Here is a 1,153,433-nt window from a genome sequence, read left to right on the forward strand (position 1 = left end):
TCACATGTTTTTACCTTTGATACTTGCACAAGTGCCACCTTTGCCTTCGTAACGCTTGTTTTTGTGCCTTAGTGTCTAGCACCTTTTGCAGTATTTTACCTCAAATTATAATTTGTTTTCTCTTGTAACTGCACACTTGTCACTTTTTCCTCTTGTGCACTTTTTACTACCTCATGTATTTTTGGTTGCTCACAATTTTTACTACCTCATGTATTTTGTTTGCTCACAATTGTCACGATTACCTTATGTAACGTAACGTATGCTTTTGTAATTTGTTCTTGTGTAATGTTTCTCATTATGTTTCATTTCTGTTCCTATTGTGAAGCGCTCTGACGCCTTCGGGTAAAGTCCGCGCTATATAAAAATGCATAAATAAATAAATAAATAGATAAAAAGTGACAAAAGCAGCTAGATATCGAAACCGGGCATGTTGATCGAACACACACATTCCTTGGTCGCTTCAGCACAGCACAAGATGCACCGCGCATGCTCGGAGCTGGAGGGGGGGGGCTGTCCCGACGCGCGCATGTACTTTCAGATCGCATTCCATTTCCATCATGGCCGTGGCGCCCGAGTGCTTGTGAGGCGCGCGCACAGAATTGCAGGAACTTTATTGTGTCCCGCGGTGCACAGGACGGAGTCTGTGCAACAGTCGGACTGCAGGAGCCTGAGGTAAGGGAGGACATAAAGCAGGAGCAGGAGCTGAAGCCCTCCCTCCCCCTAGACCCTATGCTAGAGAGCTGTACAAAAACATCTGTGTTGGGGAGAGGGTGCTGAGGGGAGTGACCTCGGCAGCATCTCAACACTCACAGCCCCCTCTGAAGGTAGCGATGACGGCGCTGGACATTCATGTGTGAGGTTCTGATCCTGACAGTAGTTTAGTGACGAGCGAAGGGGGAGGCGAGAGCTGTTGATCTGATGCCACGTACACCGAGACACGGCATCCGGGGAGAGACTGGGTCCCACCACTGGATCTGTACCCCACAGCACAGCTCCTTGCCACTCTCTGCCCCGTATACCAGTTTCCCCGCTGCAATCCTTCCCCTTCCACGGCGTCCTCCCCCGTCTCCTGCATCCCGCAGCCGGATACAGTACAGTAACACCCCCTGGAGTTGTGTCTGGGATGCTGTTGCCCGGAGTCACAACAAAGAGCCCTCAACAGGTGACGTCACCGGGCGCAGGGAGACCCGCGGCTCGACCCTGCCTGCAAACTTCACCAGCCTCCCCACTGCTTCTACAACAGCCGCGCCGCGACTCCCGTGCTCCCCTCGGCTGGACGTCAGCCCCCGCGCGCCCCGGCGGAGGTAGCAGCTGCCCGGGCTAGACTCCACGGTCCGCTTTATGTAACTTTCCAGGCGTGAACGCGCTACGGGTCGACGAGCCGCGGGGCCGATCTCGAGAGGCGGGGACATGATATATTTCTGGACCCCACAGCCAGGCTCCTCGTCTGTGCTGCAATGTGCCGTTATTCGTTAACACGGGACAGCAGCCCTTCCTCGGTGGACACGTCACACATCCATGCTCTGTAAACACGCAGCATGAGCCTCACGCTTTCCAGGTTATTTGCTCAGCTTATTTCCGTTTGCGCAGCACGTCTCGCCCGGCAGCCCGTTGCAGATCCTGTTCCAGTAGGATGAAGCGAGGTCTCATTGGCAGCTTTATTCTCCCTAATACTCAGCTAGCAGGGAACTGGAGCAAGACTTTGGGAAGTGCCCGTTCGGACTTATGTTGTCTGCATCGAGCTCGCAGTGTTATTAAAGCAATTCAGATCTTTGAACGTGTGTGGGGTGTTACTCTTTCCCAGTTCACAAATCTTATTAGCCTGCAGCATCAATTAAAACAACAGACGATAACATTAATATAGTGGTCCTTTTAGGTTGATGTTTACTAATCTCATCTTAATTTTTTCCCGCGAATCATAAACAAATTACAACGCTGTTAATTTTAACGCTTAATACCGCTTACCAACCTGTTAACGGTTTCTGAATACATAATAGTTGAATTACCAACCAATTTTCAGGCTGGATACTTTTGTTTAATGTTTACATATTTTCACACTGTTGACGTAAACCCACAAGTCTAAATAAGAGAAGTTTAAATAACGACATGTATAAGAAATATAACATTCTCGTATCCGACTTTTTCTAAATCGGAATACTTTATTTAGGAATGACTTGTTGAATCTTTCTGTCTGGATGTGTGAATCTCTCATTTGAGGGAACCATATTTAGTACTTTATTAGGCTATTATACATTATACTAGTGAAACCTAATGTATTTTTGTGCGCCCAAGGGACGAACAAACTAGTGAAGTGATTGTACCTTGACTCTGGACTAGCAATGTACCTTTCTCTTTAGGCTTATTTTTTATTATTTGACTTTGTGTGTACAGCAAAGAGGAGCCAGGCAATAAAACCTGGGATTTGTTAACCATCCCAATAGCTTTGTGCACATAATTTACAGAGCTTCTGAGAATTTAAAATAATGACACTTCCCTGTGTGTAGTGTTAGCGGTATCACTATTCTTATTGACCATCTGCAGGGCCAGGCAAAATAATTTAAAAACAAATGTATCTCCTAGTATTGCCAAAGAGGGACATAATTAAATTAATGGTGGAGATTGTCTTCTAAAAATTGTATACTCATTTAATTATGTTTTTGGCATAATGAATTATAGGATTTTATTTTGATATTAATTTTTAATTATTGCAATTGTATGACATTTTTTAATTGCATGATTATTGATGGCAAAAAATGCAGAATAAAGTTTGTTGTCATGCTTTGTGGTATGGCAAGAGAGAGCTATTTTAATTTATACATAGGTAGTACAAGGCGAGCCCCTCCCGCCACTCAGTCCACCTCTTAGCCTCTGAGTATTTTTAGTTGTGTTAACTTATTCATCAATTCATTTTGAGGAGTCAGGTGAAAGTAATGGTCTTTCATGTTGTATGGAGTTTACTACTGCACGTCCATAGGACAATTTACATTTAGAGGAATTGGCCTTCATGGATGTTAGCGATGTCCTGTGTTCACTCTGTGGCGGATCCTGATTCAGTCTACTGGCATTAGCCCCTCTAAGATATATGTACAATCAAGTACTGCATGGGTCTAATATTTCTTATATAGTGCTTTCTACAGGTTGCAATAAAGTCTCTACTTTTATGATAACTATTAAAGCCGCCATATGTTCCTTATTTTTTTCCCCATGTAGCCCAGGACAACTTTGCTTTAAGTGAATTTGCTGCATTGAGTAGTGTGCTGGGTAGGCACACACGGCCGGTATGTCATCTTGGAACGGAGCAATTGGTGCTTATAAAACAATGTACAATGACAGAACTACTTGGAAATAAACAAATTCAATAACATTATTTTAAAGAAACCTCGTGCAGTCACATTTTTAAGTTGTTACCTGAGTCATATCCAACGAAAATGCTAATAAATGAAAACACATTTGTTGAACTATTGCAAACTCTGCTATAAGTGATATCTCTCTTTCACCTGGATACAGTGTGACATTGACACAACTGAAACACTTTACATTGAATGTGAAGTTTTGCTCTACGACATCGGAAACATACTACTCTGTCGCTTTTTGATGGTCTCACGCTCCCAGTTGTGGGACATTAGAGGCCAAAGCTATCAAAATGTGTGTTATTTCTTGTGTGTATGCTTGCATGTACCAATTGGTCCATCCTTTCACTCATCCAGTCACATAGTGGTTAATCTTCTCTGCACTCACTGGTCATCATACCCATTTATCCAACTCTGCACTCATCTCTTTAATCTCATTACATACCTCTTTACCAATCTGTGCACTGAATCATCCAACTATTCATTGTCATTCACCCAACACATAACCACGAAAAAAGAACTGATCAATAAATAAGCTCTTTGACTTGTAAAAACAGCCACACCTTTGACTTTGTCAACTGTTGTTTACAATGTCTTCTTGTTTACAGCTTGTTTGTAAGGATTTCACCCGAATCCATACATTTCCTTTCTTTTGCACATTCTGTGCTCCCATGGCTCAGAAATCTAGGAAACTGCTCGGCTAGCCCCAGTATTCCTTAGCCTTTTATTTTGGCCAGAAGCACACTTTTGAGTGTTCGAAGTTGGTGGGTGGTTTTGTGATTTCATTTGGTGCCGTGCTAGTGTCTCTGTGGGCAAATGGTCACATTGGCATTATAGGAGTAGCATTTCGGACAGAAGTGGGACATCAGATTCCGTGCTTTTCAAAACAGTGTTTCCTTTGTTCATGCTACAGCACATATAGTTTTAAGGAAAGCACATAAATCATTTTGTATACATATTGAAGAAGCCTTACAACGCCAAGCTGCTTATTACTTACTATGAAATAAGTAACTCTTGAAATGGTGACTGTCCTTGCCCACCTGTAATAGTAGGCATTCAGAAAAGTTAAGCATTCGTTTCCTTAAATTGAATTAAAATAACATTATTTGAACTAGTTTGAAATGAAATCAGCTTTATTTGATCAAAAGTGTATTAATCCTAGCAAGCTAGCTAATTATGTATGTGTGCAGTTTCAAGGGAAGGCAATGTCTGTACTGTTTGAGTGCTACTATGGCCTATCCTCATCTCAGTTTCTCCAGGCCTGGTGCTAGCTAACGCCTTTTGATTTCATCACAATTATACATGTACTATACTTAGTTAAAGGGGCTTTTAACCAACCCTCTTCATCCATTGGTCGGCTGTCATTCACACTTTTCCTCTTCCCAATAACGCAAAAAAAAAAAAATGGGGCGATGGGTCAGCCTACTTCATCCTTTGGGCTACCTTCACTGTGAGTGACGACATTCTGCTCTTTTACAAGAGGCACACCCGCACACAGTAAGTGGTGGCTGGGTGTAGTTTTTGAGACCAAAACATAATTTAGCCTCTGCTATTTTTTTTTTGTATTTTTGGGGACGCGGCAGCCCCTCCCCAACAATAACGTTATACCAAAACCAAGCATTGACAAAGCCAAAGGGCGTTATTCACACTGAGGGGACCTTTCGGTTGGGCGGTTATTTTCCGCTACATTTCTCTTCTCCAAGAACTACGGAGGTGGAACCACGAAGACATTTCTTTTGATGGCAGGATATCCGCTATAAGGGGCACTTGGTCAACCATAGATTTTAGTGCACATCGTATGTATGGTGCACTGGATATTTATTCACATATGAAGAATTGGACACTTATTCATTTTATCCTCTAGACCTGGATAGTAGGTTTATAGTTTGTGGTACCAAGATCCCGTGTATTCATGACCGCATATGATTGAACCGTCTCTGGAACATCCATATGGATACTGACCATTCTTATTGTAAATAGGGATTGACAGAGCGGTCTGCCACACAGCTGGTTCCAACAACTTTTGCTGGTTTTTGTCATCACATTCTGGACATTGAATTTTCCATTGCCCTGAAGAAGTCCCGGCTGGGACGAAACGCGTCGGCTGTTCTATTTTCACTTTGTTGAAAAATAAATCATCTTGAATAAAACGGACTTGCTGGACATTCATATTTACCTAGTGACTATTGAAAAACTGTTTGTTTTATGGTGCACCTGTGCTTTTGATTATCTCCTTATTTAAAGCCAAAGGGATAGATAACTTCAACCCTTTTGGCTTTGCTGATGCTTTTTATTTTTTTTTATATAATAATAGACTCCAGGCCTTTTTAAGGGTGTATCCTGATAAGGACCAGCAGAGCTGGTTGTTTCCCTTATTCACTATATGGTGGGTCAGAGGGAATTTTTGATAAAGACCAAAAGGATTCAATCCCCCAAAAACTCTTATTCAATAACAACACAAGAATCCTAGTTTTTTTACAACAACGTTCCTCCAAGTGTCAGTCTGAAAAATCACGCTACATTAGGCGCTCCCTCGTTTCAGTATGAAGAGAAACAACAAAAGGGCAGACAAATAATAAAGTGGAAAAGACAAACTTGAACCACCTCAGGATAGTTGGTAACCCGTCATTGCACATTCAAGTGCCCAGTGTCATCATCTGGGGTTCCAAAACAACCGTCTCTCGTCCACCCTTGGTTTCAAACGGGGGGGACAGAAAGATAGTTGTATCCTCTTGTGTAGTTCACACAAAAAGAAATAAGTGCAAAAGGGAATCTTTTTCTTATTTTTACTTAATAAAAATTGTTGGTGCAGTGCAAGAAAATATAAAGTGTGAATTATTTTTAAAAAGAGATAGACAGCAGAGAGATAACAACAAGATTACTTTTGATGTGGTCTCAAATCTGTCGTCCTACTAAAAACAAAAGTGCAAGTGAAATAGAGAGACAGTTAAAACTTAATCACTGTCTCAGTGGTCCACATGTTTCAGCCATAAGGGATACCTTCCCTGGCTTTCTTTAGGACCTCAGCACACACAATTGTCACTGCTGTTCTATAGAAAAAATACATACAGTTTGGACTGTGATGTGATAATATTCAAATCCTCCACGGATGCATGATGCATTACGACATCTGAAAAGAGGAATTAATAACTAACAAAACACCTGTTGCACTTATTGTTTAAAAAATATACTTAGTCTCTAAGGAAGCAATGGTAGAATCAGTACTTACCATTGCTTCTCAGGGATTATACCTCACCTCACTCGGCACCTGCTTGAGATAAATGATGAGGCCCCGCTCTGTAAAATAATCATGGCCCAAAACAGCATTTTATGGACAGCATGTTCAGCATTGCTTATAGATACGGTTAATAGACTTGACACACACTGGGTATCAAATTAATTCATGGTTGTATTCAGTGCCATTAAATACAATACTTATTAGCTCTCACATTTCCCTTGCAGCCGCAGCGAAAAAGTAATTGGTCAAACGCATTGATAGACATAAAAATGTCAGTATCTATTTCAAACATATTTCTAAAGTGTCTGACTGGTATATTGTATAGGAATCAAACCCAACAAAAACCTATCAAACATCTTCCTCAAAACGCATGTTATTAAGCAGTTCTATAATGTATATGCTGCTGTTTAACATATATCTCTCACAATATGCTATTTTTCGTAACACATCATTTGTGAAAGAGAGCGTGTAATGAAGGCCACATTTTTTTTTTGAAGGACAATTTTTTTTTTTAAATCAAGGATGCCACATTATGGCCCAACGAGAATGGTATTTACAAGTCCATACACATTGTGTGTGGACGGATTTGAGGACTAACAGCTACCAAGACTGTTAGCTTCAAAATAACTTCAAACTACCGCAAAGCAAATCCCAACTCGACTGCTTCTTACCTCTCCGCCGTTACCAAGCTGGAGTGGAGGTGCCGAACGGAAGAAGCAGAGAGCTTATAGCGAGAGAAACACACCTGTGGTGCATCCACAGCGTAGCTGCGCTTGGTGATGACGTCAATTGTAAAGAACTACAAGGCCACCGTAAGTCTGCCGAAAACTGTAGTTCAAATGTAACGTTTCAAAAAAGACGTAGTGTATCTTTATTAGTCTCATTCTGACAGTACAACCAGCATTTTATATTGTGAAGGACTGCTAACATGTCACAGATATACCGGAAACTTGTAGTCTGAACATCGTGTCCATCAGTTAGAAACTAACAGCCGTATGGTAATATAAAAACAAATCCTGTTCGCCCCCTGGGGGGAGAGCATACGAATGTTTGGTGCCATAGGTGGCATCTCTACATATGACACTGATGGGCTCTACCCACGGTTATCCTGTTGTTTACCTTATTTGCCAGCTCTCATCCCATAGCCACCCAGTCTCAATGCAGTTCATCGTGATCTTCATTTTCATTGTCTGGCTTTGACTTGAAAGCTGGCCACTCATTGTTATGCGTTCTTTGTTGGAAGGGGTAGATGTTCTTCCCTTCCTTGTCTGCTCTTATGACACGGGGAAAACCCTGGTGACATCCTGACCTTGCTGTCAGTGTTATTTGGGTTTGTATGTTTTTGTGTTTGTAGGAACTCTTTTCACATGCAGGCGACAGAGTAAGTGACTTTGTTAATGCTTGTTCTTATGGTAGATGCACCTATATCAAACTGGCGTACCATAAACGTTGGGAGCTTGGCTAAAACCATGATTTTTGGATTGAGTGTACCAGACAGTACAAGCGGTCTGGTAGCAAAAGACCTATTGTGGCCTTAATAGTAACTTGCAGGGACTTACAGCATATCTTTTGCTTCCCATTGGTTGGCATAATTGTGACTGTCATTTGCCTACTTCTTTTTCAATGGCTATCATTGTCCCAACTTGTACTGCTTGTGTTGGTCCCTGCCGTGGACCATAGGCTCATTGCCATCTCTTTGATTGGCTGGGTTCCATCCTGCTTTAGGGAACTACTTTTCTTCTTTTTTGCTTAAACACTCCATGAGAGTGCATGTGTTTTCCAGCTCTCTCCCTGTGTGTCCTGCCCAAATAACTCCCCATGTTCTGTGTTGCTACTCCCTCGAATAGCAAGTTCTCTCGTGTGCTTTCTCCCCCACCCCCAAATTCCCTGCCTCGACCACAGTCCACGTTGCTCTCCCCCTGTGCTGCTTTTCACCTCCTTTTTTATTGGAAAAAGACACCTGCATCATTTTGTAATAGTGCATGCATATTGATACGTGCTACAAAAGAATACGGTTGTTTCAGCACCTCTCCCTTTTTTGTTAGCAATTTAAATTACCTCTGGCTGTGCTGTACATGGCAAAGACAATAGAACCATAAGGCAAAACCTATTTGCTTTGGTGATGCTTGGTTTTTAGCTATTTAAATAATAAAATAAAAAAATATGTGGCAGCAAATTTGTGCCCAAATAGGAATCCATAACAATGTAAATTGATTCTACAATGTACTCATTTATGTGTGTGTGTATGTCAATATATGATTCGAGCAGCTCCATCTCACCTGAAGAGCCAGGTCTTGAGGCTCTTCCTGAATGCTTGAAGAGTGGGTGTACGTCTGATACTGAGGGGGAGTTCGTCCTAGGTTTTGGCCGCAATGTAGGAGAAGGCTCTTCCTCCCGTTCTGTCTCTGCGGATGTGGGGGATTTCGGTCAGGGCAAGGCCGGCGGACCGGATGTTTCTCTTGGGTGCGTAGAAGGAGGTTATTTTGTTGCGGTATCGGGGTCCGGTGTTGTGGAAGGATTTATAGGCGTGGCTGAGCAGCTTGATGGTCACTCTCTTTTCGACGGGGAGCCAGTGGAGGTCTCGTAGGTGCTGAGTGATGTGGTCTTGCCTTGGGATCCCGAGGACGTGTACGTGTGTGAACACAGGTAAAGAACCGAAAAATCTCTGAAGTGGACCTGTTACACTATGCACACAATGCGCACCTTAACTCATGCTCGGCATGTTTTGACCTTTTTCTTTTTTAAATGCCATTGGCTAAGCGGTGTACTGAACGTGGCCCTGGCATGAGTTTTGTGTGCCTTTTTACATCCCACACCATAACTTAAAAATTTCAATGCTTTTACGGTTTTACTCACAGAACCATATCTGACTTTTTTGTTTGTTTAGTGTTTTTCATGTTATTTTTCACCTGCCATGTGCCCTTTCTGCGACGTGCACAGCATTCAGCCAGGCCCTGTGCCCACTTTGTTTGGGCTGTATGCAGCAGGGTTTGCTCGCAGGTCCTGCCTGGCATTACACCAGGGTTAAGTTGGTAGCTACCAAATGCTATGCAGATTAATGAATCAATGCCAAAGTTACTAGTGAATACAACTTTTATTGCCTCAGCCCATTTATCTTTGCCTGCCTGACGGATCTGCTCAAAACTTGACATAACATAAAAAGTAATTTTCTACCTGTCTGCCAAATGTTGTATGGATTAAACAAACTGTTCCAAATTTATTAGTAAATGAACATGTTGATCCCCACTTTGAAATCCGCGTCCCTTTGGTAGCCCTGCATGGAAATTTAGAACACCAGTGTGGATTTTGGGGGTCTTTTGGGGGACCATCCAAAAGGTGTCAGGTTCACCCTATAGTCCACGGGTCCGGAATACAAACTTCGACCAACGCTGGAGCCAGAGAGAAAGGATATTTATTACTATCTCATGAGAGAGAAAGCATCAGCAACAGACACCCATAGCTGTCTGAGGAGGCAGTCTGATCAGTGCTTTGGTTCTGAACCTTGTTTACCCTTCATCCCAACCATGTGCGTGCCAGGTGAACAGTAACAAACACCAATAATTTATACAGCAGGTACTGGGCACACGTATAGTAAAGACGGAGATTGGTAGTACAGTGGTTTGAGACAAAACAGTGGACACCGGAAAAAGCAGTATAAGAAGCTTTGTAAAGGTCTTTTATTCTTGCTGTGTTAACAAACGCCAGCCAAAAACGATCAGTGCACTGCGTGAGCGCCCCATACTGTACAAACCCAAACCCTTAGCTGAATCCACAACACCAATACTTTACAGACAAATAATGATCAGTTCTGATACAATCGGCATGTGTTGGCTGTTTGGCCCCTGCAGGGCATAGGTGAAAAAGGCATGATTATATGTCAAACAAAGGTTAATCTGATAAGCACAGAGGGTAGCGGTGAGGCCCCTACAGGGTGTAGGCGAAAAGCATGTTTATATAAATAAGTCCGCAAATGGTAGTTGTATGGACCCCTGCAGGACGTAGTGTACAGGGTGAGGACAATAAAAATCTGGGAAACTCCCTGCCCGACTGGTTGAGCATGGGCTGGTCAGTTTGTGGCAGGCCAAAACATGAACAGGGTGTGAGTGTCCGTGCAGGAATGTGGCAGATCAAAAGTGGAGCTCCAGAGTGTTCGTGATACAGAGAGGTCAGTCATGAAGGGTATAGCACAAAACGGCGGAGTGAATGGCAAGATAACAGATATACTTTTATACAGAATACAAAATGGCTGAGCGAGTTTCAAGATAAAAAGTCTATTTTCCACACCAGGCGCCGTATTACATGCTATATATGGTCATTTTCCCTGCGCCTCGCATTTGTCTTTTTGATATGTTAACTCTAGCTGTTTTCACTTCTGTTCTCCTGTTTTGATAACCCATACAGTCGAATTATTGTTTGTTTGCCTTTACTATCCTTTTCTCATTTAAAGCGCTCTGAAACCTCCGGGTCCAGCCAGCGCTATATTAAACCTCTAAAGTAAATACATTACAGCAAGTGCACTGGGGGCGCAACAGGCGTTTGCGCCCACTTTGCGCGCCCCTGGAGCACTTTGCTATTATAGAAGGGGGCGCAGAAGCTTGAGCGTCCCCTTCACCTATACTGATAAAGCACCAGCGCTACATTCAGAGGATGTTCCCTCATTTGCACAAAGACATGCCCTATGCAAATGGGGGAATTCCTTTGACTCTGGCGCAGAGGCAAAGAAGCCCTCAGGAGGCGCACTGACAGAGCGCCATTTAAAAGGTGGTGCACTGTCTGTGGCGCCTCTTGAGAGCAGGCCTTTGCAGAGGGTACAGGGGGTCCAATGGACCTCCCCAGACATCCCCTTGCAGGCGGGTGTACTCATTGATTGCACCCGCCTGCAAGGGGACTTCTCCTGTAAAAGCGCATGCTGGTGCCCCCGCACTGTGAAACACATAGCAGCTGCTTTGTGTTTTCATATGAATGCATTGCCCAAGGGCAGCGCGAGATCGCGGCTGGCCTGGGGGCATGCATACATCCGAATAGGGCGCATTGTCATTGTTTGCACGCGGTGCACCTTTTAAAAAGTGCGCCGAGCACAAACAATGACAATCTGTAATACGTCCCCAGGAGTAGGTTTAACGTGCTGAGTCTGTGCTGAGTTTCATGCAGATCCATTAGTTGGTGAAAAGGTATTCCTGAATCAAAAATCTTTTGATCTACCTCTCCTCCCTTAGTTTGATCAGCAGGTAAGCTGATGTACCTGCGTATATCGGTGTAACTTGCTAACTGCCTGCCACATTTGATGCAGATTTATCAAATTGCACTAAAGTTATAAGCAAATGACAGTTTTATTGCCCCCCCCCTGTTGACTTGTCTCCTCAGTGGATTTGCCTAAATGTGAAATATCTATAGAAAATGAATCCTCTCAAATTTCTACCAGTTTTTGTGCAGATTCATCACTTAGTGCTAAGCGTATTAGCAAATGGACACTTGTTTGTCCTCTGAGCGCTTTTTTATGTTGCGCCTGCACAGCATGAACTCTCTTGTATTTAATATATATTAAAATGGGGCTCCTATCTGTTCCAAGGGCCGAATTACTGTGTTCATTTGCTTTTGTGTGGGCCTTTTTTTTTATACATTCACTGACAAGATAAGATCTCTTCCCAAGGAAAAGGCTGGCAGCTTCTAACAGCATGCTGGAATGCTTGCTTTTTAGGTTTCGCCTATGCAGCGCGCATGCACTGATTAGGAGACCTTTAGCCATCGTTCTGCTCTTTTTCACTTTGCAGGAGCAAGCAGGAACGCGCCACAAGCACGAGTATGTGCATTGAAAAAGAGCAGACTGTGCGCGTTAAACTGTGCAAACATGTACAGGTTTTATATTCAAACCATTGTCACAATGAATGTTGAGCTTTAGAGTACTCACCCTAACTGCAAATACCTTACATTAATGGCTGACTCACTCTCACTGACACTCTCACAGACCCTTTCACTCTCACTGACACTTACTCACACTGACTCTTTCACTCACAGTGATTCTCTCTCACTGACCCTCTCCCTCCCACTGACTCTTTCACTCTCGCAGATAGACTCTCCCACTCTCACGCTCTCACTGACTTACTCTCTCACTCACTCACTGACACTCTCACTGACAGACTGATTCTCTCACTGACTCACTCTCACTGACTCACTCTCACTGACTCACTCTCACTGACTCACTCTCACTGACTCACTCTCACTGACTAATTCTCACTGACTCACTCTCACTGACTGACTCTCCCACTCTCTCTCACTGACTGACTCTCCCACTCTCTCACTGACTGACTCTCCCACTCTCTCACTGACTGACTCTCCCACTCTCTCTCACTGAGTGACTGACTCTCCCACTCTCTCACTCACTCACTGACACTATCACTGACAGACTGATTCACTCACTCTCACTGACTCGCTCTCACTGACTCGCTCTCACTCTCACTGACTCACTCTCACTGACTCTCTCTCTCGCTGACTCTCTCTCTCTCGCTGACTCTCTCTCTCGCAGACTCACTCTCTCACTCTCTCACTGACTCCCTCTCACCACTGACTCCCTCACCACTGACTCCCTCACCACTGACTCCCTCACCACTGACTCCCTCACCACTGACTCCCTCACCATTGACTCCCTCACCACTGACTCTCTTTCACCACTGACTCTCTTTCACCACTGACTCTCTTTCACCACTGACTCTCTTTCACCACTGACTCTCTTTCACCACTGACTCTCTTTCACCACTGACTCTCTATGACCACTGACTCTCTTTGACCACTGACTCTCTTTCACCACTGACTCTCTTTCACCACTGACTCTCTCTCACCACTGACTCTCTCTCACCACTGCCTCTCTCTCACTACTGACAGACTCTCACTGACTCACTCTCACTGACTGACTCTCCCACTCTCTCTCACTGACTAACTCTCCCACTCTCTCTCACTGACTGACTCTACCACTCTCTCTCTCACTGACCACCTCTCCCACTCTCTCTCACTGACCGACTCTCCCACTCTCTCTCACTGACTGATTGACTCTCTCTCACTGACTCTCTCTCACTGACTCTCTCTCACTGACTCTCTCTCACTGACTCTCTCTCACTGACTCTCTCTCACTGACTGACTCTCCCACTCTCTCTCACTGACTGATTGACTCTCTCACTGACTCTCTCTCACTGACTCTCTCTCACTGACTCTCTCTCACTGACTCTCTCTCACTGACTCTCTCTCACTGACCTTCTCTCACTGACCTTCTCTCACTGACCTTCTCTCACTGACTGACTCTCTCTCACTGACTGACTCCCTCTCACTGACTGACTCCCTCTCACTGACTGACTCTCTCTCACTGACTGACTCTTGCTAAAAGACTGACTGACTATCTCACTGACTGACTCTCGCTAAAAGACTGACTCACTATCACTGACTATCTCACTGACTTACTCTCTTTCACTCACTGACTGACTCACTCTCACTCTCATTCACTCTCACTGACTGACACTCTCACTCACTGACTGACTCTCTCACTGACTGACTCTCTCACTCTCACTGACTGACTCTCACTCTCACTGACTGACTCTCACTCTCACTGACTGCCTCTCTCACTCTCGCTGACCGACACTCTCACTCTCGCTGACTGACTCTCTCACTCTCGCTGACTGACTCCACTCTCTCACTGACTCTCACTCTCCCACTGACTCTTTCACTCTCTCACTCACTCACTCTCTCTCACTGACACTCTCACTGACAGACTGACTCACTCACTCTCACTGACTCACTCTCACTGACTCATACTCACTTACTAATTCTCACTGACTCACTCTCACTGACTGACTCTCCCACTCTCTCTCACTGACTGACTCTCCCACTCTCTCTCACTGACTGACTCTCCCACTCTCTCACTGACTGACTCTCCCACTCTCTCACTGACTGACTCTCCCACTCTCTCTCACTGACTGACTCTCCCACTCTCTCTCACTGACTGACTCTCCCACTCTCTCACTGACTGACTCTCCCACTCTCTCACTGACTGACTCTCCCACTCTCTCTCACTGAATGACTGACTCTCCCACTCTCTCTCTCACTGACTCACTCTCACTGACTCACTCTCACTGACTCACTCTCACTGACTCACTCTCACTGACTCACTCTCACTGACTCACTCTCACTGACTCTCTCGCTGACTCTCTCTCTCTCGCTGACTCTCTCTCTCTCGCTGACTCTCTCTCTCTCGCTGACTCTCTCTCTCTCACTGACTCTCTCTCTCTCACTGACTCCCTCACCACTTGCTCCCTCACCACTGATTCCCCCACCACTGACTCTCTCACCACTGACTCTCTGACCACTGACTCTCTGACCACTGACTCTCTGACCACTGACTCTCTGACCACTGACTCTCTTTCATCACTGACTCTCTTTCACCACTGACTCTCTCTCACCACTGACTCTCTCTCACCACTGACTCCCTCACCACTGACTCCCTCACCACTGACTCCCTCACCACTGACTCCCTCACCACTGACTCCCTCACCACTGACTCTCTCACCACTGTCTCTCTCACCACTGTCTCTCTCACCACTGTCTCTCTCACCACTGTCTCTCTCACCACTGACTCTCTCTCACCACTGACTCTCTTTCACCACTGACTCTCTTTCACCACTGACTCTCTTTCACCACTGACTCTCTTTCACCACTGACTCTCTTTCACCACTGACTCTCTTTCACCACTGACTCTCTTTCACCACTGACTCTCTTTCACCACTGACTCTCTTTCACCACTGACTCTCTTTCACCACTGACTCTCTTTCACCACTGACTCTCTCACCACTGACTCTCTCTCATTACTGACAGACTCTCACTGACTCACTCTCACTGACTGACTCTCCCACTCTCTCTCACTGACTGACTCTCCCACTCTCGCTCACTGACTGACTCTCCCACTCTCTCTCACTGACTGACTCTCCCACTCTCGCTCACTGACTGACTCTACCACTCTCTCTCACTGACCAACTCTCCCACTCTCTCTCACTGACCGACTCTCCCACTCTCTCTCACTGACTGATTGACTCTCTCTCACTGACTCTCTCTCACTGACTCTCTCTCACTGACTCTCTCTCACTGACTGACTCTCCCACTCTCTCTCACTGACTGATTGACTCTCTCACTGACTCTCTCTCACTGACTCTCTCTCACTAACCTTCTCTCACTGACTCTCTCTCACTAACCTTCTCTCACTGACTCTCTCTCACTAACCTTCTCTCACTGACTCTCTCACTAACCTTCTCTCACTGACTCTCTCTCACTAACCTTCTCTCACTGACCTTCTCTCACTGACTCTCTCTGACTGACTCTCTCTCACTGACTGACTCCCTCTCACTGACTGACTCTCTCTCACTGACTGACTCTTGCTAAAAGACTGACTGACTATCTCACTGACTGACTCTCGCTAAAAGACTGACTCACTATCACTGACTATCTCACTGACTTACTCTCTTTCACTCACTGACTGACTCACTCTCATTCACTCTCACTGACTGACACTCTCACTCTCTCACTCACTGACTGACTCTCTCACTGACTGACTCTCTCACTCTCACTGACTGACTCTCTCACTCTCGCTGACTGACTCTCTCACTCTCGCTGACTGACTCTCTCACTCTCGCTGACTGACTCTCCACTCTCGCTGACTGACTCTCTCACTCTCGCTGACTGACTCTCACTCTCTCACTGACTGACTCTCTCTCACTGACTGACTCTCTCACTCACACTAACTAACTGACTGACCTTCACCCTCCTGTTACTTATGCCCCCATAACAAAGAAAAACACAACAAGCAACCATTGGGACAGGCAGATACAAGTTGGCAGCATTGAAAGGACAAAAAAACCTCAAAACATTATTTTTAATACTTTTTAATATGGTTGTTCAGTTGTACATAATGCTTTTTTGGTCATATCTAAGGTAACAAAAATGCTTCGGACATTTCATTTTTATAACTTTTCAGCATAATGCAGACTTCTGTACAGCACAGCTTAAAGACATAGGTAAAGTCAATATCTCTGGCTAAACACTTCTAAGTTCCCAAAGGCGAGACCTATTGGCTATGCCAATGCTTCTTATTACTTAGTTGTGTAAAGCAGATGCTTTATTAGCCTCAGAACATTTGTGGCATTTCCTATTCATGCCTCCGTACTTTTCTTTGCACTTTGTAGTCCTTATCGGATTGATTTTTTTTCAACTTAATCTATTTGGTCATTATGTCAAATTCTAAATGTTGGAATAAATATTGCACATTTAAAAAAAGTTAATATACAAGCGCTATGCCAATTTTACTACTAAACAGGCAGCCACAAGTACAGTTACCTTGCAGACAACAGGGTCATGATTTGAATGGTACAGCAGGTGCAGTGGTACCGGACCCATACTTGTCGGAACTCCTCTAAACGCCTAATATTGCTATATTTTACTACTATACAGGCAAGCACAATTCCAGTTAACTTGCAGTTAATAGGGGCTTGATTTGGATGGTGCAGTAGTGCCAAAAGCTCTGGGGACCCCACTAAACACAAAATATTGCTATATTTAACTACTAAATAAGCAGTCACAAGTGAACTTACCTTGCAGGAGCTAGGGTCATAATTTAGATGGTGGAGCAGGTGCAGTGACACCGGGCCCAAAACTCTAGGAACCCTTCTAAACACCATATATTGTAATATATTACTACTAAACAGGCAGTCACAAGTGCAGTTACCTTATAGGCTCTAGAGGCATGATTTAAATGGTGCAGCAGGTGTAGTGGCACCGGGCCCAACGGTTATCATAACTCCTCCAAACACATCATATTGCTATTACATAAATTGACTATCATTTCCCTCTTTCATTTCAATTTTCAAAATGGTGCTCTTACTTACGCACGCTTTACCTCTAGTAAATGCACAGTCTATTGCCTTTTTGTACATACACAAGTCATAACACTTGAATATACTTTCTGTAACTTATATTGTACAACTACTCAGCAAAAAACCCAGCATATTATTAATCAGATAGGTGAAACCTAATGCAGTTACCAATGCTTGTTTTAACTGGGTCCCATCTTGATGGATCTGCATGAATTTTAAAATACCAAGAGTAATTTCAATATAATGTCTGCCAAATTTTATGCATATTAGTCAAATAAAAAAAGAATTTTCAATCAAAAGTGGCTGAACCATAACTACACAGGGGCAACTTCTACTCTCTGTGTCAAATTGAAGTTAATGTGGGGATTGGTTAGAACATCGTAACATATGCGTACTTAAACATTGCAAAAGCCAGTAGGGTTGGCGTTGGCTGCCGGCCTTTTGAGCTCGTCATTGCTTGTTTTGCCATGATTTGTGTAAATCATTATTTGAGGAGCAGCGGGTTACAAGTATGGTTATGTGTTTTTACCTCATGATGCACAATTGACATAGTCCTCGTTGGTACCGAAGGGAATTACTTTGTGTGGATGTGATGTTTGTGAAAGGGCAGAATGTTGCCACCCCAGTAAAGTTAGCCAATGGCTGACGTGGACTGACCCATTCTGTATGTTGTAGCGGGCTGAAGAAAAATGTGAATGACATGACAGCAGACCAGTTGATGAAGAGGGTGCTGAAATCCCCTATATATCAGTAGATTAAATACAAAATGTTTGATTTCTGTAAAATCTTAAGGTCTTCCTTAATGCCAGTCCTAAAAATCAGGAATTCACATAAAAAATGCTGTCAAAGTGAAGTTACAAAACTGAACCCAAAAACACTGAAATTCATCTGCTGTCATTCACTTCGCAATCAATTTGCACAGTAGCCATGTAAACAGTAACTCGCACACCAAACTTAATGCTCATGATCTCACCCTTAATGTTACAGATGCTATTACAAATGTCTTATATCATCCTACAGGTAAGATTACCCATCATATTGCCATTAACACTATACATTTTATGACTGACTATAGTATTTATTGGTTTGAGTATGTGTTATTTAATGACGTGCTTTTACGTTTTGATAATTATTGGTATTAATGCTCTGAAGTCAAAAAACAGAAACAAGGTGGAACCCTGGGTGGACTTTGAGTGATGGGCATCTCTAGGTTTCAGTAGATCCCCAAGTAAACAACTTGTGTTGATTAAATAAGTCTGAGGAAAACCAGTGAATTCTATTAGAGATTCAGGGTGTAGAAGCAGTTGGGATGATTGTCAGTGCTGAAAGCAGCTGAGAGATTCAGCAGTATTGGGAGGGTAGGGCCATCTTTATCAGGGTTCAGGAAAGCGTCATCTATGATATGTAAGTCAGTTGTCCCTGTGCTGCAGCATGATTTAAAGCTGAATGAGTTGTCAATCAGAAAAGGGTTGGTGTTTAATTGTGGAGTTTTGGTTAGACTGCATTGTCGATAAGCTTGCTGACGCAGGGTAGAAGAGTGGCGGGCTAGTACTTTGCAAGGTCATCAGGGTCTAGTGTGTGTTTCTTCAAAAGTGGGACAAACTGGTATCTCTCGAGAGCTACTGGGAAGATGCCTTGAATGAGGAAGGTGTTCATTTTGGGGAGTAGGCGGTGATAGTTTGTTTGGTGAGACCTATGCAAAGGAGAAGTGAAGGAATGGACCAAACTGATCATAGCACTAAACTGCACCCCTACTCTAGTGGACTCGGCGAAATCGCTAGCAATCACGCTGATAAGAAACTAGACCTGAAAGCCCACATCAAATCAATGGCAAAAAGTGCCCAATTTCACTTGAACTACATTAGAAAAGTGAAACCATTCATTTCTAAGGCGGACCTCAAACTGGCAGTCCAATCCTTAGTCATCTCAAGGATTGAATATGAATGCACAACCTTAGCAGGTCTATCAAAAATTTCCACAGCTCCACTAAAAGCATGTCTCAACGTGGCCGCAAGACTCATCACTGGATCAAGGAAATTCAACCATATCTCCCCACACCTGAAAGCGTTAAACTGGTTACCTTACGGAGCCATAATTCAACTTAAAATGGCATGTATTACCTAAAAAGCGCTCCACTACAAAAAAAACGATGTTTGGCGTAGAAAATTGAGCTATCAGGAGAAGCAGACCTGCCAGGAGTGCCAAGGAGCTGTTGCTGAGACCACCCACCTTCAGGAAGAAGAAAACGTATGATAGAGCGTTCTCCGGAGCAGCCCCCGGAATCTGGAACTCAATCCCTCCAAACATTAGGAAAATTCCAAACACAGCAACATTCAAGAGTGAAGCGAAGATCTTCCTAATGAGTAAATTCCTTCCTTAGGCAAGACAGTTCCTCACTAACACCGTGATATAGATGTTTTCCAAAACAGATCAACAATATAAGTAAAGATAAAGTCACCAGTTATACTGGAGATAACCTTTTACGGTACTATACTACTCAAGACTCGTGGATGTAGAATGCACGGAAAAAGAAACTTGGAACTATGTGTATTGGAAGTCCCAATACACCTTATACAGTAAGCAGTTCCAATAACTTTTACGGGTAACATTGAAGATAGACATATATAGGAATTATATATATTCAAGATATCTCTGACATCAAGCTGTAATCTAAATCCTGTCACTGTTTATATTTATGCTAATACTGTATAGCTGCATACCTAACCTACCTCATATCACTGTAAAACGTTCTGCTATACAAGATGTTTCTCTAACCTACCTCATGTAAATGTGAAGCGCTAAATACAAGGATTATCACAGTGCAACTCCTCTGCATCCTGGGGTTGTAGAGGGGCAACCAGCACCAGAACCCTTGCCTACTAATATATTTTGTGCAATTACATGTAAACAAAATACCCTTCTGCACGCTTTAGCACAATGCCATAATAATCCACCCATACTGGCCTTTTGGCTTGAAAGTATGCTTTTGTCTACAAAATAAGTTAGCCTACTGCCTTCGTCATAACTTTTCATTATAAACATACCAGATCTGTTCTAGATGATATGACTTTCCCCTATGAATTATTCAGGAGGGAAGGCTTAATCTTTAATTTCTCACCATAACCACCTCAGGCCTAGTGTATGGAGAAAAATATGTTCAGTACAAGAACATCTTTTCAGCTGAAGCAAACCCCTTTTTCCCCATTCAAAAACTTCTAGAGAAGATCAGTGTGGACAGACCATACACCCCTTTCGCCCTACTGCCTCTTAAAGATCTTTTTCTGGTGATCGCATATGGGCTGGTGATAGCTGCAATGTCAATCCAGACCCAAAAGCTAGACCTAAAATTACTGGAAATTAGGGACATAAGCATACAAAGGTCCTGGCTGTGGTCAATATAGTGAGATAGCCTTACTGTCTGCCGTTTGTAGAGTCTGTTCATAGCATCTAGTATCACCAACACAAACTGAACGATCCAAACATCTCTATCTTGCTCGTTGTATAGGGTATTGTTGTACTCTTGTAGGTTACAGACACTGCCCCCTTAAATGCAATCCTGAAGTTACTCTTCTTACCTGTTTGGTATGTGTGCCAAGTCACATCCTGATGACTTACACAATTCTGAGAACCAAAAGAAGAATACCATGGCACTGGATGACATTGTAAGCCTGTGTCTTGGATCCGCTGCTGGTTCAACAAGAGTCAGATGTTTGCCTTGTTGGTATACAAGGCCTACTTGGCAATACCCTCCAAGGACATCACTGAACTCTGTGTATCCCAAAACCAATATGGAGTCGAATCTTCTGCTTTATCTGACGTCTCAACTGGCAAATGTTGGTGTCAAAACGGCTGTATTTCAGTCAAGTCTGAAAGATTGGTTTTATTTTTAGCTCTTGCCTTGAGACAGTTTTTTGCTGTGTGTCGAAGACCTTTTGTGTGCATTACTTGGAGTGCGCTTTTATACATCCTGTTAGTTATTGTGTATTGGCTTTCTTGTCAATTTTTGGTCTATTCCTATGAGCACTCAAATGGAGTGCACCTGTTTTCTTGCTCTCCTACATATGCTGCTTCCCAATCACATCCCGGGCCCTTATGCACTTTTTGTTATTCCCTGCTCATCTGTAAAAGCAGAGCAACAGGTATGTTCTTGCTGAGGTTTGATTAAAGAGCAAGCTTTATCTGGATAGTTTTGTTTTTATCCCCTTTGTTCCATTTGTTGCACAAGAAGGGTCAGGCTGCTGTAGAGTACCACATGTCCGTAACCTTTGCTTCAGTTCTGAATTTGCCATGGCAAGTTTTTTCCATATCCTGTATCCAGCCAGCTGTTATGTTGTCCTAGGTGCCCGGAGCCAGTCCTCTGTGTACATTTTATTTTTTAATATCAACACATTTTTATTGTCTTTTTTTCCCCATACGACTCTACATACAACATAAAACATACAGTCATCGTTTACTCGTTACAGGGGTTTCAGCCAAAACTCGCTAGTTTAATGGCGTCACATTACAGATTGTACATGTTAGGCTGTCTCCCTATCCATTTGTCCCTGTGAAAGTAGGGGGAGGTATGAAAGGGGAAGGGGTGAGAATTTGGGAGGAGAGAAAGAGAGAACAAGAGAAAAGGTGAAGAAGAATACAAGAAATGTGGTATCTCTCGATACTGACTTGGCCCCAGGTTGGGGGTATGTTGCGCGCAGCGTGTAAAAATGTGTTGGTATATCTTAAGGCGGGTCATATGTGTCAAGGTATTTGTCCAGGGCCTCCCACATGCCCCTGCGGGGTTGTTTCCATGGTGAGTTTTGGAGGGCGATTGTGTCAGCCCCCCTCAGGTAAGTCACCCAGTTGAGCCAGCCCCCGAAGGTTGCCTTAGAGGTGTCTTTCCATTTGGTGAGAACTATTTTTACCGCCGCTGTTAGTAGGAGATCCAATAGGTCTCTGTCATGTTGCGAGTCTAGCTGTGTAGTCAGAAATGTGGTTGTGAGGGAGGCAAATTCTGGTATGAGTGTACATCCTAGTATTCTGTTTATGAAGGTAAAGATCTTATCCCAGAATTTTCTAACCTTGGGGCAGCGGTATATAAGGTGTGCAAGGTCTCCCTTCTCCTTGTCGCAATTCCAGCAAAGGTCGTTTTCTCTCAGACCTAAAGTCGCCAGGCGAGCTGGGGTCCAGTAGATTTGTGTAGTAGCCAGAATTTTGTCTGTGCTAACACTGGGGATATTTTATTTTGAGTCGGGGAAGACCATAGTAGGTGGAGTTCTTTCTCGCTGAGTGTGGCCCCCATTTCTTTCTCCCAGTATGTGGTTGTTTTGTCGTTTACCTTTGTGGAGCCGGGTCGTAGTAGCCGGTATAGGTTTGACAACTATTCTGTTAATGTTAGTCATGTATTGGATGTTTGAGGGTTTGTGCCTATTGAGTTTAGCTTTTGACAGGGCGGTTCTGACTTTAAGGAAGTTTTATATAATTCTAGGTCCGGAAAGTATGCTTTGCTCTTAGCATGTTGAAGCTGGACGGGCTTTCCCCCTCGTCTAGCTCAGCTGGGTAGGAGATGCCCAGTCTTTTCCATGTCTCTATGGATAGTGGTTTTCCCCTGTATTTTATCTTCGTGTTCTCCCATAGTGATTCCCATCTCATGTTTTTTATGCTATTTTCAATTTTTGGTCTACTTTGAGCAGGGCATTATGCATGTTTTTGAGTATTGGGTTTGTCAATTGTGTGTGTTTGTTGGCTGTGAGGAGGGTTATGGGCTCAAGATTGCCTAGTAAGCTCCTCTCAATCATGAGCCAGACCGGTGTCTAGTCTTGTTCGGGGAGAACCCAGTAAGCCCCCTCTTTTGCCAAGAAGGCTGCTTGGAACGTTTTGAAGTCTGCCACATTCAGCCCTCCCAGCTTCTTGTCTAGCCTTAGTTTCTTCAGGCTTATCCTCTCTCTTTTATCCCGCCACAGAAATTCGTTAATCAGCTTGTCTATTTTGTGATGGAAATCGTCCATCAACGTTAGGGGAAGCATGTTAGATAGATAGTTGACCATTGGCGTGATCATCATCTTAATTGTCTCTATCCTCCCCCACCATGTTATGTATTTGGGTGATCAGGTTTCTAAGAGCTCATTTTGATCAAGCGTGCTCCTGAGGTCACTGCCGAATTGTATCCCCAGGTATTTGGTAAACCCGGTCTGCCAGGCAAGACCCAAGTTCCCCAGAATTTCTTTGTTGGTGTGGATGTTAAGGGGCTTGCATTCCGATTTGTCTTTGTTTAGTGTGTATCCAGAGAGACTGGAATACTTTTCTATGGACTCCATGAGGGCATTGATAGAGGATTGGGGACTCTCCGTGATTATGAGGATGTCGTCCGCGTATGCGGCTAGTTTAACGTCACATCATTGATGGCAAAACCCCTCATCTCTTCATTGGTACCGATGTCTAAAGCCAGCAGAAACGGTGAGGGGGACAACGGACAGCCCAGTCTTGTCCCCCAGTGAAGGTTGAAGGGCTCCGAGACCGCTCCGTTGATTACTATCCTTGCACTGGGGTTTTTGTATAGGGCCATTACTTTTTTTGTTAAAGCCTCCCCAAGTTGAATGACTGCATGCACCGCTCAAGGAAGTGCCAGGATACCCTGTCAAAAGCTTTCTCGGCATCTAATGTTATCGCCAACACTGGCTCGTCTGTCGCCGCAGCTCGCTCCAGTATGTGGCACTGGAATCTAGTGTTGTCGTGTGACATGCGCGTCTTCAGGAATCCTACCTGTGCATTGCTTATTAGCTTTGGCAGTACCGTATTCAGTCTTGAGGCCAGTATTTTGGCCGAATCTTGCAGTCAACATTGATTAGTGAGATGGGCCTATAGTTCTGGGGTAGTTGTGTGTTTTTGCCTTCTTTCGGGTTGACCACTATGTTTGCCTCCGTCATGGATTGTCTCACTGCTCCTGCCTTATCATGGTGGTTGAACACTTTCTTCATGGTTGGACTCAAGAAGCCTAAGAATGTTTTGTAGAATGTGGCTGTGTAACCATCAGGGCCCGGAGCCTTGTTGTCTTTAAGAGACTTCACTGCCTCCTCGATTTCTGTTGTGCTTATCTCTCGTCCTAGGGCACATGCTTCCTCGTCTGTTATCTTTGGTAACTTAAATCTTTCTAGGTATCCTGCGCATCCCTCCTCATCCGGGGATTGGTCTTTTTTGCATAGGTTCTGATAAAATTCACTGAATGTTCTTAGTATCTCCTTATGTCTCGTGTGTGTTGTTTTTTGAGTCGGTGATCGAGGATACGGTGTGTTGCTTTTGTTTGTGTTTTAGGTATGATGCTAGAATCTTCCCTGCTTTGTTTGCTTTGCAGAGGTTGATTGCCTTATACTTGTTTACCCACAGTCCTGCCCTTTCGCTCAAGATTTTGTTATATTCGTATTTTTTCTTTGTGAGTACTGCTAAGGTGGAGCTGTTCTTTGAGTCTGTGCTATGGGCTGTTTCTAGTCTTTTAATGTCTTCTTCCAGTTGGTCTAGCTGTGCCTTCGCCTTTTTGTTCATTTTCCCCTTAATTTCTATTATTGTGCCCCTGATTGTTGCCTGGAGTGCGTCCCATACCGACCTAGGGTCCTTGTCCGGTGTATCGTTAAGTCTTACGTATTCTTTAATGTCTTCTTCTATTTAATTTTGTTAATCTGTTCCGCCAAGACATCACTGTTGAACCTCCATCTACGTGGTAAGTCCTCGTTATGACGTCCAGTGAGCAGTAGGCTGATGTACGAGTAGTCTGAGATAGTCCTAGCCGCAATGTCTGTGTGTTCTATTAAGTGAGTGTGCGTGCCTGAGATTAAGATGTAATCTATTCTACTGTAGTAGTTGTGTGGGTTGGAGTAGAAGGTGTAGTCTCTAGCGACAGGGTGTTGTAGTCGCCAGGGGTCTTTGAGGTTGAATTTGTTGCAAATGCTCTTTAAAGTGCTGTGTGCTTTGGGTGGGAGTGATTGGCAGTGTGATTGTCTGTCTAGTGTATGGTCAAGCGGTATGTTAAAATCGCCTGCCATTACTAGTAAGTCGTTTTGCGGGATTACCTCCAGTCTCTTCGAGACTCCCTCCCAAATTGGGGGTCATCCTTTTTCGGGCCGTATATGTTAGCAAGATGCATGGTCTCTTCCCCTCTTTTCAGTTGCGTTACCAATATCCTCCCTGTCTCTTCGTGTTGTTGGTCCACTATCATGATGTTGGAGTTCCTAGACACCAGCTTCTTTCCAGTTGCTGGAGAGCAGGCCATCTGGCCGATCCACCTCGCTCTTACTCTGTCTGCGTCTTCTAGTAACAGCCTAGTTTCCTGCAGCAGGAGCTCATCACCCTTGGCCGTAACCAGATAGTCTAGGATCTTTTTTTCGTTTTACTGGGTGGTTGAGGCCTTTAACATTTAGAGACACTTTTTTTAGATTAGTCCCCAGGGAGTTACCGTTACTCTGTGTCATTGGCAATTGTGACGTTTGCCTTTCCCTATGTTTCTAATTGTGTTTAGTTTGTGTCCCTCGTTAATTGTCAGTATGTGCGGCCTACGCTTCCTTGTACAGGTTCCGCGCCTCCCCCCTCCCGGATCGGGCTCAGTGTTCCTTCTTGTATTTAGAAGTATAGTGGGTAGCAAGATGATAGAATAGGAGACAATGGATATCATATATAGATATAGACTAGACATATTTTTTAGGTCTCCTGGCGTTTAACAGCGCGTCAGCGCTGTGTCCGCCAGGAGATCTTTTGTCAGTGACTCTGCTTCCCAGGAGACAGCGCTGGCCGCGCGCATTGCCTCTTCAAGGAGGCTATTTGAGCGGGGCACGCGCTCTCGAACGCGCTCAGCTGCTGTCTCCCGGGAAGCTCTTTCACCAAACACGCATGCGCATACACAGACGCATACACAGACACACACACACACACACACACACACACACACGCGCCCATGCACGCACGCACCCACACATACAGAGAACCTACCCCCGCTGTCGCATACACACACGCGTGCACACACACACCCACAAGTGCACCGAGCGCCCCCCGCCCCCACTTACCGCCACTCCGGACTTCAGCCGCCACCGCTCCTCTCCTGGGCAGGCACTCCGTGGGCGCGGCTTCCAGCAGGAAACGGAAGTCCCGCCCCACGGTAGTTTTCCTCACGCGCACACGACCAGCTGGGGAGTACAGGAGCAGGTTCGCTGAGATGAAGTGCTGGCTGGGCGGCCAATATCTGCTGGTGGTAGGTCATATGTTGGGAATGGATCAGAACCAGTGTTCTTCACCTCCACGTTAGGTAATGTAATCCATGCATCCTTTCTCGAACTGCGCTAAAACAGAAGTCAGATAATGTGCCCATCCATTTTCCGTATTATCATCGTTTTACTCCGTGAAGAGGCCCTCATTCCTAGTCCGGCACAATTGCTGATTCAGTGCAACAAGTCATGTGTACCCAGATCAAGAAACCAACTCTGCGTGCCTGCAGGCTTTGCCGCCATGATTCTCACTGGTAAACCTGGCGCAAATTACGTGGGCAGACGGTGTAAAAACCGAGTTTGCTCGAGTTGGAATGTGGGGAAAACAAGTGCAACTAATGTGCTATGCCCCAATTCTTAAATTCAAAAGTTGGAACGGTCTGCTCTCCAGCGTATTGCAAATGTGCACACTTGTGCCGACTAGGAATGAAAGGGCTATGATTGATTTAAAGTACCCTCTAGCATGTTTTGCTTTTCACCAGGGCTGCACTACATGACACCGCTCTGTTGTTAATAAATGTGGTACGTTTCATAATTTTATGCACTGCAAAGAAAACGCAGCTTGTGTTTCCGCTCACCCAGACTCATTCAAACCATGCCAGCACAAATTACCCAGGAAAATCTACCACACAGGAGAGGCAGCGCCCAAAAACGGGGGAGGACTTAGGCCTCGGACGGAGACACATAGAATATGTCCCATTGCAGGGGGGACAGGAAACACACGGTTTCGTTTATTTTGGAAGGTTTGATTTACCTGGGCAGTGGCAAGGACAGGGTGAGGCACGCAAGCTGACAGGGACATATAAAACATAACGTCATACAGCTGTGACCATAGAGACAACAAGGGTGTAGTGGAGAGAACGGGAGGCAGGAAAGGCTAGAGGAAGATGGGCAGACATACAAAGAGACACAAAGAGAGAAGAGAGGCAGCTAGACAACGGGGGGGATGGACAGAGAAGGGAGAATGCTGAGCGAGGCTAAAATAGACAGAGACAGTGAGCGAGGCAATGCTTATGGAGACAGCCTGAAAAAATGTATGACAGTATACTGAGAGACGGGGCCGACACTACTGTATGTGTGACACCGACACTACTGTATGTGTGACTGGTGCAGAGAGAGACGCAAGGGGTGAACACAATTGAAAGAAAAGTGGTATTCAAGATAGGCAGGTAGCATGAACAGCAGCGATGGAGCAGAGCACGGCGAGGGCTGCTGTTCCGTTCTCCAAGGTACATGCATTTAACTATGAGTTTCTCACAGTACACAAGCTGCAGGCAGCAACGCTGGGAAACAGAGAAGCAATAATGCTCACTGTTTCCGAACTGTGGGCAATGCAGCTTATCCACAATCTTTGAGAAATTCCGAGTTAAAGGTACACATGACAGTGAAAGGGCTTAAATGAGGCGCCCAGCTGCGTCCGTCCCTAGCGCACACCTTCAAGACTCGGCCCCAGATGAGATGACATTTAACAGCGCCCATGCATGTATTTTTCACTTTTTCTGCCGCTGGCAGAGTACACATTTTGCATGAGCTGCATAAAACAATTCCCAAGGGAACTGTTTAGAAGGGATTACGTTGAAAACATTTGAAACATCTGTAGAGGAACTCTCTTGGTGTAAGCAGCTGCTCAGATGTTCCGCTTCCTGTTTTCTTTAATACCATTACTCCTCGGCACTCTGTGTAATTTGTGCAAAAAGGAAATAAGACGTCTCGTGAGAAATAACAAAGTCTGGGTCACTTGTCAGCCAGTTTCATAGAGAAGGCGTGAGTGACTGAGAGCCAGCTGCCCGCCGCCCACCACTTCAAAGCGTGTCTCTGCAGGTGGGGGTGCTTGCTACAGCCCTGGCGTTACTGTTAACTTTATTGTGAAGCTATGAGTCGGAGTTTTTCATTCACACCTGTTGATCCAGTGAATAGGCAAAGTCACATTTGCTGAAGTAGATTGTAAAGTTCTTTCAGGAACATCCTCTTGCATTACGACATTGCAGGCAGCAGGCCATGCAGGAGATGGTAGGGAAGTCACGTGACACAAATCATCTTTATACAACAATTCAGAGTTTGATAACAAATTAATGTAACACATTGTAATATACAATGCCAATAGCTCAAACTTTAATACTGGGAGACCTATTGCATTGTAAATGCTTGTTTGCAATTGTTTTAAAACAATTGTTTACAAACTAACTTTGGCAACACAAATAGCGTGTCACTTGTATTACTAAGGCAAGATAGTTTGGCTTTGCCATTGCTTGTTTATTAATGCTTCCAGGACCTTTTGTACAATGAAGCTCGTGTACTAACTACCCAGCATTATTCTGTAATGTTTCTAAAAGTGTGTGAAATTTTGTGTGCGAATCATGGCTGGATTTGGACAAGATTTCAAACAGTTAACCTGCATCATTAAGATAGGGTGAGCTGGGCAAATGATAGAGAAAAAATAGGTGGCCTTCAAATTTTGGGCTCTCAGTTTACGTTGGCCCAATACGTAGTCGAAAAGTCCAGAATCACATTTTTCAAGACTTGGTTCATTGTACAGTTTGATTACCTAGACCTGCTGGGCATTCCAAATCTACTACTATGGTGACCTTTCTAAACCACTTAAATGTGAATGCTAGTTTGACAAGCAAAGGCTGAAGGCGTCAGTCAGATCCAACCCCCCACTATATAATATTTTTATTCATATTCTCACAAATTGAGAGGTACTCATATTACACGTAGGGCATAGGGTAAGTTACTGTTACAACAAATAGGGATCCTTTACGCAATAACCTGTGTTTAAGATCTAATCACCACCATTAATCAACTGATGTACCCACTCAAATATTCACTTATTATAACATACTGAACACATATATATGTAAAATATTCAAAAAAGTTATTATATATCACTTCCCGATACATGTACAAGAAATTATTTAAAAACAATTAAAAAAACAGTTGAAAGAACAACCGCATTACTGTATCATCAATGCAGGTATTCTCAAAGTTGTTACTCACTTTTATATTTAAATGATGGAACAATATACCCTGAGGGACATAAGATTTTGCATTATACCCAAAGGTATTAGTTTCCGCAGAGTACAGGTGCACATAAAAAAAAACACAGTTGCATCTAATTTGTTATAGATACTTAAACAATTCATATTAAAACATTACTGTATAGAACATTAGTATATTAAAAATGTTGTGGACAAGGAATTAATATACCAAGAATCAGAGGAGTTAAATCTGCCCTATACATTTAATTTAAAGGCTCAAAAGGAGTCCAAAAACATTTGTTAGGTCAACACAACTTAGAGCTCACTGTCAGTTCATGCAGCTTACTGTGACTCAGACAACAAAGTGAAAAAATATATCATTTTATTTTTGGTAGATATTTTTCACAAGGTATACAAAAAGTGTGCTATCAAACATGTACATAAATAACAATAATCCAATCACATTGACTTTAAATAAAGCGCCCAAGTTTCCCATTCATCTTCCATTCACCATCACAAGCATTCTATTATTCTCTCATCACACATTCCTACATTCATATTCATTTCATGCACTCCAACAACCTTCAGTACACATCGTACACAGATACACTGAAGTTGTCCTGTGGTGTCCTCTCAGCAGCTTGCTGGGGAACAGAGGTGGCACTAGCAGGACATAACGTAACCACGCCAACGCGCGTTTCAGTGCTAGGCCCGATCTACGGCCGCACCTTCATCAGGGCAAGTATACGATGGGAAACACACAAGGGCAACGAAACATCCAAACGGTAGTCACTTTGTACACACGGGACGATCTAGGTAAAGCACTGCTTAGAGGAGGAAGTCTCCAGGTTAAAATAAGGTGTTACAAGTAGCTTATGATGCAAGACTGGAGAGGAAACAGCTTCGTAGGCGTTTTTCCTGGGAACGGTATAGTATACTTTCAGCAGGGTAGCCCTTTAATGAGCGTATGCAGGTCGAGGATTCTGTTCAAGAGATGGATGTCCACGATTGTTCACAATATCAAGGAAAGGGCGGCTGGTGGAACGGGCATCCAACTTTTCGATATAAAAAGTTCTGGAGAGAGCCGATTCAGAATCTCGCCGTTACGACAGTCCATCCGGGCGTGGGCTCGGGTTCAGCTGTTTGCTCTGAGTACAGGTGCACATAAAAAAGAACACAGTTGCATCTAATTTGTTATAGATACTTAAACAATTCATATTAAAACATTACTGTGTAGAACATTAGTATATAAAAAATGTTGTGGACAAGGAATTAATATAGCCTTATAGTCCGCCGTGGAGGGCTATACCGGCTATTAAAGGCCCTCTCCAGTGTTAAAGGCCCCGAGCCGAAGGCGAGGGCCTTTAACAAGGGAGAGGGACTTTAATAGCCGGTATAGCCCAGCTACGAAGGGCTATAATGCTATTAGAACATTCTGCCACTAGAGGGCAGAATGTTCTAACAAAAAAGAACAAAGCCTTATGGGAGCATGAGGGGATTGGAATCCCCTCAGGTTCCCTGAAGCCTTTGTTCACAGCCAGAGCTGTGAACAAAGAAGCATTGGAATGTTGGAGCTCCAGGCTTATACCAGCCATTATAAGCCCAGAGCATTCCATTGTTTTCAATGGAGCTCCCAACATTCCAATGCTCTAATATAGCCTTATAGCCTGCCACAGCGGGCTATACCGGCTATTAAAGCCCTGCTTCGGTGAGGCCCTTTAACAAGGGAGCGGGACTTTAATAGCAGGTATAGCCCACTGCAATGGAGTGTTCCACATTCCAATGTTCTAATATTAGAACATTGGAATGTGGAACACTCCATTGCAGACAATGGAGTGCTCCGCTGGTAAAGGCCCGCAGAGCAACATTCCAATGTTGTTTAAACAAAGGCCTCTCGGAGCCCGAGGGAATTTCAATCCCCTCGGGCTCCGAGAGGCCTTTGTTTAATTTGTTAGAACATTCTGCACTCTAGTGGTAGAATGTTCTAATAGCCTTATAGCCCTTCGTAGCTGGGCTATACCGGCTATTAAAGTCCCGCTCCCTTGTTAAAGGGCCTCACCGAAGCAGGACTTTATTGGCCGGTATAGCCCGCTGTGGCAGGCTATAAGGCTATAGTAAATTGTTAGACTATTTTACATATATATGAGTTCAGTATGTTATAATAAATGAGTATATGAGTGGGTACATCAGTTTATTAATGGTGGTGATTAGATCTTAGACACTTGTTTTTGAGTAGGGGATCCCTCCTTATTGTAACAATATTTTTATTCATTACGTTAGTTTAGCAGATATTTGCTGTCCTGATACTTCTCGGAAGGATGGGTAAATAAGCTACAACTATAGTCGGGAATTAATTACCAGAGCGCCTCCTGTTTTTAGGTCAAGCATTTGAGACCTCTTGTATATACTTTAGTATATACTTAAGTATATACTTATATGTATATGTACTTAGTGGGCTCAGGAGATCCGCCCTAGGACTTGCCTGCCTCCGCTTACCGACTTTTTAGGTTTCGCCTGGCGTTCGCTGCGCAGCCGAAATCTTTTGAGAAGCAGTATGGGGCTTTGTCCCGCCTCTCTGTTCCATTGGCTAGCTCCATAAATGGAGGCTAGCCATTGGAAGAGAGATCTGTCAGTCATTGCCAGAGCAGATTCGTGGGTGTTCCGGTGATTTTTACTCATCCCGCCCCTTTTAGTACGTCATGTGGCGGTGGGCGGTTGTTTTTTTTTTTTTTGTCTCGGCATGTTTGTTTCATTTCCAACGTGTGCTTTGCAGGGGTGGGCTGCGCGATTTCACTTTCCTTGATTTGCAGGTAAGCGGCATTTTTTACGACTTTTTTAATCCCGTTCCCGCCCTCCTCCAGCTGTCCGTGTGCCCGTTCCCGCCCCCCTAACGCTGTCCGTGTGCCCGTTCCCGCCCCCCCTCCCGCTGTCCGTGTGTTTGTCCCCCCCCCCTCCCGCTGTCCGTGTCTCGGCACCAGTGACGGTGAAAGGGATTGTTTCTGGAGCTTTGCTGGAACTGTAATCAACGCTCTGCAGCTCGTTCACTGTATTTCTGGAAGTGCAACTTCTACTCCACTTGCTGTATCGACATTCGAGAGAGCTGTTCCGAGCTGGAGTCGAGGAGGGGATGGGGGGGCTCGGGAGGGAGGGAGGGAGGCTTCTGCGACTGTTACTGGGTGAGTCTCTTTGGCAGTGCGATGGCACTTATTGGCAGGGCTGCCTGCCCAACGTTAATGGGACCTCGGGATGAAACTGGCGTATCATACCATGGCCGAGTTGTGTCATAGGAGTTAATGCCATCGACTGCGCCCCTCTGAGAGACCCCCAGTTTTTTCATCCCACTTAACCCCCTCCCCTCCCTGCCTCTGCGGGCGGATGGGAGGGAGCAAAACCCAAGAATTCAGGAATAGGCAGGTAACCGAAAAAGAATCTGGGGCGAGCATTTAAACAATAACCGATCATTTCCCAAAAGCGGACATTGCATTTAATGCATCTAAAAACATGTTTACAGAGAAAACCGCTCTACAAATGTACAGCATCATTCCGCCAGCAAACCCCCCCCCCCGGAGCGCTCACCTCCTACATCTACAGACGCCGCAGCCGGCGCCTCAACACCCTAGGCTATCTCAAATAAAGTATTTTGTAAAGCTGCTCGGAGCACAGTTCCTCGCACAGGCCGACTCACGGGTTCAACGCTGGCTGATGACACGTGCAGTGGTCAGCATGTGCCGAGACGGGGCAGAAGTCGGGGGACCTTGCGGGTAGACGGCTGATGACCCCCTCAGAGGCGCTACTTACGAAGGAAAGAATTCCGAGCAGGGCTTCTGGGCGCTGAGGCTCCGTGCAGGCTTCTGGGCGCTCTGTTACTGAGGGATCAAACCCGAGCGCCGCCGAGCCGCCACCTATGTACCTGCCTCATTTGCATAATTAATGCCAGGTGAGTTTGGAAAAGGCGGCCAGTTTGAATTCTTTCTCGGGGCTTCCATTGGCTGGGCCTTCACTGTCATCACTTCCTGCACTGAAGGATTGTGGTTTTTAGGTTTCGCCTGGCGTTCGCCACACACACCACACCACACACAGCTCATCACACACAGCTCACTACCATACATGCCAACATTTCAGAAGAGCAAAGTGTGTGTGTGTGGCTCTGGGTGGGTATGTGTGGCTCTGGGTGGGTGTGTGTGGCTCTGGGTGTGTGTGTGTGGCTCTGGGTGTGTGTGTTTGGTACTAATTGCTGTCTGCTGAGCTCGACCGTAGGGTACAATAGATCTCACATTTGCGAGAGATTAAGCTAATGGCAATGTAAATGACAATGCCATTTATTTATCTGTTTTCAAAACCAACACATAAATACAAAATATGTCATTTACAATGCCAATAGCTCTAACTTTTCCAAGGGCGAAACCATTGCATTGTAAATGCTTGTTTTTCTGTTCAACTGCCTCTATTTAACTGTTTTGATAGAAAACGACTAGCAGAGGACAGTAAAATACCAGAATTGCTTTCTGCTGAGGGACTTTCTTTTTAAAAAATTTCTGGCAAATGCCTCTATTTAACTTTCTTTTTTTTTATATATTTCTTATTATTAAATAGAAAACAAAACAAGGCTTATACAGTATCCAAGGTTGCTGAGACCCAAAGAGGGCAGAGGCATATCATCAATCATTACAATAAGAATCACAGTGACGGGGAAAGGGGGAGGAAAGGGAAGGATCAGAAACAAAAACAGTAAAGGGTCAGGGAGAAAGCAAGACATCAGGCATCAATGGCACAGGCGGATCACATATATCTCCTCTATCGCGGTTCCAGGGGCCCCAAATCGTATGCCATTTTCGGGGGCGACCCCGAGCCAAGTACACAGTTTTTTCTCTGAACATGCACCAATCCATGTTTTTCACCCAAACATCAAGTGTAGGAGGCCTTGGGGATCCCCATAGCTGTGCAATGTTCCTTTTAGCTACCATGGCCCCTAGGGTCACCCACTGAGTCTGTCCCACATTATGATCGGTGGGCTCCCAAACATTTAATAGACGTCTGGGTTCAGGCAAAAGTGCCACACCCGTGACCTCCTGCATCATTTCATGGACCCTTTTCCAATAATCCAATACCTCTCGACATTCCCAGATGATGTGAAGAAACGTTCCCAGCTGACCACACCCCCGGCGACAAAGACCCTCCTCCGAAAAGCCCATACGGACCAATCGAGGACCCGTGGTGTATATTCTATGCAAGATTTTGAGCTGGACTAATCTCAATCGTGCCGGAATCGCCACCTCTTTTGGTGAGGAAACCGCCGACTGCCAGTCCTCATCATCAAGCTCAAGGCCGTCACTGGTCCATTGGTCGCGCAGACGCGAAAGAAGGTCCGCCCAATGATTAATCAGTTTCTTATATACTAGGGAAATGGCACTGTCAGGCATACGGCCATCCAAAACACGATCCTCTAACGGGGCAGAAACCGGTATCCCCTCCCCCTCTGGGAAGACAGACATCAATGCATGCCTAATCTGAACATATCGAAAATACTCCGAATTTCCCAATTCAAACTCAGCCTGGAGAACTGCAAACGATTTCACCCGTCCCTTCACCCAGAGGTCTCCAACTTTAGAAATACCATTTGTCAAACCCTTTAGTGTTCCACAATTTGCCAAATTTGTCAGATCCAAAAAGCGGAGTAGCTAAAGTCAGACGGTCTTTCCACCCTAACGAATGAGTGGCATCACGCCAGATCTGCACAGCCGTCTTCGTTGGCCCCGACAAAGCCTTCAACACCGATCCAGAATACAAGGCTCTATAATAATTGCCGCCAGGAAGTAACCACCTATCCATGGCAAGACCAGGGTTTAACTCAGGGCCGAACATCCCATGATTAATAGCACTTAGTTGTGAAGCCCAGTAATATCTCTTAATATCAGGAAGGGTGATGCCTCTGTCATACCACGGGAGTGTCAGTTTAGTCAGGGCAATATGCGGTCTCCCATCCCACAATAGCTTACGCTGTAGCTCTTCCACGGAGCGGAAATAGCTAGCTGGGACGATATCAAGAGTATTTCGAAGCGCATAAAGAAACCGAGGGATCGACATTATTTTAAAGAGGGCCGCTCACCCAAGCATTGACAACGGGAGTTTCCGCCAATTCGCAACATCTTGCTTCAACCGGGTCAAGGGAGGGAGGAGGTTTCTCTCATATCGAACCGCTGGATTCATTGAGATATAGATTCCGAGATCTGAATGGGAAAATTGAGCGGTTGGATCTGTGTTTCGCCATTAAGTACATATAAATAGGATTTCGCCCAATTAATAACTAAGCCGGAGTTTCTGCCGAAAGAGGCCAGAACATCACAGAGTACTATTAAGGATTTCCTAGGGGAGTTCAAATACAGCAAAATGTCATCTGCATATAGCGAAATACGGTCCTCAAACTGCGGAGACCAGCTAATGCCCTTTATTGAGGGCTCCCATCGGATCCAGGCCGCGAGAGGCTCAAGGGCTAAGGCAAATAAGAGAGGCGATAGCGGACAGCCCTGGCGAGTCCCCCGCCCGAGCGAAAAAGGCTCCGAGACGCGACCATTGACAACAATTTGAGCAAGTGGGTCGGCGTAAAGAAGACGCACCCAGCCAATGAAATCAGAACCAAAACCACATTTAGCCAGTACCGCCCACAAATACGGCCATTTAACAGTATCAAACGCCATTGTGGCGTCCAATGACGCCAAAATGGCAGACTCCCGCAATGTCGAGGCCCTTGCGAGCACTCCATGCAAACGTCTGAGTTGATTGATCCGGGTGAACCAACTCGCAAATAACCTTCACCAGTCTATTAGCTAACAATTTAGCGAGAATCTTAGTTTCAGCGTTTAGCAATGAAATCGGTCTATACGATGCACATCTATTCCTAGATTTCCCCTCCTTGTGAATCACTACTATCAAAGCTAATCTCTGCTCACGAGGAAGGAGACCGAGTTCTCGGGACTCTAAAAACATATGTTATGTTATGTTATCCGTTTTGTAAAGCGCACAGCTGCCCCAGCTAAGGGGCGTCCCGGCGCTACCACATGAGGAAAAGATAACAATGTGGGCCAGCCTAAAGGAATATCAGAAGAGACGAAGGTGATGAAAACCAAAAGGTCTTAATAGCCTTTCTGAAGGATGTCAAACAGTCAATAGCGCGGATGTGAACCGGAAGAGAATTCCATAACTTAGGCGCAAGATATCGGAATGCCCGACCACCTGTCCTGGAAAGCCTGATTCTAGGCACCGTTGCTAAGTGTAGCTCTGCTGAGCGAAGGGGGCGCGAAGGAACATAGTGCGAGATCAAGTTGCTCAGCAGGGCTGAGCAACTCAAATACGGGGCAATCCTATCCGGGTGAAGTTTGTAGATCTCAATCGGGAGACCGTTGGGACCCATCGCCTTACCAGAATTCAGAGAACGCATATCCAACGCCACCTCATCTGCAGAAATCTCACTATCCATAAGGTCCCTATCCTCCGCCGACAGGCACTGGAGCGCTATGTCTCACAACAACAAACATGAGTCCTCCTCCGGCCTGTCTGACACAGAAGAGTACACAGATCGAAAATGGTCAGCAAAACTTGTCACTATCTCCTGTGGGTCGGTGACCAGAACACCGCCTTCTATCTCAATCTCCGGCACTACCTATTTAACTTTCTTAATAGAAAACGACCAGCAGAGGTCAGTAAAACACTTAAGCATTCTGTAGATTCCAGTCCATAGAAATTGTCTTCCAGGAGCACCCATAGACATAAATATTTTTTTCAAATCTTGTTTTTCAGTGATATGACCACCAAAGGCCCTACTGTTTTATTAAAAACAGGACTTTGGCCTATACCATGTGCCACTGAAAGGCAATATTTCTCTCCATGTGTTCCCATACCTGGCGTGTTAGGCATTTTGGTGCTTACTTTCCCTCCATGTTAAAGAACAGTAGATGTTTCAGCACCCAGGCTAATGTGCTGCATTGCTAAATACATATACAATCCCTGCGAGACCTATTTCATTGCAAAATGCTTCTTTTTATAACTTTACATAAAATGTATAATCGGTAATGGAAGAGGGGTAGACTTGAGTGGAAAAGATGACTGGGACAAAAGAAATGTTCACATCAATTTTGAATATCTGCTGATAACATTATATGGTACAAAAGGGGGTGGTGATGGACGGAGCATCTGAACCAATCAAACACTCACACCCAGTCAACAGATCTGGGTTTAATCAATCACCGTTCTTTAGCCCACTCTGCCACCCTAGTTCAGACATGGCCATATGCAAATCAGTCTGACCCTGTGCCTCATGGGAACAGTCCAGCCCGAACTGCCAAGCCATGCCTTCCCAACTGGCACAAAAGCACATTTAAAGACGTGGATAAACAGTAAAAAGAGTTTAAAAAAATGACTTGGAAATATGGTTAGTTGAGAGGGTACTGGTAAGAGACGAGAAAGAGATGTAGACAACTGAATTTTGGGTATGGGAGTAAGAGAATTACAGGCAAATGAGTTATAGTAGTACATTTAAATAAAAGTTACCTGCTACTATTGTTTTGAGGTTTTTCTTTGTTGTAGATCAGCATACTGTGCTTGTTTCCCTGATCACTAAGACAGGGTCTAGAAAATTAGAATTATTTTCACCTCATTTGTTTTGCAAGCGTGCTTGTGATACGAATTCATCTTCTATTCCACAGGTAGAAAGGTAGTTTGTATCTCTACTACAGAAGCAAGCCGCAAAACGACGTTTACAAGTAAGTAGGATTTTCTCTTGCAGCATGAACCAGTTGACCAACTTCTACCCTACTGTGGATGCAAATGTGGAAAGGAAGAGAAGTGAAATAACGTCTTAAGTACCTTTTTACCCACAAGCCCTTTTCATCTGGCTTGAATATCAATGCAACAATGCTTTGAGGCGGTGTGAATCAATGACTATGCATTGATCATACCAATGGCTAAAAGACCTATGACAAGTCATGGTGGATGTTTTTCTTAATGGTATACTGCAACCAAGGTCTACTTGAAAGCTTCCTGTTGGAAAGCTGATAAAACACTTCGATTCAACTGACAATCCAACATGCCGTATCTGAAGCCAGGCAATCCCAGCATCTCTGCACATCATGACTTCTCTAGGTTTTCATTTACCCCATCAAAGAAAACTCGCACAAGATCATCAGCCGTCTAAAACCAGCTGCCAAACCTCCTGGTCCCTTCAGTACTAAAACCATCAAACTAAGCCAACTGGTTTTAGATCCATTTGTTACTAAATTTGTCAAAGCTTCCTTTTTGTCAGGAGTTATTTCCAGCAAACGCAAATCATTGTTCTTTCACTATCTAAGAAATCTTCTGATAAAAAACACTGGCAATCTTCAGAAAAATCTCCTGCCTAGCTACCATTTACAAAATCTTGGAAGCAGCGATATCTAACCAGCTCACTGTCTATCTGGAAAACCAACACTGTCCTCAAAGACTTTGTCAGGATTCTGACCTACCTAGAAGAAGCATCGAAACAGTCTTATTTAACACTAGGGAATCACTGCTTTCTACTAGGGATAAGAAGCATAGTTGTACACATCCATCCGCCTAGATCTTTTTAGGTCGAGGTAATATCCGGTCTGCCGAAGGCAGAACCGGAAGTACCGAGATCTTATGTTGCTTAGATGGCTATTTCTCCCGCCTCCTCTTTTTGCCTCTCCTCTATTGGCTGGCTCCCTAAACGGAGGCCAGCCATTGGAGGAGAGAGCCGTCCCTCCAAATAGGCTCCGTCTTTTTCAGATTCGGGGGCGTGTTCCTTGCTGTTCTTTCCACTTTTTTTCCACACCTCTTTTGAACAGCAGAACACGCCCCCGAATCTGAAAATGGCGGCGCTTTTCTTAATGCCATTTCGCGACGACCGCCGCACCAAGAAGTCGCCGAGTCCTCGCCCCTGCTGCTGCATTACTGCAACAGAGCTCGCAATGGCCGGGGAGTTAGGCGGAGGCAGCCCGGCCCAGACAGAAGACACGCACAGGATCGCAGGTACGGAGCGGGAGCCAGAGCGCACAAGCAGCAGCCCCACTACACCCCGTCCTGCAGCTTACACAGCCTGCACTCCCCATGGCCACCAGCGCCGTGCTGAGCATGTCCTCCCGGCTGGGCGTGCAGCGTCTCTACCCGAGAATGCACCAGGAGGAGCCTCCCGTTTTCGCCCAGCTCAAACCAGTGCTGCCGTGGAGCCGCGTAATAAAGTCCTAAGCCTGGTGACGGATGCTCAAAAGTCATTTCTCTCTTCCTGATGCATCCCGGAGCAGGCAGCGCCTGTGGAAGGCTGGCACACAGACACTGACACATGCCACAGGGAGCTGAGCGCAGCGCCCAGCCCCAGAAACCGCACAGAAACTTTCCCAAAACTTTTCCTGTGCAAGTTTTTCTTCCCTCTCTTGCGCGTCTTCTCCACCCAGAAGAGTTAGTCCAAGTGCGCAAACAAGGGACTGGAGCTGAAGCGATAAGGCCCGAGGAAGGGCGTAGGGTCGGCAGGCTCCTCCACCCCACCCCCCCCCACACCCTGGACTGTCACCCCGCTGCCCTTGAAGAGGGCTCCGCAGAGGCTCGGGGGGCCGAAGAGAGGTTCCCCCACCATAAGACAAACTGCTCTGGAGAGGAGAGGGTGAGCTGCCCCCCGCGGCCATGCAGGCGCGCTATTCCGTGTCCAGCCCCAGCCTGGGGGTGGTGCCCTACCTGAGCGGCGAGCAGAGCTACTACCGGGCGGCGGCGGCGGTGGGCTACACGGGCATGGCAGCGCCCATGAGCATGTACTCGCAACACGAGCAGTACACGGGGGGGGCCGCGGCTACGGACCCTACGGCGGGGCGCCGCCCCCGCCCATGCAGCCCAAGGACATGGTGAAGCCGCCCTACTCGTACATCGCGCTCGTCACCATGGCCATCCAGAACGCGCCCGACAAGAAGATCACCCTGAACGGCATCTACCAGTTCATCATGGAGCGCTTCCCCTTCTACCGCAACAACAAGCAGGGCTGGCAGAACTCCATCCGCCACAACCTCTCGCTTAACGAGTGCTTCGTCAAGGTGCCCCGCGACGACAAGAAGCCGGGCAAGGGCAGCTACTGGACGCTCGACCCCGACTCTTACAACAAGTTCGAGAACGGCAGCTTCCTGCGCCGCCCCCCCCACACACATAAAGAGCAGAGCAGCACAGACCTGGCATCTCCACACACCTCTTTTGCGCTCAGCAGTCTGCGCTGGAACCACACACGCACAAACACACACACCACCCTCCACTCAACAATGAACCGGCTGGGGCTGCCAGCGCTTCGATGCTGCAGCAGGTCAGTAGCCGCTAGAAGAGGGTGTGCGGCGGCGGGTGAGGTGGGCAGGCAGGGCTTAGTGTGGATGCTGTGTGGTGCTTGGAACGGGCGTGAGAGGTCAACGTGGTACTGCATAAGAGTTTAACGGTGTGCGGCGTACTTAGCAGTACCATTAACGCTATAAAACAAAAAAATATATAGCGCTTCACACGACACGTCTAGGTTTCTAAGCGCTCTAAATAAAACGCGTTGCTTTACTAATTGAATGGAACTCGTACCAGTGAGCAGATATGCAGGAGTCATGGGGTTGTAGGGTGCAATGTAGAGTTTAGGATTTATTTATTTGTGTGATAAGCAGGTTTATTAATTGAATGCAGGAGGATTATAGCAGTGCGGTCCAACGTGTGATTGTTTGGAAGTGGTTTTCTCTCATGGTGTAGAAGATTTGGGGTGAGTGTAGAGTGGTTAAAGGGGTTTACAGTGCATGGAGGAGTTGGGACAGTAGGCAGGATATGTGTTAGCATAGTCTGTGTGTGGCGCTCGGTCTGTGTGTGTGTGTAGTCTGTGGGGCTCTGTCTGTGTGTGTGTGTGGCGCTCTGTGTGTGTGTGGCGCTCTGTCTGTGTGTGTGGCGCTCTGTCTGTGTGTGTGTGTGTAGCGCTGTGTGTGTGTGTGTGTAGCGCGTAGCGCTCTGTGTGTGTAGCTCTGTGGATCGCTTTTATGTAGGTGGCTCTATGTGTGGGTGACTGTCTGTGTGAGAGTGGCTCTGTGTAGGTGGCTCTATGTGAATGACTGTGGGTGGCTCTGTGTGTGTGGCTCTGTGTGGGCGTAAATGCAATAGGTCATGCATTTGCGAGCGATTTAGCTATTGGCATTGTAAATGACAATGCCATTTATTTAACGATTAAGCTATTGGCAATGTAAATGACAATGCCATTTATTTATGATTTTAAAAAAAGTCATGAGCAATGCCAATAGCTCTACCTTTAATAATGCCGAGACCATTGCATTGTAAATGCTTGTTTCTGCTTTCAGTATGGTTGACCACACCATCCTCCTTTCACGGCTGGAGTCCCCATTTTGGTTGCTAGGCATAGTTACACAGCGGGTTAAATCTTTACTCCTGAATTATGTGGACTTCAAATTTTTTAATTCTGTGCCCCCAGGCGTATAAATTAAAAAAAATAATTGGCCCCCCCTGAATGGCAGACATATTTTTCACAATTATTCCATAAAAGTGGCCTCTCTGAATATTCTTAACAATTCAAACACTGCTATTCTGTTCAGTTAACCCTTTTAAAAATGCTATAAAATAGCCAATTGATAACATGCTAAGGGCAGCCTGATCTCCCTGAAGTGTAATAGTATGCACATTATGATCCTTTATTAGAAATGTTGGAGTGGGACTTTAGAGGTTATTTTTAGCCCCACCTACTCCCAGCTGGGACATCAGTGACAAACAATGTTAGTGATAGGCCATTGAAGAATGGCTACTGCCGCTCACATTTTTTTCACTAAAAACACAGCACTGTTTTCGGCAAGATGCTCCTCTTGGCCAAAGTCTGATGCCCCTGTGAGATCGGTTCACCAAAGGCCCAAAAGGAGCCCTGCTCAGCAGTTTCAAGATCTCTGCTGTAATCACCTCTTTCCTTGATATTCCTGATGCTCCGTAGAGTCCAGTTGTTGTCGGAACAAGTTATAATAATAGTTAATAATTTGACAAGAAAAGTTATTCAGGTTAGAACAGATGGAACACTAAATACAAAATAGCATTTTCGAAATGGGTATTGAGCATTTTCGTTCCTAGCCAGCATTGCAGGTGGTGAATGATATCTGGCATGGTTACTTAAGTTAGCAAATTATTTGAATACTGACTTCCTGTTACCCACAGAGGGTTTCCCGGTTATGTGGTTGTGTTTGACACGTGTAAATAGAAATGTTGAAATGTGCTTTGGGTCATTCCTCATGCTTTTATTGCTAGCGTTCTCAATTGGGGTTCATTGTTTTGGCGTGCTTTTTTAAAATCTGCTTTTGGCACTTCATAATTGTTTATTTTCATTTAAATGTTCATTATCCTTTTTCTCGGTCTTAACCCTTCTACTGAAAGCAGGAGTAATAAAATGAAGAACTGTCGGTCGGAAGCTAGCAACAACTGATGTTTTTTCAACTCGTGTCCTTGGTGCCATCAAAATATGCGCAAATCTCATATATCCTTCAGAAAACTGATGTGAAAAACACACTTTGTGTAGAGAATCGGTGACTAAATAACAAAGTGTAATGTTTGTGAAAGAAGTACAGTATGATTATTTTGCAGAAAATGAATTGCGTTCTGTCGGTTTTTATTGTTTTTATTTTTTATGTTGGCATTTAAAAAAAAATTTTTTTCATTTGAAATATCTGTTTTTTTTATGAGAGCATATTTTACTGTTTATTTTGGGACTTGTGTGGAAAGAAGTCATTTCTTTTGGGTGTTAAGCTTGTTGGAGACGTAGTTATGAGTTTGTTTTTAACTGTCTTACTACTGTGATGTCACTAATAAAATTAGTTTGTTTGAGCAGTAAATAACTAGATCTCAGAAAGTTAGATAGAGATAAGTGACTGTCTATCACTCTTATACACCAGAACATTTTGAGTTTACAAGTACGTAATACAAATTCTGGAATCTTTGTTTCGATTGTGTTAATCACCTTAACTAAATAAACCTAGAACTATGTAGCAGATGGTAACCTCATTTAAGTCAATATAGTTGTTTGTGTCAGCTTCAAGACTTTATTATTGATGCTGCAATATGCTGTTGTAATGCCTGCAAATTCGTCATGAACCTTCTTATATATGTTCGGGCCCACCAGATGCTTATTGAAGAGACTGAGGCTGACTTTTTTAGCAGTGCATCCTCTCCCTCCTTTCTTGCGCAAATACAGGGCCTTTCCTTTTTAGGTTTTGCCTGCAAAATCTCTTGTATTTGAAAGGAAAAAAACTCTTATAAGGGGCTTAGAGCACGCCCTTTACTTACCTCTATTTACCATTGGTTGGCTCCAACGTCACTCTGGTTTCCTTGCTTACTATTAGTCAGTCTCTGTCTTCCTCCTGGGCTTTTGATTGAAGTCTTCATCCTGCTGTGGAGCCTGGACCAAGTACTGCTTCCGGTGGCCTCTGTCCTTCCACTGCAGGCTCTTGCAGTGCAGGCACTCTTCGTTCACTTTTCAACAGGCGCTCTTTGAGTGCATATCTCTCCTTCACCCTTGTGTGTGAAACCTTGCTAACCATTGAGACAGCATCTTTTTAGGTGAGGCAATCCTAAAGGGAGACCATCTTGCAGTGGTACTTTTTCACTAACCGTTTAATAACATTGTGTATTACCAAAACAAACTAGTATTTAAACTTGACTCTATCTAACATTCTTTCCTTATATAAAATGTAATGTAAATATTTTTGTTTTGATTAGAGAATTACAGGTATCACTTTTTCTCTCTAAACTATCCCCCGAGATCACATTTGTTTGATGGGGGCGTGGCATCAGTGAGAGGTAAAAAAAAATTCTGTTTATGTGAGTGTGTGTAAACCGTGTTGTCCGCAGTAATATATGTTAGTCTAAGGTTCTTTATGGTGTTTTTCACTCGTACTACCTGTTCTTGCAACTATTTTCCTCTTACTAGTGTTCTCTTTCGAAAGCATACATACACAACCACTTCCGGGTGAGTCTTGTCCTTGGTCTGCTGTTGCTGGCAAAATGGTGATCATTTATGGGTTTCCGCAAAACCAGTATGTTTCCTGTCTGCGTCCACTCTCTTTATAACACTGTGTGCCAAACTAAAGCCCCACAGCCTGTTCTTTAGAGCCCTGCTGTCTTTTAAAGGCCAATATTGTGAGGGCTGCACATCTATGGCAGCGGATTTTTGGAAATATCACAATTACGCTCTCCCCGCACTGGAATTGGCAGATCCCTGCTTCTGTGTTTATGACAGCTCTTTTACCATAGAGCATGGAGTGCTCTTTATGGGTAACCAAATTCAATGGAGGCATTGGCAGACTTTGGAATTATTGCATATTTGGAGCACGTTACAAAAAGGAGGACATGAGGGTTTTGATCATTTTGTGTTTTGATCTTACTATTTTATTAGTGGATTCCAGTCTTGAAGTATTCACGAGAATGTTTGCGGCAGCGGGGATATTTATTCCTCATCATCCACCTTTAGCTCAGTTTTGCTCCCTAACTGTGCACAGTTAAACCAGTCCCGAATATCATGCGTAATATCATATAAAATAAACAGAAAACAATCCTGCAAGCCAAAATCGAGATTAACATCAAGTAACCAGCCATTGTCAAACATCCCTAAGTGGAAAAATATTAAAGTGACAGAAAAAAATTAAAATATTGAAAAACCCATAGCTGATATGCAAACATTAGTTAGGGTAAACCAAGATGTGAAGAAAACAGTAAGGAAGGGTAGATAACCCCCATATACCATAGTCTCCCATACTGTTGCATTCCCCAATCCCTGTTACATTTTACCTAAGACTCTTAATATCAGTTATAGTGTCACTATTGTTGTCTATAAGTGTCGTAAATTGAGAGTAAAAATAAAATCAGCAAACACAAAGAGGAAGGATTTGTCGCATGCGACCGTAAATTACAATGTCACCTATCTAGTGTGTCCAAGGTCCCACATCTTACCTATACTGGATTGCGTAGCTATCACATCTGTGTAAATCGAGTCCACATATGAATATATCATCTGTGTGGAATACAAATACCTCATCTTTAAAAAAAAAATATAAATGACATCACCAATACACAATATATTGGTGATGTGGTTTATATTATTATTTTAATAATCAATAATAAGTCACATATTTTACACCTTATTACTTTGAATACAGCCTCTACGGAACTAAATATCTCATACAATTATAGTATCAGCATCATCAGAGTATCTCATTGTAACTGAAATCCTATGGGTAGAGTGGTTCAGAATAGCTGCATACTATAACTGATCATTATTGAATAATCATAATCATAAATAATAATCAAAAGTATCTTTTTCTCTAAGCACAAACTCAGTGTCATTGGAAGAGGGTTCATTCATGAGCAACTTTTTCCATATCTTTAACAGCGTTTTGACCCCACCTTCCTTGGTGCTCTGTGTGCATTCTCAATATCTTTTCATTTTTTCTTTAGGCAACTGAATGCCCTTTGTTTTGTGTGTACACCTTTTCGATGACATTGTTGCCTAATATTTTTCCTATGAAATGGGTTCTATCTTACTGAGCCTTGGGTATTAGTATTACGCTCTACTACTCTTAGTACACCATACACAGTCTGACATTTCCATTGCAGGAGTATCATGTGAAAACTGTCACCCCACTTAATCATACTTAATAAATGTACCATAAGCGACTCCCTGAAGGCTCTTCTATGGATTGCTTATTATCACTCTAGATTAAGCTTTGAATAGGAAAGGGGGAGGATTTGGTAGTTTGGGGTTTAATATACTGTTAATCTCCCAGTTCACTTCAAGTATTTACCTTTCCGTGTTGGGGAAAAATGGAAAAGAAAATGTCCCAATGGGTCTCTCTAATTCTATATCCTTCCAACATTTAGAACTGATCCATTGATTTTTAGTGTTCCATTTGGCTCTATACTGCGAATAAGGGTTCCACGTTGTCCTAGTAGTTGATAGGGAAAATCACTTTCCAATCACTCTTCTCATTATCCTCAATTCTCATTCCATTTTGCTCTGCCACTATGACATTCAATTTCTGTTTTTATGTTTAATCAACTTGATATCAGTTTTCTGGTAATGTTTACATGTAGTGTAATGAGATATGAGGTTCTCCCCTGCAGAGGTAGCCACTTTGTATTTTGCTATTGGCTACCAATAGTGTCTTACTAGTAGTTATATACAGGAATGCATGTTGAGAATGCCAGCTGCCCAAGTCTTCTCTTCATTTGTGTACATGTAATCCTTGGAAATGAATCTGGAAACGGAAAAGCCTATTTTGCTACTCCCATGTCTGTATGCATGTTCTGCTTCCCCAAAGTCAATTTTTCCTTTTCTGTGTGAAATGTCTCTAAATCATACTGGCATACTGCTCTCGAGATCTCATTCATTAGGTCAAAACTAAGATTTTCTCATTTATTTCGAGCAAAAAATTGTATAACTCACAATAATATTGTTCCGTGCTCTGAACATGAAGTTTGTCATGATCTTTCTTTCTGTAAAAAATATGGGATATATACACACTCCATGGATTCTACCTCTTCAGTAATGTTCTTGTTTATTATCATCTGTTCAAGCATATCTTGTGATTCCTTTCTCACTGCGATGGAAACACCTCTTGGAGTTTGTTTTACTGGAATGACATAGGGGTTGAGAACGCTTTTATGTTATAACTTCTCAGAAAATATTTTTAGGGAAACTTATAATTTAATGACTTAAGTCCTCATTAGCCAGAGACATAACTTTTACTGGGAGACATGGATTTAAAGGGTTTGCTAGTCTCGGGGATCCCTCCCTCCCAGGACACAGACACTTTTTAGGTTTCGCCTGCCAAAAGCTGCGCAAGCAGCGTTTCGCGCAGGCGAAATCTAATGTTAGAACAGTATGGGGGACTTGAACCCGCCCCTTCTTCCATTGGCTAGCTCCATAAATGGAGGCTAGCCATTGGAAGACATCGTTGTCAATCACTTTTTCCCGGTCAGAACGCGAATCGTGGGCGTTTCTGACTCTTTTTTTAAGTCCCGCCCCTTATTGCCGTGAGTCCCGGGCCGCGCTGTGATTGGCTGCCGGCCCGGGACACCCCCGTGACGTCATTCCCCGGGCCGTGCTGTGATTGGCTGCCGGCCTGGGACACCTCCGTGACGTCATTCCCCGGGCCACGCTGTGATTGGCTGCCGGCCCGGGACCTGACTTGTTATTGGGTTTCGCCTGCCGAAGGCTGCGCTCTGCGCAGCTCTTCAGCGCAGGTGAAATCCTATGTCGTCAATAAGGACTCCTGGAACGTCCCCCGGCTCTCATTGGTTAGCTCCATAAATGGAGGCTAGCCATTGAGTGCCGGATCTGTCCGTCAAGGCCGGACCAGATTCGGGGGCGTTCCCGAGATTTTTTCCCAGGGCGGAGTTACGTTTTTTCCCGTGCCCTCCCCTTTCACTGAAAGTGAATTCAGATGCGCTGTCCATTCCCGCCCCCTCTGCTGCTGTCCTGCCTTGTGTCCCTCCTCCCGCCGTCCCCCCTCCCCCCTCCTCGCTGTCCCCCCTCCTCGCTGTCCTGTTATGGCCCGATCGAGTGGCCACCTCGACCCGGCATTGCCCCGTGTTCTCACCGCTGCGGCCCGGGGGCCTGAAAGTGATCAGAAGCTGAAGCGAGAGAAACGAAGGGGCCGCGACCTGATTGGTCCTCTGTTTACAGGAGGCGCGCTCTGATTGGCCGTTTGCAGTAGGCCTGTCCCGAGAGCCGCGCTCTGATTCGATGCCTTGCCCGCAGAAGCTGGGCGTGTATGGAGGCTCGCAGAGCCGCGACCGGATTGGGCCGCAGCAGTGGAGCCGCCCCAGCGAGGATCCGGAAGCCGAGTCAGCCGTTCGACCCCGTCCTCGCCGAGGGAATCTCCGAAGTGCCGGGTAATCACCGCCGGGTCCGGGGAGAAGAGGAAGAGTGATGGCAGCTGGACTGCAGGGCCCCCGTGAGCGGAGGGAGCCCTGCGGCGAGAGGAGCGGCCTTCAGAAGCGAGCGGAGGGGGCGCGAAGCACATTGCCGGTGCCTGCCCCCTCCCCCCCCCCCCTGAGGCTCCCCGACTGGAGGGAGAGCCCCGAGTGAAGACAGAGCCGCCGGCCGGTGAGTGAGCCGACGAAAGGGAGGGGCGCCGGGACACATTGCCGGTGTCCGCCCCTCCCCCGCAGTAGCGCGAGCTCGCGTTCCTTGGGTGTGTGAAGCCACGAGGGCTTCAAGGGCGGCCCCGGTTGGCAGTGGGTCGCCCCAACGTGCACAGAGCCCGGAGAGGCTCCCCGCCCCATTTTTTTGTATTTAGAGCCCTGAGAGGCTCTGGGGGGCATTTGGTGAAGTAAATGGAGAGTCAGGGCGGCCCCGGATGGCAGTGGGTCGCCCCAACGCTGAAGAGAGCCTGTTGAGGCTCAGAGGGGCCATTTTTCAGGACGTCGAGCCCCAGAGGGGGGCTCCAACGACCCCATATTTATAGCTGGTGAATGCTTTTCCCTCGCAGCTGAGGTAAGGGGAAAAATGCTTTTATATATATGTATGTTGTGTGCGTGCTGGCAGTTTTAAGTGTGTTTATGTAAGAGTGTAAATGAGTAGGCAGAGTGTGTGTTTGTATATGTATAAATATGTATGTGTAAGTGAAGGTCAAGCCCCTCCCCCGCAGTAGCGCGAGCTCGCGTTCCTTGGGTGTGTGAAGCCACGAGGGCTTCAAGGGCGGCCCCGGTTGGCAGTGGGTCGCCCCAACGTGCACAGAGCCCGGAGAGGCTCCCCGTCCCATTTTTTTGTATTTAGAGCCCTGAGAGGCTCTGGGGGGCATTTGGTGAAGTAAACGGAGAGTCAGGGCGGCCCCGGATGGCAGTGGGTCGCCCCAACGCTGAAGAGAGCCTGTTGAGGCTCAGAGGGGCCATTTTTCAGGACGTCGAGCCCCAGAGGGGGGCTCCAACGACCCCATATTTATAGCTGGTGAATGCTTTTCCCTCGCAGCTGAGGTAAGGGGAAAAATGCTTTTATATATATGTATGTTGTGTGCGTGCTGGCAGTTTTAAGTGTGTTTATGTAAGAGTGTAAATGAGTAGGCAGAGTGTGTGTTTGTATATGTATAAATATGTATGTGTAAGTGAAGGTCAAGCCCCTCCCCCGCAGTAGCGCGAGCTCGCGTTCCTTGGGTGTGTAATGGCAATGTAAATGACAATGCCATTTACTTATCTGTTTTCGAAACAAAAACATAAATACAAATTTTGGCATATACAATGCCAATAACTCTAACTTTTCCAAAGGCGAAACCATTGCATTGTAAATGCTTGTTTTTGTTTTGGTTGCCACCCTTCCCGACCTTGTGCCTGCTGTTGTAACTGCCCCATTCAGCCCCTGGAGCTCCATACCCATCCTCCCTGTCCTGTTTATAACGGCCTACTCGTCCTTATGCCGACTAAGCCTCTGTTAGCTGTTCTTTGCCTGCTGCCCCTGAAAAGACTGGTGCATGGCGTCACTCTTGTTTTTTTTCCCCTAGTAAGAGTTACTCATTTTTTCCTTTTAAAGTATGTTAATATGCCATCATAACCAGGTGTGAGTGCTTCTCTTTGGTGTTAGTGGGTTTTCCTCTATCTTCCAACTCTGAAACTCCATCCACTAGCGCTGCGTCCAGTCGCTTTCCCGTCAGTGAGCCGCTCAGCTGGTTGTTCAGTGTGGTGAATTAATGTCGTATAGTCTTCTACTAGCTTTGCATCCTGACTCTAGCGCCCCGAAGCCGTGTCTGGTGTAAAGTTCTCAATAACAGCTAAATAGCTAGATTTGCATTGCTGCGTTTTCCACAACCTTCTCGGCTGTGGAGCAGTGACTTGTATAAACACCGCGATTGTGTTGCCTTGGAGTGCCCTGCTGGCAGTAATGTACTGTGCGCCCCAAGTGCTACATTGGACTCTTGCACATGGACATCGACTCTTCAATGAAACCCACTCATAGGCTCACATTGGAACGAAGCCTGTGCAACCTCCCCTGTCCCAATCTCCGATTACACAACTTTTCAGCTGATTTCAGGGCAAGGAGGCCCGCCGACACGTCCAAAGTGGGCGGCCCAGGGTGCTGATAGTGGCATCATGCCCATTTTTTGTGAAAAGCACTTTTTTACGTGTGTTCGGGGGGATCGAGGCGGCACAGCCCCCGCCGAGGTGCGTGTGCCCCCGCTGAGGTGCGTGTGCCCCCGCTGAGGTGCGTGTGCCCCCGCTGAGGCGCGTGTGTCCCCGCTGAGGCGCGTGTGCCTCAAGTTGTAGGGTTCCGGCACTCTGCCGCTCCGGTTCGTTATCAGGGTGGGCGTTTCGCTGACAGACGGGCACAGTCATGGAACCTCCCCGTCCTCGGCCAAAAGCGAAAGAGCTCCCTCTCCAAATGAGAGGGGGTGGACGAGAGCAGAAGTGCAGGCTGTGCAAGCCAGACAGCCCTGGAAGCCTGCCAGCGTGCGCGAGCCCCCTCCCTCCCGCTGCCCACCCAGCCAGCCAGAGAGCCCATGCGGGATCACATTCCCCGGAGTTCCCAGACAAAGAACGGTTCACCCCCTCCCTCCCCCTGAGCCTCCCCTCCCCCACCCTGCAATATCCCGACAAAGCCAGAGAGGGGGGGCAGCCGGCACCTGAGTGGACTGTGGAGCTCCAGGGTTTATGGGTAGGTAGGTCCCTTCTTCACCTTCCTCTGTGTGTGCTGGGCTGTGCAGGCAAGCCTGCCGCTGCTCGGTGTGATCTGTGCTGCTGCCTGGGTCCTCCCCCTGCCGGGAGGAGGGGGAGCCCTGATCACCCCCATCCATCTCTGGAGAGCTCTGCTGCTTCGGAGATGGGGGCGGGGAGGGATGCAGCCTGCCCGGCCACGGAGAAGTGATGGGGTGCTGGCTCTGCTCTGTGAGCTTAGAGCTGGATTGTGTTTCCGTGTCACACGTTGTGCTTCCTCCCCTGTGTCCGGAGCACACTGTCTTTTGGGGGATGGCACTTTCTTCTTTAGTGGGTAAGGTTTGCTGAACATGGGGTGAGAGTTCTTATTCGGGGATGTACTTTTTGTGCAGGTTCGTTTTGTTTGACTCGCGTGGGGCCGCAGCTGCCGGTGCCTCGAAGTGCCATTTAAACTGCTAAGCGGGGAGGCGGCAAACGGATAGTTTATGTTTGTAAAAGTCGCTGCTTCTCCGCGTGCTGCAATTTGAATCTAAGGGTTAGTCTGTGCAAAGGTGAGGGGTGTGAACTTACAGGAGTGAGAAGGGGGCAAGTTAAGGCCGGGTGAAGACACGGCCGGTTCTCGAGTTAGAAGCCGGAGTCAGGGGCATGGAAGTGCCCCTTCAACTTAGAGGTTCGTGAACCCCCCCTGACTGCAGGCAGCTTTGGGGACATGAACCTACACGCACAGTACTATCTCACGTCCCACCTGTGTTCCGATCTGCTGTTTTAGGTGTTTCCTTGGCTTTCAATGCGTGATTCCACCCAAGGCAAAAGAAAACTTGAATTTAAGGGTAAAGTTTTAGAAATGCCGTTCACAATCAAGGCCTCTCTGCCTGTCCTTTGGGTCGACAGAGTGTGGCGGGCCTCATTAGTTGTCCAGAAGTTTCCGAGCTGCATGATTCCGGACTTGGGAGAACCTGCACCTCAAGGCACCCCCTCCCAAGAACTTGTGCCTTCTTTCACAACGCGAGATATGCAGCCCTCCTTTTCGCCAGGAAAAGAAAAAAGTTTTCTATATGGAGCGAAAACATCTAGATGGAAAACAAGGCACTACGGAAACTGGCGGATGCAGAAGCAGCAAATGGCTACTTTGTAGCGCGGAGTCAATTGCAAGCATGCTTCGGTTTAGTTGTATGTGGAGCTCTAGGGGGCCGCAGCCCACCGTCCCAGGACGCTCGCTGTGGGGGTCCCCACATTGGCGCCCGCGTGTCTTTTTTACAGTGACGAAGCTTTCTGGCCGATTGGACCCACCAGAAGAGGTTGGAGGCACATCTGGGTTTTCAGAAAATGTTCGAACGCTTGTTTCTACAAGAGTTAAAGGGTTCCAGAGTGATGCTTCCTGCACTGAGACATGCCGCACTCCCCATGTTGAGCACGTCCGGCGGTGCCTTAGTGCATGGAGTGGGGGCGGGGGTAGGATCGGACAATATAAGATCAGTAGATGAGCCCTTAGCACATATGATTTCTACCCAGTACGGCGAGGCGCCACTGTGAAGGCTAAAGTGGACGCAGTCAGGTTTACAGGTGGGTGTACCCCCAGGTAAGACATGGCCCTCTTCCTGTGTAGCCCCGCTCGTAACTCTTGGCGGCCTGCAGACAGCAGTAACAGGTGTCACAGCCACAGAACCACGCGGCACAACTAGCGAGGCCTTACTTTTGTCAGGTTGATCTCTAGCAGCTCTGTGCTTCCCGCCCAAACCTCACCTGCTAGCAGCAGGATTTATTTCACAGGGCAGGGCGGGCTTTCCCCTTTGACCCAGGCAGTATTTTATTTCAGCCTTATCTTTAGTGCGTGTACTTGCTGGTCTGCAGCGGGGTGTCCTTGCACCTTCGAGCGTGGCAGGCAGCCTGCTGACATGCAGTAAATCAACGGCAACAACATGGCAAGTGCGCTGCCCTCCCTCGTTGGCCCTTTGTGTGAAACCCGAAGCCAGGAGCCGGGGGAGGGGGCAGGAACACTTTGTGTCTTAGGCCGAAGTTGCATCCTTTCTACTCTGACGCAACAACAGTACAGCTGCCCAGAGCCTCTTTCTTTGCTGCAGCTTCCCATGACAAAGCATGGCCCAGTTCAGCGACTTTTAAACGGAGCGGCCAGGCTGGGCCAGCATCTGACGCCATTCCAACCCCATCGGCTCTCCGAAAAGTTAGCCGCTACTTAAGGCAGCAGAAGTTGATCAGGTGAAGCGTTCTGTGGTTTGTTTGATTTAGTACTGCGGTGTAGCAGGCAGCCTGCTGCAGCACTCTGGTGGAAGCGTGACTTCATGCTGATTCACAGCCGTGTGTGGGTGCAGTGGATGAGTGGGTTCTGATGTGCAGTGTGTGACCCGTGGCAGTCGCCTGCTGCGAGCATGGCTAAACACTGGGGGGTGAGCTGACACTCGTGGGAACTTAACACCAGATCGCTATGACGAGCACTAATCAACGTCTCAACGGACACCTGTAAACAACACGAGGAAAAGCTGTCACTGTCTCCACGCTCTCAGATCAGACGGGATCCCATTCACTCCGGCACATGCTTTTTTAGGTTTCGCCTGTCGAAAGCTGCGCAAGCAGCGTTTCGCGCAGGCGAAATCTAATGTCAGAAAAGTATGGGGGACTTGAACCCGCCCCTTCTTCCATTGGCTAGCTCCATAAATGGAGGCTAGCCATTGTAAGACATCGTTGTCAGTCACTTTTTCCCGGTCAGAACGCGAATTGTGGGCGTTTCTGACTCTTTTTTAAGTCCCGCCCCTTGTTGCCGTGTGTCCCGGGCCGCGCTGTGATTGGCTGCCGGCCCGGGACACCCCCGTGACGTCATTCCCCGGGCCAAGCTGTGATTGGCTGCCGGCCTGGGACACCTCGTGACGTCATTCCCCGGGCCGCGCTGTGATTGGCTGCCGGCCCGGGACCTGACTTGTTTTCTTTTCTTACTCCCTGTCCTTTCTCTGATCCATATAGTTAAATGGAACACAAATCCTGCAGAGCTGCTGTGCGGTGCCGCAGTGGGGTGAATGCCCCCAGAGGGACAATAGCAGGACTTACTGCCTTTGAAGGTTGAGAGGAGGCACCTGCTAGCTTTAGCGAAAACTAGGCTTCTCTTAAACTAGCTACACTCTAAGACTCTAAGCTTAGGATACAGAAGTGGGCCTAAAATCAAAACCAATTTACTTCAAAATGGGACACAAAGGGTAACCCTGCATCGTTTCTCAAAGCCTGGCACCTGCCATCGCTACCTTACTACCTCGCATACGAATGATTCAATTTTACTGTGTGTGTGTGGCTCTGGGTGTGTGTGTGTGTGTGTGTGTGGCTCTGGGTGTGTGTGGCTCTGGGTGTGTGTGGCTCTGGGTGTGTGGCTGTGGGTGTGTGGCTGTGGGTGTGTGGGTGTGTGTGTGTGGCTCTGGGTGTGTGGGTGTGTGTGTGGCTCTGGGTGTGTGGGTGTGTGTGGCTCTAGGTGTGTGGGTGTGTGTGTGGCTCTGGGTGTGTGGGTGTGTGTGTGGCTCTGTGTGTGTGTGTTGGGCTCTGGGTGTGTGTGTGTGGCTCTGGGTGTGTGGGTGGGTGTGGCTCTGGGTGTGTGGGTGTGTGTGTGGCTCTGGGTGTGTGTGTGTGTGTGTGTGGCTCTGGGTGTGTGTGTGTGGCTGGCTCTGGGTGTGTGTGTGTGGTAGTAATTGCTGTCTGATGAGCTCGTCCAGTAGGGTACAATAGGTCTTACATTTGCGAGAGATTAAGCTGTTGGCAATGTAAATGACAATGACATTTATTTATCTGTTTTTAAAACCAACACATAAATAAAAATGTTGTCATTTACAATGCCAATAGCTCTAACTTTTGCAAAGGCGAAACCGTTGCATTGTAAATGCTTGTTCTAGCTATGAAATCTTCAACTAGGCTAATCTCCCCTTTAACAATATGTTGTTGCCAAAATATCACATACATTTTGTTTCACTGCTAACCAATGAAAGTTTTCTAGTGCCCGGTGCTTGCAAATCTAAATCTTTGTCTCCAAGAAACTTGTCAGATAATCTTTGGTAATGACGGTATAAAAAGATCCAAACTCTGTCATCATTTCTGAATCTTTGCCTAAAGTACAGATCACACACGAGAAGAACCAAAATAATCTTCTCTCATCTGGGTGATGTTCCACGCTGTTTACACTGTGCCCTTTAGCTTGGTGTATTCGTTAGCCAAATTAGAATTGTGACTGACTTCTGCTGCACTTAGGAACTTGCTTACCTTCTTTTCACCAAAGAGAAAAATTACCTTTTCTGTCACAAAAGTTGCACTCCTTGCTTTCAGCAGGATACCCTTTATATGAGGCCAATAAAAATAACTACCACAATGATAGCACAGCATCTTATCTGAACTCCTTTTTTTTCTGATTTTTTTCATTACTCTGTCTCTTCGGGTCTGTCCTAGTTAACCTCCTTAGCCTAGTGAATACACTATTCTATGACATTTGATGTAGCTATAATTGCACCTAATTTTTGACCCTCCATGATCCATAATGTATTGTCTGAAGGTTAGCATTTAACCATAACTGGTCTCAGAATTTATAAGCTGATGTGCCACAATTATATGTTTGTTAGCCCTCTCAAGGCAGAGAGAAACTTGTCAAACAATTTATTGGGTTTTGCACCAATTTATAGAAATAATATTGTTTTCATTTTTACTGGAAGCATTTTACTAGCTTCTGCATGACCTCGTCAAAATCACTGAAACGGTCAGTGGGAATTAGTTTGGTTAACGTTCGGAATATTTCAAGCCCATTTGAACCTTGACAGTGTAATAATTTGCATTTCTTTCTATCAGCTTTTGTCTACTTCATTTGCTACAAAATATGCAACACATTTCTCTTGCCACCCATTTCGCCTTTTCCGTGGTACAGGTGGATTCGTCTTGCAGTGTATGACATTTTATGGTGGATCTAATTGCATTATAAATATAGATCTAGAGAGACTCATGTTATAGGCCTTGAACTAAACACTTCCTTACTTTTACTAGTTGTCATTATAACATTGCATTATTATAGAAAATAGGTGTACATAAACAAAATGCAATAACTGATCACCAAATTTGATATGAAACAATTTCTTAATTAATTGAATGTAAGTCACCGTAGAATATTATTTGACGTGTAAACACAAAAATAAATCTGCTCATGCACAGTAGGCCATAGTGTTGTGGGTCCATCGCATTAGATTAACAAGATATTTCTCCAAGTTAATGTGCTCTACTGAAACAAATATATGCATGCATTTTGCAACAGATTAGAAGCCAGTATCGCTTTTCAACAGTTTGCTTCCTTTCGTACTATAAATGCATGCACATCGAAGATGACAAAATAAAGACAAGTCTGGGACTTTGCAGTGAATTACTGTCATAGGACCACTAGATGGAGTCATGCCATGTCAAAACCTAGCTTGGCACAATTGAAAATGGTACTGCATGAGAATGAGGCTTAGGATGCACCGCGGGTAAGACATTGGAAGGTTCTGAAGGTGCCATGGACGATTCAGGTGTAGAAAAATATGAGGAAAAAGTATACAAAAAGAACACACTAATGCGAATACACAATCCATTAATAACATATCGTAATGTGTATTTATGATAATGATATAAAGGTAGCATATAACATTCATGCACTTTCTTATACCATTCTTGAGTTTGAGGTATTCCCATTCCCTCATGTTGTAACTCCGAGGTTTAGGATTAAGCGTGGTGAAGTAGATGCTAAAGATACTTATTATTTCTGATGTCAGTCTGGGCATCCATGATGTTTGTGTGCCTGTCCGTCCCTGGAGTCTGCACTCAGCCTATGGACTGCACAGTCAAGTTAGTGCTGGTCAGCAAACAGACTGAGATCACTATCTGGCTTTCTATCCAGCCAACATTCGTGGATGTATGGTCATGGGTGCGGTGTCTTATCTAGTTACGTGGTTTTCCAACAGATGCGCCTGCCTCTCTGTATGTCCAGCTGGGATGGCAGTCTAGTTGAAGGCTGTAGGAAACTGGGTCTTTGTTGCAGTACCTACCCACTTTTTGCCTGGTAATTGATGTAACTTAGACTGAAGTGTACTGGATTTCTGGTAACCAGGTCCCCAGTACCAATGTTCTTTCCCTAAAGACTGTACAATTGTTCCCTCAATTGGCAAAGCCTTTAGCACATTCTGTAGGTCCCTAGTAAATGGTACCCCTGGTACCTAGGGCCTGAGGAACGAAAGAGGGTACCTAAGGGCACCAGAATGAATAGTGCCACCCTAAGGGACCCTTCACCAAGCAGATTCAGGCTGCATGGCTTGGTGCAGATAAAAGTGAAAAGACGTCACACATCCCTGTGTGCCATATCCCCTACCACTGCATGTAATATTTGTACGTCACCCCTACTAGAGGCCTAATAGACCTAAGGCAGGGTGCTGAATATTGCATGTAAAGGTATACCTGCATGAGCAGATATGCTCCTAAGCTTGGCAGTCCTATTACTGCCATTACAAATGACCAGGTAAGCAATTTTAAAACATGTGCTGGACATTGGTTAAAAAGAGTTCCTCAGCTACATGATGGGTTCACTGAAAATAGGGATGTGTGGTATCAAACATCTCATATTGGTAAACCGACACTAATGCCAATGTCTGATTTACCAATACATGCACCCAGAGGGAACCTTGGAGGTGCCCCCTGAAAACCTGCTAGCCTCTGGTGTTCTTGCTGACTGGTTTCTGCCAGCCTGCCACCCAGAGAAACTGTTCTGACCTCCTAGCGTGAGAGCTTTGCTCTTAGGAGACCCAACAAATGCCTGTCTGGAAAGAGGGTGTAACACCCTCTCCCACAGGATGACCTGCCGATTAGCCTTCTTGGTCCGGCAAGCTTCCAAGAAGCTTCTGCTTTTGGAATGCAAATCTGGCTCCCCTCAAGGGAGAGGAACCCACCACCCACTGTCAAGAGCACCCTTGGCATCATGACAGGTGTGAAAACTAGCTAGTTAAGTAAACTGGTACCGCCCCTAAGGTAGGCTGCTGTGAGGTGGACACGATTTTTCAGAAGTAGCCATCCTTGTGATGGCATACTTAGGAATTCTGGTAAAAGATTATGCCCTCTTCCCACAGGAAGTGATCATATAGGGGGTCTAGTGACCCCAAGGGTTAGTAGCCCATTTGGCTACTACCATACACTTCCCAAAAGCCCTTAAATTCAGTATATAGGGGAGTCCCCAGCACCAGAGAAGCAGATCCTGATGACCTAAGAAGAGAGAGGACACCCAAGAGCGGCAGAAGCAGAGAAGAGAGAAGAAGCAGTTGACCTGGTACCAACTCTGCCAGCCGGTCTGCATCCCTTGTCGTAAAACTCAAATCCTAAAACCATTTCTTACCTGTAAATTTAACTCTTCGTTTTTCTCCATAGGATTGTATGGTGGGTTTTCTCTGATTGTTGAACTGTTTTGTACTGCAACAAAAGTAACTTCGTGCCTTTAGAAGAGATAACCTGGTTACTGCTGTCCTGTGTTGCTTAAACTGTGTTAGTAGTATGTTTCATGCCAAACTAGAAAAGTAACTACAAAGTAATCTGAAAGTAACTTCAAGTGTTTTTGAACCGCTTACAAATCGTTTTCTCAACTGCAAAAGTAATTTGAATATTCCTACAAAACCAGTGCTAACTGTATTTCGAAAAGTAACATTGTTTGAAAAGTATATCTTACCTTTTACTAAGTAAATCTTGGTTCTAGAAATAAAACAACAAAATAGCTTTTTATATAAACATTTGGTCTGGATTCACTCTTTGAGTGTATGACATAATTTCTTGCCTGAGTGTGTACAAAAATTGTTTAACACTACCCTCAGGTAAGCCAGAATGCTCAACCCCACTACCACAAAAGAGACTAAGGTATTATCTACTTTAGCCTCTGCTATACCTCTGGGGACCCACTGGACTCTGTGCACACTATACCATACTTTGGTTTAGGATATACAGAGCCAGTTTCCTACAACTACCCTAAGTTCAATGCAGAAGTATATACTTCCATTGGGTTCAGAGAACAGTACAATCAGGGATGACCAGTTACTCTGGGAAGGCTCAATTTATACTCATCTGTAATATCTGGTCCACCTCTTTCTGTATAGCCTGTCTTCGAGCAGCTGGGATTCTATATGGCTTTTGCTTTATAACAACTCCCTCTCTGGTAGGAATAGCGTGTAGGGCCAAGTGGGTCTTTCCTGGGAGGTCAGAAAAATGGATGTGGAGGGTTGAAAAGTTTGCATGAGTTCACTCTTTTGTGGACCAGACAGGGACTCATAGGTGGGAACTTATTCTAATGTATTGTTAGGTGTCTTTTGTGGTAATGTGGCCTGCATTTGTTTTTCTGGTGCGGTCCTAGTCGTTTCTTCAATACATTTATATGGTAGGTTTTCTCCTTATTAGGGGAGACCCTGAGTCTAGAAGTGACTTTGCCTATTTTTCCAGTTATCTTATCTTAAAGGGTCTCTGCCATTCGGCTTTCTTTTTTTGTTTTTACCAGAGGTGGGGGCAAGAACAGGTACCCAATCCACTATTTGGTATGTTCTCCATTTCTTTCCTTTGTCGTATATATGTTTCTGTCTTATTTGGCTCTTTTCTAAGTTACTATGGACAATTCTCTTAACTTCCCTATGCAGGTCCACAGTTAACTGGTATAATCAAGTAGACCTCCTGCCTCTTCGTCATTATCTTTTTCCCACACCTCCTTTGTTATCTCCAGTAATGTGGAGGGCTTTTGTTAGTAGAATAACTCAAAGGACGAATACCATAAACTATTCTGATCAATTCCCCATCAGACGAACTGAGCCAGGGGGAGTAACAGGTCTCAATTCATACCTTCCCCATATAACATTTTTTTTAGGGTGAGTTTGAGGGACCCATTGTTTCTCCACTAAACCTTCTGTTTGTGGAATCTAAACTGAGGTTTTGATACGGTGGATATTCCACTGTTTACAGATTTGCTTAATCAATCGTGATACAAAAGGTGTTCACTGATCCGTGAGAAATTCTTTCTGAAATTCTACACAAGAAAAGACCTCAGCAAGATGTTGTGCTGTCACTTTCGTGGTGGAAGACCGTAGGGGAATGACCTCAGTGTACCGTGTGGCATAATCAACTAATACTAGAACAGATTGTATGACGGATTAACGAATGCCAAAATAACGAATGCTTTTATTACGCTGTCATTATCACGAAGGCTTCATTAGCACGCTTGCCTTCAGAACGGTAATTTTTAGCACACTCATTCGTTTACCACGCATGCCTTTACAACAATCTTTTTGTTTTAAAGGCATTCTTGTTTAAGACTTATGCTTGCTATTAAAGTTTTGTAGTGTTATTTTTAATGTATTTTATATTTTTCTGTGTCACGTACCTCTCATGAAAGGTGCACACACATAAGTTCAATCAAGCAAAGATGTATTGTGTAAAAAAAACAATTACGAAATTCCAGAATAGGAAAACAGGAAACCCTCAGAACATTCGCTGCAGTCACATTCAATGAACATTGCAGTAGTTTACATTCTCTTATTATTGTTACTTTTTAATAACTATGGGCCAGATGTAGGTAACCAAATACCGGTCGGTAACGGCCGATTTCGGCCGTTACCGACCGGTATTTGGCTTTTGAGATGTAGGTGGGTCGTTATTTACAGAATCGGTATATTTACCGATTCGGTAAATTTACCACTTCGGTATTTTACCGAATCGGTAAATATACCGATTCTATAAATCCGTATGTAGGTGGCACAGTTTGCAGTGCCACAGGCCCTTAGGAATTCTTATTTTACCACCCAATCCTATTGGGTGGTAAAATACCGAATTCAAGTTCAAGTTCAGGAATTTGTATAGCGCACTACTCACCCAGAGGGTCTCAAGGCGCTTGAGGGAGGGTGGGTGCATTACTTATCGAAAAGCCAGGTTTTTAGCTGTTTTCTGAAGGAGAGGTGGTTTTGTGTAAGGCGGAGTTGAGTGGGGAGAGAGTTCCAGGTCTTGGCCGCTAAGTGGGAGAAGGATCTTCCTCCCAAGGTGGATTTATGGATACGTGGAATAGCGGCGAGGGCTTGATTGGATGATCGTAGTGGGCGGGTGGGTTTGTAGAAGGATAGTCGTGTGTTGAGGCATTCGGGTCCTAGGTCGTAGAGGGCCTTGTGTGCGTGGGTGAGGAAACGGAACGTTATTCTCTTGTTGACGGGAAGCCAGTGGAGTTCTTTCAGGTAGCCGGAAATATGAGCTTGACGGGGGATGTCCAGTATGAGTCTGGATGAGGCGTTTTGGATGCGTTGAAGTTTTTTCTGTAGTTTGGCTGTGGTTCCTGCGTAAAGGGTATTTCCATAATCAAGTCGGCTAGTGACCAGTTCGTGGGTGACTGTCTTTCTTGTTTCGGTGGGGATCCAATGGAAGATTTTTTTGAGCATGCGTAGGATGTTGAAGCATGATGATGAGACGGCATTGACTTGTCTGGTCATCGAGAGGGAGGAGTCTAGGATGAAGCTCAGGTTACGTGTGAGATCTGTAGGTATGGGTGCAGTGCCCAGGGCCGGAGGCCACCATGAGTCGTCCCAGGCAGAGGGGGATGATCCTAAGATGAGGACCTCAGTTTTGTCCGAGTTTAGCTTTAAGCGGCTGGTTTTCATCCATTCGGCTACTTCTTTCATTCCTTCGTGTGGATTGGTTTTGGCGGTGTTTGGGTCTTTGGTGAGGGAGAGGATCAGCTGGGTGTCGTCTGCGTCGGAGATGATGTTGAGGTTGTGTTGGCACGCGATGGATTCGAGGGGACTCATGTATACGTTGAAGAGGGTGGGGCTGAGTGACGATCCTTGTGGTACGCCGCAGATGACTTCGGTGGCCTCTGATTTGAATGAGGGGAGGCGGACTCTCTGGGTTCTTCCGGCAAGGAATGAGATGATCCAGTCTAGAGCTTTTCCTTGTATTCCGATGTTGCTGAGGCGTTGTATAAGGGTGCTATGACAGACTGTGTCGAAGGCTGCGGAGAGGTCGAGTAGGATGAGGGCAGCTGTTTCTCCGTTGTCCAGTAGCGTTCGGATGTCGTCTGTAGCAGCGATGAGGGCGGTTTCGGTGCTGTGTTTGGCTCGGAAGCCGGACTGGGAGGGGTCGAGGGAGTTGTTGGATTCAAGGAAGGCGGCGAGCTGAGTATTGACGGCTTTCTCAATGAATTTGGCAGGGAATGGGAGGAGTGAGATGGGGCGGTAGTTCTTAAGTTCAGAGGGGTCTGCTGTGGGTTTTTTCAGAAGGGCGCTGAGTTCGGCATGTTTCCAGCTTTCCGGGAAGGTAGCGGAATTGAAGGAACAGTTGATGACGTCGCGGAGATGGGGTGCGATGATGGAGGCTGCTTTGTTGAAAATGTGGTGGGGACATGGGTCGGTTGGCGATCCTGAGTGGATGGAGTTCATCAGGCGGATGGAGTCTTCAGTGGTAATTGGGTTCCAGGAGCAAAGGGTGTGAGAATGCTGTTTTGGTTCGGGGGTGGGTGGAGTGGTCTGTTCTTCGGACTGGTTTTCAAAGCTGTTGTGTATGTCGGCGATTTTGTAGTGGAAGAAGGCGGATAGAGAGTCTCAGAGGTCTGGGAGGGAGTGATGTCGTTGATGCCGGCGGTGGGGTTGGTAAATTCTTTGACGATGTTGAACAGTTCCTTGCTGTTGTGGGCGTTGTTGTCGAGTCGGTCCTTGAATGCTGATTTCTTGGTGGATCGGATGAGTTGGTGGTGTTTGCGGGTGGCATCCTTGAAGGTGGTCAGGTTAACAGTGGTTGGGTTTTTTCTCCAGGTTTTCTCGAGGGTACGACATAACTTCTTGGATTTCTTAAGGTCATCGTTGAACCAGGGGGCCTTTATGCAGCCTTGTTTGATCTGGTGGTTTTTCAAAGGTGCTAATTCGTCAGCGATGTGGGTGATCCATTGTGTGAGTTTGGTGGCAGCTTGGTTTGGGTCCGATGATATGGCAGGAGGGTTAAGGTTGAGCGAAGTGAAGAGATGGTCGGTGGTAATTTTGTTCCAGTTTCTTTGAGGAATAGGTTGTGGTGGGTTGTGGGTCGTGGTCTTTTTGTAGCTGAAGTGAACGCAGCTGTGGTCCGTCCAATGGAGAGCTGTGGAGTGATCGAAGGAGATGTGTTTGCTGGATGTGAAGATGGGGTCGAGCGTGTGTCCTGCTAAGTGGGTGGGGGTGTTCACAAGTTGTTTGAGTCCGAGGGTGGCCAGGTTATCCAGAAGGGTGTTGGTGTAGTTGTCGTTTTTCTTTTCCAGATGGAAGTTGAGGTCTCCCAGTAGAATGTAGTTGTCGGATGTGAGGGCATGTGGGCTGATGAAGTCAGGGATGTCTTCGTTGAATTGTGTGCGGGTTCCTGGTGGTCTGTAGATGAGGGTGCCTCTAAGTGTGGTTCTGGGGTCGGTGTGGATCTGGAAGTGAAGGTGTTCGGCGGTCGCGAGGTTGTCGCCGGAGCTGGTCGTGATTCGGATGGTGTTCTTATGGACGATGGCGATGCCTCCACCTGATTGGTTGGTGCGGTCCTTTCGGATGATTTTGTAAGCGTCCGGGATGGCAATGGCGATGTCGGGCGCTGATGAGGTGTTCATCCATGTTTCTGTGAGGAAGGCGATGTCCGGTGATGAAGTGTCGAGTAAATCCCAGAGTTCAGTGGCATGTCTGTGGACCGAGCGGGTGTTCAGTAGGATGCACTTCAGGTGATTAGAGTCGGAGCTGTGTTTGGAGGAAGTGGATTTGGTGTGGGTCCTGATGCTGGTGAACTTGCAGGAGTAGCAGGCGAATGGTCCGTGGGTGTGTCCTGGGGTCGCCTCGTAGCAATGTGGTGTGCGACCGGGGTTAAGGGCAAAGAGGGTGGCGGAATCATACGTAATGCGGGTGGAGTGGGATTTGAAAGCGCCAAGGGGTCTGGCTCTGGGCGCGGTCCAGGCGCGGACGGGCGTAGACGGGCTTACCTTTGGCGCATCTTCGGCGCGCATGGGGCGCGACCGCTGCGCGTGAACGCTGCGCGGAAATGCATCTGTCATATCTGGATAGTGGAAGGGGAGGGGTGAGGGAGGGTCAGCTGGGAGGCGGGGGCGGGGTGTAGAGGCGGGCCAGGAGGCAGAACAACAACAGCAAAATGGCCGCAAAATAAACAAAACCAAAACAGGACGAGATTGGGGTGTGGAGTAAAGCTATGGGCAGTAGTGGCACCGGCACGATCAGTCAAAATGTAATTTACCGATCAGTGCGAGCAAAGCAGTGATGGAAATGTGCAACAGAGCACTACGATTGAATTCAGGCGCAGAGAAATATAAGATGCACAGTGACGCTTACGATTTTAACCAAGCACAATAAATGCAGTTTCAGCAGTGAGCACTGAGAGCAATGAAGCGCTACGATTAGATTAAAGCACAGGAATTTAAGATGCAAAGCGACGCTTACGAATTTAGACAAGCACAACAAAAGCAGTTTCAGCAGTGAGCACCGAGACAGTGAAGCGCTACGATTAAATTCAAGCAGAGAGGATTCAAGATGCAAAGCGACGCTTACGATTTTAGACCAGCACAAGAAATTCAATATCAGCAGTGAGCAATGAAAGCAATTGAAGTACAGTGATACTTAAGTGGCCAGGGAGCGTGGGGGGAGCTACCGCTTCTGAACGAGTCAGGAAGGTCACCAGTGTACATGCACATCTGTGCATGTACACCTATGCCATGTGACACACAGACATGCCCTTAGGGCATGTCTGTGTGCCACATGGCACACAAGCCTGCAATTGGGGTGCTACAGGGTGTCAAAGTGACACCCCGTTCCCCCTGCCAGGATTCGGTATTTACCGATTCTGTAAATACCGAAACTGTATTTCCCATTGATTCCTATGGGCTTCAAGGCCCATAGGAATCAATGTGAAATACCGATTCGGTATTTACAGAATCGGTAAATACCGAATCTTACCGAATCGGTAATTGAAAAATAAGAATTACCTACATATGCCTCCTTCCTATTTACCTACTCTTAAGTCGGTAAATAGGAATTACCTACATCTGGCCCCAAATCCACTCATGCAAATAGGTATTCTAAAAGGGAAAAGAAAAACACTTGGGGCACATACGCATTGGGAAGCAGCCTTTACAATGAAGGCTCTTTAAATACACACGTACCTCTTTTCTGTATTCTTCTTTCTGCATTTGCTAAGTGTCTGGATGTGTGGTTCTGCCTTGTGACAAGAAGAGGTTAACTTGAACGATCTGGCGATGAAGAGTATTCCCTCCTCTTGGGCGTCAGCGTGCTGAGGAATACTCTATTGACTATTGCTGACGTTTCCTGAGGGAAGGCCACGCCCTTTGGTGGGAGGAGTTCTCTGAATCTCCGCGTCAGAGAAGCATTCTCTGACGTAGTTCTATTGAATGGCTGCGTGATTTTGACTGAAACGCCCAGTAAATTGGGAAAATAACGGAACAGCAAATGCTACACAGCCTTAGAAAACAAAATATGTTAATTTATATTTTAAGATGGTGTTATTGGAACTAGATAGGTTTATTTTGTTTTGATGATTACTACAATGACTGTTTGGATGCTTCGATTTCTCTCTTCTCCAGGTTCCTCCGGCTTGGGGATCCACCAGCACCCTTGAAATAAGAAGAAGGGACAGGTATGTTATGGGTACTTTCCCTTCTTATTGTGCCCCTTTCCTGTAAATCGGTTTATCAAGTTTGGGGTTAATTTGTGTGAGAAAGAAATTAAATTTCTGTCTTTGAAGACCCTGTAAATTTCGGGCTTAAAAGAGCTAAAAATAAACCGATTATAAGTCAACAAACAAGGATTCAATCCTCTCTCGCTGCCCCCCCAGCAGCTCATTTGGCAGCGCAATGGGGTAAAGCACCCTGCCAGTGGCCCTCCTCGCTCGATGTGGTACTCTCAACGGAGCGGCTTTCTTCAGGATATCGTGGTCATCCGACTGCCTCAACTTGTGCTCCCGGTGCCTCTGGTCTCCCAGCTAGGCTGATTCCGTTCCTTCCAGCTTCCTCCGAGAGTTGTTGGCGTCCGATGTCGGTTGACGCTTCCTCTGCCTTCCAGGATCCGTCCCGTGACTTGCCGTCACATCCCTTTATGTGCAGCTTGGGCGCTGTAGAGAGCCACCCGGGCCCTCTAATACTTTGTTGCCTGCACCCATGCATCCACCCACCCCTCGGGGCGAGCTCGCCCTGAGGGTATAAATAAAGGGCCGGAGACCGCTCGTGGTCCTCCGGCGGATAGTGAAAGTGCTGAGTCCCGGGTATTAATTAAGCGCTGCTGCGGCCTACTCAGATCTGGGCCCCTCCGCGCTACAGGTGCCTGAAGTTGTCCTTTCTCTATGTCTACTCCCTGATCGAGGGCCTGTAAAACAAAGACTGCGACTTCGCTGTTTGTTCCGGGAGCAGCACAGACAGTGGACCAGGGATGATATTCAGGTAGATCCTCGTTAGCCTCACTCTCACGCCCCTTGTTGTGACATACTGTCCTGTCCTTTTATTCTTGAAATGAAATGAAATGAAATGAAATGAAATGAAAAGGGGTTTTTTGAGCGCGACTGCTGCCCTAAGGCGTCCAAGCGCTAAGAAGAAGAAGAGTAGTGTCTCATGAGGCCACAGCTAGGAGGGAGTTCAGATAGTGAAAAGGAAGGTTTTGAGCTGTTTGCGGAAGGAAGGTTGGTTGGAGTTTGATCTTAGGTGTATAGGGAGCGAGTTCCACAGTTAAGCAGCGTTGGACGTAAAGGATCTTCCTCCTGCTCTTGATCTTTTGATCCGGGGGACTATTGCCAAAAAAGCATGAGTAGAGCGGAGCTGTCTACTGGGACCGTATGGGGAAAGAAGGGAGTGATTGATCTTGGGACCGGTTCCCCAGAAGGCTTGATGGGACACACATAGGGCTTTAAATTTTATTCTTTCCCTAACAGGTAGCCAGTGTAGGGTTCTGAGTCCGGATTCAATTGGGGCTCTGCGTGGGATCTGAAGCAGCGCGCGTGCAGCACAGTTCTGGACTCGCTGGAGTTTTTGCAGCACGTATTCTGGTGCCCCCACGTACAGGGCGTTACTGAAGTCGAGTCGAAATTGTATTAGACCCTGAATCACAATCTGTTTTGCTTCGAAGGGAAGGACTGGGAGGATTTTTTTGAGCATCCTGATAAGCCCAAAACAGGTAGCAGATGTTTTGGTTGCCTGGGTGTTGAGAGTTAGAGATTTGACCAGCCAGACCCCAAGGCTTTTAATGTTGTCTTTCGGAGTAGGTGGTGTACCCAGGCTGGTAGGCCAGAGGTGATTGATGGTCGTCAGCACTGGGGGGCCGAGTATCATAAGCTCGGTTTTGTCCCCGTTGAGTTTGAGTCTTGCTCTCTCTTCACCTTTAACCTTCCTCCAACTCTCAGATCCCTCACTTTAGTTTTCACATTGTTGCTTTCGTTGCTTCTGCTTTTCCTTCATCGTGATTGTAAACCTTAGCAATTCGACACATTTAAATGGCCGAAAGACCAATTTTGATCTTGGCTTACACCACACAATTAGTGCCGGTACGAATCCTCTGACTTTTCCGAAGTGCAGTTATTTTAACCCTTCACAGTTGTAGTGCACACGCTGCTGTGTTATTTATTCAAAGTGGCAAACAATATGCAGGGCACTCAAGGGATGGTAACTGCTAAGTGCGTAGTTCGGAATGAAATAGGTTTGCAGCAGCAGTATTTTCACACAAACTTGGTAGACCTTTGACTTTCTCCGCAAGGTCGTGCAAAGGGTCTGTTCTTCTAAGCCTTCTTTCACCAGACTAAGAAGTCCTCTCACAGGGTGCCCATACATCAACTCAAAGGGACTGAACCCTAATGACTTCTGCAGTACCTCCCTGTAAGCAAAGAGAAGGCTTGGTAAGAGGATGTCACACTTATGCCTCATGGGTGCAGTCAGACCCTCGATCATTCCCTTCAGGGTTTGGTTGAATCTCTCCACCAAACCATTCCCTTGGGGGTGGTAGAGAGTGGTGAACTTGTAGGAGACCCACTCTTCCCACAGGGATTTCATATCCTTGGATTTGAAATTGTTATGCCGGTCAGATACCACCTCTCTGGTGAGCCCTAGGCGGGAAAAGATCCCCATTAACTCCTGCCCCACGACGGGTGCCGTCATTGTCCTGAGAAGGATAGCCTGCGGGTACCGGGTGGCATGGTCCAGCAAGACCAGGATGTACCTGTTGCCCATGGCTGTCTTGGGATCCAGGGGCCCCATAATGCCCATCCCCACCCTTTCGAAATGGGTACCTTCAACCGGAAAAGGTTGGAAAGGAGCCTGACTTCCTCCCACTCTTACCACTTGCCTGGCAAGTTTGGCAAGAACTACAATGTGCATCAGCCTGCCTTCATATTTGGGGCCAGAAGTGGGTGACAATCCTGACAAAGGTTTTGGCCTGCCCCCAAATGTCCTGCCAAAGGTACATAGTGTGCCAGGCCCAGTAGGAAGGTCCTGAAGCGCTGGGCTATGGACTGATCCAGGCTCAACGACCTTCGGCTCGCTGTATAGGAAACCATTCTACCAGTAGATCCAGACTGATCACCAGCTACCTGGTTTGCAGCCTGATGCCGCAAACCCTCCGGAGAGGGGCATTTTTGAGGCTCCCTGCAGAACTCTTTTCTGGTGGGACCCCTTCTTGCTGCCAAGGGTCAGTTCAGATAAGTCTCCCAATTCAGCCACTTGTTCCCCTGTAAGTTCAAGGGGGGGTCCGACTCGAGGTCAGCCTTCTCCCGGATCGTGGGACCTTCAGAAGCAGGTTTCCTGCGCTCCTTGCCCTCTATCTTGGCAGGCACCTGGGCCACTGTTTCAGACTCCAGGTCCTTCTGATCACCTTTTCTGGCTGCCATGGAACGAATGGTCACGCATGCCCACTCTGGCAACCCAAGCATCTCCAAGTGAGACCTGAGCTCTACATCCTCCACAAGGATTGCTCCTAGTTGTTACCTAGCAGACAATCTACAGGCATGGTGGGGCTCACTACCACCCTCAAGGGACTTGTGACTCTTCCCCTCTCAAAGGGAAGCTTCGCCACTTTACATTGGCGCTCTGAGTTCTTTACAACAACTACTTGGTGGACAGAGCAACAAAACTCCAATCTGAGCACACAAAAACTCCAAATTCAATAATGTTCTACAGAACAAGTGTTGTCGTTGTCCACTTTTAATCCAGAGAATAAAGTCCGGGTCAATTAGTATCCAATTCCTTTACAGCCACTCCAGATTCATTACAAAAATTCCACATTAGTCAATTTCACGTAATCAGCATATATTTCTTCAGTTTTTGCTACTTGATATAGCCATACGGCCAACACGTGTTTCGTCGTTTGGTAAATCTTATCACTACTTCAGGGCTGCAAATTATGAATACATAGCATCAGATAATTCATCCCAATGATCAAGAAGATCGACACCCACAGCAGTGCATTATCATAAAAAAAGTGCAAGTGAATCAGTTCCTCTTGTAGAGGTTATTCAACATGAACGCAAAATATAAGTGAGAGTGGCAGTGCGAGGTAATAACCTCAAAATATAACAGAAGTGCCCAAGTCAAACAATCTAAAGTGTAAGAAATCCAAGAACGAAAAGTGAAGGTTTCAAGAAACTGAATAAAGCATAATTGACAAGACTTGTTACATAGCACGTGTTCCCCATAATTACTGAAGAATCATGTGAATAGGTAAACTGTAAAAGGTATAGGACTATGGCTAAGCTCCTACAGGAACTTGAACTTAACGCTGAATTGAGCAAAGATAGTGGGCTTAAAAACAAATCCAAATTGACCCGCAACTGACGTCAGGGAACAATATTGATATTTTTCATATGGCCATTGTGCAAGGAATTGATAAAGTAATAGATACTGACAGACACAAGAACAAGAATCCTTTTAAGGATAATTTGACAAAACAAGAAAGACATGTTTTAAAGATCTTAAGGAACAATAAAGATCTAATAATAAGAGAGGCTGATAAGTGGGGAAACGTTGTCCTGATGAATAAGACTGAATATGACAATGAAGTACTTTCACAATTTAAAGATTGTACTTACTACAAAAGACTTGACAGGAATCCAATAACTGTAATGATCAACAAAGAACTCAAACAATGATGTAATTCAGGACTATTCAGTAATGAGGAATATCTTTACCTTCTTACTGAACGTCCTCGTTACTCATGCCTATAAAACTTCCTAAGATACACAAAAACCCTCTTAAACCGCTGGGGAGGTCCATTGTGTCTGGAATAGGGGTCCCACTGAAATATTATCTCAGTTCGTTGACATTTTCTTGAGACCGTATGTTATCAATTTACCATCATATATACAAGACACTAAACATATCCTGAACTTATTGACAGATGTGATATGGGAATCCGGGATGACATTAATGACTACGGACGTAGTCTCCCTTCGCCCCAATATACGACATGACTTGGGACTTAAGACACTTAGATCATTTTTGCATTAGAGACCAATTGAGTATCTTGAGCTTTCAGAAATGATTTTGAAAATAGCGGAAGTGGTACTTGCAAACAATGTGTTTGTTAAATGGCATCTGGTATAAGCAATTGCTCGGGTCTGCTGTGGGTTCGAGATTCGCTCCGTCGTTTGCTAATCTTTTTATGGGATGGTTTGAGGCGGAGCGGGTCTGGGGCCCCTTCAGGATCCCCTTGGATTGAATGTATACACTACTGTGGGTGATATAGAGACAACTGTCTATTAATATAGACAGGCTCTATACAACAACTGACTTTTTGACATACCTGAATTCTAATGCATATCACCTATCATTCAAATTCCAATATAGCCAAGAACGTATTGTCTTTTTGGATGTGGAACTGTATATCTCTGGCAATAATATTTGTAGCAAAATATACAGGAAAATCATGTCTTGTAATGCGTTATTACACGTATCTATTTGTCACCCGTGATTTCAAATTAATGAGATCCCCAATGAGGAATGATCAGGGCTCGGAGAAATTGCAGTGAGAATATGGAATTTGTGAGAACTGTATCAGATATGAAAAGTAGGTTTGTGCAGAGAGGATACGATAAACAGGTTATTGAAAAGGCAACAACACGTGTACAACCGGTAACACGTGATAACACACTGAAGCCGACAGACAGAAATAACACCAAACCTTTGGAGAAAATAGATTGGTTACCAATTTCAACCCTGATACTAATAAGTTATATCGTGCTTTACAAAAGCACTGGTATCTCTTGACTTCAGATAGATTACTTGCCCGATTCTTAACACTGTCTCCAAGACTTATTTTTAGGAGAGGTCAGAGTCTCTCCTACCTGATGAGCCCCAGTTACCCTCTAACTACGCGGCACGACAGTTGGCTGAGTGTCCGCATGAAAGCTTTTTAAAATTGCGGACGTTGCAATACATATAGGTGGGCCATTGACAAGGTGTCACAATTTAGCTTTAACAACACAGGTAATTACACTATACCAATGTTTATTAATTTGACACAAGATTTGTTCTGTATGTGATCATATGTTCTTGCTGGAAAATCTATGTTGGAAGTACCATCAGACCCTTACGGGAACGCATGGCTGAAGATTTTAGAGTACTTTATTTATTTATTTATTTTTGAGATTTTTATTGCGCGACAATTACCCGAAGGTGTCTCGGCGCATGTGACTATTCAGAAGGACCAATACCCAGAAGCCTTACTGGTTGAATAACCATGTTTTAAGAAGCTTACGAAAGCTGACAAGATTCGGAGCTGTTTTAATAGTCAGAGGGAGGGCATTCCATAGCTTAGGTGTTGCTACCTACCATGAAACGCCTGTCCCCCCAGGTCACAGTTCTGGTTCGGGGAACTGGAGCAAACAGATGTTTGCGGATCTGAGCTGTCTTTTAGGGCTGTAAATCTGAAAGGCCTCTATCAGAAACCTGGGGCCCATGTCGTGGATAGCCTTGTAAGCAATACAGATACTTTAACCCAGTGGAGGTGACGAATGGCTGTGGTGGTTGGAAGACGTCGGGGAATGCCTAGCAGAATTCTCGCTGCCGCGTTCTGTATGGACTGAAGTTTATTTAGGACTTGTTTCTGAGTGTTAAGAAAAAGGGCGTTCCCATAGTCCATCTTAGAGAATACCAACGTGGTAATAAGGGTTTTTCCTGCAGAAGTCGGAAGATAGGGCATGAGTTTCTTGATTTTCTTTAAGATAAAAAAAGCAGATGAAACAACTTTGTTTACGTGGTGATTGAAAGACAGCTTATTGTCGAAGATAACTCCCAGGTTTCTGACCTTGGCAACCGGGACAGGCGGGGGACCCATCTGACTGGGCCACCAGATGGATGACCAATCCGGGACAAGGTTGCCAAAGGTCATAACCTCGGTCTTATCCGAGTTGAGCTTCAGACAATTCGTAGACATCCAGGAGCAGACAGCAAGCATTGCTTCCTGGAATTTTGCTGCCACCACTGGACCATCCTTGTGCACCGCCAGGACTAATTGGGTGTGGTCTGCATAGGATGTCAGACGCAACCCATGGGCTTTTATCACCCTCGCTAAGTCCGTCACATAGATGTTGAATAGCGTCGGACTTAGCGAGGAGCCCTGGGGAACCCCGCAGGGGAGCGCAAAGACGGGGGAGTAGAAGTTGCCCAATTTCACTGTCTTCGTTCGACTAGCCAGGAAAGATGAAATGAGATCTCTGGCCAGGCCGACAACCCCCAAGGCTGCGACACGGTCGATCAGAATAGCGTGATCGACCGTGTCGAAAGCCGCGGACAAGTCCAGAAGGATAAGGACTGCCGCTCCTCCTTGGTCCATGATGGATCTAATCTCATCAGAGGCTTTTATTAGTGCAGTTTCGGTCCCATAGCCCTTCCTGAACCCAAACTGAGTATCATCAAGGAGATGGTGCGAGTCGATGAACTCTGAAAGCTTTTGGTTTATCAGTGTTTCACATATTTTGGCCGGGAAGGGGAGGCCAGCAATCGGTCTATAGTTGGCCGAAACTGTGGGATCCAGCGACGACTTTTTCAACAGAGGTTTGATGACCGCATTCTTCCAGGCCTCTGGGTAGATACCTGTTTGAAAGATGGTGTTGCAGATATCTGTGAGAGGAGAGGAGATCGCCTCGTTTATAGCACTCATCATTACAGGGGGACAGGGGTCAAGAGGGGAGCCCGACTTAGTAGCAGCAATGAGCCTGCTGATCTGGTCCTTAGTGACGGGATGGAAGGAGGGGAAGGCAGTGTGACAGATGGATAATTCAGAGCCTGGCTCCGTAGCCTCCCATCTAAGGTTCCCAGAGAAGGATGAGTAGATATTGGCGACCTTAGTGGAAAAAAAAGAGGCCAGTGAATTGCACAGTATTTGTGAAGATTCGATCCCTGAACCTGAAGGGGGGGTGGAAAGAGTATTCACCACTAAGAACAATTCCCTAGCCGAGTTCTCGGCAGTCTCAATTTGGGTGGAAAAGAAGGCACTTTTTTGAGCAACGATGGCCTTTTTATAGATTGAGAGAGCATCTTTGTAGGATTGCTTGGCCGCCGGGCAGTACTGCTTTCGCCAACGCCTCTCCAGGTTCCGGCAATGCTGCCGATGGAGCCTAAGCTCCTCAGTGTACCATTGTGCTGAGGGAGAGGTTCTGTTGGGGAGAACAAATTTCTCTGGGGCCACCTGGTTAGCTGCATTCCGGATCCAGTCCTGGAATCTAAAGGATAATACATCAGGATTATCGGATCCTGTGTAGGGAGAGGAGGCTAAAATATCCGCAAATCGGGGGATGTCTGCATTTTTCCATGCCCGTATTCCTATCCTAACTCGATGTTTGGGTTGGGAGGGATTAATGGCACTGGTTTGTATGGTGAAAATGATGGCCCTATGATCAGACCATACTAGTGGTAGTACATCCACCACGGTGATATCGGGGTTGTTGGTGAACATGCCGTCCAACGTGTGCCCGGCTTGATGGGTAGAACCCTTCACTAACTTTTGCAGTCCCATGATCTGCAAATCGGCAGTGAGCTGTGCAGTGTCATTGTTATCCTGATCTTCAAGGGGAAAATTAAAATCGCCGAAGATCACATACTCGGGTGATCCTATGATATGCTCATTAAGTTCAGGGAGTGTGGCTAAGAAAGAGCTGCGGGGGCCAGGGGGTCGATACAGAAGGATCCCTTTTAGAGCCTGTTTATGATTGAGGTTAATGGCAAAGGTAGCAGCTTCACAGTTTGAACACTGGATAGGGTCAAGTTTAGAGCGATATGTGTCCCTGTAAATAATGGCTAACCCACCGCCTCTTCCTATGGTTCTGTCATGCCTGGCCACACTGTAGCCTTCCGGGCTAGCTAGACAGAAGTCTGGTCCAGAGGCAGCATCCCCCCAGGTTTCCGTGACAAAAAGAATGTCCAGATCCTGGCTAAGGATACATTCCCTAATCTGTAAGCTATGACTGGGGAGAGAGCGCGTGTTAATAAGTGCTGCCCGATATTGGCGCTTGTGTGGCGCTTCAAAGCTGTGGCAGAGAGAGACACGCGATGCACGGGGGGTACAGTGCTTAGATAGGCTGGGTCGGGGCAGTTTGAAGGTACACCCAGGGCATGGGGCAGGAGTGTAGGCCACATTGGTGGGGGGGGTCTAGCTGTACATTGTCTACCGGTGAGACCTGGATTCAGATCCCTCAATTGGGCGGAAGTGTAACAACATAAAAGACCAGAAATTTGAGGGGCAGTAGTGCCACGGGGGGTGGCCCTAGGCCCGATCGCGGCGCGGACGGGCGCAGACGGGCTTGTCTTAGGCGCGTCTTCGGCGCACGCCCGCTGCGCTCGTCCGCTGCGCATCCTGGTGAGCGAGGGCTATATAGCTGCCTCTCGTGAAGTGTCTGAGCGGGCTAGAGCGCGTCCCGACCCGTCCCAAGATGGCGGCTGGGCTCGTGGGCGGCTCTGAGAGGGTGGTGCAAATAGCGCGAACACGGACTGAATAAAAACACAGTAAGTTTGACAAATCTAAAAATACACACGTATTAAATCACAGTGTAAAAAGAATAGCAGCAAAGTGTCAGTGTTCTGGAATATATATAGCAGCAAAGTGGGTATCGATATCTATATCTATTTCAGGCGATCAGCAAGTAATCTGCTAAAAAAAGTACAAGCGATGTGCATGGGTCCCAAATAACAATCACTTAAGAATAACTTAAGAATAACAATTTAAAACATCCAATAGTGCAACATACTCATGAGAGTGCTACTGGCTCACAAACCCATAGGTTCAGTTTTCATGGAATTGACCACATGAAAAACGATGTACGAGGTGGCAATAGAGAATTTCAACTCAGGCCAAGGGAGGCAATGTGGATAATGAAATTATGAGCTATAGAGCTCGGTGTTGGAATGGGGGTCTCTAGTTGGCAAAGTTAGGTACCTTTGTCCAATTAGGGACCCTTGCTTCTAGTCAGGGTAAGGGGGATACACTTCTAAAATAACCCCTGCCCACCCCCTTGGTAGCAGCAGATAAGCTTATCTCAGAGGCAGTATGTAAAGCATTTGTGAACACCTACAGTGAAAACACTACAAATGGACACCAGACCAGTTTAGAAAAATAAGTAATCTTTACTAGACTTAACACAAGACCAAACTACAAAAATCTACAATATAGTAATAAAAATATGACTTTCAGATGGTAGAAGTAGTTCAGTTCAAAGCAAATTGCAGATGCAACACTTTTCACACAAAGTACCTTGGATGCGTCAAACAAACAAACAAAACGGGCAGCAGGGAAGGTGAAGTGTCGGTTCCTTGCTCCGGAGGAGGTGATGCGTCGGTTTCTTACTGCGTGGGAGGTGATGTGCTGGCTTCTTACTGTGTCCCCCAACGATGCGACAGACTCAATGCTATGCGACAATCCGGGACGAAGGGTGGGTTTCTGCAGCTGCATAGCAGGGCTTGTGTTGGAATCGGTGCGGTGATCTCGGACTTCGGAGATCTTTGCACTCGATCCAGCATGCAGCGAATTCTCGAGCCGCGGCAGGCCCTGCAAATATTTCTTTGGTTATGCGTCTTAAACAGGTACGGATCCACCAAGCTTCTCGGTATTGCGATGATTTTTCCAGCTCCCAGCGGAAAACAGTCTCTAGAGGTCCAAAACAACAGTAGGCACCTCTTTGTAGAGCCACTGCACCTCCCCAGCACCTGACACTCCAAACCCAGACAGTCAATCCACATCCTAGCAGAGGCAATCTGGATGTCTAAGCAAGAAAATACCTACTTTTGTAAAGTAGTATTTTCAGACACAGAATGTAACAAGCATTTACAATGCAATGGTCTCGGCATTATTAAAGGTAGAGCTATTGGCATTGCTCATGACTTTTTTAAAATCATAAATAAATGGCATTGTCATTTACATTGCCAATAGCTTAATCGCTAAATAAATGGCATTGTCATTTACAATGCCAATAGCGTAATCGCTCGCAAATGCAGGACCTATTGCATTTACACCCACACAGAGCCACACACACAAAGCCACCCACACACACATACGGTGCCCAGCGGTCAGTGCATTGGGCACTGTATGCACGCATCGGTCAGTGCATTGGGCACCGTATGCACCCAGCAGTCAGTGCATTGGGCACCGTATGCACCCAGCAGTCAGTGCATTGGGCACCGTATGCACCCAGCAGTCAGTGCATTGGGCACAGTATGCACCCAGCAGTCAGGGCATTGGGCACCGTATACACCCAGCGGTCACTGCATTGGGCCACCATATGCAATAGCGGTCAGTGTATTGGGCAGCGTATGCATCAGCGGTCAGTGTATTGGGCACTGTATGCACCCAGCGGTCAGTGCATTGAGCACCATATGCACCCAGCGGTTAGTGTACTGGGCACCATATGCACCAAGCGGTTAGTGCATTGGGCACCATATGCACCAGCAGTCACTGCATTGAGCACCATATGCACCAGCAGTCACTGCATTGAGCACCATATGCACCCAGCGGTCACTCTATTGGGCACTGTATGCACCCAGTGGTCAGTGCATTGAGCACCATATGCACCAGCGGTCACTGCATTGGGCACCGTATGCACCCAGCGGTCAGTGTATTGGGCACCATATGCACCAGCAGTCACTGCATTGAGCAATGTATGCACCCAGCGGTCACTGCATTAAGCACCATATGCACCAGCAGTCCCTGCACTGGGCATCGTATGCACCCAGCGGTTACTGCATTGGGCACTGTATGCACCCAGCGGTCCCTGCATTAAGCACCATATGCACCAGCAGTCACTGTATTGGGCACTGTATGCACCCAGCGGTCCCTGCATTGCACACAGTATGCACCCAGCAGTTACTGCATTGGGCACTGTATGCACCCAGTGGTCACGGCATTGGGCACCGTATGCAGCTAGCGGTCACTGCTTTGGGCACCGTATGCACCCAGCGGTCACTGCATCGTGCACCGTATGCACTTAGCGGTCACTGCATCGTGCACCGTATGCACCCAGCGGTCAGTGTACTGGGCACCATATGCACCAAGCGGTTAGTGCATTGGGCACCATATGCACCAGCAGTCACTGCATTGAGCACCATATGCACCAGCAGTCACTGCATTGAGCACCATATGCTCCCAGCGGTCACTCTATTGGGCACTGTATGCACCCAGCGGTCAGTGCATTGAGCACCATATGCACCAGTGGTCACTGCATTGGGCACCGTATGCACCCAGCGGTCAGTGCATTGGGCACTATATGCACCAGCAGTAACTGCATTGAGCACCATATGCACCAGTAGTCACTGCATTGAGCACCATATGCACCCAGCGGTCACTGCATTGGGCACTGTATGCCCCCAGCGGTCAGTGCATTGAGCACCATATGCACCAGCGGTCACTGCATTGGGCACCGTATGCACCCAGCGGTCAGTCTACTGGGCACCATATGCACCAAGCGGTTAGTGCATTGGGCACCATATGCACCAGCAGTCACTGCATTGAGCACCATATGCACCAGCAGTCACTGCATTGAGCACCATATGCTCCCAGCGGTCACTCTATTGGGCACTGTATGCACCCAGCGGTCAGTGCATTGAGCACCATATGCACCAGTGGTCACTGCATTGGGCACCGTATGCACCCAGCGGTCAGTGTATTGGGCACCTTATGCACCAGCAGTCACTGCATTGAGCAATGTATGCACCCAGCGGTCACTGCATTAAGCACCATATGCACCAGCAGTCGCTGCACTGGGCACCGTATGCACCCAGCGGTCCCTGCATTGCGCACCTTATGCACCCAGCGGTTACTGCATTGGGCACTGTATGCACCCAGCGGTCCCTGCATTAAGCACCATATGCACCAGCGGTCCCTGCATTGCACACAGTATGCACCCAGCAGTTACTGCATTGGGCACTGTATGCACCCAGTGGTCACCGCATTGGGCACCGTATGCAGCTAGCGGTCACTGCTTTGGGCACCGTATGCACCCACCGGTCACTCTATTGGGCACTGTATGCACCCAGCAGTCACTGAATTGGGCACCGTATGCACCCAGCAGTCAGTGCATTGGGCACCGTATGCACTCAGCAGTCAGTGCATTGGGCACCGTATGCACCCAGCAGTCAGGGCATTGGGCACCGTATACACCTAGCGGTCACTGCATTGGGCACCATATGCATTAGCGGTCAGTGTATTGGGCACTGTATGCATCAGCGGTCAGTGTATTGGGCACTGTATGCACCCAGCGGTCAGTGCATTGAGCACCATATGCACCCAGCGGTTAGTGCATTGGGCACCATATGCACCAGTAGTCACTGCATTGAGCACCATATGCACCCAGCGGTCACTGCATTGGGCACTGTATGCCCCCAGCGGTCAGTGCATTGAGCACCATATGCACCAGCGGTCACTGCATTGGGCACCGTATGCACCCAGCGGTCAGTGTACTGGGCACCATATGCACCAAGCGGTTAGTGCATTGGGCACCATATGCACCAGCAGTCACTGCATTGAGCACCATATGCACCAGCAGTCACTGCATTGAGCACCATATGCACCCAGCGGTCACTCTATTGGGCACTGTATGCACCCAGTGGTCAGTGCATTGAGCACCATATGCACCAGCGGTCACTGCATTGGGCACCGTATGCACCCAGCGGTCAGTGTATTGGGCACCATATGCACCAGCAGTCACTGCATTGAGCAATGTATGCACCCAGCGGTCACTGCATTAAGCACCATATGCACCAGCAGTCCCTGCACTGGGCATCGTATGCACCCAGCGGTCCCTGCATTGCGCACCTTATGCACCCAGCGGTTACTGCATTGGGCACTGTATGCACCCAGCGGTCCCTGCATTAAGCACCATATGCACCAGCAGTCACTGTATTGGGCACTGTATGCACCCAGCGGTCCCTGCATTGCACACAGTATGCACCCAGCAGTTACTGCATTGGGCACTGTATGCACCCAGTGGTCACGGCATTGGGCACCGTATGCAGCTAGCGGTCACTGCTTTGGGCACCGTATGCACCCAGCGGTCACTGCATCGTGCACCGTATGCACTTAGCGGTGACTGCATCGTGCACCGTATGCACCCAGCAGTCACTGCATCGTGCACCGTATGCACCCAGCAGTCACTGCATCGGGCACCGTATGCACCCAGCGGTTACTGTATTGGGCCCTATATGCTTCTCGCAAGCCTAGCTCACAGCCACACCCTGGCAGCAGGTCACAGATGCCAGTCCCTCGCACTTGGCAAGGGTTGCAAGACAGCACAACATGGAACAATGTGCTGGGTTGTCTCCAAGCAATCCCCAAGTGTGTGCGCTGTGGCAACTCTGCAAGAGAAAACACTTGCTACAAGTTCACGCTGTGACGTTCTAAACAAGGCCAGTCACAGATATATGAATTTGCACTGGAATTTTCAATAATACGTTGCTTGTTATTGTAGAATAAGTGAGATTCTGCCAGTATTGGCAGACACAGCGATATACTTGGAAATAGCTACGAAACAAATAAAGACGTCAGAAGACCAGACCATCGCCTGCCTCCAGCTCCTCACCACCGCTAGACTAGCAAAGCCAGTAGAAGCACTACAATATAGCCCAAATTCACTACTGACCAAAACCCAAGGAAAGCGCCAAGAAGCCAAACACTGCACTTTACAAATGCTCAGTAACGAAACACAACACCGCCAGCATGCTTGTGAATTTGCAAAGAATGTAGGTCTATTCCTTGTAAGCGCAGAGTTGAAGGTAGGTGCATGTCAGCAGCCACAGTCTGTCCCTGGGCTGGCATAGCGCACTGAAGGCTGTGCGGGGGTGGGGAGGAGGGCTTGGGAGCCGACTGAGGCTGTGTGGGCTGAAGACGAGTTGAGTGCGCTATAAAAGTAAAACAAAGGTTTGTTCTGACCCTTCCCCTTTTGGTCAAATGGCATCTTTGGTACACAGGCCTGTGCTTCATTGGCAAAAACTTAAAATAGTGAAATTATTCTGAAAGGATGGGGAAACACCCTCGCGCCCTCACTCCGCTACAGTCACACTTTGATGCCGGGGTGAAGACTTCCATCAAGACAGGGGTACAAGAGGCTCTTGTAATAGGAAAACAAAGGAATGCTGGACGCGGGTCCATTCATTTATAGAAGTTTAAGACGTGTTGGCCCCGGTTCTGAAGGCTGTGTTATTTCCAGGACACGTGCAATAACTCCAGTTATTGTACACATCGAATAAAGACAATGTGTGCAGTAAGAACCCCACTTCCCACAGTTACCCGAGTAAACTTCGACAGGCCAGGCCTTCGGAACCTTAGCAGGGAAGAACATAACCAGCAAATTTAGGCCCTGCGGTTTTTGGTGTGGAAAGCACCGAAATATGGATGTTATGCCTCATTTTGGGCGCTATTTGTCGCATCCGGTAAGTTCATAATGTGTCAAGGCGAGAAATATGATGCCCTCCTCTGGGGCGACTGGAATCCAGGCAATAGCGGCCAGAAGCGGTGCTTCGATGTGCAAGCAAGCCCGCCAGGACAGGAAGGGCTCAGCGCCTCGAAACTGCGGCCTCTGGGCGCAGCTCTGAAGCAACGGTGACACAACAACCCCAGGACATGCACTGTGTGACACAACCCCCGTGTCGTGGTGCCCGCAGAATACACAAGAGCTCAGTGACTCGGACACAACCCTTGACCTGACTGTCACGAGTTCGAATCGTGCAAGGCTGACTCAACCTTTCATCCTTCCGGGATGAGTAAAACGATCACCATTAAAACTGAGAGACAAACACCCATCCGTGCTTAGAAACGGCAGCCTGAGGCGCTAGCAAGTTATTAAAGCCCTGAGTGCTGCCTCAAAGCACTGGGTGGAGGGGCGCCCTATACAGGGTTCTGGCCTTGCAAGGGGCAGCAAATCGGGTGACGAAAAGTACAGGGTCTCCCTACAGCTGAACACTGAGAAATGTACCTGACCCTGAAATAATCGACCACAATTGCGAAGAACCGGGTGAAGCCGCCATAAATACACTGTCTGTGCAGCAAGGAAATTCCTCGCCGTCTGGGGCCTAAAGCCACCTTCACAACGTGTTCAGAAAGGGCCACGTTTAATTGACTAGAAAGTGTGATGGGCCCAAGCTCGCTCGCGGCACCAGGAAGGAAGGGTGGATGTTGGGGGTGTACACAGAAGATATAAGAGCTTGGCCTGAAGTGCTTACAAGGGCGAAGGGAAAACATGTCTCAAAAGCCAGGCCGAGCAGAAGAGTGGCACGGCCGGGGCTATTTATTTTCAATTGCATATAGCGCCTAGAAGACCCGAGGGATATAAGAGCTATTTACAATGGGAAAATTGAACATACAGTATTGAAAGATTGCAATGCCAAAAAAAAACTAGAGTGTAGAGGTTGAAGCCTAGGCAACTTATAGCCCAATCAAATAAAGAAACAGGCGGGACGCTGCAAACTAGTTGTGCTCCCCTCGCTGGCTGCCGGGTGCCACGTCGCTCCTGACTGTGTCATGTCCGCTGCCAGCACACCGCGGGGTCAGAGGTAGGTGTGGGAGGAGGCGCAGGGTGTGTCCGTTCGCTGCTATTAGAGGCCCCTGGGTCGGGCTGCACTGTCCGCACTGCCCCCGGAGGAGGAGGAGGAGGAGCAGCGGCTGAGGAGGAAGCGCTGCGAGCGGCAGGGCCAGGAGCAGAAGAACGCGCAGTACCGGCAGCCACTCTCTCTCTGGGCCTCAGGTGAGTGCGGAGCGGGAGGGAGGCGGTCCGGGAGCCGGGGCAGGTAATGGCGGGGGCAGCCGTTGCTCCCGAAGAGAGGGGAGCTGAAGGCTGAGCACGTAATCCTCTGTGCTATCTGAGGAGCAGCGGCAGAGGAGGAAGCGCTGCGAGCGGCAGGGCCAGGAGCAGAAGAACTCGCAGTACCGGCAGCCCATCTCTCTCTGGGCCTCGGCTGAGTGAGGAGCGGGAGGGAGGCGGGCCGGGAGCAGGGTCAGGTAATGGCGGGGGCGGCCGTTGCTCCCGAAGAGAAGGGAGCCGAGGGCTGAGCACGTAATCCTCTGTGCTATCCAAGAAGTAGTTGCTCCCAGGGCACTGGTCCTAATCAAGAAAAAAAAATGGCGGCCGCAAAGCTCCGCAAATTTCAGATTCAGGGGCGTGTTTTAGCGTTCTGAGTGACGGATGACGTCACAGTCGAAAAAACGCAAAAAAAACGCCCCGAATCCGAAAGAGACGGGGCTATATTGGAGTGACTCCCTTCTCCTCCTATGGCTTGCCTCCGTTTAGGAAGCCAGCCAGTAGAGGAGAATGGAGGAGAGAGGCGGGGTCAAGCCCCCTTACTCCAAAACATTAAATCTTCGGGACTCCGCCCACACTGCTTCGCAGTGCTGCGACGGTCCCTCGACCTAAAAACCGCCCTCATTAAAAGATGCATTTTAACATTCTGAGTTCAGGCATACTAAACTTTATTTTTCTATCTTGTTCCCGGGAGTAGTTATGTTTATAAGATATTATAAGCAAACTCCACATTATGTCCTATGGGAACAGGTAGCCTTGCAATAGTGAAAAACAAAATTGTCAGTGTGTCACTATCCGGACATGCCACACTCACCAGGGCATGTCCTACCTTTTACATACATTGCACCCTGCCCACAGGGGTACCTTTGGCCTACCTAAGGGGTGACTAACCTGTAAGAAAAGGGAAGGTTAGGGCCTGGCAAGTGTGGTGCACCTGCCAGGTCAACATGGCAGTGCAAGACTGCACACAGGCTGTGCAAAGATCAGGCCTGAGCTACATTTACAGGCTGCTTATGTGGGTGGCAGAATCAGTGCTGCAGCCCACTAGCAGCATAAGATTTACAGGCCCTGGGTACACACAGTTCACTGTACTAGGGACTGATTAGTAAATCAAATAAGTCAATCATGGAAACACCAATCCATAACAATAATTTACAAAGGAAGCACTTGCACTTTGGCTCTGACCAGCAGTGGCAAAGTGCTCAAAGCATCTAGACCAGCAAAACGGAGTCTAAGACACAGCAAAAACACAGGAGGTAAAGGCAAAAAATGTAGGGGAGACCCACGCCAGTGGTGCCAGGTCTAACACTCAATATTAATTTTGACAATGAATTGCAGTATTTACTTGGAGATTACGCACTATGTCCTTTATCCCGAGCCATGGATGTGATCTTGTACTGTGTCTGTTATTGCTGTTTTACAATGTTGTTACTAGATGACAACTGGCCAATATGAAGCTAGCTATAACCTGTATCGGTATATATGCAATTTTGCGAATTTGTTGCATTTATACTGTTTACAATGACTTTGCTATAATTGGAGCTGTCATTAGACATTCATTTTCTAATTAATTGGTATTTCTAGATAATTACTGTCAGGAATACTAGGTAAAATGCATTATTGTGCTTGATATTAGCTGTAAGAAGTGGTCATACTGCCCATGAGCATTTTTCAATGATTATGGATGTCACGAGGTATACGATAATTTAACCCATGAGGCACTATTAGGTGTCCTGCTTCTTACCGATATAACCCTCTCTGGGCTATATCACTTACTCTTTACCTCCATCTTATCGCTTCTATTATTCCAGTGATTATAAGCTCTTTCCCTTTGGCTCAGCATGGAGTATACTAACCGTTTCACTTTTGGGTCTCCCATCCTAACTGAAGAGATATAGATACTTTCCACTTCAAGATGGCCGAATTCCTGATTTTTATGATATTCATTGTTATAACAATTTTTCTTCATCCACGTTTTTTACCTCGAAGTTTACGTTACCTTTTTGATTGCTATCTGCCGCCGTAATTGCGATGTACACGTCACGGAATAGGGTGGGTACAGTATCATGAAGTACGCTTTTCCTTCACTATAATGGCGAGTGACACACTTTTATGCAAGATATTTATTATGACTAGTAGGTGTACATAGCAAGAAATTAATACATATAGGTATATACATATGTGATATGTTGAACTCTAAATTTTATGGCAAGATATATTAGTTTTGGCCAAATACCTGTTTGCAAATTTTACAAGGTAAAGATGGCGTGCGTTTTTGTGGACGCATGCCACGTGATCGGTTGTCCAGCATATAATGAGCAAACAAGATGGAGCGGGTGGTCCATGCCAGAGATGCATTGACTTACGCGTCATGCGTGTCACTTGTTGCTTTGGTAAGTGGTTATGTGTTTTTTTAATTTTATTTTCATGGATTTTTGTGATCTTCAGACCGTAATTTTTGGTGGGGGGGGGCGCAATATATTTTTTAATTCCCTGTTCTTTACTGACTTACTAGTGTTCTGATATATTTTTACTAGTAAGTGTCTATATGGGAATGTGTGATAGTATTGTCGCTCTGACTGAGCGTTTGGAGCCGTTATGGTTGATGTCGGCTCCGACTAAGTAGTCGGATGTCGGAGCTTCTGTACACTTGCGGGTGCCTGTTTATACGGGTGACTTTAAGTACACGTACTTCTCGACAAGATCAATTGTTTTCTACTTATGAGGTATGTGGGATATACAAACTAGTTACATGCAAGAGGATAAGGAGAACTTTAAGTTAGGAGCACAAGTCGGGTGACTTGTATGGACACTTTACTGTGTCTATAGTATGCATCAATGTATTGATGTGATTGTATACATTGTTTTCTTTCTTTCTTTTTCACATCACAGATGACTTATCAATACCGCGTTTATTTACTTTATGAATCCACTAGAGCCGCTGTTTTTACTCCTGAGATGCATCGTAATTATATTTAGGTTATTATTTGACACATAATTTAATATTGTAGCAAGTAATTTTCGTAGACTGCGATATACTGACTGGGCTCAGTTTACATCTATATATGGATGTCTTGTTTAATATTTTGAGAGATTTAGGGACTGATTATATGGATTGATAGCTTTGGGTACCGCATAATTGTAAAATAAAGTTTTGATTGTTTTCTTTTTGGATCATTTGGTCTTCCGTTGGGGTATACCATACTTTTTTTACCCTAATTACCATTTACCGTATATCTTTGGTGATGTTATGCTCTAGGAATCTATAAAAGGTCAGGGATTTATAACTGATAGAGTACGAGAGTCACTAGATTATGATGGATGAGTCTCTTTTCTTATATACTCTGATTGGCCTGATTTAAATCCTTAATACTGCTTTCTTTTACTTTGTTACAATAGTGACTAACTACTGCACTTGGAAACTTTCCCATATGATGGCCATATGAACATATGATTCACTTCTTGAGGCCTTATTTGTTTTTAACAGGTTATTATACCTTTTATAGTTTGCTTATTCGCTTGCCTTTTTGATAATTATGGGGAACACGTGCTGTGTAATGAGTCTTTTCAATTATGCTTTATTCAGTTTCTTGAAACCTTCACATTTCGTTCTTGGATTTCTTACATTCTAGATTGTTTGGCTTGGGCACTTCTGTATATTTTGAGGTTATTACCTCACACTGCCTCTCTCTCTTATATTTTGGTTTCATGTTAAATAACCTCTACTTTTTCCTTATCACCTTTGTCTATAACTTAAGATGAATGTGTTGGGTCCTTTGGCTTCATCTACAAGAGGAACGGACTCACTTGCACTTTTTTGATCATAATGCACTGTGGTGGGTTTCGGTCCTTCTTGATCATTGGAATTAATTACCTGATGCTATGTATTTATAATTTGCAGCCCTGAAGAAGGAGTTTTAAGATTGACCGCACAACTAAACACTTGTTGGCCGTATGGCTATATCAAGTAGCAAAAACTGAAGAAATATATGCTGATTATGTGAAATTGACTAATGTGGAATTCTTGTAATGAATCTGGATTGGCTGTAAAGGAATTGGATACTGATTGACCTGGACTTTACTCTCTGGATTAAAAGGGGACAACGACAACACTTGTTCTGGACAACATTATTGAATTTGGAATTTTTGTGTGCTCGGATTGAAGTTTTGATGCTGATTGTGTTCCCTTCTTTGAAGGGTTAATAGGTGTTGTATTGGTAACTGACCCTTCCTTTCCTAGCAGCCCACCTGTACTTTGTTCTAGCCACTTTCCCCTATATACATTGCAGAGCGCCTTGAGCTGGTGTTATACCTGGTTACCAAAAGTACGATTACTTGGTGAAATGCACCAGGGACTACTTGCTCCTCAGATACCAGGTGACACCGGACTGAGGTCACACTCTCTCCAGTATCTCTGAGAGCATCTACCCTTTGCCCATTGATGGTCACCCAGGTGCTGTACTTCTTAGTGTTAGCATGCACTAGGCTACCTTGGACAATCTCACTGTCCCCCAGTGAGACTAGGGTAATTTCTGCGGGATCCCCACCCTCACAAACTCCTCCTCAAGGCCCACACTAGCCAACACCTTGGACTACCCACCAGCGGGTAGCTGTGCCCAGTTGGGGAATTCGAGCTCCCCCTTGATGTGGCCCATCTGGTCACATGCAAAGTACTTACGGGGTCCTGACTCTGCAGGCTTTCCTGAAGAGACCCATGGTTTCTTATCTCCTGGGGGCGGGAATCCTTACCCTAGTTACTAGTTTGGGGCCCTTTAGAGCACTCCTTCGCTTTACCCTGGTCCCCTCCCCACTCTTCTGCTGGGGACGCGGCCCACTTTTGGTGGAGTCTCCCCAAACACCTTCTTGTGGACCCTGGTATGCACCCAGCGGTCCACCTCCATAATCATGCTTCCTGGGGCCAGTCAGCTTACTATCTGTCAAGTGCTGGCACAGCTCTTGAAAAACACAGACTAGACAAGTGCTCCCATGCAATCAGATTGTTCAGCCCCTGAAAACCTGCAACATTACTGCCCTTTACCCAAACACCAGTGACCTGCAAAAATAATCTACACATTCTAACCATGTTTTGGAATCCGTTTTCTAACTGGTTCTAAACTAATCCCTGTACTTTTCTGTAGTGAGACCATACCGGGTGAGAAGGGCCTCCTTTATGTCAGTGTAGGTGAGGTTCTACCCCTTGCCCAAAGCCAACAAGGTGTTCCTTTCCTCCTCTGAGAAATCAGGTCACAATCCTGCTCCCCAATTCTTCTCGGGGACCCATTCATGAGAATAGATGGCTCATATCCCTGAAACCACCTCTGGATATCATCTCATTTCTTGTACTCCTTTCCTACATTCTTGGGAATGTGTACTATTTGATTTGAGTCCACTGAGGTATTTCTGCCACCATCGGAGCTGGACCTACTCATCTGATACAGCTCCTTTACTTTAAGCTCTTGGCCTAACATCATAATTTTCTCTTCAATTGCCAGCTTGAGCCTCTCCTACTCCATTGCATCTTTCCTTGCTTCCTGCCTGTCCTCCATCTCCTCTGGGGACAAGCCACTGCTGCCTGGCCTGGAGGGTCCCTCCCCTCCCAAAAGAACATCAACCCTAAAATTAGCCCCTTAGTATATACACTAAGATCTGAAAACTGTCCACTGGCATTTCTGGCTGCTACCCAGGCCCTCAGCGCCTTTTGTAGCTCTTTCTTTTTAGTGAGGCCACTGACTTGGACTCTGAGGTTTTTGCAAATTGCTTTCAGTTCCTTCATGGTGTAGGATTGCAACCTCCTCTCCTTAAAAGCCCCTTCTAAGGATGCAACTGATGATGCTCTTGACTCAGGCATGATGCAGTTGAAAGTTCAAGCTCAAAACAAATGGAAAGATCAAAAATGAAAACAATATTTAGTACACAGTGGTCCGTGATATGGTAGTAGTGTACACCAATCACTGTAGGTCAAGTGCAAACGCATCCCCACTGCTGACAACCAATGTTAGAAATAGTGGGCGTCTGGTTGGCAGGTTTGTACCCTGTCCAAGTATGGACCCTTCTATCTAGTCAAGGTAAGGGGGATTACACTTGCAATATAATCCCTGCTAACCCCCTTGGTAGCTTCGCACAAACAGTCAGGCTTATCTAGGAGGCAATGTGTAAAGCATTTGCACAGAACTCACAGTAATATAGTTAAAACACTACAAAAGGACTCCACACCAGTTTTAGAAAAATAGCCAATGTTTATCTGTGTAAAAAACAATAAAGATCCAACATACAATAATCAAAATACAAATATTGTAAAAATAGACTTAAAATACAGTTCTATGAAGTCGATAGCTCCCTCCGGGGCTATCACAGTGTCGTGAACAAACAAATCCAACAGTTCAGGCCGAACATGGTGTGTTCCTCCTCGAGAAGCCCAAGGCGGACCCCAAGGACCTCAAGAACTGCCGGCCCATCTCCCTGCTCCCGTTCCCGGCGAAGGTCATCGAGAAAATCGTCAACATGCAACTGGCCCGCCACCTGGAAGACAACAACATCTTGGACCCGTCCCAGTCCGGGTTCAGACGAAACCACAGCACCGAGACAGCCCTCATCTCCGCCACAGACGACATCAGGCGCCAACTAGACAACGGCGAAACATCAGCCCTTATTCTCCTGGACCTGTCAGCTGCCTTCGACACAGTCTGCCATCGCACTCTAAAGACACGCCTCCTAGAAGTCGGAATCCAAGAGAAGGCCCTTGACTGGACCACGTCCTTCCTCTCCGGCAGAACCCAGAGTGTCCGCCTCCCGCCCTTCTGATCTGAGGCCACCGACATCATCTGCGGCGTCCCCCAGGGCTCATCCCTCAGCCCGACGCTGTTCAACGTCTACATGGCCCCCCTTGCACAAGTGGCCCGCAAACACGACCTCAACATTATCTCCTACGCCGACGACACCCAGCTCATCCTCTCCCTCACCAAGGACCCGCACTCCGCCAAAATCAACCTCCACGAGGGAATGAAGGCCGTCGCCGACTGGATGAGGAACAGCCGTCTGAAGCTAAACTCAGACAGGACGGAGGTACTCATCCTTGGACCTACCCCCTCAGCCTGGGACGACTCCTGGTGGCCGACCACACTGGGAACAGCACCAACACCCACCGACCGTGCAAGCAACCTAGGATTCATCCTCAACTCCTCCCTCTCCATGTCTAAACAGGTCAACGCCATCTCCTCCTCCTGCTACAACACCCTCCGCATGCTCCGCAGGATCTACAAGTGGATCCCGACCGAAACAAGAAGAACGGTGACACAGCCCCTCGTCCGCAGCAGACTGGACTATGGCAACGCACTCTACGCAGGAATCTCAGCCAAACACCTAAGATGACTACAACGCATCCAAAATGCCTCCGCCCGACTGATCTTCAACGTCCCCCGCTGCAGCCACATCACCCCCCACCTGAGAGACCTACACTGGCTCCCCGTCGAAAAGAGGATCACCTTCAAGCTCCTCACCCACGCACACAAAGCACTTTACAAATCCAGACCAGCCTACCTGAACAGCACACTCAACTTCTACACCCCGACCCGCCAGCTCTGCTCCGCCAGCCTCGCCCTCGCTGATGTCCCCCGCATCCAACGAACAACCTCCGGCGTCAGATTCTTCTCCTACCACGCCGCCAAGACCTGGAACACCCTCCCTACCCACCTACGTCAGACCCAAGACCTACTCGCCTTCAGAAGACTCCTCAAGACGAGTCGAGCAGTAGCAGCACCCCCTCCCCTCAGCGCATTGAGACCCTCACGGGTAAGTAGCACGCTTTACAAGTGTTCTGATTGGTTGATTGATTGAGGGTGTCATGGAGCTCGAGATGAGCTCCGGAGAGGCATCGGCGTCAGTTCCGGAGGTCGGTGCAGGAGTCTTCGGGCCCTTGAAGTCACACACATTGCGGATAAACTCCGTGAGGTTGAAGTTAGGAGCGTTCGCATCTGCAGGTGTCTGGGCTGCGGTGAGGCATGCGGTATCCTCTAGTCGTGTTGCAGGCAACGTTTTGATGGCGGCATACAGCGGCGTTGGTGAGACCAGAGCTGACGTGCAAAGCAGGGTGGTGCTTGTCGCGGTGATAGCAGGTCATGATGCACGTGGAGGTGTTGTTGCTGAAGCGCTGTCGGTAGACGAACTGGAGTCGATAGCGTCAGTGGGTCAAGGCTGTGGTGTGGGGTGCGGTGGGGCGGTGCGGTGCGTCAAGTAACTTACGAGCGGTGCCCCCAGGCAGCGGTGCCAGCAGCGCGTCTATGTGAGCAAGGAGCGTCGTTGTCTGGGATACCAGGACGGCTATGTGCAGTGAGGTGGTACGAAATGCAGTGCTCTCAGGTCACAGTGCAAGTAGCAGCTTAGTGGTGGCGTGGTTGTTGAGACCTGGGTTGCGGAGCGAAGTGGGGCGGTGCTCTCTCCGGTACCAACAGGTCACGGAGCCGGCAGCGGCATAGCTGACTGGGTCGGGTTGCTTTTTCTTCTGTTGCAGCACAAAACGCACAGTTCCCAGTATTGTTAGCAGGTGATCTTGACGACTTTCCTGTTCGTGAGACTTCTTGATCAGGGGCCAAGCTCTACCTTCAGCCCTTGGAGAAACTCAGGAAAGTAAGTAAGTTACAGAAAGTCTAGGGAAGTCCTTTCAGTGCCCAACATAGAAGCAGACACTGCAGGCCAACATAGCAAAGCACACAGCAAAGTGGTAGTTCCTCCTCATAGCTTCTCCAGCTCTTCTTCTTGGCAGGTTCCTTAGTCGAAATGAGTTCTAAAGCTCTGTGGTCAGACCCCAATATTTATACTACTTTTCCCTTTGAAGCTTTAGGCAAAAAGTCTCTGAGTTCAGTGAAAACCACTTCTGTCCTCCCTGTCCAGCTTCACTACAAGAGATGGAGACAGAATTATGCAGAGCAGACACAGCCTATTCAGGTGCTCCTCCCACCACTCTAAAAGCAGAAAAGGTCTATTCAGCCTGGCTATGAGTCACCCAGGAAAAGCAGGAAACACCTCAACCCCCCTTGTGACTGTCTAGTGTGAATGCACATACCCAGCTCCTGTCATTTCAAAACCTTGAAGGTGAATACACAAACAGGCAGAGACACACAGGATGGTTAAGTAATAAAATGCCCACTCTCTAAAAGTGGCATTTTCAAACACACAATTTAAAAACCACCTTTACTAATAGATGCTGCAGGAAAGTGCCCCTTTTTGCATGGTTGCCCCCCACTTTTTGCCTAATGTTTATGACCTTCGACTGAGTGTGCCCTGGGTTCTTGCCAACCAGGTACCCAGGGCCTATGTTCTTTCCACAAACTGTACTGTTGCAAACCTCATTTGGCCACAGGTAAGCCCCTTGTAAGAAGTACCCTAGGTACCAAGAGCACTGTGACAAGGAAAGGCCTCTAAGGGCTGCAGCACCTGTTGTGCCACCCTTAGAGGACCTGTACCTTTACACACACACACTGTCATTGCAGGCCACGTGTTTTGGTGCAGAACAAAGTGAAGAGTCGACATGGCACACATCCCTGTGCACCATGCTTACAATCCACTACCCTGGCATAGGTAAGCCACTCCTCTAGCTGGGTGCATTAAAACAGTGGTGAGGGTACAGATGCATGAGCCCTGTACACCTACAGTGTCTAAGTCAATTCTTAGACATTGTAAGTGCAGTAATGCCAGAGAGTGTAAATGGTCTGGGAGTTTGTCATTATGAACTCCACAGCACCATAATAGCTTTACTGAAAACTGGGAAGTTTGGTATCCAACTTTTCTGCACAATAAACTCGCACTGATGCAAGTGTGGGATTTAATGAGAAATGCACTCAGAAGGCATCTTAGAGATGCCCCCTGAAAAACGACCTAACTCTAGTGTCCTGGCTGGGTTGCTACCTGCCAGCTGTCACCACAGACATGTTCCTGGACCCTTGGGTCGAGAGCCTGACGCTCCCGGGGTCCTGAAACCAAGCACATCCTGTGACGAGGTGCCAAGCCTCCCCCAGGATTGGCAGGGTCCACGAAGTGGAAGCTTCAAAGGCTTGCCGCCTTTGTGAGCTACACCAGCCATTTCCTGCTCCATGCAACTGGCCCCCACCGGTTCTGAGCCCTACTTTGGGAGGGAGAATCGGCAGGAAAACCAAGTTAGGAGGAGAAGTGTGCCCACCTTTGCTATCCCCACCCCTCAGGTGGGGAATGCAAGGCAAAGCACAACACTCAGTCCCTGCCATCTTGAAGATGGGAGGACCCAGCCAACCAGAGTGAGGCTTATTCCCCCCTCCCACTGAAGGGAGGCATAATAGGGTGTGTATCCACCCCAAGGAAGGTACCCATGGGTCCCGACCTGTACCTACCTACGTGTAACACCCCTAAGTTTAGTATTTAGGGCAAACCTGAACCTTGCCTCCTTGGACAAGAACAGACAAGAAGAAGAAGGACTGAAGAGCCTTGCTAAAGAAGAAGAGAAGGACACCAACTGACTTGGCCACAGCCCTACCGGCCTTTCCCGACCTCGAACGACTACAGCAGAATCCTGGTGTGTCCTTCAGCCTGCAGCCCCTCAGAACCCGGAGGACCGTGTGAGAAAGTGGTTCTATATATACTGGACCAAAGTAAGGTACAGTGTGTATAGAGGCCACCAACCCCGGAGGTATAACAGAGGTTAAAGTCAGGGCTGACCTTACTCTGAAAAGTGGTAGCTTGGTCGAGCAGTAAGGCAGTACCAGAGGACAGTGTAAAGCGTCTGTTGTACACACTCAGTCAGCAAAAGGTTTCACACACTCAAAGACTGAACTCCCGGCCAATTGTTTTTATATCAAAAGATAAGGTTGTTATATTTTTAGAACCAACAGGTATCAAAATATACTTTTCTCAATTACGAGTGATCTCGGGTAATTACTTTGCAGAAAGGAAATAACTTTGTAAACACAACAGGTACAGGGGTTGCAGTAGGCAACACAATTCTAAACACAATATAACATTGAGATCAATGGGTATTCTACAAAAAAATGCAGTTGATTACTTTGTAAATTACTTTTGTAATTCCAGGACTGGTTCCTAGATTCAGTCCTGGGGTCTAGCTGAAAACAGTTTAGTAAAAACGTTTTGGTTATTGCAATGATTTTTAAGGTATATAAAGGTAGTTTAAAAGTTCACACTTAAAAACTTTTCAGTGAAAATCTAGCAATGTTATCCATTGGGAGAAAATCCAGGTTACAGGTAAAGTACGTTCTCGTTACTTTTGTAATCCAGTACTGGGCTCCTAGGTCCAGCACTGGGATCTCTACTTAAGACAGGTAAGTAATTAAGTTTCAGTAGTAGGTACGATTTTTAAGGAATTTTTCAAGTTTTCAAAAGTAGACCCTTAAAAGAAATTTCATAGAAAAACAGACAAAGGATTCCTATGGAGAAAATTCAGTTTAATAGTAAATCCCGGTTAGGATTACTTTTGCGGTTCAGTACTGGGCTACATAGTACAGGACTGGCTTCTCTCCTTATCACAGGTGAGTACTTTGGAATTCGGTATTTGGTATTCGGCTGATTTTATAGGAATATTTTAGAGTTTCAAAACTTCACACTTAGAAGATTTTTCGAGTCAAACCAGTCAATGTTATCCTATTGCAGGAAAGTGAGTTATCGGTTTCCAGGTGAGGACTCGACCAGTGAAGTTTAAGGTTCTGGGCATAGGCTCAGGGATCCCCCAGGGTCAGGTAGGCACAGTTGGTACACCCTCAGTGGCACAGGGGCAGCCGGGTGCAGTGGTAGTTAGGCCCAATGTTATCCAATGGAGGGGAGGGAGCCTCCGGTCGGTGGCTGCAAGCTAGCAGGCCAAGCGGCTGTGGGAGCTGAGCTCCTGGTCACTTCCTCAGGGCAAGTGGGGAAGTAGAGTAGCTGCACTTCCAGCGGCACTCGGGCGGCTGGGTGCAGGGTGCTTTTGAGCCTTCGGGCGCCCAATGCTATTCAATGGAAAAGGTAAAAAGCGAACAAAGGCTGCAGATTCTGGGATGGAGATTCTTCAGGTGCCACCACCACTTCGAGAGGTAAGTTGGGATCTTGGAGAAGAGGTAGGTACCCCAAAGGAGTGCACAGGGGGCCGCAGGGCGCCGGGTGCAGGGGTGTCTTTGGGTGTTGGAAATCTTACCTTCGGCTGGTCGTGGTTGGTGGGGTCCCTGGTTCTGAGGCTGCAAGAGTTGTCTGGTTTGTCTAGGAGGGTATTTGGGCACTGGACTTCGCGTCTCAGTCGCCGGGGGGACGTCCTTGTGGTCTTGGATCCGTCGGGCACGGGCCGGGCTCGGCGGGTGCAGAGTGGGTTGGTCTTATGCTTCCTGGCTGGCAACAGGGGTATGGTTGTTGAGCAGAACTTGTGCTTACGGGAGTCCCAGTCTTTAAGAGGGTCAAGGCAGGCCGGTCCTCCGGGGGTTCCAAGGTTGCTGTCCACAGGAGTCGCTGGGATTAAGCAGGAGCAGGTTCCAGGATCGACAGGCTGGTAGGGCTGGGGGAAAGTCAGTTGGGGTCGTCCTGTTGTTAGCAGCTGCACGGCGGGTCTTCTTCTTGATCTTCTTTCTTCTTTTCTTATTGGTATCTGAGGAAGGAAGAATCAGGGAGCCCCTAAATACTGAATTTAGGGGCGTTACAGGTAGGGCAAGGGCAGGGACCAATAGGTCCCTGTCCTGGGGTGGGTACACCCCCTAGTCTGCTCCTCTCCTGTGGGAGGGGGCAGGAGCCTAGCTGTGATTGGGCAGGGCTCCCTATCTTCAAGATGGCGGAAGCCCGGGGTTGTGCTTCACCTCCCCTCTCCCACCTGAGGGGTGGGGTTGGCGTTGACGTAGCGTTTCCCGCCAGTCTTCCCACCAGAGTGGGGGTCAGAACTGGTGGGGGCCAGTTGCTGGGTACAGCAAATGGTCTGGAAAAGCTCACAGTGGCGGCAGGCCTTTGAAGCTTCCCCCTGCCCATCCTGGGGGAGGAGACCTAGCACCTCGCCCATGATGTGCATTGTCGCAGGCCCATGAGAGCGGGGGGCTCTCCACCTAGGGGTCCAGCAACATGTCTGCTGTGCGGCAGCCTCTGCAGCCACTCAGCCCAGACGTGGATTGTAGGTTAGGTTTTCAGGGGGCATCTCTACGATGCCCTCTGGTGCATTTTACATTAAATCCCACACTGGCATCAGTGCGGGTTTAATGTGCTGAGAAGTTTGGTACCAAACTTGTCAGTCTTCAGTGTAGCCATTATGGTGCTGTGGAGTTCGTAATGACAACCTCCCAGCACCACATACTCTTAATGGCATCACTGCACTTACAGTGCTCAGGAATGGCTCTGGGTACTGTAGGGGCACAGGGCTCATGCACCCTGCACCCAGCCGCTCCAGTGCCCCTGGCAGCGCAACCTGTGCCCTATCCTACTTCCCCCATTTGCCCCGAGCAAGTGACCAGGAGCCCAGCTCCCCCAGCCGCATGGCCTGCTAGCCAGCAGCCACCAACCGGAGGCCCCCTGCCCCTCATTGGATAACATTGGGCCTAACTACCTCTGCACCCTGCTGCCCCGTGCCGCTGAGGGTGAACCAACTGTACCTACCTGACCCTGGGGAACCCCTGAGTCTATGCCCAGAACCCTAACTTCCCCCGCCGAGTACTCACCTGGAAACCGGTAACTCACTTACCTGCCGTTGGATAACATTGACTGGTTTGACTCGAAAAAAAGTGTATTCTTTTGAAAACTTATAATATTCACATAAAATCAACCGAATTCCGAAGTACTCACCTGTGATCAGGAGAGAAGCCAGTACTGCATCTTGTCGCCCAGTACTGAACCGCAAAAGTAATTCTAGAAGGGTTTACATTTTCCATAGGAATCCATTGTGTGCTTTTCTGTGAAATTTCTTCTAAGATTCTACTTTTGAAAACTTGAAATATTCTTTAACATTAATACAAAATACTGAAACATAATTACTTACCTGTTTTAAGTTGAGACCCCAGTGCTGGACCTAGGAGCCCAGTACTGGATTACAAAAGTAACAAGATCGTACATTAACTGCAACCTGAATTTTCTCCCATTGGATAACATTGCCAGTTTTCCATTGAATAGTTTCTAAGTGTGAACTTTTAAAATAGCTTTATATTCCTTAAAAATCACTGCAATACCAAATACGTTTTTACTAAACTGTTTTCAGCTTAGGTCCCAGGACTGAATCTAGGATCCAGTCCTGGAACTACCAGAGTAATCTACAAAGTAATCAGCTGTATTTATAAAGAAAAACCCATTGAGCCTCTTTACCTACTGTGTTTACAAAAAGTATTGCCTTTCTCCAAAGTACTCATCTGAGACCTCTCATATTGAGAGCAGTATATTTTGATACTTGTTGCTTCTAAAAATAAAACAACTATATCTTTGATATAAAAACAATTGGCCTGGAGTTCAGTCTTTGAGTGTGTGAAACCCTTTGCTGACTGAGTGTGTACAACAAATGCTTTACACTGTCCTCTGGTACTGCCTTACTGCTCGACCAAGCTACCACTTTAGAGAGTAAGGTCACACCTGGCTTTAACCTCTGTTATACCTCTGGGGTTTGTGGCCTCTATACACACTGTACCTTATTCTGGTCCAGTATATATAGAGCCACATTCCTACACGGGTTTAATCTGCTGAGAAGTTTGATACCAAACTTCTCAGTCTTCAGTGGCTCCATCATGGTGCTGTGGAGTTCGTTATGTCGACCTCCCAGCACCATATACTCTTTATGGCAGTACTGCACTTACAGTGCCCAGAAATGGCACTGGGTACTGTAGGGGCACAGGGCTCATGCACCTGTGCCCACACCACTGGTATAGGGCACCCAGCTAGAGGGGTGACTGAGGTATGCCATGGCAGTGGGTCTTGTGGGCATGGCACACAGGAATATGTGCCATGTCAACTCTTTGTTTAGTTCTGTACTTAGACACTCAGCCTGCAAAGGCAGTGTGTGGGTGTCAGGGTATAGGGCCCCTAAGGGTGGCACAATAAGTGCTGCAGCCCTTAGGTGTCTTCTCTGGTCACTAGGCCATGAGTACCTAGGGTACCATTTACTAGGGGCTGACAGGTGGCCAGAGATGCTAATTGGGTTTTAGGTTCAACACAGTTTTAGGGAAGGGACACAGGCCCTGGGTACCTGGTTGGCAGGAGCCCAGGGCACACTCAGTCAAAGCACATCAGCAGATCGGCAACAAGTGGGGGCATACCAACGCAAGAAAGATGGCACTTTCTCACAGACCAGCCTTGCCTTCTAAAACCAAACTTTGTCTCCCTAGAGCACCGGATATGCTCAACCACAGACTCTGACTCCGTCCAAATCCGCGAGTTTGCACCATCCTGCACCCTACGCCCATGGCCCGAGTCTGAGTGCCCCAACACCACGAGATGGTCTCCCCGGTGGTCTTGACCTAGAATCTGGTGATCCCTGTCCTGCCTCAGACCTCAACCCACGCCTACAGCCCCTTTCTGGAGGATCCCCCTGACTGCGACCGGATCTGATAAGAACAACTTGACGCCAAAATACACCCCTGCATCCGACGCCCCACAGCCTTGGGTGGCCCAACCAATGGTGTCTCGGCATTCCGAGACATCCCAACTTACCTCTCCAACCAATGGTCGCCTCCAGGAGATCTTCTTCCCCGAGCCTGCAGTCTTTGTTGTAACTGGAGAGTCCCCATTAGAAACAACCGGGCACCCAACGCCAAAGCAGCACCCTGCACCTGGCCACCCATGCGCTGCTATGGGTGCACCTTGACTGCTAAACCGGATCCCCCTTTTCCCTGAGCCTAAGTCCCGGAGCTTTGCTTCCACAACCTTGTGGCCTCCTCGTGAGCAGCCACCAACCGGAGGCCGTCATTCCCAATGGGTGAACATTGGGCCTCCGCACTCTGCACCTGGCCGTCCTAGTGCCTCTGAGGGTGCTTTGAGAGTGCGTCCTCGACCCTGGGGGAACCCTGGTTCTAACCCCAGAAAAACAACTCCCACACCTTAGTACTTACCGTTAAGTCGATAACATTGTTTTCTTCCATATGACTGCATTGAACTGCTTTCTTGTGAAAATTGTTGTACATGTGGAGTTGATTTGTATGAAACTCTAAGAAACTGCAAACATACAAAAACTGACTTGCTTACCTTTTCTCTTGAAAATGTCCCAGTGTTCTATCTGGGCATAACACACTGAGTAGAAAAAGTAACTTAAAAAGTAATCTAAAAAGTAACTTGAAAAGTAATGTGTAAAGTAACTGAAAAGTATTTAAACTGCTTACAAGTGAATTACTTACCTGTAACCAATCCAATTGCATTCAACTGCTTTCAAACTGTATTTAACTGCAACATGTTATTATACTTACCTGTACTAGGCTTAACTTGGTTCTAGAAAATAAAATACAAACTAAATAATATTTTTATACAATAAAATTGGTCTGAGTTCAGTCATTGAATGTGTGACATCATTTTCTTGCCAAAGTGTGTACAATAAATGCTTCACACTACCCTCTGATAAAGCCTTACTGCTCGCCCACACAAATAGAGAGTAAGGTATTCTCTACTTTTACCTCTGCCTACCTTTGGAGTTCCTCTGGACTCTGCGCACCCTATACCTTACTTTGATATAGTATATGCAGAGCCAGCTTCCTACAGATGTGCTATCAAAGTCTGAGTTCATAGAGGCTAAACTAAATTTCTCTTTCTTGCCCCAGTGGAAAGTTACACTTGTAAGATGTTACAAGGCAGCTCCCAGGTTAACATATAAGTCAGACAGCCATTCAATAGTGAAACATGAAATGCACAGTATTTTACGGTCAGGACATATAAAACCCATTACTACATATCTTACCTTTCACATACACTGCACCCTGCCCATGAGGCTACCGTGGGCATACCTTAGTGGTGCTTTACATGTAGTAAGTACAAAGGTCAGGGCCTGGCAAGTGGGTGCACTTTCCGGGTCGACATGGCAGTAAAACTGCACGCAGAGACTGGAGTGGCAGGTCTGAGACACCTTTGAAAGGCTACTTGTGTGGGTGGCACAACCAGTGCTGCAGGTCCACTAGTAGCATTTGAATTGTAGGCTCTGGGCATACGCATTGCAATGTACTAAGGACTTACTAGTAAATCAAATATACCAATTATAGAAAACCAATCATAACACAATTTACAGTAGGAGCACTTGCACGTTAGCTCTGAATAGCAGTGAAAAAGTGCACAGAGACACTAAACCAGCAAAAACGAAGTCCAGCATTCCATCAAAATCAGGAGGTCGGAAAGCAAAACGACAGAGGAAAAACACTAAAAGATGAGAGGTACATAATATCCCTTTACAGTTCTTCCACTTAGAAGATGAAGACTCTCTTGGGAAAAGTTAGTCTCATTCTCCTTTGTTTCAGGGGGGTGGGGGGTGGTATCTTTCATTACGAGCCCTTTTTGACATAGTCACCCCAATTTTTGCCTTGTACAAAGATGTGATTTTGACTTGAAGTGCTTTGGGTTCCTGCTAACCTGGTCCCCAGTGCCAGATCTTTCTTCCCCAAAACGACAGCTGTCTTTACGGCCTAAGGCAGGGGGTCTTATATTACATGTGAGGACATATTTGCGTGAGTAGCCAGTACAAGTGAACGGGGAAACCTAGAACATGTGTTGGACACTGGTGAAAACGCGTTCCCCAGCTACATGATGGCTTAACTGAAATAGGGATGTTTGGTATCAAACAGCGCATATTCATAAACCCACCCTGATTTCAGTGGTGGAGTTGTGAATACATGCACACAGAGAGCACCTTTGAGATGCCCCTGAAAACCTACAGTTCCTGGTGTGTTGGCTGACTGGTCTCTGCCAGCCTGACACTGAGACTGATTTCTGAACTCTGCTCTCAGAATGGCAGAAATTGCATGGAAAGAAGGTGTTTCCACCCCCTCCCTCAGGATGATCTGCTGATTAGCATTCCAAGTCAGGGGAGCTTCAAAGAAGCCACTGCCTTTGAAATGTAAATCTGGCTCCCCTCACAAGAGAGGAAGCCAATCCCCTTTGTCCAGAGCCCTTTGGCACCTGGAGAGGTGGGAAAATTAGTCGGTCAGGTAGGCATGCCCAACCCCTGGCTAGTACCACCCCTGAGGTGGGCTAACTGAAGTGGACACAACTTTTCAGAGTTGGCCATCTTTCTGGTGGCAAACTTAGGAATTCTGGGACAGGATTATGCCCACTGTCCACAGGAAATGGTCATGTAGGGGGTGTCGTGACCCCATGGGTCAATAGCCCATTGGCTACCACCCTACACTCCCCTAATCCCCCTAAATGTAGTATTTAGGGGAGCCCCTGGCACCAGACCGACAGATCCTGAAGGGCTGAAAGAAGAAGACGTACGTGAAGAGTCGCAAAGAGCATGATCTCAAGCCCCAACAATTGACTTAACGCCAATCCTGCCAGCTTCCTCAACAATTGGACCAAAAAACGACTTTTCATGCAGCTGCTGACTCCCCAAAGCCCGGTAGACCTGCCAGCACTTCACCCAGGAACAAAGAACTCCCGAGAAGTAGCGGACTTGCTTCTCTGCATCCTGCAGGCACCCAAAGCCTCCTGAGAGGCCTTCGTAACTGCAGAAACCAGGTGCCTGAAAACACCACGGCACCTGTAGCTCTAAGCCCGAGTTGATGTGGGCCAATGGGGTCATCGTGGTCCCCCAGCCTTCCAGAGACCACTGCGGTTTTGCTCCCAGTACACCCTCCGACACCTGCAGCCTCCGCACACAGGCCTCACGCTACTGTGACTGCTCCTGGTAAGGAAAACACAACGCCTAAAGATACCTCTGCACCCATCACCCCTGGGCCGTGGAAAAGAGGAGCAAAGGTGTCCTTCTGTCCCCGAGCATCATGAGGCCTGCCCCCTCCTCGGTTGGTTCAGCCCAACTGGCTCCCTGTCTCTTTACGCGAAGACTGATCCCCATAGAGTAACATTGGGCACCTGACGCTATTTTACACCTCTGCACCTGGTCGTACTAGTACCGCTGGTGGAGTTCTGCTGTTGCTGCCTTGGACCTTGCCCAACACTAACCTTAACTCCTGGAGACTGGTTCTGTAAGTCGCTCTACTGTACCTGAATGCCACACTTGCTTTTCCTCCCATAGGATAACAATGCAGCTTCTGAAAATTGTACTAAGAGTCAACTTTTCTAATACATAAATATTTGTTTTGAAAAACGTACTTACCTGAAAAAATTGTTTCTGGTTCCTAAATAAATATGAAGGTCTTTGTTTTTTAGAAATTTCTGTGAATCAATGTGGATCTCTTTCTTTAGTCATGTGTCTCACTTATTGACTATTGTGTGTATTTATGAATATCTAACACTTCCTTCTGATAAGCCTAAGGCTTCTCGACCACACTATCCCCTAGAAGAGCACCTTGGGATTGCTAGAGTATTCCCTGTCCACTTATAAGGGAACCCCTGGAGTCTTTGCATGATATACCTCATTTTGATATATCACATAAAGAGCCAGTTCCCTACATCAGCTCCCTACACCTGGCTCCATAATGGCTTCACTGAAACTAGAAAAGTTTGGTATCAAACATCTCTTATTAATAAATCCACACTGATTCAAGTGATATATTTATTAATACATTGACCCAGAGGACTTCTTAGAGCTGCCCCATAAAACCTACCGACTACTAGTCTGCTGGCTGACTGGTGTCGACCAGCCTGCCACCACAGAGCCTGCCACCACAGACAGGTTTCTGACTCGCTGCAGGTAAGAGCCTGCGCTCTCTGAGGGCATAAACAATGCCTGCTCCGGCTTCTCCTCCACGCAGGATGGCTAAGTGACCAGCAAATAAGGCAGGAGGCTTCAAAGTCCTCTGCCGCCATTGATATGTGACTCAAAGCTTCCCCAGACAGTAGAAATTCTACCCCGACATGGCTCCTTTTAGCACCAGAATAGGTTGAAAAATTAGCTAGTCTGGAGGTGTGTGTCCCTCTCACCCTAGTACCATCCCTAAGGTGGGCTACCTGATGTGGACACAACTTTTAGAATTCCACCATCTTCATTTTGGCAGAATTTGGCCCTCTGATTCCGGGTTATGCCCACAGGAAGTGGTCATACAGAGTGTGTCGACACCCTAAAGTTAAGCATCCCATTGGCTACTACCTGTCACTCCCTTAACACCCCTAAATTGAGTATTTAGGTGGCACACCCAACTCCAGGAAATTTTGATTCGATAGATCAAGAAGAGAGGAGAAAGAAGAGCTGCAAGAAAAGCGAGAACAGAAGACGGACTGTTGGTTTTTGGCACCAAATCATTGCTGCCTGCGCCAAGTCTCGACAATCGTAACCAGTAACTTGTCCTGCAGCTGACCAGCTTCCAGAACCTCAGGAGACTGCCAGCCCTTCGGCAAATTGCCACCTAGCTCCCTTGGAATAGAGAAGCTCCTCCCTTGGGGTCTGCAGACACCGAAGAGTAAAGTCCAGTTGACTAAGTTGCCACTCACCGCCCAGCCCGACACCGCAGCCCCCCAGGAAGAGGTACTTGTAATCCGGAAGGTCCGTTCTTTCCCCCCACCAAGTGAGAGGACCCCTTGACCATCCAAAGCCATACAGGATCAATACCCTGGGTACCGGACCCCTGGCAGCAAACATAGTCTGTGAGAGTCCAGTCCGGGCTCCAACAACACAGAGACCGAGCAGCCATTGACAGACGTCAGTACTGCAGAGAACCACTTCCAGAGTTGTCCAGCTGTCCTGATTTTTGCATCCTCAGCCAGTAAGACCGACGACCGCAAGGCCCTAGGACACACAGATCCCAGCTCACCTTTTCACTGTGCAGCAGAGCACCCCAGCCTGGGTACCAAGGAACCAACTTTTGCTCTCTTGTTCCCAGGAGCCTTGTGCCCAAGCCCCCATTGGGAGCTCCCAAACTTGTCCCCAAGTCCTCCTTCGCAACCTGTTTCCAGGTGGCCACCTTTTGTGCCATGTAGTGCGCACAGCTACCAACCAGACCAGCATTTCTGCACCTGGACGCCCCAGGCCAGGTAACAAGTAACTGCTGGTGGTACTTTGGACCATGGTCCCCTACAACCCTAATTGCTGAAGAAGACCCCCAGAAACTGATCTCAAATACTGGTATGCCGTTTCTCCCATAGGGGAGCATTGTTGCGTAAAGACGCATTAAAGTTAATTATTTACTTACCTGTAATTATTCATATTTAACAAAGTTTTTGGTATCAAAATCTAGATAAAAATATTAGTTCTATTTCTAAATTGGTCTTGGGTTTAATCTGGAGTGTAGGTCTGATTTATTGACTTTGTGAGTACAACAAATGCATAGCACTACCCTCTCCTAAGCCTAACTGGCCGCCCACACTACCACAAAAGAGATTATTTGGGTTATCATTTCTGGCTCTGTAAACCAATTGGGGTTTGCCTGGACTCTTTACAATGTGCCTGGTTTTGGTTTACTATATAAAGAGCCAGCTTCCTACACTAATCTTCTTCCTTGAACCTAAGATTCAGGCCAAAAGGGCGATACACAACTTGCACTTGCGAAGATCATGTCATCTGTCTACTCACCTTTACAAATCACTACTGTGTGGACATCAAGATGAACAAGGAAGCACAGGTGGGACAAATAGTAGTACAACACCTGTTTGTGAACTTAAGCTCATTTCAATTTGACCTACCCAAAGAAGCAAATACCGCTATGAAATCAATCCACTGCATGTGAATCTAGAAAAGGATTTCTGCTATTAAAACAAAATGGTTACTTACCAGTAGGAGTTGTTTTAGAACTAGACGAGTTCTTGAGATTTACATGTGACTGGCCTACTTCCCTGAATAAGTGAGGGGGCAAACAGGTCGAGGTCAACAACACATCAAGAGAAAGGAAGAAAGATCCAACTACTGAAGTCAACCATGCAGAGGAACTTCCAGAGGCCCATCTGACACATAGGCGATGTACTTACGAGCAAATGGTGGTCGACCGCTGCCCAGAGAATCATGAAAAAAGGGGAAAGAGAAAAAACACAATTCCAAACCCAACCACTAGATAGTGGAATAGATGCACAATATGTGAATCCAGAAAACTCTTCAAGTTGCACAACTACTCCTACTGGTTAGTAACCATTTTGTTTCAATTTTAGTATATTTTTTGTTTGTGAGATAAGTTTACAATATAGTATCTGTGGAAAAGTGAATTTTGCCTTGCCATATGTGCCTACGTGTTCCCCATCCTATGTTATACGTGCATGATCGATATGCATGTATCCCCCTATGATCGATTAAAGACTCAATTATAGTTGTGTCCAACTCTAGTATGCCAGTATCCAGTTCTCGTGAAAGCAACGAGTATTAGGCCTATGTTGCCACGTTTTACAGTGTGCACGTTAATTCATTGAATTGTCCCCGTTTCTAGGCCTCAAAAGGGCCCGGACACCAGATTCAAGCTCCAGTCTCCTGAACCCATTCCGAGGAGCGATGCAGCCCCCACCTGCATCCCTGACCCTTCACTTACTTCCTGCCTCGCGGTGCCCGGCCCGGCCTGGCTCTGCCTGCCTGTCTGCCAAGAGTATGTTATGCTTCTAGTTATCAGTCCAGCTTTCCTTCTTCACATTCCTAAGCTAACGAACCGTATAAACATCTCCAGCTATGGTCTAGTCATTCTGTCTCCATGTAAGAGAAATACTGTATTAATATTCATAGAATATTCATAGCACACGCAATACATGCAGAATATATGCATGCACTAGTCTTAGTGTCAAGTAGCCTCTGCCCTGATGACATTTAGATTCTATCAACATGTTCTCCAAACACCAGATACCAGATATGCTATAGGTACATGTCGTCCTGACCTCTCAGACTTTAGTCTCCTCTTTTAGCACAGAAGTCATAGCCCCCAGTTCTCCCCAGATACACGTCATGGCCCGTTTGCGCGCACCACTAGGTTAAAGGTTCCAGCTGCTCAGGTAGCCCCCCTCCATGTTTCCGCCCATTTCATGACACTTCTGTGACGTTCTCATCACATGTCTAAGTGCACGCCCTGTGCACGCCTTCTTTTCACACCCATGTCTCCTTATCTTATGCTTGTCATTAGTTACGCCTACTGTATGTAATGTAATTGAAATGTCTTACTATATATATGTTGAATTATGATGAAAGAGCTGCAGCTGCCATCCCGTGCCTTCGATGTCACTTTATTTCAGGCTGTCCTGATCCTGTCCCTTCCCTTATGCCTGATTAAAGCCTGATAACCTCAGATTCCTCGGATCTTGCCTCTTATTTATTGAGCTATCTGTTATTCTTAATGTATTCAAAAATAGTACCGGTAATTAATTATTTATTTACCACATAAATGGCGCCCGAATAGGGACTTACCTCTTCCCCACGCGCCGGCGATCCAACGCAGGCCCCCTGACCCTTCTACAGCCGTGACGGAACCCTATGCGCAAGTGCAGATATTTCTGCTTCAAGTCTCCCTCAGGCCTACGGAGGAGACGGAAACTGCGGTCCGGTATCCAGACGAGGCGGTGTGGAAGGCGGTTTGTCCCGACCAGAGCCCAAGCCGAGAGAACAAGGTCCGAGGTATCCGGAGGCCCACCTGTAACCGAAGTTTCCGAAGCTCGTAGTCCGACGTCGTAGCAGTCCAGTCCAGTCCGAGGCCTTCCAGTTTCTGCTTCCCGGTGAGTACCGTCGCGGGGGAAGTATCTAGACAGGGTCATTAGTTTGATCCTGGTCCGATGGGTTTGGGTACACAGATCCAGTCCGAAGTATTCACCTAGGTGGATACGGGTCCGACGTGTCTCTTTATGGGACCGGTATGTTCTGTACTGTTTTAGCAGTGCATCCAGTAATTCTAGTAAGTTTCGTTCTCAAGAAATTCATGTGTTCTGTTTTCAGTGTATCAGGTAGTTTTCTGTTCGAACTGTTATTAATGTATTTTTATGTCGTGGTATGAGTGTTTTGTTCGCTATTTTATTACTGTGATTATTGTGTATTGTGTTGCAAATATATAAACGAAATGCCTCTGTTCTCGAAATTACGTCAGTTAAAGACCAGAAAAGGGTTACTCGAAGAAGCAGTTCCTGTCCCTCCTAGGGACAGTCCAGGACATTTTATGTATCACAAGCATGGCTTAGATGCCATAATATATCTAGACTTATGGGCGGATTATACTAAGGAACTAGAAGAGAAATATAGATGGCCCGTATCAGGTACATGGGATGCCGAGTGCATCATGCGAGTAGAAGAAGCATTATGGATCAAGAAAGCCAGACAGTCCCAGAAAGATGCCATCGAGTTATGGCGCAAAGAATCTCATAAAAGAACCGAAAAAGAATTCAGAAAAACCGAATTAAGTAGGGAATCCTCAGAGAAAGCCCAAGAAAGGGAATTAATCGAAGAAGGTGAACGAGTTAGAATAGAACAGTCAGATAGACAGAGAAATGCCCTTATTAAAGGCATGTATCCTCTTCTTGCCGAGGGCTTGCCAAAAGCAACCCCGGAAACACCCTGTAATTTACCGCCGCCGTTGGTCCCGACTAAGCTACGTCATAAACCGACTGCAGCTGATATTTTTCTCTCGTCCTATTTGGACGATACAGTCCCAGCATATGCAAATCCTATTCCGCCTGCTCCTGTAAATAATGTAATTCCTGTTCCTCCAGCCGCTGGTCCAGTGGGTCCAGTTAATGTTACAGTACCTGTTACAGCACCCCCGGCCCAGCCTACAGTACATGCACCCGTTATGCCAGTCACTCTACCAGCCCGTACAGTATTCACCGACGATTCTAGTTTAGGAGCCGCGGGGGGAGGTTCTCCTCGTACCCCGCCTCAACCGAAACGTCTGACGCTACATGAGCTAGCGTTACAGCGCACGCCAAAAGTGGCGACATACACAGATCTCAAGCGACTTCTTACTGATTGTATATATGATCCAGTTCCAGGCGAAGATCACATGATCTTATATTCAGTACGTCTAAGACGGGTGGCCAGCTTTTTGACCACCCTGCCCGATATGAAGGAACATCTAGACAGAATATATCGTTTTATCCGTACAGGAGTGAATCCAGGAAGTATTCACGAAGCTATGGTTCAAAGAAAAGTCGAGACTCAGCTCATGATTTTAAAGTTCCTGATTAACTGTTTAATAAGAGAGCAAGATTGTCCAGAAAAAGATCCAGAAGAACTGAAAGTCCTGACTAGGTGGAGTGACAATATAGCCGATGGAAAACACAAGACACAAGGTTGTATAGAGAGTATGTACAAGAAAATTCGTAAAGAAATAATACGTATATACCAGAAAGAGGAAGAAAAACGAGCAACCGAGAAAGAGAATGACTCTTCTAGTGAAGAGGTAGACAACGAGAATCCCGACAGAATAGCGTATGTAGGTAGAACTAGACTTTCCGACCGACATTCACGCCTAGATTACAAGAAAGCTTTTCCTCCTCTAGCACCAGAACAGTGTTCTCTTGAGCAAGTATTCCAAGCTACCGATCACATTCTAAAATCACGAATAGGGTATAGCGAGCTTAGTGCAATGCATGAACAAGAACTAGCCCGATCAGCAGTCCGATGGACTACTGATTCTACCACGTTTCCAGACGAAATAGTGGCTCAAATTTTTCTGAAACTCCCCCCAGCCGAGCAACGTCTGGTGGGTATGTATATGATCCAGCACCTCATTACGCTGTATGAGGAACAACATTCTGTTCCAGGTCCGCTACATGATGTATTGAACGAGTTACTCCAATATAGATGGAAAGGTCTAGGTACCGATTTAATTAGTGTCATTCTAGGACAGCGCCACAAATACCGAACGTTTCTGAATCCACATTTTGTTCACGTCTCACCCCCAGAAAGTAAATCATTCTACATTGACAGACAGAATCCGTTACGAGAAGTGCATCCAGTCAAGAAAGAGGGTGGTGGTCTAGAACGAGTATTTGTTTACACCCCTATCACAAAAATAGAACTCTTAGAAATGAAAAAATTAATTCCCTGTCATGATAAAGATCCAGCAGGGTTTCACCGTGAATTAAAGGACATGCTCCGTATGGGAGAATACACGTATCCTGATATCATTAAAATGTTAAAAGTCCTGTTGCCTGCGGGCATATATGAAAAACTCAAAGAAAAAGAATGGGAGGTGGGAGAGAAAAAGATAGATTGGACAGCATTAGAAGCTGAAGATAATTCACGAGTTCCAGGTACCGGTCTTGGGGATTAAGCTAAAGCTTTGCCCGAATTGTTAATCCAAGTTTTGCCAAGATTACTAGCCACGAAAAAGGAAGATTGGGATGCCATCTCAGCCTGTAAACAGAAACAAGACGAAGATACTAGTGATTTTTATTCTAGATTTGAGAAATGTTTCATTATTAATAGTGGTCTGAAAACAAGTAGTGAATCGTACCCTCATCTTTTTGTTACCAAACTAGTCGAGAATTCAAGTCCACAAGTTAAAAATCGAGTACTGAAAGTCGAAAGTACATGGCAAGCTAATACTCCGTCACAGATGCTCCAGATGTTACAGTACCACCAGAACAGAATCAGGGAAGAGCAGGAACACGAAAAGAGACGTATGAAAGACACGAAAATGAAAGTACTAGTTGCACAATCTGTTCCACAAGACAGTCAGAAGAGGGGTCCGAATCAAGCCAGTCATCCTGCAGTTCCCGTTAAAGGGACATGCAATTACTGTAAACAGCCAGGTCATTTTATAAACGAATGTGCAGTTCTGAAACACAACATAGCTACTGGTAAGACTAAAGAAAGACCACGTCCGCCTAGACAAGAACAAGTTTCACAGACTTCCCAGTCACCACAGAATGCACAACAGACAGTTACAGTACCGCAGCCTATCGCTGCAACACAGCACGTTACACAGCAGATGTACCAGTACGCACAGTCAGAGTATCCAGATTATCAGCCATACTCATGAAACAGCCTAGAGAGGGAGGTAGGCTTGCCTCTCATCGAGATTCCTGTAGATCAAGAGGGTCCCTATGTACACAGTCAAGTATTAGGGAAAGACAGAAAGTTTCTGATTGATACAGGGGCAAGTAGGACTACTATCAGTCATGACGAGGTTCCAGGGGCTCCACTCTCAGGCTCTAGAAATGTTTCCCTTGGATTTTCAGGAAAGCCTATTGTTAATGAAATATCGAAACCAGTTACTCTAGAAGTTGGTCCATTGTCCCGAACTACAGATTTGTTACTCACGAAGTCTTGCCCAGAGAATCTGTTAGGAATTAAAACACTGAAAGAATTAGGAGCGGTTATATGCTGCTCCCCAGAAGGGGTCCGTTTGTTTCTCCGTGATTTTAAAGGTCATTATGTATTACGTGATTTTGATCCAAGATTATTGAATGTACCGCAGCATTTATGGGCGCAAGGTCCAACTGATGTAGGTTGTATGCATATCACACCCCATCGTGTTACTCTGAAGAAAGGTGTTGTATTACCACGAATCCGACAGTACAAATTGCCACCTGAGGCTGTAGCAGCCTTATCCAAAATTATTTTGTAGAAACTGACTCCAATGTATGTAATTCTCCTATCATTCCAGTCCTGAAACTTACTGATCCCAATGCACCTCCAGTTTATCGATTAGTGATTGACCTTCGAGAACTTAATAAGTGTATCATACCCCAGTACCCAGTAGTCCCTGATATTTCCTCACTCTTGACAGCCATTGATTCTGAAGCCACATTCTTTACAGTTATCGATCTCAAGAACGCATTCTTTAGTGTCCCTATTCATCCAGACAGCCAGTTCCTTTTCGGTTTCTGTTTAAATGGAAGAAGCTATAAATTCACACGAGCTCCTCAAGGTTTCACAGAAAGTCCTAGTATTTATAGTCAAGCACTTAAAAGACAACTAGACAATATTCACATGCCAACTGACACTGCCCTGCTCCAGTATGTCGATGATCTATTGATCACAGCCCGTTCTGAACGTGACTGCGAGCGTGCGTCACTTACAGTTTTGTATTTTCTGGCCGAGATGGGGCACAAGGTGTCCCCTTCCAAATTGCAATTCTGTGTCCAGCAAGTGGTCTACTTGGGACACTTACTGTCCAAGAGGGGTAGGCAGTTGACACCTGACCGTATCCAGTTAATAGCATGTCTTCCACGCCCAAGACACAGAAGGAGGTACGAGCTTTTATCGGCCTCACTTCTTACTGCAGACAATGGATTCCTCAGTACGCATATCTAGCCAAGCCACTGATACAGTTAACGACACAGGAGGCAGCCGCATCGACTGTCCTCCCTTGGACCCAAGAACATACACTTGTTTTCAATGAATTAAAGAAAGCTTTATGTAATGCACCTGTTCTAGCAACACCGAACTACAGTAAGCCGTTTACACTTTTTGTTACAGAACGTGATGGTACTGCATTATCTGTTCTCACACAAGATCAAGCAGGACAATACAAGCCCTGTGCTTATTTTTCTAGCACATTAGATCCAGTGGCCCAGGCTCTGCCTGCGTGCCTCAAGTCAGTTGCAGCCACAGCTCTAGCTATCAGACAAAGTGATTCCGTAGTGTTAGGACACTCCCTGACAGTACAAGTCCCACACTCCGTGGAAGTTCTTTTAAACCGAACACAGACTCAGCACTTGACGCTGCAACATTTTAAATCCAGCTACACTGTTACCGTCAGTTACTTCAAATCCTGCCACACATGACTGTGTGGAAGTTGTTAACACCATGACAAAGCCAAGACTTGACAGACATTGCATTACCTGATCCCGACCTGACACTTTATGTGGATGGTTCATGTATGAGAACAAGTACAGGAGAACTAGTAGCCGCGTATGCAGTGACTACTGAAACCGAAGTTATAGAAACACATCGTATAGACACCCTGTCTGCTCAAGCAGCAGAGCTTGTCGCTCTGACCCAAGCCTGCATACGTGCCAAGAACCTGAAAGTTAACATATACACAGATTCACGTTATGCATTCGGAGTCGTACACGACTTTGGAGTGCTCTGGCAAGAAAGAGGTTTTATGACTTCTCATGGAACCAAGATTCAGCATGGCCCCCTCATTCAAGCTCTGTTAGATGCAATACATTTACCGACAGCTATCGCAATCATGAAGTGCAAAGCACATACGAAAGTCACTGATATCATTTCCCAAGGTAACGATCTAGCAGATCGAACAGCCAAGCTCACAGCTCAGACTCCAGACATTCCAGCTAACACAACACAGACACCCATTCCAGAACAGACTACTTGTATGATGGTTAAGGACCCTACACAAGATGTCATAGACATACAGTCACATGCTACTCCCGATGAAATCAAGAAATGGTCTGAACAAGGAGGGGTCCAGACAGATCAAGGATGGTTGACGAAGGGAAAAGCCACATGGTTTCTCCCCGACTCTATGGTTCAAGTCATTATTAACACCGCACAGAGTCCAGCACACTTAGGAGAAAAAGCCATGTTAGACAGTATCCAGAACCTCTGGTTCAACAAGCATTTACGAGCAGCAGCCAAACAGAAAGTCCGTACCTGCATGATCTGTTGTCAGTTCAATCCAGGAAAAGGTGTCCCGGTGGAACAAGGTGGATTCCATCCTCCTGGCCACCCTTTTGAAGTCCTCCAGATGGATTATATTCAGATGGAGCGATGTCGAGGTTTCAAGTATGTCCTCGTAGTTGTATGCGCTTTGTCCAGAGGGACAGAAGCATATCCAGTTCCAGATTACACAGCTGCGACCACTGCCAGGCAGTTGGTTCGTGAGTATTTTCCCCGCTATGGATTACCTAGGGTCGTGTATTCAGATAACGGCCAGCCATTCTCGTCCGAGCTCATGAAACAAGTTTCCCTTTTTTTAGGGTACCAGTGGAAGTTCCATTGTGTACGCCATCCTGAAGCAGCCGGTCTCGTAGAGAGACATAACCAGACTCTGAAAATCCGCATCGCAAAAGTATGTGCAGAGAAAGGCGTAGATTGGATAGTAGCACTGCCAGTTGCCCTTTTCTATATGAGAATGGTTGCTCATTCCCGTTCAGGTCTGTCCCCGTATGAGATAGTGTTTGGACGTCCCCCCAATATGTGGGGTACACCTAGACCCCGTACCATAACTGATGTTGACAGTAATATGCTGACAGATTACCTTGCCTCCTTGATGTCTGCACTACAATCTTGTCGTTCACAGGTTGCCGCTGCATTTCCAGACAACACCGACGTGAAACCACACAAGATCGTTCCGGGGGATCTCGTGCTGATCCGCAATTTTGATCGTTCAAGTCCGCTGGAGCCTCGCTGGAAGGAGCCCCGTCTGGTCCTACTCACCACCCGGACGGCGGTGAAGGTGGAAAACCGAAAAGGGTGGCTACACGCGAGCCACGTCAAGAAATTCAATGGACTCAAAACGAAAACTTTTCTCAAGGACTGCCCCGTTCTCAAGGACTGCCCCGTTCTCAAGGACTGCTCAGAAAATGAATCTAAACTCCCCCTGTTAGAGAAAACTCCGCAGCAGGAGTATAAAGCAAAGTTGAGGTCTAGTAAGTCAGCCAGTTTAATTGTCTAAGTCCCTCTCGGGTGAAACGGTTAGACAGGTTCCTGACATGTATGAGACAGACCCACACAGTGAGAGAGTTAGTCAAAACTCTAAGAGATGTATCGTTACTCTATTCTTTTTATTGTTCCTGAGTCTTATGGTTACATGCATAAGTTATGCGTTGCATTTATGCTTTCCTATTTCACATGTACATATGTTTTCTAATGTTACAGTAGAGCACACATTTAGTGACCTGCCTCCTCACGAGTTATCCTATCGTCTTGCTATGCGTAACAATACTTTTATCCGAATGCTGCACTATTCACACCAGACCAGCAATGCCACTAATTGTTGGGTGTGTGGTCGACTTCCCCCTTTCCAGACACCGAAGGGAGTTCTGCCACTCTTTCCTTATCCTTTTTCACATAATGGTTCGTGTGGAGCATGGTCCACGTTAACGTCATCCCTAACTGATATATCCCTTCTGAATCGAACATGTTTCCCAGACAAGCAAGGTCTTTCCCATAGAACAGGGTTAGATCTAGAAAATGAAGTATATGATCTAGGTAATTATTCCTCGAATTTCATGGTTCTGAATGTTCAGTCCGATACTACTCCAGATTTGCCTGCTATTTCAGTTCTACCAGTTAAAGGCGAATTATGTGTCAGAAAGAATGGTTCCGCACATGTAGGACATAGTGATTGTACTACTATGGTCGAGTATAGTGACAGTGGGAAATCTAGTTTCAAAGCCTCACGTCATTCTTATTTTGTTTGTGGTCAGACCGCATATGTTCGTCTGCCCCTCGATTGGGATGGAACATGTTACATTGCCTTCCTACTGCCACCAGTTTTCCTAGTCCATCCGATTATCACAGAAACACACATCTAGTACACGTTAGACATAGAAGGGAGACTGAGTCCCCAATTGTCGATCAAACTGAAACTACTCTAGAACAATATCAAGACTTCAATAAAGGATTCTTTTTCTTTATAGGCCCTGTCCAGAATAGTAAGTTAATACGTAGGTTAACCAGAACCCTTGAAGCAGTAGTGAATGAGACTACTTCCGCTCTAGGTAAATTAACTGAAGAACAATCTGCTATGCGTTTTGTCGTGCTCCAAAATCGTCTCGTCCTTGACGTCATACTGGCCGATAGAGGAGGAGCTTGTAGAGTCATCGGATCTAGTTGCTGCATTTTCATTCCTAATAACGCGCCGTCTGTTTATTCAGCTATAACCAGACTTCATAAAATTGCCCATCAGTTACACCAGAATCCAGGCACCTGGACATGGTCCGGTTGGCTCTGGAATATCATATCTGCCTGGGGATGGAAAGTATTGTCATTCCTAGGTATAGCAGTAATGATCATATTCAGTTGCTGCCTCTGTTTACAATGTGGCCCTGCGATTTGCGGCTTGTGTGCTACCTCTTGTATTCCTAGTCCGTTCCAAGACAATTCGAGACGAGCAAATGATGCTATATGAACAGATAGATGGTATCATGAATATTGATGTTTCCTGATGGAAACGTAGGGCACAAGGAGGGAATGTGGAAAAGTGAATTTTGCCTTGCCATATGTGCCTAAGTGTTCCCCATCCTATGTTATACGTGCATGATCGATATGCATGTATCCCCCTATGATCGATTAAAGACTCAATTATAGTTGTGTCCAACTCTAGTATGCCAGTATCCAGTTCTTGTGAAAGCAACGAGTATTAGGCCTATGTTGCCACGTTTTACAGTGTGCACGTTAATTCATTGAATTGTCCCCGTTTCTAGGCCTCAAAAGGGCCCGGACACCAGATTCAAGCTCCAGTCTCCTGAACCCATTCCGAGGAGCGATGCAGCCCCCACCTGCATCCCTGACCCTTCACTTACTTCCTGCCTCGCGGTGCCCGGCCCGGCCTGGCTCTGCCTGCCTGTCTGCCAAGAGTATGTTATGCTTCTAGTTATCAGTCCAGCTTTCCTTCTTCACATTCCTAAGCTAACGAACCGTATAAACATCTCCAGCTATGGTCTAGTCATTCTGTCTCCATGTAAGAGAAATACTGTATTAATATTCATAGAATATTCATAGCACACGCAATACATGCAGAATATATGCATGCACTAGTCTTAGTGTCAAGTAGCCTCTGCCCTGATGACATTTAGATTCTATCAACATGTTCTCCAAACACCAGATACCAGATATGCTATAGGTACATGTCGTCCTGACCTCTCAGACTTTAGTCTCCTCTTTTAGTACAGAAGTCATAGCCCCCAGTTCTCCCCAGATACACGTCATGGCCCGTTTGCGCGCACCACTAGGTTAAAGGTTCCAGCTGCTCAGGTAGCCCCCCTCCATGTTTCCGCCCATTTCATGACACTTCTGTGACGTTCTCATCACATGTCTAAGTGCACGCCCTGTGCACGCCTTCTTTTCACACCCATGTCTCCTTATCTTATGCTTGTCATTAGTTACGCCTACTGTATGTAATGTAATTGAAATGTCTTACTATATATATGTTGAATTATGATGAAAGAGCTGCAGCTGCCATCCCGTGCCTTCGATGTCACTTTATTTCAGGCTGTCCTGATCCTGTCCCTTCCCTTATGCCTGATTAAAGCCTGATAACCTCAGATTCCTCGGATCTTGCCTCTTATTTATTGAGCTATCTGTTATTCTTAATGTATTCAAAAATAGTACCGGTAATTAATTATTTATTTACCACATATCTCATAATGTTTTATTTGTTTTGTATATACTTGTTTCTGTTATTTTATGTATTGCATTGTTGTGCAGATTGTAGTAATTATTCAGGGTGGTCCAAAGAACTCAGAAGAATAAGAACCGCTGCAGTGGACCATGCCAGTAGTGACAGTTTCCTCTTTTTTTATCACGTTGTTTTTCATGTAGATTGATTTGTATCTTATAGATCTTTGAAGCACATGGATTGTGCTAAACATTGTTTAATTTTTTGTTTAATTAAAAACTTAGAACTTATATATTCTTGGGCTAATTTGAATCCCTGTGTATATATAAAAGGCTGTAGATCACTTCGGGGCATCCACTGAGAATTAGCAGCTGTGAACATCTGGTTACAATTTTTTCGAAATACTTTTTAAAATATTGTATGATTAGGTCTTTGATGCAGGTACATTACTTTTTATCCCGGCCAACTATACACTGCATAATGCTGCTGATTACATTAGCAAGATATGCAGTGGAGGAAACTGATAAAAGAGTGGCCTTATAGTTTTGGTGACAATTTTAAGTGAGCTACATGCTTATAATTGTGGTCAGATGAGACTATGTAATAAAGTTCGGTGGGAGGGGGGCAATATATTGTGTGATAGGTGCGTGTGACAAGGTTGTATTCTTATTCACCTATTCAGAATATGTATGTGTGACCTGAAGGATGACATTTTCCACTTTCAGCCAAGTGTGGTGCTGAGCTTTTTTAGGTAGAGCCTAAGGGCAGTGCGCAAGCGCTGCTCGCTCTGCAAGGCATGCTGTATTAGGGTATGCACTGTAAGCCCCGCCCACTCTCCGCCCATATTTTTCATTGGCTTGCATCATTGTCCTTGGTAAAGGCTGGCTTCCCATTAGCTATTAGGCTTGTTAGTCCCTCCTGCGTACCACCCTGTCTTCTGTTGTTACCTCCCTTGAGGACTGGCCCTTTACTAGTGTCCTAATTCACGTGCTTTCATTAGCAATCCCGGGAACTATTTACTTTTACTTTGTTATTGTACACCGCACTTGCAGGATGCCAGCTTCAGCTATGGCGGCTGCTTGTTAACACAGTTTGCACTTGTATTTTTTTCTCCGAAAAGCAACTTGAGGAGTATCTGATGGCTGCTTGGATTTCTCCAAGATACTGTTTATTTATTTTTAATAAAGAGATTCAGGCATGAAATATTAATTACCACCCACACCGAACCTTGTTCCCCAGTTCCAAAGGCAGCAGCCGTAGATGGTAAGCAACCTCATTGGTTACAGGCATTATGCTTTTTTTAGTGGGTTTATCTTGGTTTCCCTCAACGAGTCACCCTCCCATCATGCACCCACCCCTAACACCTTCCTCCCTTTTGCTTCCCTGAGCTCCCCCAGGAGCGCATGGGAAGTGTGCTCCCTTCATTACACAAACGTGTACAACAAGCGCTTTCACTTTAAATGTGAAGAGCCTCACGTCTAGTCTCTCTTCAGAGTCCCTCCCTGCCAGCCCTCACAACATACACACACACACCACGCATTAGATGGGGTAACCACAGACCCAGCCTTGCATACAAAATATGGTTGCCTGTACTCAAGCTGATGGAGTCAAGGCCTCTTCTTCTTCGCTTGCTCCAGTCAGCGACCCAGAAAACGTACTTTTTCTATTGGTTCTGCTGCTCTCAGACCAGATTAAACTTTACTGAGCAGACACTCGCCATACTCCTCATGGTAGAATGGTTCACGTCACTAGTCTTACTGTTTGAGGTCCTGCCTTGCATGGTAAACAGCGTTTACAACGCAACTTTTACCACGCACTACCTTTACCACACAACTTTTACAACGCAATTTGTTACAACGAATTGCGCTGGGGGTAGCTGTAGGATAGGTAATAGTTTAATTTACTATCCAACACCTTCCCTACTATCCACGGGGACTGGAGTTGGAATAGTAAATTAAACTATTCACTATCCAGCACCCCCCAACGCAAGTCGTTGTAACGACTTGCGTTGTAAAACCTGCGTTGTAAAGGCATGCGTGGAAAAAGCATGCGTTGTAACGACATACATCCGCCTTGCATATATGTCGTCACGGAGACTAATGTTGGGTCTGACCCTTACCCAGGGAATAATGTTGAGGCAATGCCAGGGAGTCCTCCCAGCCACCAGCATCTGATTGTTTGGGGCTGTACCTGGCAGATGTGGGCGCGCTATGAATTTGGGTACAGACATGTAGCATCCAACAGTGATCACTGCATGCAGGGGTGCTGGCTGCAAGACATCTCTATAGTGCATGAGCCTTGAATAAAATAGTGCCAATTCATGATAGCTGCTCATAACTTGTGAAAGAGGATACAAGGTGCTCGTGGCAACTACCTACCTACCTGCCATTGAAACGCTGCCGTGTGGGGAACGGCTCTTTACTGTACTACCGCCGCCACTTGTGTTTGCATTGCCGCCGTGAGGGGAACGGCCAACGAAGTCGCGTAAGACCACACCGCCGCAGGGACTCCATTTCCCATCAGCCCCGGCGGGTGTGGAGCGACCAACATGACGCCGTACTCAGAGCGCCCCATAAGAGGGAGACGCGCCGAGCGCTTGGTGTGCTCGTTGCAACTACCTACCTACCTGCCATTGAAACGCTGCCGTGTGGGGAACGGCTCTTCACTGTACTACCGCCGCCACTTGTGTTTGCATTGCCGCCGTGAGGGGAACGGCCAACGAAGTCGCGCAAGACCACACCGCTGCAGGGACTCCATTTCCCATCAGCCCGGCGGGTGTGGAGCGACCAACGTGACGCCGGACTCAGAGCGCCCCATAAGAGGGAGACGCGCCGAGCGCTTGGTGTGCTCGTTGCAACTACCTACCTACCTGCCATTGAAACGCTGCCGTGTGGGGAACGGCTCTTCACTGTACTACCGCCGCCACTTGTGTTTGCATTGCCGCCGTGAGGGGAACGGCCAACGAAGTCGCGTAAGACCACACCGCCGCAGGGACTCCATTTCCCATCAGCCCCGGCGGGTGTGGAGCGACCAACGGGACGCCGTACTTAGAGCGCCCCATAAGAGGGAGATGCGCCGAGCGCTTGGTGTGCTCGTTGCAACTACCTACCTACCTGCCATTGAAACGCTGCCGTGTGGGGAACGGCTCTTCACTGTACTACCGCCGCCACTTGTGTTTGCATTGCCGCCGTGAGGGGAACGGCCAACGAAGTCGCGTAAGACCACACCGCCGCCGGGACTCCATTTCCCATCAGCCCCGGTGGGTGTGGAGCGACCAACGTGACGCCGTACTCAGAGCGCCCCATAAGAGGGAGACGTGCCGAGCGCTTGGTGTGCTTGTTGCAACTACCTACCTACCTGCCATTGAAACGCTGCCGTGTGGGGAACGGCTCTTCACTGTACTACCGCCGCCACTTGTGTTTGCATTGCCGCCGTGAGGGGAACGGTCAACGAAGTCGCATAAGACCACACCGCCGCAGGGACTCCATTTCCCATCAGCCCCGGCGGGTGTGGAGCGACCAACGTGACGCCGTACTCAGAGCGCCCCATAAGAGGGAGGCGCACCTCTCGCCCCGCGAGTCGCGCCCGGGATAAGCCCGAGACAAGGGCGGGACAGTCTGTGACAGTCCGGGACTGGCTGAGACTGGACTGGGCCAGGTACGCTGCCCAAATCATCATTCGTGAGTTCTTACCTTTGATTATATCCTCTGCTGTGATTATTGGTAATTATTCCTGGGCAACCTTATTAGTAACACGGCACCTACCTGTTTCATTGTACAGTGTCATTTGGGGGAAAATAGTGTTATAATCACCTAACATGTCGAAATCAAAAACACCCCAAGCTGTTAATACTCTTGATAATTACCTAGTCCAGGTTGTTGCGAAAATAAATAATGATAGGAGATCCTCATTGGGCTTGAGCCTTTCCCCTCCATTGCCATCAATTGAAAATGTGCCTTCTGACATACCTGATCTTTATACTAGCAATGAGGTTTTCCAGCAGACCAACCACGAGAGTAATTCATTAACCCAGCTAATAGTAGCTCTAGCTGAGTCAGATGCTGAGAGCATACCCGATGAAGAAATAGTATTGCTAGAAGATGATCCCCGAGTACCGGTACCAGCTCCAAGAGCTGCTAAGGGGGGGGGGGGAAAGAGTCTCCCGAAACGGGGTGGGCTCAGTTCAAGTAAAAAACGCCCAGATACCTCTCCACCCAAAAGGGTTGGAGAAGATGAGAGGGGTACTTCTGGGGGGAAGTTATTACTGGACGAAGATCAATTTAAGAAATTAGTAAACGCCCTAGACACTAAAATCAAGATCATAACTAAACCTCTTCTAGCCAAAATTGACCATCTAACTGAAGAGGTGAATAGGTTAGGGGGACTCCTGCAAAAAACTTTGAAGGAAGTGGCAAATATCCCCAAACAAGAGACGCGCATAGTTGAGACAAAAAAAAACCAGACAGCCCCCAGGCCAGAACCTTTGGATAATACACCCCTTATTTCTGCGTTGAGCAATGATCCGGGAGGGGGGGTCTCCGGGGGACTGGGTGCAAACAATGGGGCCTATGAATGGCTGGGGCAAAGGGACAGGCCTATAGACTGCAACACAGAGAAGGGACCAGTAGAACTAATTGTAGAGGCTTCTTCCCTAGTATTGATTCTGGCTAATGTCCCTCACTTGGAATCAGGGCAAGTAGAGAACCCATCCTCCATAATTAATAAATCATTGCATTGGCTATCACGGAATATGGCTTTCTCTCCGGCGGGCATGGACCAGCTGGCACAAGAGGTAGTTAAGGCAAGAAGAGTAGAATGGATCGGGGGTGGTAATAAAAAATTTAGAGGGGACTGTGTGGTGTTACACTTCTCAGACCCAGAAGTGTTGCCAAACATTTTGGCAAACATATATCCTCCCCAGCGCAGATCCACTGAGATAGTTCCTCTAACATTAGACTTTTTCTATGCTAGGAAAGGTAATACTCTAAATCCCACAGTATTGAGAACAAAATGGAACACTGTGGTAAGGAAGGGAAAGTCCTTGGGTACAAAAAGTAATTGGGGTATGTCTTTGGAAAACAGATACTCTGCCCTATCTGACCTCAATGAGTGTGACTGACTGAATGGGCCGGAGAGTGCTGCCCAAGATAGAATAGTCGGTACGCCAACTGGTGAGATTGACATTGCTGAGAAGAGAGTAACTGAATATAGTTCGTTTGTTGTCACCAATCCTCATAACGGGAGCATATATTCTCGGAATAGGTTTCAGCCTAGCATTACAGGGCATTCGGCTCTTACCCCCTGTTACACTGACAATTCCAGGGCAAGCAGCTCCTCACCTAATCTGGCCCAACCCCCCTACATCCAAAATGTATTGCCTTCTCAAGTGAGGGTTAGTCCAGTTAAGGAAGGTCTTAAACTTTTATCTTGGAATCTGGCTGGAATTTCGAATAAATTAGTGTCCCCAGAATGGTGCGAATTTATTGAGCTTCATGATGTAATCATGTTCCAGGAAACCTGGGCAGTTATCCCTGCCTATCGGCAGGGGTTCCTAAATTTCTTTGTCCCTGCAAAAAAGAATCCCAAAGGGCGGCCCTCAGGGGGGTTAATTATATGGGTACGCCAATCATTGCAATGCACTATTAGAGCAAGATCGGTTAATAACTGTGATATATTGCCAGTTGTGATCACCTGGGCTGATGGCCACGAGATGGCCCTTTACAATATATACGCCAGGGGAGTAGCAGGGGGTAAAGCTTTAGAGGTGGTAGCTGCATTAGACAATGATCTGGAACACCTCTCACCGAATATTACAATTTTGGTGGGGGGAGACATGAATACCACATTCGAACCATTGGGCCAGGAGGATAGTGAAATGTCGTAAGAGGAGGATACTAAATGGGGAGTCCCTCAATTAGATTTGCCCGCGATAAAGAAATGGACCGAGGTGGCAGTACAGTTAAAGAGTATGTGTTTGGCCCGGGGCCTGAGGGCAGCAAATGGACGTACCCCGTCCGACCAACGGGGGGCCCATACCTTTGACAATGCAAGGGCAAGTAGTCGGATAGATTACATCCTTGTAGATGTCAGAGACTGGCACAAGCTAGTAGACATGAGGGTTACATCTAGATTGGAGAGTGACCACAACCCATTGTGTTTGCTCTTCCAATTAAACCAAGGAGCAATAGTGCCAAGTTTAGGAATGGGCGTTACGCCCCTAGACATTATCTCCACCAATAATCAACGCCATGTTAAATGGGCAATATTGTTAGATAAGCCAGAGAAAATGCAAGATTTAAAGGCGGCTGTGGCGAGTGAGATTAGTAGCTTGCAGGATCGTTGTAATGAGCCCAATTTTAACAAACTAATTGAAGAGTCACACCCCAAGTTTTTTTCAAAAATACAGGGGTTCTTTTTAAAACAAGTTAATCAAAAAAAGGGTGCATATCCCCCAACAAAGAAAGGATGGTATGATCAATCCTGTAGAAGAGCACGCCAGGAACTCAGCTTAGTGCTGAGGAGCAAAAGTAGAGAAGGTGTGCTGAAGGCCAGGGATGATTATAGAAAAGCACAAGCTAGGGCAAAAAGGCTGTGGGATGAAAATCAATGGCTGGATTAAAAAAAGGCCTGCGCAGCCAAGCAGCAAAAAGAGTTTTGGGCAATCATAAAATGGGATAGGGGTGGAATAGCGGAATGCCCAAAAAACCACGTGGCAAAGGAATCCTGGATTGATTTTTTCAAGCCACAATATGCTTGTAGTTTGCCCCTCGGGCTTCACCCTTCCCCCCCTATGGTATTTTATAAAGATGAAGTGTTTACACTGGGGGATGTAAATGTAGCACTGGACGGGGTGACAAGAGGGAGGGCCCCAGGAATTGATGGAAAACCGGCCGATGTATTTCTATGTGACCGGGCTAACTGGTGCCAATATTTTGTTTGGCTTGCGAATTCCATCGCACAAGGAGCCTTGATACCTGCCTCGTGGAAGGGAGCGGAGATCATTCCAGTTTTTAAAAAAGGGGATAAGGCTTTACCAAGTAATTCTAGACCCATCAGCCTTATTGACTCTGCACAAAAACTGATGGGTAGAATGATACAAAATAAAATACAAGCCTGGATAGATGATAAGGATGTTCTTTCCCCGTACCAAGCTGGTTTCCGCCCCCTAACTAGCTCTATCGACCAGGTATTCCATTTTTTAACTCTTTACTGGAAAAATGTGACCCTGGCAAATGGCCCATTGTATGCCGTTTTTGTTGACCTAAAGTCAGCATTTGACTTAGTGCCTCGTCAAAAACTATGGACTGTCCTTAGTGAGCTTGGAATTAGCCCCGAATTATTGACATTACTAGTTCGTATGCACGAAAACAACTACGCCAGGATTAGGTGGGGGACCCAGGGCGAGGTCACTGACTCTTTCCCCGTAGAGCGTGGGGTGAGACAGGGATGTGTCCTGGCTCCCACCTTATTCTCCCTTCACATCAACAGCGTAGTGGACTATTTAAAGAAATCACCAACTGACGACCCAATACTTGACGGGGTGCGGGTCCCAGTATTAATGTTTGCTGATGACACACTTTTGGTCTCGCGAACCCCTAGTGGCTTACAAAAGACAATTAATGCATTTGGGGATTTCTGTCGGATTCGCGGCTTGGAACTAAACACATGAACATGAATCCTGCAAAACAATTCAAGGGCACAATAAACTTTAATGGGGCAGCGTTAGAAGAGGTGGATGCCTTTACGTACCTTGGTATTTCCTTACAGGGCAATATGAATTGGAAATCTCACATTGATTCTGTGGTCTTAAAGTTCCATCAGCTTTCTGGGGCCATAGCACTGAAACACAAATCTTCATTAACAAAACCTATTCATCCTGTCCTGGAGATTTATAGTATGAAAGTGCTGGGTGCATGTCTTTATGGAGCAGAGCTGTGGGGTTTCGCCAATGTGAGTGTGCTGTCAACTGCAGAGAATAAATTCTTACGCCGATTGGTTGGAGTCCCGCAGAGCACTCCATCGATCCCACTTTTATATGACTTAGGGAGGAAAAAGATTGAGGATTTGGCTCGCTTGCGCCCACTGTTATTTTGGAGGCGCATAAAGACAACACCTGAACTGGGCCACTATGCATCCGCACTCATGGGCATTATCAGTTCAGACCGATTCCACAAAATATCTTGGCTCAATGAAATCAGGAACTTGTTACGAAAACTGCATTTAGACCACTTATGGACTATCACTGACCCTACAGCCTTTCCATCTAAGGTGTTGTTGAAGAAAATGTACTGGGACATGATACACCAATCTGTTTTTGACTTCCAATCAGCCGTCTATGTTGACATTTCAGTATCTGGAGTCCAAAATAGCCCCAACTTGCGAACAATACTGGGATTTGATCACAAAACCCTTGGACAGAAAGCTGTATTTTCAGTTCAGAGTTGGTTGCCTACCTCTAAATGCTTTCACTTTAAAATGGTCACCCAGTAATGTTAATACGTGTTGCCATTGCAAGGTCTATTCTGAGGACATTCCACATTTTTTGTTTGTATGCCCCCTTTATGCCGCACCAAGAAATAGATGGTTAAAACCAGTGTGCAAGAATCTGGGGATAAGAAGATACCAAGAAGCACTTAGAATCTTAAGATCAAATTGCTCCCCTTGTCTTGCAATTGCTCTAGCTAAATACTTGGGTTGGGCATGGATTATTCGCACCCGCACTTTAACTTCAATGAAATGTGATTGATGAACAGTATTATGTTTTTAGCTGGTTTTATTATCATGTGTACTAGGTATAGTGACTCTGTATTTTTAGCTGTAAAATCTTCTTTTTAAAGCATGAATTCGCCAGCATTCTGTATTTAATGTGTATTTTAAACTGATTGTAACTTAGCATAGTATTTATTCATGTTTAGATTAAGGTGAAAATGCTTTTATGACAATGCTGTCGAATAAAGCTTTGAAACTTGAACTTGACTACAATACAAGTTCAGGCTGGACAACTCCATTCTGTGCTCTACATTAGTTGTTCAGCAACTATGATTCACATAACGCAAAGCCGACAGTGAGTGTCAAGGTGACGATGTGTGCAGACTACAATAACTAAAAATGTACCTTAAATCTACTGAAGTACGAGAATGAACATTCTTTTGAATGGAAAACACACATGATAGTGCTATCTTGAATAAACACCCATACAGCACAGTGCACGTTATGAAATCATTCATTATTCAGAAACAGTTAATCAATCTGTATAGCACTTTAGTGTATTAAAAAAAATAACTTGTCTTCCAGTACTTTTGAGATTTTGTTGTAGTTTCTAGCCGCTTTGACCTAACTTCCATTGAAAACTTTGAATACAACTTTTGTAGAAGTTGCTACAGCATACTTTAGCATACATTTCCTTATCAGTCAGCTCAGTGATACACATTTTATCAGTTCACATACTAACCTGGTTTCCAGATGTCTTTCTTGCATTAAAAACACAGTTCTCTAGGAAATTTACTATTTACGATTTTCACTCTAAAACAGATCTGCTCTCGAGGCTGTATGCTAGATGGTATGTCCTCCAGATACATATTCACTTTTCTGCGTGCTCTCTCCTTTAAGCTTTAAGGATCTGAAAAATATATTAATCCTAATTCAACAGACCGGATAGTATCAGAAAATCTTTGGTTTGAAGCTGGATTCAGGGTGCAGAGATCCAACCTCTAGAATGGCAAACCAAAGGTGGGCTGAGGCTTCAGAAGTTCAACTTGTACTCCATGGATGGATTATTTTCTCCTCTGGCTCCCAGAGTAACGCAGTTTCTGTGAGGTAAAAGAGCTGAACCAACAAGCTGTACTTACTCTGCTCCTGCTCTCCTCGGACTGCCTGGAGAGCATCCAGGATGCTTTCAATCACTTCCTGATTGTAGCCAATTCTGACAGAAAAGCGTTAAATATTCTGAAAGAGGCATGTAAGCGTGTGACATCATTATCATTGCTATCTCTACGGTGCCTCATATGGAGTCCTAAGAACACTATCAGGAAACTATCTAGTGCTCGTTCACTATATGTTTTTTATGTATGTGTCTTTCTCTCTCTCTCTCTCTCTCTCTCTCTCTCTCTCTCTCTCTCTCTCTCTCTCTCTCTCTCTCTCTCTCTCTCTCTCTCTCTCTCTCTCTCTCTCTCTCTCTCTCTCTCTCTCTCTCTCTCTCTCTCTCTCTCTCTCTCTCTCTCTCTCTCTCTCTCTCTCTCCTACGCCCATTTCAGGACCTGAGCTGCAGATCCATGTCTGATCGATCAATCAAGCAATCTAGAGTTCTTGTAAAGCGCGCTACTTACCCGTGAGGGTCTCAAGGCGCTTAGGGGAGGAGGTTGCCGCTACTGCTCGAACAGCCAGATCTTGAGGAGTCTTCTGAAGGCGAGTAGGTCTTGGGTCTGCCGTAGGTGGGTAGGGAGGGTGTTCCAGGTCATGGCGGCGAGGTAGGGGAAGGATCTTCCGCCGGAGGTTGTTCGTTGGATGCGGTGGACAGCGGCGAGGGCGAGGCTGGTGGAGCAGAGCTGGCGGGTGGGGGTGTAGAAGCTGAGTCCGCTGTTCAGGTAGGCTGGTCCGACGTTGTGGAGTGCTTTGTTTGCGTGGGAGAGGAGCTTGAAGGTGATCCTCTTGTCGACGGGGAGCCAGTGTAGGCTCTCAGGTGGGGGGTGGTGTGGCTGCGGCGCGGGACGTTGACGATCAGTCGGGCGGAGGCGTTTTGGATGCGTTGTAGTCATCCTAGGTGTTTGGCTGGGATTCCTGCGTAGAGTGCGTTGCCGTAGTATAGTCTGCTGCTGAAGAGGGCCTGTGTCACCGTTCTTCTTGTTTCGGTCGGGATCCACTTGTAGATCCTGCAGAGCATGCGGAGGGTGTTGTAGCAGGAGGAGGAGAAGGCGTTGACCTGTTTAGACATGGAGAGGGAGGAGTTGAGTATGAATCCTAGGTTGCTTGCTTGGCCGGTGGGTGTTGGTGCAGTTCCCAGTGTGGTCGGCCACCAGGAGTCGTCCCAGGCTGAGGGGGTGGGTCCGAGGATGAGTACCTCTTTCTTGTCTGAGTTTAGCTACAGACGGCTGTTCCTCATCCAGTCGGCGACGGCCTTCATTCCCTCGTGGAGGTTGGTTTTGGCGGTGTGCGGGTCCTTGGTGAGGGAGAGGATGAGCTGGGTGTCGTCGGCGTAGGAGATGATGTTGAGGTCGTCTTGTCGGGCCACTTGTGCGAGGGGGGCCATGTAGACGTTGAACAGCGTCGGGCTGAGGGATGAGCCCTGGGGAACGCCGCAGATTATGTTGGTGGCTTCGGATCGGAAGGGCGGGAGGCGGAAGCTCTGGGTTCTGCTGGAGAGGAAGGACGTGGTCCAGTCAAGGGCCTTCTCTTGGATTCCGGCTTCTAGGAGGCGTGTCTTTAGAGTGCGATGGCAGACCGTGTTGAAGGTGGCTGACAGGTCCAGGAGGATGAGGGCTGATGTTTCGCCAATCCAGCGTACAGTGGCCGACCAGGTGCATGAAAAAGCAGCACCTTCGATCCGTGCCCACCCAGAAGCCCCTATCCTCTTCAGAGGTTGTAAGGGGAATCTTTTAGACACACCAACTTCAACCTAAGGGTGGGTTGGTGAATCATACTTTTGCAAGCTTGACTAGAGGGAACAGCAAGGAAGCATTATGTGGTCACTTTTGCCTGACCTCTAAATAAAGCAGAGACTATAAGAGCCTCATGTGGCCCTCCCCCGATACCCACAACAAAAAAAAAAAATCAATGCAGGCATCAGGAGTCTTAACATACTTATTGTCCCAACTGAGGCTGAGAGGTGGTTTTATGTCTTACAATGCACTGAATTATTTTCGAAGACTAGACGTACAGATTTTTGATTCAGTGTGAACCTTTAATTTCAGTAGTCCACTGGAAGACTGCAAGTTAAGTGCTTATGAAACATCCTTCACTCTGGGCAAATCCTTGATAACAGTTGTGTTGAGGGGGAAGCTTTATTCTGGCTATTCGAGCAGTGCACTTATACCAGTCTCTCTGCCCAAGTAATTTACTTTTCTCAGATGTTCTACCCCTCTGGAGTTGTTTAGGACACTGTGAATTAACTCACCATAAAAAATGGTACCACAACAGACTCTGTAACTGAAGCATCTTCAGTTTCTGTTATCTGCAACTTGCTAGCCTCTCTGATTCCTTCAGAGAAATGTTTCGGTGGTGTGAGCTCACAATTTGATCTCAGGTAAAGCATACAATTTTTGCAGGGGCATGTCCCACCCATTGAACTTTTCTACCATAAATCATCTCCGACCCAGGAGACCCTCTCCATTGTGTTATCCACAGATGTGCCGTACCTTGTACTCCTCCACCGAATCCTTGCTAAAGATCCGTTGGTAGAATATAGAAATTTAAGATGATGGTGAATGGAATATTGACCAAAGCGATAAGGTGCACCCAACCAGAAAAAATACGTTCAAGGGCTATTGAAAGTCCTTCAGGTCTTTCATTTACACACGTGTTCCTTCTTTGTTAGACCTGGCATCATTGGCATGAGTCTCTCCTCCATTTCTTCTGTTTGCCTCCTCTGTTTACGATGTTTTTGCTGGTATATTGCTTTGGGCACTGTGCCACTGCTGATCAGTGCCACAGTGCAAGTGCTCCCTATGTGAAATTGATGTATTGATTGGATTCCATGTTTGGCTTATTTGGTTTACTGTCAGTCCCTAGTAGAGTGCACCAGGAGTGCCAGGGCGTGTAAATACAAATGCTGCTAGTGGGCTTGCAGCACGTGTTGTGCCACCCACAGAAGCAGCCGGTAAAATATGTCTAAAGGTCTGCCATTGCTAGACCTACGTGCAGTCTGGTACTGTCACGCGGGCTGACACCTAAACCTTCCCTTAACTTCATGTTAGTCACCCCTATGGTAGGCCCAAGGGCAGGGTGCATTGTAAGCATAAGGTAGGACAAGCCTGATGAGGTTGGCATGTCCTAATAGTGAATTACAGCCATATTCGTTATTCACTATTGTAAGGTAACCTGCTCTCCATAAGTTAGAATGGGCTGCCTGGATTATTAAGCGCTATAATCCTAGCGGGCTCGGGGAGCATGGTGCAATGTCGAGTTTGGTATCCCTGAACTCAGGGTTTAATAACGCATCCGTTTGGGTGGATGGTTTTTGGACTCTGTGTTTGAAAATAGCACTTTTAGAAAGTGGCTATTTTCTTGTCTGACTGTCTACTGGTCTCTGCTGGTTTGGTGTGCGTGTGACAGGAGCTGGGTGGCTCCAGAGGTCTGAATGAGTCAGTGTGGGGTGAGTGGGGCATTTGCATTGAGAGTAGGGGAAGAGTAGCTCCTGATAGCCTGCCCTGCCTGACACAATGCTGGCTCCACCTCCTGCCAGGCGACTGATGGCTCTGTGCCTGCCAGGGACGATCCTGGCCCCACCTCCTACCGGGCGTCTGATGGCCCTGCCCCTGCCAGTGACAATGCTGGCTCCACTTCCTGCTGGGCAGCTGAGGACTCTGCCCTGCACAGTGAATAGGCCAGGTGCCTCGGCCTGGCAACACCCACAACAAACCCAGGATGGGGGAAATCTCCCTACACAGACAACGGGATCAAAGCAGAAAAGGGGTATAAGAGAAGGACCCCTGAACCAAAGAACTTAGATCACTTCTGACAAGGAAACCTGAACCAAGGACAAGAAGCCTGCTGATCCAAGGACTTGCCTACCCCTTCTGCCAGTGTGCTGTTTGTTGGGGGAATCCTGCAGTTGCTTCTTTATTTTTGCCAAGGAACCAGGAGAGAGGAACTGAGTGTGTACTCTCAAGCTTTGCCAAGGAAATCTCCAAGGGTTGGAAGAGTGCCAGCCTCCTGTTGAAGTCACAGGGTTAAAGGACTTCATCATTTGCTGAAAGTGCTTGTTGCTGGAACCTGAAAATCCAGCACCTCTGAAGAATCCAGCAATCTCGACGCCGACGGACGCCGCCGAATCCAGCTTGACATCGTGAGTGCAGCTCCCGTGTCCCGCACCTTTGACCCCAGCCGCCGGGCCCGATCGACGCTAGTAGCGACGCCGCTGCCAACGCCTCGACACCGAGCCCTCTCGACGCCGTGAGCGCTGCTCACTCTTGCAACATCATCATCGACATCGACGACGACGCCGTATCTTGCTTTGCCTCGTGAGCGCTGCTCCTGCCTGACATCTGTCGCCGCCGCTGCAGATCGCCCCGACTCCGAGGCCCGATCGACGCCGAAGACGCGACGCTGGACATCTCGACGCCGCTGATCATCGTGTGCTTCACTTTTCCAAGGTACTGTGTTGTGGGGGTCTGTTTCGACTCCGGGCTCGATGTAGCGCTCCTCGCGGTCGACGCCAAACCTTTAGATTAACTTTGCCTCAACGTCGTGTGACTCCTGTGGGGGTTACATTGTTGCCAAGAACTGTGATTTAAAGAAGAAGAGTTGCTTTTGTTAATAAAGACTTTGTGCTAAGAAGAAACTACACTTGAACTATTATTTTTCCTTCCAAGAGTATTTATTAACCGCTTCCGTGCGGCGCCGATTCCGCCCCTGTGCTGGACATTCCAGAACAGGGTGCGGTCGTGACGGAACCGTTCCGTCATCAGCACAGCTTAGCCGTGACTGATGACGGAACGGTTCCGTCACAAGCATCGAAGGGGTTAAGATTGTAGTATATTTTTGTCGTTATTTGGTCTTGTGCTAAGCCTTATATATACAGCCTTATTTTTATAATACTACTGTGTCGTGTCCATTTGTAGTGTATTCACTTTATTACTGTATGTGGCCATAAATGCTTAACGCACTGCCTCTGAGATAAGCCTGTCTGCTTTGCCAAGCTACCAAGGGGGTGAGCAGGGGTTATCTAAGTGTGTGATCCCCTTGCCCTGTCTAGAAAAGGTGTGTCCCTATTTGTCAGAAGTGTATACCTCTGCCAACTAGAGACAGCCGCTTCTAACATTCTTCTTAAAATGTTCATATCAAGCATCTTACCAATCATCCCTTTGGACCATAATTCATGCACCAGCTTTTTGTCCCAAATTTTTAAAGGAGCTTGACTGACTCAACGGGTCTGCAAAAAAAATAATCAGCCTATGACATAGGTAATCAACCTAACCAGTCTTTGGTGTCTACAACAGATTTATTATGGGAAAAGCGCCCCTCTTCCTCCTGCAAGAGATACCTGTTAATCCAACGGCAATAATACTTTCTAAGCCAGCAAACCAGCCCCAAGACTTGCAAATGACAATACATTAGTTTGGAGCCATTGCGACAACAGTTGGGTGTAGGAGAGTAGGATCTGCTTACAATGGTTACCCCCACTTTTTGCTGTGTTTCACTGATTTAACGACTTTAGTTTGGCTGGGGCCCTGCTAACTAGTACCCCAGCCTAGCTGCTTCTTCTCTAAATTGATTGCATGTACTTTAGGTACACTCCAGATTGGTTACTGGGTTACCCTTGTGAGTCCCTAGTATATGGTACCTTAGGTTTCAAGGGCATAGGTACCCCAGGGGCCTACCAGGGGCTGAAGCATGTATTATGCCACCCCTGGGAAGTATTCCAAAATGGCACCACAGGTCTGCTACTGCAGCCTGGAAAAGGTGGTGCTTGCACCCCTTACGAAGATATAGTATGCCTATTTTTACCTATATATACAGACACATATACACCTATAAGTCACCCCTATGGCAGGCCTTGACAATCCTGAAGGCAGAGTGCTTGATTTTGTGGGAGAGGGTGCCCAAGCCTGAGCTGACCCCCTCTGCAGCTTTCGAAATCCCTTCCTTATAGCTGTTCTGTGATACAGCCATACCATATACTTTTACGTGCATTATAACCTTGTGGTAAATGCCAACTTTGGAATGGCTGCATCAAAACATGTCGTGTTTGGTGTCAAACACTTTGGAATCATACCTCCCCGCCAGTCCTGGCGGCGGGGGTAGAATTCCACCCTTCTAGAGGGAGACTTGCACACGTTTAATTTCCAGGTAATAGTTTAAAAGAGCCCCAGCATCACAAAATGGATGCTGCTGCCACAGACACGAGTCTGACCTCCTGCTGCTGGACGAAACTCTGGCAGGCGAGGCCTGGACAATAGGTTTCCTGTCCAGGAAGGTGTAACCACTTCCCCAGACAGGCTTTAGTGTATTGGGGCAGGGTGGGTGCATTCAGTGACTGCTTTTCAGACAGTGCCTGGTGCATACAAGGTGTCCCTGTGCATACTCCAGTTCAAACCGGTTGCTGGGGCACTCAGCCCCAGCTCTGGCGCGAAGCTGTACAAAGGGAAAGGGGTGTAACCACCACTCCCCAGGTCCTCCCATAGGTGGGACCTTAGAGTTAGTCCATCCCCTAAACTTAGTATAAGTATAGGAACCAGGCCCTAGGACTTTAGATTACCATGGACCAAACTCTGCAACATATATCCTGGAACTTCGACATTCTATTTCGACTAGAAGACGGAAGGATCTCCCTTGGGGTCAAGGAGTGACCCCCCTGTTCAAACAGGCACCAAAGAAGCATCTTGCCGGTCTGCATTTTCGAGGCTCCTGCCGGACCCCAAAGAATCTGCGACACAGGACACGTACTTCCAGACATCTCTGAGTCCGACACAAGATCACAGCAAAGCTGAGACCCGCAGCCGTCACGAGAGACGTGGGACCGGAACTCCTGGACACTGTGCACATTTGCAAGTGCATCTACTTTCCGAGCTTTCCCGAAGTTGTGCATTGGACTAGTTGTAGTCCAAGCCCTGAGCTCCAATTGCACCGTAGATTGTGGTCCTACACCTAACGAGTGTTCGTTGGGCCCTCTTCTAGCATTTCTACTCGAGGCCCCTCTGCAATCCCTGGTCCGCCGACTGGTGGGTCCCCACGAAGGTAACTCTTTTGTTTCTTGGTCTTTCCTGGTTGCTCCAGACGTGCCCTGACTCCCCTCCAAAGGGGGAGTCCCTCAGACCTTGCTGGTCTGCTCCGAAGCCAATCTTTGCATTCTGCTTGGGTTGCTGTTGCCAAGGCTTGTTGGGTCCAATCTGGATACTGACGCTGCAGCACTCGACATCCGAAGTGGGACAGCTTGAATCGAGCTCCTGGTTGTCGTCGATGCCTCCTGGTCCTCATGGCTGAAGAGTGCAGCTTCATCTCCTGCACCTGAAATTACCCGACATTGGTGGGCATCTTCTTACTGCCTCCCTGGTCACTGGAAAGTGACCTAGACTCTGTCCCCTCTGCTTTCAGGTTCTTCAGATCTTCGATCCACCCTTGGATCCATCCGGACACTTTTCATCTGGTCGCCTGCAGCACTTCTTTGCAGTTCTCCATAGGAAACGACGACGAAACCCGCCACGAAAAGACACCTATGCTCCTGGCTCCCCTGGGTGAGCTAACACGAGTACTTCGGTGCACCCGTGGGTCTTGACTCTTGAACTGTACAGTACTGAAGGGGTTTGTTCCTAGTCCACTCTTAAGTGTCCTTATTCTTTAAAAATCTAATCGCAACTTTCTCCATAGAGGTAAATCGTGATTCGCAGCTGTGTTTAGGCACTGCACGCGTCCCCCGTGGGTCTCCTGCATCCCTACCTTGGGTGGCTCCTGGTTGCCCCAGCGGTTCTACAGGCCCTAGGCCTTGTCTCTATGTTCTCAGCGGTACCTGTACCACTTTCATAGTATATGGTTTGTGAGGCCCCTAGGGCAAAACATATGCTGTGCTAATTTACTGTGTGCTACTTAAGTTAAACTTGTGTACTTTTCCCTCATAAAGAGACTAGAAGGATGTGTTTCGAATAAATACATATATATTTTATATATACATAGTGTGGGTCGCCTTTCATTTGGTCATTCATGAGATTATAGACTGGTAAAACAAGCTGCTTTACATTCCTTCAAGACTTAGCCTGAAGGCTGCTCTCCACAGCTACCACTATGATAGCTTTCTATAAAGGTTGTCTTTAAACCTACCATCAATAAGGGTCGTTTGGACTGGTGCACTAGAATAGTGGACAGTATATGCCAGGCCAACTTCAAACATTGGGCACATTTTTTTTTATATGCACATCAATATTTTTCAAAATTCACCAGAAGGGAGCCATTAATTTAAATCTGGGGAATTAAATAGAGAAGTAGAAACTTCTCATTTCTACAGACCACATTACTATGGCCGTTCATCCAAGAATAATCAACGATTTAGTGTGCAGCAGGCTCACATCAAGAAAATCTGGACAGAGTTATGGAAGGTAAACAAGAATTTGACCCCTTGCTAGTCGAGAGGTAACCATCAGCAAACACTGGCCTTGAGAGTTTGACCCATCGCATACACTGGCCTTGTGATCACTCAGAAATATGGATATTAGTGGCCTAGAGCATCACTGCACGTTTCCAAACAGCAGCATTTTAGCTCTTCCTTATCAAGCCTTAGAATCAATCTTGGCGCAGTAAAAACAGGATTCTTCAAATCTCTTGGTAATTGCACTCTCTTCTTCAGGGGTTGCCCCACCCTTCTAACCACCTTTGCCAGTGGCCTGTAAGGCCTCAGTAAAATAAGACTTGTCAGTTTCTTGCTGGGGGGAACAGCATCCTTTTTAACAATGTATTATGGGAACACAACGTGATGCTCCAGAATAAACCCCCTTAGCTCAGTAGCATAGTCCTAGCATTTTCTGCCTTCCTATCCACCCCCAGTGATGCAGAGGAAAGTTGTCACCATTCAAAAGGAAAAAAAAGAAAGGTCTTATTTTCCATCTAGAGGCACTGTGTTGCCTACCTGCCTATGGCCTAGATGTATCAAGCCTTTTACGATTCGTTAAGGCCGGAATTCGCAGAATTTCGGCCTTAACGAATCGCCAACGGACATTTTGTATCTTTTGGGATGTATGAGAAATTAGCAAAATAAGGAATCGCAAAAAATTGCGATTCCTTATTTTGCTTAAGCATTTAAGGAATCGCAATTTTGCGATTCCTTAAATGCCATGTATGATGCTATTTTAAATTGCGAATTCAGGTTAAGGAATCGCAAATTAACACCAACTTGAGGTTTGTGTTAATTTGCGAAATCCTTTCAAAAAACAAAATTTGGCAATTTGAGGGTGGCATGTGACACACATACATGCCCATAGGGCATGTATGTGCGCCATATGCACACACATGTAAGTTTCAGGGGTGCAGCAGGGTGTCCATGAGACACCCCTGCACCCTTGAAATAATTCTCAAATTGCGATTAGCAAATTGCGAATTTGCAATTTGAGAATTACTTCACAATCATTCCTATGGGCCTCCTGGCCCATAGGAATGCATGGGAAATTATTCCTTATTTGCGAATTCGCAAAATGCGAATTCGCAAATAAAGACTAATAAGGAATCGCTTAAAAAAAGCGATTTTTTACATACATTCCATTTTGCGAATTCTAAATAGCGATTCGCAAAAAATCGCTATTTAAGATTCGCAAAATGGAATCTTGATACATCTAGGCCTATGTTTCTTAGCTAGCAAATTGGAGAGGCCCTTTTCAAAGAATATATTTATTGCCCCAGCTAACTACTGCAGTACAAGAAAGACCAGTAAAGTGGTCTTATTTTTTCATCTAGAGGCACTGTGTTGCCTACCTGCCTATGTTTTTTAGCTAGCAAATTGAAAAGGCCCTTTTCAAAGAATATATTTATGGCCCCAGCTAGCTACTGTAGAACAAGGAAGACCAGTAAAGTGGTCATACACATGAAGCCCACAAATGGCAATGATGGTAATTGGTTGTCCTAGCCTCCATATTCCTGAGATGGCTCTGTGCCTTGATCAGTTCTTCAAAGGCAAATCCAAATTTATTATTTGATTTATTTATTTAAGAGTTTCATATAGCGCTGGCCAGACCCGAAGGTATCAGAGTGCTTTACAACATATAGTGTGATGCAATCGAACACAACGTATAACTATAAACAGCATTGACTTGTGACGAATCCTGTTTAGGGAGGGAGGGACAAAGGAGTGAGTCAAAAGGCAGGTGATGTAAAAGCCTTCTTATCAAAGTGACTATATACTGCATCGGGCAAGATTCCTCGTTAGGCGGCAGCTATGACATTGTATCACATGTTGAATGGGTAGGATGATGGACTCTGGTCTAATTGATGCCCGTCAGCTTAACTACTCTGGAGATTTCTTCTCTATCAGCCAGATTCATCAAGCGAAATGCGCTCGCAAAAGGGCCAGATTCTGAGAATCTGGCCCTTTGCGAGTGCAATTTTTGCATTTGGGATTCATCATCCCAAATGCAAAAATCGCTAATAAAGAATTCGCAATATGCGAGGATTAGCATTTAAGGAATCTCTATTAGAGATTCCTTAAATGCTATTCATGAAACATTTAAAAATTGCGAATTCGCAATTTAGGACCACTATTTACCACGAAGTCAAACCTCGTGGTAAATAGCGAAAACTTAGAAAAATGCATTTTAATGCATTTTTCTAAGTTGCATGTTACACACACACACATGTCCTTTGGACATGTGTGTGCACAACATCAGTGTAAATTCACATTTCAGGGGTGCTACAGGGTGTCCTTTGGACACCCCTGCACCCTTGAAATCGCATCCTTATTTGCGATTAGCAAATTGCTAATCGCAAATAAGGAATAGCTCCCTATTCATTCCTATGGGCCTGTAGGACCATAGGAATGCATGGGGAGTTATTCCTTATTTGCGATTATCAATTTGCTAATCGCAAATAAGGAACATGTAGGAATCGCAATTTTTTTTGCAATTCCTACATGAATCTCGTTTTGCAAGTCCTTAATAGCGGTTCCTTATGAATCGCTATTAAAGACTCGCAAAACGGGTCTTTGATGAATCTAGCTGTATCTTCTCTTTGACTCCACTACTTCTGCTAGATCTCTGTAAATATTCAGCCAGAGTTGTTGTCTAATAATGTGTAGTGTAGCTCCTATTTTCCCAATAGGCTCTGCGCATTGGAATAGTACCTACAGCAGTAAAGGCCTAGGCCAGACGTTAACTAGGTCTACTACTGTCGATACTAGACTTAATTTTTGGGTTTGCCAGCTAAGCTCAGAGTTCGCTAGAAACTTTCTCGAATGTTCAAGGAAGGATGAACTCCCCTGATTAGACAAGAAGGGATTTAGTTTCTGACAACCATAGAACATGACAACTTTGCTCTCCCCTAATCAAGAGTCAATCTCGAGAGTCGTGTGAGCACAAGGCAATTATTTTACTCAGTCAGTACGTGCATTCTTAGTCTCATCAGAATGTAGAGAAAAGGAAGAGACGGGCGTGTTCAATAAAAGATGTTATTTATTGATCAGTCTCTTTTCTCGTACAAGAGAAATGGATCGATATTATTGCAATACTTATAGTTAAGTAAAGTGCATACATTAGAAGCAATAGTATAAAATAATACTGTAAAAACATTGATATGGTTTCTGAGCCATATGATGTTTAAAATGATTAAAATATATTTACATACACATATACATTTGACTAAACGTACTCAACTGGTGTTTCTAAATACGCCTACCCCGTGTACCTGACCTAAGTCTAATGCGTGGGCGGGAATAGAAAGTTACAGTTTAGTTTAAGTTTGTTTTTGCCAAGTGAATAACTAAAGAATTCTCTAGGAGGGGTTATTCAGTTCTGTACCTGGAATTTAGGATGAATGAGGAATGGTATCTCTTTCTCTGCTCTCGATATTCCAGGCTGCCTGCGAGGGCTGCCCAGAAGCGCCGGTGCTGGGTCTCTCGGCTTGAGATAGCAGCGCGTCTCTCAGCGCGTCAGGAAGGCGGGGCTGCTGCCTGCGGGGTCTGCTTCTGCTCTCGGCTTCGGCAAGTATGGCTGCTCCGTCTTGTCACCACGCGTGTGTTTGCATAGGGCAAGGTCGGCAATATTTATACCTTAAAGGTGCCGAGATTGACGTAAGGATGGACATAGGTACGTCAATAAAGATGTCATACGACTTGCTCGTTAGCACATTCTTTACTAAAGTTCTCTGTGAAATCAAAACAATGGCCGCACGGATTATCCAGGTTGTCATAGGTTTGATTTGTTATGAGAACGTCGTATGCCTTATCAGGGGCTGGAGGAATATCGCTTGTCTAATTAGATCTCAAGCGTTATGACCTAATCAGATAACACGTTCCTGTGCCGTAGTGTGACTGCGTCAGATAACGGTATCTGCATCATGGGGGATTTCTTGCCTCATGGGCTGACTGTTAGTTAACTAGCTAGTAAGTTTAACCAGAATAGGGTCAGGAATAGGGGGATCGAATCAGAACCTATAGAAATACACGACACCCACTCCACGCTAACTATGGTCATATCTACTAATCTATGCATAGTATAACATAGTACAACATACTATAGAGTATAGTGTATACCTTACCACCCCAAAATACATAAATGCATTTCGAAATTTTCAAATATACTGAAAAATTGCAGTCATATATATTGTATGCACTTAAGCTATGAATTAAATGCAAAAGTGAACACGCATTGTTATGCATTATTGATTGTTGGTATATGAGAAATACACATGAAATGGCTCTTAATATGGCTATACAGAAAAAAAGTCGAAACCATTTCATCACATAAAATCTATTGCGAACATACCAGCGGGCAGCTAAAGTCTATAAAGTCTATAAAGTATCTAAAATAGAAATCTTAGTTCTCTAGGAATAGTCTCTTACTTTAAGCAGAAAATCAGTGTCCCGGGAAAAAATATATAGAAAAATATTTTAGGGGCTTGCTGAAAAAAGTTGCTGTCCGTGAACTGGATTGTAATTGTTCATGTGACTTTATTTTTAAAGTTGAAGGCCGAATTCAGGGAACGCCGTGTGCGAGTTTACTCAAAAGTCTCTATTTCTGTTCCGGAGAGAACATCATATCATTCAGGCTTTCGAAAAAACTGTCAACAGCTTCATGGGAAAGTTCCTCTAAGTCGGAAATAGGGGTAACCATGCATTCATGCGCATGATTGTCTCCATTGACATTCTGATTTGCATTGCTGACAGAAGGTCGTACCTGTTCGATGCTGCTTTCATCTTGAACTTCACTACTCTTCAATCGCAGTGGTGAAGATTCCAGGAATGCCGTCATCAGAATTGGCAGCCTTTGAGGGCAGCACAGTGCGTGAACCTTGGTAGGAACCAACAGTGTATCTGCATCCACCGGCGCATCCGATTGTAGCGTCAGACAGGTGTCTAACACACATTCTTCTCCGCATAGCAGACACCTTAGTACAGGTAAAACACACCTTTGCCACATTGGTCGAAATGATAGAAACCAAGTCATGTTTAGGTCTCTAAGCCGGGATAGTCCCAGGATTTTTGATATCCGGTCCCGGTATCCAATGGCTAGGATCGTATCTTCCATTGTCGCGAGAGTTTGATCTGTGACATGGGTTGCCATAACGAAAAATAAGGACTAGGAATAGGATTCCTGCAATTAGTCCTAGGATCAGGGGAAGTCCGCCAAAAATCGAATGGACGAAGTCTGGAAAAATACCCAGTATGGCTTTGAATGGTGTTAATGCCATCGAAAATACTGTCTTAAATACCTTTGAGACCCCTGTGGTATCAGAAATATTTAAGATTTCGCTCAGGATTTCCGCGAAATGTACGGGGGAATTAGTTGATAATAATGTATGTATCTCTGCAGTCGTCCTTGCGACTTGTAGATCATACGTTTCTTTAGATGACGTGAGCCTTGTAGGCGTCTGAAGAAGCACTGTTTTCATTCTGCTTAAAGTGTCTATTCGAATAGAAGTAATTTTCAGACCGGGCCATGCCCTTGCCTCCCTGTCTGGAAAGGAGCTGGGGAACAAAGAACGTCCACAGCACTTGACCTTCGCCGTCGTAGTGACGAGATAAGGAGTCCCGGGCATAAGACTACAGCATCTGCGGTCTACAATAAGAATGTAACTCCCATTATAGAGTCTTTGAAAGAATGGTTCTATTTCAGTTGCAGGTGCGCCTTGCTGGTGACATGAAAGGTTGTATGAATTCCCTTCACAGGCTCCGTGCAAACTAATACCGTTACACAGAAGTGTGCCGCTTAGTGACATAGCACAATTGCTGCCACTAAGAAACACTTTCTGTCCTTTGTTACTGACACATGCATGTGAATAGGGCAGGTTCCAAGTTGTTTTAAGGTATCCCTTTCCCAATTTCTCGTACATGCCAGCCTGTATATATTTTTGGCAGTATTGAAACCTGAAGGTTGAGATTGGAATATTTATGATTCCGTGGATTATCCATTCACTGACAGGTCGTTCTGACATTGTCAACGGTAATCTTTCTAGTTTTTCAATGCTCAAGATTGTATAATCAGCACCCTTCTGCGCCATACCGATCTGTCTATCAGTAAGGTTAAAGATTTGAAATAGTGATGTTGTGTTGATTAAACGCCAAGGCACATAGCCTGAACGCAGATTTTGTAACGTCCAGCCAAGCTGTACAATAGAACGCAATTGTGACTGACCATGTTGTAATAACAGTAAGTCTTGCGATAATATATCGATTGCTGAAGACACAATGCTGTCCAATGAAAAAATTCTGGAGGACAGAGTCATTAACCCATTGTCCACTACAGAAAGTGATTTTTCCAAATTAATACGGTCAATTTCCCGTATTCTTTCTGCTGTCTCAATTTGAGTAACCTTCCAGGCCTCATTGTATGCTGCATATACAGAGGCTGCTATGAAACGCTTTTGACGCTGTTTGCGTGGTCCCATTATGAAATCACGCAAGTCAGCACCATCAGTAAGTAAAGTTAGGTGTTGCTTAATTTCAGGCAGTGTGGAAGTTTGTAGCCATTGAAGGCATAATTTGCCCACACTGTAGGTTGTTATTATCCCTGGGTGATGTCTTTGGGGATATCTAGGGTCTGGCCTGTTCATTTTGAAACCCTGTGTTTTATTCAGGAATCTATCTTGACAGTTATTTGTATCTGTGGGCCAGATCAACCATTGTTTCCAATCAGGATGTGTTCTGTTTTGGTTAAGTATATGGTTTATGTCTATTTCTTCATCTGTTTCAGAGTTATTGCTAAACATTGTTGGCTTTGGAATAGACAGGTTATTTAAATCTTTGATTTTGGCTAAGCCAAGACAGGTGGTTTGTTGAACGGTGTCATTTAAAAATATCATTTGTTCTGGGATCATGCAGGCTCTAAACAAAGCTTCTATACCCTGTACTTGCCATTCTTTTGTACCCCAAACACTTTTCAAATCAACATGTTTGTCCCAATAATCAAATCCAAAAGTATTCATTTTTTCAAAGAAAGAATCTGAATATATCAATTTTGTGTTGGTTATCATGGTTTTCATCCCTGTCTTGTTTGACAATTTGTAATAAAATGTTTCAGCATTAGTTATGTTAAAACCTGAAAAATATGAATATTTGCCATACACGGTTCTAGAGCTCCCTTTTGGAGGTGTAGCACAATGTTCCCATTGATTAAAATTTAAAACATTTCTAGGTTGTGCAGATTTATGCAAGAAATGGTTACCATAATGGTTATAGCAGTACATGCTGTCATAATTTGTAGAACCCTGCAAATAATCATGTTTTGTAAATTTAGCAGACATTACTAAGTCAGACATCATATTGTTTATACTTTCAAAGTCCCAATCATCAGCAAATGAGTTTGGTTTTGCAAAGTCACTCAAGGAGATCTTGATTTGGTGTGGATATTTCAGGATCTCGACCGGACCATAAATTTCATAGTCAGTGTTGTCCCAGGCTACCCCACCAGATATTGGAATTGCTGTGAAGTTTGCTGAAGAAAGTTCTGAAGAAAGTTCTCTTTTCTCGACGTGTGAAGATGTGTGTGGTTTGAGGACCAAGTTGATGTTCTGACTTGCTGTGTCCATTTTAGCATATTTTCCCTCAATGAAGCGTCCCAAGGTAAATACCATGATGAGCCAACGTATGAGGATAAATGCACCAAAACCCACCCAAAATTCAATCCATGGAGAAACTAGATATGTTTCTTTCAGTTGTTTCAAAAGTTCCTTCGCTTTGTCTTTAAAGGATTTTGATGATGGCTGTGTCTTTTGTTCGCTGAAGCCTTCAGAGGAATCATCGAAGTTGATGAAGTAACCGGATGCAGTTCTGTCAATTGTTCCAATTGGTTCAGGATTTTTGTTTCTTGCATTTTCACTTGGTACTTCTGTATAGATTGGTGTGTCTCTGCTAAATGTCTTTATTTGGGTTTTCAGAGGTCTAAGTTCTATTGCATTGTTGCATAGTCCTTGTTGTTCTTCTGTAGGCGTTTCGAATGTGATGAGCCTCTTTGATAGGACCTCTGTACTGGTAGCAAACCTTGGTGTTCTGCTACTTATTGGGAGTCCACTTGGCCTACTGTTGGTTATCGGCCACATGTTGTGGTTTTACCAGGTCGATGGATACAACTCGGTTCTCCTTTTTTCCAGCAAGTGGCGGTAGTACAACTGATCTTGTCCCGTTGACAGACAATACAGGAACTGCTTTTCTGTAAGAAGGCCCAAATTCCTTCTTTACCGCGATCTTCTCCCTGACTAGATCCCCGACTTTTGGAATCCAGACAGGTCTTGCTGGGACAGGTGGTGATTCTTCAGTGGTCGTTGGCTGTTCTTTCAACTGTATGTTGCTCAGGTCTTTTCTTGTTTTGTTTAAGTCCTGCAAAATAGCCAAACGGTCTTTGACATCAAAGCTTTTTTCTGTTACCACTGAAGTCTGACTATCAAGGTCAGAGATCAACATCCTAGTTCCGAATAATAATTCGTACGGACTGAATCCCTTCAGAGAATTTCTTGGCAAGTTATTTAGACTACGTTGGACACTTATTAGATGTTTGACCCACCCAGCTCCCGAACCTAATATCCTTTCTATTATAGATTGCTTTCTGTCTTGGTTTTTTCTTTACACCATCCCATACCCTCAGGAAGGAAGTGAGAAGATTCCCGCTGGGCTGTGCTCATTTGGCCATTCTTTCCCCCCCCAGGCTGGATTTCCTGAGAAAAAGAAAAAAAAATGGTCGAACGTAGCATGCTCTTAGCGTATATGCCATTTAGACTCGCAAATCTTGTATAACAGTCCGGACGTCAGCCGAGTGCTGTGGATCTACATTATAAGTGGGAACTAGCCTGTATATGTTAATCGCAAGCCATTCTTTTTAGTGGTGATGTTATCTGCCTTGATACGACGAGGTATTAAACTGCTTCTCTCCCCACTGCGATCTCTGTTGCAGTTTGGGCAGTTTTTTACAAACATGGTGTAGTGCAGGCTCATGCCTGGCCACCAGTACCGTGATTGTAATTCTTCCAGAGAATCTTTTAATTTAAGGTGTCTGAGACCCTCGCCCATGTGTGCGTCTGCGATTAACAAGTGTCTCCTGTCCATGTTTGGAATCACTCTATCCCCCACTCCAGGGATTCGAGCAAAAGGGACGGAGTTTGCATCGATTATGTATGTATAATTGAGTGGATAGTTGATCGGTAACGCTGAGCAGTCGCCTTTTGATGACGTTTTCACTGCCAGCAATGTTTTGCCGTCAATGTTTTTTAATGTACGCTTTTTTTCGATCTACGGGAGCCGATTTAGTGGCTGCCGCTGCGGCTGCTTCAGCCAATGAATTCCCTACAACGTGAACGCCATCACGCTGATGACTCAGTGAGTGAGTCACGTGAGTCTTTGGTAGTTCTTTTTTCAAAAGAGCTACTTGTTCCCAGAGAAGTCTCTGCTTTATTGGTGCATCTGTGTCATCTTTGTAACCGTTCTGAATCCATGTCTGCAAATCGCTGTTATATGATTTGACGCAGTAATATGAATCTGACACTATAAGTGTCGGGAATTCGCGATCCGCATTATCTAGCGCCATTTTCAATGCGATTATTTCAGTTTGTTGTTCTGAATTAGTTTCTACTGAGTGTGATTTTGTTAATAGAGGTTTTAATTTACCTCCGCGCCACACTTCTTTTGTAATCTCACATGTGGGGTTGTATGCTTGTTCTCCCCAAACGGATGGTTGAGCATGTCCGTCTGTGTAGATTACACAGGCGTAATGTCGTAGAGGCAGAATGTCGATTGGCAGAGGATACGTTTTTTCATATTTTAGATTTTTTAATTCTTCTAGTTCTGGATCAAAGAAGTAATATACTTTGTCCGTTGTGATTGAATTTACCCATTGTAACCATTCTGGATCCAATGTTGTTGTTGGTAAATTACACGGTGTTGTTAATGCCTCAAAGGCTGATTCTGCTGTTCTGACTGTGATATGTCTACCGTCAGCTATGTCTTTTTCTCTAGCTATTGCGGTTTGAACTGCTTGAACAATTTTTCCTTTGTTGTTGAATCTCTGTTCAGCTTTTGTGTACAAATGTGATTTGAATGCAATTGGTACCTTATCTCCCTCGTTAGAGGTTAGGTATGTGAATCCGTATCTCCCTGGGATGACTCGGATCACAAGGTTGCGTGTATTATCACGGGTTTCTAATTTTGTTTTAATTAGCATGTCTGTTTGTAAGGATCTCAAAATTTCTGTGTGTGCTTGAGTCCAACTGGATCTTTTAAAGTCTGGTTTAATTAGATCGTAAAGGGGTTTGACCCTTTCTGCGTAATTTGCAATGTAAGTTCTTCCGAAATTTAGGAAGCCTAGAATTGACTGTAGGTTTTTTAGTGTTTTAGGAGCTTGGATTACGGCACATTTCTCTAGGAAATTGTCTGCCAGGCTTTTGCCTTCACTTGATAACTCATATCCTAAGAATAGGACCGTCAGATGGGCAATTCTGGACTTTTTGAAGTTGAATTTGTAACCCTCTGCAGCGAAACCAAGTATTATGGTGTTCACTCTTTTCAAGTGAGTCTCCAAGTCATCATCTGTTAAGTAAATGTCATCGACATAAGATAATGCTTCATCATCATATAGTTGTAGTAATTCTGTTACTCTCGCTGAGAATACCCCCGGGCTGTTCTTGTACCCCTGGGCTAACCGACAGAATTGTTTTTGAGTGCCATTTACTGAAAATGCAGTTAAATATCTGCTCTTTGGTGCTATGTTTTGACAAAAGAATCCGTTGGAGATGTCCAAGGTTGTTTTGTATTTTTTGCGCACTATGTTATTCATTAGTGCAGCACTGTGTGAGTTTTGCACTGCAAAAGTTTTGCAACATGTGTTAAGGTGTCGGTAATCCAAAACTAGACGGTACGAATTGTCTGGTTTGGAGACCGGAAACAAAGGATTGTTCATTTGTGAGGTGCAAGTTTCAATCACCCCCTGGTATTCTAGCTGATCTAGTATTTCATTTACTTGTTTTTTAGCTTCTTGCTTAATTGGGTACTGCCTTTGTGCAGTAGGTTGTGATTTTAACTGGACTTTGTGAGGAGGAGAATCCTCATCCCATCCTACATGATTTTTATATAAAGCAGGTGCTAAGGCCACTGCCCACTTTCTAGCAAGTGTATATTTTTTATGAATCGGTATTTGATTCGAGAAGGCAGGCATAATTACTTCTTCGCCATGAGGGCACTCCCTGACAAACTCTGGTGGCCAGTCTTTTTCAGCTAGAAGGATGTCATAGCCCTTGGATAGGTTATCCCAAAATAGTCCCCTTATTTTCCTAGTCTTATCTCCCTCTATACGTAATGTTATCTCGTATATTTTGTGGGGCTTGCTAACTCTGGTATCTGCAGTTTCCACTTGAAGGTATTCATTCGTGTCCACTGTCTCCAGATGATTCATAAGGACTTTGCGAGCTATGCTCACCTCTGCTGCGCTGTCTAGCATTGTCTGAGCCCATTCTCCGTTTTTCAGTTGTGTCCTCAGTATTCTCGGCATTGTTAACTACCTTGATACTGGCTACCTTCTTTTTTGGAAATTGTGATTTCTTTTTCAGTTGAGCAGGTTCCTTGTCTTTGGACTTGGCGTGCTCTTCTGATCGTCCTCTTCTTTCCGATTTCTGCGAGGAATTCTGAAAAGATTGAGACGGACGTGTATCAATGTCTTGATATCTATCAGGTTTTTTAATATTATCCCTATTTCTAAGGTTATATCTATTCCCAGAGGGTTCACTCTGAGGTGACCTTTGTCTCGGGTTTGGAGATTTCTCTCTTCGCCTAGGAGACCTTCCTCTGGACTGGAATTTCTTTTCTTTAGGATTGGATTGTTTATTTCCATCCCAGTTCTTTTTTGGTGAATTATTATTAAAAAATATTTTTTCTGGACTTGTAGTCAGTTGCGGTTTTACTGGTATTCCACCTAGACTATCTCTGCCTAGTTCTTCATAGGATTTTTCTATGATTCTGGCAATTTCAGCTGGTTGGTCTGCTATATCTGTCTCTTTTAACCTCTGGCGGATCGCCACGTTTGCTGCTTCACCCTTTATGTTGGCTAGTAATATAGCCGAGACCTGCTTGAAGTCTTTCAGTAATTTCATACCAAGAGTTAAAGCAGGTTCTGGACCGTATTCATCTTGAATTTGTTTTAGCACATCTGGTATTACCGAAATGGATGGAACACCGTGCGTTTTTGTGTAGATTGAAGCAAAGACCGTACCCCAAGTGTCACAGTCCTCAATGTGTGGTGCGATTCCCATTGGGAGACATATAGTCAGAATCCTGTGCTTTTCTAATGGGGTGGTGTCAGGAAACACCGCCTCTATTTGGGTGATTTTCTGTGCCAACCAGAATGGTATCTGTTCCCGTTTAGCTGGAACTTTACCTAGGCAGGATTGGATGTTCTGTGGTGTGATTTTATTTGTGTTCCCCTGGTGAGGGGTCAGCTGTGGAATTTTAATCGCTGGCTGAATTGTTGAAGTCCGCATTACATACTGAACTAATTGTCTGTGAATTTTTAGTAGTTGTTTTAGCTGTATTAATAGCTCTGGTGCAGTCATCTCGTCGATGTCTGGATGTGGTGTGTATCCGGCTAAGACCGGCCACGTTGCTCCTGGTCTTCCTAAAGGACCGAGCCTTGTAATGTGATTATTATGTTTTAGGGCGCCATCAAATAAGAGCAAATGCTCTTGGAATTTGAGTGGTACTTCCACCTCCTCGAAAGGAGTGTACTCATTAGGAGGTTCCTCTACTTTGTAATAGTGGAAGTACTTTGTTACAGCATTTGCTGCTGGAAAATTTATCCATGTATAGTATACCTCTGTCTGCCGATATTCGTGTGCCTCGATTACGAATATGACTGTACCACCTCTAGGTGTCAGTCCATTTTCTATAAGTTTTAGAGTTATAGCTCTCCTTTTGGCGACCTGGATGAGTATTATATCCGGGTCTGCATCGAGTGCTGTAGTATCAGCTGCTGCTATTTCAGTAGCTAATCTAATTGCCTCTCTTTCTCCATCACTGTCTCCCATTTTACTGACAGGATGGTATTATTTTTATTTGCAGATCAGGTTTCTTTATGGAAACAGAGATTAGGTGCACAATATTTTGGAACTGTTTTATCCTTCAACGTTGACTAGACCAAGAACCATACATAGGAGTTCCCTCCTGCGAGGTTTTGGAGGATATAATAACCTTTCACCCACTCCAGACGTCTTTGGAGTATTTGGGAGAAGGGGTCTGAGTGAGAAAGCACGACTGAGTTACTCTAAATGTCTTACGTTAGTTTTATCGCCCTTTCCAAACGCGTTGGGCGCCATGTAGTGTAGCTCCTATTTTCCCAATAGGCTCTGCGCATTGGAATAGTACCTACAGCAGTAAAGGCCTAGGCCAGACGTTAACTAGGTCTACTACTGTCGATACTAGACTTAATTTTTGGGTTTGCCAGCTAAGCTCAGAGTTCGCTAGAAACTTTCTCGAATGTTCAAGGAAGGATGAACTCCCCTGATTAGACAAGAAGGGATTTAGTTTCTGACAACCATAGAACATGACAACTTTGCTCTCCCCTAATCAAGAGTCAATCTCGAGAGTCGTGTGAGCACAAGGCAATTATTTTACTCAGTCAGTACGTGCATTCTTAGTCTCATCAGAATGTAGAGAAAAGGAAGAGACGGGCGTGTTCAATAAAAGATGTTATTTATTGATCAGTCTCTTTTCTCGTACAAGAGAAATGGATCGATATTATTGCAATACTTATAGTTAAGTAAAGTGCATACATTAGAAGCAATAGTATAAAATAATACTGTAAAAACATTGATATGGTTTCTGAGCCATATGATGTTTAAAATGATTAAAATATATTTACATACACATATACATTTGACTAAACGTACTCAACTGGTGTTTCTAAATACGCCTACCCCGTGTACCTGACCTAAGTCTAATGCGTGGGCGGGAATAGAAAGTTACAGTTTAGTTTAAGTTTGTTTTTGCCAAGTGAATAACTAAAGAATTCTCTAGGAGGGGTTATTCAGTTCTGTACCTGGAATTTAGGATGAATGAGGAATGGTATCTCTTTCTCTGCTCTCGATATTCCAGGCTGCCTGCGAGGGCTGCCCAGAAGCGCCGGTGCTGGGTCTCTCGGCTTGAGATAGCAGCGCGTCTCTCAGCGCGTCAGGAAGGCGGGGCTGCTGCCTGCGGGGTCTGCTTCTGCTCTCGGCTTCGGCAAGTATGGCTGCTCCGTCTTGTCACCACGCGTGTGTTTGCATAGGGCAAGGTCGGCAATATTTATACCTTAAAGGTGCCGAGATTGACGTAAGGATGGACATAGGTACGTCAATAAAGATGTCATACGACTTGCTCGTTAGCACATTCTTTACTAAAGTTCTCTGTGAAATCAAAACAATGGCCGCACGGATTATCCAGGTTGTCATAGGTTTGATTTGTTATGAGAACGTCGTATGCCTTATCAGGGGCTGGAGGAATATCGCTTGTCTAATTAGATCTCAAGCGTTATGACCTAATCAGATAACACGTTCCTGTGCCGTAGTGTGACTGCGTCAGATAACGGTATCTGCATCATGGGGGATTTCTTGCCTCATGGGCTGACTGTTAGTTAACTAGCTAGTAAGTTTAACCAGAATAGGGTCAGGAATAGGGGGATCGAATCAGAACCTATAGAAATACACGACAAATGAAGAAATCACCAGAGTCATGGTAATATTGGTTCTTACAGTCGTAGTTAGGACTCTTCTGTTGCATCTCAACATGTTTCCCAGGGAGGAGACCAGGATTTTTCGACTTCCTCCTTCCTTCGTTCAACAAGCATTTGCAATGCAATAGTTCCCGCATTTACGTGAGTTTAAGCTATTGGCATTGTAAATGACAATGCCTTTTATTTATGTTTGAAGAACAAAAATAAAAGGCATTTTTATTTGCAATGTCAGTAGCTCAAACCCGCGTAAATGCGAGACCTATTGCTTTGCAAATGCTTGTTAGATTAGTGAGTACAAACACTCCCTTTTGGCCCGTAATTAAATAAACAAGCGTGGCCGCTAAAGTGAAAGCGGACCGCGCTGGGAAAAAAATAGTGCTTACCCACTTATGAAGGAGACCGTGTAACGCCGCAAGTAAAAGATTCAATCCTCATGGGAGGTAACAAATGGCGACAGGGCGGTAACAAGGAGGGACTAACCTGCCTCATTATCAATTGGAAACTAGCATTTACCAAGGTCATGAACACCTGCCAATTAAAGGGCGAGGCTTCCACAGCATACTCAACTACTGCATGCCTCACAGAGCGAGCAGAGCATGCTCTGTCGCTAGGCTCGACCTAAAATGGACTTTTTAGTAATTTAAAATCTGATTTCCGTGCATCTGGATATGTGTTGGTCAAATATCAGGCTCTTGGAGCTACCAGAAAGACCGCTGTGATAACTCAATGCAAGAATTAATAACTAATTTCTTCTGCTGAGTCTTTGCAGACTTTGTTCAGTCACAGTGATATCTTGACTGGTCACTTGGTTGGCAAAGGGGTCAGGTAGAAATGAGTAAGATACACCTGGTTACTACTGGTGCGGAGATGACCCGACTATGCAGAACCTCCTCTACATCTGATTCTTAAGATAGAGTAAGATCCTCTTGGATCTTCTTAAACAAGGAAATATTTATCTGTGTTCTTTCTAGCCTGTCATGCTTCTTCAGCCGAAGACACATTACACGTTAGACATATGCTGTGGTGTGTGTTTCTCTGTAAATACAATTGTGTTTAATATACTCTATTTCCTAAATGTTAATCTATTTTAATGGAGCAGAGCTGGGCACATCTTCACCCTAGATGGGTTGTTGACTCTATTCGGGGTTGCTATGCCACAAACTCTTCCGAGAGAATCTGAGTGTATCTGTATTATTCTCCAGGCATGTACCAACCAAAAAGGGCAGCCAAGTAGAACAAGGTGTCCTTTGAAATATATATTGTTCTAGCATTTAGGCTGGCCGATTTGGCTTTTCGAGCCTGGGCAATGCATGCACCCCATATTTTTCATTGGGTTATGTCATTGTCCACTGCAAACTGTGGTTGTTCATTGGTCAATAGGCTTAGTACTCACTCCTTAGTACCGCCTTGTCTAATTTTTTAACCTCCTATGGCGACACCCCCTGTTATGAGTGTTGTTACTCTGTAGGCTTTAATTACAGCCTCTGGGTACTATTTTAGCTTGGACACACTCTCTCCTAACACTTTTTAAAATTTTTATAGCAGGGCGCAGTCAAATGCATTTGCGATTCAATAGGTTGCGCATTTGCGAGAGTTTAAGCTATTGGCATTGTAAATGACAATGCCTTTTATTTATCTGTTTTAAATACAACACATACATAAAAGGCATTGTCCTTTACAATTCAATAGCTCAGACTCTCGAAAATGCGAGACCTATTGCATTACAAATGCTTGTATTTGTATTGCATATGCAGAAAATAGACACATTTTAAAAGAAAAACTCTTGTTGTTCACGTTTCAGAGACCAAAGGTTTGTGATTCCGAAATAAATGTCAGAGGCATCTTGATTTCAGAAATCAGCCAACGGTAGAAACGTTGGATATTGATTGATGATAAATTGAGTTGCTATCGTGATTGTCCGTTTAAACCACACAGCTCCACTAGTGCAGCCAATGGTCTCCGCAGATCTGACATAAATACTGATATATTCAGACACCTATTTTTAAGGTGCATAAGATGAAACTTGCACCTGTCATTGCCCACGGTGCCAGAGTCCGGCTCCCGTGGGATAATAATCATCTTTTCGATCGTTGGAGGCTGCTACTGATCTTTGTGTCACATCTCTTATTCGTGTCCAGTGAAAGCCCTTCGATCCGAATTTAATTATCACTTCATGGTGTCTTTCGTTGATTCAAGTTCTGATGGGTTTTCTTAAAGCAAGCCTGGTATGTGTGCAGAACTTGGTAAAGTGAAAAAACGAAAACCCGATGGATATCTTTCTTACTTCCCTCGGTTCAAAACGGTGCTTTGTGATCACTATTAATCACAAAAGATTGTTTTTGATAGTTTGCTTCATGTAAATTCCTCTGTAGAACTGAAGTCCTTGTATACTTTATTTGCCTCTGCGCCATTCAAGGGGAATGTGGTCCTACTTTAAAATACCCTTCCAAAATGGCACTTGTGATACTTCTAACTCCGCCTGATCACCTGAAAGTGCTTGAACACACAAGTACCTGGAATGGATTACCCTGAGCTGATGATGGGCAGATGCAGCCCCTCTGACCCATGTTGACTCACAAACCCACTTTTTAATCAAATGCATGTATTTTAAGCAGGGTCTTGATCCGCTGTTGGGTGTTCATTGAGTTGGCAATATTATGGCAGACCTTGTGTTGGCAGTCACAATACTGCTGGACTTAGTTGACAGATTAATTACTAAAACTATTTGTGATCTTTGTGACTGTTTAGAACGAGTAACTCCATTTGACTCGTAATAACTAATAAATACTAGTTCTGTTTCATTTTCCAAGGTGGTGGATGGAAGAGGCTGTCCGCGTGTGATATTGCCAGCCATGATGGCAGACCGACCTCCTCCATTAGAAGCAACATCGATGTTGAATGACGTTCCACTTCTACCTCACTTGGTAAATGGGGACAACATACAGCAGGTGAGCACTAGCCGGTTCATTGTAAGTCGAGTCCGAGGTGGATCACTAAGTAATGCTTCTCATGTTTCCCTTTCAAACAAGGTGCCATCGTGGGTCCGGAAGAGAGCCGCAGCTCCTTCAATCCCACAACCTCTCTCTAAGAAACACAAGTACACATGATGAGATTTTGGAGAGACATGGTTTCAATTCACCTGCATCTTTTGATATCAATCCGATTTCTCACACTTAAGTATATTCTCTCCACCACAAAGAGTAAAAAATGTTCACGGAAGAGCAGGTAGTACCCGCTTGAGTTGCAGGTGCAGAGATGATCAGCACGTGACTGAAATGGTTTCTGTTTCTAATAACTTGTGAAAGTTACCAAGAGCTCCTCGACTGAATGTTTGTAACAATGGAGTGATATTGAGAAACAGCTATAGAATTATTGACTGTACATAACGATCCAAATTCTAACAGGAGTTTTCCCTTAGTGAGGGATTCAGTTTTCATTGCTTACAAAACAGGCTAGTTGCATAGTATCGGATGTAGGGGTGCGGAGGGTGCTGCAGCACCCCAAAATAACACGCTGGAGTTCAAGAGGCGAATAAGCAACAAACAGGCCTTTACATCTTTTTGTTATCATGTCACATTTGTTAAGCGTTCAAAGTCCGAGATCAAATGCCAGGCTACGTCTTCTGACAGATTGCAGCTTATTCTTCCAACATGGAGACTTGTGTTTTACATTTCTTTATCTGACTCAAAAGAGAGAGAGTTTTGTAAAGTGAACTATGTGACCGTCTTGAATGGTACAGGGAGTGTGAAAGGAAAGGCTCTATGCAGGATGCCCATTTTATTCTGACACAACAACATATAAATACCTGTAAATGAACTGAACAAATATTTAAAAATATAATAGCCTTTAGGAAAGCAAATATGAGGCACTTTGTAGGAAAGTGCCCCTTTTTGGCATGGTCACCTCCTCTTTTTGCCTGCTCGTTCGTGTGAATTCGACTGGAAGTGCACTGGGTTCCTGCTGGCCAGGTCTCCAGTGCCATATCTTTCCCCCAAAAACTGTATAGTTGTTCCCCCAATTGGCAATACCTTTAGCACCCTCTGTAAGTCCCTAGTAAATGGTACCCCCGGTACCTAGGGTCTGAGGTACTAAAGAAGATACCCAAGAGCTGCAGCACGAATTGTGCCAACCTAAGGGACCTCTCACCAAATTCTTGCAAGAATGCCATTGTAGGCTGCGTGTTTTGGTGCAGACAAAAGTGAAAACGCGACATGACACACATCCCTGTGTGCCATGGCACCTTGCACTGCATATTATATTTGTAAGCCACCTCTACATCAAGCCTTACAGCCCTAAGGCAGGGTTGTATTACATTTGTGTTCATATCTGCATGAGCAGCTATATCCCTGTGCTGGTCAGTTCCATTACTATCAGTACAAGTGGACAGGGAAGCCCTTTTAAAACATGACACTGGTGAAAACAAGTTCCCCAGCTACGTGATGGCTTGAATGAAAATTGGGATGTTTGGTATCAAACTTCTCGTATTCACAAACCCACCATGATTCTAGTAGTGCATTTGTAAACACATGTACACCTTAGAGTTGCCATCTGAAAACCTACCAACCTCTGGTGCGTCGGCTGACTGGTTTTTGCCAGTCTCCAACCTGAGACAAGTTTCTGACTTCCCAGGGTAAGGGCTTTTGCACCCAGGAGGACAGAAACAAAGCCTGCTTGGGAACAGAGTGATCACACTCCCTCCCACATGATGACCTGCTGATTAGCATTCCCAAGCCGGGGAGCTTCAGAGAAGCCACCACCTTTGAAATGTGAATCTGACTCCCCGCACAGGAGAGTAAGCCAACCCACTTTGTTCAGAGCCCTTTGGCACCTGGACAGGTGAGAAAATTAGCTAATCAGGTAGGTGTGCCCACCCCCAGGCTAGTACCACCCCTAAGGTGGGCTAACTGCATTTGACATGACGTTTCAGAGTTAGCTATCTTTGTGATGGCAAACTTAGGAACTCTGGGACAGGGTTATTCCCTCTTCCCACAAGAAGTGGTCATATAGGGTACATGGTGACCCCAGGGGTAGATGGCCCTTTGCCTACTACCGTACACTCCCCTACCCCCACTAAATTTACTATTTAGGGGAGCCCCCGGCATCAGAAAATCCGAGCCTGCTGATCTGAAAGAAGACGACAGTAAAGAGTCGCACAGAGTGAGAACTGAAGACCCAGCAACTGATTTGGCGATAACCCTGACGGTCTGCCTGCTGACTTTGACAATTGCACCAAAAAACGACTTATCAGGCAGCTGCTGTGTCCCCAAAGCCCAGGAGATCTGCCAGCACTTCACCTAAGAACCAAGAACTCCTGTTAAACATCAGACCTGCTTCCCTGCATCCTGCAGGCACTCAAAGAGACCTGAGAGGACTTCAAGATCACGAAAATCCAACCCCTAAGGATAGCATTGCACCTGTTGCTCCAAGCCGAGTGGAAGTGGGCCAACGGTGCTAGCTTGGTCCCTCAGCCCTCCAGAGACCAAGTCCACTGTGATTTTGCCTCTCGTGGACTTACTGACATCCCCTACTGCCTCTGTTCCTAAGCCCTCTCTTCCTCTACCTCTCCCAGAAAGGAAAACCCGATGCCTAAAAACACCTCTACACCCGTCTCCCCTGGCCCATGGAGAAGAGGACCAAAGGTGCCCATACTTTCCTGAGCATTGTGAGGCCTGAGCCGCCCTGTTGGTTCAACCCGACGGGCCTCCCAGGCAAAGCCTGCAGCAGCTTTACGCGCAGACCAATCCCAGTAGAGTAATATTGGGCACCCGATGCTGTTTTGCAACCCTGCACCCGGCTGCCCTAGTGCCACTGGTGGTGTTCTGCTGGTGCTGCTGTGGACTTTGCTGAAAACTCACCTTAACTCCAGGAGATTGGTCCCATAAGTCGTGTACTGTACCTGAATGCCGCACTTGCTTTTCCTCCCATAGGATAATATTGCAGCTTCTGAAAATGGCACTGTTGACTTTTTAAATACCAAACTATGTTTTTTGAAAAACATACTTACCTGAACGAATTGCTTTCGGTGCCTAAGTAGTTATAAAGATATTTTATTTTTATAAATTCATGTGGCTCTCCTTATTGAGTTGTGTGCATAATTTATTGACTATTGTGTGTGTTTACAGATGTCGTACACTCCTCTCACATAAGCCTAAGGCTGCTCGACCCCCCTAGCCCCTAGAAAAGCACCTTGGGTTTGCTAGAGCATGCCCCTGTACACTCATAAGGAAACCCTGGTCCTTTTACATGATATATATCGTTTTGATGTATCATATAAAGAGTTAGCTTCCTACATACCTTTTTTGTAATTCTGAATTGTGATGGAAACAAAGATTTTATTAGGCTGAAAACAAATCAAGACACTTTTCATGGTGATATACAAATGATAAATATTCGCTGACATGCTCTTTCCACTTATTGTTTGTGCACTATATAGTTTTATCAGTAAAACTGCATGTCCTTTCATATTTAAAGGCCCCTTTAATGGAATTATTCTGTCTGTCAATGAAAGTGTGCTCCTACTCCATGCTTTAGTAATATATTTGTGACAGTGTGATCCAAAATGCACTATGAGCTATTTACACAGGTACCATTTACCCGCTGAATGGACGTGGCTCATTTGCAGCATAGTTTTCTTGTGTCACACTTGGATTTTTCACAATCCCTATGACTTCCGTGATGTAACGTTGATAGCAGCACCCCCACTCTGAAAATTGTACCAGCACCACTGGTTAGTTGTTGTTTTGGTTTCATGCCGATCAGTGGTCCACAGGGGACATCAGTCTTTTACGTTTTGCAAGCTCAACGAGAACCAGGACCATGTGGTAGAACCTATGACTCACCATCCTCTATTATGATCTGATATATGTGTTCTTGTGACCGGTTGAGTGGGAGAATCCTTAAATTTCACAATACCCTAAATATGATCGGAACTGAGAATAATTTATACCTGCTGTGTCTAAATAAATTGTTACTAAGGAACTTCGTGTTAAAGCATTTATTGTAAAGCTGTTAATGTGAGACTGAGAATGCTACGTTCTAACTATGGAGGTTCATTCTTGTGTGCACACAAACGTTCACATGCCTGTTTGGATCTTTGCTCCCACCTTCTGCTATAAAGAATAATGTATGAAATGCAATTTGGTGCACCTAAAAGGGTCTACTGAACTCTTTCTTTTAGAACTGTTCCCACAAGCCTACTTCCTGAACTCATTTTAGGTCTTTACATTTATATTCAGCAGTTATTTTTTCCATGTGTATATTTTTTTTATTCCAAGCACATGATCGCCACGTTAGGAAGCATGTTTTCTTTGTTATTTTTATTTTTGTGCTCTATGCTTGCAAAAAAAGAAATTGCACCAGCTAATGTTTGTTTCACTTTATAACTTTGTAGACTAGGGACAATATGAAGCTAGTTTCAGTTAAAAGGCTATATTAAATAAATGTACATTCAGAAAAGTCATTATTGCCCCAGTATTGGAACTTTCATAGATTCCCATGCTTTGTATCATTCCCCGTCGTCAGCCTGGGAGCCTCGGTAAATAGAAAATACCATAGCAGTATGTACAAAAGAGACAGTCAGGCCTAGGCCTCATCTAATTTTGGAGCCTATCTACCTCTTTTTGTAAAAGAGACCAAAAAACTTGCAACAACCAATCAGATCAGCCTCACCCCATAGGACCCTCCTGAGAGAGCCTCAGAGCCTCAGATTTTCTACCGCACGTTGTGCTAAGGGAGTCTCCACTGTGCTCTGCTCAGTTTTCTCTTCAACTTTTGTTTTTTTCTTCATCTAATCTCTCTTCAGGATGTCAGAAAAGAATGCTTTGTTCAGAGCATGTGCTACCTGCTCAAAGAAAAGGCTATATATTGAAGATAAGCATAAAGACTGCATTTATTGCTTATACCCGGATCACAAGGCCACTGATTGCAAGATCTGCAGGACCTTCTCCACCAAGACTCTGAGAGACCGGGAAGGAAGACTTCTGACTTGGTTACAGAAGATGAAGTCACGGAGAGAGGTTCTTTCTAGTGATAGTGAAGATTCCTCCTCAGCAGCATCTTCGAGGAGGTCTACAAAAAGGGGTAGGTCTTCCCCTTCTTCGTCTGCTGAACCCCCTGCTAAGGCCTCTCAAAAGACCTCTGAAAGGTCTAAAAGGCTTAGTCCCCAAAAATCTCCTCACCAAGGTGCAAAGGAGAAGGAGGGACTTGTTCCTGAGGTGTTATCTGGTAAGAAGGCAATCCAAGGCCCTTGTACTACCTCTTCACCATCTGAAAAACAGAAAATCTTCAAGAAACCATCAAGTACACCTCCGGAGGCAAAAGGAGAAGAGAAAATCCGTCTGTCGACGACAGTTTCCTCAGGTACGTCGACGGCGACGTCAAAAATCCAACTGGTTTCAATTTCAGCTCCGTCGACGGGCCCGTCGCCGAGAGCTTTGCCGACGACATCGTCGACAATGACTTCGTCGACGATACATCCTACCTCTGCTTCGTCGACGAGATTAACATCCTCGACGTCGCCGGTGATGACGCCGGCGATGGTGTCGACGAAGACGACATCGACGACGACGATGTCAATGACAACGGCGACGATGATTCTGACGTTGACGATCAACCCACCGTCGATGACCATTCCACCGTCGACGAAGGTTCTTTCTCCGGCAACTACGATTCCCTCGTCGATGACACCGTCGACGAACCAAAAAGTAAAAATTTCTATAAAGAAAAGACTGATTACTCCGGAAATTACATCGCCCCGTAGGGTGACACCGTTACCTCCAGCTCTTCTTCTGGAGGAGGAATATTCTGACGAGGATGAAAGTCCATATGGAGATGCTTTTAGTCCATCTCAACTCGGATTCGGATGATTATTACTTGGGTCAACATCATCCAGAGGCACAGTTCACTCCTCGTGATACACCTCACGAAACATCTCAACAAGGTATAGTGGCCATGCCGTCTTCACTAATAAATGACCTATGTTGTATCTTGAGCCATTAACTTTCCTGGCTCGAGCGCAACATGAGATTGTAACACACGCTTTCACGTGCATTGATGTTGGTAAATGTTTTGTTTCAAATACTATCTGTAAGGTGTGTTTAGAATTACTGGCGCACGAACGCCAGATAGTTGGAGAGAGAGCTGATAGCGGCTGCGCCGCACTTCTTCTGTTCCGAGTTTGCTACTAATAAAGAAGCTTATTTACAACACCGGATATAGTGTTATGCTTCACAACAATGGCGACGATCGGAGCAACTCGAGGATGAACCTACGTGAATTTTGATCAAATTGGACAATTTATGTGCCTTCGGATTCGCTCGTTATTGTCAAAGAAGAAGAAATCAGTTTACCGAAGTAAGTCATAGAAAAGTTTTGATCTCTTGTATTTAAAAAGCGGTGAAGAAAGAATTTAAATGGTAGAAATACGGATTTAATTAATACAAGTGGAGTATTCTACCAAATCTTCATGAGTTAATTGTGCAATTGGAACACTGAACTCTGAATTGTTTATTCAGCAAATTAAAAGGAATGTGTACTATTTGACATTCAATTTGGAAGGCTCTAGTGTATTGTTAAGTTTAACAGTACCTCGAATACGAACGTTGAGATTTTGCATCTGTATCTTCTGAACACACACGCTTTACGATTCTGTAATCACGTGATTACGTAACTACGCAAGGTCACGTATTAGGTCAAGGAACGTGACTCCATTTTGGATTCAGTGTACATCATTAAAGAAGCTTCACGGAGGGCTTATTTCTTCAGCACACTACTAAGATTATTTTTAAAGATAAACAAAAAAAACATTCATCAGTGATCTGCTCACTGCGTGTCATTTTGGGAATTCATCTGTGATACGCACACTGCGTGTCATTTCAACAATTCTTCAATGATACGCACACTACTTATATTCATAATTAGAAGGTACTTTCCGATTATTTTACAAGAGATTACATAAATTATTTTACGTTCATACAAGGTGCAATGTAAACATATGACATAGTGATCATATTCATAAGGTATTGGTTATTTTATATGTACGAACGTTACATTGATGTGCATTTTAAAAATTAAAATACAAGAGGAGTATTTTTAAAAAGTATAGTTACCTTTGTAAGTCTTTAATTTTATCACAATTACAAGCAAGTCTAATATTCAAATCTTCTGTGTAAACAGTGTATTTGTATTATTTAAAAGATGACTACTACAACCATGAACTTACCAGCTCCTCAAGCATTTCTATTAAAAGATGGCAAAGTATCAAGCCATAGATGGGAGGAGTGGAGAGACTACCCTATTAATTATTTGGAAACCTTTGAAAGCAAAGAGCTAACTCCTGAAAGGAAAAAGAAAATTATTTTACACTGTCTTGGCCCGGGAGGATTGAGAGCTTATAACAGGATAGAAAACAAATCTGGTGGTGGAAGTGAGGAGAATGTATTCACGAGCGCAATTAACGATCTTAATACATATTTTGCTCCCACAGTATGTAAAGCGGTGCATAGATTCAATTTTTATCATAGGAAACAGGAACAATTGAAGACTACATAGCTGCACTCAGGAGATTAGCCATTTCATGCAAATTTGGTACTATGGAAGAGGAACTGATTCGTGATCAGTTGGTAATGCATTGCAACAATTCAAATTTGCAGGACAAACTTTGGTTTAATGGAGACGCAAGTTTAAAAGAGATTTCTGCCATCATAAGCAAGGCTGAATTAACCTCCAGATGCGCTGAAACCGTAGTCAACAAAGTTAAAAGTTACAGCGGTGATGACATGAGAGTTTCCAATCAACAAAGTGCAGAAAAGAGTAAATACAAACCCATCCAAAAAGGAAAGTACAAAAACAAAGATACTGCTAACGCAAAAACTTTTAGTTATACTGGTATTTGCTTTCGTTGTGGTAGCACTTCTCACCTCGCAAATGATAAGAAATGCCCAGCACTAGGACAAAGATGTGCATACTGCAAAATGACGGGGCATTTTGCACGTGCTTGCAGAAATATAAAAAGTGTCAAATGTATTGTAAATGAGTGTGAAGAGTATTATGAGAATGAGGATAGAGGTAATGAAAACGTGGTTTGTTGTATTAGTGATGATGAATCCTCTACATCCACCATGCCAAACACAAAAAGAAAAAAACCCGTTTGTGATATTAGTGTGGGTGGGGTTGTGGTAACTTTAACAGCTGATTCTGGCTCACCATACACTATTATCAATCGTAACAAGAGGGAAGACCTGTTTAGTGGCAAAATTGGTAGTAAATTAGATAAGCCTGATATACGCCCTGTGGGTTACACAGTTAAACCCATTGACTTAGTAGGTTTTCACAAACTTAATTTTGAATTTAAAGGAAGGTCAGCTTTGTGTAAACTATATGTTTCAAAAGCAGGACCTTGCGTATTGGGATGGTGGGACCAAGGTGACTTGGGTATTCAACTCAATCCAAATAGCCCTGATCCGGTTCTTTGCATTAGCTATGATATTTCCAGTGAAGTGTGCAATGAAATTTCTGAGAAATTTCCTAAGGTTTTCTCAGGGAACGTAGGTGAATTAAAAGGTTTTTCACACAAAATTATTCTTAAAGCGGATGCTAGTCCCCGTATCCATAGAGTCAGGAACATTCCTATGAGTGTAAAAGATGAAGTGCAGAATGAAATACACAAACTGGTAGCTAGAGACATTATAGAATGCATAGAATCCTCAGATTAGGGCGCCCCCTTGGTGGTCGCACGAAAGGCGGACGGCAAAATTAGTTTATGAGTAGACCTTAGAGAGCTTAATAAAAATATTTTATTGATGTTTTCCCCTTACCCAAAATAACAGAACTACTGTCTTCTACCAACGATATGGAATGGTTTACTACAATTGACTTAACGTCAGCCTACCATTAGGTTCCCCTTCATGTTGAGAGCAGACACTTGACCGCATTTATAACACCTTTTGGTTTATTTCAATTTAAAAGAGTTCCATTTGGATTAGCGTCTGCCACGGCCATGTTTCAGCGTATAATGTTTTTGATTTTCAAGGAAGTTAAAAATGTGTTATTTTTTCAAGATGACATTCTGGTCATGGGGAAACACAAAAATGAGCATGACAGTCTTTTGACAAAAGTTTTACAGATATTAAGCACAAGAGGGTTGACAGCGGAAAAGTCAAAATGTAAAATTTGTAGAAGAGATGTAACATACTTAGGTCATAGAATTAGTGGGGAAGGTATTAGGCCTAAGCCTGATTTGGTGGATGCAATTAATAAAGCCCCAACTCCAAAAAGCAAAGATGATGTAAGGTCCTTCTTAGGGCTCGCAGAGTATTATTCAAAATTTATAAGTAATTTTGCAGAAAAGATGCTTTGTATAAGACAGTTGTTAAAGAAAGGAAACGATTTTCAGTGGTCTCATGATTGTCAAGTGAGCATGGATGGATTAAAAAAAGACATTTGTTGTGCTCCTGCCCTAAAAGGGTTTGATCCTAGACTTAAGAGTTTTATTACAACCGATGCCAGTGGTAAGGGATTGGGTGCTGTCCTTTCCCAGTTACAGAGAGACAGTTCAGAATGTGTTGTGGCTTTTGCATCTAGGGCTTTGACTGTTACGGAGGAAAACTATTCCGTAATAGAGAGAGAGGCTCTGGGTTGTTTGTGGGGTCTCAAGCATTTTAAACAATTTATTTGGGGTACATGTGTTACCTTACGGACGGATCACAAACCTCTCACTAAGGTACTAACATCCTCTGGTTTAGATAATGTGTCACCTAGAATTTGCCGTTTTTCAGCCCAATTATTAGATTTTGTATATGAGGTGGTTTATGTTCCAGGTGTCCGGAATAAGAATGCAGATTTTTTGAGTAGGAGTCCCCTGCCTGTTGAAAACCTAGAAAAGGATAATTGGGATGACTGGTTCGTTGCGAGTATTTTTAACGAGGGTATCAAAGGTATTTCTTGCAAAGAATGGATGGATGAGATAAACTCAGATCTAATTATTCAAGAGATAAGTCAGTTTGTGAAAAAAGGATGGCCAGAAAAAATGAACATAGAAAAAAATCTGATCCCATATTGGGAGGTTAGACATGAACTTTCTCTAGATGATGGATTGTTACTTAGGGGTGGAAAATTGATACCTCCTTCTTCATTTAGAGATAGAGTCATTAATTTATGCCATGAAGGACACTTAGGAATCGTTAAAACAAAGTGTAGAGTGAAATCTGAATATTGGTGGCCAGGTATCGATAGAGGAATTGAGAAAGTTGTTAGGGAATGTTATGATTGTATCAATTCTGATAAGAGTCTGTCTACTTGCAAAACTGATTTGCATCCTATTATTGTTCCCAGCATGCCGTGGGAAAGGTTAGGAATAGATATTTTCGGGCCCGTTAAGAGTATGAATGGAGTTCAAAAATACATAATTGTTGTGATAGATCTTTTTTCGAAGTGGCCTGAATATAAGGTTGTAGAAGATATTGATTTGGATAGTGTAATTACATTTCTAGGGGAAGTTTTTAGCAGGGAAGGACTTCCAAAGGATTTAATTTCTGATAACGGTGATCAATTCACTGGTGAACAATTTAAGAAATTTATGAATAACTCTGGCATTACTCACAGGACTACCTGGGTTTATCACCCAGAGGGTAATGGTGGCGTGGAACGCTTTAACAGAGTCATTAAGGGTATTATTGTTTTGAGTAACGTTAGGAACAAGAATTGGGAAAATGAGCTGTTAAAAACCATCTGGGCATATAGAATTACTAAATGCAATTCTTCAGGATTTTCACCTTTTGAATTGATGAAGGGACGTTCCCCTCGCACCAAAGACAACATGGGGTGGTTAGTTAGTACCAAGAGAATTAGTTTGTCTGCACAAGATGTGAAACACTCTTTAGAAACAAATCAGAGACAGTGGAAGGAAAAACTTGGTAAAGATAAGAAGGGTGTTGCATTAAAAGTAGGGGACATTGTTAAGGTAAAGAAGGGTAGAATAATCCCCAAAGGTGAAAGTAGATATTCTTGTCCACTTAAGGTGGTAAGAGTATTATGCAATTCTGCTCTATTGAGCGATGGTAAAGTATGGAATGCAAACAGGATTGCATTATTTAAAGGTGACGTAAACTCTTTACCTGCACAGAAAAAGCATGATTGGATTGATGATCCCACTCCTATTTTACAGACTACTAGCGAAGTTACTAATTCAAACCCAAGGTGCACTACTTCCGTTTTACAAAACACTAGCATAAATGCTAATTCAAATCTAAGGTGCACTAAAGATGATATAGATGTGTATTACAGAAATGTTATAGATTATGCACTTCCCATGCAAAAAGATGTTGTTACAAGCTAATGTGATCGTGCATGTACACGAAGTAAGCGTAATTGCACCAAACCTAAGAAATTGGAAGACTACATAACTTATGTACATTCTTAATTTGTTTTTGTTTTCATCTATTTTTTTATTTATTTATTATTATTTTTTCCTTCTTTTCTTTTCTTTCGTTTTTCTCCTTTTTTTTCAAATATTTATCTTTGTTTTTTGTTGTAAAGGGGGAAGAAGTGTTGTGTCTCGAGCCATTAACTTTCCTGGCTCGAGCGCAACATGAGATTGTAACACGTGCTTTCACGTGCATTGATGTTGGTAAATGTTTTGTTTCAAATACTATCTGTAAGGTGTGTTTAGAATTACTGGCGCAGCAACGCCAGATAGTTGGAGAGAGAGCTGATAGCGGCTGCGTCGCACTTCTTCTGTTCCGAGTTTGCTACCAATAAAGAAGCTTATTTACAACACCGGATATATTGTTATGCTTCACAACAACCTACAGCTGATGTTGGATTACAAAAAGAGGTTCCCACCTCAAACCTCTGAAACCATGCAACCTCCCCCGCCACCTCCTCCGCAGCCTCCTTCTACTTCTGTGGCATCAACATCTCAAAGGCATGATGGTCAACCTTTGTTAGAAGGGCATGAGGTAGTTACAGTACAGGATGATAATAACTCTTAGGATGCGGACCAGAATGTGTAACATGTCCAAAATCCAGACGCAGAAAGGGACGATTATGTTATCCCAGATCCGGCTTCACCATCTCCGGACCCTGTGGATTTGTCTCCAGCGGACATAGGGGGTTTCCATAATCTTATGGAGAGAGCATCTAAAAGATTTGGCCTTCCCGTTCCTGTGGTGCAATCGGACTGTTTCATCGGATGTATGACATTACAACGCATGGTTTTACCACGCATGCCTTTACATCGCAGTTTTTACAACGCATGTTGTTACAACGCATAGCGTTACGGGGTGCTGGATAGTGAATAGTTTAATTTACTATTCCAACTCCAGTCCCCGTGGATAGTAGGGAAGGTGTTGGATAGTAAATTAAATCTATTCCCTATCCTAGAGCGCCCCGCAGCGCTCTGCGTTATCATAACATGCGTTGTAATAGTTGCGTCGTAAAGGCACTGCGTGGTAAAAGTTGCGTTGTAAAGGATGTTCCCCGTTTCCTCTATGATTTTAAGGATCCTTACAAAAAATCTGTCTGTTCCATAACCATAGTAGAGCATGTTTGGAGTGAGGGCAAGAAGGTCATGCAGTCTCCAGCTACTGTGATTCCGGTTATACTGCGTCTGTAGAAAAAATATAAAGCTCCGGGGGACAGTCCTGCCTGTCTTATTGGTCATCCTAGAGCGGACTCGGTTATTTCTCAGGCGGCCCAAAGAAGATCAAGAAAACCGTCGGCACCCCTGACTGTGCCGCCGGACAAGGAGGGCAGGCGCCTGGACAATGTAGGGAAGAGGTTTTCCTCTATGTCTAGCCTCCTCGTTAGAGCCTCTAACACACTAGCAATTTTGGGACAATATGATCGCCAAATGTGGTGCGATCTTTCCCCTTTTATTGATCACCTTCAAGAGAGTGCCAAAGCGGAAGCGAGAAAAATCCTAGAGGAGGGTGAACGATCTTCATCGGAAATTATAGACTGTGCAATGGATATTGCTACAACAGCTTTTCGCGCCTTAGCAGGTTCAGCGGTCCTAAGGCGTCAAGGTTGGCTGAGATGTACCTGGTTTCGCCCTGAGGTGCAGAATACAATTCTGAATCTGCCCTTCGATGGAGATAAGCTGTCTGGCAAACATATAGATTACGCTTTACAAGACATTAAGAAGGATACAGGGACGGCAAGGTCTCTGGGCACTCTTCAATATCGAAAAGTACCTTTCCGGGGTGCAAGAGGAAAAGGTTTCTCTACGTATAGGGGAGGTTATCAACAACACTACTCCTCCTATTTACAATCCTCTCAATCATTTAAGCCTCAGTACTCTTAACGACAAAGTCAATCGGCGTCTTTCTCTCGCAAGTCTTCAAGAGGTAAACAGGGACGTCAGGGGAAAGATACCTCTAAACGTCAATAGCGCTTCCTGGCTCTGCCTACTGCTTCTTCGCCCCTCGTAACATCAGTAGGGGGCAGGATAACCCATGTTCTCGATTGCTGGAAGATCATAACAACAGATCAGTGAGTCCTAAATATCGTTCAATTTGGCCATACACTGGAATTTCAAGATCTCCCACCTCCCAGAGCCCCTCGCGCCACAGAATCAAAACATCTTCACCTGCTCCGAAACGAAGTTTGTCAACTGCTCACCAAGGGAGCGATAGAGCCAGTGCCACTCTCTCAAGGAGGAAAAGGGTTCTATTCCAGATTTTTCCTAATTGGCAAGACGGAGTAAAAGTGGCGCCCAATCTTAGATCTGAGGTAGCTCAACACCTATGTCATAAAAGTCTCCTTTCGAATGGTCTCTCTTCAAGACATCTTGCGTCTTCTAAATCCAGGAGATTACATGGCGACTTTGGATCTCCAGGACGCATATTTTCACGTTCCGATCCACCCAGCTCACAGGAAATATTTACGTTTCACAGTAGCCAAGAGCCACTTTCAATTCAAAGTTCTGCCGTTCGGGCTCAGATCCGCTCCGCGGATATTCACAAAGGTATTGGCCACGGTAGCAGCATTCCTCAGGAAAAAATCTCGAGAAGTTTTCCCATACATAGACGATTGGTTGATAAAAGCCCTATCTTCTCAAGCAATGACAAAGGCAGTCGAAACGTGGCATCCAACTTTTCAATCATCTGGGTCTGCATCTCAACAAAGACAAATCAGTCTTTCTTCCATCCAGAAGGGTCAAGTTCCTGGGTTCCATTCTGGATTCAAGAAGCTGCAAAGCTTTTCCTTCAGAGGAAAGACAGAAGAAGCTAATCTTCCCTGCCAGCCAACTACAAAAGAGACGGTCCCTGTCAGTCCGTCCATACAAATCTTTCCTAGGATCGATCTCATCTTGCATACCATTAGTTCCGCATTGCAGACTGCGAATGCGTCCCTTGCAAGAACAGCTAAACTTGTAATGGCGCCAGGTGGAAGGCTCTTTCGAGGACAAGATAAAGGTCACTCTTCTCATGAGGAAAGCAGCAGTTTGGTGGGCTGTCAAGGAAAATATCTCAAGAGGTCTCTCTTTCAGGATGGCTCCATCCCCTCTGATTCTAACCACAGATGCCTCAATGGAAGGCTAGGGCGCTGTTTTACAGGACCTCCAGGTGAGCAGTCATTGGAACCCAGAAGAGCGCCTGTTTCATATCAATCTCTTGGAACTCAGAGCGATTCGCTTAGCCTTGCAAGCTTTCCTGCCGAGGATTCAAGGTGCAACCGTGCTGGTCAGGATGGACAACACAACGGCCATGCATTACATAAACAAGCAAGGAGGTACGAGGTCTCATCTTCTCTCGAAAGAGGCCCAAGAAATATGCGATTCTCGACAACGTCGTCCTTTCAGCGGAGCATCTACCAGGCACTCTCAACACAACAGCAGACACCTTGAGTCGTCTGAAATCGGCCTGTCACGAGTGGGAATTGGATCAAAATATTCTGGACAAGGTTTTTAAATGTTGGGGCACTCCAACTATAGACCTGTTCGCGACTCCAGAGAACAGGAAATGCCGATTCGATGCAAGCAGGGATCACCATCAAGGGTCACTGGGGAATGCTCTTTCGATGTCTTGGTCAGGCGCATTTGTTTATGCCTTTCCTCCAATTCCCCTGATCCTGCGGCTGCTCAGGAAACTAAAGATAGAACCTTGCAGGATGATCTTAATAGCACCAGCGTGGCCTCGCCAATTCTAGTTCACGGAGCTTCTCCTGCTTTCTCAGGACCATCCATTTCACCTATGTCCCATTCCATCTCTATTAACAATGTCCCAGGGGCAAGTGGTACATCCAGATCCGTGCTCTCTCCATTTGAAAGCTTGGCTCCTGAGCACAGAGAATTCCCCTGCTTAAATATCCCTCAGGACTGTAGGGAGATTTTAACTCAAGCTCGCGCACCAAGTACAAATAAGACCTATCATGCTAAATGGAAGCGCTTCTGCCTGTGGTGTCACCGTGAACACATCCATCCGTTCTCTTCAGCTCCTCATCAGATACTGCCTTACATTCTGTCGCTGGCAGTCAGGCCTTTCTCATTCTTCCATCCAAGTACATTTGGCGGCTATTTCAAGATTCAGAAGAACAGCTTCTGGTCCTTCTCTCTGGTCTGCTAGAATTATCAAGCAATTCCTGAAGGGTCTTTTCAGGGTCTTCCCTCCAGTACGGCCTCCACCTCCGGCTTGGAATCTCAATCTGGTTCTGGCTCACCTAATGAGACCTTCGTTCGAGCCAGTCCACAGGGTGGACTTAAGATTTTTGTCTTGGAAATTAGCTCTCCTTTTATCCCTCACTTCATCTAGGAGGGTAGGAGAGTTGCAAGCTCTCTCCATTTTGGAATCTTTTCTACAGTTCAAAAAGGACACTTTGTTTTTAAGGACTAATCCGAAGTTTATTCCAAAGGTCCCTTCGGATTTCCATTTCAACAAACCAGTGGTTCTAAAGTCTTTCTTCCCTAGATCTACGTCTCCTTCAGAATGGTCTCTACATTCCTTGGATGTCCAGAGATGTATCAAATTTTATCTTGAAAGCACGAAGGATTTTAGAAAATCTCATCAACTTTTTGTGGCTTTCAGTGCCCCTCGAAAAGGGCTTCCTCTCTCAAAACAAGGAATCTCACGCTGGATATCAAGTGCAATTCATTATTGCCACCAAGCGGCAGGAAAACCTCTGGAGAGACATGTACGAGCTCACTCCACAAGATCAGTTTCATCTTCAGCAGCTCTCTTCGCTGGAGTTCCTATAAAAGACATTTGTAGGGCGGCTACATGGAGCAGTGCCCATACATTCACAAAGCATTACTGCCTGGACTCTTTCTTAAGGAGCGAAGCGGCAGTTGTTCAAGCAGTACTGGGGAATATATTCCAATGAGAGGTGAGCTTTCCCTTCTATCCCTCCTTCCTATGATTTCACATTTTGTATCACATATTTTTCCGTTGTATTGTTACAAGGTATATGATTGTCACATGAAGATGATTCTACGGAGATGTTTTAATACTCATGTAACATAATGTGCACTTCTGGCTTACTGCTAGCTACTCTGATACAAAGCATGGGAATCTATGAAAGTTCCAATACTGGGGCAAGAAAACAAGTTACTTACCTGTAACTTTGGTTCCCCAGTATTGGTAACTTTCATAGATTCCCATGCGCCCACCCTCCTCCACTCGGAAAGCTCAGCCTTTAGCAAAGGTGGTTACTGTTACACAACGGCTGCGAAAATCTGAGGCTCTGAGGCTCTCTCAGGAGGGTTCTATGGGGTGAGGCTGATCTGATTGGTTGTTGCACGTTTTTTGGTCTCTTTTACAAAAAGAGGTAGATAGGCTACAAAATGAGACGAGGCCAAGGCCTTACTTTCTCTATTGTACATACTGCTATGGTATTTTCTATTTACGGAGGCTCCCAGGCTGACGACGGGGAATAATACAAAGCATGGGAATTTATGAAAGTTACCAATACTGGGGAACCAAAGTTACAGGTAAGTAACTTGTTTTATTTTTTTTCTTTAGAAACAAAGTCAGGGTTCACGTGTTAGAATACATTATCAGTCTCTGTGTTTAAATTGTGGAACAAAATCGTTTTATAGATTATGATTAAAATGTTTCCTTTTCTACGAAAAAGAAATTGGGAAACATGTAATTGCGCCTAATTCTTACATGGTGAAAAATATAGATATAATCTTTTCAGGCATGCATATGCCATATCTTATTAAATTATCATTATTGCATCTCCTTTTCATAGGTTATACTAGTTCAAGTAAACCCTGGTGAAACGTTTACAATCCGAACAGAAGATGGCCACATCCAGTGCATACAAGGTAAAAATCGAAATGATATTTATTAGTTTAGTTGGGGGAGGGGTTTACCAAAAACCTAACAACACCCTTCGCTTTACAGAAGTATAAAAATGGACCCATATTTTCTCGAATTTTGCCACTGTCCTTGATGGTGACTGGCAACTTTTTAATTGATTTGATATTACTGATTTTGATCCAGTAGACCAACATTGTGGTTAGGTCGGGCTCTATCTATTTCTGCTCCATCATTAAATGGGCTGCCGGTAGAACTTCCTCTTGCCTGTGTTGGAAGTCTGTGAGTACAGATTATCTTCGTGCATGCCTCCCAAGAGCCAGAGTATCCTATCAAACTGAAGTCGAATGTAGATGATCTCTTTAATTGAGGCTTAGATTTATGTTCAAAACTTTTTTATCATACCACGGCCTCATCACATATGGCACCATGTCTGGTGGATGGCAGCCTCTCCTGTAATCTTCACCATCTGTAAACATAGCTTTCAATTGTAGCATTGTGAGATATCATTGAAAACATAGCTGGGGTGTTTTTTTATCTCGGTAACTTATAGATGATTTGGGTACTGTAGATCACAAGTTTTATTTATGCTCTGGAACCATTCAGAAGCATAATTTATTCCAGTTAAACAGCAAATGGTCAAGACAAAGCTGCAGTAAAGATCAGATGTCTGGAACTTTGTAAACTAGACATCCATAAGACGACACTTATTTTTAATCTTATCCTTACAGTTATTTTTATAGAAGTTATTATTTTCAAATAGATTGACTTGTAGGTTTAATGATCTGGGCAGTTATTGTATTGGGTCATGTTCTAATAAATGTAAGTCTAGCTCTGCAGAATGATTCTCCCTATGATAAGAAAATAGAGATATAAACATTATATGCTGGAAAACCTAGATTCAGTTGAAGACGTTACTATTGTTTATGAACCAGTGGTGATCATAGTAGAGAAAAATAATAGGAATAGTTCTGTCCAACAAGAGATAGAATGTAGAGGAACTAACATACTGAATTAAATGGTTAGTTCATATCATATTATAATCATGAACAGAGTTCCTGTGTATTATAGCTGAACCAGGAAGCTATAGAAGCATACAATGTTAGAAGAACAGAGTCTGTATTTAAGTATACAAAGTAAAGTAATGGGAATTGAGGAAAGGATGTGATGAACATTTTTGTTCTAGGTTTTAAATATAGTGGCGTGATAAGGATCTCGATAATCTAAAAGATGAGTAAGGCAAAGTACACACTTGAGATTCTTGTTCAAACATAATTGTTCTGCATTTATTTGCAACTTTGATTTAGAGACGCGAATGAGCCTAAAATGCCTTGAGATTCTTGTTCAAACATGACTGTACTGCATTTATTTGCAACTTAGATTTAGAGACGCAAATGAGCCTAAAAAGTCTGGAAATATAAAAAGTCATAGGGATTTATTTACATATTAGTTCTGTGAAACCTGAAAAAGTGAACTTCATAAAATGCTAGCCACACATTTAAGAAATAGAAACCCTCCAATATATAAATTATAGGGACACCTCAACTATTGTTGAACAATCAAACCAGGTAAAGACAAAGTGGAATGCATAACAATGTAAACTATAAAATTCCGAAGAAAATTGCTTCACTAATCTTGGACAGGTTAGGCTATGTTCCTTTTGTGATATTTGTTTTGGGTTCATTCTGCTTGTTATGGGGCGTTTATTTTGTGTTTGGTTACCTGTTCAGTATATTGTGTTAGGCTTGAGGACTAATGTATGTCTGTATTGCTGTGTATGACATTATTATTTAATTTAGCAAATAGACTGAGTTGTTTTGACATTTTTAGTGACCGTAATTCACTTAGGGTGTAGATTTGCAAGGTGATTGCTGCTGAAGCATTATTGTGTAAGTGGAGATGGGCTTTGTGGCTTCGTCTGCGTGCTTGATCGTGTCCCTCTGTTATGCTCGAATGTGAGGAGACTGGTATTGGTCTGTTTGGAATGAGAGACTGAGGACAAAAATTGCGTGAGATCATGGTGGGGGGAATGAACATATTTTCATTGGTCTTTTTACACAGATTACCTTGCACCTCTCGTCATAGCTGCTTCTTATTCATACCGCTTATCGGTTATTGCAGAGTACTCTAGCAACCACTATCCAGTTACACATAAATATTTTTTACAATCATTTTATTTACAGATTTTAAAATATTTCTGAGTTTTTTATAGGGCCTGCACATGTGCCCATGATGTCACCAAATGGATCTATGCCTCCAATATTTGTGCCTCCCGGATATGTGTCTCAGGTATATATTTAAGTTTTGTGGTGTTCGAAATTGTAGCGTGATGCATTTTAAATTGTGTTTACTGTGATGGTAAAAAAGCACATACATACCCAAATTTAAACCAAGAAAATCACACGCTAAACAGGTTACAGGTACCCTTCCTACATGTCCCAGATATGATGATGGGCAAGGATCCCATTTTTGGGGAACCCAACAGACCTTTTCCTGAGATGTTGGTACACTGTCTTGCCACTGGGCACAAGCAAAAACCCTGTTCACCCGACTATAAACAAGATGCCATACACATAAGGTGTGTCCTTGTATCTGAGTACTGCTTTGATGGGAGAGGTGTGGCGCCGCGGCCAGGGCGACTGACGCTGGAATCTGGGGATCAGGGTTCGATCCCCGGCTCCGGCGGCAGGTTAGCCCAGCAACATGTGACTCTGGGCAATAGCTCGCTTAATCTTCCCGACGGCCCCCAGCGCCTAGAGACCCTTACGGGTGATTGGGCGCTTTACAAATGTGGATTATTATTATTATTATGTTGACAACATTTGCAGTAGTGGGAGAGCCTCCAGTGAGCTTGCATGGTTGTCAAGCTGGGTGGGTGAGGGGCAGGGGTGGGTACACAAAAGACCATCTAAAGTGATATAAGGCATGACTCCTTAACATAAACAAGCATTTACAATGCAACGGTTTCGCCTTTGCAAAAGTTAGAGCTATTGGCATTGTAAATGACAAAATTGTCATTTATGTGTTGGTTTTGAAAACGGATAAATAAATGGCATTGTCATTTACAATGCCAATAGCTTAATCTCTCGCAAATGCCACACACAGTGTAATTCTCCCTACTAGCTAGCAGGTTTACTGTGCTAAGTAGGGGTCCCCTTCTTCTCAATCCACCTTCCACTGACCAAGACTGAATAGGTGCAAAATAATAAACTCAAACCCATTCTCTTCCACTTTACAAAAAGGTCCCCCTTCCAAAAAAAGCATTCACATACAATCTCCTCTCTAAATAAGGTCAAACACCCTCCATGAAGGCCACTCGCCGCTTTGTGACCTAAACTGCCTAAAGATATTGTGAATATGCTACACTACTGCCACTGAAGGATAACAACCATTTGAATCAATGGCGGACAACGCCCACCCTTTCATTATGTGCTCAGAAACAACTAGCTGACGTTTTGTGAAATACAAAATTAAAACTTGACGATTTAGTTAGCATTTCCGCAGTATGCATGCACTAATGCTAGCAGTTTCAATATAGAGATGCCCATGGTTAAAGGAACATAATGAAGGCTTGTTACTAATTATTTGATTTGTGTAAACCACAACGGTTCAGGGCCAGGCTTGTCAATAACAAATGAGATCTTTAGAAGGACAAACACCACAAGTACAAATTACATACTGAAAAGACCTGTAAGTACAAGGCTGTACACGGGCTACAACCCCTTCACACGTTCAGATTCAATTAACTGGTATTATACACCTTCTCAGACTTCAAAAATATCTTGCTGAATGTAGTAATAAAGCCCTCAGCGGCTGACCTCCACCACGCTGAAGGCGAGATGCAATGTATCACAGGTTTATTTACTTATAATGTCTATGTACCTCTAGTGAACCATAGGGTATTATCGCGCTTTTCAAGAATCAGCTAGTATACATGGAACAGCAAAGGAATACATGTGCAAAAATAATAAATCAACAACGCAGGCTAGAAAAACGAATGACACTATTAAGAGGCATGAGGATGAATACAGTTGTGGGTAGGGGCAGGATGACAGGCACAAGGGGCGGAGGAGTTTTAAGGTGTACAGAATATGATTTCCATTAGGCACCTGTTAAACCCGACACAGTCCCTTCTTTCTACTGCCTGGATACCCTCTTGGGTGAGATGTGCGCTCTACAAACACTGATTACATAAAGAGCTGGATATCGTCCGTACTCACGCAGGGAATGTGCCAACCTTTCGCAGACTATACCATTTCAGAGGCTTTGTATATGGTTGCCGTACACCTCAACACACTCGTAAGTCAGTAACATATTGTACAGACCCTCAAAGATTCACTTCAGTGTTCGTCAAGCGCACCTGATATACAATCACGAAAACAGACGCAGGTCTCATTCACTTGAAAGCTCAGATGCAGACTGGACGCGATACACACCTCATTACATGCTTATTATCATCTCGCATGCTACAAGTTCAATGAGAAAGTGTACGTGGTATTTAAACTCGCAATGACTTATTAGCAACTAGCTGAACGTCGCTTCGAATACACATACCCGGTACCGCTTAACACCAACTGTAAAGCAACTTATAAAGGATTCAGTGCCAGCTATTCATACACACATGGAATTTCGGTGGTTTCGAATGGCTCTAGTGCTGCTCCTGCAACCTTCTCCCAGGGCGAACATCAGCCAAAACGACCTCGCTAAATACGTGTAAGGAAGATACATTCCACACCCATTAAGGCTGAGACACCTAATCATTCTCACCCTGCTGTTGCTGCTCGTATTCCGGGTCAGGCTTTTCCTTCTTTAACCTCCGACTGGCGCTCACGGGGGCAGTGACAACGTACACTGGCGGGCCCCCCTCAACGGCAGCAGAAGCCACTCGGCTAGTCTTTCGGTCGCGGCCATCTCTCTCCCGGGAACGCTTACGGGCCCCGCGCTCCTTGTCCCGGTGTTTATGTTTCTTGTGTTCGCAGTGTCGTTCTTCGCCATCCTTGCGGTGCTTCTTGGAGGAGCCCATGATAGCGTTGAAGTGGAGACTCCTCTCGTGCCGGGTGTTGATGTACCTACGTTGTGTTGACCTTTCAACTTTGTGGAAACGGAAGGAGGACAATCTACAGCAGGCGTAGTTCAAACAAATAATGTGCACAGTTTGCGTCCATCTTAGGATCAGGCCCCGCATTTTTCAGGTCTTTCAGAGAAAATGAATAGGTTTATTTGTTGTTCAGGCGCATCATGGCACCTTTCAAAGTCTCAACTTTAATTTGTTATCACTTCAGCTTTTTAATTAAAGCTCTAACAACACATTTAAGAAAACTAGTCAGGTCCCGGGCCGGCCAGCCAATCACAGCGCGGCCCGGGGAATGACGTCACACGGGTGTCCCGGGCCGGCAGCCAATCACAGCGCGGCGCAGGACAAAGGGGCAGGACTTAAAAAAAGACCGAGAAACGCCCCCGAATCGCGTTTTCACGGGAAAGCGTGATTGACAGCCTCTGTCTCCCAATGGCTAGCCTCCATTTATGGAGCTAGCCAATGGGAGACAGAGGCGGGACCAACGCCCCATATGTAGGATCATGAGATTTCGCCCTAGGCGGAGCAACTGCTATGCAGTTGCAACGCCAGGGCGAAACCTAAAAATGGGTGCCGAGGACTTGCACCCCATTGTTAGCTTTGCAGTTATCTGCTTGAATAAAATTACAGAAAGGTATCTTGTGCTTGACCTTTGACTACGTTTCTGTACTTAGCATTATACCATTTACGTGGTCGCTGAGTGCCTTTTCTCATCCTTTGCAATAAAATGCATTTAATTTTTTTACCAGGATATGCTTGTGGTGATGTATTTTGTCTTATCATTTCTTAGGTGTCTTGAGACTGGGTTGATCATAAGAATTTGCATGACATGAGGTTGTAGCAACAGCCAAATAATAAGTACTTCGAATTGAAAAAATATTGTCCCCCCACCTACTGCAGCAAGGCTTGCAACATCATTTTCCCATTTACGTTTGTTTTTTTAAACATAATTATAAACTCCCTCTTTTTTAAAAGTACCTTTGCATTGTACACTTATTATTATTACTACTACTGCTATAGTAGGAGGCAAACTAATTGCTTTTAAAATGTTTCAATCACAGGTGGTGGAAGAAAATGGGGTACGCAAGGTTTTGGTCCTACCACATTCAACTGAATTTCACCCCTCTGTGCATCCTGCACCACCTCATGTGGCCCATTACATGCATCCTGCTCTTCTTTCCCATCCACCTCATCCAGTGTACTCTCCAGGGGCAGGAGAAATCCCACCACAATTCATTCACCAGCATCAACCACCACACATTTACCAGGAACAAGGTATGCGTTTTGTGTTTTTGAACATTTTGTTTCATTAAAACTATATATGTAAAAACAGCAATCTTTAAAAACAAACAATAGCATAGTGCAAATAATAATTGATCACTTATTAAACATTTTCTTTTGGTCGTTATAATGTAATATCTGTGTACTCTTCCCATAGTAATAGTCCAGGAAGTTTACTTTCTTGGTCATATATTACGTCTTTTTTGTATTATATTTATCCCATAGAACCTGTGAGCATACAAGATAGCTACTTGTGGGGTTAATATGCCAGGTTGATGCTTTTTACTGTCCATGAACATTAATTGTTCTCTGCTAACTCTGGTATTGCACCGCCAGTACTTTCAATCATAGCTTCGTTGTTTGTGTAATTTGACAAAGAAGATCCCACACTATGACCTAATTCAAAATCGAATTCTGGGTATGTTGTCGCGATTTAATATGTAGATCATACCAGATGGAAACACTTAATTCACAGATTTCTCTCCCTTTCACTCTTGCCTGCTAAATAGGCGTCCTTCCTTTAGATCAAGTCCGTTCTAGTCGGTAATGCAACAACCCTCAGTTGATACCCCTCATCAATGATGCCTGCCCTCTACCACTAAGGGCCCCATGCATCAAACAAAAAAACGGTTGCAAACGGGCAGATTCTCAGAATCTGCCCCTTTGCAACCGGTATTTTTGCATTTGGGATACATTGACACCCTTGCACCCTTGAAATTGCATGCGAAATTGCGAGTACTTAATGGGTACTCGCAAATTGCGCATGCAACTCCCATTCATTCCTATGGGCCTGTAGCCCATATGGATGAATGGAAAGCCATTCCTTAATTGCGACTTGCCATTTGTCAGTCGCAATTAAGGAATGTTTGGAAATCGATATTTTTATAGCGATTCCTACATGCATAGGTTTTTGCGATTCCTTAATTGCGATTCCTTAATAATCGCAATTAAGGAATCGCAAAAACCTTCCTTGATGCATGTGCCAGTAAATCTCTTATTTAAGGCCATGCTTCTTAATTCACAAGAAGTGAGTGATGAAAATCTAAGTTTGAACTCATTCTTACTGCAACTTGTAGAGTTCTTGCTGGCTCTCCTCAAAGTCAATTTTCCAACAAATTATCAGATCATGCAGCAGAATAGATTATAACATTTTACCAGTGTCGCCTGAAGCATGTAATAATTTCTCCATCACTTTTAAATGCATGTGTTTTGGAAACCCCTACTACCTACTTAAAGACCCGTTGATAGACTTAAGATGCAGATCTTTGCAGAACTTAACATTTTTCACGTTGAAAATGTTTTAAAAAAATCAAAACAGCACTTCTTGCGTATTTTGCACAGAACATGGTGCATGCTGCCTAGGACATAAATGTGAATTTATCTGCCTTCCAAAAAACCCTCGCAACTTACATATTCTCTACATCTTTGCGGAAAAGTCAGCCTCTCTTTCAGCAGACTGAGTTTATCACTAACACTAATAAATACTGGTCTGTTTCACTGTCTTCTGATAAAGTTCTTCACTGTGAAATATTTGGTTTTCATTTGCTCTCTGGAAAGTGATGTCGTCTACGTTAAGTGCACTGACTTGACTTGGATAGCAAACTGTGAATTGAACTTTGTATCTTTGACCATTCAATTTGGTTTTAGATCTATAACTTTAATTACTTTCAGTAAGTGCACACTCAGTTAATGCCACCTTTTTACTGTAAGTGGAGCATATGTGTGACTGACACTTGACATAAGCATATGTTGTTATGAGCTAAAATGCATGTAGGCTTAGATTATCTCAATCTATGAAATACAAGCCTGTATAATTTTTGCAAAACCTTTATTTTCACTACTTATTCCTTCGCTGTTTTCTAGAGTCTCGTTCGCACGTCAGGTCAAACTTCATCCAGAGAGATGAACGGACTATGAAAATGCAAGAGCAGTTGCGAAAAAGGCTTAAAGACCGTCAAAATCCTGGTAGCATAAACAGTCAACCTAATAGTCCACCTCCTACGCTGCATAAAACACAAAATCCTGCCAATGTAGACTTTCAGAATGGTTGTGGAAAAGGGCAGAGTTTCAGTGCGGATCCTTTGAAGACAAATCATCTTGCAAGCACAAGGGGTAGTTCTCCAAAAACTGCAGATGTTGAAGGTATGTGTTTTATTTAGAATTGTAAACTGTACACTTTTGCCCTTTGTTTTGCATGATTGCATTTTAGCATTGTGCACAAAATAAGGGATGGGGCCAGAGCTACTAAAGCAAAAAATTACAGAAAAGGTAGTAGCATAGCATTTCCCAAAGTTATGGATTATTTCTATGTAATATTTATTACCATTGCTTTTTACTTGCCCGCTTTCTGTTTTAGATTTTAAGAAAGCTGGTCATGTTGTCTGAACTGGTAGGTCTCTGAAGATCCCCTACATGTTTGATCTAAATGGTAATATTAAGCAAACATATAACCCTTCCTTTCCCACCCAATACATTGGAGAGGAAGATACCCAGTTATGTACGTAAAAATGCCTGTGCTACTGGTATTCAGCTTCTAAATCTCTTGATTTAAATGGATTTGGCAACCATTTTGTTTTTCAGAGACTGACAGAGAAATCAAAAAGTTGCAAGACATCATTTCTGTGTTTGATCAACCTAGTGTAAGTACACAGTATCTAGTTTTTCCATTTCGAGCTATTTGAAGTTTCTTTGCAATTATTCTGATAGTGTAATTGTTTGTATTCACTAAATAAAAAAATAAAAAACAGTGTTTTAAACAGCATGGTGATGGTGTGGCACCGAATGAGTGGTCCAGCCATTTCTACCATATGTACTTGGATGATTGTCCCTACAACGCCCTTTTTTATGTTATTTTACCCTTAGCAAAGGCCAGGGGCCTGACAAGATCAGTTGCAACGTTCAACCTTCTCATCCTTGAAGCACGTACTAGAATGGGTTGCTTTCCACCCAAAGATATTACTTTCATGTTGGATAAGGATGTTCTCTCTATGGCTTTGAATGCTGTTCAACTATGCTATTAGTTATCCTAGCATAAGCTGTGTTCTCACTACAGGGAGCTTGACCAGAATACAGCACCACTGCACATGCTCCAAGTCTTCTTTGGTTTTGTTGACATTGGGTCATGCTATGACATCAGGCTCAGATCTAGAATTTACACCCTCTCTGAATGGGAGAGCGGCGGGCACTGCGCTGTCAACCCAAGCTATGCTGTGACTGACGATGGTGGCAGCAAGATTCTATGTAGGGGCACAAGACATTATACATGGCTCACCTTGGGGAGATGAGTTACCATCTCTCTGAAGTAAACATCCATCCAGTCACCCTAACCAGTGAATGTTGGACTGCATTTGAACCATGTGTGTGCTGCACAAAAGTAATCGTCTTTGTTCTGTTCAAATGGATTCGACCTTATACCAGTCCATCCATGAATCATGCACCCACACCAAATCCATCCATCCTTCATTCATGTCTCAGAGATGATGAAGACAAAGGACTACTGTTATGGTGACTGGACAGAGCTGTTGCTGGTAGGCAGTCTCCACAAAACCCAAAATGACAAGGCGTGCTTCCAGTGGGCTCACTAGATTGTACTAGAGGAAAATGCATATTATTCCAGAAATATTTAAGACCAGAGATGCAAAGCTTTTCCAAACCAAAGAATATTTGTATCAACTGTGTGAAATTTGATTGTGTTTTTGACCGGCTAAATTGGTGAGGCGTCTTGTGTTCCTTTCAATGTTCTTAGTTTTTGTGCAGTTGTAATGGCATAGTGTTGCACTCTTATAACCAGGAAAATAAGCAGTATTGCAGACAGTGGTGAAATGTATCAAATATCATGAATTTTGCAAGCTAGTGCTGCAGTGTATATTTCTTTCAGTGATGTTTGCTCCTCCTAAAGGATTTTGCTGACCTTAAGGAAAAAAAGACACTATTTATTTATGTCACTAAACCCCTGCTTCTAGATTATTAGCTAGATGGGTTCCAAATGTAGTACTTGAGTATGGTCTGACCTGCTTTTTAGGTCTAGGGCCTTTAGCCGTCGCTCTGCTCATTTTCAAGCACACACTCGTGCTTGTGGCAGCATCCACCTTGCGGCAGCGAGCAGGGGCGCGCCACAAGCACGAGTGCAGTGCTTGAAAATGAGCAGACAGCTATCCCCAGCGCGCGCACCACTCGTGCGCTCACCTCCTCCTCCCCCTCTCTCTCACAAGCGAGGTTTTGAATTAGCGTGGTCGCTTTCACCACGCTAATTAGGTCGAGCTGGCGTTGGAGCGCGAAGCGCTCCCGCCAGCGAGACTATAGTCACCTTCCTCCCTGTCAAGGGAGTAACAGCTGTGAACGAGCCCGATACAGACCTGGGTACGAGCCGACCCAGGTCTGTGAACGCGCTTCAAGGTTGAGCAGCTTGTGCTTGTGTTGGCCGTCAGGCGCTGCAAGCCCGCCAGACCAATTATCCCAGCATGAAACTCTACTTCCTGAGGCGCCACAAGAACAATTATCCCAGCAGGAGTCTCCACTTCCTCAGGCACCGCAACAATTATCACAGCATGAGACCCACTTATCACAGCATGTCAACAGGCGCCCCAGGCTGCTGGAGCACTCAACTATAATTAATGTGCAGTTGAGTGCTCCAGCAGCGTGGGGCGGCTCTCTGCATGCTGTGATAATGATCACTTTGGGGCCTCATGCTGTGATAATTAGGGCGGCATGCTCTATTTGCAGCACTGAACATTTTCAAAGAAGGCGAAGCAGTGACATTCATTGGAGACACTCACCCTCACCCCCTCACCCCTCACACACCTCCTCACCCTCACACACCTCCTCACCCTCACACCCTCACACCCTCACCTTCACACCCCCTCACACACACCCTCACATACCCTTACCAGCACCGCAAAACACAACACAACACAGCACAGCAAAACACAACACAGCACAGCAAAACACAACACAACACAGCACAGCACAGCACAGCACAGCAAAACACAACACAGCACAGCAAAGCACAGCACAGCAAAACACAACACAGCGCAGCAAAACACAACACAGCACAGCACAGCAAAACACAGCACAGCACAGCAAAACACAGCACAGCAGAGCAAAACACAACACAGCACAGCACAGCAAAACACAACACAGCATAGCAAAACACAGCACAGCACAGCAAAACACAACACAACACAGCACAGCAAAACACAACACAGCACAGCAAAACACAGCACAGCAAAGCAAAACACAACACAGCACAGCTCAGCAAAACACAACACAACACAGCACAGCGAAACACAACACAGCACAGCACAGCAAAACACAGCACAGCACAACACAACACAGCACAGCAAAACACAGCACAAGACAGCACAGCACAGCAAAACACAGCACAGGACAGCACAGCACAGCAAAACACAGCAAAACACAGCACAGCACAGCAAAACACAGCACAGCACAGCAAAACACAGCACAGCACAACACAGCACAACACAACACAGCACAGCACAACACAGCACAGCACAGCAAAACACAGCACAGGACAGCACAGCACAGCACAGCAAAACACAGCACAGCACAGCAAAACACAGCACAGCACAGCACAACACAACACAACACAGCACAGCAAAACACAGCACAGCACAGCAAAACACAGCACAACACAGCAAAACACAGCACAGCAAAGTACAGCACAGCAAAACACAGCACAGCATATCAAAACACAGCACAGCAAAGCACAGCACAACACAGCAAAGCACAGCACAACACAGCACAGCACAGCAAAACACAGCAAAACACAGCACAGCACAGCAAAACACAGCACAACACAGCACATCACAGCACAGCAAAACACAGCACAGCACAGCAAAACACAGCAAAACACAGCACAGCAAAGCACAGCACAGCAAAGCACAGCACAGCAAAACACAGCACAGCAAAACACAGCACAGCAAAACACAGCACAGCAAAACACAGCACAGCACAACACAGCACAGCACAGCAAAACACAGCACAGCAAAACACAGCACAGCACAGCAAAACACAGCACAGCACAGCACAGCAAAACACAGCACAGCACAACACAGCACAGCAAAACACAGCACAGCAAAACACAGCAAAACACAGCACAGCACAGCAAAACACAGCACAGCAAAACAGCACAGCAAAACACAGCACAGCAAAACACAGCAAAGCACAGCAAAGCACAGCAAAGCAAAGCACAGCAAAGCAAAGCACAGCAAAGCACAGCACAGCACAGCAAAACACAGCACAGCACAGCAAAACACAGCACAGCAAAACACAGCAAAGCACAGCACAGCAAAACACAGCACAGCAAAACAGCACAGCACAGCAAAACACAGCACAGCACAGCAAAACACAGCACAGCAAAACACAGCACAGCACAGCAAAACACAGCACAGCAAAACACAGCACAGCAAAACACAGCACAGCAAAACACAGCACAGCAAAGCACAGCAAAACACAGCACAACACAGCACAGCAAAACACAGCACAACCAAGCACAGCACAACCAAGCACAGCACAACCAAGCACAGCACAACCAAGCACAGCATAACCAAGCACAGCATAACCAAGCACAGCATAACCAAGCACAGCATAACCAAGCATAGCGTAATAAAGCACAACAAAACATAGCATAACAAAAAATAGCATAACAAAAAATAGCATAACAAAACACAACAAAACATAGCATAGCATAACAAAACACAGCATAGCATAACAAAACACAACATAGCATAGCATAACAAAACACAACATAGCATAGGATAGCAAAACTAAACAGAGCATAGCATAACAAAACAAAGCATAGGATAGCAAAACAAAACATGGCATAACAAAACATGGCATAACAAAACATGGCATAGCAAAACAAAGCATAGGATAGCAAAAAAACATAGCATAACAAAACAAAGCATAGAATAGCAAAACAAAACATTGCATAGCATAACAAAACATAGCATAACATAACAAAAATTAGCATAGCATAACAAAACAAAACATATCATAGCCTAGCAAAACATAGCATACCAAACACAACAAAACATAGCATAACAAAACATAGAAAAACAAAGCATAACACACACAACCACACACACACAACCACGCACACATAACCACAACCACACACACAACCACAACCACACACACAACTATCTATCTATCTATCGCCCTCACTCTATCTGTCTATCGATCTATCGCCCTCACTCTATCTTTCTATCGATCTATCGCCCTCACTCTGTCTATCTATCGCCCTCACTCTATCGGCCTCAGTCTATCTATCTAATCGCCCTCACTCTGTCTATCTATCGCCCTCACTCTATCTATCTATCGCCTTCACTCTATCTTATCGCCCTCACTCTATCTATCGCCCTCACTCTATCTATCGCCCTCACTCTATCTATCGCCCTCACTCTATCTATCGCCCTCACTCTATCGCCCTCACTCTATCTATCGCCCTCACTCTATCTATCGCCCTCACTCTATCTATCGCCCTCACTCTATCTATCGCCCTCACTCTATCTATCTAATCGCCCTCACTCTATCTATCTAATCGCCCTCACTCTATCTATCTAATCGCCCTCACTCTATCTATCTAATCGCCCTCACTCTATCTATCTATCAATCTATCTATCGCCCTCACTCTATCTATCAATTTATCTATCGCCCTCACTCTATCTATCTATCAATCTATCTATCGCCCTCACTCTATCTATTTATCGCCCTCACGCTATCTATCTATCGCCCTCACTCTATCTATCTATCGCCAGCACTCTATCTATCTGTCTAGCTATCTATCGCCCTCACTCCTATCTATCTATCTATCTATCTATCTATCTATCTCGCTCACTCAATCTCTCTATCGCCCTCTATCTATCGCCCTCCCTCTATCTATCTATCGCCCTCACTCTATCTATCTATCCCACTCACTCTATCTATCGCATCACCACTAAGGGGCACAACAACATCACTATGCGCTACCACAGGATCATTGAATGCCACAGCATCACTAGTCGCCACCACAACATCTCTCAGCCCCACCACAGCATCAATCTGTGCAACCATTTACCAACAACTGGGTCAAATATGATCTCTCAATGTTTCAAGCTTTATTACAAATGTCACAAAAAGAGGTTAGTATTTCACTTCTGTTCTTGGATTTTCGTCACAATAAAATACACTGAACATATTCTTCACAAAAGTTATTTACAAAAGTTTAAGCTATTGCCATTATAAATTACAATAACTTTTATTTAAGTATTAATTATTAAAAAAATTCAAAGCCATTGTTATTTGTAATATCAATACATCTAAGTCACGTGAATACAACACATATTGCATTACAAATGCTATAGGTGTCACAAGTTATAACTATTGGCATTGTAAATGACAAAGCTATTATTTTTGCTATTTTCAAAACCAACACATATATAAAAAATGTGTCATTTAAAATACCAATAGCTCAAACTTTCCTAATGCGAGACCTTATGCATTGCAAATGCTTGTTTCAAACAGATGTTAGTTAGTGCGTTCGCCGCGCTCCGCTCCGCTCTCCCTTGCCTATGATCTTCCTCTTGTTAAACTTTGAATGCCCCTACCAACCACCATTCTCCACTTTCAATATTCTGGGAGATCTTCACGGACTATTTCAGACTCCAGTGCTTTAATAGTTTTCCAAGAATTCAGTCCATCCTTCAGCTCTTCCAGTCTCTTGTTATCGAAAAATGAGAACACAATTGAAACGCATTCTCAGCATTGTGCTAGGTTACTACAGTGTTCTGGGGTATGGTTTAGTTCTCCGTTCGGTGCAGTAAACCCTTCTTTATAAAACATGGCCTTCCTAAAGTGTGTTTCAATCAGACCAGTTTCTATGCTAAGCCTCGAGGAACAGATGATTCTTTGTAGATGGGGATCGGACAATGTAAAATCTTGTGGCTTTATATTCACTTTTGATAATCTACCTTCAAAGAATATACACTACTTTTATATGCTTGCGTACCACAGGGACAGCTAGGTCCTTAAAACTGCTTTCATGTGTGCAGTGACATAAGATGGAGCGGTGCTCGAACTGTGTGTAACTCTCACTTGCCAGTTGTGGAAAGAAGACCTATCTTTTTTCAATAGAGCTGTAAATGTTCAGAAGTAATGCACAGATACAGCTGCTGAATAAAGAGAATGATAATTTCCACTTCACCTGCCAATATGTCTGCTGAGAGTTTGGTATTCATCGCTTTCATGTTCGCTTGTTTAATTATGCACATGGCTAACTAGCTGCAGCCCCTCCCCGCCTCCTGCGCCAATTCTCTTTTCGCAAAGTGCGCTGACAGTGGGGCCGGCATGGGCAGTGCAGGGCTGTCGATGGTGACGTGGGCTTAAGTGATCCGGGCCTTGCCGCACTACCCCCTTAAGCCTCCATCTCCGCTCCTTGGGACATGGCAGCAGAGATTATACCAGCCGGCGCTAAGGAGCCGGATTCTTGTGTGAATACCTGCAGCCTGGAAGACTTATGGGGTCAACACACAGAGAGCACAAAAGAGGGTCCCTGCTTTCATATGCGTTTGGATTCTGTCTGCCGCCCCTGTGGTTTTCCCCTGTCAATCGCGCGTCTCTTGCTGCTCTGATTTGTATCATGTAAGACAGCATAGGGCCCCAGCCCCTATTTAGAGCTGGCATCGTCCCTGCATGGTCCTCACTTCCAGGAAAAGTTCTATATTTTATTTTATTTATTTATGTACTTATAGTGCACGTCATTGCAATCTGGTATTTGAGTATTACTTATCTTATATTAATTACATAAAACAAATTTGGCCACACCAAAGACAACAAGCATTGGCATAGCCAATAGTTCGTGCCTTTGGGACCTTATTAGTGTTTTGTTATCCAGCACAATATCCTTCGTGCAACAACATAAACTGTTGCATGGATGAACACTTATAAGGTCCCAAAGGCGAGACCTATTGGCTATGCCAATGCTTGTTTTAAGTAGCTGAAGATTGCTGGCAACATTTGGAGGGGCTCCCCAGGAATTGAAAGAGGGTGTCTGCTGCCCCTGTTGTCCTCACTCCATCGTGATTACTTGAAATATCTGCTCCCTGAACCTCACCTCCTCCAATGTTCGTAAGCTGGAACATTTTAGTCAACATCAAAGCACAGGGGAGGGATGATCTAGTGGGTTCACATTAGCATGTTTGCGTATGTAACTTAAAGAAATGCCACAACTGCTCGCTTTGTCGTTTTTGTTTATATATGTTTTTATCTTTTGATCCTTTTTAGGTATCACATGTGCAGGCTCGATCTGCTGTCTTAACCTGGAGTATACCAGTTATTTCAGAAAATGAAGACGGTTGTGTGGATAATGTAACTGCACTATTTACATATGAATTGACGTTGTCAAATAACGGCAAAAATGGAAAGTTCAAATCGGTGCACAAGTAGGTAGTTGATTGGCTTTTCTATTAATTACAGCAGTACCACATGTTTTTTCTCTTTCTCCTTCAAATTTCCACCCGTTTTAGATATCCATGCATTGCCATTTTCATAGATAAAAACAGAGTGGTTATTTTAATTTGAAACAGATTGAACCTCGAACCACATAGTCATTTTATGTCTTTGCTGGCTCAGAAATGTTTGATTTACCCCTGATTCTGCATTGAATACATTTGGCCAACAAACCATTAATAAAAATGTGAGGTAACAAATATCCATTTGAACCTTTGGGTCCCCAGAGGACACTTAGTCATATAAGGTATCTTAGATTTGGTACATGGGAAATTAGATAAAGATGTTGTTACTAGGACGCGGCTGCCATGCTGGTCATTTTGGGGGTTGCTGTGCGGGAACTGGAAGTGCTAAAGTGGATGATGGCGTGATTGGTCCATGTGAGGTCTCTGACGTGGCTGTATTAATTGCTGGAGGTGAAGATGGAGTCCAGCGCGTGTCCTACGGTGTGCCTAGGTTATAGGTGATCTGGGTCAATCCGAGGCTGCTCATATTGTGCACTGTAATTGTGGTGAGGTGGAAACTTAGGTAGCTGAAGAAGATGTAGTCCTTGGAGTGTAAGGCTAGGGGTGCAGTGAAGTCTGCAGAAACTGGAGCACATACCCAGGGGTCAGTATGCAAGGGTGCCTGTGATGGTTGTCTTGTCGTCAATGTGGAGCTTGAAGTTGAGATGTTCCATGGGAATGGTGGTGTTGGTGCACTGTGTAATCTCTTTGTAGATAATGGCTGTATCACTTCCTGACTTGTTGGTGCGTTCCTGATGTGTGATTTTATATCCATTGTAAGTGGCTGTGGCATTGTCCGGGAGGGATGTGGGGTTGAGCCTGGTCTTGTAGAGAAATGCGATGTGTGAGGTGATGATGAGGTCCTATAATTCGGTGGCAATGTCCTGGAGGGATGTGGGGTTGAGCCAGGTCTTGTAGTGAAATGCGATGTGTGAGGTGATGATGAGGTCCTATAATTCGGTGCTTTTGTATGGAGCGCTTGATGAGGAGTAGGCAGTGGAGTAGGTGTGTCGCTTCTGGCATGGTGTGATGAACCCTTCTCAGTCCTGGGTAGATCTGGTACAAAGCAGGCAGGCGAAATCAAAGGAACAAGTGTAAATCATTTAGAAGTACTAAAACAACAAGTAAGTAAAAAACATGGCCCAATAAAAATCTGACACCAATATTTTAAAAGTATTGTGTATTTTTAGCTTAAAGTTGATACCAAAATAACAAAAATATGTAAGGGGGAAACCAGAGATATGAATTTTCAAAGGTAAGTAAAATTACTGTAACTTGGTCTTTTACATGGAATAAGTTGTTGAAAGGGCTGGTAGCCAACGGTCTAACACATCTGAAAGGACTATATTGGACAAGCTACAATCGGTTGTGGGGGGTCAGTCTCGGGGACTATTCACGTCTATGAGCGACAGTTACCTGTCACTTTAAATAGTCTTAAGATCCTCCATCAACTTTTATCCTTTTACCGCAATCCAACAAAGAAGTGGTCCTGATACTGGAGGTGCAAAATGCAGAGTGTTCCTGGGGCAACCCTAGTATCCACGAGCGTCAGGGGTTGTCTCTAATCTCAGTTTCCTACAGTTCTGAGGGGTGGGAGGGCTGAGGTATCAGTGCAGGCCCAGTCTCTACTGGTCTTCAGTTCCAGCGGTCTTCAGTGGTTGCCTGTATTTATTTATTTATTTTTTTTATTCGGATGTAAATCCACCGATCAGTATCATCGGGGATGGTTCAGTGTACAACAGTTGCACCCATCAAAGAAAGACATACGGAAACCCCATGCGGGTTAACACGCGAAACATGTATGGCCATTCGATCAAATAGAATGCTTTAACCGCGTCTAGCATGACCGCCGCTGCAGGGAGTTCCGGTCAAGCACATGAAGCATGGCAAAAATTGTTCTTAGGTTGTTAGACGTTGATCTTTCAGGTAGGAAGCCAGATTGATCGGTAAAATTAAGTGGGGCATTAATGGCTGGAGTCTAGTAGCCAGAATTTTGGCAAGAATTTTCGTGTCCATTTTAATTCAAGAGAGGGGGCGATACGAATCGCAAGCGGACGGCGGTTTATCTTTCTTAAGCAGCTCTATGACCACGGCCTGCCTAAAGGAAGGCGGTAGATTACCGGTTTCGTGCGCTTCGGCATATACTTCGAGTAAGTGAGGTGTCAACAGATCTACATATGTTTTATAAAATTCCGCTGACAAGACGTCCGGTTCTGGCGCTTTTTTATTAGGTAGAGAAAGAATAGCGTCTCTCACGTCTGCCTCGCCAATGGGTTGGCTGAGGTATTCACGCTGCCCATCTCCTAACCATGCACAGGAAGGATAGTCTTCCAGTGCATTATCATCAAGGCTCCCACAAGAGGTGTACATAGATTTCTAACAATCCCTGAATTGGTCTACTATGTCCTGGGGTGCGTAGGGCTCTTTGCCCTGATCATCCACTATTTTTGAGATATGATGGTGCTCTGCTCTGAACTTCAGTTTAAGGGCCAGTTGGCTGCCCGGTCTGCCCCCTTCCCCGTATGTTCTAGCGACATGTCTACGTGAGATGTAGTTGATCTCTTGTTTTGCTAGCGAGTCATGTTCCAGAAGTGCCTCATGTATGCGAGCTAATTTGGATGCACATGGTGCAGATGAATATTCCCGCTCAAGGTCCATCAATGAAGATTCTAACTTTTGCAATTGACCTCTGATGTCCCGTAGGATTCCACCTGTGGTGCTGATACAAACCCCACATATAATCACATTGAAGGCCTCCCGCAAGGTGGCCGCACTGTCAACTGTTCCAACATTTAAGTCAAAATATTGTGTTATCGCTGTACGGATAGGGTCTGCATACATAGGGTCCGAAGAGCTTCCGCTGCGAATCGTCAGGTAAATGGGAGTTGCGGATTTGTGGGAATAGTGAATGCCAGTCGCACTGGGTTGTGATCAGACAGTGTGCGAGGTAGGATCTCGACCTCTGTGACACAGTCATTGGGTTTCTCACCCAGGAGCCAATATTCTAGGCAGGACCAGATATTGTGAGCGGGTGTGGCATGTGTACCAATGCATGCATCAGCGTCTCTATTGCGCCAAACGTCTAGTAACCCAAATTCCACCATAGCGCTTCTTATACAGTGAGCCACATTGAGTGTGCGAGAGATGTGAGGGCTGGACTTTTCTCGCAGTGGATCCAGATGAGTGTTAAAATCGCCCCCCATATTATTGTGGATTCCGGTCAGCAACGCAGCTCATTAAACATGCGATGGAAAACCTAAGGTTCATCCACAACCGGGCCATAAATGTTTACAATAGTAACCAGTGTCATACCCAGCTTACCATGACCCATGGCACAGCGTCCCTCGTTATCAGTATATGTGTGAATGGGCATAAATGATATATCTTTTTTTGATCAGAATCAGAACTCCTCTAGCGTAAGCAGAATAGGATGAAGCTAGTTTGTATCCGGCCCATCTGCGTGCCAGCCCTGCCTCCGACTTGGTGGTAAGGTGCGTCTCCTGTAATAGTGTGACTTGTATTTCCTGTCTATCCAAATGTGCAAATATCTTTCTGATCTTTTGAGGAGTGGTGAGTCCGTGAACGTTCCATGTTAGAAGTGTACATCTATCACCTAATACCATAGTGGTGGTGTGTTCGTATCCTTAAAGTGCAAGTTAACACATAATCAAACAATTCAGTACATGCAATCTCAAACATTATCTGCAGTGCCATCAGGAAAAACATAGGCAAATATGAACCCAACTTGACCCAGAGTCTCGTCTCATGCCCAACAAAAGGTAGCGCCACCTAGGAGTTCCTCGTTGTTGCAATCCCGGAAACCCAACCCTCCACCCACTTCAGCAACCCCAACCTGCCAAACCCATCCCAACACCCTCCCCAAAATGATGAAAGCAAAACACACAAAATCAACAGTGTTGGGGATCTCCCAGTGGGGCGCATAGCACAGGACCCCTCCCAAGATGTACGGGAGGTGGACAGAGAACCAGTCAACTATGTTCCCGATAAAATCTTATCTGCCAGCCCAGCAACCAGGACAAAGGCCTCAGTGTTGGCAGTTTCTCATCACAAGCTCCTGAGTCCAGTGTTTAGGCCATCCATCGCCACTCCCTGGCGCCCACAAGAAAGTCGCTAACAGAGTCAGGCAGGCGCCGCCCATCTTCATTCCAAGCCCTGCTGGTGAGACTTATCCCTATCACTGCCAGTGCGGTTGGATGTGTCACAATGTTGTCGCTTGAGGTTTTTCACAAAGTCCATTTCCAATTTTGGGTTGTGAAATATCTTGGAATTCCTATCGATGTTTATCCGCAGTCGTGCAGGATATAACATTGCATAGGGGATCTTCTCAGCAATAAGGAGCTTCTTGGCTGGGAGATATTCTTTTCGCGCTGCTTGTACCGCTGCTGTGAAGTCGGGATAGAACACAAGATGGTTCCCTTCATGAACAGTATCCCCTTTTTCTCTGGTGAGCCATAGGATAGTGTCTTGGTCTCTGTAATTGAGTAAGCGTGCTATCAGAGGCCTCGGAGGCGGCGGTGTGGCTATCAAAGTTCTGTGAGCACGCTCCACAATCAGCATTTTGGAGACGTTTTCTGCCCTGAATATAGCTTGGAGCAAGTTCTCGACGTATTGGTGTTGGTGGATTCGGGCAGTCCAGTGATGCGTAAATTATTGCACCGGGATCTGGCTTCTAAATCTTCATTTTTCGCCTGGATCACAGCGAGCACTTTTTCCATGGCGAGCGTTTTCTCAGCCATTTGCTGCAGTCCATCTTTGGCTTCAGAGATACAGGTTTCAGCCTCCCCCAGCCTCAGCACGTGCTTATCAAGTTTGGTGAACATGTGATCCATTCTGGATTTGAGTAGTCAATTTTACCATCTATTGTTTGCAAGCTATTTTGTACGGCCAATAGTGTCTTCTTGATGGATGTTAGATTGGTTGGGGGGGGAGGGGTTTCGGCCTCCGAGTCCGATGCGGCTTGTTGTCTAGATCTGCTGGACTTGCGTGGTTTGAAAGTCAGCTGAGGCTGATTGCGCTCGGACTTCCCCATGGCGAAGAGTAGGACTACGTGCAGAGACTAGTTGCAGAATGCGGTTTCTGTGATATATTCCAGTGCACCACCAATGTCACGGCAGCTCCTAACCAGACCACAATGCACCCCTTTACATTGTCCGCAATTAGGGGGCTTGCCTCTTTCAGTTCCCTGTGTCAATGACCTCCCACTGTGCACCAGCAGCAATATCAGGCAGATGATAATCTGGTTGGGAAGATGTGGTGTATAATCGCAGAGGATTCACAGTAGAAAGGATCGCGTTATAATTGCCCCAAGGCCAAATGCGCCTGATCCGAGGCACTCCGCCAGTCCGCCGGCATGTGCTTAAGTATCGGTTCCCTAAAGTGGCAGGAGTGAGCCCCACAGCCCCGTTCTTTGCGTGTGGCGGCACCGGTGCAGATGCAGGCCACAGGGCGGCAAAGTGCACTCGCTTCTGCCAGCCTCCTAGATCCCCCCACTCCTGGAGTGTAGTGGCAGAGTGCGCCCTAGCGTGATGATTAGGCCGGTGGGGCAGCGTGTCAGCAGGGCAAGGCAGGAGTCCGGTTTTGCGTGTTGCTACGGCCAGATTTCTGTCGGCCAGACAGCCGGTACCATCAAGGATCTCCAAAGCGCGTCGTTATTCACAGGCAATGCGCAGGTTTTTCAGCACTGAAGCTAGGAGATCTGAGCCGCCTTCTTGCAAGCGCCGGCTCGCGAGAGGAAATTGCCAAAAAACCGTTGAGGAACAGCACATGGAGGACCCAAGTGTTCGAAAGTTGCTGGGGAAATTCAGCAGTTCAATATTGTTGTTTCCAGTCGTTGACGAGAACAGTAGGATTGTTAAACGTTTTCTGCTATGTCCGGCGGAGCTGCGTTACATCGCAGCCATGTCGCTGTGCGCCCTCCAGCGCCCCCCTTCTGCGGTTGCCTTTAGGCGCGTTCTTCTTTCTTGCAGTGTAACTAGAGCCCACTTTGACATTGGCATGGTGTCACGAGGGTAGCAGGGAGAAGAAAGACCAATGGGGCAACTGGTGGGAAGCCAGGGAACGCTCAACTTCTTTGATTTCTCATCGCCAGGAAGAAACATGGCCAGGTTCGAATGCGGAGCTCTCTACTTGGGAGGACGGTCCCTTTAACTGGGAGGATGCCGCCCCCTCCTCTGATGTCATGAGTTGCCGTCCAATAAGGAGCCAGGGAAATCGGAACACGGTGTGCGTCGACACCGGAGGAAGTCTGGAGAGTGAGGAAGAAGGACGTTGGGACCGTGCAGCCGAAGGGAATCCGAGAAGACCGGAGAAGGTATCCAGCCCGGTGGGAGAAGACCCGAGACGAGACTGGGAGCTGAAGCCAGGAGGCCAACGGGAAAACGTATCGCCGAGCCACGTGCCAGGAGGAGAGTGGCTGACCCAGGTACGATCCAGATTCTCACGCTGGGTCGGGAGGCGGGAGAAATCGGAGGACTAAGAGATTGGGCCGTCTTCCGTCTCCCTGTACATTTTGTAAATACCCCTCCCTCACATTCACTCCTGTCACCCTCGCGCCCTCGCTGCTTGTTCACCGGTGCACCAGAGTGATTCCTCACACCCCTCCCCGAGAGTGCTGAGACAACCGGGACAAGTTACTGATATAGTTTTGTTTGTCTTTACTTTCTGGGTATCGGAGAACTGTCCCTGCCTTGACCAGACCAGCAAGACAGAACACAACCAACCCCCAAGAAGATCCCTCGGGACATTCTTGTTTTTTTTTTTTTTCTTTCATCCCTAATCTATGCACCAGTACTCATAAAACTAGCTTCTCATAAGAGACGAGATTATTTGAAAGTAAAGCCATCTCTACCCAGACGCAATATTCTTTGTTTTCCTTCAGACCCCGCTACACATGGCTACCACGGACTTGGGGCCACCTCGGGTAGGTCAGGACTAGGTTGCTTTGGCCCAGACAGGGTACTTCAGTGCCCATTTTAGTTATTTAGTGCAGGTTCTTCCAAGTTTGTGTTCCTGGTGCTGAACACAGTGTAGGAAGCTGGTTTTCTGTTGTAGTAACCCCGCCCCCACTTTTGCCAGATTTGTGATGCACTTTAACTTGATGTGACATGGGTCCCTGCCAATCAGGTTCCTAGGGTCTGTATTCTTTCCCAAAACTGTACCTTTGTACCACCCAATTGGCTCCTTTCTGGCGACAGAAAAGTGAAGAGTCGACATGGCACACATTCCTGTGTTCCATGCCTGCAACCCACTGCCTGTGGTATAGGTAAGACAACTCTCTAGCTGGGTGCACCATACCACTGGTGAGGGTACAGTTGCATGAGCACTGTACCCCTACCGTGTCTATGTCCATTCTTAGACAGTGTACATGCAGTAACGCTATAAAGAGTATATGTCTGGGAATTTGTCATTACAAACTCAACAGCACCATAATGGCTTTATTGAATTCTGGGAAGTTTGGTAGCAAACTTCTCAGCATAATAAATCCACAATGATGCCAGTTTGGGATTTATTATACAATGCACTCAAAGGGCATCTTAGTGATGCTCCCTGAGAAAAGACCAGCCTCTGGTGGATTCCCTGACTGGTAAACACCAGCCTGCCACCACGAGACAGGTCTATGGACCCCTGGGTTGGGAGCCTTCGCTCCCTGAGCCCAGAAACAAAGCCTTTCCTGGGCGAAGGTGTTCACACCTCCCCTCGGTCAGGAAGCGCCATCTGTGGCAGGGGAGTGTGAAAGGCCTTGCCCCCTTTGTAACGCCACCCCCCAGCCTCTCCTGCTATCAGGATCATGCCCCTTTCCTGTCTCCCCTCCTTTTCAGCGGGAATAAAGGCAGAAAAGAAGTAGAACAGTTCAGCAGGTGTGCCCATCTCTGCCAAGCCCACCCCTCAGGTGGGGGAGGCGAGGTGAAGCCCACTCTTCAGTGCCCGCCATCTCGCAGATGGCAGGCGCTCTCCAATCAAGGTTAGGGATAGTGCCTCCCTGTGAGAAAGTGGCTCTATATATACTGCACTAGAATGAAGTACAGTGTGTATAGAGTCCACCAACTCCAGAGGTATAGCAGAGGTTAAAGTCAAAACTGACCTTACTCTCCACAGTGGTAGCTTGTTCGAGCAGTAAGGCAGTACCAGAGGACAATGTAAAGCATTTGTTGTGCACACTCAGTCAGCAAAAGGTTTCACACACTCAAGAATTGAACTCCAGGCCAATTGTTGTTATATCCTCAGATATAGTTGCTTTATTTTTAGAACCAACAGTTATAAAAAATATACTTTTCAAGTTATGAGTACTCCCATGTAAATACTTTGCAAAGGAGCAATACAAGTTTGTGCACACAATAATTACAGGATAGATAGGGAGCAACACAGTTCTTAAACACACTCTAGCATTGAGCTCAATGGGTTTTTCACAGATAAGTACAGTTGATTACTTTATGGATTACTTTGGTAGTTCCAGGGCCAGATCTTAGATTCAGTCCTGGGGTCTAAGCTGAAACCAGATTAGCAAAAACGTTTTAGTTACTGTGATGAATTTTCATGAATATAAAGCTGTTTTAAAAGTTCACACTTAGAAACTTTTCAATGTAAATATGACAATGTTATTCAATGGGAAGAAATTAAGGTTACAGGTAAAGTACGATCGCGTTACTTTTGTAACCCAGCACTGGTCTCCTAGGGCCAGCACTGGGGGCTTAACTCAAAACAGGTAGGTAATTGCGTTTCAGTATTTCGGACGGTTTTTAAAGAATATTTGCAGTTTTCAAAAGTAATAATAATAATAAAAAAAGATTTATAGTGTGCCTGGTTACACCAGCTGGTGTGTCCCCGCGCTATGGTGAGAGGCGGCCGCACAGGGCTGGAGTGAGAATGCAGGGATTAAGAGTGACCTAGCTCCGCACGAAAAATGTGTTTTTTCAAGTCCTTCCTGAACTTGGTTTCAGCTGCCTCCAGCCTAAGACTCAAAGGCAGTTTATTCCAGTTTTGAGGGGCCAGGCGACGAAACAATCTGCCGCCCATCCTAAAGTAAAAGTAGACACTTAGAAGAAATTTCATAGAAAAGCAGACAATGGGTTCCTATGGAGAAAATACAGATTACTAGTAAACCCACTAGGGATTACTTTAGCGGTTCAGTACTGGGCTGAAAGGTACAGTACTGGCTTCTCCCCTGATCACAGGTGAGTACTTTGGAATTAGAACGTTGGCTGATTTTATAGGAATATTTTCAGTTTTCAAAACTTCACACAAAATTTTCGAGTCAAAAATGGGTCAACGTTATCCAATGGCAGGTAAGTGAGTTACCGGTTTCCAGGTGAGTACTTGGTTGGTGAATTTAAGGTTCTGGGTATAGACTCAGGGGTCCCCCAGGGTCAGGTGAGTACAGTTAGTTCAGTCCCAGCAGCACAGGGGTGGCCGGGTGCAGAGGTAGGAAGGCCCAATGATATCCAATGAGGGAAAGGGGGCCTTCGGTTGGTGGCTGCTGGCTAGCAGGCCACGCGGCTCTGGGAGCTGGGCTCCTGGTCACTTGCTCAGGGCAAGGGGGGGGGAGTAGGATAGGACAAAGGGGTCACAGCCAGCGGCAATCGGGCGGCTGGGTGAAGGGTGCTTTTGAGCCGTCGGGCGCTCAATGTTATCCAATGAGGATCTTGAAGAGGGAACAAAGGCTGCAGGCTCGGGGACGGAGACTCTCCAGGGGCGACCAGCACTTCGAGAGGTAAGTTGGGATCTTGGAGCACAGGTAGGTACCCCAAAGGGAGGCACAGGGGGCTGTAGGGCGCCGAGTGCAGGAGTGTCTTTGGGTGTCGGAAAAGCTTACCCTCGGCTGGTCGCGGTAGGGGTCACCCCTGGTTCTGAGTCTGCAGGCGTCGGCTGGTTCGTCGAGGGGGGTCTTTGGGCACTGGACTTCGGGTCGCAGTCGCCAGGGGGACGTCCTCGTGGTCTTGGTTCGGGTTGGCCCGGCCCGGGCTCAGCTGGTGCAGAGTGGGCTAGTCCAGAGCTTCCTGGTGGGCACCAGGTGGGTTGTTGCAGCAGAGCCTCTGCTGATGGGAGTCCCAATCTTCAAGAGGGTCAAGGCAGGCAGGTCCTCTGGGGGTTCCAAGGTTGCTGTCCGCGGGGGGGTCACCGGATTTAGGCAGGAGCAGGTTCCAGGATCATCAGGCCGTTAGGGCTAGGGCCAAGTCAGATGTTGTTGTCCTGTTGTTAGCAGCTGCACGGCGGGTCTTCTTTTTCTTGATCTTCTTTCTTCGTTTTGGTATCGGGATCTGAGGAAGGAAGGTTCAGGCAGCCCCTAAATACTGAATTTAGGGGCGTTACAGGTAGGGCAAGAACAGGGACCAATGGGTCCCTGCCCTGGGGTGGGTACACCCCCTAGCCTGCTCCTCTCCTTAGGGTGGGGGGCAGGAGCCTAGCTGTGATAGGGCAGGGCTCCCCATCTTCAAGATGGCCGGAGCCCGGGGTCGTGCTTCACCTCGTCTCCCCCACCTGAGGGGTGGGGTTGGCACAGGCTGGCACCCCTCTTCCTGACGTAGTTTTTCCAGCCAGTCTTCCCGCCAGAGTGGGGGGCAGGACGGGTGGGGGCTGGCTGCTCGGTACAGCAAATGGTCTGGAGAAGCTCAGAAAGGCAGCATGCCTTTGAAGCTTCCTCCTGTCCATCCTGGGAGACGAGACCTAGCACCTCGCCCAGGATGTGCATTGTTGCAGGCTCAGGAGAGCAGGGGCTCTCCTACCCAAGGGTCCAGCAATATGTCTGTTCTGTGGCAGCCTCTGCAGCCACTCAGCCAGATGTGGATTGTAGGTTAGGGTTTCAGAGGGCATCTCCAAGATGCCCTCTGGTGCATTTTACAATAAATCCCACACTGGCATCAGTGCGGGTTTAATGTGCTGAGAAGTTTGATACCAAACTTGTCAGTCTTCAGTGTAGCCATTATGGTGTTGTGGAGTTCATAATGCCAACCTCCCAGTACCATATACTCTTAATGGCATCACTGCACACACAGTGCCCAGGAATGGCCCTGGGTACTGTAGGGGCACAGGGCTCATACACCTGTGCCCACACCTCTGGCATAGGGCACCCAGTTAGAGGGGTGACTGAAGTATGCCAGGGCAGTGGGTGTGTGGGCATGGCACACAGGGATGTGTGCCATGTCGACTCTTTGTTTAGTTCTGTACCTAGGCACACACCCTGCAAAGGCAGTGTGTGGGTACCAAGGTACAGGGCCCCTAAGAGTGGCACAATAAGTGCTGCAGCCCTTAGGGGTCTTCTCTGGTCACCATGCCCTGGGTACCTAGGGTACCATTTACTAGGGGCTGATAGGTGGCCAGAGATGTCAATTGGATTTTAGTTTCAACACAGTTTTTAGGGAAGGAACACACACCCTGGGTACCTGGTTGCCAGGAGCCCAGGGCACACTCAGTCAAAGCACATCAGCAGTTCAGAAAAAAGTAGGGGTATACCAATGCAAGAAATATGTCACTTTCTCACACTCCCCAACTCCCCTCCCCATGGGGTGAGCACACCAAGGGGGTAGTCACCCTAAGGTCAGTAGCTTGTTGGCTACTGACATCAAGACCCCTAAAACTCCCCCTAAATACAGTATTTAGGGGCAGCCCTGAACCAAGAAGACAGATTCCCACAACCTAAGAAGAAGAAGAAGTACGAAAGAAGACGCCCAGCAGAGGAGACTGCAGACATGAACTGACTTGGCCCCAGCCCTACCAGCACGTCTGCAGTTTCCAGAGATCCTTTGCCAAAAGTTGCCTTGTCCCCAGCGCTCCAGAGACTGAGTCTACCATGGGTTGACCCCTTGCAGGACTCCTCAACGTCACCTGCAGCCTCTGCACGGAAAGCCCCCCGAATCCCGATTGGCCGTGTAAGGTGAAATCCAATCTCAAAAGACACCCCTGCATCCAGCCGCCCTGTTCCATGGAGAAGAGAACCCGAGGTGCACCTACCTCCCCGAGCCTTCCAACTTACCTGCCCAGCTGTTAGTTCCTCCCGGACGTCTTCCAGGACTGAGCCTGCAGCATGCAGCCAAAATCCAATTGGAACCAACAGGGCATCCAACGCCAAAACAGCACCCTGCACCCAGCCGCCCCTGTGCTGCTGCAGGTGCACCTAGTGTGCTATCTCTGATCCCCCTAGGCCCTAAGCCTAACACCAGGAGCGTTGCTCCCACAACCTTGTGGCGTGCTCGTGAGCAGCCACCAACCGGTGACCCCCATTCCCCTTTAGATAACATTGGGCCTCAGCATTCTGCACCAGACCGCCCTAGTGCCACTGAGGGTGCTTTGAAAGTGCATCCTCGACCCTGGGGGAACCCTGGTGGAACCCTGGTTCTACCCCCAGAATAACAATCCCACAAAAAAGTACTTCCCTGTAAACTGATGACTTTATTTCCTCCCATAGGATTGCATTGACTGCTTTTCTTTGAAAATTCTTCTAAGCGTGGAGCTGGTTTGTAGGGAAACTTGAAAAACTGCAGATGTACTCAAAGTGAATTACTTACCTTTTGTCTATGAAATGTCTTGGTGTGATATCTAGGCCTATCACACTGATTGGCAAAAGTAACTTAAAAACAAAATCCTTGAAGCAACGAGTACTGTAATCTACAAAGTAACTTAAAAGTAATTCTTATGATTGACTGTAAATCAACCAACTGCTTTTGAACCAGCATTCAACTGTAAATGATTTCATAAGTACTGTAAAGTATTATTTCACTCACCTACACCAGGCCTGGCTTAGTTCTAGAAATAAAGTATCTAAGTAATATTTTTATACAAACAAATTGGTCTTAGTACAGTCTTTGTGTGTGTGACATCATTACTTGCCTGAGTTGGTACAATAAATACTTAACACTACTGTTAGAAGGTGGTTCTGACACTATGGGCCGCCCAGATTTTTCGTTTTTTGAGCACCTAATTGTTGAGCTTTTACTGTGGGGGAGCCTCATAATCTGGGACTCACCCATAGTGAACTCATAATGAAGGAGACTGCATGGAGATTTTACTGGTGTACCCCTGGCTTGACTAGGCCGCTGCGCAGCAGCTGGAGTATGGGACACTGTGCTGGTTACATGCGGACACAGGTGTACATGCTTGTGCACACGTGTAGGGACTGCGCAGGGGAGATTCCTAGCGTGCGCAGTCCAGGAAAAGCTACAGAGTGAATGGTGTGGCAGGACTTAGGCAGAATTGGTTGGTGACATGGAATAGGGTTTATACACTGGAAAGGAACATACCAGGGAAAGTCAGTGTGTCTTACTGTGTTTTCACTTCATTATTTCCCTATTGGGATGTGGGGCCCATGGCTAAAATGACTTCCACAAAGCCTACAGATTCCAGACACGCACTAATGTCCAGTGTAGCAGATGTGAAAATGAGTATTCTGCAGAGTCCAAAGTCATATTTGTACTGCTTTTGGGTCGTCCGGAAATGTCCTATTTCTCTGAGTCCCTGGCTGGGGTCTGGCCATGGCATGTTAGATTAATGACCTTTCTTCCCAGAGCGAAGATCTTCCCTCCAAGGAGGAAAGATAGGTGGAGCTCCCAGACATTCCATCAACTGCTGTCGCTGGGTGCCAGGCACCAGTTTGCACCCAGGAGAGAAGGCAGTGAGAGGGGAAGGAGTTGGGTTTCAGAGGCCATGTGGCCAGAGACACTGAACGGCGCCATTTTGAACAAACCCTGAGGCTGGACAAGAAGGAGGGAGCCGGGGCAGGGGAGTGATGTGTCGCTGTTTGATACGACACACAGAGACTTCCTGCCAGCCTCCTACTCAACTTTTAAAAAGTCCTTGCACAGGAAGAGAAGCTCTCTCTGGGGTGTAGTCTGCTGAGGCGGAAGGTGCTGGAGACTGGTGCAATGGGCAGTTGGAAGGAGAGACCCCCTGACTGACCCCCAGGGCCCTAACAGCGCCAGAAGAAGAGCCCAGGATCGGGGCGCAGAAGAGGAGGCCTCTGCGCAGGGAGAAGAGAGGTGCAGGGAGCCAGTGAAGATCGCTCCCTGCAGAATGCACCCTCTTGGAGACCCGGAGGACCAAGGAGAGTGCTCCCAGTGGCTGGGGGACGCCACCAGGAGTGAGAAGACGCGAAAATGTGGCAGATCGGACCCCCAGGAGCTGAGATATGGCCCCTGGAAGGTAGGCGACCGTTGACCCCTAAGAAGACCGAAGACGAAGCGCGTGGGGCTCCACCGCCGGTCTCAGAGAAGCCCCCGGGGTGGGCCGGGTCCCGGGGGTTGCCCCCACGGAGAAGGGAAGCCAGGGAGCGCCGTCGCGCTCCCCGTGAAGTTGCCCTGCATGGGGGCCAGGAGCCCACCCTGGCCCCCACCGAAGATGGAGGCGGGGGGAGCGCCGTCACGCACCCCGCGAAGATATGCCCAGGGGCCCGGGACCCCATCCCCGGGCCCTGCAGAAGTAAAGCCGGGGGGGCGCCGTCGCGCCCCCCCCCGTGAAGTTGTGCCCAGGAGCCCGGGACCCCATCCCCGGGCCCCGCAGAAGAGAAGAGGCTTTCCCCCCCGAGAAGAGGAGGGGCCCGGGACCCCATCCCCAGGCCCCGGAGTGATGAGGAAGTGGGGTTAGTCCCGTTGCACTCCACCCCGAAGAGCTGCCAGCCAGGAAGCCGCTGCCGCGTCTGCCCACCGGGCAGACCCGAACACACTGTCTGGCTCCCGCGGACGCACACAAGGATGCGGGCCGGGAGGGAGCCAGCAGGGGCAGCCGGGGGTGGGCTCCCCGGGCTGCCCTCACCTCTGCAACCGGCGCTGGCGGGGCCCGGGTGGGACCGGGACCCCACGGCAAGAAAGGGAGCGGTAGGGGCCTGGTTGGGACCGGGTCCCCCTCACCCAGCGGAGCAGCCGGGGGTGGGCTCCCCGAGCAGCAGATGGATGTACCTTGGGGGTCCGGGTGGGACCGGGCCCCCCAACGAGGCCTGAAGAGGCGGCGAAGCCGCCAGCAGATCAGCGCGGCTCTCCCCAGCGCAGCGGGAGAACCGCGCATCACATATTCACGAACAGGAGCACAATCGCCCCATAATGCCTTGCCAGGCTTTTGGAAGCAGGCCGTGTTGATCCTTGTGGTCCCCCAGAGGGGGGGGGGGGTCACCCTCAATGATGAAAATGTGCTGGGGGGAGCTGCTGGTGAAGTGCAGTCTCCCCACCAGCATGAAGAGACAGGTCACCCTAGGTGTCCTGGGGATTTGAAAAGAATAACCTCTCCAGGGCTCAACCTGCATTTAACACCTTCTGGGCTGGAACTTTTGTTCTTCAGCTGAGGGTGTTTTGATAATTGCATCAAGGAGGAAAGGGCTGAGTGGGGCATGCCAGGAGAAGGGTATCCCTTGGAGGTGAAGAGTGTAATTGCATCGAAAGGCATTTTTTAATGGTTATCTCTTTTCAAGAGACTGATGTTCATCTGAAGTACTGGTTTAAGGTGATGTCATAAGCAAAGTAGATTTAAGTGGCTAGATACTCCTGCTAGGGTGTCTGACTGTATTTACTTAATCCTGTGATCACCTGTGATGCCTTAAGGGGCTGTAATTGCACTGCATTTTTTAATGATACCCAAATGTGCTGAGTACTGTCATTCTAAAGTGTGCGTAAACATGTGTTCTTGCTGCTGCGCTTAGGTGAAGACCCCAGACTGTTACCCCTTAAGATGAAGAGGGGCATACTGTATGGTCAGTAGGAGATGCTCAGTCAGGGTCATGTGTCACCAAGGCAGGTGTAGCCTGTTGAATGCTTGTTGAGGTAATGGGGGGGGGGGGTTCGCCACTGAGATGGTGCCAGTGCTCAGGGCCCTCGCTCCAGGTTAAGACCAATTCACTGCATTGGGGGCAAGATGATGTGCATACAGGGGAGTGGTGGTACTAGACCCCACTCCCTCTGCGAGAGGGGTGGAGATATTATGCAATGTCACAAAGTAATTCCATCAGCTTATGTATATTTGTAAATTGGTGCATAGTATTGAGTGGTGTGTGTGTGTTTAATACATGTACTCTTACTCTTATAAAGCAAAGTACAGACTGGACAATCAATTATTGAGTGTTATTTTTGCGCACCTGCAAATGGCGATTACTAGCCCAAACCCCCTCCCTTGAGTAAGCCTCAGACTGCTCTGCAACGCTATCCTCTGAGAGTCAGGAGCTACAATTGGGTGTTTGGTTCCCAGTGAAGGACAAATGTAGTCATGTAATTTGTGCAGGCCTCACAGATGCTGCCTCGTTTTCCAACAACTACCCTCTGTTAAAGCCTTACTGCTCGCCCACACTACCACAATAGAGAGTAAGGTGCTATCTACTTTTACCTCTGCCTACCCTTGAGGTTCCACTGGATTCTCTGCACACTATACCTTACCTTGGTATAGTATGTACAGAGCCAGCTTCCTACACAGAGGGCTACTGAACTAGACCTTGGAGTAATTTCTTCTGTCCTGGGACAAGTGGAGGCCTGTTTCCTTGAGTTGCCAAAGCTGGTCCTTCGGGTTCAGCAGGCATAGTCCATGTTGGGTGCAGCCTCTTTCTGCTGGGTCCAGCAATCAGATGTGCAGTTCTTCTTCTTTCTGGGCACATAAAGTATTTTTTCCACTAGTGGTCACAGCAAACTCAGTCCTCTTCTGTGGGTCCCTTGGGTTCAGCAGGTGCAGTCCTTCTGTCTATCTCTTCCAGTTCAGTACTGATCTGAGGTTTGTAGGACTGGGATGCAAATTTTCTGCCATCTTATCTTTTGTAGGAGGGAAGATCTCACTTGCCAATAGGGCAAATGTTCCCACGAGGCAACTCTTTCCACTTTACTTCACTTCCTTGGGGTTTGGCGCCACACTATCCCAAGATACCCCTCTCTATCCTAATCCAATGTGGTGCAATTCTTCTTCCACTGTGAGGAGCTCTCTGCTCACCCCTGGAGTGTAATCCACATAACAAATCTACCTCGCTACAGTGAAAACTGCAATTCTGTGTTTTGAAGATTAGGGCATGTAAAACATGAGAGGAAGAAGACCTTCTTTTCAATATGAGGCTGCCTGGTAGGCTACCTAGGCCTTCCCTAGAATTGCGCTTGATTAATATTAAAAAGGAAGGTTTGGACCTGGCAAAACCTACTAGCCCAGGGTACCTCTCGTACCATATGCTAGGACTTATAGGTAAGTTATATAAGCCACTCAGGGGTTAGCCAATTGTACCCATACTAGGAGGTTAGAGCACATGCACGGGGTCTGAACTGCAGGGCCCAGAGTACCACAAAGTAAAAAAAAACAGCATCATCAGTCCAACAATTTGGAGGGGTAGGATCATACAAAAAGAGGTACTGCATTGGCAGCTCCACATTGCTTCAAACATTTCCAGAACTGCTGTAGCACCTGGGAGTGGAATAATGTAAGGAATCTTCAGGAGTTAAGCAACTCTTTCATTAGAAACCAGTAAATGAGCTAGCCTTAATTCTCTTCAAATGCTCAGGCTGGTTTAGTTTTATATAGCTGTAACATATTATAAATTCCTAAGCTCCTAACTTTCCTTATGTTTTGTTTACAAATGAAATGTTAGTCAAGTTTATTTATTTTATTTAGCTCTGCATTTATTTTATTTTGTAGAGGTGAAGAAACGACATTTAGCCTACTGGAGCTACGACCAGCAACTGAATATCACGCCAGGTAAAACTGAGATCCATAATCTTTTTTGCAACCCAAGCAATTGTGCATGCCGGTATCAGTTTTCAAATTGTTTTTTGCATGGTCACTCAAATAAGACTAGAACATTTGTAACACTTGGACTCCTTTCGTATTTTATATTACTTAATATCTCAACCAGTTAATTAATTTAATCATGCTGTTCTAGTCCTGATCCCAGAGGGCTACCTTTAAATAATCTTTGGGAGTGATGCACACCTAATTTAGGATGCACAGCTAGAGCCTGTAATTTTGTTTGGATGATTTTTATAACGTTGTTTTACAAAGCTAAAACTTGAGAGTGCATTAAATAATTGTGATTGCACATTTTGGGCACATCCGATTCCTGTTTGTATCTGAAAAACAGGTGAATGAACAGATCAGTAAGCAGCGAATAATGCCTTCTCAGAATGGTAATTCTAGAAGCATCTAAGATTGCAGGCATCCTTTATTTTGTTAGTCTTCTATGTTACTATCTACAGTTGCTATCTGCATTTTAGCTCACAGTGATTGGCTATGGTAAGTTGCTGTTTAGTGGGTACAAGCCTTTTTTTGAGGTGGCACCACTTTGTAGCGTGCCTGCAACTAACTACTCCTGCCGAATCTGGGAAACACATGCCGATCTGCTGGTAGAACATCGGACCTGGGCTTCCTACTCCCATAAAACCAGAAGGTGAAACCTAAAACCGCCTACACAATTTTCTATACATTTATTTGTTTTCTCCCATAGGAGGGGATTGTGCGCAATTGCTCACACCTGTGAGTTAGTTTCCAAACTTTGAAAATTCATAACAAAATAAGTACTTACCTGTGAATTAAGTTCTTTTCTGAAAAATGATATAAAATTAAATATTATTTTTTGTAAATTAGTCTCAATTTATTTTTGTGTCTCATTTATTGCCTCTGTGAGTACAACAAATGCTTAGCACTACCCCGTGATAAGCCTCACTGCTCACCCACACTATCACAGATAAAGTGCTAGTTGTATCTACTTTTGTCTCTGTGTAACAATAGGGGTCTCACTGGCTTTCTACACAGTGTACTTCTTTTAGTGCATTATATAGAGTGCCAGTTTACTACACCCAACCTGTTGAAGTGGTCCATCTCCCGACAGAACATTACCTTTGCAGTGGAACATAGCCCTGGGACTGACCATGCCAAAGCAGATAGACTTTCCAGGTTCTTGCACTTAGCCACTGAAGACTCTCTTGGGAAAGGTTAGTCTCATTCTCTTTTGTTTGGAGGGGGCACTAGGTGGTTGTGTAGGAAAGTGCCCCTTTTGTCATGTTCATCCCCACGTTTTGCTCACCAATACTGAATTTTTTGGCTGGAAGTGAACTGTAAGCCTGCTAACCAGGCCCCAGTGCCAAGACTTGTTCCCTAAAACAAATTGAAGACAATTGGCATACCCTGTGGCACCTCTGTAAGTCCCTAGTAAATGGTTCCTCTGGTACCTAGGGAATGGGTACCTCAGAATGTCCCTAAGGGCTGCAGCATGTCTATGTCAACCTGCGTGACATGGTGAAAAAAGGACATGGCACACACCCCTGGGTACCATGCCCAAATCAGTGCATATGATATATGCAAGCCATCCCTACAGCAGGCCTTCCAATCTTAAGGCAGGGTGCATTATATCCTATGTGAGGACATATCTGCAAGAGCAGTATGGCCCTGTAATTTCTAGTATATACTACTAGATATTGCAAGTAAACAGGGAAGCCATGTTATGTACTGGGCCCTGGTCATTACGAGTTCGCCAGCTACATAGTGGCTTCATTGAATCACCAAGTCTTAATAAATCTGTACTGTTGCCAGTACTAGATTTATTATGACATGCACCAACAGTGCACCTTAGAGGTGCCCCCTGAAAACCTACCAGCTTCTAGTGTGCTGGCTGACTGGTCTGTGAGTGTATACATAGTATGGTAAACAGATATGGACACTGGGCAATTATTAAATTTCAATACAGCACAGTGTCTTTTACTTTATCTCCAGTGTATGGGGCGATCCAGGCATCCTGGATTTTTTGGCATTGGAATTGTCAATATGGCCATCTCCTTATGTTTGTGATGATTCAACAGATCAGGGTGTCAGCAATGGGGCACAACCAGTAACTATAGGTCGAAAACCACAGGTGTTTAAGGCTCTTCGAAGTTTGATAAAGGAGATTGGCTTGGTGGATGCATTGGAAAAGTGAAGGGCACTGGATCCAGACTATATGTATTATTTGGCCCCCCCTGTGGTTCTTTAGCTCGGCTGGATTACTTTTTTTGACTCCAGATCTATTGAAGGGGGCCCAGATAGAATTATATCCTAGAGTGGTGTCTGACCACACTTTTTTGGTAATGGAGTTTTTGTCATGGATGGGACTACCAGGAACCCCAGCAGCTGGTCTTTTGAAAGAGGCCTTCTGACGGATCCTAGCTATATTGCCCGTATGAAAATATTGATCCCAGTATTTCTAAATCTAAACAGACGAAGTATCCTTAGGGGATGGGATGGTATGTGATGCCTATAAGGCAGAGATATGACGATAATCCCTCAAATACAGTTTGAATTAGCAGAAGCAGGGTCAACTGTTTGTTAAGCAACTAAAGAAGGATCGCACTAATGCAGAGGCTCTCCTTGTTACTACAGTAACTGAAGGGGCTTACACCGATAGCCCAGCAGCAAATAGCTTTTGCCAAGGCAGCGATTATTGAAATTACAGCCAAGAAAACTGCAGAGACATTTCTGGCCAGAAGACAGGAGTTCTATGAATACAATGAACGGGTGGGGCATTTGCTAGCGGTACGTACTGGCCAGACGGTGGCTGCGGGCTATTGTAAGGAAATAAGGGATGCCAGAGGTGGATCAGTTATGGACTCTGAGGGTATTTGGGAAGTATTCAGGGAGTATTACAAAAGTTTATATCAGGCTCAACCTCAAGGGGATGATTGGAGGATAGAGCAGATGGTGCCCTCTCTGCCTCTTGAGAGAATTTCTCAAGAGGATCAGGATACGCTGTGGGCAATCTTCATGGCTTAGGATCTTTGAGCGTCTGACAGATTTACCCTCAGGGAAAACATGTGGAACTGATCAAATACCATTAGAGTTCTATAAAGTGTTTTGTACGGTTTTGATTTCTGACATGCTGGAACTCCTTGTGCAGATACAGAGGGTGGTAGGGCTCCTGATCAACTGCTAATGTTGTGTTTTTTTATGAAGAAAGGCAAGATCCCAAGTGATCCAGGATCATACTGTCCAATAACTTTAATAAACAGTGACACAAAGGCATATTCCAAGATCTTTGCTACATGGTTGAGTCAAATTATTGCTAAAGCAGTATCTACCGATCAACATGGGCTCGTCCCTGGGAGAAGTACCATCAAGCATATCTGTCGAGTAATTACACTTGTCGATGCAGCCGAGGTTGTAAATGAGCCCATGGCAGTGGCCCTTTTGTATGCTGAAAAAGCATTTGACAGTGTCACATGGAAGTATCGTGGGAACATATGGGAGAGCTTGGACTGGGGATACGTTTTATAAAGGCAATACAGGATCTTTACCATAAACTTGTAGCCCGGTTACAGATGATGGGTCGTCAATCTGGGCTAATTTATACTGAAAGAAATAGAAAGGCAGGGGTGCTGTCCCCTATTGTTTGCGATATATATTGATCCCTTTATCCGTAGGTTAGAGGCTAACCCATCTATAATACCAGTAAGATGCCATAGCTGGAAGGGGGAAATCTTGGCCTATGCACGTGATATTGCAGTAGTTACAGCTGATCCGAGTGTCACTCTAAATAGAGCAAGAGGGGGAGGCCGCCGAGTCTGGCAAGTTTTCGGGTTATTTGTTTAATAGGCACAGGACACACCTGGTGGTTAATCGGCTCATTACTACTCAGGATTTGAGGGTGGCAGAGTAGGCGGTCTATCTAGGTATAAAATTTAGCACAAAATGAGATCAGATGGTCAATAATAAAATGGGTCTGATACTTGGCAAAGCAAAAGAGCACTTTGAGAGATGAAATAATCTTATTGTATTTACTGTGGGTCAGTGTAATATAGTGAAGATGTTATTTCTACCTAAGATAAGATTTGATATCTTTTTAGGTCCATTCTGCATGAATTCGAAAATGCATGGTTTAAAGCTTTGGAATCTCTGGCGTCTAGATTCATATGGGCATATGGTTAAACTAGCAGGGCGATTACATTTCTGACTCTGCCCTTGCAGATGGGTGGATGGTCTCTCCCGAATTTTACAGTTTACCAGTTGGCCACTGCTCTTCAGTCATGAGGGTCCTCATACGAAGCAAAAAAGGAGTGTATGTGTCGAGACAGGGTGTACCTTCAATTTATGAGTTATTAAAAGGATGCAAGTTTAAGGGATGTCTGTTACGGTTGGTGGAACCCAGTTACTACAAGAAATTCAGGTTTATGGTGCCGGGGATCTGTAAATGTATGCATAAGAAAGTGGGAGGGGCGTTGGGATTCAAAAGGGTGCCACTTTTGAACTTGTTGGTAGACAGCAAAGACTTGAATCTGACGATCTTATTTTCTACGAATCTTTGGAGCTAAGTCGCACTGTACTTTGCACTACAGGTGCAACATTACTAAACAACTGTATACTTATATTTTATCCCAGCAAAGATTGCAAAGTAGAGGTGTACAGATGGGGTAAACTGCCCTCGATGCCGGGCCCTCGCATCGGATTTGATCCATATGTTCTGCGCATGCCCGCTGTTAGATTTACTTAGGCCACAGATCCCCACATTTGTGGGAGACATTCTTAATACTATTTTGGTTTTAACTCCTTGAATGATGCTATTAGGGGTAGATGGGTCTTCTGAAGTTTCTTGGAGGAAGCCCTTAATATTTATTGCAATGGCAATAAGTCAAATCTGTATTGCCTCAGCATGGCTGGATCCCCAGGCACCAATCTTTTAATAGTCGCAAGGAAGATTGTTCTCAATTTTTAATCTGGAGATAGTGTTGTATGAACACAAAGAATAGAGTGCTAGGCGGAAGGGGAGACAGATCTGGGGGCCCCTTGTGGAATGGTTAATCTCTTGGCTGGAAGGCAGTTTAACAAATGGGTGATCAAAGGAAGGGTTCTAAAACTTTGTATAGTAAAAAGCACTTTAGTTCTATGCCACTAGCACCTTTTTTAGTAGCGGAATTGCACAGTAACATGAGTTTTGTATATTGTGAGAGGCTGGCCTGTTATATGATGTACACTTATGTAAGTGGACACCCTGCGCCAGTCCAGACTACTCTTATGGTGATTTAGGAGGTCTTAGACAAACTTAGAAAGCTCTCCAAGTGGTAGCTGTGGAGAATAGCATTCAGGCTTGGACCAGAAGTAAAGCAGCTTGCTTTACAAGAATGCAATCTTATAGGTATAGATTAAATTAAAAAGAACAACACAAGTGTATTTATAAAAATATGTATGTTCGAGGCCTGGGAGCTGTAGATCGCATGCTTTGCATACTACTGCCATCTAGTGTTGGGTCCGGATATTTGCAAGTTGTTTTTCTTCGTAGAAGTCTTTCCAGTTACGAGGTAGGTGACTCCTCCTTTCGGTGATAGTGCACATGAGCATCAATTCCATTTTTAGGTTGTTTTTTTCTGCCATGAGGTTTGGATGTGTATTGCTGTGCTCCTCTTCGAAACCGTTCCTTCGGGTCCCCTCGGTGTGCAATCCACTCTATCCTCATCGGTATTGTTTCAAACTCATATCCCACTTCTCCGCATATCGTATTCGTCGAGGAAAACCTCTATTTCGATTGAAGACCTTCGGGAAGGCCGTCAGGCCTAACCAAATCGGTCCACTTCACAGTCGATGGAACGGATACCATTCAAATTCTGGCCTCTGTGCCATGCCAAGTATCCACGCACCAACTTGTGCTAGTCTCCGGAGCACAACGAAGAAGACTGCGACGCGTGCCGATCGTTCTGATCAAAGAAAACGTTCTGTGAAAGTCTGGCTCGACTTCGCAAGATGCAGAATCAAAATGTCGAATATATACGCCAAACATCTTCGGTGAAGAATCTGAGCAATAATTCTACGCACAAGGGGCTGAGGAAGAACAAGAGGAACTTGCTTCCATCCCAGATTCGGAAGCAGAGTTGCCACAAGGTCAACGTACCTTGAGTACCGAATGCCCCTTACCCCAAAATCTAATTCAGCCAAAACAAAAAACTTCAGTCCCACCCCTGCCTTCTGGCCACGTTCGGAACTGACAAGATGTTTCCAATGCCCGCCCTCCGGCTCAGCACCAAAACACTTCTCTAAGCCTTCCGGCTCGGGATTGAGTTGGCCTAAAACTGGCACCGAGCCGAAACCTTGAGGCTAGAAGCCAAAAACCGCTTCAGAGCCGAAATCCTTGATTCTGAAGTCAAAGCCTCCTTCGGCATCGTAACCTTTGGCACCAAAAAGGGATTCCACCCAGCACCAAAATCCTCGGCACCAAAATCTAAATTTGCCTCCGAAGCGGCAGGGTCCGATTTTCGACACCCAAATGGGACCCAAAACAGAAGGAACTCTACATAAATCCTAATACAGGACATGTTTTCACCAAGTCACCTCAAAAACGCAAACCTGAGTTGGAAGAAGAATCTTTCAAGGAGAAGAATGTGGGTACTAGCCCTCCTACACCTCCTCTTTTACTACATGCCTCTACATCAACCTCTCCACCATGGGTCATTTACTAATTACACCACTAACTCGCCACCACCACCACCACCACCTGATGATGATGATGATGATGATGGGGACAGGGGGGAACAATAATATGATGATAGATTCCTGGAAGGATTATCACACATATTCACCTACAGATAATGACCCAGATCTTTACCCTACAACCCCTTCCCCTCCTGATGACAATGTAAGACATATAATAAAATTACTTGCGAGAGATGCAGAATATCATGGAGTGCAGTTACACAAGGAATCTTTGGAGGAAGATTTCCTATTTGAAACCGCCAGTACCACACATAGGGCTACTCACACTCTGCCTATGCTTAAAGGCATAATAAGACATGCCAATGACATCTTCAAAGATCCAGGGCGAGCTCGTGTTCTCACCCCCTGGATTGATAAAAGATATAAGGCTGCTCCCTTAGATCTAGTCTTTATTAAAGGTCAACTACCACTAGACTCTTTGGTAGTCTCTAATGGTCATAACTGAGCCAATTCGCTGACTGCAGGTGTTGCTCCCCCTCCAGACAGAGTCAAAACTATTAGACGCCTCTGCTAAACGAGTAGCTGCCCACCATTAGTGCATTTCCAACACTCAGGCCCTGCTAGCTAGATATGACAGGGCACACTGGGATGAAATGGAGCAGTTGCTACAACATCTCCCAGACGAACACAAAGCAAAAGCCCAAGATTTATTTCAGGAAGGGAAGCTTATTTCCAATTCCTCAATAAGATTTGCTTTAGATGCTGCAGACACTTCAGCTAAAGAAATCAACTCTAGGGTGTTAAGAAAACATGCAGGGTTGAGGATTTCTGGTTTCAAACCAGAAGTGCAACAGTCTATTTTAAACACTCCTTTTGACAAGGAGTATCTATTAAAGCCTGAAGTAGATAAATCATTAGAAAAGATGAAAAATTACATTGAGGTAGCCAGGTCTATGGGTGCTCTGTAGTCTCTCTCTAATACTGCCACCTCTTACAAAGGCAACAATAAATCTTCCGCTACAATGGGTTTCTTTAGAGGGAGATATAGAGGTAACAATAATAAAGGTTGAGGCAAGGGTTCCGCACCGCGTAATTTTCCCTCTCCCAATGAGCAGTGACTTGCCTACACTTCTCCCCTATCATCAAACACCTGTCGGGGAACGTCTTCTGCAATTCCTCCCCATTTGGCAATATATCACTACAGAAAAAATGGGTGTTAGTAATTATCCAACATGGTTATTGCCTGGAGCTTACCAACAATCCTCCAAACATACCAGCACGTTTCCACAAAATGTCACCAGAACATTTACATCTACATCATCAAGAAGTACAGTCTCTCCTCACCAAAGGAGCCCTAGAACCTGTGTCATTACAACAAGGGACAGGTGTGTACTCCCTGTACTTTCTCATTCTCAAAAAAGAGACGGCTCCTTGAGACCTATTCTAGATCTCAGAGAACTAAACCTCTACATACATGTCAGAGCATTTCCACATGGTAACACTTCAACAAGAGCTCCCGCTTCTACAACAGGGTGATTTTATGTCTACTCTAGACTTAAAAGGTGCATATTTCCATATTCCAATTCTTCCAGCTCACCGCAAATACCTCAGATTCATGAAAGCGGGTCACCATTACCAATTCAAAGTGCTACAGTTTGGAGTCACCCCTGCTCCCAGGGTGTTTACCAATGTCTGGCAGTAGTCGCGGCACATCTGAGAAGACAACACATTCATGTCTTCCCATATCTGGACGACTGTCTCATTAAAGCCAGTACTTACCAGATGTGTCTCCAACGCACTCAAACCAATATTAACTTTCTTCGCCAACTAGGGTTTACAGTGAATGCGATGAAGTCTCATCTACAGCCTTCCAACACAAAAACATATCTGGGAGCCACAATAGATGCTCACAAAGCTCTAGCCTCTCCCATTACAGCCAGGAATCTCAGTATTCAATCCCTTCTCACTCCATGTCTCCCTATCATTGCCTGCACGAGTCTTGATACAACTGATAGGCATGATGGCATCTTGCATTACAATTGTTCCCCAGGCAAGACTTCACATGCGTCCCCTTCAAGAATGCTTAGCAAGTCAGTGGAACCAGTCGCAGGGTCGATTAACTGATCTAATGTTCAGGATTCAGTCTGCAAGCGCCGCCGATGAGATGAGGAGAGGTCAGCCAACGCTGGAAACGAGGGCAGGATGGCTGGGGAGACTTCACTGCACAGGTGGATCTGGAGCCCTTGGATTTTGTTTGTTCTGCATTCTGTCCATCAATTGTGTGTCTTTTGCTTTCTCACCTTAAGTGCGCTGGGTATGCCCAGACGTGGGTCCTGGGCTCACAGTGCCACTGGATTTAAGCTATCCTGGCTGATGAGGGAGAAAACCCCGAAACCGGTAATAGGATGCTTGTTTCCGGTCCAGGCAAGACCTGGCTTGGCAGTTCGGGCTGGATTGTTCTCATGAGGCACAGGGTCAAGACTGATTTGCATATGGCCAGGTGTAAACTGGGGTGGCATGGTGAGCAAAAGAATGATGGATTTAACCCAGATCTCTTGACTGGGGGTGAATTTTTTGATTTGTTCTTCATTCTGTCCATCTATTGCGTGTCTTTTGCTTACCTACATCTTAGGCAGTGCTAGCGCGCATGGCACACATTTAGTGTACTATTTCGACTCTTTCATTCTGTCTGTACCAGGCCATGCATGCTGCAGTGGCAGTCTGCATGGCCTAGGTGAGGTGTTACTAGGGGACTCACTTCAGTCCCAATGCCCTTGGTACCCAGGTACGTTTTACTAGGGACTTACAGAGGGCCTGAAGGGCCTATTGTGGAATAGTTTTTAGTGAAGAAGCACTGGCACAGGGGATCTGGTTGGCAAGGAACCCGTGCACTACAATTGAAACCACATCAAAACCAGGCAAAAAGTGGGGGCTAAGCATGTCAGAAGAGGCACTTTCTCACATCATTGGACATAATCAGTTATAGGGATCAGTCCTGAGTAACTCCACAGTTATGAGTTCCATAAAGTGTCTACTTTGCCAGACGTTTCGCATAGTGAAGGAAGAAGAGGGGTACCTTGCAAGGGTTAGCCGCCCAGTACGATTTGATGTAACATGATTTTGAAGATTGTGTTAAAGTTAAAAGACCAGCAGTGCACGCCTCTAAAAATCAAATCCGAGAAAAGTTATTCGAAGCCAGGCTCCCAACAAAGATTAGATCGTATCGAGACTGTTGTGAGCGCTACAAAGTTCTTGGAGTTCTCTAATAACCTAACAGGGTTCTCAAGATACATTCAGAAGGCTGGAATCTGAAACAGTTGGAAATTAAAGTTGTTTTTTTGAGTGGTCCTATTTGAAGCAATTGGTAAGGGGGCTAATGCGGATCCATCAAATAATGATTTGTGTATATGGATATTATAATGTTTCTGGATACCCCAAGGGTCCATCAAATAATGATTTGTGCATATGAAGTTTGTGAGGTTTCTAGGTAACCCAAGGGTCCTTTCTAGTAATATCCTTTGAGAAGAAAAGCTATTGATGAAGCCAGCATTTAAGATATAGAAGAAAACAGTTCAGTGACTGTTATTATATTATCAGGTAACCTTGATGATATATTTTTTGTATGAAGGTTTTCGCCAATACCTTTTTTCAAATTAAAGGTGCAAGGTTATTGCAAAGCTCAGTAACTATATGCACAAAGTATCTACCTTCCGTAATAGATTTCTTTTTGTGCCGTAAGTTTTTAAAGGGACCTTAAGTTTGGTCTCAGGGTGCAACATATAACTTAGATATTTGGTTCAGTGCTGATAAGAAGGGCGTAGATTCATTCTGGCACTGTGTGCAATGAACAATGCTTTAAAATAATCCTAAAAGTAGCCAATGCAGGTCTTTCCTTTGGTTGGATCTGTGGATATGTTCTTCCCCACTATTTGTTTAAGCAGCACACGCACACTTGCATTAGAGCTGTCTACAAACATTGGCTGAGTTATTTGGAACCCTCTAATTATCTTCAGTTTAATTATATCATCTTGATTTTGTCAGGTCATTTAACTTTGAATTCTTGGACTGTCTCCAAGCAAAGAGCCGGCGACCTTCCTAATTTCTTGGAAAGATGCAAGATACAAAGCAGAGACCCACTGTTTTGATAAACTGCTGAAATGATGATGTGGTAGAAATCTGTACAGAACATAAAAAAGTGGACTATAGATGGATTTACTTACCTGTTTAAAATCACTATACTCTAATATAACTTTGGATTTTACTGCTGTTTGTCTTCCTGATGTAATGCATGCACTATTGTTAATTTTTTTTAAGCACACCATCCTAAAACGTTTTTCACTTGTCACTAAATTATAAACATCGAGTACAGGATAAAGTTTACTAATGACTTTCATATTGTTTAGGGTTTCAGTCCTGTGCAGTTCCATGGAGGGATCGGTTTCAGAAATGGTCTGTTTCAAAACCGAAGGCTGTGAACCCGACGCTCCAGCTCCCCCTAAACTAATCAACAGAACTAAAAATAGTCTGAACCTGCAGTGGAAGGTAACAACCAGCTGAATTTATTTAAAGCTTTAATGTGCATGTTTTTATAACTGCACTAGACTTTGTGAAACTTTTTAGTACTAGTAGTGTGCACCAGTGTTGTGGACATATGCTAAATATTTCACTATGATCAGTTAATTGTTTACAGTGTGATACTTATTTTATTTTTATTTTACTTAAGTTATCTCTGTATAACTTTGCGATGTTTGCTTTGGTCTGATCCTCAACCGCTTAACCACTGATCCTCACCCCCAACCCCAAAGTTAGGACCCCTTTTTAGGTCTCGCCTACGCAGCACGCATGAGTTGCATAGGAGGAGACCTTTAGGAATCAGTTCACTTTTTTGGCCAAAAATGTGCACACTTTGCATTGCTTTCAATGGCAATGCGTGCAAGTTTGGCGATTCCCTTGCGGGAGCAAGCTTTGGCGACATCTGTTTGTAATTAACTTTCAGACAGATGGTGCCCCTGCTCGCTCCCGCAAGGTGTTTGCTCTCGGCCGCACTCCCCCCACACCTCCCACTTGTTAACCCGCGGGCTACGGCGAGAGAGTTTTCTTTTCTATTTGTTCTGTTTGCAGTTTTTTTTTACAGCATGCGCGAGTTTGTACTTGTTTTCTCATGGGACGAACCTTCTAGCATTTTTTTTATTAAGGGAAAGTAATAACAGGTCCTCTGTAGCTGCACTTGTGTTTTGTGTTTTCGGCAAGGTCTAAGCACAGCCCCCTCGCGGCAGTGCTGCAGTTCTATTAAAGTAGCAATGCTCTCACAGAAACATGCGGGCTCTGTTTAACTGACGTCACATCTACCACACAGGCGACCCCACAATATGAACAGTGAGTGATGAGGGCAGAGACCCCTGACCTACAATCACTCCTTGAAGAGATAAAAACTGCCCGGTGCCCTCCCACAAGGCCCCGGCCAGTCATCTGCTCGTCTCAGCCATTCTTACTTTCTTCATCAGAGCCACATCCTCTCCTTACATTTGTGGCCGGAGGCTGCTGCGCGTACCTGTTGGCAGGGGTTGCAGGGCGGCGGGCAGAGGGCTTCTCCCAGACGTCACCGGCCCATTTCCCTTTAAGCAGGGACATCCTTCCTGCCTGTCTTCCTCGCCCCTCCTCCCCGTGACCTGCAAATGAAAACTCCAGGCTCTGGGCCTAGCAACCAGACAGCCGGCCGCAGAGGAGAATGGACAACACCACACCCTGAACGGGGTACATGCACCCCTACACAGTGCCACACACACCTGTCTCCCTCTTCATCACTAAGGGAGACATTTCCAGCCTTCCTTCCATTGGAAGGCAGTAAAAACATACATATAAGGGCAGTAGAACCGGCGTGCGTCAGAAGACCAGGAAATGTTACATGTGCACAGGGCTTAAGAGATGTGAACTCACCCTGACAGGGTGAAAGAAAGGTCGTCAGTGGGAAAATGCAAACAAACATTGGCATAGCCAATATGTCACACCTTTGGGACCTTATAAGTGTTTAACCATGCAACGGTTGATGGTGTTGCACCAAGGATATTGTGCTTCATAACTACTTATAATGTCCCAAAAGCGAGACCTATTGGCTATGCCAATGCTTGTTTTGCTTTTTGGGGTAGGACGCCCTCAGGGCTCCATAACTTTTTTTCCACATAAGGTATCCATTCTACAATTTCGTCTTTTTTTCCAACTTACTGCACATTTCAACGGTACTCAGGGTTTGTGGATTTCCCAAAAGGGGACCAAGAAAATAGGCAAAATATAGTTACACTTTGAGCTTTTGGGCGCAAAAATAGGAAAAAAGTACTCTGGATAAAGGGTGTCCGTTTTTCTCCTGCTAAAAATGGCTTCAACAAACGGTTCGCTGTGCTAAAGTCACCATCTTCCCAGCTTTCAGGAACATGCAGCGCTGAATGAAAAAATAATAATCTCTACTGCAGTTTTGGAATTTTTCAAGGAGGTAGCCCATTTTACCATGTTTTGTATTTTCAATCTACTTCGAGTTTGTGGTGGAAACCAGTGTGAAACCCATGAGTGATCCAGGTAAGCTATAGATTTCTGAAAAGGGGTCATTTGTGTAGATTCCTCAAGGTTTTCCCAAAGAAACAAACTGTTGAAATAAAGAAATATTGACAATGAGTTAGAAAAAGAGCCATTTGTGACAGTGTTTTCATCTGTAACTTTTTGTCACTGAGGCCGATGTACAAAAGCAATATACCATTACGTTTGCTAGACCCTTTTGGTTTTGGGGATGTATGGGATTTGTAGGTTCTCCAAGAACCTGAGGTACCCAGATCCAACAACTGAGCTGCACCGTACAATTGTTTTTCCTTGTGTACTGAGTATAGGCCACATTCATATGGTAAAACATTTAGAGTGGAAAATAGGTATCAAGATAACCTATGTATTTCCGAAGTGGGCACACAATATGGAATTTTGGAGCAGTGGTTATTTGTACCTCTCCAAATTTGTGAATACCCATACAAGCATAGGATTTAGAGGGTATTTTTCAAAAGTCTTCTTTCATGCACACTGGCTTACGTTTGGCAGGCAAAAATGCAGCAAAATCAAATTGGGAATAACAAATATTCTACTATTCTAAGCTCCCACATGCCTTCTGATAAAAAATAGTACCTCACTTGTGTGGGTAGACCCAGTGCCTGCGACAGGAAACAACCCAAAATGTAACATGGATACATCACATTTTTCCACCTCAAAACTGCCCTTTTTTTTTTGTTGCAAAGTGGGTATCTATGGATTTCTGGCACAAGCTTAGGCAGCCCAGAGACACTCATATACTGGTGACAAACCCCCGACCTCAAGACCCACTAGAACTGAAGCAGCCATGTCGAACACTGAAGCAGCCGACTTAGCCTCCTCTTATGGCTCACCCCCCTTTGACTCCCCCAAATCCAAAATCCAGGTGATCACGGGTCTCCGAAGAGACATTCCTGGCACAAAACCCCCTAGACCACCCGTCCTCACCACCCTACCTAGGGCGCCCATGGAAAAGACTCCCAACAACAAAGAGCTTTTCACCAATTGCTTGCTCATCAACTGCAGGTCAGCTTCGCTCCATGCAACTGAACTAGCAGAGGCCATTCTCTCCCACGACATTGACATTGCGTTCATCACGGAGACCTGTCTCAATGATCTAACCTCACCATGCTTAGACATACTCCTTCCCCCTGGCTTTTCCATCATCAACAAACACAGAAAAGACCAAATAGGGGGAGGGGTAGCTATCATCCATAAAAACAACATGGCCATCTCGGAAATAGACTCATACAAATACAACTCTTTTGAATGCCTCTCAACCATCATCATGACCAAAGACAATGGAACTTTACGCTGCCATCTTCTCTATCATCCTCCAGGTAACACCTCTGCTTTCGGGGAACACCTATCTGACCTGATAGCTCATGGTGCGCTCAGAGATGCCAACAATCTAATCCTTGGCGACCTTAACCTGCGATGGAATGAGACCAACAACCCACTAATCCAATCACTATCCAGTTTCCTAAGTGACAATAATTTAATCCAGCACTGCATTAGGAGACTCACTACAAAGGAGCCACCTTGGATACCATCATCGCTCAAAGAAACACAATCACAATCAACCACATACTCCCAGTAGACTGGTCAGATCACCACATGATCTTATTTCATATCAATCAACTAACAATCTTTGAAACTCCTATGCAAGACCCTCACAAACGGTTGAGAAACTTCTCCCAGATCCCCGTGGGAATCCTTGAAGAGCGGATAGGTTCTCTTCTTCCTGACACCAACGAAAACCTCTCCACAAATGAACTCACTGAGCGCTACAACGCAAATCTACTGTCCATGCTCGATCAACTAGCTCCCCTAAAGCTATAAAAGAGCCGAGTCACTCCATTAAGATCCTGGTTTAACTCTGACCTCTACTCTGAAAGGAGAGAACTAAGAGCCAAAGAAAGAAAATGGAGAAATAACCCTACCTCCATCCTCCGTGATCAACTCAAATCAGCCCATAGGAAGTACAATAATCACATTAAAAACAAGAAATCCAGCTTCTTCCGCTCGGCGCTGGACAGTGCCAAAAACAGACCCAAGGAGCTGTATAGTATCATTAGACAACAAACCTCCAAGCCTGTGTCTTCCTCCATGCAGGCTTCCAAAGAACTATGCGATAACTTCGCCAACTTCTTCAATGATAAGATCACGAAAATCGAACGTTCATTGGACATCAACAACACGCACCCCACGAAGAGCATCTCGGCTGGACCGAATGATCTTTCTCCTGGTTCCTCCGTCAATCCCTGGCTAAGCTTCCACCCCATTCAGGAAACTGAGATAGTCAGATTGATCTCCTCCTCCAAACCCTCAGCGCATGTCCTAGACCCCATTCCTCCACTACTGACCAAAAAACTGAAACACGCCCTACCGCCTCTCTGGAGCACAATCATAAACAGCTCCCTGGAAAACGGAATCGTTCCAGACTGCCTCAAAATGGGTCAAGTCACACCCCTCTTGAAAAAACCTGGCCTAGATAGTACGAACCTGAACAACTTCAGACCGGTGTCAAACCTCCCCCTTCTTTCAAAAACCATAGAAAGATGCATATTACATCAACTAACCCAACACCTGGACAACATCAACCTCCTGGATCCCCACCAGTCCGGCTTCAGAAAAGGCTGTAGCACAGAAACCGCGATCCTCAACATCATCGACGATATCCACTGTTCACTTGACTCTGACCAATGCTGCCTCCTCATTCTCTTGGATCTCTCGGCAGCTTTTGACACTGTAGGCCACAAACTCCTCATAAGGGCCCTCCAAGAAAGAGCTGGTCATGGTGGGGTAGTCCTCACAGGGTTGTGGAATTCCTATAGCCCGACGCCCGGGACATATTGTTTGGGGTCAAGGGCAACAAGTTTTCATGTGTATTTTGTCCTTGGGACAAGTAGGCCCAACCCCCTACTGCACAAACCCTCTGGCTGCCAGTTTACAGTACCACATTATGAATCAGGGAAGGGCATGGTCTACAGTTAAGGTAATATGTGTGTCCATGTGTTCATGCTGTTCAAACTTGTATTTATGGTTCATTAAAGCAAAGCCATTATTATTATTAGGATGTTGTAAGCTCGGCCGGCACTACTGACGGTGGTTCCAGTATAAATGTGTGAACACGTTTTCAATGTTTAGTAATATGAGACTATGTATAATGCACCCAGAATGCTCTCTGATTATATGCAAATATTTGCAGAAGCTTGAAAGAGTGAGGATTCTGTGCTTTCAAAATCAAAAGTTCCCCAAAAATTCAAGTAGGAAAAAAAACATTTTGCTGAACTATTGTAAGATTTTAGGTACAATATCTTTGCAGCATAATTTAATAACATGTTGATGTAGGCTTGTATTTCGCAAAAATATTCATAATGGAAAATCAGTGTAACCAGTTTAAATACGATTATGGGAAACAAAAATAAACAAGCATTGGCAAAGCCAGTAGGTCTGAAATTGTTGGTCAGCCTTTCGGTTATGTCATTGCGTGACTTGTTTAGGCATGTTTTTTGTAAAACCTTATCGGTGTGGGAGCTGCTGGACCCTCCCCATTCTAACAAGCATTGGCAAAAGCAAAAAATGTATTTGGTCTCAAAAAGCACATATTGCCACAGCAGTTCCGGGCACTGAACAAAACTCCTTTGTGTGCCAATATGCTCTTTGTAAAAGAGCAGAATACTGTCACTCACATTGAAGACAGCGGATAGACCGAGAGAAATAGAGAGAGAGAGACTGAACTTTATTAAACACAAAAGGTCATGGTTAACACCAGGCCTAATTCGAGGCCCAATTATTGAAGAAAGTCTCAAGAGTGCATCCGTGGTATATATCCTTGCATTACGTGCATATATACAGTTTCCGTGAATTCACAAGAATTTACAGAAGTAGGCCTGGAAGTAGTACTCCTAGAAAATATATGTGAACTGCATTTTAGCATGAGCAAATGTGCATGTGTAGATTTGCTCATGTGAACATCTGAATGTTTCAAGTTCACTTTTCCTCTAACCACCTTTTTCCCAACCATGGAAAACGTTTTATGTCTGCCACTGTCAGGAGTAAATGTCCAACCTTTTTCAGAATGTGAAAAGATTTTTTAAAAAAAAGAGGAAAACCCCTAAACATGCAAGTTAGTAGGTTTGCACAGACTCAAGTGAATTCCAACCCTTGAACTATTGCTTACCACTACATCAGCCCCAGTATGTAGACCTGCAGAAACGCAGCAACATAAGGTAATTGCTGATATTCAAAGATTACTATGGTACGAGCCCTGGCATAATTAGAGAGGCTTTATCGGAACTCTTATATAATGAGATTGCTGCCGTAATTTGTCGCCGCATTACATTGAACAAAAGGGACAAGTGGATTTTGTTACTGGACAAGTAGATTTCTGAAGCAACCTGCCCCATGGACAAGTCGATATTTTATTAAATTCCACACCCCTGCCTCCAATGGTTCACCTCCTTTCTGCACAATCGCACTAAAAAAAATAATTTAAAAAAAACTTCACCTCCGACCTTCAACAAGTCAATAAAGGTGTCCCTCAAGGCTCGGTGCTATCACCACAACTCTTTAACATTTACATGGAACCGCTCTCCAAACTACTTAGGAAAGCCAACATACGCTTTCATCTCTATGCTGATGACACCCAGATCTATCTGGAAACTACTTCTTTCAAAGACATTCAAAGACTCAATGATGTACTGAGAGACATCCAGGACTGGCTGACATGCAACCACCTTAAACTAAATCCTGACAAGACGGAGATACTCCTCATCTCGAACAAGGAAGAGAACCCCCAAATTGCGGAATGGTTAAAAGCCATTGATGCGCTCAATGGGAACCTCACTCTAGCAGACTCTGTCAGATCTCTAGGCATCACCCTAGACCCAAAACTGCACATGACAAGACATATCAAGAATTCTGCCAAAAGTGCCTTCCTTAACCTCAGACTACTGAACAAAATAAAACCCTTCATTCCGCCCAGTGATCTCAAACAGGCCACACAAGCACTAGTATTGTCTCGACTGGACTACGGGAACGCAGTCCTCTCTGGAGTTCCTAAAGTGCATTTGGCTCCCATCAAGACAACACTGCATGCGGCTGCCAGAATGATCACTGGTGTCAAGAAATTCGAACATATCTCACCCGCACTCAGAGAACTTAAGTGGCTTCCAGTCCAAATGCGGATCAGCTTCAGAACAGCCTGCCTCACCCATAAAGCCCTTCACACCGGCAAACCCAAATAGTTGTCGAAAAAACTCAAAAAAGCCGGCCAGTCTAGGTACCTGAGAAGTTCAAACTCTCTCCTACTCATCCCTCCAAAAACTAGAAGAAAAAAGACTGCGGATGGATCATTCACAGGAAGCGCCCCGAAAATCTGGAACTCCATTCCCCCTCACATCAGAACCATTTCCTCCTTTGTTGAATTCAAAAGACAACTCAAAACCCTATTCCTCAACCGCTCCCTAGGGAAGGGATAACTCGAGACAGCTAGCAGACATCTAGCTCTGTCCAAGCCCAATAACTCTGAATAACCTTGAAGTCAAATCTGTCCTGCCCTACAATGTGTTTCTCTTCTATTGTGCACTCTTCGTAACATGTTTTCCCTCCTTTTGTGTATATGGTGACTACTAACTATGTATATGGTGAGTATCTGTGAGTATCCTCTGTAATGTGCTCCGATACCCTAGGGTCAGGCCAGTTCTATAGAAAACTTCTTAAATATATAGAAAACTTCTTTAATACCTAGCAAAATAGTAATTTTTTGTTTGAAAACTAGACACCTAGCGGAATCCAGGATGGGGTGACTTGCATAACTCTTATCAGTTTGTTTTACCTAGAATGCCTTGCAAACCTCAACTAATAAACACATTTCCACACATTTCTGTGATAGAAAGTTCTGGCATCTGCAGAGGGCCAGAAACGTCCTACCATCTAGCATTCCCCTAAGTCTTCAGTTAAAAATGGTACCTCGCTTGTGTGGGTGTGCCTCGTGCCCACAACAGAAAATGGCTCAAAATGCAACATGGATACTTCACATTATTCCACTGAAAACTGAGGTGTTTTTTTACAATGTGGGTAGCTGTGGATTTTAGGCCCTATCTCAGTTGGCAGCTAGGAAAACCTAGCAAGCCTGCACATTTTGCAAACTAGACAACTAGGGGAGTATTAGGTGCGCAGGAATCCACCAAATTCCTACCAACCACTATTGCCCCACATGTGCTGCTAAAAGCGCTGCACCACTTGTGTGGTTGGACTAATGCCTGTGACAGGAACAGATCAAATAGCAGTTAATGAAAGGAAGGGCAAAGTGGGGCATTGCTGGGTGGTAGGAATTTAGTGGATTCCTGTGGATTCTGGAAGTTTCCAACGCAGAAATGTAAGGAAACTGTGAGATTTCAGGCAAAATTTGTGGTTTACCTGGCGTTTTGGGCAAAAAACAAAACCAAAAAACTCATGGGATCCAGACAAAGCACACTACCTTGCATTCCCCTGGTTATCTACTTTTAAAAAATGTATGTGGTAGGTGGGTTTTCATGGGCGACGGCCAAATCTCGCAGCTATTCCTGTTGCTGATGTCTCCACGTTGCACTTTTGGGCCGTTTGTGTCAAGGTCTTTTGGCCCACCCACACAAAAGAGGTACTATTTTTATTGGGAGACTTCGGGGAATGCTGTGTGGTAGGAAGGGTGTGGCTTCCCACAGATTCCAGAAGTTTTCCTCACAGAAATGTGAGGAAAATTCATGTTTTTATTTAAACTTTAGGTTTTCTGGGAATTGTGGGTAAGAAAATGGTGTGGATGCATGCAAAGTACACCACCATTGACTCCCCCAAATGCCTATTTTTCAGAACTGTCTGGTTCTGCTAGGTTTTTCCAGGAGACAGCCTACCCTAGCCCAAAAAGTGCGCCATTCATCCTTGCAAATGGGATGATTTTGGGATTTAACCACACTTTCCTAGTCCATATAACACCCATGAGAATCAATTGTCCTCTCACTTGCCTGTGGGATGGGATGCTTTAGTTCGCAAAGCAGCAGAAAGACTGTTGAGGTTTTAGGGGTGAGGGTGGGACCTTAAGACCCACCACATTATTTTATTAAAAGTATATGTTCGGAGGTAATTGCCCCCATTTCCCCCAAAGGGGCAACAGAACGACTACAATATGCAAAGTGCTGTGATGAAGCACAAGCCCTTGCCCAAGGGGCTGCCTCCACCCATCCCTAGTACCTAGTGGGTGCTTGGGGATCACTCTCATGTACCAAACCACAAGCAGGGATCCACTGGGCAGAGGTACCTTTGGAAAGGGGAGACTCTCCTATTTTCATTGATTCAGTTCCCTTGAGAATCAGTGCTCAGGGGGCTGAGATATGTCCCGAGCACTGATTCACTGAAAGTAAAATGAAACCATTGGCTTGTTTTACTTTGACATTTTCTACAATGAGGTCAGCGCATCCTATGCGCCGATCATCACCACAGTGAACACAAATAAATCAGGCTGCTTCCCTAGCAGCCTGAAGTGTAAAATAAACAATAATAATGAAGGACTCCTTCCATCCAGAGCACCAGAGTGGCCTTTAAGTACCTCCCCATAGCTTATACCTACTCGGGGGAGGTAGTGCGGCCGTTGGCTACACTTCAAAGGTAAATAGGAAAAACCTAGAAAAACATGCATGACAAATATTGACTAAAGTTTGTTTTGAATATATAATTTGAATGGTCAAAAGGGTTGAATAGGTGCACAGTTGATTATGGGGGAATGGAATAGTGGTAAAAGAGGAATGAAATGTGTATACAAGTGCTTTGTAAACTTTTAAGAACCACAACCCAATTTTTAGAATGACAAACCTTAACAACCCACCGACATTAAATAGGTGTGAGGTGGGCAATTTTTTTTATGTAGCTAAAGCATTGTGTGGTATCGAATTGTCACTTACAGACAACACATTTTCTATTGAAATGGCCATTAAATTTGCACAGCCATACACTTTTACTAATAAAACTATATTACGCACAAATGCTAATGTTTTGAAATCGGGTTACAGTAAGTATGTATGATTTGTGCATCAGGAAGTATAATGACTTGATTTGTTTTGATCCTATTAAAATCTTTGTTTCTATCACGCTTCAGAATTTCCCAAAATTTGCTTTATTTTTGCTTTCATAACTGCTGAATGTGTACAGTTCATTTATAGGTATTTAAATTTTGTTGCTGTGAGAAAGTGCCATCTATCTTGCATTGGTATGCCCCAAGTTTTTTTCTGAACTGCTGATATGCTTTGACTGAGTGTGCCCTGGGCTCCTTCCAACCAGGTGCCCAAGGCCTGTGTTCCTTCCCTAAAACTGTGTTGAAACTAAAACCCAATTGGCATCTCTGGCGACCTGTCATCCCCTAGTAAATGGTACCCTAGGTACCCTGGGCATGGTGACCAGAAAAGACCCCTGAGGGCTGCAGCACTTATTGTGCCACCCTCAGGGGCCCTGTACCCTGACACCCACACACTGCCTTTGCAGGCAGAGTGTCTAAGTACAGAACTAAACAAAGAGTTGACATGGCAAGCATCCCTGTGTGCCATGCCCACGGGACCCACTGCCCTGGCATACTTCAGTCACCCCTCTAGCTGGTTGCCCTATGCCAGAGGTGTGGGCACAGGTGCATGAGCCCTGTGCCCCTACAGTACCCAGGGCCATTCCTGGGCACTGTAAGTGCAGTGATGCCATTAAGAGTATATGGTGCTGGGAGGTTGTCATTACGAACTCCATAGCACCATAATGGCTACACTGAAGACTGACAAGTTTGGTACCAAACTTCTCAGCACATTAAACCCGCACTGATGCCAGTGTTGGATTTAATGTAAAATGCACCACAGGGCATCTTAGAGATGTCCCCTGAAAACCTAACCTACAATCCACGTCTGGGCTGAGTGGCTGCAGAGGCTGCCACACAGCAGACATGTTGCTGGACCCCTGGGTGGAGAGCCCACCGCTCTCCTGGGCCTGCAACAATGCACATCCTGGGCGAGGTGCTAGGTCTCCTCACCAAGGATGGGCAGGGGGAAGCTTCAAAGGCATGCCGCCTCTGTGAGCTTCTCCAGACCATTTGCTGTACTCAGCAACTGGCCCCCACCGGTTCTAACCCCCACTCTGGCGGGAAGACTGTCGGGAAACCCTACGTCAGGAAGGGGGGTGTGCCAGCCTGTGCCAACCCCACCCCTCAGGTGGGAGAGGCGAGGTGAAGCACGACCCCGGGCTCCGGCCATCTTGAAGATGGGGAGCCCTGCCCAATCACAGCTAGGCTCCTGCCCCCTCCCACAGGAGAGGAGCAGGCTAGGGGGTGTACCCACCCTAGGACAGGGACCTATTGGTCCCTGCCCTTGCCCTACCTGTAACTCCCCTAAATTTAGTATTTAGGGTCACCCTGAACCTTCCTTCCACAGATCCTGATACAAAAAGAAGAAAGAAGATCAAGAAGAAGAAGACCCGCCGTGCAGCTTCTAACAACAGTACGACAACAACTGACTTGGCCCCAGCCGTACCGGTCTGTCGATCCTGGAACCTGCTTCTGCCTAATCTCGGCGACTCCTGCGGACAGAAAGCTTGGGACACCCAGAGGACTTGCCTGCCTTGACCCTCTTAAAGACTGGGACTCCCATCAGCAGAGGCTCTGCTTCAACAACACCCATGGTGCCAGCCAGGAAGCCCTGGACAAGCCCACTCTGCACCCGCCGAGCCCGGTCCGTGCCCGAGTGACTCAAGATCCTCCCCCCGGCGACTGGGACCCGAAGTCCAGTGCCCAAAGACCCTCTTCGACGAACCAGACGCCGCCTGCAGACTCAGAACCAGGGGCCCCCACAACCGTGACCAGCTGAGGGTAAGATTTCCCGACACCCAAAGACACCCCTGCTCCCGGCGCCCTACAGCCCCCTGTGCCTTCCTTTGGGGTACCTACCTATGCTCCAAGATCCCAACTTGCCTCTCGAAGTGGTGGTCGCCCCTGAAGAGTCTCCGTCCCTGAGCCTGCAGCCTTTGTTCATTTGTTACCTTTCCCATTGAATAACATTGAGCTCCCGACGGCTCAAAAACACCCTGCACTCAGCCGCCCGAGTGCCGCTGGCCATGCCACCTTTGCCCTAGCCTACTTCCCCATTTGCCCTGAGCAAGTGACCTGGAGCCCAGCTCCCACAGCCTCGTGGCCTGCTAGCCAGCAGCCACCAACCGGAGGCCCCCTGCCCTTCATTGGATAGCATTGGGCCTAATTACCTCTACACCCGGCCGCCCCTGTGCCGCTGAGGGTGAACCAACTGTACCTATCTGACCCTGGGGGATCCCTGAGTCTATGCCCAGAACCTTAACTTCACCAGTCGAGTACTCACCTGGAAACTGGTAACTCACTTACCTGCCATTGGATAACATTGACTGTTTTAACTCGAAAAATCTTGTAAGTGTAAAGTTTTGGAAACTTAAAATATTTATGTAAAATCAACTGAATTCCGAAGTAGTGGGGGTCAGAACCAGTGGAGACCAGTTGCTGAAAGCAGCAAGTGGCCTGGGGAAGCTCACAAAGGCGGCAAGCCTTTGAAGCTTCCCCTTCGTGAACCCTGCCCATCCTGGGGGAGGAGGCTTGGCACCTCGTCTCAGGATGTGCATTGTTTCAGGCCCCAGAGAGCAGCAGACTCTCGACCCAGGGGTCCAGAATCTTGTCTGGTGGAGGCAGCTGAAAGTAGCCACTCAGACTGGACACTAGCAGTAGGTTATTTTTCAGGGGGCATCTCCAAGATGCCCTCTGTGTGCCTTTTTCATTAAATCCCACACTGACGTCAGTGTGGCTTTAATGTGCAGAGAAGTTTGATACCAAACTTCACAGTTTTCCGTGTAGCCATTATGGTGCTGTGGAGTTCGTAATGACATACTCCCAGCACCATATACTCTTAATGGCAGCTCTGCACTTACAATGTCAAAGAATGAACTTAGACGCTGTAGGGGTACAGGGCTCATGCACCTGTACTCTCACCACTGGTATAGTGAACCCAGATAGAGGGCTGACTGATCTATACCAAGGCAGTGGGTTGTAGGCATGCCACACAGACGTGTGTGCCATGTTGACTCTTCACTTTGTTCTGCACCAAACCATACAGCCCACAGAGGCAGTGTGTGTGTGTGTGTGTAGAGGTACTGGGCCTCTAAGGGTGGCACAATAAGTGCTGCAGCCCTTAGAAGTCTTCCCTGGTCATAGTGCCCTGGGTACCTGTGGTACCATTTACCAGGGGCTGTCCTGTGGCCAGAGATGCCAATTGGGTTAGTTTTGGGGGAAGAACCTAGGCCCTGGGAACCTGATTGGCAGGGACCCAGGGCACATCAAGTGAATGTGCATCAGTAGTCTGGCAAAAAGTGGGGGGCCTTACTGCAACAGAAACCCACCTTCCTACAACCGGTTACAGAGGCCAAGCTTCCGGGTTAGAACAAGCACAGGGGGGCCACAAGGCAGCACTAAACCTACCAAAGTAACTGAAAAATAACGAAAAAGTACTTACCGGGTATCCCAAAAAGTTATCTAAAGTAACTGCAAGTATAGAGTTTACATACCATTTTCTGTACTGCAAAGTAACTTGTATGCTTATACAAAACCAGTACACACCATATTTTGAAAAGTATTATTGTTTTGAACGTATCACTTACCTGCTACTAAGTAAATCTTGGTTCTAGTAATAAAAATAACAAAGTAACAACTTTTTATAGAAACAATTGTTCTGGACTCAGTCTTTGCTTGTGTGACATCATTTCTTGCCTGAGTGCGTACAACAAAAGCTTAACTCTTCCATTTGATAAGTCTGACTGCTCGACCACACTACCACAAATAGAGTTGGTATTGTTTATCTACTTTAGCCTCTGCTATATCTCTGTGGACTCCCTGGACTCTGTACACACAATACCTTACTTTGGTAAAGTATATACAGAGCCTGCTTCCTACCGGAAGGCCCATCTAAATGGTGTTGGTTTTGTTGAGTCTGTAGTGTCAGCTTGCGGGAAAATTTACTGCAAGTACTTTGCCTATATAGGGTAGTTGAAAGGTGCAGCTGAATGACATATTAACCCCAAGGCAACACAATACTTCTAGGTAAGCCGAAGGCTCAATCCGCCAAAGGCAGGGCAGTTACTACAGTTCTCCTTAATATGTTGGTATTTCAGAATTTAGCAGAGCTAGGATTAATATTTTACCTATAAACCTGACCCACAGCCTGCCACTGTGCTGCATTCTGAGCTAACTGAAAGGGATCATAACGGTGTGTTGCTTGTCTGTCCAATTTCATTCCATTATATGAAGGGCATTAAATTAATTTTAGAGCCTATTTTTTTACTTCATAAGTTCTATTTAATTTCTGTTAGGCTATTGAAAAAAGAGAAAGAATGTTTCTTTAGAGACATTCTTATTTAATAGAAGGATATTCCTCTTGTTAAAGTTAATAAAAGGATATTTCTCTTATTAAAGTGTTTTTGGACCAGGTAGAGATATTAGGGGTTTACAAATACAAAGAAGATACCACTTATGGATAACTAGGATTACAAGTAAATAACTTTTGCTTTAACAAAATACTGAAAAAATGTCATCCTTAGAAATATGATTTCAAATGACTTTAATATTAATGACCTTTTGGGGGTTATTTTTCATTGTGAATAACTCTTCTTCATTTTCTTTCCCATATCTTCTCTTTTCAGGCCTCGAGTGATAATGGATCCAAAATAAATTCATTTCTCTTAGAATGGGATGAGGTAGGTTTTTAGCATTTTCAGTTATGTAAATATTGTTCTTTTGCTAGAGTGTGCGCTAGACTTTTGTTACTCTCTGGATTAGTGCTCCTAATTAGAAGCAGAAAGCTAATCTTGTCTCTTTTCAACATCCTCATCTGTATAAAAGTCTAATCTTCTAACAACCATATTTGGTCTTTTTTCTCTAGACGGGCACTTGCTCTTTTGTATGCCAATCTTGTGCGCCAGTCTATTATTATTGACTATAAAATAAACGCGGTAGTAGTGGTCCCAAATAGGCAAATGATCGCACCTCATAATGGCTTATTGTTTCAATCAAAATCGCGTGTGTGAAAAGTCCATAAACATAATATTTACAGAGCCATTGTCTAACCCAGGGTGGTGTGGAGTGCAAAAAAACGATGGATTTAGGCCCAGATCCTTGTACTGGGGTGAATGTATGACATTGTTCTACATTCTGTCCATCAACTGTGTTTTTTGCAATTTTCACCCGAGTGGGCTGGATATGCTCAGACGTGAGTCCCAGGCTCTCCACACCACTGGAGTCAAGCTATCCAGGCTGATGAAGGCTGATAGCCATAAACCGGTCCTTGGATGCTTGATTCCGGTCTGGGAAAGACATGGCTTGGTAGTTCGGACTGGACTGTTCCCATGAGGCACAGGGTCAGAGCTGATTTGCATATAGCCAGTGTCTAACCCAGGGTGGTGTGGAGTGCAAAAAAACGATGGATTTAGGCCCAGATCCTTGTACTGGGGTGAATGTATGACATTGTTCTACATTCTGTCCATCAACTGTGTTTTTTTCCAAAGAACTCTAGGACATTATTTCCATGACGACGCTGAGTATTATCCCGAGCTATTTTACCCGCCCTGAGGAAGCCCCAGGCCGGATGGCCATGTAAAGGGGTGAAACACGTGTTGGCTGTTCCTTCTCACTCACTCCAATAAACAGAGTGCCTATACTATTATGAACATCTTACAAAAAACCAGTGCGTGATTGGAATTTGTTCCAGAAAAGAAAAGATGAAGCAAATCTTGCCCAGACAAACCTGTTGAACCTCTATAAAATGTGCACTAATTGCAGCTGACACAGCATCCCGTGGCATTATTACCAGCATATTGCCATGCCGCCATGCTTGGCTTCGAATCTCCGGATTCAAGCAAGAGGTACAGTCCGCTATACTAAACCAGCCTTTTGACCAACAAATTTTTTTGGGACCAAATGTAGATTCTTCGTTAGAAAAATGAAGAAAGATACAGAAACTGCCAAATCTATGGGAGCCCTATAACTGCTCTCTAACAGAGGCTCCTTTCATCGCTCCTTTTATAGGGGTGGCCCCAAAACAAAATCGACCTTCTTCCTCCTGAGGATACTGTCGAAGAGGATATAGAGGAAACAACAATAGGGAAAAAGGCAAAAATAATTCCACCCGCACTTCCCCTGCAACCAAGCAGTGACTTCCCCCGCTACCTCCGACCATTCCATTTCTGTCGGGGGATGCCTATCACAGTTCCTACCTGTCTGGAATTCCATTACAACAGACAAGTGGGTAAGACAAATTATCCAGTGTGGTTATTGCCTGAAACTCACTGGTTCACCACCAAACATTCCGCCCAATGTACTCACAGCATCTCACTCTTCTCAAACAAGAGGTTCTCCCCCTGTTACAAAAACATGCAATAGAACCATTCCCTTTGCCTCATCAAGGCACAGGAGTGTTTTCACTGTACCTTCTAATCCCAAAAAAGTACGGCTCAGACCAATACTGGACCTCAGGTCATTAAATCTATACATTCAGTCAGACCACTTCCACATGGTCGCTCTTCAACAGGTACTCCCACTACTTCAACAAGGCGACTTTCTCTCTACTCTGGACTTAAAGGACGCCTAATTTCATATTCCCATTTTGTGATAGATAGCCAACCCTACCAATTCAAAGTCCTCCCATTCGGGGTGACCACAGCACCCAGAGTCTGCACCAAGTCCCTTGCAGTAGTGGCGGCACACTTACGAAGACAACATATTCAAGTGTTCCCTTACCTGGACAACTGGCTCTTAAAAGCTAAGTCACACAGCAGCTGTGTTTAACACACATACAAAACAATCCAATTGCTTCACGATTTGGCATTCATAGTTAACCTCTCCAAATCCCATCTCTAACCGTCCTCAACACAACAGTATCTAGGAGCTACAACAAACACTTCAAAAGCTCTAGCATATCCCTACCCAGTCAGAATAAGCACCATGCAAGCCCTCATATCAAAATTTCAGCCTCAAAACTCATTACCAGCTCGAGTGTTCATACAGTTAATCGGGATGATGGCCTCGTGCATTCTCATCGTCCCTTACGCAAGACTCCAGATGCGTCCCTTACAGGAGTGTTTGGCACGTCAGTGGAACCAGGCTCAAGGTCAGCTAACAGATATGGTGTTGGTGGACAGCCGCACACATCGCTCTCTGCAGTGGTGAAACACTCAAAACCTTTCCAAAGGGCGGCCGTTCCTTGACCCAGTTCCACAGATAGTGCTGACAACAGATGCATCGCTCACCTGCTGGGGAGCTTATCTTCAAAATCATACCACTCAGGGCATGTGGACCTCAACAAAAACAACTCCACATAAATTATATGGAATTGCTGGCGATCTTCCTAGCGTTAAAATCCTCTCAACTCCACCTCGTAGGCAAAGCTGTCCTGGTCCGTACAGACTACATGACAACAATGTATTACATACAAAAACAGGGGGTGTACACACTCGCTGCAGCTTTCACACCTAGGTCAAAACATATGGAGAAGGGCCATTCCGCAAAACGTATACATCCTTGCAGGACACCTCCCAGGAGTACACACTCAGATTGCAGATCTGCTCAGTCGTCAAAGACAGCAGATCCACAAATGAGAACTTCATCCTCAAGTTCTGCTTCCATTCTGCGGAGTGGAGTGGTGTGGCTCACTGGTTAGAGGCGGCAGACCCGGAAGCAGAGGACGGCCCGGGACCAGGGTTCTATCCCCGACGCGGCAGGGTCGTGGACCAGGGTCAGCGGACTCGATAATTCTCGCCTCGGTGCCTACTCTAACCAGGGATCACACTCGGCAACTCTGGGCATTAGCTTGCCTCATCTCGACAACGGCCCCCCACATACGCCGGGGATGCCTGGTTTCACCTTGGAGATACCCAGTAGGGACCATCTCACAGGGAAAGCCAGGACGGGTTCCCCAGCGGTCTACAGCGCAGAGATACTCCTTCGGGAGTCGATTCGAGCGCTTTAGAAACCCACAATTAATTAATTAATTAATTCTTTCAAATGCGGGGCCACCCAGATATAGACCTGCTCGCCACACACCAAAACGCAAAATGCCCAAGCTTCGCATCCAGGTATCCACACCTATTGTCCAAAGGCAATGCGCTATGGATGAACAGGTCAGGCAAATATGCTTACGCTTTTCCGCCTCTCCCGCTCATTCCGCTAGTGGTTCGGAAGCTCAAACAGCATTTCCTCACAATGATCCTGGTTGCACCAACATGGGCCCCACAGCCATGGTGCACGACCCTCTTGGAACTATCAGTAGTTCCTCATCAAAAGCTATGTCTCTCACCCAAGCTTCTCACTCAGAACCATGGAGAGATAAGGCATCCAGATCCCAGTCAACTCAACCTTGTGATCTGGCACCTCTGGCTACTTCAATCCCCCACCAGACTGCATGAACATCATTAAAGAGGCTAGACATCCTACCACTAGAGCCTGCTATGCCACAAAGTGGAAAAGATTTGTAATTTACTGTACAAATAACAAAATCAACCCATTAGATGCTTCCATTCAAAACACCATCTGTTTCCTTTTGCATCTACGACAATGTAACCTAGCGTATACATCCATTAGACTACATCTCGCTGCAATAGCAGCCTATCTCCAAATCAGACAACACTTGTCTTTGTTTAGGGTACCACCTATCAAAGCATTCATGGAAGGACTTAAAAGGATAATTCCACCTAGAGTTCCGCCCTCTCCAGTATGGAACTTAAATGTGGTCCTTACCAGATTTGTGGGTCCCCCATTTGAACCTCTGCATAAATGCGAATTACAATTTCTCACCTGGTAAGTAGCTTTCCTGGTTGCGATCACCTCTCTCAGAAGAGTCGGTGAACTCCAGGCATTAACCATTCAAGAAACATTTCTGCAAATTCATCATAACAAACTGGTTCTTAGGACTAACCCAAAATTTCTACCTAAAGTCGTATCTTCTATCCTCCTTAACCAGTCTGTAGAACTCCCAGTGTTTTTCCCTCTCCCAGACTCTGTAGCAGAACAAGCTCTTCACACGCTAGACGTAAAAAGAGCAATACTTTACTACATTGAAAGCACAAAATCCTTTAGAAAGACTAAACAACTTTGTGTGGCTTTCTCCCCACCTCTTAAAGGCAATCCTTCTCAAAAACAGGGATTGCAAGGTGGATTGTTAAATGCATCCAAATATGCTATGCTAAAGCCAGACACACGTTAACCATTCCCCCTAGAGCTCACTCCACACGTAAACTAGGGGCGTCTATGACATTCTTTGGGAACATTCCCCTAGATGACATCTGCAGAGCAGCAACTTGGTCTACACCACACACGTTCGCAAAGGTATATTGTGTGGATGTGCAAGCAAAACAACAAGCTAGTGTGGGCCAGGCTGTATTAAGAACACTTTTGTAAAACACTGCAACAGATACAGGTAGCCACCGCCAAGGAGATAACTGCTGTATAGTCTATGCACAAGTATACAATTTACAGCTCATGCTTCTTGCCAGTATGCATCTGTTTTTGGCATTAGAGCTGTAGATTCGTATACGCCCACCCACCTCTCCGGATACCTCTATCTGTTCCAGTACTATCTTACTTAGATACATTACACATGGACATCATTTTCGATTTCTTACTAACTCCATCATAACCCTCCATGGCAAAACAATCTGGAGATGGAGTTTTTGCACATGCGCACCATCGTCCTAAGGAGGAGTCACCTACCTCGTGACTACAATGACTTCTTCCAAGACCAAAACAAAATGCAAACATCCGAGCCCAACACCAGATGGCGATCTATGCAAAAGTATACGAATCTACAGCTCAACATGCCAAGGACAGATGCATACTGGTAAGTAGCATTTTCCTTCTGATTACCGCTGTATTCGAGTGGCTAAAGGTTCCATAAATTATATGTTCGAGGCATATGAGCTGCAGATCCTACATTTTGCAATAGATCGCCACCTGGTGTTGGGCTCGGATGATTGAAGGTTGTTGTCTTCTTGGAAGAAGTCTTTTGTAGTCACGAGATAGGTGACTCCTCCCTTGGACAATACTGCGCATGGTCATCGACTCCATCCTCCGATTGTTTTTTTCCGCCACTGGGTTCGGATGAAAGTTTTCCGCTGCGGCTAGAAAAATAATTTTTCTGCTTTTTTCGAAGTGAGAAACTTCAAACAAACTTCTTTCGACATCGAATAGACTTTCGACATCACCAGCTACATTCCTGTGCGTCGACGCGGGCCGTTGGGCCCATCGACGCCGTGCGGCCTACGCCTCATGGAAAGAACTCCATTCAAGAGATGCCCGGTATGTGAAGCAAAATTTCCTCATAGCGACCATCACGAGGTTTGTAACCTCTGTCTCTCGCCAGAACACGACGAGTCGACCTGCACAGCCTGTGCCTCCTTCATATCGAAAAAGACCATTCGAGATCGGAGGGCCCGTCAACACGAAATGAGGAGATCAGCACCAGCACCGGAGGCCATCTTTGAAGAGGAGATCATCGAAGAAGACGTCTCCGAGGACAAATATCCAATTGAAGATATCTCCAAGGACGAGGCTCCACTCGGCGCAGAGGAGGACTCGCCTGATCTCCAGATAATATCGGGAGCAGAGGATTCGGACGATTGGATCCCATCTCGACAACCCGTGAGTACATCTGCCCCTGCACGACAGACAGTACCCAAACAGAAGGCACTCCGCCCATGGGGCCCAGTCGAGACCGACGTTTACCCTCTCACGCCCCGCTTTCGGGCCCGGCTCCGAGGAAAGAGAATACGCCTTCCGGTGCCTCGGCACCGAAAAAACACCACGTGCCAGTTACACCTCTTCCATTGGCACCAAAAAATCCTTCAACACCGAAGGACTCGTCGGCACCGAAGATAAAACACCCTTCGACGCCCAAAGACACTCCGGCACCCGTACCATCGGTGCCGAAGCCAAAACCTGTACCAAACCCGAAAGCTTAGACGCCGAAACCTTCCAGTTCAAAAAACAAAGAGAGGGAGCCAGTTTCCGGCGCCACAGGAACAGCGAAACCTGTCTCCATGCTGAAACCACTAGTATTGGTACCGAAGACCCCAGAAAAGGCTAAACAACCTTCGGCACCGTCATTGCCAAAAGAATCAACTACTCCTCATAAGGCAAAAATCACTAAACAACCTCTATCGGCTCCAAAAAAATCGACGCCGAAGAAGATTATAGAAGAGGAAGAACTGTTTAGACCAGATCCGAGACAGAAAAAGGTCTATATTAATCCAAAAACTGGACATGTGGAAGCAATCCCTCATAAGAAAAGACCAGCAGACACACCACTTACACCTGTGGTTCCTGCCAAAAAGGACTGTGCAACTTCTCCAATGCACCCTTCCTCTCCTTCACCTTCTTCCTCTCCTATTACTCCACATGTGGAACCTATAACTTCTCCTATTCACTCTCCTGCATCATCACACCACACTGATGAGGAGTATTATTTGGGTGGGGGGGATTATGTTCCTGAGACACATACATACCCTTTAGATGAGGATGGTAACACAGAATACCCTAAGGATGATGATGCATATAATTTTGCACCAAATAACGCACCAGACATCCCTGATCCTCAGTACTACCCAACAAAACCTTCACCTACAGAGGACAGTATTGGTTTTAATCATTTATTGAACAGAGCTGCACTTTACCATGGGATTCCTATGCACTCTGATGCCATTGAGGAGGACTTCTTGTTAGACACTTTCGAACAGTCACAAAGGTCTACCCAAATATTACCAATGATAAAAGGAGTCATTAAACATGCTCCAGAGATTTTTAAAGATCCAGTAAGGTGTAGGGTGTTAAATCCTAGAATAGAGAAAAAGTATAGGCCAGCACCAGCTGATCCAGTATACATTAAGGGTAATTTGCCATTAGACTCCTTAGTGGTGTCAAATGCACGCAAGAGGGCTAATTCTCAGACTTCTGGAGACACACCCCCGCCTGACAAAGAGTCCAAAATTATTGATGCGTCAGGGAAACAAATTGCTGCTCAAGCAACAAATATATGGCGCATAGCAAACACACAGGCTTTTCTATCACGCTACAACAGGGCTCATTATGATCAACTAGAAAAGTTAATGGAACACCTACCAGATCAACACAAGGATCTGACAGCAGAACTTTTACAATAAGGCAAATTAATTTCAAATGCCTCAATTAAATGTGCACTAGATGTAGCTGACACAGCATCCAGAGCAGTGAACACTAGTGTTATTCTCAGACGTCACGCATGGTTACGCATTCCGGGTTTTAAACCAGAGGTACAAACTACCATCCTAAACCAGCTCTTTAATCAGAACGAATTGTTCGGGCCGGAGGTAGATAATACATTAGAAAAGATGAAGAAGGACACAGACACAGCTAAGTCTATGGGGGCATTACAATCCACCCAAACTAGAGGTTCTTTTCGCCGCTCCTCTTATAGAGGAGGCTCCAAGCAAACCGGCGCATACACAACATCATCTTTTAAAACACACACGCAAACCTCCTCTAATAGAGGATATTTTAGAGGAGGATACAGAGGCAATAACAACAAGGGAAGAGGTAGAGGTAGTAACAACAACCGCTCCTCTTCCACTCCTAAACAGTGACTTCCCTCTGCCTCCCCTACAGCATTCCACTCCTGTGGGGGGCAGACTTTCACAGTTCCTACCTGTCTGGAACTCTATCACAACAGACAGGTGGGTAAGACAAATTATCCAACATGGCTACTGCCTAGAACTCACAGCAACCCCCCCAAACATACCACCCAGGCAGCGTCCAATGTCTGCAGAACACATAAATCTGCTTCAACAGGAAGTTCTAGCACTTCTACAAAAAGATGCTATTCAAGTAGTTCCATTAGAAGAACAAGGAACAGGAATCTACTCCCTGTATTTCCTAATTCCAAAGAAGGACGGGACCTTGAGACCAATTCTCGACCTCAGGCCCCTCAACCACTACATACAATCAGATCATTTTCACATGATAACTTTACAACAGGTACTCCCATTACTACAACAGGGAGATTTTCTGTCCACACTAGACCTAAAGGACGCTTACTTTCACATTCCAATACATCCTGCGCACAGGAAGTATTTAAGGTTTGTCATACAAGGACAACACTATCAGTTCAAAGTCCTTCCATTCGGAGTTACAACAGCACCACGAGTGTTTACAAAGTGCTCAGCAGTAGTGGCAGCACATCTCAGAAGACAACAAATACATGTCTTCCCCTACTTCGACGACTGGCTCATAAAAGCAAGATCGTACAACCAGTGTGCACAACTCACAAAACAAACAATTCAAATACTGCACAACTTGTACGATAAACTACACCAAGTCGCACCTAGAGCCTTCACACGTTCATCAATATCTAGGAGCTACTATAAACACATCGGTAGCTCTAGCATATCCCAGTCAAGCCAGGATTCAAACTATTCAGAACTTAGTCTCCCTTTTTCAATGCCAGCACTCTCTCCAAGCCAGAGTGTTCATGAAACTGATAGGCATGATGGCGTCTTGCATCTTCATAGTTCCCCACGCAAGACTGCAAATGCGCCCACTTCAAGAATGTCTAGCACAACAGTGGAATGAGGCTCAAGGTCAGCTCACAGACCTGGTGTTGGTAGACAGCCGTACATATCGCTCTCTGCAGTGGTGGAACACCAAAAATTTGACAAACGGACGGCCGTTCCTAGATCCAGTTCCACAGATAGTGCTCACGACAGATGCATCCCTCACAGGATGGGGAGCCCATCTCCTGCATTATACCACACAAGGTCAATGGAACAATCAACAGAAACAGTTCCACATCAACCATTTGGAGTTGCTAGCAATTTTCCTAGCACTCAAAACCTTTCAAGTACAAATACAAAACAAAGATGTACTAGTCCGGACGGACAATATGACAGCCATGTGTTATATACAAAAACAGGGGGGGACACACTCTCTGCAACTGTCCCAACTTGCACAGAACATTTGGAGATGGGCTATCCCTCAAAACATACATCTGACAGTAGAACACCTTCCAGGGATCCACAACCAGATAGCAGATCTGTTAAGTCGCCAATCACAACAAATTCACGAATGGGAGTTGCACCCACAAGTACTTCAACCATTGTTCCAAATGTGGGGGCATCCACAAACAGACCTGTTTGCCACCCACGAGAACTCAAAATACCCAACCTTCGCCGCCAGGTTTCCACACCCACGGTCGGAGGGGAATGGAATATGGATGAACTGGTCAGGCAGATTTGCGTACGCTTCTCCGCCTCTCCCACTCATTCCACTAGTAGTATGCAAGCTCAGACAACAGTCCCTCAAACTAATACTAGTGGCCCCCACATGGTCACGCCAGCCGTGGTTCACCACACTACTAGATCTCTCACTGGTTCCACATCAGAAATTACGGCTCACGCCATCCCTGTTAACACAGAACCATAGAGAAATAAGACACCCAGAAACAAGCCAACTGAATTTGGCGATCTGGCTCCTGAAGTCCTAGAGTTTGGTTACTTAAACTTACCAAAAGACTGTATGAATATAATTAAAGAAGCTAGAAGACCCACTACCAGAGCATGCTATGGTGCTAACTGGAAACGATTTGCAATATATTGTAACAACAATCACATTGATCCTTTGGCTGTTTCCATCCAAAATATCATTTGCTACCTTCTACATTTACAAAGGTCCAATTTGGCTTACTCTTCCATACGCCTACATCTGGCAGCTATTGCAGCGTATTTACAAAATAGACAGCATCTATCTCTATTTAGAGTACCTGCAATAAAAGCATTTTATGGAAGGATTAAAAAGAATAATCCCACCCAGGTTACCACCTGCTCCAGTATGGAGCCTAAATGTCGTCCTTACAAGACTCATGGGACCCCCTTTTGAGCCGTTACATAAATGTGAACTGCAATTCCTAACATGGAAAATTGCTTTCCTTGTTGCCATTACCTCTCTCAGAAGAGTAGGTGAAATCCAAGCATTCACAATAGAAGAACCGTTTTTTCAAATACATCCTAACAAAGTGGTTCTTAGACCCAATCCAAAATTCCTGCCAAAAGTGATTACTCCTTTTCACCTAAACCAGTCAGTAGAGTTACAAGTGTTTTTTCAAAAACCAGACTCTGTTGCAGAAAGAGCTTTACACACCGTAGATGTTAGAAGAGCTCTTTTATACTACACAGACAGGACTAAATCCTTCAGAAAGACAAAACAACTATTTGTATCTTTCTCTCCCCCACACAAAGGCAATCCCATCTCTAAAGGAGGTATTGCTAGATGGATTGTAAAGTGTATTCAAATATGCTATCACAAGGCTAAACGTACACTAACAGTTCCTCCTAGAGCACACTCCACTCGCAAACTAGGAGCCTCTATGGCTTTCTTAGGAAACATACCATTAGAGGACATATGCAAGGCAGCCACATGGTCTACAACACACACATTCACTAAACACTATTGTGTTGATGTGCAAGCCAAGCAGCAAGCTGCAGTAGGCCAAGCTGTTCTTAAAACATTATTTCAGTATGCTGCAACGGATACAAGCGACCACCGCTAAGGGAGACACTGCTGCACAATCGTTGCAAAATGTAGGATCTACAGCTCATATGCCTCGAACGGAAAATGCTACTCACCAGTATGCATCTGTTCTTGGCATGTAGAGCTGCAGAATCCTACATGCCCTCCCGCCTCCCCGGGACTTGTATCTGTTCCAGTACTCATCTTACTTAGATGTACACGCATGGACATCCTTTCTCTTTTACTTCTACTAACTCCATCATTTCCCATCATGGCGAAAAACAATCTGAGGATGGAGTCGATGACCATGCGCAGTATTGTCCAAGGGAGGAGTCACCTATCGCGTGACTACAAAAGACTTCTTCCAAGAAGACAACAACCTGCAATCATCCGAGCCCAACACCAGGTGGCGATCTATTGCAAAATGTAGGATTCTGCAGCTCTACATGCCAAGAACAGATGCATACTGGTAAGGAGCATTTTCCTACATTTATATTTGGCCCGCCATATTAGACCAATGTCTAATCTAGATGCTGCAATTAGCCTACCATGATTGTGTTCCAGTGCACAAAGTGAAAATTTCCCATAAATCATGTCCCTAAACCTTAGTTGTTATGGACCAGTCTGCTTCAGGTGAGCATACTCAGGCCTGTAAAGTCATCCTAAGTCAATCTAGTCCAAAAATATTGTTTGACATTACCACTGCACTGTTAGCGCAGGGTGTTCCAAAATACACAGAATGTCAAGAGTTAGGCCCCACCAGATCCAGAAAGTAGATAAAGTACATAGAGAAGGAGATAAGCATTATGTAAAACAGACAGTAGTGCATAGTAATTCTGGTTTCAGATTTTAACTCCATTGATCTTCTATTCATTATACATTTTGTTTTAACCTGACAAGAAGCATGTTGCACAGTTATCACATATCATTTAGCATACACTTCCTGATCATACATAATGTCAGTCATGTAGAAAAACATGTAGCTCCCTATTCACATTTAGCCCTAGGTCTACAGATCTGAGTTTTATCAACCATTTAGTCTCAAGCTTTCTCAGTGCTAACGTTCTTTCACCACCACGTACATTTTCCTCCGCTACTGCAATGCCATGAAAACGGAGTCTTATAATCTCTGTTGCATGTACACTGTTATAATGAACATCAAGTGGGTACTTCGTGTTACCGTTATGGATTTCTCTAATTTGCTCTTGGATCCGTTCTTTCAGGGGCCTAATGTACTGCCCCCATAGATCAGGCCGCAATGGCACACAAAACAGTACACTTCATATTTATTGTTGCAGTTTACAAAATGTCTTTTTTGATAAACCTATCCTGTATTGTAACAAAAGCTCATTGTTTTATGTGCTTCATATTGACAAACATTGCATGGGGTCTATTGGGAAACCATGTTTTTACATCTTTCGTCTATTTTGCAGGAGTTTAGGATGGGCACAACTTGTTTCCAAGTGTCCTCCCTCTGCTGTGTGTGATCTGTGGTTTATTTGCTACATATGTGTCTAAGCTTTGAGTTTCAAAAGATGCCAATACCTGTGTAAGATTTTAAACACATCATGGCTATGTGAATTGTATTGTGTAATAAGAGCCACATTATTCCTCTGTTTTCTTTTTGCCATATCTTAAAGCTTTGTCCGCGATCTCTTCCTTATCTTGCTTTGTGCCTTATCTAGTGTGTTCTTGTCATATCCTCTAGTTATAAACCTGGATCTCAAACAATCCAATTCCCCCAGAAAAATTATGTAATTGATACAGTTTCTTCTTAGGCACGTCATCTCCCCAAAGGGAATGGCTCTAATCTGTGTAGCAGGATGTGCACTATCAGTGTGTCGCACAGAATTGCACGCAGTGGGTTTGCAATAAAGCTTAGATGCAATCCTTTCTTTGTAGCCACCACTTCCCTTAGATGAGTCAGTGAGATACACACTCTTACATTGGAGGAGCCTTTCTTCCAGTTCCATCACAATAGGGTGGTGTAGGAAGCTGGCTTTCTGTATTCTATACCAAAGTAAGATATATTGTGCACAGAGTCCAATGAATCCCTTGAGGTTTACAGAGACTCAGCGGCACTGGGGCGTCCGGGTGCAGGGGTCACTGGGCCCAAGTAAAGCAGTGGAGACTGGGGGTACCTCGAAGAGGCACGGTTTGCAGGTAAGTACCCACAGTTTCAGGGCACATGCCCCGAGGTTTGAGATTAGAACGGGGGGCCACAAGGCAGCACCAAAGGTACACCACCAGCGGCACAGGGGCGGCCAGGTGCAGGGTGCAAAATCAGCATCGGTAGCCCAATGTGTTTTAATGTTGAATCTCAGTCGCACAAAAAAGACTGCAGGCTTGGACCAGGAGGCTTGCTGAAAGTGACCACCGGCTGGGCCGATAAGTTGGAAGGGTGGGGGAGATCGAGGCACCGTTGGTTAGGCTCCCCAAGGACGGAGGGCTGAGGATGCAGAGGTACCTGTTGGTGTCAAATCTTCTTGGTCGAAGCCGGTTGTGGTTAGGAAGACCCTTCGCGTAGATGCTTCAGCGACTTCTTGGGGTCCAGAAGAGGTCAGCCACTGATGGAGACAAGGTCAGGATCGCAGAGGAGACTTTACAGGACAGGTGAGCCACTTGAACTCGGGCCCTAGGCTTCAGGCGCAGAGTGGGCACGGGTCACAGATCTGCCTGGATCCGGCATCCTTGGTGTAGTTTCTATTGGATAGGGCTGCTGTCTTCAGGAGATCTGTCTTGGCTGAAGAATGGCAGTATTCCTGGTATTCTTGCACGTCGCTAGCCAAGGGACAGGTGTCGTCATCTTCGCAGGGTTGTTGAGCAGGAGACAGGCCGGTAGGGCTGGGGCTAAATCAGTGGTAGTCTTCCAGGCTCAGCTGCACGATGTCTTCTTTGTCCTTTTTCTTCTTGGATCACAGCAATATGAGGATCAAGGTTCAGGGGTGCCCCTAAATATTGAATTTAGGGTTGTTACAAGTACTGGCAGATGGTAGCCAATGAGCTACTTGCCTTTATGGTGACTACCCCCTTAGAATGTCCACTCCCCATTGAGGATCGGCATCCCCCTAACCTGATTGGGTCAAATCCTTCTATTCAAGTTCGAGGACTTCCTAAGGAAGGGTGTCACCTCAGTCTAGGGCACCTCAGGTGTGGTCCTGGCATTGAGGGGACACACCTCTCCTGCCTACTAATTTTCCTGCCAACCTAGCCAACTACAGTGGGGCCTGGTCATGGGGGCGCAGGCATCTTTCCTATCTGGAGAGGCCCTGGCTAGCATATCAAAGGGCAGGAAGCCTTTGAAGCTCACCACCCTGAATGCTGTTCCTGGCTGGGTGTGAAGCCCCTCCACCCGAGTAGCCTTTGTTTCTGACCCACGAGAGCACAAGGGCTCCCACCTCAGGGGGCCAGAAATATGTCTATCTGTGGCAGGCTGGTACAGACCAGTCAGCTTGACACAAGGGAGTTGGTCATTATTTTCAGAGGGCATCTCTAAGAGTGCATTTTGCAATAAATCTAACACTGGCGTCAGTGTGGGTTTATTATGTTGAGTAGTTTAATACCAAACTCCTTAGTATTGAGTAAAGCCATTATGGAGCTGTGGTGTTCGTAATGACACTTGCAATGTCTGCGAATGGCACAGACACTGAAGGGGAACATTGCTCTAGCAGCTGTACCCTCACCTCTGGTATAGTGGACCTTGCTTTAGGGCTGTGAGGCGAACAAGAGGGGTCACTTTGCTATGCCACCGGCAGTGATTGGTGGGCATGGCACATATGGATGTGTGCCATGTCGACTCTGAAGTTTTGTGTTTACCAAAACACAGTCTGCAATGGCAGGGTGTGTGTGTGTTTAGTGAGGGGTCTCTGAGGGTGGCACAATACATGCTGCAGACCTTAGAAACCCTCCCTGGTGACAAGGCCCTTGGTACCACTGGTAACCTTTTCAAGCGAATTACATGTGAACCAGAGGTGTGCCAATTGTGAAAACAAAGGTATCGTTTTGGGAAAGAACACAGGCACTGGGAACCTGATTGGCAGGGACCCAGTGCACACATATGGGGCACGCCATTTTCAAGGCATGATTTGCACGTTGACTTTTCAAGTGCATCCAGACTTGTTACACTCAAACTAAAAGGTTCCTGCCTGCACGCCCCAGACTTCGTTCTACTCAGAAGAAATGGCCTACTTTGGCTTTTTTGGGTGACATACCACTATCTGACATCTGTAAGGCAGCTACCTGGCCCACTCCTTACACCTTGACTAAGCATTACTGTGTGGATGTCCGCGCCAGACAACAAGCATGGGTTGGCCAGGGTGTCCCACGCACACTGTTTCAGTCTTCTGCAATATCCACAGGCTGAGCCACCACTTTGGGAGGACAGCCTGCGATGCACAGCATGTATATATACACCTACAGCTACAGATGCCACAAGCTGAAAATGTTACCCTTTATGCATCATTTTTTGGCATTTAGGTGATGTAAATTTATATGCATCCACCCTCCTCCCTGGACGCCTGTGGTTGTTGCAGATACTCTTTCTTCTTTTTTCCCCAGTATTGGTCCTTTCGACTTTGCATGGTCATTGTTTACTGCATCTCTATGCTCCATCTTCAGTCACACCCTCAGTGCGAGAAAAAACAATCTAATAATGGAGTCGATGCCCAAGCGTATTGCCACTGATGGATGGAGTAACCTGGTCCCGTGTCACAAAGAGACTTCTTTTGAAGGAAAACAAATTGTACACGTCCAAGCCCAGCACTAGATGGCAGAGGTATGCACAGCATGTGAATCTATAGCACTGCATGCCACAAACAGTTACTTACAGGGTAAGCAACATTTTCCTTTTCAGTTGTCGGTGTTCTGTATACTTGAATATTCCATTTTATTTATTTTTTGTTGCAAATGTTGTGAACCTTGCACAGTGCACTGACGTCTTTTGGGTCAAAGTTCATGCTTTGCAAATCCCCAAAGCGTTTATAAATATATAGATTGTGACACTGCTAGGCATTGCTATTCGTTGCTCCTCCAGGTTTAGTATTTTATCTTATTTTGAAAATACTTGTAATGTCACTTATGCTGCAACTCATATTTGCTCATTTTGTCTTGCTTATTCTCCTTGCTTAAGTAGCTGAAAATTCAATATTTGTAATTGTTTTACTATCTTTAATTTTAAGGGGAAGAATGGACCCTTCAAAGAGTGTTACATGGGACATCTAAAGCAGTACAAGCAGACTAAACTCTCTCCTTCTACAAAATATGCATTTAGATTAGCTGCTAAAAATGATATTGGAATGAGGTACAAACTACCTTTTTTTAATTTTTCAGATATGTTTCTGCATTGTCCATATCAATGTTCATTGTTGGGCTGGCGAACAGAATTATAATTACTCAGTAGTATTACATTATGACTGTGTTAGTATAGTTTTGTTCAGCATAATCGGGAGAAAGTGCCTCTTTTAATATGGTTAGCCCCCCACCGTTTGCCTGGAAAATTATGTGGTTTCAATTGAAAGTGCACAGGGTCCCTGCCAAGCAGATCCCCTGTGACAGAGCCATTTACCTAAAAACTGTACCACGATTGGCAAGTTCAGACCCCCGTAAATCCCTACTAATTGGTACCATTAGGGCATTGGGCATTGGGACTGAAGAGGGTCCCCTAGTGACCCCTCACCAAGGCCATGCAAACTGCCACTTCAGCCTGCATGCCTCGGTGCAAAGTCAAACGACAGTCAACATGGCACTCTTCCTGTGTGTCATGCCAAGCAGAACTGCCTACGGTATAGGTAAGTCACCCCTCTAGAAGGCCTTACATGCCCTTGGGCATGGTGCACTATGTAAGAAGCTGGGTTTCTGCTGCAGTAACCTCCCCCTCCCACACACTTTTTCCCAGACTACTGATGCCCTTTTGACTTGATGTTCCCTGGGTCCCTGCCAATCAGGTTCCCAGGGCCTGAGTTCTTTCCCCAAAACTAACCCAAACCCAATTGCCATCTCTGGCCACAGATCAGCACCTTGTAAATGTACCCAGGGCACTGTGACCAGGGAAGACCTCTAAGGGATGCAGTACTTATAGTGCCACCCTTAGAGGCCCTGTACCATTACACACACACACACTGCCTTTGCAGGCTGCATGTGTTGGTGCAGAACACAGTGAAGAGTCAACATAGCACACATCTCTGTGTGCCAAACATACAACTCACTGCCATGGCATAGATCATTCACCCCCTAGCTGGTTGCACTATACCAGTGGTGAGGGTACTGGTGCATGAGCCCTGTACCCCTACGGTGTCTAAATCCATACTTAGACATTGTAAGTGCATTGCTGCCATTAGGAGTATATGGTGCTGGGAGTTTGTCATTACGAATTCCACAGCGCCATAATGGCTACACTGAAAACTGAGAAGCTGGGTATCAAACTTCTCAGCACATTAAACCCACACTGATACCAGTGTGAGATGTAATGACAAATGCACATTGAGGGCATCTTAGAGATGCCCCCTGAAAAATAACCTACCACTAGTGTCCAGGCTGAGTGGCTGCTTTCAGCTGCCACCACCAGACCTCTTTCTGGACCCCTGGGTCGAGAGCCTGCTGCTCTTGGGTCCTGAAACAATGCACATCCTGGGACGAGGTGCCAAGCCTCCTCCCCAGGATGGGCAGGTTTCACGAAGGGGAAGCTTTAGAGGCTTTCCGCCTTAGTGAGTTTCCCCAGGCCACTTGCTGCTTTCAGCAACTGGTCCCCACTGGTTCTGACCCCCACTTTGGGCGGGAGAACCAGCGGTAACAACAAGTGAGGTGTTCCCACCTGTGAGAAAGTGCCCTCTTTCTTGCATGGTATGCTCCCACTTTTTGCTGAATTGCTGGTGTTATTTGACTGAGTGTGCCCTGGCTCCTGCTAATCAGGTACCCAGGGCCTATGTTCCTTCCCTAAAATGGCATTGAAGCCTAAACCCAATTGGCATCTCTGACCACATGTCGGCCCATGGTAAATGGTACCACAGATACCCAGGGCACTGTGACCAGAGAAGGACTCTAAGGGCTGCAGCACTTATTGTGTCACCCTTAGAGGCCCTGTACCCTGACACTCACACACTACCTTTGCCGGCTGCGTGTCTTGGTGCAGAGTCGACATGGCACACACCCCTGTGTGCCATGTCCACAAACCACTGCCCTGGCATACATCAGCCACCCCTTGAGCTGGGTGCCCTATGCCAGTGGTGAGGGTACTGGTGCATGAGCCATGTACCCCTACAGTGCCCAAGTCCATTCCTGGGCACTGCAAGTGCTGCCATTAAAGGTATATGGTGTGGGCGTGGCTACGTGAGTGTCCGTGATGACTGCATTGTAGGAGAGCTCCGCAGCGCCTAGCCCCTAAACCCCTCCATCCGCCCTAAATATCCGTGTCCTGGCTGTGGGATAGACTGCCCCAGGTGCCGTGACATCCTCTGACTGCCTCACCATCGTCGGAGGTGGCAAGAAGACGGAGTGCGGACCGCGGCAAGTTCCGCCCTGCGAGCAGGCAAGAACCACGGCCTGGAGTGACTGCTGGGCCGCTCTGAGCGTGAAGTGAGGCTGGCACGCACCAAATCGAGGTCGCGGCTTGCGGCCTGGTCCGCGAATCATGTAAGTGCGGCACGCACCCCGGGGCGCTCGTTGGGGGCAGCGCGCCCTGAGTGAAGAAGCACAATACACAGAGGTGCAGCAGTGGAGGATTGGCCCTGAGGAGCCCACCAGTCCTAACCAGTGCCAGCCGGTGAGAGATCAAGGTGAGCCCAGCAGGCTGTTAGTGGGGTCTGCATTGCCGAATGCCCAGTTTTAGCAGAATTGGGGCACGAAAGCGACGCAGCAGAGCAAGTTAGACAAATATGCATGCCCCAAGAGCTTGACCACCGAGCAACCGGCCAGGCTGGATTCTGCTGGTGGGACGGATTTCACCCAGGCCGTCCAGAGACAACTAAGATCCTTTTTGGTGGTTAAAAAAACCTTTGAGAGACAAAGGGCTGAAGTAGTCTATGCTTTTTCCTGCCAAGCTTCGGATAGAGGCAAATGGGAAGACCTGTTTTTTTGTTCGTCCAGAATTGGCTGCGGACTGGCTGGAATACATGAGAGTAGATGGGGAGCGCTCCCCATGCTGAGCCCGGTGACCAACATGATGGGTGCTCTATAGCCTTAAGAGTGGCTCACTCGTAGGCTGTGACCTGTGGGAGCGCTGGAGGTGCTGCGGCAGATCAGGTGGGAGATATCCCACTGCGGGCTTGAATATGCCAACGATGCAAGCAGTATATCCTTATTCGCTGCCCTGGGGCGGTCTCCTCAATCAGGACTGATGTGATGTATATTTTTTGTATTTTGGGGAGGGGGGGAGTGGGCGGGCGGGAGGCACCCCAAACCCCCACATCTACTTTGTGTTACTAGTTTCGGGGCGACAGGCACTCTGCGAAGTTGTTGATGGGCTGGTTCTTGCACGAGATGCAGGGAGGCAGGGAGGGGGTGTTGGGACAGGATTTGGGGGGTTAGAGTTGTTTTTTATTGTTCAATCAGCTTTAAAAATGTACGTGGCTATGAATATGGGCTCATCTTCATCTAGGGTTGTGAGGTTCGGCACCACTTTAGTACTTCATCAAGGGGTCACACTGGGATAAAAGTTTCTCTTTGCTCAGTTGGAACGTTAATGGGCTAGGGGATAAGGGGAAACGCACGGTGGTTCTGCAATATATCAAAAGACACTCCTCGGATGTGGTTCTCCTTCAGGAAACCCACCTGGTGGGGAATATGTGCAAAGCTCTAAACAGATGGGGATACAAGCTCTTTGCCCACGTGGATTTACTAATGGATCTCGGGGAGTGGGCATCATGGCAAAAGCCTCTTTCCCCTTCTCGCCCCAATCTATACAGGCCAACTACACCCTTCAGGTGGGGGAGGCGAGGTGAAGCACAACCTCAGCTAACAAGGGAAAGGCTTATGCTCCCCTCCCACTAGAGGGTGGCATAATAGAGGATGTAAGACATCAAAGGATTGTAAGATGCACACCACATGTAATCCACTATCAACGGCAGTTCAAATCTTTCAACTGTAAGTGCGTGCTCGCCTGTGTCGCACTCCGTCCGGCTGTGCTATTACGTTAGGACCAAACAAAAGGGAACCATATGCTGGTTCCCATACAGGCGATACAAAAGGGGATGATGGACGGAGCGTTTGAGCAAATCAAACACTCACCCCCAGTCAACTGATCTGGGTTTAATCCATCACCATTCTTTAGTTCACTCAGCCACCCCAGTTCAGACCTAAGTGTGGCAGGGTATGCTCAGACGTGAGTCCCTTGTTCACTTGGCCACTGGATTCAAGATAGCCTGGCTGATGAGGATTATGAATCCGAAACCGGTCCCAGGAGGCTTGTTTCCGGTCCAGGGAAGACATGGCTTGGCAGTTCGGGCTGGACTGTTCCCACAAGGCACAGGGTCAGACTGATTTGCACATAGCCATGTCTGAACTGGGGTGGCTGAGTGAACTAAAGAATGGTGATGGATTAAACCCAGATCAGTTGACTGGGGGTGAGTGTTTGATTTGTTCAAACGCTCCGTCCATCATCCCCTTTTGTATCGCTTTGTTCGCCCTAAGTGTGGCAGGGTATGCTCAGACGTGAGTCCCTTGTTCACTTGGCCACTGGATTCAAGATAGCCTGGCTGATGAGGATTATGAATCCGAAACCGGTCCCAGGATGCTTGTTTCCGGTCCAGGGAAGACATGGCTTGGCAGTTCGGGCTGGACTGTTCCCACAAGGCACAGGGTCAGACTGATTTGCATATAGCCATGTCTGAACTGGGGTGGCTGAGTGTAAATGTAAATGTATGTAAATGTATTTCGATTTATATAGCGCACGTTTCACCCAGGGGTCTCAAGGCGCTTGCTTAGGGAACCCGTCCTGGTATTCCCCTGTGAGAGATACCCCGGCAGGGTATTCACAAGGTGAAAGCCAGGCATCCCGCCGCGAGGGGCCGTAGTGGAGATTAAGCAAACTATTGCCCAGAGTCGCAGAGTGTGACCCCGTGAGTCGAGTAGGCACCGGAGCGAGAATTGTCGAGTCCGTGGAATTTTTGAGCCCGAGACCCGCCGAGGCGGGGAATTGAACCCTGGTCCACGGCTGATCTCAGCTTCCGGGTCTGCCGCCTCTAACCACTGAGCCACACTTCTCCACGCTTAGTGAACTAAAGAATGGTGATGGATTAAACCCAGATCAGTTGACTGGGGGTGAGTGTTTGATTTGTTCAAACGCTCCGTCCATCATCCCCTTTTGTATCGCTTGGTTCCCATACAGGCTGCACAGCTACATGGCTGAATGAATCCAATCAATCAAATACTTGATACTCTTATGCTTAAATGTATCCATTTTAAACTCTATTTACTTTTCACCATTTTCCTTGTTCTTCAATTCATTTTATTCATTCACAAGTGATGCTTAGGTATTCACAAAATACAGGAAAAGTGGTTGCCTCATGTCACTTCTTTATTAAAATTGCCCAATGCATTTCGAGAGAATTCTCTTCCTCAGGGGCATCATGACATGTGTTATTCAATCCATTATTTAACCACCCGTACTCGCATGGTCCCGCTCATCTCAGAAGCTTAACCTCACGATTGTTTCTCTTCAATAATAGAGGATGTACCCACCCCAGAGAAGGGACCCATTGGTTCCAACCTTTTACCTACCTGTAACGCCCCTAAATCTAGTATCTGAAAGAAACCGGTTAGTGTTCGAGGCATGTGGGCTGCTGAATTCATATCTGTGCATAGATCGCCGCCTAGTGTTGGGTCCGGATGATTGCACATTGTTGTCCTGGAAGAGTCTTCGAAGTATCACGAGATAGGTGGCTCCTCCCTCGGACTACAGTGCGCATGGGCATCCTCTCCATCCTCAGATTGTTTTTTTCCGCCATTGGGTTCGGATGTATTTTCCTTTACTCGAAGTTCGGAATAGAAACTACACTTTCTAGAGGCCAAAAGGCCTTCGGTAACGTCGGTATTGCCTCGAATCGGTGCCGACAACTTCTTTACAAACTTTATTCAACTTGGGACGTCGAATCGGGCCGCGGGCCTTCTCGGCGACACGCGACCAGTCGTCGATGGAACGGAGCCCATTCAAAAGATGCCCTCTTTGTAACTCTAAATACCCACATATCGATAAACACCCTGTATGTAACAAGTGTTTATCTCCAGAACATAATGAACCCGACTGCCTAGCCTGGCCCAATTTCGTTCCAAAAAGACACTTCGGACTCGACGCGCCGCTAGACTAACCATGCAGAGACAGGCGCCAGAGCCAGAAAATATCTTTGACGACGAAGAAGATCTTGTCGAAGCCGGAGAATATGAACAACAGTCGGATCAAGGTTCGGAGCATGACTCCGAATACTACATCGACGAGGAAGAAGAAAACGTTGAGGTAGGGGACGACGAACAAGGGTTCGGAGCCGTAGAGGACGACTCCAGTGATGAATCGGGGCCAACGGTGAGTACGGCGACCCATACCCATACTTCCATGGTTACACAGGCTCAGGTCGAGGCATCGCCACAAGGCCTTAGCCAAGATCTCAAAAGACATTCTATTGCCCCGCAATACAGCTCGCCTAAGAATATTACAAAAGAGCCATCGGATCAAAGTACTCCACAACTGGTAATCTCAAAACCAAAAGTGGTACAAACAAAAACGAAACCGAAACTGATCGACTACACGGTCTTCGGACCAAACTACGTCGATCCATCACAGTCGAGACCGAAGAAACTCATCGGCAATACGGTCTTCGGGCCAAACTATGTCGATCCATCGGAGTCGACTACAAGGGTCGTCGAGCCGAAAAGAAGCGCCCCTATATCTACTCCGAGAAAAAAGGTAGTCGAACCGAAAACATCGGCATCGACAGCAACCATCACAAAAAAGGGACTCGATCCGAAGAAAGTCAGCGACCCAAAACAAAAGGGCGACAAACCAATGTCTCTGCAAAACAAAACAGTTGAGACAAAGAAAATCGAGCCGAAAAAGGCCATCGAACCGAAACAAAAGGGCGTCGATCCGAAACCAAAGGTTTCAAAAACAACACAAGGACACAAAGCCATAATCGAAACGAAAAAGACTGTCCAAACGGAAAAAACTTCGGCTCCGAAGAAACAGGCACTACCGAAACACACTGTAGTACCACAGAGGGACATCGGACCGATTAAGTTTGGCCTCCCACCTTCCTCGAAGACAAAGGCGGTCGACCCAAAAAGCGGCATCGAACCGAAGCAAACCAAACAAAAGACATTGGCGAAAACACCCAGAACTGCTGATCAGGAGGTCTTACATCCAGACCCTGAATCAGCTGAGCAGTCAAAACTTTACATTGACCCTAACTCTGGGAAACTCACTCTCTACAAAAGGAAGATCAGACCAGAGACTGAGAAAGAAACGTATACTATACCACTCAAAAAGAAAAGGGACTGTTCTACTTCACCTATTCTATTTGAGCATATTCAGCCAACTGGGCATAACCCATACTCATATACACCCACACACTCAGATGAAGAGGTGGATGAGGATTATGATTAGGAATCCAACTACCCAGTAGACACTGACCAAGACAGTAACACTCAACCGTGGGTTGACCCAGTACATCCCGGTGACTCTCAACCCACTTTTCCTCTTTGACACTTTTGCCACATCAGAAAGATCTGTTAAGACACTACCAATGTTAAAAGGGGTACTTAAACATGCAGGAGACATATATAAAGATACCACTAGGGCAAGGATCATTAACCCAAGAATAGAGAGGAAATACGGGCCAGCGCCATTAGACCCTACATATATTAAGGGACAACTGCCTTTGGATTCTTTGGTGGTAGCAAATGCACGTAAACGTGCAAACTCTCAAACAACTGGAGAAGCTCCACCGCCTGACAAACAATCAAAGATCTTCGAGGCATCAGGGAAAAGGGTAGCCGCACAGGCAGCTAACATATGGAGAATATCTAACACACAAGCCCTGTTAGCTAGGTATGACAGGGCACACTACGACACCTTAGAAACACTTCTCCAGCATTTACCTGACCCTTACAAGCAACAAGCTGAACTACTAGTACAGGAGGGAAAGCTAATCACTAACGCCTCCATTAAATGTGCCTTAGATGTAGCAGACACTGCTGCCAGGTCTATTAACACCAGTGTTATGATCAGGAGACATGCGTGGCTACGTATCTCTGGTTTCAAAAATGAAGTCCAGTCCACTTTGTTAAACCAACCAGTCAATCCTGACTTCTTATTTGGTCCAGGGGTAGATACAATCCTGGACAAAATGAAAAAAGACACTGAGACAGCTAAGTCTATGGGAGCACTACAGTCACAACAACATAGAGGCTCCTTTCGTCGCTCAAATTACAGGGGTGCTGCAAGAGGCAACTCATCACAGCAGACCACAAACTACAAGGGAAACGCACAAACCACCTACAATAAAAACAATAGAGGTGGATACCGCGGCAATAACAACAAAGGCAGAGGACGAGGGAATAACACCACCAGATCCTCTACCAATACAAAACAGTGACTCCTTAGCGCTACCCCCAGACCACATACCACCGGTCGGGGGACGATTACAGCAGTTCCTACCAGTCTGGCAAAACATCACTACAGACAAATGGGTAAGGCAAATTATCCAGAATGGCTATTGCCTAGAGCTAACCTCCACACTACCCAACATACCTCCAAAACACCGTCCTATGTCTGTAGAACACCTCAACTTATTGCAGCAAGAAGTCATCAGCATGCTGCAAAAAGGGGCCATAGAACTAGTACCATTAGAACATCAAGGTACAGGGGTATACTCACTATACTTCCTCATCCCCAAGAAGGACGGGTTGCTCAGACCAATATTGGACCTCAGGCCCCTAAATCATTACATCTTATCAGAGCATTTTCATATGCTCACTCTACAACAAGTGTTACCACTGTTGCAGCAAGGAGACTTCCTCGCAACCTTGGACCTCAAAGACGCATATTTCCATATTCCGATACATCCTGCTCACAGGAAGTATCTCAGGTTCACGTTACTAAATCAACATTACCAATTCAAAGTCCTTCCATTTGGTGTAACAACAGCTCCAAGTGTGTTCACAAAATGCCTAGCGACAGTGGCTGCACATTTAAGGAGACAACATATTCATGTCTATCCGTACCTGGACGACTGGCTAATACAAGCAAAGTCAGCCCAGCAGTGTGCCAGCCACGTGTCCAAAACAATTCACCTACTGCACAGCCTAGGCTTCACGCTGAACTACCAAAAATCTCACCTTCAACCATCCCATGTACAGCAGTACCTGGGAGCAACAATAAATACTCTAACAGCAAAAGCATACCCAAACGCTGCAAGAATAAACAGTATGCAGCTACTAATCCAAAGGTTCAAGCCCCAACACTCGCTCTCTGCCCGAGTGTTTATGCAACTCATAAGCATGATGGCTTCGTGCATCTTCATAGTCCCTCATGCCAGTCTACACATACGTCCGCTACAGGAGTGCTTAGCACGGCAGTGGAACCAGGCTCAAGGACAATTGAAAGACCTAGTGTTGGTCACCAGTCGTACATACAACTCTCTGCATTGGTGGAATCCACAAAACCTTTGCAAAGGACGACTGTTCCAAGAGCCTGTACCACAAATAGTGTTGACGACAGATGCATCCCTGATAGGATGGGGAGCCCATCTCCTTCAGTACTCAGTGCAGGGCCTATGGACAACACAACAGAAGAAAATGCACATCAACTTGTTAGAAATGATGGCTATTTTTCTGTCAATGAAAGCATTCAAAGTACAGTTATGCAACAAGACCGTGTTGATCCGAACGGACAACATGACAGCAATGTACTACATACAGAAACAGGGAGGAACACACTCTCCACAGCTATCACATCTAGCCCAAAGCATGTGGAAGTGGGCCATTCAGAGAAACATTTTTCTCATGGCGGAACACCTCCCAGGCAAGCACAACCAAATAGCGCATCTGCTCAGCAGACACAGCCAACAAATGCACGAGTGGGAGCTTCATCCCACAGTGCTTAAACCATACTTCCAGAAGTGGGGACAACCAGAGATAGACCTGTTCGCCACAAAAGAAAATGCAAAATGCCAGTACTTTGCCGCCAGGTTCCCACATCCTCAGTCGCAGGGCAATGCGATATGGATGAACTGGTCAGGCAGATTTGCGTACGCTTTTCCCCCAGCACCGTTAATACCGCTAGTAGCACGCAAACTACGCCAGCATTCACTGACACTAATCCTGGTTGCTACAACATGGGCGAGGCAACCATGGTACGCAATGTTCCTAGAACTTTCCGTGGTGCCTCATCAAAGACTGCCGTTAACACCCACTCTACTCACGCAGAGCCATGGAGACATACAGCACCCAGACCCGCAACAACTAAACCTTGCGATCTGGCTCCTGAAATCTTAGAGTTTGGGTACCTAAATGTTCGAGGCATGTGGGCTGCTGAATTCATATCTTGTGCATAGATCGCCGCCTAGTGTTGGGTCCGGATGATTGCACATCGTTGTCCTGGAAGAATCTTCGAAGTATCACGAGATAGGTGGCTCCTCCCCTGGACTACAGTGCGCATGGGCATCGACTCCATCCTCAGATTGTTTTTTTCCGCCATTGGGTTCGGATGCATGTTTGTTAACTCAAGTTCGGAATCGATAGTAAACTTTCTTTTTGGCCTAAAGGCCTTTAGTTATCGTCGGTATTGTCTTGCGATCGGTGCCAGTTCTTGTTTTCAGCTCGGTTTCCGAGCCGAACCTCCGAAGGAGCCGCGTGGCTTTTCGGCACTGAAGGACCGGTCGATGCCAGAGGCCTTATCGACGAACCATCATGGAACGGAGCCCGTTCAAGAGATGTCCCGTTTGCAACTCCAAATACCCTCATATCGATGTCCACCCGGTGTGCAACAAGTGCCTGTCTCCGGATCACGATGAAGCCAGCTGTATGGCTTGTTCTTGTTTCCGCTCCAAGAAGACGATTCGACTTCGACGCGCAGCGCGCAAGGAGGCCCAGCAGACGGCACCTGACCCGGGGAACATTTTCGATACCGAAGAGGATGAGGGAGTCGAGCAGGAAGTTCGAGAGTCTGATCCTGCATCGGAGATCGACTCCAACTACGACGCAGATGTCGAGATGGTCGATATTGATAACGCCGTCGACGAGGTAGGAGACGACGATGTGGCCTTTGGGGCCGGAGAAGATAGCTCGGACAAAGAGCAAGGCCCGATCGTTGGTACGGGGCCCGAGACCGAAACACTCAATAAGGCTCAGGTCGAGGGATCGCCACATGGCCTTACCCGAGATCGTACACTCAGTTCTACAGCCTCGCCTCAGGGCCCGGCTACGGACATTTCTAAAGAGCCACTGGTTGACCGATCGAAACCGAAAGAGAAAGCTTCGGTGTCTACTCTACCTCAAGCACTGGAGGCGAAATCGAAACCGAAAGTGCGTATTGCTTTGGTCAGCTCGAAGTCCTCCGAACTATCGGCACCGACGAAGCAGAAGAGTGCTGTCGACCCGGTGAGGTCGCTGAAGGGTGTCGAGCCGAAGACTGCGACACTGAAAAAACTGGTCAAGGACGTCGACCCGAAAAAGTCGGTGCCGAAGGCCGTCGACACTGAAAAAGGACTCGGGGCTCGGAAGGTCCTAGATCCTACGCGTCGACCAGATAAGGCTACAAGCAGTACAAACCTCGAGCCCACACCTGGCGGTGCCTCGAAGGAACCCGTCGAGTCGACACAGCCGTCCGCCTCCTTCTCCAAGCAGGTGTCAGACTCGCTGAAACGCATTAAGGAGAAGGCTTCTCCTGTCGGACCGAAGGACACTCCAACACCGAAGCCTCCCACTAAACCTCCAAAATCGTCGGCACCCATCCAGTTCACACTGCCGCCGAAAGTGGTACCTAAAGCCTTCTCCCCTAAACCGGCCGTCGAAGCGTCCAAGAGGGTGTCCACGGGGCCGAAGCCTACAACTGCGGACCTTGTCACAAAGCATCGACAGCCCCCGCTTGAAGAGCAGTCGAGGCAATTCATCGACGCAGACACGGGTAGACTTTCTATTTATAAAAGAAAGATCGCCCCTGAACAGCCTATGGAGTCATATAAAATTCCATTGAAAAAGAAGAAGGTTTCTACTACTTCACCTCTTCTTGTTGAGCCTATTTCACCACATGGCCAGGACACTGCTCCTATCTCGCCAACTTACTCAGACGTGGAGACAGGAGAAGGTGACAATTAGGAGTACAGTTATCCTATAGACACTGATCCTAAAGATCACAATGAACCCTGGGCAGACGCTGCTGACCCAGGAGATCCACACACTTCCCCAGACAGTCAAGCGTATGCTGTAAAAACCTCGCCTACTGAAGACTCGGCGGCGTTTAATGCGCTTATTGAAAGGGCAGTCAAAAATCATGATGTCCAGCTCCATGCTGACCCTATTGAAGTTGATTTTTTGTTTGACACCTTCTCCACCTCGGAGAGAACTGTCAAGACTCTGCCAATGCTAAAGGGTGTCTTAAAACATGCTGGAGACATTTTTAAAGAAAACACCAGAGCTAGGGTGATTAACCCCAGAATTGAGAAGAAGTACAAGCCAGCACCTGGGGACCCTACCTATATCAAGGGACAGTTGCCGTTGGACTCTCTGGTTGTTTCAAATGCCCGGAAGAGGGCAAACTCGCAAACAACGGGTGATGCTCCTCTCCCTGACAAAGAATCTAAAGTGCTAGAAACATCAGGGAAAAGGGTGGCAGCTCAAGCGGCCAATATCTGGCGCATTTCCAACACTCAGGCACTCTTAGCCAGATATGACACGGCTCATTACGATACACTTGAAACCCTGTTACAACACTTGCCAGATGAATATAAGGAGGCAGCAGAGATGCTCATACAGGAAGGGAAGTTATATCAAATGCATCTAACGCAGCAGACACCGCGGCCAGGGCAATTAACACAAGTGTAATGTTGCGCAGACATGCCTGGCTGAGAATCTCCGGCTTCAAGCCCGAGATACAAACCACCATACTAAATCAGCCTGTAAACCCTGATCACTTATTTGGACCCGAGGTGGACACCACCTTGGAAAAAATCAAAAAGGACACTGAGACTGCAAAGTCTATTAGGGCTCTACAGTCCCAGCAGTTTAGGGGTGGTTCTTTTCGTCGCTCAAACAATAGTGGAGTTTCCAGAGGCCAGCTGTCACAGCAGACACAATACAGTAAAGGAGGCGCGCAAACCACCTACAACAAACAAGGTAGAGGTGGCTATTGTGGAAACAGCACCAAGGGCAGAGGTCGTGGAAACAACAGCTCCCGATCCTCCGCCACTAACAAACAGTGACGCCTTGTCACTGGCCCCCGACCATGCCACACCAGTCGGGGGGAGACTGCAACAGTTTCTACCAGTCTGGACATCCATCACTACAGTCAGGTGGGTGAGAAAGCTTATCCAGTTCGGTTATTGACTGGAGTTAACATCCACTCCACCCAACACACCTCCAAGACACCGTCCTATGTCCACAGAGCATTTGCACTTATTGCAGCAGGAGGTAGTCGTCATGCTGCAAAAAGGAGCAATAGAGCTCGTGCCTGTGGAGGAAAGAGGTACAGGGGTGTACTCGCTGTACTTCTTAATCCCAAAAAAGGACGGGTCCCTCAGACCCATACTGGACCTCAGGCCCCTAAACCAGTACATCCTGTCAGAACACTTTCACATGCTCACATTGCAGCAGGTTCTACCGTTACTCAGTCAGGGGGATTTCCTAGCAACATTAGATCTGAAGGATGCATATTTCCATATTCCGCTACACCCATCACACAGAAAATACCTCAGGTTCACCATTCAATATCAACATTATCAATTCAAGGTCCTCCCTGTAGGAAGGTAGATCCCTGACTATGGTGCCCCCAACTTTTTGCCTGGTGTTTTGCTGGTTTTCTGACTTAGTTGACCTGGGGCCCTGCTATTCAGGACCCCAGGCCTACTGCTCTCTCTGTAAAATGGATTCCATGTACCTTAGGTACATATCTAATTGGATACTGAGTCACCTTATCAGTCCCTGTACAGTGTACCTTAGGTACCCAGGGCATAGGTGTACCCAGGGCCTACCAGGGGCTGCAGCATGTATTATGCCACCCCTGGCTGGCCATCCAAATCTGACACAACTGGCTGCTTGACAGCTGGGGCAAAGTGGTGTAATCACCCTTTGCTTTAGATATAGTATTCCTATATCTAACCCTAAAATGGACACATATATTCCTATCAGTCACTCCTATGGCAGGCCTTAACAATCCTGAAGGCAGAGTGCTTGGAATCGTGTGAGATGGTGCTCTGACATGAGCTGAGCCTGTCTGCGGCTTTCGGGATCTATCCCTTAGCCGCTTCCATGATAACGCATACCATATACTCTTAAGTGCATTATAATCCTCGCGGTTATATGCCAACTCTGGTATCGCTTTATCAAAACATGTCGAGTAAGGTGTCATACGAATTGGAATACTAACCCCTCGCCAATTCTGGCGACGGGGTTAGCATTCCACCCTTCTAGAGGGACACGACATGTTGGTAACCTGTAACCCCGGTTAAAGTCAGACAGAGCCTTAGCTCCACAAAATGGATGCTGCCACCGAGACACAAGTCTGCCCTCCTGTTGCTGGGAGTCCTCCCAGCGCCGGAGGCAAGGACAAAGGGTTCCCTGTCAGGGGCGGTGCCAGCACCGTCCCAGACAGGATTTTGTGTATGCTAGGTAGGCAGGGCTTTAGAGGAAGGTGACTGCAAGTGGCACCCCGGTGCTCACTGTGCATAGGCCGGCTTGAACCAGTTCCAGGGGCACACCAGACCCTGAGCTGGGGAAAAGCCCGTCAAAGGAGAGGGGTGTAACCACCCCCTCCTAGTCCCACCCATAGGGCAGGACTTAGTCGCGTGCCAGCCCCCTTTTGCAGGATAAAGGTAGGAGCAGGCCCCCTTCCAAATTAGATCATCTTTGAATCCTGAAACTACTTTCTACGAAAGGAACTCTCGACTTCTTCTCAAGATTTCTCCCTTGTGACTAAGGAGTAGTCACCCTGCAGCAGCAGGCACTAACCAAGCATCGCGGTCTGCTGTAAGTCTCTCCTCCGGATCAAGACTGCCCAGCACGACGAGAACCGGCTTCCCTGGCACCTCTGACCTCAACCTGCATCATCAGCCCAGCTGTGATCCGTGGGTGTGACGAGACCTCGAGGGACCGGCCATCTTTAAAGACTGCACGACGCATGTCGAGCACGACCACCGAGTGACCCTCGACTGAGTGCTTTGGGGTAAGAGAAGCCCCGACCCTGAGCAGCTCCAGCACCGAAGTTCAGCCCCCCTGCATCCACGAGATCTGCGTGGGGCCCTTCTGCTCTTTGCTGCTCACCGCGTTGTCCCGGTCACTTGCCCGTTGGCTAGTGGCCCTCTGACGACGAACTTCGACGACAAACACCGCTGGTCTGGTTGCTCCAGACTGACCCTTGCTCCCCTCCAACAGAGGAGCACCCCGGACCCTCCTGGTCCACTCCAGACGCCATTTTGAGTCCACCGCGTGGGCTTGCATTTGCCAAGACTTGTTGCCCCAATCCTGGGTCCAGCGACGTCGACAGCAGATACCTTCGTGGGACAGCTCGCACCTCCATCCTGGTCGCCGACAACGCCTCCTGGTCCGAGAGACTGCAGAGCCCAGCAGCGCCCACTCACCTGGTCGAGGTGACTTCGTCCGGTGCCATCCTGGTGCCCACCTAAATCACTGGCTAGTTATTCAGAACTTGGTCCCCTCTGCTTACAGGTCTTCTTCTTCCCTGATCCAGGCTTGGATCACCACGAACTTCTTCACTGGCCGCCTGCCAGCAACTTCTTTCTTCAGGCTCCTGGTTCTTCAACGAGGGTTTCCAACGCAACTTGAACCCTATGCAGCCGCAGCCCCTGGGCTAGGTAAACTGAGTACTCCGGTGCTCCAGCATAGTCCAACACTCCAAGTGTTCGGATCCACTCTTGTTTTCGACCCACCTAGTCGGGTTCGCCCGAGAACAGTACCTTTGCAATTGCTAGTATCCATAGACTTGTTCCCGCATTACGCGTGAGAGTTCCCACTCTGCACACGGCGTCCCTAGGCCTCCTGCTTCTAATTCAAGGGTTCAGCATTGTAGGCCTAGCGTTTCTACAGTCTAGAAAAGTATTACTTACCTGCTAGTAATTTCGCATTCCACTTGTATAGTATATGGTTTTTCGTGCCCCTCGGGCATTTGTGTAAATTGTGCGACTTTAAGTATTTTCGTAAGAGTTTTGTTGTGTGCTTAGCTCCCTGTCTCATAAAGAGCCAGGGTAGTCTTGTTAGAAATAAATATACATTTATTTTCATAACAACTTGTGTGGTGTCCTTTCACTTGGTGTTCAAGGGGTATATGTGATGGTAAAACAGCTGGCTTAACACGCCCTCTAGAGTCTTAGCCTTAGACTGCTCGTATTCATGCTACTAGGATAGCTGGTCTATAAGGTTGACTTACAACCAATCATCAATAAGGGTTGTCTGGACTGATACATAGTGATCACTAGAATAGTGAGCACTGCATATCAGGCCAACTTCTCACATTGGTGAGCAGCGGTTGGGATTTGAGCTTGCTGTTGTTTTACCACACGTATCCTAAGAATATCATTTGAAAGATCACATAAGTACTGAGGTACATATAACTTAGCTTAGAATACTCTGAGTTCTTCTGAACCAGCTGTTGTAGCTCCTAGGGCCTAGCACACCCTAAACTACAACTCTAGCAAGGGATCAGTAGGTAAACATATAGTGTAGGTAAGTGCACCACTTACACCTCACTAGAAAAGTATGTCTACCCAGGGAGAGTCTACTGAGACCCCCCTTGTGGTTATTGACCCTCCACAGGTCAAATCAAGATATGCAGCTCTCAGTTTCCAGGAGATGAGACAAGTGTGTACCTCCAGGAAACTGAAACAGGGGTCTAACCCCACCATTCCCTTTCTGATAGGTCTCTTAGAGACTTATGATGCTAGGAAAGCATCTCAGGGAGATGGGAATATGCCAGCCTTAGAGGGTACTCGTGGTGATCCAGACCTCCTTGACACTGAAAATGCAGTTGAGGAGGAGGATCAAGAGGAACTCTCTGGGGATGAGGCAGACAGGCCTGAACTGGTCAGCAGACTCACTAGGGCCAACTTAGACCTGCTTGGGAAAGGAGCTGGGGGCCCCCCAGTACTGACCCTAATCAGGCCTAACATTGGAGTTAGGAGAGATAGATCTCCTTCTAGGGACTCCATTAGATCTCTGCACTCTAATGCCTCTTCTCAGGGGAGAAGGAACTCTCCCCAGAGGAGATTGACTTCCCCTCAGAGAAGAGAGCATGAAGCAAGGATGAGACAAGCTAAACTGAGGATTGAAAGGGAAGAACTTGCCCTGGCCAAAGAGAAGCTTGCCTTTGCTAGAGAGCAGCAGATGAGTGGGATAGTTCCCACTGGTGGCAGCAATCTCCCAAGAGATAAAGAGAAGGGTTTAGATACTAAACACCTGACAAAGATAGTGCCCCCCTTTAAGCAAGGGGATGACATCCAGAAATGGATGGCTGCTTTGGAGAGGGCCTGCACTGTGCAGTGCATTCCCCAGAGTCAGTGGGCAGCTATACTGTGGCTCTCCTTTGATGGCAAAGGTAGAGATAAGCTCCTCACTACTAGAGTTGAGGATGCTAACAATTACCAGGTCCTGAAAAATGCACTGGTTGATGGGTTTGGCTTAACCACTGAGCAGTACAGGTTGCTGTTCAGAGACACCCAGAAAACTCAGTCTCATGACTGGTCTGACTTCGTGGATTGTGCCACTAAGGCTTTGGAAGGCTGGCTACTGGGTAGTAAGGTTACTGATTTCAAAGGATTGTATAATCTAATTATGAGAGAGCAAGTCTTAAATAATTGTCAGAACCAGTTATTACACCAGCACCTGGTAGACTCTGATCTGACCTCTCCACAGGAATTGGGTAAGAGGGCAGACAAATGGGTCAGAACCAGGATTAGGCCCAAGAACCAAGGTGGTGACCAGAAGAAGGAATCAACCAAGCCTCAAGAGAAGGGTGGGAATAAATCTCCAGATCAAACCACATCAGGGCCCCAAAAATCCTCTGAGGGGGGTGGGTCCCAGAATCCTTCTAATAACCAGAAGAAACCTTATTGGTATCCCTGTAAACAGGTGGGTCATTTGAAAACTGACAGCAGTTGCCCAAAGAACAACAATAAGGAGAACATACCCCCAAGTAACATTCCCAAACCTCCTGTTACTACTAGTAGTAATCCCCCAGGTGGTGGGAGTGCCCCCAAGAATTTGGGTGCATTTACTTTGGGAGTTCCTGGGGACTCTGGCCTAACCAGGTCCCCAAACTTAGATACTCTTGTCTGTGAGACTGGCATGGGGTTTGCCAACTTCACAACTTGTCCCATCACTTTAGGCAAGTACAGACAGGAACCCCTCATCAATGGTATAAAAGTTGAGGCCTATAGAGATACAGGGGCTAGCATCACCATGGTGACTGAGAGTCTAGTCTCCTCAAGGCAACTTTTACCTGGTGCCACATACCAGGTGACCAATATTGATGGAGTACAGAGAGATCATCCCATGGCAGTAGTAAATCTCAGCTGGGGAAGTGTCACTGGCCCCAAGAGAGTGGCAGTGTCACCAAACTTGCCTGTAGATTGCCTACTGGGGAATGATTTAGAGACCTCAGCCTGGGCTGAGGTAGAGCAAGAAACCCATTCCAAAATGGTAAACATCCATGGTAAGGTTAGTGGGGCAGTGATAGCCACAGCCCCAGTCCAAGATATCCTCCCTGAACAGGTCAGGAGGGCTGTGCCAGTCACAGCCCAATCTCAGACAACTTCCTTCCCAGAACAGGTTGTCAAGGCTGTGATGGTAACAGCCCATACCCAAACTGAGCCCCCTCCCTCCTGAAAAGGTTGGGAGAGTTGTGATGGCCACAGCTCAAACTCAGACAGATGATAGTGTTGTGAAGCCTGAAACTATGGATCACTCCACTCAGACAGAGAGCACTGAGGAGGAAGAGAAATCTCCCTCCCACCAGACTTTAGGAAAGGATCAGCCTCCTCAGGGAACTGATCTTACCCCTTGTGAAGAAACTGCCCCAGAGGTAGTCAGACCTAGCCTGGCAGAACCCCTGATGTCAGTGGACCCTTCCAAGGTGGGACCCAGTCTGGAGCAGGTAACCTGCCCCTCTCTACCCTGCCTCAGTCAGCCCAGGGCTGTAGAGGTCAGGGAGGCCAGTGTTGGACCCCAAAGGGCCCCCTGTCCAAAAGAACTTCCCAATCAGCAGATTAAGGGCACTGAAGCTAGCAGACCTAGCCAAGTGAAAATAAAACACACTCCTGAGGGATCCCCCTTAAAATTAGTTAGGGACCTCCCACAGATGGACACTGTTGGGCACAGCCAAACTTGGGACCTGAGGGCCCCAGACCTGACCTGTCCCTCCAGTAAGCCAAACAGAGGGACCCAGCCTCCAGCTTTAGGTAGCCAGAGGTTGACCCTGAGAGCTCACAGCAACTCAGTCCTGGAAAGAAAGGCACACATGGTAGATGGTGATTGGAGGAAGTTGAGCCCAACATTAGTGGAGTCTCACTTCAGTACTCCATCCCAGCACCAGTCTTTTACTTTGCCAAAACACACCACAGGTAGAGATTCCCTATGGTGGAGACCCTCAGATACCCTTAGGGTGAGGGATTGCTTAGTGGACCATGAGATAGGGGGTAACCATGCCAGTGCTGGTACTTCCTTATATGGCCACTTAGGCAATATAGGCTTACCTGGTCAAGGATAGCCTTATCTCCTTTCGTTTGGGGGGGGCGGGGTTATGTAGGAAGGTAGATCCCTGACTATGGTGCCCCCAACTTTTTGCCTGGTGTTTTGCTGGTTTTCTGACTTAGTTGACCTGGGGCCCTGCTATTCAGGACCCCAGGCCTACTGCTCTCTCTGTAAAATGGATTCCATGTACCTTAGGTACATATCTAATTGGATACTGAGTCACCTTATCAGTCCCTGTACAGTGTACCTTAGGTACCCAGGGCATAGGTGTACCCAGGGCCTACCAGGGGCTGCAGCATGTATTATGCCACCCCTGGCTGGCCATCCAAATCTGACACAACTGGCTGCTTGACAGCTGGGGCAAAGTGGTGTAATCACCCTTTGCTTTAGATATAGTATTCCTATATCTAACCCTAAAATGGACACATATATTCCTATCAGTCACTCCTATGGCAGGCCTTAACAATCCTGAAGGCAGAGTGCTTGGAATCGTGTGAGATGGTGCTCTGACATGAGCTGAGCCTGTCTGCGGCTTTCGGGATCTATCCCTTAGCCGCTTCCATGATAACGCATACCATATACTCTTAAGTGCATTATAATCCTCGCGGTTATATGCCAACTCTGGTATCGCTTTATCAAAACATGTCGAGTAAGGTGTCATACGAATTGGAATACTAACCCCTCGCCAATTCTGGCGACGGGGTTAGCATTCCACCCTTCTAGAGGGACACGACATGTTGGTAACCTGTAACCCCGGTTAAAGTCAGACAGAGCCTTAGCTCCACAAAATGGATGCTGCCACCGAGACACAAGTCTGCCCTCCTGTTGCTGGGAGTCCTCCCAGCGCCGAAGGCAAGGACAAAGGGTTCCCTGTCAGGGGCGGTGCCAGCACCGTCCCAGACAGGATTTTGTGTATGCTAGGTTGGCAGGGCTTTAGAGGAAGGTGACTGCAAGTGGCACCCCGGTGCTCACTGTGCATAGGCCGGCTTGAACCAGTTCCAGGGGCACACCAGACCCTGAGCTGGGGAAAAGCCCGCCAAAGGAGAGGGGTGTAACCACCCCCTCCTAGTCCCACCCATAGGGCAGGACTTAGTCGCGTGCCAGCCCCCTTTTGCAGGATAAAGGTAGGAGCAGGCCCCCTTCCAAATTAGATCATCTTTGAATCCTGAAACTACTTTCTACGAAAGGAACTCTCGACTTCTTCTCAAGATTTCTCCCTTGTGACTAAGGAGTAGTCACCCTGCAGCAGCAGGCACCAACCAAGCATCGCGGTCTGCTGTAAGTCTCTCCTCCGGATCAAGACTGCCCAGCACGACGAGAACCGGCTTCCCTGGCACCTCTGACCTCAACCTGCATCATCAGCCCAGCTGTGATCCGTGGGTGTGACGAGACCTCGAGGGACCGGCCATCTTTAAAGACTGCACGACGCATGTCGAGCACGACCACCGAGTGACCCTCGACTGAGTGCTTTGGGGTAAGAGAAGCCCCGACCCTGAGCAGCTCCAGCACCGAAGTTCAGCCCCCCCTGCATCCACGAGATCTGCGTGGGGCCCTTCTGCTCTTTGCTGCTCACCGCGTTGTCCCGGTCACTTGCCCGTTGGCTAGTGGCCCTCTGACGACGAACTTCGACGACAAACACCGCTGGTCTGGTTGCTCCAGACTGACCCTTGCTCCCCTCCAACAGAGGAGCACCCCGGACCCTCCTGGTCCACTCCAGACGCCATTTTGAGTCCACCGCGTGGGCTTGCATTTGCCAAGACTTGTTGCCCCAATCCTGGGTCCAGCGACGTCGACAGCAGATACCTTCGTGGGACAGCTCGCACCTCCATCCTGGTCGCCGACAACGCCTCCTGGTCCGAGAGACTGCAGAGCCCAGCAGCGCCCACTCACCTGGTCGAGGTGACTTCGTCCGGTGCCATCCTGGTGCCCACCTAAATCACTGGCTAGTGATTCAGAACTTGGTCCCCTCTGCTTACAGGTCTTCTTCTTCCCTGATCCAGGCTTGGATCACCACGAACTTCTTCACTGGCTGCCTGCCAGCAACTTCTTTCTTCAGGCTCCTGGTTCTTCAACGAGGGTTTCCAACGCAACTTGAACCCTATGCAGCCGCAGCCCCTGGGCTAGGTAAACTGAGTACTCCGGTGCTCCAGCATAGTCCAACACTCCAAGTGTTCGGATCCACTCTTGTTTTCGACCCACCTAGTCGGGTTCGCCCGAGAACAGTAACTTTGCAATTGCTAGTATCCATAGACTTGTTCCCGCATTACGCGTGAGAGTTCCCACTCTGCACACGGCGTCCCTAGGCCTCCTGCTTCTAATCCAAGGGTTCAGCATTGTAGGCCTAGCGTTTCTACAGTCTAGAAAAGTATTACTTACCTGCTAGTAATTTCGCATTCCACTTGTATAGTATATGGTTTTTCGTGCCCCTCGGGCATTTGTGTAAATTGTGCGACTTTAAGTATTTTCGTAAGAGTTTTGTTGTGTGCTTAGCTCCCTGTCTCATAAAGAGCCAGGGTAGTCTTGTTAGAAATAAATATACATTTATTTTCATAACAACTTGTGTGGTGTCCTTTCACTTGGTGTTCAAGGGGTATATGTGATGGTAAAACAGCTGGCTTAACACGCCCTCTAGAGTCTTAGCCTTAGACTGCTCGTATCCATGCTACTAGGATAGCTGGTCTATAAGGTTGACTTACAACCAATCATCAATAAGGGTTGTCTGGACTGATACATAGTGATCACTAGAATAGTGAGCACTGCATATCAGGCCAACTTCTCACACTCCCTTTCGGAGTGACGACGGCACCCAGGGTGCTTACAAAGTGCCTAGCGACAGTGGCTGCACACCTACGGAGACAGAACGTTCACGTCTACCCTTATCTGGACGACTGGCTTATCCAAGCGAAGTCGGACAAGCAGTGTGCCGCCCACGTGTCCCACACCATTCAACTTCTTCACGATCTGGGGTTTTCACTGAATTATCCAAAGTCCCACCTTCAGCCCGCCCACGTACGGCAGTATCTGGGCGCGACAATAGATACTCTGGCAGCCAAAGCACAGCCAAATTCAGTGAGAATCAACAGCATTCAATTGCTGATACAAAAATTCAGACCACAACACTCGCTTCCGGCACGAGTGTTCATGCAGTTGATAGGCATGATGGCCTCCTGCATCTTCATAGTCCCGCACGCGAGACTACATATGCGTCCGCCTCAGGAGTGCTTAGCACGTCAGTGGAACCAGGCTCACGGACAGTTGAAAGACCTAGTGTTGGTGACCGGTCGTGCATACAACTCTCTGCATTGGTGGACTCCACAAAACCTTTGCAAGGGCCGACCGTTCCAAGAGCCTGTGCCACAGATTATTCTGACAACGGACGCATCTCTCCAGGGATGGGGAGCTCATGTACTCCACTACACAGTGCAGGGACTATGGACAGCGCAGCAGAAGAAGATGCACATCAACCTTCTAGAACTGATGGCAATCTTCTTGGCAATGAAAGCATTCAAAGTATATCTGTGCAACAAGGTTGTGTTGATCCGGACAGACAACATGACGGCCATGTACTACATACAGAAGCAGGGAGGTACACACTCTCCACAGTTGTCTCATCTGGCTCAGAGCATGTGGAAGTGGGCCATTCAGAGAAACATCTTCCTCATGGCAGAACACCTCCCGGGCAAGGACAATCGGATGGCGGACCTGCTCAGCAGGCACAGCCACCAAATGCACGAGTGGGAGATACATCCATCTTACTCCACCCGTACTTCCAGCAGTGGGGTCATCCAGAGATAGACCTGTTCGCCACAAAGGAAAACGCCAAATGCCAAAGCTTTGCCGCCAGGTTTCCACACCCACAGTCGCAAGGCAATGCGATATGGATGAACTGGTCAGGCTTATTTAAGTACGCTTTTCCCCCAGCACCTCTCTAATACCGCTGATGGCACGCAAGCTGAAGCAGCACTCGATGACACTCATCCTGGTTGCTCCAACGTGGGCACGCCAACCATGGTACACCACTTTCCTAGAACTATCCGTGGTGCCGCATCAAAGGCTGCACCTCACACCCAGGCTTTTGACGCAGAACCATGGCGACATTCAGCATCCAGATCCGCAACAGCTAAACCTGGCTATCTTGCTCCTGAGGTCTTAGAGTTTGGCTACCTCAACTTGCCTCCCGACTGTATGGATATCATAAGAGAGGCAAGAAAGCCCACCACCAGAGCGTGTTTTGCGGCAAAATGGAAGCGGTTTGTCTTTTATTGTGCAGACCACGACATCAACCCACTAGATGCATCTACCCACAACATCATTTGTTATCTGTTACATCTATACAAATGCAATCTAGCATATGCTTCCATTCGTATGCATTTGTCCGCAATAGCAGCTTATCTCCAAAACAGGCAGCACCTTTCGCTTTTCAGAGTACCTGCCATTAGAGCCTTTCTGGAGGGACTCAAACGAGTTATTCCTCCCCGGAACCCACCGGCTCCTGAATGGAACCTAAATGTGGTCCTCACCAGACTGATGGGTCCACCTTTTGAGCCTCTACACTCATGCGAGATTCAGTTCTTGACGTGGAAAGTGGCTTTCCTCATAGCAATCACATCGCTGCGACGCGTTAGTGAACTTCAGGCACTCACTATCCAGGAGCCATTCATACAGATTCACTCCAACAGGGTGGTACTCCGTACTAACCCTAGGTTTCTTCCTAAGGTGGTTTCACAGTTCCATATCAATCAGACTATAGAAAATCCAGAGTCCGTGGCGGAGAGGAAGCTCCACACACTGGACGTCAAAAGAGCTCTAATGTACTACATTGATAGAACCAAAGATTTTCGGAAAACAAAACAACTGTTTGTTGCCTTTTCGCCACAACACAAAGGCAACCCCATTTCCAAAGCAGGTATAGCCAGGTGGATCGTTAAGTGCATTCAAATTTGCTATCAAAAAGCCAAGCGCACATTAACGGTTCCCCCACGGGCCCACTCAACGCGAAAGTTGGGGGCCTCCATGGCTTTCCTTGGAAATATTCCTTTAGAAGACATATGTAAAGCAGCTACATGGTCTACCACACACATTTACAAAACACTACTGTGTAGATGTGCACTCCAAACAGCAGGCAGCTGTAGGGCAGGCTGTTCTAAAAACAATTTTTCAAACTGCTGCAGCTGGCACAGGCGTCCGCCGCTAATGGAGGGACTGCTGTGTATTCTATGCACAAGATATGAATTCAGCAGCCCACATGCCTCGAACCGAATATGCTACTTACCAGTATGCATCTTTCTTGGCATGTAGGGCTGATGACATTCATATCGCCCGCCCTCCTCCCCGCCGTCTGTAGCGGCTGCAGCACTTACAATTACTCTTAGCATGGTCATCACTCACGGTGTTACACTCCATCTTTGCCACAATGGCTAAAAACAATCTGAGGATGGAGTCGATGCCCATGCACACTGTAGTCCAGGGGAGGAGCCACCTATCTCGTGATACTTCGAAGACTCTTCCAGGACAACGATGTGCAATCATCCGGACCCAACACTAGGCGGCGATCTATGCACAAGATATGAATGTCAGCAGCCCTACATGCCAAGAACAGATGCATACTAGTAAGTAGCATATTCCATTAGATTCCTTACCTTAGAATACCCCCAGGCGTCAGACTGGATCTGGAAACTTTTGCGTAGCAGTACCCTTGCACGTCGGTAGGCGTCGTCTGCGGCTCCGTGTCCGTCGTTGGCGCTGGGATGACGTCGCCGGAGTACTTAGACGCCGCCCTCGCGCGCTGACTTCAGTTCCTATTTTTTCCACGCCAGCAATCGACGGTCCGGGAACAGTGGTACCCTTTAGTCATTTTTTGACTAAACTTTTCGATCTTTTTGATCATATTTTTCGAAGTCGGTCGACTCGGACGGTGTTGGTAGGGATGCCCGGGTTTAAACCCTGCATCGACTGCAACCGACTGATGTCGGTTACCGACCCCCATCGCCGGCGTCTTCATTGCCTGGGGCCCGACCACGATGACAAGTCGTGCTCCGACTGCCAGGCCTTGACGTCGAAGGCTAGGCGGGAGCGGTCCCGCAAGTGCCCCAAGGTCCGCCAGTCCGCCCGCGCAGTTCGAGGTCCCGGTCCGGAAGGAGGTCGAGGGACCGGTCGCGGGACCGGAGTCATCACGGCTCGGAGGATCGACACCACTCCTCGAGCTCCAAGTCCTCAGGTAAGAGGCACAAGAAGTCGAAGAGACAACATCGCTCTTCTGACTCCCCCCGACACGGCTGGGGGTTCGGGTGACACCGCCCACGCGGCTCCGTTGGAGCCGCAGGCGTCGCGGCCTGCTCCATACCCGCCGGTCCCTGGGTAGAACGCGATGCCGGAGGACATCGACGCCTTCGTCACGGCCATGAGGTCGCTCACTTCTCCGTCGGGTTCCGCGGCGCCTTCGGGCCCAGCGGCCCCGACTAGGAGCCCAAGCGGGCCGGGTGCTTCGGCCCCGGCGCCGTCGGGTGCTTCGGCCCCGGCGCTGTCGGCGACTTCGGTCCCGACGCCGCAGGACTCGACCTTACGACCTCGCCGGTGCCAGCTCCTAGGGTGTCGCCCCCGGCGCCGACCACGGTCGATGCCGTCCCCAGTCCCCCCCTCGGTCCGGTTCCGACGCCGGAGCGGCGTCACTCGACGCCGCATTCAACGCCGATGGGAGATTTTTACTCCTATGATCCGGCCCCATCATTTGACCCTGAATACCAGGAGATGGGTGGCAAGGCGGATTGGGTGGGGTCTGAGGACCCTCTGGCACGTGAGTGCCAGCCTTATCAGGACTGGGAAGGTGAGCTAGAGGACGCCAGTGGTCTGGACACTTCGCCAGACACTGGCTTTGTCTCCCCTCCTACCGTGGCTACGGAGGAGGGGGCAGCCTATAGTGTGGTGTTGACGCGGGTGACCAAGGCCCTATCCCTTGAGCTCCCCGTCGCAGCCGTGAGGACTAACCTCCTCACTGAGGTCCTTAAACCGCAAGCAAGCTCTTCGGAGCCTCTGTTGCCGTTTAGTGAGGCCTTGTCTGACGATCATCTGGGCACCTGGTCCAGGCCCGCTACAGGTCCTCCTGTAGATAGGAACATGGCCAGACGCCACCGCCCGGCTTTGGGCGACCTTTGCTTCCTGTCCACCCACCCCAGCCCCGAGAGCCTGGTCATACATGCCTCTAATTCCCAGACCGCATTCCAACCTGCTCCCCACCATCGGGAATCCAAGAGGTACGAACAATATGGCAAAAAGATGTTCTCCTCCCTAAGTTTGGGATTGCGGTCCGTTAACAACGCGTGCCTCTTGGGCCGTTATACCCACTCTCTGTGGGACACGGTCGCGGACGTGCTGCCACAATGTCCGGAGGAGGCATGGACTAAACTCGCCCAAGCCCTTGCGGAGGGTCGAGATGTGGCACGGTACTCTATCAGATGTGGACTGGATACCACGGCCTCGCTAGGTAGAGGGATGGCAACGACGGTGGCGATTCGTCGCCATGCCTGGCTGAGGTCCGCCAACTTTTCGGCTGATGTCCAAAACACCCTTATGGACATGCCGTTTGATGGCCGTCGCCTCTTTGGCGACAAGGCAGACAGTGCGCTTGAGCGCTTTAAGGACTCCAGGGCTAAAGCCAAGTCCTTGGGCCTGTCGGCCCCTCGCCAGCAATCTGCTGCCTTTCGCCCCTTTCGTGGCCAAGGAAGGGGCCCCCCTACACGTCCTGCCAGCCACGGGCCGCAGACTAACATCCAGCGCGGTGGCGGACGTGGTAACCGCCGTGGCGGTGCCTGGGGACAACGGCGCGGCCAGTCCACATCCCCCCCCCCGCAGCATCCGCCTCAAAGCCTTCCTAGTCCAAGCTTTCAGGCCCACAAGACGCCAGTGGGGGGCAGGGTTAGCCATCGCCTCCACCACTGGCGCGACATCACATCGGACAGGTGGGTGCTGCAAATCGTCCGAAGGGGCTACTCCCTCCCCTTCGAGGCGACCCCTTCAGCCATGCCACCGCAGTACCACCGCGTGTCGGGGGATCACTTGAATATTCTGCGAGAGGAAGTTGCGGCCCTCTTGGCCAAGAGGGCCATCGAGCGCGTTCCTGGGCCAGAAGTAGGGTGTGGTTGTTACTCCCACTACTTTCTGGTTCCCAAGAAGGGCAAAGGGGGCCTACGCCCTATCTTGAACCTGCGGAACGTCAACGGCTTCCTCCGATAGGAGAGGTTCACGATGCTGACACTGGCTCAGGTCTAATCTGCCCTGGACCCGGGAGACTGGATGGTAGTGTTGGACTTGCAGTACGCTTATTTCCACATCCCCGTCCTGCCGGCCCACCGGCGCTACCTGCGGTTCACGGTAGGCCACGAGCACTTTCAGTTTACCGTGCTCCCCTTCAGCCTTACCAGCGCCCCACGGGTGTTCACGAAAGTGATGGCGGTGGTCGCAGCTCATCTGCGCAGGTTAGGGGTTTCAGTCTTTCCCTACCTCGATGACTGGTTGTGCAAGGCGGGCACGCCCCAGACAGTTGTCTGCCACCTCCAGACTACGGCCGACCTCCTGCAGCTGCTGGGGTTCTCCATCAATGTGCCGAAGTCGCACCTGTGCCCCTCTCAGAAGCTCCTCTTCATCGGAGCGGTTCTAGACTCGGCGCAGTTTCGGGGTTATCCTCCCATACAGCGGGTTCTTGATATTCAGGCTCTGATTCCAATCTTTCAGCCTTTATCCCGAGTCTCGGTCAGGTTGACGCTGCGGCTTCTGGGGCTGATGGCCTCCTGAATCCTTCTGGTGCATCACAGCAGGTGGCGGATGCGGGCTCTGCAGGGGGACCTGAAGTTTCAGTGGGCCCAGCATCAGGGCAACTTGTCCGACCATATCTTGATCTCGAAGGGCACTTCAAGACAGTTGCAGTGGTGGCTCTCGGACCGCGATTGGGTCAGCGGCAGATCCCTCTCCCTACCCCAACCGGAGCACGTAGTTGTGACGGACGCGTCCCTCCAGGGCTGGGGAGGCCGCATGGGAGAGGCGGAGAGCAGAGGCCTCTGGTCTCCGGCGGAGTCCCAGCTCCATATCAACCTTCTGGAGCTGCGGGCGATCCGACTTGCACTCTAGGCATTCCTCCCCTCTGTCCGGGGGAGTGTAGTGCAGGTGGTCACAGACAACACCACCGCCATGTGGTACTGCAACAAACAGGACCCTAAGCCAGGAGGCTCTGCGCCTCTGGCAGTGGCTGGAATATCAGGGCGTGACTCTGGTGGTTCAACACCTGGCAGGTTCCCTGAACGCCAGGGAGGACAAACTCAGCTGTCGGTGCATGATGGATCACGAATGGCGTCTGAACTCGGACGTGGCGCAAGGCCTCTTTCAGCAGTGGGGAGAGCCTTGGTTAGATCTATTCGCCACAGAAGAGAACGCGCAATGTCATCAGTTCTGTGCGTTGGAATTTCCAAGGCGGCACTCGCTCGGAGACGCTTTTCGTCGCGAGTGGAGTTGCGGTCTGTTGTACGCCTTTCCGCCCATACCACTTCTGCCCAGAGTGCTGAAGAAGATCAGGCGTGACTGGGCCCAAGTCATCCTTGTGGCTCCGGACTGGGCACGGAGGTTCTGGTATCCCGAGCTACTCAGCATGTCTGTCGATCCGCCGATTCGTCTGCCCCTTCAGGAGGACCTTCTGTCGCAGCAGCAGGGGACGGTCCTCCACCTGAACCTGTCCAGTCTCCACTTACATGCGTGGAGATTGAGCGGCGGCAGTTGAGGCAATTTGACTTGCCTCCTGAAGTCTGTAATGTCATTCTGGCAGCCAGGCGTCCCTCCACAAAATCGGTATACGCCTGTAGGTGGAACAAATTTGTGGCATGGTGCACAGCAAAGGCTGTGGCTCCCCTTTCTGCCCCTCTTTCAGAGGTTCTCCTCTTTCTTCTTTATCTTGCCCAGCAGGGCTCTGCTCTGGGCACTCTGAAGGGCTACCTCTCGGCCATTTCCGCCTTCTTAAGGCTACCTGATCAGCCCTCTTTGTTCAAGTCCCCAGTTGTAAACAGGTTTTTGAAGGGCATCACCCATATGTTTCCTCCAGTTCCTTTCGTAATGCCTCAGCGGGACTTGAACCTTGTTCTAACTTTTCTGATGTGCGCTTCCTTTGAGCCACTTCATAACTGTCCTCTACTTCTCCTTACTCTGAAGACAGCTTTCCTGGTTGCCATCACCTCTGCCAGGAGAGTGAGTGAGCTCCAGGCCCTTTCTTCTCAACCTCCTTTCCTTTCAGTCCATCCGGACAAAGGTGTCTTGCGGACGCGACCCTCTTTCCTGCCCAAGGTAGTCACAGCCTTCCACATCGGGCAGTCCATCACTTTGCCCACCTTCTTTCCACCTCCGCATCCCTTGAAAGAGGAAGAGAGGCTCCACTGTCTGGACCCAAAACGTGCGCTCTCATTCTATTTGGATCGCACACGCCAGTTCCGGGTGGATGACCAACTCTTTGTTGGTTACGTGGGCGCTACGAAGGGACGGGCGGTGCACAAACAAACCATTTCTCGATGGGTCGTCTTGTGCATCAAGGCTGGTTACTCTGTGGCTCGAAAGGAGCCTCCTGTGGGGCTTCGTGCCCATTCCACACGGGACACGGCAGCTACTACTGCCCTGGGCCGGGGAGTCCCCTTGCAGGACATCTGTCAGGCAGCTACGTGGGCCTCGCTGCACACGTTCGCAAGACACTACTGCCTGGACAGCCAAGTCCGGAGAGATGGCTTTTTCGGCCGTTCCGTTCTCCAGGACTTTCTGGTGTGATCATTGGTTCGCAGACCCACCACCGGGGTTGGTATTGCTGGGGTATCTATTCTAAGGTAAGGAATCTAATACTAACCTGTTTCTTTCAGATGCACAATTTAATTACCTTCGGTAACGATATATCTGTAAGAAACAGTAGTTACTATTAGATTCCTTACCGCCCCACCCATCCTCCCCGTTCTGCGAACCGATATCTAGGGTTAAGGCCATCCCCTTTCAGGGCCCTAGTTTTTATGGCACCAGTGTTGGTTTTTATCATGGCTCTGCGTTTTCTGGCGCGGAAAGCTGTGTATAAGAACTGACGACAGCACGCGAGGGTGGTGTCTAAGTACTCCGGCGGCGTCATCCCGGCGCCAACGACGCCGACGACGGACGCGGAGCCGCAGACGACGCCTACCGACGCGCAAGGGTACTGCTACGCAAAAGTTTCCGGATCCAGTCTGACGCCAGGGGGTATTCTAAGGTAAAGAATCTAATACTAACTACTGTTTCTTACAGATATATCGTTACCAAAGGTAAGTAACTTGTGCATTCAGGGGCAACCTCGAACCTTGCTTCCTCCGACCAGAAGAAACTATAAGAAAAGAATGAAGGACCCAACAGCAGTGCCGCAGCTAACAAGAGGAAGATGCCCTCTGACTTCGCCCCAGCCCTACAGACCAGTCTCCACCTTGAACCTCCTCCTTCGAAATCCCGATGTGTCCTGCAGCCAACAACCTCGAAAACCCTGGAGGACCTACCTGCCTTCAACCACAAAGACTGTGTCTCCCGTGAACACCAGCTTTGTTTATCTCCAACCTCTGGCCACGGCCTGAGCTCGAGTGGGTAAACACCACCTGGAGGTCTCCCTGGCGATTCTGAACTGAGGTCCAGTGACCCCTGACCTGCCTCAAACCTCCAGCCGATGCCTGCAGCCTAAATCCGTAAGGTCCCCCATCTGCGACCAGAAGCTGGTAAGAAGATCTGACCCTTAAAGTCCCCCCTGCATCTGATGCTCCACGGCCTTGTGTGGTCCAACTGACAGTGCCTAACCAGCCCCCAAGATCCCAACTTACCTCTCTAAGTGGTGGTCGCACCCAGAAGACCTTCGTTCCCGAGCCTGCAGTGCCTTTGCAAACCGGATGTTCTCCTTTGCAAACAACAGGGTGCCCGACGTCGAAACAGCACCCTGCACCTGGCTGCCCTAGTGCCGCTGAGGGTGCCCCTTTGGTGCTACTTTGTTTCCCCATTTGCCCTGAGCTAAAGTCCAGGAGCTTTGCTCCCACAACCAAGTGGCCTGCTCGTCAGCAGCCACCAACCGGACACCCCCTGATCCCACACTGATGCCAGTGTGGGATTTAATGCCAAATGCACGACAGAGAGCAACTTATAGTTGCGCCCTGAACCTAACCTACATTCCACATCTTGTCTGAGAGGCTGCCTAGGCTGCCACACAGCAGACCTGTTGCTGAACCCCTGGGTGGAGAGCCCCTCGCTCGACTGGGCCTGAAACAATGCACATCTGGGCGAGGTGCTAGGTCTCCTCCCCCAGGATGGGCAGGGGAAGCTTTAAAGGCATGCCTCCTTTGTGATCTTCTCCAGGCCACTTGCTGTACTCAGAAACTGGCACTCACCGGTTCTGACCCCCACTCTGGCGGGAAGACTGGCGGTAAACCCTACGTGAGGAAAGGGGGTGTAGCAACCTGGCCAACTTCACCCCTCATGTGGGAGAGGCGAGTTGAAGCACAACTCCGTGCTCCGGCCATCTTGAGGATGGGGAGCCCTGCCCAATCAGAGATAGGCTCCTGGCCCCCTCCCACAGGAGTGGAGCAGGATAGGGGGTGCACTCACCACAGGTCAGGGACCTATTGGTGCCTGCCCTTACCCTCCTGTAACACCCCTAAATGTAGTATTTAGGGGCACCCTGAGTCTTCCTTCCGCAGATCCGGATTTGAAAACAAGAAAGAAGATCAAGAAGAAGAAAACCTGCCCTGCATCTGCTAACAAGAGGATGACACCAATTGACTTGGCCTCAGCTCTACAGGCTTGTTGATCCTTGAACCTGCTCCTGCTAAATCTCCTGCGGACAGCATCCTTGAAAACCCCGGAGGGCCTGCCTGCCTTGAACCTCTTAAAGAATGGGACTCCCATGAGCAGTGGTTCTGCTTAAACAGCAATACCCCTGGTGCCAGCCAGGAACCGCGAATCCAGCCCACTCTGCACCTGCCGAGCCCGGCCTGTGCCAGAGTGGACAAAGACCCTGAGAACGTCCCCATGGCGATTGTGACCTGAAATCCAGTGCCCCAGGACCCTCCGCGACAACCCAGACGACGCCTGCCTTCTCAAGCCGCGACCAGCAGACGGTAAGATTTCCCAATGTCAAAAGCCACCCCTGCACCCGGCACCCCCCAGCCCCTGTGCCCACTCCTGGGTGTCTACCTATCCTCCAAGATCCCAACTTACCCCTCCAAGTGTTGGTCGCTCCTGAAGAGTCTCCGTCCCCGAGCCTGCATCCTTTGTTCACCTTCTAAGAACTCCATTGACTAACGTTGAGCGCCTGACGCCTCAAAAGCACCTGGCACCCAGCCGTCTGAGTGGTCCTGGCAGTGAAACCTTTGTCCTAAGCTACTTCCCCATTTGCCCTGAGCAAGCGACCAGGAGCCCACCTCCCACAGCCACGTAGCCTGCTAACCAGCAGCCAGCAGCCACCAACCGCAGGCCCCACTGCCTCTCATTGGATAACATTGGGCCTAACTACCTCTGCACCCGGCTGCCCCTGTGCTGCTGAGGGTGTACCAACTGTACCTACCTGACCCTGGGAGACCCCTGAGTCTATGCCCGGAACCTTAACTCTGCCAGTCAAGAACTTACCCCAAAGCTGATAACTCACTTTTCGCCCATTGGGTAGCATTGACTGGGTTCACTTCGGAAATTCTTTTGTGTGGAGTTTTGAAACTTTAAAATATTCATCTAAAATCAGCTGACCAACGAATTCCGATTTACTCACCTGTTATCAGGAGAGAGCCCAGTGCTGCATCTTTCAGCCCAGCCCTGACCCTGAAAAGTAATTTTAACCGTACTTACCAGTAACTTGTATTTCCTTACATGGAACCCATTGTCTGGTTTTCACCAGAAAAGTTTCGAAGTGTCGATTTTCACAAACTACAAATATTCCTTAAAAATCACCTGTGTGACTTAAATGCATTCTTTCAACTGTTTACATGAGATGCACCAGTGCTGGATCCAGGATCCACCACTGAGTAAGAAAAAGTAACGATAACACTACTTACCTGCTAAGTGTATTTCCTCCCATAGGATAACATTGGTGAATCTATGTGAAAAAGTTTGTGTCAACTTTTAAAATACAATAATATTCCTTAAAAATCACTACTGTAACCAAAACGCTTTTACTCAACTGTTTACAGGAGATGTCCCGGGACTGAATCTAGGATCCAGTCCTGTGGTTAGAAAAGTAATCCATAAAGTAACTAATTGCATTTAACTAGAAATTCACATTGAGCTCAATGTTGCATTGTGTTTGAAATTGTGTTGCCCATTTCAACAACTGTAGCTACTGTACTTAAAAAGTATATTGCCTATTTACAAAGTATTTAAACTAAAGTAATTAATTCTGAGAAAGTATATTTTGATACCTTGTTGATTCTAAAATAAAACAACTATATATGTTGATACAAAACCATTGGCCTAGAGTTCAGTTCTTGAGTGTGTGAGACCATTTGCTGACTGAGTGTGTACAACAAATGCTTTACACTGTCCTCTGATACTGCCTTACTGCTCGATCAAGCTACCACTTTAGAGATTAGAGAGTAAGGTTATATCTAACTTTAGCCTCTGCCAAACCTCTGGGGTCTGTGGACCTTACTTTGGTCCAGTATATATAGAGCCACTTTCTTACAATTTACAATTGCAAACCAAACTGTGTTACAATCTGTATATTTACTGCAAAGCACCTATCACTTACTTGTGCCAGACTCACTTGGTTCTAGGAAGTAAATTATCTAAAAGAATATTTTTATACAAAAACAATTGTTCTGAAGTTCAGTCTTTGAGTGTGTGAATTCATTTGCTGATTAAGCGTGTACAACAAATGCTTAACACTGCCCTCTGATGAAGCCTTACTGCTCAACCACACTACCACAAATAGAGAGTGAGGTGCTATCTACTTTACCTCTGACTACCTTTTGGGTTCCACTGGACTTTGTGCGCACTATACCTCACTTTGGTATAGAATAAACAGAGCCAGATTTCTACACACTATATCTCAGGTGTAAGTATATCTGTCGGAGTAGATATGCCCCTACAATATTTAAGTTGTTTCTTAATATTGTATGTGCCAGTGAAGCCATAGAGAGTACATGGGCTGGAAACTCGACAACTTGATGACTTCACTGACCCCAGGAGTATTTGGTACTAAACACTTCCTCTCAATAAACCCCCACTGATGTCAGTGTGTTGTTTATTGAAACATATACCCAGAGGGCACCTCAGAGGTGCCCCCTGTTAACCTACTAACCCTGGTGTGTTCTCTGTTTGGCTTTAGACAGCCTGCCACCACAAGGCATGTTTTTGGACCCCTGATACAAGAGACCCTGGTCTATGAGGCCAGAAACGTAGCCTACCCTGGCCGGAGGTGTCACACCTCACCCTCCAGGATGAACACACCGCTCGAGAGGAAGGCTTTAAAGGCCTTGCCTCCTCTGTAATGCAACCCCAGCCTCTGCTGCTACTAGCAGATGACAGCCCCTGGTTCAAAGTCCCACTTTTGGTGAGAACTGGAGTTGTGCCCTACTTCGCCAACTTCATCCCATTGGTGCGGAGGTGAAGTGAAGCACATTTTTCAGTCCCCATCATCTTGAAGATGGTGGGACTTATCCAATCAGGGCTAGGGCTATGCCGCCCTCCCAAAAGAGGGTGGTATAATAGTGCGTGTTGACACCCAAGGTGAGAGACCCATTAGTCCCTGCCTGTTACTCCCCTGTAATGCCCCTAAATCTAGTTTTTAGGTGACTCCCTCAGGCCCTGAAATCAGATTGCGACGCCCTATAAAGAAGAGATCAAAGAAGAGCTGTGCAGCAGCAAAGACGGAAGTAGCACAGTGACTTGGCCCCAGCCCTACCGGCTTGTCTGCAACCCTCAAAGATCCTGCTGCAGAAGAACGATCTGCCCCTCAGACTAGTTACCTCCAGAACCCAGGGAGCACTGCCTGCCTTCTAAAAAGACTACTAATCTCCTGTGGTCAGTGGATCTGTCCAGAAGAATCCAACTCCAAAGAACTCTGACCTGAGGAACCGTGAATCCATCGTTGTACCCACCTCTGCACCCGACACCCACTGTCCGAGTCCAAGTGGCCCACTGGTGCTGTGAAGGTTCTGCAGCACTTCTAAGCAATAGTCCACCATGGGCAGACCCTTGACGGACTCCACCTCTACCACTGACCGCGACCTACCTGGTAAGATGTTTACAGACACAAAAAGACACCCCTGCACCAGAAGCCCCTGAGCTTTGGAGAATCCTGACCGACGGAGTCCCTATGTCCCTTAGTATCACTACTTACATGGGCAGCTGTGCGGTTTCTTTGTAGCTCCTGGCCTGAGCCTGCAGCCGTTCTTCAGGACCGATCTGCCCCTTTGGTTAACATTGGGCACCCATCGCTGTGTCGGTACTCTGCACGCGGCTGGCCCTGTGCTGCTGAGGGTGTAAGTTTAGTGCTGCCTTGAGCCCCCCCCCCGTATTTACCTTAACACTTGTAGATCGTGCCCCTGACACCCCCTCACTCACCTGTGAGCAGTGCATCATTGAGCACCCCCATTCTCAATTGGTTAACATTGGGCACCAGACCCCGTATCTGACCTCCGCAACTAGCCGCCCATGTGCCGCAGGTTATGTAGTTTTAGTGCCAATCCGAACCTTTCCTGTGTTGACCTGAAACCCCTGAAAAATGGATCTGTACGTTGTGTACTTACCTGAAAAACTGCATTATTGTTTCCCCCCTAGGTTAACATTCCACACTTAAAATTGCACTTTTTAAAGTGTAAAATATTTTTTCAGAAAAACATATTTACATTTTTGTGTACATCTTGGTCTTGAAATAAACTTGAAGGAAGCTTTTTTTCTGAAATTGGTGTAGATCTCCTTTTTGAGTCATGTGTCATTTATTGGTCAATGTGTGTATAACAAATGCCTTACACTCCACTGTGGTAGTCCTAAGGCTGCTCGCCAACACTATCACAAATAGAGCACTTTGGGTTTGCATTGAGCCCTGTGCACTTCTGGGGGAATCTCTGGACTCTGTGCACTATATAACCACTTTTTGGTATAACATATACAGTGCCAGCTTCCTACAATAAGACAGTCTAAATATGAATGTGTATTGGAATGCATCCAAAGTATTTATAATGTACTGAAGGGATATTGACGTTTATGGATTTGTTATATTTTTATGAATATTTCACTTTATGACATCTATATGTGAATAGTTACCTGATGTATGAAGTTGCTTGTGTTTAATTGGTCTTGCTTGTAAATGTTTTTGTATTTATGGTGCGGTTATTTAACACATTTTGATGAATTTCATAAACCCTTGGTTTGTTAATGCCAGAATAAAGCTGTCTAGAAACAGGTTTGCATTTAGTTCTATATTTGACTGCATGTTGATGTATTCTTTCAGTGACTTCAGTGAGATCATGCTATTCTACACAGCAGGCAGTGTCCCACCCACACCATTACCCCCTCGGCTGATTCAAGCAGGAATAACATGGCTATCCTTACAGTGGTGCCCACCAAATGGTGTATCTTCAGAGGAATCTCTCACTTACATATTGGAAATGGAAGAAGAAGGTTCTGTAAGTAGTATTCATGTCCATTCTAATGATGGAGACTGTATGGGTTATTTTACAACAGAGTTAGTCACAGATGCCTTTACATGTTGATTTCGCCAATGTAGATTGTCCCAAAATGTGTGCATTTTCCAATTGGTTCAAACGTTATTACAGTCTGCAGTGTTAAAGATGCAAAAGTCTCCACAGTTATGACTGCAGGTGGTAAATTGGAGAACTGTATTTGAATAACAAATATAGTGTTTTTGGTTTGTCTTTTTGTCAATTGGTACACTCTTTCAAGGGGGTGTCTTGTTTGTTTCCTTGACATTCAAATAGGAGTCGGAGAACCAAAGGTACCAATCCCTACAAAAAAAGTCCTATTTTATACACTGTCCTATTTTCATCACAACATTTAACTCCCTAAATACTAAGCTGATGTGTATACATACTATCTATGTTTCACATATAGGGTAACTGAAAATAGCATAAATAAAATATGCTCACCTATTTTTTACTCACATTAAGTTTTTCACAAATCAGTTATATACAGTGTAGTAAAGTGCCCCTTTTAGTCAAGGTCAACCCCACTTTTTGCCACTGGTACTGATATGTTTCGACTGAAGTGCACTGGGCCCTGCTAACCAGGCTCCAGTGCCAGTGCTCTTTCCCTAAAACAAGGTAATAGGGTTTAATTGGCACTTACCTAATCTCGTAGATCTTGGTGTCTAAATTAATATAAAAATCTATTATTTTTCAAAATTGGTGTTGTATTTTCTTATTGAGTGTGTGTCTTATTTATTGACTCTGTGTGTGCAACAAATGCATCATTCTGCCCTCTGATAAGTCTAAGGCTGTTCGACCACACTACCACAAATAGAGCACCTTGGAATTGTTAAAGCAAGACCCTGTACACTAATAAGGGTTACCTAGATTCTCTGCTCAGCGCACCTCATTTTGGTACACTATATAGAGAGGCAGCTTCCTACATACAGTCCTTTTGTTCATGGCTTGTGTGTCTGTAGAACCAAGCTCTGCATACTCCTAACATCTACTGTTGGGCTCAGGCATTGCAATTTGTTTTTCTTCAAGGAAGTTTAAAATCGCAGGATATCTTGTGACTCGTCTCTTAGTCCACCATATACATGGGCAATGACTCCATCCTAGAATGTTTTTGCCCAGTGGAGTTCCCTGTTGGAACTTCTAAAGAAGTGAGGTACAATGGGTGATATCAATCCTATTGATTAACCCCTGTCAGCCAACCCTCGCCCGCCCCCCTGCCAACTGACTGGAAAACATTCCTTTCTAACAGCCATTTTTAGGTCTTGCCTGGCATTGGAGCGCGCATGCGCTCCTCTTCCTGCGAGGGCTATAGTAAACACTCTAAGAAGGGGAACTTTAATCCATGCCCCTGTGTCTCGACCGTTTCCAATTGGCTTAGGTCGTGATTAATGTTTTTCCGTGCTTTGGGTTTGCTGGCTGTAACTTTTGTTGACCCCCTTGCAGTTTTGTGATGCCGCCCATCTTGACAAGGGCATCTGTTTTCACTCAGCCCAGATGCAAATACAAGCGGCTGAATGAAAACAGATGGCGCGCGTTTTCATTTCTTTGTTCAAACACAGTCTGAGCCTTTGATCTCTACGGAGTGTCTTGCTCACGCTGTTTGCATGGGCCAGTCGGCTGCCTGATTGGTTGGCAACTACCAAATATGCTTTGTGATTGGTGGACCTTGTCAACCAACTAGAGAGCCAACTGGTGTGTGCAGGCAGCGTGAGCAAGACATGCTGTCGACTAGCTGTCCCAAGGGCGTGTCTTGCTTGTTCTGCGAGAGGGACGAGCCTGCCTGCGTTTGTTACAAAAAGAAAACGATACATCGTATTGAACAAGAAAAATGTTTCAGAGACCACATGCGCCCAACGTGCTCACCGCCCCTTACATATGGAGGGGCTTCATGGCTAACTCCACGCCGTGCCTGCTCTCCTCGAGTCACGCGCTTTCCCAGATTCAGCAGTTGGAAGGCACACGTTCTCGGACTACCCACTGGTGCGCGCGTTCGATTTTGAATTATATATAGACATCTTATATCTTTTCACTGCTGAGTGTGAGAAATGAGATGATTCATATGACACACAGACTCAAGGCGCCCAAAAATACCCGTCCTGCTCCCATGTGAGAACGAGCAACAAATTAAACTGCCTGCTGGTGCGTGCACTGCACGCGCCAAATTACTCTAGAGTTAATATAGGGCAGTGGTCTGTTTTCTGGCAGCACTCTGTCACAATATCATGGTTTATTGGGTGCTTTGATGTCTCTCGCAGGCACGGCATGAGCCCCACAAGCTCCCCTCCCCTCTAGAGTGCTCTGCTCTCATTTCCTCAGACAGGGCCTAAGCTGGGCCACCTTGCCTCACGCAGGCAGCGCATTATACATCACTGGCCCATCCGCATCCTGGCGGAGTACTCACATGTCTACCTCCCCCGATCATTATTGTGGTACCGCAGGTTTATTGGAGGAGACCACTCCCAGGAAGCCAATTGAGGGAGGCTGTCCAATGTGCAAGCGCGAGAGGTGGGTGCGTCAGGCTGATGCTCAGAAAGCAAAGAGATGCAGGGAAATTAGGCGCCCGGCTTGAAATGTGAAAAGACTCGTGCAGCAACACTGGGGTGAGCAACCCCCCACTTCCCCCTGCCTCCAGACATCGCCAACCCCTCTCCCTTGTCTCCTGAGAGCCCGCAGGCACCACGGCCGATAGCAACCCATCCAACCGGCACCAGAAGGATGAAAGGCTGAGGCATGATGTGAGAAAGTGCCGTCTTTCTTGCATGGTATACCACCATTTTTGCTGAATTGCTGATGTACTTTTACTGAGAGTGTCCTGGGCTCCTACCAATCAGGTGCCCTGGCCCTGTGTTCCTTTCCTAAAACTGTATTGAAACCTGAACCCAATTGGCATCTCTGGCCACATGTGAGCCCCTGGTAAATGGTATCCTAGGTATCCAGGGCACTGTTATGTTATGTTATGTTATTTTAATTTATTCAGCTCACAGCTACTCGGAAGTGTCCCGGCGCTAACAGCAAAAAGAGGCAGGAGAAGCTCATATACCAAATTAAAACAGAAAAGTTTTTAGGGCTTTCCTGAACAGAAAAGGGTCAGAAGTCGCTCTCAGGGCCAAGGGCAGCTCATTCCAGGCCAGATAAGCCTTGCGGACGAATGAATTCCTGCCCAATCGCTGGCGCTTAAACTTCGGCGTCTGCACTGTCTCACTGGGGTGTAAAAGGCTAGTCTCTTCTGCAAATAACTGGGACCAAGAACGTAAAGGGCCCGTTGCACGATAGAGAGCATTTTACATTTCAGGCGAATTTCAACTAGGAGCCAATGGAATGACCGTAGAAGAGCCCGGGCACTGTGCCTGGAAGACAGCCCTCCTAGAAGTCTGGCGGCCGAATTTTGGACCACTTGCAATTTCTTCACAAGATAACCTGGGCTGCCGACGAGGAGGGCGTTGGCATAATCCAGGCGAGAAAGAATCAATGCACGCACAACCGTCTCTCTAGCTGAATTCGGCAGGAAGGGCAGGAACTTACTCAAACTTTTCAGCACACCAAAGCAGGTGTCGGACAGTTTTTTTACATGAGTCCCGAAATTCAGGTTCTCATCAAACCAAACTCCAAGGTTCTTGGCCGCACCCTTATTCTCAGGTGGACAGGGAAAACCGGGCGGCCAAAATCTCTCTCTGAATTCTGGAGCGAAAGAGCCGAACAGCAGGACTTCAGACTTTCCCTCATTACACTTGAGCTGCGCATTGGCCAGCCAGTGAAATACCGATGACAAGCACTGATGGGGTCTCTTGACCGAGTCCTCCTCCTTGCTCCAGGTGAACAGCAGCTAGGTGTCATCAGCGTAGGCCATCACCTTAGCCCTCAGAGACTCCGCCAGAAAAATCATTGGAGTCACGTAGATGTTAAATAACAGCAGGCTAAGTGATGACCCCTGTGGCACCCCAGTGGAGACCCTCATGGGCACAGAGGCACATGGAGGAAGCCAAACCTGTTGCGATCTTCCCTCCAAAAAAGAGTTGATCCATTGTAAAGCCAACCCCGAAATTCCTATCTCAGAAAGGCGATCAAGGAGCATGGCATGAGGCACCGTGTCAAACGCCGCCGAGAGATCAAGCATGACCAATGCTACTCTCCCGCCGGCGTCAAGACAGAGAAGGCCCCTAAGGGCTGCAGCACTTATTGTGCCACCTTTAGGGGTCCTGTATCCTGACACACACACACACACTGCCTTTGCAGGCTGAGTGTCTTGGTGGAGAACAAAACAAAGAGTCGACATGGCAGACATCCCTGTGTGCCATGCCTACAAATCCACTGCCCTGGCATACATCAGCCACCCCTCTAGCTGGGTGCCCTATGCCAGTGGTGTGGGCACAGGTGCATGAGCCCGGTGCCCCTACAGTACTCAGGACCATTCCTGGGCACTGTAAGTGCAGTGATGCCATTAAGAGTATATGGTGCTGGGAGGTTGTCATTACGAACTCCACAGCACCATAATGGCTACACTGAAGGCTGTCAAGTTTGATATCAAACTTCTCAGCACATTAAACCCACACTGATGCCAGTGTGAGATTTAATGTAAAAAGCACTACAGAGGGCATCTGCGAGATTCCCACTGAAGCCTAACCTACAATCCACGTTTTGTCTGAGAGGCTGCTTAGGCTGCCACACAGCAGACATGTTGCTGGACCCCTGGGTGGAGAGCTCCCGCTCTCCTGGGCCTGCAACAATGCACATCCTGGGACGAGGTGCCAAGCCTCCTCCCCCAGGATGGGCAGGGGAAGCTTCAAAGGCATTCCGCCTTTGTGAGCTTCTCCAGACCACTTGCTGTACTCAGCAACTGTCCCCCACCAGTTCTGTCCTCCACTGTGGCGGGAAGGCTGGCGGGAAATCCTACGTCAGACAGGGGGGTGTGCCAGACTGTGTCAACTCCACCCCTCAGGTGAAAGTGACAAGGTGAAGCACGACCCCGGGCTCTGGCCATCTTGAAGATGGGGAGCCCTGCCCAATCACAGATAGGGTCCTGCCCCCCTCCCACAGGAGAGGAGCAGGCTAGGGGGTGTACCCACCCCAGGACAGGGACCCATTGGCCCTACCTGTAACGCCCCTAAATTTAGTATTTTGGGGCACCCTGAACCTATTTCCACAGATCCAGATTCCGAAACAAGAAAGAAGAACAAGGAACAAGAAGACCTGCCGTGCAGCTTCCTAAAAGAGGACAACACCAACTGACTTGGCCCCAGCCCTACAGGCCTGTCGACCCTCAAACCTACTCCTGCTAAACCCCGGCATCTCCAGTGGTCAGCAATCTCGAAAACCCTGGAGGACCTGACTGCCTTGTGACTCTGACTACCTGGGTCTCGCACGAGCAGTGGTACTGCTCAAAGCAAGTAACAAGCCCTGGCATCAGCCCGGAACCGCAAACCCTGCACACTCTGCACCCGCCAAGCCTGGCCTGTACTGGAGTGAATCAAGACCCCAAGGACGTCCCCCCAGCGATTCTGACCTGGAATCCAGTGCCCAAGGACCCTCCTCGACGATGCCTGCAGCCTCAGGACAAAGGACCCCTCTGACCGCAACCAGCAGGGGGTAAGATTTCCCGACCTCAAAAGACACCCCTGCACCCGGCGCCCCACGGCCCCCTGTGCCCAACTCCTGGGTGCCTACCTATCCTCCAAGATCCCAACTTACCTCTCGAAGTGTTGGTCGCTCCAAAAGATCCTCCGTCCCTGAGCCTGCAGCCTTTGTTCCCTTTTCAAGATCTCCATTCAATAACATTGAGCGCTCGATGGCTCAAAAGCACCCTGCACCCAGCCACCGAGTGCCCCTGGTAATGCAACCTGTAACCTATTCTACTTCCCCATATGCCCTGAGCAAGTGACCAGGAGCCCAGCTCCCCAGCCGCGTGGCCTGCTAGCCAGCAGCCACCAACCGAACGCCCCCTGCCTCTCATTTTTTTATTTTTTTTAAGAGTTTTATATAGCGCGAACTTGAACCGAACCGAATCAGTTATCAGAGCGCTTTACATAGCACCAGTTACGTTACATGAGGACACACTTTCATTTTAGGCACGGGGAGATTAAGTGATTTGCCCAGAATCACAGGGGGTTTTTGGAGTCGTTACCGAGACTCGAACCAAGTTCCCCAGGTCCGAGGTCGAGCGCCCTAGCCGTTAGGCCAACCCCTCTCCCCATTGGAGAACATTGGGTCTAACTACCTCTGCACCCGGCTGCCCCTGTGCTGCTGAGGGTGTACCAACTGTACCTACCTGACCCTGGGGGACCCCTGAGTCTATGCCCAGAACCTTAACTTCACCAGTCGAGTACTCACCTGACAACCGATGACTCACTTTCCTGTCATAGGATAACATTGACTGGTTTGACTCGAAAAAGCGTGTGAAGTTTTGAAACTTTAAAATATTCATCTAAAATCAGCCGAATAACGAATTTCGAATTACTCACCTGTGATCAGGAGAGAATCCAGTACTGTACCTTGTAGCCCAGTACTGAACCACAAAAGTAATCACAACCGTGTTTGCTAGTAATCTAAATTTCTTCTATAGGAAACTATTGACTTTTTCTGTGAAATTTTTTCTGTCTACTTTAGAAAATTACAAATATTCCTTAAAATTCGTACCAAGTACTAAAACGTAATTACTCACATGTCTTAGGTAGAGACCCCAGTGTTGAACCTAGGAGTCCAGTACTGGATTACAAAAGTAACGAGAACCTACTTTACCTGTGCTTTGAATTTCCTTCTATTGGATAACATTGCTAGTTTTTCACTGAAAAGTTTTTGTCACCTTTTAAAATACCTTTATATTCTTTAAAAATCATTGCAATAACTAAAACGTTTTTACTAAACAGTTTTCAGCTTAGACCCCAGGACTGAATCTAGAATCCAGTCCTTAAGTTACAAAAGTAATCTATAAAGTAATCAGCTGCATTTATGTAGCAAACCCATTGAGCTCAATGTTAAATTGTGTTTAGAATTGTGTTGCCTACTGCCACCATTGTACCGAGTGTATTTACAAAGTTTATTGCCTCTTTGCAAAGTAATGACCTGAGAGTACTCTTATTGAGAAAAGTATATTTTGATACCTGTTGGTTCTAAAAATAAAACAACTATATCTTTTGATATAAAAACAATTGACCTGGAGTTCAGTCCTTGAGTGGGTGAAACCTTTTGCTGACTGAGTGTGTACAAAAAATGCTTTACACTGTTCTCTGGTACTGCCTTACTGCTCGACCAAGCTACCACTTTTGAGAGTAAGGTCAGCCCTGGCTTTAACCTCTGTTATACCTCTGAGGATTGTGGACTCTCTACACACTGTACCTTACTGTGGTCCAGTGTATATGGAGCCACTTTCTCACATATGCCAGTGTGGGATTTAATGTCAAATGCACGACAGAGGGCATCTTAGAGATGCCCCCGGAAACCAAACCAACTCCCAGTGTTCAGATTGCGTGGCTGCCGAGGCTGCCACCACCAGACATGTTTCTGGACCCATGGGTCGAGAGCTTGCCGCTCTCGGGGGCCTGAAACAATGCACATCCTGGGATGAGATGCCATGCCTCTTCCTCCAGGATGGGCAGGGGAAGCTTCGAAGGCATACCGCCTTTGTGAGCTTCTCCAGGCCACTTGCTGTAGTCAGCAACTGGCCCCCTCCGGTTTTGACCCCCACTCTGGCGGCAAGACAGACGGGAAACCCTAAGTGAGGAAAGGGGGGGTGCCAGCCTCTGCCAACCCCACCCCTCAGGTGGGAGATGCGAGGTGAAGCACATCTCTGGGCTCCCGCCATCTTGTAGATGGGGAGCCCTACCCAATCAGAGACAGGCTTCTGCTCCCCTCCCTCAGGAGAGTAGCAGGACAGAGAAGGAACCCATTGGTCCCTGAGCTTCCCATACCTGTAACACCCCTAAATCTAGTATTTAGGGGCACCCAGAACCTTCCTTCCTCAGATCCCGATTCTGAAACAAGAAAAAGAACAATAAGAAAGAAGACCTGCTGTGCAGCTGCTAACAAGAGGACGACACCAACTGACTTGGCCCCAGGCTTACAGGCCTGTCGACCCTCGATCCTGCTCCTGCTAAATCCCGCCGTATCTTGTGGTTAGCAACCTCAAAAACCCCGGAGGACCTGACTGCCTTGCTCATCCAAAGACTGGGACTCCCACGAGCAGTGGTTCTGCTCAAACAGCAACAACCACTGGTGCCAGCCAGGAATCGCAAATCCAGCACCATCTGCACCTGCCGAACCCAGACTGTGCCTGAGTGAACAAAGACCATGAGGACGTCCCCCTGGTGACTGTGACCACTAATCCAGCACCCAAGGACCCTCCTGGATGCTCCTGACGACGCCTGCAGCCTCACAACCAGGGACCCCTCCAACTGCGACCAGTAGAGGGTACCTGCACCCAGCGCCCTTCGGCCCCCTGTGCCCTCCTCTGGGGTGCCTACCTAACCTACAGCTTCCCAACTTACCTCTCGAAGTGGTGGTCGCACCTGAAGAATCTCCTTCCGAGAGCCTGCATCCTTTGTTCAACTTCCAGCTTTTCCATTGAAATACCTTGGGTCCCCGACGGCCCAAAAGCACCCTGCACCCAGCTGCCCGAGTGCCACTGGAAGAGCAGCATCTGTTCTATTCTACTTCCCCACTTGCCCTGTGTAAGTGACCAGGAGCTCAGCTCCTACAGCCGCGTTGCCTACCTGCTAGCAGCCACCAACCAAAGGACCCCTGCCCACCATAGGCTAACATTAGGCCTACTCTCTCTGCACCCGGCTGCACCTGTGCCGCTGAGGGTGTAACAACTGTACCTACCTGACCTTTTTGAGACCCCTGAGTCTTACCCCTGAACCTTTTTTTTATTTTTATTTTATTTATTTCACCAGATCAGCGATAACTTTACAGTTAGTATGCAGTATTGTGGTATATAAATAAATAATACCGGATCTATTTTTGAATGAATGAATGAATAACAGATAGCTCAATAAAATAAGAGTCAAGATTCGAGGTAGTAGGAGCTTTCTGCAGGTTTATTACAGCATAAGGACAGGATCAGGACAACCTGCATAGGAACAGAGGTGACAGGGCCCAGCAGGACAACTGGGGCCCAGCAGGGGAAAAAGAGGCCCAGCAGCTGCTGGGGCTAGGTCTGGGATGAGCGCGCTAACTTTTAATAACAATACATCAACTTATATACATAGCGCAAACACATAGCATTACATTGCAGTAGGCGTAACAGTGGGTGGAGCAGAAGGCGTGACGCGTAGTAGTCGCGAAAGATAACAGTAAAGGTAGGTGTAACTGGGCGTGTACATAGACATGTGGTGCAAACGTAACAGAATATGTCATGAATGGGCGGAAACATAGGAGGGGGCTACCTAAGGAGCCGGGACCTCTAACCTAATGGTGCGCGAAAACTGGCAATGACGTATTACTAGGAGAAGCTGGGGGCTACGAACTCTGTGCTAGGAGCAGAGACTAAAGTCTGGAGGGTCGGAGCGACATGTACCTAAACCCTATCTGGTATCTGATGTTTAGGGAACATGTTGATATAAACTAGAAGTCATGAGGGGAGAAGCTAACTTGACTCTAAGACTGGACCATGCATTATTCTACATGTAGTGCGTGATGAAGAATATTAAATGACCATTAATACAGTATTTCTCTAACGTGGAGCCGAATAGGCTAGACAATGACGGAAACTATTGATGCAGTTCAGTAGCTTAGGAATGCAGAAGAGGAGGACTGAACTGATAGCTGGAACTATAACATACTTTTGGCAGACTCAGAGGCAGAACCAAGCTGCACCGGGCACTGCGAGGCAGGAAGTAAGTGAAGGGTCGAGGATACAGGTGGGGGCTGTATCGCTCCTCAGCGAGGCTTTCAGGAGACAGGAGCTGAATCTGATGTCCGGGCCCTGTTGAGGCCTGGAAACGGGGACTTTATTATGGAATAACGTGCACACTGGGAAACGTGGCAACGTAGCTTTACATAGGCCTGATATTCGTAGTATTCACGAGGACTGGAAAACTGGCATACTAGAGGTGGACACAACTGTAATTGCGTCATTAATCAGACATGGGGAATAACATATGCATATTGGTCATGCACACATAACATATGATGGATGAGGCGTAGGGACACAGAACATGGCAAAATTTACTTTTCCACATTCCCTCCTTGTCACTACGTTTCCATCAGGAAACATCAATTTTCATGATACCATCTATCATTTCATACAGTACCATTTGCTCGTCTCGAATTGTCTTGGAACGGGATTTAGAACGGGGCTTGGGACTAGGAATACAAGAGGTAGCACACATGCTGCAAATCGCAGGGCCACATTGTATACAGAGGCAGCAGCTAAATATGATCGTTACTGCAATACCTAAAAAGGACAGGACTTTCCATCCCCATGCGGAAATTATATTCCAGAACCAACCGGACCATGTCCAGGTGCCTGGATCTTGGTGTAACAGATGGGCAATTTTATGAAGTCTGGTTATAGCTGAATAAACAGACGGCGCGTTATTTGGAATGAAAATGCAGCAACTAGATCCGATGACTCTACAGGCCCCGCCCCTATCGGCCAGTATGACGTCAAGGACGAGACGATTTTGCAAAACGACAAATCTCATAGCAGATTGTTCTTCGGTTAGGTTACCTAGAGCAGAGGCAGTCTCATTTACTACAGCATCAAGGGTTCTTGTTAACCTACGGATCAGTTTACTATTCTGGACAGGTCCTACAAAGAAGAAGAAACCTTTATTGAAATCTGTATACTGTTCTAGAGTAGTTTCAGTATAATCGACAATTGGGGACTCCCTTCTATGTCTAATGTGTACTAGATGTGTGTTTCTGTGATAATCAGATGGGGCTAGAAAAACAGGTGGCAGTAGGAAAGCAATGTAACAGGTTCCCTCCCAATCGAGGGGCAGACGGACATATGCAGTTTGACCACAAATAAAATAAGAATGACGTGAAGCTTTGAAAACAGATTTCCCACTGTCACTATACTGGATAACAGTAGTACATTCACTATGACCTACATGTATGGAACCATAACTACGGACACATAATTCGCCTTTGACAGGTAGTACTGAAATAGCAGGTAAGTCTGGAGTAGTATCAGACTGAACATTCAGGACCATGAAATTCGACGAATAATTACCTAAATTATAAACTTCATTTTCTAGATCTAAACCTGTTCTGTGGGGGAGACCTTGCTTGTCTGGGAAACATGTACTGTTAAGAAAAGACATATCTGTTGAGGATGACGTTAACGTGGACCATGCTCCACACGAACCATTATGTGAGAATGGATAAGGAAAGAGTGGCAGAACTCCCTTCGGTGTCTGGAAAGGGGGGAGTCGACCACACCCAACAATTAGTGGCATTGCTGGTCTGGTGTGAGTAATGTAACATACGGATAAATGTGTTATTGCGCATAGCAAGGCGGTAAGAATATTCGTGAGGAGGCAGATCACTAAACGTGTGCTCTACTGTAGCATTAGCAGACATATTAGCATGAGGAACTGGAAAATACAGATAGAATGCATAGCTGGTGCAGGAAATCAAAATGCTGATGAATAATATGAAACTCAGAAAAACGATACATTGAATTGAACTTCGACTAACTCTCTCACTATGGGGGTCTATTTTATACATGTCAGAAACAGTCTAACCGTTTCACCTAGGGGAGGACTTATACAATCAAACTGACTGACTTATTTTACTAGACCTGAGCTTTAACTTATACTCCTGTTGCGGAGTTTTCTCTAACAAGGGAGGGGTTGTAATAATGTCTTTTGCGGGACAGTCCTTTAAAACAATGTTTTGGCAGTCTTTCGAATCCTGGGAAATGTTTTTAGAAACAGATTTCAATCCTTTAAAAAGTTTAACATGAGAAAGGTGGATCCATCCTTTTCTGCCTTCCAACTTGACGGCAGTACGGGTGGTCAAGAGGACCTGACGTGGCTCCTTCCAACGTGGTTCCAGCGGACTTGATCTGTCAAAATTGCGGACCAGCACAAGGGAACCTGGAACGATTTCATGCGGTGCCACCTCGGTGTTGTCTGGAAAGGCGGCGGCAACCTGTGAACGACATGAGTTGAGGGCAGACATCAAGGAAGCTAGGTAATCTGTCAACATATTACATGAAACATCGGTAATACTTCGGGGTCTAGGAGTACCCCACATGTTAGGGGGGCGGCCGAATACGACCTCATACGGGGACAGACCTGATCTGGAATGTGCAACCATGCGCATATAAAACAGAGCGACTGGCAGAGCTACTAGCCAGTCCACACCTTTTTCTTTACAAACTTTGGCAATGCGGATTTTCAGAGTCTGATTATGTCTCTCTACGAGACCGGCTGCTTCAGGATGGCGTACACAATGGAACTTCCACTGGTACCCTAACAAAAGGGAAACGTGCTTCATCAGTTCAGATGAGAATGGCTGGCCGTTATCAGAATATACGACTCTAGGGAGTCCATATCTAGGGAAGAATTCACGAACCAACTGCTTGGCAGTGGTCGCGGCTGTGTAATCTGGGACTGGATATGCTTCTGTCCATCTGGACAAAGCGCATACAACTACAAGGACATACTTGAAACCTCGACATCGCTCCATCTGAATATAATCCATCTGGAGGACCTCAAAAGGGTGGTCAGGGGGCTGGAAACCACCTTGTTCCACCGGGACACTTTTACCTGGATTAAACTGACAACATATCATACAGGTGCGGACTTTCTGCTTGGCTGCAGCTCGTAAATGCTTGTTGAACCAAATGTTCTGGATACTGTCTAACATAGCTTTTTCTCCTAAATGTGCTGGACTATGTGCGGTATTGATAATGACTTGAACCATAGAGTCGGGGAGAAACCATGTGGCTCTACCCTTCGTTAACCATCCTTGATCTGTCTGGACCCCTCCTTGTTCAGACCATTTCTTGATTTCATCGGGAGTAGCATGTAACTGGATATCTATGACGTCTTGTGTAGGGTCCTTAACTGTCATGCATGTAGTCAGGTCTGGGGTGTGTGTCTGATTGACTGGAATGTCTAGAGTCTGTGCTGTAAGCTTGGCTGTGCGATCTGCTAGATCATTACCTTGAGAAATAATGTCAGTAACTTTCGTATGTGCTTTGCATTTCATGATGGCAATGGATGTCGGTAAGTGTATGGCATCTAACAGGGCTTGAATAAGGAGACCATGCTGAATCTTGGTTCCATGAGAAGTCATGAAACCTCTCTCCTGCCAGAGCACTCCGAAGTCGTGGACAACTCCAAATGCGTAACGTGAATCTGTGTAAACATTAACTTTCAGGTTCTTGGCATGTATACAGGCTTGTGTCAGAGCAACTAGCTCTGCTGCTTGAGCAGACAGGGTATCAATACGGTGTGTTTCAATAACGTCGGTGTCAGTAGTTACTGCATATGCTGCGACTAGTTCTCCTGTACTAGTTCTCATACATGAACCATCCACATAAAGTGTCAGATCGGGATCTGGTAACGGAATGTCTGTCAGGTCTTGTCTTGGCTTTGTCGTAATATTAACTACTTCCACACAGTCATGTGGGTCTGGATTTGAATTAACTGATGGTAACAGTGTAGCAGGATTCAGGACGTTGCAGCGTCTAATTTCTATGTGTGGCTGGAACAGTGTCAATTCATAACCTGTTAAACGTGCAATTGTTAAGTGCTGTGTTTGTGTTCTGTTTAAAAGAACTTCTACGGAGTGTGGAACTTGTACTGTCAGGGAGTGTCCTAAAACTATGGAATCACTTTGTCTGATAGCTAGTGCTGTGGCTGCAACTGACTTGAGGCACGCAGGCAACGCCTGGGCGACTGGATCTAATGTGCTCGAAAAATAAGCACAGGGCTTGTATTGTCCTGCTTGATCTTGTGTAAGAACAGATAATGCTGTACCTTCGCGTTCAGTAACGAAAAGTGTAAAAGGCTTACTGTAGTTCGGTGTAGCTAGAACTGGAGCTTGACATAGGGCTTTCTTTAACTCATTGAAACTAAGTGTATGTTCAGATGTCCAAGGGAGGACAGTCGATACGGCTGCCTCCTGTGTCGTTAACCGTATCAGTGGCTTGGCTAGAAATGCATACTGGGGAATCCATTGTCTACAATAAGAAGTAAGGCCGATAAAGGCACGTACCTCCTTCTGGGTTCTGGGCTGGGGAAGACTCGCTATTAACTGGATACGGTCGGGTGTCAACTGCCTACCCCTCTTGGACAGCAAGTGTCCTAAGTATACCACTTGCTGGACACAGAATTGAAGCTTCGAAGGTGACACCTTGTGCCCCATCTCGGCTAGGAAATACAAAACTGTCAGTGACGCTCGCTCGCAGTCACGTTCAGAACGGGCTGTGATCAGTAGATCATCGACATACTGGAGCAGGGCAGTGTCAGTTGGCATGTGAATGTTGTCTAGTTGTCTCTTGAGTGCTTGACTGTAAATACTAGGGCTTTCAGTGAAACCTTGAGGAGCGCGTGTAAACATATAGCTCCTTCCATTTAAACAAAATCCGAAAAGAAACTGGCTGTCTGGATGAATTGGAACACTGAAAAATGCATTCTTGAGGTCTATGACAGTGAAGAACATGGCTTCGGAATCAATGGCTATTAACAGGGAAGAGATGTCTGGGACAACTGGGTACTGAGGAATAATACATTTATTAAGCTCTCGTAAATCAATCACTAATCGATATACTGGGGGTGCATTTGGATCAGTACGTTTCATGACTGGAATGATCGGAGAATTGCATACATTGGAGTCAGTTTCTACAACTACTCCTTGAGCCATGAGCTCGTCAATAATTTTGGATAAGGCTGCTACAGCCTCAGGTGGCAATCTGTACTGTCTGATTCGGGGTAACACTACACCTGGTTTGAGAGTCACACGATGGGGTGTGATTTGCATGTAACCTACATCAGTTGGACCTTGCGCCCATAAGTGCTGCGGAACATTAGACAATCTTGAATCAAAATCTCGTAATACATAGTGACCCTTAAAGTCACGTAGGAACAGACGTATTCCCTCTGGGGAACAGCATATGACTGCACCTAATTCTTTCAGTGTCTTAATGCCTAACAGATTTTCTGGACATGACTTAGTAAGTAACAGATCAGTAGTGCGGGACAATGGACCTACTTCTAGAGTAACTGGCTTTGATATCTCGTTAACTATTGGTTTTCCTGAAAATCCAAGGGAAACATTTCTTGAGCCTGAGAGCGGAGCCCCTGGAACTTCGGCATGACTAATTGTGGTCCTACTTGCCCCTGTATCAATCAAAAACTTTCTGTCTTTCCCTAATACTTGACTGTGAACATAGGGACCTTCTTGATCTACAGGTATCTCGATGAGAGGCAAGCCTACCTCCCTCTCTAGGCTGTTTCATGAATATGGCTGGTACTCTGGATACTCAGACTGTGCATACTGGTACATCTGTGATGTGACATGCTGTGTTGCAGCAATAGGCTGCGGTACTGTAACTGTCTGTGGTGCATTCTGTGACTGAGGAATCTGTGAAACTTGTTCTTGTCTAGGCGGACGTGGTCTTTCTTTAGTCTTACCAGTAGCTATGTTATGTTTCAGAACTGCACACTCGTTTATAAAATGACCTGGCTGTTTACAATAATTGCAGTTCCCTTTAACGGGAGCTGCAGGATGACTGGCTTGATTCGGACCCCTCTTCTGACTGTCTTGAGGAACAGATTGTGCAACTAGCACTTTCATTTTCGTGTCTTTCATACGTTTTCTTTCGTGTTCTTGCTCTTCCCTGATTCTATTCTGGTGGTACTGGAGCATCTGGAGCATCTGGGACGGAGTATTTGCTTGCCAGGTGCTTTCGACTTTCAAAACTCGATTTTTAATTTGTGGACTTGAATTCTCGACTAATTTGGTAACAAAAAGATGAGGGTATGACTCACTACTTGTCTTGAGACCACTATTGATACTGAAACATTTCTCAAATCTAGAATAAAAATCACTAATATCTTCATCTTGTTTCTGTTTACAGGCTGAGATTGCATCCCAGTCTTCCTTCCTAGTTGTCAATAATCTGGGTAAAACTTGAATCAATAATTCTGGTAATTCTTTACATTTATCTCCAAGACCGGTACCTGGTACTCGTGCCTTGTCTTCAGCTTCTAGAGCTGCCCAATCGATCTTTTTCTCTCCCACCTCCCATTCTTTTTCTTTTAACTTTTCATATACCCCTGCGGGCAGCAGGACTTTTAACATTTTAATGATATCTGGGTAAGTGTATTCTCCCATACGGAGCATGTCTTTTAATTCTCTATGGAACCCTGCTGGATCTTTGTCATGACAGGGAATTAATTTCTTCATTTCAAGAAGTTCCATCTTTGAAATCGGAGTGTATACAAACACTCGTTGCATTACGCCACCCGCCCCTTGGACTGGGTGGACTTCTCGTAACGGATTCTGTCTGTCTATGTAGAATGATTTACTTTCTGGGGGTGAGACATGAACAAAATGCGGGTTCAGGAACGTTCTATATTTGTGGCGCTGTTCTAGAATGACACTAATTAAATCGGTACCTAGACCTCTCCATTTATGCTGGAGTAACTCGTTCAGGATATCGTGTAACGGGCCTGGATCAGAGTGTTGACCCTCATACAGAGAAATGAGGTACTGGATCATATACATACCCACCAGTCGTTGCTCGGCTGGGGGCAATTTCAGAAACATTTGTGCCACTATTTCGTCTGGAAAAGTGGTAGAATCAGTAATCCATCGGACTGCTGATCGGGCTAGTTCTTGTTCATGCATAGTACTTAATTCACTGTAACCGACTCGTGATTTCAGAATGTGGTCGGTAGCTTGGAATACTTGTTCTAGGGAACCTTGTTCTGGTGCTGGATGATGAAAAATAGACTTGTGTTCTAGACGTAAATGGCGATCTGGAAATCTAGATTTTCCTACATACGCTATTCTAGCGGGATTCTCGTCCTCTTCTTCTTCAGGTTCAGAGGTACTTTCTTTCTTGCTTACTTGTGCTGCTTTACGTTGTTCGTGTATCTTTATTATTTCTTTACGAATTTTCTTGTACATACTCTCCATAGCACCGACGGTCTTGTGCTTACCCTCGGCTATATTATCACTCCACCTTGTCAGGATTCTCATTTCGGCGGAATCTTTAGACGGGTAATCTTGTTCTCTTATTAGACAATTGATCAGGAACTTTAATATCATGAGCTGAATCTCGGCTTTCCTTTGAGACATAATCTCGCCAATACTTTCTGGATCATCCCCTGTACGGATGAAACGATATATTCTGTCTAGATCTTCTTTCATATTCGGCAAGGTGACTAGATACTCGGTCACTCTCCTTACACGTAAGGAATATAAAACCATATTATATTCGCCTGGAACTGGATCATAGACACATTCGTTAAGGGTTTGCCTGATTTCTGTAACAGACTGATGTTTGGGCGTGCGCTGTAACGCTTGAGCATGTAATTCGAGTAATGTTAAACGCTTGTGTGGCGGCGGGGTTTGAGGAAGACCTCCTCCTGCGGCCCCTAAACTGGAATCGTCGATTGACATTCTTCGTCCTGGCAGGGTCGGTAATTGTAACGTGGGCTGGACTTGTATGGCGGACTGGGCCGGGGGAGCTGTTAAGGGCACCCCGGTGTCTGAAGGAGCAGGAAGTGCCTGATTTACAGGGACTGGCGGAGCGCGAACAGGATTTGCATATTCTGGGACTGTGTCGTCCAGATAGGACGAAATAAAAATATCAGCTGCGGTCGGTTTGTGACGTAGCTTGGTCGGAACTAATGGTGGCGGGAAATTACTGGATGCCTCTGGGGTCGCTTTTGGCAAACCTTCGGCAAGGAGAGGATACATACCCTTAATGAGGGCATGCCTCTGTCTGTCTGACTGTTCGGCTTTGACTTGTTCACCTATCTCGATTAATTCTCTTTCTTGGGCTCGTTCCTGGGATTCTCTACTTAGCTCTGACTTTCTGACTTCTTTCTCGGTTCTTCTATGAGCTTCCTTACGCCATAACTCGATGGCATCTTTCTGTGACTGTCTGGCTTTCTTTTTCCATAATGCTTCTTCTACTCGCATGATACATTCGGCATCCCATGTACCCGATACGGGCCATCTATACTTTTCTTCTAACTGTTTGGTATACTCTACCCATAAATCTAGATACATTATGGCGCTTATGCCATGTTTCTGATACATAAAATGACCTGGACTGTCCCTAGGCGGGACAGGAACCGCTTCCTCTAACAGACCCTTTCTAGTTTTTATCTGACGTAACTTGGAAAAGAGCGGCATGACTGAACTGTAATCTGGACACAATACAATACACAATGAAAACACAAAATCACGTCGCACTCATACCACAACAGTAAAATACATAAAGAACTTTATAAATAACAGTTCGAACAAAATATTACCTGAAATACTGAGAACAGAAACAGAACAGAATTTCTCGAGAACGGAACAGACTAGAGTTACTGGATGCACTGCTATAACAGTACGGAACATACCGGTCCCATAAAGGGACGCATCAAGACCCGTATCCACCTAGGTGAACACTTCGTTTGTGAGTCTGGGCACCACCAACCCACGGACCAGGAGTCAATTTAGATTGGTCCTGTCTAGATACTACCCCAGCAATGGTACTCACCGGGCAGCACGGAACGGAAGGCCTCGGACTGGACTGGACGACGGACGACGAACTTCGGACTTCAGTTACGGGTGGGCCTCCGGATACCTCGGACCTTGGACTCTCGGCTTGGGCTCTGGTCGGGACTCGCCGCGTTCCTCCACCGTCTCGTTCGGATGCTGGACCGCCTCCTCCGTCTCCTCCGTGGGCCTGAGGGATACTTGGAGCAGAAATATCTGCCAGTGCACGGTATGGTTCCGTCACGACTGCAGAGGGTCAGGGGGTCGGCGTGGCTTCACCGACGCGTGGGGAAAGGGCAAGTCCCTATTCGGGCGCCATTATGTGGTATATAAATAAATAATACCGGATCTATTTTTGAATGAATGAATGAATAACAGATAGCTCAATAAAATAAGAGTCAAGATTCGAGGTAGTAGGAGCTTTCTGCAGGTTTATTACAGCATAAGGACAGGATCAGGACAACCTGCATAGGAACAGAGGTGACAGGGCCCAGCAGGACAACTGGGGCCCAGCAGGGGAAAAAGAGGCCCAGCAGCTGCTGGGGCTAGGTCTGGGATGAGCGCGCTAACTTTTAATAACAATACATCAACTTATATACATAGCGCAAACACATAGCATTACATTGCAGTAGGCGTAACAGTGGGTGGAGCAGAAGGCGTGACGCGTAGTAGTCGCGAAAGATAACAGTAAAGGTAGGTGTAACTGGGCGTGTACATAGACATGTGGTGCAAACGTAACAGAATATGTCATGAATGGGCGGAAACATAGGAGGGGGCTACCTAAGGAGCCGGGACCTCTAACCTAATGGTGCGCGAAAACTGGCAATGACGTATTACTAGGAGAAGCTGGGGGCTACGAACTCTGTGCTAGGAGCAGAGACTAAAGTCTGGAGGGTCGGAGCGACATGTACCTAAACCCTATCTGGTATCTGATGTTTAGGGAACATGTTGATATAAACTAGAAGTCATGAGGGGAGAAGCTAACTTGACTCTAAGACTGGACCATGCATTATTCTACATGTAGTGCGTGATGAAGAATATTAAATGACCATTAATACAGTATTTCTCTAACGTGGAGCCGAATAGGCTAGACAATGACGGAAACTATTGATGCAGTTCAGTAGCTTAGGAATGCAGAAGAGGAGGACTGAACTGATAGCTGGAACTATAACATACTTTTGGCAGACTCAGAGGCAGAACCAAGCTGCACCGGGCACTGCGAGGCAGGAAGTAAGTGAAGGGTCGAGGATACAGGTGGGGGCTGTATCGCTCCTCAGCGAGGCTTTCAGGAGACAGGAGCTGAATCTGATGTCCGGGCCCTGTTGAGGCCTGGAAACGGGGACTTTATTATGGAATAACGTGCACACTGGGAAACGTGGCAACGTAGCTTTACATAGGCCTGATATTCGTAGTATTCACGAGGACTGGAAAACTGGCATACTAGAGGTGGACACAACTGTAATTGCGTCATTAATCAGACATGGGGAATAACATATGCATATTGGTCATGCACACATAACATATGATGGATGAGGCGTAGGGACACAGAACATGGCAAAATTTACTTTTCCACATTATAACAAACATCTACACACAAGCGCTCCACAAACCCCATTTCTTTTCACAGTAACTTCTGATTGTAAAGCATGCAACATCCCCTTATTTCTGTACTTTACACATTTTCTCCGGCAGTTTTACATTTGCAACTTGGATCTAGGACATCTGATATACATTTCTAAGCAGCGTTACAGTAGGTCAGCGATATCTTTACATGTGGGGCTATTTCACCATAGCTACTCTTGGGTGTGTTTTCTTTCAGTGTTTCTAAGCGCACTGACCCTGTGCATTTCGAGTCTCATCTTGTTGTTGTTGCAAGTAGTCAACGAGCGGTTGCCAGAAATCTTTTGGTCTGGAGGCTTGAGGAAGTACCTCCTCATACGTCCCTAGTGTTTCCTTACAATATAGCATATCCGTTATCCAATCTTTGATTCTGGGCGGTCGCTTGCTACCCCACTTTATTGCTATACGCCGTTTTGCCAGTAATAGTGCCACTGCCAGCAGTTTCCTCCTCCTAATCTGCTTTATCCTATACGTGCCCAGTAGGCACACCAATGGGGTATTTGGGATATGTTCCGTTAACATGTGTGTAAGTGCGGTCGTCACCTCTTGCCAGTACCCATTGAGGGCGGGGCAGGCCCATGACGTATGTAGGAAATCGGCTTTGGGTGCATAGCACCGTTGACATTTATCGTCTACTCCAAGGCCGAACTTATACAGTTTGACCTGTGTATAGTACGTTTGGTGTATACATTTAAAATGGATAATGCGCAAATTGCAATTGGATGTGAGGAGACTTATTTGCGCACAGCTATAGTTCCATTTGTCTTCCGAGATAGTCCTGCCCGTTTGTTCTTCCCATCTGAGAGGCGATCTATTTGTTTCCCCTTTCTGTTTATGCTGAGATGAGGATACAGTCTAGTTACCAATTTCGAGCGTGTTGGCGCTGTTATTAAAATTTGTAACGCTTGTAGTGCTGGTGGTTCGGCCGGGAACGTTTCGTACAGGTCTTTAATCGTGGCGCTTAGTCTGTGATAGGCAAACATTTTTAGTGGTGTTTGGTGGGCGCAGAACGCTGGACTTTGGAAGGATATAAACTCATTCTGTGGAAACACCAAACTCATCATCCGGAGGCCCTTGTCTCCTAGTTCTCTATTCATCCTCTGTTCACATGTGACCGACAGTTTGGGATGGTTTGCCAGTGGGAGTGCCGGTGCATACAGTGGGAGTTTTAGTGCTTGTGCCGACAGTGTGTGCCATGCCCTTGATGTGCATTTGACTGGATGAATCGTGTCATTTGTATAGTAGCTCACCGGGTCTGCAATATATTGTGTCAGTTTTTTCGGATGGATGCTATCCGTTTCCACCGCTATATGTGGTAAATGTGCATGCGGTTGTAACCAGTAGTGTGCGTGTTGTGCCTGTGCGCAATAGTAGTACAGTTGTAGGTCGGAAGCTGCGAACCCACCCAGGTGATAGGGTTTCGTGAGTGTTTTCATGCTTACTCTCGGTTGTTTTCCCACCCACGTGAGTCGCTGGAGCACCGTGCGCAACTTACTGAAGAACGCGTTCGTGAGCCACACTGGGATGTTCCAGAATAAGTACAAAAATCTAGGCAAGACTATCATTTTCTGCAGTGCGATTCTGTCAGCTATCGATAGCAGGAGTTTAATCCATTTCTCTACTGTTTCTTCCAGTTTGGTCATGGCTACTCCGTAATTTTCTTTAAGCACTACCTCTGGATCTCAGTGTACCCATATTCCCAAATACTTCACCGGGCCTGTCTCCCATTTTAAGGGATAATGTAATGTGGGTTGCAGGGTCTCTGCCGTCAGCGGTATCACCACCGACTTGTCCCAGTTTATGCTTAGGCCAGCATATTGTTCATATTTGATGTATTCCCTAATCAATGGATTCATGTTTGTGTCTGGGTATCTAGTGTACAGTACCATGTCGTCTGCATAAAGCGAAATCCCAACAGGACGAAGAGAGAACTGCAGCGCCGTTTCCGGGTTTTTCTGTCTAATTTTGCAGGCTAGCGGTTCTACTATGAGTGTAAATAATATAGGGGACAACGGACAACCCTGTCTAGTTGCGTGACTTATGTTCATGCGTTGCGAGGTGCTTCCATTAATTCAAACTCTCGCTTTGGGTTCATTGTATAGTAAGGCTATACATTTTAGAAATGGGGGTGGGAACCCCATTCTTGTCATGACAGTGAACATGAACTCCTATTCCACCGAGTCAAACGCTTTTGCAGCGTCTAAGAGTGCTGCAGCAGCTGGTAGATCCGGGTTCAGACTTTGGTACATTGTGAATATGGTGCGTAAGTTCCGTGTAGTGGATCTGGTGGGGATGAAGCCTGCCTGATCTGGGAGCACCAGGGATCCCAAAAGCAGTTGTATTCTAGTGGCTAATACTTTCGCTAGGATTTTAACATCTATGTTGATAAGGGAGAGAGGACGGTAGGATTCACATTTCGTAAGATCCTTTCCTGGCTTCGGGAGCGCTATCAGCAACGCTTCTCGTGGTGTCTCTGGGAGGGACCCCTCCTCGTACGATTCCTCGTACATTTCGGCTAAGTATGGTAATAATAAGTCTCTGTATTCCCTATAAAATTCGCTCGGCAGGCCATCCAGTCCTGGAGCCTTGTTATTTGGGAGCGAGTTAATAGCTGTTGGTGATGTCCTGTCCTAGAAATGTTCTATGTGTGTCTGATAGCAAGGCTAGTCCTATGTCATCTAGGTAATCGTGTATTTCTTGCCTAGATTTCGCGACCCTTGTGGTGTATAGTGTGGAGTAAAAAGTCTGGAAACTATCCAGAATGGCTGGGGTGTCGTAAACTGTTTCGCCTTGACCATTTTTTATGTGTGTTATATGAGTGTTATTTCGTATTGAGTTGATTTTATGCGAAAGCATTCTTCCCGGTCTGCCACCCTCCCCATATGCCCTGGCCCTGTGGTGTTGTGATGTGTATTGCACTTCTGTATCCGCGAATTCGTGGTATGTGTCAACTTTGCGTTGTATGTCAGCTAGGATGGATTCTCGTGGTGTGTCTGCGTACTCCGCTTCTAGCGTTTGGATATCCTTCTCCACCATGGCCAGTTGTTGACTAATGTCCTTAAGTATCCCAGCGTGTTTCCCAATGCAGTGTCCCCTTATGGTAACCTTGAACGCCTCTCACAGTGATCTCGCACTTTCTACCGATTCCTCATTTGTCTGGAAAAAGTCTTTAATAGCCTGGCCCAATTCGTTTCTGAAAACTTGATCTTTCAGTGCAGATTGTTGGAGATGCCACGTAAATTGCCTTGGTGTGTGTATGGGGACTGCTAGGACCATCCGTACTGGGGAATGATCTGATAATGTTTTGGGCAGGTTTTCCACTGCTGTTACCCATGTACTGACCTCTCGTGTGGTAAGCCAATATTCTAGTCTTGACAGCGTGTTATGAGTCCGCGAGGTGCACGTACCTTCTCTAGTGCCCAGGTGGCGCAGCCGCCACACATCTACCGCGCCCATTCGTCCATTCCATCCAATAAGGAAACCACAGGACCTGTTGCACACTAGTTCAATGAAGTATAGACAAATGTCACAATGGACATGTAAAGTTCCAGTTTCACAGTTGAAGAAAGAAGAACGATGGGTAATAAGATTCTTCTTTTATTATAACGATGTCCAGCCGACACGTGTTTCATCGCCAAGCTGTAACAGTGCTTGCGCGACTCCTCAGGGCTGTAGCGAGGGAATGCTGGGTGACAGGTCGCTTAGCCGGTGATAATTCCGACCCGGCCCCACTCAAGACCAGGTTCCGTAGTAGTCAAAAAACGTCCGCACCCGGAACTAACCTTTGCGGGAGCACCCTCCCTGCAGTTTCTTTCTCGCTACTCGGCTCTGATGGATGTTTATCGTCCAATTTTGGCCTCAACCAAGACGTGTCCTCACACGGATTTTAACGGACCGTGTTGATTCTTTCACACTGCTTCGGCACCCCGCAACAGAAGTGGACCCAGGGCACTAAGGTCTTATTCTCAAGGCACATCACCGTACAATTTCTGGTGATCCTGGATAGTTCACCGTGACGTTTTTTGACGACTACGGAACCTGGTCTCGAGCGGGGCCGGGTCGGAATTATCACCGGCTAAGCGACCTGTCACCCAGCATTCCCTCGCTACAGCCCTGAGGAGTCGCGCAAGCACTGTTACAGCTTGGCGACGAAACACGTGTCGGCTGGACATCGTTATAATAAAAGAAGAATCTTATTACCCATCGTTCTTATTTCTTCAACTGTGAAACTGGAACTTTACATGTCCATTGTGACATTTGTCTATACTTCATTGAACTAGTGTGCAACAGGTCCTGTGTTTTCATATGTACAGCGTGTGTCTCGGCACACACTTTGGAGGGGTTTAGGGCCTTTTCCCCTTACCTATCTGCACCTAGACTTAATTAGACCACAACCACTACCGTGAGCAGTGCGCCTAGTCTTTCCCTCACCTCAAAAAACCCAGTTCATTCCATCCAATAAGGCTCTGGCTGATCATCTGCCAAGTCTATCGGTATCTGCAGATCTGTCTAAAGTTGGGTCTAAGCAGGTGTTAAAATCCCCCACATATTATATCTGTTGGTTGTGTGTCTCTTAGTTTGGTGCAGATGGTCTCATAGAATTGTGGGTTGTCTACGTTAGGCCCATATACGGAGACTATTGTGATATCTGTACCACCAAAATTGCAGCGTAAAATAACAAATCTTCCTTGTTCGTCGGTTACCGTGTCTATGAGAGTGAAAGGGATGTTGCATCTTATCATTAGTAGTACCCCTGTAGCATAGTTTGAGTATGACAACACTATACGTATCTGCGCCCATTTGTATCCAATCCTGCATTCCCGTAGGGGTGTTATGTGCATCTCCTGCAAGCAGGCCACATCTACCTTATGCCCATCTAAATATGCCATCACTTTTCTAATCTTTCGTGGATCTTGTAGCCCTCTCACATTCCATGTTAGAAAGGACAGTGTACTAGTCTGCCTCAAGGTATTTGCCATAGTTAGCTGTTACTTTGCTTTTTAATCCTGTGATTATGTAGGGATGTAGAACACATTGAGCACCGACGTCCTTCCCTGCAACCAACCTTAGCTGTCTGGTGAATTTTACGTTTACCCCCTTCTCCCTACCCCCTTCCACTCCGTCTCTTTCCCCTCAACGAAGACATATTCCCCTCCCCTTGCTTATACATACCCAGCCCAAACAATAACAGTTGTGATGTACGCAAGCGGGCAAAAGCTGCCTTGACTCTACCCCCTGTTGATTTTAACCAAGGGGGGGGGGGCATACTTGAACATCTATTTGCACTGAATTGTGCATCTCAACCCTTCTTTTTGGTATTCAGTTGGATATATCAACTCACATTTCAAACAAACAGTAACATCGTGTTTTTCTCAGACACTACCTTATTTCGGCATTAACATATATAACTATTTCCCTTCAGGGACTTATCTGGTGCTCTGGACCATGTCTTAGCGTGTGTTGTCACGGCCAGGCCTCTTCTTGTCACTGCGCTTTGTTGTATACCAGTGTCCTTGTCCCATCAATCCATTTTTAAGGAGTGCACTCTCATTTGTCTCACCGAGTCCCAGTTCCTCGTCAGCTGTTACGTCTCTCGCGTACTGGAGGTATCTATGTGTGTTCAAAAGTTTTTACTCCACATCTGACATGGCTTCTCTTTCCTGGGGTCTGTCCCGTGGCGATCTCCTGCACTCTCCTTTCGGTTTTTTCAGTTGTATTTCATAATGTCTTTGGGTTCATTGAAGATTGGTATTGCGCCTTCGTCTGTGATCTTTAGTCTTGCGGGATACAGCATAGCGTAGGGGATTTGTAGCTCGCGCAATTTTTGTTTTGCCGTTCCGTATTTATTCCTCGCTTCCTGCACTGTTTGGGTGAAATCTGGATATAAGGCTATATCCATTTCTTCGTGTCGCAATGTCCCCAGCTCTCTCGCTTTTCTCAATGCTGCATTCCTATCCCGATAGTTTAGTATTTTGGCAATTATGGGTCTTGGTCTGGTGGTCAATGGTGATTTAGGGGCCAGGGATCTATGGGCCCTTTCTATGAGAAACACCTCCGAGAAGGTTTCCCGTCCCAAAAGCGTTATCAGGAGTTGTTCCACGTATTTCTCCATTGGGCCTGTGTCTGTTGTTTCTGAAATTCCCATAATGCGTATGTTACTCCTTCGAGATTTGGCTTCCAAATCTTCGGTCTTTGCAGCCATCGCCGCCTGTTGTTTGTCTATGCCTGATTGTTTAGCGGTCAGTTGGTTGTTAGTGTCTTCTACATCCGGTATTCTCCGTTCCGCCATGTCAATTCGCTCGGTGTGTCGGTTTAGTCTCTCAGACATGCGGTCTACCCTGTGAGTTAGTGTGTCAATTTTACCGTTGATGTTTGATAGTGCGGTCTGTATTGACTGGAACATTGATTGGACATTATCCGATGGTATTCCTCCATTTTGCGACACTGTCGGCTTGGGCGCCTGCTGGTCTGCTTCTGACTGTTCTGGGGCTTTTTTGGAAGTCTCAAAGTTTATTTTAGGCTGATTTTTATCTGGTTTGCCGTTTGTGGTGGTGGTCCGATGTCTGCGCTACTCTCTCCACGGTCTGGCTAAACGCGCATCTTTCAAGTGTAGTGATTCCCTCTTGTATTGGGTGATTTGTGTTGCGTGTGGGTACTGGCTAGTCACTGTCCACCTCTGCGTTCAGCGCTCTGTGGTGATCGGTCTATCTCCGCTGTATTGCCTTTGCTTGCTATTCGTCTCCAGCCTACTGCTGTTCCCAATCTGGTTGCTTCCTCCTTAAGTGGTTAGGGAAATATGCACATCCCCTATGCACGCGATCTCGGCGGTCCGCACTTCCGCTGTGCAAGTGGCGTCCAAACTGCTCTCTCACTGCCCTCTTATGTTCTCATTCACATGTATACTCCTGTGCTTCTTCTCCCTCTAAAAGCGTTTTGTGCGTGCCTGTGTAGTGCAGTGTTCTGTGCGCTAATCTCGTGTTGGGCTTGTGAGCGCGTAGGGATGGGCAGCAGTTGTCCCCCGCTCGCGTATTTCCCTTCTTTTCATTTTCTCAGTGGGGCAGTTTATACTTGCTGGTAGTTATTGTCCCAGCAGGCCTCTCCAGCTTCCAGGTCCGTATCTTCTTCATAATCCACTCTAACAGTTTCCGCTTTTCGACGTGTGTGCTGGAGTCGTTTATGTAGCCTCGGCGACTATTTTGGGTTAAAATGCCCCAGTTTCGTGCAGGACAGGGATGATTTATAAGGCCTCCTCGAGGAGCTCGCTCAAAGCGCGGCCATCTCGTGTCGTGGCTAGCTCCGCCCCCCACCCCTGAACCTTAACTCAGCCAGTCGAGTACTTACCCAAAGACCGATAACTTAATTTTCTCCATAGGGTAACATTGGCTGGTTTCACTTGAAAATTCTTCTAAGTGTCGAGTTATGAAACTTTTTGAAATATTCCTTAAAAATCATCCGATCAACGAAAAGAAAATTACTCACCTGTGACCAGGAGAGATCCCAGTGCTGGATCTTTTTGACCCTCAAAAGTAATTACAACTGTGATTTTCCGATAACTCCATTTCCTACCATAGGATAACATTGCCTGGTTTTTGCCAGAAATTCTTCTGTGTTGATTTTCAAACCATACAAATATTCCTTAAAAATCGCCTGTGTAACAAACGATTTCTTTCAACTGTTTACAGAAAATGCACCAGGGCTGAATCCAGGATCCAGCCCTGAGTAAGAAAAACATTTGTAAAGTGATATTATTGCATTCACTTAAAACTTCCCATTGAGCTCAATATTGTAATTGTGTTTACATTGTGTTGCATATTTCACCAACTGTATCTATTGCATTTAAAAGTCAACTGCTATTTGAAAGTATTCAATTGCAACATCTCATTCTGAGAAAGTATTTTTATACCTACTTGTGGTTCTAAAATAAAAAAATGACATGTATTTTTATATAAAAAACAATTGGCCTAGAGTTCAGTTCGTGAGTGTGTGAGACCATTTGCTGAATGAGTGTGTACAACAGATGCTTTACACTGTCCTCTGATACTGCCTTACTGCTCGACCAAGTTACCACTTTAAAGAGTGAGGTTATATCTAACTTTAGCCTCTGCCAAACCTCTGGGGACTGTGGACTCTGAACCTTACTTTGGTGCAGTATATACAGAGCCGCTTTTTTACATTGGTGGCAGCGGTGGGATACAAACTTACATTTGTTGAACTACTTGGTTACCATCTGATCACACAACGGAACTCTTAAATTGCGTTTAGAATTCTGATTTTCATAAATTGGTTTTTCTAAAATACTAAAGTCTTGACAGGGCCTTACTTAAGTCCCCTTAGAATTTTAGAGAAATAAGTCACTGTAGTCAAGGGTTAGAACTGTCTGGTTAGAATGTCTCAAAAGGCTCCAGCTACTAGTGAAGGTAATATCATGCAGGACCTGGTGGATGAGCTTGACCTCACACCTTACTTACACTTTTCTTTCAAGGAATTGAGGTCCTTATGCAAACTCAAAAATATACCAATGGGCCTACAACCAAGGGCTCCAGGATCTCCTGGCTGAGTATGCTCAGGACCACCCCTCTGTAAATGGTGTGTTCGAGGCATGTGGGCTGCTGAATTCATATCTATAGCATAGATCGCCACCTAGTGTTGGGTCCGGATGATAGCACCTTGTTGTCCTGGAAGAGTCTTCGAAGTATCACGAGATAGGTGGCTCCTCCCCTGGACTACAGTGCGCATGGGCATCGACTCCATCCTTAGATTGTTTTTTTCCGCCATTGGGTTCGGATGTGGTTTGTGAACTCCGGTTCGGAATCGATGGAAACGTAGTTTTTCGAGGCCAAAAGGCCTTCTCTGACCCGTCGGTATTGTTCGCGTTCGGTGCCTCACTTCATCCAACTCTTCAAGTTCGGATATCCCGTGAGTCGTGAAACTTCGAGGATCGAGGCCCAGTCGACGTGGCAAGACTTTGACGGCATGGAAAGAAACCCGTTCAAATTCTGTCCGGTGTGTGGATCCAAATACCCACACATCGACGTCCACCCGGTCTGCAACAAATGCCTGTCGCCGGACCACAACGAGGCCAACTGCATGGCCTGTTCCAGGTTTAGGTCGAAGAAAACCATCAAGCTTCGGCGCGCGGCGCGCCTCGAGGCCCGGCGATCGGCTCCAGCACCAGTGGACATCTTCGTCAATGAGGAAGCGGACGAGCAACAGGTCCATCTTCAGGTTTCGCCTCCTTCGGTGGTCGTCGAGTCCGACTATGAAGCGGACGCCGAGGGCCAAGACGTGGAGGAACTCGTCGAGGAGGTAGGGGACGACGAAGAGGCCTACGGGGCCATGGAAGATAGCTCGGAGGAAGAGCTATACCCCGTTAGAACATTTAATAAGGCTCGGGTCGAAGGATCGCTACATGGCCTTACCATAGACCCTACTCCAATGTCCACGGCCCCGCCTTCCGGCCCGGCCACGGACGCTTCGGCAGAGCCGCCATTAACTAAATCGAAACCGAAACCGAAACTTTCGGTGTCAACAACAACTAAAATGGCCGACACACCATCGAAACCGAAGACGTCTGCTCCACCGCCGTCGTCTTCGGAGACCTCGAAGCCGAAGAAAAGTGTCGCACCCTCGACGGCGCCGAAAGTGTTCAAGGAGCCAAGCTCACAAAAGACCGTAGATTTGGCGTCGAGCACGGCGGTCGAGCCGAGGCCCAAGAAGACAAGCACAGCGGTCGACCCAAAGCCCAAGAAGACGGGTGAGGCCGTTCACGCCAAGGCCGTCGAGCCGAAATCCAAGAGGCCTGTCGACACAACGGCTGCCAAGGGCGTGGAGCCGAAGTCTAGCGCGACGACGCCAAGGGTCAAGGTTGCCGAGGCGAAGTCGTCGGCGTCCACGTCCGCTACTGTGGTCGGGGATCGCAGTGCTACGCAGACGGATGCTCCGGCACCTCGCTCGGACACGCAGAAGGGGCCGATGCCCGAGTCTTCCTCTGGGGGTGGCCCGAGGACATCGGTCGGATCGACGAAGCCGTCAGCTTCTTTCACGAAGCAGGTCTCGGACTCACTAAAACGTATTAGAGACAGAGCTTCCGCGTCGGAACCGAAAGTCCCTTCCGCAGCGACGAAGGCTGTCCCAGCGCCACAAGCTTCCGCACCAATCCTTTTCACGCTACCACCTAAGGTGGCGCCAAAGGCCTTTGCACCGCGGTCGGTGCCCAAGGACCCAGAGGGGTCGGAGTCGGCTCCCCCGGCTGGGGGTTTAACGCGCCAACAACTCTCTTTGTCGGAGCAGTCGGAGCAGTTCATCGACGCCGACACCGGGAAGCTGACGCTTCTAAAGCGGAAGATTACGGCGTCAAAGCCCTTGGAGTCCTTTAGGATTCCCCTGAAACGCAAAAGGCCTGCGGAGGACACTCCTGTACTGGTTCAACCCAGGATTCAACACCCTGCAAGGGGGGCAACACCATCACCCACCTATTCGGATGGAGAAGATGGGGAACAGCAGGATGAGGAATATAATTTCCCAACCCACACTGAGCCTGATGAGCAACAAGACTCGTGGGTGGACACTGGGGATCAAGGGGATCAGCAGGCGACCCTTGACCCACAGGTGTTTAACGTCAAAACATCTCCCACCGAGGATTCAACGGCGTTTCATGCTTTGATAGAGAGGACAGCTAAGAACCATGACGTTGATCTGCACGCTGACCCTGTGGAAGCAGACTTCCTTTTTGACACTTTCTCCACGGCAGAAAAAACTGTAAAAACTCTTCCCATGCCGTAGGACCAAGGGGGTCCTACGGCATGCTGCGGACATCTTTAAGGAGCCCACAAGATCAAGGGTTGTTAACCCTCGTATTGAGAAGAAATACAGACCGGCACCTGGCGATCCAACATACATAAGGGGCCAATTGCCACTGGACTCTTTGGTGGTCTCTAATGCTCGCAAACGAGCTAACTCTCAAACAACGGGTGAGGCTCCTCCCCCGGACAAAGAGTCAAAAGTGCTGGAGGCGTCAGGGAAGAGGGTAGCAGCACAGGCGGCCAACATCTGACACATTTCAAACACACAGGCGCTGTTGGCCAGATACGACAGGGCACATTATGACACCCTAGAGACCCTGTTGCAACACCTGCCAGAGCAGTACAAGGAGGGGGCTGAGATGCTGGTACAAGAGGGCAAACTCATTTCCAACGCTGCTATCAAGTGCGCTCTTGACGTCGCGGATACAGCGGCAAGGGCGATCAATACTAGCGTGATGTTGAGGAGGCAGGCTTGGCTCCGAATCTCCGGCTTCAAGCCCGAGATACAGACAACCATCCTCAACCAACCGGTCAACCCGGACAGGCTGTTTGGTCCTGAGGTCGACACCACACTGGAGAAAATTAAAAAGGATACTGAGACCGCCAAGTCCATGGGGGCTCTACAGTCACAGCAGTTTCGTGGGAACACTTTTCGTTGCTCAGGCAATCGAAGTGTTACCAGGGGACAAATGTCACAGCAGACGCAGTACAACAAAAGCGGGGCGCAGTCATCCTACCCCAAACAGAGTAGAGGAGGATACCGGGGCAACAGCTCCAAGGGCAGAGGCAGAGGCAACAACAGTTCCCGTTCCTCTGCCACCAACAAGCAGTGACTCCCGGTCACTGCCCCCCGACCACACAACACCGGTCGGGGGGAGACTCCAGCGGTTCCTGTCAGTGTGGAAGTCCATCACCACAGACAGGTGGGTCAAGCAACTTATCCAGTTCGGCTATTGTTTAGAGCTGACAGACACTCCACCCAACATGCCCCCAAGACACCGTCCTATGTCACGAGAGCATTTGCACTTATTGCAGCAAGAAGTTCTGGCCATGCTGCAAAAAGGCGCAATAGAGCTCGTGCCAGTGCAGGAAGAAGGCACAGGGGTATATTCCCTGTACTTCTTGAATCCTAAAAAGGACGGCACGCTCAGACCGATTCTAGACCTACGGCCCTTGAATCGGTACATCCTTTCAGAGCATTTCCACATGTTGACACTGCAACAAGTTCTTCCTTTGCTGAACCAGGGAGATTTTCTCGCAACCTTGGACCTCAAGGATGCATACTTTCACATCCCACTCCACCCCTCCCACAGGAAATACCTCAGGTTCACCATTCAAAACAAGCATTACCATTTCAAAGTCCTTCCTTTCGGGGTGACCACTGCCCCAGAGTGTTTACAAAATGTCTGGCGACAGTGGTGGCGCACCTCAGGAGACAGAACGTCCATGTCTACCCTTACCTGGACGACTGGCTTGTTCAAGCAAAGTCGGCCCAGCAGTGCGCGGCCGACATGTCCCACACCATTCACCTTCTGCACAGTCTGGGGTTTTCGCTCAACTATCCAAAGTCGCACCTTCAGCCAGCACATGTGCGGCAGTATTTGGGCGCGACGATAGACACTTTGGCAGCTACGGCTCAGCTGAATCCAGTGAGGATAAGCAACATGCAGTCGCTGATCCTAAAGTTCAGACCACAACACTCACTTCCTGCCAGAGTGTTCATGCAGTTGATAGGCATGATGGCCTCCTGCATCTTCATAGTCCCACACGCGAGACTTCATATGCGCCCGCTCCAAGAGTGCTTGGCACGTCAGTGGAATCAGGCTCACGGGCAATTGAAAGACCTAGTGTTGGTGACCGGTCGGGCATCCAGCTCTCTGCATTGGTGGAATCCACACAACCTTTGCAAGGGCCGACCGTTTCAAGAGCCGGTGCCATAGATTATCCTGACGACGGACGCATCTCTCCAAGGGTGGGGAGCTCATGTGCTCCACTACACGGTGCAGGGACTATGGACAACGCAGCAACAGAAGATGCACACTAACTACCTAGAACTGATGGCAATCTTCTTGGCATTGAAGTCCTTCAAAGTACATCTGTGCAACAAAGTCGTGTTGATCCGGACGGACAACATGACAGCCATGTACTACATCCAGAAGCAGGGAGGTACACACTCTCCACAGTTGTCTCATCTGGCTCAGAGCATGTGGAAGTGGGCCATTCAGAGGAACATCTTCCTCATGGCGGAACACCTCCCGGGCAAGGACAATCAGATGGCGGATCTGCTCAGCAGCTACAGCCACCAAATGCACGAGTGGGAGTTACATCCATCAGTACTCCGCCCGTACTTCCAGCAGTGGGGTCATCCAGAGATAGACCTGTTTGCCACAAAGGAAAACGCAAAATGGCAAAACTTTGCCGCCAGGTTCCCTCATCCACAGTCGCAGGGCAATGCGATATGGATGAACTGGTCAGGCAGATTTGCGTACGCTTTTCCCCCAGCACCTCTAATCCCGCTGGTGGCAAGAAAGCTCCAGCAACACTCGATGACGCTCATCCTGGTTGCTCCAACGTGGGCACGCCAACCATGGTACACTACGTTTCTAGAACTCTCTGTGGTACCGCATCAAAGACTACGCCTCACACCCAGGCTCTTGACGCAGAACCATGGCGACATTCAGCATCCAGACCCGCAACAGCTCAACCTGACGATCTGGCTCCTGAAGTCTTAGAGTTTGGCTACTTTAATCTGCCCCCTGAATGCATGGACATCATCCGGGAGGCACGAAAGCCCACTACCCGAGCTTGCTATGCAGCGAAATGGAAGCGGTTTGTCATTTACTGTACTAACCACAATATCAACCCGCTAGATGCATCCATTCCTAATATCATCTGCTATTTGTTACATCTTTACAAATGCAATCTAGCATATGCTTCCATTCGGATACACTTATCCGCCATAGCGGCTTATCTTCAAAATAGGCAGCATCTCTCTGTTTTTAGAGTGCCTGCCATTAAAGCTTTCCTGGAAGGCCTAAAACGCGTCATCCCTCCCAGGACCCCGCCAGCTCCTGTATGGAACCTCAACTTGGTCCTCACCAGGTTGATGGGCCCACCTTTTGAGCCTCTCCATTCCTGTGAGATTCAATTCTTAACGTGGAAAGTGGCTTTTCTCATCGCCATTACTTCTCTGCGGAGAGTCAGTGAGCTGCAGGCGCTCACTGTACAAGAGCCATTTATTCAGATTCATCCCAACAGGGTTGTGCTGCGCACTAACCCTAAGTTTCTTCCAAAGGTGGTGTCGCAGTTTCATATCAACCAAATCATAGAACTGCCCGCATTCTTTCCAAACCCTGAAACAGTAGCGGAAAGAATGCTCCACACTCTTGATGTCAAAAGAGCGTTACTGTACTACATTGACAGAACAAAAGATTTCAGAAAGACACAACAGCTCTTTGTTGCCTTCTTAGCCCAGCACAAAGGCAACCCCATTTCCAAAGCAGGAATTGCCAGATGGATGGTTAAGTGCATTCAAATTTGCTATCACAAAGCTAAGCGCACTTTAACGGTCCCCCCCAGGGTCCACTCCACTCGCAAGTTGGGGGCCTCCATGGCGTTCCTAGGCAATATTCCTTTGGAAGACATATGTAGAGCAGCCACATGGTCTACACCACATATGTTCACTAAGCATTACTGTGTAGACGTACATTCCAAGCAGCAGGCAGCTGTAGGGCAGGCTGTTCTTAGAACACTTTTTCAAGCTTCTGCAACTGGCACGGGCGGCCGCCGTTAATGGAGGGACTGCTATGTATTCTATGCTATAGATATGAATTCAGCAGCCCACATGCCTCGAACTGAATATGCTACTTACCAGTATGCATCTGTTCTTGGCATGTAGGGCTGCTGACATTCATATCGCCCGCCCTCCTCCCCGGCGCCCGTAGCGGTTGCAGACTTCTTCTTCTTACACTTACTCTTAGACATGGTCATCGTTTACACTATTGCACTCCATCTTTGCCACAATGGCTAAAAACAATCTAAGGATGGAGTCGATGCCCATGCGCACTGTAGTCCAGGGGAGGAGCCACCTATCTCGTGATACTTCGAAGACTCTTCCAGGACAACAAGGTGCAATCATCCGGACCCAACACTAGGCGGCGATCTATGCTATAGATATGAATGTCAGCAGCCCTACATGCCAAGAACAGATGCATACTGGTAAGTAGCATATTCATTACGAGTCCGAGGAGGAAAGGGAGGTGGATAAGGGGGATAGTGACCCCCCTCCGCTCATTCCTAGGGAGAAAAGGACCGCCATACCCTTAACTCCAAGAATCAATCTCTGGGGAGCTAGAGACCACACAGGTGGACCAGGTCCCAGAGAAAACATTGGTCAACTCTCCAGTGAAGAGGACAGCTTTTTAGCAAAGCTGGACAAGAGATTAGAGCTAGAGTCCAGACTCCTGGCTCTAGAGAAAGAAAGGAAAGAGATGGGGTTAGCACCCATCAATGGTGGCAGCAAGATAACTAATAAGGATACAGAGCAGTCTTATGATCCTAAAATCCCCAAATGGATTTCCCTAAATTTGAGGAAGGTGATGACATTACCAAATGGCTCACAGCCTTTAAGAGGACTTGTGACTTGAGAAAATTAAAGAAACCTCTCTGGGGCACTCCTGTGGGAACTGTTCTCTGGTAACTGCAGAGACAGGCTTCTGACCCTCTCTGGGCCAGATGCAGGGTCCTATGACCTCATGAAGAAGATTCTGATTGAGGGATTTGGGCTCCCCACTGAGGAGTATAGAATTAGATTCAGCGGGGCTCCCAAAACCCAGACCCAGTCCTGGATTGATTTTGTAGACTACTCAGTGAAGCCACTGGATGGGTGGTTAACTGGACACAATGTGCATGATTTTACTGGACTTTACAATCTGTTTATGAAGGAACATATACTAAGTAATTGCACAATGGAAAGTTTCATCAGCATTTGGTAGACCTAGGTCTAATTTCTCCCCAAGAATTGGGAAAGAAGGCAGACCATTGGGTCAAGACTAGGGTGACAAGGACAACCACTGGGGGTGACCAGACGAAGGTGGTTACAAAACCTCCCCAGGGGAAAGGTGGTGAGAATCCTCAAGATAAAAAGTCTGAGTCTTCTAAAGGGTCCCAAAAACCTGTACAGGGTGTGGGTCCCAAACTACTTCCTATGTGCCTCAGCCCTATAGGGGGAAGAACTTTGATCCTTTAAAGGCCTGGTGTAACAACTGTACGAAGTTGGGACACTTAACTGTAGATAAATCCTGCCCCACAACAAGGCCCCTAAGGCAACCAGTACAGCTACACCTGGAGTGGCAAGTCTACAGATGGGATCAACAGTGTGCCCAGACCAAATCAGGATGCACACTGAAGCAGTTCTAGTTTCAGAAGGGGAAGTTGAGTTTGCCACTGTAGCTGTGTGGCCACCCAACTTAAAGAAGTACTTACAATCCCCCAGGGTTAATGGAACTAGGATAGAAGCTCTGAGGGATACAGGTGCCAGTGTTATTATAGTGAGAGAGACACTAGTTTCCCCTGAGCAATATTGGATTGGGAAACCTTACCCAGTCACCAATGCTGACAGTGTTACCAGTAATCATTCAGTGGCTATGGTGACATTAGGCTGGGGGGGAGGGTGGGGGGGTTACTGGCCTGAAACAGGTAGTGGTCTCTCAAAAGTTACCAGCTGAACGTCAGCTTGGGCTGAGGTTGAATTGAAAGCCCATGCAGCCATGCAGGGTATCCCTGAATTGGTGCGTGTCCAAACAAGAGTCCAGAGCAGGAGGAAGGGTGAAAAAGTAGGATTGGAGCCTGAAAGTATGACCAACCCACCAACAGAAAAGGTAAGAAGACTGGGGGGCCAGCTTCTGTACAGCAAAACACACAGTACCCCTCTCCTCAGGGAGAGGACTTGGACACCCCAGAGGGAACTGAGCCTATGGAGCTTGAGCCTTACCAGGTTGAACTCCTGGGCCTGGGGAACCCACTAGGGAAAAGCTGTGCCAGGGTCAGCAAGAATGTCCCACTCTTGAAAGCCTGAGGCAGCAAGCTGTTTCAGAAGCACAGGGAGATGTCGGTGGTACCCACAGAGCTTACTGAGAAGAGGGATTACTGTATGCTGAGGCAAGAAACCCCACTCCTGGAGCCACCAGGAGGGTGGTAGTGCCACAGAAGTAGAGGGAGTTCCTACTAACTTTGACTCATGACATCTCCCTAGCTGGACCTCTGGGGCAAACACAAACTTGGGAAAGGCTAGTTAGTCACTTTTACTGACCCCAGATACACCAAAAGGTGAAAGAGTTTGTTAGCTCCTGTGTTACCTGTCATGCCAGTAGCAAGACAGGTGGCCACCCAAAGGCCCCCGTGACACCACTGTCTGTGGTGGGGGTTCCATTTGAAAGGGTAGGTGTGGACTTTGTGGGTCCACTTGAACCTCCCACCGCCTCAGGGAACACATTCATTGTAGTATTAGTGATCATGCTACCTGGTACCCTGAAGCAATTCCACTTAGGACTACTACAGCTCTTGCAGTAGCCTAGGCCCTCCTGGCTGTCTTCACCAGGATAGGGTTTCCTAAGGAGGTGTTTCAGACAGAGGTTCCAACTTCATGTCTGCTTACCTGAAACACATGTGGAAGGAGTGTGGAGTGCAGTACAAGTTTACTACACCATACCATCCACAACCCAATGGTCTTGTTGAAAGGTTCAACAAGACATTGAAAGGTATGATCATGGGACTCCCTGAAAAACTCAATAGGAGAGGGGATGTCCTGTTGCCATACCTGCTTTTCGCTTACAGGGAAGTGCCACAGAAGGTAGTTGGGATTTCCCCCCTTTGAACTTCTTTTTGGTCATCCTGTGAGGGGACCGCTCTGTCTTGTGAAAGAGGTTTGGGGCGGCCTCTCCAAGAACCCAAGCAAGACATTGTGGACTATGTGCTTGGCCTAAGGTCCAGAATGGCTGAGTAGATGGAAAAGGCATCCAAGAATATTGACGCCAGCCAGGAGCTTCAGAAGCGCTGGTATGACCAAAAAGCTGCACTGGTTGAATTTCAACCTGGGCAACAGGTGTGGGGTTTGGAGCCAGTGGCACCAAGGGCACTCCAAGATAGATGGAGTGGCCCTTTCCGTATCCTAGAAAAGAAGAGTGAGGTCACTTACTTAGTTGACCTGGGCAGAAGCAGGACACCCAAAAGGGTTATCCATGTGAACCGCCTTAAGCTCTACAATGACAGGGCTGACATCACCATGCTGATGATGACTGATGAGGAACAGGAAGCAGAGAATTAACCTCTCCCTGATCTCCTCTCCTACAGCCCAAAAGATGGGTCAGTGGATGGAGTTGTCTTTTCAGACACCCTCTCTGCCCAACAGCAGGCTGACTGCAAGCAAGTCTTGCAACAGTATGCTAGTCTCTTTTCCCTGACCCATGGTCTGACAAACTGGTATACCCATGATGTGGACACTGGTGACAGTGTACCTGTGAAAACCAAGATCTATCGACAGTCAGATCAAGTCAAGGAAAGCATCAAAGCTTAAGTCAGTAAGATGCTGGAGTTAGGGGTTATTAAACCATCTGAGAGCCCGTGGGCCAGCCCAGTGGTTCTGGTCCCCAAACCTCATCCATAAGGTGGAAAGTGAGAAATTAGGTTTTGTGTGGACTATGGAGGGCTCAATTCCGTCACCAAGACAGATGCTCACCCTATTTCAAGAGCAGATGAGTTGATAGACAAATTGGGTCAGCCAAATTCCTTAGTACCTTTGACTTGACTGCAGGGTACTGGCAGATTGGCATGGCCCTAGGAGCAAAAGAGAAAATGGCATTCTCCACCCCTGATGGGCACTATCAGTTCACTGTGATGCCTTTTGGGTTAAAGAATGCCCCTGCCACCTTGCAGAGGTTGGTGAATCAAGTCCTGACAGGGTTGGAGTCCTTTAGTGCAGCTTATCTTGATGATTTTGCTGTCTTTAGCTCCACCTACAGGACCACCTGATCCACCTTGGGAAGGTTTTGAAAGCCCTTCAATCTGCAGGCCTAACTATCGAGGCATCCAAATGCCAGATAGGGCAGGGCACTGTGGTGTACTTGGGCCACCTTGTTGGTGGAGGCCAGGTACAGCCCTTACAGCCCAAGATCCAGGCCTTCCTGGACTGGGCAGCTCCAACAACCCAGACCCAAGACAGGGCATTCCTTGGATTGACTGGGTACTACAGGAGGTTTGTGAAGATGTTACTCCCCTCACAGAACTCACCTCCAAAAAGATGCCCAAGAAATTCAACTGGACAGTTAGTTCCCAAAAGGCTTTTGACACCCTAAAAGAAGCAATGTGCTCAGTACCAATTCATAAAGCACCAGATTATGCCAAGCAGTTCATAGTGTAGACTATTGCCTCTGATCTAGGGATAAGAGCGGTCCTATCTCAGACCATTGATGAAGGCCAAGACCAACCTGTTGCTTTTATAAGCAGGAGGTGTAAGAAAGTGGCTCTATATATACTGGACCAAAGTAAGGTACAGTGTGTATAGAGTCCCCAATCCCTAGAGGTATAACAGAGGTTAAAGTCAGATCTGACCTTACTCTCTAATGTGGTTGCTTGGTCGAGCAGTAAGGCAGTATCAGAGGACAGTGTAAAGCATGTGTTGTACACTCTCAGTTACCAAAAGGTTTCACACACTCAAGAACTGAACTTTAGGCCAATTGTATTTATATCAAAATATATTGTTGTTTTATTTTAGAACCAACAGGTATTAAAATATACTTTTCTCAATATGAGTGACTTTGGGTAATTACTTTGCAGACAGGCAATAGACTTGGTAAGTACAATAGTTACTGGGGTTGCAGTAGGCAACACAACTCTAAACACAATTCAACATTGAGCTCAATGGGTTTTTCTATAAAAATGCAATAGATTACTTTCAGGATTACTTTGCTAACCACAGGACTGGATCCTGGATTCAGTCCCAGGACCTAAGCTGTAAACAATTAAGTAAAAGTGTTTTGGTTACATTTGTACTTTTCAAAGAATATAAATGTATTTTCAAAGTTGACACTTAAAAGCTTTTCAGAGAAAAACTAGCAATGTTATCCTATGGAAGGAAATTCAAGTCACAGATAAAGTACTTTCTCGTTACTTTTGTAATCCAGTACTGGACTCCTAGATCCAGCACTGGGACTTCTACATAAGACAGGTAAGTATTTACGTTTCAGCAGTTGGTACGATTTTTAAGGAATCTTTGTAAGTTGCAAGAATCTACAGAAGAAATTTCAGAGAAAAACAGTCAATGATTTCCTTTGGAAGAAAATGCAGCTAACTGGTAAGTACAGTCAAGATTACTTTTGCGGTTCAGCACTGAACTAGAAAGTTGCAAAAATCGACACTTATTATTATTATTATTATTAGTATTATTATTATTATTATTATTAGAAGAAGAAATTTCAGTGAATCCAGTCAATGTTAGCCTATGGAAGGAAAGTGAGTTATCGGCTTTCAGGTGAGTACTCGACTGGTGCAGTTAAGGTTCGGTGCATGGGCTCAGGGGTCTCCTAGGGTCGGAAAGGTACAGTTGTTACACCCTCAGCGGCACAGGGGCAGCCGGGTGCAAAGAGTGCAGGCCCAATGCAATCCAATGGAGGGTAGGGGGCCTTTGGTTGGTGGGTGCAAGCAGGCAGGCCACGCGGCTGTGGGAGCTGAGCTCCTGTTCACTTACTCAGGGCAAGTGGGGAAGTAGAGTAGGGTAGTATTTGCACTTCCAGCGGAACTCGGGCGGCTGGGTGCAGGGTGCTTTTGAGCCCTCGAGCGCTCAATGTTATCCAATAAGAAAGTTACAAAGTGAACAAAGCCTGCAGGCTCGGGGACGGAGGTTCTTCAGGTGCGACCACCACTTCGAGAGGTAAGTTAGGTTCTTGGAGAAGAGGTGAGTACCCCAAAGGAGGGCACAAGGGGCCGTTGGGCGCCGGGTGTCTTTGGGTGTAGGGAAATCTCCTCGGCTGGTCGCGGTATGGGGGGGGGTCCCTGGTTCTGAGGCTGCAGGCGTCGTGTGGGTCGTCGAGGAGGGTCTTTGGGCACTGGACTTAGGGTCCCAGTCGCCTGGGGGGACATGCTCGTGGTCTTGGATCCCTTGGGCACGGGCCGGGCTCGGCGGGTGCAGAGTGGGCTGAATCCGCTGTTCCTGGCTGGCACCAGGGGTATGGTTGTTGGAGCAGAGCCTCTGCTCAGGGGAGTCCCAATCTTTGAGTGGGTCAAGGCAGGCAGGTCCTCCGGGTTGCCAAGGTTGCTGTCCGCAGGAGTCGCCAGGATTTAGCAGGGGCAAGTTTCAGGGTCCACAGGCCGGTAGGGCTGGGGCAAAGTCAGTGGGTGTTGTCCTGTTGTTATCAGCTGCACGGCGGGACTTCTCCATCTTGATCTTTCTGGTTTTCTTATCGAGATCTGAGGAAGGAAGGTTCAAGGTGCCACTAAATTCTGAATTTAGGGGGGTTACAGGTAGGGCAAGGGCAGGGACCAATAGGCCCCTGTCCTGGGGTGGGTACACGTCCTAACCTGCACCTCTCCTGTGGGAGGCGGGCAGGAGCCTAGCTGTGATTGGGCAGGGCTCCCTATCTTCAAGATGACCGGAGCCTGGGATCATGCTTCAGTCCGCCTCTCCCCCCCTGAGGGGTAGGGTTGGCACAGGCTGGCACCCCCCCCTTCCTGACGTAGGGTTTCCCGCCAGTCTTCCCACCAGAGTGGGGGTCAGAACTGGTGGGGGCCAGTTTCTGAGTACAGTAAGTGGCCTGGAAAAACTCACAAGGGCGGCAAGCCTTTGAAGCTTCCCCCTGCCCATGCTGAGGAAGAGACCTAGCACCTCGCCCAGGATGTGCATTGTTGCAGGCCCAGGAGAGTGGGGGGCTCTTCACCCATGGGTCTAGCAACATGTCTACTGTGTGGCAGCCTAGGCAGCCTCTCAGTCCAGACGTGGAATGTAGCTTAGGTTTTCAGGGGGCATCTCTAAGATGCCCTCTGGTGCATTTTACATTAAATCCCACACTGGCATCAGTGCGGGTTTAATGTGCTGAGAAGTTTGATACCAAACTTGTCAGTCTTTAATGTAGCCATTATGGTGCTGTGGAGTTCGTAATGACGACCTCCCAGTACCATATACTCTTAATGGCATCACTGCACTTACAGTGCCCAGGAATGGCCCTGGGTACTGTAGGGTCATGGGGCTCATGCACCTGTGCCCACACCGCTGGCATAGGGCACCAAGCTAGAGAGGTGACTGAGGTATGCCAGGGCAGCGTTTTTTGTGGGCATGGCCCACAGGGATGTGTGCCATATCGACTCTCTGTTTAATTCTGCACTTAGACACTCAGTCTGCAAAGGCAGTGTGTGGGTGTCAGGGTACAGGGCCCTTAAGTGTGGCACAATAAGTGCCGCAGCCCTTAGGGGTCTTCTCTGGTTACCATGCCCTGGGTACCTAGGGTACCATTTACTGGGGACTGACAGGTGGCCAGAGATGCCAATTGGGTTTTGGTTTCAACACAGTTTTAGGGAAGGAAAAACGGCCTTGGGCACCTGGTTGGCAGGAGCCCAGGGCACACTCAGTCAAAGCACATCAGCAGTTTAGCAAAAAGTGGGGGCATACCAATGCAAGAAAGATGGCACTTTCTCACACATACCTCTGCATTATTCACTGACTCCCGTCTAGAAGTCGCTTGAGAACCTCCCTGATTGGGAGGGGCTGAATCTTACTGAATCGTACTCACACCTGGGAGCCCCTCCCAGCAGTCACCGCTCTGACCTTTAGGTTTGCATCTGGTACCCCAATGCCAGCTCCGCCCCTCGCAAACACTCAATGTAGCCAGACTTGTGAAATGAAAAGAGAAGCAGTGCCAAATGCATACGCACATCCAGGAAGTGGCTGTTTCTGAGCCATGTGCATGATTAATTAAAGGGACGCATGGAGAGCAGGATTACATTGCGCCAGGCTCAGCACAAGAGGCGGCAAATGGATAGGGTGTCTCTTGGTCTGTACAGTGCATAACACACCAACCAAGAACCAACGACACTGGGAGAAATCTGGAGGCAGGCAGCCGACCTCGCTCAAGGTAAAAACCTTGAGACGGAGCAACGCTAGCTGTTTCTGAACTACACACGCAACGCTAGCTGTTTCTGCACTACACACAACTCAGATGTATATTGTTAGCCGCAACCCCTCCCCTCGACCTGTTAAGCATCTTTCTCTCGGTGAAGAGGGGAGTCTCTGCACACCTGTTGTCCATAGGGTGGGGGCATAGATTTCATCCATAAAAAATTATACCTGGTTCCTGCCAGTCTTCCCTGGCTGCCCGTATGTATGATAATGCACGTCTCATTGTAAGGAGGGCCTCTTCACCAGCATTTGGACTGAGGCAAAAAGCTGGTTCGATCCGATCGATCTCGGTTTACTGAATTAGGTTAGAAATCTGGGCTCATAAAAAAACAAGCATTTGCAATGCAATAGGTCGCGCTGTTATACAAGTTTAAGCTATTGGCATTGTAATTCACAATGCCTTTTATTTATGTTTTAAAAACAAAAACAAAAATACAAGTCATTGTCGCTGAATGAAAGGGGATTTTGGTGCAAGCTGAGAGCAGCTGCGGGATATGATAACAAGGAGCTGTGTTTTTAAACTGTGTATTATACTGAAAATCATTTGGAGCTTCTGAAATTATTTTTAATCTTGTGTTTGAAGTCGAGTGACAGACTTCCCACATATTATATTTCCACTCTGTTTTCTCCCTGCACTTACCTGGTCGGTCCCCGGTCCGTCACGGCTGTTGTGCCGCTTGTACGGAGGGACGCGACTCCTCCCCCTCTGAACGTCTCATATCCGGGGTGTCACCTATAAAGATAGATGAGAATGAGACTGCGCAGCAGACGGGCGCAGCGGGCGCGCCGACGGCGCGCCAAAGGCAAGCCCGTCTGCGCCCGTCCACGCCCGGAACACGGCCTCGGCCAGTTATGCTGCCCGGTCCGGGAGCGACACTGGTAGGATCACTTGGACAGGCGTGGACCTTCTGTCCTTTAAGCCAATGCTGTCATGTAAAGCCGCTAGGGCTGATTTATCCATAGACACCCTACCTCAGGTATGTTTGCATTGTGGGGTGGCCTTCGGCATACACAAACCGAAGGTTTCAGTGGACCCCTTGACCTGCAGTTTTAAAGCTGGCTTGCTGAACTGCAGGTCGCTACCAAAATATGCTGAGGAAATTTGGCTATTACTGGAAAGTGCAGAGTGGGATGCTCTATTTTTGACAGAAACATGGCTGAATGACCATAATATGACCGCTATCTCCATAGCGGTACCTCCAGGTTTTAAATTGTGTCTCTCTAATCGAGTTGAAAATAGAAGAGGTGGAGGTGTGGCTTTTATTCTTAAGGAACAGTACAAACTTACATCCTCGGCACCTATTACGATTGCAGGGGTGGAAGGATTGCACTTTTGCTTTCAAATTTCCTCTCAACAATCTTTAGTGGGCTTTGTTATTTACCGACCCCCGACCTGCTCAGAGGAAAATTCTATTGCGCTTATAGACACGATTGTCCAACACTCCCTCCTCCACCCGCATTTCTTGGTAGTGGGGGATTTTAATGTACATGCTGATAGTGCCGACTGTCCCCAAGCGGAGCAGCTAATCTCCACACTTAGCACGGCCAATCTGGCGCTTATGACCACAGGACCCGCGCACAGAGCAGGCCACATGCTTGATTTAATATTCTCTAACATCAGGAATATGACAGTGGAGGACCCACGGCCACTGCTGTGGACAGATCACGCTTTAGTCTCTTTTACCATTACGGCATTGGGAGAAAAGACGGGAGGTGGAAAACGTTCGGTTTTGCAGAGACAGTGGAGAAACTTGAGACCTGAAACTATCGGCCCTGCCTTACTTCGTAACCCTCCGCCCTTAACCGACAATGCAAATACTAATGCCAATGCTATGAATAAATGGGTTAATGACATGGTGGAGGATGTTGCCCCTGTTAAACGAACAATGTCTCGGAGGGAATCTCCCTCGGCCCCTTGGTTCTCAGAGGAACTAAAGGAAAAAAAATCGGCCTGTAAAAGACTGGAACGACGGTGGAGGGTAAAGTATTGCGAATTGGCAAGTGCCCGCTACCGGGAAGCCATTCGAGAACTTCACAAATTAATAAGAAAGGCTAAAAAATTATATTTCACCACCTCCATTCAGCAAGCTGATCATTCAACTAAGGAAGTTTTTTAAATAGTTCAGTCTTTTTTTAAACCCAGATGTATCGAGACAGAGGTTGTCCCTTCGGCTGCACTCTGTGACAGTATCTCAGAATTTTTTGATAATAAAATTAAAACAGTGTACAATTCATTCTCCTTACCAAGACCCACGGAAAAAGAGGATAGGGTTGTGGTGAGCCATCCACAGTTGTTGCTATGTCAATTCCAGACGTTCACGCTACCTGAGGTCCTGCAAGAAATAAAAAGGTGTAAATCCGGGTCCCCTGATGACCCTTGTCCGCCCAAGCTCTGGAGCCTGATGGCTGAACAAATAGCGCCCGTCCTCCAGAATGTGTGGAATACCTCGATTGCATCAGGTGTATTTCCAGATTGCTGGAAACATGCCACATTGCTTCCCCTGAAAAAGAAAGCAAATGGAGATCCGGAGGATCTTAGTAATTTGCGCCCAATTTCTCAACTTGCAGCTCCTGGCAAAATGCTGGAGAAACTGGTCCAACGACAATTAAATAGGTTTGTAGAGGAAAACAACATTCTGCATGAAACCCAATCGGGCTTCAGGGCAGGTTTCAGTACTGAAACCGCCCTGATCGAGGTGGCCGAGTCAGTAGGGTGGTCGTTGGATTCAGGGGCATCTGCAATGCTGGTGCTCCTGGATCTATCGGCCGCCTTTGACACGGTTGACCACGGAAGGTTGTTGCACCGATTGGCAGAGGTTGGATTACAAGACCAGGCGCTCGGCTGGCTTTATTCCTATCTGTCAAATAGATCCCAGAAGGTAGCGCTAGGGACCTTTGTGTCTAAAGCTAGGCGCCTGGACTGTGGTGTACCACAGGGCTCGGCACTCAGCCCGCTGCTTTTTAACATTTATTTAGCTCCACTTTTTACTTTAATTTCTAACTGGGGTGTCACGGCAATTTCATATACCGATGACACCCAGTTAGTTTTCACTTATACAGAGGCATCAGAAGCGGCGTTTGCTAATTTTAAGAGCTGTCTTCGGACATAGCCTGCTGGATGAACACTAATAAGTTGAGGCTGAATGCCGGTAAAACAGAGGTGCTCTTCTTTGGGAAAGGCCCCCACCCCTCTGCAGAGCTTTGGTGGCCAACCGAGATGGGCCTGCCCCCTACCCCCAGTATTAAGGCAAAAAACCTGGGAGTAATGTGGGATGTAAATTTATCCTTTTTGCCCCACATTTAACAAGTGGTCGGAGGATGCCTCAGTAAATTATGAAATTTACGGAAATGTATCCGGCTGCTGCCGGAGGAATGCCGTAAATCGGTAATCCACGCTATGGTCACCTCAAGGCTGGATTATGCCAATGGTCTATACCTGGGACTCCCAAAATACCTGATTCAACGGCTACAAACGGTCCAAAATGCGGCTGCGAGACTGGTAACGCATATTCCATTTAAGCAACAAGTCTCTCCGCATTTGCTTAGATTACACTGGCTGCCGGTAGCTAGTAGAATTAAATTTAAGGCCCTAACCCTGGCATTTAGAGCCCTACGTGGATCATGCCCTCAATACCTTAAGGTCCGTCTTCCCAGATATGCTCAGTTGAGACAGCTTCGTTCTAGCTCCCTGCTCCAACTCTGCGTACCTAGAGTTAGGCGGGCTTGATTAGGGGGCAGGACTTTTGTCGCCAGTGTGACACAGCTGTGGAACACCCTACCATCAGCTATTCAGCTGGCCCCATCTGAAGTCATATTTAGGAAGTTACTGAAAACGTGGCTCTTTTGAGTAACTGAAAGCTCGTTCTTCTCCACATTCAGGCGCCTGCCTGTCCTGTTCACCTAGCGCCGGGACACCTCCGCAGAGGTAACTGCACGTGCTTTATAAAACTCGGTATTATTATTATTATTATTATTTGCAATGTCAATAGCTCAAACTCGCCTAAATACGAGACCTATTGCATTGCAAATGCAATAGGTTTCGTATTTGCGAGAGTTTAAGCTAGTGGCATTGTAAATGACAAAGCCATCTATTTCTGTCTTCAACACCACCACATAAATAAAAGGTTTGTCGTTTACAATGCCAATAGCTCAAACTTTTGCAAATGCGAGACCTTTTGCATTGCAAATGCTTGTTGAGATATGGGCCTCTAAAGTTTGCATTACATGGGAAATGTTCAACCCCCACGGCATCTTTTTTCTGTTGGAAACTCTTAAGTGCCCACTCCGTCTACATCATTAGCTAAAATTGACAAACTGTTTACCTGATAACTGAACATTCACTGATGTGGCCATTGAGACTGTTTCAAAAAGGGGGTGGTGATGGACAGAGTATCTGAGTTAATCAGAACACTCCTACCCAGTCAAGAGATCAGGGCTTGATCCATCACCGTTTTTTAGCTCACTGCACCATCCCAGTTCAGAACCTGGCTATATGCAAATTAGTCTGTCCCTGGCCCAGTGCATCATGGGAACAGGGCAGACCAAACTACCAAGCCAATTCTTCACTGGAAAGGAAACAAGCTTCCGGGGACCGGTTTCTGGCATTACAGCCGTCTTCGGCCCGGCTTGCTTGAATCCTGATGGTGCAGTGAGCAAGGGACTCATGTCTGAGCATACCCTTCCACACTTGTGGTGGCCAAAATATTTCAAAAAGGGGGTGGTGATGGACAGAGTATCTGAGTTAATCAGAACACTCCTACCCAGTCAAGAGATCAGGGCTTGATCCATCACCGTTTTTTAGCTCACTGCACCATCCCAGTTCAGAACCAACCCCCACGGCATCTTTTTTCTGTTGGAAACTCTTAAGTGCCCACTCCGTCTACATCATTAGCTAAAATTGACAAACTGTTTACCTGATAACTGAACATTCACTGATGTGGCCATTGAGACTGTTGGCACCCCAAAACTGCACCACTGGCTCTGCTGGGTGATGGGTGGGTGGGCGCACAGATTTTGTGTACTTCTACCTTGCATGCTTTTAAATCAAAAAGACTGCCCTAGCTTTAGGTCATTGAGATTTTGAACATTAACCAGAGACCTCAAAAACAGGGGTCCAGATCTTAAAAAAATGGCATAGACCAAGCATATCAAAGTTACTACATAGTTAAATTTTTCCTTCCATCTTTGAGACTGAGGCTATATTATTTCACCAGAGTGCAGCCTTTAAGGAATGCAGTGGATATATAGCAAGGGTTATAGAAAACCATGGGCTGAATTATATTAACATGTTTTTTTGTATTGTATCATAATTTTAACTGCTCCATTTACTTACCTGGACATAACTACTCATTCATTTTTTTTAAATATAGCACTGGCTGATCAATGAGTTTGTTTAATATTTGCTATAGTGTCATGAAGTAGCTAGACGTTTCTTGTCCTCCACCAAGTGTAAATTCTGACTGCTCAACTTTATTATTGCTGGCTGGTGATGTGCGCAATAAGATTTGCTTGCTTATCCAAGGAAAATGCCATAGTACTGGTCTCCCTGGGACATTGGTGGTAAACAGCTGTACTGACACCGAATACTGCCCCAGGACCTCCCAAAAATGCTGCTTGGATTGCTAATGTCTTAAGTGCTTATGACTACTTGTGCTTCTGTGATAGAGAACGAAATGTTACCACCTTGTAATCTATTAATATATTATTAACTATCGTTTTTTTTTATGTAGCTGCATGCAAGCTTCCGTTTCTAAGTGCTTCAAATAACAGATGCTACTAATACCCAGGTTAATGGTCCTCAGTTTTATTTAGTAGTAGTAAAGTTAGGATTTTGTCTGATGTCTGTCTGAAGTCTGTCTTAAGTCAAACTTAAGACAAAATCCTAACTTTACTACTACTGAATGCCTTCTGTGAATACCAAAAGTAGTAGGACAGACTTAGGACAGACTTAGGACAGACTTAGGACAGACTTAGGACAGACTTAGGACAGACTTAGTACAGACGTAGGACAGACGTAGGACAGACGTAGGACAGACGTAGGACAGACGTAGGACAGACGTAGGACAGATTTAAAACAAAATCCTAACTTTACTACTACTAAATGCCTTCTGTGAATACCAAAAGTAGTAAGTTTAGGATTTTGTCTTAAGATAGTTCTGTGAATCGGGCCCTAAATCATCATTCGTTGGTTGCAAACTTGTGACCTTCAGATCTCAGCGACTGGGGTTTAGCTCAGTCATCAAATAAGCAGTTCTCAAAAGCAGTTCAACAATTAGCTTCATTTTTGTAGGAACCTGTAACAGTCTAGCTGCCTTAAACTGTTAGTGTCTTGGGTCTCACTTGGAGTATCCATTATGTTTTCTTTTCCTTTCTTTTTCCATTTTATTTTTAGAGTTTTCAAGAAGGTAAATATAGCACAGAGTTGCTTTAAAGTTTTTGTCAGATGATATTACAAACACAAAAAAGTCAAATACGCATTAGTATTTGTGCTTTTTTAAACCTGAGATATCTCCAAGAGGTGGGTTGAGATTCTGCGCACACTAGGAGATGTTCGGTGGTTATGAATTTAATTAAGATTGCCACAGTGTAAAATTACAAGTGACCTTATCTCTCTCAAGTTAAGAGATCCACAATCCATATCTCAATATTCTTTGGCACACCTCTACCAATGGTGCACTAAATGAATCACATGATATGTGAGGTTTGAGAACCTTCCTGTTTAAAAGGTGTAAACAAAAACTCAACCCACCTGTGTGTCTGCCATTGTCTAGCCATAACATCCACTTCCTGAACAATCTATCAGCAAAGGTGCAATGCTACGCGCCTACATTATATATATAATCTGCCCCTACGTTCACAAACACTCGTGCTGATGTAGTAAGAAGAAACATATCTTCTTATATGCACTAAACATACATTTAATGAAGCCAGCATAACATGTAATGTTTTGAATCTGCAACAGGAAAATATATTTCAACTTTGCTAGAACAGTACTATCTAATGTTAGTTGTTAATATGTAATTCGGTTGTTTCTGTTTCTCAGGGTTACGGATATAAGCCAAGACACCATGGAGAAGAGCTTACATGTACTGTAAGGGCACTTAGGAGAAGTACTTTGTATAAATTCAGGGTATGTACCATCAATTAAGAATGTATGTATTGTGATATGGCAATTTTATTCAAATTTGTTAATCTGTAACCGTTGGCTGTTTGTGCTGTAGCTATATAGTTAGAAATTGCGAACATGCATGTTTATGGCTCTCTGTAGGAGTTTGGTGTTTATCCATCTCATTCCTACTGAATCGCATGACCACTCTAATTCAGTGGAGTGGGTGGGCCTCGGGTGGTTAGAGGTAGGCATGTTAGGCCTTTGGAAAGCACTTGTTAGCTTATTCCCTCGGATTCCCTGCACCGTTTACTTTTTGCAGTAATGCAGAAGTGGCAACAAAGTGCTAGTTTGAGATTTATTTCTACATCACATGTGGAGCCTTATGTTGTTGGTGTGGGCCTTGATGATCAAATATTAATTGGTCATGCATGGGTCCGTCACTAGTTGTGTATCTGCAACTCCTCCAATGAGGAGATTGACTTTTTTCCTGAACCAATAGCCTCTGTTATCTCTACAGTATGGTTTCTAAGTACACAGAATGGCTCTCATTTGCTACTCCCGCAGACACAGAGAAAGCAAAAGCGATCAGTTCTTGATATAAGGCAAATTATTAATCCTGGGTATAAGTTTCACTATGGCATTTGAACGTCTTAACTTCAGTTTAGGGTCCCCTTCAGAACTTAAGGTGGTAGGGAGAGCAAGGTCCAAAGTACCACTGGCAGCTAAAGTTTACCTGCCCTGGGGCGTCCGGGTGCAGAGATGCCAGTCGGGTTGGTAGCCTTACACGCTACACTGGAGGAGAGAGAGGGGGAACCTAAAATCAGGCTGCAGAGGGGGGAATTGGGGAGAACGGGTTGCTTGGTACAAAAGGATCCTAGGAGAAATGCGGAACAGTTGGTTCTCAAGAACCCGGGCTGGGACGCTGAGGTGCATAGGGGTTAGGTTGGCTGTGCTGCAGCGTCGCAGGTCCTTACAGTTGTCGGTCTGGCCAGTTGAGGGTGGAAAAATCAGGACAGCTTGGTCACTCTGCAAGTGGGTCTGTGCGATGCTGACATCCCTCAATGGCTGCTCTGTGTCGTTGGAGTCCGGATTTGACTCAAACAGGCTTTGTTTGCTGCAAGGGGTCTGATATTCCGCATATTGGTGCTGTGTGGTTCAGGTTCGTCCTGGTGTCTTTTCACTTGGTGGGGAGACCGATCTGATCTTCTGGAGCATGGCGACCTCTCCCTGGGCAGCTTCTGGGCCGGTACGACAGGTAAGCCGGAACCTACTGTTTTGGTACTTTCGGACTGTAGGGGAGTCACTTCTCTACTCCAAGGGAGATTTCTGGCAATTTGCAATGGGCTGGCAGTCTACCATGGTCCTTGTTAGATGCTCAGCTGCAGGACGAGCCAGTTTCTTCACGATTATCGAGACAGGTACAGGTAGAGTTTGGCAGCAAAAAGCCTACAGCAAGTCTTCAGTTCTCGTTTTCTAGGTTCTTCTTTGTCCTGGCATCAGGGGTGCCACATAAAAACTCAATTTAGGGGCGTTAAGTGGAGTGACAGTTGGTAGCTAATGGGCTGCTCACCCTCAGGGTGACTATACCCCCGATATGACACTTGCAGCGGGAAATGGGCGTAACCCTGACCCAATGAAGTTTTCATATTCACGTTGGATAGCCAACCTTAGGGGTGGAACGGGTCTGATAATGGACACGTCTCCTGACTAGCTAATTTTCCCACCTGGCCTTGTGACTAATGGGCCCAGCATAGGGGGAGGTATTTCCCCTGACTGGGGGAAGCCTGGATCGCGTATCAAATGCGGCAGAGGCCTTTGAAGCCTCCTGCCTTAACACACTGATTATTAAACATTGTTTCTGCCCTCAGAGAGCATGGGCTTCACCTGCAGGGGAATCAGAAACCAGTCTCTGGTGGCAGCCTGGTCTACACCAAGCACCCTCTTGGTGCATGTATTAATAAATCCATTGCTGGAATCCGTGTGGGAATATTAATACAAGATGTTTCATATTAATCAGTGAAGACATCATGTAGCTGGGGAACTCGCAATCACCAGTGCATATACTCAAGATGGCTTTCCTGTTCACAGGCAGTGTCCAAGAATCAACATGGGCATCACAGGGGTTGGCTGCTCATGCAGATAGGTCCTCACATGTAATATAATGCACCCTGCCTTAGGGCTGTAAGGCCTGCTGTAGTGGTGACTTACATATATTGTCTGTCGGCATGGTACACAGGTGGTGTGCCATGTTGTTTCTTCACTAACAGCCAGATTCATCAATGGAAAATCGGCTCGCAAAGGGCCAGATTCTGAGAATCTGGCCCTTTGCAAGCGCAATTTTTGCATTGGGTTTTATCACCCCAAATGCAAAAATCACAAATTGCGAAATTGCTAAATTGCGAGGAATTGCATTTAAGGAATCTCTATTTGAGATTCCTTAAATGCAATTCATGAACCATTTTTGAATTGCGAAATCGCTATTTTTGGCCGCTATTTACCGCGAAGTCTGACTTTGTGGTAAATAGCGAAAACTGAGATGAGTGCACTTTAGTGCATTTTTCTCAGTTGTATGTTACACACACACATGTCCTTTGGACATGTGTGTGCGCAACATCAGTCTACATTTACATTTCAGGGGTGCTACAGGGTGTCCTTTGGACACCCCTGGCACCCTTGAAATCGCATCCTTATTTGCGATTAGCAATTTGCTAATCGCAAATAAGGAAGCTGTAGAAATCGCAAATAATATTGCGATTTCTGCATGAATCCCGTTTTGCGAGTCTTTAATAGCGATTCCTTAAAAATCGCTATTAAGGACTCTCAAAAGAGGACAATGATGAATCTGGGGGTTAGTCTGCACCATGTCACGCATCCTGCAATGGCAGTTTGCATGAATGTTGTGAGGGGTCACATAGGGTGGCACAATACATGCTTCAGCCCTTAGGGACCCTCTTTAGCATTGGTGCCGTAGGTACCAGGGATACCATTTACTAGGGACTTATGTGGGTGGTAAATGTAATGCCATTTGGCGGAGCAATTATACTGTTGGGAAAGAGATCTGGCACTGGGGAATTGGATATCAGGAACCCAGTGCTCTTCTGTCAAAATTGCATCATTTATCAGGCAAAAAGTTGGGGGTGACGATATCAAAAACGGGCAATTTCCTAAAGGAAGGCACCCACTCAACTAGAGCATGCCATTGCTGTGTTATTGCTGGTTATAGAAGGTAGTTACTGAACTACAGTGTAAATCTAGATTTGTTATAAAATGGCAACTTTCTGACAAAAAAAATATTTTATTTCAAAATGAAGGTATTTGCCGAGAACAGTGAAGGAAAAAGTAACCCAAGCGAGATAGTGGAGTATTCAACAGCATCTGAAAAACCTGGTCCTCCCAGTAAACCAAGTGTGAAGGGAAAAATCCATACACATAGCATAAAAGTTATTTGGGGTAAGTTTTTTTTATTTTTTAAAGAATGCCCATAATGAGTTTCTTTATGTGATAGCTGACATTTAAAAAAAAACACAAAAAAACATGGTATATGCTAAAGAGTAAAGTTTCATTTTTCAGCTTATACTAAATTACTCTATGGATGAATGATGCAGTGCTAAAAACCCTTACAGTTGGATGACAGGTTTACTATTTAAAGGATCAAATTAAATTAATTTAACTACATTTTTGTTAGTAGTGCAGTATTATACTCCCCATTATGAAAGCACTGAGGGCGATGGCATTTTAAATGGGTGCTGTCTCTTTACCAGACGTTTAGTTCTCTCAGTGTAAGGGCAAATAGCTAAACTGTTCGGAATGATGTAATCTTATATTGCAATAGTCGGAAATACTCACTTGCACATGATCCCACTTCACAAATACCTTCATGTATATTTGCTTATTTTCAGATCACACCAGATTTCTTAAAACTCTTGCTGTGCTGTCCCAAGCTTACCCCCTAGCCCTGGTGTCTTCCACTCTTGTCTTTTTAAAATACTTTGAGTACGACCACTTCTCTACATACTTTTCTACTTTTACTTTCTCACTACATTATTACTTGTTCAATATTTCTTTTTAGTACACTTTGAAAAATGTTAACATTATTTGGGCATACATAGCGACCTTGATTTGGTAAATTGTTTTTCTTTCCAGAGGCTCCAAAAGATGATGGTGGTTCCGAAATTTCAAAGTATGTGCTAGAGATTTCAGAAACTCTAAATGGTGAGTAACCTGTTGTATTCAACAAAGTTTTTAACCCTTTTTATTCGTTGTATGTATTGTTTTTACATTGTAATTTGATTGACGTAGAGTGGTTACCTTCCCTCGGAAGACTGTGAATGATGTTCATATAAATAGAGATACAAGCCCCACATGCTAGTAATCTTACACGGTGCTGGGAATCTTGCTTTACATCTGTATAAGCCGGGTAGACGGAGAGAGAAATCAGCCCGTTGGTGATATGTATATTTAGAAGACGTGTTTCCTGAGATCGAACAGTAAAGGCGAATATTGGTTGGAGGCTCATCACATTACTAGTTTAGTATATTTTAGTATACTGAGGTTTTTACACGGAGTTAATAATATTGCTTAATATGTGTTTCTTTACTTAGCGAAAACTGTTGTGAGTATTTTTATGGGAAAAGGGGAGAATATATTCTATCTTTCCGTCCACTTCATTCACTCAGCTCTCTTGCTCTCCCTGGTGTGTACCGTTTGTGCGGAAAGATCAAGAGCTGATCGACTTTCTTTGAGGGACCCTTTTGGGTGCCATTTTGGAGTGATTAGGGTACCAGTGGCTGTCATTAGTTGGTGGGTTCTTAGTTATGCTACATGGAAGCACGGACGCGCAGCTGTCGAAGAGTAAAGGTGAGAATTGGTTAGAGGCTCAGCACATTACTTTTTCTGTATATTTTAGCACGCTGAGGTTTCTACACTGTGTTTATAATATTACTTAATGTATTTCTTAACTTACTTGGGGGAAGCTGTCTCAGATGATTAGAACAGACATAATGAAGAGTAAATGTAATAATTTAGATCCTGAACCGATGAAACACAGACTATTTAGAAAAAATCAGTGAAAGTATAAAGTGAAATATTTGGGTGACAGACTAACATTTGTGTGTTTTATTATGGTTTTTTTTTGTTCCAGGAGATGTGTGGGATATGGTTTATAGTGGATCAACAAAAGAGTGTGTATGTGACCATCTCAAACCTGGAAGTTGGTACAGATTCAGAGTACATTGCCTTAATAGTGCAGGACAAAGCCCAGTAAGTTTATCATTTTTCTCAAAGATGTTTTAGCTCTCAACATTTTGTATGACACAAAAGAAATGCAAATCTCCTTAAAATATGTTATGAACTCTTATTTGTTGCTTCATAGTGACACTAGCTTTAAAATGTTTAGCCCTGTTTTCCCGAATGCTGTAATATATGTATTCCCTACATTGTATTTGAAATATCAGTTTTGGCACGTTTCCTGGCCCATCATGAGGTTGAAAGGTGGCAAACAGGATGATTATAATTTGTGTATATCACTATATCCAGGGTTTTAAGTGAGATAAAAACAGTATATGGGTTGCACTGAAAGGGGCTTGGCCTACATAATTAAAGGCGTGGCTTAAACATGTGAACTAAATTTCTATGTTTTCCATAGTTTGCCAGCCAACCAATATTTTGGTTCCTGTGTGAGCTTTCATTTATTGCATCCAGATATATGAAACAGCCGCTAACACACCTAAAACCTGGTGCATGCACACAGTAGGGCACAGCTCGGTTCCCGAAAATTCATGAAAGACCAACCTGTCTGCACCCTTCCACACTGTGTGCCAGGATTTCTGGTTCTATGAACTCAGTGCCAGCCGGTCTACATGTACGCTTGAGTGGTCTAAGGCATCCCACATACTCACTGGGATGGAACTACCTAGCAACGTGACCTACCATGAATACGCATCACTCAAGTTACACCTACGTAGCACTTATCATTTCACAGCTACGCTGCATGGTCGTGCCTGCCCATTTCCCTTTGGATTTCGCCAGCCCGCTTCTTTCTGCCTCTTCTCCTACTGCAGTTGTTCTGCTGATCAACTGGAGGGTCATGACGTACCCTTTTTATATTTAAGTTCAAGTTAAAGAGATACTTTATTTCGGCCTGATATGGCCATAACAGCACAGGTATAACATATAAAAAGACAATGAAATCAATACGACTTTTTCAACATTAAAATTAGGCGTACACATTAAGATATTTGATCGCTAAAAAATTGTAGGGTATAATAAGCATTCTAAATAAACAAAGACAAGTATCTCAATCATTCTATGCAAAATCATATATTAAAAAGCGAGATTACTGATCATAATCAGGAAGTAGGGTGATTTAGTTGAACTAGCTCTTTCTTTAAAACCGCTCGGCATACACACCACATAGAAAACAGATAGCGGGACACTGAATAAACAATAGGTGTACTACAATCATATTTTAGGATCCTAAATGCCTGTGAACATTGGGAAGTTCCAAGATTCCTACATAGCTGTCGTAGCCAGCGATGTCTTACTTCCTTATATGCTATACAAAAAAACAGTACATGTAGGCCAGTATCCGTACTATTATTACAGGTTGGACAATTTTTTGTGGAGCTGCCCCCCCACTTATGAGTGATGGCATGTAAGGGAAGTGCACCATGCCTGAACTGCAAATAAAGTATTTTGGCAAGAGACAGCTGTATATCGTCTATGCTGAGTACTAAACTATATTGCAGTTTGACTTCTAGGAAAGATGATGTAAGTGTACCTATCCTGGGACCCCTCAGTAATAGGTTAAGATTATGATCCTTGAAATTCTTTATCAAAACCTTCCTAGGTGTTGACCGACATCTAGCTTCTGCACTGTCCCATAAATCTCTCATTCCAATGGATATCAAGGCAAGGAGTTCTTAATGTGGGTAAGCCAAGATATTTTACTTGCTCCATTAAGGTTTGCCACTTCCCTCAGTTCCTCTCTATACATAGATAGTTCTGGAGTGCTCCATGAACTGCGTCAGTATAGCAAGGGTCTGAGGGCAACCTCCAGTGCAATTGCGCTACGATCCATTCGGAGTGGGTGGTGTGCTTTTGGAAAGTCCCACAAGTTGTTTGAGAAATTACTTCTCGGTCTTAACAAGTTGTTTAGATGGCCGATGACCCCATATTTCTGCCCCATATAAGGCTGCTCCTCTCGCTTTTGCCTTATATATTTCCAGGACCGGCCCCAGCATATTATGAGCGCACTTTCTCTGCTGTTTCGCTAGCCGCCCTGATGTTTGTGCTAATCTTAGACAAACTTTGGAAGCCATGTGTCCTTGTGTCCTTCCAACAAGACGGTATACGCCTGCCGTTGGGGGATATTTGTGGCATGGTATACAGAAAGATAGATTGAGCCCCTTTTTAAGAATCTTCTCTACATTCTTTCTCTAACCCGGTAAGGGCTCTTATCTGGGCACTCTCAAGGTCTATCTTTCTGGTGTTTGAGGTTTTCTCTGGTTGCCTGACCAGCAATCCCTTTGAAAATCTCCCATTGTACATAGATTTTAGAAAGGTTTACAACATTTGTTCCACCTTGTTCTTTCATTATGCCGCAGTGGGTCTTCAATCTTGTCCTCACTTTCCTTATGTTTGCTCCATTTGAGCCTTTGCACAATTGCCCTTTCAGGCTCCTTTCCATCAAGAAGACCTTTCTTGTGGCTATCTCATCTGCTCAAAGGGTCAGCAAGCTTCTGGCTTTGTCATCCAAGCCTCCATACCTCAACATCATACAAGAGCTTCCTTTCTATCGAAAGGGGTCGCTCCCTTTCACGAAGGCCAGTCCGTCACTCTACCTACTGTTTACGCTCCACCACATCCCTCCAAGAAAGAGGAGGGACTTCACCGTCTGGACCCAAAAGACTGCTGTCATTCTACCTTGACTGCCCTTGAGAGTTCTTGGGTGGACAACCAACTCTTCGTGGGGTATGTTGGAGTGAAGAAAGGAGAGACCGTGTAGAAGCAGACCATCTTCCGATGGATCGTGCTCTGTATCAAGATCTGCTACGCATTGGCCATAAAGCAACCCTCCTGAGGGTTTGCATGCTCATTCCACCAGACCTAAAGCTGGGATTCGGGTCCTGGATATCTGCCAGGCTGCAACATGGGCTTCTTTGTACACGTTCACAACACACTACTGCCAGGACAGTCTGACCTGTCAAGATGGGCACTTTGCCCGTTCGGTTCTCCAGTACATACTGGTATAAAAGTGGTCCGCAGACCCACCTCCGGGGAGGTATTACTTGGGTATCTGATAAAAAGGCATGATACTAGATGAACAAGTTATTTACCTTATCTGGTAGAGACTTTATCTAGTTGCAGATTTCTTACTGGTCCATCCTTCCCACTCGTTCTGTGAATGGATTTCTAGAGACAGAGTAGTTCCCCTTTCAGGGCACTTGTTTTCCACACCAGTGGTTAATATTCTTCATTGCAAAAGTACGGTATCCCACGAGACCTGTGTATAGGCTGTAAGTGCCTGAAACCCAGATCAAAAGGAATTTCAAAACATGTGATCTTTGTTGTAGTTCTTTTTATTTTATATTCGTTAGCCATAGTGGCTGTCCTGCCATACTTTACAATTGGTATATTCTAGACATTATTTACAGGCATTTTGACCATGTACATTTATCTTTTCAACAATGAAAGAGAAATTGTTGCATACATTTTACATTCAAACTTTTTACTTTTTTACAATGTGCATATCAGTTGTATTCAAAAGTAATATATTTTCTACCAACACCATATCGTACTCCACTCTCTCATTCATACACAAAACAGACACATCCTCTCATATACACCACTCATTCCTACCCCAGCCACATATAACATACACCACAAATTACAACAGAAAACCATGGTCGTGGCAAATGATGATTGGTGGCTGGTGAAGAGAAAGTTGATGTGGATTCATCATAGTTTTTCCATAGTTGCTCATACTCTTGGCACTACCCTACATGAACAATAATATGCTAAGTTCTAGAGCACTACGTAATAGTAACTTTTTTCCCTATCCTTTTAACCAGGTTTCAGATATTCTAACAGTTCAGACATCAGCTGTTGCTCCTGGCCCTTGTACGCCGCCACATCTGTATAAAAAAGCGAAATCAAGAGAAATTACGCTAAATTGGGGTAAGTTAATTAGATCAATTATATCTGCTGATAATATATTTATTCCACAGATGTAGATTTAATGTATCCTCTTAAATAATGTTTCCCAATATATCTGCAACATTGATGAAACTTCTTATTGTTAAGGTACCTGGATTAGGTTATTACACTACAGCTGTGCCTTTTTTTGTTGCTGTGATGATGTTTTAAAATAAAGTATGCTATATTTTGCAGTGGGTGATTATCAGAACTGTCACAGTCTGACCCCTGTTAAGTTGCCCCTACACCTGCATTGGCGACGGAGTTGCAGGTCTTTGAGCAATAAAGACCTAAAAGAATTAATGCAATGGCCTGTAATGCTACCTTGAGGCTTCAGGCCACTTACTGGTAGACTCCAAATGTTCCAAAATGGAAAGAAACGGGTGAGGAAATTGCTACCTGGAATTCAGTATAGAGCTGTGGTGCACAAAGAAATAACTTGCCGCTGTAACTTAATGGATACAAAACAGTCGGAAACCTTTATAATGGCACACCATTCATAAAAGAAGTGTCCCTCCGCCGTAGGCAGTGCCAAATTGGTCCCTGTGCCACTGTGACATTTTCCTATGAGGCAGCTTTTCCTTCTGTCTGGGCTGCCTTGATCCAACCTTGCCCCTATGATCTCAGTCTACTTGTGGCCTCTGGTTGGTGGCTGCTTACGAGCAGGCCACTAGGTTGTGGGAGCAAAGCTCCTGGTGTTAGGCACAGGACAACGGGGGGTCTGAGTTAGCACCCAAAGTACATCCGCAGTGTGTAGGAAGCTGGCTCTGTATAAACTATACCAAAGTGAGGTATAGTGTGTACAGAGTCCAGTGGAACCCCAAAGGTAGGCAGTGGTAAAGTTAGATAGCACCTTACTCTCTATTTGTGGTAGTGTGGTCGAGCAGTAAGGCTTTATCCGACAACAGTGTTAAGCATTTGTTGTACACACTCAGTCAGCAAATAAATTCACACACTCAAAGAAAACTTCAGACCAATTGTTTTTGTATAAAAATATTATTTTAGTTATTTTATTTTCTAGAACCAAGCAAGCCTGGCACAGGTAAGTGATAAATACTTTGCAGTAAATATACAATTGTAATACAGTTTGGATTATAATTGTAAATACACTTTATTTTGACTTACAGTATTGTTTCTGAGAAATGCAATGCTTTATAAATACAGTACATATACTTTCTATAGGATTTTCAGTAAAATTACAGGTAAGTTACTTATGAGATTTCTTTTCTTACACAGTGTAGTATACCTGGATACCACACTTTGACATTTCCTGTAAACAGGTAAGTAAAATCGTTTTTGTTAGTGACATTTTTAAAGATCTTCTTTAGGTTTTCACACTCAACACCTAGAAACTTTTCCAAGAAAAACATTCAATGTTATCCTAAGGAAGAAATTAGTGTTATCGGTTTTAGGGTAAGTATTCAGTAGTGTGAGTCGAGGTTCTGGAGGTAGACTCGGGGGTCCCCCAGGATCAGGGATACACTTGTGTCACACCCTCAGCGGCACTAGGGCGGCTGGATGCAGAGTGCTGAGGCCCAATGTTATCCAATGGGGAATAGGGGGCCTCTGGTTGGTGGCTGCTGATGAGCAGGCCACATGGTTATTAGGACAAAGTTCCTAGACTTTAGCTCAGGGCAAATGGGGACAAAGTAGCACCAAAGGTGCACCCTCAGCGGCACTAGGGCAGCCGTGTGTAGAGTGCTGTTTAGACATCGGGCGCCCTATTGTTTGCAGTGGGGAACCTCCAGTTTGTAAAGTCACTGCAGGCTCAGGGACAAAGGTCTTCTGGGTGTGACCACCACTTTGAGAGGTAAGTTTGGATGTTGGGGGTTGGTTAGGCACCTTCATTTTGGCCACCCAAGGCCGTGGGGCCTCGTGTGCAGGGTGCTTTTTGGGTAGGATTTTCTTACCAGCGCCTGGTCGTGTTTGGGGGGACCTTCCGGATTTAGGCTAAAGGCGTCGGCTGGAAGTTTGAGGCTGGTCAGGGGTCGCCGGATCTCAGGTTAGGATCGCTGGGTAGACCTCCTCGTTGTGTTTGCGCACTCGAGCTCAGGCCGTGGACGGCGCGTGCAGAGTGGTGCTGATTCACGTGCCTGCCGGAGCTAGAGGTTGGAGAAGAACAAATCCGGTGTTCACAGGAGACACAGTCTTTGTGGTTGAAGGCAGCCAGGTCCTCCGGGGTTTTTGAGGTTGCTGGCTCCAGGACACACCGGGATTACACAGGAGCAGGCTTGAGGTGGAGACAGGCCGGTAGGGCTGGGGCCAAGTCAGTGGGCGCCTTCCTCTTGTTAACTTCGGCTCGGCTGTTTGTCCTTCTGCTTCTTTTCTTGTAGTTTCTTCTGGTCTCAGGAAGCAAGGTTCAGGGTTCCCCCAAAATACTAGATTTAGGGGCGTTACAGAAAAGTAAAAAAAGTTTGGGACCAATGGGTCCCTTCCCTGGGGTGGGTACATCCCCTATCATAGTCAAAACCCAAAGAGAACAACTTTCTGTCCCCATAGCTGCACAACCTATTTCAATGAATCAAATGAATCAAATTCGTAATCAATTCTTCATTTTTCCAATGTTTATCTTTGTCTTGTCTTATTCTTATTCCTTCTTTTCTTCAATCCATTCTACCCATTTCCATAATTCATTCGCTATCCAAAAAATACAGGAGTCACTGTTTCCTCAAGCCACGTTTTTTAATGGAAGACACCCAATGCATTTCGGGAATTATCACATTGCACATCCCCTATCATACCACCCTCCAAAGGGAGGGGGCATATGCCGTCCCCTGGTTGGCTGAGTCTCCCCTTCTGCAAGATGGCGGGGACTGAGAGTTTTTTGAAAAGTGACTTCTTAAGATAAATGCATACAAAATGAAGAGGAAACGTAGACGGCTTCAAAGACGCGTTTATTGTACATCCAAGCAGAAGATCAGGTAACAAACGAATAATCAACAGTTTTCCTCAAGCTCCCTATATTGCCGGCTGCCTATTTCAAAACTCAACATCGCTCGCGGCCGCTCTCAGCCGCCAGCTCGCTCCCTGCACACACACGCGGTACATTTGAATGCATACAACTCGCAGCACACACACCCACGCTGCACCTTCAAATACATACAACTCGCACGCGGCAATACAGCAACCACTCACTCACACGCGACCCATTCAAACAACACCACTGATATTACTCCAAGTTGACATGTGCGCGAGAGCGCCCATGCCAACTTCGAACAATAACAACATACCACAGAGTTGTGCTTCACTTCGCCTCCCCCACCTGAGGGGGTGGAGTTGGCAGAGGTGGACACACCTCTCTTTCTCACTTGTTTTTCCCGCCGGTTCTCCCTCCCAATGTGGGGGTCAGAACCAGTTGGGACCAGTTGCTAAAAGCAGCAAATGGCCTGGGGAAGCTCACAAAGACGGCAAGCCTTTGAAGCTTCCCCTTTGTGAACCCTGCCAATCCTGGGGGAGCAGGCTTGGCACCTCGTCCCAGGATGTGCATCGTTTCAGCCCGCCAAGAGCAGCAGGCTCTCCATCCAGGGATCCAGAAACGTGTGGTGGTGGCAGCTGAAAGCAGCCACTCAGCCTGGTCACTAGTGGTAGGTTAGTTTTCAGGGGGCATCTCTAAAATGCCCTCTGTCTGTAATTTTCATTAAATCCCACACTGGCAGCAGTGTGGGCTTAATGTGCTGAGAAGTTTGATACCAAACTTCTCAGTTTTCAGTGTAGCCATTATGGTGTTGTGGAGTTTGTAATGACAAACTTGCAGCACCATATACTCTTAATGGCAGCACTGCATTTACAATGCCTAACCACTTTGGTTTTTCTAAGAATGGACTTAGACACTATAGGGGTGCATGGCTCATGCACCTGTACCCTCACCACTGGTATAGTGTATTGAGCTAGAGGGGTGACTCATCTATTACAGGGCAGTGGGTTGTTGGCATAGCACACAGGGATGCGTGCCATGTCAACTCTTCACTTTGTTCTGCACCAAAACACGCAGCCTGCAACGGCAGTGTGTGAGTGTGAAGGTACAGAACCTGTAAGGGTGGCACAATAAGTGCTGCAGCCCTTAGAGGCCTTATCTGGTCACAGTACCCTAGGTACCTGTGGTACCATTTACCAGGGGCTGACCTGTGTCCTGAGATGCCAATTGGGTTTAGGCTTCAATGCAGTTTTTACGTAAAGAAACCTAAGCCCTGGGTACCTGGTTAGCAGGGGCCTAGGGCACACTCAGCCAAAGCACATCTGCAATTCAGCAAAAAGTGGGGGCATTTTCTCACAACCTGTACGAGTCAGCAACATGTTGGGGTGTGCCCAGGTCACTGGATGACTTTGCAACACTGGAGCATACCACAGTCCTGTGGGCACAACCAAGAATGTGTGACTGACATGTAACAAAACCATAACCTAGCAATGAGACTGGCACTTGCAGTAGATCTTTCTCATTAGTAGCATGCTGAGTTTAGGAGTAGTTGCTCTCATGTTAATAGATAACAATATAGAATTAATAGAATGATGTCTGCACCGGGCAAGACTATCTTGAGTGGTCCCTGTACTAGGGCATCCAGCTAAATCATTCTGCTAGTGCTTTAGTTGAGAAGGCAAACATTAGATTTGAAAGAAAGGGGTACTACTAGCTTGCCCTCGCCTAACAGTCATGTTCTTAATTTCTTAAATTAATGTAAACACTTTACATCTAATGAGAGATTATTGTATACGAGTAAAAGTGCAGTGAGTGTTGCATTTTATACATTAGGTTGCTATTGCACCAGTTGTTAATAGTAAGTAATTTTTACGCAATGATATGAAAAATTTATTCTCTGATGAATGTTTATGAAACTTTAATGTTACAGAACCTCCTCTTGTGGACGGAGGGTCAGCAATAATAGAATATACACTGGAGATGGCACACTGTCAGCATGGTGAGCGCCAGGCAGTTTATCGGGGTCCAGACCATACATGTACAGTGAGCAGCCTTCTTCCAGGGAGAGCACACTTTTTCTGGATAAAAGCATCAAATAAAATTGGGGTAAGATAACTGAGATTTTTAATTTCCCACCTGCTTTACCCTTTAGAATGTTTATGCCTGTTTATTTAGTCAGGTGAACAGATGATATTTTTTCTCTTTGAACATAGCCAGTTCAATATTAAAATGTGGATACTGAGGTCAACTTTTTTGGATAGTATGTAAGAGCACGCTACTCAATTAGAAATACAAAGAGGAGCTGTTTAGTAGGTAATTGCCTGGAGCTTACCAGCAATCCTCCCAATATTCCATCTCGCACTCACTAACTCTTGCTACAACACCAACAGCTTCTCAAACAAGGTGTACAAGCCATTCTAACAAAAGAAGCTATAGAACCTGTTCCATTAGAACATCGAGGGTCAGGAGTTTACTCATTTTACTTTCGAATCCCCAAAAAGATGGGTCTCTATGACAATCTTAGATTTCAGACCGTTAAAGCTATACATACTGTCAGAACACTTCCATATGGTCACCCTTCAACAAGTGATTTTACTTCTACAGCAAGGCAACTTTATGTCTCCACTAGACTTAAGGGACACATATTTCCATATTCCAATCCATCCAGCACATCGCAAGCATCTCAGATTTGTGATAGTAGGAAATCACTATCAATTCAAAGTACTTTGATTCGTAGTGACTACTGCACCCAGAATGTTCACAAAATGTCTAGCAGTAGTAGCAGCTCACCTTAGAATGAAATAAATGAATGTCTTCCTATATCCCGATGGTTGGCTCATCCTAGCCAATGCACAGGGAAATTGTTTACAACACACTCAAGCTACAATAAACCTCCATCAATTGGGATTTACAGTCATTGCACCAAAATCTCATCTTCAATGCTCACAACTGCAAACATATCTAGGAGCAACGCTAAACACTCACACAGGTTTAGCCTCTCCCAATGCAGCCAGAATTCAAAACTTTATTACTACACTTTCAAGACAACTAATACCTAACAGTGAAGACTTTCATGCAACTCTTAGGAATGATGGCATCATGCATTGCAATAGTGCCTCGCGCAAGGCTGCATATGTGGCCTCTACAAGAATGCTTATCATATCAGTAGAATCAATCACAGGTTCAATTAACAGAGCTAGTATTGGGAGACAGCCGCAGTCATCCCTCTGCCGTGGTGGAACACACAAAATCTATCAGAAAGGCGGCCATTCATCGACCCTATTGCACATTCTAACAGCAGATTCCTCTCTCACAGGCTGGGGTGCCCATCCCCAGCATAAGACAATTCAAGGTTTATGGAACACCAAACATAGAAGTCTCCACATCAATTACTTGCAACTTCTTGCTGTTCAACTAGCACTGAAATCTTTCCAACCTCACCTAATAAAGAAAAGTAGCCTAGTCCGAATGGACCATGACAGCTAAGTACTATGTACAAAAACAAGGGGGGGGGGGCACACTCTGTACAGCTGTCACGCCTCTCTCAGACCATTTGGCGTTGGGTAATACATCCCAAAATTCCTCTTCTGGTAAAACAACTATCAGGAATAAACAACCAATTTGCCGACCTCCTCAGCAAGATGCGGCAACAAATACACAAATGGGAAATTCATCCCCAGGCTCGCCTCCCATACTTCCAGAAATGGAGATTCCCGCAAGTAGGACCTCTTTGCCACAGCAGAGAACTCAAAATGCCCAAACTTAGCCTCCAGATTCCCACACCATCTATCCAAAGGCAATGCCCTATGGATGAACTGGCCAGGAATATTTGCTTACACTTTTACGCCTCTCTCTCTCCTTTCATTTCTAGTTCAGAAACGTAGGCATACATCACTCAAACTGATTCTAGTAGCTTCCATGTGGGCATGTCAACCGTGGTTCATCACACTGCTAGAGCTGTCAGTAGTTCCACACCAAAATCTGCACCTCAACTCCAACCTTCTCACACAGAGCCATGGAGAAATCAGACATCCAAACACCAAGGAGGTCATCCCAGCGATCTGGCTGCTGAAATCATAAAGTTTGGATACCTAAACCTACCACCAGATTGTATGACAAGAAGCAAGGAAACCTACCACTAGAGCATGTTATGCAGCAAAGTGGAAAAGGTTTGTTATATATTGCAATAATAACACAATTGATCTGTTAGATGCATACATACAAAACATTATTTGTTATCTTTTGCATCTACAGAGAGTAGACTTAGCCTATACACCCATTCAACTACACTTTATGGCAGTAGCTGCATACCTACAAAACAGTTAACATTTATTTGTATTCAAAGTTCCAGTTATAAAGGCTTTTAAGGAAGGACTTAAAAAATAATATCACACAGGATACCACCTGCACCTGTCTGGAACCTTAATATTGTTCTCACAAGGTTTATGGGTCCACTTTTTGAGCCTTTACTCAATTGTGCATTACACTTTCTTTCATGGAAAGTTCCCTTTTAAATAACTATCACTTCATTGAGACATGTTGGTGAGCTACAGGCATTAACCTTAGATGAACCTTTATTTCAGCTTCACAAAGATAGAGTGGGTCTTCGTACAAACCCAAAATTCCTTCCAAAAGTAGTTTCTACTTTTCATATCAACCAATCAGTTGAGTTATCTGTGTTCTTCCCTCAACCAGATTTAGTAGTAGAAAGAGTTCTACACACACTTGATGGTAAAAAAAAGCAGTATTGTACTATACTGATAGTACAAAACGTTTCCGTAAAACAAAACAACTTTTTGTTGCATTTGCTCCACCTCGTCAAGGAACACCTATTTCTAAATCCGGTATTTCTAGATGGATTGTTAAATGTATTCAAACTTTTTATTTCAAAGCTAAAAGAACTTTAACTATGCCTCCTAGAACACACTCTACGCGCAAAATAGGAGCATCTATGGCCTTTTTAGGTAACATTTCCTTAACTGACTTATAGAAGGCCGCTACATGGTCGACACCACACACATTTTCCAAACATTATTGTGTGGGTGTATTAGCATGACACCAAGCTAATGTAGGACAAGCAGTCCTAAAAACACTGTTTCAAACAACTGCAACTCCCACTAGTTAGCCACCACTTTCAGAAGGTCCCAGCTGAGGGCTCTCCCTTGCCACCGGCTCCGCTATCGGCGCCGGCGGTGGCTCCGGCACCACAAGGTCCTCTGCCAGCGGCTCTGGCGCCGCAAGGTACTCCACCGGCGGCTCTGGCCCCGGCGCCTCGAGCGGCTCCGTTCCCGGTGGCGCAATGGGTTCCGTTCGTTCCACCTCCACCCTTGCCCGGGTTTTTCGGACAATTTTGCTCCAGTTTGGCACATGAAGCCGGATCGGCACCGTTCCCGGCACTGTTGGACCATTTATATTCCCCTGTCCCTCCCCCGCCTCTGCAGTCTCTGCCACGGGCAGTGGAGGAGGGGGACAACTGGGAGGGGTCTGAGGACCCTCTTGCACAGCAGTGCGAGTCGGAACAGGAGTGGGCAGAAGAGTCGGAGGATGCAGGTGGCCTTGACCTCTCCTCTGAGCCGGGTTTTCTTTCTCCTCCTGCTGTGGCCATGGAGGAGGGCGCCACATGTGGTGCTCCGTAGAGCAAATGAGGCCCTTGACCTGCCTACGGTACTCTCAAAAAGAACCTCCTCACTCCTCCTCAGCCGGCGGCAAGCACTATGGAGCCTCTGCTACCGTTCAATGAGGCGTTAAATGATGTGTTGATGGGCACCTGGTCTAGACCAGCCACGGGAGACCCTGGAGATACCCAGAAAGGGACCATCTCACAGGGAAAACCAGGACGGGTTCCCCAGCGGTCTACAGCGCCAGGACACTCGGGTAGAGTAACAGTGCGCGTTACAAGTATCCCACATTACATTGTGGATAAGAACGTGGCCAGGTGTCATCGCCCGGCCCCGGATGACCCTGCCTTTTTAATGACACACCCAGCTCCGGTGAGCCTAGTCATCCCAGCCTCCACTTCCCAAAGCGCATTCCCTACCGCCCCGCCGGGTAAGGAAACTAAGAAGAATCTTCCTCTGCCAGCTTAGGGCTGCGGTCGGTGAACACTGCATGCCTCTTGGGCAGCTACTCTCACGCTGTAGGGACACGGTTGCGCAGACACTGCCTCAGTGTCCGGAGGAAGGTCGGGCAGTGCTTTCCCAAGCTGTTGCTGAGGGGACATATGCAGCAAAGTTCGCCATCCGGTGTGGACTGGACACCGCAGACTCACTGGGTAGGGCGATTTCCAGGACAGTGGCCCTCCATCACCACGCCTGGTTGCGGTCCACGGGGTTTTCAGGGGATGTTCAGAGTTCTCTTATGGAGAGGCCTTTTGATGGTACCCGCCTGTTTGGCGATAAGGCAGAGAAGGCGCTGGAGCGTTTTAAGGACTCCCAGGCTACGGCCAAGTCCTTGGGTCTCTCCACCACGCGACCAGCCACGTCTGCTTTTCGTTCCTTTCGTGTCCACGGAAGGGGAGGCCGGGCATGTTCGTTCAGCCAGAAGCCTGCGCAGAACCAATCTCAGAGTGGCCGCAGACGTGGTTCCTGCCGCGGTGGGACAGGGGGCCAGCGTGTTGGTCAGTCCACCTCCGCTCCTGAAGCATCCGCTTAAAAGCCTTCCTAGTCTGATCTTTGCAGTGCACCCCATGCCGGTGGGCGACAGGATTCGCCATCACCTCCCCCACTGGCGTTCTGTCACCTCCGACAGGTGGGTGCTGCAAATCGTCCGAAGGGGCTACTCCCTCCCCTAGGAGTCTGCCCCCCCAGCCATGCCATCTGAGTTCCACTGCATGTCGGGGTATCACTTTCTGCTTCTCTAACAGGAAGTTGCGGCTCTCTTGGCCAAGGGGGCCATCAAGCACGTTCCTGGGCCAGAAGTAAGATGTGGTTGTTATTCCCACTACTTTCTGGCCCCCAAGAAGGAGAAAGGGGGCCTGCACCCCATCTTGGACCTCATGAATATCAATCTTGTCCTCCGGAAGAAGGAGTTCAAAGTGTTGAGTCTAGCTCATCCCTGGAGACTGGATGGTAGCGTTGGACTTGCAGGACGTATATTTTCACATCCCTGTCCTGCTGGCCCACCGGCGTTACCTGCGTTTCACGGTATTTCAAGAGCACTTTCAGTTTGCAGTGCTCCCCTTCAGCCTTACCAGCGCCCCTCGGGTGTTCACAAAAGTGATAGCGGTGGTTGCAGCTCATCTGTGCAGATCAGGGGTTCCAGTCTTCTCCTATCTCGACGACTGGTTGTTGAAGGCGGGCTCGCCCCAGGCAGTCGTCTCCCACCTCCAGACTACGGCCAACCTCCTGCATTTGGTAGGGGTCTCCATCAACATGCCGAAGTCTCACCTGAGCCCCTCTCAGAATCTCCCCTTCATCGGAGCAGTTCTGGATTCGACGCGGTTTCGGGTTTATCCTCCTGAACAGCGAGTCCGGGATATTCAGGCTATGATTCCGATCTTTTAGCCTCTATCCCGGGTTTCAGTCAGAATTACCCCCCGGCTCCTGGACCTGATGGCCTCCTGCATCCTGCTAGTGCAATATGCATGCCTGATGGCATATATGGCCTCATCAGTGGGACCTGAAGTTCCAGTGGGCACAGCATCAGGGCAACCTGTCTGATCATGTCCAGATCACCGCTGCCGGCCCAAGCCTGCCTTTGCCAAGGAGAGACCTGTGAACCTTCAACATCGTGGGTCTGAGGTCCTTTGCCCAAGATCAACGGAGACACGCCGGGAGCCGTTCACCTGCGAGGCCGTCGCCTGGTAGCCCGACTCTCACTGCGAGGAGCAGCCGCCGCCAAACTGGGGTGGAGTGCATTCTACGAGAGACCGCTCTCGGCCTTTCCCATCTTTGCAGCGCGAGTCTCCGCTCAAGTCAGTATCGCGGCCTGTACTCGGCGAGGAGTGGCAGTACCAGGGTCGGATTGTGGAGCTGCACTTTGTTTCCTGCATAACAGTATTGGGGGCATATTTTGGGAGTTGCTGACTGCGAGTCAGCCAAGAGTGGCATAGAGAGCTTCACGAGCACCCTGATCGGTGCCAAATTGCTTTTCCGATCCGCATTAGTAATTGCATTACGGACTGCATTATTACTTGCTTTACGAACCGCATTAGTACTTGCATTAAGGACTGTCTCATTTCTACATTACGATCTGCATAGCATTGCATTAGGACTGCATTAGATCATCGTGAACTGCTCATTAATACAGCAAGAACCTACAAGTGATTGTTGGCCTAATAACCGGCCCGGTGAAATATTATCAAAACGCGTATGCTGGATATTTTTATCATTTGGTCTCATCGTATTTCTTCTTGATAAAGATACCGCTATTTTCCTAAATCAGTGTGGTGTCCATTTGTGGTGTTATCACTGTGTTACTGGGAGTGTGGTTGCAAATATTTTACATATTGGCTTGGAGATATTCCTGACTGCTCGTGCCAAGCTACCGTAGGGTGAGCAGGGGTGATCTAAAAGGGTGCCCCTCCTTTCCCTGACTAGAAGCAATGGTCCCTATTTGGACTAAGGTACCTACCTCAGCCAACTAGAGACCCCCAGTCTAAAAGTGAGCAGAAGAACGATGGATTTAACCCAGGTCTCTTGACTCGGGGTGAATGTATGATTCATTCAGCGTTCCGTCCATCACTTGTTTGCATAACACTGTTCTGGATATCTGTCAGGCAGCTATCGGGTCATCAGTGCACACGTTCACGAAGCACTACCGCAATGACAACCGGCCCGACGCGATGAGCATTTTGCCTGCTAAATCCTGGAACATTTTTTCAGTCTAACTCATTCCACACACCGACCACCTTGAGAAGTACTGCTTTTGTTAGAAGGTGGTTCTGACACTATGGGCCGCCCGGATTTTTCGCTTTTTGAGCACCTAATTGTTGAGCTTTTACTGTGGGGGAGCCTCATAATCTGGGACTCACCCACAGTGAACTCATAATAAAGCAGACTGCATGGAGATTTTACTGGTGTCCCCCTGGCTTGACCAGGCCGCTGCGCAGCAGCTGGAGTATGGGACACCGGGCTGGTTACATACAGACACAGGTGTACGTGCGTGTGCACATGTGTAGGGGCTGCACAGGGGAGATTCCTAGCGTGCGCAGTCCAGGAACAGCTACAGAGTGAATGGCGTGGCCAGCTTATGCAGAATTGGGCGGTGACATAGAATAGGTTTTATACCCTGGGAAGGAACATGCCAGGGAAAGTCAGTGTGTTTTACTGTGTTTTTACTTCATTATTTCCCTATGGGGATGTGGGACCCATGGCTAAAATGACTTCCACAAAGCCTACAGATTCCAGACACGCACAAATGTTCAGTGTAGCAGATGTGAAACTGAGTATTCTGCAAAGTCCAAAGTCATATTTGTACTGCTTTTGGGTCGTCCAGATATGTCATATTTCTCTGAGTCCATGGCTGGGGTCTGGCCATGGCAGGTTAGATTAATGACCTTTCTTCCCAGAGCAAGATCTTCCCTCCAAGGAGAAAAGATAGGTGGAGCTAAAGCCAATCCATCAACTGCTGTCGCTGGGTGCCAGGCACCAGTTTGCACCCAGGAGAGAAGGCAGTGAAGGGGGAAGGAGTTGGGTTTCAGAGGCCATGTGGCCAGAGACACTGGACGACTCCATTTTGAACAACCCAGAGGCTGGACAAGAAGGAGGGGGGGGGCAGGGAAGTGATGTGTCGCTGTGTGATAGGACACAGAGACGTCCTGCCAGCCCCCTACTCAACTTTTAAAAAGTACTTGCACAAGAAGAGAAGCTCTCTCTGGGGTGTGGTCTGCGGAGGCAAAAGGTGCTGGAGCCTGGTGCAATGGGCAGTTGGAAGGAGAGACCCCCTGACTGCCCACCAGGGCACTAACAGCGCCAGGAGAAGAGCCCAGGACCGGTGCGCAGAAGAGGCCTCTGCACAGGGAGAAAAGAGGCGCAGGGGGAGAGCCAGGTGAAAGGCTGGCGCAGGGAGCCAGTGCAGACAGCTCCCTGCAGAATGCACCCTCTTGGAGACCCGGAGGGGGATGGAGAGTGCTCCCAGTGGCTGGGGGGCGCCACCAGGAGCAAGAAGATGCGAAAATGGGGCAGATCGGACCTCCAGGGGCTGAGATATGGCCCCCAGAAGGTGAGCGACCTTGGACCTGTGGCCCCCTGACGGCGAAGCACATGAGGCTCCGCCGCTGGCCCCGGAAAGGCCCCCGGGGTGGGTCAGGTCCCGGGGACTGCCCTCCAACATGGAGAGCCTGCGGGGGTCCCGGGTGGGACCGGGGCCCTGAACAAGGAAAGAGGAACCAGGGGCCCAGGTGGGACCGGGCCCCCGACCAAAGCACGGAGCGGCTGGGTGTGGGCTCCCCGCATCACATACCCTTACCCAGGGGTCCGGGTGGGACCGGGCCCCCCACCGAGGCCCCAGAAAGCGGCAGGAGCTTGAAGCGCCCCATGATGCCTTGCAAGGCATGAGGAATGGATCGTTTTTGGCGTTTTGGTGGCCCCCAGAGGAGAGGGGTCACCCTTGAGTGTGAAAAGGTGCTGGGGGAGCTGCTGGAGCAGCGCAGTCTCTCCCACAGCACAAAGCTAAGTCCCACCCTAAGTTTCTTGAGGATTTAAAAAGAATAACCCCTCAACTCTCAGCGAAGATTGCATCACCTCCTAGGCTGGAACTTTTGTTCTACAGCTGGGGGTTCATGGAGAAGTGCATCAAAGATTGAAGGGCTGAGTTGGAGATGTCTCGAGAAGGGCATCCCCTGGAGGTGAAATGGCGTAATTGCACTGAAATGCATTTATTAATGGTTATTTCTTTTAGAGAGACTGATGTTCAATGTGATGTACTGGTGTAAGGTGATGTCACAAGCAAAGTGGATTTAAGTGGCTAGACACTCCTGCTAGGGTGTCTGACGGTATTTACAACTTAATCCTGTGATCATCTGTGATGCCTTTAGGGGCTGTAATTGCAATGCATTTTTAATGATATCCAAATGTGCTGAGTACTGTCATTCTAAAGTGTGCGTAAACATGTAGTCTTGCTGCTGCGCTTAGGTGAAGACCCCAGACTGTTAGCCCTTAAGATGTAGAGGTGTATACTTTAGGGTCAGTAGGAGATGCTTGGTCAGGGTCATGTGTCACCAAGGCAGGTGTATCACTGTTTAATGCTTGTTGAGGTAATGGGGGGGGGGGGGGGGGTCGCCACTGGGATGGTGCCAGTGCGCAGGGCCCTCGCTCCAGGATAGGTTCAACTAATTGCATTGGGGGCAAGATGATGTGCATACATGGGAGTGGTGGTACTAGACCCCACCCCCCCTGCGGGAGGGGTGGAGATGTTATGCAATGTCACAAAGTAATTACAACAACTTATGTATATTTGTAAATTGGTGTATAGTATTGAGTGGTGTGTGTGTTTAATAAATGTACTCTTACTTTTATAAAGCAAAGTACAGACTGGACAATCAATTATTGAGTGTTATTTTTGCGCACCTGCAAATGGCGATTACTAGCCCACATCACCTCCCTTGAGTAAGCCTCAGACTGCTCTGCAACGCTACCCTCTGAGAGTCAGGCGCTGCCCTAGGGTGTTTGGTTCCCAGTGAAGGACAAATGTGTCATGTTATTTGTGCAGGCCTCACAGATACTGCCTCGTTTTCCAACAGCTTTGATATCTGCTCACAGGGTAATGAATTTGTAGTTAAAAGTGTCCATCAGAAGAACAAGTTACCTACCTTCGGTAATGCTGTTTTTTTTTATAGATACTCTAACTGCAGATTCCTCACTGCCCTCCGACCTCCAAATCCCAATTTAGGAATCAGACCACTGGTTTTGCAGCATGAATCTTTTCTGGGTTCACATGCTGTGCATTATTCCTCTGTCTAGTGGTTGGGTGTGGAATTTTCCAACCTCCTTCTTGTTGTTAGTCCTATCTCAAATTATTATTTTTGTTGTTGGGCGCCAAGCTATCTGCCCATGTGGTGCTTCCTAAAATGTTATGCCTCCTACTCTGGAAGGGTGAGAGAGAGACAAAGAGGGGCTCCTCACAGCACGCGGGGTCGGTAGACAACTCAGTGTAGAAACCTGGCTCCATATATACTACACCAAAATGAGGTATAGTGTGTATAGAGTCCAGGTGACCCCAGAGGTAGGCAGAGGTTAAAGTTAGATAGAACCTTACTTTCTATTTGTGGTAGAGTGGTCGAGCAGTAAGGCAGTATCAGAGGACAGTGTTAAGCATTTGATGTACACACTCAGTCAGCAAATGAATTCACACACTCAAAAACTGAGCTCTGGGCCAATTGTTTTTGTATAAAAAATACACTGTTGTTTTATTTTTAGAACCAAGCAAGCCTGGCACAGGTAAGCATTAAACACTTTACAGTAATAAGTTGCTGAATGTAGAACAGTTTGAAAATCAATAGGATTTGTACTTTGTTTGATTTACAGGGGTTGCAGTAGGTTGCAATACTTAGCAAATACAGTATTGAAATGAATAGGCTTATTCAGTAAATTACAGGTAAGTTACTTTTCACGTTACTTTCTAACTCTGTGCTGGATACCTAGATTCAGCACTGGTACGTTTCCTGCAAACAGGTAAGTAAATTCGTTTTGGTTATTCATGACATTTTTAAAGAATATTTTTTGATTTCAAAACACCACACTTTTTGGAAGAAAATTGTCAGTGTTATCCTATGGAGGAAAAATAGGTTATCGGTTCACAGGTAAGTTATCGACTGTGGGAGTTAAGGTTCTGGGGTTGGACTAAGGGATCCCCCAGGGTCGGCGATGCACTCTTATTACACCCTCAGCGGCACTAGGGCAGTCTGGTGTGAGGCCCAATGTTATCCAATGGGGATAGGGGGCCTCTGGTTGGTGGCGGCTGGAAGCAGCCCACTGGGTTGTGGGAGCAAAGCTCCTAGGGTTTAGGTCAGGGCAAATGGGGAAAGAACGTAGCACAAAAGGTGTACTCTCAGCGGCACTGAGGCGGCCGGGTGCAGAGTGCTGTCGACGTCGGGCGCCCTGTTGTTTTAAATGGAGAATCTCTGGTTTGCAATAACACTGCAGGCAGGGAGACAAAGGACTACTGGGTGCGACCAAAACTTCGAGAGATAAGTTGGGAAGTTAGGGATTGGTTAGGCACCGTCGGTTTGGGCACAGAAGGCCGTGGGGCGTCGGTTGCAGGGGGTGACTTTTGGTGTTAGATCTTCTTACCAGCTCCTAGTTGCGGTTAGGCGGTGCCTTTTGGATTTAGGCTACAGGCGTCGGCTGGGGGCTTGAGGCAGGTCAGGGGTCACCGGATCTCGGTTCAGGATTCCTGGGGTGACCTCCTTGTGGTGTTTTTCCGCTCGGCCCGGGTTCGGCGTGTGCAGAGTGGGCTGAATTCAAGCTTTCCTAGCTCGCCCCTCCACCTGAGGGGTGGAGTTGGCAGAGGTGGGCACACCTCTCTCCCTCCCTTGTTTTTCCTGCAGGGTCTCCATCCCAAAGTGGGGGGTAGAACCAGTGGGAGCCAGTTGCTGAAAGCAGCAATTGGCCTGGGGAAGCTCACAAAGGCGGCATACCTTTGAAGATTCCCCTTCGTAAACCCTGCCCATCTTGGGGGAGGAGGCTTAGCACCTTGTCCCAGGATGTGCATTGTTTCAGGCCCCAGAGAGCAGCAGTCTCTCGACCCAGGGTTCCAGAAACATGTCTGGTGGTGGCAGCCTAAGCACCCACTCAGTCGGGACACTAGAGGTTGGTCGAGTTTCAGGGGGCATCTCTAAGATGCCCTCTGTCGTGCATTTTACATTAAATCCCACACTGGCATCAGTGTGGGTTTAATGTGCTGAGAAGTTTGATACCAAACTTCCCAGTTTTCAGTGTAGCAATTATGGTGTTATGGAATTCTTAATGACAAACTCCCAGCACCATATACTCTTAATGGGAGCCCTGCACTTACAATGCCCAAGAATGGACTTGAGCACTGTAGGGGTACAGGGCTCATGCACCTGTACCCTCACCACTGGTATAGTGCACCCAGCTAGAGGGGTGACTGATCTATGCCAGGTCAGTGGTTTGTGGGCATGGCACAAAGGGATGTGTGTCATGTCCACTCTTCACTTTGTTCTGCACCAAGAGACGCACCCTGCAAAGGCAGTGTGTGAGTGTCAGGGTACAGGACCTCTAAGGGTGGCACAATAAGTGCTGCAGCCCTTAGACGTCTTCTCTGGTCACAGTGCCCTGGGTACCTATTGTACTGTTTACCAGGGGATGCCAATTGAGTTTAGGCTTCAATGCAATTTTAGGGAAGGAACATAGGCCCTGGGTACCTGATTAGCAGGAGGCCAGGACACACTCAGTCAAAGAACATCAGCAATTCAGCAAAAAGTGGGGGCATACCATGCAATTAGAGGGCACTTTCTCACACTCAGCCTCTAAGAGACTTGGGTTTTTCCAGCGAGGAAGAGGAGAGTATAGCTGAGGAAGCTGAATTAGAGGTATCAGACGTCGAAGGGAAGATCGTACCTCGAAGGACAAGTGCTGAAGAAACCTTCGAAAGTCTGAGGTGAGTCATCCTCGAAAATCCACAGTCTCGAAAATCAAACTCAAGACTATCACATGGAATCTCGGTTCGAAAAATATGTTGGCTGCTGGGACGCCCTGACATAAAGATCTCCTTGGAATCCTGGATGGAAACTCCACAAGAGGAGACGAAAAACTAAAGACGTCGAAAGATAGTCACGCAAGGACGCTTCTGCGTCAAAATAAGAAAGTCTGCAAGCAGAAAAATGAGGCTCCTCAAAAGGCACTTCAAAGAACTGTTGACGATGAAACAACAGCCGAATCTTTAAGCCAAAGGCAAAGCGGCTGAGTTTTAACGGAAGGCCGCTATCATTTTAAAAAAAGACACTTCGATGAGAATCTGAAAGGTTTCCACATCCCTCAAAAAGGCTCGACATCGAAAGAGTAGAAAGACCTGAAAGAGAAGGCGATGGAGGAACTTGAACCTCATCTCACTCCAGAACCCCAGGATGAGTTGTGTTATGAGAAAGAGGACGAAAATGAACATTTGGGGAAGGTATATCCAGGATCATAGACTGAGTATGCAGACCAGTGACACAATCTGGAGACCGACTCTCCAGAGGAAAGGGCAGACAGTGTCCCTTCGAAGCCTTCACCCCCAGATGATATCGGCATATACAATCAGGTATCAAAACATGCTGCAGATAAATATGGAGTTCAATTAGAGGAAGGAAAACTACAATCATGTTTTTTATTGGAATCACTAATACTGATAGAAACTAGAAATCAGTTTCTTCCCATGCTTCCTAGTGTTTTAAATCGGGGACGAGATGTATTCAAAGAGCCTTTTTCTTGTTTTCTTGTTGAGCTGTAACTCCAAGAGCAGAGAAAAAGTACACTCATTCTGTGAAGGATCCAGCCTGTATATAGGCAGAGGCTAGGAAAAGAGATAATGTACTCTCAGCTGTGGGACCACGCCCGGAAGAGGAAAGCAAGAATATGGAGCTGTTAGAGAGAAAATGTGAATGTAATGTGGTCAACCAGTGACGCATTGAAAGTTCAAATGCACTCCTTAATAGACCTGCTCATCAGCATTGGCAAGAGGTTGTGGAGCTAATGAAGCACCTGCCTGAACAATTTAAAAAGAGGGACGCACATTTAGTGGACAGTGGCAAAACCATTGCCAACACATGTTTAAAGTCAGCTTCGGATGGGTCTGAAACAACTAGCCGGGAAATGATAATTGGTGTCACGCTAAGAAGACGCTCATGGCTAAGAATCTCCGGATTCAAACCGGAAGTGCAGACCAGTGTCCTCAACATGCCATTCACTGGGGATCACCTGTTTGGCAGTATGGTTGATGACAAACTCAGCCAACAAAAGAAGGACGATGAAACAGCCAAGTCAATGGGTACATTGCATATCTGAAAGAGACACCTTACCTTAGAATATCCCCAGGCGTCAGACTGGATCCGGAAATTTTTGCGTAGCAGTACCCTTGCGCGTCGGTAGGCGTCGTCTGCGGCTCCGCGTCCGTCGTCGGCGTCGTGGGCGCCGTGATGACGTCGTCGGAGTACTTAGACGCCGCCTCCGCGTGCTGACGTCAGTTCTTCTTTTTTCCGCGCCAGCAAGCGCAGTTCTGGAAAAAGCAGTAACCCTAGTCAATTTTGACTAAACTTTTTGATCCTTTTTGATTACTATTTCGAAGTCTCTCGACTCCGAAACGGTGCCGATAGGGATGCCCGTTGCGACGATTGCGACCGGCTGATGTCGGTCACGGATCCTCACCGTGTGTGTTTGTCGTGTTTGGGCGTCGACCACGACGACAAGGCCTGCTCCGACTGCCGGGCCCTCTCTTCGAAAGCCAGACGGGAGCGGTCCCGTAGGCGCCTCGAACTCCGGCAGTCGGCCCCGCGCCGTGAGAGGTCCCGATCCCATGGGAGGTCGAGGGACAGGTCGCGGGCCCGGAGCCACCACAGCTCCGAGAGTAGGCCGCACTCCTCCGGGTCGAAGTCGTCGTCAGGTAAGCGGCACAAGAAGTCCAAGCGGCGACATCGATCCTCGGACTCCCCCCCGACGCTCGCGCGATGCGGCCGGGGGTTCGGGTGACACCGCCCACGCGGCTCCGTCGGAGTCGCGGGCGCCGCGTCCAGCCCCATACCCTACGGTCCCTGGGCTCAACGCGACGCCGGAGGAGGTCGAGCGCTTCCTCATGGCCATGAGGAAACTCTCTCCTCCGACGGGCTCCGCGGCGCCTCCGGGCCCAGCGGACCCGTCTGGGAGCCCTAGCGGGTCGGCGGCTCCGGCCCCGACGCCGTCGGGTGCTTCGGCCCCGACGCCGCCGATGCCTTCGGGCCCGGCGCCGCAGGTCCCTGTTTTCCCGACACCGCCGGCGCCTTCGGGCCCGGCGCCGAGGGGTCCAGTTGTTCCGACGCCGCCGGCGCCTTCGGGCCCGGCGCCGCAGGACGCCGCTGGTCCTCCTTCGGGATCTGGTTCGTCGCCGGTGGATCTGACCCTCAGGCGTCGCCTCCGGCGCCGTCCTCGGGCGGCGCCGACCCCGGTTCTACTTCCGTTCCTGTTCGGCCGTCGGGCCGGCCCCGTTGGGCGCCGCTCCAGACGCCGTTGGGTGAATTTCACTTTTATGAACAGGCCCCATTGGTTGAGGACCCTGAATTTCAGGAGATGGGTGAAGGAGAGGACTGGGAGGGGTCTGAGGACCCTCTGACCAGGGAGTGTCAGTCTCATGAGGACTGGACAGGAGACCTTGGGGAGGCCAGTGGCCTGGACACCTCTCCAGACCCTGGGTTTGTCTCCCCTCCTACCGTGGCTTCGGTGGAGGGGGCAACATATAGTGTGGTGCTGATGAGGGCTGCCAAGGCCTTAAACCTTGAGCTCCCCGTCGCGGCCGTGAGGACTAACCTCCTCACTGAGGTCCTTAAACCGCAGTCAAGCTCGGCCGAGCCTCTGCTGCCCTTTAATGAGGCCTTGACTGACGTTCTTCTGGGCACTTGGTCCAAGCCCGCTACGGGTTCGCCCGTAGATAGGAACGTGGCCAGACGCCACCGCCCAGCCCCGGGCGACCCATGTTTTCTGTCCTCCCACCCTACCCCCGAGAGCCTGGTCATCCAGGCCTCCAATTCCCAAACCGCATTCCCGTCGGCCCCGCCGGATCGGGAATCCAAGAGGTATGACCAGTATCTTCTCATCCATTAGTTTGGGCCTGCTGTCTTCCAACACCGCCTGCCTCTTGGGAAGTTACACCCACTCTGTGTGGGATAAGGTCGCGGAAGTGCTGCCAGAGTGTCCGTTGGAGGTACGGGCCAAACTCGGCCAAGCCCTTGTGGAGGGCCGGGATGCAGCCAAGTATTCCATCCGGTGTGGGCTGGATACCACTGACTCGCTGGGTAGAGCGATGGCAACGACGGTGGCGGTCAGACGCCATGCCTGGCTGAGATCCGCCAACTTCTCGGCTGATGTCCAGAGCACGCTCATGGACATGCAGTTTGATGGCCGTCGCCTCTTTGGCGACAAGGCAGACCATGCGCTTGAGCGTTTTAAGGACTCCAGGGCTACGGCCAAGTCCTTAGGCCTCTCGGGCCAACGCCAGCAACCGGCTGCCTATCACTCCTTTCGTGGCCACGGAAGGGGTGCGCCCGCACGTGCCGCCAGCCACGCGCCGCAGGGCAATACCCAACGCGGTGGCGGCCGTGGGAACCGCCGTCCAGGCGGTCGTGGGCAGCGGCGAGGTCAGTCCACACCTTCCCCCACAGCATCCGCCTCAAAACCCTCCTAGTCCGTGCTTTCAGGCCCATGTGACGCCAGTGGGGGGCAGGGTTCGCCATCACCACCTCCACTGGGGCACTGTCACGTCGGACAGGTGGGTGCTGCAGATCGTCCGAAGGGGCTACTCCCTCCCCTTCGAGGCGACTCCTCCAACCATGCCACCGCAGAACCACCGTGTATCGGGGGATCACTTGCGACTTCTGCAGGAAGAAGTTACGGCCGTCTTGGCCAAAGGGGCCATCGAGCGCGTTCCTGGGCCAGAAGTAGGGTGTGGTTGCTACTCCCACTACTTCCTGGTACCCAAGAAGGGCAAAGGGGGCCTGCGCCCTATCTTGGACCTACGGAACGTCAACGGCTTCCTCCGGAAGGAGAAGTTCAAGATGCTGACGCTGGCTCAGGTCTTAGCTGCCCTGGATCCAGGAGACTGGATGGTAGCGTTGGACTTGCAGGACGCTTATTTCCACATCCCCGTCCTGCCGGCCCACCGGCGCTACCTGCGGTTCACGGTTGGCCACGAGCACTTTCAGTTTACCGTGCTCCCCTTCGGCCTTACCAGCGCCCCACGGGTGTTTACAAAGGTGATGGCGGTGGTCGCAGCTCATCTGCGCAGGTTGGGGGTTTCAGTCTTCCCCTACCTCGACGACTGGCTGTTGAAGGCGGGCACGCCCCAGACAGTCATCAGCCACCTCCAGACTACGGCAGACCTCCTGCATCAGCTGGGGTTCTCTATCAATGTGCCAAAGTCACACCTGTGCCCCTCTCAGAGGCTCCTCTTCATCGGAGCGGTTCTAGACTCGGCGCAGTTTCGGGTTTATCCACCCGAGCAGCGGGTCCGGGATATTCAGGCTCTGATTCCCATCTTTCAGCCGTTATCCCGGGTTTCGGTCAGGTTGACGCTGCGGCTTCTGGGGCTGATGGCCTCCTGCATCCTGCTGGTGCATCACGCCAGATGGCGGATGCGGGCTCTGCAGTGGGACCTGAAGTTTCAGTGGGCCCAGCATCAAGGCAACCTATCCGACCATGTCCTGATCTCGGAGGGCACTGCGAAACAGTTGCAGTGGTGGCTCACGGACCGCGATTGGGTCTGCGGCAGATCCCTCTCCCTTCCCCAACCGGAGCACGTAGTTGTGACGGACGCGTCCCTCCAGGGCTGGGGAGGCCACATGGGAGAGGCGGAGATCAGAGGCCTCTGGTCTCCGGCGGAGACTCGACTCCACATCAACATGTTGGAGCTTCGGGCGATTCGTCTAGCACTGAAGGCATTCCTCCCCTCTGTCCGGGGGAGTGTAGTGCAGGTGTTCACGGACAACACCACCGCCATGTGGTACTGCAACAAACAGGGCGGAGTGGGGTCGTGGACCCTTTGCCAGGAGGCTCTGCGCCTTTGGCAATGGCTGGAACATCAGGGCGTGACCCTGGTGGTTCAACACCTGGCAGGTTCTCTGAACGCCAGGGGGACGAACTCAGCCGCAGGTGCATGATGGATCACGAATGGCGTCTGAACTTGGACGTGGCGCAAGGCCTCTTTCAGCAATGGGGAGAGCCTTGGTTAGATCTATTCGGCACCGAAGAGAACGCGCAATGTCATCAGTTCGGGCGCGTTGGAATTTCCAAGGCGGCACTCGCTCGGAGACGCTTTTCGTCGCGAGTGGAGTTGCGGTCTATTGTACGCCTTTCCGCCTATACCACTTCTGCCCAGAGTGCCGAAGAAGATCAGGTGCGACCGGGCCCAAGTCATCCATGTGGCTCCGGACTGGGCTCGAAGGTACTGGTATCCCGAGCTACTCAGTATGTCAGTCGATCCCCCGGTTCGTCTGCCTCTTCAGGAGGACCTTCTGTCGCAGCAGCAGGGGACGGTCCTCCACCCGAACCTGTCCAGTCTCCACCTCCATGCTTGGAGATTGAGCGGCGACAGTTGAGGCCATTTGACTTGCCTCCTGAAGTCTGTAACGTCATTCTGGCAGCCAGGCGTCCCTCCACAAAGTCGGTATACGCCTGCAGGTGGAACAGATTTGTGGCATGGTGCACAGCAAAGGCTGTGGATCCTCGTGCTGCCCCTCTTTCAGAGGTTCTTCTCTTCCTTCTTTCTCTTGCCCAGCAGGGCTCTGCTCTGGGCACTATCAAGAGCTACCTTTCTGCCCTTTCAGCCTTTCCCAGGCTACCTGATCAGCCTTCTTTGTTCAAGTCCCCTATTGTGAATAGATTTCTTAAAGGCATCACTCACACTTTTCCTCCTGTTCCGTTTGTGATGCCTCAGTGGGACTTGAACCTGGTTCTGACTTTTCTGATGTGCGCTCCCTTTGAGCCACTTCACAATTGCCCTCTTCGCCTTCTGACTCTGAAGACTGCTTTCCTGGTTGCCATCACCTCTGCCAGGAGAGTGAGTGAGCTCCAGGCTCTTTCTTGTACGCCACCTTTCCTTTCTGTCCATCCGGACAAAGTGGTGCTTCGTACCAAACCATCTTTCCTGCCCAAGGTCGTCACGGCCTTCCACATTGGGCAGTCTATCACCTTGCCTACCTTCTTTCCGCCACCGCATCCCTCTAAAGAGGAAGAGCGGCTCCATCGTCTGGACCCAAAACGTGCGCTCTCGTTTTATCTGGATCGCACACGCCAGTTCCGGGTGGATGACCAACTCTTTGTTGGTTACGTGGGCGCTAAGAAGGGGAAAGCGGTGCACAAGCGGACCATCTCCCGGTGGATCATCTTGTGTATCCAGGCATGCTACTCCTTGGCTAGGAAGGAGCCCCCTGCTGGATTGCGGGCTCATTCTACCCGAGCCACGGCGACTACCACTGCCTTGGGCAGGGGTGTGCCCTTACAAGACATCTGTCAGGCAGCTACGTGGGCATCGCTGCACATGTTTGCAAGACACTACTGCCTGGACAGCCAAGTCCGGAGGGATGGCTTCTTTGGCCGTTCCGTCCTCCAGGACTTTCTGGTGTGAGTATTGGTTCGCAGACCCACCTCCGGGGTTGGTATTGCTGGGGTATCTATTCTAAGGTAAGGAATCTAATACTAAAGTGTCTCTTTCAGATGCACAAGTTACTACTTGTGTAACGATATATCTGTAAGAGACATTAGTTAGTATTAGATTCCTTACCGACCCACCCATCCTCCCCGTTCTGCGAACCTATATCTAGGGTTAGGGTTGTCCCCTTCAGGGCCCTAGTTTCAATGGCACCAGTGTTGGTTTTTAACATGGCTCTGCGTTTTCTGGCGCGGAAAAGCTGTGTCTAAGAACTGACGTCAGCACGCGGAGGCGGCGTCTAAGTACTCCGACGACGTCATCACGGCGCCCACGACGCCGACGACGGACGCGGAGCCGCAGACGACGCCTACCGACGCGCAAGGGTACTGCTACGCAAAAATTTCCGGATCCAGTCTGACGCCTGGGGATATTCTAAGGTAAGGAATCTAATACTAACTAATGTCTCTTACAGATATATCGTTACACAAGTAGTAACTTGTGCTTCAGAGGATCATGCAGAGGAACAGGTGCTTTTAGGTGACCCGAAGGAAGAGGAAGCTTCCAATCAGGAACCTTACTCAAGGTTTCCAGAGAACAAGCCTGCCAACTAATAATCAGCAAAGTTGGCAATACCAACAGCAGAGCAGACGGCCTTTTTGGGTGAGGGGCAGAGGAGGGCGACTAGGCCACAGAGAAGGTTCAACTCCCACTCACAAGTGACTCAATAACACAAACTCACCTCTCTCAAAAGCCATCTTAGAGAGGTACACTCATGAAGAAAATCATTACCTACACATAACACCTGTAGGGAGAAGACTAAAACGTTTTCTTCAGGAGTGAAGGAAAATAACTTCAGACAAATAGACCTTAAACCCAATACAATTCGGAAATTGCATAGGATTTCATTAATTTCCCCTTTCAGAAGACCAAAGAGAAGAATTCACTGAAAGGAAGAAATAGCACAATTCCTCAAGGAGGTGAGGAATTGTTGATCAAAAATGCAATAGAAAAGGTCTCAAAGAATGACATAACTAAAGGGAACTACTCAACCTATTTCCTAATTACAAAGATAGATGGCTATTTAAGACCAATCTTAGACCTCAGATTCATATATGAGTTCATAAAGACGCAGAAGTTAAAAATGACATCCGTACATGTGGTAATAACTCAACTACAAGTAGGAGATTTCATGGCTACAATAGACTTGAAAGATGCATACTTATGCATTCCAATGAACCCTCAACAAAAGATTCCTTTGGTTTGTGTTAAACAAGACTCACTATCAGTTCATAGTACTGGCTATTGAAATAAAATCTGCTCCAAGGATGTTCACCAAGTGTCTAGCAGCAGTGGAGGCACATCTAAGGAGACTGAGCATTCACTTAACCCTTACCTAGTCAACTGGCTGGTGAGAGCAAAGTCCTACCAGAAATGCAAGGAACACATCCAACAAGTAATAGAGACTTTATTCAAACTACGATTCTCCATCAACATGGAGAAATCGTCCCCAGAACCACTACAGAAAATATATTTTTAAAAGCTGTTTAAAATAAATTCAGGGGAAGTGCTTTCCCAGCGAGAAAATAACTCAGTCTTGAATGGCAGAACCTCACCTTTACCAGAAAGCGCAAACTTTGACAGTGTGGACAGTAGGGAGATTCCTACGAAAGATGGCGTTTTGCATCCCACTAATCCCTTATGTGAGGCTCAGGTGAGCCCAATTCAGGAATGGTTACAAGTGCAATGGTCACAAGCATCAGGGAGTTATGATGATCTAGTGGTTTTTGTGCTGAAAATTCAAAAGGAAATGAAATGGTGGAGCAAGTCAAACATAACTCAAGGTGTGGCATTTCAACAACCAACTCAATCAGTAACAATTACAACAGATGCCTCACATATATGGTGAGGAGCACATATGAACTCACTCAAAATCAGAGGAGTATGGCAGGATAAGGATGCAATTCTTTATACCAACATCCTAGATCTAAAGACCGTTTTCCTAACTTTAAAAGCCTTTTAGGGGCACTTGTAAGGGAAAACACTATTGATTCAAACAGACATTACAACAACAATGTTTTACATCAACAAACGGGGGAACACAATCCCTTCAGTTATAAAGGTTAGCATAGGAGATTTGGACTTGGACAATTCAAAAGAGAATACATTTATTAGCAACTCATCTTCCAGGAAAGGACAGTACGAAAGCAGACAAGCTTGGCAGACAGGCATCCTACTCCCACGATTGGGAAATGAACCAGAAAGTCCTCAGAGGGATCTTCAAATTATGGGTGGGTGACTTCTACAATAGATCTTTTTGCAACTTCTCAGAATGCAAAATGCCAAAGCTTTGCATTGAGAATACCTCACAATCAATATCTAGGGTATACCCTGTCGATAGATTGCTCAGGGACATTTACTTATGCCTTTCCCCCAAATTTGCAGTTGCAGAGGATCATCACAAATGCAAGAGAAGCAACATAACATTAATTTTAATTGCTCCACAATGGGCAAATCAAACATGGTTCTCAGATCGAATTCAGATGGCACAGTTTAACTTTAAAAAGTACCAATTCATCTATATCTGTCATCATTAAACCAAGGAAGGGTATTTCATCCAGAGACACTGAGCTTAACAACATGGCTCCTGAAGACATAGAATTTGACAACTTAAATCTTTCAGAAACAATAATAACTGTACTAAGAGAAGCAAGGAAACCAACAATGAGTCAACAGTGTTAAAATAGTTATTCTGTTGTCCTTAGGCCCAGATGGAGCTGGCATTCCTGGTCATACTAGGCATGACAGCAGGTCTCTTGCTACTCCCTCATTCCTCTCAGCTTCAGTTGTCCTCCTTTTGTTGTTGCCTATGTCCACAGTTTGGCCTAAGTTGCACCGCGTCTGAAATCTTCACAAGCCAGCCAGAGTTATGATTTATAAGCGCTGCTGCACCTTTTGTGCAGGCATTGTCAGGAGTCTACTTTTAACCTCTGTTACAACACCCATCTATCCCCCCTTCTGTACGGAGGGGTAGTGTATAATGTAACGCCTGCAGTAAACTGTTCATGGTGTATAGGCATTGCTATGGTTATATGTTGTAAAATGTGCAAAATGTTAATAAAAGATTTTTATTAAAAAAAGTGTTCAAATATTTATCTCATTTAATTGACTGTAAACTAGCGTATGCTTTGTTAAAGGTACATTAAGCAGCCATTGTAGCTTACACAAGAGGGTGCATGAAAAAGAAGCGCCTTCACAGCTCCAGTTATCAAAAGATTCTTGGAGCTAAAAGGCTCACTCCCCAAAGAAAGTTCCAACACCTACATGGAACCTTAATCTAGTATTAACTCAATTAATGAAAGATCCCTTTGAGCCTTTGCACAATGCCTCAAAAAAGATGGTCACTTTAAAAACAGCATTCCTGGTGGCCATACCATTTCTAAGGAAGGTGAGCGCATTGCAAGCGCTCACAATTTAAGAGCCATATATGCAAATCCATAGGTATAGAAATGCCATGAGATCAGAACCACAATTTCTTCCTAAGGTTGTTTCACAGTTTCAAATAAATCAATGTATTCAAATTCCAAGTTTCTTTCAAAACTCAAAGGAGTATCTGGACAAAATATCGAAAAAAATATATAGAATGGACAAAATATGAAATTCAAAATATAGAATTGACATAATATTGAATGGACATAATATAGTGGTTAATATTATCGAAATGTAGGTAAGTAATATCAACTATCTAAATATCAAAGTACCTAATATAGGCATTAAAATATATCAAATTTTTAATATTATTGATTTTTTTAAAGTGTTTTGTATGTTAATGTATGTGTTAAAAGTGTATATTATTTTTGTAATGTCTAATTTTTTTAAAGTAATGAATTTTATGTTATTTAATTTTTGCTTAATTTAATTCCGTGGTGGGTTGTGGGTTGATAGAGGAGTAGGGTGGGAAGTAATGTAATTATAGTACATTAAATATTATTTTTTAGGAATTATTAATTATTTTTAATTTAATTTTGCGTTTTAGTTCTGTAGCGGGTTGTGGGTTTATAGGGGAATAGGGTGGGAAGTAATGTAATTGTAATTAAATACAAATATTTATTTTTATTTATTTGTATTGATAATTTATTGCTAATTATTAATTGGTAATTAATTTATGTTAATTGGTAATTCATTTTTATTAATTGATAATTATGTTAATTGTATTAATGTATTATTCAGAGCGGTTTGTGGGCTTATAAGGGAATAGGGTGGGAAGTAATTTAATTGTAATTAAGTCATTATTTAAATTATTTTGGTGTATTGTTAATTCATTTATTGTAAATTAATTATTAATTGGTAATTATTTTATTACTTATTGCATTTTTGGTATTGAAAATTAATTGGTTGTTAATTAATTAGTAATAGGTAATTATTTTTTATAAATAATATTTATTGGTATTTATAATTAATTATTTATTAAATATTTTTTAATTGGTAATTCATTTTAATTATTTTTTTATTGGTATTGCTAATTAATTTATTCTTATTTAAATAATAAACCATTACTTTCCCTACTGTTGCACTCACTGGAGTGGGAATAGTAATTTTGATCCCTTCAGCTATCCAACACTTTCCCTACTATTGCACTCTCTGGAGTGGGAATAGTAATGTTCACCCCTATGCTATCCAGCGCTTTCCCTACTGTTGCTTTCATTAGAGTGGGAATAGTAATTTTTACCCCTACCCTATCCAACGCTTTCCCTACTGGTGCACTCTCTGGAGTGGGAATAGTAATTTTTACTCCCCACGCTATCCAACGCTTTCCCTATTGTTGCACTCACTGGAGTGGGAATAGTAATTTTTACCCCTACGCTTTCTAACGCTTTCCCTACTGTTGCACTCTCTGGAGTGGCAATAGTAATTTTTACCCCTACGCTATCCAAAGCTTTTCCTACTGTTGCTTTTACTGGAGTGGAATAGTAATTTTTACCCTCCCGCTATCCAACGCTTTCCCTACTGTTGCACTCTCTGGAGTGGGAATAGCAATTTTTACCCCTACGCTATCGAATGCTTTCCCTACTATTGCACTCTCCGGAGTAGGAATAGTAATTTTTACCCCTATGCTATCCAACGCTTTACCTACTGTTGCTTTCACTGGAGTGGGAATAGTAATGTTCGAGGCATATGAGCTGCAGATTGTACACTTAGCATTAGATCGCCACCTGGTGTTGGGCTCAGATGATTGCATGTTGTTGTCGTCTTGGAAGAAGTCTTTTGTAGTCACGTGATAGGTGACTCCTCCCTCAGACGATAGTGCGCATGGGCATCGACTCCATCCTTAGATTGTTTTTTTCCGCCACTGGGTTCGGATGGAACTTTTACGCTCCGGTCCGAAATCTACTTTTCAAGTACTTCAACGTGTAAAAACATATTATTTATTTATTTATTTAAAAGGTTTTATATAGCGCTGCTAAACCCAAGAGTATCAGAGCGCTTTACAAAGTAGGTCAACATATCAGGATAATAATAACAATGTGCAGAATACTCACATGGGATAAAACATAGCATTCAAAGGAGCGATGAGGAGAAAGAAATAGAGAGATCACTAAGGGGACGATGAATGTTGAAATTTAAAAGAGAGATGGGTGTGTAGAGAGGGGGAGGGAGAATAAGAGAAGAGGGAGAGGGGTGGGTATAGGAGTGAAGCAAGAAAGGAAAAAAAGAGTGTGCAGGGTCGAATCAGTAACATCAGGTACCCCAATATTTGTTGAGAAGAAGTATTTTGAGTCCTTTTTTGAAGAGAGGGTAAGAGGGGTTGCAGCGAAGATCTTTGGGGAGAGAGTTCCAAATCGGAGGAGCATTACCCGAGAATGCACGGGATTGGGTCTTTTTACATTTGAGTCTTGGAGGGATCAGGACAAGTGAGTTAGTACTTCTCGGGGATCTGGAGCACCCTGCTTTTTGTAATGTAATTGAAAGGTAGGAGGATCGACCTTCTATTGGTAGCCAGTTGAGATTTTTAAGGACTGGGGAGATGTGATCAAATCTTTTACAGTCAGAAATAAGTCTGGCAGCTAGATTGAGAACAGATTTAATCGGAGCCAGTTGGATTTTAGGAGTGCCAGCAAGTGTGGCGTTACCATAGTCAATCGTGGAAAGGACAAGTGATTGGACAACGATTTTGAAGTCATCAGCTGGAATAAAAGGTTAAATTTTTTTGAGGTGGTGTAGGGTGAAAAGAGCACTTTTGGCTGCATTTTTAATGTGGGGGATGAGAGTGAGATTCTGATCGATGCTGATTCCTAGGGATTTGACAGAATTAGAGATGGAAACTAAACTACTTTTGATATCGATAAATGTGGACTCGACTCCATCAACTCGATTCCGGTTGTCAACGCGGGCCGTTGGGCCTATCCAAGCCGTGAGGCCTACACCTCATGGAAAGGACGCCATTCAAAAGATGCCCCAAGTGTGGAGCAAAGTTTCCACACAGTGAACATCACGAGGTCTGTAACCTATGCTTATCGCCAGAACGCGACGAATCCAGCTGCACAGCCTGTGCGTCCTTTCGATCCAAGAAGACAATTCGAGATCGGAGGGCCCGTCGACACGACATGCAGAGATCAGCTCCAGAACCGGTGGCTATCTTCGAAGAAGAAGCTCCGCTCGTTCCCGAAGAAGATTCAGACGATCTCCAAATCGTATCCGAGGCAGACTACTCCGATGACTCCATATCATCGGGTCAGCACGTGAGTACTACTGCCCCTGCCCCATACCCACCACCCAATATGAAGGCAAAGGTCAACACTCTGCCTCTGGGGCCTAGTCGTGACCGAAAAAACACTTCTAAAGCCCCGCCATCGAGCCCGGCTCCGAAGAAAATACTCAAGCCTTCCGGTAGCTCCTTACCGAGCAAGCGCACGTGCCGATCCCACCAGCTCCCTCGGCGCCGAAACCGAAAGAAGTCCCGGCTCCAAAACCGTCGACTTCTAAAGACAAAAATATGAAGCCAGCATCTGACGCCTCGAGGCTGACGAGACCAGCTTCCACTCCGAAGGCAATACCTTCAGTACCGAAACCTACAAGGCCTGATTCTGATGCGCTCAAGCCCTCAAAACAGCCTACAACTCCGAAAACAATACCTCCGCTGCCGAAATCTACGCCAAAGGACACAGTAACAACTCCTAAGGCTAAAGACAAGCAGCAACCATGCCCGGAACCGAAAAAATCGGCGCCGGCAAAGGTTCCGCAAGGAGAAGACCTTTTCAAACCTGATCCTCTACAAAAGAAGATCTACATTGACCCAAAGACAGGTCATTTATCCACTACACCACACAGGAAGAGGAAATCAGACACCACACCTACACCTGCAGTGCCTGTCAAGAAGAAGGACTCTGCCACATCTCCTATGCACCCTTCTTCTCCTATACTTCATTCTCCTTAATCTCCTGTTCCTCTTAACATTTCACCTCATAATTCTCCTGAAAACTCTCCTCCTCATCCTTCACCATATACACCTCCAAATGATGATGAGTATAGCATAGGGGGAGGGGTAGACCCAGATGAGCCTTTCCCCTAACCTGTTGATGATCCAGATTGGGAGTACACAAACCCACAAGATGTGCCAGATATTCCTGACCCACATTCATATCCATCAAAACCTTCTCCCCCAGAAGACAACATTGGTTTTGGGCACTTACTGAATAGGGCTGCCATCTATCATGGGGTCACCATGCATTCAGAGGAGGCAGAAGAAGACTTGTTATTAGATACATTTGAACAATCACAAAGGTCTGTTCAAATTCTTCCCATGATTAAAGGGGTCATCAAACATGCTCCAGAAGTATTTAAAGATCCTGTACGTGCTAGGATTCTAAACCCTAGAATTGAGAAAAAGTACAGGCCTGCTCCTCCTCCCTGCCTACATCAAAGGACAGCTACCCTTAGATTCCCTAGTCGTGTCAAATGCAAAAAAAAAGGAGCAAACTCAGACATCAGGTGAAGCACCACCCCCTGATAAAGAATGTAAGGTAATAAAAAGCTTCAGGCAAAAGGATAGCTGCACAAGCTACCAATACATGGTGTATAGCTAACACAAAAGCCCTCCTTGCAAGATATGACAGGGCTCACTATGATCAGTTAGAAACATTACTACAACATCTACCTGACCAATATAAGGCGCAGGCAAATGACCTTATACAAGAAGGCAAATTAATTTCAAATGCCTCAATAAAGTGCGCACTTGATGTAGCAGACACTGCATCTAGAGCTGTAAACACTAGTGTCCCACTTAGACGTCATGCGTGGCTACACATTTCAGGATTTAAGCAGGAAGTGCAAACTACCATCTTAAATCAGCCATTCAACCAACATCAATTGTTGGACCAGAGGTAGACACAGCACTTGAGAAAATGAAGAAAGATACTGATACAGCCAAATCTATAGGGTGCTTTGCAATCCACATAAGCTAGAAGCTCTTTTTGTCGCTCCTTCTATAGAGGAGGCTCCAAACAGACTGGTGCAGATAATACATCTTCCTTCAAATCCAATACACAGACATCCTCCAGTAAAGGATATTTTAGAGGAGGCTATAGAGGCAACAACAATAAAGGAAGAGGTCGAGGTAACAACAATAATCGAACCTCTTTCACCACAAAACAGTGACTTCCCTCTGCTCCCCCAACAGCACTCCACTCCTGTGGAGGGCAGACTAACACAGTTCCTACCTGTCTGGAATTCCATCACAACAGACAGTGGGTAAGACAAATTATCCAGTATGGCTACTGCCTCGAACGTACGGCTACCCCTCCACACATACCACCCAGGCAGCAATGTCTGCAGAACATCTTATACTGCTCAAACAAGAAGTCCTATCACTTCTTCAAAAGAACGCAATAGAAATAGTTCCTTTACAACATCAAGGAACAGGGGCTTATTCGCTGTATTTTCTAATACCCAAAAAGGACGGGACACTGAGACCAATTCTCGACCTCAGGCCACTCAATCAATATATACACTCAGATCATTTTCATATGATCACTTTACAACAAGTGCTCCCATTGCTGCAACAAGGCGACTTCCTTACAACACTAGATCTAAAGGACGCCTACTTTCACATTCCCATACATCCTTCTCACAGGAAGTATCTGAGGTTTGTACTGGAAGTACAGCATTATCAATTCAAAGTCCTTCCATTCGAGTTAACAACTGCACCAAGAGTGTTCACAAAGTGCCTAGCTGTAGTAGCAGCACATCTCAGAAGACAACAGATACATGTCTTCCCACATCTAGACGATTGGCTCATAAAAGCCAAGTCGTTCAAACAGTCACACACATCAGACAATTCAAACATTACGCGACTTAGGGTTCACAATCAACTACACCAAGTCGCACCTACAGGCCTCTCATGTACATCAATATTTAGGGGCTACAATAAACACGTCTACACCTCTAGCGTATCCCAGTCCAGCAAGAATACAGAGCATTCAAGCCTTAGTCACAAAGTTTCAACATCAACACTCTCTCCCAGCAAGAGTGTTCATGAGACTAATAGACATGATGGCATCTTGCATCTTTATTGTACCATATGCAAGACTGCAAATGCGTCCGTTACAGGAATGTCTAGCACAACAGTGGAATCAGGCTCAAGGACAACGAACAGACCTGGTGTTGGTAGACAGCCGCACGCATCGCTCTCTGCAGTGGTGGAACACCAAACACTTGACAAAAGGGCGGATGTTCCTCGAACCTGTTCCACAAATAATACTTGCAGCAGACGCATCTCTCACAGGATGGGGAGCCCATCTCCTACATCATACAACTCAAGGGCAATGGATCATTCGACAAAGATCGTTCCATATCAACCACCTAGAGCTGCTAGCAATATGCTTAGCGCTCAAAACATTCCAAGTACAAGTACAAAACAAAGCCATGGACTATATACAAAAACAGGGGGGGGGGGACACTCTCTACAGCTGTCCCAGCTTGCACAGAACATTTGGAGATGGGCCATTCCACAAAACATATCTGTCAGCAGAACACCTTCCAGGAGTTCACAATCAGATATCAGATCTGTTAAGTCGACAGACACAACAAATTCACGAATGGGAACTACATCCGCAAGTTCTTCTACCATTCTTTCACAAGTGGGGCCATCCAGACATAGATCTGTTTGCCACACACGAAAACGCAAAATGCCCAACCTTCGCCGCCAGGTTTCCACACCCGCTGTCCAAGGACAATGCGATATGGATGAGCTGGTCAGGCAGATTTGCGTACGCTTTTCCGCCTCTACTACTAATGCCACTAATAGTGCCCAAGCTACGACAACAGTTGCTCAAACTGATTTTAGTAGCTCCCACATGGGCACGCCAACCGTGTTATACAACACTGCTAGAACTATCCCTAGTTCCACACCAATAACTACGTCTGACACCATCCCTGCTAATGCAGAACCATGGAGACATCAGACATCCAGACCCAAGCCAACTGAATCTGGCAGTCTGGCTCCTGAGGTCTTAGAGTTTGGTTATCTTAACCTACCACCAGACTGTATGAATCATTAAAGAAGCCCGAAGACCTACTACTAGAGCTTGCTATGCTGCTAAATGGAAAAGATGTAACTTGGCATATTCATCTATACGCCTACATCTGGCAGCAATTGCAGCATATTTACAAAATAGACAACATCTGTCTTTATTTAGAGTGCCTGCTATTAAAGCTTTTATGGAAGGATTAAAAAGAATCATTCCTCCTAGGTTACCACCCTCTCCAGTGTGGAACCTAAACATTGTTCTTACCAGGCTCATGGGACCCCCGTTTCAACATTAACATAAGTGTGAACTGCAATTCCTTACATGGAAAACAGCTTTCCTTATCGCTATTACCTCTTTTAGGAGAGCTAGTGAGATTCAAGCTTTCACTATACAAGAACCATTTGTCAAATTACACCGTAACAAGGTGGTTCTACGGACTAATCCCAAATTTCTTCCTAAAGTAATTACTCCTTTTCATCTAAATCAATCAGTAGAGTTGCCGGTGTTTTTTCGAAACCCAAGAATCTGTAGCAGAAAGTGCTCTACACACTCTAGATGTAAAAAGAGCTCTTCTCTATTACATTGATAGGACCAAATTCTTTCATAAAACAAAGCAACTGTTTGCAGCTTTCTCTCCACCACATAAAGGCAACCCCATCTCTAAAGCTGGAATTGCAAGGTGGATTGTAAAATGTATACAAATATGCTATCAGAAAGCAAAATGTACATTAACAGTTCCTCCTAGAACGCACTCCACACACGCAAACTAGGAGCCTCCATGGCTTTCTTAGGGAACATTCCCCTAGAAGACATCTGCAAGACAGCAACATGGTCTACAACACACACCTTCACTAAACACTACTGTGTTGATGTGCAAGCCAAGCAGCAAGCTGCAGTAGTCCAAGCTGTCCTCAAAACTCTTTCAAACTACTGCAACAGATACAGGTGACCACCGTTAGGGGAGACACTGCTGTACAATCGATGCACAGTGTGAGATCTGCAGCTCATATGCCTCGAACGGAAAATGCTACTTACCAGTGTGCATCTGTTCTTGGCATGTAGAGCTACAGCGTCTCACACGCCCACCCGCCTCCCCGGGGCCTGAATCTGTTCCAGTTCTATCTTAATTAGATACACACACATGGACATCCGTTTTCTATTTCTACTACCTCCATCATTTCCCATCATGGCGAAAAACAATCTTAAGGATGGAGTCGATGCCCATGCGCACTATCGTCCAAGGGAGGAGTCACCTATCTCGTGACTACAAAAGACTTCTTCCAAGACCACAACAACATGCAATCATCCGAGCCCAACACCAGGTGGCGATCTAATGCTAAGTGTACAACTCTGCAGCTCTACATGCCAAGAACAGATGCATACTGGTAAGTAGCATTTTCCTTTTACCCCACGCTATCCAATGCTTTCCCTACTGTTGCACTCTCTGGAGTGGGAATATTAATTTTTACCCCTATGCTATCCAACGCTTTCCCTACTGTTGCACTCACTGCAGTGGGAATATTAATTTTTACTCTCCCGCTATCCAACGCTTTCCCTACTGATGCACTCACTGGAGTGGGAATAGTACATTTTATCCTCCTACTAACCTACGCTAAAAATATTGAATATTTTTTAATATTAAGTTAATATATATGTATTAAAAAATAAAAATGCATGTTTTTTAACTTATATTAATTATTTATTAATTTTAAGGTTATTTAAGTATGTTTTAGTTAATTATATTTATTATTTTATTACTTTTACATTACTTTTAATACATTTAAAACATTCGATTTTTTAACAAACTATATTATTTACAACAATATTTTGGATTCAATATTTTTGTACTTACCTGTTTGTAGATAGGAATTCAATATTTTGGCATTCTATATTTTGTCCACGATATTTTGGCAGGTCGATATTTTGCTCCTCGATATTCTGTCAGTGATCCACCGAAAGGATCAGGCTGAAAGAGCTCTTCAAACATTAGATGCTCGACGAGCAGTAATGCACTATATGGAGAAACCAAAGACATGCAAGGAAACAAACCAGCTCTTTGTCTCCTTCCCAGATAAAAATATGGGGAAACCAGTGACTAAAGACAATGGCTAGATGGATCTCTGAGACTATTCAATTTTGTCATAATAAAGCTTGAGAAAAATTATCTTCAAAGCACAGGCTCACTCAACAAGGAAAAAAAGAGCAACTATTGCCTTTCTAGCACACACACCATTACAAGATATTTGTTAAGCTGCCACATGGTCATCAACTTATAGTTTTACAAAGCATTACTGTATAGAAGTACAAATTAATAAAGAAGCTCAGGTTGGACAGAAGATATTAAGACATTTATTCTCAATATATAAACCCATCTTCAACCCAACCACCACTCTTGGACTAATACTTCTACATAATCTATGCACAGGATGTTAATCCAGAAAAGATTCATGCTGCAAAACAAATTGTTTCTTACTGTAGGTGTAGTTTTACAGCTTGAAGAACGTTTCGGATTCACAAGCGACCTACCTGCCTAAACCAAGAAGATGGGAGTAACAGTAAAAAAATAAATATTTAAAGATGACGACAAAGGAGAGAGCAACCAAATGAGGAGGCACAACGTCACAGGATGCACCAAATAGGCAGATGTGCCGGAGCCCAACAAAAAACAGAGAAAGGACTAAAAAACAAGAAGGAAGGTTGGAAAATTTCAGACCAAACCACTAGATGGGGGAATAATGCACAGCATGTAAAGCCAGAAAATTCTGCAAAACTACACCTACAGGTAAAAAACTATTTGTTCTTTCCAATCGCCTATGAACTCCACGCCTGGGGGCCCAAAAAAATAATTATGAAAGAAATATCTGCGTGCATAGTTGCCACTTTTATGCAAATCCAGTTTTTACTTACAGAGCGGAATGGAGTCTACATGGAGTTGCACTACACCACTTACCGGCACGCAGGAGCTTTGCCTTTGAGTTTTCGAATCCAGTCTGATGCCAGGGTATATTCACAAGGTTAGACATCTGTCGTTCGAGTAACCACCAGAAAGTGCATTACCTAAGGTAAGTAACTTGTTCACCTTTTACACCAGCTCCGCCTGTGTCTGGACAGAGGAAGTGCATGTGCAGACAGATGTCTGAGGTGGACACCACCAGCCTAGCACAAAGGAAACCACCATTATGTGCAGTAGACAGATGTGGAATCCAGTAAACCCAGCATTCTTCAGTCCCTTCTTAACTTACCCAGTACAAAAATGGAGCAAACATCTTTCCTTGATGTCCAGAGATGATGATGGCAAAGCACCCATCCTGGAAACTGAACAGGTCTTAGACCGCAGAGAGCCGGCAGACAGTCTATCCCCTGAGTTGAATCGCCCTTCTGCCACCGTCATTAACCATATAGCTTGGAATGAGATGGTAATAGCCGCATTCATTTGAAATGGGGGTACACATTGGATGTCCCACTGGCATCAGAGACTAGTTCTGAGGCTGGCTAAAAACATAAAATAGTATGAGAGACTGCAAAGGACTTGCATGATTGTCAATCTCACAGAGGAAAAACGTAATAGGGCTGTTTGGCATAACTTACCAAAGTGAACAAGGGGATTTTCGTTCCAACAGCTGTGAAGAATGAGGCTTACTTGTAACTGGCTGTTGCTTAGTTGTTTCTTCACCAGGATATGATTTGACTTCCTGATTTGTATATGGCTCTCTGCCTCTCCTCCTATAGCATCATGAGCTGTGCTATGGGAGTTTTTCTGGAATAATCGGCCTGCAGGAAGTAATATACTTTAGCAAAGCAAGTTACTTACTTTCCTTCAATAGAGCATTTACTGATCGATCCACTGGCAGATTCATCATATCCCGCCTGCTTCCTCATATATGAGGATTATTATGTCCTTTATAGATTTGTTGAGTCCATCTTTTGGATGTAATATTTGTAGAGGGGAAAATTAGGTGGATCTGACATCACAAACTGACTTAATTAGGTTTCCCTGTGTTGAAATGTGTAAGATCGTCAAGTAGGGTAACGTTTCCATTAAAAAAAGCTAAGTAATATACTTTTTTCAAAAACCTTTGAGTTAGGAAATGCAAAATATTACCGCTAAATTATCAACTAGACATGAATTCTTTTTTTTACCTCATTTAATTGTTAATTCTGAAATATTTTTACAGTGTGGACCATATTCTGAGACAGCAGAAATCTGTACAGCGCCTGGTCCTCCTGAACAATGCGGAAGACCTTTACTTAGCTGTAAGAATGCAACATGTGTGGCTGTATCTTGGGAAGTAAGTGATAAAAATGATGTTCTTAAAAAAATTCTGCATTACAGTATATTTGACGTGTGTACCCAAGATATACCTTTGCATTCTGTTACAAACTATATGCTACCACCTGGGAACTCATTTTTGTTCACTGAAAGTAAGAACATTGCCAGTATTTAGAAATGCTCGTATTGGACTACAAAAGACACACAAGTAATGGATGGAATGCAGAGCAAATCAAACATTCACCCCCAATCAAGAGATCTGGTTTAAATCAATTATTTTGCTCACCATGCCACCCCAATTTAGACCCAGCCCTATGCAAATCAGTCTTGACCCCTGTTTCTCATGGGAACTGTCCAGTCCGAACTGCCAAGCCAGGTACTCCCTCCTGGGACCGGTTTCGGGGTATCACCCCTCATCAGCCAGGCTGGCCCGAATCCATTTACTCTTAATCCCACCATCAAACAAGCTTTTGCTGCGTGAATCTTTTGTTTATTCATATACTATGCATTATTCTGCCATCTAGTGGTTGGTTCCGGCCTTCTTTTGTATAGTAGAGCTTTGCTCTTTTTCAGACCATATTGTTATTTGGTCTCACCTAGAGGTTGCCTTAGCTGACTATTATTCACAGACCTTTTGTTGGCAATTGCCCCACTGATATTGTGGGCAATAGTTTCAGTGCTTTTTGCCTTGGTTCACGCTATAGAATTCCACATACAAACATACATACCTGGAGTACCAGTACTTGTAGCGGTCTCTGGGTCAGCCCATTGGTTATCATTGATTGTCTTTCTTGTCAATCTTAATTGCTTGCTATTTAATGATTTGCCTTCCTCTTCTCATGTTTGTCCCTACCCTGGAGCATAGCTTCGTTACCTTCCTTTTGAGTTGGCATGTATCCGTGTGCTGCATTTACCAACTTTTTTTTTTCTTTTGACATTTTGTGGGGAGTGCATGCCTTTTCATGTTCTCTTTCCTCCTCTTCTTTGTGCTGCTTCCCCATTCATTCTTCCAGCCCATTGTGCTCTTCGTGTTGTTCTGCCACCCCACCACTCTCCCACTATCTCCTTGTTACTTCCCCCTTCCCTGTCCAGATTTATTTTTTGAACTCCTCACCTTTCTGTTGCTTTTCCAGCACTTTACTCGCCACCTCTGCTCAATGGTGCTTTTTACTTGCTCACCTCATCCATCGCTCCTCCGTTGCTTCCCTGCTCATCCTGTTTTTTCATGGCTGGCTGCTGCTCTATATCACACACCTTCTAGTTTCTTTTTTTTAAATTTGTATTAACAGCTCCAGGTTTGTCCACCATCTTGAAATGACATATTAAAAAAGTCAACAAAATGGGCGCTGCATCATTGATGCAGGTCTGTAAATGCAGGGTTACAGCTATGACTGCATGGGTCGTCATGCTTGGGCTGCCATAGTGTAATGATACATAAGGGTGTATGCTCATGTTGCATGTGTGCACAGTGTGCAATGTTGCATGCACGCATTTGCATCATCGTGCTAGCCTTTCTTTTCGTTTAATAACTACTTTTTTACACCCCGCTTAAAGTTAATGAGAAGTATATCTGATTATCTGAAGTTCGAGGCATATGAGCTGCAGATTGTACACTATGCTTAGATCGCCATCTGGTGTTCAGCTCGAATGCTTGCACTTTGTTGTTTTGAAAGAGTCTTTTGTAGTCACGAGATAGGTGACTCCTCCTTTGAACGATAGTGCGCATTGGCATCGACTCCATCGTTAGATTGTTTTTTTCCGCCATCGGGTTCGGCTGTAACTTTTCCGTTCCGGTTCGGTGCTATATTTCCTAACTTTTTCGACGCCAAACTATCTACAACTCGATGGTATTGTTTTTGATCGCATGTTCTTCGACGCGCATCTCATCTACTCTATTCTGGTCGTCGACGCGGGCCGCTGGCTCTATCGACGCCGTTTGAGCCTACAGCTCAAGGAAAGGACTCCATTAAAAAAATGCCCCCAGTGTTGCGCAAAATTCCCACACAGTTAACATCACAAGGTCTGTAACCTGTGTCTCTCGCCCGAGCACAACAAGAAAAATTGCCAGGCCTGCGCCCTTTTTCGATCCTAGAAAACCATCCGTGATCGTCGGGCCCGACGACACATCATGGCGCAGCAAGCAGCTCCGGCACCAGTGGACATCTTCGGCGAAAGCCCCGATGTCCTGGAGGAGAATTCTGAGGACCTGGAAATCGTCTCGAAAGCAGACGACTCAGATGACCACATCGCTCCTGGTCAACGAGTGAGTACAACGACCCCATCTCCACCCGAAAAAAAGAAGTCCCTGGTCAATTCTTCGCCTGCTGGCCCCAGTCGTGACCGAAAACAAGCTTCAGAAGTCCCGCCATCGGGCCCCGCTCCGAAGATAAAGGACAAGCCTTCCGGTAGCTCGGAAAAGCAAACCGCATATAAGTGTCCCGCAGGAGCCTTCGGCACCAAAGGTGGGAGAGCAACCTACTCCCAAAAAGAAGTCAGCACCGAACACCTCAACACCGAAACAAAAACCGTCGGATCCGAAGCCAAAGTCTTCGGAACCGAAAAAGATTTCCCTCTCCATAGCCAAGCAAAAAAGACCCCAAACCACCTCCTAAGGCCTCGTAGCAAAAATCGAAATCCCGCCCGTATCCGAAGAAGTCGGTACCGAAAGTGGTCACTGAAGAGGAAGAACTTTTTCAACCGGATCCTGTCGATCCCAAGCAAAAAAAATCAACATAGACCCCAAAACAGAACATGTGGCTACTATTCCACACTGGACATACCAGATACTCCTGCAGTGCCTGTCAAGAAAAAATACTGTGCCATTTCACCTTCTCCTTTTATGCCTTCTCAGCCTGTTCTTCCTCCTGAGCAGGTCTCTCCTCCACAGCCTCCAAACCACCCACCAATTCACCACCCCCACAGTATGATGATGATAATAATTTAGGGGGTGGGGGAGGCAACAAGGACCCTTTCACTGCCCCTGATGATGAGACAGACACACCACAGGATGATTGGTACGATTATGATGACCCAATAGATCCATGAGACCTCCCTGATCCCCAGCCATATCCAACAAAACCATCTCCCCCAGATGACAATATTGGTTTTGGTCAGCTTGTAAATAGAGCTGCTGTCTACCATGGTGTTCACATGCATTCAGACCCTGCAGCCGAGGACTGCCTTCTAGATTCCTTCAAACAGTTACGGAAAACTGTCCAAATCTTGCCAATGTTAAAAGGAGTCATTAAACATGCCCCCAACATAGTCAAAGACCCGGTGAGAGCTAGAATTCTCAATCCCAGGATTGACAAAAAATATAAACCTGCCCCAGATGGTCCCGCCTACATCAAAGGGCAGCTACCCTTAGACTCAGTACTGGTAACTAATGCTAGGAAGCGCACCAACTCTCAAAACCTCCGGTGACGCACCCCCTCCGGATAAGGAATCTAAATTGTTAGATGCCTCTGGTAAGAGAGTTGCTGCCCAAGCAGCTAATCACTGGTGCATAGCCAACACCCAAGCATTACTTGCTAAGTATGATAGGGCTCACTATGACTGAGTAGAAACCCTATTACAACATTTATCTGATCAATGCAAAACCCAGGCAAATGATTTAATTTAAGAGGGCAAATTAATAACCAACACATCAATCAAGTGTGCCCTTGATCCAGCACACACAGCCTCTAGGTCCATTTACACTAGTGTGCTACTCAGACAACATGCCTGCTTACGCATTTCATTTATTTACAACAAGGGGTGGTGATGGACAGAGTCTCTGAATTAAGCAGAGTACTCTCACCCAGTCAAGAGATCAGGGCTAGATCCAACACCGTTTTTTAGCTCATTGCACCATCCCAGTTTCAGAACCTGGCTGTATGCAAATTAGTCTGTCCCTGGCCCAGTGCATCATGGGAACAGGGCAGACCAGACTACAAAAGCCAATTCTTACACTGGGAAGGAAACAAGCTTCCGGGGACCGGTTTCTGCCATTTCAGGCGTCTTCGGCCCGGCTTGCTTGAATCCTGATGGTGCAATGAGCAAGGGACTCACATCTGAGTATACCCTTCCACGCTTAGGGTGGACAAAATTATTTACAACAAGGGGTGGTGATGGACAGAGTCTCTGAATTAAGCAGAGTACTCTCACCCAGTCAAGAGATCAGGGCTAGATCCAACACCGTTTTTTAGCTCATTGCACCATCCCAGTTTCAGAACCTGGCTGTATGCAAATTAGTCTGTCCCTGGCCCAGTGCATCATGGGAACAGGGCAGACCAGACTACAAAAGCCAATTCTTACACTGGGAAGGAAACAAGCTTCCGGGGACCGGTTTCTGTCATTTCAGGCGTCTTCGGCCCGGCTTGCTTGAATCCTGATGGTGCAATGAGCAAGGGACTCACATCTGAGTATACCCTTCCACGCTTAGGGTGGACAAAATTATTTACAACAAGGGGTGGTGATGGACAGAGTCTCTGAATTAAGCAGAGTACTCTCACCCAGTCAAGAGATCAGGGCTAGATCCAACACCGTTTTTTAGCTCATTGCACCATCCCAGTTTCAGAACCTGGCTGTATGCAAATTAGTCTGTCCCTGGCCCAGTGCATCATGGGAACAGGGCAGACCAGACTACAAAAGCCAATTCTTACACTGGGAAGGAAACAAGCTTCCGGGGACCGGTTTCTGCCATTTCAGGCGTCTTCGGCCCGGCTTGCTTGAATCCTGATGGTGCAATGAGCAAGGGACTCACATCTGAGTATACCCTTCCACGCTTATTGCACCATCAGGATTCAAGCAAGCCGGGCCGAAGACGGCTGTAATGCCAGAAACCGGTTCCCGGAAGCTTGTTTCCTTCCCAGTGTAAGAATTGGCTTTTGTAGTTTGGTTTGCCCTGTTCCCATCATGCACTGGGACAGGAACAGACTAATTTGCATACAGCCAGGTTCTGAAACTGGGATGGTGCAATGAGCTAAAAAACGGTGTTGGATCTAGCCCTGATCTCTTGACTGGGTGAGAGTATTCTGCTTAATTCAGAGACTCTGTCCCTCACCACCCCTTGTTGTAAATAATTTTGTCCACCCTAAGCGTGGAAGGGTATACTCAGACATGAGTCCCTTGCTCATTGCACCATCAGGATTCAAGCAAGCCGGGCCGAAGACGGCTGTAATGCCAGAAACCGGTCCCCGGAAGCTTGTTTCCTTCCCAGTGTAAGAATTGGCTTTTGTAGTTTGGTTTGCCCTGTTCCCATCATGCACTGGGACAGGAACAGACTAATTTGCATACAGCCAGGTTCTGAAACTGGGATGGTGCAATGAGCTAAAAAACGGTGTTGGATCTAGCCCTGATCTCTTGACTGGGTGAGAGTATTCTGCTTAATTCAGAGACTCTGTCCCTCACCACCCCTTGTTGTAAATAATTTTGTCCACCCTAAGCGTGGAAGGGTATACTCAGACATGAGTCCCTTGCTCATTGCACCATCAGGATTCAAGCAAGCCGGGCCGAAGACGGCTGTAATGCCAGAAACCGGTCCCCGGAAGCTTGTTTCCTTCCCAGTGTAAGAATTGGCTTTTGTAGTTTGGTTTGCCCTGTTCCCATCATGCACTGGGACAGGAACAGACTAATTTGCATACAGCCAGGTTCTGAAACTGGGATGGTGCAATGAGCTAAAAAATGGTGTTGGATCTAGCCCTGATCTCTTGACTGGGTGAGAGTATTCTGCTTAATTCAGAGACTCTGTCTCTCACCACCCCTTGTTGTAAATGCTTACGCATTTCAGGCTTTAAACAAGAGGTACAAACAACTATCCTCAACCAGCCGTTCAATCGGGAACAACTTTTTGGACCTGCTGTAGACACCACTCTGGAGAAGAGGAAAAAGGACACCGAGACTGTTAAAAATATAGGAGCATTACAGTCTCCATCCACATGTGGGTCCTTTTGTCGCTCCTTCTATAGTGGAGCATCTAAAAACATTGCAACAGACACCCACTCCTCTTCCTACAAAAACACCACAAAAACATCCCCCAACAGAGGATATTTTAGAGGCGGATACAGGGGACACAACAACACTCGCGCCTCCCCCACTAATAAACAGTGACTTCCTTCCACTCCCTCCAGACCATTCCACTCCGGTCGGGGGAAGACTCTCACAGTTCCTACCCGTCTGGGACTCCATCACAACAGACAAGTGGGTAAGACAAATGATCCAGTATGGTTACTGCCTGGAACTTACAGCAACCGTGCCCACCACACCACCCAAACAGCGTCCAATGTCCACAGAACACATCACGCTCTTAAAACAAGAGGTTCTCTCACTGCTTTAAAAGCATGCAATAGAACCAGTTCCCTTACAGCATCAAGGAACAGGGGTTAATTCGCTGTATTTCCTAATCCCCCAAAAACACGGGACCCTTAGGCCAATACTTGACCTCAGACTCCTCAATCTCTATATACAGTCAGATAATTTTCATATGATCACTCTCCAACAGGTCCTCCCGCTGCTGCAACAAGGCGACTTCCTTGCCACACTAGATCTCAAGGATGCCTATTTCCACATACCCTTACACCCTGCTCACAGGAAGTATCTAAGGTTCATAATGGCCGGACAACACTATTAGTTCAACGTCCTTCCATTCGGGGTGACCACCGCACCCAGAGTGTTCACAAAGTGCCTTGCGGTGGTAGCCGCACACATAAGAAAACAACAAATCCAGGTCTTCATATCTCGACGACTGGCTAATAAAAGCCAAGTCTTTAAACTAGTAAATTCATCACACTCCTCAAACCATCCACCTGCTACACCACTTGGGATTCACACTAAACTACCCCAAGTCAAATCTTCAGCCCTCCCACATACATCAGTATCTAGGGGCCACAGTATACACCTCCAGAGCTCTGGCATATCCCAATCCAGCCAGGATAGCCAGTATGCAAGCCCTAATCACCAAATTTCAACCACAGCACTCCCTCTCAGTAAGGGTATTCATGCAACTCATAGGAATGATGGCCTCTTGCATCTTTATCGTACCTCGCGCAAGGTTTCAGATGCGCCCCTTACAGAAAAGCCTAGCACGTCAGTGGAGCCAGGCTCAAGGACAACTTACAGATCTGGTGTTGGTGGACAGCCGCCCCCATCGCTCTCTGCAGTGGTGGAACACACAAAACCTATCCAAAGGGCTGCCGTTCTTCGAGCCAGTTCCACAGATAGTGCCAACAGCAGACGCATCACTCACCGGTTGGGGAGCCCATCTCCTAAACCATACAATTCAAGGCCATTCCACAAAACATATACCTCATGGCAGAACATCTTCCAGGCGTTCACAATCAGATTGCGGATCTCCTCAGTCGGCAGACACAGCAGATACACGAATGGGAACTTCACCCTCAAGTTCTTCAACCATTTTTCCAAATGTGGGGTCAACCAGACATAGATCTGTTCGCCACACACGCAAATGTAAAATGCCCAAACTTTGCCGCCAGGTTTCCACACCCGTTGTCCAAAGGCAATGCAATATGGATGAACTGGTCAGGTCAATTTGCGTACGCTTTTCCGCCACTCCCTCTGATTCCTCAAGTAGTACTCAAGCTCAGACAGCAGTCTCTCAAGATTATCCTAGTGGCTCCCACATGGGCACGCCAGCCGTGGTTCACAACACTACTGGAACTCTCAGTAGTCCCACACCAAAAACTACGCCTCTCCCCAACATTACTAACACAGAACCATGGAGAGATAAGGCACCCCAATCGAGGTCAACTGAGTCTAGCAATCTGGCTCCTGAAGTCCTAGAGTTTGGTTATCTTAACCGTCCACCGGACTGTATGAACATCATTAAAGAAGCCAGACGTCCGATTACTAGAGCTTGCTATGCACCAAAATGGAAAAGATTTGTTATCAATTGCAATAACAATCATATTGATCCGCTAAATGCTTCCATCCCGGACATCATTTGCTACTTGCTACACTTGCAAAGATGTAATCTAGCATATTCATCCATACGATTAAATCTAGCAGCACTTGCTGCTTATTTACAAAACAGACAACATTTGTCACTATTTAGAGTACCTGCATTTAAAGCCTTAATGGAGTGCCTTAAAAGAATAATTCCTCCCAGACTGCCACACTTTCCGGTGTGGAATTTAAAGATTGTTCTTACAAGGCTCATGGGTCCCCCATTTGAACCTCTACATTAATGTGAACTACAGTTCCTCACATGGAAAGTAGCTTTCCTTGTCGCAATTACCTCTCTCAAAAGGGTAAGTGAGATCTAGGCTTTAACCATACAAGAACCATTCTTACAAATACATCGTAACAAAGTGGTTCTCAGAACAAACCCAAAATTTCTTCCCAAAGTCATCTCTGCTTTTCATCTTAACCAATCAGTTGAAATACCGGTGTTTTACCAAAACCCAGACTCTGGCAGAGAGAGCTCTTCACACACTAGACTTCAAAAGAGCACTACTTTGTTACATTGACAGGACTAAACCCTTTCAAAAAACAAAACAATTGTTTGTAGCCTTCTCCCCACCTCATAAAGGTAACCCCTTCTCAAAAGCTGGGATTGCCAGGTAGATAGTAAAATGCATTCATATTTGCTACCAAAAGGCTAAACACACATTAATAATTCCCCCTAGAGCGCATTCAACACGCAAACTAGGGGCTTCCATGACATTCTTAGGGAACATTCCCTTAGATGACATATGTAAAGCAGCAACATGGTCTACACCACACACCTTCACCAAGCACTATTGTGTTGACATGCAGGCTAAACAACAAGCTTCTGTAGGCCAAGCTGTTCTTAAAACTTGGTTTCAAACCACTGCAACAGGTACAGGTGACCACCGCTAGGGGAGACCTGTACAGTCTATACATAGTGTACAATCTGCAACTCATATGCCTCGAACGGAAAATGCTACTTACCTGTATGCATCTGTTCCTGGCATGTAGAGCTGCAGAGTTCTACACGCCCACCCGGAACCTGTATCAGTTCCAGTATTATCTTAATTAGATACTTTCACATGGACATCTCTTACTTTTTACTGACTCCATCATTTCCCATCATGGCGAAAAACAATCTAACGATAGTCGATGCCCATGCGCATCTCGTGACTACAAAAGACTCTTCTAAGACAACAACAAAGTGCAAGCATCCGAGCCCAACACCAGATGGCGAACTATGCAGAGTGTACAACTCTTCAGCTCTACATGCCAAGAACAGATGCATACTGGTAAGTAGCATTTTTCTTAGTTGACATCTGCAGATAAATTCTCATAAGTCTCACAACATTCAAAAGATGGAGTCATGATTCGGAATGTGAGGAGGAGCTACCACTTAGGAAAGAGCTATGTTCCTTATGAAAGAGAGAATTAACATTTGGAAGAAAATGAGGATCCAGTGTTAAAATAATCCTATCTGCTAATATGTTAATGAATTGGGTGAAGACAGAGCAAAGTCCCTAGTTTACCTATTCTTCTTGCTGTAGTAATTGCTACTAAGTAGAAAACATTTATGGCCACATATTTCACTGAGACCACTTCGAGTGAATCAAAGGCAAATCCCAAGAATGGAAAATAACCCTCTTTCTAACACTCCATTAGTCTAAACCCTTACGAAACCTAGAAATTAAACTTTCTACAGAGGTAAAGTGATTACATGTGCATCCGAAGGCTTCAATTTAGGACCATTCAAGTCTCAAAGTAGTTATTAGTTGGATCCCTCTCTGCCCACTATGTTAAAGGAGGCCCAGAGGGATCCTCCTTGAGGCTCCAGTAGATTGGAAAACTGCAAGCCAAAGACCCTTCCTTATGAACTCTGACAATTCAGACTCCAGACCGTTAGTTGTATCTGCCAGTAGGTTGATAACTGAAGGAGAGGATGACTCGACAGAGGAATAGTTATCGCTATCTCCACTGCAAGAGACCAGAGAACGTCAAAAAGCATTAGCAAAGCCATAAGCTAAGATCTATGGTTTTTGTCAGTGCTTGTTAAATTTGACTATGCTGACATTCAAACCTTTGTTTAGTAAGAAAGGTATTTTTTTTTTTATCCACAAGAACATGGTTGCAGGTATTATTAAAATTTGTGATTTGGAATTTCTGAAAGTAGCCAGAGTGCAAACACACAAATAATATTCAAATATTTGTTCTCTTTTAAAAGACATGAAGAAAAGTTATGTGTTACTAAACTTGCTTTCAAAGGATAATAATATTCCTCTTGCAATCTCCCTTGTGCCAGAACTGATATTAAAAAAAAAACTAAGAATGCGCACAGATAGGCAACAGGTGACACGGGAAACCTGGATTTGTGGCACCACCTGATAAGACTATCTTCTCTATGTGGTCACCACCTACTGTCTAGGTCACCAGATCTTCATTTCAGTGTATCCACACTCAAGGTTGTTTGTGGATTGGGATTTTATCTGAATGTTTTTGTTTTGAACCTGTATCTTTATTTTTGATATATATATATATATATATATATATATATATATATATATATATATATGTATATATATATATATATATATATATATATATGTATATATATATATATATATATTATTTTTATCGATATCTCCTTAGTTGTAGTTGAAGTAATCTTTCAAAACTATGTACAACATGTCAGACTCGTATCTATCACTGCTGTATGTAGTACTTGGAAGGAAGAGAATAGGAGCCTTTACAACAAACTCCTCCAGAAAAGAGGGGTCATGGTTGATTTTCTTGCTGAATCCCTGGGTACCAGGATCATTCTAAAGTGGCGTGGATAAATCCACCACACACGCTTCACAGGGAATGTCTAGTCTTTGGAGATTTTTAAACTGAGTGATGTAATGATATGCAACAGTATGGATCCAGAGCTTAACCTCTTCAAGCAAACTACTTGAGCAGAATAAAACCTGCTTATGTAATGTGCACCTCCTTTTCCAGGACAAAAAGGTGTAGTCACCCTTCCTTTTCAAGACCTATGCCACCATCTCAGCCAGAGCAACAACTTTTAAGTGAGGCACAGAGATGGCACCAGCAAGGGTTTTTAGCACCCACTGTGATCAAAGCTGCAAAACACATTTAATGTGGTTGCCTTGATGAAGTATTGTTGGTGTTTATGATGACATGGAGGGAATTTATCTCAGAGCAACAGGTTTTTCAGAAAATACAATTTGTATACTCCCATATGTATACTCCCATATTTGTATACTCCCGATGGAGCTACCTGGTTTAGCTATAGGGGAGATGGGCCGTGGATTCCCTCCTTGGTCGTCACCTACCCAGTCGGTCTTTAGACAGACTTCCTTTCGTCTCTACAGTTGTCTCTTTCCTTATCCTCCCTCTCTCTCCTCTCCTCCCCTACCCCCCACTACTTTCTCTCTCTCTTCTCTCCTCCCCTAATGTATTGCTGACCGTTTTATTTAATGTTTACTTGTTGTTCTTTTTCTAGTATATTGTTGAACCACATTGTTGCACTTCCTTCCGTCTCTCCTGTCGTCTCCTCCCGCATCCTCCCTCTATTTATATCTCTCCCTCCCTCCTCTCTCAATGTTTTGAGACTGAACTATTTTGTCTGATGCCCGATGGAGCTACTTAGTTTAGCTATAGGGGAGATGGGCCGTGGATTCCCTCCTTGGTCGTCACCTACCCAGTCGGTCTTTAGACAGACTTCTTTTAGTCTCTCCTTATTGTCTCTTCCCTAGCTCCTATCCTCTCTCCAGTGAATCTCTCCCCTTGCCTGCTACTCTGCCTACCCCCTGTCCTTTGTGCTCTTTGACTAAGCACTCCTTCTCCCCCTGTTGGGGAAAGATCCAATATTTATACTCTGGAGTCTCAGCGAACCTGCTGAGTGAGTCCACTGCGCCAAGGGAGCCACTCACACTTGAGGTATGGTATGGCACCCCTTGCCAAAGCACTCCCTCTCCCCTTTTTGGGGAAGGATCCAGTATGTAGGCCTTGGAGTCTCAGAGACCCCTCTGAGAGAGTCCACTGCGTAAAGGGAACCTCTCGCAATAGAGATAGGGAAGGGATACCACTTCCCCTGGGATCACAGCTTACTGGACTTTGGACGTTGCCTTGACTCGTCTACCGGTTTGTGTCCCCGTCACCTTTCCCCTCCTCTCCCCATGCTGTCTCTCACCCTCCCCTCCTCTTTCCACCTTCATCATCTATATACTTCCCCTACTCCAACCCCCTCCCCTGAATCTCTCACCTTGCCTTCTTTTCCCCTAACGTATTTGTGCCTATTGTTTATCTCGACCTTACAAGTAACTATGTTGCCATGCTCCAAGAACTGTGTAACCTTTGTAACGATGTAACCTGTAACTATGATCTGATGCTCATGTAAAGCGCTCTGATACCTCCGGGTCTAGCCAGCGCTATATAAAACTTTTTTAAATAAATAAATAAATAAAATAAATAAATCTCACTATACCTGATCCTTGTCCCTTAACCTACTAGGAAGACTCCATGCTTTGCGGGAAAACTTAAGCTGATACCTTGGCAAGAAAGGCAAGTGAGCGTTATGACAAATCCTTATGATAGAGACCTCTAACCGCAGATTCTTCCCCTTGTAAACTTCCCCAAGCATCAATTGGACCCATAATTTTTTCGTAGCAGTTCCCACATGCGTCTGCAGGTGGTGATGGTGCACCTTCACGTCAGGTCCACCCAGCCATGGATGTGACGCTCTTGAATCATGTCACATCCTACAGACCATTTTTTCTTCAAATGTCTGCAGTGTGCAGTATGTCACCCCCTAAGACTAGTGGGTTTAAACAGTGTTATGACTGTAACCGACAAATGTCGGTGGCGGACACCCACAAAGCTTGTCAGAGTTGTCTCACTCCAAATACGACTTGGAGTTGTGTCACTGCTACAACAAGATGAACAGGAAGGCCATCCGCGACCGAGAGGTAAAGCTCACTGTCGCCAAACTTTTTAAGTCAAAGAAGCGATCCTGGGCATGGGTACAGGCCCACTCCCATAACCACTTATTATCAAGGCCACTGAGCTCAGATCAGGCTAAAAAGGTCCCACAAAAACACAAATCTAAATATAGTTCTCCCTCATTCTGCCTCTTGGATTTGTCATATGCTCCAGCCACCTCTAGGCCACGGCTCCACGTAATCAGTTTCAATGCTAATCCTGCTTCAGCTCTAGCCTGAAAGGTAAGCAACCCAACAACAGCTCCAGCAGCGCTTTCAAGCTCCATGGATCCGATAATGCCCCCTGTTTGTTCTCTATTGTCTGATCCGTATTCGATGCCAACTGCTCCAATCGACCTCAAAAGAAGTTACACCTTCAGCCCTGCCTGCACCTCGTACAATGCCTCCCTCGGGCCACACTGTAAGCCACATTTGGTTCCAAGACCCACACCTCCAGCTTGAATGTCTGCACCTGTATCTTTATCACCGGCGCGGGAAATGGAGTGGTATGCCCACTCAGAACTGGTTTCTTACTCCCCACAGTATGATGTTTGAGGCGATGATTGGGACAGCGATGACCACAAGGCAATCTTTTTGATAACCTCCAGGAGGCCAGTGGTCTGGATACTTCCCCAGACAATGGTGTTTCCTAACCAAACCCAGCCATGGCTTCTGAGGAGCCGCCTCCTTAACATTTATTCGAAGACGTGAGGAGGTTCTTGACTTTACCTACCCAAGAAGCCAAGACCAATTGTAGGAAGGTGCCTATTTTGCACATGGTTAGCTCACACTGTTTGCATGGAAAATTATGTAGTTCCGACTGGAAGTGCGCAAGGTCCCTGCCAGCCAGGTTCCCAGTTCCAGATCGCCTTCCCTAAACTGTACCTGTCGTTTCCACAATTGACACCCCTTTAGCTCACATGTAAGCCACTAGTAAAAGGTAATCCTGTTACCAAGGGCCTTGTGGTTAAAAAGGGTCCCACCTTAAGGAACCCCTCACCAAGCACATGCACACTGCCAATGCACCCTGCCTGTCTTCGTGCAGATAAAACTGAAGAGTCGACATGACACACATCCCTGTGTGTCATGCCCATAGACACTGCATGAGATATAGGTAAGACACCCCTCTAGCAGGCCTTAGTCTTAAGGCAGGGTGCACTATATCTCCTTTGAGGGCATATCTGCATGCGCAGATATGCCCCTTCAATATCCTTGTAGATTCCTGGATATATAAGTGACCAGGGAAGCCATAGTAAGTACATGGACTGGACACTCGTCATAATGTGTTCCCCAGCTCCATGATGGCTTCACTGAAATATGGGAAATCTGATAGAGGCATCTAGCCGCAGATTCCTTAACCTTTGAATTCTCCCTAGGCTGCAGACGGGATCCGAAGATTAATCAGCAGTCCCTCTGCCCGCTGGGGGATGGCGCCTTGTGACTCAGTGATGACATTGAGCCATATAAATCCCCTCCGGCGCGCAGACGTCAGTTTCTTCTTTCCTGCGCTGCAATGCGGATCTGGAGAACAGTTCCTCAGCACGCTTTTTTGGCCCATTTCGACATTTCTTGTCGGTTGGGAACAACATGTTTTGTCGGTTGGGAACAGTCTGCCTTTTTTTCCATGTCATCCGGTTTTAAGGCTTGTGGGTCTTGTAATCACCAAATGTCGACTACAGACCCACATTCTGTTTGTATATGGTGTTTGGGAGAACTCCACCCAACATGCCACCCAAACACCGTCCAATGTCTAAAGACCACATCACGCTGTTACAACAGGAGGTGAAATCCATGCTAGAAAAAGGTGCAATAGAGCCAGTCCCATTACAACATCAAGGGACAGGGGTATACTCTCTATACTTCCTCATTCCCAAAAAAGACGGCTCCCCCAGACCAATATTGGACCTCAGACCTTTGAACCAATACATTCACTCAGATCATTTCCATATGATCACTCTACAACAGGTACTCCCACTACTCCAGCAAGGCGACTTCCTCGCAACATTAGACCTCAAGGATGCATACTTTCACATACCCATACATCCAGCTCACAGGAAATACCTCAGGTTCACAATAGAAGGTCAGCACTATCAATTCAAAGTCCTCCTGTGAGAAGTTGGCCTGATATGCAGTGCTCACTATTCTAGTGATCACTATGTATCAGTCCAGACAACCCTTATTGATGATTGGTTGTAAGTCAACCTTATAGACCAGCTATCCTAGTAGCATGGATACGAGCAGTCTAAGGCTAAGACTCTAGAGGGCGTGTTAAGCCAGCTGTTTTACCATCACATTACCCCTTGAACACCAAGTGAAAGGACACCACACAAGTTGTTATGAAAATAAACGTGTATTTATTTCTAACAAGACTACCCTGAACTCTTTATGAGTCAGGGAGCTAAGCACACAACAAAACTCTTATAAAAATACTTTAAGTCGCACAATTTACACAAATGCCCGAGGGGCACGAAAAACCATATACACAAGAAGTGGAATGCGAATTACTAGCAGGTAAGTAACTATTCTCATAGACTTTAGAATCGCTAGGCCTACAATACTAAACACTTAGATTAGGAGCAGGAGGCCTGTGGACGTCGTGTACAGAGTGGGAACTCTCACGCGTAAGGCGGGAAAAAGTCTATGGAGGCTAGCAAAGACAAAGTTACTGTTCTCGGGCGAACCCGACTAGGTGGGTCGAAAACGGGAGTGGATCCGAACACTTAGGGTGTTGGACTATGCTGGAGCACCGGGGTACTCAGTTTACCTAGCCCAGGGGCTGCGGCTGCATTGGGTTGAAGTTGCGTCGGAAACCCTCGTTGAAGAACCAGGAGCCTGAAGAAAGAAGTTGCTGGCAGGCGACCAGTGAAGAAAGTTCGTGGAGATCCAAGCCTGGATCAGGGAAGAAGAAGACCTGAAAGCAGAGGGGACCAAGTTCTGATTCACTAGCCAGTTTTTTAGGTGGGCACCAGGGTGGCACCGGACGAAGTCACCTCGACCAGGTGAGTGGGCGCTGCTGGGCTCTGCAGTCTCTCGGACCAGGAGGCGTTGTCGGCGACCAGGATGGAGGTGCGAGCTGTCCCACGAAGGTATCTGCTTCTGACGTCGCTGGACCCAGGATTGGGCAACAAGTCTTGGCAAATGCAAGGCCCACGCGGTGGACCTAAAATGGCGTCTTGAGTGGACCAGGAGGGTCCAGGGTGCTCCTCTTTTGGAGGGGAACAAGGGCTAGTCTGGAGCAACCAAACCAGCAGTATTTGTCATCGTGGAGCGTCGTGAGAGGGCCACTAGCCAACGGGCAAGCGACCTGGACAACGCGGTGAGCAGCCAAGAGCAGAAGGGCCCCACGCAGATCTCGTGGATGCAGGGGGGCTGAACTTCGGTGCTGGAGCTGCTCAGGGTCGGGGCTTCTCTTACCCCAAAGCACTCGGTCGAGGGTCACTCGGTGGTCGTGCTGGACAAGCGTCGTGCAGTTCTGAAGATGGCCGGTCCCTCGAGGTCTCGTCGCACCCACGGATCACAGCTGGGCTGATGATGTAGGTTGAGGTCAGAGGTGCCAGGGAAGCCGGTTCTCGTCGTGGTGGAGCAGTCTTGATCCGAAGGAGAGACTGGCAACAAACCGCGATGCTTGGTTGGTGCCTGCTGCTGCAGGGTGACTACTCCTTAGTCACAAGGGAGAAATCTTGAGAAGAGTCTTGAGTTCTTCGTGTAGAAGGTCGGTTCAGGATTCAAAGATTGATCTAATTTGGAAGGGGGCCTGCTCCTACCTTTATCCTGCAAAAGAGGGCTGGCACGCGACTAAGTCCTGCCCTATGGGTGGGACCAGGAGGGGGGTGGTTACACCCCTCTCCTTTGGCGGGCTTTTCCCCAGCTCAGGGTCTGGAGTGCCCCTGGAACTGGTTCAAGCCGGCCTATGCACAGTGAGCACCGGGGTGCCACTTGCAGTCACCTTCCTCCAAAGCCCTGCCTACCTAGGATACACAAAATCCTGTCTGGGACGGTGCTGGCACCGCCCCCGACAGGAAACCCTTTGTCCTTGCCTCCTGCGCTGGGAGGACTCCCAGCAACAGGAGGGCAGACTTGTGTCTCGGTGGCAGCATCCATTTTGTGGAGCTAAGGCTCTGTCTGACTTTAACCGGGGTTACAGGTTACCAACATGTCGTGTCCCTCTAGAAGGGTGGAATGCTAACCCCGTCGCCAGAATTGGCGAGGGGTTAGTATTCCAATTCGTATGACACCTTACTTGACATGTTTTGATAAAGCGATACCAGAGTTGGCATATAGCCGCGAGGATTATAATGCACTTAAGAGTATATGGTATGCGTTATCATGGAAGCGGCTAAGGGATAGATCCCGAAAGCCGCAGACAGGCTCAGCTCATGCCAGAGCACCATCTCACACGATTCCAAGCACTCTGCCTTCAGGATTGTCAAGGCCTGCCATAGGAGTGACTGATAGGAGATCCGTGTGCCCATTTTAGGGTTAGATATAGGAATACTATATCTAAAGCAAAGGGTGATTACACCACCTTGCCCCAGCTGTCAAGCAGCCAGTTGTGTCAGATTTGGATGGCCAGCCAGGGGTGGCATAATACATGCTGCAGCCCCTGGTAGGCCCTGGGTACACCTATGCCCTGGGTACCTAAGGTACACTGTACAGGGACTGATAAGGTGACTCAGTATCCAATTAGATATGTACCTAAGGTACATGGAATCCGTTTTACAGAGAGAGCAGTAGGCCTGGGGTCCTGAATAGCAGGGCCCCAGGTCAACTAAGTCAGAAAACCAGCAAAACACCAGGCAAAAAGTTGGGGGCAACCATAGTCAGGGATCTACCTTCCTACATAACCCGCCCCCCCCCCAAACGAAAGGAGATAAGGCTATCCTTGACCAGCTAAGCCTATATTGCCTAAGTGGCCATATAAGGAAGTACCAGCACTGGCATGGTTACCCCCTATCTCATGGTCCACTAAGCAATCCCTCACCCTAAGGGTATCTGAGGGTCTCCACCAAAGGGCATCTCTACCTGTGGTGTGTTGTGGCAAAGTAAAAGGCTGGTGCTGGGATGGAGTACTGAAGTGAGTCTCCACTAATGTTGGGCTCAACTTCCTCCAATCACCATCTACCATGTGTGCCTTTCTTTCCAGGACTGAGTTGCTATGAGCTCTCAGGGTCAACCTCTGGCTACCTAAAGCTGGAGGCTGGGTCCCTCTGTTTGGCTTACTGGAGGGACAGGTCAGGTCTGGGGCCCTCAGGTCCCAAGTTTGGCTGTGCCCAACAGTGTCCATCTGTGGGAGGTCCCTAACTAATTTTAAGGGGGATCCCTCAGGAGTTTGTTTTATTTCCACTTGGCTAGGACTACTAGCTTCAGTGCCCTTAATCTGCTGATTGGGGAATTCTTTTGGACAGGGGGCCCTGTGGTGTCCAACACTGCTCTCCCTGACCTCTACAGCCCTGGGCTGACTGAGGCAGGGTAGAGAGGGGCAGGTTACCTGCTCCAGACTGGGTCCCACCTTGGAAGGGTCCACTGACATCAGGGGTTCTGCCAGGCTAGGCCTGACTACCTCTGTGGCAGTTTCTTCACAAGGGGTCAGATCAGTTCCTTGAGGAGGCTGATCCTTTCCTAAAGTCTGGTGGGAGAGAGATTTCTCTTCCTCCTCAATGCTCTCTGTCTGAGTGGAGTGATCCATAGTTTCAGGCTTCACAACACTATCATCTGTCTGAGTTTGAGCTGTGGCCATCACAACTCTACCAACCTTTTCAGGAGGGGACTCAGTTTGGGTATGGGCTGTGACCATCACAGCCCTGCTAACCTTTTCTGGGAAGGAAGCTGTCTGAGATTGGGCTGTGACTGGCACAGCCCTCCTGACCTGTTCAGGGAGGATATCTTGGACTGGGGCTGTGGCTATCACTGCCCCACTAACCTTACCAGGGAGGTTTACCATTTTGGAATGGGTTTCTTGCTCTACCTCAGCCCAGGCTGAGGTCTCTAAATCATTCCCCAGTAGGCAATCTACAGGCAAGTTTGATGACACTGCCACTCTCTTGGGGCCAGTGACATCTCCCCAGCTGAGATTTACCACTGCCATGGGATGATCTCTCTGTACTCCATCAATATGGGTCACCTGGTATGTGGCACCAGGTAAAAGTTGCCTTGAGGGGACTAGACTCTCAGTCACCATGGTGATGCTAGCCCCTGTATCTCTATAGGCCTCAACTTTTATACCATTGATGAGGGGTTCCTGTCTGTACTTGCCCAAAGTGTTGGGACAAGTTGTGAAGTTGGCAAACCCCATGCCAGTCTCACAGACAAGAGTATCTAAGTTTGGGGACCTGGTTAGGCCAGAGTCCCCAGGAACTCCCAAAGTAAATGCACCCAAATTCTTGGGGGCACTCCCACCACCTGGGGGATTACTACTAGCAGTAACAGGAGGTTTGGGGATGTTACTTGGGGGTATGTTCTCCTTATTGTTGTTCTTTGGGCAACTGCTGTCAGTTTTCAAATGACCCACCTGTTTACAGGGATAACAATAAGGTTTCTTCTGGTTATTAGAAGGATGCTGGGACCCACCCCCCTCAGAGGATTTTTGGGGCCCTGATGTGGTTTGATCTGTAGATTTATTCCCACCCTTCTCTTGAGGCTTGGTTGATTCCTTTTTCTGGTCACCACCTTGGTTCTTGGGCCTAATCCTGGTTCTGACCCATTTGTCTGCCCTCTTACCCAATTCTTGTGGAGAGGTCAGATCAGAGTCTACCAGGTGCTGGTGTAATAACTGGTTCTGACAATTATTTAAGACTTGCTCTCTCATAATTAGATTATACAATCCTTTGAAATCAGTAACCTTACTACCCAGTAGCCAGCCTTCCAAAGCCTTAGTGGCACAATCGACAAAGTCAGACCAGTCTTGAGACTGAGTTTTCTGGGTGTCTCTGAACAGCAACCTGTACTGCTCAGTGGTTAAGCCAAACCCATCAACCAGTGCATTTTTCAGGACCTGGTAATTGTTAGCATCCTCAACTCTAGTAGTGAGGAGCTTAGCTCTACCTTTGCCATCAAAGGAGAGCCACAGTATAGCTGCCCACGGACTCTGGGGAATGCACTGCACAGTGCAGGCCCTCTCCAAAGCAGCCATCCATTTCTGGATGTCATCCCCTTGCTTAAAGGGGGGCACTATCTTTGTCAGGTGTTTAGTATCTAAACCCTTCTCTTTATCTCTTGGGAGATTGCTGCCACCAGTGGGAACTATCCCACTCATCAGCTGCTCTCTAGCAAAGGCAAGCTTCTCTTTGGCCAGGGCAAGTTCTTCCCTTTCAATCCTCAGATTAGCTTGTCTCATCCTTGCTTCATGCTCTCTTCTCTGAGGGGAAATCAATCTCCTCTGGGGAGAGTTCCTTCTCCCCTGAGAAGAGGCATTAGAGTGCAGAGATCTAATGGAGTCCCTAGAAGGAGATCTATCTCTCCTAACTCCAATGTTAGGCCTGATTAGGGTCAGTACTGGGGGGTCCCCAGCTCCTTTCCCAAGCAGGTCTAAGTTGGCCCTAGTGAGTCTGCTGACTAGTTCAGGCCTGTCTGCCTCATCCCCAGAGAGTTCCTCTTGATCCTCCTCCTCAACTGCTTTTTCAGTGTCAAGGAGGTCTGGATCACCACGAGTACCCTCTAAGGCTGGCATATTCCCATCTGCCTGGGATGCTTTCCTAGCATCATAAGTCTCTAAGAGACCTATCAGAAAGGGAATGGTGGGGTTAGACCCCTGTTTCAGTTTCCTGGAGGTACACACTTGTCTCATCTCCTGGAAACTGAGAGCTGCATATATTGAGATGACCTGTGGAGGGTCAATAACCACAAGGGGAGTCTCTGAAGACTCTCCATGGGTAGACATGCTTTTCTAGTGAGGTGTAAGTGGTGCACTTACCTACACTATATGTTTGCCTACTGATCCCTTGCTAGAGTTGTAGTTTAGGGTGTGCTAGGCCCTAGGAGCTACAACAGCTGGTTCAGTAGAACTCAGAGTATTCTAAGCTAAGTTATATGTACCTCAGTACTTATGTGATCTTTCAAATGATATTCTTAGGATACGTGTGGTAAAACAACAGCAAGCTCAAACCCCAACCGCTGCTCACCAATGTGAGAAGTTGGCCTGATATGCAGTGCTCACTATTCTAGTGATCACTATGTATCAGTCCAGACAACCCTTATTGATGATTGGTTGTAAGTCAACCTTATAGACCAGCTATCCTAGTAGCATGGATACGAGCAGTCTAAGGCTAAGACTCTAGAGGGCGTGTTAAGCCAGCTGTTTTACCATCACATTACCCCTTGAACACCAAGTGAAAGGACACCACACAAGTTGTTATGAAAATAAAGTGTATTTATTTCTAACAAGACTACCCTGAACTCTTTATGAGTCAGGGAGCTAAGCACACAACAAAACTCTTATAAAAATACTTTAAGTCGCACAATTTACACAAATGCCCGAGGGGCACGAAAAACCATATACACAAGAAGTGGAATGCGAATTACTAGCAGGTAAGTAACTATTCTCATAGACTTTAGAATCGCTAGGCCTACAATACTAAACACTTAGATTAGGAGCAGGAGGCCTGTGGACGTCGTGTGCAGAGTGGGAACTCTCACGCGTAAGGCGGGAAAAAGTCTATGGAGGCTAGCAAAGACAAAGTTACTGTTCTCGGGCGAACCCGACTAGGTGGGTCGAAAACGGGAGTGGATCCGAACACTTAGGGTGTTGGACTATGCTGGAGCACCGGGGTACTCAGTTTACCTAGCCCAGGGGCTGCGGCTGCATAGGGTTGAAGTTGCGTCGGAAACCCTCGTTGAAGAACCAGGAGCCTGAAGAAAGAAGTTGCTGGCAGGCGACCAGTGAAGAAAGTTCGTGGAGATCCAAGCCTGGATCAGGGAAGAAGAAGACCTGAAAGCAGAGGGGACCAAGTTCTGAATCACTAGCCAGTGATTTAGGTGGGCACCAGGGTGGCACCGGACGAAGTCACCTCGACCAGGTGAGTGGGCGCTGCTGGGCTCTGCAGTCTCTCGGACGAGGAGGCGTTGTCGGCGACCAGGATGGAGGTGCGAGCTGTCCCACGAAGGTATCTGCTTCTGACGTCGCTGGACCCAGGATTGGGCAACAAGTCTTGGCAAATGCAAGGCCCACGCGGTGGACCTAAAATGGCGTCTTGAGTGGACCCAGAGGGTCCAGGGTGCTCCTCTTTTGGAGGGGAGCAAGGGCTAGTCTGGAGCAACCAGACCAGCAGTATTTGTCGTCGTGGAGCGTCGTGAGAGGGCCACTAGCCAACGGGCAAGCGACCTGGACAACGCGGTGAGCAGCCAAGAGCAGAAGGGCCCCACGCAGATCTCGTGGATGCAGGGGGGCTGAACTTCGGTGCTGGAGCTGCTCAGGGTCGGGGCTTCTCTTACCCCAAAGCACTCGGTCGAGGGTCACTCGGTGGTCGTGCTGGACAAGCGTCGTGCAGTTCTGAAGATGGCCGGTCCCTCGAGGTCTCGTCGCACCCACGGATCACAGCTGGGCTGATGATGTAGGTTGAGGTCAGAGGTGCCAGGGAAGCCGGTTCTCGTCGTGCTGGAGCAGTCTTGATCCGAAGGAGAGACTGGCAACAAACCGCGATGCTTGGTTGGTGCCTGCTGCTGCAGGGTGACTACTCCTTAGTCACAAGGGAGAAATCTTGAGAAGAGTCTTGAGTTCTTCGTGTAGAAGGTCGGTTCAGGATTCAAAGATTGATCTAATTTGGAAGGGGGCCTGCTCCTACCTTTATCCTGCAAAAGGGGGCTGGCACGCGACTAAGTCCTGCCCTATGGGTGGGACCAGGAGGGGGGTGGTTACACCCCTCTCCTTTGGCGGGCTTTTCCCCAGCTCAGGGTCTGGAGTGCCCCTGGAACTGGTTCAAGCCGGCCTATGCACAGTGAGCACCGGGGTGCCACTTGCAGTCACCTTCCTCCAAAGCCCTGCCTACCTAGGATACACAAAATCCTGTCTGGGACGGTGCTGGCACCGCCCCCGACAGGAAACCCTTTGTCCTTGCCTCCTGCGCTGGGAGGACTCCCAGCAACAGGAGGGCAGACTTGTGTCTCGGTGGCAGCATCCATTTTGTGGAGCTAAGGCTCTGTCTGACTTTAACCGGGGTTACAGGTTACCAACATGTCGTGTCCCTCTAGAAGGGTGGAATGCTAACCCCGTCGCCAGAATTGGCGAGGGGTTAGTATTCCAATTCGTATGACACCTTACTCGACATGTTTTGATAAAGCGATACCAGAGTTGGCATATAACCGCGAGGATTATAATGCACTTAAGAGTATATGGTATGCGTTATCAGGGAAACGGCTAAGGGATAGATCCCGAAAGCCGCAGACAGGCTCAGCTCATGCCAGAGCACCATCTCACACGATTTAAAGCACTCTGCCTTCAGGATTGTCAAGGCCTGCCATAGGAGTGACTGATAGGAGATCTGTGTGCCCATTTTAGGGTTAGATATAGGAATACTATATCTAAAGCAAAGGGTGATTACACCACCTTGCCCCAGCTGTCAAGCAGCCAGTTGTGTCAGATTTGGATGGCCAGCCAGGGGTGGCATAATACATGCTGCAGCCCCTGGTAGGCCCTGGGTACACCTATGCCCTGGGTACCTAAGGTACACTGTACAGGGACTGATAAGGTGACTCAGTATCCAATTAGATATGTACCTAAGGTACATGGAATCCGTTTTACAGAGAGAGCAGTAGGCCTGGGGTCCTGAATAGCAGGGCCCCAGGTCAACTAAGTCAGAAAACCAGCAAAACACCAGGCAAAAAGTTGGGGGCAACCATAGTCAGGGATCTACCTTCCTACACCTCCCCTTCGGGGTAACGACAGCACCAAGGGTGTTTACAAAATGCCTAGCAGTAGTGGCAGCACCACTCAGAAGGCAACCCATCCATGTATTCCCCTACCTCGACGATTGGCTCATAAAAGCCAATTTGTACGTACAGTGTGCCACCCATTCCTCACAGACGATCCAGCTACTGCACAATCTAGGATTTTCAATAAATTACCCAAAATCATATCTGCAACCCTCCCACATACAGCAATATCTGGGAGCAACAAGAAACACCTCCGTAGCAAAGGCATATCCAAATCCAGCCAGGATAGCCAACATACAATCTCTCATTGTAAAATTTCAGCCACAACACTCCCTGCCAGCTCGAGTGTTCATGCAGCTTATATGCATGATGGCCTCCTGCATATTCATCGTCCCTCATACTCGGCTTCAAATGCGCCCCTTACAGGAATGCCTAGCACGCCAGTGGAACCAAGCTCAAGGACAACAAAAAGACCTAGTGTTAGTAGACAGTCGCACTTACCGCTCTCTGCAGTGGTGGAACCCACAAAACCTTTCCAAGGGGCGACTGTTCCAAGAGCCGGTTCCACAGGTAGTATTAACAGCGGACGCATCACTGACAGGTTGGGGAGGCCATCTCCTTCAATATACAGTCCAAGGTCTCTGGACAGTCAAACAAAAAACCACATATAAACCACTTAGAGTTACTGGCAGTATTCCTAGCAATGAGAGCTTTTCAGAAATACTTGCGCAACAAGACTGTGTTGATCCGGACGGACAACATGACAGCCATGTACTACATCTAGAAACAATGGGGGGCACCCACTCTCTGCAACTATCTCACCTAGCTCAGAGCATATGGAAGTAGGCGATTCCTCAGAACATTTATCTCCTGGCATAACACCTCCCAGGGACAGACAACCAGATAGCAGACCTACTAAGCCGGCACAGTCAGCAAATACACGAATGGGAAATTCATCCTCAAGTTCTCCAACCATTGTTCCAAAAGTGGGGACATCCAGACATATATCTGTTTGCCACAAACGAAAACTCAAAATGCCCGTTCTTCGCCGCCAGGTTCCCACACCCGTTGTCACAAGGCAATGCGATATGGATGAACTGGTCAGGCAGATTTGCGTACACTTTTCCACCAACCCCAATGATTCCATTAGTGGCACGCAAGCTAAGGCAACAGTCACTCACAATGATCCTGGTAGCTCCCACATGGGCAAGACAGCCATGGTACACAACGCTCCTAGAATTCTCAGTAGTTCCTCATCAAAGACTGTGCCTCTCGCCACAACTGCTAACGCAGAACCATGGAGAAATCAGGCACCCAGATCCCAATCATATGAACCTAGCGATCTGGCTCCTGAAGTCTTAGAATTCGGATATCTTAACTTGCCTCCAGATTGTATGAACATTATCAAAGAAGCAAGATGTCCCACTACCAGAGCATGTTACGCAGCTAAATGGAAAATATTTGTTATTTATTTTAATAATAATAAAATCAATCCGTTGGATTCCTCCATCCAAAATTTAATCTGTTACTTGCTACACCTTCAGAGATGTAACCTGCATACTCATCCATAAGGCTACACCTCGCTGCTATAGCAGCATATCTTCAAAACAGACAACCCGTGTCCCTATTCAGAATCCCACCTATCAAAGCTTTTATGGAAGGACTTAAAAGAATTATCCCTCCAAAGCATCCACCTTCTCCAGTCTGGAACTTAAACATAGTACTTACCAAACTCATGGGATCTCCCTTCGAACCACTTCATTCATGTGAACTACAATTCTTAACATGGAAGGTGGCATTTATAATTGCTATTACCTCCCTCAGGGGAGTTAGTGAGCTACAGGAATTAACCATTCAGGAACCTTTCATGCAAATTCACCACAATAAAGTAGTGCTGCGTACAAACCCTAAATTTATGCCAAAAGTTATATCCACTTTTCACATCAATCAGTCCATAGAATTGCCAGTTTTCTTTCAAAACCTGCAATCTGTAGCTGAACGAGCCCTACACACACTAGACGTTAGAAGAGCTCTATTATATTACGTTGACAGAACAAAATCAATCAGGAAGACAAAGCAACTATTTGTTGCTTTTTCACCACAACATAAGGGCAATCCCATTTCCAAAGCAGGAATATCCAGATGGATAGTTAAATGCATTCAAATATGCTATCAAAAAGCAAAGCGCACTTTAACAGTTCCCCCTAAAGCACACTCAACACGTAAAATGGGGGCATCCATGGCTTTCCTAGGAAATATTCCCTTAGAAGACATGTAGGGCAGCTACATGGTCTACCATACACACTTTCACAAAACACTACTGTGTTGACGTGCAAGCCAAACAACAAGCTGCTGTAGACCAGGCTGTCCTTAAAACTCTATTTCAAACCACTGCAGCTGATACAGGCGACCACCACTAGAGGAGAAACTGCTATACAGTCTATGCTAAGATATGAATTCAGCAGCCCACATGCCTCGAACGGCAAATGCTACTTACCAGTATGCATCTGTTCTTGGCATGTAGGGCTGCTGACATTCATATACCCACCCTCCTCCCCGGTGCCTGTCACAGCTGCATGGTTACCTTCATTTCATACATTTACATGGTCATCTCTTACTTTCCTATACTCCATCTTTGCCACACTGGCGAAAAACAATCTGACGATGGAGAAGATGCCCATGCGCACTGTAGTCCAGGTGAGGAGTCACCTATCTCGTGAGACTTCGAAGACTCTTCCAAGACAACAAGGTGCAAACATCCGGACCCAACACTAGGCGGCGATCTATGCTAAGATATGAATGTCTAACCACCACTGGGTATGGGCGCCCAAGCAGCAAGGCCAAACCCTGCCTCATATGTATCACAAAAAAGATGCCAGTGCTGCTAATCTCAATTCATAAATTATTTATCTTACTCACACACGAATAGAACACTATGTGAGAGGTGTTTGATTTTTTGAATCAATCTTTTAGATTTGCATTTTATTTTGACTTTTCGTTTTTCATTTAGTTTTTGCACATTTAAATATTTCGACAAAACTTTTCAAAAACATATCACAAAAATAAACATTTACTTATTAATGTAAATCCTCCCTTACTGTCTCATTCATACACACTATCACTAAAGATCTTTTTTCATACATACTTAACACACATTCATCCTCCTAACACTCTAATAGCAAAAAGCTAGATTTTTTACAATTTCTATACAATTTTTGAAAGGAAACCATAGAATCACATTTGGAAGCATAAATCACTGTGATGAAAATATTGTTGGATTTTCTTATGGTTTCAATATGACGAAATCACATGGCAAGGTCTACGCGTTTCGAACTCGTTTTAATGTAGAGTTCTCATCAGGACCATAGACTGTGAATGAAAAACAGGGGGACCTTTGTTAGCATTCGTTATGTATTTAAAAACAGCTGTTGTTGGCTCAGCAACCACCTCTCTACTTCTTACCTCTCTAATTGTCAGACAGGTTTTTATTCCATGAATCACCAAAGACCGCGAAGCTGGACCACCTAAATGACAGATAAACATTTTAGTTTTTTCTAATCCTACTACATATATTCATAAACACACAACATCTAGGGTTTACTCACTTTTAATTTGTGTTTTTTTGGCGCTTCTCTCTGTAAAAAACAACAGGTATAATTGTTTAGATGGAGCGAACTTAGTCGGCAGGCTGGTTCATGAGTGCCCTGCTCGGGGGCTGGATGTCTTACCGGTTTAGTTATTACTCTGTCCTCATATGATTTAAGTGGGGAGGCCGGGGGAATGTATTCCCGCACGGAGCTCACGATGCGCCTAAAGAAATAAAAAAGGTTGCATTCAATTATTTCCAAACGCGCATTCCGATTTCTAAAGCGCTCGAGGACAAATCTTAGCTCAGTTGTGTCCGTGGATGATGCTCACCTTCAGTCCGTATCGTGTTCCGTCTTAATCCCGGTCTGGTCTCACGATCTCTGGCATTCTGCTTGGTTCCACTAATGTTTCCTGTTTGGAACTGATGTCACATGACTTTCGAGTGTTCTATGGGCGCCATCTTGAAGTGGGCAAAATCTCTCAATTTTCTATGGAGAGTTGGCGTCTTGTTTTGGTAGTGTGTTTATTGAATGTTCTTTTCCTTGTTTTTTTTCAATTTAGTTGGTAGGTGATTTTTTGAAATTAAGAGACGAAAGATGGAACAAGTACCTTAGAAATTGACATGATGTATTTTTTGGTTCCATTTAGGGTGAGGGCCATCTTGGGTAGGGATATACCGTCCACCAATTAGTAGGATGCATTCTGAATTGTCTGGAATATTTCGGCCGGATGGAAAAGCCTGTTAAGATCGTATTCTTGATCTTAATTATAATTTGTACATCTCAGAAAGTTCATTTAATCCGTCTGTAGCTGTATTGAATCTCACAATCATCATCGCTTCTTTTTTTGACAGTTTAGCGTCCAAATCCCCTCCTCTTAAATCTTACTTTTGTAATCACTGTCCATCGTAATTCATTGTCTCTGTGATTTTTTATTTGCCAGTGGTTAACCAATGGGGCATTCTGACCCTTGCGTTTAATCCGTGATTTATGTTGTTGGATTCTTGTGCGAATCTCTTGATTGGTTTTGCCAATGTATAGAAGATTACATGGACACTTAATTCCATAGATCACATAACGTGATTTACAGTTTGTGAACAGATCGTGTTTCCATGTTATTTCATTGTGTTTGAAAATTGACCCTTCTTCAGTGGAATCACAACAGTTACATCCGCCACATTTGTGGTGCCCCGTGACCGGAGGCAATCCAATCATGCTTCTTATATTGGGTTATACTTTTATTGGTAATGCGGCTCTTACCAATCTGTTGGCTAAACGTTTTTTTTTTTTTTCGTAGAGTTTTATATAGCGCGAACTAGACCCGAACCGAATCAAGTATCAGAGCGCTTTACATAGTACAAGTTACGTTTTTTTTTTTTTTACATGAGGACACACACTTTCATTTTTAGGCACGGGGAGATTAAGTGATTTGCCCAGAATCACAGGAGGTTTTGGCGTCGTTACCGAGACTCGAACCCAGATCCCCAGGTCCGAGGTCGAGCGCCTTAGCCGTTAGATTCTTTTTTAAAAGCGAATAGAGGAGGTTTCTTTAAATCTTCGCATAGATTTTTTACCAAGTGCCAATTGTTATTCACCACCTTTTTTAACATGTTGGAATTGGGGCAATATGTAGTAACTAATACTATTCGGTCCAGTTTCTTTTTTACCTTTTTCTCCAAAAGGTACTCTCGTGGTGTCCACCACGCTCGTTTTTTGGAACGTCGAAGTAGTTTTTTAGGGTATCCACGTTCTATTAGGTTGATGGTCAATTTATCCGCATGTTTTAAATATTCTTCTTTGTCTTGGCAATTGGTACGGATCCTTAAATATTGCCCATATGGCAAGTTTTCTTTAAGGCTTCGGGGGTGATTGCTGGTGAAGTGTAATGATCTGTTGCGGTCAGTTTCCTTTCTGTATAGAGTAGTCATCAGACCTCCTTCATCCAAAGGGTATATCTCCACATCTAGGAAAGGAATTTTGTTTTTTGAGTACAACAGGCTGAATTTAATTTCCTGTGTTCCGCTGTTAAGCCAATCGTTAAAATGCTTTAGCTCTTCTTCAGAGCCAGACCACACAAAGAAAACATTATAACGACTCCAATTTCTAATCGATAATCCAAAAGGGTTATCCTGGTAAATGAATTTTTCTTCGTAGCTCGACATGTAAAGGACAGCCAGTTCAGGAGCGAACGGACAGCCCATTGCCACCCCGCCTACTTGAAAATAGAAATCTCCGTCGAAGTAGAAATAATTAAGTTTTAATGCAAATTGTGCCAGTTGTATAATGAACTCTGTTGGTACCTTTTCTGGTTTTTCTCTTGTTTCCAATATGGATCTTAAAACCTGTATGCCCTCATCTTGTGGTATTTGGGTATACAGGGACGTTATATCCATTGTCACCATCCAGTCAGTCATTCTGTCAAATTTTACTTCATGTAATTTATTGATGAAGTCAGTTGTATCCCTAATGTAAGATTTTACATACCCAATGAATGGTTTTAAAAAGAAATCCACAAATTTGGAAATCGGTTCCATGAGGGATTCGCAACCGGACACAATGGGGCGTCCAGGTGGAGTCTTTGCATTCTTATGTACCTTGGGTAGTACGTAAAACAGCGGAGTTCTGGGATGTTTTATTTTCAAGTATTCAGATTCTTTTTTTCCAAGAAAGCCTTGTTGGAATGCTTCATCAATGATGGCATGTAATTGTTGTTTTAATTCCAATGTGGGATCTTTGTTAAGCTTTCGATAGCAATTGGTGTCATTTAGTGGTTTTTTGACCTCGTTGGTATATAATGAACGGTCCCATATCACAATTGACCCACCCTTATCTGCTTGTTTTATAATTACAGATGTGTCTTTTGTTAGTTTTGTCAATGCCAATGATTCAGATTTGGCGATATTATGTTTGATCCACTTGGTCTTCTTATCCATATCAGTAATTGCTGATAGGATAGTTCTTTCAAATGTGACTAGTTCCTTTTGTATTTTATGGTTTGGAGGACAAAATGTGGATTTATTATGGAGTCTAGTGGTTTCCATATTTGAATCCATGGGGTTTTCTGAAAAAAATGTTTTTAACCTGATTTTGCGAAAGAACTCTATAGTTTCGGTCTTGAATTTGACAAAATCTGTTCTTTTTGTAGGGACAAATGTTAGTCCTTTTTGGAGGATACTTTCTTCGTCCTTTGTCAAAAAAAATCGGAAATATTGAAAATTAATGAAGGCGTCAGTTCTTGTAATTTTGACGTCTGGTCGACATTTCCCATGGTTGAGTGTATCTTGGTTTTCCTCTGGGTTTTGTCTGGCCTCTCCCTAAAGAAGTGGGGCCCTGTTGATTTTGTTGAAAAGAGCCTCTTCTGTTGGTAGTTCTTCTAGGGTCTGTATTATCTCCTTCACTGCTACTGCCTGAGGATGAAGTGTCCGAGAAGGTAATATATTTTTGGAAAGATCTTCTTTGATTCTCCTGTAAGTATCTTCGAGATTCAGGGCGGGAGTAGAAATCAGGTTGAAGGAACGGATATACCTTTTCTAAATTGAAATTTTTTTGATCTTTATCGAATTGGTTAGTTTTTTGATTAATGATAAAGTCCTTGAATTCGCTGATTTCCTTTTCCACTGTTTCCAATAATCCTTTGGCGTCGGTGATCAATTGATTTGTAGCAATACTTGATTGTAAATTTTCTATTTCCTCTAGTTGGACTTTTGATAGTCTTTGAGCTGTCACAATTGTCAATACCATTAAGTCCCGACTGCACTTTGTTTCTATGAAACTATAGCCCTTTTTATAGATCGGGTCCTCTGTGAAAATTACAGGTATATTTTTTTATCTGTAAGCCTCCTGGAATAGTCCCAGCTCTCAAATGTTGGAGCAAAAAGTGTCCATGTAGATCTGTCCGGGTCTGTTTTTTCTTTAGTCTAAGGAGTTTTTCTGTCTCGTTTTGATTTTGTGCTTACACACTTAGGGAAGCTGATACAAAGAGGGGTGGAGCCGCTAGCAGCTTTTTTATATGATCCTCATTATAGGCAAACGCCTCATTTTCTGACATTTTTTTCTTACACACTTGACGCACTCACTCGAATTCAACCAAACCAACACTAAAGACCGACGCAGGACCAAGTTCCTAATTCTCAGATGAGAATTCACAATTGAATACATAACAAATACCCACAATTGCTCGAAAAGGGGCTACCACACAGGCAATTGCCTGCTATTACAATTACTAACCACCACTGGGTATGGGCTCCCAAGCAGCAAGACCAAACCCTGCCTTATATGTATCACAAAAAAGATGCCAGTGCTGCTAATCTCAATTCATAAATTATTTATCTTACTCACACACGAATAGAACACTATGTGAGAGGTGTTTGATTTTTTGAATCAATCTTTTAGATTTGCATTTTATTTCGACTTTTCGTTTTTCATTTAGTTTTTGCACATTTAAATATTTTGACAAAACTTTTCAAAAACATATCACAAAAACAAACATTTACTTATTAATGTAAATCCTCTCTTACTGTCTCATTCATACACACTATCACTAAAGATCTTTTTCATACATACTTAACACACATTCATCCTCCTAACACTCTAGTAGCAAAAAGCTAGATTTTTTACAATTTCTATACAATTTTTGAAAGGAAACCATAGAATCACACTTGGAAGCATAAATCACTGTGATGAAAATATTGTTGGATTTTCTTATGGTTTCAATGTGACGAAATCACATGGCAAGGTCTACGAGTTTCGAACTCGTTTTAATGTAGAGTTCTCATCAGGACCATAGACTGTGAATGAAAAACAGGGGGACCTCTGTTAGTATTCGTTATGTATTTAAAAACAGCTGTTGTTGGCTCAGCAACCACCTCTCTACTTCTTACCTCTCTAATTGTCAGACAGGTTTTTATTCCATGAATCACCAAAGACCGCGAAGCTGGACCACCTAAATGACAGATAAAAATTTTTGGTTTTTCTAATCCTACTACATATATTCATAAACACACAACATCTAGGGTTTACTCACTTTTAATTTGTGGTTTTTGGCGCTTCTCTCTGTAAAAAACAACAGGTATAATTGTTTAGATGGAGCTAACCTAGTCGCCAGGCTGGTTCATGAGTGCCCTGCTCGGGGACTGGATGTCTTACCGGTTTAGTTATTACTCTGTCCTCATATGATTTAAGTGGGGAGGCCGGGGGAATGTATTCCAGCATGGAGCTCACGATGCGCCTAAAGAAATGAAAAAGGGTGCATTCAATTATTTCCAAACGCGCATTCCGATTTCTAACGCGCTCGAGGACAAATCTTAGCTCAGTTGTGTCCGTGGATGATGTTCACCTTCAGTCTGTATCGTGTTCCGTCTTAATCCCGGTCTGGTCTCACGATCTCGGGCATTCTGCTTGGTTCCACTAATGTTTCCTGTTTGGAACTGATGTCACATGACTTTCGAGTGTTCTATGGGCGCCATCTTGAAGTGGGCAAAATCTCTCAATTTTCTATGGAGAGTTGGCGTCTTGTTTTGGTAGTGTGTTTATTGAATGTTCTTTTCCTTGTTTTTTTTCAATTTAGTTGGTAGGTGATTTTTTTAAATTAAGAGACCAAAGATGGAACAAGTACCTTAGAAATTGACATGATGGCCCTCATCCTAAATGGAACCAAAAAATACATCATGTCAATTTCTAAGGCACCCAGAGCGGCAAAGTGGCAGCTGGGTGCAGGGTGCTGTTTTGGCGTCAGGTGCCCTGTTGTTTTCAATGGGGATTTTCAGTTTTGGTTTACAGCTGCAGGCTCAATCCAGGAAGACTTCCGGGAGGAACCAACATAGGTGCTCCTCGTGTTCTCTTCTCCAGGGTGCAGGGCGGCTGGATGCAGGGTGTCTTTTGAGGTCGGATTTCACCTTACCGGGCCACTCGTAGTTGGGGGGGGTCTTGCAGGCGATGTCGGGGTGTCCTGGAGGGGTTAACCCATGGTGGACTCTGGCTCTGGAGCGCTGGGGGACCTCGCTGGGATCGGTTGGGCACTCGGGCTGTAGGTGACGAGTACAGTGGTGGTTCCAGGCGTCGGGTTTCTGTGTCCTCAGCAGGCTCAGAGTCTGTCTTGGGAGTTTTCTTTTGAACAGAGCTGCTGTTTATAGGAGATCTGGTATTTGTTGAAGGCAGTCAGTTCTCCCAGGGTTCTGGAGGTCGCCAGCTGCAGGACAAGGTGACTTTTGGTGCAGGATCTCTGGAAACTGCAGACGGGCTGGTTGGGCTGGGGCCAAGTCAGTTGTTCTCTCCAGTCTCCTCTGCTGGGCATCTTCTTTCGTCCTTTTTCTTCTTAGGTTGCGTGAATCTGCCTTTTTGGTACAGGGCTACCCCCTAAATACTGTATTTAGGGGGCGTTCTAGGGGTCTCTAGGTCACTAGCCAATGGACTGCTGACCTTAGGGTGACTACACCCTTGGTGTGCCCACCCCAAGTGGGGGAGTGAGCACAATCCCTAATCCTGATTGAAGACTGCCTGCCATCTTCAAGATGGCGGGCACTGAAGAGTGGGCTGCACCTTGCCTTCCCCAACTGAGGGGTGGGGATAGCAGAGGTGGGCACCCCTTCTCGACTGGCTAATTTCTCCCACCTGTCTTCCCGCCGAAAAGGAGGGGAGACAGGAAATAGGTCTGCTCCTGATAGCAGGAGAGGCTGGGGCCGCATTACAAAGGCTTCAAGGCCTTTGAAGCTCTCCTGCCACAGATGGCTCTTTCTGGCCTGGGGGAGGTGTGAACACCTCCACCCAGGTAAGGCTTTGTTTCTGGGCTCGGGAGCGAAGGCTTCCCCCCCAGGGGTCCAGAAACATGTCTTGTGGTGGCACACTGGTGTTTACCAGTCAGGGAACCCAACAGAGGCTGGTCGTTGTTCAGGGGGCATCTCTAAGATGCCCTCTGAGTAAATTTTTCATTAAATCCCACATTGGCATCAGTGTGGGTTTAATGTGCTGAGAAGTTTGATTCCAAACTTCTCACTTTTCTGTGTAGCCATTATGGTGCTGTGGAGTTCGTAATGAAAAACTGCCAGCACCATATACTCTTAATGGCAACACTGCACTTACAATGTCTAAGAATTGACCTAGACACTGTAGGGGTACAGGGCTCATGCACCTGTACCCTCGCCACTGGTATAGTGCACCCAGCTAGAGGGGTGCCTGATCTATGCCAGGGCAATGGGTGGTAGGCATGGAACACAGGGATGTGTGCCACTTTGTTCTGCACCAAGACACGCAGCCTGCAAAGGCAGTGTGTGTGTGTAAAGGTACAGGGCCTCTTAGGGTGGCACAATAAGTGCTGCATCCTTTAGAGATCTTCCCTGATCAGAGTGCCCTGGGTACCTGTGGTACCATTTACCAGGGGCTGACCTGTGACCATAGATGCCAATGGGGTTTTATTTTTAATTTTTTTGGAAAGAACACAGGCCATGAGAACCTGTTTGGCAGGTACCCCGGTCACATCAATTAAAGTGCATCAGTAGTCTGTCAAAAAGGGGGGGGTTACTGCAACAGAGACTCAGCTTCTCACAGTGGTGGCTTACCTATTTTGAATGCTGTGTCTGCAGGCATGACACACAGAGATGTGTGCCATGTCGTGTTTTCAGCAAGTTGTCTGTAGGCGCAAACAGAATTTCCTGTGTGAACTAAAATAGAAAACTCAGCTTTTGTCAACCACCCACTTCTCAGATCCCCCTGCACAGATCTACATGAAACTTGGCTTGGTGTACCCTAGTTGAGTACTCCAAGTGATTGCCAGATCTGGGCAAATAGGTTCAAAAGTTATAGGCAAAACAAAATGCCTTTTTTATTTAAAGTATGCTGCACCATTGGTATTTCTTTAATCAATATATATAAAATGTTATAGTTAATCTTGCATTGCTAAATATTAAAATGTATTAAGAAATATTTCACATGTATTTTTATTAAGTGGATGTCTTTTTTTATTTTGTTTTGTTAGAGTCCTTTGTCCAATGGTTCTGAAATTACAGAATATAGACTGGAATGGGGTCAAATGGAAGGATGCATGCAGATCATTTATTCTGGCCCCTGTCTGACTTATGAAGTTAAAAATCAAACTCCAGCAACCACTTATTATTGTAGAGTACAGGTATGATTATTTGAAATGTTTATTTTACAGTGCTTGTCTAATGATTATTTGAATACATTTTAATAATTTAAGCAGCACTTTTTTATGTAATGTATTTGTATTTATAGGTATTTGTAAAGTGCAACATTCATCCCAAAGGGACATAACGGCGCTAAGACTGAGCAGAGTGCAGTGCAGGTTATTGTAAGACTAATATTTGGTAGGTCAGTATCTAGGGAACAAAAAGGTTTTCAACTTTTTCCTGAATATCAGATAGTCATCTGTCAGGCGTAGGTCGAGTGGAAGTTTGTTCCAGAGGACTGCTGCTAATTTCGAGAAAAAGATCTGTCACCCATCCTTACTTTTTGTACGTTTGACTGTTGCCAAGGCCTCATGGAACGATCTCAGATTGCCCTAGGGTACATGAAAATCTAATTTGCCTTGTGGACCTTTCTTATGTAAAGTTCTATGAGCTTAAAACTGGCTCTTTGACGTACTGGTAGCCAGTGTAGTTCCTTCATGCAGAGAGATACTGAGCTGTATTTACTTTTATTACAGATCAGTTTAGCAGCAGCGTTTTGAACCACCTGGAGTCTGGTGAAAAGATAGTCGGCCATGCCCACATAAAGTGCATTGCCATAGTCCAGCCTGCTCAAAAGAAGTGCCTGTGTCACAGTTTTCCAAGGGATCCAAGGAAAAAGTCTTCTAATGGTTTTTAATATGGCGAAGCCTTTTCCGCAAAGTGTGCTTACTTGATCCTGCATAGATAGGCCACCAGCTACTGTCCCAAATTGCATGTGCACCACCACCACCGAAAAGCAAAATCTCGGATTTTCCGGCATTTAGTTTTAAACAATGTCCGGACATCCAGCCTGCTATTTCCGTAAGGCAGTGGATGAGATTGCTTTTAGTTTCAGCCTTTGTCAGCCTGTCAAACAGGGGAATCATCAATTGTGTGTTGTCAGCATAAGAGCATATGTCAAAACCCCATGTTCGAGGCATATGAGCTGCAGATTGTACACTATGCATTAGATCGCCACCTGGTGTTGGGCTTGGATGATTGCAGGTTGTTGCCTTCTTGGAAGAAGTCTTTGTAGTCACGAGATAGGTGACTCCTCCCTTGGACAATACTGCGCATGGGCATCGGCTCCATCCTTAGATTGTTTTTTTCCGCCACTGGGTTCGGATGAAAGTTTCTCCGCTCCTGCTAGAAAAACACTTTTCAGCAACTTCGAAGCGCAGAACTTACACGAACTTCCAATAACTATCTTCGACATCTAATACAATACTTTTCGATGCCATCGTTTCCATTCTGGTCATCGAAGCGGGCCGTTAGGCCTATCGACGCGGTGCGGCCTACACCACATGGAAAGAACTCCGTTCAAGAGATGCCCGGTATGTTAAGCAAAGTTTCCACATAGCGACTACCACGAGGTCTGCAACCTCTGTCTATCGCCGGAACATGACGAGTCGACCTGCACAGTTTGTGCATCCTTCCGATCAAAGAAAACCATCCGGGATCGGAGAGCACGTCGACACGAAATGAGGAGATCAGCTCCAGTACCAGAAGACATCTTCGTCGAAGAGGTTCCCCTCGTTCCCGAAGAAGACTCACCTGATCTCCAGATCGTATCAGAGGCAGACGAGTCAGATGACTCCATTCCATCGGGTCAGCGCGTGAGTACTACTGCCCCTGCACCACATATTCTGCCCAAACCGAAGGCAAAGGTCAGCACTCTGCCCAAAGGTCCCAGTCGAGACCGAATACCTGCTTCGAAAGCCCCGCTTTTCAGCCCGGCTCCGAAGAAACCAACTATGCCTTCTAGTGCCTCAATACCGAGCAAGCCTCTTCCACGGGCACCAAAAAATAAAGACGCCTCGGCGCCGAAGCCAAAAGACCCTTTGGCACCTCAGCCAAAAGAAACTTCGGCAACCGAAGCCAAAAGACCCGTCGGCATCAAAGCCTAAACCAGTACCGGCACCGAAACAGAAAGACGTACCGGTACCGAAACCGAAACCGAAAGAAGCACCGGCTCCGAAGCCGTCTACTTCTGCACCTTCGACGCTGAAAAACTCAAAGCCTGATTCCAAGGTGCCCAAATCCTCGAACATGCCTACAAAGCCGAAAACAACACCTTCGGCACGAAAAAATATGCCACAGGACGTTATAACACCTCCCAAGGCTAAAGACACATGACAACCTCCTTTGGAACCGAATAAATCGACGCCCAAGAAGGTTGTAGAGCAGGAAGAACTTTTCAGACCAGATCCTCGACAAAAGATCTACATAGACCCAAAAATAGGTCATGTAGGTGCTACACCTCACAAGAAGAGACCAGCAGATGCACCACCCACACCTGTGGTTCCTGCCAAAAAGAAGGACTGTGCAACATCTCCTATGCACCCTTCCTCTCCTATACCTTCCTCTCCTTCTTCTCCTGTTCCTCCTCAAATATCACTTCAAATCTCTCCTGCACATTCTCCATTATCATCACATTCCCCACAGCAGAATGTTGATGAATACAATTTGGGTGGAGGGGAGGATATGCAAGACCCTGATTCATACCAGGTAGATGAGGGTGTATGGGATTTTTCAAACCCCAAAAATTTACCTATATGGGATTTTACAAACCCACAAAATGTGCCTGTCATCCCTGAACCGCAGTCATACCCATCAAAGCCTTCCCTTCCAGAAGATATCATTGGTTTTGGTCAGCTGTTAAACAGAGCTGCTGTTTACCATGGAGTCCCTATGCATTCCGATAGCATAGAAGAAGATTTTCTCCTAGATACCTTTGAGCAGTCTCAGCGGTCTGCTCAAATTCTTCCCATGATCAAGCGGGTTATAAAACACACTCCAGAGGTATTTAAAGATCCTGTATGCTCTAGAATATTAAAACCTAGAATCGAGAAAAAATATAGACCAGTACCCACAGATCCCGTCTACATTAAAGGACATCTGCCACTAGACTCATTAGTTGTGGCCAATGCTAGGAAGAGTGCAAACTCTCAAACTTCTGGCGAAGCACCCCCACCTGACAAAGAATCAAAAGTAATTGACGCATCAGGTAAGAGAATAGCTGCACAAGCTACAAACATCTGGCGTATAACAAATACACAAGCCCTCCTCTCTCGTTACAATAGGGCTCATTATGACCAATTAGAAAAACTACTTGAGCACCTACTAGATCAGTACAAAGATCAAGCAAATGACCTTATACAGGAAGGCAAGTTAATATAAATGCCTCAATAAAATGCGCACTAGATGTCGCAAACACAGCATCTAGAGCTGTAAACACCAGTGTCATACTCAGGAGACATGCGTGGTTACGCATTTCAGGGTTTAAACAAGAAGTGCAAATCACCATTTTAAACCAACCATTTAATCAGAACCAGTTATTTGGCCCAGAAGTAGACACTACGCTGGAAAAAATGAAGAAAGATACAGACACCGCAAAGTCTATGGGGGCTTTACAGTCCACACCAGCTAGAAGCTCCTTTTGTCGCTCCTCGTACAGAGGAGGCTCCAAACAAACTGGAGCAGACACTACAACATCTTTCAAATCCCAAACATCCTCTAACAAGGGATACTTTAGAGGAGGATACAGGGGCAATAATAACAAAGGAAGAGGTCGTGGTAACAATAACAACCGATCCTCTTCCGCCACAAAACATTGACTTCCCTCTGCTCCCCCCACAGCATTCCACTCCTGTAGGGGGCAAATTAACACAGTTCCTACCTGTCTGGAACTCCATTACAACAGACAAGTGGGTAAGACAGACTATCCAACATGGCTACTGCCTGGAACTTACAGCAACCCCTCCACACATACCTCCCAGGCAGCGTCCAATGTCTACAGACCATCTAACTCTGCTTCAACAGGAGGTTCTATCACTTCTACAAAAAGATGCTATTCAGATAGTCCCTTTAGAAGAAAGAGGAACAGGGGTTTACTCGCTGTACTTTCTAATTCCCAAAAAGGACGGAACACTAAGGCCAATTCTCGACCTCAGTCCCCTCAACCATTACATACAATCAGATCATTTGCATATGATCACTCTACAACAAGTGCTTCCACTGCTGCAACAAGGCGACTTTCTTACGACACTAGATCTAAAGGACGCCTACTTCCATATCCCCATACATCCTGCCCACAGAAAGTATCTAAGGTTTGTACTGGAAGGACAACACTACCAGTTCAAAGTCCTCCCATTCGGAGTGACAACGGCGCCAAGAGTATTCACAAAATGTCTAGCAGTGGTAGCAGCACATCTCAGAAGACAACAAATACATGTCTTCCCTTATCTGGACGACTGGTTCATAAAAGCCAAGTCATTCAATCAGTTTGTCCAACACACACATCAGACAATTCAAACATTGCACGACTTAGGGTTTACAATAAACTACACCAAGTCGCACCTGCAGCCTTCACATGTACATCAGTATCTAGGGGCTACAATAAACACGTCTACAGCTCTAGCGTATCCCAGTCCAGCAAGGATACAGAGCATTCAAGCCTTAGTCACTGCTTTTCAACACCAACAATCTCTGCAAGCCAGGGTGTTTATGAGACTAATAGGCATGATGGCATCTTGCATCTTCATAGTACCACATGCACGATTGCAAATGCGCCGATTACAAGAATGCCTAGCACAACAGTGGAACCAAGCTCAAGGTCAACTAACAGACCTGGTGTTGGTAGACCGCCACACGCATCGCTCTCTGCAGTGGTGGAACACCAAAAACTTGACTTGACTCGCGCCTGTTCCACAAGTAGTGCTCACAACAGACGCATCCCTCACAGGGTGGGGAGCCCATCTCTTACATCACACAACTCAGGGCCAATGGAGCAATCAAAATAAAATGCTCCATATCAACCATCTAGAGCTGCTAGCAATATTCTTAACACTCAAGACTTTTCAACTTCAAGTATAAAACAAAGCTGTCCTAATCCGGACGGACAATATGACGGCCATGTACTATATACAAAAACAGGGGGGGACACACTCTCTGCAATTGTCCCAACTTGCACAGAACATTTGGAGATGGGCCATTCCTCAAAAAATTTATCTGTTAGCGGAACACCTTCCAGGAGTTCACAATCAGATAGCAGATCTGTTAAGACGGCAGTCACAACAGATTCACGAATGGAAACTACATCCACAAGTTCTTCAGTCATTCTTCCAAAGGTGGGGGCACCCACACATAGATCTGTTTGCCACACACGAAAATGCAAAATGCCCAGCCTTCGCTGCCAGGTTTCCACACCCACTGTCCGAAGGCAATGCGATATGGATGAACTGGTCAGGCAGATTTGCGTACGCTTTTCTGCCTCTCCCACTCATTCCATTAGTAGTGCGCAAGCTCAGACAACGGTCTCTCACACTGATCCTAGTAGCTCCCACATGGGCACGCCAACCGTGGTTCACCACACTACTAGATCTCTCATTAGTTCCACATCAAAAGCTACGGCTCACACCCTCCCTCATAACACAGAACCATGGAGAAATCAGACACCCAGACCCAAACCAACTGAATTTGGCGATCTGGCTCCTGAAGTCTTAGAGTTTGGTTATCTAAACCTACCACCAGACTGTATGAACATCATTAAAGAGGCTTGGAGACCCACTACCAGAGCGTGTTATGCCGCTAAATGGAAAATATTTTCCATTTATTGCAACAATAATCAAATTGATCCCCTGGATGCTTCCATCCAAAATATCATTTGCTACCTTTTACATTTACAAAGGTCTAATTTGGCATATTCTTCCATACGCCTGCACCTGGCAGCAATTGCAGCCTATTTACAAAACAGGCAACATCTGTCTCTCTTCAGAGTACCTGCAATCAAAGCATTCATGGAAGGATTAAAAAGAATAATCCCACCCAGATTGCCACCTTCTCCTGTGTGGAACCTCAATCTTGTCCTTACAAGACTCATGGGGCCCCCTTTCGAGCCGCTACATAAATGTGAACTGCAGTTCCTAATATGGAAAACAGCTTTCCTTGTTGCTATTACTTCTCTCAGAAGAGTAAGTGAGATACAAGCCTTCACTATACAAGAACCATTTTTTCAAATACATCCGAACAAAGTAGTTCTTAGATCTAATCCAAAATTTCTTCCAGAGGTTATCACTCCTTTTCACCTAAATCAATCCGTAGAGTTACCGGTGTTTTTCCAAAACCCAGACTCTGTAGCGGAAAGGGCTTTACACACATTAGATGTTAAGAGGGCTCTCTTATACTATATAGATAGAACTAAATCGTTTCGAAAGACAAAACAACTGTTTGTATCTTTCTCTCCTCCACACAAAGGCAACCCCATCTCAAAGGGTGGAATAGCAAGTTGGATTGTAAAGTGTATACAAATATGCTATATTAAAGCTAAACGTACATTAACAGTTCCTCCTAGAGCGCACTCCACTCGCAAACTAGGAGCCTCTATTGCTTTCTTAGGAAACATACCCCTAGAGGACATATGCAAGGTAGCAACATGGTCAACACCACACACATTCACTAAACACTATTGTGTTGATGTGCAAGCAAAGCAGCAAGCTGCTGTAGGCCAAGCTGTCCTTGGAACTCTCTTTCAAACTACTGCAACGGATACAGGTGACCACCGCTAAGGGAGACACTGCTGCACAATCAATGCATAGTGTACAATCTGCAGCTCATATGCCTCGGACGGAAAATGCTACTTACCAGTATGCATCTGTTCTTGGCATGATGAGCTGCAGAGTTGTACACGCCCTCCCGCCTCCCCGGGACTTGTATCCTTTCCAGTTTTTCATCTTACTTAGATGCACACGCATGGACATCCTTCTTTCTTTACTTCTACTAGCTCCATCATTTCACATCATGGCGAAAAACAATCTGAGGATGGAGCCGATGCCCATGCACATTATTGTCCAAGGAAGGAGTCACTTATCTCGTGACTACAAAGACTTCTTCCAAAAAGACAACAACCTGCAATCATCCGAGCCCAACACCAGGTGGCAATCTAATGAAATGAAATGAAATGAAATGAAAATGTGACTTGTAGAGCGCTACAGTTGCCCTGAGGCGTCCAGGCGCTAAAAACAGATGGAGCCCTCTTGAGGTTACTTTATTAGGCATTAAACAGCAGGGTTTTTAGCTGTTTGCGAAAAGTAGTCAGATTGGGGTTGTTCCTCAGCTGCAGAGGGAGGGAGTTCCAGAGTTTGGAAACATTATACGAAAAGGAGCGTCCTCCCGCTCTGGCTCTGCGAATTCTGGGGATCTCGGCCAGGGATGCTGTAGAAGAGCGGAGGGATTTATTACGCCTGTAGGGAGAAATCAGGGGGCGGTTGATGTCTGGGCCCGTTTCCCAGAAAGTCTGGTGGGCAATGCAGAGCGATTTGAATTTTACTCTGTCCCTGACAGGTAACCAGTGCAGGGTCTTTAAGCTGGTCCTCCAGGGGATGCCCAGCAGCGCTCTGGCAACACAATTCTGGGTGCGTTGGAGCTTCTGTAGGGTGTAATCCGGGGCTCCCAGGTATAGGGCGTTATTAAAATCCAAACTGGATTGGATAAGGCCTTGTATAATTATCTGTTTGGCCTCGAAGCAGAGGAGGGGAAGGACTTTCTTGATCACTCTAAGGAGGCCAAAGCAGGTGGCTGAGATCTTAGTGGCCTGTGTGTTAAGGCTCAGAGACTTGTCAAGCCAGACGCCTAAGCTTTTGATGTTGTCTCTGGGGGGTGGGGCCACTCCCATGCTTGATGGCCAGATCGGCTCTATGGAGACGGGGGAGGCTGTGCCCAGGATCATCAGCTCAGTTTTATCGTCGTTCAACTTTAGGCATCATTCAGGGATGCATAGTGTACAACTCTCAGCTCTACATGCCAAGAACAGAGGCATACTGGTAAGTAGCATTTTCCTTCCTGCTCATGTCTGCCAGGGAAGAGACATATATATGAAAAAGAGTGGGGCTCAGAGTAGTTCTCCAGAACTACTCTGAGCCCCATTGAATTGACCCAAAGAATTGACCCAAAGAACTGACTACAGAGTAGAACTCTGTAGTCAATTCTTTTTGCAGTGGAGGAGTAGGAATCCTTTTGGATTATTTGGGTTCAATCTTTAAGGAAAGACGCTAACCATGCTACAGCTTTTGAGCAGAGCCCCTTTTCATGGAGGATTTCTAATAGTTTATTGTGAGATACGGTGTCAAAAGCCGCAGTAAGGTCCAAAACGATCAGTGCTACAGCTCTACCTTGTTCGACCAGTGATCTGATATTGTCAGATCACTGTCTTTGGATGAACTACCATTATCTTAAATCCTTTTTGTGTAATATTTTGTTTTGGCATTTTTCAAGGCACAATGATAGATTTGTTGTTCAGCTAGATAGTGTTGTCTGTCTATGCTGGTTTTTGACAATCTCCATTTATGCTCCTGGGTTCAGCACTTCCTTTTCATAAGTTTTAGTTTCAATGTATACCACTTTTCTGATTGGGTTTTATTAGCAGATTTACTATTAAGTTTGGGGGCACACTGCTCAAGTGTTTTTTCAATATTTTGTTGTAGCTGTGCAGCTACTGTGTGTGCAGAATTCGGATTAGATAAACTAGAGTTGTGGGGAAAGGAGGCAGTGAACTATTCCTCAGTGATTTGATTCCAGGCCCTGTTCCCTGAATGATATGTTGTTTCAGCCTTAGATAGTTTATTGGATAGGCTGAAAGAAAAAGAGATTAGGAAGTGATCCGTCCAGGATAGGGGGTTAATCTCTTGATTATTCATAATTTTTATGTTGGTGAACAGTACATCTAAATTATGTCCAGCCACATTAGTTGGTTTGGTAATCCTCTGGGTTAATTGCATTATAGCCATATCATTATTCAAGTGTTTGACCCCCGGGTTTGTGGGCTTTTCATAGTGAAGGTTAAAGTCCCCTATAACTAAGAACAGATTTTGTTGTTTTAAGCAGAGAGGGAGCAGTTGTGTTAGTAAGTTGGTACTTAGGCCAGGATGGTAGCCTGATGCGTTGTAAATGACCTCCCCTCCAAATAGTTTGCAGTATCCCTCAGACACTGAAAACGCTAGAATCTCATGCGTGCCTGAGTGAGTGACTATAGTAGGAACACGGGTGAGGTGATCTTTGTATAGAATTGCTGTCCCCCCTCCTTTCTTGCCTCCCTTTCTTTCTTGTTATAATATTTTATATCCGAGAGGTAGGGCGGTGATAATGTCTGGGGTGTTATTATCGTCTAAGCATCTTTCGGTAACAAAACGCCAGGTCTGGACTCAAATCATCCAATGTCTCCCAGATCTCAAAACTGTGTTAAGGGAGTGATCTGGAATTGAAATTGATACAGTGCAGTTCCTGGATATTGGAATTGTGATTTAAGTCTTTCTCTGGATATTAGACTTAAGTATCATGGCTTCCCCATTTACAGTGAAGGCATGTGAATGTGCCTTTCATCTCAGCGGAGGATGCTTTTGCGCAGACCATGTTTGCAGTTAGCTTATCTCCTATGGCTAAAAGCTTTTATCCCTTGTGAAGGAGAGGGGTTGTTTTTTGTTTGTTGTAAATGGGCCAGGGTTTCTGGCCCGTGGACCTGTTCGGGCGCCAACCCTCTTCCCCCAAGATGGTGCCCCCGCCAAAGGTAAGAAATCAGCCCAGTACTCCCTCCGCACAAACTGGAGCTCCCCCGGCGGACCAGAAAGTGAGGGACAGGTATGTAAATTATCTGCGAGTAGCGAATCTGTCAGTGAGTTGAATTAAAAATATTACAATACATTTAAAATAAGGTCTGTGCAAATAGCAATCCTAAAAACAGTTTATCAGCAGGGCTGTGCAAAAATAGCAGTCATTAGCAGCATAACATAGTTACTGCAGTCCAGCACCGCACTCAGCTGTGTATGTTATTAAGTGGTGCAAGATTAGTTTGGCTTTATGTACTTTAATTAGAATGATGTGCCTGACTACTTGCTTTACTATCTGTGTCTTCTATAGTAGGGGAGGTCTGTGTATAGTCATAATCTGTGAATAGTCCCGCCCATGTGCGGGGACCCCGGAGCAATCAAAATAGTCTCTTAAGTCGTCTTCTTCTGCAGTTCTGCAAAGACACTTAAGAGAAAATGAAAGACAAATAATGCAGACTGACATTAACAAGGCTACATTGGCCAGCACTTCATCTTGAAGTGAAAAAGATAGTCAAATAATATCATTAAATTTACACATTTTATAGAATTTCACCACACATAGAGAAACTCCCCTTCACAAAAATCCTTTGACATGATAGAGAGGAAGGGTTGGACAGACAAGCCTCATAGGCTGCCATTATGTGTCTGGAAAAGGGATACTGTGTCCTTAAGGAACCCTCCAGAGACCCTCGGTATCCCAAGATGCACAGCCAAAGGCAAGTTACTTTCAGTTCTTTTTTCCGGCTTCTGCTAGTAGGACCCTGTAGCATTGAGCTCTACCTTTATTGATATTACTTCAATTTTTGGCGTTTTTTTGATCTAATTAGTGTTTCATTCGACATCTGGGGCCTTCTCTTCCATTTGCTGCCTTTTTTGTGATGCTAGACCACCTCTTTCTTTTCGAAATGCCGGCTTTATTCGACAAGTGCCCTGAGTGTGGTAGGAAGAAGGCCAAGTCAGACCCACACAAAGTATGCATACTCTGTCTTCCAACAACACATGTTCCTGATTCCTGTGATATTTGTCAATCTTTCTCCAGGAGGACCCTGCGTGACAGGGAGAAGATCCGTCTTCAAGGCCTGGAGCAGAGAAGACATGAGGATGCAGGTGGTACCTCTGGGCATGGAGGGACTTTTTCTTCCTCCTCTGCCCATGCAGGGGCCTCTCGGGGGCTCACCAGTCAAGAGAAGGCCCAGAAACGGCACCTGTCCTGGTCCTGGTCCTGGTCGACGTCGATGGCTACGAGAGGTATGACTACCATATGCATCCCTTCAACCCAGGCCTCTGGGTCAAAGCGACATCGACGCTCGGCATCGAGGGAAAGGATGTTGAGACCTGGGACGAGGTCGACGTCGAGGACTTCACAGACGACGTTGACACACCTTTGCCGTCGTGCTGAGTCCCGAAGACATCGGTGTTTGCCATCAAGGCGACACCGCCGTTCGCCGTCAACGTCGACACGAAGGTCGACGTCAAGGAGAAGGTCGACGTCAAGGAGAAGGTCGACGTCAAGGAGGAGGTCGACGTCAAGGAGGAGGTCGACGTTAAGCAGAAGGTCGACGTCAAGGGGAAGATCGACGTCAGTGAGAAGGTCGACGTCGAGGAAGGAGTCGACGGCGCGGCAAAAGTCGACGTCGAAGAGAAAGTCGACGCCCAGAACAGTGTCCAGTGGACGTTCATCCTCTGTGGTTAGCATTTCCACATCAGAGAGTACCCGGTCGGGGTGGAGCTGGTTCTCTTCGTCAGGGAAGTCGACCTCCAGAGCACCCTCCCCGAGGCCTGCTTGTAAGAAGAGGAGAGTAATTCGGTCTCAGGACTCAGACTACTCCAGGACCTACTCACCTTCACGGCCCAGGACACCTATGCCTCCTCCTCCTCCTTCTCTTCCTCAACTACCTCTACCGCCTCCTCCTCCTCCTACTCCACCTCCTCCGCCACCAGCCCCTCCTCCACAACCAAGGCCTTTGATTCTGGCTCAGCCTCCGCCTCTTCCACAACCGCCTGTGCCGCGGTTCCGGCGGCACCCAGGAGAACAAGATCCCAGGGGAGACACCGCTCTCGCAGTGGGCGCAGATCTTTGACCAGATCACAACATCGTCGTCGTAGAGAAAGGTCACGATCCAGGAATACAAGGTACACAGACTCTTCCAGTGACAGGAGGTATTCACCTACATTGTCGGACTCCCCGCCTACGAGAGTTTTGCCAGTGGATGACATAGTTACGTTTCAGGACGTGCTGCTGAGGGGAGCAGCGAAACTGGGGTTAGCACTGACGGTGCCTACCCCGTCCACCTCTGTCATCTACGAAACGCTACAGCATAGGCACCTCTCTCGTCCGTTACTGCCTTTGGTGCCAGGGTAGGAGGATCCTGCCATGGAGCTGTTCCTGACGCCGGCCTCGGTGAAGTCTGCTCCATCTAGACTTCAGAAGAAGTACAGGCCCCCAGATTCAGATCCTGCATTTCTGAGAACGGATCCTGCACCGGATTCGGTCATTGTGACAGTGGCCAAGAAGCAACATTCTACTGCTCCTTAGTCTATGGTCCCTCCGGACAAGGAGAGCCGTCAAATGGAAGGTCTGCAGTAGAGCGGCCACTTCCATGAAAGCAGCAAGTTCAACTGCGCTTTTGGGTCGCTATGGGAGTCACTCCTACAATTCATTGAACTCTTCCCGAGGGACAGAAGGGAAGATTTTCAAGAAATCTTGAATGAAGGCATGATGGTTTCCAATCAAATCATCAGCGCGGCTGCAGACACCGCTCTCCTGGCGGCTCATGGGTACTGCCACAGGGTGAATTTGAGATGCCATTCCTGGTTGTGACTTACCTCCCGGAAACAGGAAGCGCAACAGAGGATTGCCAACTTGCCCTTTTCGGGTTTCACCCTCTTCGGGACCCATGCGGACGAGGAAATGGCCCGCATGAAGGCGGAAGTTGAAACGCTGAAGGCTGTGGGCTTGGAGAAGCCGAAGGAACAGTGGAAGTCTTTCCATCCCTACCAAAGACGCTACACCTCCCAGCTATTTCCAGTGCGGGCAGGGTCGCTAAGCTGGACAACAGCAGTAGCAACAACAACAATATCAGAGGCAGCCCTTTCAGAAGCGTCAGAGGGGCAGAGGCAACCAGCAGTCCGCATCAGGGAATAAGGGCCCGGCTGAGTCTAAGCCCTGAGGGATTACTTCCCCCTCTTTCTGTTACCCACTCCGGTGGGGGGAAGAATTCAGAATTACCCGGCAGAGTGGAGAAAAATGACTCAGGACAAGTGGGTGCTGAATATTGTTTGCAATGGATACAGTCTACGTTTTCTAAGCCCTCCTCCAGCTATCCCACCGGTTCGCTCACAGTACCTGCTGCGCGAACTTTAAGCGGAAGCCGATACCCTGTTACGATAAAGGGCGATAGAAGCTGTCCCTCTGTCTCAAAGGGGAAAGGGTCTATACTCAAGGTTCTTTCTTGTACGCAAAAAGGACAATAACGAGTTCAGGCCCATTCTGTATTTGCGAAAAGCAAACAAATGGATTCGCAGGGAGAAATTTTGCATGCTGTCCTTGCGCCACATTTATCCTCGGCTGCATCGAGGAGACTGGCTTTGCGCAATAGATCTGCAGGATGCGTACTTCCATGTGCCCATTGCAGAGAAACATCGGAAGTTTCTGCGCTTCCTAGCCGGCAACAACCACTTACAAGGTGTTTGTCTACCTGTACCTGGACAAGTGGTTGATCAAAGCCTCCACCTTCCAGGAAGCGCAATTGCATTTCAACACGACGGCTGTTCTGTTGAACCAACTGGGTCTGCACATCAACATGTCCAAGTCCGTTCCGACTCCTGTTCAGTGTCTGCAGTACTTGGGAGCCTCCATCGATACTCTCAGAGCAAGCGAGTGTCCTTTGGAGGAGCGGCGACTATCGATCCTTCGGAAGGCTCAGACTCTTATATCGTTCCATCAACGACGGTGAAGACAGTGTCGTCTCTCCTGGGGTCAATGGCTTTTTGCATCTTCCTCACACCACATGATCGAACGATCCTCATTGCTCCAGAGTGGCTTTGACAGTGGTGGTTCACGACCTGCTCCACCGGTCTCTCCAACCCCATCTGCGGCTTCCATGTCGGCCGGACCTTCTAACGAAGTTCGGGGGACAGATGATGCACCCCAACCTCTCATCGTTGAGTTTGGCGGCATGGCTCCTGAGATAGTACAGTATGGACACTTGAACTTGCCTGACAACTGCATGGAAATACTGAAGGAGGCTAAGAGACCATCCACCAGAAACTCCTATGCCTACAGGTGGAAAAGGTTCTGCATTTGGTGCACGTCCAAGAATGCTGACCCTACCTCCTGCAAGGAAGATGGCATCCTTCCATACCTACTGCATTTAGCTAAATCTGGCCTTAATTCCCATTCGATTAAGGTTCACCTCGCAGCATTAACTGTGTATAGGAAATGCCCTTCACAAACATCCTTTTTCCAGATGCCTGTAATTAAAGATTTTTTGGAGGGTTTGAAGAAGGTATTTCCCCCCGTTAGGCGTCCTTCGCCTTCGTGGGAGCTGAATGTGGTGCTATCAAGGTTGATGAAGGAGCCTTTTGAGCCTATTCATAAGGCTTCTCTACAGCATTTGTCCTGGAAGGCAGCTTTCCTTGTGGCTATATCATCGGCTTGCAGAGTGAGTGAGATTCAGGCTCTGTGTTGTCAGGAGCCCTATACTGTATTTCATGCTTCCAAGGTTGTCATGAGGACTCACCCTAAGTTTCTCCCTAAAGTGATATCTGATTTCCATGTCAACCAGTCGATCACGTTACCTACTTTTTTTCAACATCCTTCCTCTCCGGCGGAGAGGTCCCTTCATTCACTTGATGTGAGGCGGGTGTTGAAATTCTACTTAGATAAGACCAAAGACATTCGTAGGTCAGATCAGTTGTTTGTGAATTACGGTTCAGTCAGGACTGGCCTTGCCACCTCCAAACAGTCCATATCTAGGTGGATTGTGTCCTGTATACAACTATGTTACCAGAAGGCTAACAATACTCTAGGGGGTAAGCCTAAGGCTCATTCGACTAGAGGCAAAGCGGCTACAGCGGCTTTGCTGCGTAACGTTCCCATTGCAGACATCTGTAGGGCGGCTACGTGGAAGTCTGTCCACACATTTGCTAGACATTACTGCCTGGATTCTGATGCCAGGACAGATGCGCGAGTTGGGCAGGCTTCACTGAGGAATTTATTTGCTCAGTATCAGAACTCAGCAATCCTTTCTGTGTGGGGCTTGCTGGAGGTAATAGGAGGGGTAGTTGGCCCCCAAGGGTGTCCTTCAGGCAAACTACCCCACCTGTTACCTCCAGTAAGTCCCACACAGTGGGATTGCTTAGAGGTCTTCGGAGGCTACGTTCCCCTTTCTACACCACTCTGCAAACGCTCCTTTTGGCGCACTACTGGTTGGGGGCGAAGTCCACTTTGCTCCTGAGGGACCTTAGGGGCCAAGAAGCCCTTCTGGTACCTTCTGTAAGTCCTACATAGCAGAATGCCTGAGCGCTGGTTGGAGGCCCAGCCCCATTCTCCACTACTCTGCAAATGCGACTGCTAATTAAAAAATCTTAGAAATTCACTGAAAAAATCACAGGTTTCAGGGACATTATAGTTCGAAGTTAGCGTTTAAAAAACCTTACAAATTCACGAAAAAAAACCAGGGATGTTATAGTTCGGCTGACATTTCACTCGTACAAAGAAAAATACAGAGAAATTCAGCTGTTATAGTTAGCTGAGTTAACTAAAACATGCGCACCGCAATGCACTGCTTATAACCTCACATATTACATCACTCATGACATGGTCAGTGACATAACTCTCCAGAAGCACTGAAAGGGCCACACCCCAGGGACGGATCTAGCAATGTCCCGAAGTGCCCACCCCCAGGACATTGCAGTTTGCTATGGCATGGAGGTAGCACCACTCCCGCCATAGCAAACACTGCTCCACTTCCATGAAGAGGACCTGAATTGCTTTTGGACAGAGGGAGCTGCACGTTTGCACCTCTGTGTGTATATATATATATATATATTTTTCACTCCATTGTCCTCCACAGCCGCTTGAAGAGAGGGTCCCTGGTGCGCGTCAAAGGAACCGCGCTATTATAAATTCAAACACCCCTTCGTCAAGAAGATCACCAGGGACATCACGGGGTTTCAGCAGGTAATTTATTAAGGAAACTTGAAGCATGACCGGTTTCGGCTTGTGCCTTTTTCGAATGCCGCAGTCCTTTCAGCAGTGATGGCACCCACACATATATTTATATAGGCTCCTCCCTCCTAGTGGTGGTGGGCTCACCTGCAGGGGATTGTCTTTGCTCGTTTTCATGTAGGACTCTCCCCTACATGAAAACGAGCAAAGACAATCCCCTGCAGGTGAGCCCACCACCACTAGGAGGGAGGAGCCTATATAAATATATGTGTGGGTGCCATCACTGCTGAAAGGACTGCGGCATTCGAAAAAGGCACAAGCCGAAACCGGTCATGCTTCAAGTTTCCTTAATAAATTACCTGCTGAAACCCCGTGATGTCCCTGGTGATCTTCTTGACGAAGGGGTGTTTGAATTTATAATAGCGCGGTTCCTTTGACGCGCACCAGGGACCCTCTCTTCAAGCGGCTGTATAGGACAATGGAGTGAAAATTGTTTTGTTGCCGAGGAGTCGGAGAAAATCCACGGCCCGCCATTGCTCCCCTGAAGTGTTGCAAAGCAGCTGGTGTCATCAAGCACGGACGGGGCAGAGAGACGCTGACACCCGGTCCGGTGCTTCAGGTCTGCTACTTCGGGAGCGAGGGCTGAGTGAGGGGTTAAAAAGCAGCAATACACATGTTTTAAAATTGTGAAGCCCCACCAGACTGCAAACGGATTGCCAGCACGTGGTATTCTGGGACTGGTAGTCCCCTACATGAAAACGAGCAAAGACAATCCCCTGCAGGTGAGCCCACCACCACTAGGAGGGAGGAGCCTATATAAATATATGTGTGGGTGCCATCACTGCTGAAAGGACTGCGGCATTCGAAAAAGGCACAAGCCGAAACCGGTCATGCTTCAAGTTTCCTTAATAAATTACCTGCTGAAACCCCGTGATGTCCCTGGTGATCTTCTTGACGAAGGGGTGTTTGAATTTATAATAGCGCGGTTCCTTTGACGCGCACCAGGGACCCTCTCTTCAAGCGGCTGTGGAGGACAATGGAGCGAAAATTGTTTTGTTGCCGAGGAGTCGGAGAAAATCCACGGCCCGCCATTGCTCCCTTGAAGTATTGCAAAGCAGCTGGTGTCATCAAGCACGGACGTGGCAGAGAGACGCTGACACCCGGTCCGGTGCTTCAGGTCTGCTACTTCGGGAGCGAGGGCTGAGTGAGGGGTTAAAAAGCAGCAATACACATGTTTTAAAATTGTGAAGCCCCACCAGACTGCAAACGGATTGCCAGCACGTGGTATTCTGGGACTGGTAGTCCCCTACATGAAAACGAGCAAAGACAATCCCCTGCAGGTGAGCCCACCAGCACTAGGAGGGAGGAGCCTATATAAATATATGTGTGGGTGCCATCACTGCTAAAAGGACTGCGGCATTCGAAAAAGGCACAAGCCGAAACCGGTCATGCTTCAAGTTTCCTTAATAAATTACCTGCTGAAACCCCGTGATGTCACTGGTGATCTTCTTGACGAAGGGGTGTTTGAATTTCTATATATATATATATATATATATATATCGTCATACTGCTTTTGTCCTTGCTTGGAGACGCACACAATGAACAAGCAGGACCCCGTCATTTGCGACAAAGTCCTTTATTGTAGCAAAGCCAGCCTTCCTTTCCAAAGTATCTTTTGTAAAAACCCTACGCGTTTCGGTGTTTCATGCACCTTGTTCACGGTGCTGGCACAACCGTCTCAGGCAGCTTTCACGAGTGCTCCAGTTCAGTCATTTAAATAGTAATTACCTTCCCCCTGGTGGGCTGGCTCCGGTGCAGCTGATAACAAGGTTTGCTGGGACCTTGAGTTTTACCCGTGCAATCTCACCCCTCAGGGGGTTTTGCCAAAAACAGTTCAATTTGTGCAATTTTCTCTCACCCTCCAGTGGGTCTCTGGGAAAGAATCTGGTTGCATTTCGCGCTTTAAAACTTGTCATTCCGCTCTTGCTGAGATCTCGGTATCTCGCAGCAGTCCATAACAATTCAATGGCAGTGCAGTCTCCACGACCTAGACTGGCCGTTATTCATGTCGTCAAATTGTTATCAGCTACACCGGAGCCAGCCCGCCAGGGGGCGGGTAATTACTATTTAAATGACTCTGAACTGGAGCACTCGTGAAAGCTGCCTGAGACGGTTGTGCCAAACTTCCTCTCTCCTAATGCCCATTAGAGGGATCGCACTGCCCGAAACTAATGGGCATTAGGAGAGAGGAAGTTTCCTCTTTCCGAAGCTGCAGGGCACCTTTAATGAAGCCGGCCAAGTCTCATCCAAGGCTCAATGGAGGGCCGAGAAAAATTGTCCATAATTAGCTGCAGCGGAGGTATATATATATCCTATTAGTGGTCACCCTTCCTTTAATAAATAAAAATACAAAGAAAGGCCTAGTCCCTGTAACAAAGACATTATAGTTAGGCTGACATTTCACTCACACAAAAGCAGAGAAATTCAGCTGTTCTAGTTTGCTGAGTTAACTATAACTTGCGCCCCATGTCAAAAAAGAGAGCTGTGGCTGACCAAGGTTTGCACTCAAATTTCGCAGTAGGAAGAGTTTAAATAGTTGTGCAAATCACATCCGGGGCTAGCCACACAGAAGCTCCACTGTCTGGGCAGATACCAAATTGCATGAGTGAAGGATGGTGCACCAAAGAAAGAAGTCCGTAGTAAATATGGTAAGTAGAAAAAGTTCCTTTATTATTAGAAATCTTTAAAAGGCCTCAGCCAACGCGTTTCGTCCCCAACGGGGACTTCGACAGGGCAAAAAGAGAACGGCAATATTTAGAGATGAACCCAGGACCTGCTAATCCCAAAACAAAGTGTCCACGTCGTAGGTGAGTGAAGTTCTCAACTTAATATGAATTTAGATGTTGACGTAATCATAGTAAAGGTAGATCAACGCAGTTGTAGTAACACCTGAATCTGTCTGAAGATTTACAGAAAATGATAATCTACGTGCTTGGTCCTCGTATCAAAAAGAATAGCAGATGAGTAGATCAGGGGGCCTCGTATAAATAACACAGTCCCTGATTGATGGGATAGATGTCACGCCTGGACTGTAAGGTTGTTGAAAAGACCACCCGAACAATAAAGCCAGAGATAGAAACTGCAATTATGCAAAGAACAGCAAGGGGTAAAGGCATGTATCAGTCCTTTTCACAACTTCAATAATATTCTCCCCATAGTAAGGGAATGTCCTGAGTTCGAAGTAACTATCTTCAGAATGCCAAAAATTCAATGCACAGCTTATGACCTCACATGTTACATCACTCATGACATGGTCAGTGATATTTCTGCGGATCCACCTGCGAGCCCATGGCAAAATAAAAAACGCTTTTAAAATGCGGTGGGGTCCCCCCACCATCTCTGGGAGGGTCAGGGTATTCGTACCCTGCCTCCTTTTCTTTCTTTTTTTGCAGCACTCGGCTTCAAGCAGGGTCCAAGATGGCTGACAACCTTCCTGGTTGAAGTGTTGGCAGTCAATAAAATTTTAGTAGGATCCTCGAGTCCACTGCTAGTTCTAGGGCCCCCAGTTATCTATATTTTTAGGTCTCGCGACCTATCAATGCGCGCAAGCGCATTGAGCGGAGCGAGAATTCAAGTGCTCAAAATCCTCGTCAAACCAAGGGCTTCTTGCTGCGGTTTTGTTTGAGTTCACGTGAATCACGTGACCAAACAAGCACGCGCATCAGCCTCCCTCCCTCCCTCCTAATTGCATTTTTTCACGGCCGCACAGCACATCAAAGGGCTTCTCCCAGCGTGTGCTGTGCGGCTTCTCCTCCCCTAATTACCAGATTCCCCCATGTCTCCCTTGTGTGCTTCTCTCGTTGCTGCCTCCTTCGTGTACTTCTTGCTGTGTTGCTGTCTCCCTCGTGGTTTTCCCCCACCACTTGTGTTGTTCTCTCCCTTGTGAACCCAACCCACCCCCCCCCCCCCCGCCGCTTGCATTTCCCGTACTTGTCTTTATTTTTTTCCTTTATCGCTGTATTTTCTCTTTTATCCTCTTTCCGCTGCAATTCATTTTTTCTCACGTATAGTTTTCTTCTTTTTCGTTACATTCCTTTATTTTCCTTTGTGTCTCCCTTTTTCATAGGTATTGTTTCCTATCCCACTGTTCCGTCGTTCCGAACGCTCCCTTTAAGCATCTTCACGACCCTTCATTTGTTACTATCCCTTGCTCTTCAATATCCCGTGACGTACGCAGACATCAATCGGATCATTTTATATATATGCACGCTCCCCACAAAAACAGCACTTAATATCGCACGTGCACGGCTCTCTTCTCTCTCCTTTTGTGGGTGACTACCCCCTCACTGACCCATTAACAGCTCTTTCCTCCCTCAATGGCCCCAGTCTCTGCTTCCAGGTCTGTGCACTCCCCCCTCACCGCTCTCGCATCCTCTTCCATTATCTCTCCTGTTTAATGGTTCCATCTGCACTGGCCTCTCACTGCTGTCTCCAACTCTCAGTCCACTCCTTCCTTTCTCTATTCGTAGCACTCACTTACTCACCCTTTACATCTGCAGCCTTGGCTCTCTCCCGTACTGCCCTTATGGCTGCCTCCCGTTCCGCCTTTCCCGGCTTTCCCCTTCCACCTCTCCACCCCCTGCCTTGCCTTTCCCCCCTTCTGCTCTCTCTTGGCTCACTCCCCGCAGTCCTCCTGTCTCCCCACCCCTCCTTTATCTCTTCCCGCTCCCTTCCTTCCTTGGATGTCCTCCAGAAATGTTCAGGTTACTGCCTCAGCGTCCAGGGATGGTGAAAACAGCCATGAAACACTCCAGTTTGAACACTGCCAGGTCCCTGTAATGCAGGGCGTGCCCAGGTGCAGCCTTAGCCTGCCCCCTCGCACTGTCTATGCTACATTACCTCCTCCCCACCATATGGCTGGCCTGCTCTCGGATTTAGGGCTCTGTTGGTGTACGTCATCAGTGAGCAGAGCAAAGAGGCCTCCGCCTCCCACTCCGAGATTCGGGTGCTTATGTGACGGGCGCCACTTGCAGTGTGAGTATTTACTTTTTTTTTCATTGTATACCTGGCCCGTTCCTCTAGTGCCTCTTTGTTGACCTTTTTTTGTTTTATGTATTCCTTCTGCAGTGCAGGGTTGCTGAGAGACGGTCAGTAACTTGGCCGAAAAGTTAATCAAAATACAGGTTGGCATTCCAAACCTAACACTTAAATGAAACTTGACCCATGCGCACGTTCACAATTACAAAAGTATATATATATTTTTTTTATAAATGCATCTTGCAGGGAGCGTGTTAAGGTTTTGCAATACTGATCCACTGGTTGTACGGCTACAGGACCATGCTGCTATTAATTTCGTCATCTTTGCCCAGCTGGAATTTAATCTGCCCACTAACATTTGATGGTGTCCAATGTTGAATACCTCTGAGAGGTCCAAGCAAATGCTTGCTGCAACTCCTTTATGCACTCTAGTTTTCAGGCCACCCCAAATGGAGGTACGCGGCCCATGCCATCTCATGCCACGGAACTCAGTGACGTCATGATTCGGAGCCTCTTGCCTCAAGCCTCTTGATATCATGCCAGAACTAAGTGACCTAGGACGGCTCATAGATATCAAAGATGTCTGTGTGGTCCTCAGTGACACGATGGGGCTCAAAGACCTCATAATGTAGGGGTGGGGGACAGTCAAATGACAACATAAAGCACAGTGACCTCACAACGTACAGCATAGGGCCTTAATGTATTCTGCTTTGTGACATCCACGTACAATTCAGTGACACAGTAGGGTGTACTGACACCACTGTATAGTCTTAATGACACCGCAATACAGGCCTCTGTGTTGTCACAGCAGGGTTCAGCTGAACAACGGGGCTTGGTCACACCACACTGAACACGTCAGTGGTATTAAAACCTACATCTCAGTTACATCTCATTAGGATTCAGTGACCTGGCAGGAATCTGTGACATCACAGCAGAATTCAGTGGCCGTAGAGGTAGTCAGTGACTCAACAGGACTGGGTAACGTCACAAGATTGAGCTTCTTTACAGGACAAAATAGCTGAGTGATGTCACAGTTGAGGACTCTGTGGTGCCCTAGCAGGATTAAGTGATGTAGGGTTCAAACACCACAACATTGGGCTCTGTGACATAATAGCAGAATTCTTTGACAGCTCAGCGCAGATGTCACAAAATAGGTCAGTGACACTAGCAGAATTCTCTGACCCATCAGGGCTCAGTAGTATTTCTTTGGAATTCCTTGACAAAGGCAGGCACGATGACATCACAACATGAGGCTCAGTGGCATCAGATCCGTGTTACCAAATAGTGTGCACCAGTCTCGAGTTTTGTTGATTTATAATATATGGTTTATGAGCCGTAGATAAAAAATATTCTAGGAGTATGAACGTTCCGAATAACAATTCGGCAACACAGGTTGTTCTGTGCAGTAATAGAACATATGTCTATAAAAAGTAACGCAGTGTTTTGTGAAGTTTGCCTCTTCACCTCAGTCTTGTGAAAATCCTTTCCATCTGAGTTCGAGTCCTCCTATCTGAAATGCAGATCTCATTCTCCATGCCAAGGAAGTTGACGTATTGTATCAAGAGAAATTAAACATGGAGTCAGTGCTCATCTCCATGTCAGTTAGATTTGGACCCGGTAGTCACAATATGTTGTGCTGTGTTACAGCCCCTATCTGAACAAGCACTGGCGTTGCCAATAGGTTTCGCATTTGGAAAGTAGGAGCTATTGGTTTTGTAAATGACATTTTATATTTATATATTGTTATTGACAATGCCAATAACGATATATAAATATAAAATGTCATTTACAAAACCAATAGCTCCAACTTTCCTACTGCGAGACCTATTGGCAACGCCAGTGCTTGTTTATATTGTAATTTCTCTAAAACTACTTAACAGATTTACACCAAATCACAAAAAGCCCGCTTTCTGGACAAAAATCTAGCTTTTTGCCAAATTTGGTGGAATTCCGTTCATCAGTTCGGACTATAGTCTTGTTCAAAAAATGAAAAATCCCCATGGACATAACGGGAAAAACGCTTTTTGGGACCCCCCTTTTTTTCTCGGACCCCGCTTGAGGGATCACCCCGAAACTTTCTACACAGCAATTGAACCAAAAAAGGGGACGTTTAGTGAATACTTTGTGGACTTTTGTCAAGCGGCGCCAAAGTTATTGGCAAAACAAAAAACGTGTTTCCTATGGAAACTTTAGTCCTAACTATAACTACCTACTGGCGACTGCCAGTAGCGGATGTATATAGTTGTATATCATATTATGCTAAGAGTTAGGGTGTGCCTATACATAAGATCAAGCTCAAACATAGTTTACTGCAACAAAAGTTATAGGTCCAAATTCAGTCAGGCATACACTATTGCCTTAATGAAATGCAGACTGTTTCTCTGCATGCTGTGGTGTTGAATGAATAAGAGGATGTGGCAGGGCACTTACTGAAAAACCAGTCCAATGGCAGTAGGGAGATTTCTGTCTGCTCACAGTCACACTTACACTATTTCAAAGATCATATATAATAAATAAGTTGCAAGATCTATATTTACATCTTCAAGCAACAATGACTCACAATTGGAAGCCTTTGGAGCTAGAAAATCAGGAATCCATGACAAAGAATTGCTATTTACCTCAAATAATATGCCAAATCACCTCAAAATCCGAGAACACTGTTTCTGCTTTTTGAACTCTGAAAGAGTACAATAAAAAAAACATCCTTGCTGTACAGACACACAAAGAACACAAATAATACAGCACAGCTATAACTATATCATGCACAGTCACATGTAGTAAAAAATAATATGAACGCTTGACCATACATACAGAGGTCTGGTTTCACAAATCACACCCATCTCCAAAAGAAGAGAAGGAAAGAGAAAAAAAAAGTGAAATCAAGTTGGACTGTCCTGCTCCAACCTCTAAATGTCAGAATATGTACAGAATGTAAAACTAGAAGAGCTTTAGGCTGCAAAGCCATTGTTACAGGTAAGTAGCTTTCTTCTTTCTTACCCTTTAATGCAAGGTGACATGATGCAGCCTGACCTATGTTTTTTTAGCATAGAGTTATGCTTGGCTTCACCCGGAGGTATATTTCTGTCTCACCTCATGCTGTTTAGTGTATTATTCCTCCTTCTAAGACACGCTTTTGGAGGAATAGAGGAGGGGCTATTTCAAATTTGAAGAGTACACCCAATCATTATACTGTTTTATCAAATTCCAATATGTATGATCTACAATCATCCTATACAGAAAGCTGTAGTTGTTTGCAACTTTTACCCCAACATTGGCAAAGCCAAAAGATCTAGGTTCAACATGCTAAGCAGCAACTGTGAATGTCGATCATGCCAACAGCATCTCAGCATGCCATTATATGGGTTACTACTTTAAAGCCTCACCTTTTGGCTATGCCAGTGCTAAAGTTTTTTTTACCACATAGGTAGCATATAGTGACACTTTCTAACATTCGTTATGCCTGGATTCACAATGACTGTTAAACAAGTCCTTTGCTATAAGAAGGTAAATATATCTTGATTCTAATATTATGATTTGCCAGTACAGTCGCTAATCCTTGTTGATGTTGTACGTCAGCATTTTTATGTGGCCTTTTGTGAGAAGGGTTGAGCGAATGATCATCATCACCATGTTGATAAATGGGGCTGGCTGTATTTTCTGACTACTAGAGCCATTGAAACATTTGAATAATGTAGCCTTTCTTTTTATTACAGGCAGTGAATGATGCCGGAGTTGGACTGTTTGGTGAAATTGGTATGGTGACAACTCCTGTGTCTGTTCCTGCAGTAGTGTCTGTGTTGCATGTCGTCGAGGAGCAACAGATTGAACTGCCTCTCTATGCTCCATCAACCTGCATTACTCTTCAGTGGGCAGAACCGTGTTGTCATGGCATGGAGATTACTGGCTATATCATAGAATATAGGGAAAAACAGCTTGTAACAGTGGCTAATGTTACAACACATATTCTAGAGAATCTTCAGCCTGATACTCTATACAGGTATCTATCTTCAAAGTATTTTAATTTGGATTATGTTTGCTTTGTTGAGTTTGCCTTTTTGCCTACCCATTTTAGTAATATCTCTTAAAAAGGGACAAAACCGACAATGATGAAAGAGAAAGAATGATTCAATGTACTTCTCATATGTCAATTTAATGATGAAATCATGCCAGTCTGCTTGGAATTGTTACCAGAATTCCTGGCTATTCATGAAGAATTATGCAATCCAGGTTTTTTTAATGAGTTTTCCAGGCTTTTGTTCATGGATTAACAAAAGGGAGTTAGACTCACTATGCTAAAGTTGAAGGCCCCAGGAAATAATCACTCTGCATTGACTAGGAAGGCAGTATACAGTTTTTTTGCTGATTTTTCTAGACTTTCCCCCCTAATGTTGTGGGGCTGAACATTGCAGCAAAGTCGTTTTTCCACTAGCAGTGACTGTAAGGCTGTTCCCTGTGCCTCATTGAAAACTATGTTTGAAGCTTGTGAAGTTCTGAAGAATAATCTAAAAACTGTTGTATTTGGTGGGTGTAAGTTTTCCTGATATATGAGATGGGATGAAATGTTAACCAAGTAGGACAAACATGATAATAGAACCTTGAGTTGTAAGCTTCATATAGGTCTGTGAGAAGTGTTTTGTGCGTTTACCTATCCATCATATTCAGAGTAGCTCCTCTGATTATTAGAGACGCTTCAGGAGGGGCATGGCTGTGGAACGTTACCGCAGTCAATGCATGAAGCACAGACAGTTATGCTCCCCAAGTCAGGTAAGGACCTTTCTCATCCCAGTTCTTATCGGCCCCCGTCTATGTTGGGAGTAGATAAAAAAATTATATCTGAAAGAAACAGTTAGTTATAGATATCTTACCTTAGTTTTACCCCCAAGCGTCAGACTGGATCCGGAAATGTTTTTCGTCAGCAGTACCCCTCCGCGATGGAAGGTAGCCTCGCTCGACTCTGCATTTGGTGTCGTGGTCGTTGGGATGACGTCACGGTAGCTACTTAGGCGCCACCCTCGCACGCTGACGACAGTTCTTTCTTTTTTCACACTAGCAAGCACAGATCCGGAGAGAGTGGTACCTCCTGTCACTTTTCGACTGACTTTTTCTCGACTTTTGTGGACATCGTTTTTTGAGTCCATCGACTCTTGGTGCAAGAGGGATGCCCGCCTTCAGAGCTTGCGGTTCCTGTAACCGACTGATGTCGGTGATGGATCTGTTTCGCGAGTGCCTCTACTGCCTGGAGCGCAGCCACGACCCCAATGCGTGCTCCGACTGCCGGACCATGGCCTGAAGTCTTTGCAGGAGCAGTCCTGAAAGCTACTTGAGGCCCGACAGTCGGCTCCGCGCCGCTCGAGGTCTCAGTTGCGTAGGAGTATGAGGGACCGGTCGCGGGGCTACAACCATTCTTCATCCAAGACTTCGCACTCGGGGTCAGGTAAGAAGAAGCATAAGAAGAAGTCGAAGAAGCATCATCACTCTACGACTTCTCCACGTCCATCGGCCGATGCGACTAGGGATGTGGGTGATGCGACTGTGTGCGGAGCCCAAAGGGTCAACTCCGAGTTTCCGCCCCTTCCCGGGACCGGGAGCGACCCCCTGCCCAGCTTCGTCTGTTTTACTAAGCGATGCACGCCATCTTTGGGCAGCCCGACTCCACTGGCGCGCCTTCGGGCCCCGCGGACTCGGCTTGGGGCTCTGGGCCTTCAACATTGGCAGCTTCGGCTTTGGTGCCACAGGGTCCCCTTGGTACACATTTGGCCACCTAATACCTCCCTATGTTAAAAGGCGTGATGCGTCACATACATGACATTATTTCTCCCAGGTTGACAAATACAAAGTTGCACCCGCAGACCCCATTTATATCTAATGGCAACTCCCCCATATTCTTTAGTTGTATCCAACGCCCTTAAAAGGGATAATTCACAAACCACAGCTGACGCTTCACCACCCTTCTAAGCTAATTGATGCTTCAGGGAAACTAGGAGAAGCGGTTTACAAATACACAAGGCCTCTTAGCCAGATATGATCGTTCCCACTAGGATGAGATGGGTGGACTCCTCCAGTACCTCCCAGAGAAGCATAGGAAGAGAGGGAAAGAACTTGTCCAAGAGGGCAAAACTCATCTCAAGTTCCTCCATTAGGTGTTCCTTAGGCTCTTTGAATACCAGGGGTATTAACATCAGTGTCCTCTTATGCAGACATGCTTGACCGTGTATGTCTTGCTTCAAGCCAGAAGCCCAACAGACACTTTTCAATGTCCCCTTTGACGTGGAGCACCTATTTGGCCCACAAATGGACCAGGCTCTGGAAAAGATGAAGAAGAACACTGAGGTAGCTAAGTCCTTGGGTGCACTTCAAACACCCATCTCTTGTGGTTCCTTTTGTCGCTCCTCATATAGGGCAGATTCCAAAGCAGCATCTTCTGATGCCTCTTCCTCCTCCTACAGCCAACAAACTCATAACTCTCCCTCAAGAGGTTATTTCAGAGACACATACAAGGCTAACAACTCGAAAGGTCTGGGCAGAGGTGCTTCGGGGCATAGGTACTTCCTCATATGGTGCCTCAACCAACAACAAGCAGTGTCTTCCCTCTTCTTCCCCCGATCCTCTCACACCTGTTGGGGGTCAATTACAGCAGTTTTTCCCTTCCTGGCAATCCATAACATCTGATCAGTGGGAGTTGAACATTATCCAACATGGTTATTGTCTGGAGCTCATCACCACACCTCCAAACATTCCACCTCGCACACACAAACTCTCTAGGACATCAACAACTGCTTACACAGGAAGTACAACCTTACTTGCTCAAAGGAGCAATAGAGCCTGTTCCTCTTCAACATCAAGGGTCAGCGGTCTAATCCCTGTAGTTTCTCATTCCCAAAAAGGACGGTTCACTCCTGCTAATCTTAGATGTCAGGCCCTTAAATCATTACATCCTGTCAGTGTTTCCATGTGGCCACACTTCAAGACGTGATCCTACTTCTACAGCAAGGCGACTTTGTCAGCACTGAACTTAAAGGACTCTTACTTTCACATTCCAATCTATCCAGCACACTGCAAATACATCCAATTTGTCACAGCTGGCAAGCATTACCAGCTCAAAGTCCTCCCATTTGGGGTGGTCACTGCACCCCGAGAATTCTCCAAGTGCTTAGCGGTGTTAGCAGCACATCTACGCTAACAAAACATCCACGTCTTCCCGTAACTGTTGTATCACCGCTAGTACCCTCCCTCTGGGTCACAAACACACTCAGGTCACCAAAGATCTGCTCCATGAATTAGGGTTTATCATCAGTGTCCAAAACCTTACAAGTTCAGCCCTCTCTGGGGGCTGTATTCGACACACACGTAGGGTTAGCCTATCCCAATACAGTATGAATTCAACATTTACAGACACTGCTACCACAGTTTCAATCCAATCAACATTTAACAGTCAAAACGGTCATGCATCTGCTGGGTATGATGGCTTCATACATCAGCATAGTGCCACATGCATGATTGAACATACTTTCGCTGCAAGAATGTTTGGCATGACAGTGGTCTCAGTCGAAGGGTCCATTACAGGATCTAGTGTTGATAGACAGCCGTATTCATTGCTCTGTGCAGTGGTGGAACACTCGGAACCTGTTAAAAGGTTGGCTGTTCCTCAACCCTGTTCCACATATCATGCTTACAGTGGACACATCCCTCACAGGATGGGATGCTCACCTACAGGATCTGACAGTTAAGAGTCTGTGGATCACCAAACACCAAGGTCTCCACATAAACTTCCTTGCGCTTCAAGCTGTTCACCTAGAATTGAAAGTGTTCCTACCTTACCTGATAGGCAAGGTTGTCTTAGTCCAGGCGGACAATATGACAGCCATGTACTATGTACAAAAACTGGGGAACATGCTCTCTACAACTATTACACCTATCTCAGACAATTTGGTTTTGGGCGATACATCACAATATCCATCTGTTAGCGGAACACCTCCCAGGCACAGACAACGACTTTGGAAGGCTTACGTAGGGTTTGGAGAGGAACAGGACGCTGGCGGTCAAACAGATGTGTAAATGATAGATCAGTAAGTGATAAGATTGGCAGAGTTTTCACGGTGCAGCCAGTATGGGGAAATACCCTAAATCCCTCAAGGCGCCAAAGATGAGGATCCTTGGTGCCAGACAAACATATAGCAGGTACTGGGCATACGTGTAAGATAAACAGTACAGTTACTGAGGAATTCATACAAGATTGTAAGGTCGACACCGGTCGTGTAAAAATCACGTTGTTTTTATGTAGGTTTCTTTCTTTTTCATAAACATACAACGCCAGCCGACACGTGTTTCGTCAACAGGAGGTAACGTGTTTCATCAACAGGAGGTAACCTGTGACTCTTCAGGGCTGTAAAGGCGTAATTCGTGTGATCTAAGAACCGGTGTTAATTCCAACCCGGTCATCGGGTGAGCACGGGGCAGAAAGTGCGGACAGTCCGGGATTGAGAAAGTAGAGCACAGGCGGGTTCGTCTGTGCCGGAGCTATTTAGTAGTTAAAAGGTCGCTGCAGTGCTCGTGGTATTCACTTGAATACCACGAAGACGAGCACTGCAGCGACAGACAGCGCCGGGATGCTCCAACTGGAGTGGCCGTGCGCTATAGAAGCTCAAAAATAACATAACATAACATAACATAACCTCCTCAGCAGGTTGCGGCAACAAATCCAGAAGTTGGAACTCCACCCCCAAGTCCTCCTCCCCTACTTCCATGGGTGGGGATTTCAAAAGATAGCCCTGCTCGTAACAACAGACAATACAAAATGCCTAAACTTCGCCTCCATGTTCCCACACCCTCTATCCAAGGGCAATGCTTTATGGTTGAAGTGGTCAGGGATATTTACCTATGCTTTTCCGCCTCTCCCTCTTCTTCCATTTTTGGTTCGGAATCTCAGGCAAACCTCTCTCAACCTCATTGTAGTAGCTCCCACTTGGGCCCGTGAACTCCAGTTCACAACACTACTTGAGCTTTCCATAGTTGCCCGCAAGAAGTTTCAACTCATAACGGACCTTTGCACTCCATGGAGAAATCATACATCCAAATCCAAAGGAACTCAACCTTGTGATTTGGCTTCTGAGGTCATAGAATTCAGTCATCTCAATCTCCCACCTGAATGTATGACCATTCTTAAAGAAGCTTGCAGGCCTACCACCCTAGCTTGTTATGCAGCGAAGTGGAAAAGATTTGTCTTTTACTGCTGTAATAGGAACATTGACCCATTCAATGGAACTGAGCAGAATATTATTTGCTACCTTCATCATTTACAGCTCTTTGGCCTTTCCTACACTTGAATACGCTTATGTTTTGCTGCATTGGCTTCCTATCTACAAATTATTCTTTCAGAAAACAAGAGCAACCCATATCTCCATGAGAACTAGGTATTAAGTATCAACTTACAAGTGTTCACATGGAACTCATTTCAAAAACAATTTTGTGTTACCACAATTTTATTTTGCATTGATTTAATAAGGAAAAGATGATGATGAAGCAGAACATATCTGCCAAAAATTAATATAAACACAAATTAAATCAAGTAGCCCAATCATTGCCTTACTTACAACTCAATTCAGCCGAACTGAGTTATTTATTTATTTTAGTATAGTACAATACAAAAAGGAATTGTTCAGCAAGATTTATATTTTAAATCTAAACATATATTTTTGTTACGCATTAGATTCTGATAGTGGTGTTATTAAGACAAGGAGTGATAAAAAAGAAAGAAAGAACCCTAAGTAAAATGACCATAACCTGACCTAAAGAAATAAGTGACAGTTAAGTGACTTAAAACAGTATTATTTGTCTACACAAGGTTGTTGTAATATTTATGTTCGAGGCAAATGAGCTGCAGATCTCACACTGTGCATTAGATCGCCACTTGGTGTTGGGCTCGGCTGATTGCATGTTGTCGTCTTGGAAGAAGTCTTTTGTAGTCACGAGATAAGAGACTCCTCCCTTGGACGATAGTGTGCATGGGCATCGACTCCATCCTTAGATTGTTTTTTTCTGCCACTGGGTTCGGATGAAACTTTTCCGCTCCGGTTCGAAATCTACTTTTCAAGTACTTTGACACGTAATAATTTTCTTCAAACTTCACCAAACAACTTTCAATACCGATAAACATCGACTCGACTTCATCAGCTCGATTCCCGTCGTCGACGCGGGCCGTTGGGCCTACCACGCCATGAGGCCTACACCTCATGGAAAGGACGCCATTCAAAAGATGCCCCGAGTGCGGAGCAAAATTTCCACACAGTGACCATCACGAGGTCTGTAACCTGTGCTTATCGCCAGAACATGACGAATCCAGCTGCACAGCCTGTGCATCCTTTCGATCGAAAAAGACCATTCGAGATCGGTGGGCCCGGCAACGCGATATGCAGAGACCAGCTCCGGAACCGGTGGATATCTTCGATGAAGGTCCATGCGTCCCAGAAGAAGATTCCGATGATCTCCAGATCGTATCCGAGGCAGATGACTCTGATGACTCCATAACTTTGGGCCAACGCGTGAGTACCACTGCCCCTACCCCAGCCCAAACACCAAAATCGAAGGCAAAGGTCAACACTACGCCTGCGGGGCCCAGTCGAGACCGAAAAAATACTTCGAAAGCCCCGCCATCGAGCCCGGCTCCGAAGAAAATAATGAAGCCTTCCGGTAGCTCCATACCGAGCAAACCGAATGTGCCGATACCACCTGCTCCCTCGGCACTGAAACAAAAAAAAGTCCCGGTTCCAAAAGACACTCCAAAACCGTCAACTGTGAGCGACAAAGCGGCTTCGAAAACAAAGAAGCCTGTTTCCGATGCCCCGAAAACAGCTTCCACTTCGAAGCCGATACCCTTGATGCCGAAAGAGACAAACCCTGCTTCCGATGCTTCCAAGTCCACGGAACAGGCTTCGGCTCCAAAGACAATATCTTCTGTGCCGAAATCTACGCGAAAGGACTCAACATCAGCTCCTAAGGCTAAAGACAAGCAACAAACTGGTTTGGAATCGAAAAAATCGGCCCGAAGGCTGTGCCTCAAGAAGAGGAGCTTTTCCAACCAGATCCTTTACAAAAAAGGATCTACATTGATCCAGAAACAGGACATGTTTCCACTACATCTCACAGGAAGAGGAAGTCACATACAGCACCTACACTTCCAGTGCCTGTCAAGAAGAAGGACTCTGCCATATCTCCTATGCACCCTTCTTCTCCTGTATCTCCTTCTCCTCCTCTTCCCTTAAACATTTCACCTCAAAATGTTCCTCCTCATTCTCCACCACATACACCTCCTCAGGATGTTGATGATGAGTATAGCATCGAGGGAGGGAGAGACCCAGATGACCCTTTTCCCTACCCAACAGGTTCATCAGACTGGGAGTATCTAAACCCACAGGATGTACCAGATATTCCTGACCCACATACATATCCATCTAAATCTTCTCCTCCAGAAGACAATATTGGTTTGGACACTTAATTAATAGGGCTGCCATCTATCACAATGTCACCATGCATTCAGATGAGGCAGAGGAAGATTTTTTATTAGGCACTTTTGAACACTCCCAAAAATCTGTGCAAATACTGCCAATGATTAAAGAAGTCATTAAGCATGCACCAGAAGTGTTTAAAGATCCTGTACGAGCTAGAATCATAAACCCAAGGATAGAGAAAAAGTACAGAGCGACTCCTGGGGACCCTGCCTACATTAAAAAACAGCTACCCTTAGAAACCCTAGTAGTTTCAAACGCTAGGAAAAGAGCAAATTCCCAAACATCAGGTGAAGCACCACCTGATAAAGAATCAAAGATCATAGACGCTTCAGGGAAAAGAATAGCTGCCTAAGCTAGCAATACATGGTGCATCGCTAACACACAGGCCCTTCTCGCAAGATGCGACAGGGCTCACTAAGATTAGTTAGAGAAGCTCTTACAACATCTACCTGACCAATTTAAGGCACAAGCAAATGACCTCATACAAGAGGGTAAGCTTATATCAAATGCCTCCATTAAATGTGCACTTGATGTAGCAGACACTGCATCCAGAGAAATAAACACCAGTGTCCTCCCTAGACGTCACGCGTGGCTACGCATTTCAGGATTTAAGCAAGAAGTGCAAACTACTATCTTAAATCAACCATTCAACCAACAACAATTGTTTGGTCCAGAGGTAGACACAGCACTTGAAAAAATGAAGAAAGACTCTGACACAGCGAAGTCTATGTGAGCTCTGCAGTCCAGCCAAGCACGAGGCTCCTTTCGTCACTCCTTTTTTTTTTTTTTTTAGAGTTTTATATAGCGCAAACTAGACCCAAACCGAATCAGGTATCAGAGCGCTTTACATAGCACCAGTTACGTTACATGAGGACTTCTACAGAGGAGCCTCCAAACAAGCTGGAGCAGACAATTCAGCTTTCTTTAAAACAAATACACACACATCCTCCAATAGAGGATACTTTAGAGGAGGCTACAGAGGCAACAACACCAAGGGAAGAGGTCGAGGAAATAACAATAATTGAACCTCTCCCAACACAAAACAGTGACTTCCTTCTCCTTCCCCAACAGCATTCCACTCCTGTAGGGGGCAGACTAACACAGTTCCTACCTGTCTGGAATTCCATCACAACAGACAAGTGGGTAAGACAAATTTTCCAGTATGGTTACTAACAAGAGCTTATGGCTACCCCTTCACATATACCACCCAGACAGCGTCCAATGTTCACAGAACATCTAACGCTGCTCCAGCAAGAGGTTCTCTTATTGCTGCAAAAAGGTGCAATAGAGCTAGTTCCGTTGCAACATCAAGGAACAGGGCTTTACTCACTCTATTTCCTAATACCCAAAAAGGACGGAGCACTAAGACCAATTCTAGACCTAAGGCCTCTCAATCTGCATATACACTCAGCTCATTTTCACATGATCACTTTACAACAAGTGCTTCCATTCTTGCAACAAGGCAATTTCCTAACCACACTAGACCTCAAGGACGACTACTTCCACATTCCCATACATCCTTCTCACAGGAAGTATCTCAGATTTGTACTAGAAGGACAACACTATCAGTTCAAAGTCCTTCCATTCGGGGTCATAACTGCACCACAAGTGTTTACAAAGTGCCTAGCAGTAGTAGCAGCACATCTCAGAAGACAACATATCCACGTCTTCCCATACTTAGACGATTGGCTCATAAAAGCAAAGTCATTCAATCAGTGTGTCCAACACAGATTTCAAACAATTCAAACACTGCACGACTTGGGGTTTACAATCAATTACAAGTCACATCTCCAGCCCTCTCATGTACATTAATCCCTAGGGGCTACCATAAACACCGATACAGCTCTAGCTTATCCCAGTCCAGCCAGGATACAGAGCATTCAAGCCTTCGTCACAAAGTTTCAAAACCAACACTCTCTCCCAGCCAGAGTGTTCATGCAACTAATGGGCATGATGGCATCTTGCATTTTTATTGTACCATATGCAAGACTGCAAATGCGCCCATTGCAGGAATGTCTAACACATCAGTGGAATCAGGCTCAAGGACAACTTACAGACCTGGTGTTGGTGGACAGCCGCAAACATCGCTCTCTGCAATGGTGGAACACCAAAAACGTGTCCAGAGGGCGGCCGTTCCTCAAACCTGTGCCACAGATAGTACTGACAACAGAAGCATCCCTCACAGGATGAGGAGCCCATCTGCTCCACCATACATCTCGGGGGAAATGGACGGCTCAATAAAAGGTGCTTCACATCAATCACCTAGAGCTGCTAGCAATATTCCTAGCACTAAAATCCTTACAAGTACATGTACAGAACAAAGCTGTCTTGATCCGGGCGGACAACATAACAGCTATGTACTATATTCAAAAATAAGGAGGCACACATTCCCTGCAACTGTCCCAGCTCGCACAAAACATTTGGAGATGGGCCATTCCACAAAAGATATAGCTGCTTGCAGAACACCTTCCAGGAGTTCACAATCAGATAGCAGATCTGTTAAGTCGACAGACACAACAGATTCACGAATGGGAACTACATCTGCAAGTTCTTCTACCATTCTTTCACAAGTGGGGTCATGCACACATAGATCTGTTTGCCACACACGAAAACGCAAAATGCCCAACCTTCACCGCCAAGTTTCCACACCCGCTGTCCAAGGGCAATGTGATATGGATTAACTGGTCAGGCAGATTTGCTTACGCTTTTCCGCCAATCCCACTAATGCCACTAGTTGTATGCAAGCTGAGACAACAATCTCTCAAATAGATCCTTGTAGCTCACACATGGGCACGCTATGTTGAAGAAGATGCTTCGCACGCATAAGATAAGTTATAAACTTTATTCATAAGAGAAGTAAAGATACGTCTCATCTAAAAGCTTGGGTCTTAACTGTCTCTCCTGGAATCCCGAACACAACGGTGTTCTTGACTCCAGAAGAGTACATCAATATACCACACATTCCCCTTCGTAAACATTTTAAGAAATAAGCTAATAGTAAAACAAATAAAGAATGTATAATACATAAATAAATAAATTAACAAGAAAATACATTCCCATATTTGTAAAATAAAAATTATAGAATGTGAACATAAGCAACATTTATATATTCCATAAGCCTGCAGAAAAGAAAACAGTAGTAACATATGTAATGACATTATAAGCAAGTCATTGGTCATATGTACATACAATTAGTTGAAACATTAGAATAATTACAGATGATGTCACTTGTCAACATAATAATCCTTGTACCACACAGGACGTTGACGTGTTCTTTGTACATGCTGGTTATGTGGATTTTCACAATGTGGAGTGGTGAACTTTCTCCAATTTGTCCTACTATTAGCAGATTTGGACAACCCAGACCTAGTTGAATCATTTAACCTTTCTTCAGGCCATAACCACTGAGGAATCCTAATAACTTTGGACAAACTCCAGACATTACCATCAGATAATTCAACTACCTGCGACCAACACGCACCACTTCAAAGGATCAGAAAACCGAGATTTACCTGATCTGACAAATCTACCTTTCTTTACACGTACCCAATCATTGATATTGACAGGAATAGCCTTATCCTGGCAGTCCTGGACAGATCCTCTCTTTTTGTCAATACTTTTGTAATCATTGTTAACTAATAAATCTCTCATCCACGTTTGACTCATATTAGATACCATTTTCCTTCCTCTCTTTTTTTCAAAAGGAGATAAATCACTCATACTCCTAGGAGTATTCCTGTAGCACCAAAGAACTTCAATAATCGTTTGTTTACAATCCTTTCCATTTGACATGGCTAACTTTAACCCTTCTTTAAATACTCTGATCCATCTTTCCACAATTCCGTTACTCTGTGGATAATAAACGGAAGCACGTTTATGAATAATGCCGTGACCCTCCAGAAAATCTTTCATCTCGGTGGATACAAAGTGTACACCATTATGAGTTATGATAGACTCAGGAAAACTTTCTCTTTCAAAGACTTCATTTAAAAATTGTATCACCACTTTTGAAGTAATATTGGAAACAATTTTTACTTCAGGCCACTGCGACATTTGATCGATAAGTATGATGACATATACGGAACTCTTATTAAAGCACATAGGACCCGCAATGTCCAATGAAACACATTGCCACACACGACAATGTCTAGGTATCGGAAAATGTGCATAAGAAATAGTCTTCTGAGATTTATCACTTAAACAACATTCCATGCAATCTCTGACTTTACTTTCAATGACTTTGTCCATAGCTGGTCACCAAAATTCACTTGTAATCCTTCTTTTCATGCTTGTCATACCTGGATAACCTTCATGAGCCATGTCTAGGATAATTTGTTGTAAATCACGTGGTACGACCAATTGTAAACCTCTCACCAACTCCTCATCTTTTAAAGACAACTCATGAGCAATCTGAAAGAAAGGCAGAACATTTTCTGATAAATCTATTTTTCTGGGCCATGATGACTTTACATATTTAACGACCTCTTTGAGTATATTATCGTTTTCACATGACCGTTTCTATTCCTTCTCTTGTATGCATCCATTTGTCACCTCACAATTAGAAATAACATTTTCTAAATCATTGTCTTCCTCAACAACCTTGTCATCAGGTACAGGTAATCTTTATATACAATCTGCCAAGATATTTTCTACACCAGGTATATATTCTACTTTGAAATGAAAGTCATGTAGTTTGTCTTGCCACCTTGCAATTCTTGATGTGGCTCTACCGCATCCTTTTGTTGTAAACAAATCAACAAAAGGTCGATGATCTGACCTAACTTTGAAAACAGTACCATATACATATTTTCGAAAATATTCAATGCCCCACCAACATGCAAACATTTCTTTTTCTAAAGTAGAATATTTACATTCTGCACCCCTTAATGGTCTAGATGCAAATCCAATGGTGACTAAATGACCTTTTTGATTTTGCACCAAAACCGCTCCAATCTCAGCAGGACTCCAGGCTTGTATATTTTTTCCGATTGTTGCCAGTATGGTGAAGTAGATGCTTCGCACTCATAAGATAAGTTATAAACTTTATTCATAAGAGAAGTAAAGATACGTCTCATCTAAAAGCCTGGGTCTTAACTGTCTCTCCTGGAATCCCGAACACAACGGTGTTCTAGACTCCAGAAGAGTACATCAAGATACCACACACGCCAACCATGGTTCACCACACTGCTAGAACTCTCTTTAGTTCCACACCAAAGACTGCGTCTAACACCATCCATGCTAACGCAGATCCATGGAGACATCAGACATCCAGATCCAAGTCAACTGAATCTGGCGTTCCCGCTCCTGAAGTCTTAGAGTTTGGTTACCTTAACCTGCCACCAGACTGTATGAATATCATTAAAGAAGGCAGAAGACCTACTTCTAGAGCTTGCTATGCTGCAAAATGGAAGAGATTTGCCATTTACTGCACTAATAATCAAATTGATCCTCTAGATACTTCCATCCAGAATATCATCTGTTACCTTCTCCATTTACAAAGATGTAATCTAGCATATACATCTATACGTTTACATCTTTCAGCATATCTACAAAATAGACAAAATATGTTGTTATTTAGAGTACCTGCAATCAAAGCTTTTATGGAAGGATTAAAACAAATCATTCCTCCTAGGTTACCACCCTCTCCAGTGTGGAACCTAAACATTGTTCTTACCAGGCTCATGGGACCCCCGTTTCAACATTAACATAAGTGTGAACTGCAATTCCTTACATGGAAAACAGCTTTCCTTATCGCTATTACCTCTTTTAGGAGAGTTAGTGAGATTCAAGCTTTCACTATACAAGAACCATTTGTAAAATTACACCGTAACAAGGTGGTTCTACGGACTAATCCCAAATTTCTTCCTAAAGTAATTACTCCTTTTCATCTAAATCAATCAGTAGAGTTGCCGGTGTTTTTTCGAAACCCAAGAATCTGTAGCAGAAAGAGCTCTACACACTCTAGATGTAAAAAGAGCTCTTCTCTATTACATTGATAGGACCAAATTCTTTCATAAAACAAAGCAACTGTTTGCAGCTTTCTCTCCACCACATAAAGGCAACCCCATCTCTAAAGCTGGAATTGCAAGGTGGATTGTAAAATGTATACAAATATGCTATCAGAAAGCAAAATGTACATTAACAGTTCCTCCTAGAACGCACTCCACACACGCAAACTAGGAGCCTCCATGGCTTTCTTAGGGAACATTCCCCTAGAAGACATCTGCAAGACAGCAACATGGTCTACAACACACACCTTCACTAAACACTACTGTGTTGATGTGCAAGCCAAGCAGCAAGCTGCAGTAGTCCAAGCTGTCCTCAAAACTCTTTCAAACTACTGCAACAGATACAGGTGACCACCGTTAGGGGAGACACTGCTGTACAATTGATGCACAGTGTGAGATCTGCAGCTCATATGCCTCGAACGGAAAATGCTACTTACCAGTGTGCATCTGTTCTTGGCATGTAGAGCTACAGCGTCTCACACGCCCACCCGCCTCCCCGGGGCCTGAATCTGTTCCAGTTCTATCTTAATTAGATACACACACATGGACATCCGTTTTTCTATTTCTACTACCTCCATCATTTCCCATCATGGCGAAAAACAATCTTAAGGATGGAGTCGATGCCCATGCGCACTATCGTCCAAGGGAGGAGTCACCTATTTCGTGACTACAAAGACTTCTTCCAAGATGACAACAACATGCAATCATCAAAGCTTTATTTCGATATACAGAATATCATAAAAGCACATAAAAATATAAAATCACAAGTCATTGACAATACATTTGTTAAAAGGTTACAATAAAAATCATTTATGTTACAATAAATAATTTAAAAATGGATTAAACTTTAGCAGCTTTGAGAGGGTTTATAGATATAAAAAAAATCAGCTAAAAGTTGGATCATCTAGTAGCCTTCAACCTAATCAACCAGGCCCAACTAAGAAATTTGGCCACCCCACACACTAAGGTTGTGCTAACATCAGCCTTAAGAATTCTAAGTGCGGCGGAGTGGTCCCTGGTTCCAAGCAGTAGGCACACAGGTTTAAGCCACTTTTCTCTAGGTTTAGCATAGGCTGGGCATACAAAAAAGACATGAGGGATATTTTAAATTGTACCTTCACAGAAGGGGCAGTCAGGAGAGGTTTGGTGCGGGGGCTTCCACTTACTAGTATAGTCACGAAGGGGGAGTGTTCCCAGCCTAAACTGGATAAAAAGGGATCTATCTCTTGGTTTCTTAATAAAATCTAGGGTTTAATTTACGAGGCTTTAATTTATGCTGTCGAAACGCCTCAGTCAGCCTACCTAGATTTGGGTCCCTCTGTTCTTGGTCGTCAACCCATGACCAATATACTCGCTTAATTTCGGCCTTGGATAACGATACCCCATGCTCCCACTCAGTTGGCAGGCCCGTTACAAGTAAGAGCTTTTTTATGTTTCTAATCCAGCTAATTTTGTGGGCACCATAAAGATTCATAACTTCTCTTAAACCAACTACATACTTTGAGAGCTCCGGGGTCCTCCATAGCCGTGCCCAATATAAAAGAGGGCGTAGAATGGCTAAATCCTTAATAGAGCGGCGACCCAGATCACTCAAGAGTGGTTTAGTGGGGGTACCTCTCGGGAGCAATACAAGTTCCTTTAAAAACTTGTTCTCTGAAGTGACTAGGGCATCAACACAATCAAACACCAAAGCTCTGCGCCATAGAGGGCGCAGCCTACAGCTTTCGCTGCATAGATATCAAGAGCAGGAGCAATGGGCTAAGAGGTGGATGCACGATGTTCCCTCCCTAGCACTCCAACTACCCTTTTGTGGTTTAATGCCATTTTATCTATGTGAGGCTGCCATTTTATTTTATCTGAGATTCTAATTCCCAAGTAGTCAAATTCCTGTACACGTTCCAATGACACCCCATCGAGAGAAAGGGTGGATCTTGACAATCTACTTGGGTTGAAGTAGAGGAGCTTAGTTTTTGAGGTGTTTATTACAAGGCCCCTAAGCTTACAGAACAGACAGAAACGGTCCAGCAGCTTCTGCAACCCTGCGGGAGTTTTTGATACCAACAGCGTATCATCCGCAAAAAGAAGTGCGGGGACTTTATCACCCGCCAATACTGGGGCATCAGCATTAATATCGAGCAGGAAAGAGACTACGCCATTCACGAATAACGTGAAGAGCGTTGAGGCAATCATCCGAGCCCAACTCCAGGTGGCGATCTAATGCACAGTGTAAGACTCTGCAGCTCTACATGCCAAGAACAGATGCATACTGGTAAGTAGCATTTTCCATCTGATAGAGACTACTAGCCGCAAATTCCTTAACGTATAATTATCCCCAGGTGTGAGACTGGATCCGAAAAATGTTGTCCAGCATCCCTGCACTCCGGGTGGACGGCATCACGCGACACCTCCCAGGCCTCGTCCGCGTACGTGACGTCAGCGAGGTCACATAAGTCCCACCCTAGCACGCCTACGTCAGTTTTTCCTTTTCCGCGTGCAACGTGGATCCGGTTCGTGCTCCGGGCCTGTTTAGGCCTTTCCCTTTCGCTATTGTGCGTGTTTGTGGGAACAGTGTGCGGGTGCCTTCGGGCTTTAAGACGTGCTTGTCTTGTGGACGTCTAATGTCGGCGACGGACCCTCACCTCATTTACATGTGGTGTTTGGGGGAAGATCATGGCTCCACTGATTTCGAGGCGTGCCAGCAGTTGAAGCCAAAGTCTCGGCGGGAGCGCCAGAAGAAACTTCTCTCGGCTCGCATGTCCAGATCGGCTTCGTCACCTCGGTCAGCTTCTGCCGAAGGTTTTCGACATAGCCGTCGTCGTCCTCATCCTTCTCCTAAGCCGCAAGAGCATCGCTCCCCTGTCGGTAAGTGTCGCAATTTGTCTCCGAGAGCTGGTTTCCGGCCTGTTGGGGGTGTGGGATCTCCGCGGGTGATGCGGCCCAGCGTATCGTCCTCCTATCAACTGTTTCCCGGTGAGGGGTCGTCGAGAGCCCAGATGGAGACATATGCGGCCGCTCTGCAGGCCCCGCTGGCTTCTCTTCCTCCTCCTCCTCCTCCTCCTCCTCCTCCTCCTCCTCCTTGGACGTCGACGGATCCCTTGCGCAGTGCGAGGCTCTCCGCGGTGTCACTGGCAACTCTGGCCCCGGTGCCGACTGGTTCGGATCCAGGCTCGCAGGATGTGGTGCCGTTGGGGTACGGCCCTTTGGGATTTTCTCCTTCGGACCAAGGCACATCTGCTTGGCCGCAAACTCCAGCAGGAGTCCCTGTGGTGTCGCGGGAGGTCACCGGGGATCGGGTCACATCCCCGAGCCCCTCTCGGCCCTATGGACAGGTCGCGATCTTGTCTGAGGCTGAGTTGGCGCCGCTACAGCGCCGGCGGCTGCTGGCCCTGGCAGCGCCACAGGGGTCAGCGGACCCCCCTCATCCCATCATGGGTTGAGGCTAGCGGGGGACCCTGCTAGCCCTTCCTGGGCCCCTCTCATCCCTCCACGCAAGCGGCTGCCTCGTCGGAGGTCGAGTCGGGCCCCTCTCGCCCCCTCATGGGTCGAGGCTGGCGGGAGACTCCTTGTTACTCACCGTGTCCCTGTCGTCCCTCCACGCATGTGGCTGCCTCGCCGGAGGTCGAGTCGGCGCCGTCCCTTAGCCGCCTCGGCTCCGGCCCAGCCCCGGTCTCGTGCGCCGTGTGGTGTGGAGGAGGCCTGTCCAGTGTCTTCTTTGGCGCTGGACAACGATGATGTCCTGCTTCAGGTTGTGGACTCTATGGCACCGGACAGGCATCGGGTCGTGGACTCGGCCTCGGATGCCCGCTCTTCCCCGGAGGTTGGGTGCCTGCTGGTGTCATCCTCGCCAGAGACGGGCCGCAGCGTCGTGGCTTTTTCCCTGACGTCATCAAAGGACGGCTCCTCGCCGTTACCGCGGTCACGGTTTTTGCCAGAGGAGCCACAGGTCCCCCACTCCTCGGTCCCTCTTTCTCCTTTCCGGACCTGGCCTTTGCCCACTCCAGTTGGCCTAGGAGACGGTCGCCTTAGTTTGCAGCTGTTGACTAGGGAGGAGCTACTTTCCCCCTCCCCTGCGGGGCCCTACGGAGGCGGGTGCTGCCTTCGCTCCTGCTGTTTCCACGGCTGTGTGTATTTTGCGCATGAGTGATCCGGCTGCACATATTCCAGTGGATCATCTTCTGGAAGTTCTCCACCAGGGCTCTGGTGGGAGGAAGCTGCTGCTTCCATTTGAGGGTTCGCTCCATTCTTCTTTGACGGGGACTTGGGGGCGCCCCGCCACGGGGGATCCGGTTCCCCAACACCTTCTGCACCGGCACCTTCCATCACTGCGTGACCCGGTGTGTCTGTCCCTCCATCCCTCTGCCTCGAGTCCCCTTTTGCGGACTGCTTTTCCATCCCTACCACCGCTGTTGTCTCCACCATCACGGGAGGCCCGCTGGCTGGACTCTTGCAGGCGCGATAGGTTCGCTTCGACCAGTGCGGGCCTGCGGGCCCTTGACACTATATGTGTGTTGGCTAGGGCCACCTCTTGCTTGTGGGACTCGGTGGAGTCCCTTGGATATGCCGCTTCTCAGGAGGATGCTGGAGTTGACTTCCGACACCATGCGTTGGATGGCCGGGAGCTGGCGGCGTTTATTCTTCGCCCCGCTCTGGACATCTCGGAGGTACTTGGTCGTGCCATGGCTTCTTCGGTTGCCCTTTGCCGCCATGCTTGGCTTCCGGACAGTGTGGTCCGGGAAAATGTGAGGTAACGACTAGTGGATCTTCCCTTTGATGGTACTCTTTTGTTCCATGCGCCGGCAGACTCGGCCATCCGGAGTCTCTTGGTGGGGCTTCAGCCTCCTCCTCCTACTCTTCCTCCTCCTCCTCGCCCTCCTCCTCCTCGCCCTCCTCCTCCTCCTTCTTCTCCTCCTCCTCAGTGACCTGTGGGTTGATCTGGTCTTTGGGTGATGTTCTTTCGTTGGGGCCGGTCACCCTAGTTGTGTGATCTGTGTGCTTTTGAGTCCTTTTGTTGGGACTGTGGTTCTGTTGGATGCTGGCCAGCCCTCTACTGTGTGTTTTTGTTCTAGTTTATCTACACCAGGTTGGCCCTGAGATTAGACCTTCTGTTTTTTTCTCTTTGGCTGCTAACAAGCCTTCCGCTGGGGTTTTTCCCCACGGCTCTTACTTTTGTCCTCTGCTGCGGACGTTTCTTCCTAAGAGGGTTCCCTTGTCTTGGGACTTAACATACCCTATGTGTGGTAGTGGTAGCTGTTATATAGCTTGTTCTATGCTGGGGATTTGTGGTCGACTTCGACTCTCTGCTCTCCATGGCGTTTACGTGCGTTACAGGTGCAATTCCCTTATTGCTGGTTTGGAATGCCTTGGTGGCGCCCCGGGATGTCCTTCTCTGGGGTCGCTGCTCTGTTCGCCTCGTCTGCCTGCTGTCTGTGGTCTGGCGTTGTGGCTCTGGTTCTACTTCTTTTTGGGTCGTGTGTGCGGGCCCCTCTCTGAGGTGTGTCCGGGCCCTTCTTCACCTTCATGTCTGTCCTGGGGGATGAGATGGATTTTGTGTTCCTCCCTCTTTCAGGAGCAGCCTGTCCGGTTTTCCTGGGTGCCCCGAGCTACTCTTTCTGCTTCCGACTCCTTTATTGCTGTCGGCGTCGTTCTGTCTGGTCTCTTGACTTCTGGCTATGATGGGTTCAGCTGCCCTCTTCGCGGGGTGTGTTCCCGGTGGGGGGCGGCTTGCCTTCTTCTTCCCTCGTCTCCTTGGAGCCTCTAGGTTGATCTTCTTCCTCGGCCTTGGATGGAGGTTCGGTTGCCTTGCCCTTGTTTCCTCCGTTGAGTGTGAACGGGCTTCCTCTTCTTTCTTCTTCCCACACTCCCCTTGGGGTCGGTGGTGTTCGGCTTGTAGGGGTTCCCCTTGCCTGGGGGACTGGGCTCCTCGCCATGTCCGATGGACTAGTCCCCGGTGGGACTCTTTGTTATGTCCAAGCTGGTGGGTTCCTATTGCAGATCCTCCTTCCCCGTGGGTATGGCTAGGGTATCCATTCTACGTTAGGGAATTTGCAGTTAGTAGTCTCTATCAGATGTACGAGTTACTTACCTTCGTTAACATGTATCTGGTACAGACAATTCTAGCCGCAGATTCCTTCACGGCCCGCCCTTCCTCCCCGTTCTGCAAGGATCTTTGGCTTGGTCTTCTGCACTCGCCTTCTGGGGTGTGGCTACGTCTTCTGTGAGTGCATCCCTTCGTTCTTTTTGATGGGATGATTTGTCTTGTTTCTTGTTCCTTTCCTCATCTTTGGACCAGGAGCTATAGCTCAATGGTAAGTCTTGTGACTCTGGTGGCAGGGATCTCACAGGACTAGGGTTCGTATCCTGCTAGTGCTGTTGAAGTGTCCTAAGGTGGCACATTTTCAAACTCTGCTTTTCATTAGAGGATGGGTTTTAGAGGTACTCCTGTGTCCCTCTTCTCTGGTTGCCCCGGGATTGGGGCTTGCCTTCACTCTCTCCCTCCCCTCCTTCTCCCCTTTTTTGTTGCTAAAGTTATGGCCCCTCTGCTATCCTATGGGTTGGGGTGCTCTGGCCGTGCCTGTGCCCTTTGTTTGTTTGGGGGGTTGTCAAACTCTGTGCTGGGGTTGCCTTGGAGGTTTGTCGTTCCTGCTTGTCTTGGAACTGGTTCCCCTTCATTGTTCTTGGTTGGGGGTGTAGTCCTGCTACATGTTGTCTTGACATTTTACATGTGTTCCTTGTCTCCGGGGGGGGAGTGAGGGGGGCTGTCTACATTCTGGCAGGGTGACATCTCTGTTCTTTCCCTTTTTTCCCTGCCTTTGGGTACTGCAGTGTTGACACTGCTCCTTATGGTGTTGTTCGTCACCATTCCTTTTTTTTGTGGCGCGGAAAAGTTCTCATAAGAAAACTAACGTAGGCATGCCGGGGTGGGACTTATGTGACCTCGCTGACGTCACATACAGGTACGATGCCTGGGCGGAGTCGCGTGATGCCGTCCCCCCGGTGCACAGGGATGCTGGGCAAAACAATTCTGGATACAGTCTCACGGCACAGGATAATTCAACGTTAAGTAATCTGCGGCTAGAATCGTCTCTACCAGATACATCGTTACCGAAGGTAAGTAACTCATACTTCGTGATACAAAAAAAGACCAGCCAGATTGTTCTCTGGCTCTTTTGCTCTTTCGACAATCCTTTGGTATTGTTGACAACTATCAACCCTACTTGTAGTGTGAGGGTCTAATCAGGACAGAAATGACGTGAGTACTGCAAATGGTGCTGTGTTAGAGGTAACTACACTAATGAGTTATGTTTAAATAAGGCTGACGGGCTACAAAGGATCTAAACGTGGCCCTCTGTCTGTTTTACAGGTCTGTTAATGGATTAAACAAGTAAGATTTGTATTTTCAACCATTTTTGTCAAAAATATGTTTATTAGCATTTTATCACATATTACAATGCAAACTGACAAATGGTAAATCTGAATAGGCGTAGAAGACGTGGCATTTTAAGAAGACCAAAAAGTGATGTACACCACTAGCTGTAGACTCCCCTCCATATTCAACCATTTTAATAAACAAATTTATGGACACAGTTCGGGGTCATTTACCCACTACTTACTAAATATTCGGACATTGTAGGGATGGCCAACCCTGCCAACAGCATAATACCTTGTGAAACCTTTAAAATAATGAATTTCACCAGATTAATTTGTAGTCCTACATTCTAAGGCACTTCAAACTTGATGCTTTAAGCATGTTCGCCACTGCTTATCTGCACTCTTTTCCTGACCACATTAAGGTAGTGCTGGTCTCATATGGACATTCATACCTGCAAGTGTCCCCATTGCAAATATATCACTCCAGATCAGTTCTGACCTCTTAACAGACATTACGTTGTATCCTGGGACTTGACATTTTGCAGTGAACCTTGTAACTAGAGACCCAAAAACCCCAGCTGTAAAGGGCAGTTAGGTAAAAAGCCAGGGTTAGCTGTTGTTATCAGACATACCAACAGGACATTTTGCAGCAGGGGATTTTGCTGGTATATGGAAATTCTTGTGTGTGTTATTACCATTATCCCATGTGTATTGGATAGTAGTAATCTTTCACAGGTACCTATCACTACTCACTGCAGTGCATGTTTAAATCCTGGGGTGTTTAGTAAGTGGCTTGCTGTCTATACTGACTAGTTAGGAAAGGCAGCTGATGTATCAAAGAATTTTTAGTACTCTGTGTCTGTGGGTAAATGTACATATTGGCTAAGATTAGTATGAGCCAGCTATTTCATCAAACAGTGAAACAACTAAACACTGTCGAAAGATCAAATATTATTTTAATATCCCCCAGTGTGTACAATAATTAGGTCAGACCCAAAACCTGTTGCTAAACCAGCCCCTCTAATCCAAACACACAAAACTGAAGGAAACAAAAGGAAGAAGAACCCCTATTTGTGTGACATTCCCTAAACAACAAAACTCAAACAGAATGTTCTTACAGCAGTCTTTCTTGCTGCTGCTTTGTGTTGCAGTGTTATATTGTTGTGGCTCCTTAAAAAAAATGTACTCATTTTCTCTGACTTTCCTTTCGTTGAATGCCATTTTAGTTTGTGGTTGTGTAGCTGTTTATTAGAGTTTATATATTTTCACTGTTGAGGGCTTTATCAGTTTTTATAGTTTTAAACAGGATAGCCTAGAGATTAGCAACCTAATTCTCCATGAGGGGTATATGACCATATCGAGTGGGGCGGGGAACATCCTTTACGACGCGGATGTTACCCCGCGCTACCATTACGACGCGTCTCTTACAACGCAAGTCGGAACCACGACTTGCGCTGGAGGGCGCTCAAGGACAAGGAATAGTTAATTTACTATTTCAACACCTTCCCTACTTTCCACGGGGACTGGTGTTGGAATAGTAAATTAAACTATTCCTAAGTCCGCACCCTACAGCGCAAGTCGTGGTAACGACTTGCGTTGTAAAACACGCGTTGTAACGGTACGTGTGGTAATAGCCCGCGTCGTACCGTCATACATCCGAGTGGGGCACATGGGCCCAATACATGCACCTGTTATGCAACTAAGTGGAAGAGGTTTGTCCACGTCTGCATCCATTCAAAGGCCAGGTTCAAGATATCACCCTTTTACCTGTTACAAATTGAGAAGGCAGGTATTATGTTTACCTTAATATGTCTCAACTAATCCACTGTAGTGGCATACATGCAGAACAGGGAACACTCACCTCTTTTCAAAACTCCCCTTGTAAAAGCATTTATGATGGTGACTCAAAAGTGTGATACTATCAAGAACGCTTCAATCCTTAATGTGTGGAACATTAATGTAGTTCTCTCAAGGCTAATGGGGCAGTCTTTGAACTCCACTACTCTTGCAAACTACAGTTTCTTTTCTGGAAGGTGGCCTTTTTAATAGCCATAACTTTGCTAAGGCACAGCAGCAAATTGCTGGTATACACTGGTCTTGAACTATTCCTTCAGGTAAACAAGAATAGGATAGTCAGTAGAACAATCCATAATTCCTGCCCAAAGTAGTCTCACCTTTTCAAATTTAACAAACTACTGAGCTGCCTGCATTCTTTCCCCAGTGTGATTCCATAGCAGAATCTGCGTTCTACACCTTAGACGTCAAGGGAGCGCTAATTCTTTACATTGATAGGACTAAGTCCTTCTGCAAATCTAACCAGCTCTTTGTAGCTTTTGCAAAGCTCCACAAGCGTTACCCGATTTCCAAGACGGGCATAACAAGTTGGATTTCCAAATGCATCCAAACCTGCTACCCCAAAGATAAACTCACTGCACCTCTGGCAAGCAGCTACCTGGTCAACACCACACACCTTTGCAAAACATTACTATTTGAACATATTAGCCTGTTGACAGTCTATGGTTGGCCATATAACTCTTTTCCAAATACCTGCATCATCTGCCCGATAGTCACTGCTTGGGAGGAAACTCCTTTACATTCAATGTAAAAATGGGTATCTACAGCCATGCATGCTAAAAAATTGAAAATGTTACCTTTTAAGCATCTGTTAGTAGTGTGCAGTGCTGTAGGTTCCCCTGCCCCTTCCCTCCCGAAGATTGCAAAGATATTGCATATTTTACCTTAGCATTTGTTAACATCTTACAATGCGCATGGTACATCACAGTAGTCTTACTCAGCACTCCACTTTAACCCACTGAGTGAAAAACAATTTGGGGCGGAGTTGGTGCCCATGCGTAATTTGGACTAAGGAAAGAGTCACAGTACATCTTGTGACTTGAAACGTCTATGTAATGTCGGAGCTCAACATTATATCATAGGAGTAGGCAGAGAAAGTGAATCTACACATTACAAACTGACACTTCAAGAGGAAGTAACATTTTCCTTATAGGAAATATGTGTTTGTATTTTGTTTTTTGTAAGCTGCCCGTCTAAGACAAACTAAAACAAACTAAAATAGTTTAGGGTGAATTAAGACACTTGTGAAAATCTTTTCCGTGAGAATCTATTCCCTTTGAATGCCTAAGTAAAAAAATATTTGTTATGGTCTGTTGCACATGAAAACTTTTTTCTATATCTTGATTTTTGTAGTTTTCAAGAATAGGAGATACGTTAGTGATATATTCTCTTTTTTTTATCCCATAGAATTCGAATACAGGCTGTTAATGGCTGTGGTGCAGGTCCTTTCAGTCATTCAATTAAAGCAAAAACTAAAGCATTGCCTCCAAATGCTCCATTCCTTGAATGTGTTGTGTTCAGCCATCAAAGCTTGAAACTTAAATGGGGTGAAGGTACTACCAAGAGTTTTATTGCCAATCCCACACACTACAACCTACTAATGGAAGATAAGTTTGGAAGGTAAGAACCCCACTTTGTACATTTAGGTGTAACTGGAATAAATGTTTGCAAAAATAATCTTTTTGGGACCTGTATTTAGTGGCCAAAAAGTATTTTAAATATATATATAAAATTATAATGGCGACCCATTAACCCATAATAGCTTTTACATCATTAATGATTGCTCCAAAATGAATGAAAGTGCCAGGGCTTTTGTTTTGTGCTAATCTTGTTCAATGTAATAAACCAAAAAGGGGACCTCACCCCTCTATATATTACAAAAGCATAAATCATATAGGAAATATGGGTTTGTTGTGGTCCTAAATGGAGAAAATAAAAATGAGTGCCTAATTTTAGATGGGGAAAAGACACAATGCTTTTTATACCTTTTATTTTTAGACCTCATTATTTAAGTTTTACTTGTCTGATACACCATTGTGATAAAGTGCCATCTTTCTTGCATTGGTATGCCCCCACTTTTTGCAAACTGCTGATGTGCTGTGACTGAGTGTGCCCTGGGCTCCTGCCAACCAGGTACCCAGGGCCTGTGTTCCTTCCCTAAAACTGTGTTGAAACTAAAACCCAATTGGCAGCTCTGGCCATCTGTCAGCCCCTAGTAAATGGTACCCTAGGTACCCATGGCATGGTGACCAGAGAAGGCCCCAAAGGGCTGCAGCACTTATTGTGCCACCCTTAGGGGCCCTGTACCCTGACAACCACACACTGCCTTTGCAGGCTGAGTGTCTAAGTACAGAACTAAACAAAGAGTCGACATGGCACACATCCCTGTGTGCCATGCCCACAAGACCCACTGCGCTGGCATACATCAGTCACCCCTCTAGCTGGTGTGCCCTATGCCAGTGGTGTGGGCACATGTGCATGAGCACTGTGCCCCTACAGTACCCAGGGCCATCCCTGGGCACTGTAAGTGCAGTGATGCCATTAAGAGTATATGGTGCTGGGAGGTCGACATTACGAACTCCACAGCACCATGATGGCCTCACTGAAGACTGAGAAGTTTGGTACCAAACTTCTCAGCACATTAAACCCGCACTGATGACAGTGTGAGATTTAAAGTAAAATGCACCAGGGGGCATCTTAGAGATGCCCCCTGAAACCTAAACCTACAATCCACGTCTGGACTGAGAGGCTGCCTAGTCTGCCCCACAGCAGGCATATTGCTGGACCCCTGGATGGTGAGCCCCCCCTCTCCTGGGCCTGCAACAATGCACATCCTGGGCAAGGTATTAGGTCTCCTACCCCAGGATGGGCAGGGGGAAGCTTTAAAGGCCTGTAGCCTCTGTGAGCATCTCCAGACCATTTGCTGTACCCAGCAACTGCCCCCCTCTGGTTCTGACCCCCACTCTGGCGGGAAGACTGGCGGAAAACCCTACGTCGGGAAGGGGGGTGTACCAGCCTGTGCCAACCCCACCCCTCAGGTTAGAGAGGCGAGGTGAAGCACGACCCAGGGCTCCGGCCATCTTGAAGATGGGGAGCCCTGCCCAATCACAGCTAGGCCCCTGCCCCCCTCCCACAGGAGAGGAGCAGACTTGGGGGTGTACCCACCCCAGGACAGGGACCTATTGGTCCCTGCCCTTGCCCTACCTGTAACACCCCTAAATTCAGTATTTAGGGGCTCCGTGAACCTTCCTTCCTCAGATCCCGATATAAAAAGAAGAAAGAAAAGCAAGAAGAAGACCCGCCATGCAGCTTCTAACAGCAGGACGATAACCACTGACTTGGCCCCAGCCCTACCGGCCTGTGGAACCTGGAACCTGCTCCTGCTTAATCCTGGCGACTCCTGCGGACAGCAACCTTGGGACCCCCGGAGGACCTGCCTGACTGACCCTCTTGAAGACTGGGACTCCCATAAGCAGAGGCTCTGCTTCAACAACCATACCCCTGGTGCCAGCCAGGAAGCACCAGACCAAACCACTCGGCACCCACCGAGCCCGGCCCGTGCCCGAGTGATCCAAGACCACGAGGACGTCCCCCCGGCGACTGGGACCCGAAGTCCAGTGCCCGAAGACCCTCCTCGACAAACCAGACGACGCCTGCTGCCTCAGTACCAGGGACCCCTCCAACCGCGACCAGCTGAGGGTTAGATTTCCCGACGCCCAAAGACACTCCTGCACCCGGCGTCCTGCGGCCCCCTGTGCCTTCCTTTGGGGCACCTACCTCTTCTCCAAGATCGCAACTTACCTCTCGAAGTGGTGGTCACACCTGAAGAATCACCGTCCCGAGTCTGCAGCCTTTGTTCACTTTTTACCTTTCCCATTGACATTGAGCGCCCGACGGCTCAAAAGCACCCTGCACCCAGCCGCCCGAGTGCCTCTGGCCGTGCACCCTGTGTCCTGTCCTACTTCCCCATTTGCCCTGAGCAAGTGACCACGATCCTAGCTCCCACAGAAGCGTGGACTGCTAGCCAGCAGCCACCAACCGAATGCCCCCTGACTCTCATTGGATAACATTGGGCCTAACTACCTCTACACCCGGCTACCCCTGTGCCGCTGAGGGTGTACCAACTGTACCTACCTGACCTTGGGGGACTCATGAGTCTATGCCCAGAACCTTAACTTCACTGGTCGAGTACTCACCTGGAAACCAATAACTCACTTTCCTGCCATAGGATTACATTGACTGATTTGACTCGAAAAATCTTCTAAGTGTGAAGTTTTGAAACTCTAAAATATTCCTATAAAATCAGCTGATTACCGAATTCCGAAGTACTCACCTGTGATCAGGAGAGAAGCCAGTACTGTACCGTGTAGCTCACTACTGAACCGCAAAAGTAATCCTAGCCGGGTTTGCTAGTAACCTGAATTGTCTGCTTTTCTGTGAAATTTCTTCTAAGTGTCTACTTTTGAAAACTTAAAATATTCCTTAAAAATTATACCAACTACTGAAATGTAATTACTTACCTGTCTTAAGTAGAGATCCCAGTGCTGGACCTAGGAACCCAGTACCGGATTACAAAAGTAACGAGAACGTACTTTACCTGTAACCTGAATGTTCGAGGCATATGAGCTGCAGATTTACACACTGTGCATAGATGGCCACCTAGTGTTGGGCCCGGATGTTTGCAGTTTGTTTTTGTTCTAGAAAGCCTTTGGAAGTCAGAGGATAGGTGACTCCTCCTTTGGATCATACTGCGCATGGGCATCAGCTCCATCCCCAGATTGTTTTTTTCTGCCACCAGGCTCAGATGTATTTCCAGCGCTCCGTGTTGGAACCGATTTCCTTCGGCGCGCAATCCTCACCAGCTTCAACGGTATTGTTTCGAATGTGTTTCCAGTCGACGCTACTCTTCAACTCCGAAGTTTTCGATTCCGGTCGTCGACGAAGGCCTTCGGGCCTACCTAGGCCTCAACTTCCAGCTCATGGAAAGGACGCCATTTAAAAAGTGTCCTCTATGTATTTATTTATTTGTTTGTTTGTATAGCGTTAGAATGGACCCCCGAAGGGGTATCTCTGCGCTTCAGCGGATAATGGGTGACAAAGTCACTCTAGTGCGTTAGTAGGTGAGGTCGAAGTTTCCCCACACAGACCTACATGAGTTGTGTAACCTTTGCCTCTCACCGGAGCACGAGGCCAAAGACTGTTCCGCTTGTGCCTCTTTCCGCTCCAAGAAGACGATCCCGGACCGAAGAGCTAGGAGAACAATGGCTCGTTCATCAGCAATGATTCCAGACAACATCTTCCAAGAGGGCGTCAACGTCCCAGAACAACAGCATGGCGTCGACAGCAACTCCGAGGCCGAAGATTCCGAAGTCGAGGACATCACTCCGGCACAAAAGGTCGTAAGTAAGAACGTCGACCCCCAACCCTTCCTCGACACATTAAAAAAAGGCTTCGGTCACACCCTCGCCCTCGGGTGCACACTGAGACACTGCTTCCAATGCCACGCCTTCGATCTCGGCTAAGAAGCCCACTAAGCCTTCAGGCGACTCGACCATAGACAGCCTACCCACGGTGCCGGCGCACATCTGCCGGCAGCAAAAAATATACCATCGTCAGCCTCCACGACGGCATCGAAACAATCGGCGCGAAGCCTAGTGTTAGCTACTCGGCACCAAAACCACACTCGGACCCAAGCAAACCCGCTTCGGAGTCGAAAAAATAATCGGATCCGAAAAACCCATCGGAGCCGAAAAAATCATCGGAAGGGAGAAAATCATCAGGCCGAAAAAGGCACATTCTTACCCGGCTAAAGACACTGCAAAACAACAAGCTTCAAAGCCAAAAGAAGCTCTCAGCTCGGTGCCAAAAAAGCCCTCCGCTCCAAAGGATCTCCCTCCCGCAGAGGACTTATTTCATCCAGACCCTGCACAAAAGACTTTGGTTAAGGATCCAAACACTGGTCGACTAACTCTTAGTTAAAAAAAAACGACCACTGGACACACCTACACCTGCTCCTCATCCAAAGAAGAAGGACATCGCTACCTTTCCTCTAAAGATTCCTTCTCCTCCTCCTCTCTCTCCTCCTCCACATATACCATCACCGCCTCCTCCCCTACCACAGCACTGCCCTACACCTTCTCCCATAGCAGATGATGACAACAGGGATGATAGCTCTGATGACACTGGGGTGGTGCAGATAGTGAGCCCCCAGATCAGTCTATTCCTCTGGGCTCACCTGACCCTTGGAATGATTATAACACTCCAGACGTCCCTAACGTCCCTCAAGACGACATATATCCCTCTAGGCCTTGCCCACCAGAAGACACTATGGGATTTAATCAACTAGTACACAGGGCTGCACAATACCATGGGGTTGACCTACATACTGAACCTGTAGAAGAAGACTTCCTAATGGATACCTTTGACAACGCACAAAGGTCCACGTCAATTTTACCCATGCTTAAGGGAGTTAATAAGCAAGCTCCAGAAGTCTTCAACGACCCAGTTAGAACTCGGGTCATCAACCCACGAATAGAGAAAAAATATAAAGCTGCCCCTTCAGATCCATCATATTAATTGCTCAGCACCATTATACTCTCTTGTGGTCTCTAATGCACGCAAAAGAGCAAATTCACAAACATCAGGTGAAGCTCCCCCACCAGATAAAGAGTCTAAGCTCCTTGACGCATCCGGTAAAAGAACTGCGTCTCAGGCAGCAAACATGTGGCATATTGTCAATACACAGGCATTATTGGCAAGATACGACAGGGCACATTACGATGAATTGGATTCATTAATGCAGCACCTCCCCGATCAGTATAAAAATAGGGCAAATGTGCTGATACAAGAGGGTAAAAATATCACAAACACCTCTATTTGTTGTGCACTAGATGCAGCAGACACTGCCTCCAGAGCAATTAATACCAGTGTTCTGTTGCGTAGACATGCATGGCTACGCATTTCAGGGTTCAAACCTGAAGTACAAAGTGCCATACTTAACCAGCCCTTTGATAAGCGACACTTATTCGGACCTAATGTGGATGTATCCCTTGAAAAGATAAAAAAGGATACCGATACATACAGCCAAATCTATGGGAGCCTTGCTATCGCAGGCTCCCAGATGCTCATTTTGCCGCTCATCTTACAGGGGCGTCACCGGGGGATACTCTTCAAACACACCCTTTACTTCTTACAGAGCCCTCACACAATCCACCTATAGTAGGGGCTACCAAAGAGGCGGTTACAGAGGTAACAACAATAAGGGCAGAGGTAAAAATAACAACTCCCGCTCTGCCTCCACCCCTGCCCAATGACTTCCCTCCCCTTCCCCCGCCGCATTCCACTCCTGTCGGGGGAAGGCTACAACAATACCTGCCAGCCTCGGAAAACATCACATCAGACAGGTGGTTGCTACAAATAATTCAGTCAGGTTACTGTCTCGAACTAACATCTACCCCCCCCCAAACATACCCCCAAACAGGGTCCAATGTCACAAGAACATTTGATACTGCCCAGACAGGAGGTTATATCCCTCTTGCAGAAAAATGCAATAGAAATAGTTCCACTGCATCAGCAAAACAAAGGAGTATACTCCCTGTATTTTTTAATTCCAAAGAAGGACGGATCTCTGAGGCCTATTCTAGACCTCAGACCCCTAAACCTGTACATACAATCAGACCACTTTTATATGGTCACACTCCAGCAGGTCCTTCCACTCCTTTTACAAAACGACTTCCTTGCCACTATAGATCTCAAGGACGCCTACTTCCACATTCCTATCCACACAGCGCACAGAAAATATCTCAGATTTCTACTAGACGGTTAGCACTACCAATTCAAAGTACTCCCATTCGGAGTCACAACAGCACCAAGGGTGTTTACCAAATGCCTAGCGGTAGTAGCAGCACACCTAAGAAGACAGCATATTCACGTCTTCCTATATCTAGACGACTGGCTCATAAAGGCCAGCTCATACAGCCAGTGTGTACAACACACTCATGCCACAATTCAACTACTCCACGACTTGAGATTCACAGTAAATCACACCAAGTCACATCTGCAACCATCCCATGTACAACAATATCTCGGTGCTACAATAAACACCAAATTAGCACTAGCCTATCCTTCTCCAGCCAGGTTAACAAGTGTACAAACTCTCCTAACAAAATTCAAACCGCAACACTCTCTTCCAGCTCGAGTGTTCATGCAGCTCATAGGAATGATGGCATCTAGCATATTCATAGTACCTCACGCAAGACTACAAATGCGTCCACTTCAAGAGTGCTTAACACGCCAATGGAACCAGGCTCACGGTCAATTAACAGACCTAGTGTTGGTAGACAGTCTGACTCATCGCTCTCTGCAATGGTTGAGCACCAAAAACCTTTCAAAAGGCCGACCGTTTCTAGAGCCAGTTCCTCAAATAGTCATAACAGTGGACGCATCGCTCTCCTGCTGGGGAGCTCACCTACTGCATCACACCATGCAAGGCAGGTGGACACCACAACAAAAGTCACTCCACATCAACCACCTGGAGTTACTAGCTGTATGTCTGGTCCTAAAAGCATTCCAAAAGCAAATATCAGGCGCAGCTGTCTTAGTCCGCACAGACAATATGACAGCCATGTACTACATAAACAAACAAGGGGGAACACACTCTCTACAGCTCTCTCAGTTAGCGCAGCAAATATGGAGATGAGCTATACCACTAAAGATCTTTCTCTTAGCCCAACATGTTCCAGGAGTACAAAACACCATAGCAGATCTGCTACGTCGACAGACACAGCAGATCCATGAATGGGAACTTCATCCACAACTTCTTCAACCATTCTTTCAACTGTGGGGACAACCTCAGATAGACCTCTTCGCTACCCACGAAAACGCAAAATGCCCAAGCTTCGCTGCCAGATATCCACACCCGCTGTCCAAAGGCAATGCGATATGGATGAACTGGTCCCGGAAAATTTGCATACGCTTTTCCGCCTCTCCCACTACTACCGTTAGTGGTACGCAAACTACAGACACATTCCCTAAGAGTCATTCTTGTTGCTCCAACTTGGACTAGACAACTGTGGTACACCACTCTGCTGCAACTTTCTGTGGTACCACAACAGAAACTATGCCTATCTCCACGCTTATTAACCCAGAACCATGGAGAGATCAGACACCCGGACCCAGCTCAGCTCAACCTAGCGATCTGGCTCCTCATAGAGTTTGGTTACCTTAACCTCCCTTCAGACTATATGAACGTTATTAAAGAAGCTAGACGTCCCACCACTAGAGCATGTTATGCATTCTAAGTGAAGATGGTTTGTAATATACTGTCAAAACAACCACATCAATCCTTTAGATGTGTCTATTCAACACATCATAGGATACCTATTACACCTTCAAAAGTGTAATTTAGCGTACACGTCTATCAGACTGCACCTTGCTGCCATTGCAGCATACCTACAAAAAAGACAATATCTATCTCTTTTTAGAGTGCCTGCCATAAAGGCTTTTATGGAAGGACTCTAAAGAATAATCCATCCCAGAACTCCACCTTCACCGGTGTGTAATTTAAACATTGTTCTCACACGGTTAATGGGACCTCCCTTTGAACCGTTACATAAATGTGAATTACAATTCCTAACTTGGAAAGTAGCTTTCCTAGTAGCTATTACTTCTCTCAGAAGAGTTAGTGAATTACAAGCATTCACCGTTCAAGAACCCTTTCTGCAAATGCACCATAATAAAGTGGTTCTCTGTACTAATCCTAAATTCCTTCCAAAAGTCATTTCACCCTTCCATCTAAATCAGTCTGTTGAGCTGTCCATATTTTTCTCGCAGCCACAAACAGTCGCAGAAAGAGCTCTTCACACCTTAGATGTCAAAAGAGCATTGCTTTACTACATTGAAAGGACACAAACTTTTTGTAAAACAAAACAACTTTTTGTGTCTTTTTCACCACCACATAAAGGTAACCCCATATCAAAATCTGGGATAGCTAGGTGGATTGTCAAATGCATACAAAATTGTTACCACAAAGCTAAACGTACGTTATCTATTCCTCCTAAAACCCATTTTACGAGGAAAATAGGGGCTTCAATGGCATTTTTAGGGAACATTCCCCTAGATGACATATGCAAAGCAGCTACATGGTCTACACCGCACACATTCACACAACACTATTGTGTAGATGTGCAAACTAAACAACAAGCTACTGTGGGCCAAGCTGTACTAAAAACCCTGTTTCAAACCACTGCAACAGATACTGGTGGTCGCGGCTAAATGTGGGTACTGCTATACAATCTATGCACAGTGTGTAATCTGCAGCGCATATGCCGCAAACGGAAAATGCTACTTACCAGTATGCATCTGTTCTTGGCATGTAGAGCTGCAGAGTTACACACGCCCACCTGCCTCCCCGGCTACCTTTATCTGTTCCAGTATTATCTTAATTAGATACAAATTACATGGACATCCTTACTTTTCTTGTAAAACTCCATCACTTCCCTAATGGCGAAAAACAATCTGGGGATGGAGCCGATGCCCATGTGCAGTATGATCCAAAGGAGGAGTCACCTATCCTGTGACTTCCAAACACTTTCTAGAACGAAAACAAACTGCAAACATCCAACCTCAAGGGTCGGCCCTTAGCCCGACCCTCTTTAATATCTATGTTACCCCACTGGCCAATTTAATAAGATCTTTCGGGATGGAGGTAGTCTCGTACGCAGACGACACTCAAATCCTCGTCTCCCTACCCCATTCAGATGAACTAATCGCCCCCAAATTTAGATCTTGTATGGAGGCGGTTGGTAAGTGGATGGTTCAGAACTCTCTGAAACTGAATGGGGAGAAAACGGAGGTGATGGTGTTTGGGGGAAAAGAAAACATCTGGTCAGCCAACTGGTGGCCTGACTCCCTTGGTACTTGTCCCTCCCCCACATCCTCTGCTAAAAATCTCGGGGTGATAATAGATCCTGCCCTTGACCTAGGCAGCCAGGTGAGCAGAACTGTTTCCACCTGTTGGGGCCTGATTCATACTCTCCGTAGGGTCAGGAAATTTCTCTCCCTCCAGGCAAGAAAACAAATAGCTGTCGCTCTCATCGGCTCGCGCTTGGACTACTGTAATGCGCTGTATGCAGGACTCAATAAAGGACAGCTGCAGCGCCTGCAGGTGGTCCAAAACGCCATAGCCAGATTTGTCCTGGACATTCCCAGACGCTCTTCAGCCACTGCAGCCAGGAAAACACTGCACTGGCTGCCGGTAGAACAGCGTATCCGGTTTAAGGTCCTGTGTATGACCTACAGAGCCATCGCTAAAAAGAGCGACACTGGAATTGGATCCATTATCTCCCACTATGTTCCCCGAAGAGACCTGCGTTCCTCAGGGAAACGGCTTCTAGCAGCCCCCCGTGTTCGGAAAGCTAGGTGGGGCGGCAGAGCTTTTTCCACTCTTGCTCCTAAGTGGTGGAATGAACTTCCTTTGGATCTGAGATCCCTCCCATCCCTTCAGAATTTTCGCACGGCCTTAAAGACCCTTCTCTTCAAGCAAGCTTATGTCTAAGATCTTAATGTCTCCTTTTCTGGTCCTTCCTGACCTTTTTGCTAGGCGCCTTGATACCTTCGGGTTAGTGTTCTGCGCAATATAAATATTTTTTCAATTCAATTCAATTCAACATCCGGGCCCGACACTAGGTGGCCATCTATGCACAGTGTGTAACTCTGCAGCTCTACATGCCAAGAACAGAAGCATACTGGTAAGTAGCATTTTCCTTTCTCCCATTGGATAACATTGCTGGATTTTCACTGAAAAGTTTCTAAGTGTGAACTTTTAAAATACCTTTTAATTCCTTAAAAAGCATTGCAATAACCAAAAAGTTTTTACTAAACTTTTTTCAGCTTACACCCCAGGACTGAATCTAGGATCCAGTCCTGGAATTACAAAAGTAATCTACAAAGTAATTAACTGCATTTTTGTAGTAAAATCAGTTGAGATCAATGTTAAATTGTGTTTAAAATTGTGTTGCCTACTGCAACCCCTGTACCTATTGTGTTTACAAAGTTATTACCTTTCTGCAAAGTACTTACCTGAGATCACTCATGATTGAGAAAAGTATATTTTGATACCTTTTGGTTCTAAAAATAAAAGAACTATATCTTTTGATATAAAAACCATTGGCCTGGAGTTCAGTCCTTGAGTGTGTGAAACCGTTTGCTGACTGAGTGTGTACAACAGATGCTTTACACTGTCCTCTGGTACTTACTTACTTACTGCTCGACCAAGCTACCACTTTTGAGAGTAAGGTCAGTCCTGACTTTAACCTCTGTTATACCTCTGGGGTTGGTGGTCTCCATACACACTGTACCGTACTTTGGTCCAGTATATATGGAGCCACTTTCTCACATTGGTGTATCAGCGGTGGGATACAAACTTTGCAATTGTTGGACTACTTGGTTACCATCTGATCACACGACAGAACTCATAAATTGCCTTTAGAATTCTGAAATTGGTTTTTCCAAAAATACTAAAAGTCTGGTATGGCCTTGCTAAGGTCCCATTAGAATTTTAGAAAAATAAGTCACTACAGCTAGGGTAGAGGGTTAGAACTGTCAGGTCAGAATGTCTCAAAAGAACCCTGCTATTAGTGAAGATAACACCATGGACCTGGTGGTTGAGGAGCTCGACCTCACACCCTACTTACACTTGATTTCCAAGGAATTGAGGTCCTTATGCAAAATTAAAAACATAGTCATGGGCCTGCTTTCAAGCAAACAAGGGCTCTAGGAGCTCCTGGCTGAGTATGCAAAAGGCCACCCCTCTGAACAGGGTGACACCCAGTCAGAAGAAGAAGAGGAGGAGGAGGAGGATAATAAAAATCCCCCCCTCCACCTCTAGGGAAGGAAGGGTCCCTACACCCTTAACTCCAAGAGTCAGCTTCTGGGAGCCTGGGGACCACCACACAGGTGGGCTGGGCCCCAGCGAACACTTTGGGTAGAGCCCCAATGAAGAGGACAACTTCTTAGCCAAGTTGGCCAAGAGATTAGATCTAGAGTCCAGGCTCCTGACTCCTGGATCTAGAGTCCAGACTCCTCTCTGGGGGGCACTCCTGTGGGAACTGTTCTCTGGTAACTGCAGAGACAGGCTTCCGACCCTCTCTGGGCCAGATGCAGGGTCTTATGACCTCATGAAGAAAACTCTGATTGAGAGATTTGTACTCACTACTGAGGAGTACAGAATTAGGTTCAGGGGGGCTCACAAAACCCAGACCCAATCTTGGATAGATTTTGTAGACTACTCAGTAAAGACACTGGATGGTTGGTCAACTGGACATAATGTGCATGGTTTTACTGGACTTTATTATTTGTTTATGAAAGAACACATTTTGAGTAATTGCACAAATGAAAAGTTGCATCAGCATTTGGTAGACCTAGGTCTAATTTCTCCCCAAGAATTGGGAAAGAAGGCAGACCACTGGGTCAAGACTAGGGTGACAAGGACAGCCACTGGGGGTGACCAAAAGAAGGTGGCCACAAACCCCCCCCCAAGGGAAAGTTGGTGAGAATCCCCAAGATAAAAAGTCTGAGTCTTCCAAAGGGCCCCAAAAACCTGTACAGGTTGGTGGGTTACAAACTACTCCCTGTGTGCCTCAGCCCTATTGGGGAAGAAACTTTGATCCTAACAAGGCCTATTGTAACAACTGTAAGACGTTGGGACATTTAACTGTAGACAAAAACTGCCCCTACAACAAAGCCCCTAAGCCACCCAAATACAGCCACTCCAGGGACAGTAAATCTACAGATGGGATCAGAGGAGTGCCCAGGGCAAATCTGGGAATACACTCAAGCTAGTCTGATCTCCTAAAGGAAATGGAGGTTGCCAATGTAGCTGGTTGGCCACCCAACTGTAACAAGTATCTGCAATACCCCTCCATTAATGGAACTAAAGTAGAACCCTGAGGGATACAGGTGCCAGTATCACTATGGTGAAGGAAATGCTGGTTTCCCCAGAGCAATACTTGATTGGGAAAAGTTACCCAGTCACCAATGCTGACAGCATTACCACCCAACGCCCTCTGGCTATGGTGACATTAGGATGGGGGGAGGTTACTGGCCTGAAACTGGTAGTGGTCTCTCCACACTTGCCAGCTGACTGTCTGCTTGGAAATGACCTGGAAACCTCAGCCTGGACTGAGGTTGAGCAAGTAACCCATGCAGCCAGGCTGGGTATCCCTAGACTGGTGTGTCCAAACCAGAGCACAGAGCAAAACGAAGGTTGAACAAGTGAGGTTGGAGCCTGAAAGTGTGGCCCAACCAACCAAGAGAAAAAGCAAGGAGACTGGGGAACCAGCTTCTTCACAGACAGCTTCTCAGGACCCCTCTCCTCAGGGAGAGGACTTGGAAACCCTAGAGGGAACTGAGCCTATGGAGCTTGAGCCTTACCAGGCTGGACTCCTGGGCCCAGGGGGACCCACTAGGAAAGAGCTGTGCCAGGGTCGGCGAGACTGCCCCACTCTTAATAGCCTGAAGCAGCAAGCAGCTGCAGAAGCAAAGGGAGATGTCAGTGATACCCACAGAGCTTATTGGGAAGAGGGATTACTGTATACTGAGGCAAGAAACCCCAGTCCTGGAGCTACCAGGAGAGTGGTAGTACCACAGAAGTACAGGGAGTTCCGCCTAACTTTAGCTCATGACATCCCCCTAGCTGGACACCTGGGGCAAACCAAAACTTGGGAAAGGCTGTTTAGCCACTTTTACTGGCCCCAGATGAACCAATAAGTGAAGGAGTTTGTGAGCTCCTGTGTTTCCTGTCAGGCCAGTGGCAAGACAGGTGGCAAGCCAAAGGCCCCCCCTGATACCACTGCCAGTGGTGGGGGTGCCCTTTGAAAGGGTAGGTGTGGACATTGTGGGTCCATTTGAGCCTCCCACAGCCTCAGGGAACAAATTCATTCTAGTAGTAGTGGATCATGCTACTAGGTACCCTGAAGCAATTCCCCTTAGGGTTACTACAGCTCCTGCAGTAGCCAAGGCCCTCCTAGGTGTCTTCACCAGGGTAGGGTTTCCTAATGAGGTGGTTTCAGACAGAGGTACCAACTTCATGTCTGCTTACCTGAAACACATCTGGAAGGAGTGTGGGGTGCAGTACAAGTTCACTACCCCATACCACCCACAAACCAATGGTCTTGTAGAAAGGTTCAACAAGACATTGAAAGGTATGATCATGGGGCTCCTTGAAAAACTCAAAAGGAGATGGGATGTCCTGTTGCCATGCGTGCTTTTTGCTTATAGGGAACTGCCACAGAAGGGAGTGGGGTTTTCACCCTTTGAACTTCTGTTTGGTCATCCTGTAAGGGGACCACTTTGTCTTGTAAAGGATGGTTGGGAGTGGCCTCTCCAAGAACCCAAAAAAGACATTGTGGACTATGTGCTTGGCCTAAGGTCCAGAATGTCTGAGTACATGGATAAGGCATCCAAAAATCTTGAGGCCAGCCAGGAGCTGCAGAAGCACTGGTATGACCAAACAGCTGCCATGGTTGAATTCCAACCTGGGCAACAGTTGTGGGTTTTGGAGCCAGTGGCACCAAGGGCTCTCCAAGACAGATGGAGTGGCCCTTACCCTATCCTGGAGAAAAAGAGTGAGGTCACTTACTTAGTGGACCCGGGCACCAGCAGGACACCCAAAAGGGTTATCCATGTGAACCGCCTCAAGCTCTACAATGACGGGGCTGACCTCACCATGCTGATGGTGACTGATGAGGAACAGGAAGCAGAGAGTGAACCTCTCCCTGATCAAAAGATGGGTCAGTGGATGGAGTAGTCTTTTCAGACACCCTCACTCGCCAACAGCAGGCTGACTGCAAGCAAGTCTTGCAACAGTTTGCTAGCATCTTTTCCTTGACCCCTGGTCTGACCAGCTGGTGTGCCCATGATGTGGACACTGGTGACAGTAACCCTGTCAAAAACAAAATCTATCGACAATCAGACCAAGTCAAGGAAAGCATCAAAGCTGAAGTCAGCAAGATGCTGGACCTAGGGGTGATTGAACCTTCTGAGAGCCACTGGGCTAGCCCAGTGGTTCTAGTCCTCAAACCTCATCAACAGGGTGGGAAGAGAGAGATGAGGTTCTGTGTGGACTATAGAGGGCTCAACTCTGTCACCAAGACAGATGCTCACCCCATTCCAAGAGCAGATGAGTTGATAGACAAACTAGGGGCAGACAAATTCCTAAGCACCTTTGACTTAACTGCAGGGTGCTGGCAAATTGGCATGACCCCAGGAGCCAAAGAGAAAACCGCATTCTCCACCCCTGATGGGCACTATCAGTTTACTGCAATGCCTTTTGGGGTAAAGAATGCCCCTGCCACCTTCCAGAGGTTGCTGAACCAAGTCCTGACTGGGTTGGGATCCTTTAGTGCAGCCTATATTGATGATATTGCTGTCTTTAGCTCCACCTGGCAGGATCACCTGATCCACCTTGGGAAGGTTCTACAAGCCCTGTAATCTGCAGGACTGACTATCAAGGCATCCAAATGCCAGATAGGGCAGGGCACTGTGGTGTACTTGGGCCACCTTGTGGGTGGAGGCCAGGTCCAACCCTTACAGCCCAAGATCCAGAGCATTCTGGACTGGGCAGCTCCAACCACCCAGACCCAAGTCAGGGCATTCCTTGGCTTGACTGGTTACTACAGAAAGTTTGTGAAGGGATATGGGTCCATTGACCCCCCTCACAGAACTCACATCCAATAAAATTCCCAAGAAAGTGAACTGGACTGTTAGCTGCCAAAAGGCTTTTGACACCCTGAAAGAAGCAATGTGCTCAGCACCCATTCTAAAAGCACCAGACTACTCCAAGCAGTTTATAGTGCAGACTGATGCCTCAGAGCTGGGGATAGGAGCGGTCCTCTCCCAGGTCAATGAGGAAGGCCAAGACCAACCTGTTGCTTTTATAAGCAGGAGGCTACTCCCCAGAGAGCAGCGTTGGAGTGCCATTGAGAGGGAGGCCTTTGCTGTGGTTTGGTCCCTGAAGAGGTTGAGGCCCTACCTGTTTGGGACTCACTTCCCGGTTCAAACTGACCACAGACCTCTCAGATGGATAATGCAGATGAAAGGGGAAAATCCAAAACTACTGAGATGGTCCATCTCCCTACAGGGTATGGACTTTGAAGTGGAACACCGACCAGGGACTGCCCATGCCAATGCAGATGGACTTTCCAGGTTCTTCCACTTAGACAATGAAGACTCCCTAGTGCAAGGTTAGTCTCATCACCTTTCGTTTGGGGGGGGGGGGGGGGGGGGGGGGGGGGTTTGTGTGAGAAAGTGCCATCTTTCTTGCCTTGGTATGCCCCCACTTTTTTCTGAATTGCTGATGTGATTTGACTGAGTGTGCCCTGGGCCTGTGTTCCTTCCCTAAAACTGTACTGAAACAAAACCCAATTGGCATCTATTGCCACCTGTCAGCCCCTAGTAGTTGGTACCCATGGTGACCAGAGAAGACCCCTGAGGGCTGCAGCACTTATTGTGCCACCCCCAGGGGCCCTGTACCCTGGCACCCACACACTGCCTTTGCAGGCCGAGTGCCTAAGTACAGAACTAAAACCAGAGTCGACATGGCACACATCCCTGTGTGCCATGCCCACAGAACCCACTGCCCTGGCATACTTCAGTCACCCCTCTAGCAGGGTGCCCTATGCCAGAGGTGTGGGCACAGGTGCATGAGACCTGTGCCCCTACAGTAACCAGGGCCATTCCGGGGCACTGTAAGTGCAGTGATGCCATTAAGAGTATATGGTGCTGGGAGGTTGGCATTACGAACTCCACAGCACCATAATGGCTACACTGAAGACTGACAAGTTTGGTATCAAACTTCTCAGCACATTAAACCCGCACTGATGCCAGTGTGGGATATAATGTAAAATGCACCAGAAGGAATCTTAGAGATGTCCTCTGAAACCCTAACCTACAATCCACGTCTGGCTGAGTGGCTGCAGAGGCTGCCACACAGCAGACATGTTGCTGGACCCCTGGGTAGGAGAGCCCCTGCTCTCCTGGGCCTGCAACAATGCACATCCTGGGCGAGGTGCTTGGTCTCCTCCCCGCAGGATGGGCAGGGGAAAGCTTCAAAGGCATGCCGCCTCTGTGAACTTCTCCAGACCATTTGCTGTACCCAGCAACCAGCCCCCACCAGTCCTGCCCCCCACTCTGGCGGGGAGACTGGTGGGGAAAACTACGTCAGGAAAGGGGGTGTGCCAACCTTTGCCAACTCCACCCCTCAGATGGAAGTGGCGAGGTGAAGCACGACCCTGTGCTCCGGCCATCTTGTAGATGGAGAGCCCTTCCCAATCCCAGCTAGGCTCCTGCCACCCTCCCACAGGAGAGGAGCAGGCTAGGGGGTGTACTCAATCCAGGACAGGGAACCATTGGTCCCTGCCCTTGACCTACCTGTAACGCCCCTAAGTTTAGTATTTAGGGGCTCCCTGAACCTTCCTTCCTCAGATTCCGATACCAAAAAGAAGATCAAGAAAAAGAAGACCCGCCATGCAGGTGCTAACAACAGGACAACAACAACTGACTTGGCCCCAGTCCTACCGGCCTATTGATCCTGGAACCTGCTCCTGCCTAAAACCCGGCGACGCCTGCGGACAGCAACCTTGGGACACCCAGAGGACCTGCCTGCCTTGACCCTCTTGAAGATTGGGACTCCCATCAGCAGAGGCTATGCTTCAAGAACCCCCGCTGGTGCCAGCCAGGAAGCTCCGGACCAGCCCACTCTGCACCCGCCGAGCCCGGGCCGGGCCCAACCGAACCAAGACCACAAGGACGTCCACCCGGTGACTGGGACCCGAAGTCCAGTTTCCAAAGACCCTCCTCGACGAACCAGCCGACGCCTGCAGACTCAGAACCAGGGGCCACCCAACCACGACCAGCTGAGGGTAAGCTTTTCCGACACCCAAAGACACCCGCCCTACAGCCCCCTGTGCTTCCCTTTGGGGTACCTACCTGTGCTCCAAGATCCCAACTTACCTCTCGAAGTGCTGGGGGCCCCTGGAGAGTTTCCGTCCCCGAGCCTGCAGCCTTTGTTCCTTTTTGACCTTTCCCATTAAATAACATTGAGCGCCCAAAGGCTCAAAAGCACCCTGCACCCAGCTGCCCGAGTGCCACCTTTCTCCTATGCTACTTCCCCCCTTGCCCTGAGCAAGTGATTAGGAGCCCAGCTCCCACAGCAGCGTGGCCTGCTAGCCAGCAGCCACCAACCGAAGGCCCCCTTTCCCTCATTGGATATCATTGGGCCTAACTACCTCTGCTCCCGGCCGGCCCTGTGCTGCTGGGGCTGAACCTACTGTACTTACCTGACCCTGGGGGACCCTGAGTCTATGCCCAGAACCATAACTTTACCAACCAAGTACTCACCTGGTAACTCACTTACCTGCCGTTGGATAACATTGACCCATTTTGACTCGAACATTTTCAAAGTGTGGAGTTTTGAAAACTGAAAATATTCATATAAAATCCGCCGAATTCCGAAGTACACACCTGTGATCAGGGGAGAAGCCAGTACTGTACCTGTCAGCCCAGTACTGAACCGCAAAAGTAATCTTTACCGGGGTTACTTGTAATCTGTATTTTCTCCATAGGAACCCATTGTCTGCTTTTCTATGGAATTTCTTTTAAGTGTCTACTTTTGAAAACTTGAAATATTCTTTAAAAATCACACGAAATACTGAAACGCTATTACCCACCTGTTTTGAGTTAAGACCCCAGTGCTGGCCCTAGGAGACCAGTGCTGGGTTACCAAAGTAACGCGATCGTACTTTACCTGCAACCTGAATTTTCTCCCATTGAATAGCATTGTCAGATTCCCGAAACCTAGGATTAGCCTGCAAAAACTGAGATTGCGCAAGAACGTAGGAGGGCTAAATGTCACGAACTTCAAGGTATTCCAAATGGCCTGCCTGGCCAAACAGGGAATATTTTGGCTCATCCCGAACCAGGAGTACACACCAGTATGGCTCACACTAGAGAGGGATATCCTAGAGGGTGCAGATCCCATAGCCATGCTCACTGCAAACAAGCACCCTGAAGCAAACAACGCAGTTCTCAAGAACACGAGAATAGCACTCCTGAAGGTAGACAGGAGGATGGAGCATAGTATCAGGAGGTCGAGATGGGAATTGTTAGATCTGGGGGTCTCTAGTTGGCAGAGGTAGGTACCACTGTCCAAATAGGGACCCTTGCTTCTAGTCAGGACAAGGAGATAACTCTCTGAGATAACCCCTGCTCGCCCTCTAGGTAGCTTGGCCTGAGCAGTTTAGGCTAATCAGAGGCAATGCGTAAAGTATTTGTACCAACACTCACAGTAACACAGTGAAAACACCACAAACTGATTCCACAACAGTTTAGAAAAATAAAGGTATTTAATCTAAAACTACACAAGACCAAAACGATAAAAATCCAACATACACAGTTCAAATATGGTTTCAAAAAGAGTTCTTAAGGTTGCGTTAAAATTCTTCAAGTTGCGGTAAAATAAACCACAGTTGCGTGAAAAGTTCACAGTTGCGTCACGTTTACTCACAGTACCTTTAGTTGCAACAAAGTTCCAAAAGCAGAAGCTGGTGCGGTGGAAAACAAGCAATGCGTTGCTCCTGAGACCCTGGGGAGGCGTTTGCGACAGCCCCGCTGCAGCAGCGGGCGTGTTGCGACGAATCCGGTCTGTATGGGGAGGAAGGCCACTTGTATGGATTCCGGTGCGTAGGTTCCGTAGGAAGTCTGTTCTCGCAAAGGCACGATGCGACGATCTCGAAGGGGCTGCGACGATCTCCGGGGCGACGATGCGCGGTCCAGCGGTGATCCTCTCTCTCGCAGCTCCTCGATGCGATGATCCTGCGACGATTCTCGCAGCGACGTGATGCGGTCCGCAAGCAAGCGGTGCGGCGATCTCACCCAGCGACGACAGGCTCTGCGACGATACTCGCAGCGATGTTCGATTCTCCCGCACCGGTCTGGTGCGTCCTGCAAACGAAGGATGCGACGTCTCTGGCAGCGGCGTCAGGCGCTGCGACGATCTCGACCTCCGTAGCGGCGGGAAACTTCTCGCACTGTTGGGGATGCGCTCCGCAAGCGAGCGATGCGACACTTTTCAGATTCAAAAGTCACTCAAGCTTAGTTTCAAGCTTCCCAGCACAGGTCCAACCTCCAGAGGCCCCACAACTGGATCAAGCACTCTAGGAGGGACAGAACTCTCTCAGCAGAGTTCAGGGAAGCTGGGGGTGAAGTCCTTTTGTTCCTGGGACTTCAAAACAGGGAGCCAGCTCTTCTCAGGCCCTTGGAGATTCCTTCAAGACAGGGGACACAGCACACAGCAAAGTCCTTCCCCTCTCCTTGGCAGCAAAGCAACAGGTCAGTCCAGCAGAGCAACAGCAGGACAATCTTCCTTCTTCAGTTTCAGCTTTCTCCTTGGCAGAGGTTCCTTCTTGATTTCCAGGATGATCTAATTTTCTGTTGTCAGGGGTCCTGTACTTATACCCCTAAAGTCTTTGTTCTCTTGGTGCATGTGGGCCCTGCGCCCGGTCTGAACCAGTTCTGGGTGGATCCTGAGCACTTTGTTTTGCTGGCTGCATCTTTCCTTTCAGGGTGAGGGGCAGGGTCCTCAGCCGCCCAGCAGGGGGGTGGAGCCAGCATTGTGGAAGGCAGGCACAGCCCTATTCAGCCCAGGTGCTAACTCCTCCCACCACTCCAGTTGCAACTGCAGTCATTCAGCCTAGTGTTGACTCATCCATCCTGCTGGGGAATTCCCCAGCCCCTGTCACTCAAAAACCAGACAGTCAATACACAAACAGGCCCAGGCACACAGAAGGGTCAGACAAGAGAACAGCAACTTTCTAAAAGTGCTGTTCTCAAACACAGGATTTAAAAACAACCTTTCCTAAAAGATGTGTTATTAAATTCTGAGTTCAGGGATACTAGATACTTATGTCCTATCTTGTTCCTATGGGAAGAAATGCTGTTAACCACTGTAGCCAGCATCCCCCATGTTAATCTATGGAGCAAGATAGCCTTACAATAGTGAAAATCGAAAATGGCTGTAATTCACTACCAGAACATGTTACCTGCACCAGTACATGCTCTACCTTTCACATACACTGCACCCTGCCCAGGGGGGTACCTTGGGCCTTCCATAGGGGTGACTGATGTGCACGAAAAGGGAAGGGTTAGGCCTGGTCAGTGGGGACACTGACCAGGAGGACATGGCAGTTCTAAACTGCCCATAGGCACTGCAGTGGCAGGCCTGAGACACCATTTTAGAGCTACTCATGTGGGTGGCACAATCAGTGCTGCAAGCCCACTAGTAGCATTTGTCATCACCAGCCCTGGCACACCCAGTGCACTTTACTAGGGACTTCATGGTGATACAAATATGCCAAACATGTATATCCAATCAGAATAACAATTTACACGGAGAGCATATGCACTTTAGCACTGATCAGCAGTGGTAAAGTGCGCAGAGTCCTATTGCCAACAGCCACGGGTGAGGAAAAATAAGGGAGGAAGAAGCAAAATGTTTGGGGATGACCCTGCAAGAAGGGCCAGTTCCAACACAACCCCCTTCCAGCCTAAAGCCAGGGTAGACCAAACAATAAATCGATGGGATTCCCTGCTTAAGGCGATAGAACACGGAAACTGGCCCACACAGCAGGGCAGTCCTGTTCTACGCCGTCCTAAACCCAGTTGGATCACTCTATCCATACTCTCAGGGTCCACCATGCCAATCCATGTGGAACCCTTCTCCTCACCTGTGGACACCACCTGTGCAGCACCTAACTTTAATTTCCTCCCAGGTGTGTCCCAACAGACCGACAGCAAGCCACAGTGACCACCAACAGTGATCAGGGATGAGACCCAGGCCTCATGCCTTTCATGGCTCTCAAACCCCTGTGGCATCAGAGGGTGGGGGGCAGTAGCCCCAGGTGCTTGGCACCCTTTGTCCACTCCCTCTCTTGTCATGTCAGGTCTAACATCCTGGCACTGACCCACCAGTCCCGGACCTGTATCCGGCGGCTGGACAGGAGGCTGAGGTGGGCTTCTCCACACCCGGTCCTCCTCTTCCTTGGGGCTCTGTACCCTCCCACCTGGAGCGGTACCCCCTTCTAGAATAGCCAGGGCACCTGTGGCAGGTGTCCCGCACCATTCATCCACCAGTTCAGGGGTGCTATCCTGCAACTGGTATTCCAGGTCAGGGGGGGGCACCCCAGACCTGGCCCTCAAACCTAGGCTCAAAAGCCTCCAGGTCAGACAATACCTGAACCTGGTTTCCCCACCCAGGGACCAACCCCTGCGGTAGAATGCTTGCCTGACACGCCAGGACTTCTGGGGACTTACATAGTACCCCCATGAGGGTGACACACAACTCATGTGTCCTGTGACGGTCTGCCTGGCGCAGATCTCCCGACCCCTGTCCACCTGACAGCGCGGGAAGATCCCCCAGGACAGAAGTGAGGTCACCAGGGTCACTCACTGGGGACTCAGCCCTTCTGACTGGTCCCTGACCCACTGGTTCTCCCACTGGGGACTCCTTCCCCCTCTGACCCCTCAGTCTGGACTTCTGTACCCTCCCAATTGGAGCGGCACTGCCAGACACCAGAACTGATGAAGGCCTGGTTACAGGCACTCCCCGTTCAACAGACACTAGGAGATCCTCCTCAAATGGCCTACTAGTACAGTCTAGGTCCCCAACCTGGTGTTCCCTTAAGGAACCCTCCAGGCCCTGAGACTGGGTTTCGGGCACTGTGAGACACACCGTCCCACACTCATTCCTTTTCCACTGAGACCGGACATGAGCCCCTACACCCCTCCCACTACACTGGGACCTAACTGGGCTACACTGAACCTCTTCCACCTCACAGGTCTGGAAGATATCTAAGCCACTCCTTTTGGGATCACTCCACAATGCCTCCTCAGACTCTCTGGAATCCACCAAGAGGTCTGCCTCCAACGCAAGCTCTCTGGGATCAGAGAACTCACACTCCACCGGGTGTTGGCATAGCTCTGGAAAACAGGGACTTAAAATATGCTCTCCAACAAATGAATCACACGGCCCCCCACAGTTGTTAACCAAGTTACCCTTTGCCTCACCCTCCAGTGCCTCACACAAGTACCCCACACCACTCTCCTGAGACTGGCAAGACAGTATCTGACTGCCTCTGTCACACAACCCACACTCTTCTGGCTGGTCTTCACACACACACACCAAGGTTTCTACCATGGGGGAACCCCTCTCCCTGTACCTCTCATCTAGAGTCAGTAGAGTGTCCCTCCCACCACTAGGAATATGGTCCCCTGTGCCAGTCCCCCCATCTACTTCAGGGACACTGCACTCCACTGGAACTACATCATAAACCTGAACCCCCTGGTGTATGTCGACCCCCTCCCTCAAGTCAGGCGCCACATCTCTGGGTGTTTGTACCTTTCTTTCCACACTAGATATCATAATCATGCTGCCACCATCTGAGTTGGACTCCACCTCCAACTCAGCAAAGCTCACTTCTTGAGCTACCCATGTTACTTCTTCAGCTGAGACCCTCATGGCCTCACGCTTCTGGAGCTCCAACTCAAGCTTCCTCATTCTTAATTCATGGGCCAAGGTCAATTTCAATTCTTCCAGGGCACGGGCATTTTTGCTCTCCTCCGCCGCCCTTTCCATTTTCATGACTTCCAAGTCATATTCTCTTATTCTCTGATTTTCTTGTAACTCTTCTTGGGTGAGGCCCCTACCGGAGTGGTTGCTGCCAGCTCCTGAGCCTACTCTGCCCACTGGCAGATCCTTGCTGTGAAAACTGTTTTCCACATCCACAACATCATCTCCCTCTTGAGCCTCCCAATGGGCCCTCAAGATTTTCTGCAGCTCCTCCTTTCTGTAGGCGCTTTTTATGGGGCACTCAAACTCAAGGCAGAATTTCCTAAGTTGCTCAACTTTGTATGAACACAAGTCTTCAATGCAAAACTCTAATTCTTCTTCTGCCTCCTGACTGGGTGCCTTTCCTTTCACAGAAATGATGCTTGGAAGAGTTACTCAAAAATAGAAAAAATCAAATCCAAAAACCAGTAGTATGCGGTGGCGTAGTGGTCTGCACTCACTAGTGATGTACACCAATTACTGTGGGTCAAGTACAAATACAAGTTCAAATTCCACCGCTGCCACCAATGTTAGATCTGGGGGTCTCTAGTTGGCAGAGGTAGGTACCACTGTCCAAATAGGGACCCTTGCTTCTAGTCAGGACAAGGAGATAACTCTCTGAGATAACCCCTGCTCGCCCTCTAGGTAGCTTGGCCTGAGCAGTCTAGGCTAATCAGAGGCAATGCGTAAAGTATTTGTACCAACACTCACAGTAACACAGTGAAAACACCACAAACTGATTCCACAACAGTTTAGAAAAATAAAGGTATTTAATCTAAAACTACACAAGACCAAAACGATAAAAATCCAACATACACAGTTCAAATATGGTTTCAAAAAGAGTTCTTAAGGTTGCGTTAAAATTCTTCAAGTTGCGGTAAAATAAACCACAGTTGGGTGAAAAGTTCACAGTTGCGTCACGTTTACTCACAGTACCTTTAGTTGCAACAAAGTTCCAAAAGCAGAAGCTGGTGCGGTGGAAAACAAGCGATGCGTTGCTCCTGAGACCCTGGGGAGGCGTTTGCGACAGCCCCGCTGCAGCAGCGGGCGTGTTGCGACGAATCCGGTCTGTATGGGGAGGAAGGCCACTTGTATGGATTCCGGTGCGTAGGTTCCGTAGGAAGTCTGTTCTCGCAAAGGCACGATGCGACGATCTCGAAGGGGCTGCGACGATCTCCGGGGCGACGATGTGCGGTCCAGCGGTGATCCTCTCTCTCGCAGCTCCTCGATGCGATGATCCTGCGACGACTCTCGCAGCGACGTGATGCGGTCCGCAAGCAAGCGGTGCGGCGATCTCACCCAGCGACGACAGGCTCTGCGACGATACTCGCAGCGATGTTCGATTCTCCTGCACCGGTCTGGTGCGTCCCGCAAACGAAGGATGCGATCTCGACCTCCGTAGCGGCGGGAAACTTCTCGCACTGTTGGGGATGCGCTCCGCAAGCGAGCGATGCGACACTTTTCAGATTCAAAAGTCACTCAAGCTTAGTTTCAAGCTTCCCAGCACAGGTCCAACCTCCAGAGGCCCCACAACTGGATCAAGCACTCTAGGAGGGACAGAACTCTCTCAGCAGAGTTCAGGGAAGCTGGGGGTGAAGTCCTTTTGTTCCTGGGACTTCAAAACAGGGAGCCAGCTCTTCTCAGGCCCTTGGAGATTCCTTCAAGACAGGGGACACAGCACACAGCAAAGTCCTTCCCCTCTCCTTGGCAGCAAAGCAACAGGTCAGTCCAGCAGAGCAACAGCAGGACAATCTTCCTTCTTCAGTTTCAGCTTTCTCCTTGGCAGAGGTTCCTTCTTGATTTCCAGGATGATCTAATTTTCTGTTGTCAGGGGTCCTGTACTTATACCCCTAAAGTCTTTGTTCTCTTGGTGCATGTGGGCCCTGCGCCCGGTCTGAACCAGTTCTGGGTGGATCCTGAGCACTTTGTTTTGCTGGCTGCATCTTTCCTTTCAGAGTGAGGGGCAGGGTCCTCAGCCGCCCAGCAGGGGGGTGGAGCCAGCATTGTGGAAGGCAGGCACAGCCCTATTCAGCCCAGGTGCTAACTCCTCCCACCACTCCAGTTGCAACTGCAGTCATTCAGCCTAGTGCTGACTCATCCATCCTGCTGGGGAATTCCCCAGCCCCTGTCACTCACAAACCAGACAGTCAATACACAAACAGGCCCAGGCACACAGAAGGGTCAGACAAGAGAACAGCAACTTTCTAAAAGTGCTGTTCTCAAACACAGGATTTAAAAACAACCTTTCCTAAAAGATGTGTTATTAAATTCTGAGTTCAGGGATACTAGATACTTATGTCCTATCTTGTTCCTATGGGAAGAAATGCTGTTAACCACTGTTGCCAGCATCCCCCATGTTAATCTATGGAGCAAGATAGCCTTACAATAGTGAAAATCGAAAATGGCTGTAATTCACTACCAGAACATGTTACCTGCACCAGTACATGCTCTACCTTTCACATACACTGCACCCTGCCCAGGGGGGTACCTTGGGCCTTCCATAGGGGTGACTGATGTGCACGAAAAGGGAAGGGTTAGGCCTGGTCAGTGGGGACACTGACCAGGAGGACATGGCAGTTCTAAACTGCCCATAGGCACTGCAGTGGCAGGCCTGAGACACCATTTTAGAGCTACTCATGTGGGTGGCACAATCAGTGCTGCAAGCCCACTAGTAGCATTTGTCATCACCAGCCCTGGCACACCCAGTGCACTTTACTAGGGACTTCATGGTGATACAAATATGCCAAACATGTATATCCAATCAGAATAACAATTTACACGGAGAGCATATGCACTTTAGCACTGATCAGCAGTGGTAAAGTGCGCAGAGTCCTATTGCCAACAGCCACGGGTGAGGAAAAATAAGGGAGGAAGAAGCAAAAAGTTTGGGGATGACCCTGCAAGAAGGGCCAGTTCCAACAGGAATCAATCTGGTTCAACTCAAAAATACAATACAGAGGGAAGACACTAGACAACAGGGCGTGGTATGAGGGAGGGATCACCATACCTGCACAGCTAGGGAAGGAGGATACACCTTTAACATTTGACACCCTGAAACAGGCCTACAACCTACCCAACATAGAATTCTATGAATTCCTAAAAATCAGAGCAACTATCACAAAAGCAAGCCTGACTAAAGGGACCCCTCCATCATACAGTACATGCACAACCTGAACAGGATCGGGCACCAGACTGCCCAACTGTACAAGCTCTTAGGTCCACACACGTCAACACTGAACAAAAAACAATAGAGTTCTGGGAAGCACTGCATAACAGACACTTTAGCGAAGACGAGAAGTCCCACCTCTGGGTCTCAGCCTCTAAGAACAAAGTCTCCCCGCAGCTTGCGCAAACAAAGTACTGGCTACTGCACAGGGCGTTCTGGACGCCGGCTCGCCTAGCTGAAGTCGGGGTCATAGAGAGCGACACATGCTGGAATTGCCATAAAGCAAAAGGGGATCTTGCCCACCTCATCTACGACTGATCGAAAGTCAAGTCTTTTTGGAGCAAAGTGAATGACTTCATCAACACGTTAGTGGGGGGAAACATACAGCAAGGTCTCGATGGACTAGCCACCGCATTCATGGCCCCAGATCTGGAATCCAAGGAGGACAGGGAACTGGTTGACCTATTACTCACAGCGGCAGTTAAAACAATCTTAGCGACCTGGAAGAATACAGGCAAGGCGACATTTAAGAGCTGGGTCAACTGGTTAACCTTCCTCAGGGGGGCGGACAACATCACGGCAAGGAGTTCAACCAGTCACACAGCAAGAAGTGGGATGTGGGCTGCCCTGGACGCACACTTAGGGTTACACAAACCCCCGTAGACAGACCACCACCCACCTCCCGTCGCTGGCAACCACCTGTCCGGAGAAATAATGTGGGTGGTAGATCTGACTAAGATCACCTCACCCCTTCGTGGACTGAGGAATACTAGCAGCAAGACCACTGCTGATTGGTACCCTGGGGGCTGAGATATGCCCCCAGAAGGTAGACGACCTTTGACCTCCAAGAAGACCAACGGCGAAGCGCGTGGGGCTCCGCCGCTGGTCTTGAATGTGTCCCCCGGGTGGGTCAGGTCCCGGGTGTTGCCCCCCAAAGAAGAAAAGTAGTCCTGCTACAACAATTTTAGGCATTGACAGAGCATGCCTCTACCAGAAGGGGCCATCTCTGACAGTGAGAACACTGAGGAAACTGATGGGTAGGATGGTGTCATGCTATCCACTATTCCCCTTTGCCAGTCTCCATATGAGACCAATTCAAGGATGACTGCTGAGCAAATGGTAACAAATCGACAGGGAGCAGGAAGGATCTAGTTTGCTGGAGGGAAAGTACAGAGGGAGATGCAATGAGGGAAGTTGGAGAATGTCACTGTAGGCAGAACGTTCACGCAGCAACCCTCCTCAGTGACCATTGCAAAAGATGTGTACCTCCAGCATTGGGTTTACATATAGGGGACCCGAAGATCAGGGGTCAGTGGTGGAACCTACTAGAGGCTGTGAAGCACATAAACGTGCTGAAACTCAAGATGACCTTCCTAGCACTAAAAACCTTTCACAAACACATCATAGAGAGAGTGGCACAGATCCAAACAGATAACACGACAGCAGTGTTTCACCTCACCGCACAGGAAGGCCAGACAAGCACAGGACATGTAGAAACTGACAACATAGAGCAGACTATCACTGATAGCTATTAATTCCCCTGGCTGGCCTTCAAAATGTAGAAGCAGACAGATTAAGCAGAACGGACCGCATCTTGCACAAGTGGGAACGATCAGAGTGTAGTACAAAAAAAGATGCCAAGAGTGGAGCATGCTACAGACAGACCAGTTTGAACCCACGCAAACGCAGAATGGCAAGACTTCACACCAAGGTTCCCTCACCACCTACCCCTAGGGAATGCCCTGTTTCTAGAATTAATCCATCGTGTGGGGTTTTCCCAGTCTGACTTGAGAGAATGGGGATTAGCAACATACATACTCTCTGACGGATAGATTACAAATATTTTTTAGTTATGAAGGGGCAAGACTTAGATGGTGGTAAAGGAATTGCTGGTCTACTGTAATACTTCATTTATACTACCCTTGGATAATGCATATTTTAGACTTATTCTCACACATATTTTTCAAATGGTGCTTGTATAACCACTTTATTACATCAATGTTTTTTTCTATCTGTATATTGCATCATGCACATCGTTTTTATCTCTATATATGTATCTGCAAATATACAACATTATACAAACAATATCCTTCTCTGTACTTGGTTTTCCATATATTGACCAGTGTTTTTAATGGTCTGATGATTATGTCCTGAAGCCTTATTGTATTAGTCTGGGACCTATCCAATTGGTCCTTGTTTAGCAGCGCTCAGTAGCTGTGCTCCTATATGTGTAGCTGTGTGGTAGGTTGGGCTTCATGTATCCAATGTCAATGCAATTCTGTTACTATTATTTCTTTCTTCTTGACTACTCTGGACTTGCGCATGGACCTTAAAATGTGCATTTCAGTTTGTAAAAATTCATACGAGATGTCCTAGGGGAACTTGCTACCCATGTACACACCGGAAATGGCATTGGATGAACAATCATGTATTTGAGTGCTAGTGTTGCAACAAGCACACTTTACATGCATCGGCATGCACTTTACAGGTGTACTATTCCTGAACAATAAAAGGACTATGTAGGAAAGTGCTCCTTTCTGCATGGTTAACCCCCCCCTTTTTGCCTGACATCTGATGCAACCTGACTTGATATGCCCTGGGTCCCTGCCAATCAGGTTCACAGTACCTGTGTCCTTTCCCAAGACTGTTCCTTTGTATCCACAATTGACACAGCCCAGGCCACAGGTAAGCCCCTTGTAAAAGATGCCATGGGTACCAAAGGCACTGTGACCAAGGAAGACTTCTAAGGGCTGCAGCACCTATTGTTCCACCCTTAGAGGCCCTGCACCTTAACCCACTGCCACTGCAGGGTGTGTGTTTTGGTGCAGAGAAAAGTGAAGAGTCGACATGGCACACATCCCTGTGTGCCATGCCTACAATCCATTGCCTGAGACCTAGGTAAGTCACCACTAGCAGGGTGCACTAATCCTAAGGTGCGGGGACAGAGGCAGGAGCCCTGTACCCCTACAGTGTCTAAGTCCATTCTTAAACATTAAAAGTGTAGTAAAGCCATAAAGAGTATATTGTCGGGAGGTTGGTCATTACAAACTCCACAGCTCCATAATGGCTTTACTAAAAACTCGTAAGTTTGGTAGCAAACTTCTCAGCACATTTAACTCACACTGATGCCAGTGTGGGATTTAATGTAAATTGCATCTTAGACATGCCCCCTGAAACCCGACCAACCTGGTGTGGTTCCTGATTGGCTGCTCGCTATTTGCCACGCCCAGACAGGTTTTTGGACCCCTGGGTAGAGAACCTCCGATCTCTGGGTTCAGAAACAAAGCCCATCCTGGGCAGAGGTGTCATGCCTCCTCCCCCAGGATGGGCTAGGTCCCCGAAAGGGAAAGCTTTAAAAGCTTGTCACCTTTGGGAGCTGTCCCTGCCTTTTGCCTCCCCCAGCAACTGGCTCTCACCGGTTCTTCCCCCACTTTGGGCAGGAGAAACATCGGGAAATCAAAGCTAGAAAGAGAAGTGTGGCCACTTTTGCCAATCCCACCCCTCTGGTGGGGGAGGGAAGGTGAAGCACACACCTCAGTCTCCTCCATCTTGAGGATGAGGGGACTCAGCCAATTTGGAAGGGGCTCATGCCCCTCCCACTTGAGAGTGACATGATAGGGGGTGTACCCACCCAAAGGAAGGGACCCATTGGTCCTGACTTAAACGCCCCTAAATTTCGGATTAAGGGGCGACCATGAACCTTGCCTCCTCAGATTTGTGGAAGAAAGAAGGAGGATGGAGGAGCAGTGCTGACCCAGGAAGAAGACACCAACTGCTTTGGCCCCAGCCCTACCGGCCTGTCCCAACTCCGACCTGCCTACAGCAAAGATACCGGCATGTCCAGCAACCCCCCAGAGCGCAGAGGACTTGCCCTGCACTCACCTTCCAAACTCTGTCTCCCGTGAGCACCGGATTTGCTCAAACCAAAGCCTCCAAGACCAGAACCCGGACGCCGGCGGTCCTGCGGTCCTGCACCACTTGGCAACCGGCCGCGACAGCCTGATTGGCCCAACACACCAAGGAGGTCTCCCAGCATTCCTGGCCTAGGATCTGGTAACCCCGATCTCCCATAGGCTTCGCAACAAGACCTGCATCCTCAACCTGAAGGATCCCCGCGACCGAAGGCGGTAAGAAGAATCCATTGACAAAAGACATCCCCAAGATCCCAGCTTACCTCTCCGACCAGTATTTGCCTTCAGGAAGTCTCCCTGCCTGCAGCCTCTTTTCCAAACTCAAGATCTTCATTGGGTCTCCAACGTCGCCTTAGCACTCTGCGGCTGGCCTCCCTTGTTTCGCTGGTGGTGCAACTCATGTGCTGATTGTTGGCCCCTGCAGTGCTGATCTTATCCCCAGGAGGTTTGCTCCCACACCCAAGTGCCTAACCGAAGGCCCCTCTTAGCCCCATTGGCTATCATCGTGCTCCTGCACTCTGCATCCGGCCGCGCCAAAGCCGCTGGTGGTGCAACTGGCCGCTGGTGGTGCAACTTGAGTGCCCATCTAGACCTTAGGGAAGCTTGGTCCTAACCCCCAAATCGCGAACACTTTTTTTCAAATAGGATCCCATGTAAAGAGATTTTGTGCCTAAAAAAATTTCGTAGTGTTGAACTGTTTATTGTATAAACCTTGTATATTTTCAACAGGGGAGTGCACACCGAGTGCATGATGATTGTAAAGCACACTTGTTGCAACACACACTCGGGGGGTGGGGATGGGGGGGGGTATTGAAAAATAAGGGCATTGCACTGAATGCCTGAACAAAACACAGCATGTGAATCTAGAAAAGTCTTCACTCTGAACATTTTTTGTTCACGACCTTTGTGCCATGATAACAGATATTCCCATTACTTCATCTTGACTGATTCCCGGTGTTCTAGAACCCTGTATAGGGTTGCTAAATTAACAAGGGCAGGGGAAGAGGGTTGCTGGAATTCTTGCAAGCTGTACCCTTTGTGGCAGCTTCTAACCTGCTTCCATGCAGGTTTTGGGATTCTGCTGTGAGGTATTCTAGCTGGTTTTAGAAACAAAGGCTCAAATCATTACTACAATTATTAACTTACTATAATTAAATAAATCCAGGAGTAAAATGTATAGCAATGAAAGCAAGGTATATATTCCAAAAACATAGGTTGTAATCTATTGATCGGTGTAGTGCACTCTCTTTTTCAGGTTTGTAACTATTTATAGTGGGCCTTGTCACACTTATAAAGTTCAGCGACTGAACGAATCAACAGAATACAGCTTCAAAATCCAAGCATATAATGATGCTGGAGAAGGCCCATTTTCTGAAGTGTACACTTTCTCTACAATCAAATCTCCTCCTTCTTCAATGAAAGGTGTGTATATTTCTCTTTCAAATGTGAACGCAGCATAAGGATGGTGCATACAATCTTGAACAAGCATTGGTAAATGCATTAGGTTTCGCCTATGTGATTAATGTGTTTTTTGTTGTAAGTTGTTGTAGCTTGCTGAGTAGTTGTACCATATAGGTTACAGAATGTCTGTTAAAGTGTTATGACTTGTTTATGTACAAAAAGGCAATATATTGTGCTGTTACTAATGGGATAGTGTGGGAAGTAATAGCAAAATTCTGACAAATGAAATGAAAAGGAAATAATAGAATTATTTGATGTAGAAGCAATATTATGTGTTTAGACGAGTTCTGACAACTTTTGGGCAGGTGCTGCTGCACCATTCAAACCATGACCATAGTGCTTGCTAGATAACTGCATTTGTGACTGTCTGTTTAGTAGTAAATTATAGCAATATTTGGTGCTTAGAGGAGTTATGACAACTTTTGGCCCAGTGCCACTGCACCTGCTGCACCATTTAAGTCAAGCCACTTTCAGTTGCAAGGTAACTGCACTTGTGACTGCTTGTTTAGTTGTAAAATATAGCAATATTTGGTGTTTAGTGGAATTATGATAACTTTTGGCACCAGTGCACTTGCAGTTCCATTCAAATCGTGATCCTAGTGCCTGAAAGATATCTGCAATCGTGACTGCCTGTTCAGTTCTAAAATATAGCAATAATATATGTTTAGTGAAGTGCATGGAGCACTGCACCTGCTGCACTACTGAAATCATGACGTGCTAGATAACTGAACTTGTGACTGCCTGTTTGGTCATAAAATATAGCAATATTAGGTGTTATAGGGAGTTCTGACAACTTTTGGGCCTGTGCCACTTCATCTGGTGCATCATTCAAATAATGACCCTGTTGCCTGCAAGATAACTGCACTTGTGACTGCCTTTTCAGTGTAAAATATATCAATATTAGGTGTTTATAAGAGTTCTGGCAACTTTTGGGCCCCATCTGCTGTACCATTCAAACCATGACCCTGTTGTCTGCAAGGTAACTGCACTTGTGACTGCCTGTTTAGTAGTAAAATATAGCAAGTTTAGATGTTGATTTCGATGCCTAGAGCTTTTGGTCCTGGTGTCACTGCACCGGCTGCACCATTAACATCATGACCTTATTGTCTGCAACTACACTTGTGACTGCCTGTATAGTTTTAAATATCAGCAAAAATCTGGGTTTAGTAGGCTCCCTAGAGCTTTTGGCCCCAGAGCACTTGTTGCACCATTCAGATCAAGTCCCTTTTAACTGCAAGGTAACTGCAATTGTGACTGCCTGTATAGTAGTAAAATATAGCAATATTATGTGTTTATAGGAGTTCCGACAAACTTTGGGCCCGGTGCTACTGTACCTGCGGCATCATTCAATCCATAACCCTTTTGTCAGCAAGGTAACTGCACTTGTGGATGTCTGTTCAGTAGTAAAATACAGCATAGCTCTTGTATGTTAACTTTTTAATGCCCAATGTTTATTATAACATTTAGATTTTGATCTTAATGACCAAATAGATTAAGATGAAAAAAGTCAATCTGATAATGCCTACAAAGTGCAAAAAAACGTACTAAGTCATGAATAGGAAATGCCATAAACGTTCTTAGGCTAAAGCATCTGCTTTACACAACTAAGTAGTAAAAAGCAAGCATTCCAGTATCCTGTTAAAAGCGGTCTGCCTTTTCCGTGGGAAGATCTTATCGTGACAGTGAATGGGGCTCAAAAATAGTGATCAGCTTTAGTAGAAGTATCGTAAATGGGTGCAGCCAGGGGAAGTTAACAAAAAAAAATGTTCCACACAAAAGCGAAGGTACACAGTAATTCATTTATGGGAACTGATAAGATCCCCTTTTAAGCTATATTAAATACAAGAGATTTCACAAGCACAGCACAAGCGATATGCAGCGGAAACCTAAATAAAAATGCATAAGGCACATAGCTCTTATTTCCTGCCAGCAGTATCTGAAAGAGACTATTAGTTATATATTCCTTACCTTAGAATTACCCCCAGGCATTAGACTAGATCCGGAAAACATTTCTTCAGCAATACTTGTGCGCATCGGTAGATGGCATCGGTCGACTCCGTGTCCATAGTCGTCATCATGGTCACTGGGATGACGTTGCGGTGTCTTCTTAGACGCCGCCCCTGCACGCTAACGTCAGTTATTTCTTTTTCTGTGCCAGCCTAGCGCAGACCTGGAAAGACCTTGCCCCGTAGTCATTTTTTGACGAAACTTTTTTTTACTTTTGTCGACGTCTTTTTTCGAGTGTCTGACTGCTGGTGCGCGACAAATGTCACATCGTCGTACCGGAGTCAAGCCTTGTGACTCCTGCCAGAAGCTGATATCCGTGACGGATCCGCACCTCGTGTGCCTATGGTGCCTGGAGCACGACCACGACCCGTAGTCGTGCTCCGACTGGCAGCCCATGAGTCTGAAGTCTTTGCAGGAGTGTTCCCGAAAGCTTTTGGAGGCCCGGCAGTCAGCTCCTTGTCGCTCCCGGTCTCAGTCGAGGGGAAGGTATCCAGACCGGTTGCGGAGCCACTAAACCTCATCCAAGTCTTCGCACTCCTCGGGTAAGTCGAAGCACAAGAAGAAGGCGAAGAAGCACCGTCGCTCTTCTCCTTCTCCCCTTCGTTTGGCTGATGTGATGAGGGAACCGGAGCGTCGTCGCTCTAAGGCTCTGTCTCCTGTGCCAGATTCAGGGATGACATCTCCCCCGTTTCCGGGAGCCAAGGCATCCCCTGCCCACCTTTGTACATTCTACAAAGCCCTCCACCGTATCTTTGGGCAGCCCAACTCCGCTGGTGTGCCTTTGGGCCCTATGGAGCCTGTTTTGGGGCCTTCGATGTCGGTGGCTCCAGCGCTGCAGGGTCCCCATGGATTCAAGCCTGGATCCGGATCAACGCCGGTCGACCTTACTCCACTTTCCCCGGCACCGATCCCAGTGACAACGCCCTTGTCATTGGCTGTGCCCCCGGCCACACCATCCCGAGATGGACCCGGATCGATATCGCCCGACTTTGAATCTGACGCCAGAGTGTACTTTTGTTCTCTTGTTCATCCCAGGTGTTCCCTATCGCCCTGAGGGTGGGGATGAAGACTGGGAGGGGTCGGTGGACCCTTTAACAGACCAGCTGGAACAGCCGGACTGCAGAGAGGAATTGGGTGACGCCAGTGGTCTGGATACCTCCCCAGACCATGGCAAGATTTCTCCCCCTACCGTGGCTATTGAGGAGGAAGCATCCTATGCAGTAGTGGCACATAGGGCAGGCAACGTTTTGGGCCTGGAGCTCCCTACAGTGGCAGTCAGGATTATCCTCCTAAATAATTACAAAAATGGGGTGGTGATGGACAGAGTATCTGAGTTAATCAGAACACTCCTACCCAGTCAACAGATCAGGGCTTGATCCATCACCGTTTTTTAGCTCACTGCACCATCCCAGTTCAGAACCTGGCTATATGCAAATTAGTCCCTTGCTCATTGCACCATCAGGATTCAAGCAAGCCGGGCCGAAGACGCCTGAAATGGCAGAAACCGGTCCCCGGAAGCTTGTTTCCTTCCCAGTGTAAGAATTGGCTTTTGTAGTCTGGTCTGCCCTGTTCCCATGATGCACTGGGCCAGGGACAGACTAATTTGCATACAGCCGGGTTCTGAAACTGGGATGGTGCAATGAGCTAAAAAACGGTGTTGGATCTAGCCCTGATCTCTTGACTGGGTGAGAGTACTCTGCTTAATTCAGAGACTCTGTCCATCACCACCCCTTGTTGTAAATAATTTTGTCCACCCTAAGCGTGGAAGGGTATACTCAGATGTGAGTCCCTTGCTCATTGCACCATCAGGATTCAAGCAAGCCGGGCCGAAGACGCCTGAAATGGCAGAAACCGGTCCCCGGAAGCTTGTTTCCTTCCCAGTGTAAGAATTGGCTTTTGTAGTCTGGTCTGCCCTGTTCCCATGATGCACTGGGCCAGGGACAGACTAATTTGCATACAGCCGGGTTCTGAAACTGGGATGGTGCAATGAGCTAAAAAACGGTGTTGGATCTAGCCCTGATCTCTTGACTGGGTGAGAGTACTCTGCTTAATTCAGAGACTCTGTCCATCACCACCCCTTGTTGTAAATAATTCTGTCCACCCTAAGCGTGGAAGGGTATACTCAGATGTGAGTCCCTTGCTCATTGCACCATCAGGATTCAAGCAAGCCGGGCCGAAGACGCCTGAAATGGCAGAAACCGGTCCCCGGAAGCTTGTTTCCTTCCCAGTGTAAGAATTGGCTTTTGTAGTCTGGTCTGCCCTGTTCCCATGATGCACTGGGCCAGGGACAGACTAATTTGCATACAGCCGGGTTCTGAAACTGGGATGGTGCAATGAGCTAAAAAACGGTGTTGGATCTAGCCCTGATCTCTTGACTGGGTGAGAGTACTCTGCTTAATTCAGAGACTCTGTCCATCACCACCCCTTGTTGTAAATAATTTTGTCCACCCTAAGCGTGGAAGGGTATACTCAGATGTGAGTCACTTGCTCATTGCACCATCAGGATTCAAGCAAGCCGGGCCGAAGACGCCTGAAATGGCAGAAACCGGTCCCCGGAAGCTTGTTTCCTTCCCAGTGTAAGAATTGGCTTTTGTAGTCTGGTCTGCCCTGTTCCCATGATGCACTGGGCCAGGGACAGACTAATTTGCATACAGCCGGGTTCTGAAACTGGGATGGTGCAATGAGCTAAAAAACGGTGTTGGATCTAGCCCTGATCTCTTGACTGGGTGAGAGTACTCTGCTTAATTCAGAGACTCTGTCCATCACCACCCCTTGTTGTAAATAATTTTGTCCACCCTAAGCGTGGAAGGGTATACTCAGATGTGAGTCCCTTGCTCATTGCACCATCAGGATTCAAGCAAGCCGGGCCGAAGACGCCTGAAATGGCAGAAACCGGTCCCCGGAAGCTTGTTTCCTTCCCAGTGTAAGAATTGGCTTTTGTAGTCTGGTCTGCCCTGTTCCCATGATGCACTGGGCCAGGGACAGACTAATTTGCATACAGCCGGGTTCTGAAACTGGGATGGTGCAATGAGCTAAAAAACGGTGTTGGATCTAGCCCTGATCTCTTGACTGGGTGAGAGTACTCTGCTTAATTCAGAGACTCTGTCCATCACCACCCCTTGTTGTAAATAATTTTGTCCACCCTAAGCGTGGAAGGGTATACTCAGATGTGAGTCCCTTGCTCATTGCACCATCAGGATTCAAGCAAGCCGGGCCGAAGACGCCTGAAATGGCAGAAACCGGTCCCCGGAAGCTTGTTTCCTTCCCAGTGTAAGAATTGGCTTTTGCAGTCTGGTCTGCCCTGTTCCCATGATGCACTGGGCCAGGGACAGACTAATTTGCATACAGCCGGGTTCTGAAACTGGAATGGTGCAATGAGCTAAAAAACGGTGTTGGATCTAGCCCTGATCTCTTGACTGGGTGAGAGTACTCTGCTTAATTCAGAGACTCTGTCCATCACCACCCCTTGTTGTAAATAATTTTGTCCACCCTAAGCGTGGAAGGGTATACTCAGATGTGAGTCCCTTGCTCATTGCACCATCAGGATTCAAGCAAGCCGGGCCGAAGACGCCTGAAATGGCAGAAACCGGTCGCCGGAAGCTTGTTTCCTTCCCAGTGTAAGAATTGGCTTTTGTAGTCTGGTCTGCCCTGTTCCCATGATGCACTGGGCCAGGGACAGACTAATTTGCATACAGCCGGGTTCTGAAACTGGGATGGTGCAATGAGCTAAAAAACGGTGTTGGATCTAGCCCTGATCTCTTGACTGGGTGAGAGTACTCTGCTTAATTCAGAGACTCTGTCCATCACCACCCCTTGTTGTAAATAATTTTGTCCACCCTAAGCGTGGAAGGGTATACTCAGATGTGAGTCCCTTGCTCATTGCACCATCAGGATTCAAGCAAGCCGGGCCGAAGACGCCTGAAATGGCAGAAACCGGTCCCCGGAAGCTTGTTTCCTTCCCAGTGTAAGAATTGGCTTTTGTAGTCTGGTCTGCCCTGTTCCCATGATGCACTGGGCCAGGGACAGACTAATTTGCATACAGCCGGGTTCTGAAACTGGGATGGTGCAATGAGCTAAAAAACGGTGTTGGATCTAGCCCTGATCTCTTGACTGGGTGAGAGTACTCTGCTTAATTCAGAGACTCTGTCCATCACCACCCCTTGTTGTAAATAATTTTGTCCACCCTAAGCGTGGAAGGGTATACTCAGATGTGAGTCCCTTGCTCATTGCACCATCAGGATTCAAGCAAGCCGAGCCGAAGACGCCTGAAATGGCAGAAACCGGTCCCCGGAAGCTTGTTTCCTTCCCAGTGTAAGAATTGGCTTTTGTAGTCTGGTCTGCCCTGTTCCCATGATGCACTGGGCCAGGGACAGACTAATTTGCATACAGCCGGGTTCTGAAACTGGGATGGTGCAATGAGCTAAAAAACGGTGTTGGATCTAGCCCTGATCTCTTGACTGGGTGAGAGTACTCTGCTTAATTCAGAGACTCTGTCCATCACCACCCCTTGTTGTAAATAATTTTGTCCACCCTAAGCGTGGAAGGGTATACTCAGATGTGAGTCCCTTGCTCATTGCACCATCAGGATTCAAGCAAGCCGGGCCGAAGACGCCTGAAATGGCAGAAACCGGTCCCCGGAAGCTTGTTTCCTTCCCAGTGTAAGAATTGGCTTTTGTAGTCTGGTCTGCCCTGTTCCCATGATGCACTGGGCCAGGGACAGACTAATTTGCATACAGCCGGGTTCTGAAACTGGGATGGTGCAATGAGCTAAAAAACGGTGTTGGATCTAGCCCTGATCTCTTGACTGGGTGAGAGTACTTTGCTTAATTCAGAGACTCTGTCCACCACCACCCCTTGTTGTAAATAATAGGATTATCCTCCTGACAGAGGTGCTTCAAAAGGCGGCAACTTCCTCTGAACCTCTCTTGCCCTTCAATGAAGCCCTCACGGACGTCCTTCTGGGCACTTGGTCCAAGCCCATCACAGTGGCCCCTGTGGAACGGACGATTGCCCACCACCACCACCTGGCTCCGGGCAAACCCATTTTCCTCTCCCAACACCCTTACCCTGAGAGCTTGGTGGTCCAAGCCTCTTGTTCCAAGAACACATTCCCTTCTGCAACCCCAGATAGGGAATCCAAGAAGCTGGATCATCTTGGGAAGCGTGTGTTCTCTTCCTCCAGCCTGGCGCTGCGATCCGTGAATACTGCATGCCTCTTGGGCCGCTATACCCATACAGTCTGAGATATGGTTGCGCAGGTGCTGCCTCAGTGCTTGGAGGAAGCTCGGGCCATTCTCTCTTAGGCAGTGGCGGATGGGAAAGATGCTGCTAGATACACCATCTGTTGTGGACTAGATACCGCCGATTCTCTGGGCAGAAGGATAGCCCTTCAACACTATATCTGGTTTTTCGGGGTATATTCAAACAGCCTTGCGGGACATGACCTTTGATGGCTGTCTCCTCTTTGGTGACAAGGCGTACTCGGCGCTCAAGCATTTTAAGGATTCTTGGGCCACGGCCAGATCCTTAGGCCTCGCTGCGTCCTCCCGCCCCCCACAGTCTGCCTTTGGTCCCTTTCATGGCTACAGAAGGGGCACCCCACCACGTCCGACCCAATCTGGCCACTGGCCCACACAAGCTGCCCAGCTTCTGTGTGGCCACGGATGTGGTACCCAGCAACGCAGGTCTGGGAGCCAGCGGGTGGGCCAGTCCATTCTCCCTCCCGTGCCCCCCCCCGCTGCAGCCTTTAAATCCTCCTAGTCCGACCTTTCAGGGCCATCAGCGGCCAGTGTGTGGCAGGATTCGCCATCACCTCCCCCACTAGCAAACCATCACGTCAGACAGGTGGGTTTTGCAGATAGCTTGAAGGGGCTCGACGATTGGCTGTTGAAGACGGGCTCGGCCCAAGCTGTCGTCTCCCACCTCCAGACTACAGCGGACCTCCTGCTTTTGCTGGGTTTCACTATCAAAGTCCCGAAGTCACATATGATTCCCTCTCAGACGCTCCACTTCATTGGAGCTGTTCTGGACACAGTGCAGTTTCGGGCCTATCCTCCCGAGCAGCGAGTCCGGCATGTTCGGGATATGATACCGATGTTTCACCCCCTATCCCTGATTTGGGTGAGAATGACCCTGAGGCTACTGGGCCTTATGGCTTCCTGCATTCAGGTGGTGGATCATTCCAGGTGACATATGCAGGCTCTGCAGTGGGACCTGAAGCCCCAGTGGACGCAGCATCAGGAGAATCTTTCCGACTACATCCAGATCTCGGAGGAAACGGCGCAACAACTGCAGTGGTGGTTGAAGAACCAGGATTCGGTCAGAGGCAGATCCCTCTCCCTTCCCCAACCAGACCTCACAGTGGTGATCGATGCATCATTTGTGGGATGGGGCGGCCACCTGGGAGAGGCGGAGATCAGAGGAGTCTGGTCTCTGGCGGAGTCCGGTCTCCATATCAGCATGTTGGAGCTCCGGGCGATTCTCTTGGCACTGAAAGCATTCCTTCCCTCCCTCTAGTGGGAGGCAGTGCAGGTGTACAGACAACACTACCGCCATGTGGTACTGCAACAAGCAAGGCGTGGTGGGGCCCTAGATCCTTTGTCAAGAGGCCCTTTGCCTTTGGACAGGGCTGGAACATCAGGGCATTATCTTGGTGGTTCAACACCTGGCAGGTTTTCTGAACGCCAGGCAGACAAACTCAGCCGCCGGTGCCTGGTGGATGACGAATGGCGTCTTCACTCGAAGTGGTGCTAGGTCTCTTTCAGCCCCTATCCCTGATTTCCCCCCGGCGACTGGGACCCGAAGTCCAGTGCCCAAAGAGCCTGCTCGACGAACCAGCTGATGCCTGCAGACTCAGAACCAGGGGCCACCCTAAGCGCGACCAGCTGAGGGTAAGCTTTTCCGACACCCAAAGACACCCCTGCACCCGGCGCCCTACAGCCCCCCCTGTGCCTCCCTTTGGGGTACCTACCTGTGCTCCAAGATCCCAGCTTACCTCTCGAAGTGCTGGGGGCCCCTGGAGAGTCTCCGTCCCGAGCCTGCAGCCTTTGTTCCTTTTTGACCTTTCCCATTGGATAACATTGAGCGGCCGACGGCTCAAAGGCACCCTGCACCCAGCCGCCCGAGTGAAGCTGGCTGTGACCCCTGTGTTCTATCCTACTTCCCCCCTTGCCCTGAGCAAGGGACCAGGAGCACAGCTCCCACAACCGTGTGGCCTGCTAGCCAGCAGCCACCAACCGAAGGCCCCCCTTCCCTCATTGGATATCATTGGGCCTACCTACCTCTTCACCTGGCCGCCCCTGTGTTTCTGGGATTGAACTAACTGTACTTACCTGGCCCTGGGGGACTCCTGAGTCTATGCCCAGAATCTCACCTTCACCAACCAAGTAATCACCTGAAAACCGGTAATTTACTTACCTGCCATTGGATAACATTGATCCATTTTGACTCGAAAATTTTCTAAGTGTGAAGTTTTGAAAACTCAAAATATTCCCATAAAATCAGCCAAAGTCTGAATTCCGAAGTACTCACCTGTGATAAGGGGAGAAGCCAGTACTGTACCTTTCAGCCCAGTACTGAACCGCAAAAGTAATCCCTAGCGGGGTTACTAGTAATCTGTATTTTCTCCATAGGTACCCATTGTCTGCTTTTCTATGAAATTTCTTCTGTCTACTTTTGAAAACTTGAAATATTCTTTAAAAATCACACGAAATACTGAAACGCTATTACCTACCTGTTTTGAGTTAAGACCCCAGTGCTGTCCCTAGGAGACCAGTGCTGGATTACAAAAGTAACGCGATCGTACTTTACCTGCAACCTGAATTTTCTCCCAATGAATAACATTGTCAGATTTACATTGAAAAGTTTCTAAGTGTGACCTTTTAAAACCGCTTTATATTCATGAAAATTCACTACAGTGATTGAAACGTTTTTGATAATCTGATTTCTGCTTAGACCCCAGGACTGAATCTAGGATCTAGTCCTGGGACTACCAAAGTAATCTAGATAGTAATTAACTGTACTTACATGTGGAAAACCCATTGAGCTCAATGCTATAGTGTGTTTTAGGATTGTGTTGCTTACTCTCAATACTGTATTAATTGTGTGCACAAACTGTATTGCTCCTTTGCAAAATAATTACATGAGAGAACTCATAACAAGAAAAGTATATTTTTACAACTGTTGGTTCTAAAAATAAAAACACCTATACCTGTGGATATAAAAACAATTGGCCAAGAGTTCAGTCCTTGAGTGTGTGAAACCTTTTGCTGACTGAGTGTGTACAACAAATGCTTCACACTGTCCTCTGGTACTGCCTTACTGCTCGACCAAGCTACCACTTTGGAGAGTAAGGTCAGTTCTGACTTTAACCTCTGTTATACCTCTGGGGTTGGTGGACTCTATACACACTGTACTTCCTTCTAGTCCAGTATATATATAGCCACTTTCTCACATTGGTGGATCAGCGGTGGGATACAAACTTGCATTTGTTGGACTACTTGGTTACCATCTGATCACACGGCAGAACTCATAAATTGCCTTTAGAATTCTGAAATTGGTATTTTCCAAAAATATTAAAAGTCTGGTAGGGCCTTGCTTAAGTCCCATTAGAATTTGTTTGAAAAATAATAGTCACTTCAAGCTAGGGTAGAGGGTTAGAACTATCAGGTTAGAATGTCTCAAAAGAACCCAGCTATTAGTGAAGATACTCTAAACATGGTGGAGGAACTCGACCTCACACCTTACTTGCACTTGGACTACAATAGTTGTAGGTCTGCATCCAACCAAACAAGGGCTCCAGGAACTCCTGGCTGAATATGCAAAAGACCACTGTAAAATAGTTAAAGGTTGAAATAAATATAAATAAACAGCTGATTGTAGATCCAGGAGCTATTTATTCGCCTCATCCACGAACAGCCAGGAAACCAACTGACTTCACTTAACATTCTACATTCTCTCTGTCAAGACAAGAGAGTATTCTACATTCTATAAGGAAGTAGGTATTAAAAGCAAATGCTATTAAATAAAGCAAGACATTACACATCTCCCTCTTATACAATAACAATAACTACAATGAAAGAAATAATAATGAGTAGTGTATAAACAGGAAAATGAATTATTCTTAACAAAGAAGGAAAAAGAAAGATCAAACATAATCTTTCATATAAGCAGGTGCTCTACGTAATCTCTGACTTCTCACATGAGGTAAATAAGAATTGTTAGAATTGGACACAGGTAGCTTAGACGTGTGAGAGAAATCATGAACAGTATCAGATGCATGTTGAGAAACATTCCTTGATCTGATCACAACTACCCTACTTTTATTCCAGATCCTTCCATCTTGTGTTTTAATGGCATTACTAAACACCTTAATAACAGGTCTGACATTTGTATATTTTGACCAGGAACTCCTCCCAACAGGTGCTTTTATTTTAACCAAATCACCAACTTTGATCTCCTGAAATCGAACACATTTCTTTTGATCAAAATAAGCTTTTCTACAAATCTGTTTTTCCAACTCTCTTTCCCTCCAACCACCAATATGATTATCAACAAATCCCTTGTTAAGATTCATCCAACCAGGACACAACATAGTGTTGGGTATTCTTCCTTTAAATAACTCAAAAGGAGATTTACCAGTGGTGGAGTGAGGAGAACACCTGTAAGCCTCAATTCTTTCTTTGAGTGCCACTTTCCAATTTAAACCATTGATCTTGGCAAGCTGGATGCATTCTTTTAACGTTTTATTAACCCTCTCAACTGCACCATTAGTTTCTGGATGATACAAAGAGGACCGTTTGTGCAATATGCCACATTTAGTAAGATAGGCATCAAACAGCACTGAGCAGAACTGCGGGCCATTGTCTGATAAAATACTGTTTGGAAAACTTTCTCTCATAAATATCTCAGACAAGAATTTTATGATGGACTCGGAGGTAATTTCACTAACAGCACTCACCTCAATCCAACGAGAATAAAGGTCTATTAAAACTATTAGATAAGGGGTGTCAGAAACACCAGTAAGAGGCCCTAAAATATCAATCGCCAACTCATCCCAAGGATGATTGGGTAATGCTCTGCAAACCATGGGCATCTGTCTGGTTTTCAGGATTTTGTCACTCGCACAACACTCTACACAATCTCTGACCATTCGTTCTATCTCCAGGTCCATCCCAGGCCACCAAAACTGAGTGCGTAACATTTCTTTAGTTTTTACTATACCCTGATGTCCAGAATGTGCATGTAACAACAACTTTTTCCTTAAAGTATAAGGAGGAATAAGCCTCACACCTCGTGTAAGCAGATCATCAGTTATTGATAATTCTTGTGAAACCAGAGACCATGGTTTACCTAAGCGTTTATGATCCTTTAATGAAGACATCACGTTTTTTAGCTCCTCATCTTTTAGTAGCTCTTCTTTCCATTCATCTTTCCCAACAACACCCTCAGTAACTTCACAAACATCAAGAAATTCATCTTCATCTAGCATTATTTCATCACTGTGAAGATCACTTCTTTTAACCAGCCTAGAAAAGCAATCTGCTGCCTTATTTGAAACACCAGGTAAATATTGAACCTCAAATTCATATTCCTGCAATGCTATTATCCATCTTCTAATCCTTGAGGAAATTGAATCCAACCCTTTTTTACAAAAAACTTCTTTCAAAGGTTTGTGATCAGATTTTACAATAAATTTTGTACCCCAGACCAAATTCTTAAATTTCTTCAGAGCCCAAAAAATAGCTAAGGACTCTTTTTCAATTACTGAATAATTAAGCTCCGGACCACGAAGACATCTTGAAGCGCAGGCAATGAGAAAATCATTACCAGCTTTATTTTGTACCAAAACAGCACCTAGACCTTTGTCACTAGCATCAGTATATATAAACGTGGGTAAACCAGGAACAAATGCTTGAAGAGAGGGAGCTTATCTCAACTCTTTTTTAATCTCATCAAATTCTTTTTTACAGTCATCTGACCACTCAAATGTCACATTCTTTGCAGTTAGTCTTCTCATATTCCTCGTTTTATCTGCAAAATGTAAAATAAACTTCCCATAGAACTCAACCATGCCAAGGAATGACAATAACTCATCTCTGTTTACTGGTTCTACCATATTATCAATCGATGTGACCAACTCTAACTTGGGAAAGACACCTTCACTCCTAATGCAGTGACCAAGGTAATTCACTTCCTCCAACCCAAACTTGCACTTTTCTTTCTTAAGGGATAAACCAGCCTCAGATAACCTTTTCAAAACCTCACACACCCGTTCATTGTGTTCTCGTGTGTTGGCACCATAGATTAATAAATCATCCTGATAGCATTTTACCCCTAGAAGACCTTTCAAAATATGAGTCATGATTCGTTGAAATACTGAGGCTGCTGAGATTAAACCGAAAGGCATCCTTTTAAACTTAAAGGTACCCATAGGGGTAATAAAAGCAGTCAGATCTTGGCATGTAGTATTTAGTTCCACTTGATGGTACGCAGAAGCTAGATCTAAAGTGGTAAAATACCTTGCCCCTTCTAGCGTCCCCACAATCTCATCAATGTTTGGTAAAGGAAATCTGCCAACAATTACTTCCTTATTTAACGCTCTTAAATCAATACACAGACGGATTTCCCCTGTAGGTTTCTTAGCTATTACTATTGGGGCCAACCATTCGGTAGCTTCTACTGGTTCTATAATATTATTATTAATCAATTTTTCAATTTCCTAATGTACTTTACCTTGTTCTGCTAAAGGAATCCTTCTTACTTTTGTGCAACTGGTATGGCATTCTTTTTTAATTTTATGCAGTGTTTGTAACCCTTTAAACATCCTAACTGTTCTCTGAATACTTCTGGAAATTTTCCTGCAAACATTTCAGCTAAATTTTCTACTTCTTGTATCTGCACCTGAGGTGAAGCATTAGGATCAAGTTTTACACCTAAATCCCGCTGATCCCTCCAACTAATCAAAGCATCTCCAAAATTAGTTACATAAATTTTACCAGGTATGATGCGACTTCCCAACTCAAGAGTAGTCATGAAATAGCCTAATATTTTGATAGGTTTTTTCCCGTAACCCAAAGGTAATATGTCGCTTTTGAAGAGCTTGACCTTCTCTCCAAAAGTCTTCCGCAATAACTCTTCATCAATCATGGTGATTTGAGAACATGAATCAAATTTAAATTCAATCATGACATTATCCACTTTTACTAAGTGTGAGGGATGTTCCAACGAACCACTATTGACTTGGAAAGTCACAGTCTTTACCTGAGGTTGAGTCCATCTTTTATACACATTATCTCTCTTACTACCTCTAGTTCTGCAACACTTTGAAAAATGACCTTTTCTACCACAGTTGTTACAGACAGATTTTAGAGCAGGACAACTCAGCGAGTTGGCTAAATGTCCATTATTTCCGCATCTAAAACAAGAAAATTTACCAGGTACATTAAAATTTGGATTAAAATTATTTGTTCCATTTTCATTTTTATCATTGGTAGATTTTTCTTCTTTCTTTACTTGACAAACAACTTCCTCAACTTTAGGTTCATCTTTCTTTTCAGGTTCATTCATCTTCTCTTTTTCCACTTTTAACTCATCTACACACTTTGTCATGTGTTCAACTTGCTTTGCTATAACAAGGACTTCATCCAATGGCGGTTCATCTTTTAGCCATAGTTCTTTGCGAATACTATCATGAGCACATCTCAATACAAACTGATCCCTTATTCTCTCATCCAAGGTTTGTCCAAATTTGCACGACGAGGCTAACTTCCTTAGTGCAGAGACATATTCTTCAACTGACTCATCCTTCTTTTGTCCCCTTAAGCCAAAGTGATACCTTTCCATTATCGTGCTTAACCTGGGAAGATAATGTCGATCTAGTTGTTCAATTGCTACTTCGTATTCGTTCAAATTCCTTTGTTCAGAAGCAGTAAGTTCGGGTAAATGTTCTAGTACATCTTGTCCTTCTCCTCCCAGACAGTGTAGTAGTAACGAATGCTTTCTTTCTGCACTTAAGTTCGTGCCACATACTCTTGCATAATTTGTAAAAATCTTCTTCCATTTTTGCCATTTTACATTTGGTTCACCTGGACTTGTTAAAAAGAATGCAGGTTGTGTTACATTCTGCATTTTTTTTAAAAAAAATTTTTATTTATATATGTGCTCCTTGTAATTTTATGCTAGTGTTACCAAAAAATTTTGAGTGCTATTAATAAAGTTAATAAAGAATTATTGATGTCACAATAGAAAAGTTCTCAAGTTGCACTCTCCACACTTGTTTGGTAAGAATTTTAACTTTATAAAGGTTCCATATACTTCACAATGCTTTCTTTCAGCCTCCACAGCAGTGTTTACTCATTTAGAATTCCAAATACATCATAAAGCTCTTTGTTCCTTTGATGCGCATTTCCTTTCATGCAAGCGTCAAATCTCTTTCCAAAACGAGGCTAAGCTTTATTTTCTTTATTTTCGAAAACGAGGCTAAGTGTCATTGAAACGCACCACCATATTGCCGCGCGAGTCAATATCTAATCAGCGCGAGCAAAAACGCAAGTCTCCAACAGGCGATGGCGCGTGTGCCTTATTTGCTATTTTCCCTTCTTTTCCTTCGTTTATTTTAAAAGTCCCTTCTTTACAAACAACCTCCCGCTGATCTCCTCACCGTATTAGTGTTTCTCACCGACAGTGAATAATCGCTCGATCAGCCGCTGGGAAGACCACGCTTCCTTTAATGTTTTTACCGCCGCTGGAGAGGTGTTAGGGACGGCTGCGTGTTGAGGCAGATAGAGGTAGGATCGTCGCCAGTGTAAAATAGTTAAAGGTTGAAATAAATATAAATAAACAGCTGATTGTAGATCCAGGAGCTATTTATTCGCCTCATCCACGAACAGCCAGGAAACCAACTGACTTCACTTAACATTCTACATTCTCTCTGTCAAGACAAGAGAGTATTCTACATTCTATAAGGAAGTAGGTATTAAAAGCAAATGCTATTAAATAAAGCAAGACATTACAACCACCCCTCTGAGCAGGGTGACACCCAGCCAAAGGAAGAAGGAGTGGATGAGGAGGATGATAATGATCCCCCCATCATTCCTAGGGAAGAAGGGGTCCCTGTACCCTTGACTCCAAGAGTTAGCCTTTGGGAGCCTGATAACCACACAGGTGGACTAGGCCCCAGAGAATACATTGGGGAAAACCCCAATGGAGAGGACAACTTCTTAGCAAAGTTGGCCAAGAGATTAGACCTAGAGACTCCTGGCTCTAGAGAAAGAAAGAAAAGAGATGGGCTTAGCTCCCATCTCTGGTATCAGCAATACCAATAACAAGGATAAAGAGCAATCTTATGATCCTAAAATCCCCAAAGGAAGGTGATGACATCACCAAGTGGTTCACAGCCTTTGAGCGGGCTTGTGATATCAGAAAACTAAAGAAACCTCTCTGGGTCACTTCTCTGGGAACTGTTCTCTGGTAACTGCAGAGACAGGCTCTCTGGGCCAGATGCAGGGCCTATGGCCTCATGAAGAAAACTCTGATTGAGGAATTTGGACTCACTACTGAGGAGTATAGAATTAGGTTCAGGGGGGCTCACAAAGCCCAGACCCAATCCTCGATAGATTTTGTAGACTACTCAGTAAAGACACTGGATGGTTGGTCAACTGGACACAATGTGCATGATTTTACTGGACTTTATAATTTGTTTATGAAGGAACACATTTTGAGTAATTGCACAAATGAAAAGTTGCATCAACATTTGGTAGACCTAGGTCTAATTTCTCCCCAAGAATTGGGAAAGAAGGCAGACCACTGGGTCAAAACTAGGGTGACAAGGACAGCCACTGGGGGTGACCAAAAGAAGGTGGCCACAAAACCTCCCCAGGGGAAAGGTGGTGAGAATCCCCAAGATAAAAAGTCTGAGTCTTCCAAAGGGCCCCAAAAACCTGTGCAGGTGGGTGGGTCCCAAACTACTCCCTATGTGCCTCAGCCCTATAGGGGAAGAAACGTTGATCCTAACAAGGCCTATTGTAACAAATGTAAGAAGTTGGGACACTTAACTGTAGACAGAACTGCCCCTACAACAAAGCCCCTAAGGCACCCATTCCAGCTACTCCAGGGACAGTAAATCTACGGGTGGGATCAGAGGAGTGCCCAGAGCAAATCTAGGAATACACTCAAGCTAGTCTTGTCTCCTTGGGGGACATGGAGTTTGCCAGTGTAGCTGGGTGGCCACCCAACTATAAAAAGTATTTACAATACCCCTCCATTAATGGAACTAAAGTAGAAGCCCTGAGGAATACAGGTGCCAGCATCGCTATCATGAAGGAAATGTTGGTTTCCCCAGAGCAATAACTGATTGGGAAAACTTACCCCGTCACCAATGCTGACAGCATTACCACCCAACGCCCTATGGCTATGGTGACATTGAATTGGGGGGAGGTTACTGGCCTGAAACTAGTAGTGGTCTCCCCACAGTTACCACCTGACTGTCTTTTTGGAAATGATCTGGAAACCTCAGCCTGGGCTGAGGTTGAGCAAGTAACCCATGCAGCCATGCTGTGTATCCCTAGACTGGTGTGTGTGCAAACCAGAGCACAGAGCAAAAAGCAGGGTGAACAAGTAGGTTTGGAGCCTGAAAATATGGCCCAACCAACCAAGAGGAAAAGCAAGAAGACTGGGAAACCAGCTTCTACACAGCAAACCTCTCAGGACCCCTCTCCCCAGGGAGAGGACCTGAAAACCCTAGAGGGAACTGAGCCCATGGAGCTTGAGCCTTACCAGGTTGGACTCCTGGGCCCCAGGGGGACCCACTAGGGAAGAGCTGTGCCAGGGCCAGCGAGAATGCCCTACTCTTGAGAGCCTGAGGCAGCAAGCTGTTTCAGAAGCCAAGGGATATGTCAGTGGTACCCACAGAGCTTATTGGGAAGAGGGATTACTGTATGCTGAGACAAGAGACCCCAAACCTGGAGCTACCAGGAGGGTGGTAGTGCCACAGAAGTACAGGGAGTTCCTCCTAACTTTAGCTCATGACATCCCCCTAGCTGGACATCTGGGGTAGACCAAGATTTGGGAAAGGCTAGTTAGCCATTTCTTTTGTCCCATATGAACCAAAAAGTGAAGGAGTTTGTGAGCTCCTGTGTTACCTGTCAGGCCAATGGCAAGACAGGTGGCAAACCAAAGGCCCCCCTGATACCACTACCAGTGGTGGGGGTACCCTTTGAAAGGGTAGGTGTGGACATTGTGGGTCCACTGGAACCTCCCACAGCCTCAGGGAACACATTCATTCTAGTAGTAGTGGATCATGCTACTAGGTACCCTGAGGCAAATTCCCCTTAGGGTGACTACAGCTCCTGCAGTTGCTAAGGCCCTCCTGGGTGTCTTCACCAGGGTAGGGTTTCCTAAGGAGGTGGTTTCAGACAGCGGTTCCAACTTCATGTCTGCTTACCTGAAACATATGTGGAAGGAGTGTGGGGTCCAGTACAAGTTCACTACCTCCTACCACCCACAAACCAATGGTCTTGTTGAGAGGTTCAACAAGACATTGAAAGGGATGATTTTGGGACTCCTTGAAAAACTCAAAAGGAGATGGGATGTCCTGTTGCCATGCCTGCTTTTCGCTTATAGGGAAGTGCCTCAGAAGGGAGTGGTGTTTTCACCCTTTGAGCTACTGTTTGGTCATCCTGTAAGGGGACCACTTTGTCTTGTGAAAGAGGGTTAGGGGAGGCCTCTCCAAGAGCCCAAACAAAACATTGTGGACTATGTGCTTGGCCTAAGATCCAGAATGGCTGAATAAATGGATAAGGCATCCAAAAATCTTGAGGACAGCCAGGAGCTGCAGAAGCACTGGTATGACCAAAAAGTTGCCATGGTTGAATTTCAACCTGGGCAACAGGTGTGGGTTTTGGAGCCAGTGGCACCAAGGGCTCTCTAAGACAGATGGAGTGGCCCTTACCCTATCCTGGAGAAAAAGAGTGAGGTCACTTACTTAGTGGACCTGGGCACCAGCAGGACACCCAAAAGGGTTATTCATGTGAATTGCCTCAAACTCTACAATGACAGGGCTGACCTCACCATGCTGATGGTGACTGGTGAGAAACAGGAAGCAGAGAGTGAGCCTCTCCCTGATCTCCTCCCGCGGTCCCTAGGCCAGGGCAGAGAGAAGGTGGGACATGCACCCGCCTTTGGCCAATTGTGTGCTGTCTTTCTTAGAAAGATGCATGCAAAAGCTAATAGCTGGCGAAGAAAACAAAAGCACACGCACAAGCGTGTGTTCCAAATCTTAAACCCCTTACTAAATGTCTTGCAGAGCAGCTCATGCGCGCTGGGTCTGTCGAGAGCTAAAAACGGCTCCACCAGTAAGAAGCAAGCCATGGGTATTATCCTGTGGAAAGAATACCATGTGGGGTCTCGAAGTCTTCGTGCATGCGTGCCCAACAAGTGAAGTGTACCTCGAGCCGGTGCAGCTCATTTAAGCAGCGCCCGCCGATGGACAAGGAGGGGCAATGATAACGTTTGTGTAGGACTGATAACAGATAAACAGTTATCAGTCCTACGCAGAATGTTGTAAATATAGGCCCCTTGAACTGCCTTGGGAATTTTTTCCCCTTCAACTCTTTACACTTTTGAGCACCCTTCTTGCACGTTCGTTCCCCTGTGGGAGCAACCCCTTTTCTCTGATCCTTATAGTTTTGAAGAATTGATTTTCTGTACAACTAAACGTATATTGCTATTTTTGAATTAAATGGTTGTTGCACATCTTATATTTCCAAATAACATTGGTTTTCTGTAACCATGAGCTAAGTTTCTGCATGCTCTAAATAATTGTTTACCATGAAAGGAATCATTATTTATAATTGTTTAAATTATTGGTCTAGGACCATTGTTTCTTGTATCATATTGACACCCAGGTCCTTGGACTTTGTTTTGGGTTACCCCATTGACTTTGATGGGACTCCCATTTCCTGGCAATTTCGTGTTTCACCAGAGTATATCCCAGTGTGGTCAGTTGTTGTTCCACCTCTGTGAGGTCAGTCCCTTCCCAGACATTAAGTAGCCCAAGTTGTGGTGTAAGAGTAAGTGTCTTCCCTAATGCGTCTTGAATATGTCTCGTGGCCATTTCCCACATTGGTTGTATAAACTGGCAGGCCCAAATAGTATGAAAAAATGTTGCTTCTTGACCACAGTCTCGAAGACCGAGTGCATCTAGCCTTGATCCTATCTTCACCAGCGTATCCCCGGTGAGATATGATCTATGGAGGATTTTTTGTTGGATCAAGCGGAACCGGAGACAAACGGCCGCCTCCCTTGGGGACATCAGCGCCGCCTGCCAATCCTTGTCTTCAAGGTCTATTTGCCATTTTTCGCGAAGTTCATGGAATGGGTCAGGCAGGTTATTATACAGTTTCTTATACGGTAGGGATATGGATTTGGTTAGAAGTGGTTTATCTAGCAGGCTATCTTCCAACGGGGACGACTCTGGTATCTCGCTTATGTATGGGAGTGCTGTAGTGAGAGCATGTCTGATCTGTAGGTTTCTGAAAGTCTTCCCCTGAGCTTGGTCGTGTTTCTCCCTTAGTTCCCGGAAATTAAGGATTTTGCCCTTTATCACCAGGTCCCCTATCTTGGAAATTATAGTGGTGTCCCACTTATCAAACCCAGGCTCATAACACAGCATACCCAATTTTTGGGTGTACCAGAGTAGCGTGGTTTCCTACATTCAACCATCCGAGATGATTAGTGGCCAGATGCCAAATCGACACTTTATGAACCGTTGGGACAATATATCTTCCCTTTCGGGCTTTTGTGTACAACGCTCCCAGATAGCCCTCTCTGCCCATCTGATACCTGTCCAGCATATACGCTGGATCCACTGGGGAACGGTATATCCAGTGGTTAACCACCGCCGGCTGCGAGGTCCAATAGTAGAATTGCACGTACGGGAGAGCAATCCCCTCATCGTACCATCCATTAGTCAGCTTTCGCAACGCAATACAAGGTGCCCCTCCATCCCACAGCAGCTTTCTGACCTCACTATCTACGTTTGAAAAATATGCATCCGGACCTTTGTTTGGACAATTTTGAAGGGCATATAAAAAACGCAGGAGGGCTAACATCTTAAACAGGGCCGCTCGGCCCAGTAGCGATAAGGGGCAAGGATCTCCAGTGTTTAACATCACTGCGCAACCTGTCCAAAGGTACCGCCAGGTTCCGTTCATAGAAAAGTTGTGGATCTGGGGTTATAAAAATCCCGAGATACTGAAATCCTTCCTGAGCTATCTCCACCGTGCAACCCCGGGGAGCCGAGGGGTTGGACTTTGAAGGATAAAGAGTACCGATTTACTCCAGTTGATCGCCTATCCAGAGTATTTCCTGGAATTCGTAAAAATATTTAACACACTATGCAGGGACGCATATGGGGATGCCAGATACAGCAGGATATCATCGGCATATAACGATATGCGATATCTGTGATTCTTATAGAAAATAGGTGTGCTGCGATAATCAATAGAATGAAACAGAGTAGCGTAATTAGCATTGTTAGAATAGTGAAAAAGACTAACAATTCCAAAGTTGTGCTAAAGAAGTAAATATATGCTGGCATATAAATACTGTGTATAGTGTACTCCTACCTAGGCTTCCTAACCTAGTCTTGCCTAGAGTGGGTGATCTGCCAAATCCCTGTCCAGTTGGTTTTAATCCCCATTACTTTCAGGTAAGTGTCATCAGGCTGTTCGTCTTGTGTAGAGTTGAACATCCTTTGTGTTGGTACACAGGAATTCTGGCATGCAGTGACCTCACAATGTCAGCTGAGTGCTCCACTCACCTAAACAAGGAAGTGGTCCTGTATATATTATAAAGGGTACCAATGTGGCCATGTCGAAACCTCAGTAAGGCCGCAATTGTTTAGTCTAGGTTTATAGCTTCGTCACCTAACGGACTGCTCAGTGAACTTTATTCCTTGTATTGAATGTTCAAAGTGTTGTGATAGTGTGCCTGCGAAGTGGAAATGTAAGCAATGGCGATTCAGAGAATATTATCCTGCATTGTCACTCAAGCACGCAAATGTATGTCAAAAGTCATTGTGTTTAAAAGAGGAGGCAAAATAAGAAGCATGAGCGTTTAAATGGTGGTGTTCCTTACCAAGCCTATTCTGACCACATGACAAGCCATTGTTTTTTTTGTACAACTCCGTGAAAATCTCTTCCTGTTTAGAGTATAGTAGTAAGTCAAGAAAAAGCAGAGACTCTTTGCTATATTCACAGGTGAGGTGGAAGTGGTTTTCAGGTTCACCGGGAAGGGATTGCCTGGAGGATATATATGAGTGGTCTCGAAGTTGTGTATGTACAAATTTGTCATGCTTGGGGCGAATGTGCTGCCCATGGTAGTCCCGGTCACTTGCCAATATATTTGGTCTTGGAAAAGAAAGTGGTTTTCTTTCATTTATATTGTGGCACAGTCCATTACAAAAGAGGTTGGCGCCCAATCATCCCTCTCTCTCAATTCCAGAAAACCCTTCACTGTCTAAAGAGTATCCTCCTAGGGGATATTAGTGTATAGAGATTCCAGACCATACAACACTGAAAAGTGTTTGTCAATGTCAAACTGAAAATCAGTCAACTGGGTTAATACTTTTGCTATCTTAAGTAGGAAGGCATCTCTACTACTATGGGTCTCAGAAACCAGTCAATAAATCGGGAGAGAGACTCAAGTAAAGAGCCAATTCCCGAAACAATAGGTCTCCCAGGTGGTGGACATCCGAATTTGTGGATCTTAGGCACGATGCAGAAATAAGGTATTTTAGGATGTGAGTTACATAGAAAATCGGCCTCACCTTTAATGATGCACTCTGCATCCCTTCCTCTCTACCAGGAGTCTGTGTTTGTAGAACGATACATATCAGGTTATATAACAAAATATGTATGTACAAAAACAGCTGCTGCTTTTTTCTATTATGTCTAGGTGCTAGTGCCTGACCACAGAGAATAACAAGGAGCAATATTGTCTGACCTTTCCTTACCTGTTCCGACTAAATTCCAGGAGAAGAACAAATTTCAAAAATATGTGCCGAACAAGAGTGACATTTGGCAATGTGTAGAGTTAGGCTGACATAGGGAAAACAACAGTGGCTAATTAGGAAAGACTTTACAGTGCTAGACTGAATCCAGACGGTCTAACAGCATTGTACCTGCTCACCAGTAGGTGCCATTGTTCAGCCCCTCTCTGGCTTCAGTCTGCCCTGAAAGAGACAAATAGAGCTGTAAGAACGTGCTACCCCTACACATTGCTATCTGAAGAAACCGTTAGTTATAGATTCCTTACCTTAGAATCTCCCCCAGGCGTCAGATTGGAGCAAAAAAGTTTTTCCATCAGCAGTACCCCTACGCGTCGAAAGGTGGTATCGGTCAGCTCCGCGTTTGTCGTCAGCGTCGTGGTCGCCGGTATGATGATGTAGCAGCTGCATAGACTCCGCCCTGGCGCGCTGTCAGTTCTTTCTTTTTCTGCAAGAGCAGATCCGGAGAGAGCGGTACCTCCAGTTTTGACTGGCTCTTTTCTTGAATTTTGTCAACTTCGTCTTTTTTGAGTCTATCGACTCCTGGTGCACATGGCCTGCGGTCCCTGTAACCGACTGATGTCGGTGACGGATCCGCACCGCGTGTGCCTCTACTGCCTGGAGCACGAGCAGGACACCAAGTTGTGCTCCAACTGTCGAACCATGGCCTGAAGTCTTTGCGGTAGTGGTCCCGAAAGCTCCTTAAGGCTGTCAGATTTCCTCCACAGGATCCAGTCGTTGAATTAATGGTTCCACCTCCAAATGTCACCAACACCCTGATAGTACTTACAAGGTGTTCGAGCCATTAGGTGAGGGAAAAAAATAAGAAAAAAAAGAAAGGAAGGGAAGGAAGGGGTCAGCAGGGAAGGGAAATCTGAAATGACAAAAGGACACTTAATAAATACCACTGATATGCATACAAGCTACACTCATAAATTCTCGCTAATAGGAGCTAGGTATACCTGCTTAAGGAAAAAGAATCAGACCATTCAAAGGCGTAACAATCTTCACTCTTCAATACTGCATTTGTATTTCCTAAGGGAATATAAACGAGAAGCATATGTATCTATACAGTCACGGCATTTATATGGAACATCTGAGCAGTGTAATCATGTAGCCTTTCCTAGAGAATAACCTACCACTGAGCAGCACGGAGACAAGTGAACAATAAGGGAGTCTGGAGAAGTGGAAGGAAAAAACTCAAACAAAAGAACAAAGTCAAGTAATCCAACTTGCGAGATAAGGACACAGTAGTGTGTAGGAGGCAAGAACCACAACACTCCGCTCCTGACTGTCCTGATAATGGTACTTCTTATCAGTCACTGAATAAGGGCTCTAACCATAAGGGAAGCGACAGTAACGCGTAGTTGCGACCACTACTGCGCTCTGCTCCCTCTATCCAATTTACAACAGTCTCTTTAAAACACGGCAGCACGTAGTTCCTTTCACCACTGCGCTCCGCTGTAGTTATTTATAATCCAAAAACGTGTAGAGCAACAAACACGGCAACGCGTAGCTACCCTACCACAGCGCTCCGCTTTATTCCCAAACTTATCAATGTTACTTCAATGGTCTCTAAACACGAAGAAATGCACCCATAGCCAAGAACACAAAACGGAAACGATAAAGGTATAGTCAAACCGTTTCTTTCCTCAGAAACGGCAACGTAGTCAATAGGACCCACTGACTCCCGCTGTATCCTACAGGCGGTATCCGTGGAAGCAATGTCCCTGCAGCGACCGGTAATATGTTCCGGGTCTGCAAAATAGTAACCAACTCGAGACGGCAAAAGTCCGAAGTATCTCCTACCTTTTGGGAAGAAATCGGCGGAAGTCCCGACTTAGCGGAGATCTCTAGACTCGACGTGCAGAGCAGCCGCTCTCACGCCCGGGGAAGAACAGGAACCAGAATAACACGCACCAGGAAGTAAGTTCTGTACCCTAAAGTAACTTCCTGGTGCGCCGCAAAGGATCATGGGCAACGTAGTTTTGACAGCGTCTTTAGCGCTAAGCAGGCGCAGTTGAGACCGAACCTGACAGAGGCCTGGCAGTCAGATCCGCGTTGCTCGTGGTCCCTGGCGCGAGGGAGGTCGAGGGACCGATCGCGGAGCTATCATCACTCCTCGGCTAAGTCTTGGCACTCGGTGTCAGGTAAGTCGAAGGTAAAGAAGAAGTTGAAAAAGCATCATCTCACTTCGACTTCCCCTTGTCCGTCGCGACAAAGGGTGCGGGTGGTGGCCCTCCTGCGGCTCCGGGTGTGGAGCCTACAGGGTCGACTCCGGCCTTCCCGGGACTGGGAGCGAACCCCTGCCCAGCTTCATCAGTTCTACGAAGTGATGCATACCATCTTTGGGCAGTCCGACTCCACCAGAGAGCCTTCGGACCCACTGACTTCGCTAGGGGCCCTAGGCCTTTGGCGCCGGTGACTTAGGCATCGCAGGACCTTTTGGATCCAGGCCTGGATCCGGATTGGCGCTGGTCAACCTCGTAACACCTCAACTGGTGCCGATTCCACTGGCACCCCGTCCGGCCCCTCCAGCGTCGACCCCGGCTTCTGCCCCGCTGACTGACACCGGATCCGGCACCTATGGGTACTTTTGTGCCTGTGTTCCACCCTGGCTCTTTTCAGCCAGATTGGCAGCCAGAGGAGGGTGAGGAAGACTTGGAGGGGTCTGAAGACCCTTTGACCGACCAGTTGGATTATGATCCGGACTGGAGAAAGGAACTGGAGGATGCCAGTGGTCCGGATACCTCCCAAGACCTTGGCATGTTCTCTCCGCTTGCCGTGGCTACGGAGGAGGGGGGTGTCCTACGCAGTGGTGTTGTATAGGGCGGCCAAGGCTCTCCACCTCGAGCTACCTACGGCTGCAGTCAGGACTAACCTCCTGACAGAGGTGCTTCAACCGGCAGCAAGCTCTTCTAAGCCCTTGCTGCTGTTCAATAAAGCCCTATCCGACATCCTTTTGGACACCTTGGTCCAGGCCCAACACAGGTGCTCCTGTGGATAGGGTGATTGACCAACGCCACTGCCCGGCCTCTAGCCACCACTTTCCCTTCCCAACACCCCACCCCTGAGAGCTTGGTGGTCCAAGCCTCAAGTCCAAAGGTGCATTCCCTAACGCTCCACCTGAAGGGAATCCAAAAAGCTGGACCAACTTAGGAAGAAGAGGTTTTCTTCCTCCAGCTTGGACGTGCTGTCGGTAAACACTGCATCAGATACAAATAGGCGCTACAGTGGTAGAGAACAGGTCGTCCCCCACTTATATAATCATGCACAAGAGATCTGTTCACACGGTGAGTCTGATACTCAGATCCCTTCCAATCTGTTATAGTTTCTCAAAAGAATCTATTGGACCTACAGTTAATCATATACCGTCTGTACTGGTGGGATCTGGGTCACCATTTTTAAATTTAAAAATTACCGGTTGCGTTAGTTCTGACTGATGTCTCCCACGGTCAACCCCATCCCCTCATGTGATACGACCAAGCTCCAGTGAGCGAAGAAAAATGTAGGAAAGAAAAAAGTGTGGAAAGGGGTTGGCGGTGCCTCACGGAAGTAACACCATGGGAGTGAGCAAGAAGGTACTCGCCTGCTTCCTCAGATTCTCATCATCGGCGACCACCAACCCGTAACAAAACTGTGATCAAGTGAAGGAAAGGAAAAAACAGTGGACAAGGTGCTAGGGTGTGATGTCAAATACTGCCTGTGTACCAGACAGTTTGTTTCAGTGTGCGGCAGAGTCAACCCAAGAATTGGGACTGCGGGGACCAGACTATAGCTCCGCCCGTCCCAGTTGAAACCGAGCTAGATCACACTGGCTATTTAGTTTTATTCAGTGCTGTGTGTCTGCTCATTTAAAAGCCAACATGTTTCATTGCCTGGGGAAAACTCAACAGCTATTTTTTCAGGGCGTGGGCCAATCACTCCACCCTGCACCAATACTTGTCTATTTCAATATTCCTACGGGAGACAAAAGTAAAAAAAAAACGCAACATAATCCGTTGGCACCTGATCACATATAAAATGTCCTCATTATGGAACCCACACTCGTATTGTCACAGTATTTATGTATGTGTATGTATGTAGGGATATTTCCCCACATGGGCATACCTGTACCCTTGTGCACATGTGAGTGTGTGCGAGTTCACTGTGTCACTGGCTCTCGCAATCTGAAAGAAACAGGTTAGTATTAGATTCCTTACCTTAGAATATCCCCAGGCGTCAGTCTGGATCCGGAAACTTTTGCGTAGCAGTACCCCTGCGCGTCGGTAGGCGTCGTCTGCAGGCGTCCCCTGCGGCTCCGCGTCGTCGGCGTCGTGCGCCGTGATGACGTCGCTGGAGTATATAGACGCCGCCTCCGCGCGCTGACGTCAGTTCTTCTTTTTTCCGCGCCAGTTAGCGCAGATCCGAAGAGCAGTACTCCGCCAAGTGTTTGTAAAATTTAATCTTTCTACGGTGCCGGTAGGATGCCTGGGTTTAAGAGCTGCGACGAGTGCGACCGCATGATGTCGGTCACCGACCACCATCGACTCTGCCTCCGGTGTCTGGGCGCGGACCACGACGTGGAGTCCTGCGTCGACTGTCGGGCCTTGACTGGAAAAGCTAGGCGGGAGCGGTCCCGCAAGCTTCTCGAGCTCCGGGTGTCGGCCCCGCGTCGAGAGCGGTCCCGGTCCGGTCGGAGGTCGAGGGAGCGGTCGAGGGAACGATCGCGGAGCCGCCATGGGCGCTCCGGAAGTCGCCACCATTCCTCCGGCTCGTCAGGTAAGCACAAGAAGTCGGGGCGTCGCCATCGCACCCCCGACTCCCCCCGACGCCCGCGTAATGCGGCCGGGGGCTCGGGTGACCCCACCCCCGCGGCCCCGCGTGGGTCGCCGACGCCGTCTACCCCATACCCGTCGGTCCCTGGGGAAGGCGCGTCGCGTGAGGAGATCGAGGCCTTCCTCATTGCTATGAGGGCGAGGTCTTCTCCGGCGGGGCCTTCGGCGCCTGCGGGCCCGTCGGTCCCGTCTGGGGGCCCAAGCGGTTCGGGTGCTCCTGCCCCGGCGCCGCCGGCGGCTCCGGCCCCGGCGCCGCTGGTTCCCTCTGGCCCGTCGCCGGCTGGTCTCCCGGCCTCTCCGGCGTCGGTTCCTGTGGGCCAACCCGTGGTACCGCCCCCGCGTGGTGCAGCGACTCCGCCGTCGGCTCCGGCCGGCGTCGGGTCCCCGGCACCGACGCCGCGCGGCGCCACCCCCCTTTCCTCCCCGACTCCGGACGCGGAGTCGGACCGGCGTCGGCCGACGCCGGATTCGACGCCGATGGGGCCCGTTGACCCCGACGTCTATATCGTCGACCCAGAATATGGGTATGATGACGATGAGTATGGAGAGGGTTGGGAGGGGTCTGAGGACCCTCTATCCCGTGCCTGCCAGTATGATGTGGACTCGGTAGGTGATCTGGGTGATGCCAGTGGCCTGGACGAGTCGCCCAACCCTGGGTTTGTCTCTCCGTCCCCTGTGGCGTCTGAGGCAGGTGCTGCCTATTCGGTGGTCCTGATGAGGGCTGCCAAGGCCTTGCACCTTGAGCTCCCCGTCGCGAAGGTCAAGCCGAACATTCTGACCGAAGTGTTTAAACCGCAGTCATGCCCCCAGGAGCCTCTGCTGCCGTTTAGTGAGGCCCTGTCGGATGTCCTTTTGGGCACCTGGTCCAGGCCCGCTTCTGGTGCGCCGGTTGACCGGAATGTCGCGAGGCGTCACCGTCCATGCTCGGACGACCCTGCCTTTTTATCCACCCATCCCTCCCCGGAGAGTCTGGTGATCCAGGCCTCCACTTCGCAGTCCGCATTTCCGTCGGCTCCGCCCGATAGGGAATCAAAGCGGTATGACCAATTTGGTAAAAAGGTCTTTTCCTCTTTGAGCGCTGGACTGCGGTCTTGTAATACCGCGTGCCTCTTGGGCCGCTACACCCACTCCCTGTGGGATACGGTCGAGGAGTGTCTGCCGCAATGTCCCCAGGAGGTGCGGGACAAGCTCACACGGGCCTTAGTTGAAGGCCGGTATGCGGCGCGGTACTCGATCCGTTGTGGTCTCGACACGACCGACTCGTTGGGACGGGCGATGTCCACAACGGTGGCGATTCGTCGCCATGCCTGGCTGAGATCTGCCAACTTCTCGCCAGACGTCCAAAATTCACTCATGGACATGCCATTTGATGGCAGTCGCCTGTTTGGTGACAAAGCGGACCACGCGCTGGAGCGCTTCAAGGACTCCAGGGTCACGGCCAAGTCCTTGGGTCTTTCGACCCAGCGCCAGCAGACGGGTTCGTTTCGGCCCTTTCGTGGCCAAGGGAGGGGAGGTCCCACACGTGCTGCCAGCCACGCGACGCAGAACGCTCCCCAGCGCGGTGGCGGCCGTGGTTTCCGCCGTGGTGGCGGTAGAGGCCAGCGGCGTGGTCAGTCCACGCCTCCCTCCGCTGCTGCATCCAAGCCTTCCTAGTCCGAGCTTTCGGGCTCACGTGACGCCAGTGGGTGGCAGGGTTCGCCATCACCACTCCCGCTGGCGCGCGATAACATCGGACAGCTGGGTGCTGCAGCTTGTCCGAAGGGGCTATGCCCTCCCCTTCGAGTCCACTCCTCCAGCCATGCCACCGCAGAACCACCGTGTGTCGGGGGACCACTTGACACTTCTGCAGGAGGAAGTTACGGCCCTCTTGGCCAAGGGGGCCATCGAGCGCGTTCCTGGGCCAGAAGTAGGGTGTGGTTGCTACTCCCACTACTTTCTGGTACCCAAGAAGGACAAGGGAGGCCTGCGTCCTATCTTGGATCTACGGAACGTCAACGGCTTCCTCCGGAAGGAGAAGTTCAAGATGTTGACTTTGGCTCAGGTCTTGGCTGCTCTAGACCCACAAGACTGGATGGTAGCGTTGGACTTGCAGGATGCGTATTTTCACATCCCCGTCCTGCCGGCCCACCGGCGTTACCTACGGTTCACGGTAGGCCACGAGCACTTTCAGTTTATCGTGCTCCCATTCGGCCTTACCAGCGCCCCACGGGTGTTCACGAAAGTGATGGCGGTGGTCGCAGCTCATCTGCGCCGGTTAGGGGTTTCAGTCTTCCCCTACCTCGACGACTGGCTGTTGAAGGCGGGCTCGCCCCAGACAGTCGTCCACCACCTTCAGATGACGGCAGACCTCCTGCACGAGCTGGGGTTTTCCATCAATGTGCCGAAATCACACCTGTGTCCCTCTCAAAAGCTCCTTTTCATCGGAGCGGTTCTCGACTCGGCGCAGTTTCGGGTTTATCCCCCGGAACGGCGGGTCCGGGATATTCAGGCTCTGATTCCCATCTTTCAGCCGTTATCCCGGGTTTCGGTCAGGTTGACGCTGCGGCTTCTGGGGCTGATGGCCTCCTGCATCCTTCTGGTGCATCACGCCAGGTGGCGGATGCGGGCTCTGCAGTGGGACCTGAAGTTTCAGTGGGCCCAGCATCAGGGCAACCTATCCGACCATGTCCTGATCTCGGAGGGCACTGCGAGACAGTTGCAGTGGTGGCTTACGGACCGCGATTGGGTCAGGGGCAGATCCCTCTCCCTTCCCCAACCGGAGCACGTGGTTGTGACGGACGCGTCCCTCCAAGGCTGGGGTGGCCACTTGGGAGAGGCGGAGATCAGAGGCCTCTGGTCTCCGGCGGAATCCCGGCTCCATATCAACATGTTGGAGCTGCGGGCGATTCGCCTGGCACTGAAGGCATTCCTCCCCTTTGTCACCGGGAGTGTGGTGCAGGTGTTCACGGACAACACCACCGCCATGTGGTACTGCAACAAACAGGGCGGTGTGGGGTCGTGGACCCTTTGCCAGGAGGCTCTGCGCCTCTGACAATGGCTGGAACGTCAGGGCGTGACTCTGACGGTTCAACACCTGGCAGGTTCTCTGAACGCCAGGGCGGACGAACTCAGCCGTCGGTGCTCGGTGGATCACGAATGGCGTCTGAACTCGGATGTGGCGAGAGGCCTCTTTCGGCAATGGGGAGAGCCTTGGTTAGATCTATTCGCCACAGAAGAGAACGCGCAATGTCATCAGTTCTGCGCGTTGGAGTTTCCAAGACGGCACTCACTCGGCGACGCCTTTCGGCGCGAGTGGAGTTGCGGTCTGTTGTACGCCTTTCCGCCTATACCACTTCTGCCCAGAGTGCTGAAGAAGATCAGGCGCGACCGGGCCCAAGTTATCCTTGTGGCTCCGGACTGGGCTCGAAGGTACTGGTATCCCGAGCTACTCAGTATGACAGTCGGTCCCTCGATCCGCCTGCCCCTTCAGGAGGACCTTCTGTCGCAGCAGCAGGGGACGGTCCTCCACCCGAACCTGTCCAGTCTCCACCTCCATGCGTGGAGATTGAGCGGCGACAGTTGAGGCCATTTGACTTGCCTCCTGAAGTCTGTGATGTCATTCTGGCAGCCAGGCGTCCCTCCACAAAGTCGGTATACGCCTGCCGGTGGAACAGATTTGTGGCATGGTGCACGGCAAAGGCTGTGGATCCCCTTTCTGCCCCTCTGTCTGAGGTTCTCCTCTTCCTCCTTTCCCTTGCCCAGCAGGGCTCTGCTCTGGGCACTATCAAGGGCTATCTTTCTGCCCTTTCCGCCTTCTTGAGGCTACCTGATCGGCCATCTTTGTTCAAGTCCCCTATTGTGTTAAGATTCTTGAAGGGCATCACGCACATGTATCCTCCAACTCCGTTCGTGATGCCTCAGTGGGACTTGAACTTGGTTTTGACTTTCCTGATGTGCGCTCCCTTTGAGCCCCTTCATTCCTGTCCTCTCCATCTTCTCACCTTAAAGACGGCCTTCCTGGTAGCCATCACCTCTGCCAGGAGAGTGAGTGAGCTCCAGGCTCTTTCTATTCAACCTCCTTTCTTGTCTGTTCATCCTGATAAGGTGGTTCTTCGGACTAGACCTTCTTTCCTGCCCAAGGTAGTCTCTGCTTTTCACATTGGGCAGTCCATCACCTTGCCCTCCTTCTTCCCGCCTCCGCATCCTTCGAAGGATGAAGAGCGGCTCCATCGTCTGGACCCAAAACGTGCGCTTTCATTCTATATGGATCGCACACGCCAGTTCCGGGTGGATGACCAACTGTTTGTTGGCTACGTGGGTGAGAAGAAGGGAAGGGCGGTACAGAAACGGACCATCTCTCGGTGGGTCGTCCTGTGCATCAAAGCATGCTACTCTTTGGCTCGGAAGGAGCCTCCTGTTGGGCTGAGGGCCCATTCCACTCGGGCCACGGCGGCTACTACTGCCCTGGGCCGGGGAGTCCCTTTGCAGGACATTTGCCAGGCGGCCACGTGGGCCTCGCTGCACACCTTTGCGAGGCACTACTGCCTGGACAGTCAAGTCCGGAGGGATGGCTTCTTTGGCCGTTCGGTCCTCCAGGACTTTCTGGTGTAGGTTGTATTGGTTCGCAGACCCACCACCGGGGTTGGTATTGCTGGGGTATCTATTCTAAGGTAAGGAATCTAATACTAACCTGTTTCTTTCAGATGAACAAGTTACTTACCTTCGGTAACGATATATCTGTAAGAAACAGTAGTTAGTATTAGATTCCTTACCGCCCCTCCCATCCTCCCCGTTCTGCGAACTGATACCTAGGGTTAGGGACATCCCTTTCAGGGCCCTAGTTTTCAAATGGCACCAGTGTTGGTTCTCACATGGCTCTGCGTGTTCTGGCGCGGAAAAGCTGTGTGCGAAGAAATGACGTCAGCGCGCGGAGGCGGCGTCTATATACTCCAGCGACGTCATCACGGCGCCCGACGACGCGGAGCCGCAGGGGACGCCTGCAGACGACGCCTACCGACGCGCAGGGGTACTGCTACGCAAAAGTTTCCGGATCCAGACTGACGCCTGGGGATATTCTAAGGTAAGGAATCTAATACTAACTACTGTTTCTTACAGATATATCGTTACCGAAGGTAAGTAACTTGTTCGTCACTGCCACCGTAAATCTGCAATACATTATAAAATGCGGTGAAAAACCCAAATCATACAATGGAAGGCGTGTCAATATCATGTGTTGCATATTATACCCTGGCGGGGGTTTGGTCTGATATTTTCATTACGTAGATATACTTATGTCCTTAAGTTGTATCTGTACTGCACCCAACCCCCGTTTTGGTACTTTGATACCTTAAGTCTGATTTAACTTGTCACATTTGAGTTCTAAAACCAAAAACTCATCATTGTAAATGCGGGAACTTAAGCAGAGATACTGCCACCCAGGCTTGTTCTTACAAGTACTCTTGTGTTTCCTTTCCGCTAATTATCGTAGGCAAAGCACTCCTCCCGCTCTACTTCTAGCCCCCCTGGGACCCTGCTTAACGTGACCGCGTCGGTGTCTGGCAGTGACACACTGGTCCGGTCCGCATTGAATGTTTTTGCAGAGTCGGGCACGCCGCGTCATCACACGCGTCGCGTGCCCCTCCTCCTGGCGTCTCAAAGATACATTCAAACTGTCTGAGAACACGGGCGCCATCATGTAATGCATATCGCCACGTTGCCCAGGCGTATAGTTCAATGAAAGTATAGTGTGCTAACTCCATGTATGCAAGGGGCAATCATATTGATATTAAGCTATAGCTCTGGCATTTATTTTCATTGTATGTTATCCGTTGGGTTTATGTATGTTATATCTCGCCCACCATCATAATTCAGTTCATTTGTATGTGTGCATACACGCATTTACGCCGGTGTTCGAGTAAGGTTTTAGACCAAGAGGTGGAGAGCGGTCATTTATTATTTTTCTAAGTCTAGAAAAAGTGTTTGTCTCCCGATAACTTTAGTAAACAAAAGATGAACACACATCTGCACTGCATTTCTGTTGGGCACTTATTCCCACTATGTGTGGGATACGGTGGCGCAAGTGCTGTCCCAGTGTCCGGAGGAGACCCAGACCGTTCTCTCCCGTGCAGTTGCCGAGGGGAGAGACTCAGCAAAGTTTACCATACGCTGTGGACTAGACACCGCCGACTCGCTAGGTATGACGATTTCAACATCGGTAGCCCTTAGACGATATGCCTGGATGAGGTCGACAGGTATTTCTGGGGATGTCCAGAACACACAGATGGACATGCCCTTTGATGGCTGTCGCCTGCTCGGCGACAAAGCAGACTGTGCGCTAGAGCGCTTCAAGGACTCTCGGACTACGGCCAAGTCCTTAGGCCTCTCCACCACACGCCCAGCATTGTCTGCTTTTCACCCCTTTCGTGGCTACGGAAGGGGTGTCCCATCACGTTCCTTCCAGGGCCACAGGCTGGGACAAGCTGTTCATCCCCAGTGTTGCTGGGGACGTGGGAACCACCGCCGTGGTTCTGGGGGCCAGCGGGCGGGCTAGTCTACCATAACCCCCTCTGCGGCTGCCTCCAAACCCTCCTAGTCCGACCTTTCAGGCCCATCACACGCCAGTGGGTGGCAAGATTCACCATAATCTCCCCCTCTGGTGTACCATCACGTCGGACAGATGGGTTTTGCAGATAGTTCATAGGGGCTACTCCTTGCCATGCCACCTCAGTACCATCGTATGCCGGGGGATCATCTGTCCCTTCTTCAACAGGAAGTTACGACTCTCTTGGCCAATGGAGCCATCGAACAAGTTCCTACCCCAGAAGTAGGTCGTAATTGCTATTCCCACTACTTTCTGGTGCCCAAGAAGGACAAGGGCCTGAATCCTATATTGGATCTCAGGAACGTCAACCGCTTCCTCTGGAAGGAGAAGTTCAAAATGTTGGCCCTGGCTCCGGTCCTGTCTGCCCTCGAGAGTAGCGTTGGACGTGCAGGATGCTTATTTTCACATCCCTGTCCTGCCGGTCCACCGACGTGTCCTGCGGTTCATGGTAGGCCACAAGCATTTTCAGTTTACTGTGCTCCCCTTTGGCCTTACCAGCGCCCCTTGGGTGTTCACGAAAGTGATGGCGGTAGTCTCAGCTCTTTTGCGCAGTTAAGGGGTTCCAGCCTTCCCCTACCTCGACGACTGGTTGTTGAAGGTGGGCCCGCCCCAGGCAATCTTCTCCCACCTCCAGACTATGGCCGACCTCCTGCATTGGCTGGGGTTCTCTACCAACGTACCGAAGTCACACCTGTCTCCCTCTCAGAAGCTCCTTTTCATCGGAGCGGTTCTGGATACGTCGCAGTTTTGGGTCTATCCTCCCGAACAGCAAGTCCGAGATATCCGGGCTATGATTCCGATCTTTCAGCCTCTGTCCCGGGTTTCGGTCAGGATGACCCTCCGGCTACTGGGCCTGATGGCATCCTGCATCCTGCTGGTGGATCATGCCAGATGGCATATGTGGGCTCAGCAGTGGGGAAGCTGTTGATTGCATCCAGATCTCGGAGGGCCCTGCACGCCAACTTCAGTGGTGGATACCTAGATTCAGCACTGGGAAATTTCCTGCAAACAGGTCAGTAAATTAGTTTTGGTTATTCGTGCTATTTTTAAATAATATTTTTAGATTTCAAAACTCCACCAAGAAAATTGTCAATCTTATCCTATGGAGGAAAAACAGGTTATCGGTTCACAGTCTAAGTTATCGACTGTGGGAGTTAAGGTTCTGGGGCTTAGACTCAGGGGTCCCCCAGGGTCAGTGACGCACTCTTGTTACACCCTCAGTGGCACTAGGGAGGCCGGGTGTCCTTAGTGTTGAGGCCCAATGTTATCCAATGGGGGACAAGGGGGCCTTCAGCTGGTGGCTGCTGGAAAGCAGGCCACCGGGTTGTGGGAGTAAAGCTCCTAGAGTTTTGGTCAGGGCAAAGGGGGAAATAAAGTAGCACAAATGGTGCACTCTCATCGGCACTGAGGCTGCTGGGTGCAGAATGCTGTTTCAACGTCAGGTGCCCTGTTGTTTTCTATGGAGAAACTCCGGTTTTCAAAAGCACTGCTGGCAGGCAGACGAAGGACTTCTGGTTGCTTTCCACCACTTCGAGAGGTAAGTTGGGAAGTTAAGGGTTAGTTAGGCACTGTTGGTTTGGGCACACAAGGCCGTGGGGCGTCGGGTGCAGGGGTGCCTTTTGGGGTCGGATCTTCTTACCTGCTCCTGGTCGTTGTTAGGGGGGCTTTCTGGATTTAGGCTGCAGGCTTTGGCTGGAGACTTGAGGCAGGTCAGAGGTCGCCGGCTCTCGGTTCAGGATCGCCGGGGTGACCTCCGCATGGTGTGTTTCCACTCGCACTGAGTGGGCTGGATTCGTGGTTTCTGGCTGCTGCCAGAGATTGCTGTTGAACAAATTCGGTGTTCACGGGAGAAGCAGTCTTTGGAAATGAAGGCAGGCAGGTCCTCCGGGGTTTTTGAGGTTGCTGGCTGCAGGACACACAATGGGATTTCGCAAGAGCAGGTTCGAGGGGAGACAGGCCTGTAGGGCTGGGGCCAAGTCCGTGGGCGTCTTCCTCTGCTGCTGTTCATTCCTTCTTCTTTTCTTCTTGTCGTTTCTGGATCTGAGGAATCAAGGCTCAGAGTGCCCCCTAAATACTAGAATCTGAAAGAGACACGTTAGTGATAGATTCCTTACCTTAGAATATCTCCAGGCGTCAGACTGGATCCGGAAAGTTTTGCTTAGCAGTACCCCTGCGCGTCAGTAGGTGGCGTCCTGCGGCTCAGTGTCCATCACTGGCGTTGTAATCGCCGAGATGACGTCACGGACAGTACTTAGGCGCCACCCATGCTCGCTGACGTCAGTTATTTCTTTTTCTGCACCAGTAAGCGCAGATCCAGATTGAGCACATACCTTAGTCACTTTTTGACTACTATTTTGAAACTTTTGTCTCCCCTATATTTCTCCTGGTGCACGTAGGGATGCCCGGCTTTAATTCTTGTGGGGCCTGTCGCCGTAATATGTCAGTGGCGGACCCCCACGATGTCTGCCTCTACTGGAGACTGACCACGACTCCCGGGACTGTCAAGCCATGGCCCCCAAGGCCTTGCAGGAGCAGCGTAGGAAATTGCTGGAGGTCCAGCATTCGTCACGCCGCCGCTCCAGGACTATGGGCCGTACCCGGGACCGCTCAAGTCTTCGCCTTCGGATTCCGGTAGGCAACGCCATAAAAAGAAGTCAAAGAAGCGTGTTCGCTCCCCGTCATCCCCCTGTAGCTCCTCGGAGACGAACGAGGGGGACAGGGGCTCCGCCCCTGCGGCTCCTCCGGAACCTGGAAGACCCGCGGCCTACCCGCCATACCCGGGTCCGTCGGCGACTCCTGAACAGGTGCAAGAGTTTCTTGCTGCCATGGACCGCCTTTTTAGGCCCTGGGTTCCTGCCGGCGCGCCTCCGGGCCCGCAGTCCCGTGTCCAGATCCTGCTGGCCCGGTGGCTCCGCCTCCGGCGCAACACGATCCTGAGCCTCTGGCCCCGGCGCCACGAGGTGCAGTACTGCCGGCTCCGGCCCCGGTGCCGCCCTCAGCTCCAACCCCGGCACTCCACTGGCTGCCGTTTATCCCACCCCCACCCCTGCCCAGGTTCCAGGACTATTTTGTTTCGGCCTGGGATCCGCATTGGGAAGCGGCTCCAGCCCGGCCTAACCGACGCCGTTCTGGGCGCCGTTCCCGACGCCGTTCGTCCCTTCTCCGGCTGTGCCGCCGCGACCAGCTCCCTCTACGCCAGAGGCGGACGACGACTGGGACGGGTCCGAGGACCCTCTCGCCTGGCAATGTGATTCCGAGCAAGATTGGGTGGATAACCCAGAAGAAGCGGGCGAACTCAATGTTTCCTCTGACCCAGGGTTTGCCTCTCCTCCGCCTACCATGGAGGAGGGTGCTTCCTACACCAAGGTGCTCCGTCGGGCTGTGGAGGCTCTTAATCTCGACCTCCCTACAGTGGTCCTCAAAACCAACCTCCTCACAGAGGTGCTCCAGACAGCGGCTACATCGTCGGAGACGCTGCTTCCTTTCAATGAGGCCCTTACCGAAGTCCTCTTTGGCACTTGGTTGAGGCCGGCCACGGGAGCACCGGTGGATAAAAACGTTGCCAGGAGTCACCGCCCGGTGCCTTCCTGACCACTCACCCTACGCCTTAGAGCCTGGTCATTCAGACCTCGACGTCGCAGAGTGCCTTTCCCACGGCTCCGCCGGATAAGAACTCTAAATGTCTGGAACAATTTGATAAGAGGTCGTTCTCCTCGCCAAGCTTAGGGCTGCGGTCGGTTAACATTGCCTGCTTGTTGGGCTGTTACTCCCACGCCGCGTGGGATTCTGTGGCTCAGGTCTTGCCTCAGTGTTCAGAGGAGGTCCAGGCTGTCCTTTCCTTAAGCGATTGCTGAAGTTAAGGATGCAGCTAAGTTTGCCATCAGGTGTGGAGAAAAAATATAAAGCTGCCCCTACAGACCCAGTTTACATTAGAGGTCCAGCACCACTACATGCTTTAGTAGTGTCTGATGCACGTAAACATGCTAATTCACAAACATCAGGTGAGGCCTCACCACCAGATAAAGAATCTAAGCTCCTTGACGCCTCCGGTAAACAAACAGCGTAACAGGCAGCTAACATTTGGCGCATTGCCAATACCCAAGCGTTGTTGGCAAGATATGACAGGGCACATTATGATGAACTGGAGTCCATAATGCAGCATCTACCAGACAAATATAAAAAAAATAGGGCCAATGAACTCATACAAGAAGGTAAAAATATTACTAATACTTCCATTTGTTGTGCCCTAGACGCTGCAGATACTGCCTCAAGAGCAATCAATACCAGTACCCTTTTGCGGTGACATGCCTGGCTACGTATTTCAGGTTTTAAACCTGAGGTACAAAATTCCATCCTCAATCAGCCATTTGATGAGATATATTTATTTGGCCCTAATGTTGATGTGTCTTTAGAGAAAATGAAAAAAGACACCGACACAGCAAAATCTATGGGAGCCTTGTTGCAGCAAGCTCCCAGACGTTCTTTTCATCGCCCATCATATAGAGGCAACACAAGAGGCTACTCCTCCGAAAGCCCCTCCTCTTCCTACAAAACTCCTAGCCAATCTACATACACTAAGGGCTACCAGGGAGGGGGTTACAGGGGTAACAACAACAAAGGCAGAGGCAAAACCAACAACTCCCGCTCTGCCTCCACCCCTACCCAATGACTTTCCTCCCCTTCCCCCCCAACATTCCACTCCTGTGGGGGGAAGACTGCAGCAATTCCTTCCTGCCTGGACCAACATCACATCAGACAGGTGGGTGCGACAAATTATTCAGTCAGGTTACTGTCTAGAACTAACATCTACCGCCCCAAACATACCACCCAAACAGCGTCCAATGTCACAAGAACATCTATCACTGTTAAAGCAAGAAGTAATATCTCTGCTAGAAAAAAGTGCAATAGAATCAGTTCCTCTGCACCAACAAAACAAAGGGGTTTACTCCCTATATTTTCTCATCCCAAAGCAGGACGGCTCTCTAAGGCCTATTCTGGACCTCAGACCGCTAAACATATACATACAATCAGACCATTTTCACATGGTCACACTCCAACAAGTCCTTCCTCTCCTGCTACAAAACAACTTCCTTGCTACTCTAGATCTCAAGGACGCATACTTTCACATTCCCATTCAAAAGGCTCACAGGAAGTATCTTAGATTTGTAATAGATAGGCAGCACTATCAATTTAAAGTAATCCCATTCGGAGTCACAATAGCACCAAGAGTATTCACCAAGTGCCTAGCAGTAGTGGCAGCACATTTACGAAGACAGCACATCCTTGTCTTCCCGTACCTCGACGACTGGCTCATAAAAGCCAGCTCATACAACTAGTGTGTGGAACACACTCATGCCACGATCCAACTGCCCCACAACTTGGGGTTCACAATAAACCACACCAAGTCTCCTCTGCAACCATCCAAAGTACAACAGTACCTCGGTGCTACAATAAACACCTCAACAGCGCTAGCTTATCCCACTCCAGTAAGGATAGCCAGCATGAAAACTCTTTTCACAAAGTTTGAGCCACAACACTCCCTTCCAGCAAGAGTGTTTATGCAACTCATAGGGATGATGGCCTCTTGCATTGTCATAGTGCCCCATGCAAGACTTCAAATGCGTCCTCTACAAGAGTGCCTATCACGTCAATGGAACCAGGTTCAAGGTCAATTAACAGACCTAGTGTTGGTAGACGGTCGGACTCATTGCTCTCTGCAGTGGTGGAACACCAAAAACCTATCCAAGGGACAACCGTTCCTAGAGCCAGTTCCTCAGATAATCTTGACAGCCGACGCATCGCTCTCCGGCTGGGGGGCCCACCTACTGCAACACACCATGCAAGGCAGGTGGACACCGCAACAAAAGCTACTCCACATCAATCATCTGGAGTTACTAGCTATATTCCTAGCACTAAAAGCTTTCCAAAAGCAAGTATCAAACAAAGCTGTGTTAGTCCGCACGGACAACATGACAGCCATGTATTACATACAGAAACAGGGCGGAACACACTCCCTTCAACTCTCTCAACTAGCACAGGACATATGGCGGTGGGCTATACCTCAAAACATATTCCTTCTAGCCCAGCATGTTCCAGGAGTACAAAATACCATAGCGGATCTGTTAAGTCGTCAGACACAACAGACCCTCGAGTGGGAACTTCATATGCAAGTTCTTCAACCATTCTTTCAGATGTGGGGATAACCTCAGATAGACCTCTTTGCCACCCACGAAAACGCCAAATGTCCAAGCTTCGCCGCTAGATATCCACACCCACTGTCCAAAGGCAGTGCGATATGGATGAACTGGTCAAACAAATTTGCGTACGCTTTTCCACCTCTACCACTCATACCACTAGTAGTACGCAAACTACAGCAGCATTCTCTAACCCTCATTTGTTCCAACGTGGGCCAGACAGCCGTGGTACACCACACTGCTACAACTGTCTGTAGTACCGCACCAACAATTATAGCTGTCTCTACACCTTTTAACACAGAACTGTGGAGAGATCAGGCACCCGGACCCAGCTCAGCTCAACCTTGCGATCTGGCTCCGGAAATCCTAGAATTTGGATGTCTTAACCTTCCTACAGACTGAATGAATGTCATAAAAGAAGCTAGACGTCCAACCACTAGAGCATGTTATGCAGCTAAGTGGAAACGCTTTGTAATAATATCTTGTCACAACAACAATATCAATCCCCTAGACGTGTCTATTCAACACATCATAGGATACTTACTGCATCTCCAAAGATGTAACTTAGCCTACACGTCTATTAGACTGCATCTGGCTGCAATAGCAGCATATCTGCAAAACAGACAGCATCTATCTCTGTTCAGAGTGCCTGCTATTAAAGCCTTTATGGAAGGCCTTAAGAGAATAATTCCTCCCAGAGTACCACCTTCACCTGTGTGGAATTTAAACATTGTTCTCACACGGCTAATGGGACCTCCCTTCGAACCATTACATAAATGTGAACTACAATTTTTAACATGGAAGGTTGCGTTCCTAGTAGCTAATACTTCTCTGCGAAGAGTTAGTGAACTCCAAGCACTAACCATTCATGAACCCTTCTTGCAAATGTATCATAATAAGGTCGTTCTACGCACTAATCCGAAATTCCTGCCCAAAGTCATTTCTCCCTTCCACCTCAACCAATCTGTGGAACTGCCCGTTTTCTTCTCGCAGCCACAGACAGTAGCAGAAAGAGCTCTTCATACCCTAGATGTCAAAAGAGCATTGGTATACTATATTGAGAGAACACAACCCTTTCGTAAGACAAAACAACTTTTGTGTCTTTCTCACCACCACACAAAGGTAATCCCATTTCAAAAGCTAAACGTAACGTAACGTTCCTCCTAAAGCCCACTCTACAAGGAAAATAGGGGCGTCAATGGCATTGTTAGGGAACATTCCCCTAGATGACATCTGCAGAGCAGCTACATGGTCTACACCGCACACATTCACAAAACACTATTGTGTAGATGTGCAAACCAAACAACAAGCTAATGTGGGCCAGGCTGTTCTCAAAACATTATTTCAAACTACTGCAACAGATAGTGGTGGTCGCCACTAAGAGTGGGTTCTGCTATACAATCAATGCACAGTGTGTAATCTGTAGCTCATATGCCTCGAACGAAAAATGCTACATACCAGTCTGCATCTGTTCTTGGCATGTAGAGCTGGAGAGTTACACATGCCCACCCGCCTCCCCGGCTACCCTTGTCTGTTCCAGTATTATCTTAATTAGATACAGATTACATGGACATCCTTCCTTTTCTTGCAAAGCTCCATCATTTGCCTAATGGCGAAAAACAATCTGAGGATGGAGCCGATGCCCATGCGCAATGTGGTCCAAAGGAGGAGTCACCTATCTCGTGACTTCCAAAGAACTTTTCAGGACAACAACAAACTGCAAACATCTGGGCCCAACACTAGGTGGCGATCTATGCACAGTGTGTAACTCTGCAGCTCTACATGCCAAGAACAGATGCATATTGGTAAGTAGCATTTTCCTTTAACGACATGCTCTAAGATGCAGTATCTTTGCTAACATAAGCAGACATATGATTAGAAATAATATGATCAGCATTGTTACAATTCCATAAAACACAAAAGGAGAAATCATATTACAGTGATGGTGAAAAAAGGTCTTATAGCGCCTAGTATATCACCCTCCCTAGCTAGGAACTATGGGCCAGATGTAGGTAATCTCAATTTACCTATTCTTAAATACCAACTTTTACTGATTCGGTATTTAAGAATAGGTAAATGGAATCTAGATAATTGTTCGGTAACAATTACCGAATCGGTAAGATTCGGTAATTAAAAATCTGTATTTACCGAATCGGTAAATACCGATTCAGTAATTCCCATTCATTCCTATGGGCCTGGAGGCCCATAGGAATGAATGGGAATTACTGATTCAGTATTTACCGATTCGGTAAATACGGAATCTGTAAATACCGAATCGGTAATAGGGGGAACCCTTTCAAGGGTGGCAGGGTGTCACATTGACACCCTGTTGCACCCCTGAATAGTGCATGGTTCCACGTGTGGCACACATACATGCCCTGAGGGCATGTATGTCTGCCACATGGCACTGAATAAAAAGCACAAAATTGCTTTTTAAAAGGCATTCGGAATTTAGCACCAACTAATAGTTGGTGGTAAATAACAAATCCTTAAATGTAAAAAGCACTCATTTGAGTGCTCTCTACATTAAGGATTCGGTAATTTACCGAATCGTTATGTTAAGAATTCGGTAATTTACCGATTATTTAAGTTACTGATTCGGTAAATTACCAAATCCTACAATTTGGCTACCTACAACTGAAAAGCCTAATTCCGGTCGGTAACAGCCGAAATTCGGTAATTTCGCCCGTTACCGACCGGAATTAGGCTTCCTACATCTGGCCCATTGTTTTATAAAATGTAGAAGGTCTCTTAGGCTTGTGTGGGGGACTCCATACCTCCAAGATCAGCAGGAGTATATCACATCCGGATCTGCAAAAGCTCTCCTTCTCTCTGGAAACAGAATTCTTCCAAGTGCCTGAAATCATGCCTACAAGGCGCCAGAATGTCCGTTGGCTTGCAGCTGCATGTATGTTATGTCTAAAACGTGAGCCGATCAGCCCGAACAACAGCTACCTTGTTATGATAACCTTGGAGGCTTTAGCACTCACTGTGCAGACTAGGGTCGCGATGTAAGTCTAGAGATGCCGAAAACAAGCCTTTCTCATGTGAAGTAATTCACGCAGCCTAACTTACAACAACAGCTATAGGCAGTGTCGTGTGCAAAAGCAGCAAAAGGTAAAAGGGCGTTTAAACTTCTAATAAGCCCATGCCAACATAGCAATGTGCTCAACAAGGCCCAGCCCTCACTACAGTATCAGTAGCGCATAGCCAGTTTTTTGGGATGTCAGTGGTCATGTTATTGACAGGTTATTTTCCTCAACATTAGGATGATTACAATGTATATGTAGATTTGCAAGCAATTTGGCATTAGATTGTTTTAAAAAAAACTGAGCCGTAGCGCCTTCCCTAGGCCTTTCTATCCCTGCTTGACAGCATCCTCCCCAGTTTTGAACAATTTTGAAGAATTACAGAGGGTTGGTGTACCACCCATGCCAGAACCCGCCACTCCACAACAGGATCCACAGTCCTTTCAGGGTCAGGAATCAAGTAGACCACTCCCAAGCCATCAAGGCCAGTGAACTTACCAGTTACCCAGCCTTTCGGCATCTACCTCCAAGCTGCTTTAGTTTGCCCCTTGCGGCACAAGACCACCCAGTCGGAGGTTGGATCAGATATTTCCTTGAGGGTTGGCAAACTATAACATATGAAAGGTGCGTCCTCTATATTGTGCAACATGGTTATGCCCTGTCATGTCTTTTAGACCCACCGCTCTTCTCTCCCACATCAGAAAATCTGGTAGAGGAGCACTTGTCCATCTTTCTCCAAGAATTGCAGGCTCTTTTGGCCTAAGGAGCCATTGACAGGGTCCTGGTCCAGGAAATAAGGACTAGTTACTCCTATTATTTCCATGTTCCAAATGGGGTCACAGGTTTTATTCTAGATCTGTCTTCTTGCAGAAAGACAAATTCAAGATGGTCATGCTAGCCCTGTATCCAGGCGACTCGATGGTGACTTTGAACCTGTAGGAGACTTACTTTCATGTTCTCCTCCTGGACTCCCACAGGCAGTTCTTTTGGTTCATGGTGAGCCAGGAGATTTTTCAATTTACTGTGCTCACCTGTGCCCCTCTGGTATTCACGGAAGTGGTGGTGGTGGTTGCAGCACACCTTCGGAGGTTGAGGATCCCCATATTCTCCTACCTTGACAACTGTCCATTGAAGATGAGCTCATCACAGTCAGTCGTGGACCATCGCCAGATGACGGTGCACCTCTTGACATTGTTGGGCTTCACAATCAACGTGCCGCAGTCAAATCTAACTCCTTTGCAGAGCTTCCCTTTCTTGACCCCTTCCTAGATATGGTGCAGTTTCAGGCCTTCCTTCCACCACAAAGATTCCAGTACATTCAGGATATGATCCCAATATTTCAGTGTCCGTGAGCATGGTTCTGATGCTTCTGCATCTTGCTCGTTGACTGTCAGGTGGTATATGCGTGCTGTGCAGTAGAACCTGAATTCTCAGTTTCTCAGTGGACCCACCACCCAGTGATCCTCACATTCCATCCAGTTTTAAAGGAGACTGCAAAAGACCTGCAGTGCTCAGCTGCAGTTGGACTGGTGGCAGCCCCCTCTCCCTGTCCCACTCAGAGCTGACAGTGGTGGCAAATGCATCACTGGTATTGGTTATCTGGAAGAAATGGAGATTACAGGACTCTAATATCCGACAGAGATCTGTCTCCACATTACCTGTTGGAGGTGCGGGCCATTCGCCAGCCGCTGAAGGCCTTTCTACTGTCTATCAAAAGGAGCCTGGTTCAGGTTCTCTTGGACAACACCTCTGCCATGTGGCATTGTGAGAAGCTGAGCAGGTTAAGGTCCTGTGCGCTTCGCCTCTGGAGCTGGCTGTAGCACATCCCTTTTTGAGAACCATCTGGTGGGATCTTTGAACACCAGAGTGGACAAGTTCAGCCGGTGCTGCCTAAGGATCACAAGTCTCTCTGACATGGGACAGGGCATCCTCCAATGGGGAGAACCATAACTAGATCTTTTCGCCTCTGCAGAGAATGCATGTCGAAACGTTTGCATGTTGGAGTTTCCACAAAGGCTCTCTGTTGGAGACACATTTTGGCAAGAGCGGATCATGGTGCTCCTGTACACTTTCCCCACTACCTCTCCTGTTGCAGGTTCTGACAAAGATAGAAATGACCAGGCCCAAGTCATCCTAGTAACTCAAGATTAGACAAATAGAGTGTAGTACCCGGAGCTTCTGGGCATGAGCATATGTTCTCCAATCAGGTTACCACTTTGGGAGAACCTCCTATCGCCGGGCGCTGGAACAAGTGTGTGGTCTGGTGTGCTACCCACAATACTGATCCATCGCAGCCAAACTGCCAGGTGGTCTATTGTTGCCACTACGGGAGAACCTCCTGTTTCAGCTGCAAGGCAGAATCCTTTACCCCAATCTGCACCTCCATGTGTGGAGGTTGACCAGCCGCAGTTGACTGCATTCAGTCTTCCAAAAGTTGTGAATGTCAGCCATCAACCTTCTAAGTGTGTCTACGCAGGGTGCTGGAACAAGTGTGGTTTGGTGTGCTACCCACAATACTAATCCGTTGCAGGCCAACCTGTCAGGTGGTCAATTCATTTTATCTCTGGTACCAGCAGGGACATTGCGCAAAGGTTATCTGTCAGCTCTTTTGGCCCTTTTTCGTTTACTAGCCCAACTGTCCCTGTTCATATCAATCGTGGTAAGATTTTCTTTAAAGATTTGATTTGTTTATTTTCTTAAAGACCCTGTCTGATGCCACACTGAGATCCATTTTTGGACCTCTCTTTCCTAATGAGCACACCATTCAAACCCATGCACAGCTGTCACTACATCCCCTAACTGTAAAGAAAGACTTTGTTTCTGGTCGCTGTGACTTCAGCTTGTTGTGTGAGCGAGCTCCAAGCTCTCTCAGTGCAGCCAACTTACGCAATCTTTTTCCCAGACAAAGTGGTAGTTCTCATCCAAGGCAGCCTTTTACCTAAGGTTGATACTTCTTTCCACTTTTGACAATCCTTCACCTTTCCAATGTTCTTTGTCCCTGTCTCTCTCCTTGAAAGAGAAAAGACTTCATCGACTAGACCATAAAAGAGCGTTAAGCTTCTACACCATTCACATTAAAGACCATTGGGTGTACTGTCATGTCTTTCTGGGATTTTCTAGGGCAAAGAAAGGCAAAGCAGTGCAGACACAGCTTTGTCAAGGTGGATAGTTCTCACTATCAAGATTTGCCTCGCACTGGCCAAGAAACAGCCTCCAGAAGGATGGAGGGTCCATTCCACAAGGGTCAAGGCTGCTACACCTGCATTGGCACATGCTTGGCATTTGTCTGTTCACACATGTGGGACGCACTACGGTTTTGACAGCCAGATCCAAAGGGAAAGAAATATCGCCCTTTCCGTCGTCTTGCATGCTTTTTTGAGCCATTCCACAGACCCACTACCTTGGGAGGTACTGCTTTATTATCTATTCCAAAGGTCAGGAGTCTGTGATTATAAGTGTCCATCAGAAGATCAAGTTATTTACCTTTGCAAGTGCTCTTTATGCTGGGTACTCTATCTAACCCCAGATTATTCACTGGCAACTGCTTCCCCATTCAGTAGAATGGTCTCCTTTCTAATCTAAAAAGACTGCACATTGGTGTCACTGATTATTGTTGGGCTCCACATCCGAGGGTGCAGACAGGGTAAAATCAGAAACTTGTCAGTGTGCAGTGTTGTCACTTTAATGTGACTCCTACGCCATTTTTGGGGTGGAAAGAAGTTATCGCGGGGCTGCACAACACCACCTATTGATGGCTGGAGCAATGTTGTTTAATCTTCTTGATTCAGTCTGACTCCTGGTGATTTTCTAAAGGGGAGGAATCTGCAGTTGGATAGAATATCCAGCAGAAAGAGCATTACTGACGTAACTTGTTCTTCAGGGTATGATGATGAATGTGATAGGCCCTATGTTATCCACTTTAATGAGGAATAGTTTCATGACACCCAAACGTGTTCACATTTATCAAAATGAATGCATTTTATTTTCCAGCACCCAGAGTACAACAGCTGAAAAATAACTGTTGTGAGGTCACATGGGAGCCACTACCACCAATGAAAGGAGATAGCATTGTTTATGTTCTTCAGCTTGCAAGTGGGCGGGAATTCGATCAGGTAAGCAATGCAATTACAGATAATCGATCACAGTAAATTATCTTATTTTGCTGGAAATTTGACGTTATAGCTAATAAACTTTCATTTGAAAATTACTTGGCAAATGAATGTTTTTGTTTAGGTCTTCAGGCAAATAAAAGGTATGTGGAAGCTGAATGGGGGATTGTACTCTATTACACTGGAAGGTGTAGATCCTTTATCATGTTTGTTAATCATAAGAAACTACTGTACGTGCTAAAAACAGTCAACCATAGATATGACCATAAACCCATCTATTCTACAAAAATATTTGATGCCATTGTTACAACAAACCCTTCTGTTAGTTAAGAGCCAGATTCTCAGGACTGGTAATTTGTGACATAACCCAAGCATTGAGGTTTCGGTACATGAGTTTTAGTGATCATGCATCCATAGAGAAATTCATTCTCATGCAGAATCAGCAATATTTAGATGCAGTGCTTGCTTATCATTTTGATTCTGGAATCCCAAATTGTTTTTCTTCTGCTCAAGAAAACCTACTGATGATTCAAAAAGATCAAAGGGAAAAAATTGAAATTCACTTTGGTAGCTGTACTCTTAAAGTCTGGAATAAAGGTTAATATTTTTATGAATTCTCAAGGAATTTAATGAATAATCGCATGTGGAATTGTAACCAGGTGTACTATGTTTGCATAAAAGGAATTCAAATGATGAGTGTACACAATATATTTTACCCATCGAGAAATTCCTTCCTTACACCTCAATTCAATATCTGGCTGTTTCCTTCCTATCTCATCCTGGAGATGTGCTTAACTGTTGCCCTTAACAGGAGTGCCTATGCAGGGCAGAAAACAGTCTGTTAGATAATTTGAAATCTGAAAACAGGAGTTATGGTGGATACTTCTAACTGCAGACTCCTCATCTTGTAAATAGGTGCCAGATTTATTTATTTATTTATTTTATATAGTGCGAACAAGATCCTTACAGATATCAGAGCGCTTTACAAGGACAGGGTAGGGGCAATAGGAAATAACAGAGAGAATGGGAGCAGTATAATAGTCGCTAACATGGTAGGATAATAATAACATACATAGAACATATCAATATACAATCAGGTCAACAGTAATAATAATAAAATACATAGGACATATCAATATACAATCAGGTAAACAAGTAGTATCAAGAGAGCGAATCAGTAAAACAGAGTGTATCATATATTGGTCTGTAGTAAGAGAGTAGGGTGGGAGTGTACCCATCAGGTAGAAATACAGTGCCAAAGGACAGGTGAACAGTGATACAAAGCAGTGCAGAGTCTCTGATCCAGCACCTATTAGGTTCAGGAGATCATGGCCAGAAGGATGGTTTTCACCTCTTTCTTGAAGAGTGCAGTGGAGGAGATAAGCCTAGTTTCAGGAGGGAGCGCATTCCAGATCCTGGGAGCCATTCCTGAGAAGGAGCGCTTGTATGTTTTCTCTTTCCGAAATCTAGAAGGTTTCAGGAGTAGATTTTTTGTACTTCTGTTGGCTCTAGAACCTCCTGATATAGATAACTTTTGAGCGAGGTAGTTGGGTGCATTGTGGTGTACGGCCGCGTGTGTCATAACTGCAATTTTTTGTTGTATTCTGGCTTCAAAAGGCAGCCATTTCAGAGACTTTAAGTCTGGGGTTATATGCGAATGTTTTCTTGAGCCAGTAATGAGTCTCGCGGCAGCATTCAGGGAGGCTCTTAAGGGTGCTGTTGTGGATAGCGGGAGTCCTCTGAGGGCCACAATTCCGTAGTCTATTCTAGGGATGACTAGGGCTTGTACGGCAGTTTGGAAGTCTTCGGCCGGGAGGAAGGGTTTAATTTTCCTCAGTGTGTTGATTTGGAAATTAGCTCCTTTTGTGGCTTTGCTAACGTGCTGCTGCATGTTGAGCTTGGCGTCGAGTGTAATGCCTAGGGATTTCGCCGAGTCCACGATGGTCGGTTGGACATTGAATGCTGTTAGGTTATTGAGCCAGGTTTGGGTGGTGGAGATTTTCGCCGGGGGTGAGATGAGTAGGAACTCAGTTTTCAGAGCATTTAGTTTGAGGTGATTATCGGCCAACCAAGATTGAGTGTTAATAAGCGTGGAATTCAGATGTTTGATATCTTCCGGGGATTGTAGCTTTAGGTAAAGTTGTGTGTCGTCAGCGTACATATGGAATTGGACATTGGAAGCTTGGAGCAAGGTGGCGAGCGGTTCCATGACGAGGTTGAACAGTGTGGGGGAGAGGGAGGATCCTTGTGGAACACCTAGATCTGCAGGCACAGGTGTAGATAGCACATTGTCGATCTTGAACTTCTGAGACCGGTTGTGGAGGAAGGACGAGAACCACTTGAGAACAGTTCCCGATAGACCCATTCTAGTGCTTAGCAGCTCCAGTAAGTTCTCATGTTTGACCGTGTCAAATGCTGACGAGAGGTCGAGAAGGATGAGGAGGCAGGACTCATTGCGATCAAGAATTTGGAGGGCGTCATCAATTATGTGTGTCATAGCTCTTTCCGTGCTATGTTTCGCTCGGAAGCCTGATTGATGAGGGTTGAGGAGGTCAAAATGGTCAATGTGTTTTGTTAGTTGGAGTTGGACACATTTCTCCAGCAGTTTGGCCAGGGTGGGGATATTGGTGATGGGCCGGTAATTGTTTAGGTCAGACGGATCTGCTGTAGGTTTCTTGAGTATAGGTGTGACTTGCCCTACCTTGAGGGAGTCTGGAATGAGGCCTTGTTGTAGGGAGCGGTTGATGATTTTGGTCCAGAGAGGGAGGAGCAAGGGGATGAAGTCTTTTACAGCATTAGCAGGTAGAGGGTCTGTGAGGTGATTAGAGGGCTTCAAGGTGCAGAGCAGTTTGTGTATTGCTTCTTCCGAGTAGGTATCGAAGTACTGCCAGGATGCCTTGTTTTTAGGCTGAGTGTTAGATATTCTGGTGTGGTTGTGGAGTCGGCTCACATCCATGATGAGGTCATTTCTTATGTTGTCAGTCTTTAGCTTAAAGAAGGCAGAGAAGGCTTCACAGTGTGGGGTGTCGCTTGTTGTGCTGTTTGGTTGTGAGGGTTGAGTCTTTGTTTGGGTCTTGATTAGTTCGAACAGCTTTCTTTGCCTGTTTTTTGCTTGGTCCAACTGACTGCTAAAGAAGACCGACTTAGTGCGCTTTATTTTCCTGAAGTAGGCATTTCTCTTGTTCTTGAGCCTTTTGAGGTGTAGTGCTGAAGGGTCCGATCTCCAGGTGCGCTCTGCCATTCGCATAGTACGCCTGTCGTCATTGAGTCTATCGTCATACCAGGGGTTAGAAATTTTGGTGGAGACTCTCTTCAGTTGCAATGGGGCGACTTCATTGACTATTGTATTCATAGAGTCAAGGTAGTGGTCGGTCAGTGATTGAACATCCGAGGCACCTGAAGGGGGAAGGAGGAGATTGCCGATGTGGGGAGGTAGGGTAGAGGGATTAAGATTCTTCATGTCCCTTTTCCATGTTTTGCATTTGATTGGTTGAGCCGGGATAGGTTTAACTTTTTCATTGATAAAGAAGGTGATAATGTGGTGGTCTGACCAGTCGCAGGGTTGCATCGCCTCCAGTTGTGTAGTGTTCTCTTTGGCAATGATGAGATCGAGTATGGAGCCTTTGTCGTGTGTTGGTCTATCGCATATTTGGGTGAGGTCAAGCGCATTAAGGAAACTTTTGAGACTATTCACCATTGTGTCCTTCGGATCGTTCCAGTGGAGATTGAAGTCACCCAGGTAGACTTGGGTGGTCTGCCGACCGGCATTGGACGAGATCATGTCCATGAGTTGTTGGGTGAATATGAGATTGTCACCAGGCGGGTGATAGATGAGATGTAAGGCACATACTTGTTTGCCCTCGCTGGTGATGTCGAGGCAGAGGAGTTCACAGGAGGAAAGGGAGGGGGAGGTGACTTGAGTAACGGAGAGGTTGCTCCTAAAAATGCATGCAATTCCCCCGCCCGTCTTGTCAGGCGACCTGTCCAACCTAATGATGTGATAGTTGGGGGGGACTAGTATGTCTATAATCGGGGTAGAGGCTTCAGAAAGCCACGTTTCCGTTAGAAAGGCAAGGTCCAGATCCCTAGCTGAGACGAGATCAGCGATGTCGGAGGAATGTCTCTGGGCCGATCTGCAGTTGAGTAAGATGCATTTGAGTTTGGGAGAGAGAAGGGTGGTCGAGCTTTCTAGTGTGAGGGGAACTTTTCTGAGGTTGTTAGGGACGGAGCCTCTGTTGTTGAGTGTTGGGAGCCTCACAGGGTTTGTAAGAATTATGGGTATGGGGATGTGTGTGTTGGGTATGTGTTTTTCCGGACCTGGGCCATAGGAGCGTAGGAGAGAGCGTAAGTCGCGGTCCGACAGTGTGTTGAGGACGCGACGGGGGCGGTGATAATTATTGCGAACGGGGATAGTCGGCCAGCGCGGATGTCGTTGGAGGCGAGGGTATGTAGGGAGGGTGCGTCGTTTGTAGGGTAGAGGGACGGTAGGATGTAGATAGGGCTGTGAGGAGAGAAGATCTTTGATTGCGTGGACATCTTTTTTGATTTGTAGAATATCCTCTTTGACTTGTTGGAGGGTGGATAAAGTCAGGTCAGAAGGTGCATTGTGGATGGGGTTGGTGGTGAGAGTCATTGGTGAATGGTTGATTAGTGGGCTGGAAAGCATGCAGGGAATCAAGGGGGGGGATATACTAGCGTTGTTGGAAGGTTCTGCGGCGCCAATGAGTGGGATGGCATTGAAAGTATGGGCGTGTTTGTGGGCGAGGGGTGTGGGTGAGGTAGGTGAAGTAGGCGGTGGGTGGGAGGCATAGGTAGTGAGGTCAGTGGGAGACGGTGCCGGTGAGTAGAAGAGCGAGTGAAGGCTGAGGACAGTGGGGGAGACAGGAGGGTAGTGAGGGCTGAGAATAGGAGGTGGGAGAGAGGGGGATGCTAAGGTAGGTAAGGCGGTATGTTCTATATGTTTTGTTGGGAGGGTGAGGGTGTCGTGGGTGGGAGTGGGGGGGGGGGCTGGGGGTGGAGAGAATAGGCGGTGGGAGAGAGGGGGATGCTAAGGTAGGGGAGGCGGTATGTTTTGTTGGGAGGGTGAGGGTGTCGTGGGTGGGAGTGGGGAGGGAGGTGGGGAGGGAGAGGCGTCTGCCGTGGGGGGGATGGGCGGGGGGGTGGATAAACTCCGAGCGGTGGTGTGTTCAGATGGTGGCGTGTTGTGGGTGGGAGTTGTTGTGTCAGGGGTGGATAAACTCCGAGCGGTGGTGTGTTCAGATGGTGGCGTGTTGTGGGTGGGAGTTGTTGTGTCAGGGGGGAGAGGGATAGGGGGGGGTATGAGTGGGGGTCATGTTAGAGGGGCGGCTAGTATGTGAGGTGGAGAGATTTGTGACTGTGTTTGGGGAGTGTGGGGCGTTAACAGCAGGTGGGCCATTTTCTGGGGAGCTGGGGGAAGAGGTGTTGTAGGTGGGGGCTGTGTCGTCAGGGGTGATAGAGCTGGTGGAATTCTGGGTGGAGGTCCGCAGCTTGGAGAGGTGCTCTTTGAAATTGGGGAACAAGTTATCTAATAGTTCCAGGTTCTTGTCCGTGGATTGCATTAGGACAATCCCGTTATTGTAGATAGTAATGGTGGTTCTGCCATGGAAGAGTTGGGAGGGTGTGATAGAGAGCGTTATGCCATGAGCTGTTTTCCTGGTGGTGGAGACGGTGAGTAGGGTTAGAAACGCTTTTCTCCATTGGGCTGTGCATGAGGTGTGGAAGATGATGTCAATGTTCAGGGCTCCATTGCCCGGTGAGAAGTAGGTGTCGGCAAAGGGTGTTTCCGGGTGCGACCTCAAGAAGTTATGTTTAAAGCGTTTGGCGGCTTTTTTGGTGAGAGTGGCAGGGTAGTTGATTCTATATGTGTGCTTACCGATGGGATCCATGTTAGGATAGCCGTAACGTTGGGTGTGGGAGAAGAGATGACAATAAGACTGTCAGTCGTTAGTTACAGGTCACAGGTGTGACATCAGTGAGTAGCCAAAAGTATACGAGGTGGCAGTCAATGCGATCCAGGGAAACAATGCGTAGGTGCAGCTTACACAATGTACAGTATAAGAGAGGTAGCAGTCAGCTTACACCCTGTACAGTATATGAGAGGTAGCAACCAGTTAGGTGGAGCCAAATTACGAGATTGGTCAAAGCAGAGTAATGAGTAAATGAGCAGAGTAGTGCAGAATACAAGTGCAGGTCTAATACTGGTAGAATATAGAGATAGGATCCAGATACAAAAATTTGCGTGAGTTAAGAGCTCAAAAGTCGAAAATGACATTGATTGTCAAATCAAAAAATAAGAGGTAGCAATCTGTGCATTTACAAGTGTTCAAAATACAGGTAAAGGTGGCACTAGTGAGGAACCAAAATATATGAAATAATAAACTGTGCATTACAGATGTTCAAAATACCGTTATAGGTATAATACTGCAATGATATACAAACACTCTTTCATATATAAAATAGCAATCTGTACATTCCAAATGTTCAGAATAGAGCTAGGAGTGTGATACTGCTATGATGGCAAAACACTCTTTCATAAATGAGGTAGCAATCTGTGTCTTACAAAAGCTCAAAATAGGGCTAGGAGTGTAATACTGCAATAATAGGCAGACATTCTTTCCAATAGAGACTAGTCTAAAATGGCCGCCAAATAGATCAGAACAAGACAGTAGTCCTCTGTTTGTTGCTGTGCCGACAGGGGAGATAGAGATATCAGTCCTCTGTCTGCTGCTATTACTTTAAGCACAGGGGAGGAGATTACACTTTCTGTTTAAGCAAGCAGAGCTCAAGGCTAGCTGGGAGGAATTCTTCTTATCTCTATGTGGGGGAGTTAGGCTGAGCTGAGGGGCCATGTGGACAACAGAGGTAGGGGGGGATTTATTGCTACAGTTTTATGGCCCCAGCCATTTTGAACAAAGGAGTTAGATTTTTTAAAAAGAGAGCAGGCGGGTGGGAGAAGTAAATACCTTAAGTTTCTGTGTGCCTGTAAAAATTGCCAGTAGATTTATACAAAAGCACTGCTTTAGTCCATGATTGGCTCAGTCCCTTCCGCTTCGTAGAAGTATGAGGCTGTATGTATTGTCTGCCCTTGATCTCAAATCGGGGCTCCCAGCCTGTATTAGCCTGAAAAGCGGCTCGGCTGTTTGCCAGGTATCCACCGGTGTCGATGGGGGCAGGCTTCAGTCTTCTGTCGCCCCTACAGCTCCTGCTAGAACTCCGGGAACACTTCACTCGCTTGCTCCTAATAAGGAGTTCTTTTTGAAGTTGAGCTGTGCGTAGCTCTCGCGGGTCCGCTTCGAGAGATGGTGACTGAGGCTGAGACTGAGGTGACTGAGAGATTGAGGCTGAATACTTTTCTTTAACTGTTCCCTCGCGCTTCGTTAGGTGATGTCATCCGACAGTGGGTTGGACTCCTCCCACCCAGGATGTGATGTAATGCTGGGCCCGTACATAGTCACCACCTTAGATTGCTGATGTCAGTTCCTTTATTTCCACACCTTGTGATGCTGATCCAGAGCTGACAAATTTGTTTCTCAAAATGTTTTCAGTGTGCAAAGCACATGTCCATTCTAAGAACAACAGGGTTTTAACCTTGTAAGGTTTGCCATAAACAGATGCTAGTGATGGACCGTCACAAGGTCAAGTGTGCAAAGATGAATTTTAAGGCAACCTGGGATCTCAAAGGCCGAGTTTTGCAGCGTGAATCTTTTCTGGATTTACATGCTGTGCGTTATTGTTATTGGGTGTCAATGAACCTCTATTTGGTTTCCTCTTGTGACATTGTTGTGCTTCCTCCAGAAGCTCCCATCTTCGGTCGCCATCTTCAGATAATGTTTTCCCGATGTTGGGCCTGGATCTATGTGGAAGTAGCTCCAACACTTTGGAGCTACTTGGAGGCTTGTAGTGAGGGCTGTTCGCAGGGCTGCGGATATTCTTCAATTGCAGCCCCCTGTGATTTCCCTGCCCTCTGATCCTTTACTTAATCTTCTCCACATTGAGACTGTGGACTTGAAGCCTTTGCATCCCCTTGGTGGGTCTTTGTTTGACAATCTGATTGGTACCTGGGCACGGCCCTCCTCTGGTGATCCTGTTGATCGGGCAATTGCTCGCAGGCATCGTCCAGCCCCAAATTATCCTTTCTGTGTGTCCCTTCACCCTAGAGCTCAGGGTCTGGTTGTCCAGGCGGCTTTCTCCTTGCAGCCTTCTTCTGCTCTGCCATTGCTACCTCCCACTAGGGAGTCTCACTGGCTGGAAACATGTGGTCGACACATTTTTGCCTCCGTCAGTGCAGGCATTCGTGCCGTGAACATGTCTTTCGTGTTCACACGTACTTCTTTTGCCCTTTGGGACTTGATTGAGCTCCTTCTTCCTTCTCTCCCAGTAGAGACCCGGTCTGACTTGCATCGCCTTCTTCCGGCTGGGGAATAGAACAATTTTCCCTTCGATCAGCCTTGGACGCTACAGACTCTAGGGGTAGCGATGGCCCAGTCGCTTGCTTTGCGCTGCCATGCATGGTTGCACTATAGTCAGTTTCCCGACAATGTTCAGGATGCTCTTCGGGATCTGCCATTCAATGGCGTGGACCTTTTTGATTGTCACTCTGATTCGGCGGTCTCCCGCCTTAGTCTGGTCTCCTGTGATTTTCTGGCCTTTGCGGCCTAGCTTTCTCGGCTTTGTGGCTTATCTTTTTCAATCCTTGTATGACTTTGTGTGGTCTTTTTCTTGTACATAGGCAGCGTTGCCTTGTTTGTTTGGGACCCTGGGTTCATGATGTAAAGCCCAGATTGTCTAGGCGGCTACTCCACCATGGTTGTCTTTATTCAATACAGCTGGTCAGCTGGTTCTGCCTTCATGTCAGTCCTCTGTCGGTGCTGGTCTCAAGAGGAGCCCCCTTGACGGGCTAAGACTTACCCTACATTGGGTATTTCCTGGCTATTGTGTAGCTGCCTTCCTACAAGGAAGGCTTGGTATGCTCCTGTGGAGCTTCCTCACAGATGTTCTTCTGTGGATCAGTCTGTTCTCTCTTTCTGCTGTTATGCGACCCACAGGTTGGCGTCGCTCGGTTGCACTTTCAATTGAAGTTGGGGGTCTACGGTTGGCCGTAGTACTTCGCAGCATCGGTGGAGATTCCCTACTGCAAGGCTTCTGCCTAGTCTGCCTTTCCCAGGGGCATATTACAGCTTCGCTGTGTTCCTTTTTGTCCATGTTGGCTGCTCTTCTTTTTGTCAGTCACTGTCCCTTGGGACACGTAGTTCTGTTCCGTTCAGGCACAGTTCTTCCACGGCTGACGCCCTGTCATCATATAGCGCAAGGACAGTGCCGCTGAATGGCACACTTCTTCAGTGTTTGCACGTACGGTGGATGTAGCCTGGTATGTTGACTATCATAAGGTGCCTGGTTCTACCCTCCACTCTCCGGGATGGGTATTGGCCCTGTCATCATATAGCGCAAGGGCAGTGCCGCTGAATGGCACACTTCTTCAGTGTTTGCACATACGGTGGATGTAGCCTGGTATGTTGACTATCATAAGACGCCTGGTTCTACCCTCCACTCTCCGGGATGGGTATTGCTTTCTCATACTTCAGCCCTGTCTGAACTGGTCTATAAGCGGTGGCGTCTTCGCCATTTACGTCTATGCTGCTCACTGCCTTGTGCCCTTTCCAACAGGAGGATTTACCTATTTCCCTACTCCTTCCGCGCAGGTGTTTTCCACACTTCTGCTTTGGGTTCCTGCTGTAACACTCTCAGGGGAAGTGGTCTCTTCAAATACGCTTTTTTGGGTGGTCTTGTCTGCTACCCTACAGGAGGATTTCCCTATACTTGGTGTGGTTCTGGCATCCACACTGTAGGCTTATATGTATTCCTGACTCCCGCATCAATACCAGTCTTACTGTGTTCGTGTTCTGGGTGCTTCTACTTGTTGCCGTCCGCCCTCTTATATGTTTTTGTGAAGGAGCGATTGCGTACTGGAGTGTCTTGTGTTTCTGGTAATGCCCGCACTTTCTGGCCATGGGTCGGCATCCTGCCAATGCTACCTCACGTATCTAAGCTGGTGTAAATTCAGCAGTATTTTTTACACTGTTATGCATACTCAAACGATATGCGCTGACTGTCATGCTGTTTTGCTCTCTCTCTGGGTCTTGCTTCCTGTCGACTCATCGGATCCTGTGGATCCATCGACCGAATGCTCAGTTCATCTTCTTTACAAAGCCATGGACTCTCACTTTCGCACCGGAATTTCTGGCTCTGTGCTTCTTTTTCTCTCCACCCGGAATACACACACACGTTATCCTGCTGTTCTTTCACAGCTTGTGGTGCCTTTGCCTCCCATTGTTCTCCGCTCTTTTCGGAGCTTCATGGACAAGTGTTGGCTGCGCCGGCATTGCTGTGCCCACTGTGTTTCGTCACCTTGTTGACGGCTAAGTTTCCTCTGGAACTTGCTGGGGTTCAGTCGCAGACCCGCCTCCTATATGGGTATGGCTGTGGTATCTATTATAAGTTAAGGAATCTGCGGCTAGATGTCTCTATCAGATGGACGAGTTACTTACCTTTGGTAACGATGTATCTGATAGAGACATAGTCTAGCCGCAGATTCCTTAACGCCCAACCATCCTCTCCATTCTGGGAGGATCTTTTTAGGTTGGGGTTTCTGCATTCGCCTCCCTCCAGGTGACTTTGTCTTCCTGTGGGGTGGCATCTTTCACTTCACTTCTCAACGGAATGCTGCATTCAGTTTGGCTTGCCCTGCTACACCCATTCTCATGATTGGGCGGTACCCTCATGTGTCATGTGTCCTTTTGCATCCCATCCACCTGGGTTGTACAGTGTGAGGTCTCCTCATGACCCTCCCACCCACCCCCCCCTTCTCAATAGCCTTAAGGTATCTTACCTCCCCGGTGGTCCATTGGTTTGAAGTCTATTGGCTCTGCCTCAGTCTATAGGTCTCTTACAGGGGATATGATGTCCCTTTGTGGTGCCAACTTGTGGTGGCTTGTCATTGCTCATATGTTCTGGGCTTGTTGCCCTTCATGGTTATATATTCTGCTATGATGTTTTTTCACATCTTCTTCTGCCCCTGGTGGGAGTTTGGCCTTTGCCTTGCTTGGTTGCTTCTCAGAGCAGTGCTCTGCTCTTTCCTTTCACTATTTTTCAGTCTACAGTGCCTGGTGCTGTTTTTTCACCATTCAATTTCTTTTTCATCTTTTTCGCACACTTCCTATACTCACAGTTTTTGCTGGTGACTCCGCGTTGTGGCGCGGAAACGTTTTTCCAACGAAAACTGATGTCTGCGCGCCGGGAGGGGCTCATATTCTAAGATAAGGAATCTGCGGCTAGACTGTGTCTCTACCAGATACATCGTTACCGAAGGTAAGTGACTCGTCCATCCTGGAACTAAAGACAGTATCCCTAGCCTTAAAAACCTTTCTGAAAGAGCTTTGAGGAAAGATAATACTAATGCAAAAAGACAACACAATCACCATGTTTACATAAATAAGCAGGGTGGGACACAATTGCTACCGCTCTCAATATCAGCACAAGAAATGTGGAATTGGATAATTCCTAGGAAAATGGAGATCTTAGCGGTCCACCAACCAGGGAAGGACTGTGTCGAAGCAGGCAGACCTAGCAGACCAGCTTCATGGTCTCACAAATTGTAACTGAATCAGACAGTACTCATGAAGGCCTTTCAAAAATGGAGAGCACCAGAATTAGATCTCTTTGCAACAACCCAGAATGCGAAATGCCAATGCTTCTCCGCCAGGCAATACTGTCACTAGTCAATGGGGAATGCGCTATGAATAGACTGGTTAGGGGAATTTGCATGCGCTTTTCCCCCGATAAAACTACTTCACAAGGTAATCAACAAATGCAGAATCAGCAGCATGACTTTGATACTAATTACTCCATAATGAGCAAGACAACGTGGTTCTCAGAACTAATGGAGATATCTCAGGGGAGAACTCAGAAATTGCAAACAGACAAGATCTGTTATCTATGAAAAAAGGATTGGTGCTTCACCCACAACAAGTCTTTAAGCCTGGCAGCATGGCTCCTGAAGACTTAAGGTTTGGACACGTAAAGGTACCTGAAAATACAATGGTGGTCTTAAGAGAGGCAAGAAGACCTACGATCAGAAAGAATGATAAAGGATTAAATCCAGATCAGTTGACTGGGGGTGAGTGCTTGCAATGTTCTACACTCCGTCCATCATCCCCTTTGGTTTTGCTTTGTTCGCCTTAAGTTGGCAGGGTATGCCCAGACGTGGGTCCCTTGTTCACTTTGCCACTGGATTCAAGCTAGCCTGGCTGATGACGTGTGATTAGCCAGAAACCAATCCCAGGATGCTTGTTTCCGGTCCAGGGAAGACATGGCTTGGCAGTTCGGGCTGGACTGTACCCATGAGGCACAGGGTCAGACTGATTTGCATATGGCCATGTCTGAACTAGGGCGGCGGAGTGAGCTAAAGAATGATGATGGATTAAACCCAGATCAGTTGACTGGGGGTGAGTGCTTGCAATGTTCAACACTCCGTCCATCATCCCCTTTGGTTTTGCTCATCCAGGGTGCAACGTTCTTCATTCCTTCCTGGAAGCTGAGTCTGGTGGTGTGGCGGTCCTTGGTAAGGGAGAGGATTAGCTGGGTGTTGTCAGCATAGGATACTATTCTGAGTCCATGCTGTCTGACGAGGGCGGCCATGTACATGTTGAACGGCATGGGGCTGAGCGACGATCCCTGGTGCTCTCCATATTTGACGAGGGTGCCACGTAAGGTCGTTCTGGGGCTGGTCTGGAACTGGAAATGAAGATGTTTGTGATGGCTGGGGAGTCGCTCGTACTGGAGGTGGTGAGTCGGAGGGAGCTCTTGTGTGCGATGGCGAGTTCTCCTTCTGGGTGGTTGGGGCGGTCCTTCCTCTGGATCTTGTATCAGTCGGGGATGGCGGTGGCGATGTCGGGGGCGGTAGTGGGGTTGGTCCAGGTTTCTGTGAAGAAGGCGACGTTTGGCGAGAAGGTGTTGAAGAGGTCCCAGATCTCTACAGCATGTCTGTGCAGGGCGCGCACGTTGAGGAGGATGCACCTGTCAGTTGTTGGAGTTGTGGTCACTGAGATTATGTCGCAGCAGCTACTTAGATGCCACCCTTTCGCTCTGACATCAGTTCTTTCTTTTTCCGCACCAGCAAGCGCCGATCCAGAGAGAGCGGTGCCCACAGTCATTTTTTGACTGAGTTTTTCCAGACCTTTTTGTCTCTATTTTCGAGTCTATCGACTCCTGGTGCAGTAAAGATGTCCAGCTTCAAGTTTTGTGGTGACTGTCATCGCATGATGTCGGTGACTGACCTGCACCGCGTGTGTCTTTAATGCCTGGGGCGCAACTACGACCCTAAGTCATGGCCCAACTGCCGGGCCATGGCACCGAAAACTTTGCAGGAGCGGATCTGAAATTTGCTTGAAGTCCGGCAGTATGCTCTGCACCGCTGAAGGTCCCGGTCCCGTGGGAGGTCGAGGGACCGGTTGCAGAGCCATCACCATCGTTTGTCAGGATCGCAGTCTTCGCACTCGGCATCGGGTAAGACGCAGTATCACAAGAAGTCAACAGCATTGTTCTCCGATTTCCCGTCGTGCGACGAGGCTGAGGGTGCGGGTAGTGCCCCCCTCGCGGCTCCGGCGGAGCTTACAAAGTCAGCGTCGGCCTACCCGCCCTTCCCGGGTCCGTTGGCGACTCCGGCCCACCTGCAGGAATTTTTGTCAGCCATGGCCCTCCTCTTTGGGCCGTCGGGCCCCGCCGGCATGCCTTTGGGCTCCGCAGGCCCGACTGGGGGCCCTCGCCCTCTACTGTCGGCGGCTCCAGCTCTGGCATCGCTGTCAGCTCTGGCCCCAGCGCCGCAGGTACCCCAGGGATCTGAGCCTGGATCCTGGTCGACGCTGGTTGACCTTGTGACACCTCCAGCGACGTCGATCCCACCGGCACCGCTTCCAACATCGCACGTGCCCTCAGGCAACGACATCCCCGGTCAGCCCTGATGTGGACACAGCTCCAGAACGACCTCGCTCAATGCCGATTCTGAGGCTGACGGGGCTTTCTACCCCTATGTCCAGCCTCCTTATTTTCGGCCTCTTCATCAGCCTTCGGAGGAATGGGAGGACTGGGAGGGGCCTGAGGACCCTCTCATAGAGCAATGTGAGTTTGACCCGGACTGGGCAGAAGAGCTGGGGGATGTGAGTGGTCTTGATACCTCTCCTAACCTTGGCATGTTAACTCCTCCTACTGTGGCTACGGAGGAGGATTTGAGTTATATAAAGGTGTTGCGTAGGGCGGCCAAGGCTCTCCACCTCGATTTCCCTACTGTGGCCGTCAGGACTAACCTCCTGACAGAAGTACTTCAGCCGGCGGCTACCTCTACGGAGCCACTGCTGCCTTTTAATGATGCACTTTCAGACGTTCTTTTGGGCACCTGGTCCACGCCCAACACAGGGGCTCCTGTGGATAGGAACGTGGCCCAATGCCATCGCCCGGCCCGAGCGACCCCATTTTCCTTTCCCAACACCCCACCCCTGAGAGCTTGGTTGTCAAAGCATATGCATTCCAAAGTGCATTCCCTACCGCACACCCGGACAGGGAATCCAAGAAACTGGAACAGTTTGGTAATAAGATTTTTTCTTCCGCCAGTTTAGGGCTGCGGTCTGTGAACACTCCATGCATCTTGGGCCGTTATTCCCACTCTGTGTGGAATATGGTGGCGCAGGTGCTGTCTCAGTGTTCGGAGGAGGTCGGACAGTGCTCTCTCAAGCTATTGCTGAAGGGAGAGATGCAGCACAATTCACGATTCAATGTGTCCTTGACACCGCCGACTCGCTTGGCAGGGCGATTTCCACGACAGTGGTGCTCTGTCACCACGGCTGGCTGAGGACTACTGGGTTCTCTGGGGATGTCCAAAACATCCTGATGGACATGCCCTTTGATGGTATTCGCCTTTTTGGCAATAAAGCAGATGGTGCATTGGAGCGCTTTAAGGACTCGCGGCTTCGGCCAAGTCCTTGGGCCTTTCTGCCACGCACCCTCCTCCACCTTCTGCTTTTTTCTCCTTTCTTGGCCAAGGAAGGGGCGCCACAACACTTTCGCTTCAGATCCATAGGCCTGCGTAGTAACAGTCTCAGCGTGGACATGGGACCCGCCGAGGCTGGTCAGGGGGCTAGCAGGCGGGTCAGTCCACCTCCACCACTGCCTCCAAACCTTCCTAGTCTGGTTTTTCAGCCCCATCAAACGCCAGTTGGCAGCAGGATTCGCCATCACCTTCCCCACTGGCGCACCATCACTTCGGACAGGTGAGTTTTACAAATAGTCCAAAGGGGCTACTCCCTCCTCTTCGAGACTACCCCTCCAGCCATGCCACCCCAGTACCACCGCATGTCGGGGGATCACTTGGCACTTCTTCAGCATGAAGTTGCGGCCCTATGGACCAAGGGGGGACATCGAGCGCGTTCCTTCGCCAGAAGTAGGACGTGGTTGTTATTCCCACTACTTTCTAGTGCCCAAGAAGGACAAAGGCCTGCGTCCTATCTTGGACCTCAGGGACATCAATGTGCCAAAGTCGCACCTGATTCCCTCTCAGGAGCTCCTCTTGATCGGAGCGGTTCTGGATACGACGCATATTCAGGTCTATCCTCCCGAACGGCGAGTCCAGGATATTTAGGCTCTAATACCGATCTTTCAGCCTCTATCCTGGGTTTCGGTCAGGATGACACTGAGGCTGCCGGGCCTCATGGCCTCCTGCATCCTGCTGGTCGATCATGCCAGATGGCATATGCGGGCTCTGCAGTAGGATCTGAAGTTCCAGTGGGTGCAGCATCGGGGGAACCTGTCCGATTATGTCCAGATCTCGGAGGGCACTGAACAACAGTTGCAGTGGTGGATCACAAACCGTAATTAGGTCAATGGCAGATCCCTCTCCCTTCCCCAGGCGGAGCACACTGTGGTGACAGATGCGTCCCTTCAGGGATGGGGTGGCCGCATGATAGAGGCGGATATCAAAGGCCTCTGGTCTCCGGCGGAGTCCAGGCTCCATATCTACCTTCTGGATCTCCGGGCGATCCGATTTGCACTAAAGGCATTCCTTCCCTCTGTCAAGGGGAGGGTAGTGCAGATGTTCACAAACAACACCACCGCCATGTGTACTGCAACAAACAGGGCGGGGTGGGGTCGTGGGCCCTATGTCAGGAGGCTCTGCACCACTGGATATGGCTGGATCATCAGGGCATTTCCATGGTGGTTCAACACCTGGCAGGTTCACTTAACGCCAGGGCGGACAAACTCAGCCGCAGGTGCATGATGGATCACAAATGGCGTCTTCATTCGGACGTGGCGCAAGGTCTCTCAACAGTGGGGAAAGCCTTGGTTAGATCTATTCGCCACTGAAGAGAACATACAATGTCAGCAGAACTGCGCGGTGGAATTTCCAAGGCAACGTTTTTTTTTTGTTTTTTTTTGCAGAGTTTTATATAGCGCGAACTAGAACCGAACCGAATCAGTTATCAGAGCGCTTTACATAGCACCAGTTACGTTACATGAGGACACACTTTCATTTTAGGCACGGCTTTTCATCGCGAGTGGAGTTGCGGTCTGTCGTACGCCTTTCCGCCTATACCACTTCTGCCCAGCGTGCTGAAGAAAATCAGGCGTCACCGGGCCCAAGTCATTCTTGTGGCTCCGGACTGGGCTCGAAGATTTTGTTATCCCGAGCTACTCAGTATGATCATTGATCTCCCGATCCGACTGCCTCTTCGGGAGGATCTTCTGTCGCAGCAGCAGGGGACGGTCCTCTACCCGAACCTGTCCAGTCTCCTCCTCCTTGCGTGGAGATTGAGCAGCAGCAGTTGATTCCTTTCGACTTGCCTTCTGAAGTCTGTGATGTCATTCTTGCAGCCAGGCGTCCCTCCACTAAGTTGGTATACACCTGCAGGTGGAACAAGTTTGTGGCATGATGCACAGCAAAGGCTGTGGATCCCCTTTCTTTCCCTCTTTCTGAGGTCCTACTGTTCCTTCTTTCTTTGGCCAGCAGGGCACTGCTCTGAGCACTATCTAGGGCTACCTTTCTGCTATTTCTGCCTTTTGCAGGCTCCCTGATCAGCCCTCTCTTTTCAAGTCCCCTGTTGTTAATAGATTCCTCAAAGGCATTACTCATCTTTTCCCTCCTATTCCCTTCGTAATGCCACAGTGGGACTTGAACTTGGTTCTCACATATTTAATGTGCGCTCCCTTTGAGCCTCTTCACAACTGTCCTCTTCGTCTTTTAACTCTGAAGACTGCTTACGTGGTTGCCATAACCTCTGGTAGAATAGTGAGTGAGCTCCAGGCTCTTTCTTGCAAACCTCCTTTCCTGTTTGTCCATCCGGACAAGTTTGTGCTCCGGACTCGTCCTTCTTTTCTGCCAAAGGTTGTCACTGTCTTTCACATCGGGCAGACCATCACTTTGCCCACCTTCTTTCCGCCTCCGCATGCTTCCAGAGAGGAAGAGAAGCTCTAATTTTACCTGAATCGCACACAACAGTTCCGGGTGGATGACCAGTTCTTTGTTGGCTAAGTTGGCACCAAGAAAGGTCGGCCGTACACAAGCGGACTATCTCCAGATGGGTCGTCTTGTGTATTAAAGCCTATTATTCTCTGGCAAAGAAGGAGCCTCCGGTGGGGCTGCGCGCCCATTCCACCAGGGTGACGGATGCCTCTACGACATTGGGACTTGGTGTCCCCTTACAAGACATCTGTCAGGCAGCTAGGTGGGCTTCGCTGCACACTTTAACTAAGCACGATTGCCTGGACAGCCAAGTCCGGAGAGATGGCTTCTTTAGCCGTTCTGTTCTCCGGGACTTCCTGGTGTGATCTTGGTTCGCAGACCCACCACCGGGGTTGGTATTGCTGGGGTATCTATTCTAAGGTAAGGAATCTATCACTATGTGTTTCTTTCAGATGAACAAGTTACTTACGTTCGGTAACGATATATCTGTAAGAAACATTAGTAGTGATAGATTCCTTACCGCTCCACCCATCCTCCCCTTTCTGTGAACTGATTTCTAGGGTTAAGGACATCCCTTCCAGGGCCCTAGTTTCAATGCACCAGTGGTCAGTATCTTGCTTGGCTCTGCGGTCATGGCGCAGAAAGTAATGTACAGAACTGACGTCAGCTTGCGAGGGTGGCATCTAAGTAGCTTCCGCTACGTCATCTCGACGACCACGACGCCAACGTCGGACGCAGAACTGCACAACGCCACCTTCCGACGCACAGGGGTACTTCTGACGAAAACTTTCCGAATCCAGTCTGATGCCTGGGGGTAATTCTGAGGTAAGGTATCTATCACTACTAATGTTTCTTACTGATATATCGTTACCGAAGGTAAGTAACTTGTTTGTCAAGAGGCCCTTCGCCTTTGGACATGGCTGGAACATCAGCGTATATCCCTGGTAATTCAACACCTGGCAGGTTCCCTGAACGCCAGGGCGGACAAACTCAGCCGCATCTTCACTCTGAGGTGGTGCAAGAGCCTTGGTTAGATCTATTAGCCACCAGAGAGAACACGCAATGTCAGCAGTTCTGCGCGTTGGAGTTTCCAAGGCGGCACTCCCTAGCGATGCCTTTCGTCGCGTGTGGAATTACGGCCTCCTGTATGCCTTTCCACCTGTACCACTTCTGCCCAGAGTGCTGAAGAAGATCATGCGTGACCAGGCCCAAGTCATTCTTGTGGCTCCGGACTGGGCACGAAGAGTCTAGTACCCCGAGCTCGTGAGCATTACCATCGATCCTACGATCAGACTGCCTCTTCAGAAGTATTCTCTGTCGCAGCTGCAGGGGACGGTCCTCCACCCGAACCTGTCCAGCCTTCAACTCCTTGCGTGGAGTTTGAGCGGCAACAGTTGACAGCTTTCGACCTTCCTCCCAAAGTCTGTAACGTTATCTTGGCGGCCAGGCGGCCCTCCACCAAAACGGTACACACCTGTAGATGGAACAGATTTGTGGTATGGTGCACGGCAAAGGCTGTGGATCCCCTTTCTGTCCCTCTTTCAGAAGTTCTCCTCTTCATTCTTTCTTTGGCCCAGCAGGGTCTGCTCTGGGCACTCTTAAGGGCTATCTTTCGGCCATTTTGGCCTTTCTTTGCCTTCCTGATCAGCCTTCTCTTTTCAGATCTCCAATTGTTTACAGATTTATGAAGGGCATTACTCATCTCTTTTCTCCTTCTCCTTTCGTAATGCCCCAGTGGGGCTTGAACCTTGTGCTCACTTATCTTATGTGTGCTCCCTTTGAGCTACTACATAATTGTCCTCTTCATCTCCTTACTTTGAAGACTACTTTCTTGCTTGCCATCACCTCGGCTCACAGGGGGAGTGAGCTTCAGGCTTCTCTTCCAAACCACCCTTTCTTACTGTCCATCCGGACAAAGTAGTCCTCCGTACTAGGCCTTCTTTACTGCCCAAAGTGGTTACTTCTTTCCACTTGCCCAAAGTGGTTACTTCCTTCCACATAGGTCAGACCATCACATTGCCCACCTTCTTCCCACCTCCTCACCCTTCCAAAGAGAAGGAGAGACTCCACCGTCTGAACCCAAAGCATGCGCAGTCTTTCTACCTTGACCGCACAAAAGACTTCCGGGAGGACGATTCAACTCTTCGTGGGTTATGTGGGTGCTAAGAAATGTCGGGCAGTGCACAAACGTACCATCTCTCGATGGGTTGTCCTATGCATTAAGATCTGCTATTCTTTGGCTAAAAAGGAACCTCCAGTGGGACTGCGTGCCCACTCTACCAGGGTGACGGCAGCCACTACTGCTTTGGGACGTGGAGTTTCCTTACATGACATCTGTCAGGCGGCCACATGGGCATCCTTGCACACGTTAACCAAGCAATACAGCCTGGGCAGCTAAGTCCGGATACACTGCTTTTTTGGCTGTTCTGTTCTCCAGGACTTCCTGGTGCGAAATTAATTTGCAGACTCACCTCCTGGGTTGGCATTGCTGGGGTATCTATTCTAATGTAAGGAATCTATAACTACGGTTTCTTTCAGAAGAACAAGTTACTTACCTTCGGTAACGATGTATCTGTAAGAGACATATGTGGTTATAGATTCCTTACCGCCCCACCCATCCTCCCCATTCGGCGAACTGACTTCTAGGGATAGGGACTCCCTTCTAGGGCCCTAGTTTTGTGCAGCAGTGGTCAGTGTCTTGCATGGCTCTGCGCTTCTGGTAAGGAAAGTTGAGTCAGAACTGACGTCAGCGCTCAGGGGGTGGTGTCTAAGTACACACTGCAATGTCAACTCGGCAACCACAATGCCGACGACTAAAGCGGAGTCGACCGACGCCACCTACCAACTTGCAGGGGTACTCTTAAGAAAAAATGTCTACGGATCTAGTCTGACGCCTGGGGGTAATTCTAAGGTAAGGAATCCATAACTACGTATGACTCTTATAGATACATTGTTACCGAAGGTAAGTAACTTCTTCTTTATTAACAGGAGGTTTTGTTTGTCAAACCTTCCGCTACCCTGAGTAGCTGTGGCTCTGAGCAGTCAGGCTTACATAAAGGAGCAAGTGTAAAGCATTTAACAGCACCTAAACAATTGAACAAGAAATCGAAAGACATCAAAGAATTCCTACACCAATTTACAAAAATGAACTATAGACACCCCAACGAAAAAGATCCACCAGTGGGCTCCGGAGATATAGAATGTTCGAGGCATATGAGCTGCAGATTGTACATTTAGCAATAGATCGCCACCTGGTGTTGGGCTCGGATGATTGCAGGTTGTTGTTGTCTTCTTGGGAGAAGTCTTTTGTAGTCACGAGATAGGTGACGCCTCCCTTGGACAATACTGCGCATGGTCATCGACTCCATCCTCAGATTGGTTTTTTCCGCCACTGGGTTCGGATGAAAGTTTTCCGATCCGGCTAGAAAAGACTCTTTTCGGCATTTTCGAAGCGTGAAACTTTAGACAAACAACTTTCGACATCGAAGACACTTTTCGACATCACCAGCTACATCCCGGTGCGTCGATGCGGGCCGTTGGGCCTATCGGCGCCGTACGGCCTACGCCTCATGGACAGAACTCCATTCAAGAGATGCCCGATATGTCAAGCAAAATTCCCTCATAGTGACCATCACGAGGTTTGCAACCTCTGTCTCTCGCCAGAACACGACGAGTCGACCTGTACAGCCTGTGCCTCCTTCCGATCGAAAAAGACCATTCGGGATCGGAGGGCCCGTCGACACGAGATGAGGAGATCAGCGCCAGCACCGGAGGCCATCTTTGAGGAGGAGATCGTCGAAGAAGACGTCTCCGAGGACGAGAACCCACTCGAAGATATCTCCGAGGACGAGGCTCCACTCATCGCCGAAGGAAGACTCGCCTGATCTCCAGATCATATCGGGAGCAGAGGACTCGGACGATTCGATTCCATCTCGACAACCCGTGAGTACCTCTGCCCCTGCCCAAACCAAAGGCAACGGTCAGCACTCCGCCCATGGGGCCCAGTCGAGACCGAAATTTACCCTCCAACCTTCCGGCTCGGCTCCGAGGAAAAAGACTACGCCTTCCGGTGCCTCGGCACCGAAAAAACCACATGTGCCAATTCCACCTCCTCCATTGGCACCGAAACATCCTTCGACACCGAAGGACTCTTCGGCACCGAAGCTAACACACCCTTCGGCACCCAAACCTAAACAGGCATCGGTGCCGAAACCAAAAACAGTAACGGAACCGAAAGCTTCGACTCCGAAACCATCCGGCTCCAAAAACAAAGACGATAAGATAGACTCCGGCGCAACAGGCCCAAGAAAACCTGTCTCCACGCCGAAATCTTCGATAACGGTATCAAAGACCACAAGGCCTGATACACACAAGCCTAAACCACCTTCGGCACCGAAGAAATTGCCACAGGACTCAATAACTCCTCCTAAGGCAAAAAACACTAAAGAACCACTATCGACACCGAAGAAATCGGCACCGAAGAGGATTATACAAGAGGAAGAACTATTTAGACCAGATCCAAAGCAGAAAAAGGTCTATATCAATCCAAAAACTGGACATGTGGAAGCAATTCCACACAAAAAGAGACCAGCAGACACACCACTTCTAACTGTGGTTCCTGCCAAAAAGGATTGTGCAACATCTCCAATGCACCCTTCCTCTCCTTCACCTTCTTCCTCTCCTATCACTCCATATATTGAGCCTATAACTTCTCCTGCTCAATCTCCTGCATCATCACACCACACTGACGAAGAGTATGACTTAGGTGTGGGGGATGATGTACCAGAGACACATACATACCCCTTAGATGAGGATGAAGATGTCAACCCAGAATATACCAAGGAAGATGATGCATATAATTTCCAACCAAATAATGCACCAGACATCCCTGATCCTCAGTACTACCCAATAAAACCTTTCCCTCCAGAGGATAGTATTGGGTTCAATCATCTACTAAACAGAGCTGCACTTTACCACGGAGTTCCGATGCACTCTGATGCCATTGAGGAGGATTTCTTATTAGACACTTTTGAGCAGTCACAAAGATCTACTCAAATACTACCTATGATCAAAGGGGTCATTAAACATGCTCCAGAGATTTTTAAAGATACAGTAAGGTGTAGGGTACTAAATCCAAGAATAGATAAAAAGTATAGACCAGCACCAGCAGATCCTATCTACATTAAGGGACATCTACCATTGGACTCTTTAGTAGTGTCAAATGCACGTAAAAGAGCCAATTCCCAGACTTCTGGTGACACACCCCCGCCTGACAAAGAATCAAAAATCATTGATGCGTCAGGGAAACGAATTGCTGCACAAGCAACAAGCATATGGCGCATAGCAAACACACAAGCGTTACTCTCACGCTACAATAGGGCTCACTACGACCAACTAGAAAAGTTAATGGAACATCTACCAGATCAATACAAAGATCAGGCAGCAGAGCTTTTACAGGAAGGCAAACTAATATCTAATGCCTCCATTAAATACGCACTAGATGTAGCGGACACAGCATCTAGGGCAGTTAACACCAGTGTTATCCTCAGACATCATGCATGGTTACGCATTTCCGGTTTCAAACCAGAGGTACAAACTACCATCCTCAACCAGCCCTTCAATCAGAACCAGTTGTTCGGGCCAGAGGTAGATAATACACTAGAAAAAATGAAAAAGGACACAGACACTGCTAAGTCTATGGGTGCATTACAATCTACCCACACTAGAGGTTCTTTTCGTCGCTCCTCTTATAGAGGAGGCACCAAGCAGACCGGCGCAGATAACACGTCATCTTTTAAAACACATACACAAACCTCCTCTAATAAGGGTTACTTTAGAGGAGGGTACAGAGGCAACAACAATAAGGGAAGAGGTAGAGGTAACAACAACAACCGCTCCTCTTCCACTCCCAAACACTGACTTCCCTCTGCCTCCCCTACAACATTCCACCCCTGTAGGGGGCAGATTATCACAGTTCCTACCGGTCTTGGATTCCATCACAACAGACAGGTGGGTAAGACAAATTATCCAACATGGCTACTGCCTAGAACTCACAGCAACCCCCCCCAAACATACCACCCAGGCAGCGTCCAATGTCCACAGAACACATAACACTGCTTCAACAGGAAGTTCTAGCACTTCTACAAAATGATACTCCCTGTATTTCCTAATACCCAAAAAGGACGGGACATTAAGACCGATCCTCGACCTCAGGCCCCTAAACCACTACATTCAATAAGATCATTTTCACATGATCACTTTACAACAAGTACTCCCATTACTACAACAGGGAGACTTCCTGACAACACTAGACCTAAAGGACGCCTATTTTCATATTCCTATACATCCTGCGCACAGGAAGTATCTAAGATTTGTCATACAAGGACAACACTATCAGTTCAAAGTCCTTCCATTCGGAGTCACAACAGCACCACGAGTGTTTACAAAGTGCTTAGCAGTAGTAGCAGCACATCTCAGAAGACAACAGATACATATCTTCCCTTACCTCGACGACTGGCTCATAAAAGCAAGATCGTTCAACCAGTGTGTACAACACACAAAACAAATGATTCAAACATTACACGACTTAGGGTTTACAATAAACTACACCAAGTAGCACCTAGAGCCTTCGCACGTTCACCAATATCTAGGAGCTACAATAGACACATAATCAGCTCTAGCCTATCCCAGTCAAGCCAGGATTCAAAGCATTCAGAGCTTGGTCTCTCTTTTTGAATGCCAACACTCTCTTCAAGCCAGAGTGTTCATGAAACTAATAGGAATTATGGCGTCTTGCATCTTCATAGTTCCTCACGCAAGACTGCAAATGCGCCCACTACAAGAATGTCTAGCACAACAGTGGAATCAGACTCAAGGTCAGCTCACAGACCTGGTGTTGGTAGACAGCCGTACATATCGCTCTCTGCAATGGTGGAACACCAAAAAGTTGACAAAGGGACGGCCGTTCCTAGAACCTGTTCCACAAATGGTGCTGACAACAGATGCATCCCTCACAGGATGGGGAGCCCATCTCCTGCACTATACCACTCAAGGCCAATGGAACAGCCAACAAAAACTGCTCCACATCAATCATTTAGAGCTGCTAGCGATTTACCTAGCACTCAAGACTTTTCAAGTACAAGTACAAAACAAAGCTGTTCTAATCCGGACGGACAATATGACAGCTAGGTATTACATACAAAAACAGGGGGGGGGACACACTCTCTGCAACTGTCCCAGCTTGCACAGAACATTTGGAGATGGGCCATCCCTCAAAACATACACCTGACTGTAGAACACCTTCCAGGAATTCACAATCAGATAGCAGATCTGTTGAGTCGTCAATCACAACAGATTCACGAATGGGAGTTGCACCCACAGGTTCTACAACCATTCTTCCAAATGAGGGGCACCCACAGATAGATCTGTTTGCCACCCACGAAAACGCAAAATGCCCAACCTTCGCCGCCAGGTTTCCACACCCGCGGTCGGAGGGGAATGCAATATGGATGAATTGGTCAGGCAGATTTGCGTACGCTTTTCCGCCTCTCCCACCCATTCCACTAGTAGTACGAAAGCTCAGACAACAGTCTCTCAAACTAATACTAGTGGCCCCCACATGGGCACGCCAGCAGTCGTTCACCACACTACTAGATCTCTCACTGGTTCCACATCAGAAATTACGGCTCACGCCATCCCTGTTAACACAGAACCAAGCCAACTGAATTTGGCGATCTGGCTCCTGAGGTCTTAGAGTTTGGCTACTTAAATTTACCACCAGAATGTATGAATATAATTAAAGAAGCTAGAAGACCCACCACTAGAGCATGTTATGCTGCTAAGTGGAGAAGATTTGCAATATACTGTAACAACAATCACATTGATCCATTGTAGTTTCCATCCAAAATATTATTTGTTACCTTCTACACCTACAAAGGTCCAACTTAGCTTATTCTTCCATACGACTGCATCTAGCAGCAATTGCAGCGTATTTACAAAATAGACAGCACCTATCTCTCTTCAGAGTACCTGCGATAAAAGCATTTATGGAAGAATTAAAACGAATAATCCCACCTAGGTTACCACCTGCACCAGTATGGAACCTGAACATTGTCCTTACAAGACTCATGGGACCCCCTTTTGAGCCTTTACACAAGTGTGAATTGCAATTCCTAACATGGAAGACTGCCTTCCTTGTTGCCATCACCTCTCTCAGAAGAGTTAGTGAAATACAAGCATTCACAATAGAAGAACCATTTTTTCAGATACACCCTAACAAAGTGGTTCTTAGATCTAATCCAAAATTCCTGCCAAAAGTGATTACTCCTTTTCACCTTAACCAAACAGTAGAGTTACCAGTGTTTTTCCAAAAACCAGACTCTGTTGCGGAAAGGGCTTTACACACCCTAGATGTTAGAAGAGCTCTTTTATACTACACAGACAGGACTAAATCCTTCAGAAAGACAAAACAACTATTTGTATCATTCTCTTCCCCACACAAAGGCAATCCCATATCTAAAGGAGGAATTGCCAGATGGATCGTAAAGTGTATTCAAATATGCTATCAAAAAGCTAAGCGTACACTAACATTTCCTCCTAGAGCGCACTCCACTCGCAAACCAGGAGCCTCTATGGCTTTCTTAGGAAACATACCACTAGAGGACATATGTAAGGCAGCAACATGGTCTACCATACACACCTTCACTAAACACTATTGTGTTGACGTGCAAGCCAAGCAGCAAGCTGCAGTAGGCCAAGCTGTCCTTAAAACACGATAGTATGCTGCAACGGATACAAGCGACCACCGCTAGGGGAGACACTGCTGCACAATTGTTGCTAAATGTACAATCTGCAGCTCATATGCTTCGAACGGAATATGCTACTTACCAGTATGCATCTGTTCTTGGCATGTAGAGCTGCAGAGTTGTACATGCCCTCCCGCCTCCTCGGGACTTGTATCCGTTCCAGTACTCATCTTACTTAGATGCACACGCATGGACATCCTTTCTCTTTACTTCTACTAACTCCATCATTTCCCATCATGGCGAAAAACAATCTGAGGATGGAGTCGATGACCATGCGCAGTATTGTCCAAGGGAGGAGTCACCTATCTTGTGACTACAAAGACTTCTTCCAAGAAGACAACAACAACCTGCAATCATCCGAGCCCAACACCAGGTGGCGATCTATTGCTAAATGTACAACTCTGCAGCTCTACATGCCAAGAACAGATGCATACTGGTAAGTAGCAAATTCCTTACAGTTTATTTCACTCAACCGTGAACAAGCAGTGGCAAATTCAACAAATTTGACACTTAGCATCTTTTTCACCGAAGAGTTTGAGGTAGTTGGATTGCGGTCACTGAGGCACTTTAGATGACCAACACCAGTAGAGGGCTAGTCAGGGTGGACCAGCAAAGTCCTCAGAAACTGTACCTCAGCAGCTGAAGCAGTGTTGAATCCGTACCAAGTGCTGTTATTCATTGCTGGGGTCCCTATGGAAGTGGTCCTATGCACGGAATAAAAAATGCTATGGATGCAATACAGTCGATGAAGGTCTTGCCGTGACTACTCCTCAGTCCGCGAATGGGGCAAGGTGGTTCCAGTCACAGGGTCAATGTCCCTCAAAGTCCTCTCAGTGCTGGCAGAATTCCAGTCACCACTAGACTACCGGCTGTAAGCCTCACGAGAATGCTCCCTGCAAATGTGATGACTTTTCTGATCAGGACCTATTGCATTTTGTGTTTTTTTGCCCTTTTTTTTAAGAGTGGGAGGGAAAAGTTCATCAAGCCAATACTGAAAGATCAAAAATGTATGCAGGTTAAACCAGCCTTATTGTTCCTGCAGCTTATGGAATCCCCATTAGTAATGTATGGGGTAGCTAATTTCCTGACTATGTCCATTCGATCCAGGCTAAATAGATTGCGGACAACTTTGACCCAGAATCATAGGGTACTATGATTCATTGAACAATTCTTTGGTTAAAATTTTTTTTTGGTAACATTTAACCATTAGTAAAAATTAATCTATGAACTACGCAAAGTTTGCACATTGCTCCCTGGCAGCTAATACTTTGTAAATAGAACTGTAGTAATCCTACAACTTATAAAATTTTGTGAGATTTGCATATTTTTTGTCATGGTCGTAAAAACATGGTTGCCTTTAACCTTGATCTGCTCTGAAGATTTGTATATTGAATTCTTGTTTTTTAAATATAATTTTTAAAATTGTTTGTCTAACCACCTGTGTTTGTATGATCAAAAGTGGATGTATAGCATACTTTTATGATTTTAAAATAATCGAATAAAGTGTATTTGACTCTGACTCTGACTACCGGCTGCCCAGTATTGCTATCATGGGCCAATCCTTCCTCAGTCTGTAACTCATCCTCTGGGATGGGGGGGAGGGTCCAGCTTCACTCCAATGACACTTCCAGGCTCAGCGAACTTTGCTGCAACTTTTAGTGTTGGGTGTCCGGTCCCTGGTGCTGCACGGTGGCGGGTTGAAGACTTTGGGCTACCAACTTGCCCCAGCAGCCTTCTTAACTGTTGTGTTGCTGTGCTGTGAACAGCAGGCCTGCTCACTGACCCTTGGAGTCTCTTGGCTGTGGTTGGGCCCTGGAGAGGACTTCTCCTTGAGTAGGAGGCAGAAGGTGCAGTCCCTCTTCCTTGCTAGCCACCAGGTTCAGCCGGTGCAGTCCACGCTGTGCAGCATCTCTTTGCTGGTTTAACGATGCAGTAGGACAGTCCTCCTACAAGTCTTGTCGAGTCAGTAGCCAATGGACTACTAGGCACCCTCTCACTTGACAACCACTTCTTTGGAAGTGTGGCATCTGGCTTTCCAAAGATGCACAATTCTGCCTCCTCCCAACATGGCAGAACACCTCTCTCTGTGTCCAGAGCTCCTTAGCCCAACCCAGAGGTGTGGCTGCCAAGGGGGGCTTCACGCCCTTCAATGGTTTGACACCAGGTTCCACCTCTTCTCAGCTAGCCTGCCTAAATAATGCTGCTTGACCTCTCCCAAGTGCTCCCCTATTTACTCTCCAAAGGCAGCTTTGAAGCTGCCTTTTGGGCCAACACCTGTGTGGCTTCCTGCAGAATGGATGTAACTTCTCTTCAGGCCCCTATTGTCTCCTGTCCTGGAAGTCATTAGCTCATCTCCTTAATTGGCAGATCCTGGCTCAGGTTTCTTGTGTAACCGTTAAGGGCACTGCAGATTGAAGGCAACAAAGTGACAACTTTGTAAAAGATGCACACTTTAACTTGTTACATTAATTTCGACTTGGGAATCAAGTCAGGCTTAATGGAATGAGACCTTGAACTGTCAACTTTGGTCACACAGTTCAGGAGTTAGCACAGCTGGGAGGTTAGCGTGCAACCCGGCACTAACCAATAGGTCCCCAAAAACGACAGTCACATTTTTACTACAGGAAAACATAAAATACACTATCTGCCCATGAAATATGCTGCACCCTTCGTTAGGGCTCCATAGACCTGTCTTAGGTTTGACTTACTCACATTGCAGATGGAGGTTTGGCTAGCAGTTTAAAACTGCTCTTCCAGTCTGCAGTCTCGGACAGGAAGGCTTTGTTTCCCTGTGACACACCCAGCATGGCACAATCAGTGCTGCAATCCCGGGCGTGACTCTCTAGCTTGCTTACTGCGGGTACCATATACAAAGGACTTGAGGTAAGTTAGCCAATGCCATTGGGTATGGCCAATACAACATACATGTTTTGAGGTCAGGGAACTGACAGGGTGGTCTGGATAGCAGGTCTCAGCACACACTGATTTGAAAAATCTGCAGTATCAGTCTAAAAACATTGGGGTGACCGTATAAAGGAGGCATATCTGATAGAGACATCTAGTCATAGATTCCCTACCTTTGAACTTCCAGGCGACAGGTTGGATCCTGGAGATTTTTTATAGCAGTACCCATGCTCCCTGATAGGTCGAGTCGGTCAAGTCCGTGTACTGTCTCTAGCCGTCGGGTTTCCAACCACGCCAACTCCGCCCAAGCCATTAGACTGTGCAAGTTCAGCAACCTCTGTGAGGCCGTGGGTGCGGTTCACCCCTCAGGTCTTGAGGCCAGAAGTCTGGTCAGGCCACAGACCCCTCCCCCTCCGCCTCAAAACCTTCCTAGTATGATCCCCCCACTTCATGGGCGTCCAGTTTGTGGCAGGATACACCATCACCTCCACCACTGGCGGGACAGCACCATGGATAAGTGGTTCCTCGAATATTCTGAAGGGCTACTCCCTTCCCTTCCATGCCTCCAACTTACGATCGGCTGACGGAGGATCATCTTGTCTTACTTTACGAGGAACTCAAAACTCTCTGGGCCAAAGGAGCTACAGGGCAGTTCCTGGGCCAGAAATAGGCTGTGGTTGCTATTCCCGCTACTTTCTGATTCCAAAGAAGGGCAAAGACCTACGTCCTATCCTCGACCTCAGAGATTGTTAAGGATTTCATGAACCCGTCAGCTCTATCGCAAGAGATTCCCCCCTCACAAGATCTATGTAATGCGATATCTGACTACTTTGTGAACAAAATCTCGGATATTACTAATACCTTCCCACCAGTAGATATCACAACGACCGCTGTTGAAGCGACAGTGGAGATGATATCTCTTCCTCACTTTGATGATTTTGCCCCAGTATCCTTGGAGGAATCTGCTAAAGCGATTCTAGCCAGCAAATTGGGATCTCCTTTCGATCCCTGCCCCCCTCCGGTGTTGCATCTTTTAATAGAGTTGGTTAACCCAATGATCAACGGGATTATTAACTCCTCTCTAAAGACGGCAACCATCCCTAACGATTGGAAACTTGCCGCTGTTAAGCCACTCCAAAAAAAGGCCCTTGCTGATCCTACTATCCTGGCCAACCTGCGCCCTATCTCCCTGTTACCCATTTTATTTAAACTGACTGAGAAGTTTGTTAACAGCCAACTAACCAACTTCTTGGAGAAGAATAACGTTCTCCATCCTAATCAGTCAGGATTTCGGTCAGAACACTCCACCAAATCAGCCCTACTCTTTACCGCAGAAACGTTAAGGGCAGCAATGGATCAGGGAAATAAGGCTGTCCTTATCCTATTGGACCTGTCGGCAGCCTTTGATACGGTCTCACATAACATCTTAGTGGATCGCTTGGCTGCCGCAGGGATAGGAGGACAGGTTTTGGCATGGTGTAGAAACTTCCTTGCCAACAGACGCCAAATAACAGTGCTAGGCCCGTATCAATCTGAGATTAATGTAGTCAGCTCAGGGGTTCCTCAGGGCTCTAGTCTGAGCCCGGCTCTCTTTAATCTTTATATGGTGCCCCTGATGAAGCTGATCGCGTCATTCAAGATCAGCTCTATTTCATACGCTGACGACACCCAATTGATATTGGTGTTGGATAGGGAGCGTCCAGGGGCCGAGGAAGATCTTAAGGACTGTCTTGCAGCAATTTTTAAATGGATGACAAACAACCATTTAAAGTGCAACACCGGAAAAACTGAAATCCTACCTATAGGAAACAACAACCTCTTTTCCCCAACAGTATGCTGGCCAGCAGAGGCTGAAGTGCCCCCAAATACAATTACATCTGCCCGTAATTTGGGCATTAAATTTGACCATCAGCTGTCTTTTAAACCTCAGGCCGTGGCAGTAGCAGGTATGTGCTTTCAGATCATCAAAGCACTAAGGAAGTTTTTTGACCTTCTTCCGTTATCTGCGAGGAAAACTGTCGCAGTGGCCTTAATTAGTTCAAGGCTAGATTATTGCAATGGACTATATGCTGGAACAAATAAATCGGTGCTCCATAAACTACAAATGGTCCAAAATGCGGCAGCCCGCCTTGTACTGCATCTGCCCCGTAAATCATCAGCCTCGGCAGCATTAAATACTCTTCATTGGTTGCCAATAGGCAAAAGAATTTTGTTCAAAATTCTTTTAATTACCTTCAGGGCATTTCACCAACGCGGTCCAACCTATTTATATAATGGGTTTAAAAGATATCATCCAAATCGTTGTTTAAGATCTGCTCATCAGAACTTACTCACTCCCCCCCATTTTAAGTTGGCTACAAAAGGTGGCAAATCTCTTTTTGTATTGGGAACTAAAGCCTGGAATAAACTTCCATTACATCTGAGATCAATCCCCCAGGAAGCCCATTTCAGGAAGGCATTGAAAACCTGGATTTTTTCTTTGTCGGACGCCATCTGTAGGACTCTAGTGTAATGTAAAAGTTAGTGACACCCTCCTTCTTTTCCCCACAACTCCTCCATCTGAGTTGTCTGTGCGCCAAGATACTCCTTGGAGTGAAAGTTGCGCGGTAGAAATGTCCTTTACATTACATTACATTACATTACATTACATACAGTCCTCAACTACTTCCTCAGAAAAGAAACGTTCAAGATGCTCACTCTGGCTCACGTTCTGTGTGCCCTGGAACCCGGAGACTGGATTGGTAGCGTTGGACTAGGAGGACGCCAATTTCCATATACCCGTCCTGCCTGCCCATCGACAACACTATTTGCGGTGTACTCTGGCCATGAGCACTTTCGGTTTACAGTGCTCCCCTTTGGCCTCACCAGTGCCCTTCTGGTGTTCACCAAGTTTATGGCGGTGTTCCCACCTCCAGACTATAGCGAACCTCCTGCATTTGCTGGGGTTCACTGTCAAGATGCTGAAGTCACACCTGACTTCTTCTCAGACGCTCCCTTTAATTGGAGCAGTTCTGGACACGGTGCAGTTTCGGGCCTATCCTCCCAAGTGGCGAGTCCAGAATATTCAGGCTATGATACCGATGTTTCAGCCCCTATCCTGGATTTCGGTGAGAATGACTCTGAGGCTGTTGGGCCTCATGGCCTCCTGCATCCTGCTTGTGGACCATGACAGATGGCACCTGAAGTTCCAGTGGGCACAGCATTGGGGAAATCTCACTGACCTTATTTAGAGATCAGAGGTCACCGCAAATGACCGTGGTGGTGGTGGACGAACCGCGATTGGGTCAGAGGCTGACCCCTCTCTCTTCCCCACCCGGATCTCACAGTAGTGACAGATGTATCACTTTTGTGATGGGTATGCCATCTGGTTGAGGTCTCTGGTCTCCGGTGGAAGCTAAGCTCCATATCAACCTGTTGGATCTTCAGGCAATAGATTGGCACTGAAAGCCTTCTAACCATCACTCAATGGAAGGCTAGTTCAAGTGTTTACAGACAACATTACAGCCATGTGCTACTGCAAAAAACAGAGCGGGTGGTGTCTGGACTTGGCTGGAACAACAGGGCATTTCTCTGGTGGTTCAACATCTGGCTGGTTGTCTGAACGCCAGAGCAGACAAACTCAGCCGTCGGTGCTTGGCGGATCACGAGTGGCATCTCCATTAAGTGGTGGCACGAGGTCTCTTTCAACAGTGGGGAGAGCCTTGGTTATTTTTGTTCGCAGCTCTCGCTCTGCAACGATTTTAGTTGCGAGTGGAGCACAGGCCTCATGTATGCCTTTCCGCCCATACAACTCCTGCCCAGATGCTCAAGAAGATCAGGAGCGACCAAGCCCAAGTCATCCTTGTGGCTCTGGATTGGAGATGGAGAGTGTGGTATCCCAAGCTTTTGCAAATGAGCATCGATCATCCAATCAGGCAGCCCCTTCAGGGGCATCTTCTCTCGCAGCAGCAGGTGAGTTTCCTCCATCTCAACCTGTCCACTCTCCGACTCCTTCCGTGGATATTTAGCGGTGACAGTTGACAGCTTTTGACCTTCCTGCCGAAGTCTGTTAAGCTATTCTTGCAGCCAGGCATCCCTCCACAAAGTCGGTATGTGCTTGCTGATGGCAAAGATTTTGTAAATATTGTACCGAATGGTCTGTTGACCCTTTGTCTACCTCCCTCTCACACTTCTTTTTATTCTTTCTTTGGCCCAGTCTGCTGTTCTGAGATTGCCAAATCAACCATCTCTTTTTAACTCCCCTCTTGTACAAAGATTTCTGAAGGGACTTACTCATTTGTTTCCCCCTTTTCCCTTTATTATGCCCCAGTGGTACCTAAACTTGGTTCTCACCTTCTTTATGTGTACACCATTTGAACCACTGCACAATTGTCCTCTCCGGCTGCTCACTATTAAAACCACCTTTTTAGGAGCAGTAACCTCTGCCAGTTGGGTGAGTCAACTACAGGCTCTGTCAACTCAGCCTCCTTATCTGACTGTCTTTCTGGACAATGTAGTGCTCTGCACTAGGGCTTCTTTTTTTTGCCCAAGGTAGTAACACCTTTCCATCTTGGACAATCTGTTACTCTGCCCACCTTCTATGCACCTCTGCATTCTTCCAAGGTATAGAAGCGTCCCCACCGGCTGGACCCAAAAAGAGCGTTATCGCTCTACCTTGATTGCACTAAAGAGTTCCGGGTAGACGACCAACTCTTCATAGGGTACATTGGAGCAAAGAATGGGCATGCAGTTCAGAAGAGGGCCAATTCATGCTGGGTTATCCTCTGCTTGTGTTACGCTTTTGCATAGAAACAGCCTCCTGAAGGCCTTAGGGCCCATTCTACCAGGGCCTAGGCGGCCACCAAGACTCTCCAGCGTGGTATCCTGGTTCGTGACATCTGCCGGGCAGATACGTGGGCATCTCTGTAGATGTTTGCAAAACATTACTGCCTGGACCACCAGGTTCGCAGGGTGGGCCTTTTTGGCCGTTCAGTCCTGCAGGATTATCTGATTTAAAGTCTCTATCAGCTGGACAAGTTACTTACCTTCGGTAATGCCTTATCTGATAGAGACATCATCTAGCCGCAGATTCCTTACCGATCCTGCCCTTACTGTGGACTAGTTTTAGTGTCATGGCTGTTTCCTCTTCAGGGCCCTAGTTATTTTTTTACAAACCATGGTCAGTCACTTCATGGCTTTGTGCTTCAAGTGTGAAAAGTACTGAGGTCAGCGTGCCAGGGTGGTACCTATATTGACTACACAGACATCATGATGACGACGAACCCGACGCCTACATCACGCGGCGTCAACCACTGCCACCTATTGGCGCGCAGGGGTACTGCTCTCAAAAATCTTCTGGATCCAGACTGACACCTGGAAGGTAAGGAATCTGCGGCTAAATGTTGTCTCTACCAGGTAAGGCGTTGTCCTTCCTTACAGTCACCCTTTTATTCCCTACTTCTGGAAATTCCCATTCATCTCATTAAAAACTGCCACTCCATCCAAACCTTAAGTCAACATCTTGACAGGCTGCAGCATCCCAACCTCAAGTCACTCAATCTGCGATTTGACATCTAGAGCCTTTAAAATATAGGTATGTGCAGGTGCTACAAAAATGTATCAAAGTCTTAAAAGAAACCAGAAAGTCCTCTTGGCAGGTGTGAAAAAATTGATTGTTATCTGTTTTATGCCCCATTTTTACTGGCTTGTATTTCTGTGTTTTGTTTTGTTGTTTTTTTTTTAACTAACTGCACCTGGTGTACTACTGCTCAGTCCCCAGTGTATATTATCTGACCCATAAAACATGGTACAATTGACTAATCCCCAATCAGCATATTTAACTTTTATGTAAGGCCACATTATATTGTGCAGGAAAATACATCAATGATAAAGAAATAGCCTTGTAGCCTACACAGTAGATTGATTTGTGTTTAAAAGTGGTACATGCAAGAATTTGGTGCCGGCATGTTCCTACAGTAACTAGCCCTTAAAAGCTATTTTCAGTGTAAAGGGCTGTAGCTGTTTCCTATGAGAAAATCAAAACTCCTGACTTATGTACTGTTTCTGCTAGTTTAGTTTTGGCGTAATCTAAGGAAATGATCCAGCTACTACTATATTTTTTAATATTTATTAAAACTCCTATTCACGTGTGAGGTTGGATGTGTAATAGATATTTAGGGAAAGTAACTTTTATACAGTTAGACTTTTGCTGGAACCTCCAGTATTACAGCAAACAAATGATGGACCAGTCAAAAGATCTGGGTTAACTCCATCGTACTTGTGCCCACTACGCCACCCCAGTTTGGACCCAGCCAAATGCAAATCAGTCTTGACCATGTGCTCCATAGGAACACTCCAGACCGAACAGCCAGGCCAGGTCCTCCCTGGACCGGAAACAAGCATCCTGGGACCGGTTTTAGGGTATGTCACCCTTCTTCAGCTAGGTTAGCTTGAATCCAGTGGCACAGTGAGCAAGGGGCCAATTCTGGGCATACCCATCCCACTTAGGGCGAAAAGTGTTACAGCAAACAAATGATGGACGGAATGCTGACAATGCAAACATTCTCCCCAAGTCAAAAGATCCGGGTTAAATCCATTGTTCTTTTGCCCACTACGCCACCCCAGTTTGGACTCAGTCATTTGCAAATGTAATAATCTAAAACACAAGGCGGGAGTCACGGGGAACATGGCGGCCGCAGGCTAGACGCGGCTCGCTCGCTCGTCAGGACCTGAGACCTTTGAACCCTTGATGACGGAAACGCCGTGATAGGAGACTGTGCTTTAGCGGATATGTTGTATTGGGCTTCAATATCGTACTTTGGATTCACATCCTTTGACTCCTTTATCAATTTTAAGCTCGGGACTGCATCGGATGAGACGACTGTTTGTACGGAGTATTTCCACCCCCGACTCTCCCTTCCACTGGAGGCGGGCTGCCGCGGAGATTAGGCGCGGCCGGGCGGCCGCAGCGAGGAGGACCCACACGGCAACGGCGACCGGAGGTTTGACCGGAGGACTGATCGTGGTCGGTGGGAGAGGCGGGGGTGCGGAGAGGCTTGCGTCAGGAGCCACGTGTCCGTTCATACTGGAGTCGGTATCGGTGACGGAGACGGAGAAGTCTGAAGGGGCGGAGGCGGCGGACCACGGAGCTCAGAACAAGAAAGCAGAGAAGCTTTAGTTACCTAATCAAAGGGGGATTTCTTATCAGAACCCAAGTAAGCTTTTCGATCTATTTGGCGAGGCGCCTGGTGAAGCCCATAATAAAAAGGGGTTAGAGATTCAAGCAAGGATCACCAGAAGTAAAACAAGAGGCAGAGGCGGAGGTAAGGAGTGTGGGTTGGAGAAGGAACTACATCTCCCAGAGTGCACTGTAGAGGGTGACAAAAAAAAGAGCCCGGTAACTAAAAAGAAAGCACCAGAGGGCGGTAAAGATAGGCCCAATACATCTAAACAGTCTAAAAATAAGCACAAGAGTAAGAAACTCAAAGCCCCTGGGGAAATAACTCCATCCCTGCGCTCATATTTTAAGGCGCTTCCACAGGTGTTACAGCTTACACAAGATATGGCAGATATGGCAGATGCTCTAAAAATTCAGCAGGTTGAAATGTCTGGGCCAGTTGGACAAACTGAACAAATTGAACAAGCTGAACAAGGGGGGCTGTCCTCGCGCTCGGGCCTAACTGATCCTACTCTGTTGGGAGAGGGAGGTGTATTTGAAGCCCCTTCTGATGATGGTCAAAATTCCCGGGCAGCACCACATACCGCAGACAGAGAAGAGAATCAGGAAAGTGTTAAACTATTGGTCACATCAGAACTGGATGGTTTAACTACAACTAAAGTGGGTAAGAGTAAGAAGGCTACCCCTCATAACTTAGACCCAGAGATCGGAAATGCGCTTGAAGCAATTGTCTCATCAATCTCAGAAATGAGAGAGGAAATAAGGCAGGACTTCACAATATCTAAGACAAATCAAGCGGAGATCAGAGATACTTGTGAAGAGCTCGGGCAAAAACTTGAAGGCCTCTGCGATAGAACTGAGGCACTGGAAAGTTCAGTGGGCAAACTGACTACAAACTTAGAAGCAGCGAGGTCCAAAATTAATACTTTGCAAAAGGATGGGGATGAGATGAGAGAAAGAATTGAAATGTTAGAAAAATTTTCCAGACGTAATAACATCCGACTTCTCAAGATACCGGAAGGCAAAGAAGGCGGGGACCTTAAGAAATTAATTGTACATCTCATAAAAGATACATTGAATCTGGAAGAAACGATTGAGAATTTGGAAAAAGACATCCAGCGAATACATAGAGACCCTTTTCGCTTGAATCCTGCTAGGGTTAAGCCACGGAAGGTCCTTGTTAATTTTTTAACGTATGCCCTCAAAGATAAAATACTAAATCTAGCCTTAAAAGCGGGCACCAAAAAGGGTCCAGATTTCGTATACGAAATCAGATCAGATCTTTCAAAGACCACCTTGGAGAGGCAATGGGAGTTGGGGCAGCGTATGGGTAAATTTAGGTCACTTGGGGCAACGGTCCAGATGAGATTCCCGGCTTTTCTTAAAATCATGTATAACAGCAAGATGCACAATGTTCGGTCTATTCATGATGCTGATGAATTATATGAATCTATCAGAGACCATGCTCAAGCTCAAGCCCAAGCGCATAAAACAAATTAAGGTAGTACATGAGCAAGTACAGGAGAGTAATAGAATATGAATCTAAAAAAAAAAACACACATTAAAATAACTAAGGGTGAAAAGTGACTAAAAAAAAAAAAAGGGGAAGAAAATTAAAAAAAAAAGGGGAAGAAAATTAAAGGGATGAGGTGATAAATAAAAATAAAAAAATATATATACATAAAGAGAAGGAAAAAAAAACCCTTTTTTTAAACACAAAGGGAAAAAGTGATAAATTAGACTATATACACTCATAGTCACACTCACTTAATTTGACACGGCTATGGTTTGTTTTCACGAAAAAGTGGTAGAGGGGAGAAGGACAGGTCTTTGGCGGGTGGTAGTAGGCTCAACACCGAGCCAGAATAAGTAAGGGGGGGTTTCCCAGGGGGGGCAGGAAAATAAAAAATCCTCATTTGTTAGCCTAATTTGAGTTTATAAAATCCAACCGTTTATTGCAGGTAAACAAAAATATTCTAAAATTATGTAAATATCATTTTTATAAATCATGGCAAACTTAATCTTCATGTACTGGAATGTCAGTGGTCTGCGAGTGCAAGCTAGAAGAGACAGGATTCTACAATATCTTAGAGATTCTCAAGCGCAGATTATTGTATTACAGGAAACGCACCTTCTTAAAATTGAGGCAAACACTATATTAAAGAAACATAGATGGATAGATAAATTCTGCTCCACTGACCATAATGCGAACGTAAGAGGAATCATCTTTATTTTTAAAAAATCAGCAAAAGCGCAAATTTTAGATTGCAAAGAAGATAAAACAGGAAGATGGCTGATGGTCAAAGTTTCATTTGAGGGTCAGCACAGAATACTGGTGGGTTATTACGTCCAAATTCAGATGATCCATCACATTTAGACGCCGTAAGGAACCAATTGACATCTACTCAAGATCCAATAATTTGGATGGGAGATTTTAATATCGTTCTCGATCTTAGTTTGGATAAATCAACTAAATCTAGAGTTCCTAGTATGGTAAAATCAAGAGAGACTCTTAAATCCACTATGAAACATCTAGGGTTAGCAGATCTGTGGAGAGAAAAGGTGGGCAATAAGCCAGGAGTATCCTTTAAAAATAGTCGGTTTAAACATAAATCAAGAATTGATTACGTGTTTTTCAGCTTTTACTTGAAGGATACACTAATTTCAATTAATTATCTTCCATCACACATATCAGATCATTCAACGATAGTATTCACTTTAAAAAGAGATAATATTATTAAACACCATTCCTGGTCCTTTGACCGTACTATCCTGTTAGAGCAGGAAGAGGTCAAGTTTCTCTCAAAGGCAACTATATCCTTTTTCAATATCAACAAACTCTCCGCTACCCATACAATAGTCTGGGAAACATTTAAGGCCTTTTTAAGGGGGCAGATCACTAACAGAGCCTCTTATAGGCGAAGGTTATATAACGAAAAAATAAGCAAAATTGAAGAGGACATGAAACTTTTAGAATTAAGACTGGATCCGATAGTATTATCTTCAGATCACGAGAAGCTGGCTGATTTGAAAAATCAGTTAGAAAATACTCTGCAAGAAAGAGTAAATAAAAGGTGGGAAGTGAGTAAATCCTCTAATTTTGAGTTCGGTGAAGCATCGGGTAAAATTCTGGCGTGGAAAATCAAAAGTGAGAAAGCCCATAATTATATAAGAGAAATTAAGGTGGTAGGGGAGTTAGAGACTAGATCCACTAATCAAGGCATAGGAAGGGCATTTTATGAGTTTTTTGAGGAGATCTATAAAGAAGATCTACCGAACGATCAACACGCAAGAGATAGTTGGCTAGATCCCATTATACTTCCAACTCTAACAATAAATCAAAAACTATCCTTAGAGAAAGAGATCTCAGAGGAAGAAGTCCTTAAAGCAATTCGTCACTTAAAAGGGGGGAAAGCAGCAGGACCGGATGGCCTGCCAGGAGAAATTTATAGATCTTTAGAAAAGATTGTAGTTCCAGAACTTACGGCACTTTTTAATGGAATTTTACTAAATGGTGATATACCTCCTAAATCTTGGGGAGAAGCCATTATAGTGCTTATTCCTAAACCAGAGAAATCCCCATTGGAATGTGGTTCATATAGACCAATATCACTTCTTAATAGTGACTACAAACTTTTTACAAACATAATTTCTACGAGATTGGCCAGCGTTATTGGAAACATCATACACACTGATCAAAAGGGATTCATGAAAGGCAGACAGTTAGCAGAGTTAACTCATGAACTCGTGGGGGCTATAGATATTGCCAATACCACCTTGTTACCCCTAGCTACTTTTGACCTTAGATGCTACCAAAGCATTTGACAGAGTTAATTGGCTATATCTTAATGATGTATTAAAAAAATTTAATTGTGGGGAAGTCTTCTGTAGAACAGTTAAATTACTTTACAATAATCCTTCTGCAAGGATAATGGTTAATGGGGGTCTGACGGACGCATTCAATATAACTAGTGGTACAAGGCAAGGCTGCCCGCTTTCCCCACTCCTGTTTAATCTATATGTAGAACCGTTTGCCCAAAGGCTTAGGACAGAGACTAACATTCCATCTTTCAGCTACGGAAAATGGGAAAAGCGGGTAGCTCTATATGCGGATGATATATTGATATGTACATCTGATCCAGTCACGGCATTCCCAGCTAATAACATGTGCAACAGAATTTGGACAAATATCGGGATATGATATAAACTCTAGTAAGACAGAGGTAATGCTATGGAACCTTCCAAATATTCAGTTAGAAGCAAAAATGTCGATATCCATGAGATATTTAGGAGTTAAAATCACACAAGATGTGGATAAAATAGCATCAAATAATTTAGAAAGAATACATCTGGAAAGTAAGAAACTGCTAAAATCCTGGTCTCATCTTCCACTCTCTATATCTGGTAGAGTGAATTTAGTCAAAATGTGCATCCTCCCCAAGTTCACCTTTATTTTAACACAATTCCTTTGGCATTTGAGTTGAAACAATTGGAAAAGTCACAAAGAGAAATTAACTCGTTCCTTTGGAACTATAAAACAACAAGAATATCATGGAAGAAACTAAGAAGAAGAAGGGAAAAAGGGGGGCTTGCACTTCCAGACTTGGTCTACTACTCATGGGCTTTTCAAATGTCACACTCGACAATGTTATTGAAATTACCAAGTAACTTAAACTCTAATTCCTTGTATAAAGCAATAATATTGGCGGCAAATCTAACACCGGAGGGATTTATGTTTAAATTTGGCAACTACAAATTTTTAAAAATATTAAATTATAGATGGCACAATCATGGGCTAAAAATTGGTATCATATAAGAAAAAAAAACAGGTCTGTCATACTATTCCCCGCATTCTCCAATTTCTGACTCACCTGGCTTACCAGCATTTTTGAATGATAGGTTATCAACTATCATAAAACAAGCAGGGATTGTTAGATGGGGTCAATTGATTATAGACGGAAAATTAATAGCCTGGAATGTATTACAAGAATTGGCAGGAATAGAAATTTCTTGATTTAAATATATCCAATTAGATAGCTGGTTGAGATCTCAAAGCAAAACAGATCCCAACATCGGGAAAACTAATACGCTTGAACAAATGCTGGTAGAGCGACCCAGTGGAGGTAAAGAAGTAGCCACCTGGTATTGGCAGATGTTAGAAGAAAACGACGTGGAGTTTAACTTGCCAAATGAGTTATGGGGGGAAGTGATTGACACTCCATGTGATGAGAAATGACAACAGTCTTGTGCTCTGTTATACAAAACGGTAAAACCTGCATGGCTAAGACGCAATCACTTGTTTACAATTCACCGAGCTTACATAACACCATTAAAATTGTCTAAATTTCTCCCAGACAAAAAATGCAATAAGTGTAATATGGCTGAAGCCAATGATATACACATGTTCCTAGAATGTCCAGACTTATTGAATTTTTGGGAAGAGGTGAGGAACACCTTGAATTCGATTCTACACACATCTTTGTCAATCACTCTCCCACTTGTCATCTTTGGAATAGAAGACAATATTAGAGGTATGGAGAAATCTTTCCTTATCTATGCGATCTTACTGGCAAGAAGACAGATCTGTATTCAGTGGACAGAAAAAACTCCCCCTTTACATTCTCGTGGTTGTCATCTTTATACGAAACTTCTAAAATGGACCTCCAGAGAATAGCCAGTGAACGTAATGTGGCCTTTTGGGATCTTTTGGTTAGCTGGAGGTGAACCCGTTTTTTTTTGTTTTTTTTTTCCCCCCGGGTCCAATGATTATGCCATCAATGCTCTTGGACCTAGGGCCAGCTCCAATTCGATTGGGTCCTACAGGTTGAAAAATACCTAGATTGAGCTAAATAACTCCTTCTCTGCATTGGGATATATATACCATTGGGTATTCCAAATCTCGTTGTTGAGACGCGCAAGGAGGTTGGTTTGACCCTTTTCGGAAAAGGGAAGGCAAATGAGGACAATAAATAAAAAAAAAATTAAAAAAAAAAAAGTGGTACATGCAAGAATTTGGTGCCGGCATGTTCCTACAGTAACTAGCCCTTAATAGCTATTTTCAGTGTAAAGGGCTGTAGCTGTTTCCTATGAGAAAATCAAAACTCCTGACTTATGTACTGTTTCTGCTAGTTTAGTTTTGGCGTAATCTAAGGAAATGATCCAGCTACTACTATATTTTTTAATATTTATTAAAACTCCTATTCACGTGTGAGGTTGGATGTGTAATAGATATTTAGGGAAAGTAACTTTTATACAGTTAGACTTTTGCTGGAACCTCCAGTATTACAGCAAACAAATGATGGACCAGTCAAAAGATCTGGGTTAACTCCATCGTACTTGTGCCCACTACGCCACCCCAGTTTGGACCCAGCCATATGCAAATCAGTCTTGACCATGTGCTCCATAGGAACACTCCAGACCGAACAGCCAGGCCAGGTCCTCCCTGGACCGGAAACAAGCATCCTGGGACCGGTTTTAGGGTATGTCACCCTTCTTCAGCTAGGTTAGCTTGAATCCAGTGGCACAGTGAGCAAGGGACCAATGCTGGGCATACCCATCCCACTTAGGGCGAAAAGTGTTACAGCAAACAAATGATGGACGGAATGCTGACAATGCAAACATTCTCCCCAGTCAAAAGATCTGGGTTAAATCCATCGTACTTGTGCCCACTACGCCACCCCAGTTTGGAACCAGCCATGTGCAAATCAGTCTTGACCCTGTGCCCCATGGGAACAGTCCAGACCAGGTCCTCCCTGGACCGGAAACAGGCATCCTGGGACCGGTTTCAGAGTATGTCACCCTTCCTCAGTAAGACTAGCTAGAATCCAGTGGCACAGTAAGCAAGGGACCCACGTCTGGGCATACCCATCCCACTTAGGGCGAAAAGTGTTACTGCAAACAAATGATGGACGGAATGCTGACAATGCAAACATTCTCTCCCAGTAAAAAGATCTGGCTTAAGTCCATCGTACTTTTGCCCACTACGCCACCCCAGTTTGGACCCAGCCATATGCAAATCAGACTTGACCCTGTGCCCCATGGGAACAGCCCAGAACGAAGTGCCAGGCCAGGTACTCCCTGGACCAGAAACAAGCATCCTGGGACCGGTTTCAGGGTTTGTCACCCTTCTTCAGCCAGGCTAGCTTGAATCCAGTGGCACAGTGAGCGAGGGACCCACGTCTGGGCATACCCACCCCACTTAGGGCAAAAAGTGTTACAGCAAACAAATGATGGATGGAATGCTGACAATGCAAACATTCTCCCCAGTCAAAAGATCTGGGTTAAATCAATCTTACTTTTGCCCACTACGCCACCCCAGTTTGGACCCAGCCATATGCAAATCAGTCTTGACCCTGTGCCCCATGGGAACAGTCCAGACCAGGTCCTCCCTGGACTGGAAACAGGCATCCTGGGACTGGTTTCAGGGCATGTCTTCAGCGAGGCTTGAATCCAATGGCACAGTGAGCAAGGGACCCACGTCTGGGCATACCCATCCCACTTAGGGCAAAAAGTGTTACAGCAAACAAATGATGGACAGAATGCTGACAATGCAAACATTCTCCCCCAATCAAAACATCTGGGTTAAATCCATTGTTCTTTTGCTCACTACGCGGCCCCAGTTTGGACCCAGCCATATGCAAATCAGCCTTGACCCTGTACCCCATGGGATCATTCCAGGCCGAACTGCCAGGCAAGTCCTCCCTGGACCGGAAACCTCCAGGAGGCCAATTAGCTTACGCCTACTAACAGCTGGCCCCCATCAGTGCTTCCCCTTAATAAGGTGTGAGAAGCTGCTCCCAGAGCAAAAACGCAGACTTTGGGATGAGATGCTTTTGTTCCCTTAACCAGCTATAGCCAGCAGTCAGCATTCCAGATGAAGGGGGAGTTAGTCTGAAAACCAGTTTGGTGAGGTTGAGTAAAGGACTGGTCATTTCGCTAAACATCTTGAAGAAATATTGACCGGGAGAAGGCAGGAAAAGTATCTGACCAGTGTGAGGATTTTATCTGGTATGAAATTGAAATTTCCTACCAGAGCCCTCCTCCCAAGACAACAGCTTATTTGGAACCTCTTCCAAAAGCTATCCAACTTAGAAAGGACTTCACCAGATACAGCATGCAGTCTTGCCCTGCTGTAGGATTTCTAATTGTATACTACATCAGACATCAGAAGATAAAATCTTTGACCAGCCCACTTTTGGTAACTAACTTCTCCTCCATCGCAGTCAGTCTGAAAACGCACCTGGGTCCTAGTCACCAGAGAACATTGACTTCTGATTGTCTATTTCCTTTTTCTTGCCATTCCTTTTCCTAAAAGTTCAAATCTCTGATTCCCGTAGTTGGATTTCAATTATTTTGGTGTCATTTTCCTATTCAAATGCTCTTTTCTTAGAAATTAGTTGGAGGATTTGATTTTTATTGTGTTGTGTTTTGATTTTTTAATTGTTTGGCACTCCTAAATACTTTGCAAACTTTAACCCCTTCACTGCTAGGCCTTCCCCCCCCCCCCCCCCCCGTGCTAAGCCTTTTTTTTTTGGCTATTTGGGGTAGTTCACGCTTAGGCCCCTGTAACTTTTTGACCACATAAGGTATCCACGCCAAATTTGCGTCCTTTTCTTCCAACATCATGGAGATTCTAAAGGTACCAAGGGTTTTTGGATTCCCTGGAGGGCACCTAGAAATTAGCCAAAATGCAGCAAAATGATTATTATTATTTTTAAATGGGAAAAAGTGCTGCACATGAAAGCGTCTGATTTTTTCCCTGCAAATGGTATCAACAAAGCGTTTGTGGGCTGAAATTACCACTTTCTCAGCTTTTAGGGATAAGCAGACGTTTGTCAGAAAACCAAAAATGTTTACACAGTATTGGCATTTTACTGGGACATAGCCTATGTTTGCTATTTTTTGTGCTTTCAACCTTTTTCCAGTTAATGGTAGAAATGGGTATGAAAGCAATAATGGATCCTGGAAAGCTATACATTTTTGAAAAGTATACAAAATTCCGAATTCAGCAAGGGGTCATTTGTGTAGATCCTTCAAGGTTTCTTTATAGAAACTAACAGTTGAATAATTTAAAGATTGAAAATTAGTTGAAAAAAACAGCCATTTCTGCCTACGTTTTCACCTGTAACGTCTTCAAATTATAAGAGCTGTTTGAAAGCTATATACCATTACATCCACTGGACCTTTCTGGTTGTGGGGATATATAGAACTTGTAGGTTCACCAAGAACCAAATGAACCTAGAGCCAGTAACTGAGCAGCATCTTGCAATGTTTTTTTATTATGTACCGGGTATATAGAAATTAATTTGGGAAAATCTATACATGGAAAAATCGGTATGAAAGACACCTATGTATTTCTGAAATTGGAACAAAATATAGAGTTTAGAAACAGTAGTTATTTGCACATTTCCGAAATTGTGAGAACTCATACTAGCATGAGAATTATAGGTCATTTTTCAAAATGACTTCTTTTTTACACATTGTCTTTCATTTGGAAGGCAGAAATGCATCGAAAGTCAATTGGTAATAACAGTTGCTCTACAATTCTGTGTTACCCTAAGTCTCCCGATAAAGATAAAAATGGTACCTCACTTGTGTGGGTGGGTAGGCCTAGTGCCCACGACAGGAAGCGGCCCAAAACGCAACGTGGACACACTTTATTTTTACAGTGATAACTGACCCTTTTTTTGCAAAGGGCCTAGCTGTAGATTTTGAACCCTAGCACTGCCGGCACCTAGGGAAACCTAGCAAACCTATTCATTTTTTAAAACTAGACACCCAGGGGAATCCAGGATGGGGTGACTTGACTGGCTCTCACCAGGTTCTGTTACCCAGAATCCCTTGCAAACCTAGAAAAATCTGTCAAAAAAAAACTAATTTTCCTCACATTTCTGTGTTGGAAAGTTCTGGAATCTGTGTGGATCCACAAAATTCCACCCACCCCGCGTTCCCCAAAGTCTTCAGAGAAAATTTGTACCTCACTTGTGTGGGTGTACGCGACAGGCAAGGGCCCAAAACCTATTGAGGCAACATCAAAATTGCCTATAACAAAACAACCTGGTTTTGCAAGGAGGGTTTTGGCCCCGGGCTCGGCGGCCATCTTGGGAAACCTACTAAACCCACACATTTCTGAAAACTAGACGCCCAGGGGAGTCCAGCAAGGTATAGCTTGCGTGGGCCCCCCAACATTTCCCTACCCAGAATTCCCTGCAAACCTCAAATTTTGCTAAAAAAAACACCTTTTTTCTCAAATTTCTGTGTGGGAAAGTTCTAGAATCTGCGTGGATCCACAAATTTCCTGCCATCCAGTGTTCCATCAGGTCTCCCGATAAAAATGATACCTCACTCGCGTGGGTGGGTCAAGTACCCACGTCAGGCAAGGGCCCAACAACTATTGAGGCAACATCAAAATTACCTATCACAAAACAACCTGGTTTTGCAAGGGGGGGTTCCCATGATATGTTTGTCCCCGGGCTTGGCGGCCATCTAGGGAAACCTACCAAACTCACACATTTCTGAAAACTAGACACCCGGGGTAGTCCGGCAAGGTATGGCTTGCGTGGGTCCCCCAACATTTCCCTACCCAGAATCCCCTGCAAACCTCAAATCTAGCTGATAAAATAACTTTTTTCTCAAATTTCTGTCTGGGAAAGTTCTGGAATCTGCATGGATCCACAAATTTCCTCCCACCCAGCTTATCCCCAGGTCTCCCACTTGTGTGGGTAGGCAAAGTGGCTGCAACAGGAAATGGCCCAAATCGTACCGTGGAGACTTCAAAATTTCCTATAACAAAACTACCTGGTTTTGGGGGGAGGGTACCTGTTTTTTTGGCCCCGGGCTCGGTCACCATATAGGGAAACCTACCAAACCCACACATTTCTGAAAACTAGACACCCTGGGGAGTCCAGTGAGGTATGGCTTGCGTGGATCCCCCAAAGTTTCCCTACCCAGAATTCCATGCAAACCTCAAATTTAGCTGGAAAAAACCCCACATTTTCCACATATTTTTGTGTGGAGTCACCGTGCCGGCACAAATGTCCTACCCCACAGCGTTCTCCTTCATGTCCAGAGTAAAATGATACCTCACTTGTGTGGGTGTCCAATGCAGAATTAGCTAAAAACGTATTTTAAAAAAATTTAGCGCTTAGAATTCTCTGTGCTATACCCTTATTCCCTATGTTTTGGGCTTTTCCCACCCACACAAGTGAGGTATAATTTTACTGGGGAGACTAAGGGGAATGCTGTGGGGCATGACATTTGTGCCGGCACGGTGATACTACCCAAAAATATGTGGAAAATGTGTTTTTTTCAGCTAAATTTGAGGTTTGCAGGGCATTCTGGGGAGAAAAACGTTGCGGGCCCACGCAAGCCATACCTTGCAGGACTCCCCCTGGTGTCTAGTTTTCAGAAATGTGTGGGTTTGATAGTTTCCGAAGATGGCCACTGAGCCTGGGCCAAAAACCCAGGTTGTTTTGTGATAGGTAATTTTGATGTCTCGTCAATATGTTTTGGGCCATTGCCTGTCGTGGGTACTTGACCCACCCACGTGAGCAAGGTATCATTTTTATCGGGAGACCTGGGGGAACGCTGCGCGGTAGGACATTTGTGGATCCACGCAGATTCTAGAACTTTCCAACACAGAAATGTAAGAAAAAAGTGGATTTTTTGGACACATTTTTAGGTTTGCAAGGGATTCTGGGTAACAGAACCTGGTGAGAGCCAGACGTCACCCCATCCTGGATTCCCCTGGGTGTCTAGTTTTAAAAAATGTAGAGGTTTCCTAGATTTCCATAGGTGCCGTCAGAGCTAGGTTCAAAATCTACAGATAGGCACTTTGCAAAAAAAGGGTCAGTTTTCACGGTGAAAATGTGGTGTCCACGTTGGGTTGTGGGCCGTTTCCTGTCGCGGGCACTAGACCTACCCACACAAGTGAGGTACCATTTTTCTCTGAAGACTTTGGAGAATGCTGGGTGGGTGGAATTTTTGGATCCACGCAGATTCCAGAACTTTCCACCACTGAAATGTGAGGAAAATTTGTTTTTGGATACATTTTGAGGTTTGCAAGGGATTCTGGGTAACAGAACCTGGTGAGAGCCAGCCAAGTCACTCCATCTTTGGTGTCTAGTTTTCAAAAATGTACAGGTTTGCTAGGTTTCCGTATGTGCCAGCTGTGCTAAGGCCAAAATCCACAGGTAGGCACATTGCTAAAAACAATGTATGTGCATAGTGGGCTTTCTGCTGCCCTGGAGTGGGATGGGGAGGGGGGGGGGGGGCATTTTGGGCGCTACTGCCCCCATCTGCCCCAGAGGGGGGCGGAAAGGCTGTAATCGTTGTGGGGTGGGGGCATTGGCATGCCCATTTTGGGCAGCCCCCACCCTAAAACAAATGCGCAAAAAAAATTCCCTGACGTTTAGTGGGCTTTCTGCCCCCCCGGGAGGGCAGAAAGGCTGTAATGGTGGCGGGGTGGGGGCATTGGCATGCCCATTTCGGAAAGCCCCCACCCTAAAAACATATGCGCCCAAAAAAATCCCTGGCATTCAGTGGGGGGGGCAGAAAGGCTGTAATGGTGGTGGGGGATGAGGGCATTGGCATGCCCGTTTCGGGCAGTCCCCACCCTAAAAACAAATGCGCCCAAAAAAATCCCTGGCGTTTAGTTGGCTACTGCCCCCATCTGCTCCCCAGGGGGCAGAAAGGCTGTAATGGTGGGGGGGTGGGAGCCTTACGGGTGCCTGTTTCGGGCAGCCTCCACCCTAAAAACAAATGCGCCAAAACAATCCCTGGCATTTGGGGGGCTTTCTGCCCCCCCCCCCTCCCGGGAAACAGATTGAGGGCTACTGCCCCGGGGGGGGGGCAGAAAGGCTGTAATGGTGGCAGGGAGGTGGGGGCAATGGGGTGCCGGTTTTGGCCAGCCCAAACCCATATTTTTATATGTCCGAAGGGAGCACCAACAAGCCTTGGCAGCTGCAACAGATGTGGAAAGTGAAGAAGGAGCAACGCTGGAACAGCAAGGTCCAAAGGACTCACCAAGTGCAGGAGAGTTGGAGCAGGCCCGAGCAAGCGAGGGAGCTCACTAAAGCACAAGAAAACCTTTGAGAGGACCCACAGGCCAAAAGCACAAGAGTTGCAAGAGGATCTCGAGCAGCTTACCAAACATGAAGGTTCACAGTGCAGAGGTTGCGATGAGGACGACTATCTTGGCAGGAAGAGATGCTGGAGGTTGGAGCTTCTTGTAGCCTGAAGATCTCCGCAATGCAGAGCAAACAAGCCTTTGCAAAGGCAAGTGAATGCAGTGCAAATGGGTTTGGTCCCAGCTGTTCCGACTAGGGATACTGGTTTCAAAATTACAGAGAGGGCAGGGCAGGTCAGGCCTCGATGGAGTTGCAGAACCACCACCTGTGTTGCTGAAACCTTCAAAATCCGTGGGACATCGGAACAGCAGCCCGATCAGCTTCATTGTGGTGCCTGCAATGCAAGGGAGCAACTCCTTCACTCCAAGGGAGATTACTTCGGGTGTCCTTAATGCTTGATGCTGAAGAGTCTGAATGATGCACAGACACAGACGACGAAGAAGACTTGCAGAACAGCGAGATCAGGAGCTGCGGAAGTCTTCTATGATGCAGTCTTGGTTCCAGGCGATGTCCAAGTGTCCAGACGGTCGAAGAGTGACGTGATTTCAGACTTGAATCCTGCCCCACAAACAGGTAAGCCCTTAAATACCTAGGAAAGGGGTTAAGACACCTCAGGGGAACCTCCCAGAGGAGAGGTTGGACAGAGAAGAGGATACTCCCATGTCCTTTGTCCAGTTTTTCGCCGGACCAGGAGCCAAGGGCTTCCTGAACTGGCTCAAACTGAAGTATGCAAGGAGGGCACCAAATGTGTCCTTCAAAGCAGTCTGGTAGCGCTGGTAAGCTCCCCCAAACCAGCCCAATAAAACTAAGTCCTGTCTGGGAGGTGGTCACACCTCCTTGTGACTGGAAACCAATTGTTCCACATTCCCCTGCTTGAGCTTAGCACAGCAGCAGGCGGGCAGAATTGTGTCTGGGGTCGGCAGCAGCACTAGCTTGCTGGCAGACCCTGGAATGTTACCGGGAATACTGGGAACTTCCCGGAGGAGCACCCCAGTGCATGGAATCAAACTTCCACCACAATAACTGTCTTGGGGTATGATTCTAACATGTTTGATACCAAACATGGGCAGGTTCAGCACAGCCACTATATAGTTACCATCGTGTAGTGACAGATGGCCACTATATGTATCAAAATGGCTGATCGCACTTACAAATCCTGGACACTCAACTCCAGGGTTTGTAGGGGTGTCCTTCTCATGCAGGGGCAACCACAAACATATTTATTTATTTATTTATTTGTGTATTTGTAAAGCGCAGACCTGTCACCCAAAGGGCGACAAGCACCCTGCCTTCAGGATTGAGAAGCCTGCTGTAGGGATGACTTATAGTTATTAAGGATAGTGTCCTTCGATATAAGAAACGTATATCTGTCGTAAGTGGTGCTAGCACCCACCAGCTTACACCGGCTGCAATGGCAGGCCTATGGTCACAGTTTGAGTGGTCTCTCATGAGTGGCACCAAACATGATGCAGCCCATTGAAGACCCCTAGTGTACCTATGCCCTGGGTACCTTAGTATCATATACTAGAGACTTATAGGGGTACACCAGTATCCAATTGTGGAGGTACAAAAAGTACTTACCAAGTCAAATTTAGAGTGGAAGCACAATGACTGGGGTCTTGATTAGCAGGATCCCAGTCAGACTAGTGAAAAACACAATGACACTAGGCAAAAAGTGGCATGTTAGAAAGATACTACCTTCCTACACTGCAGGCCTACAAATCAGGTAGCATCTGTCGGTTTCAAAATTCCTGCATATATGGAGGGCCATAAAAGAATAATCCCACCTAAACTGCCACCTGCTACTGCTTGGGATCTTAGCATTGCTCTCACTAGACTTATGGGATCACCCTTGGAGCTATTGCCCTTGTTCCCAATACATTGCCAACATTGGAAACTAGTTTTCCTTATGGCCATTAGTACTCTTAAGAGTCGGTGATCTTCAAGCTGCATCATTGAGTAGTCATTTTTATAGATTCAAAAAGACAGCTGTGCTTCGAAACCCCCTCATTTTTTGTTCAAGGTTGTATCACTTTTTCATGTGAACATGTTGTAGGAAAGTGGCTCTGTATATACTGCACCAAAGTGAGGTACAGTGTGCACAGAGTCCACAGTCCCCATAGGTTTGCAGAGGTTATAGTTAGATATAACCGTACTCTCTAAAGTGGTAGCTTGGTCGAGCAGTAAGGCAGTATCAGAGGACAGTGTAAAGCATTTGTTGTACACACTCAGTCAGCAAATGGTCTCACACACTCAAGAACTGAACTCTAGGCCAATTGTTTTGTATATAAAATATATTGTTGCTTTATTTTAGAACCACAAGTAGGTATAAAAATACTTTCTCAGATTGAGATGTTGAGAATTCAAACAGCAATAGACTTTTAAATGCAATAGATACAGTTGTTGCAATATGCAACACAAGGGAAACAATTATGACATTGAGCTCAATGGGTATTTTAAGTAAAATGCAATAACAGTTACTTTACGTATGTATTTCTCACTCAGGGCTGGATCCTGTAGTCAGCCCTGGTGCATCTCGTGTAAACAGTTGAAAGAAATCGTTTTTGTTAAACAGGCAATTTTTAAGGAATATTTGTATGATTCAAAAATCTACACAGAAGAATTTCTGGTAAAAACCAGCCAATGTGATCCTATGGAGGAAAATCAAGTTATCGGAAAATCACAGTTGTAATGACTTTTGAGGGTTAGTGCTGGGCACAAAGATCCAGCTCTGGGATCTCTCCTGGTAACAGGTGAGTAATTTTGTTTTCGTTGAACAGATGATTTTTAAGGAATATTTCAGTTTCAAAACTCGACACTAGGAAGAATTACTAAGTAAAACCAGTCAATGTTACCCTATGGAGAAAATGTGAGTTTTCGGCTTCCAGGTAAGTACTCGACTGGCAGAGTTAAGCTACTGGGGTAAGACTCAGGGGTGTCCCAGGGTCAGGTAGGTACAGTTGTTACACTCTCAGCGGCACAGGGGTAGCTGGGTGCAGAGAAAGTAGGCCCAATGTTAGCCTATGGCGGGCAGGGAGCCTTTGGTTGGTGGCTGCTAGCAGGCAGGCCACACGGCTGTGGTAGCTGAGCTCCTGGTCACTTACACAGGGCAAGTGGAGAAGTAGAGTAGGACAGATGCTGCACTTCCAGTGGCACTCAAGCGGCTGGGTGCAGGGGGCTTTTGGGCCATCGGGCGCCCAATATATTTCAATGGGAAAGCTGCAAGACGAACAAAGGCGGCAAGCTCGGGGACGGAGTTTCTTCAGGTGTGACCACCACTTCGAGAGGTAAGTTGGGAAGCTGTAGGTTAGGTAGCCACCCAGGAGTCGGGCACAGGGGGCCGTGGGGTGCCAAGGTGTCTTTTGGTGTCGGGAAATCTTACCCTCAGCTGGTCGCGGTTGGAGGGGTCCCTGGTTGTGAGGATGCAGGCATCGTCGGGAGTGTCGAGGAGGGTCCTTGGGTGCTGGATTCTTGGTCACAATCGCCGGAGGGACGTCCTTGTGGTCTTTGTTCACTCAGACACGGGCCGGGCTCGGCGGGTGCAGAGTGTGCTGGATTCGTGGTTCCTGGCTGGCAGCAGGGGTTGTTGATCTTTGAGCAGAAGCACTGCTCGTGGGAGTCCCAGTCTTTAGTTGAGCAAGGCAGTCAGGTCCTCCGGGGTGTTCAAGGTTGCTGACCAGAGGAGAAGCTGGGATTTAGCAGGAGCAGGTTCGAGGGTCGACAGGCCTGTAGGGCTGGGGCTAAGTCAGTTGGTGTCATCCTCTTGTTAGCAGCTGCACAGAAAGTCTTCTTTCTTGTTCTTCTTCTTGTTTCGGAATCGGGATCTGAGGAAGGAAGGTTCAGGGTTCCCCTAAATACTACATTTAGGGATGTTACAGGTAGGGGAAGGTCAGGGACCAATGGGTCCCTTCCCTGGGATGAGCACACCCCCTATCTTGCCACTCTCCAGTGGGAGGGGGGCAGGAGCATGTCTCTGATTGGGTATGGCTCCCTATCCTCAAGATTGCGAGAGCCTGGAGTTGTGCTTCACCTCGCCTCCCCCACCTGAGGGGTGGGGTTGGCAGAGGCTGACACGCCCCCTTTCCTCACTTAGGTTTTCCCGCCTGTCTTCCCACCAGAGTGGGGTTCAAAACCGGTGGGGGCCAATTGCTGAGTACAGCAAGTGGCCTGGAGAAGCTCACAAAGGTGGCATGCCTTTGAAGCTCCCCTGCCCATCCTGGGGGCGGAGGCCTAGCACCTCGCCCCAGGATGTGCATTGTTGCAGGCCCACGAGAGCAGATGGCTTTCTACCAGGGGTCCAGCAACATGTCTGCTGGGTGGCAGCCTCTGCAGCCTCTCAGTCAGGACACGGGATGTAGGTTAATTTCAGGGGGCATTTCTAAGTTGCCCTCTGTCGTGCATTGTACATTAAATCCCACACTGGCATCAGTGTGGGTTTAATGTGCTGAGAAGTTTGATACCAAACTTTTCAATCTTCAGTGTAGCCATCATGGTGCTGTGGAGTTTGTGATGACGACCTCCCAGCAGCATATACTCTTAATGGCAGCACTGCACTTACAGTGCCCAGGAATGGACCTGGGTACTGTAGGGATACAGGGCTCATGCACCTGTACCCACACCACTGGCATAGGGCACCCAGCTAGAGGGGTGACTGAGGTATTCCAGGGCAGTGTGTTGTGGGCATGGCACTCAGGGATGTGTGCCATGTAGACTTTTTGTTCTGTTCTGCACCAAGAGACTCTGCAAAGGCAATGTGTGTGTGTCAGGGTACAGCACCCCTAAGGGTGGCACAATAAGTGCTGTAGCCCTTAGGAGCCTTCTCTTGTCACAGTGCCCTGGGTACCTAGGGTACCATTTACCACGGGCTGATATGTGGCCAGAGATGCCAATTAGGTTTAGGTTTCAGTAGTTTTAGGGAAGGAACACAGCCCCTGGGCACCTGATTGGCAGGAGCCCAGGGCACACTCAGTCAAAGTACATTAGCAATTCAGCAAAAAGTGGGGGCATACCATGCAAGAAAGATGGCACTTTCTCACACCTGTCTATGGAATTATCATCTTTTTTTCTCTCATGCGGGGTAAAGCATTGCAAACATTAAATGTGAGATTGCCCATCATTTGCTTAATTGACCTAACTCATTCCATTAGTAGAACAAAGCTCATTTTTGTTGCCTTTGCAGAGCTACCTACCATTAGGCAATCTGAGAGTCCAAGCTAGTGAGATAAATCTTCAGATGTATTTAGTCAAGCTATAACAAAACATACATTATATTTCATTATATATTACAATATATTTCATACCAAGAAGGAATTTCATTCGTAAAAAGAGTGCCACTATGGCATTCCTTGGCTGTATCCCCTTAGCGGATATCAGTAAGGCCACCACCTGAAGTTCTAGTAACACATTCACTGAACACAACAGTATCGATATTCATGCCCAGCAAAAGCCATTTGATAATAAAACTGTACATAAAACATTATTCCAAATGTCTACCACACTTTCTCTGAAGCCACCACATTTTCAGTCAGTATAAAGTGTATATAATGCACGTGATCTACAGCTACACCTACCACAAATGGAAAACTTTACCATGGTACCATGAAACTCAACCGTCTTCTTCGGAGTTTTAATGTTCCTAGCCCAACACGAGAGTGTGCAAAGGATGTGATTCTGTAGCACTAGAAGCTGCAGACAGATTGCTACAGGTGAGTACCTTTTCATTTTCATGTAAAAATTCTGAAATATTCCAACTCAGATGTTAGGATAGTGCTTATCATGTTATCTAAATCACAACAAACTGCAGACGGTAGGTTACTGACAAGTAAAATGTGGTGTTAGTGATTAAGGACCTTAGCTTTAGTTTAGAGCAGAAAAAGCTGAAGGAACCTTGTTACTTGTACAAATAGTTATTCAAATGTTGTTGCAAAAAGAAAATGCTTTAGAAGTGTGCACATTTAATATTTTTCAAACAATGTATTTTGCTTCATAGAAAATGATCTTACCCAGAGACAAAGCTATTCAAGGTTTTATGATCTTAGGGAATGCACCCTTAAAGGTGACCTAGGATAAGTAGCCATTCCTTTTCAACATTATCCTGGCCTCTTCGTTCATGGGGCCCTCTCTTTTAATGAGTGTCCTGGTAGCAGAGCTTGTTTCACTCTAGCCCTCCATCTTTGGAATTCCCTCTGTGGCTGCACGAAAGCCACCTAATCTCACCCAATTGAGGAACATATAAATTACTATCCTTGTTAGGTCTCGGCCTGATCCAGCGCATCCGCTGGTCTGGCCGAGACAGTTAGTAGCTGCTTTCAAAAGTGCTACTTTCCTGGCGACCAGCTTATAAGAACACGCTCAAGAGCGCGCGCACATGCCCGTAATTTTTTTGTGTGATTGCGATCGTGCTAGGCGCATTTGACGCGCGCAGACACTCCATTTATGATCTTGTTGCACCACCTTGCGGTTCTGTTTAGTACTCTCTGCAGTGTACAAACGTGGTAAGGCAGTATGATCACCTCTAATTTTACATTAAAGGCATATGTTAACGCCAGGGATTTGTCAAGAGGCTCTGCGGCACATAAGGCGCAGAAGTGAAGAACGCCGGGGGCTAAACGCTGCTCGAGACCCGGGGGTTGAGGAAGAGCATCGTGTGGGGGCCAGAGGGGCCCGACGGCGCCATCGGACTTTGCCTGTCGTTTGGCGCCTAGTGGATGCGGCCGCTACTGGGCCCTGGGGGACCACCTTAAGCACGACGAGAAGGAGAACCTCTGGTTGTGGGCCTTAGAGGTGGCTGTATCCCTGGTGGCCTTCTAGACCGTCGCCCATTATTGCACAGGACTGCGCAGTTAGGTGGAAATATTGCATTGGGCGGTTCACTATCGCATATACCAGCTACGTGACCCCCGTGAACGGACGGTGTGACAGTTAAACTAACAGTAGGCCTGGCGCGCCCACAGGCCTCGTGGTAGGTGCCGGCGGCTGCTGACTGGGGGTGTACCGCCAAGCGCAAGATGGGGGGCAGGGGCCCTCTTACAACCTCTCAGAGTAGTTTGGAAAAATATGCATATAATAAAGACTTCCCTCCACTGTCTCAGCGCAAAGACTCAACGGACAAGGCCCCGGACAGCGGTGGGGCGTCTAACGTGACGCTTGAAGATATTATGGCGGCTCTCACTAACGTTCAAACGACAGTAGGATCTATTTCTACAGACGTCAGTCTCCTGAGGGCCGATTTCCAGAAGATGACCGCCAGGGTCACAGATGTCGAGCAGGTAACCCAATCTTTGACAAAAGACACTACTACATTGTTAAAAAGAGTGTCGCAGCTAGAGATGGGTAACAAAAGTATGGCGGCAAAGCTGGACGACCAGGAAGGGCGCACTCGTCGCAACAATGTAAGGATCACAGGTGTTCTGGAGAGTGAATGGGGCCCAGCAATAGATCTGTACGTCGAGGACCTAATAAAAGCCAGAATTCAACACAGAGGACTCTCGACCTTTTTCTCGGTTGAACAGGCACACAGGGTGCCGGCAGGCAGGCCCAGACCCGGGGCCCCCCCAGACCAATCCTGGCTCGAATCTTCTACTTTCGGGATCGGGATGTTATATTGCAGACGGCACGGGTGGCACCGCCATTTCGAATACAAAACTCAACTGTGTCCTTTTTTCCGGATTATATGGCAGCGGAGTCGGCGCGTCACAGGAGCTTCTTGGAGGTTTAAAAGGAACTGAGACCCCGAGAACTGGCTTACTCCATGCTATTCCCGGCGAGACTACGGATGGTGGCGGACGGGAAAACCGGTTTTTTTTAGACGCCTGAGGAGGCCCACGACTGGTTGGAGGGATGGCGGCGAGAGGAGGGAACCGGACAGCCTGGCATACGTCGGAGGGTCCACAGAACAGAGGATGGCCACGGCGACCGAGAGCTAGATGTGGAGGGAATCCGCCAACAGAAGGAGTAGGCAGGAGAGTGAGAGACTGTAATGCAGTTTGACGTCGGATTAAAGACTTCTGCAGTGGTGTATGATAGAGCTAACTGCCGCTGGGAGAAGACACTGAACCTTAAAGTAAAAAGTGCCTTTGAGGAGGGGAAGATGTATATTCCTTTGGACTTCTCTCCCCTACACCCAAGTACTGTTCATGGGGAATGGGTTTAAGCACTCTGCTAAGTTGGGGTGGCGGGCAGTTGTGGGTCCGTCTGGCAGGGAGGCAGGGTGGGGGGTGAAGGGCACAGGAAGTTTTTCTTGTTTATGGTTATTGGTTGTTATGATTTCAAGTGCAGTATCCAGATGTGCATCGCTCAAGCGCAGTGTAAGAAATAGGTGTGACACCAGTAATTCGGAAAGGCATTATATATATTCCATCAGCCATGGCACAACATATCCTGCCTAGCCCCACGCAGGGAGTGAGCTCGGTGACTCCGGTGGCCCCTCTTTCCCTGCTCACTTGGAATGTGCGAGGTCTGGGAGACAAAATTAAGAGAAGCTTGGTCCTACAGTGTATTAAACGGAGTTCTCCCGCAGTGGTGTTGTTGCAGGAGACTCACCTCGCTGGCACCACCTGTAAAGCACTGGACAGGTGGGGGTATGCAATGAAGGTACACTCAGAATTCTCCTCGGGGTCTAGGGGGGTGGGTATCCTGGTGAGAAAGCAGACTCCACTGATAATCCATAGTATGAAAACATATGACCAGGGTCGGTTCGCAGCCCTGATCGGGCAGTGGGAAGGGTTGTCTAATAACATAGTCCCAGTATATGCTCCACCTGCATTGCACTCGATTACACTTCCGGCTCTCAGTAGGTTCCTTCTTGACCTTCTAGTGGGTGAGTTACTGATAGGGGGGGGACCTTAACGCCACTATAGAAGGGAATATTGACCGATACCCTGTGAGGGCAGGTGACTCGTGCACATCTCGTCTGGGAGGGTTTCTGGAGGCACTTAGACTGACAGATGTATGGTGCTGGCACCACCCGACTGCGCGACAGTATACATTCCACTCCGGGGTACATAATAGCCTGACGCAAATAGATTATTTTTTGGCTTCAGTAGACTACCTGAACAATGTTTAAAGTGTAGAGATTAAACCTAGAGGCATCTCCGATCATTCCCCAATACTTTTGTACTACACGTACCACCACAGGGCGCATATACCCGATATATCCTGGGTACCTACAGGTCCCCAAAATCAAAAACGCCCTTACTAGAGCGACCAAACATTATTTCTGTGAGAATGTTGCATCGGTTGACTCCCCTAGTACTCTATGGGAGGCATACAAAACGGTATTGCGAGGGCAGGCCATCGCATCTATCACGGGGCATAGGAGGGAAAAACAGCGAGAGCTGCAGGACCTAGAAATGGAACTGCACAGTGTGGAGACACAACATACTACCAATCCAACACCCGCCACGTCCCAAGCCCTACGCCTGAAGCAGCAACAGCACAGTGAACACCACCGGGTTGTAGCCCTGCAGCGGTTAACGCCAGTGAAACACAAGACATACGAGACAGGCAATAAGGCGGGCAAACTCCTGGCATGGCTCGACAAAAGGGAGAGAGGTACTAGATGGATAGCGCAGATATCTACGGAGGGGAATGGGCTTACTGCCGACCCTCTGAGGATAGTGCGCGCACTAGCTCACCACTTCAAAAAGGTATATACGTCCACCTCTACAATGACACAAGAGACGGCTCTTAGTTACATAAAAGACATTAACATGCCCAAGCTTACCCCTGAGGCGGCGCTTGACCTTGAAACGGATCTCACGGTGGAGGAAATACAGGGAGCAATTAGTTCACTACAGTCTGGCAAAGCAGTAGGGCCCAATGGGATACCCATAGAACTCTACAAATAGACGGCGGGACCACTGCCCCACATTTGCTGCGTATGTTCTCCGAAAGCCTGCAATTGGGCGAGCTTCCGCCAGATCAGCGTCTGGCTACCATAGTGGCAATCCCGAAGCCAGGCAAACCAGCAGACGACACCAACTCGTATCGCCCTATATCTCTGATTAATGCAGAGGCAAAAATTCTTGCTAAGCTACTGGCGACTAGGCTCACACCGCATTTAACGACCATGATCCATCCTGACCAATCTGGTTTTATGCCCGGCAGCAGTACGGCTCTCAATTTGAGACGCCTGCACGGGGTAATAGCCGGCACCCCCTGCCTGTAAGAACCTCCAGTCATTTTGTCTCTGGACGCCCGGATGGCCTTCGATATGGTCGAATGGCCCTTTCTGTTCGCTGTACTCCAACATTTGGGCTTTGGGCCTAATTTCTGTGCTTGGGTCCGCCTCCTCTACACTAAGCCGATGACCCATGTTGTGGCTAATGGACACATTTCAGATGACTTCCCCCTGACGCGTGGTACGAGACAGGGATGCCCCCTGTCTCCACTACTCTTTGCCCTGGTGCTGGAGCCACTGGCGGCATGGATTAGATTGGACCCCATGATAAGAGGTCTTGGGTGGACTGAAGGGTGGGAAGACCACATCTCCCTGTACGCGGACGATGTCCTGTTGTATCTCACCTCCCCTAAACGCTCTATATTAGTTCTCCTCAACATCTGGGAAATCTTTGGGAAGGCCTCGGGATACAACATAAATTGGTCCAAGTCAGTACTATATGTCTTGCGTGGCCCTCCGCCACAGCTCCCCTCGACCTGTCCACTTCAAATCTCTGTCACGGTCTTTAAATACTTGGGTATATACATATCAACCGACCCTGATGAATTTTGTAGTCACAACCCTACCGTTAACGTTATTAGGTAAGGCAGCACTTTACAAAATGATGGCCCTCCCTAGATTTTTATAAGTGCTAGAAAACACACCATTTGCAGTCCCGGTGAGCTATTTTAGGGCGATCGCAGCCCAGGTCTCAAGCTTGTTGTGGGTAAATAAACCGGCGCGCATAGCGCAATCCAAGTTAATTTGGGGATGGTACGATGGTGGGTAGCACAATTGAAAGTCATCAACCAGTGGATCCACGCCCCACAGACAGACCCGGACAGGCGGACAGAACAGCACTGGGAACAAATGATGTGTTGGCTGCCCTATACGAACGGGGGAGGTCCGCAGCACTGGTGGGACCTGTGAAGCACACAATCTCCATTTGGCACAAAGCGCAGACCAGACTTGGATGGCAGGGAGTTCTAACTCAAATGACACCTTTATGGGACTTAAAGAGACTGGGTAAACTCAGGAATCGTAAGGGCTTTGATAAGTGGGATGCTATAGGCATATCTACAGTGTAGGTTATGTGGAGTAAGGGGGATGTTATCACGTTTGAGGATCTTCAGCGGAACTATAAATTGGCCTCCTCCGAAACTTTTAGGTATCTACAGGTAAAACACGCACTGACAAAGGTACTGCCGCCAGGCACAGATGTCCCGGAGGCATCTACTCTGGAGGACAGATTATTAACAGACTGTATGTTAAAGAAAGCAACATCTTTTACTTACTGTAAATTGATCAATAATCTACCGGACCCCACTGGACCCCTAAGGGAGAAATGGGACCAAGACGTGGGCGACCTTGACGAGACTGACTGTCAGGATGCGTTGGTTTCCCCACGGTTGATTGGTATATCGTCACGGCTCAGACTGGTGCAGCTAAAAATACTACACCGATCATACTGCACCAGATATATCCTACACAAGATAGGAAAAACATCACACCCGTACTGCTTACGCCATTGTGGGGACGAGGGTACCTTCTTTCACACCATATGGCAATGCCCTAAAATTATGGAATTCTGGGTAAAAGTGATGAGAACAATTTCCCAAACAGAGAATATCTCGCTAGTACCGGAACCCAGACGCTGTTTGCTGAATGTTTGGGAGCCCAACGACCTTACTCATCAGGCACAGGATTGGGCCACATTCGGGATTATGTTTGCTAAGCGTAATATTGCACAAAAATGGGGCTCATCGGAACTACCGACACCGGCCCAATGGTGTAAAGACATGGACGAGGCCATGGTTGCAGAAAGAACGGTGTTTGTCAATGGGGGGTGTCCCCGGAAGTGGAGTAAAGTCTGGGGGGCACGGAACAAATTCAGAGGGGATATATGTGTCCCACCGGGTGATCAAGATGGGGAGGTCTCAGAGGACGAATAATATGGAAAGGAGTAATGCCGATAAAAAAGGAATGGATCGTGTAAATGGGACAAGCGCTGATGAGGTTATGCCTGTAACAACTGTATTCAACTGTGTTCTGGGGTTCGACAATGCATATTTGAGATTTTTTATAATGCTGTGATTTCACTGTTTTTTTTTTTTTTTTTTTTTTTTTTATAGAAACCTTTATTTGCAAGAAATAATATACAGATATATGCCTACAACCCACTGGGCCGGCTAGTGCAGTATCGCAAAACAGTGTAGTGTTACACAGCTCATCAGCCGACAACCAGGGGTCCGGCAGCAATGGTGCATGTCATCGGTCAATTCCAAAACGACAGGATATAGAAAGGTTTCATTTTAAAACAACCAAACAAAGAAAAAACGAAGAAGAGAAAAACAAGGCCATGCCCAAGTTATCATGTCTGTTCCATATGATGCGGGGAGAGACAGTCCAAAGACAATATGAAAAAACAGGAGAACCTTCAGGAGAGCAAAAAAGGGGGGGGGGAGGGGGACCCAGAGCCAGCGCACTATCGATAACACAGTACAGGAAGGAGTCGAAACGCACAGTCAAGGGGAACAAGGAGTGTCAGGGGGATCAATAAAAGGGGGGTCGCATATATCCCCACGGAATGAGTTCCATTGGTCCCATACCCTACCCCATTTTTTGGGTCTGCCACGGGAGATATAAACAATCTCCCACCTGGAGACTGACGGAGCCCTCTGAGATCCCCACAATTGTGCAATGTCCCGCTTCGCAACCATGTTCCCCAGTGTTACCCATTGAGTCTGAGCAACATTGCAATCATTCGGTTCCCATACATTCAATAGACAGCGCCTGGCCTCAGGTAGCAGCTGAACAGTCGTAACTTCACTCATCACCGCATGTATTCCATTCCAAAAGGACACAACCTCCGGACACTCCCATACTATGTGGAGGAAGGTAGCAAGCATACCACAGCCCCGCCGACACAGTCCATCCTCAGAAAAACCCATATGCATCAGTCAAGGACCCGTGACATAGACCCGGTGCAGAATTTTCAGCTGAACGAGTCGCAAACGCGCCGGAATCGCGACCTCTTTAGGAGAGGATATCGCGGCCTGCCAATCCTCATCATCCAGTTCAAGCCCATCGTTAGTCCAGGTACTACGTAGGTGAACAAGCAAGTCTGATCGAGTATTAATAAGTTTCTTATAAATAAGGGAGATAGTGCTGTCCGGAACATGCCCGTCCAGCACCCTGTCTTCCAGGGGGGAGCTTTCCGGGATGTCAGAACCAGCCGGAAAAACCGACCCGATGGCATGACGAACCTGAAGGTATCGAAAAAATTCCGAATCATTCAAACCATATTCCCGCTGTAGCTCAACAAAGGTCTTAACTCTATCCTTAACCCAGAGGTCACCCAACTTACTGATCCCGATGAGGTCCCATCTATCAAACCCTTTTGAAGTCCATAGTTCACCCAGCCTCTCAGCGGCATACAGAGGGGTCGCTCTGGTCAGCCGATCCGTCCATCCAGTAGCCGCGGTCGCGCTGCCCCACACCCGCACCGCCACTCCGGTGGGTCCCGTCAAATTCTTCCTAGCACCCCGAGAATAGAACGCCCTGTAGTAGTCCCCCCCAGGCAAGAGCAACCGGTCCATTTCGAAAGCAGGATTCGGAACTGGACCGTACATAGCATGGTTCACAGCACTCAACTGAGACGCCCAATAATATCGTCGTATATCAGGTAACGCAATGCCCCCATCGTACCAGGGTAACGTGAGCTTAGCCAACGAAATACGGGGTCGGCCAGCCCACACTAGCTTCCTCTGGAGGCACTCGATTTCGCGAAAGTAGCTAGCCGGCACTAGATCAAGAGTGTTTTGCACGGCATACAAGAACCGGGGAAGAGACATCATCTTAAACAGGGCTGCCCGTCCCAAGGGGGATAAGGGCAGATTACACCATGCCGCGACGTCCGACCGAAGCCGGGCGAGCGGAGGCAACAAGTTCCGGTCATAGCGCAACACAGGGTCAAGTGAAATATAAATCCCCAAATACTTAAAACCGTCAGTACGAACCGGGATCGGGCATACTCGGGGCAAAGAAAGAGGGTAGCCGGTGAGCGGGAAGATACAGGATTTGGACCAATTAATAACCAACCCGGAGTTACGTCCAAAGGAGCGCAGAACATCAAAGAGAACTCCCAGTGACTTACGGGGGGACGTCAAATACAAGAAGATGTCATCGGCATATAACGATACACGGTCTTCGAAATCAGGGGACCATCGAATACCCTTAAGGGAGGGTTCCCACCGAAGACAGGCGGCTAGCGGCTCGAGCGCAAGTGCGAACAACAGCGGCGACAAAGGGCATCCCTGTCTCATGCCTCGCCCAAGAACGAAGGGCTCCGAAGCTCTACCATTTACCACCACCTGCGCCAACGGTTGCTCATACAGGAGTTTAACCCATGCAATGAATTTTGGACCAAAGCCGAACTTGGCGAGAGTGGCCCACAAATATGGCCACTCGACCGTATCAAAGGCCATTGAAGCATCAAGAGAAACCAAGATGGCCGGTTCACTAAGAGATCCCGCCCTCGCGATGACGCCATGCAGACGACGAAGATTGAGTGCAGTATTGCGTTGGGGGATAAAGCCGGACTGATCAGGGTGAACCAGTCCGCTAATCACCGTGACCAGTCGATTCGCCAGTAGTTTCGCCAATATCTTGGGTTCAGCGTTTAAAAGTGAAATCGGGCGATACGATGAGCAGCGCTCGCGGGGCTTGCCGTCTTTATGAATGACTACAATAGAGGCCAGCCTCTGGTCCCTGGGGAGAAATCCAAGTTCTCGCGACGCCGCAAACATACGCAGCAGATACGGCGCCATTTAGTCTGGGCATAGCTTGTACAGCTCAACCGGTATACCGTTAGGGCCCAAAGCCTTCCCTGAACGAAGAGAGCGAATAGCGAGCACAACCTCATCGACGGAGAAATCAGCCTCCATTAACACCCCGTCTGACTCCGAGAGACTGGGCAAGTCAAGATCACGAAGCAGCAAACGCGAGTCCTCCTCCGGCAAGCCCGAGACCGGCGCGTACACGACCCGAAAGTGCCGGGCAAACACCTCAACTATCCCAAGCGGGTCCACGACTTGCGTTCCGTCAACACTCTCAACCACAGGCACCACACGGTTCAATCTGTCACGCCTATCCAGCCAAGCAAGCAACTTTCCCGCTTTATCACCCACATCATAGAGACGCCCCTGCTGCATACGATGCATTGCCTCAGCTGAGGCAGTCACCAAAGCTCTGTAATCAGATTGCTTGAGAGCCAAAACATGCAGTGTCTCAGGCGTAACCCCAGCCTCCAACCGTTCCTCCAACCCAGTAATCTCAGACTCCAAGCTTACCACCTCTTCTTGTTTACGCCGCTTCTCATCAGCAACCAGGGACAAAGTCTGACCACGGATCACAGTTTTATAGGCCTCCCATAGGGAGACTGGGGAAGACACCGACCCCTCATTTTCGGCAAAATAAAAATTCATGCATTTGACCACCTCAGATCTGATTTTGGGATTCTGAAAGTGCCATGGATTGATCGGGGCAATTCGGCCCCCAGTCCCCAGACAGATATCGAAGTGGAGCCACAGCGGGGAGTGGTCCGAGATCCCTCTAGCCAAGTGTTTAATTTCACGCACAGAGATCAACGGCACCATAGGCACTAGGATATAGTCAAGTCTCGAGAGACTTCCATGAGCTCCCAAGTGGAAAGTGTACTGAAGTCGGCCAGGGTGCAGTTGTCTCCAGCAGTCAGCCAACCCAAAGGCATCCAAGAATTTCCCCAACCATAACTGCGATGCAGGGAGGAGCCTCGGGGGGCTACGATCACTCTCTCCATTCGCCACAGAGTTAAAGTCTCCACCCAACACCAGCAAGCCATCGGGTAAACCCAGAATGACCTCACCCAAGTCGGCGAATGTGGTAGATTGCAGCCCAGGCGGCACATAAATAGACAGTATGGAAATCAATTTCCCCTCCCATCTCCCCGTAATGCCAGCATAACGGCCTCTGTCATCCAACACTGTACTATCTAACTCCAGGGGAAGGGAATTCCTGACCAGGATACCAGCCCCTCTCGATCCCGAGGTAAAGCCGGAATGTGCCACCAGACGATAACCTCTTCTGTTAAGTGCATGACATGTATTGCCCACCAAATGTGTCTCTTGGAGCAAGACCACATCCGGGGAACATCTCTTCAAGTATTGTAGCACAATCCCACGTTTTATTCTGTCCCCAAGACCGTTAACATTCCAGCTCAACACCCTAAGTCCCCCACCCCCCATCCCGGAAGAAGACTGACCGCCCTCCCCATCTCGAAACAGTCACATGTAAGCAAATGTAAAGCAAAGCACAGCCTCGGAACAAACAAAAAGAAAAGAACCCCCCCACCACCCCCAGTGAACCCATCAAATTCAAACCCCCCTCCCTGCACCCCTGCGGTAGACCGAAAAGCCACCCCAACTTGCAGTGTGCCTGTCGCCCCATTAAACTAACCTACAGAAAGAGAGAAAAGTCCCCAGAGGAGGAAGATCCCCTGAACCCCCCCAACCCCCGGGCATTCACACCATGCTTGAATCATAGTCTCTAAGCCACTGCGACAGGTTCTGGCTCGTCGATGTAGACTCACTGCTCCCGGGCCTCCACGCCTCCCTCGGCGCCTCTCGAGTCCTCCGGGCCCTCACGACGAGACAACAAAGTGTCCAACCAGTCACTAACCACCTCAGGGCGGTCAAAGAAGAACACACGATCAGCATGCTCGATTCTCAAGCGGGCCGGGAAAAGCATAGCATATTTCAGTCCCAGGTCTCTGAGCCGCCTTTTCACACCCGTAAAGCCCATCCTTTGTTTCTGTACTGCCTGAGTGAAGTCCGGATAAAAACTAATTGAAACGTTCTCAAATTTAGTGGGCCCATTGGTCCGTGATGCTTGCAGGATAGCGTCTCTATCACGAAAATTGAAGAGTCTAGCAATTATGGGCCGCGGAGCTGCACCCGACTTTGGCTTGCCACCCGGGACACGGTGGGCCTGCTCCACAGCGAAGAATTTACTTAGGCCTTTCGGTACCAGATGTTTCAGCACAAGGTCCTCCACCAGGATATCAACAGGCATGTCGGCAGAATTCTCCGGGACACCCACGATGCGAACGTTGTTGCGTCTGGCCCGGCCTTCAAAATCTTCCAAACGATTGGCAAACAGGTCACAATTAGCCCGAAGATGGCGGACCGTGGTCTGGAGTTCCGAGACATCCGTGGTCAGACTGGCAGTCTTAAGGTCGAGAGATTTGACACGCTCGTTTGTTTTCCCAAGGTCCGCTCTGATGAGGGTGACATCAATCGCCACCGTATCAATCTTAGCCGCCAGAGTTTCATATTGCTGGCCCATGGCGGATTGAACACTCGCAATAGCGCCCATAACGTCTTTCAATGTTGGCTCCTCGTCATCAGGAGTACCGTCCCCAGCTTCTTCCAGGGCACCACTCGATCCGCCCGGGGAGCCCCTTGGACGAGTAAATCGATCAATGGTCTGAGATTGGGCGAACCCCCCTTTGGGACGAACCTCTAGTGCCGCGTCTCTCAACGACTGTTCTGCCCGTCATGATGTGTAAGGAGCCCCAATGGGAATCGTAGAATCCAGTCAAAACGATCTCAATTGTGGCAGGCTCGGAAGTGCGAGCGGACAGGGACACAGCGCCAGCGACAGGCTGGCAGCGATGGCAGAGTCGGAACTCCGATCTGGAATTGGGCGTTCACAACAAGGATCAGAAATGAAACCGAAAGTACACCAGGGGCAAAGGGCGTGGCTTATCGGCCGTTGTTGTTCGATTGCCACCTGGGTACCTCGGGGACTCAAGCCCCCGGCTGGCATACGATGTAGGCCCCAAAGTCCAGGGTGCAGTAAGTCCAGTATCCGACGGCCAAATCGAGTACTGAAAGGAACGCTGCCATCAGCAGGGCATCAATAAAGAGTACCCGTCGTCATAATCAGGATCATTCACAGGATAGTCGCTGGAGGCGGAAGGGGTCTCGGGAGCCCTTAGCTCACGCGTCCATCTTGGAATCGCGCGAAGCTCCTCCCTCTGTGATTTCACTGTTAATGAATTAATAAACATAAATTTGAAAAGGCATATTTTAAGCTTGGTGGCATGCGATGATATTCGCCCTTCCGTTGCACTGGGTAGTTCATTGGGCGTTCCTCATAGTCGTCGTACATCATTGCGAACCCCCCATAATCGTAAGAGTCGTCGTAGTAGTCTGCTCGTAGGGCTGCGAATGACCTTTGATTGGGGTCTCAGATATGAGGTTGAGGATGACTTTGACCCCCTCAATGACTCGCTTGCGTTTTCCACCAAGTAAAACAACTCGATCGGTTGAGTGAGGGCAGCACTCTCGGAAAACCGTGAGGGCGGTCTGAGTGCATCTCTGAGCTCCTTTATTTTTGCCCCCTTGATTCCAATAATGCCGCCCTCCAAGCTAAGGTGAATCAACCACCTCAGTTCACAGTCGAGGTCGCTTCCTTTGTAGCCCTTGGGCTGTGTATTGAAGGTAAATGTGGGGATGATTTTCTTTAAAATGTCTCCAATGGCGTCTTTTTCGGCATTGATGCTCAGTATGCGGCTGGGCCCCTGGTACCCAGCCCTGGAAATGTTGGCCTTGGAATCTGCCACACCGCCGTGATATTCTTGCCGCTTTTTCCAATCACGGCCCCTGCATTCTTGCTCTGGAGGAGGATGCGCATGTCAATTTTTTCACCCGTGCCGCGGGATCTCTTTGGTGCCTGTTCTTTATTCTTTTCGGCCGCTGGGCGCTTGCCGTTGGTCTCAGCGCTGTTGAGTTCCACCTCATGGAAGCGGGCGCCCCATGTATTCTTCAAGGAGAGATTACGACTACTACGATGATTATTATGACATGAGTCCCCGCATAGGGCCTCCTGTTTCCTCCCGGCCTGGGTGGTAGTAGAGCCTGCGATTTCCCTCTCCCACCATCTCACGCTGCCAGAGATGGTGACTGAAGAGGGTGGCCTGAGGGACGTGGCGCAATTTCTTCTCATACTACAAAGTTGGGCGATCTGGCAAATGTCATACCATGGGTGCATCTGGATACGCAGGACGTGGTTTATATGGTAATGTGGATGGCCTTGCCATCTTAATAGGAGTAACCGTTAACAAAATTCTGTATGAATCTCTAGGCGAGGGAGATCCTAAGATAAAACAGCTCCTTCAAAAATGCAGAATTCCATCAAAGTAAACTAAATGATATGAAGCTTGGGAGATTACCATCATAGGCACACGACCTGATACAGACAGCACAGTGTACTCCCTGCAGAACAGTGCAAAGCAGTATTTTGAAGATTTTTGTGATGGGTTTTTATTTCTGAAGAATTGAGACAATTGCTCGATGGTTCTAATGTGTACCGTGGCTCTAAAACCAGGACAAATCCTGCTGCAGTTAAGGTGACCAGGGGAAGGGGACTGTCAGTGCTGATATTAGTACAATTTTTACATTTGTGGCAGCTTGCTTTAAAACAAAACTAGTTTTTCTATTCTCACAAATAAATTTCATTTGAATGGAAAAAGAAGAAGACGTATGTTAAATGGTTTTTGTGAAAGAAACGATGTGACTTATAAAAACTTCTTTCACATGTAAGAATAACTCATTGGCCTCAACATGCTGATAAGAGCGTACATGATCAAACTTGCCATTTTATAAAATATATAACTATTGCTGTCTGTGTCCTATCCAGAATAATAATGTTCATTTTTCACAGATTTTGAGTGCTTTTGCCACAGTGGTGCTTGCCACTTCATACTGGTTACACTCGAATAATCTTGCTAATTTTTGACCAGTTGTAGTCACTCTTGACACAGCAGTACACATGGTCGGTGCGGTGCTTTCACAGGCATAATAGTGGCATTTTTCTTATTATTATGGCATTCTTGCCATAGTGCTCAGAGCTGGTGTAATGCTTGCACTAGAATAATACCGGTAGATCTTGGGATTTTCAAAACACTGTTACCACTGCTGTCTGAGCCTTCTTTGTGTAAGATTAGTGTTCATCTGCATACATTCTTGCACACACCCATTCACTCACCCATCCATACCTACACTCACCTATTCAGCTATTCATCCTAAAATAACAGTTGATTAGTTCTCACAATCATACACTGACCCATCCTCATAAGCATACATATCAATTCACTAATGAATGCAGATGCACCGTCCTGTAACAAGCCAGATCTCATGGTTTTGCCAATGCTTGTTTTTTTGTTTTTTGTTTTTATAGCGAGCCATTTGTTAATACACTGACTTCAGGCCAGAGGTTACACACTCGATGTGCAGTCGCCTGTAGTTTGCAAGTGGTGGGCTTTCCCTCTGCATGAAAGATCTGGCCTTGTGAGGTTCCACCTAACAATCAGTGTAAACTCTATCATTTGTATTATGCTTTGGCATGTCTATAGTAATATTTTTCTCATCTCACTGTATAGATGTTAACATCTGATGAGTTCCTCTATGTGGGTGTGTACTTGTACTTTATTTACGGGTTGGCATAGTATTATTCTTTTTGTTTGTTAGAGAAGCATTTATTTTGAAACTCTGTTTAGGTTTCACCTACAGACAGCTTTGGCTCTGTGTTGTTGGACAATTTGTAGTGTACAAAATCACTTGTACCCCTCTTGTACCCCTCTACCCCTTTTGTACCCCTCTTCTCTTCTATCCCTCTACCCTTTTTCTACTCACTCAGGGCCTGCACAAGATCACTCAAGTGGCACTTTTGTATTAACTGTTTTGCATGTTGCACAGCAGCCACACTTCTCTACAGCACAGCTTAAACACATTGGCAACATCATTAGCTCTACCTATACACTTATAAGGCCCCAAAGGCAAGACCTATTGGCTATGCCAATGCTTGTTTTTAGTTTTGCCACCAATCAGTAGCTTCGTGAAGCTTCTGGTTGTAGCCCACTCATAAGGTTTCATACACAACAGACCCTTGTATAACCGATGTACATCTTCACCATCGATAGGTGGTATGCACAGTGTTCGTTTGTCATGTAATATTGTACATTCTTTCTTTGTGGAATTCTGATGGAGCACAAGAGTGGGATCACACTGTGCTCGTGTACATTATCTGCAGCCCCTACTTTGTGTGTATGTAGACAATTATACATGGCAAACTTATTATCTATACAGATGAAATACCTTAAATCATTAAGTCTTGATACACAAATATTGCCACTAATTGTCTTGTTTTTAAGTGTTCTATATTTTTGAAGTGCCCAGAGGAGTTGTGACTCATTTTGTAGTGTCTAGTAGACTCATATTTTTCTTTTGTTGTTTTAGGTATATAAAGGACCAGAAAACTCATTTTGTTTCACAAACTGTCCAGCAAATTCTGAAAATAGATTTAGAGTTTGTGCATGTCGACAATATCAAGGTTCTACTGGATTACAAGAGTTGTATGGCCCTTACAGTCCAAGCACAGTGTTCACATCTCAAAAGCAAGAGTGTGCTGAAATCACAACAGAACCTACGAAACGCAAGAAGATATGCCTAAGCGATGAACAGTTTGCTTTTCTGCTACTTATGGGGTTTGCCACGTTGGCTGTTCTCTTTGCTTTTATTATTCAGTACTTTGTTATAAAATAATAACTCTTACCAACTTTCTCTGGTCATATTTGTTAGTACTCTTAAAGTGGTAACTGGAAATAATCTTAGTTGCCAACTGTTAGCAGATGAATTTGTACTCTTCATATTAGAGAAGAGTAGTCCTAGACCGTACTGTTGAGCATTGCTGTAAGAGCTCTTTTAAAAACATGTTACATAGTTTGGCCTGAGCTGCTTGGTCGGTTACCTACTGGTAAGAGGTATTTTAATAGAACTCTGAATAAATGGTAAAACAAGAAATAGGCGATACAAAAATTAGATAGTAAATACTTATTACGAATGATAAGAGAAATATGAAAACCTGTTTGAAGGTCATTTTAGCGCAGGATAGTAAGGGAGAACACTTAATTTTTGGGGGAGGATACTTTTGTTGTATAGCAGAATGAGTAGCAGTTAAATTGGATCCTATAACATATCTAATGTGATTTGTAGGCAGGTTTAATGTCTAAGTTCAGTATTTAAAAACTGGTTGCATGTAATGGTAAAGAATACCATAGTTCTTACCATTTTTGACAACATTTGCGGGCTGTACTTACCGATGGTAGTATTCAAAGGAAATTACATTCTTAGGGAATAGTTGCCCCCTCTTCTTTGTACCTTTTAGGTTTTTTTTATATATACTATTGGTACCCATTTTTCCTTGGTCTACATTTCAATTTTTGTGTTTTGTGAACAGTACTAATTTACTGTACATCTGACATAATGTTGCTGCCCTTTCTGAACAAGCACATATATCATTAAGGAGAGGAGAAAAAAGTGCATTTATTATAAATGTTTTACTATTTGGCTCAAACTGAGCAAATGTATCCTTTTATACGGTTGCATTCTAAAGTTTTTGTTGGAAATTTCTGTTCAAATCCATTAGAATGGCTTTGAAACATAATGAAATGTGTGCCTTTTGATCCCTGTAACTCATAAAAAAGAAGAAAAAAAGTTGACAGGGTAACTTCAAAATCTTCATGGCAATGAATCTGTATAGCATGCAATAATATATGGAGATCATTTTATAAATGCATATAGAAATATATATATATATTTACATTCTGTAAAGGATAAAGTGCCCTATACATATTTTTTTAATACTTTTTATTGTCTATCAAAATTAAGTTCCTTAAACCTTTTTCACTGGTTTTCCGTTTTTTTCCACATTATGGTCATTGACCCTCTTCAAACTCTCCAGTTGGCCAATAAGGGTTATGCATTTATTAAAGCCTTTATGATATGTGGGCACCCTCACTTTAATGGAACATTTTAAATAATTATTTTTAAACAAATGTCTATAGAGCAACAAATATTTTTTTGCATTCCGTCACTTTATGTTAGATATTAACTTTTATGAAAGCTGATGAAAGTTGCACGTCCTTCCGCATTAGGTGTATTTTCATTTGTACAAAACATTTCTCAAATATGAAAGTGGGATTCATGGTTTTAGTTCTGTGCATGCCAAATGCTGAGATGCCATTGGTTGAACATGGTGCTCTGTAAATCTTCTCAAACATAAATAGTCGTTTTTTTAATAATGGCATTAAAACAAAATTAATCAAATCAAAATTATAAAAGGTATGTTCTGGCTTTAGGTGTCTGTTTAGCCCCTGGTGCAACCATGATGGCATCTTCAGTGTTTTTGGTTATATTGCTATTTAATACATTCCGGTGTTAGTGCACTAAGTTCATATCATTGCTGTGGGGGAGGGAGATTGAATGCTTTGTGAACTGAGGAAATTGCATCACTTCACCTTTTTCAGAAACATACTCTACTTTTTAAATTATATTTATTTGGATTTAAGATGTCCTGGGACATGTTTGTTAGAATGTATTCTACTTTCAGCATAAGGTTAAATAATCATTGTAGTGAAAATGATGATGCATTTTTTTCAAATATGAATGTCCTAGCTAGGCAAAAAGAGATGGTTTTATTGTGTTGCTTTTTTGTTATTGAATAGAGCAATGCAAGACTGCCTTTAACAAATGTCTCAAATGCCATTGTTTTATATTTTTAGATAGAACTGAACGGTTAGTGAAATTTAAAAATGCAAAAGTAATGTATTTGGCAATGCCTTTTCTACAGATAGTACTATTATTACAGTAGGCATTCTAAAATATTTGCTAAACAAAGCATGATTTTTTTAGGAAATATATTTTTGTAGTTGAGACATGTTAAAAGGCATGTCGCTGGAATTTGTACTGGAAATCATATTTTTGTTATGTAGATTTTATATGGATTATTATACATTCCAGAATAATATGCCCATGTGGTAACTGTACGAAAAATCTGTTGCTTTCTATTATTCTTGTATTGTAGTTTGAGGTATCTCAAACTTAAATCTAAACTGCCATGCAAATGTATTACTAAATTGTAACTATCAGATAGATAATATATTTAATATGACCAATAAAGAAACACATATATTCAGAAAGGCCATTGTCTTACTTCATATTTTCTTCATCATTGAATAATCATTCTCATAGCATACATGGGTCAAATAATTTTCCATTCCAATAGCTTCATGCTTCTGAAACAGTTGCATAATATCCAATAGACACCTAACCGCAGATTCCTTACATTAGAATTTTGTCTTCCGAACGATCTCGAGAAAACAGCACAGAAGTGGCAGGGAAAATTAACAATCACCACGGAAGAATTTAATTATGCCTATGATTTATCTCAAACCATCCTTATGTCAACCAAACTACAAACACAGTTTTATAAAACCTGCTTTTTTATGTATTATACCCCTGATAGAATCGCTAAATGGGGGAGTGGGAGAGGCACTTGCTGCTATAGATGTACATTATCTAATGCGGACAGTGTACACATATTTTCCTCCTGTGCAAATCTATCCTCTTTAAAACTGAACATTGAACAGTTTCTAACTGATATCCTAAAAACCGGAATAGTTCTTTCTAATGAAATGATTTTGCTTGGGGCAACTAATCTCGCAGAACCGTCCTTGGGACATGAACTAATATCTATTGCCATGGCGGTCTTAAGAATCTGTATCGCCTCTGCCTGGTTAGACCCTAATCCACCATCTTTTCAACAATGGTTTTCTAGATTGCTAGCTATATTTAACTTAGAAATGGCTATATATAAAAGAAAAGGCAGAAGACGGAGGGCCATGGGACTGAAAATCTGGAATCCTCTAATTGAGTGGTCCCAATCTCAAATCAATTCTCTGTAACATAAGGCCATAATCTGTGGGATCTAATTACTGCAAATCTAATTTGTTATCGTTATATATTATTTGAAATCTATAATTATTTTGATGTTATCTTTATCTCCCCAAATAGATGGGAAATGTTTTGGTTGTTTGATTAACCTATTTAGCCATTAATGTACAATGTATGAATTCATCTCATTTTCTAATTTCTCTGTGTTTATATGTGAAACATTCTGTGCTGAACTTGTCTGACTTGGGCGGGGGGGGGGGCTTTATCGATGTTGGAAAAAACCCAATAAAAATGAAAAAAAAAAAGAATTTTATCAGGCATCAGACTGGATCCCGGAGATGAACAGTACCCCTGCATGTCAGTAGGTGACTTTGATCGCCTATGCACAGCGTCGTCCCTGCCGGAAGTGATATCCGCCTCACCTATATAGGTGTCACCTCGGCACGCTGACATTAGTTTTTTTCTTTCTGCGCCAGTCAGTGCTGTCCTAAATAAAGAGCCACCCCACTGTCAGTTTTTGACAGAATTTTTTTAAATGGTTTGTCATGTTCTTTTTTGAGGAATTCTTCCTGCTGGTGTGTCAAGGACGGCTCTGAGGAAGACTTGTTTTTTTTAAAAAAAATTGAATTTCTTTTTATTAAACAAAACAAGCTTCTGGAATATGCATTATAGAGTATACATTAAAAGCATTTATCAGACATGGCAACTATTAAGTCATTGCAACCCATTTTCTATATTAAAGGTGTGTGCAGAGCCCAGCAAAACCCATTGGAGTACGCCCCTGAACAACCCATGGAAACTAAATGGTGTTCCACACAAGAGGAAGACAGGGTTTAAACCATGTGGTGCCTGTCATTTCCCCATGTTTATTACAGACCCACACCCCGTGTGCCTGTGGTGTCTTGAGTGCGACCACACTTCTAAGTTATGCTCAGACTGCCAGTCAATGAGGGAGCAGTCCCTAAAGCTGCTACCAGTCCGCCCAGTGATGCACGACTCCTAGAAGATCTCGATCCTGGAGCCCCAAGGCCTCTGACCTCAAGATTCATCGGATCATTCGGGGACGAAGCATAAGAAGTTGAAGCATGCTTCGACTTCTCCTAGTCTGTAGGCTGATGCGATGAAGGAGCACTGGTATCTGAAAGAGACACGTTAGTGATAGATTCCGTACCTTAGAATATCCCCAGGCATCAGACTCGATCCGGACAGTTTTTGCTTAGTAGTACCCCTGCGCGTCGGTATGTGGTGTCCTGCGGCTCCGCGTCCGTCACTGGCATCGTCAGCGCTGAGATGACGTCTTGGAGGGTACTTAGGCGCCACCCATGCACGCTGACATCAGTTCTTTCTTTTTCCGCACCAGAAAGCGTAGATCCGGATTGAGCACGTACCTTAGTACCTTTTTGACTACTCTTTTAAGACTTTTGTCTCCCCTTTTTTCTCCTGGTGCACGTAGGGATGCCCGGCTTCAAGTCTTGTGGGTCGTGCTGCCTTAACATGTTGGTGGTGGACCCCCACGATGTGTGCCTCTACTGCCTGGTGACCGACCACGACTCCTGGGACTGCCGAGACTGTCGTGCCATGGCCCGGAAGGCCTTGCGGGAGCGGCCCCCGAAATTGCTGGAGGTCCGGCATTCCTCTCACCGCCACTCCGGGTCTGGGGCCGTTCCCGGGATCGCTCGCGGGACCGTATCCGTCGCTCCTCGGGTTCCAAGTCTTCGCCTTCGGAATCCCGTAAGCGACGCCATAAAAAGAAGCCGAAGAAGCGTGTTCGCTCTCCGACATCCCCCGTTGCACCTCGGAGGCAGACGAGGGGGACAGGGGCACCGCCCCTGCGACTCTTCTGGGGCCAGGGAGTCTCGCGCCATACCCGGGTCTGTCGGCGACTCCCAAACAGATGCAAGAGTTTCTTGCTGCATTGGACCGCATTTTTAGGCCCTGGGCTCCCGCCGGCGCGCCTTCGGGCCTCGCGGTTCCGTGTCTAGTTCCTGCTGGTTCGGCGGCTCCGCCACCGGCCCCGGCGCCACAGGATCCTACACCACTGCTCTGGACCCGGCGCCACGAGGTACAGCGCCGCCGGCTCCAGCCCTGGCGCCGCCCTCGGATCCGCCCCCGGCGCCGCACTGGGAGGCGTTTATCCCACCCCTTCCTCGCTTCCCATTTTGTTCCGGCCTGGGACCCAAATTGGGATGCGGTTCCCAACGCCGATCGTCCCTTCTCCGGCTCTGCTGCCACGACTGGCCCCCTTCACGCCGGAGGCAGACGTTGACTGGGACGGGTCCGAGGCCCTCTTGCCCGACAATGTGACTCCGAGCAAGATTCAGTGGACGACCTGGAAGACGCGGGTGAACTCGATGTTTCGTCTGACCCGGGGTTTGCCTCCCCCCCCACCTACTATGGAGGAGGGTGCTTCCTACACAGTGGTGCTGCGTAGGGCTGCGGAAGCTAATAATCTCGACCTCCCTACGGTAGCCCTCAAGACCAACCTCCTTACGGAGGTGCTCCAGACGGCGTCTGCATCATCGGAGCCCCTGCTCTCATTCAGCAAGGCCCTTACCGAGGTCCTCTTAGGCACTTGGTTGCGGCCGGCCACTGGGTCACCGGTGGATAAAAACGTCACCAGGCGTCATCGCCCGGCGCCTGGTGATCCCGCCTTCCTGACCACTCACCCTACGCCTGAGAGCCTGGTCATTCAGGCCTCGACGTCACAGAGTGTCTTTCCCACGGCTCCGCCGGATAAGGACTCAAAACGGCTGGACCAGTTTGGCAAAAGGTTGTTCTCCTCGGCCAGCTTAGGGCTGCGGTTGATTAACACCGTCTGCTTGTTCGGACCGTTTATCCCACGCCGTGTGGGTTTCTGTGGCTCAGGTCTTGCCTCAGGGTTCTGAGGAAGTCCAGGCTGTCGTTTCCCAAGCGATTGCTGAAGGTAAGGATGCTGCTAAGTTTGCCATCAGGTGTGGTTTGGACACTGCTGATTCGTTGGGCAGGGCAATTTCCATGACTGTGGCGTTGCGGCGCCACGCCTGGTTGTGTTCCACTAAGTTCTCGCCCGATGTCCAGGGCTCTCATGGACATGCCCTTTGATGACTCCTGCCTCTTTGGCGATAAGGCCGACAGTGCATTTGAGCGCTTTAAGGACTCACTTGCCACGGCCAAGTCCTTGGGACTGTCTACAAAGAACCCTGCCACTCCTGGGTTTCGTTCCTTTTGTGGCCAGGGCAGGGGCACCCAGGCGCGCTCCGCTCGCAAGGATGTGCAGAACCAGCCACAGTCGTGGCTTCTGCAGGTGCGGGTCTGGAAATCAGCATAGGGTCAGTCCACCTTTACCCCTGCTGCTTCCGCCTCCAAGCTTTCCTAATCCAAGTTTCAGGAAGCACCCCACGCCGGTGGGTGGCAGTGTCCGCCACCACCTCCGCCACTGGCGAGAAATTACATTGGACAAATGTGTGCTGCAGATACTCTGCCAGGGTTACTCCCTTCCCTTTCAGTCCTCCCCTCCAGCCATGCCACCTCGGTGCCACCGCTTGTCGGGGGATCATTTGGCTCTTCTCCATCTGGAAGTCACGGCCCTCCTGGCCAAGGGGGCCATTGAATGCGTTCCCGGTCCGGAAGTAGGGAGTGGTTGTTATTCCCACTACTTTTTGGTCCTCAAGAAGGACAAGGGGGGCCTGCGCCCCATCTTGGATCTCTGGGACGTCAGTTGCTTCCTCTGTAAGAAGAAGTTCAAGATGCTGACTCTTGCTCAGGTCCTGGCTGCCCTGGACCCTGGAGACTGGATGGTGGCGTTGAACTTGCAGGACGCTTATTTTCACATCCTGCCAGCCCATCGGAGCTACCTGCGGTGCACGGTAGGCCAGGAGCTTGTTCAGTTTTCTGTGCTCCCCTTTGGCCTTACCAGTGCCCCTCGGGTGTTAACGAAGGTGATGGCGGTGGTCGCAGCTCATCTGCGCAGGTCAGGGGTGTCAGTCTTCCCCTACCTCGGCGACTGGCTGTTGAAGGCAGGCTCGCCCCAGGCGGTCATCACTCACCTCCAGACTAGGGCCGACCTCCTGCATTTGCTGGGTGTTAGAAACGGGACCCTGGCCGGCCAAGACTCGCGTCGAGGTCAGTCAGGGATCACCATTTCTAAGGTCAGGGCAAGGGAGTCACACACCAAGATAACCCCCGCTCACCCTCTAGGTAACGTGGCGCGAGCAGCAAGGCTAATCTCAGAGGCGATGTGTAAAGCGTTTGCGCGCGCACCCCAGCGACAACAACCAAAGGCCCACCACAAAGGAAACTCCACACAAGGTCATATCAAAAATAGCCTTTGTATTATAATAATAAGAACACATTAGATAACACACACACTTTACAATGTGCCAACAGGCACGGGCAAGATTTACAAGGGATTATGTACAGGACAGGGCCACCTGGACCACTGTCAAGGGTATGCACTTGTTAGAAATAATACTTGTAGGTATAACACTTTAGCACATAAACATACAATGACTGTAACACAGAAATAGTAAATGTAGCATACAACCAGTAACTACTGGTAAAGAGAAAATACCTCCTACGCCACCCTAGTCTCTGTAGGGAAATCACGCAGGGAGCTAGGACCTATGGAAGGAAAACCTATCACCTACTACGCCACCCTAGTCTCTGTAGGGAAATCACGCAGGGAGCTAGGACCTTATCATCAGGACCTATGGAAGGAAAACCTATCACCTCCTACGCCACCCTAGTCTCTGTAGGGAAATCACGCAGGGAGAAGGAAACCTATGGAAGGAAAACCTATCACCTCCTACGCCACCCTAGTCTCTGTAGGGAAATCACGCAGGGGGAAGGAAACCTAAAATAATCACCTAGGCAAGTACCATTTAGCAAAGGCAATCAAACATCAACATTCCTCTAAGCAGGTTACTTTTAGCAAAGGGGAATAAAAGAACAAGGCATTACCTAAGCAGGTCACTTTTAGCAAAGGTAATGACACCAACAATCCTCTAAGCAGGTCACTTTTAGCAAAGGGGATAACCACATAAAGAATTACCTAAGCAGGTCACTTTTAGCAAAGGTAATAATAAACAAGAATTGCACATGTAACATTAAAACACATTCAGAGGTGCAGGTTAGAACTTTTGCGCAAGAATCATATAGCAAAGAAATCACAATGCGCAGGGTGCATGTAGCACAACACTCAAAAATGTCCCTCAGGCCAACTGGCCTCGAAAGGGGCGGAATGCCCTGAGTCTCAGTGTCAGGGGGTCTGCGCAGGCAGCACAGACACAAAAGCCTAAACGTAGCAACTGTCCACTAAGTGCTGGACAGTTGTAAATATGCACTGGGCAAACGTGGAGCCGCGTGGGCTCAAGAACACAGGTGGGGAGACACAGCGTGGGAGCCTCGGGGCTACAACCAACTAACTGCCTGTGTCCCCCTAGAGCCTCTGTGGCTCGCAAAGCAAATGGGCAATGTAGAGCTTCTGCGCTCTAAAACAATTAAAATGCCCCCAGAGCCTCTCTCAGGGCTCTAACTACGATGTGGGCGATGAGCCTCGCTGGGCTCGTAGACAACTGCGGCGTGGAGCCTCGGGGGCTCGAGATCAGGAATGCCCGGAGCCTCTCAGGGCTCGAAGAATAGAATGGCCCCTCAGAGCCTCGTGGCTCTAAAAACGAATGCTGCCCACGTTGGAGCGGCCCGCTGCCAACCGGGGCCGCTCAGAGAACCAAGGTATGCTGCTTTGAAGCCCTCGTGGCTTCACTCCATCAAATGGCGCGAGATCGCGCTACCGGGGGGAGAGGGGGCGGACACCAACAATGTGTCCCGGCGCCCCTCCCTTCGGCCTCACTCACCGGCTGTCTCAGGGCGGGCGGGGCTCCTCTCGTCCCGGGGCTCCTCTCTCCACTCGGGGAGCCTCGGGGACACGACCGGCCGCCTCGTTCGTCTCCCGCCTGGCCTTGTCTCCTCCACACGCCGCCTGACTTCCGCCGGGGCCGCCAATGGCAGCGCGGCCCTGGGGGTCAGGAGGCGGGACTTCCGGGTCGCTGCAGGCAGCGCGGCGGCCCGGCAGCTTCCAGTGCGCCCGGGCTGCGGCGGTGATGTCCTGGGCAATGCCGGGTGGCACCGGCTCGAAAATAAATATAGAAAGCGAGGTAGGCACTCGCTCGGCCTGGAAAAGCGCTCCAAAGCGCTAGAATCAAAATAAAGCGCACCCAGCGCTTAGGGGGAAAATAAAGCGCTCTTAAGCGCTTAGGGCATGAAATAAAGCGCTCTCAGCGCTAAAAGCAAAACGAAGCGCTCCCAGCGCTGGGGACAAGGGAGGGCGCTCCCCAAGCACAGCAAAGCTCCAGCAAGGTCTGGAGGCAGACAGGGGGGCAGGGCAGGGCCAGAGCCAGCACACTGGGTCTCCAGGCAGGGAGACAAGCCAAGTGGCGGTCCTCCTGGCCCCAGCAACAGCAACAGCCCCCTCTGGCAAGAATCCAAAAGTAGAACAATTTCTGTGGGGACACAGCCCCATATTTATACAGAGAAATCCTTTGTTAGGAGGTGCAGGGTGGGGGGAAACCAGTTGCAGCTGGCTTGGGAGTACCCTTGATGGCCCAACCACCCCTTTCATTCACTGGGGAGGCTAGGGTCATTAGACAAACCACAGGGGGGCGGAGCCAGCATTGTGTGGGGAAAACCCAGCCCATCCAGGACACAGATCTACTCCTCCCACACATCACTCAGGCTGATCTCACACTCACCACCGGGCAGACCCATCCAGACTTCCTGGAGCCTGGCATGCCAGCCAGCTCCAGCCAATCACGCTCCACTATCCTCACTGCACACATACATCAATGTCCAGAAGTAGCACTTCCCTTCTAGACACACACAAGCCGCACATACCATTGCGCAGCATTCGCTCTCACGAGTTCATACATACTAAACTCGAGCCTGCACTCCCCACACATCAGGAACTACCAGGGCACACACATTCCCCATGCATTCCTATGGGAGGGCAGGCCAGCCATACTACACGCACGCACTTTCACTCTGGGACACAGGGAAAAAGTGCGCCAAGACCCAAAAATCACTACACAGGGTCACAAATAAAGGCAAAAAGATTAGGGGTGAACCTGCCCTAAGGCCCAAGTCTAACACGACCCCCTTCCAGCCAAAACGCAGGGCAGACCAATCACCACCGTGATGGGCTTCCCTGCTTGGGGCGATAAAACAAGGACGCGGGCCCACAACTGCAGGGACACCCTCCTGTTTTACGCCACGGTGAACCCCTAGGGTTCCTTCTAAAACTACTGTAGGGACTAACTGGGGTACCCCACTGATACTCTCCAGCTGCCCTCGGCCAGGACCAGGCCCTAGGCCACCCAGGTACCACTGGATCCTGTATACTCACAAAGTGGGGGGTAGTAACCCCTGGCACATAATAGCCATGCTCCACTCTTCCTGTCTGTAAGACAGGGCTAGACTGCCACTGGTTCTCCAGCCTAGGGTCTACAACCTTAGGTGGACCAGGAGTCTCAGGGAAGGCTCTCCTCCCCTTACCTCTTCTCCTAGGGTTCCTCCTCCTCCTGCGAGGGGTCCCCTCTAAACAACATTCTCCCAACCTAGGGTTTAACCCCTCAGGTGGTAACGGGGTCAGAGGTGGGCTTTCCCACCCTCTGCACCCCCTTCCAGAGTCCTGCTCCCTCCCAACCGGGGCGGTACCTCTGGAGAAAGAACTGGTTAGGACACTGTTTACAGTATTCCCACCCTTCAGGTCAGGCGAATCCTGAACCTGGACCTCCAACCTCCGGTCTAGAACCTTTGGTGGAATCACTGCCTGGCACTCCAGGACTTCTGGGGATTCACACACCATCCCCCTGAGGCTAGCAAATGACACATATGTTGTGTGACTGTCTGCCTGGCGCAGATCTCCCGCCTCCTGTCCACCTGACAGTGCGCAAAGGTCCCCCAGCACAGAAGTGGTGTCACCATGGTCACTACACGGGATCCTAGCCCCACTGGGTAGTCCCTGACCCACTGGTTCTTCCACTGGGGAACTCCCCCAATCACTCCTCACGCTGGACTCCGGTACTCTCCCTACTGGAGCAGTACTGCCAGACTCTATAACCATGGAAGCTCCGCTTACAGATGCTCCAGGTTCTCTACCCACTAGGAGATCTCCCTCAAGTGAACTAACAGGCAAGTCTAGGTTCCCTTCCTGGTGTTCCCTAAAGGAACCATCCAGGCTCTGTGACAAGGCTTCGGGCGTCTGGGGACTCTCGGTCACACACTCACTCCCGCTCCACTGAGACAGGCAGTCAGCCCCTACACCCTCCTCACTAACCAAGGACCTAGCTGGGCTACTCTCACCCTCCTCCACCACACTGGGCTGGAAGACACCTGACCCACTATTGTTGGAATCACTCACTAGTGACTCAAAAGAACCTCTCGCACTGTCCCATCGCTCTGCTTCCGCTGCCAGCTCACATGCGCCAGACAATCCACACCCCAACAGGTGTGTGCGCAACCCTGGTGAACAACAACTGAGCAGGTGCTCTTTGACAATCAAATCAAAAAAGATGTCAAAATCATCTTCCGTGTGAACCTTTACCCAATCAAACAGTGTCCCACAACATTCGTCCTCAAAATCTTCCCAAGACTGGTGAGGCAGTTTTCTAAGATTCCTGAATCTCAACCTTAACTCCTCTTCTGGGAAAACAGGCACCATACTCGGGGAACTGAGAGTGGGACTGTCTACACTTATATTTAAAAAGCTGCCACCACTGGACTCCACCCTCTCTGGGGAATCCAGACAATTACAACTGTGCGCAGGGGAGAGTCTATCCTCTAGGGCTGCTCTCTCACGGATGATGGCCCTTCTCTCCACCTCTATCCTCTCCTGCGCTAAGAGTCTCTCGATCTCTAGCTGCGCCATAGCCTGGGCATGCTCTAACATGAGCTGTTCCATCGCTAACTGGTGCTCCCTTTCTTTCTCCCTATCTTCCCACTCTTCTGGGGACAGGACAAGGGATGGGGCGCTGGTACTGACACTGGGCCCAGCAAGGGACTCCCTACCTATGGGGTCCTCACTATCTGCTGGGGCCCAACCACTGTCATCATCCAACTCACATTCTTCATCAGAATCTTCAGGGCTCCCCACAGACTCACCACCCTCATGGCATGTGGCCTGGTCCCTTTCCTCGCTGCGCTCAAGATCCCTTTGATCCTTATACCATTGGATCAGGTGGTTCCTAAGTTGGTTCTCAGTATCTGACTCATCCACCCCTATGTCTCTCTCTCTACAGAACCTTTCCAACTCCTGCATACTGTACCAAACTAGATCACTGAGATCAAAAACAGGCTCCATTTTGGCAGACGTTCTAGAGACGAGATCACACAGGGAACCTGGGGGTCTGAGCTAAACAGGAGTACACAATTAACACAATTCAGCAAGATTCCTATCTCAGAACTTGCACTCCACTGTCCAGCGTAACACACACTTATTCACACACAACCCTCCCCTCGGACTGGTAAGGCAGTTTCTACCACCCCTGATTATCTCAACCTGACCACTAGCGACACAGGTACCAAACTCTGGGAGCAGGGCGGGGAACAAGGTACTGGACAAAATACAAATGACACCTTTCAGGAGAAGCAAAACTGAACTTCCCTAAAAAACAATAATCCCAAAAATGTGGTTATCTAAAATTGCAGAGTTTTGAAGTGTGGCCTGTCGCCACTGTGGTACAGCGCAAACGCAAGTCCAATCCGCACCGCTAGCCACCAATGTTAGAAACGGGACCCTGGCCGGCCAAGACTCGCGTCGAGGTCAGTCAGGGATCACCATTTCTAAGGTCAGGGCAAGGGAGTCACACACCAAGATAACCCCCGCTCACCCTCTAGGTAACGTGGCGCGAGCAGCAAGGCTAATCTCAGAGGCGATGTGTAAAGCGTTTGCGCGCGCACCCCAGCGACAACAACCAAAGGCCCACCACAAAGGAAACTAGGTTATATCAAAAATAGCCTTTGTATTATAATAATAAGAACACATTAGATAACACACACACTTTACAATGTGCCAACAGGCACGGGCAAGATTTACAAGGGATTATGTACAGGACAGGGCCACCTGGACCACTGTCAAGGGTATGCACTTGTTAGAAATAATACTTGTAGGTATAACACTTTAGCACATAAACATACAATGACTGTAACACAGAAATAGTAAATGTAGCATACAACCAGTAACTACTGGTAAAGAGAAAATACCTCCTACGCCACCCTAGTCTCTGTAGGGAAATCACGCAGGGAGCTAGGACCTATGGAAGGAAAACCTATCACCTACTACGCCACCCTAGTCTCTGTAGGGAAATCACGCAGGGAGCTAGGACCTTATCATCAGGACCTATGGAAGGAAAACCTATCACCTCCTACGCCACCCTAGTCTCTGTAGGGAAATCACGCAGGGAGAAGGAAACCTATGGAAGGAAAACCTATCACCTCCTACGCCACCCTAGTCTCTGTAGGGAAATCACGCAGGGGGAAGGAAACCTAAAATAATCACCTAGGCAAGTACCATTTAGCAAAGGCAATCAAACATCAACATTCCTCTAAGCAGGTTACTTTTAGCAAAGGGGAATAAAAGAACAAGGCATTACCTAAGCAGGTCACTTTTAGCAAAGGTAATGACACCAACAATCCTCTAAGCAGGTCACTTTTAGCAAAGGGGATAACCACATAAAGAATTACCTAAGCAGGTCACTTTTAGCAAAGGTAATAATAAACAAGAATTGCACATGTAACATTAAAACACATTCAGAGGTGCAGGTTAGAACTTTTGCGCAAGAATCATATAGCAAAGAAATCACAATGCGCAGGGTGCATGTAGCACAACACTCAAAAATGTCCCTCAGGCCAACTGGCCTCGAAAGGGGCGGAATGCCCTGAGTCTCAGTGTCGGGGGGTCTGCGCAGGCAGCACAGACACAAAAGCCTAAACGTAGCAACTGTCCACTAAGTGCTGGACAGTTGTAAATATGCACTGGGCAAACGTTGGAGCCGCGTGGGCTCAAGAACACAGGTGGGGAGACACAGCGTGGGAGCCTCGGGGCTACAACCAACTAACTGCCTGTGTCCCCCTAGAGCCTCTGTGGCTCGCAAAGCAAATGGGCAATGTAGAGCTTCTGCGCTCTAAAACAATTAAAATGCCCCCAGAGCCTCTCTCAGGGCTCTAACTACGATGTGGGCGATGAGCCTCGCTGGGCTCGTAGACAACTGCGGCGTGGAGCCTCGGGGGCTCGAGATCAGGAATGCCCGGAGCCTCTCAGGGCTCGAAGAATAGAATGGCCCCTCAGAGCCTCGTGGCTCTAAAAACGAATGCTGCCCACGTTGGAGCGGCCCGCTGCCAACCGGGGCCGCTCAGAGAACCAAGGTATGCTGCTTTGAAGCCCTCGTGGCTTCACTCCATCAAATGGCGCGAGATCGCGCTACCGGGGGGAGAGGGGGCGGACACCAACAATGTGTCCCGGCGCCCCTCCCTTCGGCCTCACTCACCGGCTGTCTCAGGGCGGGCGGGGCTCCTCTCGTCCCGGGGCTCCTCTCTCCACTCGGGGAGCCTCGGGGACACGACCGGCCGCCTCGTTCGTCTCCCGCCTGGCCTTGTCTCCTCCACACGCCGCCTGACTTCCGCCGGGGCCGCCAATGGCAGCGCGGCCCTGGGGGTCAGGAGGCGGGACTTCCGGGTCGCTGCAGGCAGCGCGGCGGCCCGGCAGCTTCCAGTGCGCCCGGGCTGCGGCGGTGATGTCCTGGGCAATGCCGGGTGGCACCGGCTCGAAAATAAATATAGAAAGCGAGGTAGGCACTCGCTCGGCCTGGAAAAGCGCTCCAAAGCGCTAGAATCAAAATAAAGCGCACCCAGCGCTTAGGGGGAAAATAAAGCGCTCTTAAGCGCTTAGGGCATGAAATAAAGCGCTCTCAGCGCTAAAAGCAAAACGAAGCGCTCCCAGCGCTGGGGACAAGGGAGGGCGCTCCCCAAGCACAGCAAAGCTCCAGCAAGGTCTGGAGGCAGACAGGGGGGCAGGGCAGGGCCAGAGCCAGCACACTGGGTCTCCAGGCAGGGAGACAAGCCAAGTGGCGGTCCTCCTGGCCCCAGCAACAGCAACAGCCCCCTCTGGCAAGAATCCAAAAGTAGAACAATTTCTGTGGGGACACAGCCCCATATTTATACAGAGAAATCCTTTGTTAGGAGGTGCAGGGTGGGGGGAAACCAGTTGCAGCTGGCTTGGGAGTACCCTTGATGGCCCAACCACCCCTTTCATTCACTGGGGAGGCTAGGGTCATTAGACAAACCACAGGGGGGCGGAGCCAGCATTGTGTGGGGAAAACCCAGCCCATCCAGGACACAGATCTACTCCTCCCACACATCACTCAGGCTGATCTCACACTCACCACCGGGCAGACCCATCCAGACTTCCTGGAGCCTGGCATGCCAGCCAGCTCCAGCCAATCACGCTCCACTATCCTCACTGCACACATACATCAATGTCCAGAAGTAGCACTTCCCTTCTAGACACACACAAGCCGCACATACCATTGCGCAGCATTCGCTCTCACGAGTTCATACATACTAAACTCGAGCCTGCACTCCCCACACATCAGGAACTACCAGGGCACACACATTCCCCATGCATTCCTATGGGAGGGCAGGCCAGCCATACTACACGCACGCACTTTCACTCTGGGACACAGGGAAAAAGTGCGCCAAGACCCAAAAATCACTACACAGGGTCACAAATAAAGGCAAAAAGATTAGGGGTGAACCTGCCCTAAGGCCCAAGTCTAACACTGGGGTTCTCCGTCAACGTGCCGAATTCACACCTGAGTCCCTCTCAGAAGCTCCCCTTCATCGGAGCGGTTCTGGATTCAACATTGTTTCGGGTTTATCCTCCCTTGCAGCGAGTCCGAGATATTCAGGCTATGAATCCGATTTTTCAGCCTCTATCCCGGGTTTCAGGCAGGATGACCCTACGGCTTCTGGGCCTGATGAATCTCAAGAAAGAAGGGAGGTCTCCTATTGTATCCAATTAGGGACAAGGAGAGATATAAGAAAATCAAAAGGAGTCCCTATATTTTTCAAAAAGTTGAGGAAAATTGATTATATATCACCCCTCATAACTCAAGATCCCAATTTAATAGAAACCACATTAACATAAACCGGCAAAAGTGAATATAAGAGATTGAAACAAATATTAAAAAATTGAACAATTTATTGCATCAAGTCACTTATTTGATATAAAACAAAAATATACAATGCCATACAATAGAATTTAAAAATGTGACAGTCCACATAAAGAGTAAAAACAAAAAAACAATAAAATACAAGTTGTCGACGCAGCGTTTCGGTATTTGATTATAACACCTTCATCAGGACAAGGTTCTATTTAATAAAAGAAACATAATTAGAGGAAAAACATCATAAGCATATATTGTTAAGCACTTTTTTTCTCTTTTTTACACAAATGCACAGTTTTAGATAAACGGTTCACAGATGCAGAGTTTTGAACAGATAGTTCATTAAGGCTCAGGGGACATTGTATTTGTCGGCATTCCATTTTACATTATTTAGTTGTTTTGATAGTTGAGTTATGTGGGGTCATATAATTATATAGAAGGGACAATAACCTGATTCATTGTCGCAGTGGCATGTTACATTTTTATAAATATGTCATGTGCATACCTTTAAAAGCACGTTGCAATTGATTAAACCCTCACTCATCAATTCGGGGTTATTCACAACGGGTCACCTCGGTGGATAGTGGTGCTTCTGCTAAGTTATTCTGGTTATTTGATAGTTTTTAGTTGCAGGTATCTGAATGGAAATGGATAATTGTAGTAATTAATTTCTGATTATGGATTGTTTCTGTAAATAGCTGTACAATATATACATTTTTATCCAAAATACCTTTACATTTCTAGATATCCGTAGTAGAAATGAGAATGGGGGAGCCACCGTATTAAATTAGAGGAACGCTGTCAATACACATAAATGATGAGTTTAAGAATAATTGATCATATTCACGCTCTCTCTGTGGATACTTGGCATAACAAAAGCCTACTTACTCTGAAGCCAGATTTATGGTCTTCGGGGAGTTTTGAGCTGGTTGATTATGATAAGGAGCCACAGAAGTATGTTGGTGGATATATGTTGTTTTAAAGAAAGGGAATGCTTAGTATGAGAGTCTCTCTAATTTCTGTCTTGCTAGTAAGGAACTCAAACATGCACTTACCATAAAAACAAGGATATAGTCCCCAAGGATGTGGAGTGGCTGTATTCCTTTTTATTCTACCAGCACTGTGTTTCTGATGTATTCTGTAGGTCTCTCATTAATTTCACCTGTGTTGGGATGAGATATACTCTTTTAGGGGGCTCCCGGGAACTACATAATTCAAAACTGGATTATGGCATCATAGAGACAGGATTACTTTTATACAGATGTCTGATCTCGTCATATGATTAATTACGATTATATGCATTTATATTGCTATGTATTTTTATAGATTAGCATCCTCTATTACTAGCCTGATTGCACATAATATATCTGGTCATGGTTTAAGTTTGTCGTAATCGAGCAATTCCTGTCTATTCTTTCACAACTTTAACATCAATGCTATATATTTATGTCAAAGAAGCAGTTGTGAACGCATCACTGTTTATTCCTGCTTCTTACTAATTGCCAAAATCGATAAAAAGAACAGAACTCTAAATTCATTAAAAAGATCCTAAGTAACATGGCAGTGTCTCGAATCGCCACCCTGAGATCTCTATGCTTGGATATATGATTCAGCGTTATTCTAATTAGACTATTTAAGATTGGACGCGTCGGGATCGTTCTTACCTCTACTCGTGGAATCGGCCTCCCTGCTCTCCTCGTACCTCGTCTGTTTGTAGCAAGTCCAATAGTTGACTTCTCTTCGGTAGTGCTATATATACCGAAGTACCTTAGTTAAAATTAGTTTCCCGCGCGAGGTCGGCTGGGCGTCTGACGTCTAAGTCAGTGCGACACAATCCGTGAACTACAAATGTAGTTTCATTTTCATGGACGCATATTTGTGCCCGTTGAGTCTCATAGGGTCACAGTCAAAAATATATAAATCTGTGTGATATTGTTATGTAGCATGGTAATTTATACATGGACTATTTAATACACCCTCCGACAATTGCTCTACAGCAAACAAATGTTTTAGCTACATGCTTTCTGAACTCTCGCGATATTTAAAATTGAACCACCGACTACTCCGGTAGTTTTTGAAGGCGGCCAGGTCAAATACCGTACATGATTATCAATATTTACAGTTCCTATAAATCAAGATTTTATGCCGGACGGTAGCTCACCAAATATGTAAATTGAACCACGGACTACTTCGGTAGTTTTTGAAGGCGGCCAGGTCAAATAATGTACATGATTATCACATGGTTAACCATGGACTACTTTGGTAGTTTTTGAAGGCGGCCAGGTCAGATAATGTGCATGATTATCAATATTTACAGTTCATATACTGAACTAGTGATCAAGATTTTATGCCAGACGGTAGCTCACCAAATATGTATATTGGAGGCAAGGTTTCATACTGTATAAATCAATTGGTCTTTCATGACCACAAAAACGCGACTGTTATCGCTTTCTGTCATCGTGCATAGTATGATTGATATTAGCTGCAACCCTCGCTGTTTTATTAAAATATTATTTTATGATTGTCGGCCGTATTACAAATTTACGAATACCATGTCAATAAAGGGCGACTATATTGTCCCAGTATTTCTACACTTCTTTGTTTAGAAATGAACAAGTGAATCTCATTAGTAATGGAATGGTCTATGGACTATCAGCACTAACAGTTACAGGGCTATTACTCTATATAAAAATTATCATAGAATACATTCCCAGTCTTCCTTATTATTAAGACCTTTTCTCGCTGTGTTAAATCTAGACATAAAAAATTGTTCGCGTTTCTTACGTTTTGTCTCTACATTACCGCCTCTATTATTCATCATGATAATTTCTAGGCCACACCACGATATATCACTAATTGTGTGGCCTGCTTCCTGCCAGTGGTCTGTTAGTGGTGCTCCTCTCTTTCTGGTACGGATTGCTGATCTATGCTCATTTATCCTTAAACGGATCTCCCGAGATGTTTCCCCGATGTACACTAAGTTGCACGGGCATTTAATCAAATATATTAAATTCTTTGACCTGCAGTTTATGAAGGATGTAATTCTATGTTTAGTTTTGTTATGTTCCACATAATCTCCTTTGATTATATTGTTGCAATTGCAACAATTGCCACAAGGAAAAGTCCCAGTAGGTAGAGGGACACTATTTATACTCGTTTGGGATGCTCCCATCTCCTCTCTATATGTGTGGACTAGACTGTTTTTGATCGTTCGGTTGCGTCTAAAAGCAAACATAGGTTTATATGATAATCATGTACATTATTTGACCTGGCCGCCTTCAAAAACTACCGAAGTAGTCCGTGGTTCAATTCACATATTTGGTGAGCTACCGTCCGGCATAAAATCTTGATTTATAGGAACTGTAAATATTGATAATCATGTACGGTATTTGACCTGGCCGCCTTCAAAAACTACCGGAGTAGTCCGTGGTTCAATTTTAAATATCGCGAGAGTTCAGAAAGCATGTAGCTAAAACATTTGTTCGCTGTAGAGAAATTGTCGGAGGGTGTATTAAATAGTCCATGTATAAATTACCATGCTACATAACAATATCACACAGATCTATATATTTTTGACTGTGATCCTATGAGACTCAACGGGCACAAATATGCGCCCATGAAAATGAAACTACATTTGTAGTTCACGGATTGTGTCGCACTGACTTAGACGTCAGACGCCCGGCCGACCTCGCGCGGGAAACCAATTTTAACTAACGTACTTCGGTATATATAGCACTACCGAAGAGAAGTAAACTATTGGACTTGCTACAAACAAACGAGGTACGAGGAGAGCAGGGAGGCCGATTCCACGAGTAGAGGTAAGAACGACCCCGACGCGTCCAGTTTTAAATAGTCTAATTAGAATAACGCTGAATCATATATCCAAGCATAGAGATCTCAGGGTGGCGATTCGAGACACTGCCATGTTACTTAGGATCTTTTTAATGAATTTAGAGTTCTGTTCTTTTTATCGATTTTGGCAATTAGTAAGAAGCAGGAATAAACAGTGATGCGTTCACAACTGCTTCTTTGACATAAATATATAGCATTGATGTTAAAGTTGTGAAAGAATAGACAGGAATTGCTCGATTACAACGAACTTAAACCATGACCAGATATATTATGTGCAATCAGGCTAGTAATAGAGGATGCTAATCTATAAAAACACATAGCAATATAAATGCATATAATCGTAATTAATCATAGGACGAGATCAGACATCTGTATAAAAGTAATCCTGTCTCTATGATGCCATAATCCAGTTTTGAATTATGTAGTTCCCAGGAGCCCCCTAAAAGAGTATATCTCATCCCAACACAGGTAAAATTAATGAGAGACCTACAGAATACATCAGAAACACAGTGCTGGTAGAATAAAACGGAATACAGCCACTCCACATCCTTGGGGACTATATATCCTTGTTTTTATGGTAAGTGCATGTTTGAGTTTCTTACTAGCAAGACAGAAATTAGAAAGACTCTCATATTAAGCATTCCCTTTCTTTAAAACAACAGATATCCACCAACATACTTCTGTGGCTCCTTATCATAATCAACCAGCTCAAAACTCCCCGAAGACCATAAATCTGGCTTCATAGTAAGTAGGCTTTTGTTATGCCAAGTATCCACAGAGAGAGCGTGAATATGATCAATTATTCTTAAACTCATCATTTATGTGTATTAACAGCGTTCCTGTAATTTAATACGGTGGCTCCCCCATTCTCATTTCTACTACGGACATCTAGAAATTTAAAGGTATTTTGGATAAAAATGTATATATTGTACAGATATTTACAGAAACAATCCATAATCAGAAATTAAGTACTACAATTATCCATTTCCATTCAGATACCTGCAACAAAAAATTATCAAATAACCAGAATAACTTAGCAGAAGCACGACTATCCACCGAGGTGACCCGTTGTGAATAACCCCGAATTGATGAGTGAGGGTTTAATCAATTGCAACGTGCTTTTAAAGGTGTGCACATGACATATTTATAAAAATGTAACATGCCACTGCGACAATGAATCAGGTTATTGTCCCTTCTATATAATTATATGACCCCACATAACTCAACTATCAAAACCACTATATAATGTAAAATGGAATGCCCACAAATACAATGTCCCCTGAGCCTTAATGAACTATCTGTTCAAAACTGTGCATCTGTGAACTGTTTGTTTAAAACTGTGCATCTGTGTAAAAAAGAGAAAAAAAGTGCTTAACAATATATGCTTATGATATTTTTCCTCTAATTATATTTTTCTTTTATTAAATAGAACCTTGTCCTGATGAAGGTGTTATAATCAAATACCGAAACGCTGCGTCGACAACTTGTATTGTATTGTTTTTTTGTTTTTACTCTATATGTGGACTGTCACATTTTTAAATTCTATTGTATGGCATTGTATATTTTAGTTTTATATCAAATAAGTGACTTGATGCAATAAATTGTTCAATTTTTTAATATTTGTTTCTATCTCTTATATTCACTTTTGCCAGTTTATGTTAATGTGGTTTCTATCAAATTGGGATCTTGAGTTATGAGGGGTGATATATAATCAATTTTCCTAAACTTTTTGAAAAATATAGGGACTCCTTTTGATTTTCTGGGCCTGATGGCCTCCTGCATCCTGCTGGTGATGCATGCCAGATGGCATATGCGGGCTCTGCAGTGGGACCTGAAGTTCCAGTGGGCGCAACATCAGGGCAACCTGTCCGAACATGTTCAGATCTCGGAGGGCACTGCACAACAGTTGCAGGGGTGGCTCATGAATCGCGATTGGGTCAGTGGCAGATCCCTCTCCCTTCCCCAACCGGAGCACACAGTGGTGACGGATGTGTCCCTCCTGGGATGGGGGGGTCACTAGGGAGAGGCGGAGATCAGAGGCCTCTGGTCTCTTTTGGAGTCCCGGCTCCAATCCAACCTTCTGGAGCTGCGGGCGATCCGACTTGCCCTGAAGCCATTCCTTCCTTCTATCCGGGGAAGTGTAGTGCAGGTGTTCATGGACAACACCACAGCCATGTGGTATCGCAACAAACAGGGCGGGTGGGGTCTTGGACCCTATGCCAGGAGGCTTTGCGCCTCTCTGAACATTGCTGGAACTTCAAGTCTTTACCTTGGTGGTTCAACACCTGGCAGGTTCTCTGAACGCCAGGGCGGACAAACTCAGCCTCCTGTGCATGATGGATCACGAATGGCGTCTGAACTCGGAGGTGGCGCAAGGTCTCTTTCAGCGATGGGGAGAGCCTTGGTAAGATGTATTCGCCACCAAATAGAATGCGCAATGTCATTAGTTCTGCGCGTTGAAAATTCCAAAGCGGCACTCGCTCGGTGACGCTTTTCGTCGCGAGTGGAGTTTCTGTCTGTTGTACGCCTTTCCGCCTATACCACTTCTGCCCAGAGTGCTGAAGAAGATCAAGCCTGACCAGGCCATGTCATTCTTGTGGCTCCGGACTGGGCTCGAAGAGTATGGTATCCCGAGCTACTCAGTATGAGCATCGATCCCCCGATCTGTCTGCCTTTTCGGGAGGATCTCCGGTCACAGAAGCAGGGGACAGTCCTCCACACGAACCTGTCCAGCTCCACCTCCATGCGTGGAGATTGAGCAGCGACAGTTGACACCTTTCGATCTTCCTCCCTGAGTCTGTGATGTCATTCTGGCAGTCACGCGTCCCTCCACCAAAACGGTATACGCCTGCAGGTGGAACAGGTTTGTGGCATGGTGCACAGCGAAGGCTGTGGATCCCCTTACTTCCCCTCTTTCTGAGGTTCTTCTGTTCCTTCTCTCTTTGGCCCAGCAGGGCTCTGCTCTGGGCACTATTAAAGGTCATCTTTCGGCCATCTCCGCCTTTCTACGGCTTTGAGATCAGCCTTCTCCTTTCAATTCCCCGGTTGTGAACCGTTTCCTTAAAGGCATTACACATAGGTTTCCACCCGTGTCCTTCATAATGCCTCTGTGGGACTTAAATCTTGTCTTGACTTTTCTGATGTGCGCTCCCTTCGAGCCCCTTCTTAACTGTTCTTTGTGTCTTCTCACCTTGATGACTGCTTTCCTGGTTGCTATCACCTCTGCAAGAAGAGTGAGTGAGCTCCAGCCTCTTTCTTCTAAACCTCCTTTCCTTTCTATTCATCTGGACAAGGTGGTTCTGAGGACACGTCCTTCTTTCTTGCTAAAGGTCGTTACGCCCTTCCACATTGAGCAGACCATCACTTTGCCCACCTTCTTTCCGCCTTCGCATCCTTCCAGAGAAGAAGAGAGGCTCCACCGTCTGGACCCAAAACGTGTGCTCGTATTCTATCTGCAGCGTACACAACAGTTCTGGGTGGATGATCAGCTCTTTGTCGGCTACGTGGGCGCCAAAAAAGGTTGGGCCGTGCACAAACAGACCTTCTCCCTGTGGGTCGTTCTGTGCATCAAAGCATGTTACTCCTTGGCCAAGAAGGAGTCTCCTGTGGGAATGCGTGCCCATTCAACCAGGGCTACTGCAGCTACCACTGCCTTGGGGCGTGGCGTCCCCTTGCAGGACTTTTGTTAGGCAGTTACGTGGGCCTCGCTGCACACGTTTACAAAGCACTACTGCCTTGATAGTCAGGTCCAGAGAGACCGCTTTTTTGGCCGTTCTGTGCTCCATGACTTTCTGGTCTAATCTCGTTCGCAGACCCACCACTGGGGTTGGTGTTGCTGGGGTATCTAGTCTAAGGTAAGGAATCTATCACTAACGTGCCTCTTTCAGACGCACAAGTTACTACTTGTGTAACGATATATCTGTAAGAGACATTACTTAGTGATAGATTCCTTACCGCCCCACCCATCCTCCCCGTTCTGCGAACTGATTACTAGGGTTAAGGTCATCCCTTTCAGGGTCCTAGTTTTATGCACCAATGGTCAGTGTTTGCATGGCTCTGCGTTCCTGGCGTGGAAAGTCGTGTACAGAACTGACGTCAGCGCACATGGGTGATGCCTAAATACCCTCTGTGACGTCATCTCGGCATTGGCGACGCCAGTGACAGACGCGGAGCCGCAGAACGTCACCTTTCAACACGCAGGGGTACTGCTAAGCAAAAACTTTCCGTATCCAGTCTGACGCCTGGGGATATGCTAAGGTAAGGAATCTATCACTAACTAATGTCTCTTACAGATATATCGTTACACAAGTAGTAACTTGTGCGTTCGGAACACGGTTCTTCGGAGTCATTGCCAGGGCCGACTCCGAGCCTAGTAAAAGAATATTACATAGGATTGCGCCGTGTATTTGAGGGGCCAACCCCTCATGCACCCCTTCGGCTTCGGGGGATTAGAGGGGGTTCCATCTGGTACGTGCCAGTAGCTTCAATGGCCCACATGGAACCGTACACGGATCCGGACCAGAGTCGTCCATGCCCCTGCAACCTCACCCAATGCCGATGTTCCTGGGTCATGCCAGTGGTCTGGACACATCCCCAGACACTGGTATGCTTTCTCCCACCTGTGGCTACAGAAGAGAGAGCAGCTGAGGTCCTGGATCTCGAGTTGCCCTCGGTGACAGTCAAGACTAAGATCTTGATGGAAGTGCTACAATTGAAAACTTCCACTTCCAAACCCTGCTCCCTTTTAATGAAGCACTAACAGATGTCCTTGTGAATAGGACAGTTGCCCGCTGCCACTGCCCTGCACCTGGGGACCAGAACTTTCTCACCCAACACCCCCAAACCCCCCCCCAAGAGCTTGGTTGTCCAAGCCTCTACATCCCTTGGCATGATCCCAACTGCACCCCCAGACAGGGAATCCAAGAGGCTGGATAGCTTGGGTAAGAAGATGTTTTCTTCCACAAGCCTTGCATTGCAGTCAGTGAACACCTCATGCTTATTATGCTGCTACTCCCACACTCTGTGGAACACTGTTGCACAAGTTCTGCCAAAGGTCCCAGAGGAGGACCAGGCAGTTCTCTTGCAAGCAGTCAAGGACAGGAGAGACACATCTAAGTTCACCATAAGGTGTGGTTTGGACCCGACCGACTTGCTGGGCAGAGTGGTTTGATCGATGGTGGCACTTTGTCAGGTCTGTGTTCCTCAGTAGCAGTACCCTCCAATGCCCACCCTCTGGCAGCACCAACTCTGTGATTTAAAACACCAGAGGATCAGAGTGGCAGGATGAGAGGATGTTTTTTGGGGAGGGTAATGCGTAAGGGAGACCTCGAACAATGAGGATCAAAGATCAGTATCTCACAGGTAATTATCACATCTGTATTCAATATACTAAGGTCCATATCGTCTTACCTGTATGGAAAAGAATGGTGCGTGCTTCGCACACTGGTATTTCTCAATATGCACCTAAGGGGATTTGCGGACTTGTGATAAATCAGAGTTTCATAGTTCACTCCTAAGATATTTTCTTAACAAATATCTCTTTGGTTGAATTGCCAGTGTTGTGTTACTCCACAAAGTATTAATCTTGGACAAACTCTCTTTAATTGGATTTCAGTGTCTTGTTACATCACAAGGTACTATTCTTGATTATGACAAAAATTCTTTAGTTGGATTTTACGGTCTTGTTATACCACAAGGCTGTGTATAAATAATGTAAACAGTTTTGAGTTCTTTCCAAAGTCCATATATCTGCACAATCCAAATGTTGTCTTTGGCAGAATGTCTCTTTCTCAGATTGACATACATGATTAATCTGAAAGAGACAGTTGGTTATATATTTCTTACCTTGAAATTTCCTCCAGGCGTCAGACTGGATCTGGAGACTTTTTTCTCAGCAGTACCCCTTAGCGTAGGTAGGTGGTGTCAGTCGACTCCGCGTCTTTCGTGGTCCCCGGAATGACGTTGCAGGGAGTACTTAGATGCCGCCCCTGCGCGCTGACGTCTATTATTTCTTTTGCCGCACCAGCCTAGTGCAGATCCGGAGAGAGCTACCCCTTTAGTCTCTTTTCGACTAAGCTTTTTTGGACATTTTGTCGACTTCATTTTGAGTCTTCAACTCCTGGTGCACTAGGGATGTCCCTGTAGTCGGACAGGCTTCAAACCCCCACGAGGCCCGTCACAAACTGATGTCTGGGACGGACCCGCACCTCGTGTGCCTTTGGTGTCTGGAGCAAGGCCACGACCCAAATTCCTGCTCCGAGTGCCGGGCCATAAATCCAAAGTCTTTGCTGGAGCGGTTCCGAAAGCTTTTGGGGGCCGGGCAGTCGGCTCTGCGTTGCTCCCGGTCTTGCTCGAGGGGAAGGTCTCGAGACCGCTCGTGGAGCCTCCACACCTCGTCCCATTCCAAGTCTTTGAAGTCCTTGGGTAAGTCAAAGCACAAGAAGAAGGCAAAGAAGCACTGGCGCTCTTTGCCTTCTCCCTGTCGGTTGTGAGACGCAACGTGGGACCAGGAGCATCATCGCTCTAAGGCTCCGTCTTTGGTGCGTCCTTCAGTGACGACTCCACGCCTCCCTCCGTTTCCGGGATCCGGGGATTCCCTGCCCAACTGCATGCATTTTACAAAGCCCTCCTCAGTATCTTTGGGCAGCCCGACTCCGCTGGTGCGCCATTGGGCCCCGCAGAGCTGGTCGGGGATTCTTGGCCTTTAATGAGGACGGCTCCGGTGCCGGAGGGCCTCGCGGATTCAGGCCTGGATCCGGATCGACACCAGTCGAGCTTTCTGGGCACTGATCCCAGTGACGACTTCCCCGGCGTCTACCGTGCCCCCAGCCGATGCTGTCCCAATTCTAACCCCCATGGTGGACTTGGAGCCAGACCAACGTCGGTCGACGTCAAATCTGACGCTGTAGGGTACTTTTGTTTCTCAGTTCATCCCTGGTGTTCCCTATCGCCCAGAAGGTGGTGATGAGGATTGTGAGGAGTCGCTGGACCCTTTGGCAGACCACCTTGAAGAGCCAGACTGGAGAGAGGACCTGTGTGATGCCAGTAGTCTGAACACTTCTCCAGACCTTGGCATGCTTTCTCCCCCTACTGTGGCTACGGAGGAGGGAGCGTCTTAAGATGTGGTGGTGTGAAGGGCAGCCGAGGCCTTGCGCCTTGAGCTCCCTTCAGTGGCAGTCAGGACTAATCTCCTGACAGAGGTGCTTCAGCCTGCTGCAACCTCCTCTTAACCCTTTCTGACCTTCAACAAAGCCCTCACTGAAACCTACTGGGCACCTGGTCCAAGCCCTGCACAGGGGCACCTGTGGAAAGGACGATTGGTAGTCCAAGCTTCTTCTTCCCGGGGTGCATTCCATTCAGCTCCCCAGACCGAGAATCCAATAAGCTGGGTCATCTTGGGAAGCGCATGTTCTCTTCTCCAGCTTGGCACTGCGGTCTGTGAATTCTGCGTGCCTCTTGGTCCGATGCTCCCATACTATCTGGGATGCGTTTGAGCAAGTGCTGCCTCAGTGTCCAGGGGAGGTCCAGGTTGTTCTCTCCCAAGCAGTGGCTGATGAGAGGCACGCAGCTAAATTCCCGTTTCAGTGTGGAATGGATACCAGCTGACTCGGCATAACAATTACCACGTCTTTAGCCCTTAGGTGCTACACCTGGTTGAGGACGTCTGACTTTTCGGCAGATGTACAGTCAACTTTGCTGGACATGCCCTTTGATGGCTGTCGCCTTTTCGGAGACAAAGCAGACTCGGCGCTGGAGCACTTTAAGGATTCTGAGGCTACGGCCAGATTCTTAGGCCTCGCTGCGTCTTCCCGGCCACCTAAGTCTGCTTTTCGCACCTTTCGTGCTTCGGAAAGGCACCTAGCCACGTTTTACCCAGTATAGCCACCATGTAGCCAGGTTTACGCAGACTGCCCAGCCTCTGTATGGCTGCAGACATGAGACACCGCGACCTCGCGGGTCTTGGAGCCAGCATGTGGGCAGGCCACCCTCTTCCCCCCCCCCCACCCCGCAGCAGCCTCCAAGCCTTCCTAGTCTGACCTTCAGGGCCAACAACGGCTAGTGGGTGGCAGGATTTGCCATCACCTCCCTCACTGGCATACCACCATGATGGACAGGTGGATTAGTCCGAAGGGTCTACTCCCTCCCCACTCGCTCCATGCCACCATTTTTTGTTCGCATGTCAGAGGATCATTTGGTGCTTCTCCAACAGGAAGTCTCTGCTCTCTTGGCCAAGGGAGCTATTGAGAGGGTTCCTGTGCCAGAAGTAGGTCGTAGTTGCTATTCCCTATACTTTCTGGTACCCAAGGACAACAAAGGCCTGCGTCCTATTCTAGACCTCAGGGCCCTAAATTGCTTCCTCCAGAAGGAGAAGTTCAAAGTGCTAACATTGGCTCAGGTCTTGTCTGCCCTCGAACCTGGAGACTGAATGGTGGCGCTGGACTTGCAGGATGCCTATTTCTACATCCTTATCCTGCCAACCCACAGACGTTACCTACGATTCATGGTAGGCCACGAGCATTTTTAGTTCACCGTGCTCCACTTATGCCTTACTAGTGCCCCTCAGGTGTTCATGGTGGTCGCAACTCATCTGCGCCGATCAGAACTGTGCACAGATACCCAGGACCTCAGTGAATTGTGGTGTACTAAAAAACTCACCTCAGTACATAGAACCCCTAACCGAGTAGCATCAGTGTCACATTAGCTCTTCGTCCTATAGCAAGGTACCAATGATTAGACAACCCAGAACATGCGACTTAGGTTACTCTCAGGAATGGTGGAAATCAAGAACACTCTTTTGTTAGTTATTCTCATACCAGTCCACAACGTGAGTAAATAGAGACACAGAATAGTTTAAAATGTTTATTTTAACGACGTGCTCTTAGGTGCAATATTTTTGCTAACATAAGCAGGCATATGATAAAAAATAATACGATCAGCATTGTTACAATTCCATAAAATACAAAGGGAGAAATCATATTATAATGATAGTGGAAGCAGGTCCTATAATGCCTTATATATAGGCTTTCCTGTTTTCAGTTTCTATTTTTGGTAAATTCTGGTGCTGTTCTTTCAGTGATTTCAATACCTTAAAAAGTAGTTGTTATCAGTGGTTACACATTTGCGCGCCACTAACAACAAAAAAAGTGTTTTTTCGGTGTTTATGGTTTTGCTTTTATTATTGCTTGCTTTCTGCACTGATAGAACATGGTATATAGACAGTGTACGTATAGTGTATATGAGGTCCAAATAGATTTTTGCAAATTAAACTTATTGTAGTACACCATACAATACTTCTTCAGTGAGTCTTTGGTCATGCGTGCTTGCTCTTACCTTCCCATGTAAACTTCTGTGAAAAGGCCCTCTCAACATTGGCTCTTGAGATGGGCAACGCCAAAACAGCCAGTACCCAATTTGTTAACTCTGGTCACTGACATAGCTTTCCATGCCAATACTGGTGCACTTGAATTACGATTCTCATGGCAGGTTCTGCAACATTTGCATTGAGCTGGCGCTTATGCCCTCAGAGTTACTGAAGCAGCACTTGAAACTACGGAGGAAATTTCCCTTTACTGAAGGGATCTAGAACTCGTACAGAGTGCCACAGTGAGATTTCATTGACTTCAAATGCCATTGGTGGTGAAGGGACATGTATATGCATCATTGCAAGCCATTTCTCATACATTGTAAAATAAACGTTCCTGAGTTGCTCTTCAACATTGCTTTGCTTACCAAGTGGCAATCACTCAAACTTGGAACATGTTGCAGTGCCAAAGTCACTAAAGGTGTCGCCAAGCCTACTCTCTATGTGATGTTTCACATCTACACTAATTATGCTGAACACTTTTCATACAAGGGTTTTTTCAGACTCTAGTTTTTTTTTTTTATCATGTCCACTACAGCAGTTTTGTTTTCTTGTAAAAATCTAATAATGCAGTAGAGTGTACTTTTTTTTTACATCACTATCAATATGCGACCAAAGATCCTCGCATTTCTTGCCTTGGGCATCATCACTCAGCAAAAATTCTGTAAACTGTTGCCCCATGGATAATATAGCATTCATAGCCCCTTGAACTGAGAGCAATCAGCTAAAGGACACAGTTGGGATGACTCTTTCCTTGATGCCACACAAAGTAAGAAATGATAAATATTTGCATTTTAGTTCCTGTGCATAAGAAAACAGTGTTCCAGAATGGACTGAAAAGTAAACAGCATCCCTCATTAACTCTGAAGAATGTAAAGATGCTTTCAGCATACCATCTAACAAGTGGCAAGGATCTCCTACAGGGAATTATTTCAGCTCGGGTATCAATTTTGACAGGTCATTACACAACTTTTTCATATACGTAGCTGAATCACTACAAATACAAACAATATCACTCCAATCTTTGTTGAACTTGAAAAGAACCTTTGTTTGCAGAGCATTCCAAGTGATACTGCTTTCCATGTTTTCCAAAGGTCTAGTGTCATGTTTTCATCACTATGTAAATGTAAATGTACATGTATTTATATAGCGCAAATCACCGACACGGTATCTAAGCGCTTGCTTAGGGAACCCGTCCTGGTATTCCCCTGTGAGACCCCGGCAGGGTATCCACAAGGTGAAAGCCAGGCATCCCGCCGCGAGGGGCTGTAGTGGAGATTAAGCAAGCTATTGCCCAGAGTCGCAGAGTGTGACCCCGTGAGTCGAGTAGGCACCGGAACGAGAATTATCGAGTCCGTAGAATTTTTTTGAGCCCAAGACCCGCCGAGGTGGGGAATCAAACCCTGGTCCACGGCTGATCTCAGATTCTGGGTCTGCCGCCTCTAACCACTGAGCCACGCTTCTAAGATGCTTCTAAGATCTATCTAAGATGCTTGGTGATAGTGCTCTTTATACATATACTTGTCACGATACCTTGCATTGAATGTTTAAAGTGTTGGCAATTTACCTACTATCAATACTGACCCACTATACACTATAAACTGTAGGCTGATGTATTAAGGGTTTTTACCCATTCTCTGTGGGTATATGTGATGACACATAATAGTTAAGATTCTTATGAAACCAGCCATTTTACCTATCAGTGAAAGAATCAAATGCATCCAAAATATCAAATATGATTGTGATATTTCCTGATGCTCAACAGTTTATAAAATATTTAAACAAGACCTAAAACATGCTTCTAAACCCTGCATCTTTAGACCAAAGACCACAAAAACTGAAACAAGCAATGGGAAGAAGAAACAATATTTTAGTGGCATCCCTAAACATCAAAACTCAAGCAGAATAATGTTAGCCCAGTCTTTCTTACTGCTAGCTTGTATAACAAAGTTACATTGTATTGGCCCCTTCAGGAAGAAAAAATAAATATTCTTTCACTCTCTTTTTCCTTTCTTTGAATGGCATTTAGTTTGTGGTTGTGCAGGTAATTTTTCAGTGTTTATATGTTGTAACTGGTGAGGGCTATTTCTCTTTCAGTGGGGTTTTATCAGTTATTATAGGTTTAAACCTAAAACCCCCACAGCCTACTTATATACCACCCTCCCTAGCTAGGAACTATGTTTTATATAATATAGAAGGTCTCTTAGGCGTGAATGGGGAACCCCATACCTCCAAGATCAGCAGATGTGAATCACATCAGGATCTGCAAAAGCTCTCTCTCTGGAAACTGATTTTCTCCAAGTGCCAAAAATCATGCATAATGTGCAATATTAAAGGCGCCAGCATTTCAGTAAGCTGCAGCTGCGTGCATGTTGTGTCTAAGCGTGGGCCGATCAGCTCGAATAACATGATATGATAACCTTGGAGGCTTCAGCACTCACTGTGCAGACTAAGGTCGAGATGTAAGTCTTGGGATGTTGAAAACAAGCCATTCTCATGTGAAGATATTCAAGCAGACAAACTTACAACAACAGTTACATGCAGTGTTGTGTACAAAAGCAGCAAAAAGGCAAAATGGCGTTGAAACTTCTAATAAGCCTATGCTAACATAGCAATGTGCGTAAGCAGGGCCCTGCCTTCACTACAATCTCCCTTGATCGGAACACGCACAACAGGGAGGCAATTTAGGAACTCAGAGTTCAAGTTCCTGTGAGACAGAACCAAATTCAAAATTTGCCAAACTGGATAATTGGGAGTAAATTCTGAATTAGTAGCCACAAAAAATCTGAAAACCAAGCAGGGGCCGTATAGTGACCAATACGAGGAATGTGTAGAAAGAAAAAAATGAATGAAAAATCATGAGTCCAGTAGGTGTTATGAAGTTGAAAAAATTTCAATTCAATCCAACAGCGTATAGCCTCCAATAGGAAGTCGTTAACATCAGAGAACATTTCAGCCATCCAATTAAGTAATGGGAAGGAACATACATGTTCTTCGATAGCCGGAGCCTCTAGCACCCTCAGAGGACAACTCAGGTCGTTTTCAATATAACTGCGTACCAGAAAGTCATGTGTCGCCACACATATATCCCAATAACCTAGGACTCCATGCATCGCTGTAAATGCCATAATCCCGATGCCAGAACATTCTAACTCATGAGTAACTAAGGGACTCATCAGTTGATGATAATCCGGGTTAGGAGACACCGTATTGCAGAGACACAAATCCAGAGCCCATTCGAAACAGCAATCGAGGCAATGGAAGACAGGCTGTGTAGTAGCAAGCCCCAGCCGGGCCTACTAGTTCAAGGGATTCGCCCTTCTCTGCTCAGAGTTCTTAGACCAATAGTAAGAAGTTGGCACAGAAACTGGAATAGAAAAGACAGAGTTTATTAAACCTCATGAGGTGGAACTACATTCACACAACACCCTTCGGTATAGTATGAGATAGCACACTGACTGGAAGGAGCTGGGTCCTTTTATACCTACACAGGGGCTCAAAAGAAGGCGGTATAAGTACAAGCTGCTGTTCTTAGGCACATACAAGGTCATACAGAAAATGCACAGTCGACAAGTGGGAGGAGCTAACAGTTAGCTAGTTGGAGTAAACACATCCTTACAGTTACATGCTAGTGACAGCTGTATGCTCTTCTGAGCATGTGCAAAGTAGAGGAGACTAAACATATCTTGTCTCTAGGCAGATTTCAAGAGCAGTTGACAGGAAGGTAGGACAGAGCACATGGCATACAAAATGGCCGACAGTAAGACAAAATGGATTCCGTAAAACGGGCAATATAGGTCGAAAAACTGGATGTCTTCTGCTAATGCTTAACTTAATGATTTGCTAAACTACCACAGACGACCCTTTCAGCATTTACTGAAGACATCTGTCTGTCTGGGGTAATCTGGATCTGCATCCTGTACATTGATATTCATCATATCAGAAATCACTTTGCCTAACAGTTGCTGTTCTTTTGTAACACTTCTCTGCAGGTGTACAAGCAGTAATGCACATAGAGCAAATCATGGGACCACATTGTATACACGTACAGCATGTAAATAGTATCACCAGTAGTATACATAGAAAAGTCAGTTGTTTCCAGCCCCAAGTAACAAAGAGTGTCCATATCCAGTTTGAAAATGTCCATGTACCAGTCTCTGGGTGAATGTCTGCAGCAATCTTATGCAGTTTAAAGATTGTGTCATAAACTGAAGGCGAATGGTCTGGGATGAAGACACAACAGCTGCTACCGATGATGCGGCATGCACCACCACGATCAGCCAAGATCACATCGAGCACCATCCGATTTTGGAGTGCTACAATTCTTGCAATTTGCAGTTCTTCTGTAATGTTCCCAAGTGCCATAGCTGTCGGATTGGTGACAGCTTCCACTATACAAGTCAATCGTCTGATCTTTCTACTATTTAATGCAGCACCCTCGAAGAAAAACAAACCCAAATTGAAATCAACATATTGTTGCAGGGCGGTGTCTGTCTGGTCAATCTCATCAGTACTTGTTGTCCTTTTATATCTATTCCTTGAAATATCATTATACAGTTTCAGTTCAAGATGATATGATGCAGTTGCTAAAAACACAGGGGGTACCAAAAATGATATGTAACATACCCCTGACCATCCAATAGGTAATTGGTAATATCCTTTATTACCACACACAAAATAGGTGTTGTGAGACGATGTAAAACTACTATTATTCATGCCCTCAATATTCAATACAGTAATACATTCAAGTTTCAAGTTTATTTATTTATGTTTTGGAACTCATAACAGAGGTCCACATAAAATCACCAAACAATGAAATGTATACAGTTTTCAGCAATTATAGCAAAAAAAAAGGAAAAAAGAGAAAAACAAAATGATACAGAAACGAATCTAATATATATCCAAAAAACTTTTAAAAAAGTTAAAAATTGTACAACAAAACCTCTCATTTGGCGGATTACAAATAGCATCTAAGAAAGCAGGGGCAGACAAGATACTTAGTCTTAAACAAGTAGGTCTCAACCATTTAAGGCGGTGTTGTTTTAAAGCCGGACATACAAATAATACATGTTTAACATCCTGTTTAGAGCTATTACAAAAATTGCACAATACCGATGAGCCATACCATTTTGACAATAAATTATTTAAAGGAAGTAGATCCTGCCTCAGAAGGAACAAAAAACGACGTATCACGTGGGGAAGATTCCAGGAAACATAAGGTTGAATAATCCTAATTTGATATGAATTAATAACTGGTAGGGGACCTCTTTTTACTATGAGAGCCTCCCTATCCATTACAAAGCTTAGTTTCCATGAAGCCAGTTTTAGAGTCGATTTTAACTGGTATGCAGATAGAGAAAAAAGAGTCGATTCATCTAATTTCAAGAGCTCAACTGCTAGTCTAAAATTCTTTATAATTGTGGAGTACTCTTTTAGGGTTCCAAGAAGTTCCTTTTGGATCAAATATCTTAAGGTGCCTGGTTCACCCTTTGCCAAACTGGAAACCCACCGTACTACCCCAGCAAGGCCCTGGACCCAAGCACTTCGTATGCCAAATTCCAGCCTAAGAGCTGCTATATTACAAGCGTTATTAACCATGCACAAATTCCGTAAATTTTTTCCTTCCGTGGTGTTCAGGAAACCCCATTTCCCCACTTCTAGTAATTCTATACCATATAGTAGGGAGGCCGGGACTTTAACTCTAAAAACCTCCAACAGATAAGCAAAATGTCTCTGGCCAGTAGATCTGTAAAGGGTGTTTAGACCCTTCCCATGAGCCATTGCCTTCCGAATATTATTAGCTATATGGGCCTTGTCACTTAGCGTACTAGAAAAAAAAATTCCCAGAAAAATATAGGATTGAACCACTTCTAATCCAAGACCCCCTATATTCCAGGAAAAACTCCCATATTTTGGCTTTTTCCTTCCTACAATACACATAACTTTACTCTTGGATACGTTTATCCTTAGATGGTGTGTCTCTGCAAATCCGTGGAGTGCTTGCAAATGATTATTCAATCCAGTAGGGGTCAAGTCCAAAATTAGTATATCATCTGCATATAACAGACATACTATCGGTTTGCCCCCCAGTACTGGGGCAATACCATCGCTTGACGATAAAGTCTGAGGAAGATCTGATAGGTATAAGGAAAACAGTAATGGGGCCAACAGGCAGCCTTGTTTCAACCCATTGGCAGACGGAATAGCTTGAGAGAGGCCTCTTTCCCCTCCCAAAAGCACTCTACACAATGTATCGGAATGGAGCTCTCGGACCAAGTCCAAGAGCTCAGATGGCATACCTAGGTCCGATAGTTTTCTCCACAGCAAAGGACGATAACTTTGTCGAATGCTGTAGAGAAATCTATAAATGCCGCATAAATTCTCCCTCCCCGGATCCTGATGTATTTCTCCGATAAGACTTGCAAAGCGGTCAAATTGTCCATGGTGCCATGCCTTTGTCGAAACCCCGTCTGCTCAATGGGCAGTAAATTATTCTCCACTACCCAATCATTAATTAATTGCAAAAGGCATTTAGCAAAAACTTTGCCAATAGCATCCAGAAGGGCAATTTGACGGTAATTTCGGGGAGCATTTCTGTCTCCCTTCTTATACAGGGGGACCAGTATGCTACCCTTCCAGGAGGGAGGAATCATGTTATGCAAAAAACAAAACTTAAACACAGGGAAAAGAATCTTACTCCAGGTGGCACTATTCTGTTTTAAAACAGAAATAGGTAATTCGTCCGGGCCCATTGCACCCGACGAGCGCATGCCCTTAATAGCCAATTCAATAATCCTTTCGGAAGGCGGGACGAGGCCGGAATTATTCTCTTTCGTTCTATCGCGAACGACTACCATTCCTATTCCGGCATACAAATTCAAGATGTATTCTACCCATTTTTGTTCTTCAATCGGGACTGGTAAGGATCTAGATCTTACACCACAACCTTCCCCAATGAGCGACCAGAATAGTCTAGCTTGGCCGCTAGAGGCAGCCTCCCGTAGTTTAATCCATACTGAGTCCTCGCTTTCCTTTTTTAATTTAATTTTCAGCCTTTTCCTCCTTCTTTTTAATAATGCCAATCTATGATATCTTAGAGAACAGTGACTCAAATATTGTTCTCTTACAAGTTTATTTATTTCTAAATTGAGCAACCGGAGGGAACTAGGAAGTTTTTTAATTTGTTCTTTTTTTAATGTTTTTTTTGCTACCAATAACACCTTGCTCAAAAAGTCAGCAAAGCATATTAATTCAGAACCCTTCCAATTGGGCAGATCATTCACTGCGATATCTAGAAGGCTCTTAATGCCCTTAATTGCCTTAAAATTCCAAAAACATCTTCCGGTTTGAACTCCAAAGCTGACCAGATTACTGTCCAAGGACCAATGATCCGTTGGAGGAGGATTTACATCTATAAAGAGTGTTATTATTTTATGGTCACTGAAAACGGTATGAGTGACCATAAGATCCTTAAGGAGGGAAAAAGTTGGCATATCCACCACCACGTAGTCTAAAATAGATTCACCATTATTAGACTTATGCGTGAAATTTGCGGGAGTATCGGAGGGAAGCCTACCATTTACTATAATTCCATCAATTTCAGGAAGTTCTTCAAGAAGCATTTTCCCTCTCTTGGTTGTCTTAATATTCCCGGGAAAAAGGGTTTGGGGTATCTGAAACGATTCCTCTTTAAGTTTATTTCGAAAAATTTCCAAACTTAAGTTAGAGATTTTACAATTAAAATCCCCTAATAAAATTATGTGGGGAGAGGAATCATTTTCCAATTTTTTTTTAATGTATAAGAAAACCCTATTTAAAGTTTCATTGTGACAAACATCCGGTGGGATGTAAACATTTATCAATACAATAGGTTTGCTTTCAGAGTTAGCAGAGTTAAATAACATAACTGCTTGAAAAAGGTTACTAGGGTCTAAAAAATGGGAAAAATTCCATTTTATCTTAGTAGACAAGAGGCATGCTATTCCCCCTTTCGCATGACCTCTCCTTGAGAGACTAGCTCTACCTTCCAAAACGAAATAATCTTTTCCCATAGGGAATTTCTCTATACACCAAGTTTCTTGGAGATATATTACACTAAACTCTAATGAGAGTAGAAATTGTAGTTTTTTAGGGCTATTTCGTATTCCTGCAGCATTCCAGGATAAAATCCTGAGATCTTTGTTAAAGATACGGTTGCGGTTGGGAGTTATAGGTAGATTTACTCGCTAGGACTCCAGGCAACCAATTCCATTGACGCCACTCCTCTGCTACAGCACTTTGAGAGTGAGAGAGAGGGGGATTTGAATACGCCACATGCCGCACATTTTTTGCAATACTAATTTTTAGATCTTCAAATTCAGAAGAATAGACCTTATTTCCAACTACAACCTGAGAGGACAAAGGCTTGCCCAATAATCTATTAAATTGAGGTCTTACCAAGAAGGGCATAACATCAATCCCTCTACACTGAAAACTTTCAGTTTTTTGAAGAATAAGATTAACAATAAATTTTGAGTAACATCTTACTCTGGTTAGGGTCCCAACGTCAGTTTTCAAAATTTTTACTAAGTCTATATCATTTGTTTGTAACAATTTCAAGCTTTCCATCTCCTGAAAACATTTAAGAAGCATAGATCTATTTAAAATAAGATCAGAATCAAATAACGGAAAGAAATCTAAAATAAGCATATCGATATTTTCCTCCTCAATAATCTCGTTGGGCCTTATAGCGTCTATTTCCCCTCCCGCAAAGACAGGAAATGACTTCGCGAGAGGGTTAAGAATAGTCAACACTTGATCAACAGGTTTCATTAACTCCACAGGAGGGGCAATGTTAACAAGCCCCCCAAGTGTCGGACAAATAGAGCCTAATGTGGGCTGCATGGGGGTAGAGGGAAGAGCATTTTGGAGGGGTGGGGGAGCAACTCCCTTATCTATTGAGACCGGCATCTCATAAGGCGTCTTATCCTCCCGAATTTCCTCAAGAGAATTATTAACTATAATATTGGAGTGGTCTTCAAAATTAATTTGCCTCCGCCTCTTTTTCGCAAATCTACGTAACTGTTTCCTCCTTTTCCCACCATTCTTTTTTGAGTTAATTATCTTTCCCTTGTCGTATAACGCCGATGCCTCTTCTTTTCCATCTTTTCCCGGAGGATTAAAAATAGGGAATAAATCTTGACCTATTCCTTTTCCCGGGACACCCATGGATTCAATTTCGAAGTCGCCCTCCACAGCACAATTATTTCTGGGAGCTTCCACAAGCTTCATTGGGGAAATCTTCTGAACTGCTACTACCTTCTTTTTATCTATAGACAAAGAATTCTCCACTAGGTCGGTTTGGTCCGAGTCAATAATCACGTTCGTTTCTGACGTAGCCTTCGGTACGGACAGTCGCCAAAAAAGAACTAGGATCCTTCCCCCACTTTCTATTTAGAAGAACCTTTAATATTTGGGTCACAGTTTCCAAAACACAATCGGAACCGCCAACAAATTTTTCCAAAAGGGAAAGAATAGAAGAGAGCAAATGCTCAAGACATAACAATGATTCGGAAACTGGATTATCAAACCTAACAGGCCCATTAAGATCAGTATTAGTTATATTAAGCTGCGGACTCGAAGAAATATTTAACTGTGGCAATGAGTGGAGGGAATTGTTAGAAGGTGTACTGCTATATAATAGGAGCCCAGTTGGAGCAGGTACTACCGGGTTTTTTTTGGGGATCTAACGTCCCACCAATTTCGTCCTCTATATACCTTTTGCAGAGGTCCATATCTATATCGGGAAAAAGGGAATCACTATTTTGCGCTACCCCTTGCATTGAGGTACCCGAAACATCCTTTAAAGGAGTTGGGGATTCACCGGAGTTAGACATTTTGCTATGTACCATAACATCTACAGTTTTAAGGCTTGGTGCAGATAATCTATGAGAGGGGGAAAAGCCAAGTTTATTTGTGGTGTCAACAATTCGCCGGGAAGAAATACAAATTTTTGATGGTACAGACGGACTCCCCAACTCTTCTAGAGGAGGGCCAATGCTTTCTACCCCCGTAGATACAGAAATAGGGGTAGGGAGATTGTTATACCTATTCTCTGCGGGTTGGTCCACATCGTCTCCGACCTTTGATTTATCGTTTAACATGGGCACCCCAGTAAGGATTTTGTCCTTGCTCCTTTCACATAGGCTGAATAGCTGAGATTTTCCTTTTAATAAAGAAGTCTGGCCATCCTTATTTCGTAATGGATTAGATTTAGTTTTTGAGCAGGACCTGCCTACCAAAAGTCTCCCAGACCTCAGTTTCTTAGCAGTCATGACTTATTAAGGATTAACCGTAACAAGTAAGTTTAGCCACAGAAATGCAAACAATAGAAATACAGAGGAATACTGATATAACGGTGTATGTAAAAATTAAACAGCAATTCGCACAGCACCAGCCTTTTCAGCCTCTGAGGGCCTCAGAGGGCCCGCCCTTTGCCCTGGCTTAGCCCGCGCTTTGTCCCGTGAGTGTCCCGCGTCGCGGGAAGCTGATTCAGTTATAAAACCCAGCCAGGCGGGGGCGTGTCCACGGAGGGAAGAGGCAGCAGGTGTGAGATGGAGAATTGCCTGCTGGGCCTCAAAGTCCCTCCGTGTGAATACAAACAGAGCGCTGGGGGGCCGTGAACAGTTGCTGCTGAGCCCCTTAAGAAAGCACAAGTATCCTCACAGTCAGGAACAGCAATGGAAACAAAGCAGTCTCGCAAAATAGCACTCGAGGAGCGAGAGCCAAACAGGGAATATGAGCAGCCAGGCGGGGGCGTGTCCACGGAGGGAAGAGGCAGCAGGTGTGAGATGGAGAATTGCCTGCTGGGCCTCGCAGTCCCTCCGTGTGAATACAAACAGAGCGCTGGAATCCGGTGAACGGCACCCGCGAAGTGGGGGCCGTGAACAGTTGCTGCTGAGCCCCTTAAGAAAGCACAAGTATCCTCGCAGTCAGGAACAGCAATGGAAACAAAGCAGTCTCGCAAAATAGCACTCGAGGAGCGAGAGCCAAAAAGGGAATATGAGCAGCCAGGCGGGGGCGTGTCCACGGAGGGAAGAGGCAGCAGGTGTGGAATGGAGAATTGCCTGCTGGGCCTCGCAGTCCCTCCGTGTGAATACAAACAGAGCGCTGGAATCCCGTGAACAGCTCCCGCGAAGCGGGGGCCGTGAACAGTTGCTGCTGAGCCCCTTAAGAAAGCACAAGTATCCTCACAGTCAGGAACAGCAATGGAAACAAAGCAGTCTCGCAAAATAGCACTCGAGGAGCGAGAGCCAAACAGGGAATATGAGCAGCCAGGCGGGGGCGAGTCCACGGAGGGAAGAGGCAGCAGGTGTGAGATGGAGAATTGCCTGCTGGGCCTCGCAGTCCCTCCGTGTGAATACAAACAGAGCGCTGGAATCCCGTGAACAGCACCCGCGATGCGGGGGCTGTGAACAGTTGCTGCTGAGCCCCCTAAGAAAACACAAGTATCCTCGCAGTTTGGAACAGCAATGGAAACAAAGCAGTCTCGCAAAATAGCACTAATACAATAGCAAGTAATACATTCGCTTCGTCCTACGGGAATTCTCCCAACACTACCAATACATAAATCTGCTTTTGCTCTGGTCACAGAAATCACAAAGGGTCCAATGTTCTTCATATTCCTCACATTTGTGAAGACACATGGGGGCAGATGTATCAAGATTCTATTTTGCGATTTCTAAATAGCGATTTTTAAGGAATCGCTATTTAGAATTCTCAAAATGGAATGTATGTAGAAAATCGCTAATTTTTTGCGATTTCTTAATCTTCCTTATTTGCGAATTCACATTTTGCGAATTCGCAATTAAGGAATATTTTCCCATGCATTCCTATGGGCCCTAAGGCCCATAGAATTGATTTTGAAATAATTCTCAAATTGCGAATTCGCAATTTGCTAATCGCAAATTGAGAATTATTTCAAGGGTGCTGGGGTGTCTCAAAGACACCCTGCTGCACCCCTGAAATGTACATGTGTGTGCATATGGCGCACATACATGCCCTATGGGCATGTGTGTGCGTCATATGCCACCTTCAAAAATGCCAATTTATGCATTTTTAAAAGAATTCGCAAATTAACATCAACTACAAGTTGGTGTTAATTTGCGATTTCTTAACCAAAATTCGCAATTTAAAAATGCTACATACATAGCATTTAAGGAATCGCAAAAATTGCTATTCCTTAAATGCTATGGTAAAATAAGGAATCGCAAATTTTTGCGATTCCTTAATTTGCGAAATTTTGATGCATGCCAAAACATGCAATAAGACCCTTTGCGACTCGCAAAGGCCAAAATTCTGCGAATTTCAGCCTTTGCGATTCGCAAACGGCTTGATACATCTAGGCCATGGTGTTGAAATATTGTCCGGTTGGTATTCATCCCATTCCCATTTAAAAGGCGTTCCTCCTTTCTTCTGGTGCGCAGGTATCATCCCACACACCCAACAATTGGTAGCATTTGTAGCATTATGGGTATGATGCAACATCTGAATGAATGTGTTATTTAGATAGGACTGTCGATGTTTCTGCTCATGATAAGGAAGGGTATAATAGTAGTGCTCCAGTGGAGCTGGAGTAGTTGCAGCAAAACGCTGTTGAGCAGGAACTGCTTTCTCAATTAACCAAGTGGTTATTGCCAAAACCACCAGGGCAACAACAAACCCTACAGCACAAATCATTTTCTTATTCATTTTAATTGACAACAATGCTCGATCTTTCTAAGAACCTGTTAAAAACAATCGTTGGAGTTCTTATCCCTTGGGTAGCTGCTGATTTCTTCACCACGGGCCAAGACGGGTGCCACTACACTAATGCAGGGCTGATCCCCCCCCTTGCCTCATTGGCTCTCCATTTCACAAACCCAGGGCGGTAGCTCAACCAGTCTCGCTCAAAACTGCAGATTCTTTCCTCGGACTCCAATTATATCGCGCTGTTCCAGGAATCGTGGGGTCCGGGAAGGATTCCGTAGACTCGTCAGATTAGATAGCTTGACCCTTCTCCGTTTCCAGAATCTCTCGATGGTCGGTCAGCACAGTAGGTTCCACTAAGGCGGGCGATACATGCTTGCAGTGCGTGGTATGGAGCCAGTTCTTTTTGTTCGTCACTCGAACCGCTGTCCTTGTAGCCAACAGCACCTGCTCCGGACCTCGCCACCTCGGCTCCAAGCTGTTCGATCTGTCAAAGACCTTGACCACCTGGTCACCGGGATGGAGATCATGGGCCTCACCTGTAGATCTATCAGGAAAAGCTTCTTGAACCTGTTGATGAATAGAAGTCAAACTGTCAGTTAACTGTGCCAAATAATCATTCAACAGAACACAAGGTACATCATGTATAGGGCGTGGCTTAGGAACTCCCCAAATGTTCATTGGTCTTCCAAATACCACCTCATACGGTGTGAGACCTGATCGTGAGTGTGGTACTGATCTTATGGACAACAGTGCCAAAGGCAATGCATCCGGCCACTTTAGGGACGTAGAAGCCACTATTTTCGCCAGCTTCAATTTTAAGGTAGCATTATACCTTTCCACCAATCCTGCTGATTGTGGGTGGAAGACTGCATGGAATTTCTGTTTGATTCCTAATCCTTTCATGACATAAGCAGCAACTTTCCCAATAAAATGAGGTCCGTTGTCACTCCACAAAATTTTACAAACACCATACCTACGGAAAAACCGCTTCAGAAGCACCTTTGCTGTGGTAAGAGCAGTATTATCCTTTGTAGGGTACGCCTCTATCCATTTACTGAAGGCACATACCACCACTAGGACATATTTTAGATTATTACAGCGTTCAAGCTGGATGTAATCCATCTGCAGAACTTCAAAAGGTGCGGTTGGTGTAGTAAACCCTCCTATAAGAGTTTGTGTCCCATTTCCAGGATTGTACTGCCAACAGATCAAACAGGACTGTACCACTCTTTTAGCTGTGCCGGCAATCTCAGGATGCTCCCAGACATGTGTAAGCAATTTAGTTATTGCTAGAGCTCCAACATGTGCCCGCCCATGTGCCATTTGAACCATAGGTTGTAAATAGGCTGCAGGTAACTTTCACTTATCCATGTCTTTGTTGCGCCAACAACCCTCATCGTCCAATATTCCTTCTCTGGACCATTGCTCAAGTTCTGCTACAGAGGCAGATCTCTGTACATCTAGTACTTCCTCTCTAGCATCATGCCATTGTTCAGCTTGAGATTTCAGTACGTACATTGAAGTAGTGCTTCGTTGCATCACAGTTTCACGAGCTACACGATCTGCAAAGGCATTTCCTTGTCCTATTTTGTCAGTGACCTTCTTGTGTGCGCTACACTTCACAATCGCTATGTCAGTGCAGTCAAAAGGTTATGTACTAGTTCTCCATGCATTATCTGCATCCCGTGGAATGTAAGAAAGCCCCTTTCCTTCCAAAGTAGGCCAAAATCATGGGCCACTCCAAAAGCATAGCGGCTATCCGTGTAAATGTTCATTCATAAGTCAGTACTAAGCTCACACGCTTGTGTCAAAGCTATTAGTTCAGCTGCTTGACCCGACTTCTGAGGTATGTGAGCTGTTTCCACTACTGTGGTGGGAGAGGTGTGGCGCCGCGGCCAGGGCGAATGACGCTGGAATCTGGGGACCACGGTTCGATCCCCGGCTCCGGCGGCAGGTTAGCCCAGCACCATGTGACTCTGGGCAATAGCTCGCTTAATCTTCCCGACGGCCCCCAGCGCCTAGAGACCCTTACGGGTGATTGTGCGCTTTACAAATGTGGACTTTACTTTACTTTACTGTTTCAAGTGTGGTGATTGCATATGCAGCTGAGGTTGTGCCATCTGGTAATTTCAAACAGGACCCATCAACCCATAATTCCCCATCTACATCTGAAAGGGGCGTATCTTGCAAATCGGTTCGACCCTTTGTCTGTTCCTCAGTAAGGAATATACAACCATGAGGTTCCTTCGACTGGGACTGAGTCACAGGATATGGCAACAAAGTAGCTGGGTTTAGTGTAGCACACCTCTTCAATGTAATATGAGGTGCTAAGTGTCAATTCATATCCTGTCAGGCGAGCACTAGTAAAATGCTGCGTTCTAGTCTGATTCAAAAGGGCATCTACTGCATGGGGTACTAGCACCAACAGTTTGTGTGACAAAACTATCCCTTCACTCTGACGTATGGACACAGCTGTTGCTGCAACTGAACGAAAACATCCAGGCAACGCACGAGCAACAGGATCAAGAACTGCAGAAAAATATGCACAGGGACGTTGCTTGTCACCGTGTGTCTGTACTAAAACTGACAATGCACATCCATCTTTCTCGTGAACATAGAGTGTAAAGGCTTTCGTATAATCTGGTGTACCTAACACTGGTGCAGAGCAAAAAGCTTGTTTCAACTGGCGAAAAGCATTTTGACATTCATCTGTCCAAGGAAGAGGAGTCGGAGTGTTTTTAGTCAAAAGTGCTAACAGTGGTTTAACAATGTGAAAAACCCGGGGAGGAGCTACGCTAGCAACCAAGATGGCCGCATAAGCTCCCGGCTCCGCCGCCCTCCGCCAGTTGCTCACAAATCCTGCCGATTATCCTGATTTCTCACCGGAATCCCGTGCAGCTGATGTGTTCCTGACTCTAAAGGTGCAATCCCGGAATTTCTAGCTGCTTGAATAACGAAGATACGCCGTGTTCCATTCTCGGCCTAACCCAGAGTTGAAGCCGGGGCCTTGATTTCTAACCCAGCCGGGTTGGAGTTGAATAACATCGGCCGCGGGACGTGGGTAGCGTCCGGCCTCCTGAAGTGGAGTTTTTCTGGTCCGTTTCGGATGGTGGATTGGTGGCAGTTTTATCTCGCAGCTACGGCGGCGTTTCGCATCGGTTACCTTGGTCGGGGACCCGCTGCCCGGAGGCCCCGTTGGGCTCCCGGGGTCGATGGGCTTGGTTCCTCGCTGGCGGCGGCGGTGTTGAGATCGCGCTTTTGAGAGTGCCCACAGTTGTCATCGGATCTGCCTGTGCCTGGTGCCCCGGAGTAGTCGACCTCCGGGGTTCAGAGACCCGCTTGGTCGCTTCGTGAGGGACGATGAAGCGGGTGGAATGTATACCGTCTCTGCATACTGTAATGGCCGCCATTGGGGAGCTCCATTCACAGGTCACCGCCATCATCCAGAGGATGGTCGTAACGGCTGATATCATCTGTCGGAGACCGGACTACGACCCTTGGTTGGTTCTGGAACAAGCTGTTTTACCCGCGGAGCAAGAAGCGTCTGAGACGGAGGGCCCCGCGCTGCAGCCAGACTTGGTATCTTTTGTCGACCCCCGAACGATTGCTAGCAAGCCCCGGACTATCGAATCTACATCATGCCCTATGCCGATACCGCCCCAGATGGACTTGGATGATCTTATATTTCAGAGCGAGTTCTCCAGTGACTATAGGACTGTTGCCTCACCCTTTTTCTCTTGGATGGTTCAAATACGCACTAGCGATTTGTCTTTGGTGGACAGCGGACATCGTTTGACTCTTAGACTTTGTGTACTATTATCCTGGTTTCAATCCTTCCGTACTGACTTTGAACTTTCTCAACATTTTGATACTCTCATTGGGATGGCGGATCGAGCGGACAGGGCTTGCATGAAAAATCGCAGCGGCCAGGGTTGACTTTGACTGGATGGGTTTGAACAATGACTTCATTTGATACGGGATTTGTAATCTATATTAGCGCGGGAGTTGGGTGGTTCTTACAAGCTCCCGCCTGTCTGATTTTAATTGTTGCATTGTATTATTCTGGATACGTGTAGGGGCGGGTTGCTACTGGCGGGGGGTAAGGGAAACCGGGGGCCTGTTTGCTATTTCCTCCTCCACTCTTTCTTTTTCCTTCTTTTAGGTCTAGTTCCGGGGCGACAGGCACGCTGCTAGTGGGGATGGGCCGTAGCCATTGCAGGGGTGCAAGGTGGGGGGATTGGGGAGGGGTTTGTTATTTTGACTTAGTTTAGTTCTATGGCCTTTTTTTCTTTCCTTTTTCTCTTCAGAGAGACGGGTTGTTTATCCTGTATTGATTTTCTTATATATCGGGTGTCTGACTTGGCCTTCATTATCCTGAACTATGGTTGGGTGAGCCCTGCTGGCTGCTACTTCGCTGGATTGTTGATCGTACTTCTCCTTATTGATGTACCGAACTAGGTTGACATTGCATACTCCTGTGAATTGAATTTTCCACATTGATTTATTCGCTCACCTATCGCAATATTGTATTCTCTGCAAGACACCTGATATATGTAAATTTCTCTTGTTTTCTTCAATAAAACCCTTAAAAAAACAAAAACAATGTGAAAAACCCAATATCCATTGCCTACAAAATGAAGTTAAACCAATGAATGCACGGACATCTTTCTGTGTGGAAGGTACTGGAGTGTCTAAAATTGCTTGAATGCGATCTGGTGTCAATGCACGTCCCTCCTTAGACTTTATGGTGATGTGTCGCAAGAAAAGAAAGCAAGGACAAAGTACATGTTTCACACTGTTCAGGTGTATCAGCTGCCAACAAGATGTCATCAACATATTGTATGAGAGCCACTCCATCAGGCAAAATAAAAGAATCAAGTTGTCGTTTCAAGGCTTGACTATAGATATTCGGACTCTCAGTGTACCCTTTAGGAACTCTACAAAATCGATATGATCTATTATTCAAAGTGAAACCGAACAAATATCGGCTATCAGGATGAATAGGAATCGAGAAGAAAGCGTACTTCAAGTCCACTTCTGAAAATGTAGTTGCTGTTGGAGAGAACAGGGTAAGCAATGTCGTAATGTCAGATACTACTGGATACTGTGGTACTACAATCTTATTGACCTCCCTCAAGTCAATGATAAATCTTTAAATCTTAGTGTCAGTATCTTTTTTTCGAAATAGGGAGAATCTGACAATTGCAAACAACCCCACTTTAATTAAGTCATGAACAATGCGTGTAAGTGCTTCCTCTCCTTCCCGAGAAATTTTATACTGCGGCAATCTTGGCAGCATAGCACCCTCCTTGACACTAATATGCACTGGTGGAATAACCATTTGTCCTACATCGGTATCTGAAGTAGCCCACAAAGTACTAGGGAGTGAAGCTACGGCAATGTCCTCTTTAACAATACAGGATCTCTCAATCATGGGGTGGTTGTCATTTAAAATAACCCGTACTCCTTCCGAAGAACATCGTATCGTGGCCCTGAAATATTTGAGCATGTCAAGACCCACAATATTGTCTGGTGTATTTGGAGAAAGCAAAAATGGACATGGAGCAGTAAACTTATCAACATGGAGTGCGAGTGGTTGTGACAATAGGCTAAGGGTGGATGCTCCATTGAAACCTATCGATGTAACAGTTAAGCCAGACAGGGGAGCCCTAGGAATCAAGTGTTTAGACAAGGCGCTACGAGTAGCTCCTGTATCAACCAGAAACTGATCAGTAAAACCCAAAAACATGTGCTGTAACGTAGGGACCCTTCTGATCTACTGGAACTTCAACTGATTCCTTACCCCATCCTAGGCAATCCTATGCATAAGCAGAACCTTGCAAATCAGATGGCTCATAGTCGGACATTTGATATTGATTCTGTCTATCAAAAGTATTAGCCCCTTCTTGTCCACGTGCATTAGCATCAAACGGAGCATGATCATTTGTATTTCCTCTAGGCCCTAAATATCCTGAATGATTTCTCAGTTGTCACCGACCACGTGAACCCTGCTGGGCACGTAATGTAATGTAATGTAATGTAATGTAGTATACTTGTAAAGCGCACAGCTGCCCCAGCAACGGGGCGTCCCAGCGCTGTATAACTCTGGGGAACCCGTCCTGGCTTTCCCTGTGGGATGGTCCCTTGCTGGGAGTCCCCAAGGTGGAGCCAGGCATCCCCGGAATTGGTGGGGCCGTTGTGGAGATTAGGCAAGCTAATGCCCAGAGTTGCCGAGTGGAACCCCTGATTAGAGTAAGCACCGAAACGAGAATTATCGAGTCCGCTGACCAAGGTCCACGACCCTGCCGCGTCGGGAATTGAACCCTGGTCCCAGGCTGACTTCTGCTCTCAGGCCTGCCGCCTCTAACCAGTGAGCCACACTACTCCACATAGCACCGGACAATTAGAAATCCAATGGCCAAATTGTCTGCAACACGCACAATGATTAATGGACAAATCTCCATGAGTAGAGGGAGGAAAAGACGAACCATAAGATCCACGTCCTCCTCTATTATCACCTCTATAAGGCGAGCCATAAGCTTGAACCATCATAACCTTCGTTTTTAACTCTTTGGATTTTTTATCCTCCTTACTTTTCGGTTCTTATTCTTGCTGTTCATAATACTGAGCCATAGTTAGAAGAGAAACCTGAGAGGAGATAGTCCATGATCTTTCGCTGGACTTTAAGCGACTAGCTATTTCTGGCAACAGGTTTGTGTCATATTTATCGACAAACAGACGCCTACCCGTATCATCTGTCAATGACTGGCCAATAAAATCGTGGAATGCTTCTTCAAAGCGTGTGAAAAAATCTGAAACTAATTCATCTATTTTTTGCTTGCAAGACGCTAACATCGTCTAATCTATCTTTTTAGGGGGAGTAATCGTTTTTAATTTAACCAATATAGCTGCTGGAAGATCTAAAATTAGTCGACATGGTTTTTGTGCAGGCTCTCTATCTTTATCTAATTGTTCTATATCTGACCATAATGCCCCAAATATCGCACAATCATCAATTTTACGCACAGTTCTCCACATATCAGGCGGTAATATTAATCCAAAAAACAAATCAATGTCAGACAAAGTCATCATACAAGAGCTAATGGCACCATCGATTTCTTCATAAAAAGCTGTCGGATTCTTTCGCGGATCAGGCAATGCATTTTTAAGAGCCATATCGTCTGCTCTCTTCCAAGAAGTGTAAACCCAATTATAAATAAAATACCCTTTTGCGTCAATAGAAGTCTTATCATCACTTGTACCTGTTCCTTTAGGAGGAACATATAAAGGCGCGGCATCCCGCATGGGTTTCACATTTACAACATTCTTATCTGTGTCGGGCGTCGGAGCTCGTGCCATGTTGATTAGAGATGTTTGTGCAGCTGCGTCTGCTGCCTTTTTCTCCTCCCGCAAACGGACTGCTTCATCACGTAGTTTAACGAAGCGTCTGATCGTATCAGCCACCTGGGAGAAGACAAAAGAACCTTCACGTAATTGCTTACAATCAGCTGCTATATCATCTGGCTCTACTTCCACCGAATGATTCCTAAATCGCTCAACAACCTCTGTAGCCAATATCTCAGTAAAATATGTCTGTTCCTTTTCTGACCAATTCTTAATAGTATCTAGAAGTTCAGAAGCAGTGAGAGTACCACGATCGGCTTTTCGCGCTGCAGGTCTAATCTCAGAGGAACGTTCGATAGTTAACATTGAGCGAGTGTCTCGGGCTTTATCCTGATCTGTAGGAGAGTCCTCATCTGATTCATTAGGAGCAGAAGGGAAAATATACAGAGGTGGAGAACGATCTAATAACAGAGAATCATCTTGGGGTTTATTAAGAATAGGATAGAGAGGCCTACGAATAGCATATTGGCCATTTACCTGTAACTGACGCTCCCTATCTTCCCTTTCTTTAGTTTCTCTCATCCCTTTATTTTTCATATCTAAGGCTTTGACATGCACACTTTTACGCTGTTCTTTTTCAATCAAGGCTTTTTCACACTTAATTCGCTCACGCACTTTTTTCTCTCCTTTTCGCACACAGTCAAACATATCTTGCCTAGCCTTTCGCTTGAACATTCATTGCTCCACATACTGAATCTTTCGCAAATCAAATGACCCATGCATAGGCCGACGCAACTCAGGATCCTTGGGAGTGTATTTATTCCACAATTTGCTGTACATTATGGACGAAATACCATATTTAATATACATATCCCTATTAGGCGTCCCCTCCGGGGGGGCGGTTGTGCTTCATCAAGTTTCAAATTGGTACCACTACAAAAGCAACACAACTTACGAAGAGTGCTAAAAACAGGCATGCCGAAAATAGTGCAAAATATGCAGTATTATAAAAAAGTAGCGCTTACAGTACTCTTTGTACGTTGCGCTGTTCGAATTTCATAGGAGTAGAGAAAAATCTCCTCATTACCTGCCTATATGTGTTGCAAGACCTATATCAACTTTACATAGAATCATTTCAAATTTTTAGCCAATACATAGAAAAATGCCATAGTAAGCGTATTTAAACTACCTTACTAATTACAAGGCGTCATACTTACAGCAAATGCCGTAAAACGGCTCTTACCAATGAAATAGTGTCCAGGTTCCTCCTGCCAAGTTCTCAAATCGACCAAACGGTCACTACACAGCGGATCAACAGAAGAGATCTCAGTCGAGGACCGGCACCACCTGGATGATCAGATCAGAAAGAAAGGGAAAACGCGGTGGATGCCAAGACTCGGGTCTCCTATGGCAGTGATAACGTCCAAAGCGAGATTCCAATCCTTCGTCTCGACCAGTCCTTCGGGCATCCGAGTCGCCGATGAGCCCCACGTTGGATGCGCCAATTTGTAGTAGCAAGCCCCAGCCAGTCCTACTAGTTCAAGGGATTCGCCCTTCTCTGCTCAGAGTCCGTAGACCAATAGTAAGAAGTTGGCACAGAAACTGGAATAGAAAAAACAGAGTTTATTAAACCTCATGAGGTGGAACTACATTCACACAACACCCTTCGGTATAGTATGAGGTAGCACACTGACTGGAAGGAGCTGGGTCCTTTAATACCAACACAGGGGCTCAAAAGAAGGCAGTACAAGTACAAGCTGCTGTTCTTAGGCACATACAAGGTCATACAGAAAATGCACAGTCGACAAGTGGGAGGAGCTAACAGTTAGCTAGTTGGAGTAAACACATCCTGACAGTTACATGCTAGGGACAGCTGTATGCTCTTCTGAGCATGTGCAAAGTAGAGGAGACTAAACAAATCTTGTCGCTAGGCAGATTTCAAGAGCAGGTGACAGGAAGGTAGGACAGAGCACATGGCATACAAAATGGCCGACAGAAAGACAAAATGGATTCCGTAAAACGGGCAATATAGGTCGAAAAACTGGATGTCTTCTGCTAATGCTTAACTTAATGATTTGCTAAACTACCACAGCTGTACATATGTAAAGTAGGAGAACCGGAACGATAATCCATATGCTGCACTCAATGTAGCCAGAGGCAGCGTTCCATAGTAATCAAGCATCCGGTTGCGAAGTTGAAGCAGCCGGGGCCAATTGTTTTGTGACACAGACAGTGCAGTCATTTATGAGCACGCAAATTAACAGCAGTACACGGGCAGCCTGGGCAAGAATTAACGGTAAACCGCCAAAGAGACTGGAAAAAATAGAGTGAAAAAATGCCGGTATCACACCAAATATAGTTTGGAATGAGGTCACAAGGCCAGAACTTACAATTTAAAAAAAGTGCGACGAGGCATTGAATATTGTGTGAATCAAAGCACTGAAATGCAGGGGGAGATCAGTATTCAAAAGGGCATGCACCTTGGTGTGAGTGTTTGCCACGTGAAGGAAGAAAGTTTCACACGAAGAAGTAAGGGCGACTTCTTTTTGAGACAATAGAGCCCCTCTTCGACTCATCTTGTTGAACTCTGCTTTCAAGGTCGGAATGGAAGGCCAGATGTTTACATCGAGCTTCCCATGCGGAGGAGGGAATAGCACATTCTTACAGCAAACTCCACGTTGGGAGACAGTCACAATCTACGGAATCCCTGCCAGCATCCCACAGCAATCTTCATTATTTAAAAGCGAATAACTGCCGTTTGCTAGCAACGTGAAAGTCGGCGTTATAGCCGGGGCGGGTGTACCCTTTAAAATGCAGGCTAAATTCGGCGCGTTCGAATTACAAGAGCCATGCAATTGTATATTCTTGCAGACTAGTTAGTGATCAGGCATGGAAGTGCACTCTTCACCATTTAAATAAACTTCTTTACCCTCCCTCAGGCACTTTTAGGTAAATGGCAGAGACCATACTCCATGGAGATAGGCACTACCCAATAGTTCATATCTGCCTATAGCATAGTGTTTCATACACGCACTGAATTTGAACAACGGAAAAGGCAATTTTATTAACCCATGAATTAACCAAACAGCTGAATTTGATTCGGCTACAGAAAAAGGCAAAGGTTCCAACTTTTCAATATGCAAAAGTTAATTTGCAGCATCCTTCATTGACATAAATTGTTGCTTTTCAGTTAAATTAAACGGTAAAAACAGCGAGGACGTATTCATGTAGTCCCATGGAATTTTACCCGCTTTTAAAGTTTGCAAAGTGCAGGCAAACTGCATAATGGAATGTAACTGATTGTGACCATGGTACAATACAGACACTTCATCTTGCACAATATCGACAACAGATGAAACAATATTATCTAAAGTGTAAATTCTGGAAGAAAGTGTGTTAATGCTATTATCTACAACTGCTAGCATTTTTTCTAAATTAGCTTGATCAATAGCTCTTAATCTAGAAGCAGCTTCTATTTGAGATATTTTCCAAAGTTCATTGTAAACAGCATATATTCATCTTTTGGATCTGCCTGCTGCAGGACCTTTCACAAATTCATTCAAATCAACATCGTCAGTCAATATTGACAAATGGAGCTTACCTGACGCTAAAGTGGAATGTTTAAGCCAATTCTGGCATAACTTGCCTACAGAATAGGTAGTGACAGAATGGTCGCTCTCAAAACGGGGATCCACCCTAACCTGTGTGTAGCCAGTGGCCAGACCCAGAAAACGATGTTTGCATGAATCTGCACTTTTTTGCCATAATAACCAACCTTTGGAATCTAAGCTAGAAACATTAAATAAGGAATTCAGGATCAGGGACTTCAGATCATCAAGGGACCTATCAGTGTGATTGTACCATGTAGGATATTTACCCAAATCAGGAGTGGAAGGGGCATTCCATTTTTCAGACGTAGCCAATCCAAAGCAAGTGTTTTGAGAAATAGTAGAATTCAAAAACAACATGATTCAGGATGAGACATGCACGATGCAAAGCCTCAGTGCCTTGCACTTGCGATTTTTCATAACCCCAAACGGATTTAAGATCTATAGTATCTTTCTACAGCTCATAGCCCCCTATAGCTAATTGATCGATAAAGGACTTCGAATACAATAATTTTATTGTGGGTGAGTCTAACTTTGGATGAGGACTTAGCAGTCATCTTAAAATAAAACGAGTCAGGATTGTATTGATTAAAATCTGTAAAATAAGTACACTTTTTCAAAAGAGTTTTTGAGCTGCCTTCAACGGGAGCTGGACAATATTCCCATTTTGTGTAATTAACCACATTTCTTTTTTTGAGTTTAGAATGCTTTATTGAGATTATAAGCAATGTAAAACATCAGTACAGAGTCTGATAATAACAAGACATTAATAAAATAGAGCATATTATGAGAAACCGTATCAGGCAGTATCCTTATAGTAGCAAAACTACTAAGTAAAGGTGCATTTTTAGAAGGTTTTATAAAGAAAAGAAAGGAAAAAAGGGAGGAGAAAGAAAAGAGAGAAACAAGAGTCCTAAAAAGATAGAACATGCAACATATTAAGAGCAGTATATAATAAACAACAATGCCATATGTAACAAAAATAAGTAATTTGACTTTCTAGATTAAAAACTAGTTAGAGGTAACCATAGTAAGTCTCTTTTAATCAGCAAAGAATTAGAAGTGGCATAAGCTCTGTCCATTCTGTGATGATGACATAGTAAATTCCACCATGCTTGATAAGAGATTTTTGAGGTAAATTTCCAATTAGTAGTAATAATCTGAAGTGTAACAGCTAAACATAAGTTGATGAAATTACCTTCATTGTTGTTACTAACCCAAGCGGGGGAGAGATTACCAAGAAAAATATGTATAATGTGGAAGGGGATGTTAGACAATAGAATGTATTTTAATTTTTACCAAATACGGGACCAGAAGGCTATAACAAGGGGACAAGGGAAAAACATGTGAATGAAATCCCTTTGCTCGTGAGGGCAGGACCAACATTTAGGAGAGTCTAATCATTTAAATCTGGAAAGGTCGCTAGGAGTAAGAAATAGTCTATTGTAAAAATAGTATAAGGTCTGAGTGGTGCTGGCTGAGCGTGAAGTAGTGTGCGTTTTGGACCAAAGAAGATCTCATGTGCGAAAGGGGAGGTCAAGGCCTAAGTCTTTTTCCCATATTAGTTCCAAGGAGGATTTAGTTCTGACAACAGGGGAATTAGATAATAACTTATAAATGGTGGCAGCTTTAAATTGTGTGGGAAAGTCAATAGAATCTGGAGCAGGAAATGAATGTTCAGGTATAACGATAGGGTTAGGGTTTCCAGGGTAATAATAGCGAGTAAGGGCATCCTTGAGTAAACTATAGTGGGAGTCATGTTGCGAGGAAATACTATTTAAAGATTGAAGTTCAGAAAGTGACATGAAAGAACCATCTTTCATCAGTTGTTGGGGAGTAATGATACCTTTGTCAATCCATTCCTTCCAGAATAAGGCTCGATTATTATGATGCTTAGGGAGCAGTCGTTCATAGAAAGATATATGCCAAGCAAAGATTTAACTAGAGCCCTTGAGTGAGTGAGAGTAGGAAAGGACATGCGCTTCGGAGATAAAGTGACCTGGATAGCATAAAGGAGAGAAAATGGAGAATGCTGGGCTTGTTCTAAGGCACTCCATGCTGTACATGACGAGGTAGTGGAAACAGACAAAAAAGTCCAAATTTGTTTCAAGGTGAAAGCTGAATGATATCGTCTGTGATTAGGAAAGTTAACCCCGCCCAATTCTTTAGAAAGTTGAAGACGAGCCAGTGAGATTCTGGGTTTACGTTTATTCCAAAGAAACTTAATAAGTGAACTGTTGATGGTGCGAAAGAAAGTATTAGGGAGAGAAACAGGGAGCATAGAGAGGTAGAAGTTAATAATTGGGAGAAGCATCATCTTAATCATAGCTAATAAACCCCACCAAGAAAGGAAGTGAAGACCAACCATCAATGAGGGCCGAGAGCTTCCAAAGAATATCAGTATGGTTGAGTTTAACAAGATCTTTGATATTGTTAAAGTATAAAATTCCATGACATTTTAATATGAGAAGAGGTCCATTCAAAGCCTGAATTAGTAAACATGGAGGGGAGACCAAATGTATTCAAAGGTAGGATTTCTGATTTATCAACGTTCAGTTTGTATCCAGAAACGCAAGAGTAGTCATGTAATAGGGAAAAAAGGCCAGCAAGGAAACAGAAGGGTTAGAAATAAATAATAAGATATTGTCTGCAGAAGCCGTGAGTTTGATATCAAGGTTTTGAAATTGAAACCCCGTATATTGTGTTGAACGTCTAATAGTCTCTAGTAAAGGTTCAAGGGCGAGGATGAAAAGGAGGGGAGAAAGAGGGCAGCACTGTCTAGTTCCCCTGAGGGGGGGAATATTGGGATTGACTTCCATTTATCCAAACAGATGTAGTTGGTGCTGAGTATAAGAGTCTTACAAATTTAATAAGAGGGGGACTGAAACCATGCCATTTCAAAGCGACGAATATAAAATCCCAGCTAACCCTATCAAATGCTTTTTCGGCATCTAAGGTGATGGCTGCGACAGGAGAAGCAGACTTCGGGGCTAAATGTATGATATTAAGAAAGGTACGTGAATTATCTGTGATAGACCAACCTTTCACGAAACCAGATTGATATATATTAACTAAGTTGGGAATAACCTTATTGATGCGAAGGGCAAGGAGTTTTGCATACATTTTACAGTCAGTGTTTATTAAGGAAATTGGTCTATAATTCTTGCACAGAGAGGGATCTTTGTCTTTCTTGGGTATTAGACAAAGCATCGCTTGCGTAAAGGAACCCTGCGACTCGCCAGTGAGCAAAAAAGAGTCAATCAATGACATGAGAGAGGAATCAACATTTTTTTAATTGTTGAAAAATCAAACGGTAAAGCCGTCTGGCCATGGTGTTTTATCTTTGGGTAGTAAAGCCATTGCCTCTATAAGTTCCCGTACAGAAATGGGGGCATCAAGAGATGAGAGATCGGGCTACTATCAGGGGATTTAGGAATGTTTTGAAAAAAGGAGTCGAGATCTGAAGAAGGGTAAGTTTCAGGAGTATAAAGAGAGGAGTAATATTTAGTGAAGCATTCAAGTATGTTAGAGTTTGAAAGATGTAGATTCCCTGATTCATCTTTTATGGCCACAATTTTAGATTTTTGTTTCTTAATTTTGAGATAGTTTGCTAAAGATCTCCCTGATTTATTACTACCACCATACATTTTAGCATTACATTTGAGAAGAAAGTTGCAAGCAAATCCCAAGATAATTTATTATATTGCATTTTGGCTTTAATAAGAAGGGGTAGTGCATCGGGGCAATTAGTAGTGAAGTACTCAAGTCAAGTCAAAGATCTTTATTCTTTATTCGGATTTAGGTAACATCCATAAAGTGATACTTATGTTCCAAAGTTCTGACTTTTTTTAGAAGCAGTGTTGAATGAGAGAGAGCTTTCTTTTTTTCCTAAACACGAAATCTAGGATAAAACTCCTAGCGGAATCTTTGAAAGCACCCAGACAGAGTGGAATTGAGAGACAGAGGAGAGGTTATGATGAAAAAACTCCTGGGCAAATGGGATACACTGTTCAGAAAACTGTGGGTCTAAAAGAAGGGAATTATTAAAGCGCCATTGACTGGAAGCAGGAGAGGGTAAAGGGTAATCCATATCAAGAATAACAGGGGCATGGTCAGGAATAAGGATAGAGCCAATTTCAACCTTGTTCATAAATTGTAAGGCAGGTTGTGTGAGGAAAATATAATCAATCCGTGAGTGTGATTTGTGGACAGGTGAAAAGAAAGAAAATTCTAGAACGTCCGGGTGAGAGGTACGCCAAGTATCTATCAATCACCTATTAGTAATGATTTTGAGAAATTCTTTCTGCATCTTATTCGGGATGTATCTGGTCTGGGATTTCCGATCAAGAAAAGGGTCCATAAATTGGTTACAATCCCCACCCAGAATCAAATGCTCAGCCGAGTGTGAGGAAAGGAAAGTGGAAAGGTCACTCCAAAAAGATAGATTGATACCATTTGGACGATAAACATTACAAAAATAAAGTTCGTGAGTATTAAATTTAACATCTAAGTATATCCATCAACCATTTGTATCTGTAAATTCATTTTGTAATAAAACATTCAAAGATTTATTAAATAAAATTATCACACCATTCTTATTATTGACAGCAGGTAAGCAAAAAATTTTGCCCATCCATTGTTTACGTAACGATGATAAGTCTTGTAACTTGAGGTGTGATTCTTGCAACATTGCAACATGACAATTCAATGTGGAAAGGTGAGATAGTACCAGTTGTTTTTTGACAGGGTTGTGCAATCCTTTAACGTTCCAGGTTATAATGCTGATTCCTTTCATGAGTAAGAGGTATAGAAAAATAGATAATTGGAAAGTAAACTAGATAGGAGAAGAACATTGACTATGAGGGACTTAAAAATCAGGGGATAGATAAAAGAAATGAGCAGGAGATCAAGAAGGTGTAAAAAGAAGAAAGTACAAGGGAGCTGATGGGTCGTATAGCCATGAAGAAGAGACATAAGAGGAGAAGAATACAGAATTTATGTAAAAAGAAAAATAATAAGAGACAGAGGGAAGCACAATGAAGTTAAAAAAAAGTAAAAGTCTAAAGAGAGGAATAATGTGAGGGCCCAGAAATGCAGGGGAAGAAAAGGAAAGAGAGAAAAGGAGCAAATACAAGAAGAAGAGGAGGAGGATAGAACTCCACCAAAATAGATATTAAGAAGTAGATAACAAAAAGCCCACAGACTTTAGACATAAGACCAGTCAAGGAAAAGGACATTGAAGTGAGAGGGGTGGTGGGGGTGGGGGGTGGCGAAAGGCAAGACAACCACACAGAAGAAAAACACAGAGAAGAAAGAAGTTACAGAGTGGGACTGAATACAAATTTTAGGTTATGAAAAGGGTAGGAAAAGTATATATAAAAGGAAGATTGAGTGAGACAAAATAAAGGGAGCTTACCATACATTAGGGTAGAACGAGGCCAAGAAGTTGTACGGCAAAAACATTACATACATGAGGGCAACAAGGATAGGGAACATCATCAGCCACATTGGGAGGGGTAGACTTAGGGAACATGAGAGCGGATAAAGAAGAGAATATTAAACAATTATAACGAACTGGCCAAACCTTGAGCAAAACAAATAAGAAAAACAGTGACAAACAATCATGGTTTGCTAAGTTCCATTAGTTCTCCTTTGTGAGAGTGAATAAACATTCGGAGGTCAGCTGGGTCTTCAAAACTCACAGTTCTGTCTTTGTATGTGACTTTAAAGAAACAGGTGAATTAATTTGTATCGTGCATTCATAGATCACAAGGCGGGTCTGAGGTCAAGGAATTCCTTCCGTCGGTTGGCAGTCGACTTGGAGACGTCTTGACTAAAGAAGATTCTGTGGCCAGACCATAGCAATTGTTTGTGTTATGCAGCGTTGAGAATTGTCATGAGGTCTGAATAAAGAAGGAAATAGGCAATTATACCTCTTGGTTTTGAAGAGGAAGATACACTCTGGGGTCCCAATCTATGAGCCCTTTGAATATTGAACTCCACAGGTTTTGGAAGGCCAATGATTTGAAGAACTTGAGTTTTCAAGAAAGTAATCATGTCCGAGCCTTCAGAATTCTCAGGAATACCATAAATACGCAAATTATTGCGTCTGTTGCAATTTTCCAAATCCTCCGTGGTCTTTTTAAGTTGGTTTACTTCTTTGGTAAGACTTTCAACTCTGGCTGCAACGTCTTGAGCGTCACTGACCTTCTACTCGACGTCTGAAAGTCTGGAGTCGAGACGCGACCATTTATCTTCGATGCGTTGAAGAATGGCAGCAGTGTCAGTCATGAAAGACCTAATAAGGCGCAGTTCCTCCATGATATCCTCCAATGTGAGAGGAAGTGGTGATTTGGAGGGAGAAGGTGGGTTTTCTTTGAGGCGTTTACCTGCTCCAGCGTTTGCATCCTTGCGCCCACCAGATGAGGTCCCCTGAGACTTGTGTGGATGCTCCATCATCGCGTAGAGGCTAGGAAAATGTGAGTGGTGAGCAGCCGTGAGGTGGTTATCAAGACAGAACTAGCATAAAGGGGAAAAACACCAGAGGTAAAAGTCACGTCAGATTGGCAACAGAGGAGAGTAATTAGATGCCAGCCAAAAACGATGTATAAAGCTTATCATAAGAAACAATGAGAGAAGGCACTGAAAAATACTGCAAGAGAAACGTTGTAGCTGCCACCATATGAAAGAGGCTGGAGGTGGTGTGTCAACCGTCAAATTACACAGCGTTACATGAGACAGGACACAGGGCCAGATGTAGGTAAGTTCCATTTACCGATTCTTAAATACTAAATTTTACCGATTCGGTATTTCAGAATCGGTAAATGGTATGTAGGAAAAAATTCGGTAAAAAATACTGAATCGGTAAGATTCAGTATATACCGAATCGGTAATTACCGATTCGGTATTTGCCATTCATTCCTATGGGCCTTGAGGCCATAGGAATGAATGTCAATTACCGAATCGGTAAATACCGATTCGGTAAAATTGTAAAATAGTCAAGGGTGGCAGGGTGTCATTTTGACACCCTGCTGCACCCCTGATTAGTGCAGGTGTGCACATGTGGCATACATACATGCCCTAAGGGCATGTATGTCTGTCACATGGCACAGGTGTAAATGCACATTTATGCATTTACATAGGAACTAATAGTTGGTGGTAAATAACAAATCCTTAAAGCCCTGAAGCACTGTTTACAGTGCTTCCTACATATCATTTACCGATTCGGTAAATACCGAATCGGTAAATGATGATTCGGTAATTACCGAATCAGTAAATACCGATTCGGTAAATGATGATTCGGTAATTACGGAATCGGTAAATACTGATTCGGTAAATACCGAATCGGTAAAATGCCTCCTACATCTCAAAAGGCTTTTACCGGTCGGTAACGGCCGAATTCGGCCGTTACCGACCGGTAAAAGCCTACCTACGTCTGGCCCACAGTTCCTTAGTAGCAATGACAAAGGAAAATAGGAAAAGAAAAGCATCAAATGACTTTCCTGCGCTCATCAGGTAATGAATTCAGGCTGCTTTGAAAATATGAGGAGGTTTTGAAGAGACATGGTGGCGTAGCAACATCGTGCTAGTGAAAATTACAGCGCATGAGGGAAAACATCAAAAATGGAGGCCGCAGTCAAATGGGAAAGACATAAAGTAAAATAAATGACTGTCCAGACCGTGCAATGTTCTGAAACTTTCACAGAACAGTCCCCATGCGGTCTGGAGCCGGAATCTGTCGTCTGGGTGAGGCTGTAACTCCCGAAAAAGGTCCCTTCTTGTTCGAGCACAGCTCGATGTGGAGGAGCTCCTCAGGTGGCAGCCATCTTCCGTCGTCGCACCGTCCCGTATTAACCACATTTCTAAACGTGTTTTCTTTATGCAGAAAATGATTGCCATAATGTTGGTAACAAAATAAGTCTGCATAATTTGCTGAGTCTAAATCCAAATCTTCAGCATCAAAAGCAGCATAATATTTTAAATCAGAAAACATCCCAATCATCAGAGTGTATGTTTTATTTTACAGCATCCCCCATGGAAACACGTAGTACATTGGGGACATTCATAGCCTCTGTAGGGCCGTGGATCTGAAATTCCACAGCATCCCACACAATCCCATCTAAGACAGGCCAAGCAATGATATTCACAAAAGTCTAGTGCCTCTTCATTATGTGTGATGTGGAGTGGGGTGCCAAAGTTTCATCAATTTGTCTAATTGTAGATCTTTCCTTAACATAATGTCCGTTCACAAAGCGGAAAAAATACACCACAAATCCAATTGACATGAATAAAAAAAATCGAGAAAAGCACCAGCCAAATGTAAGTCCAAGGGGGTATCAACATTTTTTTTAAACCAAACAGCAAAAATCAAAACTTTCTATGGGGATTTTGATGTGATAGAGTCAGTGTCAAATGAAAAGCGTGACTGGTTAACTGCACTTGTTTGCATATCAGGCATTGATAAATCTGTGAAGTAAGTATACTCAGTATCATCAAGGGTATCACCAGCCGATGGATTCAATAAAGGATTTGTAACTGTAGGCATCTCGATGGCAACGTCAGGCCTGGTGGTACTCGCCGGAGCCAAAACAGAATTTCTCAGCATTGCTGGGCAAGAGACTGCAGGTGTCTAAGAAGAATCGGCAGCTCGCTGTAATTTTACATTGTCAATGGAGATGTACCTGTTTTCCTTGAGATCAGGAAGTGGAGGTAAAATGACTGTTCTTGTGCCCTCCACGCAAAGTACAGGAACTGGTGCTCGATATGAGGGGCCAAACTCCTTCTTGTTCTCCACCTTCTCACGGACCAGATCACCAACTCGGGGTAGCCAGCCAACTACCGGAATCTGAAGTTCAGCATCAGATGTGGAGGGCAAATGTTCCTTTGCAAGACTGTCACGGGTCTTTTGTAGATTCTGTAACAAAGCACAATGATCATCTACGTCAAAGGGTGTGGCTGATGCTGCCATGTCTAGACCCTCAAGGTCCAGAACAAACATTTTGATGCCAAAGAGCATTTCGTATGGGGTCCGCCCACCCAGAGACCTTCTAGGGAGATTATTAACTACACGTTGGACGCTATAGAGATGGGATAGCCAGTACCTAAAACCCTAGCTGTCAAGGATATCTTTAAGTCACGGTTCATCTGCTCCACAACACTTTTGCCCTCAGGCCTGTATGGAGATGAAAATTTGACTTGGACCCCCAATGAACGCATGGCATCCTTGTGCGCCCTAGAGGCGAACGCTGGACCCTGGTCCGAATGAAAGGTACCACATGCAAAGATTCCCACGAAGACACGCAAATCCCTCATGACCGTGCGGGCATCGGCCCTCCGTTGTTGCCACTCCCAAACAAAGCGTGTGCACGAATCCACTGCAACTAAGATGTACTTATACGCAGTATCAGAGGAGAAAGGACCGCAGTGATCTAAATAAACGCACCCAAGTGGTTTATTAGATATGTACAACTGTGTCTGGGGCGGGCGCGCATCAGTTGAAGGTTTAATCTGTTGGCAAATGTCACAATGAAGGACATATTCACACGTTTGTTTGTACAATCCGCACCACCAGTAGCGCTGCTGTAGAAGAGATACTGTCGGAGAAATGCCGGCATGAGCTGATGCCATACCCTTGTGAGCTGCAGTTATCAAGGATGACTTGTGGTCCACGTTGGGAATCAATTTGTCACCAACGTCGTTAATTATCACATAGGGAACTTTATCAGGACTTAAATGATAAGAGTATCTGGAAGGGAAACCTCTAGGGTAATTACTTCCCTTCTCTGTTGCGGCAATCGCTGCCAAGATGTCATCATCAATCTTACTTTTGGAACGTGTAACTGCTGCTACTACATATATCGCTACTGCTGTCTTTGCTGCTTTATCAGCAAGACTGTTACCAACAGCGTGTTCCCCCGCACATTGGTGACCAAGAGTATGAATTACAAAGACGAGCGGCAGTCATTCTTTAAGCTCCGCCACTCGAACCCATAGCATTTCGTGTTTGATTGTGCTACCTTTGGAATCACGATAATCATTCTGAGCCCAAAAGAATAAATTGTCACTGCAAGATTGCTGCCGAGACAACGCCCGGATCCAGCCTGTTTTGAGACTGACGGGAGAAGATTCAAGGAACAACACACAAACTGGTGACACAGAGACCATCAAAAGGGAGGTATAGGTATGCCCTCCTACACAGGAGAAATGGAATACCAATGAATGGGTGTAGGGTGAAGTGATACATACAAGCCCTGAAGAAGTTGCCGTAAGTTTTCTAATAGGCAATGAAACATGTCGGCATTTTAACATGAGCATACTAGCAGCCAAGAATAAAACAGAGACGGCCAGCGAGTATTAGCTCACTTTTAATGTAGTTGGGTCCAAGCTTGCTATACACAAATCTGGGTGTAGATGCAGGCATTGTTACCCAAGCACCTTCACCTATTCTTTCTTTTTCTCTTACACCCCACAATTTCTGTTTGAGTGGTGTACGCTGATGATGAGAACCTAGGCGGCAGGCGAGTACCTTCCTGCAGAGCCTCCATGGTGTTACTCCCGTGAGGCGACACCACTCTTTTCGTCACGTTTTTCTCACCTTTTTCCTCATCTTACTACTGTGTCTTAACCCCCTTCCTGTGCTTCACTCACTAGCAGTGGGTGGCAGGTGAGGTAGAGATAGGTAGAGATAGATGGGCCAACAGCGTTCTCTCTTTTAACAATCTGAAAGTGGTGAACCTGGTCTAGAAACACTAGCCTGTACATATGGCAATGTCCCTATCCTAATGGAGATATAGGAGGGTTTGACCAAGGATAACTGCATCACCCAAAGTAACAGGTCCAGTATTGTGACACTGTAAGATTGAACACAGTAGTAAGAGTCACTCACAATAAAGGTAGTCCAACTAAGGTCAGGGTACTCCAGTGCAAGCACTAGAGCACGGAGGTCTGCCAACTGGGCAGTACAGTCCCCTAATGTCTGTGTATGCATGACATCGGACTTGAATTCTCCATTCAACATAGTACCAACCACTATTGCGCAGGCTGCCGAATAAGCATGCTTTGATCCTGTCACGGTTTGCGCCGATCCGTCTGTTTAAATGATACGCTGGAAATCCTCCAGTGGGCGCATGGTCAGAGGAGCCGGATGAACAAATTCATACTGTAAGTACTCCTGAGTTTGCAAAGAGGAATCGAAAATGAAGGTAACATCCGGAGATGTCAAGGATGTGGCCCATTGTATCCAATGAGGATGTAAAGTTTTTGAATTTAGTACCCGGGCTTTTGTCACTGCCTCCAAGGCAGGATACGGTGTAACAATGAACATTCGTTTCCCTGCGACAGTGCGCGTTCCTTTAGAATCGCCATCTGCCCTGCAGTCAAAACTTTTTCCACAGAGGAAAACCACATTTCGGCCGTAGTGTACAAGTGTGACTTGTAAGCAATAGGGACTGTGTCACCCTCATTACAAGTCAGGTACGTGAAACCCACCGCCCCAGTTACAATTCTTAGTACCAGGTTGGTGTGGTTGTCACGAATCAGTAAGTATTTGGATTCAAGAAGATCAGCCTGCAAAGATTGCAAGATGCTGAATGTTCAGGTAGCCAGCAAGATTTGGTGAAAGTTGGTTGTATTAAAGCATAAAGAGGCTTGATACGCTGGGCATAATCGGGAATGTAAGAACGCCCGAAATTCAAAGAACCCAGTAAAGATTGTAGCTTTTTCAGCGTTGTAGGAGCACGCAACTGTGCACATTTCTCCAGGAAGTGAGGTGCTAAACCTGGATCTTCATTGTTGAGCTCATAGCCCAAGAACAACACTGTGAACTCTGCAGTGTGTGATTTTGCAAAGTTAAATTTGTAACCGAAGTCCGCAAACATACAAATGATGCGGTCAACGCAACACAGATGCGGCCATAATTCGTCGTCTGTGAGATAAATGTCATCAGGGTCGAGCCTCTCCAAAAGAGAAACTATGCGGGCGTTAAGACGCCTGGATTGTTTTTATAGCCCATAGCCAATCTTCGGAACTGTTTTTGTTTGACGCCCCATGTGAAAGCCACCCATTGACTGCTAATAGAGGACAGGTTATGGCTAAAAAGGCCATTGGATATGTCAAGTATGGTCTTAAACCGTGTACACACGAGACTATCCACAAGGGCAGAGCTGTGAGTAGTCTGTACCGCGCAGGTATGACAATGAGAGTTTCAGTGTCGGTAATCCAATATCAAACGGTATGAGCCATCAGACTTAGTCACAGTAGAAAGAAGATTATTCATTGGTGACACACTTGTTTCAATCACACCTTGATCTTCCAATTATTCAAGGGTTTCCGCCACAGGAGCTTTCACTTCACGTCGCATGGGATATTGAGGTTGAGGCTATGGCATAGACCGCAATGGTATTTCGAACCTGGGGGAAAATTTGTCACATCCACACTGAGTACGGTACAACGCTGGTGCAAGCATCTTAACCCCCTCCTCTGCAAAATGCAGGGCCTGCTCCTTTGGCACAGTATGTGCGATACTAGGGAGGATTACCTCCTCCCCTCTCGGAGCGGCCATAATGAAGGGTGGCAGCCAGTCGGCCTCTGCCAACAAAATGTCATAGGTAGTTAGATTTTCCCAAAATATGCCTTTCATAGGACGTTGTATGTCACCTTCAATTAAAAGGACTATTTCATAGTCTTTCAGGGGGAGCCACTCTAGTGTCAGCTGTCTCAACACCAACAAACTTGTCAGTTGCTGTCACCTTCAGAAATGGACGCAATGCTTCCCCCAATACTGTAATTTCTGCCGTGCTGTCTAGCAGCATCAGCGCCCACGTCAGGTTCCGAAGCTGTGTTCTCACTATCCGTGGCATACCTCGCTGTTAAAACAGCAACTTTTTTCTTCTGAAACTGGGGTCGTTGACGTGGAAAGTCGTCTTTCTTGCCTTTACCTTCCATCTTGCGGGGCTGCTCACGGCTTTGTTGGGCACCCCAACCTCTGCCGCTGTCTCCTCCACCGGTTGGTGAGACCAATGTATCCTGCAAAGAGCGAGGAGAACGTTGATCAGGAACCTGAAAACGATCAGGTGACTTAATATTAGCGCAGTCGCGCAAATCTTAAGTGCGCTCAGTAGACACAGGTATTGGCGAAGTAGGACGTGACCCCTGTTTCTGTTGCTTTTTCCCCTGTTTCTTATTCTTATTCTAATTCTGCTTAGGAAAATTGGGGCGATCATCTTTATTAGAATTCGCCGCCAGTGTTTGCTTCTGTGCTGCTGTTTTAACAAAAGACTTAACACCCAAACTATTGCGGCCAATGGTATTATAAGCATTCGCAATGATTTTCGGTAACTGCTGGGGTTTATTGGCGTTGAGGACATCACGTAAAGCATTAGACACCTGGAAGTTTACCGCATCTACCTTAACATTAGCACGGATGAGATCGGCAACAACCTCAAACACTCAAACGAGTCTCATTCCCAACTCAACAGCCTCCTCCGTACCATGTTCATCTGGGACACGCTTAATCACGGAGGGCAGGACAACCATGGGCGGAGTGCCAAAGCACTTAGTATAGACTGTCACAAATATCTTACCACAGGTTTCACAATCAGGTACTTCATGTATTAAGTCTTTCTGCAAACTTATTGTCAGAATCCTGTGTTTCTCAACAGGAGTCATATTGGGAAAAACAGCCTCCAGCTGGTCAAATTTCTCAGCAAACCAAAAGGGCATATCATCCTTATCTTGGGGCCGCTTGCCCATAACTGAATTGACCATGACAGGATTAATTTTCATCCCGGCCGGTCCAGCTGGTTGCGCCGCAGCACCAGGTGGCCCCATCTGGACGTTGCGGGATACGTATTGCATTAAAGCCCAATGCACTCCAACGAGCGAGGCATAGAGCACACGCAGCTCATCTATAGTGACTTGCAGGTAACGCGGATGCGGCGTGTAAAAGCCAGAACCCGCCACGTGGCCCTGGGAATAGACAAAGGGCCCAACCGAACCGCTGGTACCGATTTGGGAAGGGCGCCATCACACCAAACTCGATGCTGCCAGGCCGAAATAGGAATCTCCAGTGTCCTATATGGGGTGTAAATTAGTGGCACTGCAGTAGGAGTATAAACGTAAAACGTACCAGAACCCACATTGACCACAGGAAAGGTAACCCATGAGTAGAAGAGCTCAAATGGGTACGCCACTTCAGCACACTTACCGCAAAAATGACTGCCAGGCCATCCACGGTGACGCCAATCGCCTGCAAATGATTGCGGACAGCCACCCTACTATGCCGTTGGATCTCAACGTCAGCCATAAGGACACAGAAGAGAACAAGTACATGGCAAAGAATTGTAGCACAAATGGGTAGTAATCCAAAGTACGAACCTTTTTAAATTATCAAGCTTTAACAAACCTATGTGTATATATACGAAGGTTAAACCGTCACCACCGTCAACCGGAACCAATAGTGAGGGTGTTGTGGACTGTTATAAGCAGTACTCGAGAGTCTCAAAATAAGACCACAACGTTAGTTGCGCCATGTTGCAGGGATACTACTCATACACAGAACTGTTCACAGAGACCCAGGACCTCAGTGAATTGTGTACCAAAAAACTCACCTCAGTACCTAGAACCCCTTACCGATTAGCATCAGTGTCACATTAGCTCTTCGTCCTATAGACAAGGTACCAATGATTAGACAACCCAGAAGATGCGACTTGGGTGCTCTCGGGAATGGTGGGAATCAAGAACACTCTATCATTTGTTATTCTCTAACCAGTCCACAACGTGAGTAAATAGAGACACGGAATAGTTTAAAATGTTTATTTTAACGACGTGCTCTAAGATGCAGTATTTTTGCTAACATAAGCAGGTATGTGATTAATATGGGCAATCAGTACAATGGGGCTGACTTCTTTAGGTCATATATTAATATCACTTGTAAATAGGTTACTATACTTTCTCCTCAGGTTTTATACATAACCCAGGACTTCTGGCCCCCTACTGACACTAAGGCTATTCTCTAGAGTATGCCTCAGGATGTCATCTGAATAGATACGTAAGGTATGTTCCACTGAATGTTATTTTACTTGGTCATTGAGCTTCCAGCCAGGGTGACTTATAAGAGAAGTTGTTGGACCGTTTTTGTCACAAAAAGCGTTGTTTCTAATTGACCATTATATTTGCCTCCCAGGTGCTATACGGTTTTTACGCTTAGAGGTTCATATTCTGTATTGTGGGCTCCTCCTATGCACCCCATGGGATGTAGTGAGAACAATCTTTGTTGGTATATGTTATCCTTTTTATTATTAGCATTGACATTGTTCTTCTGCTTAGTATTTGACCTTTATAATAAGATGTTGGCTTATACATAGAGGGGAAAGAGTACCATTTTGTTGCCCTTCTTAAATCAATCGATTTCTGCCGCTGTCCCATCGCTGAAAATTTTAATGTTAGTCTGAACAAGACGCCTGTTGTTTGGGACGTGGCCGTGTTGGTGTTCATTACAAGTACAGTGCTACGATTTTAAATATTGTAAGTGAATAGGACTTGGGTTAACTCTTGTGTCCTTTATTTCTATTCTTCATTCCCTATTTGTTTCTAACCCCTGCCTCATACATTTTAGATCTCTTGGGACGGAGAACGACTACTATTAGGAATAATCCTCCCATTTTCAAAATATTTGGAGGGATTTGACCCATCCTTTCCGAGTGGTGGGTATTATTTTTATCTTTACATATGTCGTGGCCACATGCATAATATGGAAGGCTGGTTACCTTACCCTTGTGTATTCATCTCTTTGTTTACTAAGGCCTATATTTTGTGTGCCAAATAGGACACTCTTCTTATTTATATCATATTTGTGACAAAGTCAGGGGCTCTCTGACACTGGGCACTTCCAGATGGGAAACATCCTTTACAACGCAACTTTTACCACGCAGTGCCTTTACGACGCAACTTTTACAACGCAAACCATTACAACGCATTGCGCTGGGTGGCGCTCTAGGATAGGGAATACGTTTAATTTACTGTCCAACACCTTCCCTAGTGTCCACGGGGACTGGAGTTGGAATAGTAAATTAAACTATTCACTATCCAGCACCCCAAAGCGCTATGCATTGTAAAGGTATGCGATGTAAAAACCGCGTTGTAAAGGCATGCGATGTAAAAGTATGCGTTGTAATGTCATACATCCCTTCCAGATTCTCAGTATAATTGGGATGGTTCCCTATCCACTATGATTAACGTGCTTCTCTCTCTGTTACTACCGACGTTTTGGTACGTCTCTGTCTTTTCTTTTCCGCTTATCCTAAGTTTTTCCCTCATTGTTTTTTCTTCACCAGATGCACAGAAATTATTTTTCTTGCTTACCCTCTGCTTTTCCAATCAAGAGACTTAGGCATAGAATTCACATTTACTTTTCCTATGTAGTGAGCAACCTTAGGAGATTTGTATAGATGAGGGTCCCTTTGATACACTTTTGTCCAACAGGGACCTTGTGGGCAAAATTGTCTTTGTGTCATATGTACATGTTGTAATGTTTTTATCATGATGTTAGTCTGTCTAAGTTGTGGCATGCAGGCAGGAAGTTAAGGCTGCCTTCTTTTATGTAGGATGTATTATATATTTGTTGTGAGTCTGTTCTTATATTTGTATTTTTATCTGTCTGTACCTAACAGCCCTGAAGAAGTCCTGTATATGGATGAAACGCGTCGTCTGTTTGCTGTGCTATGTTTGTCTCATAATAAAAAAGAAAGAAAGAGAGAGAAAAAGAGAAAGACTGAAGAATTTTTCTGTTCCCTGGATATGGACATTTGATTGACCTGTTTTGATAGAAAGATTATGGGTGGTGCATCTTTGCTTCTTTGTAAAAATTATTAAAATCCCGTTGGGATCCAGTACTGTGACAATGGGTACTATAAACAGTGTGCACACAGTCCCCACTCCACATGGTGGGCAATTTACTAACAGAGTAACAAAAAATCGGGTTAGGTGCTGTCATTTAGGAGGTTCTGCTGTCATTGCTTGTTGTTTTGGCAGGCATATGATTAAAAATAATACAATCGGCATTGTTACACAATTCCATAAAACACAAAGGGAGAAATCATATTATAATGTAAGTGGAAACAGGTCCTATAATGCCTTATATACCACGCTCGCTAGCTAGGAACAATGTTTTATATAATATAGAAGGTCTCTTAGGCATGAATGGGGAACCCCATACCTCCAAGATCATCAGCGGTGAATCACATCAGGATCTGCAAAAACTCTCTCTCTCTCTGGAAACGGATTTTCTCCAAGTGCCAAAAATCATGCATACCGTGCAATACTAAAGATGCCAGAATTTCAGTTAGCTGCAGCTACGTGCATGTTGTGTCTAAGCATGGGCTGATCAGCCCGAATAACAGCTAACATTGTTATGATAACCTTGGAGGCTTCAGCACTCACTGTGCACACTAAGGTTGAGATGTAAGTCTAGGGATTTTGAAAACGAGCCATTCTCATGTGAAAATATTCACGCAGACAAACTTACAACAACAGTTACATGCAGTGTTGTGTGCAAAAGCGGCAAAAAGGCAAAATGGCGTTTAAACTTCTGTTAAGCCTATGCTAACATAGCAATGTACCTTCACTACATTCCCCTATCTCGACGACTGGCTGTTTTGAATCGGACTCGCCCCAGGCTGTCTTCTCCCACCTCCAGACTATGCCGGACCTACCACATTCGCTGGGGTTCACTATCAACGTGCCATCAACGTGCCAAAGTGAAACCTGACTTCCTCTCAGATGCTCCCTTTCATCGGGGCGGTTCTGGACACTGTGCGGTTTAGGGCCTATCCTCCCAAGCAGCGTGCCTGGAATATCAACGCTATGATACCGATGTGGATCTCCTTTCTGTCCCTCTTTCAGAGGTCCTGTTGTATATAATTTATTTGGCCCAGCAGGGCTCTGTTCTGGGCACTCTTAAAGACTATCCTGCGACTATCTCTGCCTTAATTCGGCGGCCCAATCAGCCTTTCTTCTTCAAGTCCCCTATGGTAAATAGATTTTTTAAGTGCATTACTCATCTCTTTCCTCCATCTTCTTTCATAATGCCCCTGTAGGACTTGAATCTTGTTCTTACTTATCTCATGTTTTCTCCCTTCGAGCCTCTTCATAACTGTCCTCTCAGGCTCCTCACTTTGAAAACTGCGTTCATTGTTGCCATCACTTCTGCTCGCAGGTTGAGTGAGCTTCCAGCTCTTTCTTCCAAGCACCCTTCCTTCTCCGTGCATCTGGACAAAGTGATGCTTCAAACAAGGCCCTTGTTCCTTCCAAAGGTGGTTACATCTTTTCATATTAGACAAACTATTACTTTGCCCTGTTTTTTTCCATCTCCGTACCCTTCTGAGGAGAAGAGACTCCACCGACTGGACCCTAAGCGCATGCTGTCTTTCTACCTTGACCAAACAAAAGATTTCCAGGTGGATGATCAACTCGTTGTTGGCTATGTAGGTGCCAAGAAAGGCCAGGCTGTTCAAAGGCGTACCATTTTTAGATTGGTTGTCCTTTGTATCAAAATCTGTTATGCTCTGGCAAAAAAAGAACCTTCCGTGGGGCTTTGGGCTCACTCCACTAGAGCTATGGCAGCCACCACTGCACCGGCACATGGAGTCCAACTTCTTGACATGATGTAGCAAGCCTCAGCCAGGCCTACTAGTGCAAGTGATTCACCCTTCTCTGCTCAGAGTCCTTAGACCAATAGTAAGAAGTTGCTACAGAAACTGGAATAGAAAAGACAGAGTTTATTAAACCTCATGAGTTGGAACTACGTTCACACAACACCCTTCAGTAGAGTATGAGGTAGCACACTGACTAGAAGGAGCTTGGTCCTTTTATACCCACACAGGGGCTCAAATGGCACAGAGTGTTGGTTTCAAATACATATAAGGTCATACAGGGAGTGTGCTAGCAACAAGTGGGAAGGGCTGTCAGTCAGCTATTTCTGGTGGGCACATCTTGATAGTTACAAGTTAGAGACAGCTGTATGCTCTACTGAGCATGTGCAAAGTGAAGGAGACTAAACATATCTTGTCTCTAGGCAGATTCCACGAGCAGTTGACAGGAAGGTAGGACAAAGCACATGACTTACAAAATGGCCGACAGAAATACAAAATGGATTCCGTAAAACGGCCAAGATAGTCTCTAAATGCCGGATGTCTTCTGCTAATGCTTAACCTAATCATTGCTAAATTACCACAGACATCTGTCAGGCAGCCATGTGGGATTCCTTGCACACGTTCACCAGACATTACTGCCTGGTCAGCCAAGTCCAGAGGGGACTGCTATTTTTGCCCCGCTCACTCCACTAGAGCTACGGCAGCCACCACTGCACCGGCACACGGAGACCAACTTCTTGACATCTTTCAGGCAGCCATGTGGGCTTCCTTAGACAAGTTCACCAGACATTACTGACTGGCCAGCCAAGTCCGGAGGGGACAGCTATTCTTGCCCCTTTCGGTCCTTGGTTCGCAGACCCTCCTTGCCTTCAGTAATGATGTATCTGTAAGAGACATAGGTTAGTTATAGATTCCTTACTGCCCCATCTATCCTTCCTGCTCTGTAAACAGACTCCCTTAAAGGGCCCTAGTTGTTGCGCACCAGTGGTCAGGGTCTTGCATGGTTCTGCGCTTCTGGTGTGTAAAGTCATAACAGAACTGACATCAGCGGGCAGGGGTGGTGCATAAGTAGGCACCGCAACATCATACCGGCGACCACGACATTGACAACGGACTCGGAGTCGACCAACGCCATCTACCAACTTGCAAGGGTACTGCTGAGAAAAAATTCTCCGGACCCAGTCTGATGCCTGGGGGAAATACTAAGGTAAGACATCTTTAACTAAACTATGTCTCTTACAGATACATCGTCACCGAAGGTAAGGAACTTGTTCTTTAATACTGGTTCACAACAAGCACCTTGATTTGTGATCCTTTTCACAATGCTACAACAGAAAACATGAGTGTGCAATATGCTCTTCAAGCCTACCATGATTCAGTTGTCTGCGATATCTGCGACAACCAGAACTGCCAGGAACTTCGAGTGCGCTAATCACGAGTGCAAGGTCGTGGGTGCGGTTCAACTATATAGGGTTGCACCTGTGACCCTTAACAAGATGACGGCATGCATTTTTTGACGTAACGCGAGCCGTGTCTAGAACAACTAGATAGCATACAACATCCAAGATGCTTGGCGAAGGGAACTCAAGCTGCATCAGTGCCGTTCAAAGACCCCCCAAGACTGCCCTCAGGATGTAGCAGTGAACAGTCGACCCAGAAGCAAGGAAATAGCACCAAAACACTGCAGGACATGTGCATACCAACAACCACTGCCTCTGAAATAGTGTATACAGCACAATCGGGGATTCACAGTTGGTGGAGCACTAAAGCACTGCATAACCTGTATAGATGTGCAAAGACATGATACATCCCCCTGCAAGCATAAGCGTGTCGAGAGGGCACAGGAGCAAGTCGGATCAAGAGCACTCTGTGACACTGGACAAGAGTGTCTGAGAGCTGGGCTTGTTAACTGGTGCTACTGGCTGAGAATATTGTGCTTTTTGGTGGGATGTCCAGGTTTCCCTCATGGACATGCCATTTGATGGCAACCAGCTGTTAAGAGACGAGGAAGACTGGAGCGTTTTAAAGGCTCTGCTACAGCCAAGTGCTTGGGTCTCGCAGTTGCCCCATGTAACCCCCAGCCTGCCTTTTGCCCCTTTCGTGGCTATGGAAGGGACGTTCAACTGCGCCAACCCTATTCCAGCCACACCGCACGCAAGCTTCCCAGACTATACTGGGGCGAGGCTCAGTTGTTACCGACCCCGTGGGTCAGGTTGCCAGAGGTCTGCCGCAAACACCAATCACCCTGCCTCTGCAGCCTCTAAGCCCACCTAATCTTGCCATACTAGATCATGGGTGTCCAGTTGGCAAAATCAGCCATCATCTCCACCACTGGCAGTCCATACCATTGGACAGGTGTGTTTTACAGATTATTCGGAGGGGCTACTCCCTGCCCTTCGAATCCTCCACTCCCTCTATGCCTCTGCCTCACGACCTGCTGACAAGGGATCATTTGTCTTTGCTCCATGAGGAAGTTACAGCTCTCTTGGCCGAGGGAGCCATAGAGAGAGCTGTGGTTTCAGAAGTAGGTAGTAATTGCTATTCCCGCTACTTTCTGATCCCTAAAAAGAACAAAGGCTTTGCCCCATCTTAGATCTGAGAACCTTCTACTTTCTTCCTAAAAATGAAGTTCAAGACACTCACATTGGCTCAGGTTTTGTCTGCTCTAGACCCAGGAGACTGGATGGTATCATTGGACTTGCAGCCAGGATGCCTGTTTTCACATCCCCGTCCTGCCTGCCCATCGACATTAACTGTGGTTTACTGTAGATCACAAGCCCTTTCAATTCATCGTGCTCCCTTTTGGCCCTACTAGCGCCCCTCAGGTAATCCTCAAGGTGATGTTGATGGTCGCAGCTCATCTGCGGAGATCAGCAGTGCCAGTCTTCCCCTATCTTGATGACTGACTTTTTTTTTATATTTCTTTTTATTAAAGTTTTAAAACATAAACAATAAAGAAACAAGGCAATACAATCATTACAAATGGTGAAGCGTCCTGTGAGGAAGGAAAGCATACAACTTTTATACAATCAACAATACGGGATGGGGGAAAGCAAGGGGAATTGCAAGTCAGGAGGCATTTTAGCTAAAACAGTAGTAGGAATGTCGGGTCAGGGGGAAGGTGGAGTAGTCACGACGTGTGTGAAGGGAGGTGTACATATTTCACCCCGATAGGAGTTCCACTGGCCCCAGACTTTCCCCCATTTTCGGGCCTGCCACGTGCCACGTATGTTGTCTTCTCTCTAAACATACACCAGTCCATGTTTTCCTTCCATGCCAGAACAGTGGGCGGCCTCTGAGATCCCCACAATTGCGCAATATTTCTCTTGGCAATCATATTCCCGAGGGTCGCCCACTGAGTCTGAGCCACATCATAGTCAGTCGGCTCCCAAACATTCAACAAGCATCTCCTAGCTTCAGGCAACAACGCAACACCCGTGACCTCTTCCATAACCGCATGCACTCGGTTCCAATAACGCACAACCGCCGGGCATTCCCAGAGTATATGGAGAAAAGTGCCCAGTTGGCCGCATCCACGCCTACACATCCCGTCTGAGGAATATCCCATACTAATAAGGCGAGGACCAGTCACATAGATCCGGTGGAGGATTTTAAGTTGCACAAACCGGAGACGAGCCGGAATTGCAACCTCTGACTGCCAGTCTTCATCGTCCAACTCCAGACCATCGCCGGTCCAGGACTCTCTGAGACGGTCTAAGAGGTCAACCCGATTATTTATCAACTTTTTGTAGATCAGCGAAATTGTACTGTGGGGGACGTACCCGTCCAGTACCCGATCTTCAAGTGGGGATGCCTTTGGGATAGTGGTACCCGACGGAAAAACCGAGGTCAGCGCGTGGCGAATCTGCGCATAACGGAAAAAACTCCCTATCACTCAACTCGTATTCCACCTTCAACTCCTCAAAAGTCTTGACCCTGTCCTTGACCCAGACATCATTCACTCTGCATATACCAATCACGTCCCACCTATCGAAGCCTTTCGTCTTCCACAGGGAGCCAAGCCTCTTGGATGCGTAAAGTGGAGTCGCTCGAGTCAATCTATCCTTCCATCCCATTGCAGCATTTGCACGATACCATGCTTGCACCGCTATCTTAGTTGGATTCGTGAGCATCTTCCGGGCAGATTTTGTATAGAGCGCCCTGTTGTAATCCCCGCCAGGCAACAGCCACTTGTCCATTACGAACGCGGGGTTCGACGCAGGTCCATACGTACCATGATTAATCGCCCCCAGCTGGGAGGCCCAATAATAGCGCCTAATATCTGGGAGAGCGATTCCACCATCGTACCAGGGGAGTGTCAGCTTGGCAAGGGCAATGCGGGATCACCCGCCCCATATCAGTTGTCTCTGTAGACTTTCCATCTCTCGAAAATAGCTTGCTGGGATAACGTCAAATGTATTGTGCAACGCATATAAGAACCGGGGCAGTGACATCATCTTAAATAATGCTGCTCGTCCGAGGGGGGACAACGGAAGTTTGCGCCATGCCGCAACATCAGTCTTTAGGCGTTGAAGCGGGGGGAGCAAGTTACGTTCATAGCGGACCACAGGATCTAGGGCAATAAAGACCCCCAAGTATTTAAATCCCGCCTGCACCACCTGTATGGGACAACCACGCGGCAAGGAAGGAGATTCACCCGAAAGGGCATATACACAAGACTTAGACCAGTTAATTACAAGGCCGGAATTCTTCCCGAAAGAATTTAAAACATCAAATAACGCTATCAGCGACTTCCGAGGTGACGTGAGGTATAATAGGATATCATCCGCGTAAAGTGACACTCGGTCTTCAAAATCCGGGGTCCACCGAATACCTTTAATCGATGGCTCCCACCTCAGCCAGGCTGCCAAGGGATCCAAGGCGAGGGCAAAAAGAAGCGGTGACAACGGACACCCCTGGAGCGTACCCCTTCCGAGGGTAAACGGCCCAGAAACTCGACCATTCACGACCACCTGGGCCAATGGTTCCTACTACAACAATCTCACCCAGCTGATAAAATCAGGGCCAAAACCAAACTTCGCAAGGGCCGCCCAGAGGTACGGCCATTCTAGCGTATCGAACGCCATTGTGGCATCCAAGGAGGCCAATATGGCCGGCTCACGTAGCGACGTAGCCCTCGCAAGGGCGCCATGTAAGCGCCGCAGATTCAATGCTGTGTTACGGTGTGGAATGAAACAGGATTGATCTGGATGGATCAGGTCGCCAATTACAGTTATCAAGCGGTTTGCGAGCACTTTAGCGACGATCTTGGGCTCAGCGTTTAAGAGCGAAATAGGTCTGTACGATGCACAACGGTCTAGTGGTTTCCCCTCCTTATGAATCACGACAATAGATGCAAGTCGTTGATCAGAAGGGAGGGAGCCCACATCTAACGACTCCAAAAACATAGACCGAAGATACGGTGCTATTCTATCGGGGCGCAGCTTGTAGAGCTCAATGGGGAGTCCGTTAGGGCCCATGGCCTTTCCAGACCGCACGGAGCGGATAGCAGTCGCCACCTCCTCGACGGAAAGCGTCGCGTCCATCGATTCCCTGTCTAAATCCGACAAGCGGGGCAGTGTAATGTCTCGTAACAGCAGATGCGAGTCCTGCTCTGGCCTGTCGGATAGAGGGGAATATACAGTTTGGAAGTATTCCGCAAAACACTCCACAATCTCATTAGGGTCAGTCACTCTCACTCCATCTACTCTCTCAATCAAAGGGACCACACGACTTGCCCTCTCCTTCTTGTCTAGCCAGGCAATCAACTTTCCCGCCTTATCTCCCACATCATATAAACGTCCTTGCTGCTCTCTACTCATCACTTTGGCGGCGTCCGTTACCAGTGCCCTATAGTCGAGTTGCTTGAGACTGAGGAGGTGGAGCTTGTCCTGAGTGACACCAAGCTCCAATTCCCCTTCCAAGTCAGTTATTTCGGTCTCAAGTCGGACCACAGCCTCGTATTTATGTTTCTTAGCGCCATTGATTAATGATAGAGCCTGGCCACGGATAACAGTTTTGAAGGCTTCCCACAGCGAGATAGAAGATGACACAGACCCCACATTTTCCGTGAAGTATTGATCCAGTGAGGTGACCAATGCCGCACGGGTCCTAGGATCGTGGAGATACCAAGGGTTAATCGGGGCTACCCGGCCCTCAGTTCCCTGCCTCGCTTCCATCACAAGCCATAGTGGTGAGTGGTCCGAAATACCCCTAGCCAAATGTCTAATCTCCCTGACAGAAGAGGCCTGTTGGACCTGGCCCTTTTTGGCAGGTTCACCCTGAAACTTTTTGCTTTTTCCTAGCCTGTTTCTGGAACCTGGTGTTGGAGATTTTAGGCCTCTGCGCACTTTTTCACTGTGGTACAGTGTAAAGTGCGTGAGCTTTCTGTGTATGTGTGGTGAGTGACCTGCCCTCCCATAGGAATGCATGGGGAATATGTGTGACCATGGTAGTTCCTGATGTGTGGGGAGTGCAGGGTCGAGTTTGGTATGTGCGAACTCGTGAGATTGAATGCTGCATAATGATGTATGTGGCATGAACGTGTCTAGTGTGGAAGTGCCACTTCTAGAAATGTGTGTGCGTGTGTAGTAAGTCTGCTGGCACGTGATTGGCTGGCGTCTTGCTCCAGGAGTGTGCCTGGGCCTGCTTGTGGATTGACTGTCTGGTTTGAGGGTGACAGGGGCTGGGGAGCCCCCAGGAGGTTGTCTGAGTCAGCCCTTGGTTGAATGACTGCATCTGCAACTAGGGTGGTGGGAGGAGATAGCACCTGGGAGTGAATAGGGCTGTGCCTGCCTGCCACAATGCTGGCTCCACCTCCTGCTGGGTGGCTGTCACCTCTGCCCCTCACACTGAAAGGAGTTCCCTATAACTAGTTGTAGCTGGTTCTCACACTGCCTGCACCCTGCTAGACAAAGGTTTTTGCTGTATAAAAAGGGGCTGTGTCCCCTTACAAAATGTTCTTGTTTCTGACTTGAATCCTGCCAGGGGCGTGCTGCTGCTTGGGCCCAGAAGAAGGCTTGCCTCCCTGGGCCCTGCCCAGCCCCTGGATACCTGATGGACCTGGAAGCCTTGTCCTGCTGATGGCCTGGACTCCTGAAAGGGCTTTTGCTGACCTTTTTATGGACTTTTTGTTCTCTGGGGCGCTTTGGAGCGCTCTGCCTTGTCCCTAGCGATGGGAGAGCTTCTGCTTTCATCCCTAGTGCCTGGGAAGCACTTTATATTGTCCTTCAGCGCTTGAGAGCGCTGTATTTTACTTATAGCGCTGGGAGCGCTTTATTATTGCCCCCAAGCGCTTAGTAGCGCTTTTATTTTTATTCTCGAGGGTGGCCACCCCTTATTTTGCCACTGAGAATTCACCGCCGGCCCCGGGGACTCCCGAGACGCAGTTCCCGCCTCCCTGCTCGGGGCCGCGCTGCCGTTGGCTGCCCTCCGAGGCATGAAGCCAGGCAAGTTCAGGGAAGACATGGGCGGGGCCTGAATGAGGCAACTTCCGTTTCCCCGTGCCCAGGGGAATCTTTTGTGTCGTTGCCGGTCTCCCATGCGATGGAGGGAGACCGGAGATGTGCCCAAGTGAAGCGGAGGCCGGCGTGAGCTTTCGCGGGGCTCCCATGTGGAAGGGAGAGCCCCGCGGTGATGTGGCAGCTGTAGAGGCAGGCGGGGCTCTGGTGTCGTGGAGAGCCCCGTGCTGCCCAAAGGAGATACTGCCGCCAAAAGAGGAAGAGCCCGGAGCCGTGAGGGCTCCACCTTCCAAGTCCCAGTCCCGAGATGGGGGACCGGGTGAAGCCGGGCACTTTTTGCAAAGGCGGGGCTCTCAGGAGGAGAGAGTCCCGCGGTGACGGCAGGAAGCCCCGCAGAAAAAGTGTTGTTGCCCGGAGGAGCCCCCGCCAGGAGAAGAACAGCCCGGTGAGTAGAAGGGCTGGGGGGCTCCGTGTGGGCTACTGTAGGTGCCTGTTCCAGGCACAGTGACGGTAAAGAGCGGCCCCACGTAGCAGCGGGCCGCTCCAACATTTGGGGCATGATGATTTTAGGAGCTTGTGAGCTCCGCCACGGCAAGGGGATATTCAGGGCGGCCCAGATGGCAGTGGGCCGCCCCAATGTTCTGTTAATGGTCCCTGAGGCTCGTGTCCTCCCCCAGTTGTTTTAAGAGTCTCTGAGGCTCGTGGGGGCATTTGGCCATGTTTAGCCCACGAAGGGCTCCAGAGGTACATTCAGAGCCTCGAGGGCTCCATGGGGCATATTTGTTTTAGAGCCTGAGTGGCTCCAACGTTTGGCCATGTGTAGTGTCAGAGCCTGTGTGGCTCCAACGTTCTGCGCAGTGTTGTGTCAGAGCCTGTGTGGCTCCAACGATTGGGCGCTGTTCTGTTCTAGGGTCAGTGAGGACCCTGTCACAGTTTTGATTCCCAGCTGCCCAGCAATTAGTCGGCAGCTGCACCCTTTAGGCGCTTGGGATTATCCTCAGCTGCCCAGCAATTTGTGGGCAGCTGCCACGTTTAGGCCCCTGACTTTTGGGACACAGGGCGTCCTTGCCCCAACAAGGCCAGTTGGCCTAGGAACTGCCACAGGTGGTGGCTTATGTAAGTTGTTGCGCAATTGTGTGGTTTTTCCTTGCACCTCTGAATGTTTTTAGGCATCATGTGTTTTTGCGCTATTGAGTTGTGTTCTGGCACCTCTGAATGTTTTTAGGCATCATGTGTCTTCCTTGTTCTTACACCTCTGAATGTTTTATGCATCATGTGTCTTCCTTCCCTGCACCTCTGAATGTGTTTCTGATGCATCATGTGCCTTGTTCTTACACCGCTGAATGTATGTTTTATGCATCATGTGTTTTCTTTCCTTACACCTCTGAATGTGTTGTTTATACATCATGTGTTTTGGTCTTACCTACACCCCTAATTGTATTTTATTCTTAGGTGGTTGTTCTTTCAAGTACAGGTGGTCCTAGTCAGGTCCTGGTCCCCTGCGTGACATTCTCCTAAGGTGGTTAGGGCTGCGTAGGTGGTACTTACCTGTTACCAGTAGTTACTGGTTGTGTGCTATACTTGCTAATTTGTGCTACAGTGATTTAATATCCTATATTCTATGTTCTAGAAGTGCTATTTCTACTAAGTGCTGATTCTGACAGTGGCCCATGTGGCCCTGTCTTGTAAATAATCCCTTGTGAATATTGCCCGTGCCAGTTGGCACAATGTACATGTGTGATTTCTATCTGATATGTGTTTTGACAATACAGACGTTATTTTTATATAACCTTGTGTGGAGTTCCTTTTGTGGTGTGCCTAGGATGTTGTTGCTGTTGTGTGCTTGCGCAAATACTTTACACATTGCCTCCGGGATAAGCCTGTCTGCTCGTGCCAAGCTACCAAGGGGGTGAGCAGGGGTTATCTTGGCGTGTGACTCCCTTGCCCTGACTAGAATGGTGGTTTCTGCCTGGCTTTGGCGTCAGCCTTAGCCTACCAGAAATAGCCAGTTCTAACAAGGCCTGTGTCGCGGGCATCAGAATGTAATCGAGTCTCGAGAGACTACCGTGTGCACCAGAGTGAAACGTGTATTGTAACTGCCCCGGGTGAAGAAGCCTCCAGCAATCTATTAATCCCAACGTATCCAAGAAGCCACCCAGCCAGGACCGTGATCTTACGAGTTCCCTGGGGGGTAGCGGTCATCACTTCCGGAGACAACCGAGTTGAAATCACTACCCACCACCAGGATGCCCTCCGAAAGCCCCAAAATCACTCTCCCCAAGTCGGCAAAGGTCGTAGTCTGAAGGCCAAGCTGGACATAGACAGAAAGCAGATTTATAATCTTCCCCTCCCATCTTCCAGTAATGGCGGCATATCGTCAAGGATGATATCATCTACCTCCAGAGGGAGGGAACCCCTGACCAGGATGCCCACCCCCCTAGAGCCGTAATTGCAAACACAACAGTGATGGACAGAATGTGGATCAATGTCACACATTCACCCCAGTCCAAAGATCTGGGCCCAAATCCATCGTTTTTCCACTCCACACCACCCTGGGTTAGACAATGGCGATATGCAAATCAGCGCTGACCCTGTGCCCCATGGGAACAGTCCAGTCCGAACTACAAAAGCCATGTCCTTCCCAGAACGGAATCAAGCATCCGAGGACCGGCCCGGTTTCGAGGTAACACCTCTCATCAGCCCGGCTAGCTTGACTCCAGTGGTGTGGAGTGCCTGGGACTCACGTCTGAGCATCCCCAGTACACTTAGAGCGGTAATTGCAAACACAACAGTGATGGACAGAATGTGGATCAATGTCACACATTCACCCCAGTCCAAAGATCTGGGCCCAAATCCATCGTTTTTCCACTCCACACCACCCTGGGTTAGACAATGGCGATATGCAAATCAGCGCTGACCCTGTGCCCCATGGGAACAGTCCAGTCCGAACTACAAAAGCCATGTCCTTCCCAGAACGGAATCAAGCATCCGAGGACCGGCCCGGTTTCGCGGTAACACCTCTCATCAGCCCGGCTAGCTTGACTCCAGTGGTGTGGAGTGCCTGGGACTCACGTCTGAGCATCCCCAGTACACTTAGAGCGGTAATTGCAAACACAACAGTGATGGACAGAATGTGGATCAATGTCACACATTCACCCCAGTCCAAAGATCTGGGCCCAAATCCATCGTTTTTCCACTCCACACCACCCTGGGTTAGACAATGGCGATATGCAAATCAGCGCTGACCCCGTGCCCCATGGGAACAGTCCAGTCCGAACTACAAAAGCCATGTCCTTCCCAGAACGGAATCAAGCATCCGAGGACCGGCCCGGTTTCGAGGTAACACCTCTCATCAGCCCGGCTAGCTTGACTCCAGTGGTGTGGAGTGCCTGGGACTCACGTCTGAGCATCCCCAGTACACTTAGAGCGGTAATTGCAAACACAACAGTGATGGACAGAATGTGGATCAATGTCACACATTCACCCCAGTCCAAAGATCTGGGCCCAAATCCATCGTTTTTCCACTCCACACCACCCTGGGTTAGACAATGGCGATATGCAAATCAGCGCTGACCCTGTGCCCCATGGGAACAGTCCAGTCCGAACTACAAAAGCCATGTCCTTCCCAGAACGGAATCAAGCATCCGAGGACCGGCCCGGTTTCGAGGTAACACCTCTCATCAGCCCAGCTAGCTTGACTCCAGTGGTGTGGAGTGCCTGGGACTCACGTCTGAGCATCCCCAGTACACTTAGAGCGGTAATTGCAAACACAACAGTGATGGACAGAATGTGGATCAATGTCACACATTCACCCCAGTCCAAAGATCTGGGCCCAAATCCATCGTTTTTCCACTCCACACCACCCTGGGTTAGACAATGGCGATATGCAAATCAGCGCTGACCCTGTGCCCCATGGGAACAGTCCAGTCCGAACTACAAAAGCCATGTCCTTCCCAGAACGGAATCAAGCATCCGAGGACCGGCCCGGTTTCGAGGTAACACCTCTCATCAGCCCGGCTAGCTTGACTCCAGTGGTGTGGAGTGCCTGGGACTCACGTCTGAGCATCCCCAGTACACTTAGAGCGGTAATTGCAAACACAACAGTGATGGACAGAATGTGGATCAATGTCACACATTCACCCCAGTCCAAAGATCTGGGCCCAAATCCATCGTTTTTCCACTCCACACCACCCTGGGTTAGACAATGGCGATATGCAAATCAGCGCTGACCCTGTGCCCCATGGGAACAGTCCAGTCCGAACTACAAAAGCCATATCCTTCCCAGAACGGAATCAAGCATCCGAGGCCCGGCCCGGTTTCGAGGTAACACCTCTCATCAGCCCGGCTAGCTTGACTCCAGTGGTGTGGAGTGCCTGGGACTCACGTCTGAGCATCCCCAGTACACTTAGAGCGGTAATTGCAAACACAACAGTGATGGACAGAATGTGGATCAATGTCACACATTCACCCCAGTCCAAAGATCTGGGCCCAAATCCATCGTTTTTCCACTCCACACCACCCTGGGTTAGACAATGGCGATATGCAAATCAGCGCTGACCCTGTGCCCCATGGGAACAGTCCAGTCCGAACTACAAAAGCCATGTCCTTCCCAGAACGGAATCAAGCATCCGAGGACCGGCCCGGTTTCGCGGTAACACCTCTCATCAGCCCGGCTAGCTTGACTCCAGTGGTGTGGAGTGCCTGGGACTCACGTCTGAGCATCCCCAGTACACTTAGAGCGGTAATTGCAAACACAACAGTGATGGACAGAATGTGGATCAATGTCACACATTCACCCCAGTCCAAAGATCTGGGCCCAAATCCATCGTTTTTCCACTCCACACCACCCTGGGTTAGACAATGGCGATATGCAAATCAGCGCTGACCCCGTGCCCCATGGGAACAGTCCAGTCCGAACTACAAAAGCCATGTCCTTCCCAGAACGGAATCAAGCATCCGAGGACCGGCCCGGTTTCGAGGTAACACCTCTCATCAGCCCGGCTAGCTTGACTCCAGTGGTGTGGAGTGCCTGGGACTCACGTCTGAGCATCCCCAGTACACTTAGAGCGGTAATTGCAAACACAACAGTGATGGACAGAATGTGGATCAATGTCACACATTCACCCCAGTCCAAAGATCTGGGCCCAAATCCATCGTTTTTCCACTCTACACCACCCTGGGTTAGACAATGGCGATATGCAAATCAGCGCTGACCCTGTGCCCCATGGGAACAGTCCAGTCCGAACTACAAAAGCCATGTCCTTCCCAGAACGGAATCAAGCATCCGAGGACCGGCCCGGTTTCGAGGTAACACCTCTCATCAGCCCGGCTAGCTTGACTCCAGTGGTGTGGAGTGCCTGGGACTCACGTCTGAGCATCCCCAGTACACTTAGAGCGGTAATTGCAAACACAACAGTGATGGACAGAATGTGGATCAATGTCACACATTCACCCCAGTCCAAAGATCTGGGCCCAAATCCATCGTTTTTCCACTCCACACCACCCTGGGTTAGACAATGGCGATATGCAAATCAGCGCTGACCCTGTGCCCCATGGGAACAGTCCAGTCCGAACTACAAAAGCCATGTCTTCGGAAGCTTGTTTCCGGTCCAGGGAAGGCATGGCTTGGTAGTTCGGGCTGGACTGTTCCCATGAGGCACAGGGTCAGACTGATTTGCATATAGCCATGTCTGAACTGGGGTGGCAGAGTGGGCTAAAGAACGGTGATGGATTAAACCCAGATCTTTTGACTGGGTGTGAGTGTTTGATTGATTCAGATGCTCCGTCCATCACCACCCCCTTTTGTACCGCTTTTGGCCGCCATAAGTGTGGCAGGGTATGCTCAGACGTGAGTCCCTTGCTCACTTTGCCACTGGATTCAAGCAAGCCGGGCTGAAGACGGCTGGAATGCCAGAAACTGGTCCTCAGAAGCTTGTTTCCGGTCCAGGGAAGGCATGGCTTGGTAGTTCGGGCTGGACTGTTCCCATGAGGCACAGGGTCAGACTGATTTGCATATAGCCATGTCTGAACTGGGGTGGCAGAGTGGGCTAAAGAACGGTGATGGATTAAACCCAGATCTTTTGACTGGGTGTGAGTGTTTGATTGATTCAGATGCTCCGTCCATCACCACCCCCTTTTGTACCGCTTTTGGCCGCCATAAGTGTGGCAGGGTATGCTCAGACGTGAGTCCCTTGCTCACTTTGCCACTGGATTCAAGCAAGCCGGGCTGAAGACGGCTGGAAACCAGAAACTGGTCCTCGGAAGCTTGTTTCCGGTCCAGGGAAGGCATGGCTTGGTAGTTCGGGCTGGACTGTTCCCATGAGGCACAGGGTCAGACTGATTTGCATATAGCCATGTCTGAACTGGGGTGGCAGAGTGGGCTAAAGAACGGTGATGGATTAAACCCAGATCTTTTGACTGGGTGTGAGTGTTTGATTGATTCAGATGCTCCGTCCATCACCACCCCCTTTTGTACCGCTTTTGGCCGCCATAAGTGTGGCAGGGTATGCTCAGACGTGAGTCCCTTGCTCACTTTGCCACTGGATTCAAGCAAGCCGGGCTGAAGACGGCTAGAATGCCAGAAACTGGTCCTCGGAAGCTTGTTTCCGGTCCAGGGAAGGCATGGCTTGGTAGTTCGGGCTGGACTGTTCCCATGAGGCACAGGGTCAGACTGATTTGCATATAGCCATGTCTGAACTGGGGTGGCAGAGTGGGCTAAAGAACGGTGATGGATTAAACCCAGATCTTTTGACTGGGTGTGAGTGTTTGATTGATTCAGATGCTCCGTCCATCACCTCCCCCTTTTGTACCGCTTTTGGCCGCCATAAGTGTGGCAGGGTATGCTCAGACGTGAGTCCCTTGCTCACTTTGCCACTGGATTCAAGCAAGCCGGGCTGAAGACGGCTGGAATGCCAGAAACTGGTCCTCGGAAGCTTGTTTCCGGTCCAGGGAAGGCATGGCTTGGTAGTTCGGGCTGGACTGTTCCCATGAGGCACAGGGTCAGACTGATTTGCATATAGCCATGTCTGAACTGGGGTGGCAGAGTGGGCTAAAGAACGGTGATGGATTAAACCCAGATCTTTTGACTGGGTGTGAGTGTTTGATTGATTCAGATGCTCCGTCCATCACCACCCCCTTTTGTACCGCTTTTGGCCGCCATAAGTGTGGCAGGGTATGCTCAGACGTGAGTCCCTTGCTCACTTTGCCACTGGATTCAAGCAAGCCGGGCTGAAGACGGCTGGAATGCCAGAAACTGGTCCTCGGAAGCTTGTTTCCGGTCCAGGGAAGGCATGGCTTGGTAGTTCGGGCTGGACTGTTCCCATGAGGCACAGGGTCAGACTGATTTGCATATAGCCATGTCTGAACTGGGGTGGCAGAGTGGGCTAAAGAACGGTGATGGATTAAACCCAGATCTTTTGACTGGGTGTTAGTGTTTGATTGATTCAGATGCTCCGTCCATCACCACCCCCTTTTGTACCGCTTTTGGCCGCCATAAGTGTGGCAGGGTATGCTCAGACGTGAGTCCCTTGCTCACTTTGCCACTGGATTCAAGCAAGCCGGGCTGAAGACGGCTGGAATGCCAGAAACTGGTCCTCGGAAGCTTGTTTCCGGTCCAGGGAAGGCATGGCTTGGTAGTTCGGGCTGGACTGTTCCCATGAGGCACAGGGTCAGACTGATTTGCATATAGCCATGTCTGAACTGGGGTGGCAGAGTGGGCTAAAGAACGGTGATGGATTAAACCCAGATCTTTTGACTGGGTGTGAGTGTTTGATTGATTCAGATGCTCCGTCCATCACCACCCCCTTTTGTACCACCCCCCTAGAGCCAGTAGTGAATCCAGAATGTGCCAGAAGATGGTAGCCCCGCCGATTCATAGCATGGCATGTGTTTCCTATTAGGTGTGTCTCCTGCAGTAGCACCACATCGGGGGAGAGGCGTCTCAATAGTTGTAACACCACACCCCGTTTTATCCTATCCCCCAATCCATTAACATTCCAACACAGTAATTTCAATCCCCTACCCCCCATCCCAGGAATAATTGCTGCATCCACCCCACAATGAACGTGACATCCAAATCCAGAAGCCAATCAATACAGTGCCTTGAAATGAACGAAACACCAACAACTCCCCCCCGCACCCCCCAACAAATACCCAAAACCGGACCCACCACCCTGCACCCCTGCGTTAGACTCAAAAGCCACCCCAACTTGCAGTGTGCCTGTCGCCCTAACATATAACTAATCTACGAAAAGAAACCCCGGAGGAGGAAGAGCGCCACCCCCCACCACCCCCGGGTAATCACCACTATCAAGCCAGTTTAGGAGTCATCAAACCACAGCTGGAAAGTCTGTATGTAATCCAGAAAACCAGGTCCATTTCTCATTCCTGCTCCTTCGGGCCACCTTCAACTCCTCCAGAATGTTCAGAGTGTTCCTGCTGCCTGGGCAGCGTGTCGAGCCGGTCACTAGCGGCCTCAGGGTGATCAAAGAAAAATGTCCGATCTCCATATTCCACACGCAGCCGAGCTGGCAAGAGCATTGCGTATTTCATATCCCTGTTCCTCAATCCTCTATTCACCCCCTGGAACTCCATCCTTTGCTTCTGCACGAGCTGGGTGAAGTCCGGGTAGAAGCTCACCGTGGTATTTTCGAATTTCGTGGGGCCACCCAACCGCGACGCCTGCAGGATAGCGTCTCTATCCCGAAAGTTGAAGATCCTGGCGATTATGGGTCACGGGGTAGCACCCAGCTTCGGCTTTCCTCCCGGCACCCTGTGAGAACGTTCCACAGCAAAGAAGTTGCTAAAGCCTTTAGGTGCAAGATGGTTTACGATGAGGTCCTCAATGAGGAGATCCACCGTTGGGCTTTCTGGTTTTTCAGGGACCCCAACAATACAAACGTTATTTCGTCTTGCTCGACTTTCAAAATCCTCCAGTCGGCGAGAAAAGAAATCGATGGAGGACCGTAGATTGCGGACCTCCATTTGTAGATCGGAGAAATCAGTTGTGAGGCTGGAGGTCTTCAAATCCAGAGATTTACCTTTTTCATTGGTCTTAGCTAAATCCGCCCTGATCAGGTTGATATCGATTGCCACAGTGTCAAGTTTTTGGGCCAGAGTCTCATATTGTTGGCCAATAGAGGTCTTCATGCTGGCAATGGCGCCCATGACATCACGTAAGGTCAAATCGTCTCCCGCCATCGAGTCATCTCCCGCATCTCCCAGGGACTTACTCGCACCACCGGGGGATCCCTTAGGATGAGTGTATCGGTCCATAACATTCGATTGTACGGTACCCCCACGGTGGACGGACTTTGTCTTTCGCTTCTCGATCTCCGGTTTGCCGGCCATCTTGGAAGCTGCGCCCCCGAGGGGTCCTCGAGACCTGGTGAAAATGGCTCCGTTCAGTTGACCCAAAGGGGTCCGCTAGAAGAACAGGTTACAACTTTCCATACGACGGCCAGTGACATTCAATCACGATACTGGAGCGAAGTTGCACAGTTGATTACGCCATGGGTAGCAGGAGCGAGACCGAGGCGGGAGAGGGTCCAAGGCCAAAAGCGAAACCGAAAACCAAGACCTGGGTAGAGAGCAGGATCAGGCAGGCCGATGTTGTTCAATTACTGCCCGGGCAGGCCATTAACTTGTGCCTGGGGCAGTTCCGTGGAGCAGGCCACAAAAGTTCAGAGTGTCGTAAGATCGGTTCCCGGGGTCCAAATCGATTTCTGAAAACAGCTATTATATCAGCTGGGTTGCATCTTCAATGACCCGTCGTCATAACCAGGATAGTATTCAGGATAAGTGCAGGAGGTGGCAAAGGTCCGGGAGCCCTGTGCTCACGCGGCCATCACGGTTGCGCGCGAAGCTCCTCCTCCGATGACTGACTTTTGAAGTCGGGCTTGTCCTACATTGTCTCTCACCTCCAGACTACGGTGTACTTTTTGCATTCGCTGAGGTTCACTATTAATGTGCTGAAATCACACCTGACTCCCTCTCGGCTGCTCCCTTTCATCCGAGTTGTTCTGGGCACAGTGCAGTTTTTGACTTATCCTCCAGAGCAGCGGGTCTGGGATATTCTGGCTATGATACAGATGTTCCAGACTCTATCTTAAATTTCGAGAAGAATGACTATGAGGCTGGTGACACATGCCAGATGGCACATTCGGGCTCTGCAGTGGGACCTGAAGTTCCAGTGGGCACAGTACCAGGTAAATCTCTTTGATATGGCCCACATCTCTGAGGGAAATACAAAAAGACCTACAGTAGTGGCTGCCAACGGCGATTGGGTCAGAGGTAGTACCATCTCCCTTACCCAACCAGATCTCACAGTAGTGACGGATGTGTCGATTCTGGGATGGGGCAGCCATCCAGGACAGGAGGAGATCAGAGGACTCTGGCCTCTGCTGAAATATTCTCCACATAACAGGCTGGTGCTCCAAGCGATCTGACTGGCATTGAAAGCATTCCTACCCTCCATCAAGGGAATGCTGGTTCAGGTGTTCATGTACACCACCTTCACCATGTGGCACTGCATCAAACAGGATGGGGTGGAGTGGTGGACCCTTTGTCAAGAGGCCTTGCGTCTCTGGAAATGGCTTGAACAGCAGAGTATATCCCTATTGGTTCAACACCTGGTAGGGTCCCTGAACGCCAGAGCAGACTAATTTAGCTGTCAATGTCTAGCAGATCACGAATGGTGTCTCAATTCAGAGGTAGAGAGAACCTTGACTAGATCTGTACACCTCCACCGAGAACGCGTAATGTCAGCAGTTGTGTATGCTGGAGTTTCTAATGCGGCTCTTGCTCTGAGGCACTTTTCATCTTAAGTGCAGCTCAGGCCTCCTGTACGCATGTCCACCCATACCACTTCTGCCCAGAGTTCTCAGATCAGGAACAACTGGGACCCAGTCTTCCATGTGGCCCTGGACTGGGCACGGAGAGTCTGGTATCCAAGATTCTCAGCATGAGCAATGATCCTCTGATCAGGCTGCCCCTTTGGAAGGATCTTCTGTTCCAGCAGCAGGGGAGGGTTCTTCACTCGAACCTGTCAACTCTTTGCTTTCTTGTGTAGAGATTGAGCCAATGCTAAAAGGCATGCTTAAACATGCACCAGAAGTGTTTAAAGAACCAGTCAGAGCCAGGATCCTCAACACCAGGGTGGACAAAAAATATAAGGCAGCTCCCAATGACCCAATCTACATCAGAGGTCAGATCCATTTAGATTCCCTTGTAGTGTCTAATGCACGCAAACGGGTTAACTCACAAAGCACAGGTGACACCCCTCCTCCTGATAAGGAATCAAAGCTAATAGACGCATCTGGTAAACGTATTACGTCACAAGCGGCAAATCATTGGCAGATTGCCAAATGCCCAAGCTTTGTTGGGCAGATATAACAGGGCTCACTATGAGGAGCTTGAAAACTTATGCAACATCTCCCTGACCAATATAAAAACAAAGCTAACGACCTAATACAGGAGGGTAAGTTAATAACTAAAACACCTATCAAATGCGCCCTCGACGCAGCTGATACCGCATCTCGTGCTATTAATACCAGCGTTTTATCATGCAGACACGCTTGGCTTTAAATATCAGGATTCAAGCAAGAGGTGCAATCCACTATTCTTAGTCCGCTTTTTGACCAAGAGCATCTCTTTGGGCCCACAGTCAATACATCTGTCTCCAAAACCACTGGCTCAGAGGCATCCCTCTACTGTACACAAAAGTCCCAATCAAACTACCTCCCCCAGAGGATATTTGCGAGAATGGTACAGGAGTAACAACGATAAGGGAAGAGGTCGTGGTGGAAACACCTGCAACAACCCTACCACCAAGCAGTGACTTCACTTCACTTCTCCCCGATCATTCCACTCCTGTCGGGGGACGTCTCTCACAGTTCCTGCCTGTCTGGAATTCCATCACAACAGACAAGTGGGTAAGACAGATTATCCGGTATGGTTATTGCCTGGAATTCACCTCTACTCCCCCCAATATCCCTCCCAGACAACGTCCAATGTCTTCGCAACATCTGACTCTTCTCAAGCAAGAGGTTCTCTTGCTATTACAAAAACATGCAATAGAACCATTCCCCTTGTCTCATCAAGGCACAGGGGCTTACTCCCTCTATTTCCTAATCCCAAAAAAGGACGGCTCTCTCAGACCAATAATGGACCTCAGACCGCTGAACCTCTACATTCAGTCGGATCACTTCCACATGGTCACTCTCCAACAGGTTCTTCCACTGCTTCAACCAGGTGACTTCGTCTCCACTCTGGATTTAAAGGACACTTTTTTTCATACTCCCATTCACCCCGCTCACAGGAAATATCTCAGGTCCGTAGCAGACGGACAACACTACTAAGTCAAAGTCCTCCCATATGGGTTGACTACAGTACCAAGAGTCTTCACCAAGTGCCTCGCAGAAGTGGCTGCTCACTTAAGACGACAGCATATTCACGTGTTCCCTTATTTGGACGACTGGCTCATAAAAGCCAAACCAAACGGCAGATGTGTGCAACACACACACACAAACCAATCCAGCTGCTTCATGATTTTGGATTCTCAGTGAACCTCGCCAAATCCTACCTCCAACCGTCCAGCACACAACAATACCTAGGAGCTACTATAGACACTTCAAAAGCTCTAGCACACCCCAACTCAGTCAGGATAAGCAGCATGCAAGCTCTCATAAAAATATTTCAGCCTCAACACTCTTTGCCAGCTCGAGTATTCATGCAGCTAATCGGGATAATGGCCTCTTGCATTCTCATCGTCCCATATGCAAAACTCCAAATGCATCCTTTACAGGAGTGTTTGGCACGTCAGTGGGACCAGACTCAAGGTCAGCTGACAGATCTGGTGTTGGTGGACAGCCGCACGCACCGCTTTCTGCAGTGGTGGAACACGCGAAATCTTTCCAAAGGGCGGCCGTTCCTCGACCCGGTTCCCCAGATAGTGCTAACAGACGCATTGCTTTCCGGCTGGGGCGCTCATCTTCAGAATCATACCCTTCAGGGCATCTGGACACCTCAGCAAAAACAACTCCACATAAATTACCTGGAATTGTTGGCAATTTTTCTAGCGTTAGAATCCTTTCAACTCCATCTCTTAGGCAAAGCTGTCCTGGTCCGTACAGATAACATGACAGCTATGTACTACATACAAAAACAGAGGGGGACACACTCTCTGCAACTTTCACACCTAGCTCAAAGCATAAGGAGATGGGCCATTCCACAAAACATACATCTCCTTGCATAACACCTACCAGGAGTACCAGGAGTACACAATCAAATTGCAGATCTGCTCAATCGTCAAAAACAGCAGATCCACAAATGGGAACTTCATCCTCAAGTTCTTCTTCCATTCATTCACATGTGGGGACACCCAGAAACAGATTTGTTTGCCACACACCACACACCTAAACGCAAATGCCCAAGCTTCGCGTCCAGGCATCCACACCCATTGTCCAAAGGCAATGCGCTATGGATGAACTGGTCAGGCAAATTTGCTTACGCTTTTCCGCCTCTACCGCTCATTCCGTTAGTGGTTCGGAAACTCAAACAGTATTCCCGCACAGTGATCCACGCACGACATCCATGGTTCACAACCCCCTTGGAAATGTCAGTAGTTCTGCATCAAAAGCTTCTTACTCAGAATCATGGAGAGATCAGGCATCCATATCCCAACCAACATAACCTTGCGATCTGGCACCTGAAATCTTAGAGTTTGGTTAACTCAATCTCTTGCCAGACTGCATGAACATCAGTAAAGCAGCTAGACGTCCCACCACCAGAGCATGTTATGCAGCAAAGTGGAAACAATTTGTAATTTCTGCACAAATAACAAAATTGATCCACCACTTCGATTCAGAACATTATCTGATAGCTCTTGCACCTACAGCAATGTAACCTAGCATATACATCTATCAGATTACATCTCGCTGCAATAGCAGCTTATCTCTAAAACAGACATTTGTCCTTATTTCGAGTACCCGCTATTAGAGCATTTATGGAAGGACTTAAAAGAATAATTCCACACAGAGTTCCACCCTCTCCAGTGTGGGACCTAAATGTGGAATCCTTACCGGACTCATGGGTCCCCCATTTGAATCCCTGCATAAATGTGAATTACAGTTCCTCACTGGGAAAGTAGCATTTCTGGTTGCTATCACATCTCTTAGATGAGGTAGTGAACTCCAGGCTTTAACCATACAAGAAGCAGCGCGTATTAAAGATAAACATGTATTCATCGATAGCATCCAATGATTCCCCTGTACTGTAGACTACATAGATATTTTGCACAGCCTTTTTGCTCTCGCAGATATTTCCCTATTCTATTGTTCTCTAAGGATGTATTGTAATATTCTGGATATGTATTTTAAACTTTTTAAATATGATTGTAGTTGAAGCAATTTGTAAATGTACTTAGGCTTTTTTTGTATGGAATGTCTGTTTATGATTTTCTTTTAAAATCGAATAAAGTATTTTGACTGACTGACTGACTAACCATACAAGAACCATTTTTGTAGATACATCATAACAAAGTGGTTCTTAGAACTAACCCTAAATTTTTACTCAAAGTCATCTCTGCCTTCCACCTTAACCAGTCTGTTGAACTCCCGTTTTTTTCCCCTCACCCAGACCCTGTGGCAAAAAGAGCTCTCCAGACGTTAGACGTTAAAAGAGCAATACTCTACTACATTGAGAGAACAAAATCCTTTAGAAAGACTAAACAACTCTTTGTGGCTTTTTCCCCACCTCATAAAAGCAATCCCATTTCAAAAGCAAGAATTGCAAGGTGGATTGTTAAATGCATCCAAATATGCTATATCAAAGCCAAACGCACATTAATCATTCCCCCTAGAGCTCATTCAACAAGCAAACTAGGGGCTTGTATGGCATTCTTGTGCAACATCCCCTCGATGAGATCTGCAAAGCAGCAACTTGGCCTACAACTCACACTTTCACACAACACTATTGTGTAGATGTGCAAGCAAATCAACAAGCTAGTGTGGGCCAGGCTGTACTAAGAACACTTTTTCAGACCACTGCAACAGATACAGGTTGCCTCGGCTAAGGAGGTGACTGCTTTACAGTCTATGCACAAGTATATGATCTGCAGCTCATATGCCTCGAACGGAAAATGCTACTTACCAGTATGCATCTGTTCTTGGCATGTAGAGCTGCAGATTCATATATGCCCACCCACCTCCCGGATACCTCTATATGTTACAGTACTGTCTTACTTAGATATATCACACATGGACATCCTTTTTAGGTCTCGCCTAGGCAGCGAGCATGCGCTGCTCTAGGAGACGATCTTTAGAAATTGGTCAGCTCTTTTTCAAGCACTCGTGCTTGTGCTGGCATTCACCTTGCAGGAGCGAGCAGCAGCACGCACGCCAATCGAAAACAGATGGCCCGCGCACTTCTGTTCACTCCAGCAAGGTGGATGCCAGCACATGCACAAGTGCTTGAAAAGAGCTGTTAGCATCTTGTGATGAGGGCTCTCAACTCCTCCCCTAGCTCTGGGATCGCTGCAAGCCCTGAAGGGCTTGATAGTATGACTCCTCCGCTCCCACTGGTATTGCTGCAATGCCCATAGGGCTTGATCACGGGATGACTGCTCTCGACTCCTCCCCTAGCTCCGTGATCGCTTCAAGTTTCTTAGAGCTTGTTATTTAAATGTTTGCCTTCCCCTGCGGACGCGCCCCTTGTGCTGCGTGCGGAGCTCAGCGTTTCAAGAGAACCAGCGCTGGCGTTCATGCAGGGCAGTGGATTATGGGCTCATTGCCTTGATGAGGAGTTGCACACATTGTGTAAGACAGGACACAGTTTAACTTCTGATGCTGTAATCTGGGGCTGCGATTTATGCTATTTCGGGTGCCTTGCATTTCCGGTGCACCTGGCCGGCGTGCAGCTTTAAATAATTCCTGAGACATTTCCATTTTAGTCTGACCTGTTGCCAAGTGGTGTGAAAGATTTATACAAGGCCTGCCTGTGAGCCTGGGTGCTGTAGTTGGAAAGGAGAGGTGCATTTACCATGCCGCTTCCTGCAAGTATCCGGCCCGGTTTGATTCTCTGATGGACCTCAGCATCAAGAGGCCGTTCCAGGAACATCCAGTGTGCTAAAATAGGAAATATACTGAATTCAAAAATATACCGGTATTCGTGCACAAAACATATTAAGAATATGCTTTATTGTGTATTTCTTTCAGAATCTTCCTATAGGGCATGTCAGACCTTAGTGCCTGATCACCAAAGTACTCAAACAGCATAGTAGTCAAAACAAGAATTTGTGGAAGTAGCTCTAAGTGTATTAAGGGGGTTTGCCTTAGCAAAGACTGTGGTTTTTTCAATGTGTTCTGTGATGCCAGTGTTTACAGACTCTATTTGAGTCTTTTTATGAATGGGATTTCGAGGGAGGGGGGGTAGTAATATTCCAAATTGTATAGAATTGGCTCCTCTTTGTAATGGTACTTGATGGGCGTGTGGAGTTTGCAAGTTTATGCCCAGGTGCACTTTGACGTCCTGCTTGGTTGTCCCGTGTTGGTTTTTACGATATTTTTAGGATGTCCACATTAGATTCATTTGTGTATAGTGAGTTTAAATAGCTGAGCACTCTAGAGCAATCTCTCGCTTCCCAGAACAAGGGGATATCCAGGCTATGGGCGCGATATGGTAACAGTTTACAGAAAGGATATCGCTGTGCAGTCTTCTTACATTAGCCCTTAGCCTGGCACCTCCAGTGAAAGTGCCTTTTTAGCTGTGGAACTAAATGGCGAAAGGACTTCTTGCTTAATGTTGGGTGCGTGCGGGTACCTTACTGGAAGAATAAAAGATGTATGGAGAAACCAACAGATGGTCCCACGCTCATTTGTCAGCTGAGACCCTGGCCTGGTCTGTCTCAGGAAAACCCCTTAAAGGTAGTGGCTCGCACTAGCCATGCTGGGGCAAGGAGGGGGTCACCCAAGGGTAAGTGATGGCTTTTCATCCTTTTAAAATAGGCTTATCTATTCCTTCTCTATTCTTTCTACTTAACTATCATTTAGCAAGGAGCACTTTTGTTACTTAGTTACTGTATGAAGGATGTTGTTCATCTTTACTGTATTTCCCTCCACGCTATTGTTGTGTACACAGATTCCTTACCGACCAACCCATCCTCCCGCTCTGCGGACAGATTTCTAGGGTTAAGGACAATAACATTCACCCTGCCCTAGTTTTAACACACACATGTCAGTGCACTTCATGGCTCCGCACTTCTGGCATGGAAAGTCATGAAAAGTAACTGACTTCTGCGTACCGAGATGGCACCTATATAGGTGATGCAGACGTCACTTCTGGCGTGGACGACCCCAACGAGGCTGCGTGAAGCCAATCGACGCCACCTGCTCTGGTGCAGGAGTACCGCTCACACAAAAATCTTCAGGATCCAGTCTGACGCCTGGAAAATTAAAAAGAAAGTAATCTGCAGCTAGATATTGTCTCTACCAGAAAATGTGTTACCCAAAGGTATATAACTTGTTTATCTTGTACATAAACCACAAAAAAATTACATGATATGTTGTTAGTATTCAGTTTTCTTGTAACACAATCCATTTTAACTCACTGCACTGATCACCAAGTATGAAAAGCTGAGTCAAATATGTGTTCAGTCAAACTAACTGCTTTGCCCTTCTTCAAAGACTCTTTGTATTGCATGTGATAGTAAGTAGAATACGGCATGCCTTTTAAGATGGTGTCTTAAAAGCACCTAGCGAGCCACTTGCCCCTTGATGTTTGGCATCCCAATGCCCAGAATGTCTGTGAGCGACAGGGGGAGCTGGATAGCCCCCTGGACCTATAGGAAATCGATTGGCCTTTTGTGATATGAACTTGGGAAAAACTCTAGGCTCAGATGGGTTCCCTATAGAGTTCTGTAAGTGCTGTGGCCCAATTGACGCTGCACCTTCTTGGATTCTACCTTGAGGCAATTGATAAGGTGCATTTTTGTCCTGAACTAGATCGAGTGGCCATATTGGTGCTCCGTAAACCAGGCCAGCCTATAGACCGATGCACATCATACTGCCTGATTTTGCTTGATAACTCCTACGTGAAGGTGTTAGCGAACAGACTGAATACGATCCTCCCACAACTGGTGCATTTGGACCATTGTGAATTTACGCCTCGAAGAAGTACAAGGCACTGTCTACACGGAGTTCACCTGGGGCTCGCGCGGCTCTGTCAACCAGGGGACCCTATGGCCAGCCTTATGGTGGACTTTGAAAATGCCTTCCAAGTCTGTGAGCAGCACCTTCCTGGAAGAAGTGCTGATCAGGGTTATTTTCGCTCATTTGTAAGGGTACTGTACCCTAGGGCTTCAGTGCAAGTCATCAATGTTGGCTTTTGTTGCTGCTAGTTGGATTTTCTGTGATAAGGAAAGAGTCCCTGAGGTTTGCCGCCACCTGTGGCTCTACTAGCCAGCGACCATCAAGGTTAAGGCCACACTCTCCATGAGGGGCTATTAATATATTAAAAAAATGAGTTGAGTATGTTTGGGTGATCTTCATTTCACCTTAGTATTTACTGTATGCATTTATATTGAACTCTGCTTAAAAGTAAAAAAAAATAGTGGGCTTATCCTCGGGCCAGAAACTGGAAAACTGTAGACCCAAATGGACTTCTGGCACTGGTCTGCAGACTTTTTGCTTAGAGAAGCAGTAAGAGTTTCACTGTTTGAAACTTTACATATCCCTCCAGTCGAAGAAAATGATTACTTGAAAAAATGCCCTCCTCATATGACTATTTTGCATGGGGCAGAAGTTCATTTTGTGTATGAGGAACACCATGTCAGCCACTGCTGGAGAGTGCTGGATCATTCCTCTGCACTTGAACAACAGGGAGGCAAAAACAGGCTATTTTTCTGATGAAACATTGCAGGAAGCAGAAAAGACCTCCAGGGATCTACCATTTGGGAATTTGTACACATTGAACTAGGGAAATAAAGGTGAATTCTAGGAAGATAATTTCTACATTTCGTTATCAGAGGTTGGTCTGGAAACCATCATTTCGAACTTCATTTGAAGAAACATTTTGATGGTAAACATTAACAATCATTTGTAATGCAGTAGGTCTCACATTTACATGAGTTTGAGCTATTGGCATTGTAAATGACAATGACTTTTATCTATGTTTTGGTTTTTAAAACATAAATAAAAGTCATTGTCATTTACAATGCTAATAGCTCAAACTCTCGCAAATGCGAGACCTATTGCATTGCAAATGCTTGTTTTAAAACCCAGCCCAAAGCATTCCGGGAACTCTAGCCACTTCTAATATATGTTAACGACAACAGGGCAAAGCTTGCAGGCTTGGTTTTCTTTTACTTACATAAGGCGTTCTAGGCACTCTGGTAATTTATCAGAGTTCTCCGTTTCACGCAGATACCATCACCCCTGTCACTGGATGTCATATAAAAACCGAATGCACTGTGGGGATTAAAGCGATGGGTTATGTAGCCTCAAACTTTAGGAGTAACGTTAAAGACTACAGAAGATTTACAGCAGTCATGCCCTGGACTGGACGTGATGCTGCAGGAACAGGGGTTGTTTGGTCACCCCACTCGGAAGACTCAGAGCTCAAGTTGTTTTATACCAAACTGAAGTAGCTTGTTGAGGGTTGGTATAGCTCGTTGCATTGTGATATTTATGCGGTCTCTTTTGCGAGTGGTCCCATTACAAATTATAACTGCTGACTGCAAATAAACTGAGAAAAGACCCAAATGTATACACTACTCCCCTCTAGCAAAGGACAACTTCAAATAGTTGGTCTCCTCTCAATGCTAAATAACACTGTACCTCGTGTCCTGCGCTAGTGAGCTCGGATTTGATCAATCCCTACTTTCTTGGGTTGTAGCTCTGGTTCACAACAATTGGTACGAGGCATTGCTGAACAATAAACTGTAAAATCAAAGTTTGGGGCTGGAAACGTGCTGTCATGGGATCACTGGAGTTAATCTTCATGCCTCCACATTGCTACAGCTCCTCCTACCCCACCTCCCCTCCCAAAGCTACCACCAACCTTGTTCCCAGTCCTGGGCTTTCATCTGACAGCAGAGTGCATGCTGGGGTTTGAAGTCTTGATTTTGCTCACCTAGAACCAACTGGACTAAATACTACCAGGGGGCCCCACCACGCTACTTGTAAAGACCAACATGTTCTCCTGAGCTGGGCGAAGCCTACAAATCACTCCTCCTGATCTGGTTCAATGGAACCAAATCAAGTCTCCAATGACCCTAATACATTAGATTGTCACATGAAAGCCAAGGACTGGGAAGTATGCTCTTGAAAAACTGCCCTCCCCACGTGATGACACTAATTGTAGCAGAATTCACTAAGACTGCGGGTCACTCGATGTGTGAGGGGCATATGAAATAGTAGCAGGTGTACTGCAGATGTACGGTTGTTTTGCATCACCTGCAAGCTGCTTCACTCCCAGCGCTAATAAAGAGCCCAGTCCCACCCAAAATGAAAGGCCCACGCACTCAGCCAGGTTAATGTAGCTCATGACCATGTTGGAGTCGGCGAGGAAGTTGCAGTCCTGCAGGCTGGCGGTGGGTGGGCCCTGGGGAGTGAAGGATGGGCTTGCAGGGGTAGGAGAAGCCGCCGTTTGGCCTCCACCTCCATGGCTATGGCGTTTTAGAGGTTGAGCATGAACATAGGCGCAGAGTTCTGCTTGCCGCGCAGGTGGGGCCGAGGTCCATGCAGCAGACCCAGGATGGGGAGGATCTCTCGCTGCATCTCCCGCCGCTCCTGGCTGCGCAGCACCGGTGTATGGATGAACGACGAGTGCATTTCATTGTCCAATGAGAAGTCAGCCAGGGCCCAACCCCGCAGAAGAGGACCCCACACAGAGAGCAGGGCCTCTGGCTCCCCCACGAGAATACACCCATGGCAAATGAGAAACCTCCCCTCAAAAGCTGGGCATTAGAATACCCACTATTACAACTCAAGCAGGCAATAAATCCACTATGAAATAATAAATATTGCACCATTAAATAAAAAAAATACAAGGGTTAACTTTTGCTCATTTGGCCGAGGGTCATGCTGAGTGTGCCATGTCTTCAGGACTCTGACTGCCTCCGGCTCTCCTTGGCGCATGTTTCTTCTTCTCCTTTCCTCCCCTGGGAGCATAGTTCAGTGTGTCCTGAGGTCGATATCTGTGCCTGGGGTGATGACTTCTCCTCTTCAGAGGGCTGGACTCTCCTTATTCCTGGGGGAAGACACCTCCCCTCCCAGGCAGCAGAGACTTGCCTGTCTGTTTGTCCTGCAGGGTGATAAGCTATCCCTTGCTCTCTAGGAAGCAGGGCTCTGCGCTGCTCTCCACACACTACAGCCTGGGCGGTGTGTCCAGGCAGGGGCAGCAGTCTTGTATCTAGTGGGAGGAGCAGCGTGCAAGCACAGCTCCCTCCGCATGGAAGGGATGGGACAAAACACACAAGAGGTCTTGCTCTTCCCCTGGTGCTCCTGGGGTGGTTTGGGAGGCAACCCCACAGTACAAAAAAATAATAATATTTGGAATGCAATAGGTCTCGTATTAAAATGCGAGACCTGTGGCACTGGATTCAAAGTGGCCGCATTTGTCCCGGCTGCTTTTAAAGTAAAAGCGCGCACAGCGCTGAATGTAAGCAAAGCACGTCATCGTGCCTCCAGTATGAGAAACTCATAAAAGAAAATAGTACTTTACAGTGTTACAACCAAGTAAAGGAGCCAGTAGCCATGGGAGGTTACAAATGACGAACAAGGCGGTACTAAGGAGGGACTAACAAGCTTAATTACAAAATCAGAAGCCACCATTTACAAAGGACAAATACACAAGCCAATGAAAAATATGGGTGGTTAGTGAGGGTCTTCTCTCCCGTACTGAACTACAACAGATAGTCTCCAGAGCAGTGATTGCGCGCTATTTCAGTCCCAACCTAAAAAGTAGTTTGCAAGACATAAACTAGAAGAAAGAAGCAGCAAAACAGTACAACTAGAGCAGAATGTTACTGCGAAGATGCTGGCTGAGATTCATCTACACCTAACCCTGCACTGCATGGAATGTAAGACAAACATCCGAGAGGTGGAGAACAAAACACATTGATCACAAGTATCGTATAGTTTTCAAGAACTGTTAAAGTTGCAGTTTTACAATTGCTGTCTGCTACTAAATCGTATTTGAAAAAATACAGGAATACATATTTGAAAAAATACAGAAATACACCAAGAACCAAAAAACCTTTTAAAGAAATGTCAATTCACTAAATAAAAAACGTTATCTTTCTTTTTATTCAATCATTATAGTATCAATTATTCAACAACATATTTCTTTTTTAAAGCAGGCTTAATAATGAAGCTGGTGTGTAATAAGGGAAGGAACATAGGTTTATACCACTTCCAAGGGATATATCTATATCCCTTGGAAGTGGTCGCCAGTAGGTAGTTATAGTTAGGACAAGTTTCCATTGGAAGAGCATTTGTTGTTATGCTTATAACTTTGGTGTTGTTTCAATCTTCATGAAATGTTCGAAACAAATTCTTTTGCTCATATCAGCTCCTATGTTGAAAGTTTGGGGGTGATTCGTCAAGGGGGCAGAGAAAAAAGGGGGGTCCCAAACCTGTTTTCTCTATGCAATTTCCATAGGAAACTTTAGACAAGGCTACAGGTCGAACGGGTGAATGTAATGACGCCAAATTTGGCAGGGAGTAGGGTCTTGGTCTAGAAAGCACACTTTTGTTTATTTGGTGTAAATCCGTTCAGAAGTTTTGGAGAAATTTCAAAATTTACAGATATTGATATTTGGGAAGTCTGCCCTCTGATTGGCTGAGGCGTTACGAGCACAAGCTTGCTGCTTATTGGCTGCGAGCGGTGTGAGCGGTTGCAACTAGGAAGTGTTGGCAGCCATTTTGTGATTCTGATGAAGCGAGAAAGGTGAAAAAAGGCGAAAAAAGTAGGAAAGAGGAGGTTAGGAGTACGGTAACCTCTTTGGGGTGTTTATGGTGTGCTATACAGGGGGTGCAAAGTGAACTACTCATACCTACCGGTCTGAAAGTGCTGGGCTACGGAAATTAAGTGAGGTATTGGCTAGAGTCTGAGGCTGCTAAGGTGAGCTGCTGCGGAACTCGGTGATTAAAGCTTGAGCCCAAACTGTGTGTCTTATGCTGTGAATGTCATGTGCCCTGGCCAATGCACCACACCTGTAGAAGTAGTGTCAGCATGTGTTTATAGCTACTAGGACGAACTAGTGACCCCTACTGGTCTGAAAGTCCTGGGGTACGGAAAATAAGTGAGGTATTGTCTAGAGTCTCATGCTGCTAAGCTGAGCTGCTGCCAGACTCGGGGATGAAAGCGTGAGCCCAAACTATGTGTCATATGCTGTGAAGTCATGTGCTCTGGCTGCTGTGCCACATCTGTCCAAGTAGTGTCAGAATGTAGTTATACCTACTCGGAGGAATTTTTGCTTCAAACTTTGCAACTTGTGTATGGTGCTTAGGGGGTGCTATACAGGGAGTGCGAAGGTAAATTTGCGCATATCAAATCAATTCGGTATTTGTAAAGTGCAAACTACTCACTCCTACTGGTCTGATGGTGTTGGGGGCATAAGGTGAGCTGCTGCCGGACTCGGGGATAAAGCCGCTGAACTACTGACCCCTACTGGTCTAAAATTGCGGGGTATGGAAATTAAGTGAGGTATTGCCTTGAGTGTCATCCTGCTAAATTGAGCTGCTACTGGACTCGGGGATGAAACCGTGAGCCCAAACTGTGTGTCCTATGCTGTGAAGTCATGTGCTCTGGGCACTGTGCCATACCTGTCCAACTTGTATATGGTGCTTAGGTGGTATTATACAGGGAGTGTCATGGTAAATCAATACAGTATTTGTAAAGTGCAAACTACTCACTCCTATGGGTCTGAAGACCCTCGAGGCTGACGTGGAAATTATGTGAGCTATTAAGTGAGCTATTGCCCAGAGTCACATGGTGCTGAGTAAGCATGGGCGTAAAATCCGCTCCGCTCGCGGATTTTTCGGATTTTCGGCAAATCCGCAATCCGCGAACGCTCGCGAATTTGTCGAAAATCCGTGAATCCGCTCGCGGCGGATTTTTTGCTTGGTTGCGGCGCGCGGCGTGGTGCACGGCGTTCACTTTCCGTCATTTTAGCGTTTGCCGAGTTGTTTTTCTTTGCGAGTGACGCGCCATTTTAGATCTTGCTGCGTGTTCCCGCGGGAGTTTGTCGCCCGCGAATACGTACTCGCGGCTTGCCACCTTGCACAGCACACCTCGCGAGAGTTCGCAATTGCGAACATGTAGTTGCGGCGGAAAGGAACAATCTCGCACTTGCGAAATAGAGATTTTGCAATTTCGCACAAGAAAATCACCAGCAAACAGGATAAACCTTCAGAAAATTATGATTTTTATCAGAATCACTCCTCAGGTTGACATTTGCATGGCCTTTTTTTTTGCAAGGAGTCCATTTTGGGGGGGGGGGGAGGAAGGAAGTGCCCCACAGTCTCCAACTTCCTGTTCCTGTCCAGCAGGCTCCTCCCAGTGCTTTGTCCATCTCCTGGTCACTTTCATTTGGATCTGGAGCTGGAAGGATTACTTTTTGTGGGTGCTGCTGGATATTTGGATTTGAGGCCTTTTTGACTGTCTTTGGATCACTTTTGGATTAGAAATCAACTTTCACAAGTAAGTTTGTTTGGGGCATTACAGTTGCTGCAAGTACAATTTTGGAACTTTTTCAGAAAATTAAATAAATTATATTGTGGGTAGCCACAGTATCCAGTAGGACCAGGGTTGGTTATGGGTGCATGATACAACTGTTTTGTTGAATTTAAACACCATTGAGGCCATGGATGGGCTGGGATTGTGCAGATTTTATTGTTTTTTGTCGTTTTTTTGGGCCTGCTGGTGTGGCCCTTTGCCCAGGGGTGGTGAGTGTTGCATGGGCCTAGTCTTTCTGTGGGGTGTCTTCTTGAATTTAAACATAATTGAGGCCATGGATGGGCTGGGATTGTGCTTATTTTATTGTTTTTTGTCGTTTTTGGGGGGCTGCTGGTGTGGCCTTTTGCTTGCCCAGGGGTGGTGGTGGTGCATGGACTGAGTGTGCCTGTGGTGTTGTCTCACTCTCTTTGATGTAAACATCATGGATGGCATTGGATTGTGGTGATTTCTGGCTGTTTTTCTGTTTTTTGGGGGTGTACTGTTGATGTGGTCTGGCCATGTGGGTGGTGGTGGTGGCCATCTTGAGTGCTGGCTGGTACAGGCAACATGTGCTTGGGGTGTAAGGGGGCCATTTTGAGGAGAGGCAGTGTCTGAGGCCTGCACTTATTTTGCCTACTTTTCATCCCTTATGCCCAGGGGTAGTGAGTGTTGCATGGGCCTAGTGTTTCTGAGGGGTGTCTTCTTGAATTTAAACACCATTGAGGCCATGGATGGGCTGGGATTGTGCAGATTTTATTGTTTTTTGTCGTTTTTTTGGGCCTGCTGGTGTGGCCCTTTGCCCAGGGGTGGTGAGTGTTGCATGGGCCTAGTCTTTCTGTGGGGTGTCTTCTTGAATTTAAACACCATTGAGGCCATGGATGGGCTGGGATTGTGCAGATTTTATTGTTTTTTGTCGTTTTTTTGGGCCTGCTGGTGTGGCCCTTTGCCCAGGGGTGGTGAGTGTTGCATGGGCCTAGTCTTTCTGTGGGGTGTCTTCTTGAATTTAAACATAATTGAGGCCATGGATGGGCTGGGATTGTGCTTATTTTATTGTTTTTTGTCGTTTTTGGGGGGCTGCTGGTGTGGCCTTTTGCTTGCCCAGGGGTGGTGGTGGTGCATGGACTGAGTGTGCCTGTGGTGTTGTCTCACTCTCTTTGATGTAAACATCATGGATGGCATTGGATTGTGGTGATTTCTGGCTGTTTTTCTGTTTTTTGGGGGTGTACTGTTGATGTGGACTGGCCATGTGGGTGGTGGTGGTGGCCATCTTGAGTGCTGGCTGGTACAGGCAACATGTGCTTGGGGTGTAAGGGGGCCATTTTGAGGAGAGGCAGTGTCTGAGGCCTGCACTTATTTTGCCTACTTTTCATCCCTTATGCCCAGGGGTAGTGAGTGTTGCATGGGCCTAGTGTTTCTGAGGGGTGTCTTCTTGAATTTAAACACCATTGAGGCCATGGATGGGCTGGGATTGTGCAGATTTTATTGTTTTTTGTCGTTTTTTTGGGCCTGCTGGTGTGGCCCTTTGCCCAGGGGTGGTGAGTGTTGCATGGGCCTAGTCTTTCTGTGGGGTGTCTTCTTGAATTTAAACACCATTGAGGCCATGGATGGGCTGGGATTGTGCAGATTTTATTGTTTTTTGTCGTTTTTTTGGGCCTGCTGGTGTGGCCCTTTGCCCAGGGGTGGTGAGTGTTGCATGGGCCTAGTCTTTCTGTGGGGTGTCTTCTTGAATTTAAACACCATTGAGGCCATGGATGGGCTGGGATTGTGCAGATTTTATTGTTTTTTGTCGTTTTTTTGGGCCTGCTGGTGTGGCCCTTTGCCCAGGGGTGGTGAGTGTTGCATGGGCCTAGTCTTTCTGTGGGGTGTCTTCTTGAATTTAAACATAATTGAGGCCATGGATGGGCTGGGATTGTGCTTATTTTATTGTTTTTTGTCGTTTTTGGGGGGCTGCTGGTGTGGCCTTTTGCTTGCCCAGGGGTGGTGGTGGTGCATGGACTGAGTGTGCCTGTGGTGTTGTCTCACTCTTTTTGATGTAAACATCATGGATGGCATTGGATTGTGGTGATTTCTGGCAGTTTTTCTGTTTTTTGGGGGTGTACTGTTGATGTGGACTGGCCATGTGGGTGGTGGTGGTGGCCATCTTGAGTGCTGGCTGGTACAGGCAACATGTGCTTGGGGTGTAAGGGGGCCATTTTGAGGAGAGGCAGTGTCTGAGGCCTGCACTTATTTTGCCTACTTTTCATCCCTTATGCCCAGGGGTAGTGAGTGTTGCATGGGCCTAGTGTTTCTGAGGGGTGTCTTCTTGAATTTAAACACCATTGAGGTCATGGATGGACTGGGAATGTGCAGATTTTATTGGTTTTTGTCGTTTTTTTGGGCCTGCTGGTGTGGCCCTTTGCCCAGGGGTGGTGAGTGTTGCATGGGCCTAGTCTTTCTGTGGGGTGTCTTCTTGAATTTAAACACCATTGAGGCCATGGATGGGCTGGGATTGTGCAGATTTTATTGTTTTTTGTCGTTTTTTTGGGCCTGCTGGTGTGGCCCTTTGCCCAGGGGTGGTGAGTGTTGCATGGGCCTAGTCTTTCTGTGGGGTGTCTTCTTGAATTTAAACATAATTGAGGCCATGGATGGGCTGGGATTGTGCAGATTTTATTGTTTTTTGTCGTTTTTTTGGGCCTGCTGGTGTGGCCCTTTGCCCAGGGGTGGTGAGTGTTGCATGGGCCTAGTCTTTCTGTGGGGTGTCTTCTTGAATTTAAACATAATTGAGGCCATGGATGGGCTGGGATTGTGCTTATTTTATTGTTTTTTGTCGTTTTTGGGGGGCTGCTGGTGTGGCCTTTTGCTTGCCCAGGGGTGGTGGTGGTGCATGGACTGAGTGTGCCTGTGGTGTTGTCTCACTCTCTTTGATGTAAACATCATGGATGGCATTGGATTGTGGTGATTTCTGGCTGTTTTTCTGTTTTTTGGGGGTGTACTGTTGATGTGGACTGGCCATGTGGGTGGTGGTGGTGGCCATCTTGAGTGCTGGCTGGTACAGGCAACATGTGCTTGGGGTGTAAGGGGGCCATTTTGAGGAGAGGCAGTGTCTGAGGCCTGCACTTATTTTGCCTACTTTTCATCCCTTATGCCCAGGGGTAGTGAGTGTTGCATACTTGCATGTCCCTAGTCTTTCTGTGGGGTGTCTTCAATGTAAACATCATGGATGGCATGGGATTGTGCTCATTTTTCTGTGTTTTGTCGATTTTTTGGGGTGTATAACTGAACTGATGTTCCTCTGTCTTCCATTGCTTTTAGGTGCACAAGAAGACTCAATAGAACCACCAGTGCCAGGAAGAAGTCCTGCAGCGGTGTGTGCAGCATAACGTCACGCGACGTCACGTCTGGACACAGAACCCTCTGCAACTCGTGCAACTGCTGCCTGCTGACCTGCTCTGAAGAAGATGGCCCCAAAAAAAGTAACCCGTAGCTCCTCTAGCAAGAAAGGTGCCAGTAAGGAGCAGAAGAAGCAAGTTACCAAGGACACTGGTGTGCCGCCCGCCCCTTTTTTTGTGAGTAAAAAAAAAAGTATGCCTGCAGCAGCTGCAGCGGGATCTGCTGGGGACCAAGCTGGCAGCAGCACCCCCGCTCCATTGGGCTCAGTGCCACCACCACCACCACGCCAACTTAAGTCCAAGCCCTTGAGTGCTGCAGAGGCAGCCAGTATACTTCTTCAATCACCATCGACCAGTGATGTTGGCTCATCGCAAGAAAGCAGCAGCAATGTCCCTCAATCAACACAGGTTGTTGTAGCTCATCTGACGAGTGTTGAACAACCACAGCGGCAACAACAATCACATGTGCAAGTACAAGCCCAAGTACATGTGGAAGGAGAGGCAGCGCAAGGAGATGCGCATGCAGAGGTGCATGGAGGGTCACAACAAGTGCCCACAATAGTTGTTCCTCCCGAAGTAGGGGCACATCAGGAAATCGACAATCAATGCGAGGTATCATTTGAGGAAGCCACTCCTCCTGATGATCCTTCATTGTCTTCCACAACCCTAGCAAGGAAGAGATCAAGGGTGGTGTCTACATCCTCTTCAAGCACACCTCCTTCTGATGATACGGATCAAACTTGGGAACCAGCACCACAGCCGTCTGAGAGTGAGGCACACCATGATCCAACAAAGGTACTTAAGCGTAAAAGGAAGCTCGTCCAAAGTCTCAGACTTATGGAGTGTGATGAGGCTCAACAAGAAGTGGCGGATACTGCTGCTGATGAAGACTCTGCCAACGACGACCCAGTCATCATAAAGGTCACTGCAGCCCCAGCGGGCATGCAGCAAACAGACATTTTGACCCTAGCCCGAAGAGCTGCTGCGCGTGATGATGATGATGATGATGTTGTCGATGAGGAGGCAGTGGAAACACCACAATCATTGGAGTTAAGTAGTACACCAACTCGTCCCGCTTCCATATTTCTTTCTGGCAAGAAGAGACCTGCGTCAACCTCGACCTTAATTAGTGGCGGTGAAAGTGGAAAACGTACAAAAGTTGGCCAATCCAGATCCTCCACTTCATCTGGCATTAGCTTCATGACCACCACCACCACCAGTATCGCCGCCTCCTCCAGGTCCCACAGACACTTCAAGTCCCCAGTTTGGGACTTCTTTACTGTTTGTCCCAAAAATCCAAGGTTTGCCATTTGTACCCTTTGTAAGCTTGCAGTTAGTCGTGGTAAGTCAGGTAGCAACTATGGTACCGGCGGCCAGAGTGGTCATCTTGACAGAAAGCACGGTGTCCAATGGTTTGCGCACCTAGCTGCGATCAAGAAAGGCCAAAATCAAGGAAACGTTGATGTTTCATCTGATGTTGACGAGCAGGAAGAAGACGTGTCAAACACTTCCCTTACACCCAGTACCCCTCTCAGCAGCACACCCAATGTGAGGCACACTAAGAGTGTTGGAGCGAGTGAGACACCAACGCACAAAAGTTCACCAGCGAGCAAAATTGGGTCAACGAAGTCATTATCAGCCCGTAAATGCTTGGTCCAGGCCAACATTAGAACAATGCTTACTTCAGACGTGCCATATGAACGCAACCACCCACTGACGCGTCTGTATAACACTAAGCTGGCTAAAATGCTAGCTGTGGACCTTCTACCTTTTTCTTTTGTAGAAGCGGTAGGTTTTCTTGAATTAGTTGCAACGCTCTGCCCTAAATGGAAGGTTCCGAGCCGGTTCTATTTTGCCAGAGTTGCGGTTCCAGCACTACATGAAGATGTGCTGCAGGCGATTGGGGCAGCTTTGCAGAAGAGTGCTGTTCACACAATACATCTGACAACAGACATGTGGACCAGTGGCCCAGGCGATGATTACATGTGCATCACTGCACACTGGGTCTCTTTTTCAGGTGTTATAGCAAAGCTAAACGCAGGTGTTGACCCGGACCAAGTTTTCAAAGCTGCTCGGAAACATGCAACACTAGCCATGTTTGCCTTGGAGAAAAGTCACACAGCAGAAAACCTTTTGGAAGAGTTTGACAAAAAGGTGTTGTCAATGCTATCCCCCCTAAAACGCAAGATTGGTTATGTTTCCACGGATAATGGCGCCAATGTAGTTAAGGCCATGTCACAGGGTCACCATGTTAGAGTGCCGTGTTTGGCGCACTGTATCAACCTGGTAGTTCAAAAATTCTTGAGTGATAAAGAGAGTCCAGCGTTCGAGGTAATGGCCACCTGCCGCAAAATGTGCAACCATTTCAGCCATTCTTTTAAGGCCCGGAAGCATCTGCGGAGACTGCTACTTCAACGTGGAATGCCAGTGAAAGCACTCATCCAGGAGGTGGCAACACGTTGGAACTCAACCTTCTACATGCTTGAGCGTCTGCATGAGCAGTATACGGTACTCGATCACTATTTCTTGACAGAGGCTACATCTCAGAAGGAGGACCTGCGGATGAGTAAGGCGCAATGGGCCATAGTTAAAAGCCTGACAGACATGCTTCGTCCTTTTGAGTTCTTCACGCGTGCAGTCAGCCAGGAGGACTGTAATTTGGGAAAAGCTATCCCATTGTTGTGCATACTGGAGCACCAACTGATGGCGGTTTCTTCTGAGTTTGAAAAAGATGAAAAAAAAAAAAACCATTTCATTTTGTCTGAGAAATTATTACATCGCCTACGTGGTGATGAACGTCTTAAAAACATCAACTCAGATCAGCATTACATTTATGCTACTATTCTGGATCCACGCTACAAAAAGGCGCTGGCAGACAACGCATTCTTTCCTTTCGCTGATGCAGATGTTCAAAAGTACAAACATTGGTTAGCCTGGTCAGCCAAGAGGTTTGAAAAAGAACGGCAGGTTATTGAAGGAGAAGCCAGTACATCAGCATCAGCATCAGCAGGCCATCCGCAGTCACAAGAATCCACTTCTGCACCTGTGGCTGGGGCACAAGTGACCTCTCAGCCGTTAAAGACACCGGCAACTGGATCATCTGCACCACACACAATGACAACACTAACAGTGGCTGGGGAGGAGGATTGGCTAAGTTTGATGGGGTATGGTTATCTAAAAAATGTCACAGGCACAGCAAAAAGTAAGCAAAGTGGAGGAACAGTTGATGACCTTGAGTCGATGGTGCAGGACTATCTGAATGACTCAACAGTGGTCTTTCTTAATGAGGAGCCATTGCAGTATTGGCATGGCAAAAAACAATTGTGGCCACAGCTCTACAACCTGGCTATAAACTATTTGTCTTGCCCACTCGCAAGTGTGTCTTCTGAACGTGTTTTCAGTGCTGCTGGTGGCATTGTAACTGCCAAACGGAGCCGCCTATCGCCCAAAAATGTGGAGCGGCTGACAATGATCAAGATGAATCAGCACCTCATACCACCAGATTACAAAGTGCGAGAAAGCACGCCACATGAAGACGATGAGGACAGCAACGTAGATGAGGGGATTTTTTCTCTGTTCGGTGCCACTGACCTCATCCAGCCTGAATTCGCAGAGTATGATGACGAAATCTTGTTCTTATTCCCTGACACCGAGCCCTGAAAATGAGACAATCAATCAAGAACTTTCTTTTTCGTCCTTATTCACTTTTATTCCTGTGTGCTTTGTGTCTCTCTTTCTTTGTTTTGCACAGTTAATTTAATTCAAACTTTAATCACCTAATCCCAAAAACAAGACCATCATCAGAACTGTCTTCACTTGTTTGCTTATTGATTTGAAGGTGCCGCAGTCTACATTCCTCAGGTTCACAAGTTCTGAAGAACATGCTCCTCTATCCTCCTCCTCCAGACTGCGATTTCCCTCCAAGCAGAGTGCTGGATTACGCACAATGAAGAAAGACTCAGCACTTGTGGGGGTGTTGTACTTCTTTGCGGGTGAGTTGACGGTTTTGGGCCCATTGCTGTGAAGCTCTAATAATGGACAAAAGTGTTTTGGACCAAATATGAGGTGGAAATTTCTTGCCGTTTTTGCTGACTTGCTTGCCTTTGAGGTGCTCTTTGGCGGGGTTCCGGGGGTTTGTGTGTAATTTTTGGTGTCTGTCGAAGCACTGCTGCGACAGTCTAATCTTGATTGCATTTGCTTTTCAGGAAATCCGTGGTGGAAAACAGGAGTTATGATGATTGATGATGACCTAGCTGCACAGCGCGTTACTTTGGACCGAAGGCCGAGAGATATTGTAAGTATGAGATTTAGCTTTTTCGCTGTTTGGGGGTGTTGTCGGGTGTTTTTTTGCGGGTGGGTTGGCGCCGGCGGGTCTTGCCTGGGGCATTCCTGGGAAGGTCTAATACCGGATACAAGTGTTTTGGACAAAATCCATAAGGAACAGCCTTTTTTTTGCCATTTCTTCAGACATCTTGCTCAATGTAGCGTTTTGGGGGGCTTCCTGCTGTTCGTGGGTGGGTTGCGGCCGGGGTCTCTGTCGAAGCACTGCTGCGACAGTCTAATCTTGATTGCATTTGCTTTTCAGGAAATCCGTGGTGGAAAACAGGAGTTATGATGATTGATGATGATGACGACCTAGCTGCACAGCGCCGCGTTTGGACCGAAGGCCGAGAGACATTGTAAGTATGAGATTTAGCTTTTTCGCTGTTTGGTGGTGTTGTGTCGCGTGTTTTTTTGCGGGTGGGTTGGCGCCGGCGGGTCTTGCCTGGGGCATTCCTGGGAAGGTCTAATACCGGATACAAGTGTTTTGGACAAAATCCATAAGGAACAGCCTTTTTTTTGCCATTTCTTCAGACATCTTGCTCAATGTAGCGTTTTGGGGGGCTTCCTGCTGTTCGTGGGTGGGTTGCGGCCGGGGTCTCTGTCGAAGCACTGCTGCGACAGTCTAATCTTGATTGCATTTGCTTTTCAGGAAATCCGTGGTGGAAAACAGGAGTTATGATGATTGATGATGATGATGACGACCTAGCTGCACAGCGCCGCGTTTGGACCGAAGGCCGAGAGACATTGTAAGTATGAGATTTAGCTTTTTCGCTGTTTGGTGGTGTTGTGTCGGGTGTTTTTTTGCGGGTGGGTTGGCGGGTCTTGCCTGGGGCATTCCTGGGAAGGTCTAATACCGGCTAGAAGTTAGTTGGACAAAATCCATAAGGAAACACCAGTTTTGGCACTTTGTAAGTTAGGGTTCGTTAGGGTTAGCCCTAGCAGCAGGATTGCATGTGTTTAGGGGGGTTCTATTGCAACGCGGTTCTGTTGTTGTAGAGCACTGTTGGAGCGATGCTGGCTATGGATACTTTTGCTTGCAGGCAAGTGGTTTGAATACAATCCACGGTCTGTATTTGGGTCTACTGTTACTTTCAAAGTACGTTTTGTAACCATTTTTCTGCTAGGCATCATCAAAGTGTGACTTTTTGAACCACACAGCGTACATACCTTTTATTTATTTATCAGTGGTATTGTAATAGCACTTCCTGTTTTCCGTTCAATAATTACAGGCCGGGTTTCAGTCAACATCCGCCAGGCAGGCAGTGGACAGGGTGTCTCTTCTGTCAGTGGTCACCACCACATTGATGGACGAAGCGTCAGCTGGAATGGAGGAGTGCCGCCAATAAGAGGAATTGTTTGCTGCATGCAACTTACTTACCAATTTCAACAGGACAACTCCAACAACATACGCAATACAGATACAGTATCCATTGTTGTCTTTTATTCTATGAGTGTGACTGCATGTGCTTACCTTTACTTTGTAACCAAAGATTGTCTGTAAACTCTGTATCTTCAATTATTGTTTGTCCATGCTCTGCTTTTTTTTTCTTCTCTCAACAAAACCTACCCAAAAAGAAACCCCCATTCCCATCCATTTTACAAACCCTAACCCTCTTCCCCCGGGCTGTGTTGTTTTGCTTGATGTCTGACTAAAATGACATCAATAATTCCACACACTTGCTGGGGAGGATAAGGTGATAGCAGCAACAGGCTGGTGAAGGAATACGAGGATATCTTCTAGACTTACTCAGCTTCAGTACTATATCTTCTAGTAGTAGTAGCCAATGTCAAATAAATTCAACGCAAGTACTAGTTATACTTGCAATACTTTACCATTTGTTAGGCTACATTATGGCACTGTTCTAGTGTACTGTCACCTGCTATTTTCTCGATCGTACCGTAACCGTTGTAATGCTACAGTAAGGAGTACAAACAAGGTTTCGTTTTCTTTTTTTCCATAGGCATGCAACTGCCACTGTGTCACACCACTAGTAACACCGCAATGAGGAAATGTCACCCGCCCAGGAATGACAACGTTAATCCCCATTTCACCTGGAGCCAGCCCTGGGCCTAGCCCTAATTTCTAACACAAATTACAGGTAAGATAAGCGTTTGGTGGGAGGTAGTATAATGGAGTATTATTTCGGAGTAGACAAGAGTTTGACGGTTGTACTACTAAAGTCCTACGACTGTTCAGGAAAACAAAGTTACTGTTACACCCCCGCCCCCCACCCACCAGACTGAAAAGCAGTAAAAAACAGGTATGGTCAGATAAAGTAGTTGAAAAATATATTTATTTATCCCTAACAAAATAATCTCCCTCACCCACCCTAACCCCAACGATTGTCTCTGAAACGTCCCAAAACGATCCCAACTCCCAAATCCCACCCCCCAAAAGTCTATAAAAAAAGGGCAAGGGACACTCCACTACTGGAGGGTGCTGGTGCTGGTGCATGATGCGGCATGGGCATCATACTCCTTGCGGAGGGTGGCAAGCTCGGAGCGGAGGCCCTTAACCAAGGTCTTATACCTCAGGACCTCCTGCTCCAGGTTGGACATGCGGACTCGTAGGCGGTGTTGGCGTTCCTTGCAGCTCCTGTGGGGGGCAGCTGGTGTTTCGGGTGCTTGGCGGTGGCGGTCGGCTTTCTTAGCCCGGCTCGGTCCCGCTGGTTTAGTCACGGAGGAGGATGCAGTCGAAGATGTTGCCCCGCTCGACTGCGTGTCCTCCTCCTCCTCCAGGGCCACCAGCCGCCGATACTCGGCGACTGTGGCCTCCAGCCTCCGTTGCCGGGCCAATCTAGCCTGCTCCCTCCTTGTTGTTGATTTGGAAGAAGGAGCAACTATATGAAGAAAGAAAGACATAGTCTGTAACCAATGCTCCTTATTAATAACACAAAGTGATTGAGCCGAAAGTTGGGTCACAGAGTACAAGTAGCAAATTGAAAGCACAGTACATAACTATTGAGGACAGTATCTATGTAACCCTCCCACTTCTGCATCCTTGCTCTAACAGTAGTGGTAGTTTAATGAACTAATTCTACGACCACTATGGACTTCCATTACAGTCGACTATGACAGTACACCAGTCTTATTCTTCTTCTTCTCTCTTGTTTAGGGAAATGGGTACGTTATCTTATGCAAGCCGGCAGAATGACATGGACACAGCACAGTGAAGTTGCACCCGAGAAAAAAAGTTGCACACCATGATGATGGAGACAGACTTGCGTTACTGTACCGGTCCAGTACATGCAGGTGGTGAAGCTATTACTTTTCTATTACGGGTGGCACTGAGAATACTCTGTTACAAGGGCTACTGCTTAATTAATTTACCTTTCACCCTACAGTGCAAATGAGTACTAGAAAAGGAAACTGAAGAAGCTAACTAATTTGATTATCTATCACTTCACATGGGACGTATTTAATGACAGATGAGATGACTTTAGGTGCTTTGCTTAATATTGAGTGAACACAGTGATACACCCACACATGAATGACGTACTACAAGTAAACTAAAGTTATTAAGAGAGGTACGGAGTGTCCACCGTAATAACCAGATATATGCTGTGAATGCAAACGCAATACAAAGTACTGCTACTATTCATGGTAGTATTGGACACATTTACAATTTCTTTTCCTTGCCTTCCCTGCACTGGGACGGACGTGCGGGTGCGGTGGTACATGCTCTTCAAGGTAACACTTACTTCACCTGGCGACCATCTACTCTCTCTAGATACACATTTGCTATGTAAGAGTCAGAGAATACCATGCTCCAGGCATCCATTCATTCAAAGTATACGCACACATACAGTTTCTGTTTCACCCACCCAGGCTGCTGTCCTTCCACCCATCCTTGCTTCATCATTGACCCAGCCATGCACCATACCATATTCTTTCCTTCCCAGCCACCTCTGGGTCCAAGCAAACACATATCGTTCTTCTTTGCCAGCCATCATACAAGTTCGCGTCCCACTTACTTACACCCTTCTTTCGCTTTTCGTTCATCCCATCCATCACGTTCGTCTAAGAACTTATTGGGATTCTTCTCACCAAAAACTTCACAGCTAAGTCGAAGTACATTTCGAGGAGGCTACTACCTGGTTGATTTGTAATTGTAATACACCCGTGCAGAAAGCACACTATGCAGTCTTCAATCTCAATAAGTAAGGAATATATAGCTTACCTGTTTCCGCCACCACCGTTTGATCCCCCACAGGAACGGCCACCAGCTCTTCTACCGCCGCATCCTCCCCAGAGGCCTCCGAGTCCAAGTCCAACACATCAGCCACCTCCGCGCTGGCCCCGTCACCAGATGTTACACCTACAAAGTACATTTAAGAAAGTTAGAATACACCACTCACTACTATATAATATTTGGTCTAGGAGAAATGTTAAAAAAACAGAATACAATGTAATAATTTGTGACTGTCTACTCCATAGTAAAAATGTCCCATTTTCCAGGGAAGGCTGTTGTCTTGCTGCACTTTTATGCACAACTGATGAATGCTTGCTTTTGATTTTTAACACGCACCACTTTTTCTCCTAACAGACAGAAGCTTGACTCCTGAGTCCTAAGAACACGACCAGGATCAAGTTCAAAGTAGGTGAGAGTTCGGCTCGACCACAAGAAATGTGTCCAATTAATCGTCAGCACTAACCACTTTTCCGTTTACAGTTAAATAGTTTTATGACAAAGTAGATTTCAATAAATGTGTTTACTTTTAATAAAGCTTTTACACTTAAATAGACTCTGTGGTTTTTGTTCCTCTAGACTAGAGTGGATGAGCTAAAGGTTTTGGAATTTTTGCAAGCATGAGTGCCTCTGACACTTCTTGACTGTGCTGTGACTCCGTACTACTCTCTTGTCCTGCGTACGATAATCTAGAGATCATTGGGGATCTATAATCGGTGACTTCGGGAGCTGAATGACTCTGCCACACTATCTAGTCAGTAAGGAGACAGTGCATAGAGGTATTGCTGAATATAATGGGAGTCCAATGGAATTGCCAAATGTCCAATCTTAGTTAGCTACACAGACAGACTAATAAGAATAGTCTAGTAATACCACAGGGAGTCATCATATTCGAGGCAGGATAAGAATTTATATCCAGTCTACAAGAAGATCAAAGACGATTTAGAAAAAATCGAATGAGGAACGCTAGGAAAAAATAGGTACTGTTTAGTAAAATGTAAACTTACTGGGGCCAGCAAAGGAGCCCTCGCCTGCCCGATCCTGGCCTGCATCCTCAGCACCCTCCTCCTGTGTCCTCTTGCCCTTGGGGGGAGCTGATGTACAACATGAAAGAAAGAAAAACCATAAAACATGGATGAGATTTTTCAACCAAATCAAACATTTCAAAAGAACAATAACAACATATTTTGGAAAAATAGCAAATAGATAGACAACTATTCCACGGGATCTATCTCATGTGGTATACTACGTTATTCGTATTGCCTGATTTGCGGAACGTTGACTTAGAAAGTTCCTATGTAACTCAATAAACAGACTACTAAAGAGGTTTGCCTAGGCCTGGCACTGCAGGCAGTAGTGCACAACACGTGACAGACAAAGTCCATCCTGCTTGCAGATCAGTGAATACTCAAACTATCAATCCACCCGCCACCACCGCCACTATTTCTTCTGATAACCATGTGACTGTCTAAAGGAAGGACACTGGACTTCAGTCTGTTGGGGCTGATTTATAAGTCCCTTGCGGAAGTTGCGGCTGATTTTCCTCCATTGTTGCGTGCCTTTTCTGACGCAGCGGCAGAACAAAAGACTCGCCATGGTGTTGGTGCGGCGTATATATTAAAAAAAAAAACACATATGGGCATATGGGCGATGCATCACGTTGTAAAGCCCTGCGCCATCAGGGGGCGTTCCGGCGCAAGGGAGGGCGTACCTGCGCAGGAACGAATCCTAAAAGTGGCTGAGGGAAATCTACAAGATGTCAATCAGTCATTTTTATGACAATGATGCATGACTCAAACCCTGCGCGCTTGAAGCCGACGTACGGCTTGATGCAGCATTGGGGAGATAGGGTACCCCAGAGCATTGCTGGAGCTGCGCCATCGTTGGCACGCAACTCCAGCAATGCGCTGCCTTTACGGCACAGATGCGTAAGGCTTCTGTGACGTTTTGGGCCAATGGGTGGTGGTGGCATGGCACACAATTACTGCCGCATCCCTGCTACTTTGCAGGGATGCGCCGGTAATTGAAAATATGACCCTTACTGTCTAGCATTACGCAGTTCTTTTCTTTACAGTACACTGATACATAATTTCTCAGGCCAATGAAATGCTTCTGAACACAACATACAAAACAAAGAAGCATAGTAGCAAGCAAGGCTACTGAGAAGGAGAGCAGTGCACCTGAAAATGAAATGCATAGAAGATTTTGAAATATAATTTACCTCAATGTAATCGGCAGCATTATTGCTCTTGGTAAAGAACAAAGATTTGCAAATAACAGAGCAGGATAAAACAGAGTAGTAAATGTACTACTACTACTACTCACCAAGCCCGGGGACCTCTACGCCGAGCGCGTCCAGCAAGTCCCGCTCCCGGTCCATGACATCGGTCCAGCGGTGGGTGGCCTGGTTATATGTGCGCCGGACCCCAGAGATCTTGTACATGGCCCGGCACACCTTCTCCCACCGCTGGCGGCGCTCCCGGATGCCATAGCCGGTCGCGATCTTGCCGCCTCCCAGGATCGTCTTGGGGAGGCGGCGCTGGACATGGAAGATCAGTGCCGCCACTTCCTCCGCGCTAAAGATCTCCCTCGGGACCACTTGCTCCCCCCTTAAACGCCCGCACGGGAGCCGGGCACGGGGTGCGGGACCCTTCCCCTTCTCAGGGTGCTTCCCGGCTCCCTTTACCATGGTCTGGGCAGAAATAAACTTAAATGATAAAGAAGAAATAGAATAGTGAAGAAGAAAATAAAAGAGTTTAAAAAAGTAGTTTAAAAGTAACTAAAAGCTGCAGAAAACACAAAAATATAGAGCTAGAAAAATAGAGGGTTAGATAATAAGTAAAATTAGATCAAAAAAACTTCAAACAAGCAAAGGATGGCAGAGATTGAGAGAGGATAGAGAAAGCATGCCCAGAACCATAGCAATGAATGAGAAACAAGATGGCCGCGCCCGTTCACGACCGCGTGGGTAAGTTCGCGCGAGATTTTCCTTGCGAGTACGCGCGAACTTGTACTCGCGAGCAGCACACTTTGCGAGATTACACATAGCGGGCGGAAACGGAATTACGTCACGCCAACAAGATGGCCGCGCCCGTGTACGACCGATAGGGTAACTTGGCAAACGAATAGCTAGAAGCGCCTCGCGAACACGCGCAAGATCACGCGAACATACACGTCGCAACAAAAACAATTTTGTATTCGCACGTATTCGCGGCTTCCGAAATCGATCTCGCACGGATTCGCGCCCCAAATAACGCGCGAAATTGCAAAAAAAACGATTTTAGCTAAAATGAAAGCAATGAGCAGGTGCAAAAGTTCAAACTTAACATTAGTAACATTCAAGGTAGTGCTTCCTGATGGGCCCCTCCAGAGTTTGCAACAATTCTATGACCCTGCTATGACCCAAACAGCAGGCTCATAGAATAGCACCATAAAGGTCCTGTAAAAAAAAAATTTCACTGCAACAAAAAGCAAATTACAGATAAGGAAGGAAGCAGGTGCCAGCCAGACTGGAACTTTCAAAATTACTGACACATTAATGAAACACAAATTAATTGATGGCAGTTGAAGAAGGGCAGGTGTGCTAGCTTTTTTCAACCACCATAATCTACAGTAATAAATAAACCTAATAGGTGCCTGTGAGGATGTACTAGAGGGTGGCATGGGTGTCCCAGAGGGTGGCAGTGGTGAAACAGAGGGTGCTGTGAACCTGTGATGATAAACCAGACGTAGAAACAACATAGTCGCGGCCGTTGCAAGCCGAAAAGTAAGTTCGCAATTGCGAACTTGTCCCAAAATCGGCGCGAACACGCGCCAACACAAAAAACGGAAAAATCCGCAAGTCCGCTAGAGTTCGCGGATCTTCGCGGATTGCGAATCCGTAAATACGCAAGTTCGCGGATTGCCAATCCGCAAAATCCGCCCATGCTTAGTGCTGAGCTGAGCTGCTGCCGTAGCAGGGGATTAAACCGTGAGGCCTGTGCTCTGAACTCATGTTTTCTGGCCTCTGTGGCACACCTGTCCAAGTAGTGTCAGCATGTGTGCATATGTACTAGGAGGAACTTTTGTTTTAAACAGTGTGACGTCTGTAGGGTGATTGGGGGGTGTTACAGAGGGAGTGTGAAGTTCAATTCTGACGTTTTGAATCATTCCGGTATTTGTAAGGTGCAAACTACTCACTCGTACGGGTCTGCAGGCGCTGGGGGCCGGCGTGGACATTAAGTGAGCTATTGCCCTGAGTCCTATGGGGCTATTCTGAGCTGTCGCTGAAGCCGGTGATCAAAGCGAGAGGTCTGTGCTGCAAAGTCAGATGGTCTGGCCGCTGTGCCACAGCTGTGTGGAGAATACATTTTGGCGAGGGTCCGGTAGTTGCCATTACCTGGCCCCAAAATAGCGGGCCTAAGTTATCAGTTATAGGGTGGCTCTAAAAAGAGCCCTTGTGCTCATTAGCTGGAGCTACATGTAGGTGCGGATGCACAACTTCATGGTATTCAGAAAAACTCTGTTTCCTTCATCTGTAAAGTGTACTCCATCACTTCTGTAGATATCAGCCATATCAAAACGTATGTTGTTGTTGTAGATCAACCCCATTCTATGGTCTCTGAGGTATGCAGACACAGCTTTGTTGACATTCTTCCTAGATTTTTCAATCTGAGGACAAATTTGTTTTGACCATTTTCACTTCTGTCTTTGGCATATATTGTAATTTACAAAGACAGTTTGAGGCAAAAGTAACATCAATTGTCCCGAAGTGTCCTTCATAAGCGTTTCCAAACCTACTCCAGTCAATGTGCCTAGGTCATTTCCACCACAATGCACAATCATGAGGTCAGGGTGTGGAAGATGCAAAGAGGTTTTAACCAAAGGTATCAATTTGTGCCACTTCAATCCTCTCTGTGCAAACCATTTAATGTCCACATTTTGTAAACCTAGGTCTGAGTCAATATGTCTGTGTTCTGCATACCTCTTGCACCAGAAAATATAGCTATGTCCTACAATCCACACCAGCATTTTGAAGTTATGGTTGGAAGGTGTGGAAAGATGTCTGTAGCTTATGCAGTTCCTTCGTAGAATAAGAGATATGTTTAAAGATGGGGAACTACTTTGCCATACGAAACAATACCTGATTGGGAGATAAGAAGCATTGTTTTTTAAAAGTAGGGTGCACATTCAGTTTGTGGAAAAGCATATTTGTGATTGGTTAAGAAAAAGCTGTTTCAATGTGGAGGACATATCATAGGATACAATTTGCTCAACTCAACCACACATGCTACTTGCATTTGGAAGGCACTGTTCGAACTTAAAACAATCGTGAACTTTTAACCTGCACGTGCCATTAAATGTTTGAGAAAATGTGGCAAAAAAATATAACTTTTAACCTGCACATGTTGTAGAATGTTCTAGAAAGTGGGTTGATAGAATACGTTGCACTTCTGACTTCTATGTGTCCTTGAATATAAAAAAAACTGTTTATATGGAAAATTAAAAAAGAAACCAATAGAGAGAAGTTTTGAAAGAATCAAGGAACTATTCTAATTTGTTCATTACATATATTTATGTGTGGAGCAACAATATTATAGACACAACAGCATCAGGAAGAGGAAGACGCAGGGAGTGGGGGGACGGGGGAGATGGGTACAATGGCACACATGCACAATTAAGTACAGCACAAGTATAGACAAACAATCGCCAAAATGAAACACACCAACAAGGAGCACAAGTCACACAACCCGCCAACATCACACCACTGAACAAGCATAGAAGTGAAAACCACGCTGCCTGAAAGGGAGAAGGGTGAACAAAACTCACATGAAGGGATATCTAACACATAATGCAGCACACACACATATGAAGCAGAGTACATCAACACCCAGCACAATGTTGTCCAAACACAAACATTCGTACAGTTGAACACAGCAGACAAATGCACTCGTCTGTGGCAGGTAAGCGTCCAAAAGCGTCAGTACGAAAGAGGTACATGAGAATGCATACAAACCCACAGTCCGGTTGGGGTAGCAATTCACGTATGGCAGGCAGCCAGAGAGTGCGTGACACACATTGGCATACAAATCCAGATACAACACATTTGGAGACTAGTGAAAATGTGGAAACTTTTAAAAATAATGTGTGTCAGTGCGGCCAAGATTAGTGCCATGATATGCAGACTAATGCAGCAGCGTGCTTTAATAAGGAATGTAGGAAAGTGTCCATGTTCACCTCGGGATAGTCCATCACCAACACACGTCAGTGTAAAGCAGCGTTGGTTGTCCGCATCTCGGACATATTTTGACACCAATGCAGTCATGTCCACTGTTGTTTTGGGAATTGTGAGCAGACAGGGCCGGCTTTAGCGCTGGTGGCGCCCAGTGGGACAATCCTTTTTTTGTTGTAAAAGTTTTATTTTAGAAGTTTGTAGGAAAGAGAGGAAAAGAGAGTGAAGAAAAAGTAGGAAAAAGTAATACAAGCGACATGTCCGCCAGAAGTCCCTCACAGGGGACGCCATAGAAACTCTCAAAGGATACAAATGGGGGAGTAACCGGCGGGCCACAAGGCAGTATAGCAAAGTCCTGTTCATGAGTCCAGCACTCGTCAAGGAGTTTCAGGCGGGAGCGCATGCTCAGCCAAGTGCCCGGCAGAGGAAGAGTGCTAACAGCCCCCATATGTGAGCAGCGTCGCAACCAGTAACAACCCCAAAGAATAACTGGAACCCCCCCCTCCCTCCCCCCCTCCCCCCCGGTGGTGGCAACCTCATTCTCACATACATGACCAATCGTAACATCTCTGTAGTCCGATTAAACTTGGAACAGGTGAAGAGCGCGAAGCGTGGGCGGGCAAACCGCAGACGGTAAGCCTCGGGACAGAAATCGAACCAAGGGGCCCAGTCGGAACATAAAATTCTTAAAATTGCCCAGGAAGATGTCCACCATTCTTTCCATACTCAGTAGCCCCCACAGTCTCGTGTGCCACAGTGACAAGGCCGGGGCCTGCGATTTCTTCCACGCCGCCGCCAATGTAAGTTTAGCGGCCCCCAGACACAACCACAGGATTCGTTTATCTGCTTTAGTTTGGTGTTCTAACTGCGGGTCACGGAGACCTAATAGAACATGGGCTATGGAGTCTGAAACCGGATATCCCAGGATGTCCTTAATATGGGCCAGAATTTCCGCCCAGAAAGGGCGAATAGTCGGGCAGTCCCACCAGATGTGGCGAAAGTCTCCCAGAAGGCCACAACCTCTCCAACATCTGTCCGAGGATGCCGGGAAGATTCGATGGAGCCTGGATGGGTTGAGATACCAATCGTACATGGTCTTCAAGTGAGCCTCCCTAAGGGCCACCGAATGATTGTGCGTCATGATATCTCTCCAAAGGTGTTTCCACTCGTCCTCCGATACATCCCGTTCTAGCAGGACCTCCCAGTGTTCCATGTAGCGGGGGCGCAGGGCAATCGCAGTGGCCAAAAGCAACCCATACAGGAAGGAGATCGTCCCCTTCATAGTGGAAGTGCGTAGAAGGAAGGATTCGAACGGGGAAGGCGGCCGAGTGGCCGCCTCACCCACCCTCGCCGAGGTAGCTCAATAAAGAAGCTGGGTATGGCGAAAGCGCTCAGTAATCGGAATCCCATAGTCCCGCATGCAGTTATGAAACGTGAGCGGGGATGCTCCATGGAACAGATGTGTGAGCGCCCTACAACCGCCCTCTCTCCAGAGCCGGAAGGGCCCCTCATGCATTGCAGGTGGAAATGCTGGGTTGAAGTGAATGGGGGTAAAGGGGGACGGAAACGTGGTCCAGCGGTCGTCGCTGGAGACCGTATCCCGCACCTTTAGGACCGTGGTAGTCGGAGTGCTAATGTAGGCATTCTTAGGCCTATCCCCCTTGGGCTTCCAGACCAAGTCCCAGATCGATCTCCCGGCTACACTCCTATCCATGTGTAGCCAGTGCTTCTCCGAGCATTGCTGGGACCATTCCACTATTACGCGAAGCTGCGCAGCTTTGTAATACAAATGCATATCCGGGAATCCCACTCCACCCTCCTTTCTCGGTCGGCGCAGCGTCGAAAATGGGATCCGTGCCCGCCCTCCCTGCCAGACAAATTTCAAAATCAAGGTTTTCAATCGTCGGAAAAAATCCACCTCTATAGGGATGGGAAGAGCCTGGAAAAGATAGAGGAACTTAGGTAAGAGCACCATCTTGAGGGCATGGATTCTTCCAAGCCACGACAGAAACTTCGGTTTCCACCGGTCCAGATCAGCTCGTATCGACGCAAGCAGCGGGGGGAAGTTAGCCACGAATAAGGACCCTATAGTAGGAGTCAGATGTATTCCTAGATATAACAGGGAGGTAGACGCCCAAGGTAAAGCCGTGAGCGAGCGCACTTGGTCCACGACCTCATGGGGAAGAGTCAGGTTCAATATATATGACTTGTCGAAGTTGACCTTGAAGCCAGCCACTGCTTCAAATTGGTATAGGACCTCCTGAACATGCGGCAGTGAGTGGACTGGATCCCCCAGGGATAGAAGCACGTCATCCGCGAATAGGGAAATCTTGTGCTGCTCGCCCGTAAAGGGAAGGCCTACGATCTGTTCCTTCCCCCGTATTGCAATTGCTAGAGGCTCGATACTCAATGAGAAGAGGAGAGGGGAGAGGGGGCATCCCTGTCTCGTACCCCGTGAGTGAGGGAAGGGGGTAGACCGATGTCCGTTAATCATCACCCTCGAGCTAGGGCAGCTGTAATTAGCCCGAATCATAGTAATAAGTGGGCGCGAAAAACCAAAAGCGGACAGGGTGCGGAACAGGAATCCCCAATCGACACGATCGAAAGCTTTTTCCGCATCCAGTCCAACAAGTACTGCCGGAATGCGGAACCTGTCAGCCTTCTCTATCAGGTGCATTACCCGTCGCAAGTTATCATGTGTCTGCCGACCCTTAATGAACCCAGATTGGTCTGGATGTACCAGAGCCGGCATCAGGTCTTGAAGCCTGCGGGCGATGATTACAGTTTAGCATCCACATTGAGGAGTGCTATCGGGCGATACGACGCGCACTTGGAAGGGTCCTTCCCTGGCTTGGGGATTACGGTTATCATGGCCTCTGCCATAGACCCAGTGGTCGTACCGGAGGCCGCCATTTTGTTAAAAAGTGAGAGCAGATAGTCAACTAACTCCGTCGCAAATGATTGGTAAAAAAGAGCCGTATAGCCATCTGGACCTGGAGCTTTGTTAGGTTTCAGAGCTTTAATAGCCTCCAGCACCTCCGCTCTGGTAAAAGGGGCCGCGAGCTGCTCATTCCACCCTCCGGAGACCTGTGGAATGGGAAGGTCGGCCAGGAATGCGTCTTGCTCCCCACGATCCAGGGAGTCACCCTCATACAGTGTGGCATAAAAACTGCCCAAAATGTCCGCCGTATCTCTATCTCTATGCTGCAGGGAACCTCCCGGATCCTGGATCCCACCAATGTACTCCTTTTCTCTTTTTTCTCGTAGTTGACGGGCCAAATGCCTACCCACCTTGTTCCCCTGTGAGTAAGACACGCGCTGCAATCGCAGGAGGGTGAGCTCAGCACGGTTTGTGTAATGGGCTCTCAACTTCCCCCTGACAGCCGTCAGTGGGCCAAGGGTCGCATGAGATGGGTTCAATTTATGTGCCCTTTCTAAGCTGGCAAGTTCCGTCTCTAGATCCTCCCGTTCCTTTCTCCTAAGTTTATTGAGATTCGCAGTAAGTCCTATGCAGGTGCCCCTCAGGGAGGCCTTGCACGCGTCCCACGTATTGAACACTGAGGTGTCCGACGCGGGGTTGAAAGCTAGGAACTCCCTAATAGCCTCCCTAAGCGCCTTACAGGAGGTCTCATCCCTAATAAGCGCCGCAGGGAAATACCATTTCCGAAAGCCATCTCCCTTCATCGACCATTGTACCATAAGGATCAGGAGACTATGATCGGAGACCGAGAGTGGAAAAACCCTAGAATCACGGACATCTCCCCTAAGTGCTTGGCTCAAAAAGATGTGATCTATGAGGGAGTATGAGTGGTGGACGGGGGAGAAGAACGTATAGTCTCGGGTCTGGGTATGCACAGTGCGCCAGCCATCTATCAACCCCAACTCATCCACCCGTTCCTTGGAAGCAACAGAGAAGGTTCCAGAGTCCGCCCTCTGGGCTCGAGAGCTGTCCAAAGCCTTGTCCCACACCATATTGAAGTCACCTAAGAGAAACAAGTGCCCCTCGACAAACTCTCCTATCTTATCCTGCAGGCTCCGAAGAAAGGCATTCTGCTGGGCATTGGGAGCATACATCACCACAAACGTGCACACACAGCCGTACAGAAGTCCCTTAACCATCAACCATCTACCCTCTTTATCACAACAGACCCCCATAGGTTGAAATTGGAGGGACGCCCTAAAAAGAAGAGCCACCCCCTTGTGCTTGGTAGGGGCAGAGGATCTATAGATGAGGGGAAATTGCTTATGGCGGAGCCGAAGCTCATCTTTGCACGCCAGATGGGTCTCCTGAAGACCCACCACATCCAAGTGATGGTCCAGCAAGTATTTCCAGATCTTTTGGCTTTTCTGCGGAGAGTTGAGACCCTTCACGTTCCACGTGCCAATGCTAAGAGGCATAAGGAAGGTCCAATCCCCACAGCTCCACAGTCGCCGATGCATCCCGCTTCCATCCCCTCCCCGCCACAGACATCCAGACCCCCCTCCCTCTCCCAGCTCCGCCCACACGCATTCGGCCATCCACACATCAAGCTCCCAACGGTCGCCACCACCATCCCCCCGTCCCCAGCCCCTCCCCAACACCCCCCGCCGAGAACCCCCCCCATGACCTCCAACCCCCCCCAAACCCCAACATGCAACCCCCCCAGAAAGTCAAACTCAACAGACCCAGAGAAGGGTAATTCACGGGGACCTCCTCCAGTTGGGCTCGGGACATCACAGGTGGAATCCCTAGGGCCACGGTCCGGGGTGTCTTCACAAAAAGTACATTCATACCCCCGATACCTGAGTGTCTGTGCCCCCTCCGGCACCATCGGCCATGCGATCCCGGGTTAGGCCGCTCCGGAGCTCTGCTGGGAAGAAGCCAATGTCACTGAAGCCACTGACGCCACTGCTGCACCCCTCTCCTGCAAGCTGATATTGCGGTCCGGTCCCCCAACGTACCTCTCCGGGCCCACTCTGTGCCAAGAGGAGGACCGTCGCCGCCTCCGGGAAAGGGAGACGCCCGTTGCCGACGGAGGGTCCGGGTCATCGATGCCAAGAAGCTCCTTTGCTGCCTGAAGGGAACGGTTCTGTACCAGTCTATTTTGCCATCTGAAGACGATTCGGAAGGGGTGACCCCATGAGTAGGAGATGTTATGATTTCTCAGGAGTGCGGTCACCGGGTGAAACTCTCTTCTTTTCTGGAGTGTAGAAGCCGCCAGGTCCTGGTACAGTTGGGGACGGTGCTCACAGAATTGCAGGGACGGGAGGTCCCGCGCCTTTCGTAGGATGCGCTCTTTTAGCTGAAAATCATGCACACATACCAGAATGTCCGGGGGTGGGCCCCCTCCTCGCCTGGGCAATCCCACCCTGTGAACTCTGTCCATCCTGATGTCCCGTAGATCTTCCTCTCCAAGAATCTGTAGGAAGAGTGCCTGGACATAACCTCGAAGGTCGCCTGCCTCACCATCCCACGGCACCGCCCGTATGCGGATGTTGTTCCGGCGGGAACGGTTCTCCAAATCCTCCGCGTGGGCCTGTAGGTCCAGATTCTGCTCCGTAAGTCGGATCACGTCCTGCTGCAGCTGGTGGACATCATTCGCCATGCTCAAATCGTGGTCTTCCAGCGTGGCCACTCGTTCACCGATTCCATCGACATCCCTGCGCACTTCGCGAAGATCCGATGCCAGCTGAGTTCGGAGCTCAGAAATGTCCTCCTTGATTGAAGTGAAAAGTTCTGTCATGAAGGCCTTAGTAGCGGGGGCCTCATCGTCCGATCGCCCGGAGGACGAGCTAGGTCCCGGCGATGCCGGTTGCTGGGGTCCCTTAGGTTGACCCTCTTTGCCGGGTTTCCCCTTGCGCTGCGAGGAGGACATCAGGGAGGGACAATCCTTTTTAGCGCCCCCACACCCTATGAACGCCTCCTCGGATTCTCTTACTACCACTATTCCAACTACACCATGACAGTGCAGTTTGGAGGTGGTGCATGCCACTTTACAACATCGACTGCTGCGGCCCTTGTGGCAGGCCACACCAGAACACAGAGACACACTTACCGCACTTCCTGCACACTAACATGTCAGAGACACCCTGTTCCCCTTTCCGGATAGGCACACCCCTGTGCTGACCTGTGTACGCCGGACCAGCACACGCTGGTTGTGCATGCAGGAGGATGCTTGTGTAGCTACATGTCCAGGGTCACTGCCAATGCTGAGGTGACATAGTAACATCTGCCAAAGACAGCACACTGTGATGTTGCAGGGCCTGTGCCTATCATGCTAACACAATGACCACAGGGACACACTTGCTCAGATACAGGTTTGGGGGGGATTGGTGAACTTGGGGTTGTTGCAATAAGTCTTCTGGCCCTCATGGGTATCCCTGTATCATGCTCATTGACTCTATGGCACCTGTGGGAGTCCTGGTGTGGCTCTTGGCTGTGATCCCTTTCATGCTGCAGGTAGTCGTCCTGCTTAACACCAGCAGAAAGCAGGTGTAAAATCTCTGGTGCTAACGTGGCTCATCGCCGGAATTTGTTTCGCAATGCAGTTGTTGTGAAAGTTGTGATGTGATTTTTTCATGTGCAGAGCAATACACAAACTGGGACGTGTATCCCGTCAAGATCCAGCACCTGAGCACTATTCCCAATCAATATAAATACAATGAGATTTCTTCATTAATTTTGTATGTACACTGTAAGTGCAGCCACTACCTCAGTGCAATTCAATACAGGATTTTAGTATTTAAAATAAATCGTAACGGTGCACCTTGTGTCTTTTTGCATGGGAACGGCTAGTCTGCATTTTATTATCAGCACTTTAATGCAAGTAAAGTTGAGATAAATCTCATCTACACACTATTCAGAAGTTGGTGCAAACAGCAGACATCACCAGTATTCCCGCGATAAGTGCCCCAAAGTTTAACACCATGGTGGACACCGTCAAATAACAATAATAAGAACAAGAAAGAGTCACACAGCAGTTTAGAAAAAACAAAAACGTTATTAAATTTTTTTTGTCAAACTTTATTTTTTTAGAAACATACGTATATAAACGATAAACTATTTTCAAACTTAATTTTTTATTAACATATTTATATATATAAATGATAAAATAATAAACAAAATTTAACAAAAATAACACAAAACAACAAGGCGGAACACTCCTGTGGGGACCATGGATGTCAACGACAGAGCATGGAAAAGAAAGCACAAAATAAGGATGTGTGTAATGCGCATATCAAAGGAGTGAGACACAGAGAAGGAAAAAAAAAGCCAGAGAGAAAAAGAGAGGGAAGGAAAGAAAGGGAGTGAAAAAGGGAGGAGAGAGAGAGAGAGAGAGAGAGAGAGGGAGAGAGAGCGAGAGAGAGAGAGAGAGAAAGAGACTGCCGCCCCTGCGCATCCATGAGCAAATAATTACCTAGTGCCACCGGCGTGTGCAGCAGTGGGCACTCCACGTGCCCGTCTAAACTCCGCGGATCTCAGAGATGTTGCTGAGTCATGAATGGCGGAGACCACATCATCTTCTCCACGTCCTGGTATATCTCACACATGTCGCTGAGTCATGAATGGCGAAGACCACATCAGGTCCCGGCGCAGAGATGACTAGGGCCCAAATAACAGCCTACGCTGTGGCGCTGCAGGCTTCTTTGGCCCTTCCTCAAGCTCCTGAGACGTCTGCGGATCCCTTGACTCGTGCGGGGACTTCTGCGGAGTCGCCGGCGGCTCCGGCACTAAAGGTTTCAGCTTCAGGTCGTAGGAGGTGGTGTGGTCCTTCGGGGGTCCCCTCTTTGATGCCTGGCGTCCCTGCCTCGCCGCAAATCCCCACGGGGCTCCCTGTGGCTTTGCAGGAGATCACCGGGACTCCGGGATTGCCCTTGAGTTCCCCTTGGTCCTCTGAGCAGGCAGCTGTCTCGCCAGTGGTCAAGCCGGTGCCATTTCGGTGCCTGGAGCGGGCCTCTCTGGCTCCGGTGGAGTCACAGGTGGAGGCCGGGACCTGGGGCACTTTCCCGAGTCCCTCTCGGTCCTCAATGCGGTCGGCTGCCCCATCTGAGTCCAACCCAGCGCCTTATTGGTGCCGCTCCTTCACCGTTCCGGTGTCGACCCCTCCCCAGTCTCCCGTAGAGCGTTTGGTGGCAGAAATCGACCCAGCACCAAGAATGCCCACTCTGGCACCGGTCAACATTGATCAGGCACCGATGGCGTACTCCACGGAGCCGCGCTGGCGTCGGATTCTTGATTTGTCTCCTGAGATCCCTTCCTCTCCAGAGGTCTGTCATGTGTTGGTGTGTTCTTCCCCCGAGACTGGGCGTCGTATTTTTGCCTTTTCACCGGCATCTTCCAGGAAGGGCTCCTCACCGTCCCCGTGGCCTAAATCCTCGAACCCTTCTTTATGTGGCTCATGGCTGGCTTTTCCTCTGGCCTCTCTGCCTTCCCCTGAGGCCCCTCAGGTTCCCCACTCATTTGTGGATCCTCCTCTAGTCCGGGGCTGTCTGCTCCCCCTGGACTTGAGGATGGACAGCTCAGTCTGCAGCCATCGCCCATGGAGGAATTACGTTCTCCTACGTGATGCCCTACTGAGGCCAGAGTTGCCTTTGTTTGGGCTATTTCCACAGCCGTTGGTATTCTACGATGGGTAAACCTGTCACTCTTATGGACAACCTTTTGGAAGTTCTCCACCAGGGCTCTGGTGGACGGGAGTTGTTTCTTCCTTTTGAAGCGTCACTCCACAATTCTCTTATAGGGGCTTGTGAGGGCGCCCTGCCACGGGCTCTCTTCTGCTGAATGCCTTTCCGTTTTTCCCTGTAGTATTGTTTCCTCCATCTCGGTAGGCCTGGTGGTTGGATTCATGGGGGCGTAATGTCTTTGCTTCTTCCAGCGCTGCCTTGGGGGCGCATAACCCTTTGTGTGTGTTGACCAGGGCTACTTCCAGTCTAAGGGACTCTGTTGAGTCTTTTCTTTCTCATCTCTCCCATGAGGGTGCCCGTGCTGATCTGCAGGGCCATGTGTTAGATGGTAGGGAGTTGACCATGTTTATTCTTCGTGCTGGCTTGGATGTTGCCGATGCTCTCGGCTGTGCTATGGCCACCTCTGTGGCTCTCCGTCGCCATGCTTGGCTGCGTGATGCGGTCTTTCCTGAAAAAATTAGAGAGCGTCTGGTTGATCTGCCCTTTGATGGGGTCCTTCTGTTTAATACTCATGCAGACTCCGCAATTCAGCGTCTTGTGGGCCTCCGTCCTCCTGCGCCTCCTCCTCAGTAGGTTGGTTTGTTGATCCTCTGGTTCTTGGTGAGGGATGTTATCCCACTTGCTCCTGGAATCTGGGGTTGGAGTGTCCTTTACACTTTCTGTGTGGTTTGCTGTGCCCTTGGGGTCCCTTGGTTGGCCCAACTCTTAAGTTGGCTGCTGGTTCAGCCCCTCTTTTTTGGCAAGAGTATACTTTTTGGCTGCTTACTAAGCCTTCTGTGGTTTCTGCCGCAGGTTTATAGTTTTCTTCTCTGATGCGGGATTTCTTCCCTAAGAGTGGTTCCCATAAACTTCTTGGGACGTGTCATACCCCATGTGGGGTACTTCTAGCTATTGTATAGTTCTGTCTTTCGCTGGGAGCGTGTGGACTCTCCTTGTGGGTTCTTGCCTTTGCCTGGTGTAGTTTTCTGCTGGGGCAGTTTCTTGGTCATTACCTGGGCATAGCTGGTGCTGTCTTAAGTCTGTCTTATGTCTGTCTTAAGTCTGTCCTACTACTTTTGGTATTCACAGAAGGCATTTAGTAGTAGTAAAGTTAGGATTTTGTCTTAATTTTTACTTAAGTTTGACTTAAGTGTGACTTAAGACAGACTTAAGACGGACTTAAGACAAACTTAGAACAGACTTAAGACAGACTTAAGACAGGCTTAAGACAAAATCCTAACTTTACTACCACTAAATGCCTTCTGTGAATACCAAAAGTAGTATGTTTAGGATTTTGTCTTAAGTTCGTTCTGTGAATCAGGCCCGTAGCCCTTGGTTCAGAAAGTAACCTTTTTTAAATGGTGTAAATCTGTTCAGTAGTTGCTGAGAAAATAAAAAAATGAAAGTTTATATATATAGAGGCGCGGTGGATCTGTGCACCCTCCTGCCACAAGCTTTATTCTAATTGGCAGTCAACACTCCAAACCAGGAAGTGTTGGCAGTCATCTTGTGACTCGGTAGAACTGAGTCACAAGAAAAGAGAAAAAGAAATGCGAAGAAAAAGAAAAGGGGGCAGGGTAGAAACAGCCTGACCCCCTAGGCCTGCTCAAGGGGTCCCACAAGGACCCCAGGGCCCACAAAAGGTTTTTTATTTTAAATCGGCCGAATTCGCGATGGGTGCGCAAATCCGGCTGAGAAAAAAAAAAAGAGCGGGCTCCCGTGCTTTGTTGGATTGAAGCCCCTGGGTGAGCCAGGTCCCGAGGGCAGTGAAAAAAATGTATTGGGGGGCCCCAATCCCCCTCTGCAGCCTGGGGGACCGCCACCCCTGGGGCTTTTATTAATTATTTTGCAGGGGCACACATCCCCCGCACCCCAGGGACTGCCACACCCTGGGCTTGTTTTTTTTAAGATTAAGACCTGTGTGGGGGGCTTAAGCCCCCCCACACACCCCAGGGACCACCACCTCCCAGGGGCATTAAGTATTTAAATGTGGGGGTCCATAACGGATCCTCGAGCCCCGGGGCCGACCCCCTCCCCGGGGCTGTGCAAAATTTGGGAGGGGGGCCACGCTGCCCCCTCCAGGAGTCCTTGATGGCCCTAGGGACCGCCACCCCCAGGGCCGGCTCCTGCTGTGTGCTGGGGTTCCCACCCCCGGGACACAGCTGTTTGCAATGACAAGGTTGGAGCCATGCTGCTTCTACCCTGTCATTGCAAAGTGTGGTTTGGGTTTTGAAAGTGAGACCAGGGAAAACTGCTCTCACTTTCAAAAATCAAACCACATTGCTTTTCCACACGGGGAGCTGCATGTCAGCAGCTCCCCATGTGGAAAAGCCAGGCCAGCTCCCGCAGGACGCGGGGAGCTGGCAAGAACCGTGGGGGCATTGGGGCTCCCCCCACGGTCCCCAACGAAGAGGCCAGGCCCCGGGGGATGGGGTCCCCAGGGCCAGAAGTGGCCTAAGAGGGGGCCACACACCCCCCTCCATCAAAAAACATAAAAAAATTAAAAATAAAAGAGGCACAGCCTTGGAGGATGGGGTCACCGGAGCAAATATTAGAGGCCTCAGGAAGGGGCCTCACAGCCCCCATCCTAGATTTAAAAATCATTAAAACAATAAAAAATGATGGCCATGCCCTGGGGATGAGGTCTCCGGGGCCGAAATTGGCCTCAGTAGGGGGGCCACACGGCCCCCTTTACGTTTACATTTTTTACAAAAAAGGGACAAGGCCCTGGGGGATGGGGTCCAAAAAAAGAAAAGAGCAGGGAGGCCACACAGCCCCCTTCTTAAAAAAAAAAAAAAAAATAGCAGCATCTCGACTAGGCTCCGCCCCCTCCCTGCAGCACTCAGCAAACACAACCCTGGTGCGTTGTAAGTTAGGGAATTAATTCCCCCTTGAATACTGAGGGTCCCTGGGGGTCAACTAGTCCACCAAGTACCTCCAGAGTGCGCCAGGGAGCTGCGTTGCAGAGGTGTTCACAGGCCACACCCCATTTTACACCTCTTTGCAGTGTAGCTCTGTGGTGCTTACTGGAGGTACCTTGTGGGCTAGTTGGACCCCAAGGACCCTCAGGATTCAAGGGGACTTAGTCCGCCAACTTAAATACGCCACGGGGCCCGTTTTCACAGTGGTGAAGGGAGGGGACGGGACCTGAGGTGACATGTGTGCAAACACGCCATGTGGTACGTTTTAAGTTGGGGAATTAATTCTTCTTAAATCCTGAGGGCCCCTGGGGGCCAACTAGCCCACCAGGTACCTCCAGTAAGTGCCACATATCTGCGTTGCTGGGAGGTGGTCCAGGCCACGCCCCTTTTTATACCTCTCTGCAACGCAGCTCTGTGGCGCTTACTGGAGGTACCTGGTGGGCTAGTTGGACCCTAGGGACTGTCAGGATTCAAGGGGACTTAATCCCCCAACTTACATCGCGCCAGGGCGCTTTTGCAGAGTGGTGGAGAAAGGGGGCATGGCCTTTGTCTAACTCTCACCAATCCCACTCTGCAAACGCGACTACTAGTTAAAGTAGCATATTGCTGCACCTCTCACTTAGAGGTAGTTTTAATCCCCCTGCCCTATATACAGAGTAGGTCATGCTAATCACAGGGGTACCCCAACGCATAGTGTTCCCTAGTCTATGTAGGTTTTTTCACTGTATTCGAAGTGTCTTTTAGCATAGCACTGGCTCTAGGCCTGGTTAGTTAGTCACTTACCTCCAGTACCAGTCTGAAAAAGTTGTGGATACAGGATGATTTTGCAACAAGGCCTCTTCTGCTCCTCTGTTGGTTCTTTCTGCACATGTTTGCTTCTTCCTGCACTTTTCTTTGTCTTTGTGGACTTCTGTTTCTTCTTTCTGCATTTCTTTTGCTTCTTCGTGTGCATTTTTTCTTCTTTCTTCCAATGTCCTACCTCTATAGCATTTTAAAAACCTTAGAAATTCACTGAAAAAAGCATAGGTTTCAGGCACGTTATAGTTGGAAATTAGCATTTAAAAAACCATTGAAATTCACTGAAAAAACCATAGGTTTCAGGCACGTTATAGTTAGAAATTAGCATTTAAAAAACCTTTGAAATTCACTGAAAAAAACATAAGTTTCAGGTACGTTATAATTAGAAATTAGCATTTAAAAAACCATAGAAATTGCGATTCTCATATTAACATGACTAAAGAATCTGGATTTCATTAAAGACACGGAGGCTGACATGCATTATTCCTTTAATGCAGTCCAAGCAGTTGCTTATATCACAATAATAAAAGGTTCCAGAATAGAACAATAGCAACACATGAAAGGCATGAGCCATCAACAATCTGCATCTTTTAAATGTGAAGGGAAAATAAGTTCATGAAACTTGAAACATCAAAATGATCTTCTGATGAGCAGGATGAAGGAGAAGGAAGAACGAAGGTAAAACCAAAGGCCAGACGACACACAGTTAAGGAGCGTTACCTGAAAAGAGAAAGAAGTATATATCTCTTGAATGTAAAAAATAGTGTCAAGCTTATCAAGCTAAAAGGAACAAGAGATGAAACAAGTACTGTTAATAAAAAGTACAGTAATAAACTGTGACAAAAACAGCATTTAATCATTGCAAGACCACCAAGTGGTGAGATGGGTGGGATAATGTCAGCCTCCATGTCTTTAATGAAATCCAGATTCTCTAGTCATGTTAATATGAGAATCACAATTTCATTACAAGAATGGAGGCTACATTATGCATGTTCGTAGCTTTGTAAAACAACATCAGACATATGTTCAATAGGCTTGCAATAATGACGTGCAAATGTGCTAGCATTTGACCAGTCAGCAGTTTTGAGAATGTTGTCCAATTTACCTCCAGACCTGAGAGATTTACTGGCCATAGCACCCCTCTAAGGCATTTATTTTTGTCAAACGACTCTTTGTCTTTCTGCATTAATGCTAGCGTTGGCATTACCCAGTAGAATTAATGCTCTCTGGCTCTATCTCCTGATGAGATTGGTGTTAAGAGAGGTGCCATTGATATGGCTGTTTTCTGCGGAGTATAGGATTCTGGGTAATGGTCCCAGTACGTCGAGAAGACGGTCTTGGATTCCTTTCAGGGATTTTTACATCCCTTTTTTGGATCACGTCCAAGTTTGAATAGGAATTTAATGAGTTCAGGGTCCAAATTGGGGGTATAGCAGCTTTTATCATCAGTAGAAGGTCTAGAGCATTCAGCTCTAAGGATGTTACGAGTGTCCCTTTCTATGAGGTTTCTTATCCATTTTTTAATGAATTTTGCGACGAGGTCCTGAGGGAACCACTCAGAACTTCTTGGGTGTTTCAGATTTAATGGGGAAAACATTTCTTCCCCTAATGGGTCAAGGATAATGTCCTTAGAGGATGATGGGCGTTCCTCTTATGGATTGTAAAATTCTTGATCATCTTCATCAAGATCAAGGACATACTCATCAGGTGTGTCTGAGGATTCTATATCATTAGATTTGTTATCTCCCATATTGTAAAGAGCATTATGATATTTTGTGCCGCTAGGGACACCCAGATATTTTGTGCCGCTAAGGACACCCAGATAAGTTGTGCCGCTAAGGACACCCGGATAAGTTGTGCTGCTAGGGACACCTTGGGAGTTTGAGGTGCGAGGACCTCCATTAGAAGTTGAGGTGCTAAGACCTCCCTGAATTGACGAGGTGCTTGGACCTCCCATATTGCTCTTATCAATGTTTTTACTTTTCTTAAGTCTTTTACCCCATAATTCAGTGATCTTGTCAGAGTAGAGGTTTGGAATTTTCTGAGATTTTGTCCTCATCAGGGAGTGACCTTTTAGAGAACATGATCTGACGTAAGGTTTCAAACATGCAGGACCTCAATTCCTTATGAAGGGTTTTTTGCAGGGCTTCGTTGTCTATGCTAGGAGTAGGGGCAGAAGCCTTGTCTGAGTCAAACATGGTATATAAGAAATGTTAACTTGTAAAAAGTGGCAAAGCCCTTTAATGAAAGATAATTAGGGAGGATTTCCCTTAATAATAGTGACAAGGTTTATAGATGAAGGAATGTCAAGAGAATAATTCCTCTCTTATTATAATTAATGTTTTTATAGAATATTGAAAAGGACAGTTAAATGAGGATTTCCTGCTAAAACCCCTTTTTTTTATGAATAAGTTTGTAAAAGAATAACAACTTGCGGAAAAAATCCCAAAAAATAAAAGTTAGCGATGCAGAGCCACGTTGGATTGCGCAGCCTGCATCGGTGGAAAGAGGTGAAAAACAGGAGTTAAGCGAAGACATTAGGTAAGCTAATTATGGCATGTGGAAGTAGAACAAGGATGAAATTGAAGAATAATCGTTTACACAAACAACTAAATATTAAGTTTTGGTTAAACATCTAAAAATCTTTAACTATATTCAAACATTAGAAATAGTACATAAGATGAACGAAAAGGCAGGTTAATCGGGTCAGTCACGCGAGGCTGGGACTAGGGAAGGGGGTGTAGGGAGATCTCCATAAATTGGAGATTGGTATAGAGGCAGTAGGAAGGGGGGAGGGGTTAAGCCACACACTAGGGAACTTCAAAATAGAGATAAAAATGAATAATTGTCATGGTTGGAACCCCGACCGCTGAGCCTCTTGTGCCCCCCGCATATTGGAAAAGGACCGCTGCCCTTTTCCGCGAGATGCGGGAGAAATGGTAGGGGGAGGCAGCCTTCCGAAACTACCGCTCCCAGCTGCCTGTGCTGCTTGTCGCGCACGCACAGGAAGTGACGCTACGAGAAGGCTCCGGTCGGCTTGAAAGCCTACGCCGGAGAAACAAACATTGCTGATTATTCTTAGTGCATGGATGCACACGTCCTGAGACCACAGCGTTCACGGCCCTGATGAAATATTCCTGCTCGGTGGGTTAAGGGTGTCAGTGACACCGCCAAGAGTCATTTACCTAATTTTAAGTGCTCACCTCTCCATGGTTTCTACGGTGTGGGTGACACCACCAAGAGTCTTTTCCTCTATTACAGCGCTCACCTCTCAAGTGTTTCTACGGCGTGGGCGACGCCGCCCAGAGTCATTTACCTAATTTACATTGCTCACCTCTCAGTTGTTTCTACGGTGTGGGTGATGCCGCCAAGAGTCATTTGAACTTCCAAAGCGCTAGCACTTCAGAGACATCTACTTTCTACACAAGAGTTTATCGTGTCCTTTTCAGACCAAGTTTATTTTCGAAGCTAATGACATTATGTACTGCACTTCACTGGCACTTGGGGGTGACATTTGATTCTAGGTGGTATATTGTTTCAGTACTCAAAAGACAGACCTTTCACATGATTGCAACCTGAATATTTAAAAGCATTGTTTATGATTTACAAAACTCTAATGGAATACCATCACATATGTATTTGATATTGATGTGTGTGTATGTTTGTCTCATCTTAGCAGGGGGACATAGAGTGGTAGCTGAAATAGCTTATCCTTCTTCCCTTGTGAAGCCTAACTACACACCCACACGGGTGGGTACCAGAGATTCATTTCTTTCCATGTACCATGCATAAGTAAGATTTTAGCATATGAGGTGATGTTTATATATTGTTCATTTATCCCCAGTATCCAATCTTGAGTGTTATACAAAGGTCTGCTACTACGCAGAAATCTAGATCATCCTTTACAGATCTCCCTCCCCGCTGTTCCCATCCTTTCCTTCCCCCGATTGACTCCCTTACTCTTCCTTGCCGTCATGGCATTTCAGAATTGAGGTTGTCAATAGGTGGACCCATTTGAGCAACTGGCCAATCCCGAGAGGCCTTCGATGGACAGCGACAGAATAATCCGCCTAATTATAATATACCTCTCCTGGTTGGTTCGTTGCTACCATGGCCACCTTAGAAGACGTGTTAGCCACGTTAGTCATGCTACAGCAGGAAATTACAGATTCCAGGGCAGAGGTTGTGGCCTCTAGGGCAGAGACAGCAGCCCTGCAGAATACAGTGAATAGGTTACAGAGGAACCCATTTAATATTCAGATAGACCGTGGCGTTAGTGGGAGCCCTTTTCAGTTTGGGACTCCCTCTGCTCATGCTCCCCTAACCGTAGAAATACCCACGCCTATTCCCTTAGCCGCCCATGAACGTTTCCATGGGGAAGCATCCAAGGTTCAAGTTTTCATGACCCAGATACTCTTGCATTTTATGTGTAGACCTGAAGCCTTTCCCACGAATCAGGCAAGAGTAGCCTTTATGATATCCTATTTGGCAGGGGATGCGGCTCAGTGGTCAGTGCCTTATGTAGGACAAGATGACCCGCTCTTGTATGATTGGGAGGAGTTCAGAAAAGAGTTTGAAGCCATGTTTGACCGAAGGGCTGCCTCTTGTTTGGCAGACAGAGAGCTCTTGGATTTAGTAGTAGAGACGCTCAAAGAAGATCTGGGAGCTGCTAAAGCCAACATATTAACGCTTAAAAAGGATAAAGCTATGCTCCGAGATAGTTTAGAATCTATGGAAAATAACTCCAGACGCAACAATTTGCGCATTTTGAAGGTACCGGAGGGTAAAGAAGGTAAGGACCTCAAAGCCCTATATTATAACTCTCATAAAAGAATCAATACAGATTGAGGACTCAGAAGAAGACCTATCGAGAGCCATACAAAGGACCCACAGAGACCCTTATAGGAGGCACCCTAATCAAACCAAAGCTAGGAAGATCTTCGTTAACTTTCTAACCTTCTCCTTGAAAGAAAGAATACTAACAGCCGCCCTAAAGCAGAAATCACTGAAAGCCAGAGACTTTGCTTTTGAGATCGATCTGATCTTTCACGTTCTACCTTGGATCGTCAATGGGAGCTGGGCAGAAAAATGGAAGAGTTTAAGAAACTGGGGGCCGTTGTAAAGCTAATGTTTCCAGCACAATTAAAAATCATGTAGAATAAAAAAATGTACAATATGAAAACAGTCCAGGAGGCCGCAGACCTTTTGAAAAATGTAAAATAGCTCTTAAAATAACATCCAAACTGGGAAACTGCCCCACAAACCTTTAAGAGTCTAAGAGATGGTCAATTAAGCATGTTAATATACATCTTCTAGACCCACATATATCGCACACATCTGCAAGATTTACAGTATGAAACAGGATAACAAGATGTTGGAAAAATATTAGAAATAGTGGGAGCCCTAGTGGGAGTTTCAGTTATATATGGTCCCTGACAACTGACAATGATTAACCCAGGGCTAAAGGGGGGCACACCGGCAGGCAAAGTCTGGACTAAGTCCAGGCAAATGGGGGCAGGGTTCTCCAGGGAGGGTATCATGGGTGGGGTGGAGAAGGGGAGGGGGGATCACGGGTGGGGGAATATTGGGGTAAAACAGAAAATTCTCATTCGCGTCATAACTCCGGCGTTATTTTTTGGCATGGTGTTGACCTTCAGGAGTAGGTAAATGGTTCGGGTCCAAGGTTCGGGTCCAACTTCTTAATCCCCCATGAGAACATTACAATGTCTATCTTGGAATGTAAATGTTCTCCGGGTCAAAAGTAGGAGGGGAAAAAATCCTCCAATATCTTAATGATTCACCTGCACAATCATCTTGCAAGAAACACACCTTCTAAGGGAAGAGATTACCGGCATATGTGGGAAGCTTAGGTGGGTGCACCATTGTGCTAGTTCTGATCAAAATACCAACATCAGGGGTGTAGCTATTTTAGTTAAAAAACAAGCTAATGCCTGTCTCCTAAATGCTATGACAGATTCAAGTGGCAGGTGGGTCATTGTTAAGCTATCTGTAGAAGGTGCACCCATAACAGTGTTAGGTTATTATGGTCCTAATCAAGATGACCCTTCCAGAAACTATTTTGGGGTTTCCTGACTCGGTTATTCTTGCAGGGGATTTCAGCATAGTGTTGGATCCTCAAAAGGATAAATTCCCCAGTAGTAGGGCAAATGTCCTGTCTAAATCTAGGACATACCTAAAGATGATGATGGGGCAGAATGCCTTATCCAACATCTGGAGAGAAAGATCAGGTGCCCAATTAGGTATTTCCTTCTATAACAAAAAATATAGGCACAAATCAAGGATCGATTACATCCTAATCAGCAATCATTTAAGGAGGAAAGGTAAAGATATAGGCTATCTGACCCCCCACCTTTCGGACCACGTGGCGGTCTGGATAGAACTAAAGCTATCAGACAAAGAACAATGAAGGGTGTGGACATTCGATCGCACACTCCTCCTAGACGAGGCTAAGAGAGTATTTATCCCAGGAGACAGAGTTCTTACTAAACATAAATGTAGGCTCGGCGAAGCCTGCAGTGATTTGGGACAACCTGAAGTTGCACCTGAGAGGCTTGGTAACAAATAGGACCTCCCATAAGAACAGGCAGTATAGGGAAGAAAGGCTATCTATTGAGAGTTTAATGAAGGAGGTAGAAAGGAAGTTTAATAATGAAGCTGATCAGGCTATTTGCCAAGCACTAGAAGAGAAATTTAAAATCTTGAAAGATCAGTTGGAGGACATTATTCATGCTAGAATCTCTAAACGATGGGAAGCTAGCAAGCTTGCCCATTTTGAATACGGTAAATTATTGGCATGGACGACCAAAACTGACAGAGTTCGTAACCTTATTAAACAGATTGATGACAAGCATACTAAATCATCAACAACTAATGATGAAGAGATAGGAGAAGCCTTCTTCACCTTTTTCAGAGATCTGCATAATGAGGATAAGGATGTAGACAACACAAGTGCACGCGAATGGCTAAATCAGATTAATCTCACCCCCCTAGACTTAGCTCAGCGAGAGAACTTAGAGTCTGAGATCTCACAACAGGAAGTTAGGAAGGTGTTATCAATCTGCAAGATAGGTAAGGCGGCTGGGCCGGATGGCCTTCCTATGGAATTATATAGGAGTTTGGGAGAGACAATAATTCCATTTATGATAACTCTCTTCAACAAAATTGTGGTAGAAGGGGTAAGACCTCCCACTTCATGGAGCAAAGCCAATATAACACTGATTTTAAAGCCAGGTAAATCTCCAACTAAATGCGGGTCTTACAGACCTATTTCACTCCTAAATAATGACTACAAGATCTTTTCTAGAATACTGGCAGATAGGCTGGGTGTAGCAGCAGGAAGTCTGCTGCATGTAGACCAAAAGGGCTTTTTGAAAGGCAGGAATCTTTTTGACCTCACCCACGATTTTATAGGTGCCATTAATTTTGCCTCTACTTTTTCACTTCCCTTGGCAGCAATGACCCTGAATGCCACCAAGGCATTTGATAGAGTCAACTGGAACTATTTAACAGCAGTGCTCAAGAAGTTTAATTTTGGGCCAAAATTCGGCCGAACCATCAGTCTCATGTATAGTGACCCTTCAGCGAGACTTATGGTCAATGGAAATCTAACTAGACCTTTTAAAATCAAAAGAGGAACCAGACAGGGCTGCCCCCTCTCCCCGCTCTTATTCAAAATGTACATAGAACCATTTGCTATACGTCTCAGGTAGGAGACATATATTATACCATTTAAGAGTGGAGTATGGGAGAGGAAGGTAGCTCTATATGCAGACGATATATTAATTCTGTCATCAAATCTGGAGCTATCTTTCACTCATTTTATCCGTCTAGCGCATGATTTTGGTCAGGTGTCGGGGTATGAAATTAATGCTGACAAAACCGAAATTATGACATCGAATCTACCAGAGTATCGACAGCAGGTTAAAAATTAGATGCAATATCTGGGAGTGAAGATTGTCCAGGACATCAATAAGATTGCTGAAATCAATTTTTTAAACATTGTAAGAGAAAGTCAAAAACTCGTGAAGTCCTGGGCACATCTTCCCTTGACCATTATGGGTAGAATCAACTTAATAAAAATGGTAATTTTACCAAAAGTCACTTTTCTATTTAATTCCATTGCGCTATACTTTGAGAATCAGGTCATAGATAAATTCCAGCAATCTATTAATTCATTTATGTGGGCCTATAAAGCAACAAGAATAGCGTGGAAAAAGCTGAGGCGCAGGGGAGAAAAAGGCGGTCTAACACTCCAAAACATTCAGTATTATGTCTGGGCCTTTCAGTTAACACATTCTAGAATGCTACTAAAATGCCCGGATTCATTAGAAAGGGGGAAAATGTTTTTAGCAATGTTAGATCAAGTAGGGTTATCACGCGAGGGCTTTCTTTTTAAATATGGAGACCAGAAGTTTTTTATGAAAATAAGGTTGAAGGTATTATTGAGTGCAGCTCAAGTTTGACACCTTTATGGGACAGCCCGGTAGCTCCAAGCTGTTTGAAAGATAAATTGGCAGCCCCCCTTAAAACAGCGGGGTTCCTGGTATGGGAAGACTTGGTCTCTGAAGGAGCACTTCTGCCCTGGGCATCATTTGATGAGAAAATGGAGGAAGGCATGACTAGATTCAAATAATTACAACTAAAGAGTTGGTTACAGAGTTCTAATAAACCTACAGTTATGGGCAACATTCTGGAAGAAGATTTGGTACAGAAGCCAGGAGGAAAGAAGAAAGCATTCAGGCGAGATAAACCAAATGTCCCACGTATGCAAATTATACTTTTTGTGGAAATAGTGGGGAAGGGAGGGGGTAGGAGATGTATGTGTTATTAAGTTAAAAGCGATAAAACCAAACCCAGAAATGTTATGTGGACAGGTTGTGGTCTCATTTTTGACACTGAGAGGTAGATTTGAATATAAGTCGAGGTAGGTTGTTGTACTGTTAGGCTGTCTACAGTGTTTGGAGTTTACATGGAGAGGAGATGGAGATAGTAAAAGTGATACGTTTCTTTTATATGTACGCATAGTTTGAATAATTTGATCATAGGTAGAGATATAATATGAACATGGTTTCTGATTTGCATTTGGGTATAGTTAATAGTTTTAGTAGTTTCTGACTAGTGAATAATAAAAAGGTAGATATACTTAAATATAGGGTAGTAAACATATTAATGATTGTCTGTTCTTATGAAATAGAAGTGGTTGGGGAGTATTTCTTTAGAAGAGATGTTTTATAAATGTGTGAGAGATAAAAAAGAAATGAACATTTTCTGTATGACTTTCTTGACATTAGTAAACTACATTTGATTATAAGTGATACTAATTGTCAGGCTGTTTCTTTGTGAGGAATATACGTAGGTGTTTAAGTGGTCCGGGTTTTACCAGTGCTCAGGTTCTCTATCCCTTTTGAGACACTTTTTTCAATACATTTAATGTCCTTAATATACATACAGTAAAGGGACAGTATATCAAAAATGTGGGAATTACAACTTTGTTTACTCTGCCCATTCCCGGTTATACACTCTACAGAGTGTTTAAACGACTTTATCAAATACAGATGTCTAGGTAGTAAAGGTGGTGTAGTGCCACTGGGCCCATTTATAAACCATGCTATGGGATGGTTTATATTTTACCCGCCAATTTGCATGTTTGAATACTTTTTGCTGATAAGCATTCCGGCAGGCACCTGTTAAAATTAGGCCAGTGTATGGGTATAGTGGCGCTAGTAGGAATGGTGGGGGTTTCTGTTTGATTATTTTACGGTTAAGCAAGGGCGGTGGTGGGCAGTGGCGGAGGTGGGTATGTTGGTGATTAAAACACAGACTTTAGTAACGTGCAGATGTCTAGCTAGTAAAGGTGATGTAGTACCACTGGGACCATTTGTAAAGCGCCCTATGGCATGGTATATGTTTTACCTGCAAATTTGTATGTTTTAATATGTTTTGCTGATGAGCATTTCGGGACACATCTGTTAAAATTAAGTCTCTGAATGGCTATAGTGGTGCTTCCAGGTTTGCTGTGGCTCTTTGTTTTATTGCGTAAAGTTAAGCAAGGGCGGGTGTGGCGGTGGTGTAGTGGTACTGGGACTATTTATAAACCGCCAAATGGTATGCTGTATGTTTTACTTGCAAAATTGCAGGTTTTAATACCTTTTGCTGATGAGCGTTCTGGCAGACACCTGTTGAAGTTAAGTGTATTTATAGCTATAGTGGCCCTAACGGGAGTGCTGGGGCTCGTTGTTTGATTTCATAAGGTTAAGCAAGGGCAGGGGTGGGGGTGGGGGAGGTGGGTATGTTACTGATTATAACACAAACATTTGTAATGTGCACATGTGTAGCTCGTAAAGGTGATGTAGTGCCACTGGGTCCATTTATAAAGCGATCTATAGCATGGCATATGTTTTATCCGGAGATTTGCATGTTTTAATACCTTTTGTTGCTGAGCGTTCCGGGTGTCCCTGTCTTGCTATAGTGGCTCTACCAGGTTTGCTGGGGCTCTTTCTTTGATTTCGTAAGGTTAAGCAAGGATGGGGATGAGGGTGGTGTAGTGGCATTGGGCCATTTATGAACCGCTTATGGTATGGTATATGTTTTACTCGCCCATAGGAATCAATGGGCAATACCGAATCGGTATTTACCGATTCGGTAAATACCGATTTCAGCAAGGGTGCAGGGGGTGTCACTTTGACACCCTCTAGCACCCCAAAGACAGGCATGTGTGCCATGTGGCAGACAGACATGCCCTAAGGGCATGTCTGTCTGTCACATGGCTAGGTGTGCATGCACACATGTGCATGCACACCTGGATTCGGTATTTTACCACCCAATTGGATTGGGTGGTAAAATACTGAATATGTAAGGCTTTAGGGACTCTGAAGAGTCCCACCTACATCTGGCCGTCACCGAATCGGTAAAAATACCGATTCGGTATTTTACAGAATCGGTAAATTTACCGATTCGGTAAATTTACCGAATCTGTAAAAATGGCCCCCTACATACCAAATACCCATTTACCTGTCGGTAACGGCCGAAATCGGTCGTTACCGGTCGGTAAATGGCCTCCTACATCTGGCCCATAGTGATAATAGCCATCAACATTTTGTTATGCTCAGAATAACACATGGCACGTCTCTTTAAAAAATGTTCCACTGCCTTAAGACCATCTCTATGGTGGATACTGGTATACAATGAAGAGAAGTCCAACGAAATGAGCAAATAGTCTTTTTGCTAAATCACATCTTCCACTTTGCGCAGTAAATCCCCAGTATCCAGAATGAAAGAGGGTAGAGACCGAACATGTTCTTGTAGAAAAAAGTCTACATACTTACTGGTGTTTTCCATTATGCTACCACAGGCTGAGATTATAGGCCTGCCCGGCGGCTTTTCAATATCTTTATGAATTTTAGGTATGAAATATATCACAGGCATCACCGGGTGGTCGTTTTTGAGAAAGTGGAACTCAAGAGATAAGAGGCCCGTGCTTTTCCATGCTAGCAGGCTGGTCTAGAAAGAGTCCCATGATTTTTTCACTGATGCCATGTCACTCCGCCTGTAGCAATCCGTGTCATTAAGTTGGCTGGTGGCTTCACACTTGTACGCAACAGTGGCCACAGGACAATGTTTCCACCTTTGTTCGATTGTCGTACAATGACATTGATATTGAGTCTTAGTTTTTTCATCAATTTGAAGTATGCATCTTCCCGGGCAGTATAGTGTTGTTTAACTGCATTCTGTTTTTTGTAAAGGACTTTGAGTTCCTGTGTTACTTTCTCATGGAAAACGTCAATATTGTCTCTCACCATAACTGGACAGAACTTAGATTTCAATTTGAAAGTAGTTAATGGCACCGGTGCATGGTATTTTACTGTTTGTCTGAAAGTTCCCAAAGTTATATCACTCTCCCCCTGTAATGCATGAAGGTCTTGAATTAGTTCAACATCTTTTACCATGAGGAAGGATGGGCTGCTACAGATACCTCCAGATACCAAAGGAGGTTTGGATTTCGTTGTTCCTTGCTATAGATGGAATTTTCTAAGTTTCATTTTTTGCACAAACTTATATAAGTCAATCTGGCAATCCGCATACTTAAAATCACTCTTGGGACTGAATGACAAGCCCAGGGACAAAATTGAAATCTCATTCTCAGTTAGGGGAATGTTCGTTAAATTAATAACAGTTCGTGCGTCACTGGATGGCATTGCTGTGTTTACTTCCGAATCCATTGCTTTTTCGTTTTTTTGGTGAACTGCTTTTTTGCTGCCTTGTTTGCGGCATTACCTTCGCTCCCATCTTTTGTGGTTTCTTGTACTTTTCTTTGCACACCCTGTACACGTGGACGTAGTGTTTGATGCCTGTCTTGACGTAGACAATCCACTTCTTGTGCCAAGTTGAACCTTTGAAACCCCAACCTCCGTACTCTGGTCATTTCATTATCTGATCCGCTATCCACCGCAGAGCTTAAGTCTGATGTGGATGCAGACGCTGCAGATGGCATTTCATTTGACGCTATGGGAGAGGCCACCGACAGTGATGGAATTGGATTTTTGTTGGCCTTCACATTGTCGTATTTTCTGGAAAAAGTGAAGATCTGGCCATGTTCATAGTCCAGTTTATCCCGCTGGAACTTAAAGGTTTTCCTCTTTTTCATTATTTCCTCTTCGCGGGACAACCGAGCTAACATATCCTTTCTATATTTAGTTAGTTTGGCTGTCACTTCAACGTTATCAATTTCAACATTTAAAGCGTCGATTTCATTCTGAAGTTTCTCCATGTCACTTTCTGCATATTTCACAAGGAGTACAACCAATCTTCTTGAGGACTCCAGATTAACTTCCGCCCATTCTGAAAGCATCTTGGGGTCGGGGTTCTCATAGCTGGGGGCTAGCATGATGCGTAGCCCCCGTGGTATCCGCCCCACCTCCAAGTAGCGACTGAGAGACCTATGCTCCCACCACTTTCCTGCTCCGATTTCATACGTTTTTCTAATTTCTTAAACAAGTCCCGTATTTTAGTGTTAGGGTCATTGACCGGCATCATTCTTGAACTGGAAATTTGTTCCCCACTCGGGGCGTCATTAAACATATAACTTGCCGCTGCTTCTCGGCTGCGTAGCATGTCGGCGGACATGGTGCTTACAGTCTTGGGGCAATGTAACAAACGGATGCACTTGAATAAATGTCAGCGCCCGGCCCTTTAAGTTGAGAGAGGGGTTTCGCCAATACTGGGGAAGCCAATCCGGTAAATAGTATTCCTTTTGCTCGTCCCACAACTCCACACGATTAGGAAGAGAGCATACACCTATATATACATATATACATACACATATATATATACATATATACACACACATCTATATATACATACACATATATACATACGCACATATAAACATATATACATACACATATATATATACATATATACATACACATACACATACACACATATACATATGCACATATATACACACACATACATATATATATACACAAACATATACATATATACACACACACACATACACACATATATATACACATACACACATATATACATACACATATATACATACACATACACATACATACACACACACGTACACACATATGTATAAACATACACATATATTACCTACTGGCGGTCGCCAGTAGGTAGTTATAGTTAGGACCTAGCTACCATAGGAAATCCGCAACATTCTATTGGGAATAGCGCCGGTTGAGGAATTTGCGTGTAATTTTTCAAAATTTTGGCCAGCTCCGCTGCGCTCCTTCCCTGAAAGTTTCGGGGGGATTCGTGAAGTGGGGGCTGAGAAAAAAGGGGGGCCCCAAAACATGTTTTACCCATGTCAATTTCCATAGGACGTTCTGACACGGTTACAGCCCGAACTGCTGAACGGAATTACGCCAAACTTTGCAAAATTGTAGGGACTGGTACGCAGATGTGCCTTTGCCATATTTGGTGAAAATTGCTCCAGTGTTTTTTTTTAAAATTAACATAAAAAACACATATATATCTATAGGCGCGCTACGAGCGCTCACCGGTGCGCGTACCGGGGAGCGCAGCCGGCGCGCTACGGGAGTGCGCGAGCGGAAAGCTGATTGGCTCTCGGGTGTCTGTCAACATTCTAAACAGTCCGGAGAGTCTGCCATCTTGTGTCTCGGTACAATCGAGACACAAGAGATGAAAAATAAAAAGGGGAAATGAATAAAAGGGGGCAGGGTAGACACCCCCTGACCCCCTAGGTTTTTTGAGGGGGGCCTAGAAGGACCCTGAAGGGCAAAAAAACAATTTATTTTTATTTTCGCGGGGTAAGCGCTGGGTGCGTTCCCATGTGTGCTCTACGGTACGCGCACCCTAAGCGCAACAGAGGGAAAAACAGTGTAAAAAAATAGAGTAAAAAAATAATTTAGAGTGCTTAGAGGTAAGTTAGCTCTGAAAAGAGCTGTTGTGTTAGGTGGGTGTTTTTTGTACCTACAAGTAGGTACCAATGCAGAGTCTCAAATCCAAGAGGAAGACTCTATTCCCCTCATCTGTAAAATGTACACCATCTCTCCTATAGATGCCTTGCATGTTGTAACGCAAGTTGTTGTGGTATATGGAACCCATACCATAGTCTCTGAGGAAAGCAGAAACAGATTTATTCACGTTTCCTTGCTTTCTCAATCTGTGGACAAAATTGGTTGGACCAGTTCCCTTTTTGCCTTTGGCATATATTAGAAAATACCAAGGCAGTTTTTGGAAAAAGTGACATCAATTGCCCAAAGATAACCTTTAAAAGCATTTCCAGACCCACCCCAGTCAAAGTGCCCAGGTCATTTCCACCACAGTGCACAATTATAAGGTCAGGTTGTGGTAGATGCATAAAGGATTTTATCAATGGTATCAATTGGTGACTTTTTAATCCTCTCTGTCCAATCCACACAATGTCCACATTTGGTAAATCAAGGTTGTAAATACCTCTGTTACTTGCACATTTTTCACTCCAGAAGACATAGCTATGACCCACAAACCAGACTGTTGGCATCTTGAAGGTAGATGTGCTTGTATTCAGATGAGTTGTGGAAATGAAATGGCAGTTTGAAAGTAGGAGTTATGAAAAAAGTGGTTGAGATTCAGTGCACTTGAAAAACAAGAAATGATTGGTGCTTTCTTAAAATTCACCACTGAAAATTAGGGTGCATGTTTTTTTTTAAAGAAGTCATTTTAATGGGTGAGAAAAAGTCATTTAAAGAAACATTGCACATGATTAGCTAGTACGTTGAGAGGTCAATAACAAGCTTGCTGGATTCTTTTGCAACATAGTATGATGAACTTTTCAACTGTGTGCTGGGTTAGGAGGGAGTTACCATGGTAACAGGGTGAATGAGCACTGGGGATATGGGTGAATATTATGTGAGTTTTAAAGTGTTGAAATGTACAACCAATTAAAATGTGCAGTTTGGTTTTGAATTTGTGTGGGAAGAATTTTGATTGGTTATGTACAAGAATATGGGTCTGAAGTGAGAAAGAATCTGTGCCATTATTCTGAGGCTTCAGTGACAGAAGCATTATTCAGAGATTCTGTTTAAGAAAATCTGTTGTGTGTGACTGACACTGTTCTACATCTTTCAAATCATTTTTAAAGGTGAGTAATGATTCTTTTAATAAAGATAGACTGCTGTATGCACTATGGGGAAGATTAAGAAGCATATAGTGCTTCTTTATTCTTGCATTTTGTGTCATGTGTTTTTGTAATGCTGTTTAAAAATAGAATGGTGCATATTGGAAATGTATTTTGAAAATGAGTTAGGTTTCTGCTTTGTTTTTGTAGTGGTTATTTAAATGAGCTGTGCTTTGTGTCAAAAACGATTTACTATGGAAAATGTTTTCTGGTAAAAAGTCTGGCTTTTAAATTTTGGTCAAGTATCACACTGAGGGGCATATTACCAACGTTAAGCGATATTTATCGCTAACGATGCTTAACAACGAATTTTTTAACGCTAAGCATCGTCAGAAATTATCGCAGATAAACCTTGCTATTATCAAGGTTTATCGCAAATGCGATAAAAAACGGCCGCAATGCATGAATATCGCTGAAAAGTCAGCGATATTCATGCATTACCCAGCTAATGCTCTTAGCCATGTTATCCACCTCCCATTGGATAACATGACTAAGAACTGCTCAGGGCAGGTGTTAGTTTTTGGAGATATTCGCGCTTAGCGCGAATATCTCCAAAAGTTGGTAATAGGAGATAGCGATGTTAGCGACTGTTTCCAGTCGCTAACATCTTGGCACGCCCACTTTGTATGTCATTAGTGATAAATATCACTGACATGCAAAGTGGGGCCCAAGATGGTCGCTATCTCCTACTAGCTGTCGCTAACTGGTGTTAGCGACAGCTAGGTAATAGGGAGATAATTTTATCTCCGCTTTCTTGGCTTTTAAAGCCAAAAAAGCGGAGATAAACCCCCTTGATAATATGCCCCTGAGTGTCTGTTTGAAATAAGAGATTACATTTTCACATTTTTCAATAATGTCACCTGTGCCTTCTAACAGTTTGCCTCTCTTAGCTTAAAGGGTATTCTTTCTTTGTGTCTCTCACTCCTCTTCTGTCACGCTCACTCCCTATAACTCAGCCACACTCCCACACTCACTTTCTTTCAGATCTCCTGTTTTACTTCCCTTCCTCTCTCTTCCCTTCTTTCGCACCTTCACTCTTTTTCCTTCCCTTACTCTCCTTACTCCACTTCACTAACTCCTTCTCTTACTCCCTCTGTCCTCTTACTTCTACACTCCCCTTCCCTCATTCTCTCTCTGTTACCCTCATTCTCTCCGTCCTTTTAGTCTCTGACTCCTCTTCTGTCACGCTCACTCCCTATAACTCAGCCGCACTCCCACACTCACTTTCTTTCAGACCTTCTCCTTTACTTTCCTTCTTCTCTCTTCCCTTCCTTCACACCCTCACTCTTTCCCTTCCCTTACTCTCCTTACTCCACTTCAGTAACTCCTTCTCTCAAACCCTCTGTCCTCTAACTTACTCACTCCCCTTCCCTCACTCTCTGTTACCCCCATTCTCTCCGTCCTCTTAGTCTCTGACTCCTCTTCTGTCACGCTCACTCCCTATAACTCAGCCGCACTCCCACACTCACTTTCTTTCAGACCTTCTCCTTTACTTTCCTTCTTCTCTCTTCCCTTCCTTCACTCCCTCACTCTTTCCCTTCCCTTACTCTCCTTACTCCACTTCAGTAACTCCTTCTCTCAAACCCTCTGTCCTCTAACTTACTCACTCCCCTTCCCTCACTCTCTCTCTGTTACCCCCATTCTCTCCGTCCTCTTAGTCTCTCACTCCTCTTCTATCACGCTCACTCCCTATAACTGAGCCATACTCCCACACTCACCTTCTTTCAGACCTTCTCCTTTACTTTCCTTCCTCTCTCTTCCCATCCTTCGCTCCTTCACTCTTTTCCCTTCCCTTACTCTCCTTACTCCACTTCAGTAACTCCTTCTCTCAATCCCTCATTCCTCTAACTTACTCACTCCCCTTCCCTCACTCTCTCTCTGTTACCCCCATTCTCTCCGTCCTCTTAGTCTCTCACTCCTCTTCTATCATGCTCACTCCCTATAACTGAGCCATACTCCCACACTCACCTTCTTTCAGACCTTCTCCTTTACTTTCCTTCCTCTCTCTTCCCATCCTTCGCTCCTTCACTCTTTTCCCTTCCCTTACTCTCCTTACTCCACTTCAGTAACTCCTTCTCTCAATCCCTCTGTCCTCTAGCTTACTCACTCCCCTTCCCTCACTCACTCTCTGTTACCCCCATTCTCTCCGTCCTCTTAGTCTCTCACTCCTCTTCTTTTACGCTTACTCCCTATAACTCAGCCACACTCCCTCACTTATCTTTCTTTACTCCCTCACTCAGTCCTCTTCTCTCACTTTTTCCTTCACTTCCTCTGTCTCCTCACTGCCTCACTCCCCTTGTCTCACGCTCACTTGCCTTTATCCTCTCTCTATCACCACCCTTTCCTCAACCTCACTGCTCTTCTCCTACCCTTCCTCACCCCTGTTCCCTTACTCCGTTTTCTTCACTTATCCTCATTCCCCTTGTTCACTCCCCTTCCCCTCACTCACCTCCCACACTCACCTTCTTTCAATCCCCCTACTTCACTTCCCTTCCCCTCTCGTCCCTTTCTTTGCTCCCTCACTCATTTTCCTTTCCTCTCTCACTGCACTCCACTTCACTCACTCCTTTTGAATGTGTCAAGAATACAGCTCTTTTTTTGGAGAATTGGAGGTAGTTCTAAAAATAACTGTATTTTTTCCTGAACAAAAACAAAAAGAGGGAATGCCAAACTGCTCAACAGGAGCAATAATAAGGGGAAAAATTAGGGCTGGGAAGGGCAGTGGTGTTCTTCCCTTCTGCGTACAATTAGCATGATAATCTGCTCTCCGTAGCAAAGCAGTTCATCACACTGCTTACATTTGAGGGTGATATCTGTAAATACAGGTTGAATGTTAGGAATGAGCTCCACTTCTCTTCCTCTCCCCGATGTTGTTGCTCCTCCGGTGGATGTTGAGGCGCCATCCCTTGGGGGATTACGTGCCAGGTCCCTGACACTCTCCCGGGCATAGTTCTGGGGGTTCCTCCTTTGAACATGCCTGATCATTGTCGAGTTGCCAAAACTATATTTTCTTCTAGGGTCACCCCGTGAAAGAATAGTTTGGCAGATTTTACACTCCACCTTTGGAGCATTAACCTTTTTTTCTCCTGGTGGAATAGTAAACATTTTCCAGATAAAGTGCTCCTTCACCTTTGGCTGAGGAGGGTCTTCCTGGATAAACTCAACAGAGTCCTCACTGCTGCTGGGTGGTCTTGCAGCCATTCTTCTCACTGAACTGAAGAGCAGAAGAGAATAGGTCTTGCTGTCTCCAAAGTGAAAGAGGTAGTGAAGGAAATGGGTGGGGTTTTCATTAGTTGTAAAAAGAACTGTTAACAACCAATGAAAAGTGCTAGTTTAAGGTCACATGACTTGACGCGCTTACTGGAGCGCTTCCGGGGGCGCTTACGCGGCATGAACGTAGGCGCTTCCGGGGGCGCGTTCGCGGCACGAACGTAGGCGCTTCCGGGGGCGCTTATGCGGCGCGTCTTAATGACGTTTTGCTAGCTTTTCGGAAATACGTTTAAAGTTAAAATACGGGTATTTAAAATCAAAAATAATACTTTTATAAGTATGCCACTAAATGTCTTGCATTATTTTTTACTTTAAATACAAACTTTTTTTCCGCACACGGGAATAGCGCTCTCGCTGCGCTCTCGGGTGCGCTTACCGGTGTGCGCACCCTGAGCGCTCCAAGACAAAATGATAAAAAAAAACATGAAAAATACATTGAAAAATTAATTTTAGAAAACAAAATAATAATAATTAATAGTTATAAAAAACAGTAATAAAAAATAATAATTCACTTTAAAAATCGTAGGTTACAAACTCGATATAGCAAGGAATTCGCTTTTAAAAAACCTTTGAAATTCACTGAAAAAAACATAGGTTTCACAATCGCTATAGTTTGGAATTAGCATTTAAAAAACCTTTGAAATTCACTAAAAAAAACATAGGTTTCACAATTGTTAGAGTTAGGAATTAGCATTTAAAAAACCTTTAAAATTCACTGAAAAAACCATAGGTTTCACAAACGTTATAGGTAGGAATTAGCATATAAAAAACCTTTGAAATTCACTAAAAAAACATAGGTTTCACACTCGTTATAGTTAGGAATTAGCATTTAAAAAACCTTTGAAATTCACTGAAAAAACCATAGGTTTCACACCAGTTATAGTTAGCTGAACATTTTACTCATACAAAACCATTGAAATTCCCACGTTATAGTTAGTTGGACTCACTATAACTCGCGCGCCCGCAATGCACTGCTGATGACGTCACATATTACATCATTCATGACATGGTCAGTGACATCACTGATGACATCACTGATGACATCTCAAATGACATCACTGATGACATCACTGATGACATCTCAAATTACATCACTGATCACATCACTGATGACATCATTCATGTGATAATACGATGCACCTCCAAACACTCTAACCTTTGATACACCCAGTGTTAAATACAGACTACCATTCTTGAAACCATATATAGATACACATACACATATATACATATACACATACACATATATACCACATATATACGTACACATACACACACATACACATACACATATATACATACACATACACATATATACATACATATATACATACAGATATATACATACAAATACATACACATATATAGATACATATTCACACATACACACATACATATTCACACATACACACATACATATACACACATATATACATACATCTACACACATATATACACACATTTAGACATATATATACACACATATATACATATATACACACATATATATGTACATCTACACACATATATGCATACATCCACACACATATATACATACATCTACACACATATATATATACATACACATATACATACACATATACATACACAAACATACACATACATACACATCGTCCTAAACAAATGTCCCAGGCGGGGGAGCTCAATGGCTGGCGCTGGCGGCGAGGAATGGGACAACCTCGCTGTATTTCCAAGCAAAAAATCCTCAATAAAGAAGACGCCGCGCACCACTTTAAAGGTTTGAATGCTTTATTTTCAGTAGGTTATCTCTCACCTACGCGTTTCGGACTGTCCAGTCCCTGATCACGGTATACAAACAATAGTCCCTTGTTTGTTTTGCAATTTTATACATAACCTCCCACCTGGCTAGTTATGATGCATTGTGGGTGTTGTAGGCATATTGCAGTTTTCATTATTATCAAACAATTCCCAAGTTCATAGGATTATTTACAATGTTGAGCGGACTAGTTGGGACTATCATTTCTAGCATTTATGAAATGAAATCAAAAATTTTTAGAAATTTTATATAGGAGACAAAAGACTATTATTAAGTATATGTCTCGTCTTTGCGATCAAATGACGGCTGAGTGCCATATTCAAAAGTGACATTTTATATAGGAGACAAAACACTATTGTTAAGTAAAATGTCTCATATTTAAGATTGAGTAACAGCTGAGTGCCATTTTCAAAATAGATGCCCCAACATCGCATTGTCCTTTAGATCCTAGCTCTTTGGAAACACAAATGATTTATAGATTCTGCTTATCTACCACATTTACTTATACTTTTTACTTTTTATATACTGGAATGCATTCTTGGATTTACAAAAGTTTGTCACATTTAACCAAAAAGGTTTTTTTACCAAAAAGGTTTTTTTTTACCAAATGATCTTTTGCTCATAATTATCCTTCAAAACAAATTGTCACTTTAGAGATGTACGTACATCTCATCATCCCCATTCAATCCCACAGGGCTTTTAGTTTTGAATTTAATTATCAGTTTCGATTCGAGACGTCGTAGTCTTGTGATTCGATCCCCACCTCTTTCTTCCTCCTTTATCAGAGCAATGCCAGAATAGGTTACATCCTTCCATGTTTTGCCAGGGTGTGTCTTCAAATGCTTAGCAATTGCATAATATTAATCATTGTTCGTTATTGCGCGAATATGTTCTAAAATTCGCTTTTTTAATGCACATGTTGTCGATCCGATGTATTTTTTACCACAAAAGCACTGTAGTTGATATACCACAAATTGAGAGTCACATGTGATTTTGTTTCTTATTTCAAATCTTCGACCTTTTGGATCCATTAGGAATTTCAGATTTTTACAAATTTTACATGCTTTGCATGTTTGACATTTGAAGGAGTAGTGTTGACTCCGAAACGCGTAGGACGTTGTGTCTGAAAATAAATCTGCACTTTAACCGAGGCCACGGCTCCTTTGTAATTCTTTTCCTTAATATCGGGAAGGAGAGCGCTGGTGGTGACGTGATTCATTTTAGGGGGTGGCTACCCCTGCCGTGAGCCCGCCGATACTGTGGCTTGGGAATAGCTACAACTTTATGTATATACACATATATACATACACATAGAGTTCTTTATTTTCAAAATAAAGGACAAGTGTCCATCCGACGACGCGTTTCACTCCTCATGGGAGCTTGTTCACATAACGCGCTCAGAAAGAACAGCCATTTTATAGTAAACATAATAGTGGGACAAATCAAAAAGGTGCACAACCTCGCAGTGATGGTGGTAGAAACAAATGACAGACCAATATGAAAAAGTATACTAGAAATTACAAACAAACGCCATTTTTAAATGACTGTGGTAACCAGGATTAGATTAACACTGTTATCAATTTGATGTAAGACCCTCGGTTGCAACATTTTGTGGTTAAATAAAAAGCAAAACAGTAAATAAATGATTAATTTATAATGAATAATAACCATAGTTGCAAATGATGAAGATAATTATAATTACGACATAGAGTCCTGATGAAATTCAAAATTGCAAATGGATATAGAATCATTTGACAAGCGTCACTTAATAAAATGCATATACATAATTCATTATGTCTGTTTCGCAGTGAATAAACCTCCAAAATACCTATCCAGAATGTTGAAGACATACATAATAATTCATTTTTGTATTTATCTATTTCACCCATATGGTTTGTCAATACAAGTGCTCAAAATGTGCAGTTTTGTTACCAAAAAAACCATAAATCATAAAATTAGAACCCACATTTAAATGTAATTAAAAGTAAGTGTTGCTCACAGCCGAGTAAGCAGCCAAGACAGTTATATTAGAGCTTAACAGTGTTTTATAAGATTATTTTCTATAGAAACATGATTGTATCAAAATTCATACATGAAACCAGTATAATTGTAGTGGTCATCAGCCGATGACCTGATTCATGTAAATTAATCCTACAGAAAAAGTATGATATTTAAACATTATATATAATGTTACCAAACAGAACAGTTCTTCCAGCTAAATTTACAAAAAAATTGTTTAGATCTTCTGTTAAATCTAACCCATTAGGGGCCTTGGTATCTAATGCTAGTATGAAGTGTGATTCTTTTTGCCTAAGTAGCTTGTCCCTATTCCCACCCCGTCCGGGCTGGGGCACTGAACACAAGACAGTATATTCAAGATCTTTTAGCAATTTGTTGTGTACAGATCGAAAATGTCTTGCTACAGGATAGTTTTCATCACTGTTGATAATAGCTCGTATGTGCTGCAAGATGCGTTTATGCACAGGAAGTTTCGTGCTGCCTATGTATTCGAGATTGCAGGTGCATTTTAATTTGTAAATTACATACTCTGACCTGCAGGTTAGATGTTCTCGAATGGGCACAGGGACCTCACTAAATGCAGTCATGTAGTGGGTATTATTTTTTGCAAACGTGCAAGCACGGCAAGAAGTGCACTTAAAGAATCCTGTTTTATGAAACCAAGGTTTTTTCGTAGAGACCTCAGGTAATGGTTTATCCAATGCATCACGCATTGAAGGCGCCCTCCTGAAAGTTATGTCTGGGGTAACAGGTAAAATGGGACCTAGAATGATATCAGTTAATATGATTGGCCATTCCTTGCAGATGATACGCCGTATTCTACGCTCCTGTGCACAAAAGGTGGTGATCAGTCTTACTGAACATTCTGAAGTAATGTTATCAGACTTATTCGGTGCAAGTAGGGACTTACGATCAAGCGATCTAGCCTTAATTAAAGCCTGATCCAGAGTATTCTCAGAGTAACCCCTAATCAGAAAACGCTGTTTAGAGTCTTTTAAACAATCATCAAGTGATACGGTGTCACTGCAAATTCTACAGATACGAATAAATTCCCCATAAGGGATGCTTTTAATGGTATGACGTGGATGGACACTCCGGGCATGCAGAATCGAATTGCCCACTGTAGATTTGCGGTGTAATCGGGTCTCAAGTTTAGAATCTTTTATGAACATCTGCACATCAAGGAATTCTGCCATGTCTGAGGAGATAGAAGCCGTGAATCTAAGATTTAATGTGTTAGTGTTTAGATCAGATACAAAAGATGATGCCTCATCTATTGTCCCTTTCGAGATTATACACATGTCATCAATAAATCGCCAATAATTGACGATGTTGCTTAACCAGCGCTGATGCGTGGTCCTGAGCTCGTGCTCCTCCCACCAACCTACATGCAAGCATGAGTAGCTGGGGGGAAAGCACGAGCCCATCGCCACACCACGCAGCTGCTGGTAGATATTACCATGAAAACGGAAGAAATTTGAGGTGAAGCAAATTCTGATCATTTCCACCAACATCCCATTATGATCACGGAAACATATATCACGTTTACTCAGATAGAAATTACAAGCATTAATACCCTGTTGATGATTAATAGAGGTATATAATGACTCGATGTCCATTACCAGGAATAGATAATTTTCACACCATTTTACATCCACAATTTTGGTCAGGAAGTCTGTAGTGTCCTTTAGGTAAGACGTTAGATTAATCATATGGGGTTGCAAAAAAAAGTCTACATATTTTGATAGGTTTTCATTCATGCTTCCAATCGCAGATATAATAGGGCAACCGGGAGTAGGTGTGACTTGTTTATGGATTTTAGGGAGGAAATATAAATTCGGAGTGATCGGATGCTCATTGGTTAAGAATTTACTTTCGTCTTTTGACAGTAAACCAAGTCTTTTCCAATTGGAAATTTGTTTGCGAGTTTTTTCATGACTTTGAGACATAACAAATTGTGTAGATTTTAAATAACACGAGGTGTCAGATAAATGTCTTTCTGCCTCAATCATGTAGTCCTTCAATTGCCATAAGACCGTATTTCCTCCCTTATCTGCATTTTTTATTATCACATCCTTGTTGTTTTGTAGTTTTTTTACAAGCAGATGGTATTGATTGTTGTTGTAATCTTGCTGTTTCCTTTGGGTCATGACTTGTCTATTTAAAGCTTTTAGTTCTGTTGTAACTCTGTCACTAAACACATCCACCGCGTCTCTTGGCATCAAGGGTAGATATATATATATATATATATCCCCGTTGAACGCTATGACTGAAACGTGTTTGTCCTTTGTCCAAACCCTGATTGTAAAACATCCTAAATAAAAGAAGGATCCTATAAAACCTGACTTTGGTGCTGTTCCTTTGCTGCATCTCTGGTGTAGAGTGAAAAGTAATGGCTGCAGCGAAGACAAATTTTGATGTATGTGTAGACTTGTACATGATTTTCAAGGTATCATGATAGTGTTCTTGCGAAGCTGATTTTGAAAGCAAGCATGGTTTCATGAAAACTAATACGCACTGTCATGGTTACAAATGTGTGTCAAACATCATTGTGTGAGAGGGAAGGCAACTTAGGAGAAAGCCATGTGTATGTAACATGTCAGTGTTTCACTCTAGGCCTAACCAGGGCATATGACAGTCACTGTGGAAGGTGTTTCTAATGTGGACCTTGTTCTGGTCATTTGAAAGCAGCAAGCTGCCTTCTGGTATGTAACCCTGTCGTGGAAGCCAACAGCCTCCCTGTCAGTGGTGTAGTAAATGGAGCCTATCACACATCAATCAGAACTATCCCTCACCCAGATTCACTCATTGTTGTCTGGGATATATCCTCTGACAAATCACATGTGGAGAAGTGTGGCTCACTGGTTAGAGGAGGCAGACCCGGACGCTGAGATCAGACCCGGGACCAGGGTTCAATTCCCGACGCGGCAGGGTCTTGAGCCCAAAATGTCCACGGACTCGGTAATTCTCGCTTCGGTGCCTACTCGAATCACAGGTTCACACTCTGCAACTCTGGGCAATAGCTTGCTTAATCTCCACTACGGCCCCCCCGCGGCGGGATGCCTGGCTTTCACCTTGGGGATACCCAGTAAGGGGCTATCTCACAGGGAAAAACCAGGACGGGTTCCCAATGCAAAGCGCTTTGAGACCTGGCGGTGATATTGCGCTATATAAAAACCCATCCATCCATCCATCCATCCACATCAAATGCAGCATCTGTAACAAACATTATGCCAACAATATAGGAGAATATTGGAAAAGAAATTGAAACAGTCACCCTCCACTACTAATCATGCCACTGAAATGCAAGATCACTATACAAAAGACACATATTCTATGACAAATCAAATCACCTTTAATCTCTCTTTGACCCAGCTAAGAACCGACCAAGACAACTCTTTGATCTGATCAAAACTACCAACAGTCTATCCATTTCCACTTCCATCTAACATGACAACCCATCCATGAAAGTAGAAGAACTTGTGCAATTCTTTGACTCCACAGCAAAATCGCTTCTATGCCAAGACAACTGTACCAGCCCTATCTCAGTTATGCAATTTCAAGAGCAGCTATTACACTTTTGACACAATTGGGGAGGAACACCTGCTTAAAATCATCATGAAGCCCAAAACTTCAATCCAATTTGTAGACCCTATTCCAGGCAACATTGCCAAAGACCTTTACACATACATGCTGCCTTACTGGGCAAAATTGGTGAATCTCTCTCCCAGTCAAGAAATGTTCCTGGAAGGTCTAAAGATGGGTTAGATCATCCTACTTCTCAAAAGACCCATCACAGATGTGAATGACCCCAGTAATTGTAGCCTTATTTCCAACCTACAATTCCTTACTAAAATCATCGAAAGATGTGTAGTGGAACAACTGACCCAACACTTCAAAGGCAACAATCTCCTGGACAAATTCCAATCCAGTTTCAATCAAACCTGCAACACTAAAACAGCACTGCTACTGGTATTTGATGATGTTCTACAAGTCCTAGCCTATGGCTGCTTTTGACGCCTGATCCTTCTTTATCTAGCAACAGCTTTTGATGCAATTAATCACCATACGCTAACACAAAAATTGAATGAGCATTGATGGCACGGTACTTAATTGGTTTAAGTAATTCCCTATGGGTAGATCACATAAGATCAAAATTGATGACTGCTTCTCTACTCAGAAGGATGTTGATCAAGGGGTCCCTCAGAGGTCTGTCCTTGCTCTCACCCCGTTCAACTTATATATTGAGCCTCTTGCAGTCCTACTAAGAAAGGCTTGGTTTTCCTATTATCAGTAAGCAGATGACACCCTTCTTTATTTAAAGTTCTACTTGCCGAATGATATCCCACATCTCGTTACCACTTTAAACTCTGTTCCAGACTGGATGACTTCTCATAATATAAAATGGAATCTTTCCAGTACTGGATTCTTCTTCATCTCCTCATTCAAATTACCACAACCAGCACCATCCTGGATGGACACACTCAACATACTTAACAGCAAACCCTACCCACCCTTATTAACTGTGCTGAATCCATGGGTGTCAATCTAGATAAAAAGTTCAACCTACAATTGCAATTCAACACATTGCCCAGGAATGCGCATTATCAACTGCGTCTTCTCTGGGGAATTCAGAAATCTCTTGTTCAAACACTGGTCCTCGCCACAATGGTTTATTGTAACTCTCTTTTAACTGTTCTCCCCAAGATCCATCTCAACCCTCTGAAATGAATCCAACATTCAGTGACACATTTTATCTATGGGGCCAAAACCAATGACCATATATCACCTATGCTGGTCACTTTTCGATGGCTACCCATTGAAGCCAGGACCACGTACGATGGCTTACATCACCCAAAAGACCATACACATGTCCACTCCTCGCTACCTAGAGGACAAACTTAAGCTATGTGAAGGCTCAAGACCACTGCGAAATACAAATCTGTTGCTTGAATCTCCAATCTTTAAAAAGGAACGTCTCACAGCTGAATGTTTTTTAGGAATAGTGACCAGGACATGGAACTCCTTATCTCTAAACCTGAGTACCACCACTTCATTGGCAATTATCAGAAAGGAGTTGAAAGTCTTCTCCTACAAAGGCACTTCTGCTAAATCTCCCAATGTTTAACTCTTGACTGGAAATGTGCTCTCACATCTAACATCCCCTCAGCTACATTTTCGGTGGCAATATACTCTGACATCTAATTCTTAGGTCAACTGGACTACCTTTGCTGCATTCGAGCTCACCAATTGTGTACCTTCTTGCTACTCCAACTTATATTACCTACGTTCTCGAACTACTGTTATTATGTTAATTTTTTATTGATGAGCTTATGTAACGACCTGGGATTTTGAAATTTTAAATCTTATGTAACGATCTATGTTTTGTTGTAAAGCATGTCAACACCTGTGGGTATTTCTGCAGTATATAAAAATGCATAAATAAATAATGGTGTTGCACACCTCTTTTGCTGTTGTATTGCCTTTCCTCAGCCCCACCCCGTCTGGCTTCCTAGTAGAAAACAAGGGAAAAAACTGGGAGGAGATTCTGATATGGCCGTTAAATAGATTCAATAATGTAAATAAATCACTTGTTTACACAGGAACATAAATAAATAGTTACACCAAATTGTATCACATATTGCTGTGCCACTAAGCTTTTTATCCTTTTGTAAATATAGATATTTACACAAAGAATTCATGTAAAACAACAGTACAATAGACCTTTCGCAAGCATCAGAAAGTAAAAACAATATTTTCTATTGTTTGCCTATGTATAAGAGATATGATTCAGTCTTGAGGTTAGCTTGTTTCTTTTTATTTTTATATATCATGCGAAAAAGGGCTCTGTGAATTAAAGCACTATCAACAGAACAATAACATCCACAAACTGGTGTCATAGCATTATAATCGCAACATAGCTAGGACAAATAAACAAGGATAAGAAAACGGACGTGCACAGAGTTCAAGCAGTGGGAGATTTCACAGGAGAGTGCTGGTAGAGAGCCAATCCAGCACTGCTAGTGATACAGCTACCCTGAACCATGTCCTTCAAGCTGCGGATTGCGAAGCAGGATGTTCCAGAGATGGGAGCCTTCCACGGCACTTGTGCAGCCATCTGCCAGACTTGTCTCTGGATGCGGCTAGCATTTGTGCTCCAGGGGCTCAAAGCTTTTGGTTTGATGGTTTAATGAGGTAGACAGGGCCAAGCCTTTGAGTTGCTCTATAGATTTTAAGTTGTGTGAAATGCTTGATCGTCTTGTCTCCTGTTGGGCTACATGTACTACTTCCGACTTTCTAGTTTTAATTATCCACTTGCAGTTACTACTTCGGACTTCAGTGTTAGTTGTCCTCCTTCATTTACTACTTCAGATTTTTTTTTGTTAATTGTCCATTTCCATTTACTAATCCAGACGTTTTAGTTGTCTGCCTTCATTTACTACTTCAGACATTTTAATGCCATGGTAATTGTCCACCTGCATTTACTACTTCAGATTTTTGTGTGTTCGTTTTCCGCTTCATTTACTACTTCAGATTTGAAAAGCTAATTATCTGCTTGCATTTACTACTTCAGACTTTTTTGTGTTAATTGTCTGCCTGCATTTACTACTTCAGACTTTTTAGCGTTAGTTTTCCGCCTTCATTTACTACTTCAGACTTTTTGTGTTGTTGTCCGCCTGCATTTACTAGTTTACCGTGTTTAGTCTTAATTGTTTCCTCTAGTGTTCAGCGAATATATGATTATACCACGATTTCAGTTACCGCGCATGGCTTTACCACGCGAATTTTACCTCGCAAGTGGCTTTACCACGCTGGTATTTACAACGTAGCATTTTACTACGCTTTGCAACGTCTTACCTTCACGTCTTTCTCCACGAGCCCTTACTTCCATCCTCCTTTGAAACAAGCGTCAAAACACGTATACCAAAATAAAAAAAGGACTGCTTTTTTGACGTACACGGCACGTCTTTGGGGGAGGCTCTTTCCTCTTTCTTTTAAATTTATGTTCGTTTTTTTGTTAAAGTAACCTGCTTGTTATTTTTGGGGGGGGAGACCCCCCCCAGCCCCCCTCCGAGCCCCCCCTCCCTCTGCCCCCCCATGCCCACGCAGATCGACTTGAAGGAATACCACGTCTCCCCCCTAGCCCGTGGTAAAGACGTCGTGGAAGGTACCCTGCGTGGAAGGCACCCTGCGTGGTAAGTGTCACGTGGTAAACGTGAGTAGTGGTAATGCCTTCGTGGTAAATGATGTTTCCCGTGTTCAGCAAGACACAATGTACTATTACAATATTTATGAATGTGTTTCTAAGGGCATAGAATGAGGCACTGATTTCATGAAAACATGTAAAGACAACATGCATGATGCAAGAGTACGAGGCTCCTCTGCCGTTTACATCAAAGAACTGACCTCAGTAGCTGCCAGAGAGGTCGACTCGCTTCTGGTCACATTCCTGGACCGTACGTTAGGACTGTGGTTCAAAATGTTATTCATTGCTCTTCTATATTTTTGTGACATTATGTTGTACAGTATGGGGTTGATCGACGCACTGAGATAAAAAAGAAGCATGGAAATAAGGTTGAAGTATTGAGTGATGTCATACAGTCTTTTTTCCCCAATGCTTGTCCAAGTAAACAAGATTCGACCAATGTGAAATGGCAGCCAGCACAACACAAAGGCCAGCACCACAACAGCTGCAAAAAAGAATGAAGGTGTTACTCGTCTGCAAAACCTGGGATACATCGATATTAATAGAGATTGGTAACAGTAAGACTTCATTGTGAAGCATCAAAATTAGCATGTTTTTGACAGAAAGACTTGCCATTTCAGCTTAATGCAGAGTTGTGCACAGGTAGATTGAGAGGATAGATTTAGTCTTCTGTCACACACTGTGTGAAACTATACATTAATCCTTATGTTCAAGGTTCTTCATTGCAAAATTTTAACAATAATGACTCATGTTTTTGAGTTCATGCATTCTACGTTAAACGTTTCAAAATCTTGATTGAACATATTAGTAGGACAATCTTATATCTCTTTTGTAATATTCCCCCATGATCAGATTACAAAAACAAGCGTGTACTGTATACAAATAGATTCATGACAGATATCATAATCACTTTTGATAATTCATGTTCTCCCGCAGCCCATTGCACACCAGACATCTTCATATATGCCGTCCTTTTCATATCAAAAGCTGTCAAGGCCTGGACCAGGCAACATTTCTGTTATCATTTTGTCTCCTACTTGAAGGACTTCCCCACAGCCTTCCTCAAACACCAGCGAAAAACTAAGTAGAGCCTACTGACTTCACAAATTACAGACCAAAATACACATGAAGCATCACGAGCAAGGTATTCAAGACACCAGTATTCAGGCAACAATAAAAATCTTTGAGGAAAATAAAATCCTGTTGGATTCCCAAACCGGATTCCTTCCCATGAGTGGCACCCAAACATCAATGATTACCAACTTGGATAACCTCAACAGAACAGTTGACTAGAACGGACTGGCTACACGCCTCCCACTTTACCGCTTTGTGGCTTTAAACTAGATGGCATAGGTTCAAATTAAACTGAATGGACCCCTTCTTACCTCACAAATCGATAACAAATAATGGCCCATCAACCCTTCCTATCATGGTCTTTCAGTGTCACAACAGGTTCCCAACATGTTTCCACTAACTTACCACTACTTTTCAACACCTATCTGAACCATCTTTGGGACATTATCAAAACATTCATTCTCCTGCTACATTGAATTGATGACATTCAGATCATCCTGAAGTTGGAAAACTTTAGAAACATGGATGTTTGTCAAACATCTAAAACTCAATTAATTACGAATAGAAATATGGTCCACTGTCCAGTCTCGCGCTGTGTCCAATGCACCATAAAGCACTCCCCAGCAAAGTCAGAAAGTTCAAAGTCATCATGGACATAGAACTGTCACTAATACCTTAGGCTAATCAAATAATTAAATTCTCTTTCAGACACATAGCCATATTCCTCACATTCTAATGGGTTCAAGCTACTCATATGAATAGGCACTTTCTAGCATGTACCAACAGCATATATTTAGGACTCAATCAGTTCTTCTATGACAACTACGGTAGATTAAGAACTTTGCTGACAGACATTTACTGCCCCTTCAATCAAGGAATCATGCAATGTCAGCACTTAAAGCCATCCAGTGGCTCTCTACGATCAGAAATATCTGTAGCCAATCCACCTTATCTGCATAGTGAACCTGGATTTTGTGCCTTTTTCGGGACTCCAATTATGTTGGACTTATAAGCACTTTAACCCTGCTAGTGGCTGTACTCTCCCATTTAATATTGTTAAATTGACTTATCCATGAGTGGCATATTTAACTTGTCTACATATCCTTGAATATGGTGTAGAAAATAAACACAGGGTTTCAATGTTAAATGTCAGCTATGATCTGCACACCTAATGTACCATTTACAGAGTGGGCATGTAAAATATGGCTTTAAGCTATCGATATTGAAGTCTTTTCTTGGATATCTACTGTACATTTTTTGTCCAAATAAGACCTCCCCAAGATTGTCCGTCAATTCATTTCAAACCTCTTATTTCTTTTGGGTTCTCCTCAGGACCCTGGCTAGTTAAATGTTAATTCTTTTTGGATTAGGCATTCACGGTCTTTACCAGAAATCTTCTACTGTATTCCATTAACTTCCTTCTATTCTCCTAAGGTTCCTATTTTAATTTGTCAGAATGCCACGTCTCCCCGGTACCTGCTTGCTTCAGTCTCATGCACTTATCATTGCAGAGGTATTCATATTTAAAAGTGGCGCATGTGTGAAATTAAAGTGGGCATGTTCCTTCAGTGACTAGACCTCTAAACTATTTGCTCTGTCAGGGCTGCAACTGGATCCTAGGAAACAACAAAGTACAGATTATACATTTTAATTTGTAACTTTTGACAGGAAGTAGCTAGAATAGTAATATCATCTATTTTTCATATTTATTAAAAATCCAATTCTTTGATGAAGTTGGAATTTCAATAAATATGTAGGAAAAGTAACTTTTAGAAAGTTATTTTTTCACTGCCTGGAGCTACTGGAAGCTAATATGAATGATCCTTCCAGCAATGCCCAACCAGTGTTTGACCTTAATGAGATGTGGAAACGGCAGCTAGAGCAGAACAATGTTTTAGGCCTGGTGACTGGATGGGATGGGTGTTGGGCATGTGGTCCCTATCAGATAAGGAAGGACTATTTTCACTGGCAGGGCTGCAACTGGATCCTAGGAAATGGCAAAGTACAGATTATGCATTTTAGTCTGTAACTTTTGACAGGAAGTGGCTACAATAGGAATCCAAATTCTATTTTTCATATTTATTGAGAAATAAAATTATTTCGTGAAGTTGGAATTTAAATAAATATTTAGGAAAAGTAACTTTTAGAAAGGTATATTTTCACCGCGTGGTGCTCCTGGAAGCGAATACTTATGTTTAGAACCTAGTTTCCATTGGAAAGTTATTTTCTGACTTGCTGATAACTTTGGCGTTGTTTGACTAATCTTCATGAAATTTTCCCCCAAAAGTGCAAAATGTAGGTTCTGTGTGTCATGGAAAGTTTAGGGGTGATCAGTGCAGTGAGGACCAATAAATAGGGGTATGAAATAAGGGTGTGTTTGCAATGTTAATTCCCATAGGAACGCATTGTTGAACCTACAGCCCGAGCTGCTGGATGGAATTGCACCAAATTTAGCAGAAAGTTAGATGTCATACTGATTGTGTTTTTTGTTAATTGTTGTAGATCCATTCTGTAGTTTTTCAGAAATTTAAGAAGAAAAATGTAGATATATCTCTGGTTGTGAAGCCTTTGTGAAAAAAGACGAGCTTGTGCAGGGAAATGCACTGCTTTGATTGGCTGCCAAAACTTCAACCAGGAAGTGTTGCCAGCCATCTTGGGGCTTGAACCCCCCTAAAAAAGTAAAAATAATGAAAAGGGGGCAGGGTAGGAATACCCTGAACCCCAAGCCATGGGACCCTGTCCCGTCATAAAAGCATTTTAAAAAACAAAAAGATTTGCCCGGATATTCGCTGCAAAAAAAGTACGAGCGCACGTGCTTGCTTTAAAATAACCCTCCCGGGTGGGCTAGGTCCTGGGGACATAAGGTAAATATAGGTGGGCACATGGGGCACCCCTCCTAGGGTTTATCAAAGCACCAAGACCACCACTTTTTATTATTAATGCGGGTGGGCCATCTCCCTGGGTCTATTTCCAATTATGTGGCTAATCTTAACAATATGGGGGGCCTCATGGACCCCCCCCCTGCCCTGGGGACCACCCCCTCCCCAGAGTTCAAATAAATAACAAAGCTCGGGGGCTCTGGTCCACCATGCAGCCCAGGAACCGCCACCGCCACGGAGCACACATACAAAAATTAAGAAGGTCCGTTGCGGACCCCGGGTCCCAGGGACCACTACATTTCCGGGGCAAGTTTGAATAAAGGAGGGGGGCTGCATGGGGCCCCTCCAGAAGCCCCACATTGCCCTGGGGACAACCACCCCCCAGGGCCAGCTCCAGCAATATGCTGGGGTGCCCACTCCCGGGACATTGCTGTTTACTATGGCATGGCAGGAGCACCAATTCCTCCATGCCATAGCAAAAAGTGTGCTCTGCTTTGAGCAAGCGAGAGCATTATGATCTTGCTTGCTCAAAGTGGAGCACACTTTCCTTTTTACACCCAGGGAGCTACATGTTAGCAGCTCCATGGGTGTAAAAAGCAATGCCGGCTCCTGTAGGAGGTGGGAGCCAGCCGGGACTGTGGAGGCCTTCAAGCTCCCTCCACGTTCCCCAAAGAGTAGGCCATGCCCCATGGGATGGGGTCACCGGGTCGAAAGTGGCCCGGGAGGGGGGTGCTTGGCCGCCCTCCCTTTAACTATTATAAAAAAAAGAAAGAAAAGGTGTCACCCTGGGGGATTGGGTCCCCGGGGGTTGAAGTCAGGTGGGGGAGTGGAGCCATGCAGCCTCCTCCCCTTTTTATAAAAAAAATATAAAGGCCTGGCCCAGGGGGTGGGGTTCCAGGGGGACGAAATCGGCCCCCTCCCTTTTTTAAAGACAAGAAAAAGGGTAAGCCTCAGGGATGGGGTCCACAGGGCTAAAAAATGGCCCGCAAGGGGGTCGCTTGGCTCCCCCTCCCTTTAAATGGAAAAAAAAAAGGCCGGGTCCCTGGGGCCAACATCTGCCCAGGAGTGGGGGCCATGGGGTCCTCCTCCTGTTTGTGAAATAAAATCAAAATCCAAAAAGGGTCAAGTCACAGGGGATGTGGTCACAAATTGGTCCAGGGAAGGGGAGCCACGTGCCCCCCCCCCCTTCCTAAAAAAGCCCCAGGGACTGCCATCTCCCTGGGTCCATTTCCAATTGTGTGGCTAATTAAAACAATATGGGGGGCCTCGTGGACCCCCCTGCCCTGGGGACCACCACCTCTCTAGGGCTAAAATAAATAAAGAGTGGGGTGCTCTGGTCCACCATGCAGCTCAGGGACCGCCACCTCCAAGGGGCACACATACAATAATTAAGGAGGTCCGTTGCGATCCCCCGGGGACCACCACATTCCCAGAGCAAATATGAGTAAAGGAAGGGGGCTGTGTGGCCCCTCTCCAGGAGACCCACATGGACCTGGGGACCACCACCCCCCAGGGCCAGCTCCAGCAATATGTGTGGGTGGCCACTCCTGGGACATTGCAGTCTGCAATGGCATGGTAGAAGCACCACTCCTGTCATGCCATAGCAAAAAGTGTGCTCTGCTTTGAGCAAACAAGAGCATTATGCTCTTGCTTGCTCAAAGTGGAGCACACTTTGCTTTTTACACCGAGGGAGCTGCATGTCAGCAGCTCCTTGGGTGTAAACAGCAATACCATCTCCTGCAGGAGGTGGGAACCAGCCAGGACTGCAGAGGACTTCAGGCTCCCTCCACGGTCCCCAATGAGGAGGCCATGCCCCAGGGGATGGGGTCCCCGGGGCCGAAAGTGGCCCGGGAGTGGGGTGCTCGGCCGCCTTCCCTTTAACTATTATTACAAAAGAAAGAAAAGATGCCACCCTGGGGGATGGGTTCCCCGGGCTGAAGTCAGGTGGGGGAGAGGGGCCACGCGCCTGGTCAAGGGGGATGGGGTCCCTGGGGCCGAAATCGGCACCCTCCCTTTTTTCTTTAAAAGAAAAGAAAAAGGGTAAGCCTCAGGGATGGGGTCCCCAGGGCTTAAGAATGGCCCTGAAGGGGGTCGCTTGGCTCCCCCTCCCTTTGAATGGAAACAAAAATATAAAGGCTGGGCCCCTGGTGATGGGGTCCTTGAGGCCAAAATCTGCCCAGGAGTGGGGGCAGCAGCGTCCCCCTCCCATTTTTTAAATTAAAGAAAAATCAGAAAAGGGTCAGGTCACAGGAGATGTACACCCCGGGTCCCAAATTGGTCCAGGGAGGGGGACTCACACGCCCTCCCTTCCTAAAAAAGAAAAAAATCAACAACAAAATAGCTGGCAACTCGCAATAGGCACTGCCTCCTTCCTCCATTACTATGCAAATGCACCTCCTGGTGTGCTCCTGGTTGGGGATGAAGTTCCCTTTGCTGCGGAGGGTTTTAGGGGCCAAGAAGACCTCCTGTTACCTACAGTAAGCCTCACACAGTGGTATTGCTGAGAGGTGGCTGGCGGCCATGCCCCCTTTCTCCACCAACCTGAAAATGCGTCCCTCGGTGCACTGCTGGTGGGGGGATGAGCTTTCCTTGGCACCAGGAGCTGCATTTGCAGAGTGGTGGAGAAAGGGGGCATGACCTCTGATGACCTCTCAGCAATGCAGCTATGTGGATCTTACTGGAGGTGACAGGCCGGCTGGTTGGCCCCCAAGGACCCTGAAGAGCAAGGGGACTTCATCCCCCAACAAGTAGCGTGGCAGTGGGGGCGCATTTGCAGAGTGGTGGAGAAAGGGGGCATGGCCACCGAAAACCTCTCAGCAAATCCACTATGTGGGACTTATTGGAAGCAACAGGAGGATTTGTTGGTCCCCAAGGGCCCTCAGGAACCAAGCGGACTTCGTTCCCCAACTAGTAGTGCACTAGGAGGTGCGCTTGCAGAGTGGTGGAGAAATGGAGCGTGGCCTCTGACTACTTCTCAGCAATCCTGCCTTGTGGGACTTACTGAAGGTAACAGGAGAGGTAGTTGACCCCCATGGACATCCTCGCTGAGGGATGGAACAGCGGCGATAAGAAAAACTGAAATATTAAATGCTATTTGCCCACCCTGCGTGCGGCTGCGTGGCTTCTCGGCCATCACACACACCATTGTCTGATGGACATTAATATTGTGGTATTGATATCCATTGCCACGGATGACAGTTGACCCGCGGCGCTCACTCACCAAGCGACCTACATCAGGCTCACGCTACAGGAGGTCAGGGAACTGCACACTGCTTCATTTGTTTGCAAGGTGGTTCTAACCCCACACCTACTATAGTGAGACAAACGCACCATACATATTGGCATACTCATCTCCGTTGCCTCTCACGTATGTACTGCTGCTGCAGTCCTGTTCTATCATCCTCATCTGAACACATGAGGGTCTTCAGTCCACACACTTACTAAGAGAGGGGTACTGCATGCTATGACTCAGATCTCCGAACAGGGCCCTATCATCTGCTACAGAACGCAGCAGGTTGCCGATTGATGCATTATTAATTCACTATACCCACACTCAGGGAGGAGCGGTCACGGTGCTGCCGGCACGACAACCTTCTGTTCTCCCTTCCCTGATGGTCCGCGTACACGTTCCCATTTCCTTCGCCTGTGTCACTCCACCTGCAGTGTTAAAATAGGAAAACCGGATGGCCGTCAATCCAAACTTCTGTTCGAGAGCAAAAAGGCCACCACGCGCTCTAGTTCGAAAGAAACAGAGCAACCCAACGAGGACCAAGCGCAGCCTCCACAATCCACCCAAGAAGATGAAGTCAAAACTCTCCTTTTGGCTATGAAACACAGCCTTACAGACATTTCAAGCAAAATGGATTCCATGAACAGCCGCATGGATTTTATAGCTCAGAAAGTGGATTAGCATGACGATCAAATCAAAGAGGCAGAAGAGCAAATCTCGGATAATGAGGATGCAACTTCTCAGATACAACGACAAATGGCGCAAATGGACAAGCTTCTTAAAGTTATTGCTGCAAAAAATTAAGATTTAGAGGCGTGCAGCCGCCGTAATAATATCCGCATCATTGGAATACCAGAGAGTACCAATGCTGGATGCAAGGAGGAATTCATAGAGTGCCTACTGCGCAATGCCTTGGGCGCGGGGGCCTTCTCTCCCCACTTAATAGGTGAAAGGGTGCACACATCACTTGGCCCCAAACCACCACCTGGTAGCACCCCACGACCGATTGTAGTCCGTCTCCTTAACTACTGGAACTGTGATACGACTCTCAGATTGGCCAGGGAAAAAAAGACACTCCATCAGGAAGGCATCAAATTCACCATTTATCCTGACTTCGCGAGGCAAGACGGAAATTCATACCGGTCAAACAAAAACTCAGGACGACGCAAATGGAATATATGCTCATGTACCCGGCATGCCTGTAGATCCTGTATCAGAGCAAGCAACAGTTTTTTTACGACTCCACAACAAGTTGACATATTCCTCAAGCAGGTCAAAAAACATTCTCTGCATCGAGCAGTTAGTGAAAACCACTCCAGGTCTCCATCTCCCATGACTACGTGACTTGGATGGTCTAAAAGGGACAGTGCTGGTGACATTTCCCTGTAACCTCCACTGCCACTGCCATCCAAGATGGCTACAAGAGCCAGAGAAAGGACAGCCCCCAACACCCAGGAGGAGGACTCACCATCGCACACAAGACCCCGCTCTGACTCTCCGCATCCAGCACTAGCGACCCCCACTCCAACAAAGAACACCTCAACTTCCAGATCCAGACCAGCCCCAGGCCCACGCTACGCGGCACTATCATCTACAGATCGCCGGGACCCCGCACCCAGTCTGCAACCACTATCGCTGAGCTCACCGCACCCCACGCAATCACCTCCACGGAATAAATTCTACTTGGGGACCTGAACTTCCACCTCGACAACCGCAACGACCCAACTCCATCAATCTCCTCAACAACCTCACCAACCTCGGATGGAAGCAGCTGGTCAACATACCCACACACAGAGCTGGACATACCCTCAACTCAATCTTTGCAGGAGGAACAAACGTCCGTTTCAGCCACACCACCAGCCCCTCTGGATGGACCACCACTGCATCCACTTCACCTTCAACACCAGCACTGCACCCAGGCCCTCCACGACCACCATGAAGGAGATGGAGCAAGGTCACAGAGGAACTCCTCATCACCACCCTCCTCCAAGACCCCCCCAGTGCCACGACTGACACCAACTCCGCAGCCACAGAACTTCACAGCTGGATCTCCCACTGCACCGACAAACTCGCACCCCTCCGCCACCCTGACAAACAAAGCCCTCTAACGACCGCTTGGTTCACCACAGAACTACATGAAGCCAGAAACTCATGCAGACGCCTAGAGAAAACCTGGCAAAAACAGAAAACCACAGAGGCATGGAACAACCACACGAGCACCCTGAAGGAATACCACCAGCGCATAAGAGACACCAAACGGACCTTCATAAGAGATAAAGTCCAGACCAACACAACCAACGCTAAGGAACTGTTCAACATCATACAGCAGTTCACAAAAACCCCCTGTGAAGTCACGGACATCACACCTTCCCAGGAACTCTGCGACAAGCTCAGGTCATACTCCTATCTGAAGATCAAGGCCCTCTACGACAATTTCAATGAACGGACGCAGGACACCACCTCCCCACCTACGCCACCGATAAGCCAACCTTCATAACATAGAATCCCACCATTGTCGAACAAATCATCACTACCATGAAGAAAACCCACTAAGGGGCCCCAACAGACCCCTGCACACTGTACATATTCCAAAGGGTTGCCGCCATCGCACCCGCTCTTGGACTGACCATCAATGCTTCCTTCAGGTCCGGCATCTTTCCAGATGACTGTAAGCGGGTGGATTTTAAACCCCTCCTCAAGAAACCCACGGCTGACCCAACTGACCTGATAAACTACTGGCTCATCTCTCTCCTCCCTTTCACGGCCAAAGTCACTGAGAGACTCGTGAACGCCCAGCTGACCACCTTCATTGAAAAGCACTCCATCCTAAACGCCTCCAACTCTGGATTCTGCAGCAACCACAGCACCGAGACTGCTCTCCTCGCCACCACTGACAACATCCGCATTCTTTGACCAGGGTCACACCGCGGACCTCATCCTTCTAGACCACTCCACAGCCTTCGACAATGTTTCTCACCACACTCTCGCAGCCAGACTTCACGACGCGGGGATACAAGAAGCCACCTTTGACTGGGTCAGATCCTTTCTCTCTGGCATAACCCAGAGGATCAGACTCCCTCCCTTCATCTCCAAACCCACTGATATCGACTGTAGAGTACCCCAGGGATCATCACTCAGCCCCACGCTCTTCAACATCTATATGGCCCCCCTCGCCGCCATCGTGAGACAGCATGGGCTCAGCATTATATCCTATGCAGACAACATCCAGCTCATCCTCTCACTCATGAAGAATCTTGAAGACACCAGACTCGGCTTCCAGGAAGGAAGGAAGAACGTGGCACCCTGGATGAAAGATTCAGAGACCCTGGGACCCTGCACCTCTGCCTGGGACAACACCTGGTGGCACTGCACCCTCGGGAATCCACCCATTCCTAAAGACCACGCACGAAACCTCGGCATTATCCTTGACTCCTCCCTCTCCATGTACCGCCAGATCAATGCTGTTGCTTCCACAAGCTTCAACTGCCTGTGCATCCTCCGCAAGACCTTCAAATGGATCCCCCCCAACTGCAGAAAGACCGTCACCCATTCGCTCATAACGAGCTTACTGGAATACGACAACGCCCTATAAGCCAGAATCAAAAGAGCTCTACTACACAGACCCCTGACCATCCAGAATGCTGCTGCCAGGCTCATCCTCGGTACTCCACATCACGAACAAACGGAGCCTGAGCAGTGACAAAACAAAGTGGGGTTTCTTCTTCTTTTTTTACTATTTTATTTTTTCTTCTTTTTCATTTGAATGCAGCAAGCCTCATCACCTTGGCGATATCCTTGATTGGCTGCCGGTGCTGCGAGGAAAGATCAGTGATAAATACATGTAATAAGTACTCACTGCTGGGTGGCGGCAGGGTTTTCTTCTCATTCCTCCTTTTCTAAACTTGGACTATGCCGAGCACCCCTTTACCCTCCTCTACCCCATACCACTGGGGGGCTGCCTAGTCAGCTTTGGGAGAAGGGAGTCTCTCGTGACCCACTAGCGACCCCCACCCAGGTGTTTCCTCCTTACTGTTTTCTTTTAAAGGGGTGTCTGACTTGGATTACTATGTCTAAGGTTGTTTGGGAGGTGGGTGGGAGTATCAATGCCAGCAAGATTGTGGTGCTTTTGTTGGGGGGGAGACGTGTGTTGTTTTTTAAAATATGTACCGTATTCATTGTTCAGCCGGTAGACATGCAAATATTTGTTGAGAAATGCATTCACAGAGCTATGCCTAATACACAGCACGTTGAACACATTCCAGTCTCTTATGGCTCCACATGCAGAGGGGTTAAAGGTTAACCTTCTCACCTTGAATATTAGGAGGTTGGGAAATCCCCGTAAGCGTACACAAACCCTTTCATATCTTGACCGACAGCAGATTCATATTGCTATGTTACAGGAGACACACATTGACCCACACTGTTCCCCCAGGTTCGCTAATAAGTGGGCCTCAGACGAAGTCTTCTTATCATTCAAAAAGAACACTCCATTCATTTTGGGTGTTATGTACCAAGACTCATTAGGTAGGAGCTGCATGATCTGGGGCACACTGGATATGCAATAGATAACACTAGTGTGCTGTTATGGGCCGAATGTGGACAATCCAGACTACTTCCCTACTCTGTGGTGGCAAATCCTTAAAGTTGGATTCCCTCATATTGTATGGGGAGCTAATTTCAATCCTGCATTCTGCCCCTCTGTTGACAGATCTGAACCAATTGCTCACCACTACACTAAAACGTGGGACACATTAACAAATATGTTTACCGCTCATGGTCTCACGGACGTGTGGCGGCATGTCCACCCAGATAGAATGGAAGGCACCCATTTTACGGCCCTACACTCAACATGGGCCCATCTTGATTACTGGATAGTCTCCCACAGAGTTGTCCCATGGATACACACTGCTGAGCACCAAGCTAGAACATACTCTGACCCCACGTTATTGGAGGCTTATGCCAGGGTCTCTATTGGTCTCTGTATTCAAGGCTGAACTAGGTGCAGAAATTACTGATTTCTTTCAGAGAAATCCAGGCTCAGGTTCACACATTGGCACGATTTGGGAGCCCTTTAACGTAACGCTCAAGGGGTTTTGTAACGCTAAATGTTTTAGCGTCTTAAGAGACATCCGTCCTAGTCTACGGAAACTTGAAGAGGAGTTGAAGCAATTAGAGGGTGTACTGTGGCGGGACACCTCAGGTTCCAATTGGGCTACATTTAGAGAAAAATTGTCTGAGTAAATAGAGACTGCAGAGTGCGAAATTAGATTCCGGGGAAAATACTCTGTAGCGCGTAAATACGGGGAAGGTGAGAGACTGGGCATTAGCGTTAGAAATCTGTCAGCCTCGTTTCTCTAATTACATCCTAGAAATTGGAGATAAAGAACGAATACAACATAGAGACCGTCTTGATATCCTCTGAGTCTTCACTGAGTTTTATGCCGACTTATACAGGAATCGCAGAACTGAATCTCCGGACTTCTCCATATACCTGAAAGACATAACTCTGGGATGTCTAGGAGATTCTCAGCAAGAGTTCCTTGCAGCTCCTTTTGAAGATGATGAGATATGCGCTGCAATTATGCAGATGAAGTCTGGGAAGGCCCCGGGCTCCAATGGCATCCCTATAGACTTATACAAGACGAACATCGATCACTTGCTCCCAATACTAAAACTAGTCAAAAATGGATTCAAAATACTTTATTCGGTTAAAAAGACAAAAATAACCATAAAAGTAGCATATAGAAAATACAGTTTACACAGGGAGTCATGTATTCATTTTTTTTAAAATACCTATGTACAATAAGGAGGTTAGTTCATTAAAATCGATTTACGGCATTTAAAAATAGATTTAAAAAATTCACCCATTGAGGCTACCATAAAAACAGTTTCCAGTTTCTGGCACTCTAAAAACGCTAAGCGACATCTTCGTAAATTTAAGTCTTTAAGAATCGGGATGATACATTTCTTTCGCGCAAAGGTATAAAATTTACAAAAGAATAAAATATGAATATCAGACTGTGGGGAAACATCATCACATGGGCAAAAGGGTAATTCTTTCAACCAACAATTCATCACGGGAAAAGACAAGACTCTAAAAACAATATTGAGTCTAAACCGGGTTAAAAGGAAACGTTCGTGATTGGACATATATAGGGACAGGTATGGCTGTAGTTTATCTCCGCATAAAATATCCTGATGGGCAGAGACAGTCTTTTTCCTTGCCTCCTCTAAATGTCTTTTATCCCTGAGATGAGCAATACACAGATTTTTCAAGTCTCTTCTCGATATGTATGCCATAGTTGGTGGGTCCTCAAAATATTGAACACAATTCATTTCACTTAGAAAGTCCTTGACATAACATATCCATTTAGAATCATTAATATTGTCCAATACTAAAACGTCCTTTAAAATAGCCCGATTAACCAAACATTCATCATTTGTCCACACCCTATGCCATAGGAGGATGGGTTGAATCTTAATAGTATCAGTAACATAAATTACTCCCAACTCAACATGGCAAATCATAGTTTCAGTACTTTCAGGTACAGACAGGATGTGGCGTAAAAATTTATTTTCCATGGTTTGAATTGTGCTAATGTTAGAGTAACCCCACAGCCCTGATCCATAGGTAGCAACTGCTAAGCAGGTTGCCCTATAAATAGTTAAAATCTCTTTTATGGGTTTTTTCCCTAGTTTTCTCATGAAACATTTTAAGGCCATAATAGTTTTGGAAAACAACAAAGATCTAGCCTGGATTGCACTAGTCCATGAACCACTTTCGTGGAACAGAATTCCCAAATAGGGAAAAGTGGAGGTTTTTTCCAGGGGATTGGAATTTATAAAAATAGGTTTCAAACGCTTGTTTGATCTCGGCCCACAAAACATGGACAGTGTTTTTGAACAATTTATTTTTAGATCTAAACCAAGCATGAAACTATTAAAAGAGGAAACCAAAATTTGTAACGCCATTGGGGTTCGTGCCATCAAAACGGCATCGTCCGCGTACATCAAGGCTGGGACAGGCCTTCCACCCACCATAGGCATGTCCCTACCCTCCTGCACGAGTCGTTTCTCAAAGCCATTTATGTATAGCAAGAATAAAAATGGGGCTAAAACACACCCTTGGCGTACACCCCGGCCAATCCCAAACTGTCTTGTGCATTCACCATTTTTCCCAAAACGGACACTTGCATTGGCCCCGGAATATAGATCTCGCAAGAAGCAGATAATAGCATTGTCAACCCCCAATTCTGTCATAATTGACCACAATTTACTGTGTGAAACACAGTCAAAAGCTGACGATAAGTCAACAAATGTGAGGTATAGACGTTGTTTTTTAACTGCTACATACTTCTGCTGCAGGATTAACAGATTCAATCCCTGCTCTATAGTTCCTAAACCTCTTTGAAACCCAAATTGGAAATCACATAACACCCCGTTCTCTTCTGACCAGATTCGCAATTTATCTAAAACAACTCTCCCTAAAATTTTAATTGAGGAGTCCAATAAAGAAATTGGCCTATAACACATGCAATTCTGCCTGTCACCTTTCTTGAATATCGGGACTATAATTGATGTAAGCCAGGTAGGAACTAAGCCCTTAGCCAGAGCAACATTAAAAAGCTGGGCAAGCAAAGGCCCCCATAGATCAGTATTGGCCTTGTAGAGATCTGCTGGTATGCCATCTGGTCCAGCCGCCTTACCCCCTTTGGTTGCCTTTAAGCTCGCCAGAACTTCGGGCAAGGTTACGACCAGGACTTTAGTTGAATCTATGTTTGGGCACATAGAGTCCTGACTTGTGTCACGGACTGGTTCCACAGCCTTATAGAGCGAGGAAAAGTGCGCCACCCACTCATCTTCAGGGATGGCGATTTCCATCCGCGCCTTTTTTTCATACAGTAACGGGGTATTAATTACCCTCCAAAAAGCTGCCGGATCCTTTGATTGTGACGCCTCGCATAGATCATCCCAGGCCTCTTTCCTTATTGCCACCTTCCTATCCTTCAATGCTATGTTATAGTCCCTCCTCAGGATTCTAATTTGATTTACATCCCGTGGTCTTTTATGAATCGCTTGTCTAAGCTTTGATAGGGCACTGGTACATTTATTATCAAACCATTTTCTATTGTGCTTTAGGGAGTTTTTCTTTGCAACCCACAACGCCTCCTTGATTGCAATAGAAATAGTATAAAAATTATTTAAAATTTCATTACTGTCAGCATGCTCGTTCAGGCAGGTCAAAAAATTACTCCTGCACTTATTCACTAATTTAGATAAAAAATCTGCCGGGACCACTCTACTCCATTTAAGACTATATCCATTTTGGGTACCTAAAATCACGTCCGGCGCCTTGGTATTGGGACCTGCTACATGGTCCACAAGAGAAAATAAATTCTCCATTTTTAGTACCTGTGGGTAGTGGTCACTTAGTGGTAAGTGCATGATACTAGAACTAATCAGTCTGCCCGCCGAGCTAGTTGTACAGAGACTAAAATCAATAATGGTCGAAGCCCCCCGCCCCACAAAAGTTGGAACAAATGGCATTGTGTGGTGGGCTAACTCATTCGTAAAACCCAAATCAAAATTAAAAATCATCTCATTCAATGAATCACCTAGAAGGGTATGTTCAAAATGCGTCAAGCTAATGTCCTGCTCCAACATCAAACCGCAAATACCCTTCTGACCCTTTTTGCACAAAGAGCAATTAAAATCACCCCCCCATAATACCATGACTTCTCCCTTTTTTTCCTCAAGAGTATTCTGTATATCTGCACTTATGTTAACAAAAACATCCTTAATTACGCTACTTGAACAGTTATTGTAAAAGTTAAAAAGAACAATCGTTGGACCCTTCCTTGTATCAATGACAATTTTCTGGTAATAACTGGAACCAGGAAGAAAAGTAATTTTATCAGTAACTAGGAGATTCGATATATACACGGAGAGTCCCCCCTTTGGTCTTCCGTGTACTCCTCCCACTGCAGGTGTAAAATAAGTTCTGTAACCATTTAGATGTATTGCTGCGGTGGTCCAGGTTTCTTGTAAGGCTAATATACCCACATCAGCAATAACATTACACCAGGACGGATTTAGAATTTTCTGCTTTAAACCTGCCACATTCCAAAAAACAACCTTACAATAATCTTCTGTAAGTGGCTCTTCAACAGTAGCTCCAGTAACACTACTGAGGCTCCCTGATATAGACGCATCCTCCCCATGGATTTCTAATGGCTCAACATATGACTCCTGAGTCTCGACATGCCCCAGTGGTTTTATAGGCCCCAAATCTACAGATTTGGAAGGCCTCAAGGCCTCATTTTTGATCGTTGGGAGTCAATCCACCGCTTCCAAGCAGTCGAACCGATTAAAACACGGGAAGATCGGAGGGAATTGTGGATTACCTAACCAACCTTGGTCAAAACTCTGTGGTCGAAAGTGAGGGGACCTCGATCTATATTTCACTACATTCCAACCATCCTCACCTCTCCCTCCACCTTGCGTATTATAGTAATTACTATCGGGAGCCCAACCCATGTTACCTCCTTGATGTCTGTTGTCCCTAGTCCAGCTCCACCTATTATCAGGGTGTTCGCCCTCAGGATAAAAATAAGATAATCCCCTAGCCGTAACAGAGAGACCATGATTTCTAGGGGGTCTTGTAGTAATGTATTTAGCAGTCAATGGGTTCTCAAATGTTATTACCACACAGTCGCCGTGTGTCCTTTTTTTTTTATAACCAATCCATGGGGCCCTTTCAACCATCAAAATATTACTTTTTACTGCTGGCGGGAGAGGGTAATTATCATTTAGCCAATGGATGGTTTTATTTACAAGTCCACCATTATTTTCATTAGAATTATCATTTAATTGGGGGACTCCTGTAAGGACCACAACGTATGGTGCGGCTTTTGGGGGTAAATGTATATTTCTACGCACATCCCGTTTTTTAGACTTATCTTTATCCTTATCATGTGGTGGTTTAGGAGTTTCTTGGACTGGGACTACTATATCAATCTGGGCAGGAGTTTTAGGGGTTGGTATAGTTTTTGGCAGTGATTTGGTAGTAGCTACATTTTTGACAGCTGGTGGCGGCCTAGTCATTTGATTTTTCCCAGATGGAATTTTGTTATCCAGATTGAAGCTAGGGGCACTTATATCTTTATGGATGTTTTTTAATATAGTTTCCAAGCACCGTAGCCTAACCTCGATTGGTTCGAGGAGAGTCTTCAACATGGCCAGGATGTTATTATTAGCCATATTTAGGCTACAGTTGCCCTCACTACCTTCATCTAGATTCGTAACAGCGCCGCTTAAATCCAAGATATCCTCAAGACTGCTATCTGAGATGGTATCATCCGGGAGACTCAGTGGTAAACCAGCATTAGCGTGAAGAGTTAACCCATTATCACTAGTGTGAAGCACTCTATTAGTATTCACATTCAGTGGCAGAACTTCTAAATTGTCCGGGTCTGCATTCTTACTAATATCTAACTTTCTCCCTTGGCTCCTGTTAGATTTTACAGTTTTTTGAGTATTAATCTTTTGTTTAGGGATCGCCCCCTCCTTCAAACCCCTTTGTGTTGAATCACTAGCTATAGTTAAAATATCAGTCTCCTTTTCAACTGAAGTGCTAGTCACAAGCAGAGAAAGATTAGGTGTAGCCTCCAGGTCCTCCTGTGAGCCTGGGGCGACTTGACCCCTATCGTTCTGTACATTTCTAGGATTTCCCAGAGCAGAAACATTGTTCGGAGTACGAGCTTTAGCGATAAGACCTAGGGAGGATCGTCTCGCTGCAGCTAGGTCCTGGGACACCCTCCTATCCATAATTACTATCCCTTCATCAATTAAAGCATTTGTCCGAACAATGAAGTCATCCAGAGTACCAGTCAGTTTCTTTACAGCAGCAGCCCTGCTTCTAGTTTCCGGGCAGCTCATGTCAGTAACCCCAGAGGTACCTGGAAGTAAGGCAGGAGATATGTATAGCTAAAAGAACAGTTGGTCCCAGAAAGTCAGACTCCTGAAGGATACGATTGCGACAACTACAGGTGGGTAACCTACTTACAGTTCTGTTGAGACCATATCCATGGAAGTCAATTAGGCAGAGTTTCTGGCCCAGGCCCGGCTCCTCTGGCCTCTGAGGGCCACAGAGGGCCCGCCCTTTGCCCGGGCTTAGCCCCGGGCGTCCCGCTCGCGTCCCGCGACGCGGGGGTTGCTGCGCTTTATGCTTCCCGTTGGCGCTCTCTGTGCGCAAGCCGCGTCGCTCTGACGCGCCGCCGCGAGGCCTGCCGGGATTTGTGGTCTCCCGGAGCGGCGGTGCGGAGTCCGGTACCTCTGGACTCTTGGCGGTGGCGGCGGTGTCTCCTGCGTCTCCTGCGGCTCTTAATCACCCCCAATGTGACTCTCGGCGGTGGCGGCAAGGGTGAGTAGGTTTCCCCCGCTCTGCCGGGGTTGCTGCGCTTTATGCTCCCCGTTGGCGCTCTCTGTGCGCAAGCCGCGTCGCTCTGACGCGCCGCCGCGAGGCCTGCCGGGATTTGTGGTCTCCCGGAGCGGCGGCGCGGAGTCCGGTACCTCTGGACTCTTGGCGGTGGCGGCGGTGTCTCCTGCGTCTCCTGCGGCTCTTAATCACCCCCAATGTGACTCTCGGCGGTGGCGGCAAGGGTGAGTAGGTTTCCCCCGCTCTGCCGGGGTTGCTGCGCTTTATGCTCCCCGTTGGCGCTCTCTGTGCGCAAGCCGCGTCGCTCTGACGCGCCGCCGCGAGGCCTGCCGGGATTTGTGGTCTCCCGGAGCGGCGGCGCGGAGTCCGGTACCTCTGGACTCTTGGCGGTGGCGGCGGTGTCTCCTGCGTCTCCTGCGGCTCTTAATCACCCCCAATGTGACTCTCGGCGGTGGCGGCAAGGGTGAGTAGGTTTCCCCCGCTCTGCCGGGGTTGCTGCGCTTTATGCTCCCCGTTGGCGCTCTCTGTGCGCAAGCCGCGTCGCTCTGACGCGCCGCCGCGAGGCCTGCCGGGATTTGTGGTCTCCCGGAGCGGCGGCGCGGAGTCCGGTACCTCTGGACTCTTGGCGGTGGCGGCGGTGTCTCCTGCGTCTCCTGCGGCTCTTAATCACCCCCAATGTGACTCTCGGCGGTGGCGGCAAGGGTGAGTAGGTTTCCCCCGCTCTGCCGGGGTTGCTGCGCTTTATGCTCCCCGTTGGCGCTCTCTGTGCGCAAGCCGCGTCGCTCTGACGCGCCGCCGCGAGGCCTGCCGGGATTTGTGGTCTCCCGGAGCGGCGGCGCGGAGTCCGGTACCTCTGGACTCTTGGCGGTGGCGGCGGTGTCTCCTGCGTCTCCTGCGGCTCTTAATCACCCCCAATGTGACTCTCGGCGGTGGCGGCAAGGGTGAGTAGGTTTCCCCTAAAACTAGTCATTGTAGAAGCTCAGGAGCTTGAAAAACTCCCCGGCTCGATGAGAGAGGCTCTCATCACCTCGCTACTGAAGCCTGGTAAATCAGTGGACAGTTGCGACTCCTACCACCATCTCTCTCTCTCCTCAACAATGACACTAGAATCCTCGCCAAAATATTGGCAAACCGACTTAGTCTCCTGATGGAGAAGCTTGCCCTCCCGATCAGGCTGGATTTATTCCAGGCAGAGTGACGTCATACGACCTCCGTACTCTTTTCTCCATCCTTGAAAATGTAGATCCACAGTTGGCACGAGTGGACGTCTTCCTAGACACCGCGAAGGCCTATTCATCATTCTTCAAAATATGGGACTGCCCAAAGGCTTCATTTCGTGGATACGCCTCTTGTATACGGCTCCAGTAGCAAGGGTTCTAATCAATAGGCACGCATCCTCCCCCTTCACGATTACCGGGGGTACCCGTCCAGGATGCCCGCTTTCCCCACTCCTCTTTGCGCTAGCAGTAGAACCTCTAGCGGCCAGAATTAGACAGCATCATCAAGATAGGGCACTGCGCTGCTTCCTTCGTCCAATACTAATCTCAGTCTGCGCTAGTGATGTCACTTTATATTTTACAGAAACTCAGCACAACCTAAACCCTTTGCTCTGTGAGTTTGTGCGATTCAGGGGCCTTTCCGGAATCCACATTAACTGGGCAAAATCCCAACTTTTCCCACTCACCACTTCGATTACCCCATTTACCCCTGACTTTCCCACAGAATGGTGCGCCACTGAGGTGAAATACTTATGGGTACACATCATCGCTAACCGTGAAGAGCTAATGCGGCTCAACTATGGCAGAGCATTGGAGAATATTACTAGTAGTATCACAAGATGGATTGCTCTCCCGCTCTCCTTTGCAGGTTGTGTCTCCCTTATAAAAATGGTTGTCCTCCCAACCTACTTTATCTCTTTTTAAACATCCCATATGACCCGGGCAGACACTTCTTTTCCGCACTTCATTCAGAGATGATCTGTCGGACCAGGATGGCAGACAGCCCTGGCTGAAGTGGGAGACACTTACCAGGCCGTATTTGCAGGGAGGGTTGGATGTTCCTAATCTAGAACTTTACTATCTATGTGCTCAGGCACACTGTGCCCACTATTGGTTTCACCCCCCTAAGATACACACCTCACAGGGCTACAGAACATTGGTTAGCGAATCCCATCCCGTTGGAAGGTGCCATTTTCCCTACAGTCGCGCCTTGGGCGACTGACTCGTCCTCTGTCACCTGCACGGCGAAAGCATGGCAACGCATTGCCCGACAACTACACATACCCATGCTGTATTCACCACTACTTCCACTTGTTTACCATTCTAACAAGCCAGTTTTACAGGAGGGAATGTTTAAAAAACTAAAGCAAAATACGGGATCACTAGCTGGGGGGGGGATCTCTATTTAAACTGGAAATACCATACTCTACAACAGCTATTTTCAAAGCAACAGCCCTCCCAGATGGCTGTCTTTCTATATGTCAGGGTGAGACAAGGTATCAGAGAATACACCCCCTCATACCCACTAGAACCTCAGGAGGTCATCCCACTGCGTGCAATATTACGGTCTGACACTTCCTCACATTTAGACTCCACGTTATATCACAGCCTTTATATCACTAAAACCGTGTGTGCTTCGCGGGGAAAAATGGGCTACGTCATAGTATCACTGACGAGAAATGGACATATTGCTGTCTACAGACAGAACAAGTCTCATCTAGTAGTCGCTTGCGCATTATATATTTCTGCATTGCACATATTACGCCCCTGCCAAAATGCGAAAATATAAACTATGAGACGACAAGTGTGACAGGTGTGGGACAGAGCGAGCAGACTTCCTGCACTTTGCCTGGGATTGTAGCGCTGTACAAGCCTACTGGTGTCAAGTGCTTACAGCCTTGGAGCAAATGACCTCACTAACACTCCAGCCGTCTCCCATGCTGACCCTACTAGGATACACCAAAAAACCTGGCTGTGGCACATCGGAAATTTATTTCATTAGGTCTTTTACTAGCTAAGAGAAGAGTAGCATGTAGATGGGGTCGGGGTAGGGCACCTAAATTTAAGGAATGGCTTAACGATGTGATGTTGTGGCTGGAACAAACGTCCACATATGCAGAACTTCTCCCCATCACCTCACACCCTTGAGATATCTGGGACCACCTAAAGATGTATCTTCTAGAACATCCTGCTGATGCCATGCACATTGCACATGCATCTGGCCATTAAGCACTCTATTTGATTGTTTGATGGTGTCGAACACGGATGAGGGACGAATGTTTTAAACACATCGCACAGGTATGGTTTAGTATGACCATACGTCGTACAAAGAGTTTGACCAGCAATATTTATGCGACTGAGAATTTCCATATAAGAAAGTACAGCTACTGATTCTGCTTCTTATACCAGATACCCTTAATAAATGTAGAATGACAGGAACATCTTTGGATTAAGAATTCTAACAACGTAGAGAGACAGATAGGGTTATTGCGAGGTCTACCTGATATGAGAGGCGGGATCACTCACTCAGTAGAAAGGACACTTGATGAGCCCTGAAGAAGAAAATGTATATAATAAAAGAAGTTTGCAACAACTATATCTTGTTGGAACTGCTCTTTTCCTCTTTATGTGTGCCGATCTTTTTTGCACTATTTGACTATTGTACACTTCTATATGATGTGTATCTGTTTGGCAACATAAATGTGTATTGGTCTCGCTCAGATGTGCTCCCTGATGCCACCTGTAGAATTGCTGTATACGAATAATATTCAGCTGTACTTACCGATGCTCATGTTGCTCCGGACAATGGAATGCATCTACATGTTCTCTAAGTCTCTCTGACAAGAATGTACTACCTGTGTTTCATACATTCTGTGCTGGGTGTATGTTTCAGAAAATTTGAATAAAGTTGGCAAAACAAACCCTTCAGATGTTCTCTGAATCAATGCATATATTCCTGTCCAGAAAGTCTGAAGATAGACCATATCATGTGCAAGAAGTTATTGTTAAATCCGCATTTTCGGGGCACATATCTGATTACACTTTCAGAAATGTAGTCAATTTTACCCAAGTTTAATATGCACCGTGTCATATTTTGAGTTGCACTATGCGGAACCCTACCCTAATAGCAACTACTCTGGGATATGTAAAAACTTCCCCTCCAGTGAGTACCCAACTTTCTCAGCGGTGTGCAGTTATTGTTAAAGTTCAGTCTATATCGTATCGAGATAGCATGTCTATGCAATGGAGTGCCATGAACCCTATATTCCAGTAAGAGGTCTTCTTCAATCAATTGGTTGAGAGTAGTGTGTTCTGTAAGAGAATGGATGATTTGTATAGTATATAGTGATAACTTTGTGAGGCTGTTCTCTAGGTTCATGGATAATTTGTATATAGTGATACATTTGTGAGTTTAGTAACGTAACTTGTACCCGAAGAGTCTCATAGGTCCTGGGAGCTCTTGCTTCCCAAATGTCCCCCAATTTGGTAATATATATGAGCTCCCACTGTTTGAATCCTTTTAATTTTCCTAGTGCTGCCACTAAGTCCGAAAGCCACAGAGTAGTCTCTAATGTCAGTTTACATTACCGTGCAATAGGTTTGTTTTTTCTTTTCTGAATCTTAATGACCTGTGTGGTTTGTGTGGCCAATGTTTCTGTTTCTTAGTCCATACAGGGCTCGTAGATTGCCTTGTCTCCCATTGACTTTTTGTTAGCTTGTAGTGATGGTTTGCATTGAGGGTTTGTGGAAATAAAATTGCCAATTGTGCCCCATCATTTCCCTGTTTCTGCCTGACAGCCATTTTTCTCAGACAAACACCCATTTTGTGTGTGACATGCTCTCAGCAACTTGTCTGAAAACTGCCCTTCACACCCCCATTGAATCTTGCACAACCCCCTGCTCCTTGTGGTCGAGCCAATTCCAAGAAGCCTGTCTGTGTGCCCTCCCCCAGTTGTGCCAGAGACTCAGCCACATCCTGTCCATTGTTGGTAACTCAGCCTGTCACACCAACTGCCCTGTGACCACCCCCAACTGAGAGAGGAAGCACAAGGTTAGGCCCTGAAACCACACCAACTAATAGAGGAAGCACAAGGTTGTACACTGTGAACACACACATTTCTGTGGTTCTGCCAATTCTGGGAACCAGCAGCAGATAGTTCCTGTTCTTAACTGTAAGACACCCTGCACCTGGCATCTTAGTTCATTGACCACCCCTTCCTGTGTTTCAGCCAATTCCCAGAAGCAGCAGATAGTTCCTGTTTTAAGAAATAGTTACTGCAAGCCAGAGAGCAGATGGTCTCTGTTTTACACAAGATAGTTCCTCTTTTTGACATGAAGCACGAGCACAAACCCCAAATGAGGAAGCCTCCCCCTTCCAACTGTCAGACTATTTCACATCGCAAGTCCCCTCACGAAGCCTAAGACACGCCCCCATTTCTTCACAATCTGCTCCTCTTGCTAATTTTTGTTCCTCTATCTGCCATGACCTGTTTGTTCCTCTATTTTGCCTCATGACCAAGACTGTATAAATGTCCTGCTGTTGAAAATAAAGACACCCACTTCAAGAGAGGGACATGAGAGATTGTTCCTGTGCTCGCTTGGCGCTGGAAGCGCTCCCCTTAACTCGAGTTATTGGTCTCCTCCTCCTTCATTTGAGCACCACGGACTCCTCGCTTTGCATTGACAAGAAATTATGATTTATTAAGCATAGAAATTCAGAAATGAGGTAATAAGTAAATTTAATTTACCACATTAATTGGCGCCCGGAACAGGGACATTCCCTTTCCCCCACGTGCCGGCGATATTGGACCCGGTACTGTCCCCTCCTGACCGTTGACGGACTTCAAAAGTGCACAACGCGGGGAATTCCCGCTAACTCCCTCGAGGCGAAGAGGGGGACCGACTGCGGCCCAGCATCCACACGAGGCGGTGAGGAAATAGCGGAACGTCCTGAACCAAAGCCCAACCTGCGAAGCAGACGAGTCCGAGGTTCTACAAATCCCACCTTGAAACTGCGCGCAGCGTTTTTCCAAAATCTTCAAGAGGCCTTCCAGATATTTTTCGGTGAGTACTGCTGAAAAGTATAAAGACGAACCCACAGCTTTTGTGGGGGCGGTAAAGATACGCGTTTTGTTGGTTTCTCACCTATCTTTGGTGAGGACTACTAAAACTAGTATAAAAGACAGACTCACTACCTTGTGGGCACGGTAAAGATACATGTTTTTGTGGGTTTCTCACTTATTTTGTGAGGACTACTAAACTAGTATAAAAGACGGACTCACCTCTTTCGTGGGTACGGTAAAGATATTTGTTCTGTTTGTGTTTTTCTCACTTCTAAAATCTTTGAAAGTCTTGCCATCATGCCTATTTTCTCGAAAATACGTAAGATGGCAACCAAAAGGAGTATTCTTGAGAAGGAAATTCCCCTTCCTCCTCGGGATACTCCAGGACACTTCATGTATGCAAAACATGGTGTCGGTGCACTTATTTATTGTGATTTATGGGTGGATTATACTAAAGACCTAGAACACAGATATAGATGGCCTGAAAATGGTACTTTTGACATGGAATGTATTATAAAATTAGAGGAACAGTTATGGAAGAAAAAGAGAGTCCGCCAGTCACAGAGTGACTCAGTAGAGTTATGGAGAAAAGAAGCCCATAGGAGGCAACAGAAGGAATTGCATAAAGTTGAAAAGGGTAAGAGAATGTCAGAGCAGGCCAAGAAAGAACAGTTCCAAGAAATAGGGAAAGAAGTAGTTAGTGAAAGGAATAAAAGGGAACAATCAGCCATTTCTACTGGTTTTTATCCTGTATTGCCATCTGCACCTAAAAACATTAACATTGCATCAGCACAGCCTACAGCCCCACTACCAGAGGATACTTTCACCAATTTCCTCTTAGATAGTCCACCTCCATATGAGGTTCCAGTAATTCAACACCCTCTGCCTCCGCCACCCCTTTTACAACATAACGCACCACCTCTCATTCCAGAAGGGGGTGCCGTAGGTCCAGACCCAGGTAAAACAATTCCCGACTGCCCCTATGACCCGACTCCGAGCAACACAGGGGAGGCGGGCCGAATAAGTAAAATACTTCATGACTCCTGGGAAGAAATAAGACATCTACCAGCAATTGACACGTTTCTTCAAGCGGCCTCTGAGTTTCTTCGTACTGGAGAGAACTCACGAGCCATTAACACTATGACTACAAGAAGATCACACCCTGTAAAAATGCACATGTATAGGTTCCTCCTTTGCTGCTTCATAAAACACATACAAGCAGAGGAAAGAAATGTACCAGTTTCACTTTTTGAATTATTAGATTCCGCATCCGACCACACTAGTCTAGAACTTATAAATGATGCACTAGACAGGTTCACCCGTAAGGTGACCCGTATTCTGCAAAACTTGCAAACAAATGAAGAGAATAAGAAACTTGAGGAGGAAATTACTGAACCTACTGAAAAAGTCCTACCCGTTCGTTCTTCCGCCCCTAATTCACGAACACCCCCGCCTACATTCCTCCAAGGTCACTCTGAACGGTCATCTCCAGATAAGTTATTTGAAAATACATCCATTGCATTAGACTACTGGTTAGACCAGGAACCTCCGCTTACACCGGAGGAGGAGGAAATAGCCAGAACTGCGACCCTATGGGTCTCTCAATATAAGATATATGACAATGATCTCATAGCCCAACTTTTTCTAGCATTACCACGCTCACATCAAAGATTAGCAAGTCTCTACATGGTACAACATCTCATCACACTCAATGACACTCATTTTAAACATGATCCAAGACTCGAAGATTTTCTGTCTGACTGCGCTGATAACATGTTCCTCCACAATAGTTCAGTTTTTCTCAACACATTTATAGATTTTAGACAGAAATACCAGAAAAAGACTGAATATAAATCTTTCAATAATACTTGTGGACCAATTAATAGACTTCCTCAAACACGCCAGTTCCCCATGAGAGAGGTCCATCCCAGAGCTGATACAAATGGAGCGCTACAACGCGTCTTCATTTATGTACCCTTGACAAAACTTGAGTTACTAAGGATGAAAGAGATGGTTCCCTCCCACTCAAAGGATCCTGCTGGATTCTTTAAGGAATTAGGAGATGTATTAATGATGGGAACATATACTCTTTCTGATATCACAGCAATTCTGAAATTATTGTTGCCATCAGGTATATATGACAAACTAAGAGAAAAAGATTGGGAAGTAGCAGGTGAACACATTAGATGGACTGAACTTCAGAATGACGAAAATACTAGAGTAGCAGGTCAAGGTATAGGAGACAGACTAAAAGCACTTCCTGGCACTATTTTAAAGGTGCTACCACAGTTACTAACAGTGAAAAAGGAGGACTGGGATGCCATTTCCTCCTGCAAACAGAAACATGGTGAAGACATTGGAGATTATTACACCAGACTTGAAAAGTGTTTTGCGGTAAATAGCGGCCTTACGCCGACAAGTGAAGCTTACCCGCATCTGTTTGTTTCCAAATTAGTAGATAACGCCTTGCCAGCCATTAAGGACAGAGTACTAAAAGTAGAAAGTACCTGGCAAGCACATACACCTCCACAGGTGTTACAAATGCTACAATATCACCAGAATCGCATTAGGGATGAAGAAGAAAATGATAAGAAACGCATGAAAGACACAAAGATGAAAGCATTAGTAGCCCAAACTGCACCCCAGCGTCAACAGACACCAAGTAGCCAGACAAATATAAAAAGCACTTGTAATTATTGCAAGAAGATGGGACACTTCGTTAAAGATTGCCCAGTCTTAAAGCACAATTTGGCTACTGGTAAGACCCAGCCACGCCCATATCAGCCAAAACAGAATGGTTCCCTAGACAGTTCAACACCTTCAGTTCCACCGACAACACAAATGGCCCAAATGAACATTATAGACAGCGCCTACACTGAATATTACCCAGATTTCTCATGATGTTGCCCAGAGAGAGAAGATGACAAACTGCCCCTAATCCCCATTCCAGTAGATCAAACAGGTCCATTTAAAGAGGTCCGACTTCTTGGGGAGGACAGGAAATTTCTACTAGACACTGGGGCCAGTAAAACAACAATAAGCCATCAAGAGGTCCCAGAGGCTCCTCTCTCGGGTTCCAAAAGTATTTCTCTGTGTTTCTCGGGACAACCTGTGACAAACGTCACGTCAAAGCCACTGCCCTTGCAGGTTGGTCCCCTCATGACAACTACAGATCTTATATTGACAAAATCATTGTTTGCTCACCTACAGATGTCAGACTATTTCTGCGAGATTTCAAGGGCCACTACACTAGTAGAGAATTAGATGAGCGTTTGAAAGATTTGCCACACACCCTGTGGGCCACTGATTCCACCACAGTAGGATGTATGGAAATAACACCTCACAAGGTTACACTGAAAGAGAGAGGATTTCTCACATCACATGGGTCCAGAATACAGCATGCTACACTCATCACTGCCCTCTTAGAGGCCAGTCAGTTACCAGAGAAAATCTCAGTGCTAAAATGTAAAGCGCACACAAAAGGAACAGATGAAATATCAAAAGGAAATGATTCTGCAGACAGTGCAGCCAAGTTAGCAGCAAACACAGAATTAAGTATACCACACCGCCAATATACAATACGAGACCCCTTTTCTGACATCCAGGATGTCCAAAGTCACGCCACACCACAGGAACTGCTAGAATGGAAGGAAAAAGGAGGGGTCCTTACAGATCAAGGCTGGATGACACCTGAAAGAGCAGTATGGTTTCTACCGGATGCCATAGTACAGGTTATGGTAAACACCATACATGGACCAGCGCATCTGGGAGAAAAAGCAATGTTAGACAGCATACAGAATATATGGCACAACAAACATTTGAGAACTGCAGCCAAACAAAAAGTTAAAACGTGCATGATTTGTAATCAGTTCAACCCAGGAAAAGGCACAAAGGTGGAACAGGGAGGATTCCAACCCCCTGACCATCCATTTGAAGTTCTCCAGATGGACTATATCCAGATGGAGAGATGTAGAGGTCACAAGTATGTACTAGTTGTAGTGTGTGCTCTGACCAGATGGACAGAAGCCTATCCCGTCCCAGATTACACTGCAACGACAACTGCTAAACAATTCGTTAGAGAGTTTTTCCCCGAGGTATGGGTTGCCCCGTGTCATCTACTCAGATAACGGCCAACCTTTTTCCTCTGAACTCATGAAGCAAGTGTCTCTTCTGTTAGGGTACACTTGGAAGTTTCACTGTGTAAGACATCCTCAGGCAGCAGGTCTAGTAGAAAGACACAACCAAACTTTGAAGACAAAATTGGCCAAGATATGCACTGACAAAGGCGTGGACTGGATGGTAGCCTTACCGGTTGCTCTCTTCTACATGCGTATGGTAGCCCATTCCAGAACTGGCTTATCTCCATATGAAGTGGTCTTTGGCAGACCACCAAATATGTGGGGTACGCCAAGGCCTAAAAGAATAACTGATGTTGACAGTACTATGCTGACTGACTACCTGGCTTCCTTGATGTCTGCACTCCAATCTTGTCGTTCTCAGGTTGCTGCCACCTTCCCTGACAAAACCAACCCGGAAGAACACGCCATCCGACCCGGGGACTGGGTCCTCGTGAGGAACTTCGACCGGACCAGCCCCCTCCAGCCCAGGTGGAAGAAGCCAAGACTCGTACTACTAACAACACGGACAGCAGTGAAGGTCGAGGGCAGGAAGGGCTGGCTCCACGCAAGCCACTGCCGGAAACATTTTGGACAAAAAGACACTGTTGCTGATGGCCCTGCCAATCCCACTGACATTGTGACTGAACAATCTTTATTGCCTTTGGGACTAACCCCACAACAGGATTACAAATCAAAGTTAAGGTCTGCCATTCGGACTCTGGCTAATTAAGTCCATTGGGCGTCGGTCCAGTGGTGAAGCGGTTGGAGCATGGGAATGGATTTTAACACCTTGACTATGTGGGAGAAAGAAAAAATGAACTCTAGAAAAAGACATAATGGTCCTATTATATGTTTGACAGTATTATTTTTCCTCGTGGCAGTTATGACGTGTCTTGGTTGGGTTCTCCACACTGTTTTTCCTCCAACACAACACACCTCTCATACACCCAACAGCACTCAGGAACACACCTATCACGACCTACCCCCTCATGAACAAGCCCATAGACTAGCCTTGAGAAACAATACCTTCATACAGATGCTACACCACACTCAGCAGGCCAGTAATAGCACCAATTGTTGGATATGTGGCCGCATCCCACCTCATCAGAAAAAGGGAGGGATGCCTCTTTTTCCTTTCCCATTCTCTTATAATGGAACTTGTGAAGCCTGGTTCGCCCTAATAACAGCTGACGATACTACCCCCACCTCCTGCCCTGACGGAAATAATTCATGCAAGAATGGGTGGCCTTGGGGGGATTTAAACAAGGTACTCAATACTGCCTGTTACCCTAATAAGGAGGGAGATCCTCAGGCGACAGGTACAGTCCTAGAAAGTGAAGAATACAAGCAAGGGAACATGACCATGCCCTACAAGATGTTAAATACCAAACCTAAAAAGAATGCTGGTCCCCCTTCCATCTCGGTCTCACCAGTAAAAGGACACCTGTGCATCCAGAAAAATGGCTCTGTTCCATTAGGACACAGTGACTGTCATACCACTATAAGTTTTGAAGCGCCATACTTATTTCATCTGTGGCCAAACGGCCTATGTGCAGCTGCCCTTGAACTGGGGGGGAACTTGCTATATAGCATTCCTGTTACCCCCTGTCTTTGTGGCCCCATCCACTTACCACCGAGACCTCCTAGTGCCCCATGTCAGATCGTCCTGGGGATGGCAACTGCTGTCAGCAGCAGGTTTAATATTCATGATAATAACTGGATGCTGCCTTTGCATCCAATGTGGTCCTGCCCTGTGCGGTCTATGCGCTGCAAAATGCATTCCTAAACCTCTTGTCCAGCAGAGAGAAAGGGAAAGAATTATGCTACAAGAATGTATAAATGATCTCATGCAAATTGAGATATAATGTAGGTACACTCTGGGGTAAGGAGGGAATGTGGAAATAAAATTGACAATTGTGCCCCATCATTTCCCTGTTTCTGCCTGACAGCCATTTTTCTCAGACAAACACCCATTTTGTGTGTGACATGCTCTCAGCAACTTGTCTGAAAACTGCCCTTCACACCCCCATTGAATCTTGCACAACCCCTGCTCCTTGTGGTCGAGCAAATTCCAAGAAGCCTGTCTGTGTGCCCTCCCCCAGTTGTGCCAGAGGCTCAGCCACATCCTGTCCATTGTTGGTAACTCAGCCTGTCACACCAACTGCCCTGTGACCACCCCCAACTGAAAGAGGAAGCACGAGGTTAGGCCCTGAAACCACACCAACTAATAGAGGAAGCACAAGGTTGTACACTGTGAACACACACATTTCTGTGGTTCTGCCAATTCTGGGAACCAGCAGCAGATAGTTCCTGTTCTTAACTGTAAGACACCCTGCACCTGGCATCTTAGTTCATTGACCACCCCTTCCTGTGTTTCAGCCAATTCCCAGAACCAGCAGATAGTTCCTGTTTTAAGAAATAGTTACTGCAAGCCAGAGAGCAGATGGTCTCTGTTTTACACAAGATAGTTCCTCTTTTTGACATGAAGCACGAGCACAAACCCCAAATGAGGAAGCCTCCCCCTTCCAACTGTCAGACTATTTCACATCGCAAGTCCCCTCACGAAGCCTAAGACACGCCCCCATTTCTTCACAATCTGCTCCTCTTGCTAATTTTTGTTCCTCTATCTGCCATGACCTGTTTGTTCCTCTATTTTGCCTCATGACCAAGACTGTATAAATGTCCTGCTGTTGAAAATAAAGACACCCACTTCAAGAGAGGGACTTGAGAGATTGCTCCTGTGCCCGCTTGGCGCTGGAAGCGCTCCCCTTAACTCGAGTTATTGGTCTCCTCCTCCTTCATTTGAGCACCACGGACTCCTCGCTTTGCATTGACAAGAAATTATGATTTATTAAGCATAGAAATTCAGAAATGAGGTAATAAGTAAATTTAATTTACCGCAGGTTGTAGGTCCAGAAGTTAACTGTTGACAGCTGAGTGATCCAGTAGTTCTTTCTAGATTGAAAAGTGATATTTCACACTCCTATACTGCCACCAGCAATGTATGTTTAGCGATTCTAGCCCCTTTACATTTTCATAGTAGAATTCAAACTTGTTTCTTCACTTTAACAAAAAAAAATGTTTTGGGATAAGCAGGGCGAGTTCTGCAATACATATAGACATTTTGAGAGGGTGATCATTTTATGTAGAGCCTTTCGGCTTCTCAGGAATAGAGGTAATTTCCGCCAGCAGGCTACATCTGCTATATAGTTAGTAACTGACATCAAGTTATTCTTTTAATTAACTAACCCTCATTTCTACACAGTTGTATGGCCAACTGCTGTAAGATTTCCCTTTCATTTGACAGGGGTTATCCCCTTCTCTGCAGGGAGGATGAGTCAGGGGGGCAATTGGTTAATGGATACAACCTCAATTTTGAATAATTTACTTTAAGTCCAGACTATTGCCCATATATTTCAAAGATATCTAATGCCGTAGTGATCACGTTTTAGGGGTCAGACAGATATAGCAGCAAGGCATCTGCATGCAGTGACGTGTCTTCCCAGTCATGGTCCCACCTCAATGTTATGTTAATTTGGCTCTTTTATAGCGCATGGCTACTCCGAGGAGTGTCCCGGCGCTTTGACAAAGACCTGAAGGAGAGAGAATCAAGGGCAGATGCAGAGCAACAGAAAAACAATTACTGGGTAAAAAGCCATGTCTTCAGTTCCTTCCTGAAAACCAGTAAATTGCTGATTTTCCTAAGGGAGACGGGCAGGGAGTTCCAACACCGTGGTGCCAAGTATCGAAATGAGCGACCTCCAACTCTAGTCCGTCTGATGGGAGGAACAGAAGCCATGGCCAAAGAAGCTGATCTCAAAGTTCTAGAGGGCAAATAAAAGGCAAGACGCCTTCTGATGTATCTGGCCCCTGCAAGATGAAGTGCCTTAAAGGCGAGAGTCAGCGCCTTGAAGGTAATCCGTCTCGCAACAGGGAGCCAGTGAAGCCTTTTAAGCAGCTCCAGTGCACTCGCTCTTCGATGAAGGCCAAAAATGGCCCTTGCAGCGGAGTTCTGCACTACCTGAAGGCGCGCAATAAGAAATTTTGGCAGTCCTAGATAAAGCACATTAGCATAATCTAGGTGGGATCCTATTAAAGCCTGTACTGTGGTCTTTCTGTGCTCCAGGGACAAAATCGGAAGGAATTTCCTTAGCATTTTTAAAATGCCAAAGCATTTCCCTGTGAGCTCACAAATCTGAGGCCCAAAGGAAAGACCATCATCAATCTGGAAGCCAAGATTCTTCGCCTTAGAAGAGGCATCTGCCGGAGGGTACATGTCAGGAGGCCACCAGGCCTTCCATCTCGGATCAGGGGGGCAGCGAAAGAAAAGCAATTCCGATTTATCGGAATTACATTTCAGACTGTGCTTTTTAAACCAGTCAAAGACCGCTCCCAAACAGTCCCTGATCCCCTAATCCCCCAATTTCACGCATCTTGTTGGAAACAATAGGTCAGGGGCTAAATTATCAGGGAAAACAATATCGGGGATGGGCAGCCCTCTCTTGTACTGCAGGTGAAAGGGAATTCAGTTGAATATTCCATTTACTCTTACTTTGGCCATTGGAGCTTTATAGAACAGGTTCACCCAGGTAAAAACAAATCGAAAATCCAATTTTCTTTAATAACCCAGGGAGAAGTGGCCACTCCTCCGATTCAAATGCGTTTTCAGCATCCAATGATTAAATGACCGTTGGCTCGTTCATGTCTTCAGATTGATCAATGCATCCATAAAGTCTATGCAGATAATGCTCGATAGATCAATAGGTACAAAAGGGGGTAGTGATGGACGGAGCATCTGAACCAATCAAACAGATCTGGGTTTAATCCATCACCGTTCTGTAGCCCACTCTGCCACCCCAGTTCAGACATGGCCATATGCCAATCAGTCTGACCCTGTGCCTCATGGGAACAGTCCAGCCCGAACTAGCAAGCCATGCCTTCCCTGGACCGGAAACAAGCTTCCTAGGACCAGTTTCTGGCATTACAGCCGTCTTCAGCCAGGCTTGCTTGAATCCAGTGGCAAAGTGGGCAAGGGACTCACGTCTGAGCATACCCAGCCAACTTATGGCATACTAAGCGGTACAAAAGGGGGTGGTGATGGACGGAGCCTCTGAACCAATCAAACACTCACACCCAGTCAATAGATCTGGGTTTAATCCATCACCGTTCTTTAGCCCACTCTGCCACCCCAGTTCAGACATGGCCATATGCAAATCAGTCTGACCCTGTGCCTCATGGGTACAGTCCAGCCCGAAATGCTAAGCCATGCCTTCCCTGGCCCGGAAACAAGCTTCCTAGGACCGGTTTCTAGCATTACAGCCGTCTTCAGCCAGGCTTGCTTGAATCCAGTGGCAAAGTGAGCAAGGGACTCACGTCTGAGCATACCCTGCCAACTTACGGCGAACTAAGTGGTACAAAAGGGGTGATAGACCAATAGGGCATAAATTCAGACTGATCCAGATATATCAGTGCATTTATGGTGGCATTGTTTTTAATAAAATGCACTTTTTTTTATTAAGTTTAGGATTTTTATTGTTTGGTGTGTTTGGACATTATTACTGATTTGGTACTGTATAAATACTTTACACATTGCCCTAAGTTAAGCCTTTGTACTCTGTGCCAGAGGTTGACCTCAGATTCATTTAGTGACTTTTGAGGTTCACCCTAACAAGTTAGTGTTATTATTCGTGGAGGTAAAGGACTGCCCGCCACAAATAAAAATCCACTTTCTTATAATATCTAATGTGGGCCTATTGTATTGTGCAATGAAAATTCTGAATTGTGGGCCAACCTGTCTGCGAAACAAGATTCAAACATACCACCTAAAAAGGAAACTCAGATCAAAAGCAGCACCTCAACTGACTATTCCCAGGTACAAATAGTTTGCACAGATGGGCAGCCTTTAGGTTGCAGATAGCCACATTATAGAACAACCCTACAATGAATGCACTCAAAACGGCTTGCAAGTGTCAATGAAATAATGAAAAGTCTTAAGCGCATTGAAAGTATAGCAGGCAGTGCTGCTCCTTTATCCCATTGGCCAGTGTGTTGCCTCGGACAGCAAGAGTACTACTTGTTTACACATTTTAGATTAAGTTCAATGCATCATGTCTTACCTCATGTCTTACCTTATTGAGTTTGGAATAACTGATTTTGTATCTAAAACCATAGATTGCTTTTAAAGAACCTGTCAGGATGGAAATTGAATGGGATTTAAATGTTAGCTCTTAGATATGTGCTGAAATACTGACATTGGTTTCAGATAACAGCCCTGCCTACAGAGCTGTCCATCGGTCTGAGTACCAACGTATTATTATATTATTATTTATACTAAAGAGCATCCTTGTGGAAATTAATAGGCAATCAGCCCTTCTTAGCACACCTGTAGCAACTACATGGGGAGCAGTGGTTAGTATCTAGGCCATTGCCAGAACCCCTTCAGAGAGCTAAATAACAGATAGGGGCTTCGGGGCCAAACTGTGGTGGTTGAGGTTGTTTGCCACTGGTGTGCTGGGGCCCATCCTACTATGACTTTGCAAACTGGACCAAGTGTAACGGTTTGAAATTTGGCTATCTGTGTCGCATGGGTGAGCGGTCACTAGCTTCTTCAGAGTAGTAATGAAGAGCGTGGGGGCAAAAGCTCAGAACATTATACAATAACATAATGTCCTGCCAGTGCTTATCGTTTATCTAACAGAAAGTAATTTCCTCACACAGCAGAGCTAAATACTACAGACCTCAACTGGAATTGGAACTGCCAATACAAGGCTATACCCCATTTTCAATGCCATATCCCCACTTTTAATGGTTATAGCCCCTGGTATACTGCAGTAAGGGGCATAATTAAGGCATTGGAGCAGATTACTTCACTTTTACCCCCACTGGTTAGATGCAAACGTCAGTGCAATAGTTCTAACCCAGGTATTAACTTGGGCAAAGTTCTGCAGCCAAATTCCTCTGTGTTTGTTTATTCCTTTTTCTATTTGCAGGCTAAGCTCTGCTCATACCTGCTCACTGGTGTTGCAGGTTGTGTGGTGTGGCAGACTCCACCCAAATCCTTACCCTTTACAGCAGAAGCTCCTCACTGAGGGGCCTCCTGGTGGCTTTCCTTCCAAATAGGAATCTCTGAATGAGATCAGCAGGTCCTGAATAGTGGCACAATCTCTTTGCCCTAGCTGTAAGCAGAGGAGTACCCATGTAAGGCTGTTGCAGCCTCCAGGCCGATTTGTCAGCAGTTAAGTGTCTTAGACAGTTAAGGCTTCCCAAGCATAACTATTCCACTTAAACTGAGATGATGCTCCTTTTCTTCAGTATCAACAGTGGCAGCACTAGTTCCTGGAGCCCCAGTGGCTTTCAGACGACATGCTGATACATGCATTTGTACATTCTTAGTTTAGTTTGCAACATGAACAGCATAGAGATCGAGAGACCCCTCATGCCTCATGACTGGAGCATTCTTGGGCTCTCCTTATTAACGGTCTCCTCCTGCAGGGCCAGGCACTCTACTTCCCTTTCTCGACATGCTGGCAGGCATCTTAGCACTAGGCAAACCCTCTGCTCTTCTAGAAGAAAATGTAGGCTTCCGGTGATGTCTGCTCACATCTGTGAAACTGGTTGTCGGACAGATACCAAACCTTGTCACACAGTAGGCCTTTGAGTGCTCTGCACAGCACTCTCTTTCTTGGTCTGAAGAGCATGGAACTGGAAAAAAGTGGAGTACTTTGGAATTTACACTTTCCTACACATTTTCCAGACAGAGGATGTGGTTCCACAGTCTAAGGTATCAGACTTGATTATGGTTGGTTCTGTTTTCAATGTTATTTATCTGCTCCCCTGGTGCTTTTTCAGAGGGGGAACTAATTACCCTTGCATACTGAGATTCCCTGGGGGCCAACTCGTCCAACAGGTACCTCCAGTAAGCACCACAGAGCTGCGTTGCAGAGTGTTGTAAAAAGGGAGCATGCCCTATGAACACCTGTCTGCAACGCAGCTCCCTGGCGCATACTGGAGATGTCTGGTAGGCTAGTTGGCCCACAGAGGACCTCAGGATTGAAGAGGAATTAATTCCCCAACCTAAAACTTGCCACAGGGTGTGTTTGCACACATGTTATCCCAGGCCCCGCCCCCTTCCTTCACTATTGAGCAAAATATTCCTGTAAAATCAGCTGAACTACGAATTCTGATTTACTCACCTGTTATCACAAGAGACCTCAGTGCTGCATCCTTGAGCGCACTACTGATCCTGAAAAGTAATTCTAATCGTAGTTACAGTAACTGGAATTTCCTTCCATAGGCTAACATTGACTGGTTTGACTTGGAAATTTTTTTAAGTGTGAAGTTTTGGATCTTAAAAAAATTCCTCTAAAATCAGCCGATCTACGAATTCAGATTTACTCACCTGTTATCAGGAGAGACATCAGTGCTGCATCTTTCAGCCCACTACTGATCCTGAAAAGTAATTCTAATCGTAGTTACAGTAACTTGAATTTCCTTCCATAGGATATCATTGCCTGCTATATAAAATATATATAAATTAAAAAAATATTTTAAAAATAAAATTTCAATATTTGTAAAAACATTTATTTTTCAATGTATTTAAAAAATATGTAATGTAATTTAAAAAATAAAATATCTAAAAATAAATAATTTAAAATAATGTAGTAAATCAGTATAAAAAAAACAACAATACATTTAAAAATTATCATTTACAAAATCTTTGAAATTCACTGAAAAAACCATAGGTTTCAGCCACGTTATAGTTAGGAATTAGCATTTAAAAAACCTCAGAAATTCACTGAAAAAACCATAGGTTTCATACATGTTATAGTTAGCTGGACATTTCACTCAGACCAAACCATTGAAATTCCCCCGTTATAGTTAGTTCATCTAACTATAACTCGCGCGCCCGCAATGCACTGCTGATGACGTCACATATTACATCACTCATGACATGTCAGTGACATCACTCATGACATCACTGATGACATCTCAAATGACTCTTTCACACGAGAAATGTGGTATAGGTCAACATGTTTCAGCCCTCAATCGCCATATAACTTTATGTGGTTCCTGAAGGTCATTTGATACCTTCGATAGCGGTTTTAATAAACCTCATCGGGATCCATGTGGGTTAGCGAGGCCTGCTTCGGTCACTCCATATCTTGACTGGTTCTGACTGCCACTGGTGGTCCCGGAAACCACCAGTGGCAGAGTCAGAACCAGTCAAGTTACGGAGTGACCGAATGGATCCCAATGAGGTTTATTTAAACCACTATCGAAGGTATCAAATGACCTTCAGGAACCACATTAAGTTATGTTCCTGTAACACTGATACACTAAGAAATTCTTAGGAGTACATTTCACACATAAAGACGCCCCACGTCTTTATACACTTCACCCCCTGGTCCTGAAGAAAGCCCACCCGACCGTCTGGCGATTGAGGGCTGAAACATGTTGACCTATACCACATTTCTAGTGTGAAAGAGTCATAATAACTCTCAGTCACCTACATTATTTTTTATTGCCTCTAGAAACCAGAATTAATAAAAAATTGTGTCTGGAACCCAGAGACTTTTAATAACCTTCACTAGATCACGTCACTGGCACTATCACTGGTCACTACTGTTTTTAACAAAGGGTATTACCTCCTGGTGGAGGTTGCATAACCACTAAACTCTATGATTATGCAGACACGTGTGAGGGCTACCGGAGAACCAAGATATACCGCTTGACGTTACCATCAACCAACACGTGCATGAGGGTTTTTTATTGGGATGAGAAAGAACCGTTCCCGCATACCCGATGTTATGCAGGACAAGTGATCCTTCTCATTTGATCAGATAATATATGACTACAGGAAACTGAACGTATCACGTATTCCTCCCCTCCCCCACATTGATCTTGAATGAAATGTTGCACGCCATGACACTGAGGTGGCTGAGTGTGTAACACATCCGTAAAGGAGCAGGTCGGACACACCCAGGTTCACAAACATCCCCTGATGTCAACAACACATCTGCGGACAAACCATGCCCCAGACTCCCAACTCCCACCAAGAGCCCAATGTACCCAAATAAGCACAGAAGTCAAAGGCACACCGCATGAAAGGGATAAGGGGCAGCAAAATCAAATGCAGCACACACATAACATGCAGAGCACATCAACATTGACAACAATGTGGTACAAACCGCAACACGGTTACAACAGAACAGAGGACACAACTGGTGCAGCTTGTGTGAAGAAACTGGCCAATCACATTTGGCATAGCAGGGAAATGTGAGTTGATATTGTACAAGTACAAACACACATCCGTGATGTTGTCGAAATGTCCACTGTCCTGCATCAAATAGGCAGCTCCTCCCAAACAGTCACAATGTACCATGTCATGCAGTGTGTATGTAAGCGTGTACAATGCGTCAAGATACTTGTGAACACAATGTTAAATTGCATCTCCCCATCACATTGCAGAGGGAAACCAACACCTCCTGTAGAGCAGACCAAACCTCTTTTCACCGATGCCAAAGAGGACCTCCACACCTTTGACACCGATGCCCTCCAAGAGTTCATTAATGGCTACGTCAACCCACCTCCAGGAGCAGGGCAGCCCAGCCGCATCGAGGAGTCCCCACCCCCTTCACAGACCACATGGCAGGAAGAACCCACCACCACAGCTGTCTCCCAGGACCCCCACTAACAACACATGGCCTTCCAACACTGTGTGTGTGTGTCTGTCTGTCTGTCTCTCTCCCTCCCTCTCTCCCTCCCTCTCTCCCTCTCTCCCTCCATTCTTGTATTTTGTGTTGCAGGCTATGACTTACAGATTGTCCAGGGAAGACCCGCCGTGACTCTTCCAAATAGATGTTTTGAGTTTAATTTGAATATAGGGATTTGTTTGGAAATTCAAAGATGAATGATTGATTCTCCTTTTTCTAACTACACATAGATGTTAATTGTTGTAATTGTGCGACATCAGGCAAATTGCTTTGTTCATGATTTCGTAAAGTTGATGTAACATATCTTTGTCCGGGGGGGGGCTGCTAACACTCCTTATCGCATGTTTTGGGGTTTTATCGCTGATCTGGCTGGTCGTTGATAATGTTGCGAGTAGTGTTGTTGCGTCTTTTTGCACAGGAACGCTTACTCTGCATATTATTAGCGTTAGTTGCCGGTGTCATTTGTGGCGATGTTTTTTGCGGCGGATATCTCAGGAAAACCGGTGATATCAGATGTTACCACCAGCTTGTGAATAGGGCAATACATTTATCGCCACTTTGGCTGCGATAAAGAGACGCTAACTCAGCAATAAGTCCTTGAGAATATGCCCCTCAGTCTTCTAAAAAGAAGGTTCAAAACCAGAGAATACCCAGATGAATGGATTAACACTGAAATGATCAGGGCTTCAAAAAGAAAAAGGAAGGAAATACTGTTTGACAAGGGCAAAAAATCAGTGAAGGAAAATGAAAATCAGTGTAGGTTTATTAGAATAGACACTGGCATATTATTAACTATGATCCACTCCTAGGTAAAGCTATTCCTTGCAGACCACAGATTACATTTTGCAGGGCTAGGTCTTTCAAGCAGGCGCTGGTTAGAAATACCTTGAGAAAACCCCAGCCAAAGACAACTTGGTTAAGTAAGCAACCGGGTTTTATAAAGTGTGTAAACTGCAGGGCCGGTATACATTGAGTACCCATGGAGCAATACAAACCAGGCCTGACTAAGAATAAGAAGAAAATCAGAGGAAGATATACCTGTTAGACAGATTTTGCTGTCACCATGCTACAATGCCCATGTGGCTTGCGGTGCGTGGGCAGCACAATTCTAGAAGTTCACAAAAGGATCCTAGCGCATCTGAGGATCATTAAAAATGGCAATCGGACTTATCCTGTCACTCGCAACTTTGAAAGGTTTTACAATAAAGATGCTAGAGGACTAACATACTTTGTGATAGATGCAGTGGCAGCTGATATAAGAGGTGGGAACAGGGAGAAACAACTGAGATTAGAGTCCTGCTGTATTATAGAGCTGGATTCAAAACATCTGGGTGGCCTGAAAGTAGACTATTTGCACCCACATTTGTAATATAGATATAATGAGATTGATTTGACGCCTAGAAAGAACCAGGATTATGAACAGGTATTTTTAAAATGTAAATAAATATTTTTAATGAACAGACTTGTAAGAAGATCAAGGAAGGAAGATATGTTTAGTAGGTACACGGTGAATTGCCCAAAGTGATATTTTACCCATCTGTTGGTTTATGAAATTATGTTTGGTATGTCAGAACATAGCAGAACATACCACAAGCTCACTTGATTGTGCAATTCTTGCAAACAAAAATGCGCTGCATCAACAAATTCTGCAATTAGAATGCTTTTTTTCGAGTTTAATAATGTTATACCATTGATGGTATTGAATGAAATTGACTTTTCAGTCTGGGAATTTGACATCGATTGGAAAAAAGAATTGCAAATATGTTTGTGAAACACTGTGTAATGAACTGAAAAACTATGAGTCTGTTTTCACTAGCACTGTGTTTGTAATTATCATGTGACACGTTTGTTGCACGGAAGAAAGTTTAAAAAACTGGGCGCGTTCGAAATCTCTGTTTTGAGCAAGAATGCTGCGCAGTCGAAACGCATTTGATGGTGGCCGCAAATAAATTTTGAAAAACCTCACACTGCTTCGTCATCTTTTTTGAGGAGCTAGTAGTATGTATTTGTGTGTATATATATATATATATATATATATATATATATATACATATATATTTATATTTATAACAGGCACAATCTCGATGCCACTGCACCTTTCCTCCTCCCTCAGAGAAGCTCAACCAGGGAACGGACCACCAAACAGCAAGTCTTTTCAAATTACGTGCTTTATTCCAAAATCAGCAGCCATGACGCGTTTCGACCGGAGAACCCGGTCTTGATGACATGACATGCCTTGACCACTCAAGTGTTAAATACTGTCATATTGGAAGCTAGCTCCTCCCAGCAGTCATAGAAGTGAACAACAGACTTTAAATGCTTGTACATATTTCAGACCATCAACATGCCTTTACTTGAAACGTTTTTCAATAAGTATTGTGAGTTGAATAAAGGTAGGTCTAAAATCAATTAATTTTAAGATCCATATATGCGGGTTAATGTATGTATATATACACAAGAGCAATACTGGGCAAGTGCCCCTAAAATATATATCCAAATAATGCATCCGCTATAATGAGATCAAGTACATATCTTCTTATAATGGTCAGTATGCTGTATCAAAAGGTGCTAAACGCTCACGACAGTATTTCAATTAATTGTGTTAAAAAATTATATGTAGTGCACTATTTAAATTTAACAGAAATGCAATTCTTTCATTAGTTCCATGATTAGCTTGCTATTTTTGAAACATATTAAAGAATAATAATGAATAAAGAGGCAAATTGCATCGGACTGCAATATCAATACTTTTTGCAATAAAGTGCGAGTGCAAGTTAGCGCAAAACCAGAGAGAATTTAGACTAAAGTGTCATAGTAATGTTGGAACAATACCTATCTATTTCATTTAAATACATAACAATACCACGATTATTTCGCATAATCATGAACTCTTGTTCATAAAGTTGTATTGTAACAAATAAAGTACACGATAATAATCCATAGACTCAAGTTAAAATCACGTGCAAACAGCAATCAGTGCAGCTTCCCACCTCACAAACACCAGATAAAAACCAGTAAAACCAGATAGCCAGTAAAACTAGTTAAAATCTAGTGATGCTAAAACCCACATAAAAACTATTTACACATAATTAAAACAGCAGTCCATAAAAATCATCATCACAGTAAAAATCAAGAGCATAGCAGCATATCTATAGGTTCAATATTCATAAAAAATGGTATTAATCTTCCTCTGTGTTTAAACCGTTCGGCATTTTTGTATCGAAGTGATCCTTCTCATTTGATCAGATAATGTGCAACATTTCATGACATATTGACTGCAGCAATGCTATTCGTCATGCGTTGTCACTTGCATTGGCAGTGTTGCTCACAGACACGTCGCTTTGCTGGGTTTAACACATGTGCATGGGTTGGTTGAGAGATTGGAGGTGTGTGGTTTGGGCCTCCTCTGGGCACATAGTCGACGGGGGCCTACTTTCTGATTCTAAGTGTGCAGCAGTGTGCCAAGGGGATCAGAGACATGCTTCAGAGTCATTGTGGGTGTGCACTGTACTATACTTAATTGTGCATGTGTGTCATTGTGCCCATATCCCCCCGTCCCTCAGTACCCTGGTCGTTACTCACCCTGTTGCTGTTGTGTAAGGTCATGTTGAGCAGTGTCCAGTCCCCCAACTTCTGCCACGGTCTCCACACTGATGACTGTGGACACCATTTCCTCCATCTCATCCAGCTCCTCCTGTGGTGCTGGACTCCCACCTCCAGTCTGCATTGCTGCCTTTAGGTTGTTGGCGAGTTTATGCTTGGTTTTGCACTTCACATCATCTCTTGACCTCTTCTATTGTCTTCCTCAGCACTCCGACTGAATTCACATTGTCCACGAAGGCTTGCCATATTCCATTTTTTTTGCCAATAACACAGTGGAGGTGACGAGCAGTGTTGATGGTGTTCTCACCTTCGTTATCAGAATACTGTTTTCCTGTGGACTGAACCGTGTCTTCCTTTTCTTCTTGTCCTTGCCCTTCCCTGACCCAGAGGTCCCATGCTGGTCTTCCGTGGGGCTTGTGGGGTTCTGGTTGTCCTCTGTACTTGCTCCGGCTACCTCCATTGTGCTTCGCAGTTGTTTTGCTTTTGTTTGTACTTTTTTTTCCTACTTTTATAGTGATTTTTCCCGCCTGACTTGTGTGAATTGCAGGCCTGGTGAAGATTTTAGCAGATTTTTTATCTCGGTTGGGCCCATCGCAACTTTTTTTCACGTTGGGGGTTGACATTTTTATAGCCGTCCCAGTGACTTTATCTCAGACATTTGAATCATTATCGGGAAAATATCGCATGTTACCACCATGTTGTGAATGGGACGTTAACAAAGAGTTATTTTCCTGTGACAGACGGCGATATGAAACATTGCGTTAACCGATTGTGGCGATGATGATCACACGTTCTTGAGAATATCCCCCATAGTTCTTCAGAACTCCACTCTGAACAAAGTAGCATTCAAAGTTCAGAGGTAGACACGGATCTAGATGAAGATCAAAAGGTTCAAAGACTGGTCCCAACCGTCATTGACAAATTTGATTTTTTACACTAAGAACAGAGGTTCGATTTGAGACCAAGGCCGCAAACGCAGATCCAAAAACTGCAAAGAGCAAAGGGCAAAAAGGCAGAAGGGAGCAGCCGGTTGAAAGTGCACAAGAGAAGAAGGGGAACAAAAAGTAGAGGTTGTCAATGAAGCCTCTATAATAAATCTAACAAACGTCGCCCTCACAAATCATCAAAAAGAAACCATGCAATTTTGACCATCATTCTGCCAAGAAGTTGATTTGGACTATATCCAAACGAGAATTGATTTTTTCAAATTCAACAGGATGTTGAAATTAAAAAATAACATTTCCTTGTCAATCCAACGCAAAGATCATTGGGAATATTGAATACACCTACAGATCAGAAAGGTGAACTGGCGGTTAATAATATGAACTTAATGTTGGAACTCAGAGAGATGGATGCAGAAGTTCCAAAGAAGTAATTGGAAATGATGCAGAGACATTGGCACGAGAGGAAGGCATTAATATTTTGGAAGATGCACCAAAGAATTTCAGGCCTAACTCCCGTTTTATCCCTACGGCAACAAGGGACGTGACTAATGTTTTTAATGATTTGGTCATCAATGAATTGAAAAATTTAGGAGCCCAGAAAAGTAAGAGCAAAGTGAATAATAAATCAAGCATTGCAAAGAACGTATCAGGCTTTAATTAAAAATCTGTCTGATTATAACTGCATCGTACGAAATGCTGATAAGGGGGGGCAATCTTGTCCTTTGGGACAGACAGAAATATTTAATAGAGGTATACAAGCAATGAAATTAAAATTGTTATTGCAAAAAACACAGTTGATGGACAGAATGTAGAACAATGTCATACATTCATCCCAGTACAAGGATCTGGGCCTAAATCCATCGTTTTTTTTGCACTCCACACCACCCTGGGTTAGACACTGGCTATATGCAAATCAGCTCTGACCCTGTGCCTCATGGGAACAGTCCAGTCCGAACTGATTTGCATATAGCCAGTGTCTAACCAAGGGTTGTGTGGAGTGCAAAAAAACGATGGATTTAGGCCCAGATCTCTGTACTGGGGTGAATGTATGACATTGTTCTACATTCTGTCCATCAACTGTGTTTTTTGCAATTTTCACCCCGAGTGGGCTGGGTATGCTCAGACGTGAGTCCCAGGCTCTCCACACCACTGGAGTCAAGCTCTCCAGGCTGAATGAAGGCTGATAGCCAGAAACCGGTCCTTGGATGCTTGATTCCGGTCTGGGAAAGACATGGCTTGGTAGTTCGGACTGGACTGTTCCCACGAGGCACAGGGTCAAAGCTGATTTGCATATAGCCAGTCTCTAACCCAGGGTGGTGTGGAGTGCAAAAAAACAATGGATTTAGGCCCAATTGTAATGTTTAGAGCCCTAGGGAGGTGGCGTTCCCCGGGGCATGTGGGGTGGGGCTCAAACCCCCCCCCCCCCCCCCCCCGCCCCCCCACAGTTTTTTTTTTTTTTTTTTTCGGCGGTCACCGATGCTTGGGGGTCCTTTGAGCCCCCCACCCTTTTAGTTTACAAGCCCCGGGGGTGGCAGTCCCTAGGGCTTGGAGGGCTGTGTACCTCCCCGCACATATTTTTGAAAAGGTGGTGGACCTAGTTACCATAGGAAAAAGGCAACATTCTATTCCCAATACCTTTGGCGCCGATTGACGAATCTTTGCGAAATTTTCAAAACAAATTCTTTGGTGAGATCAGCTGCTATGTTGAAAGTTTGGGGGTGATTTGTCAAGGGGGTGCTGAGAAAAAAGGGGGTCCCAAAACGTGATTTTTCCATGTTAATTTCCTAAGGAAACTTTAGACAAGGCTACAGGTTAAACGGGTGAACGGAATTACCTCAAATTTGAAATGGAGAAGGGTCTTGGTCTAGAAAGCATGCTTTTGCTTATTTGGTGTAAATCCATTCAGTAGTTTTTGAGAAATATTGAAATTTACAGATATCAATATTTGGGAATTCTGCCATCTGATTGGCTGAGGCGTTATAAGCACGAGCTTGCTGCTGATTGGCTGCGAGTGCTGCGAGCGGTTGCAACTTGGAAATGTTGGCCGCAATTTGTGATTCCGTTGAAGCGAGTAGGGGGGAAAAGGGTAAAAAAAAAAGTGGGAAAGAGGAGGGTAGTAGCACTGTAACCTTTGTGGGTATTTAGGGTGTGCTGTAGAGGGGGTGTAAAGCAAAGTATTCACCCCTACCGCTGTGAAAGTGGTTGGCTATGGAAATTAAGTGAGGTATTGGCTAGAATCTGATGCAACTAGGAAGTGTTGGCCGCCATTTTGTGATTCTGTTGAAGCGAGTACGGGGAAAAAAGGGTGAAAAATGTAGGAAAGAGGAGGGTAGGAACACTGTAACCTCTGTGGGGTGTTTAGGGTGTGCTATACTGGGAGCGCAAAGTGAACTGCTCATACCTACCGGTCTGAAAGTGCTAGGCTCTGAAAATTAAGTGAGGCATTGCCTAGAGTGTGATGCTGCTAAGGTGAGCTGGTGCGAGACTCGGGGATTAAAGGGTGAGCCCAAGTTGTGTGTCTCATGCTGTGAAGTCATGTGCCGTGGCCGCTACACTACATCTGTGGAAGTAGTGTCAGCATGCGTTTAACTACTAGGATGAACTACTGATCTGTACTTACTGGTCTGAAAGTCCCGGGGTACAGAAAATATGTGAGGTAGTGTGTAGAGTCTCATGCTGCTAAGCTGAGCTGCTGCCGGACTCGGGATGTAAGCATGAGCCCAAACTGTGTGTCATATGCTGTGAAGTCATGTGCTCTGGCTGCTGCGCCACATCTGTCCAAATAGTGTAAGCATGTGGTTATAGCTACTCGGAGGAGCTTTTGTTTCAAACAGTGTAACTTGTGTGTGGTGCTTAGGGGGTGTGATATAGTGAGTGCGAAGGTAAATTTGTGTGTATGAAATAAATTTGGTATTTGGAAAGTGGAAAGCACTGACTCCTACAGGTATGATGGCGCTGGGGGCGTAAGGTGAGTTGCTGCTGGAGTCGGGGATAAAGCTGATGAACTACTGACCCCTATTGTGAACTTTTAACCTGCACATGCCGTTAAATGTTCGATAAAATATTGCAAAAGTATATCGTTAGGTTACAAAAAAAATGGATCAACTTTTAACCTGCAGCTGTCATAGAATGTTCCAGAAAGTGTGGTGATAAAATAGGTTGAACTTGTGACCTGTATGTGGCGCAGAATATTAAGTAGCTTTTCATCTAGAAATTCAAAATTAACCAATGGAGGAAAGTTTTGGAATGTCGTTGAAGGAATGAAGTATTCTGATTTGTTCTTTACATGTATGTATATGTGGAGCGACAGAGAAATTGTGCCATTCATAGTTCCATTCTTGATTAAATCGGTGCTTTACATGTAGTGTGTGTGATATTTGCAATCTGCATACCAACTACAAACGTGAGTTAGAAATGAACAAAGTGTGTTATGTGTTCAAAAGTAGTGATTAAGTATTTGAGGTGATGTTTTTGAAAGTATTTTTTATTTGATTTGATTTGTCAACTTATAAAGCGCGCGATTGCCCGGACGCGTCTTGGCACTATGACAGACCGCCGACTATCGAGACCGGTAGCTAGAGCTATGCAGAAAACAACCAGGTTTTGACTGCCTTTCTAAAGGATCCCAAATATGGACTGTTTTTTATAGCAAGGGGCAACCCATTCCAGGTTCGTGCTGCATGCACCAGGAAACTTCTTCCACCCCAGCTAGCTCGTCTAAATTTCGGGACCCTGATGAGTTTCAGTTGGCTGGATCTGAGAAGTCTGGTTGGTTCGTATTGTTTTAGGTGGGACTTCAGGAATTGCGATTCTGTTCCCTGAAGTGCCTTGTAGGCCAGGCATAATGATTTAAATTGCACCCTTTTTGCAATTGGAAGCCAATGTAAGGTTCTTGGTTTATGGCTGATCGGCTCGGATTTAGGTATGCCGAGCACCAGCCTGGCTGCTGTGTTCTGCAGGCATTGTAGTTTGGTTAAGATCTTTGTCCTGGCTCCAGCGTACAGGCCATTCCCGTAGTTCAGTCTTATCAAGGCTAAAGCTGTCACCATTGTCTTGCGAGAATCCTCTGATAGGTAAGGCAATATCTTTTTTAAGATCTTTAAGATGAACCAGATTGAGGCCAGCTTGCTGGCTTGGGCGTCAAAAGAAAGACTGGTGTCCAGAGTAATACTCAGATTCTTCACTTTTTCTGACGAATCTGGACATCTGCCCAGATTATTGGGCCACCATGCAAGGGACCAGATATTTGTGTCGCCCCCTAGTATCATCACCTCACTCTTGTCCCCGTTAAGCTTTAGGCAGTTCTTTCAAAGTACTATAGTGTTAGTAAAGTGTGGTGTTTGATATTGGTTATAAAATATGCATACAATTTGAGCTGTTAAATAAGTACTTCATATATGTTTAGGAATTTTTCACAAAGAAGAAGTGTAGTTTGGCATCTTTATAGGACTGTATGGTTTTGAAAATGAAGTACAGCTTGGGTTTGTAATGTATTCGGAGAGATAAACAAAATGACGCATGTTTGCAAAATATACTTTTTGTGGAAATAGTGGGGTTGGGGGTGGTTGTAGGAGATGTATGTGTTAATAAGTTAAAAGGAATACAACAAAATCCAGAAATGTTATGTGGGCAGGTTGTGGTCTCATTTTTGACACTGAGAGGTAGATTTGAATGTAAGTCAAGGTAGGTTGTTGTACAGTGGGGCTGTCTACAGTGTTTGGAGATTACATGGAGAGAAGATGGAGATAGTAAAAGTGATACATTCCTTTTATATGTATTCATAGTTTGAATCATATGTTCCTAAGTGGAGATATAATATGAACATGGTTTCTGGTTTGCATTTGGGTATAGCTAATAGCTTTTGTAGTTTCTTATTAGTGATTAATAAAAAGTAGATATACTAAAATATATGGTAGTAAACGTATTAATTATTGTCTGTTATGGAATAGAAGTGTTTGGGGAGTGGTTCTTTTGAAGAGATGTTTTATAAATGTGTGAGAGATAAGAAAAAAATGAAAATGTGCGATATATTTTCCGTAGGACTTTGTTGACATTAGAGAACTACATGCGATTTTAATTGATACTATTTGTTAGGCTGTGTCACTGTGGTGGATGCATGTAGGTGTTGAAGTGGTCCGGGTTTTACTGATGCTGAGCTTCACCATACCTTTTGAGACACTCGTCAATTTATTCATTCCATTTAATATCTTTAATATAGATACAGTAAATGGACGTTATATCAAAAGTTTGTTTACTCCCCATCCCCTGCTATACACTCTACAGAATGTTTAAACTACTTTATAGTGGCGCTACTGAGAATAGTGGGGGTTTTCTGTTTGATTTCATATGGCTAACTAAGAGCGGGGGTGGGTGTGGCCGTATGGTATGGGATATGTTTTTAGTCGCAAATTTGCATGTTTTAATACATTTTGCTGATGAGCGTTTTGGGAGACATCTGTTGAAATGAAGCCTTTTTATGGCTATATTGGCGCTTGTACGTTTGCTGGGGCTCTAAAGTCACCTCAGGCTCCCCCAAGGACCCTGCACCGCCACAAGTCCTTACCTCGGCTATTGAGTTAATTCGCCCAGCCATTTTGGACGTTTTAAATTCCTCTATCATCTCAAGCACCGTCCCAAAGTCCTTGAAATGTGCAATGGTTAGGGCCTTACTAAAAAAACCTCATTTAGATCAGAATAATTTAGCTAATTTTGCGTCCCATCTCTCTGTTGCCATGGATGAGTAAGCTGCTGGAGAAGCACATTAATAACATCCTAGTGGAACCTCTTGAATCCAATGATTTGTTATGTGCCTCTCAAACTGGATTCCGTCCTCAACATGGGACAGAGACAGCTCTATTAGCAGTGACTGAGGAGGCCAGAACAGTTTTGGACCAGGGAGGAAAAGCGGCCATCAAATTACTTGATCTCAGCGCCGCGTTCGACACGGTTAACCATGCCACCTTATTACACCGTCTTAGTGGCATGGGAGTGTCGGGCTCGGCACTGTTATGGTTCACCTCCTTCCTATAGGAACGCTTCTTTCCAAGTTTTTGAAGGGGAAACTACCTCCGCCAAACAGCCACTCAGCTGTGGGGTACCTCAGGGCTCTGCCCTGAGCCCCACACTTTTTAATGTCTATATGAGGCCCCTTGCACAGATTGTCCATCCATTTGGCGTCCGTATTGTCACCTATGCAGACGACACTCAGCTTGTGGTATCTTTGAACAATGCGGAGGGGTCGTCTAGCACTCTGAGCCCATGCCTTGAGGCTGTCGCCAGATGGATGGAACTTTCCTGTCTCAGATTAAACAGGGAAAAGACGGAAGTCATGTTGCTGGGTAATCCCTCACCTACCATCCTGACCCCCATCTGGCCTTCCTGTCTAGGTCCCCCTCCTCCCCCCAAACCCCAGATAAAGAGCCTGGGAGTTTGGCTATACAGCCCACTTGACTTCACTCTCCAGGCTACTAAGACTTCTGCCACGTGCTTCGGACTTATGAGAATGCTCCGGAAGGTTCTACCTCTATTGCCGTTCCAGGCGAGGAGAGTCATGGTCCAGGCCCTGATTCTCTCACGCCTGGATTACGGCAATGCACTTTACCTTGGAGCCCCCCTTGCTACAATTACTAAACTCCAGGTTACTCAAAATTGTGCGGCCAGACTACTTTTTCAGATTCCTCACTGGCAGTCGGCCAAACCTGCCCTGAAGAAGTTGCATTGGCTCCCGGTAGCGTCCAGGATACAATTTAAATCTATGTGCCTGGTTCAGAAGGCTCTTCGTAAGTCAGGTCCATCCATCATGCTCCCTTTTGTCACTCCATACTTCCCTTCTAGAGCTCTCTGCTCCAGTGTGCTACATCTGGCCACCACCACCAAAGTAAAAAAATCCCGCTGGGGTGGTCGCTCTTTTTAGCACAATGCTGCAAGATTGTGGAACGCTCTTCCGTTGGTCTTGAGAGAAAATAACAACCGGACTGCTTTTAGAAAGCTATTAAAAACGCATTTGTTTGCAAGAGCTTAGCGCCCTGCCCAGCCGCCTTAATGGTTCTAGTTATAGCGCTGCGAGGCCTCAGGATAGTTACGCGCTATATAAGTTTAATTTTCATTTCATTTCATTTCTTTCTTTTATTGCGTAAAGTTAAGCAAGGACAGGTGTGGAGGTGGTATAGTGGTACTGTGACTATTTATAAACCGTCTTATGCTATCGTGTATGTTTGAGTTGCAAAATTATAGGTTTTAATAGCTTTTGCTGATGAGTGTTCCGGCAGACACCTGTTGATATTAAGTCTATGTATGGCTATAGTGGCGGTAACGGGAGTGCTGGGGCTCGTTGTTTGATTTTGTAAGGTTAAGCAAGGGCATGGGTGGGGAGGTGTATATGTTGCTGATTATAAGATGGATATTTTTAACGTGGGCATGTGTAGTTATTAAAGGTAATGTAGTTTCACTGGGCTTATGTTTTACCCGCCAATTTGCATGTTTGAATAGTTTTTGCTGATAAGTGTTCCGGTAAACACCTTTTAAAATTAACCCTGTGTATGGGTATAGTGGCGCTACTAGGAATGGTGGGGGTTTCTGTTTGATTTCATACGCTTAACCGCGGGGGTGGGTGTGGGGGAGGTAGTTATGTTGCTCTGTTTGAAATACAGAATATAGTAAAGTGGAGATGTGGAGCTACTAAAGGTGATTTAGTCCCACTGGGAGCACTCTTAAAGCGCCCTATGGCATGGTATATGTTTTACCCGCAAATTTGCATGTTTTACTATGTTTCGCTGATGAGCTTTTCAGGAGACATCTGTTGAAATTAAGCCTCTGTATGGCTATAGTGGCGCTTCTAGGTTTGCTTGGGCTCTTTCTTTTATTGCGTAAAGTTAAGCAAGGGCAGGTGTTGAGGTGGTGTAGTGGTACTGTGACTATTTATAAACAATCTTATGGTATGGTGTATGTTTGAGTTGCAAAATTGCAGGTTTTAATAGCTTTTGCTGATGAGCGTTCTGGCAGACACCTGTTGACATTAAGTCTATGTTTGGCTATAGTGGCGGTAACAGGAGTGCTGGGGCTCGTTGTTTGATTTCGTAAGGTTAAGCATAGGTGGTGGTGGGGGAGGTGCGCATGATGCGGATTATAAGATTGACATTTGTAACGTGGGCATGTGTAGTTAGTAAAGGTAAAGTAGTTTTACTGGGCCCATTTATTAACTATGCTATGGGATGGTGTATGTTTTTCCCTCCAATTTGCATGTTTGAATACTTTTTATTAAGTGTTCCGGCACACACCTGTTAAAATTAAGCCGGTGTATGGGTATATTGGCACTAGTAGGAATGGTGGGGGTTTCTGCTTTATTTCATATGGTTAAGGAAGGGCGAGGGTGGGGGAGGTGATTCTGTTGCGGATTGAAACACAATTTAGTAACATGCAGATGTCGAGCTACTGAAGGGGATATAGTACCACTGGGAGCACTTTTAGAGCACCCTATGGCATTGTATATGTTTTATCTGCAAATTTGTTTGTTTTAATATGCTTTGCTCATGAGTGTTCCAGGAGACAGTTGTCGAAATTAAGTTCAGGTATTGCTATAGTGTGTCTACTAGGTTTAGTGTGACTTTTTCTTTAATATTGTCAAGCTAAGGAAGGATGAGGAAGAGGGTGGTGCAATGGCAGTGTGCCCATTTATGAATCGCTTTATGGTATAGTATATGTTTTTCTGGCAAGTTCCCATGTTTTAATACCTTTTGGTGATGATAGTTCCAGCAGACAGGTACACAAATTACACAACATTTCTGTGGTTAAGAAATCTTCGTGCTGATCGACACTCTTGTAATGTGGTAGAAGGCTGATAGCGTTGATGGACAATTATGAAACTTGGTGCCATTGTAGATTTCAATGGAAGCTTTCACTATTTATTTGTTACTATGGTGTAGTTAGGGTTCTAAGTGGGAGAAAAAAAAGTGGGGTGCTCTAAAAAAGGGGGGCAAAGCTCTTAAAGGGGTGTGGGCTATGCAAGTTGGGCTGTGGTCTAAATCAAGATAAGTATCATTGGGTGCTTTAGAAAATCCTCTCCAATTATAGTATGTTCAGAAAAAAACATTTTTGTAAAAGATTTCTCTTCCTTTTACAATGTGGGTAACCTAGCGTGATGTTTCCAGTTCTCAGTAGTAAGCAAAATAAGCATGCGTACATCGATGTACATGCTGTCACTGCAGTGTAATAATTTTTTTTTTAAAATGACTTCTTTGAGAGGGCCAGAAAATAGAGCCTGATAGCGAGCCGTTTGGAGGTTCCCTGAAAATAAGTGCCGGTCCTCAGACCCGGCGCAATGAAAGCACAGTATTCATCCATCCTAAGCACTGTGCCATTCAACCACCTTTTAATTGATGCATATATTCCTACTTATATACATACATACATCTGTTCGTCCGCTTAACTTAAGCATCTATGAACGCACTCACCTATAATAAACACTGTGCCATTCATGCAGCCATACGCCTATATGTGCATAGATACATCTGTCCCAGAACCAATCCTAAGCATCTATTAGCCCACCCATCTGTCATAAGTACTGGTCCCTGCATTCATTTATCCTTCCATCCATCCATCCATACATTGATACATCCAGCTATGCATTGATGCATCTGGCCATGCATCCACTCGCTCTTTATTCAACTATACATACTTATTTCCGTGCATCGTCCGCCCCGATCCTAAATCCGATGTATTATACTCATCCACCCACCCTCGGCTTCCGAAAATCATTGACAGGCAGATTTTTTAATAAAGAATAACAAAGCTTTGAGTTGATCTTTGTGGAGCATACTTCACCACCCTTCTCTGGTGGTGTTTTAAACAAATGTAAATCTAGCAAAAGAAATGTAAAGGAGCTTTAAAGTGTAAGAAGTTAATTTAGAAACAACAGTTTTGTTGAGTTATTTATAGCTACACTGTTTTAAAGTGCCTGTGACTGACAGATACTGAATACCTGTACTTCTTACATTTGAGAAAGTATACCAGAGAGCTAATTTTGGGTGGTGAGAACCTTGAGTTCTACATTTCCATGGGAAGTATAGTATAGGAATATAAAAGTAGTTGGAAAGCTTTTATGTTCATATTAAAGAGGGGGTGTGAGAACTAAGTGAGGCAGGCAAAGTGTGTGTTTTCATAGCACTAAAACAAGACAGTGTGTAAGACGATTGCAGGTTCGTGATGGAGTTGCCTGCTTGAGGTAGTTTACAGAGGCTCAACCAGAGCCAAATTTTGGAGGAGCCTAATTCTTTCAGCAATAGGCAGAGTGGGGATGTAGGGGCTGTAAAAAGGGGTGGAAAATAACAGTCTCCTTTTCAAAAAAATGATGTAATGAAGACCAGTGAGGTACTCGGGTACGACTGTGTGTGCGCCCGGGAAGCTGTGTCAGAGAATCCGGGGCAATGAGCGTTGCGCACCTGGTGGTGTGTCTGCTAATCACCCCTCGATGATGTTGCCCCTGCCGTTGCAAAAAGATAAGGGAAATCCTGAGAGAAAATGGCTCTCTTTCAAGGATTTCCCTTCTCCTACAATGTGAGTCACTTGGCATGATGTCTGCACTTCTAAGTAGTGAGAAATGTGCATGCTCTAAGTGTCACTGCAGTGTAATAAAGAAAGAAAAGACATATTATGTTTGTGAGGCTCTAAAATAGAGCCCTATAAAGATCTGTTTCAAGCCCCCCCCAAAAAAAAGTGCTGGTGGCAGATCCCCACAGAACCTCCCTCCACTTAAAGCCCTGGATGCAGTGTTATGTTTGCGAAGTTGCAGATAAAATTGTTAGGCTAATAATGGAATTATTTTTGTGTGCTGTTTGGTTGATAATATCATCCTAAGTACATAGATTACAAATTTAAAAAATACTATTTATAAAGTTGTTTGCGGTGGGTTGCAGAAAAAGTGCTGTGGAGTGTGGCGGAGAGGTGAAAAGTATGAGGTAGTGCAGTTATATATACATTGTAAAAGAGTATGTAAATAATTAAATAAATACTTGCTGTATGTTCTATGGCACTACTTGTCATCCTAGTGCTAGTCGGTTGTGCTCCATTATGGTGCAGCACTAGATCTGGCAGTTGTTAGTGGAAGTTTTGTAAATGTATGTTATTATTTTAACATGTTGAACAAATGTGAAAAACAATTGAATCTATTTTTTGTTTTTCAGGAAATGATTTCGTTTGGATTGAAATTTGGAAATGCCTAGAAGAAGTGAAAAAAAGGAGGAGAAAAATATATTTGACAAAAAAGGAAAGATCTTGAAGTAGAAAAAAATGTGAGTAGTACAGAAACTGTTTGTTCGACTAAAGCAAAAGACAATTTTTGAAAAAAATATTACGAACATTTAATAAGAAAAACATGACACAAAGCATAAAGAAGAATTTTTCAAGTAAGATGAAGAGAGTTCAATTTCAAATACGGGGAAAAGAAAACGTGTTAAAGAAATAGTATCTGCTACTCGGGTACAAAACAAATGTCATGAAATTCGTCAGAGACTTATTCGATCTAGAGTGATTCAGAATTTAATGAAAACATGCTGCAAATATAAAAGAAAAATCTTGCAATTCAAAGAGAAGCAGCGTATTGAAAGTATAGTGGACACTGCTTTCAATTTAAAACAGAAGTTATTCATGTTGATTTTAAAGAGAATAAAACTTTTGGATAAAATAGTCAAAGTATTCAAAGACAAAAGTAGAAAAAAGAGACTTTTGAACAGAACCAACTTTTGTAAAATCTTTAGTGGACATTGGAGACATACTTCTACTACTGAGCCTTTTTTTAATGAGAAAAGTGACTTTCAGGAAAATAGCTTATCATTTGCAGTTGATACTGGAGGTCGTTGCTACGAAGTTCAGGATGTTTGTCCTCTTCCAAAGGAGGAAATGGTTGGTAAAAGTGCAGAAGAGTTAATAGCTGAAGAAGTACAAGGGAACCGTCCACAAGCTCCTGTGTATAAGTGGAGTTGTAGTAGTATTTGACAGGAATCTATTTTGCTACCAGAATATACTCAGAAAAGTATAAAACAGAAGATTAAGCAGTTACAAGGACTAGATCCACGTAATGTAGGAAAATATACTGAGAAGTATGGGCATTCTCTGGCTTGTCTTTCAAGAAAAGTTTTTTAAAGTGTTTTTCATCATTTGAGGATGTTAGCAGTACACCATTCAGAAATGCAGAAATTTGTAAAGATACTGTACTATGTAAAAAGTCCTGCATTAAGTTTAAGTGAACTGAATACAAGTCTTTTATATGGTTCTTTATCAGATGTTCAAAAATAGGGGCCGATTAGGATGGAGGATTTTCCGCCTCCTCCGGGCCGGCGGAAGCCACCGCCGGCCCGGAGGAGGCGGAAAATCCTCTGCGGAGTCACCAAAGACCCACCGCCGCATTACGATGGCTGGTGGGTCTTGGTTTCTGTCCGCTGCTTTTCCGCCGCGGTCGGATTACAACCGCGGCGGAAAAGATCTCATTTGGCTGGCAGTGTCTATCAGACACCGCCAGCCAAATTAGGATGCATTAGTAAACATGCTTTTCCGCGGCGGTTTTTCCGCCGTGGAAAAGCATGTGTACTTTTGATTTTGGTGGCCCGTTGGGGCCCCCAGGGTGTAGGCGGGTGGGGGGTGCACATGGGGGGTACCTATGGTACCCCCAGTATTTACATGCACAAAGCGGCAGGCACCGCGCGGTGCCTGCCGCTTTGTGCATGTAAATGTAAAACATGCACTTTTAACATTGCGGCGGGTGCTGCTTGAAGCAGCACCCGCCGCAATGTTAAATATCCAGGATGTGACCGCTAGGGTGGCGGTCACATCCTAATTTGCACGGAGGGACCGCCGCAGCCCATACGGACGGTCCCTCCACCTCTGCCATCCTAATCGGCCCCATAGTGTGATAATCAAATGCGATATTTTGGTTCAGAAGGGCAGTTCATAAAAAAGTGAAAGTTTGACAATTACAGATGTTGGAGTGGATGAGAAAGTGATTAGCACTGATCAGTTTGAAGAAGAAATTGGAAAGTTTAATGTAGTGTGCTCTGAAATACCACACTATGTTTGGGTTTGTTGTCTAAGTACTAATTATAAAAGTCAAAGTTGGAATGTTGATTGGTATTTGAAAATTGAAAAGGAGAACAATGGTAAGTGGGAAGAATTTGCAACCTACTTGTTTGTTGAAGGTCGATATGAGTTAGGTAGTGATCAACATATATGTGAATATTGTTACAACAAATTAGAAGAGAACAAAATGCCTGCTAGAGCAGTACATAATAACTTGGAATTAGTAGCTATTCCGGAGGAGCTGGCCAAATTGAATACATACGAGTCTGTTCTAATTCAATCTGCTCATCCTTTTCAAACTATAATTCGGATGGAGCCTAAAACAGGTAAACTGCCACCAACAGACTTGCAAAGAGGGATGAAAGGAATAGGGGTGTACTTACTTTTGGATTTTAAGAAAAATATTGAAACTATTGCTGGAGAATCAGAGGAAAATGAGGCAGTAGTTATTTTAGTAAATGGTGTACCAACAAAGAGTAGGAAAATATGGTAAGAATTTGTGGATGTTAATAAAGTTGAAAAGGCTACCTCATATCTTATAGAGAACAATATTTATTACAAAAATATAATGTGGATAAACAGGTAATCCGTTTAGAAGATGAATCGGAAATTTCAAGTGGTCAAATAGAGAAAGTGGACAAGTCAAGGACTGAAGATATTTTTGAACATTACACAATATGTCCTGTGCATTTAAAAGAAGTGATAGGAAGTACCGTTGAGTTATTTCAAATGAAAATAGCACAGGGAACTCCAATGATTGTGTGGGAGAAAAGCTTGGAAGCTCATTGTTTCCCACAGCTGTTTCCTACTGGAGAAGGTGGATGATATGATGACTAACCTGTACGGATTCCAGCTTCAGAATATCGGTCAACAAGATTATATTCTGAAGATCCTAGATTTCGACAGTGCATTCATACATATTTCACTTTTTGTTTGAAAGTGATCTGTCTTCAGTCGTATTCAGTGAATCATATGCTTAAAACTGGAGTTCATCAATCACTTCTTTCTGCGAAAGAATTTGTGGAGAAAGTTCAAGAAACAGATGAAAATTTAGAAGCACAGTTAATTAATTTGATGGCATGTCAACGTGGAACAAATGAGTATTGGTATAGTCGTGATGGAGAACTCAAGTGTATGTTACGGAACTTAGGTACACCAACATGGTTTGTCACACTTAGCTGTGCAGAATATGCATGGGAAGATTTGCTTGAGTTTCTAAGAGAAGCGAATTCCAATATAAAATGTTGAAATAAAGACTCCTGGTGAAATGTGTTCATTGGATCCTGTAAATGTGTGCAGATATTTTAATCATAAGTTTCAAGCTATGATGTCTTATCTGTAATAAAAAGAATCCACCTCTTGGAGAAGTTACTGATTTCTTTTGGAGAAAGAAGTATCAAGCAAGAGGTGCACCTCACATACGTATGCTACTATGGATCAAGGATACACCTAAATTTGGAAATGATTCTGATGAAACAGTATTGTCTTTCATCGAACAGAATGTGACATGTGAGATTCCAAGAGAAAGAGGAGATAGAAGCTTGAGACAGCAAGTTTTATGTTTCCAAAGTCATGGTTGTGGAAAGTATTGCAGAAGAAAATACAAGTGTAAAGGAAAATTTTACACCAAATGTCAGTTTGGTTTTCCCCGTCCAGTCATTTCTAAAGGAAGAGTAAATTCTTTTTTTCTTCTATAAGGCACACAATAACGCGGAAATCTCCAAATAACATGTACAACTTAAAAAGAACAGAAGTATCAAAGTATATCAATGACTACAATTCAGTCATTTTAAAAATGTGGAATGCGAATATGGACATCCATAATGTTGCAGATAACTCAATTGCTGTTGCACGGTATGTAACACCGTACATAACAAAACCTGAAAAAACAGAGATGAAACAAATGTGGGAGGAAATTGCACAAGAGAATAGCCTTAGCAAAAAATTGTACAGCTTTAGTTTGAAAATGCTTTCCCACCGAGAAATTGGATCGTATGAATGTTCAGACCGCTTGAGATCTTCAAGGTTATATTCAGAGTCACGAGGAATCATTTGGGTAAGTTTAGGTCTTGCCTGCAAACAAAATAGACTGTTGAAATCATTGGAAAAAATTGAACAATTAGCAGCAAATGAGCCAGACAATACAGAAATTCTTAAAACTAATATGTTGGACACATACTATCCGAAAAGGAGTCAACATCTGGAACAGCTATATCTGTATGAAGTACTTCAACATTACAGCTTCAAAAGAAATGTTAAACAGAATTTAAAAGAAAGAAAGTTTGCTCTAGTTGGATGTCATGGTTGTTTAGTAAAACATGCAAAGGGTAATCTTATAAACCACAAGAAACTTAGTTGTGAAACTCCAACTAAGCAAGAATTTTACTATTGAGCACTTCTGCAACTGTTTAAACTATGGCGTGGTAAAAGTGAATTACTTGGAGAGTTTGACTGCTACAAAGATTCTTTTAATGCTTGTAAAGATAGCATTGGATGTCCAATTTTCCCTACATATTTAAAAATGTTGAATGATGAAGTTGAACAGGAAAAGACTCATATCTGAAATAGCTCATGAAAGTTCTCAAGTTAGTCAAAGTAGTGGTCCATGTAGTCAAGATCCTCTTGGACAACCAATGCTGGAAAATGAATCAGGTATTGCTATGCATGAAGTCGAAATTGCAATGCAACAAGCACACGAGGAGAATATTACATTGGAAGAGTTAGAAGAACAATTAAATGTTGAATAGAAAGAAATATTTGAGCAAATGAGAGAACAGATAGAACATGGTTTGTTGCATGAAAAAAAAAGAAAAGAATGTCTGTGTTCATCTTTTAATCCTCTTCTGATGTACATCAGTGTCAAGCCGGAACAGGTATATGTTTTTTAATTAAAGTTTTGACCAGTTATCTTCAAAAAACTACTGGTTCACATTTATGTTGTGTGGTAACAGATCCAACTGGATTAGCTGCACACAATGTAATGTAATGAAAAGGAGCACTTCTATAGCGCAGCTATCACTCCAATTAGCATTGTGGCGCTGTGGACTAGAGATAGATGACAATGCTGGTCAAAAACTGCTCTTATTAGTGGGGTCTGACAATCACACTAAAGCTTTGCACGCTGTCTCAGAGAGACTGTAAATCCAGGTCTTAAGTGATTTTCTGAACAGTATTTCAGTGGGAATTTGACGTAGTTGGCAGGGGAGTTTATTCCAAGCCTTAGATCCTATAACTGCCAGATATTTCCCTCCCTTTGAGTTAAGCCTATAGGGAGGGATGGTTAGCAGATTCGCGTTTGAGGATCTAAGGTTACGCGATGGACAGAAGCGCATAAAACCTTTCTGAAGGTACTTGGGGCCTTGTGAATGAAAGGCCCTAAAGGTGATGACCAGTACTTTAAAGAAGATACACATGTGCATTGGTAGCCAATGGAGAGCATCCAGTGCGGCTGAGGCAGAGGACTTCCTAGGCCATCTCAGCACTAGCCGAGCGGTAGCATGTTGAACCATCTGTAACCTGTGTAAGACTGCTTTGTTTGATCCCGCACACAAACTGTTACAGTAGTCCAAACTAGATGTTATCAGCGCAACCACCACCGTTCGTCAAGCTGCTAGTGGGAGTAAATCAAAGAATATCCTCAAGCCTTTTATGATGTTAAAGCAGGTATCTGCCACGGCCAACGCCTGTTGTTTGAAAGGCAAAGTGTCATCAAACTTAATTCCCAGATTACGGGCAGTACTAATTGTATTTGGGGGTGCCTCTGCATCCTCAGGCCACCACCGTTTTGGAATAAAATGATTATGTTGTCCAAACGGCAGGATTTCTGTTTTACCCGAATTACATTGCAGGTGGTTGTTTCTCATCCATTCAAAGGTGGCTGAGAGGCAGTTTTTAAGATTTTCTTCTGCATCCATCATGTCTTTGTCAAGGACTAGGATAATCTGCGTATCGTCCGCATAAGAGATGGTACTAATCTTAAAGGACGATATTCATTTGATCAGGGGAACCATATAAAGATTGGCTCAAACTAGAACTCTGAGGCACCCCTGTCGTGAGAGCTTTTTCTTCTGAGAGGAAATGTCCTAAAGTAGTCACTTGACTTCTGTTTTCCAAGAAATTCTTAGTCCACTCCAATACGTCTCCTGCTATGCCGGCAGTTGCTAGGCGGTCTATAAGGATAGCATGTGAGACCGTATCAAAGGCCATCGACAAGTCTAATGATATCAAAACAGCCTTCTTGCCTTGATCCATAGCAGAGCGGAGTGTTTCCACCGTGAACAGGAGGGCATACTCTGTCGAGTGCTGGGCTCTAAAACTCAATTGATTGGGGTGTAAGATGTTATTGTCCTCCAAAAAGTGGTAATCTGCATGTTGACAAATTTTTCTGTTAGCTTGCATAGTACAGGGAGAAGTGAAATAGGCCGTAGATTTGAAAGAGTTGTTGGATCTGCCAGTTGTTTCTTCTGGAGAGGTTTTACCGCAGCGAGTTTCCATTCCATAGGAATCTCGGCGGATGAGAGTGAGGAGTTTATGATGCTGTTGATAATAGGATTTGCCGTATCCACTATGGCTTGTAAGAGAGTAGGGGGACAGGGATCGAAAGGGGAGCCCAATTTAATGGATAATATGGCCTGGCGGGTTTCCTCCAGACTGATAGACTGAAAAGTTCTCATGCAGATAGTGCTAGTACCTTCCAGGGCCACCCCATCAGAGATTGGTGAAACGGGTGGGGGGGGGGGGGGAGTCTTTGATGAGGGCCTGTACCTTTTGTTCAAAAAAGTCGGCTATGGTGTTGCAGAGACTCTGAGAGGGGGGGGATTTCCTGCAGCAGTATTTTAGGGTTTCTAAAGGCATTTACGATCTTAAAAATCTCTGTTTGTTTTTGGCAGCTTCAACGGCTGCCGTAAAAAAGTCTATTTTTGCAATTTTAATCAAGGCATGATAATGTTTCCTAGCCGTTTTATAGTTGCTAAGGTCCTTCCTTTCCTAGTTTCGGCGCCACCTTCGCTCTAGTGCCCTCACTTTGCCTTGATTTTTTTTTTTAGAGAGCGTGAGAACCAAGGTGCGGACATTTTCTTATGACGTGGCTTGTTGTTCGGACCTGTGGGGTCCGACTGCTCACTAAGTTCACAGATCCAGTACCCAAAATTATCTGTTATCGTGTTTCCAGTCATTATGGGTTTCCTTTCATTGGCTCTCATCGGAAGGTCAGGGTGCCCTATGATCTTTTTCCAACCGGGTTTAGCCAGCCAAGAAGTCTCCACAAGGCCTTTGCCTATAGCACTACCCTCGACTGAAAGTTCAAAAGGGATACATTTGTGGTCTGACCAGGTTTGCGTGAGCGGGGATTTTACTTTAAGCTTAAGCATGTCTAGGTTCGAACAGATGCAGCCCAAAATGTGGCCAGCTCTGTGTGTGGAGTCCAGGGTGAGTAGCGTTCATAATGTCCTTAAAACATATTGCACTTGGATCTGTGGTTGAGTCCAGGTGAAGATTTAGGTCGCCCAAAAGCGTGAAGTTAGCGAACCTGAGAGTGAGATTACTAAGTACCTTCTCAATGCTCTCCAGGAACTCATTTTGCTGACCTGGCGTGCGATAAACTAATGCTCCTGCAAAGGTAAAGGAGTCATGGGCCTGCATACAAAACCCGATACTTTCTGCCCCTTTAATATCTGGAAGCTCATTTATAATACATTTCATGGTGTCTCGATAGATAATTGCGATGCCCCCACCACATTGTTCCAGTCTATCCACCCTTTGGATTAGATAACCAGGGGGGAGGGCGTGCACAATATCAGGGTTACACCAGGTCTTCAACCAAGTCTCAGTAATAAAGAGACAATCAAGTTACCCCTCAGTTATTAGGTCGAAAACGTGCAACGCATTCTTGCACATAGATCTAGCATTTATAAATCCCCCAAGTAGGACTTTAGGCAGGCCTTTTCCCATTGATATTTGCTTGCAATCAAGAGCTACTTTACAGTGGTAGCAGCTAATGGGCCCCACCCAAGTGGCCACGTCCAGGGACTGATGGCATAGCTTGGGATGTTTGTTTAAAGATAATAAAAAATATCTAGTGGGATGTTGTTTAGGGCGTGATTGGGCAGCATGTTTGGCCCTCGGCGCGGCCGTGGCATGGACGGGCGCAGACGGGCTTGCCTTTGGCGCGCCCGCTGCGCTCCGGTGCCATATGAACTTTAAATAGGAGGTAAAGATCGGTCCTAGTGCAAAGACCAGGCCGACACCTCAGCCAAGATGCCCTCCTCTAATGTGCCCCCGGAAGTGAGTGTCATTCATTCCCTGTGTACCGCACTATCTGCCTCCCTCCACACAAACAGCACATGCTGCGGTTGACCGGGGAGAGAAGCGGCGCCCGAGATAGTAAGTTTCCTCAAAAATAATAATATTATAATGTGCCTGCTAACTTAAGCTCTAAAAGGTTTTAAAAGCAGATACTGTGCAGAATCGTCAGTCATTCCGCAAACAGTTACAAACGGCGGTATTAAAATACATTAATGCAATGGCAGTGCTTCAGCAGCGTGTCAGGAACTTCTAATGTTAAAGGAGTTACTTTGCATAGATTATTGATGTTACCAATGGAGCATGACAATAAATTAGAATATCAGAGGTTGTCTGGAGAAGCTTCTTATGAAGTGTCAAGAGTGCTGAAGAAAATGAAACTTTTAATTATTGATGAGTTGAGCATGGTTTCAAACTTATTGCTTGCTTTTGTACACTTTAGAATGCAACAGGTATTAAAAACAGACTACAACGTTCTCTTTGGGGGAAAACGTTTAACTTTATTTGGAGATCTGCTACAACTAACTCCTGTAAAATGAGAACCAGTGTTTAAAACTCTTCTACATGAAGACACAAAGAAATATTTTGGAAGTATTGGAAATGTGAATCTGTGGTTACATTTTGAATATAAAGAACTCACTCCGAATATGCGACAAGTAAGAGATGAAGATTATGCAGATGTTCTAAAAGATGTAAGAATTGGTGTTCTAAGCAAACATGGTAAACAAGCTTTTCAAAGTCATCTATTAAAGAACTTGTTTAGATATGAAAACACAACACCAGAAGTAATGTACAAGAAAATGAAAGAAAAATGTCTTGTTTGTTTAATGCCTACAGTGGAAGAGTATCATACAATTAATAGAGAGTTTATGAAATTGGAAAATCAAGAAATAGTTCACATTGAAGCCAGTGATAAAATCGAGCATCAAGGAATAACAATTGTTCTTTCCGAAAAACTACAGACTAAATTGGATTCTTTGGAAAAGTCTGTATCAAAAACCGCTGGCTTAGAAAAATATTTAGATGCATGTTTAAACTGTCGGGTAATTTTGACGCATAATCTGAATGTAGAAGAAGGTTTAGTGAATTGAGCAATGGGTAAACTTGTTGATTTTGTGAAATATCAAAATAGAAATGGAATTGAATTTTTGAAAGTTAAATTTGATCAGATTGCAGATGTAAGACAGATTGCCCGTTCTGCTGCATATTTTTTGCTTGTAAAAGACTTGTATGTTCATAGAAAACAGTTTCCCTTCGGTTTAGCATATGCAATAACTATTCACAAATCACAAGGTTTAAGTGTAGATAATGCTTTGGTAAATGTTAGAAGAACTGTGTTTAAAGAGGGAATGGTATATGTTGCATTATCTCGAGTTAGAACGTTGTCTGCTTTGTATTTAATTGATTTTGATGAGAACAAGTTTAGTGCTGATGTTTATTGTGTAAGAGAATATAATCATTTGAAAAGGCTTAATGCTCCCAATTTAGGTGAATATCCTATTTATGAGAAACATGTTGTGTGTTCAAAACGCAAACATGTTGAAGAGTTAACTATGGATGAAAAGCAGAAAGAAAATCAACAGAAAAGATGTAAAGAAGCAGAAAATACAAACAAGTGATGATGTTGTTGGATACCAATTAGAAAATGATTCTGGTGTCAACTGCTATGGTAATGTTATTCTAAATGTTATATTTTATCTTGAAGATGTTTGTGGTGAAATTATGGAAAGTCAGGAAAAAAACATTATGTTCTGCACTTTACAGTTTATTTCAAGAATTGAGAACTAATAGAAGTAAGATCCATTCTGCTTCTGGTATTCACCAACTGTTGGGTACATGTACTGGATCTTTAACGTTCAGTGCTAACATACAGCAAGATGCACAAGAATTTCTGATGGTTATGCTTGGAGTACTAGAAGATGAAGGAATTCTGATTGAGAGTTTATTTGGACTCGGTTACAAATGGGAACAAAAATATGAAGAGTGTTTATTATCTTCAAGGTCTATAGTTGACAGAGAGCGTGAAGTGAAGTGAAGTGAAAGGGTTTTGTAGAGCCATTTTTATATTTAATACCGGACTGCATATCTGTACCATTTTCCAAATTAGTAAAAGAAGCTGATCATGAGATGATGTGTTCTTGTTGTAAATCAAGAATGCTATCTTCATTATGCCTACAAAGATATGGAAAATATTTGATGATATTGCTGCAACGCGGTCGACCAAATGGAAGACAAGTGGAAACCAAAATTAAAAATGTTGTTGCTAATCAAGTATCTATTTCTGGAAGAACTTTTGCAACAGTTGCTATTGTTTTCCATGCTGGAAGTACTACTATAAGTGGACATTATACAGGTTTTTTTTAAGTGTAATAATGGATGGAGTCACTGCAATGATACACACTTGGAAATGAAACCGAGATTGCCTTATGAATTACTCAACTCATACTTAATTTTTCTTAAACAAAGATTTTAGATACACCATTCGGCTTTAATGGGAAGGTATTTAGACCTTTAAGGAATTCATACTGGATGCTTTCAAAGCAAAATTTTGGAAACCTTATCTGGTGTATTGGGAAAATGTGCAGAGAAACTACGTAAGATCTTCAAGGAATTCATACTGGATGCTTTCAAAGTGATTTTTTTAATACATCTTCTGGGTTATTGGTAAAATGTGCAGAGAAACTATGTAAAATCTTTAAGGAATTCATACTGGATGCTTTCAAAGCAGCATTTTTATAGATTATCTGGTGTGTTGGGAAAATGGGCAGAGAAACTACGAAGTAAAGGTAAGATTTGAATATTTGAAGTAGTATTGGATGTGTTATTTGTGTTGATTTTGTATTGTCTTTGGGAGAATTAGGTTTTTGTTTTGTTTTTAACAATCTAGTTGATTGTTTTTTTCCCCTGCTGTTTATGATGAAACTACACCAACATCACTGTGAATAGTGAAGTTACGTAGTAGCTGATGACAGCAAAAAAGGGAGAAAAATTATCTAAATGTTAAATTGTTTTTTATTATTTAAAAAATAATTGTAATTTACGAACTGTATTATGTTACATAGCACTTTTGCAGTTTGTTTTATGTAGTTGAAAAGTTAGAAAAAACACTACTAATGACAAATACACATTAGTAGTTTGATATTTAAAAAACCTTTGAAATTCATTGAAAAAACCATAGCTTTCAGGGACGTTATACTTAGAAATTAGCATTTAAAAAACCTTGGAAATTCACAGAAAAAACCATAGGTTTTACAGACATTATAGTTAGTTGGACATTTGTCTCATATAAAACCAGAGACATTCACCTGTTCTAGTTAGTGGAGCTAACTATAACTTGTGCGCCCGCAATGCACTGCTGATTAGAGCACATATTACATCACTCATGACATGGTCAGTGACATAACTGATGACATCTCAAATGAAATGGAATATTTGTCAAATGCAGAAAATGTTTAATTATGTGAAAATTGGTGCAGCCGAGCAGTCATATAATTCCAGTGGCCCTGCTCATACCACTGACTAGATCCAAAAGTACTCCTCAGTGGTTCCTTCTTTTTTGTGTCTCATTAAGTTTATAGTTTAGCTTCTATGAAAACGAAGAAGGCTAAACCTGAGGTTACTACTCCACAACACAGACTACAATACCACATAATTATACTCCAAAACTCCATAATCCTACTCCACATAATTCCTACACACTAAATATCATGTAATTTCTTTTCACATGATTTCACTGCACAACATACCACATTAATCAATCAATCGATCATTTGTAAAGCACACTACATACCCGTGAGGGTCTCAAGGTGCTGGGGTGTGGGGGCACTACTGATTGAACAGCCAGGTCTGGAGCATCCTCCTGAAGGTCAGCAGGTCTGTCGTAGGCTCAGTAGGAGGGTGTTCCATGTCTTGGCGACGAGGTGGGAGAAGGATCTCACACTGGTGGTTGTTCTTCGGATGTGCGGGACGGTGGCAAGTGAGAGGTCGGCAGAGCGTAGCTGCTGGTTGGGCATGTAGAAGGAGAGCCGTCTGTTGAGGTAGGCTGGGCGTGTCTTGTGTAGTGCCTTGCGTGCGTGGGTGAAGAGCTTGAAGGATATCCTCTTGTTGATGGGGAGCCAGTGCAGGTTTCTCAGGTGGGGGGTGAGGTGGCCGTGGTGTGGTACATCGAGGATCAGTCGTGCCGAGGCGTTTTGGAAGTGTTGTTGTTTGATGAGCTCGGTTGGGGCTCCCGCGAAGAGGGCGTTTCCATAGTGGAGTCTGCTGCTGACGAGGGCCTGGGTGACTGTCTTTATTGTATCGGTCAGGATCCATCTTTAGATCTTGCAGAGCATGCGGAGGGTGTTGAAGCAGGAGGAGGAGGAGACGGCGTTGACTTGCTTGGTCATTGAGAGCATTGAGTCAAGGATGATTCCCAGGTTGTGTGCGTGGTCGGTGGGTGTCGGGGTTGCCCCCAGTGCCATCGGCCACCAGCAGTCATCCCAGGCTGAAGAGTTGGAGCCGAGGATGAGGACCTCCGTCTTGTCCGAATCCAGCTTCAGATGGCTGGTCTTCATCCAGTCGGGGACGGCCTTTGTTCCTTCGTGGAGGTTGGCATTGGCGGTGATGGGGTCTTTGGTGAGGTAGAGGGTCAGCTGAGTGTCGTCGGCATTGGAGATTATGTTGAGGTCGGCTGTCGGGCTACGTGTGCGAGCAGGGCCATGAAAATGTTGAACAGTGTCGGGCTGAGGGAGGATCCTTGGGGTACGCCACAGATGATCTCGGAGGATTTGGAACCGAATGGGTGGAGGGGGATGCTCTGGGTTCTGCCAGAGAGGAAGGAGGTAGTCCAATCCAGAGCCTTGTCTCGGATCCCTGCGGCGTGGAGGCGGGCGCGTAGTGTGCTGTGGCAGACGGTGTCGAAGGCGGCAGATAGGTCTAGAAGGATGAGTGCTGCGGTATCGCCATTGTCCAGCAGGGTCCTGATGTCGTCAGTGGCGGTGATGAGGGTAGTCTCAGTGCTGTGGTTGCTGCGGCACCCTGACTGGGAAGGGTCCAGGATTCTGTTTTCTTTGAGGTATCGGGTTAGCCGTCTGTTGATGGTTTTCTCGATGACCTTGGCCAGGAAGGGGAGCAGAGAGATGGGCTAGAAGTTCTTTAGGTCTCTTGGGTCTGCCTTAGGTATTTTGAGTAGGGCATTGACCTCGGCGCGTTTCCAGATCTCTGGAAGGTCGCGGTCTCGAGGGAGAGATTGATGACATCGCGTAGGTGGGGTACGATGGAGCTGCTTGCTACGTTGAATATGTGGTGTGGGAATGGGTCTGACGGAGAGCCGGAGTGGATTGTGCGCATGGTCTTGATGGTGTCATCGATGCTCACACTGGCCCAGGCTAGCAGGGGGTCATGGTCGATGGTGTGCGGAGGGTCTGTTGGGGCTGTCTGCGTGTTGAAGCTGTTGTGGATGTCGGCTATCTTGCGGTGGAAGAAGGTGGCGAGGGAGTCACACAGGGCTTGCGACGGCGGGATGTCGTTGGTGTTTCGAGCTGGGGTTGGAGAGTTCCTTCACGATATTGAAGAGCTTCTTGCTATTGTGTGCATTGTTGTCGAGGCGGTCTTTGGAGGTCCTCTTGGCCGCCCTGATGAGGTGGTGGTGGTGGTTGTTGTGGGTGGCGTCCTTGTGTGCTGCTTGGCTGTCCGTAGTTTGTTCACTGTACCATTTCTTCTCTAGTTACTGGCAGGCTTGCTTGGAGGCTAGGAGTTTTGGGGTGAACCAGCTGGCCCTCTTGCTGGTGTCTCTGGGGGGGGGGTTCTTCAGCGGGGCGAGGGTGTTGGGGCAGTCCTCAATCCAGCGTCTGAGGCTGTGGGCAGTGTCGTCGGTGTTGGAGGGTTCGGTGGGTGGGCTGAGAGCAAGGTTTGCATGTAGTTGGTCTTCGGTGATTTTGCTCCATCAGCGGGAGAGGATCTATTGGGTGCAGTGGTGTGTGGTGAGTTTCTGGAAGGCGAAGTGGATGCAGCGGTGGTCGGTCCTGAGGAGTTCAGTGGTGTGGCTGACGGAGAAGGGCAGGTTTAAGGAGAAGATGGGGTGGAGCGTGTGGCCGGCGGATGGGTGGGCGTTGTAACGAGTTGCTTCAGTCAGAGGTTGGCGAGGTTATCGATCAGAGTTGTGGAGTCATTATTCTCAAGGTGAAAGTTAAGGTCTCCGAGGAGGATTTAGTCGATGGAGGTCAGGGCGTGCGTGCTGATGAAGTTGGCGATGGAGTCGCTGAACTGGGGGCGCAGTCCGGGGGGTCGGTAGACGAGGGTGCCTCTGAGGGTGGAGTTAGGGTCTGTGTGGATATGGAAATGCATATGTTCGGCAGTGCTGAGCACGTCGTCGGTGCTAGTCGAGACCCTGATGCTGTTCTTGTGGACAATGGCGATTCCTCCTCCGACTCCGTTGGTGCGGTCTCTGCGGGTATCTTGTAGCCGTCTGGGATGGCTATGGTGATGTCGGGTGCAGAGGAGTCATTAAACCAGGTCTCTGTCAGGAAGGCGACGTCCGGGGATGTTGTGTAGATCAGGTCCCAGAGCTAGACGGCATGCTTGCATGCGGAGCGGGTGTTCAGTAGTATGTATCGGAGGTGGTTGGAGTCTTTCTTGGCGGTTGGTTCGTCAGCTCTGAGGCTGGTGTAGCTGCAGTTCCGGCAGGTGAATGGGCCGTCTGTGCGTTTTTGGGGCAGACTTGAAGCAGGTGTGGCTCCGTCCGGAGTTGAGAGCATGCAGAGTGGTGGCGTCTCAGTGGCGGCGGTCATTGTCGTGGCGGGTGCGGGTGCTATGGATTCTGGTGCTGGGCGCTGTTTAGGGTGCGGATGGGCACAGACGGGCATGCCTTAGGCGCGCTTTCATCACGCCAGTGGCGCAGCCGCGCAGCCGCCAGCATATATGGGGAGTTGGGAGGGAGGAGCAGCAGGGAGGCAGGAGCCGGGGGCAGCGAATGGGCAGTGGGTAGTCAGGGGGGCGGGGATGCATGGGACGCAGCGGTAAGGGACAATGAAGGTAACTGAAGGAAAAAGTGGCACAGAAACGAGGGAAAAACGAGTGGCACAGAGGGCAGAAGGGCACAGAAATACGAGTGGAACAGAGGGCAGAAGGGCACAAAATACAAGTGGAACAAAAGGCAAAAGGGGCACAAAAATTAGGGAAAAATGAGTGGCACAGAGGGCAGAAGGGCACAAAAAACGAGGTAAAAACGAGTGGTACAGAGGGCAGAAGGGCACAAAAAACGAGGGAAAAACGAGTGGCACAGAGGGCAGAAGGGCGCAAAAAAATGAGTGGAACAGAAGGCAAAAGAGGCACAAAAAGGAGGGAAAACATGTGACACAGAGGGTAGAAGGGCACAACAAAACAAGTGGAACAGAAGGCAGTAGGGGCACAAAAAAAAAAGGAAAAACGAGTGGCACAGAAGGCAAAAAGGGCACAGAAATACCGGAAAAATGAGTTGCACAGAGGCAAAATAAAGAATACAGAAATACAGGAGCAGCTAAGAACAGAAGGCACAACAGGCAGAGAGGCACGGGGGCAGAGAGGGGAACAGAAGGGAAGAAAAAGGGGCATGAACCACCTACAGGCAGCGGGGGAAGACAGACAACAGCAGTCACAGACACAACAATGAAAATAAAGGCAATACAATAAAAGCAATAAAGCAGAGGATGAACAAACCTACCTACGGCCTACCACTGGCTACCAGAGATGAGGCGCAGGTGGTAGCCTGCGGGTGGTGGAGGGCCTCAAACTTCCTCATCAGTGGCAGCTGGGGCAGGAAGGCACAGGCGGTGCTGTGCAGAGGGGGAGCGACCTACCTGGTGGGGTCAAGGGTCGCTCAACATAAATCCACTACACACAACGTACATCCACTCCACACCAAAAAACATTAGTAAAAAACGTTTACATTTACAACGCCAATAGCTCTAACTCTGGCAAATGCGAAACCTATTCCATTGCCAATGCTTCTTTAACTAGTAGTTGCGTTTGCAGAGTGGTGGAGGAAGGGTGCTTGGCCTCCGACTTGCGCTCAGGAATTCCACTGCGTAGGGTTTCCTAGCCCCAAAAGTCCCTCAGGAGTATAGTGGATTTCATCCCCCATTCCATAGTCTGCCAGGAGGTGCAGTTGCAGAGTAGTGGAAAAAGGGGGCGTAGCCTCCATAGACGTCTTAGCAATTCCACTGTGTGGGACTTACTGGAGGTAACATAAGGGGTTGTTGCCCCCCAAGGACATCCATGGGGGCCAACTGCCCCTCCTATTACCTCTAGTGAGTCCCACACAGCAGGGTTGCTAAATCCTAATAACAGACCACGCCCCTTTGACCACCACTCTCCAAACGAGCTCCCTGGCATGCTCTTGGGTGAGGATTGAAGTCCCCTTCACTGCTGGGTATCCTTAGGGGCCAACTAGCCTACCTCTTACCTCCAGTAAGCCCCACACAGTGGGATTGCTGAGAGGTGGACACAGGCTACGCCCCCTTTCTCCACTACTCTGCAAATGCACCTCCTGGTGTGCTCTTTGTTGGGGGATGAAGTCCCCTTTCCTCCTGAGGGTCCCTGGGGGCCAACTAGCCCTCCGTTCCAGTAACCCCATACAGCAGGTTTGCTGAGAGTGCTCAAAGGCCACGCCGCCTTTTTTACACCACTCTGCAAACGTGGCTCTTGGCGCACTGCAACCCAGGGATGAAGTCCACTTGTGTCCTGAGGCCCTCAGGACACAAGAGGACCTCATTTCCCCACCAGCAGTGCGCCAAGAGGTGTGTTTGCAGAGTGGTGTAAAAAGGGCATGGCCTCGGACCACCTTTCAGCAATCCCACTGTGTGGGGCTTACTGGAGGTACCAGGTGGGCTAGCTGGCCGCCAGGGACCCTCAGGAATTAAGGGGACTTAATCCCCCAATTTAGAACGTGCCAGGGACACGTTTGCAGAGTGGTGCAGGGAGGGGGCAGGGCCTCCGGTGAAATGCCCCTTTTCTTTTTTTAAAAGATTTATAGGAGGGGGCTGTTTGGCCCCCCTTCTTTATTATTTTTTGGGCCCTGGGGACCCCATCCCCCAGGGCCTGAGCATTTAAAAAAAATAAAAAACGGGAAGGGGGCCGCGTGGCCTTCCTTCCCTGGCCCGCTATTGGCCCTGGGGACCCCATCCTCCAGGGACTGGCCAGATTTTTTAATGTATTTTTATTATTCTGGGGCAGGCCGCGTGGCCCCCCTCCTGAGGCCAATAATGGCCATGGGGACCCCATTGTCCGGGGCATTGACTCTTGTTAATGTTTTTTCATTATTAGAGTAAGGAAGGGGGGCCACATTGTCCCCCCTTCCCTTGGCCACTTCTGGCCCAGAGGACCTCAGACCAGAGGGCCTGGCCAGCCTGGATTTGTTCCGGGGAGGGGGTTGCATGGCTCCCCTCCTAAGGCCAATTATGGCCCCGTGGACCCCATATCCTGGGGCCAGCCTACCTTTTAAAAATAAATAAATAAATGAAATAAAGGAATAAAGGAATGGGGGCTGAGTGGCCCCCTTACCGGCCACTTCTGGCCCAGGGGACTCCATCACCCAGGGCCTGGCCTCTTTGTTGGGGACCCTGGGGGAAGCCCCGATGCCCCCACAGTCACTGATGACTTCCCACCTCCTGCGTGAGCCGCCATTGCTTTTGGGCAAGGGGAGCTGCTGACATGCAGCTCTCCTTGCCCAAAAGCAATTCAGCTTTGCTTCTTGGAAGCAAGAGCAGGTTTCATCCTGCTCTTACTTCCAAGAAGCAGAGCAGATTTTGCTATGGCAGGGCGGGTGCGGGAGCCGGCACCCTGGGACATTGCAAAGCAGTGTTTGCTATGGTAGGGCGAGGGCCAGCCCCTGGGACATTGCAGGGGCCGGCCCTGGGGTGTGGTGGTCCCCAGGGCCATGAAGTGCTCCAGGAGGGGGGCCGAGTGACCCCGCTCCCGGGGAGGTGGTGGTCACCAGGGCAGTGCAAAGAGTTTTTAATTGTAGCCCTGGGAAGGTGGCGGTCCCCTGGGCTTGGGGGGGCATGAGGCCCCCCTGCCCAACAATATTAAATGCCCCAGGGAGGTGGCAGTCCCGCAAGGCTCCCCCGCACAAAAATGTAAATGCCCCAGGGAGGTGGCAGTCCCCGGAGCATTGTGGGGGGAGAAGCCCCCCCCCCCACAAATTTTAAATAGAAAGCCCTTGTGAGGTGGGGTCCCCGGGACTGGGAGGTGGGGTTCCTGGGGCTGCGAGTTGGCTGCATGCCCCCACATATCATTAGCTAAGCCCCAGGGAGGTGGGGGTACCCGGGGCCCTGCTAATTAATTGGGGATTGAGCCCAGGATGTGGCCCACATTGGGTCTCATAGAAAATGAAGCAAGGGAGCCAGCGCTTCGTTTTAAAAAGAATTGGGCCAGATTTGCGCAACTAGTACAAATTAGGCCTATTAAAAAAAATAAAAATGCTTTTTTCTGGCCCTGGGGCTCCTTGTGGGACCCTCTGAGCAGGCCTAGTGGGGCAGGGTGTTTCTACCTTGCCGCTTTTTCTTGTGACTCAGTTACTGAGTCACAAGATGGCTGCCAACACTCAATCAAAATGAAGCTCGCTCTCGGGAGGATTCGGGAATCCTCCTCGGTGCTCAGATATCTATACTTTTATTTTTTTAATTTCTCAGCAACTACTAAACAAATTTACACCATTAAAAAAATAAAAGCACTCTTTCTATACCAAACTCTACCCTTTTGCCAAATTTGGTGTAATTCCTTATAGCAGTTCGGACTGTAGCTTTGTCTAAAGTTTGCTATTGAAATGAACATGGGGAAAATGCATTCTGGGACCCCACTTTTTTCTCGGCCCCCGCTCGACGAATCATCCCCAAACTTTCAAGACAGGAGCTGACCTGAGGTGGTCATTAGTTTGGACAATTTCGCAAAGATTCGTCAAACGGCGCCAAAGATATTGGCAAAACAGAAAACGCTTTTTGAATAGAAACAAGGTCCTAACTATACAAAGTTAAGGCATTAGAAGGTACAGATATAAGAGGTAACACTCTTGCACATTACAGGTTAAAGAAGCAAAAGGGAGGACGAAATACAATTTAAATGAAATATGAGGGTTGTCTGCTAAACATTAGGTATTTCAATTACAATCATTTTGTAAATGAAGCAAGGTAACGTTCTAGGTGTGAGATATAAGGTAGCAAATTAAAAACTGCAACACATTACAGCTCATTAAGCTGATTTATGTATTGGGTGTAAGAGTGTGTTTTAGCTGTATCAGAGAGGTTCTGGATGCATCGCGTTATAGGCGGTATTCAAGTTAGAGATTTGGTTGTAGGCATTCGTTTAAGAATCTTTGAAGCGAGTGGAGAGCTTTTAGGGATTAGCAAGGGTGCAAACTTTTAAGTTAACCATAATGAGGTTGCAGGCGAAAAGTTGGTATCTATCATCTAACAGTGGAGAGGGGGATAGTGTAGTGGGCAAAAGTGCAGAAAAGAGAGGAAGAGGAAAGAGATAAGATGATGGGGGAAGAGGAAAGGAGAGGTTGACTTTCTGTAAAAAGGTGTTGAGCGCATTCTAAAGGCCTCTTGAGGCATCAGTGTTGCGTGCTATCTTTGTATGTAATATTGTCAGCACCTCTGATTGAATATAGGGTATTCCACCATTTTTTGTAGGAGGATTCTGTGGTTGTTTTCCAGTCCGACAAGATAGTTTTGGTGCTGAGTGCTAGCATGAAGTCAAGGAGAAAAAGGCCTTCTTGTGGTAGATCAATGAATGGGAGGTGAACGTAGAGGCCCAGAGTTGCTGTGAGAAGAGTCAGTGTAAAGTTGGTGTTGAAGATGTTTTGAATGGAATGTTGGATATTGATGCAAAGGGGTTGGACCATTCTGTAGGTCAAGAGCCTGTGCTTGTGTGTTCCAGAGGTCTCTTCGCAATGCCAGCATATGTCACTCTGGCGTAAACCCAGTGTGTAATCTAGCGGAGGTTCAGTGGAATTTGTGGATAGTCCAAAGTCTTGACTGAACAATTGACAGGGTAATTTTTGATTGGAAGAGGGAATGCCAGATTCTGTGCCAGATGGGCTCCAAGAAGTGTGCCGACAGTGTTGCAAGGATCTGTGCTAGCCATTTGTTTTTTTGTTTTTTCGTGATGGACAGACTCTGGGCTTCTAATATTCTATCGATGTGTGGGGCTACATGACCAGATATTTTGTGGTTCCTCAATAAGTCAGACATGTCTGGTTTGTGGGGATGCATGAGGGTTCTGGTAGATACTTTAAGTTATAATAAATTTTAAAACTCTATTGCGGTTAAATCATAGCGAGAGCTTAGCTTGGCGAAGGTAACAGGGTTAGTCAGTTAGCCAAGATCGCTGAGGCAGTTAAGGCCTTTTTCTGCCCAGAATTTCCAGGACAAGGTTTTCTTATCCAATTAGAATTTGTGATTGTGCCACAGGAATGGTTTGGTGGAGTTCATGAGTTTGTAGGGGATTATTTTGTAGATGCGGCAAAGAGCTGCTGCTGTGTCACCTATTATGGGGTAGGAGTGGGAGATGGGTAAAGCTTTGATACTTTGCATCATTAGGGTCGATACTAGTGGGAAGGGGTGTATCAGGTGTGTTCTAATTGCAGCCAAGGGGGTGGGGGAATCCAGAGAGTCCCTGAACAACCAGTAACCTTGTGTTGGTAGAAAAGATTGTGGTTATCTATGAAAGTAGGGTAGATTGAGGCCCCCTCTGTTTAGGTCTCGCTTGAGCCAGTGCATGCGCTGGTCTGGGGAGACTTATATTAAGGGCTTCAGAAAATGCTACCACTGTGGCGATGAGCTTGGGGTTATGTGCGCGCTTCCGTCATGGCTCCGCAATCACTTTCACTATGATGGGCACAGCTGCAGGCAGGATTTGCTGTTCCCTCCAAGCATCGTGCCCATCACCATGGCAACACTGGGTCGGCTGACAGTGCTACACTCTGTCACCTACTTGGTAGCAAAGGTTCATAATGGCATTCCGTGAAATCGTCCAGATTTGAAGGGCCATAAATCTACGGAGGCAACAGAGCGTGATCGTGATCTTGATCAGTTTCACTTTCACGGCCGCGCAGCCGTGAAAGTGCAACTTATCAACATCGCGCGCTCCACCCCCTTACCACAGTAATCAAAATATTTTACATAAAAATACATGCACTGTAGCAGAGCGTGTCTTTAACGTTACTTTTTGCCATCTGCGCTTCTACTTTCTCCACCCCCCTCACCACAGTGGTTCACGGGAAGACCCCTCACCTAGCCAGGGGAGTCTTCGAGCTCCAGGGGAGTCTTCGAGCTCCAGGCCGCCCCTTCTTCAGGCCATTGAAGTTCGCCTTCGGTAGTATTCATTGCAGGGGGCTTCTTGCGCCGAGCACCCCCCGTCATTCGGACCTGCATGGCTGCTTTGGTTAACACCCCCCTCACTCCTCCGGTGCTCAATGCATTCGCCAGAGTACACTCCTCTCTTTTCGGCCGCGAAGAGCAGCCCCCCACCTCTGCCGGTCTCACTGCATTCACGTCAGAACAGGCCTCCGCCCGCCAGAGAAGGCCTCTCCACGCGGTCATCAGCACTCCACCAATATGGGGGAAGCAGGGACCCACTGCATCATTGACGTTGGCGCCAGAGGGGAATGCAGCTTTCACCTGCTCCATTCTGCGTTTCACCAGCGGTACTGCCTGGACTCCAGCTGATCATAGCCAGTTCACTCTGCTAACTTCGTCTGCAGGAGCATGCCGTTAGGCAGGCCACGCCTCTTGGTCTAGGTCTCCATCTCGTCCAGGAGGCCAGCTCCACTCTCGACGAACCCCCATCGATTGTACCGGACAATGTCAGGTCACAACCCACTGGATAACAGTGCAGGAAAAGGATGGTGTGATGGATGATAGGCGGATTCGCACGGCTGGCTGCTGGAACCCCTTCAAGATGCAGCCCTCTCAGTTGGCTGCTGGCATCGCCAAAACAAATCAAACTCCTGATGGTACTGAAATTATGACAGCCGACTAATGCAGTTGGGTAATGCTGGGGAATCGGTGGCAGAAGTGTGAATGCTGAAATTAAACTGCTGATTAGACTGATGGTCATGGTATTTGCTGTTGTGCCAGCAGTGTGCCAATGTGCTATGCAGATGAACTGGGCACTTCTAACAAAGGTTGTCTTTGAAGCTGCATCTTTTCGATTTCATTTGAAGGCACTGTGTTCATGATCTTCCTCAAGTACTTATTGACATCCCTTATTAAAAGGGAGGAAAAGCAGATATTGCAGATATGTAACCAATCTCGAGATTAGAAGCACACTTTGGAGACCCCTATCTCGGAGTTTGTCCTGGTATAGGTCTTCAAATGCAGTATTATGCTGCAGACAAGACCAATAGAACTTAGTGAATGAAAAACGATAAACCCCAAAAAATTGATGGGGGCAATGATACCCGTCCTACTTAGTGTGTCTCAAAAGGAAACAAGCAGTGGCATAGCCAATAGGCCTCGCTTTTGGGACATTTTAAGTGTTTAGCCATGCAACAGTTGAGGTTGTTGCACCAAGGATATTATGCTGCTTAATTAAATACTTATAAGGACCCAAAAGCGAGACCTATTGGCTATGCCAATGCAGTTTTAATCAGTTTTAGAGTGGTTCCAGCTATTCTGGGCCTCTTGCTTATCCAAATAAATTTAGTGATAACCTTGTCCACAGATTTGAAGAAGTGGGAAGATAGGTTTACGGGTAGCATGCTGGAAATTAAATTGATGAGCGGTGCAATCATTCTTATCGTGTCAATTCTACCCCACCAGGTCAAGTTTTTAGAAGCCCATGAGGTTAAGAGGTCATTGATTTTTCTATGTTTCATGACTAATCTTTCTAACCTATCAAAAAGAATTTGGTGAATCACTATAATCGAATGGCGCAGAAAGATCTAACAAAATGAAAGCCGTTTACAGATCCCTTTTAGATCAACAGCACAAATCTTCTGAGGCAGCAACAATAGCTAATTCAGAGCTATGTACAGTGCGGAACCCCAACAGGATGTAGAAGAGGACTTGATTCAACAGACTCCAGAAACATCTGAAAACGAATGCAGAAAAACGGTCCTTTCCAGCAATTTGGCCATTGTCAGCTCGGATTGCAATTGGCTACATTTTCTAGATCAGAGGGTTATCATTGAAGAATGGAACTGCAATCCGACTAATTGAGGACTGTTGCTATTACAGGTCTAGGTTGGTCTCTTGAAGGAGCTAGGTGCATCTGAATCCTGGGAGCATGTTCAATGGAGAAAAAAATGGAAAGGGCCACAGTGCGCATGTTTTTGCACCTGGATTAATTTGCTGTATCATCAGCCCTTTTTTCAGAAACCGGTCAGGTACTCCATCTGCGTATTGACGCTCCACCACTGTGATCAGTCTCAGGGGCATATTTACGATACGTTTTAGTAGGGCAGCATCAAAGCCTTCTAGCTGGGCTGCCCTACTTCAAAATAAAAGGGCAGGAATGTGTTGTATCTAGAAGATACTAAGATCCTGACAGCACCCAAACTGCAGCCAAGAAGCCAAGCACCAACGCGGTGTCTGTATTGTTGGCATGATTGTTTTTGTGCAGGAAGTGACACCTTCCTGCGCCAAAACAATCAAAGAAGGTGTTTTCTTCATTCTAGGTGTGCTGCAGACTGCAGCACGTGGGGAAAGAGGAAAACATGAGGAAAAATGTAAATATTTCTACTGGTTACGCCTGCTTTGGGAAGGTGTTAGTTTTGGCGCTGCCCCAGATAATGCTGTGTTGTAAAGCTCGAGCAGTGTCAAAAACCATGGGTGTAGAGTGGGAAAATATACAGCAACACCCATGGAACACCACTTTTGCGCAGAGTAAGGCATTGCCTCGCTCAATATTACAAGGCCATGTAAAGCCACACAGAGTGGCTTTACGTGGCCTTGTATATATGGACGGGCAAACTGTCTCGAGCATCACAAAAGTGGTGCTGCTGCGGTGTACAAGGGCCGCAGGGGCATTGCAAATATGCCCTTGGTTTCCTTGACTTTCTCACTCTTTTTGTTGATCAGTCCTCAACAACTTCACCTCTATAGCCACAGTGACTATCTTGTACTCCAGACTATGTAGGATACTTGAATGGCTTAAAGTATTTGGTTGAGTTCATCATTGTACTGAATGAGTGGCTGGGATGCAAGTTGTTTAATCCATCAGCACACCAGTCAACTTTAACCCTAGAAACATTTATTTATATATTAGTATTTTGTAGAGCGCATGGTTACACTAGCAAGTGTGTCCCCGCGCTGTAAATGCTAATAGTTGTTACCAGTCGTTCACGCTTCTTTCCGGTTTTAGTCTTTGGGGAAGAGGATTGTTTTCAGGTCTTTTCTGAATTGTGGCTCCGATGGTTCTGTACGCAGTTTTACTGGCAGCTGGTTCCATGTTTTGGCAGTCTTGACTCTGAAAGATTTCCCGCCCATTTTGGCTGTTTGGACCTTCGGGACTTGTACTTGCCCTGTGCCGCATGATCTCAACTGGCGGGTGAATTCGTACCATTTCAGAAGGCCATGTAGATATATTGGACCTGTGCCATGTAGGATGCGATGTCCTACACATAGGGCTTTAAAAGTCACCCGTTCCCTGATCGGGAGCCAGTGGAGGGTTTTCAGAGCTTTTTTTGATGATGCTCTTCTGGGTAGTTGTAGGATCAAGCGGGCCGCTGCGTTTTGTATTCGTTGAAGTCTTGAGAGGCTTTTTTCGTTGGCCCCTAGATACAGTACGTTTCCATAGTCTAGCCTGGATGTTATAAGGCTATGGACTAGGGTCTGGCGTACTGGTATGGGCATAAGGTCCAGCGTTTTCCTAAGGACCCGTAATATCCCAAAGCAGGTGCCTGCCATTTGTTTGGTTTGGTGGTCGAGCGTTAGGTTTTTGTCTAGCCAGACCCCTAAGTTCTTTACTAAATTGCTTGGTGTGGGCAGTTCACCCAGTTCTTCCGGCCACCATGCTGAGGTCCATACTGATGGGGATTTACCTATGATCAGTACCTCCGTCTTGTTACCATTTAGGCGGAGGCAGTTGTCTGCCATCCATATTGCCACCTTCTGCATACAGGACGCAAAGTTGGTAGCGCTTTGCTTCTCTGGTTGCGTTAGGGTTGCAATCAATTGCGTATCGTCAGCATACGATACTATCTCAACCCCGTATGTGTCTGTGATTCCTCCTACGGGGGCCACATAAAGATTAAAAAGAGTGGGGCTGAGACTGGAGCCTTGTGGCACTCCCTGATTAAGTTTTATTTCTTTGGACTTAAACTGGCCCTGGGCGACCTGGAAGGTTCGATCATTTAGGAATGATTGCATCCATTCCCAAGCTTTTCCTCTCACTCCTCCCTTTTTAAGACACTGTAGCAATGTGTGGTGAGCTACAGTGTCGAAAGCGGCTCTGAGATTGAGGAGAATCAGTGCCGCCGTCTGGCCCTTATCCGCATATCTTCGTAGGGCTTCTGTTGAAGACAGCAGGGCCGACTCGGTCGAGTGAAGAGCTCGAAATCCCGACTGTGAGGGGTGGAGTGAGGTAACGGGTTTTTAGGAACCCGTTTGGTGCCAGGGGATAACACCCGAAGACCTCGGAGTTCTCCCTGTTCCGGACCACAGAAACACAGAGTCTTCTAGTCGCAGTCGGAGATCAAGTTTTATTGGCAGCTACCAAGTAACAGAAGTCCTAGAAGCACGACAAGCACGGGTCATGTGTTCTCAGGAGACTGTTCGTTTTTACAGAACCAGCCTTCTCCTTATATACAGAAATAATAGCTGCAAGCAAAAATTCTTGAGTTTATGATATGGCTATACACATATTTCTACAATAATACAAAAGAGCGAAGTCATGTAGGCAAGCCTGTATTTTAGATGTCCAATTCGTGATAGATTACCCAGCCAAGCCCGGAACTCCCATCAGATATCGGTGAAGCCCCAATAAAAGAAGGCACCTCCTAGTCATAAAACTGGCCATAAACAGGGAGCGTGGACAGGTGTGTATGTGTGTAGAAAACATGATCTGTACACGATGAATGGTTTGTGGTATGTTGTGCATTGATGCTATCGTGTTTGGCCACTGGGCGAGGAGCTGCCCAAACAGGTTTGGCTGGAGGCAAGGGAGTCAGTTGGGACAGGTCAGGGGGGGAGTCAGGGAAGGTGGACGTGTCCTTTGAGATCAAGCTTGACCTTTAATTGACTTATCATGAGGGCAAGACACAAGATGGATACCGTTTACAAAATGGAGTCTGAGGGGTCGGGACGGAAACTACGATTCAGGGGTGTTAGCATGTCTCGATCATGACGCAAATGCATAGGAATGATGTCCTAATCATTATCGGTTCGTCGACACCAAATTCGTCATGGTACGTTGATGTTTCGGGACACGGGTATCGGACCTCGATACCGGGACAACAGTAGGGTCCAGAATTTCAGAACCACAGACCCTCCTTTTGCCCTCATATAAGGCAATAATTCATGTTAATCCGAGTCTAAGTCTGTATGAAGGAATTTCGTGGAGATGCTGCTGTAGCATCATTCTGTTGCTCAGTTCGTCCCTTGACACAGGCTTCCGTACACATGAGGTAGCACAGAGGCCACATAGTGCAGGAGCGCACTGTACACACAGGCAGAACATAAACAGAAGTGCTAAGATCATCCCAATGAAGATTAGTGTTTTCCATCCCCAGGTAGCGATCAGTTCCCAGAACCACCCTAGTAAGGACCAGTCCCCTTTTTCTACGTGAAGGGAACCAGATATCTCGTGTAGCTTAGAGATGGCCTGGTACACTGTCGGTGCGTTATCAGGGATGAAAATGCAACAACTGGATTGGATCACTCTACACACACCACCTCGATCGGCGAGTATGATATCTAGGGCAACTCGGTTCTGAAGGGTCATAAGTCGATCCGACTGAAGTTCGGTCGTCAAATTGCCAAGGGCTCCGGCCGTTGTAATCACGGCGGATTCAACTATCCTCGATAACTGGCGAATATTCCTGCTGTTGACCATAGGCCCCCAAAATGGCAGAAAACCCTTTGCGAAGTCAGCGAATTCCTGACCCGCGGTGTCGTCTTTACTCACGACCCCTCTAGCTGTCCTTGTCCGATGGTAATCTGCTCTGGCCGTGTAGGTGGGAGGCAGCAGAAATGAGATAAAACATGTACCTGAGAAGTCAGGGGGCAACCAGGTGTAGGCTTGGTCATGGCAGACGAAATACGTGCCTTTGGCTGCTAATAGTATAGGGGAAGTTCGGGAAGCGAACACATAGGTTTCCGTGCATATGCTCTTTCCTAATTGTGATTTGGGATCCCTGCCGATACCTTGTAAACATAAATGACCTCGGTTGGGTACTATCCAAACTGGGCGGGATTTCTTTGCTGTCTGGCTCTTACTCAGGTAAACCCCATATTTAGTTACGTTCCAACGAGTGTACGGAGTGAGTTCATCTTTGGGAATCGTAAGATAGGTGTCGAACTCTCTACTCATATTTCTTATCCCTGCTATTAGTGCCTTGTTACTGGAATCACTCTCAGTAGAACGGGTCGGGTATGGTTCTAGGGCGAATAGGAACATGGTCTGGAAAGCCCACAGAGAACCATAATAACTGAATGGCAGAATGAAGTATGGGATACCCTTATCAGTCGTGTGCGGCATGAGTCCGCATACCCAACAGTTCGATGTGTTCATTATGGACTGGTGTTGGTGTAGAAGTTGAATGAATGAGTTATTTACAAATTCGAGTCTTCTGGCAGACTCGTGTTCAGGTAGAGGGTGAAAGTAGTGTGGAGAGATAGTAGGAGGAGGCGGTGGCCGGGTGTCATTTGAAAAAGTAACTTGGAATACGAATAGAGTATAACCAGTCAAAAACATCGTTATGCTACACAACATTAAAATACACGTTATCAAAAACCTTCTTTTGGCCAGTACAGTGCATAATTGTCTTTCAAAGTTCGTGAGTCTGGTAGGTCTCTTTACCCTAGGAAACTCCATCCTCTAGTTGCTGCCCGCGGTGGTAGGTTGGTTCTGCCAGGGAGTGCGCTCTGTTCAGTCCGGGGTAACTCCCTTGGACCAACCAGAACCGTTGACCTAGACGTCCCCAGTTGCACTCCCCAGACTTCAACCGCGACCCTAGCAGCAGAACCGAATGGCGGTTCGAAAATCAAAAATGAGCAAGTTTCCTGAGAGTGAGAGAGCTGAAAAAATAAAAAAAATAGTTCTTGGGGGAAGGGAAATCACATTAGTTTGCCTTTTATTAGTCTCTTTGTCTTGACCTTAGATTATATTGTTGTTTCCCATGTACGGTGTGGTCTTCAAACAATGTCTCAGGTTCGGTAGTGTCCAACTGCATTGACGGTGGCACAAGTCCTTGTAAAATATGATCACTCTCCTTTTCGGTACTAGTTTCTTTTAAACGTGCATCGCTGAAAGGGATGAAGCGAGGTATGGATTCTGTCTCGGAGTCGGCAATTCCTTCGTTGACCCACCGGTCGTATGGAAGGGGCAGAGAGACCCGTTTACAATGGGTCCCGTGCACCCAGTTCTTTTTGCTTTCCACCCGAACGGCTGATCTCGTGGAAAGAAGTACCAGGTACGGTCCGGTCCACCTCGGCTGTCCGTTGTTTGTGTGCTGGAAATTCCGCACCAAGACCCACGTGCCGGGTTCGATGGAGTGACCTGGATCGTCAGAGGCTGGCGGAGAGGAACTGTGAACCTGTTGGTGTAAAACACGCAATTTAGTAGTTAATTCGCACAAATAGTCAAGCAGTACGGGGTGCTCTATTTCGCTGAGTTTCTTTGGCCTTGGCACGCCCCAGACGTTGGCTGGGCGGCCAAACACTATCTCATGGGGGGTAAGTCCTAACCTGGAATGGACGGTCATTCTGGTTGACAAGAGTGCTAGGGGCAAGGCGTCAGGCCATTTAAGACCTGTACAGGCTTGGATCTTGGCTAATTTGAGCTTTAAAGTGCCATTGTAGCATTCTACTAATCCAGCTGATTGGGGGTGATTCGCAGAGTGGAACTTTTGTTGTATGCCTAAACACTCACACACTCTCTTCATCACGCGTCCTACGAATTCACTTCCATTATCACTCCAGACGATTCTAGGCATGCCGAATCTCGGGAAGAACTCTTTGACAAGGGCTTTGGCAGTTGACAAGGCAGTATTGTCCTTAAGGGGGTATGCTTCCACCCACCTGGAGAAAGCGCAAACAACAACGAGCACATACTTCAGATTGTTGCATCTCTCCATGTGAATGAAATCGAGCTGCAAAACCTCGAACGGATACGTTGGAGGCGCAAAATGACCAGCTGGAGTTGGGGTTCCCCTACCGGGATTGTACTTCAAACACACCATACAGTTTCTGACCACATTCTCTGCATATTTCGGGATATTGCTATTTTGCCATACTGGGGCCAATACTTTACAGATTCCTCTCGAACTGATGTGCGCAAATCCATGAGCCATTGTTACTACTGCAAGTACATAGGCGTTAGGTAATAGCCATCGCTGGTGTTCTGACAATTCGACCCAACAACCATTCGCATCTAACCTACCCTTACTTTCTCTCCATTCATTCACCTCTTTCTCAGTTGCTTCGGCTTGTATAGATTTCACGCTTTCGATGGTGTCCTCACACATTCCCACATCAGTAATCCATCTAGCGGGACCTACAACATACATCCGACTCATTGTGTTCCTTGCAGTCTCTTTCGCAACCTCGTCTGCAAATGCATTCCCGCGGCCAACATCATCCTGAATCTTTTTGTGTGCACTGCATTTTACAATTGCAACTTGTAGTGGCAAGGTCAGTGACTCGAGGAGTTCATTAACTAACTGACCATGTTGTATCTTTGCACCATGTGACGTAAGAAACCCACGTTCACGCCACAATCTCCCAAAACTGTGAGCCACACCAAAGGCGTATTGGCTGTCAGTGTACACATTCACTCGCTTTCCTTTCGCTAATACACATGCTCTGGTAAGCGCAATTAGCTCTGCAGCTTGTGCAGAATTATGGGAAATGCGCGCGGTCTCTATAATGGTGTGTAATGTCGTTACGGCATATGCTGCAGTCGTATCACCATTCGGCAGCTTGAAACATGAACCATCAACCCATAAAGTATCGTTGCATTCAGGAAGGGGAGTGTCCTGTAAGTCTACTCTCCCTTTTGTCTCTTCTTCTGTCCTAAAACAGCAGTCATGGTTATCAATCTTGTCTGTTTCTGTCGGAATGGGTAATAACGTTGCGGGATTCAGTGCATCGCACCTCTTTGTGGATGTGACTTGCTAGCAGTGTAAGTTCGTAGCTGGATAGTCGAGCGCTAGTAAGGTGTTGTGTCTTCGTCCTGTTTAGTAAAATGTCTACTGCATGCGGAACCATAACGATCAGAGTATTGTTCATGACTAATCCAGCGGATTGTCGGATGCAGACAGCTGCTGCGGCGGTAGCCCTCAGACAACTTGGTAGGGCTTTAGCCACAGGGTCTAGAGTTGCCGAAAAATACGCGCATGGGCGCGGTCTGTCCCCAAAATGTTGTGTTAAAACTGATAATGCACAACCTTCCTTCTCATGGACATATAATGTAAAAGGCTTACTGTAGTTGGGGTTTCCCAACACAGGATCCGAACATAATGCATCACGCAACTTGTGGAAACTCGTCTGACAATCTTCAGACCAGGGCATAGGATTTGGCGTGTCTTTACAGAGTAGTGCCAGCAAGGGTTTGGCTAGTAGTGAGAAATTCGGTATCCATTGTCTACAGTACGATGTAATGCCCAAGAAGGCTCGAACCTCTCTCTGTGTCCTTGGGGCACTCAGTTCTGCAATTGCCTGTATTCTTTCTGGTGTTAGTCGCCTTCCCTCCTTCGACAAGATGTGACCTAAGTAGGTTACTTCTTGTCGGCAAAATTGTAGTTTGGAAAGAGAGACTTTGTGCTTCATGTCACATAAGTTACGTAATAATGATAACGTAGCTTTCTTGCAAATCTCTTCAGTGTCTGCAGCGATCAGCAGATCGTCTACGTACTGAATCAGAGTTGAACCATTCGGTAGAATAATCGTGTCTAGTTGTGTTTTCAGGGCCTGACTGAATATTGATGGGCTTTCGCAGTAGCCTTGAGGAGCGCACTTGAAGCGGAAGCTTCGTCCTCCTAAATTGAATCCAAAAATATCTCTACTCTCCTCGGCAATCGGGATGCTGAAGAAAGCGTTCTTCAGGTCGATCACCGAGAACCAATTTGCTGAAGCTGAAACCATCGTCAATAAAGCAGTAATGTCGGGGACAACTGGAAACTGTGGGATAACTATCTTGTTCACTTCTCTGAGGTCGATCACGAACCTGTACAAAGGGCTGTTGTAAAGGATCAGTACGCTTTAAGACGGGCAGAACTGGACTGTTACAAACATTTCCTGTTGTTTCTTCGATGACGTCTTTATCAATCAGGTCATAAACAATCGTCAATAATGCATTTTCACATTCGCTAGATATTTTGTATTGGGGAATACGTGGCAACCTAACGTTGGCTTTCAATGTTATGACATACGGTGCTATCTCCAAACGACCTACATCATTAGAGCCATTAGCCCAAAGTATATCAGGAAGTGATGACAATTCAGTCGGAATATTGTCCTTTGACAAATACATTGGAGAAATGACTTTCTTACCTAAAGTAAGTTGTACTCCCAAGGGGGAACAGTACAAAGTCGCATATAACCTTTTTAGCAAATCCAAACCTAACAAATTTTCACCACAACCTGTTGTAAGAATGAGGGGTGCTTCTAATTCGCACGGGCCAATAGAAAGAGATATAGGACTGGAGATCGGGTTTCTAACAGGGGCGCCAGAGAAACCTACTGAAACATTCATTTCGCCAGACAAAGGTGCGCCAGGAAGTTTCGAGTGCATGATAGAACTTTTTGTAGCACCAGTATCCAGCAGAAATGGCTCTGACACTCCTGAGGTAATTACCTTGACATAAGGTCCATTATGATCTACTGGAACTGAAACAACTCCCTCTCTTTGTCCATGGCTGTCCTAGCAATCGTTACCCTCATTTTCGTGTTCGGTGTAATAGTCGTCAGCATAGTACTGAGCTGACCTGGACGACGCATTATTCTGTTGGTCAAAGCTGTTCATCGAATTCTGAGGCAGAAAGGAAGTTGTATTCTGGGTGAAATTTCCACGGCCCCTACCTCTAGGGGCATGTTGAACACCTCTTCCCCTTACACCAGAAGCACCGCTCGAACGTCGCGCAAGAGCCGGACAATTACCTTTAAAGTCACCCTCTTCTTTGCAATACGCACATTGATTCGGGCCATAAGCAATACGCTGATGGGTAAACTCGTTTCCTTGCGCGTTTCTTGAATACTGCTGTTGTTGTTGGTAATTGGGCTGACTAGCCGTACGAGGCGGATAGGCTTGCTGGAGAAGAACTTTAGCTTTTAAATCTTTTGTCTTTTTGTCGACTTTATCTAGCTCGTCTTTGCGCCTATTTTCATAGTACTGGGCGGTAGCTAAAATTTGCGCTGACGTAGAGACAGCCCAAGCACTCTCTGAATCTTTCAGTTTATTACACAGTTCAGGGATTAAATTATGTACGAATTTGTCTACAAACAATCTTTGACCACCCTCGGTAGCCATATCCTGACCACTATGATCGGTGAAAGTCTCCTCAAATCTTGTGAAAAAGTCAGACACATTCTCATCTTTCTTCTGCTTGCACGCAGATAGCTTGTCCCAGTTTACGCGTACTTCAGGCATTATCGTCTTCATGTACGCGATAATTCTACCGGGAAGTTCAGCTATTAACGGCTCAGGTTTAGAACCACCAATTTGTCTAGCATCTATAGCGGCAATGTTCGCCCACGAGTCACCTAGTTCTTGGTCATGGTTCGTATGACGTATTTTGCTCCATAGAGGGTGTGGAACAACGTTCCCAAACAACATGTCGATATCCGCTAAATTCATTATACATGAGCTTGCAGTTTGTGATAACTCCTTATAATACCCAGTCGGGTTTTTACGAGGATCAGGCAGTGTCTGCTTGAGTGCTAAGACATCGGACCTTTTCCAGGGGACATGTACCCATACACGCTGGAAATGAGGCAGAATTGGTAGATTCGCATTCGCATCACCTTCCCTCCAAACCGGAGGAACCTCTCTCATGGGGTACTGTCTCGCTCTTTTCCCGCCTGGTGCATCGTCTTCGTGACATGATCTAGAGACGTTTCCCTTACTCCTATAAGAGAGTAATAACTCTATCGCTTTCTCAACATCTGCACCTATAATCATTCCTTCATAGAACTTAAAGCGTGTACGCCATAGTTCGGTCATTGTGTATTTGGGATAATTTGTCTTCACATCTTCGCCCAGATATACACACATTTCTTCGAATACGTATCTCTGAGTGGGTGCATTCCATTGACGGAAAACTTCCATAACAGACTGAACATCATATCTAACAGTATCCGTAATCCATCGGTGTGCTAGTTCATTCAGCACTTTTCTTTCCTCGTAATCAGGCAGTTGACTACGTAACTGTCTATCTTCTGTTTTAGGGGTCGTTTTAGGCGACCCGAAGAAAGGGGAAAGCAGACCAGTGACGGTACCTGTCACTCTTTGTCTAATAGAAGGAGAACCTTGCGGAGGAGCAAGTGCATCGGAAAAAACAGGCTGAGGCAAAGAAGAAGTAGAGGCAATAGCAGAGGAAGTTGAAGTAGTAGCAGACGTAGTATCATAGACAATAGCTGGAGCTGTAGGCAAAGTCGTAGAAGTAGATGGAGTAGGTAGCAAAGATGGCGGCCCTTGAGAAGGCTGCGCCGGAGAAGTAGAAACCAGCTGAAGAGAAGCTGGCGTTCGTGCAAGAGCTGGATTACGTGCGCCGGGGCGCGGTATAGTAAAATGCTTTGGTGTTGTAGTAGTGTCTAACGCATACGGTGGAGGGGAGCCTAATAAGTGGGACATTAATGGATCTTTCTCGGATCTCTCCTCTTGACCTTGTCCCCTATTTGGTAACATCGTGTAGCATTTATCTACTGCTAGTTTCTTGCTCCTAAGTATTTGTTCGCTTTCTTGCTCTTCCTCGTTATCCTTGTATGCAACGGCAGCTTGCACCATTGACATACCTCTTTTATTCCTTTTTGCTAATTTTATTTCTTTCTGTTTGGCTTCTTTGCGCCATAAGCGGAAAGAGTCAAACATCGCCGGCCGGGCTTTTCTCTTAAATAATTTGACCTCTAGGTTATCTAATATTTCTGAGTCGAAACTACCATATTGGGGCCATTTTAAAACACCATCCTTGCGGGTGTATTTTATCCACACTTCATTATATGTGATAGGACCTACGCCGTGCTTTACATAGAGCTCATATGTTGGAGTTCCAATCGGAGGAACCGGACAGGAATCCTCTAATCGGGAGTCCTTACTATAACCAAGACAAAACAAGTTTCCAAGTCTGCTAAAACCAGGCATCTTTGCTCACTAGTCTAGCTTCAAACTTCAAAGGATTATCTGTTACGATATTTCTCGTGAATACACAAGTCCTTCGGCTTTGGGGCTTGCAAGTACCAAATCAAAGCGTATCTCAAGGATACAAAAACTAAGGACAAACTAAGGACTGGGAGACGCTCCACTTATACTTAACTGAAGTATTTGAAGATCGGTGACGTCGCTAGAAAACTCGTCTATCGTTTCGCTCTACCAAGGATCACTGGGTCCAAAACAAGGCGATAGTCAGGGCAGCAGTCCTTCGTAGCCGTCGGGACGCGGGGAACCTCGCAGCAAAGACCTTCGGAACCACGTCGACATACAGGGGTCGCTGAAGTGGCTGGCCGTCCTCTGGAATTTTCACACGAAGCTCCTCACGAACATCTGGCTTGGACCGTCGCCGCTTGATACCGCCCCGAGTTGGGCGCCAACTGAGGTAACGGGTTTTTAGGAACCCGTTTGGTGCCAGGGGATAACACCCGAAGACCTCCGAGTTCTCCCTGTTCCGGACCACAGAAACACGGAGTCTTCTAGTCGCAGTCAGAGATCAAGTTTTATTGGCAGCTACCAAGTAACAGAAGTCCTAGAAGCACGGGTCATGTGTTCTCAGGAGACTGTTCGTTTTTACAGAACCAGCCTTCTCCTTATATACAGAAATAATAGCTGCAAGCAAGAATTCTTGAGTTTATGATATGGCTATACACATATTTCTACAATAATACAAAAGAGCGAAGTCATGTAGGCAAGCCCGTATTTTAGATGTCCAATTCGTGATAGATTACCCAGCCACGCCCGGAACTCCCATCAGATATCGGTGAAGCCCCAATAAAAGAAGGCACCTCCTAGTCATAAAACTGGCCATAAACAGGGAGCGTGGACAGGTGTGTATGTGTGTAGAAAACATGATCTGTACGCGATGAATGGTTTGTGGTATGTTGTGCATTGATGCTATCGTGTTTGGCCACTGGGCGAGGAGCTGCCCAAACAGGTTTGGCTGGAGGCAAGGGAGTCAGTTGGGACAGGTCAGGGGGGGAGTCAGGGAAGGTGGACGTGTCCTTTGAGATCAAGCTCGACCTTTAATTGACTTATGAGGGCAAGACACAAGATGGATACCGTTTACAAAATGGAGTCTGAGGGGTCGGGACGGAAACTACGATTCAGGGGTGTTAGCATGTCTCGATCATGACGCAAATGCATAGGAATGATGTCCTAATCATTATCGGTTCGTCGACACCAAATTCGTCATGGTACGTTGATGTTTCGGGACACGGGTATCGGACCTCGATACCGGGACAACAGTAGGGTCCAGAATTTCAGAACCACAGGAGAAGTCCATTGGTTTCAGCAAATGCTGAGAGCTGTTTGTTCACAGCTTTCTCAGCAATTTTTGCAAAGTAGGAGAGTAGGGAGATAGGTCGGAGGTTGTCCAGTTTTTCTATACTGATATTAGGTTTTTTCCTCAAGGGAAGGACCGTCGCTTTTTTCCATGAGATGGGGACTTGTCCTGTACTAAAAGAGAGAGCCAGGAGATGACTAATCTAAGGCTCCAGGGTGGTTATGTTGCCATAGAGTCTTTTAGGGGTTGCAGGATCGCTCGGTGATCCTGATTTAATACAGTTTGTTATGCAGCATATAGTTTCCTTAGAAGGTACTAGGAATGCTGAGAGGCAGTTATTCTCCTGTATCTGTATGGAGTTGTCTTCCTGTCCCCTGCCTACTCTGGCCTTGTCTGGGAAGCCTGCGTAGATTTTGTCCACTTTGCTTGCAAAGAACTCGGCTATTAGGTTGCACGTTTTAGCTGATCCCATCATGGGGTTGCTAGTTGGGTGAGATCAGAGAGTTCCCTAAATACTAGGAACATTTCCTTCATGGAGTTGTCAGCGTCTTTGATTCTCGTCCAGAAGTAGGATTTCTTGGTTTTTCGAATGAGTGCGTGGTATGTCTTAAGATTATTCTTATAATCAGCTCTTTCTGTCTCGAGGTAATGTTTCCGCCATTTCCTCTCAAAGCTTTTACATTTTGCTTTTTGGTCTCGGAGTTCGGTGTTGAACCAGGGGGCGGATTTAGAGCTTCTTACCGGAGCCTTATGAGTCCATGGTGCTGTGCAATCTAGCGCCTTTAGGATTCGTTGATTCAATAGTAAGTAGGCGGATTCTGTATCTTTGCCTTCGGGGGGGCCTCCTAATGTTATGATTTTATTAAAGGCCTCTGTGGAGAATTTTGCCCATTTCCTTTGTTTATTAGTGGGGATGGGATTCTTATGTGATCCATTGTCCGGTACCGTCACCCGGAAAGTGACTATGAAGTGGTCAGACCATATTACCGGAGTGGGTGGATCTATGGTTAGGGTGTCCCAGTTGGCAAAGATAGGATCTAGGAGATGGCCCAGACAGTGAGTGGGTTTTTCTGATTTAAGCAGCATCTGGATGCCGGCTAGCTCCTGTTTAATTTCCTGGGCTTCATTGTTCTTGGGGTCGTCAAAATGATAGTTTAGATCCCCTAGGAGGAGGAGTCTTTCATGTTTTAGAGCAGAGAGCGTAAGGGTTTCCATCAGTTGGGTGGAGAAAGTGGCTCCAGGACCCGGGGGGCGGTATATCAGGTAGCCCCTAATGCAGTACCCCTGGTGCACTGATATGGAGAAGAAGCCAGTTTCGCTGCTAGCAAGATCCCTTCCCTCTAAAGTGCAAACCAGATCTTGTTTGTGAATTATAGCGATTCCTCCCCCTTTTCCCTTTGGCCTGTCTATTCTTTTGATGTCATAGCCCGGTGGGAGGGCCGCCAATATATCTGGTGCTGATGTGGTGTTCAGCCACGTTTCCATGAGGAATAGGGCATCTACCCGACCATCCATTAGGTAGTCGTGTACCTCCATCTTGTGTTTACCTAGGGAGCGACAATTTAGGAGGGCAAGATTCAGTATCTTCCCTTTGTGTCTCGACCCCAGTTGTCTATTAACCGTGAAGTAACAGTGTGCACACTTTTTCTCTTCATTGTTTAAGTTATGCAGACAAGGATTTTCCAAAGGGGGACATAGTTTCCGAAGTTCTAAGGAGCTATAGCCTTTCCGGAGGCAGAAACCCACAGGGGCTCCTGCCCCTAGTCCCGGTCGGTCACGGACGGGCACAGACGGGCTTGCCTTTGGCACGCTTCCGGCGCGCCCGCTGCGCCTCCTGTGAGGGCCAGAAATTAAATGGCAGAGTGGACGTGAGTGGGCGTGGCCAGGCAGCAGCAGCGCTCCCTTCACACCTCCCCCAAGATGGCGGCTGTTTGCTTGGTTTTTCTGCCCCTTAGCAGCACCTTAATCGGCTGCGGGGGGGTCCAGCAGGGGTCTGAGGTAGGTGTTTATCAAGCGCATGCACAGTACGTAAATTACAGATATTATGAGCTTAAAAGTCTTAAAATCGACAATCAGGCACAATACAAATTTAAAAGCTATACAGGTTTAAAATCGGCTGTTAGCCAGAGTACACAGTTTACGCAGGCTAAAAATCATAAAATCGACAGTTAGCTTAGAGCATCAATTCACTATGTGCCTCTTTCCTCCCGGCTTCCGCCTCAACAGTGGAGAGTTAGCATTTTACCCAGCGCATACACGAGTGATGTTTTATGGGATTCGTCCCAGGGTGGGCATGGCCAGGCAGCAGCAGCGCTCCCCTCACACCTCCCCCAAGATGGCGGCTGTTTGCTTGGTTTTTCTGCCCCTTAGCAGCGCCTTAATCGGCTGCGGGGGGGTCCAGCAGGGGTCTGAGGTAGGTGTTTATCAAGCGCATGCACAGTGCGTAAATTATAGATATTATGAGCTTAAAAGTCTTAAAATCGACGATCAGGCACAATACAAATTTAAAAGCTATACAGGTTTAAAATCGGCTGTTAGCCAGAGTACACAGTTTATGCAGGCTAAAAATCATAAAATCGACAGTTAGCTTAGAGCATCAATTCACTACGTGCCTCTTTCCTCCCGGCTTCCGCCTCAAGAGTGGAGAGTTAGCATTTTGGGCAGGACAACAACACAATGGACACCTCGGGGAAGTGCAGGCCTATACTCCCTTGACAAGTTTCTGAATGTTAGCAACTGATTGCTTATTATAGGGACAATAATTCAGTTTATGAGCAACACTGAGATTATACTCAAAATATATATACAAAGACATATATAGACACATTGTATCAAAGGTGCTCCAAGAAACGACGCAGTGAGTAAGTGAATTAAAGTGCATAAGTGCTATATACAATATATATATATATATATATATATATAGTAGAGCAAATTGTGCAAGCGCTTCGGGAGGGCTCACCGCTTCATCCGACCCTCCGGTCTGTATTTGGCTCCTCTGCAATGTTCACAGATTCCCCTGAGTTAAAATTGGGTCCGACGCGTTTCGGGGGCCACAATCGCCCCTTCCTCATGGACTGTGCGCAGTTCAACACCATGTTCTCTTCACGCTAGTCAAACGCATCTTAGTTTGAGCAGCTGGCGTCGTCCTCCCTGAGTGGGTGGAGTTTGGCAACACCGGGACTCCTGGTCAACGTTTTCCTGTGAAGTGAAACAAAATAGTAACCTTGAGTAGGTTGGCGTGTCTGCACTTTCATTACTGTCATTAAGATCCTTAAGTAGGATGGTAGGGGAGCTGCAGGCATCACGTTATTATTCAAATGGATGTTGCGCTGACAGGCGAGTGTGTGTGTTTTCGCCTCAGTCTCTTAGGACAAGATACAAGTTCCGCCATCAGAGTGGAGTCCCGGTGTTGCCAAACTCCACCCACTCAGGGAGGACGACGCCAGCTGCTCAAACTAAGACGCGTTTGACTCTACTATTTTCAGGCGGCCAGCCTTGGTCGCGGAAGGAGCTCCACTCTGATGGCGGAACTTGTATCTTGTCCTAAGAGACTGAGGCGAAAACACACACACTCGCCTGTCAGCGCAACATCCATTTGAATAATAACGTGATGCCCGCAGCTCCCCTACCATCCTACTTAAGGATCTTAATGACAGTAATGAAAGTGCAGACACGCCAACCTACTCAAGGTTACTATTTTGTTTCACTTCACAGGACTACGTTGACCAGGAGTCCCGGTGTTGCCAAACTCCACCCACTCAGGGAGGACGACGCCAGCTGCTCAAACTAAGACGCGTTTGACTAGCGTGAAGAGAACATGGTGTTGAACTGCGCACAGTCCATGAGGAAGGGGCGTTTGTGGCCCGAAACGCGTCGGACCCAATTTTAACTCAGGGGAATCTGTGAACATTGCAGAGGAGCCAAATACAGACCGGAGGGTCGGATTAAGCGGTGAGCCCTCCCGAAGCGCTTGCGCAATTTGCTCTACTATTTTCAGGCAGCCAGCCTTGGTCGCGGAAGGAGCTCCACTCTGATGGCGGAACTTGTATCTTGTCCTAAGAGACTGAGGCGAAAACACACACACTCGCCTGTCAGCGCAACATCCATTTGAATAATAACGTGATGCCCGCAGCTCCCCTACCATCCTACTTAAGGATCTTAATGACAGTAATGAAAGTGCAGACACGCCAACCTACTCAAGGTTACTATTTTGTTTCACTTCACAGGACTACGTTGACCAGGAGTCCCGGTGTTGCCAAACTCCACCCACTCAGGGAGGACGACGCCAGCTGCTCAAACTAAGACGCGTTTGACTAGCGTGAAGAGAACATGGTGTTGAACTGCGCACAGTCCATGAGGAAGGGGCGTTTGTGGCCCCGAAACGCGTCGGACCCAATTTTAACTCAGGGGAATCTGTGAACATTACAGAGGAGCCAAATACAGAACGGAGGGTCGGATGAAGCGGTGAGCCCTCCCGAAGCGCTTGCGCAATTTGCTCTACTATATATATATATATATATATATATATATATATATATATATATATATATATATATATATATTCCAAGGATATCCGGATCACAAAGCAGAGTTATCAAGACTGCAGAAACAGATACGGGCCCAAAGTAGGTGCAAAGATTACGTATTTATTTCGTGTTGGTTTTTCGAATCGCCTTTTGCGCTTCCCTGAGCGCTTGATCACATGACACAGTACACAAACAGGTATTGGTTTAAATAATCACATAGCAGAGTCACATGTTGTAGCCCAAATGATGCATAGACATAAAAGAGTTTTGTAGTTTAAAGAAACTACATATTGTTTACCTTCATTAAACAATACATTGATCCCAAAGATTATAATTTAGGCTGTTCTCTGAATTAATAAAAACATGTGCGAATTTTAAATAAAAACCAAACTCCTGTAAAAGTCAAAGTGCAAGTGCAAAGAACAAACATAGTATTTGAAAACCACAAATTTATATTGTGCATTCCAGTTTAGAAAAAAACTTAAAACGCACCTGTTTCAGTAGATAGCTTGGTTGGGAGGAGGGGGGGACAGCCACACCACTTGTCATAGCGCGGAGACACGCCAGTGGCGTAATCAGGCGCTTAATAAATGCCCAATAATAATAATAATTGGAAAGCAGCTATGTAAATTTCTTCCCAAGTTACTGATGGAAATTACTTTTTTTGTTATTTTGATATTATAATAAAGTTATTGCTTATTCTTATAATATTTCACTTTTTTTCGCTGTATTTCTTATTGTTACATATTAAAAAGGCAAAGTGAACCTGTTTGCTAACACCGGAGCCCCGGTGATAGTTGTGCCTGTTATATAAAGATAATGTGCTGCGTGCTTACATAGAAGAAAATAGGGAGGAATAATATTTGGTTCATATGTCAGTACAAATACCTAAAATATCACAAACCTCTTCAATTGATATAGTTTAGAGGAAATTGCCACAGGCGCCGTGCAATAGTTGAGCCGGGATGGGCATATCAGATATCACTTAAGTAGGCATATATGCTCCTTACAGTCAATTCAAATGTGCAAAAAAACAATTAAAGTTAATGTCATATGAATAAAAACCTTAAAATGGTTAAATGACGACTAAAATTGTAATTGTGTCACATACATAAAAATCTAAAGGGCAATATGCCTACAAAAAGAGTCAATCATACAAAATGAATCTATAAATATATAAATATATCAATAAATATCTAAAAGGTATAAAAAGTTATTAAACCATTATATATTTACACATCCCAAAGGCACCGTATTTGTTAGAAATCAGAATGGTTTTTAGTGGATAAATTAAAGGCATGTATAAAGATCCTCCGTGTTGTTTAACCCCGATGGTTGTTTAGTATTGAGTTCTAAAATGTAGAGGGTCTCGAGGAGGCGTAACTTTTCTTCTCTGTTGCCGCCTCATTTGTTAGGAAGAACACAATCTATTACAAAATATTTCAATTCCGCACTTTTAGAATTATGTTTGGCCTTAAAGTGTCTTGCCACTGGATAAGTGTTGTCCTGATTGCAAATCGCTCTAATATGCTGTAAAATTCTTTTATGTACAGGGAGTTTAGTGCTCCCCACATAGAGCAAGTTGCATGGACATGACAAGACATAAACTGCATACTCAGTTTTGCATGTGAGGACTTTAGTAATTTTGTGTTCTTTCAGGTCAAACGGTGATAAATAACTGGTTTTGTTTACTGCTTGTAAACAAGCTTTGCAGACCTTACAGTTAAAGAACCCACCGTGTGATTGAAGCTAATCATTGGATTGAATGATTTCAGGGCTGCTTTTTACAAGTGCGTCTTTCATGGATTGACCCCTACTGTAGGTTATAGATGGTTTTTTAGGAAGATCTTTCCCAATTATGGGATCACATAAGACCAGAGGCCAATTTTTGTTGATGATGGATTGAATTTGTTTATGCTGGGCACTATATTGATAATGATTCTGAAATCAGTCGGCTTGTCAGACCGACCCGCAGTTGTTGTTATAGTTTTGGGCCTGTCTTTAGGAGATCTAGCCTCTCTTTAGACATTGATTTGGAAATGGCAGTGTTAACTATTTTTTCAGAATAGCCTCTTTCCAAGAATCTGGCTTTACTAGCTGTTTGGGCTAAAATCAGATCATTTTCCCTACTGTGGATTCACCTGAGTCTCAACATCTCCCCATAAGGGATACTATTAATCAGATGTTTAACATGAGAACTTTTGGCGTGTAAGGTAGAGTTGCCGGTCGTGGGTTTTCGGTGGAGCCTGGTCTCAATTTTATCATTGTCAATGAATATCTCTGTGTCCAAAAATGTTATAGATGAGTTGCTGATGGTGGCAGTAAAATGTAAATTTAGGTCATTATTGTTGATATCCTGAACAAACCTTTCTGCTGATTCCATGTTGCCATCCCAAATCACAAATAAGTCATCTATATAACGTAACCAGGTTACTACATGACACTCCATTGTTGTACGGTGTTTAACCATGAGGACCAACTCATCCCACCAACCCATGTGAAGACATGCGTAGCTGGGGGAGAAGCTGGCCCCCATAGCAACACCTTGCAACTGCCTGTACAACACATTATTGAAAATGAATATATTGTTATTCAGACAAAAGTCCACCATTTCCAACATTTGTTTGTGCCTGAACATGCTGCCCAAGGATTTTTGAAGATAAAAATTAAGTGCATTCAATCCATCCGAATGTACGATGCTAGTATATAGTGCACTTACATCCAAAGCAATCAATAAATAACGATTTTCCCATTTGATATCTTTAATTTTATACAGAAAATTGCTAGTGTCACTTACAAAGGAGGCCAAGTTTTCAACTGCACCCTGTAGAAAAAAGTCCACATATTGGGACATGTGTTCCAGGCATCCATTCCTGGCAGAAATTATCGGTCGAGCGGGTGGGTTGTTGGCATCCTTATGTAGCTTCGGTAAGAAGTATATGGTCGGTGTTATTTGGTATTCATTCTTCAAGAATTTGTATTCCTGTCCTGTGATTAGTCCCTCAGATTTCCATTTGGACAGTTTTTTGTAGCAATTAGCATACATAGTTTTGAGTTCCGTTCCAGTGCATTTAGTGTAGCAGTGAGTGTCACTCAATTGGCCATGTGCCTCTTTATGTTCATGTCCCTATTCATAATAACAATATTTCCCCCTTTGTCAGAGGCTCTGATGATTACCTTGTTATTTGTTTGCAATTTAGTTATGTATATATATTGCTGGAGCAAAAAATCCTTCACTAAAGAAGACGCCGCACACCACTTTAAGTTACGCTGGTTTCTTTATTCTCCTGTAGGTTTCCCCACCTACGCGTTTCGGACTGTCAAAAGTCCCTGTTCACGGTTTACAAACATTAGTCCTTTGTTTGTGTTGCAAATTTATACTGTTTGTTCCATTTAGCACATTATGATGCATTATGGGACCAGTAGGCAAACTTATTGCTTGCTATAATTACTAGCATGACACATACCATGACCTTGTGGTAGCAGAACTCGAAACCATGAGCAATGTGACCAACAGTAATGAAAATACAACTAAAGAGGAACGAGCAGCATTAAAAGCCCTCCAATTGAATCCCCTAATTGAAGTAAAACCAGCGGACAAAGGGGGCAACATTGTCATCCAGACCAAACAGACTATGTAGAGAAACAAACAGGCAATTAAACGATGCAGCAAATTATAAACTACTACAAAAAAATCCGACTGCAGGAATGATGCAAGAGCTACATTAAAAAAAAAATCATAAAAAAAAAAAAATCAGTGAATGGTATGAAAAAGGGGTGATTAACAAGGATGAAAAAAAATTACTCACAATACTCCGCCCAATTACACCCACAATGTACTTTTTGCCAAAAATTCACAAAACATTAAACAATCCACCAGACCGACCGATCATATCTAGTTGTGGCTCATTGTGTGAAACGGTAGCTTCTTATGTAGACTACTTCTTGGCACCCATTGTCCCGACGCTCAACTCGTACATCAAAGATACTGGGGATTTTCTCAGAAACATTATGAACATTGAGTGGCATTCAGAATACTGGTTGGCAACAATAGACGTGGTGTCCTTGTACACTTCAATACAACATGATGTGGGATTAACAGCGATCAAATATTTCTTGAAACAAATACCAATTTCAGAAATAAGACATTCCAACATGTTGATTGAGATGATAATCTTTTGTCTAACCAATAATGTATTCTTATTCAATAAAAACATGTATGCTCAGACATGTGGCTGTGCCATGGGTGTGTCTTTCTCCCCAAGCTATGCCAATCTCACCATGGGATGGTGGGAGAAAAACATAGCTTGGGGAGAAGAAAATGATCCATATACCAAGAATGTGGCATTGTGGCTCAGGTTTATCGATGACCTTTTCCTCCTGTAGAAAGGTCCAACGCAGCAACTAATTGAATATATCGAAATTCTGAATGAGAACCAAGTGGGTCTCAAATTTACATTTAACATTCAGAAAAAAGAAATAGACTTTTTAGACACCAAGGTCTATATCAAAAACAACAAACTGGAAACATCTTGTTTTCAGAAAAAAAGACGTCAACGAACAGTATTTTATATGGTACTAGCTTTCACCCTACCTCACTTAAGCAAAGCATACCATATGGCGAAATCTTGCGCTTGCGACGCAACTGTTCAGAGGAAGAAGAAATGGAAAACAAATTCAAAGAAACTAAGGACCGCTTCACCGCCCGTGGATACAAACACTCTGATATTATAAGAGGGGAAAAAAGAGCCAGACTGAAAACGAGAGCAGAAACGCTGATTTCTAAAGACATTAAATTGAAAACCGATGATGACAAACCAAGAATGATTCTCACATACTCCAAAGAAAGTTTCAAAATTCGGCAAATCTTGACCAAATACTGGAGTGTACTAAAAAAAAAAGGACACTGAAATTGGGACCCTAATTGGAGAAAGACCATTAATAACCTATCGGAAAGCACCATCGATACAGGATACCCTGGTCAATAGTCACTTCAGAACAAACAAACCAGTGACCTGGTTGGAAAAAAGACAGTATGGCTTTGCCAAATGTCAATCTTGCAAGGAATGTAAGATTGGCCAAGACTTAAAAACCTTAAAAGACCGTAAAGGATGAAACTTTGAGATAAAAGATAAAATAACTTGTGAGTCACAATTTGTGGTCTATCAACTTCAATGCTTTTGTGGGATGAAATACATCGGCTCAACATCCTGTCCTCTCAAAAAAAGGATTTTGGAACATATAAGATCTATTCAAAACTGTGATTACAGTTATGCTATTGCCAAAATATTTAAAAACTCATCCTGGCAAAACTTGGATGGATGTAAAATATGCAGGCATAGCAATGATAAAGGAGAATGAAAGAGGAGGTGATCGACTCTCCAAATTAAGACGTCTCGAATCCAAATTAATAATCAGATTTAAAACTATCACCCCGATGGGTCTAAACGGGGATGAGGAGATGCATGTCCATTTATAAACAACCGGACCATCTAACCCCTTTTGCTTTTTGAGAGATATAAACAGAAAAGATATGTTGTACCAACTGATTACAACTAATGACAAATGATATATGTGAAAATAGTACTTTTTTGACTTTTTCAAATGAACTAATAGGACACTCATGATGGAAAAGATAAAATGCAATTTTAAACACATTGTCACAGTGTAGGAGAGCTGTATAGTTTGACGCACGCATATAAAATTCTGGCACTCAGCCGAAATTGCCATTTTGACGTTTAACTTTTAATGTCAAAGCATGATTCCAATATACAACTTTATAAGTTATTTGGAGATCAGCGTACTTAACGCTGATATACATGCACATACCAAGGTTAGATTCCTGGGTTAACATTCTTAAATAGTGCGAAACGCCAAACGACAGCAACCCAACACAGTGTCTGTGCTAGTAACACTAGCAAGCAATAAGTTTGCCTACTGGTCCCATAATGCATCATAATGCGCTAAATGGAACAAACAGTATAAATTTGCAACACAAACAAAGGACTAATGTTTGTAAACTGTGAACAGGGACTTTTGACAGTCCGAAACACGTAGGTGGGGAAACCTACAGGAGAATAAAGAAACCAGTGTAACTTAAAGTGGTGTGCGGCGTCTTCTTTAGTGAAGGATTTTTTGCTCCAGCAATTAACAGCGAGGCAGTCCCGATCCTCGCCGCCAGCACCGGCTTTCAGCAGCTCCCGCCGCTTGGGACATTTGCTCATTATATATAGATATATATATATATATATATATATATCAAACACAATTCTGGCTCAATTCTCTCGCGGTCCCATGGCGCTCTCTCCACCGGTGTCGGGCTACTAAGCAGAGCCCCGCTTTTCAAATATTGCCACAAATCCCTTTGAAAGGGAATTAGTCCGCACTCACAAAGAGATTCTTCCCAAGTTTCCTCTTTATTTGTCAAGGTTATTCAGCAAATTCGGGTTACAACCAACGCGTTTCACAACACACAGTTGCTTGTTCACGGTAAGGTAACCTATACACAAGCTCCTCCTATATTCTTACAGGACGCGCCAAAAAACAAATTGATGCTGACCTTACTTCCTGTTACCTTTACAGGAAGTAGGCTGGGAAATGTAGTTTTTGTTAACTTTTCGCTTTCTTGATTAATCATGGAGATATATACATTTACTTCCAAGACATTGTCTGCCATATATAAATACATATTCACAAATATATTATTTCATATATTGGTATTTGTATTTATGTCAATACTGAGCTGTCCAATTTAGCACATAGTTTGTTTTCTATTTCTATGTGGTGCAAACTTGGTAAACTTAAACCTAGCGGTGTTGTCAGTCACGCCCTCTGGTGGGCACAATCATTAATGCATAGTGGTCTAACGATTGGGAAATCATTCACAAAACGGACCTCCTCAAACACCTGGAGGACTTACCATGGCAACCAAACTTCCTATTGGTCACAATGGACGTTGTATCTTTATATACAAACATTGATAATGAGATCTGCCTAAATGCATGTGCATTCTTTCTCAAGGAGCGTGACATTCAATTCAATCGACATAATCAAATGTTGATTGATATGATAGAGATGTGTTTAACACAAAACGTCTTCCTGTTTGGAGAAGCTAGTAACCAAATGGTGCAGCAGTTTACACAACAACTGAGAAAGTAATTCAGATATTCATACAGTTTAGTCACTATCCAATATATTTAGTGAGACACTATAAATTAGTCAAGTAAACAGTCAATCACACTGCTACTAAATCCTCCATCCAGACACTTGTACGTCCACTCATTCTTCAATGCAGACTGCTAAATATATAATACAAATTTAAATATGGAACCAAACCGCATTCACTGGATGATGTCATTAGTGATGTCACTGACCATGTCATGAATGATGTAATATGTGACATCACCAGTGGATTGTGGGCACGAGAGTTACAGTTAGTACAACTAACTATAACGGAGGAATTTCAATGGTTTTGTATGAGTGAAATGTCCATATAACTGCAACACCCCTAAAACCTTTGTTTTTTTCAGTAAATTTCTAAAGATTTTTAAATGCTAATTCCTAACTATAACCTGCCTGAAACCTATGTTTTTTTTCAGTGAATTTCAAAGGTTTTCTACATGACAATTCCTACTTATATGTTGCCCACTTCCCCATATTTTCAACAAGAAACCAAATTTGCAAAAAAATCAGGCAATAGTTCCACTTACCACTAACATATTAACATCAACATTTAACTACTGTAAGAACGTTGAATATGCACTGCGTGAATTACATCCAACTCACACCCATCTTTAAAGAGCAATATGTGTTAGAGGTACTAATTATACACTTCCGACACCCAACAAAATCACAATACACAGTGCCCCGACCACCACAACTACCCCAACGGACTCCTCCCCCCTACTACCTCAGAGGCAGCGCAAAACAGGACAACAAACTTTTCCAAAATATTATATCTCCTTAACAGTACACTAGCTTAATCTACAGAGATATGGAAACCATGTATGTATAATGGAAAGAACTCAAACATCAACAGTAATGTACACAACGCTAAGACTACTGGTGAAATACTATACACAATTCACTATAGAAACCAAAAACTTTGTCAGTGTGTAGATATACCATTGATACGTGTAGTGTACTGAATCGTGGACGCAACCATATTATCTCAGACACTGGGGAAATATTTCGGTCATGTAGCTGTGTTCACTCCCCCTTTGAAACAGAAGCGAGTGGGCTAGTCCAACATAAACAACGTAAACGTAAGACTATAAATAATTACACTACGCCTTGGGCGTGGTTTATTTCTGCAAAGACAAGAAACTCTGCCTCAGCGAAGGTCCCCACCCGGCCATGTGGCTGCCGCCATGACCACGTGCCTCCTCGATACAGGCCCATTCCGAACTCAACGCTACAGCACCACAGACTTATGTCTGTATCTACTACTGCCTTCGATCTCCACTGTGGAGAGCAGGGTTCACAACTTGAATTCAGCTTTGCATCTGCACTACGTACAGCCTTGCTTTATTTAAGGTAGAGACAATTGGAATCTATGTCTTCCAAATTTGTAAAAGGATGTGACAAAAAGCATTCGTCTATAACTGTGCTGACTACAGCCTTCGATCTACACTGCGGACAACAGGGTTCACAACTTGAATTCAGCTTTCCATCTACACTATGGACAGCATTCAAGTTAGCCTTCATTTATGTAAGGCAGAGACAATTTTGTTAATGGATGCCATAAAAAAACATTCCTCAATGTCTGTACAAAGTACTGCCTTCAAATGTACACTGCGATCAACAGAATTCACTACTTGATACCAGAAGCGGGGTAGCGCTTCAAACAACATTTATTCAGTCTCGATTTATTTAAGGCAGAGACAATTGTACTGTGTCCTCAGATTCTGTTAACTGTGACAAAATAGCATTAATCGATGTTTGTTTCGACTACTGCCTTCAATCTACACTGAGTACAACAGAATTCAGCTTTCCATCTACACTACGGACAGCATTCAAGATATCCTTGATTTATGTAAGGCAAAGACTATTTTGTTAAAGGATGCCACAAAAAACCTTCATCAATAACTGTAGTGAGTTCTGTTTTCAAATGTACACTGCGATCAAAAGAGTTTAGGGCTTGATACAAGTGGCATCAGCACTACAGACAACATAAAATTCTGTCTCGATTTATTTAAGGCAGAAAATACTACTGTGTTGTCAGATTTTGTTAAAGTATGTGACAAAAAAAAGCATTCCTCAATGTCTATGTCAACTACAGCCTTCGATGTACTCTGCAGAAAGCAGGGTTCACAACTTGAAGTCACCTTTGCATGTTTACTACGGACAATAAGGAATTTAACCTTGATTAATTTAATGCAGAGACAATTGTACTGTATGTGTTCTGATTTTTTCAGATAGAATGAAGATTGTACATGACGCATTCCAGTAGATAAGAGACATTATACCACTGCAACCCCCCCCCGAACCACTAATCACAGGGTACACACATGCTGACTTCTTTCGGTACCACTAAATCACTGCACCACAAGTCATTTCCTCGTAGTCTTATTAAAGCAGAATTCAGTAGGCATAAAACATTGCTCCCAGTAGAGCCCCCTTGCAGTACGCATTATCGCAGAGAAAGTACAAGGTCAACGCCAAAGATACTAATAACTCAGTGCACCATAAATTATCGGAAAGAAGAGTAAACAGTTTTATGTCAGTAATGAGGCATACTATCACTTTTAAGTGGAATTCATGCAGAATCCAGTCGACAAAACAGAATACTCCAATTACTGTCCCCCCTCCCCCCAGACCACGCATCATTGCAGAATATGTATACGCTAAGTACCAAAGATACAAGTAACTCAGTGCACCACAAATGATTATCACGTGGCCTTACTAAGGCACCATTCACAACACAAAAAACATCACCATCAGTACAGCCTGCCCGGACCACGCATCATCACAGGCTCCACAGAACCTTCTTGTTTTAGATACCACTAACTCACTGTAAACCAAAGTAAGTATAACACCTATCAAACCATACAGAATATCCTTTTATAATGCTTCCTTGAAAAACTTATTTTATATCACTTATACATTTAGTTCAATAATAAAATGCATGCTGCATACATGTTCTATCTTCCACTTCAATCATAATTGCAGATGATGCACTCCACCCTAGAATGTACACTGCGGAGAGCAGGGTTTACAACTTGAATACACCTTTGCATCTACACTATAGACCGGCGGTACTCAAAGTACGGCCCACGGGCCATTTGCGGCCCGCCAGACCTCTCCTTGCGGCCCCCATGGAAAACAACAACAGTCATGGACTTAGCAATTACTGCTGTTGCGATTCTCGGGGGCCGCATTTGCCGAGAAAAGGGCAAAGGGGCATGCGCAGAGAATTAGTGTCTTGCATGCTGACCTGCACCCCCCCGCCTCACCTGCCACTGTGATGTCATAGGATTGCGTCGTGGCAGGTGAGGGCTTGGAAAGAAAGAATGCCTCGCCCACCTACCGTGGCAACAATTACCTGCCGCCTCTCCTCGGAAAGAAGTGTATGTAATTTCCATCAGTGTTATTGCTGGCCCCCATTTTTTGGTTCTCTGTTTTAGACCTTGTTAATGAATCATCCAAAATGTACAGATATCCTGGGGATTGAAACAAAATGTGCAGTTATCTTTCGGGATTTTCGAGGGGGCTATAATCTTTTATGCATGTTTATTGCTAAGTTTTGCATATTTATTTATGTGCATGCGACAGTAGATGGCACTGTTGTCGCATTCTATGGACAATTCTGTGTTAGTCATCGGCTAAAATTCTTAATGCTCATAGCACCAAGAACCAGGGACTGTTGTGCCACTGCGTTACAACCTGCGATTCTCTAATAAGGAATACAAGGCAATGTTTATATGTTGAAAAGTGACTTTTTTTTCAAAGAGTTGCAATTTATTTGCCAAGCCTAACATTTCAAACAAGCCCGTTTTAAATGTACTTCATTATATGGATGTAAAATGCACACACGCTCTGGCCATCGCTGCTTGCGAGGTGTGAGGAGAAGGTGAAAGGAGAAACAATATTGGACACAAAAGAATGAGGGAGAGGAGGGAAAATGAAGAAGGACAAATAAAGAACATGGAAAGAGACAAAAAGTGGTGGACGAAGTACTAAGAGAGGTAGAAAGGGAGAGAGAAATTGGGGTATGAGAGTGAAAGAGCAGGTAACCCATGACGGGTGTATGGGCTGCCTGCCAACCCAAAATCTTTTTTCGAATGTTTTATCGCTGCCCCTTCAAACCTCAGGCTATTAACCTCATAAAACTGTGATGTTGAAAGAATCATTTACCCATGCCAGTGTCCAAAATTCAGCCCCCACCACCTGTTCACCATCAAGAAAATCAGTAAAAGAAGCCTGCGTCATTCAGTCCCGTTCAAGGCAGATTTTTAAGAAGCACAACGTTGAAAGTTCACCACTTGCCACTGGCTAATGGTTTAAATTCTGGTGGACACCAAACATCTATTATTCAGTACCAAGGTGCCCCAAAAACTCTTAGTCATTTGTATCAGTAACTTGGACTTGCACATGCAAATGGGCTTGCAAATTGACCCCATACATTTTTAAGACTTACAGATTCCTCAGAAACCACCTAAAAATAATTAATCTAATGATTAACAATCAGAAGCCTTTTCTGCAAAAGTTCATAATTGCTTTTTTTAGACTGTGATAATTTTCTGCTCAAAGGACAGGTCTCCAAAGTTTTGTTTCACATTAGCCAACAGTGGGGCAACCAGCTTTTTATATTTTTATCAGGGGGAGACGGGCCTGTTCAGTGTTGCTTGATATCAGTGGTCTACTTGGTTGGCAATACCAAATTCTTGATAGACTGTCTTGAAAGCACAGCGGTAGATAAAGGCTGACATAAAATTTATTCATCTTTCTACTTGTTTCAGATGTGTAAAAGTGTGTTCCACTGTCTGTGATTGGAAATTGACTTAAGTTGAATTTATGAGGCCTCTAATGAGAGTATCTACACGTCTGCAAATAGCCAGCATAGCCCACAGGCTATAAAAGGGAGGGAGGGAAAGGGAGGCAGACAGAGGGAGAGCGTGGGAGGGAAAGGGAGGGAGAGCGAGGGAGGGAGGAAAAGGTAGACAGAGAGAGGGAGACAGAGAATGGGAGACAGACAGACAGACAGAGGGAGGGAGACAGAGGAAGGGAAAGGGTGACAGAGGGAGACAGACAGATGGAGACAGAGAGGGCGACAGAGAGGGAGGAAGGAGGCAGAAGGAGGAGGGCGAAAGAAGGAGGAGGGAGACAGAGAGAGAGGAGGGAGACAGAGAGAGAGGAGGGAGACAGAGAGAGAGGAGGGAGGGAGGGAGACAGAGAAAGAGAGGGAGGGAGGGAGACAGAGAAAGAGAGGGAGGGAGGGAGGGAGACAGAGAAAGGGAGAGGGAGACAGAGAAAGAGGGAGGGAGACAGAGAAAGAGAGGGAGGGAGGGAGGGAGACAGAGAAAGTGAGAGGGAGGGAGACAGAGGGTGACAGACAGAGGGAGGGAGGATGGAGGGAGTCGGGAGACAGAGGGTGATAGACCAAGGGAGGGAGGAGGGAGACAGATGGTGACAGCCCGAGGGAGGTAGGAGGGTGACAGACAGAGGGAGGAGGGAGGGAGGAGGGTGACAGACAGAGGGGGGAGGGAGGGAGGAGGGTGACAGACAGAGGGATGAGGGAGGGAGGAGGGTGACAGACAGAGGGAGGAGGGAGGGAGGAGGGTGACAGACAGAGGGAGGAGGGAGGGAGGAGGGCGACAGAGGGAGGGAGACAGAGGGAGAGGTAAGGAGAGAGAGAGGGAGAGGGAAGGAGAGAGAGAGAGGCAGAGGGAGACGAAAGGAGATAGAGAGAGAGGGAGACGGAGGGAGAGGGAAGGAGAGAGAGAGGTAGACAGAGGGAGAGGGAAGGAGAGAGAGAGAGGGAGACAGAGGAAGAGGGAAGGAGAGAGAGAGAGAGAGAGAGCGAGGGAGACAGAGGGAGAGGGCAAGAGAGAGAGAGAGAGAGAGGGAGACAGAGGGAGAGGGAAAAAGAGAGAAAGGGAGACAGAGGGAGAGGGAAGGAGAGAGAGAGAGAGAGACACAGAGAGAGGGAGTGAGACAGTCTGAGTGAGACAGAGGGAGAAATAGGGATAGATGAGGGGGAGAGAGAGAGAGAGAGAGAGAGATGTGTGTATGCCGGGTCTGGTTGCTCAGTGGTCCGCTGCAGGGACCTGTGTTCAACCTCATGGCCACAGGTTTTTTGGTACTCTAGCCCCGCCCCCAACGGTGCCGCTCTCGGACACAAACCATTTTTTTTTGGCCCCCGAGAGAAAGTTTGTGAGTATCCATGCTATAGACAGTAGGAAATTCAACCTTGATTTTTTAATGCAGAGACAATTATACTGTATGTATTCAGATTTAGTTAAAGTAAGCGAAAAAAAGCATTGTTCTATAACTGTACTGACTACTAGCTTCCATATACACTGTACACAGTAGGGTTCACAACTTGAATTTACCTTTTCATCTACACTACAGACAACATTAAATTCAGCCTCGATTTATTTAAAGCCGAGAAAAAAATAGTGCTGTTGCACTGCTAGTATGCTTAAGCACCTTCAATCGTTGCATTCTGTGAACTATGATAACAAAGAATATAGAAAATTGCACCAAAATGTACTTCCACCACCGGCAATACCAAGTACCTCTGGGATATCACCTTAAAAATCCCCACCAGACATACGTCCCCATTTTGAGAAAGTTAGAGTGCAATATGTAAAATGCAATCATTTAATTTGTTATGTGAGGCAATCAGTAGCCCTCGTTTGAAGAACAATTGATAACCATCAATGCTAGTTTTTTTTCACCCCTCACAGTTCATATAGTCCAGTATGCAACAGTGAATGATTTCAGTACAGCCCGCTCAGACCACGCATCATCGCAGGGTGAGCACACGATAAACACCAGACGTACCACTAACTCAGTACACCGTAAATAATTGCCACGTGCCCTTGTTAAGGCAAAATTCAATAGTCAAAACATATTTTTACCAGTGCTGTCTGCCTGGACCATGCATCATCGCAGGCTCCACACAAACCGCCCCTACCTCAGTACACTACAACTCATGAACCCTTTACGATAGAATATTCTGTGTATTATTTCACAAACAACGCTCCTACCTTTGTACAGCAAAAGTCATGAACCGTTTATGATTAAATATCTGTTTATGATAACATGATTACTATTCTACTTGTTACCAACAACATAATAAAATGGAGTCGAGCACTCATGCCTGTACCCACTTCAACTATCTGTCTGTATATTTATTGTATTTGTAAAATGCTGCTCCTCCGCCCTACCACATTATATTGTGCTATAAATAGCATATGCAACCAGTTTACCTGTGACAGTAAGTGTGGGCTATTCCTCCTTTTTTTTTTTAAATGCATATTTATATAGCGCAAAATCAATCCAAAACTAGATCAGCTATTTACATGAGCACTGTATTTACAGTACATTTTCAGGCACGTGTACATAACGTCATTACTCAACAATAACAGGATGTGGATGCAACTCCAAACACTGATTTCCAGCATCAAGTTCTACAGTCTACCTGAATGACCACATACGTATATATACTAGCTGCCCGTCATGTGCCAAAAACTACAACTTAAACCTTTCACAGCCCTGTGTTACTACAGCTACAACACTCCACTGAATGTACAACAAACATTCATAATCGCAGAAATATGTCATGTCCACCATCTTTTATGTATTGAACTATGAACGAATATAGAGTCAGTGATACACCGTACCTTCCATGTTTGCCAAGTTGTGGAACTTTACAGATATAATGACACATTTGCATTTAAGACCCGGGTGACGTCAGCACAACAAAACGGACACCGAATCACTTGATTTCTCATATAGCTCTCGACAGGACCACGCCCATAGCTCCGGAATCATGGTTCAGAGCCTCGCACAGCACTGGCATACATCAGGCCAGCCCACTCCACTTACGCTTCCAGGAAAACACAACATTGAAACATTGCCCAGATTTCCATTGTAGTGGTTTCTTAGTTCTAGCTGTCAGAACGGCACACACACTCCCTCATGGCTAGTATACACCCACAACAGACCCATCCAGCACATGCATCACAACACACGTGACCCTACTTATTAAAAAGATGGGGCGCACGTGCAGTACGCCATTTTAGAGTTGCTCCTATCGCAAGCGCTGTGATGGCCATCCTGGTGGTCCATGAAGGCCCGAACCCCTGAACAGGGGGCCCACCACCACGTGCGTGGCCTCTTTGGTTACTGAGTTAGTAGTATCGGAAGCACTGAGAGGGTGAAGAACCTGCGATGATGATGATGGGAGCACGAGTATGTCTTTAGCCATAGCGATATCAAGACTCAGCACCGTATGTGAGACTTCTTAGTGGCAGAGCGGGACTGCATGATGTAGAAGGTGTCATGTCCACAAAAAGGTGAGCAATGAGGCCTAGGTGCGCATTGGGGGGAGTCGATGTGGTGCAACACACTGGATACAAAAAAGCGATGCAGCAATTTTGGCATATGCAGTCCTATATAACGTATCTTATTGCATGTATATTTATTTTTTTCCAATAGCAGGAACGTTTTTATAATCGGTCAAACATTCGGAAAATAAACCATACAAATAGTTGTTTTTAAATGCGAGAGGGAAGGTGTGTGAAAGGGCGATGTTATTCACCTCCACATTAAGATAGTAACAAATACCAATCATAACATCTTTCTTTTACTATCTTTTATGTGTAGAGCTTCAGGGTGCATTATGTCCGGGCAAGTGGTGAAAAACACACCGGTGACATAAAGGTGAGCTGCTAATATTCTTGGCAGTCACTCTATCACTTACTCTCTCCATTGATTAAAAAAAATGACACACAATGTTAACTTCCTTTTTATCTTACAGGTTGTGTTTCACAAATTGGGTTCCAACACCTCTAAAGCTCAACGTTCGAGAATTCTGCGATGAAGCGTGGCCATCGTAACAACTTCTGAGAAGGCTGCTTCGACACGTAGTGCACCCTCTTTGAATCAGGCCAATGGCACAAGGTGAGCAAAGAAGTTTGTTTCCGAAACGACAAGTCATCTGTGAAAGGAGACAGTCGGTAGTGTGCAGCAGCTTCACTGCGTAGGAATGTACAATTACCTCCGGGCACTGAGAATAGATAGGTTACAACAGTTTGAGGGGCAGATGTACGACCTCCTTGTGCCACTTTTGTGTCACTTTTAACATGGGAAATGTGGCGCAAGGAGCTTCTAAATCTGCCTCTGACTTCCCAAGAAAAACACTCACCTCCGTTCTCTGCGAGTCAATGGGGTGCAACAGTCTAGATAGCCAATATTGAGAACTCATCGCTATACAGTGAGAATGCATGGAATATACTACTTTGGAGAAAAAAGCAGCGCACAGACACCTCCTTACAGTGGAACTTGTTGTAATATAGAATCCTGAGTGTACAAATAAATAAACCAAAAATATGTGTGCGCAATTGTATCTACTATGCTATTACTAACTCTATAAACTATCTTTCAAATGACTAAACTGGAGGGTGCACTATGAACCAGCATGTGCTTGGACACACAACGGAAGCAAAAAGGTGAGCTATGAGTATTTTCTCCAGTATTCACTGCTCCATCTATAACTTTCTCTCTCTCTCTCACACTTTTAATGTCGTTTTTTCTTTCTCTCTCACATCATTTCTCTTTTTCTCTTAAAGTTATGGACGCTGCTGTCCACTCTGATGTGTAGAACCAAAGCTGAGTTCAAGTTGTGAACTCTGTTGGTCAGTGTTTACATAAGGTAAGCAGAGCGGCCTAGATATACAATCCCTGCGGTTAAATGCATTAGAAGTAAAAGAGCTTATTTACAAGCCCCTTGCGCCACTTTTGTGTCACTTTCAACATGGGAAAAGTAACACAAAAGTGGCGCTACAGTCTTGTAAATAAGCCCTAAAGAATATTGTCCTGCATAATGACTTGATCTCTCACCTAATTCTGTCTCATCTCTGAATCATTTTAAATACCTGTTGATCTGTAATGTAAATATGACGCAGTAGGCACTTCCATACAGACACCTCTTGAAAACGGGCCTATAAGACAAGTGAAATGTATCAGGCACACTGCAGACGTAAAAATAAGGAAATATTGCCAAGTGTTACCTTGACTTGTAATGTTTGACCTCATTTAGTCACATCGATCTAATTTTAAACACTAATTTTCATTTTTCTTTTGCACATTACCTACTGTACTACTATTGGAGTCCACATCACATTTTGTTTATTATATTGTTTAGTTAAAGTTATGTTTCTAGTTATTTATTATATTGTTATCTTTAAGTTACGTTTCCGGTTATTTATTGTTGTTTTAATAAAAGTTAATAAAAAAAGTATATGCGTCTTCTTTTTTTGTGGGGTGGCGGTCCCCAATAGAAATGATATTTATAATTTGAAGTATAATTCTGAGGCTAACTCTTTACCAGATCTTTACCAGAGTCTATAGCTACGACTAACGGTTCCTATGGAAAAAAATTTCAAAACTCCAGCACAGTAAATTTTTCTATTAGGAACATAGTGTGGTAAACTTCTAACCTCTGTGCTCAAGTAAGTGTTCCATGAACTGTTACTAAGGTAACAGGCAGAACACCGTTTGGGGGTAGGGTTGAAAGGTACAAGCTGTACAGAAACTGTTATATTTACCCTGGATCCTCTACATTACAGAAAGGAAAGCAAAGTTAAACATAACACTGTGTACCAGATTTCCAACCCCCTTGTGCCACTTCGCATCCAAGGCCCCCCTGCAAAATTGGAAGTGTGGGGACCTCAACGACCCACCTCAAGCCCGGGCAACCACCACCCCCTGGTATTTGTGTATTGTGGAAAGCAGACTGCGTGGCTCTCCACCTGGACCCCTCGAGGGCCCTGGAGACCACCACGCCCCAGGGCAGACTCCTGCAGTGTCCCGGGGTGCCTACCCCTGGGACACTGCCATTTGCTGTGAGAGAGCGGGAGTCTCGCAGCTCCCGCCCTCCCCTAGCAAACTTAGTTTGCATTTTAAAAGACATAACAGTGAAATCTGTTCTCATTTTCAAAACCCAAACCAGATTGTTTTTCCAGTGGCAAGTTAGCATCTCCCCATGCGGCAAAGCAATGTCGGCTCCCGAAGAACGAGGGGAACCGTCTGGGACCGTGGGTACATTGTGGCTCCCCCCACGATCCCCAACATTTTTTATAAGACCCGGGGGATAGGGTCCCCGGGAATATTAGAAATAACTGATAGGGGCTATTTTTTTTATGGTAAAATTAAAAGTCGCGCACCCAGCGCAGCGCTCAGTGCGGCCCCCCTGGTGTGCACATGCTGGATGCACGACTCAATCTGTAGGGTGCGCGACTCCAGCGTCTTTGGTGCACAAGTTCTACACGTTTGGGAGCCAGCAATGCTTTTCCACATGGAGACCTACTAACATGCAGCTCGCCATGTGGAAAAGCAATCTGATTTACATTTTGAAAGAGAGAACAGATTTCCTTGCTATGGGAGGGCGGGATGGACACTCCTGGACACTGAGAAAAAAGGGGATCTAAAAACGTGTTTTACCCATGCAATTTCTCATAGGACCTTTAGACACGGCGACAGCCCGAACGGCTGATTGGAATTACACCAAATTTGGAAGAGAGGTAGTCCTCAGTTCTGACTTGTACCTTTTGCTTATATGGTGTCAAAATGTTCACGTAGTTTGTGAGAAAATAACTTTCTGTACAACCATTACCTTTCAACCCTACCCCCAAATGGCTTTCTGCCTGTTACCATTGTAACAGTTCATAGAGCACTTAAATTAGCACAGGTGTTAGAAGTTCACCACACTATGTTGCTAATGGTGTTATAGTTTTAAATTTTTTCCATAGGAACCGTTAGTTGTAGCATAGACTCTGGTAAAGATCTGGTAAAGAGTTAGCCTCAGAATTATACTTCAAATTATCAATATCATTTCTATTGAGGACTGCTACCCCTCCTTACCCCCCCCAAAAAAGCTGTATATACTTTTTATGAACTTTTATTAAAACAATAAATAACTGGAAACATAACTAAAAGATAACAATACAATAAATAACTAGAACCATAACTTTAACAAAACAATATAATAAACATGTCATATGGACTCCAATAGTAGTACGGTAGGTAATCTGCAAAAGAAAAATGAAAATGAGTGTTTAAAATTAGATCAATGTGACTAAATGAGGTGAAACATTACAAGTCAAAGTAACATTTGATGATATTTACTTTAAAAAATTTTTTTACGTGTGCAGTGTGCCTGATACAATTCACTTGTCTTATAGGCTTGCGTTCAAGCGGTGTCTATATAGAAGCACCTACTGTGTCATATTTACATTGCAGATCAACAGGTCTTTAAAATGATACAGCGATGAGACAGAATTAGGTGAGAGATCAAGTCAATATGCAGGACAATATTCTTTGGGGCTTATTTACAAAACTCTTGCGCCACTTTGAAAGTGACGCAAAAGTGGTGCAAGGGGTTTGTAAATAAGCTCTTTTATTTCTAATGCATTTAATCAGAGGTATTTTATACCTAGGCCGCTCTGCTTACTTTGTGTAAACACTGTGACCAACAGAGTTCACAACTTCAACTCAGCTTTGGTTCTACACGTCAGAGTGGACAGCAGCGTCCATAACTTTAAAAGAGAAAAGAAGTGAGAGAGAGAAAAAGATAGAGAAAACAACATTAAAACTGTGAGAGAGAAAGTTATAGATGGAGCAGATTTACAAACTCAGCCTTCAGCACCCATGGACCATCCTCCCCGTTGTTTCCACCTCCTTTGCTATTCCTTATCAATCAAATCTCTTAACTGGACCTTGGGTGTACCCGCTCTCAAAACGCTTCCACTGGCCATTGTACATGCAGACTTTAGTCCACCCTTTTTATCCATTTTAGCACTTTGAGATATAACGTCCTACCTCTGTTCTTCATCTCCTACTTTCTCCTTTCAAATTCTCTTGGAAAGACCTTATCAAGCATTCAAGTGAAAAAGTAAGAAGGCTGGGAAACCACTTAATATGTGAGTTCTGTATGCCATCCTAATACCCAAACATCTAATTTCATTCTTGCTACCTTTCTGTAATGAACTTAAGTTGCAGTGTTCATTCTGGTCTGGCTGTGTGCGTTACGACAATATTGAATGTTTTGAAATAAATTTCCACAAGTCTTAAAAAAGGTGAATGCAAGAAAAGTTACTTGCCGCATATGCAAGACGTCTTTCAAGAGGAGACCCTAATAAAAAATACTGGTGTGGAGCTGCAAGTATGTGGAAGCACTTGCAGATCAAGCATCCGGTCAACTTTACAAGGGAAGAGTTAAGCAGATTGAGAGAGGCTCCTCCTGCTTCATGAGTGCACAGCCTAATATTCGTCCCCAATTTGGAACCCTTTAAAAGAAAAAGTAAGAAGGTTGGGAGCTCTGTATGCCATCCTAATACCTAATCATCCATTAGTTATACAGAGATCCACCCTGTGTCAGACCTATCCGGACAAGTGTGAATTGGAGATTATCTGCCACCAAAAACCCTTCAAGCACTTACATCCGGTACTTTTTAACTTCTTCGACTAGTCATATTGAGAGTATTTATCTTAACGTTATCCGTTAAAAATTTGTGAATCTTTTTGGCTCCATACAGTAGAGAAAGACTCTAAATGTAAAGAAGAAGTAATATTAGCACATCATAACAGCAATGGTAAAAATTGTAGTACCTAATTTGCAATATTTTCTACATTTTTTCAGGGGTTTACCGATCGAGTAGATAGGACAGTCACAACTGTTCATAACAAGTTGTAATGGCAGGATAGGAAACATAATTTTAAATTCACAAACAAAATGGAAATATCTTACTATACTATGTTCAAATTTTAAGCTGTGCCTTTTTATAAAAAAAACACAAAGACAAAACACAGTGCCAAGTTATCCGAAGTTTATGACACCACTAGGGTATTATACATTTTCTACCATAAAATGTTAAATTCAAACCTGATGACTCCATTAGGTCCATTGCAATTTTCATTGAGCTACTCACAACTAGTACGTTCCATGTTTGAGACATCGGTGTAATGAGCTAGAACAGGAGGATCAATCAATCAATCAATCAATCATACCATTTGTATAGCGCACTACTCACCCGGGAGGGTCTCAGCGCGCTTAGAGGAAGTGGTATGCTACTGCTTGAACAGCCAGGTCTTGAGTTGTCTCCTGAAGGCGAGATGGTCCTGGGTCAGCCGAAGATGGATGGGGAGGGAGTTCCAGGTCTTGGCAGCCAGGTAAGAGAAGGATCTTCCTCCGGCGGTGGCTCTTCGGATGCGTGGTAGGCGGCGAGGCTGGTGGACCGTAGCTGGCGGGTGGGCGTGTAGAAGGTCATGCGGTCGTTGAGGTACTTGGGGCCCAGGTCGTGGAGAGACTTGTGTGCGTGGGTGAGGAGCCGGAACGTGATCCTCTTGTTGACGGGGAGCCAGTGCAGGTTCCTCAGGTGGCTGGAGATGTGGCTGCGTCGGGGGACATCCAGGATGAGTCGGGCGGAGGCGTTCTGGATGCGCTGGAGTCTTTTCTGTAGCTTGGCTGTGGTTCCGGCGTAGAGGGCGTTTGCGTAGTCCAGTCGGCTGGTGACGAGTGCCTGGGTGACTGTCTTCCTGGTCTCTGTCGGGATCCAGCGGAAGATCTTGCGAAGCATACGCAGGGTGTTGAAGCACGATGAGGAGACGGCGTTGACTTGTCTGGTCATCGAGAGGGAGGAGTCCAGGATGAAGCCCAGGTTGCGTGTGTGGTCGGTTGGCTTGTGTGCGGTGCCCAGGGCTGGGGGCCACCAGGAGTCGTCCCAGGCGGAGGGCGAAGATCCCAGGATGAGGACTTCCGTCTTGTCCGAGTTCAGTTTCAGGCGGCTGTCCTTCATCCACTCGGCGATGTCTTTCATCCCTTCGTGTAGGCAGGTTCTGGCGGTGTTGGGGTCTCTGGTGAGGGAGAGGATCAGCTGGGTGTCGTTGGCGTAAGAGATGATGTTGAGGTTGTGCTGGCGTGCGATGGCTGCAAGAGGTCTCATGTAGACGTTGCTGAGGCGCTGGACTAGGGTGCGGTGGCAGACAGTGTCGAACGCAGCGTAGAGGTCCAGGAGGATGAGGGCCACTGTTTCCCCCTTGTCGAGCAAAGGCCGGATGTCGTCGGTGGCTGCGATGAGGGCGGTCTCGGTGCTGTGGTTGGCTCTGAAGCCGGACTGCGAGGGGTCGAGGGATCCGTTTGTCTCGAGGAAGGCGGCCAGCTGTCTGTTGACGATCTTCTCGATGACTTTAGCAGGAAAAGGGAGGAGCGAGATGGGGCGGAAGTTTGAGGTCGGTGGGGTCCGCTGTTGGTTTCTTCAGGAGGGCGCTGAGCTCGGCGTGCTTCCAGCTCTCCGGGAAGGTGGCGGTGTTGAAGGAGGTGTTGATGTTCCGGAGTTGGGGTGCGATGGTGGAGTCGGCCTTGTTGAAGACGTGGTGTGGGAAGGGGTCGGTCGGTGATCCGGAGTGGATGGTGTTCATCGTGCGGGCTGTGTCTTCGGTGGTCACCGTGGTCCAGGTGCGGAGGGTGGTGGTGGTGGTGGGGGGCGTTGGTTCGACGGTGGGGTGCATGGATGGAGCGCTGAAGCTGTTGTGGATGTCGGCGATCTTGCGGTGGAAGAACGAGGCGAGGGAGTCGCAGAGGTCTTGTGACGGAGTGATGTCGTTGGTGCCGGTGCTGGGGTTGGAGAACGCCTTGACTATGCTGAAGAGTTCCTTGCTGTCTTGGGTGTTGTTGTCCAGTCGTTCCTTCAGGGATTTCTTCTTGGTGGTGCGGATAAGCTGGTGGTCCTTGCGGGTGGCGTGTTTGAGGGCAGTCATGTTGTCGGTGGTCCGGTCAAGGAGCCAGGCTTTCTCGAGGGTGTGGCAGGTCTTCTTGGAGTCCTTGAGTTCGTCGGTGAACCAGGATGCCTTCTTGCTTCTGGGTCTGCTGGGAGGGTTCTTCAGTGGTGCGAGGTCGTCAGCGCAGGCGGTCAGCCACTGTGTGAAGTTCCGGGCTGCTTCGTTGGGGTCCGTTGCGCTGGCGGGTGGGTACTGGCTGAGAGAGGTGGTGAGCTGCTCGGTGGTGATCTTACTCCAGCTTCTGTGGGGAATCTGAAGCGGTTGGTGGTGGGTCGTGGTTCTTCTGAAGCTGAAGTGGACGCAGCTGTGGTCGGTCCAGTGGAGTCCGGTGGAGTGGCTGAAGGTGATGTGCTTGCTGGATGAGAAGACGGGATCAAGCGTGTGGCCGGCGTAGTGGGTGGGGGTGTTGACCAGTTGCTTGAGTCTGAGGTTGGCGAGGTTGTCCAGCAGGGCGGCGGTGTTGCGGTCCTTGTTGTCCTCCAGGTGAAAGTTGAGATCTCCAAGGAGGATGTAGTCAGCGGAGGGGAGGGCGTGCGGGCTGATGAAGTCTGATGTCTTCGCTGAATTGTGTGCGTGGTCCCGGGGGTCTGTAGACGAGGGTGCCTCTGAGGGTCGTCTTTGGGTCGGTGTGAATCTGGAAGTGGAGATGTTCGGCTGCGGCGAAGGTGTCGTTGGAGTCGGTCGTGATGCGGATGGTATTTCTGTGGACGATGGCGATGCCTCCTCCGGTCTGGTTGACGCGGTCCCTCCTGATGATCTTGTACCCGTCCGGGATGGCGATGGCGATGTCGGGTGCAGAGGAGGCCTTCATCCAGGTTTCCGTGAGGAAGGCGACGTCCGGTGATGTTGCGTCGAGGAGGTTCCAGAGTTCCACGGCGTGTCTGTGGACGGAGCAGGTGTTTAGCAGGATGCACTTGAGGTGGTTGCTGCTGGTGCTTGGCGGGTGCGGTGCAGGTTCGGAGGCAGATGAACTTGCAGGTACAGCAGGTGAAGGGTCCGTGGGTGCGTCTCGGGGTGGCTTGGCAGCAGGCGGGGTTCTGGCCGGCATTGAGTGCGTTGAGAGTGGCGGCGTCGTAGGTCAGTCGGGTGGTCTTGCATCAGCGGCGGGAGCCAGGGGTCCTGGCGCTGGGCGCGGTCCAGACACGGACGGGCGCTGACGGCGTACAATCGGCGCGCCCGCTGCGCGTGGGAGCGGGCATCATAAGTAATGCGCCGGGAGGGCGGGTTAGCTGGGTGGCGGGAGCGGGGCGGCAAATGGGCGGCGGTGGGCGGGGCCGCAGGGAGGCAGCGGCGGGAAGAAGGTGCAAGCGGCCAGCTCGGCGGTGGCTGGGTCGCTCAGGCAGGCAGGCAGTCGGCGTCAGCGGGAGCAGGAGGGGACGACCAGGCCAAGGTAAGGCGCTGTGATATACTTTCTTCAATCTTGGCAATTGGCTGCAGACTTATGTAACATTCTGCAAACTGAAAAAAGAGTTAAAATGTATTTGTTGCACAAATGTCCAAGCTTAATTTTAATGTACATAAAAACAATTGTTCTCAATAGGATTGGGGTTGAAAAGCAATCAGAGGTTTCAAATCAACCGAGTAAGGAGAATACAAGTGGTTAGACAAAATCATATGCAAATTCCAATATGCTTTTGATGGGCACTATGGACGCGCTCGGTAGGCGTTCACAAGTGTCATCCCTAAAAGCACTCTTTCCTATTTACAACTGTTCTAACGAAGACAGTTATTAAATAAAATAAAAAAGTAATGCATCTTCAACAAATTAATCTTTTTGGAAGTATCATTACCAGCATGCAAAAAATACCACAATTGTAACTGTCCTGTTATCTTTGGTTAGATTCTATCACTAACTGCCATTGGTCATATTTGGGACACTTCAATATCTGTAGGAAAACCTTTTAGAGTTATACTAATGGTTATGTTAAATATTTCGCTTTGATTAAACATTTCGAGATTATAAGTTGTACGTAAAGGCATTTTGCTCACATTGACTAATTTTAGTAGCTTTTCCTGCATATCGGCAATACCGTACAGTCCAGTAAACTTATGCTCCAAAATACCTCCTTTTCTTGTTGTTCACTTGCAATTTGTCAGAAGTACTAACTCTCCTTCCCTGAAGGTGTACAGCTTATATATTAGTGTGCTCATCTAAATCATTTGTCTGTGGGTGATAGAACGTTCTGTAAATGCAACCTATTTGTAAAAACTTAGATAACTCAATTAACCTAAAAAAAAAAATAGGTATAATTATATTTGGCAAGCAAAATAGGAAAAAGCATTACATTATACAAATGTTAGGCCGAGATTGGTCACTCACTTCATTCACAAACTCCTGGCCTTGATCTGATAGAACCCTTTTTGGACTTCCATGATCTAGAAATTGAGAAATAAACATCAAGGAAAATTGAAAGACATGTCTTCAAATAAAAAAATTCAAAACAACATTTTCACTTTGTATCTCAAGTGCAGGCGGCTGAAAACGTGTAACGAGCATTTAAATGAGCAACATATGGGTTTCAGAAACAAACGTCTATAAGACTATCACAATGGAGATTTACATTTTATAAAAATATTTATAGAAGCAACAAAAATTATAACTCACCCATTGTTCAATTCCAAATTACATATTTGGCCAACTAATTCTACCAAAACATGCCGACAGCACAGTTATCTGTCTGCAAACTCATGAAATACATAAATTCTCATCTCAGAATGCATTTCTATCATGAAATGTAAAAGTCAAACCTGTTAACTCCATTGCAATTTTCGGCTGATAGCATATGGAGAGCAGTCAGTGAATCTGGTGTGTCGAGTTGTTGACCACCAACTGGGATAGTGCATGGGCAGGAATAAATAGCTTGTGGTGACCAGTACATCCCATGGTTGAGACATCTGTATAACGAGCTAGAACAGGGGGCAAATCAAGTTTAACGTTATTTAAAAACATGGAGAGCGTGCTAAAATACAACATTGACCAATCGATTACATGTGCAGTACATGGGGAGGAAGCAACATGTGGTGCACTACTTAAAAAAATCAAAGGCGGCAGAATTAAATGATTTGCCCTGAAACATCGGCTACCGAGGCAAGTTATTCGATGTACAAAAGCTGGAAACCGTGCTAAAATACACTATTGCCGAAAACATTACTTTTGAAATGCATGAGGCACGTGACGCACTACTTACACGAGAAAAACTACATCGCATTAACTTGAACAGCACGTAGCACACTGCTGCGGGAACGGCCATGTGGCGCTTGGCAAATTAAAGAAACGCAGCAGGATTAAATGATTTGCACAGAAACAAAGGTTACAAAGTCAACTTTAACGATATAAAAAAGCAGGAAAGCGTGCTTAAAAACAACATTGCCAAATCGAACAAAAAATTGCATTTACGCGGTACTTAATGATTGTTCAGATTAATTAACAATTATCCGTAAAAAAAGTTCTCACCTACGAAGAAGTGGATACGAACACTATCAATGGCTTTGACTGCAGAATAGGGAAAGTTCGAGAAAGTTGGAAGGTTATAAATGCTTTGAAGAACGATGATTAGTTGTGCATGTAATTGGGTGTGAGAGCTGCGATTGGGCATGTTGTAATTGAGCTTGCGCAAATAAAATGAAATACGTTAGGGGTACACGGCCAGATGTTGGGACGTATTGTGCGCATGCACAACATTAACACGCATGCGCTACCACAAACATGCATACGCAAAGTGAAGGCAACTGCCAGGGGGTACACACAAAGATGGGGTTCGGATATTGATGGAACACCGGCTCCTGCAGGACAAGGGCAGCCGGCGGGACCATGCGGGGGATTGGAGACCCCCCACGGTCCCCAACAGTGAGGGACAGCCCTGGGGGAGGGGCTCCCCAGGACTACAAGTCGCAAGGGAGGAGGGCCACGCGCCCCCCTCCCCATTAATCAAAATACATTTTAAAAAAGGCCGTCCCAAGGAATGGGTTCTCCGGGGCCTTGAAGATGCTCAGCGGGGGGGGGCTATGCAGCCCTCCTCCATAAAAAACAAAAAAATAATTTGCCATGTCGGTCTCTTCCCATAAAAAAAATGAATACCGAAACTGCACGCATTGTCATCGTACCATAAGCGCACCCTTCCGATCACGTGCTGATTGCTAATTGGCTGCCAAGTGGTTGTCAACATTCGAAACTAGAAACTGTTGGCAGTCATTTTATGCCTCGGTAGAAGGGATGCTGAAGAAGTCTGTGAAATGCGTGTTTAAAATGTGAAAAGGGGGAGTGAAGACACACCCTGACCCTCGAGGTCTCCTCAGGAGGTCCATTAAGGACCCCTAGGGTCCCAAAATTTTTTTGGGGGGGGGGAGAAAATCGCAGGGTGCGCGTATGATCCGCACATTCTAGTGATATTAAAAAAAAAAAAAAAAGAAACATGGGCTTCCACGCGTCTTTCATCATTTGCATTCATTCAACTGTTTAGAGGAGATGGAGCAGTGCTGGAACCAGGATCCACCACGGAGTAAGAAAAGGTAACAATAACACTACTTACCTGCTAAGTGAATTTCCTTCCATAGGCTAACATTGACTGGTTTCACTTAGAAATTCTTCTAAGTGTGGAATTTTGGACCTTTAAAATATTCACCTAAAAACATCCGAACAACGAATTCTAATTTACTCGCCTGTTATCAGGAGAGAACCCAGTGCTGCATCTTTTGGCCCAGCATTATCCCTGAAAAGTAATTCTAAGCATACTTACAAGTAACTTGTATTTCCTTCCATAGGAATCCCCTTCCTATGAAGAAAAAAATGAATACATTTAGATCTGCGGGTCAGGCCCTGGGGGATGGGGTCCCCAGGGCCCCAAAAAAAGTAAATGGAAGGGGGGGGGGGGGCGACAATGTAATGCAATTTAAAAACTAAAATATCTAAAAATAATAGTTTTAAAAAATGTTGTAAATCAGTATAAAAAAAATAAATAGAAGAATAAATACATTTAAAAATTGTCATTTACAAAACCTTTGAAATTCACGGAAAAAACCCATAGGTTATCAGTGATGTCATTTGAAATGTCATCAGTGATGTCACTGACCATGTCATGAATGATGTAATATGTGACATCATTAGCAGTGGATTGCAGGTGCGTGAGTTATAGTTAGTACAACTAACTATAACAGGGGAATTTCAATGGTGTGTACGAGTGAAATGTCGAACTAACTATAACACTCCTGAAACCTGTGGTTTTTTCAGTGAATTTCTGAGGTTTTTTAAATGCTAATTCCTAAAGTGCGCGTCAGCACGTAACGCGTCAGGGCGCAAAAAACTGGGCAAGCGTCCTGTATTCCATGCGGCAGCTTTCTCAATAAAGTAGGAATACTTACCTCCTCTGTGTGGTTTCTTCGAGGGGACAACTCTTTTGAATTGATGTCGGCCCCATGCTGGCGCCTAGGTGCGCTTTGCTGTTGATGGAGAGAAGGCTGCGAGGAAAGTTGTAATGTGCTGCCTGGAGGTTACAGGGCACTCTCCCAACCCACTTGGGATTCATTGAAGCTGAATTGAGTAACGCACCACGACTCACTTGAGGAGGATTTGGGAGCACTACAGGAACCAGCAGAAAGTGCGCCTGGCAACGCCCACTGAGGCGGGACGAAAGAACTTTAATGGTGCCCCGTGCAGCGCGATGTGATTACCATAGAATGCCTTTGCCCTTTGAAGAAGTGCGTGTCAGCACGAAACGAGTCAGGGCGCAAAATACTGGGCGAGCGTACTGTATTCCATGCGGCAGCTTTCCCAATAAAGCAGGAATACTTACCTCCTCTGTGTGGTTTCTTCGAGGGGACAACTCTCTTTTGAATTTAATATATATATATATATATATATATATATATATATATATACATACATACATACATACATACATACATCTCAACAAAACAGAGTTGCCTCGAATGATGGAGCCCATACGGGTGATTTTTTCTGCATCTCTTTTAATGAAAACTTGTAACACAGAATTGCACCGCCAGCAGCACAGTCTTTCAAAGTCAATTGCCGACGCGTTTCGGGCTCCTGCCCTTCGTCCCAGGCCGACTTTTGGAATGAAACCTCGCTGTTCATTAACGCTGAATTAATACAGTTCCCGCCCCAGTGGGCGTGGCTGCTCCTGCAGCATCCTGGTACTGATAGTTCAACGTCAGTATTCCTCAAGTGAGTTAAGCGAAGGCTCATACTTTAAAAGCAAGTAAAATCCCAAGTGGGTGGCTGTTCTGTGCAAAACACAATGTCATTTTAGCCAGTTCTCAAAGGCAGCACCTCGTCCCCACAGCAAACACATAATGGCGTTGCCAAGGTTCACAACAGCGGCGGGGCATCCATCGCGGCTGGGCTCGCCGCTTCACATCAACAAAACAGAGTTGCCTCGAATGATGGAGCCCACACGGGTGATTTTTTCTGCATCTCTTTTAATGAAAACTTGCAACACAGGAATTGCACCGCCAGCAGCACAGTCTTTCAAAGTCAATTGCCGACGCGTTTCGGGCTCCTGCCCTTCGTCCCAGGCTGACTTTTGGAATGAAACCTCGCTGTTCATTAACGCTGAATTAATACAGCTCCCGCCCCAGTGGGCGTGGCTGCTCCTGCAGCATCCTGGTACTGATAGTTCAACGTCAGTATTCCTCAAGTGAGTTAAGCGAAGGCTCATACTTTAAAAGCAAGTAAAATCCCAAATGGGTGGCTGTTCTCTGCTGTGCAAAACACGATGTCATTTTAGCCAGTTCTCAAAGGCAGCACCTCGTCCCCACAGCAAACACATAATGGCGTTGCCAAGGTCCACAACAGTGGCGGGGCATCCATCGCGGCTGGGCTCGCCGCTTCACATCAACAAAAGTGACTTTGGGACTTTGAAAGACTGTGCTGCTGGCGGTGCAATTCCTGTGTTACAAGTTTTCATTAAAAGAGATGCAGAAAAAATCACCCGTGTGGGCTCCATCATTCGAGGCAACTCTGTTTTGTTGATATATATATATATATATATATATATATATATACACACACACACACACACACACACATATACATACACATACATACATACACACACAAAGCTAGTGGCTGATATGAATGTAAAATTCAATGACAACTCAGAATCAGAGTATGGTATGAAAGATCCTGATTAAAGTCAGTCCTCTTGGATGTTTGTCTATGTTTCGACCCCAATAAACATCATTTTGAAACAGGATCATCACCACAACCAAAAACAAGGGAGCACTTGGAAAGAGAAAATGGATCAAACCGATTAACATTCGTCTTGATACGAGTATGATTACTTGCAGTAAGAATGGATTAATTGGAAGGCCTTAAAACAAATAACTGTGATAATAATGTGAAAAGTCCTCAAACACCGTCTGTTTATAAGTGATCGACAGCTTCTCAAAATGCAATACTGGAATGCATTGTATAACAACACTATAAATATTACAGCATGCCTTATTAGAAAACCGAGGACTAACACCAAGCCTATATCCTGAGAAACTCGCCAGCAAAAAGCGAGTAAAATAAGGCAAGACAATTCTTTTCAAACACAGTCTTTAGATCGGTTATGGTTGGCTTGAAATTACAAAGAAAATCAGGTAAAAAAAAAGTCAAGTAAATAAAAGGGAAACATCGTATTAAAAATGGCATTCTGCCATCAAGTGGAAGAAAATCAGTACTCACTTAGAGCTGCAAGCTGGACGCGGAGTATTTCAGAAGCGTGCGCAGATGTACTATAATTAGAACGAACGCAGCTGGGTGCACAGGCTTAGAATGTTAAACAAAGGTACAAAGGAGCTTGTTATGTACATTTTGCAGGTTTAAATAGTGTTTCCTTTTGCGGGTTATCATTGGTGATACTGTACACTTAACAGAGTAAGTTGTATATACATTTTTTTGTGCGAGTTAAGTAAATACATGCCTTACTTGAAAGTTAATTATGTACTTGCATCCATTTTATTCTTATTCACTGGTAATGGCGAGTATGAAGATCGGGAGGTTTCCTGCCATGTAATTCAGACTTACATGGATCAATTTAGACTAGTAGGTGATGAAAGCAGTATGCCGATATTATCGCCGGTTTGTTGTAGCATAGTATACAGATTTTTGTTGTTCTGGTTTATTAAAATTTGCTCCATTTTTCTAAATTAGTTTGGGATTTTTTTGTGTTGTGTTTTCACTTTATTACCATTCGTGTGATGTATAAATACTATACTTTGATAAGGGGTTGGCCCTGATTCAGACAGCTAGATAGGGCCCATAAAATTAGAAAAACATTTTCCTAGCTGTCACATTAAACACTGTTTTTTTCTTGTTCAGACTAAAACCAATAACTGACTACAATGGCCTAAAGTATTTATTTACTCCTCATTCTATATTATTTTATAGACCGTTTAGTTTCATCATTTGTGTCAAATACAGGGAAAGACGCCGTTTATAATCACTATAAACATACAATTAAACCATAATCAAACGAAAAACACATTACAAGGAATACATAAACTCAATGGGTGAATTAAAATTTTAATTGGATAAATTACAATTTGGAACCAGTGATCAGTAGGATTTTCACACCATTCCCTGTAGTGTCCTAGCATGGACACGTTCTAGTGTTCAGGAGTGATGTAACATACTTTACACCCACCCACCACAGACGTCATGGTGTCACATGACGCTGCCAATAAAAGGGGCCGAGCGCACGTGCTCGTGGCCATTCCCACTACCCCTATCTGGTGTCTGCGTCCACGTTACTGCTGCTCTCCACCATGCGGGCCTAGGGCCCTTCGCAATTTTACAATGGCGACGAAGCCGGTAGTGCAGCCCATGCGTGCCACTACCCACAGCACATCCGGAAGAAAAAGGGGAAGAGAGCTGCCCGCCTAGAGGGCATCCCCTGCAGCGAGGCGCAACGCGCCGAGAAGCCGGTGGGCACGTCGGAGCCCCGCAGCGACCGGGAGCCCCACAGCAAGCCGACCGGAGCCCACCCGCGTCGACCACCACCAATGAGTGCCACCACGGAAGAGCGGACCGCCCAGTGCCCACCTGCGACGGTCGCGAGGCTGAAACCCCACCGGAGAGGTGCACGGGCCGGGCGGAGCCCACCCGCCACGACCGCAACCAAGGACCTGGCCCGCCGGCCGAAGGTGAGCGGGAAGTGACCCCCAGGATACTGTGCACCCAAGCGGAGCCCACCCGCTATAGACACTAACTTCAATGCCCAATTATCAGCAGGACCAGCGGAGCTCACCCGCGGCCTGCCCGAGTCGTCCCCTGCCCCCGCCGCGTGTGTGGCTAGAAGCGGTGGGGCATAGAGACTTAAGACGGCGTGGGGAAGTGTGGCCGGACCCGCAACAACCATAAACAACGAGGGGGAGGGAGCGGAGTAGCTAACCGCCTCCCGACCCCCCTCGCAACGTGATCCGGGCCAGCGGAGCCCACCCGAGGCCCGCCAGTAGCGCCCTCCCCAAAGGAAGACTCAGCAGCGCCTGCGGAGCCCACCCGCGGCCCGCCGGTAGAATCCCAGCCGTCTCCGCCGCGCAGCGTGTGCAAGGTGAAGCTGCTGCGGCGGGAGACCGGAGAGTGGAGCCTCATCAGCGGTTGAATAGGCAGAGCCGGCGGAGCCTACCCGCGGCCTGCCTCAAGCGCCCCCCGCCCAAGGAGGAGTGACAGGAGCGACGCGCTCCCTCCCCGCCTGAGGGAAGCATCAACATTTTTCCCCCCCGCCCGCGCAAGGACTGCTAGACGCTGCCGCGGGCAGGGAGGACAGAGGGAAAAGTGACTGCCGCTTTTCTGTGCCCTGAAACGGGCACCACGCACCCGCCAAAGAACTGCTGAAGCGGAGCCTACCCGCTCAGCACACCACACATCGCCGGCAAAACCCCCAGCAGTGCCTCACTTACACGCACAGGCACTCCTATGTGCCCCCACCACTAAATGTAAAGTGCCGGTGCACCTGGCAAGAACCTGCAAATGGGCCCCTGTGAGCAAGCACAGCAATGGCCCAAACACGGACGCAGCAATCTTCCAACTATGGGGCGCCTGTGCTTGTCTGCCCCCAAAAGCATGATGCAAATAAAAGAGACTCACCGATTCACAGCAGCAGCTCCAGCCCCCTGTGCACTGAGACAGTAGAGTGCACATCAGGGGAAGACAAGAGACACAAGACAGGCTGCTACCAGATCCAGCAACACTGCCACCCAGTGGCCAAAAGCAAAAGCGCACCTGCATCAATAAAGGAAAAAAAAAAAGCATTGCACAACACAAGATCAATCAGCGGCAGCAAGGGGCAACAGATGAGTAGCGCCCCCAGGGAAAGCATCCAAACTCCCGCAGCAAGAAAGTGCGCAACAGCGCAGAAGACACCCACACACACCAGCAAGGAGTCGGCAGCTGCCACTTCCAGCGCGACGTGGGAAGAGGCGCGAACGCCTCACTAGGCATCCAAGCACTGACAGGACGTCTGGAGGAAACGACTGCCAAGCACTGGAAGAACGTCCAGGGAAAAGACTGCCGCGATCAAAGGACGGAGAGAGCAGCGACGCCTTGTGGCCACAGGCGCTCACCGCAGCATCAACTAATCCCGCCAACGGTCCAAAGCAGCAAGTACCTGACAACAGCCAAAGCAGCAACTACCCAACATCACGCAACAGGCGTCCAAGAATCCTGAACCGTAAGTGCGCAAACAATGCGCCACATGGCGACGCACAGCCACCGCAAGCAGAAAGAAGAGCGCAGGCAGCGCCATCGCGCAGGACAATTATCGCGCACGACCACACGACGTGGTGCCTCCCAGGGGCCGATCCGCAGCATGATCGCCCATCAAGTGCTGACCCACGACGGGTCCCCAAAAACTGTTGTAGCGCAAAGTCCGACAGGACGACCGAAGGCAACCTGCCAGGCATCGGCAGAAGTGGACCGCCAAACGGTCCAGGACGTTCAACCATGAAAAGGTCTACGGACGTGGACCCACGAACGTCACCAACAAGCATCAAGAAAAGAAGGTTCGCGACACCAACTCTGGCTGCTGAGGAAGAAGGATAAAGTGTCCCCAACGGGGACAAGACCAGGGGTACACATGCAGAGTGCGCGCACTGCATGGAGGACCCAGGTCAGGAGAGAAGACACAAGATCGGTCCAAGTGATGTCGCGAAAAGGAAGGAAGAAAAGAAGAGATCTGAGTGGCACGTCTGCCACTGTGAAAAGGAAGGAAGAAAAGGAGAGATCTGAGTGGCACGTCTGCCACTGTGAAAAGGAAGGAAGAAAAGGAGAGATCTGAGTGGCACGTCTGCCACCGCGAAAAGGAAGGAAGAAAAGAAGAGATCTGAGTGGCACGTCTGCCACTGTGAAAAGGAAAGGAAGAAAAGGAGAGATCTGAGTGGCACGTCTGCCACCGTGAAAAGGAAGGAAGTATATCCATGTGGCCTGTTTACACAGTTAAGAGTGGAAGGAGAAGTCAGTGCGAAGCAACGTCTCCACAGTGAACCAACCAAGGAAAGAGAGAGGAGTGCAGGAAGACCACTCACACTCCCGAAGAGAAGGAAGGCGACAAGTGCCAGGACAACGGTGCGAGGAACACGAGCCGGAAGAACACCTGTGGCAAAGAAGACCAGCTGATAGACGATGTTTCCGCACACCCAGGATCTGCGGAGAGGAGCAAGCGAGACCGTGGGGTCACACGGACACTGGACAAATGCCAGCCGTGGTGACTCAGGGGCAGAGGCCTCCGGGACGCAAGTCCCCGCGACGAGAGACGGTCCTCCGACGCCCATCCGAAAGGTCCGGGGAGGGCGAAGACATCGCAAGCAAAGACAGAAACCAACAGCTACCTCGGGACGAGGCTGCGGAATCTGAGGTGAGGCACATCGTCTCCTCCATACCCCCACTGACGGCGGCGTAGGAACAACCTGATGTGGCACATCCAGCCCAGCGCAAATCCGAGAAAGAGGACCTCAAGGATATCCCGTGGCAGGGGAACACCGACGAGAGGGGTCATCCTGGTGAGAGGGATGCTTTGCAACGGATCTGCCTTTTGCCAAGTAGGACACAGACTACAAGTGAAGCCAAGGCCGAGACCGGAAATCGTGCATCATTCCCCGGCGAACGACAAGAACTCTAACTGCACCCGTCGCCATGGAAGTTAGCAAAAGAAGGACTGTGAGGACAACTTTGTCGCAGAGTCGTCAATAGACTGGTTCCATCGAGCACCCCGAACCGGTGCCACTGTGAACTGATGTTCCCCGCAGCAGATTGAACATCATCTGTGATTCCAAGCAGCGGCGGATAAAAGGACTCAGCGGAAGTTGAACACTTTACTGCATCCTGATACAGTTTGTTTTTCCCACAGGTTGATTTCTGTACGTGGGTTTTTGCGATTAAAAAATGGGAGGGATGTAGTGTCCTAGCATGGACACGTTCTAGTGTTCAGGAGTGATGTAACATACTTTACACCCACCCACCACAGACGTCATGGTGTCACATGACGCTGCCAATAAAAGGGGCCGAGCGCACGTGCTCGTGGCCATTCCCACTACCCCTATCTGGTGTCTGCGTCCACGTTAATGCTGCTCTCCACCATGCGGGCCTAGGGCCCTTCGCAATTTTACATTCCCCTAGAGCAGATTGTAATAAAGATGCGTGTATTCCCCAAAATGGTGGATAGTGCAGACTCGTTTCAAACCCCAATATAATTCTTGGGGTTTTCCGCCGGGGCTATGACTGGACACAATCTGTAATCACAAAATCGGAAATTCTTAAATTAATTTCGATCCCCTTCTAACCCTTGCTCCAACGCTTCTTTAAAGTTATATTTAAGGTACCTGCTGGGGCCTCTCTTTTTTTCATAACTTATTTGTCTTACATTGGAAAACGGTTTAATTATTTCAGCAATCCAGCCTGCAGTACGAATTTAAGCAGGGATAGTTTGTATCTAACGTATTTATCTAAGCGGCAGTCACATTGTATCCAAGCGGTCGAGAAAGAGACTTACTTTGCATACTCTCAGATGGCAGTGTGTTTTAATGAGGCTCCTCGATTTATTCATACGAAACGGGCTTGTGTTCAATGTCCATTCGCACCCGATCACGAGTCTATTTCCATTCTAAAGTGAACAAAAATACACACCGAGGGTGTTCTCTGTAAAGCATTGCTGTTTCCAGTTGTGCATTGCAGTGTACGTATTACGGGCACGGGATTATTCTGGACACTTACTTTAAACTGTTCCGCCTTCAGCGTTAGTCTCCTCTTTCATCCATTCGGCTGAATCTGTGACTTCCGGTTTCTTGTTCCTTTATAGTCAATTGTTCTTATGTTGCATTGTGGGATTTGTAGTGCATGATTCACATTGCAGGATTATATTTCTCTTTATTTACTCAAAATTAAGTTTTTAGATGCTTCAAGCGTGCTGTGATGTAATGGGAGCTCTCATGTCTCCTCATTAGATGTGAATAACCAGATGCTTAAAAATTCAATTCCATCACAAATAACTGTAACGAATGTAAGGCTCCTTATCAACCATACATGTTAAAATGCGATATCATGGCAACTAGGTTCTGCCTACTTCAGACATGTCATTGAGGCCACTAACGGTGCTGTTAAATTTCAATATTAAATAGGCTTCTTTTTGTAGTAGTAAAGCCTCAGTATCTCCTTCTCTTTAATTTGGTTTGACTACACATAAAACGGTCCATTTCAGCTCTTTCTCGCTGTGGTGCTTTGCCACAAAATTAGTGACTAGCTGGGCAGTGACAACCTTTGTTTTAGTTCTTGAACGATGTTGCACAATGCGTTTTTTCACTTCTTGATTTGTCTTCCCAATGTATATTTTTCTATATGGGCATATAATGGCATATACAACATTTTTTGTTTTGCAGTTTGAAAAATACCAATGGGCCCATTTAAGGTTATTATGCACAAGCTCCGTTCCCACAATTGTTAACTCACAGACTGAGTAATTGCCACACTTATGGTAGCCCATGATCGGTTTTAAATTCCAATGTAATCATAAATCTTATTTTCTTTTAGCGCATGTAATCTCATTCTCTGCCCTCACAATTTGTTGGCCTATACTGGCATTTTTCCTCATTGCAAATAATAGTGGTTATAGTGGACATTCCGGATTCTGTAGAAGATGCCAATTCTTAAAGATGATTTGCTGAAATGTATTTGTATGTGGGCCATAGGTGGATACACAAACCAATTTATCAGGCAATGTTGGTGTATACCACGCACTCTTCATCGCATGTTTTAAGAGTTTTTTAGAGTACCCACGCTCTTTCAATTGGTCACATAAAGTCCCAGCATGAATTTCATAATCATCTTTGCGGGAACAGTTTTGCCTGATTCTCCACAATTGCCCATAAGGCAAGTTGTCCTTAAAACATCTGGGATGAAAGCTCTTGTAGTGAAGTGTGTGAGAAAGTGCCCTCTTTCTGCATGCTAGCCCCACTTTTTGCTGAACTGCTGATGTGCTTTGCCTGAGTGTGCCCTGGGCTCTTGCCAATCAGGAACCCAGGGCCTATCAGCCACATGCATCAAGTTAAAAACTGGTCGCAAACGGGCAGATTCTCAGAATCTGCCCCTTTGCGACCGGTATTTTTGCATTTGGGATGCATTATCTCAAATGCAAAAATCGCAATTTAAGGAATCTCTAAATTGAGATTTCTTAAATTGTGATTGCATTTAAGGAATCCCAAATTGAGATTCCTTAAATGCAATGCATCAAAGTAAAACAATTAGCGATTTCCCTAATAGGAGTAGCAAATTACCATGAAGTTCAACTTTATGGTAATTTGCAAAAACTTTGTAAAATGCACTTTTGGGCATTTTTCAAAGTTTCATGTTGCGCACACACGTACCCTAAGGGCATGTGTGTGCGCAACATATGTGCACAGATCAATTTCAGGGGTGCAACAGGGTGTCCTTTGGACACCCCTGCACCCTCGAAATTGCATTCTCAATTTGCGATTCGCTAATTGCGATTGCAAATTGAGAATGTCTTCCCATTCATTCCTATGGGCCTCTAGGCCCATAGGAATGAATGGAGAGGCCCATAGGAATGAATGGGGAGGTATTACTTAATTGTGACTCGCAATTTGCGAGTCCCAATTAAGGAATATTAAGAAATCACAAATGTGTTTTGCGATTTCTTCATGCATAGCTTTTACTATTCCATATTAGCAAATCCTTATTTTTCGCTAATAAGGAATCGCAAATGCCATTGTTGATGCATGTGGGCCTATGTTCTTTCCTTAAAACAGCATTGAAAACAAAACCTAATTGGCATCTCTGCCCACACGTCAGCCCCTGGTAAATGGTACCACAGGTACCCAGGGCACTGTGACCAGGGAAGGCCTCTAAGGGCTGCAGCACTTATTGTACCACCCTTAAAGGTCCTGTACCTTTACACTCAAACACTGCCTTTGCAGGCTGTGTGTCTTGGTGCAGAACAAAGTAAAGTGTCGACATGGCACACATCCCTGTGTGCAATGCCTACAACCCACTACCATGGCATAGATGAGTCACCCCTCTAGCTGGGTGCCCTATGTCGGTGGTGAGGGACGGTACAGGTACATGAGCCCTGTACCCCTACAGTGTCTAAAGACATTTTATTTATTTATTTATTTAGAAGTTTGTAGAGCGCGACAGCTACCCCCGACGGGGGTGTCCCGGCGCTTACATTGTAAGTGCAGTCCTGCCATTAAGAGTAAATGGTGCCGGGGGCTTGTCATTACAAATTCAACAGCACCATAATGGCTTCACTGAAAATTGAGAAGTTTGGTATAAAACTTCTCAGCACATTAAACCCACACTGAGGCCAGTGTGGGATTTAATGAAAAATGCACACAGAGGGCATCTTAGAGATGCCCCCTGAAAAACAACTTACCACTAGTGTCCAGGCTGCTTTCAACTAACACCACCAGACATGTTTCTGGACCCCTGGGTCGAGAGTCTACTGCTCTCGGGGCCTGAAACAATGTACATCCTGGAAAGAGGTGCCAAGTCTCCTCCCCCAGGATGGGCAGGGTCCACAAAGGGGAAGCTTCAAAGGCTTTCCGCCTTTGTGAGCTTCCCCAGGCCATTTGCTGCTTTCAGCAACTGGTCCCCAATGGTTCTGACGCCCACTTTGGGAAGCAGAACCGGTGGGAAAAACAAGAGAGGTGTGTCCACCTCTGCCAACTCCACCCTTCAGGTGGGGGAGGCGAGGCGAAGCACAACTCTCAGTCCCCACCATTCTTGCAGATGGGGAGACCCAGCCAACCAGGGAAAGGCGTATGCCCCCTCCCACTGGAGGGTGGCATAATAGGGGGTGTACCCACCACAGGGAAGGGACCAATTGTCCCAACCTTTTACCTACATGTAACACCCCATAATCTAGTATTTAGGGACACCCCTAAACCTTGCTTCCTTAGACAAGAAACCAGAAGAAGAAAAGAAGAAGAAGGACCGAACAGCCATGCCAACGCTAACAAGAGGAGGACGCCCACTGACTAGGCTCCCAACCCTACCGGCCTGTCCCCACCTCGAACCTCCTCCGGTGAAATCCCGGTGTGTCCTGCAGCCAGCAACATCGAGAAACCCGGAGGAACTGCCTGCCTTCAGTCCCAAAGACTTTGTCCTCTGTGAACGCTGGATTTGTTCAAACAACAGGCTCCAGTTCCGCAAGGATCCGTGGGTTTGCACCGCTCTGCACCCAAAGCACAAGGCTCGTGTTCGAGTGGCTCATCACCAAGAGGACGTCTCCCTGGTGATCCTGACCCAAGATCCAGCGACCCCTGACCTGCTTGAAGCTTCCTGAAAACGCCTACAGCCTCAAACTGGAAGGTCCCCCCTACCGCGACCAGGAGCTGGTAAGAAGGTCTAACCCTAAAAGGCACCCCTGCATCCGAGGCTAAACGGCCTTGGGTGGCCCAACCGACAGTGCCTAACCAACCCCCAACATCCCAACTTACCTCTCCGCACCCAGAAGACCTTAGTTCCTAAGCCTGCAGTGCTTTTGCAAACCGGAGCCTCCCCATTGAAAGCTACAGGGCTTCCGATGTCAAAACAGCCCTCTGCACCCGGCTGCCCCAGTGCAACTGAGGGTGCATCTTTTGTGCTGGCCTAAACCCCCATTTGCCTTGAGCTTAAATCCAGTAGCTTTGCTCCTACAACCCAGTGGCCGGCTGGTCAGCGGCCACCAACCGAAGGCCCCCAACCCCGATTGGATAACATTGGGCCTCAGCACTCTGCACCCAGCCGCCCTAGTGCCGCTGAGTGTGTAACAAGAGTGCATCCTTGACCCTGGGGGACCCCATCGTCTATCCCCAGAACACCAACTCCCACAACAAAGTACTTCCCTTTAATCCGATAACACTATTTTCCTCCATTGAATAACATTGACTGTTTTTAAATGAAAAGTTTTTAAGTGTGGAGTTGGAAAATATAAAGAAATCCTTTAAAAATTGTATTAAATAACAATATCGCTTTTACTTACTTGTTTACAGGAGATGTCCCAGTGTAGTATCCAGGTATACTACACTGTGTAAGAAATGTAATCATCTGAAAGTAATGTACTGGTCATTTTACTAAAAAGTCCATTCAAAGTATATGTACTGTATTTCCAAAGCATTGCATTTCTCAGTAACAGTACTGTAAATCAAAACAAAGTGCATATACAATTACTATCCAAACTGTACTATTAATGTATATTTACTGCAAAGTATTTATCACGTACCTGTGCCAGGCTTGCTTGGTTCTAGGAAATAAAATAACTAAAAGAATATTTTTATACAAAAACAATTGGTCTGAAGTTCAGTCTTTGAGTGTGTGAATTTATTCGTCGACTGAGTGTGTAGAACAAATGCTTAACACTGTCCTCTGATAAAGCCTTACTGCTCGACCACACTACCACAAATAGAGAGTGAGGTGCTATCTACTTTACCTCAGCCTACCTTTTGGGTTCCACTGGGCTTTGTGCACACTATATCTCACTTTGGTATAGTATATACAGATCAGCTTCCTACAAAGTGTAGTATTCTTGTCCGTAGGTATCCTGTGCAAGGTAGGTATCAAATCATTATTAATAGGATTGACTTCTACATCTAGGAATGTAAGAACTACCTTGCTTTTAGTGAGACTGAATTGGAAATCAGGATGTCTGCAATTTAACCAGCCATGGAACTTGTGTAAGTCTTCTAGTGATGCACTCCATAGACACCAAATGTCGTCGATGTAGCTGTACCACTGTGTCAGATGTTGCAAGTAAGTGTTGTCATTAACAATACATTTATCTTCAAATCTGGCCATATACAGTATCACCATCTCTGGGGCAAAGGGACATCCCATCGCAATCTCTTTTGTTTGAAAATAGAACATATCATCAAACTTAAAATAGTTTTTCTTCAATGCTACTGCTGCTAATCATAGAATAAATTCTGTTGTAACTCAATGAGGATGGGTTCTGGTTTCCAAATAGTAATAACATTGCTTGTAGTGTCTCACCCTGGGAAATCTGTTGTATATAGTGCAACCACGTTGAAGGATAACAACCATTGCTGTAGAGGATCGAACTGTGAACCTTCTATTTTGTTAATAAAGTCCATTGTATGCCTTAAATATGAGGGAACTTCTTGTAGAAATGGTTTTAGAAAGATGTCAACATATTTTGAAATTGGTTCCATTAGTGAATCGCATCCAGACACAATGGGTCTTACTAGCAGCTCCCTTAATCGTTTATAGATTTTAGGGTAACATGTAAATGACTGGGATCGTGGGATGTTTTTTGTTTAAATATTAAAACTCTTTGATTCCTAATATTCCTAGTTAAAATCCTTCCATAAGGATTCCCATTAATGATTCTTGTATCTCTTGTGTTGGATCCTCTTCGATTTGTCTATAGCAGACTGGATTGTGTGCCTGGTGTCTTCCTTCTTTTAAGTACATATCCCTCAGCCAAATAACCATTGCACCGCCTTTGTCGGTCAACTTAATGACTATTGAATCATCTTTAACCAGCCATGGAACTTGTGTAAGTCTTCTAGTGATCCACTCCATAGACATCAAATATCGTCGATGTAGCTGTACCACTGTGTCAGATGTTGCAAGTATGGGTTGTCATTAACAATACATTTATCTTCAAATCTGGCCATATACAGTATCACCATCTCTGGGGCAAAGGGATATCCCATCGCAAGCTCTTTCGTTTGAAAATAGAACATATCATCAAACTTAAAATAGTTTGTTTTCAATGCTACTGCTGCTATTTATAGAATAAATTCTGTTGGAACTCAATGAGGATGGGTTCTGGTTTCCAAATAGTAATAAAATTGCTTGTAGTGCCTCACCCTGGGAAATCTGTGTATATAGTGCGACCACGTTGAAGGATAACAACCATTGCTGTAGAGGATCGAATTGTGAACCTTCTATTTTGTTAATAAAGTCCATTGTATGCCTTAAATATGAGGGAACTTCTTGTAGAAATGGTTTTAGAAAGATGTCAACATATTTTGAAATTGGTTCCATTAGTGAATCGCATCCAGGCATAATGGGTCTTCCCAGTAGCTCCCTTAATCGTTTATGAATTTTTGGGTAACATGTAAATGACTGGGACCGTGGGATTTTTTTTGTTTAAATATTAAAACTCTTTGATTCCTAATATTCCTAGTTAAAATCCTTCCATAAGGATTCCCATTAATGATTCTTGTATCTCTTGTGTTGGATCCTCTTTGATTTGTCTATACCAGACTGGATTGTTTGCCTGTAGTCTTCCTTCTAAGTACATATCCCTCGGCCAAATAACCATCGCACCACCTTTGACGGTCAACTTAATGACTATTGAATCATCTTGCTTGAGATCTTGCATAGCTATTTGTTGTCCTACTATTGAATAATTTCTCTCATAGGGCTTCTTATTCTCCAATTGTTGTATTGATGAGAGCACTACTTGTTCAAAGGCTACAATTTCCTTTGGGATGATATGCACTGGGGGAATACATTTTTATTTATTTGTAAGACCTGGAGGTTCATCAGTGATGTCACTGACCGTGTCATGAATGATGTAATATGTGACATCATCAGCAGTGGATTGAGGGTGCGCGAGTTATAGTGAGTACAACTAACTATAACGGGGGAATTTCAATGGTTTTGTATGAGTAAAATGTCCAACTGGTGTGAAACCTATGGTTTTTTCAGTGAATTTCAAAGGTTTTTAAAATTCTAATTCCTAACTATAACGAGTGTGAAACCTATGGGGCCTTATTTACGAGCCCCTTGCGCCTCCAGAACGTCACTTTTTGAGACGTTCCGGTGGCTCAGAAGACTGAGTGATAGTTATCTGGCAGGACTAAGCCACTTTTTGTGGCGTAATCCTGCCTGATAAATATCAGTCCCTTTAACGCAGTGTCCTGAGTTAAAGGGGCGTGCAATGGGTGTTGCTGGGGGCGTTCCCAGCAGCATCCATGGACTTGAGTAATTTATAGCATCCTCAAAGTCAGTCTTTCAAAAATTCCAAAGTATAGGACATGATAATCCAAATCCAAATGTTTCTCAAGAAAAGTCATAAACCGTGTCCGTGGGTCATATCTGCCCAAACGCCGATATTCTGAACTATTGAAAATGACTTTTGTTGAGAAACATTTGGATTTGGATTATCATGTCCTATACTTTGGAATTTTTGAAAGACTGACTTTGAGGATGCTATAAATTACTCAAGTCTGCCCGAATTGTGTGGGTAAAATTGATACCTAGTCACTTTGAATAAGAATGTACTTATGACTCGTCTAACATTTGGAAGAAATATCTAGTTATATGACAACAGGATACCGACCCGATATAACTTGAAGGAAATAAGAACGCCCTGAAGAAGTTCTGTTGTACAGAACGAAACGCGTCCGCTGGCTGTGGTACATAAACTTAAGGAAAATAAAAACATTTGAATATACACCAAGATTCAGCGCTTCAATAAGGACTCTAAGTGATATGATTTGATTGGACTTGTTGTGCAAGTGGTGCTGTGCAAAACTTTGGAATATTCTCCACTACTCTCTACTACTCACTCTCTACTACTCCACTACTCTCCAATACTCACTCTCTAATACTCATTCTCTACTACTCTACTACTCTCTACTACTCTCTCTCTACTACTCACTCCCTACTACTCACTATCTACTACTCTCTACTACTCACTCTCTACTACTCTCTACTACTCACTCTCTACTACTCTCTCTCTACTACTCACTCTTTACTACTCACTCTCTACTACTCTCTACTACTCACTCTCTACCACTCACTCTACTTCTCACTCTCTACTACTCTCTACTACTCATTCTCTACTACTCTCTCTCTACTACTCTCTACTACTCACTCTCTACCACTCACTCTACTACTCACTCTACTACTCACTCTCTACTACCCACTCTCTACTACTCTCTACTACTCACTCTCTACTACTCTCTCTCTACTACTCGCTACTATTCACTCTACTACTCACTCTCTACTACTCTCTACTATTCTCTCTCTGCTACTCACTCTCTACTACTCACTCTCTACTACTCTCTACTACTCACTCTTTACTACTCTCTACTACTCACTCTCTACTGCTCTTTACTACTCACTCTACTACTTACTCCCTACTACTCTCTACTACTCACTATCTACTACTCACTCTCTACTACTCTCTACTACTCACACTACTATTCACTCTACTACTCTCTACTACTCACTCTCTGCTACTCTCTACTACTCACTCTCTACTCTCTATTACTCACTCTCTACTCTCTACCTCTCTCTACCTCGCTCTACTTCTCTCTCTACTAGACTCTACCTCTCTACCTCTACCTCTCTACCTCTACCTCTCTACCTCTACACCTCTACCTCTACATCTCTACCTCTCTACCTCTCTCTACAGGCACACATATACACATATATATATGCATATGTATGCATATGCATTTATATATCCAAGGCAAATTCTGTCTCTCCGGTTCGCGGCACAGCAGAAATCACGGACCACAAGCAGCATGGAATATCAGGTAAGTTTATTATCTCTTCTTTGTTTCATTTAGGCATGACACGTTTCGGGTAGTGAATACCCTTGATCACATAACAGGCATGCAATGCAAGAGAGTGTTTTTATACTAATTTTTTTCTCATTTCAAATACCACATGATTATAAAAAGTGTAGAAATACTTAGTGGATATGTTATAAACGGCAATTGTTGTTTTTTCTGAGCTCATTTCTGATTTGGATTTATGTCAGCATTAATGCATAGTACGCAATAAATATTTGTTCATAAGAATTGCTGCATACAAACTTTATAAAATTATAAAATTGAACACTTATTTACATATATTCACAAATAGGAATTTCTCTTTGCATTGCATTGTTAAAATCACATTGCGCTAAATGTAGATCTACATTCCTATATCCCATCAAGGTTATTTGTGCATAGTAACAGCTTAAATGCTGTGATGCATGTGCAAATTACGCAATTGTTTTAATTCATAATTTAATTCTTATGCATCTCAAACATATTAATTTTGAGACGCCATAGAACTTGTGCAAAATTACTGCCTAAATGCAGTTGCGTATGTGCAAACTCAATGTCACTGTAAACATATACTGCTGACAGAATTATCCGCTCATTCAATTCTTACAATTGGTGTTTCAACTCACACCCATTGTTGGATTAATTTGACGCTTGATCCCAAGTGCCAAAAAACAGCTCCTATAATTATTTCATACAGCATTGCCAAAGTGCTAAGTGCTCAGAGTGAATAAAAATGAGTGATTGCTAAAACGATTGTGAACTCCAAAATTATTTAAAATATGTTTTTACCATAATATCTTAAGGTTGAACACTATCAGATAATTGTTGCTCCCTTGTGTCAGTAATCCAACTATTCTTAGCTATTTGATCAGACTCCCAATCACTGCAAGCCTGCAGGACAGGTTTAAAAGTTGGTTAAGAGGAATATAAAAAAAGGGATCTATTGTTCTTTTAAAAGTTTCTTGCAACAGCAGAGAACACTACATAAATATAGGCGAAAAAAGGAGGATATCTTAAAGGAATGTATGCAAATCTTCAGTATTGTTGAGGCCATTTGGAGCTTTACTGTTCAAATTTAAAATGTATTTTGTCTCCAACTGTCTCAACAATTTTTCTCTATCTCCACCGCTGCGTGGCAAAGATTTCCCCATAGGGAATGCTTGCGATTAGGTGTTTGGGGTGTGCGCTGGTCGCGTGCAAAATTGCGTTACCAGCCGTTGGTTTCCTGAAGGCACTAGTTACCAGCTTCTCCTCCACCACCTGTATGCTTACATCTAAGAATTCGATTATGGATGGACTGCTATGTGACGTAAAGTGCAAATTAAAGTAGTTTGTATTGAGCTGATCTACAAAATTCTGCGCACTCTTGCTGTCCCCTTTCCAAATCATAAAAACATCGTCTATAAATCGTAGCCAGTGCTTAATCCTATGCTCAAAGATGTCTTTGTGTTGTATCATGAGGACCTGCCTCTCCCAGAGCCCTACGTGCAATCAGGCATAGCTCGGGGAGAAGCAAGCCCCCATGGCAACTCCCTGTTTTTGTCGGAAAATGTCCTTCTCGTATGAAAAGAAGTTATTATTCAGGCACCATGAAATTAGAGACATTAGCATCTTGTTGTGCAGTACATATTGAACTGGTCTCGTATTTAAAAAATATTCAACACCCCTCAAATCACATTCATGGTGGATACTAGTGTATAATGATTCTATGTCTAGAGTCAATAATGCTAAGTCCTCAGTCCAAACAATGTCCTCTATTTTTCTTAAGAAATCCCCTGTATCTTTGATAAAAGACGGCAATGTCCTGACCAGATCTTGTAAGTAGAAGTCGATATATTCACCCACTTGCTCCGTCATGCTCTTCAATGCGGATATTATGGGGCGTCCTGGAATTGGGAACTTTCCTTTATGTATCTTTGGTAAGAGATATAAGAAGGGCACTTCTGGATGTGGGTTAAACATAAAGGTGTACTCTTCATTTGTTATGAGCCCTTCTCGCTTTCAGTTTTGTAATTCCTTTTTGATATTGTCTTTTGCTTTGTTATAGGCCTTTATTGTTGATTTCTCGTAACAGTCAGTATTATTAAGCTGTCGCATAGCCTCTTCATCATACTGAATTTTTGGCAAAAGAACAATGTTCCCGCCCTTGTCGGACTTTTTTATGATTATTCCAGGATTTTTCTGGATTTTTTCCATGAGGTTATTAAATTCAATTTGCTTCTGGTTTATTCGTTGTTTTTTTAAATTGACTGTGCCATTGAGTTTCTTTATCTCCTCAATAACTCTATCATGAAATACATCTATTGCGTCTTTTGGCATTAGGGGTATAAAGGAAGATTTCGGTCTAAACGGACTTTCCCCTGCGCCTTTTTGTAACAAGTCCAATTCTCTTAGTCTGGTTTGTGTGGATACTTGTGTGGTACTAGGTTCTTCATTGTTGAGATCATGCAATGCCCATAAAGCAGGTACCTCAAATGCTTGTAGATTCGAGTCAGTTTCTGAGGTTTCCTTATTCCGTTTGTCATCCCATGCTTTTTTTACTGCAAAGAATTTCTTGAGTTTTAACTTCCTTATGAAACAGAACAAATCGATACGTGTTGAGGCATAATTAAAGTTGGTATTGGGACAGTAGTTGAGGCCCAGAGCTAAAAGTTGCTCCTCTGCTTTTGTTAAAGTCATGGTTGCATTTATATATATGTATGTATATATATATATATATATATATATATATATATATATATATATATTCACTGAAAAAACCATAGGTTATAGACCATATATAGTTAGGAATTAGCATTTACAAAACCTTATTTTACTCACACAAAACCATTGAAATTCCATATATAGTTAGTTGCACTAACTATATATCGCGCACCCGCAATCCACTGCTGATGATGTCACATATTACATCATTCATGACATGGTCAGTGACATCACTGATGACATCACTGATGACAACATCCAGTGATTATGTGTTTCTGTAAAGTTTAAATATGTTTTACATATTGAAGAATGAGTGGATGTATAAGTGTCTGAATGAAGGTTTTAGTAGGTGCGTGATTGACTGTATGAGTGAGTGATTAAATGCGTCTTACTGAATGCACGGGTTAGTGACTAAACTGTCTGAAAGTGTGCATCAGTATGTCTGTTGTTGTGCAAGCTGCTGCATGTGTTGATCAGTAGCTATATAAGTAGCTATATGGGTTATTGATTGGTTGCACAAGTATTTGTATGGGAGACTGAGTGTGTGTATGGCTGGCTGGGAGGTGTGTGACTCTGTGCAGATCAATGTGTACTTGTATCAGTGATTCTATAAGAGAGTAACTATGTGTTAGTATATGTTTCAAAAATGTAAGGTGTTCTGTGTTTAACTGTATAGATGAGAAAATGGAAGTGTGATTGATTCTTTTCAGGACTGACTAGGTGTGTGAGTAACTCCATGGATGAGTGGCAGAGTGTGAGTGTCTGTATAGGTGTATGAGTGCATATGATAGTGTTGTAAAGATGAGTGATTGTATGTATGAATGATTGTATGAGTGAATGTGTGTGTAGACATAGGAATCAGTGAGTGCGTATGTAGTAACTAGTATTGGTGTGTCAATGGTTTCAAAAATGATACTCTCTATTTAACACTGGGTGTAACGGAGGTTATATTAGAGTGTGAGGAGATGCATTGTATTATCACATGAATGATATCATCAGTGATGTGATCATTGATGTCAAGTGAGATGTCATCAGTGATGTCATTTGAGATGTCATCAGTGATGTCATCAGTGATGTCACTGACCATGTCATGAATGATGTAATATGTGACATCATCAGCAGTGGATTGCGGGTGCGCGATATATAGTTAGTGCAACTAACTATATATGGAATTTCAATGGTTTTGTGTGAGTAAAATAAGGTTTTGTAAATGCTAATTCCTAACTATATATGGTCTATAACCTATGGTTTTTTCAGTGAATTTTCAAGGTTTTGTAAATGCTAATTCCTAACTATATATGGTCTATAACCTATGGTTTTTTCAGTGAATTTCATTGGTTTTTTAAAAGCTAATATCTATACCTGTAAAATGTATTCTTCTTTAAATCCAAAAATATATTTTATATGTTTATTAATAACTTTTTTTTTTTATTTTTTTTTTTCTTCGTTCCCGCTTCGCGAATCGGGAAGCTTCCCGTTAGCTGACCTTGATGCCGCGAAATAGACCGCGAGCATATAAACGTTTCTTTACCGCAACTGCCGCGTTAGAAAACAACATCATCACGCCTCCCGTCCGCATGACGTTTCGCGTTGTCGTGTGATACGTCATATGACGTGCTACGTTAGCGAACTGGTACGCTTACCGAGTCGCAAAGCACAGGTTTCTGGAAGCAAACCGGGAGGCCCTGCAAAGCGCGTAACGTAAACACAGCAGGTCATGTGACTTGGTAATAACACTTTTCATTGGTTCATTTCACTTTTGGTTTCCTAATGATGTAAGAAGCTTCCCGTTAGCTCAATTTGATGCCGCGACCCGGTCCGCGAACCGGTAAACGTTCCGTTAGCGCAACTGCCACGTTAGAAATCATTATCGTGACGCGTCGCGGAAGCGTGACGTATCACGTTGTCGTGTAATGCGTCTTATGACGCTCCGCGTTAGCGCACCCGGAAGTGCTCCTGGGCGTGGACCGAGGCGCGAAACGCAGCTCCCCGGGAGCGATCCGCGGCGCGTCGCGTAAGCGCGACATATCGCGTTACCGCGTAATGCGTCTTATGACGTACCGCGTTAGCGCACCCGGAAGTGCTCCGGGGCGCGGACCAAGGCGCGAAGCGCAGCGACCCGGAAGCTATCCGGGGCGCGTTCCGCAGCGCGTAACATAAGCGTGAGAGGTCATGTGACTTGTTAATAACACTTTTCATTGGTTCATTTCACTTTTGGTTTCATAATGTTGTTAGGCTTGGTCATGTGACCTAAAAATAACACTTTTCATTGGTTTAGAACTATTTTTTTTTCTCAAATGATGAAAACCCCTCCTTCTTTTTACCTCATTCTTACTTTCTATTTCCAGAGAGCAAGACCTATTTTTCACAATGGCTTCTGTAATAGCTGCAGCTGGTGCTTCTCAGCAACCACCACCACCACCACCACCAAAAGGACCACCACCAACACTGGACTTTGGTAGAGAGGAAGATAATGAGGACGAAGAGGAGGAGGAGGAGGAAGAGCAAGTAAGGCAGTTCCTGCCAGAAACACCAAGGCAGAGCCATATTAAAGACCACTACATATGGCAATTCTTTAAAATTCCACCTGGACAAAAGAAGGTCAATGCACCCCAGGTGTCTTGTTTGATTTGCAAAAATATACTTTCTCGTGGCAACCCCAACAAGAAATACAGCTTTGGCAATCATACAATGATTCGCCACATGGAGCGATGGCATCCTAATAATCTTTCCCAAGCACAAGTAAGGGATCTTGCTGCCAACCCCCCAGATGTCATCCCCAGCACCAACAGGGGTCAAAGCTCATTCGCCGGACCAGAAGGCCGAGAAATAATCCCCAATATTCAAGCTCCTTTTGCACACTACAAAATAGTTTGTATATATTGTGGAGGAACTATTGCTTATGGAGAGAAGAGTATTACTTTGATTAACCGAGCTGGAGAAAATCATAAATGCTACAAGATGAGAAAACAATGAATCCTTTTTATTTTTTTTTGCTCCTGTTGAGACATGTTCTAACCCTGCTTTTTTGTTATTTCCCCCTTACAAAACACAAAAAAAACACAAAATAGTTTTCAAAAATCCAAAAAAAAATCAAAAAATTGTTCAGAAAATTCATTAAAAAAAAGAAAAAAAAGAAAAAGAATAAAAAAACAGTTCTTTTCAGAACTACCTTCCATTTATAACAAAATTGCCAAAATGTTTATACCCTGTCTTTCTTTTCTCCTCATAGTACGCTCCTCCGACCGCTTCCCGGTACGCGTACCGGGCGCTACCCACGCAAAAAAAACAAAATTTTTTTTTTGTTTTTTTGCCCCGCGGGGCCCTTTTAAAGCCTCCACATTGACGCCGCCTCACGTGCCAACGTATTTTCTCCGCATTTTACACCCTATGCCGCATAACAGGTCATGTGACTTGTTTATAAAACTTTTCATTGGTTCATTTTACTTTTGGTTTCCTAATGATGGAAGGCATGATCATGTGACCTAAAAACAACACTTTTCATAGGATGAAAACGTTTTTTTTTTCCCAAACGATGAAAGCCCCACCTTGTTTTTGGATGTTTCAGACTGAAGCTGGCGTCAGCATGAAAGCACCACCATCTCGTAGCTCAGTCGTGGTCATTCCGCGAGCAATCATGGCAGCCGCTCCCCACCAGAAGCCTGCAGGAGTCGGAGCCCCCAAAACTTTTGATGAATTCTCAAGGCGGAGGGGACGCTTTCGAGAATGGGGTCCAAGACCTAGCAGACAAGCGTCCGATTTCCAAGGTGTCCCAGGGCCATTTCAGTGGACCAGGCCCAAAAAGGAAACAGCCTGCCGCCATTTTGAGAGTCCTGTGACAGCCGCCTATCGCTGCACCGCAAGAGTGGGCGCAACTCAGCTGAATTGCGGCTTTTGACACAGTGGACCAAAAACGGACGGAATGGCAACTGAAACGGTAAAGGGGCGCCCCACTACAACAGATGACACTCCACCTGGAGAGGCCCGTTCACGCCGCCTCCCCCGGGGCGCTCCACGCCGTTATTCGGAGCAGCATTGTAGGATGCCAAAACCAGTGCGGCAACTTACTGGACATCACCTTGGTGCCATCGTTCTGCTGCCTTGGAAATATTCGCGCAACAGTTTGCTACTGATGACCCACCCCCGCGACGCCCCATGCCGTTATTTGCTGGGTGGCAACTTACTAGACATCACTTTCGTGTCATCTAGATTTCGGCGCGTTCTGCTGCCTTGGAACTATTCGCACAACAGTTTGCTACTGATGACCCACCCCCCGCGACGCCCCACGCCGGAAATCTGGACGTTGTGCTGCGTTGGGACTATTCGCACAGCCGACCGCTACTTCGTTGTTTTTCCCTAAAAATGTTTATATGTTATTACTATTTTTGTTTTCTTGTATATATTTATAAATTATTAAAGTTTTATAATCTTACTACTTTGTCGGAGTGCTATATATTTTTAATGTGACACATAATTGTAAAAACTTTGATGTACAAACAGTCATCCCTGGAATCTTCCGCTTCAGGCTCGGTCCCCTCCCCAATCACAATACAGGATGGTTTTCAGATAATAGCAACGCTTCTGCTGTGACGGATCTCATCGAGTGTGGGCCTTGATCTACTATAACTCCTTTGAAGAGGGGTGATTCTTTACAGCTGTGGCCATAAACTACATCTGCAGGGCTAGCTGATACCCTAGGACCAGCCTGGACAATCGGACACAGAGGAAAAGGAGTGTCAGAGGGTGCGGTAGTGAATAGGGCGAAAGGGAGGTGTCGGGCGGGCACAGGGTGTGATTCTCAGGGAACAGCAGCGCAGATGGGGGAGGTTTATTACCCATGCATAAGACAGAGAGCGGGGGTGACCACTGCCTGGGGGAGATGCTTGCGAGGGTGGGGAGCCATGCTAAGGATCGACAGCGTGCACAGAGTGGGTCTGGTCAAGGCATCTAAAATGGCTGCCGTGCACGACAAAAGTGTGGCATTTGAAAAAAGACAAGATGGCGCAGGCAATGTTTTTCAACACTTCCTGATTTCCTTCGAATCGAACGTTAACAGACGTTGGGGCATATTACCAAAGTTAAGCGATATTTATCCCTAACGATGCTTAGCAACGATTTTTTTACCGTCAGAAATTATCGCAGATAAACCTTGCTATTATCAAAGTTTATCGGAAATACGATAAAAAACGACCGCAATGCATTAATATCGCTGAAAACTCAGCGATATTCATGCATTACCGAGCTAATGCTCTTAGCCATGTTATCCACCTCCCATTGGATAACATGGCTAAGAACTGCTCAGGGCAGGTGGTAGCTTTTGGAGATATTCGCCCTTATCTCGAATATTTCCAAAAGTTGATAATAGGAGATAGCGATGTTAGCGACTGTTTCCAGTCGCTAACATCTTGGCATGCCCACTTTGCATGTCATTAGTGATAAATATCACTCACATGCAAAGTGGGGCCCAAGATGGTCGCTATCTTCTACTAGCCGTCGCTAACTGGTGTTAGCAACAGCTAGGTAATACACATATAATTTTATCTCCGCGAAGCGGAGCGCTGTTACAGATATATATCTTGTTTCTGAACGTTAATTTCTCAAAATGCACTGAAGCACATATATTGAGACCTAGCAAAGGCACATCGGGCTACCAGTCCCTACAATTTTGCCAAGTTTCGTGCAAATCCATTCAGCTGTTCGATCCTACCGAGAGACAAGATGGCGGCCGCTACGGACTGTTTGGAATGTTTACAGACACCGGAGAGCCAATCAGCTTCGCTTCGCAAAGCTCCGTAACGTGAAAAGTACGCGAAGCGGTGCGCTGTTACAGATATATACCTTTTTTTGAACGTTAATTTCTCAAAATCCACTGGAGCACATATATTGAGATCTAGCAAAGGCACATCGGGCTACCAGTCCCTACAATTTTGCCAAGTTTCGTGCAAATCCATTCAGCTGTTCGATTATTATTATTTTTATTTTTTTTTGCCCCGCGGGGCCCTTTTAAAACCTCCACATCAAACCTAGGGGGTGAGCGACAATGTACTATGCCCCCTTATGGTCATTTGCCCCTTCGCTTTGGCCTCCTCTTGTCTCTCGATCCTACCGAGAGACAAGATGGCGGCCGCTACGGACTGTTTGGAATGTTGACAGACGCCGGAGAACCAATCAGCTTCGCTTTACAAAGCTCCGTTGCGCGAAAAGTACGCGTAGCGGAGCGCTGCCCAGTCCGCTGTTACAGATATATATCTTTTTTTGAACATTAATTTCTCAAAATCCACTGAAGCACATATATTGAGACCTACAAAAGGCACATCGGGCTACCAGTCCCTACAATTTTGCCAAGTTTCGCGCAAATCCATTCAGCCGTTCGGGCTAAAAGTGAGGCCAACCGCCCTATGGAAATTAACATGGGAAAAACGCGTTTTGGGACCCCCCTTTTTTCTCGGCCCCCCCTTGACGAACCCCCCCAAAATTTTCAGGGGCTGCTCAGAAACAAAATGTGCCATTTTCCTGGAAATTTCAGCCAATTCCGTCCACAAACGCCAAAGTTATTAGACATAGAATTTTCAAAAAACCCATAGAGAAAAAATCCTAACTATATATACCTACTGGCGACCGCCAGTAGGTAACATACATATATAAACATAAATAATCTGCATATCTATATAAATACAAATATAAATGCATGCATGCATATACATATATGCAGACATATGCATGTTATTTACATGAACGTTTGAAAAACACTAACAAAAGCAAGGCTAAAAAGCCACCTCATTACAAACAGAATGGCTTTAACTTAAACGAGGGCGAGAGATATTGCATTTTCAATGCTTGTTTACTTTGGTTCCATCAAGAAGGCATTCAGATGTGTCACACATTTGCCATAAATTCTGAATGTTAGCACTCTACTTGCTCATTAGATCACTGTAGTAAAGCTACTGCTCACCAGGGAAGTCTGCTGCTGATATTGAAAGTGCATGTTTCAGTCTGCATGTCAGAATTTTTTAATGAAATACAAGAGAATTTGAGAAGTCACTCAAAATGTGCCCTAATTTTTCTTTCTGAAGCACTAATCATATTTTCTATGGCAAAATGAACCCCCTCATTTTGTTCATTTTTAAATTAAATGTTTTCAGACTTACCACTTCATTCCAATCAAGATGGCTTCTGGTGTGCCATACTTTTGTCATAAGTAAGACTGTTAGCTCTCTAGTTGTTCTTTAGAACACTCTGGGACATTCTGTCATTGGGCTATACTTGGGCTACATCTGGGTGATATTTGGGCTACATTTAGGCTCTTTTGTCTCTGGTGGGCATCTTGGGAGACTGCATGTCCGAATTCTTTAAGGAAATAGAAGAGGATTTGAGAAGTCACTCAAAATGTGCCCTAATTTTCTTTCTGCAGCACTAATCATATTTTCTATGGCAAAATATACCCCCTCATTTTGTTCCTTTTTAAATGAAATGTTTTAAGAGTTACCACTTTATTCCAATCAAGATGGCTTCAGGTATGCCATACCTTTGTAATAAGTAGGACTGTTAGCGCTCTAGTTGTTCTTTAGAACACTCTGGGAGGCTGCTGTAGAACACAAAGGAATCAACTGACAGTCGCTGTCCTTGTTGGATGTACACGTTATACTGAGAATGTCAGACTTCATTCTCATATGACTGAAAAAGATAACATGAATTTACAGAAAATATGCTTTCAGTTTAGCTTATAGATCCCCTTCCAAACCACTGTGGGAAAAGCATGAGATAATAGTTTTCTTTCAAACATGATTCATGATATCTTAGCAGAAGGCTTTTTCACATGGTAAAATCACCTTAGAACACACCACAATTCCTAAAATGAGTATGGTACCATCAACAAATGATTTATAATGTAACTAAAGTCCTAAAACCTTCTATTAACTGCAATGCTTTTTAATGAGGTGCTATCATGTATATTGATCCCAAGATGGCTGCTGTACTGACGGAGCCACCCGGCCCGTCCAGACACGCATGCATGCACGCACGCACCCTGGGGGCGGGACCACCCTCAGGGATAAATAAACGGGCGCGAGACCGCTCGTGGTCTTCGGCCCCTAACTGCGAGATAGCTTCACGGGTCTTTTCTGGTAAAAGTTAGGCCCCACTCCGTGGCTTAGGTTGACCCTCCCCTCCCGAGTCTCGGCAGTACACTTGGTGACGAGGGTGGGATAGCAGAACGCCTCGCCCACTGCAGAGACAACGAGCACAGCTGTGCTCGGCACACACCTGCCTGGTTCGCGCCCCCGGCGCTCGAGCTCACGGCAAGAGGAGAGTCGCTGCGGGTGCTCACCCCGCTGCTATTACCGCATGTCTTGCCAAACGCCGCGGTACTGTACCCGTGCATGCCTGACAAAGGTGAGACTTTTTCTCCCCTTTTAAAAAAAAAGTGAAAAAACAACGGTCGAAATTTGAGGAAACATCAATATTTGACAACGTGATGAATTAAAAGAAAAAACTCTGAGGAAGTTTAATAACTAACATAAGCCTTCACGGTGCATATAACAAGTAGGAGCATCACGTCTGCCACACACCTCGTCACTCGGAGGGACAGGTCGGCCCTCACGAAATAAGAGACACAGGAAAATAATTCGGGCCTAGTACGCAGGCCAGCCTTCGCTACTGCGCGTTGCCTCACAGCCTACTCACCAAAATACCACAACCAAGAGCAAAGGCCCACTCTCACCACAGCGCATTGTCAGCCGGCTCGCACACCAACCTGAGGCAACAGCGTCTCGTGGCTAGTTTCACTACATGGGCACACAAGGAAGTTCAAACGGCGCAAAACACAGCCCCAAACTCTAAGGACCAGCATCTCCTCACGTTTTCCTTAGCGAACAAACTCCTGCCTCTAAAAAAAAAAAGAAAAAAAGTTGGAGATTATAAGCGCACAGCTCATGCCAGCTGCCCTTGCACAGCCAACCACACGCGGCCCGCAATTCTGTGTGTTTGGAAAAGGTGCATCACTACGCCAGCCTGTGAAGGTTTGCCCTAAGAGGACCCATAAAACAAACTGTAACGGACATTAGGAGTATCAGTGTGGATAATTACTCCCACAGAAGAGAGACCGGCGCAAACAAAGCTACTTTACAAAAATACGTTTAAGAGAGCCAAGCAAGATTAACCCAACACCAGCCACGGGAGATGTAAGTGCGGCCGCAGCACCCACCGTACAGCCAACAGGACAACAAAACGTTGGGACAGCGGCAGCACCAACAGTACAGCCAGCAGGACCATCGAACGTCGCATCACCCCAGCTTAGCATGCCTGCACAAGGACAGGACACAATCAACGCATTTGCCCCAACAGGGCATGGCATGGCTGCCCCTCTCCCACCTTTAAGTGTACTGTCAGACCCTTTTACGGCAGCAGCAAGATGGCGCCTGTGGATTGGTCGTCTCAATCACTATTTTGTGGGTGTAAGAGAGACAGACGGGAAGGTTAAACGTTCACTTTTGATGTGCTATGGGGGCGATGAGCTCTACGAGCTTTTTGAAACACTGCCGGGCAGGGGAGATGCAAACGATTATGATGCCCCGGTTGCTGCCCTAAATCACCATTTTGACCCCCGTGTCAATCCTGATTACGAATGGTTCAAACTGCGTCAAGCACGTCAAGGAGAGACAGAAACTTTTGACTTTTTCTATGCAAGACTCAGGAAGCTTGCGACAGCCTGTGAATTGCCAGATCAACGGTTGGAAATACGTGCACAGCTTATACAAGGGTGCAGATCAGTACAGCTTAGACACCTCATACTCAGACAGCCACGCATCACACTTGATGAGATCCTTGTTCTAGCAAGATCGCACGAGTTCTCCAATGCACGGGCTGACGAAATGCAGGCTGCCCTGAACCGACCACGGGTAACAGCTCGGACCCCGGTCGTAAAGGAGGAACAGGTTGATGTTATTCGCAGACGGCCACAAATGCGCAGAAGGAAAACCCGACGAAGCCAACCCCTGTGTGTGGCAATTGTGGAATCGAACATTCAGTTGGTGGGAGGTGCTTCGCAAGAGGCAAAACATGCTCAAATTGTAGAAAACTTAACCATTTTGCAAAAATGTGCCGTAGCAGTGGTAGTCGCCGGCCTGGATCTGGTGTGAGAAGTGCAACCCAAGCTGTACGGCAAGTGTCACTTGAAGATCCTGGACCCTGCAGTGACACATCGCGGTCCGCATTCCACCTGGAAGATGATGATGACGATGTTTTCTTTGTCTCATTCGTGGGCAGGGAAGGCTCCAGAAGACGACCTCCGCTGATGTGGGAAGTCACCATTGCTGGCTCACCAATTCTGGTGCTGATTGACACAGGAGCATCAGTGAATGTGATGGACAGCATCCAGTATGAAAAGCTAACTCCACGTCCACCCCTTGCACCATCAAAGGCCAAAATTTAAACATATGACAGCGACGAACCGCTTCCCCTCCGCGGAGTCATGGAAGTGGCAGTGGCCTGCAACGGCCAGGAAGTGAAAACAAGGTTCCATGTGATCGGAGGAAAGCGTGGAACCCTACTCAGCTGCCACATGGCAGACGATCTCCAGTTGGTGTTTTTTGCAAACCAAGTACACGAACTTCACGCTGACATGATGTTAAAGGACTTTCCAACACTCTTCCAGGGGCTCGGACGTCTGAAAGGTAAAACTTTCAAGTTACATATAGACCACACAGTACGACCGACAGCACTAAGGCACAGGAGGGTGCCTTTCCACCTGCGGCCACAAGTGGAAGAAGAGTTACGGAAACTCGAAGAACTCGGCGTCATTGAAAAAGTATCAGGACCGACGCCGTGGGTCTCACCTCTTGTCGTCACGCCCAAACCAAAACAACCCGGAACCATACATTTATGTGTAGACATGCGTCTCCCAAACAAGGCAATCAAGAGAGAAAGGCATCTAACGCCCACGATGGACGATATCGTAGCGGACTTGAATGGGGCTCGGTGTTTTTCTAAGTTAGACCTTAATTCAGGTTACCACCAGCTCGAGCTGCATCCCGACAGTCGAAATATCACCACCTTTTCGACACATGTCGGGCTCCGACGCTACAAACGCTTGAGTTTTGGCGTATCCTCTGCTGCAGAGGTTTTTCAAAATGCCATAAAAGAAACGCTTTCTGGGCTGACAGGAGTCATAAACCTAAGTGACGACATCTTAATCTTCTCCAAGACCCTTGAGGAGCACCACGTCCACCTCCGGGCCACTTTGCAACGCCTAGCTGATCATGGGCTCACACTTCATCAAGTGAAATGCTCCTTCTACCAAGAGTCAGTAGAGTTCTTTGGGTATATTTTTTCGAGGGACGGACTGCAGGTCGATCCAAAGAAAGCGGAGGCAATCAGATCCGCACCGAAGCCAACATCAGCTACCGAGGTTAGAAGTTTCCGTGCAATGGCTACGTATTGTGGCCGCTTTATCCCGAACTTAGCGTCCCTTTCTGAGCCCCTGCGCATCCTGACCAAGACAGGATACCCGTGGACGTGGTCGGAGAAAGAAGACGAGGCATTTATGGCTGTCAAGGATGCGTTGATCAATGACAAGATTATGGCCTACTTCAGACCCCACCAGCGCACCGAAGTTGTCGTGGATGCGAGCCCAGTAGGACTTGGGGCCGTGCTGATACAGAAACGGAAGCACACGAATGGGTGCTCACCGCTTACGCCAGTCGGGCACTAACCGCAACAGAAATGAGATATGCCCAGATCGAAAGGGAGGCTCTGGCTATTAAATGGGCATGCCAGCATTTCCTTTAATACGTATACGGTCATGTATTCAAAGTCCTCACGGACCACAAGCCCTTAGTGCCATTGTTCGCAGGAACGACGAGACTTGCACCGCCGCGCATAGAGAAGTGGGCTGTCCAGCTACAAACATACCGCTTTGAGGTAATTTTTCGACCAGGAGCTGACAAACCGGTGGACTTCCTGTCACGTCACCCAAATGCAAAGTCACACACTCTGGACCAAGAGGAATTGGAGGAGGTCGAAGAATTTGTAAAAATGATTTCACAAGAGGCATGCCCACCAGCTAGAAGGTCACTATCGAAGGTCCTGAAGAATTGCGAGTAGAACCTACAGAAGCGCGAGAAACATGTTCACCAGTATAAACACACACTGACCAGCACTACAATAGGAACATTGTATTCCCTCCAGTGCTGGCCACTTCACACATTTTTAATTAAGACAGGAGACCTCCAAAATAAAAGTTTTATTTAGGTACTCCCAGCCTTATTTCAACTCACTTGACTGTCTACACAATCCTGGCCCCACACCCGCACTTCACATAACGGCTGTTGTATAAATGATCTCAGATAAAGTGCCCCTCTTTGAGGTGAGCCCGTTGGGTATTGCACCGCCGACCCAACGAGGAGCAAGCCCAGATGATGAAACATGACACCTGCAAGGGTGTGTGAGGGCTATACATCCAACAAAATGGATGCCCAACTGCAATCTTGCTGATACTAGGGGCACCAGAACAGAATTGTGACACTTAGCGTTCTCCACTTGAGGAACAGCTCAGCATTCTTTGTTTAGATTCATAACAATCTCTTTCTTTCAGTGCTACTTCGTGTGCCCACAGATAGACTTCTACCCCAAAATGAACCATATTTATAACTTCCAAAATGTAGTTAGGGGGACTTAGGATTGCACAAAACTTCCCACTTTGACAAACAGGCAAAGATAGCTGAATTCCACGTTTTTTAGTGTTTCAGTGCTAATTCCTCAGCCTGTTTAACTTCTGGAACACAAATGCTAGGTTTGCTGTTCAGAGCCCAAGGGGAATGTGCTAAAGCCTAAATTACCATCCCAAAAAATCAATGTAGCCATAGAGATAGCCCCACTTCCAGAGCCTCTGTGACCCATGTGACCTGAAGAAGTGTCATTAGCCTGTTAAGTATCTGCAGCCCGAGTATCCTTGCTGCCCCAATGTACACTTTGCAAGTTCCTTGTAAAAAAATAGACAAACTTTTAGTCTGAGTCCTTATCTTGTGATTGTTTTAACCTGAGAGATGTCTGGATGTCTGTCCAGATTCTGAGAGAGCAGTGCAATATTTGCTGGCCCTGCGGTCTATGACATGAACCTGTACAACATCTGCAATCCCTCTGTCAGCTCTGAATCACAGGCTGATAAAATCTCTGTTACCTAAAGACTTTTGACCTGAGGCTATAAAATATGTAATCGAAGAGGTAGCTGTTTTGCACACTGGCTGATCATGCATAAAATGTCTTTGTAATCCAATAGATTGTTCTCCTGTTTGAAGTTTAGATGTGTATAAGCTAGATGGCATGCCTAATACTAGTGCTCTCTGCGTCTCATCCTATGGTATTCGTAATGACCTGAACCACCTCAAATACTGAACTCCCCAGCCTCCTCCCTTGAGTCAGGCATTGGGAAGAGGCGCTATGCAGAAGGTTACCATACATTTCAAGGATAATACTTTCCTTATCGATGTCTGTATGTTTGGACTGCGGTCAGCGCATTCATTGCAACAGCGAGTCAGTATAATGTGTATATTTATATATTTAGCAATAAACAGCATGAAGTGGATCGGTTTAATAGTGCATAGCTTTGAGACAACACAGTAACCAACATGCCTGTAAAGCAGTTCATTTAATCAATGCGTATTTTATAGTTAATATACAAAAGAAGTACCCAGAAAAAGGTGTATAGTATTTTGTATTTTTTTATTTGAAAAATCATATTTAGTTTAAACTGTTCATGAAATGATTAAAATAAGTTTGCTGAAATTAATATGAACTTGCACAGTTCTGCTCTTTTAGTATTTCTACTATATATGATGTTGTCGGTTCATTATATGTGCCAGTATAATGTCTAAGTTGTATTATGTCTAAATTTCCTGAACAGAGGTTTAGAAAATTTGTGCTCCTCAAGTGCTTTACAGATACATTTATCCCGGAAGCGTCATGCAGTCCGAGTGAGTCGCTTTACTCGTCCCTCCGCCGGACTAAACCCCGATTCTCGGACAACGAGTCCTTATCTGATTTATTATCTCCGTCCTCCGGACATCGGCACCCCTGCTGCTGGTTGATATCACCCCCCAGGTAAGCCCACAGCGCCCATTTTAGCCATTGCTTATGGGCATCTGTCACACTCCCTGATAGTAACTCCGGGCCGTTTTTCATACCATTTCTCAGACTGCAGCCCCACCTCGCACCGGCTGCCTCCATAGATGTGAACTTGAAGCATTAAATCGTAGCCTAGCTATTCTTGAGGCTTCCCCCACTTGAGTAACACCTTACAGGTAACTTCGAGGCGGAGACCTACCTACACTGACATGCTGCGCTCCCTTTTACCTTTTCCTGATCGTATGAAAATTAATTTCACAACAGGTCCAGACACCCGGAATCCTGCATACGCCTCCCCCGCCCGGACTCTCTCCTTCTCTGCTACAGTATCAGCAGGCCCCCTATCTACTTTCCTAGTGCTGTCCCACGCTGCCCTGCTTTTATTTTTCTCTCTCTGGGCTCTACTCCTATTGATTATTCTTTCCCTTTTTCCTGACTCTATAGAGCACTTTCCAAGAATTATGTAACCATCATCCTGATGATGACCTTGATTTAAATAGGTCGAAACACTGTTGACTTCACAACTCCATTCGTGGCAACCAAAGGGTCATTTATAAACCAGGAACGGGTAATTGTAAATACTTTTGTTTGACTTCCCAATTTATTGTTATTCATTGTTTTCATCGCCGCCTCACGTTGTTCCTTAATCACTTGTGTCACTGCGCCGTTCACTCACTGCAACACTTCCAGTGCACATTTGGTTGTTATGGTTACTGAAATCTAGTTGTATTATAGTGTTTCTATATGCAAATAACAACCCTTCCACCTTTACTTGGTCTCCCTCGTCCCTGTGCTATGTGATTGACGCACTCTCTATGAACTGTCCCCTGTTTGATATACCAGTTGAGACGTTGTTCTATTGTTATAATACTTACCCGGTCTCAGCTGGGTCAATGGGTTTACTCCTGTTTCTGTTCACTTGAAAGTGTAAGCGCCCAGTGCACTGAAAGTAAACAAAGCAGACATCCTACCTCAAGTAGGACAAACGCAATAAAGAATTAGTACTTTCTTTGGAAGAGCCGAAGGAAAATGGCCAGTAGCCATGGGAGGACTCAAATTACAACATGGCCATATTAAGGAGGGACTAACACGCCTATAAACTAATCTGAAGGCAGCATTACGAATGACAAAGACACAAGCCAATGACAAAAATGGGTGAGGTAGTGGGCGGTGCTTCATTCCCGTACTGAACTACTCCAGATCTTCGCAGCACTATGACTCTACGCTTGACCTAAAAATGGATGTCTGACTCTATCAATAAAGTCACTTGAAAGAAACGCCACAACATTATATAAGGAAATTATGCTTCTGCAGCCTCTTAAATCACATATTCCGAATAATAAAAGTGACCCATTTGCCGATAAGTAATTAGTTGATCCCCAAAAAAATTCCAATTCTTTATATTTTAACAGGGGAATATATCTTCAGCCCAAGGACCATCAAGAACATAACACTATTTGACAGCTGGTTTATTTTTAACACTGTACTTTGTTAGCATCATTCTAATTGCTGTACTATTTAAATGATAGACATATTCACTTTTTTCACAGTATTTTGTATTCAAAACTGCTATCTTACAGCTATGTTCTCTGATGGAGTTTGGGCTGTACTGTATGCATGTTTTTATTTCTCTAATGTCCTGTTGTTTCAAATTTAAGATCTGATAATATACTTAAACGAACACTAAACTGTATTTTATAATGTTCTGGAGTACCAAAAGCAAAGCATTACTTACTAGTATCTCTGCCAAACATTTCACTTATTTTCTGCTACTCTGCTGACTACTCGTTATCGCTATAGTACTTACATTGGAGGTAAAGTGCAAAGACAGAGCGAAGGTTGGATCAATAAAAATAGATAGAACAGTCAATATTTATCCTGCTTTATTGCAGCAACCATAAGATAGAGCTGAATTGTATTCTTTGCCCTCACATTTTCTTTTGAATAAATGTTTAGCTTTCATGGCATTTTCGCAGGTCTATGTTAATTGTTATGAAAAAGCTCCATTCAGGAAATGGCCTATCAAGGCATTAATCACTTAATTAATTTTCCTTTATTTAGGTAGATCTTGGGACAATGAGGGCATCAAGGATGAATTGCATTTTAACGGGCTTAGAAGACGGCAGTAGCTTCTGGAGAATGTTGAAACTTGTGGAGAAAAAGTCACCTTAACTTATAACCAGTGAGTTTTGTAAAACTGAAAAATCAAGATTTAAATAAAATAAAAAATAAAAGAGCAAGCGAGCAATCAAAGTAAATGACTCGACTGAGGTTTAGTAGAGACTTCTTTTCATTGGAAAGTTTAACTAACTAGGTTCACTAGCACTTTTTAAATAACTTTTCAATAAGTTGGTTAAAAAGCCGGGGGCTTTACAGGCAGTCCTAAAGGGGAGTTCATGAAATATTCCAACCAAGTCTGGTCATTCCCAAGTTTAGTTTGGGTCGGGGAGTCACCCCTTTTCTGAAAGCTTGGAAACAGCGCATGCATATTAATGTATTTTATAGCCCAATTTAGCTATTGCGGAATAAAATGCCAAAGGAAATAAATGGAGCGCAAACATTCTGGAGGTGCAATATGACAATGCCTTCTGTCGTTTTCATTTTTCAAAAAGCCAATGATACTAGATCTACCTATCAGATCGTAGAACATTTACAGGGTCAGTCTTCAGACATATCCCTTATGTTACAGCAATGCCACTGACCTGGAACTCCCTGCAACTTCCTTTTAGTACATGCTCGAGTTTTAAATTTTAATGACATCACTAAATAATTACCTTTGGTTTTTACCTTATGGGGTAGTTTAGGTGAATTTGCTGCTTCCAAAATATAATATTTTAATTTTAGTTACCAATCTGATGTGCTATTGTCTCAAATGTATTGGTTGTGACGGATTTGTTGGTTGTAAAGTAATGTAGTGCACTTGAGCTTGCTAATCCTACACAGTAGATAAACATAATTAAATTAACCAACATAAAGAAATAAAATAAAAAAATAAATAGTACTGCTAATAGAAATAATATTTCTACTACAAACAGCACTATATCTACAATTATCACTACCTACGAATGCCTGCTACTGCTTAATCTGGTGCCGTTACTATTAAAACAATGACAACTTCTACTCTAGACACAATACATTCTACTACTGCTTTTACCTGTGTCACTACCACTAATCCAATTACTACTATTGTTAGCATTATTTTGAGTATTGTTATTAAAGGTTTTACTACTACTGCTCCTAAAACTTCTACTAATTAGATGACTACTAGTAGTGACATTAGTAATGTTTCTAATAATATTGTGCCTACTGCTAGCAATAATGTTAATAGTAAGATTACTATTGATAAAACCATTGTTATCAAATAATACTATTACTACAATGAGAATTAATGTAAATTAATAGTATGTAGCAGTTATACCACTAACACTAATAGTAGTGGTCACAGTAATAGTAGCAGTGTAAGTAGCACCATTAATCATCTGTAAAGTGCTTACCATAGTAGCATGTTTTAATAGTAAGTAACAAAGTAAGTTTATTATGCATGATTGATTTAAACCGTTGCATACACATGATAATAAGTTACATAGTAATTCAGTGAGTAAAAACAGTGTTAAAAAGTAATCAAAGTGCATTATATTAAAACTCACATTTAGACATTGTGCTCTTCAACAATTCTAAAGTGCATTGTTCGTCAGGGAGAACTGGGCTAACGGGCGCTGTGCCAATTTAAGCAGCCTGTCCTGTTAAATTTACGTTTTTTGCGCTTACAGTCTTCGTCAATGTATGTTTAAGTCTCACAGTTAATAAGTCAAAGAATTTTATGAGCCGGCAGTTTAACTGTGTCTCGGCTGGGTTAAAAGCACAGTTTTACTCCCTGCCTGTAAGTCCTGATGCCATTCTGCATGAATATTGGCCGAAGTAGGGTTCTTCTTATGTCCTTTAGGTTAGGGCAGATGACGTGCAGATGACGTGCACAAGATCCTCGTTTCCTCTTTCACGTAGGCGGCAGGACTGCAGACCTTGTCTCCTTTCCCATGGCGGAAGGTGTTGGATAGTCTGTGAAAGATGCCCAGGCGCAACTTTAGGAATTTCTTTTTTTCATTGTTTTGAATCACACTTTCAAGTAGGATTGTAGCTTGAGAGCTTCATAGTCGCTAAGCAATATCCAACCATGAGCCCTTTTGGCTAGTAATGCCATGTCTTCTAGAACAGATAAATTTTTTGTTAGCTTTGCCACAGTCTTTTTGAGATTCTGATGGTCTGTGGATGTTTCCCAAAGGTCAGACATTCTCAGTAATTTTAGGGAGTCAAACAAGAAATTCCCAGCAGATGATTTTTCATGGCAAAACAGCTCACACCAGAGGTGCACATTTAACGCACCTGCCTCTGCGCTACGTATCTTGTGGCAACTTTTTATATATGTGCCTCTCTTTTCCAATGATTGTTTTTGAAACCAAAACTCTAAGCGTATTTCGGCGGGTGAGACATATTTTGGGAAGCGAAAGATTGGTATGTATGTGTTGGCTATTATTTTGTCCAATGTCACTGCATCTCTCCCTTTTAGAGATTTGCTCTGTTAGTGCTGGTTGTAGTTTTGCACGTATCACCTGCAGTAAGGGATCAAAAGTTAGATCGGGCAGCACTTTTTTCAGGGGATTCATTGATAGATAGGTCATGGTGCCCTTCCTATGTAGGGACTACAGCTGTGGTTTAAATGAGCCTTTGTAGTCCAGCAAGATTCTTAGGTATTTATAGCTGGTTGTATGTTCCAGACATTGCCCGTCTACGTACCCGTTGTTTCTTTTGTGATACTTTATTGCCATGATTCTTGTTTTCTTAATGTTTATCTTTAGGGCATTGCGTTGGGAGAAGCTGTAGGTGGTGTTCAGGAGGTATTGTAAGCCGATGGGGCTCTGACTTATCAGTACTAATGTAGTAAAAACCGATGTCTGCCTGCACACATCCAAAATGTACGTGCGGTACATAGACGATCTTTTTATAATGTGGTCTGATACACAGGAGACACTGAATCAAGTACTTACTGAAGTAAATACAAAGGATCCACGCATTAACCTCACATGGCAAACTAGTGACACAGCTCTATCCTTCTTGGATGTCAACATCAAAATCACCCCTCAAGGATTTATCACTGACCTTTTCCGGAAATCCACGGACCGTAACAACACCCTGCACTTTTCCAGCTTCCATCAAGGCTCCTTGAAAAAGCATTTACCATTCTCCCAGATGGTACGCATCAAACGCATAGTGTCAGACAACCAGCTACTACCAACACGCATCAAAGAAATGCATGAACGATTCATAGATCGTGGTTACCCAGAGGATGTTCTCTACAACGCGCAGAATCGTGTAGCCAAGATGTCTAGACAAGACTGTCTAACAAAACACAAGAAAGACAAGGAATCCCGTATGGTGTTAGTATCCAAATTCTCCACAGCAAGTCCAACATACAAGAAAATCATCCTTAAGCACTGGCCTATCTTACAAGCTGAACCAGACTTTCGGGGCATTTTTGAAAAACCTCCCTTGTTTGCTTATACAAGAAGTCAGAATCTCAAAGAAATTTTATCTAGGCCCACGCCAACAACTAAACAACACCAAGGAACAAAACCTTGTCTAAACTGCAGTCATTGTAATTCCATAATCAAGGGCAACACTATTCAACACCCCATGAAGGGCAACACCATCAGATTACAAGTTGATGCTACCTGTGACTCAATGAACCTGATTTACGCGTTGAAATGCCCTTGCGGGAAGCTCTACATCGGGAAGACAGAACGCAAAATTAAGACTCGTTTGAATGAGCATAAATCTAATATACGGGTGAAACAAGAAAAATCTAACCTAGCTATGCATTTTTCCGAAGCACGTCACACCATCGCACAACTGAAATTCATTGTTTTGGAAACTGTTACTAAACGAGAAGGAACTGATAACAACAAACAGTTGTTAAAACGTGAACTTGAGTGGATTTACCTTTTACAGACTCAGAAACCACACGGCCTTAATGACCGTATTGAATACAGTTGTTACCTGTAACGCATATTTACTGCATTTTGTACATTGTCTCTTTATTACCTTGCTCCTTGCCCCTTCGCTATTACTTTATCACGTTAAGCAAACCGTTACAATATGGCCACCTCACTTCCCTGCACTCCCCTTCCCTCACAGCACCATCTTCTATGTTTACTGTTTACTGGTTCCACCTTCCCGATCTATCCACACGCCCTTATAGTCTCCCTCCACGCCGTTTCACTGACACAGACTACGCAACCGTCCGCCAGCAGATTTCGCTACGTTTGAGCACGAAGTAAGTCAGCTCACTGCACCATTTGATCTCGTTTTTTAGCCAATTCCACTTTATTCCGCGCGGTAAAACTTCATCTCACTCCCTTCTACGCACGTCCTTTAGTCACGCCGGTTTACAAGTTTTTTACCCCCTCACACATAGACACGGTTTACATCCCCTAATGACGCCCTTACGGTATCAGCACCTCACCGCCGCTCTTTCTGTTTTCCTCCGCAGCACTCCGTGAAAAAGGGCCTGCTGGCCCGAAATGCATTGGAGAAAAGTTCATGTGCCATTAAAGTGAATGAATAGCCACATGGCTGATATGAAAACAATATCAGATGTTTAAACTTACCAACAATGAAGTATGATGAATAAATCATGAAATCGCATTAATTTTGAATCACGTTATTGATCACGCCTGGTGTGCCTCGTAAGGGGATGTATCTGCAATTGTTGCATACACTACCTCTTCCACATGGCTATGTGAGCATAACCACATTTTGCAACTTTGCCGCTTTTGCACATGACACTACAGATATCTGTTGTTGTAAGTTAACTTGCTTGATTTTCTTCACATGAGAACGGTCTGCTTTACACATCCCTAGACTTACATGGCAGCCTGTGTCTGTACAGCTTGTGCTCACAGCGTCAAGGTCAAATAATAATATATGCTGCTGATTCAATATGATCGGCCCACTCTCTAGACATAACATGCATCCAGCTGCAAGAAGCTGAGATTCGAGTGCCTTTAATATTACACTGCATGCAGGTTTGCATCCACTTGGAGAAAAACCTTTCCTTTTACAAGAGAGCTGGTTGATCCTTTGATGTGATTCACCTAAGCTGATCTTTGAGGTATTGGGTTCCCCGTTGAAACTTAGAGACCTTCAAATATTATAAAACTTAACTTCGAGCAAGGGGAGGGTGGTACAAAAGGCGCTGTATGACCTGTTTCCACGATCAGTATAATATGCTTTCTCCCTTTGTGTTTTATGGAATTTTAACAATGCTGATTGTTTTATTTCTAATCATATGCCTGCTTATGTTAGCCAATACTGCATCTTAGAGCACGTTGTTGAAATAAATATTTTAAGTTTTACTGTGTCTCTAATTACTCACGTTGTGGACTTTTATGAGAAATAAAAACAAAAGAGTGTTCTTGATTCCCACCATTCCTGACAGTACGCTAAGTCACTTGTTCTAGGTTGTCTAATCATTGGTAGCTTTGCGGTAGGAAGGAGAGCGAATGAGACACTGATGCTAGTTGGATAGGGGTTCTGGGTACTGAGGTGAGTTTCTGGTACACCACAAGTCACTGAGGTCCTGGTTTCCTACGCACAGTTCTGCGCACACGCAGAAGCCCCACAACACTAAGTCATCCGCGTATCACAGATTAGACAATGAGATTTTACCCAGTTTCAGGACGTGTGAGGTGCACTTATCCAAGTCCCCTGGGAGATCGGCTAGGAAGACATTGAAGAGTAGGGACGCTAAGATGCACCCTTGCCTTAACCCTTTAGAGGTGGGGATTCGCCTTGAAAGGTGCGTCCCTGCTCCAAGATTAATCCTAATCCAGGTATCAGTGAGCAGCAGTATCAGCTGGTCTAAAAGGGGTTTCGGTATCCCCAGCTGCCCAGTTTTTGCCATAGTTTGGCGTGGTCCACGTGGTCAAAGGCTGCTGTGTAATCAATAAAGCATAGAAACAAGGGAAACTTTGCCACTTTGGCCGCCTCCGTCAACAGCGCAAGCGCCATGATGTTAGTAGTTGTTCCTTGTCCACGGCAAAACCCAGTTTGATTTATTGGGATGATAGAATTTTCTGAAGCCCAAGAAGTTAATACTCCCCAAAATTTTCCCACGTAGTATTTTACCTTGATGTTGATTAGGGCAATTAACCTGTAGTTGTTTGGGGCTTTCCTCTCAGCCTGTTAGGGCTAATTATCGATCCTTTCCAGGACTCCGGGATTGTGAGCGTGCCTTTTATGTCCTTTAAAACTGGTACTAATGCCTTGCTTCAGTATTCTACATCGTGCTTGTAGAGTATTGGAGGAATACCGCTAGGGCCTGGGGATCACTCAGGTCTGCCCATAGCTATTTGTCTCTTGATCTCTTGAGTAATGGTGAGTCGGGGATTACGATCATGCTTCCGGGTGTTTTTGGCTACTCCTGATGGAGTTGTTGTGCATTGCTTATACAGGATTTTGTGTCGTGTCACCCCTATCGGCAATGCTCCTACCTTTTATTTTGATACAGGGTTCTTTATCAACCTCGTCCCCCTTTTGCAATTTGTTGTTAAAGTGGCTAAAAAGGTATTCTACCCAAGCTGCCTCTGTTATGTTGGAGTTTATCCCTGGGTGGTTCGGTTGCTGAATTCTATTGATTGTTTCCCAAAACTTGCCACCGTTCTTTTGTTTAGCATCATGAAGTATCTTAGCTCATAATTCTTCGTTTTCCAATTTTTTTTATACCATTTCTTTCTTTTTATTTGTGCCTTCTGTTTTTGCAGGTCGCTTTGCAGATGTAGGTTATGGATGAGTTTGCGAAGCCGTCTTAAGGTTTGGTTGATAGTTCATTTTTGATTTTTTGATTCTGGGCTAATTGCCGCCCTGAGTGAGGTGGCTATGGATTTTCCCAGTTTCCTTCCCTTCCCAGAGGCAAATTTCTCCCCAAGAGTTGTTATGAAGTTCTACCATGCTTTCCCGGGTTGTGCTGGGGTGTCTTTTTCCTTGGCAGGGAAGTATGTTTAAGATAGCTGATATTTCCTTAATGTTGCTAGGTTTGCACCTTATTCATTTAAGGTCTGAGGTCGCTTCTGTGCCAATTGTTATACATGCCTCTAATAAGTGAACTGTCATGCACAGATGCCGAGGCCCACAGAGTTAGTCCAAAAAGAGTGAAGTAGGTAGTAGCACAGATAGTAATCAGAGTGAGTACATTCAGATATTTCTTTTCTTTTATTTCCTTCTTGTTCTCAAATATCCAAATATAAAAACACACTGGCAGCCGACACGTGTTTCATCCAGCAGGCCTTTTTCAAGGCTAAGATCCAACGGTATACGCACCCGGCACCGCTGTAGAACAGTGTACTAGACAAGCGGAAGGACACACACAAAGTCTGGTGATCTGAGGAAGCCCAGATCAGTTTTGAAAGGCTTCGTCCTCTAGGTGTTCAATGCTTCCTGAGTAAAACATGCACAGTATCCAGGTCCTATGGATCGTGATTTGTGTAACCCACCTTTATTCCCGCGAGTTCCTGTACCTGTATGTAAACCTCACAGCCTGAAGATTCCAAATCCCAGTAGTATATGAGAGCTTGCATCAAAGTTATGTCTGTATCTGTGTTAGAGATTTAATGCCCGATGTATTGTATCCGATAGTAGAGCACAAAGCTGTTAATTGACAGGTATATCCCGTAGAAGCGAACCTGTTCCAGAGCCCAAAAAGGCTTGTAGCTGGAAAAAGTGCAAACCATTAGATACCCAGACCATTCCTAAGTATACCCCCACATCTCTCAGTTTGGGCCTTAGAATATGTTCCGTGCTTAGGACCTTACCGTGTTCTTGTATGTAATGACTAAGTGCTTGCTTGTCTGATTGTTCCCCTGTTTATTGTCATCTATTGTGGTGCTTTGTTCAAGGGGTCGTGGTAGTGGGGTCGCGATTGGTGGCTGGGTGGCATTGAGAGTTGTAGTAGAGTGGTCTGGCCTGTTTTCTGTGATGGAGGTTGAGGTGCGCCCGGTGACGAGAGTTGCCAGAGGCTGCTTTTTGCCACAAAGGCCCAATGGAAGCCAACTTACTATTCCTTCTCTTCCTGTTTTTTTGGCATCGTGCATTTGTGGGTGAGCATTTTTCTCTGGCTGTATTCTCTTTAGTTAGTGTTTTTGTTTTGCTGCCTCCTAGGGGGTGGTGTAGGCTGGTCGCCATGTTCCCCATTTTATGAGGTCCGGGTATTGTTGTATTTTTTTTCTAGTGATCCATCAGATAAACGATTGTGCGGTGAAGTGTTTGTTTTTAAATGTGATAATAGGTCTGCTAGCATAGATGGCAGGGTGAGTAGTTTGTCGATTATTGGGGCACAAGTACATTCAGGGGGCAATGTTTGAGATCCTTGTACAGCTTCTTGCCCTCGTTTTATCAGTACATTAAGTTCTGCTAATTCCCGGTCTATCCCTGAGGTAAAGTCTTCTAGGGTTTGAAGAACCGTAAGCTGCAGGTCCAATGTGTGGGATTGATATTGAAGGGCTGTAGCTGAGTGCTGCATGGTGGGTAGTATAGTTGCCCATAAGGGTTTTGTGAGTGTTGGTCCAATGAGGTTGGTTTGTTCTGCCCTGTGCTCATTTGAGGGTGCAGTTAAGGAGTGTGGTGAAGCAGGCTTGAAGCTATATGAGGTGGCGAGTTCATCCCATTCCGGAAAGGAAGGTCAAGTCGCACTCTGTTGGGTTGGAGTCTTCATAAGAAGGCGGCAACCAGCGCACAGGTGGTGTGTTATTTAGTGGTTCATTAAGAGCTGATGAGGTGGCAGCTTGCATGGTTGATTTCTGAAGGGGAGAGCTATCTTCTGGCAGTGATGACATTGCCCAAGCAATTTGTTCTATCTGTTGCCTCTGCTCTGGAGAGGTAGCTTGGGGTCCTTAGGGCCTGTTCGTTCATTGTTTTCCTCTTTGTTTCAATGTGGTTGTAGAGATTACGGGTGTGCGCCCAACTGGCTTTTGATCTCTGGTATGGAAGTTTTTGGGACCTTAAGGATGCTATATGGCTGCTTTTTGGACTTCTAAGTGTCAGTTTCTCCACAGGTTTTATCCCTTAGTAGGTTATTAGCCTTACTGTTTGTCCTGGTTTCTGCATCCGTTATGAGTACGTCTATTTGGTCAAGGTATGTGCCCCTGTACGTGTCCTTGTACCTCTTGTGCGGTCTTGTTCAAGTGATTGCGGGCCTGGCAAGTTGGGGGAAAACTGTAGGGTATATTCGAGTCTCCCTGACTATCCTAATTTTTGGAGTATATAGCTGTATCAGGGTCTTTAAGTTTTTTTAATTTTGTATAGATATTTGGCTGGATAGTGCATGGTGTTTTCCTTTCGGGCGCCCCCCTAAATGTTTATAAGCTCCTTTGATTCCTCGTGGTTTGACTCCAGTTTTGAGTGAATTGTAGATGCTGGGCCACAGTTTTCCCTTGCTTCTGTGTTGCCAGGGGGAGAACAGGAGCTGGTGTTGATATTTCCCCTGTTTAGGTGATCCATAGTTGCATTGCTATTTTTGCCGCTTTTTATTTTGAATTCGGGGGAGTCTTGGCCTTTGGCTTTTCTTTGCTTTAGCTTAGGCTTTGGTTTTGTTAGGGTTCTCCTTACTTTGCCTGACCTCATATCTCCCTTCTTCGTTTTCCTGATTTACTATTTTCCCTTTGGGTTTGTTACTTAGTGTCTTCCTTGATGTTTCTTGTTGCCCTTTTGTCGCCTTTTCATCCCTCTGGGTCCCCATCCCTCTGACCGTTTGTTGGCCTCCAATTGGCTCTCTTTTGTTCTCCTGTGATATTTGTTGTGTTTGGTTCCTTGCCACCTTTTGACTGAACAGTGTAGTAATGAGGCAGGCCCCCAGTCAATTGGTGCCAATTTGCGCCTTCCTGTTTCCCCCCACGGAGGGGAGACTCTGCTGAGTCAGTAATCCAGGGCCAGGGCTAGAGCCAGAAAAGTGTAACAGTCGTCAGGTGGTAGACGGTGATATACAACAGAAGTCTGATGTAGAGTCAGAGGATTGACTGGATTTGCTAGAAGCGGGTGACACTCCCGGGAGGATTGTTGTAATAAAGTGTGATTTTTCATTAGGTTCCCACATAAGTCTTCATATGCAGACTTTATGGACTGATGCACTGATGCACAATGCACAAGACGGCCCGGGAAACCTAGCAAAAGGTCAACAGGAGGGCAGGAGGTTGGGGCCGAGGGGGCTGCGGGGTAAGGAGTCCAAGAGAGCCCAAGAAAGCTCAAGAGACACCTCCAGAGGGCCCAGGTGCATCCCCAGGCACATCGTGGAGAGGGAGAACCCAAGCAGGAACTTCGGGACCACCGCAAGCCACACCCAAGCCTAGCTGGGCCGCTTCTTTGGTGTCAAACTCACACTTTGCAGCCTGCACCTGTGTCTCTGCTCTCGGAGCACTCACCCCACTCACCCCCCTCCTCTCACCTCCTGCCTCCTATTGCTACGATGCTCCTGTTGCTGCTGTAGATCGGAGAAATCCAAGGAAGGCAGGAGAAACCCCCAAACATGGTAGAAAGAGGGCCTGCGGCTCGAAGTAGGGCACGAAGTAGAGGCAGGACTAGCACTCTCATTTCTGCCTCCCTCTTTCAGGCCTCTGTGCAGTCAATCAATCAAACAGATTTATAAAGCGCGCTACTCACCCGCTAGGGTTTCATGGCGCTGGGAGGGGAGGGGTCCGTTACTGCTCGAAAGCCAGGTCTTGAGTTGCTTCCTGAAGGAGAGATGGTCCTGGGTCAGCCGTAGGTGGATGGGGAGGGAGTTCCATGTTTTGGCCGCCAGGTAGGAGAAGGATCTTCCTCCGGCGGTGGCTCTGCGGATGCGTGGGATGGTGGCGAGGGCGAGGCTGGTCGATCACAGCTGGCGGGTGGGCGTGTAGAAAGTGAGGCGGTTGTTGAAGTACTTGGGGCCCAGGTCATGGAGAGCCTTGTGTGCGTGGGTGAGGAGTCTGAACGTGATTTTTTTGCTGACGGGGAGCCAGTTCAGGTCTCTCAAGTGGGCGGAGATGTGGTTGTGGCGGGGGATGTCCAGGATGAGTCGAGTGGAGGCGTTCTGTATGCGCTGGAGTCTTTTCTGTAGTTTGGCTGTGGTTCCAGCGTAGAGGGTGTTCCCGTAGTCCAGTCGGCTGGTGACGAGGGCCTGGGTGACCGTCTTCCTGGTTTCGGGGGGATCCATCGGAAGATCTTTCGGAGCATACGCAGGGTGTTGAAACAGGATGACGAGACGGCGTTGACTTGTTTGGTCATCGAGAGGGAGGAGTCCAGGATGAAACCCAGGTTTCGTGTGTGGTCGGTCGGCTTGGGGGTGGTGCCCAGGGCAGGGGGGCAACAGGAGTCGTCCCAGGCGGAGGGGGATGATCCCAGGATGAGGACTTCCGTCTTGTCTGAGTTCAGTTTCATCCACTCGGCGACGTCTTTCATTCCTTCGTGTAGGCTGGCTCTGGCGGTGGCGGGGTCGTTGGTGAGGGAGAGGATCAGCTGGGTGTCGTCGGCGTGAGAAATTATGTTCAGGCTGTGTTGGCGTGCGATGGCTGCGAGGGGGCTCACGTAGACGTTGAAGAGGGTGGGGCTGAGTGAGGATCCTTGAGGTACGCCGCAGAGGACTTCGGTGGCAGCGGATAGGAACGGGGGAGGTGGACTCTCTGGGTTCTTCTGGCGAGGAACGAGATGATCCACTCCAGTGCCTTCTCTTGGATTCCGGTGTTGCTGAGGTGCAGTATCAGTGTGCGGTGGCATAATGTGTCAAACACTGCAGAGAGGTCCAGGAGGATGTGGGCAGCTGTTTCCCCGTTGTCGAGCAGGGATCTGATGTCATCGGTGGCTGCGATGAGGGCGGTCTCGGTGCTGTGGTTAGCTCGGAAACCGGACTGTGAGGGGTCGAGGGATCTGTTTGTTTCAAGGAAGGCGGCGAGCTGTATGTTGACGGTCTGCTCGATGACTTTGGCAGGAAAAGGGAGGAGCGAGATGGGGTGGAAATTCTTGAGGTCGGTGGGGTCCGCTGTCGGTTTCTTCAGGAGGTCGCTGAGCTCGGCATGCTTCCAGCTCTCCAGGAAGGTGGCGGTGGTGAAGGAGATGTTGATGATGTCCCGGAGTTGGGGTGCGATGATGAAGCCGGTTTTGTTGAAGACGTGGTGGGGGCAGGGGTCGGTAGGGGAGCCGGAGTGGATGGTGTTCATCATGCGGGTGGTGTCTTCGGTGCTGACCGGGGTCCAGTTGCAGAGGGTGGTGGTGGGGGGCGTTGGTTCGGTGGTTGGGTGCGTGGTCTGTGTGCCGAAGCTGTTGTGTATGTCGGCGATCTTGCGGTGGAAGAACGAGGCGAGTGAGTCGCAGAGGTGGTGCGGATCAACTGGTGGTGTATGCGGGTGGCGTTCTTGAGGGCTGTCATGTTTTCTGTAGTCTGGTTGTGTCCCCTGGCTTTTACGAGGGTGCGGCAATTTTTCTTGGAGGTTTTGAGTTCGTTGGTGAACCACAAGGCTTTCTTGCTGCCGGGTCTGCTAGGTGGGTTCTTCAGAGGTGCGAGGTCGTCGGCGCAGTTGGTGAGCCACTGTGTGAAGTTGCGGGCTGCTTCGTGGGGGTCCGTAGTGTTGGCGGGAGGGTTCTGGCTGAGGGAGGTGGTGAGCTGGTCGGCGGTGATCTTGCTCCAGCTCCTGCGGGGAACCTGTTGCGGGTGGTGGTGGGTCGTGGTTCTCCTGAAGTTGAAGTTGAAGTGGATGCAGCTGTGATCAGTCCAATGAAGTCCTGTGGAGTGGCTGAAGGAGATGTGCATGCGGGAGGAGAAGACGGGGTCAAGCATGTGGCCGGCGTAATGGGTGGGGGTGTTTACCAGTTGCTTGAGTCCGAGGTTGGCGAGGTTGTCCAGCAGGGTGGTGGTGTTGTTGTCATTGTTGTTCTCCAGGTGGAAGTTGAGGTCTCCTAGGAGGATGTAGTCTGACGAGGTGAGGGCGTGCGGGCTGATGAAGTCTGCAATGGCTTCGCTGAATTGTGTGCGTGATCCCGGGGGTCTGTAGATGAGAGTGCCTCTGAGGATGGTCTTGGGGTCGGTGTGTATCTGGAAGTGAAGGTGCTCGGCACCGGTGAGGGTGTCGTCGGAGTTGGTCGTGATGTGGATGGTGCTTCTGTGGACGATGGCAATATCTCCTCCAGTCTGGTTGACGCGGTCTCTCCGGGTGATTTTGTATCCGTACGGGATGGCTATGGCGATGTCGGGCGCTGAGGAGGCGTTCATAAAGGTTTCCGTGAGGAAGGCGACGTCTGGTGATGTTGTGTCGAGCAGGTTCCAGAGTTTGACGGCGTGTCTGTGGACGAAGCGGGTGTTCAGCAGGATGCACTTGAGGTGGCTGTTGCTGGGGCCTGGCCTTTTGGGTGCGGTGCAGGTCCGGAGGCAGGAGAAATTGCAGGCTTGGCAGGTGAAGGGTCTGTGGGTGCCTTTCAGGGTGGCTCGGTAGCAGGCGGGGTTCCGGCCGGGTTTGAGTGCGTTGAGGGTGGCGTCGACGTAGGTCCGTCGTGTGGGCTGGCATCGTCGGGGGCCAGGGGTCGTGGCGCAGGGCGCTGTGCAGGCGTGGACGGGCGTAGACGGGCTTGCTGTTGGCGTGCCTTTGGCGCACAATCGGCGTGCCCGCTGTGCGTGGCCGCTGCACGTACACACGGTCACCACTATATATGGCGAAGTGGGAGGGAGGAGCAGCTGGGAGGCGGGAGCAGGGTGGCGAATGGGGACCGGGGAGAAGGAAGCGGGGCGGGGCTGCAGAGGAGCAGCAGTGGTGAGCGGGGGCGGACAAAGGCGGGAAAAAGCTGACACGGAGGGAGCAGCAGGAAAAAGCAACCGTGGGAAAAAGCAGGTACAGCAAGCGGCGAGGGGCAGGCCTGAGGGCAGAAGCCCAGGCAGCAGGAGTGGCGGCAAGAAGGGCAGCAGCGGTGACCAGGGCACATGGGGGCCGTGCGGTGAGTGGAGTGACTGGGTTAAGGGTCACAGCTCACTGCCTCGCGGTCCCCGCCATATATGGCCAAGTGGGAGGGAGGAGCAGCTGGGAGGCGGGAGCAGGGTGGAGAATGGGGACCGGGGAGAAGGAAGGGGGCTGGCCGCAATGGAGCGGCGGTGGTGAGCGGGGGGGGCAAGGGCGGGAAAAAGCTGACATGGAGGGAGCGGCGAGGAAAAAGCAGCGGCGGGAAAAAGCAGGCACAGGAAGCGGCAAGGGGCAGGCCTGAGGGCGGAAGCCCAGGCAGCAGGAGTGGCGGCAAGAAGGGCAGCAGCGGTGACCAGGGCACACGGGGACCGTGCGGTGAGTGGAGTGAGCGGGTTAAGGGTCACAGCTCACTGCCGCGCAGTCCCCGCCATATATGGCCAAGTGGGAGGGAGGAGCAGCTGGGAGGCGGGAGCGGGGTGGCGAATGGGGACCGGGGAGAAGGAAGGGGGGCGGGCCGCAGAGGAGCGGCGGTGGTGAGCGGTGGGGGACAAGGGTGGGAAAAAGCTGACACGGAGGGAGTGGCGGGAAAAAGCAGCGGCAGGAAAAAGCAGGCACAGGAAGCGGCGAGGGGCAGGCCTGGGGGCAGAAGCCCAGGCAGCAGGAGTGGCGGCAAGAAGGGCAGCAGCGGTGACCAGGGCACACGGGGGCCGTGCGGTGAGTGGAGTGACCGGGTTAAGGGCTGACTGGCTTGGTCCCTGCCTAGCTAGGCTCCTCGGCTCTTGCTACCCGAGACCTGAGGCATCTGCTACACCCGTTGTCCACTGTGGTCACCTTCCTGTCCTCTCCTCAATCAAGTGCGAGGGGCAGGAAGCAGGGTGGTGGGGTGGCTGGGCCAGTCAGCCCGGACAGGCAGGAGTAAGGCAGGAGGCAATGTGGGAGCAAGGTGGGAATTGGATGGGACAGAAGCACAGGAGCAAGGGTGAGGAGTGAGCGGTGAGCAGGCAGCAGCACCGGCACCAATAGCGAGACCTCCTCAATCTCCCTGCCTCACCTCCACTCCATTTTCATTGCTGTAGCTGAATTTCTCAGCCCTCCCATCCTGCCTTTCTCTGGGTCCTGAGCCTGCTCAGTTTCAGTTTTTGGACTCAGCCGTCTCCACTGTAAGGTCGGGCCTCAGGCCCGCATGACCAGAATAAACGCGCGCAGACACTTGGTGTGGTGGTATAGTAACTGGGCCCAGGGCACGTGTGCCCGGCCCCTTTTATTAACAGGGTCACCTGGTGGGTGGGTGTCTAGTGTGGGTTACATCAGCTTTGGAACACTAGACTATATCCAGCCGGATACTACATCCCTCCCAAAATATAATAAAAACAAACAAAAGTGCAACCTGTAAGAAAAACAAATAAGCACAAATCACCACCGAATGAGTCTCTTCAGGCAGTCTGCTGGGCAGGGTAAGAGTCCTTGACAGCATGGTCAGGATGCCTTCTTTGCCTAGGCGACGTTTTGTAGACTGGCCTGGTCTTGCAGTGGTGAAGTTCATATGTGCACAATTTGTGTCCATGCATCTGGAGCTGTGGTGGAATCCGCTTCGGTGTTGGAGACGATCTCGGTGAGTGAGGCCTTCCTGCGGGGTGTCGCGCTTGGTGATTCTCCTGCTACTGATGGCTGAGCGACGTTCAACTTGCCTTTCTTGCCTGGACTCCACTGCCACTGGAGCCTCTTGGAGGGGTTTCCCTGCTGGCTGAGATGGGACCGTGTGGACCGTGCGGGGCTTCGAAGGAGCCACGCAAAGGCATCGCTGAGGAGCTGCCAACGGACTCACAGCCAAGTCGCTCATGTAGCTTCTGAGGGTGGTGTCATGGTCTGGACGTCCTCGCCATCTGGACGCGGGTGATGCGCCTCCCTCTGTCGATCTTGTGGGTGACCAGTCTTCAGCCTTAACCTTTGTGCTTCCTGCGCCCGATGTGGAGCGGCGGCCGACACATCTCTCCCACTCGAACCCCTTTTGCACAGGGACTCCATCGAGGCCCTTGTCCCCTGGACTGCCACGTGATTGCGTGGGCTGTGCGGGATGTTGCGTAGGCCACGCTTAGGGTTGCTGCGGAACTCTCGACAGGGCCACGGTCAAGTCTTGTGTAGTCCCCAAGGGTGGATCTCCCATTGGCCGGGTGTGCTCGACTTCGGCAGGCTTTGGATGAACGGGGGTGTACAGACTGTTCCTGGGTGATTCGCCTCTCAGAGCTCCGGTTGTTCTGGGTGGGTGGATTTCCTCGGGTGGTGTGATACTCCTTGGTGGTGATGCTCCTGGACATGGGTAGCAAGATGGTAGTTTTCTTCAGTGGGCAGACAGGCGGCGATCTTCTATCGGGGTGACTTGAGGGAGTGAGAAGGACTTGAGGGACTTTGTGGCACTGCTTCGTTGTCTTTTTTTTTTCATAAACAAGATTGGAATCCACTTGGACGGTGGAGGTGATCCCTACTATGATGGGGAGCACACAGTGTTGTTTAAATACCCCTCACACACCAACAGGCCCCTTGGTGTCATGCTTCATCATCGGGGTCTTCGCACCCCTCTACGGGATGCAGCGTGCTGCGACCAACGACTACGTGGGAGCACTGTATGTGGACTATGTGTGAATGTGTGTGGGGTAATGGATGTGAGTGGTGGAGTAGTGATAGGTGATAGTTAAAAAAAACCTGGCACGTGGGGTGAAAAATAGACTTTTATTAAGCCCCCGGCTGGTATTATTAAAAGGGGTGCAGTGAGAGGTTGTTAGTGTATAATTATGTAAATCAACCTCATTAGTGCGTCTACATGGACATGTTTCCGAGTGAAAAACTCCTTCTTCAGGACGGGAATTGCACAGAGATCCCCACCTTACTCACATGATGTTAAAGTGTAATATACAAAATAAAACGTGAACTATAGGTGCTATGTACCTAGTCTGTAGTTCAGTATTGTAGTCTCTCTGCGCTCAATTGGCGTATATTCAAGACCTGGAGGGAGAAAAAGCATGGTAAATACTTTTCTCACAGTGATATTTGACTATCATACAGGTAACAGTGAAATAAGGGCAAGAAATAATGATAAAGGGTTGCTGATTGCCTCCAGTGATCATGCACCCTGTAAAAAAGGGGGGACAAAGACATACATATATAACATACATAACACACGTATAGGATTTAAGTTGGTTCCTTATGTTCCTGTAATATGGGGGTAAAAAACAGGAAAGAAATAGTCTTACTTCATGAAATTGATTAAAATGCCTCATGAGCCTTTTGCGTGTTATTGGGGGTTTCCATCATGCTTAGTTCAGCGATCTAAAAACATGAGAAAACCTGGTTTTAGGTTCTACTACTTACAGAATCATCCTGTAGCCCTTCCTCTAGTGAGATTGTGCTGATAACTCACGATTTCTGCAGGATGCGATGTGCCCTCTTCCCCTCAACGCGGCTCCGCTGGTAATGCTGTTGTGGGGAGGGGTGACCCTTTTATACTCACACGTTCCCTCATTATTGCCAATTAGTGAGTAGATTGGATGCGGATATACGCCCAAACATGGGCTGATCGTCTCGTACTTTGCTGGTATTGCGCGAGTGATCCCTGTTGTGGTTCTGCGCATGCTAACTCGCTACCGTGCTATTGGAGACCTTACGCGCATGTGTCGAAATGAGAAAATGATCCCTTGCGCATGAGCGATGAAAGAATTTGTTCCGATCCTCCTCGTTACGGAGACGGAGGTTTCCCTGTCCCTGATGTTAGTGGGAGGGCTCCGCATGGATAGAGATGGTTCCTAGTTGTTTAAAGTGTGATCAATACGCAAAAAAGGCGATGCAGTGTGCACAGTAGAGGTAGCCTTTCTCAAAAGGTTTAGAGAGGGCTCTCATGTGGGCTGATGTCGTCTTCATTGTTTCTAGAGCCCAGGATTTTATCAATTGGTTGGAAAAATAACCATAAGGGTGCAATGTTCATAGAGTATTGAGGGAGCCTGAACAGGGCACCTACGGTTCTTATCCGTGGGTGGTGCAAACTCAATAAGGACCATTAGTTCCTTAGGGCTAAATGTAAGAAGTGTTTTATCGCAGTTGGCCCCATGGTATGGCATCGTAGAGGCCTATTGTACTCGTGCCTAAACGGAAAACCCATCTTCGCTCCTTTTCAAAGAGGCCTGCTTCAGAGGGTAGCTGCTCGATGACGGTCCAATGTAGATCATTAACACAATGCTGCTCCTCCAGATAGTGGGCTGCCATTTTGGTTGTGGATTTTTTACATCTGATATTGCTCTTATGTTCGTTCATCCTTGTTTTCACCGCCCTTGTGGTCATACCCACATATTCCAAACTGCAAGGGCAGGTGATCAGGTACACCACGTTCTTACTGTTGCAAAACAAGAGTTTGGCCAGTCCACCCGGCAGACCAGTAGTGTCTGGAATCATGTCAATCCTGGAACCTTTGTCCAAATTTGCCGACGCTTTCCTCAGACCACTGGTCCAGGCCACGGACACCTATTTGAAGGACACAAAAGCTGTCCTCCAGTTACTGAGGGACCACCCTTTTGACCCAGACTCCCAGATGCTGATAAGTTTAGATGTGGAGAGTCTTTACACCAGCTTGCTCCACGACGAGACTCTCACGAGCAACCCTTTATCATTATTTCTTGCCCTTAAGGTCATTGTTACCTGTCAAATATCACTGTGAGAAAAGTATTTACCATGCTTTTTCTCCCACCAGGTCTTGAATATACGCCAATTGAGCGCAGAGAGACTACAATACTGAACTACAGACGAGGTACATAGCACCTATAGTTCACGTTTTATTTTGTATATTACACTTTAACATTTACATTCATGTGAGTAAGGTGGGGATCTCTGTGCAATTCCCGTCCTGAAGAAGGAGTTTTTCACTCCGAAACATGTCCATGTAGACGCACTAATGAGGTTGATGTACATAATTATACACTAACAACCTCTCACTGCACCCCTTTTAATAATACCAGCCGGGGGCTTAATAAAAGTCTATTTTTCACCCCACGTGCCAGGTATTTTTTAACTATCACCTTTCACTACTCCACCACTCACATCCATTACCCCACACACATTAACACATAGTCCACATACAGTGCTCCCACCTACTCGTTGGTCGCAGCACGCCGCATCCCGTAGAGGGGTGCGAAGACCCGGATGATGAATCATGACACCAAGGGGCCTGTTGGTGTGTGAGGGGTATTTAAACAACACTGTGTGCTCCCCACCATAGTAGGGATCACCTCCACCGTCCAAGTGGATTCCAATCTTGTTTATGAAATAAACATGGGGAGACTGAATCCACTTTTCTCTCCCTCCCTCTTTTGTTATTTATATAAAAACTGCTCCGTTGTCTGCAGGCAGGTGCACTGCGAGGTGTGATGCTATCAATACCAAGCAGCCGGTGACAGGTGAGAGGACGGTCGAACTGCGAAGCGTGGAGCTGGGACGCAGACTGCGCTGCTAGCGGCTTACAGTAGGTCCTCCCGCGGAGCTGTCTCCAATGACGTCTCTGCACCCTGGTGGCTGGCTTGTGTGGATGAACACCTTCCTCAGTGCTGATGCGAGTCGTTGGTCCTGTCGCTCTTCTCTGTTCTTTCCTCCTTTGTGGAATGGCATTGTGCCACGCTCTTCTCCTTCTTCCGACCAGGCTCTTCTTTGGATGTGGCGTCCTGCCACCTGTTTCATGTTGCTCCACATGGACATTTCACTGGTCGCGGCTCCCTTGTGATGGTCTTCCTTTTCTGTTTCAGACCAATTGCAGGCCTGTCCTGTTGGTAGGACTTGCTTGTACATCTTGGGGACTTCCAGTGGCACCATCCTCTCCTCAGGGATTTCACGGGGTCCCTCTTCTCTTCGCTCGAGGAGCTGTGTGCTTGCGCCGTCCTAGCGGCTGCTTCTTCCTGTCTTCTGGTGCGCTGGTCTGGACTGTTCACTTTGCCTGACAGGCTCCTTTGTTGCTGTGCACTGTGACGTCTGGCACATGTCGCTGCGCTGTGGGAGCATCTGTGGCTGTGGAGGCCGGCCACGTGGGGTGTGCGACTCCTCTCTCGCTGTCTTGGGTCTCTGCCGACTCCGTCTTGAGGCAGTGTGAGGGAGGACACTGTGTTGCCTTAGGCCCACTGCGGGGCTACGCTGGGCGGTGGAGATGTAGGGGATCTCCCTCCAGCAGTGCTTTTTCTTTGCGACCGTCTTTGGTGCGCATCCGACTGCGTCCTTCGTTTGCTTCACTGGACGCTCTTGCTGCGCATACTTTTCAGTCTGTCACTCCTGAAGTTTTAGCAGCTGGTCCTGCGCTGTTGCGCCACTGCTTGGTGCCGTGTTCCCTCCGCGCGTTTCAGCAGGGCGTCTTCGTGGAGATGTCTCTCACCTTCCGGGGCGCCTGCCTGTGCTGTCGGGTTCACTGGCGTGGCCTTCTGTGCGCTTTGCACCAAATGTGCTCCGTGGATGCTTTCTTATGGCACTGCATGTGCCTGTCGCGCGGCTTGCGGTTGCGTCTATTCAACAGTGGGAGCGGGTAGGGCAGACACTTCTGGTGCGCGCGCTGCACCGGGTTTTCTTGTGCTGTTGGTGGGGACAGCTTCCTTGAGATGTTGCTGTTCTGGCTGGTCGCCCACTCTTGCTCGTGGGGCTTGTGTCGCAGCGTATTTGGTGTCGCTGCTTGAGCTGGATAGGCGCTTGCCTGGGCTGGAGAACACTACGGGCCTCCAGGGGGCACTCAGTGTTGTGTATCAGTCTTTTCTTGACAAAGTCTAAACAGCCTGTTGGGGTGGCGCGCTACGCACCCCTCCGTCATGTGCTTCTCTTGGGGTTTGCTGTCTTGCTGGGCTTCGCTGCCTTGTGCTGTCGTAGTCCAGGGCCCCTGGTTGCATCTCTGTCATGCTGTGATTGCATGTGTTGGCAGATCTTAGCAGATGTTTGGCCGCTTCTTCAATGACGTGCAGTGAGCGGCTGACGTGTGTTGAGGCTTGGTGCTTCTGTGGGGGGGGGCAGCACATCCTTATTCAGTCCTGTCTGCGGGGAGGCATGGTCACTGCAGGATACCCCGGTCAGTCATTGCAGTTGTCGGCTGAGGTGAGTCTTGGTTTTTGTCTTCCGGGAGTGGTGGGAGCTATAAGCTGCCCCAACAGGCTTCTCTTCCCTCCTCGGCAACCTCAGCTGTGTCAGCCTAGCAAAAGAAATATATTGGCGCCCTGTAGCCCACTAATTTTCTGTGTGGTGTGACCTGACGACAGCTAGAGCGTGCTGTGGGCACTCCCTGTAAACAGGGTGTAGGGGTACAGTTCACTTTCTGCGGTACTGCACCGTGTCACTAAAGGGTATTGCCCTTGTTTGCAACGGCTGTTGCAGTCAATGCTTGCTGGCCTGTGTACTTGGAGAGGCAGAAGTGTGGATATGAGGCACTCCTCTTTTGTGATACTGGCTTCTTGAGCCTCAGTGTAACTGTCTCTAGGCAGAGCTCCTCATAGGAGCAGAGGAGCTGCTGGCTTCTGGGCGCTGGGGCTCGCTTCTAGGCGCTGGTGATCCTCCACTATATCCTGCGTCAAATTGCTGCTTTGGCCCCCCCAGGTGCGGTGCAGGCATGCGACCCCTAGGTGGCGCTAGCTTCGATGCTGCCGACCGCTACTGCTTCCTCTGGTGTGCGGGCCTTGCGCTGTAGGCGCTGCAGGTGTTGTCCCTTCAGCAGCCGCATCTACGGAGTGACCCTGATGCCGTGGATCCTCACGCCTACAGGGGAATCCCTGGAGCAGCTGCAGAGGTGCGCGGGGGCTTGGCAAGGGCGGCCGCCCGCTCCTCACATGCATACGAGTAAGTGTCTGTCTTGCAGCTGTAGAGTCAGGCGTTCAGGTTGGGGGCGGCCCGTACTTGTCTCCGTGCTAGTTGTTGCGTGGCTCTGGTTATCGCTACCAGCACGTGGGTGCGAGACAGGTCCCACCGCCGGGATGGCAGGAGCGCGGCGCTTTTGAAGTCTTATTGCTAGCCCCGAGGGGGTACAACTGAACTCCGCCGCTTGCCTTTCCTTTCAGGGCAGCAAGTAGTTGCCCTAGCTAGCGTGTGTCGGTGCAGGTAGCCAGCTCATTCAAGTAGCCAGCTCATTCAATCCAGGTTGAGGCGTGCGCCGGGGCAGCGAGGCAGGGGTGCTCCCGACTCCTCTCACCTGCCGGAGGACGCAGACTTCTTCTCCCCCTTGGTAAGTGCTGGCAAAGGGTGGTGTCTCTCTCCGTGTGGCGCCGATCGCCCACACACGCTGTCGCCTGGTGCTTGGTGCTGGCCTCGGCAGACCCCTCTCTGCTGTTGAGGATTCGCTGCCGGCCGGCCAGCGCGAAGGACAGCTGCCGGGCCAGCAGGCGGCCGCACACAGGAGCATACTAACGGGTATGTGTCCAGGAGTGACTATTTTGGCTTCCTAAATAGCATGAAGGGCTTAGTTTGTTGACGGGATAATAGGATAATACTGTAAGGGTTAACTTAGCCTCATATGCTACATTTACTGGGGCTTTTTCTAAACCTATAAACTTTCTTAACATAAATTCTACTAAGAGTTTGAACAAAAGCAAAACATATTGCTGGAGATTCTTTTCACCTAGATAGTCTACAAAGGCATGAGAAAATATACTGGGGGTAGGACACCCTAACTTATATTCAAATCAAGACGGGCACCGCCAGTGGTCTGTCAGGGAGTTGGAATTCTAACTGGCCTTTCGGGAACCGACAAGCTAATGAACTTAATGATTTAGACATAAAAAGAAGAGTGTCTTGGTTCAAACTGTGACATGTTGAGAACAAGGAAGTTTGGAGCCATCTAGAATGGTCATCTTAAAGTCTACTACACATTGGGTCTATGGGAATAAGTGACGGTTTCTCAGCAAAAAAAGACTGTGACTCTTGACATGTATGACAGTTAGTATAGAGCATATGCTGGCCCAAAATTGTCCATCATCTTGATGTGAAAAACAGGAAAGGGTCTCTTGCATCGCTTTAAGGGATGTAAGAGATTTTATGTTTGTTATCTGCAATCTCATGTGAACATCTGGGTATTCTTTGAATCTATGTTAAATCTGTAAATGTACGTATGGGATATCACTGATGATTTCATAATAGTGCTGCTGTTAATGAAATTACTGCTGATATCACTTAATTTAATGTAGGAGTGTCTGCTGGTAATAAATTCAAAGTTGTTCCAAATACAACTTCCTTAAGTGACATCCTTAAAATGTCACTGCCATCTCATTAATTTAAGTGGTATAACGAAGTCCTCACATGTTTCACACCATATTTAAAACATCGGCATAGGGTTTAATATGTTAACTGAATGCCATTGTCCTTACGAACACACTAATGGACTGGACTCCCTCGTGAACGAATACATCACATTAAAAAACACAACTAATTGGAAAGTGGGCTTCACAACCTAACTGGTGAGATGTATATACTCCAGATTCAGTAACCAGAGTGGATCAGAATGATCTTATAGAAACAGAGGGCTGCGTCTGCCTCTCCAGGAATCCTGTGACGACCCCTGTTTATTGCCATCTGATTTGAGATGACGAGTACTTAGCAATAGAGTAGTGAGTTAAAATGAATGCAGGTTTATAAGAGGCATAACAAGCAAATAGCACTGCACTCCCAGCTGGCCAGCGCTCAACTGACCAGGCTGTGGGATCGTGATACACACTGCAGGTTCCATTTTGTGAGTGATGCAGGACTGTCCCGCACGGCAGAAGTGCCGACAGGACTCCAATGGTGCAGCCAACATGGCAGGAGCGGGAGATGGGGACGAGAAGCAAGCTTTAGGATGGTGATTGAGCCAGTGCCTGGTAGACATAAGTGGTAGAATTTGAGAGCAAAATTATCCACAAATGGTGCATTTGTATTTTTGCATTGTTTCATTTTCATATTATTTTTTGTTTTCCTTAGGAACTTATACTATGTGGCTGCCCAATCAGGGCGCCTTGTATGTCAGGCATTTTGCACTCAACAAAACTTTGTGGGATTTAGAGACTTTACAAGGACGTGTGTGGATTCTCCCATGCGATTTTTAATATTAACCACTGAAAACGTTGCTTTTGTAAGAAAATTACATCGTTAAAAGTTCATAAAAACTTTATAAAGTTTAAAGAACAGTTGAAAGGGTTAATTAGACCACTCCAGCAGGACTTTTCAGTAATTAAACTACCTATTGCACATTTATAGAAAAGTTAGGCCAGCACAATTGGTCTGGTAGCATTTAAACACTCTCAATACAGGGTGAACAACATATTCAATAACCTGCTTCTGATGCAATTGTCAAAATGTTCCTTGAATTTTCCTCACCAGCACAATCGTTAAGGGCATTGTGTCCAGCTGTAGCCAACTGGCCAGCGTATACAAATGTGATATATTTTGCTTACCTAGCATCTTAACCGTTTGCTTATGGTACTTCTCTCTGGTTGCAACAGCGGGCCCCCGCATCCCATGTCTAGTCATCCAAAGCTTCCTACAGATTAGACCATAGAGCAGTGTCAGGCTGATCATTGGCAGGAAAAAGTATATAGTGGAAATCCAAGTCATTATTTGGAGAAGGCCTGAGCGTGCTGATTGCTCAATATGTTTACACTCCACGGTTTCTTCTGGTGGGCTTCCATGAGGGTGCTCAACTCCAAAAAGGAATAAAATTGGACCAGCGGTTATTAAGGCGAAAATCCACAAACACAATATCACACTTCTCACGCGGCGCTTGGTGATCATGGTTTTAGCTCTCAGAGGAAAGCATATGGCAAGATATCGTTCGAAACTCAAAATCGTGATGTGTAAAATAGTACAGTATGTACAGGCTTCACTCATGTAAAATATCAATTTGCAGACAAAGTCCCCGAAGATGTAGGGTCTGTACTTCCAGATTCTGTACAAATCAGAAGGCATGCCAAGGAAAATGAGAATGTCTGAAAAGGCCATGCTGGATAAATACATGTTCACTGTGGACCTCATGTCCTTGTATCGCTTAAACACAAGTATTGTCAGAAGGTTTCCCGTGACGCCCAGTACGAAAAGAACAATGCAGATGACTGTGACAGGAATCAGCACCTGGACGTCAAACAAAGAAGTGGTGAAAGATCCATCAAGGTCATCTGTCCTGTTTTCCTGTAAGCTATAATTTGCTGCAGAATTCATACCTGCTGCAAGAGTGAATGTCCCACGGTCATTGGTGCTGTAGGCTGTTTAGAAAGTCCCTGATGCAGGTGAAGAGCAGAGTAAATGGGCTCTTTTTTTAAATGAACAGGAACATGATACCCCAAGAATCCTTATGTTTTTGGGAGGAAAGCCACTGACGATCAACAAAAAGGATGCCTTCTTCTAGGTAGTGTTCTTCGATGAGCGTCGAGTCTTCATGCAGCCAACGTTTGCAGCGAGAAATAATTCTCCTCAACTGATGCTGCCTGTTTCCGAGTAATTCTCCCTTCGAAAATCTTGACAAGAAGTTTAACTGACGATAAGCCTTCAGATGTAAACAAGCCGGTGCGAAATTTAATAAAGCGTGGCTCCGAGGAAGAGACAGATGTGCACTGCCAGATCTAAAGTGCGGACATGCATTGCAAGGTCCCGAGTCTATCAGGATCAAGGCATTCCCTTCTGTATCTATGACATCTAATATCTTTTATCTCTCGTTTTATAGGAGGACGACAAACACATGTGCATCACTAGCTAGGCGTAAAATCCTGGTTATCATCACGACTCGAAGCTCCCGAGAGTATGGCACTCTGCTGTACTTCACGTGGAGGGTGAAGAATAAACATCATCTTGTTGTAATCTATCTTTCCTCTCTCTGTGTAACTACGCCTAATGACACCGCAGCAGCCACGCTGCAACCACGGTATGTGTGCTTCATCCTTCGGTCTTAACATGTGAAAAGAACTTGTAAAGGCAGATGCTAAGCACTGTATCAGCCAAACATGGAGTGTGCTGCAGAACTCATCCTAATCGAGGTCATTGGTTTTATTTCCAGCAAGGTTTGCTGAAGTCTAAGCAAGCTTGAAATTGACTTCAAGACAACGTAAACAAGTGATATTATTGAATATAAAAGTTCAGTAAATGAGAATGCATCAGAGACACATTTATGTTAAGTGTTGTGACTATTTAAACCCTATTTCCGGCTTTAGATTACTTCAATTACCAGCAAATATGTCCTGAATTCTTACATCTTCAATTTTAGGTTTCGCCTAACTCGAGGAAAAATTCTCTGGTGGACCATACCTGAGCGTTGGGATACCAAAAATGCTTCACTTTTATAAAGTGAATTCCGAGATGTTGGCTTTGCCAATGCTTGTCTGCAAAGTATTGTTTAAAAAAAGTACAAGAAAAAGCATTCCAAACTACTAGAGGAAAAGCAAATACATATTGTGGTGTCTCAAAAGCGTAGTTTGATGTTTTCAATCTTTACAAATGGCACGGTTTGTTTCTCAAATACTTTACACTTTGGAAACTTTTATAGTATTTATAAAGAATATGGAAGTGCTAGAATGAAAAGGTAAATGCTTGCCAAAGCCTAATCTGCTTTCCACCGGACTCAGCCATTTTGTCCTCCGTAGTCACGCACGGAGTAGATAGATGTATGGTCCTCTCCAGGAGAGGTTTCATACTAGGCACACCATCTGGCTCAGACGCCAGCTGAAAGAATGCAGCAGATCACCGTTCTCACAGCAGCATAAAAGCCGTTTTTGTGCCGAAGCTTGCAATTTCATGCAATTTGTGGAATGCAGAAGATCAATCAATCAATCAATCAAGGAATTTGTAGAGCGCCCTACTCACCCGTAAGGGTCTCAAGGCGCTGGGGGGGGGGAGGTCGCTACTGCTCGAACAGCCAGGTCTTGAGTTGTTTCCTGAAGGCGAGATGGTCCTGGGTCAGCCGGAGGTGGGTGGGGAGGGAGTTCCATATCTTGGCTGCCAGATAGCAGAAGGATCTTCCTCCGGCGGTGGCTTTGCGAATTCGTGGGATGGTGGCGAGGGCGAGGCTGGCGGAGCGGAGCTGGCGGGTTGGTGTGTAGAGTGCGAGGCGGTTGTTGAGGTAGCTGGGGACCGCGTCGTGGAGAGCCTTGTGTGCGTGGGTGAGGAGTCAGAATGTGATTCTCTTGCTGACGGGGAGCCAGTGCAGATCTTTCAGATGGGCAGAGATGTGGCTGTAGCGGGGGATGTCCAGGATGAGTCTTGCCGAGGCGTTCTGTATGCGCTGTAGTGTTTTCTGGAGTTTAGCTGAGGTTCCGGCGTAGAGGGTGTTTCCGTAGTCCAGGCGGCTGGTGAGGAGGGCTTGGGTGACCGTCTTCCTGGTTGCGGTGGGGATCCATAGGCAGATTTTTCGGAGCATGCGCAGGGTGTTGACGCAGGATGCTGAGACGGCGTTGACTTGCTTGGTCATCGTGAGGGAGGAGTCCAGGATGAAGCCCAGGTTGCGTGCGTGGTCTGTGGGTTTGGGGGCGGTGCCCAGGGCGGGTGGCCACCAAGAGTCGTCCCAGGCAGAGGGGGATGGTCCCAGGATGAGGACTTCCGTCTTGTCTGAGTTAAGTTTCAGACGACTGAGCTTCATCCATTCCGCGACGTCTCTCATCCCTTCCTGGAGGCTGGCTCTGGCGGTGTCCGGGTCGTTTGTGAGGGAGAGGATCAGCTGTGTGTCGTCGGTGTAGGAGATGATGTTGAGGTTGTGTTTGCGTGCGATGGCTGCGAGGGGGCTCATGTAAATGTTGAAGAGGGTGGGGCTGAGCGAGGAGCCTTGTGGGACGCCGCAGATGACTTCGGTAGCCGCGGACCGGAACGGGGGGAGGCGGACTCTCTGGGTTCTTCCGGCGAGGAACGATATGATCCACTCCAGGGCTGCGCCTTGGATTCTGGTGTCGCCCTGATGAAACAAAACAACACTTAAACTCTGCTCTTTAGCCATCATCCAGCAAATACATCCCTATTGCTTTTGCTGACAGGCTGAAGAGAGTTTGGGGGAGGGGGTTTGAAGGGGTGAAGCAGCACACGAAGGAGAGAGCTAGAAAACGTATGCACTGTCAGAAGCTGCTTAATAAAAAATAAAGTTGAAATACTTTGAAACTTTGAACTTTGAACTGTTCTTGAAAATACTCGAACTGCACAGACCATGATGCAGTGGGGCGATACGGCGGAGAGGTTAGCAGTGCGCTCCCAGATTCGAATTCCCTTTTGATGGCTCCCGGTAGCCATTTAAGCTGACGAGCTTCCTGGAGACGCACCTGCGTGCCGGAGGGGCAACGAGGCCCGTGACGTGTGTTTGGCAGCCTGCTCTGCAACCTCTGAATGATCTCTACTGATGAGGGAATCAATCCCGAAACACGAGCTAGGCTCGTGTCTAGAGATGATCGCAATACAAGTATTTACTTGCACCGATTGAGGTGAAATACTTTGAAACTTTGAACTTTGAACTGTTCTTGAAAATACTCGAACTGCACAGACCATGATGCAGTGGGGCGATACGGCGGAGAGGTTAGCAGTGTGCTCCCAGATTCGAATTCCCTTTTGATGGCTCCCGGTAGCCATTTAAGCTGACGAGCTTCCTGGAGACGCACCTGCGTGCCGGAGGGGCAACGAGGCCCGTGACGGGTGTTTGGCGGCCTGCTCTGCAACCCCTGAATGATCTCAACTGATGAGGGAATCAATCCCGAAACACGAGCTAGGCTCGTGTCTAGAGATAATCGCAATACAAGTATTTACTTGCACCGATTGAGGTGAAATACTTTGAAACTTTGAACTTTGAACTGTTCTTGAAAATACTCGAACTGCACAGACCATGATGCAGTGGGGCGATACGGCGGAGAGGTTAGCAGTGCGCTCCCAGATTCGAATTCCCTTTTGATGGCTCCCGGTAGCCATTTAAGCTGACGAGCTTCCTGGAGACGCACCTGCGTGCCGGAGGGGCAACGAGGCCCGTGACGGGTGTTTGGCGGCCTGCTCTGCAACCCCTGAATGATCTCAACTGATGAGGGAATCAATCCCGAAACACGAGCTAGGCTCGTGTCTAGAGATAATCGCAATACAAGTATTTACTTGCACCGATTGAGGTGAAATACTTTGAAACTTTGAACTTTGAACTGTTCTTGAAAATACTCGAACTGCACAGACCATGATGCAGTGGGGCGATACGGCGGAGAGGTTAGCAGTGCGCTCCCAGATTCGAATTCCCTTTTGATGGCTCCCGGTAGCCATTTAAGCTGACGAGCTTCCTGGAGACGCACCTGCGTGCCGGAGGGGCAACGAGGCCCGTGACGTGTGTTTGGCAGCCTGCTCTGCAACCTCTGAATGATCTCTACTGATGAGGGAATCAATCCCGAAACACGAGCTAGGCTCGTGTCTAGAGATGATCGCAATACAAGTATTTACTTGCACCGATTGAGGTGAAATACTTTGAAACTTTGAACTTTGAACTGTTCTTGAAAATACTCGAACTGCACAGACCATGATGCAGTGGGGCGATACGGCGGAGAGGTTAGCAGTGTGCTCCCAGATTCGAATTCCCTTTTGATGGCTCCCGGTAGCCATTTAAGCTGACGAGCTTCCTGGAGACGCACCTGCGTGCCGGAGGGGCAACGAGGCCCGTGACGGGTGTTTGGCGGCCTGCTCTGCAACCCCTGAATGATCTCAACTGATGAGGGAATCAATCCCGAAACACGAGCTAGGCTCGTGTCTAGAGATAATCGCAATACAAGTATTTACTTGCACCGATTGAGGTGAAATACTTTGAAACTTTGAACTTTGAACTGTTCTTGAAAATACTCGAACTGCACAGACCATGATGCAGTGGGGTGATACGGCGGAGAGGTTAGCAGTGTGCTCCCAGATTCAAATTCCCTTTTGATGGCTCCCGGTAGCCATTTAAGCTGACGAGCTTCCTGGAGACGCACCTGCGTGCCGGAGGGGCAACGAGGCCCGTGACGGGTGTTTGGCGGCCTGCTCTGCAACCCCTGAATGATCTCTACTGATGAGGGAATCAATCCCGAAACACGAGCTAGGCTCGTGTCTAGAGATAATCGCAATACAAGTATTTACTTGCACCGATTGAGGTGAAATACTTTGAAACTTTGAACTTTGAACTGTTCTTGAAAATACTCGAACTGCACAGACCATGATGCAGTGGGGTGATACGGCGGAGAGGTTAGCAGTGTGCTCCCAGATTCGAATTCCCTTTTGATGGCTCCCGGTAGCCATTTAAGCTGACGAGCTTCCTGGAGACGCACCTGCGTGCCGGAGGGGCAACGAGGCCCGTGACGGGTGTTTGGCGGCCTGCTCTGCAACCCCTGAATGATCTCTACTGATGAGGGAATCAATCCCGAAACACGAGCTAGGCTCGTGTCTAGAGAGAATCGCAATACAAGTATTTACTTGCACCGATTGAGATGAAATACTTTGAAACTTTGAACTGTTCTTGAAAATACTCGAACTGCACAGACCATGATGCAGTGGGGCGATATGGCGGAGAGGTTAGCAGTGTGCTCCCAGATTCGAATTCCCTTTTTTTGGCTCCCGGTAGCCATTTAAGTTGACGAGCTTCCTGGAGACGCACCTGCGTGCCGGAGGGGCAACGAGGCCCGTGACGGGTGTTTGGCGGCCTGCTCTGCAACCCCTGAATGATCTCTACTGATGAGGGAATCAATCCCGAAACACGAACTAGGCTCGTGTCTAGAGATGATCGCAATACAAGTATTTACTTGCACCGATTGAGGTGAAATACTTTGAAACTTTGAAGTTGGAACTGTTCTTGAAAATACTCGAACTGCACAGACCATGATGCAGTGGGGCAATACGGCGGAGAGGTTAGCAGTGTGCTCCCAGATTCGAATTCCCTTTTTTTGGCTCCCGGTAGCCATTTAAGTTGACGAGCTTCCTGGAGATGCACTGCGTGCCGGAGGGGCAACGAGGCCCGTGACGGGTGTTTGGCGGCCTGCTCTGCAACCCCTGAATGATCTCTACTGATGAGGGAATCAATCCCGAAACACGAGCTAGGCTCGTGTCTAGAGATGATCGCAATACAAGTATTTACTTGCACCGATTGAGGTGAAATACTTTGAAACTTTGAACTTTGAACTGTTCTTGAAAATACTCGAACTGCACAAACCATGATGCAGTGGGGCGATACGGCGGAGAGGTTAGCAGTGCGCTCCCAGATTCGAATTCCCTTTTGATGGCTCCCGGTAGCCATTTAAGCTGACGAGCTTCCTGGAGACGCACCTGCGTGCCGGAGGGGCAACGAGGCCCGTGACGGGTGTTTGGCAGCCTGCTCTGCAACCTCTGAATGATCTCTACTGATGAGGGAATCAATCCCGAAACACGAGCTAGGCTCGTGTCTAGAGATGATCGCAATACAAGTATTTACTTGCACCGATTGAGGTGAAATACTTTGAAACTTTGAACTTTGAACTGTTCTTGAAAATACTCGAACTGCACAGACCATGATGCAGTGGGGCGATACGGCGGAGAGGTTAGCAGTGTGCTCCCAGATTCGAATTCCCTTTTTTTGGCTCCCGGTAGCCATTTAAGTTGACGAGCTTCCTGGAGACGCACCTGCGTGCCGGAGGGGCAACGAGGCCCGTGACGGGTGTTTGGCGGCCTGCTCTGCAACCCCTGAATGATCTCTACTGATGAGGGAATCAATCCCGAAACACGAACTAGGCTCGTGTCTAGAGATGACCGCAATACAAGTATTTACTTGCACCGATTGAGGTGAAATACTTTGAAACTTTGAAGTTGGAACTGTTCTTGAAAATACTCGAACTGCACAGACCATGATGCAGTGGGGCAATACGGCGGAGAGGTTAGCAGTGTGCTCCCAGATTCGAATTCCCTTTTTTTGGCTCCCGGTAGCCATTTAAGTTGACGAGCTTCCTGGAGACGCACTGCGTGCCGGAGGGGCAACGAGGCCCGTGACGGGTGTTTGGCGGCCTGCTCTGCAACCCCTGAATAATCTCTACTGATGAGGGAATCAATCCCGAAACACGAGCTAGGCTCGTGTCTAGAGATGATCGCAATACAAGTATTTACTTGCACCGATTGAGGTGAAATACTTTGAAACTTTGAACTTTGAACTGTTCTTGAAAATACTCGAACTGCACAGACCATGATGCAGTGGGGCGATACGGCGGAGAGGTTAGCAGTGTGCTCCCAGATTCGAATTCCCTTTTGATGGCTCCCGGTAGCCATTTAAGCTGACGAGCTTCCTCGAGACGCACCTGCGTGCCGGAGGGGCAACGAGGCCCGTGACGGGTGTTTGGCGGCCTGCTCTGCAACCCCTGAATGATCTCTACTGATGAGGGAATCAATCCCGAAACACGAGCTAGGCTCGTGTCTAGAGATGATCGCAATACAAGTATTTACTTGCACCGATTGAGGTGAAATACTTTGAAACTTTGAACTGTTCTTGAAAATACTCGAACTGCACAGACCATGATGCAGTGGGGCGATACGGCGGAGAGGTTAGCAGTGTGCTCCCAGATTCGAAAACCCCCCAATAATGGTTTAGATGCATTTCCCTCCCAAACACCCCAAGAACTATTTGTAATGTGAAAAACTAGTATGGGAGTAATCCCACGGGGACATAGAAACACCGGACGAACAACCCTGCCAAAGGCAGCTGGGTGACCCGATTGAGGAGCAAAGGGGCAGGCTATGCCTTGGAGTTATATTACTAGTAGGACAGGGTGGTCAGATATATAGCAGGTTATAGAGACAATGGCAACCAGAGCTGTGCAGTTTGATGATGACCCCTGACAGCCCCCTCCGGAACGTCCAGCGGAGCCAGACAATAAAGGATGTCTATCATGGTAGTTCATCAGTCATTATCGCTGAGATGGGCACCTGCTGAGGAAAAAGGCGAGGCCACAGTGGATTGCTGTGTCTTGGTTACATGTTTGACAAATTTTAGAGCAGATTTAGTATCAGTAAAAAGGTACATTCTACAGTCGAATGAAACCCGCAATTTGGCCAGGTATAAGATTGCGTAGGGTATATCTGCTTTTTGAAAGAGTTTCTTGACAGGGGTAAAGTCGCGATGGGTGGCTTGCATGGACAGGGTGAAATCTGGATAGAATGTGATGTTATTACCCTGGTGCTGAATCAATCCATGCTCACACACCAGTCACAGTACTGCGTCATGGTCTAGGTAGTTCAATTAGTGGGCCACTATAGGGTTGAGCAGATGTACCCGCAGGCAGCCTCGGGACAAGAGAGCAGTGGGCGTGCTCAACAATGAAGACCACCAAGAGACCTACCTCCAAAAAGTTAGTGCAACAAGGTCTCAACTTAGTACTCCATCTTGGTGATAAATGTGGATTCTGGAATCCTGGTGATTTGGAGGATATTACGTCTGGACCATGCTTCCAGATCTTTGTTTTTTGCTTTTATAAGGGCGAGCACCTTGTCCACACACAGCAAATATTCTCTAGAGTCTGCCTTGATCTAGTCTGCTAGTAATAATGTACAGTTTAGAATCTATGGTTTTCAGATTCGTTTTTACATCCCTAAGTAACACATGCAGGTCTATATCTCCATCTTCCAAGGGTGTTGCAGTGGGCTCAGGATCTTGGCTGTGGTCAGCCTGGTGATTGAGGCATCTGTTCTAAAAGGAGAGTTTGAATTGTTTAATATTGTGTTTGCCCATGATGTGTAATGAGAGATGTAGTCAGTATGGGCAATTGTCAGCAGGGATCAGCAAAGCAGAGGAGAGTGAGGGGGGGGGGGCGATCTCCTCCAGTTGGGATGGGGTTGTAGATTAATGTGTCCTGTGTCCAGCCAGGAAAAGAGGTTCACTAAGCCCCACCTAACACCTGGCAAATACCACCGCAGGTGGCATCAGCAGGCTCAGTAATATGGCCAGTGCTAATTCTCTTCAACTGGTGTAGCCAGCAACAGGGCATTTGGAAGGAGTGTTGGAGACTCAGTGGGAAAGACTTGATTTAGTTGGCTGCCCAATATGATACAGCTCAATGACTCTGCAGCATGCTCTAGCAGGGCGGAAAAAGTGCTGCATTGGGTGACACCAAGGCACATGGACTGGAGCCCTCAGGGAAGGATAGCACCTGGGAGGGCATTCTGCCATGCAGCTGCCACAGCGCAGAGGCCCAACTGGACACGTTGGGGTGGGAGGCCACAGGAACAAAGCTGTATGTGATATGTAGGCTGCAACCCACCCCTGGTGCTAGCGGCCAGCCCACAAGTCAATTCTTTGTCTTGCAGCTGGGCCCACTAGGTCAGGTGCACCCACACAGACGCTGAGTAAAGGCAAAGCTGAGGTCAAGCAGGAGGCACGAACCACAAGGCAAGTGACACCAACCCCACAGAGGGGAAGAAGGGCCCGACATACGCGGCGCCCGGTGCACTCACCCAATCCATTAGCCAGGCTTGGTCACATCAACCCCGCCTATGCCATCTCAGTCACCTCCATAGCCACAGTCCCCTCCTTTAATGCTGTCAGGGGGATGAAGTGTCAAATACAGCAGGGAAGAGCTGAAGGCTGCCCTCCCAACATGGCATCAACAGGCAGGCCAGCAGATGGGCAGCAGGTAGGCCTGGTTTGTAGGCTCAGGGGTGCAGTAAGCCATGACCCACGAGCAGCAGTGACCGGCCATTGCAGGCACAGCACACAGTGAGGTGGTCAAGGGTGGTCCCTAGTAGATAGTTCGTTCCCACTGCAGCATCCCAGCCAGGCCACAACAGGCCCTCGGAAGGCCCAATCTTACAGTCCTCACAATGAGCTCCAGGAGCAGTAACTCAGCCCCAGTCTGCTGCAGGCAGGTCACGGGTGCATTACAAAGCTGTGCATGTGGTTTCAGCTTCAAATGTCCCTGAATTAGCAGGATCCCTTTAAGCCCTCTAAGTAGTTGCCATTTTGCTGCTCGGCGAAACCACACCCCCCCATCTTAGCATTATTAGGATACAAAGGCATCAGAGATTATCAGTGCATGAACCTATCAGAAAGTTTATGTTCATACCATAAGAGCTTGTGTTCTGTCTTGTGGTTAACATTTCTGCCATGTTTAAAACAGGGCCTAAAACCATAAATGATTTTCTGCCTTGTGGGGGGTCACACCTGCCCCACTTACATCTATTAGGCCTCCAGTTCCATAGGAAGAAAATACACATATGGGACATGGACGTCAATTAGGGGCGCAGTTGCAAACCTTAGCTGCCCATTGCTATCCTTGGCCCTGCCTTTGCGTCCCCTGGCCGCTGAGGTGGGAAAATCAGTGCCAAGAACACCAGGGTGTCTCGCATTATCAGAGTCAGGCTCTAATCTAGTTTTCTGCTCAGTTTTGTTACATTGATATTTTATTATTCACTATTAGTGTAATAAAAAATGGAGCAGCAAGATCTGGACCTTCACTGGCATCCTAGATAAGAAAAAAATGGTTTTAATGTATGTTGTGTACGTGCATGGGGGTGAGAGTTGGTTTGGGTGAGAGAGCATATATATGTGTGAGCATGTATATTTGTATATGGGATCATAGATGTGTGTCAATCAAAATGAGTAGTTATAAGTGAGTCAGAGTAAGAGTGAGTGAGAGAGTGTGATTGAGTGATTCAGGCTAAGAGTGAGTGCATAAGAGTAGGTGAAAATGAATTAGTGCAAGTCAGGTCTAATGATAGAATGAGTGTGAATAAATGAATGAGAGCATGTGTTGTTATGCTTTCAGATCAGCTGTTGGATCTGGCGTGTTTCTGGGTTTATAGAAGCACCTTTGACAAAATGTTGGCACTGGAATACTGGAAGCAAAACTTGCAAATGGGATACCCTTGGCAAAATAGTACTGCTGGCACTTCATAGGTGAATTTTGGCATGCAGCATCCATGAAAAAATGCCAACGCAGACCTCCTGGAGGAAATTCTTGGCATAGTTGGCACCTGTGGCAAATTGCTTGTGATGGCACATTGGAGCAAATTCTTGGCAAATGGGAAGACAACTGTGACAAGATCCTGCAGCCATCCATGACAAAATGTGTTCCTTGACATGTTAGACATAACCTTTGACATAAAGGACCTCCATAGTGCAAGAGAAGCTGTATTAGGAAAATTCTGGAACTGGTATTTTTCATGTAATGTTTGGGTAAAAGAGTCCCACATGGCAAAATACTGGTCCTAGCAATGGAGGTAATTTTTGACATAAGGGGGCACCCATAGGACGTTTTAAAAACATACTTGGGTGAACTCATGGGGACTGTCAGATTCCAGTAGCTTGGCACACCCTGAAAGGACTTGAATATTTAGTGAGTGTTTTTTTTAAATAACCTATGGCGTTTTAGCTAATTTATGTGAAAATTGTGCATTAAAACGCACTAGTAAAGCCCATTTTTTCAAACTTACTCAGGGAAGAGAAACCTCACTTTTTGGTCTCCCATAGAAAAACATATAATATTAATTATGCAATTATGTAACTTCAGAAATGTTAATTATTGTGATGTCATCAGGATTAAGGTTATATGACATCACTTCTTAGGAGGCTGCAGGGTCTGAGGTCATATGATGTCACTTCCTGTGACATCATTAAGGTCAAAGGGTATAAGATGTCACTTCTGTTACCCCTAGCATTTTAGTAAATCCATTGGCGGCTGGCACGGATCTGGGCTGAAGGGGGATGAAGAAAAAAACTGACACTTACCTCTTCACAGCCGCGTTCTCTCCTCCGTGTTCTCTCCTCCGCTTCTCTCCCTGATGAGTCATGAAAGCAGGAAGCACATAGGCTCTCCTTAGCCAATCACGATGCTGCTTTCACCAGCATGACAGCTGCGTCATGATTGGCCTGAGCACCCTGGTTCAGCTCTCAGTCAGGGAATGGGACCCTGTGCAGGTTCTCCACCCAGGCTCTGCAATACAGCTAGGTGGAGAACATGCTAACTGTGCATGACTGTTTGGCCGGCCCAAGTCGGCCGGCCAAACCGTCATCTGCACTTAAGTGCCCAACCACTCTTCCCCCTGCCTGCTGTGACAGCAGCCCAGCCCCGCCCCGTAAAACTGCATTAACACAGAAAAATAAAATGATAACATTGTGTTATAATCTTTTATTTTTCCTTTTTAGCACTGCCGAAAAGACATCGGGCGACGCTCCTCAGCCTTAGCAGAGGAGCCGCTGCTGGGTGAATCGACGTCCATGATCAGGGATTGCAGGGGCAAACCTTCCTGCAAAGGCATTCAAAATGGTTTCAACACACCTCTGTTCGAACCGCCCTCTCAACCTGACTCTAAAATGACTGACCTCTGCTGCACAGCTTTGTAATAAAAAAAATGCATCTGTCCCAGTCCTGTGCTCTGGCCATCTCAGGGCGAGGTACATGGACTACCCAAAATGGCATCCAGATTTTACTATGTACATGCACCTGAAAGAAACATGAATGGCACATTGGACCTGGATGTCCTCTTTGGAGGATGCACACATGGCACCACATCCATGCGAACCAATCAGCAAGCAATATTGCAATGAATCAATTGACCAATAAAAGTTATGTGCTTCACTGAGCAGCAGAGGCCCTCTCGTAGATGCATTGTCTTTGTTAGAGAGCGTTCTCTCTCTCTAGCCCAGCCTTAAAATGTAGCATCCAGATGCCTGTTCAATCCATGAGCAAACATATAAAGTACGTATTACTCGCATGACGAGGAAAACATTGTGTGGTTCTCTAAAGTGCTCTTACATTATCTAAATCAACATAGCATTGGTGCTAACAGCTGATACATAAGTACCATGATATCTCAGGCAAATATATTTAAAATACATTACGGTGTCATAAAAGTCATTTTACAAACTGCAGTTTTTCACTGCACCATAAAAGTAATTATCCGTACTCGTTTTACTGGAACTACTACCCTTCAGAAAGGAACAAAAAATGCAGGATTAAGAAATCATTATATCTGTAAAATGCATCCCAAACAGGCAACGTCGGTTTGTACTTTTTATATTAAGGGAAGTTGATATTTATATAGACTAAAAGAATACTTTTTCAGTCTAAAACATTTCTGCAGTAATACAAGCTTGCACAGATTAAAGGGGTAAATTAAAGCAACGTTTTTCACAGTTTCAAATTTGTTTGGATGCTAAACAATGCATTCACATTGAATATAAACATGTCAGAGCGAGACAAAAATAATATCTCGTTAAAAATGCGATAAACAAGTGTATTACAATTTTACCAAATGACAAAGTAGAAACAATACAGACGCATGAACTTGAGGTCGGAATGAGAGAGCTCTGCTGCTTCAGGAGGCAGAGGCCGAATGAAAACAAAATTATCCGAAAAATATCTTGTAGCGCATCACAAAAGATAAGGACATTCAAATACAAGTGAAATTTAATAATTTAAAAGCAGAGAGCAAACTTAATTTTACGAAAATTCGAAATTGAGAACACCAACCTGAGAAACCGAAGCTGTTGAAAGTCCATTTAGGTAAATCACTAAACATAGGATAAGCTATTTGCACGAAAAGCTGATGATTTTTGTTGAAACAATATACACTATGATCAGGTGTATATCTGTTGGACCCGGCCTCGTGGCGTGGTCCTACCCCTCCCGCCTGGCGGGCCCTGGACGACATCGGCTCTCCATCGACCCGCTGTCGCCCCCGGACACCACCCTCAACGAACTCTCGACGAGAGCCTCCCCTGGCAAATCCCGGCTCTCCCCCCACCCTGGAACCCGGCGAAACCGGCTTGCCCCAACTCTGCAGGTCCGGTCACCACCACGGACCACCCTTTCCGGGCCGACTCCATCTTGGGCCCATCGCGCCCCGAGCACGTGGCCTCGGCCCGACCCCGGCCGCGGCCCCGGCGAAGCCCCGACATCGTGGCACCAAGATCAACCCAGGTGGTAAAGTGGCCACTTGGCGGATCCCGGAGGAGAGGGGTTTCAATGGCCCTCCAGCCGTCCCCGGACGCCTGGTATCGATCGCCCTCTGGCCTCCCTGGGCGCTGGCTCCACCCCCCTGCGGAGTGTCTGGACACCTTCATCCCGGCCCATCTGCCCCCCAGGCGCGAGGGTCCGGACATCAAAGGACTCCAGTCCTATATCTGGGCCAGCCCTGGATCAGGAAGTCAGTTGTATCTTGGAGTCGAAGCCCTGCTGACCTCGTCGCGGCTGATCCTGATAAGGACTCGTGAACCTGGAACCTCTGAGCCCTGCTGACGCTGTCACGGCTCTACCAAGCTGAACCATCCGCCGAGCCCTGCTGACGCTGTCCCGGCTCCACCAAGCTGAACCACCCGCCGAGCCCTGCTGTAGCTGTCGCGGCTCCACCAAGCTGAACCATCCGCCGAGCCCTGCTGACGCTGTCGCGGCTCCACCAAGCCGAACCACCCTATGAGCCCTGCTGACGCTGTCGTGGCTCGACCAAGTTGAACCATCTTCGGAGCCCTGCTGACGCTGACGCGGCTCCCGGCACCCCCCAGCTCGAGGATTGAGAGCTGTGCGCAGGGTTTCCTAGTACCAGCTGGTACCAAGACTGTCCCGCTACTCCCTTCCCCGGACATTGAGACTTTGTTGGGATCCCACGATCCCCCTGTACATATTGCTGCGGAACCTTGCCTTTATTCTTTATATAAAGACTCTTAAATCTACTCTTGTGTGGTGTCTCTCTGTGGTGGTGTGATTGCTCGGCTGTTACGATAGTAGGAGAGGAGCCTCGCCCAAGAGGCCTCTCGACGGCGCTCGGCCAATTCCATACGGAGAGGTGGGTTTCGGGGCGGCAGTCAGACATCTTCTGTCTCCCCTGGAATTGCCTTTCTAACAATATCTATAAATATTAATTAGCGGCAGGTGTTAGGAAAAAGAGGTAGGGCAGCATGGGGAATGTGGAGCGCAGCAAGGGAGGGTGCAGTGGAGGAGGGCAGAGCATGGGGTGGACAATAACAGATAACAATACAAAAAAAGAACTTACCTTCCGCCTGCTGCCGCGTCGCTCTTCTGGCTCCACTGCAGCATAGGCTGAGGTTCTAAACTCACCTAAGGCCTATCCAGATGCTGCTCTCATGCTGCTGGAAGAGTGAGTGTATGTGGGATTGGCTGTATGGGTGAATGAGTGGCTGTCTGAGAGGTTGTATGGATGTGTGATTGGGTTTGTAAGTGGTTGTGTGGGTATGTGAGTGAGTGGTTGTATGGGTGAAAGAGTGGCTCTGTTGAGAGGCTGTATGGGTGAGTGAGTGGGCGTTCGAGTGGCTGTATAGGTGAATAATCGGGTGTCAGTAGCTGTATGGGTAAGTGTGTGGTTGTGTGAGAGGCTTTATGGGTGAGTGACTGGTTGTATGATCAAACTCTGTGAAAGGAGGGTTTGTGTGAGTAGCTCTATGGGTGAGTGATTGGTTGCATAAGTAGGAGTATGGGTCTGTGAATGGGTGTGCGAGTGGATATGTGAGTGGTTCTGTGGATGATGTCAGCAGTGAAATAATCAGTGATGTCATTGGGATGCCAAGAGTGATATCACTGACCATGTAATGAGTAATGTAATATGTGGGGTCATAAGCAGTGCATTGCAGGGGCATAGCTTATAGTTAGCTCAGTTAACTATATATGCTGAATTTCACTGGCTTTGGACAATGAAATCTGAGCCTAACTATAATGTTCCTGTAACCTTTGTTTTTTTTCTGTGAATTTCTATGTGTTTTTAAATTCTATTTTCCTAACTATAACATCCCTGTAACCTTTGGCTTTTTTAGTGAATTTATATGTTTTTTTCCCATTTTATTTCCTCACTGTTACAACTAATCATTGCCATGGAGTGTGTGTGAGTGCATGAGTCTCAGTGGGTGTATGAGTGTATGAGTATGTTTGTAAGTGGGTGTGAGAGAGTATGAGTGGGGATGTAAGTGGGTATAGGAGTGTCTGAGTGGGTCTGTGAGTGGGTGTACAAGTCTCTGAGAGCGTCTGTGGTTTGGTGCATGAGTCTATGAGTATATCTGTGAGTGGGTGTTAGTCCCGTCTGCTTCTGAGAGTCCCCTCACCACTATGATTTCTTTTGTTCCCCTGTACCTCCCAAAATTTGTCGCTTTTTATTTGTCTACCAGGACTTTTAATGTGTTGTCTCATGGGGTTAGATGTTCCTTGATGCCCAGTTGCTCACAAGGTTTGTGGCACCTATTTACAAGGCGCCTGGCCCAAACCTGTGGCATTACAAACTGGGGTTGTCAACCTGTATAAATGAACCTAAAATGGTGGACACCTTTTTTCCTCATGTGAAGTGACTCCCATTGGACCCTTCATGAACCCTGGCCTTTTGAGGTTTTGGCGCCCTTTGTTTGGCGCGCATTTCTGACAGGAATTCCTTTATTTTCCTCAGGTACACAAAATGGCTGCTCTAGAACGCCAGTACGGTGGCTGTGAGTGTCCTAAATACCCCTCAAGAGTGCCATGTCATTGTCACAGCCAGAGAAGGTTCTAGAACCTTCTGGCTCGTGCCAGTACCCCAGGGCACTGGCTATATAAGGCCCAGTCCCTAGAGGCCATTTTAGAAGATTGAGAGAAGATAGATGTAGATGAAGATTGTTCAGACTAGAGAAGAGGAGATTAAGAGATTCCAGACTTGACACCAGATTGACACCTGCCCTGTTGACCCCTGAGGTGGCTGATAACGCAGACAGTAGAGCAGCAAAGGGTTGCTGGCGTTGTGTCTGACTGGCGTTCCAGTCAGCTACGTGAGAAGTGATCTAGCGCCTACAGCGCCTGCCCAGCGAGTACCTCATTGCCCCCAAAAGACTGTGGCCAGATTCGTGTGCCTCCCCGCCCCCCGCTGGTGAACTGTGATCGATTTATCGAGTCGCGAGGCGAGAGCAAGTTCGCCGTGACCGCGATCGTCAGCTGTGCCCCCTTCGCGACAGGTGCCTCTAGAGGGGAGCTCGGACGTCTCCGAGCCCCACCAGCGTAGAGCGCTTCCTGCGTAGATTGAAGGTGAGGTGGTGCGCCGGGGCGGGGAAAGGCCGGCCTTCGTTGGGCGGGACTAGCGTCTCTGGCACTCCCCAGTGACCCGGGAGCTGTAGCTGTGGGCGGGAACCACCCTGTATGCGGAAGTCGGAGGGAGGTCCGTGGAGACCCTGAGAGCCCCGTCGCTAACGAGAGAAGTGCTGTGCCCGACTGGATCGTATTTTGATTGCAGCCGATGTGAGGTGGGCCCGTTTCTTCATAGTGAATGCAGCGTTGTGAAGGAACTGTGAACCGGCATTCATTTGACTGTGCGCGAAGGTTGTGTGACCTCTCCGGCAGCCCGTTCGTCAGTCTAAAGACTTTGAACTGGTGCCGCCTGTGCTCAAGTGGTGCTAAAGCCCGTAGGCGCGCATAGACTTCACCGGCAAAGCAGAGATCCTATCCCGGTGACCGCCGAGTGCAAATGATGTATTTACTGTGTTTCCTTGCCTTTTAGATATACGCGCATACGCCCTGAGTGATTATTAAAGAGTCCCAAACCTTATTTTGTGCTCAGAGAAGCCGTATACCCCGTCATTGAAAACAGCATAAACTGTAAGAGTTATCTTTCCCATTTGAAGCGTATTGTAATGATTCTAAAGTATTTAATTGGTGGCAGCGATACCAGAAGAAACATGTGGTTGTTTATTTAAATGAACCAATATTTATTCTGATATTTATTCTGATATTTATCCTGATATTTATTCTGATATTTATTGTGATACTCATCCCTGAAGTTATTCTATGTATTAATACTAGTTATTACCAGAACTGTATGACCAAAAGAAATGTATATGTGCTTTCCCAGTCAACCCTATTTACAACAAAGAACTTTTATATAAAGGAATCGTATTTTTCTACAGCAGTGGTGTGGTGTCCTTCTTTTTGGTGTGGATGTACAAGGAGTTATTATTGGGTCAGAGCCGGCTTAACACTACAGCCTTCACTTGCCTTGTCACTTGAGCCAAGCTACCCCCCTTTGTGCTGGGCTTGCCCATCGCAGGTCCAACATAAAATTGGTGCTCAGCGGGTGGGATTGCGAGCCGTGCTTGTTTTGAACCCCATAATAATTCAGTGTGCACCACAGGTACACACCCGGAGTTTTCTCCTAGCGGCCCTCCAATTCAACGTTTTGTTTTTTCCAAATTCTTTCCTGGAGGTGGGTGGAAGTGACCCTCGAAGTTCTTATCCTGGTCACCTACTTCGGGGTGGTTGTCCACACTTTTCACTGACAAGATGGAATTCGAAATGTCAGAGCTGGAGACCTATACTGTGGCACAGCTCAAGGATTTCTGTCAGGAGAGGGGAGTGTTTGTCAGGCGAGGGGCCAAAAGAGAGGAGCTCCGTACTAGTCTGCGAGCATGGGTGGAAGCACACACGGAGGGAACGGTGGAGGAGGAGGAATCGGACAGAGGTACTGTCATTGATAGGACTGCGGAATGTCCCCCGGGGGTGGGTGAGATGTCAATCAGCCCCAAGGCAACCTCACGGGAGGGCAGCAGTGTGTCATCGAGAGGGTTGTCAGAAACCGAGTTAGCTGACAGGAGAGAGGAAAGACTGTTAAGGTGGGAAATAGCAAAAATGGAGTTGGAAGAAAGGAGGGAGGGGAGGAGGTTGGAACATGAGTCCAAGCTGGAGATGGAAAGGAAAAGGATGGAACACGAGTTCAAGCTACGAGAACTCGAATTCCAGGCCCCTAACATCACTCCGAAGGGTGTCGAGTCAAAGGAATTTGCCAGGGAGCCCAGGCCCCATTTACCCAAGGACGTAGTCGCCAGTTATACCGCTGGAGACGACATAGCCAAGTGGCTGGCAGCCTATGAGGTCTCCTTAAGAGCCCATGGGATCCATGAGAAGCATTGGGGTGGTGGATTATACCGGTACATGCCTCCGACAGGTAGGGATGCCCTATTGGCCCTAGACCGGGAGGAACAGGTTAATTACCCCGCCATGAAGGTGGCGCTCATCAGGAAGTTTGGGTTGACCCCCGAGAAATACCGGCAAAGGTTTAGGGGCAGCCACAAGCTGAGCTCACAGAATTGGGTTGACTTCCTGGATTTTGCTAAGAAAGCCCTGGATGGGTGGGTACAAGGTAATGAGGTGGAGGACTATCGAGGGTTGTACGACCTGATACTCAAGGAACATCTACTCGAGAAATGTCTTCCCGAGCTGAGGCAACACCTGGTAGACAGCAAACTTACTTGCCCCCGTAAGCTTGCTGAGGAGGCGGACATTTGGGCAAGTACCCGAGTGTCCACGAAGGGGACGGGAGGAGATTCTCAGAAGTCCGGACAGGGCGCTCCCCAGAAGAAAGAGGGGGGAGATAACAAGAAGCAGGAGTTCTCCAAAGGCCCCCAAAATACCTTTAAGGGGAAAAGTTTCTTCTCCACTTCTAAGGCTAACCGGCAGAAGAACCCTAATCCTGGCCAGAGTCAGCAGCCAAGGGTTATCCATTGCTATGAGTGCGGTGGTATTGGACATTATAAGGGAGATGTGAAATGCCCAAAGAGACCACCCCCTCCCACTGGAGGAAAGGCCCCGGGAGTCGCTAGTGTAGCGCTCGGGGAGGAGATGCCCTTAGTTAAGGGGGGGGGGGGTGGGCGGGTGTCACCTTAGTGTCCCTGGGTGATCGGGAGGTGGTTCCAAAGATCCAGGTGCCCTCAAATACTACCAAGTATGGGCAATGGGTCACCATCAATGGCCATAGAGGGGAAGCTCTGAGAGATACAGGAGCCAGTATGACTATGGTAAGGAGTCATCTGGTGTCCTCAGAGCAGGTGATTCCAGGCGTACTTCATCCAGCCGCGATGGGTGACGGCAGAATGGGCCACTATCCTGTGGCCGAGGTTCCCTTTGAGTGGGGAGGGGTTGCAGGTTCACTTCGAGTTGCCGTAAGCCCCGCCGTGCCAGTCGATTGTCTGCTGGGCAATGATATGGAGCACAATGCTTGGAAGGAGGTGGAATACTGGACTCATACTGAGATGCTGGGTACACCTGATTGGGCCTGTGTGAGTACCAGGTCTGCGGCTGCTCGGGAGGAGAAGTCGCGTGGGTTGGAGCCTGGAACAATGGCCCACCCAGCTGCTGATGAGGGAACATTTCGAGGACAGGAGGAGCCAGCCTCGATGTCCATGCCCCGTGAGACGGATAGGCCACCTGTGGAGGTGGAACCGGAGTCCGCGGAGGAGGACATGGTTCCTTTGGAGGACTTGCCTATCCCCGCTGAGTGGCGAGTGGAAGGAGGACCATCCAGGGAGGAACTGAGCAAGGGACAAAGGGAATGTCCCACCCTCGAGGGTCTGAGGCAACAGGCTGAAGCCCAGGCAGCAGGTAACGAGTCTGGGAACTATCGTGTTTACTGGGAGGATGGTCTCCTCTACAGTGAACCCAGGGCACCAGTGCACGGATTGTCACGGGCCCTGGTAGTCCCACAGTGTTACAGAGCCTTCCTATTAGAGTTGGCTCATGAGATTCCCTTGGCAGGACACTTGGGTCAGGACAAGACCTTTGCCCGGCTTGTCCCCCACTTTAATTGGCCTCGAATGAGGGTGGCGTCCGACACATACTGTCGGTCGTGCGTGTCATGCCAAGCCAGTGGGAAAACAGGGACGAAGCTGAAGGCTCACCTGGAACCACTTCCCGTCGTTGGCACCTCCTTTGAAAGGGGGGGCATCGACATTGCTGGGCCCCTAGATCCACCTACATCATCCGGTCACAGGTTTATCCTGGTCCTGGTGGATCATGCCACAAGGTATCCAGAGGCAATTCCTCTGAGAACCATTACTGCACCAGTAGTGGCCAAGGCCCTGATGGGGATCTTTACCCGAGTGGGATTCCCCAAGGAAGTTGTGTCTGACAGGGGGACCAACTTCCTGTCAGTATATATGCGGGCCATGTGGAAGGAGTGTGGAGTGACTTACAGGTTCACCACTCCTTATCACCCACAGACCAATGGTCATGTGGAAAGGTTCAACCAAACCTTGAAGGGTATGATCAGAAGTCTACCCGAAAGCCTGCGGAGGGAATGGGACGTCCTCCTACCCTGTTTGCTCTTTTCCTACAGGGAAGTGCCGCAAAAGGCAGTGGGCTTCAGCTCCTTCGAGCTTTTGTACGGGCACTCTGTACGTGGACCTCTCAGCCTGGTGAGGGACTCCTGGGAAAAGTCTCCCCGGAAAGTTCCCCAGGATGTGGTGAGCTACATGCTGGCCTTCCGAAGCCAAATGGCTAAGTTGTGGAAGCAAGCTTCTGACAACTTGGAAGCCAGTCAGGCAGTCATGAAAGCGTGGTATGACCACAACGCTCACCCAGTGGAGTTGGAGCCTGGCCAGAAGGTGTGGGTGATGGAGCCTGGAGAGCTGAGTGCCCTCCATGACCGTTGGACAGGCCCCTATGAGGTATTGGAGAAGAAGGGCAAGTCTACCTATCTGGTGGACGTAAAGACCCCTCGGCATCCGCATCGGGTGTTACATGCCAATCGCCTCAAGCCCCACTACGAGAGGCCCGAAGTCATGTTGGTTATGGTGACTGACGGATCGGAGGAAGAGGACACGGAGCCTCTCCCCGACCTTTTTGCGTCTCAAGAAAAGGATGGGTCAGTGGAGGGAGTGAAACTCTCGCCAACCCTGACTCCTGAGCAGCAGGAGGAATGTCGCCAGGTCTTGGGGTCATTCGCTCCTCTGTTCTCCCTTGTCCCGGGTAAGACCCACCTGTGTACCCATGACGTGGACACAGGGGACAGCCCACCTGTGAAGTCAAAGTCTTACCGGCTGTCTGACAAGGTGAAGGCCAGTATCCAAAGCGAAGTAGCTAAGATGCTGGAGCTAGGAGTCATCGAACCTTCAAGTAGCCCTTGGTCTAGCCCGGTGGTGTTAGTTCCTAAAGCTGCCCCACCTGGTACCACACCAGAATTGAGATTCTGTGTGGACTACCGAGGACTAAATTCGGTAACCAAAACGGATGCTCATCTGATCCCTCGGGCGGATGAATTGATTGACCGGTTGGGAGCTGCCCAATATCTCAGTACCATTGACCTCACTGCAGGGTACTGGCAGATTCCCATGTCTAATGGAGCCAAGGAAAGGTCAGCCTTCTCCACACCTGATGGACACTACCAGTTTTGCGTCATGCCCTTTGGGCTCAAGAACGCTCCTGCCACTTTTCAGCGGCTGGTGAACACGATCCTCACCGGGATGGAGTCATTCTCTGCTGCTTACTTGGATGACATAGCTGTCTTCAGTAGCAGCTGGGAGGATCACTTGCAGCACTTGCAAGCCGTTCTCCAGGCCCTGGAACGGGCTGGCTTGACGATCAAGGCCAGCAAATGTCAGATGGGACAGGGGACGGTAGTGTACTTAGGACACTTGGTGGGCCGGGGAACTGTGCAGCCCCTTCAGGCGAAGATTGAGGCAATCATGGCCTGGAAACCCCCCAAGACCCAGACTGAGGTCCGAGCCTTCCTGGGCCTCACAGGTTACTACAGACGATTCGTGAAGGGGTATGGCACTATCGTGGCACCCCTTACAGAACTCACGGCCAAAAAGCAACCCAGGAGAGTCATTTGGACGGAGGCTTGCCAGCGAGCCTTCGACACTCTGAAACAAGCATTGTGTAAAGCTCCAGTCCTGAAGGCTCCAGATTTTTCAAAAGAGTTCATTGTCCAGACAGATGCATCCGACATTGGCATTGGGGCGGTGCTATCGCAACTCAATGAAGAGGGTCTGGATCAACCCGTGGTCTTTCTGTCACGGAGACTGCTTCCCCGGGAACAGAGGTGGAGTACCATCAAGCGGGAAGCCTTTGCGGTGGTCCATATTTGTTTGGTTCACACTTCCTTGTTCAGACAGACCACCGACCCCTTCGTTGGCTCATGCAAATGAAGGGGGAAAATCCCAAACTGTTGAGGTGGTCTATCTCCCTACATGGAATGGACTTTCGGGTGGAACACCGGCCCGGAGTTGACCACGCCAATGCAGACGGTCTCTCCAGGTATTTCCGCCTTAGTGTTGAGGACTCCCAAGGGGTTGGGTAGCTCTCCCCACTTTCAGCTGGGGGGGACGCGTGTTAGACCTGTCTGCTTCTGAGAGTCCCCTCACCACTATGATTTATTTTGTTCCCCTGTACCTCCCAAAATTTGTCGCTTTTTATTTGTCTACCAGGACTTTTTATGTGTTGTCTCATGGGGTTAGATGTTCCTTGATGCCCAGTTGCTCACAAGGTTTGTGGCACCTATTTACAAGGCGCCTGGCCCAAACCTGTGGCATTACAAACTGGGGTTGTCAACCTGTATAAATGAACCTAAAATGGTGGACACCCTTTTTCCTCATGTGAAGTGACTCCCATTGGAGCCTTCATGAACCCTGGCCTTTTGAGGTTTTGGCGCCCTTTGTTTGGCGCGCATTTCTGACAGGAATTCCTTTATTTTCCTCAGGTACACAAAATGGCTGCTCTAGAACGCCAGTACGGTGGCTGTGAGTGTCCTAAATACCCCTCAAGAGTGCCATGTCATTGTCACAGCCAGAGAAGGTTCTAGAACCTTCTGGCTCGTGCCAGTACCCCAGGGCACTGGCTATATACGGCCCAGTCCCTGGCGGCCATTTTAGAAGATTGAGAGAAGATAGATGTAGATGAAGATTGTTCAGACTAGAGAAGAGGAGATTAAGAGATTCCAGACTTGACACCAGATTGACACCTGCCCTGTTGACCCCTGAGGTGGCTGATAACGCAGGCAGTAGAGCAGCAAAGGGTTGCTGGCGTTGTGTCTGACTAGCGTTCCAGTCAGCTACGTGAGAAGTGATCTAGCGCCTACAGCGCCTGCCCAGCGAGTACCTCATTGCCCCCAAAAGACTGTGGCCAGATTCGTGTGCCTCCCCGCCCCCCCGGTGGTGAACTGTGATCGATTTATCGAGTCGCGAGGCGAGAGCAAGTTCGCCGCGACCGCGATCGTCAGCTGTGCCCCCTTTGCGACAGGTGCCTCTAGAGGGGAGCTCGGTCGTCTCCGAGCCCCACCAGCGTAGAGCGCTTCCTGCGTAGATTGAAGGTGAGGTGGTGCGCCGGGGTGGGGAAAGGCCGGCCTTCGTTGGGCGGGACTAGCGTCTCTGCCACTCCCCAGTGACCCGGGAGCTGTAGCTGTGGGCGGGAACCACCCTGTATGCGGAAGTCGGAGGGAGGTCCGTGGAGCCCCTGAGAGCCCCGTCGCTAACGAGAGAAGTGCTGTGCCCGATTGGATCGTATTTTGATTGCAGCCGATGTGAGGTGGGCCCGTTTCTTCATAGTGAATGCAGCATTGTGAAGGTACTGTGAACCGGCATTCATTTGACTGTGCGCGAAGGTTGTGTGACCTCTCCGGCAGCCCGTTCGTCAGTCTAAAGACTTTGAACTGGTGCCGCCTGTGATCAAGTGGTGCTAAAGCCCGTAGGCGCGCATAGACTTCACCGGCAAAGCAGAGATCCTATCCCGGTGACCGCCGATTGCAAATGATGTATTTACTGTGTTTCCTTGCCTTTTAGATATACGCGCATACGCCCTGAGTGATTATTAAAGAGTCCCAAACCTTATTTTGTGCTCAGAGAAGCCGTATACCCGGTCATTGAAAACAGCATAAACTGTAAGAGTTATCTTTCCCATTTGAAGCGTATTCTAATGATTCTAAAGTATTTAATTGGTGGCAGCGATACCAGAAGAAACATGTGGTTGTTTATTTAAATGAACCAATATTTATTCTGATATTTATTCTGATATTTATCCTGATATTTATTCTGATATTTATTGTGATACTCATCCCTGAAGTTATTCTATTTATTAATACTATTTATTACCAGAACTGTATGACCAAAAGAAATGTATATGTGCTTTCCCAGTCAACCTTATTTACAACAAAGAACTTTTATATAAAGGAATCGTATTTTTCTACAGCAGTGGTGTGGTGTCCTTCTTTTTGGTGTGGATGTACAAGGAGTTATTATTGGGTCAGAGCCGGCTTAACACTACAGCCTTCACTTGCCTTGTCACTTGAGCCAAGCTACCCCCCTTTGTGCTGGGCTTGCCCATCGCAGGTCCAACAGTGGGTGAGTGTATGAGTGATTTTGGAAGTGGATGCATGAGTGTCTGACTGTGTCTGTGAGTGGGTGTACATGTCTAAGTTAGTCTGTGAGTGGTTGCATGATTGCCTCAGTGGGTTCTGATCATTTTCTGCTTATTTTCTGTAGGCCTGATTGGATCTTGTAGAGTTTTACTCTGCAGAATTCCACGGAGTTACCGAAAAACTCAGCCAAATTCCGCGGATTTCCGGGAGCAGGCGTAATATTGCTCGCCCACCCATAATGAAATTCTCTTGGTTGCTAAGAGTCATTGGGGGCCAAGAACCCCTATTGTTGCCACTAGTAAGTTCCTCATAGCAGGATTGCTAAGACCTCATCAGAGGCCCGCCTCCTTTCTCAAACACTCTGCAAACACGCCTCCTGGAATACTCCTGTTGACTGCTGAGGGTCGTTGGGGGCCAAGAACCTCTATTTGTACCACAAGTAAGTCCCACACAGCGGGATTGCTGAGACTTAATCGTAGGCCCACTCCCTTTCTCAACCACTCTGCAAATGGTCCTCCTGGTGCACTACTGGTTGGGGGATGAAGTCCCCTTGGCTGCTGAGGGTCTTTGGGGGCAAAAAATCCTATTGATGCCACAAATAATTCCCCAACAGTGGGACTGCTGAGACCCCATCGGAGGCCATGCCCCCTTTTTCAACCATTCTGCAAACATGCCTGCTGGTGCACTACTGGTTGGTGGATTAAATCCCCTTGGCTGCTGAGGGTCGTTGGGTGCCAGGAACCCCTATTGTTGCCACAAGTAAGTCCCCCACAGTGGGACTGCTGAAACCTTCTTGATGGCCCTGCCCCCTTTCTCAACCACTCTGCAAAAGGCCTCCTGGTGCACTACTGGTTGGGGGATGAAGCTCACTTGGCTTCTGAAGTTGTTGAAGGTCAAGAACCCCTATTGTTGCCACAAGTAAGTCTCTCACAGTGGGACTGCTGAGGCCCCACCTTCTTTCTCAACCACTCTTTAAACGAGTCTCTTGGCACAATACTGGTTGAGGGATGAACTCCCCTTGACTAATGTGGATCGTTGAGAACACATATTTTTGCCACAAGTAAGTACCCAACAGTGGGATTACTGAGACCTCATTGGAGGACCTGCCCCCTTTCTCAACCACTTTGCAAATGTGACTCTTCTCACACTACTGGTTGGGGGAAGAAGTCCCCTTGGCTGATGAGGGTTGTTGGGGGCCAAGAAGCTCTATTGTTACCACATGTAAGCCCCCACAGTGGGATTGCTGAGACCTTGTCGGAGGCCACGCCCCCTTTCTCAACCACTCTGGAAATGTGCCTCTTGGCACACTACTGGCTGGGGGAAGAGGTCCCTTGGCTGCTGAGAGTTGTTAGGGGCCTAGAAGCTCTATTATTATCACGTGTAAGTACCCCCACAGCGGGATTGCTGAGACCTTGTCGGAGGCCACGCCCCCTTTCTCAACCACTCTGCAAACGTGTCTCCTGGTGCACTAATGGTTGGGTATGAAGTTTAGGGGTGAACCCTGGCAGGTGAGTGTTTGACAAACTCTGCATTCTAAGCAGAGTGCGGAGTGGTAAATCTCCGCAAACTCTGCAGGCAGAGTGGAGTTTAGCCCCCACCGCTAGTTGTTTGAATTTTTCTGCTCACTTCTGGCCTTTATTTCTGCTCGTTGCTGACCATTATTCTTTCTCTTTATGCTAATTTCTAACCTGTATTTTGCCTTTCTTCTAGTTATTGACTTTTATTTTGACTCTTTATGCTCATTTCTGACCTTTTTCTGGCCTCTTTCTGCTTTTTATGTCCTTTATTTTGCCTTTTTCTGCTCGTTTCCAACCTCTATTCTGTCTGTTTCTGCTTGTTTCTCACCTTTAATCGGAAAAATGACCACATATTTAGAAATCAGCGTATTTTACTATGTTCAAATTGCATTTTAAAACACGTTTAAATGCTATTGAAATGCATATTTTAGAGATGTCTCACAAATAAAAAGGTGAATGTACGTCTGTAGAACAAATAAATAAATAAACCAAAATATATTGCATTATAGCTAATGTGAAGAGTAAGTTGTTATTAGGAATGCTTCATTTATAGTTGCATGTTTTCCAAATTTTGCACAAAGCAACTATACTTTAGCATGTGCAGTGACTAGGCCCAAAGCTTTCCTTTTGACCTTTGCTTATAGTAAAGTATTCTGTGCAACTGCCTAACATTGATGTCATCCTAGAAATGTTCTGATTTTAATATCATGTTCTTTTAGTTCCTCACCCCATGTTAGATCTTTCCATTAGAATAACACATTAATTGAAACTGTAAAGAACAAATGGTGACATAGACTTATAAATGTTGCTTCCAAATAACTTGATATATGTTTTCATATTGCTGACATTGTCCCTGCGATGAGCTTATAATTTATCTTTTAGCTGAGGCAAAATGGTTCTCATGAGAACCTTCCTTCAGGTAACAATTATACTAGAAACCTGTATTAACCTGACGGCATGAGTGAATCAGAAGGAGATGCAACATCTGACAGACGATACCACCTTGCGAGCTGTTCTGATTGGATATCGAGTGAAGATGTATTCAGATGTTGACACATGAATGAGAAACTATATTAAGTGTTCCTGGCTAGTTAACACACCTCTCCTTTCCTTTTGCCCGTCCGGTGGTTGTGCTGCTGGATTTTTCCTTGCCCATAACTCTTCTTTATAAAGAGTTGTTTCCTTTAGATATTCTTGTGGTGATTTGCATTTATTAACTTGTGATTGATGCTATTGCACAGATCGCTATTCTAAAATACAGTTGGTACTACAGCTGTAGGAGACTCAGCTGAGTTTTCCAGAACTACTCTTTATGAGAAGTTCATACCTCCATGCTCACTCATTTCCAATGGAACTCTTCAAGGGTTCTTACTTAGAGTAGGCCCCTTAGCTAGTTTATTGGGTTTCTTCACGGAACACATCTTTAATGCTGTTTTCTAATCTCTTTTTCATTTCTGTAACTTGCTAAACTGAATAGAGATAATTAGAAACGTTACCCGTATGATAAAATAAAGGTTTTAAAACTATTTCAATCTCTCGTCATTGACTCATTACAAATCTAAAATGTGCATGATATTTTAATTTTTTTAGGAAGCTCTAATTCTCCAAATTGTGGAAAAGGTCCATTGACCTCTATAGAGCCCTAAGGATTCTTCATGAAGACATTTGTAAGTGAGTGTATGTAAAAGGTTTGAACCATCTTGGGAAGTCCTGATTTGGGCTCCAGCTGTTACTGGTAGCAAAGGATATGACTAAACACTCAGAACAGAGCCAGATGGAGTTATGAGCGGTTACGATCTTGACGAATTGCAGTTTGGAGTTATGAGGATCAATAGGGAGAATAATGTTGTGATTGTGGTAGTGAGAGTAGAGTGAACGTGTTATACTTGGCTGAATCGATAGTCACAGGAATATTATTAAGAAGTTGTTGTGAAGAAGTTGATTTCAGGGTGCAAGAAGTCAAAAGCGATTTATCAAAGGGGGTGGTGATGGACAGAGCATCTGAATTAAGCAGAACACTCCTACCCAGTCAAAAGATCAGGGCTTGATCCATCACCGTTTTTTAGCTCACTGAACCATCCCAGTTCAGAACCTGGCTACATGCAAATTAGTCTGTCCCTGGCCCAGTGCATCATGGGAACAGGGCAGACCAAACTACGAAGCCAATTCTTTACTGGAAAGGAAACAAGCTTCCGGGGACCGGTTTCTGGCATTGCAGCCGTCTTCGGCCCGGCTTGCTTGAATCCTGATGGTGCAGTGAGCAAGGGACTCATGTCTGAGCATACCCTTCCACTCCTATAGTGGCCAAAGCGATTCATCAAAGGGGGTGGTGATGGACAGAGCATCTGAATTAAGAAGAACACTCCTACCCAGTCAAAAGATCAGGGCTTGATCCATCACCATTTTTTAGCTCACTGCACCATCCCAGTTCAGAACCTGGCTACATGCAAATTAGTCTGTCCCTGGCCCAGTGCATCATGGGAACAGGGTAGACCAAACTACCAAGCCAATTCTTTACTGGAAAGGAAACAAGCTTCTAGGGGACCGGTTTCTGGCATTGCAGCCGTCTTCGGCCCGGCTTGCTTGAATCCTGATGGTGCAGTGAGCAAGGGACTCATGTCTGAGCATACCCTTCCACTCCTATAGTGGCCAAAGCGATTCATCAAAGGGGGTGGTGATGGACAGAGCATCTGAATTAAGCAGAACACTCCTACCCAGTCAAAAGATCAGGGTTTGATCCATCACCGTTTTTTAGCTCACTGCACCATCCCAGTTCAGAACCTGGCTACATGCAAATTAGTCTGTCCCTGGCCCAGTGCATCATGGGAACAGGGCAGACCAAACTACCAAGCCAATTCTTTACTGGAAAGGAAACAAGCTTCCGGGGACCGGTTTCTGGCATTGCAGCCGTCTTTGGCCCGGCTTGCTTGAATCCTGATGGTGCAGTGAGCAAGGGACTCATGTCTGAGCATACCCTTCCACTCCTATAGTGGCTCAAGCGATTCATCAAAGGGGGTGGTGATGGACAAAAGACCATGGGCTATTAATCTTGTTTTGCAGAAAGATCAGTAGATTTGGAGTGTGAGGTACCACCACTTCTATCAGTATTAATAGGGACAAATGTTGGCAGTTGATGAATTTTGTTAATGCTGGTGAAGCCCTATTGTACACTACGGTGAAGCTGCAATAATGTATGTGAATTTTCACTGGTCGAAAAGTCACTTGTGAGTGTGATATCTTCCTGAGTGAATGTAGATCTAAATATTTTTTGTTAGAAAGAAGATAAGAAAACATGATTGGTAAAAAAAACTATGTTCGAAATAACAACAAAAATTGTGAAGGAGGGTGGATGCTGGAGGAGCGAGAGGTTGACGTCATAGTATTAGTTCCATGATTGGCTGGTTGGTGTGGTTTGCGCTGGTATTAGTCAGTTGGAGTTACATGTCATACTATATATTGTAAATTGTGAGTTTGAGTCTGGATCACGGTTTGGATAAAAGGTTATTGAAATTCAAAACTGTTCCTTGATTGGTCATTGAAAATTTGATGTATACGGAATCAAATCAAAATAATTACAATTGAATTGCTAAAATTACATGTTTTTAAAGATTTTAAGAAATTTGTGAAGAGATTTTACTATTCATGTTCGGAATGGTGAGGAGTTGCGTCCTGAAGGTACGTCAGCTTACATAATGGCTTTTGAGCATGGATTAAATTTGTGTTTGTGATTGAAACAATGGATGAGAATTACTGAAGATGAGGAATGATTGCGTTTCACTAGATATGGAACTTTTAACAACAGAATTTTGGATCATTTGGGAAAACTGTATGAAATGAAGCCACCATCTCAACCCACAGAAAATGAAGCTTTGCAGATGTGGGAAAAGGTTCCAAGAGAGAAAGAGATGGAAAATATCAAAGGAGAACAGGCACAGCAATGAAGAATTATGCAAACGCCCGATGGGATGAAGAGCAGTGTAGATGGAGGAAGGGCATTTGTGAGGGAACTAGATTATATCCAGATCTTACATCAGAATTTAAGGATAAAGATGTGGTTTAACGAGAAGGGGAAAAATCAGATACTTATTCAGGAGATGAGATATTGGAAGAAATGCAGTCATCCCGACCACCTCCTGTAACCTACAACCAGTGCTTAATTTGTAAAGAAAAATAAGTGTCAGGAGGCTACTGTAGTTTGCACCATACATTGCCACTGTAGTAACACAACTACTAACCATCATACTGCTACAAGTGTAACAAATAAGACTGTTCAAGGCTACCAAAGCTTTAAGAATAACTTGGGTGGCAGGTTTTAGTTGTTTTTAATGTATATTGAATTAACAAAGAACAGATTTTCTGCTCACCTTTAAATTGTACAAACATTTGAGTGCCTGTGCTGAGCACAGAAAGCCACAGGTTCAAATTAAGCACTGCCTACACATACCCAGGAGAGATAAGCATTAGTGCGATCCAAACTGTGCCTACTGCTCCATCACACCCAGAACTACCCTCAATTGAATGACCCTTATAGGTACTACAATTTGCCCCATCGGTTATGAGGTGACCAATAATTGTGGTCCTCTTTAACACTGGATTCGCTGTGGGGCAAGCAATCCCTACCACACCACTCCACACCAAGTTGAACAAAGCTTAGATGTTACGATGACCCAGTTGTTTAAGTACTGACTACAGAGAATACACAACTGGTGTTGTGGAGACCTCAACAAGATTTACAAGCCTTGATAGATGGAGGAGGAACTTTGCTTTTAACAACTCCTTTGGGTTCTATTGAGTTACAGGAAGGTGAGATGGTGGATTACTAGCTGGTGTTGAGGAACTAACTAGGGAAAGAAGGGCAGAAGCTACAGAGCCTCTAAATGGTGCAGAAATAAAAGGATAAACCTTTAGACATTCTAAAATAAAAAAATGATTTGGGACGTTTGGAACATTTAAAAGAATACGAAAGGTTTGAATCTACATTTTTATGCAAATAGATTACCCACAGAGCAGCTACAACCCACAATCATTTAGCAACAATTGCAAGGAAATATGATGTGGATCTTACAAGTAAAGTGAATTAGCATCGAAATTATTGAGTTGAACTGGATGACCAAGCAGGAATTTGAGGAATCCAGAGATGCGAAACCATACTACTGAAGTGATAAAAATGCATCTGCAGATGGAAAGATGTGGAGAAGCTAGAACATAGGTGGGCAAGAAAGTATGAAAAGAATAAAAGGGAAATGGAGGGAAGATAGGATGAAGTGGAAGAAGCAACAGAATATCCATTGAGAGAAGTAGTTCAACCACTTTTGACCCTTTAATGTCAGGACTCCCCGGCTGCTTAAAGGCGGTGGCCGCATTAAGTGTAAGCCTGGAAAAGAGCAAAAATATAGTGATGATGGTTCCCCATTCTGTTGAGTGCTTGCTTACCACAATGAAAACAGAATATCTGACGCATAATAGACTCAGTAAATATGAGTAGGGTCTGCTTGCGCCCGATAGTATTAACATAAGGCTTGTAACGTGTTAAATGTTTCTACTCTTTTGCCTGTAATTGAACCAGAAGACAGGGATGATGATCTTGATCATGATTGCCTTAGTGAACTATGCGCAAAACCGCATCCAGATATTAAGGATGAACCCCTAATTGAGCCGGACTATTGGCCTTGTTACAAAGTTAGGTGAACTCACGTCCGCCTGACACCGTTGCGGAATCAGGACTGACCTACTTCCGGTCAGGGGTCCCAACCGCAGCTTTCAATGCGACCGGAGGTTGCAGGGTGAAAGGGGGCCTGCTAGGAGCCCCTACAGTCGCTTTCCAACAGGCTTTCCATGTTGATAAGCCCAACATGGACATCCTGTTGGAAACCAACATCACAATCCCATGGGCACAAACGCCATCCATAGGGACTACGGTAGCCCATCGGAATCCAGCCAGAATGACCAGCCAGTTTCACTTCTGACCTTTGCGACGTTTGAAAGTGAAACCTGCAATGATACTCTGAAAGCCTCCAACCACAGGTCGGAGGCTTTCCGAGTATCATCGTAATGAGGCCGAAACGTTTTTTTGTTAATGGTTGGTGCCTGTGAAGTAATGATGGCACACTGAGAGCAGCATTTGCAATGTGCACTATAAATTATGTGATCGAAGCCTCCGGGCTCCAATCTGCTTTCTCTGCACAATTTGCTGAATTAATTGCTCTTACCCAAGCCTGCAGTCTAACTGCACAATTGAGAGTCACTATCTTTACAGACAGCCAGTATGGATTTGGTGCGGTTCACAATTTTGGGCAATTATGGATGCAAAGAGAGTTTTTTAACTTCCACAGGATCACTTATTAGGAAAGGACAGAAAGTGAAGAATCTATTGGAAGCATTGCACCTACCCAAAGAAATTGCAGTCATGAAAAGGCCCAGGGCATCAAACAGGCAGTAGATACTTTGCCATTGGAAATATATAAGCTGACTCAGTAGCTAGGCATTGTGCCATGCTAGCATGCAAAATCAATGGAGGTTTCACAGAAAATTATGGTTTTACTTATGGAACTGACAAAGAACGTGTTTTTGCAATGATGATGGAAATAACGGACACTTGGGAGGAACTAAAGAGAGTACAGGAGACTGTAACTGAAACTGAACAGAGTGGGTGGATCAAGGCAGGTTGTACGAAAAATGTAAATGACATTTGGATGTCAAACAATGGGAGACCAGTGTTACCAGACAGCTTGCTATTTCCAATGGCTAGGTATTACCATGGTTACACACATTTGGGGAGAGGTGCAATAGTAAGGCTTTTCAGACAGAGCTGGTTTAATCCAAGATTTCAAATAATTGCTGATTAAAATTGCAGAAAATATGTTGCATGTCTACAACTGAATGTAAAGAAAAATACCCCAGTCGGAAGCACACATCTAGTGAGATCAGGTGGTCCCTTTAACGGATTACAGATGGATGTTATGGAGATGCATGTACAAAATGGGTTGAGATATATCTTTGTGAGTATCTGTGTAATCTCCCAGTGGGTGGAAGCCTATCCAAGAGGAGAAATTACAATCTCACTGTTGCCAAACTGTTACTACAAGAAATCATCCCTAGGTTTGGATTGTCGGTCCTTCTTGAGTCAGATAGAGGAACACAATTCCACAGCAAAGTATTGAGCATGCTATGTGCTGCATTGCAGATTGAACAAAAATTACACTGCAACGACAGACCAGAAGCGTCAGGCATAGTTGAGCAAATGAATGACTAATTATGTCTAGATTGGAGAATGTTTGTGCTTCGACATCATTGAAATGGCCAGATGCATTACCATTAGTACTGATGAGTGTCCGATGTATTACAGATAGAAAGACTGGGTTACCTCCGCACAAGATATTCATGGGAAGGGCCATGAGGTTACCTGCTGTTCCAACTAATGCCTTGGTGAACATCACTGATGATATGATTATGGACTACTGCAAAGGCCTCATGTTGTTTGTTCTATTTCTCATCAGGTGTCAGCTGCCACACCCGATCCCCATCACAAACAGGGTTACTACCTCAATCCTGGAGATTGGGTTGTAATCAAGAAGCACATTTGGAAGATGTGTCTTAAACCCTGTTTGGAAAGGCCGCTACCAAATTCTGCTTACTGCCAACGATGCTGTTACATGTGCTGGAGCCCCAAATTGGATTCATGCCACACACACACGGAAACTGAACAATCCAGGATCGTTAGTCTATTATCCTGAAAGAAGAGCACTAGGTTAGCACCACCAGTGTAGAGACCAGACTGACCTGTGGCACCTGCAAGAGAGCAAGCAGAACTAGCAGACGTGCAAGGAGAAGCAAAAGGTGAAGATGAAAGACAAGTGCAGGTTCCTGAAATATCGCAAAGTGGGATCGTAGTCTCCAGTACTGAAATTAGAGAGGCTGAAACTGAATTGGGAGAGAAACAAAATACTGTTGAAGGAACGAGCTCTGGAACAAAGAGACACTGTCAACAAGCTGAATGGCCAATGAGTTTGAGTTAAAAAGAAGTCTATCAATAGCTAGTAGACCAAAAACAGTATCTAAAGAAAGTGAGCCATAGGACGATAGTTCACATGACCCAAATAATTAGGTTGTGAGAAGATCCAAGAGAATGAATATACCTTGCACAAGATATTCAGCCCCTGAATGGTCTTATTATGTAAACTCTGCATTGAATGAGACTCTAGAAGATTATTGCAAAATAAATCCTGAACTACTAGAACCTCCCTGAAATAAAACAATTTTATGATTGGGAAAGATTTCATAAAAAATCCAGAAAAAGTCCATTGATAGACGAGAATAAAAATCAAATCAGGTCCATAACATTTTTAATATTTTAGTTATTTGTTTTGCAGAAGGCCAGAGAAGAAAGTTACAGAAGACTAGGGATAACATAATAGAAGAACAAGGAGTAAGGTTAAGGATTGTCTGACATGGAAATTGTTCCGAAGAAAAGAAGATTAAAAGAAGCAATATAAAAAGTTAACAATTTCTAGTTACTGACTCAAAAGGATGTGCTGCATTAGAAGGCATTGTAAATGCATGCCATGTGTGGTTTTGTAGTAACAGTTATAATGATTTCCATATTAATAATAGGTTTTTATTTGACCCCTGACTTAGAAACCCCTAGAGTTAACATTACTAACAATTATGCATAGAAATTTAGAGACAACACCTTTTTTAAACACTTCACAAACTTTAAAAGATTACTCTACCAATGTCTCTTCTAGATTAGTGCAAGAATACACTTCTGCTTTAGATTTTAAGGATTGTTATGTTTCAGCCTAAGCCCAGGCGTAAAACCCCACTCCATTTGCAGAGTTTGTAGAATTCAGCAACTCTGTGTTGTGCTGAGAATGGAGAGTTACTGTTAAACTCTGCACTCCACAAGGGAGCAGAGTTTTTTTTGGTCCGCACACTCAAAATATAATTTCACATGTGTTGGAGCGACTTGCTGGGAGCTCGTGATCGCCACAAGATGTTTAGGGCTGTTGGCGGGCACCATAAGATTGGCTAGGTGGCCGCATGCTCCCACAAGATTTTTCAGTCACCAACACGTGATTCGGGCATGCCAGCAACTTCTAGCGAATGTTTTCTGCTGTACATGATCCCGGAAATGCAGGATCTATCGCGGCTGCACTCTAGGGAAGATTTGCTCCTCGAGCAGCATCAAAAGCATCCTGAACTGATGATTTGGAGTAAAAAACCTCATCGAATTGACATTTGGCTGTAGTTTTTTGTGCAAGGAGTCTTTTTTTAAACTTTGTTTTCAACTGGAAGGAAGTGCCGCAGAGTCTCCAACTTCCTGTTCCTGTCCTGCAGGCTCCTCCCAGTGCTTTGCCCATCTCTGATCACTTTTCATTTGGATTTGGAGCTAGATGGATCACTCTTTGTATCTGCTGCATATCCAATTGGATTTAAGGACTTTGAATTTGAGATTTCACAAGTAAGTTGAAAAACTGGTGCTGTTTGTTTGATTGGGGCCATGCACCTGGATTTATTTGGACTTTTAATGGATCTTTAAAATGTATTGTGGTGGGGGTCCTGTTGGTTCAGTAGGGGCCTAGAGATTTCTTTGCATCCTTCTTTTGTAAAGGAAAAATGCTTCACAGCTTACTACATTATCTACATGTTTTTAATGCATTTGACATGTTGATTTAATTCACTATGTGGCCTAGTCTGACAATTGGACTTCCAGCCAGCAGGCCCAGTGATAGTCGTGGGTGCATGAAACAAATGTTTCTGTGGTGTTTACGATTTTGTGATATTTTACTTTTTTCATGCAAACAGTGTATAGGACTATGTGGGGTAATGCCTTTGCAGGATGTGTTTTGTTGTAAACATTTTTTTTTTCAGCCCAATAATTTTCATTTTTGGCATTGCTGAATTAATGGTGTTTCTCTGTTTTACCATGCATCCTATGTCTAGCCAGAGTGTGTGTTTGCATGTTTGCCATAGGCCAACATTTGCCTTTGTTCCAGATGCTATGGGCCACTGGCCGTTTTGTGTAGTCAGTGGACTGTTCCTAGGCCTGCATGTGCTGTTTGTTTTACAGGCCTCCTGCCTCTTGTCACTGGCGGCCATTTTGTGTAGGCAGATAGTGTGCTTTTTCAATAGGCCTGCAAGAGTTCTTTGTTCTAGGCCTCCTGTTTCTTGTTGTGTGACCATGTGCTGGGGGCCATTTTGACTAGGCAGTATGTGTGCTTTTGCCATAGGCCTGCATGTGTTTGGTAAGTAGACAGGCTATCAAGTTTAAATTATTGTTGTAGCATAATATTATGTTTTTGATGTTCTTATTAAAAAATATTGTGGTATGTAATATTGATGTCAAGAATATCGATTTTGTATAGTGTTTAAAATATTGATGTGAAAAATATCGCTGTTGAAAATGTAAAAAATATATTTTTTCAAATGTAATGTAGTTTAATTTATTATTTTTTTTATAGTATATATTTTTAACAATTTGGGTTTGTCTTATTGAAAAATTGTTTCAGGAGTGGGATGTTGGGTTTATAGGGGATAAGGGTGGGGAGTGTTGTTAAAAATAAAAAAGTTACATAAAAAAACAAAAAGTAATTAAAAATAAATTTATAAGAATAGTGGGATGTTGCGTTTATAGAGAATAGGGCTAGGGATTTATAAAAATATTTCATTACCATTTTTAATAAAAATCAAAGTAAAAAAATAGTTTTTTTAAACATTAGGGGTGGGATGTTGTAGTTAATGGTGATACGTGTGCGCAGTGGTTTTTAAATAAAAAAAGATAACATTTTAAAAATATATAAAAAACAATTTTAGTAGTTAGATGTTTTTATAGGAGATAAGAGTAGTGATTTAAAAAAACATTATTAAAAAAAAATGTAGGGAGAGGGGTGTTGCGTTTATATGGGATAAGTGTGGTGTTTTTTATGGAAAGTGTCCCAAAAATATGTTACATTTTTTAAAGAGGTGGAATTTTTGTGTTTATAATTTTAATGGTAAGAAACATTTATAAACAAAAATTGGGGGGATATTTGTAATTTATTAAACAATTGTATAAGTAAAAATGGACTTTTATGAAAATATAAATTTTGTTATTTTGCTATATTATATTGTAAAAAATATAATGATTTTTTATAAATTTAAAAAAAAATTGTTGATGTGATTTTAGAAGAGGGAATAGGATACTATTTATGTTTAGTGTGCAGCATCTTTTATGTGTTAATCCAGTTTGTATTGGGAATGATGAATTATATGAGTTTATTGTCCCACACTTTCCCTGTGTTAATGTTTGGAGTGGGAATAGAACATTACATATGTTTAGTGACCAGCACCTTTCCTGAGTTACTATAGTTGGGAGTGGGAATGGTAAATTATATATGTTTAGTGTCCAGCACTTTCCATGAGTTAATAGAGGGGTCAATTAGGATGACGGACGGATCGCCACCGCCATGTAGGCGGTGGCGATCCGTCCGCCATCCTTGCCCATCCGCCACATATTTCCCCCCGCTATGTGTGTTGTTTTTTGGTTGTTTTTGACAGGAGAAGCATCTGGTTGGAAGCTGAGTCGCATCGGTTAAGGAACGTTTATTTTAATTACTTTTAAACTCAATTTAGGAGTAGGGGAAGGTAATTAGGTAGTTTATAGTGTATATATGGTGTGTATTTGGTTTTTGTTGTGAGGTTTAGTTTGTAGTTTAGCGTATGTGAAGTGCGGTTAGTGCGTTGTAAGTTTAGTGTCATGGTTTGCTATATATGTTTAATTTTTATTTACAGTAGTGTGCTAAGGAATTGCAATTATGTTGATGTCTGTTTTCAAATGATATTACTGTATGTATGCAAGGGAGGGTTTGTGTATTTTTTTTCTCAGGTACTCTACGTGCCCTAATTGGCGTTGAAAGATGGCTGTTTTTTTTTTTTTTAAAGGAATTGTGTATTTGTTTTGAGTACAGTAATTTGTTTTTTTTATGGAGCGTTTCTTTTTTGACATTTCTTTTTTGTTTTTTTATGGTTTTACACTATGGATTTTTTGTCAGCAGAGTTTGTTTTCTACAGTTGTATTTTTCAAGTTTGTTTTGGCTTTTTTAGTATTGGAATATCGAAAAATTTGGATTTTTAACTTCTCTTGATTATATTCTTCAGCAACAAAAATGTAAGTCATTTTAAATTATTTACAGTCGGAGGGAAGGGTTATTTATATAATTGGTATTGATATTCTTTAAGATATAAAATATATTTATGTCAAATATTTTTTTTAAAATGACAAAATTACTTGACATTATATTTATATTCACATGTTAAAAAAAAGTTTCATTAGGAGCTTATGGCGGACGGGCTTCAGGCCTTCCACCATTGTGTCGGGGGAGTGGGACCGCCCAAGTGCAAATCCAATGTGCCCCTGCACAAGAGGGGCCCGCAACGGGCCCCCAAAGTACATCATGCCAGCCTGTCAATGACGGTTGAACCACCATAAACAGGCTGGCAGGGATACAGCATCACAATTTGTTGGATGGTGCCTGCTAGGCACCGCCACCATTTTAGAGATGCTTGGTGGGTCCGCCAGGCAATCATAACAATTGCCTGTCGCGGACCCATGGCAGAGGGACTTTGCATCCGCCAGCACAAGGCTCGTCAACATAATATGGCAGGGAAGTGCTTCAAGATGGCGGTGAAACCACTACCGGCAAGATGCAGGTGACGGTTTCACTTCCATCGTAATCAGACTCTTAGTTTACAATTAGGTGTTGTATATATGTTTATGTGTGTATGTTTTAAAGTAGGGATTTTGCTATTGTTTCTAAATATTCTAGCCCTTTAGTGTTTGGGTTGAGTCTTACTTTATATTGTAAATGCTAGTAAATTGTTTTAGTTTGTTTAGTTAGTTTTGGACATAGTTGTGTTACAGATTGTTCTAGTCTTAGTTGTTGGTAGCTTTGCTCTTTTTGGATTGATTCTAGTAATTCATGTAGGGTTGGTTGGGTTCTGCCTGTTGTGGCTTGGAAAGCGTTATGCCATCCTTCCACACCATTGTTATTTTTTGCTTCTTTGTTTAGGGTACTGTTGTATACATTCCACCATGGACTGTGGAATTGTGGTGCCTATGTAGCCTTTCCACCCAGTTATCCTCAAAATAGTCTAGTAGGGGACTTAATTTATGTTAATTTGTTTGGTAATCAGGGCCTTCTATTAATAAATTGAAGTGTTCAGCTACTTCAGTGATTGGGATGTAGACTAGTTCAATTAGCTTTTTAATTTCTTATGCAAAGTTGCTGTTAGTTGCATATTTTACACTAATGGCAGATTTGTGATGGTATTTCCATATGCATTGATTAAAGTGATAATAGCAACCTTGAATTGCTGTGTGAGGGTAATTTTTCAGGATGGATTTTATCATTGACTCTTCAAACTCTATGGGGATTTTTTGTGGGTAGTAGTTATTAGTTTCTTGCTTTACTTTTATTAGAAGTTCTACATAGGTAGTTGTTTGTTTGTTTGTTTGTTAACAGGGCATATATAAAGGGGATGTTGATTTTGTGATACTGTCCATAGATTGTGTATAATTGGTAAAATGGTTAGCAACATATTTTAAATGTTCCATCCATCATCCATGTCTCAAAATGTTGCAGTTTAAGTAGGTTTGTGGAAGTGGCAAATAATATAATCCTTTTTCATTAGATTTCCTATCATAAAGAAGGAATTGCTCTTCCTTAGACTTAGAGAGAGGTCAGGTGGTATTTAAACTTCACTGACAGTTGTGGAGGCAGAGGGAGTGTTACTAGTAGATTTTTTGGTCCTAGCTATTAATCTTTTTAAAGTTGGGATGGAGGGTAATTGGCCAGTTATGTGTTCTGGAACTTGGGGTAGGATGTCCTTTAGTATTTTGGTTGTATATTTTTGAGAGCTAGTACTAGACTCCTTAAGATAATCTAAAACGTCTCTTACTTCAATTTCTGCTATGGTAAGTGGGTTGTTATGCTCTTTTACATTTAATACAGTAGTTTATTTTGTTGTAGCCCTCCCATAACATGCATTTGCATATTATTTGCTGCATTTGCAATTAATTTTGATGTCTGTTTGTTATTCGTGGGTGTCAAAACAATTCGTGGGTGTAGACATATCCCATATAGCATGATAAAAGTTTTCCTTTTTGTGAAGTAATGAATTTAGCTCCTTCAGTCCTTTTGATGTTTTAACTGTTATGCGAAACATATATAGAAAACTTTAAATATATTACAAATGTTTTTATTGTAATATAGGATTTTTATAAAATGACTATACTTACATGTTTTCTTATGTAGAGATTTTTTGACATTCCGATGTTGTCTGTTGGTGTTTTGATTTAATGTTTTGTTCTATTTTCTGTAGAAAAAACATATTTTAATCGATTTGTTTAGCAGCATTTTCTGTATTTTGGGGCTTGGTGGTTAGTAGGGTGTTTGGCTTGGGATTAGTTGTAGTTGGATTAGTAATTTTTTTAATTTATACTTACTTCTTTCCAGGAGATTTTTTATGTTGTTTGTAGTTTGTTGAGTGTAGTTTGGACTTTCTTTAGAGGAGATATAATTTATAAAAATATGACATTACTTGTTTAATCATTTAAAAATTAGTTTACTTATCTTTTGTTATGTTTTAACATAAGTTTTATATTTTACTTACTTTGTAAAGTTTAAATTGGAGTTGTCTATGTGGCAGTGCAATGTTGTAGAAACAATCTAGCAGAGATTTCCCTTCTTCTTATCTTTGTTTTTGTAATGTACATTTATGTTGATTTTTCTTTAGTTGATGTAGTGTCTGTCTAATTGTTCTTTAATTTTTAATTTTTTTTTAAATTGTATTTATTATTGTTCTTAGCACAGCAAACTGCAGACAACATCTCGAGTTAACATTCAACAAATACATCATCCAATAATAAAGTCCAGATTATATTAGCTTTCAGGAGAGATAAACTCATGACTCATAATAGTCTCGGAAGGCACCCCAGATTTTGATGCCCAGTCTTTTTTTCCTTAATCCTTTAATTGAGAATAAACTCCACTCCAAATTATATAAACTCAGCATTTTAACATGCCATTGATGAAAATCCAGTGGTTTTTCCTGTAACCATTCCCTGGCGATACAAAGGCGTGCAACTGTCATCGCAAAAAAAATAAAATGCCGGTGCTGAAAAAGTGTTTCCGAATCATTGTCTTTCTGTATTTTTCCTAACTGCATCATTGCTGGAGAAATAACTACCGTAGTTTTAATCACTGAAAAGATGAATTTTTCCAAGTGCTCAATAAATCCCTTTAACATAACACAATTGTGAAAGATATGTATCGCTCCGGCATCCTCCTCACCACAACGAAAACATTTGCCTTGACTTCCCACTACCCATTTTGCCATTCGCTTGGGCGTATAATATAAATCACATAATGATTTAAAAAACTGAGCTTTCAAATTCGCCGACATGAGCCCCTCCTTAGACAATATTAAAAGATCTTCTACGTCAATCTCGAAGTCTCCTAAAGACTCTCTCCATTTCATCTGCACTTTTTCTAAATCATCTTTCTTAGCAGAGATCAAGGATTGATAAATCACTCCAATTTTGACTGACCTACTAATTTCTTCAATAACTTGATGTTGAATTAATTTCCCACCCCGTCGAGTTAAATAATCCCGTATTTGGAGATATTTAAAGAAGTACCATCTGGGCAGTGAGTATTCATCCTTGATCTCTTCAAAAGATTTACACATCCCATTCTTGTTAACCATGTGTCCTAACGTCTTAATGCCTTTCTGCTGCCACTTATTAGATATTACATCAGAAAAAATGCCTGGTAAAATCCTATGTGCATTAAGCGGAGTATAATATGACACTCTTGGTAAATCCATATTTTTCATAAACCATTTCCAGACCTTAAAAGCCCCCATGATTACCTTGAACCTTGTTCACTTGAAATAACTCCCGTCAATTTCTTTTACAAAAATATGCTTTGCATTTGTCCCTAACTGTATATCAAAAATATTTGACATGTTAGGATCATCCGCTTCATTTACTCCTATTATTAAAACTTTCATTTTCAATAAAAAACAAGTGGCATAATAAAGAAAAAAATCAGGTAACCCCATTTCTCCCTTTAAAACTGGCAGCGTCATATACTTCATTGCCCTTCTAGGTCTCCCCGGGCTCCATATAAATTTCCCGCATTTAGATTGCAGGTCCTGTATTTTATCTTTAGTAATTTCTAAAGGTATCGATCTGAACAAATACAATACCTTTGGCAGTATATTCATTTTTATCACATTTGATCTTCCAATGATGGTTAAGTACAACCTTTCCCATCTATCCAAGGATGCCGTAATTTTTGCCATTAATGTGTTCCAATTAACTTGCACTATTTCCGACACATTTGCCCTGATTAGAATTCCCAAATACGTCACTTCTTTAACCACCCTACTATCTGTCCAAGTAATTGTATCAGAACAGAGAATTTGAGTTTTAGTCTCATTCAGTTTATAACCTGCTATAAGACCGAAAATCTGTGCTAATCGTTCAATTTCTTTAATTGCTGTTGCAGGATTAGTTGTTGCCACTGCTATATCGTCGGCGTAAGCAAACACCGAAAAAAAAAATTATGAACTTTATAGGGAGGAATCAAGATCTTCTGACTCAATAACTCAATAAAAGGGTTTATATAAAGAGCAAATAAAAGGGGAGAGCAGGGGCAACCTTGTCGCGTACCTCGTGTTATAATAACATTATCAGAGAGTTGGCCCATAACTGATATCTTTGCTACAGGTTTTAAGTACAGGGATTGTATTGCTCTAATAAATCTCCCCCCAAATCCCATTTTTCTCATTAATTGCCAGAGATACTCCCATTGCACTCGATCGAACGCTTTTTCCGCGTCCAACAGTATCAGCGCTAGGTCATTCTTATATACTGAGGCAGTATCAAAGAGAGAGATGACTGTATTTACATGTTCTACCGTCCCCCTTCTGGGAATAAAACCATGTTGATGCTGTGTTACTAAAGGGGTAATACAATCTCACAACCGGTTAGCTAAGATTTTAGAATACATTTTATTATCGGAATTTAACAGCGAGATCGGTCTATATGACCCAACGCAGTCTGCTGGTTTGCCTTTTTTACAGAAGACAGCGATAGTGGCTTCTGCCCATGTTCTTGGGGGATTTCCCACCTGAGCTTCCCTCACTGTTTTTAAAAGTTCTTTTTTTTTTTTTTTTTTTTTTTTTTTTTTAAAAACCTTTATTTGAGTATGCAATAAAATACAAGGATGGGCTTACAACCACACGGGCCAGCCGCTAAAGAGGAGAAAATACACAATATACACTGTCGTAGCGGCAACGATCAATCGTCAATGCAATACTCCATATAATATGCAGGACAAAAACAGATTTTGTTTTATAAAGAACAGACACACAAAAAAGGCGAAAGTGTATTACTGAAGGTCAGCCCAAAGGACGGGAGGGGACAGCAACAGAATGGAATCAAAGCTATAGGCTCCAGAGAGCCCGGATGGTGGGGGGGGGACGGGGCACGAAGGAGAAAAAGAAGGGGGGGGGGAGCCGGAAAACCAGCACAACCCCTATATGCAAGGTTCCAAGAACGCCCGCCTAAGGAGACCGGGAAAGCTCAATGTCATCAACAAGGGGAGGAGTACAGATGGCACCACGATATTCATTCCATTGACCCCACACCCTAGTCCATGCCCTGGGTCTGCCCCTAGCCACGTATACAGTCTTCTCACGGAACATAGACCAATCCATGTTGTCTTCCCATTTCGATAATTCAGGGGGCTTGGAGGCCCCCCAAAGTTGAGCAATATCTCGCTTCGCAACCATATAACCCAGGGTGGCCCACCTAGTCTGGGCCACCGAGCAATCAGTGGGCTCCCAAACATTCAAAAGACAGCGACGAGGTTCCGGACACAAGGACACCCCGGTCACCTCAGCCATAACCTCAAGCACAGCCGTCCAGTAAGCAACCACCATCGGGCATTCCCAAAGAACATGTAGGAAAGTCGCACTCAAACCACATCCACGCTTACACAACCCATCGGAAGAAAAACCCATCACAAGCAAACGAGGTCCCGTAACATACACCCGATGAAGGATCTTCAATTGGACCAAACGGAGACGAGCCGGGATAGCCACCTCTTTAGGAGAAGAGAGGGCCGACTGCCAATCTTCGTCATCAAGCTCCAAACCATCACGAACCCACGCCTCCCGGAGTCGGACCAACAGATCAATCCGATTATAAATCAGTTTCTTATAAATCAGGAAGATAGTGCTATCAGGAAGATGTCCGTCAAGGACACGGTCCTCAAGGGGGGATGAATCAGGCGGAGTCTCACCAGGAGCAAATACAGCGGTCAAGGCGTGCCTAACCTGTAAATATCGAAAGAATTCCCGACCACTCAAGCCATATTCAGCCTGGAGGGCCTGAAATGTTCGCACAGAGCCCTTGGAGTACACATCTCCCACTTTAGAAATTCCAATCATGTCCCAGCGATCGAAACCCTTGGTAGACCAAAGACCGCCCAGACGTTCAGAAGCATAAAGCGGCGTGGCTAACGTCAAGCGATCCTCCCAGCCCAGGCTACGAGTCGCGGCCCGCCACACCGCCAAAGCAATCGACGTGGGACCCACAAGATGGCGCCCAGCAGGGCGAGAGTAAAGCACTCTGTTAAAGTCACCTCCCGGAAGCTGAAGTCTATCCATCTCAAACGCCGGATTACTACCCGGCGAGAACATGACGTGGTTGATAGCGGACAAGTGTGAGGCCCAATAATACCTCTTAATATCGGGGAGTGCAATGCCACCGTCATACCAAGGAATGGAAAGCTTAGCAAGAGCAATACGCGGGCGTCCATCCCAGACAAGTTGTCTCTGAAGGGTCTCAATCTCCCGAAAATAGGACTGAGGGACAGGATCATAATAATTCTGGAGAGCGTAAAGAAACCTCGGTAATGACATCATCTTAAACAGGGCTGCCCGACCAAGGGGAGACAAGGGAAGCTTGCGCCATCGAGCAACGTCCAGACGCAAACGAAGCAACGGAGGAAGGAGATTACGATCAAAGCGAAGAGACGAATCCAGAGTAACGAAAACTCCCAAGTATTTGAACCCATCCCGGGCCACCTGAAGAGGGAGCCTGCTCGGTAACGGAGGCAAGACACCAGACAAAACATACACACAGGACTTTGTCCAATTGATTACAAGGCCCGAGTTAGCACCAAAGGACACAAGAACATCAAATAGAACAGATAAAGACTTACGAGGGGAGGTAAGATATAAGAGGATATCGTCAGCATAGAGCGAGACTCGGTCCTCGAAGTCCGGGGCCCAACGGATCCCTTTAAGGGACGGTTCCCAGCGGAGCCAGGCCGCCAACGGCTCAAGGGAGAGCGCAAACAGTAGCGGGGACAAGGGGCAACCCTGGCGGGTGCCCCTGCCCAGGGGGAAGGGAGCAGACACCCTACCATTCACAACCACCTGCGCCAAAGGTTCCGCATACAATAACTTAATCCAGTTAATAAACTCGCACCCGAAACCGAATTTCTCAAGAGTCGCCCATAGATAGGGCCACTCCACAGTATCAAAGGCCATGGAGGCATCCAGGGACGCCAAAATGGCCGGTTCAGTCAGTAGCCCCGCCCTCGCTATCACACCATGAAGACGACGTAGATTCAAAGCAGTGTTGCGATGCGGGATAAAACCAGATTGATCCGGATGAACTAAGTCCCCGAGAACCGATAGGAGTCGGGTCGCCAAAAGTTTCGCCAGAACCTTGGGTTCAACATTCAACAGGGAGATGGGTCTATATGAGGAACAAAGGTCGCGAGGTTTACCGTCCTTAGGGATGATAACTATCGTCGCCAAACGCTGATCATAGGGAAGGAGGTTACGTTCACGCGATTCCAAAAACATATCGCGGAGATATGGCGCCATTTTGTCGGGTCGCAACTTGTACAACTCAATAGGCAAACCATTTGGACCCAACGCCTTGCCCGAACGGAGCGAACGAATGGCAGTAGCTATTTCATCAACCGTAAAGGGGGAGTCCAAAGCGATACGGTCCAAATCGGAGACACAGGGCAATGCAATATCTCGCAAAAGGAGGCGAGAGTCAGCCACATCCCTCACAGACACAGGAGCATACACAACACGGAAATGTTCCGCAAAACGATCCACAATGGCGATCGGATCAATCACATTCTCACCACTCGCAGACAGAATCACAGGCACCACACGGTTAGCTCTTTCTTTCTTGTCCAACCACGCCAGGAGTTTACCCGCCTTATCACCAACATCATACACTCGGCCTTGTTGCTCACGAAACATCACTTTTGCAGCGTCAGTAACTAGGGATTTATATGCAAACTGTTTTAGACCCAGGGCATGAAGTTTCTCAGGCGTGACACCAGATCCCAACTCGGCCTCCAAGGCAGAAATTTCCCCCTCGAGGTCCACTACCTCCCTCCTCCCGGCTTTCTTAGCTTCCGCAATCAAAGAAAGGGCCTGTCCACGAATCACAGTTTTGAAGGCTTCCCACAGGGACACCGCCGAAGGGACCGACCCCTCGTTTTCCAGGAAATAAGCATCTATGGACTTGAGCAAGAGGGCACGAGTCTCAGGGGAGGAGAGATACCATGGGTTAATGGGAGCCACTCGGCCCACTGCCTCTATCCCAACCTCAAAACGAAGCCAGAGCGGCGAGTGGTCAGAGATGCCCCTTGGCAAATGCATAATCTCACGGACCGCCGACGACTGGGCAGCGGGCATCAGGAAATAATCTAGCCGAGAAAGGCTACCATGGGCACCAGAGTGAAAAGTGTATTGAAGCTGAGTAGGATGTAACAAACGCCAGCAGTCCACAAGGCCAAAAGTATCCAAAAACCCACCCAACCAACGCTGGGCATGCGGGGTATCCCTGGGGGGATGGCGATCGTGAAGGCCAGAAAACACTGAATTAAAGTCACCGGCAAGAAAGAGTACACTATCAGGAAGATCCAACAAGACACGGCCTATATCAGTGAAAGTAGCAGTTTGCAAGCCTGGGGGGACATAAGCATTAAAGAGGGATAGGGTGCGGCCCTCATATCTACCCACCAGAACAATATATCTCCCACGATCATCCCGAATCACCTCATCTATCGCCAGAGAGAGGGAGTTACGAACAAGGATACCCACACCCCTGGATCCTGAAGTAAACCCCGAGTGTGCCAAAGGCTGTAGCCCCATCTATTCATTGCATTACATACATTCCCAATCAAATGGGTCTCTTGCAGGAAAACAATGTCCGGTGACAAACGTCTTATATATTTCAACACCACACTGCGCTTGATGCGATCTCCCAGGCCATTAACGTTCCAGGAAACAAATTTCAACCCCCTACCCCCCATCCCACTCACCCGAGCCAGGACCCCCCATCCAAGAGCTATACAACAGAAACATCAGTAAAGACAGAAGCAATTCGCCTTGAAAACAACACACAAAAAAATAAGAACTTCCCATCCCCCCTCCCCCAAGCTGAAAGGAAACACCCCCCACCCTGCACCCCTGCAAAAAGCTAAAGAGCCACCCCAACCTGCAGTGTGCCTGTCGCCCCATAACCCCTAGTCTACACAAAGACCCCGGAGGAGGAAAGGTCTCTGGGCCACCCGCCCCCAGAGTACAGTAAGAGCAAGAAACAACACACAAAAAATAAATAATCACATTGCAGAGGTACGCCGGCCATCACTTCTGGGAACATATTCAAAACGAGACACCAGAGTCAAACAATCAGATCTCCACACCACCTTCGGCACCACCAGGGTGGGCGGCAGACTCAGTATCAGGAGGACAGTCAGGCAAGGAGTCCAGCCAGTCATTAGCAGCATCCGGTCTATCAAAGAACAGAGTACGCTCATTATACTCGACACGAAGTCTGGTGGGGAAAAGCATAGCATAGCGTAGACCCCGATCTCGAAGACGTTTCTTAGCACCACGAAACTCCATCCGTTGTCTTTGAACCTGTTGAGAGAAGTCCGGGTAGAAGTTCACTGTGGCATTCTCAAAGGCCACCGGGCCCTTCACCCGCGAGGCCTGCAGGATAGCGTCCCGATCCCTATAATGAAACAGTTTAGCCACAATAGGCCTTGGCGGAGCACCCGGCTTAACTTTGCCCCCCGGGACACGATGTGCGCGTTCAACCGTGAAAAATTTGGTAAGCCCGGAGGGGGCAAGATGGTTCAAAATCAGACCCTCAACCAGGAGATCAACAGAGTGGGGTTCAGGGTTTTCCGGCACACCAACCAGGCGAACATTGCAGCGACGTGCCCTGTTTTCAAAATCCTCCAGGCGTCGGGACATGAAGTCGTTCACCCGACGAAGATTCCCAACCTCTGTCTGGAGCTCCGAGACGTCCTTCGTGAGGCTAGATGATTTAATATCCAGCGACTGGACCCTCTCATTCGTCTTGCCGAGATCAGCACGAATCAGGTGCACCTCAATGGCCACGGTGTCAAGTTTGTGGGCCAAGGCCTCGTACTGAAGGCCGGTGGATTCCTTCACTCCCGAGATGGCGCCCATGATATCCTGTAGGGAAGGCTCCGCCGACTCCTCCAAAATTCGTTCAGATGCCGTACTGTGGCCAGGCAGGGCAGCTCCGGGGGACCCCTTAGATTGAGTATAACGGTCCATGACGTTCGTCTGAACCGGCGCTCCGCGCAGAGGTGTTTTCGTCTTGCGCGTTTCTCTGTCCCCTCTGCCCGCCATTTTGAAGATGCGTCACGGGACAAGCCACCAGGGTCGACGGGCCAAACACCCAAAATTCAGGATCAAAAGTACACCAAAAGGAAGGGCTCACCTCGGGAGGAGGCCACCAAACCAGCAAATAGACAAGAGGAAAGCCCCGTGTCCGAACTGTCTCCAAGTCTCAGCCAAGCGCAATACGCGCACTCGTGGCACAGGTCGAGTCAGAATCGAAACCGAAACTCAGGAAGGGGGTCTCACAAGGCCAGATCTCCTGCCGTTGTTGTTCAATTCCAGGACGGCCACAGATCCGCACCCCGTCCCGGGCGCACCTCAAGGGCGGAGCCCAAAAGTTCAGACCACCATAGCTCAGGAGTACGAGATCCAAATCAAATTCCGGAAAGTGCCAGGGTGATCAGCCAAACGACCTCTACTTGAATTCTTACAGGAAATCAGGATCTAGTCAGGATAAATCGCCGGGAGCGGCGAAGGTCCGGAGAGCGCTGTGCTCAAGCGGCCATCACGGATGCCCGCCAAGCTCCTCCCAAAAAGTTCTTTTTTAATATCCCGATAAAATTGTGTGTATATTTCGCTGGGTAGTCTATCGGGACCAGCAGCTTTGCCCTTTACTAAACTTTTAACAGCCCTGTCCAGCTCCTCCTCTGTAATTATATCCTCTAGCCCCAGAGAGACAGTTGAATCCACCGTTTTTAGGCCCTTTGCTAATATTGTATTCCAGTTTAATCCAGGACTAGATGGTCCTTCATATAGTTCAGAGTAAAATTGTTGGAAAATCTTAATTATCTCCTGTGGTGTCGACTGAATCACCCCTGTAGAATCTCTCATTTGAGCAATATTTCTGGCTGACTCTTTAATACGTAATTGAGTCGCCAATCTTCTCCCAATTGCTTCACCATATTCGTGTCTATCCATTTTCAAAGAAAGATACTTTCTAGCATTTTCCTGAGACCAGATACCTGATATTTTCGCTTTGTCCCTGGCAACTTTATCCTCCAATTTTAGTTAGACCTGGCCCCTTATTGATTATCTCCTGCATTAATAGTGTTTCAGAGCAGCTTAATTGATCATATAATCTATCTAGCTCTAGTTTAGCTTTTTTCTGGATCCTGCACAAGAAGCTTATACATTCTCCCCGAAATCCAGCTTTGAAAGTGTCCCATATTATACCTTGTGAACTGGATCCCTCGTTCTCTTCAAAATATAGTTTCATCCATTTTCTTATATGTTCTTGAAACTCCTCGGTAAAAATGAATTTCCTGTCGAATGTAAAACTAGTTTGTCTAGGTTTATTTAGTTCCATATCAATCTCTAATAGTAACGGGGAGTGGTCAGATGAAATTCTGGGATATATAGAAATAATTGCACCTGAAGTAATTGAAACAGGAGTAAAAAAATAGTCAAGTCTAACTAATTTTTTATGTGGGTGGGAATAAAACGTATAGCCATTATCTTGTGGTCTTAATTGCCCCCACATATCCACCAACCCGTGGTCTTGTGCCAAACTTGCCAATGCCTTGTATACTTTTGGTTTACGGCCTTTGTACATAGCCCGCCCTTCCTTTATAGCAGTATTAGTCAAATTTATGTTCATATCTCCACAGATAATTATAGGTTGGGGCCAAGTAGTTAGCTCAGTATTCATTTCCACTAAAGCCTCTGGGTCATCTAAATTTGAACCATAATGTTACAAAGCGTTAGCTTCTTACCATCTACACTTATTTCCGCTATTGCCCATCTACCTTTTTTATCTGCCAAAGTTTTGCCTATTACAGCAATGTTACCTTTAGACATAATAGCTACACCCCTAATCAGACTAGTTTGACCCGTAGCGACTACAAGTGTATATCCCAATTCTCTTAAGACCAATCTCTTAGACCAAGGTAAATGGGTCTCCTGGATACATACGATATGTGGTCCTATATACCTCAATTCAGCAGCGACTTTCTGCCTTTTATTCACATTATTGAGTCCTGATACATTTAAAGAACAAATTCTTAAGCATTTAGTTGCCATTGAAAAATTCTAGATAAGTTTCCCTTTATTCTAGTATTTCGGGTTATATTCAAGATCCAAATCATTTCTAAACACTCATATACATCAAAAAACATGATACTCCATACCAGCACTAAATCAAAATTAGACTTCTCGATTTGCAGTTCGCTGTGCCCAAGAACTATTTTTTCCCGCTTTTCCTCCCTACACCTCCCCACTGTGCCACCCACAAAGCCCCCCCAGACAAGTGTGCCCCTCCCCCCTCCCCAGCCCTTTATTGAGGCGTTAGGACTTATGGTCCTCTTGATTGCGAGCTTGCCCCATTCTCCCTACCTTCGCCCGCGAACTTAATGCTAATTTAAAGAAAAAAAACGACACAATATACTCATATGCGTCTTCCAACTGGCCTGAGGGCTAGACAGTATACATAATTACCCAGCTCTTAGATAAATCTCTAAAGATATAGTATAATCATTATGTACTCTTTTCACTACATAGACTTGCGCATTATCTAAATCAAATTACACTGAGTCCAAAAAAGTCTTAGTTGCCAGTGATGATGTGAAATGCTCTTTATACACAATTTTCATTTTGGCAGGAAACATAAGATAGACCTGAGCTCCTTTGGATTGAAATAGAGGGATAAGCTGTCGCAATTGCCATGTCAGATCCACCGTTTGTTTACACAGATCCGGGCGGACAAAATATTCACAGCCAAGTGCGCTGATTTTTTTATCCGGTCTTGCCTTCTTGTATACTTCCTCTCGCGCTAAAAAGCTATTAAATGCCACTAATAAAGCTCTTGGTCTCTGATCGCGCTGTTCCAAATGATTTGATCGTATTTTAAAAGGAAAACGGTGCGCTCTTTCAACTTCCCGGTCCCAATCCCATCTGGTTGAATCTGGGAATTAATTTTTAAGAAGCTCGATTATAAAGCCACGAGGATCTGTCCCCTCTTTTCCTTCCATTATTTGTAAGAATGGCAAATTATTTCTCCTCGAGCGATTTTCTAAATCAATGACTTTCCAGTTAATCTCTTCTTTATGGGTCAGTTGTTCGGCTATGATCCTCTTCTGTTGTGTTACCTCGTCCTCCAAAGTCGATATGCGCGTCTCAGCCTCAGTAACTCTGCCCAGGAACTCTGCATGAGACTTAGCCAGCCGCCTAATAGAGTTTTGTAATTTCTTACATGAGTTTTGCACTCTCAGACTATCTTGTCTGTGCTCCTCTCTGTGTCTCATCATAGTCTTATAAATAAGCTCGAGTGATATCTCATCACCCTGCTCCTCACCTGACTGTGAAGCAGCCCCGGTGTGATCATAATGCTCATCCTGTGTCATCCGCAGTCGACGTACAGTTTGCCCAGACTGTCCCTCCGTTTGCTCAGAGCTCCCCTCTGCAGCCTCATAACTGCTATCCAAGCTTCCTTCAGCCATACTCATCTGTTCAGCATAATGCTGAGCAAGATCCTCCATAGATGATATGGAATGCTCTGATAGACAGTAAAAATCTGCAGAGTCTGTACTCTCAATGTATTTGACAGGGGTGATACCATCAGGGAGACCAGCATTACCAGCATTACCCACAGGCTCTTGAACTGTGACGGTCTCAGCCGACTGTATCTCATTCTCTTCACACAATCCTTCACCGTCATCATTATTTAACTGAACCTCTTCACTCAGCACATTATCAGAGCCTCCTTGTGACCCCTGACTAGTCTCAATACGCTGTTTCAGAGCCTCAACAGATTCAACAGGCACGGTATCATTATCAGAGTCCTGAATTAAATTGTGCTTTGTACCTTTTAAGAGCTCCTTATTTTTTAAAGTATTAAAAAGTTCAGGAATACCTTTAGTAACTTTAGCAGTCTTAGCAGTCTTAGGTACTTCATGCAGTGCACTCTCCAGCTCCTTCCCAGGCAGTCGTGAATTACCTCTTCCAGCCTTTTCAGGTTCCTTGGCCGGTACCTCCGCTCAACTGTTGCCTCTGCTCGGAGTGTTCTGCAATGGTGTTGAAGCAGCGTTATCTCCTCTCGAATTTGGACACTCTCCCTGTGTCTCAGCCCCAGGGGCAGTCTGCCCCCGGCCCCATCGCCCCTTAGGAGGCATTGCTTGCAAGTTATTTAGCCAAGTAATTGCCAAGTAATTGCCAAATCCGACGAGAAAAGAAAAAGCCGTGTCTCCGCTATTGTTTGTTACAACTCGGCTCAACTCTGCTCTCCGAGCTTCTGGCCTCCACGCTGGAGTGTCCACAGGTGTGCCGTCTTGCTGGGCGCGCCCTCCGTAGCCAGCGCAGAGCAACCGCTCCAATCTTACTATCCCGCTCCTGCCGGTAGCAAGAGCAAAATGCCGATAGATGCCAGCAAATACCGATAGCAGCAGAGCAAAGTGTCCGCTTGCCGCTCCCAAGTTCACAGCGGCTACAATCCTTCCTCAGTATTAGGCGCGGAGGTTGTGTCCTTCCATCAGGTTTTCAGCCCTCGGTTTAGCAGAAGACGCCGAAGTGCGCGAGGTCCGGCAGAGCAGCTAGCTCACCCGACCGTTACGGTCGCCATCTTGCCTCAAGAACCAATTGTTCTTTAATTTTTATTGCGTTATTTAAGTTGTAGGTGCTTTTCATTGGATGTTAAAAATGTGTTTAAATGATTTTGGCAGTTGCTTCCTCATTTTGGAAATGCTAATTAATGTTGATTTCATTTTTTTATATTATTTGTTTATTTACAAATATTCTAGTATTTAATTTGTAATTTATATTGTAGTTAATGTATGAAATAAATCATTTATTTTATCTATTCAGTTTGTAAAAATGTATTATTTTAGTGGTGTTAGTAATATGTATGTAATATATTGTGTGTGTGTTTGTGATATTGTTTATATTTTATATGTTATGCATTGTATTATTTTTATTATTTTTAAGGTGTCGATGTTTGTGTATTCGCAATAATTATGTGGTCTATATTTTTGCCAGTGATATTTTTGTAATTTTGTATGTTTATTTAATGTTAACAATATTATTTTTAACTATATTTTTGTTATTGATATTAGCTGCATCAATGTTTCTTTTTGACAATATTTTTATTTTGATATTTGTGTTATGTTTATTATTTTTAAGGTGTCGATATTTGTGTATTCGCAATAATTATGTGGTCTATATTTTTGCCAGTGATTGTTTTGTGATTTTGTATGTTTATTTAATGTTAACAATATTATTTTTAACTATATTTTTGTTATTGATATTAGCTGTATCGATGTTTCTTTTTGACAATATTTTTATTTCGATATTTGGGCACTTTTCAAAATAAGTATAGCATGTTGATATTTATTTTGTTTGATATTTGTGTGTCAATAATTTTGTATCTCAATATTACTAGTGTCAATAAATGTAAGTGATTCCATGCATTCTTTGTTCTAGGCCTCCAGCTTCTTGTTGTGACCATGTGGCTGTTGGCCATTTTTGTAAGGCAGCAAGGGTGTTTCTTTAACAGGCCTGCAAGTGTTCTTTGTTCTAGGCCTCCTGCTTCTTTATGTTTGACCATGTGGCTGGTGGCCATTTTGTGTATGCAACCAGTGTGCTTTTGCCATAGGCCTGCATGTCTTTTTTGTTGTGGTCAGATGGCCAATGGCCATGCCTTTTTGCTGGTTGTTGTTGATGTGTGACCATGCGGTTGGTGGCCATTTTGTGTAGGAAGTCGCTGTGTTTTTGCCATATGCCTGCATGCGTTCATTGTTCTAGGCCTCCTACCTATTGCTGTTGTGACCGAGTGGGTGGCAGACATTTTGTGGATCCAGCCACTGTGCGTTCCCTATAGGCCTGAATATCTTCTTCTCCTTTTTCCCAGTGAATGCCTTCCTGTTCAGTGTTGTTGTTGATGACAATGTGGAACTGTTTGGCAGCCGTTTTGTGCATCCAACCAAATTGCACCTTCCTTTCTTTTAGGTGCATGACAAGACAGCAAGAGACAACAACACGTGACATCACCCGCAGTCCTGTCAGAAAGAAGGCCTGTGCATGAGGTGAGCATGACGCGTGAGTGACACACATCATCAGACATCTCTTCAAATTGTGAAGCTAAGTGTCTCTGCTAACTGACAGCTTCAAGATGGCCCCTAAAGAAAGGTGCTAAAACTGCTATCAAGAAAGTGGAAAGTGAGAATAAGGAGCTTACCACCACCACCACTGGTATGTCGTCCCAGATGTTTTTTGGAAAACAAAAAACTTTGCCTGCTGCACCAGCCTCTGGGGAGCAAGCTAGGAGCAGCACCCCCAAATCAGTTGACCCACCCCAAACCAGGCCCAAGCCCATGTCTTTCACAGAGGCAGCCAGTATAATCATGGCAACGCTGAAGAGCAGTGATGTTGACATTGATTTATCTCTATCGTGAAGTAGTACCCAATCATCCCAGGAAACTCAGAGAAGTGGACAACAACAAGAACAACAGCTGAGGAATTAGAGCAATCTGCTCCAGAAGATCCATTGTCTTCCAGATCTCCAGCTACAAAAAGGAGGGTTAGTGGTGCATCATCTTCCCTGCCCCAGTGGAGACTGATGTTTGCCCATCCCAACTTCCCGGGGGGTTGTGGCAGTGGCACCACAGATTCAATTACCGCCTACTGCCGTATTTGCAAACTCCCGGCAGCGACCTACATCCATAACCAGCCCCGGTAGAAGTAGGTACTGCAGAGAGTGAAATGTCAAAATGCCCACCTACTGCAAGTTCATCCGACACTGGCAGTGACACCAGAGTCAGAAAGTTGAGCTTCCCAGTTTGGGATTTCCTTTTAGTTAGCCAGAAGGAGGAGAACATTGCCATATGCTCCTTTTGCGGAGCAAGTGTTAGTCGTGATACAAGCTTGGTACAAACTATGGTACCGGGGGCCAAACAACCCATTAGCGAAAGCACCATACAATCCATTGAGACACACACCTAAGCAACCAAAATCCTGCAATTGTTATTGGAGAAGGAGGTGATAGCTGACTAAGCAGCGAATCCAAATCCGATCCAATCACGATGGACGGAGAAGAAGAGGAAGACATCTTCATTAAACAAAGCAGCCCTCTCCCTAGCCTTGCAGTGGTATCGCCCACATCAGCAACATCGCAATGGCACAAGACTCAGGTTGAGACACCAAGGCAACAGAGGACATTGACTTCCCAACTGAAGAGCACCTTGAGACTACCATTGCCGGCTCTCAAGAAGTAACCTGCATCAGTAGCATCAGGAAAGAAAATAATTCAGGCTACTATTCCTCCCATGTTTAAGTCAGAGGGGCAGTATGAACGCAACCACTCAATGGCACGTTTGTACAACGCGAAGCTGACTAAAATGTTAGCACTGGCCCTCCTTCCTTTTTCTTTTGTTGAAGGGGTGGGATTTCTTGAATTTGTGGCAGCCATCTGCCCGAAATGGAAGGTTCCCAGCCGGTCCTATTTTGCCAAAGTTGCTGTTCCAGCGCTACATCACGATGTGGTTGAAATGCTTGACCAAGCTTTGCAGCAGAGTGCTGTCCATAATGTCCACCTGACAAAAGACACATGGACATGTTTCCAAGAGACTGATTACATGTGCATCTGTTTTGTAGGGGCTCAAGAAAAAATATCTGCAGGTGTTGACACTACTGAGATTTTTTATTCAGCTCAGAAGCATGCAACAGTAGCGATGTTTGCAATGGAGAAATCCAATTCGGCTGCAAACATTTTGGAAGAGTTTGACAACAAGGTCTTTGAATGGCTGTGATCAAGAGGGTTTAAGATTGGATTTGTTGCCTAAGACAATAGCAGAAATATAGTTAAGGCCAGGGCCGATGGTGGCTATTTTAGGGTCCTGTTTTTGGCGCACTGCATCAACATCATTGTGCAGGACTTTGTCAAAAAAGAAGGCCAAGTAAGCAACTTACTGTCCACCTCTCAAGGAATATGCAATCATTTCAGCCATTCATTTAAAGCCCGGAAACAGCGGAGAGTTTTTCAGTGTGATAATGGAATGCCTGTTAAAGCACTCATACAGGAGGTGCTAACATGCTGGAACTCCACGTATTACATGCTTGAACGCCTGTTTTTGCAGTACAGACCTATCAAAAAATATGTCACGTAAAGAGGAGATGCAACTGTAAGGGCATGATCCATTAGATGGACCAATGGGGCCCAGTCAAATGCCTGACAGAGATGCTGCTTCCTTTTGAGGTGTTCACACGGGAAGTCCGAAAAGAAGACAGGACAGTAGCATGGGCCAAGCTATCTATTGTTGCACATGCTACAGGAACAGCTAAAGGAGGTGTCTGCAATGGACACAGGTGTGGAAGAAAAAAGATGCATATGACTTGTTGGAGAGCTTATACTTTTCTTGTCTGCTAAAACAAGGGTGCAAAGAGACATTGGGGCCCATTAGGATGTCGGGTGGATCGCCACCACCATTCTTGCCCGCCCACCACCCGCCCGCCACCCATTTCCCCCGCCATATTATTATGGCGGGGGGGATCGCGGCAGATGGAAAGACCGTCCGCCGCTTTTCCACTCCGGTCGCCTTGCGACCTGGGCGGAAAAGGTTTAATATGGGTGTCTATCAGACACCGCCATCCATATTAGTATGTGTTTTGGGAGATGCCTTTCCGTGGCGGCAATGCCGCCACGAAAAGGCAGGGTGTCTTCACTTTGGGGGTCCCCCTGCGGGCCTGCATGGTGAAGGCGAGGTGGGGGGTGCACATGGGGGGTACCTGTGGTACCCCCCTGCATTTGCATACACAATGCGGCAGGCACCGCGCAGTGCCTGCTGCTTTGTGTATGCAAATGCATTACATGTATTTACACGGTGTTGGATCTAGCCCTGATCTCTTGACTGGGTGAGAGTACTCTGCTTAATTCAGAGACTCTGTCCATCACCACCCCTTGTTGTAAATAATTTTGTCCACCCTAAGCGTGGAAGGGTATACTCAGATGTGAGTCCCTTGCTCATTGCACCATCAGGATTCAAGCAAGCCGGGCCGAAGACGCCTGAAATGGCAGAAACCGGTCCCCGGAAGCTTGTTTCCTTCCCAGTGTAAGAATTGGCTTTTGTAGTCTGGTCTGCCCTGTTCCCATGATGCACTGGGCCAGGGACAGACTAATTTGCATACAGCCAGGTTCTGAAACTGGGATGGTGCAATGAGCTAAAAAACGGTGTTGGATCTAGCCCTGATCTCTTGACTGGGTGAGAGTACTCTGCTTAATTCAGAGACTCTGTCCATCACCACCCCTTGTTGTAAATAATTTTGTCCACCCTAAGCGTGGAAGGGTATACTCAGATGTGAGTCCCTTGCTCATTGCACCATCAGGATTCAAGCAAGCCGGGCCGAAGACGCCTGAAATGGCAGAAACCGGTCCCCGGAAGCTTGTTTCCTTCCCAGTGTAAGAATTGGCTTTTGTAGTCTGGTCTGCCCTGTTCCCATGATGCACTGGGCCAGGGACAGACTAATTTGCATACAGCCAGGTTCTGAAACTGGGATGGTGCAATGAGCTAAAAAACGGTGTTGGATCTAGCCCTGATCTCTTGACTGGGTGAGAGTACTCTGCTTAATTCAGAGACTCTGTCCATCACCACCCCTTGTTGTAAATAATTTTGTCCACCCTAAGCGTGGAAGGGTATACTCAGATGTGAGTCCCTTGCTCATTGCACCATCAGGATTCAAGCAAGCCGGGCCGAAGACGCCTGAAATGGCAGAAACCGGTCCCCGGAAGCTTGTTTCCTTCCCAGTGTAAGAATTGGCTTTTGTAGTCTGGTCTGCCCTGTTCCCATGATGCACTGGGCCAGGGACAGACTAATTTGCATACAGCCAGGTTCTGAAACTGGGATGGTGCAATGAGCTAAAAAACGGTGTTGGATCTAGCCCTGATCTCTTGACTGGGTGAGAGTACTCTGCTTAATTCAGAGACTCTGTCCATCACCACCCCTTGTTGTAAATAATTTTGTCCACCCTAAGCGTGGAAGGGTATACTCAGATGTGAGTCCCTTGCTCATTGCACCATCAGGATTCAAGCAAGCCGGGCCGAAGACGCCTGAAATGGCAGAAACCGGTCCCCGGAAGCTTGTTTCCTTCCCAGTGTAAGAATTGGCTTTTGTAGTCTGGTCTGCCCTGTTCCCATGATGCACTGGGCCAGGGACAGACTAATTTGCATACAGCCAGGTTCTGAAACTGGGATGGTGCAATGAGCTAAAAAACGGTGTTGGATCTAGCCCTGATCTCTTGACTGGGTGAGAGTACTCTGCTTAATTCAGAGACTCTGTCCATCACCACCCCTTGTTGTAAATAATTTTGTCCACCCTAAGCGTGGAAGGGTATACTCAGATGTGAGTCCCTTGCTCATTGCACCATCAGGATTCAAGCAAGCCGGGCCGAAGACGCCTGAAATGGCAGAAACCGGTCCCCGGAAGCTTGTTTCCTTCCCAGTGTAAGAATTGGCTTTTGTAGTCTGGTCTGCCCTGTTCCCATGATGCACTGGGCCAGGGACAGACTAATTTGCATACAGCCAGGTTCTGAAACTGGGATGGTGCAATGAGCTAAAAAACGGTGTTGGATCTAGCCCTGATCTCTTGACTGGGTGAGAGTACTCTGCTTAATTCAGAGACTCTGTCCATCACCACCCCTTGTTGTAAATAATTTTGTCCACCCTAAGCGTGGAAGGGTATACTCAGATGTGAGTCCCTTGCTCATTGCACCATCAGGATTCAAGCAAGCCGTGCCGAAGACGCCTGAAATGGCAGAAACCGGTCCCCGGAAGCTTGTTTCCTTCCCAGTGTAAGAATTGGCTTTTGTAGTCTGGTCTGCCCTGTTCCCATGATGCACTGGGCCAGGGACAGACTAATTTGCATACAGCCAGGTTCTGAAACTGGGATGGTGCAATGAGCTAAAAAACGGTGTTGGATCTAGCCCTGATCTCTTGACTGGGTGAGAGTACTCTGCTTAATTCAGAGACTCTGTCCATCACCACCCCTTGTTGTAAATAATTTTGTCCACCCTAAGCGTGGAAGGGTATACTCAGATGTGAGTCCCTTGCTCATTGCACCATCAGGATTCAAGCAAGCCGGGCCGAAGACGCCTGAAATGGCAGAAACCGGTCCCCGGAAGCTTGTTTCCTTCCCAGTGTAAGAATTGGCTTTTGTAGTCTGGTCTGCCCTGTTCCCATGATGCACTGGGCCAGGGACAGACTAATTTGCATACAGCCAGGTTCTGAAACTGGGATGGTGCAATGAGCTAAAAAACGGTGTTGGATCTAGCCCTGATCTCTTGACTGGGTGAGAGTACTCTGCTTAATTCAGAGACTCTGTCCATCACCACCCCTTGTTGTAAATAATTTTGTCCACCCTAAGCGTGGAAGGGTATACTCAGATGTGAGTCCCTTGCTCATTGCACCATCAGGATTCAAGCAAGCCGGGCCGAAGACGCCTGAAATGGCAGAAACCGGTCCCCGGAAGCTTGTTTCCTTCCCAGTGTAAGAATTGGCTTTTGTAGTCTGGTCTGCCCTGTTCCCATGATGCACTGGGCCAGGGACAGACTAATTTGCATACAGCCAGGTTCTGAAACTGGGATGGTGCAATGAGCTAAAAAACGGTGTTGGATCTAGCCCTGATCTCTTGACTGGGTGAGAGTACTCTGCTTAATTCAGAGACTCTGTCCATCACCACCCCTTGTTGTAAATAATTTTGTCCACCCTAAGCGTGGAAGGGTATACTCAGATGTGAGTCCCTTGCTCATTGCACCATCAGGATTCAAGCAAGCCGGGCCGAAGACGCCTGAAATGGCAGAAACCGGTCCCCGGAAGCTTGTTTCCTTCCCAGTGTAAGAATTGGCTTTTGTAGTCTGGTCTGCCCTGTTCCCATGATGCACTGGGCCAGGGACAGACTAATTTGCATACAGCCAGGTTCTGAAACTGGGATGGTGCAATGAGCTAAAAAACGGTGTTGGATCTAGCCCTGATCTCTTGACTGGGTGAGAGTACTCTGCTTAATTCAGAGACTCTGTCCATCACCACCCCTTGTTGTAAATAATTTTGTCCACCCTAAGCGTGGAAGGGTATACTCAGATGTGAGTCCCTTGCTCATTGCACCATCAGGATTCAAGCAAGCCGTGCCGAAGACGCCTGAAATGGCAGAAACCGGTCCCCGGAAGCTTGTTTCCTTCCCAGTGTAAGAATTGGCTTTTGTAGTCTGGTCTGCCCTGTTCCCATGATGCACTGGGCCAGGGACAGACTAATTTGCATACAGCCAGGTTCTGAAACTGGGATGGTGCAATGAGCTAAAAAACGGTGTTGGATCTAGCCCTGATCTCTTGACTGGGTGAGAGTACTCTGCTTAATTCAGAGACTCTGTCCATCACCACCCCTTGTTGTAAATAATTTTGTCCACCCTAAGCGTGGAAGGGTATACTCAGATGTGAGTCCCTTGCTCATTGCACCATCAGGATTCAAGCAAGCCGGGCCGAAGACGCCTGAAATGGCAGAAACCGGTCCCCGGAAGCTTGTTTCCTTCCCAGTGTAAGAATTGGCTTTTGTAGTCTGGTCTGCCCTGTTCCCATGATGCACTGGGCCAGGGACAGACTAATTTGCATACAGCCAGGTTCTGAAACTGGGATGGTGCAATGAGCTAAAAAACGGTGTTGGATCTAGCCCTGATCTCTTGACTGGGTGAGAGTACTCTGCTTAATTCAGAGACTCTGTCCATCACCACCCCTTGTTGTAAATAATTTTGTCCACCCTAAGCGTGGAAGGGTATACTCAGATGTGAGTCCCTTGCTCATTGCACCATCAGGATTCAAGCAAGCCGGGCCGAAGACGCCTGAAATGGCAGAAACCGGTCCCCGGAAGCTTGTTTCCTTCCCAGTGTAAGAATTGGCTTTTGTAGTCTGGTCTGCCCTGTTCCCATGATGCACTGGGCCAGGGACAGACTAATTTGCATACAGCCAGGTTCTGAAACTGGGATGGTGCAATGAGCTAAAAAACGGTGTTGGATCTAGCCCTGATCTCTTGACTGGGTGAGAGTACTCTGCTTAATTCAGAGACTCTGTCCATCACCACCCCTTGTTGTAAATAATTTTGTCCACCCTAAGCGTGGAAGGGTATACTCAGATGTGAGTCCCTTGCTCATTGCACCATCAGGATTCAAGCAAGCCGGGCCGAAGACGCCTGAAATGGCAGAAACCGGTCCCCGGAAGCTTGTTTCCTTCCCAGTGTAAGAATTGGCTTTTGTAGTCTGGTCTGCCCTGTTCCCATGATGCACTGGGCCAGGGACAGACTAATTTGCATACAGCCAGGTTCTGAAACTGGGATGGTGCAATGAGCTAAAAAACGGTGTTGGATCTAGCCCTGATCTCTTGACTGGGTGAGAGTACTCTGCTTAATTCAGAGACTCTGTCCATCACCACCCCTTGTTGTAAATAATTTTGTCCACCCTAAGCGTGGAAGGGTATACTCAGATGTGAGTCCCTTGCTCATTGCACCATCAGGATTCAAGCAAGCCGGGCCGAAGACGCCTGAAATGGCAGAAACCGGTCCCCGGAAGCTTGTTTCCTTCCCAGTGTAAGAATTGGCTTTTGTAGTCTGGTCTGCCCTGTTCCCATGATGCACTGGGCCAGGGACAGACTAATTTGCATACAGCCAGGTTCTGAAACTGGGATGGTGCAATGAGCTAAAAAACGGTGTTGGATCTAGCCCTGATCTCTTGACTGGGTGAGAGTACTCTGCTTAATTCAGAGACTCTGTCCATCACCACCCCTTGTTGTAAAAAATTTTGTCCACCCTAAGCGTGGAAGGGTATACTCAGATGTGAGTCCCTTGCTCATTGCACCATCAGGATTCAAGCAAGCCGGGCCGAAGACGCCTGAAATGGCAGAAACCGGTCCCCGGAAGCTTGTTTCCTTCCCAGTGTAAGAATTGGCTTTTGTAGTCTGGTCTGCCCTGTTCCCATGATGCACTGGGCCAGGGACAGACTAATTTGCATACAGCCAGGTTCTGAAACTGGGATGGTGCAATGAGCTAAAAAACGGTGTTGGATCTAGCCCTGATCTCTTGACTGGGTGAGAGTACTCTGCTTAATTCAGAGACTCTGTCCATCACCACCCCTTGTTGTAAATAATTTTGTCCACCCTAAGCGTGGAAGGGTATACTCAGATGTGAGTCCCTTGCTCATTGCACCATCAGGATTCAAGCAAGCCGGGCCGAAGACGCCTGAAATGGCAGAAACCGGTCCCCGGAAGCTTGTTTCCTTCCCAGTGTAAGAATTGGCTTTTGTAGTCTGGTCTGCCCTGTTCCCATGATGCACTGGGCCAGGGACAGACTAATTTGCATACAGCCAGGTTCTGAAACTGGGATGGTGCAATGAGCTAAAAAACGGTGTTGGATCTAGCCCTGATCTCTTGACTGGGTGAGAGTACTCTGCTTAATTCAGAGACTCTGTCCATCACCACCCCTTGTTGTAAATAATTTTGTCCACCCTAAGCGTGGAAGGGTATACTCAGATGTGAGTCCCTTGCTCATTGCACCATCAGGATTCAAGCAAGCCGGGCCGAAGACGCCTGAAATGGCAGAAACCGGTCCCCGGAAGCTTGTTTCCTTCCCAGTGTAAGAATTGGCTTTTGTAGTCTGGTCTGCCCTGTTCCCATGATGCACTGGGCCAGGGACAGACTAATTTGCATACAGCCAGGTTCTGAAACTGGGATGGTGCAATGAGCTAAAAAACGGTGTTGGATCTAGCCCTGATCTCTTGACTGGGTGAGAGTACTCTGCTTAATTCAGAGACTCTGTCCATCACCACCCCTTGTTGTAAATAATTTTGTCCACCCTAAGCGTGGAAGGGTATACTCAGATGTGAGTCCCTTGCTCATTGCACCATCAGGATTCAAGCAAGCCGTGCCGAAGACGCCTGAAATGGCAGAAACCGGTCCCCGGAAGCGTGTTTCCTTCCCAGTGTAAGAATTGGCTTTTGTAGTCTGGTCTGCCCTGTTCCCATGATGCACTGGGCCAGGGACAGACTAATTTGCATACAGCCAGGTTCTGAAACTGGGATGGTGCAATGAGCTAAAAAACGGTGTTGGATCTAGCCCTGATCTCTTGACTGGGTGAGAGTACTCTGCTTAATTCAGAGACTCTGTCCATCACCACCCCTTGTTGTAAATAATTTTGTCCACCCTAAGCGTGGAAGGGTATACTCAGATGTGAGTCCCTTGCTCATTGCACCATCAGGATTCAAGCAAGCCGGGCCGAAGACGCCTGAAATGGCAGAAACCGGTCCCCGGAAGCTTGTTTCCTTCCCAGTGTAAGAATTGGCTTTTGTAGTCTGGTCTGCCCTGTTCCCATGATGCACTGGGCCAGGGACAGACTAATTTGCATACAGCCAGGTTCTGAAACTGGGATGGTGCAATGAGCTAAAAAACGGTGTTGGATCTAGCCCTGATCTCTTGACTGGGTGACAGTACTCTGCTTAATTCAGAGACTCTGTCCATCACCACCCCTTGTTGTAAATAATTTTGTCCACCCTAAGCGTGGAAGGGTATACTCAGATGTGAGTCCCTTGCTCATTGCACCATCAGGATTCAAGCAAGCCGGGCCGAAGACGCCTGAAATGGCAGAAACCGGTCCCCGGAAGCTTGTTTCCTTCCCAGTGTAAGAATTGGCTTTTGTAGTCTGGTCTGCCCTGTTCCCATGATGCACTGGGCCAGGGACAGACTAATTTGCATACAGCCAGGTTCTGAAACTGGGATGGTGCAATGAGCTAAAAAACGGTGTTGGATCTAGCCCTGATCTCTTGACTGGGTGAGAGTACTCTGCTTAATTCAGAGACTCTGTCCATCACCACCCCTTGTTGTAAATAATTTTGTCCACCCTAAGCGTGGAAGGGTATACTCAGATGTGAGTCCCTTGCTCATTGCACCATCAGGATTCAAGCAAGCCGGGCCGAAGACGCCTGAAATGGCAGAAACCGGTCCCCGGAAGCTTGTTTCCTTCCCAGTGTAAGAATTGGCTTTTGTAGTCTGGTCTGCCCTGTTCCCATGATGCACTGGGCCAGGGACAGACTAATTTGCATACAGCCAGGTTCTGAAACTGGGATGGTGCAATGAGCTAAAAAACGGTGTTGGATCTAGCCCTGATCTCTTGACTGGGTGAGAGTACTCTGCTTAATTCAGAGACTCTGTCCATCACCACCCCTTGTTGTAAAAAATTTTGTCCACCCTAAGCGTGGAAGGGTATACTCAGATGTGAGTCCCTTGCTCATTGCACCATCAGGATTCAAGCAAGCCGGGCCGAAGACGCCTGAAATGGCAGAAACCGGTCCCCGGAAGCTTGTTTCCTTCCCAGTGTAAGAATTGGCTTTTGTAGTCTGGTCTGCCCTGTTCCCATGATGCACTGGGCCAGGGACAGACTAATTTGCATACAGCCAGGTTCTGAAACTGGGATGGTGCAATGAGCTAAAAAACGGTGTTGGATCTAGCCCTGATCTCTTGACTGGGTGAGAGTACTCTGCTTAATTCAGAGACTCTGTCCATCACCACCCCTTGTTGTAAATAATTTTGTCCACCCTAAGCGTGGAAGGGTATACTCAGATGTGAGTCCCTTGCTCATTGCACCATCAGGATTCAAGCAAGCCGGGCCGAAGACGCCTGAAATGGCAGAAACCGGTCCCCGGAAGCTTGTTTCCTTCCCAGTGTAAGAATTGGCTTTTGTAGTCTGGTCTGCCCTGTTCCCATGATGCACTGGGCCAGGGACAGACTAATTTGCATACAGCCAGGTTCTGAAACTGGGATGGTGCAATGAGCTAAAAAACGGTGTTGGATCTAGCCCTGATCTCTTGACTGGGTGAGAGTACTCTGCTTAATTCAGAGACTCTGTCCATCACCACCCCTTGTTGTAAATAATTTTGTCCACCCTAAGCGTGGAAGGGTATACTCAGATGTGAGTCCCTTGCTCATTGCACCATCAGGATTCAAGCAAGCCGGGCCGAAGACGCCTGAAATGGCAGAAACCGGTCCCCGGAAGCTTGTTTCCTTCCCAGTGTAAGAATTGGCTTTTGTAGTCTGGTCTGCCCTGTTCCCATGATGCACTGGGCCAGGGACAGACTAATTTGCATACAGCCAGGTTCTGAAACTGGGATGGTGCAATGAGCTAAAAAACGGTGTTGGATCTAGCCCTGATCTCTTGACTGGGTGAGAGTACTCTGCTTAATTCAGAGACTCTGTCCATCACCACCCCTTGTTGTAAATAATTTTGTCCACCCTAAGCGTGGAAGGGTATACTCAGATGTGAGTCCCTTGCTCATTGCACCATCAGGATTCAAGCAAGCCGTGCCGAAGACGCCTGAAATGGCAGAAACCGGTCCCCGGAAGCTTGTTTCCTTCCCAGTGTAAGAATTGGCTTTTGTAGTCTGGTCTGCCCTGTTCCCATGATGCACTGGGCCAGGGACAGACTAATTTGCATACAGCCAGGTTCTGAAACTGGGATGGTGCAATGAGCTAAAAAACGGTGTTGGATCTAGCCCTGATCTCTTGACTGGGTGAGAGTACTCTGCTTAATTCAGAGACTCTGTCCATCACCACCCCTTGTTGTAAATAATTTTGTCCACCCTAAGCGTGGAAGGGTATACTCAGATGTGAGTCCCTTGCTCATTGCACCATCAGGATTCAAGCAAGCCGGGCCGAAGACGCCTGAAATGGCAGAAACCGGTCCCCGGAAGCTTGTTTCCTTCCCAGTGTAAGAATTGGCTTTTGTAGTCTGGTCTGCCCTGTTCCCATGATGCACTGGGCCAGGGACAGACTAATTTGCATACAGCCAGGTTCTGAAACTGGGATGGTGCAATGAGCTAAAAAACGGTGTTGGATCTAGCCCTGATCTCTTGACTGGGTGAGAGTACTCTGCTTAATTCAGAGACTCTGTCCATCACCACCCCTTGTTGTAAATAATTTTGTCCACCCTAAGCGTGGAAGGGTATACTCAGATGTGAGTCCCTTGCTCATTGCACCATCAGGATTCAAGCAAGCCGTGCCGAAGACGCCTGAAATGGCAGAAACCGGTCCCCGGAAGCTTGTTTCCTTCCCAGTGTAAGAATTGGCTTTTGTAGTCTGGTCTGCCCTGTTCCCATGATGCACTGGGCCAGGGACAGACTAATTTGCATACAGCCAGGTTCTGAAACTGGGATGGTGCAATGAGCTAAAAAACGGTGTTGGATCTAGCCCTGATCTCTTGACTGGGTGAGAGTACTCTGCTTAATTCAGAGACTCTGTCCATCACCACCCCTTGTTGTAAATAATTTTGTCCACCCTAAGCGTGGAAGGGTATACTCAGATGTGAGTCCCTTGCTCATTGCACCATCAGGATTCAAGCAAGCCGGGCCGAAGACGCCTGAAATGGCAGAAACCGGTCCCCGGAAGCTTGTTTCCTTCCCAGTGTAAGAATTGGCTTTTGTAGTCTGGTCTGCCCTGTTCCCATGATGCACTGGGCCAGGGACAGACTAATTTGCATACAGCCAGGTTCTGAAACTGGGATGGTGCAATGAGCTAAAAAACGGTGTTGGATCTAGCCCTGATCTCTTGACTGGGTGAGAGTACTCTGCTTAATTCAGAGACTCTGTCCATCACCACCCCTTGTTGTAAATAATTTTGTCCACCCTAAGCGTGGAAGGGTATACTCAGATGTGAGTCCCTTGCTCATTGCACCATCAGGATTCAAGCAAGCCGGGCCGAAGACGCCTGAAATGGCAGAAACCGGTCCCCGGAAGCTTGTTTCCTTCCCAGTGTAAGAATTGGCTTTTGTAGTCTGGTCTGCCCTGTTCCCATGATGCACTGGGCCAGGGACAGACTAATTTGCATACAGCCAGGTTCTGAAACTGGGATGGTGCAATGAGCTAAAAAACGGTGTTGGATCTAGCCCTGATCTCTTGACTGGGTGAGAGTACTCTGCTTAATTCAGAGACTCTGTCCATCACCACCCCTTGTTGTAAAAAATTTTGTCCACCCTAAGCGTGGAAGGGTATACTCAGATGTGAGTCCCTTGCTCATTGCACCATCAGGATTCAAGCAAGCCGGGCCGAAGACGCCTGAAATGGCAGAAACCGGTCCCCGGAAGCTTGTTTCCTTCCCAGTGTAAGAATTGGCTTTTGTAGTCTGGTCTGCCCTGTTCCCATGATGCACTGGGCCAGGGACAGACTAATTTGCATACAGCCAGGTTCTGAAACTGGGATGGTGCAATGAGCTAAAAAACGGTGTTGGATCTAGCCCTGATCTCTTGACTGGGTGAGAGTACTCTGCTTAATTCAGAGACTCTGTCCATCACCACCCCTTGTTGTAAATAATTTTGTCCACCCTAAGCGTGGAAGGGTATACTCAGATGTGAGTCCCTTGCTCATTGCACCATCAGGATTCAAGCAAGCCGGGCCGAAGACGCCTGAAATGGCAGAAACCGGTCCCCGGAAGCTTGTTTCCTTCCCAGTGTAAGAATTGGCTTTTGTAGTCTGGTCTGCCCTGTTCCCATGATGCACTGGGCCAGGGACAGACTAATTTGCATACAGCCAGGTTCTGAAACTGGGATGGTGCAATGAGCTAAAAAACGGTGTTGGATCTAGCCCTGATCTCTTGACTGGGTGAGAGTACTCTGCTTAATTCAGAGACTCTGTCCATCACCACCCCTTGTTGTAAATAATTTTGTCCACCCTAAGCGTGGAAGGGTATACTCAGATGTGAGTCCCTTGCTCATTGCACCATCAGGATTCAAGCAAGCCGGGCCGAAGACGCCTGAAATGGCAGAAACCGGTCCCCGGAAGCTTGTTTCCTTCCCAGTGTAAGAATTGGCTTTTGTAGTCTGGTCTGCCCTGTTCCCATGATGCACTGGGCCAGGGACAGACTAATTTGTATACAGCCAGGTTCTGAAACTGGGATGGTGCAATGAGCTAAAAAACGGTGTTGGATCTAGCCCTGATCTCTTGACTGGGTGAGAGTACTCTGCTTAATTCAGAGACTCTGTCCATCACCACCCCTTGTTGTAAATAATTTTGTCCACCCTAAGCGTGGAAGGGTATACTCAGATGTGAGTCCCTTGCTCATTGCACCATCAGGATTCAAGCAAGCCGGGCCGAAGACGCCTGAAATGGCAGAAACCGGTCCCCGGAAGCTTGTTTCCTTCCCAGTGTAAGAATTGGCTTTTGTAGTCTGGTCTGCCCTGTTCCCATGATGCACTGGGCCAGGGACAGACTAATTTGCATACAGCCAGGTTCTGAAACTGGGATGGTGCAATGAGCTAAAAAACGGTGTTGGATCTAGCCCTGATCTCTTGACTGGGTGAGAGTACTCTGCTTAATTCAGAGACTCTGTCCATCACCACCCCTTGTTGTAAATAATTCTGTCCACCCTAAGCGTGGAAGGGTATACTCAGATGTGAGTCCCTTGCTCATTGCACCATCAGGATTCAAGCAAGCCGTGCCGAAGACGCCTGAAATGGCAGAAACCGGTCCCCGGAAGCTTGTTTCCTTCCCAGTGTAAGAATTGGCTTTTGTAGTCTGGTCTGCCCTGTTCCCATGATGCACTGGGCCAGGGACAGACTAATTTGCATACAGCCAGGTTCTGAAACTGGGATGGTGCAATGAGCTAAAAAACGGTGTTGGATCTAGCCCTGATCTCTTGACTGGGTGAGAGTACTCTGCTTAATTCAGAGACTCTGTCCATCACCACCCCTTGTTGTAAATAATTTTGTCCACCCTAAGCGTGGAAGGGTATACTCAGATGTGAGTCCCTTGCTCATTGCACCATCAGGATTCAAGCAAGCCGGGCCGAAGACGCCTGAAATGGCAGAAACCGGTCCCCGGAAGCTTGTTTCCTTCCCAGTGTAAGAATTGGCTTTTGTAGTCTGGTCTGCCCTGTTCCCATGATGCACTGGGCCAGGGACAGACTAATTTGCATACAGCCAGGTTCTGAAACTGGGATGGTGCAATGAGCTAAAAAACGGTGTTGGATCTAGCCCTGATCTCTTGACTGGGTGAGAGTACTCTGCTTAATTCAGAGACTCTGTCCATCACCACCCCTTGTTGTAAATAATTTTGTCCACCCTAAGCGTGGAAGGGTATACTCAGATGTGAGTCCCTTGCTCATTGCACCATCAGGATTCAAGCAAGCCGGGCCGAAGACGCCTGAAATGGCAGAAACCGGTCCCCGGAAGCTTGTTTCCTTCCCAGTGTAAGAATTGGCTTTTGTAGTCTGGTCTGCCCTGTTCCCATGATGCACTGGGCCAGGGACAGACTAATTTGCATACAGCCAGGTTCTGAAACTGGGATGGTGCAATGAGCTAAAAAACGGTGTTGGATCTAGCCCTGATCTCTTGACTGGGTGAGAGTACTCTGCTTAATTCAGAGACTCTGTCCATCACCACCCCTTGTTGTAAATAATTTTGTCCACCCTAAGCGTGGAAGGGTATACTCAGATGTGAGTCCCTTGCTCATTGCACCATCAGGATTCAAGCAAGCCGGGCCGAAGACGCCTGAAATGGCAGAAACCGGTCCCCGGAAGCTTGTTTCCTTCCCAGTGTAAGAATTGGCTTTTGTAGTCTGGTCTGCCCTGTTCCCATGATGCACTGGGCCAGGGACAGACTAATTTGCATACAGCCAGGTTCTGAAACTGGGATGGTGCAATGAGCTAAAAAACGGTGTTGGATCTAGCCCTGATCTCTTGACTGGGTGAGAGTACTCTGCTTAATTCAGAGACTCTGTCCATCACCACCCCTTGTTGTAAATAATTTTGTCCACCCTAAGCGTGGAAGGGTATACTCAGATGTGAGTCCCTTGCTCATTGCACCATCAGGATTCAAGCAAGCCGGGCCGAAGACGCCTGAAATGGCAGAAACCGGTCCCCGGAAGCTTGTTTCCTTCCCAGTGTAAGAATTGGCTTTTGTAGTCTGGTCTGCCCTGTTCCCATGATGCACTGGGCCAGGGACAGACTAATTTGCATACAGCCAGGTTCTGAAACTGGGATGGTGCAATGAGCTAAAAAACGGTGTTGGATCTAGCCCTGATCTCTTGACTGGGTGAGAGTACTCTGCTTAATTCAGAGACTCTGTCCATCACCACCCCTTGTTGTAAATAATTACATGTATTTTTAGCATTGTGGTGAGCGGTGCTGAGATCACCTCCCGCCACAAAGTTAAAAATGCAGGATACGCCCGCCATCCTAATACCCCCCACGGGACCCCCACCCTTATGGAGGGCGGTCCCGTAATCCGATATGGGGGTCATTAGGATGGCGGGCGGACTTAGTCCGCCCGCCATCCTAATGACCCCCATAGTGTCCACCAAGCATTACATCTGTGCCATCGTTCTTGATACACGGTACAAACCATTACTGTCCACTGTCGTTCCTTTTTCAGATGGTGATGTTAGAAAATAATAAACATGGATAGCTGAGCAAGGCAGTGAGGTAGAAAATGAACAGCAGGGAATTAGAGGCCCACTGGTCCAGGGCACAGGTCCTGTGGGACAGCCTTCAAGTACAGAGCCTGAGGGCAGTGCTGTTGGCTCACAGCAGCCAAATCTAATGGCAAGAACACCATCAACAACACCAAGACCAGGTGTATCATCCCCAAAATCTGCAACTCAGTGGTTTCTACTGGCAGGGCTTAAGTCCAGTGCAGGGGCGAAGGCAAATGACGTTGAGAAAAGTGGAGAATCAGCATAGAACATTGAGCGAATGGTTCAGGCCTATCTGGATGATGCAACTGAGGTCTACATTGATCAAAACCTATTGGTGATTGGAATGGGAAGGCGCCAATGGAGAGTGCTCAGCAGTCTGGAACTGTATTATCTGGCTTGCCCTGTGCCCAGAGCCTCTGCTGAGTGTGTTTTCAGTGCAGCTGGTGCCTTTGTCACAGTGAGAAGGACCAGTTTCTCACCCCAAAAAATGTGGCGAGATTAACCATGATCAAAATGAATCAGCACTTTATACCACCAGATTACACCATACCTGAAATACCACAGGAAAACTTTTTGGATAGTAAACGGCAATTGCAATAACATTGAACTTTCCTAAATCATATCGACTAGTAGTAGACTAGTTTGCACCTAAGTTTCGATCTCATTCTCAACCTTCTTTGACGGGCCAATTCACTAAGTCCGCATTTTGTCTTTAAATGCACAGCTGGACGCATGCATACACATATTGGTCGGTCACTTGTCACTGTATGAGCTGCAAAAAAGTTCTGAAAACTTAAGGGAGAGGACGTGCACCGCAATATTACTAATACTAACTACCACTATCTTAGTCATAGGACAAAGGAAAGGAATCTCTCTATAGACTGCATTATTTAACTTAATCAGCCCAACCTCCTTCGACACCGCCACCTTCCCGGAGAGCTGGAAGCACGCCAAACTCAGCGCTCTACTCAAGAAACCATCAGCAGACCCAACCGACCTCAAGAACTACCGCCCCATCTCGCTGCTCCTGTTTCCAGCCAAAGTCATCGAGAAGACCGTCAACAAGCAACTGGCTGCCTTCGTCGAGACGAACGGATCCCTCGACCTCTCGCAGTCTGGCTTCCGGTCCAACCACAGCACCGAGACCGCCCTGATCGCAGCCACCGATGACATCCGAGCCCTGCTCGACAACGGAGAAACAGCGGCCCTCATCCTCCTGGACCTCTCCGCGGCCTTCGACACTGTCTGCCACCGTACCCTAGTACAGCGCCTCAGTAACGTCGGAATCCAGGAGAAGGCACTGGAGTGAATCACCTCCTTCCTCGCCGGAAGGACACAGAGAGTCCGCCTCCCCCCGTTCAGATCGGAAGCCACCGAAGTCATCTGCGGCGTTCCTCAAGGCTCCTCGCTCAGCCCAACACTCTTCAACGTCTACATGAGCCCCCTCGCAGCCATCGCACGCCAACACAACCTGAACATCATCTCCTACGCCGACGACACCCAGCTGATACTCTCCCTCACTAACGACCCCGCCACCGCCAGAGCCAACCTGCACGAAGGGATGACAGACGTAGCCAAATGGATGTCGAAAAGCAGCCTGAAACTGAACTCGGACAAGACGGAAGTCCTCATCCTGGGATCCTCACCCTCCGCCTGGGACGACTCCTGGTGGCCCCCCGCCCTGGGCAGCGCACCCAAACCAACAGACCACGCACGCAACCTGGGCTTCATCCTGGACTCCTCCCTCTCCATGACCAGACAAGACAACGCCGTCTCCTCGTCATGCTTCAACATCCTGCGCATGCTACGAAAGATCTTCCGATGGATCTCCACCGAGACCAGGAAGACGGTCACCCAGGCCCTCGTCACCAGCCGTCTGGACTACGGCAACTCCCTCTACGCTGGAACCACCGGCAAACTCCAGAAAAGACTCCAGCGGATCGAGAACACCTCAGCACGACTCCTCCTGGACATCCCCCGCCGCAGCCACATCTTCGGACACCTGAGAGACCTGCACTGGCTCCCGGTCAACAAGAGAATCACCTTCCGGCTCCTCACCCACGCACACAAAGCCCTACACAACCAAGGACCAGGATACCTCAACAGCCGCCTCAACTTCTACGCTCCCAAACGCCAGCTTCGATCGACCAGCCACGCCCTCGCCACCGTCCCCCGCATCCGAAGAGCCACCACAGGAGGAAGGTCCTTCTCCTACCTGGCTGCCAAGACTTGGAACTCCCTTCCGACCCACCTCCACCTGACCCAGGACCACCTCGCCTTCAGAAAGCAGCTCAAGACCTGGCTGTTCGAGCAGTAGCGGACCCCCCCCCCAGCGCCTTGAGACCCTCCGGGTGAGTAGTGCGCTATATAAATGCTATGATTGATTGATTGATTGAAGCGAGCGCAAAGTTGCAAACAAGTACAATTAGGTAGCACCAAGCCCCTATCTAGAAGAATAACGATCACATAACATAAGAGTTGTAAACATAACTTACATGCATGTGAGCAGCATGCTTGCTATTTGGGAAACAAATATTATCAATAACATAGAACACACAAGTGAAAATACTATTAATAATTAGCAACTCACCAAGCCCCACAACCTCAACCCCTCTCAGGTCCAGCAGGTCGTGCTCTCGGCCCCGGATGTTGGACCACTGGTGTGTCAACTGATTGTGGGTGCTCCGGACCCCAGAGTAGTGATAAACTGCCCGGCACACATTCGTCTACCGCTGCTGGCGCTCCCAGGCGCCTGTGCCCGGTCCCAGGCCTGTTGCTTACTGCCAAGAAGGAGGGGAGGTTGAGTTGCACAAATTAAACTCTTCTTTGCCACCTTTTCAGTGACATGGGTTTCTAACATGATGCTGGAGGGGGCAGAAAAGAAAATGTAGAAAGTATAAAAAAACTTAAGGGAGAAGAAGGAAGGAAGCAAAATAAATTAGGAAGCAAGTAATAGAGAAAAACAGTACAAAACTCAATAAAAACACTGAAAAAAGTAAAACATATGCAAAGTATACACTTAAGAAGACTGAGGGAAAGATAGTAAATAAAACAGATCAGAAAAAAGTTTTGGAAAGAAGGTTTGAAAAGATTTGTGGGCTGATTATGATGGTGGTGAAACCGCCACTGGTAGCCTGCATCGTAAAGCACTTCTCCCCCTGCCAAATTACAGTGGCGGGCGGTGTACTTGCAGACGCAAAGTCTGTCCACCCCAGGTCCACCACAGGCAATCATTACGATTGCCTGGCGGATCTACCCTGCACCAACAATATGGTGGCAGTGCCTAGCAGGCACCGTCTGCCATATTACGATGCTTCCTCCACACCAGCTGGTGTTTGGCAGTGAAACCTCCATTTACAGGCTGGCGGGGATTGCATTGGGGGGCTACAGTGGGCCCCCTTTGTGTTGGGGGAGGTGGGTATGCACTGGAAGGAACCTAAGGTACCCCCTTACATTTCCCTGCACTAGGTGGCAGGCACCACTTCAAGGATGGCACCAGGTATAAAAATAGTAGGACCCTCAGACCCACTCTACAGATCACTTCTGGACCTGTGGAAGAATCAGAAGAAGGACTGCTTTGCTGCAAGAAAGTCTGATCCACGGCTCTGCTGCCCTGTTGCTTGAGTAAGAAGAATTGGACCTGAACTTTGAACCCAGGGCCACCGGAGTGACTCCAAGGGCTACTTTGCTGCCATGATCAGAACATCTGGGACATAAAAGCCTTCAACCATCTTGAACCCTATACCTGGACTCTGCCTGCTGTGAGTACTAACCCCCCCCCAAGTAGTGCCTCCCTAGTCCTGGACCCTTGGAAGTGACAATAAAGGTGCTCTGATAGTCCAGCTGTGGTCCCATCAGATTCAACGCAGCTAGATGCAGCCCTCAAAGTTACTCATTGGAATCGTCGTAGTGCAGTGCAACTTGCCTGCTGCTCCCCCAGTGCCTCATCGGGATCAACGGAGTGCGGCGCATCTCAACACAGACCTTGCATCACAGCCCATGCAGCTCCTCATCTGAACTGACGCAGCGCAACATGACAAGGGATCCTGTATTGCACCTCAGAATCGCTGCTAAGCCGCACAATGCACTGCATCAAGAATATATGGTACAATTCTCAGATGAGCTAACCTGATCCTTGTAACCGGGCCATGCTCCACTCCGTGACTTGTGACTTTGTCCCTGTCCAACACAAACAGATAACCACAATTGGCGCTTTGTGCTTTTAAGAGCTATTTTTACCTAAACCTTTACAATTTCATATTTCCGGTTCTACCAATTGGATTTTTGTTGTTTTGGTGCAAATTTATTTATTAAAATGCACTCTATTTCTCTAAATTGGTTTGAGATTTTTATTGTGTTGTGTTTTCTCTTTATTACGGTTTGTGTGCTGCATAAATAATGTAAGCATTGCCTCTAAGTTAAGTCTGACTACTTTTGTGCCAAGCTATCAAAGGGTTAAGCACAGGTAATTTAGTGACTTTTGTGGTTCTCCGTGACAGGGAGTGTGGCTGCTGCATGAAAAGGATTCACACCCTCCTGAAGCAACAACCCAATTTCTCCCAAACATATGCAACTGTATTCTTAAAAGAAAGTTGGAAATTCACTCAGGTAAGTACTACCATTGACTTACTTCTATGTGCGGGGAACATTTTGGATCTTTGGGGACTTTACATAGGAAGTCCTGTTTGTGACCTGCAGTAGAGGCCAAGTGCCAGGTTGGGGGTCGCATATCTACAGGATACATCGAGTAGCTATCTTGGAGGCGAGCTCCTTGTGAGAGACTGTTGGGAAGTTCAACTCTTCATTTCAGGCAGGGATAAAGGTTGTATCAGAAGTGGATATTCAAGACAGAGGGAATCCCTGCACTCTTTTCCTACAATGCCATAGTGGTTTACTATAGAATTATATTTCATTGTAATACTATGGTGCATGACAGGGACATAGGCACATAACAAAGGGCAGGGAAGGTACTAGCCGGGCTTACATTGTCATAAGAAGGTTGAAGTAGTGATTAGCAGAATAGTTTATATGTAAATCAGTATGCGTGCCTGAGGTGGAAGCAAGAAGACAAGGACAACACGTTTGACCTAATTGATGTAGACTAGTGCTGCGGTTCGAAGCACAGAATGACCATGCTTCCATGGAATATTCATGGCCTACAGAATTTTATTAAACAAGAGATGTTCAAACAGATCATTGGTTTGTATGTGATCTTGTGTTTCCAGGAAATATGGCTGAACGTAGAACACCCCCTCACCCCCCGAAAGATGGTTTCATGCAAGTATCACAAACAGCAACAAATAATACAGCAGCTTGTCCCTTATGTGGTATCCTTACTTTAGTATCAACAAAGGTCGCTACTAGGGTATGGGAAATGAGTACAAGGCGTACCTGGATACTACCAGGTGGTGTACAATTGTATAATGGAAATATCAGCTTTGAATGTATCGCTATTACTATCTACTCAGAAAAGTGGGACTTGTTGGTCTATGATGCTGAAAAGGACATTTTTAAGGATGACTTGATTAAAATCTTCTGAATGTATCTGCAGTACCAGCTTGTATTGTTAGGTTATTTTAATCATAGACTATCCCCTTGTAAGATTAATGTAATGTACGAAGAAATGTTGACTGCATTCAATATAAACCCTGCCATTTATCCAGAATGTGATGTAACCCTGAGGGATAGCTCAATGTTAAATTTCTTCGCCTCAAAAGGACTAATTAGTGTAAATGGACATGTTCCTGTGGATATCCCTGCAAGAAAAACCTTTATTTTGGCAATCAGAATTGTCCTATTGAATATATATTTGTCTATATCTGGGCATATAGGTATGCTGCAAATTGAAGGTAGCGATCATTGCCCTTTACACACAGTGATAAATATAGAAACGTATCAAAAAAGAGAATGAATACTCCTAATAAATACATGTTTCCCTAGATGTCTTAGAACGAGGATAACAGAGAGGTGTTTAAACTTACTAAAAAATGTTAGCAGAGGTATAAGGTGATTAGCGAAGGAGAGAGACCTGTGAATTTTGTCAGTTGGTATAAAGATATTGCTAAACAAGTGGTAGCATGTCTAAAGGCTGACATAAAAGTAATAAATAAAAAAATAAATGGAAAAAGGTCTGAGTACCAAAATAGAAACCAGTGGTTCCATAATGAATTTAGGTGCATAAAAAGCAGATAAGAAAACTGGAAAAATATACAAGGTTCCCTCAAAATAAGTAGTAGTAAAGCCGGCTTCCTGAACAAAAATGAAAGTTTAAATGGCTAATGCGTAGTAAAAGTTGGATCCACCAAGAGATTGCTGGAAAAGCATGGTTTAAGTCATAGAGACAAATAATATAAAATGATATTGGGAGTTGGTGCAACATGGTTTGGGTAAGGACGAGGGAAAATTGAGATGTTTGTTGGGAGAAGGTGCATGGGCTCTATTTTTAGAGGAAATGTGTAATAAAGGAGCTATGAACAATCCACGACCCACCTCATTCAAGATGAATGCTTAAATAAGGGAGCAGTTCTCCTTAGAAATGATTAAGGGGAGCCAGTGTAGGTCTCTCAGGTGGAGAGTGATGTGGCTGCGGCAGGGGATGTTGAGGATCAGACGTACCGAGGCGTTCTGGATGCACTGCAGCCGTATCAGGAGCTTGGCCGATGCTCCTGCGTAGAGGGCGTTGCCGTAGTCCAGCCTGCTGGTGATGAGGGCCTGGGTGACTGTTCTTCTTGTTTCAGTGGGGATCCACTTGAAGATCCTACATAGCATTCAGAGGGTTTTGAAGCAGGAGGAGGAGACAGCGTTGACCTGCTTAGTCATGGTTAGGGTGGAGTTGACGATGACCCGTAGGTTGCGTGTGTGGTCTGTGGGTGTTGAAGCAGTTCCTAGTGTGGTCGGCCACCAGGACTCGTCCCAGGCCGAAGGGGTGAACCCAAGGATGAGGACCCCCATCTTGTCCGAGTTCAGCTCCAGTCGGCTATTCCTAATCCAGTCGGCGGCAGCCTTCATTCCTTTCGTGGAGGTTGGTTTTGGCTGTGTGAGGGTCTTTGGTGAGGGAGAGGATCAGCTGGGTGTCGTCGGCGTAGGAGATGATGTTGAGGTCGTGTTGATGGACGACGAGGGGGAGGGGTGCCCTGTAGATATTGAACAGCGTCGGGCTGAGGGACGAGCCCTGGGGTACGCCGCAGATGATCTCGGTGGCATTGGAGTCGAAGGGGAGGAGGTGGACGCTCTGAGTTCTGCTGGGGAGGAAGGATGTGGTCCAGTCCAGGGCCTTCCCTTGGAATCCGGCGTTGTGTAGGCATGTGCGTAGGGTGCGGTGGCAGACCGTGTCGAAGTCGGCTGACAGGTCCAGGAGGATGAGGGCTGCTGTTACTCTGTTGTCTCATTTAAAGAGACAAAGGTCCTAAGCATAAATTAGATAATAAACCAATGTAATATAGACCACAATAGGCTCTATATATTTCTTTTCCTTGTCCAGCCGGACAGGGAACTTTAATAGTTAGGTAAACAAGAATTTTATTTTCAATACAAATACACAGCAACAAATCATTGCAGTACAACACACTCCTGTGCCGTACCGTGGAGAACAAGAAAGAAGGATAAGGTGATAGGAAAGGGTGTATCAGGCAAAGGGAAGAGCAAACAGGACACTGTTTTGAGTCAAGGATTTTAACAGTATATCCTGAAGTGGTACATACAACAACAAATACACATTGAATATACTGTATGCCCACTCGGAGGAGTCGACGTTTCGATCCCGTGCTCTAATTATCAAGGTATCATCATCAGGACTTAATTAAATGTTTGCCTAGTTTAATCATTACAGTTAGCCTGTTGGGGAGAAAACAGGGAGGAAAGAAAAATAAAAAATACAAAGGGAGAAATTATCAATATGTAACTGGGGAGAGAGGTCAGTTTTAGCCATCTTCTGTAATTGTAACAATCGAATTTGCAGTGGGTGGGACGTGCAGGTGTTTGTGAACATATTACTGCAGGAGAGCATATAAAATAAATACAAAACACTCAAAAATCGGAATCGCAGTGATGGGAAAGTGGTGGGTTGGAGTCTTGACGGTGCATTCATTCGACTAAAAATTATGCTCATCCCCCTGTGTTCGTGATGAGGGGAGCAGTGCACTTGTCTATATTCAAGGATAGAACAGCTAGGGACAGCCTACCTTTGGGGTTAAAGGCACCAAGGGACGAGAGGTATCGCGGGGCAAGGGACAGTCAGCGAGTTGCAGTGCCCGCCGGTTTCAGTGAACGTGGTACTAGGTGGGATAGACTGTGGGGGGAAAACGTGGATTAGACCACAGTTGGGCAGGACAGTGCCGATCTAAATGAAACAGTGTTAGGAGACATACCTTGGGCTCATCTATGGAGCATTCAAGGCGCATCAATTGGGGTTAGAATAACCGTTCCCTCCGTCGTTGTAAACACGGTTAGTGGGACTGGTGAGCGGTGTCCTCAAGATCTGACAGACAAGGAATAAGAGTAATGTTGACATTAGAGGTGGCCGCCCAGGGTAACATGATAGTGAGGGTTGTAGAAAATGCTAAGACATACCCTTGTGTTTGGAAAGGGGAGGATATCCTTTCACGTTACGCTAAAAATTTCCCGATTCTAGGTTGCGGCGTGGCTTGATGGCCGGTGCCGGGGGCGGTCATGGAAATTCAATGATCCGCTGGGGGAAAGAAAAGGATTACTTAGTTCCGATTCCTGGAAAAATAAGGTGTTCAGATAGCATGGCGGCGGAGCTGGAGCTTACCTGGTTTGGGCAGTGCCACGAACTGCAATGGTTCATCCGTATGCGCGCCGTGGTTGGGGGCGGGCACTTGAAGACGGGCGAGGTCATGTGATCATGTATCACCTCCTTGATGGCTTCAGCCTCAATTGTGGCGCCATCTTGGAGTGGGGAATAGTTTACAAAGTGGGTAAACCTTTCCAAGGACAGCAGGTCCAAGCGGACTATTACCAGACATAGCCAGTTTAGGCGCCATCTTGGAGTGGTGTTCCAGTGCGGCGAATAATGTGAGGGGGAGTCGTGACCGAAAGTGGGGTGATGATGAACAGAGTGAATACGTGCATTAGGGCTTCGTGCATTGGACACTAGTAATTATCTGTGGTGGACGGTAGTGCATGATTACAAGGGAAAGTACACCTGACACAAGAAATCTGCATGATTATATTTAAAAACAAGAGAGGATTCATAATGCATTCAAGACTTGTTGTCAGCCATTGATTCAAGGCTCTTAGAGGAGGTTGGTCCAATCCTCACTTCTGTTGAGTCCCGTGTGGAGGGTGTTGAATTGAATTATGGACTTGAGTTCCTCACGATTCAACAGTTGGCTGAGGTTGCCCCCTCTCTGTGGTAGCTTCACCACTTTCAGAATTATCCATTTTAGGTCATCCACAGTGTGTTTGAGTTCAGAGAAATGTTCAACCAGAGGCGCATTTGGAGTCCCACATCTAATGCGACTTCTGTGTTGGCATATTCGTGTCTTCGCCTTTTGGGTGGTTTGGCCAACGTACATTTTTGGACATGGGCATAGGATTGCATAAATAACGTTGCTGCTGTTGCAGTTGGTGAGGCTTTTCATATCAACAGTTATGTTATTGTGGCTAAATTTACATGTTTCAATTGTGAATTCACACACAGAACATTGTCCACATTTTACATGCCCTCGAATTGGTGGAAGACCCCAGATGGAATCAATGGTTGTATTTGGGGTTGGGGCTGGTAAGGCTGCTCGTACCAAGTGGTCCCTCAAGTTCTTGCTTTTTTTTAATGCAAAGATGGGTCTTTCTAAATTTATTGGACCGGCATTTATGGTGGGCCAATGTTTCAAAACAGATTTACGAATTTTATTTGAGACGGGGGAGAAGGTGGTAACACATGCAATCCTCTCTTGCCTATCTCAAGTCTTTGGTGAGAGTAACACCTCACGTGGACAGTACCAAGCTCTCTTGGATGCATTTTTCACTAGCCTCCTGGGGTAACCACGTGCTTTCAGTTTGTTGGTTAGATTCAAGGCCTCCCTAAAGTAGTCAGATTTGGATGAGCAATTGCGTCTGATCCTCAAAAATTGTGAATAAGGCAATGAGTCCTTTAACGCCCTCGGATGGTTACTTTCATACCTCAGTAGAGTGTTGCGTTCAGTGGGTTTCCTGTATAGGCGTGTCAATAATTCGCCTGCTTCATGGTAGATTGTTAGATCTAGAAATGGTATTTCTATTTTGTCATGGGCAAGGGTGAATTTAAGGTCTGCGCAATTGTTATTCAACCAATGGAGGAAGGAATGTAAGGTGGCCATGTCAGAATTCCAAATCAGGAAAATGTCGTCAATATAGCGACGCCATAAAGAAATCCCTGAATGGAATGGATTCCCGTCGGTCAAGATTGACCCGGTTTCCAGGTCGTCCATAAACAATATGGCCAGGTGTGGAGCAAAAATAGCCCCCATTGAGGTGCCCTTGATCTGTTGGTAAAATGTATTGTCAAATACAAAGAAATTCCTGGATAGGCACAACTCTAGTAGTTGCAATATGAGCAATGTAGGGACCCTGTGGGGTCGGGGGCGAGTGTCCAATGTATTTTGGATCACTAGAAGAGCCGCTGTTTGGGGGATATTTGTGTAGAGCGACTCTACATCCATGGTGCAGAGTGTGTTAACCTCTGGATCATACGGATAGTGCTCTACCAAATTTATCATCTCAATGCTATCGCGTACGTAGCAGCAGGTTGATGGAATGAAATCCTTAATAAAAAAGTCGACGTACTTTCCCAGTGGTTCCAAGATAGAGCCACAAGCAGAAACAATTGGTCTGCCCGGGGGAGAATCGATACTCTTATGAATCTTCGGAAGAGTGTAAATCACGGGAAACCGTGGGCTTTTAACGTTGAGAAACGCTTGTTCCTTCTTACTTAAAAAGCCTTGTGCCCTAGCATCATTGGTGAGCTTCAGTATAGTCTCTTGGATTTCCTTGGTTGGGTTCTTTGGTAGTCTCTGGTAGTGTTCAGTGTTGGCAAGTTGGCGGTTTATTTCATTTTTATAAGAGTCAATGTCCTGAAGGACAATCCCGCCCCCCTTGTCAGCACTCTTTACTATGAGTGAGGGATTGTTTTTCAGTGTGTTTAAAGCATCCTTCTCGCATCTTGAGATGTTATAAGGGATGTAACATTTTTCTTTTTCTAGGTCACCAAGATCTTTTAAGACTAATTTCTCAAAGGTAATGATTTCAGATGGGATCATACCTGAGGTTGGTAGGAAAGTAGATGGGGGACTGAAAGGTGTGATCAAATTGGGAGGAGTCGATGGGTGCAGTTTGAAGAAAGCTTTCAAGCGAATCAGTCTAAAGAATCTGAGTAATTCGGTCTGCAACTCCATGAAGTTTGGTCGAATGGTGGGAACAACAGATAAGCCTTTCTTCAACAGCTCAATTTCCTGCTCAAGCAGAGTATGCCTGGAAAGATTAAAAATGGGTATCACCTCAGCGGGAGTGTGAAGTGAGGGTACTGGGACAGTGTCTGTCATAGTTTCTACCATTGGTAGAAGTTGTTCCGGGTTCTCCGCTCGCCGGGGGCGTTGAACCATCTTTGGGATTTCTTTGCCCTTCCCCTCTGCGGTGTCCCTTGTTGGCCTCTGGATAAAAAACTAGGCTGGGCGCCTCCTCCACCCCTTCTGGGATTGCTACCCCCTTCAGGAACACAGGGGGATGAGCATAATTTTTAGTCGAAAGAATGCACCGTCAAGACTCCAACCCACCACTTTCCCATCCCTGCGATTCCGATTTTTGAGTGTTTTGTATATATTTTATATGCTCTCCTGCAGTAATATGTTTACAAACACCTGCACGTCCCACCCACTGCGAATCGATTGTTACAATTACAGAAGATGGCTAAAACTGACCTCTCGCCCCAGTTACATATTGATAATTTCTCCCTTTGTATTTTTTATTTTTCTTTCCTCCCTGTTTTCTCCCCAACAGGCTAACTGCAATGATTAAACCAGGCAAACATTTAATTAAGTCCTGATGATGATCCCTTGATAATTAGAGCACGGGATCGAAACGTCGACTCCTCCGAGTGGGCATACAGTATATTCAATGTGTATTTGTTGTTGTATGTACCACTTCAGGATATACTGTTAAAATCCTTGACTCAAAACAGTGTCCTGTTTGCTCTTCCCTTTGCCTGATACACCCTTTCCTATCACCTTTTCCTTCTTTCTTGTTCTCTACGGTACGGCACAGGAGTGTGTTGTACTGCAATGATTTGTTGCTGTGTATTTGTATTGAAAATAAAATTCTTGTTTACCTAACTATTAAAGTTCCCTGTCCGGCTGGACAAGGAAAAGAAATATATAGAGCCTATTGTGGTCTATATTACATTGGTTTATTATCTAATTTATGCTTAGGACCTTTGTCTCTTTAAATGTAACTGCTACCCATGGTCCATAGCTACCCGCTGGGTCCCCTTGTCCTCCAAAAATGTTACTCTGTTGTCTAGCAGGGTCCTGATGTCAACTGTGGCGGTGAAGAGGGCGGTTTCGGTGCTGTGGTTGCTGCGGAAACCTGACTGGGATGGGTCCAGGATGTTGTTGTCTTGGAGGTAGCGGGTCAGTTGTTTGTTGATGATTTTCTCAGTTACCTTAGCCGGAAATGGGAGCAGGGAGATGGGCCGGAAGTTCTTCAGGTCCTTGGGGTCCGCCTTTGGTTTCTTGAGTAAGGTGTTGATCTTGGCGTGTTTCCAGCTTTCCGGGAAGGTTGCTGTCTCGAAGGAGATGTTGATTGCTTTACGGCGGTGGAGTGCGATGGATGCGCTGGCTTTGTTGAAAATGTGGTGGGGGCATGGGTCTAGCGGTGAGCCGGAGTGGATAGTCTTCATGAACTCGCTGCTGTCCTTGTCGTTGGTGCTTGTCCAGGAGAGTAGGTGGTTGGTGTGTGTGGTGGTGGTGGGGGTGGTGGGCGTCGTGGCGGTCGTGGCGTTGAAGATGTTGTGGATGTCGGTGATCTTGCGGTGGAAGAAGGTAGCCAGTGAGTCGCATAGGTCTTGCAAAGGCAGGATGTCGTTGGCATTGGACCTGGGGTTGGAGAGTTCCTTCACGATGTAGAAGAGCTCCTTGCTATTGTGTGCATTGTTGTCTAGGTGGTCCTTGAATGAGGCCCTCTTGGCGGCTCCGATGAGTTGGCCATGTCTGCGGGTAGCGTTCTTGTGGGCTGTGTAGCTGTCCGGTGATTGTTCGCGGAGCCAGTTCTCCAGTTTTCGGCATGTCCTTTTGGAGGCCTGGAGGTCTTCGGTGAACCAGGTGGCTTTCTTTCTGGTGTGGCTGTTGGAGGATGTCTTAAGTGGGCAAGGGTGTTGGCGCAGTTGTCGATCCATTGTCTGAGGTTGCGGGCGGCGGTGTCGGCGTCGGGGGAGTCGGCGGGTGGGTTCTGGGTGAGGGTGGTGGTGAGTTGGTCATCGGTGACTTTGCTCCAGCATCGTCAAGGCAGCAATTGGGTGCGGTGGTGCGTGGTGGGCTTCCTGAAGGTGAAGTGGATGCAGTGGTGGTCGGTGCAGTGGGGTTCGGTGGTGCGGTTGAAGGAGACGTGGGGGCTTGTGGTGAAGATGGGGTCGAGGGTGTGGCCGGCGGTATGGGTGGGTGTTGTCACGAGCTGTGTGAGTCCGAGGTTGTCGAGGTTGTCGAGCAGGGTGGTGGAGTTGGTGTCGTTGTTGTTCACAAGATGAAAGTTCAGGTCTTCTAGGAGGATGTAGTCTGTGGAGGCGAGGGCGTGCATGCTGAAGAAGTCGGCGATGGTTCCTCTGAAGGTGGTATTGGGATCAGTGTGGATCTGGAAGTGCATGTGTTCGGCGGTGCTGAGGGTGTTATCGGTGTAGGTCAATACTCTGAGGGTGTTCCTGTGGACGATGGCGATTCCTCCTCCTGTTCCGTTGGTGCGGTCCCTGCGCGTGATCTTGTATCCTCCCAGGATGGCAATGGCGATGTCGGGTGCGGAGGCAGGGTTCAGCCAGGTCTCTGTCAGGAAGGCGATGTCTGGAAAGGTTGAGTCGAGGAGGTCCCATAGCTTGACGGCGTGTTTGTGGGCGGAGCGGGTGTTCAGGCGGATGCATCTGAGGTAGTTGGGTTACTTGGCGGCTGTTTGGCTGGCCGGATGCTGGTGAAGTTGCAATTCCGGCAGGTGAAGGGTCCTTGGGTGCGCTTCGGGGTTGCCCGGTAGCAGGTATGTTCTCGACCGGGGTTGAGTGTGTGGAGGGTGCTGGCGTCATAGTGCAGTCAGGCGTCATGGCGTCTCCAGGGTCCAGGGGTTCTGTCGCTGGGCATGGTCCATGCACAGATGGGCGCAGACGGGTTTGCCTTAGGCGCGCCTTTGGCAAGCCTGCGGCACGCCTGCTGTGCGCGGCCGCGCAGTGACCGCCAAAAGGAGGGGAGGTGGGAGGGAGGAGCAGCTGGGTGGGGGGAACGTACGGATGAGAGCAGGGGGCGGGGCCGCAGGGGATGAATGCGGCGGGAAGCGGGACAGGTGAGGGGGGAACAAGCACAGGCAAAGGCAAGGAAGCGGCAAGGCAGCAAGCAGGCAACAAAGCAAGGCAAAAAGGCAACAGGCACAACAGTAAAATTAAAGGCACAAAGCAATACAGGCAGAAAAAACAAACCTCAGGGCCTACCACTGGCCACCAGGGATGAGGCGCAGGTGGTAGCCTGCGGGTGGAGGAGTACATCGAACTCAGCAGCAGCTGGGTTGTGCACACGGCACGGTTGGCTGGATCTACGCGCCATGGAGAGCGACCTTCCTACAACAGGGTCAAGGGTCGCTCTCACTGCCGCACAGCGGCTGCCATAAGAAGGGGAGGTGGGAGGGAGGAGCAGCTGGGTGGGGGGAACGGACGAATGGGAGCGGGGGGGCGGGCCACAGGGGACGCAGAGGCGGGAAGCGGGACCAGCGAGGGGGCAACAAGCAGAAGCAAAGGCAAGGAAGCAGCAAGGCAGCAAGCAGGCAACAAGACAAGGCAACAAGGCAACAGGCACACAGTTAAATTAAAGGTACAAAACAATACAGGCAGAAAAAACAAACCTCATGCCTACCACTGGCCACCAGGGATGAGGCGCAGGTGGAAGCCTGTGGGTGGAGGAGGGCCTCAAACTCAGCAGTAGCTGGGTTATGTATACGGCGCAGTCAGGTGGAGCTACGCGCGTGGGGAGCGACCTCCCTACAACAGGGTCAAGGGTCGCTCTCACTGCCGCGCAGTGGTGCCATAAGAACGGGAGGTGGGAGGGAGGAGCAGCTGGGTGAAGAGAATGGACGAATGGGAATGGGGGGCGGGCCGCAGGGGACGCAGCAGCGGGAAGCAGGGCCGGCAAGGGGGCTACAAGCACAGGCAAAGGCAAGAAAGCAAGCAAGCAGGTAACAAAACAAGACAACAAGGCAACAGGCACAACAGTAAAATTAAAGGCACACAACAATACAGGCAGAAAAAACAAACCTCAGGGCCTACCACTGGCCACCAGGGATGAGGCGCAGGTGGTAGTCTGTGGGTGGAGGAGGGCCTCGAACTCAGCAGCAGCTGGGTTGTCCACACGGCGCAGTTGGGTGGAGCTACGTGGCGTCGGGAGCTACCTCCCTACAACAGGTTTTCTCTCAATGAAAAGGTAACCATTTCCTTGGTAGCTAGGTTTAACAGATTACTAAGCCAAGCTCCTATCTTGACATGACTCTTGCATTTCAATTTTCTCAAAGGGCATATCATTACTGTGAAAGCATATCTAGAATCCAATCTCTGAGAAGGAGACATTAAACTAGGGTCCAATATACTCAGAGACGTTCATCACTTGAAGCAGTTCATATTCAGAAAGACTGTCTTGGAATTGGAGTCATTTTTTGGTGAAGCGAGTTTTCTTCCCAAAGGTTTTCGATGGCCATGCATCCACACTCTTCCATTGGTTAAAAACAACATTCAGGCAGGACTGAGTTTGTGGGCCCATGGGTAAAATTTGGTCAAAATGGGCAAACAAGGACTACACCACCAGCGGCACAGAGGCGGCCGGGTGTAGGATGCGGGTTTGGCTGATGTTGCAGATTTGGTTGCGGTTCCCTTGGAGTCGGTCAGCTGCTATTGAGGCGTGTGGGGTCTTTAGGAGTCATCATCTTGGGACTGCAAGCGTTTAGGGACAGAGTTGGTTGGATGGTCTCGGTTGCTCTTTCTGAAGCGCTTTGGTTACGGAGTCGGTCAGGGGGGTCGCCTTCGGTCGTGGTCAGGGGACATTTCAGATATTGGCTGCAGAGTTGATTTAGGAACCTATGGAGGTTCAGGGGTCACTGGGATTCAGGCAAGGATCGCTGGGGGGAACTTCTTTGGATATTGGGTCACTCGGGACATCAGGAGCGGAGTGGTAGAGACTCACGGAGTCAGCCGAAGTCAGAGTTGGTTACTTCTGAGCACGTGAGGTGCTCATGGGAGACAAAGTCCTTTTTAGTCGCAGAGGCAGGGCAGATTCTCTGGATTTTTTAAGACGGCTTACTGTAGAACACCAAGGTTCTGTTGGAGGAGTCTGAGGTTCGGACAGTCCGGTAGGACTGGGGCCAAGTCAGTTGATGTCTTCCTCTTCTCTCTGCACGGCTGTTCGGTCTTCTTCTTGGCGGCAGTTGTCTGCTGCCTAAACGGTAATAATTTTTAACGCCCTGCTTGATAATATGCCCTATGGGCCCTGGATACCTCGTGGGCAGGAGGACAGGGGGCACTCAGTCAAAGTACATCAACATAAGGCATAAAGGAGAGGGCATATATATATACATACCGCCCTGTATACTAGTATCCACCACAGGGATGGACTGCGGGCAGTGGAGTACTTCTTGAATAGGAGACCAATAAAATTTCATGAGCATAACAAAATGTTACTAACCATGATTAAATTGTGCTTAGAGAACAATGTTTTCCTGTTTTCAAGTCAGGTGTTTCAGCAAGTAAGGGGTGTTGCTATGGGGGCCTGTTTCTCTCCCAGTGATGCCTGTCTGCTTATGGGCTACAGGTCCTCATACCAACATTCCCAGAGGTCATGGAAAACAACATTGTAAGGTGGTACAGGTTTATTGATGACCTTTTTATCATTTGGAAAGAGCCTATGGGTGATGCTGTAAAATTCATCGCAAACATGAACGATAATGACCTCAACCTCAAGTTTACTAGTGAGATTAACAGCAGCTCAATATGCTTTTTGGACGTTGAGATCTATATATATGAGAATGATCTGCGTACTAGGTTATATCGCAAGCCCAGTACGGGCAACGCGATATTACATGCCTCAAGCCATCATCCTACTCATTTGATTCGAAGTATTCCCTATGGGGAAATGCTTCCCATCAAACGTATTTGTAGTGATGATGTGGATGGTGTAGAGGCACAAGCTGAGTGTAAGGCGAGGTTATTGAGGAGGGGCTATCTATCAGGAGTGGTGGATGAGGCTATAAGGAAAACTAATGATCCCAATAGATCTATAAGTAGAACCAACCTGCCTAACCAAACTAAAACAACAAAAGATGAAACTCGCTTAATCATGACATTAGCGCCGGCTGCAACGACCACACAGACGCCATCCAGGCGAGACCTTGGGCCACGCCCACACTGCAGGCCACGCCCCCTCCGCCGAGAAAACAGATAAAAACGCGCCAAAAACAGAGCGCCGCCACAGAATTGAAACGGACTCCGCAGGCACACGCCGGGAGCTTTTAGAGACGATTATTTTTTTTAAAACTGTTGAATTTCTGTGTACTTCCCTGTAACTAAAGCCTACCTAAATCCTACCTTAAACAGCCGTGAAACGCTCCTTAGCGCCGGCTGCAACGACCACACAGACGCCATCCAGGCGAGACCTTGGGCCACGCCCACACTGCAGGCCACGCCCCCTTCCTCAGGTACATAATGTGTTGTCACCGGAAGCGCAGCGGACGAGCGCAGCGGGAGCGCCGTTTGCGCGCCGAAGGCGCGCTTAAGGCAAGCCCGTCTGCGCCCGTCCGCGACCAGACGGGACCAGGGGCCACCCCCCCTGCCTTTCCCGCACCTCAGGTCAGGACCTACAGCCCTTCTGCCCTACGGTCCATAGGAAGCAGAGCTACTGCCTCATGTACCTGTACTTTCGCAGCTACATCCCTTCCTTCCTGCTGCCCTGAGTGCAAACACTCCTTCCGAAATGCCTTAGCAGGCCCCTCGACACTGAAATATTGCATGCTGGCATTAAACTGTCGATCGTTACCTAAGCATAGCACCCAAATGTCCATATTGCTAGAGGAGCGCAAGCCAGATGTTATCTTTTTAACAGAGACCTGGCTCTCCACCCATTCTGACCCAGACATAATCGCAGCTCTTCCATGTGGATACTACATCGTCAGATCAGATAGACCAGTAGGAAGAGGCGGCGGTCTGGCTATTATCCTCAAAAACCAGTACCGTTGCCGCACCACAACAGAAAGTATTCCCGAATGCGAAAGTTTAGAATTCTGCATAGAGTTCAACGCCAATACTTCCTTTTCGGGCACCTTGATCTATCGCCCTCCTGACCCAACAAAATTGTTTCATAGGTCGCTCCCAGAGATTATTGCCAAAAGAACTCTTTCCGTGGCTAACTACACAGTCTTAGGAGATTTGAATCTCCATTTCAACTCCTCCTCAGATAATTCTGCCAAAGAGCTAATAGATGACCTAGGAGCTCTGCAGCTGTTCCAGCTGGTCACAGCTCCAACTCATGAGAAGGGCAACCTGCTCGATCCAATCTTTAGCAGCTGCAGCGAGCTGACTGTCGACCCTCCTATCCCCCTCCCATGGTCGGATCATTTTCTGATACCGTTTTCCTGGGCAACCCACAAAGTCCCTCAGCTACCACCCCAAACAACACTCAGGAGAAACTGGTCAAAACTCCAGTTGGAATCCTGGCTGCATAGCCTGGACGCTACCCATCCGCCTCCCTGCTCAGACCCCAGTGCAGCAAACGAAAACTACGTTAGCTGGATCACTAATTCACTAGACACGATCCTCCCTCTCCAGAGATCCTCATCTAAAAGAATGCAGAGATCAGCGCCCTGGTTTTCTGACCCTTTAAGAGAACTAAAACGTCGTTGCAGGCAACGAGAGAGAGCCTGGCGTATGGATTTTCTCCCGGAAAAAAAGGACGCATATAAAGAGGCGATAAAAACTTACAGAGATGGGATCAGAACGGCGAAAGCAACATTCTACTCTGATAAAATCCTAGAGGCCAAATCAAAGCCCAGGGAAATTTTCCAGATAATAAAACATTGCTCAAATGTCACCACCGCCCCCCCTCCGAACAAAACCCAAGATCAATGCAACGAGCTTGCGGACTTTTTTCACAATAAAGTCCTGAAAATTTACTCCACCTTTCAAACAGGAGCCACAGTCTCAGAGATAGTTGACCCACCCTCTCCTAGAATACTCCCTCCCCTTGCCCAGTCAACCCTCGAGCACTTCCCTCCCTTGGACCTTGACACCCTCGGTAAAATGGCACGGCAAGTCAAATCGGGTTCCCCACGCGACCCAGCCCCACCAGAAGTTCTGATGCAAGCACATGAAGCCACCCTGCCTGTTATCTTGGAACTCCTCAATACATCCATAGCCGCATGCGTTGTTCCTACAGCATGGAAACAAGCCATGGTGCGGGCGCTGCTAAAAAAACCGAACCTGAACCCCGACGATTATTCCAACTATCGTCCCATCTCTCTTCTCCCTTGGGCTGGCAAGGTGTTGGAAAAATATATAAACGTCCAACTGGTCCAATTTATTGAAAATCACTCCCTACTGGACACATCCCAGACAGGTTTCAGGCCGAAACATGGCACCGAAACTGCCCTATTAGCGGTCGCCGAGGAATCTCGAAGGGTTCTGGATCAGGGAGGATCAGTGGCAGTGATCCTCCTTGATCTAAGCGCCGCCTTCGATACGGTCAGCTATGCCACCCTGCTGAACCGTCTCCGGGACATCGGAGTCTCTGGCGACGCTCTAAGGTGGTTCAGCTCCTTCCTGTCCGATAGATCCTTTCAGATCTTCGATGGCGACACAATATCAACCAGCAAGCCTCTCAGCTGTGGAGTACCACAGGGCTCCTCTTTGAGCCCTGTGTTATTCAATGTCTACATGAAACCACTGGCTGGAATCGTCGAACCGTACGGCATCAAAATTGTGTCGTACGCCGACGACACTCAGTTAGTGGTATCATTGGCTCAAGAGAACATCAGTCCCCCCCATGGAGGCCTGCTCAGCTGCCTAGAGGACATCAAGGAGTGGATGACCAGCTCCTCCCTCAAATTAAATGGAGATAAAATGGAGCTCATGCTCCTAGGCCCAGCCTCGCCAACTCCTTTTATCTCCTTGTGGCCTCAAGCCCTAGGCACTCCTCCCACCCCCAAGGAAAGTGTCAAGAGCCTAGGAGTGTGGCTGGACAGCAAGCTGTCCTTTTCCACCCAGGCCACCAAGCTGTCCGCCACCTGCTTCGGTATCCTCAAAACTCTAAGGAAGGTCCTCCCACTTCTGCCTCGAGAAGCCAAGAAAGTGGCAGTCCAAGGCCTCATCCAGTCCCGCCTTGACTCAAACAATGCTCTATATCTGGGGGCTCCCGAGATGACTCTCCGGAAACTCCAGGTAGTGCAAAACTGTGCAGCACGCACCCTGTTAAAGATTCCACGAGCCCAGTCAGCCAGACCTGCACTAAAAAGTCTTCACTGGCTGCCAGTTAAACACAGAGTGTCATTCAAGGCGTTGTGCATTGCACACTGGGCTTTTTGGAAAACAGGACCCGCTATTAACAGCAAGCTTGTCACCCCCTACCACCCAAATAGGAATCTCCGCTCCTCTGAGGCTTTCCTGGCAGTGGTTCCCAGAGTGAAGAGAGCCAGATCCGGAGGTAGGCTGTTCTCATTGAATACCGCTAAACTTTGGAACACCCTCCCCCTCGTACTCCGTTCCAACCCGGACCTGTTGTCATTCCGTAAAAAGCTGAAGACTTTACTATTCACCCAAGCCTCCGAGCTCTAATGTGTCACGTCGCCTGTCCCTCCGATTCTTATCCCCAGCGCTTGGACGCCCCTGGGCAGCAATCGCGCTTAATAAATCCATTAATAATAATAATAATAATAATAATAATAATTCAATAACCAGCATAAAAACATTCGTAATATATTTACCAAGCATTGGTGCTTAATCACCAGTGATCCAGTACTGGGGCAGGGAATGACATCATTCCCTAGTATTGCCTACAAAAAAGTAAGATCACCTGGGGACCACTTGGTATCCAGCAATCCGGAGGTGAGAGTCAATAGGAACTGGTTGAATAGTAGCAAAGGCTTTATTAAATGTTCTGTTTGTAAGGCATGTAAATTTGGAGAAAGCAGAACACAATATACAATCCCACTAAGTACCAATCCAATCATTATACAGAGTAAGTTGACCTGTAAATCCGAGTACGCGGTGTATGTGCTGGAGTGCCCTTGTGGCCTGCGCTATGTGGGAAGCACTAAGCTGCAGGTACACAAGTGAGTACTCCAACACATACGGGCCATCAACAACGGCGACACCGCGTACCCGGTGGCCAGGCACTTTGGAGAGGTACACAATGGTAATGTCTCAGGCTTGAGATATTTTGTCATTGATACAGTTCCGCCACTAAGAAGAGGTGGTAACCGTGAAGCCCAATTGAGGAATGTGGAAACAAGGCACATAGTCATGTCAGATTGTAAGGTGCCCAATGGTTTAAACACAAGTGAGGATTTTCACACCTATCTTCGTTAGAATTGATGAAATAAACAACTAATCATTTGAGAATATCCAAAGCAGTTACCGCTCTCCCTAGCATAGGATTTCCTGATTTTAATCTTTTTATTTGTTTTTTCCTTTAAAATAGAAATATACACAGGGTTAGCACAAATTTCACACATTCTCTTAAGTAGTCCCTGAAGTCCGACATAATATGGTTGCAGGAACTAAGTTGGTCAGATGACCATACGTCCACTAAGGGCCGAATTACCTAGGGACTATCAGCAATTCACTGGTAGATCCCAAAGGGCTATCTATAGGCAGTTGGTTAACTTTAAGATATATTTAATGTAGAACCCTTTTTTTACTGCGCTTTATGCAACCATATATACTTAGAACGATTGACAATCAATGCTTTTATTTTGTGCAGTGCTATCTTGGAGGTTGTTAATATGAACAGAGATAATGGAATTCATTTTAACATATATATATATTTATGTTTTATGTATATATTTAATTGTATATACATGAATGAGATTTTATAGATATAGATATATATTTAGGATTTGATATTTAAATATTTAAGGAATTATTTATTTATTTATTTATTTATATGTTTATATATTTATATGTGTATATTTCTCTGTATGATGGAATTTTGATATTATTTTTCATCCGTACATGTTGTACAGTTCAATACAACATGCTTTCAACCATGCATAGAATTCTTAAATCTGAATTTTAGCACATGATTTTGCACAAATATGTATTATACATGAAGTTTAGCATTTATGCAGTTCTTAAAATATAGTATGTTGTTTATGTCTATAAAGTGACTAAAAGGGGAAGTACTTACTTGCACTGGCACTTTAAATTGTGGCAATCCCTTCAACATGTCATGTGATCAAGGCCCTACGCGGTCTGAAATGCGTTGTGGCGGTGGTGTTGCTGGGGATAACGGAATAAAATAACTTGCACCATCTATCTGGGTCTGCCTCGTCTTTGTATCCTACAAGCAGTAAGGCTGGAGGACGATTTTTGTAATATATATATATATAGATATAAATATTACCTACTGGCGGTCGCCAGTAGGTAGTTTTAGTTAGGATCTACTTTCCATAGGAAATCCGCAACATTCTATTGGGAATAACTTTGGCGCTGGTGGACGAATCTTCGCGAATTTCTCAAAGAAGATGGCCCGCTCCGCTCTGCTCCTTCCCTGAAAGTTTGGGGGGCATTCGTCAAGCGGGGGCCGAGATAAAAGGGGGGTCCCAAAACGTGTTTTCCCCTTGTTAATTTCCATAGGTCGGTTGGACTCACTTTTAGCCCGAACGGCTGAATGGATTTTCACCAAACTTGGCAAAATTGTAGGGAGTGGTAGCCCGATGTGCCTTTGCTATGTCTCAAGATATGTGCTCCAGTGGATTTTGAGTAATTTAGGTTCAAAAAAATATATATATCTATAAGCGCGCCCCGGTACGCGCACCGGGGCGCGTACCAGCACGCTACGCGAGTTTGCAAGCGGAAAGCTGATTGGCTCTCGGGTGTCTGTCAACATTCCAAACAGTCCGGAGCGGCCGCCATCTTGTGTCTCGGTGGGATCGAGACACAAGAGGTGGCAAAAACAAAGGGGGAAATGACTAAAAGGGGGTAGGGTAGACCCCCCCTGACCCCCTAGGTTTGATGTGGGGGCTATAAAAGGGCCCCGCGGGGCAAAATAAAAAAATTAAAAAATCGATTTTCGCGGGGGGAACGCCCGGTATGCACACCGGGGAGCGTACCGGGGAGCGTACCATGGGGAAAACCCAGTGAAACAGTAAAATAATAATTTAAAGTGCTTAGAGGTAGGGTAGCTCTGAATAGAGTTGTTGTGTTGTGTGGGTGATTTAAGTACCAACATGTAGGTACCAATGCAGAGTCTTAAATTCTATGTACACCTTTTTTCTGTAGATATCTTGCATGTTGTTACAGAAGTTATTATGGTATATGGAATCCATACCATAGTCTGTCAGGAAAGCAGAATCAGATCCTTTAAGCACTCCCTGAGAAGACGTAGGGGATCATGGGTAGTCTACCCTGCACCCTTATGATGCACAGTATACTGTAAGTTTCACTTTATACTATAATATAAACATAATCATTTTGGTAGTACTTCATGAATTAGATATAAAAATGAATAATGTCTCAAACAATTTTTAATTATTAAATAAAAATGTATTGGTTAGAATGTTCATAGTTTAATAAAACTTCCAGCATTAGATCATCTGGAATCTCCTCAAAAATGCATGTTTCAATATCTTGTAAACAGTCAATAAATTGTTGATCGAAAGACTCATCCATAAAATCACCGTCAACAAAATCTTCATTAAGAATCTCCTCATTTGTAATCTCGAAAGAAACATTGATGTTTTCTTGTTCCCCTTCCATTTTCTTGCTGTAAATTGCATAAAAAATAACTATATCAGTAGAGTTAGGGCACTGTTGGGTTTAAGTTCAGACAGGTAGTTCTGATTTTTTAACAGTGAAGTTAACTTTGGACAGTGTATGGTATCAGGCAAGAAGTAGAAATATAAAAAAGTGCCTGTGAAGAAGCGTAAGTAAATTCATAATTATAGCAGAGAAACCTAAGTCAATCCATAAATATAACAGAGGAGCCTATCTCAATCTATAACTATAACAGAGGGACAGTAAATAACTATCAGAAAACGTTTTTACAAATGAACTTAAAGTGCCCCTTACAAATTAACAACTTACTTTACAGAGAGGTGAAGAAGAAAAAATTTGAAAATCCTTTCAAGATGTACGTCAGGTAGTTGTAGTCAAAATGGCTGTGTTTCCCTCTTTTTTCTTTTATATTCATGGTCATAACCAATCAAATGTCAGGAAATAATAGTAGAAAATGAAAGTAACATTTTAATTGGTTGTAAATTCTAACACTTCATATGTGTTTTTGTCATGTAATTTACCTCAGGATATTTAGACAAGGCTACAGGCCAAATGGCTCAATGGAATTCCATCAAATTTGGGAAAATGGTAGGGACTGGTATGTAGTATGGCCTATTCTATATTTGGTGAACATCTCTACAGAGGTTTTTATGTAAATTAACTTTAAAAAATTTTTAGGATCGCTTACCGGTGAGCGCCCCGGTACGCGTACCGGTAGCGCTACGGAAGTCCTTCATCTTGTGTTTCGGAAGAATTGAGACACAAGATGGAGGACAAACAACGTTGGGAATGGGTAAAAAGGGGCATGGTAGACACCCCCTGGATCCCTAGGTTTTCTGAGGGGGTCTTAGGAGGCCCTTATAGGCCCCAAAACATTTTTTTTCTTTTTTAATTTTCGCGGGGGGAGCGCCCAGTACGCGCACCGGGAAGCATACCGGGGAGCGTACTTTGGTGAAAAACAGTGAAAAAAGTTAGAGTAAAGTAATCATTTTGAGTTATCAGAGGTAGGGTAGCCCTGAAAAGAGCTTTTGGGTTCTGTGGCTGATTTAGGTACCTACAAGTAGGTTCCGATGCACAGTCTTAAATTCAGGAGGAATATTCTATTCCCCTCATCTGAGAAGTGGACACCATCTCCTCTGTAGATATCTTGCATGTTGTAACGCAAGTTATTGTTGTATATAGAACCCATTCCATAGTCTCTCATGTAAGCAGAAACAGATTTATTCACATGTTTCCGTGCTTTCTCAAATTGTGTACAAAATTGGTTGGACCACTTCCATTTCTGTCTTTGGCATATATTGGAATATGTACAACACACGAAACACAGGGGGTCTGCCAGCCAAATTTGAGAAGCTGCACTATCGATACCGAGTCCACAGGATCTCAGAGTATCTGTATCACATAAAGACAATGTATTGATAAGAAAAAAGGGGAAAAAGGTGAACACTTCTTGCATAGAGGAGACCGGTACATCATCGATTATTCGTATATGGCTGATTAATCCACAACATATTGTAAAGGGTTTCCATCAAAATAGACTCAATGATCAGTCCTATCATTTGGCCAAACCCTGGTGCAAATGAGGCTGGTCCCCTGATCAGTGGGACACTCAGCTCCGCACCTTATTGTTGTTTTAGGATTTGGTCCACCAAGATACACAAACCGTCCATGATGACTGATCTTTTGATGGTAGAATACAAAGAACAAGTGCAACAAAAAATAAGTGATTTAAAATAGGATGGAATGTCCTCCATCTAACAACTTTATTCTGCGGACCAGACACGCCTCCTAATTAAAAAATAGAACAGTGCAAAAAAGGGCTCTGCTCTTATAATAGTTGCACTCCTAATAGTGAAATAAAGAAATCACCACCATCACCATCATTTGGCCTCCCCCAAGCCTCAGATGGGAGCTTGAGGTACCGACGGAAAGTGCGGGGCCTCGTAGTACCTGAGCAGAGTCCAGGTGAGGTGAGGTCCATTGCCCTACCATTAAGGAATTCACAGTAGCCATTGTGAATCGGAGGGTTAATGTCCATGGTTGTTACAGGTTGTACCGTTCCTAACCAGTTTTATTACAATTTTTTTTGGTGATGGTGGTGATTTCTTTATTTCACTATTAGGAGTGCAACTATTATAAGAGCAGAGGCCCTGATGAATGCCAAGGGATTAAATACCCGTTAGGCAGAAACATGTCGGCCCATTTGTAACAGATATTTGTTACTGTCTTTTTTGCACTGTTCTATTTTTTAATTAGGAGGCGTGTCTGGTCCGCAGAATAAAGTTGTTAGAAGGAGGACATTCCATCCTATTTTAAATCATTTATTTTTTGTTGCACTTGTTTGCTGCACCATAGTGCTGCTTCTCAAATTTGGCTGGCAGGCCCCCTGTGTTTCGTGTGTTGTACATTCAGTAGGTGCTGGGGATAAAATCAGGTGTGGGTCTTTAAAGTATATATCCCTTGGACCCTTTTTCTAAATGGTTATGTTTTGTCTGTCATATATTGGAATATACCAAGGCAGTTTGTGGGAAAAGTGTCATCAATTGCCCAAAGGTGTCCTTTAAAACCATTTCCAGACCTACCCCAGTCAAAGTGCCTAGGTCATTTCCACCACAGTGCAAAATTATAAGGTCAGGGTGTGGCAGATGGTGAAAGATTTTCACCAATGGTATCAATTGATGACATCTCAATCCTCTTTGGCCAATCCACTTGATGTGCACATTTGGTAAATGAAGGTTGTGAAAATTTCTGAGAGCTGCATACCTTTGAGCCCAGTGGATGTAGCTATGTCCAATAATCCAGACAGAATACATGGTGAGAGGAGGTTCTGGTGCAGTCAGATGAAGTGTAGGAATAAAATGGCAGTTGGAATAGTAGGAGTTTGCAAAAAAAAAACCTGTGGAGTTTCAGTGCTCTTGAATCACAAGCAAAGATTGGTGGATTCAGATAGTTGAAAACTGAAAGTTAGGGTGCATGGTTCTGTTCTGTGAAAGAAGTAATTTGAATGGTTAAGAAAAAATCATTTAAAGAAACATTGCACCTGATAAGCTGGTGTATTGAGAGGTCAAACATCCTTGCTGAGTTCATTTGCAACATTGCAGAATAAACTTTTAACCCTGAGAGCTCAGTGAGGAGGGAGTTGCTATGGTAACAGGTAGAAAGGGCTGAGGGGGGAAGGGTGTTGGTTTGAAAATAGAGAGGGAAGAGTTTTGATTGGTTAACATGAGGGATATGTGTGTAGAATTAGAGGTTTTCTGTGCCATTCATGGTTGAAGTGTCTGGAGTCCATACCTTTTGCTCTGCTAAAGAAATATTGGTGTGTGTATCTGACACTGTTCTCAATCTCCCAAAGCATTTGTAAAGGTGAGTTATGATTCATTTAATATAGATAGAGAGTTCAGATTAGGAAGCACATTGAGCTTCTTTGCTGTTGGTTTGTGTCATGCTTTTTGAAAAGGCATGGTATCAATATTTGCAAGATAGAGGATTTGTATTTTGTGAAATGGTGGTGATTTCTTTATTTCACTATTAGGAGTGCAACTATTATAAGAGCAGAGGCCCTGATGAATGCCAAGGGATTAAATACCCGTTAGGCAGAAACATGTCGGCCCATTTGTAACAGATATTTGTTACTGTCTTTTTTGCACTGTTCTATTTTTTAATTAGGAGGCGTGTCTGGTCCGCAGAATAAAGTTGTTAGAAGGAGGACATTCCATCCTATTTTAAATCACTTATTTTTTGTTGCACTTGTTTGCTGCACCATAGTGCTGCTTCTCAAATTTGGCTGGCAGACCCCTTGTGTTTCGTGTGTTGTACATTCAGTAGGTGCTGGGGATAAAATCAGGTGTGGGTCTTTAAAGTATATATCCCTAGGTTTTAGTAGTGAAATTGAATGCTTGTACATAGGACCTGCGCTCTGTTTCTAAAATGTTATTTAAAAAACGATTTTAGGGCAAATCAATGGGTTTCAGTAGTGAAATTGAATGCTTGTACATAGGACCTGCGCTCTGTTTCTAAAATGTTATTTAAAAAACGATTTTAGGGCAAATCAATGGGTTTCAGTAGTGAAATTGAATGCTTGTACATAGGACCTGCGCTCTGTTTCTAAAATGTTATTTAAAAAACGATTTTAGGGCAAATCAATGGCTTTTACATTTTTGAGAAGGAATAAATAGTGTATGCATGATTACATAAAAATATTTGAACCTTTCACAATCATGCCAACTGTGTTACCTCAGATTAGGAAGCACACTGACCTTCTTTGCTGTTGGTTTGTGTAATTTGTTTGGTAATGCTTAGTAGGAATGTTTGCAAGAGAGAGGAAATGTACTTTGTAAAATAGTGAGGTTTCAGTAGTGAAATTAAATGCTTGTACATTGGACCTGTGGTCTGTTTCTAAAATGTTATTTAAAAAACGATTTTAGGGCATATCAATGGCTTTTAAATTTTTGAGAAGGAATAAATAGTGTGTGCATGATTAAATAAAAATATTTGAACCTTTCACAATCATGTCACCTGTGTTACCTCAGATTAGGAAGGACACTGAGCTTCTTTGCTCTTGGTTTGTGTCATTTTTTTTGGTAATGCTTGGTAGGAATTTTTGCAAGAGAGAGGAAATGTATGTTACCTGTGTTTCCTCAAATTAGGAAGTGGATTGTGCAGATGAGGTGAGGCATGTCCAGGGGTGCAAAGGAGTTGAGGCCTGTGTCCATGAGTGCAATGGAGAGGACTTACCTCCTCTGACCCTTAGACAAGCATTATCTAATCTGTGCCCCTTGGACAGGCCTCAATAAATTGAGTATAATTGATGGTAAAAGGCTGCAGATGAGATGAGGCGTGTCCAGGGGTGTAGATTAACTGAGGCCTGTCTAATGGTGCAGATGAGTTGAGGTCTATTCAGGGTTGCAGATGAGGTGAGGATTGTCCAGGGGTGCATAGGAGGTGATGCCTGTGTTGAATAGTGTAGTGGAAGAGAGGTCTGTCCAGGGGTGGAAAGGAGGTGAGGGCTGTGTCTAAGAGTGCAGTGGGGGATAGGCTTCATGAAGTGCAGTCCAGTGCACTCTTAGACACCGGCCTCACCACCTAATCTCCCCAGGACAGGCCTTACCTCATGTGTACAATCTGCTTACTAATCTGAGGAAACACAGGTGATATGATTGTGAAATGTGCTAATATTTTTTTTAATCATGCAGATACTATCTAATCCTTGTCAATAATGAAAAACCAAATCATGTGCCCGAAATATTTTTTTAGAATAACATTTAAAAAACAGATATAAGGTCATATGTATAAGCATTATAGTGTTTATATTGTTTACCTATTGTCATTGCTTTGTTGTTTGGTAATAGTGGTCTATAATGTGTTTTTTTTTGTTTACCACAGATTGAAATCAAGATTTCAATAGTAAGGAAATATGCCCTCAAGGCAGAGGAGAAGGAAAGATGCTAAGCGGAAAAAAACAAAAACAGCAACGGAATTGAAGCAGTCTCCTACAACAAATACTTCAAAAAAGGCGAAAAAAGCTCCTGGTAAGACAACTAAGTCTTTTTTTCGGAACATATGTAGATAAAAAAAAATGATAATATACATGTGAATTTACAGAAGGAGAGAGCAAATTTGAAGAGGAAGGAGAGGCCCCTAAAAAATGTTACTACTGCAGCAGGAGACAATAATATGTATAGGAATAGAAGCCAAAATCAATTTAGGGACATTCGTAAACGAATGTTTCGCAATAGGGTAGTTTTAAATTTGTTAAAAAACATTAAGAAAGGTAAACAGAGAGCTGCTTTTTACAAGATAAAGAAAAATGTAGAGAAGATTGTTGATCAAGCTTTTGAAGTTAAGAAAAAATTATTTATTTTAGTAATTAATAGAATTAGGACACTTAACAAGACAGTTCATGTTTTCAAATCAAACAGTAGATGCAAAAGAGTAATTAATCAAACTAATTTTTGTAACGTTTTTTCTGGAGAATGGATGCATAGTTCAAGTTGTGAGCCATTTTTTAATGAGGAGAGTTACTTCCAGGAGAATGATTTGGTGCATGCAGTTGATACCAGTGGTCGAGCATATGAGGTGAAAGATGGTTGTTCGATTGAAAAAGAGAAACTTGTGTCTAGAGATGCAGAAGAGGTGTTAGCTGATGAAGTTTTAGGGAGACGTACTAGGGGTCCAGTGTACACTTGGAAGTGTCGTAGTATTTGTAGTGTGCGACAGGATACAATCAATGTGCTTCGTAATTTCTTACGTACATATAGTAAGAAAAGTCTAAAACAGAAAATGAAGATGTTGCAAGACTAAGGGCCAGATGTAGGTAGCCCTTTACCGGTCGGTAACGGCCGAAAATCGGTATTTTCGGCCGTTACCGACCGGTATTGAGCGATCGGTATGTAGGTGATAGAAAATTGGCCAAATCGGTAAATTTACCGAATCGGAATATTTACCGATTCGGTAAAATACCGAATCGGAATATTTACAGATTCGGAAAATGTACCAATTCGGTAAACTTACCGAATTGGTAAAATACCGAATCGGTAATTAAGAATAGGTAAAATTGAAGATTGAGATGTAGGTAAGCTCTGAAATACCGAATTTGCTTCAAATTCGGTATTTAAGAGTCGGTATTTACCATGGAATCAAATCAGGTGGTAACCAGGTGCAGCCTATAAAAATGGACCCAAAATGCAATTCTGTTTGCACAATGGCAGCATTTTATGTCATCGCAAGACGGCTACAGCTACAGGAGGAAGGAGAGAGGGAATGGCTGAGACAGGAGCAGGTCTAGAGGCAGAGGGTGACCCTGTTCATACTCACAGAGGAAGAGATACTGCAGAGGTACAGGTTGGCTCCAGACACCATCTTGGACCTCATCAGGGACCTACAACCACTGTTGGAGCACACTACCCCAAGGGCACATGCAATTCCACCCCATGTACAGGTGCTGTGCAGCCTCCACCTGCTCACGTCTGGGAGCAACCAGAGCGTGGTTGCTGCGGTGGGTGAGGTGACCCAGAGCACCCTCTCAAGGTTTTTTCACAGATTCCTTGACGCCATGTTGCAGAGGATGGAGCATTACATTTCTTTTCCAGCCACCCATACTGAACTGGTTCAAACCAAATCTGAGTTCTACCAGATGGCTAGATTTCCCCATATCATCGGCTGCATTGATGGCACGCACATCCCCATTTGTCCCCCTGCTGCCACAGAATACATCTACAGGAATAGGAAGTCCACCCACACCATCAATGTACAGGTGATTTGCAATGCAAAGTTCATCATCACAGACCTTGTTGCGAAATTCCCTGGGAGTACCCACGACTCCTATATTTTTCAGAACAGCGGCATCTATGCACGGCTGTCTGCAGGGGAATTTGGCGAAGGATACCTCCTAGGTAAGACACAGTGTGCGACCCCTTCAACACCTATTGCAGTAAGAATTACAAGTATGCATGTGAGTAATGTATTCCCATTTCCCTTTTAGGAGACAGTGAATATGCCCTACGTTCATTTATCCTCACTCCCTACCTCAACCCCTCCACACCCAGCCAAAGGAGGTATAACCGGGCCCACAAAAGTACACGGAATGTGGTTGAACGGACCTTTGGCATCTGGAAGAGCAGATTTAGATGCCTTCACAAGAGTGGAGGTGCAAGGCAGTATACCCCCATCACCTGCTGCAAGATAATTGCTGCCTGTGCCATGTTGCACATCTTGGCTGTGAGGAAGGGTACTGAGGTGGAGTTGTCTAACTACGAGGATCATGACGACGACAATGCTGTGCCTGACAGACAACCTGCTGGAGTGACAACACCAAGTGATGGCAGATACAGACGTGAGGAAATAACAAGCAACTATTTCTGAGTAAGTAATGAGACACAGACAGGTTGTGTATGGGACAAACGTGTTTTTATGTTGCCATAAAGTTAAAGCACTTAAGTGCAACAAATTAAAGTAAAGAAAGGTGGGGAAAACATGTCCTGGGTTACATCACCCACACTGGCAAAGTCATTTGCGCCCGCGCTTCCCAGAGCCGCTGGGATGTTGCTCACTGCCTTCCTCATGGCCTGCAGGCTCAGCTGGGCGCCTGCTGCTCCTACGAGGCTGAACCACAGCGCTTGCCAAGCTGCTGCGGCTACTGCTGTCGTCTCCCTCAGCCACATCCAGGGCAGGATTCTGTGCAGTTTGAGATATTATCATTGCCTCGAGAGCACTGGTGATGCTGGCCATGCCCCTGGTGACCTCGGCTGTGTTCTGAGTGAGGCTTTCCTGCATGTTAATGCCTCTACGGCATAGCTGTGCTGTGGCTGTGGCCAGGCGATTCATGGCCCTATTGTTTACACGGGCGTCCCTGCGCCTTGTGTGCTCCAGGCTGTCCAGTTTTGAGCACAGCTGGGTGATTGCAGTACTCATTTGCTGCATTCCTGCAGCTAGGTCAGCATTGGTTTTTGATATCTCCCTGTTGCTTTCTACCATGTCGCTGATGCCCTTCCCCATTTCTCCAATTTGTTGGTTTAGGACACGGAATTGGCGGTGGCAGGCCTGTATTGATTTCCCCTGCATGCGTTGGATGCGCACCATGCTCCCCTCCAGCCCAACGGAACACAGTGCCATCTCCAGGTCCACCTGCACTGCTGGGCCTGCGTTGACGTCTGCGCATGGTGAAAGATTCAGTTGTGGGCTGCAGTGCAGCAGGACTCATAGGTGCAGTGTCTTGAGCCTTAACCTCTGCTGCCTCCATCACTGGCAGTGGGGCCACGACCCGCCTCCTGGCTGGTGAGGTTGCAGGTGCAGGCAGTAACATTGATGGGGAGGTCTCAGGAGAGAATACCAATGAAGGTGATAGGGAAAGGTGTGGGGAGTGGGGAAACTCGGGGGTCTGGACTGTCTCCTCTTCCTGGGTGTTGGCAGTTGTGTCCTCTTCCTCCTGCGAGGCATGGACATGGCTTGGCCCTGCCTCGTCACTGTCCTCCCTCGCTGCTGCAGTCCCTGCTGTTGGTGTGGCTTGACTGGCTGATGTTGCCCCTAGGTATAAATAAGCATATGTCAACTGAGTGCTACTGTGTCACAGTCACTAAAATAAATTATTTACACATTTTACTTTCATTAATCTGCATTACTTTCACTGCCTTGCTGATGTCTGTGCAGTTACACATGGTCTTATATTAGCTGACTACATTTCCCATAATGCATTGCTCCTGTATAGTGCTAGTTGTACTGGACTGGGGTTGGCCTGTGCACAAAGGGTTAAGGGAAGCTGGTTGGTATGGGGTGTCATGCTGCGCATGCGTCTTACCTTTTGCTTTGGCTCAGGCTGAGCTGTCCACATCTCCCAGTCCCACAACACTGTCTGGCTCGATGGTTGACGCCACAAACTCCTCCAGGTCCGTCAGGGGGGGCGCTGGGTTCCTGCCTCCACCGGTGAGACCAGCCTGCTTGTGTAGCTCTGCCATCTCTTTTTTTTGTGAGGCTCCTGATGTCGTAGAAGCGTTTTCTGAGGTTATCAATGCTCCTGCTGGTGACTCCCACAGCATTGACCCTTTCACCAATGTCTAGCCACATCTTGCGTTTAGCTGACTCAGCTACAGTGAGGGAGAGCTTGCCAAAAAGTTGTTTGTGGACTCTAACCACCTCCTCCACTAGTACCTGCAGCTCCATGCTGCTGAACTTTACTTTCCTTTTCCTCTCTCCCTTCAGACTCTCACTGCTGCTAGCCATTTTCACTGTGAAACACTCCCAGAAATCACTCCCTGCTGCTCTGTGTCTCTGCTCAGCTCTGACTGCCTCTCCAGAACTTTCTAATGAGTTGCAGCTGCCTGGGAAGCCACTTCCTGGTTGGGAGGGGGAGGGTGGTAGCACCTGATTGGCTGTTTTCATTAGTTTCACTTTTGCTTGCTTCCCGATTCGGAATTTACCGAATCGGTATTTACCGATTCGGTATTTACCGATTCGGTATTTTCAATGCATTCCTATGGGCCTTTGGGCCCATAGGGATGAATGGGAAATACCAATTTGGGAAATACCGAATCGGTAAAGACCGATTCGGTAAATTCCGAAAGTCTGATACCGACTTTTACCGAATCGGTAAAAAATACCGATTTTTTACCTACATCTCATTTACCGATTTTTGAATACCGAATCGGTAAAATTCGGTATTTAAGAATCGGTAAAATCTGATTACCTACATCTGGCCCTTAGATCCTTGTAGAGTGAGAAAACACAGGTTTGCATGAACATTCACTGGCTTGTCTTTCAAGAAAAGTATGTCAGAGTGTTTTTCATCATTTTAGGATGTTAGCAGTGCATCATAACAAAATGAGGAAATTAGTGAGATGGTTGTATTATGCAAAAAGTCCAGCACTTAAGCTTAAACAGTTAAATAGTGCTCTTTTGCATGGAACTGAATTAGATGTGAAGAAGATTTGTGAAGAAATTGAGATTTGGTATTTTGGTGAAAAAGAGGACAGTGTAGAAATTGACACAGTAATACAAGGTAATGTGGAAGACAATGTACAGATTTCAAGTACAGAAAAGTTTGACCAGGAAATTACCAAGTTTAAGGTGAAATCAAGTGAAAGGCCTAATTTTACTTGTGTGTGTTGTCGACGGACTCATTATAAGATTCAGACTAGGTTAGTTGATTTATATGCAAAAAGTGAAATGGAAAATAATAGTGAATGGAAGAATTTTGCAACTTATTTGTTGGTGGAGAATTCTTTTGATTTGAGTTCTGATCAGCGTATTTGTAAATATTGTTATAATAAATTAAATGAAAACAGAATGCCTGCTAGAGCTGTTCATAATAATCTTGAGTTGGTAGACATTCCTGCTGAATTGATGGATTTAAATACATTTGAATCTATTTTGATTCAATGTGTTCATCCTTTTCAGGCTATTGTTTGCATGGAGCCTAAGATAGGGAAAATTGCCTCCTTCAGATTTACAGAGAGGATTAAAGGGAAGAGTTGTTTATTTGCCTCTAGATTTCAAGGAAAATATTGATACAATTGGTGTAGAAAAAGTGGAAGAGGAACTATTTAATGTGGTTCCGACAAAGAGTAAGAAAATTTGGCAAGATTTAGTGGATGTTAGGAAAGTCAAAAAGGCAACATTGTATTTAGTCAAAAACAATGAGTACTACAAACATGTATGCGTTGGAGCAGAGGAAATAGCTGCAGAAGAAGACAGTGATTGTTCAGCCGGCCAAATTGAAAAAGTTGATGTGTCTAGAAGTGAAGAAATATATGAACATTATACTGTTCATCCTTTGCATTCCAAAGAAGTAATGGGGAATGCAATTGAATTGTTTCAAATGAAAGCAGCAAAAAGAAGTCCCATTAGTGCATGGGAAGAAAGTTTGGAGGCTCGTTCTTTTCCACAGCTATTTCCAACAGGTCGAGGTGGACGATATGACGATCGACCACTTCAAATTCCTGCATCTGAATACCGGACTTTAAGATTATATGCTGAAGATCCAAGGTTTCGTCAATGCATTCCATATTTGTTTCATCTACTGTATGAAAGTGACTTGTCTGGGCTTTCCTATGCAGTAAATCATATACTGAAAAGTGGAGCACATCTGCAAAATGTTTTGGCGAGGGACTTTATGGAGAAAGTGAATCTGCAAGATAATATTTTGGAATCTCATCTAATCAATCTCATGGCATGTCAGCGTGGTACAAACGAGTATTGGTACCGTCGTCATGGGGAATTGAAATGTATGCTAAGAAACTTAGGAACTCCTACATGGTTCCTCACTCTTAGCTGTGCCGAGTATGCATGGGACGACTTACTTCAATTTATACGCGAGGCAAATGCAAATATACAAAATATAGAATTCAAAACACCTGGAGAACTGTGTTCTCTGGATCCAGTGAATGTATGCAGATATTTTAATCATAGATTTGAAGCTATGATGTCTTTTATTACCAACAAAAAAAATCCTCCCCTTGGAGAGGTTTTGGATTTCTTTTGGAGAAAGGAGTATCAAGTGAAAGGTGCTCCTCACATACATATGTTGTTGTGGATTAAAGATACACCCAAATTTGGAACAGATTCGGATGAAACAGTGATGAGTTTCATTGAAGAGTATTCAACATGTGCTGTTCCGAAAACTACCGAGGAAAACAGTTTAAGGCAACAAGTTTTACGCTTTCAATCCCATCGTTGTGGGAAGTATTGTCGTCGAAAATTCAAAAACAAGGAAAAGTTCTACACAAAATGTTGTTTCGGCTTTCCACGACCAGTGATTTCTAAAGGAAGAGTAAATAATTTGATGTCTTCTCGACGACATACTGTGACGAGGAAATCACCAAAAAATACATACAATTTAAAAAGAAACGAAGAATCCAAGTACATCAACGACTACAACCCAGTGATTTTGTCCATGTGGAATGCTAACATGGATATTCAATTCGTTGCTGACAACTCTATTGCTGTGGCTCGATATGTGACGTCTTACATCACAAAAAAAGAAAAGACAGAACTGAAGGAAATGTGGGAGGATATTTCACATGAAAAGAGTCTAAGCAAGAAATTATACAGTTACAGTCTGAAGATGTTGTCACATCGAGAAATTGGAGCATATGAATGTTCTGATCGATTGTCATCGGCAAGTCTATATGCCAAATCTAGAACCATCATTTGGGTGAGTCTAGGTCTTGCTGCAACACGAAACCGAGTTTTGAAATCTGTACAAGAAATAGAGTATTTGGCGGAGAAAGAACCAGAAAGTACAGATATTTTTAAGACAAACATGTTGGATACATACTATCCAAATAGAAGTCCTCACCTTGAGAACGCTTGTCTCTATGAAGTTCTGCAAAGCTATATTTATAAGAGGAACATCAGAGAAGATATCAATAATGGAATATATGCTGTCATTGGATGTGAAGGATGTCTAGTGAAACAGAGAAAAGGTCATTTGATTAATCATCGAAAATTGAGTTGCGAAAATCCAGACAAAAGGGAATTTTACTATTTGGCTCTTTTGGAACTCTTTAAACCATGGCGTACAGAAGAGGAACTACTTGGAGATTTTCTCTGTTACGAAGATTCTTTTAATGCAACCAAGGATACCATAGAATGTCCTGTTTTTCCAAATTATCTGCAAATGTTGAACGAAGAAATAGAGCAAGAAGCAACAATTGCTGCTGAGATTGCTAGAGACAGTTCTCAAGACAGTCAGAGTTCTATTTCATTGAGTCAGGGTCCACTAGGAGGACCAATTATTCAAAATGAGGCTGCCACTGCCATGGATGAGGTGGAAAGAGCTATGGAACAAGCTGAAGAGGATGTAATTAACCTAGAAGATTTGGTGAAACAACTAAACATTGAGCAGAAACAGATATATGACGAAGTCACAGAACAGATTGAACATGAATTCAGTCATTAGAAAAAGAGTGCTCATGTACATCATTTAAGCCTGTCCGACTGTACATGAGTGGAGAAGCGGGAACTGGAAAAAGTTTTCTGATTAAAGCAATTGCAACTTATTTGCAGAAAAGGACTGAATCACCGCTGTCTTGTGTTGTAACCGCTCCAACTGGGCTGGCATTACATAACATTAAAGGGATTACTTTACATCATTTACTGATGCTACCAGTTGAGCATGATAATAAATTGCAATACCACAAGTTATCTGGAGATGCGTGTTCTGAAGTTTCGAGAATCCTGAAGAAAATGAAACTTCTTATCATTGATGAAGTAAGCATGGTCTGAAATCTAATGCTTGCTTTTGTGCATTTGAGAATGCAAGAAATTCTTAGTACAGACTATGATGTGTTATTTGGAGGAAAACACATTATTGTTTTTGGAGATCTACTGCAGTTGACTCCAGTGAAAGGACAACCTGTGTTTTAAATGATCACGCATGAAGATACCAGGAAGTCCCTAGGAAGCATTGGAAACGTTAATATATGGTTAAACTTCAAATATGCAGAACTGCTTCAAAATATGCGCAGGCAAAGGATGAAGATTATAAAAATATTCTACAAGATGTAAGAATCGGAAAACTAAGTGAGCATGGGAAGGAAGCTTTACATGCACGATTAATTTCAAACTTGTATCCAGATGAAAACATTCTTCCAGAGGATATTTTTAAGAAAATTACTGACAACAAATCTGGGATATGTTTGATGCCAACTGTGAAAGAATGTTCCATGTTCAACAACAAAATGTTAAAGTTAGAAAATGAAGAGATTGTGAAACTGGAAGCTATAGATAAAATAGAGCATATGGGAGCAACAATTATTTTGTCTGAAAATTTGAAATCAAAATTGGATTCATTAGAGAAGAGTATATCTAAAACTGCTGGTTTTGAAAAGACTCTGAATGTGTGTTTAAATTGTCGTATCATTTTGAGAAGGAATTTAAATATTGAAAGAGGTCTGGTAAATGGAGCAATGGGTCATGTTGTTGATTTTGTGAATTACAGAAATAGAGATGGAATTGAATTTTTAAAAATTAAATTTGATGGCATTGAGGAAGTACAACAAATCAGTCGTTGTTCTGCTAAATTTTTGCTTGTAAAAGACTTATATGTTCGCCGAAAACAGTTTCCTGTTTGTTTGGCATATGCGGTGACAATTCATAAATCTCAAGGTTTAAGTGTAGATAGTGCTTTGGTGAACATTGGAAGTTCTGTGTTTAAAGAGGGTAAGGCATTTGTGGCATTATCACGAGTCAGAACTTTATCTGGATTGTACTTGGTTGAGGGTGATGAGACAAAGATTTGTGTAGATCTAGATTGTGTTAAAGAATACAATAGGTTAAGAAGAGAGTATGCTCCACATTTGCCTCAATATTCTCTGTTTGAAAAACGTGTGGTAGGCCGAAAAAGAAGAAATGAGAATAATTGCAGTGAGGTACTAGCAAAGAGACAAAAAGTAGATGAAACTGTAATTGTAAGCAGAAAGAAGAAGGATTATGTTGAAGATGTTGTTGGATTTCAATTTGAAAACAGTTCTGGTGTCAACTGCTATGCTAATGTAGTGGTTAATATTGTTTTTTTTCTTCAAAATCTACAAGAACAGATTGTTGAAAATCGAGATCAAACATACTGCTGTTTATTGAACTCTGTGTTTGAGAAATGTAACAGTGATAGAGCAAAAATAGAAAGTGTTTCAGAAATTCGAAATCTTTTAGACATATGTTCTGGTCAAAATCAATTTTCACAGAATATTCAGCAGGATTGTCAGGAATTTTTAATGTATATGTTTGGTGTATTAGAAGATGAAGGTGTAGATGTAGAAAATCTATTTGGCCTTTCTTATCAATGGCAGCATGACTGTGACAATTGTAGTTTATCAAGTAGTACTAGAATAGACACTGAAAGATTTATATATTTGACTTTACCAGACTGCAAATCAGTGTCTTTCAATAATCTAGTTAAAGCAGCTGATCACAATATGGTGTGTACCCAATGTAAGTCTGCAATGCTGTCCACATTATTTCTACAAAGTTATGGTCAGTATGTCATTTTAATGTTCCAACGATGTAGACCTGATGGAACTAAATTGACAACTTCTATTAAAAATTTTGTGGCTTCTCAGTTATCAATTTCAGGAAGAACCTTTGCAACTGTAGCTATTATTTATCATGACGGTCCATCGACAACATCAGGGCATTACACATGCTATTTAAAATGTCAAAAAGGGTGGTAGCTGTGTAATGATACTCATTTGACTTTCAAACAACGTTTGCCTTTTGACTTAAAAAACTCATATCCAGTGTTTTTAGAACAAAAATTAAGTAAAGGTAATTGGCCTATGAAGACGGGAGCAGTTAATAAAAGTTAGTTTACTGTTTAAAATTATATTCTGAGTAAAAGTGATCAAGATAATATAAAAAATTGAGTTGTCATATAGGTACTGTAAGTGGATCTCATAGTAAGTGATATCAGTATCATACGAAATGTTGAACATGAGTGAGCCAGAGATGGAATTATGAATATTTAAATATTGTGAAAATGTTGTATAAGCCTTTCTTTCAGAACGTCGGGAAAACGGTAATTTCAGAGTTTGTTTTAAGTAATTTGAAAATATACTGATACATCTGACACTATTTGGCCTTAAGGAAAAGTGAAGGAATGAGCAAAGAGTCATGACTGAAAAAAAGGAGTATATGAAAATATTGCAACATATTTCAGATGTTCTTGGAGCTTTTCTTCCAGAAAGTCGATGAAATGGACATTTTAGTGAACAGCAGAGTACTTTCCAAGGAAAAGAACCTTCATGATGTACTATTTGGCCTAAAGGAAAAGTAAGTGAATCAAAGATTAGTGTACATTTGTGATTTTTAAGTTTATATGGGTTTTTTTAAAACACAATCTTTTTGATTGTGTTTTTTTCCCCGCTGTCATATGATGAGTAGTTTGAACTCACTGTTTTAAGTGAAATTCAATATATTCTGAGAGCAGCAAAAATAAACTATGTAACATGTTGTACAAGTTATTCTATAGTTTGTATTGTGTAATTTAAATTGTATTCCCATTGTCTCACACTCACTTTCCTTTTTGCACCCTCTTTCAGCTCTTTTTACTCACTTATAATGTCTTTCTCTCACTCTGTTTCACCCCTGTTCCTTTACTCCACTTCTTTCACAACCCCTTATTCCCATTTCAACTGTCTGCATCCCCTCTCTCCCTTGCATCAGTTTTCAACTTTCAGTCTCTCTTATTTCCCATTTCCGTGTTTTCCTTCTTTCCTGTTTTAGTAATTCCTCTTTACTCATTCAGCTCTTTTGTCGTAGTCTGTCACTATAACTCACCCACTCTCCCTGACTTATCTTTTTATGCTCTTTTCTTTTGTCCTCTTCTCTTTCTTTTTCCTTCACTACCTCTATGTCCTCAGTCCCTGACTCTCCTTGTGTTATGCTCACTTACGTTTATCTAGCTTCTATCATTTCTCTTAATACGAATTCACTGCTCCTCTCTCATAGTTCTTCATCTCCTTTTTATTTTACTCCGGTTCCATTACTACTACTCATTTCCTATTATTCAGTGTCCATCTCTTTACTTTCATCACCGAATCACATTCTCTCTGTTCCATTGCTTTACTCCTCTTACCCTCTCTTTCCTTCTTTTGCTCCCTTACTCATTTTCCTTTCCTCACTCATTGTATTCCACTTCACTCAGTCCTTCCCTTAGTCTCTCTGTGTACTAACTTCCTCACTCCTTTTCCCTCAATCCTTCTATATTATCCTCTCTCCCTTCATCCCTTCACTCTATGACTCTCCTTCACTTACTCTCAGTTATCTTCCATTCCTCATTCTTCTAAATGCATCCTTAATTAGACTCCTTTCCTTCTCAGTCATTGTCTTTTTACTTACTCCTGTTTCCTGATTTAGTTTTGCTAACTCACATTCTTTTAGTATATTTCTTACCTTCAGTTCATTTCTCTCTTCTTATCTTCCTCTCTGTCAGTGAATCTATATGCCTTACTCTTAGTAATTTGCTCTCCTTCTATTTCTTTTACCCTCTTTTTGTCCTTCTACATTACTTTATTTCCCTTTCTGTGTCTTTCACTCGTACTTTATTTCTTAATACACTGTTATGATTTTTAACCTCTTCATTTGTATATTTTATTTTAAAATATATATTTTACTAATTATAACTTATTTTTTCTTCTCTCTTTCACAGATTACAAAGTGTAGTAAAAAAATGTAATTAAAGTTACATTAATTATATGGTAAGTGTGACTAAAAAAATGTAGTTTGTCATCACCTTTGCTTTAACCTCACTAATATTCTCTCACCCTACCTTACTCCTGTTTCCTTACTCTGCTTCCCTCACTTATTCTTATCCTCCATGTTTACTCCCCTTTCCCTAACTCCCCTTCCACATTCAACTTCTTTCAGTCCCCCTGCTTTACTTCCCTTACCCTCTGTTCCCTTCCTTTGCTCCCTCACTCATTCCCTTTCCCTTAATCATTTACGTCACTCCTTTCACTCCTTCTCTCAGTCCGTCTGTCCTCACAGTTCCTCACTTCCGTTCCCTCAGTCTGTCTCTCTTACCGTCGCTGTCTCTGTCCCCTCATTCTGTCAATACTCTTTCGTCATGCTCACTCCCTACAACTCACCCACACTCCTTCACTTACCTTTCTTTGCTGCTTCACTTAATCCCTTTCAGTCACTCCTTCCTTTACTCTCTCTCTCCTTTCTCTCTGTCACTCTCCATGTCTTACCCTTATTCACTTTTATCCACCCTCTTTCACCCCTCTTTACTTAGAGTCACTGCTCTTTTCTAATCCTCCCTCACTGTTTTACTATCTAATACACAGTCCCTTTGTGTTGCTCCCTCTAGCTCTCTTTCTCTTAACATCACTCTCTCTGTCCCTTTCCCTCATGCTCACTCCTTCATTCTATTTTTTACGCGTTTTTTAAAAATGTTTTTTTTTTTATAAATTAGAGGTAGTTCTAAAAAGAACTGTTTTTTTATTCTTTTTGTTGTTTTATATTTTTTTATTGTTTTTTTGAACATTTTTTTACTTTTTTTGGCTTTTCTGAACAGTTTTATATTTTTTTGTATTTTTTATGGGGAGAAACAAAAAACAGGGAATCAAAAACGGCTCAACTGGAGCAAAAATAAATCAGGAAAATTTAAGGTTTCTTGGGGCATTTGTGGTTATCACCAGCAACATTGATGAGGGTAATGCTTTGCTCACCATAACTAATTGTTTTGTTACAATATATACAAACAATTTTGTATCCCCCAAACTTTGTTTGCATATTTGGAATCATCTGACTTGCCTCTGGACCCGATGGAGTGGGTTCTTTGGTTGTTGAGGTTCGTGAAGATGATTGTGGTAGGTTTCTGCAGAGTTCTCTCACCTCTGCTGCAGAATAGTTATTTAAGTGCAAACACTGCATGTGCCGAATCATTGTATAATTCCCAAAGGAATATTTTTTTGCAGGGTTCCCCCTGGATAGCACAGCACCACAGATGAGACAAGTCACCTTTGCAGCGTTTACTTTTTTGGAACCCCTTGGGATTTTATAAAACTCCTATATGAAGTGCTCCCTAGGTTTGTATGGGGTTGTGTCTTCAGGCAGGAACTGCCTTCTCTCTTCCTCCTCTTCCTCCTCCTCCTCCTCCTCTTCTTGACCACCAATGTGATGTTCTGGTGGTCCTTGTGGTGGTGGTGGTGGGGCAGATGCTCCAGCGGCTGATAGTACTGTAGCCATATCTGTAAGCAAAAAGCAGGTCTTCCTCACTCAAAGAACAAAGTGAGAATGAGGAAAAAAGGTGGGGGCTGTCAGCACTTGGAAAAAAAACTGATCTGAACCAATGAAAAGTGTTATTTTCAAGTCACATGATCTGGGCTTTCATCAGTTGGAAACCAAAACTGATCTGAACCAATGAAAAGTGTTATTTTCAGGTCACCCGGTGCGCTCCCGGCGGCGCTTACGTTGTGCGATCGTATGCGCTCGGGCGCTTCCGGGTGCGCTTACGCCGCGCGTCATAAGACGCATCACGCAGCTACGCAATACGTCACAATGTTGTTTCCGTTCGCGGCATTAGCGCTAACGGGAAGCTCACCGGTACGCGCAACGGGACGCGTAACGCTCCGCTTACCGGTGAGCGCATCGGTACGCGCCACGGGACCGCACCAAGACACAAAAAAAAAAAAGGGGAAATTTACATTTAAAAAAGTATAATATAAATATACAATATAGGATTTATTATAAAAAATATTATATATCATAGCTATAGATATTAGCTATTAAAAAACATATCAAATTCACTGAAAAAAACTTAGGTTTGAGGCCTTATATAGAGTTAGGAATTAGCATTTACAAAACCTATGAAATTCACTGAAAAAACCATAGGTTTCACACCAGTTATAGTTAGGAATTAGCATTTAAAAAACCTATTAAATTCACTGAAAAAAACATAGGTTTGACACCAGTTATAGTTAGCTGGAAATTCTACTCGCATAAAACCAATGAAATTCCCACGTTATAGTTAGTTGGACTCACTATAACTTGCGCGTGCAATGCACTGCTGATGACGTCACATATTACATCACTCATGACATGGTCAGTGACTTCACTCATGACATCACTGATGACACCATCCTTGTGACAGAGTGACAGACCTCCTTTCACTGTAATGTAACCCTGGAAACACATATTCAAAAATAGAAACTAACATTTTCAAAAAAATGGAGATACCCATACCAGTTACAACAACCAATTCAATCATTCCACCATCTATATACACATCCATTCATTGACCAACAGTTCTATATAGTCACTCATACATATACTCACTCATCATATGCAGTGATACACCTATACATCCTGTTACATACCGACAGTCATCCAAAAGATACTCTCACACATACTCACACATGCAAATAAACTATTGAACATCCATTTATTTGCATATACAGCTATACACACACTACCACCTTACTTCTAAGGAAACGTACACATACTTACTCTCTTAAACAATCACTTATAGAAACACATACTTATTTAAACAGGAACTCTTACAATCCCTCACTCTCACATATACTCACTTATATACATCAATATTCACATATATTAGATTAAATCATATGTAGTTACTGATAAAGACACTAGTGAGACAGTCATTCACTCAGTAACACACACATATACACACTCATCCACCCATACAGTCCTGCACATATGCTGTCTTCAAAACACATACAAAGAGAGAGATAGTCATTCATGCATCTATGTGCTAAGTAATACCCCTGCCAAACCATACAAACACTCATACTGATACTAAGAAAAACATCTAATAACCCATATACATACACATGTAGCTACTCACCAACCCATGCAGCCACAAAGTGAAACACTAATACATATATTTAAATATTTAAATATTACTCTCTAATATATGTATTCACTAAGATACACTTAATAAACCAGTTAACCAATCTTTTTTTTATTTAAAAACATCCATGTAAACACTTATTTAAACATTTATTCTTCCATCAACTTTTACATATACATATATAACACATATTTATTTTTCAGAAAGACACACATTCACTGGATGGTGTCATCAGTGATGTCATGAGTGATGTCACTGACCATGTCATGAGTGATGTAATATGTGACATCATCAGCAGTGCATTGCACGCGCAAGTTATAGTGAGTCCAACTAACTATAACGTGGGAATTTCATTGGTTTTATGCGAGTAAAATTTCCAGCTAACTATAACTGGTGTCAAACCTATGGTTTTTTCAGTGAATATATATATATATATATATTTATATATATATATATATATATATATATATATATATATATATATATATATATATATATATATATATATATATGTTTGTCTCACAAACGCCCTTGCGCTCAGGCGGGCACTCCCAATGCCCCTGCAGTGTTTTCCTCGAGGCGACACTAGTTCTCGCAGCCTATATATATGTGTGTATATATATAGGGGCGTGGCTTGACCGCCGGAGAAAATGGACGGGTGAGCTCTGAGCTCGGAGGCGCCCTTCCCCATTAATCCTGCTATCGTTTATCCTGACGACCCTGAGGCCCTGGAATTACCCGCATCCCCTCCCGCGGACAGTGTGGTCTGATCGGTGGTGGAGGGGTCGACCCTGCAGCCGTGTGGGGCCGCGCCGCGCCTGAGGTCTCGCGGGCGGCGCCGGCCATCTTCTGCGGCCTGTGCACTCGGCCGCATCCCCGGCCTCGATTGCGCAGGAGGCCGACCTGCAGTGAGGGCGGGCCGACCGCCGGCCAACAGGGAGGTCGGAGCCCCGGATTTGCGGGCAATCGGCGGCGGCGGAGCCTGGGCTGCCTTGCAGTGGTACACCGGAGGGGCCTGACTAGAAATGCCCTGCAGGTGAGAGGGCTGGACATATCCTGTGACTCCGAGGGCCTGCTGGGCGCCAGAGCAGGGACGCGGGATCGGGGCGGGCCCGATCCTGCACTGCCTTGTTGAGAATGCTTTGCCGGCGCTGGACACTTGCCCTGTGACACCGGAGTGCCCTGCCGACGGCGGGAGGCTAGACGGGCCGGCGCTGCGGACCCCCCGAGGTGGCCTGATCCTCTGGGGCCCTATTGACTGCTGCTGGTGTGGGGAGCTGGGGCCCGATCTGGGGGCCTAAGAACATAGCGGGACCCGCACCCTGGGGGCAGCTCTCGCCTGGTGTGCTTATCCTCGGCCCTCCCGTGGCTGGGACCGGGGCTGCCCGCCACTGACGCCGCCATATCGCAGTGGACGCACTGACTTCCGCCTGCCGGGCGCATCGCTCCTGGACTCGGAGGGCCGGCTCGCCCTGGGGGCCTCCTCGCGGCTTCTATCCTGGGCTGTGGGGCACGTTGGCCCGGTGCTGGTGGTGGGCTGCTGGTCTTGGAGGCCCTCGGCGCCAATACGTGTGTGACACGGGAGAGTCCCTTGGGCTTGCGGGCTTGTGTGCTGGACTGCCGGCGCGGCGTGCACCCTCGACGGATTTACCTGAGGGGACGCCCTGCACCTGATATCGGGGAAAACCGAGACCGGCTACCATCATGGGGAAGCGCCTAAAACTTCCTCTGGACGCTGTAGGGGGACCAGCGAGCAGTCAGGACTCCACGACGGACACTGGATCGGCAACGGGCCTACCACAGGGCCAACTGGAGCAGATCTTGAAGGCCATCGCCGACACCAGGGAGGCCTTGCACCATGACATCGGTCAGGTATCCACGAATCTGGGGCTTCTGCGTGCGGACCACGGCAAACTGGCGGACCGGGTCAAGCAGGCCGAGATTTGGATGGATGCTATGGAGCCTGCGGTCAAGGCGACGGAGGCTTCGCTGGGGGAGCTGCAACAACGGGTGCACCTGCTGGAACAGAGGGCGGAGGATGCAGAGGGACGCAACCGCCGCAATAATATACGCGTGGTAGGCCTGCTGAAAAGAGTGAAGGGGCAGACATGCTGGGCTATCTGGAGTCCTGGCTGCGTGACGTGGTGGTCCCGGAGGGTCTGACGCCGTTCTACACTCTGGAGGGCGCCCACCGGGTGCCGGCTCGGACCCCAGCTGAGGGTCGGCCTCCTCGGCCGGTGGTGGCGCGCTTGCTGCACTACAGGGATCGTGATCTTATCCTGCAAAAGGCGCGGGCACTGGGGCCCTATAAGGTGGACAACGCCCACGTTTCCATCTACCCGGACTATTCCCTTGAGGTTCAGAGGCAGCGGTCAACCTTTCTGGCAGTCAAGAAGGCTCTTCGGGAGGAGGGTATCCGCTACTCTCTCTTGTTCCCAGCCCACATGCGGATCATGATGGATGGTAAATCTTCCTTCTACGATTCTCCTGACGAAGTATGGGACTGGCTGGAATTGTACAGGACCGGCGGGGATGCTCATCTGATGTCTGGGGAACCGCGGAGGGCGGCACCGAGACCTAGGCGGAACAGGAGACCCAGGAGACGACCGCCGAACGCTCGGACACCCTCTGTCTCACAGACTGAGCTGGAACGCAGGGATGCCCTCTGGGCGGTCTCTACCATTTCCAAGACAGTGGGATCGACGTCTGCGATGGAATCGGGCTCCCGTGGGGGTTCTGAGGAGGCGGCATCGGAGGAGTCGGGTGCTGGTGGCCCCGAGCCGCCCCATGTCACACCTGGAACTGCTGATGATTTGCTGGACGAATGATCCTAATGCCCCCCCGAAGTGGTATTGTATAGGCTGCTGTGTTCCTGATTTGTGTATGGGGTGGGGACATGTCACCCGGGCGGGCGGGGAACCGTTGTTGGGCGGCTACCTTATGCAGTGGCTCCTGCCATAGACGGGGTGGGGATGCGGGGCGCCTAGGGCGCGCTGGGGAGGGCCGGTTGGGAGGTATGTATGGCTTGCGGTCCGTTGGAAGTGGCGACGGGCCACCCCCCCCTATCTCACACCTATTGTGGGACTTTGGTAGTTACCAGGGACTGTTCTTCCTGGGATTTAGATTTTTGGATGGGTTTCTGCTGTTTGGGACCTATTCTGGGGATGGGTGGGATGCGGGACTGTTGGGTGGTCTCAGGGTTCTGGTTTTGGGGTGTTGTCAGTGTGCCTAAGATTTTTTCTTTCTTCGGAACTGTACTTGTTATTGTGAATGGGGACCTTACCTGAGCTGAAGTGTGTGACCTGGAATGTGAGGGGACTGAATTCCATGCTGAAACGTCATAAGGTGCATGCCTATCTTGTTCGTAGGGGGATACAGGTAGCCCTCCTGCAGGAAACCCATATTGACCAGACAGAGGGGCGGGCTCTGCAGCGCAGATGGCGGGGACAACTGTTTTACACAATATACTCGGCCTTTGCAAGGGGAGTTTTGATTTGGGTGTGGGCAGGGGTTCCCTTCCAACCCCTGGTGACAGTGATCGACCCTGAGGGGAGGTTTGTGGTTGTACAGGGCCGCCTAGATGGGAGGGACGTGACGCTTTGCAGCGTCTACGCCCCAAATGTGGAACAACCTGCCTTTTTTGCGCGATTGTCTGGGAAATTGGCGACAGTCCTAGCCAACACGGTCCTGCTAGGGGGCGATTTTAACTCTGTACTGGATGTAGAATTAGATAGGTCTCACCCACCACTGGCGCCGGCGGCAGCTCACAGACTAGCGAAGAATAGGGGAGAGTGGCAAAGTAGCTGGGGCCTGGTTGATGCATGGCGAACTCAGCACCCTACAGAGAGGGATTTTTCCTTTTACTCCCCCCACACGCTCTGCATGTTCGCCTTGACAGCATTCTCTGCTCACCGGACGCTCAGTGCTTAGTCCGCCACAGCGAATACCTGGCTAGAACGATATCCGACCATAACCCTTGCTTGGTAGTGGTCCAATGGATGAGGCGACGTCAAGCTATCCCGACGTGGCGGTTAAACCCATTGGCGTTGGAGGACGTGGCATTTAAGGCCGAAGTACGCATTGGGGCGGAAGGCTATTTCGATGCTAACGTGGGCACAGCTTCAAGTAGGGCGCTAGAGTGGGACGCCTTTAAGGCGGTAATTCGGGGCGTCTGTATTTCGGCTACCGCGGGAGTCCGTAAGACCCTCCTGCAGGATGTTGCGCGAAGCGAGGATCGCTTACGCGAGGAGGAACGACGCGGTCACATGACTCCTGAGGCTCACGGAGCGGTTTCGGCCGCACGGGAGGAAGTGGCGTCAGCGATGGAAAAGCTGCGCTGCTTTGACTATAAGGAGTTTCTTGTTCGAGCTCATGCTGAGCGTGACAAGGTGGGCTCGCTGCTGGCCTGGTTGGCCAGTCCTGGGACCCGTGGCACTCCAATTGTGGCGCTGGCCGCCCCGGAGGGACACATGGTTTATACCCAATCGGAGATCAACGATCAATTCCTCACGTATTATGCGCACCTTTATAGGAGCAGGATGCCGGGTGCGCCGGTGGAGCTGGAAGAGTTCCTGTTAGCGGCGCAGCTGCCCCGGCTCGACCCGGAACACGCGGACCGCCTGGGCGGGGATATCTCTGAAGGAGAGATCCAAGTGGCCATCAAACACATGGCTCGCCGCAAGACCCCTGGCACAGATGGGCTGCCGATTGAATTTTACGCAGCCTACGCGGATGTACTGATTCTGCGATTGCAGGCGGTTTATCGGGAGGCCTGGGACACCGGGGTCTTACCTGCGACTACTCGTGAGGCTTTGGTGGTACCCTTACTGAAGCGTGACGGCGATGCGGGCTGCCATTCGGCCTACCGTCCACTCTCCATGCTCACAACGGACTATAAGATCCTGGGCAAGGTCCTCGCGACGCGGCTTCTGGCACACATGCGCGCCTTGGTGCACTTCGACCAGGCGGGCTTTATTCCCCAGCGCACCACCGCCACCTGTGTGCGCCGGCTGCTTCGGGTCATGGCGGGCGATGCCGCTGGCCGCCCGGGTGCCGCTGTCCTTTCGATTTACATCGATAAAGCATTTGACAACGTTGAGTGGCCATACCTGCTCCGGGTACTGGAGGCCTTTGGACTGGGCGAGCGATTTGTAAAGTGGACGGCCTTGCTTTATGCCGCGGCCACTGCCAGAGTCAAGACTGGGGCCACCATCTCTGCCCCTTACAAGGTAGGTCGGGGGACTCGACAGGGATGCTCCTTGTCCCCCCTGTTATTTGCGCTCGCTATTGAGCCCCTGGCAGCTCACGCCCGTATGGGTCGAGAGTATGAAGGCCTTCCTCTGAGGGACGACACCCACTACATCTCTCTCTATGCGGACAACTGTTTGCTGTTTTTGGCGGACACTGGCGATTCCCTGCGTGGGGCCGAGCGCTTGCTTTCGGATTTTGGCCACCTTTCAGGACTGAGAGTCAACTGGGGGAAATCTTGCCTTTTCCCGCTGGCGCCGGGGACGGGTGACTTCCAACCGGAGGGCGAACTGCGATGGGAATACCATTGCCTCCCGTACCTAGGTACGCACATCTACCATTCGCCGTTGGCCCTCTTGGAGGGTAACGTCAACAGAGCAATTCGGAGTTTGCAGGGCTGCATGGGATTCTGGCGGACGCTGCCGCTTTCGGTCGCGGGACGAGTGGCGTTACTAAAGATGGTAGCACTTCCCCGATTGTTATATCTGTTTCGCACTCTGCCGATCTGGATCCCTGCGTCGGTTTTTAACAGGCTACGCTCCCTAACCTCTGGGTTCATCTGGGGGTCGGGCAGACGGCGAGTTGCGCTGGCCACGTTGATGCGCCCCAGGGCAGACGGGGGACTTGCGGTCCCGGATTTCGAGTGGTATTACTTGGCGGCGCAGCTGCAGTGGCTTACCCAGGCAGTGGCTTTAGAATTCCGAGGTCCTGAGGGAGTAGCGGGCAGACTATTTACGAGACATGTCATCTCCTTTATAATCCTAGGCCAGAAATTGGACCTCACCCAGCTCACACAGGAGGAACGCACGATTCGTAGCTGCTGGCTTCGTTGCCATAGGCGCTCCGGTACCACTCGCCCTTATGCCCCTGAGATCCCACTAGGGATGAGCACGGCCTTTCAGCACGGTGGTGACTGGTCTGCGCTGGAGACATGGGAGGAGCTTGGCTTGCAGATGCTCGGTGATCTTTACAAAGAGGGGTCGCTGCTCACATTTCAGGAGCTGCGGGACGCCTACGACCTCCCGAGGGGTGACTATCTGCTACCTGCCTCATTAGTGGCCGGTATTCGACGACACTGGAAGAGTGGGCTCACCGAGCCACCAACCTCAGAGTGCTGTCAATACGTGGTCATGGCTGCTGGCACTTACAAGGCCGTCACCTGCCTTTACCGGAGGTTGTCGACTGAAACCCTGCGGCCCCTGGATGGGCTGAGAGTCAAGTGGGAAGGGGATATCGGGCGACCGATCCCTGAGTCGACATGGCCGCAGTTATTGCGGCGGGCGTGGAAGGGCACTAGGATCGCCAGGTTCCAGTTGATCCAGTTTTTCACCCTTCACCGAGCATACCTAACGCCCGTTAAGATTTCGCAATATTTTGAAGGTGCATCTTCGCTCTGTCCTAGATGTAGGACAGCGGAAGCGGACTTCGCGCACATGTTTTGGTCCTGCGGTGAGCTAGCTGGTTACTGGGAGGCGGTGATGACCTGCCTGAATGCTGTCACGGACCGGCAGATTGACGCGGAAATGGGCGCCTGCCTGTTGTTATGGTTCCCTCACACCCCCCGTACTCGCGTTACCAGTAAATTTTACGATTTGGGCTTGATACTGGCCAAACGAGAGATCACCGTGCACTGGAAATCTAGCCAGGGACCCAGCTACTTGCGTTGGAGGACCACTTTGGTCCGGTGGGCGAAAGCGGAGAGCACGTTGCGGCTGCAACAGGCCAGGCGCCTAGATAATGACAAGGCATTGGAGGTGGCTAGAGCGTGGGAGGCCCTGGTGATTGTGCTCCAGCAGCCTGAGGGCGGACTGAGCGAAGATGAGGGAGTGGCGACACCGTAGGGGTATTGTTTTAAGGGGTACCCCATTCCAGCGAGGCGCATACTAACTACAAGTAACGATAGAGGTTCTGAGAGATCGGATACCCCATTGATATGCACTACTTACCTTTTACTACTGTTCCTATCAGGGAGGTGACTATGTTAGCGCTCGGATGCTTGACAAGGAAGACAACGGCACACTGACTAGGGGGGTGGGTCACAGGGAGGGACCGGTTTGGGGGAATGTTCTATATAAAAGGCGTCTTGTCGGAACTGCATTGTTATCCTGAAATGCCGCCTATTACCGCATTGTTTTATCCCTTGTACTGTACTAATTTCGAACTTGACTGCCAATAAAAATTGTTTTTACAAAACAAATATGTGTATATATATATAAATATATATATATATATATATATATATATATATATATCCAGATCAATCGTTTGTAAAAAGATCCTTGAAAACAACGAATGATCTATTTGGGAATGACAACGTTTGACTGAATTTTAACTGATTACAGTCTAATCTCATCATGCGTTTATCGCCGCTAAAGGCGCAAACGCTTTATTCTGATTGTGGCAAGGTCATGGAATAAATACGTGGTTTACAGCTATTTGTTTTGCCCACAGGGGCATGACCGTGTCTGTTTCCGCATGGGAACAATAAAGTTTTCGTTCAAACATTACGTTAAAAAACAACACAATGCACGAATTAGCTTAAACATGTTTATTTAAAATGATTCTGAAATGTTCCTTTATTATTCATTGAAAAATTTGAAAGTTGAAAAAAACTGTCTGTCATTCTAGCTTCACTGATCATGAATTGCTTTGAAATCTGTTGTTTATTTTCACTAAAGAGGTGTGGCATTCAAAATGTATTTACACTGTTATTTGCAAACACTCGTTCTCTTGACAAAGGAGTAGGTACTCCGAAACGCGTCGAGTGGCATGGCCAGAATGAAATTTAAATAAAACACACTTCGATAAGGAGAAGTGGCTGTGGCTTCGTTGTTTTTAAGGATCTTTTTACAAACGATTGATCTGTATATTTGGGGCCCGCGACCCTGACACAGCCCACCGCTGCAAGAGGCTTGGGTTTCTTCGCGAAATCGTAGCTGTGGAACTAAGGTTGAGATAACCCTTGCCCGCCTTACTGAGAAACGAGAAAACCGAAGGATTTCTCCCGACACTGAATATCCCCAAAATCACATGGATTGAGAAAGTTGCCTACGGGAGATCCGAGTTTGGTGAGTGAAACGACGTTTCTAAAAGTGACTTTTTCCGTAAGAAGGCAAGCGGGCGCCCGGCGCTTTAATAACATTTATAACGCAGACATTTCCCTCAGTGTGTGGTACCGTGCGGAAGCACAAAATAAGTTTATTACAACAATGGCCATGCCGAGAAATGATAAAAGGAACGAGGCAGCAAGCAGAATGTTTGATGGACTCGTACAGGGAAACTCAGAATGTTACAGCGATTCAGCAGGTCAAACCGAAACCGGAGCAAACAAAAAACTATTGTGGAGCAAGTTATGGAAACTTCTCAAAGCTGAACAAAATAAGTGGTGGGAAGCAACCACCTTACAAAAATACATTGTAGCAGGACGTGTACCGAGGGGTTTGAGGATATTCATAGCGCCAACCTTTTTCGAGCCAGATCCAAATCTCATTGAATAGTGGGCTGAAAACAGCCATGAATGTTCGACTACAATGCTGAAACTTCTGGTTAAATATGCAAAGAAAGAGTGCGATAAATTGGCAGTTGAAATAGAAGAACTAACGAGTAAATTAAAGCAATCTGCGACAAAGAAGAATTTGAAAATAACATGCAAAAATTGGAACAAAAACTGGAGAAAATTGGGAAGGAAATCCGTGAAAAAAAGCAACGGAAATACCTCCGCGACCAGATGGATTACGATAAAGGACAAGTGCTAACTTTTGCTAAAAAGTACGATCATTTAAGGGCAAATAAAGCGACGACCAGCACTACAACCAAACAAAACGGACCAGACACAAGTGTTAACGTTAATGGTGAAGATTCAACGACAAGTGCAAATGCAGTTGGGGCAACCACGAACAAAGGAAGTGGCAACCAAAGTACCTTGGGACCAAAAGATCGCGTTTTAAACAAATTTTCCCTCTTGGCACAAGGCCGCATGGAAACACAAAACAGGCCGAATACCGGGGGACATAGAGGACGTGGAAGAGGAGGCAGAGGAGACGCAAGAAACAATTCTGCAATAAGAGAAGAGATTACAAGTCCAGTGGGAACGAGAACGAGGGGACAAATCAAACAAAAACCATGATGGACAAGAAGACGGTTGTTAATCTCTCAACACGTGGGCTGTCGGAAATTGAGGTGCTCTCCTTTGGTCTATCCTTTTGTCCAACTGTTAACTTTGATTATACTCAGAGTCACATAGACTTGTTCCAATTTACGAGAAAGCTTAGACTCAAAAAATGGTTTGCCACCAAGGTCAAAGAACAAAAATCAAAGACTGACAATGAATTTAGTGATTTACAAATACAAGACATTGACATGTTGCACACATTTTATGACCTTGCGGGCAATCCATTGCTTAATGAAAATCCTACGTTAAATCTTATCAATGATAATATAAGATTGGATCTTAACCATAATAGTGGGTTTCGTCCGAAATCTATTTTCTTGCCACAAATCACAAATGAAGCCATTGACGTTTTGGAAAGAGGAGTTGTTGATGAATTTAAGAAAATCAGTCAAAAGAAATGCTATGCTAACAATAATTTTTCCCCCAAACAGAATCTAGCACTGAAAAAATTGCAAACCTATGAAACGATTATTATAAAAAATCAGACAACATTGTTCTATTACCCAAAGAAATGTATATCAATGAAGGACTAAAACAATTGAGTGATGGTAACAATTATGTCAAAAGCACAAGAAAAGAGCATGAAGGTGCTAATGCAAAATTCCAAAACCAGATAGGAGAGTGGAAAGACTGGAGGTTATTGGAACAAGAAGAATTTGATTTTTTGAAATGCAAATATCCCAAACACCCTGCCCTATACCTACTCCCTAAACTACACAAAAACATGAGTGACCCCCCAGGAAGGCCCATTGTGTCTTTGAGAGGTAGCTGTCTCGAAAGCAGTTCTCGCTTTGTAGACTTCTTTCTACAACCATTAGTGCAAGGTCTTCCATCATATCTCAAAGATTCTGGTGAATTTCTCCGAAAGATAGAGGCAATGACATGGCGTCCAGGATGCCTTCTCATGTGCCTTGACGTCAATAGCTTGTATACAAGCATTCCACACACAAAGGGCATAGAGGCATTCAGACACTTTTTAGGATCAAGGTCCCTGTCTCTGTTTTTCCATACAGAGATGATTCTAGAGATGATTTACACATGTTTGAAACAAAATGTATTTCTCTCTGATGGTGTAATTTACCATAAAATACTGGGGACGGCTATGGGCACTTGCTTTGCCCCCAGCTTTGGAATCAAAAATGATAATCAAATTTGATACACTTCAGCCAGGGGGTCACAAATGTGATGAAGGACTTGCCACACATCTAGGTTAAACAGACCAATTGTTACACTTCTGATTTATTTTGACTGTGCTTCCCAAGCTATTCTGTCTGTCTGCAGTTTAATCTGCTTGCTGCCAGCATGTTCACTTTTAAATATTAGATTAGTGCTTTGTAAATAGTATTTTATTGTTACGGGATTCCTCACTTATTTTCTTTATTTTTTTAAATTTGCAGAACCACTGGCTTTATTATCGAGGAGAGTTTAACACAAGACTGTTGTTGTCTGCACGTCCAATCAAATGAATAATGGATAAGAATCGTTTGCACTCACGCATGACTGAACCCATTTGGGTTTATTTATTTATTTATTAACCTTATAAAGTGCAAACAAATGCCCTAGGGCGTCTCAGCGCTGTGGACAAGGCAGAAAAGAGGAATGGAAGAGAGCTTATTGGTTAAACAGCCAGGTTTTTATTTTTCTTCTGAAAATGGTGAGAGTAGGGCAGTATCTGATGTCCGTGTCCAAGGAGTTCCAAAGTTTTGCCGTTGAGACAGTAAAACGGCGGTCGCCCCAGGATGCAGTTTTAGTCCGAGGTACAGACATCAGGAGAGCATTCGTGGAAAGTAATGCTCTGTTGGGGACATAGAATGCCAGGGATTTGAGGAGAAAATGAGGCCCTTGTTTGCGGGAGGCTTTATAGGCTATGCAAAGTGCCTTGAATTTTATTCGATTTTTCACCGCCAGACAGTGGTAATCTTTGATCAATTGGCCGATAGGTTTGAACTTTGGGGTGCCTGAAAGCATTCTCGCAGCTGCGTTTTGTACGTACTGCAGTTTATGGATAACTTTGTGCTGGGAATTGATAAGGAGTCCATTGCAGTAGTCTAAAGATGACATGACAAAAGCAGTGACCAGTGTTTTACCTGAGTTGAGGGGAGAAAGGGGAGGATCTTCTTTATGGATTTAAGCTTATAGAAAGATGCTGAGACTATGGAGTTTGCGTGTGCAGCAAACAGTAGTTTATCATCCAGGAGTACTCACAGGTTTTTGACCTTGGTGACTGGTATGGGCGGAGAGCCCAGTTCAGTGGGCCACCATGCTCCGGACCAAATGGGGCAGAGCTTGCCAAACATCATTACTTCCGGTTTATTGGAATGTAACTTGAGGCAGTTAGTTGCCATCCAGTTGCTGATAGTCAGCATGCCGTGCTGGAAGTTGGCCGCTATTTTCTCTCCGTTGTTTTTTATGGCTAAGACCAACTGGGTGTCGTCCGCGTAAGATGTTAGGCTCATCCCACAGTCTTTGATGGCTCTCGCTAGGTCGGTCACATAGACATTAAATAGCGTAGGACTTAGGGATGAGCCTTGGGGACGCCACAGGGAAGTGTTGTGAGAAGTTGGCCTGGTATATGATGCTCACTAGTTCTAGTGATCACCTTGTACCATGCCAAGCAACCCTTATGGTGCAGGTTGTAAAGTCAACCTTATAGACAAGCTATCCTAGGGGTAGCATGGACTAAGCAGTCTTAGGCTAAACTCTGTAAAGGCATGTGAAGCAAGCTGTTTTACCATACACAATCCCCTTGAATACCAAATGAAAGGACACCACACAGATATATATTGAAAATATATATAGATTTATTTATTTATTTTTATTTTATTCAAAGTTTTATATAGCGCGAACAAGATCCTTACAGATATCAGAGCGCTTCACAATGAAAGGGTAGGGGCAGTAGGAATGAACAGAGGTAATGGGAGCAATGTGGTAGTCACTAACATGAGAGAAAAATAAAAACATACATAAAACATATCAGTATACAGTACGGTAAACAAGTCATATAAGACGGCACAAGTCATTGATCCCCCTACAGAGGTGTTCAGATACACCTTGGGTGAAAGGAAGGCTTATACCAGTGTTTTAGTATAGAGAGAGCACTGAGTGGGGGCATCGAGAGGGTGAATCAGTGACCCAGCGTGTATCATATATTGGTCGGTAGTAAGAAAGTAGCGCAGTAGTGTCTCCATCAGGTAGAGGTATAGTGCCAAAGGACAAGGTGAGCATTGACACAAGGCAATGCAGAGACTCTGATCCAGCACCTATGAAGTTCAGGGGATCTTGGCCAGAAGGATGGATTTCACCTCTTTCTTGAAGAGTGCAGTGGAGGAGATACGCCTGGTTTCAGGAGGGAGCGCATTCCATATCCTGGGTGCCATTCCTGAGAAGGAGCGCTTATAAGTTTTCTCTTTCCGGAATCTGTGGGGTTTCAGGAGAAGATTTTTTGAGCTTCTATTGGATCTCGAACCTCCTGATATAGACAACTTTTGAGCGAGGTAGTTGGGTGCATTGTGGTGCACGGCCGCGTGTGTCATAACTGCAATTTTTAGTTGTATTCTGGCTTCAAAAGGCAGCCATTTTAGGGACTTTAAGTCTGGGGAAATATGCGAATGTTTTCTTGAGCCAGTAATGAGTCTTGTGGCAGCGTTCAGAGAGGCTCTTAAGGGTGCTGTTGTGGATAGCGGGAGGCCGCTGAGGGCCACAATTCCGTAGTCTATTCGAGGGATGACTAACGCTTGTACAGCTGTTTGGAAGTCTTCAGCAGGGAGGAAGGGTTTAATTTTCCTCAGAGTGTTGATTTGGAAATTAGCTGCTTTTGTGGCTTTGCTGACGTGCTGCTGCATGTTGAGCTTGGCGTCCAGTGTGATGCCTAGGGATTTCGCTGAGTCCACGATGGTGGGTTGGACATTGAATGCTGTTAGGTTGTTGAGCCATGTTTGGGTGGTGGAGATTTTCGCCGGGGGTGAGATGAGAAGGAACTCAGTTTTCAGAGCATTTAGTTTGAGGTGATTATCGGCTAGCCAAGATTGAGTGTTGATAAGCGTGGAATTCAGATGTTTGATATCATCCGGAGATTGAAGCTTTAGGTACAGTTGTGTGTCGTCGGCGTACATATGGAATTGGATATTGGAAGCTTGGAGCAAGGTGGCGAGCGGTTCCATGACGAGGTTGAACAATGTGGGGGAGAGGGAGGATCCTTGTGGAACACCTAGATCTGCAGGCACAGGTGAAGATAGCACATTGTCGATCTTGAACTTCTGGGACCGGTTGTGAAGGAAGGACGAGAACCATTTGAGAACAGTACCTGATAGACCCATTCTAGTGCTTAGCAGCTCCAGCAAGTTCTCATGTTTGACCGTGTCAAATGCTGACGAGAGGTCAAGAAGGATGAGGAGGCAGGACTCATTGCGATCAAGAATTTGGAGGGCGTCATCAATTATGTGTGTCATAGCTGTTTCCGTGCTATGTTTCGCTCGGAACCTGATTGATGAGAGTTGAGGAGGTCAAATTGGTCAATGTGTCTTGTTAGTTGGAGTTGGACACATTTCTCCAGCAGTTTGGCCAGGGTGGGGATATTGGTGATGGGCCGGTAATTGTTTAGGTCAGACGGATCATCTGTGGGTTTCTTGAGTATAGGCGTGACTTGTCCCACCTTGAGGGAGTCTGGAATGAGGCCTTGTTGCAGGGAGCTGTTGATGATTTTGGTCCAGAGAGGGAGGAGCAAGGGGATGAAGTCTTTTACAGCATTCGCAGGTAGTGGGTCTGTGAGGTGATTAGAGGGCTTCAAGGTGCAGAGCAGTTTGTGTATTGTTTCTTCCGAGTAGGTATCGAAGTACAGTCAAGATGCCATGTTTTTAGGTTGAGTGTTAGCCATTCTGGTGTGGTTGGGGAATCGGCTTACATCCAAGATGAGGTCATTTCTTATGTTGTCAGTCTTTAGCTTAAAGAAAGCAGAGAAGTCCTCACAGTGTGGGGTGTCGCTTGTTGTGCTATTTGATTGTAAGGGTTGTGCCTTTGTTTGGGTCTTGATTAGTTCGAACAGTTTTCTTGGCCTGTTTTTTGCTTGGTCCAACTGGCGGCTGAAGAAGTCCAGCTTTGTGCGCTTTATTTTCCTGAAGTAGGCATTTCTCTTGTTTTTAAGCCTTTTGAGGTGCAGTGCTGAAGGGTCCGATCTCCAGGTGCGCTCTGCCATTCGCATCGAACGCCTGTCGTCATTGAGTCTCTCGTCATACCAGGGGTTAGAAGTTTTGGTGGAGACTCTCTTCATTGACTAATGTATTCATAGATTCAAGGTAGTGGTCAGTCAGTGACTGGACATCCGAGGCACCTGAAGGGGGAAGGAGGAGATTGCCGATGTGGGGAGGCAGAGTGGAGGGGTTGAGATTCTTCATGTCCCTTTTCCATGTTTTGGATTTGATTGGTTGAGCCGGGTTAGGTTTAACTTTTTCATTGATAAAGAAGGTGATAATGTGGTGATCTGACCAGTCGCAGGGTAGAATCGTCTCTAGTTGTGTAGAGTTCTCTTTGGCAATGATGAGATCAAGTATCGAGCCTTTGTCGTGTGTTGGTCTATCGCATATTTGGGTAAGGTCAAGCGCATTAAGGAAAGTTTTGAGACTATTCACCACTGTGTCTTTCTGATCGTTCCAGTGGAGATTGAAGTCACCCAGGTAGATTTGGGTGGTCTGCCGACCGGCATTGGAAGTGATCATGTCCATGAGTTGTTGGGTGAATATGAGATTGTCACCAGGCGGGTGATAAATGAGATGTAAAGCACAGACTTGTTTGCCCTCGCTGGTGATGTCAAGGCAGAGGAGTTCACAGGAGGAGAGGGAGGGGGAGATGACTTTAGTAACGGAGAGGTTGCTCCTAAAGATGCATGCAATTCCCCCGCCCGTCTTGTCTGAGGACCTGTCTAGCCTAATGATGTGATAGTTGGGGGGGACTAGTATGTCCATTATCGGGGTAGAGGCTTCAGTGAGCCAAGTTTCTGTTAGAATGGCTAGGTCCAGATCCCTAGTTGAAACGAGATCAGCGATGTCGGAGGAGTGTCTCTGGGCCGATCTGCACTTGAGGAGGATGCATTTGAGTTTGGGGGAGAGAAGGGTGGTCGAGCTTTCTAGAGTGAGGGGAACTTTTCTGAGGTTGTTAGGGACGGAACCTCTGTTATTGAGTGTTGGGAGCCTCAGAGGGTTTGTAAGAATTGTGGGTATGGGGATGTGTGTGCTGGATATTTGTTTTACCGGACCTGGGCCATAAGAGCGTAGGAGAGAGCATAGGTCGCGGTCCGACAATGGGTTGAGGACACGGCGGGGGCGGTGGGAGTTGTTGCGAACGGGGGTAGTCGGCCAGCGCGGATGTCGTTGGAGGCGAGGGTATGAAGGGCGGGTGCGTCCTTTGTAGGGTAGAGGGATGATGGGAGGTAGACTGGGCTGTACTGAGAGAAGGTCTTTGATTGCGCGGACATCTTTTTTGATTTGTAGAATATCCTCTTTGACTTGTTGGAGGGTGGGTGAAGTCAGGTCAGTAGGTGTATTGGGGATGGCGTAGGTGGTGAGAGCCATTGGTGAATGGTTGTGTAGTGAGCTGGCAAGCGGGCAGGGTATCGAAGGGTATCGAAGGGGGGGATATACTAGCGTTGTTGGAATGTTCTGCGGTGCAGGTGGGTGGGATGGCATTCAAAGAGTGGGCGTGTTTGTGGGCGGGGGTGTGGGTGAAGTAGGCGATGAAGGCGGTGGGTGGGAGGCATAGGTGGTGCCGTCAGTGGGAGATGGTGCCGGTGAGTGGAAGAGTGAGTGAAGGCTGAAGACAGTGGGGGAGACCGGAGGGTAGTGAGGGCTGAGAATAGGGGGTGGGAGAGAAGGGGATGCTAAGGTAGGGGAGGTGGTATGTTTTATGTGTTTTGTTGGGAGGGTGTGAGTGTCGTGGGCGGGAGTGGGGAGGGAGCTGGGGGGGAGAGGTGTCCGCCGTGGGGCGTTTGGGAGGGGGGGGTGGATAAACTCCGAATGGTGATGTTATCAGATGGTGGCGTGTTGTGGGTGAGAGTTGTTCTGTCAGGTGTGAGGGTGTCGTGTGTGAGAGTGGGGAGGGAGCTGGGGAGGGAGAGGCGTCTGTCGTGGGGGGGATGGGAGGGGGTGGATAAGCTCCGAGCGGTGGTGAATTCAGGTGGCGTGTTGTGGGTGGGTGTTGTTATGTCAGGGAGGAGAGGGATAGGGGGGATATGGGTGGGGGTAAAAGGGGACATGTTAGAGGGGCGGTTAGTATAGGAGGTGGCGACATTTGTGTCTGTCCTTGGGGAGAGTGGGGCGTTGACAGCAGGTGGGCCATTTCCTGGGGTGCTGGGGGTGTCTGTCCTTGGGGAGTGAGGGGTGTTAACAGCAGGTGGGCCATTTACTGGGGTGCTGGGGGTAGAGGTGTTGTAGGTGGGGGCTGCGACGTCAGGGGTGAAAGTGTTGGTGGAGATCTGGGTGGGGGTCCGCAGCTTGGAGAGGTGCTCTTTGAACTTGGGGAACAGGTTGTCTAGTAGTTCCAGGTTCTTGTCCGTGGATTGAATTAGGACAATCCCGTTATTATAGATGGTAATGGTAGTCCTGCCAGGGAAGAGGTGGGAAGGTGTGATAGAGAGAGTTAGGCCATGAGTAGTTTTCCTGGTGGAGGAGACGGTGAGTAGGGTTAGGAACACTTTTCTCCATTGGGCTCTGCTTGAGGTGTGGAAAATGATATCGGTATTCAGGGCTCCGTTGCCCGGTGAGAAGTAGGTGTCGGCAAAGGGTGTTTCGGGGTGCGATCTCAGGAAGTTATGTTTAAAACGTTTAGTGGCTTTTTTTGGTGAGAGTGGGAGGGTAGTTAATTCTAAAAGTGTGCTTACCGTTGAGTTCCATTATAGTAGGGCTGTTGGGTGTAGGAGATAGGAGGACAATAGAAGCTGTCAGCCGCTAGTTACAGGGCAAAGGAATGACACTAGTGAGTGATCAGAAGTGTAAGAGGTAGGAATCAAAGCAATCCAAGAACCAATAGTGCGTAGGTGCGGCCTTCCTAATGTATCCTATATTCGAGGTAGCAGTCAGCTTACACCATGTACAAAATGTGAGGGGTAGGACCGGTTAGGTGTAATCAACTATACACATCAGAGTGTACTAGGTAACAGCAGTGAAGTCTAGATGTAGACAGTGGCTGGGTGCAGCTTACATGCCTAAGCGCAGTGAATGAGGTATTAATAATCAATACAGCATCGTGAAGTAGCTTACATCGAAGAACTAACAAATAAATGAGGTAGCAAACATTGAATGATAGGGATAAGGGTGAGATAGGTGCAGCTTACCGCATGTACAGTATAAGGGTAGGGCTAAACTACTAATGAATTAATGAGTTCGAGAAGGCACAATAGGAATACACATGTGCAATAAACAGTGAGTAGAGGCAACTTACAGAAATGAACTGGATATATGAGGTAGCAATCAGATAAATGAGGTAGCAAATATCTACAAATATCCCTGATACTCTTTATGAGCACAGAAGCAAATGCGTTAAAACAAAACACAGTTTAAATACACAAAAGTTGCACGAATATGGATGAGCCCTAGGGGCCACCTAAACCATATACAAAAATAGTGGTATAAGAACCACTATGGGGAAAGTGAAGAGGCCTAGGGCCTGGGGAATCGCTGGAGCTGTTCGGGACTAGCAGTCAAGAAGTCGGGAAAGGCCCGCGGGACTCGGGTGCAGTGCGGAAAGCGCACGCAATACCAATGCAATGTCAATGGTGCATAAAAGTTACAAAGTTAGTTATTAAGGAACCTTCCGAGTGACCTAGAAGGATGAAACTTTAGACACAGACACTAGAGGTGTGTACCAGTGTGGGAACACCGGCGTTGCTGAGTTACCTCACCCACAGGAAGCGGGTGCACAGGGTCGAAGTAGTGTCGGGTTTCGTCACGCAGGTCGATGGTGCTTGGAGCTGAAGATGCTGCAGGCGGCTCGATGTGAAGAGTTCCGGTGGATCCAAGGGTGGATCTGAAGAGGTGAAGAACTGAAAGCAGAGGGGACAATGTTCAAAGTCACTAGCCAGTGACTACCGTGGAACCAGGACGGAACCAGGCGATGTCGGGTGCAAACAGGTGATGTCATGAAGATTGTCTCTGCAGCCACGTGGACACGAAGAGGTCAAGGAGTCCAGGAGTCGGTCACGAGCTGTCCCACGTAGGTTCTCGCTGATGGCGGTGTCGGCAACTTGATTGGAGCAAACAGGCCTTGGCTAAAGCAAGCCATGCAGGAAGTGATTCAAGCTTCTCACTCGGACCAGCAAGGTCAGAGCGGGTGCTCCTTTTCAGGGGAGCAAGGGCCAGTCTGGAGCAACCAGATCAGTGGTGTAGTTCTTCGGTTTCGTCGCCAAGATGGCCGCTAGGCACGTGGCAAGTGGCCGGGATGGCGCGTCGAGTGGCACGGTGCAAAAGGGCCCCACGCAGATCGTGGAGATGCTGGGTGGCTGATCTTCGGTGCAAGGGCTGCTCGAGGTTGAGGCTTCTCAAACCCCAAAGCACAGCGTCGAGGGTGCCTCGGGTGCTGAGCAGTCAGCTTCTCGGGGGTCTTTTAAGAGGTCCGGTCCCACGTCTCTCGGTGCCTCCACGGGTCCCTTCTTTGCAGGGACTGTGGATCGGGCTGTGAGAAGTCTGGGAGTCTGGGTCTTGTCAGGCTCTGGGCTCGGGCTCCGGCGGGAGGCGGCGGCAAAGCAGACGTCGAGTTGCTGGATGGTGCCTGTGTTCACAGGGTGGCCACTCCTAGGCCACAAGGGAGATGCTCTTCAGTCTTCTGTGCAGCAGAATGTCGAAGTCCAGTCGTCTACTTAGTTTCAAGTTGATTCAGGATGATCTGAAGTCTCAGGACACAGCACCCACTCTTATTCGAATCTGGGGGGCCGGATCACCTACTAGGTCCCTCCTCTGGGTGGAACCAGGAAGGGGGGTGGTTACACCCCCTTTCCTTTGTCCAGTTTCGCACCAGGACTGGGGCTGGAAGGCCCCAGCACCGGTTTGAACTGGCCTATGCACCGGGACACCTTGTGTGCCCCAGGCATGTCTGATTCTATTCAGCCCTGTCCTACCCAATACATAAAATCCTGCCTGGGGTGGTGCTAGCACCTCCCAAGGCAGGAAACCCTTTGTCCAAGCTGCCCTCGCTGGAAGGACTCCCAGCAGCAGGAGGTCAGACTTGTGTCTGTGGTGGCAGCATCCATTTTGTGATGCGGAGGCTCTGTTTAACTTTAACCGGGGTTCAGGTTAGGTACATGTCGTGTCCCTCTAGAAGGGTGGAATGCTACCCCCGTCGCCAGAACTGGCGAGGGGGTAGTATTCCAATTCGTATGACACCTTACTCGACATGTTTTGATAAAGCCAAACCCAAGATAGCATTTAACCGCGAGGTTCATAATGCACTTAAGAGTATATGGTATGGCAGTATCATGAAACAGCTAAAGGACATGGTTCCGAAAGCTGCAGACAGGCTCAGCTCATGCCAGAGCACTATCTCACATATTTCCAAGCACTCTGCCTCCAGGATTGATGAGGCCTTCCATAGGAGTGACTGATAGGAACATATGTGTCCATTTTAGGTTAGGTATAGGCATACTACACCTAAGTAAGGGGTGGTTACACCGACTTACCCCAGCTGAGTGATCAGCCAGTTGTGTCAAATATGGAGGCCAGTCCAGGGGTGGCACAATACGTGCTGCAGCCCCTGGTAGGCCTTGGAAGCACCTATGCCCTGGGTACCTGGGTACACTGTTACAGGGGCCAATAAGGTGAACCAGTTCCAATGTCGTTATGCACCTAAAGTACATGGAGTCCATTTTAAGGAGAGAGCAATTAGCCTGGGGCCCTGAATAGCAGGATCCCAGGCCAACTATGTCAAAAACCAGCTAAACACCAGGCAAAAAAGTTTGGGGGTAACCATAGTCAGATATCCACCTTCCTACATAACCCCCCCCCCAAACGAAAGGAGATAAGGCTATCCTTGACCAGGTAAGCCTATATTGCCTAAGTGGCCATATAAGGAAGTACCAGCTCTGGCTTGGTTACCCCCTGTCTCATGGTCCACTAAGCAATCCCTCACCCTAAGGGTATCTGAGGGTCTCCACCATAGGGAATCTCTACCTGTGGTGTGTCTTTGCCAAGTTAAAGGCTGGTGTTGGGATGGAGTACCGAAGTGAGATTCCTCTGTAGGGCTCAGCTTCCTCCAATCACTCTCCACCATGTGTGCCTTTCTTTCTTTGACTGAGTTGCACTGTGCTCTCAGGGTCAACCTCTGGCTACCTAAAGCTGGAGGCTGGGTCCCTCTTGTTGGTTTACTGGAGGGACTGTTCAGGTTTGGGCCCTTGGGGTCCCAGGTTTGGCTGTGCCCAACAGAATCCATCTGTGGGAGGTCCCTAACTACTTTTAAGGAGGCTCCCTCAGGAGATTTTAAAGTTTTCACCTCACTAAGGCTACTAGTTTCGGTGCCCCTAATCTGTTGATGGGGGTGCTTTATTTGACAGGGGTCCTTTGGGGCTTACTGTCCTTCTTGTCCTCTGCAGCCCTGGGCTGAGTAAGGCAAGGTAGAGAGGGGCAGGATACCTGCTCCAGACTGGGTCCCACCTGAGAAGGGTCCACTGACATCAGAGGCTCTGTCAGGCTAGGCCTGACTACCTCTGGGGCAGTTCCTTCATCAGGGGTCAGATCAGTTCCCTGAGGAGGCTGATCCTTTCCTAAAGTCTGGTGGGAGGGAGATTTCTCTTCCTCCTCAATGCTCTCTGTTTGTGTGGAGTGATCCATCTTTTCAGGCTTCACAACACATGTATCAGTTTGAGTTTGGGCTGTGGCCATCACAGCCCCACCAACCTTTTCAGGAGGAGACTCAGTTTGGGTATGGGCTGTTACCATCACAGCCCTGCTAATCTTTTCAGGAGGGAAGTTAGCTGAAACCAACCTTTTCAGGAAGGACATCTTGGATTGGGGATGTAGCCATCACAGCCCCACTAACCTTTCCATGTAGATTTACCATTCTAGAATGGGTTTCCTGTTCAACCTCAGCCCAGGCTGAGATTTCCAAATCATTACCAAGTAGGCAATCTACAGGCAAGTTTGCTGACACTGCCACTCTCTTTGGGCCAGTGACACCTCCCCAGCTAAGATTGACTACTGCCATGGGATGTTTGGTTTCTATTCCATCAATGTTTGTCACCTGATATGTGGCATCAGGTAAAAGTTGCCTTGAGGGGACTAGACATTCAGCCACCATGGTGATGCTAGCCCCTGTGTCTCTAAAGGTCTCAACTTTCAAACCATTGATGAGGGGTTCTTGTCTATACTTGCTCAAAGTATTTGGGCAATCAGTGAAATTGGCAAACCCCATGCCAGTCTCATAGACAAGATCAGTTGGGGACCTGGTTAGGCCAGAGTCCACCTCTGTTCCAAAGGTAAACCCACCCAAATTCTTGGGGGTGCTCCCACCACCTGGGGGACCACTGCTAACAGTGACAGGAGGTGTTGGAGCTTTACCTGGAGGTATGTTTTCCTTATTACCATTCATTGGACAACAGCTGTCTGTTTTCCAATGGCCAACTTGTTTACAGTTATGGCAGTGAGGCTTTTTCTGTGTAGAGGAAGTGCCTTGGGACCCACCCCCATCCTTGGAGTTTTGGGGCCCTGGGGAAGTTTTCTCTTTGGTTTTATCCCCACCTTTCTCTTGAGGCTTGGTAGTCTCTTTCTTTTGGTCACCACCCTGGTTCTTAGGCCTGATCCTGGTTCTGACCCATTTGTCTGCCCTCTTACCCAATTCTTGTGGAGAGGTCAGATCAGAGTCCACCAGGTGCTGATGTAGAAGCTGATTTTGACAATTACGTAAGATTTGCTCTCTCATAATTAAATTATACAATCCTGTATAGTCTGTAACCTTACTTCCCAGCAACCAGCCCTCCAGAGCCTTAGTGGCACATTCAAAAAAATTCAGACCAGTCCTGAGTCTGTGTCTTCTGGGTATCTCTGAACATTAACCTGAACTGTTAAGTGATTAAGCCTAACCCATCAATCAGAGCACTCTTCAGGACCAGGTAGTTTCTAGAATCCCCATCACTAACTGTGAGGAGTCTGTCTCGGCCTCTACCTTCAAAGGAGAGCCACACGATTGCTGCCCACTGATCCTGAGGGACCTGCTGTACTTTGCAAGCTCTCTCAAGTGCAGTCATCCATTTGTGGATATCATCCCCAACTTTGTAGGGGGGCACAATCTTACTCAGGTTTCTATTGTCATAGGACCTGTCTTTATCCTTAGGGATAGTGCTGCCACCAGTGGATTCTAATCCACTCTCTCTAGGCTGTCTTGCTCTAGCAAGTTTCTCTTTGGCCAGGGCAACTTCTAACTCTTGCCTCTGGATCCTAAGTTCAGCCTCTCTCATTTTGGCCTCATGTTCCCTTCTCTGAGGGCTAGTCAACTCCCTTCTGGAGTTGCCATGAGAACCTCTAGAAACATGGGAAGTATTGGATGCACCTGAGTGATTCCTCCTCCTCCTATGCTCCTGGTTAAGTCCATTTGGGGGTCTGAATGGGTTGGACCCACCTTCAGTCACAAATAAGCTTAAGTTAGCCTGGTTAAGCCTGCTGACTAACACCTGGGTATTTCTACCATCATCAGAATCACTTTCTTCCTCCTCCTCCTCCTCTTCCTCTTCCTCAGGCTGAGTATTCCCAGGGGTCTGGTCTTCCTCATCTATCTGGATGACAGGGGCAGGGGCATCATGGTTATCATCTTCAGAAGGAGAAACTTCCTCACCAGTCCCTGAGGGGCCTGGTTTGGAGTTCTTTAGAGCTTCAGACTGGTCTAACAGCTATCTGAGGTGTCCTGCTGTAGGAGTAGGACCTGTTTTGATTCCTCTCATGGAACACAGTTGCCTCAGTTCCTTAAATGGAAAGATAGCAAATTTGGATGGTGCCCTTGGAGGGTCACTCTCAACAGAGCTGGGTCCAGTGGATCCCTCTGCTCCAGACATTGCTCTAGTGTGGTGGATGTGTTGCAATCTACCTACACTTGTTTTTTCCTACAAAACCTATCTAGTAGTTGTAGTCAGGGTGTGCTACTCCCTATCCTCTACAACAACTAAGTTCAGTAGAACTTAAGTATATCTAGTCTTGTTTTAGTGTACCTATCAGGTACCTGTATGATCTTTCAAATGATATTTCCAAAGATTGTAATGGTAAAACAACAGCAAGCTCAAATCCCAATCCGCTGCTCACCAATGTGAGAAGTTGGCCTGGTATATGATGCTCACTAGTTCTAGTGATCACCTTGTACCATGCCAAGCAACCCTTATGGTGCAGGTTGTAAAGTCAACCTTGTAGACAAGCTATCCTAGGGGTAGCATGGACTAAGCAGTCTTAGGCTAAACTCTGTAAAGGCATGTGAAGCAAGCTGTTTTACCATACACAATCCCCTTGAATACCAAATGAAAGGACACCACACAGATATATATTGAAAATATATATAGATTTATTTCTACAAATATCCCTGATACTCTTTATGAGCACAGAAGCAAATGCGTTAAAACAAAACACAGTTTAAATACACAAAAGTTGCACGAATATGGATGAGCCCTAGGGGCCACCTAAACCATATACAAAAATAGTGGTATAAGAACCACTATGGGGAAAGTGAAGAGGCCTAGGGCCTGGGGAATCGCTGGAGCTGTTCGGGACTAGCAGTGAAGAAGTTGGGAAAGGCCCGCGGGACTCGGGTGCAGTGCGGAAAGCGCACGCAATACCAATGCAATGTCAATGGTGCGTAAAAGTTACAAAGTTAGTTATTAAGGAACCTTCCGAGTGACCTAGAAGGATGAAACTTTAGACACAGACACTATAGGTGTGTACCAGTGTGGGAACACCGGCGTTGCTGAGTTACCTCACCCACAGGAAGCGGGTGCGCAGGGTCGAAGTAGTGTCGGGTTTCGTCACGCAGGTCGATGGTGCTTGGAGCTGAAGATGCTGCAGGCGGCTCGATGTGAAGAGTTCCGGTGGATCCAAGGGTGGATCTGAAGAGGTGAAGACCTGAAAGCAGAGGGGACAATGTTCAAAGTCACTAGCCAGTGACTACCGTGGAACCAGGACGGAACCAGGCGATGTTGGGTGCAAACAGGTGATGTTGTGAAGATTGTCTCTGCAGCCACGTGGACACGAAGAGGTCAAGGACGTCCAGGAGTCGGTCACGAGCTGTCCCACGTAGGCTCTCGCTGATGGCGGTATCGGCAACTTGATTGGAGCAAACAGGCCTTGGCTAAAGCAAGCCACGCAGGAAGTGATTCAAGCTTCTCACTTGGACCAGCAAGGTCAGAGCGGGTGCTCCTTTTCAGGGGAGCAAGGGCCAGTCTGGAGCAACCAGACCAGTGGTGTAGTTCTTCGGTTTCGTCACCAAGATGGCCGCTAGCCACGTGGCAAGTGGCCGGGATGGCGCATCGAGTGGCACGGTGCAAAAGGGCCCCACGCAGATCGTGGAGATGCTGGGGGGCTGATCTTCGGTGCAAGGGCTGCTCGAGGTTGGGGTTTCTCAAACCCCAAAGCACAGCATCGAGGGTGCCTTGGGTGCTGCGCAGTCAGCTTCTCGGGGGTCTTTCAAGAGGTCCGGCCCCACGTCTCACGGTACCTCCACGGGTCCCTTCTTTGCAGGGACTGTGGATCGTGCTGTGAGAAGTCTGGGAGTCTGGGTCTTGTCAGGCTCTGGGCTCGGGCTCCGGCGGGAGTCGGCGGCAAAGCAGACGTCGAGTTGCTGGATGGTGCCTGTGTTCACAGGGTGGCCACTCCTAGGCCACAAGGGAGATGCTCTTCAGTCTTCTGTGCAGCAGAATCTCGAAGTCCAGTCGTCTTCTTAGTTTCAAGTTGATTCAGGATGATCTGAAGTCTCAGGACACAGCTCCCACTCTTATTCGAATCTGGGGGGCCGGATCACCTACTAGGTCCCTCCTCTGGGTGGAAATAGGAAGGGGGGTGGTTACACCCCCTTTCCTTTGTCCAGTTTCGCGCCAGGACTGGGGCTGGAAGGCCCCAGCACCGGTTTGAACTGGCCTATGCACAGGGACACCTTGTGTGCCCCAGGCATGTCTGATTCTATTCAGCCCTGTCCTACCCAATACACAAAATCCTGTCTGGGGTGGTGCTAGCACCTCCCAAGGCAGGAAACCCTTTGTCCAAGCTGCCCTCGCTGGAAGGACTCCCAGCAGCAGGAGGTCAGACTTGTGTCTGTGGTGGCAGCATCCATTTTGTGATGCGGAGGCTCTGTTTAACTTTAACCGGGGTTCAGGTTAGGTACATGTCTTGTCCATCTAGAAGGGTGGAATGCTACCCCCGTTGCCAGAACTGGCGAGGGGGTAGTATTCCAATTCGTATGACACCTTACTCGACATGTTTTGATAAAGCCAAACCCAAGATAGCATTTAACCGCGAGGTTCATAATGCACTTAACAGTATATGGTATGGCAGTATCATGAAACAGCTAAAGGACATGGTTCCGAAAGCTGCAGACAGGCTCAGCTCATGCCAGAGCACTATCTCACATATTTCCAAGCACTCTGCCTCCAGGATTGATGAGGCCTTCCATAGGAGTGACTGATAGGAACATATGTGTCCATTTTAGGTTAGGTATAGGCATACTACACCTAAGTAAGGGGTGGTTACACCGACTTACCCCAGCTGAGTGATCAGCCAGTTGTGTCAAATATGGAGGCCAGTCCAGGGGTGGCACAATACGTGCTGCAGCCCCTGGTAGGCCTTTGAAGCACCTATGCCCTGGGTACCTGGGTACACTGTTACAGGGGCCAATAAGGTGAGCCAATTCCAATTGTGTATGTACCTAAGGTACATGGAGTCCATTTTAAGGAGAGAGCAATTAGCCTGGGGCCCTGAATAGCAGGATCCCAGGCCAACTATGTCAAAAACCAGCTAAACACCAGGCAAAAAGTTTGGGGGTAACCATAGTCAGATATCCACCTTCCTACAAGTGTCATCTGGGCAGAGCTGAAATTGCCCAGTTGAACCGTTTGGGTGCGATTGGAGAGAAAAGAGGAGAGAAGATCTTTAGCTTCATCCTGGATGCCTATGGCATTGACACGGTCGATAAGGATATTGTGGTCGACCGTGTCAAAGGCAGCGGATAGATCGAGTAGAATGAGCACCGCCGTCCCTCTTTGATCGAGAATGGTTCTTATCTCATTAGTGGCTTTGATGAGTGCCGTCTCAGTGCTGTGGTATTTGCGAAAACCAAACTGAGTATCGTCTAGTAGGAAATGATCTTCGATGTACTGGGACAATTGCGTATTCATCAGTTTTTCTACGAGTTTTGCCGCAAACGGCAGGCTGGCAATGGGCCTGTAGTTATTGGTATCTTCGGTGTCTAGGTGAGGTTTTTTCAGAAGGGGTTTAAGAAGGGTGTCTTTCCAGATGGGGGGGGATAAACCCCTGTGCAGAACATGGAGTTAAAAATTTCTGTAAGTTGGGGAGCTACAATGTCAACAGCTGAGCGAAGGGTTACTGGAGGACAGGGATCATAGGCTGAGCCTGATTTGATGGTATTCATGGCATTAATAACTTGGGTGACGTTCCTTTTTTCGAATTGCCTAAAAGCGGGCTGGATGGATTGGGGTGGGGAGGTTTGTGGGGACAGGGAATGGTTTTTATTCCTGTCAGAGAAATTGGTGTATATGTTATTAACTTTATCAAAGAACAAGCTAGCGAGATTATTACAGAACAGCTGTGAAAGGGCAGGCATTGATTGAGGGGGAAGTTTAGAGAGCTTGGATACAACCTGGTAGAGTTGTTTATTGGAGTTTTTCACTTGCTAAATCTGAGTGCAGTGGTATAGACTTTTTTCTTGGAGAATCATATTTTTATATATTGTGAGTTCATTTTTGTAGAGTATTTTCTCTTCGGTGGAATAGGTCTTTCTCCAGTGTCGTTCTCGGTTTCTGCATATCTGTTTTTTTCAGTCTGAGGGCGTTGGTAAACCAAGGTGCCGAGGAGGAGTTGCGATTTTTAGAGATAGATTTTATGGGCACTAGTTTATTAAAGGCTGTGGTAAGCCAATGGGTGTATTCTTTCGCGGCCGTGTTGGGATCTTTGGGGGTGTCTGGCTGCGAGAGAGATAGGGTCTCCATAAGTAGTTGATTGTCAAGATCTCTCCAGGATTTGAATGTGCTGGAGGCGTGAGTGGTGGCGGCTGGGTGTGCAGGGGCATCCAATGAGATTTCGAATGTTACAGCATGATGGTCTGACCATGCAAGAGGTAAAATTGCTTTTATCTTGATGTTTTTGTCGTTAGAAAACAGACCATCTATGGTGAGGCCAGCTTCATTAGTACTATTGGGGACCAACTGCGTGAGACCCAGGGACTGTAGGTCTGATTTAAGACTATTGGTGTCTTTGTCTTCCAAGTGTTCTAAGGGAAAATTAAAGTCCCCTAGGATAGTGGTAGAGTTATCAGTGGCAAGGGATTCCACAATGTCAGTGAAGGTGGCTAAAAATTGCGTTTTACTACCCGGTGGCCGGTAGAGTAGAATGCCCTTGAGGCGTTGGGAGGGGACTAAGGCGGTAGAAAATTGTATAGCCTCGCATGTTGTGAGTGTAACTGGATTTATGGAGGTTTTGAGGTGGCTGCGGTATATTATGGCGATTCCACCCCCGATTTTCATAGCTCTATCTTGCTTGAGGATGTTATAGCCTTCTGGAACAGCAACTAACAGGTCAGGCTCTAATGAGGGGCTAGTCCACGTTTCGGTGATAAAAAGAAGGTCAAGTTTGTGGGTGTTAATCAAATCTGCAATATCTTCTTTGTGTTTGCCTAGGGACCTTGCGTTGATGAGTGCTGCTGCAATGCTGGTCCTTGTTTTTTTCTTGGCAGAAGGCAAGTGGTGGTTGGCGTATGGTCTAGATACAGTGTGAATTTTAAAATGGCAGCATGCACAGGTTTTAGGGAGGTAGGATTGAACTCTTTGCTTTACATTATGACTGTTTGACAGGCTCAATTGAGCATGGATACCTTCTGTATGATCTATTTGGGAATTACACCGTTTGACTGAATTTTAACTGATTACAGTCTAGTCTCATCATGCGTTTATCGCCGCTAAAGGCACGAACGCTTTATTCTGATGTTGGCAAGGTCATGCAATAAATACGTGGTTTACAGCTATTTGTTTTGCCCACAGGGGCGTGACCGTGTCTGTTTCAGCATGGGAACAATAAAGTTTTGTTTAAACATTACATTTAAAAACCACACAATGCACGAATTAGCTTAAACATGTTTATTTAAAATGATTCTGAAATGTTCCTTTATTATTCATTGAAAAATTAGAAAGTTGAAAAAAACAGTCTATCTTTCTAGTTCCACTGATCATGAATTGCCGTGAAATCTGTTGTTTATTTTCACTAAAGAGGTGTGGCATTCAAAATGTATTTACACTGTTATTTGCAAACACTCGTTCTCGTGACAAAGGAGTAGGTACTCCGAAACGCGTTGAGTGGCATGGCCAGAATTAAATTTAATTAAAACACACTTGGATAAGGAGAAGTAGCTGTGGCATCATTGTTTTCAAGGATCTTTTTACACACGATTGATCTGGATATTTGGGCCCGCGACCCCGCCACAGCCCACCGCTGCAAGAGGCTTGGGTTTCTTTGCGAAATCGTAGCTGTGGACTGTGAAAATATATATATATATATATATATATATATTCACTGAAAAAACCATAGGTTATAGACCATATATAGTTAGGAATTAGCATTTACAAAACCTTGAAAATTCACTGAAAAAACCATAGGTTATACACCATATATAGTTAGGAATTAGCATTTAAAAAACCTTATTTTACTCACACAAAACCAATGAAATTCCATATATAGTTAGTTGTACTAACTATATATCGCGCACCCGCAATCCACTGCTGATCATGTCACATATTACACCATTCATGACATGGTCAGTGACATCACTGATGACATCACTGATGACATCTCAAATGACATCACTGATGACATCACTGATGACATCTCAAATGACATCACTGATGACATCACTGATGACAACATCCAGTGACTGTATTTTTCTGTAAAGTTAAAATATGTCTTACATATTTAAGAATGAGTAGATGTATAAGTGTCTGGATGAAGGATTTAGTAGGTGCATGACTGACTGTATGAGTGAGTGGTTAAATGTGTCTCACTGAGTGCATGGTTTAGTGACTAAACTGTCTTAATTTGTGCATCATTATGTCTGTTGTTCTGTAAACTGCTGCATGTGTTGATCAGTAGCTATATGAGTAACTATATGGGTTATTGATTGGTTGCCCAAGCATTTGTATGGGAGACTGAGTGTGTGTGTGGGTGGCTGGGAGGTGTATGACTCTGTGCATAGATGTATGGGTTCAAAAGTGCATGTGGAAACAGCTGTATGGGCGGTTGACTGTGTGCATGACTGTATTGGTGAGTGAATAGATATCTCAGTGCTACATGTCAAAGTAAGTACATATGTAAAATACAGTACATGTGAGAGTTGACATATATAAATAACTGTGCATAAGAGCCAGTGAATGTGTGAGTGGCTGTATGGATCATTGTGCACTTGTATCCAGGATTGTATAAGTGAGTAAATATGTTTTAGTATATGTTTGAATAAGTAAGGTGTGTATAACTGTATAGTTGTGAAAATGGAGGTGTGATTGATTCTTTGCATGACTGACTAGGTGTGTAAGTAACTCCATGGATGAGTGACAGTCTGTGAGTGTCTGTTTACACTGAGTGTATCTAAGGTTATATTAGAGTCTGAAGAGGTTCATCGTATTATCACATGAATGATGTCATCAGTGATGTGATCAGTAATGTCAAATGAGATGTCATCAGTGATGTCATCAGTGATGTCATTTGAGATGTCATCAGTGATGTCATCAGTGATGTCATTTGAGATGTCATCAGTGATGTCATCAGTGATGTCACTGACCATGTCATGAATGATGTAATATGTGACATGATCAGCAGTGGATTGCGGGTGCGCGATATATAGTTAGTACAACTAACTATATATGGAATTTCATTGGTTTTGTGTGAGTAAAATAAGGTTTTTTAAATGCTAATTCCTAACTATATATGGTGTATAACCTATGGTTTTTTCAGTGAATTTTCAAGGTTTTGTAAATGCTAATTCCTAACTATATATGGTCTATAACCTATGGTTTTTTCAGTGAATTTCATTGGTTTTTGAAAAGCTAATATCTATAGCTGTAAAATGTATTCTTCTTTAAATCCAAAAATATATTTTATATGTTTATTAATAATTTTTTTAAAATATTTTTTTTGTTTCGCTCCCGGTCCGCGAACCGGAAAGCTTTCCGTTAGCTCAAATTGATGCCGCGACCCGGTCCGCGAACCGGTAAGAAATCAACATAGTGACGGTATCGCGTTGCCGCGTAATGCGTCTTATGACGTACTGCGTTAGCGCACCCGGAAGTGCCCCGGGGCGCGGACCGAGGCGTGAAACGCAGCTCCCCGAAAGCGATCCGCGTCGCGTCGCGAAAGCGCGACGTATCGCGTTGCCGCGTAATGCGTCTTGTGACGTACCGCGTTAGCGCACCCGGAAGTGCCCCGGGGCGCGGACCGGGGCGCGAAGCGCAGCGACCCGGAAGCTAACCGGGGCGCGGACCGGAGCGCGTAACGTAAGCATAACAGGTCATGTGACTTTTTAATAACACTTTTCATTGGTTCATTTCACTTTTGGTTTCATAATCATGTAAGGCTAGGTCAGGTGACCTAAAAATAACACTTTTCATTGGTTGAGAAGTATTGTTTTTCCCAAATGATGAAAACCCCTCCTTCTTTCCTCACTCTGACTTTCATCATTGTGAGAGGAAGACCTTTATTACTATATCAGAAATGGCTTCAGTAGTTGCTTCAGCTGGTGCACCACCACCACCACCTCCACCTCCTCATGGGAAGAGAGGACCACCTCCCCAGGTCATGACCAACACTGAGGAGGAAGAGGAAGAAATGGAGGAAGAGGAGGGAGAAGAACCACAGTTCTTAGAAGAGGTGCCCCGGGTTTCCCATAAGAAAGCCAGTTTCATCTGGCAGTTTTATTCGATCCCTCCTGGCCAAAAAAAAGTGAATGCGAGGTATGTCACCTGCCTCATCTGCAAAGAACAATTATCCAGAGGGACGGATAAGAAATATAGTTATGGGAACCATACTATGCACAGGCACATGACCAGGAAGCATCCACTCAATTATAGCCGGGCGGAAATACGGGATTTGCAGGAAAATCCAAGATCAACTCCTGTGGCCAGATCAAGAATATCAATTTCATTGACACCAGCAGAGGCACGGGAAACTGTGCCAAACATACAAGAAAATTTTGGCCACATGATACACACTTGTATGCACTGTCGTGCGTTGTTAGCATGTGGCAATATGAGCATAAATGCTATCAACCTGGCTTATGAACATCATAATTGCCCTAACCGCCCCCAGTAATTTTTTTTTTGCTCCTGTTGAGCCCTTTTCAATGCCTGTTTTTTGTTGTTTCCCCCCCCAAAAAACCCCCAAAAAATATAAAATCGTTCAAAAAATACAAAAAAAACAAAAAATAAAAAAATATATAAAACAACAAAAATATTTAAAAAAAAGTTCTTTTCAGAACTACCTTCCCTTTCAAATCAAATTGCTAGAATGTTTAGCACTCTGGCAAGCTCTATTTCTTTTGGTTCGCTTCCCGGTTAGCTTCCCGGTACGCGGACCGGGAGCTAACCAAAAAAAAAAAAAAAAAAAAAAGACTAAGTATAAGGAAAGTAAACAGAGAGTGATGTTAAAAGAAAGACAGCTATAGGGAGTAAAGAAGAGATACTGTTTAATAGATCTATTTACCGAAGAAAAGACGGAAGAGGGTATAATTGTGAAAAACAAAATAGATAACGAAGTGAAAGAAAAAAAAAGAGAGTATAACATTAACAAAGAAGAGTTTCTTGGAGAATGTGAGTGAATGTTCAAAATAAGATTAAAACATGAGGAATAACAGAGAGAAAAAATAGAAAACAGAAAACAAAAAATAACAGAAAAAGATTAATTGAAACAGCAAAGAAATGTAAGTAACATAGAGCCATATCATCAACATAGGCAATAAATGTTTTGCAGCTTTTATTGGCAGAAATGTGTCGCTAAAGCTGCTTTTGCGGCAGAAAACTGCCGCTAAAACCACTTTTGCACCAGTTTTCTGCCAATAAAAAGAGCAATAATTTTATTGGCTGTGTTCATAATATGCCCCTTAGTGTGCTTCAACTACACAGAGAAAGCATTATGAACAAATAGTGATACAGTGATCAGTCAAAGACACTAAGAGTAATAGAGACGGAGTGAGTGAACAAGAGTGAGGAACTATGAGAAGAGAGGGACTGACAAAAAGAGTGGAAGGAGTTGAGTAAGTAGGTAATAGAGAAAGGAATGAGGGAAGTAGCAAAGGCAGGAAACTGAGGGTTAAAGAAATGAAGCTGTGGAACTAATAGTAGGTGAATGTGATAGAAATGTAACGAAAAGAGTACAAAACATTTACCTTATAATTGTCGTTAAATTACTCACTTTTTGTTTTTATACTTTCAATCTGTGAAAGAGAGAACAAACATTTGAAAAATATTAAAACATGTATTTAAAAATTACAAAAGACAAGGGAAAAGATTGAAGGACAAACAGTTTTTCAACAACTTTGACACTTACAGAAGCTTCTGCTTCTCCAGGCCCCCTACACAGTCCTAAAGATATACATTTTAAACTAACAGTATCTTGATGCAGATGAAGTGAGGCCTATCTTAAAACATGGTGCATCTTTTGCATTGCTGTTGTCTCAGAAAAGTGTCGCAAGACACTAACATTTTAAATAATTGCTTCAGGATGCCAATAAGATGTCTCCTATCCAGAGGTTTGTTTGAGGTGAGGCCTACTCAGGGTTGCAGATGAAATTTCGAGTTGTTGAAGAGAATAGAGGACATAATACATGTGAAGGTCTACCAATGAAGTGAGTCATGTCCACTGCACTCTTGAACAAAGTCCAAACCTCCTATGTTTCCCTGGACAGACCTAAACTTGATCTGCACAATGTGATTCGTAATGATAGGAAACACAGGTGATGTAAATGAAATACGTGCAATTTATTTTGCTCATTTCACAATCACATCACTTGTGTTTCCTTTGCTTAGGTATCTCATTGTGCAGATGTAGTCTAGCATATGAAAGAATACGCAGAAGCGCAGCACTGCATGCAACAACTTTGACACTTACAGAAGCCTCACCTTCTCCATGCCTCCTACACAGTTCTACATATACATCATAAATGCAAACAGTACAGAATTAATTATACATGTTAAATGGTTTATTTTTGCTGTTCTCAGAATGTATCAAAATTCACTAAAAACAGTGACTTGAAGGTATTTATCATATAACAGCGGGGAAAAAAAAACACAATCAAAATGATTGTGTTTAAAAAACCCATACAACATAACAAATCAGAATTCAGAACTCCTTAAAGTTAACTTACTTTCCATGACGTCAAAGGATGTCCTATGAACAGCTTACACTCTGTTGTGCTGTTATTACTTTCAGCCCGCCACTTTCTGAAAGAAAATCTCCATCGTTTTTAAAAACATGTTACATGCAATAAATGACTTCTTGCTCTCTACCACAAGTTTCCACAAGGCCAAATCTTGTCAGAGCCATTTATAACTCTTGGATTTCTTGTAAGCCAATCCCGTCATTTGGCATTTCTGCAACTTTCACAATTAAAATGTTGAAGATCATTTTCACAATCCTGGACTAGTAATATCTTACCCTTCTTGCTCAGTCATGTTCTACATTTCCTATGACACTGATACTGCTTACTATGAAGCAGACTTACACTAACTCTATGACTACTACAATTATTTAATTCTCTACATCACTTTCAATCACAAAGCAATGTAAAACAGTAGACAGCATTGCAGACTTACATTCCCTCTACTCTATGTTTTGATTGGCTGCTTCAATTAGCTTATAAAAAGAAATAGTTTTTCTGAACTCATTCAAAGTGCACTTATTTCTCCATGACGTCCAGTCTTATGGTTAGAAGTTATGTCTCTGAACTACACTTATCCTCAAGGCCAAATTGTGTAGGAGCCATTAGAACTTCTTGAAATTCCACAGAGCACATCCCGAGATTATTTCCCTAAAATTATGGTTTTAAAAACACCAGGTAAGAGTTTTTAAGGTCATACGGCAATTTTTTTTTGAAAATTAAAACAGAATCGTTGCAGAATGACCAGCCATTTCTAGACTTTAAATAAGCTGTGTAATGTCCTGATGTTATTGAAGGGCCGTCATGATATATAATTGCTGCAGTTACAAAAGTCCTTCCTGATATTGACAACTGCGAAGCTACAAAATTTTTAATTAAAGTTGTCAATTTTGTTCCATCAGGCCTACATCGTTGGAACATTAAAATGACATACTGGCCATATGTTCGTATAAATAATGTGGACATCATTTCAGATTTACATTGGCTACACTCCATGTTGTGATCAGCTGCTTTTACTAGCTTATTAAAGGAGACTGATTTACTGTCTGGCAAAGTTAAATATATAAATCTTTCTGAGTCTACACTAGTAGTACTTGATACCATACAGTTCTCGCAGTCATGCTGCCATTGATAAGAAAGCCCAAACAGCTGATCTACATCTACACCTTCAGCATGCAATACATCAAGCATATACATTAAAAACTCCTGACAATCTTGCTGAATATTTTGAGAGAATTGTGTTTGGCCTGAACATCTGTCTAACAGATTTCGAATTTCAGACACACTTTCTATGTTTGTTCTATCAGTGCTACATTTCTCTAACACAGAATTTAACAAACTGCAAAATCTTTGATCAGAATTGACCACAATCTCTTCTTTTACATTTTCTAGAGAAAACAAAACATTAACCACTACATTAGCATAGCAGTTGACACCAGAACTGTTTTCAAATTGAAAACCAACAACATCTTCAACAGAATCCTTTTTGTTTCTGCTTGTAATTTTAGGTTCATCGACTTTTCGTCTTTTTGCTACAACCTCCCCAGTATTGGTCACATTTCTTCGTTTCCGGCCTACCACACGTTTCTCAAACAAAGGATACTGAGGCAAATGTGGCGCATACTCTCTTCTTAACCTATTGTATTCCTTAACACAATCTAGATCCGCACAAATGTTTGTGACATCACACTCAATCAAGTACAATCCCGATAAAGTTCTAACTCGTGACAATGCCACATATGCCATACCCTCCTTGAACACAGAACTGCCAATATTCACCAATGCACAGTCTACACTTAAACCTTGCGATTTATGGATTGTCACCGCATATGCCAAGCAAACAGGAAACTGCTTACGGCGAACATATAAGTCTTTTACAAGCAAAAATCTAGCAGAGCAACGACCAATTAGCTGTACTTCCTCAATGCCATCAAATTTAATTTTTAAAAATTCAATTCCATCTCTATTTCTGTATTTTACAAAATCAACAACATTACCCATTGATCCATTTACCAGACCTCTTTCAACATGTAAATTCCTTCTTAAAATTATACGGCAGTTCAAGCACACATTCAGAGTCTTTTCAAAACCTGCAGTTTTAGATATACTCTTCTCTAATGAATCCAATTTTGTTTTCAGATTCTCAGACAAAATAATTGTTGATCCCATATGCTCTACTCTGTCAATAGCTTCCAGTTTCACAATCTCTTGCTTTTCTAAATGCAACATTTTGTTGTTGAATTTGGCACATTCTGCAAGAGTTGGCATCAAACATATTCCAGATTTCTTATCAGTAATTTTCTGAAAAATATTCTCAGGCACAACATCTTGTTCTGGATATAAATTTGACAGTAATCGTGCATGTAAAGCTTCTTTCCCATGCTCGGTCACTTTTCCAATTCTAACATCTTGTAGAATAGTCTTGTGAACTTCATCCTTCGCCTGACGCATATTTTCATGCAGTTCAGCATAATTGAAGTTTAACCATATATTGACGTTGCCAATGCTGCCTAGGCACTTCCTGGTATCTTCATGCGTGAGCATTTTGAACACAGGTTGCCCTTTCACTGGTGTCAGCTGCAAAAGATCTCCGAAAACAATGATGTGTTTGCCACCAAATAACACATCATACTCTGTTTTGAGAACTTCTTGCATTCTCAAATGCACAAAGGCAAGCATGACATTGGAAACCATGCTTACTTCGTCAATGATAAGAAGTTTCATTTTCCTCAAGATTCTTGAAACTTCAAAACAAGCATCTCCAGATAGCTTGTGATATTGTAATTTGTTGTCATGCTCCACTGGCAGCATCAGTAAACGATGTAAAGTAATCCCTTTAATGTTATGTGCTGCCAGTCCAGTTGGAGCGGTGACAACACAAGACAGCGATGACTCTGTCCTTTCCTGCAAATAGCATGAAATTGCTTTAATGAGGAAACATTTTCCAGTTCCCGCTTCTCCACTCACGTACAGTCGGACAGGCTTCAACGACGTACATGAGCACTCTTTCTTGTCATGACTTAATCCATGATCAATTTGCATGGTAACTTCGTCATATATTTTCCTCTGCTCAACGTTGAGTTGTCTTTCCAACTCTTCTAAGTTAACTGCATCCTCCTGAGCATGTGCCATGGCTCTTTCCACTTCATTCATGGCAGTGGCAGCTTCATTTTCGATAACAGGTCCTCCTAGTGGATCCTGACTCAATGAAGCAGAACTCTGACTGTCCTGAGAACTGTCTCTGGCAATCTCGGCTGCAATCGTTGCTTCCTGCTCAATTTCCGCATTCAACATTTCTACATATTTGGGAAAAGCAGGACATTCTATGGTCTCCTTGGCGGCATTGAAAGAGTCTTCGTAACAGAGGAAATCTCCAAGCAGTTCCTCTTCTGCACGCCAAGGCTTGAAAAGTTGCAAAAGTGCTAAATAGAAAAACTCCTTTTTTTCAGGAGATTCGCCACTCAATTTTCGATGGTTTACCAAGTGGCATTTTCTTTGCTTGACCAGACATCCCTCACTTCCTATTATAGCATACACTCCTTTCTCAGTATCTTCTTTGATGTTCCTCTTGAATATGTAATTTTGAAGAACCTCATACAGACAAACATTGTCGAGGTGACTGCTTCTATTTGGATAATATGTATCCAACATGTTGGTCTTCAAAATGTCGGTACTGTTTGGCTCCTTTTCCGCCAAATACTCAATTTCCCGCACAGGTTTCAGAACTCGATTACGCGTTGCAGCAAGACCAAGACTCGCCCAAACGATACTCCTGGACTTGGCATAGAGACTTGCTGAAGACAACCGGTCAGAGCATTCGTAAGCTCCAATTTCTCGATGCGACAACATCTTCAGACTGAAACTGTACAACTTCTTGCTGAGGCTCTTTTCATGGGAAATGTCTTCCCACATATCCTTCAATTCTGTCTTCTCTTTTTTGGTGATGTAAGACGTCACATACCGAGCCACAGCCATACAGTTATCAGCCACAAACTGTATATCCATGTTAGCATTCCACATGGACAAAATCACCGGGTTGTAGTCGTTGATGTACTTGGACTCTTCGTTCCTCTTCAAATTGTATGTGTTTTTAGGTGATTTCTTCATGACATTATGTCGCAGCGAAGACATCAAACTGTTTACTCTTCCTTTAGAAATCACCGGTCGTGGAAAGCCGAAACGACATTTGGTGTAGAACTTGTCCTTGTTTCGGAATTTACGACGGCAGTACTTTCCACATCGATGGCTTTGGAAACGCAGAACTTTTTCTCTTAGGCTTTTCTTCTCCTTTGCGTTTGGAACAGCACACGTAGAATACTGTTGGTTGAAACTCATCACTGAGTCTTCTGGATCCGTTCCAAATTTAGGTGCATCCTTGATCTACAGCAACATATGTATATGAGGAGCACCTCTTGCTTGGTACTCCTTTCTCCAGAAGAAATCCAACACCTCTCCAAGAGGTGGATTCTTCTTATTCATGATGAAAGACATCATAGCTTCAAATCTATGATTGAAGTACCTACATACATTGACTGGATCCAAAGAGCACAGTTCTCCGGGTGTCTTGAATTCGATGTTATCTACGTTAGCATTTGCCTCTCGTAGAAATTCAAGTAAGTCTTCCCAGCCATACTCGGCACAGCTCAGAGTGAGGAACCATGTGGGAGTACCTAAGTTCCTCAGCATACATTTTAAATCACCATGACGACGGTACCAGTACTCATTAGTACCACGCTGACACGCCATGAGATTAATCAGGTGAGAATCCAAAATACTGTCTTGGACATTGACTTTATCCATAAAGTCACTTGCCGAGATGTTTTGCATGTGTATACCACTTTTCAAGATGTGGTTCACTGCATATGACAGTCCAGACAGATCGCTTTCAAACAGGAGATGAAACAAATAAGGAATGCATTGTCGAAACCTAGCATCTCCTGCATACAATCGCAAAGTCCGGTATTCAGAAGCAGGAATTTGAAGAGGTCGCTCATCATATCTTCCTCCCTGACCTGTTGGAAAAAGCTGTGGGAAACACCGAGCTTCCAAACTTTCCTCCCAAACACTAATGGGACTCCCTTTGGCTTGTTTCATTTGAAACAACTCAATAGCATTCCCCATGACTTCCTTGGAATGCAAAGGATGAACACTATAATGTTCATATATTTCTTCACTAGTAGAGGGTTCTACTTTCTCAATTTGACCAGCACACAAATCGCTATCCTCTTCCTCACTTACTTCCTCTTCTGCAACATATACATTCTTATAGTATTTATTATTTTTTTTCAAATACAATGTTGCCTTTTTAACTTTCCTAACATCTACTAAATCTTGCCATAGTTTCTTATTCTTTGTCGGAACCCCATTAACTAAGATAACCAGAGGTTCCTCTTCCACTTTTTCTACTCCAATTGTGTTAATGTTTTTCTTCAAATCTAGAGGCAAATAAACAACTCTTCCCTTTAATCCTCTCTGTAAATCTGATGGAGGCAATTTCCCTGTCTTTGGCTCCATTCTTACAATAGCCTGAAAGGGATGGATACTTTGAATCAAAATAGATTCATAAGTATTTAAATCCTTCAATTCAGAAGGAATCTCAACCAATTCCAGATTATTATAAACTGCTCTAGCAGGCATCTGGTTTTGATTTAATTTGCAACAACAATAAGTACACACACGTTGATCCAATCCCAAATCAAAACAATTTTCTACCATCAAGTATGTTGCAAAATCCTTCCATTCACTATTATTTTCCCTTTCACTTTTTGCATATAAATCCACTAACTTAGTCTGATTCTTATAATAAGTGCGTCGACAACACACACAAGTGAAATTTGGCCTCTCACTTGATTTGACCTGAAATGTGACAATTTCCCTCTGGAAATTATCTGTACTGGAAACCTGTACACTATCTTCCACATTACCCGCTTCTTCTTGGTCAATTTCAACATTCTCCTCTTTACTTCCAAAGTAACAAAACTCAATTTCTTCACATATATTCTTCACATCTATTTCAGAACCATGCAAAAGAGCAGCGCATAATTGTTTAAGCATAATTGCTGGACTCTTAGCATAATACAACATTCTAACTAATTTCCTCACTTTATTATGATGCACTGCTAGCATCCTGAAATGATGAAAAACACTCTGGCATACTCTCCTGGAAAGACAAGCCAGTGAATGACCATGCAAACCTGTCACTTCTCTCACTCTGCAAGGATCTAATTCTTGCAACAACCTTATTTTCTGCTTCAAACTTTTCTTATTAAATGACCGTACAAAATCACAAAGCAAATTGATGGAATCCTGTCGCACACTACAAATACTACTACACTTCCAGGTGTACACAGGACCCTTAGCACGTCTTCCTAAAACCTCATTACCTAACACCTCTTCTGCCTCTGTTGTCACAAGTTTTTCTTTTTCAACTGGACAACCATCTTTCACTTCATAAGCATGACCACTGGTGTCAACTGCATGCACCAAATCATTATCCTGGAAATAACTCTCCTCATTAAAAAATGCCTCACAGCTTGAACTATGAATCCATTCTCCAGAAAAAACTTCACAAAAATTACTACGATTAACTATTCTCTTCCATCTACTATTTCTTTTGAAATCATAAATTGCCTTGTTTAGCTTCCTAATTCTATTGATTATCAAAATAAATAACTTACGTTTAATTTCAAATGCCTGATCAATAACTTTCTCAACTTTTTTTTTTCTCTTATAAAAAACCACTTTCTGTTGACCTTTCTTAATATTTTTTAACAAATTGCCAATTATCCTGTTGCGGAACATTCGTTTACGAATGTCCCTAAACTGTTGTTTCCTTCTACTATCATGCACAGAGTTATCTCTTGCTCTAGCAGTAACATTTTTGATTGGCCTTTCCTTTCCATTTGAATTGCTTCTCTTTTTATGGACTGAAACATTTTCTGTAGTAATATTTTTTTTACTACACATATTTCTTATGAATGTTTTTGTACTCTTACCCGGTGCTTTCTTCGTGACTTGACAAATCTTTTTGTTAGAGGACTGCTGCTTCTTTTGATTCACCTGCTGTCTTTGACGTTTTGCAGCCTTTCTCTCTCTTTCTTTCGTTGGCATGGTGAAATGTTGAAATGATCTGCAGTTGAATCTGTGGTAAAATATATTAAAAAATGTTATTAACCACTATTACCAAACAGTAAATCAATAACAGTGATCAAAAACTTAACACACTACTTGACATTTTAAATAGAAGATTTTTTAGTCCTTGGCAAATTTACAATACAGAAATAGCAGAAAAGAAATGGAATTTATATTCATGTTACCTGTGCTATTTTATATGTGAATCTGATCTAATTTTATGAGCATATTTTAATATTTTATTGAAGACACTACACATAACCTGTTTTTGAAGGTGTCTTTATTTTTAAATTAAACGGTTTACACTTTTACTTTTTATTTATTATAAATTTTAAAAATAAATGTTTATAGTTCCATAGGCTCAAGCAGGTCAGCTTCCCACCCTATGTCATATAATTCGGACAAATCTGCATCCTCATCACGCTCTTCTTCATCCTCAGGATTTAAATCATCCAAGGGATCAACATCCACTGATGTTTCAATTACAAGTTCAATGATGAGGTCAAAATCAACTGATTGCAGATTGTCGCTCATGTTGATGTTGTCTTTATCTTTAAAGAAAGATAACAACAATGAGATGTTGCAGAGTAAGAGACAAATCTCAGAGATTATAATAGTAAAATTGTTTAACAAGAGTAACATTTTGCAGCTATTATTTAGCCATGTCCAGCGATGCTGAGCAGGTGAAGCCTATGTCTAATTTTTCAGTGAACAGTACTCATCTCTTCTTAACCTTGGATAAGCCTCACCAACTCTGTGTCCCCTGCACATACTTAAATGTAAAGGGGCAGATTTATGTTAAATGGCACATCCCCAGGCATGCACCAGTTAACGTGCACCGCTGCTCTGCCACCCATGGTGTGCCGTATTTACAATCAGATAGGAGAAAGCTGCGTCAAAACCCTGCGCCTGCTTTAAGCAGGCATAGGTCTTGACGCAACATTGTGGAGATGGGGCACCCCTGAGCCTTGCTTGAGCTGCATCGCACTTGCGATACAACTCCAGCAATCACTACCTTTACAGCACAGATACGTCACGCATCTGTGCCATTTTTGCCCCATGATGCCCCGCATTGTAAATGCAGCACACCATGGGTGGCGGAACAGCGGCGCAGGATGACTGGCACATCCCTGGTGATGCGCCAGTCATCATAAATCTATCCCTAAGCTTCTTATCTTGTTACAGATGAACCGCCATATGTACCATCAAACTATTTTGCATTTCCTAAATAGCGAATTTTAAGGAATAAATAGCAATTCTTTACCAATCCTAATTTGCAATGAGCAAATTGCTAATTGCAAATTACCCATTCATTTCCATGGGCTAGGAGGCTCATAGGAATGAAGGTACAATTTGCGATTAGCAATTAGCTCATCGCAAATTAGGAATTTTTCCAAGGGTGCAGGGGTGTCTCAAGAACACCCTGCTGCACCCCTGAAAAAGAAATTTGGGGGCATATGGCGCACATACATGCCCTAAGGGCATGTATTGGCGTCATATGGCACCTTTTGTTTTTTTTAAAAAAATGCTTTTTGAAAAGAATTCGCAAATTACCACCAACTAGAAGTTGGTGGTAGTTTCCAAATCCTTAATGTCATTTTTTACATATTTTTAGTTTGATACATTGCATTTAAGGAATCGCAAAATTTGCAAATCCTTCAGTGCAATCGCAAAATAAAGAATAGCAAATTTTGCTATTCCTTATTTTGCATCAAACTTGTTTGATACATACCATTTGTCTAATTAGCATGCGCAAAGGCTGAAATTTGCAGAATTTTGATCTTTGCAAATGGTAATTAGCTTGATACATATGACCCCAAGTTGGCCTGTCTTGCAACATGGTGCATCTTTTGCATCACTGCTGCATCGGTTTCATGTGGCACGTTTTTTTTACAACATGACACATCTGCCTAAATGCATCAATTTGTAATTTTCTCGCCTCATAGCAAATCTTTTGCACTGCCACTGCATCATAAAAGTGACACACAGTGGCGCAAAAGAGACATACACCTATCATAAATCTGTCTCTACCATTTTAAATGATTAACCCAGGATGACGATAAGGTGTGGCCTATCCAGAGGTTTGTTTATGGTGAGGCCTACTCACGATTGCAGATTAAAGTTACGCTTGATAAAGAATACAGAGGAGATAATACATGTAAAGGCCTACCAATGAAGTAAGTAATGTCCACTTTATTGCGCCAGTCATCATAAATGTATCCCTAAGCTTCTTATCTTGTTACAGATGAACCGCCATATGTACCATCAAACTATTTTACATTTCCTAAATAGCGAATTTTAAGGAATAAATAGCAATTCTTTACCATTCCTAATTTGCAATGAGCAAATTGCTAATTGCAAATTACCCATTCATTTCCATGGGCTAGGAGGCTCATAGGAATGAAGGTTTAATTTGCGATTAGCAATTAGCTCATCACAAATTAGGAATTTTTCCAAGGGTGCAGGGGTGTCTCAAGAACACCCTGCTGCACCCCTGAAAAAGAAATTTGGGGGCATATGGCACACATACATGCCCTAAGGGCATGTATTGGCGTCATATGGCACCTTTTGTTTTTGGGAAAAAAAGCTTTTTGAAAAGAATTCACAAATTACCACCAACTAGAAGTTGGTGGTAGTTTCCAAATCCTTAATGTCATTTTTTACATATTTTTTGTTTGATACATTGCATTTAAGTAATCGCAAAATTTGCAAATCCTTCAGTGCAATCGCAAAATAAGGAATAGCAAATTTTGCTATTCCTTATTTTGCATCAAACTTGTTTGATACATACCATTTGTCTAATTAGCATTCGCAAAGGCCGAAATTCGCAGAATTTTGATCTTTGCGAATGCTAATTAGCTTGATACATTTGGCCCCAAGTGAGGCCTGTCTTGCAACATGGTGCATCTTTTGCATCACTGCTGCATCGGTTTCATGTGGTACGTTTTTTTTACACCATGACATATCTGCCTAAATGCATCAATTTGTAATTTTGTCGCCTCATAGCAAATCTTTTGCACCGCCGCTGCATCATAAAAGTGACGCACAGTGGCGCAAAAGAGGCATACACCTATCATAAATCTGTCCCTAGCATTTTAAATGATTAATCCAGGATGACGATAAGGTGTGGCCTATCCAGAGGTTTGTTTAAGGTGAGGCCTACTCAGGATTGCAGATTAAAGTTACGCTTGATGAAGAATACAGAGGAGATAATACATGTAAAGGCCTACCAATGAAGTAAGTTATGTCCACTTTATTTCGCCAGTCATCATAAATGTATCCCTAAGCTTCTTATCTTGTTACAGATGAACCACCATATGTACCATCAAACTATTTTGCATTTCCTAAATAGCGAATTTTAAGGAATAAATAGCAATTCTTTACCATTCCTAATTTGCAATGAGCAAATTGCTAATTGCAAATTACCCATTCATTTCCATGGGCTAGGAGGCTCATAGGAATGAAGGTGCAATTTGCGATTAGCAATTAGCTCATCGCAAATTAGGAATTTTTTCAAGGGTGCAGGGGTATCTCAAGAACACCCTGCTGCACCCCTGAAAAAGAAATTTGGGGGCATATGGCGCACATACATGCCCTAAGGACATGTATTGGCGTCATATGGCACCTTTTGTTTTTTGGAAAAAAATGCTTTTTGAAAAGAATTCGGAAATTACCACAAACTAGAAGTTGGTGGTAGTTTCCAAATCCTTAATGTTATTTTTTACATATTTTTTGTTTGATACATTGCATTTAAGGAATCGCAAAATTTGCAAATCCTTCAGTGCAATCGCAAAATAAAGAATAGCAAATTTTGAATTAAGGACATTTTAAGTCATTTCCACATGTGCAGTGTTTTCAAATTATGATTTGAAAATCGTTTTTGGGGAAAAGGAATGGTTTGCAAAATTATGACAAGGACATAATGGTGTATGCTTCTCTATAAGGCATTTCACTGTCTCTGATGTCATTTTTCCCATATTACATTATAAGACCTTTCCCCGTGGAGCACATTCCTTGTAAATATGCTCCCACCTGTGCATGGTGAATTTAGATTTTGACTGTTTGAGTCACATAGCCATGTTAAAAGTGACCCAAACAAATTGCAAACACTTTAAAAAAACACATTCATGTGTCTTAAGGACATTTTAAGTCATTTCCCCGTGGACAGTGTTTTGTAAGTGGCGCAAAAGAGGCATACACCTATCATAAATCTGTCCCTAGCATTTTAAATGATTAATTCATGATGACGATAAGGTGTGGCCTATCCAGAGGTTTGTTTAAGGTGAGGCCTACTCAGGATTGCAGATTAAAGTTACGCTTGATGAAGAATACAGAGGAGATAATACATGTAAAGGCCTACCAATGAAGTAAGTGATGTGCACTTTATTTCGCCAGTCATCATAAATGTATCCCTAAGCTTCTTATCTTGTTACAGATGAACCACCATATGTACCATCAAACTATTTTACATTTCCTAAATAGCGAATTTTAAGGAATAAATAGCAATTCTTTACCATTCCTAATTTGCAATGAGCAAATTGCTAATTGCAAATTACCCATTCATTTCCATGGGCTAGGAGGCTCATAGGAATGAAGGTGCAATTTGCGATTAGCAATTAGCTCATCGCAAATTAGGAATTTTTTCAAGGGTGCAGGGGTATCTCAAGAACACCCTGCTGCACCCCTGAAAAAGAAATTTGGGGGCATATGGCGCACATACATGCCCTAAGGACATGTATTGGCGTCATATGGCACCTTTTGTTTTTTGGAAAAAAATGCTTTTTGAAAAGAATTCGGAAATTACCACAAACTAGAAGTTGGTGGTAGTTTCCAAATCCTTAATGTTATTTTTTACATATTTTTTGTTTGATACATTGCATTTAAGGAATCGCAAAATTTGCAAATCCTTCAGTGCAATCGCAAAATAAAGAATAGCAAATTTTGAATTAAGGACATTTTAAGTCATTTCCACATGTGCAGTGTTTTCAAATTATGATTTGAAAATCGTTTTTGGGGAAAAGGAATGGTTTGCAAAATTATGACAAGGACATAATGGTGTATGCTTCTCTATAAGGCATTTCACTGTCTCTGTTGTCATTTTTCCCATATTACATTATAAGACCTTTCCCCATGGAGCACATTCCTTGTAAATATGCTCCCACCTGTGCATGGTGAATTTAGATTTTGACTGTTTGAGTCACATAGCCATGTTAAAAGTGACCCAAAAAAATTGCAAACGCTTTAAAAAAACACATTCATGTGTCTTAAGGACATTTTAAGTCATTTCCCCGTGGACAGTGTTTTGTAAGTGGCGCAAAAGAGGCATACACCTATCATAAATCTGTCCCTAGCATTTTAAATGATTAATTCATGATGACGATAAGGTGTGGCCTATCCAGAGGTTTGTTTAAGGTGAGGCCTACTCAGGATTGCAGATTAAAGTTACGCTTGATGAAGAATACAGAGGACATAATACATGTAAAGCTCTACCAATGAAGTAAGTAATGTCCACTTCATTGCGCCAGTCATCATAAATGTATCCCTAAGCTTCTTATCTTGTTAGACATCAACCGCCATATGTACCATCAAACTATTTTGCATTTCCTAAATAGCGAATTTTAAGGAATAAATAGCGATTCTTTACCATTCCAAATTTGCGATGAGCAAATTGCTAATTGCAAATTACCCATTCATTTCCATGGGCCAGGATACCCATATGAATGAAGGTGCAATTTGCGATTAGCAATTAGCTCATCGCAAATTAGGAATTTTTCCAAAGGTGCAGGGGTGTCTCAAGAACACCCTGCTGCACCCCTGAAAAAGAAATTTGGGGGCATATGGCGCACATAAATTTTAACAACATTCCTTTACCTCAAAAACGATTTTCAATTCATAATTTGAAAACACTGCCCACAGGGAAATTACTTAAAATGTCCTTAAGACACATGAAAGTGTTTTTTGATTGCCTTTCCAGCATGGTTGGGTCACTTTTAACATGGCTATGTAACACAAACATTTAAAATCTAAATTTGCCATGCACAGGTGGGAGCATATTTACAAGCAATTTGCGCCACAGAGAAAGGTCTTACATTAAAATGGGAAAAATAACATCAGGGACAGTCAATTGCCTTATAAAGAAGCATACACCATTATGTCCTTGTCATAAATGTAAAAACAATTCCTTTTCCCCAAAAACGATTTTCAAATCATAATTTCAAAACACTGCACATGGGAAAATTACTTAAAATGTCCTTAAGACACATAAAAGCGTTTTTTGATTGCCTTTGCAGCATGTTTGTATCACTTTTAACATGGCTATGTAACACAAACATTCAAAATCTAAATTTTCCATGCACAGGTGGGAGCATATTTACAAGCAATTTGCGCCACATAATTCATAATTTTCTCCTTAAAGCACACTATTCTCTATCTAAATTAAAGAAATATTTTCTCACCTTAGCAAATACTTTGAGTTTGAAAACAGTCTCAGAAACACACCAATTTGTCTTCAGCAGAGCAAAAGGTATGCACTCCAGAGTCTGCAGCTATCAAAAGCACAGAAATGCTGTAATTCTTCACACATATCTCTCATGTCACCCAATCAAAACTCTTCCCTCACTTTTTTTCAAATGAAAACCCTTCCCCCCTCTGCCATTTCATGCCTTTTCTGCATGGCAACCACCTCTTGGAAGACGTCTGGTGTTTGCAAGTTCACACAACAATGTTGCAATTGAACTCTGAACTCTCAGTGCACCTGCATATCCAGTGCATTCTTTCATTTAATGATTTTTTATTGACCATTCAAAATACATCTTTCAAATAACTCATCCATGCACCCTAACTTTCGGTTTTCAGCAATCAAAATCCACCAATCACTGTTACTGCTTCATGAACACAGAAACTCCACAGTTTTTTTTCATTTTAAACTCTCATTTTTTCAACTGCCATTTCATTGCCACACTTCATCTGACTGCAGGAGAACCTTCTCTCACCATGTTTTCTGTCTGGATTGTTGGACATAGTTATATCCACTGGGCTCACAGGTATGCTGAGAACAGAAAATTTCCTAACCTCAATTTACAAGATGTGGAAATTAAGTGGTTTGGCCACAGAGGATTAAAATGTCACCAATTGATACCATTGGTGAAAACCTTTATGCATTTGCCCAAACCTGACCTGTTAATTGTGCACTGTGGAGGTAATGATTTGGGCACTTTGACTGGGGTAGGTCTGGAAATGCTTTTAAAGGACACCTTTGAGCAATTAATGGCACTTTTTCCTCAGACTGCCTTGGTATATTCAAATATATGCCAAAGACAGAAATGGAGGTGGTCAAACCAATTTTGTCCACAAATTGAGAAGTCGAGGAAGCATGTAAACAAATCTGTTTCAGCTTACATGAGAGACCATGGAATGGGCTCCATGTACAACAATAACTTGCGTTACTACATGCAAGATATCTACAGAGGAGATGGAGTTCACTTCTCAGATGAGGGCAACAGAATTTTCACTCTGAATTTAAGACTGTGCATTGGTACCTACTTATAAGTACCTAAATGTACCATAAACCCAAAAGCTCTTCTCAGAGCTACCCTACATCTGATCACTCACAATTATTATTTTACTCTAACTTTTTTCACTAATTTTCAACAAAGTACGCTCCCCGGGGCGCTACCCGGTACGCGAACCGGGAGCTAACCTCGCGAAATTTTTTTTAAAAATGTTTTTTTTTCGCACATATAAGCCTCCTCAGCCACCCTCACAAAACCTAGGGGGTCAAGATAAGTCTACCGTGCCCCCTTCTACCCATTCTGAACATTATTTGCCCTCCATTTTGTATCTTAATTCGACCGAAACACAAAATGGTGGACTCCCGTAGCGCTTAAGGTTCGCGAACCGGGGCGCTCAACGGTTCGCGTACCGGGTCGCTCCCTGGGAAGCGCACCATCAAAAAAGGTGGGAAAGTAGTTTACAGAAAAGCCACTGGAGACAATTTCACCAAATATAGATTAGCTCATACTACATACCAATCCCTACCATTTTCACAAATTTGATTGGAATTCCATTTAGCCATTTAGCCTGTAGACCTCTCTAAATACCCTGAGGTAAATTACTTCTCAAAACACATCTGAAGTGTTGGAATTGACAACCAATTAAAATGTTACTTTCATTTTCTACTTTTTTTACCTGACATTTGATTGGTTATGTACCTGAATATATATAAAAGAAGAGAATGAAACACAGCCATTTTGACTACTACTTCCTGGTGTACATTTCAATTGGATTTTCACTAATCACTTCAACTTCTTTCTAAAGGTAAGTTGTTATTTTAAAAACTGAACTATATTGTGCACTATCAGTTAATATGGTAAACTTTTTCTGATACTTATATACTATCCCTCTGTAGTAGTTATAGATTTAGATAGACTTCTCTGTTATAGTTATGGATGGAGTTAGGCTTCTCTTTTATAATTATGAATTTACTTACGTTAAATCACATACACTTTTTTATATTCCTACTTCCACTCTGATACTATACACTGCCCAAAGATAAATTCTCTGTTAAAAAATGCCTATCTAAAATTAATCCCAACAGTGACTCTACTAATATATATTTTTTTTATCCAAATTTCAGGCAACATGGAAGGCGAACAGAAAGTTTCATTTCAAATTGTCCTGCAACAGAGCAGCCAAGAATTAATTGATCCAAATTATATAGAATTTATGGATGAAACTTGGGACCAAGAACTACTGCAATGTGTGCAAGCAGTGGATGACCTCCTTCAAAATGAGGACATTTTACACCCTCATAGATTACAAGCTATGTTCAATGAAAATGACGACATTTCAGACAGTGAAATGTTAGAAATGTTATTAAATTTTGAAACACAATCACAATAATAAATAATTGCTTGAAAAATAAAAAAAAATAAAAAATAATCAACAAAACCAACAATCAATTAACATACAGTATTTGAAAAGTCTATCATTCATTTTTCATTGCAGTACGCTGCCCAGAACGCTTCCCGGTTCGCGGACCGGGCGCTACCCACGCAAAAACCCTTCGATGCTGATGACGGAGCGGTTCCGTCATCAGCATCGGTTGGGCTGTGCTGATGACGGAACCGCTCCGTCATCAGTACAGCCCTGGGGGAGAGCGCTGGCGCTCCCCCCCCCTGTGCAGCGATCTTGTTTTTTTTTGCTGGGGTGGCATCGGAAGACTTTCCGCTGCCACCCCCTGGCCCCCCCACGCTTCCTGGTGACGTCAGCGCGCACAGCGCGCGCCGACGTCATCAGGAAGCGCTGGACGCGCTGGAAGCCATTTGTTTCCAGCGCGTCCAGGAACAAGGTCGGTGTTTGGTGCTCCGGTGGGGCGGGGGGGCCATTTCTCGGTGCCTTGAGGCATCAGGGGGGAGGAAACACTGTTTCCTCTCCCCTGATGTCCCAATGCTGGGCATTACTGGTTCAGGATCGCGCACAGCGTCGCGATCCTGCACCAGTAATGCCCCCACTAGACACCAGGGATGTTTTTTGTTGGAAAGGAAGCGACCCCTTGGGCAAGGGTCGCTTCCAGGGGCAAATATTTTTCAATTCAGACTTTTCTGCCCCCCTTGGGTCGACATCGCTCGTTTTAGCGAGCGATCTCGACCCAGGGGGGGCAGAAAAGCCCACTAGACACCAGGGATTGTTTACGTTTGAAAAGGAAGCGACCCCTTGGGCAAGGGTCGCTTCCAGGGGCAAATATTTTGCAATTCAGACTTTTCTGCCCCCCCTGGGTCGACATCGCTCGTTTTAGCGAGCGATCTCGTCCCAGGGGGGGCAGAAAAGCCCACTAGACACCAGGGATTTATGTATAATTGCAAAGGAAGCGACCCCTTGGGGAAGGGTCGCTTCCAGGGGCAATATTTTTATAATTCAGACTTTTCTGCCCCCCCTGGGTCGACATCGCTCATTTTAGCGAGCGATCTCGACCCAGGGGGGGCAGAAAAGCCCACTAGACACCAGGGATTGTTTATGTTTGAAAAGGAAGCGACCCCTTGGGCAAGGGTCGCTTCCAGGGGCAATTATTTTATAATTCAGACTTTTCTGCCCCCCCTGGGTCGACATCGCTCGTTTTAGCGAGCGATCTCGACCCGGGGGGGGGCAGAAAAGCCCACTAGACACCAGGGATTTATGTATAGTTGTAAAGGAAGCGACCCCTTGGGGAAGGGTCGCTTCCTAGGGCCATCATTTTTCAATCCAGACTTTTCTGCCCCCCCTGGGGGCAGATCACCCATGTTAGTGCGTTATCTGGACCGGGGGGGGGGGGGCAGAAAAGCCCACTAGACACCAGGGATTTATTTCTAATTGTAAAGGAAGCGACCCCCTTGGGGAAGGGTCGCTTCCTAGTGGCCCATAATTTTTTGTAGACTTGTCTGCCCCCCCCTGGGGGCAGATCACCCATTTTTTGGGCCACATCTGGACCCAGGGGGGGTAGAAAAGCCCACTAGACACCAGGGATTTTAGTATATTTATAACGGAAGCGACCCCTTGGGCAAGGGTCACTTCCAGGGGGCATTATAAATATTGTAGACTATTCTGCCCCCCCCCCCTGGGGGCGGAGTGGCTGTTTTTTTTTTACAGTTTCTGGTCCCGGGGGGGGGGTAGAAAAGCCCACTGTACTCAAGGTTTTTGTTTTTTATAGGGAGCGACCCCTTGGCCAAGGGTTGCTTCCTTGGGCCCATTTGTTTTCAGTATGTTCTGCCGTGTCTTTATTTGGCCTCTCTGCCTTCCGTAGGGTTGCTTCCAGGGGGCCCACGTTTATAATGATTTATAATCTTCCCCCCTTGGGGACAGACACCCCATTTGTGACATACCCTGTGACATAGCCTGTTGTAATGTGTGTTGTTTTTGTTTCTTCTAATGTGTATTGATTTTTTTTCTCTTTAGATTGTTGCAGTGTGCGGTTCTGTTGCTGGTGGTTCTGTTGTTCTGCTGTTTCTGTAGTTGCATGTGTTTGGTAAGAGACTTTTTTTTGTTCAATTGTAATGTAATTGTTTATTTTGCAAAGTGTGTAGTAATACGAGTATGTGTTGTTGCTGTTTGTTGTGATTGTAAAACATGTTTTGCATTTGTTTTTGATGTGTCCTTCTGTAGATGTAAGTTTTTTTTTTCTTCTTTCTAGTGGGATATCGTTGCCTATTTGCTGTGTCTTTGCAGAGTAGGTGCTGGTGAGTGTAGTTGTGTCTTGTAAGTGAATTGTATATTTTTTCTAAATATATTTTTCGGTGAAAAAGTCTTACTTTTTTATCTTACTTTGCGCAGTGTTGGGGTTGTTGAGTTGTTTGTGCAGACTCCTTTATTTGTAAGGATAATGGCTAGCCGCCGGATTACTGCTCAGCAAGTTGTTGGAATGCTTTTTGATTCTTCCTCTGACCATGGTCCAGAGTCTGACTCTGATTCTGAGCCAGAGGTGGGAGGTGAAGATTCAGGTAGTGAGTTTTCTCTACGCATGGCTTCATCTGATGATGAAGACACTTTGAGTGCTGATGAAGCTACTTTTGGTGTGGATGATGTGCCTGTGGTTGGGGAGGACATTGCTGTGTTTACGGTTTTGGAGGACATGCTTGTGCCTGTGGTTGCGGAGGACAGTGATGTGCCAATTGTGCGGCAAGAGACATCTGGGCTGCAGCCTGGGGCTGCTAGACTTCCAGTTGGTGGTGTGAGACAAGGGTTAGCTGGGCGGCGGCCTGCGGCTGCAAGACTTGACGATGAAAGTTCTGACCTCTGGGTTGCACCAGGCATGGTGCAGCCGGCATTGCCTGAATTTACTGGTGTTCCAGGGTGTAGGGTGAACACTGAAAACTTTTTGCCTATTGATTTTTTCAAGTTGTTTATGGATGATGTGTTTTTGGCAGAGATTGTAGAGCAGACTAATTTGTATGCTGAAAATTTTTTGAGGGTGAACAGTGCCAGCCTTAAGCCCCACGCTAGAGCTACCCGGTGGACTCCCACAAATTTGGAGGAGATGAAAAAGTTTTTGGGTTTAACTTTTTTGATGGGCTTGCTTAGGAAACCATCAATGGCTTCATATTGGTCTACTAGTCCCTTGATGGCAACAGCTATATTTCCGGCAGTCATGAGTCGTGATAGGTATTTGCTTCTGCTGCGGATGATGCATTTTGTTGACAATAGTCTTGCTTTGCCACGAGATCACCCTGATTGTGACCGTCTTTTCAAGATTCGGCCTGTCCTTGATCATTTGGTTGATCGATTTTCTGAGATCTTTTATCCTGGGAAAGAAATTGCAGTGGATGAGTCTTTGCTGTTGTTCAAGGGCCGCTTGGTATTTCGGCAATACATTCCTAGTAAGAGGGCACGCTATGGAATCAAACTGTATATGCTGTGTGACAGTGAGACTGGATATGTCTCTAATTTCAGGGTGTACACTGGTAAGGAATCCAGGATTAACCCCCCCTGGTTGTCCGTCGACTTTTGGAGTGACTGAGAAAATTGTGTGGGAACTTGGTCGTGGATTTTTTAACAAAGGCCATCATTTGTATGTCGATAACTTCTACACTGGTGTGCGGTTGTTTAGGGAATTGGCCAAAGTGGACACTGTTGCTTGTGGCACAATCCGCTCAAACTGTAAAGGTTTCCCAAAAGAACTTGTTTGTCGAAAGCTTGCTCGGGGACAGTGCAGTGCTTTGCGTTGTGAGGAGCTTCTAGCTGTGAAGTTTACAGACAGGAGAGATGTCTACATGTTGAGTACAATACATGATGAAAGCACTGAACCGCGGAATGTTTGGGGTCAGGTTGCAGAAGTGCGCAAACCTGTGTGCATACTGGACTACAATAAGTACATGGGTGGTGTTGACAGAGTTGATCAGAGGTTGGAACCGTATGCTGCTCTTCGTAAGGCTTACATTTGGTACAAGAAGTTGGCTATCCATCTTTTCCACTTGGCAACCTTTAATGCTTTTATTGTGTTCCAGAAATCTTGTCCCCAGTCAAAGTTGACTTTTGTAAAGTTTCAGGAGTCTGTAATAGGCAGCCTTGTTTTAGTGGAACAGGCAAGTGTTCCTAGAGTTGGAGTGGTGGAGGATGTTGCCAGATTGAAAGATCGCCACTTTCCTGATACAATTCCTCCTACAACCTCAAAAGACTTTCCCAGTCGGAGATGTAGAGTCTGTTGGCGAAGAGGTTTGCGGAAGGAGGTTCGCATGTACTGCCCCGACTGCCCTTCAAACCCCGGGCTGTGTGTACCTGCTTGTTTTAGATTGTACCACACGCAAAAGAATTTTTGGGAGTATCAATGAGTGGTAAAGTGAACTGGTTGGTCTTTATTCTGTAATAGTTATTGTTCAGTTTCAAAGTTTGTATTTGTGTAGTCTTTTTAGATTTAGTTGTCGAGTTAGTAGATTTGTTTCAATTTGCAATTTGTTTTTGTTTCTCTTTTATTTTCAAAAAAAACTAATGTATGATGTTGGTTTGCGTGTAGTGTCCATTGTCTGACTGTGTGCATGGTTTGGCGCTTGACTGCCGGTGTCTGTGGACAGATGCTTGTCTGGCGGTGTCTGCGGACTGGTGCTTGACTGGCGGTGTGCGTGGTCTGGTGTTTGGTTGGCGGTGTGCGTGCTCTTGCGCTTGCCTGGTGTTGTGTTTGGATTTGTCTTTGGCTGGTGGTGTTCGTGGAGTGGTGCTTGACTGGTGGTGTGTGTGGAGGGGCGCTTGGCTGGTGGTGTGCATGGAGTGGTACTTGGCTGTCTGTGCACGGAGTGGTGCTTGGCTGGCGGTGTGTGTGGAGTGGTGCTTGGCCGGGGGTGTGTGTGGAGTGGCGCTTGGCTGGACGGTGTGCGTGGAGTGGTACTTGGCTGTCTGTGCACGGAGTGGTGCTTGGCTGGTGTTGTGTTTGTGGAGTGGCGCTTGGCTGGTGGTGTGTGTGGAGGGGCGCTTGGCTGGTGGTGTGCATGGAGTGGTACTTGGCTGTCTGTGCACGGAGTGGTGCTTGGCTGGCGGTGTGTGTGGAGTGGTGCTTGGCTGGGGGTGTGTGTGGAGTGGCGCTTGGCTGGACGGTGTGCGTGGAGTGGTACTTGGCTGTCTGTGCACGGAGTGGTGCTTGGCTGGCGGTGTGTGTGGAGTGGTGCTTGGCTGGGGGTGTGTGTGGAGTGGCGCTTGGCTGGACGGTGTGCGTGGAGTGGTACTTGGCTGTCTGTGCACGGAGTGGTGCTTGGCTGGTGTTGTGTTTGTGGAGTGGCGCTTGGCTGGTGGTGTGTGTGGAGGGGCGCTTGGCTGGTGGTGTGCATGGAGTGGTACTTGGCTGTCTGTGCACGGAGTGGTGCTTGGCTGGCGGTGTGTGTGGAGTGGTGCTTGGCTGGCGGTGTGTGTGGAGTGGCGCTTGGCTGGACGGTGTGCGTGGAGTGGTACTTGGCTGTCTGTGCACGGAGTGGTGCTTGGCTGGTGTTGTGTTTGTGGAGTGGCGCTTGGCTGGTGGTGTGTGTGGAGGGGCGCTTGGCTGGTGGTGTGCATGGAGTGGTACTTGGCTGTCTGTGCACGGAGTGGTGCTTGGCTGGCGGTGTGCATGGTCTGGTGCTTGGATGGTGGTGTGGGTGGACTGGCGCTCGGCAGGCGGTGTGTGAGTAGTTACTTTCTGTTGGTCACTACACACACTGCTAGTTGAGTGACACTCCACACAGTCCATCATTTTGTGTAGTTGCAGTGTCCGAAATGTCGGCGTGTGAAAGTGATGGGCCCTTGAATGGCGCTGTTTGCTGGTGTGAGTGTTGGAATGTGATGGGTCCGCGGCTGGCGGTGTGAATGTTTTGTATGTGTCACGCGTACGAAAGGTGTATGAATGGCCTGTAAAGAGGTTGGTGCCTTGACGTGGCTTTACAGCTCACGAGCTGTGAGTCAGTGGTTCAGTTTATCATACTTTCAATTATACACAGTGTATTTCATTTTTGTGAAATTACTTGCGTATACAATTGTATGTACTGAATCATCACTCACCCTCGTGCCAAATCCAACCAGTATGTGTGTGTGCTTGCGGATTAGATGGGTGTGCAGTAATAATTGTTTTTTTTCTCTTTCTGCAGTAGGGTGTACCTTGCCCCTTATTGTGATTGTTGTTATGTGTTGCTTTTCCATTCGGATGGTGTCAATGGTCTGGTTTGTATCAGGTATGAAAGGTGCGTGAATGGCCTGTAAAACGGTTGGTGCCTTGTCGTGGCTTTACAGCTCACGAGTTGCGAGTCACTGGTTCAGTTTTTATGCATTTATTTATTGACAGAGCATTTCATTTTTTTGAAATATCTTGTTAATAAAATTTTATGTACTGAACCATCACTCGCCCTCGTGCCAAATCCAACCTGTATGTGTGTGTCTTTGAGGAATAGATAGCCGTGCTTGAATGTTTGACTTTTGAGTAACTCTGTTAAGGTGTGGTATCCTTTTACTCGGGAGAACAAGGGGAGCGCAGGGTGGTAGGACTTTTTTGCCGGCACGGCGATCCCACGCCAAAATGTTTGGAAAAGTGCTATTTTTACCTATTTTTAAGGTTTGCAAGGAGTTCTGGGTAGGAAAACATTGGTGGACCGACACATGCCATACCTCCCTGGACTCTCCCGGGTGTCTAGTTTTCAGAACTGTTTGGGTTTGCTACTTTCCAAAGAATACCACCCACCCCGGGCCAAAAACTCAGGTGCTTCTCCCCCAAAAAATCAAAGTTATATTGCTTCAGGGTATTTTATATTCACCACTGTTAGATTTGGACCTTTTCCTGTTGCAGCCACTATGGCTACCCACGCAAGTGAGGTACCGTTTTTATCGGGAGACCTGGGGGAACGCTGGGTGGGAGGTAATTTGTGTGAGCCCAGTGATGCCACGCTTTCCCAGACTACAATGTGTGAAAAAATTGATTTTTTTCTGCTAAAATTGAGGTTTGCAAGGGATTCTGGGTAAAGGAACGTTGGCGGATCCACGCAAGCCATACCTCCTTGGAAGCCCCCGGGTGTCTACTTTTCAGAAATGTGTGGGTTTGGTAGGTTTCCATAGATGGCTGTCTCGCACGGGGCCAGAAACCCAGGTAACCCCTCTTGCAAAAGCTGGTGAATGTAACAATGGTGAAAATCTTGAGTCCACCAGCTTTTGCAAGAGGGGTTACCTGGGTTTTTGGCCCCGTGCGAGACAGCCATCTAGGGAAACCTACCAATCCCACACATTTCTGAAAAGTAGACACCCGGGGGCTTCCAAGGAGGTATGGCTTGCGTGGATCCTCCAACGTTCCTTTACCCAGAATCCCTTGCAAACCTCATTTTTTGCATGGAAAAAATCAGTTTTTTCACACGTTTTAGTGTGGGAAAGCGTGGCATCACTGGGCACACACAAATTACCTCCCACCCAGCGTTCCCCAAGGTCTCCCGATAAAAATGGTACCTCACTTGCGTGGGTAGGCATAGCGGCTGCTTTAGGAAAAGGCCCAATTCATACTGTGGAGACGAAAACATTACCTTTAGCCAAATAATCTTATTTTTTGAGGGGGTCACCTGAGCTTTTGGCCCGGGGCTTGGCAGGCATCTTTGGAAACTACCAAACCCAAACAGTTCTGAGAACTAGACACCCGGGGGAGTCCAGGGTGGTATGGCATGCGTGGGTCCCCCAATGTTTTCCTACCCAGAAACCCCTGCAAACCTGAAATTTTGGTCAAAAAACCCACTTTTCCATACTTTTATGGGTGGGATCTCGCTGCCGGAACAAATGTCCTACCACCCAGTGTTTCCCTTGTTCTCCCGAGTAAAATGACACCTCACTTGTGTGGGTGGGCCAAAGGCATGTGACTTAGGCTGGGGTGCTTAATTTGTAAAACGTAAATATGAGTAAAAACTACTTTTTTCAAAATTCATTTTTGGCGTGTTCTGCTTTGGGGCACCCACACAAGTGAGGTATCCTTTTACTCGGGAGAACAAGGGGAACGCAGGGTGGTATGACTTTTTTGCCGGCCCGGCGATCCCACGCCAAAAAGTTTGGAAAAGTGCAATTTTTACCTAATTTTAAGGTTTGCAGAGAGTTCTGGGTAGGAAAACATTGGGGGACCCATGCATGCCATACCTCCCTGGACTCCCCCGGGTGTCTAGTTTTAAGAACTGTTTGGGTTTGCTACTTTGCAAAGAATACCACCGAGCCCCGGGCCACAAACTCAGATGCCCCCCCCCCAAATTCAAGGTTGTTTTGTAATAAGGTATTGTAAATTCACCACCGTACGATTTGAACCGTTTCCTGTTGCAGCCACTATGTCTACCCACGCAAGTGAGGTACCGTTTTTATCGGGAGACCTGGGGGAACGCTGGGTGGGAGGTAATTTGTGTGAGCCCAGTGATGCCACGCTTTCCCAGACTACAATGTGTGAAAAAATTGATTTTTTTCTGCTAAAATTGAGGTTTGCAAGGGATTCTGGGTAAAGGAACGTTGGCGGATCCACGCAAGCCATACCTCCTTGGAAGCCCCCGGGTGTCTACTTTTCAGAAATGTGTGGGTTTGGTAGGTTTCCATAGATGGCTGTCTCGCACGGGGCCAGAAACCCAGGTAACGCCTCTTGCAAAAGCTGGTGAATGTAACAATGGTGAAAATCTTGAGTCCACCAGCTTTTGCAAGAGGGGTTACCTGGGTTTTTGGCCCCGTGCGAGACAGCCATCTAGGGAAACCTACCAATCCCACACATTTCTGAAAAGTAGACACCCGGGGGCTTCCAAGGAGGTATGGCTTGCGTGGATCCTCCAACGTTCCTTTACCCAGAATCCCTTGCAAACCTCATTTTTTGCATGGAAAAAATCAGTTTTTTCACACGTTTTAGTGTGGGAAAGCGTGGCATCACTGGGCACACACAAATTACCTCCCACCCAGCGTTCCCCAAGGTCTCCCGATAAAAATGGTACCTCACTTGCGTGGGTAGGCATAGCGGCTGCTTTAGGAAAAGGCCCAATTCATACTGTGGAGACGAAAACATTACCTTTAGCCAAATAATCTTATTTTTTGAGGGGGTCACCTGAGCTTTTGGCCCGGGGCTTGGCAGGCATCTTTGGAAACTACCAAACCCAAACAGTTCTGAGAACTAGACACCCGGGGGAGTCCAGGGTGGTATGGCATGCGTGGGTCCCCCAATGTTTTCCTACCCAGAAACCCCTGCAAACCTGAAATTTTGGTCAAAAAACCCACTTTTCCATACTTTTTTGGGTGGGATCTCGCTGCCGGAACAAATGTCCTACCACCCAGTGTTTCCCTTGTTCTCCCGAGTAAAATGATACCTCACTTGTGTGGGTGGGCCAAAGGCATGTGACTTAGGCTGGGGTGCTTAATTTGTAAAACGTAAATATGAGTAAAAACTACTTTTTTCAAAATTCATTTTTGGCGTGTTCTGCTTTGGGGCACCCACACAAGTGAGGTATCCTTTTACTCGGGAGAACAAGGGGAACGCAGGGTGGTATGACTTTTTTGCCGGCCCGGCGATCCCACGCCAAAAAGTTTGGAAAAGTGCAATTTTTACCTAATTTTAAGGTTTGCAGAGAGTTCTGGGTAGGAAAACATTGGGGGACCCATGCATGCCATACCTCCCTGGACTCCCCCGGGTGTCTAGTTTTAAGAACTGTTTGGGTTTGCTACTTTGCAAAGAATACCACCGAGCCCCGGGCCACAAACTCAGATGCCCCCCCCCAAATTCAAGGTTGTTTTGCAATAAGGTATTGTAAATTCACCACCGTACGATTTGAACCGTTTCCTGTTGCAGCCACTATGTCTACCCACGCAAGTGAGGTACCGTTTTTATCGGGAGACCTGGGGGAACGCTGGGTGGGAGGTAATTTGTGTGAGCCCATTGATGCCACGCTTTCCCAGACTACAATGTGTGAAAAAATTGATTTTTTTCTGCTAAAATTGAGGTTTGCAAGGGATTCTGGGTAAAGGAACGTTGGCGGATCCACGCAAGCCATACCTCCTTGGAAGCCCCCGGGTGTCTACTTTTCAGAAATGTGTGGGTTTGGTAGGTTTCCATAGATGGCTGTCTCGCACGGGGCCAGAAACCCAGGTAACCCCTCTTGCAAAAGCTGGTGAATGTAACAATGGTGAAAATCTTGAGTCCACCAGCTTTTGCAAGAGGGGTTACCTGGGTTTTTGGCCCCGTGCGAGACAGCCATCTAGGGAAACCTACCAATCCCACACATTTCTGAAAAGTAGACACCCGGGGGCTTCCAAGGAGGTATGGCTTGCGTGGATCCTCCAACGTTCCTTTACCCAGAATCCCTTGCAAACCTCATTTTTTGCATGGAAAAAATCAGTTTTTTCACACGTTTTAGTGTGGGAAAGCGTGGCATCACTGGGCACACACAAATTACCTCCCACCCAGCGTTCCCCAAGGTCTCCCGATAAAAATGGTACCTCACTTGCGTGGGTAGGCATAGCGGCTGCTTTAGGAAAAGGCCCAATTCATACTGTGGAGACGAAAACATTACCTTTAGCCAAATAATCTTATTTTTTGAGGGGGTCACCTGAGCTTTTGGCCCGGGGCTTGGCAGGCATCTTTGGAAACTACCAAACCCAAACAGTTCTGAGAACTAGACACCCGGGGGAGTCCAGGGTGGTATGGCATGCGTGGGTCCCCCAATGTTTTCCTACCCAGAAACCCCTGCAAACCTGAAATTTTGGTCAAAAAACCCACTTTTCCATACTTTTTTGGGTGGGATCTCGCTGCCGGAACAAATGTCCTACCACCCAGTGTTTCCCTTGTTTTCCCGAGTAAAATGATACCTCACTTGTGTGGGTGGGCCAAAGGCATGTGACTTAGGCTGGGGTGCTTAATTTGTAAAACGTAAATATGAGTAAAAACTACTTTTTTCAAAATTCATTTTTGGCGTGTTCTGCTTTGGGGCACCCACACAAGTGAGGTATCCTTTTACTTGGGAGAACAAGGGGAACGCAGGGTGGTATGACTTTTTTGCCGGCCCAGCGATCCCACGCCAAAAAGTTTGGAAAAGTGCAATTTTTACCTAATTTTAAGGTTTGCAGAGAGTTCTGGGTAGGAAAACATTGGGGGACCCATGCATGCCATACCTCCCTGGACTCCCCCGGGTGTCTAGTTTTCAGAACTGTTTGGGTTTGCTACTTTGCAAAGAATACCACCGAGCCCCGGGCCACAAACTCAGATGCCCCCCCCCAAAATCAAGGTTGTTTTGCAATAAGGTATTGTAAATTCACCACCGTACGATTTGAACCGTTTCCTGTTGCAGCCACTATGTCTACCCACGCAAGTGAGGTACCGTTTTTATCGGGAGACCTGGGGGAACGCTGGGTGGGTGGAAATTTGTTGATCCACGCAGATTCCAGAACTTTCCACCACAGAAATGTGAGGAAAATGTGTTTTTTTGGTCAAATTTGTATGTTTTCAAGGTATTCTGGGTAACAAAACCTGGGGGTAGGCAGACGAGTCACCCCATCCTGAATTGCCCTGGGTGTCTAGTTTTCAAAAATGTATAGGTTAGCTAGGTTTCCCTAGGTGCTGGCAGAGCTACGGCTCAAAAACAAAAGGTAGTCTTTTTGTCCGAATCGTCCTAAATTTCACTGGGAAATTGAGGTGCGACCATGCTGCGTTTTGCGCTGTTTCATGTCGCAGCCACTATGCCTACCCACGCAAGTGAGGTACCATTTTTTTCGGGAGACCTGGGGGCACGCTGGGTGGGTGGAAATTTGTTGATCCACGCAGATTCCAGAACTTTCCACCACAGAAATGTGAGGAAAATGTGTTTTTTTGGTCAAATATTTATGTTTGCAAGGGATTCTGGGTAACAAAACCTGGGGGTAGGCAGGCGAGTCACCCCATCCTGAATTCCCCTGGGTGTCTAGTTTTCAAAAATGTATAGGTTTGCTAGGTTTCCCTAGGTGCTGGCAGAGCTACGGCGCAAAAACAAAAGGTAGTCTTTTTGTCCGAATCGTCCTAAATTTCACTGGGAAATTGAGGTGCGACCATGCTGCGTTTTGCGCTGTTTCATGTCGCAGCCACTATGCCTACCCACGCAAGTGAGGTACCATTTTTTTCGGGAGACCTGGGGGCACGCTGGGTGGGTGGAAATTTGTTGATCCACGCAGATTCCAGAACTTTCCACCACAGAAATGTGAGGAAAATGTGTTTTTTTGGTCAAATATTTATGTTTGCAAGGGATTCTGGGTAACAAAACCTGGGGGTAGGCAGGCGAGTCACCCCATCCTGAATTCCCCTGGGTGTCTAGTTTTCAAAAATGTATAGGTTTGCTAGGTTTCCCTAGGTGCTGGCAGAGCTACGGCGCAAAAACAAAAGGTAGTCTTTTTGTCCGAATCGTGCTAAATTTGACTGGGAAATTGAGGTGCGACCATGCTGCGTTTTGCGCTGTTTCATGTCGCAGCCACTATGCCTACCCACGCAAGTGAGGTACCATTTTTTTCGGGAGACCTGGGGGCACGCTGGGTGGGTGGAAATTTGTTGATCCACGCAGATTCCAGAACTTTCCACCACAGAAATGTGAGGAAAATGTGTTTTTTTGTCACATTTTTATGTTTGCAAGGGATTCTGGGTAACAAAACCTGGGGGTAGGCAGGCGAGTCACCCCATCCTGAATTCCCCTGGGTGTCTAGTTTTCAAAAATGTATAGGTTTGCTAGGTTTCCCTAGGTGCTGGCAGAGCTACGGCGCAAAAACAAAAGGTAGTCTTTTTGTCCGAATCGTCCTAAATTTCACTGGGAAATTGAGGTGCGACCATGCTGCGTTTTGCGCTGTTTCATGTCGCAGCCACTATGCCTACCCACGCAAGTGAGGTACCATTTTTTTCGGGAGACCTGGGGGCACGCTGGGTGGGAGGAAATTTGTTGATCCACGCAGATTCCAGAACTTTCCACCACAGAAATGTGAGGAAAATGTGTTTTTTTGGTCAAATTTTTATGTTTGCAAGGGATTCTGGGTAAAAAAACCTGGGGGTAGGCAGGCGAGTCACCCCATCTTGAATTCCCCTGGGTGTCTAGTTTTCAAAAATGTATAGGTTTGCTAGGTTTCCCTAGGTGCTGGCAGAGCTATGGCGCAAAAACAAAAGGTAGTCTTTTTGTCCGAATCGTGCTAAATTTCACTGGGAAATTGAGGTGCGACCATGCTGCGTTTTGCGCTGTTTCATGTCGCAGCCACTATGCCTACCCACGCAAGTGAGGTACCATTTTTTTCGGGAGACCTGGGGGCACGCTGGGTGAGTGGAAATTTGTTGATCCACGCAGATTCCAGAACTTTCCACCACAGAAATGTGAGGAAAATGTGTTTTTTTGGTCAAATTTTTATGTTTGCAAGGGATTCTGGGTAACAAAACCTGGGGGGAGGCAGGCGAGACACCCCATCCTGAATTCCCCTGGGTGTCTAGTTTTCAAAAATGTATAGGTTTGCTAGGTTTCCCTAGGTGCTGGCAGAGCTACGGCGCAAAAACAAAAGGTAGTATTTTTGTCCGAATCGTCCTAAATTTCACTGGGAAATTGAGGTGCGACCATGCTGCGTTTTGCGCTGTTTCATGTCGCAGCCACTATGCCTACCCACGCAAGTGAGGTACCATTTTTTTCGGGAGACCTGGGGGCACGCTGGGTGGGTGGAAATTTGTTGATCCACGCAGATTCCAGAACTTTCCACCACAGAAATGTGAGGAAAATGTGTTTTTTTGGTCAAATTTTTATGTTTGCAAGGGATTCTGGGTAACAAAACCTGGGGGTAGGCAGGCGAGTCACCCCATCCTGAATTTCCCTGGGTGTCTAGTTTTCAAAAATGTATAGGTTTGCTAGGTTTCCCTAGGTGCTGGCAGAGCTACGGCGCAAAAACAAAAGGTAGTCTTTTTGTCCGAATCGTGCTAAATTTCACTGGGAAATTGAGGTGCGACTATGCTGCGTTTTGCGCTGTTTCATGTCGCAGCCACTATGCCTACCCACGCAAGTGAGGTACCATTTTTTTTGGGAGACCTGGGGGCACGCTGGGTGAGTGGAAATTTGTTGATCCACGCAGATTCCAGAACTTTCCACCACAGAAATGTGAGGAAAATGTGTTTTTTTGGTCAAATTTTTATGTTTGCAAGGGATTCTGGGTAACAAAACCTGGGGGTAGGCAGGCGAGTCACCCCATCCTGAATTCCCCTGGGTGTCTAGTTTTCAAAAATGTATAGGTTTACTAGGTTTCCCTAGGTGCTGGCAGAGCTACGGCGCAAAAACAAAAGGTAGTCTTTTTGTCCGAATCGTCCTAAATTTCACTGGGAAATTGAGGTGCGACCATGCTGCGTTTTGCGCTGTTTCATGTCTCAGCCACTATGCCTACCCACGCAAGTGAGGTACCATTTTTTTCGGGAGACCTGGGGGCACGCTGGGTGGGTGGAAATTTGTTGATCCACGCAGATTCCAGAACTTTCCACCACAGAAATGTGAGGAAAATGTGTTTTTTTGGTCAAATTTTTATGTTTGCAAGGGATTCTGGGTAACAAAACCTGGGGGTAGGCAGGCGAGTCACCCCATCCTGAATTCCCCTGGGTGTCTAGTTTTCAGAAATGTATAGGTTTGCTAGGTTTCCCTAGGTGCTGGCAGAGCTACGGCGCAAAAACAAAAGGTAGTCTTTTTGTCCGAATCGTGCTGAATTTCACTGGGAAATTGAGGTGCGACCATGCTGCGTTTTGCGCTTTTTCATGTCACAGCCACTATGCCTACCCATGCAAGTGAGGTACCATTTTTTTCGGGAGACCTGGGGGCACGCTGGGTGAGTGGAAATTTGTTGATCCACGCAGATTCCAGAACTTTCCACCACAGAAATGTGAGGAAAATGTGTTTGTTTGGTCAAATTTTTATGTTTGCAAGGGATTCTGGGTAACAAAACCTGGGGGTAGGCAGACGAGTCACCCCATCCTGAATTGCCCTGGGTGTCTAGTTTTCAAAAATGTATAGGTTTGCTAGGTTTCCCTAGGTGCTGGCAGAGCTACGGCGCAAAAACAAAAGGTAGTCTTTTTGTCCGAATCGTCCTAAATTTCACTGGGAAATTGAGGTGCGACCATGCTGCGTTTTGCGCTGTTTCATGTCACAGCCACTATGCCTACCCACGCAAGTGAGTTACCATTTTTTTCGGGAGACCTGGGGGCACGCTGGGTGAGTGGAAATTTGTTGATCCACGCAGATTCCAGAACTTTACACCACAGAAATGTGAGGAAAATGTGTTTTTTTGGTCAAATATTTATGTTTGCAAGGGGTTCTGGGTAACAAAACCTGGGGGTAGGCAGACGAGTCACCCCATCCTGAATTGCCCTGGGTGTCTAGTTTTCAAAAATGTATAGGTTTGCTAGGTTTCCCTAGGTGCTGGCAGAGCTACGGCGCAAAAACAAAAGGTAGTCTTTTTGTCTGAATCGTGCTAAATTTCACTGGGAAATTGAGGTGCGACCATGCTGCGTTTTGCGCTGTTTCATGTCGCAGCCACTATGCCTACCCACGCAAGTGAGGTACCATTATTTTCGGGAGACCTGGGGGCACGCTGGGTGGGTGGAAATTTGTTGATCCACGCAGATTCCAGAACTTTCCACCACAGAAATGTGAGGAAAATGTGTTTATTTTGTCAAAATCTTAGCTTTGCAAGGGATTCTGGGTAACAAAACCTGGTGGTAGGCAGTCGAGTCACCCCATCCTAAATTTCCCTGGGTGTCTACTTTTCAAAAATGTATAGGTTTGCTAGGTTTCCCTAGGTGCCGGCAGAGCTAGGGTGCAAAAACTACAGGTAGGCACTTTGCCAAAAAAGGGTCAATTTGTAACTGCTAAATTTAGGTGTGACCACGTTGCATTTTGCGCCGTTTCCTGTCGCAGGCACAAGGCCGACCCACACAAGTGAGGTACCGTTTTTATCGGGACACTTGGGGTAATTCAGATTTGTAAATCAACTGTTATTACCAATTGAGCTTTCATGCATTTCTCCCTTTCAATGAAAGACATTGTGTAAAAAGAAAATCTTTATGAAAAATGACTAATAATTCTCATGCTAGTATGAGTATTCCCAACTTTGAAAATGTGCAATTATATACTGTTTCTGAACTCTATAATTTGTACCCAATTCAAAAATACATAGGTGTCTTTCATACAGATTATTCCATGTATACATTTTCCAAGACAAAGTGCACTATACCCAGTAAATGAAAAAATACCATTGCAAGTTGCTGCTCAGTTTTTGGATCTGGGTTCGTCGGGTTCTTGGTGAAACTACAAGTCCTATATATCCCCACAACCAGGAAGGTCTAACAAATGTAACGGTATATTGCTTTCCAAGAGCTGTCAAAATTAGAAAAAGTTATAGGTGAAAACGTTGAGACAAAAGGCTGTTTTTTTCAACAAAATTTCAAATATTCCAATATCTAACTGTTAGTTTCTATAACGAAACCTTCATGGATTTAGACAAATGACCCCTTTCTGAATTCAGAATTTTGTCTACTTTTCGAAAATGTAAAGCTTTCCAGGATCCATTATTGCTTTCAAACTCATTTCTACCATTAACTGGAAGGAGGTGGAAAGCTCTAAAAATAGCAAAAATAGGCTATGTCCCAGAAAAATGCCAAAACTGAGTGAAAAATTTCGGTTCTCTGACAAAAGTCTGTCATTTCCTGAACGCTGAGAAAATGGAGATTTCAGCCCCACAAACCCTTTTGTGATACCATTTTCAGGGAAAAACCCAGAGGCTTTCATTTGCAGCCCGTTTTTCCCATTTTTCTGAAAAAAACAAAAATATCACTATATTTTGGTTAATTTCTGGGACCCCTCCAAGGGAATCCACAAACCCTGGGCGCCTTTAGAATCCCCATGATGTTGGAAGAAAAGGACGCAAATTTGGCGCGAATCCCTTATGTGGTCAAAAAGTTACAAGGGCCTAAGCGCGCACTACTCCAAAACGCCAAAAAAAGGCTTAGCACAGGAGGGGAAAAGGCCTAGCAGCGAAGGGGTTAAAACCTCCACATTAAACCTAGGGGGTCAGGGAGGATCTAGTATGCCCCCTTATGGTTATTTCCCCCTTTGTTTTGGCCTCCTCTTGTCTCTCAATCCTACCGAGAGACAAGATGGCGGCCGCTCCGGACTGTTTAGAATGTTGACAGACACCGGAGAACCACTCAGCTTCGCTACGCGAAGTTCCGGTACGCGTAAGGTCCGCGAACCGGGGCGCTGCCCAGTCCGCTGTTACAGATATATATCTTTTTTTAAACGTTAATTTCTCAAAATCCACTGGAGCACATATATTGAGACCTACAAAAGGCACATCGGGCTACCAGTCCCTACAATTTTGCCAAGTTTCGTGCAAATCCATTCAGCCGTTCAGGCTAAAAGTGAGGCCAACCGCCCTATGGAAAACTCAATGTTAAAAACATGTTTTGGGACCCCCCTTTTTTCTCGACCCCCCCTGGACGAACCCCCCCCAAATTTTCAGGGGCTGCTCAGAAACAAAATGTTCCATTTTCCAGAAAATTTCAGCCAATTCCGTCCACAAACGCCAAAGTTATTAGACATAGAATTTTCAAAAATCCCATAGGGAAAAAATCCTAACTATATATACCTACTGGCGACCGCCAGTAGGTAATATATATATATACATATATATATAAAGATTGAGCACTGCTCAGCGAGCAGAACTACAAGGGGTAGAGCAGGAGAGGGAGGAAAGTATGTTTAAACCTACCTCCGTCTTTGTGCCGCAATTGCCATGGGATGCTGTGGACGTGTTTACGGAGGCCATGAAAAATGACCTCATGCAATACAGAAAAGCGGACCATCAACTCGACAGGAATAATATCACTGACCAACGACGAATGGCACTGAAAAACCTGATGAGTGACAAAAATATCGTGGTGAAACCCTCGGACAAAGGCGGGAACGTTGTCCTTATGAGCAGGGACCAATATGTAGGAGAAGCACTGAGGCAACTTTCAGATGAAAAGTTGTATGCAAAGTGTACCACCGAACTGTACAAACAGAGCATGATGGAATATGAGACACTTATCCAGAAGTGGTACAATCTTCAGATGCTGGGCAAAGACGAACATCTCTTTTTGCGGAACAACTATCCTATGATCCCCACCTTCTACCACCTTCCCAAGTTACACAAAAATATGGACTGTCCGCCAGGTCGCCCCATCATCTCATCCATCGGCAGTTTAACGAAGAATATGTCCCGTTTTGTGGATAACATCTTGTCCCCTTGGTGGTGAAGCTGAACTCATATATCCAGGACTCTAAGGATTTCCTGATTAAGATCCAAGACTTAATATGGAACCCACAATATCTGCTGATGGTGCTGGATATCACCAACCTGTACACTTGTATAGAGCACAGATACGGCCTGGAAGCAGTCCGATATTTCCTAGACCAGCGCCAGATGAGATTTGCAAAGCACAATGCAATGACTCTTGAATTTGTTGAATTTTGTCTAACCCACAATATTTTCTTATTTGAAGACCAGTTGTATATACAAAGGTCAGGTACGGCGATGGGCACCTGTTTTGCTACCAGCTACGCAAACTTGTTCGTAGGCTGGTGGGAGGAGCAGGTGCCCAGGAGCTGTGTGGTTGGACAAGACAGGGGGGAGACAGTGTGTTGGCACCGTTACATCGACAATTTGTTTATCATCTGGCACGGTGGGACAAACACAGCAGAGGAATACATCAGGTTACTTAACAACAATAACCTTAACCTGCATTTCTCGGGTTCAATTAGTCCGGTGGCAGCGGAATACTTTGTAGAAGGAGACCATCTTCACACTGCACTCTACAGAAAGGAGACTGCTGGCAATTCAACACTTTTTGCCAGCAGCAGCCACCCTCCCCAACTTGTGAGGAGCATTCCTTACGGGGAACTCTTGAGGCTCCGAAGGAATTGCTCGAGGGACTCAGATTTCGAGGCGGCTGCCTCGGAATGTTTAGCGCGATTTGCAATCAGGGGCTATGGTGAGGAACTGCTACAAAGCACACTGAGGAAGGTGAGAAAGATTCAGAGGGGGACTCTACCCACTGCCAAAACCCAGGGAGGTGGCCGTGAAAAGAATGCAGCTACCAACAAGGGGAAATTTAGGTTGATCACTCCCTACTCATCAGGTGCTAACGATCTCAGAGCCATGTTAAAAAAGAACTGGCATATCCTGCAAACAGACAGTGTACTGAAGGAAGATCTACCGACATATCCACTGTTGACCTTCAGTAAAGCGAGGTCTTTAGGAGACATGTTAATTACCAGTCACTTAGAGAAACCTATACCTAAAGCGAAGACTCTTAAAGAGATGAAAGGGTTCTTTCCCTGTGGGTGCTGCAAGGCCTGTGCCGGCAGCAAAAGAGTCCTGTCCTACATAATACCAGATACAGGGAGAACAATGGCCATCAAAAAGTTCATAACCTGCAGTTCACAATTTGCAGTATATTGCTTGCTCTGCCCTTGTGGCTTTCGCTACATCGGCAGTACAATCAAGGAACTAAAATTGAGGATACTAGAGCATTTGCGGGCCATCGAAAAGGCGGATCCTGCCTACCCGGTGGCCCGGCACTTCACCGAGGCACACGGTAGGGATCGAGACAAACTTCAATTTTTTGGGTTGGACATCGTCCCACCCAATGCCAGGGGAGGTGATCGCCTGAGAAGACTCCGTAGGCTGGGGTCGAGGTATATCTTAGATCTCTCCACTAAACATCCCAGAGGGCTTAATAGTGGAGAAGAGATGGCGTTTCATTTAGGAAAGTGATGTTACATCTTCCACGTATGTGCACCATCTCTGAAGGGATCAACCAAACATACAGTGATGGTCTACCATTAATCTGTTAATCCTGTGACCAATGAATCTCATAGCTTCTCCTGAGAATCATATATGGAATGATGTGTTTACATATACAGATAATTTTTTGGTCTTTTCTTTGGTCTGATTTGCACTTATTTATTTATCTAGTTGTTATTAGGTTGGTGAAAAAACATCATATAAGCCATGTGGTTACTGTTATCCGAAATGGATCTCATTAATGAAATCTTTAAATTGAATAGATTGTATTTATTGATTGAACCAATTTATTACATGTATCATCAATGTATTTTGCAACTGCCCATGCAATTTGATTAGCTTTAATGTTGAATTTGATGAATCAGTGTATTTTTTCGGTATGTTTTAATTGTACTATAATCATGATGGGAAAATTTGACATAGGACATTAGCCGATCCACGGCTTTATTTTCTGTCAATATTTCTAGACATATGTAATGAATAGACCCTCTATCCATGAATATGCAGTCCATCAGTGGGCGTAGTGAGTCTTTTACATAGGTAATAAGGCTTTGGAAACATATTCCAACATGGCGCTCATGGTGTTGTTTGAGGGGTTAGTCCTATGTCTGTGTCCAAGATTAAGTTAAACTTTATTAACATGCTGACTGTTTGGTGTAATTGACACACCGACGAAGGCAGTACGCCGAAACGCGACTGTGCAGTTTCCCTGAATAAACCTTTTTGTGGTTTCTACAATTCTCCTTGAGTGCCGTGTCTTTTCTATAAAGAGAAGAAA

General features: G+C 46.1%; 1 protein-coding gene and 3 pseudogenes across 3 annotated transcripts; 2 read left to right on the forward strand and 2 right to left on the reverse strand.

Moving 5' to 3' along the window:
• Window positions 1–514: 514 nt before the first annotated feature.
• LOC144829404 (fibronectin type-III domain-containing protein 3a-like) lies at window positions 515–619,378 on the forward strand. 3 transcript variants are annotated; one of them, XM_078688525.1, is made up of 28 exons: window positions 572–672; window positions 38,394–38,450; window positions 65,978–66,030; window positions 151,672–151,809; window positions 169,049–169,124; window positions 171,329–171,405; window positions 175,252–175,465; window positions 177,335–177,613; window positions 178,052–178,110; window positions 185,753–185,910; window positions 203,575–203,634; window positions 214,725–214,863; window positions 229,603–229,656; window positions 245,659–245,780; window positions 282,837–283,011; window positions 333,353–333,439; window positions 336,730–336,868; window positions 337,562–337,630; window positions 338,559–338,677; window positions 342,490–342,595; window positions 347,458–347,633; window positions 381,496–381,609; window positions 416,915–417,064; window positions 441,626–441,909; window positions 466,054–466,266; window positions 497,637–497,803; window positions 545,506–545,627; window positions 616,638–619,378. In XM_078688525.1, exons 4-28 carry the CDS (start codon window positions 151,714–151,716, stop codon window positions 616,941–616,943), a joined length of 3,561 nt encoding a protein of 1,186 aa, XP_078544651.1. In that variant the 5' UTR covers window positions 572–672; window positions 38,394–38,450; window positions 65,978–66,030; window positions 151,672–151,713; the 3' UTR covers window positions 616,944–619,378. The 3 variants fall into 3 exon arrangements, with proteins under 3 accessions (XP_078544650.1, XP_078544652.1, XP_078544651.1); XM_078688524.1 differs by lacking the exon at window positions 38,394–38,450 and having other exon boundaries at window positions 515–672; XM_078688526.1 differs by lacking the exons at window positions 38,394–38,450; window positions 65,978–66,030 and having other exon boundaries at window positions 548–672.
• On the forward strand, window positions 40,363–41,147 carry LOC144828234 (forkhead box protein C1-A-like; annotated as a pseudogene).
• On the reverse strand, window positions 613,390–614,391 carry LOC144826858 (heterogeneous nuclear ribonucleoprotein K pseudogene; annotated as a pseudogene).
• Window positions 619,379–781,645: 162,267 nt separating the features above from the next.
• On the reverse strand, window positions 781,646–966,231 carry LOC144828235 (growth hormone secretagogue receptor type 1 pseudogene; annotated as a pseudogene).
• Window positions 966,232–1,153,433: the final 187,202 nt, after the last annotated feature.

This window comes from Lissotriton helveticus, chromosome 4_1, assembly GCF_964261635.1.
Source record: "Lissotriton helveticus chromosome 4_1, aLisHel1.1, whole genome shotgun sequence".
Classification (NCBI taxonomy): domain Eukaryota; kingdom Metazoa; phylum Chordata; class Amphibia; order Caudata; family Salamandridae; genus Lissotriton; species Lissotriton helveticus.

Excerpts from the sequence above, each read along its gene's own strand:
- LOC144829404 (XM_078688524.1), top strand. The coding sequence starts at position 151,714 with ATGATGGCAGACCGACCTCCTCCATTAGAAGCAACATCGATGTTGAAT. Across the intron at positions 337,631-338,558 it reads GATTTCAGAAACTCTAAATG|GAGATGTGTGGGATATGGTT; the intron begins GTGAGTAACCTG and ends TTTTTGTTCCAG. Across the intron at positions 466,267-497,636 it reads ATGGAAGATAAGTTTGGAAG|GTTTGTAACTATTTATAGTG; the intron begins GTAAGAACCCCA and ends TCTCTTTTTCAG.